Below are 1,153,433 nucleotides of genomic sequence, written 5' to 3' on the forward strand. Positions count from 1 at the left end.
CAGACCACTTTATCCAAACTAAGAGTATGCCTGATTGCCCTAATCCAATCTACATGTGACGGTGCGTTAGTGCTCACCCACAGTTTACATATTTCCCTGCGAGCAAGAATAATTAAATAAAGAAATAACTTATTGACATCTTGAGGTGCTTCTTCATAATTAGGGGGGATTCCCCAAAAAATTAATTGTATACTAACCTGTATATCATACCCAAAGAGGGCTTTCATACCTTCTTGTACTTCGAACCAAAAATCTCTAAGCGCTGGACAGGTCATAAACATATGAAGGTCATCTGCTTTTTCCAGATTGCATTTTGGACAGCATGGAGTAGGCCCCTTTGAAAATGTGGCCAGCCTAGCCGGCGACCAGTATACTCTATGGAGAGAAAACAGGTGATTCCGCTTTAAATTGGCTGGAGATACCGTAAGATGTAGTAAATCAAAGGATACTTGCCATAGATTCTGCAAATCTGCATCCGGAACTTGGTCCCTCCAAAGTTGTTCTGGAAGTCCAAATACTCCATCTTCTCCCTCCAGAATTGCCCAATAAAGCACTGATGTTTTGAGTCTTGCATTCTTCAATAGTAGTTCCTCCAGAGCAACCTTGACGCCTTTATCCTCTGTCACACCCTGGGCCCAGCTTTTGATTTGTAGGTACTTAAATTTAGATAAGTTTTTATTCGTGAGAAGAGAAATATCCTCCCAGCACAAAAGGTTCCCTTCCGGCAGTAACTGGCCCCAGAGCCTAATATTTGCGCTCTGAAGTGCAGTAGATAGTAAGTCTTTAGTCCATTCTGGAGAGCCTGGCGAATCCCAAATTGGAGCCATAGCAGAGTAATATGGAATATTCAACGACTTCCTGACTCTGGCCCACACAAATGCCAAGTCTCTGAGTACCTTTAATCGCACTTTTTTTTAAAACGCATGTCGCCAAACTTAAACATAAATGCATGAGACCCTCCCTGGATCTCGGATAACATAATTTGAAACATATAATCAGTTTCTGTCCCCCCTAGGGTATCAAATAGCCTTATTCCTGCTTTCAATAATAGGGTCCAAGCATAAACTCTCAAATCTGGTGCGCATAACCCACCCTTGCCTTTCTTTCTGCGAAGTGTTTTCCATGAAATTCTTATGCCTTTTGAGGCCCAAATAAATGAATTCCATTTCGCTTGAATCTTAATTAGTCTGGTTTCATTAAAGGCAAGAGGAATGTTCTGAAATATAAATATTAATTTAGGTAACAGCATCATTTTTACAATATTAATTCTTCCAATTAAGGTCAAGGGCAGAAATGACCAGCTTTTTAAAGATTCGGCCACTTCCTTCTCGATTTTTGCAAGATTTTTATCCGCAAGTAGGTTTATATCCTGCGTAACTTGGATTCCCAGATATCTTAATTGGTGTTTCAAAATTGAAATAGGAGTTGTCTGGGTTATATTCCAACACATACATTCTGATTTAGATTGGTTAATTAGATATCCTGAGACTTGGCCGAACTGCTCTGCAGCATTATATATAAGGAGAATTGATTTAATAGGATCCGAGGTATACAACATCAAATCATCCACATATAAAGAGATTTTTTTCACCCAGTTTTTATATTTAAATGGTGGAATATTTTGATCTTGTCTGATCTTTTCTGCGAATGATTCGATGTATAAATCAAAGAGCAAGGGTGAAAGCGGACACCCTTGTCTTGTCCCTCTTTGAATTTTTATAGGAGGGGATAGGCTTCCATTTATTAATAGTCTAGCCGTCGGAGCTTGGTAGAAAGCTGCTATTACCCTACAAAAGTTCCTACCCAAATTAACCTTTTCTAATACTTTAACCAAAAATTCCCAATTGACGCGGTCAAAGGCCTTCGCGGCATCCAATGTGATAACCGCTAATGGAATTTTATATAGAGAGGCAAGATCGATTGCTCCCACCAAGGTCTGTGTAAGATCTTGTATGGTACGCCCTCTGACAAAACCCTTTTGGTCTAGATGTAATAAGTGAGCTGCTACCCCATTTAATCTCTCCGCTAAAATTTTTGCCATAAACTTATAATCTGAATTAAGGAGAGAGATTGGCCTGTATGAGTCACATTTAGATGCCTTCTTCATTGGTTTTAAAATAAGGACCACTATAGCATCATTCCATGAAACAGGAATATTGCCTCCTTCTTCGTATATAGAGGTAAATAACAGCTGCAGAACTGGAATAACTATCGGAGCTAAAACTTTATATACCTCAGAAGGTAACCCATCCGGGCCCGGGGCCTTACTTCTCTTAGCGGAGTCTATCGCCAGAGCTATTTCAGTCGAGCTGATATTTCTGTTAAGATTATCCGAGGCCTGGTCGTCCAAGACTTGAACCTGATATTGGTTAAGCCACGACTGAATTAATTCCTGACGTGGAACTAAGCCCTCTTTATAGACTTCATCAAAGTGATGAAAAAAAGCCTTTTCAATGTCTTCTCTATTCTCTGAGATCACATCCGTATTGGTTATCTGTACGTTTTTAATTGTGCTCTTCTTAACTTCCTTTCTTGTTTTCCACGCTAAGAGCTTTCCACTGGCCTCTCCATATTCAAAGTGTGCCAATGAGCTAGCCTGCCATCGTTTCCTCAGCCTTACATCTAACACCTGCTCCAACTGTAGTTTACAATTTATTAGATCTGTTTTACTGTTTTCTCCATTTGCTAGACTAGGGTCAAATATAGCTCGTTCAAGGACCTTAATTCTTGCCTCAATCTGGGAGATTTGCGCCTTATATGCTTTATGTTTTGCGACCTGAAATGCTAATAACCGGCCTCTTAGAAAAGCTTTATATGTATCCCAGACAACCGAAAGTGCAGCTGTGCCTAGATTTATTTTGAAGAACTCATTTGATTCCTCAAGCAATGTTTCTATCACTTCTTCCTCCAACAGGATACTCCTGTCAATAGTCCATCTCTTAACTAGCTGTGGACCTAACAATTTTAGGGTTAAAGTTACCGCTGAATGATCAGAAATGTGAGCACCACAATGTTTTATCTCCCCCACTTGCTGACCTAAATGTTCGGCAATTAAGAAGAAATCTAATCTCAATTTATGTCGTAGTTTCTTGTTGTGGAATGTAAATTCATTTTTGGTAGGATTCTTTTGTCGCCAAACATCCTTCCAGCCAAACTGGTTGATTGCAGTAAGTAATACTGCTCTGGTTTTAGGGTTGTGAGAGAGCCTTACAGAAGGTAACTTATCCATCTGTGAGTCAAGTACTAAATTAAAATCCCCCGCAAAAATCACCGGATCCTCAAAGTCCAAAAGCTCAACTAAAAGTTCTTTAAGGGGAAGAGTGTCATCCAAATTTGGGCCGTAGTATCCTACAATCGTAAATTTATAAGAATAGTACTTTATTTTTGCTATAACCCATCTCCCCTTTTTGTCAGATTTTGACTGTAACACTGAAATCTCAGAATTAGATTTAATTAATATAGCCACTCCCTTAGTAGAAGTTTGTTGTGAGGTAGTTATCACTTGGTGGATCAATTTTTTCTTACTACAAATGTCTCTTAACTCTTGTTCAGTAGAGTGAGTTTCTTGTAAAATAAAAATGTTCTCAGGTGTATCCCTTAAATACTGAAATATTCTCTCTCTTCTGTGCTTAACTCGTAAACCATTTACATTCCACAACAAGATCTTAAGATAAGATATGGGGGCTGCCCTACTTTGCGCTATTTTTCCTTCCAGAGATGAAAACAACTAAATAAGGAATATGGCGATTTGGACATTTTTTTTTTTCCCCATGCTCCCCACCCGGTGTCCCTACCTCCCCCCGCCCCTGTCCTGACCCTCCCGTGCTCCCCCGGATAACCCCCCTCCTTTTCCTTGACCTAACTAGGCCTTTGAGACTCCCCCCCAGGCATCTGATCAGTATCTGTCAAGAGAGTAGGAATATGTAACTCAAAAAAAAAAAAAAAAAAGACATTAATACTGAATAAAAAATAAACTATAGACATTAGTGTCCTTAATGCTTCTTAGCCTGCTCTCTTTTGCTTTCGTCAGTGAGTAATTGAAGGTATTCTTCTGCCTCATCCAGTCTTTTTAGGACTCTCATTTTGTTATTATACATCACTTTTAGCGATGCAGGAAACTTGAGTTGGGCTGTGGCGCCCAGTTGTTTAAAAGGCTCAAGCAGCTTACCAAGCTCCCACTGCCTAGACGCGGTAATAGAGGAGACATCAGATCTAATTTGGTATGAAAAGTTGTCTACTGAGAGATCGCTGCTTCTTAAAGCTCTGTTAAGAATCTCTTCTTTTAGGGTATAAGTCAGAAAATGGACTAAAATCTTCCTGGGTCTGCTTTTATTTGGGTTCAACCTAAATGGATCCCTATGAACTCGTTGGATGTCTTTTAATATTTGTTCTTCTGACTCATCAAGCTCAATGGATTGTTTAATTAATTTAGCCACAAATCCTTTAATATTTCCCCCCTCGGCCCCTTCCGGGACTTTCAAGAGGCGTAGATTATTTCTCCGTTGAGCATTTTCTAAAGACTCCATTTTTTCTTGGAGACCTTGTTCCCTCTGTCTGAGATCCTCTAGCTTCTTATTATGTTGCGTAGCAAGCATTTTTAGATCCGCTACTGAAGACTCCAGTTCAGTGGTTCTGGCAGCTAATAAATCAAATTTTTCCTTTATCTCTTGCTGATTAATTAATGATGCTTCAAAACCACTTCTTACCTCATGACTGAGGGCTTGTAGCATTAATATGACGGACTGATCAGTGGCTGATATGTTCGAGGGAGTTACAGATACGTCGTCCTCTTTGTCAATATTCATTGTTGGAGTTAACACTCCCCCTTCCAACTCAGATACCTTGGTATTGGAGCTTTGCATTGTGTTATTTTTTAAAGTTTCTACCAGCTCAAAACCTTGCTCCATCTCAAAGCCCGCCTCAAACTCCGACTCTAAGCCCTCCAGAGGCTGAAATTTATTAGCAGTTTGTATCCCCCTTAAAGACTCCCCGAGAGAGGCCCCCTCTGACAAATTAAGTTCCAAAACTGTAGGCACAGCTTTAAAGTAAGCTTTCTGAGACGGAAGTGGTTTATCCTTTGCAACCGGCTTCTGTGCTTTAGTATTTTTCCTACCGAGTTTCTTTAAGGATTTTCCCTTAGATTTAACTGAGGAGGGGGTATCAGCAGAACCATTTGATGCCAGTTGCTTGCCTCCCTTGCTTCTTAGCGTATACCCGGAGGCCGGGGCCCCTTGAATCTCTCTTTGTGACATACGCAATAAAGGGGGTAAAGAAACTGTTTCAGCAAAAGTCTTAGTATTAGCTACAGTCTTATTTAGCCCATTGCATTGTGGTCTAGGTAGTTTTAGTTTCGTAGTTTCTGTATCACCCCTTAAAGAAAAGAGCCTATATCCGGCTCTTCTCCCTTTCTTGAGGTCGTACGCTGCTTTTGTCCATTTGCTCAGCCCCTGCCCATGCCCAAAAACATATTGCAGTCCTACCTTAGGGAAGGAGGGAGAAGTCCGTAGAGAAAGCAGATTTACGGCTTTTGCCGTCTCTTTGCCGTTATTCCTCTCCAGGCTGCCTTGGTCACAAAATATCAAATGTGAAAAGAGATTTGAGGCGCAAAAAACAGCCTGTGTCCTCTGTCCTCCGTCCTCACAGGCAATGCTGGAGCTCAGGCTACTGCCTCCCCTGCCGCCGCCGCCGTGAAGTACTGAGGCCGTGTGCTGAGGCCGTGTGCTGATGCCTCGCGGTTACAGCCCCTCTTTCCTCCCCCTTCGGATTGTTTTACTGCCACCTTGAGCTGTAGGTTAGCCGAGGCCGTTCTGCAAATCCGGTAATCTCACATCTCGCGCAAACGACCAAACGCCCGAGTCTCCGGAGCCTCCCGACTAGCCCAGCCTGCTAGCCGCCATGTCCTCCCTTGCCCATTCTTTCTTCTTTTCTGTCTTCTGTCCTCTTTCCTTTTCTTTTTCTCCTTTATCTCTATGTTTTATAAATAATGATGCCACTCATGGGTTCCTATGATTCACTAATGCCACTTTGTTTCTTGATTTTTATTCTTGTTCTACGTGAAATGAGTTGTGGCAATTTATTGGCTATTATTCTCATATTCTGATGAACTGGTGAATCTTTCCTTATCTTTCATATTGGTATCATTATGAACTGTACCTAACTGTTTTTATCTTTTTAAAATCTTAATAAAAATTATTGAACAGAAAAAAACAATCAGTCTCATGAGCTCTATCAAATCAGGAGCCCCCTTGGACTCTTGTCCCCCACTGATTACCAATAAGGTGGCCAGCCTGGTGGCTGGGCCACCCAAAGATCTACTAGATGAGGCACTTAGCTCCAGACACTACCCAAATATCTGAAAAAAGCTTCCATTCTTCCCCTGGTGAAGAAACAATCCCTGGACTCTAAGATGGTGGAAAGCTATAGACCAATTTCCTGTCTCCTGTTTCCTGTCAAGTTGCTAGAGAAGGCCATGAATGAGGAAATCCTAACTTTTCTGGACGCTCATCAGTTGCTTGATTCGGCTCAATACGGTTTCAGAGCAAACCATTGTACGGAGTCTGCACTGATGGCTGCAGCAGAGGAAATAAGAGTCAGGGTGGATGAAGGCGGCAGAGCTGCATTAATACTACTGTATCTCTCCGCCGCCTTTGATACGGTCCACTATGCACTACTTATTAGACATCAGCACTATTTAGGCTGTATAAACTCTGCACTAACTCTGCTGAGCTAATTTCTGGCAGATAGAAAACAGTGGGTAGATATGGGAGATGCAAAGTGTGGCCCTTTCTCCCTTCCCTGCGGGGTGCAGCAGGGCTGTGCGCTTAGTCCCACTCTTTTCAACATGTATGTCACCCCCTGGTAAAACTCATCCATAGTTTTGGGCTGACCGTATTGTCCGACACGGACGATACACAGATAGTGGTATCCATCTCATCACAAGCTGAGAAAGATGCAAACAATTTCTACAGATGTATGGTGGCAGTCACGAGTTGGATGCAGAGTAATTGTCTCAAGCTAAACTCGGATAAAACGGAGGTATTGCCCTTTGGGAAAGAGACCTCCTTTTGGAATGCATCCTGGTGGCCGTCGGAGCTGGGCAACCTTCCCAAGCCAGTGCAGAAGGCTAGAAACCTAGGAGTCATCTTTGATGCCAAATTGTGTTTCTCTGCTCAAATTAATGCGTTGACCTCAAGTGGCTTTTTTATGCTGCGGGTTCTCAAACAAAATACTCCTGTTCATTCCGTTTGACTTACAGAAGACTGTAATGTTGGCCCTCATCACTTCCAAAATGGATTACTGCAATACTCTTTATCTAGGCACTTCGAAATACCTGATAAAGAAACTGCAGTCCTTACAGAATGCTGTAGCAAGAGCACTTCTGAAGATTCCCGCGTTCAAACCAAATTCTCACCTATTGCATGGCCTTCACTGGTTGCCGGTGGAGAAGAGGATCTCCTTTAAGGCCCTGTGCCTAATGCATAAAGTTCTTCACAGGGCCGGCCCAATTTATTTCCAGGAACGGTTCGCTTGGTACACGCCTAGCAGAAACCTTCTATCTAGCTCTGTGCACATGATCATGGTCTCAAGAAATAAAAGAGTAAACTGGGGCGGTAGAACACTTGCTTACAAGGGGGGTGAGTTATGGAACTCTCTTCCTCTTGTGCTCCGTTTACAACCTACCCTGTAGCTATTCAGAAAGCAGTTAAAGACCTGGCAGTTTCCACTTTAAATAACGGAGTCACCTAGGCTATAGCCTCAGCCTGCTCCACCTCTTTCGGCTTTTGAGCTGCTCAGAGCTAAGACACCCTTGGGTAATGCATGCTCTACAAAACTATTTCATTCATTTAATGTGTTATCTGGAGTGGCACAACTAATAAACTTGTATAAGACATTCCAGAGCTTCGGGCCAAGAAAGAGAAGGAAAACCCACCTGCTCTAGTCTTGCAAACAATAAGAACGCAGAACAAGTTATGGTTGGCTGAGCATAAAGCTCTGCGGGGAAGGTATCTTTTGATTTTGTTGCAGATGTATTTAGGGCCTATCAATTGTGTAATTGAAATGTAATGTTTGCTTGACGGGCAGCCAGTGGAGAATTTTTAAGCCGCTACAAATAGATTGCCTTTTAGGGATGTTAACACTAGTCTGGCTGTCGCGTCCTGGACCCATTACAATCTGTTTATCAAAGTTTGGGGAGACCCTAGAGGCAGCACGTTGGCGTAATCAAGTCTCAATGTGATCAATGTGTGAAAAATCATCTTTCTAGAATGTTATGGTAGGAATGTGAGGGTTTTTCTTAGGGTTTTCAAAAAGGGAGAAACAGACTTGTGTTGTAGCGTTAACAAATGACTTAAAAGTTAGAACATTGTCTAACTTGACCCCCAAGTTTTTTGTCGAGGTAGAACGAATCGTGGGAAGTCTCAGTTCAGAAGGTCATAGGTGGGACAGATCAGGAATGGTGAAGGAGCCAAATATCCAGATTTCATATTTTTCGGTGTTTAAGCAAATACAGCTTTTATGCATTCAGTCTGCTTCTGCAATTAAACAGCCTTGAAAATTGACTGAGACCAAGGCGTCAAGGTGTTTAAAAGCAAACATAAACTTAGTGTAATTTGCATAAGACATCACACTGAAGCACCACTCTTAAACAGTGGCAGCCAGGGGAGCCAAATAGATGTTGAATAGGCCTGGGCTTAACACTGAGCCCTGTAGTACGCCAAATATGATCTCACTAAATTTTGATGCGAATGCGGGGAGGTAGACAGCTTACTTGCGATTGGAAAGGAAGGATTTGAACCACTTCCACACGGTGCCAACAATTCTTGCAGTGTCCAGTCTTTCCAGCCTTTGCAGAAGAATGTCATGTGACACTGTGTCGAAAGCCGCTGATAGATCCAGCAGAACCACCATAATATTTGTGCCCAAGTCAAGGTGGGTTTTAATAGACTTGGTCGCCTCTAGAAGAGCCAGCTCTGTGCTGAATACAGATCCGAACTCTGATTGTGAGGGATGTAGCGCAGTGTTCGCCTCGATAAAACTCGTAATTTGAAGATTAACAGCAGATTCCAGCATCTTCCCACATGCAGGAAGAAGAGAGATTGGCCTGTAGCTTGCAGGGCTGGAGGGGTTAAGATTGTATTTTTAAGAGTGAAAGGACCAGTCTCCTTCCAGCATGACGGCACTGAACCTGAATCGCGGGAAAGATTAAAGAGAATGTTAATCTGTAGATTCAAGGGCTGATGAGCACTTTTGAGGATGTGGGGGTGCAGAGATCCAGCATCAACCCAGAGTGAGCTTTCATAATTAGACTCTCTGAGTCCTCCAAGGATATAATTTTAAAGGAGGACATTAGATTGGTCACCGTATAAGAAGCGGGTTCAGGAGTTACCAGCACAGTATCATTGGCATTTGGAGTAGATATGAGACACATTATCATGAAAATATCCTGATAAATTATCAACAAAATCCTGTGAAGCAGTTGTAAATTGATTACATACTGAAGGATTTAGTAAAGAATGAACAATTTAAAAAATTGTACGAGGAATATTTTTGGCTTCATTGATTTGTTAGTAAATAGAGAGGCTTTGTCTTTTTTTAATATTTTTTCCTGAAATGTTTAGGAGCGGTTTTGCACCTAAGTTTGTCTTCCTCCAGGAGGTTACGTTGCCATTTCCTTTCTGGGACTTTGCACTGTTGTTTCTTCAGCTTTCACTGCAACAGAGAACCAAATCAGAGAGGCAGCCAACTCAGGGCCTCATTTACAAGCCCATTGCGCTGTCGCTGTGTCACTTTTTTAGACGCACCGGCGGCGCAGTGTGCCTGCCCATATTTACCACATAAAGTCACCCTGACTGACTTTTCATGGCCTTGTAAATATGGGCCCCTTTCATGCATTACCCTGCATGAAAGAGGCGCTCCATGGATGTTGCTGTGGGTGTTCCCACTCAACATCCATGGAACCTGACACATTCCAAGATTTACAAAGTGTCCTAAACCTGGAGATGCGTCAGAATCCAGAGGAGAAATACTTTTATTTCTCCTCTTTTTTTGCTCTTTCTATGTGTGCTGCTTTAATGATTCCTCATATGCAGGAAGGTGTCCCTTCTGCACATAAACAATCATCCCCACAACGCAGGCACCCTTACACCATGGCGCAAGAGTGTCTGCCTTAGCCCACGGCTGCAGCGCACGGGAGAAGGGCAGGAATGTGCTCTATCTTGTAGATACGGCGCATTCCTTCCTTTTTGTTGTGACACACGGTGGCACAGCAAGAAGGCTCGCTGCACTGCTTCGTGTCGAAATATAGTAAATGAGGCCCTCAATATCACCCCATTGGTTGATCAGTATTTGAGAGCTGGAATCAGTAACAGAGTGGCAAGTGTGATAGAGGGATGGCTTCTGTTGTTGAGCCCGAGTAGTAGGTAGCTCAAGACTCAAGGGGACTACAAAGTAAGCAGGGCTGGCTTTAGCACTGGTGATGCCCAGGGAGACAACTATTTTTCGCACCCCTACACCCGATGACCGCCTCCACGGATTCTCTCAATACAACCAGCTAAAAGTGCCCCTCATCTGTCCAATCATAAGTTATTGCTGAACACAGAGCCCCCCCTCTGAGGTCAGCGCACAGTACGGCCCAACCGGTCGCACTGACCTAAAGCCGGCCCTGGTGGTCAGTCCTATCTAGGGAGACTGTAGCACCACCATCGAGAGTGGGGATTTTGGGAAAAAACATCAAGTGTGTCTCTCCCCTTATGCGTAAAACACTTCCCTTTCTGCTCAAGGTTTAAGTCAGACAAAAATTGGATGAGCTTTTCTGCAGCTTTGCACCTATGATCGTCTACATGTAGGTTACAGTCACCTTCAGTGACGTCATTTGGCATCTGTCAAGAGGTCCCTGGTCATTCCTCTCTGCATTCAAATCTTCTGGGTAAGGCTTGAAGTACCAGTATTTTCACTTTTAAGTATGATGAGTGACCTAGGTGGTCCATGATTAGACACCAACATGATTGTGTTCACATTTCAACCATCCTCTGTGGCAGCTGATACTCGATTTGTAGGACCAGGTCCACACTCTCTGAGAGAGGCAGGGGTCATATCCAGTGCAAGTAAGTTCATCTTTAGTCTGTCTCTTTAGACCTTATTTTATCAGGGTCTACTAAGTCCTTTCCAGGAAGGTTACTTGTGCTGTTGTTTATGCTGGGAGACACATGAGGGCACACCTGCAGTGCCCTGGTGAAGGTTGCTTATGCAGAGTGTTTCACATATGGATGCACAAGCATTCTCTTGAACTGGGTCAAGAAGTTGATATAATCATTTAAAATCGACCTACAGAGGCTACCATGGAAGAAGCACAATAAAGGAATACTTAAAGACACAGTCAAGTAGATAAACACTTTGGGCCTCATTTATGAGGCAGTGCGTCACTTTTACGCCGCCGGTGTGTCACTTTTTGTGATGCACCAGTGGCGTAAAAAAAGTGACTAGTGCGCCATATATACAAAGTGACGCATCTAGGTAGATGCGTCACTTTGTAAACCCCTGCCCCACATTATACCTGCGCCAGGTATAATGAATGCAAGGGGGGAGTATTGACGCAAGAAAGGGTCGTAGAAGTGACGCAGTGAAATCCATGAGATTTCACTGCGTCACTTCTAGGTCGCCATTGCGTCAAAATCTTGCGCCTGCCTCACAGCAGGCGTTAGACTTAAGCAGGCCCTTTCACATGGGGCTTGCCCCATGTGAAAGGACGCATTGCTGGAGTTGCGTCACTTTTGTGACACACTCCAGCAATGCGTCACTTTTGCACTTACAGATACGTCAGAAATACTGACGTATCTGTAACTCCTTGCGCAATGATGCGTCATATTGTAAATATGACGCATCATTGGGGTCGCAAGGAGGGCGCAATGAAAAGTGACGCATCGCTGTTTTCTTGCAGCGATGCGTCACTTTTCATAAATGAGGCCCTATATTTTTAGCCACAGCAAACTTTACAGGACAGAGGACTAAGTGCACCTTCAGGGTATCTAAGAAATATTCTGCCTGAAAGGGATCTCTTGCTAAACAGCCAGAGGATCCTGGGACACCAGAGTGGCCAAAAAAAAGACATTCAGTGGCGTTTTCAGATGATACAGTCTGCAATTCTATGCCTTGTTGTTGTGAAAAAGTTAAAACGTTTTGGATTATTGAATTTTGTGACAAGTACATGACTTTACCAGAATGAGATAACCTTTAGAGAGGAATCCTTCGCAGGCCAGACGCAAAGACTGCGCTTTGATCTCCAGCGAAGGCAATGATTAGAGAGTGACCTTCTTTCTGAAGCTACATATTAGGTGACAGAGTGAGACACATATAAGGAAAATCTAATAAAAGGCATAACAAATCCCTGTTCAATTTAGAAACCTCAACAGCAGAAGAAATGGGTAGAACCAACATAGCATGCCATGGGTGGCATTGCAACTTGAAGTAATTACAAGGTGCATGTAGCCAAGACTGGAACTAACATTACAAAGAGATTAGGAGAAACCAGAAACAACAAGATTGCTATTGACTCCAAAATAAGGTAAACACAAGGGACTATAAGAGAGATACAAAAAGAAGCGAACCGTTAAAAAATACTGTCAATTAATTTCAGACATGCCCGAATCCCAAATGGAAATGGTTATATATATATGATCAAACATGGTACAGGTTGAACAAGCCAGGCATAAAGTGTGACGCCCAGCCGGGGTTCCCTCTACAACAATGGACGGAGAGAGACCAATGGAAACTAAGAAGGACGCTATTTAGGAATATGTCACTATGGGATGCCAACATAGAAGGAAATGCGAGGGTCTTGGCCACTATCAACTGCCCGACAGTCGACCTCAGCAGCCGAGGTTCTAGTAGAACCTTGGTCTATCTGTGGAAATAAGTGAAGAGAGCACAGCACAAGGAAAGGTTCACTTCTGCTCAATTAATTATTGATAGCACTAGTAACATGCTGGCCTGTTTTGGTGTTTCCACTTTGGAAATGCTCTACTTTGGAAAACAGTTTTTGGCAGTGTCGAGCTACCAAATGTCTTCTGCAGCCATTTCCTACATTTTGGTAAGTTTGTCATGGTTGTGGAATCTCCTTGGTTCAGGAAAGGATGGATGTTAATTTGCATTCCCATTGTTCTTTCATTGTTGGCTTCTTCTTTCCACATCATTATGAAAGTCTGGGGACAGCCTTCGTGGCAGTTAGATGAGGCGTCAAAGACCCACAATCTGGATCCTATGCGAGGATATTCTAGCACTACAAGTTGTCCGGAAGGGGACAGGGACTCTGAAGTGCTCATTGCCTCCTCAGGCCACAGGGAGATTTTTTAAAGGGACCCTCAAGTGGTAAGTGCTTGCCAGGGGTGAAATATGAGCTAGTCCACAAAAGAGACTAATGAAGTTCCTCGAAGATGACCGAGTTGAGAAGGAAGCACTGTCTTGGGAAACCAAGTATAAGTATGCTGTGCTGGCCCACAACCCAAAGCTTACTACAGAAGGGTGAATGCTTCCCTGCAAATAACATTGGGGCATATTAGCAAGAACCTCATTAAAATTATCGCAGTTTTAGCGGCAGGAAACTGCCGCTAAAACGGCGATAATGGGCTTGCTAATATGCGTTATAGAATTCCAATAGAAGCCCAGGTTAGATGTGCAGGACATCTAACCTGGGCTTCTATTGGAATTCTATAAAGCATATTAGCAAGCCCATTATCGCCGTTTTAGCGTCAGGAAACGGCCGCTAAAACGGCGATAATTTTAACAAGGTTCTTGCTAATATGCCCCATAGAGCTCACTAGCATTTCGTCCCCACGATTTTGTACCAGGTAGGCTCTCCCTTTTGACATACTCATGGACTCTGGAATGGGGTGCTTGTGCGGCTGCAGCGTTTCCCCGCATCATTATGAATCTGGTGCATTTTCCATGTAATCTGTCATCTGCTGCATCATTGGCAGAATTTAACACAAAAAAATTGTTTCTAGCTTAAACGATTCGAAATTTACTAAAAACGCAGCAACACGTGTTGCAGCATAGTGGAAGGCCCTTGAGATGTTGACTGGTCACCTTTCTGTTGCCTATTACTATGTTTAAGTGTTGAACTGGTATTATTGTGGTGCAACCTCTGCCCACACAGTGTTAACACGTGTAAAAATGACAAAATAATGAAGCAATACTATCATAGAATTTGCTGCATTATGCTGCATACTCTGCCTGTTCTTGCTGCATAATTTAGTCAACCCTGCCACGTAATTTGGTCCTCCCGTGCCACATAATTCCAGTGGCCGTGGATACAGTCCCCCTTTACTTCCAAAACACTCTTTGTCTGTGGCGAGATCTTTTGTTTCTAGGTCCCCATTATGCATCTTTCTGATTATTACTGGGTAACATTCTAGTCCACGAGAACCTCTAGCACATGGACATGCCTTTGCCATAGCCCATGGAAAGGAACAAGCAATGTATCTTCCTGGGTGTCTGTTCAGATTATCAGAAATGAGGGCTGAGACGGAAATTCAGAGTCACCTTTAAAGATTCCTAAAAGTGGAAGTGCTACTTTCTAACTCTGGTAAAAAAAAAAAGCAACATTCAGGTGTTTGATTTTACAACCATATAAATTAAGTCAGGGGTAGCAAAGTTAAACCGGGAGGGTGATGTGAAGTAAATGCTTAGTATATGGTACAGGCATCTCTCAAAGCAGAGGGTCCGCAGGGGGTCATTATTTAAAAAAAAAAAAATTCAGGTACAAATTATGCCTACTAATTTAAAGACAAAAACAACAAGGTGATGGGTGCTTTAATTAATCTCAGCCACTGGCAATCACTACTGCTGCATCCCAATCCTTAGTTTTTTGCCCTCCTTGCCACCTCAGTTTGGACCTAGCTATATGCACATCAGTCCTGACCCTGCTCCTCATGGGATCAGTCCAGCCCGAGCTGCCAGGCAAGGTCCTCCCTGAACCAGAACATAAGTCCTTAATAGGGCTCTTCAACCAGGTATAAATTGGTTTCAGTGGCACATTGAGCTAGTGGCGGCCTCCACAACACAAATGTGGGTGGGGGATGGGAAAATATTTTTAAAAAGATTACCTTTTCCTGCTGCCTCTGACGCCTCAGTGCTTTCCCAGAAGTCTCTGGGAAGGCAGAGGCTGCCCAACCAATCCAGACACTGCTCTCATGCTCATGAGCCCATAATAAGGGGTAAACCGGTCCTAGGTTGCTTGTTTTCCGGTTCAAGGAGAACCTAGTCAGGCAGTTCAGACTGGACTGTTGTCACTGGAGCAGGGTCATGGCTGATTGGCAAATGTCCAAACTGTGGTGGCATGGTGAGTGAAAAACGATGGATTGGAATATAGCCTGGGTGATTGCCAGGACCTAGGATTAATTTAAGCATTCCATCCGCTACTTTAATTTTTGATGTACTAATGTAATTATGTCATATGGAATATGGATATGGCACTAGAATATCATTGTGAGAATATCATCTGAACATAAATATTGTGTCCTAAGTATTATTTACAAAAGTATCAGCCCATTGGAATTAATAAAAGACAATCTACACAAAATAGAAAAATAGCAATAGTTAGGATACAATGTTTACAACTGATATATTTCTGTATAATATTTTGAAATACAGCCCACATACCCCTATTCTTAATAAAGTACAAATATTTAAATAGGTGGTATGACAGACCCAAGCATGCCTAAAACATGCAGTTTGAACAAAGATTTAATCATTACCACGTGTTCCTTTAGGACGCAAGTTGTTACAACGACTAGCATTAAGGAAGCGCTATACTTTTGAATAGTATAATTTACTATTCCAGCTCCAGTCTGAGTATCAGTAGGGAAGGTGTTGGTCTTAAAATCCAACACCAGTCCAACACTGCATTCCTCAAAGCAAGTCACTGTAACAACTTGCGTGTTAAAGGAACACGTGGTAAAGACTCATTCGTGGTGCACACTGTGTGGTAAAGGCACTGAGTGTTTCAGACTGCATGGTAAAAGATTTTTCCAGTTAAAATGTATCGCTGTGACCTAGGCACATTCAGAGCAGGGTTACAGTTGCAAGCGCAACCGCATAGCTATTGTCAAAGTACTGTGTTGGGTTGGAGGCACATTCACAGTTCGATATATTACTTTGTTGCATTCATGGGCAATGCACAAGAGCCTGTGAACAGCAGCACCAAGAAACTGTGACCTAAATTTACTGAAAAGTCATGCAACACAGCAAGGGAACATGCTGTGCGGTGTTGCGCGATATAGAGAGAGGAGAATTGCACCATATTCACAAAGATGTGATGCATTTTTTCAGTCTCCCTGCACTGGCATACTGTGTGCTACCAATTGCCAATGCAGCCACCCCTGAGCCATGGTGCAATTGTGTATGCATTATGAGCAGGATTTTTTTTGTGAAAGAATGGATACTTTCATTCAGAAAAACAATCTGTAAAGGCATATTCCTCTTTCTATGAGTGCCAAGGAATGCAGCAGACATGGAAAGAGGAAGTAAAAAGGAGAAATAAAGATATTTTACCTCATTACGCCTGGGTCTGGAAGGCTCACAATTTCGACGCAATCCTAGGTTTACAGGTTTACTGACCTTAGTAAATCTGGGATTGCATCTAAAGCCATGGGTAGATGCATGTGAAAACAAATACTCCACCCATGGAAAGCCTCCTTAATTCAGGATTACGCAATACAGCAACATGCAGACTCACATGTATCTCACTCCTCTTAGCCCCCACTTCTCAGTAGTGACTCAGAGGAAATCATTGTGGGCTCATCAGTCTGATCCTGTTAAGTGTTGTGCTGCCTGCAGGACTGCTGCTGTCCAAAGAACAAATCCTCAGTGACCCTTGTGAAACACCTGCCAGTGCATTGCTCCTCTTGAGGTCTGAGCCCCCCTTTTTACCAGCGTTGCTTCCTGTACCAGGCGTTCACAGTGAGCGACTCTGCTCCATATGGGCCACTTATGAGTAAAGCTCGGATTGCCACATGCCCTGGCTTACTTGTAGACTGAGGTGATTTGCAAGCATTGCAGAAGACTATGTGGATACGTGAGTTTGACTCTGGCTAGAGGGAGCTTTGGGGTACCATTCTAAGACTTACAATATCTCTAACCAGAGACAGGGGAACTGATAAGTGGCCCACTAGGTAACATTGACCACTAAGGTGTTAGACCTGACAGCGTTAGGGAGATCTTTCGCCCAACTGTTTGCCTGTCTCCCTCCATTATTCTGATCTAGTTTTTGCTGATATTAGGACTCTGTGCACTTTACCACAACTAACGAGTGCTAACATGTGTGTGCTATTTCCGCTAAACATGCTAACATTGGTTCATCCCCAATTGGCTTTTTTAATTTACTTATAAGTCCTTAGTAAAGTGGTATCCCTTCAACCCAGGTACTGTAAATTAAATGCTACTGGTTGGCATGCAGCACTGATTGTGCCACCCACTGAAGTAGCCCTTTAACCATGTCTCGGGCCTGCCACTGCAGAGCCTGTGTGTTCAGTTTACACTGCCTTGTCGACCTGGGGCAAAACCACCCTTTTGCCAGCCCCAAAGCTTCCCTCTTTATACACATATGTCACCCCTAAGGTAGGCTTTGCATAACCAAGAGGGCAGGGTGCAATGTATTTGAAAGGCACTCCCAACATTTTTCACTATTGCAAGGCCTACCTCTCCCATGGGATAATATTGGGATTACTTTATACATTTGTTTTTAAAGACCTTTATTATATGGTTCTGTAAAACACAGCAAAATGCCTACAACTCAGGGGCCGAAAGAAGGGGGGTTAGGCCCAAATGACTGGATACAGGTAGGGCCAATAGTCAATTTGTATAATAGAGAAGTACCTGAAATCCAAACTATTTTATGAAAATTGACCACACTATGGGCCAGATGTAGGTAAATTTAATTTTCCGATTCTTAAATACCGACTCACACCGAATCGGTATTTCTGAATTGGAAAATGGTATGTAGATAAAAAATCTGTATAATTTACCGATTCGGAACGGCTCTGTATCTGAGTTCGGTATTTACCGATTCGGTAAATTCCGAATCGGTAAATTCCGAGTCGGTAAAACCCATTCATTTCTATGGGCCTGCTGGCCCGTAGGAATGAATGGGTTTTTACCGAGTCGGAAGTATGAAAATCGACATGTGAGCCTGCCAACCAATCAGGGACACCCAACACACCCCACAACCAAGGCCCAGAGAATCCAACCAATCAGAATGAAGCACCCCTCCCCAGTACCTGGGAGTGGCCACACCCATGCAGGTTCACACCAACTGAACAAACAATTGAGCTGAGGTGAGAGGAGCTGAGCATCCAGAGCCAAGCACTGCAACAGAATGGAGTCTCAGGAAGGGCAAAAGGAAGGTGGGCAGCGCAAAAGAAAGATAAAGTTCAGTCCAGAAGAGCTACAGGTGGCTGTTGAAGAAATAGTAAGTCACTACCACCAAATATTCGGGAAGCAGTCTCTGCGTGTTGCAGAGTGTGTGAAGAGGAACATATGGCTTGGCATACAGGGCAAAGTCAATGCCATTGGTGTGACACACCGGGATATTGAGGACATTAAAAAGCGGTGGTATAACCTGGGCATCCTAACCAAAAAGAAGATTGCAGCGCAAAAAAAGGATGCTGGTGTGACAGGAGGTGGCAGGGGCAATGCACCAAAATTGACAGAGATGGAGGAGCTTGTTGAAACCACCATGGAGCCAGAATGCATCCATGGGATTGGAGACCTGGACAGTACAGCAAGAGCAACAAAGAAACAAGGTAAGATGCATGTACCCCAATCCACAACCAATAACTTGAACCCGTACCCCACTGTGTAGAATCATTACACTGTAGAACAGATCAAACTTTGGGCCAGCAATGCATCATGGTAGACGTAGTCCTGAGTACATACATGCAATGCATACACCACAAGACTCAGCAAGGCATGCCACACACATCACCAAACACACAAAGTACACTCTGCAAAGGTGTGTAAACAATTTACTTAAGAACTACACACAGGTGAACCACAACATTGACCCTATGTCAATTTGATTCCACAGGAGAGTCCTCACGCACTCCAGCACCAGCAAGGGAGGAGAGGGCACCAGCAACTAAGAGAAGGGAGAAAGAGAAAGAAGGCACAGGTCACAGCGCTGTGGAAGGAGGCAACACCACCCCCAGGAAGCCTCATCACCAGAGCGAGCCTCAACACCTGTCCCGCTATCACCTCTGTTATTTGGGTCTCTTGAATTGTTAAGCACACCGCTTACAACCAAAGCTAAGTCCAGGTCGTCCATGCAGGGAAGGGCAAGTAGGCCTGATGTGCCCCCTCAGAGGATCCTGCAAACCTCTGATTCGGAGGATGAGGATGTTGTACAGCAAACAATAGCACCTGTGGCTGAAAAGGCTACACCACAGATTCCAGCAGGCTCTGTGCGCACTAGTGTCCTAGGCAAGAGGGCACGTGAAGGTGGCGATGGGCAGGAAGGTGGCAGCGTATTCTGTGGCCTGGAGGCCACAATGGTCAAGGTACAGCGAGTGCAAGCCAAGGCACTGTTGGCTGTGCATAGGCAGGTGCGCTGCATGAACAATAAAATGACCAACATGGACAAGGGAATAGGCCACATAGCATGCAGTTTGGATGCAATTTCAAAGGGGATAACAGACATCTCCACCTACATGGGTGTACTGTCCGATAAGTTGGACAGGGATCACATACAGCGGTGCAGGGAGCGGCAATATATGCGGCAGCAGTCAAAGTCAATTAACAGATTTGCTACAGCTACTTCACTACTTTGCCGACGCTCAATATCCATGCAGGATGCAATTGTGCACTGTTGCACAGACTTGACACAGGGCATGGGAAGAGTGACCTCTGCGATGGAGCAGATGCTAACCACTAACACAGGCAATGCTGGTGACACGGGTATGGAGGAGACAGAGGGGTCAACCAGCAGGAGTGGCTCTAGCACACCTGTACCAGAGGTGCGCAGGAGCGTCATACGCAGCCATGCTGAGTCAGGCCCCAGCCGAGAAATTGAAACCCAGGCACAACAATCCCGCAATGTAGTGCGTGGGCGTAAGCACTGAACAATGCCGAAGATCCACAGGACTGCACACAGTGACGGCAACTGAGCACAAGCAGTCATGGACATGGACATTAATGGGCAATGGCTTTTCATATGTAACGATGATGTAGTGAATATTAAACTACGCTCGTCAAACACTATACCTGTCTATGTGTCATACCTTACCTAGAAATATCGACGTGTAATTTCTGTCCGTCTCAATCTTCCATCTGTTGCTGCTGGTCCTGTTGCTTGGGGGTCTGCATGTTCTTGGTCTTCATCAATGTCCTTGTGATGTGTCACTTCCACCTCTGTGCCTTCTTTGGTGGCAAGATTGTGCAACATGGCACAGGTTACTATTATCTTGCAACACAGGATGGGGGTGTACTGTCGTGCACCTCCACTCTTGTGGAGGCAACGGAACCTGCTCTTGAGGAGTCCAAATGTTCGCTCCACTACGTTGCGAGTTGACCTGTGTGCCACATTGTAACGCCTTTCGCCTCTGTTAGTTGGGTTGAGGTACGGTGTGAGCACAAAGGAACGCAGGGCATATGCACTATCGCCTAGGAGGGAATGAGAGGTCCATGAGTTACATACACATGCCACATACATCTGCCATTCATTTCATGGTGTGTTACACTTATTTACCTAGCAGATTGCCATCTCCAAAATCTCCAGCAACAAGCCGTGTGTATATTCCGCTGTTCTGGAATATGTAGGAGTCGTGCGTGCTCCCAGGAAATTTGGCCACTATGTCTGTGATGATGTTGCCAGCATTGTATATCACCTGCACATTGATGGAGTGCGTTGACTTACGATTTCTGTAGATGTGTTCAGTGGCTGCAGGTGGGCATAGTGGAATGTGTGTGCCATCTATGCAGCCTATCACATGCGGGAAGTGTGCCAGTCCATAGAAGTCAGTTTTTGTTTTAGCAAGTTCCGCAGGTGTGTCAGGGAACCGGATGTAATGTTCCATTCTCTGCGTCATGGCATCCAGGAACTCCCTGAAAAAACGGGACAGACAGCTCTGGGACACACCACCTACTGCAGCAATCACACTCTGGTAGCTCCCAGAGGCAAGCAGATGTATGCTACAGAGCACCTGCACATGGGGTGGGATGGCGTGGGCCCTGGGTGTTGGGTGCTCCAGGTATGGGTGGAGGTCCCTAATTAAGTCCATGATGGTTCTGGGGTGTAGCCTGTACCTCTGAAGTATCTCAGGCTCAGTCAATTGGAACAGGGTGGTCCTCTGCCTGTAAACCTGCTCCTCCCTTCTCCATACCCTCTCACCGGCAGCCTGTAGCCTTTGCCGTCTCGCAATCACATAGAATGCCGCCATTCTTGCAACACTGTTGCATTTTGGGCCCTTTTATATAGCATGCACCTGGTTACCACCTGCTTTCAGTCCATGGTAAATACCGACTCTTAAATACCGAATTTCATTGAATTCGGTATTTTTGGCCTTTCCTACATCTCGATGGGCATTATTTACGAATTCTTATTTACCGATTGGGTAAATAAGAACTCGGTAAATAAGGAATCGGTAAATACAGATTCGGAAGATACGGACTCGGTAAATACAGAATCGGTATTTTACCGATTCATATTTGCCGATTCGGTACTTTTTTGACACCTACATCTCCTTTTCCAAATACCGGTCGGTAACGGCCGATTTTACCGATTTTCGTCCGTTACCGACCGGTATGTGCCTACCTACATCTGGCCCTATATGCTTTTAGTGGTGCGGGCTATTTATTTACCCATTTATGTTTTCATTAATTCTTAATTTAAGTAGGAAACTCTCTTATTTCCCAAAAAAACATGAACAAGGTCTACAAACAATTCCAAATTATAATCACATATAGACATTTACGATGGACAAAACCAATAATAATCCAATAACATACAAACATAAATTGCACAATACGTCATGTGAATCGTGAACGAATCGCGTTTGGTTATACAAGTTATCGAAAAAACTATTATGTACAACCAGAAGAACTGAACCATTCACAGATAAATTCAGTGTAAGTGTCCTAAAAGTTTGGCTGTTTCATATCAAATAAAGAATATGCCGACGCGTTTCTGGCCACGGTTAATTCCTTTACGGGCTTTCATCAGGGCTTCTTAGTAAAAGCATATTGAAGCAATCTAAAACAACAAAAATATATACATTCATCACTACTTGTGCTCCTATTTACCCTTAACACACTTCATTTGGTAAATTTGGCTACAAATCATACCTTCTGATAGCTTCTTAGCAGAAGACAACAGTGTAACTTCAATCAATCCTGAGACGGCGGGGCCGGGGTTTTACTACAAAGAATAAACCAATTATACAAAATGAAATGAACCGGTGAACTACACTTGTTTTAAATGAGAAAGAAATTAAAAAAGCTTGAGGCATACCTTATTTTATATGGATGAATTATTCTCTCCTTTTTTTTGGGATATGCGTGTTTTTTCTCAAAAGATATCCTGCAACAAGGAAGCATTCGCTTATTACACGATGCTTCAGAAAAAAAGTTTCTTTAATGTTGTAATAACCATTGCGGCGCAAATCCTACCTGTATTATCAGTCCTGCCTTTTACGATAATTTCCTCTCTTATGGCAAGCGTCTGTTTTTGTTATCGTCCATTGTTTTTCTGCTGGGGGATAAACAACCTCGTAAGTGGCGTTTTCAGCATTACTGCGGGCAGACGCGAGTGAGTTAAAGCGACCCCGCATGTCTCACCTGATATTTTGTAATTCTTTTCATACAGGGCAAAGCTGTGTTCCTACTTTCCACCAACGCCGGTCGCCACCAAATGGTTGTTAAACGCCAGCGCGATGACCCGGAAGTTAATATATAATTCTCTAACATTTAGGATGGCGCCCCATTGGTACATGGGAGCCGTAGTTTCCGTCAAAAGATTACGGAATCATTTGTGAAAAGCTTATTTTTATAAAGAACAAACTAGGTTAATCGTAATGCAAAACATCCACATATTGAGGTCTTCCAGTGGACTTCCCATTTTGTTATTTTAATAATCCGGATTCAATTGTTCAAAACGAATAAAACTTTATAAAACCAAAGTCATGTCGCCAGGTGATTGGAAGACCGGCAAGCTTGTGCCATCTTATCTTCTTAGCCTCACCTCCTAATGTGGATTTGTCTGGAAAGCTGCTTCCGTGCCTGGAATTTTAACAATTCAGCTAAAGCAAGTGGCTGCATATTATGTTCACTATTAGATATATGACATAGTCTTAACCACTCTTAAACTTTTGACAACTCTGACATCTCATTAAGGCCTGTTAAGACACTGTTAAATTTCATTATTAGATACGCCTCCTTGGCCAGCAACATTGAGTCAATATCCGCAGTGATTTTGGACGCATTCACAGATAACAATACTGTCCATTTAAAATCATGTTCAGAGTGGCTCTCTTTTATAAAGTGGTTAACCATAGGGGCTGTATTCACTTTCCTTTTGATTCGAGAACAATGCTGTGTTATTCTTTGGTTAATTTGTTGAATTGTTTTGCCTATGTAAATCTATCCCTATGTAAAGGCTATCAGAAGGTATGATTTGTAGTCAAATTTACCAAATGAAGTGTGTTAAGGGTAAATAGGAGCACAAGTAGTGATGAATGTATATATTTTTGTTGTTTTAGATTGCTTCAATATGCTTTTACTAAGAAGCCCTGATGAAAGCCCGTAAAGGAATTAACCGTGGCCAGAAACGCGTCGGCATATTCTTTATTTGATATGAAACCGCCAAACTTTTAAATCAGGACACTTACACTGAATTTATCTGTGAATGGTTCAGTTCTTCTGGTTGTACATAATAATTTTTTCTATAACTTGTATAACCAAACGTGATTCGTTCACGATTCACATGACGTATTGTGCAATTTATGAATGTATGTTATTGGATTATTATTGGTTTTGTCCATCGTAAATGTCTATATGTGACTATAATTTGGAATTCTTTGTAGACCTTGTTCATGGGTTTTTTTGGAAATAAGAGAGTTTCCTACATAAATTAAGAATTAATTAAAAAATAAATGGGTAAATAAATAGCCCGCACCACTAAAAGCATATAGTGTGGTCATTTTTCATAAAATAGTTTGGATTTCAGGTACTTCTCTATTATACAAATACAACCCAGGGGCCGGTAGCAATAATCAGATTAGTTTCCACCTAACACAGCCCATTAGCCGACAACCCTGGGGTTCAGCGGCGTAGTAGAATAAGTTATACTCAGAACCCCCACTTTCCATAAGGATATCGTATCGGCCCCTTTTCATTTTTGTTGAAACTGAAACATTGAATGAAACAAAGAAAGCGGAATCAGAAATCAGTCACTAGCATTACATAGCCCCTAAAGCTGCACTCATATCACTCATACCCGAATCACCGTACAAGTCCTCCCATAGGTCCGTCACGGGACATGGCCATTTCAACTGTTGGTGAGTCACATATTTCCCCCGGATATACATTCCAGTGTCCCCACTTCTTGTCCCAAGTCTTTGGGCATCCTCGAACCTTGTAAACAGTCATTTCAGCAATCATGCATCTATTCATTTCAGCCACCCAGCCCACCACCAACAGTCTGTCGGACGATCCCCATTTCATTGCTATTGCGTGTTTAGCCAGAAGAAAACCTAATGCTGCCCAGTGTAGCTCCTGATCAGTCAGGTCATTCGCACCCCAGACATTAAGGACACATTCCCTGGGCCCCATCGAGAACTGCTTTCCCAGGGAGTCACCCATTTTCCGAAGTAATCTGTTCCAAAACTGTTGCACCACTGGGCATTCCCACAAGATGTAGTAGAAGGTACCAGGGAGACCACAACCACGCAGACATTGCTCGTCAGGGCGCCTTCCAATTTTGGCCAATGTAAGGGCCGACATGTATGCTCTATGCAGCACTTTCAATTGGATCAGTCGAAACCTGTGGCAGATGGCTGATTCCCTCGGGGACATTAAGGCCGAACGCCAGTCTTCCTCATATAAGGGGTCCAGGTCAGCCTCCCACTTGGATCTCAATGACTGGAAGGGATCAGGGAGATTATTACAGAGTTTGCGATATGTAGGTGAAATGGCTTTCTCAGGGAGGGGTTCAGATAGGAACCTGTCTTCCAAAGGAGAGGACTCAGGTATGGTAGCAAGATCTGGGACAGCCGCAAGAATAGCGTGTGTAATTTGCTAATACCGGAAGAATTCAGTGGGCGCTAAAGCATATTTAGTCTGGAGATTACTAAAGGTTAGCAGTTTACCCTTATGAACCAGGTCTCCAATCTCAGAGATCCCAATCGTATCCCATCTATCAAAGCCCTGAGTCAAGCAGAGGGATCCCAGGCTTTGTGTCGACCACAGAGCAGTAGCCCTAGTGAGTTTGTTTGACCACCCCAAACATCTATTAGCTCTGTGCCAGATAGCTACTGTATGTGCCATTGGCCCTATAAATTTAGCTTTAGCCGGTTTACTGTAGAGAGCTCCCAGGTATCCCTCACGACCAGTCCGACACCTATCCAAGAGGAAGGCCGGATTCAGGGGCGAACCGTGTATCCAGTGGTTTACAGCCACCAATTGCGAAGCCCAATAATATAGGCGGAGGTTGGGCAGGGCAATGCCCCCGACATACCAGCCTTGGAAAAGTTTACAGAGGGCAATCCGAGCGGCGCCCCCATTCCATAACAAAAGTCGGAGCTCGCTTTCTACTGACCGGAATTATGAATCCGGAATCAAGAAAGGGCAATTCTGCAGGACATATAAGAAGCGCGGAAGCGCCAGCATCTTAAACAGCGCTGCTCTCCCCGGGAGCGAGAGGGGGAGCGAGCGCCAGTGGGCAACATCACTGCGGAGCCGACGCAGTGGGCCCAACAGGTTGCGATCATAAAACCTTTTTGGATCCGGTGTAATGAAGATACCTAGATACTGAAACCCACCCTCGGCCAACGCGATGGAGAATCCCTTGGGCAAGCGGGGTGGGGGGTCATGCAACATGTACAGCACAGATTTAGTCCAATTTATAGAGTATCCGGAGTACTTCCCAAAATTAGTAAGTACGTGAAACAGGCTATTAATAGAGGATCGGGGGGGATGATACATATATTAGGATGTCGTCCGCATAGAGGGAGATTTTATCCGTAATGTCCTTGTTCCAGTGCAGCCCTCTAATAGAGACATCTGTGCGGACCCAATGAGCCAGGGGTTCGAGGGTGAGAGCAAACAACAGCGGGGACAGGGGGCAACCCTGCCTGGTACCCCGATGAAGTTGAAACCTCCGAGATGTGTGATTGTTGACTCGGACTTGGCCCCAGAGGTCTGTGTAGAGGAGTCGCACCCAACTAATGAACTGAGATCCGAAGCCAAATCGACGGAGAACCTCAAACATATAAGGCCATTCGATCGAGTCAATCGCCATTGTGGCATCGAGGGACAAAATGGCCGCGTCTTGTTGCAGTATGGAACGTCGGCTCAGTACATTATGTACTCTCCGAAGATTCAACGCAGTGTTGCGACCGGGAAGAAAACCGGACTGGTCATCATGTATCAGGGAGGGGAGCTCTAAGAGAAGGCGAGCTGCTAGAAGTTTAGCCAGGACCATAGCCTGTGCACTGATTAAAGAGATAGGCCGGTAAGAGGGCGGTTTAGTGGGCTTAAGTAGGACCACTATGGAAGCAAGCCTCTGGGCAAGCGGAAGGATCCCGTCCTCTCGACTCTTTGTGAACATGTTCTGAAGATGAGGGATAATGTCGGGGACCCTGCCCTTCAAAAATTCAACTGGGACTCCGTCCGGGCCCATAGCTTTGCCGGAGTTAATGGCGAACAGTGCTGCCGTCAGCTCCTCTGCCGTGATGTCGGCTTCCATGGCCATTCTATCTGCCTCCGACACCGTAGGGAGGCGCATCTCCTCCAGAAGTTGTCTGGATTCATCAGATGTGTAACCATCGCCAGCCGTATCAATACGTTCCAAGTGGTCTGTAAAGGCCTCCGCAATATCTTGCGGATCTACAATTGGGGAGCCGTCCGACTTAATTATGGATGACACCCACCTGGACCCTTGGTCACGGCGTTCCAACCATGCAAGCATCTTACCCGCGTTGTCCCCGAACTCATAGATTCTATGGCGCGTGTGGAGCAGTCGCGCTTGCGCCATTTCTTGCGACAAGGCCTTATAGACCAATTGCTGGGCATGAAGCGCAGCAGCACTAGCCTCCGACGGTGACGTATTATGGGATGCCTCAAGGAGAATGAGGTCTGATTCAGCCCGAAGGATCTGCTCCTCGTGTCGTCGCTGATAGCCCATCTTAAGGGCCAACGCCTCCCCTTTTATCACTGCCAAGTAAGCTTCCCAGAGTGTGACCGTCGATTCCATAGACCCAACTTTTTCAGCGAAATATTGTTCGGTGCGTTTTTGCAATGCATCCCTGACATCCGGGATCCGCATCAACCAAGAACTAATAATAAGTGGGCCCCATTCGAATTGGCGGTTATAGGTAAGATCCACACTGAGGGGTGAGTGATCGGAGATACCACGGGGGAGGCCTCTCGGGGAAACGAAACTACCGAGGTCTGCAGTAGGACAAAATAAATAATCAATGCGAGACATACTATTGTGTGCATTTGAATAGTGTGTAAAATAAGGTGTGTCTGGATAGTGACGGCGCCAAATGTCTTCCAGCCCCATGGCGTGCGCAAAGTCTGCCAGGTCCGAGCTGCGACGGTGACACCTCGCTGGGGCCTACGGTCAATGTCGTCACACATCATTACATTAAAATCACCGCCAATCAGGAGTGTCCCTGGGGAGAGACTTAGTAATTGGGCGCCCAGCTCCTTAAGGGAGTCTCGGACGAGAGTCGGTGGAAGATAAGCTGAGATAACGTTCAACGGGCGCCCTTCCCACGCGACCTCAGCCAATGCAAAACGGCCAAGGGGGTCTGCCCAAGTCCTAGTGTAAGTAAGTGCAAGAGTCTTTTTTACCAGGATCCCGGTACCACGGGAGCCCGATGAGAACCCCGCGTGTACTAGCAATTTGTACCCACCCCTCTGAAGCGCCCTACAGGTGTTGCCCACTACGTGTGTTTCTTGCAGCAGGACAATGTCGGGGGAGTGGCGACGGAGAAATTGGAGAACCACGCTCCTCTTTATCTTGTGGCCCAGACCATTTACATTCCAGGATAGGATGGTAAGGGTTCTAGAGAGAGGCTGCGCCATGCTGGTGGATGTGGTGGAGCGCAAAGGAAGAATGACTGGAGGGGGAGCGCCTGTGACGGCGAAGCCTAAGGATACCTCGTGGAGCATGATTAATGGGATCAGGAGGCATGAGGACCTCTCGGGGAATAGACAATATCCAAGGTGACATCCCGCCCTTAGTGGACCCAGAATGAGCAGGAAAATGTGACAAGAAAAGACTCCGCTGCAGATACAAAGAAACATGAAAACATCCACAACACAAACCCTCACCAAACAATACTGAACCCCCCCTCCCATTGCCCCTCCCCGCGTCCCTGCCCGTAGATTTAAAACTATCCACACCCCAACTAGGCAGAGTGCCTGTCGCCCTCCCATCCATAGCAGGGATACCTGGTGAGCCGTTGAGGCCTCTCGTCTGAGACCTACAGTGTTGTATTTGACAGGTATGATGCATAACAAAACAATACGCTGTGCACCTCCATAATTAACGAAAAACACTGTTTTGATAGTCACCGAACCTGGACCATGCCGGGGGAAGAACTCGCCAACATAAGAGGTAGGCGTCAAGTGGTAATCATCTATTCCTGAGCAATGCCGCACATTTCCTCCAGCACTTCAGAGAGGACTCAGTGTTCGTCTACACCGGTGGAGGTGAACAAGTCCTGGCTGCCCGGCTGCGGATCATGGCCAGTGCGGCTGTCCGGCCCACCACGGGGTTTCGGAGATCGTCCCACCTGTCGCCAGCCCTCCAGCCAGTCCCACGCCTCATCTGGAGACAGAAAGAACCAAGCTTTACCATCCGATTCTACCCGCAACTTTGCTTGAAAGAGCATAGAGTATTTCAGGTCTTTATCTCACAGTGCTTTGTTAACTTCTAGAAAGCTACGTCGCCTCGCCTGCACCCTCATTGTGAAGTCTGGGAATATAGTGATACGAGTGTTCTCCAGGAGTAGAGGCCCGGACCTGGCCGTCTGAAGGATGGTATCACGATCGCGAAAGTTGAAGACTCTCGCGATGATGGGACTGGGAGGAGCCCCCACCTTCGGTTTGCCCCTGGGACCCTGTGCGCCCGCTCGATGGAAAAGTAGCTGGAGAGGTTCTTCGGTTGGAGGTATTTTGTAATTAGGTCCTCGACAAAGAGGTCCGCCGCCGGCCCCTCCTTCCGCTCAGGAACCCCCAGGATGCGTATGTTATTATGCCTCGAACGTCCTTCGTAGTCGTCCAGGAGGTCACCCATCTGTTTCTGTTGTTGCTGGAGTTGGGCCACCTGCTGCTGGAGGGTGGAAGTGTCGTCCAGAAGAGCCGCAGTTTTGACCTCAACATCCTTGACTTTCGAGTCCATTTTGCGGAGATCCGCCCTGAGTAGAGTGACCTCTATATTTACTGAGTCAATACGGGTTTCGAGGGAGGACCGGACTCCAGCAATCGCCTCCATTACATCTTCCAGGGTGAGAGCCTTCGCCCCTCCAGAGGGGGCCCAGTCTTTGGATCAGCGGACGCGACAGTGTCTTTGTCCTCTCCCCTGGAGCCCCAGGAAAGTTTGTTAAGCTGCCGTTGGGTAGACGTCTTGGACCCTTTATTTGACGCCATCAGGTATTAATACACCAGGAGCAGCAGGCGTGAACCGGAGCAGGCAACAAGACAGAGAGCACCCCTGAGGATCAGCAGGATCCGCCGCTCTCCCAGCCTAGGATCTGGACCGTGTGGTGGAGGCCCCAATGAGGAGGCGCTGAAACTACAAGCTCGCCGCCCAGGTCGGCCACAAGACTGATGTCTGCATCAACAACACTGGCGGCAACCAAGTCCGTAAAGGTTCTTCAAAGTGGGCTCAGGCCCGCGTCTAAGCAGTCACTCATCAATCGGAGGAGCACGGGGACCTGGAGTTCCCTTCGGGCCCGGGGTGCCAAAACGTTGTCCCCGTCCCACGCACACAGGCGTACCCCCAAGGGCACCAAACACGTCCTCCAATAAGCACCCACAGGACCGGGGCACAGCTGTCGTAGTCAGGGGGGTCATGCACCAGCACCACTGCCCCAAGCGTCTCTCCGCGTGGAGGCCCAGGAGTCTCGTGCACTGGATGTAGGGCTCTGCCAATGTCCACCCCTCCGAGGGCAGTGTGTCGCCGAAGTCTCCCCTCAACTCCCGGGGCAAAAGGGAGGAGATATACGGGCCCAATGTCCGCCACCCCGTTCCCCCGTACCAAAGCAGAATGTACCTGGATGCCGGGAAGACAGGGGGAGGAGGGGGTAGCAGTCGCCACTCAGGGTCCAAGACTGCGCCGGGTGACCTCCGGTGCAAGTGTGCCCCAAAGCCGGGAGTCCCTTGAATGTAGCTCCGGGAGCGGGGGTGCCCCGTGGTGAATCCTCCTAGGTTACTCTGTGGGCCCTTGGACGGACCGGAGACAGGATCAGGTCCGCGGATTGCGTCCCGGGCACCAGATGCAGGGTCCAACCAGTACCCGACCCTCCGAGGGCGGTGTATTTCCCCTCAGGGCCAGCGATTACGCCGGGAGACCTCCGGAGCGGGTAGGCCCCTAGAGCCGGGGAGTCCCGTGAATGCCGCTCCGGGTGTAGGGGCGCCCTGTGGTGGCTCCTCCTCCGTCACTCCACGAGCCCCTCAACAGAGCTGAGGCAGGATCCGGCTCGCGGAAGGCGTCCGCCCAGCCCCAGTAGACTCCGGTCGAGCAGCAGCCGCTCCGGCGGGCCAGGATACAGATCAGGCTTCCAGGGTCCGCCAACAATCAAGCCGGAGCTACACCGCAGGCGCCATTTTGGAGGCGCAGGGGAGGATGTTATTGTTCGGCTCGTTCTCCCCCACCGCGGCTCTCACCAAGCGCTCGGTGATGGAGATGCACATCAGGTAGGATGGTAGGGACACCCCGATTTCAGAGGAGTCCCTCAGCAACCACTGATATTAGGGACGGATTTTCAGGCGAGGGTCGGGAGCCGCTCTAACAGGCGACCATACCCTCCGGCTCCAAGCCACGCCCCCCCCACGTTTTACATTTTATGAGCGTCATTTCCAATTAGGAAGAGATAAAACCTCCAACTCTGGAGTCTCTGGAATCACAATTTAAAATCACTCCTTATTGTGAAGTCTGATTTTCAATTGCAATTCTGACAACACCACTTTTAGAAAGTTGGCATTTTCTTATTTTAGTCATTTGGTGCCTGCTGCCAGTCTCTGATCAGTCTGGGGTAGGTAACAGCTGGGCTCTGTGTATTCACCCTAGACAGCCACACACACTCCATCAAGTAGGTGTGACTTTATGGGTCATCATGGGAGGATGGGAAGGTGGGCTAGACCGAGCCTCACTTACATCTGAATAGGATGTGTGCTGTCCCCACTCAAAGAGCTACATACCCCTTTGTGGGATGTCTGGAGCCAGGGCAGGAAGGGAGAACCTCTGTGACGTTCTAAGCTCTGTCTTTAAAGTCTCCCTCACTTCAAAGGCATAACTGGGTATAAGTACTGGACCTCTGATTCCATGACGTCAGTACACTTCTGGACCGGTGACACTATGCCAGGATAAAGAACTGTTGTGCTTCTAATGGGCTGCCACTCTGCTGGACTGCTGTTTCCTGGACTTCTGCCTTGCTGTATTGCCCTGCTGCCTCCTGCTCTCTCTTGCCTGGGTGAGAAGGACTGGACCTGCATCACTTGAACCCAGAGTGACTCTAACGGCTAGGAAATTAGCCTTCTGATCTGAAGTCTCAGGGACATAAAATACTTCCAACCAGCCTGATCCTACAACTGGAATCTGCAATCTATGAGTCTGCCCTGCCAAGTGGTACCACCCCAGTACTAAACCCTTGGAAGTGGGCCTAAGGTGTTTGTTCCACTGGAAACGACACATAGAGAGCAGAATCTGCGCATTGCCACTTTTGCAGGAACAGGACCGGTGCATCACCTTCAGAACCAACGCATCACCTTCGGAACCAACGCATTACTGCTACAGCATGGAGAGAAACGAAAAAATCACTCCAACTGTGTGGAGGGACCCGGAAATTTGCCTATGGAATCGCCACATCTTGGAACCGATGCATTCGCCTTCAGAATCACCGCTGTTGAGTGTAGAAAATCGACCTGTCTCCTCTACCACCTGATCGACACCAATGCATCACTCGACTGCACACTGCATCTTTGCCGACACAACCAAGATTCAAGCACTTTTGTACAGCGGGCCTCACTGCGTCTCGGTATCCAGCCAGTGCTCCATTGCAGTCGGCCGGAACTCTTGACTTTGTCCAGGTCCAGGCCAAGCAGATATCCCAAGTAAATGCTTACTGCTTGAGCTATTTTATGGTTTATTATTTCTAAATTCATTTCTCAAGTTCTACTTATTGGATTTTTATCATTTTGGTCCATTTTATTTATTAAATTATTTTCTATTTTTCTAACCTGGCATGTATTCTTTTTGTGTTCTGTGTTCACTGTTTGAAGTGTTGCACGAATACTTTACACACTGCCTCTAAGTTACGCCTGACTACTCTGTGCCAAGCTACCAGAGGGTGAGCAAAGGTTAATTTAGGGTTGCCTAACACTTACCCTGACTAGGAGTGTCGCTCCTGTTTGACTTAGGGTTACACCCCAAGTCAATCAACAACCCAATTTCTAGCATAAGGTATTTAAAGACGCTGTAGAATCACTCCTAAGAAACACTTTTAGGACTTCTGTAACTTAAGAACTGCATTGTATGTTTTCACATGAAGCTTTTTTTTGTTTATGTATATTTTGTCTTTTTAAGTAAAAGTACTGGCTGAGCAGTCATTTATTAACTCATATTCTGCATGTTAATGAGCACTGCGTCTTACCCCACGCCATCTCCTTACCCCCAACCTTGACAAAGTCTAGTTGTGCTAAAACGTAATCATGCAACCTGCAATAGCCATTTTATTACACTTTAAATACATTCCATAGAAGCCCCCGCCTCACTGCAAGATTGGGTTCGTATTTGGCAACTGAGATGAGGATTTTTATATTGCTTTGTGTAGAATAATGAGGTGCCGACCTTCATGCTTAGATAAAAATGAAGGACACTTGTTTTCCATTGGACAGTTTTTCAGGATCTCATTCCTGCACTTGCTGCCTATAATAAAGAAACTTGAATCATTTGACTTAATTCTAGAAACTTCAGAAAATAGTGAAAAAAGTGTGCGCGTCCTTCTCAGTGCACCTCTCCTTTGTGCCTGCCAGAAAGACCTCTGCCCAACTGTCTCATGATCACAGCTTTTGAATAAATACAGTTTGTAAACTCAATACAAGTGAAGAGCACCAAAGTGTTCTTCAAAAGGCATGGACTGCTCTGCCCAGCTACCTCATGGGTCAAGTCCTCCAGCAACACATAATCTTAGAGGCTCCATATATATGGGGGATGGGGGGCACAATGGGAATGCTACATTCATCTTCCCATGCACTCTCATTCATTCCACGTGCAATCAGTAAGAAATAGGTGACCCGTCAAGACATGCTAGTTGGTTTTTCACAGGAGCAAATGGTATGATGTCTCCCCCAGTACTTTTAACCAGCTCTCACCAACAATCAATAGTGTCATGGCCATGTTAAAAGGTGTAACACTTGGGTGGGCCATGTTACCCAACAGAGTCTAATACTGACCAACAGACAAAATCATGAGGAGTGCCTATTAGGGGAATTGTAGCATACGTCTCCTAGCAAGGAAATGTACATTGATAAGCGTGGCTCAATTCCACCCGAGTGACTTACCGCACTCACCTATAATTACCCAATAATAAGTCAGCCGGACAGTGGAGAAGAATAAACAAGCAATTTTATTAGGCCACAAACTCCCATATGAGAGGGCCCTATATCGACCTCACCCCTAAGAGTGCGCCGAGAAGGACTGACTCACATCATCACAGTAACACATTATAATACGAAAGCAGAATAAGGTACGCCCATTAGTGGAAAAGTACTGGACCCCTGGGATGGTGAACAATGGTCTCATACAGTAGGCATCTGCACCTGGGATTGCAACATTCTCCTATCTCATCCCAAGTACACGGAGCCGAGTCTTACCATCCCCAGCACATGGGAACGAGATAAGGGGTTTCGCTAGTAGTTTCAGTCACAGTAGGCCGAGAAGCAAAACTGCTGACATGAGGAATATTCTTATTCCTACGGGAGGGGGGAGTGAGCAAGTGCAACTCGCACAGAAAGGGAGATGCTTCAAAATGGTGGCACACAAGCTAAGCTAAGGATAACTGTAATAATGTCATACACATGGGGCCCGATAGCTGAGACCTGGCAAGCCCGGGGAAAACATGGCGGCCGCTGGTTAAGCGGCCGTAGTGCTCCGTAACGAGCTCCCGGTGGAGACCCTCGGTTAAACAAAGAAATGCAGAATAACGTCTGCACACTTTCCGATAGCTGAGACCTGGCATAAACGGGCTTTTTCCTTTCCCTCACCGAATCGAACCGGAGGCTTTTTGTCACGGGGGATGTTCTCCCGGTTCATCGAGTCTGAGGCTGTTTCCAAGTCGCCGTCAGTCCGCTCTCTGTTCGAGTGCAGAGCTGAAGCTGAGGGCGGGGTGAGCGCGGGCTGCCGTCGGCTGTTTGGCAGCGTTGAACTCTGTCCTGAAAGCAGTATTGCTTTGGAAACACCAGCAATTTTACAGCGGCAGGAGCAAGAGCTTTGGAAGCATTTACAGCGTGAGATAAGTAATCTGGGTATTAATCTCAAGGAAGTCTCTAAAGCGGTAAGCCTTTTTTTTTGGGAACAGTGGCCCCTCATACAGTACTGGGATCTTTCTGGGAGGTTTCTGCAGCCACAGTTATTTGAATTAACTGGTGTATTTAAACATCCTGAGCAATTACAACTTCCACTACTCCGTATACAGTTAGCAGCGCTGGAGCTGAGGAGAGGGAGGTTGCTTAGAAGTCTGGGGCAGCCACACCACGCAGTGACTTCGGATAAAATTCTGCATAAACCCCCAGAACTTGCATCTAAACAGCTGCAAGTACAGCCATTTCATATTCCTGTACCTGCAGTATCTCCGGACCTGGAAGCTGTAGAGGGGGCAGACAAGGGGAGTTTAATTTCTTCTGACCCCTATATTACAACTTTGGCAGGACAAGGGGTGCCAATAAAAGTATCAGTCACTTCCGATACTATCCCAAAAATACAGGCCCCTCTCAGTAAGACTAAAGTTACCAACAAAAGAGGGCGGAAGAAGAAAATTGCTTGGTTAGATGATAAGGTTGAGATATCAGCTGTATCTAGTGGGTTGGGTGACTATACCCCCGCAGTTGAAAATAAAAAGTCCTCCTCTTACCTAAACACAGAGGTCAAAGGAAGAGGCACCAAATATGGTTTGAAGCCCAAAAATAAGACAAAATCTAAGACGCAGGAAAACAACAGAGCTGAGAAAAAAGCTAAGATTACCCCTTCCCTACGATCCTACTTCAAAGTCATTCCCCAAATACTGCAGCTACCAGGGGATCACGCTATGTCAGCTGGCTCTGAAGTGGTAACTTCTCCCCAAATGGATAAGATGTCTCTGGCACAGGATTCTGACCTTATAGACGCAATAAAGGCTATGGATCAAAGAACAGAAGAAGCGGGTATAGAACATGAAGCTAGAGGTCTATGCCTACAAGATGGAGTAAGAGACGGAGATAACGAAGGAGGATCAGGCTCACAATCTTCGTCAGCCCGGGTGGAGGTGATATCAGGCCCCATATTACAAGACTCAGAAGATTTGTCTGATATTGAGGTACCTCTCAGCAGCTTTAATGAAGCCGGAGCCGGAGCAATCGGGGGAGATCTTCCCAATCAAATGAACTATTCTCTAGACTCCCTCACTGATCAAACCAAGTTTGCAGACAATGGCGACATAACGCCAGCTGCTATACTAGGTATGTTTTCAGCCCTCACGTTAGAAATAAGGAAGGGCTTTGCAGAGTCTTCAGCAAACTTGGCTGCGCATCAAGCAGAAATAAGAAGCTACTGCGAATCCCTAGAAAATAAAATTGAGGGACTTACTATAAGAACGGGAGTACTGGAGGAGACTACAGGAACACTCTCAATGTACTTGGACCAGGCTAAAGTAGACATCCAGAAGCTCTCCAGAGAGGAGCAAGCGCTCAGTGATAGGATGGAGACCTTGGAAAACAACGCGAGGAGGGGGAACCTACGAATCTTGAATGTGCCTGAAGGTTCAGAGGGCTCAGACTTAAAACAATATATAACAGGCTTGTTAAAAGAGTCCCTAAATTTAGACCTCTCTATGGAAGAAATAGCACTGGACATTCAAAGAATCCACAGGGATCCCTTTAGACAAAATCCCCAGAGATCCAAACCCCGTAAAATTCTTGTAAATTTTCACACATATGTTCTGAAAGAACGAATTCTTAATCTTGCTCTAAAGCAAAAATCGCTGGTTGCAAAGGGGGTTACTTTCCTAATAAGGTCTGATCTCTCAAGAATTACCCTGGAGAAGCAATGGGAGTTTGGGAGGCGCCTGGAAGCGTTCAGAGCAGCGGGTGCCTCAGCTCAATTAACATTCCCTGCTGGTATGAAAATAATGTATAATAATAAAATGACTAACATTAGAACAGTACAGGCAGCGGATGAATTACTAATGCAGATGGGAAGCAGTAAGAAATCTTAGGACTCAGTCAATGTGTTAATGACTCACGGCCATCTCTCGATTTCTCTGAGTTCTTTGCATAAATGTTATTTTTAAAAAAAAAAAAAGGGGAAAAGGGAGAAAAAAGAAAAAAAATATGTATATATATATGTATGTATATGTGTATATATATATATATAAATAAATAAATAGGGGAAAAAAGTGAAGAAGCAGAAGGGGAAAAAAAAAAAAAAAAAAACACTTTCTCCCCTCGAGTTATCAATCAATATAATTATTTCAGAGTCACTATTAGTTAGGTCTAATTAACTTATATGTTTTGCAACTAAATGGGTGGGGTCTCTATCCGGGAGTTCATGGAGGGGCGCTATCAACCGGACATTGCACCGGTTAGATATCGCAAGGGTTTTCCAGGGAAAGGGAGGGGGGAGGGTGGATGGCACATAGTTAGGGTAGGTGGTGGGGGGTGGAAAAAAAGTAAAAATGTCCTCAAAAAGCCAAGGTATAATAGTCTTGATAGTAAAAATCCGAAATTACCACTTTATGTAACAAGCTTTAGACAAGTATGGGTTGGTCTAGCCTTATCTTTTTATCTCTCTCTTTTGTCCTTTTTGTTAAATATTTATGTTGAAGATGATTAACATAAAATATTTCTCATGGAACGTTAATGGCCTGCGCACCAAACCAAGGGCAAACAACATTATGCAATATATACGAGATCTGGATGCGCAGGTCATTGTTCTGCAAGAGACTCATTTAACAAACTCTGAGTCGATTGATTTATTTAAAAGAAATAAGTGGATAGAATTTGTGGTTTCCACTACTCAGACAAGTAATATTAGAGGGGTATCTATAATCTTTAAAAAAGTAGCTAAAGCTAGGCTTATATCCCAGCAGGTCGACACAGGAGGAAGATGGGCCATAGCCTCCGTAGCAATAGCGGGATCTCAAACCACAATTCTAGGATACTACGGGCCGAATCAGGATGATCCTACGGTAATGGAGACTATGTTTTCACATTTACTCTCCTTTCCTGAGCCAACTATTATAGCAGGTGATTTTAATATCGTCCTAAATCCAGCTTTGGACAAATCCCCTAATAGTCGATCCTTACCTTTGTCCAAGTCCAGGTCAGTGCTGCAATCTGCAATGAGAACCTACGGTTATGTAGACATATGGAGGGAAAGGTCTGGGGATCAGCAAGGAGTGTCTTTCCGAAACTATAAATATAAACACCAATCAAGGATCGACTTTATCTTGATTAGCCAACGGCTGGTTGAACAGGTGAAATCCATTGAATATTTACCTCTTCATCTTTCAGACCATTCTGCTGTACTAATGGACCTAACCTATGTAATGGAGAGATTGCCCTCCAGATGGTCCTTTGATCGTTCTCTTCTTTCTTCATCTGAGGACATATTATATCTGAAAAGAGAAGCACACTTTTTCTTTTCAATCAATAATGATTCAGCAGCAACAAGAATTGTCTGGGACTCGTTCAAAGCATTTCTAAGGGGTCTTATTACAACGAAAGTATCTCACAAAAGGAAGCAATATAAAGAACAAATCCTGTCTATAGAGGTAAGGATAATAAATCTCCAAGGTGTAATTGATAGTAATTCCGGGCTAGATGAATCCGTTATAAACAATTATAGGAAAGAAATGGCGACTTTGAAGGCCAATCTGGGATCAGTACTGAATCTTAGACTACAGCAGAGATGGGAAGCAAGTAAATTAGCCCATTTCGAGTATAGTGAAGGCGCTGGAAAAATGCTTGCATGGAAGTCTAAATCCGATCGGGTCAGGAACAATATTTCAAAAATCAAGGTAGGCAATGATTCCTTAACATCAGATACTGAAATTAGAAGGGCCTTTAAGGCTTTTTTTGAGTCTATCTATAAAGAGGATATTGTAACTCGATCTGAGGAGGTCGATGATTGGCTAAGCCATATTAACCTACCTAGACTTACACAGGCTCAGTCTCAAGCATTGGATGACTCTATCACGGAGGGTGAAGTTAGGGCCGCTATAAAAAAAAGCAAGAAGGGGAAGGCAGCGGGGCCTGACGGCTTACCAGCAGAGATCTACAGATTGTTAGAAGATGAGATTGCCCCGTTCCTTACTGAGATGTTTAATAAGATCCTTCTTGAAGGCCAGACTCCCCCTTCATCATGGGACAAAGCATCCATCACACTTATATTAAAACCTGGGAAGCCTAGAGACGCCTGCGAATCTTATAGGCCCATATCAATCCTGAATGTGGATTATAAAATTTTTACCACTATATTAGCCTCTAGATTAGCCTTGGTAGCCCCTGCAGTTCTACATGCAGATCAAAAAGGATTTGTCAAAGGCCGACAGCTCTATGAATTGACATACGAACTTATAGGGGCTATGGATATAGCAGTGACACATAGTTTACCCTTGACCGCCCTCACTCTGGATGCGACCAAGGCCTTCGACAGGGTTAATTGGGTGTACCTGTCGAGGGCCCTGGCTAAATTTGGAGTGGGGAGGAGATTTCGTCATACTGTAAGTCTATTGTATACCAATCCATCGGCTAGCCTATTGATTAATGGTGAATTGTCAGACCCCTTTAATATAACACGAGGGACGCGGCAGGGATGTCCGCTTTCCCCGCTTCTGTTCGACTTTTACATTGAACCTCTCGCACAGCAACTGAGAAGAGAGAATGCGATTGTCCCTTTTCATCATAGTGGCTGGGAAAAGAAGGTAGCATTATATGCCGATGACCTACTTGTTCTCACATCAGACGTGACAACTGCACTCCCGGTTATATTTGAAATTGCCAAGGGGTTCGGGAAATTATCAGGCTACCAGATCAACACATCAAAAACAGAGATGTTGGTCTGGAATGACAACCCTAGCTCCTTGGAAATACAGGAGAGCGAGTCGCTTCGATATTTAGGCGTGAATATCACAAAAGATATCAATACCCTCGCCACATTAAATATGACAGCAATCATTAAACAATGTAGAAAATTATTGCAAGCATGGTCGCACCTGCAATTATCCTTGATAGGGAGGGCTAATCTTGTGAAAATGGTCATTTTGCCTAAAATTTCTTTTCTTTTTAATACTATTCCCCTTTACTTTAACCAAACTCAAATAACCAAAATACAATCAGAAATCACCTCTTTCATTTGGAATAAAAAACTACCTAGAATAGCTTGGAAAAAGCTTAGACGGCGTTGGAAGAAGGGAGGAATAGCCGCACCAGATTTAAAATTATACTTGTGGGCTTTTCAGCTATCTCACATACGAATGCTTCTAAATAAACCTGCTGATTATGGGATAGGATTAATGTTTTCGGCAATGCTAAATGGGGAAGGCCTCAGTCAGACGGGATTTTTATTTAAATTCGGCAACCAGAAGTTCTTCAAGAAGATCAAGTTGAAGGTCCTGTATGGCTTGGCTAAAACCTGGTCTGAGCTAATTAAACCTATTAAACAGGGATACTACTGCGATAAAACACCACTTTGGGGGCTGCCGGATAGTCCAGCCTGGTTGGAAGATTCCTTAGCTAATCCCTTGAGAGAAGCAGGCCTCAAAGAATGGGGGGATCTCTTTTATGAGGGGGATCTGCTTTCGTGGGAGTATTTACAGAACAAAATAGGTCCAACCTTTTCAAGGTTTAAATACATACAAATCAGAAGTTGGACACAGACATATAACGATCCACAATCCAAACGCAACAAGTTTCCACTTGGAGGGCACAGCCAACTAATAACTAACCTGGTTGGTACCCCCCCAGCAAAACATGAGATTTCACAATGGTATAGACTCCTTCTAGATGAATCTGATGGGGAATTTGAGTTACCAACTCAACTTTGGGCCGATGTAATTTTGACTCAAGACATACAAGAACTCTGGTCTACCTCATTTGAACTTTTAATAAATTTGGTGAAACCCTCATGGTTACGTAGAAACCATCTCTTTACCCTTCACAGGGCGTATTATTCCCCCCAAAGATTATCTAAATTTACCTCAGGAACCTCAGCGGCATGTGCAAGATGTGGTTTGATGGCAGCCTCAGATATCCATATGTTTTTTGAGTGTCCCCGTATAACACCTTATTGGGAGGCCATAGGTAAGACTCTCACGGCATCATTAGGTACCCCAATTAGTATAGATTTACCATTAGCGATCTTTGGAGTTCTGAGGACAACTAAAAACATAGCTAGAAACCTGGTCTTCTACACGATCCTTTTAGCAAGAAGAGAGATCTGCAGGAGATGGAAGGATTCCATCCCCCCTTCCCACGGGGACTGGCTGACATCAACGCTACAGACTGCACGCATAGATCTAGCCAGATCAGGAAACCAATGCAAAAGGACCTTTTGGCATTCGATTGTATGGTCTCAATAAAGACCGGGGTTTTTTTTTGTTGTTTTTTTTTTTCCCCCCCCGGGTCCAATGATTATACTACTATGGTGCCAACTCAATCGTATCCGGTCAGATCCCGGCCCTGGCCCAGCAGTAGGCCTCCCCACTGGTAGCCTAAAAGAATTTCAAGCTGAGACAGTTGCGGGATCTGTGGCTCTCCTCTCGAATGAAATGATTCCTTCCAGTTACTATACTGTGTAAACTTGTCTGATGCTTATTCTAAATGGCTTTCAAAAACCATGGTGGATATGAGGACTAAAAAAAAAAAAAAAAAAATATAATGTCATACACATAAATGAATAACTAATAGAAGCATATAAACGTAAATGCATAAATGAATATATCAGTAGTTAGACACATTCTGCTAACTTATAAGCATAATGTATGCAGTGGGCGGGGCATGAGGAAATGAAACCTATCAGACCCTCCTTTTAGCAGAATGGGGCTAACTTTATTAACCAAAAGGAGAGCCTTTACATCAAATTCTAAGGGCCAATATAGCACATTAATAAAGAACATCACCATCAATAAACATCAGCCAGCAGGGATCATAAAGTTCAAGATCAGCAGAAGCGAGTAATTGTTTTGTCTGTCTGTTAGGAACTCGTATGTTACTGGCACACATAGAGCAGCAAGGAGGAAGGCAATACACACAAAGGCAACATGTTAAAAGGACACCAACTATCCCCACTAAACCCATCAGTATTTTCCAACCCCAGGAGGAGAAGATACCCCATAGCCATGTCTGCAAGGACCATGTACCTGTGTCCTGATGGAGTTCAGCCGCTAACCTATGAAGTTTTTAGACAGCTAAGTTGACAGTCGGGCGGAGTCAGGGATGTACACGCAGCAAGACGTCCCGATGACGCGGCAAGCTCCACCCCTATCTGCTAGGATGACGTCAAGCACCATCCTGTTCTGGATCGTAAATAATCTCATAGCCTGCATCTCAAGAGACATATTGGCTGCAATATCAGCCTCTGTTGTCACCACTTTTTCCATGACCCTTGACAAACGTCTAATGGCTCTACTATTAAAGATAGGACCCCAAAATGGTAATAAACCTTTCGAGAAGTCGGTGAACTGCTGTCCCGAAGTGTCAGTCTGATCCACATCCTCAACTTGGAGGTCCCTCCTTTTACGCTGTCCTCGCATAATAGCAAATCGTCTGTGTGTTTTATGATAATCTGAAGGTGCCACATAAACAGGTGGAAGTAGGTACGCTAAGTAACAGGTCCCACCCCAACCCTCAGGCAACCATAAGTATCCATTATTTCCACATACGAAATAGATATTCGGTGGTGTAACCAGTGAAGGACTAAGGGGCAGTCGGATCGAGGCAGTCACATTGCAAAGGCTGTCGCCCACTTTAATCGGACCTCTGCCCTGAATACAAAAGTAAGGTGAAGGCCCCACTGTCGCTAGAGGTACCAGAGAATGACCAGTACTATTGTCTGTGGGAGGATGTCTGTACGCTAGGGAAGAGTTCAACTGTAGGAAACTCTCTCGCACTTTGTCAGTGTCATTAGGCGTCATGAATCGTTCAATCCTTTTCGAACAAATTTCTAAGAATGTTTGGTCGAAACGTCCATCAGTAAATAACCGTCCAAGGGATGAAGGGGGCAGAGGGCGTACTCGCATTGTCAGTGTTGACCCACTACCAGGGAGTCGTGGGGTCAGAGAGTCAGGCTGCTGAAAGAACTTTACCATGCCTATCAGAGTGTACCAACCCACACAACTATTCACAGGAGTTAATTGAAGTGCCAGTAACCTGTCCTTTTTATATGCAGCAGAAGGAAGCAACCCACAGACCCAGCAGTCCGTCACATTATACACAGCATGCGCATGGTATAAAGTTTTTATGAAAACATTATCACGATATCCCTTTCTCATACATTGTTCACCATAATCAACGGTGATCATATTATGCTCTGGCAAGGGAGAGGGAGTAGGGATCAGTTTGTGCACAGGGTAAGCTTCATCCAGAAAGAACAGTATTCCAAGTATTATCAAAAATATAATGATGAACACCACAATGACCACAATTTTTCCTTTTCGTGGAAGAGCATGCCATGGGGAATCGGGTTCAGATCTGCGAGGAGCAGCAAAAGGCTGTTCCTTCTCGGGGAGAGGACGACCAAAGGGATACATTTCACCTAAAGAACGAACCAAGGGATAACCTAAAAGTTCCAGACACTAGGGGCTCTACCAAAAAGTTCCAGACACTCCGAAACCGGCCAGAGGGGTGCTTCACCCTTCAAAAGGGCTCTTCTCCCTATGTCCGTTAAAGCCTCATAGGTAGGTTTACAATCTCGCAACCCTAATCCCTCGACGGAGTCACACAACTGCAGCAACTCAGGAGCACTGAACTTGGGCCCACACACAACTTCTAATGTTCCGTTCAGCAGTGTCTCAAAAGTGCACCAGGGCTCTTTCAGCAGTCCATCCCTATTAGTAGGCTAACCTGTTGAATATAGTCCACTTCTAATCCCTCTCTCAGCCCTTCTTCCAGTGCTCAGTTCTTTCGCCTCTCTTTCCTGGGCCGCAAGTTATAGCGAGTGCTCCCTCGCACTTCGGGGTCTGAGAACAGAATGGGAGGATCACTTTGAAAGGAGGTGGCTTCCGTCGTTTGAGCACTGTGGTCAACAGAAACCTCGCTACTTGTACTCAGGGCTGGCTTCCTCGCGTTCTCGTTGTTTTCCTCCCCAATCAGTAAAGCATCAGAGAAGGGGAGATATCGAGGCACACGTTCCGTTTCGTGATCTGCGACGCCACCTCGGACCCACGCATCATAGGGTAGAGGAAGAGGTACTCTCTTGACATGGGAGGCGTGTGTCCATGCCTTCCGACCCTCCACTCGAAGTGCGGTGCGGGTGGTGAGGAGCACCAACCGTGGTTCAGACCATCTAGGCTCCAAGCAGGACTTCCGCTGGTATTTCTTCACCACAACCCAGTCTCCTGGGTTAATGCCGTGGCCGGGCCCCTCAGGCAGCGGCTTCAGTGTGTCTGCTACCTGCTGATGAATAGAACGAAGATCTTTAGTCAAAGCATACAGGTAATCTGTCAACAAAGGATATTCTATCTCTGAAAAACATTTAGGTCTAGGAACACCCCACACATTGGCGGGCCTGCCAAATACAACTTCATGGGGAGAAACTCCTGTCTTAGAATTTACTGTTACTCTTGTGGACAGCAGAGCAAGGGGAAGCGCATCTGGCCAACGTAGCCCTGTACTCTCCTGTATCTTGGCCATCTTTAATTTCAGTGTGCCATTAAATCGTTCGACCAAACCCGCAGCCTGTGGATGCTGGGCTGCATGGAATTTTTGAGATATTTGTAATCCCTTACAGATCTGTTTCATCAGTTCAGCATTGAAGGACGTGCCGTTATCGCTCCAGATCACTCTAGGTAAACCGTATCTGCTAAAATACTCCTTGATCAGCATCTTAGCTGTCGACATGGCTGTACAGTCTTTTGTTGGAAAAGCCTCCACCCACCTACTGAATGAGCACACCACCACAAGGACATATTTGAGGTTATTCACCCTTTCCATTTCAATGTAATCCATTTGGATCACTTCAAAAGGATAGGATGGGGGTGCGAAATTACCTACAGGGACAGGCGTTCCCTTCCCAGGATTATGTCTTATGCAAACCATGCACTGTTGTACCAAATGTGTCGCCACCCTGGAAATATTTTTATTACTCCACACCGGGTCTAACAGTTTGCATATGCCTTTTGCGCTTATATGGGCTGGTCCATGAGCCATTGTCACTATTGGGAAGACATACGCATTCGGGAGCAACCATCGTCTTTTATCTGACCCATCCGTCCAACATTCATCCGAGTCCAACCGCCCCTCTCCATCCTTCCATATTTTCAACTCCTCCTCAGTTGCTTTCTCTTGTATATTCCGTACACTCTGTACCGTGTCTGCAAACATGTTAACGTCAGGTACTCACCTAGCTGGCTCTGCCACAAACATTCGTGGAAGTCTTGTCCTAGCAGTTTCTTTGGCTGTTTGGTCTGCAAATGCATTTCCTCGTCCTACATCATCCACCACTACTTTGTGTGCACTACACTTAATCACAGCTAATCGTTTGGGAAGTGTGAGGGCTGTCAATAGTCGTAATATCAATGGGCCATTTTGAATTTTCTGTCCATGTGATGTCAAAAATCCCCTCTCTGCCCACAGTCTCCCATAACTATGAGCCACGCCAAAGGCGTATTGGCTGTCCGTATAAATGTTCACATCCAATCCTTCACTCAACTCACACGCACGCATCAATGCTATTATCTCGGCAGCTTGAGCTGAGTTGTACGGGACTCTAGAAGTCTCCACCACTGTTTTCAAAGTCGTGACGGCATATGCTGCTGTTGTGGTACCATCTGCTAATTTAAAACAGGACCCATCAACATACAGCTCCCCGTCAGGATCATCAAGGGGCTTATCCGTCAAATCTACTCTTCCTTTTGTTTCCTCTTCTGTCCGAAACAAGCAATCATGGACCTCATCGTCTTTTTCATCTGAAGGGAGAGGTAACAGCGTGGCTGGGTTCAGGGTGGCACATCGTTTTATCGTTACATGTGGGGCGAATAATGTAATCTCATAACCTGTTAGACGAGCACTAGTTAAATGCTGCGTCTGTGTTCTGTTTAGCAAAATGTCCACGGCATGTGGTACCATTACTGTAAGAGCTGAACCCAGTACGAGCCCTGCCGACTGCCTTATGGAAACTGCAGCAGCCGCTGTAGCCCTTAGACAGCTCGGCAATGCTCTTGCCACGTTGTCAAGCATAGCAGAGAAGTAAGCACAAGGCCTCTGTTTCCCACCAAAACTCTGGGTTAGGACAGACAACGCGCAACCTTCCGCCTCGTGCACGTAAAGTACAAAAGGCTTCTGGTAATCAGGTGTTCCCAACACAGGCGCAGACCATAAAGCAGTTTTTTAGTGACTCAAACGCCTCCTGACATGCAGGGGTCCAAGGTAAGGGCTCACACACTTCTTTGGTAGTCAGATACAGAAGGGGTTTTGTTAGTAAAGCATAGTTAGGTATCCACTGGCGACAGTACGATGTTATGCCCACAAATGCGCGCACCTCCCGCTGCGTGTTAGGTACTGCCATGTTAGTTATCGCCTTGATGTGCTCCGGCGTCAGCCTTCTCCCCTCCTTCGATAGGAGATGACCGAGGTAGGTAACCTCCTGTCGACAGTATTGGAATTTAGGAAGAGACACCTTGTGTCCCTTACAGGCCAAATGGTGTAACAATTTAACAGTAGACTCTCGGCATCCTTCTTCAGTATCTGAAGCAATGAGAATATCATCCACATATTGCAGCAAGACATTACCTCGTGGGAGCTCCAAATCATCCAACTGTGCTTTCAAAGCCTGACTATAAATGCTAGGACTTTCCGTATAACCTTGGGGAATTCTACAAAATCTAAAACTTCGGCCAGCCAATGAGAATCCGAAGAGATAACGGCTATCTGGATGCACAGGGATACTAAAGAAAGCGTTCTTAAGGTCCAGTACAGAAAAACACTTAGCTGAGGGAGGTATCATAGTCAGGATGGTAGTGATATCAGAAACCACCGGATACTGAGGCTCAACCACCTTGTTGATGTGACGCAAATCAATCACAAAACGATAGACATCAGGTGTACCCTCGCGAGCATCACATGAGGGCCTCTTAAGGATCGGGAGAATTGGACTATTACAACTATTAGAATCTGTTTCCTCGACTACCCCAGACCGAATCAAATCCTGTATTATTTGCAACAGAGCCCTCTCCCCATCCCTAGATATCTTGTATTGGGGTATCCGAGGCAGCTTCGCTCCCACCTTAACCTTTATAGACACTGGAGCAATGTCCATTTTGCCCACATCAGTATCGCTGCTGGCCCACAAACTCGCAGGAACACCCTCCCACTCGACTGGGAGGGGCTCATCTTTTGAGAAACACTGCTGCACATGCGCAACAGAAGGACCCAACGTGACCATCCGGAGAACAGTAAATAGTAGCATGCAGTCTTTTCAACAAGTCCAAACCCAGCAAATTCTCACCACAATTTGAAGTCAAAAGGAAAGGAGAGTCAACAGTGAAAGGGCCAATCGTAAGCGCAAGTGGCTTAGAAATGGGGCTAACCACTGGGGTACCGGAGAACCCCACGGAAATATTAGTCTTGCCAGACAGAGCCGCCCCTGGGACCTGGGAACGTGCCACAGAACGTTTCGTAGCACCTGTATCCACTAAAAATTTCTGAGGGGATCCCGACAAGTCTGCTGTTACATAGGGCCCACGTTGATCAACATCCACAGAAACAGGTCCCGCGCTCTGCCCTACGCTGTCCTAGTTATAAGAAAATCCTGTCAAGTCATCCATCGCATATGTATCGCTGTAAAACTGTCGATCTCTGCAATCATCACCCTCCTTCTGAAAATGTTGCCTGTCTCTTCCCCCGTCAAAGTAATTCCCTCCCGGTCTCCTGCCTTCTTCGGACTGTCTAACATCCTTATGCGCGTCTCCCCGTCCCCGTCCTCTGCCAGGTCCAGTAGCGGACCGAAGCAGGGGGCAGTCCTTCCACCAGTGCCCCTCCTGCTTGCAGTTGGCGCACTGGTTCGGTCCCAAACGCTCTCTTTTCTCTCCCCTTCCGTAGCTACTTCCTCCTCGACTAACTGTAACGGGCGGAGCTCCACGTCCCCGACCCTTCGCCACCTGCTGCAACAATACTTTCGTCTTCAAATCCTTTGCCTTCTTTTCTTGTCTGTCCTTATTCTCATTTCCTCTATGCTCATAATACTGGGCCATACTCAAAATCCCAGAGGGAGTGGATGTCGTCCATGTACTCTCTGACGCTTGCAACCGGGCTGATATTTCTGGCAACAGATTTGTTACAAATCTGTTGACAAAAAGGCGCAGCCCTCCATCTTGAGATATATCCTGCCCGCTAAAATCCATGAATGTTTCCTCAAAACGGGTGAAGAAATCCGAAACAGCCTCATCCTTCTTCTGTCTACATGCCGTCAACTTATCCCAGTCTACTTTCTTTGGCGGGATAAGTGAGTGCATGTATTTTATTATGCGCCCTGGCAGTGCTAGTATCTCCCCCTTCGGCTTCTCACCTGGCTTTCTCTCCTTATCCAAATCCGTAAATTCTTCCCAAGTACCACCCAGCTCCTCTCTATGATCTGAACCCTTCACCTGTCTCCACACATCCACAGGAACCAATAACCCGAAAAACAATTCAATATCTGCTAAGGTCATGACCGTCGAGGAAGCTGCCTCTGTTAAATCTTTGTAATAAGCCGTTGGATTTTTTCTCGAGTCAGGCAACTGAGCCTTCAGAGCTAATACCTCGCTCCGTTTCCAGGGCGTATACACCCACTGCTCCTGGAAATGAGCGTCGATACGAGCTCGGGTCACAAGCTTTGTTGCCGGGTCTATTACTTCGGGTATCTCAGGGTGAAATACAGGGTGAACTTCACGCATCGGGTGTACTCCAGGGAAATGTGGTTCGCCCGCTGCTGGTAACTCATTTCTGTATTCTAACAAGTACCTCAGACTACGGAACACCTCTTTTATTCCAGTGTTAGCCCTATATGCATTATTCTTGATATCACGGAGAATCGCCGGTGCTTCCCCGCCATATCCCTGTTCCCACAACGCTATCAATGTCATCGACATGTGCCACAAAGCATGCTGTTGCATCAGAGGCTCATAGTCTTTCATGATAGACCAAATGTCTTCTAATGAATAAATGTTATTTCTGGCCCATTGACAAGCTTGATTAGCTACCATTGTCTTCTCATCTAACCCAACATTAGAACGCGTGAGTAACTTCCGTACCTGAGTAAATAGTCCGCCTTCCGCTCCTCTAGTGGGAGTTAGCAACGCGCCCTGAGGGGTAGCACTGGCAGAAACAGTGGGGATAGCGGGGCCAGCGGAGAGCCCCGGGGAGAGCACAGCAGACTCAATTGGGCTCGTCGCAGAGAAGGAGAGCAGGGGTGCAGTTGCAGAGGGGGAAGTTCGTCCAACCACGGAGGAGGCAGGTGCACCGGACGAGGGTGGGGCACTGACTTGGGGAACTGAAACTATCGCCTGGGAGGCGGAATCCACCAGCATGGGGTACAAGGGCTGTGGTGCATATGGGGGAGGGGGTCGAGTGTTCAAAATGTCCTCCATCTCATCTTGGTCATCTTCTCTCACTGCATAACTCTTATTATCCAATAGCCTAAAACGTCTATCTGCACGCTCAATACGCAGCTCATTCTCTTTCTTAATATGTTCCCTGGCCTTCTGCGCCATAGTCTGCGCCGCTCTCTTCTGAGCCCCTTTCTCCTCCCTCATTTGTCGTTCTCGTACCTCCTTCTGCCACATCCGTAAAGAATCAAACATGCTCTGGCGGCTGCGCCTCGCAAACAATCTGTCTTGTAAATAATCCAATTTTGCTCCATCGAAAGAACCAAGCAAAGGCCACTGCAAATCCACATTATCTTTTGTATACTTATGCCACAAGGTAGAAAACAAGATCGGGGGTAAGCCGTGCTTTACGTACATTTCGAAATTTGGAGAGCCCTCCGTTGGTGCAGGTTGGCTCTCGGCCAGTCTAACATCTGAAACCTCACCACAGCACCCCAAACACCGCAATTTACTGAAACACGGCATCTTGCTCTCACACAATCACACACTAACATACAAAGTCACACTTGCACACTTACTCGCTTACCGGTAAATCACACTCACAACTTCAATATACGCTACAGGAAATCCGTACCAGAACACGTGTTACCGAGATGGGACAAGGCCCGTCGACCAAGTCCTGGGGAACCTGGACCCTACCGCAGACCGAACAGCACACACCCGCTATCCCGAGACTGGGAAACACATCCGCCTCCTGGACAACACTACATATCGGTATGGGCTACACCACACGAGACTCGGCGCTCTTCCCCGTAAACCACCACCCTAGGTGTCCGGGTGAGCCCCGAGATCCTCCCGTAGCAAGCCGTCTGCCGACTGCAGTACTATCCAGTCAGATGACAACAAACCACCGTTCACCCAGTCTCCATGAAGTCTGTCAGAGCGCCATTTGCACTCTGAGTTCCCCGGAGCACACTAGCCCCAAGAGCACACCGGCTCCTCCAATCACCAGAGACACCCCGGTCTCACGGAGCACTCCGGCTCCTCCAAACAACAGTCGGACCACTCACCTTCTATGCGTGGTACCGACCTCTACCGTTCTCCACCTCCGGCTGTCAGGACCAACACAGTCAGCTCCAAAGTTCCGCCTTCCGGACTCCGGCGTAGGATCATGGACCGAGACCTCTTCCGATCAGCAGGGTGGGGCAGCGCTGCGAGAACCAAGCTCGGCATCAAGTGGGTACCCAGGCCCACCGTGCCGACCAGAGGATCTCCGGCCTTCTGCTACCCACTTACGGGTGAGAAAGGTCCTAATCGCGGAGTCCCTGTTCGGGCGCCATCTGATAAGCGTGGCTCAATTCCACCCGAGTGACTTACCGCACTCACCTATAATTACCCAATAATAAGTCAGCCGGACAGTGGAGAAGAATAAACAAGCAATTTTATTAGGCCACAAACTCCCATATGAGAGGGCCCTATATCGACCTCACCCCTAAGAGTGCGCCGAGAAGGACTGACTCATATCATCACAGTAACACATTATAATACGAAAGCAGAATTAGGCACGCCCATTAGTGGAAAAGTACTGGACCCCTGGGATGGTGAACAATGGTCTCATACAGTAGGCATCTGCACCTGGGATTGCAACATTCCCCTATCTCATCCCAAGGACACGGAGCCGAGTCTTACCATCCCCAGCACATGGGAACGAGATAAGGGGTTTCGCTAGTAGTTTCAGTCACAGTAGGCCGAGAAGCAAAACTGCTGACATGAGGAATATTATTATTCCTACGGGAGGGGGGAGTGAGCAAGTGCAACTCGCACAGAAAGGGAGATGCTTCAAAATGGTGGCACACAAGCTAAGCTAAGGATAACTGTAATAATGTCACACACATAAATGAATAACTAATAGAAGCATATAAACGTAAATGCATAAATGAATATATCAGTAGTTAGACACATTCTGCTAACTTATAAGCATAATGTATGCAGTGGGTGGGGCATGAGGAAATGAAACCTATCAAAATGAATGGTCCAAATAGTAAAGTGAGGATCATGAAGGCACAAGGACAAAGCATTCTACAGTTGTTATGGAGCACAGAAGTTTTTCTGCTCTCTGTGCCATCTATCCACTCCCTAGCGATGCCTGCAAAGATGGGTTTCACTGCAGATACGATGGGCAGACCCCTGAAACCACCTGCATTCCTGCTTTTCTTAACTCACCATCACTCCCTTTTCTGTCTAGTATTTGCAGTTTCTGAAGCTCATCATTTTTGGAGCAAGAAGGCCCAGTGAGTGCCATGATGTACTTTTGACCCTTCAATAAATTATTGAAGCAGATGTGTACAACAGTTGGCCAAGATTTCCCACCAGGGATCTCTCATGGCCAGGATCTCTTAGCCCCTTGATAAAATATACCATGGATTTCTGGCATGATGGAGTACAGGGCTGCACACACATCCTGTACAAACTGGAGACTGAGTGACAGGGTGAGAGACAAACAGGATGATCCTCAAGGCTTAATAAATGAGTTATGGCAAAGAGGAATCCAGAGAACGATGTAGGAGGGTATTGATCATCCTGGAAATGTCAGGAAAGAAAAAGAGAGAGTCTGTTATGTGTTTTCATTTTAACAGCAATAGAGAACAGCGGGAACTGGCCAAAAAACCCCAGTGAAGGAGCAGAGCTGAGTCAAGAAGAGTTAAAGCAGGGAGGCAAGAATGATGGTACTGTGAAGAGGTAAAATGTTGCTGTCCGTCTTATATTTTGATGAGGTGTACTTTATTCACACTTACCCCAGCTTTCTTATTCTTTCATTCCAAGTCTTACCGTTAAATCGCCTTATTTTCCATCTGCCCAAGAAAAGGCCTTCACTAAGCTTTGGAAATGTGCTTCAAACATTCTTGGTAATGTGATGTTTCCTCTACCACTGCATCCCCAAGCCCAACCTACATAACAAGAAATCTGTGTTCTCCGCTAAAGATCTGCTGAATGTTAGGTTTCTCTTATACTAAACAAAGTAGCATAAAACCATCTTCAACAGCACTCCAATTTGATGTCTTGTTGATTAGGCTGTACACTGAATGATGCTCACTGTGCCAATAGACACATATTGAGGCTCACTTGGGGAAATGTGCTTTTCAATCAGCACACCGGTGCAGGGGTCACCCTTCTCTATCCACGGATCCTTAGACCAACAAAATAGAGATTGGCACTGAAGCTGGAATTCAAAGAACAAGTTTATTAATCACTCATGAGTGGGACTACATCAACACAGCATCCTCGAGTGCTGCCTGAGGTAGTACATTGAAGTCACAGAACACAGGCCTTATATACAGCTTTTTTTCTGCACTGGTAAGCATGTAGTTACAAATAGAAGGTACAAGCATACAAAGGAATAACTACCGACAAACATGGGCAGATGGAGATCACTTAGTCAGCAAAGTGGGAGGGGGGATATAACTACTTTCAGTAGCAAAGAGTGATCAACAGTTACATCTTTAGCCAGGTGCATTCTAGCAGCTACAGGCCTTTTCTCATACATTGCTTTGGCTCAGTGCAGAAGGAGTTAGCTAAAGCTGATGACACAAGCAGAATAGAAAGGCAAGCAACAGTGAAGATGGAAGAATTACATAGCTGACAAAATTGATGCCACAAACAAGATGGCTTCAGCTCATGCTAACGTCAATTACTTTCTATTTCCACAGACGGCCCTTTTAGCATTGGCTGAAGACATCTCTATGATTTGAAAGGAGCATTGAAGATATCATTTACATCTATTCTCATGAGTTCATTAATTTCCCGGTCCATTGCTAGGCGGGCATTTGCATTCTTAGCATTTTATTTAGTCGGTATACACGAGGTACAGGTAGAAATACAAAGGGAACAGAGCATCGGGCCACATTGAATACATAGGCAAAAAATGAAAAGAATCTCAGCAAATATACATAGAGCTAACAGTAATTTCCAGCCCCATACAGTAAACATCTTCCATAGCCATCCAGTCAAAGTCCATGTCCCTGAATCCTGGTGGATTTCAGTGGCTATTTTTTGCATCTTGGAAATTGCTTCAAAAACTGGAGGGGCATGGTCAGGGATGTATACGCAGAAGCTCCTCCCAATGATGCGACATGCTCCACCACGGTCGGCCAGTATGACTTCGAAGACCATCCTGTTTTGGAGCGCCCCAATTCCCGCAATGTATAGTTCTTCTGTGATATTTTCAAGTGGCATATCTGTCTGATTGGTTACAGCCTCTACAACACGTGTCAAGCGCCTGATATTCCTGCTGTTTAAGGCCGCAACAAAACAAAGAAGAATAGTCCCAAGTTAAAGTCAATATACTGCTGCAGTGCAGTATCAGTTTGATCCACCTCATCATTGTTTATTGTCCTCTTGAATCATCTCTTAGAAATGTCATTATATAGTTTATAGTCTTTATGGTAGGATGCAGGTGCCAAAAACACAGGTGGAAGCAAAAAGGACACATAGCAGCTTCCAGACCACCCAATAGGTAGATGATAATAACCTTTACTTCCGCAAAAGAAATAGGTGTGTGAGGACCAAAAACTACTATTGTTTATTCCAGTAATGTTCAATACTAAAGTACAGTCACTTTTTCCCACAGGAATACTGCCAATACTGCTCACACAGACATCCGCTCGAGCTCTAGTAACAGAGGGAACATTTCCCTTGTTTGGTCGAGTGTTAGGGAAAACAGCGCGCAGAGGCATTTCCTCGACTATACTTCTTCATTTCCTATACAGTTCCATTAGCTTGTGGATCTCCTTCCTTATCAGGGTAACACACTTTATTCAACTGGAAGTTTAATCTTCCTACATCAGCATAAATAATGTTAACATCTTCAGAAGCCCACAACAATGCAAACCAGGCTCTGCAGCAGCCATTATGTGAAAACGGCAAGGGAATAAAAGGTGTTCCTCCCTTTTTCTGATGTGCTGGCATCATTCCACATACCCAGCAGTTGGTAACATTTGTAGCATTGTGTGTATGGTGCAATATAAATAAAAGTGTTATTGAGGTAGGACATTCTGTGCTTCTGTTCATGTAAAGTAATGGTGTTCAATGGGGACAGGAGTAGTAGCAGTCAGCAGATTTTGAGCAGGAGCTACTCCCTCTACAATCCATGTTATTGTAGCAATAATAACAACAAACAAAGTGAGTTCTATAATGAACATACTCTTTTGATCACAGACTCTAGCAGCAGTTTGCTTCTTCTCCTTAGGCATGTTCATCTCGTCATAGAACAATAAAACAGATGGTGCCCTAAGGTCCTGGGTGTAGGAGAGTGGGGTCTGCAATCCCATGGCCACCCCAGATTTTTTGTTTTTTTTTGCTTCACTGGTTTACGACTTTCCCTGGCTGTGGGCCTGCTAATCAGACCCACAGCCTAGCTGTTCTCTCTCTAAATTGACAAGCATGTACCTTAGGTGCATTTACCAATTGGTACTGGGCCACCTTATCAGTCCCTGTACAGCATACCTTAGGTATCCAGGGCATTGGTGTACCCAGGGCCTACCAGGGGCTGCAGCATGTATTATGCCACCCCTGGCTGGCCACCCAAATCTGACACAACTGGCTGCACGACAGCTGGGGCAAGGTGGTGTAATCACCCTTTGCTTTAGATATAGTATTCCTATATCTAACCCTAAAATGGACACATATATTCCTATCAGTCACTCCTATGGCAGGCCTTATCAATCCTGAAGGCAGAGTGCTTGGAATTATGTGAGATGGTGCTCTGGCATGAGCTGAGCCCGTTTGCAGCTTGCGGAACCAAGTCCTCATATCTGTTCCATGATAACGCTATACCATATACTCTTAACTGCATTATGAACCTCGCGGTCAAATGCTAACTTTGGCATAGCATTATCAAAACATGTCGAGTAAGGTGTCATACGAATTGGAATACTAACCCCTCGCCAATTCTGGCGACGGGGTTAGCATTCCACCCTTCTAGAGGGACACGACATGTATGTAACTGTGAACCCCGGTTAAAGTTAACTCGAGCCTCAGCATCACAAAATGGATGCTGCCACCACAGACACAAGTCTGACCTCCTGCTGCTGGGAGTCCTTCCAGCGAGGGGGGCTTGGACAAAGGGTTTCCTGCCTTGGGAGGTGCTAGCACCACCCCAGACAGGATTTTGTGTATTCCAGGTAGGCAGGGCTGAGAGGAAGGTGACTGCAAGTGGCACCCCGGTGCTCACTGTGCATCTGCCGGCTCAAACCAGTTCCAGGGGCACACCAGCCCCTGAGCTGGGGAGAGACCGGACAAAGGAGAGGGGTGTCACCACCCCCCTCCTGGTCCCACCCATGGGCAGGACCTAGTCGCGTGCCAGCCCCTTTTCTTAGAATAAAGGTAGGAGCGGGCACCCTTCCCAAATTGGATAATCTTGAAACTTGAACTACTTTCCACGAAAGGAACTCTTGTTATTCTCTGAAGACTCTCCCTTGTGGCTAAGGAGTAGCCACCCTGCACCAGCAGGCACCATCTAAGCGCTTGCGGTTTGCTGCACGTCCATCCTCCGGATCAAGACTGACCAGCTCGACGAGACCCGGATTCCCTGCCATCTCTGACCTCTACCTGCATCATCAGCCCAGCTGAGATTCGTGGGTGTGACGAGACCCGTGGACCGGCTATCTTCAAGACCTGCACGACGCTTAACCAGCACGACCGCCGAGGGATCCTCGAGTGGGTGCACTGGGGTTTGAGAAGCCCCAACCCTGAGCAGCTCCAGCACCGAAGTCCAGCCCCCCAGCCTCCACGAGATCTGCATGGGGCCCTTCTGCTGCCTGCCACGTTGTCCGGTCACTTGCCCGTCGGCTATTGGCCCTCCTGACGACATACCACGATGTTTTTGACCGCTGGTCTAGGTCCTCTAGACTGGCCCTTGCTCCTTGTTCAACAAGAAGTGCCCTGGACCCTCCTGGTCCACTCCAGACGCCATTTTGATTCAACCGCGTGGGCTTGCCTTTGCCAAGGCTTGTTGCTCCAATCTTGGATCCAGCATCGCCGACAGCAGACACCATCGTGGGACAGCTCGCACCTCCAGCCTGGACGCCGACAACGCCTCCTGGCCCGTGTGGCTGCAGAGTCCAGCGTCACCCACTCACCTGATCGCGGTGACTTCATCCGGTGCCATCCTGGTGCCCACACAATCACTGGCTAGTGATTGAGAACTGAGTCCCCTCTGCTTTCAGGTCATCTTCTTCACTGATCCAGCCTTGGATCACACCGAACATCTTCACTGGTCGCCTGCCAGCAACATCTTCCTTCAGGCTCCATAGACTACAACGAGGATTCCCGACGTCATTTGAACCCTATGCAGCCGCGGCCCCTGGGCTAGGTAACAGGAGCATTTTGGTGCTCCAGCACAGGTTCACTATCCTAGTGTCCAGATCCTTTTTCGTTTTTAGTCTACCTAGTCGGATTCGTCCGGAAACAGTAACTTTAGAATTACTAGCATCCATAGACTTTGTCCCGCATCCCGCGTAAGAGTTCCCACTCTGCACCCGGGTTCCCTAGGCCTCCTGCTCCTAACCTGAGGGTTCAGTAAGGTAGTCCTAGCGGCCCTGAAGCCTCTGGATCGTGTTACTTACCTGTTAGTATTTCGCATTCCACTTGTAGAGTATAGGGTTTTTCGTGCCAATCGGGCATTTGTGTTATTTGTGCAACTTGCAGTATTTTCTTAAGAGTTTTGTATTGTGCTTAGCTCCATGACTCATAAAGAGTTCAGGGTAATCTTGTTATTAATAAATATCCTTTATTTTTATAACAACTTGTGTGGTGTCCTTTCACTTGGTGTTCAAGGGGTATATGTGATGGTAAAACAGCTGGCTTAACACGCCCTCTAGAGTTTAGCCTAAAGACTGCTCTTGTCCACGCTACTAGGATAGCTGGTCTATAAGGTTGACTTACAACCAATCATCAATAAGGGTTGTTTGGAATGATACAGAGTGACCACTAGAATAGTGAACACTATATATCAGGCCAACTTCTCACATTGGTGAGCAGCGGTTGGGATTTGAGCTTGCTGTTGTTTTACCACACACGTATCCTAAGAATATCATTTGAAAGATCACATAAGTACCAAGGTACATATAACTTAGCTTAGAATACTCTGAGTTCTACTGAACCAGCTGTTGTAGTGTAACAGGGCTTAGCACACCCTAACTACAACTCTAGCAAGGGATCAGTAGGTAAACCCATAGTGTAGGTAGGTGCATCACTTACACCTCACTAGAAAGCATGTCTACCCATGGAGAGTCTGCAGAGACTCCCCTAGTGGTTAGTGACCCTCCACAGGTCCTTTCCAGATATGCAGCTCTCAGTTTCCAGGAGATGAGACAATTGTGTACCTCCAGGAAATTGAAACAGGGTTCTAACCCTACCACTCCTTTCCTGTTAGGCCTCTTAGAGACATACGATGCTAGAAAAGCTACTCATACAGATGGGAGCATACCAGCCTTAGAAGGTACCCTTGGTGATCCTGACCTCCCTGAAACTGAGGAAGTAGAGGAGGAGGAGGATGAAGAGGCTCTTTCTGGGGATGAGGCAGACAAAGGTCCTGAGCTAGTCAGCAGACTTACTAGGGCCACCTTAGACCTACATAGGGAAGGATCTGGGGGACCCCCAGTACTGACCCTAAGCAGGCCTAACTTTGGAGTTAGAAGAGATAGGTCTCATTCTAGGGACTCCAATAGATCTGTGCACTCTCATGCCTCTTCTCAGAGGAGAATGACTTCTCCCCAGAGGACAATGACTTCCCCTCAGAGGAGAGAACATGAAGCAAGGATGAAACAGGCAAATCTGAGGATCCAGAGGGAAGAACTTGCCCTTGCCAAGGAGAAGCTTGCCTTTGCTAGAGAGCAACAGTTGAGTGGGGTAGTCCCCACTGGTGGCAGCAATATCCCTAAGGATAAAGACAGGAGTTTTGATACTAGACACCTGAGTAAAATAGTGCCCCCCTTTAAACAAGGGGATGACATCCACAAATGGATGACTGCTTTGGAGAGGGCCTGCACTGTCCAGTGCATCCCCCAGAGTCAAGGGGCAGCTATATTGTGGCTCTCCTTTGAAGGTAAAGGTAGAGATAAGCTCCTCACTACTAGAGCTGAGGATGCTAACAATTACCAAGTCCTGAAGAATACACTGATTGATGGGTTTGGCTTAACAACTGAACAGTACAGGTTGCTGTTCAGAGACACCCAGAAAATTCAGTCTCAGAATTGGGCTGACTTTGTTGATTGTGCCACTAAGGCTTTTGAAGGCTGGTTACTGGGAAGTAAAGTTACTGATTACACAGGATTGTATAATCTAATTATGAGAGAACAAATCTTAAATAATTGTCAAAATCAGTTGTTGCATCAGCACCTTATTGACTCAGATCTGACCTCTCCCCAAGAATTGGGAAAGAAGGCAGACAGATGGGTCAGGACAAGGGTCAAGCAGCAGAACCAGAACCAGGGTGGTGGCCAGAAGAAAGCGTACCCCAAGGGTAATGAGAACAAGCAAAATGACCAGAAGTCTTCAACAGGGCCCCAACAATCTAAAGAGGGTGGGTCCCAGAATTCCCAGAATTCCCAAAAGAAGAAGAATAATGGTCAGAAGAAACCATGGTGCCAATACTGCAAAAGTAATACTCACTGGTTTAGTGAGTGCACCAAGAAAGGCCCAACTCCTACCACTACTGCCCCTAAGGCATCTGCACCCCCTAGTACAGTTAGTAGTGGTAGTAATCCTCCCAAGACTATAGTGGGGTTAACCCTGGGAACTGAGGCGGGTTCTGACTTAGTCAGGATACCTACTCAGGCTGTTCTTGTTTGTACTGGGGACATGGATATGACCCCTATAATAAGTCCCAGTACTCTGGGCAAGTACAGGCAGACGACTTTGATCAATGGAAAAATGGCTCCGGCCTACAGGGACACGTGTGCAAGTGTCACTTTGGTGACACCAACCTTTGTGGACCCTGAACAGGTAATACTAGGTTCAGACTACCTGGTGACCAATGCTAGCAATGCCACTACCTCCCATAGTATGGCACTTGTTAATTTCTCCTGGGGAGGGGTAAATGGCCTCAAAAGGGTTGTTGTTAGTTCAGACCTCCCAGTGGACTGTCTTTTGGGCAATGATTTGGAATCCTTATGGTCAGATGTGGAGTATAGGACTCATGTGGAAATGTTAGGTTTATCAGCACATGTCCTTGCTGTGACTAGGTCACAGGCCAAGAAATGCCCAGCTGAACTAGTGCTGGATCCTGGAAGAATGGACCAGACACTACCCAAGAGAAAGAGCAGTAGGGGTAAGGTTGACCCTTCCCCCCTGCCTCAGGTGGAGGATCAGCTCTCTCAGGAGAATGACCCCAAGACCCCAGAAGGAACTGTCCTAGAAGAGCTTGAGCCTGAACAGGTTGAGTTTCTTGGGACAGGGGGACCTTCCAGGGCAGACTTGAGGCAGGCACAGTTAGACTGTTCCTCTCTTGAACCCCTCAGACAGCAGGCTGCTGCTGAGGCTGCAGGGAATGCTACAGGTGCCCATAAGGTATATTGGGACGATGGACTCCTATACTCTGAGGCAAGAGACCCCAAGCCTGGTGCTACCAGGAGGCTGGTCATCCCCTTGTCTCTGAGAGGTTTCCTTCTCACCTTAGCCCACGAAATTCCCCTTGCAGGTCACTTAGGCCAGAACAAGACTTGGGACAGGCTTGCCCCACACTTTCACTGGCCTCACATGTCTGAGGACACTAAAGAGTTTTGTCGCTCATGTGTCACCTGCCAAGCCAGTGGCAAATCAGGTGGCACCACAAAGGCCTCCCTTATACCACTACCTGTGTTGGACCAATGGACCCCCCAACAGCATCTGGGCACAGATTTATACTGGTGGTAGTGGATCATGCCACCAGGTATCCAGAAGCTATTCCCCTTAGGACCACTACAGCTCCTGTTGTGGCTAGAGCCCTGGTTGGAGTTTTCTCCAGAGTGGGGTTTCCTAAGGAGGTCATTTTTGACAGAGGTGCAAACTTCATGTCAGGATACTTGACTGCTATGTGGAAGGAGTGTGGTGTAAATTACAAATTCACCACATCCTATCACCCACAATGCAATGGGCTTGTTGAAAGATTCAACAAGACCCTCAAAGGGATGATAAAAGGGTTACCTGAAAAGCTTAGGCGAAGATGGGACATCCTTTTACCCTTTAGTACAAAGGAAGGAACCAGTGTGGACAGTTTTTAACGGGGTCCAGAGTATATGTCCAGATACCTTGTAAGCAAAAAGGATACTAAGTTCCCCGGAGATCAAAAGGAGGTATGGGAAAGTGGAGACAAAACTAAAGTCAGGGAACTGGGTGTTCCCTTGTTGGAACTAAGGGACCTCACACACCCAGGAATCTAAGTGTCATGCTTCATCATTGGTCCCCTGCTCCTCGTCAGACTGGCGCTGCAATGTCTGACGGGCGCCGTCTATTGAGGTCCTGAAGAATTGCCAGACAGGCATGAAACATGTCGACCTTTTAGAGGGTTGTGTCAGTCCGCTGTCAATTAAACAGTTTCTTTCTCCCCTCCCACCCTTTTAATAAGGGAGTCAGCCACCCGAATAAAATCCCTTGTGGACTGACTCACCTCTTTTTAAACCTCACTTTCCCTTCACGACTACACCACCACCAGACCCCTCACACGCACGCAAACTATTGGCTGGAACAAAAGATCTCCAACAAAGAGCGCCTACGGCGCCCGTCAGACATTGCAGCGCCAGTCTGACGAGGAGCAGGGGACCAATGATGAAGCATGACACTTAGATTCCTGGGTGTGTGAGGTCCCTTAGTTCCAACAAGGGAACACCCAGTTCCCTGACTTTAGTTTTGTCTCCACTTTCCCATACCTCCTTTTGATCTCCGGGGAACTTAGTATCCTTTTTGCTTACAACATCGTTTTACCCTGCCTTCTGTTTGCTTACAGAGAGGTCCCACAGAAAGGGGTTGGTTACAGCCCTTTTGAGCTTTTGTTTGGACATCCTGTAAGAGGACCCCTATGTCTTGTGAAGGAAGGATGGGAGTTACCTCTCAAAAAGCCTAAACTTGACATAGTGGACTATGTACTTGGTCTCCGCTCCAGGATGGCAGAGTACATGGAGAAGGCATCTAAAAACCTGGAGGCCAGCCAAGAACTCCAAAAAGCTTGGCATGACCAAAAGGCTGTCCTAACTGTTTACCATGCAGGACAGAAGGTGTGGGTGTTGGAGCCAGTGGCCCCAACAGCTCTCCAAGACAAATGGTCTGGACCCCACATCATCATTGAGCAAAAGGGAGAGGTCACCTACTTGGTGGACATGGGAACTCCCAGGAGCCCTCACAGAGTACTTCATGTGAATAGGCTCAAAGCATTTGTTGACAGGGAGGACATGGGCTTGCTCATGGCCACAGATGAGGGGCAGGAGGAAGAGAGTGACCCTCTCCCAGACCTGCTCACTCAGAACCCTGATGATGGGTAAGTAGATGGTGTAGTCTTTTCTGACAGCCTCTCTGAGCATCAACAAAAGGATTGTAAGAAAGTCCTTCAATCCTTCAGACAAATGTTTTCTCTGACCCCCAGTCAGACAAACTGGTGCACATATGAGGTGGACACTGGAGACAGTCTGCCTATAAAGAGTAAAATCTACAGGCAACCTGACCACGTCAGGGACTGCATAAAACAAGAAGTACAAAAGATGTTGGAATTGGGAGTCATTGAACCCTCAGAGAGCCCTTGGGCTAGTCCTGTAGTTCTAGTGCCTAAACCTCACACCCAGGATGGTAAGAGAGAGATGAGGTTTTGCGTATACTACAGGGGTCTCAATGCTGTCACTAAGACAGATGCCCATCCAATACCTAGGGCAGATGAACTGATAGACAAGTTGGCTTCTGCAACTTTCTTAAGAACATTTGGCCTGACAGCTGGTTATTGGCAGATCAGGTTAGCTGAGGATGCCAAAGCCAAAACAGCATTTTCGACCCCTGGAGGTCATTACCAGTTTGTGGTGATGCCCTTTGGTTTGAAAAATGCACCTGCCACTTTTCAAAGGTTGGTGAACCAAGTTCTCACTGGGTTGGATGACTTTTGTGCAGCATATCTAGATGATATTGCTGTCTTTAGCTCCACCTGGGAGGATCACCTGATCCACCTAAGGAAAGTTTTAGAGGCCCTGCAAAAGGCAGGCCTCACTATCAAGGCTACTAAGTGCCAGATAGGGTAGAGTCAAGTTGTATACTTGGGCCACCTTGTAGGTGGAGGCCAAGTTCAACCTCTGGAGAGCAAGATACAGGCCATAAAGGACTGGGCTCCTCCAACCACCCAGACACAGGTCAGAGCTTTCTTGGGCCTGTCTGGTTATTACAGGAAATTTGTCAGAAATTATGGAACCATTGTGACTCCACTTAATGACCTGACAAGTAAGAAAATGCCAAAGAAAGTTCAGTGGACAGTTAGCTGTCAGAAGGCATTCGTGACCTAAAGCAGGCCATGTGCACTTCACCTATTCTCAAGAGTCCAGACTACTCCAAACCTTTCATTGTCCAAACAGATGCTTCTGAGTTGGGTATGGGAGCTGTTCTATCTCAGCTGAATATTGATGGTCATGACCAGCCCATTGCTTTTATAAGTAGAAGGCTGACCCCTAGAGAGAAACGTTGGTGTTACACTCCTGAGGCAAAACAGCCGGGAGATTGCTTGTTTTTAAAAATTTTGTTGTTCACTTATTCTGTGTTTTTTAACTTCACTTACCCTCAAACTTGCTCGCATTTCACAGTGGATTTAGCGCTGTTGGTGACCTGGCGCAGGACGCTTCCCCCAGCGCTTCGCCTCGCCCGCAGGCCACGCCCCCCTCGGAGGCCACGCCCCCTCGAAATTGCTCGTTTTTTAAAATTTTGTTGTTCACTTATTCTGTGTTTTTAACTTCACTTACCCTCAAACCTGCTCGCATTTCACAGCGGATTTAGCGCTGTTGGTGACCTGGCGCAGGACGCTTCCCCCAGCGCTTCGCCTCGCCCGCAGGCCACGCCCCCCTCGGAGGCCACGCCCACTCCACATCATATAGGGACGCTGATTGCAAGCGCCGCCATTATGGTGTTACACTCCTGAGGCAAAACAGTTGGGAGATTGCTTGTTTTTAAAAATTTTGTTGTTCACTTATTCTGTGTTTTTTAACTTCACTTACCCTCAAACTTGCTCGCATTTCACAGCGGATTTAGCACTGTTGGTGACCTGGCGCAGGACGCTTCCCCCAGCGCTTCGCCTCGCCCGCAGGCCACGCCCCCCTCGGAGGCCACGCCCACCCCCCCTGGTCCTCTCGGCTTCATATCATGTGCTTTCCCAGGAAGCGTAGCGGACGAGCGCAGCAGGCGCGACGTTTGCGCACCGAAGGCGCGCCAAAGGAAAGCCCGTCTGCGCCCGTCCGCGACCGACCGGGACCAGGGGCCGGCCACTCTGCCTCACCCCTTCAATATTCCTCTGTGCAGTTGACCGGACTTCAAGGCCCCTGGCCTCTAGATGACTTGGTTTTATCTCGAGTCACTAGGCTTGGCCTTTCCACTTCTCATGTTCTTTCCGACTCCCGGCCCTCATCTCTGCCTCTGCCCAGCTGCCCTACCACATCTTTACCTACCAGTTCTTCTTGCGTGTCTGTCTCCGCAATGTATCTTAATACTAGATCGGCTGTGAAGCATCAGCACTAACTTTTCACGTTACTAGACTCGCACAAACCCGACCTCCTATTCCTTACCGAGACCTGGTATACTGACAGTTCCCTCCCTTCCTTACTGGCGATGCTTCCCCCCTCTTATTACGCTCTTCGAGCTGATCGCCCTTCCGGAAAGCAAGGAGGGGGAGTTGCCCTGATTGCTCGGAAAGAAATCACGTTCCAACCTCTAGTTTCACTCCCCCTAGGCTCTTCAGATTGCCTAGTGGCCCGCTCACTTACCTTCACCCCCCCTCTTACCTGTGCTCTTATCTATCGTCCACCATCCCCCCCACAATCATTTCTTCCCAGTTTCCAAGACTTGTTGGCTACCCTGGCAGTTAACCACTCGTCCATTGTCGTTCTTGGGGACTTCAATTTCTGGCCCTCCGATCCCGCGGAGTGTACGGTCTCCAAGGAATTTTCAGAGTCGCTCAACTCTCTTAATTTCATCTCCGCGGTTCATGCTCCGACTCACAGACAGGGCCATACCCTCGATCAAATCTGGCACCGAGAGTGCCCAGTCTCCTCAGTTTCCATATCCCCCTGCACCTGGTCCGATCATTTCCTTATTTAATTTTTCCTTTCCTTCTTTTTTGTCCCCAAGCCCCCTTCAGTCAAAAATACTTGGGCGTGTTCCTGGAATCGTGTAGACGTAGTTTCCTTGTCTGCCTCGCTCTCCGCGTCCAGCCCGGTTCTCGCAGGACTGTCATCCCTTGATCAAGCGGCAACCATCAATGAATGGTTGCGAGCCGGCTGTGACCAAGTCGCCCCCCTAAAGCGCATATCATCTAAACGCGCAAAGGATGCAAACCAATGGTTTAATGACGACCTGAAGACGCAAAAACTTAATCTTCGTCTAGCGGAGCGCATCTGGAGGAGGGACTACTGCCCAAATTCGAGAACTCACTATATCACTCTTGCGGCCCGTTATAAGAATTCCATTTTGGAAACTAAGAAGGCCTATTTCTCTTCAAAAATTCAGTCTGCAGAAAATCAGCCCAAAGAAATTTTTTCCATAGTTCAGGAGCTAGCATACTCGGACAGGTCCACGCTCAAACCCTCTCCCTCACAGCTTCTCTGTGACTCCCTCAATTCTTTTTTTCTGGATAAAATTAGCATTATCAGAACTAATATTCCCAGCCCGTCCCCCTCTTTTACCAATCCTCACTGCCCTCCAGCAACATCGCGCATGGATGTTATTCCGCCTCTTACCAGGGATACTTTTCTTTCCCTCCTCCCCTTGGTTAAGTCTGGCTCCCCCTTGGATCCCTGTCCCGCTCACATCCTCAAACAGATCTACTCTTCCTGTCTCTTACCCCCCCTCACGTTTCTAAATAGTTCACTGTCCCAGGGCATTGTCACCCCCTCACTTAAATCAGCGGTGATCCTCCCCATTTTAAAAACATCCGGCACTGATCCTTCGGTTTCAGCTAACTATCGCCCCATTTCACTCCTCCCTTTTTTGGCCAAGATACTGGAACGCCACGTAGTAAAAACTTTGAGCTCCTTTGTGGAAACAAACTGTGTCTTGGCCCCCAGGCAGGCCGGCTTCCGACCCGCCCATTCCACGGAGTCCGTGGTTCTATCAGTCTTGGATAACCTCAGGGAAGGAATGGACACTAGTCAGCCCCAGGCCCTGGTCCTCCTCGATCTTTCCGCCGCCTTCGACACGGTGGATCATACCATCTTACTTTCCTGTGTCGGAGCGGCGGGCATCGGGGGTGCGGCCTTGGTCTGGCTGTCCTCCTTCCTGAGCGGTCGCTCCCAAGCTGTTCGATTGGGGGATTATTCTGCCGACTTCCGGCCAGTACAGTATGGGGTCCCTCAAGGTTCCTCCCTTTCCCCATTGTTATTTAATTTATACATTGCCCCTCTTATTTTTGCTTTACAGCAGCGTGAGGTCTCCGTGTTCAACTATGCGGATGACCTCCAGCTCATTTTTTCATTATCTTCTTCCCCTGCCTCAATATCTAATTTTCATTCAGTTATGAGCTTATGACCTTCATTCAGGACTGGATGAACCACAACCACCTGAAACTCAATCCCGATAAAACGGAACTGGTGTTGACAGGTGGTTGCTCCAGTCCTTGGTCGCCTCTCTTTTGGCCCCCCTCCTTAGGTTCCCCGCCCACTCCCTCTCCCTCCGTTAAAACTCTTGGCTTCAAAATCAACGATCAACTTTCCCTTCATTCCCAAGTCAGCACGGTGGTATCCTCAGCCTTTCTTTCCCTCCGAACCATTCGGAAAGTTTCCCGGTTCTTTTCCCCTTCCGCCCTTAAACTCATCCTCCTGGCGATGGTGACGTCCCGCTTGGTCTATGGTAATGCCATTTACTGTGGCATGCCACAGTACCTCGTGAGGCGCCTCCAGATGGTTCAGAACCAGGCGGCCCGGCTAGTCTTTAACCTTCCCAAATTCCACCACGTAACTCCCCTTCTTAAATCTCTACACTGGCTCCCTGTACAGCAACGTGCACTGTTCAAATTGGGCTGTATCATGTTCAAAGTTCGGGCTGGGCTGGCCCCGGCCTTCATCAGCTCAGCCATCCATGATTACACCCCATCCAGAGAACTGCGCTCATCTACTCACCAACTTCTTGTGATCCCCCGTTATAAACGCAAAAAATGGGGTGGCTCCAAGTTCTCGACCTTGGGTCCTGCCTTTTGGAACTCTCTCCCGATTCACTTGCGATCCTGCCCTCAGTATTCCCTCTTCCGCAAAGCCCTCAAAACCCTTCTATTCACCCAGGCCTTCCCATCTTAATGCTCCCCATTTCCCGCACAATTTCGACCTCTGGGTATGTAGCACTGTTTAGCGCCATGAAACCGCTTGGTGTACGCGCGCTGTATAAATATTTTTAAATTCAAATTTTAAATTCAAGTTGGTCAGCTATTGAGAGGGAGGCCTTTGCTGTGGTTTGGGCCCTGAAGAAGTTGAGGCCATACTTGTTTGGTACTCACTTCAAGATTCAGACCGAGCATAAGCCCCTCTTATGGCTAAATCAAATGAAGGGTGAAAACCCCATACTTCTTAGGTGGTCCATTTCCCTACAGGGGATGGACTTTACAGTGGAGCACCGCCCAGGGACTGACCATGGTAATGCAGATGGTCTCTCCAGGTACTTCCACTTAGAACCAGAAGACTCACCTGGTCAAGGTTAGTTTGATGTCCCTAAGTTTGGGGGGGGGGGTTATGTAGGAGAGTGGGGTCTGCAATCCCATGGCCACCCCATATTTTTTGCTTTTTTTTGCTTCACTGGTTTACGACTTTCCCTGGCTGTGGGCCTGCTAATCAGACCCACAGCCTAGCTGTTCTCTCTCTAAATTGACAAGCATGTACCTTAGGTGCATTTACCAATTGGTACTGGGCCACCTTATCAGTCCCTGTACAGCATACCTTAGGTATCCAGGGCATTGGTGTACCCAGGGCCTACCAGGGGCTGCAGCATGTATTATGCCACCCCTGGCTGGCCACCCAAATCTGACACAACTGGCTGCACGACAGCTGGGGCAAGGTGGTGTAATCACCCTTTGCTTTAGATATAGTATTCCTATATCTAACCCTAAAATGGACACATATATTCCTATCAGTCACTCCTATGGCAGGCCTTATCAATCCTGAAGGCAGAGTGCTTGGAATTATGTGAGATGGTGCTCTGGCATGAGCTGAGCCCGTTTGCAGCTTGCGGAACCAAGTCCTCATAGCTGTTCCATGATAACGCTATACCATATACTCTTAACTGCATTATGAACCTCGCGGTCAAATGCTAACTTTGGCATAGCATTATCAAAACATGTCGAGTAAGGTGTCATACGAATTGGAATACTAACCCCTCGCCAATTCTGGCGACGGGGTTAGCATTCCACCCTTCTAGAGGGACACGACATGTATGTAACTGTGAACCCCGGTTAAAGTTAACTCGAGCCTCAGCATCACAAAATGGATGCTGCCACCACAGACACAAGTCTGACCTCCTGCTGCTGGGAGTCCTGCCAGCGAGCGGGGCTCGGACAAAGGGTTTCCTGCCTTGGGAGGTGCTAGCACCACCCCAGACAGGATTTTGTGTATTCCAGGTAGGCAGGGCTGAGAGGAAGGTGACTGCAAGTGGCACCCCGGTGCTCACTGTGCATATGCCGGCTCAAACCAGTTCTAAGGGCACACCAGCCCCTGAGCTGGGGAGAGACCGGACAAAGGAGAGGGGTGTCACCACCCCCCTCCTGGTCCCACCCATGGGCAGGACCTTGTCGCGTGCCAGCCCCTTTTCTTAGAATAAAGGTAGGAGTGGGCACCCTTCCCAAATTGGATTATCTTGAAACTTGAACTACTTTCCACGAAAGGAACTCTTGTTATTCTCTGAAGACTCTCCCTTGTGGCTAAGGAGTAGCCACCCTGCACCAGCAGGCACCATCTAAGCGCTTGCGGTTTGCTGCACGTCCATCCTCCCGATCAAGACTGACCAGCTCGACGAGACCCGGATTCCCTGCCATCTCTGACCTCTACCTGCATCATCAGCCCAGCTGAGATTCGTGGGTGCGACGAGACCCGTGGGACCGGCTATCTTCAAGACCTGCACGACGCGTAACCAGCACGACCGCCGAGGGATCCTCGAGTGGGTGCACTGGGGTTTGAGCAGCTCCAACCCTGAGCAGCTCCAGCACTGAAGTCCAGCCCCCCAGCCTCCACGAGATCTGCGTGGGGCCCTTCTGCTGCCTTGCTGTTTGCCACGTTGTCCGGTCACTTGCCCGTCGGCTAGTGGCCCTCCTGACGACGTACCACGACGTTTTTCACCGCTGGTCTAGGTCCTCTAGACTGGCCCTTGCTCCTTGTTCAACAAGAAGTGCCCTGGACCCTCCTGGTCCACTCCAGACGCCATTTTGATTCAACCGCGTGGGCTTGCCTTTGCCAAGGCTTATTGCTCCAATCTTGGATTCAGCATCGTCGACAGCAGACACCATCGTGGGACAGCTCGCACCTCCAGCCTGTACGCCGACAACGCCTCCTGGCCCGTGTGGCTGCAGAGTCCAGCGTCACCCACTCACCTGATCGCGGTGACTTCATCCGGTGCCATCCTGGTGCCCACACAATCACTGGCTAGTGATTGAGAACTGAGTCCCCTCTGCTTTCAGGTCGTCTTCTTCACTGATCCAGCCTTGGATCACACCGAACATCTTCACTGGTCGCCTGCCAGCAACATCTTCCTTCAGGCTCCATAGACTACAACGAGGATTCCCGACGTCATTTGAACCCTATGCAGCCGCGGCCCCTGGGCTAGGTAACACGAGCATTTCGGGGCTCCAGCACAGGTTCACTATCCTAGTGTCCAGATCCTTTTTCGTTTTTAGTCTACCTAGTCGGATTCGTCCGGAAACAGTAACTTTAGAATTACTAGCATCCATAGACTTTGTCCCGCATCCCGCGTAAGAGTTCCCACTTTGCACCCGGGTTCCCTAGGCCTCCTGCTCCTAACCTGAGGGTTCAGTAAGGTAGACCTAGCGGTCCTGAAGCCTCTGGATCGTGTTACTTACCTGCTAGTATTTCGCATTCAACTTGTAGAGTATAGGGTTTTTCGTGCCCCTCGGGCATTTGTGTTATTTGTGCAACTTGCAGTATTTTCTTAAGAGTTTTGTATTGTGCTTAGCTCCCTGACTCATAAAGAGTTCAGGGTAGTCTTGTCATTAATAAATATCCTTTATTTTTATAACAACTTGTGTGGTGTCCTTTCACTTGGTGTTCAAGGGGTATATGTGATGGTAAAACAGCTGGCTTAACACGCCCTCTAGAGTTTAGCCTAAATACTGCTCTTGTCCACGCTACTAGGATAGCTGGTCTATAAGGTTGACTTACAACCAATCATCAATAAGGGTTGTTTGGAATGATACAGAGTGACCACTAGAATAGTGAACACTATATATCAGGCCAACTTCTCACACTGGGCAGACGTTGGTTTCTTCTCTGAGGTTGAGATGAGCAGTCACTAAAAGGCTACACTCCTTTGTAGTCAGTCTTTAACCACCCAGGACAGAGGCTCAAACAGTCTTTTACAGCAACAAAGTGTCTTTCTTCCTGGGTCGCAGCTGATATCGAGATGTACCAGGGATCGTGTGGTCCGAGAAGACTTCCTCAGGTCCAACAGGTAATGTAGCTTGTCCTTTTTCTGTAGCCAGGATGTTGCAGTGATCTGCCAACGCAGCTGGGCTCACTAGGTCTCGCACCACTTTCCGGCAATATGTCGCATGGACCCAGTTCTTCCGGTTGGTCACTTGAACCGCAGTCCTGGTGGCCAGTAGCACCTGCTCCGGCCCTCGCCACCTCGGTGCTAGGGAGCTGGCCCTCTGGAAGGACTTGACTACTACGTAATTTCCAGGGTGTAAGCAGTGGCCCTCATCGTGCGACCTGTCTGGAAGAGTCTCCCAAACCTGTTGATAAATAGAAGACAAACTGTCAGTCAACTGAGACAAAAAGTCGTTCATCAATACATAGGGTACATCATGTATAGGGCGTGGCTTAGGAATCCCGCAAATATTAATTGGCCTTCCAAAACCCACCTCATGGTGTGAGGCCAGATTGTGTATGTGGTATTGATCTAATAGATAGCAATGCCAAGGGCAGTGCATCAGGCCATTTCAAAGATGTGGAAGCCTGTGTTTTAATCAGTTTTAATTTGAGGGTGGAGTTGTAACGTTCCACTAGTCCTGCAGATTGTGGGTGAAAAGCAGCATGAAACTTCTGCTTAATACCTAACCCTTTCATGAGATACTCAACAACTTGCCTAATGAAATGGGGTACGTTGTCACTCCACAAAACCCGACAAATTCCAAATTTGGGGAATAACTCCTTTAGATATAATCTATTTGCAGAACCTCAAAAGGTGCAGTAGGTATTGCAAACCCTCCTGTTGGAGTTCGTGTTCCCTTTCCAGGATTCTACTGCAGACAAATCAGACAGGACTGGACTAGTTTCTTAGCTGTACCAACAATCTCTGGATGATCCCAAACTTGCATAATTTGCTTTGCTATTGAGGATGCTCCAACATATGCCGGCCCAAGTGCCATGTGAATCATAGGGTGCAAATAGGCTGAGAGTAACTTCCATTTGGTCATTTCTTTATTCCTCCAACAGCCCTCATCGTCCAATACTCCCTCCTTGGACCATTGGTCTAATTCATCGACAGAGGCAGATTGTTGCATGTCCAGCACTTCTTGCCTGGCATCATGCCATCATTCAGCCTGTGATTTAACTACATACATAGATGTAGTACTTCACTGCATTGCTTTGTCATGAGCTGTGTAGTCTGAAAAAGGCATTGCCTGCTCCTCTTTTATTGGTCACTTTCTTGTGTGCGCTATATTTAACAATTGCCACTTTCTTAGGATATGTCAATGCAGTAAGGAGATTGTGTACTAATTCCTCATGCACTATTTGTGTCCCATGTGAAGTGAGAAAGCCTATTTCTTTCCAGAGTTGGGCAAAGCTATGTACCACGCCAAAGGTGTATAGGCTATCAGTGTAAATGTTAACAAGCAAATCTGTACTAAGCTCACATGCTCTTGTCAGTGCTATCAACTCAGCAGCTTGACCTGACTTCTTTGGGATACAAGCTGTCTCAACTACTGTCTGAAGTGTTGTAATTCCATAAGCAGCAGATGTAGTACCATCAGGCAACTTCAGGCAAGACCCATCAACCCACAATTCCCCATTAGCACAAGAAAGAGGTGTATCTTGTAGGTCAACACGCCCCTTTGTTTGTTCTTCAGTAAGGAATATACAGTCATGTAGCTCTTGTGACTCGGACTAAGTAGCTGGAAATGGCAATAATGTAGCAGGATTCAGAGTCAAACATCTTTTCAGTTTGATGTGAGGAGCCAAAAGTGTTAATTCAAAGCCTGTCAAACGGGCACTAATCAAATGTTGTGTTTTCGTTTGGTTTAACAAAGCATTAACTGAATCTGTAAATTTTAGTGTCAGTGTCTTTTTTCAAAATAGGCAGAAGAAGGCTATTACAAATGTTATAAGAGACTTCTTCCACAACCCCCACTCTGATGAAATCCTGAATAATGTGTATTAATGCTTCTTCACCTTCCCGAGAAATTTTATATTGAGTCAGTCGAGGCAACAAAGCACCTTTCTTCACTTGAATATGTACTGGTGGGATAGCCATTTGTCCCACATCAGTATCTGATGTAGCCCACAAAGTACTAGGTAAAGATGCCAGAGCAATATCTACTTTAATGAGACAAGACATCTCAACCATTGGATGGTTATTATTTAAAATAACATGCACACCTTCTGGGGAACAACGTATTGTAGCACGAAAATGTTTATGTATATCGATACCCACAATGTTATCAGGCGTGTTAGGGGAAAGCAAAAATGGACATGCTGCAGTGAATTTATCAAGACTAAATGCAAGTGGCTGTGACAGTGGGCTAAGTGTTGGTGTCCCATCGAATCCTATTAATGTTATCATTGAGCCAGACAGGGAAGCCAAAGGAACCAATTTTTTAGACAGAGCACTACGAGGAGCTCCTGTATCAGCCAGAAACTGATCAGTAGAGCCCAAGACGTTTGTATCAATAGAGGGACCCTCCTGATCTAATGGGACCTCAACCGGTTCCTTACCCCATCCTAGGCATTCCAATGCATAATTAGAATCCCTAAGATCATCAGTCAAATAATCAGACATTTGATATTGATTTCGTCTATCAAAGGTATTAAAATAATTTGGTCCGTGTTCAACTTCCTCAAATCTAGTATGATTTTCTATTCCTCCCCTTTGTCCTGAATTCCCTGGGCATCCTCTCATGCTTCCTCTACCCCGTTGATACTGCTCAAAAGGGGGCACTCAGAACGCCAATGTCCAATCTCTTTACAATAAACACACTGATCAGAAGACAAAGTTGCTCGAGAGAAAGGGGGTACACCAGGGGTATATACTGCACGTCCGCCTCTACCTCTACCTCTGAATGGTGGACCATATACATGAGCCAACATTATTTTCGTCTTTAAATCCTTAGCCTTCTTATCCTCTATGCCTTTTCCTTCCAATCCTGATGCTCATAATACTGGGCCTTGGTCAAAAGGGAGACTGGGGAAGACGTAGTCCATGAACTCTCGCTGGCCTTTAGGCAACTAGCTATTTCTGGCAACATGTTAGCGACAAATTTGTCGACAAACAGATGCTTACCCATGTCATCTGTCAATGACTGCCCACTAAAGTCATGAAATGTCTCTTCAAATCGCGTAAAGAAATCAGAAACTGACTCATCGCTTTCTGTTTACAAGACGTTAACATTGTCCAATCTATTTACTTAGGGGGTATGAGAGTTTTCAACTTAGTTATAATAGCTTTGGGAAGATCTAATATCACCTGTTGTGGTTTCTGAGCAGGCTCTCTAGTCACATCTATTTCCTCTAAATGCACCCTAGTATCACCATAAGCTGCAATATCGTCTACCTTCCGAAATGTTCTCCACATATCAGGGGGCAAAATAAGTCCACAAACCATATCAATATCTGGCAAGGTCATAGTGCAGGAATAATAGCTCCTTCCACGTCCTTATAAAAAGCAGCCAGATGTTTCCGCGGATCAGGCAAAGCAGCTTTAAGAGCCATAACATCTGCTCTACTCCAAGGGTTATAGACCCAATTATAAATAAAATATCCCTTTGCATCATCTGATGTTTTATCCTCATTCGTTCCCCGCTTCCTTTGGGGGAACCTACAGGGGTGCTGCTTCACGTATTGGTTTCATAACAGCTTCACTACTACTAGGTTTGTTCGCATCTACTGAAGCATCTACATCCTTTGTCTGAAATGGAGTTATTTCTACAATGCTATTTTTTTCTAGCTAACTCTTTCTCTTTTCATAAACGCAATGTTTCATCTCGTAATTTGACCTCACGCCTAATCATATCAGGTAAGTTTGAAAAAAGGAAAGTCCCATCTACTAACTGTTTATAATCAATACTTATATCATCTGGCTCTGTTTCATTAGAAATATGCTGCCATCCATATATTACCTCCCAGGAGAATTTTTCTAAAAAATATAACTGTTTGGCGTTTTCCCAAGTCTGAACTGTAACTGTGAGGACCGTCGCTGTAGTAGTGCGATGCGCTTCCTCCCTGGCAATGTCCCGCAATTTATCTTTCTCTTCCTTGGTCAAAGTAGAGCGAGTTTGCCGCCCACCTTGCTTATGTTTATTTTTTTCATCTGAAGACAAATGCTCCTCGTCAGAAACCTCATTCTCAGGGGCACTAGGGAATTTATACTGGGTGGAGGTTTATCTAACAAGATGGAACCATCTTGAGGTTTATTAAGTATGGGATAAATAGGGTGCCTAATAGGGTACTGGCCAGTCACCTCTAAACAACGCTCGCTTTCCTCTTTTTCTTTTATTTCCTTCATTTCCTTATTTTTCAATTACACTGCTTTTTGATATATTGTTTTACACTGCTCTTTTTCTGCTATAGCTTCTTCTTTCCTCACTCTCTCTTGCACTTATTTCTCCCACATTTGTACACAATCAAACATATCTTGTTGACTCTTACGTTTAAACAAACACTGCTCTACATACTGAATCTTTTTAAAGTCAAATGACCCATTCACAGGCCATCGTAAATCAGGATCCTTTTTTGTATATTTGTTCCAGAGTGTACTATACATTATGGAAGAAATACTGTATTTAATGTACATATGTCTATTATGTGTCCCCTCTGGGGGAGCTGGCTGACCTCTTTCTAAATCCATTTTTGTATCTCCAAGACAGCAATACAGCCTACGGAGTATACTGGGAACAGGCATGCTACCAATTTTGTGTAAAATATTACCTATCAAATATACTCAAAAGTAGAGAAAAATCTCAATATTACCTGCCTTTATCATTTGCAAAGGATAAATCAAACAAACAAAACCAGAATCTTGGCCAAACAAATCAAGAGTGGCGCTTCAGCAACCTTACCAAACAAAAGTCTCCAACCCCCAACTGCCAATCTCTTGGTCGACCTAATGGTCACTGCAAATACTTGCGCCAAAAGAAACCTCAGTTGGGACCGGCCACCACCTGGAGGGTCAGATCAAGAAAACCGGGAAAATCACTTCAGCTGCAAAGACAAGGGTCTCCTCATTCAGGACGTCTCCTCAGTAGAATTCCAATCTTCTGTAAAGATCACTCCTTTGGGCAGCCGCTTCTCTGATGAAGCCGCACGTTGGGCGCCAACTGTGGAAATGTGCTTTTCAATGAGCACACCGGTGCAGGGGTCACCATTCTCTGTCCACGGGTCCTTAGACCAACAAAATAGATATTGGCACTGAAGCTGGAATTCAAAGAACAAGTTTATTAATCACTCATGAGAGGGACTACATCCACATAGCACCCTCGGGTGCTGCCTGAGGTAGTGCATTGAAGTCACCGAACACAGGCCTCATATACAGCTTTTTCTGCACTGGTAAGCATGTAGATACAAATAGAAGGTGCAAGCATACACAGGAATAACTACCGACAAACATGGGCAGAAGGAGATCACTTAGTCATCAAAGTGGGAGGGGGAACAGAACTGCTTACAGTAGCAAAGAGTGATCGACAGTTACATCTTTAGCCAGTTGCCTTCTAGCAGCTACAGGCCTTTTCTCATACATTGCTTTAGCTCAGTACAAAAGGAGTTAACTAAAGCTGATGACACAAGCAGAATAGGAAGGCAAGCAACAGTGAAGACGGAAGAATTACATAGTTGACAAAATGGATGCCACACACAAGATGGCTTCAGCTCATGCTCACGCCAATTATTTTTGCTTTCCACACACTGGTGAGACCTAAATAGGCTGACACCGTTTTAGACCTGGCAATCTTAGGATGGTCTTCCCCTGAACATTTTGGCATTTTTACATCAATGTTTTGCTGATTCTTTTTGTTGGCCTTGAGACTCTGAGCCTTTACCACTGCTAACCAGTGCTAAAGTGCATGTGCTTCTCCCCTAAACATGATGCCATTGATGTATATCTGATTGGCATATTTGTTGTACTGGTAAGTCCCTTGTAAAATGGTATAACATAGGATTATTCTAGGCTTCTGCTATGCTGGAGAGCCATACCTCCGGATAGCCGTAAGAGACCATGCCCCCCTGTGGTAATGGAGACGCACCTCGGCAGTACCAGCGTGTGCTGATGTCCGTGCTTGTGGACATCGCGGTTTTGGCAGTTTGGCGGTTTGGCGGAGAAAGTGCTGCGGGATATGGAGTCAGTGAGAAAGCGCAGGAGAAGCTTTTTTGGGCAGAATTAAATCACAGAAAGTAGAGTGGTTTCTCGACGGCTTCTAGACTCTGCTTGATGAGGAGTGAGCCTGGACTGTGCTTGGATGCAGGCACCGTGGGAGTAGACACGGGGCACTTGAGTTTGCGAGTAGTCAGCGGGAGAGAAATGTTCAGAAGGGGGAGAGAGGTGAGGAGAGGCAACGAGTGGCAAGGACATTGGCAGGACGGAGCCTAGATGGTGGTGGATTAAGGGGAAGAGAAATATAGCAGACTGAGCAGCAGCAATAAGATATATATATATATTTTTTTCTCCCTTTTTTTTGTTTTTTGTCAGTTGAAGCCCTGATTGAAAGTAGCTTCACTGCTTAACTTCTTCATTTTTATTGGGGCCCCCTTGGTTGGAACTACTATGGGGCGACACAATAAGCAGAATCAGCTAACATCCAGGGTTGAAACAGCCACTGGCCTAAAAGCTGGGACGCGCTTGGCTCAGGCACAGAACAAAGTTTCATCCGTGGGGGGAGGCAGAGCCGGACTGTTGGGGAATCATTCTGAACTTAATTCTAGCTTTGAGAGCTAGGAAGAAGAACCAGCATTGGAACCAGCAGCAGAGCCTCCTGGGACACTGCAGGGAGTTAGAACCTCCTCATCAGTATCCACTAGAGGGCCGGGCGACACTGGTAGCCGGGTAGTGGATAAGGCAGGAACACATGAAAGTGGTAAAAAGGAGGAAAAGAGGATGAAGGAGTTTCCTCTTTTTGTGAAAAAATCAGCACAACCTATCTCTCCTCAGTCTAATCCATCTCAGACTGCGGTCATTGTTCTTGCCTCCCCGCGCCAGCATCCATTGGACCTAAGTTCACCGTCTTCGCCTGGCACTTCCTCAGTGTTTCCAGCCCTCCCGCTTGCCCAAAACCCTCCAGCGTCACCATTAACCTCAACTCTCCTGTTGCAAAATTTGAATTCCAACCTGCTGAATTCTGTCCTTTCGCAGACTCAGCATTGCAACCGTCTGTTCAGCCGTTGCAGTCAAGGCAGGACCAGATTTTGAGTGACAGCAACCCGACACTTTCCCCGGGGCCTCAGGAACAGCAAAAACAGCAAAAAGTTCATACTCAGAAGTAGAAGGCCCTTAAAAGACTGCAATTGACTCACAACCAGGATCAGGAAGTGACTGATACTATACACTTTCCAGCCTCAGATCCTGTTTCAGAATCTCTAGAGACTCTAATAGATGATCTAGCAGCAATTGCAACTACCAAACAGTTGGATATTAAAACACTGCTTAACCTCATTCTTGAGGAAATTTGAGCCTTGAAGGGGTCACAGGAGAATGAAATTGCTTCTCTTCATTCATGATTAGGCAAAATAGAGGATGCAGTAGCATGTCTTCTGGTTAAAATACAGGAAGCCGAGACTAGGATCTCTCAGTTGGAGGATCAGATGTCCAGACTGCTTATGAAAGTACGTGAAGTAACTAAGGATAGAAATTCGTTAGAAAATAAACTGGAGGAGTTGGAAAAACAATCACGCTGTCCAAATCTGCGTATAATGGGAGTACCAGAGAGGGTGGAGGGTGCTCAAGTACCACAACGGGTGGAGTCCTTTATTAAGGAAAAAGTTCTTCCTGAGTTTAGTGGAGATTTGACAATTACCAGGGCCCATAGAGGTCCTTTCCATCCTTTGCCAAGTTCGAGTGGCCCACGTACAACCTTGGTTAATTTCTCAGAATATCAGATAAAGGAGAAGATCCTGGCCAAGGCCATACAACAAAAGCAATTCCCAGTGAATGAGACTTAAAACTGTAGATTTTTTCCAGACATGTCTGCTGCTGCGGCCCGGAGGCGTAAGGAATTTGTCAAACTGCTTTTTTGTTCAAGGCACAAGGCGCACAGGCATCAATTGCCCAACAGTCTAAACTACTTGTGCTTGTCAAGGGGAAATTCCACATGTTTGCTAATACAGAGGATGCCCAGGATCTTCTCAAGGAGATTTCAGGGCCTCAATATGTTGTTAGACTGATGTTTGTCTTTTCTTACTATCAACGGGTTGGAAGGTTTTCCTTTTTTAAGAATTTGGCTGATGATGAAAATACGAATCAAATAGGAATCAATGAATGTATTACTGTTAATTTGTTTCCTTTAGACAGATTGTTTGCAATATATATATATATCACGGGGGGAGGGTCAGCCTAGGTGCAGATCCATGGCACCCTTTAAAGTAGCTGAGGGGGGTAAGAGGTGGTGTGTGTGTGGAGAGTGTGGGGGTTCACCTCTTGTGGGGGATGGTTTGAGAGGGTAGGGGGAGGGTCAGGGGGGTTAAAAAGATTAGCAGCAAAGGGAGCAGTAGCAGGGGCATTGGAGCAAAAGCTTTCAAGAAAATGGCTAAGTACGTTTATAGCAGCAGTTTTTTTCTTTTTTGATGTCTATATGTTTGAAAATCAGGATAAAGAATGATCAATAGGTGTCGCACTATATCTATTGTTAATGGGATTTTAAATAAGTCCAAATATGGAGCGTTAATAAGGTGGCTAGTATCCTGCTCGCCACAGGTAGTATTTTATCAGGAAACCCACTTGAAAACAAATTTTCCTAAACTATATCTTCCTAGGTGTTTCTCTCATGTGTTTTTTGCCTCTGCCGGGCTAGCTAAAAGAGGGGTAGCTATATATTTTTGCCGTAGTCTTCCTTGGGAATTTGGACAAATAAGCAGAGATCCGGTTGGGCGATGGCTTTGAGTTGAGGCCAAACTGAATGGGATGATTTAAAATTTTATAAACTATTATGGCCCGATAATTGATGACACTACACAGTTAATTAGGATCACCGAGCTACTTAGAGGGTCCCCGGGAAAATAGTTTTGGGTGGGGATTTCAATTTCATTCAAGATTTTAAAAAAGACATCTCAAATAAGAATAAAAAAGAGCTGAAACCCCAAACAAAGAAAGTCTTGGAAGCCCTAAAGCAGGAACATCTATTGGTAGATCAATGGCGTAAATGCAACCCGACCGCTGCGAAATTTACCTGCTTTTCTAACCATTTCCACACGGCCTCGCAGATTGATTTTTTTCTTATTTCACGATCCCTGAAGGTTTTAGATACCATATAGTGATTAATCCCCCTCAGATCATTCTTTAATAACAGTTGAGTTTGCGATCGAAGGGGGTGAAAGGCTCAATCCAGGTGGCAGATGGATCGTCTACTCCTCCAAGATCTCAATTGGGTAGCTCAAACAAAAGAATGGATATTAGAGTTCTTTAACCTAAATGAAGGTCCTGCAGAAATCTTCTCAGTTTGGGGAGGGTTTAAAGCAGCCACTAGAGGCCAGATGATTGCGCGCGCAGCCGCACAGACGAGAGAGAGGCGTGATAAGATCAACCAGCTTCAACAGGATGTGTCTAATGCTATAAACTTCAGATACATCACACCTCAGGGGAGTGAATATGCGGCTTTGCAATTAGAAAGGGCGAAGGCAGCCTTAAAAGAAGTTTTTGTAATTGAGGAAATCAATAGCTCAAAAACCTATCAACAAAGAGTATATGAGGAGAGCCAAATGGTAGGAAAAATGCTAGCAGGGCAAACAAAAACTAAACAAGAGAAAGCCTTAATAGCAGAGATTATCGATCCCAAGACGCAAAACATTGTTAGAGATAAAGATGATATAGCTCAAGTATTCATGGATCACTACTCTCAGCTATATTCCACGAAATATGAGGTAGGGACAGATCTTATCTATAAACATTTTGATGAAGTTAATCTTCCCGTCTTACCCGGCCCATTAGCTGATCAATTGGAGAGCAACATTTTAGCTTTAGAAATTTTAGATAAGGTGAAATTAATTGCCGGGCCAAAGGCGTGTGGTGCAGATGGGATCCCAATTGAATTTTATAAAACTTTTGCTAAAGAATTGACTCCTTTTTTTGGTTAAATTATTTAATGCTGTCAGATTGGGAGGATCGGTTCCTTTGAGCTTTAAAGAGTCCATTATTGTTAGTTTTGTCAATAAGGGGAACTTGAGGACGTCAATTCATATAGGCCGATCATCCTTCTTAACACTGATTTTAAGATTTTAATGAAAATATGGGCCCAGCGTTTCTCCCCGATTGCCCAGGCGTTAATTCACTCTGATCAGTCAGGCTTTGTGGCAGGAAGGTCTATGTCTTCAAATACCGGGTTTCTAAAACAGGCTCTAGACTTTGTTTCTAATAATAAAATTCCAACTTTAATTTCAATGGTCGATGCCGAAAAGGCTTTCGACCTGGTAAATTGGGAAGCACTATTCATCAGTAAGCAAATATTTGGCTTTCCGGCTCAGATAATTAATATGTTGAAAAATATTTACCAGGATGCTCAAGCAAGGGTGGTAGTTAATGCCAATTCAATGGGTGCAATTAATATCAATCGTGGTACCAGGCATGGCTGCCCGATGTCCCCCATCCTGTTTACTTTTTTTATTGAGCCACTAGCGATAAGAATACGTGGAAATCCTGAAATTAAGCCACCCATAGCAGGAATGGCAAAAATTAAATTATTCGCCAATTATATTATTTTATATCTATATCCTGACAAATTAAATCTTGATCAAGCATTACATGAATTTAGTCGATTCGAGCTGATTGGTGGATATAAAATTAATCAAAATAAAACCGAGGTACTGGTACTGAATTCGGATTGTAACTTTCTACCTTTAAATTTAAGATCACAAGCTTTAAAAAAAAGAACTGATCAGATACCTGGGTATTTATGTCTCCAATCAGTTCGAACAATTATTTAGCTTGAATTTTTTAACAATGCGAAATAAAATTAAAACTTTGCTGGAGAGATGGACTCTTTTACCATTAACTTTGATTGGCCGGGTTGCACTTATTAAAATGTTGATCATTCCTTTATTGTTTTTTCTTTTTATAAATGTACCGTTAAAGATTAATCCTTATTATTTTAGAGAGATGGAGTCCATGTTAGGGGATTTTGTCTGGAATAAGAACGTTTCAAGGGTGAAATTGAGTACATTACAGTTGGGAACTATACAAGTGGGCCTAGCTCTACCGTATATACGTACTTATTATATGGCAGCTATTATGGATCTCACAGCACTTTTACTGGAGCCCAATTGACTGCTTGACATGTTTTTTTATGAAAAAATGGTACAGGAGGCAGGTTCACATGTTCCGATATTTTTTAAAACAGCGAAATTACCAAAAAAGACCAGGTATAAGACTATCCGTGATTTTTCATATAGATTACAGTCCTTTTTTAAACAGGAAGGCGGCGGTGGTGGTTTGTACTACTTGAAATTAGAGGAGTGCAAGATCTTGGGGCTTCAATTCATTTGAGTAAGCTAAAAAAGCGGAGAGACTCTGGTTTTGGTGATTTGGGTTCTTTTTTTACATCGCGGAAACTTATTACCTGGCAAGAGGTTCTGGTAAGTTCTGATAATAAATTAAAAACAGGATTTACGGAATTTCTGCAGATTATAAACTTTATAAATAAATATAATTTATCAGCAGGTGTAATATCAAAGCCTTCAGCTAATGCACTGTATAAAGTGAAATTAAAAAGAGTGGGGAATTGGTTTAATTCTCTGAGAAAGGGTGAAGAATCTCCTCTGGTCGATGAAATTCTGGCTAAAATATCTCAGGAAACCAATTGCTCCTTCTCGAGGCAGAAATGGGAGCGGATCTCCTAGTTAGGAGGTAAGGCTCTTAGGGCGGCCAATTTTAAGAGGATGTCTTTTCTATCCCGCCGGCTGGCCTATCTAACTCCCAAAGCTTTCAATAAAGGAGAAAATACATGCTTTAGATGTCAGCTGCATGAGGGGGGTGATTGGCTTCATATTTCTTACACATGCCCGAATCTTGAGATTTTTTGGAGCAAAATGTTTTCTTCAATAAGCCAGGCTATAAATAAGGTATTTGAACCCAAAGCTGAGATTGCCCTTTTTGACATCTCAATAAAGAGAACTGATTTATCCAGTGCAGAAGAAATCTATATAGCAATCTGTACTTTAGTCGCCCATTCTCTAATCCTCCAAAATTGGAAATCAGAGGAGGTACCATCTTATTTTAAATGGGTAAATAAAATGAGACAGACAAAAAAATTTGAAGAGGCTTATGCCAAAAGAGTTGGGGCAACGCAAAAATCCACCCAAAAATTGAAATTCTTTAACAGTAGTCAACCCACTACTGTCTCATAGCACTTTAATAAGTAATACCTTATTAATACAAGAAGTGCAGGATAGGTTTGGCAACACTTCTTTGTGGGTAGGTCTATTGTCCGAATAGAAGGTTTTCAAATTAAGGGGAAAATATATTTTGGATATTTAGCACTTTAGCACATTACACTTTATTAATATAAATAGTCTAGGCCAGGCATGTCAACACTTCTCTGGTGGAGGGATCTTGCATAAGTAGCTTGGGCTAGATTATTATATTTTGCACTACCTGCACTTTAATTATTGAAACTGTGACTGGAAAATGATTGCACTTGGCACTTTCTTGTTACGTATTTTTTTTTGCTTTGTACCAAATTGTATATTGATGATTATTGCTGAATGTTATGAATTATCGGATTTTACTAGATTTTGCTCAATGTTGATAACGATCCCTGGAGTATTGTTCACTGTATAAATGTTTTTATTGCCATCTGCTCTGCTCAATACAAAATAAAATAAAAAATAAAAAATGGTATACCATACCCAGGCCTATACTTCACATGTTACTACTGGGCTGCAGCACTGATTGTGCCACCCACAGAAGTAGCCTTTCAGACCTGTCTCAGGTCTGCCACTGCAGTGACCGTGTGTGTAGTTTACTGCCACTTTGTCTTGGCAATTAAAACACCTTGCCAGGCCTCAAACTCCCCTTTTATTAGATATACGCCACGTCTATGGTAAGTCCTAATTAGCCCAAAAGTAGGGTGCCATGTAAGTAAAAGGTAGGACATGTACTTTTATGCTTTACATGTCCTGATAGTGACAAACAGTCTATGTCGTTTTCCGCTACTGTGTGGCCTACCACTCTCATAGGCTAGCTATGGGAATTCCTTAATAAACGTTCAAGCTGTAATTCTTGATAAGAGATGGGTAGGTTTTTCATGTTTCATATCTTTGGAATGGTAATGATAAATCCTCCTTACTGATCAAGTTGGATTTAACAGTACTCTTTTAGAAATGCCCTTTTTAGAAAGTGGACATTTCTCTGACCTTACTGCTCTTTGTGGCTTACAGCCTGTCTCCAATACACGTCTGGGTTGGTGACAGCTACACTTTGTGCATTCCCTTTAGACAACCACGGATACAGGAAAGTGAGGCTAATCTGGATTCTGAGTGCTGATCTGCTTTCATCTGCATTCTGATGGGTCTTCCTGGGCAGGGAAGAATGGGAAGGGCTGACACACTTAGAGGCCTATTAGGATGGCGGACGGAAACGTGTCCCGTCCGCCATGGTCGCGGCAAAAACACTCCTGACCGCACCGCGGATAATCCGCAGTTGCGATTAGGATATGTCTGTCAAGAAACACCGACCGCAGCGGACGGATCACAGCAAACACCATCCGCGGTGGACGGATCACACCAAAGACCGCCGTAAGCGGACGGTACCAAAGAAACACCCTCCGCCGTGGACGAACATGACCGCGGAAACAGGCCCAACCGCCGCAATACCTGCGGAGGTTCCGGCCGCACGATTAGGATAACGCCGCCATTCCAACGGAACTCACCACCTCCCTCGACCGCAGCGGAAACAATGCTTCGACAAACGGAGAATGACTGCGGAAGGACCAAACGAACAACATCCCTGCCGTCAAACCGATTCCAAAATGGCTGACAGAAGTAAATAGAAAACACACTAAACGGGACACACACGCACCTGAAACACCCACCCCCAACAACTGCACGCCCCAATGACACCCCCTCCCAAGCACCGAAAAATGCACCCAAGTCACCACACCCACAGAACACCTGACTGGCAACAACCATTGGGACACAACCACCACACAGAGTATAAAATGAATCCCTCCCATTACCACAATCCTTTGCATCACAGCATAGCAGCAAGAAAGAGGCAGAATACCACAAACAGCATACACACACAAACACACATACAACCTGCACACAAACACACCCACCACACAAACCCCCACAACACCATCCCTACACACCACACACCTGCACATCCCACCCCACCACACCAACACCTTGCACATCACACACCATGGCACCCAAGAAAAACCCCAAATTCACAGACAGTGAGTTGAAGGGCATGGTGGATGAAATCATCCGTGTCGAACCACATCTGTTCGGTACCCTAGTCCAGCAGACCACCTTGGCAACCAAAAAAAACATGTGGGACAGGATAGTGACCAGAGTCAATGCGTCAGGGACCGTGCCATGCACCAAACTCGAGATCCAGAGGCGCTGGCACGACCTCAAGGCAAGGGGGAAAGGTATCAGGGCCAAGAACCACCTGCGGGCACACCACACTGGCGGCGGCACTCCCCCGGAGCCTATACCATTTGCAGAATGGGAGGAGAAGGTGCTGGGCATACTGCACCCTGAGAGCCTGGAAGGAATCGAAGAGGGACTAGAGGCTGGTAAGTACAAAAAAATGACCACTATCACACTGCCATGGTCTGCCTTGCACAACTGCCAAGACACATCTCCCAGGCTCCAATCCATGCATGTGGGCCACATAGTCACCCAAATATGAAGTCCTGGGCTCAAATGCACCCACCATGACCAAACACAAATGTTGCCTCCTACGTTCCCAGCCTTGCATGTTGTCAAAGCAGCCAGCACCACAACTCCCAACAGGCCCCCATGTCTACAGGGAGGGTGGTGGTGGGTGGGGGGCTGTGAGAGGTGGGTGGGGTGTGTGAGAGACCAGCACTACAACTCCCAATAGGCCCCCATGTCGACAGGGAGGGTGGTGGTGGGTGGGGTGTGTGACAGACCAGCACTACAACTCCCAACAGGCCCCCATGTCGACAGGGAGGGTGGTGGTGGGTGGGGTGTGTGACAGACCAGAACTACAACTCCCAACAGGCCCCCATGTCGACAGTGTGGGTTGTGGTGGGTGGGGTATGTGAGAGACCAGCACTACAACTCCCAACAGGCCCCCATGTCGACAGGGAGGGTGGTGGTGGGTGGAGGTGTGAGAAAGGTGGGTGGGGGTGTGAGAGACCAGCACTACAACTCCCAACAGGCCCCCATGTCTACAGGTGGTGGGTGGGGGGTGTGAGAGAGGTGGGTGGGGTGCATGAGGGACCAGCACTACAACTCCCAACAGGCCCCCATGTCCACAGGGAGGCAGGTGGTGGGTGGGGTGTGTGAGAGACCAGCACTACAACTCCCAACAGGCCCCCATGTCGACAGGGAGGGTGGTGGTGGGTGGGGTGTGTGAGAAAGGTGGGTGGGGGGTGTGAGAGACCAGCACTACAACTCCCAACAGGCCCCCATGTCTACAGGGAGGGTGGTGGTGGGTGGGGGTGTGAGAGAGGTGGGTGGGGTGTGTGAGAGACCAGCACTACAACTCCAACAGTCCCCCATGTCTACAGGGAGGGTGGTGGTGGGTGGGGGGTGTGAGAGAGGTGGGTGGGGTGTGTGAGACCCACCTGTCCGGATTGAATGATGAAATTCCATGGAGTTCTGTACTTAAGTAATCTCCAACAGTAGTCACTAGAATCTGTTTCATACCCTCTGCATACTAACCCTGAATTGGCAGCTTAACGAGAAACGGTACCTTGTGATCACTGCCCACGCCATTGCCCACACCCCTAGCTCCTGTAGGGTATAATCAATTTCCCTTTACAGTCTCACCTCATGCGCCCTATTGAGCATAATTCGCACAGTGTCCATGGTGTATGACCTAATACCCCCTAATATGCCAACTACAGCTGTGTGTCCACCTTTACACTCATTAGGATCTAGCTTGGACCCTTCATTATTATTATTTTTACTGTTGACTATGGGCTAATTCGATATGTCCCTAGGGAAAGTAATTCCTGCATATGCTATGGGGTGTGTGAGAGACCAGCACTACAACTCCCAACAGGACCCCATGTCGACAGGGAGGGTGGAGGTGGGTGGGGGGTTTGAGAGACCAGCACTACAACTCCCAACAGGCCCCATGTCTCATCCCAGAGCAAGATGGAGTCTGACCACCATTTGATGACCAGTGCATCTCCTCCTTCAAACTTACAGGTAGATAGACATCTTCACAGGGGCACCATCCAATAGCAGGACCGGACCACACATATCCAAGTATTGTCTCCCCACCTCCACGCCACCATATTGTCCTTTTCTGTCAACCACAACAACATGATGACAACAACAACCATGTCCTGATTCCATAGTGATTTGTAATGTTACAACCAAAAACCTGTCATGTCCACAGCATTGATTCTGAAATTCTTGTTCCTCAGGTGATCGCAACTTGACAGGTGAAAGCAGCAACCGCCAGCACCAGTCGCCCCCCTCACAGCCCGGACTCTCTGATGAGGATCCCATTGACACTTCGGGTGCAGAGGACGATGCTGGGCCAAGCACACTCCCAGTGCCATCTGGCTCCCAGGACATCCCGGCCTCCACCACCTTGGCCAGTGTCACAAGACCAACACCTGCCATTGTGAGCTGTGCAGCTACCACCACCACCACCACCACCACTCCTGCCTGTGCCACCCTGCCTGACCCATCGTCCGATGATGGGCATCGACATCTCAGGCTAGCAGGGAGAGTGGACGGGAGAGGACACAGGTGAAGCCACAGCTCACAAACAGGAGTGCAGGTGCTAGGCGAGGTCGGGAACGAGACCCACCCCATCCTGGGAGGGAGACCCTGGATGCCATCGCCAGAGTCCATGCCTCCTATGAGCGGTCGCAGGCACAGGCGGATCGGGCCCACCAAGACTCGCTACAGAGCTGCCAGCTGTTACGGTCGATAGACACTCGCATTGGCCAAATAGTTGACCTCATGGGGCAGCATAATGCTCTTTGGAGGGAGTGGTTATCCCGCGCCACACCACCTCTCCCTCACCCAAGTGCCCAGCGGGACAGGACACCAACACCACCGCCACCATCACCTGAGGCCACTGACAGGGAGGTGGTCCCTGACCAACCTGCCCCCACAGCTGTCTCCGCTCCGGCTCCAAGACAGAGGGGTCGTCCGAGGCTGGATCCAGCTGAGAGCAGTGGCAATGCACCACCTACCCGCTTGAAGAGCGGCCGCCACTGACTTCACCCTTCCTTGAGCCTGCCATTGACCCTGCAAACTATCCCGCCCCACAATGCCAAGCATTGGCACACGTCTGTTGGACTAGGTGTACATCACACAATGTGGTGTCCCCACAGTGTTTTCATCTGCCATGACCTTCAACTCTCACTTCCCTCCAACACCTACTTGTAAATATGCACTAACATCAATCCACAACCTGTTAATAAACACCATGTAAACACTCAATGCTGTGTGACCTCCATGTTTTAATCACATGTTTGTCTTATAAGTTGTCATTACCAGGTGCAGGGATCAATGTTCTTGAGAATCATGCCTCTGTGGGAGTGACCTAGGGATAATGAGAGAACAACAAGCAGTGGTCAGGAAACTGAATCACACCCTTCACACCACACCGTACTGCAACATCCCACAAACCACACTCATCATGAATTAAGTGGCTCACAGGACACTCATCAGGGAGCATTGCATGTACACCATCTCACACACCCATTTGCAAACAGAACATACCAGAACAGGCAGCATTCACACACCACATCCACACATCACCAGCATTGACCAGCAGCACAAGAGGTAGTTACTCACATTCATGGAAAGTAGCGATCAATGATCTGACGCCTCTGGTTCACACCTTCTTCCTCCCCACTATCCTCATCAGTGGACATGGTTAGGATGGGAGGCGGAGCAACCTGTTGGTCTTCAGGGTCCATGATCAGTGCAATATTATTGCGTAAGGCCAGGTTGTGGAGCATGCAGCAGGCAACCACTATTTTGCATACTTTGCCTGGTGAGTATGGCAGGGCCTCTCCGGTTTTATCCAGGCAGAAAAACCTAGACTTCAGCAGTCCAAAAGTACGTTCCACCACTCGACGTGTCCTCCCATGGGCCTCATTATAACGCATTTCACCAGGGGTAGTAGGATTCCGTATGGGGCTCAGCAGCCACGGCCGGTTTGGGTACGCAGAGTCACCTAGGTGGGGGATAACAGACACATACATCATTACCAGGATTGGTGGGAACACCATGGCACACATACAACACAATAATCCTCACAGAACACTCACCTACAAGCCACGCACGTTCTGGACGCAGATTAGCCATCAGTTGGGGGACAATGCTGCTCCGCAGGATGTGGGAGTCATGTGCGGACCGGGTAAATCTGGCACACACATGGGAGATGATGTTGTCAGCCAGGCACACCACTTGTACGTTCAAAGCAGCACAATGGTACAGCACCCCACACAATATATCATTTACAATAACATTGAATACATTCTTCAAAGAGACAATTCAGTAGGACTGGAGGTTCTTTTTTTCTTTGCTTTTATTAACAATTTTCAAAATTTTAAAATGAAGAAACGTAGCCAACGCGTTTCGTCCGTAGGACTTCTTCAGGGCGAAAAGTTTGTCTACGGATTTCAATGTTGTCACACAAATCTTTTTACGAGGCAATTGCCATCACGGTTTTAAATTTTGTCAGTAAAGATCTTTTCATATATGGCTGTTTTGAAAAAGAATATTTGTCGTTTCTTATTATTTTATAGTTTGTTGAGCGTCAAGGGTATACAAGGCATAAGTGGCCTCTCAGAAAAGGATGACAGTAAAATCCTTTCGTTTATACTGCGCTCTGGCCATGTGGAACGCATCTATTCACTGTCCACACCCCATCATTTTTCAATTGCGCGCTGTATCTGCCGTCTCACTCGATACCAGGACTTGTACGTTGGTCGCATGGTAGTGCTTTCGATTGAGATATACAGGTTCACGTGCCTGGGGTGGAATGAGACCAATATGTGTGCCATCAATGGAACCCACTACGTGTGGTATCCGGCCCAGGGCATAGAAGTCCCCTTTGACTGCTGCCAACTCTGCCGTCTGTGGGAAATGGATGTAATCATCCTTGTAATGCATCATGGCATTCAGAACATCCCGCAGCACCATGATGAACATGGATTGTGACATCCCCCCGGCATGACCAACTATGTACTGGAAAGTGCCTGTTGCGAAGAAGTGAAGTTCCACCATCACCTTTGCTGTGGGTGTAATAGCTCCTGGATATGTCCTGCGTGGCTGCAGATGAGGTGCCAATTGGGCTACAAACTCCTGCTATCTATGACGGTCAAGGCGGATTTTGCGGATCACCTCCTCGTTAACCATGTCCTCCAGCACAGTGAATGGTCGATACACATTTGTAGCCCTCCTGTGTGGGAGTAGATGGGAGCAGATGTCAATTGACCAACACCGCATAGCTGTGCCACACTATCACATCTTGACCAACACAATACATATAATGCATGTTTCAGACACTGACTCTATGTGTGACGTGACTGATATATAAGGCACTACAGCTAACTACACACACAATGTTCACCCACAAACAACATCCTGTGTGCAAACATGTCCAATGTAACGTGCACACATGTTGAAGGAACTGCCAACAACACATGACTGAGGGCACAAGTGTGGACAAGCGTCCCCAGAGACACACATGGACGTGCACACACAACACGAACATGGAACACACCCTCCTTGTCTTCATGCACCCATGACCCCACCTACAATGCTGGACATCCTCACATGACATGCATGGGCACACAACAGGCGACACACATACACATACACATACACAGAATGCATGTATACCCCCATCATTGCTACTTGCACACACATACCACACACTCACAACAGATTCTGAATTTGGGTACACAGCCTTGATGTACTGTGTAGATGTGTACAAATGGAAAGGTGTGTCCGGAAAACCAAGACGTCAACATATCGCCATGCACATCTGACGCAACTTGGGTGCACATCACTGGCCTTTGTTAACCACTGGCAAGGTCAATAGTATGACCACACATGCAACAAATGGACATGAATGACACACGTGGACACGGGCCATTGACTTGACATCATGATTCTTGATGCACTCCGGACATGTCCTGACACACATGTACAACTATGAACATTACATGTGTGCGGAGACATGCAGTGTGTGTACACACGCCATCCGGGTACGCTTTCCCCCAACACAGAAGATGATCCTTGATACTGCAATTGTGCATGACATATGCTGCATGGTCAGGGACCATCACGGTCACACCCCACCAAATGCATGTGCGCACTACCGCGCCGGGCCGAAGACGGCTGCAATGCCAGAAACCGGTCCCCGGAAGCTTGTTTCCTTTCCAGTAAAGAATTGGCTTGGTAGTTTGGTCTGCCCTGTTCCCATGATACACTGGGCCAGGGACAGACTAATTTGCATGTAGCCAGGTTCTGAACTGGGATGGTGCAGTGAGCTAAAAAACGGTGATGGATCAAGCCCTGATCTTTTGACTGGGTATGAGTGTTCTGTTTAATTCAGATGCTCTGTCCATCACCACCCCCTTTTCTGAATCGTTTTGGCCACTATAGGAGTGGAAGGGTATGCTCAGACATGAGTCCCTTGCTCACTGCACCATCAGGATTCAAGCAAGCCGGGCCGAAGACGGCTGTAATGCCAGAAACCGGTCCCCGGAAGCTTGTTTCCTTTCCAGTAAAGAATTGGTTTGGTAGTTTGGTCTGCCCTGTTCCCATGATGCACTGGGCCAGGGACAGACTAATTTGCATGTAGCCAGGTTCTGAACTGGGATGGTGCAGTGAGCTAAAAAACGGTGATGGATCAAGCCCTGATCTTTTGACTGGGTATGAGTGTTCTGTTTAATTCAGATGCTCTGTCCATCACCACCACCTTTTCTGAATCATTTTGAATGAGGCATCCAGGGAAAACCAATTGCTGCAGACGTGTGCCACTGATATGAGCTCAGGGCCCTATAAATGTGTGAATTTCTGCAGCACACATTCACTGCTTCCAGCCACTGCTGCCTGCGACCATCACCTCGACCTGCTGCTGCTGAGCTATCCAACAACTGCTGCCTGCGACCATCACCTCCACCTGCTGCTGCTGAGCTATCCAGCAACTGCTGCCTGCGACCATCACCTCTACCTGCTGCTGCTGAGTTATCCAACAACTGCTGCCTTCGACCATCACCTCAACCTGCTGCTGATCTATCCAACAACTGCTGCCTGCGACCATCACCTCGACCTGCTGCTGCTGAGCTATCCAACAACTGCTGCTGTAGTGCCACAGTCGTGGACCTTGCCATGCAGAGAGTGCGAGAGATCCGGTCTCGTCCCTTCACCGCCGCGGAGCTGGATGTCCTTGTGGACGGTATGCTCCGCCACTATGAACGGCTCTACGGTGCACCCGGACAGGTGGTAAGTGCAGTGGGGAACATGTTGGTGTGCATGAGGTGGTCACTGACTCCTACCTTCTGCAAGCTTGGCGGTGTGCTGTGGGACCTTCACATGTGTTGTACTGAGCATGGCTGCTGAAAGATACGTGTTTCTACCATGTTTGTGAATGTCCAACTGTCCACTGACGTTCCCTCTTGTCTCCCATCATGATAGGTCAAGCTTCACCTTCGCAAGGCCGTGTGGAGGACCATAGCACGTGATGTACGGGCAGTGGGGGTGTGCAATAGACGACACACACACTGCCACAAGCGCTGGGACGACATCTCCAGGCTCAGCAAGAATGTGGCGGAGATGACACTGGGGCTGATTCCAAGATCAACCTGGCTTTCACGACGCACCATGACCCCTCTAATGCACCGTATCATAGCTGTGACGCATCCTGACCTGTCCGCCTTCTGCCCTCAGCATCATGTGTAATGGGGGATGCAACAATAGTGTACTCCTTCCTCTGCTTCTGCGGGGTGTGGATGGGAGTAGAGGTATGGGGGGACTCCACCGCAGACACATGTGTCTTACGTTCCTTCTTTAACAAAAGAGAGGGACCCAATAAATCCAAAGGGGTAGGGTACCGGAAGACGAATTGTCAATAAAGTTTCCTTCACCAACATCAGCCTCAGGGCAGGCAGGGGTGATGTATGCCTGTCCTTAATGGTGCTCGTGTCCATGGGAGAACCCTTGGCCCTGTGAGGTGCCTTGGCCGTAGGAGGTAAACTGTCTCTGGAATGTGCCTGATCCGTGGTCGGTGCCCTGTCCCTGGGAGTAGGCTTGTCCTTTGTAGTGTCCCTGTCCATTGTAGTGTACCTGGAAACTGTGGGCGACGTCTTGAGTGAACTAGCACTTAGATTCTCCCATTTCTCAGTATTGGGTGATTTAAATCTGCATCTAGATTCCCTTAAAGAACCTGGAGTAGGTTGCTTTATGGACATCATCGATGTACTAGGACTTACGCTCTTGAATCGGGAACCCACTCATCAGGCGGGACATGTGTTGAATTGCATTTGTTCTAATTCCATCAGCCTGAGAGTCAAATCCCCTAGTCCTCAGACTTGGACCGATCATTTCTTTATTCCTTTTAACATTGTATGGAATTCGAAGTCCATCGCCAACCCTACGATGCACATAAATAATCCTAAAACTAAACCTGCTCCTAACTGGAAATTATTACCCAGTAGACCTGATGTGGTTGAACAGTTAAAAGTTAGTATACCAGTCCTAACCGATCTTACCTCTATAGACAATCAGACCTTTTGTGACTGGATTACCAGAGCGGGAGCCCTGTTAAGCTCATCCAGAAATAATAACTCAAAAACCATTAGGACCAAAAAAAGTGCCCCTTGGTTCTCAATGGCTTTGAAACTTGAGCTAGGCGAGGTTAGAACTCTGGAGCGAAGGAGGCGTAGAAACTATGATGCCACCGCCCGCATTATCTACAGGGCAGCGAGACGCAAGTACCATGCTGGAATAAAATCCGCAAAGAAAAATCATTATTTACAGGCTTTATCCATGGCAGGCCAGGAACAAAAAGAAATCTTCAAGATTGTAAAGGATTTTATGAATCCGTCAGCCTTATCGCAGGAGATCCCTCCATCTCAAGGTCTCTGTAATGCGATATCTGATTACTTTGACAATAAGATCCTTGCCATCGTGAAGACTTTTCCACCAGGACCTATTGCGCCGGTGGTCTCTGAACAGACAGTGGAGACGAATACCTCTACCTGTTTCGAGGAATTTGCTCTAGTATCTCTTGAAGATACCTCTAAGGCTATTTTGGCCAGCAAATCAGGTTCTCCGTTTGATCCCTGTCCTCCTCCAGTGTTACATACCTTAGTAGCGATGGTTAATCCTATAATCAACAGGATTATTAATTCCTCTCTAACTACGGCAGACATTCCCAATGACTGGAAGCTTGCAGCTGTCAAGCCTCTCCAAAAAAAGGCACTCGCTGATCCCACCACCCTCTCCAACCTGCGCCCTATTTCCTTGTTACCTGTCCTGTTTAAACTGACAGAAAAGTTCGTCAACAGTCAACTGGCGAACTTTTTGGAGAAGAATAACATTCTCCATCCTAACCAGTCAGGGTTCCGGTCAGAACATTCTACCGAGACGGCCCTGCTTTTTACAGCAGAGACCTTACGGGCGGCTATGGATCAAGGAAAGAAGGCTGTCCTTATCCTACTTGACCTGTCGGCAGCATTCGATACGGTCTCACATAACATCTTAGTAGACCGATTGGCTGCCGCAGGGGTAGGAGGACAAGTCTTGGCCTGGCTTAGGAATTTCCTTAGCAACAGACACCAAGTCACAGTGTTGGGCCAATATCCGTCTGAGGCTAAAGCCGTCAGCTCAGGGGCCCCTCAGGGATCAAGTCTCAGTCCTGTACTTTTCAACCTGTACATGGCACCCCTAGTGAAACTGATCGCGTCTTATCAGATCAGTTCCATCTCATACGCTGACGACACCCAACTCATTCTGGTGTTGGATAGGGAACGGCCAGGTGCTTAGGAAGATCTTAAGGAATGTCTAGCAGCAACTTTTAAATGGATGACCAACAACCATTTAAAATGTAACGCTGGAAAAACAGAAATTCTTCCATTCGGGAGAGATAATCTGTTTTCCCCAAAAATTTGTTGGCCAGTGGAGGCAGAAGCCCCTCCCTACACTATTACATCTGTCCGCAATTTGGGCATCAAATTTGATGACCAACTATCTTTCAAATCTCAGGCTGTGGCAGTAGCTGGGACGTGCTTTCAGATCATAAAAGCACTGAGGAAGTTTTTTGACCTACTTCCGCTATCGGCGAGGAAAACAGTTGCAGTGGCCCTAATAAATTCTAGGCTGGATTATTGTAACGGCTTATATGCTGGAGCTAACAAAACCGTTCTCCACAGGCTACAAATGGTTCAAAATGCGGCGGCCCGCCTTGTATTGCGTTGGCCCCGTAGGTCTTCAGCCTCAGCAGCACTTAACATCCTCCACTGGCTGCCAATAGGTAAAAGAATCTTGTTTAAAATTCTTATAATTACCTTTAGGGCATTTCATCAGCAAGGCCCAAAATACCTACGCAATGGTTTTAAAAGATATCACCCGACGCGCTGTTTGAGGTCTGCCAGTCAGAATCTACTTATATCTCCCCGATTTAAGCTAGCCACAAAAGGTGGTAAATCTCTTTTTGTATTAGGCACCAAAGCCTGGAATAAGCTTCCGCCCCTTTTACGTTCACTATCGCAAGAAACCTCTTTTAGGAAGGCATTAAAAACCTGGATCTTCTCTTTGTCCGATATGGCATGTAGGGCTTTGGTGTAATTTGTGGTGTAGAGTGTAAGTCATCCTTTCCCTCCAACTCTTCCATCTGGGTTGGGGAAGTGCCAAGATACTCCTTGGAGTGAAAGCAGCGCTATAGAAATGTCCCTTACATTACAATTTGTACATTACCTGTCCTTTGAGGTGTCCTTGTCCTTGGGAGTGTCCTTTGCCTTGGGAGGTGGCCTTTCCTTAGTAGTGTCCTTGTCCTTGGGAGTGTCCCTTGCCTTGGGAGGTGCCCTTTCCTTAGTAGTGTCCTTGTCCTTGGGAGTGTCCCTGGCCTTGGGAGCTGCCCTTTCCTTTGTAGTGTCCTTGTCCTTGGGAGTGTCCCTGGCCTTGGGAGGTGCCCTTTCCTTTGTAGTGTCCTTGTCTTTGGGAGTGTCCCTGGCCTTGGGAGTACCTTTTGAGGGGTATGCCTGTGTTACATGTGAATCCCTGTCCTCCAACACCCCTTGAGGATCCTGTGTGTCAACTCCATGGTAGCTGATGTCATGTTGAGTGAAAGATGTCCTTGTCCTAGGGGATGGTGTCTCTGTCCTCCATGCCCTGCCTTGCTGCCTGTGGCTGCTTCTAGTGCAATACCCAGAAAATGAGGCCTGGTCTGGAATGTCACTCTCCTCTGAGACATCAAGTGGTGTGGATGGGTGAACAGAAGTAGAACCTTGTCCATGCGACTGTAGAATGGCTGAAGACACAGTGTTTGCTAATGACTGAACCAGCAGCGGTGCGTCCATTGGGGCGTAGGGGCGTAGCCCCACTAAGCCCTGGACGCACCGTGACAAGAGCAGCCAGCACCTCAATTAAATAATTACACAGGAAAGCCCCGCAGCGCTGCGCTTCAGTCCGGAAAAAAAACAGATGCTTAGGGGGTGGGGCTGGCCAGCCCAGCTTGAGTGACAGCCTGAGTCTGCAGAAGGCCAGCAGCAGTACATGCGCAGAGACCCTGTCTCTGCGCATGAGGATTTTAGGGTTGCACCTAGCCGACGCATGCGCTACAAGGCTGACACAGAGGGACCGAAGGGGCGGGGGGGGGTTGCTGCTTTAGCCGGGCCCGGGGTTACAAAGGCACCAGAGGGCGAGTAGGCAGTGTGCCCCCCTAGCCAGGATTGGCTGGTGGTGGGTGGCACACTGCCTCAGCACTGACTGCATATCATGGCCAATCACAGCATGTGAAGCCATGCAGTGATTGGCCATTCGGGATGTGCGCGCGCCGTGACGTCGTTGTCACTTTTTCAGTAGTTAAGTTTCATTCGTGTAGCGTCTCAGGAGCGGCAAGGAAAGAACTGGTTGTGCAGCCTGCTTCTGTTGTGGAGGTTCTTCATGTGCCAGTGTATTAAGGTAGAATTCATAAAGTTTTGAAATGTCCACTTTTCCTCATCTGCCGTTGTCAGCTGCCCCGTCTCTTTCTGTCTCACTCGCTGAAACGGTGCTTCGATCCCTGGTGAAATGGATCCAAAAAAGAAAGAACAACTTTTGTTTTGATGCCTGTTGTACAGTCTGTAAAGTAGTGTATCACGTATATTTCCGTATAAAAACATCTGGAATCATGGAGCCAGGATTCTGCAGCAAATGGTGGATAATGGTGGTGGTTTTTGTTCGTTTGTTGTATTTGAATTTCAGGATGGAGAAAGATGGACTCGGTGAGAACTTAAAACATTTTTTGGGGGAGGGGGGTTTCGAGAACACACAGTGTCCCTCCTAAAGGGCGTCGGGTTTGGTGTTTATTCAGGCTGTGGGTGGTGTATATAGGTCCAATTCCAGATATTGGATTATTGAACACGTCACCTTCATTACATCAGAAAAACGTGTAGGAAACCTCATGCTAGACAACAAGGAAGTGAGGCTGGGCGAGTGGCAAAAAGAAAGCAGTCAAGTTTTCCATCCTTCGAACTAACCCAGTTCAACTAGTATTTTATTCCAAACAACGTCAGGATGACGGAGGTGGAGAGGGACTCCTTAAGTACACGAACACCTGTAATAAGACAGGATGTCGAGGCTGGATTTACACAGTTTAGTTTTTGCCACTTTATATATCCAAACTAAACCCATGTGTACCATTCACTAGTCTTGGGAGCTTCCCGTAGTGCCAGTCAGCCGTCACCTATGCCCCGACCTTCCGAGGGTAAACACGTAACCTGGTATGCACTTTCCTACCTTTTTTAGCAGCTCAAAATCTACCCTGTCAGATACGTTTCAATGGAGAGGTGTTTATGGAACTCTTCACCACAGCATAATAATTTTGTAAGGTTCTGATGATCAGGGTTATACTTGCAGAGTTGTCCCAACGAATACTGTAATTTTCAGTTACAGTAAGCAACGCCCCCTCCCCCAACCACCTGCCCAGGGAATACCCTGGTTGTCAGGAGAACACCTCTCTTGGAAGCAACCTTATCAATACTGTTGTGTAGCAACGGCGGCTTGAACGACGTTTTACTGATTTCCACGCTTCTCAACCAGTCATTCAAAGTGTTTCTCTGTTCCGGTAATTTCAGTAATAATTTTTTCGCCCAAAGGCTCAAGCTGGGTCCATACACAAGTTTTTCTCCAAAAGCACTCTGGCGGTAGGCGATGAGATGTGAGCCCCTCTTTCAGAATGACCCCAAAAAGCGGTTTGTGTACCTCTTAATGAACATGACTCATTTTAGATCGGGAGATGCAGCTGTGCACTCTTAGAGCCAAAATAAAGTGTTACATGTTGACATGGGAAGGGAATGTCTCCTGCATAATGTAGAGCCTGCCCTCTGTACCCAATCATATCTGTGATCCTGGCATTTTGGTGGGGACAGCCACCACCAACCTAAAGTGGAGGGCCGGCCGAGGGTTTAGGGGAGTCCAAAAATAAAAGAATTACCTGCGCTAACGCTGCCTCGCTGCTCTTCTCCAGCTCTCCTCCAACCTCGCGGCAGTCCATGGACTTCATCACAGGCTCCCCACCCAATCCAACCGCTGCTGTCATGCTTGCCTGAGAGAAGCGCCTGGATTGGCCTGTGCGGGCTGGCCTGACGCTCGCTCGGACACAGGGAGCCTGTGACTTTTCTCCAACAGAGCTGTGCAGCACAACTGCGTTGGAGAAATAAAAGTGTGCATGATAGGTTGGCCGACCTAAGACATTGTGACATGCCAATCTGACATGCATGCTTCGGAGCTCCAAGTCAGTCACTGCTCTAGTTTTCTGATGCCAATTCGCAGCAGATGACACCCCCCCCTTTTTTTCCTGGTTCGGGCGATCCATAGTGAAAAATAAAATGGCAATGAAATCATTTTATTTTACATGTTTAGCCCACAGTGCTTGGGGGCAACGCCCGAATGAAGAAACCGCTGCTGCTTTTTGATCATCCCACACACCAATCCTGTGTGCACCTATTGTCCAAGGCCTGGTCTTTCAACATTGATAGGTGCTGAACCTGGAGGGGAACACCAAGAACACCCTTCTAGTGACGGTGTAACCGTCTCTCTCGCAGGTTTCGTGCAGGTAGCATGGTGGGTACAGTATACCGTATTAGTGAATTCCAGTGACAGGCATGTGGTCGGCCCGTGAAGCAAAAATAAGCGCATGCTGACATATTCCCCACAAGTAGACTGCCTGACCATGGCACTGCCAATTGTGTTGTTACTTTGGGGCCAGTCTGGAAGATTCAATGACCCGAGATATGCCCTCTGACGCCTCTTGAAAAATGTAGGTTGTCACCTCCAGACACAGTATCCTGTAGATAGTGCCTGATACCTGAATTGGCTGCGGCAGGTGTATGGCTGTGACGCTCAAGAAGAAGCTCCAACTAGTTGTTGGAATGAGCTACATTGTGACCAAGTACACAGCTGATCGTCGGAGTGAGCCACGATCTGCAGGTGCTGCTCAGAAAAGGGCACAATGTCGGAAGCCTCTGCTCCTGCCACAACCCTCCAAGCGACGTGCTGTGCTGCTGGCCACTGGGCTTCTCCTGAAAGGAATGCTGCCTTGTGGATCCCGTTGCTGTCGAGATCCCACTGCCATGGGACCCTGTGTTGCTACTACAAACTTGGTTAGAGACTTGATAGACCTCTGCCAGAGAGACTAAATGCCAGCAGCGGTGCGTCCATTGGGGCGTAGGGGCATAGCCCCACTAAGCGTTCACAAAGTGGCCAGATTAGTTTTATTAACACCCAAACACAGTAGTGCCACTTTACAGAGTTTGCCAGCGAAGCACTGCTTTTTGTTTTCTCCTCTTTCTTTGAACAGCATTGTTTTCCCTGGGTGATGAGGTGCACCATTCCTGGAGGTACTGCAATACCTGGTAGATGGGTGGAGTGGAAACCGATTAATGTGATCCTTATCCGCTTTTTTCCATATTTTAGTTTATAAAATGCATACCACAGCTCTGTGTGTAGGAATGTAGTCTTTTTAAACCATACTGCTCACGGTTCATAGGATATAAGCAATGGACCGTGATACTGGTCCCTCCAGGGATCTGTAGTGGTGCTTAAAGTTTCAGTAAAAAACACTCTTGATTTCTGGATAATGAGTTTAAAAGATTTAAGGTAGCCATGTTGTTCTACTTACATTTCACATGCTTTACTTAATCTTGCATCATGTTTGCTTTTTCCAGGAAGGTACTTTTTTTTCCAAGCAGCATATCACTCCTGTGCATAATTTGAATTGAGCCGCATCCAGGTATATATAGCCGGGCACTACTGGGTTGTAGCTGAAGGCAGTGTGGGTGTCTCAGTGGGATAGTATGGTGTTCATTGGGGGATGTGGCACTACGCCAGAGCTGCCGAATTTGGTTCTGGGGAAGCAGGTTCAGCCTTCATGAACAGTCCACCAGACCACTCTCCTGAGGGAGCACATTCCCATGGTAGACCTTAGAAGCCCCAGCTAGACCTTTAGAAGCCCAGGCCCAGCCCCACAGCACAGCCCGATGGCGGCACGTGACATGAGTGAGAGTCACGACGCCGCAGCCGCACTACAGTGAGTGAGTGAGCTCAGCTGACCTCCGGTAAGTGGGTCTGGGTTACGGACGGTGCCGGGTGGTATTAACTTAAAACTGCCCACAGACTTCTCCCACCCTCAGCTGCCACCTGCCAGCCTGGCCTGTAGACTTTGCTGATTTTGCCTGTCTGGTGTCCTATCGGTCTCCATTCACGCTATGCTTTTGCTCTTCTTGTGGTATTTGTGCTTGCTGTAGGGAGTGTTTGTAGTAATATCAGGGAAATCCATAGCAAACGTTGGCCCACCAGACCATAAAATGGGCCCTCAAAACAGAAAACACGTCTGCATACTGATTTTTCAGACCAGTCCTTCTGGCACTGCTCGATGCACTGTAGGCCAGCCTCCCTGGAAGATGGTAAACAAGAATTGATGCAATTGTATTTAGTGATAATGTAAAACCTAATAGTGATTGTATGTAGGTTTAAGACAACTGTGGAGGGGTAAAGAGCGTATGGTACACAAGAGAAAACTGGCCCACTTGCATTGTAAATGCTTCATGTTATTTAAAAACATAAACCACTTTTATCAGTTTACAAAGCACTTGGAAGGGTCAAGTCAGTGTCCAGAATCTATTCTGCGGAAACTAAAATAATGAATTCCACAACAATGAGATTTGTTATGGTTTTAACCTTTGGGCAAGGGCTGATACATGCATGTAGAATGTATGTAATCTGTATAGGAGACACCGTTTTAAATCCAGTCTCATTCGGAGCAGCAGGAGAGCGTAATGTCCCGCCACAATGCAGCAGCAGCACCTTCACTTTCACTGCAGGGTCTTTCAGTTCTAATATTACATTTTAAATATGTGGAATTGAATGTCAGTTACACAGCGGAATAGCGTGGGTTGGTTGCCAGCGCCAGGAGCAGGGCAAGTATTCTTTCACGTTTCGTTCAAAAATCTGCGCCTCTAAAAATGCCCCTAAGAATTTTACGCAAGCCACCAGGGCAACTGCCTCTGTGCGCCCACCCCCTCACGCTGCACCACACGTACATATCCAAATTGACTTTACCCTCAGAACAGGAAACTACACTAAGATGTAGGTTTCATAAATTAGTACAGAGAATATAGTTTTTTAATACCACTTACATATGTTTTCGCATTGATAACCTTTCATACGATTGAGTGTCTAATGTGTTATTTTGCTAACTTCTAATTCCCATATTAATTTAAACCATCTGTCTTCCTGGCAAAGATCTTTATAAGGCAGAATTTTACCAGCACTGTTTGCTCCTCCTTTCTTATCCGTCTCAGTGCAGTGCTGGATGAACAATGTGCTTCTGCATTTACCAAAGCAGGCCTTCTACCTTCTAGTTTGCAGCTGCTTACACCCTCACATGCTTTCTGTGACCTCAAAGCTAACATTTCATACCATTGTTGCATTGTGTGTATTAGTCAGACAGTATACAGTAGAGAGTGTGCATGCATAACACAGGATGTCCTTCTTATACGTAGACTCTGGTCAGTATGCAGGTCAAGGTTTAAACCTTTTTATATGTGTGACCTGTGATCAGTTCACAGTCAAGCAATATACACTTTCATAAATATGTCTTGTGGTCAGGGTACTGTTCTAGGACTGGATGTTTTGATAGATGTAATGTGTTGCAAATGTGCAGATCTGTTACTGGAAAAGCTCATACACGTGGCCTGTGGTCAGTACCAGTAAAGGAGTAAAACCTTTTTATTTGTGTGACTTATGCTCAATGTGTGGGTCTCAGATTGGACCTTTTCATATCTGTCACTTGTAGTCAGTCTGCAGGTCTCAGACTGGACCTATCATACATGTGACTTCAGGACCATGTGCAGTCCAAAGACTTGATCATTTCACATATGTGGCTTATAGTTTGCATGTAGGACAAACAATGGACGGTTTGATATACATGATTTATGGTCTGTGTGCAGGCCTAAGACTAGACCCTTCAAGGCACATTCCCACCATAACTATGGCCTCAGCGCCTATTGTGAATGCTGCCGTCTTTGCTGTTCTCTGTTGATTTGGAATTTAGTGGAGTTTCTTGTTCTCTTGAGGAGAGTAGTCTTACTGGATAGTGGTTGGCATGATGGACCCGATTAACTTATTGCCCAGTGATTGACTATGTTGGAGGAGGTGGTGGCTAAATCCTCCTACTGGTGTCTGTGTTCACCACCCTCCCTGGCTGGCTTTGCTATTCCTTGCTCCTTGCAGTTGTTTCTGAATTTGTAAAGGCTGTTTCCCAACTGCTGTGCAACTTCTGCTACTCTTAGAGCTGAGATTTTCATGAAAGTCTTATAGTCTGAATTCAGCAGCGTAATAGGACGGAATGTATGAAGCTCTGTGGTTATACTGAATAAGCAGCTACCTATGTTATGCCATCTATTAATGTAATAACTGCACTTTCACAATTGCTTTATTAACTTTCCTGGTTTCTCAAATTTGCTTGAAAATGCATGATTTTTCTTCTTTTTTTCCAAAATTTTCTAGGGGGGGGTTATCCCCCCAAACCCCCCTTTTGGGGTTCGGGCTCGCTCGCTGCGCTCGCTCGCTACGGTGCTGTATGCAAATCACTTGCGCCCCACCACTTTCAAATGTCACCCACCGCCCCTGGACTGAACTGTTCTGTGCGGACCAGCAACATCGCCATGCATCCCCTCCATGAATGCTACCACCTGGCTCAACTTCCTATTGTGGTCTTGGAATGCATTGATCATGTTGGTCTGCCCTACACACAGCAGTCGCAGCAGATCAACAGCCTCAGCACAAAGTGCACTTTGTGTCACAGGGGCAGGGGCAGCGGTGCTGCACCGAATGCAACTCTGCTCCCCCTCCTCTGGCAAGCACGAGCAGTACTTGTTGCAGTTGTTGGCAGTGTGGGCCCTGTGTGCTGTGTACCGACTGAAGGTGTGGATTGCCCACTCCCTGTGTGTGACAACAGTGCTGACTCACCAACACTGTCTGAAGATGAGGACGATGGTGTCTCCACATGTGAGTCATCAGAGACGGTTCTGTCCCCCTCTCCGGGGCTGCACTCTTCAGTGTCAGTCTGCGTGTGTGTGATCTCGGATCCGGATGCATTGCCGCCACTCATCTCAGTCGTCTGTGGGTCAGTGCCCTCGGCCAAATCTGAAAGTGAGAGAAAAGATGTTTACCTAAGTGCCACACTTAGTACTGAAGGTTACACAATCACAACTTTCCTTACAGTCGACTAACATGTTGCACCCATCCTGCACACGAACCACCCCTACCATACATCCTCATGTCAAAGAACCGGGGGTGCCTGTGAAACATGTACATCAAATAAACAGGGCAAGTGCATGCAGACCACCACACATGTGATGCCATGGGACCACTGACCTCAACGGTATGTCCTGGGACCCTCCACTACAAAGCAACTGGTATGTCCACCTGGCGGACATGGATGCTAACGCTCACTCCGCTAATGGCACCAACATGCAATTGCAGCAGAACATACGCACCACGGATGTTACTACTGTGTCTGAGCACCAATACATGCATACACTCACAAGTCACAGACACATACAGTCTGCTTACCGCTAGTTTGCTGTTGATCCCCAGCAAACGTCAAGCAGGGTCCAGCAAGACCCCAGAGAGCAGACCCCCACCAGCACATGATCCAGCTTTTATGGGTGATGTTTCTGATGAGGCCACGCCACTTACCAGTCCAGTAATGTCCGGGGTGCCCCTACATATCCCAAAGAAACGGAGACACACACCAGTGACACCTGCCCACACCAATGTCGCTCCAGTACAGCTGTCCCCAGCTCCCAGAGCCACCCTGCCTCCTGGACCATAAAGCCCTGTGGCTCATCATTTCAGTGGTCCTAGTGGGTCAGCTGCAGTTCACTCTCATGTGTCAGATAGTGGCACAGTGTCTGTTGTTCGATACCATGCCTCATGTAGTAGCACTGTGTCAGTTGTGCCCTCTCCTGTTTCAGGTACTGGCACTGTGTGTGTTTGCCACTCTCATGTCTCAGATGCTGGCATGGTATTTGTTGGTCACTGTACAGGGACATGTCCTGGCAGTGTGCCTGGGTCTATAGCTCATGTGTCAGTCACTAGAGCTGTGGCTGTGTCTCAAACTCCTATATCTGGTGCTGGCAGTGTGTCTGGGTCTATGGCTCATGTGCCAGTCACTAGAGCAGTGGCTGTGTCTCACACTCCGGTATCTGATGCTGGCAGTGTGTCTGGGTCTATGGCTCATGTGTCAGTTACTAGATCTGTGGCTGTGTCTCACACTCCTGTTTCTGGTGCTGGCAGTGTGTCTGGGTCTATGGCTCATGTGTCAGTCACTAGAGCTGTGGCAGTGTGTCCGAGGCGACTAGGTCAAGCAGTCCACCAGATTCTGTGCTGTGAGGTGTAGCTCCCATCACTCACATGTCATTTAACTTGGTGTCTAGATTGTCCATTGTAACCACCCTTGCATTATCTATGTCCATGGGACCGTACGCTTGACCCACGCACCTGTGTTGCCTCTGATGTACCTGCTCTGTTCTCCGCCATGGACTGTTGATGCACTTAGCCCCCCTCATGTGCTGCCTCTGATGTACCTGCTCTGTGCCATGGACTATTGATGCTCGTTGCCCCTCTCATGTGCTGCCTCTGATGTACCTGCACTGTTATGGACACTGCCCTGTTGCTGTTCTGATACTGCATTGTACCCTCTTATGTGCTGCCTCTGATGTACCTGCTCTGTTATGGACACTGCTTTGTTGCTGTTATGATACTGCATTGTGCCCTCTGATGAGCTGCCTCTGATGTACCTGCTCTGTTATGGACCCTGCCCTATTGCTGTTCTGATACTGCATGGTGCCCTCTGATGTGCTGCCTCTGATGTACCTGTGCCTTGCCATGGACTGGTGATGCACTTAGCCCCTCCCATGTGCTGCCTCTGATGTACCTGCTCTGTGCCATGGACTATTGATGCTCGTTGCCCCTCTCATGTGCTGCCTCTGATGTACCTGCACTGTTATGGACACTGCCCTGTTGCTGTTCTGATACTGCATTGTACCCTCTTATGTGCTGCCTCTGATGTACCTGCTCTGTTATGGACACTGCTTTGTTGCTGTTATGATACTGCATTGTGCCCTCTGATGTGCTGCCTCTGATGTACCTGCTCTGTTATGGACCCTGCCCTATTGCTGTTCTGATACTGCATGGTGCCCTCTGATGTGCTGCCTCTGATGTACCTGTGCCTTGCCATGGACTGGTGATGCACTTAGCCCCTCCCATGTGCTGCCTCTGATGTACCTGCTCTGTGCCATGGACTATTGATGCTCGTTGCCCCTCTCATGTGCTGCCTCTGATGTACCTGCACTGGTATGGACACTGCCCTGTTCCTGTTCTGATACCGCATTGTGCCCTCTCATGTGCTGCCTCTGATGTACCTGTGCCTTGCCATGCACTGTTATGGGCACTGCCCTGTTGCTGTTATGATACTGCATTTTGCCCTCTCATGTGCAGCCACTGATGTACCTGCTCTGTTATGGACACTGCCCTGTTGCTGTTCTGATACTGCATTGTGCCCTCTGATGTGCTGCCACTGATGTACCTGTGCCTTGCCATGGATTGTTGATGCACTTAGCCCCTCTCATGTGCTGCCTCTGATGTACCTGCTCTGTTATGAACACTGCCCTGTTGCTGTTCTGATACTGCATTGTGCCCTCTCATGTGCTGCCTCAGATGTACCTGTGCCTTGCCATGGACTGTTGATGCACTTAAGCCCCTCTCATGTGCTGCCTCTGATGTACCTGCTCTGTGCCATGGACTGTTGATGCACTTAGCCCCTCTCATGTGCTGCCTCTGATGTACCTGCACTGTTATGGACACTGCCCTGTTGCTGTAATGATACTGCATTTTGCCCTCTCATGTGCTGCCTCTGATGTACCTGCTCTGTTATGGACACTGCCCTATTGCTGTTCTGATACTGCATTGTGCCCTCTCATGTGCAGCTTCAGATGTACCTGCTCTGTTCTACCCAGTGCCCGTGCTCTTGGATACTCTCGGATTATACCACTATTATGTGCAATAAAGCAAGTCAATCGTGTGTAGTGGTTTGTCTTTGTCATTCCTGGTTGTCTCCTTGCATTGTTGTTATATTGGTGCTATCGTAAATGCTGTTTCCCCAAAATGACCCTCCCCCCCCACGTCACAGCCCCGGAAGGTACTCCCCTTCCCAGAGCAATTGGTGTGTTGGTGTACCTGTGTCGTCGTCGGCGACGGTCCATGACTTGCTGGTGGTGAAGCACGAAGAGTATAGGGAATGCATGTAGCGCTGGGTCCATGACGGCGATCTGCCTGTGGTGGGTATCTCTGCAATGTTGTGCCTCTCCGCTGTGGTGAATCCGCCGTGTTCCGGCAGGTTGTTTTTCCGCAGTGATTTGATGTGTGTTTTCCGCCATCGTGATTTAGAGGACGGTCGGAGATGTCATTCCGTACGGTGGTGTCTCTGGATTGGTTACGTCCGCCGCGGGGTCGGGTGTAGTTCCGCAGCGGTGCGTGCTCTTCCGCGGCGTACGGACATTTGACAGTGCTTCCCATCCTAATATGGCGGACGGACTGGCCGCGGCTGGCGGACTGTAAAAAGGCATTTTCCGCCTACTCCAGGGCGGCGGTCGGCCTTCCGTCCGCCATCGTAATCGACCCCTTAATTAGGTAGTGTCCTGTCCACAAACATTGATTTACCCCACAGATAGCCTGACAGACAGGACTGGGTTGAAGGGGATCCTTTTGCACTTCAAAGAGCTGGCTTGAAGTCACCCCCTACATCGAAGGCACTTTTGGGTTTAAGTACTGGGTCTCTGACCTCTTAAGATCTGACACTTCTGAATCTTGAATTGAACCTCTGTGCTGCTTAGATGACTCAACTGGACTGATATTCTGGATGGGCTGCTTTTCTGCTTGCTGCCCTGCTGCTCCCTGACTCCGCTGAAGGAGAGCTGGGCTACACCTTCCCTCCAAGTGATCTGCAAGGGCTTGCTTCCTGTTTTATGAAGTCTCACAAAATATGTCTTACAATTCTGTTGGTGCTGCTTGACTCTACCCTCTGTGAGTCCTACTCTTGTTTGAAGTGCCCCCTCCAAGTTCTGCAAGGAGAGTACCAATCACTCAGGGAAGGGAAATAAGGGAGACCACAAAAAGTTTCATTAGGAAGTAAATTCTTTATTGTAAGTAGTTGTATCGGCACTACAATACAGTTTATCCGAAAGTAACCAGAACACACAATTGTGCACTGAATGTGCTAGTGATAGTGAACGGTGCACTCTTGATCCTGCAGCATGCACGATTTGAACTCCCAGCCCAGCATGGCCAGCGGTCCACAGGGAGTTCAAATCGTGCATGCTGCAGGATCAAGAGTGCACCGTTCACTATCACTAGCACATTCAGAGTACAATTGTGTGTTCTGGTTACTTTCGCATAAACTGTATTGTAGTGCTGATATAGCTAGTTACAACAAAGAATTTACTTACTAATGAAACTTTTTGTGGTCTCCCTTCTTTCCCTTCCCTAAATGATTGGTACTCTCCTAATACTTGCCCCACTAAATGATTACCGGTTGAGACGTTGTCTTTTAGTTACAAACTGCACCTGGGTCTCAGTTGGGTTAATGGGTTTACTCCTGTTCTTCAACTACCTTCAAGTTCTGGGCCTAAGAATTGGGTTCTGCAGCTGTTTTGTAACAAAACCAATGCATTGTCACCTTTGCGCCGATCGGAACCGACACCTTGCCCTTGAACGCAGAGGCTGTTCGATGACAGTGGTTCTACAGCCTGCGCAACCCGACGATGACACATCACCTTCCTGTCAGCGAAGCTCAACAACAACACAGTGACCCGACTGCTTGGAAAAAATGTATGCATCGAGCCCTCAGTGTCAACGCCTTGACCCTCCTAAGTTACTTTCTCAGAGGGCCCTGCATGGGTCCTGTAGCTGGCCTGCCCTCCACCGCAGTCTGCCTGAACTTTTAATTTGCAAGGGTCCCTTGCGACCTCAAGTAACCTTTTGACTGCAAGGGACTTCTAAGCACCTTTTTTGCATTTAATCTTTTAAAATTCATATCTCGACTGCTACTGATTGGATTTTTGTCATTTTGGTCTTATTTTGCTCAGATAAATACTCTCTATTTTCCAAAACCTAAGTGGAGTCTTTTTTTGGCGTAGTGTTGTGCGTGTGTGTTTACTTGGGTGTTTGTTTGTTTGCTTTGCATAAATACTTTACACATTGCCTCTTTAGATAAACCTGACTGCTCTAAGCCAAGTTACCAGAGGGTTAGCACAGGTTATCTCACCCTAACTAGAGTGGTGGTCCCTGCCTGGCCTGGGTGCTTACCTCAGCCAACCAGGAATCCCATTTCTATCACACCGGGTTCCGTTTCCTTGTGTTCCTGTTTAGAAGAAATTTGAATTATTAGTTCAGACTGGACTGTTTCTCTTGGAGGACCAAATAATCTGCATATGGGTGGTCTCTTTTTGGAGCTGAATACTGGGGGGGAAATTATGGGCTGAAATGTTGCCTTGAGTAGTTACTAGTAGCTGACATTAATTGAAGCATTATGTCCATCACAGTTTTGCTTTTCTTCGCTATGAACTATAGGAGCATGGAGTCTGACTATGTAGGCCCCTACTTGGTATTTTGATGCATGGCAGAGGGCAGTTCATGAAACTTATGATCCAAAGCTTCCACTCTAACATCCTTCAAGCACACCTAAATCACATTCTAAAGATGTTTCCAAAAACCAGATGTAAAAAAATCGGAGTATTGTCTGAGAATGGGGCTGACTACCCATCTCAAGGACTAATAACAAGCCTTGCTAGGGTGAACCCTCAAAGTTACTATATTACCTGAGCACAATCCCCTTGTACATATGGCGCAGGGCAGACAGGCTTAACTGAGGGCAATGTGTAAAGTATTACTGCAGTACTTAAACAGTAATTAAGTTGAAATGCCAAACAATAAAAATCCCTAAACAAATTAAAAACATAGACTACCAATGGTAAGAGGGGAACCCTCTCTGAAATTAATCCAGCTCCTGGGCCTATCTCCACTAGTTATCCAGTCAAGGGAACAATAACTGCTCCCCACAGCCAGGACTTTGTTCTGCGCTCTGTAAGCAGTTTTCACAGCTCTGCAAATGCTTTTTACAGGCTTGCAGAAGTGGGAGAACAAATACAAATGTAGCCCCTAGGAACTTCTGACAGGGCAAAGGTAACTCTGTAAAAGTTAATTTACTCTAATATTTATGAAAATCCAACTTCACCATTGAATTGGATTTTTAATAACTATGACAAATATTTGTTGTATAATTTTTCTAGCTAGTCCCGTTTTTGGGGAACAGTATTAAAATGTTTGATCTGTACTCTAGTTTTCTAAATAGGACGGCTAGGCCTGCCATAGGGAAAAATTGCTTTATGTGGCAGTCACTTTAAGGACATGTTAACATTACATTTCTTATGTCCTACTTTTAAATACCATGCACCCTGCCTTGTAGGTGACAAAGGGAGGTATTGGCCAGCCAAAAGGGTCAATTTTTAAAGGTTGGATTGCAGTTTATACACTGCTACAGACAGACTACACTGGTAAGCATGAAGCAAGGTTTCCACTGTAGTGGACGAAATAATAGGTGCTGCAGTCCTCTAGTGACATTTAACTTACTCATTGTGTACTTTATAATAGGGACTTCTAGGTAAGTTAAATATACCAATTAGGAATATGCCAATTCAGCCATGTTTAAAGAGAGAGCATGGGCAATTTACTACTGGTTAGCAGGGGTAAATGCACAGAGTTCTAAAACCAGCAAAATTCTAGGGTCCAGCAAAAGACAAAAAATACAGGATGACCCTGCAGAAAGGAAGATTTCCTGCACTAGATAGGGGCAGCTTGAACCACAATAAAATAACTTGTGCAGGTTTTCAGAGGGAGAAGAAGTTGGAATTGAGAGAGAGAGTTCCACCTCTTCTGCAGATATTGGTATTTATCAGGCACTTATCCCTTGTAAATATCAGCGCGAGTCACCTGCAGTATTTTACTGGAGGGAAACTGCTTAAGATGCGGAAACAACGCAAATCTAGGAATTCCAATTTGCGCAGTACCAGGAGTTACAGCACATCGGAATTTATTGGCCCACTCGAACTTGTACAAGCGAGTGGAGGAGAGAGGCATTAAGCCAGGAAGGCTGCACCATATTTACAAGAATGTGCTGCAGCCTTGCGTTTCCCCCTGCGATGACGCTATGTTTAGCAACTTAGGGGCTGATTAGGATGGCGGTGACACCGCCGGCCTGGAGGATGCGGATTCACCAGTAACATCGGCCCTCTACGGTCTCCCGAAAACCCATAAATCCGAAACTGACCCACCCATGAGACCTATCATATCAACGATCGGATCTAGTACCGAGCCATTATCCAAATATGTGGACTCGTTCCTGTGTCCACTGACACAAAGATATGCTTCGTACATTCGTGATACTGGCGACATTATCAATAAAATAGAGGGGATCCCTTTTGACCACTCTTCTGACATCCTTGTGACGCTCGACATTGAGGCCTTGTACACGAACATTCCTCAGTGTCGAGCGTTACTTGCTGTATCCTCACTTCTACAGAGATTTCCTGACAATCGGCCAGATATCTTCATATTACAGTGTCTTGAGATAATCTTGTTGAAAAATGTCTTTGAATACAAGGGTGCCCTATATAAGCAAATCAAGGGTACATCAATGGGGGCATCTTGTGCCCCCAGTGTAGCGAATGCCTTTATGGGAGAATGGGAACTGCAAAACATTTACAATGAGGTGGCCCCATTTTTTGAAAATGTTTTTTTATGGAAGCGATTCATAGACGACATTTTCTTTATTTGGAAAGGATCGGTGGAAATGTTACATACTTTTCTTCTCTGGTTGAACGCGAGTGACACTAATCTAATCTAAAGTTCACAATGAATTATAGTCACGATCGGGTAGATTTCTTGGACATCACAATTGATGGTACAGACGGCCAATTGAAGGTAAGCCTATTCAGGAAAAGCACGGCAAAAAATACGATCCTACAATTTGGCAGTTACCACCCTACTTGCCAAAGGGAATCGATCCCCTTCGGGGAATTCTTACGGATTCGCCGAAATTGCACGGACATGATAGCCTTTCATAAACATGGGGATGCATTGAAAGAGAGGCTCCTTCAGAGGGGTTATCCCCATAGACTTGTACGACATTCCTACAAGAGAGCAAAGTACTATGACAGGGAGGCACTATTACAAGGCTCTAAACGCGTTAATCAAAATCGTATAACGTGCGTAATTAATCATTCCACCCTTAATCTAAGAATCAGGAACATCATAAACAAAAATTGGAAAATTTTGAATTTTGATGAAAATGCCGCTGTGTTGCCGTTACCCCTATTGGCGTATAGACGTAATAAGAATCTCAAGGATATATTAGTCCATAAACGTCAAAATAAAAAATCTCCTCAGAGTGGCCAGTCATCCATCACGGGCCTACCAGTCATACTAGGTAATCACAAATGTGGCTCATGCCATGCTTGCGACTCCGCCATAATTTCAGATACCGTTACCTGTAATGGGAAGGACATTAAATTGCGTTATCTAACAAACTGTCGTAGTAGCAACGTTATCTATATACTGTTTTGTCCCTGTGGTTTAGCGTACATAGGAGAAACGGGTCGTGAATTTCGCATACGCTACAGCGAACATAAATCTGCTGTCAGGACTAAAAAACTGACAGCGCCACTAGTACAGCATTGCATGAATATGAACCATAATGAAAATGATCTTAAATGGTCCATTCTTGAGAAGGTGCAAAGTAAATTAGGTCAACCATTAGAAACTACCCGGAAAAAAAGAGAAACCTTTTGGATCTACCATCTTAACTGTATTAAACGGGGCCTGAACGAGGAGATAAATTGGTATGTTACCAAATAATCTGCCTCATAGTATTTATGGAATGTGCATTTTTGAACTGTATTAAATCAAAAGACATACTCTTACATGACTGGACATGTCGGACGGTTGTTTAAAACTATGATCTAATTTCATGCAGTTAGATCTAACTGCCACTTGGGTGTGAGAAGAATGCATAGACAATTATTCTGTAGAGAGTTATCCTCACCCCCCCTTTTTTCTTATTTTTCACCTTATTTTATTTATATTTTTTTGCACACGTGATTTACAACAGGGGTTGAAGAGAAAAAAGGCATTTATGTCAAATGACCCACTTCCCTATCATGCAGAGATTTTAGTCACCCTATAGCGTCCTTTAGATGGCGAGCCTCATTACTGATGGTAACATCATTGTCCGTTTTCGATTTCTAGTTACACTTCGTTTCCATAATATTGGGCTATGATCATTTCCGGGCATCCCTTACATGTCGAAAAATCGCAATAGCCTCACTACTGATGGCGGTACCATTGTCCGTTTTCTATTTTTAGTTGCTCCTATTCTTCTAAATATCGGGCTAAGATTACTTCCGGGCAGTCCACGCATACTGTGACATCGCGATATTTAATCCGACACCGGCCAATTCAAAAGGACAATGAAACGTCTCATTTAGTTGTTCTCGATTATACAGACGTACGGAAGGACACGCCGAGAGGAACGCCATTGAGCATATTAGGTAAGATTTGGACGGCTGTGAGGCAGCGCTAGTACACGCGGAATATGACCCACTGGCTGTTGGAGTAATTACCCGGGCCAGTGTGGGTCATGTATTTATATCTTGCATGTGGCAGCGATCTGACCATTTTGTATTTTATGCAGTCCCCAGTTCGAGGGATAGGAAGAAAAGACACGCGGGAGCCAATATCGAATTCGGGAAAATTAGTTCTACCCGACTCGACGCCTCATCTACAAAATTAAGTAAGTCATGCGGCATTCATTTACTACGCTGATATCCCTCTTTAAAACACGAAGATAGAAGAACTAGGCAGAATCGACAACATAGTTGTTATGTATAATATTTGGAGACCGGTTCAACGATATGCCCTATAGGTGTTCTCACCCCTATATAGAGAAGAGGAAGAGTGTAGCTTGATGCGAACGATTTTTTGGAATGGTACCCTTTACATTCTTTGCAGATATCTTAACTGTCGCATTGTCAATAATGGTCCACATAAATTTAAGTAGTAGGCGAGGCCCATCACTAACTATAATGCACCTAAAATATAATGTGTATAAATTTTGAATGATGTACACAAATAAGGAGTGTTGATCTTTAAGAACATAATGACATCAATTCCCTTTTGTCACGACAGGAGGTGACCATATACTACACTTTGTTACGTGGTCGGCTGTAGTTGGATGGAATTCATCAGCCTACCAAACATGATTAAATGAATAGAAGGTGTCGAGTGGGTAACATCAGTTACGTTATTATTGGAAATCACACGAATAGGTGGGTGTAAATGTCTAGTTATTTTTGCCATAGCACAGGCAGCAACGGTCATAAGGAGTTTGGTCATGTCCTGTATGTTTATTTTAATAGTGGACGTCACGAAGAGATCAGTTGGAAGAGAGTCTGTGGCGTAGGTTACACCATTTTATATAGAGGTAAGAAGACTCTGTCTATATAGGTATCCCATCCGAGTGAACCAATAGGGAGGGAACGTAGTGAATTCGAGTAGGGGACCCACCTGACCCTATACGGTATATAACTTAGGATTCTTAGAATAGGACATGAGACCAGACCACAGAAGGTCCATATTAACAACCATCTTATAAGTGATATAGGCATGGTCAGCTCATTTAGAGATAATCTCTTACAAATGTGCATTACACTAACTAAATTAGGAATGTAATCCTTTGTACAGATATGGCACTAGGTGCAACTGCCTCAGTGAGGTATAGAACTTTCTAATTTTCCTAGATTAAATCTTTTAAATCCCATTCTCCTTTTTCTGATATGGATAAATATATAGGGGTCCTTCTAAATTTCTACGCCTCTATAACTTTTGTTTCTCGCTATATTTGAATATTCGCGTCACATGGTTGTTGTTGGGTCAGGTGTATCTCTCTGTGATGATGCCAAGAATGTAACTATGTGGAAATTTCACTTGTAATTATATGTCTATACATTGTTGGTGATACATTGTCATTATTAATTGTAGGTCCCCTGGAATTTTGGAGTGCGATTCTGACAGAGGTCCTGAAGAAGGTGGCCGTGGGCCGCCGAAACGCGCGTCGACCTAGTGCGAGGTCTTAGGCTTAGTTCTGAGACCTAATAGGGTTTGGCAGATAATCTCTGCCTTCCATGATTCAGGCTCTCCATCTCAGATAGTGTGTTTATGTATGCTGTAGAGTGTGTATGAGTAAGAGTGATGTGTGAAATTGTTTATTGACCAGGGGAATTTAGATTATTGTGTATTGTATATTATTGTTCTTTTTTGTTAGAAATTTATGAAGAATATTTTTGTATATATATAAAAAAACTGTCTTTTTATAAAAAAAAGTGATGAATTATGTTGTTGTTGTAAAGAAATAAGACAACACCACCGAAAAAAAGTTACAAAAAAGAAGAAAATAATGAGGATAATCCAAATAAAATAAAAATGAAATAATCGAATGGATCATAATAGACTATTTGCTTTTTTGGTCACCAACATTATATAATTGAGTAAATGACAGAAATGTGATGCATAACTGTATGGCCGCTGAGGGAAAATTTTGTTTGTCTTCCAGGATGCGGATTCACCGCCACGGACATTGGAAACACCCACCGCCACATTAGGATGGCGGTGGGATCAGCGGGGGACGGCAAGTCCGTCCGCCGCTGATCCGCGGTGTATGCAGGCAAATATGGTGGCGGTGTCTGCAAGACACCGCCAGCCATATTAGGATGCAGGCTGAAACATGCTTTTCCACGGCGGCTTTTCCGCCGTGGAAAAGCATGTGGTCTTTTGTGTTTGGGGGCCCGTTGCGGGCCACCAGGGTGTCGGGGGTGGGGGATGCACATGTGGGGTACCAATGGTACCCCCCTGCATTTACATGCACAAAGCGGCAGGCACCGCGCGGGTCCTGCCGCTTTGTTCATGTAAATTCAAAACATGCATTTTTCAACCTTACGTCGGGTGCTGCTTCAAGCAGCACCCGACGCAAGGTTAAAGATACCGCAAGGTTAAAGATACGGGATGTGACCGCCAGGGTGGCGGTCACATCCTAATTGCACTGGAGGGACCGCCGCTGCCCCTGCGGACGGTCCCTCCACCTCGGGGGTGGCGGAAGGACGCAGGTCCGTCCGCCATCCTAATAGGCCTCTTAGAGCCAACACAGGCTCCCTTGCACCAGAGTGCAAGGGTGTCTATGAGCAGGGGCGGATTGTTTGTGTAGGAAGGTGTCCCTTCCTGCACACAAACAATCCTAGAAATGCCATCCTGTCACTTTCATGCCTTTTGCTTCATTCAGCACACATGAAAATGACAAAATTGCATTTTTTTTAAGTTTGTTTATGTGCATAAAGGGACCCCTTCCGACACATAAACAAACAATGGCATTTTGCTTTTTCCATGTGTGCTGCACAATGTAGCACACATGGAAAAAGCAAAAACGAGGAGAAATAATGCATTTCTTCTTGTTTCGCCATCTTAAGACCAGTTTTTACCTGGTCTTAATTTTGGCGCTGCCTCCGATGTTGGCTACCCTTGTACATAGGGGGCAGTGTCAAATTGAATCGCGCTAAGCATAGCGTGAAAAGGGGCCTTATGTACAAGCCAGCGTTAAGCTAAGTGCTTAACGCTGCCTTGTAAATAAGGCGTAACCCCTATCCCCAACACAACATCAATATAGGTGACGTTGTGGTGGCTATAGGGCCTTGTACATATGTCCCTTGGAGCCTTACTGGTGGTAGGTTATCTGCAAATAAATGATGCATGATGCATCTGAACTCTCACCCTTTGGTAAGGGTGGGTGGCGTTTTCAAAAGAGGCCACCTGAGTAGCTGACAACAAAGATGCCAAGTGGACCACTAGCTTTTTTGACAACTTCAGTTACTTTGGTGTTTTCTTTTTAAACAACATAATATTCTAAAATGTTTAATTTTGCATTTAGAAGTACTGAACGGTGAGCCTCTGCGTGAAAAGTGCTGGTGGGAGAACTGGCTGAAAGTGTCACGCCCGTGTGAACTCTCGGCAGCCTTGTAACAAGTCCAAGTTCAGAGGCCTTATTTAAATTTCAAAGGCATCCGGTTGTGCATGAGCACAGTGTGGGGTGGGCGTGTGTGAGAAACAGCAAAAGGGCTGCACACTTTAAAGAAGGTGCCTATCTTTTGTGCAGCGTGCTGGTACCTGCGCATTTTACACCCCAAAAGTAGGCAAGTAAAAAAAATTATAAATAGACAACTTGCAGCCAACCATCGATACTTCCTTTAAGCAGACCCGTAACACTGACTTGACGTTATAAGAGAAGCTCAAAAAAAATAAAAGTGTTCACGAAGGAAATCAAAGAGGCAAACGTTAAAAATTGTTAACATTACGTCATACTATCACCTTACTTACACGAATAACTGGCAGCTATAACGGGGGCTCCCTAAAACATGCCCCAGTAGTTGTGACTGTACCGAAGCACGCTGCTTGTTTTTTTTAAAAAAATCATTTGCAATAATATTTTGAAAGTACTTATTCTTTCAATACACCACGCCTGCCTCCAAAGTGCTTTGCGGGTGCATTTACACGCACGACTAAAAACAATTGAAATGTTGTCATGTCTTGTCAAGCCCCTCCCCCCGTGTCCCTAAACAGAAACGCACTCGTGAGACAGCAGGGGCTAGTTCCTGGTCGCCGTTCGGACTTCCCCCTCCCTCCGCACGGTGCAGGGAGCTCGAGGCGCCTTCTCCTGCGCGGACAGCGAGACCCGGCTCGCCGGACTGCGCTCCCCGAACTCCTCCTGCAAAGCTTTCTCTTTTTCCGGTGCCATTTCCCTCGTTTTTTATGCCGTGCCCCGCAGCCCCGGGAAACTAAAACCGACATTGAAAAAAAAACAGCAGCAAGCAGCAGAGCGAGGAAGGAGGAAAGACAGAAGCCCCCACCCGGCCGCTATCCGCGCAGAAAAAAATAAAATGTTACAGACTGGCGCAAGGAGAAAGAGTGCAGGCGAAGGCGACAACATTTCGGACTCTTTCTGAATCGGAGGAAAAAAAATACGAAGCAGAAAGCGGAGTCCGGGTTCCTCTCCGTATGCGCTGTCACCAGGGGAGGGGAGGGGGCAGTAGCGGCAGCACAATGCATCGGATAATAACCATTAAAAAAAGAAAGCACAACACACGGTAGGAAGGAGCGGAAAAAGAGGGGAATAAATCAGAAAAGGCAGCACGCAGAAAATAGAGGAAACTTTGGAAGCCTGCGCGCCAGGATTTTTTGGTGACATTGCACATCGCCCTTGAAGGAAACCCCAACACATTTTTTGCATTATCTGGATTTGTGTTTTGGACTCTCCGGTGGATTTGGTGCCTTTCTCTTGTTTTTTGCACGGTGGAAGGGAGCGGCGGCGGTGCCCTGCGGTGCTGCTGGCTGCTCCGGGCTGGCGCTGCTGGCTCTGAGTGCAGCAGCGAGTGTTGTTGTCTGTAGTGCGAGTGCGGAAGGCAGGAGCACAGCAGCCGCCGCCAGCAGCAGCATTGAACATGGCGACGGTGCCCGTCTATTGCATCTGCAGGCTGCCCTACGATGTCACCCGCTTCATGATCGAGTGCGACGCCTGCAAGGACTGGTTCCACGGCAGGTACGCAGCGCAGGCCCCCCGCGCCTCTCCGCGCTCCCCGGCTGCCTTTCCCCCCTCTCCCTCGCTCCCTTTTCCGCCTGGTATTTGCAGTTTCTACGGCACGGCGAGGCCTTTTAGGAGCGAGGAGGCGGAGTCACCGCCGCTCTGTATTTTCTCTGCTCTTTCTTTCTCGGCGCTCCTTTGTTTCTTTCTTTTCTTACACTCTTACCTATTTTCTAGGGGTGCCCGGGCGCCCTCCACGCCTTTGTCTCGGGGTGTCACCCGGGGGTGCATTGTTGTGGTTGTGCCTGGAGCGGCTGCTCGCTGGGTTTCAGGGAGGAGGCTCGTGTCCGGGTGTGAGGAAAGGGGGTATGGGGTGGCTCTTCTCCACGGTGAGGGCTCGGGGCTGGGGAGTTTGGGGTGTTCAGGGTCTAGTCTGGACTGAGAGGGGAGCGGGCGCCCCGTTTCCTGCTCTGCGTGGCTCACACCCCGGGCAGTAGGGGCTCGGCCAGCGCCTGTTGTTTTTGTCTCTTGCGCGGACTGACAGCCAAATGTCACCTTTTTATGGCCGCTTCTGTGCGGTGGGCTCTCTGTCCGCGCCCTGCGGGCCCACGGGCAGGGCCGGGGAGGCTAAGGGCCCCGATCGGGGTGCCTTACAGGGGGGTCCCCGGGATCGCGGCTCTTTCTTGCTGACGATCCCTTTCCCCTCCTCGTCTCCTGCAGCCGGAAAAGTTCGTCGGATCGGCAGAGCGGGCATGTGGAAGTCTTGCTCCTCCGAGCCGCCGGGGATGTGGGTCCCAGACTCGGAGATCCGATGGCCGGAAGAGAAGGTTGGGTGCCCGGAGTTTAAGATCGACTCCCCGGGCTCGGAGATCTTCTGATCTGGGCCACCAGATCGTCTGACCGGGTCTGTAGATCGTCTGACCGCGGGCTGCACATCGACTGCCCGGCGCGAGGAACTGCTGTGCGGGGCCTGGATAGCTGCTTTCCGGGGCAGGAGATCTGCTCGGCCGGAGCTGTAGATTAACTCCACGGGGTCTCCAGATCGGATGCTCGGGGCTGGAGATTGACTCGACGGAGGTAGATATCTGATGCCCGAGGGTCTGTAGATTGACCCCCGAGAATGTAGGTCGGCTGTCCAAGCCCGGACGTCGACCCCCGGGGGCTAGAGGTGTGTGGGCTGCGCTGCAGACCAACTCCCCGAGAATGAATTGATGATCAGCGTCTTGTGCTCCGAGGGTGATCTGGTGGCGGACTGCCAGGTAGCTGGGATCCCTTCTGTATGTATGGGATCCGCGCCAGGGAGCGGGGTCCGCTTCTTCTCGCGGGCTTGAAGTATCGCCCCCTCGGTTAAGGGGTGATTTTCAGGGCAGGGAGTCTGCTTCGGTGGATTAAGGATCTGTCTGCTCGTTGGGTGAGGATTCTTTTCCTACGGTGAGACCCGGGGATCTACTCGTCTGGAGGAAACTGCCCAGTGGCCCCTGCTCACTCTGAAGCCGGGATCTACCCCTGCAGTTAGACCCCCTGGTCCTCTCCCCGTAGTAGGGGTGCAGGGGTTCGCTCCAGCGAGCGGCTCGCACTTCACGGAGCGGGAGATCTCCGTGGAGGGATCTCTTCTCGACGGATCGGCTCTCCTATCGGGAATCTCTCTAGAGAGGGATCTGGAGTTCGGCTTCTCTCCAGCGCCCTCTGCCCCACCGAGCACCCCCTTTCTTCGTAGAGAGTGAAGGCTGCTCCCCCGGATCCCCTCGAGCAGTGGGGGGTCTGCCCCTCGGACCTTGGGTCACTCTGACCCCGGTGCCGAGAGGACGGCAGACCGAGCAGGGATCTCTGTCCGCGAGTTGGTGAGGACGAGGGGGGTCTGCTTCGCGCAGCAGAGATCAGGGTCGAAGGATCCACGTGTCTTTTTAAGGGGGGGGGGGTCCTGGGATCTGTTCTGCGGAATAAGGATCCTGTCCACCTGGCAGCGCGCTTCCAATGTGGGAATCTACTCTCTGCTTTCGGGGCGGGGAGCCACCGACCCCCTGCCAGGATGGGTGCTTGCTGCTGCTCGAAATAGATTACTGATAAAGGGTTGGGGGGGGGGCACTTGCGATGGGGTACCCCTTCCATGCGACCGATCTTTCTCGGGGCAGAGAGCTGACTGGGGGTGGGTGGTCCACGTGCCCCAGTTATGTGACACGTCCAGCTGGAGATACGGTGCCCAGGTGCGGGGGTCTGTGGAAGCGGCCAGGGGTGGGAGACCTGTCCTGGTAAATGACTCCCAGTAGCTGCGATCGGAACAGGGACAGTAATCCTTTCTGGGCCCGGAGATCCGCTGTGGGGCTCCGGGGGGGGGGTGGGACGCTGCGCTGCGGGAGGAGATCCGCCCGCTGTGGCTAGAGGGAAATGAAATGTGGTGGTGGGGAAGGCACCTACTGGGGTGACATCGAAGCAAGTATTGGGGTCTATCCATGAATGTAAACATGTTTTTCGTGGCAGGGAGGGGCACCGAGATCTTTTATGGGGGAGGAGGGGTGAGGTCTGCCCTCTGGCGTTGCGTTGACTTGTGATGATGGGTGAGTGACACGCTGGGCGGGTGACACTTTAAACCTCTCAGACCCACTTCCACATCGCCCCGGGTCGGGCGGTCTCTCCGTGGCCTGCTCTCAGCTGCAGAGGCAGTACGGGCACCGAGGTCCGTGTGCCACGGGGCGGAGGGCTGCCCTCCAGCGAGGCCGCCACATGTCATGTGATGGAAGATGTCATGGGTGAGAGCTCGCCCTGCCGCCTGCCCACAGCGCTGCTCTCCGCGGCAGACGAGGGCTTAAGTTCGCCCTGGAGCGGAGGCACTGCCCCTCCCCCCTCCGCCAGGCGATCTGTTCCCACAAGGGTTGGTGTTGTTTGATTGGTGGGGCTTCCTCCACCTAGCCACCCCCCTGCCCGTTGTGGGAGAGGGGGCGGCCTTCCGAACTGATTATATCGGCGCTGAGTATCAACTCCAGCTGAGAGGATCTGCGCGCGAGTCGCAGACCTGCCCCTGTGCCTGGGGATCTGCCCGGATGTCTGGAGATCTACTCGAATGTCTAGGGATCGCCTCACGTGCCTGGACAACTGTCCCTGTCCATGGAAGTGGACCCCCGGGTCTGGAGATCTGCTCGCCACTCCGGGGAGCTGCCCGGATGTATGTAGATCGCCTCACGTGCCGGAGAACTTTCCCTGTCCATGGAAGTCTACCCCCGAGTCTGGAGATCTTCCCGCATGCATGGGGACCTGCTCCTGTGCTTGGAGATATGTCTGGAGACCTCCTCCCGTGCCCGGATAACTGCCCTCGTCCCTGGAGGTCGACCACATGCCTACAGACCTCCTCTCTTGCCTCCAAACCTAACCGCATGCCTGGAGATCTACTTTCTTGTCTGGCGACCTGGACACATGTCTGGAGATCTACTTTCTTGTCTGGCGACCTGAACACATGTCTGGAGATCTTCTTTGTGGGTTACCTGGAGACCTGACCGCACGGTGTAAGACCTGCTCTCCTGATATCCGTCCCGCCCCCAGGCGCCTTGCTATCGGCTGCCATACTGTGAGATTTGCTCTCATGATTTCGGATGTGTGCTCACTTCTCCCGTGGCTGGGGATCTGTCCAACGCCTTGCGATCTGCTGCCATGTCTTAAGATTTCCTCCCAAGCCTGGGGACCTGATCCAGCGGGTCTGTCTGCGAGATGTACTACAGGGGAAGTCTACTGTTTGAGGGAATCTACTGTGGGCCCTCCTGTTTGTGGAGATCGGCCACAGGGCAGGGAAGATCTTCTGTTGATGGCACCATAACACAAGGATCTCTGCTGATCGTATGGGAGTGCTAGTGGTGGTGGGTTTCTGCTATTTGCTAATGGGTCTTTGCAGGATGCTAGAGGTGTGTTGCACGTGGGGATCTAGCATAGGTTATTGTATCCTGTGGAGGGTCTGTTTGAGGGGTCGAGCACAGGGATATCTGCTGGTTGTGGAAATGTTGCACAGGGAACTGTGCAGTCTGTAGGGATCTGGCACACATGGTTAAACAGTTTGTGGGGAATAAGGAACTTTGACGTGTGGGGATCTAGCACCGGAGCATATTGTGTTTCCCGGAATCTACTCCAGAGAGCCTGCACCACACTTTGTGGATATTGGCTATGGGATGGGAACTGCTGTTTGTTGGGATCTAGCACACGTGGTTAAACAGTTTGTGGGGATCTAGCACACGTGGTTAGACAGTAAGTGGGGATCTAGCACACGTGGTTAGACAGTAAGTGGGGATCTAGCACACGTGGTTAGACAGTTTGTGGGGATCTAGCACACGTGGTTAGACAGTAAGTGGGGATCTAGCACACGTGGTTAGACAGTAAGTGGGGATCTAGCACACGTGGTTAGACAGTTTGTGGGGATCTAGCACACGTGGTTAGACAGTAAGTGGGGATCTAGCACACGTGGTTAGACAGTAAGTGGGGATCTAGCACACGTGGTTAGACAGTAAGTGGGGATCTAGCACACGTGGTTAGACAGTTTGTGGAGATCTAGCATAAGGAACCTAGTTAGTTGTGGGGATCTAGTACAGGGGCTGCTGTTTGTGGGAATCTTGCACAGTGGACTCTGGGGGGGGGGGGGGGGTCTAGCACCCGGAACTCTACTGTTTGGGGGTCCGTAGCGCAATGAACCGCCGTAGCGCAATGAACCGTGTCGTTTGTGGTGACCGAGGGAAGGAGGCTGTGCTCTGGTGACGTCAGGCAGCGGGAGCCCCACGGGTTGGGGGTGCATCGGGGTGGCGGTAGGACTGGCTGCCTGGAAAGGCGACGGACCCCTGGGGCGCGCGGATGACGTAAACGCGTTTCGTGGCTCGTGCTGTATGCGGAGGCAGGTGCGGTGGAAGGGGGTCTGTGATCTCTCGTTAGCCTCAGATCTGTGCCTGCGAGCGCAAAACCGGGGCACAGGTGGAATAGCTCGGCTTCGCAGCGCTTGAAGTGGGCGCGCAGCCCAAGATAGCGCGGACCACAGAGCCTGTGGTGAGGGCACTACGTAGCGCCCAAAAGCTGGCATGGCAGAAGAAGCCGTGTCCAGCCCAGGACTCGGTTTTATTGCCAGTCATCTTAGCCGGTCAGTCTGTCCTAGAGTTCGGGTCCTGTCAGGTAGTGGATTTATGTGCAGAGATCTATGCCCAGCTGCAGAGAGGCCTGGCAGTGCGGTTCTTTAGAGCACGACACATTCCGCGAATATTGATGTGTTTACAGCACCGTGTGCTCATGGGTAGACATCGTGAACCTGTGAGCGCAGATGTCTGCGAGGGTATGGTGCCCATCTGTGAGGATTTGGTGCCCATCTGTGAGGGTATGGTGCCCATCTACGAGGGTATGGTGCCCATCTGCGAGGGTATGGTGCCCATCTGCGAGGGTATGGTGCCCCTCCGGAAGGGTATGGTGCCCACCTGGGAGGGTATGGTACCCATCTGGGAGAGTATGGTGCCCATCTGTGAGGGTATGGTGCCCATCTGTGAGGATTTGGTGCCCATCTGGGAGGGTATGGTGCCCCTCCGGGAGGGTATGGTGCCCCCCTGGGAGGATTTGGTACCCATCTGGGAGAGTATGGTGCCCATCTGTGAGGGTATGGTGCCCATCTGTGAGGGTATGGTGCCCATCTGTGAGGGTATGTTGCCCAGCAGTGGAGCCGTGGGCCCGGTACGCTGCCCACTTATACTGCACCATATATCTGAGGGTGAGCTGCACAGGTGACCGATGATATGTTACACAGCTCTGGTAATGTAAGGGAGACTTAAAGGCAGGGGTGAGTGTATGCTAGTGTCCTGCTGTTCCCTGTTTGAGGGATGCGCGTTCATGGGACAGTGCTCTGCAGGTTGTGCGTGAGTGCACTGCTCTGTCATTGAGAGGGTGAGTTTGAGGCACAGTGGCCCCTTCTATAGAAAGGGTGAGTGGATATTACAGCGTTCTGCTGTTCCATCTCTTAGGGGTGTTCGCCACATGCTACTCGTGCATAGTACAGTGTCTCGCTGTGCATCGTAGTGTAATAATGTTGCCTTGTTGCAGGCACGGCTAGTTCACTGTAGGGCGCCCCATCTTACAGGATGGGTGATGTAATGCCTGGTCCAGTGTTCTGCTATTGACCGAAGGTGAGTTACAGTGCTCTGCCACCTTGGTAAGGCTGGTGGTGAGTGCACAGTGGCTTGCTGCCTCAGACAGGGAAGGTGGGTGAACAGTGAACGATTAGACAGGGACGGCGATCTGCCTTGGAATAATGGGGCCGGTAGTTTACACGTGAGAGAGCTTCCAGGCACTAAGCAAGTGTGTTCAGTGGCCTGAGTATCTGGGCCATCATACCCACGTCTATCATTTTGTGCTATGACGTAGCATGGGCGGGCCTATTTTACTCTGACCTCTCCACCTGCTTTGATGGCTGCCTGGATCAGTACACACATTCCGTACCTGTGCAGCACGGGTGGTTGGCTGTCGGTGGACCTGTGTACTTGCCCGGAGTGTGTGTGTGTTAGTACAAATTCGGTTCACTGCGCTCCGTCTGCGCGAGAGGTGGTTTACCCCTCCCCCCACACCGCAGGGTTTATTGTGTGTTGGCCAGCAGAGACTGCTGCTCGGGGGTGGGGGGTGGTGGCAATGAAGGCATAGTGTCAATGCGCTTCCTTACTCTACGCGCCGCCTCTGGGTTGTGCCAGAGGTGGGCTGCTAGTGTTCAGGCAGCGAGACCTTGAGAAAGCGGTGGGTGTGCGCTCGATAGCGCCCTGAAGATACTGCTGGCATTGTTTTAGCTGTGAAGGTCTGAGTTACACCCACTTCATTGAAGATACTGATATAATACGGGCCTGGCTGCCAAGTGCTTTCATGTTACTTCTGACACCTTTCTCCAGTCCTGGCTTTTTACCGAACAGCACTTTCCATGCCGCGCCTCCATTTTTTAATGGGAAAAGCAAAACTAAAAGTCCCAGAATCCAAAATGCTGTAAGTAAAAAAAAAAAAAAAAAAAAAAAACACACAACAAAAAAACAGGACTGGCTAAAAGTGTCGTGCGTGGCAGGCAGTGGAGGTTTGCAGAATATTACATGCGCTTCTTAACCAAACGCACTTCAGATTCATAGGCTGTATCTCATTAAAGGAGATCACGCATTTGCACTGACTATCATGCTATATTATTAAAGGCGCTGGATTTACCCATTAAAGTGTACATTTTTAAAGACACATTACTAACATATATGCTTTTTACTTTTAACAAACTTGGCTAAATGTGTGTATTGTCTTGCTGACCTTCTCTTCGTGTACCTTTCACTTGCCCCTTTAAGGGTCTTGGTTTTCTAAATAAAGTACTCTTCACCTTACTGTACCTCATACAGGAGACGATGTGTTTATGATTGTTCCAGGATGTTTAAAATTAACACCTGGGCCTCTGCGGTAATGATGGTGGGGGTCGGAGAGGGGGGGGGGTGGGGGTTATTGACTGATTGATTAGTGCTGGCTACCCAAGAGTCTCTAGGCGCCCGGGATGTCAGTGGGGCTTTTTCTTTCTTCAGAAGTGAAAATGTGGTCAAGAGGCACCGCCATAAAGCCATGTGCGCGCGACCGCCGCCATTACTTCATCTCTCTTATATCTGTCATGGAGTCCAGCCTGGGTCCACAAGGGCTGGTTCCGTGCCAGATATTCAGCGAATAACATGACACAAATTCATATGCAGTGGTTATCCTTAAAACCTGGCTTGGCAGCTTCCTTCCTGGGCCCTCTTCATGCAACCCCTCCCCCCTCTCTCCCCCACCCCCTTGTAGGGAAATCATTTCAGGCTCTCTGACTGCAGTCATGGGGTTATCTTAACATTTCTCCCAATGAGCGCACGACTTACCATGCTGCTTCTAATGGCCCCAGTCATGACTTTTATGACGAGTTACACCCCTCTTTTGCATACCAAAGTGTCCTCGCGCTAGTCTATATGCTGTCTTTATGTACACTCGCATAATGCAATCTCCTACTATCGATTCTTGCCCTCGACAAGACACTGTGTTTCTTGTCGAGGGCTTTCATAGTTAACCTAAAGCATTCTGGGTGTTGTAGTCTTGGTTTGCTTCAATTGAGCAGGTTAGACTAGCACCTGACAGCAGTTATGTCTAAGGTTGAGAGTCCAGGGCTAGTAACAGTGTGTGCTATGACATGGATGGCGACCCTGTTCCTCTAGGGCCTGCTATAGAGGACTTTGGAGCCCCCATATTACACGTGTGCTGCTTGAATCTGTTACAATCCCCACCTAGAAGAAGTACCCTTACTGCATGATGACTTTATTTCTCCAGCCAATTCTTGCACCCATTTCTATGTTTACCCAATGGAAATGGGGAATAACATAGAGAAATGGCCTCTGTGACTGGTGTTACCAAGCAGTGACTCATATGTGCCAACACATTTTCCTATAGACACAGAATGGGTACAATCCTTTGATTCATCAGGGCCGATATTCCTACTTCTGCACTGACTTGTCGGTTCAAATTCTTCCAGTTATTACCAGGAGGGACCTGAACGTGCAAAAAACTGGTATTGGAAATTCATCGTGAAAAAAATATGTCATTTCGAATTGTGAAAAAGAAAGTTTGTGCAGAGTTTAACAGTTACCATGGTGCTTGCAATAAGAGCATTCTGTGTAGTGTTGGTTTAAAACACAGCAAAGTACCCAAAAAGAAAGCTCTAACGGTGCCTAGAGTTCAAGAAAGAGGCATGTGCCTGCTCTAACTGGAGTGCTGGGGAGCTCTGCAAAAGAGTATGTGGTGAGATGATTGTGGAATACAGGCCCCATGGTTGTGATCTGAGAGTGCAGGAAGCGAATGGTGCAGAGTGGTATTTCCATACAGAGCTTGGGGATTGAGTGATCTGCCTCAAAGTGATGCCTCTAACGAATTCATGTAAAAGAATGCAGCAAAGTTATAAACAACATATCAGTTTCAATACAGTAGGAACCATTTGACATAAGAGTTTTCATTTTTCCTCATTGGTGTGATGTAGAAAAGCACGGGCAAAGGCCCTGGTGGTCAAACTGGATCCAGCCTTTTTCGTTTTTCAGACCTCTTGAGCACCGGGGTGTATAGGATGCCGAAACATGTACATAGACCATGGGTACCCGCAAACATTTTCCCAGGGGCCAACAAGTTTGTTCGATGTGGTAACCGAGGGCTGCACTGATGCCAGCAGTTTATTTGGGATTAGATGACTGCGTTAAAGGGGGTAAGGTGGGTGTAAGGGGAAGCAAAGCAGGTATATGTAATGGCTGATTTGCACAATGTGGAACCAGAAAACCTGGCATCAAGCCTGGCATTCGCCACTTGACCAAATTGTGTGATGCTAGGCAACTGGTTTATTTCTCTTCCCCTCCTTTTTCTTCATTATCACATATAAGAAGACCTTGAAATACATGATTTTAGATGTGAGCATCACAAAAAATTCTCCTATAGTTGATTTATTAAGCTACAATGCTGTTCATGTATCATAGCAACCCCGGCTACCCAAAGGGTGCCCATAACTGATTTGCCTCTTAGTTCTCATTTGGCATCGTTGCCAGGGTCGGGGGAGTTGGGTGGAAGTACGAATGTTTATAAATTCATGTTAGGAAACTTTCACTTTCTCAGTACCTCTCAAAGCACTGATGTAATCTGTTGTACTAGGGTGTAATGGTACTGCATGTTGATGAAATACATTTTTAAAATTTTGAAGAGGCTTTATTATGTCTTTATAAATGAAGGTGCTCCTAAAGTTAAGCTGTGCAGCACACCCTAGTTTTTTCCTTTCTTTAACTGCGATAAATCTTTAAATGCTTGTCCTTTTTTATTTAATATATATTTTGAGTCAAGTTAACAACAGCCCAGTGCTGCTGTTGACCAGAGGGCCACATGTGAAGGTCAAGAGGGCAAAACACATAGATGATAGACGGAATGTTGCACAATGGCAAAACATTCACCCCCAGTCACAGATCTGGGCTTAATCCATCGTTATTTTGCTCACCAAGCCACCCCAGTTCAGACATGGCCATATGCAAATCAGTCTTGGCTCTGTGCCTCATGGGAACAGTCCAGCTCGAACTGCCAAGCCATGTCTTCCCTGGACCGGAATCAAGCATCCTAAGACCTGTTTCTGGCTATCAGCCGCCTTCAGCCAGGATAGCTTGACTCCAGTGGCATAGTGAGCAGGGGACCCACATCTGGACATACCCTTCCCACATAGGGTGAACAGCAGAACACAAAAGATGATGGACGGAATGTTGCACAATGGCAAAACATTCACACCAGTCACAGATCTGGGCTTAAGGTCAAGAGGGCTGCATGCGGCCCGGGCCGTGCTTTGAGTATCACTGATATAGACCGTGATATAGGGTGCTTGTAAAGAAGCAAGCAGCTAGTCACATGCACAAATCCTGACTGAACAGCTGTAGCCATCATCTTTCCAAGGTCCATAAGTGAGCCGAATAGTTTGGGTTTGAGCATTATTCTTTCATAGTTAAGAGCATCTATCTCTTATGATACACATCTGCCCCTAGTGTGAGATGTTACTCCCTCTGGGCACTTGAGCCCAGCAGTCAAGACTTTATTTAGGAGGTTGTAGCATTTGGAAATCCGGATGCACAACTATTCAATTAAATTCAAACTCTCTTTATTTCGCCATAAAAGACACATACATAAATATTAAAATACAAAGTGATAAAACAATCTTTTCACGCCACTAGCATTAAAATACATTAATTATAAATTAAAAAAAACAATAAAGTGCATTTCTCGACTCGTACATCGTTACATATTAAAATAATAAATGACATACCATTAGACAATAATGAATTAATTGTTTCATATAATCCAAAACACAAATTAAACTATCAAATATAAAAAATATACAGTGAATGATAATCAATTCCTGGCCCATCCTCCATAATTCACTAACCAATGCAATCTTGTGTCATTGCTCATTGAATACCCTTTGGAACATTAAAATAAACAAATCTACTCTTATTGCACATATTTGGTACCAAAAGGTGTAGCCTATTTGTACCCCTATGGTAATCACAGAAACTAAGTTATTTGACAATTTAGCTAATGGCATTTAGCGATGCTAGTGTGCTTCTAATGCACCATATAGCAAATAGATATTTTAACACAGCAAATACTATGGCTTGTCTAGTATCAGTTTTTAAAGTTCTATATGCCTCACTATGCTGAGAGGTCCCTATGTTCCTGCATGTGGGGACGACCTATTTACCCCTGACCCTGCTATATACAGGGCACAAGAAAAGAACATGAACTTCTGTTTCACTGGTTGCACCACAAGACTGGCACACCTACTTCTCTGTGTTGGCCGTGGTTTACCAAACCTAAATTGTGCATACAACTTCCTGGCCAAATTGGGTTCAATTTTGTCTAAGAATCCTTCAAATTTATAGGAGTACTTACACAGTAAAAATCTGTCATTGAGCCCAATGTAGAGCTAGCCGAACGCAATCTTAATTTGAAATTTTTATAGCTCTTTTTTTAAATCAGCGTTACAAATTTGTGAACAGGCTCTTCCGGCATTATCCCACATACTATGTTTCCCCATGTTTTTCAGAGTGTCTCTGATGAAATTGAGTTTGCCAGCATCCTGGGTTCCAAGTATCTCTTCCAGACAATGTGTACATAAAATCAGTTCAGGGGTTACCCAAACTCTTCTCTAATAGACTAGTGGCCTAAGGGCAATCCCCTCTAATATTGGCCGAACCTCCAGATCAAACCTTATTGGTACTAATGGTGCACTTACTGGAAGGTTCAATATTTGCTGCAGGAAACAATTCTCTGTCAGGACAAGGGCATTCTCTGGCTTATGACACTAGAGTGCTACTCCGTACAATGCAGCCCCCACGTTTGATGTATAAAGAACTCAATTTCTGGGGAAAATTTACTTCAAGAAAGACCACTGGTGCACCTTTAGTAGCCCACCAATATGGTGTTCGAATTTGAGTCTTTGTTTAGAAATGTGAGTTGACTAATCCACCCGCTCACTAAGGTTGTTCCCAAGATAGTCAAAAGTATTTACCTGCTCTAGTGGGATCCCATTGACGATAGGATTTGGCCGAGCTGAACAGCAGGGATTGAGGATCACAAATTTAGTTTTATTCAAATTAATTTCAAGTCCTCGTAGTGCAATACATTGCAACATTTTTCGAGGACCTTCTGTATGCCCATGGGGGATTTAGAGAGGATAAAGGTATTTTATCTGTGAACATGAGCGCTGGCATCTTCATGGATTTTAATCTAGGGGCATCATTGTTGCATAGATTCAAATGACCTACACGGTCAATTATAAACAAAGAAATAGTGTGGGTGCCACACAGCCCTATTAACCAAAAAGGTTTCAGAGCCCCCCCACCCCCCAGCCTACCACAATGCATCTGTGCGAAAAGCTGCTCACGGAGCCTTTCTATAATTATACAGTGATAGGATGGGACCCCCATGCTGAACAAAACCTGCCATAAAATTCTCCTGGGGACCAAGTCAAAGGCAGACCTCAGTTCTATAAGAACCATATCAAGTCTGTCCCCACTAATACTACAGCAGTGGCACTGGCGGTAATTGTGCACCAGTTCCCACAGAGAGATGCCTCTCCACCAACTCAATTTCATCAATTGATGTAGTTTTGGCAGGGGGGTGGCTAGCAGAGGCCCACCAGGACATTTACACTTCCTATTATAACTTACCCAGTATTTAAAGCTGCAGTTAATGAAACAATGGGGCCACAGAGTGTATAGCTGGATCCCTGTAGTGGCAACTAGACTCTAGTATGTGCCTGCAAATTATTTAAGTCTCCAACAGTAGTTGCCCTCAATTACGAAGGTGGACTAAAATACATATACAATCAGTCCCTTACCCTGGACTCTTGAGACAAACGTTAGGGAGGTGGCCCAGCTCAGCATGGTCTGGACTTGGACGAGTCTGCCCTTGGCATGTCCCATGCTGCAGGCTAAATGGGGGATTCTTATAGCACCGAATGGCACGTTGCAGCCTTGCCTTGCCTTCACCAGGTCAAATGAAGGTGCCTGGGACCCGGAGTCCGATGCCCCCGTAGTGCATGTCCCACGCTGTGGGCCAAATGTGTAATTCTTATAGTCCCGGATGGCGCGTTGCAGCCTGGCCCCACCTTCACCAGGTCAAATGGAGCTGCCTGGGACCTGGAACCAGATGTCCCCGTAGTGTGCACCACAATAATTTCAGTCTTCAGCCAGTGCTATAATTTAAACAATTAATATGTCTTTTATGAATAGGAAAGTAATATACTGCAAGTCAAACGACGCTAGGACCTTCTGTAGCCTACATACAATACTGTATTTTGTATAGCTTTAGGGAGAGTCATTAGTTTATAACATAACTTTGAGCCCTGTGGCCTGTTTATCATACAATACAGTTTTCAGGTGCTCTCAGTAAGCCTGTGGACCGGTTTTGTTTTATTTTGTAAACCTTTCTAACATTTGTAACAGAGGAGCCAAACAAAGGAATAGAATGTATCAAGTTTGGGCGTTATATATCTGGCCCTCTGCTACAATGTATCTTGCTCTGGGTGGAAACTGGATAGCTCAATTGTTTTGAGACCCAGTTGAGTTTTCCACTAAAATGGCTGAAAGTTCTTCCAGTACAGATGCCCACTACTCTGTCTAGGATTACAATTACACAACCTAACATTTGTGATTTTTAGCGTGCCTAGAGGCTATGTGTCCCGAACCAGTAACACAACCAAACTACTAATGGACAATTCACACTGCAGTATCCCTGGAACCAAATTACCTAGAGAACTCGTTCAGAGGGTATCGAATCGAGGTGACTGACCGCATCCAACGGAACAAAATCCCAGTGACCGGTGTTATGAGGAATGCCCCTTGTTTTTCTGGGTTTCGAGGTGGACAGATACTGGCAACCTAAGGATATGGGGTGGGTCGAGGATGGGCAGGCTCACAACAGACGCAGGCAAGATCGCTGCTCCTTGAATTTTCACGACCCAGGCAATGACCTTGAGTTGCTTTGGTGACTCTTGCTATCTAGGCTCCAAGGATCTCATGTCTCTTGCTCAGTGGTCCCCAAGGAGACCATCTTCTTGCAGAGCATCAGTCAGCCAGGCATGTGCAGGTCTTTCTGGCACTGATAGGTCAGCACCTCTCTGCTCCAAAGTTCAATTTGTTTTCATCTATTTTGTCACAGCATCAAGGATTTCTGGGTCAAATTCTTACCCCTAACTTTAAGGAAAGCAGCCACCTGCAAATGTCGTGACCTTTCCGAACCTTCCTTCTGAAATTTGTATGTAGGGGTTCATTAGCACAGCTGGAAGTCATTAAATAGGCATAGGCAAACTATTGAAACCCAAGGAAATATGAGACCATTGGATATATGATGATACCACGCATACTTTTAGCACGCAGACCATTACCACGCAATTTTTACAACGCAGGACCCTTTACCACGAATACCTTTACAACGCAATACACTACAACGCAGGTACTATTACAACGCATACCATTACAACGTAAGTATAGGTAAGTATATAATATGTTAAAATAATGTAATTATTATTAATATTTTTTTTAAATTATTAATTTATTATTTTAATATTAAATATTTTAATTAATTATATTAATTTTTATTTATTAATTTGTAAATATATATGTTAAAAATACCCCTGTACCCCAAAACCCAAACCCAACCCTGAAACCTAAAAATACCCCTGTACCCCAAAACCCAAACCCAACCCTGAAACCTAAAAATACCCCTGTACCCCAAAACCCAAACCCAACCCTGAAACCTAAAAATACCCCTGTACCCCAAAACCCAAACCCAGCCCTGAAACCTAAAAATACCCATGTACCCCAAAACCCAAACCCAGCCCTGAAAGCTAAAAATATCCCTGTACCCCAAAACCCAAACCCAACCCTGAAACCTAAAAATACCCCTGTACCCCAAAACCCAAACCCAGCCCTGAAACATAAAAATATCCCTGTAACCCAAACCCATCTCTGAAACCTAAAAATACCCCTGTACCCCAAAACCCAAAACCAACCCTGAAACCTAAAAATACCCCTGTACCCCAAAACCCAAACCCAACCCTGAAACCTAAAAATACCCCTGTACCCCAAAACCCAAACCCATCCCTGAAATCTAAAAATACCCCTGTACCCCAAAACCCAAACCCAGCCCTGAAACATAAAAATATCCCTGTACCCCAAAACCTAAACCCAACCCTGAAACCTAAAAATACCCCTGTACCCCAAAACCATCCCTGAAACCTAAAAATACCCCTGTACCCCAAAACCCAAACCCATCTCTGAAACCTAAAAATACCCCTGTACCCCAAAACCCAAAACCAACCCTGAAACCTAAAAATACCCCTGTACCCCAAAACCCAAACCCATACCTGAAACCTAAAAATACCCCTGTACCCCAAACCCAAACCCATCCCTGAAACCTAAAAATACCCCTGTACCCCAAAACCCAAACCCATCTCTGAAACCTAAAAATACCCCTGTACCCCAAAACCCAAAACCAACCCTGAAACCTAAAAATACCCCTGTACCCCAAAACCCAAACCCATACCTGAAACCTAAAAATACCCCTGTACCCCAAACCCAAACCCATCCCTGAAACCTAAAAATACCCCTGTACCCCAAAACCCAAACCCAATACCCCTAATAAATGTTTTAAAAAAAAGATAAACTTACCTATACTTACGTTGTAACGGTATGCGTTGTAATAGTATCTGCGTTGTAGTGTAATGCGTTGTAAAGGTATTCGTGGTAAAAGTACTTGCGTTGTAAAAGATGCGTGGTTATGGTATTGCGTTGTAAAAAATGCGTGGTAACAGTTGTATACCGAGACCATTCTACTTCCTCTCTAATGCACACGCCATATGTAGAAATGAGTTACCCCCAAGTCCAGCCTTTAAGGTGGTAAATTTTACCACCTTCAGCATCACCTCACCATTCCCAGCAAATACTGCCTTTTTTGGTTGACTTGTGACTGTTCAGATAGATTTCCGTTTGCAAGTCATAGGCTCTGTCTATCGTTGTCCTTTTCTTATTTGCTACCTGATGGCACTATTCCCACCTCTTCCATGCTGATGAGATTGCTACATACCACGTTTTCTCTTTTCCTGTATCAATCTTTGGGACCAAAGCCCCCTCAGGTGTAGAGACAAGATAAAGCCTTAATTCTAAAATCCGACATGAGGCCTAATGGGTAACTCTACTCAAAATGAAATGAATCTCTCGTTGGTGCAGGTTGTTAGTCTCAAATTTCTTCTCCTTTCATTTAGCAAGGTTTTGTGTTCAGACAGGTCTTGGTAAAGGAGACCCTTTAATTCTTGGATTGGGAATTGTTGCTGGTGTTTTACGGGCACATGCATCAAGGGTTTTTGCATTCGCAAACGGTGCGAATTGCAAAATTCGGCGGTTTGCGAATGCAAATCCCTTTTTTGGGATGCATTAAGCTTTTTGCTTTTTTCGCAAATTAAGAAATCGCAGTATATTTGCGATTTCTTAAATTGCGATTGCATTTAAGAAATCCCAATTTTGCGATTTCTTAAATGCAATGCATGATTTTTTTTAAATTGCGAAATCGCAAATAGGTAGTGGTAAATTACCATGAAGTTAACCTTCATGGTAATTTTTGAAAACTTTCAAAAATGCACAAAAGTGCATTTTTGAAAGTTTCATTTTACACACACACATGCCCTTGGGGTATGTGTGTGTGGAATAAGTACTTAAAGGTAAATTTCAGGGGTGCAGGGGGGGGTCCTTTGGACCCTCACCTGCACCCTTGAAATTGCAATCTCATTTTGCGATTCCTTAATTGCGAATCGCAAAATGAGAATGCCTTCACATTCATTCCTATGGGCCTCTAGGCCCATAGGAATCAATGGAAAGGGATTCTTTAATTGCGATTCGCAATTTGTGAATCGCAACTAAGGAAAATTAAGAAATAGCAAAAAAATTGCGATTTCTTGATGCATAGCCGTTTGCGAATTCTTAATTGCGATTCCTTCATTTTTGCAATTAAGAATTCGCAAACGGGAACATTGATGCATGTGGCCGTAAATTCTTTGAGAATTCAGAGGCACAAAATTAATTTTGAGCAACATATTCTGTAGGAATTCTGCACCATCCTCCAAATAACCTTTACCGTAGGCACGCTTAATCTTTAGTTTAATTTGGTCTGCTTCTACCAAGATAGATTTAAAAAGCTTTGTCTGGATCAATTCCAAGTCTTCCACTTCCGTCCCTTTTCGTTGCTCCTGACCCTTGTATTGTTAATTTTAAAGCCATTTCCAGGTCCTCCAATGAATTTTACATTTGTGGCGCATGGACTTCTAAAGCTGTGATATTAGAGAAACATTTGGGACTACATAGTCCATACTCGACCTCTGAAAGCGCAAAAAACTACCAATAGTGTGCTATTGTCCTGGGGTCTTCAACTCGTAATTGGCCACTACTCTTGCAGCTGTGGAAATAGTAGCACACACGCAAAGCTAGACATCCGAAATTTTGTGACATTAAAAACTTTATAAAAAAGAGATGCTACTGTCATTATTAATAAGAATTCAATTTTAGATTCACATCTTCCTTCGGTCTATCTGTGAGTTTGTGAGAGTCCGTGCTAAACTTCTAGGTGCAGCTGTTACCTACTCATCCCAAAAAATGCTAGCCTTTTCAACGAAATGAGTAGTTTCTTAAAATACTTGTGTCTCATTCATGTATGTATTTACAAGGAGGCACACCCTAGCTGGTTTACTAAGCTGCAGAGTTCAATACAAAAAGTATATAATATTGAGACAAACTGAGCATTTGCCAGTGTACTTATGCTGCACTCGAAAAATCTTTATTTAGTTTTTATGAAATGAAACTACATAAAATGACATGCACATATGACAAAATACCTATACATATGCATGATAGATAGCCTAATACACAGTAGGACTAGGACAATAAATCAATAGACAATAACAACCACAAATGATGAAACAAGGTCACAATATTATTTGAGAGGATTAAAAGTACAAAATGACTTTAAAATGAAGGGCATTCTGCCAACGCTATTGAAGATGCATAACACAGTGCAGAAATGGGACTGCAGTGTTGGTAGCAGCTAATACATCATTCAATAAGTAGTATCTACATTATAATATCATCTGAGACAATGATCAATATGCTACAGATCAGAAACATTAGAGTATAAGATGCATTACAGAGGATAACTAAATGGAATTGATATGAGTGGCAGTATTCAGCACATTTTTTCACAAGAATGACAAAGTTACAGTTGAGTCATAGTTGGTTCAAAAGTAGAAAACATAAGACCTCTAATGGGTCTGCTATGTTAACTGTTAAGATGTACCTGTCACCCTAGTCGAAACAAGCAGTTTCAAGTACTGATGTTGCCCTAGGCACCTCTCCTCCTCAGAAGCTATACAGAGGTCACATAGCACTGACTTCTAATGTCAGTAGTCTATAGCTAAATGGTAAGTGAAAAAAATAACAGATTATTACAGATCTAGGGCCAGATGTACGACCGGGGCATTTAGCGACTCGCAAATTGCGATGCCATGTACAGCAGTGTCAGAGACACTGTTTGTGATTCCCAATGGGGTCGCAAATTGCATGCCTCATCAATATTCATGAGGCACTCACAATTTGCGACCCCGTTAGGAATGGCTGGCCCTCCCAGGTATGGTGGCCTGCTGGGCTCTGCAGACCTCTATGTCTGGGACTGCTTTACAATAAAGCAGTCTTTTAAAAAAATGCCGCACGTTTTTCATGAAGGAAAATGGGATGCATTTAAAAAAAAAAAAAAGAAACGTTTTCGTTTCATTTTTTAAGTGCAGGGGACCCCTTCCCATTTGCGAGTGCATTGCCATACTCTTGAAGAGGGCTGTAAATTGCGAGTGTTTTGTTACCGCAATTGCGGTTGCATAACATTCTTACATAGAATAGCGAGCCGCATTTAGGAAGGGACGCCCTTGGAATGCCCCTTTCTTATTGCGAGTCGAAATTCTTATTTAGCGAGTCGCAAATAAATTGCAACTCGTGAAATAGGGTTTGTACATGGCCCTATTAGTTTTTGCATGCACAAACGGGTCGCTAACACTTTTGTGCATGCAGAAATGGGTCATACATCTGGCCCTTACTGTCAATAACTAGTCTCTCTTTACATACAGATTGGGTAACATTTTCCTGATTTTTATTTATTTTTAGAGTTTTATATAGCGCTGGCTAGACCCGGAGGTATCAGAGCACTTTACAAAATCACATCATTTACACGTTACATCAGTTACTAGAAAAAAAATTAAAGAGCGTAAAAGACAAAATAAATGGAGCTTAGAAGGGTAAGGGGGTGGGGTAAAGGGGTTGGAGGTGGGTAGGAGGTAGATAGGGTGGAGAGATGAAGGAGAGTCTGCCCAAAGTCCGGCTGGGTAGGTGACGGCTGAGGAGGAAGTCCACAGTCCTCTTTAGCTGTCGGGCAGCTCCACCGGGCATCAGCCAAACAGCTATGTCTCAATGGGAAAACAATTAAAGAGCAAAGACGAAGGAAAAAAACAGATAAGGGAGTGTTGGAAGTCCAGAGGAAGGAGACAGCAGTGGAGGAGAAGACGAGACAAATGTCCGAAGACCGGCTGGGTGGGTGACGGCCAAAGCGGTGTGCCAGAGCCAGTCTCCCCTATAGCTGTCGGAGCAGCTCCACCGGGGATCGGCCATGCGATTCGGACTCCGCCGGCAGAGGGTGGGGAACAGGGGTAGGTCGTGGTTGTTGATCACTGTGGCTCTGAGGCTGGGGGTTTTCAGCCACGAGGCTTGTCCATGTGAGATCAGTGGCAGCCATTTTAGGGTCAGGCGCTGAGTGTTGTTCAAGTCCCTTGTTGTTAAAAGACAGGCCAGTTCCCTGGATAGAGATTATGGTCAAACCGGGCGACTACAAGATGATCCAGGGAAGAGGTCACCAGTTGGAGAAAGCCAAAAGGTCCTGCCCTAAGCAAAAGCAGCCTGGGCGCCATGTTGGGGTCAGGCGCGGGCCTGCACCGGACCAGGCCTGCAATTTGACCTCATGAATGAGATGCATCCCACACTCTAAGTGTTCCAATCGTGGCCCCGTGGTCTGTGTTGTACTGCGGTGGGCCTGTGTTGTAGTATCTGCTGCGGTAGTGACCCCGGTGCACAGCCCGGGCCCAGATGTAGAAGGAAGCCAGGGAACACAGTGTCAGGGAAGCTACCGCCGGGCCGCACTCGCCCCCGTGGATCCTACCCATTTTGATGGTCTCTGCCACAGTTACTGCTCCCACGCAGCCGCCGCCTGGGTCAAATCACGGCACTGCCGTCTCTGCAAGACCCACGGCATTCAGGAAGAGGTGCGCTGCTCCGGACACGACCAGGCTCCGCCTCACTCGCCACAGCTGATTGCTCACCAACTTTAGACCCCGGCTCCGGCGTGGTGCGCAGGCCGCACCTCGTCCTCTCGGTGTCATGGAGTCAGAGGGCGCTGCACAGGACTTTCACTGGCCGCATCAGTTGCCCCACTAGCTCCGATCAAAGTGCCGCTGCATGGAGTAGGTTTTTACCTCTGGATTAGTGTGCAGATCGTTGGGGAAGCTGGTCAGACAACGGAGCCTCCTCAGGCAGCAGCCATGTTTGTCGGCTAGTGCCTTTTTAAAGACACACTTTTTACCGCTGTATTAACAAAATGTACTATTGCTAAACACATCACAATTGGTAATGATTGTAAAAATAGTGTTGGCTAGTTTGCATTGGTTAAAATTCACCACATACGGTTTTACAAAATGGGCTCTGGCAGATTTATGAAAAGTGCAAAAGAATAAAAGTGCAGTGTGCTTTGGATGGAAAGGCCATCACATAGACAAATCTGTTCATCTTTAGACCACTAGGCAATTTTTGGAAATGCCACTAAGTTGTGATCTATGCTTGACCTAAAGCGAGTTTGGATAAAGCAGTGATGTCTATAATGAACAACAATTGAACAGAGTTGCAGTCCAGGCTCTGAGGGAATCGGATTGTAATTCATATAAGCCGGCTTCCCTTTTTCCAAAGTGATCCTCGCGACCCAATCCATTCCCATTAGTCCTATTTTCAGGTCAGTTTTGGATAAAGATGAAATTATCAATGGGTCCTTAATATCCAAATTTAGGCCTTCGTCTACGCGGGTCTCTTTAATCTTTTAAAGTGAGAGGCAGTCAAAAATAAGTGCTCTATTGAGGGCCTTTTCTGATTTTTTTCCAAATCGGATGCCATAAATGGATGGGTCTTGCACTTATGATATCTGTTAGAAAGGGCAAAACTAATTCATTATGACATAAGTAAGAGGGCGTATAAGAGGGTGTACCTTGTGAGACTGCAAAGAGGTGTCTTATGATAACATGTTCTGCAGTTTGCAGAACAGTCATGCTGGAATAACCCAATATACTGGCTCCATAGGTGCCTGAAGATACACCTTTGCTGATATAAATTGTGCTCATTTGCCTAATTGGGGGTCAAACCTGAAAATTGCAGCAGCTGTAATGTTGAGCTGCTCTGCCTTTAAGTATAAGTTGCAATTTTCAGTCTCCCGAGCTATCAAGTAGAATTCCTAAAAATGAAAAAGTACGAACAATAGGGATCTTAACATTATTAGTAGGGATGGGCGGGCGGGCATGGGTTTTGAAGGCCTTTTCCCACAAATTATCACATAGGTATTCTTAATATTAACTTTCAGTCTCCTGTGTACACGGTGATGCTGTTAAGTATTTTTTAAACGATTTGGGGAGATATGTGCCATGAGAACAGATTTATCCGCATGCATAAGAACAGGGATGAACCCTGGACCAATCCTTGGTAGGTCTAGAGGAGCCTTTAGCAAGGCTTGTTCAAGGCTGTTGATAGATGACATAAAGAGAAAAGGGGTCATTGACACATGATGGGATAACGTTATACGACGTTAATAAAGAGAGGACATGGTGTGATAATTACATATGGTCTATGACCATTGCTGCACCTCTTCTGATAAAAGTAGTCGTAGATATAGAATTATTAGGTAATATGTCCTTCCCAAAAGTGTGTTAAAAAGAGCTCAGACAAAGCATAACATATGGTAAATGGCAAAAGGAATTCTGTTCGTTTCCTTCCCTATCCAATATTCCACAAACTAATTTAGCTGGAAGATTCCATAAACCAGTATTAAAATCTCTTGCACATACAAGCACAACTCCTCCCTTAGTGCACTCAGACTCCCAAGATTCGGAGTCAAGCCCTAATATTTCTGAAGCATGCTTACATTGTGACATCCTAATGAGCCCCTGAGTTACGCACACACACGTAATTGTATTCAAGGCTGCAGCTGACAATTTCCGAGCTGAGCAGGAAGACATAAACATTAGTGGGTGCCTGATGCAGCAGCGTCTCCAAAGATTCCCGGTGTGTGCAAAGGGCGCTGCTCGTTATCGAGATAAAAACGCTCGTTCATTCATAGTTAGCTCTTTTACGATCTGCCGCCTCGTCGCCAATTGTAATTCCATTTTTTCTATGTGTTTATTTATAGTGCTGCTTACGGGGAACGTAAATTAGCGAATCTCCATATTTTCTCGAACAGCAAACAGCTCAATATGTATAGCTTAAAAATGCCTTAAGTTCAGCCTGTATGTTTTTAAAACATAATTAGTAATAGTACGTCACTACGGTGAAAATGGGAATCCAATCTCTGTGTCTCTAATTTAAATAGTGGTACATAATAAATGTTAGGGTGGTATAGGCGGGAAGAGGCCTGGTAGAATTGGTGGGATAGCATTGAATGGAGAAGGAAATGTAAAAAGCTGTTCAGTGCAAAATAATTCCAGAAAATCAGTGCTTTAAATAAGCAGTTTCTGTCCAGTACTGATTTCCAGCCCTTGCTTTCATTTGAGAGGGAGAGCACCTGCACTTTTCAGCTCTAATGCAGTACATTTAATGGGAAAGTACTAGCACTTTTCAGAAGACGGGTATTCTGAATAGTGGGTACCAGCACTTCTGTGTTTCCATTTAAAGCACTGCTGCAAATCTGACAAACACAGAGGATTCACAAAGGTAAAATGAGACAAATGTCTAACTTAACAACTTTCGCTATTCACAAAGGGCATTTATTAGTCGTAAATGCCCTTTGTGAATATCGAAAGTCATAAAGTTCACCTTTAGTTATTCTCAAAGGGCATTTACTAGTAGCATTTACGAGTAGTAAATACCCTTTGTGAATTCCAAAAGTCATAAAGTTAGACTTTCGTCTCAGTTTACCTTTGTAAATCGGGCCCCAGTAACTTGAGAGGAAGAGAGAACATTATTATAGATTACTTGTCATTATGGCCTGGAGTCGTGAAACGAGTCCCCTCTATAACTGTTTTGATTATGAACACTACATGGTGCCTTGAATAACACGGTGATTAGCAATTACACGTTATGAAACCACGTTGTGAAATTAATATGAGTATGTGCCTATAAAACCCCCACCAGGCTGCTCACCCCTGACCATAGCATTGCAAATAAATGCCCTCACCAGCTGTATTCGCCAACTTAGCTGTTATGCCCGATTGTGCAGTAGCACAAAGACTAACCTTCTTAGCGAAAGACTGCAATGAAGAAAGTAAATATAAGTTGTGCACATTTAGCGGCTACCAAGGTTCAGGCTTATGACCATCATCGTTACATAACCAAACCAATAGTCGGTGGATTAAAATACGAGCTGTAATACTAGATAATGTAGTGTTTTGAAGTAAAACTCTCTTGAGCTACTGTGAGCTTTGAATGCCAAATGATCTCGCAATGTTCAAAACCGTCTACGTTCTTAGTGATTCAGAAAGAACTATATAGACCACTTCACTCTTTTTTTAGTTAATACATTTAAATCTTTTCCCATAATTGATTGAGTTGCCCAAAATAATGCATATCCTACTAAAAACATTACATTTTGAGGGATGCTTTTGTTTTTCAGAATGCTTTTTTGTAAAGTATGGTTTAAAAAATAAAATAAAAATTCTGGAGGCAAACCAAGCACATATCTTAAAATATCTAAAACCGTACATTGAATTCAGTATTTTTAATCTTTAGAAATGAAATTGTTTATTTTTCAAATACTTTTCACTCAGGAAACTCTTACCAGAATTTGAAAATAGTAAGGAAGTGCCAGACTTTAAAGCAGCATGCCTGCCAATGCCTTATTTACTCTCCACGGAACTCAGAACTGAAACAAATGTTAAGCTATTGTGTCATCTACAGTAACTCGGGGAGCAATTTACATGCCTCCCGAAGAAAGTTACATCTTTTTAGTCATGCTAAGTGCACCTTCTTCCTCTAATGCCAGCTGAGTGCAGCAGTCACTCCCCCTTTCAGTGCCATACATGCCTTTTGTGTGCCAAGGCCCTTACTTTCGCACAATATGTGTAATGCAGGATATAAAAACCACCCTTCAAGTCTGCTCTTTTGTCATACCTCAGCAAAAAGTTTCCTGTTGCTGTGCTTTTGCAGACCAGCGGGGAGCAACAAGAAGAGTGCCTGGGGGATGGGAAAGCCAAAGATGAGAGAGAGAACAAAAGCACACATTCACTTCTTGTGGAGCACAGAATGAAAAAGAAAAAACACAATTTCCTGAATGTGAGCAGTGGAAGGATACAAGTCATCCAATCAAAAGGATGGTAAAGAAGCTAAGCTCCAGGGGAGAGACAAACATTAAGAAGAGAAAGGAATCAGACAAGAAGCAAGCACTTAACAGTGACTAGAAAGCCAGCCACTGGTAAGCAAGGGCTGGCACAAATCTCACAGGAAGGTTTTGGTATGGTTCACAAAAAGTATTTCGACAGCCGAAAGGTAGAAGCTACCAGTGGGCAACATCTAAAGCAGTTCAACCTCCGAAGAATATGTTTCCATTACGAATGAAATACTCAAGAATTGCCTCATTAGGGTCATTTTGAGGGTTATGTTGTTTTAAGGCTCATGGTTATGGTTAAGTTTGTGGGTAGAATTTGATGAATGTTTGGCTTATGAATATGATCTGGGTAACAGGTATTATTTCAAGAAGGACTGGAGTAATAGTAGTTTTACCTGTAGTGTAAGGGTAAAGGTAGCAGATAATGTTTTAGGGGTTGGAGTTATGGTTATGTTTAAATGTAAACAGTCAATCAGGGTTTTGTAGAGCGCACTACTCATCTGTGAGGGCCTCAGGTGCTGGAGGTGTGTGTGTGTGTGGCGGGGGGTGGGGGTGGAGCAGCTCCATTGGGGTCTTTCGAAGAGCAAGGTCTTGAGGTCCTTTCTGGTGGTATATTTATTTATTTAAAACGTTTTGTATAGGGCACTCTTTAGGTAAGCGACCTAAAGGAGCGACCCTTGACCTTCCTGGTAAGTCGCTCCCCTCCGCTGCAGCTGCGCCAGCACCCCCGCTGAAGTGTCCTGATCGCCGCCGAAGTCGAGGCCCTCCTCCACCCACAGGCTTCCACCTGCGCCGCATCCCTGGTGGCCAGTGGTGGCCTTGGTTTGTATCTGTCTACTGTGCCTTCTCTGCCAGTCCGCTCCTCCTCTGTGCCCCCCTTGCCCCCTGCTCGGCGTTCTGTGCATCATCGCTTGATTCTGTGCCCCGTTTTCTCTGCTGATGCCCCCTTTGTTTCTGTGCCCCGTTTTTCTCTGCTGCTGCCCCCTTTTGATTCTGTGCCCTGTTTTTCTCTCTTCTGCTGCCCCCTTTTGATTCTGTGCCCCGTTTTTCTCTGCTGCTGCTCCCTTTGATTCTGTGCCCCGCTGCTGACTACCATGTCCTCCTGATCCCTGCCCCTGACTGTTTCCTTCCCGAGATCGCCCCGCTCCGCTCTCCTGCCCCCGCCGCTGCTTCCCCTGCAGCCCCGCCCCTCCGCGCCCATTCGCTGCCCCTGCTACCACACCTCCCAGCTGCTCCTCCCTCCCCTCCTCCCCATATATGGCGGCCGCTGGCGCTCCTAAGGCAAGCCCATCTGCGCCCGTCCGCGCCTGGACCGCGCCCAGCACCAGAATCCCTGCTCCCTGCACCAGCCACGAAGACCGCCGCCGCTACAACGCCAACACCCTCGTCGCTCTCAACCCAGGAAGGACCCACACCTGCTGCAAGGCTGCCCCGAAGGGCACCCACGGTCTATTCACCTGCCTGAACTGCAGCTTCTCCTGCCTCGAAAGCGTCGAGACGCCTGCCACGACGGAACCCAACCAGCTTAGATGCATCTTGATTAACACCCGCTCTGCACACAAACACGCCGTCGAACTCTGGGACCTACTCGACAACCCGTCACCAGACGTTGCCTTCCTGACCGAGACCTGGATGAACTAAGCCTACTCGCCAGACATCGCCATAGCCATCCCCGACGGGTACAAGATCACCCGCAGAGACCGCCCCAACAGGGCCAGAGAAGGAATCGCCATCGTCCACAAAAACACCATCAGGGTCTCAACAAACCCCAACGACACCCTCAGCACTGCCGAACACATGCACTTCCAGATCCACACAGACCCCAAGACCACCCTAAGAGGCACCCTCGTCTACAGACTGCCAGGACCCCGGCCTCAATTCTGCGTCTCCATCGCCGACCTCATCAGCACACACGCACTGACCTCCACCGACTACATCCTCCTTGGAGACCCGAATTATCATCTGGAGAACGACAACAACTCCTCCAATCTCGCCAACCTCGACCTGAAACAGCTCGTCACGATGCCGACCCACATCACCGGTCACACACTTGATGCCACCTTCTCAAGCCCCCACGTCACCTTCAGCCACGCCTCCGAACTCACCTGGACAGACCACCACTGCATCTACTTCTCCTTCCGGAAACCCCTCATACACCACCGCGCCCTTCAGACCCCCTGCCTCTGCTGGGGCAAAGTCACTGAAGAACAACTACAGACAAACCTCGCACTCAACCCCCCGACCAACCCCGATGATGGTGCACTCGCCCTCGAATTCTGGATGAATGACTGCGCCAACACCGCAGCCCCGCTGAAAAAAACCACCAACAGAGACACCAGCAAAAGAGTCAGCTAGTTCACCCCTAAACTCCTCGACTCAAAGCGCACCTGCCGGAAATTGGAGAACATGTGGCACAACAAGACGCCGGACAGCCGCGCCGCCCACAAAGACGCCATCCGCAACCACCACCACCTCATCAGGACCGCCAAAAGGACCTCCTTCACAGACCGCCTTGACAACAACGCACACAATAGCAAGGAACTCTTCACCTTCGTGAAGGAACTCTCCAACCCCAGCTCCAGCGCCATCGACATCCCGCCATCGCAAGCCCTGTGCGACTCCCTCGCCACCTTCTTTCACCGGAAAATCACCGACATCCATGACAGCTTCAAACTCTGGACGACCCCTGCAGACCTCGCCGCCCAGACCCACCACACCCCACGCCCCTGACAACCTGGGCCAACGTGAGCATCAAGGACACAATCAAGACCATGGGCACAATACACTCCGGATCGACGGACGACCCTCTCCCACACCACATCTTCAACAAAGCCAGCAATTCCATTGCACCCCACCTGCACAAAATCATCAACCTCTCCTTCGAGACCGCTACCTTCCCTGAGAACTGGAAGCACGCAGAGATCAACACCCTACTGAAGAAACCCAAGGCGGATCCGAGCGACCTCAACAACTTCCGACCCATCTCCCTGCTCCCGTTCCCAGCAAAGGTCATCGAGAAGATAGTTAACACCCAGCTCACCCGTCACCTCGAAGACAACAACATCCTGGACCCCTCCCAATTAGGATTCCGCTGCAACCACAGCACTGAGACCGCCCTCATCGCCTCCACAGACGACATCAGGATCCTTCTTGACAACGGCGAGACAGTGCCCCTCATCCTCCTGGATCTCTCCGCTGCCTTCGACACCATCTGCCACCGCACACTACGCACGCGACTCCAAGACACAGGGATCTGGGTGAAGGCCCTGGACTGGACCACCTCCTTCCTCTCCGGCAGAACTCAGAGAGTCCGCCTCCCCCTATTCCGGTCCGAGGCCTCCGAGATCATCTGCGGCGTCCCACAAGGATCTTCCCTCAGCCCGACGCTGTTCAACGTCTACATGGCACCACTAGCACGCATCGTCCGACAGCACGACCTCAACATAATCTCTTACACTGACGACACTCAGCTGATCCTCTTCCTCATCAAGGACCCTCTCACCGCTAAATCCAACCTCCACCAAGGAATGAAGGCAGTCGCCGACTTGATGAAGGAAAGCCGACTTAAGCTGAACTCAGACAAAATGGGGATCCTCATCCTCAGGTCCAACCCCTCAGCATGGGACTACTCATGGTGGCCCGCATCACTGGGGACCCCCCCGGCGCCCACCGACCACACACGCAACCTGGGAGTCATCCTCGACTCGAAACTCACCATGACCAAACAAGTCAACGCTGTCTCCTCCACCTGCTTCAACACCCTCCGCATGCTCCGCAAGATCTACAGATGGATCCCGACAAACACAACGAAAACAGTCACCTAGGCCCTTTTCAGCAGCAGACTCAACTACGGGAACGCCCTCTGCACCGGAGCCCTGTCCAAGCTCACCAACAGACTGCAAAGAATTCAGAACGCCTCTGCACGCCTGTTCCTCGACGTCCCGCGCCGCAACCACATCACCCCCCACCTGAGGAACCTGCACTGGCTCCCCGTCGACAAGAGAATCTCCTTCAAGCTCCTGATCAGGCACACAAGGCACTCCACAAGACCTGACCTGACCAGCATATCTCAACAGTCGACTCTCCTTCTACGTACCCAACAGGAAACTCCGCTCTGCTGACCACGCCCTGGCCACGGTCCTGCGCATCTGTTAGAACCACTTCCGGAGGCAGGTCCTTATCCCACCGCGCCGCCAAGACCTGGAACACCCTCCCCCTCTACTTACGACAAACTGAAGACCTGCTGACCTTCAGGAGACAACTCAAGACCTGGCTCTTCGTCCAGTAGTAGCAGCACCCCCCCAGCGCCTTGAAACCCTCACGGGTAAGTAGTGCGCTTTACAAATTAAATGATTGATTGATTGATTGAAGGGAAGCTAGACTCTCCCTGCATGTTTCTATTTATTCTGACCTATAATGTTTTTTTAAATCTGGCTTTCATTAAACTGATTCTAATATCCTTTTGAAGGAAATATCTAACTGCATTTTGGTGTGTTTACTTTTCCACTACAGATTTTACTTATTGACTTCATGTCTGTAGACATACCATCTCTTTCATATGAAAGAGCAGCACACCAAGGATTTAAGTGGTATGGGGGAAGGGTGACGGTGTGACCATGTATTTGGAAGAACAAACCACCCCACCATACATTATAAGGATATTGCAAACAACCTTTGAGTTCTATGACCTTATAAAATAACTCGACTTTCAGCCTCATTCCTCTCTAATTTCATGGAACTCCTCAGTGACTTGCAATATGTATTTTATATTAGCATGGTGTACTTTATCCCATATATATTAAACACACTAAACATGTCTTTGTCCCTGTTTGTAATGTATTTGCCTCTCTCGCAATCCATTCAATCAAAAGCAGCAGATAAGATAATGAATCAACAATATCTGTTCAGTAGAGTATCCACATTTTGTAAATCTTCCTAGAAGATCAGGGGCCGTATTATAAAGTGCCTCGGTGGCGCAACAGGCGTTTACACCCGCATTGCGCACCACTGGGGAACTTTGGTATTTCAGAAGGGGCAGCAGACACATGTGCGGCCCCTTCTGTAATACCGATAGCCCTGGTGCACATAATGCTCCAGCTCTATCTTCAGAGGGTGTTCCCTCATTTGCATGGGGGCATGCAAGGTGTCAGGAGGCACATTAATAGTGCACCACCTAAACAGTAGCCCACTGTCAGTGCGTCCCCTGATGGCAGCCCTTTGGAGCGGGAAAACGGGGTCCCATGAACCCCCCAGACATCCCCTTGCAGGTAGGTGCAGTCACTCGCTGCACCCGTGTGCAAGGAGATCTCTATTCCCCCTTCAAAGTGCAGGCGGGTTTCCGCCTGCGTTGTGAAACACGGAGCTGCTTCAAAGCAGCTGCTCTGTTTTTCACATGAATGCGCTGCCCCCAGGGCACTTTGAGTTTGCAGCTGCCCTCGGGGCATTGCAGTCATCATAATACGGCACATTTTTCTTCATTGCACCTGGCGCACCGTTTAAAAGGTGTGCCCAGTGCAATGAAGGAAAATTCGCTGCATGTATAATACGGCCCCTGTTCAGCACTGCAGACATTCACACTGTAGCTCTAACAGTACAATATATACTATCAGCCTCTTCTTATTGTTGTATTCTGCTGCCTGAACCGCTTTACTAACAAAGCACTTTGAATTAGCAGCAAGGTGATGTTTGGCGCTATATCATTCAAATAATATAATTTGTATAACTATACTATACAGTACACGCATTAGACTAGATTTGAATTTGGGGCTCCAATAATATGTGCTTTCGAGTAGTGTGGGGTTGAATGCATTGACATACTCAACAGAAAAATTACAGCATTTAGGTAGCTGAAAGAGGACAACATTTTGAAATATGACTATTTTGAAATATGTTCTAGTTTATAACTTCGATTACTCTGACGCTTTTTATAGTTGTGAAAGAAGGTAGCATTGTTAACACCTGCTGGAACTGCCAACAGCAGCCAGAGTTTCATGCATTTTGTGTAAGTGGCTTGTCAATTCCTTTTTTGCCAAATGCTATTAGGTCTCGTTGCCAATTAACGTTTCTGCTGAAATAAATTCTGCCACTTGCTTATCTTCACCGAAGTAGCACAGATGCAGGTCTTGATGTCAATGAATAAAGCTCTTTCTCAGGACACCTAAAAAGGATACTCTAAGCTTGTACAGTGTAAATGGCAAAAAATTAATGGAGATTTCTGTTAGAGGCATAGCAAAGTTAGCATCGGCCAAGCTAATTTTGTTGTACTGTGGTAAATAAATAAATAATACCTCTCTTTTTGACTAGACATATATCATAACAGATAGCTCAATAAATAAGAGTCAAGATTCGAGGTAGTAGGAGTTTCGCAGGTTTATTACAGCATAAGGACAGGAACAGGACAACCTGCATAGGAATAGGATGACAGGGCCCAGCAGCTGCTGGGGCTGGATCTGGGATGAGCGCGCTGACTTTTAATAACAATACATGAGCATATATACATAACGCAAACACATAGCATTACATTGCAGTAGGCGTAGCAGTGGGTGGAGCAGAAGGTGTGACGCGTAGCAGTCGCGAAAGATAAGGGCGAAAAGAGGTGTAACAGGGCGTATACATAGACATGTGATGCAAACGTAACAGAATATGTCATGAATGGGGCGGAAACCATGGAGGGGGCTACCTAAGGAGCCGGGACCTCTAACCTGATGGTGCGCGCAAACTAGCAATGACGTATCACTAGGAGAAGCTGGGGGCTATGAACTCTGTGCGAGGAGCAGAGACTGAAGTCTGGAAAGTCAGGGCGACATGTACCTAAACAGTATCTAGTATCTGATGTTTAGAGAACATGTTGATATAAACTAGAAGTCAGGAGGGGAAAGGCTGACTTGATTCTAAGACTGGACCATGCATTATTCTACATGTAGTGCGTGATGAAGAATATTAAATGACCATTAAATGCAGTATTTCTCTAACGTGGAGACGTGAAGGCTAGACAATGACGGAAACTATTGATGCAGTTCAGTAGCTTAGGAATGCAGAGAAGGAGGACTGAACTGATAACTGGAACTATAACATACTTTTGGCAGACTCAGAGGCTGAGCCAGGCTAGGCCGGGCACTGCGAGGCAGGAAGTAAGTGAAGGGTCGAGGATACAGGTGGGGGCTGTATCGCTCCTCAGCGAAGTTTCAGGAGACAGGAGCTGAATCTGGTGTCCAGGCCCTTTTGAGGCCTAGAAACGGGGACTTTACAATGGAATAACGTGCACACTGAGAAACGTGGCAACGTAGCTTTACATAGGCCTGATATTCGTAGTACTCACGAGAACTGGAAACTGGCATACTAGAGGTGGACACAACTGTAATTGCGTCATTAATCGAACATGGGGAATACATATGCATATTTAATCATGCACACATAACATATGATGGATGACACGTAGGGACACAGAACATGGCAAAATTTACTTTTCCACATTCCCTCCTTGTCACTACGTTTCCATCAGGAAACATCAATTTTCATGATACCGTCTATCATTTCATACAGTATCATTTGCTCGTCTCGAATTATCCTGGAACGGGATTTAGAACGGGGCTTGGGACTAGGAATACAAGAGGTAGCACAAATGCCGCAAATCGCAGGGCCACATTGTATACAGAGGCAGCAGCTGAATATGATCGCTACTGCAATACCTAGAAAGGACAATATTTTCCATCCCCATGCGGAAATTATATTCCAGAACCAACCGGACCATGTCCAGGTGCCTGGATCTTGGTGTAACAGATGGGCAATTTTATGGAGTCTGGTTATAGCTGAATAGACAGACGGCGCGTTATTTGGAATGAAAATGCAGCAACTAGATCCGATGACTCTACAGGCCCCGCCCCTATCGGCCAGTATGACGTCAAGGACGAGACGATTTTGTAAAACGACAAATCTCATAGCAGATTGCTCTTCGGTTAAGTTACCTAGAGCAGAAGCAGTCTCATTTACTACAGCTTCGAGGGTTCTGGTTAACCTACGGATTAGCTTACTATTCTGGATAGGTCCTATAAAGAAAAAGAAACCTCTGTTGAAATCTGTATACTGTTCGAGAGCAGTTTCAGTATAATCGACAACTGGGGACTCCCTTCTATGTCTAATGTGTACTAGATGTGTATTCCTATGATAATCAGGTGGGGCTAGGAAAACTGGTGGCAGTAGGAAGGCAATGTAACAGGTTCCCTCCCAATCGAGGGGCAAACGAACATATGCGGTTTGACCACAAATAAAATAAGAATGACGTGAAGCTTTGAAAATAGATTTCCCACTGTCACTATACTTGACAATAGTAGTACAATCACTATGTCCTACGTGTATGGAACCCTTATTTCGGACACATAATTCGCCTTTGACTGGTAGTACTGAAATAGCAGGTAAGTCTGGAGTAGTATCAGACTGAACATTCAGGACCATGAAATTCGAAGAATAATTACCTAAATTATACACTTCATTTTCTAGATCTAACCCTGTTCTGTGGGGAAGACCTTGCTTGTCTGGAAAACATGTATTGTTAAGAAAAAACATATCTGTTGAGGATGACGTTAACGTGGACCATGCTCCACACGAACCATTATGTGAGAATGGATAAGGAAAGAGTGGCAGAACTCCCTTCGGTATCTGGAAAGGGGGGAGTCGACCACACACCCAACAATTAGTGGCATTGCTGGTCTGGTGTGAGTAATGTAACATGCGGATAAAGGAATTATTTCGCATAGCGAGGCGGTAAGAGAGTTCATGAGGAGGCAGATCACTAAACGTGTGCTCTACTGTAGCATTAGCAGACTTATTTACATGAAGAACTGGGAAATACAAGAAAAATGCATAACTGGTGCAGGAAATCATAAGGCTGAGAAATAATATGAAACATAGAAAAACGATACATCGGATTGAGTTTTGACTAGCTTTCTCACTATGGGGGTCTATTTTATACATGTCAGAAACAGTCTAACCGTTTCACCTAGGGGAGGACTTAGACAATCAAACTGACTGACTTATTTTACTAGACCGGAGTTTTAGCTTGTACTCCTGTTGCGGAGTTTTCTCTAACAGGGGAGGGGTTGTAGCAATGTCTTTTGCGGGACAGTCCTTGAGAACAATATTTTGGCAATCCTTCAAATCCTGGGAAATGTTCTTTAAGACGGGTTTCAGTCCATTAAAAAGTTTAATATGAGAAAGGTGCACCCAGCCTTTGCGACCTTCCAACTTCACGGCTGTACGGGTGGTGAGGAGGACCTGTCGGGGCTCTTTCCAACGAGGCTCCAGCGGACTTGATCTGTCAAAGTTACGGACCATCACCATGGATCCTGGAACGATTTCGTGCGGTGCCACCTCGGTATTGTCTGGAAATGCGGCGGCAACCTGTGAACGACATGAGTTGAGGGCAGACATCAAGGAAGCTAGGTAATCTGTCAGCATATTACTTGAAACATCGGTAATACTTCGGGGTCTAGGAGTACCCCACATGTTAGGGGGGCAGCCGAAAACGACCTCATACGGGGACAGACCTGATCTGGAATGTGCGACCATGCGCATATAAAATAAAGCGACTGGCAGAGCTATTAGCCAGTCCACACCTTTTTCTTTACACACTTTTGCAATACGGATTTTCAGAGTCTGGTTATGTCTCTCTACGAGACCGGCTGCTTCAGGATGGCGTACACAATGAAACTTCCACTGGTACCCTAGCAAAAGGGAAACGTGCTTCATGAGTTCAGATGAGAATGGCTGGCCGTTGTCAGAATATACGACTCTAGGGAGTCCATAACGGGGGAAGAACTCACAAACCAACTGCTTAGCAGTGGTCGCGGCTGTGTAATCTGGGACTGGATATGCTTCTGTCCACCTGGACAAAGCGCATACAACTACAAGGACATACTTGAAACCTCGACATCGCTCCATCTGAATATAATCCATCTGGAGGACTTCAAAAGGGTGGTCAGGGGGCTGGAATCCACCTTGTTCCACCGGGACACTTTTACCTGGATTAAACTGACAACATATCATACAGGTACGGACTTTCTGCTTGGCTGCAGCTCGTAAATGTTTGTTGAACCAAATGTTCTGGATACTGTCTAACATAGCTTTTTCTCCTAAATGTGCTGGACTATGTGCGGTATTAATAATGACTTGAACCATAGAGTCGGGGAGAAACCATGTGGCTCTACCCTTCGTTAACCATCCTTGATCTGTCTGGACCCCTCCTTGTTCGGACCATTTCTTGATTTCATCGGGAGTAGCATGTAACTGGATATCTATGACATCTTGTGTAGGGTCCTTAACTGTCATACATGTAGCCGGATCTGGAGTATGTGTCTGATTAACTGGAATGTCTGGAGTCTGTGCTGTAAGCTTGGCTGTGCGGTCTGCTAGATCATTACCTTGGGAAATGGTGTCAGTAACTTTCGTATGTGCTTTGCACTTCATGATAGCGATAGATGTCGGCAAGTGTATGGCATCTAACAGAGCTTGAATAAGGAGACCATGCTGAATCTTGGTTCCATGAGAAGTCATGAAACCTCTCTCCTGCCAGAGCACTCCGAAGTCGTGTACAACTCCAAATGCGTAACGTGAATCTGTGTAAACATTAACTTTCAAGTTCTTGGCATGTATGCAGGCTTGTGTCAGAGCAACTAGCTCTGCTGCTTGAGCGGACAGGGTATCAATACGGTGTGTCTCAATAACTTCAGTGTCAGTAGTCACTGCATACGCGGCGACTAGTTCTCCTGTACTAGTTCTCATACATGAACCATCCACATAAAGTGTCAGGTCGGGGTCTGGTAACGGAATATCTGTCAGATCTTGTCTTGGTTTTGTCGTAATGTTAACTACTTCCACACAGTCATGTGTGGCAGAATTCGAAGTAACTGATGGTAATAATGTAGCAGGATTTAAGACGTTGCAGCGTCTGATTTCTATGTGTGGCTGGAACAGTGTCAATTCATAACCTGTTAAACGTGCAATTGTCAAGTGCTGAGTTTGTGTTCGGTTTAAAAGAACTTCCACAGAGTGTGGAACTTGTACTGTCAAGGTATGTCCTAAGACTATGGAATCACTTTGTCTGATAGCTAGTGCTGTGGCTGCAACTGACTTGAGGCACGCAGGCAGAGCCTGGGCTACAGGATCTAATGTGCTCGAAAAATAAGCACAGGGCTTGTATTGTCCTGCTTGATCTTGTGTGAGAACAGATAATGCTGTACCTTCACGTTCAGTAACGAAAAGTGTAAAAGGCTTACTGTAGTTCGGTGTAGCTAGAACTGGAGCTTGGCATAGGGCTTTCTTTAACTCATTGAAACTAAGTGTATGTTCAGATGTCCAAGGGAGGACAGTCGATACGGCTGCCTCCTGTGTCGTTAACTGTATCAGTGGCTTGGCTAGAAATGCATACTGGGGAATCCATTGTCTGCAGTAAGAAGTAAGGCCGATAAAAGCACGTACCTCCTTCTGGGTCTTGGGCTGGGGAAGACTCGCTATTAACTGGATACGGTCTGGTGTCAACTGCCTACCCCTCTTGGACAGTAAGTGTCCTAAGTATACCACTTGCTGGACACAGAATTGAAGCTTAGAAGGGGACACCTTGTGCCCCATCTCGGCTAGTAAATACAAGACTGTAAGGGATGCCCGCTCGCAAGCACGTTCAGAACGGGCTGTGATCAGTAGATCATCGACATACTGGAGCAGGGCAGTGTCAGTTGGCATGTGAATGTTGTCTAGTTGTCTCTTGAGTGCTTGACTGTAAATACTAGGACTTTCTGTGAAACCTTGAGGAGCTCGTGTAAACATATAGCTCCTTCCATTTAAACAAAATCCGAAAAGGAACTGGCTGTCTTGATGAATAGGAACACTGAAAAATGCGTTCTTGAGGTCTATGACAGTGAAGAACGTGGCTTCGGAATCAATGGCTGTCAATAGGGAAGAGATGTCTGGGACAACTGGGTACTGCGGAATAATACATTTATTAAGCTCCCGTAGGTCAATCACTAATCGATATACTGGGGGTGCATTTGGATCAGTACGTTTCATGACTGGAATGATCGGAGAATTACATACATTGGAGTCAGTTTCTACAACCACTCCTTGAGCAATAAGCTCGTCAATAATTTTAGATAAGGCTGCTACAGCCTCTACACTGTGAGTGGTGGCATTATGTTAGCGCGCATGTGTGCATGACCTATAAAGTAGTCCACTTCAGTGCCCAGTCTGGTGGGGAAATCTCTGGGGGAAGGGGGGAGGGGGTGGGGGTTGGCGTTACGGAATATTTAGGTATTTTGGGCAGATTTTATTATTCTAACTTCTTATTACTTACAAACATTTAATGCCTATTGCATATGTTAGCAAAAACATCTCATAGGCTTCCCAACTTGTGCTCGTTTTAAGGATTTCTGATTTCCTTTTCAGTTCTTTTATGAGCTTCTTTGCGCCATAACTCGATGGCATCTTTCTGTGACTGTCTGGCTTTCTTTTTCCATAATGCTTCTTCTACTCGCATGATGCATTCGGCATCCCATGTACCCGATACGGGCCATCTATACTTTTCTTCTAACTGTTTGGTATACTCTACCCATAAATCTAGATACAATATGGCGCTTATGCCATGCTTCTGATACATAAAGTGACCTGGACTGTCCCTCGGCGGGACAGGAACTGCTTCTTCTAACAAACCCTTTCTAGTTTTTAGCTGACGTAATCTCGAAAAGAGAGACATTGTAAACTTGAATCGGAACACAATACAATACACGAGGAACAATAACAATTGGGAGAACAATTCAGGCATACCACGACATTGGAAATACATTGAACAACATCATAACATAACAGTTCGGACAGAATATTACCTGGAATACTGAGAACAGAAACACAAGAATTTCTCGAGAACGGAACAGACTAGAGCTACTGGATGCACTGCTGAAACAGTACGGAACATACCGGTCCCATAAAGGGACGCATCAAGACCCGTATCCACCTAGGTGAACACTTCGTTTGTGAGTCTGTGTACCACCAACCCACGGACCAGAGTCAATTTAGATTGACCCTGTCTAGATACTACCCCAGTAATGGTACTCACCGGGCAGCAAGAACGGAAGGCCTCGGATCGGACTGGACCGCTACGACGACGGACGATGAACTTCGGACTTCAGTTACGGGTGGGCCTCCGGATACCTCGGACCTCGGACTCTTGGCTTGGGCTCTGGTCGGGACTCACCGCGTTCCTCCACCGTCTCGTTTGGATGCTGGACCGCCTCCTCCGTCTCCTCCGCGGGCCTGAGGGATACTTGAAGCAGAAATATCTGCACGTGCACGGTATGGTTCCGTCACGGCTGCAGAGGGTCAGGGGGTCGGCGTGGCTTCACCGACGCGTGGGGAAAGGGCACCATTATGTGGTAAATAAATAAATAATACCTCTCTTTTTGACTAGACATATATCATAACAGATAGCTCAATAAATAAGAGTCAAGATTCGAGGTAGTAGGAGTTTCGCAGGTTTATTACAGCATAAGGACAGGAACAGGACAACCTGCATAGGAATAGGATGACAGGGCCCAGCAGCTGCTGGGGCTGGATCTGGGATGAGCGCGCTGACTTTTAATAACAATACATGAGCATATATACATAACGCAAACACATAGCATTACATTGCAGTAGGCGTAGCAGTGGGTGGAGCAGAAGGTGTGACGCGTAGCAGTCGCGAAAGATAAGGGCGAAAAGAGGTGTAACAGGGCGTATACATAGACATGTGATGCAAACGTAACAGAATATGTCATGAATGGGGCGGAAACCATGGAGGGGGCTACCTAAGGAGCCGGGACCTCTAACCTGATGGTGCGCGCAAACTAGCAATGACGTATCACTAGGAGAAGCTGGGGGCTATGAACTCTGTGTGAGGAGCAGAGACTGAAGTCTGGAAAGTCAGGGCGACATGTACCTAAACAGTATCTAGTATCTGATGTTTAGAGAACATGTTGATATAAACTAGAAGTCAGGAGGGGAAAGGCTGACTTGATTCTAAGACTGGACCATGCATTATTCTACATGTAGTGCGTGATGAAGAATATTAAATGACCATACTTGGGAAGCCTATGAGATGTTTTTGCTAACATATGCAATAGGCATTAAATGTTTGTAAGTAATAAGAAGTTAGAATAATAAAATCTGCCCAAAATACCTAAATATTCCGTAACGCCAACCCCCACCCCCTCCCCCCTTCCCCCAGAGATTTCCCCACCAGACTGGGCACTGAAGTGGACTACTTTATAGGTCATGCACACATGCGCGCTAACATAATGCCACCACTCACAGTGTAGAGAGCCAATGGCTGAAGTGGGCTGACCCATTGTCTTATGTTAAATGCTGTGGAGGGCAGAAGCAAAAAGTGATGATGCTTGAACAGACTAATGGATGTAAAGGGCTGAGTCTTAACCCCAGTATGCATGTATATGTGTATGTATTTAAATTACGCTTGTTTTAAAAAAGAGGAGACAGGCAAGGCCGCTGAAGCAGTCTACGCCAGACCTAAAAGGATGAGCGGGGGATGGACAAAAATTGATGATCTAGGACAACAGGGCACCCCAGGACGTCAAGAAGGATGAAGTCATGCCTTTGTTTCTGAGCTATGGCCGCTCTTATATTGCTGTTTCTCGTGCATTGGACTGCTGGACGCAATGGACTCCTTCCCGCCCACAATGTTTTCTCTTCCTCAGGTTCAGAAAATAGAAGGCATTGTAAATAAGAACAAGGCCGGATTGTTCTGTCATTATTTACCCTCCCGTAGATTTGGAAGAAAGGCTATAGAGAAGTACAGTGTGATGCTCAGAGGCAGTGAGACGATAGCAGAGCGCTTTGCCAAGCTCCCCGCTACAGCCACGGTACGTTTTATTCCTGTCTAGTTGCTGGGTTTTCTTTGTCGGCAGGTTGTCGAGCCTTCACATTGAGTAATCCTATTCTGGTGAAAGGCCATTGTTGTCAGTTGTAAGGAAGAAAGAAAGAAAACAAGCTTTAATAATTATATCTTACACGCCACCCCAGCTGGAGTTTCGCAATAATAGTTATATTTGATATTTCAATGTCGTGTAATTACAAGGGGAAGAGAGCCGGTAATTGTCAATGATCCATACTGTGTGCGCTTGCAATTGGGGGTGGTGGATGTCTTAGATACTGGTTGATTATTAATGAGAACAAAAACCCTTGATGATCCTACTCGGTTGACACATCTTGTTGGGGGGGGGGGGCACCTATGCTTTGGCTTTTGTGTCTGATATTTCTTAACATCCTCCAACAACTGATTACAGTTCATATACACCCACGAGCATGTGTATGTTAAACTGGGGCACCATGTGCTATTGTAAATGTATTAACGCTAAAAAAATGATCTTACCGTTGTACATCAGTACAAATTGATGCCTTTATACTTCATCAATAGCTTGGCTTTGTGTGCCATGTACTATGCAGAGTATAGGAAATGGCTTCTGCCATCCAATCCATATTTATGTTATTTGATAGTGTCAACTAGTAGTAGTGTTATTAACTCTTACAATAAAAACTTGCGTAGTAAGTCACTATGTGTCCTATTCCAATAATTCTTCTAAACAGCTAGAACAAAAGTGATCAGCACTACTAGAACACAGGATGCTATTGTTGGACCATGAGATATATGCCTCCGTAGAGTATTTTTATATTCGCATGTTTGATTTGATGCAGTTGGCATGATCATCTTTTTTCCAGACTGGAAAATGATTAATGAAATTATATAAATACTGCAATGTATACTACATGGTTGTTCATAGTAGAATAATATAGCCTTATAGTCCACTGCCGAGGGCTAGACCGATTGTTAAAGGCCTTGAACTCAAGTTATAACAAGTGTGAGGACCCTTTAAGAACTGGTATAGCCTGAGGCAGAAGGGCTGTAAGAGTATTAGAACATTCCAAGTACAAAGGGTAGAATGTTCTAAATTAAAAAGAGTGAAAGAAAAAGGCAAACATTTGGATGCTGGAGCAGAAGGCTTATACCAGCCATTATTAGCCATGAGTTACTTTATTGTCTTCAATGAATGTGGGGTTTTAGTTGAGGAGTTCCATGCAGTTGTAAAGCTGCCCTCACCTTGCAATTCCTTTACCATGCATGTCAGTTTTTGTGCCTTTACCACACATGGACATATATAATATACTGTGGGGTATGGGTCATTTTAGGATTTAAGGGTCATAAGGCTACTTTTAGGGTTTGGGATGGGTAGTGGTAAAGGGTCATAAGGGTAATTTATTTTAGGGTTATAGGTGTGGTAGGGTAATTTTCGGTTTTAGGGGTGAGTAGTGGTAAAGGGTGGTACGGGTAATTTTAGGGTTCAGGGGTGAGCAGTGGTAAGGGGTTGTTAAGGTAAATTTAGGGTTGGGGTGGTAAGGGTAATTCTATGGTTTAGGGGGGATATTGGAAGGGTGGTAATAGTAATTTTAGGGTGATGGGGTGAGTTGTGGTAAAAGGCAGTAAGGGTATTGTTAGGGTTTAGGGGTGGGTAGTAGTAAAGGAAGATCAGGAGTAAATTGAACAAGCTTTGGCATAGCCAATAGGTCTCGCCTTTGGGAATTTATAAGAGATTATTAAGGAGATGTCCTTGCCTGTTCTTTAAGGTGTTATTTAAGCGTTAGCACATTTAATATAGAGTCCTTAGTTTTAGACCTGAATAAATAATGAAGTAATACTATTACAAAATGTGCTGCATTATGCTGCATAATTTGCCTTTGTGACGTATAATTTACTCAATCCTGCTGCGTAATTTGGCCCTTTCTGGCTGCATAATTCCAGTTGCCCAAAAAAACCCTGCATGGGGCAGCTTTCACTGGAGCAATGTAGCGTTGTTGTAATTGCATTTATATAGCGCTTACTACCTTTGACAAGGTGTGGAAGAGCTTTTCGGCGAGTAGCACGGGACTCTGGAACCGAAAAAGGATTAGTGGGGAATTAGTATAGGGAAATATGAAATACATTTGAGTGGTGGACATGTGAGTTAAATAATAGGATTGAAAAAGAATATTGGAGGAATAGAAGAAGAAAGCTTTTTTTATTTATATGGTACTTGCTACCGCCGATGAGGTGCTGAAGTGCTTTTCAGTAGGTAGCATGCTACTCCGGAACCCAAACAGGATTAGTGGAGAATTAGTATAAGGAAATATGAAATTAATTTGAGAAGTGGGCATGTGGGTCTTTTATTTTGATTGAAAAGGATAGTGGAGCGATTGGAGAGAGAAGTGTCTAGAAAGTGTTTTTTTGGAGTTCATAGCAGTAGAAGGAGGAGGTTTGGGATGAGTAAAGGGTAGGTGGGGGATAATCTCGCTAGTCTGAGGTCCCTGTAGAAAGAACAGATCCACTTGAAATGTGGAGGTCCCGGCAAAGACCTGGTTACAGAACCAAGGTGTGTTGTTGGATCAAGTTAGTGCTATTTAAAAAAGCCAAAAAAAGTTTGTCCATGGTTGCTATTCTGTCCTGACTAGAGGTCCTATGTGTAGTGGAGAGGGAGTGGGCATTCCCATACAGTTGTAGGATGTTTCTCTAATGGTTTGTTGGCGTGCCTGGTGACTACCGCGTAACCTTGGACCAAGAGTCCTGGCTTCTAGTCCAAGCTTTGGCACTTGTTGTAACGTGATGCTGACTTAAAAGCGAAAGTCAAATATGACAGGTTGTGATTTGAAAGATGCGCAAGTACCAGAATGGACTGGAGAGTAATAACGTAATGTTGTCAATGCTGAGGATCTCTTGTCTGAAAACAGCCACACCTTAACTTCAAGCTTGCAGGAATTATCTAATAGGGAATCGCAAATTTAGAACATATCTTGCATTTCTTAAATAGCGATTCCTACGGAGTTGCTATTTAAGAAATGCAAACTGGAAGCTTTGTACATCTGGGCCTACAACGTGTGCCCTAAATGAACTATAACTTGCACCCTGCCCATGCACTGTTTATGAACTCGCATATTACATCACTCATGACCTGTTCTATTACATCATTGATAACATGACTGCAACATCTGAAATTACATCACTGATGACAACACAGTGCATGGCTGGGACGCGCGCTATAGTTACTTGTTAGGGCACAAGTTACAGTGACTTGAGATAACTGTAACTGGTGAATTTAAGTGGTTTTGTCAGTTTAAAATTGTAGGTTTTAACTGACATTTTCACCTAACTGTACAACCCTTTAACCTTTTTACTGAATATATATGTGTATATATGGGGTTCACTTACATTATAATACTTACCATAGGTGGTAAAGGCATGTATGAAAAGGGCAACTGCTTGATAAAGGCTGCGTTAACACAACGTGTGGTAAAGGCATGTGTTGTGTTGTCATGTGATCCAGCGGGCTATAGAAAATATATCATAAACTACGCTACCCAATTTCATAACCTATAAACAAAATTCTAAACTATACATGGACCCATTTATGAACCTGATATATTTTGGGCCTACTGAATCAGGTGGTCAGAATAAATCTATATACACATTATCTACACAATATATACATTTTTATACATTTGCAGAAAGAATATTGTCATTAGAATAAAACTCAACCATTTAAACGACCACCATAGGCGACGTGATCTAGCTAATGGTAACCTATACTTCTAAATAACCAAGACCAGCTTGTTTGTCAAAAGTAAGATTTTATTTTCTAAATTATGGTATATATGTTGTAAGTCTTATAAATGAAATTTATTTGCAATAAAGCAAACATGATGGTAAGAAATAAGAAAAGTACAATTTAAGCAGTTGAATCAGTTTAAAGAAATTATATAAAGTTTAGCATTTCTAAAATCTATTTCCCTAACTGAGCTAATAGACAGAAATTAAAGTAAAGTTCTTTGAGGATTCTTACGTGCTCCACGCAAAGTCCAGCAGCACATCACCCTCATCGGAAAGTCAGAAAGCAGCAGCCAGCCCAACCCTAAGGGCATGACTTTTTATACCTTTCTACGCTAACTAAACTAGCAAAGGAAAGTTTTCAGAAATACTCGACGTCCCATTGGCTGAGAGTGACAAGTGACATGTCACCCGATTCTTAAAAAGTTCCACAAAATCATGTCTTACAAAGACCATTGTCTCTTCCACGTGAAGCCAGAGGCTTCCTGCGATTGCAACTTTGTTTTAAGTCATCCTCGCAGCTTCCATAGTCTTATAGTGCAACTTCCGCGGATGCCAAGTTAAGGACTGACAAAAAGTTCACTTTCGACCTTGGCCATGTCCGACAGAATGATGTCAGCTCATCAGTTTTCGCTTTGTGAATGCAACTTCAATAAACGTTTTAATTCAGAATGGGCGTCTCGTGACTTTCTGCAGAATTATAGTTCAGCTTTTATTTTGCGGCTCAAATAGTTAGGCCTCAAAAGCAGGCAACTTATGATTTCTAGTATAAAACAAACACAAGAAAAGTATTAATGTAAGAAATAAAGTATATTCTGTATCCACCCCATGGTTTACTAAATAATTAACCCACCCGATTAATCAAAATGTTACCTAGCCATTGCAAACAAATAAAGCAGCATTTATATTTACCAGTCTCCGTTTTTCTATGAGACCCATATGCACCTAGAATAGTAGAAATGACATCATACAGACGAGAAAAAGCAAAACAAGCACATGCTTATTTTAAATATGCAGCAGTTAGTAATGACAAAAACGAAAACAATAAATTATTTTATTATTTTGCACGAACAAAAAGATGCAACATTTATGCACGTTTATGAGCACACATGTTAGTCCCCCCACGTGTAAAGTTTAATCTAGGTTGTATTAGCACGACATATCACAAATCATTAATAATTTTATTCATGTTATGGAAATGTGACTTTGCGAGTTTAAACAAAATTTTGTTTTCTATCTCGCTCCATCAACTCCCTCATCTGGTGATTAACAAATCACCACACCAGCACTCAAAATTTTGGTAAAATTAAATTTATAAGAAATCGATTCAAATTCATTGTATTAGTAAACCTAAAAGTCTGTTTCAGCATAATCTTTACAATTAACATGACGCTCTCTATGTAACTCCTGCAACTCAATCTCCCTTTCCTCTTCTTTTCTGAGTTTATAAATTCTCTTCTTTTCTCTTAAATGCTTCTTTCTTTTATGCAACAGACAACCTACTTTAGTCAAAATAAAAATGAATATAATTATAATCAAAGGTGCCAGAATCTTGCCAAGAATTGAACTTCCGATATTATGAAACCAGTTTTTAATTGCTTGAAACCTATTTGAAAGTTTCCCAGTAAAATCTTCTTCTTCTAAAGGAATTATTTCAGAATGCATTTGTGTAATATTCTTAATATACATTTCAATATTTTTACTTTCATCCGGTATATATGTACAGCAATGTTGGACATGTAAAATGCCACAGACTCCTCCCTCTTTTGCTAGGAGTATGTCTAAAGCAAGACGGTCTTGAATTACCATGGATCTAATTGCAATAACTTCAACATTCACTAATTGAAACCCATCAGCAGTGTCAGTTGATAATCTATCAACTATAGTGGACAATTTTCTGATTCTCCCTGCATTTAGGGTTATACCAACAAAAGGTATTACAGCTTGGAAAATATCTCCCAGAACTTCAGTAAAAGTTTCTCTTTTAGCTCTATTTACATAATTATGGATTTTAAATAATCCTTCTGAATCTCTGTCAACATGAAACACTTTAGGAAAAACAATTCCCACATAACAAGTTCCATACCAATGGTCTGGAAGGTTGTAGTAGGCTTTGTCACCACAAACAAAATAAATTCCAGGAAAGATAGGATCTTTTCCACCTTTAAATCCCCAACCTCCCAAAATCTGATAAGTATCTTCACAGTTGCTTGCACCTACAAAATAATTATCAAAAAGTGTGTTATCTCTTCTAATGCAAAGCTTTCCACTAACAGGTTTGTCTATGTGAATTGCAATATTTTCAAGCATTTTGCCATTTAATTTCTCATCCTCTTTTTGCCAGAATGATGACTTAGTCTGCTTGACTAATTCATTTCTCTTATAAATTGCTCTTCTCTCCTCAACCATATTCAGAAATTTCTTCCCTTCAGCACTTAATTTACATGTTAGATTATTCTTGTAAGCATACTCATAAGTGAGTTCGTTAGTAACAAGGAAATATTCTCTTAATTGTTTAGCTTTCTTATGCTTATTTAAAGCATTATCAATTTTAACATTAGCAAAAATCTCATCATAATTTGAATAGTAATATTCTAAACGACCAGTTTGATAAAATAAACTAGTTAATACACTACATGTAACAGCATAAGTGAGAGGAAGCATATTATATGTTACTCCCTCAGAAACAGAAGCGGGCAACTTAACGCATACATAACAATCCTTTGCATCCATTACCTTTACATATTCACTCAAAAGCTTTGTGAATGTGTTGCTTGAAAAATCACCTATTGATTTATCTTGATGAATGTTAGGCTGATGATCAATTACTTTTGCAGATGCACTATGTTTAGTTTGGCTAACCAGAGCTTTGCTTGTTATGTTAACTTTGTGTAATTCTCTATTCATTTCTAAAGGTATAATCACAGCTAGTACCAACCAGAGCAGAACTAAAATGAGCAGACACACCAGAGTCATCTTACAGCATCTTTTAAAAACAGAGCATTTTGAAGTGCTCTCCTTAATGTAAGGCATTTTTAGGTTAGTTTTAGCCTCAAAAATTAAAAATAAATTTTAAAATTTATATACACCCCCCTTTTAAAATATATTTTTCTTTTATAACCCTAAACAAGATTTCTTCGACCTTATGTCATACATAAGTTTTCTTCTATTAGACAGTTTTCTTCGACCTTGTGTCAACTAACAGGATTTCTTCAGCCTTATGCCAATTTAATAATTTTGTACTTCAATCATTGTCACTAATTTCTTGGATTTCGTTTTCTTCTTCACTACTATCATATATGTCTATAACAGGTGGAATTACTAAGTAAGTCCACTCAGGAGACTTGTATTTCTGGTTTGGTCTAATTATTCTCTTCCCTTTTCTTGATATCACTTCTATTTTCCTTCCAACTCCAACCTCTTTTCCAGGACTCTTTTGACTACTTATTTCTTCAACTTGTTCTATTGGCTTTTTAATCAATCTGACTCTCAATCTTCCACCAGGCCAGTAGTCTGCTTTTCTCACGTACTTTTTCTTTGGTTCAGAATTATTCGATTCAGATTTCCAAGTCCTTTTCTTTCTGCTTTCACTTCCACCTTCCACGTCACTTTCCTCAGTTTCGTAGTCTGAAACTTCAATTGACTCAGGAACTTCTCTATTCGGCAATTTCACTCCTTCAGGAACTTCACTTTGTCTTCCATCACTGGTACTCGGTAATTCGTTCTCTTCCTCTTCCTCAATTACCTCTAACTTCCCAGATTTCGGATTTTTGTTCCTTACTTCAGAGCTTGTTCTCTGCCTTTCGATACTCTCCTGGTCTGAAACTTCTTTCGGTTCAGCTTCTTTGTCTTCAATATAGACAACCGAATCCTCAGTTATCTTTCCTTTTAACAGATTCTCTTCACCTTCAGAATCTATTTCAATTATTTCTAAGTCTTTTCTTGTCAGATTTCCATTCACCGGCACAGTTTCCAGATGTCGACTTTCTTGTCGATCTTCAGAATCTGGAATTACTTCACCTTCTGTTCTGTCTTCTGCTTCAGAATCGGAGTCATCTGTGGTATCACTTTCAACATCAGAATTCTCAGGAGTTGGTATTGGAATAGTATGACTTGGATGAATCCAACGCTTCAATCCTCTGCACTTTACAGCATTAGTAGTGATCAAGATTACCTGCCTAGGTTTCTGCCATCTAGGAGATAGACAATTCCTCCTCCGATGTACTTTCGTTCTGACCCAGTCTCCAGGTCTCAGATCATGTGTCAAAACTTTGTCATTTGATTGTGCTTCAGTTCCCACCTGATTAGACACAGAAGTTACCATATCAGATAACCTTTTACAGTAATCCAAAATTGCACTGTCATTTATGCTCAACAGTTTACCTACAGGTACAAAAGCTTGCCTCATAACTCTTCCCATCAAAATTTCATGAGGACTCAAACCTGTCTTTTTATCTGGTGTACTTCTTATTGACATCAAAACAAGTGGAAGAGCATCAGTCCACTTCACTCCTGTCTCTAGACACATTTTCCCAATTCTGTTTTTGATAGTTCCATTTATTTGTTCAACTACACCTGATGCCTCTGGTCTGTATGCACAGTGTATTTTCTGCTCAATACTCATAGCTTCGCAAATTAATTTCAACAGTTTATTATCAAAATGACTTCCTCCATCACTCTCAATAGTGACTGGAAAACCGTACCTTGGGATGATTTCTCTGAGCATTAATTTTGCTACTGTAATTGAATCACAATGTCTTGTAGGAAAAGCCTCTACCCACCTTGAGAACAAGCATACAATTACAAGTACATATTTCAAACAGTTGTGTAATGGCATTTCAATGAAATCTATTTGTAACCTAGTGAAGGGACCACCCTCTCGACCAATTATTCCTGTCCCCACCACTGATTTTCTGTTAGGATTCATTTGTTGGCATGACAAACACCTTTGACAAAAAGATTCTGCAATGGTTCTAAATTTGGTATTGAACCATGTTTCTTTAAACAGTCTGACCATAGAATCTCTTCCTAAATGTGCAGGACCATGATATAATCTGGCCATGTCAGAAATCATGCAATTTGGTAAAACTACTCTGCCATCTTTGTAAACCCACACTCCATCTTCATCACGTTGTCTACAATCTGATCTTAACCATAGGTCTTTTTCTTCATCATCTGCTTCGTTTTGTAAATCTCTAATCTCATTCCATGTTTCTACAATAGTTGTTAGCATTAATGAATTTGAATCAGTTTCTGTACTTCTATTCCGATTGTAAGAATAATTTTTCCTTGCGCAGTACTTTGCTGTTTCGTCTGCGAAGGCATTTCCTTTGGAAATATAATCAGTTCCTCTAGTGTGCGCTGCACACTTGACTATGGCAATTTCTTTTGGCAACTGTATTGCTTCAATTAATCTTCTAATGAAAACTGCATTTTTAATTGGTGACCCTGTTGATGTCATGTATCCTCTCTGTGACCAGAGTTGTCCATAATCATGCACAACTCCGTACCCATACTGACTATCAGTAATGATGGTAACTCTTATATCCTTTGATATTTCACATGCACGAATTAAAGCAATCAATTCAGCTACTTGAGCCGAACGAACTCCTTCAAGACATGATGCTTCTTTAATGTTTTCGACTGTACAAACTGAGTATGAAGCTTTCAAGACACCACCTTCGAATCTTAAGCATGAGCCATCTACAAAGTAGACAAAATCCGATTCAGGCAAAGGTCTGTCTTTGATGTCTTTTCTTGGTTTTGTGCAGAATTCCATGACATCTAAACATTCATGTTCTGTCTCAATGTCATTAACGATTTCTGAATCAGGCAGTAATGTAGAAGGATTCAGATTCAAACATCTTGAAATCGAAACATTATCTGCTCCTAGTATGATTTTCTCATACTTTGTCAATCTGCTACTTGTTAAATGTTGAGTCTTACCTCTTGTCAGTAATATTTCAACTGAATGAGGCACAAAAACTTTCACAGGAAATCCCATAATGATTCCTTCACTTTGTTCAAGACTGATACTTGTAGCTGCAACTGCTTTCAAACAACCTGGTAATGCTTTTGCAATTGGATCAAGAACTGCAGAGAAATATGCAATAGGTTTCTTTAGGTTTCCATGTCTCTGAATTAACACAGATAATGCACATCCTTCTCTTTCACTGCAATACAGTTCAAAATCTTTCTCATAATTTGGCATACCCAAAGCAGGAGCTTGGCATAAGCTCTTTTTCAAGTTTTCAAAAGATTCCATCTCAACATCATTGAGAATAATTGGATCTTTTACATCTGATTTGGTCAGTCTTTGTAGTGGTTTCGCAATTACTGAAAATCCACTTATCCATTGTCGACAGTAACCTACCATTCCCAAGAACATTCTGACCTGTCTTTGTGTTCTTGGCGGTAACATTGCTTGAATCATTTTTATTCTCTCTATTGTTACTTGTCTTTTTCCTTTCGCAATTCTGTGACCAAGATATTTCACTTCCTGTTTGCAAAACTGTAGTTTTGCTGGGGACACTTTATGTCCTTCTTCTGCAAGGCGATTTAACAGAATTATTGTGTCTGTTACACAATTTTCTCTTGTCTTAGCAGCTATTAACAAATCATCAATATACTGCACCAACGTAGACCTACCTGGTAAGTCTAAATCTTCTAATGATCTTTTTAACAGTTCGATTGAAGGACTTTCAGTATAGCCCTGAGGGATTCTTGTCCATCCAAGGGTCTTACCTTGGAATCTGAAAGCAAAGATTTCATAACTGTCTGGGTGTAGAGGAACAGTAAAGAATGCATTGCAAAGGTCAATGACTGTGTACCATTCAGCATCATATGGAATCTGAAATAGAATCACTGCTGGATTTGGAACCACAGGACAACATGGAATAACAATTTGATTAACCTTTCTCAAATCTTGTACGATCCTAAATGTTCCGTTAGCCTTTTTAACTCCCATAATTGGTGAATTACAAGAGCTACTCTTCATTTCTTCCAATACACCTTGCTTGATTAATTTTTCAATTACAGGTGTAATACCTTCAATTGTCTCTGTTTTCATTTTATATTGTGGAGTGTTTGGAAATTCTATTCCCTGCTTCAATGCAATTTTAACAGGATCTACGTTTTTCATCAGACCCATCTCATTCCCAGTAAAATCCCATATTTCAGATTTCACTGTTTCTTTTAGCTCTTCAGGTAAATCTTTTTTTTTCAATTGCAGGAAACAATTTTGTTTCTTCTGCTTCCATCATCATCATTGTCATTCTGTACAAACCATCTTCCTCCATTGTTTGTAATTCAACTCCTTCAGGAGAACAATATATTCTGCAATTCATTTTACATAGGATGTCTCTACCTAATAGATTTACTGGACTACTATTACAAACCACAAATCTGTGTTTGTCTCTGTAATTTCCAATTTCGACTGGTACTGGATCAGTTAAATCTGTTTTAATTTGCTGATTACTTACTCCGACAACTTGGATGGTATCCCCAGAGAGAGGTAGGTTTTCAATTTCCACTGATCTAACAGTAGAACGGGTAGCACCAGTGTCCACTAGAAAAGTGATGTCTACATCATTAACTTTCCCGTTTACATAAGGACCGGACTGGTCAACCTCAAGAGTGGCTCCAACAACACACTCTTCCTCCTCTCTCGGGCACCGTCAGCAATAATCATCAGAATCACTGTCTTGGCTTTCTGTTAATAAAAACTGTTGTGAAGCATTTTGCATTTGAACCCTTTGCTGCTTTTGCTGTTTTTGTGGTTTTATTACCTGTTCACATCCCTGAAATCCCACGTTTGGATTATATTTTTGAACTCCCCCACAATTCGGAAAAGGTGGTTGTGGCAACTGGTCCTGACGATTATTCACCTGTTGTTGTTGCTGTTGTTGTAATTGTCGCTGAATATTAAATTCATTTAACCCCTGTTGCATCTGTAGCTGTTGCTGCACGTTAACACCATTCTGCATCTGTGGATTCAATAAGGGATTCTTTAAGTTTCTAGGAGGATGAGGACACTCGTCCCTCCAATGTCCAATTTCGCCACAATTAAAACAAGGTAATCTTTGTTTCAGCTCTTCTATCTTTGGGCTAAATTTCTTTTGGAAATTATTACCTTTAAACTTTCCTTGTATCTGGTTCGTATTTCCAGTTTGAACAAAATTAGTGTTCTTATTTCCCATGCTGGCAATCTGTTGCTCAGCCACTTTTACCTGTGCCCACATGGCTTTTTCCTTCAGCTTCTTCTGTTTTACTTCTAATTCATCGCTACAATATTTTGCTTTTCTCAGAATATCATCAATAGATAGTGCTTGCCATCCGACAATACTAGTTCTGATCATTTCTCCAATTTCAGGCTTTAGTCCATAAACAAATCTATAGATAAAATGACTCATGTCTTTCTCATCTAATTTTTCATAACCACTGTATTGTTTAAAGATTAACAGTAGTCTTTCATAAAAAGAATGAACTGATTCTTTTGTTTCCTGCTCTGTTCTTTCTATTTTAACCCAATCAACTTCTTTGGGTGGAATTTTGTTTTTCATCCAAACAATTACTTTCTCGTAAAAATCCATTACGAGTGGATTTGGGGCACCTGTTTCTTTGATTCGCTCAGGTTCTGTTTTTGGCCAACTAATAGATATTTTACATTCTGTCCAAAGATCAGATGGAACAACAATGTCAAAAAATCCATCCAAATCAATCCACAGAACTTTTGATACTTTGATAAATCTATCGACTTGCCTGTACCACTCAACAGGTTTCTCTCTTAATTTAGGAAAATCATTTGTGAATAACAGAATGTCTTGTCTCGACCATGGGACATGAACATATCCTCCACCTGCAACTTCTCTCATTGGAAATTGTTTTGACATTTTTTCTAACCTTTCATCTTCCTTCCTTTTAGTCCATTTCACTCTCCATTTGTTCAGTTCTCCTAGCTTTTTGATATAGACAATTAAATCTTTAATGTGAACTATTCTTCCCATTGAGTTCAAACTCTCAATGTCGCTTTCTGAGAAATCTAATCTATAATGTTTTGCAAAATTCTTTTGTTTACTCACATCGATTTCAAGTTCTGCAGCTAGATCCTCTAATTGATCATATTTATTTTTCGTTTTCCACTGAATACTTTTGCAAATGAATAGTAGTTCATCATCCCGATAGTAATTTAAACTATCTGGGCTAATTGTTCCAATTATTAATTCTTCTATATTTGCTTTTAATTTGGCCACATCAAGCTTTGGTGTAGTTACCCTGACTTCAGGACTTCCTACATCTGACATAGCACCCATTGGTGTTTTTGGAGATAAATCCTCATTAAAGGTTAAATCAGGCATTCTCGATCTAGTAGTGTTTAATTCTGTCAAGTCTGAATAAAATTTTTCAGCAGGCTTTTGAATTTCTGTATTTAAAGGAATAGTTAATCCAGTTTTGTTTGTATTTCTTTGTTCAAATACAGGCTGAACAGGACCTATTGTTACTGGAACTGTGACAGCTTCCATGCCTTTTGTCATTCTTTTGATTAATTCTTCTTTAGACCTTAAGTATTCATTATAATCGACCTCATCAACATTTCTTGTCTCTCTTGCATAATCTTTTGGAGGTTCCCTTGCTCTTGGAGTCATTGAAAAATGTCTACCCTCATTTCGAGCATTCTCAAATTCTGGTCTTCTAGGAGTTTCAGTGATTTCACAATTATTTGGATAAAGTTTAGGAGCTTCATTAATTGGAGGTGCGCTCGGTGAAGTTTCAGTAGAAACCACCGGAGTAGACCATGATCTAGGAGGTCTCAAAGGCTGATTAGGCTGTTTCTTTCTAGCAGTTGTATATATTTCTTCCATAACTGCATCCTCAGATTCACTTTCCATAGATTTTCCTGTAGGAGAACCCATTACCATTTCATGAATTAAATACAATCCTTCACTCATGTTTCCCTGTCTCCACATTCGTAATCTATCTTCATGAGTTTCTCTTTTCCATGATGGATTTTTAGAAGGTCTTTTAATTCCACTAGCTTCTCTTTGTAACTGATACATTTCATCTTCCCACTCAACTAAAGCTTCAAATTGAGTTGGTCTCGGTTTTGGAACAAGAGCATTCATTTTCTCTCGTAAGTTTCTTAAAACTCTTACATTAAATGAACCATCATCAGGCCAAGCCAAAACACCATCGTTTTTAGTATAACGTTTCCAACTGTCGAACCATAAGACAGTATGATATCCGTATTCACCTTCCATGTACGCTGCAGGTGTTTTATACTTATGAAGTAGTTTACCACCTCGCGTTTCGATTTTCTTGTCAGGTGAAAATAAATTCTTAAATTTCTGAAATAATGTTGTCTTTTTCTCAACATGTTTAAAATGATAACTCATTTTTAAGTTAAATTCAATTCACAAAATCGTTCGTAAAATATTTCCGGGATTGTTCCGCAAAACAACCAATCCGTGCGCGAAACACACCAACAAGCCAATGGCAGTTGAGCTGCGTCACTTTTCAGCTCGACCAATAATTTTGGAGATTTTCCTAAGGACCAATCAGCTCACAGGCCGTCAGAGACTCAGGAGCCAATCAGAATACAGCTTGTGACGTAAGTCACCCAATCCCAGCGCGGCTCTGTGACGTACACAGCAGCTGCGGTTTCTCGCTTCTCACTCCTGGCGCTTACCCCTCCTTCACAAAATCTTTTCACAGCGCCATTTTAAGAACACTTTTCAGTGTAAATTAATTCTTAACAATGACTTATAAAGACAACATCTGTTCGTTTCACTAATTAGGATAGTTTACATACATTCAAGTATCCACACTTCGGAATAGACGGCGCTATTCACACTAAGGATAATATTCAATTGTCAGTAGAGTAACCTTACCCCACCCTTCAAGCAAGTATAATTATGAACTCGCTTTGCTCTGAACCCACCGCGAAGTGAAAGTTCTAAGAGTTCCACTTGAACATAAAATACAATTCAAACTCGCACTTTTACACTGAAAATTCCCTAAATTCAAACACACACGAAATCCGTACAGGACTCTCACCTGTTTATAGAAATCATGCACCGTTAGCAAAATAACGACGTTATCCGTACAGGGCTCTCACCTGTTTATAGATATGAAACATGTACCCGTACAGGACTCTAACCTGTTTATAGATAATCATGCACCGACGCTAATTTTACCCTTCATTCAAGCTCGGATATAACTAATACTCTCATCACAGTGAGTTTTATGGAAGGCGCTTTGTCCCTATTCTCATGCTGCTTTGATTTCTTAGAAAATCCTCACTATACAAGATTCAGACCTAGCCCTAAAACTGTGCTGCTCGGCGACAACACTATGGTACACGGCGATACCTCTTGTGATACTCGGCGATATCACTACAAACGAACAGATGGCTTGCGTGACTAATTTCTCGCCACACAATCTATACCGGTATAGCTTACAGATAGGCACGAAAAACGAACTTAACAAGTGTTAAAACATTGATCCTATTTTCATACCATGACGCAATCCTTAGCAACCAACATGTTACCTTGGTTACCGCTTAGCAACCATCAATTTCTGCTACCAGATAATTGATCCAGCGGGCTATAGAAAATATATCATAAACTACGCTACCCAATTTCATAACCTATAAACAAAATTCTAAACTATACATGGACCCATTTATGAACCTGATATATTTTGGGCCTACTGAATCAGGTGGTCAGAATAAATCTATATACACATTATCTACACAATATATACATTTTTATACATTTGCAGAAAGAATATTGTCATTAGAATAAAACTCAACCATTTAAACGACCACCATAGGCGACGTGATCTAGCTAATGGTAACCTATACTTCTAAATAACCAAGACCAGCTTGTTTGTCAAAAGTAAGATTTTATTTTCTAAATTATGGTATATATGTTGTAAGTCTTATAAATGAAATTTATTTGCAATAAAGCAAGCATGATGGTAAGAAATAAGAAAAGTACAATTTAAGCAGTTGAATCAGTTTAAAGAAATTATATAAAGTTTAGCATTTCTAAAATCTATTTCCCTAACTGAGCTAATAGACAGAAATTAAAGTAAAGTTCTTTGAGGATTCTTACGTGCTCCACGCAAAGTCCAGCAGCACATCACCCTCATCGGAAAGTCAGAAAGCAGCAGCCAGCCCAACCCTAAGGGCATGACTTTTTATACCTTTCTACGCTAACTAAACTAGCAAAGGAAAGTTTTCAGAAATACTCGACGTCCCATTGGCTGAGAGTGACAAGTGACATGTCACCCGATTCTTAAAAAGTTCCACAAAATCATGTCTTACAAAGACCATTGTCTCTTCCACGTGAAGCCAGAGGCTTCCTGCGATTGCAACTTTGTTTTAAGTCATCCTCGCAGCTTCCATAGTCTTATAGTGCAACTTCCGCGGATGCCAAGTTAAGGACTGACAAAAAGTTCACTTTCGACCTTGGCCATGTCCGACAGAATGATGTCAGCTCATCAGTTTTCGCTTTGTGAATGCAACTTCAATAAACGTTTTAATTCAGAATGGGCGTCTCGTGACTTTCTGCAGAATTATAGTTCAGCTTTTATTTTGCGGCTCAAATAGTTAGGCCTCAAAAGCAGGCAACTTATGATTTCTAGTATAAAACAAACACAAGAAAAGTATTAATGTAAGAAATAAAGTATATTCTGTATCCACCCCATGGTTTACTAAATAATTAACCCACCCGATTAATCAAAATGTTACCTAGCCATTGCAAACAAATAAAGCAGCATTTATATTTACCAGTCTCCGTTTTTCTATGAGACCCATATGCACCTAGAATAGTAGAAATGACATCATACAGACGAGAAAAAGCAAAACAAGCACATGCTTATTTTAAATATGCAGCAGTTAGTAATGACAAAAACGAAAACAATAAATTATTTTATTATTTTGCACGAACAAAAAGATGCAACATTTATGCACGTTTATGAGCACACATGTTAGTCCCCCCACGTGTAAAGTTTAATCTAGGTTGTATTAGCACGACATATCACAAATCATTAATAATTTTATTCATGTTATGGAAATGTGACTTTGCGAGTTTAAACAAAATTTTGTTTTCTATCTCGCTCCATCACATGCATCCAGTTTAAATGGTGCATTTTATAAACTTTAAGTTATTTTTAAGGAGGGGTGCATTTCCAGGTAATCTCCACCATGTTCTAACAATCGGCAATTGTTTGCACAGTTTTGTTCACCTTTCATGGTGGAAAAGTGAACAGATAACATGGCAGCGATTACGTTGGAGTGCGTGCTTGAATTATTGTAAGGCACTGTTATTCATAGATCTGAGTTAGCTGAAAAAAGGAACTAAACTGAGAACATCTGTTCTAGCCCTCCATTGAATAAATGTATTGATTATTGACAAACATGTCATTTCTGCAAATGACTCCACCCCTTTGAAAATTAGGGATTTGGAAGGGATGCTATTTGTGCATTAACAGTGTCTAATCATGATACTAGAGTTATACCGTTAACTGGTGATATTACATCATCATGATGAGTATAAGAACAGGAGACAACTTGATCGTCTATTTTACCCCAGGTTCTTGTGGCCACTGTACCTTCTCTGCGTTTCTTGCAAAAATATTATGAAAACATTTGATCTGACAAATCAATGTAACAATCAGATCACAGTAGATAAAGAAGTGCTAATTTTGTTATTAGGATGCCAGATTATCATAGTTAAGATTGTTAGAAGTTTTGTTTTACAGTTTCGCTGTTACTTTCCCCTTCAAATCTTTTGCTTTTTCTTTTTTAATAAAATGCTCCATGCGCTGTTGTAGTGGCCTTAGAAAACGTACGAATACAGTTAGCAAAGCAGCAAATTCAGCACCTTCGATCATATATTTGATGTGGAAAAGCTAATACATTGAAATTTTAGGGCAAGAAATATTTAGCGCAATAATCAATACAGTTTAAGGCAAGTTGGTGGAAATGAAGGATACTCGATTTACGAAGGAAAGGGAAACAGCTACACTTGCCTTGCTTGGTCTTTGGTCAGTTCTTTCCAGTGCAGCCCATTAACACATCTAGAGAAAGCTTCATTCCGCAATCCGTATAGGCTGCTGTGTGGAACTCTGAGAAGGAAATTTGTGTACAATGAAAAATATACTTTACCCTTTGGCTGCGGGGCTGTTTCCCCCGCTGTGCTGGGGGGCGGGGCGCGCACAGCGCCCTGGTGCTCATGACGAGGTCAGCTCGTCATGAGCCACGGTGCTCATGTGCTCATGATGAGCTGAGCTCATCATGACCACACCCGTTTTCATAGAACGCTCGCACAGCAGGGAAATTAGCCCAGCGTGCTAGCGTTCCAACGGTCATGACGAGCTCAGCTCGTCATGAGCACAGAGCACCGTGGCTCATGACGAGCTGACCTCGTCATGAGCATAGAAAGTGTTAAACAATGATCTTTAAACTGGGTGGTGGCAGTGCTTGTTGTCACAAAGGGAAGTCCAAAGGGATGAAGGAGGGACCTGGATATTTTACATACTAACAATCAAATAAACGTAGCACCATAGTCTTTTGGGGCGACATTGGGTGTGACCAGACATGTTTTCCTCAGGAGCAGGGGCCGAGGGGTGTTAAAGACCACTGTGTTAAGGTGTAGAAGGGTGCACATAATCTCATGGTCACCTACATAATATCGTGTAAAGCACTAATGTTGCAAGGAAAGGGGCAGTTATTGAGGAACAGATTTTGAAGCTGTTAACTTCTCTAAATAATAAAAAAAAAACTTCTCTAAATAACCTTCATGACAATACCTTTCCAGACCTAGGAACTCACTATATGTAGTGTTATCTCTCTGTAAAACTTTGAGGGGCTCATTCACCAATAAGATGGAATACCTCTCTCCTGAGACTTTCCATATTACAGTTACAGTGGATGCTGGACCATGTATCGTACCATACTAAGCTAGTATGTTTAGTTTATTGAGCCTGAAATATACATTTCAGTGCATTGGGTGAGAAAGGCTGAACACAATGCTTCCGAATTTTAGATCAAGAAGGTTGATGAAACAGTACTTTTCAATGATTTCACTGGAAGTGTTTTGATTACATAGCTTTGCACCGTGGAATGCAGCCACTTTTTCTTTAACACTCACTTTGACACCTTAACATTTTCAGCCCTCCGCTTCTGTTGTATTTTGCTCGCATCAATTTGAATATTCCCTCCAGCATTTCCATGAAGTCCTGGAACCAATGTGGGTTAAAACAAAAAAAGTTATGTTTTTCTTAAAGAGCTGTAGTATAATGGTAATTTTGATATGGTTATGGTGGACTGAGACCTAAAGGTGCTTCGGTTGGAGAATGCGCTGGGGCAGAGTGTGCATAATTGCAAGGTAATGCTTATAATGTTAGATGTCCATTTTGGAATTTGATTAAATATGGAAAAGGTTGAGCTGGAAGAGGTGTGAAAGGAGTGGCAATAAGGCTGAATTATTTTTTAATGTATAATGAGCAAAATCTTTACTGGCAGAAGTCTAGAACTCCATTGTGTAGGATCTATTATTACTATTAGAGGCATATTGTTTCTGTTTTTAATTTGCTTACTATTGGGGGCGTGTGTTTTTCTTTGTTTAATTTGTCCAGAAAAAGAAGCTCGATATAGTCTAGAGATCTCCTAGTTCACTGGTGTCTACATTGGCTTTCTGTGTCATAGAAGTAACCAGGGTTTGTTGTTATGTGCCATTGGTTTATGTTAATTACCAGTCAAGCAGATGTTAAAGCTTAAGTCTTTGACGTCATGGTAGTTTCTTGAATAACATTCTCTGGCCAGAATAGTCTGCAAGATCGCTGCAAGTCATTGGGCTTTCTTTCCAGCCGCACATTAGTTTACACTAGTCTGCATGAATTCTGCAATACTATACTGCAAGTTTTTATTAGATTGGCCATTTTGTTTTCTAACTGTGGAACAGTTGTAGATTGTATGTAATAAACAGTGGGGAGTAAAATGGATAGACTGTCTGGGTTTGGTGCAGCTCCAGCACCGAAAATCTCCCTTGCAGATTAATTGACTGACTGTGGACTGAGAATGCACCCAGATTAGTAGTTTCTAAAAATTATAATTTCAGCTCACAGATCAGTTAGTAGCAGAATGATGAGAGTCCATTATTGACAAACTATAGAATGTTCCTGTACATAATGTATGACATTTCCAGTTCATTACAGCCATACGTTAGCTATTGTTTCCAATCATTAAAATAGATTTTATATTTTGACTTACAATTTCCCCATCATCCCATAGCCAGTTAAGTGGCAAAATAAGATCCTTAACTATATGTATATAGCTACAGTTGTCATAATTGTTGATGTGGCTGTGCCCATTTCTGTCACTTAGGCCAGGCATACCTAGGCATATCATGCCAGGGCATTAGAATGAACTCAATGAGGCTTGGTCATATGGATTTGTACTTAAATCTCATTTATTTTTGTAGTGTTATGCTACTTGTATATTGATCCTCCTCAAACATGTAAGTGTTAATTACGTGCTCTTCTACTTTCGTAGTTATTTAGGACATGCTCATTCATTTCTGCAGATGTTTGGAATGTCACTTTACGTAAGTAGTCTAGCTGAGTACCTTCATGAGATCACTTATTAATCTCCCTTGGTACACAAGGAACATGTATATAAGCATCTTTTAAAAAGAACTTGAATATTTTTTGTATTATGTATATGCTTGTTTGCCCGGAATAGCTGGTTCTGAATACTCACCATTAGTGTCACTCAAATATTTCCAAGTAATATTTTATTCGGAATTCCTTCAGAGCACGTTGAGTTGGAAGAGGGATACCTCTAGCCAGCATATTTTATGTTCTTTTGGGTCTATGTCAATTCTTTGGCACAACTGCTTTTGACTGTTACTTCAGCCTCACATTTAGTTGGACCAGAAAGTTACTCGAACCATACACTCACGTTGACTTGACCATAATTTTCAACTTGATCATTACTTTGAGCTTAACCATCACTTTAAACTTGGTCATTACTTTGAACCTGATCATCACTTTGAGTGAACATTACTCAGGCCTGACCATTGCTTAGATCTGAGTGTTAATTCATCCTGCTGCGGATACATCGGCCTGATAATTACTTAGACAGAACGGTCACTTAAACCTCCTTGTTTCTTCTACTGGCAGATTTATTGTTGTAATTCAAACCTTGGCCAGATTCGGCACAAGAGCCATGCTGACGTAAAGGTCTGTGTAGTAACAGCCAGTTGAAATAATTGCAATAAAAAAATTGTGACAATCGAAGTAACGGTGGTGTACCTACAATGAGTGAATAGTCCATAATTAAGAATGTGCTTCTCATTGCTACGATGCCATTAGAACCTACGGACCTCATTTATGAGGCTGTGCGACACTTTTACGCCGCCGGTGCGTCACTTTTTGTGACGTACGAGTGGCTTAAAAAATGCGCTTTGCTGCGCCATATTTACAAAGTGACGCATCTAGGTATATGCGTCACTTTTAAACCCCTGCGCCACACCAGGTATAATGTATGCAAGGGGGGCGTTTTGACGCAAGAAAGGGTCATGGAAGTGACGCAGTGAAATCTATAAGATTTCACTGCGCCATTTCTTGGCCGCTAATGTGTCAAAATCTTACGCCTGCTTCATGGCCGGCGTAAGACTGACACAGGCACTAACAACATGGGACTTGCCCATGTGAAAGTACACATTGCTGGAGTTGCGTCACTTTTGTGACACACTCCAGCAATGCGTCACTTTTGCGCCTACAGATACGTCAGAAATACTGACGTATCTGTAACTCCTTGCGCCATGATGCGTCATATTATAAATATGACGCATCAATCATGACGCAAGGAGTGCGCACTGAGAAGTGACGCATTGCTGCTTTCACGCAGCGATGCGTCATTTCTCATAAATGAGGCCCTACGTTTTTAGGAATATGATATATGACTTGAGGGCCAGGTAATCTATTACATCTGAAAACATCTCTTCTAGATATGCTCTCTACGGACAGATTTTAATTCCTCTTTATTGGCTAAAGTTTCTTTAAGTCTGTGCTTAAAAGCAAAATGCAATTACTGCTTGGGTTTGACTTAAGTTATTGCCACACTTTCCTGTGGATCGATAGTGTTTATCTTCGAAGGTGTAGCAGAACATTTGTATCAAAGTGTTTTGTGGGCAGAGGGATCTTAAATATATGTGTGGATATTTCATCCACAGACATTTTCGTGTTTACAGTTGGGTTTGTTATAGTAAATTGCTCACAATTTAGAATAGGGACATAGTATGAATGCACTTATCCTCCCATGACAAATGGTAGCATGGTTATCGGAAAGTGTATCCTTTGAGAGGCCAAAGTTACTACTGTGTGCTGATGATTTTGTAAGATCTGAGCGTTTCACAATTTCTATTTATACCCCTCTGTTTGGCAATCTATTTTGTTATGCACTTCAGAGAGTAACACGTAACTAAACTCCGGACATTCGGTGTTACACTTTAATATTGACTTCAGAATATTGTGGAAAATATATTGAAGGTCAAATCATAGACAGGATAACCATATTTAGGCAAGTAAATGTTTATTTAACTCCACTTGTATGTAGTTTGTGATCTACAGATCTTAAAGGTTCGTCAATTTGAAGTTAAGAACATTAAATGTATCTATGGTATACTGATCTTTTCGACAGTTTGGTCCTCGGTGTTAGGGGCACAATATTTGTATTGCATGTCGTTTCTGTGGTTGATATTTTGACACACACCCTTACGGACTGTGGTTATTAAAAAGCAAGCTGTGCCAGGCTTGTCACTGTGCTGATCGGACATTTGGGAAAGGTTGTAATATACCAATGAAGTCATAATCCGGTTTATAATTAAGTAGAGCAAAGTATACTTTTGCATTAAATTGTTTACTTTTGACCCGTGGTCTAGCCCCAGCCTTCGAGTTTATCTGTGTTTTATCTTTTCTCATAAAACATTTAGCAAGATGGACAGATACACGGCTAAAAGGTGTATTTCTGTAACTGTATCTCTTCCATAAAATATGAGACAGGTGTTGCTTTTAGAAACTGCACCTGGATTCTTAAATTAACCGGTGAAACAAAGAAGCATGTTTTTTGATAATTGAAGCTACAGGATTGACAAATACCAGTTAAAGATACAAACTGTGAGATACCTTGAGGCTTTGCCATAAAAACAGCTATTGTAGTGTTAGGTGCAGTTTATCACTTAATTTATTCATGGCTACAGCAGTGTTCACTGTGGGAGCTTACACAGCAAATCTAGCCACTCCTAGCACTGTGACTGTTGCTGTGTCACCGTAAAACATTTGGTGGGGGAAACAGAAGGAGACGTTGTGAATAGCCATCGAATGGATTGATGAAGGGGGCAGAGTTGGAGGCAGAATGGAGGATCGGTGTAAAGAAGTGTTTGCTGCATGGGCGAACATGCAAGGAGATTCTTTTTATCTCATCCGTTGTTGCCCGTCAACCTCATGGGCATGGCATAAGACGAGTCGCATTTTCCCCAAAATAGCCAGTCATCTTCATATCCACCATTGTACTTTTATTTGTCAATAAGTTTGTTTTCCAAACAACACCCTGTGAAAAGATATTAGGTAAAAGCTACATGATTTCTTTCAATTTGGACACTTCTTCTTGTGATGCCCGTTCTTCCTTTAGGAAGTATTTTACAAAGATCTCCATCATTGTATTTTAATGGAGATTCGTAGAAGTTCTGCTTTATTTGCAAACCTTTGAAAGAGTGTAGTCATGTTCTGGGACGACGCAAGAGATGGTCTGAGAAGCCCTGTTTTGGTACAATATGAAGCTTCAATTAACAGCTAAAAGGCAGGGTTTTAAATTCTCTATTTACATTTTATATAGTTATTCACTTCCTTAAATATCCTGTCAGTGCCTTAAAAGTACATCGACCCAGCCATTAGAGATATAAAGGAGTACATTTTTAAACAATAAGAATTTTCTTACAGTTTTGTAGTTGCAGATGGAAGTTAAATGGGTGTTTAATTCAGCAAATTTCATCTCCAGTGAAGGCATTCATCATTCCGGGTGTACGTTCTGCTGGTTTTGTTGGCTGCTTTAAACTTGGTGACCGATGCAGAGGTGTTTCTTGTGAGGTAAGAACCTACTGAACCTACTGAAGGCAAGAAATGCCCACACAGAGCCGGCACATGTTGAGTGTCAGTCATTGCTTAAGCTGTAGAATGTTAACATTTTGAACAGAAAGTTAATAGATCAAAGCATGAACTTTTCAATAGAAAGTGCAATACATTGAAGCATTGTTGTAATAGTTGCATGATAAAGGCTTATTTCTGAAACCAATGTACTTTTTGGAATGTTAAATTCACCTCAAAAGCGCAGTATGTTTCATGGGGATTGCCATACTAAAACTTTCTGTCTCTCCTTGATGCCAAGTGAAACATGAAACATTTTGGAGCATCGGTCCACGTTTGAGAGGTATGGTGATTTCGATCACTCGGGTAGGCTAGAGCTAAGCCAGAAAAGAGATGTGTTTGTGATTCAGAACTTTGAAGTGGCCTGAATTGGGGGATCTGTAGAATTTTTGTTGGCTGTCAAGTTGTGGAGTCAGAGGTCCTTGGGATTTAATTTGGCATCTAGTCTCAGCACTCAGTTTTGTGATCTTTGTAGGTATGTGATGGATATGTGATGCATTTAGGAGGTGGAATATTGACACAGTCTCTTTAACTCAATGTCAGTGGGGATGGAGAAGACTCCTTCTAGATTATTGTATTTTCCCAGAAAGAAGTATGTCATTTTTTCGTCCTCCACCGTAGCGCTGAAACTAGGGTGGTAGGAGGTGCTGCAGCAGCCTATCAAACTTGCAATATTTTAGGAGGTAATAGATCATTTAGAAGCCGTAGTACCCTACTGCTGAAGCCTCAGAGATTCTGTAAAAAGAAAACTTACAAGCGAGCCTTCCAGGCATTGCCCCAAGAATCTGGAACTCTCTTGCTCCTGAAATCCGACTGATCCCTTCCACCGTAGCATTTAATAAAGAAGACAAAATGCTACTCATGAACAATTTTTTGCTTTAGGCTCATATACTAGCTGTCCACTCCTGCCACTTCCAGAATAACCTTGTAAATTATTGGACTTCTATGATCATGTAGACATAGCTGTTTCTTGGGCTCTGAGATGGCTTCCTGCCTCTCTTGCGTCCCTCCCACCCTGTTTCTCTCCAGTTTTTGTTACTTGTCTTACTGTTTCTTTCCTTGACCTCTTGTAATGCGCTCTGATACCCTTGTAGGGCCATGTTTGTGCTATATAAAACTCTTTACAAATAAATATACATAAATGGAGAGTGCACGATGAGGTTGTCCTCCAAAAGTTTTTCGTCTAGCAGCATTTATTGTGTTTTCAACAACAGTAAAGAATTTAAAATAGTTTGAAAATTGCTCTTCTGAAGGTGATCTGTGGCCTCCTCTAGACATATAATTGTTGTTTGATCCCTGCTATTTAAACAAAAAGTACAATCTGGGTGCAGTAGCTATTAGTATAGTTGTGGTACAATCAAAGGGTATTTTTTACTATGGGGAGTGGTATTGGCATTTACATTATAATGTGAATTGACTTCTACGTTTTCGAAATTTCAGTGATCATCCTCGAGTGAACCAATTAGAGGGGATAACTCCCATCATACCTAATCAAGCTATTCGGGCTGCATGTAGAGCTGCATTGCACATGAAAAAAAACTTCAACTTTTAACGGAATCTTTAATGACACCTTCTGAGGTTCGATGACAGGTTGAGGTTCAGTGACAGGCGAGGATCCATATTCTTAAAATACTACACAAAAGAGAGTCTGCAACCCACAATTAAGGAATTCTGAAATGAGTGTCAGTATGTTTCTTTTTTTTCCTATTCTAATTCAATATTTTTGGTCTGGCCTGGAGATAGTTTTAGATGTCTCGCCAGCCTCTTACAATCAAATACAAATTATACATACAAACACCTGCATGTATACATGCATAAAATGACATTTTTTCAGCCCTTTATCCATTTGCCAGTCACCTGTCATCCACAGTTTGCTTCTAGCCACCACAGCAGTTCATCCCATTGCAGACATTGTCTCTTTTTCACTGTAGGTGAAGACATTGCTGCCTGAGCATACATAGACATACAGCTAAAAATGTGCATTTCAGTTCTGGGGTTTGGAATCAGTTCTTTACATTGTTTTTTTTCTTTAAATTGTTTATCATTTTTTAAAATGTAGTCATGTTCGTGTTTAAGTTGTGTTCAGGTTACAGTGATTGAAATTCACTATTGTAAGCCAACCATTGTTTATTTCCTGGAATAGGTTACCTTTTCTAAGTAAAAGTGTACTGTTCTTTTTTAAAGTTATAAATAAAATTCTATGTGATGGGATTTTTAATGCTTTTTTTACTGCAGGCATATGGTCGCTATGCTTCTGCATGTTCTTTTCCCCCTTTATTGTTTGTGGCTTTGGCTTCTGATAAAATATTTTTTTTATTAACCACTGCGCCGCTTGCCAAAACACACCTATTGGCTTTGTCAATACATGTTTCTGTGTTTGTGGCAGGATTTGGTAACATAATTGTAACAATCCAGTGGGTTTCTCACATTGAGGATTCGGGTTTCTTGCAAGCTTCATCGGAGAGATGGAGACAAGGAGTACTAGTTGGCACATGTCTATCTTTTTATACTTCATCATAATGGGTATTTTGAGTATTTCATTGAAAATGTTTTTCATTTCTTGGCCTATCACAGTATGTACCGAGTTGTGGTCATCCAAAGTATTAATTCCAGATACGTTTTGAGAATAGCATGAATTTGAGTAGTGTTAACTTCTTTATTAAAATATTAATTAGTACTGACCACACACAAAAATTATGAACACTCATAAAAGTCAAAAATACATGAAACACAGAAGTGACGCCCCCCACATCCAGTGCAGCAAACTCTGTAGAATGCACTAGATTCACCAACACCACGCTCCTGTAACCTGTACTGTATCGAGAGCCCTGAAGTTGGCAGTACAAATTTCTCCTACAGCACCAAACACAAATATAAGGCAACACACAAAATGCTTTGATACACTGTCATGTCTACTACACAAGAATACACCTTTAGTTTATAGACAAACCTATTAGGCCATAAGCAACCGTGACACTTGAAAAAAACCTAGAAACCAATTGGTCAAGATCTTGCCATCAGATGCAAACACAACCACCAAGGCACATACACTGTGGAGCTGTGAGACCCATAAAAATAGCCAGTATATAAACAGGTTCACCCATGGAGTTCTTGCCCCGACAAGCACTGCACATATAGTAACACTTCTGGACAACACTACTTTGCACATGCACCAACAAACATCTTCTTACATCACACGAAATGAACATACCAGACCACATGCAGTATTATCGGGCAGTACCAACTAGATGCCCACTTTACAAATACAAATAGTGTGATATTCGGCTGCCAGTGAATTGGGTGCAATGGCTGATGTTACTAGCATCTGAACTGAAAAAGTATGCATATCTATAAAATAGAAGGCATATTTATGACATAAATCGTATTCTTTGTACCTAGAGTTATGATCTTAATAATAGCATCTTCTTTTGTGGAGCCAACAGTGTTGGAAGCCTTTTCTTTCAATGGCGTGTAAATTACAATAAAACAACTATGATCATTTTCACAGCTATAAGATAAATCCAATACAAAATTGAGCTATTTCACTTTCTTACTTTTGAAACAATAGACCATCCTTCACAATGACTTTCTACACCAATGGACACTTTAAGTGTGAAGGCGCTGCGCTTTGCAGGGGTTCTTTGCACTCGCTCGGCCAGTCTACTAGAGAAGCGATGCTAGCTGGCCAGCTAAAAGTCCAGAGCTATGAAGCTCAGCTTGCTGGCCTGAAACACACGTGAACCAGTGATGGTGGATACAGAGATCAAAACCATTTTTACCCACCTGGAACCCATTCAGAAAAAAATTGTACTCCTGAAAAACAGAGAATACTCCCCAACAGCAGTGTGTGCTAAGAAACTCTTGAAAAAGGTGCATTAAAAAATGTAAGCAAGTTTGTACATTCTAAGGCCGCATATGTTTGATGCCAGCAGGCCGCCTTGTGTGGATTAGAGATTACTGGCCCTGAACTGTCATTGGCTCAGAACCATCAATTTTTTAATCTGTGTTGCAGCTCCCGCCCGCCCCACTTATTCAATGTATTACCCCATCCTCCTCCAGAAAGTGCAGTGTGGTAAAGATTAATGCGGAGGGAGGTGCTGTCAGACAGCTATTGTGCAGAAGGATACAGAAGCCGCGTGAGAGGAAAGGCAAGCGGTGTTGCTCCTGCTGTTCCATTGGTGAGAGGATGTGTGGGTTGCGGGAGCGTGTCTGCGTTAAACATCAGGCTGGTTGTCAAATGTCTCTGCTGCACCCAGGCATTTGCAAACCCACCTGCTGCTTTTTGTGGGGAACTGCAGGCTCCCGGCATCTGGAAATTACTTTCAATATGGCAGGATTTCTCATAATGTGTTTTAAATGGGTTTTTGGCGCCAAACGTTGGATGGATTCCGTTCTTGGCTCCGAAACAATGTCATACCAATGCCTGGTCAAGTCACATGTAATGTCTCACTAAATGTCAAATGACCTTAACAGACGAGAAGGCTATATTACCCTATGTCCCGAAATGTATCGCTCATTACCTTTACTTCCCTGCATTCTTTTACTTATTTAAACCCATAGATACACACAACTATGGAAACAAACATATATCAAACAAATACAGAAATTATTAAATATTTTCTTTAACCAAAAACAAAACATATACAAAAGTCTGCATTTTAATGGACAGTCAGTCAGCCCATAGAAGCACCAAAAAAATCACAAGAACACAGGGTCAGAAGGCATCTTATCGCAATAAAAACTATAACACATTAATCACAGAATGACTGTACTCCCCCATTACAAGATACAGCGAATAAAATGTCATGGCCAATAAAAGAACATTTTATGGAAATGTTGTATCTTTACTAAATGTAGTTCTATTTCTAAAAGACAAAGTAATATGCTGGACTCTAGCATTTCACTTTGTCTTTTTTGTTCCTTATGCATTCTTTCTTTTTGTTGGTGCATTCTAGTGCTTCAATTAAGGTCAATCACCAGTACTACTGTTTGCTGTACTTGCTCTGAGCCACTAATCAAGCTAAGGGGATGCTAAATAATTTTTAGCATCCAATTTTAAATTCCTTCACAATTGCAGAGCATTTTAAAATTGCAAGTTTTACATTTTGCTTTTTTATATGTATACACATTATCAGCTAATATTATTTAATTTTCTAAACAGCTGCAGGCAATCTGAGAAAAAATCGTGGACCCCCAGGGGTCCACAGGCTAAGAACAGTTGCCCTAGATAAAAATCCTAAAGCAGCATTAATGCTCATTAGCCTCTCGGCAGTCTTTGCATGATGCAGTAGCCCAAAGCAATCAAGCTGGTGGCAGTCTTAGGAACCTGGGAAAGCCCACCGATTGTTCGGGCACTACGGTCAACAAGTAATGACAGCTCTTGTTTGATCTTCAGAGGAGCAGTCACTTGTGGTGCACTCCGTGTTGCTACGCCTGCCTTTGCTTTTCAGCATCTTTAGCACCTGTAGGCACATTGGACAGCACCATCTGTAATTCTTTATGAATGCAGAAGGTGCATCTCAACTCTGGGCAGCAAAACTGATCAGGCCTATTTCGCAAGTAACCTGACACCTGTTTAAACCTGAATTATGGAGAATGACCTCTGCCTAAATTGTGTTAACAGACCATGCCTACCACTGAGGAGAAAGCTATTCTGTCGCTTGCCTGACTGACTTGCAGATGGCCCCATCCCCCATACAGAAGGACCTTACTAGCGACACACAAATAAATGCACTAATAAAGGGTACATCCTAAAACTATCCAAATCCTGAAAGAACCCACCACTTATCCACCCCTACCACTGTGTGGAACTACTCGGGTCCCTGGGTATGGAGCAGCTACATTACTGCAATATAATTGACAGCTTTATTTCATTAAATCTAAAGTACCGAACCAGATGGCTTCAGTATCAATTAACATGCAAACACACTTAGCACATACACTTCACTTGAAAGCACTTTGTTGGCTGCAGGCTGAATTTAGGGTGAAATACAAAGACCACTGCTCATAGCCTGCGACACCTACTTAAATTGGCATATCTCTACTCAGTGACCAGAGACCTACTCTAGGCAAACCAGTAGACCAGTGGTTCCCAAACTTTTGACTTCTGGGGACCCCCACTTAATCATTACTGGAACCCGGGGACCCCAACTGAATCATTATTAGAATCCGGGGACCCCCCACGAGGCATTACTGGAAGCCAGGGACCCGTGCCTAACAATGTCGATAATTCGAACCGTTAAACAATACACAAAAATACAGAAAAAAATATTCACCAAACAAATACACAAATGACCCATTTTATTTAATTAGCAAACACATAAATAAAAAAAGAAATCAAAATGTAATTTTAATAGAAAGGTGGGAACTTTTCTAAATTCAATTAAAGCCACTCATCATCCATACTATATTCAGTTTGATGCACCTGCACTGCTCTCTCTAATCAATCTGTGGATACTAATGACATTTTTATCCTCCAGTTTCAAATTCCTTCGCATTTAAAGAATGTTTTAAAATGTTCAATTGTATATTTAGCTTCTTTATTTATATACAATTTATTAATCTGTTAATAATATTTGATTTTCAAAGTAGTCGCGGACCCCCTGAAGATGCTTCGAGGACCCCCAGGGGTCCGCGAACTCCAGTTTGGCAACCACTGCAGTAGACCATCTGTCAATGTAGGTTATATTGCTAAAATGCAGTGACAGACTTCTCGCAGCATTTAGGGGCCGATTATGATGGCGGACGGACCTGAGTCCGTCCGCCACCATAGAGTAGGAGGGACCGTCCACAGGGGCAGCGGCGGTCTCTCCGTGCAAATTAGGATGTGACCGCCACCCTGGCGGTCACATCCTGTATTTTTAACATTGCGACTGGTGCTGCTTGATGCAGCACCCGCCGCAATGTTAAAAATGAAAGTTGTGCATTTGCATGCACAAAGCGGCAGGCACCGCACAGTGCCTGCTGCTTTGTTCACGCAAATGCAGGGGGGTACCATAGGTACCCCCCATGTGCATCTCCCACCCCCCTTTGCCCAGGGGGCCCGCAACGGGCCCCCGAAGTGAAGGTCCGTATGCTTTTCCACGGCGGAAAAACCGCCGCGGAAAAGCATACATGTTACACCATCCTAATATGGCTGGCGGTGTCTGATAGACACCGCCAGCCATGTTACAGCTTTTCCGCCGCGGTCGGAAGGCGGCCGCGGCGGAAAAGCTGCGGACAGATTTCAAGACCCACCACCATCCTAATATGGCGGTGGGTCTTTTGAGGCTCTGCAGAGGATTTTCCGCATCCTCCGGGCCGGCGGTGGCTTCCGCCGGCCCGGAGGATGCGGAAAATCCTCCATCATAATCTGCCCCATAATGCGAGACTCTACTCCCACCTTGAGAGCCCAACTAAAGCACCTTGGGCCTGTTTGGGGCAACTAAGGTGTGGAGATTCGCTTTGATGATTCAACATTTTTCATCAAGATCAACAGATTCAGCATAAGTCAAAATTTTGATTACAACCCGCAGTTAAGACCGTAAAAAATCTACCAATGTGTCTGGTTTTCCCATCCACATGTTTAATGAGAGTGGTGGAAGGGGCCATGAAAAATATATAAAACATTCACAAACCTGTGTATGTTGCATGGTTGTTCCCACGATGAAAACACACAAAACATAGCTATTAAAAGAGAGTGGAGAAATAGCTCTAGGCTAGCAATGGGAAGGAAACACTCACCAAATATGAATAAAGTAAATATAATATCTCTTGACAAAAGAAGGAAAAAAGTTCAATCATTTTCATTAATTGTCCACCTGAGTACAAAGCAGGTATATTCATTGTAGTCAGTGGCTGTCGTAGATTTCCAGTAGTCCGTCTGAGATGATCCTGAATCCCATTAAGGTCGGATATCTACTCAAATTAAAGCCAAATCCTAAAGGAGTAGATGTTTAGGTTTTTGTGAATCGGTTCCCTTATGTTAAGGATTCTTATGAAAAACAACACTCAAGCACATCTTCTGATGACAATGAAAATCACGAGGATGCAATGATTGTATATTGTCTCGTTAGGATTCCATCACTTGGGCATGTTGCAGGTAACCTAAAGCCCACCTCATATAGTCTGTTCTTATTCCCTTACTAAGAATCCACCACTCCACCCTCCAATGTTACCCGAGATCCAACCTGGACACCTGCCTTGGCTAAACCAACCATCACCACCTGATAGTTCTTATCAGGACACATTTCCCGTATGACACAAAGGGTGCGAATTCCTCGAAAGATGCCATCTACTAATCCCCTGTTGACTTACTTACAAAATATATGCTCATGAGCCTAGGAAATCACAATGAAGTTGCCTCAAAATGACAAGATTGACACAATTATTAAAAAAGAAGCGTATTACGCCTTAAAATATAAAATCTTTTATGAAAGACCCTTGGTGAAAGCTACTAACCCAGGGAATTCCAGTAAATATCTGCTTTTTTAGAGCATGTAATAAAGCAAATTGGAAAAGGCCAGAGGCAACTTGAGCAAAAAGCTCAAATTAGTCAGACATTTTCGCACTACCATAACAGTGTTTTAAGTCCATAGTTTGAGCTCTGTACATTCTGTATCTATTTCAGGAACAATGCATTTCAAGGCACAATTCATGGGAGACATACATATGAATGAGAATAATGAACATATTTAAATGCCTCACTGTTTTATAGTACCTTATAATTTGTTACACTTTATCTGCGATTAATTCAACATTTTCTACTTCAAAGAGAACATTTCCATTGACTTCCAGACACACTGCCAAACCTGCTTGAAAGTACTAACATTCTGTCGTCTCCTTTGGTTAATTTCAATTTAAAAATGACTTCCCTTTCTTGGATTACAATACATCAAAATTGCATCAGCCCAGTTAATAAGATCACTGTATTTTAAGAAATAATTGGAAAATTGCAGCACCGTCTAGAATAGGGTGCACTAAATTGACTTGAACTCATTCAAAATTTGACAACTTTAAAACTTTCTGTGGTTTGAGTTCTAGGGAGCTATTCTCTAACTGCATTTTGTAGTACGATTAGCTGCACTTCAGTTGTACTAGTCACATGCTACACAATGACTAGCCTATGTGTAGAGGCCTGTGCCTCTGCCTCTCCTCTTGTTTCTGTCTGGAGATCTCCACTCTGACAGTGGGGATCTTTGCATATGTACACCTACTTAATAAATGTGGGGAGCGCGGGGGAGTGGCTGAAAAGGGGGAATACCTACTACTAGGATGTAGGTACAAGTTAGGCTGTCCCTTTAGAGCAGAATGCAGTCACTTACAGTGAAACCATTCTATATATAGAGAGAGACAACAGTTTAATAAACATAAAAGGTTATGGTTAACACCAGACCAAATTTGAGGCCCTATTACTAAGGAAAGTCTCTGAAAGTGCACCCATAGTATACATTGCTATCGCCCAGCTGCAAGATTGTCTCCAGAGTCTTTGTAGGAGCAGGAAGAGCAGGAAACCCAGTCCAAATTTTCCATGCTGTCCCTGCCAGTTTTGCATATTGCAAAAAAAGGACAAGGGCCCACCCTAAACGTATTATGTGCCTTTAGAAAATTGGAAACGGCTTCTCCGGGGTATATATCTCCCAGGATACACCTGATATCCCACCACTGAGACATTGCCATAACCCCATTGAAGCGCTTAAATAACTGCAATCATCATATAGCCAGTTCCACCTCGAATGATAGGCGTTAAAGAATTCGCTTAGTAATCTGCTCCCATTTAGCACAAGTCTGATGTACTATAGACGGATAATACCCTGGGATATGACTGCCCTTCATAAGCAATTCTAGCAAGGAAACGTCTCTACATGTACCTTTCAGGAAGCTCTTCTGCATGTTATCTTCGGAAGCAGCTCCTCTAGCTTCATGCTAAATATGCGCTGCTTAGTAGTTTATTTCCAAACCTGAAGACCAAGACCTCCTTTTTCTAGCTCCTGTTTAAGGACAACAAGCGCTACCCTGCTTCTTTAACCTGCCTACACCAGTTAAATCAACAAACTTTTCAATAGCTTAAATTTGACATGGGCGAAGGGACAGATCACATTTTAAAGTGTGTAAAAGTACTGCTGAAGGAAGACCATCTTTGCGACTGCCACCCCCTTTATGATAGAAAGAGGAGGAGAAATCCCAAATTTTACCAATGTCACAAGTCCCTTCATGACCCGCCTCATATTACAGCTATACTCCTTTTCAGGTGTGTGCCACCATAATACCCAAATACTGAAACGTATCCACTTGCCATGAGGTACTGGGTTTTTAAGAACCGGCACAGAACCGGCAACCCAGCGGTGTCAGGGTACACCCAGAGACCTCGAGTCCTTCCTGATTTAGACCACAGAAACTCAGAGTCTTCCAGGTGAAGTCAAGGATCGATTTTATTGGCTGCAACCAAGGTAACAAGTGTCCTAGAAGTACAACACACGGGGAGTATATTCTCAGGAGACTGCTCAAATTCACAAAGTCAGGCTTCTCTTCTTATACAGAATTTTAAGCTTCAGGCAAACATTCTTGGTTTTACGGTAGATCATTGACATATTTCCAATACAAAGAAAAAGCAGAGTCATGATGACATGTCCATATTTCACTTCGTCCAGCCCGCAACAAATCACCCGGCAAGGCCCAACATTTCATCAGATATCGTTGGACCCCCAATAAAAACGGGCACCTCCCCATCATAAAGCAAGTGAAGCAAAAAGAGTAGAGACAGATGTGTGCAAGATACGGCAGGTGTGTGCGCGATGAAAAGGTTTTATGGCCTGTTGAGCCTTGATGCTATCTTGTTCGGCCACTGGGAGAGGAACTGACCTAACAGGTTCGGCCTGGGGCTATGGTTCCAACTTGCACAGTTCATAGGAAAGTCGATTAAGGTGTACGTGTCCTTTTGGGATCGAATTCAGCTGGATTATAAGCCTATGTAAAGGGCAACTCACAAAAATGGCTGCCATACATAAAATGGAAACCGAGGGTTCTGAACGATAATGACGATTTCGAGGTGAAATTGTCACTCGAATATGCTGAAAATGCTTGTACATGGTGTACTCGTCATTCTCGGTCTTTTGATACCAAATTCGTCATGTTTCGACGAAGTTTAATTCTCGAGTCCAGAATTATTATATGAGTCCAGGATTTTCAGAACCACAAACCCTCCTTTTGCCCTTACATAGGCAATTAATCTATCCTCATGTTAATCTGAGTCCAGATCTATATTCCTAAAGTCATTGAGATGTTGCTGTAACATCATTCTAGTACTTAGTTCATCTCTTGATACAGGCTTCCTTACACATGATGTAACACAGATGCCACATATTGCAGGAGCACACTGTACACACAGACAGAACAGGAAAAGAATGGCTAAGACCATCCCAATGACCATCAGAATTTTCCATCCCCAGGCGGATATCAGTTCCCAGAACCATCCCATTAACGACCGATCTCCTTTATCCATATGAATAGATTCGGAAATCTTATGTAGTTTGGAGATGGCCTGGTACACTGTTGGAGCGTTATCAGGGATGAAAACACAGCAACTCGATTGGATCAATCTGCATACCCCACCTCGGTCTGCAAGTATGACATCTAATGCGACCCTGTTCTGAAGGGTCATAAGACGATCCGACTGGAGCTCAGCCGTCAAGTTACTAAGGGCACCAGCAGTTTCTATCACGGTGGACTCAACTACCCTTGTCAATTGCCTTATGTTCCTGCTGTTAGCCATGGATCCCCAGAACGGCAGAAAACCCTTTGCGAAGTCCCCAAATTCTTGTCCTGCAGTGTCTTCTTTACTCAAGGCACCTCTAACTATCCTTGTCTTGTGGTAATCTGCCGCTGCTGTGTAGGTGGGTGGCAACAGGAATGAGACAAAACATGAGCCCGAAAAATCAGGGGGCAACCATGTATAGGCTCTATCATGGCAGATGAAATAGGTACCCTGAGCTGCCAAAAACGCAGGGGAAGTCTGAGATCCCAAAACATATGTTTCAGTACAGACACTCTTCCCTAACTGAGCTCTGGGATTCTTGCCAGTACCTTGCAGACACAGGTGACCCTGATGGGGTACAATCCAAATCGGGGAAGATATCTTAGCCTACATAGGCACGTATCTCATCTTCGGGGGTAGTTTCATAAGAAATACCATCCTTAATCATGTCAACTATACCTTTGACTAGAGCACTATTTTTAGGGTTGTCTTTCATAGAGCGTAGGGGGGAGATTTCACGTGCATATATGAACATTGTTCTGTATGCCCACACAGAACCATTGTGGCTAAATGGCAGGACCAGATAACGGATACCTTTATCCGTTGTCTGAGGCATAAGGCCACACACCCAACAGTTAGTCGTGTTCATTACTAGTTGGTGTTGGTGTAACAGTTGAGCAAAGGAGTTATTAATGAACTCTAGTCTTTCATGGTCAGGAAGAGGGTGGAAAGAATGAGAGGAAACAGTAGGAGGAGGTATGGGCGATACAGTGGGTGCAAATGTTACACGAAAAGAGAATAAAACATAACTTATTAAAAATATCATTACACTGGACAACATGGATGCACAATATCAAGAAGCTTTTCTTTGTCAATGTATTACAGATTTTTGTTTTAAAATTCGCTTTCTCGGCAGGTCTCTCCACATCGGGAAACTCCATCCTCTCTAGAGTGCTGCCCGCGATGGCAGGTTGATTCTGCTAAAGAATGCTTCTGTCAGTCTAGGGCAACTCCCTTGGACCAACCAGAACCGCCGACCTAACGCCGTCAGCTGCACTCCAAAGACTTTAAGCAATCGCGGCCCTAGCAGCGGAACCCGGATGGCGGTTCGAAAAACAAAAATAAGCAAGTTTCCTCAGATGGGAGAGCTGCGCTTGAAAAAATAGTATTTGGGGGGGAAAAAATATTTATTAGTCCATAGGTCTCGGTCTCAAATTGTACCGTTGTCTTCTGGGTACTGTTTGATCCTGGAACAAGAGTTCAGGCTCTGTAGTGTTCAATCGTTTGGATGGTGGCACAGCCTCGTGCGAAATGTTCTCACTTTCACGTTCAGTCAGTTCCTTTTACACGTGCATCACTGAAAGGTAGGTGACGTGGCACGGTTTTAGTTTCTGAGTCAGTGACACCCTTCTGGACCCACTGGTCGTAAGGCAGAGGTAACGTAATTCTTTTGCAGTGGACTCCGTGGATCCAGTTGGCCTTCCCCTCCACTCGGACAGCTGATCTTGTGGAAAGAAGGACGAGGTGCGGTCCGGTCCACCTGGGCTGGTCGTTTTTAGTTCTCTGGAAATTTCTTACAAGGACCCAGGAACCAGGGTTGATGGAGTGGGCTGGAGTCCCAGAGACTGGAGGTAGGGTGTCGTGAACCTGTTGATGCAAAACACGCAATTTAGCCGTCAATTCATACAGGTAGTCAAGCAAAACAGGGTGTTCTAGCTCACTAAACTTGGTGAGTCGTGGCACTCCCCAGATGTTGGCCGGACGGCCGAAAACGATTTCATAGGGGCTAAGTTTCACTCGTGAATGCACAGTCATTCTGGTGGACAGGAGTGCTAGGGGTAGAGCATCAGGCCATTTAAGACCTGTGCTCGCTTGGATTTTGGCCAGTTTAAGTTTTAAAGTGCCGTTGTAACATTCTACTAATCCAGCTGATTGGGGGTGATTTGTAGCGTGGAACTTCTGCTGTATACCTAGCCCTTCACATACTCTCTTCATCACTCAACCCACAAATTCATTTCCGTTATCGCTCCAGACCATTCTAGGCATTCCGAACCTGGGGAAGAACTCTTTCACAAGGGCTTTTGCTGTGGATAAGGCAGTATTGTCTTTTAAGGGATATGCTTCTACCCATCTCGAGAAGGCACAAACAACAATGAGTACGTATTTTAAATTGTTGCACCTCTCCATGTGGATGAAATCTAGCTGCAAAACCTCGAACGGATACGTAGGAGGTGCAAAATGACCAGCTGGAGTTGGGGTTCCCCTACCAGGATTGTGTTTCAAACATACCATGCAATTCTTGACCACATTCTCTGCACACTTGGGAATCCATGAATTTTGCCATACTTGGGCCAACAACTCGCAAATCCCTTTCACGCTGATATGAGCCATTCCATGAGCCATTGTAACCACTGCGAGCACATATGCATCGGGTAACAACCATCTCTGACGCTCTGATAATTCAATCCAACAACCATTTGCATCCATTCTACCCGTACTTTCTCTCCACGTGCTCAACTCTTTCTCTGTGGCCTCAGCTTGAATGGACTTCACACTCTCTATCGTGTCTTCACTCATTCCAACATCACCAGTCCATCTCGCAGGGCCTGCAACATACATTCGGCTCATCACATTCCTTGCAGTTTCTTTCGCGACTTCATCAGCAAATGCATTTCCACGACCAACATCATCAGTCACCTTCTTGTGAGCACTACATTTCACAACCGCCACTTGCAGAGGCAAGGTCAGTGATTCAAGAAGCTCATTCACCAACTGACCATGCTGAATCTTAGCTCCATGCGAAGTCAGGAACCCACGTTCTCTCCACAATCGCCCAAAACTGTGAGCCACACCAAATGCGTACTGACTGTCGGTATAGACAGTCACTTTCATTCCTTTCGACAACACACATGCTCTTGTAAGTGCAATTAATTCTGCTGCCTGAGCTGAATTATGTGGAATACGTGCAGTTTCAACAATTGTATGCAAAGTCGTGACAGCATATGCCGCAGTCGTGTCACCATTCGGGAGCTTAAAGCATGAACCATCCACCCATAATATACCATCACATTCAGCAAGAGGAGTATCGAAAAGATCAACTCTTCCTTTCGTCTCTTCTTCTGTTCTAAGAAAACAATCATGCTGTTCTGAAGGATCTGATTCCTCTACAATTGGCAACAACGTAGCTAGTTTTAATGTACTGCACCTTTTTATGTGCACATGACTCGCTAACAATGTTAATTCGTAACCTGACAATCGAGCACTAGTTAAGTGCTGTGTCTTGGTTCTATTTAACAACGTGTCTACTGCATGTGGGACCATCACGACTAGTGTATTATTCATTACTAGACCAGCAGACTGTCGAATAGAAACAGCTGCTGCCGCTGTGGCTCTTAAACAACTTGGCAATGCTCTAGCTACCGGATCCAGAGTCGACGAAAAATACGCGCATGGACGTTGTTTGTCCCCAAATAACTGAGTCAGCACTGACAATGCACAACCTTCCTTCTCATGGACATACAATGTAAAAGGCTAACTGTAGTTGGGGTTACCTAACACAGGAGCCGAACATAATGCTGTGCGCAATTCAGAAAAACTTTTCTGACACTCTTCGGACCAAGGAACGGGATTGGGTGTGTCTTTACACGTTAATGCCACCAAAGGTTTGGCTAATAGCGAAAAATTTGGAATCCACTGTCTACAGTACGATGTAATGCCCAAGAAAGCACGCACTTCTCTCTGTGTTCTTGGCACACTCAATTTCGCTATTGCCTGTATTCTTTCTGGGGTCAGTTTCCTTCCCTCCTTCGATAAGAGGTGACCTAAGTAGGTCACTTCTTGTCGGCAGTATTGTAATTTTGAAAGTGACACCTTGTGATGCAAATCACACAAATGTCGCAACAATGACAATGTGGCTTTCTTACATATTTCCTCAGTGTCTGCAGCAATGAGCAAATCATCAACGTACTGTACAAGAGTAGCTCTTTCAGGTAAAACAATCGTATCAAGCTGTGTTTTTAGAGCTTGACTGTATATTGATGGACTTTCACAGTAGCCCTTGGGAGCGCGTTTAAAGCGGAAGCTGCGTCCTCCTAAACTAAATGAAAAAATATCCCTGCTATCCTCGGCAATCGGGATGCTGAAGAAAGCATTCTTCAAGTCGATCACCGAGAACCAAGTGGCAGAAGCTGGAATCATAGTCAATAATGTGGTAATGTCGGGGACAACTGGGAATTGTGGCACAACGATTTTATTCACCTCTCTGAGATCAATCACAAATCTGTACACGGGTGGCTGAGATGGATCAGTTCGTTTTAAAACCGGCAGAACGGGACTATTGCAAACGTCGCCTCTTGTCTCTTCGATCACATCTTTTTCAATGAGCTCATAAACGATCGCTAACAAAGCTTTCTCGCCCTCACTAGAAATTCTATATTGGGGAATTTGTGGCATTTGAACATTGGCTTTCAATGTTACAATATGTGGTGGTATTTCTAAAAGACCCACATCATTAGGACCAGCAGCCCAAAGAACATCTGGAAGAACCGACAATTCTGCTGGAAGTTTATCCCTTGACAAATACATTGGAGAAACCACTTTCTTACCTAAAGTGAGTTGTACTCCTGAAGGAGAACAGTACAAAGTCGAATACAATCTTTTTAACAGATCCAATCCCAACAAGTTTTCACCACATCCTGTTGTCAGGATAAGGGGTGCTTCTAATTCACGAGAACCAACAGAAAGAGACAAAGGGTCAGAAATCGGATTTCTAAGTGGCGCGCCAGAAAAACCTACAGAAACATTCATTTCGCCAGACAAAGGTGCGCCAGGGAGTTAGGAGTGCATAATAGAACTCTTTGTAGCACCAGTATCCAACAGAAAAGGTTCTAACACACCTGATGTAATCACCTCAACGTATGGTCCACTCTGATCTACTGAAACTGAAACAACTCCCTCTCTTTGTCTATGGCTGTCCTAGCAATCATTACCTTCCCAATGCTCATCTTCTGTATAATAATCATCAACATAGTATTGAGCTGTCCTGTCAGATGCATTATTTTGCTGATCGAACTTATTCATTGAATTTTGTGATGGAAGGGGACGTGCGTTCTGGGGGACGTTTCCGCGTCCCCTACCTCTAGGTGCTTGCTGAACACCACAACCTCTTACACTAGAAACACCATTTGCACGCTGTAACAAAATAGGGCAACTATACTTGAAATGACCCTCTTCCTTGCAATATGAACACTGGTTGGGGCCTACAGGGACACGTGGCTGAGTATACTCGACTCTTTGCGAGTTCCTCTGGTACTGTTGAGGCTGCTGATAATTATTGTGATAGTTATTCTGACCACTATTATTCTGACCACCACAACCACGTGGCGGATATGCTTGTTGTAACAAAACCTTAGTTTTCAATTCCTTAGTCTTCTTTTCTGCTCTATCTTTTTCGTCTTTGTCTCTATTTTCGTAGTACTGTGCTGTAGCTAATATCTGCGCTGAAGACGAAACTGCCCAAGAACTTTCTGAATCCTTTAACTTTTTACACAATTCTGGAAGCAGATTGTGCACGAATTTATCGACGAACAATCTCTGACCACCTTCTGTGGTCATATCTTGACCACTGTGGTCGACAAATGTTTCTTCAAACCTGGTGAAGAAATCTGACACCGTTTCATCTATCTTCTGCTTACACGCAGACAACTTATCCCAATTTACACGTATTGCAGGCATTATCATTTTCATGTAATCAACTATTTTACCAGGAAGTTATTAAAGGCTCAGGCTTAGCGCCACCAATTTGTCGGGCATCTGCAGCAGCAATATTAGCCCACGAGTCACCTAACTCCTGATCATGATCTGTATGACGAATCTTACCCCATAAAGGCTGTGGAACAACATTCCCAAATAACATATCGATATCGGCTAAATTCATTATACATGACCCAGCAGTCTGTGACAACTCTTTGTAATACCCTGCAGGATTTTTACGCGGATCAGGTAATGTCTGTTTAAGGGCTAAAACTTCAGCTCGCTTCCATGGGACATGTACCCACACACGCTGAAAGTGTGGCAGAATAGGTGGGTCAACAGTTGTGTCACCCTCTCTCCATTGTGGGGGAACTTCTCTCATGGGGTACTGTCGCGCCTTTTTCCTACCAGATGCACCATGCTCAGATTGTGATCCAGAAGTGCTCCCCTTACTCCGATATGATAACAATATCTCAACTGCTCTCTCGACATCGGGACCTACGATCATGCCCTCTCCAAACTTAAACCGTACACGACACAACTCTTGCGGGTTGCATTCTAGATCATTGTCTTCCAAATCCTCACAGAGGAAAACACACATTTGCTCAAAAACATATCTCTGCGTCGGTGCTTCCCACTGACGGAAGACTTCCATCACAGACTCTACATCATACTTTACAGTATCCATAACCCATTTATGAGCTAAACGATTCAATGAATCTCTCTCTTGATAGTCAGGCAGTTGACTTCGCAACTGTCTTCTTCCTGTGTTAGGGGTCGTAGTAGGCGACCCGAAAAGAGGCGAGAAAATATTAGTTACAGTGCTGGCCATTCTCTGTCGAACGGAAGGGGAAACTGAAGGGAGAACAGGTGGAAAAACGGGGTGAGATAAGGCAGAAGTAGAGGCAGTAGCAGAGGGAGCAGTAGGAGAAATAGAAGGTGCACTAGGCAAAGTCGTAGAAGGCATAGGTGAAGTAGATGTAGTCGGTGGGCCTTGAGGAGGCTGCACTGAAGGAGCAGGAGCCAGCTGAAGAGCAGCTGGTGGTTGCTGTAAAGGAACAGGAGGCAGTGTAATCACAGGTTGTGCAACTAAGGGTTGCGGAGGTGCTGTAGGATTCTGCGCATAGGGGGGTGGCGAACTTAATAAATGTGCCATTAACGGATCTTTTTCAATGTTTTTCGCTGCATCCTGCTTGGGACGCGGCAAAACTGGATAGCATTTATCTATCGCCATTTTACGTTGCCTGTGCAACTGCTCACTCATCTGTTCTTCTTCATTGTCTTTAAACTGCATAGCTTGCATTACTGAAATACCCCTTTCTCTCTTATTTTTCTTCTCTAATTTAATTTCTTTCTGTTTGACTTCTTTACGCCATAGGCGGAAAGAGTCAAACATCGCCGGCCGGGCTTTCTTTTTGAAAAGTTTAACTTCGAGATTATCTAAGATTTCGGTATCAAAGCTACCATATTGGGGCCATTTTAAAACACCATCTTTTCTGGTGTATTTGATCCATACTTCATTGTATGTGATGGGGCCTACTCCGTGTTTGGCATATAACTCGTAAGTTGGAGTTCCAACCGGAGGAACCGGACATGAGTCCTCCAATCGGGAGTCCCTATTATTACAACCAAGACAAAACAAATTTCCGAGTCTAAGACCAGGCATCTTCGCTCTCTAGTCTAGTTCCAAACTTCAAAGGATTATCGATTACGATATTTCTCGTGAATACACGAGTCCTTCGGTTTTGGTGCTTGCAAGTACCAACAAATTATCCCAAAGGATATCCAAGACTAAGACCAACTAAGGACTGGGAGACGCTCCACTTATACTTAACTGAGATATCGATGACGTCACCAGAAGACTCGTCTTAGTGTTTCGCTCTACCAAACTTCAAGGGTCCAAATCAGGGCGATAGCCAGGGCAGCAGTCCTTCGTAGCCGTCGGGAAGCGGGGAACTTCGCAGCAAAGACCTTCGGACCACGTCGACATGCAGGGGTCGATGAAGTGGTTGGCCGTCCTCCAGAATTTTCACACGAAGCTTCTCACGAACCTCTGGCTGGGCTGGTACCGCTGGAATCGCCCCAAACGTTGGGCGCCAGCTGAGGTACTGGGTTTTTAAGAACCGGCACAGAACCGGCAACCCAGCGGTGTCAGGGTACACCCAGAGACCTCGAGTCCTTCCTGCTTTAGACCACAGAAACTCAGAGTCTTCTAGGTGAAGTCAAGGATCGATTTTATTGGCTGCAACCAAGGTAACAAGTGTCCTAGAAGTACAACACACGGGGAGTATATTCTCAGGAGACTGCTCAAATTCACAAAGTCAGGCTTCTCTTCTTATACAGAATTTTAAGTTTCAGGCAAACATTCTTGGTTTTACGGTAGATCATTGACATATTTCCAATACAAAGAAAAAGCAGAGTCATGATGACATGTCCATATTTCACTTCGTCCAGCCCGCAACAAATCACCCGGCAAGGCCCAACATTTCATCAGATATCGTTGGACCCCCGATAAAAACGGGCACCTCCCCATCATAAAGCAAGTGAAGCAAAAGGAGTAGAGACAGATGTGAGCAAGATACGGCAGGTGTGTGCGCGATGAAAAGGTTTTATGGCCTGTTGAGCCTTGATGCTATCTTGTTCGGCCACTGGGAGAGGAACTGACCTAACAGGTTCGGCCCGGGGCAATGGTTCCAACTTGCACAGGTCATAGGAAAGTCGATTAAGGTGTACGTGTCCTTTTGGGATCGAATTCAGCTGGAGTATAAGCCTATGTAAAGGGCAACTCACAAAAATGGCTGCCATACATAAAATGGAAACCGAGGGTTCTGAACGATAATGACGATTTCGAGGTGAAATCGTCACTCGAATATGCTGAAAATGCTTGTACATGGTGTACTCGTCATTCTCGGTCTTTTGATGGCAAATTCGTCATGTTTCGACGAAGTTTAATTCTCGAGTCCAGAATTATTATATGAGTCCAGGATTTTCAGAACCACAGCCAGCGGAGTTCCATCTCACGCAGTTCTGCTACTGACCAAGCCACCAACGATCCTAATGGGCAGAGAGGATTTTCCTACCTAAGCCAGAGACCTCCCTAAAGTTCTCCAAACACGCCATCAGCCTAGCTACAGAGTCCCTGGGAATCTACAAATAAAATAATGAATCATTATATAGAGGCTGTATGTGCACTACACTTTTGTACTTTCTATAGCCAGAATGGACGCACAACAGTAGAAAATGTAATCCAGCTCAGACCTGGATTAAGTCCAGCACTACACATGGCCAACCAATGATACTGCAGCACCGAACCATAGAAAAATATGGAGGCAGAGACTTTCAAATAAAACCCTATAGAATAATAATGTTAAAATAAATTAATGTATTTTAACTTTTCAAAAAGATATATGCATTAATATAACTTTAAAAGATGACATATATAAAAATATTTTGTTACAACATAATTTAATACCCTTTTTTATTTTAAACTAAATATAACTTTAATCAAAAAAATAATTACTTTAATTCAAGTAAGTTTTAACAAATGATAAATAATATAAATCTTTTACTTTCGGTGGAAATTATTTTTAATCCTCAAAAAATTGAAATCTTATATATTAATATCTATTTCAAATTTAAGTTAGCAATGCTCTAGCATTTTTTTTGTTCTGCATAGAAAGACATACCTTAAATTATTTTACATTCTTATTTAACATAAATGCATGTTTACTCACTCTTTTTAAAGTTTAATAGACGTTTTAAAAACATTCTCTATACTTTACCATAGGGAGGTCTATGCTACGGTTGTGGAGGTATCCACCAAGTGTGTTCAGTGTGAAATACAGTTAGTTTACAGTCATATTTTACATTTGTCCAGACTCTACTCCCTAAACCAAAAGGGTAGAGACATGTAAGTAGACGCTTTGTTGTAACTTTACAGTTGGAAATGGAAAATTGCACAAAACAATAAATATTTACTATAAAGTGTAATATTATATTTATATATGTAGATTTAGTGACTTTTACTCACATGTAAATTTACCGTTTTGAGTAAGTGTTTTTGCCATATATCCCATATATCTGCCTTTCCAAGGTTGAATGTAACAGCTTTTTTTCTTGCAGACAGTGCTGTGAAGAAAGATATACGATTACAGTTGTATATGAATACATTGAGGGTAGCTTGGTATGTACGTAATGTCCTACGAAGGGTCTGTTCAACTCTTGAATCTTTTTAAGTCATTCAGATATGTCCCTCAAATGAATATAACATTATTTTCAACATTAACAGAACTATTGGGAATAAATGAAGCTTCTGTCCCAAACAATGTCTAAATACACAATATAACTCTATCTCTAGTCTTAGCTGTAGCGCTTTCTTTTTACTTAAATTAAATTATGCAGTTATGTCAAGTCTGAAAATTTATTTTCCAAAGACCTGAATTTGATGAGAAGCATTGTTAAACATTTCATCTTCTCGCCTAAATAGTTTTCCATCTTTTTGAGCCTGGGAGGAGAAACTCACCTCAGAAAATAATCCATTAAGTGCTGAAAGTGCCACGTTGGGCGCTAGCGATCTGTTGGGATGCAGTGCATGCTCCAGAACATTGATCAACCTGGCACTTTTACATTTTATTTGACTTTCTGTGCTCGGGATACCTCCTTCCTGTAAATTCTGACATCTATACCTCAACTCTCTACCCTTCTCAGCAGCACACCTCCCTGTTCTCCACTAGTTTCTACATTACAGTAGTCAGAACTCCTTCAGCATAACTGCAAGTCCTAATGGTCCACATTACTCGCGCCTGCCTCTGTACAGATGTCCAGCACTTCCAGTTTGGTGCACTGTAAGCCAACTCTTATGCGTCACTCAAATTATCATTGCCTATTGTCTTATATTCTCTCTGAATATTCTGTGACTATTCTGTGACTGTCGCTGTATTACCTACGTAATGTTAGGTATATTCCCATGTTGCCCATGCAGTGTGGACCTTCTATCCCAAGGCGAAGTCCAGTTGGTGATGGTAGACTCTAGGACAGGTGTGTCTAGAGTACAGAGAGGAATATCTGATTCTGGATAATGTACATCATCAGTTTCTGGATAACGCCCATTGTCAGTGTCTATAAAAAAGTAGCACTAAGAAACCCCTAGTATATGATACAAATGTTTACAAAATAATGCATGTCCATTATAAGTGGAAGCTCTCAATCTAATTGAACAACATACTTGTAACTAAAAGAATGAATATCTACCTAAAGCGTAGTTGAGGAGAATTAGTAATAAACAAGAAGCTATAAAACTGGTGCCACCATAAGATAGTCACTTGGCTTACTTCACCGAGGGATGCTTTCCAAGCTAGAGACCTCAGTCCATAAAGTGTACATGAATCATAAACCATACTGTCAAAGCCCGTCTAAAAAGCAATTAATTTTGTAAATCCTACTTAGAAACATAGAGGCACATTATGAAGGCGGTTGGACATGTGTCCGACCGCCACCGATGTGGGCAGGGCACCGACCGACAATATGTTGGCGGTCCTGCCCAATTACAATACCACCGCCGTGCAGACAGACACAAAATGCATTTTTCGACTGCAGCCCGGAAAAGGGCTGCAGCACAAGCCACAGTAGAAAAAGGCACTTTACTAACATCCATGCTCCGTGGTGCCTGAAACACAGTGCATGGATGTGTGGGGGAGCACCACTTGTGCCCCCCTCGCCACCTAGCAGATGCCCACGGGGGACGGGGCCCTGTTTGGGGCCCCTAAAGTCTGTTTCTGTCTGCCCTTTCATGGCAGTGGGACTGTCATGAAAAGGAATTCATAAAGGGAAATCGTGATCCTGACTGCGGTGCCTGAGCAGGCACCACCTCTACTCAGGATCACGATTCTGACAGCAGCCCGACAGAATCAGTAGATCCGTTCGGAGTTGGCCGTCTGATCCCCAGGATGCAAGGGTCCGAACGCCCGCACCGTAAGGCAGCGGTGGGGTCGAAGGGCTCTCTGTCAGTGGGACCACCGCCGACGGCCTGTGATGATGACCTTAGTGTCCATAAATACAGGTTTACAGCAAGCAACTGCAGGCAGCAAATATTCCGAAAGTCAGATGTCCACTGAAAACTAGAACATGACACACAATTTAGAGGTAGCATCTCTGGAGAAGAATGATCACCACTAACAACGCATTTAGGGAGCTGAAATCCACTTCTAAGACTATAGGCTAGGTCTCGAATAATGAACGGAGGACCCGGGGCTGTTTCCTTTTTGAATGCACTGTAAGATCTCTTCCACTCTGGGTAGTAAGTTCTTCTGGGGCAAGATCTGATGAAAGGTGTTCCACAGGAAATGACAAGGGTGCATAAATAAAACTTTATGTGTGAACCGCATAGGCCCTTCTTAAGTTAGGCAGGTGGCGCCTGGAGACTTGACACAAATGACTACCTACATGAGCCTTGTCCCATCTCACAGTATTTTAATCAGTGTGTTCACTCTTTCCATAATGCTTTGTCACTCTATGTTGGGCCTCTTTCATGCCACCCATTGTAATTTCCTCAATTACCCTTTTTGATATTTTTATTTGTACTTTAGTGATTTGTTTTCTTTATGTATAGTGTTTTGTTGCACTTCTCATTGCGTCTTGCTGATGATTCAGAAGAACTACAAAACATATAAAATAAAACTCATGTGCTTAACATTCGATGGCGTCTGCACTATGTTACCAAGATCGTACTTTTAATCATGATAGCTTTCTGTGAGCAGGTTAGAACGCTATTATATTTAAAAATTAATTCCTCCAAGTTTTTGATCTACTAAGTGTTGTTGACCCTATGGTCTGAGCTGCAATTTCAAATACATATATAATTTGATGTAAAATTCAGCTGGACAGTAAGCAGAAATATGTATCAATTGAAAAAGCTGTAACTATTCATCTTGAAAAATGCATTTTAGTGCTCAAGTTGCATGCCTCTAATGGATGAACATTGATTAGGTTTACTGTCAGTCAAATTTGCTGACCGGTCGGCAACGGGTTTCTGTCTTGTGTTGATGTAGTTTCTTTTAAATAAGAAAGAAGCCACTTTTTTCATCATATATATTGTTTTTTTATTTTGAGATTGTCAATCGTTGTATTAAGTTTTTTGAATGTTTACTAATGTATATTATTCTTTAATATTGCTGTATTTACAGACTCTTGGTCTTAAATTCAATGTATCTACAGATTGAACATTGCCTGATAAACAGCACTGAGGGCATAACACGTGTCACTGTCACTCTAGTTCCAGATGTGCCACCTCTCAGATACTTAGATAACAAGATATTTGCTGTATACAGGCTCATCTTTGCAAATCTTGTTAGTACAGAGGTTAATTTGAGCTAGTGGTTTCCGGTACTCGGCACTGGCACTTAATTGTCAACACCGTAGCTTGTGAGTCTGCCATGAGGTGGTGTTGTCTGGCTACTTTAGAGATGACCAGAACAACAGGTAATTATCAAATCAATATACATTAAAAACGAGTGTTTCCTGCCGCCTAAGCCAATCTGATAGGTATGGGGGCATGAAATAGTCCGAATTGCCGTACTTGTAAGAGTGTGATGGTTAGTAGTAGTGTTGTTACTATTATAAGCAGCATGGCAGGGGCAATGCGTGGTGTAAGCTACAGCGGCCTCCTGACGAGAGCCCTGGCACTTATTTATGTACTAATTAAGCACTGATAGTATTGGTGTAGTTTTATTTCACTATATAGTGCGATACCGATTCTGTGACAATGTTGTAATAAGTCAATGGTGAACTCAGCAATAGTTGGCGTAAATTTTTCATGTTTCAGACTATGACATGTACATTTGGTCAATCTAGTAGTCATTCTTTTGTCCTTTACAGTTGGTCCTGTACCTGCCAGTGAGGTGTTCATTATGATCAAGCCTTCAGTAGTAGGTGTACAGCAGAAAGAGTGGCCATCAGATTTCAGCATTTATTCTCCTATGACCAGGGCTTTGCTACAAATCATGAATTAGACTTGAATGGCTTTTTATCTTTTGCCTAAGCATTAATCAATCACTGCCTCACTTAAATAAATTTACATACAGCGTAAATCATGAGGAAATGTCCAATTTAAGCCATAATAGTTTTCATTAAATCTGCAGCATTCCGCTCGCTCTCCGCCACATATTGAGCTGCCATGGCTATGAATGAAATGTTAATGTGAAACCCTTGCTTTATCGCAGCGAGCAGGTACCTTACGATGACAACGAAATAGGTAATTACACAGCATAGACATCACAGTCTTCTTCGTTGTCATACCTTTCAGCCTTTGCCATGAAACACTTATGTCCAAGTAGATAAACCTACCCTATACAGTCTGCTCAGCATACTGCAAAAGGTGTTTTGCTGTCATTTTCAGGGTGGTACTGCTCAAACAAAAGGTAATATCGAAAGATTTACTGGACACCTGGCTCAAATGTCACCACTAGCCTATTGGGACATGAACTTCTCCAACTTGACATAAGGGGCTCCCTGGAATACTTCCTCATTGAAGCTGGCCTTAGGGGGACCTCCCTGCCCACTTCAAAAACTGCCTACATAAAGGTCATCAAAAAGTTGGCCTTAATCAGTGTTTGTCCTTGCAGTGCCGGCACAGTAACTAAATATTGGCACCAGTGTTGTGAGAGGTTGGATTACATTAGCATTAGCACAGTTCTCATACTAATGAGGTCCTAGCCAGCAGTCGGTGATGACCAATAGGGACTCCTGCGAGAGGGATTTCACTACTAGGAATTACTTAATGGATGCATGGGGCAAGTTACCCCGATCTTAAAGAAACCAACAGCTGATCCCACGGACCTGAGTAACTTTCGCCCAATCTCCAACATCCCCACCCTGGCAAAGCTTCTGGAGAAATGTGTGCTGGCCCAACTCTGCAACCACACCGATCGTTTCCAACTCCTGGACCAATGCCAATCTGGTTTCCGCCCGGGCTATAGCAGTGAGTCAGCTCTAACGCATATTGTTGATGATGGGCTAAGAATGCTAGGCCACAATGAGTCGTGCCTACTGATCCTTCTCGACCTCTCATCAGCATTTGATACTGTCAAACACGATAACCCAATTGACCTCCTGGAACACAGGTTGGGGTTGTCTGGCCCGGTGCTTAACTGGTTCTCTTCGTTCCTCCTGAATAGATCTCAAACCTTCAAGGTGAACCAATCCTTGTCCCATCCTACACCGGTAACGCTGGTGGTTCCACAAGGCTCAGCACTCTCTCCCACACTCTTTAACTTGTTAATGGAGTCGCTAACCGAAATTCTGATATCATCCAGCATTCACTATCATATGTATGCTGATGATACCCAACTTTATTTGAAGATCGCCTCCCCGGAGGACATGCAGTCCCTCAATTCAGTCCTGCTGGAAACACAAAGCTGGCAGACACGGAACCACATGAAGCTAAATGCTCCAAAAACAGAATTCCTCCTAATCTCACCTCTCCAGCAATCCCCGGGTATGAAACAATGGCTGAGTTAGTTTACTGCTCTTAATTGTAGACCTCACCTTGTGGACTCGGGATCCTCGCTTGTACTAGACAATAGTCTGAACATGCAAAAGCACACCAGCTCCCTCACCAAAGAAGCAAATTACCAACTCAGCATCTTAAGGACGCTCAAACGCTTTCTCCCGGCCCAAGACCTAAAGGTTGCAGTGCAAGCATTAGTGATCGCAAAGCTGGACTATGGCAGGGCAACGCTGTGTGGCTTGCCCAGAGGGAAAACGGCTCCACTTAGGGTGGCCCTCAATTCTGCCGCTAGGCTCATAATGGGAACTAAAAAATACAGCCACATCCCTCCTGACCTGCTGGCCCTGAAGGGGCTCCCATATGAAGTTCGGATACAGTTGAAAATTGCATGCAAGGCACACAAAGCCATCCACTTCAAGATCCCACGGTACCTCGCCCAGAAATTGGAGCTCTCATGAGGTACAAGAGCCTCCAGAAGTGTCAGCACCCTTTTACCCATACTACAAAAATTCAAGAAGAAAAAGACTTACAATCGATCCTTCTCAGGCATGGCACCGAGGATCGGGAACTCTCTCCCCCCTAAAGTCAGGGTGATCCCTTCCACTGTCCACTTCAAAATGGAAGTCAAAGGAACATCTACCTCAGTCCACCTTCCCCACTTGACCGGGATCCATAGATAATGTGTGTAGCCCAGAGGCCTTGCTGGCATGACTGCTGGGCATTTTTTTTAAATGTTGTACTTTTTGTATATTTACTTATACCCTCCTGGCTGCATAATCTGCAAAGCACTCTGATACCCTTGGTGGTCATGTTCGCGCTATATAAAACATTATAAATAAATAAATAAATGTCTGTCATCCCACCACCGTGAGGAGGCCAACTCCCAGTTAGGTAAATCAACCCATTGTAAAGTTCATGGAGCTGCCCTCGTATCTATCTACTTGTTAAAGGCCCCCACCTTCGGCTCGGCCCTTTAACACTGGAGCAGGCCTTTAATGGCCGGTATAGCCCACTAGGGCAGGCTATAAGACTATATTAGAACAATGGGAATGTTGAGAGCTCTATTGAAGACAATGGAGTAGCTCCAGGCTGAATGTTGAAGCCTAGAGCTTCAACATTCCAATGTTTGTTTTGACGTTGTTCCCTTTTTGATTTCAGACATTCTGCCCTTAGTGGGTGGAATGTTCTAATAGCCTTATAGCCCTTCTGCCTCGGGCTAAACCGGTTGTTAAATGCCCTCTCCCTCGTTATAACTTGGGTTCAGGACCTTAAACAACTGGTATAGCCCTCAGGAGTGGGCTATAAGTTTATATTACTACCTTATTAGTTACTGCTGGTAATGGTTAGACTTACCTTGGCTCCTACCTTATCCTGTTTGTTATTGACAGGATGTTAATGACGAGAAAATATTTGAAAGTCTCAATGCAACATAGGTAAATATGACATTAAAAACCACAAACCATAATGATGCAATATAAAATGATTATGTAACTGTAAACTTGAAATCACTTAATGACCCTCCACTCACTGCTTGGAACTGCACGGCCGCAGTATTTATTAGGGTTTATTGACAACGGCCTCAAAAGCCTGGACACCGGAGCCTACAACGATCTTACCAGACGGAGTGCCACAGCAAACTCCAGAAAAAAAACAGGTGCAGTATTGCAGACAGGTAGACGGCCAGGACCTTTGAGGCACCGGTCTGGTAGACTTTGGAATTCTGCATCCTAAAGATACCATTAAAATAGCTTTATCATGTTTTTAAGATTTACTTAAGTTAATCAAATGCTTAATTCCTTTATGTGCCTGATGATGCTGGTGGTATCAAGGCAGAATAGAAGTAATCTGTCTTTACATTATATTAATTTGGCTAAAAGAGGCCAGTGATGCAAGTCATCTTCTGAAGAACAAATGCATAACTAACAGTTGGATGACTTCAAAGCACTCAGTTGTATCAATGTCAGTGAATGTTGATGGTTTGTTTTGGGTGACTGTAAGAAGACTTGCGTTCCAGCAACATATCTATCCATCTATCTGTCTGTCTCTGTCTGTCTACCCAGCAAAGGTCCGTTATCTTTGTGTTTCTTTGTGGTGGCTAATAACAGTGTTCTTACCCCATGCTTACTTAATCAACATTTTTAAGGCATAGTTCACACCTTACACCATAAAGGTCCAAAGAGCATTCAGAGGTAAAGTAAAGTATATTAAACGATAAATCCAGGCTCCTGTGAAACTCTTAAACTTTACATGTAATCTTTTAACTTTGAAAAGTCCATCTTTACCCACTAGGCTCACTGTCTCAATGGAATTAATGACTGTTCATAACATTTCAACCTGCACATCCAAATAAATCCCTCCACTTCCATGTGATGAACCTCCTGGTTCCGAAACAAAGAACTAACTAAGCCATTATAGTTCCACTTGAAGTCAAAAAATGCTGAAATGCTAAAAGAAATTTAGGGCCACATATACAACCGTTTTTTTGCAGTCACAATCCGGATATCGGCCCGTTTGTGACCACAAAATGGGTGGTGGTATGTACAAACGCTATTTTGTGAGTTCGTGACTCGCAAAATTAGTGTTTGCGAAACACTATTAGGAAGGGGCATGCAAAGGGCGTCCCTTCCTAATAGCAAGTCAAAGTGGTCCCTGGGACCACTGCCTGCCCCTAAAAAATATTTTCCCCTGCATTCACAAAGGGGAAAGGGTCCCCTGGGGACTCCTTCCCGTTTGCGAGTGCTTTATCACCCTTCTGAGAAGGGTTGTAAACTGCGACTGTTTTGCAACCGCAACTGCGGTTGAAAAACAGCCTTACATAGGTCTCAGACTCGCTGTTAGGAAGGGACGCCCGTGGAATGCCCCTTCCTAATAGCGAGTCGCTAATCCTATTTAGCGAGACGCAAATAATTTGCGACTTGCTAAATAGGGTTGGTATATGACCCATTTGGATTTTGCATGCGCAAACGGGTCGCAAACCCGTTTGCACATGCAAAATAGTGTCGTACATCAGGCCCTAAATCTTTTTTCCTCATAGAACCAGAATGTGTAAAAGTACTTATATTTATCTTGAATTATTGTCCTAGTTTCTGTAGCACAGCACTGTGACCAATCACAAAGCTTGGTCGCATAGTGTATGTATGCAAAGAGGATTTGAATTATGGTAAGAGGAAGTATTCTAGACTATATAAGAATAGAGGATTTGAATTATGGTAAGAGGAAGTATTCTAGACTAGATAAGAATAGTCGTTATCAGAGCGAAGATAAGTCTGGATTCCAAAGTCGCATCATGGGAAAGTGAACCTGAGTGAGGCAAAGAAGGAAAAAAAGGGAGGGGTACATTGGGACTTGGAGGATGGTTAGAATCCAACTAAAGACTTTCACGCATCTGTGATGAGCTACATTCCAGGCTAGTCCATGGCACTGAAGGTCCTTGCTTGGAACATCTGACTCTGCCCTTTGCCTGCTAGGCTGTGTTGCTTGGTGTTTTCCATTGCACTGCAAGAATGACTATTGAAATCTCAATTTTCTTTCTCTTAGGCAAAAGTCTACAATGCTGCTATTCTTGAAACATGGGAATTGTGTTGATCTACAGATCTCCGTCATTCCTTTTATTGGCAGAGGAAGTCTTGCAATGCTGCAGACAAAAAGATGGAAGTGATCTCACTTCTATTTTAGAAGATGAAATAAGTCGATCCTTCTTTGGGTGCATGAATTCTCCAACGAAAACGTGTCGGTCAATCGTTGGAACAGGTACCAGGCGAAATACTTCAACATTCTCATTTTGAAGTGCGAGAAAATACCTGGCAGTAGAATAACCAATCTGATTTTAAGGCTGTCACATGCTGCCAAGGGGGTGGAGAAAAGACTCAGGGACTTTTAAAGGTAAACAAGACATCACCCAATTTACAAAAAATTATCTTTAAGGGTCACATGCATCAAAATTGTTAATTGGGAATACCTAATTGTGACTTCGTGAGAATCGCAATTAGGCAATCGCAATTTACAATGCATGAAACTCCGAGTTTCACATTGCGATTCCTAGGGTGTCGCAAATCACTTTACCTCATTAATATTAATGAAGTAGATCGCAATTTGCATCCTCCTAGGAATCGCAAAAATCAACAGAATGGTGGACTGCTGAGGTCAGCAGACCACCAAGTCCGTGATTGCTTTTAAATAAAGCAATCTTTTTTTGTAAAGCAGCCTGTTTTCCTTTAAGGAAAATGAAATGCTGTACAAAAAGTAAAATGAAAAGTTTTCTTTTCATCTTTTAAGACCAGGCAGTGGTCCGTGGGACCACTGCCTGCTCTTAAAAATGCTTTTACAACCATTCACAGAGGGGAAGCGGTCCCTTGGGGACCCTTCCCATTTGCGAATTGGTTACCCACTACTTGAAGTAGGTGGAAATATGCGAATGTTTTGCGACCACATTCACGGTCGCAAAACATTCATGCATACCGTTAGGGTTCGATATTAGGAAGGTACATCCTAAACACGCGCCTTCCAAATACCGAATCACAAACCTCATTTTGCAATTTTTTACCGAATCGCAAATTGGGGTTTGCTGCATCTAAAAAGCATTTTTTGCATTCGCAAACGGGCCGATTTGTGAAGGTAAAAATGCTTGCTGCATGTGCCCCTAAATGCTCTAATTTACGCATGGTCTGCAGAGCAGAGACCTGTTCTTGTCTCCTTATACCTTTTTTATTAACATTGGCATCATTTTTTAACCCAATGAGCCAGACTGTATAATACTACCTTTTTTTTCATTTTAAGAAATTTTTATTTCGTTTTAAGAACATACAAGATAATTATAACAAGTCACATATATCAGTCAAATAAAGTAATAAAGATGATATAAAATGACTATGAAGAATAAAACATTTAGGAATGAGAGGGGGGAGGGGAGAACGGAAATTAGAAAAGAAAGCTAGAAAAGAAAGATAGAAGTAGGAAGAGAAGAGAAGAGAAGGGAAAGGGAATAATACTACCTTTTTATCATGCAAATATTCCTGCAACTTCCCTGCAGAAGATTTATGTCTCATTTCTCATTGTGAAAGCATACACTAACTAAAATATGATCGGTTGAATACACCTAATGCGGGTGCACTCCATCAGCCCTGTGCTGATGTCTTTCAGGTGTTATTTTCTTTAGCTTAAATACTCCATTCCCTCTTCCTGGTTTCCCACTACGTTGCAGACCTGGTGAGAAGGCAGTGTATGGAACAGGTTCCGAAGCATTACGCGTGCTTTCAAGTAGGCTCTGGTGCACTCTAGTAAAGAGATCCAAGAGAAGCAAATATGTATATCAGGAGTTGCACTGAAGCAAAGTTTGATGTCATGGATTACCACAAGAACAACTACAATGACCATCAGGCATCAGTACTTAATTATAGTTCATTAAGGCAACTTAGGTTCGATGCAAATGTTATGTAGCAGATAACATGCAAAATAAAGAAGCACATGGCTCAAAACATAGTAGGAGAACAGAGAGAGGGAGGGTTGCTAAAGTTAAGACATACATCTGAAAGTATTAAGGGTGACGTGAATGAGTTCTTTCGCTGACTGTGCTTAGGCCATGATTTTATCCGCTTAACCGCGGCGTCAATTCCACCGCGGTGTGACATTTTATTGAGTAGGTGGGGCTGCGTCGACCAACGGACGTGTGCAGCACTACGGAGGTAGTGCTCGCGACGGCCGTTGGCCGATGGGCACACATCGAAGGGGTTATACTTCTGGGTAACCACATTTCTTAGGGAGGGAAACAGACACCACCACCACCTCTCTGGGGTCCAGGTTTGTAAAGGTGGCTGAGAAGCTAGAGCTGGCCTGTGGCTGGTACCTCCAGCAAATACCAAGCCACCACTGTAAGGACGACCTGGGCATCCACTGTACTCTCTCAGCTTCTTAACCATTGTGGGAGTGTATTGGTGCCCGAACAGAATTCTTGAATCCATGTGGGGAGTGTTTCAAGAGTAGAAGTTTTTTTTTTATTATTTATGGTAAGAAACTTGTGTATGCAGCACGCCATTTCCAAATACAAGACTCAAATATAGTGTCAATAAATGAAGAGAATTACATTATTATAACATTATGCATCGGAAATACATGCAATTGTAAAACATTAAAAAAATGATTTTTTAAATTTTTTAAAAGGCACACTATTTCCATTGAAATACGCTTTGGTGCAAAACATTGAAGGGTGGAAACTGCAGGATACAAGTAATATGAATATGTTTTTCTACAGTGTTTGTGACTGATCTTTTTACCTTTCCGTAACTGCTTAAAGAACTAGTGCAAATTTACCACTTACTTGGAGAAGGTGCTAAATGAGTGGAGGGACTTTGTGGAAGCTCTTGGAGCAGGTGTTGCGGGGTAGGGGAACAGCAGAGCGGGTGAAGAAAGAGCTGGGGGAGTTCTTGTTGCTGCTCCCGTGCTTTAGAAAGAAGGTGGGTGGGGCCTGGTGAAGCCGCTGCCCTCCCATTTCTCAGTACTGCATAAGGCTCTGGCTTCGGCGTCTCGGTCTCATGATTACTAGGTCCGATGGTTGCAAACCCAGTAATACGGGGCCTGGGGACACTGGGGCAAGTTGACATGGCCTGGAGTGGTCAGGAAAATGGGGCCTTTTTTGTGCCCCGAAACCAGTCGCACAGCTGAATTCAACAGTATGTAATGCTTAGGCCCCGTTTTCCTGATCAATACTTGCGTGCCACCAGGGCAAGGCACTACACCAGTGCGCACGCACTCTTGGATTAATTCAGGATTTACATGGACGAATAAAGAAAAGAATGGTGTGCATCCCAGTACTCTAAAGCACATTTTTCATGATTTATGGCCTGGAGTGGTACCTGCCTAAACCCTTGGGGATACCGATGTGGGCCATTCTATTGAGTCCCATAGTGTGAGGATCTGGGGATGGGGGAGGGAGAAGAAACACCAGAGGTATGCAAGTATCTGGAATTCGTGTCCTTAGTCACTGCAAAACAATTGTGCATTGCAAGCACTGACCGGTCAGGGAACTCTCACATTTTCAACAGTGATGGTTGACCTTTCTGGTTTATGAACTTGATGCTACTATATTGAAGGATTGGGGATTATTTTCTCATTCGCCTTTCTTAGAAAAACAAATAAATAAATACAGAGGAACTGTATATACGTAGAATATTTTCTCTGTGTGCGATCGGCTTTCTCATGTACTGAGCAGCGCTAGGGTCTCGCAACAAAGAACAGACACATATGAGATTATAAAGGGAAATTAACAGAAAAGCCCCTTTGCGAGCCTCCCACGCTTAGAAAACTGAGCACATATTAGAGTTGCATAAAGATGAAAGACTTGCTTTCAAAAATGAAAGACAATAAACAACAAGGAGCAGTGCACTGGGAGTGTAAAACAGCAGCGCTCAAGATGAAGGGGGGGCTGGTTCCCAAGGCCTTTCATGAAATGATGCCACTGGCTACTGAAATAAATGCATCTTCTGATGTGCTTTTTCGGGGTGGGTGCTGAACTGTGTTAAACTATTCATAATCTATCATGGTTTTTTAAAGGACATCTTTCTTATGGTTAAGCCATTTTGTGTGCCAATTTTCAATCGGGAATGTGTAAAAGAAATTTGCCTTTTTGTCAGAGAGTAGCTTTTTTGGGGTTAAAAGAAACGACATGTGTTTGGAATATTAGAATTTCTGCCAGGAACGCTGTACCTGTTAAACCAGTATTTCAGAAGCTCATGATCAGCTATGTGGTTCGTTGAAGATACTGGGGACAAGTCACATCTGGCTCTATTGGAATAACTCTCTGGTTAGGTTTATATTATTTTAGTTATTATTTTTTATTAGTTCTATGTGGAAACCATAGTTGGTTCACGGCTTTACAATGTAATCAGCAATAGACCAAATCAAAGAGAAGCCTGGAGTCCAGAGGGCCTCTTAGAAAAAAAAAAAGAATTTAAGAGCCCCTTTAAATGGCAGTCGATTCCCTTCGTGAGGAAATAGAAGATATGTTTTACCTGGACTAAGAGGTGAATTTCTGCCTTCTCTGACTGTAGGCTACATGGAGTTGATAATGTTTCTAAAACCATACATAATCTTTGTTACTGTCAAATGTGGGGTAGGACAGATTTTCCAAGTTGAATCCAATTCCCATTGCCACCCACTGAATCATCTGCTGTTGTCTCTTCTTCAGGTTCACAAACTCACCACAATCTGGGGCTGACTTAAGGAAGACTACATATGTGCTTCCCTTTAACCCCCGCAAATGGTTTAATAAGTCATACTGCATTGATTAGGAGCAAAACCTGAACTCTCCGTCTGAAGGTCTTTCCAGCTCTGATGTCAATGGGAAGGGTCCTTGGCTTTACCCAGTAGCCAGATCTCCTGTCCATTCTGCACAACACGGGCCCCATACTCTGGCATTAATTAGTGAATCTAAAAACATGATTTCTGAAAGTGTAGGCTCCTAAACAAGAGTCGGGGTAAATGCTTTTCTGAAGGCATGCACAAAAAAAATCCATTGTATCTCAGTGCTGAAGTGATTGACTATGGGTTTGTTTGGTACACAAAAGAACAACGTTTACCATTCTGGCAATGTTATCTTGTACACCTCTAGTATTCTCCTTTAAGAATTATTTCATAGTCGGGGTGCTGTGTAGAAGTCCCAGGGCAGAGTGTTATCTTAGGCCAATTTCAGTAATGAAAGTTTTGCATGGAATTCTGCAATTACCTCCCCATGGATGGAAGTGCAACGCCACTGTGGTTTTAGCACAGCGGAACTGCTTGCACACAACTCCAAATTCGACTTCCCGTTCAACTTCTTTTTACATTATTTTTGTTGTTCCCTATAAGGTACTCGGCTGGCCTAGGCAGCAAGGAATACATTTAAAAAAAATGTTGGAGAACCACTGAACAATTGTCATTGAAGTTGTATACTGTGTTACACCTCACTTCAGCCACTTTCCTAAATCATTCATACTTTCCTTTGTTGCCTTTGCAGGCACATGTCATCCGAGTCTAGACTTTCCCAAGTCTGAATATGTTTTCCTGTAAGGGATGTTGGGTGTTTGCACCACTTAAGCAGTGCCATTTAGTCTTGTCAATTTGTTTACTTCAGTTGAGTGTACACTGATCACTCAACGTTAGTTGTGGGATAATGATATTGCTCCTCATTGTCAGATCCTGATAATGAGGCGGGCCGACCAGACTGGGAATAAATATGTACTAGGGGAAACATGTCACCTATAGTAATAAAAGCACGTTTGTATTACAAAGGAACCTTGTTGAATGGTTTTGTGCACAGGAAACAGAAGTTCACTAACCATTGTGTAGAACCTTTCCAACATTTTTCCTCCTATCTTTTATTTTTTATTTTTTTTATAAATCTATGTCATTTTGTAAACTGAGTGTGTAGGCTATGTATGGTGAAATATCTTTGCACATGCTTGGTTTTACTATGGAGAATTTGTTTCAGTCCTCTAAGGTTCAGCTCCTGTTCCACATGCCCAGTTCAGTTTCTAGCTCCTGCAGTTTTGCTGGATTGCAGGATTCTCTTTACACATGTTTGATTAAGTGCTGACTTTTATGTTTTGGACTAATTAGATATTATCAATGTGGATTGTTAATTGGTGATGTCCGTGGCAAAGGTCCCACTTTTATTTGTTTTGAATTTACACTTTTATGCTTATGTCAAGTGTTACAATATGAACTTTTGCAGTGAACAGTTTGCTTGTATACCACGCTTTATAAAACACTTTTTTATTTTGAACAGAAAATTAAACTGGAAAAAAAGGAAAAAAGCTTATTTTTTATACAAGAGGGGCAAATATTCATCTGGTGTTAACCCCATATGCATGCACAAGCACATGCTGATGTAAGCTGTCAATCAAGGAATAGCCTTAGAGGTGGGAAGAGACAGAGGGTCTAATTTAGAGTATAACAAAATGGCTAGTGGTCTGCCAGGTTACTGCAAGGATGCCCTTGGGTGGTCCGTGGTAGCCCACTTGCTATACTTGGAGATCTCCACCAGGCACGTGGGGAAGCCTGCGCCTTTATCTGAGCTGCCTCAATGCCGGAAAGCTTTGCTGAGCAGGTACCTTGTTTTTCTTTGTTTTTTTTAAGCAAACTTACAAAAAGAGAGTTTATTACTGGAAAACTAAAGAGAAATGTCGCCGACATGTTGGGAGCTTGCTCCCATCACATTGTGGGGGTGGGGCAGGGCAGGGTCATTTTCTTGGTTTCTTGGTTTCTTGTTCAGGTTTGCTAGCCTTTTAGCAAGAACAATATGAGAGTGTATGACTGCCCTAAAATGGGCAGGCTTCTATCTTACATTGACTAACGAGCTAGGCGGGATGTTGGTCAAAGGTTTCTGCTAGAGAAGCATGTGATGGTTCTGATGCTGGAAACATGGTGCTTTTCCTGACTGCTGTTAGAGCATGGACCCACAAGTTTGGATGACAGGATATCCTTAATTTTTGATGGAATCCCGCCTCCGCCAGACTCTAGTTGAGGCCTTATATCTGCAAACGTGCACGCGAAGATTTAACAAGAGGTTTAGACTGTGAGCAGGAAACGATGAGGTGCTGCATCAGCTGGCCATTAAATAGACAGGCACTTTTTATCAAAATGTCCAATAGAAAACCTTCCCATCCTGAGGCTTTTTTACCACCTTACATGTCTTAATAAAAGTTGGCCACCGGGGAAATCGCTTGAAAAATTGTTTTTCCTTTGAAGTGAATCCAGTGGCACAACCTCATTGTAGTGTTTTGTGTTTGTACAATATCTTTGAGGCCCAGGGAACAGAAAGGGATCTTATAAAATCACTCCAACAGTTTATCAAACAGTGTAACCAACATCAGAAAGCCATAACTGACTCTTTCTTCCCAATGATCAGTCAGCCTGCTGAGTGTGTTCAACGTGAAGACTGGGCACACAGAGCCTCAGCTGTGTCACAAATGAAGATCCCGCTCACGAATATGTTATTTTCAAAATGCGGAATATGTATCTAGAGTAACAAGCTCAAGAATGCAATACAGATCCAGTGAACTTCACATTACCTGGGTGTTTCCAATAAAAAACATTGACAAAGCTAATGGGTCTGTTTTTCCCTAGCTAATGCAATTGTTATTATTATTTGTCTTTTTTTCTGGCAGGCACATGCCACAAAAATAAAAAAGAAAAGCATCACAGCCTAAACTTGGCGGCAGCGTGCAGGTGACACAAATTAAAATTTAAAAAATTTAGCTTTCACAGCTAATTTTAAGAGAAAGATACTAGTGCTTCCTTGTTGACAAGTGTACGTAGAAAAGGTTTACAAACCTTTTTTAGTTCTAAGCACATGACAAATGCTATCATATTAGTACTGTAATGAGTCATTACAGTTGAGTTGTGTCTTCAGAGTGCGTGCAGTAATAGTGAGCAGACAACAGACACTGTGAAAGAAAGGCCAAGAATCAGAATTATATCTGCTGTTTAATCAATGAAAGAGAGATCTCGCCTTTCTTCTCTCTATCCTCTCAGCAGTCTTACCTTGAAAATTAACAGTCAACTAGGGAGATGTTTAAGAAGGTGTTATTACACTTGTACAGTTCACCGCATGGAAGCTCGGATCTCTCCGTGTGTTATTGCACATTCTGAACGACTGCCATTTTCGGAAATGACACGTTCCTTTTGCTAGAAATTACAGGATACATATATTCTTGCTTATTATCACAGTACAGATTCTGCATTTATTCTCCATTTCTAAAACCATAAAAATTTTTGGGGTGAAGTAGTAAGAGACAATACATTTTAGTACTTTAGGGCAAGAGTGAATGTGTTTCGAGTATAAGGACCAAAAATGCATAATTTGTTTCTAAATAGTCAGAAGATTTTACTGCAGGGGTCAACTGGCTTGGGGAATTGTTTTGTTCAGAGATCAGACTGCAGGGCGTGGCTTGTTTTCTTGTCTTTACTTCCTTCCGCATACAATAACAACTTTTGTGTTAGGGTTCCACTTCATTTTCCGGGCTAGATATTCACAACATCGCCAATTTGGAGTTCAGTTTACGTCATCAAGAGGCTGACCACTATTTCAGTCAGCTGAGGAAGTCAATGACATCTTCTGTAGATGTGCAAGCAGGGGCACCATTTCGAGCATGGCACTAACCAGCCAGTATTACTTTGGGCATGTTTGTGGCATCCAAGTTATTTTGAGTTCACAATCAATCAATCAATCAATCATTTGTAAAGCGCACTACATACCCGCGATGGTCTCAAGGCGCTGGGGGGGCTACTGATCGAACAGCTAGGTCTTGAGTATCCTCCTGAAGGTCAGCAGGTCTTGGGTCTGCCGTAGGCTCAGTGGGAGGGTGTTCCATGTCTTGGCGGCAAGGTGGCAGAAGGATCTCCCACCGGTGGTTGTTCTTTGGATGCGCGGGACAGTGGCGACTGAGAGGTCGGCGGAGCTTAGCTGGCGGTTGGGGATGTAGAAGGAGAGCCGTCTGTTGAGGTAGGCTGGGCCGGTCTTGTGGAGTGCCTTGTGAGTGTGGGTGAGGAGCTTGAAGGGTATCCTCTTGTTGACGGGGAGCCAGTGCAAGTTTCTCAGGTGGAGGTGATGTGGCCGTGATGTGGTACGTCGAGGATCAGTCGTGCCGAGGTGTTTTGGATGCGTTGTAGTCGTTTGATGAGCTTGGTTGGGGCTCCCGCTTAGAGGGTGTTTCCGTAGTCACATTACCATAGCCCAACGTGCACATCAAGGGTGACGTGGCAAATATGCAGAAATACTTGATGCTTTGTCCTTTTGATTGTCTAAGGAACACGATTGCCAGTCTTGGAAAGAAGAAATACTAGTTTCAGATCTGTGGCAAGGTTGCGATTGTCTGTCTTCTCTCCCGCCGCCGATGCTTCCTTCCACCGTCATGTCAAGATGGGGCATTTATTCATCGTTTGCAGTGTCTGTGGGGTTTACTTTACTGGAAACTGAAAGTCATTCATCTTGCAGAATCCTTGAACCGGGTATTTGGTTTTTCTGGCAAAGTTCAGATTTTATTCAGAGATGTACCACTGAGTATCATTACATGCCAATGTTTTAGCAGGCTATTATTTATGACAATGGATTAGTGTAATAGGACAGTTAATATGTGAAAGTGAGCACCCTTGGAAAACACAAGATGCAGCTAGCCTAACATGCATTGATTTAGTCAACAGGAAGAACTTGAACCATTAATTGACCAATGTTCAAAAATTATTTCTGGTTGACTATACATAATATGCTAAGAGCTCTAGGAACATGTGAGAGCTAACCATTACTTAAACCAGGAAACAGGTTGCTATCAATTTGTTATTTTGAACTGCACCCTTACCATAAAGAGGCTTGTTGAAAATGAATGCCTCTACTGGGGCAGTTACTTTATTTTCAATATCAGTCCTTAAATGGCACATTGGTGAGAGACAATATTTTGTCAGATTTGCCTAAAGGGTGAATAATCATGAGGCCAGCCTTACCCATCATTAGAAATGCACTGATTTGTTTTTTCAGTGTAGAGTGCGAGTATCAATCCTAGGTGGGCCCAAAATATCCAATGATGTCATATTTTCCATTTGACTTTATCAAAGTTCAGAAAACCGTATTACGTGCTGTTTATGACTGTATTGGAAACACACAATATTACTGCTTCATAGTCCGCTCTGAATCAGAGAAGCTCACAGTTTGATACATTATTCATTAAAGTACAATGAACAAAGATGTTTCATCTGGGTATTAGAAATACATATTCGGTTAGGACATTTGTTTTGCATGGCACAGTGACAGGTCCCTATTAATCATCGAAGCATATTTCTGATTGTGTTCAGCATCTTCACTTCAGACTCTGCTGATTAACGAGATGTGAGCATGGTTAAGTACCGAAGCAGCCACTCAAACTAAATTATTCAGGTGTTAGGCATGCCTCTGCTAAATCAGTTTGTTTGTGTTTGCATGATTTGAAGCCAGCATTGGGGAAAAACAGGTACTTGTTTGCCTTTCCTCAGCAAAATGCATGGACCACCCACAGGTTGGTTTGTTTACGCAAGAGAAACTTGGAAGATGTATTCTTAATCCAAATCCCTTTTGAAGAAATCATCCCTGTGCTTTTTAATATAAAGTGGTTTGATTGTATTACGTCTTACCTTACCGTGCCGGTCTGAAGTTTGCATTGTGTATAGTAGGGGACTTCATCACTTCAGATCTGCAAATATTTCAGCTGCAAAAACTTACTTCATAGAGATAAGGTGGGAGGGCGAAGAAGTGTATGTTAGGAGTGAGCTGGCACAAAATATTTGGCGATTGGGGTAGAAGCACAAAAGTAATTGCAAATGGAGTGGTAAAAAGACAAGTAAACTTTAGAAAAAGAAGAAAAAATATATATATATAAAGGGGATTATGTGGTTCTTCTCAGAGTTCCTTGACCTCAAAAAGGCACTCAAACTGAGGTCTCACACTAATGTATGATCATGGGACTGTAAACTGCTTTCAATAACCTCCTAATGTATAGTTTGATGTACTTTATCCGGATGTATGACGTTACAACGCATACTTTTAGCACGCATACCATTACAACGCAATTTTTACAACGCAGGATCCATTACAACGAACTACCATTACAACGCATTTTTTTTACATCGCAGATGCCTTTACAACGCATACCATTACAACGTAAGTATTGGTAAGTATATAATATTTTTTTAATGTAAGTAATTAAAAATTAATATTATTTAATTTAATTTTAATTTAATTTTATTTAAAACCCAAACCTAGCCTTGAACCCTAAAAATACCCCTGTACCCCAAAACCCAAACCTAGCCCTGAACCCTAAAAATACCCATGTACCCAAAAACCCAAACCTAGCCCTGAACCCTAAAAATACCCCTTTACCCAAAAACCCAAACCTAGCCCTGAACCCTAAAAATACCCCTTTACCCAAAAACCCAAATCTAGCCCTGAACCCTAAAAATACCCCTTTTACCCAAAAACCCAAACCTAGCCCTGAACCCTAAAACTACCCCTGTACCCAAAAACCCAAACCTAACCCTGAACCCTAAAAATACCCCTGTACCCAAAAACCCAAACCTAGCCCTGAACCCTAAAAATACCCCTGTACCCAAAAACCCAAACCTAGCCCTGAACCCTAAAAATACCCCTTTACCCAAAAACCCAAACCAAGCCCTGAACCCTAAAAATACCTCTGTACCCAAACCTAGCCCTGAACCCTAAAAATACCCCTGTACCCAAAAACCCAAACCTATAAAAATTTTAATATAATTATATACTTACCAATACTTACGTTGTAATGGCATGCGTTGTAAAGGCATCTGCGATGTAAAAAAATGTGTTGTAATGGTAGTTCGTTGTAATGGATCCTGCGTTGTAAAAGTTGCATTGTAAAAGTAGTCCGTTGTAATAGTTGCGTTGTAACGGTTGTTTACCACTTTATCCATTCCATATGATACATTTCCAATCCCACCTAGTTGCAAACAACCAGTAGCTAAATGTGTTCTTTGTACGACTAGCCGTTGTTTTTATGTTTCTGTAAATTTCCACAGAAAAATGGAATTTGAATGTTTTTGGCAGCGACTTGAATGGAAGATATTTTACAAACTGTCATACAACCTGCTTTGCAGAGATTACAAAGGCTTGCAGAGTTTATCACTAGCTAGATATAATTACATATCAGGAGCACATAACCAGAGGAACCATAGCAAGGAGGGGTCTCCTATTCAGGCAAAGGGCAGTGGATCCCTTCTCCATATGTATGAATTTTCATGTCTGCCAGTTTATTTTTTTGCATGTTTGAAAGACCACACCAGCATTGAAAAAGCCATAAAGCCGAAATGCGTCTGTCTGGTGCTGTGGTCGTGTTGGCAATACAAAATTGAAGGAGTAACATCCCTAGTGTGCGCCTCAGTTTATGATCCGGACAACATCCTCATTTGGGGGTATATATATATATATATATATATATATATATATATATATATATATATATATATATATATATATATTATATATATATATATATATATATATATATATATATATTATATATCTCAAACGGCTGGTTGGCGAACAGAAACACGGACCCAACGTTGAGTGGCAAGTTGTTTATTTTCAGCCAAAACCTCGAACTTGACGCGTTTCGAGTACCATGTACACATATATATATATATATATATTTGTTTCAGTATTTCTTGTTTATACATATTTTTTCAGTCTGAACCCTCAGGGACAACTCCAGCAGATGAAACTGTACATAAACCTGAAGAGCTCTCACTGATCACATGACCAATTAATCGATCCTGCGTCAATTCCATTAGTCAGTTGCACTTCTGTGACTGACCGATTTATGCTCTATAAACATATTTCTCTCAGGGAGCGTCTGAGGACATTGTGCTGCTGAGAATAACTTTTTTACTTCAATCCCTCCTGGACAAGCCGAAGCTAAACTGATCAAAGTCCGTGTGGGTCTTTGATGAGGCCTAGTGCTTACGTCCACAGCTTTGTTAAGCACGGCTTGATTCCTGAATCACCAAGAAGCATGTGATTCCGACATCACATTTGAAAGCCTCGGTCCCTGGGCTTTAAAAAATCTGAACAACAAAAGCTGCTGTTTGTGCTGTATAGAATAAACAACTAATGACACCTAATCACGGTGGCTTCCAGCTCCCTTCTACCCCTTTCCTGTTCTGTACATTAACTTCCAAAAATAAGTTAGCATTGCCCTTTAAAAGGTCTCCCTGCCAAGATAAATTAATATCTTCAAAGCAGAAAATGTCTTCTGCACTCGTGGACGGGAAAGGGAAAACGTCTGCAAAGACGTGAAAGTTGCTCAGGGTTTTGCTGCACTTATTAGACACTTTGATAGTGGTCCACACTAGTCCTGCTGCCTGTCCTCCAATGGAGACCAGTGTTTTCCATCATAATGGGACTCAGAAGCCCTCGAGTCTGAGCTGCAGAGAAATATTCCCATTAAAATAACATGCCTGCCTTCAGGCACGTACCAAGGAGCCAGAAGCACAGCAGCTGCATTAGTCATTGTTATTTTACAAGGTGCTAATATTATTATGCAGGTATCATATGTTTAATATCAGTTTCCTGACAGAGAATGGTGTTAAAAACATATAACTGGTTTGATTTTTAAACAGCCATTGTTATCAAAAATCAGACAGCAGACAAACCACAAGCATTGGCATAGCCAATAGGTCTCGCCTTTGGGACCTTATAAGTGTGTAGCCTTGTAGCACATTATCCTGGGTACGGTGCTGCCAGGAATTGAAGAGCTATACAATTTCTACACACTGGGCCATGCAGTGTGATTCAGGAATACATGCTTGCCTCAGGAAACATTTATGGACACATTCCAAGGCTTTTTGATGCACAGACAGAAAGACAAGTGCCTTGATGCAAGTCAACAGCAATATAACATCCTGTGTGCGACTGCATCACTAGAGTATTGAACAGTATATGAAAAAAAGCAGTGAAGTACTTTCTGATGGCGGAGACGTAACATCCCTTCTTCGCCAGGCCACGATTCACCAGGCACCCTTCTCCAAAGATTTCCATTCAAAACAATGTGCTTTGAAATTGGAGCTCTAAGAGGAAGAGGACGACAGGAAAAGGCTGCGGGGTGGGCATGCAACGACATGGGAGGAGGTGGGAGGATGAATACTATTCCCATTTGTCAAGAGGAGGGGTAATAATGAATACACGGGGGTGACATCAGCATCACTTAATCTCTGCACACCTAAAAACAAAAAAATTAACATGACCTTATGTAATGTGACTGGCACTTTTTTAAGGCGCTTCAATACCTTTGGGTCAGTTTAGTCGGTGACCTATGAATATACCCCAATGAATTAATCTGACATTGTGTAATGTAACTAGCACTCATGTAAAGCGATCAAACACTTTAGGGTTGTTCTAGTTCACATTATATAAGCAAGCGTCAGAGAAGATGTGACAGGAGTTGCCCAAGCCTTGTCTTTAACTGTGCTGCAAGCTTGGGTTGTTGAAGGGCCGGTGACCGAGACTAACTAAAGCAACATGCATGAAAGCGAGAGAGGTTTGGGGGAAATCCTCACCCTTCGAAGTCAGAGAAAATGAAAGAGGCAATTTCGAAAACAGTGTCCGAAGAGTTTGACATTGCATCTCAGTATTTGAACGGGACGGGTACATTAAGTGGCAGGCGCCAAAGCTGAAACACCAAAGATGGGCAAACAGTGACAGAAGCAGGAATCAAAGAAAAAATAAGCCCCCAAATAAACACAGAAGTGCAATGTTACATTAAATTGGTGGGTGCTCGGGAGAAGGAAACCTAATCGAAAACAAAAAGGAGGGACAAAGAGGAAGGATTACCCACTAGCAAGCATTTTTTAACGACAATCGAAGGGACAAATAAAAAGGCTATGGGTGCACTGTAAGCCCACAGAGTGAATACATCATGTCTTGAAGAGACAGCACATGCGCTACCTAGGTTTGACCAAAAAAGAATACGACAATTTAACAGTAATTGTAAAAATGCTTTTTGTTGTTACTGTAAGGGGTGGGCGGCCCCTTCTCTGACATGGAATGTACACCATGTGTAGCCAGAAACACATTCTGAATGCAGAATAACTTGCTTTGCATGCAACCTGCTTGATGCTTAATTTATTAAAAAAAGGAATAATTATAATAAATATAGGAGTCTGCTGTGGTCACTGACAAGTACCAGGGTTGCCAAATGCCAAGGAAGCCTCGTCTTGATTCCACCTCATGCCTCTTTCTTCCACCACGCTGCACTTCCTGACTCTTTATCTCACTGTGATTAGTCCTCCCTTCTCTTTCCCTTTTCACTGTTTTGCTTTCTTAGTCTTCCTCCTTCTTTCCCCATGTCCTTCCTTTTTCCTTCGCTGTGTCAAAGTCTAAAGATGGTAAATAAGTCTTGGATCCTAAATATGATTACCAATGGTGCTCTCCTGCAAATACTGGCACACTTTTTCCACTGGTATTGCCACTTGTCTTCGTGGCCTATTTTGGGAAATGCACCAGGTCAAATTGTGACCAGGGAGAGAGAAGAAAATTGTTAAGAACTGCAGAATTTCCCAACGTTTGCATTCCCCTGTGTGAAATTTTGAAAGGGGAAACCAGTTACCCAAAAATCATAAGGGAACCATTTACTCCTCTGCTACAGCAGGATATATTTCTCTAAATGTTAGCCTTGGAAATGTAAGCACAGATGCAGGCATAAGGCATACAGCCTGACATAGCGTCAATTGATTTAATCACTAGCACTTGAAGAATTAATCCCAGGTGAATATCTGGAGTCTGGGACAACTCTACCATGGGTTCCCTTATGTCTCCCCAAACTCTTGTGAAGGTTGACAGCCCACTTTTAGAGAGGAGTGGGTAGGTTCGCTGGCCTATCATGCTGTGCATGGTTCTTAGATGTTTAACAGTTCAGGAAACAGCTAATCAAAACTTTAGTAAACCTGAACAGCACCACATTGTGTTAGGCAGTGGGATTACCCCCTTTACAGGTTGCATTTACCACCTCAGCAATGGTTTATTTCACTTTTTATGTCGTGATAAAAACCGCATCACTTGGTCATTTGAAACCGGTGACATTTCACAACTGAGAAAAATCCAACCCAATTCCAAATAAGAAAACTATAACTAAAATCCGAATGATGATGCCTTCTGCTCACTGATATTATCTTCTTTCTTCCAGTTCCTCGGCCTAGTCCTTCAATTTCCCCAAATTATCAATAGAGTATGTTTCTATACCTTTACTCCAGTCATCCCTGGGTTGACAATCTCTGTTTGTTGCTGCAAGCATTAGGTTTTTGGGGGGCTTTTCCCTCCATTAATACCCTAGTAGTTTCACATAAATGTTTGGAAAGTCATGTCTTAAATCTCGGTAAACAACTACTTTCATAACAAAAATAGAAGGTAAGAGAGGAGGTGCCAGGTAGAACACTCCCACCTCAAATATTTAAGTCTGCAAGGCTATTCTCATTTCTTCTATACACAGGTTTTGGGGCAGCCCCTTGCTACCTTCAAACATTGGCTTGAAACATTGTAACAACTTTGATCAGTGGAGATGAGTGTTTTAGACCTACCGACCACCTACGGGTTGCCTGCTACAGTTCTTATTAGGTAGATCCTTCCACCCCCATGGCATGCTTCCAATGGAATTCATGAAGGACTGTTTTACATCTGAAAAATCACCCACAATAACTAGATTGAAATACCTGCTCGCTTATAAGATTCGGCGGGCCCAACAGCTCCTTGCTCCTACCACTCGGCTGCCGCTGAGATAAAAAATTCAGCGAGTCTGACATCTTCGACGAAACAAATAAGTCAGGCTTCCAGCTGAAAATGCAAGCCAGACCTATAGGCTTTGGTATTGCATGTTCAATGCTGAGAGTAAAACATGAGGGTGCCAGATATGATGTGATCTGTAAAGATCCAAATCTGGTACTGGCCACTTGAAGGGGAGGCTCGGTGAGTTGTGCAGGGGAATAGCACATTTGTTGTACATCAGTTTAAGAATACTCCAAATCTGCAAAACTCGTTTCAAACACTGTTCAACCACTGAAAATCTTCAACTTCTGCTTCATGTTTTTTGTGGTTTTTTTGGGTTTTATGGACTTGAAAACCCTTAAGAAGGGCTCAGCAGGAGCATTGTGTCTAAAACCATACCTTCACTTATGTAAATTCTGACATCTACAGTTAAAATCAGTGCACTGTGGAATATGCACACTCAAAGCTGCCTTTTTCATGACCGATGAAATACCTCTGCTTGTATGTTGCAAGTGAACCATCTTGGTTTTTAGGTCTCACCTAGGCAGTGCTTGTGCTGTCTCTTTAAGACATGCTGGATATGGGCATAAAGATCCGTCCTCTTTCCGCCATCTTTTTAACTGGCTCCTGTCCCTGTCCTTTGTAAATGGTGGCTTTTCATTGGTCAATAGGCTTGGTAATCCCTCCTTAGTACTGCCTTGTCTCTTCTTGTCACCTCCCATGAGGTCACCCCCTGTTACATGTGTTGTTACTCCCTAGGTTTTAATTACAGCCTCAAGGCACTATTTTCTTAAAAGGCTTCGGGCACTAAACACACTTGGTCCTAAACTAGGCTGGCAGTGGTTACTTCACTCACTAGAATATCTCACATTTATATGAGATCGTCTTTAAATTTCCCTTCATCAGCTCCACACAGAGTACAACCTAATCCGAAATTAATGTAATCATCCTTTTGTCACATTTCAAAGCTACTAATTGTATATATGGACATATCTGTTTGAATGTACTCGTAGCACTGTCTTGCATGCAATGCATTATGGGTAGGGTGGAGTTACCATATCTTCTGCAGGGTGGAGTACCATATGTGTCGAAAAGAAGTCCCCTTTTGGCCACATATGGTACTGAACCCTGCAACATGGCTCGGTAAAAAACATTGCCATTTATAATGCCAATAACTCCAATTTTGTAGACATGCAGTGCTGGTGCCATGCTCACTAGGAACCTCTAGGAGCAGCTTGCAGTACTGCACCGAGACATGCACTGCTGTTGTCTTGCTCACTAGGGACTTACAGGAGCAGCTTGCGTTGCTGCACCGAAACATGCCGTGCTGGTGCCTTGCTCACTAGGGACCTCTAGGAGCAACTTGTGGTAATGCACTGAGACATACAATGCTGGTTCTTGGCTCACTGCGCAAGGTTTGCAATGCACTACGTCTTCCATTACTAAAAAGTATTAGCTATTGGCGTTGCACTATTATTTGCAACGCCAATTCCGCAAACTATCAATAATGAGAGAACCTGTTGCATTGCAAATGCTTTTATATTTAAGTCTGGGATCAGCACCCACATGATTGTGGTTGAATCATTTTATTAATCTTGATAGAATCACGTGTCTACTGTGTAATATTTTGTGGCACAGGGAGATAACTTATTAGCATTTCTTCTTTTGCTTTGCCAGTAGATTATAGCCCTTCATAGCTGTTGGATGTCTTTCCAAAACCCTGTGCGTACGGAAATTACTATTATCGTGATTTCTTGTCGTTAGTAATATCTGTGTGTTTACACTGTCAAAATTAAATATTAGTTGTCTGATTATGCTGTCAGGTAAAAGCGCCCTTAAAGTGTTCAGTAAAACAGTAGAAAACCATTGATGGATATTCAAATACTTCCAAATGTTTAATTTTGATTGCATGAATTTATTCATTGAAAACAACAAATGAGTACTTGCATTTGCATTATCCAACTAAATATTTTTTATGAGTTCATCAGTTTCAAAAACAGCACGAATGAACATACATACAGTGTAGCTATAAAAATGTCACTCCCAAGATTTTCAGCAGTGTATGTATAGTGGTGATGAATGTGGCTCATAATTTCAAGGGACTTTTTCATCAAACACTGCCGAACTAAAAGCTTTTATTGCTGTAATGCTTTTTCATATTGTCTCTAGATTAGCGCTGAACCAGTCGGGGACGTGCGAGGCACAGTAGTGTGAAGAAGATTCCCTATTGAGGAAATATTTACCATTTTGTCCCTTAAGGTTTCCATCAAATTTAAGTCCCTGGAGGATTTGGCTTCGCCTGTATTTCATTTTTATTATTTTGATGGCGTGTGTCAAAGTATGCGCTTCTGCTCCAACTTCTGGCGCTTTCAGGGGATTACAGGAAACTGTCACTTATCACCTACGCTGCGTCAGTAGCAAACAGCTATCAATATTCACTCTCAGAATGCACTTTGTAAACATGCCTATTATGAAGACAGAGTTCTTGCATTCGCTTCCTTCGGAAACAAGCGTTGGAAAGGCGCTATGACAGGTCCGCCTGCCTCGTTTTGTAGCGGTACCCTTCACGCGAGCATTTTTACAAAATGACGCGGGCCCCATGTTTTCTTTCAATGTAATGATCCATGTTGGATCACTAAGTAAAAAATGAAAAAAGTAATGCAAAAGTGTTTTTTCTCTTTCTTTGAGGAGCGGGTGGGGTAAAGCAATATGGTGGACAGGGGGCGTAAAGGCAGCATGCAGGCTGCAGGTAGGGCTAGCAATACGGATTGCAATGAAGTGACATGGGTGAAAGAGGAATGTGGAGTGTGGGAGTGAAAGAGAAGCACATTGGCTTGAAAGGGGAAACAACATTTACAACGTGGCCCTAAGCACGCGTGCCGTTTCCCCTCAAGCTGAACAATGCTTGCCTTAACCACGCATATGCCTTACCGCGCATATGTTCTTGCTGTGTGAGCGGATGGGCAGGATCGTAGCAGGAAGGACAAGGACGCGGCTTGGTAAATTGGGGTGGGCCAGGGGGAGGTGGGGTAGGTTTTAGGGGTGGGGGTTGGCCTTAGGGCTCAGTATGGGGGGCTGGGGTTGGCATAGTTTTTGGGGCAGTGGGCCGAATTTTAGTGTTCAGGGCAGGAGGGGAGGGGCAATTTTCAGGACTGGGGGCAGTTTTGAGGGCTCAGGGTGTGGTGCTGGGGTCAGGGTCGTTTTTTGGAGCTTGGGGGAGTTTGTATGGCTTAGGGTACGAGCAGGGGTCTTTAAAAGGATAGGGGGCAGGTAGATTACAATGCAGCAGAGCCATATTTTCGGGCTCAGACCAAGGGGGGCTGGGTTGGGGTCTTTACCACACTTATACCTTTACCAGTCATGCCTTTACAACGAAATTAATTGAAAAGCATGCATGGCAAAGACGCAGCCATTGTAATGATAGCGTGATTAAGGCATGCTTGGTTTATGCATACATGGTTGTCATACAACCGCTAGAAAGGTATGCAGAGTTGTTCTGGAAAACACATAGCGAGAAAACAACATAAGAGGGGAGAAGCACATAAAGTCAAGCACTACACAGGGCAGGGTGGGAGAGAAGCACGCCAGTGAGAGAGAGCAGCACAGAGCGTGGCAGAGAGGGAAGTTCAGCAGTCCCCGAGAGACAGCTGGAAAACACATGCACTCTTGTGGTGTACTTAACCAAAAAGAAAAAAAGAATGTTTCAAAAGTGTGCTGTGGATTGACACAAGTAATACATGCGTGCTCCATCAGCGGGACATACACAATAAGAGCAAGTAAAGCCCTCACAAGCCGACAAATAGAAAAGAAGCAAATGAGAGTTAAAATAAAGCCAACCAGTGGTAAGCACTGTAACCACTGTAACCTGACAATTGGTCTTTTCCCCAACAGACAGCTCTTTTTGTATGGTAGTTGGGACCTTAAGTGGAAAAACCACTAATTTACGTTATAGCTCTGTAATACCAAAGAAATTATGTAACAAGTGTGTAATCTGCACAAACCAAAAGTTCTCCTAAGTTACCCACTCCTTTATTGCTAAAACGGAGGTAATATTAAAGACCTAAATGCTGCACATCAGGGTGTAAACTATTTGTATATCACACTAATTCACTTTTTATAACAAGATAAATTCATCTATTCAGAAATATAAAAAAATTCTAAAAACATAAAAAAAATATACACACAGTGAGATCTACAAACATATATTATTTTTTGTAAAGACCAACGGTAGAATAGAAGACACATTATGTAACTTCAAATTCCACCTTGGAAAAGACCTGCCTAATCTGCCTGCCACTCCCTGGCAAGTCTCTGTTTGAAAGACTGGAAGATCTGCAAATGCCCCAACCATGTACATTAAATATTTTGTATAGCGCATTCATCACTCTTCTGAGAACGGCAGTAAAAACCCTGTCAGCAAACAAGGACATTTAGACTTTACAACAAAACACACAATCGATACGCAATCGCAACTTATGGCGAGCCTCAAACATATTTGCCATTGCCCTTGTCAAATCTTTATAAATTAATGTTTTGAAGATTACGGATGGGCCTATTTGACGCAGCGGTAGGTTGCCCAGAAATGGAGACACGTTCTTGACAAAACCTTTTGCCACTTCAAAGGCATCTTGAGCCTTGGCCACCGCTGTTTGCACCACACATTGCCACTGTACTTACACAACTACTAACCATCACACTGAAGTGTGACAATTCAAACTCTTCGAGGCTGCCAAAGCTTTAAGAATGGCTTGGGTGGCAGGTGTTTTGAATGTATATTAAATTAACAAACAACTGTTTCTTTGCTCATCTTTAAGTTACACAAACAGAACCACCACGTGGCAGCTGTCATAAGTGCAGGTTTTGACAATTAAGTGCCAGTACCCACAATTAAGTGTTGCTTCAGAGCACTGTTATCCACCGGTCCAACTTAAGCACTGATCTTTAGCCCATGTATTGTGTACTTGCCTCTGTTTTGAGTGGGAAAGGCGATTTTGGTGAAAGCTCTATTCAGAGTCCCGAGCATTCACTTATGCCAGCAGGCAATTGATCAGTGCTGCCGGGGCAAGGAATGCAGACTCACTGTCCACTTTTTGATGTTTATGGACAAGGTCATTGCAAGAGTGAACCAACAGGCTGGCCCTGGGAGTAGCATAGTCCGTAGTACAAGCACTATTTTCGCACATGCACTTACTCTTTTATCCAGGCCTGGGCGTAGTTCGCTGAGTTTTACTACGCAGAACTCCTCGAAGTGACAAAAAAAACTGCGGAGTTCCGCAAGTGGCAGAGTAAAGTGCGAACTGCAGTTCGCACTGGTCTTCCTGCCGCTCAGGTAGACATTGTACCTGAGCGGCAGCTCGCGACATTACAGTTCGCGAGCGAGGCAAAATTCTGCTGCTCTACGCGGAGCGGAGTTTTTTGCACTTCGCGAGCTTCACGGAGTGCTGAATGCAGAAAATTCTACGAGCGGAGTTGACCGCCCAGGCCTGCTTTTATTACTATCCCTCCTGTGCGGGCGCTTCCCCATTTACATTTCTTGATCATCCGCTTAATGTATTAGTTCGACGGAATCTTTGCAGTATATCTTATCAATACTATACAAATTTTAATGTCATTTTTTAGATTTTAAGAATTCTTGCTTTGTTATGCATGAATTGTAGGAGTAGAAATAATATTTGAATGGTTTTAATTAACTATCAAAGATCTATTATTGACATTATAAAGTCTTTAGAATTTTGTAACCATCCCGCCAAATATGTTGTTAGGCAAATATGGATTTACATACAGTATTGAATTTATATAAAGAAGGCTAGTGGTGGATAGTTAAAAACATTGTGGACTCGTTTTGTTTGTGTGAAGTCTTTACTGACCCTGTGCCCTTCGTTTTGAGGGGCTGCTCTCATTTAGTGTGACGGCCATGTAATCAGAACAGGTCACGCAAAGGATACACCTGTCAAACATGTCTCGAGACATTATACATCAAATGTGCAATATTGAAAAGTCGCGCTCCTAAAACTTCTCCGAAGTTGCTTTTTTTTGGTTTGACCTCAGTTTTAGTGATCAACCTGTGAAATAGTCTCATGTCCACTTTCGAATTTTTATTTCATGCAAAATTGACATTTCTTTTTTCAGATTTAACTGCAAAATCTGAAAATGTTATCACCTTGAGGATGTGCATGGACATATTCCCATCTGTTTCCTATAGAATTCCTCCATTCCATTGCCCCATCCCTATATCCCAGGCAAACATATAGGCAGGAAAGGTAGGGACTTTACTATGCATTTCCAGCTGTCAGATTGGAATAATGTCTCACCCACATCAGGCCTAAGAACAACCCTCATCTCCCACTGAAAGGCCCTTAAGGCCTTCCTCTGCACGATACCCCAAAACTAGCAAACACGACTACATGCAGTGGTGAGTTTATGGGCCAACATGTAACAAGCAAGCATGTGTGACATAAAAAGACAGTGGCCATGCCCTGCGAGGGTGGTCTACTGGAAAGTTGTCGTGATGTCTCAAGCAAACATGAGATTTCAAATGATGAAATGCTATAGGCATGGTCTGCAAGCGACCAAAATGCTAGTGCATACAAATAAATCCAAATGCAGCATAAAACACCACGAAGCAGAAATAAAGGGGTGAAAAAAGAAAGCAACTGCAGATTATGTCATTTGGTGCAGAGTACAGTACATGTAAAAGAAGCATTATTTGATTAATGAAACCTGGAACAAATGTGTAGATCAATGTTAGAGTTTAACAACTCATTGAAAGGAAAAACTCAGAAGATATGGGTAAAAAACATGGTCAGATGTAGAAACAATGGTTCATAATGTAAAAAAGTATTGTAGAATGGGGGAGTAACAGAAAACAACACTCTGCCCAATTCACAAAAGTAATCCGAGCCATAATGCTAACTTTACGACTTTCGGTATTCACAGAAAGCATTTAGGAGTACTAAAGTTAGAATTTTATCTCCGTTAAACTTAAGTTTTGGTCTTAAGTTAAACTTAAGACAAACTTAAGTTTAACTGAGACAAAATCCTAGTCGTAAAGTTAGGATTTTGTCTCAGTTAAACTTAAGTTTGTCTTAAATTTATCTTTAGACCAAAACTTAAGATTAATTAAGACAGAAACCTAACTTTAGTACTCCTAAATGCCTTCTGTGAATACCGAAAGTCATAAAGTTGGGATTTTGTCTCAGATTACTTTTGTGAATCGAGCCCATGGAAACTACCTTTAGTGCCAAAATACCAACTAATCTGGGCTACGCATAACTTGAGTATTTTCTTCCACGATCCACCTCCCAAAGACAATTTGGGATTCTTTGCCCATTTTCTGATATAGTTGCTTCATTCCGATGAATGAGTGGCTTTTGTCCTTGTTGGGCTCTTGTTTGTCTCACAATATTTTTCTCAACATAACCGTATGTATTTCCTGGACATCCTACCGACTGCTACAGATGCCTCCAGAAACTCTATGGCTCTGTGGCTCAGGTAGCCAGAGCAAAACACATATCGGCTGAAAATTAATGGATGGATCGATAAAGCAGTAAAATCCACCTAATAATCGAATGTGGAATTTCTTTATTTGAGTCAGACAGAACATGTATGACCATCACTATTTTTGGACAGGAGTAAAGCTGGGTCAGGCTGTGAACAGAGAGAAAAACATTACATGTGTGGTAGAGAAGGTGTTTTCTTCCATAGGATAAAATACTTTCATTGTTGGAGAAGAGAATATTAGAAACACAACAAGATGATGGACGGAGTGCTGAAACTTTTCAATCACTCACCCCCAGCCAAGAGATCTGGGTTTAATCTATTTCTTTTGCTCACTATACCACCCCAGTTTGGACCCAGCCTTCTGCAAATCAGTGTTGACCCTGCTCCTCATAGGAACAGTCCAGCCCGAACTTGCAGGCCTTGTACCTGGAATGGAAACAAGCATCCTGGGACCAGTTTTGTGGTATCACCCCATATCAGCCAGGCTGCCTTGAATCCTGTGGGGGTGAATGTTTGCATTGTTCAGCATTCCGTCTATCATCAGTTCTTTTGCTTTTGTCACACTGCTAACGCGGGATTACTGGTTACTAATTATCTTACCAAATCCCAAACTATGTCGACTGAATCGTTGGTACCTGTCTTGGAGTAAAAGGTAATCTCGCAATAAGTCAATCAATTTAAGAACTTACACCACTCTAAATGACCACTGACCAAATTTAAGTTTTAAAGATTTAATATAAAGTCAAAGATAACTGAAGATACAAACTTCTCAAAATGAGATTCAAAAGGTATATCGGTATCACTATGAACATGAACTTTTTGAATAGTCTGAGTCTGAAAAACAGAATAATAAGTACAAGCTCGAAAACCATCAGGGTTGCCAAAATGGATACAAGTTGCAACCTCAAAGTCATTACAGAAAAGAAAATTAAGGTTAGTCTGTCCCTACACTACACTAAGTGTCATCCCTACTTAGCAAGATCTTAACCCTCTAGGTGTCAGCCGTGGTGACTTCCTAAGAAGATCACGCACTTCTCTTTGTCTCTTCTCTGATAATGGGTCTCTCCTGATCAGCCTATCTGCCTACCCATCCGCTTCCTTAGGCTCCCAAAATCATCTGCTCTGCTCTCCTCCCGGGTCTCTTTCCCTAATACCAAATCACATTTTCAATAGAAACGCCCCTTGGGACGCCCCTCACGTGGTACATCTTTGCGCGGCAAACTCCATGATGGTACTCTTGAAGACCCTCGTTATAGTTGACCTTGGTTCCCAGGCTTCTTCTTCCGTGCGCTGATACCCCCTGAAATTCCTGGAAACTCCTACAGGCCTGCGCAAGGCGCCACTGAACAAAGTCCCTTTCATTCGAGCTGATTAGGACCCTCGCACCTGCATACAGCTCGTCCTGCAGTGGGCCTCAAATTCCAGACTCCACCATATCTTTAGTCATAAAACACTCTCAAAGCTCGGTGCTGGACACCTCGCGACCTCTTCTCTAACGAGCACATGACGATTTACACGACATGACATTATCTCCTCTGGCCTACTTGATTTACATGCAGCAGGTCCCTGCACTCTTAAAACGTTAACTTGATTTAAACAGCAAACATTCTTAACTAGCATACGTTTCTAAAATAACACATCTATAAAGCATATACTTTTAACCCTAAGTTCAATAGTACATTTGGAAGAACCATGTCAACCTTATCTCACATTAATTTAGCAGCACGTTCAGGTTTGCTGTGAATTGCCCTAAGGCCTACACATAATACTGGACTTTCAAAGTTACATTTAATTCGGACATGATTCTTTTAACATGAGAACATGAGGTTTTCACATATAATCCAACATTTCTACATTAATCTCACACCGTTATAATTATAGTTACTCTACTTAACATTCTATACGTTTCACTACTGAATATAAACCACTCTGTATATTTCACTCCTGGATATAAAACACTCGTGTGCAAAACATGTTTAAACTAACTACGTGCTTGTAAATATGGCGTACTTATACATTTTTTTTTCCAAACTTGTGCTCTCTCAGTCCCCCCTTTGATGACCTTCAGGGGTCATCATCACCATGACACTAAAAATGTAGAACCTTTTAAAGTGAAGACAGGGCAGTTCCACCTCTTTTCATACTCTCTAATGCTTTCAGACTCTTATATTGAGTGTCCTGCATCGCTGTCAACTCTTCTTCCTGTTTCTTCATAGCTCTCTGTAACCTATTTGCTCTATAACATTGATACAAACGCACCAAACCCCACAAAGTGATTACACAAATCACAATTATGATGATGGGTTTCAGTATGTACCAAACGATACCCTTTCCTAAGTTGGCAAACCAACTTCCAACTTTACCCATTCCATGGCCTACTTTTTCCCACACATTTACCTTTGCCAGGTCCTCAATTTCGTAGTGTATGGCAGTGATGTTTTGTATATACTTCTCTAGAGGCTTTGAATTGTCTGGAATGTAAGTACAGCATTCCCGGACCTTCAAGGCCTTACAGACTCCTCCCTCTTTTGCTAACAGAACATCTAAAGCAAGTCGGTTCTGAAGAACCATCGCCCTAATCGATTGCATCTCCCCTTCTATCAGCATCAAGGATCTTGCAGTACTGGCAGATAGCCTATCTACGACTGTAGCTAACCTCCTGATCTTAATGTCATTCATTATCAATCCTAAGAAAGGGAATGCAGCACCTAGTACATCTCCAACTACCTCTGCTGCACCCAGCCCTCGCTTCCATCTAGTTGATATTTCTTTCTTAGGCGTGTCTAAATTCTCAACATGATATATTTTAGGAAAGACAACAGCCAGATAGCATGATCCGTACCAATTATCTGGTAACTTCACATAGGCATATCTTCCACATACAAAATATACATTTGGTATTGCTTGCATCCCTTTCATAAAGTTCTTAGAGTAATACTCCAATTGAAAGGCATGTTCACAATTGACTTGACCTACATAAAAGTTTTCATAATAAGAGTAACTCCTGTGAATGCACAGTTTTCCCCGTTTATCCTTATCCAAAGCAATTGGACCAATACTACCTTTTCTTTGATGTGCCCTCTCCTCCTTGGTCCAATCTGTTTCCCATTGTCCTGATGCTTTCAAAATCTTCTGCCTCCTGTATCTAGTATCTACCTGTGCTATAAACTTTTTCTCAACTTCTGATATTTGACAAGTCAGATTGTTTCTTCGAGCATGTGAAGTATCTAACGTTTTCCATGGAATAAACCATTTGTGTAATCTGTCTTCGCTTTTGTAATAGTCCCATTTGTTCAAATGCTTGAAATTCGGAACCTCTGGCAATGTCGAGTCGAAATTCGAGAAATAATACTCGAATCCTTCTCGTCCATAAAACATGCTCAACAATAAACTGCACGTGATTCCATATGTCAATGGAAGATGATGGTATCTGATACCCTCCTCCACTGAAGCTGGTAATTGCATACAAACATAACAATCCTTCACTTCCATGGCATCAACATATTCATAAAGCAATTTAGCATAAGCATTTGACTTGTAATTTCCCTGTGACTCGTCGGTGTGAAGCCTTTTTATTTCTGCATCTAACAATGCTTTGTCTTTCTCATTGATGTTTCCCTTCTCTTTAATAATGGTAGTTTTCGGTGTTGATACTCCCTTATCCTCCTTAACTGCGGTTTCATCCCCTTCGTGTCCCGCTAGGAATGAAACAGTTACCACTAAAATTATAAGAGAAACCACTACTCCTAAAAGTATAACAGCTATACATTTTGCCCTGCGGTTCGGGTTGCCAGCCTCCATGTTCTCAAACAGTGTAGTTTTTGACTTTCTTCCAGCATTCACTTCCTCTTCTTTTCAAACAAAGTCTTTCTCTCTTGCAATGTCTTTCTTTGAACACTTGGAAGCTTGACAATTTGTTTCCGCAAAACAGTTCAAAGTCCAGTAGAAAATAGACAACCCTAGCCCTTCTCCATCCACTAAAATGAAACCCCTATCACTTTTCTTCTTCCACTCGGCGCTAGGTTATCTTGCAACAAGTTTACAATTTCTTTTCAAAAGTCTTGTTTTCATCTAAAGTTATGTATGACTCAAGGAGTGACACTACTTCTTCATAAATGTCCATCCGAAGTATCATTCCCTCAGGTTCTGGACAGTTCGTACCACAACATGGAAAGTCAACTTTTTCTAGGATTATTCTCCTTATTTCGCTCAAGACAAGTGGACGGACAAAATTGAGAGTTAGCGTTTTTTCAATTTCCACTCCTGGTACTATCAGTTCTACATCCACAATTACAAAGGGGTCCGTTCTAATCAAGATCACTTTCTTCACCTTTCCAGTTCTGCGCCCCTTTGAAGACATTCACAATAAGGTATTAATCCACAACAATAAGCGCTCCTAGCATTTCTACTATTCGCTCAAGCATTTCCAAACGAAGAAGAGTTCCCTCCAATATTGGATATCGTGAACAGCAAACTGGAAACTCAACTGTCTCTAGAATCAATTTTCTTATTCCACTCAGGAGAGCAGGATGAACGATGTTGAGTGTCAGCAACCTTTCGGTCTCCGCTCCTGGTAGTAGAAACCTTATTTGCACTGTGATGATCGGGTCAGTTCTGATCAGTTCCACTTCCCTGATCCTCCCTGTTCTGTGTCTCCCAGACATCTGCAACGAGGTAGGTCCAGTCGGGAGTAGAGTATCTTCTACTAGGCACTCGCACCCTTCTTGATCTTCTAAGACCCTCCTCGGCTTGATCCTGGATATCTTCTTCTGGATCTGAGTCTTCGGATATAGGAGTAAGCGTTTCTTCCTGGGCCGACCTCAAACTTAGCCTTCTTCTCCTAGTTGGCCAAGTGGCAGCTCCAAGTCTTATTCTCCTATTCCTTGTCCTCTCACTTGGTTCTTGGTCGCTCCGATACGGATCTGAGTCTGAGTCGTATTCACTTCTGCTCTCTCCTTCAGTTGCGTCTTCTGTCTCACTGCCGTCCTGCCTTCGCTCTTCTTCTGAATCCGATGCGTTCCCAACTTCTTCCGACACCTCCTCAGCTGCCTCAATCCCTTCTTGCGACTCTTCTTCCACTTCCGGGCTTTCGTCTGGGATGGGAGCTGTTCCTTCTAGAGGTGCTGGAACTCTTCGAGTATGGGATGCATGGATCCAATTTGGCAGCCCCCCGCACTTCACCGCGGTGTTCGTGATCAGGATTACCTGAAAGGGCCCACGCCAGCGAACATCTAGGCAGTTCTTCCGGACGTGTTTTTTAACTAAGACCCAGTCCCCTGGGTTCAGGTCATGACACAGGTTCCTCGCTGCTGGAACTTCAGCCGCATGCACCTGAAGGGACACAGAATGGATGGCGTCAGACAGTCCTTTACAATAATCCAAGATCAGATCATCTGTAATATTCAATAGAGCAGTAGTTGGAACTGTAGGAAGTCTCATGGCCCTCCCCATCAGGATCTCGTGGGGAGAGAGACCTGTCCTCCTATCAGGTGTGCTGCGCATGCTCATGAGCACTAAAGGAAGAGCATCTGGCCAACTCAAGGATGTGGATGCCACTACTTTAGCCAATCTATTCTTCAAAGTGCCATTCACTTGTTCCACAATTCCTGAAGCTTCTGGTCGATAACTACAATGCAGCTTTTGATCGATATTCAGTGTGGAGCACAACATCTTCACTATTTCGCTGTTAAAATGTTTTCCTCTGTCAGATTCCAAAGAGGCAGGCACCCCGAAGCGCGGTATCAACTCCCTGAGCAACAATTTAGCCACTGTGAGTGTATCGCACCTACGTGTAGGGTACGCTTCAACCCATCTGGAAAATACGCATACAATCACCAACACATACCGAAGGCGATTGACTCTTGGCATTTCGATGAAATCTAGTTGCATCCTATTGAAAGGCCCCCCCGACCTCCCAATGTGACTCAGTGTGACTGGTGTTCGTTTGCCTACGTTCAGCTGTTGGCAAGTAACACATCGCTTACATACTGATTCTGCTGCTATTCTGAATTTCGGGCAATACCAAGTCTGCCTAAAAACTCTCATCATAGCATCCCTTCCTAGATGTACTGGACCATGTATTTCTCTCGCCATGGGATTAGCAAATTCTTCAGGTAACACAGCTCTCCCATCTGCTGAAACCCAAAAATCCATTTCACTTCGCACACAACCTGCTATTTCCCATGCCTTTTTCTCTGTTTCAGGTGCGTTCTCCTGCATTATTCTTAAATCCTCCCAAGTGTCTACAGTTTCTAACATCATACTTAATTCAGTCTTTTCTTCTGCACCTTCTATTTCCACCTTTGAGAAAGAATAACTTTGTTCCGCACAATAGCGTGCGACTTCATCAGCATATCTATTACCTTGTGACACAAAATCTGTATTCTTAGTATGAGCTACACACTTCACTACTGCGATGTCAACAGGACCTTGTAATGCTTCTATCAGCAATCGCACAAATTCTCCATTTCGAATGGGCGAACCAGAGGAGGTCATGTAACCCCTCTGAGACCACAACTGCCCGAAATCATGAACCACACCGAAACCATATTGGCTGTCCGTGTAGATGGTGACTCTCTTTCCATTTCCTGCTATGCAGGCACGAGTTAGGGCAATAATCTCTGCTACCTGTGCGGAATGTACTCCTTCCAGGCAAGCGGCTTCCACAACTCCAGTAATGGTACAAACAGCATAAGCTGCTCTCAACCGACCAGTATCGTCTCTTAAACATGAGCCATCAACAAAGTAAATTTCATCGGGGTCTGACAATGGCTCATCCACAATATCTGGTCTGGGTTTCGTGCATAGTTCAGTCACATCAAGGCAATCGTGGTCTTCACATCCTTCGCCTTCTATTACAGTAGGTAATGGCATCAAAGTAGCAGGATTCAAGACAGAGCATCTCTTGAGAGTCACGTTTTCTGCGGCAAGTATAACTTGCTCGTAACGCGTGAGCCTACTATTGGTCAGATGCTGCGTCTTCGTCCTGGTCATTAACAATTCAACTGAATGTGGTACATATACCACTACCGGATGTCCCATCACAATACTCTCGCTCCTTTCAATGCTGACACCCGTTGCAGCAACGGATTTGAGACATCCGGGCAACGCTGCGGCTACTGGATCTAATGTAGCCGAAAAATATGCAACTGGTCTACGGGCATTTCCGTGGGTCTGTGCCAAGACTGACAAAGCACATCCCTCTCTCTCACAGCAATAGAGTGAAAATGACTTTTCGTAATCTGGCATTCCCAGAGCCGGAGCACGACATAAATCGTCTCTCAGCTGTAAAAACGCCACCAGACATTCTTCATCCCATGGTACCGGATCACTCACCTCCTTGTGCGTCAGTTTCTGTAAGGGCTTTGTTTCAGTGAAAAGTTAACTATCCACTGTCGGCAGTAACCCACCATTCCTAGGAACATTCTAACCTCTCTCTGAGTTGTAGGCGCATTCATTTTCATTATCGCCTCAATCCTCTCTGGGGACACCTTACGTTTCCCTTTTTCTAACCTGTGCCCTAGATACTGTACTTCTGTCAGACAATACTGCAACTTGCTCGGAGATACCTTATGTCCATTTTCAGCTAAATGGTTCAGTAAGGCAATTGAGTCTGCTTTACAAGCTTCCTCTGTTTCTGACGCAACAAGTAGGTCATCTATGTACTGTACCAGAACCGAATTCTGTGGCAGTACTAGATTCTCAAGATTCTTCTTCAGCAACTGATTAAAGATGGATGGGCTATCTGTGAATCCTTGTGGGATTCGACACCATGTTAAAACGCGATCTTCCATTTTAAAAGCAAAAAGATACCTGCTCTCTTCATCCAATGGGATTGAAAAGAAAGCCTGACAAAGATCTATCACTGTGAACCATTCTGCTTGACATGGTATTTGAAACAATATCACTGATGGATTCGGTACCACGGGACAACATGAAACGACTATGTTGTTAATTTTTCGTAAATCCTGCACTATCCTGAATTTCCCGCTAGGTTTCTGCAAACCCATAATCGGGGAGTTACAAGGACTACCCACAATTTCTTTCAGTATTCCCTGTTGTATCATTGACTCGATCACAGGTTTTATTCCCGCAATCGTTTCCTGGGACAATTTGTATTGAGGCGTTCTTGGAAACTCAACATTTGGTTTTACCAGAATTTTTACCGGTTCTACCCCTTTAATCAATCCTATATCTTCTCCTGTGAAATCCCACACCTCTGACGCCACTGCATCTCTTAAATCTTGTGGAAGATCTTCTACAGTCAGAGTAGGATATAGTTCTACACAGAATTTTGAATTGGCCACCTTAAAGGTAGCATCATCGTCGGTAGTCTGTACCTCCACTCCTTGTGGGGTGCAGTATATGGTGCAATTCAATTTGCACAACAAATCCCTTCCTAATAGACATACCGGACTCGAGTCACAAACCACAAACTGATGTTCGTTCATATGATTTCCTATTTTCACAGATACTGGTTCTGTCAACGGACTAGTCATTCTTTTATTTGCGACTCCTACCACCTGAATTGTTTCCCCTGACATTGGCAAGTCTGGAACCACCGCTGATCTCAGAGTCGAACGAGTAGCCCCAGTATCCACTAAGAACGTAGTGGGACACCCTGCCACTTCTGCCTCAACAAATGGCCCTCTTTGATCCACTTCTAGGACTGCCCCGAGGGTACAATCCTCTTCACTGCTCACCCGTTGTCCTGTCAATGGGTCAATGTAATAACACTTTTCTTCCTCGATAAACAGAGGCATTTGTTTAAAGACCTTTCCCCCAGCTGCTATCTTCGGTGGCTGTGGGAATTGGGCCCGTGGAGCCGAAGTCCCCCCTTTGGCCACCTTACTACTTGGGACTGTCACCTTTTGCACTGGGTCTTCTTGGACCTGTTCTTCTACTTCTAGCTCTCCATTTTCAGGGTTAAAGGGACACTCGCGTCGCCAATGCCCCACCTGGTGACACTGATGACACTTTGTCGTTTTCTTTAAAGTGGCAAAGTCTATCCTAGGTCTCTGCCCTTCCTCATTGTCCTTATTCTGACCGTTTGGTTTTCGTCCCATCCCCTGCTTCTGCTGGCCACCCTTCCCAGCGGACTGCATTTGCACCACCATCAATTTCTCCTTTAGATTCTTGGCTTTAGAATCTATCTCGTCACTGCAGTACCTCGCATATCGTAAAATCTAATCTAGTGGTTTGTTCTGCCAACAGATTAAATGTTGCTGTATCATCAAACAAATATCAGGTCTCAACCCCAAGACAAACTTTGACACAAACTGCCCTATATCTTTGGGATCCATTACATCTAGTCCACTGTATTGCTTGAATGTTTTCAATAATCTTTCATAAAACTCGTGAACTGTCTCCTTGGGTTCCTGCCTTGTTCGGTCTATTTTTACCCAATCTATATCCTGTGGTGGTACCTTATCTTTCAGCCATGCTATTACCCTTTCATACTTTCGCATGACAATCTCAGACGGTCCATTAGTCCGAGCATCCCTCAATGGTTCAGCATTTGGCCATTCGACACTAGTCTTACAAGGGGTCCACAGATCAGATGGGACCACGATGTCAAACAACGTGTTCAAATCAATCCACAATACTTTCGAGATTTTGACAAACCTCTCTACCTGTTTATACCATTCGACTGGATTGTCCCGCAACTTCGGAAACGAGTTGGTAAATGCAGCTAAATCTCCTCTACTCCAGGGCACATGTACATAATTTCCGTTTGATATCTCTCGCAAAGGGAATGCCTCCATCTGCATTACCCTTCCCTCAGGGGTCATCACATTTGTACTTCGCCTAACTGTGCCCTTTTTCGACCACCTTTCTTCCCATTTATCCAGTTCCCTCCACACTCTTATCCCTGTTACCAGCTCTCTTATGTGTGTTTTTAATCCAGTAGTTCTCTTCTCATCTAGATCTTGGTCTGCGTACTGTAATCTGTGGTTACTCTGTAATGCCCTTGTCCTAGACAAATCCACGGCATACCTGTCTGCCAAATCAGTCAATTTCTCATGAAACGCTCTAGCTTTCCTAGTAATATCCTTTGCCATGAACAATAACTCATCCTGTTCATACAATTCTATCCTTTCCAAAGGCAATGTTCCATCTATTATCTCATCAACATCTGATTTTAAACTAGTAACATCAAGCCTTTTTGCCTTAATTTCAGCTTTCAAGACACTCAATTTAGCTCCTCCATCCGCATCTCTCCCATCCCAGCTCCGAGATCTACGTTTAGGTATTGGTGAATTATAGGGAGTCCTCCCCTGTTCCCATCTCTCTAGATCCCATGCCTTTCCATCTTCTCGGGGTGGGTGGTGAAACACTCCTTCATGCCTCATAGCCCCTCTCTCCCCATCCGGGCTAGTTTCACGGGATGCAGGGTAAGATGTTCCATTACTCCCTCTTTCTTCCCTACTTCCCTGTGATTCCTGATTATTCGAGGCGTGGCGGGACCTATCGCTGTTCTCCTTTCTCCAATGTTGAACGTCTTCCCCGAGTGTATGATGAAGGCACCTAAACCTATTCTGAAAAGCCCGTACCGCCTCATCTCCTCCTTTCCCCCAGAGACGGGACATTTCCTCACATTCTACAATCCTAGTATTTTGTTCCGGCTGTTCTCTCTGATTTGTAGGACATGCATCCCCTCTATTCTCTTGACTTTGGCCTTCCCGGCCCTGACTGCTTTCGCTGGCCCCACAATGAGATACAGTCCCGTTACCCCTGCTTTCCCACCCTGGTTCTGTTCTTGTCCTGTTACTTGGAGATACTATGGACCCGTCCCATTCCCTCAAATCAGCTCTTAACTCTGAAAAAGATCTTGGCCGTGGTCCCCTTAGATCCATTGGTCCTCTCGGACCTCCCTGTTCTGTATTGGGACCGACAGTTGTGTCTAATGGGGTGTTCCATGTTACCGAACCTGGCAGTTGTTTCCATGCATTTGTCACATTATTCCTCCTTTCCATCTCAATCCTTTCCCTATCCAATTGCCTTTGTTGTTCCCCTCTATCTCTCTCAGAATTATAGATCGAAACTATGGGTCCTATGGTAACAGGCACTTGAAGAGCGTCTGGCAATCCCACAGACTCAACCCTTTCTGTGGTTGGCGTTTTCTGCACCACAAACCTTCCCACTACACTCTGTACAGTGTTGTTTGGAGGTGTTTCTCCACTTTTGATAGGTGTCCATTCCGATATAGGGAGTGGTGTATATCCCTCTATGTCATTCCCATCTTCCCTTGCGAGCCCTCTATCTTCTATCAACTCCACTCTCGGAGGTGGTCTATCCATTAACAATCTGTTTATCAGATTGTCCTCCGACTCGCTTTCCTCGTCTTCTTCCATGAGGTTTCCTCCTCCTGACACCTCCCTCATCGGATACATTTTCTCCACCTCAATAGTCTGTACCCTCCAACGCTTTTCCTCCTCATCCCATTTGGAATCTCGCACTGCCCTTACCGATCGCGTCAGCCTTTGTTGACGCCTGTTCAAATTTCGGTCGTGTGCAGCCTTAATCCATGCATTAAGAGCCTCAAACTGTGTTGGTCTGGGCGAGGGTTTCAATGAGGACATGGTTGCTTTTAGCCGATGTAACACCTCTAATTTAAACGTCCCGTACCTCGGGAACTGCATTTCCTCATTCCCTTCCGTAAGCTTATTCCAAGCCCCAATCCACAATATCGTATGCAGCCCCACATTCGTTGCCATGTAATGAGCTGGCGTACCCTCTGGGGGAGCCTCTTCCCCGTAATAATGTTCACTTCGTTTACGTTTAAAAATCCCTTTCAAACACTTAAAACACTTCATGATTTCTCTTTTCTCCGCGTTTGTTTACTTCCTGATGATATTCCACCAATCTCAGCCCCGTTCTCACTAACTGGCCTATCCGTACGCGACTTTCCTCCGACGTCACGCTAGCCGCCCAACCAGAGCGCGGCTCTAGCTAACGTCACACCAACCGCTCAATCAGAGCGCGGCTCTAGTCGACGTCACCCGTCCCCCTTCGCAGCAGTTCCCCTCCTTTCTCAGCTCGTCTCCTCGGTCATGCACGCATCCCATTCATACTCTGAAAAATGATTACTTCCGTCCAAGCGATCACCTTTCTTGACTGTACGCCCACAGTCTTTCTGTAGTTGTCACCTTAACTTGGCGAAATGTCTTTCCGTTTACTTCCAGACAATCGCCTTCTCCGATAGGTTACTCACACGCAGTAACTTTCGACCAGCGTCCGTTACTCATACATTCACTCTTACACTCCCCCTATCTTGGATCCACGGCGGTCAATGGTACCTCGTGACCTCCGTACTATGGTCGACAACTACCCTGGATGTTCGATACACCCAAAACCACTTAAGCTCTGGCCTGAACTTAAGATTTCACCAGTTCACCCGTTTACCAGGTTACCAGCTTACCAGGTTGCGCGCGCTCACAACCTTCTCTCATTCACACTACAGGCATTCAACTCCGCAAGACATTACAATACAAATACAACACAAAACACCGCAATCTGTTCACGCATGACCCTTTTTATACTCACTCTCCGATACTGCTGCTTTTCTCGCACCGTCTGCACCTTTCGGCAAACGATTCTTCCGCTGCTCGTCTCTCGGTGTCTCGGGCCTTGGGGTAAACTAACCTCTCTAGATTACCTTCCTCAAGAAGATAACCATCCTCACTCTGCTACCAACTGCTAACGCGGGATTACTGGTTACTAATTATCTTACCAAATCCCAAACTATGTCGACTGAATCGTTGGTACCTGTCTTGGAGTAAAAGGTAATCTCGCAATAAGTCAATCAATTTAAGAACTTACACCACTCTAAATGACCACTGACCAAATTTAAGTTTTAAAGATTTAATATAAAGTCAAAGATAACTGAAGATACAAACTTCTCAAAATGAGATTCAAAAGGTATATCGGTATCACTATGAACATGAACTTTTTGAATAGTCTGAGTCTGAAAAACAGAATAATAAGTACAAGCTCGAAAACCATCAGGGTTGCCAAAATGGATACAAGTTGCAACCTCAAAGTCATTACAGAAAAGAAAATTAAGGTTAGTCTGTCCCTACACTACACTAAGTGTCATCCCTACTTAGCAAGATCTTAACCCTCTAGGTGTCAGCCGTGGTGACTTCCTAAGAAGATCACGCACTTCTCTTTGTCTCTTCTCTGATAATGGGTCTCTCCTGATCAGCCTATCTGCCTACCCATCCGCTTCCTTAGGCTCCCAAAATCATCTGCTCTGCTCTCCTCCCGGGTCTCTTTCCCTAATACCAAATCACATTTTCAATAGAAACGCCCCTTGGGACGCCCCTCACGTGGTACATCTTTGCGCGGCAAACTCCATGATGGTACTCTTGAAGACCCTCGTTATAGTTGACCTTGGTTCCCAGGCTTCTTCTTCCGTGCGCTGATACCCCCTGAAATTCCTGGAAACTCCTACAGGCCTGCGCAAGGCGCCACTGAACAAAGTCCCTTTCATTCGAGCTGATTAGGACCCTCGCACCTGCATACAGCTCGTCCTGCAGTGGGCCTCAAATTCCAGACTCCACCATATCTTTAGTCATAAAACACTCTCAAAGCTCGGTGCTGGACACCTCGCGACCTCTTCTCTAACGAGCACATGACGATTTACACGACATGACATTATCTCCTCTGGCCTACTTGATTTACATGCAGCAGGTCCCTGCACTCTTAAAACGTTAACTTGATTTAAACAGCAAACATTCTTAACTAGCATACGTTTCTAAAATAACACATCTATAAAGCATATACTTTTAACCCTAAGTTCAATAGTACATTTGGAAGAACCATGTCAACCTTATCTCACATTAATTTAGCAGCACGTTCAGGTTTGCTGTGAATTGCCCTAAGGCCTACACATAATACTGGACTTTCAAAGTTACATTTAATTCGGACATGATTCTTTTAACATGAGAACATGAGGTTTACACATATAATCCAACATTTCTACATTAATCTCACACCGTTATAATTATAGTTACTCTACTTAACATTCTATACGTTTCACTACTGAATATAAACCACTCTGTATATTTCACTCCTGGATATAAAACACTCGTGTGCAAAACATGTTTAAACTAACTACGTGCTTGTAAATATGGCGTACTTATACATTTTTTTTCCAAACTTGTGCTCTCTCAACCCTAAGTGGGACGGGTATGCCTAGACCTGGGTCCTGTGCTCACCATGCCACTGGAGTCAAGCTAGACCTGGGTGATGAGGGGTGATACCCGGAAACGGTCCCAGGATGCTTGTTTCTGGTCCAGGGAGGACCTGGCTTGGCAGTTCGGGCTGGACTGTTCCCATGGGAAGCAGGGTCAAGACTGATTTGAATGGCTAGGTCTAAACTGAAATGGCATGGTGTGCAAAAAAAACTATGGAATTAGGCCCAGATCTCTCTACTGGGGTTAAATGCTTGACATTGTTTCAGCATTCTGTACATCAATCGTTCTTTTTGAAGAGAATATCACAAATATGCTAATCCACGTTTATGTTTGATTTTCACATGAGGACATTTTTGTCCCATTCAAATTCTGTATGCATAAATGTTATGCATATGAGTAATTCTGGAAATCTATGACTGTCATATTTTCCTGCAGTGCTCCTCCGCTTCTTTAGCATTTAAAAGAATATAAATTTTCTCCATGAGAGGAAATGTCCACTTTTTTTCCTTTACCTCTTGTGAAGTGCTCTCACCTTGATTGTATTACTGAATATCGACCTCTAGAATATTGTGGTACAAGAGTATTGAGGATAACATTTCGACGGACAAAATATTGAAAGATAAGGGCATGCAAGTAAGTACAGATTTGCTATTCCTAACTCCACATCTATCTACCTTGAATATATTTGCCATGTAGCTACATGTATTTGGAGTTAGATATAGAAGATATAAACATACTTACCTGTCTATATATATTTTTAAAATATTTTGTCCTCAACGTTGTGTTCCATCGAACATTTTGGGGTCAATATTAAGGGTGCACGCCACCACCCTCAGTACATATCTGAGTATAACTTTCTCATCAGCCGTATCATTTTTCTGTGTTAGACTCAGTAATGATTGTTAGACTCTGGATCACTTTGTATGGCTGCTTCAGCGTGGTTGGTTCAGATCTTTACTCCTCCCTCTACATCTGTCGGGAGCAGGTCAATATTCGTACTCGAATTGAGGCTTTAGGTGGATTTTGGTGTTTTAAGTGTTTCCATATTAGTGCTTGTTTGCACTTCATGTGCTGCATACTCGGTGTCCTGTTGACACAGTGGACCGCTTTATTTGTCTATTAAAGGGCAAGGCACGAGTTCTTGTTTTTCTAGTTTTGCTTTCTTTAAAGTGTGAGTTATCCCTCGCTTTTTTGATATCACCTGATTGACTGACTTACCAGCACTTAATGCATTTTGTACGTATATGCTGTCCATTGCACCTTCTTTGTTCACTAATTGAAGTAGTTACCAGCACACAGTGCGCATTGGTGCATATGTGCTGCCAGTGCTCCTTCTGTATTAAATAATTGAAGTACTTAGCAGCACACAGTGCACATTTGTGCATATATGCTGCTAGTGCACCTTCTGTATTCACTAATTGAAGTAGTTACCAGCACACAGTACACATTTGTGCATATGTGCTGCCAGGGCACCATGTGTATTAATTAATAGAAGTAGTTACCAGCACACAGTGCACATTTGTAGATATGTGCAGCAACTGCACCATCTGTGTTCACTAATTGAAGTAGTTACCAGTACACAGTGCAAATGTATGCGTTTGTGCTGCAAGTGCACCTTCTGTGTTCACTAATTGAAGCAGTTACCTGCACACCGTGCACATTTCTGCGTATGTGCTGCAAGTGCACCTTCTATGTTAACTAATTGATGTAGTTACCAGCACACAGTGCACAGTTCTTCAGATGTGCTGCAAGTGCACCTTCTGTGTTCACTAATTGAAGTAGTTACCAGCACACAGTGCACATTTCTTCATATGTGCTGCAAGTGCACCTTCTGTGTTCACTAATTGAAGTAGTTACCAGCACACAGTGCACAGTTCTTCAGATGTGCTGCAAGTGCACCTTCTGTGTTCACTAATTGAAGTAGTTACCAGCACACAGTGCATATTTCTTCATATGTGCTGCAAGTGCACCTTCTGTGTTCACTAATTGAAGTAGTTACTAGCACACAGTGCACATTTCTTCATATGTGCTGCAAGTGCACCTTCTGTGTTAACTAATTGAAGTAGTTTCCAGCGTATGTGCTGCAAGTGCACCTTCTGTGTTCACTAACGGAATTAGTTATCAGCACACAGTGCACATTTGTGGGTATGTAGTGACCAGTGCTCCTTCCATATTCAGCCCCTGATGTGGTTACCAATATATAATATAAATGTGTATGCACGTGTGTGCTACACAGTGCACTTTCTATGTTCACTAACTGAAGTAGTTACCAGCACACAGTGCACATTTCTGCCTATGTGTTGTCCAGTTCGCCTTCTGTATTAATATATTAAAGTAGTTACCAGCACACAGTGACCATTTCTGCCTATGTGTTGTCCAGTTCGCCTTCTGTATTAACATATTTAAGTAGTTACCAGCACACAGTGCACATGTATGCGTATGTGCTGCAAGTGCACCTTCTACGTTCACTAATTGAATTAGTTACCAGCACACAGGGCAAATATATGCGTTTGTGCTGCAAGTGCACCTTCTGTGTTCACTAATTGAAGCAGTTACCTGCACACGTGCACATTTCTGCGTATGTGCTGCAAGTGCACCTTCTATGTTAACTAATTGAAGTTGCTACCAGCACACAGTGCACAGTTCTTCAGATGTGCTGCAAGTGCACTTTCTGTGTTCACTAATTGAAGTAGTTACCAGCACACAGTGCACATTTCTTCATATGTGCTGCAAGTGCACCTTCTGTGTTCACTAATTGAAGTAGTTACTAGCACACAGTGCACATTTCTTCATATGTGCTGCAGGTGCACCTTCTGTGTTAACTAATTGAAGTAGTTTCCAGCACACAGTGCATATTTCTTCATATGTGCTGCAAGTGCACCTTCTGTGTTCACTAATTGAAGTAGTTACCAGCACACAGTGCACAGTTCTTCAGATGTGCTGCAAGTGCACCTTCTGTGTTCACTAATTGAAGTAGTTACCAGCACACAGTGCACATTTCTTCATATGTGCTGCAAGTGCAACTTCCGTGTTCACTAATTGAAGTAGTTACCAGCACAAAGTGCATATTTCTCCATATGTGCTGCAATTGCACCCTCTGTGTTAACTAATTGAAGTAGTTTCCAGCATATGTGCTGCAAGTGCACTTTGTGTTCACTAACTGAAGTAGTTACCAGCACACAGTGCACATTTGTGCATATGTAGTGACCAGTGCTCCTTCCATATTCAGCCCCTGATGTGGTTACCAATATATAATACAAATGTGTATGCACGTGTGTGCTGGCCAGTGCACTTTCTATGTTCACTAACTGAAGCAGTTACCAGCACAGAGTGCACATTTCTGCATATGTTTCGTCCAGTTCGCCTTCTTTACAAACATATTGAAGTCGTTACCAGCACACAGTGCACATTTCTTCATATGTGCTGCAAGTGCACCTTCTGTGTTCACTAATTGAAGTAGTTACTAGCACACAGTGCACATTTCTTCATATGTGCTGCAGGTGCACCTTCTGTGTTAACTAATTGAAGTAGTTTCCAGCACACAGTGCATATTTCTTCATATGTGCTGCAAGTGCACCTTCTGTGTTCACTAATTGAAGTAGTTACCAGCACACAGTGCACAGTTCTTCAGCTGTGCTGCAAGTGCACCTTCTGTGTTCACTAATTGAAGTAGTTACCAGCACACAGTGCACATTTCTTCATATGTGCTGCAAGTGCAACTTCCGTGTTCACTAATTGAAGTAGTTACCAGCACAAAGTGCATATTTCTCCATATGTGCTGCAATTGCACCCTCTGTGTTAACTAATTGAAGTAGTTTCCAGCATATGTGCTGCAAGTGCACTTTGTGTTCACTAACTGAAGTAGTTACCAGCACACAGTGCACATTTGTGCGTATGTAGTGACCAGTGCTCCTTCCATATTCAGCCCCTGATGTGGTTACCAATATATAATACAAATGTGTATGCACGTGTGTGCTGGCCAGTGCACTTTCTATGTTCACTAACTGAAGCAGTTACCAGCACAGAGTGCACATTTCTGCATATGTTTCGTCCAGTTCGCCTTCTTTACAAACATATTGAAGTCGTTACCAGCACACAGTGCACACTTGTGCATATGTGGTGTGACCAGTCCAGTGCTCTTTCCATATTCGGCCCCTGAATGATGTGGTTACCGACATATATTGCAAACGTGTATGCACTTGTGTGCTGCCCAGAGCACCTTCCTATTCACTAACTGAAGTGGCGGGAGGCGGCTGTGCTGCACATTGTCTTGCATCTCCACCTCCTTGATGCATAAGCAGGAGCCCAGCAGAGGGGCGGGGCAGACACAGACCGTCACAGAGCCTTAATGGCTGAAACAGCAAGGGAAAAGGGCTTGCTAAGGCCTTGCTTTTGTTAGCACCACTGCAGCACAGAAGTGTTTGTATTGCAAACTAGGAACAGACGGATCCTTGTATGGCCGCAGAGAGGCGTGGGCAGGGAAGAGGCCAGTGGCATTCAGACTCGCCCTTTGTCCTGCTTTCGTGGCTCGTGACCATCCCCCACGTGGGCGTTTTGCAGAATGGACCCACTCGTGTCCTTTACACACTGCTTGTTAAAGATTCACATTTTACTTGCACTTCTGAAAATACTGTGTAAATCCGGGCATCCTTCATTCTAAATAAAAAGGACAAAAATGTAACTTCTTTTATATGCACCTATGTTTAGAGTATGTCAGGGTTTTGTTTTCATTTAATTACAGTTCTACTTTTGGGATGTGCAACGGTCAGGCCGTTTTGTAGGATTTGAGCTGGAATTTTTTAATGAACGTCATGTTTCTCATGTGCAAACGCCTTTTTGCATGCGTAAATGTACCACGTGGACGTTTACGCATGTGTAAATACACTTCAGGAGTGCATTAGCACTTTAAAACTTAATTTAGGAATTATTTATCCTCGTGTACAAACACTTTGCGCGAACACCCCCGACCAGTTTTGGGGGGTGTTCCCGCACCATATCCAGATTTACTCCTGTCCTTGACAGCAGCAAATGTCTGCTAGTGTGCCTTGCACAACTTATGCGTGCCCACTAGTTCACCGGTTTGTAAATAGTTACCTCCTTTCCAAGCCTGCTGTGCCCTAGAATGCCCACTCCCTGCCACTCCACTTTGCCTTACTGGTGTAATTTAACTTCGAATTAAATCAATGTGCGAGTTTCAAATTCACATTACATATCAGGAAAGAAGTGCCTGCCTGTCAGTGCTAACAAAAAGTTGGTGCGAACAGAGCACCCATAAACGTGGAAAACAAGAAACTGTTTCTGTAAGGAAGTCCCAATAAACGGTAAACTTGCAGTAAAACCGGGTGCTGTAACAATTGCCGAGTCATAGCAATTAATGCAAATTCACCGGTATTACCTGAATGAGGGTCCTTTGTCAGGATGCGTGGCTTTAATATCATCAACTTTTTATGCAAAGGCTGTGCGCATCTTAGATATCAATCTGTGTGTTTATGGAGGTCAATCAAGGAAAACCTCCACACAAAGCAAGCCCCAGCACAAAGCCGCCCCCCTTCACGTGTCTCCAGCAATTAACTCAGCCCTGCCCCGGAGGCCTTGCCCTCTGCAGGGGGAGTGGTAAATTATTGAGTGCGTTTGCACAGTCATGGCTTTCTCTTGAAAGAGATTGACAACTGGGCTGCATTACTGGATGTAGATGCTCGTCTGTGCAGGGTTGAGGAAAGCAGGAGACATAATGGAGGAGCCATTGATCAGTGCCCATTAACAAAACTCAAGGTGAGGACGGCTCCTGTTTTTGTGGCTGTTCTTGTCTTTTCTAGGTATAAAGAGCCAATAACGTGTCCTATTGCTATTGACTTTTTGACAAAGATAAATGACGTTACACTATGCCTGACAATGGCATTCTTTGAATGCTTTGTTTTTTGTGTGTTTATTTTTCTCATGTTTACCTCTTTTTGTATTTATTTTTTACTAACATAAACAGTTTTTTGCACATTTAGTTATTCTGCAAAAGGTGAAGCTGCGGTCTATATTTCACCAAATTGATGTTATATGTAATTGCATTTATTAGCACTTACTACCCCTGACGAGGTGTCGAAGCACTTTTCGGCGAGTAGCACGCCACTCCGGAATCCAAGAGGATTAGTGGTGAATTAGTAAAGGGAGATATGAAATTTGAGCTGTGGCCGTGTACTTTTGTTATTTGGATTGAAAAAGGATAATGGAGGGATAGAAGAGGGAAAGGTTTGCATTTATATAGCGCTTGCTACCCCTGATGTAGTGTTAAAGCACTTTTTGACAGGTAGCACACTATTCCGGCACCCAAACAGGATTCGCGGGGAATTAGTATAGTTAGTGTGTATGCCGGGGGTTGGTATTTATGTTTGTTTTAGAAACGTTGATGCCTGCAACAGTGTCCAGTATTGTTATTCTGATAATAACACCTTCAAAACGCATTTGTGTTTCTCAAATAGCTTTTTTCATGTCATCATCACACCACTTTTTAAAAACTTTTGGCGCACTGAGTGCGTTGCAGGACGGAAACAACTTTTAGGCTTATTTTTCTCCATGTGCTTCCCGAGTATTTCAGAGCTTGAATTTAAAATGCACAGGAAGCTGGTTTTAGAGTTCGAGGCAGGAACGTCGATGGCTGATCCGCCTTACTTTGGCCACGAGGTTGAAATAGATGCAGACACAGTTATATTTCCAGATGTGTCAGCTTTTCAAGGTCGGTTTGGCTCACTTGATAAATTCGGATTGCGCGTTTTTTAACGCTGCTGTTTGTTGATCCGTGCTGCGACTGCTCGAGACTGACACGTCTCTCAAGGACCCGAGCCTGCGATGGAAATGCAGCGCTTGATAATTGTCATCTGTTGTAAACTGACTCTTCCCTGGAGGCGCAGACATTTCAGCGAGCAGGTGAAACCGCGGTTCGGTTTAACTGCCACCTAATTGCAGACAGATGCTGTGGTCTGAGGCCGGCAGGCTGCAGAAAGTTTTTACGTGGACCGGGATTCCCTTCTGACCAGTGCAGGGGCTGTTAAAGCAGGCAGAAGAGTCCATTGCATACATGTCAACTTGAAGAACAATCTCACCGTGTGAGGAGGGGGGCGGGGCTCCCTGCGAAGGGTACCTATGAGGCACTTTTGAACCCCGCCCTGCCCCCAAGCTCCTACTCAGGCGCGGTTCGTCCATTGGGGCGTGGGGGCGTAGTCCCCCCTGCCTGAAGCCGCCCGCAGCTCCTTCGGCGTTTTTGAGTTAAGACTGTGACAATCATGTCAATGAATCAACATGACATCAGACCGCCGGGCGGGCGTCATGTTGATTGACTGACATGATTGTACAGGCGGCAACACAAGTGCGCATGAGTGGGGGCGGAGGGTGAATTTTTGCCCACGCATGCGCACTTGTGTTTTTGCGGCGTTGCGCATGCCCATCAGTAGCCCTAATGGGCGTGCTGCGGGCGAGAAGGTACCTATGCCCCATGCGCCAGGATTGGCCAGGGGCGCTGTGAGCCTGTGACGTTTGGGCAGCAGAGCCCAGAGGTGGCGCGGACCGGGACCGGCAGCAAGGTAAGAGTGTGTGTTTTTCTTTTATTTTAAAGTGTTTGGTGCATGTATGCATGAATGTTTGGTGGAGAGTGTTGTGAATGGATGTGTTTGTGTGTATGCGTGTGTGAATACATTTCTTTCAGTGTTGTGTATGTTGGTGGGGGGGGGTCGCCGCCGGCCTGAGTGGCCTGGGGCCCGCACTCGCAAATCAGTTTGCGCCTCACCACTGTAAAATGTCACCAGCCGCCCCTGCCCTCATCCCCAAAAAATGTAAACCTTAACCCCATTGCTTCTGCTGTCGGCCGCTGAACGTTCGGAGCACTACCTTGCTGGTGCTGCGAACGTTCAACGCCCGACGCGGCCCCGCCCACTCTTTGGAACGCCCAGCACTGCGCCGAAATAATGGCCACAGCTAAGGCGTTAATGTCCTTGGGTGTTTTCAAACCCCTTAATGGACTTCGGCAGTTCAACGCCTCGAAAAACGAGCTGGAAAATCACTATTTACAGTGGATTTCAGCTTGTTTTCCCTGACACCGTGTGATACCGGCTCCTCAGTGGGAGACCGTGTGATGGGAGCTGATATTGTGCGCCACACGGTGGCACGGCGTGTGAGTTGGCAGGTATGCCAGTGATGGTAAATGCATGTATTTGATCAGGCTGTTGTGACCGCCACATGTTTCCTCGTAATGAGAGCCTGAAAAAAAGAATATGTGTACACATAGTGTTGGGCTATTCCTTTCTCTTGGAGGCAGTGCTTAATTTCAACTGGTGGTTGCAGTTGGGACCGCCCTGCGCATATATGTCTTCGTCAGACTTTTACCCATAGCAAGAGAAAGAAAAACACAAAAGGGGGAAATAAGAAGGAAGAAAGAGGTTAAAAAACAGTGAAAAAGGGAGAAAGCAGGATGAAAAAGAACATGCAAGAGTGGGATGAGGTGGCAGGGAGTGTCTGATGTGGTGGATGAATGAGGCATTGGAGGAATCAAGTCTAGGCAGCTTCGGTAGTTGGCACACCAACATTCTGCCCGGCACTTATTCATTTACAGATTAAGCACTGCTTGGAGCACTGTACTCTGCATGAGCCGCAGGCATGAAACTGTCCTCGTACTTTACCAGCCCAACACAATATTAATTCCACATTTGTAAAGCACACACTTATCACCCCCAAGGGTATCCAGGCACTGGGGGAGTGTAGGGGAGATTCACTGAGCTATTGCCTAGAGTCACATAATGCTGGCTGCCGCCGGCACTGGGGATCGAACCGTGAGCCCCATGTTCTGGATGTCAGCCGCTCTGGCCGCTGCGCCACACATGAGAAATTATATGTTTGAATGAGGATGTGCAAAGAAACTGGATGGAAAGGTTAAACTATTGGTATCTGTGCAACATCAGTTTGCATCAAGGTACAGAGGTATTCCTTGTCATTGCGGTGGGCGAAGCTGAAAGCTCTTTGTTATTCCGTAGAACTTAAGAGGGAGCATAATAGTGCCTCACATTTTACATATGTAGATAAGACCTATCTCGCGCTCTCTCTCTCTCTCTGTCTTTATCTCTTTCTCTTGCTGTCATGAAAGGAAGTTTTGTGGTTGTGTTCAGTAGTGTTGTTGCTGTAGATTATCTTTTTTGAAGAGCATGGCCTAGCTTCAGATTAATAGTAGCCATATTAGAGTTAAAAAGACAGATTGAATGGTGTTTAGACAGAATATCCTGTGCTTTAAATGTGCATGTACTGTCCAGCACTGAGTATCTGCACCTCGTTAATTTGGGAGGTAGAGTACCCTGCACTTCTCAGCACTGCTGCAATACATGTAAATGGGAGAGTATCAACACTTACCTGCAGCAAACAGGTACTCTGGATAATAAGTGCCTCCCCTTCCACATTTCCATTTAAACCACTGAGAATATCGGAAACAAAGTTATTGAGATAAAATATTGTGTCAAGAACATGAAGGGCAAAAATATTGTGAAGGTAAGTTTCTATAGGTAAGAAAAGTTTTACTATAGATAACTCTGCATTTATGTACCTTGACGATATATAGATCTTCAAGGTTTGTAGGTGTGGAGTTAAGAATAGTCGATCTGTACATACCTATTTGCACTTATCTTCTCGATATTTTGCTCCTCGATTTTTTTAACACAATATTCTGTACACACGATATTTTTGTTTCCTATATTCTGTCAGTGATCCGGTTGAGTTTGTTCTCTTTAGTAGATAAAGATCTGTGTTTAATTTCACTACTATTTAAACATCACTCAAGAATTAGCAACAATAACTCATTTCAGATTTTTATATCCTGCAAAGTTATGGTTCTGTTTGGAACATGAAAGGAGGCCAGGTCAGTTGAAAACACATTGTTAGCAATTGTCTCTCTCTCTCTTGCAGAGTGAAATTGGAGACCATGACCCTCTCAAGAATCTCAGATATTTTTCTACCAAGATTAAACACAAAGCTTTGTCAGCACTTTCAAACCATCGAAACCAGACTGAATCCCTGAGATTATTGTGGGAAGTGTGTCATGTTGACGTTCGGTGAAGAAGTAGCTGTTGCCTCTGTAGAGTAGCACCACATACCATTCTCTGTTATTAAACACAATGCTAGTAGTATTGAGGAAGGCAAAGCCCAGTAAGTGGTAGAGACTGTAATTGAGGGTCTGGGGTTTCTACAAGTGATTCAAGATTAAAGTATCATTGATATCGATAGTCCTTTTGAGTGTCCACCACCTAGTAGCACAGTCTACTGGTCTTGGACTTTAATTGAGTTTAAAGAATTGTGGCTCAATCATTTCTTTGGTCTGTGCCTTCTCGGACCATTTATTACAGTAGTAAATTATCCAACAGTTTAGTATTGCTCTCTATATAAATGATAATACGAATGGCATGCTTGCTGCCACTTTGGCACTATAAATAGTATGTCCTTATTAGCTACTTCAGTGGTAATCTCATTTCTTGAACCTTGGACACCGAAATTACATTCACAGGTGCAACAGTAACAAAGCAAACAATGTTATTAATATTGCATATTTTATACCAAGAGTCTGCACAGGGAAAGGTTGGCATCATAATACAATCGTCTCTCTATAACTTCGTAGCATTGTTTTCCATTCCGAATCCTATTTTAGAAAAGAATCATGATCCCCATTATATTTTGAAATTGTTAAACAGCTTCAATTCTTCATGATATTTGTGTTGATTTAATTCCTGCAGTCTATACAAGTTCCGGTATATTGCTTCTGTTATGTTAATATTTTTCTAAATAAAGCTGCTTTATCTTAAAAAAGAAAAGAATCCTGAGCCATGATCAACATTAGACTGCTAAGTACAACATCAAAATGTATTGTTTTCCAGATATCTTCTCCCCTGGTGAGTTGCCGATGCTCACAGATCTATGTCCTACTCTGGTGGGACCAGTAAAAATGCATCTAATGCCATTGCCATGGCATTTCCACTACCTGGGAGCATGTAAGCTCATTGAAGATGACTGCTTGTTCAGCAGTATGTTTCTGTATCTCAGGGGCTCTGTCATCCATCTTCATACCTACAACATTGAGCCAGCATATCCCATTAGGTCGCGGTTTGTGTTTTTGTTGTTACAGTTGTCAATTGCTAACAGTTTTTTCTGGGTCAGATTGTTCAATTTTCTGGCCTTCAGACTTGGTATTGCTCACATAATCTGGAGTGTAAATATGAAGAGTTTTCATGCACTGTCCGAATATTTTTATTATGTTTAAATCAGTGCTTACCCTGGTTGTTGTTAATCTGCATATATAATCAATGGGCCACATGTATCAACATTTGTAATAGCCATTTTCTAATTGCGATTTTCTGCTCATCACAATTAGGTAACTGCTATTCCAAATGTATAAAACTCATGGAGTTTCATTTAGCGATTCGTAGCGGTCCGCAAATCAACCTGCCTTGTTAATATTAATGAGGAATATCGTAATTTGCGACTCCTTAAGAATCGCTAAAACCACGGGGATGGTGGCATGCTAGGGTCAGCAGACCACCATATTGGGATTGTTTAAAGCAATCTAGTTTCCTACAGGAAAACAAGTGCACTTAAAAGAAAAAAATGAAAAGTTTTATTTTTATTTTTTAAAAGCAGGCAGTGGTCCGTGGTACCACTGCCTGCTCTTAAAAATCGTTTTCGCCACCATTTCCAAAAGGGGAAGGGGTTCCTTAGGGACCCCTTCCCATTTGCGAATGGGATACCACCAACTTGAAGTTAGTGGTAAAATACTAATGTTTTGCGACCACATTCACGGTCACAAAACATTCATACATACCGCTGAGATTCGGTATTTCGAAGGGACGCTCTAAACATGCCCCTTCCAAATCGCAATATAGTGTTTTATACATGGGAAAAGCCTTTTTTGCATTTGCAAATGGGCCGATTCTGCTAATCAGCCTGTTTGGGAATGCATAATAGCTACATACATGTGGCTCTATATTTTCTATATGTACTACTACAGTATTCTTTTATCATCATAGCTTTCCAGTGGGAGGAGGTGTGAAATATATCTACAGACAATTCCTTGGTTGGTTTCCTAATTTTAACCCCTCCCACTTTTGCTTCTCTGGACCAAATTGCATACAGTTTCAGTTGTGCCCCGTCTATATGGAAAGTTGTTTGATACTCACCAAACCCACGAACAAAGAGTGTGAATGCAGTTGATAACCCCGGAAGCTGTACGTGTTGAACCAACTGCTGTGTTTGCTAGCTGGTATTTCAAACACCTTTTAGGGGTTGGGCAGAGATGAGCGGGACAGGAGCCTGCCCATCTTGAAAGTACTTGTTGCTGAAAGTGATGTGTTTCAATCTTCTGCTTGACTTCTTGATAATCCAATACTTTCTTTTGCTTTTTTTAAAAAATGTACCCAATTATCATAGCAACTTGTTTTTATCTAGCGCTTGATAGTTTTCTATTTCTAACCACTGTAAATAACAGTGCTTAGAAGTTATGCAAGTTTATAAAAGAACTCTGCCTTCGACCTTGTTCTTCTGTTTGGAATGGAAACGCAAAGGTGATGTCCTTAAAATGTATGGATGGTGGTACTTTATCCCATATATAAAACTGCAGGGACATCTTTGGGAATAGTCAACATAATTGCTCTCACAATAACCCGTACAAGCTGAAAAAACTTCTTGTGTATAATATTCTCACCTTCCTTGTATTTATTTAGGATTTTTATCTTTATTGTGTTATACAAACCATTGTCTTTGGGTCATTCTAAGCCCTCCTTGTTTTTGTGGAAACACATTTGTCCAGCAACATTTATCCAACGGTGCTCCGCGTATTAAAATCATATCCCAACTTCACTGTCCTCCCCATCACTTACTTTTGTATCTTGGTGAACATTGCCACGGCGAGGACAGGGAGACAGGGGGGCCTATCCAGGAAATCACATCCACCTTCATAGATACATTTAGACTCTCCTCAACCCAAAAAAAATTACAAATGATGTAGGGAGTTCAGAAAGAAAGTACAAGTGCCCCTTTAATAGGGTGACCCGATTTTCAGAATGAAAAACCTGGACACGGCCAAAGAAATAGACATAGGACTTTGTTTTGGTCAGGGCTGGCTTATGGTCAGAAAGGACTACACGAAAAAAAGAAAAAAACTAGATATTTTATGTGTGTGTATACACACACACACACACTCACTCTCTCTTTCTCTCTCACACACACATCTTTTTTCCTCCCTTCCCTCTTGTAATGTGACCCAGGAGCAGGCTACTAATGATCCTGGCTTGGGGTGATTTGACACTTATTCCCCTCTAATTAAATCCTGCTGTGCTGCGTGAATGAGGCGAGGCAACACAGCAGGAAGCCTTTTAAACAACTGAACTTCCTATGTTTTGTGAACAGAGAGCTCTTTAAACCGCAAAACTTCTGTTCCTGGTGGTGTTAAGAGAGTCAAAAGTAACGTGAGGCTGCACCATGCTGATTAATTTAGGGGCTCACCTGACCCTCTCTCAAAACCGGGACACATCTTAGTTTTAGCGAAAACTGTCGGGACTCCGGGACAATCCTTCAAAAAACCGGGACTGACAAAGGCAATGCCGGGATATCTGGTCACCCTACCCTTTGTGTAAGTCTGTGAAAATGAATTCAGCTACACACCAATGGCTGGCAACATTTGGAACTTGATGAATAGTATTTTCACTATAAAAAGTTACATTCAGTGGCAGATGCGCAAATAGAGCCAAATTTCGGGGGAAGGGGGGCTAATAAAAATTTCAGGGGGGGGGGTAATTCTTCCAGTAATAGGCAGAGTGGAGATGCATGGAGTCTAAGAAGGGGTGAAAAAACAACAACGCCTCGTTAACAAATAAATGGTCTTTTAACCCCTTCGCTGCGGCGGCTATTACGCCGCAGCGCTAAGGGGGAGCGGGGCCGCGCGGCGGTCCCGTACTCGTGACGGAACCGCTCCGTCACGGCCCTCGGGTGGGCTGTGCTTGTGATGGAACGTCAGCCCAGGCGCGGAATTCGCGGCGAGCGGGCCATGACGGAACCGTTCCGTCACCAGCACAGCCCACCCGAGGCTCGTGACGGAACGGTTCCGTCACGAGCATGGGAGGGGTTAAAGACCTGTGAAGTACTCGGTGGTGCTGCAATACTACGGACGCCAGACCAGCCAGCCCTCAGCAGCTCAAAAACTGTCTGTGTGTGCCCAGGAAGCTGTCTCAGCCCGGGCCGACACACACGACGGGGAGGAGGCTGAAGCCCTTTTAGCCCTATGGGCATTGCACGCCTGTTCAGTGGTATGGCTAGATAGATGTTACTTACTAAGAGGCTTGTAGAAAGATTACCTGGGCTAAACATATATGTACGGGCAACAAGAACCAGTGACAGTATTGGTTGGTCTCGCCAAAATGTGGTTTTCTTTCCATTCTGCTTCAAGATTTTGATGCTCACTTAACGGAGAATGTGCTTGCTGAGGTGAAGAAGAGGTTAGCTTTTCTGTTAGCATTGGTCTCCTCTATGGTAATCGTGAATTATGTGATTATGCATAGTGTTGCAAATGGGTATTCTGGGCTTTTGCATCAATAAATCTGCAACATTTATGTACACTTTGGCTGGCAGAGTATATTTAATTACCCTGCTGTGATAGAGGTTGGGAATACTCGAGCAGAAGAGGCACGCGCCTGAAGACTTTCAGTTAGAAAGTGCAACATAATGGCTTTTGTCTAAGGGATAGGAAAATTGAAAGAGTGCGCTTTGCCCAAGTAGGAAGGAAATTTGCTCGCCAATCATCAGCCCCTACTTCATTTTAATGGCTTTTTAGGGAAGGCTTTATATCCCAGAGAAGCGTGTGTGCATTTTAAATAAATTATATCTGATCATTTTTTGGAGCAGCAATATATTACAGTATAATTGTTGTTATCTGGAGGATACCAATCTCAGAAGGGCTTGTTGGTTATTTATACAACTTAAAGTTAGTCACTGGTCAGCAGTGCACATTGCATTATTTAATGCCTCTTTTAAGGGTATTTATTTACCCGGGATGTTAAAGTAAAACGATGCTCAGCCACATATTGGCACTTCTCTGAGAATCATTGAATTTAGCTGCGCTAGCAATGCACAATGCTTGCTAGAAAGTTCGTTGTGTTCAGATTTATGCATTCAGACTGCTGTGACCATGCGCCCCGTGCTGTCGCAATTTACTTATTTCCATAATCCGCGAACATATTTTCCACCATTGTTGTCTTTCAGCCCTCAGCTGCAGTAACCTTAGTTCACCTGCCTGACAGTATGCATGAAGAATGGCAATCCAGTGAGGGAAAGGAGCTCGTTGGATTAGGGACCAGCTCCAGATACACTAGGCCCATTCAGTTGATGCCCAAAGTTGGTCATTTGATGAGAGGGATGATAACATGTTGTGGAAAAAGTGACATACACACGATGCAACCCCGGGCGACAGCAGCACTGATGCGTCCTACTAAATGGGACGAAAGGATGATTCAGATTTGTTGATGTATGTGTTCAAGGTTTGCCTTGTTGACTTAGAATGATGCTGACCCTGGTTAAACAGGATGTTCCGGTCTAACTAGGTGCCTGTGAGATAGTGCTGCCTTTTCCGTGGCCCATTTGTGCACATGCAACTCAGAAGCAACTTTACCCCGCCCATTCCTTCTTCCTTCCCTTCCTCTCATATATTTTCATGCAAAAAGAGTGCTCTGATGGGAGGGTCATCCAGTACATGATTGTTTAGGCCAGGGCCCTGTGCTTCTCCACTGCTAACTAGTGCATGTCCCAAGTCTCACCTTTCCACTCCATTTCCACGTGCTTTGTGTCCCAACACCCTGCTTAATTTTTCTAGGACTAAATTTAGAACAGTAGCATAACAAGTCTTACAATAATTTTGTGGGAAAAACTTGTAAACAGCCTTTGTATTGGCCTTTTCTGCATTGGCTGCTACTAAAAATATATTTTTAGGTTAATGGATAAAATGTTTTAAGCCCCAACCCGCCACTCTTTTTTTTCTCCACCTTTCTTTTCTTCATTCAGAGGTAGTTCTTCCCAATCATTCCCAAAATGAGAGTGTTTGCCACACTCATTTTTTATGTTTAATTTAACCTTTTTCTTATGAAATTTATGAGTGGGAATTGGCCATGAAATCCATTGGCAATATTGACTTGTTTTTGTTCATTTGCTGAGGTCGTAGATTCCAAGTGTGAATCCTCATGTCCACAGATGAGGGTTGTGTGAATCGCAGTTTTGCATGATATCATGCTGATGACACTTTTTGTTTACCAAGGCGTACATTTCTTTGAAGTAAGCTTGAAATTAGCAGATGTGGACTAAAGTCCTAAACCTGGCTCCTTCACTTGCACAAATGGTGTGTGGCTGGTCACATCACTTTTCCCTGTGCCTTGGCTCTTCTACCTCCCAATATTGGGTGCACTCAAAGATAGGATAATGTGAGTCAGTATTAAACATTATATTTATCAAGTGAGAAAGTGATTGGTTTAAAATATGGTTTATTTTAGAAACCCAGCTTTTTGGGTACCTAGGATTTCGTTACAATCTAGTTTATGCAGAAAATGTTCAAGCTTCAAATGTATATTTTGCTACTGACGGATGTGTGATGTGTATTCTCAAAATGTCACTTCTTGCATCCAATGCAGATTTTTATACACAATGCAAACCAAATTCTACTTTAATGAAAGATTCAGAGGCAACTGATGGTACTAGGTGATAGTTTGAAGGGTAGAGGATAGTAAGAGAAAATTGACGTGTAGGTCAGACTTGGGATGCCACAATAGAAATAACAGCCCCCTGCCACCACCCCTTTTATTGCTTGAGGAGATTGAAACTTTCAGTAGAGGAAGGTTGTATGAACGAAGGAGACCCCAGTAGCATACCTATGATGGGTATGTGTCAGAACTTTTTAAAAATAGTTCTGTCTTAGACAGATAGCTAGTGCAAAGTGAGAGTTGTTGGCATACAGCTACAACTCCTGAGGCGGAAGCCGGGAGTCTCTCTGCCCTTTTAATCTTTTTGTCACTTGTAATAAATTGCTTTTTAATCACATTTACCTGCTACTAGCAGCCCGGATTCTACAGCGGATTTAGCGCTGTTTGTCACGAAGCCAGACTCTCCTTGCCAGCATCCCGCCCAGGCCACAGGCCACGCCCCCTTTCAGAGGCCACGCCCTTCCGGCCCCACCCCTTCTAGCTATAATTATGTGCCACTTTCGGACGCGCAGCGGACGAGCACAGCGGGCACGATGATTGCGCGCCGAAGGCGCGCCTAAGGCAAGCCCGTCTGCGCCCGTCCGCGTCTGACCGGGGATAGGGGCCAGCCACTCTGCTCAGTCCACACAATACCCCTCTGCGCAGTTACTTAACCTTCAAGGTTTGTGGCCCCTGGATGAAAGTGTGACCACACGAATCAACAGACTGGAATTGACCCCTCCCCTCGCCTCCCCTCACTCCCCTTCCCCACCTCCTTCACCTACCACCGCCTCCCGCTCTGCTTCGCCAGCCCGCCCTCCTATCACCATTTTATCTGCGTTTTACCTTAATACCAGGTCAGCAGTCAAGCACTATCACGAACTCTTCACCTTACTGGACCTGCACAAACCCGATCTCCTTTTTCTTACGGAGACGTGGTTTTGTGACAGCTCCCTTCCCCCCCTTATTAGCAATGCTTCCTGCCTCATATTATGCTCTTCGTGCCGATCGTCCCCCGGAAAACCGGGTGGTGGCGTCGCCCTGATTGCCCGCAGAGAAATCGATTTTCAACCTTTGGCCTTTCCCCTTATTGGCTCATCAGATTTTTTAGTTGCCCGTACACTTTCTTTCAGCACTCCGCTCACTTGTGTGCTGATGTACCGCCCCCCCCTCTTCTCCCCAACGCTTCCTGCCAAGCTTCCAAGACTTGATGGCCACCCTAGTCGTAAACAACTCAGCCATTTTGGTATTAGGAGACTTCAATTTTTGGCCTTCAGATCCGGCCGAATGTTCAACATCGAAAGAATTCTCGGAGTCTCTTCGTTTTTATAATTTTGCCCCAGCTGTGCATTCCCCAACCCACTGTTAGGGCCACATCCTAGATCAGATTTGGTCCCTCAACTGCCCGATTTCATCTCTGACTATTTCCCCTTGTACCTGGTCTGATCATTTTCTCATTTCCTTTTCGTTACCTTTCAGTTCATCCTGTAAGCCCTCCCTCCCGAAAAACATGTGGGCGCGCTCCTGGAACCATGCGGATGTGACCTCCCTGTCTGCCTCACTTTCCGCCTCTTGCCCGGATCTTTACGGGTTGTAATCTCGTGAACAAGCCGAGTCCATTAACTCATGGCTTTGCTCAGGCTGCGACTCAGTCGCCCCCTTAAGGCGGGTATCATCCAGTCGAACCAAAGACGCAAATCGCTGGTTCAGTCAGGATCTCAAAGCTCAAAAACTCAACCTCCGCCGGGCAGAACGCTCCTGGAGGCGGGCCTACTGCCCAACACTCAGAAACCAGTACATTACTCTTCAGGCCCAGTACAAAAAATCTATCTTGGCGACCAAGAACGCCTATTTTTCCTCTAAAATATTAGCCGCAGAAAATCAGTCCAGAGAAATTTTCACTATTGTGCATGATCTTGCTTACTCTGACAGGGCCTCCCTCAAACCCTCTCCCTCCCAGCATCTTTGCGATTCCCTCAATTCTTTTTTTCTCGAAAAAATCTCCACCATCAAAGCAAATATCCCCCCTCCCTCCCCTTCCTTTGTCAATCCCCAATGCCCCCCCATCACAGCATGTATCGACTCCATCCCCCTCCTCACAGAAGAATCCTTTCTTTCTCTTCTACCGCTGGTCAAATCTGGCTCCCCTCTAGACCCTTGCCCTGCACATATTCTGAAACAGATTTACTCTGCTTGTGTCTTGCCCCCCCTCTCTTTCCTCAATAGCTCATTATCACAGGGCATTGTCATTCCCTCTCTCAAATCGGCCGTCATCCTACCCATCCTAAAAAAAACCGGAGCGGACCCCTCAGTACTTGTTAACTATCGCCCCATCTCACTCCTGCCTTTTTTGGCGAAGGTTCTGGAGCGCCATGTAACTAGAACGCTCAGCACCTTCGTGGAAGAGAATAGGGTATTAGCCCCCCGGCAGGCTGGGTTCCTTCCCTCACATTCCACGGAGTCCGTTGTAATATCGGTCCTGGACAACCTCAGAGAGGGTATGGACACAAACCATCCCCAGGCCTTGGTCCTCCTCGATCTTTCTGCCGCTTTTGACACGGTTGACCACTCCATCTTACTGTCCCGTGTCAGAGCGGCGGGAATCGGCGGATCGGCCTTGGTCTGCCTGTCCTCCTTTCTGAGTGACCGCACCCAAGCAGTGCGCTTGGGTGATTTGTCAGCGGACTTCCAGCCTGTCAAATGTGGGGTCCCCCAGGGTTCATCCCTTTCCCTGTTGCTATTTAATTTTTACATTGCTCCTCTTATTTTTGCCCTCCAACAGCTGGAGGTCTCCGTCTACAACTATGCGGATGACCTCCAGCTTATTTTTTCTCTATCCTCTTCCCCAGAGTCCATTTCCAACTTTCAGTCTGTCATGACCTTCATCTGGGACTGGATGAACCACAACCACCTGAAGCTCAACCCCGACAAAACTGAGTTGGTGCTAACAGGTGGTTGCTCCAGTCCCTGGTCTTCTGCCTTTTGGCCCCCCTTGTTGGGCTCCCCCCCAACTCCATCACCCTCTGTAAAAACTCTTGGGTTTAAACTGGATCACCAACTCTCACTTCACTCCCAAGTCAGCACAGTGATGTCCTCGTCTTTCCACTCCCTTCGCACTATTTGTAAAGTCTCCCGCATTTTCTCCTTCCCTGCCCTTAAACTTATAGTCCTGGCAATGGTGATTTCCCGCCTGGATTACGGCAATGCCCTTTACTGTGGTATGCCCGCGTACAGCCTGCGACGCCTCCAACTGGTCCAGAACCAGGCGGCGTGCCTGGTTTTCAACCTGTCAAAGTCTCACCACGTCACTCCCCTCCTTAAGACCTTACACTGGCTCCCCATTCGTGAACGAGCCCAGTTCAAACTAGGATGCATTATCTTCAATGCCCGGTCCGGCTCAGCTCCCGCTTTTATCACTTCTGTAATTCATTCTTATGTTCCTCCCAGGGAGCTGCGTTCTTCCACCCAACAATTGCTCGTAGTCCCTCGTTTCAAACGCAAAAAGTGGGGAGGATCCAAATTTTCCACACTCGCCCCTGCCCTCTGGAATTCCCTCCCGGCTCATTTGAGATCCTGTCCCCAGTATACACTCTTCCGCAAGACACTCAAAACTTTCCTTTTCACACAAGCATTTTCCCAGTAAACCCCTTTTCCGTCTTCTTGTTATTCTGCTCCTCAGGGGTTCAGTACTGCACAGCGCCATGAAACCGCTAGGTGTACGCGCGCTTAAGAAATATTTTAAACTCAAACTCATACCTCTGAGTGTCTTTGGACTTTTGGGTAGTGGTGGTACTTGCAGGTGATTAAAGTCAGACCTTGATGACAACCATACACCGAGAGAACGATGTCATAAGCTGTGCTGGAACCTCCACCGCACTGGATATTTCAGGAGAACATTTTTTTTAAAACTTTCAGTTGATAGAAATAGGCAGAGGAAATTGCAGAAATATGCGGCTAGAAGGACAGATCCTGTTTGAAATTGAACTTTTCACCACCTTCACGTTTGCCCTTGAAACTTGAATCAAGTTGTTGATGCTGGAGAGATGCTCATGTTCTGCGGCACACGGGCTGCCGAACATCGATCTGTTCTCCAAGGAGCGCTGCCGAACATCGATCTGTTCTCCAAGGAGCACCTTTCCTCACCAGATTTTGATACCCCTCCTTGGCCCATAAATGGAGAACACGTGCTTTCCCCAACATGGGCTCCATGGACCCCATGGGCATATGGCAGATCCCTTGTGGTCAGGAGGATCGCCACTGGGAAGAAAGCTTAAATGTCAGAAGTAGTGTCCAATAAATATTGTGTCCTAAATATCGTCCCATTGAGTGTAGATTGTCTACTACTAACCCCAATGTGGCAATATGTCTCTGCATGCAGGACACATTTGTCTAAATTTTCTCTTATGAATTCCAGGGGGTGATATTTTTTTAAACAATACTTAGAGCACAATATTTATGTATGATGGTATTCTGACAATTACATTTTGTTAAGATATTGACAAGAATGCTCTTAGGGGAAACGACAAATACCTGCAGTTGCTCACCAGCTCGTGAGGATCCCACATAACTGAACACTAACCTTGTGGTACGAGAAAGGGTTTTTTGTTTGTTTGTTTCATTGGGGCTCCCTTTTAAAGTTTTATTAAGGTCCCACATCATTAAACGGAATCCACTTCTAAACAAGTTGTTTGTTGCGAATTAGACCGGAATATTCCCAGCTGTTGTGTCACTTGTGAATAATGCTATTTAATTGAATCATCTGATTTTGGCAAGAGAATACTGTGATGATTTGATCTTTGATAAATCTGTGCGTCTATTTCTGTAGTGCTATTATTTTGTTTTCAAAAATATTTTGGGTTTGCGTGCGCATGGTTGCAATAATAATTATAATTGGCTGAGGATTCACTAAGGTGAAAGCCTGAAATAACTATGCACGTCTCAGAGGCATGTGGCAAATTAACATGACAAAATGTATTATAGTTTTTCTTTTTTTCTGCATCTTATAAATTGTAGACTTACCAAGGCCCAGCCTATCCTCAGGTGTCGCATTTAAAAAAAACTGGTGTCATTCGAATGCCTATCAAAGGTAAACAGTAATCTGCAGTTTCATCTCAAAATCCTTCTGTAACTTATTTTGTTCTTAATTAATTTAATTGCTGCTTTGCTAGTGAACTATACAGGAAGTTAATGCGCCGACTTCCATTTGCAAATTTCAGGTGAAATGCTCGAGTCCCTGCAGCTTGACAGCCTTTCATCCTGCTTGGGTTGATAAAAGAATTACAATTAAGGAGCCCATTAAGAGTATTTCCGTGGGCCATGCAACTCGGCCCCATTCTGATTTGGCAACTGGTTCCTGTGTCATCACAAAAATCCCTTAGTCAGAGACGTTTTAAAACGTGGGCAAAGTGGGCTCTGGCCCAGGGACCCAACGTGTGTGGGGCAACCCTGATAGAGCCTGCTTTGTTTTGCAGAGAGTCTTGCCATGGTAACCTTTAATAATTGGGTAATGTGTGAAAGTTTATTATAGACAATTTGCAGAGAAAGGTTATGTTTCATGCAACATTCATTAAAAAAGTTTCTTTTAGATCAAAACAGGACCTCACATATGAGAAATGGGAGGGGGTCGCAGAGATTATTTGCAGTAATATTAGTGAGCTGCTGTTGTGTTCCAATATTGAAAACATACATCACTATCCCTGAATAATCAATGTAAACACATTTAAAATGTTGATGAGTGTGCCTGTGCACTATCAGGGGGCTGGCCAAAGTGGGCATGAAAGAGCTGAAATTGGATCTTAAATTTTGGGGCTCTGCTCCAAACAGAGGCCTCCAAAATATGCCCCAGGGCCCCTAAAATCTTGAAGATGGCCTTGCCTTTATGTTATTGCTTCACAGCTCTGGCTGATCCACAGAATTCAGACAGCCTGCCAGACACCTCCATGAAACTGGTGAAGTAATTTAGCACTGTATCCGGACCTGTAAAACGAGCAGCTGTTCTAAGAATAGCGCCATCTTAGACAAAGTCTGTATGCCATCCTTGACTAACCGGTTTAGCCGGATATGGAATACTCCAGTAGTAGAGCACACTGTTTACACAATACTCCAAGCTCGTCGTGAACCTGCTGGTTTTTCCAGCCATTCAGATTTCATATTCAAACAAATGCGCGTGCACAGACGTCAGCTTCCCGCTGAAAGGAAGCAGTGCTCTTCACGTCACACGTTCGAATCCCGCCATGGCCTTCTCAGCCTTTCATCATTTCCTGATGGGTAAATTGGGTGTCATTGAGCAGTGCAATAGCAACAGCTATTATTCACAGCACTTAGGGATGGCAGAAGGTGGGATAGAAATCGCCACATCACTACATAGAACATTATTATTATGATCATAAGTATTGGTATTGTTACTATTATTAGAATTTATCACTACCATCATCATCATCACTCGCCTGCCACCCTCCTCTTTAGGGGAGGTGGCAGGACAGATTAGTTTGGCACTGGTAAAAGTCTATAACCGAGTGTTTGAGAGTTGCCACCAATCAGAATGACAGTGTCTGAACAGGCAGACTTCTCATCCACTCGCTTGAGATAGTTGGCTGTTGGTGCACGAGTTCCCTGGGGATGGATATGCCACAGAAAAGGCTCTTTGCATCTCATTCACCATCTTGTTGGATGTGGGAGTAAGAGTTCCATGGGATGGATATGCCACAGAAAAGGCCCTTTGACATCTCATTCACCATCTTGTTGGATGTGGAAGTACGAGTTCCATGGGTATAGATATGCCACAGAAAAGGCCCTTTGCATCTCATTCACCATCTTGTTGGATGTGGGAGTAAGAGTTCCATGGGATGGATATGCCACAGAAAAGACCCGTTGCATCTCATTCACCATCTTGTTGGATGTGGGAGTAAGAGTTCCATGGGATGGATATGCCACAGAAAAGGCCCTTTGACATCTCATCCACCACCTTGTTGGATGTGGAAGTACGAGTTCCATGGGGATGGATATGCCACAGAAAAGGCCCTTTGACATCTCATCCACCACCTTGTTGGATGTGGAAGTACGAGTTCCATGGGGATGGATATGCCACAGAAAAGGCCCTTTGACATCTCATCCACCACCTTGTTGGATGTGGAAGTACGAGTTCCATGGGGATTGATATGCCACAGAAAAGGCCCTTTGACATCTCATCCACCATCTTGTTGGATGTGGAAGTACGAGTTCCATGGGTATAGATATGCCACAGAAAAGGCCCTTTGACATCCTATCCACCATCTTGTTGGATGTGGGCGTACAAGTTTCATGGGTATGGATCTGCCACAGAAAAAGCCCTTTGACATCTTATCCACCATCTTGTTGGTTGCGGAAGTACGAGTTCCATGGATATAGATATGCCACAGAAATGGTACTTTGACATCTCATCCACCATCTTGTTGGATGTGGGTGTACGAGTTTCATGGGTATGGATTTGCCACAGAAAATGCACTTTGACATCGTATCCACCATCTTGGAGCCAGTGGGACTAAGAGTTCCATTGGATGGATATGCCACAGAAAAGGCTCTTTGACATCTCATCCACCATCTTGTTGGATGTGGGCGTACGAGTTCCATGGGTATGGATATGCCACAGAAAAGGCCCTTTGACATCTCATCCACCATCTTGTTGGATGTGGATATGCGAGTTCCATGGGTATGGATATGCCACAGTAAAGGCCCTTTCACATCCTATCCACCATCTTTTTGGCCGTGGATATACCAGTTCCATGGGGATGGATATGCCACAGAAAAGGCCCTTTGACATCCTATCCACCATCTTTTTGGCTGTGGATAGACGAGTTCTATGGGATGGAAAAGCCACAGAGAAGGCCCTTAGACATTTATCCACCATCTGCCCCTTTCATGAAAATGTCTTGAATGTGAATGTAAAATGTATACATGCACAAAATACTGCGGTGGAATTTACGCCTGCCCATAGTGGGTGCCGTTAACAAGGCTGGAAACTTGTAACAAACAAATACATGATGACTGGCACAAGTCATCTGTGCATGTGGAGTGCAGGCGATGTTTGAACAATGTATACAGCCATAGAGGAAAGTAGCTGGTGGTTCACAGGAGATGACCATGGTAAAAAGAGGAGTTCTAAAGAGGGATGAAACTCGTGCTCTGCAGAACTAGTACTTGGCCAGAAAGTGTATGTATCACAAGGATTCGAAAAGGGGTTGGAATGCACTTTCTGCCCTTAATGGGGGACCTCTGTTTTATCTAAATTACATTTCGTTCTGCACCAATTAATCTTTAAATAAATATTGTGTCTAGAGGCTGGTGTCAGATGTTGAGCAATCGTTTTGTCAATGCTAAATAGAAAAATAATGATGTCGGACACATCTGAGTCCTACATCACTGCTCTTGAAATTGACAATAAATGAAAGTCTGGTTAAATTGAAGCGCTTTATTTGAACCGGTGGTTGCAGGTGCGGCCCTACGGCATTCATTTTTGGGGACCAGTACTTATTTGATCTCATCAGACTTTTTCGCACAGTGACAGCAAGAGTGAAAAACACAGAAAGGGGAAAGAAAGAGGAAGAGAAAGACTAACAAAACGCGTCAAAGAGCGAAAGCCGGAACCTGCAAGAATGAGATAAATATGTAGGGAGTGTCTGGTGGTGAAGTAAAGACTCCTGAGGCGGAATACAAATTATGCAGCCTTGCACCCTGAACTATGATTGCATCGACCACAGACGTGTGAGGAAAACTTTGGGCCAGGCACTTTTTCTTTTACAGAATAAGCACTTGCAATTACTAGAGTATCGTGTTCAAATAGGGCATCATAATCGAATTGCTTTCTCAATATGGAGTCGATGCAGGGCTGTTAATAACATTTGCCCTTTAAAGTGTTTTGTGAACTTGTGACTAGTGGACATTGTGTGTTTTTGATGCCATTGGATGCCAAATTAAACGTGGTTTTACAGGCCACAGATGCACGCACAGACACCTATTTCTTATGCCTTTTTACTGATGTGAATTGCGGTTCCTGCTAGTTTGTAAAATTTGCCTAGTTGGTGAAGCACTTTTGTAAATTCATGTTCAGTCAAGCTTCTAGGGCCTAGAAGGATCAAAAGACAACACCTACTGGATAGGAGATTCCGGATGCACAGTTTAGTTTGAACTGCTTTCTGATGGTAAGAGAAACAAAGTTGCAAGATGGATGAATTGAGAAACTTGTGCAAAGACCAGTGCATGTGTCTCCAGGTAATTCTCTGCAGGATAAGTTGGGGTGTGCAACCAAAGGTTACTTTGCCCACGCTATCCTCCATTTCTGAAACCTGCCGGCACGTGCCTGGAAGATCCTTGGCCATGGAGAGTCCTCATCACCATTTCTAAAGCTAGGTTAACCCCTTGCATGCTGATGACGACCCCCGTCCGTCATGCATCACAGTGCTCGTGTGCTGATGACGGCTGGGGGCCGTCATGAACCCGCCCACTCTTCAAAACGGCCGCACAGGCGCAGAATCGCGCCCGCGCCCAAGGGGTTAAGAGCTGGAAGTTTGTAAACATTCTTCCAAAAAATTAGAGGGCAGGTTCTGCAAACAGACTGAAGGAAGGGTAACAGAGGAAGGAGGCTGCATTTATTGTACGCGGGCTGCTGTAAGGTCTTTGGGCATGGGCTCGTCCACGATTGGTGTGGCATTCTAAAAGCCAACAGGTTAGCCTGGAGTTGGTCGCCTCACCCACACAGGGCATCCCTTTCATGCTGTAAACATCAAAACCTAAGCACAGTTCAGTGCAACATGTATCTGCTTTAAACATTTTAACAACCACTTTGCACCTTATTATTTGTCTCCTGATGCTATTGGCTTCAAATGTGGAATTTGATTTTTTTTGCAGAGGGTTGTCAGTCAGTGTCCCTGAGTGTCCATTGGAGGCTATTCTGAATATTGCAAATCTGCAAGCTGGAGTTAATACTGCAATGGTCTTGGCAGCAGAGAGAGGTTAAGGTTCCAACTGGAAAGAAGATGACCCTGCTGTGTTTATTAATGCATAAACTAGACGGGAACATTTTGACCCTAATTCCTAAAGGTAACTTATACTTTAGGGTAATTTACACTTATCAGTAAGTTTACTACTTTTGCAGTGTAAACCTACTCCAAAAGTGTAACTTACATGTCTTTACCAAATTGAAGGCCCTTGAAGCTATACACCTTTGAGAAATTTACAGTTTTGAGTATGTTTACTACTTTTAGGCTATTCACAAAATCCAAATGTAAGTTACACTTTTGGGATAAATTTAAACTCGTATTTTGTGAATACCCCAAAAGTAGTATAACTACTCAAAAGTGTAAATTGCTCAAAAGTGTAAGTTACCGTTGTAAATCAGCCCCCCCCCCCGTCTTGAATTTAAAGGCTTGAGGAGTCAGTTGAAACAATCTATTTGTTTAAACTAGGAGCCAGTGGAGGTTTCTTATAATCGCTGATGCAAGCTTCTTTGCATGAAAGGCCAGAGGAGGCACATAGCAGCATTGTTTTTCTACTCTCTCTACTCTCTCATGTTTGATAATGATCACAGACAATCCGGTCTAGAGTATTTTAAAGCAGTCAACTGTAGGAGCTAGTGGTCCTTCTTGCAATGAGTGCACAGTTTTACATGTTTAGGAAAGGCACAATAAATGTCAATTTAAGCCTTTGTTATGTTAACGAAACTACATTTAATCATAACCAGCAACTCTGACCTGGAGGGATACTGTCCTTTCAAAGTCTAAAATAAGTTATGACTCTGACGTTTTTAGATAATAAAAATAATTTACCCAAAATATTAGGGGGGGGTGGCACACTGTTTTATACTCTTTCATACCCCAAAAGATATGCTTAATTTGGGAATCAGTTGGACACAGAAAGCCTATGGTATCTAGCCTTCAATAATCTCCAAATAATCTCTTTTGGTAAAAAAAAAGTAGTTGCATGTATTCAGCATGAGCTTACTTGCCTTTGGGAATTTTAGCCAGACTGACAGGCAAAGAGAACATCATCCTTTGAACAGCTTGGGTCACCGCAGAGAGTGCTGGTGAAACCCACAATGTAATCTACCGTCGCCACCGTTTTCCCCAAGGTGGACTGACTGTGACTGGTCACTGAGGATTGAAAAAGCCCCTTCAGAAAGATGGCATTGTCCAAAAAGTCAATTATTATCAGGGTGATAGCTTCAACTTTAAATCCAGCCACCACCTTCACTGCTTCATCCCTGCCTTGAGCAGGGCTGTTTCAGTCCCACACTCTGACCAGAAGCTCAACTGGAGAGGACAAAGGCATTTTAACAATTCTCTCCATAGGTTCGATCAATAAGGTCTAGACTCACAGTGGAAGAGAGTTTAGCCAGAACTTTAGAATAAAGTTTATGCTTCTCTGGGACATGTTAGGTTTATTCATTAGAGAAGAGATCTGAGCTGAGAAGACCTGAATGGCTTTTTAGTGGCAAGCAGTGATTTATGTCCTATTGGGAATCTGTGGGAAAGCTTTCAAATTTTCTATGAGCGGTGTCTGCAGTTCAAATTGAGGAAACTGAAAGGAAAGGTTATTGTGGACAGTCACCGCCTATGGAAGCAACTCCTACTTGCCGGTCAGGGTGAACTCTTGCTTAATGGCAGCAATTAGGAAGGAAAAATATTTAAGATGATCTAAAACCTCTTGTGCAGGTGCTTGTGGTGAGCCATGCATAGAGCTAATAGTGCTGTGACAAATTGAAATACAGTTTTAGAGACACTCTGCTTTATGGATCATATAGTTTCAGAACAGAACTGTTGAAGGTGGTGATTTGTGAGTTGAGTAAGGGTCATGTTGCTCATCTCAGCGGTCTGTTATCCATTCCTCCAATGTGTATGCCTGACCTTCATAAGCACAGCCTCTCACCTTCCCTACTGATGTCTTGCCAGGTCTCCTCCACCACAAGACCTCTTCCCTTCATCATGGTGTAAGAGCTTCATCCCCACTCACGGCCGGCATTGCTCGTGTGTTCGGGGGGGGGGGCGGAAGGCATTGCGTGGGTAGAGAGGTCAAGGGGAGATCACGCAGGAGAGGGGGGTAATTTAATAATAATAATATAATAATTTAAAAAAATTACTTAACTTTCTGCCGGCCGGGTCTTAGATCTTCCCAGCTCCTGCTCTCCAGCTCTCCTGCCTCCGGCAGCAACCAGAAGCAGGCAGGCAGGCTCCCTCCCCTAAGACAATCACAACGCTGCAAGCAGCGTTGCGATTGATCAGGACGCCACCTAGCCAGGAGCTTATGGGGAGGCCATGTTCTCCATGTAGGTTGCATTGTAGCCTGAATGGAGAAGGGCAGAGTGCGCATGACTGGTTTGGGTGGCACCAGAGGGCCGACTAAACAGTCTTTGCGCACTCAGGGCAGGAGTGGGTGCACCGCTCCTCCCCTGCTCGCAGAGCAGACACTCCCACCTGCCCGCAAGTTATTACCATTATATATTTCTACTTCTCACACTGCAAGAAAGCAGGGGGCAACCCTCCTCCGTCCTAGTGGAGGAGCCGCCCCTGTTTATCCCTCATGGGTCTTTTCTTTTCTTTTAATTCTCTTCTCAGGTTGGTCACTTTCTCCTTTCTCCCATACCATTCTCAGCCTGCCCTCAGCCATGTGAGGCCGCATGATTACTTTGTTTTCCCATAACCAACATTCACAGTCACTGCACTACTGCATCCTCGCTGCCAGTTTTCAAGTGCACGTACACTCCGCGTTGCATCCCACCACCCTATGAACACTCCTAGTAATATCCACATGCACAGGTAGTGAGTTAGAGACACACAAAGATATACTCACTGCTAGAGCCGAAGTGTTGCAGTCACTAATATTTTTACTGAGTCCCTAACGCACCTAGATCATCATCTGTGCCAACGTTCACCAGGGCACAGTTTGGACAGCAATGCTTAAACTTCCTGGGTGGGGCTAATTTAGACAGCGTTGCTATTTTGTATCATATTACACACTCCAAGGGAAAACAATGTTGCTGTATTTCTGTGGCAATCAAGCTGATTCACAAAGCAGAAATAATTGCTCATTTTCTGTCTGAATAGACAATGCACAATGGACAGAAATGCATATTTTGTGGCTACCGCAAGATAACACCGATGCCACAAAAAGAAAATGAGCAAAGCAGCACACAATTACACCATGCGCTTGCTATTAGTTGCTAATAGCAAATTGCTGCAAAATGGCACTCACTGTTCTCTGGTCTCTTATTTGTATACAAAGGATGGTCACATCTATTCAGAAAGTCATAGCCACCTACCCTTTGCTGATGAAGTCCTAAAACCATTTTATGACTATGAGCAGTCACCATGATAAGCTCCAGTAACAACTGTGAGTCATGTTCATAGAACCAAGTCAAAATATCCTCATTAACCCATTGACTACTGGGAATGGAAAATATTGCACTCACATCCACATATAGCACTTATTACACATTGTTTTTAGTTTCTGCCTTGACAGAGTAGTAGTCTACATGACTTATTGTCAGGGCCACTGGAATTATGCGTCAGGAGAGGGACAAATTATGCAGCAAGATAAGGCAAATTATGTAGCATGATGCAGCACATTTTGTAATAGTATTACTTCATGTTTTGTCCTTTTTAAACTTGGTAACAGTGTGGGAGCTTTGGTTGCACGCCATTAGTGCCAATTTAACACCCACATTTAACAATAAGCAAATGAAAGTTGATCATTTCAGCTTTGCAAAGGGCCTTCCACCATGCTGCAACTTGTGTCCCTGCAGTTTCAGTAACTTTTGAACCGTTTGAGCTGGAATTTTTGTTGTTGTTGTTAAAATCTGCAGATATTGATGATGGATTATGTGGCACATGCGGCAAATGTATAATTATGCGAATATCGCTGCGGCAGCACAAACGCATAATTCCAGTGGCCCTGCTTATTGTTCCCAATGTATATAAAATATACAGAGAGTGGGCTTTGGCTCCACTCAGCAGAGTATCACTCTCTCACCACATGCTGTTGGCAATTTGATGTATCATTCTGGGTTTCAGGAATTGCTTCTATTGGAAGGCATAAGGGAATATTTTACATCTGAATAGTGCATTCACATAACGTGCATTTGTAAAGCGCATATTCACCCAGAAGGGTATCTTGGCTTCAAATAACAGATGTATATTGTTACCAACTGAATGGTAGTCATTTTATGGGCCTCAGAAGAATGAAAGTGGACCTGCTGGGATTCGAACCTGTGACCATGATGCCCCTATGACCATGACGCCCCTACCGTGAGCGCATTAGTCTACTAGCTTAGTAGACTAATAGAGGGTGGCATTCAAAGAGCACACAGATTGTGACTTTCAAACTTTTATTGCCTAGATGCATTCTATACAGAAAGCAATCCTTGTTTGTCACTTTTTCCCACAATTGCCAAAGGTAATAAGGAAGACTTAAATGTGGTACGCATGTAAACTGTATTTGTTAATGCTTGCGTTTACATCCGTTGGCACAGTTATAGTGACGTTGCCAATGCTTGTTTCTTTCCTCCCACTCAAACCCTCGATCTGCATTAGTCTGCTACGATGGATGCTGCCAGAATCATTAGCTATACATTCGACTTCTCAAATACTAAAAACACATTGGAAAAAACAAATACACCAACAGATGTCTGCAAATGTTGGCGTTGCAAATTCTTGTCCGGAACGGTTGATGGAAAATTACCTTTACTTTGTATTTTCGCCAATTAGAATTAGTTTTATGGAGCAGAGTGTTAAACAGGAGTTAGGATGAAAGATGCGGATTCGTTAGAGTGCCGTGCATGCTAATGAGCACTTCAGCTACGGGTGGAAGCCAGAGCCCCAATAAACGAAGATCTATGCGTGTGTTGTCGAGGCCATTGAACTTTAACCCCAACCAAACTGCTTTCTTATTGGCTCAGGCGATCTGCTGCGTGTTTGTCTACTCGCTGAGCAGGGGCTGTGACACAGACAGCTCAACTTAGCCCTATTTACGTCGCCACGCCGAGTTTGGAGGGATGAGGGGGCAAGCCACAACTATTTGTGTGTGTAAAAGGCCGCTTTATTGAAACAGGTGCATATCGCAATTTTATTTAAACTGGCACTTTGCCTTACAAAACTAAACCCTCTCTAAACATAGATTTACCTGACCCCTTGACTTTTCCTCCCCCCACCCCTATGATCCCCACATGATCAAAACCCCCACCCTGCAACATACAATGCATAACTTCTAATAACATTAAACATTACACAATCTTATCACATAACATTTAAAACTCCTACCCTCCCATGACCTACAATCCTACCTGCCTTCCTGCAACTGTAACTCACGAACCTCTAATGCAAACTTCCAACCTGCTTAACTTTCCCCGCTCTTGTTCACCAACTCACCAAACTTAACGATAAACTACCAAACTCCAGCCAAACTTGGCCAACTTCAAAAACAACTCCGCCAGCACCTGTTTCAAGCGACAGCACCACAATAATAGAAACCCCTAAGCACCTGTTCCAAACATGGCCCCTGCTGAAAAAACCTACCCTAACATCCTCCCACAAAAAAACCAAAGCCCAAGGAGGGAGGGCGGGGACAAAAAACTTAACCTACAGCGCTCCCAGCCACCAGGTCACCAGAACCTAAAATGGTGGCTGGGCGGGCGCTAACCTCCCCTAAATAGCCTTAGGCTACTTTTTGAAATTAGGCTGCCCTCGGGCTACTCTCAAGGCAGCCCAAAGCCACAAAATGGCTGCACCCGTGTAGCCCCACCCCCTCCCAATCTGCCCGGGGGGCAGACCTCTCGGTGCTCGGCTGCCCCCCAAGCACTCCTTGTGAACTATGCCATACACATTTTGTCGTCATCATCTTCTATGTTAGTTTATTAAGACAAAGTCTTTAAAACTTTTCCACAATCCCAAGCAAGCCCGTCCGATAAACGTTTTTGCTTGATTTAAAACCTAAAAGTCAGTTTCTCGAAAGCTTTCAAATTGATTAGTTATTGGAAACATTACCCATAAACCATTATATCACTTAAAAAAGATTTAAGAATTACAGGTTGATGAAAGACAGGGTGCTTACCATATACATATATATATATATATATATATTATATTTTTTTAGAAATATTTAATGGCTACAAAATTTATGTACTTTAAATAAAAAATAGTGAACCTTTTTTTGTTAAAACGTACGGTTCTCAAAGATTTTGCTATGACTGACTCTTGTAGTAAGTGTGGGTTTATCCAAAAATTGAAGAGCAGGGTTGGATTGAAATCAAAAATAGGCCCCGGGCTCAATAATAAAAAGTGGTCCACATTTGCGGATTGCGCCTTTTCGTAAAAGATTTCTTAAATGTTTTAGGTATTATGAAAAGAAGGGGGTGGGAGGGTTCTCTAATAGAGGCATGTTTCCTTACCTTCACAGAGATAACAAAAAATGCTAATGTTGCCGGGACTCTTTGTGCACGGATGAGATCACAATGGCGAACCTTACTTATATTTAAGTGAGGCCCGGCTGAACCTGCATACATTGATGGGCCGGGAATGTCACCTCCGCCCCGTTGGTAAAAGGGAGGCAACAGAGGCCCATCCGCATTCGGAAAGGCTGCTCAGGCCCCAACAGGGCTGCTGGCGGCATCTGAACAGCACAGACACAGACCAAATTGGCCACCAAGCTGCCCAGGAAAGTGTCCCACAGCTGCAGCTTAGATACCGGCCCATTGCTACATGAGTAAATCCCATCTGTCCATAGGAAAACGTTTGTGAATTACTCTGTTTTAAGATTACATGCAACCTCCATGCTTGTACATCAGAGCTAATACTGTATCTGCGAATTCGTATTTTAATTAGCACCATATAGCACCATATATCATTTTCACTGTATTATAATTTTGTCTCAACATGTACCTGATATCCATCTTCTTTTTTCTTCTTTTCTAATATCACGCTGTATATTGCCTGTTAGGTGTTTTATTCATTTTTCCCCTTTATTTTGATCTACTGTTTATTTCCTACTATATTTGTGCATGTATGATGCACTGGCTTATATTATGATTGGTTTTTTTTGTTTATTTTGTTATTGAAACAAAATAACCTAAAAAACCCAAATAGTGCCATATGTTAATGGCATCGCCAGACTGATAGGATCAGGGAGCAAATGTGGCTCAGTGGTAGAACCACTGTCATTAGAATTTAAGGTACCATGTCTGAATCCTAGCCTTGACTCAACATCTTGTGATCCTGGGCAAATCGCTTATCTCGATATGCCAAAAAAGGAAACACGTGTAACTTAGCCTGGTTCTGTTGTAAAGTGCTCTAATGCATTTGAGCTACTTTGCTCTCTAAAAAAAAAAGGCAAACAAAAATCCCTAAGAATTGCAATAAAGAAAATGATGTGCAGGGGGGGCAGGGCTGGGTAGTTAGGGGCAGATAGGACTTGCGTGTGGTCTTATTTTGTTCCTTTTAGGAGTGATTACGCACCTTGAAGTGCATTTTTGACCAGTAAGTTTGATGTTTCTTTGCAATGCAGGAAGATGAGGTACGTTCTTCTTTTAAAGCAAAAAAGAGTTTAGGAGTAAGTCACTTTGAGTGTGGGTCTCGCTGGAAGGACACAGAGAGTCCGCCTCCCCCCGTTCAGATCGGAGGCCACCGAAGTCATCTGCGGCGTTCCTCAAGGCTCCTCGCTCAGCCCAACACTCTTCAACGTCTACATGAGCCCCCTCGCAGCCATCGCACGCCAGCACAACCTCAACATCATCTCCTACGCCGACGACACCCAGCTGATCGTCTCCCTCACCAACGACCCCGCCACCGCCAGAGCCAACCTGCACGAAGGGATGACAGACGTAGCCAAATGGATGTCGAACAGCCGCCTGAAATTGAACTCGGACAAGACGGAAGTCCTCATCCTGGGATCCTCACCCTCCGCCTGGGACGACTCCTGGTGGCCCTCCGCCCTGGGCAGCGCACCCAAACCAACAGACCATGCACGCAACCTGGGCTTCATCCTGGACTCCTCCCTCTCCATGACCAGACAAGTCAACGCCGTCTCCTCGTCATGCTTCTACATCCTGCGCATGCTACGTAAGATCTTCCGATGGATCCCCACCGAGACCAGGAAGACGGTCACCCAGGCCCTCGTCACCAGCCGTCCGGACTACGGCAACTCCCTCTACGCCGGAACCACCGCCAAACTCCAGAAGAGACTACAGCGGATCCAGAACACCTCAGCACGACTCATCCTGGACATCCCCCGCCGCAGCCACATCTCCGGACACCTGAGAGATCTGCACTGGCTCCCGGTCAACAAGAGAATCACCTTCCGGCTCCTCACCCACGCACACAAAGCCCTACACAACCAAGGCCCAGGACACCTCAACAGCCGCCTCAACTTCTACGCTCCCAAACGCCAGCTTCGATCGACCAGCCACGCCCTCGCCGCCGTCCCCCGCATCCGAAGAGCCACCACAGGAGGAAGGTCCTTCTCCTACCTGGCCGCCAAGACTTGGAACTCCCTCCCGGCCCACCTCCGCCTGACCCAAGACCACCTCGCCTTCAGGAAGCAATTCAAGACCTGGCTGTTCGAGCGGTAGCGGACCCCCTCCCCCCAGCGCCTTGAGACCCCCCGGGTGAGTAGTGCGCTATATAAATGCTTTGATTGATTGATTTAGTGCTGTGGACGTTACATCACTGTTTGCTTAATATTGTTGGCTTGCAAAAGTTTGAGGACTTCCTTTAAGCTTTCTGCATGATGCAGGTGTATGTGTTACTGTAATCTAGCAGCTCCTCTGCGTACCTTCGGGTGCACTGTAGATGTGACGCGTCACTAGCCCTTTAGCCCATGAGTCCTGCAGTTTCATTTTGGATTAGTTAGAGTGTCTGTGAGTCACAATGGTGTATTTTTAGGAATAGTGAGTAGAAGAGTAGTAGTAATCAGTCTTGTGACTACAGTGGCATAAGTGGCTAGCTTGAGGTGGTGGTCGGTTTGGGTCATTAACTTGCTCTTCAGCTGTAAACGGTAAACAGAATCATAGAGTTTTTATGCGGGTTCCAACTGCGGGCTTGAGTAATCCACTCCTGAGAAACTGTGTTGGGGGTTCGTTTCTGGACTGTGACGAATAGGATCTATCAGTGAGTGAGTAGATGACGTTGGTAGGTTTGGTAGTTTATCTGTAACAAGAGGACCTGTGTATCGTGATATTTCATCCTATACTGCTTTGTAATCATCAGCATTTTGCCTTTGGGAACTTGTCATAAATTTGGGCCTACAAGTCCCAGAATGCAAAGTACCTTTGACTAAAAAGAAAGTACTGACTGAATGTGTGCAACAGATATCTGGCTCTGTGGTGGCTGTTGACTTTGGACGTATTAGCAATAATTTGTGACTATTTACAGTTAGGAAAACGTAGTTTGTTGCTGTCTTGTTCTGGGCTTTTTAATGCAAAAGCTAGCCGCTGGTTATTTTGTCGGTGCTCCTTATTCAGATATCAAAATATTTGTTGTTCTTATATTGGATGATGAAGAGAGCACACACTCGTGTCACGGCCCAAAGCGTAGCTAGATGTGGATAATGTAAGTGGGATGAAAGGACAGAGGTTGGTGGGAATCAGCAGGACACTGGGAGCTTGCATGCTTGGGGACTGCCAAAGATACAAATGAATACAAACAGCCCTGCAAGGCTGCAGCCTTTCACTCTTTCTTCCTTTTATGTCTTTTTTGTTTGGCTAGCAGTCAAGAACAATTAACCATCTTAAAGTTGTTCTACGCCGCCATTTTAAAAGTGCAATTGTAACGAATCAGTGTAGCAGTGCTCATGGATGGCAATCAAAAGGAAGGGTTGGAAAGAAGGCAAGTGCCAGAAGGCAACATGCAGTACAAATACAGCAGAGGCCTGCTTTAAATAGATTCATAATGTATCTCACACTTGTGTATCTCTTGTGTCAGGATGTTCAGGTTTTTCACTGTTCGCCATGCACGGATATCCTGATAGGAACTGGCTTTATTCTGTGCACCTGCCATTCCTAGATTTACCTTCATGTACATATGAATGAAGCATTTTGTGAGGTTGGGGGACATGCACTTTTTACAGTGGCACTTCAATCCAGTCAAAAATTAAGGGCATCTTTTAGTACACAGGCTAATCTTTTTTCCACCAGAATAAACGTCTGACCTGGTGGCCGTCTACCACTTGGCTGGCCACACTTACGCTGGCATGCCCAACTTTGGACTTTGTGACAGTGACTACGTTTTCTTGCCTGGGACTGCCATGCGAGATGTGGTGGCAGTGGCATAGAAAATGGTCCATGGACCCTAAGGCAAGCAAGTACAATGGGCGCCAAACCCAAGGCTGAGTTGGCATAACAGCAATAATTGTGGTGTATTGGCCCACTCACATCCTGAGCCACAGTGCCACATAGCTATGCCCCCGTGTGGCAGTTCTGCTCTGGGGAATGAATCCATGAACCATATACACTGGAAAAAAACACCTTCAGGGATAATTGTCTTTTGTTTTCAAGAAACAAAGTCACATTCTAGTTTGTTTCTTGAGAACAAAAAGTCTTTGCTGAACATGCACAAGAAACATGTTACCCATTTGGCAAAGCTCAGTTCTGGTGCGGCAGCTCCAGTGAAGGCACTGAGATCACCGCCTGCCTGAGAGGGATCTCTGAATTTTGTGGGTGGTTCTCTGTTAGGGATGTGGACCTCTTAACCGCCCCTGACTTGTTAGGCCAGTGGGCCATCCGCCAGGATCTAAATCACCCTGCAAATCTGCAAAGGACTTTAAGAAACGCACAGTTCCATTAGCCATTCATTTTTTTATTCTGCCACCTAGGGCTTGAAATGTTTATGTTGGAAAATACTCAAGTTATTGCATTGATCTCCTCTTTCCTCTAGTTTCTTTATCGCACTTCGTGCTGAATTTCTGCAGGATCCTCACACATCTTTCAAATGAAAGGTGGAGTGAAGATTGACATACAGTACCACCATACATCAAAGAGATCAGAGTCCCTGCACTATGGTACTAAGCACTGTTGCATTCATGTAGCTCTTATCTGGGAGTCCTAAGCAGCGTAAACAGTTTCTCATTCATTTTTATATCCCCCTGAATTTCCCACTTAACTCTTTTTTATTACTCTATCTTGGTCTGAAATTGTAGCTGTTTAAAGGTTAGCTTGAGTTTGATCTGTTGCTGTGTTTTAGATAAGAGTAATAGCCACATAAGGCAGATAACATTTAGGAGTATTCTAGGAAGTTCTTTGAAAATGCCTTTTGTAGGAAGATTTATATTCTTGCAGGTCAGTTGTCAGACTTGTTGTTTTCTCATGTTATGTAATAGATATTTAGTTTTTTTAATAGATACCGTATTGTTTTCTGAGAGTCTAGAATATTGCAGTGTGTTAATATAGCCTTAGAGCCAGCCATAGCTGGCTCTTCAGGCCATTAAAGTCCTGCTCCAGCGTTAAAGGCCCAAGCTAAAGTCGGGGGTCTTTAACAAGGGAGAGGGTCTTTAACGGCCCTTAGAGACCGCTACTGAAGACTTTAAGGCTTTGAGAACCTTCCATCCCTAGAGGGCAGAATGTTCTAATTTGTAAAACAAAAGCCTCACGGAGCCCGAGGGGATTAAAATACTTTCGGGCTCCGTGAGTCGTTTTGTTTACAGCAACAGCTGTGAACAAACATAGGAATATTGGGACTCCGGAATTCTACTGCCCATTAGAAACCTGGTGCACTCCTTTGTCTTCAACTAAGCACTCAACATTCTAATGTTCTAATTTCATTTTAAGGCTGAACTTAAATAAGCACCTTGTCCACAATCTGTTTACTTTCGTAATTTTAAATATTTACTTGGAAGGGGTGGGGATCTTGTCATACCTGCCCAACTTATTCAGTGTGCCGCTATAAGAGGTACTTCTTAGTAGATCAGAACATGTCTACATTGCACTTCTCAGATGTTTATGACTTGATAAATTTCTATTTTGTGTAACTTTTTGTGTGTTCTGTGATTTTGGGACTACTTGGTTATTTAGACAAAAACATTTAAAAGGGACACTTAAGCCCTGATGGATTGGAGTTTCTGACAGCTTTTCAAACCCTGTTTGCGCTTGGTAGAAATGTAAGCAGACTAGATACATTGATCTGCCTTGTCCTTGTTGTTATTACAATGTCCTTCCGCCACTCTTCCTGAAGTCATTCCTTCTTTGTTATTAGGATTACATCTACTTCCATCAGAACCGGTCTAGATTAGGCAGATGAGGTCAATCTCTCAACCTTTGCTTTCCTCAATTTGCTGGTTTTTACTAAACTTCATTTCTTTCAGTCCAGCCTCTATAGAGTTGGTAATGGCTCAAGTCACTGCAAGTGTGTACTTAATTGTATGGGGAGTCAAAGTGGACCATCTAGATTGGACTAACCATCATCTATAGCTTACTGTGAATCCACATTTACTAATGACAATTATCAATTGGCAAAAATCATTTCCAGTATTTACTAGAAAAAACATGTCAGTTATCAGTTAAATTGATCTTATATCATGATTATTAATGTTTATAACATTTTAAAATCCACTGCAGCCTCTAGAGTCGGCAGGTGTTTCGTGGTTGTAGGCCTCTTCTGTATGGCGAGAGCTCAATATTTCATATCCTCCACAATTTTATCTTCAGTCGACATTACTGATAGGATTTTAAGGGATATCAGTGTTCATTCAAAGCAATTTATGTTCCTAATATCTAATTTCCTTTATGAAGTAGGGTTACTCACTTGGTGGATAATAGTAACAGTAGGGCCACTGCCATCAGATAACCAACCTATTGTGAGTGCAACATAAATTGCTGAGCGAAAGAGTATACAGGACATTGATTACTCGACTAAGTCAACTTTATTTATGTTTTCTATAATGTAAATCAGCCCCTCATGGCATTCAGAGCTACCCATACTTATTTTTAAAATAATCTTTATTTGTTTTCTATTCAACATACCATACCGCTGTATATACGTTATAGTGAAGTACAACTCATAATACATCTCCATTTGCATGTTTGTGCCTTTTAGGTGGGGGAGCAAATTACCACATTCAACATTACTCCCAAAACAAAACAATGGCAGCATTAAATCACTTCAGAGATTAGTAGCAGGTATTCCTGTACACAGATATATTGAAACTCAATGTAGAAGAGAAAAAGAAGGAAGAAAAACAAAGAAAACCTTTAAACTTGATATCACTGTATCGTATGTATATACCCGCTTAATATGTCCCTAATGCAGTGTACAAGCTGGCGGGATCCTGTTGTATTGGGTGCAACTATGAGAACTGAGTGAGGAGGGGAGTGTGGTGCCCAAGTAATTCTGGGTAAATCACTTAATCTCCCCCTGCCTAACAAAATGAATGTGTCCTGTCTGTAACATCACTGGTGCGGTAACTTCGGGCCGTGTTCGCACTATAAACCCCCCCACCAAAATGGTTGACTCTCCATCATCAATCTTCTTTCTCCCCAAAAGCACATAACCACATGCATTGCTTTCCTCATAACCCACTCCTCTTTGAAGAATATCAGTTTTTAACATGTCTCTCTGTAATCCATTTCTGTGTCTTTCAATTTTTCTATTTTTTCTTCCCTCTTCATTTTATGCTGAACCTGAAAAGTCTGCGGAGATGGGAAATAACCCTATATTGAAATGACAGCATGCATTTGTGTTTGTGTGTAATTTACATATTTGTAAAACATTATTCGTAAACTAATACATTCAAGAGTCTGTTTGAGGAGCCGTAAACCCTTCGGGATCAGTTTTTACGCCGAGTATTCAGAAATTGGATGTTCATTGTAACCGGAGGACAGAAGATAAGAAATGCATAAAACTGTTTTTTTATACCAGTACTCAAATCCAACTTAATAATTCAGCTCTATTTGCAAATTAGGGAACGTTATTGAGTTTAATGAAGTGGCACAGGATTTAAGTTCCTCGACTACCACACATATGGCATACTTGTATGATTTTTAGAATAATTACACTACTTGAAGGGCAATTGTTCCCTTTCCTTTATAAGAAACCCGTCATACTTTCATACAAAATTGCCACCTTGTCATATAAAATGTTGAGTTAATTTGCCAAGTTCCAATATTTTGAAAGTTGCTTTGAAGACTCTGTGCTCACCATTTATCACAACTGTGTGTTCATTTGCAAATCACCTTTTTTTCCAAAAGTTGTATTTATCTTTAATGTCAAACCTGGGATTACTTAAAACAGTGGGTACACGACAGTGTTATTTTAAAAAGTATTGTACAAACCTAGCCATTTACACGTGTATCAACTAATCGACTCGTCTTTATTGTCATTGGTTATTGAATATTTAGATTATTATACAAACCTCTTTTATACTGCAAGGAAAAGGGATAACGTTGCAGTTTTGTTCTCTAGATAATACCATACCAGTGAACTTAGTACTGAATATTTATTATTTTCAAGCTGTACTAAAATGTTCGTAGTCATATTTGAAGATACTTTTAAAACACATGTATATTGTGTTTTTCGTTCAGTTTACTTTCTTTCGTGTGCTGTTGTGTGCATTGTAATGCAGCATTTCTGTAGCACTTCCTTACTACTTGTTGAGGCTTTTCACGTGGGTGGTTGAGTGATAACTGCATCTGTAGTGCATGGATGGGAGAAGAGTGTAGGTAGTAGTCCTAACTTTTAGTCCTGAGATTTGGTGTCATGAGTTATGGCATTGAGTGGGCTCTAGAATTGCTGCATCAGCATGTAAGTGTGGCAACACATCTGGTTGTCAGTAAAGAATTGTTAGGATAGCATTGCGAGAGACATTTACTAATCAGTCATCAGTTTCTGCATTGATTAGCGGAGTCTAGAATTTTGGATAAGCAATTATTGTTATCATCATCATTATGATTGATAATGCAGTTATTTTTTAACAACACTTAATTTTATAATGGTCTTTGCCGTGTTAAAATACAAGTAGCTCATATTTGTGGTACAATATATAAATTCCAGTTACGCGATGGAACAGAGAAAAAACAATATTACTCCATATGATAATGCCAAATTATCTACAGAAGATACGTAGGATATCCGTTCAACATTTGGAGTCAACTTTGTCAACTGAGAATTCCATCCGCTCCTGAGAGAGTCACACTTCAGAGTCCAAGGCTCGTCCCAGCGTTGAGAGTCCGATGGGAGGTGCACTGTCCCTTCTGAATATGAGTATAAGGGAGCATACCCTGTAACTGCTGATTGAGACGGGAGCTACAATTTTCAGGCTAAGCCCAGCAGCATTCCTTCAAGGGGACAGCTGGACGATGGTTTTCATTCTTGGGTATTGCCTAACAGTTTTTTTGGCTATTGGAAAGAGACTCATGGAGATATGCTGTGTGTCGGATATTAATCTGTATGTATCTTAAGAGGTTGTTTCGGGACACTTTATGGGGTAGGTCACTATTTGCTTCCATTCCTTGTCTTTGAAGGAAAAGCCTACCTCTTCCTCACAATGACCTTTAAGTGTGTTCCAAGAGGGCTTTGTATAGCCATGTAATCATCTCCCACCCATTCTCCATCGTGTGTATGGTCTGTATCACTGCATGCGTGCTGGGCTCCTATTGGTGCTTTTGCCAGAGACTACTAGTTGCTTTCCTACCATGGAAAAAAACTGGTTTCTTCCTCAAGTGTCTGGAAGCTTATTAATGTGCCGTCCCTAAACAGGATGCCAATCTGTGTAGTTCCCACTTTTTTCCAGAGTATCAAATTATTGACAAGCAGTGTCCCACGGTAGTTGGGAGTCCCCTAAGGGGGACTGCTATGGTTCAGAAGACCTTGTATTTTGCAAACAACTCTCCAAGCATTCCAGGGCAGCACATACTAGTTATGGAAGGCATGTGAATGGGGGTGCATGACCTCCGCAATAAGATAGCGAGCAGATGTCCCTCATGCAATTTCTCAGGCATGTAGGCGGTTTCTGTCATATGATGTCATACCAACCAATAAGCTATCTATTCCAGCTGTGCTGCTGAGTAGTAGTTCTCAAAATCAGAGACCTCCCAACCCTCCGACATAGTAGGCAACTTCAAGCTTGTCTGTGCCACCTGCCTTCTTCTAGGTCCCCAGATTAGGATTCCGAGCATCATGTCCAGTTCACCCAAAAATATTTTCTGAAGGATAATACAGGCAAATTAACAAAATAATAGAAAGTTGAGACCACATGATAATTTTTTACAATGCTATGCGGCCAATCGTAGTCAGGCGGAATGTGGACCACAACAAGATCTATGGTCTTAGGGATCACACTGAGGCTCCTAGTTTACCCCCCCCCAATGAGTCTGAGTCATTGTAATACATATATTAATGCAGAATGTGATAGCTTCCTATTTCAATTCCCTGCCTCTCATTTCAATACTTAGTGATGGAATTTCTTGAGTTTTAGGAAAAACACAAGATTTATGCCAAGTCCCAAGATTCCCTTAAAGGAAGCCAGAAATCTTGCAGTGTTTTATATGTATTCGTTTTTAAAATGTTGACCCAAATAATTTTGATGCTTTACATTTCTGAACGCTATAAAAAGTTTAATCAGTGCAAATGTTTTGTCAGCCACAATATGACTTCGGGCAGCTGTTTCCCCAGTAGCTCACTTGTATTACCATACATTGCACGGCTTTCTTTTTATGGGCAAATGGATATTTTCATACTGAGATCAGTAAAAAAAGAACCTTACTGTCTATATAAGCACAACTTGTTTACACGGTGACTGTGGCTCTAGCAGGCTTTAAGGCAGATTGCAAGAAACATTCGTCCTTCACCTCCAGGGGACATGGATTATGCTTTCTGCTGTTCACTGCCTTGCCTCTTGGAGAGACGGGAGCAATAGTCTGTGACAAAAGCAACAATGTGTGGTACACATGTATAAGCCACAGGGGGCCGTACCTAGCTGTGCAAAGCAATGGTTACTCCCCATGCTCTGCAGAAGAATTTTCAGTATGAGTACATTAGTTCTTACTTTTCAAAATTTGGATTACAATGATTTATTTGGAATTAATGATGAAGTAATTTTTATTTCTGATGGGCCTGTTTTTATGTGGTTAAATATATATTTCACATTCAATACATGGGTATTTTTGTGTTCATCCACTGTTTGCTTTAGGCTGACAGTTAACATACATGAAAAGATGTACTTTTCTCCTTAGTGCCCCCTCTTCCAATAAGGCGTCAACAATTGTAGGCGCCTTGATGGGACACATCTTTATGCCATCGATGATCTTGACACATCACCGGGGCACTGCTTGCTGTGTTGTATGCAGATTATTTCGGATTTGTTACTCTTTTTGTAGATATGGATTGGCAGCATATAAACTGTTGTTTATACTTATGTGATCAAGGGAAAAAGATCTTTATGAAGCACTATGGAGAAAGGGTTATTGGCTCCAGCCAAATGTTGATTGCATTAAGAACAGATTTTGCTCGGGCAGAAGCTGTGTGTTTCTACTTGAAACGATTGTCTTGTTTCAAAGCTTTGGCCTCATCTATTTATAATTAAAAGTTACTAGTAAGTCAATTGACATGGCTTATTTATTGTTAAAATCATGTGTTAATGCTACTAGGCTTTGAAGAGTGGATTGTCATTGCACTGTGCTAAACCTTGTAGACGGGTATTTTGCTACATCGATTCTCATTAATTACCATAGTAGGCACGGGTTTGGTGTTTACCTCCTGTGACAACCCCTCGATGTAGAAGATTTGTATTTTGAGAACTCTTGTTATGCCATTTTAGGAAGTTTGTTGTATATGGGTTTGCTGTCATTTTGTATGCATTTTTAATTTTATGACTGTATACCAAAAGTTGCTTTGTGGGGAAACCTATGCAGAATAAAGCAGGCCTGAATTGGTTATGGGAAATGAGCATCTGATAACAGATAAATGTCTGATTGGTTAATTGGAAAACGTTAGGCGGTAAGTCTAATAGTTTTTATTATGAAAACTTACTACAAAGAAAGTAGATCTGACTTTATTGTTAAGAACTCATGTTAATGACATTAGGACATTAATGGTATATAGATAATACACTTTGTTAAAGCCTGTTGACACGTGGATTGATAATCCTTGTTAATTCTTGTAGGAGGAGTTGAATATTGTTCTGCCAACTCTAATTTTGTGTATATTTATATTTTTTAGACTGTATGGCTGAGGGTTGCCCTCTGAGAAACCATATGCAGAATTTAGTAGGCCTGAGTTGTTAATGGTGACACGTCAGATATAAAGCCTATAGGCCTGACTGGTTAGTTGGGACGTTATGTGTCATTTAATAAGCTTTATGGGTTTAGTATGAAAAGTTATGACAAAGATAGTAGGCCGACTTATTTCTTGTGAAAAAAAAGCTAAAACCATTAGACCTTTAAAGGTGGATTGTTATTACACTCTGTTAAAGGCTCTAGAAATATACTTTGTTACATAGAATTTCGTAGGTTTCCATACTAAGCTGGGTTTTTGGTGTTGAGTACCCCCTTTAACAAACACTTGGAGTTTTGTCTATATTTATAATTTCTTGACTGTATTCCTTATGGGTGTCCGGTTATATGGAATACAGTTGGCTATGGTGACAAGCCAAAGATGAAGCCGATCTACATGATTAGTTCACTGAGAGAAGTTATATCAGATTCCAGAGGTCTAGGTCTCACCCTTAAAAGTCAAGAGGCTTATTCCAGTCCTTTGAAGGCTTTAGACTGGTATTTTATTACTTGAAATCTCACAAATGAATTTAGTAAGCTAGGGTTTTTCGTTGCTGGTTAGCTCATTGGTGTACAAGGTTTGCACTTTGATAATTCTTGTTGGAAATATTCTGAGATATTGTTTCTTGTTTTACGAACCGTAATTTTATACTTAGGTGTAATTTTGCTGTTTGTTTGATTGCTGCTTTATGAGAAAGCTTATGCTCAATATATTAGAACTGAGTTGGTTATGGTGCTAAGCCAATGTCAAAGACTTTATTGATTACTAGGAAGATTTGTGTCGGATGCCATAGGCCCAATCTGTTTATTAGGAAAAATTACAATAAGGGAAGTAGCCCTGACTTATTTATTGTGAGAATCGTGTGTTAATGCGGTTAGACCTCTATGGGTTGTTTATTATTTCACTGCTAAATCCTGTAGACAGCTATTTTTAAACATTTAAAACACTCTATATGCATGCATATTGGCCCATTCCTGTTCTGTCCTTTTCAGTATCATTTAAATTGTTCTGCTCTCTGTGACAATGTACTACATGGGCCAGTGGCTTTGCCCATTTCTGTAATTGGTTCTACTGCCCTGTGAGTGACAGCATTTTGCATAATCACATGTACACATACTCTAACTTATGAGTGTGCTTTAGTGCCAGGTTGGTGGTCCAATCATATTGTTTTCAATCTTTTCCTTTATAGGTCACATTAAATGATTTTTCTTCTTTTTTTGCTTTTTTGTTTTTTGAGCACCCATAGCTCCCCATTTCATTTGCCATTACCTGGCGCCTACTATGTGTGGGATAAGCAGAAAAAAAAGTTTGCAATGCCCCATTGTGACATCGTGATTGCTAATTGCCTTTGAAGTGGAGCAAAGATAGCAACATTGATGAAAGCTTATCATGGCACTGCTGTTTTTTGCCTTTACAGAGAAGCAAAGATGGCCATGCTGATGGAAGGGCATTTATCTAATATGGAAGTCTGAATATATTTTTGCTTATTTTGTTTATGCTGATGCTGCAGGGCCCAGAATCCTTTACTGTTAATTTATTATTTAGCAGTTCTACTCCTAAATCACTTTTGACTTGTATACCTTATGATGTATTAGTCTGTAAAAGGAGTCCTCATTCTCCTTAACATGATATTAAAAGTTTTACTAAACTTTCTTTGGAGGAGACCAATCTGCCTATTAACTTCCTTGGCTATGTCAAAGCACCAGCACCTGACAAGGTCCTAGGGATCTATATTTATCAGAACCTACAGGTTGAGGCCCATACATTAATACTCTCTCAAATAAAATTCGGGAGGGTGATAGCACTCCCCCCCTCCCTTGGTTAACTGCAGAAATAATCCCTATTTACAAGAAGGGCTACAGAACATCCCCAAGTAATTATAGACTAATCAGTCTGATTGATAACCTTCAAACGGGTTTTTGCCATCAAATATTATCTAGACTACAAAACTGGTTGGATGAGGGGATGATCCTGCCTCCCTTCCAAGCAGGGTTCCACCCAAAGTTGAGCATTATTGACCAGACCTTTCGCTTGAGTCTTATAATCTTATAAAATGAAAATATATGGCCCTCTCCGAAGATCATGTTCATATCGCTTTTATCTATTTGAGGGCCACATTTGAACTGGTTCCTAGACACAAGTTTTGGCTTGCCCTATCTAGTTTGGGCATAGAGCCTTGCTTGTTGACCCTCCTCAAGAGGTTACATGAGGGGACCTATGCACAGGTGAGATGGGGCCGAATGGAACACATTCCCACTGCACGTGGAGCGCGCCAAGGGTGCGTTCTTGTCCCAACACTGTTCATACTTTATATTAACGACCTGGGGCCGTATTACGCATTGTCATTTTTTGCGCCCGGCGCACCTTTTAAAAGGTGCTCCGGGCGCAAACAATGACAACGCGCACCCCCATTTAAAAAAAATATTCTTATTGAAATACAATCTGAAAGGCATGAATAAAATACACATCTTATAACCTTATGTGTTAATACATACAGTTGCATATATATATATATATTTTAGATCATAACAAAGCTTTACCCAACATATCCCTCCACCCTCCCCTACAGGTGAAAGGCAAAATTAGTTCCTACTGCTTTAAAAAGAACATGAGAACGAAGCGCTAATGTGTGACATGTAAGGTGTGTGTCCCCTTGTGCTTAACTAGTGTTGTGTTATGTAGTTGTTCTCTATACTTACCTCGATCTGTAATCTAGAATGTGAGGCTGACAAGACTCGACCTTTGGCAGTTTCTGCTGGATCGTCGAGGGTCTTGGATGCCAGATTCATCTCTCTGCATTAAACGTCGTAAAGCCAACCCCTGTCTCCTCGTTTCCTTCTCAACATGTTGCATGTCATAACAGTAGTTATTCATTGTTTATCATCATTTGTGCATCATCCAATGGGTGTCAGAGAGCAATGAGCGTCAAGTGTTCATTCGTGAGCAGTAAGGAGGGTGGGTGTAACCCCCCAGGTCTAGTAGCATTTGCCCCCATGCTTGTAGGTTAACCTCTAGTTTCTCATCTCGTCTAACCTGCTTTATCCTAACTTCCTCCGCTGTGGCTCTTTACATCATGTCCCTTAACCATTCCTTGAGGTTCAGCAGGCTTGGCTGTAACCATCTGATAGCTATTCGGCGTTTCTCTAATACTAATCTTAGGTTCAGGAATTTACGGCTGCGTCTCTTTTAATGGGTGCCAGTATTATCCCCAACAGTAGTTCCTTCGGGCTGCCTTCTGGGACCCTTCCTGGCACTAGTGTAAGTTTGTCTAATATCTCCTGCCAGAACATCTTAATGCACATACATTCCCATACCACATGTAAAAAATCAGCTGCAGAATTTCTACATCACACGCATTCATCCGACGTGGCGGGGTAGATGTTATGTAGTGTTTTAGTAGTAAGATATAGTTGGTGTACAAAGTTAAATTGTATTAATTTAAAGTGGGCATTTGAGCTAATTTCCCGTGTCCCTTTGTGTATTTTTTCCGACTCTCGTTGGGTGATGTCTATTCCTAAACTCTCCTCCCATCTTGAGTGTGCTTTTGGGGTAATCATATGGGTGTCATCTTTAATGGCTCTACACAAGGACAATGCGCCCCATTAAGGTGAATGAGCAGCCCCCAAAGCAGCTACGAACTCCTGCTGCCGTCAGCTTGCTGCTTGCAGCCACTCCGTGTTTTCGCAGTGCAGTTGGCACCCGCTTGCACTTTTTTTTTTTTGATTTCAAAGCATTTTATTGTATAAAGAAGTGACAAAGAATAAGAAGTACATAATGTAATAAAAGTGATACAGTTGATCCAAGAGAAACAAAACAATCAGAGGCTAAGCCTGAAGCATCCGTTAAGTAAATGCATTCCTAGATAAAAGTAGCCTGTTATATGAACTAATTAGATAAAGGCCAATATCCGATCAATAAATAAGTGTATCACAATCAATTATTAGAATCGGGGGCAGGGAAGGATATAGAGCGAAAGAAAGAAGAAAGAAAGAGAGAACAAGGAAAGAAAAAGAAAGGGGACTGAGGACAGAGGACAGAAAAGAGAAAGAGGAAGAAGAAAAAGAAAAAGAAGGATTCCCAACGGACTAACCAAACACGCAGAACACAAGACGCCACTCAAACAGATACATCAAAAGGAAACTGAGCAATCAACCCTTTTGATGACAAATCCATATAATCATCCAAAGCTTCCCAGACCCTACTAGAGATAGAAGGAGAAAAGTGAGCTTGATCAACCGAGGTGTGAGCACTACGCAAGAAGGAGACCCAAGCCCACCAAGTATGATAGGAAACAGAGGAAAAGGATTTCCATTCCATAAGTATGACTTTCACCGCAACAGTCAAAAGGAGATCCATCAACTGTAATTCCATTGGATCCAAGGGGAGAGGAACAGGGGCAGCCCATGGACCCAGTAATATTAATGGAAAAGAGAGTTGGAACTGAATACCAAAGATGAGAGAGAGATGTTTATGAATGAGGTTCCAAAAAGGCTGAAGAAGGGAACATTCAAAAAACATATGCTGAAAATCACCCATCAATAATCCACAGCTCCAGCATAAATTGTCATCCTTGAGATTGAGCGAATGTAGACGAACAGGCATCCAATGAAGGAGGTTGACAGAGAAAAATTTAGATTGCATTAATGATGGGGCAATTTTATTTCGAAGAGAAAGTTTACCAATCAATTGCCAGGTGTCTGAAGAAATATGAGCCGTGACTCCATGATCAAAATGATGTAACCATTTCTGTTGAGCAACCGTATGTGTGGGCAGTGAAACAGATGATAAAAAATTATAGATTTTGGAGGCTACGTGACCAGATTTAGTCCAGATATGAAAAAGAGAAATGGTGGAAGAGGTAGGGTGAAGATGTATTTTAGCGAGTGCCACTTTAATTTTAAGAAAAGTATAAAAATCTAAGTTAGTTAAAGAATGCTTCGGAGCCAAGGTGGAAAAGGGTAATGGCTCATCATTAGCACCATAAAGATGGTAAACAAGGGAGATCCCTTTAGCCGCCCAATAGGACATGAGAGCGGGAGGAAGATTAAGTTTAATTTTAGAATTCCGCCAAATAGACGACCACCTAGTTTTATGTAAGGGGATTGCCACATTCCTGTCTACACTCCGGACCGCAGCAATTGTATCAAGAATTATAGAACGAGAAAACCGGATATGTAAAGTAGACGTGGTGCAAAAAGAGGCAGTCGGCAAAGGAGATGCTAAGTCCTGTTCTATTAACAGCCAAGGGGGAAGAGGTGGAGGAGCAAACCATAAAGCACCTTGAGAAGCCAAAAAGGCAGTTTGGTACTTTCCCCAATCAGGAAAATTGCAACCTCCCATAACACAAGGTCGTCTCAAGAATTTGTAAGCAATTCTAGCCCGTTTGTCATTCCACAAAAATTTAGAGGTCAGAACATCAAGTTCACGAAAAAAGGAATCTGATAACTTAACCGGAAGCATGGACGATACAAAATTAACAATGGGTGTTATCATTTTAAGAGTCTGGAGGCGACCCCACCAAGAAATGTGCTTCGGGGACCATGTATTCAAAAGACGACGCACTTTAAGAAGAGTCTGGGATTCATTATAGGCAGTAGTGGCGTATAAGGTAGAACAGAAATAAATACCCAAGTATTTTAAATGTGTAGGCTGCCATTTAAAACCCGCAGAGCCCATATGTGAAGGGAAACAATAGGCATTCAAAGGGAACATTTCCATCTTATCTTTGTTTAAGGTATACCCTGAAACCTTTGAGAAGAGGGAGATGGTATTTGAAATAGCAGGAATTGCCAAGGCGATATCATCTGAGAAAATAAGAACATCGTCCGCGTAGGCAGCTGTTTTAATACAATGAGATCCAAAAGAAAAACCTTTAATGTCTGGGTGTAACTCAATCAATCTGAGAAGAGGATCAATAGATAGTAAAAACAAAAGCGGAGATAAAGGACAACCTTGTCTAGTGCCCTGACGAAGATTACAAAAGGACGACGTAGCACCATTAACTCTAATGTTAGCTCTAGGTTGAGAATATAAGGACATTACCATATTAATAAAGGAGTCACCAAGGTTATGAGCACACAAGACAGCACGAAGAAACGGCCAAGAGACCTTGTCAAAGGCCTTTTCAGCGTCAAGGGCCAAGGCCGCGGCAGGGAGTTGAGATCGTTTAGCTGATCCAAGAATATGACAAAAAGTGCGTATATTATCGCGCGCAAGACGACCCTTCACAAACCCGGTTTGAGAGGGATGAACAAGATGGGGAATAAAGGATTCCAATCGTTTGGCCAAGATTTTGGCAAAAATCTTAGCTTCCATGTTGAGCAGAGAAATAGGGCGAACATTTTTGGGATCTGAATGATCTTTTCCGTCTTTTGGAATCACTACAATAGTAGCTTCAGCTGCAGTACCAGAAACAGACCCATCTTTAACAAAAGAATCAAAGACAGATTGCAATTTGGGAACAAGCGCAGGGAGAAAAGTTTTATAAAACAGAATAGGGTAACCATCAGGGCCCGGGGCTTTGCCAGAACGAGTAGCTTTAATTGCGGTAACAATTTCCTCAGGGGAAATCGGGGCATTTAAAAAAGTACGATCATCCTCAGAAACCGTCTGCACCGGAACAGATTTTAAAAAATCTTGACAATGCTCAAAAGAAGTTTGATTAGAAGGAGTGTATAAGTTATTATAAAAATCACGAAAAACACCAAGAATTTCCCCAGTCTGAAATTTTTTAGAGCCCGAGTGGTCCGTAATAGAAGAAATTTGAGAGGACTTAAATGAGGAATCTTGAAATTTTAATGTAGCAGCAAGAATCTTCACAGCCCGATTTTTCAACAGTAATCTTTTGGATTTCTGCGCTTGTACTCCAATATGGGCTCTTTTGGTAACTATAGTATTAAATTTGTATTTAAATTGTTTTATTAATTGTAGGCAAGATGCATCTCGAGATTGTCTAAAGGTAGATTCCAAAGTTTTAATTTCAGTTGATAAATCTGTAAGCTCTTTTTTAATAACAGAATTTCGTTTGGACATACATTTAATAACCTGACCACGGAAAGTGCATTTAAACGAATCCCAGAGGACAATTGGGGAAGAGACTGAACCTTCATTCTCATGGAAAAAAGTTTCTATTGCATCAGAGAATTCATTAACCTGAGCAGTATCATGTAAAACGTCTGTATTTAATCTCCAGGAGCGAGCACGGGATTTAGGAGCAAAGGACAACAAAGTAAAAGTAACCGCCGCGTGATCAGAAATCAAAATAGGATGAATAAGCGGAGAAGAAGAGGACGGAACAAGAGAAGAGTGAACAAGTAGATAGTCAATACGAGAAAAAGAAGAGTGAGGTGAAGAAAAGAAAGAAAAGTCGCTACCAGTGGGATTGTGAAGACGCCATATATCTTGAAGCTGAGTGAGGGAATTTATGTTAAGCATTTGTTTATGGGATTTTGGAGGACGAAACTGAAAAGCTGAATTCCTATCCAAAATGGGATCCATCGGTAAGTTAAAATCACCGCCAACAATAAGATTCCCAGCATGTGGGGTATCATTTAATTTTTTGGTAATCAATTTCCAAAAGGTCGGATCGTCAATGTTAGGGGCATAGATATTCATCACATAAAGATCATTATGTCCATCAGACAATTTGGTTAACAACCAACGACCTTCAGAATCGTGATCAGAAGAAATTATAGATAAACCTGAAGTCTTGGAAATTAATGTAACGACCCCATTTCGTTTGCCAGAGGCATCAGAACAGCAAACATCAGAAACCCATTCTTTTTTCAAAAATAACGCCTCTCTGGTAGAGACCTTGGTCTCTTGAAAAAGGATCAGGTCCGAAGAAAGAGCTTTACAATAATCTAAGACTTTTGACCTCTTCACCGGATGATTTAAACCCTTAACATTAAGGGATAATACATTCAAACCCGGCATGGACATATATAAAAAAAAGAAAAGACACCATAAATGACAGAGAAATAATCAACTGCACAGAGACAAGCAACCAAATAGCAAACAGAAAGAGCGCAGAGGGATAATCCATGTGGGAAATCCGAAAGAAGAAAAAAAGACAGAGAAGAAGAAAAGAGAAGGGAGAGAAGAAATAGCAGGGGAAGCCTGAAAAAGACCCAATTCATACTAAGGAGAACGTGGAAAAGCGAGCAAGGGACCCGCACAAGGAGGGATAATAATTAATATCCGTAGCCCCAATAGATTACCTAGTTGATGACAATAAAGTAGGAAAAGGTAACAATCAAAATATAAACAAATACCAGCATAATAATATAAATAAGAACAATGCAACAAGTAAATCTGTAAAGTCACACTGAATTAATAACCTAGTAACAAGTGTCATACATATAATACGTAATAAGATTAGTCATTGTGATACTGAAAAATACAGTGTGGTAAAGTAAAAAAGAATACACAATTCCATGAAGATAACTATGTGTATCATCAAAAGAGACATTCAATAAATGAACAATCCTTAACTATCAAAAACTACGATATGTAATTGAAATCGGAAAAGCACGAGCATATGAACAACATAAGAAAAGAAAGGAAGCGAATAGAAGAATAGACAGCGAAAAAGAAAGAGAAGTGATGATACATATCAGAGAAAGGCAACTATTATTAACAGAGAAGCATCAAACAATGAAAACTGACCTGAGATGAATATTGACATAAAAGATATAACCACTAGAGCAGAGGAGAAGAAAATGAGACTAAAATAGTGACCAACTTAGAAACAAGCACTAAAGACAGCGTAGAAAAAATAGAAGGAGGAAAGATATATAGATCAATAGAAAAAACAACAAAACTCAGAAAGAAGGAGAGAATACAGAAAGAAGATATACTAAGGAGAGGAGTAGAATAGAAAAAGAAAGGAAGAGAATAAAAGAATAGGAAGCGAAGAAGAAAGTGCGGAGGTGATACATATTAGAGAAAAGCAACTGTCTTAATAGACAAACAGCAAGCAGTGAAACTAACGTGGAATGAATAGTGACATAACATATATCACCACTAATGCAGAACACAAGATAATGAGACATAAATAGTGATGGACTAAGACGCAAACAAGATATACAGAGTAATAGGAATACTAATGCAGCCAATATTGAAAATACAATATGGTAAGGTAAAAAGGAAACCAAAAGACCATGAAGATAACCATGTGTAACTGAAAAAAAAACCAGTCAATTAATGGACAATCCTTAATTCCAAACGTACGAAATGTGAGTAAATTTGAAAAAGCATAAACATTAGAATTTATACAGAGTGGTAAAGAGTGCAAAGAAGAAAAAATGAGAAAAAAAATAACGGAATAAAGAACATGACTATGAAGAAAGGAAAGAGTACAAAACAGAACACAAAAACTCCAGTAACTGAGGTAAAAGTCAATAATGCAGTATACTATCAGCCAGAAAGAGAAGAGGAAACATAGGAATATAGAAAACCACCATAAAGGAGACAGAAAGAGACATTTCAAGTGCCCGAAGCACCAGGATCCTGGGAAGTCGCCCTTTGACTCTCCATCTGTATCTCCATCTGGTTGTCCAGGAAGGTAGCTAAGTCAGCCGGCTCATCGAAAATTCTGGAACGACCCTTGTAAGAAATGCGGAATTTGGAAGGACCAGCAAAGGAAAAGGGAATGTTCATCTCAGAAAGACGTTTCCGAAGATTAAGGAAGCCCTTCCTCCTTATGACTGTATCCCTGGCAAAGTCTTGAGAAATTGAAATTCGATGTCCTTCCCAAACGACATTTTTAGTCTTACGCATGTGAGAAATAATTTGTTCTGTATGTTGATGACGCAGTGGCTTAAAAATTATTGCTCTTGGCTGGGTGGCAGACTTAGAACGAAAAGTTGGAACACGATGTGCTCTTTCTATCTCAAATTCTCTCTGGAATGAGATTTGTAAAGTATCGGGAAGCCAATGATACAAAAAATCAATCATAGAGGAAGATGATTGCTCTGCATCTTCCGGCAGACCAAAAATGCGTAGATTAGATCTACGATTACGGTCCTCCTGCTCAGTGAGATCTTTACGCAATGCCGCCATTGAACGCTCCAAGTGGCTGAGAGACCTGGATTGTTTCTGTATATTATCCTCTGAGGAACTTATACGTGACTCCGTGGCCGATACACGAAGAGAAAGGGCTTTGAAGTCATTCCTAATAGCGGACACCTCCACTTGTAATAAGTCCGTATTAGTCTTTGTAGATTGTGCAATATCATGCACCTCATTAAGGCGCGTTAATATTGCGTCAAGAGTAGAGTTGGTGTCGGACTGAGCAGTCTCAGGCGTAGGAGACAGTGCCTTAAGTCGTTTAAGCGAGGCGCCAACATCTTTTGAGTCTTTATTAGTTGAGGAACGGCCCATACTTGTAGCCATGAAGAGACAGTCCCCAAGAAAAATACACAGCCACTTGAGGAAAAAAGAGGACAGAAACTGCGTAGTTACACCCAAAAAAATGAAATAGAGCACACTGAGCGTAAGGAGCGCAAAATCAATGACATCGGCGGACTTATATGAAGAGCAGGCATCAAAATGTATGGTGGAGCCTCATATATAGCAAGAGGTTACCACAAATACATCATGAGGAAAAAGCAGTTCCAGCAACAAAGATCTGTACTGAAGAAAAAAAGAGCGTAGGCAACATAATATCTAGCCAAACAGCACAAAGAGCATAAAAAAGGAAGAAAAATGTTACCAGTTGCAAGCGCCGTGTGGAAAATGACCTGGATAACCCCACACCGGCAAGAATGTATCAAAAACGGCACTTCTGTAGAGAAAGCGCCGGCTCCGTCACAAGCGGGAAGATGGCGGCCGCCCGTGAAGAGACCGAGCGTCACAGCAGCATGCCGGGGAAGGTATGTAGCCGTCAGCAGAAGTCTCCGAAAATGATGTCAAACAGCTCCTGACATATTCCGGCACCTAGAGATGTCGTTCCGGTGAAGAGGGGCAGTCAGGAAGCGGCTGAGAATCTCCGTCGGGCCACACTCGCCTGGGAGCTCAAGCGCGACACGCCATGCTGTGACGGCGCGCAAGCCACGCCCCCACCCGCTTGCACTTTTAAAGGGGAATAGAGATCCCCTTGCAGGTGGGTGCAGTCAGTGAGTTCACCCGCCTGCGAGGAGATGTCTCAGGGTTCATTGGATGGTAGCGCTGGCGCTTTAAGTGCACCAGCGCTATCGGTATTAATGAAGGGGATGCACAATCGTCTGTGTCACCTTCTGTAATACCAAAGTGCCACGGTGGTGCGCTAAGTGGGCGCAAAGGCCTGTTACACACTCAGGGCACTTATTGTAATATTCCTCTGGTGGACCATTTGTCAACATGCACCCATGACTGCTCCAGGATAGGAGGCTTGCCAACACCTGTATGATTATTTGCAGATGATACCGTCTTGCTTTCCCGAACGCCCATGGGTCTGCAGAACCTGTTGAACAGCTTTTAAGGGTACTGCGAATCCAGAGGTTTGGAAGTTAATGCCACCAAAACTAAGATACTGTCCCTAAATCCGGATAAATCACATAAAGGTGGATTTTATTTGTGTGGCTCTAAGTTACAGCAGGTTAATCAATTCAATTACCTACGGGTCAGGTTTGACAAATCCGGCATTTGAAAAGCCCAGTTAATGAAATCTGAGCTCTCACCGGTGTGTGGGTCAGCTTCAGTTTCTAAACGCTATAAAGTTACTACACCAAAAACTGTGACCCCAGTTGCAAGAAATGTATACGGCCAAGGTTCAGTCAATAGCCTTATATGGGGCTGAATTGTGGGGGCTGGAGAAGCACAAGGGTCTCGCCACCAAAGAAAACTGCTTTTTAAAAACCTTATACACATCACCCCATAGCACCCCCATGCTCTCCTTATTCTTTGATATTGGATTTAAAATGAATTGGGGACAAAGCTAAATTAACACCATTACTCTTTTGGGTGCATATGTGGTCCACCCATGAACTGGCCATGGTCTGCATTGAGAAGATAGTCAACATGGGGGGCTGCAATACTATCCCCTGGCTGAGCTATTTTAAGGTGCAGTTGAACAATTTGGACTTAGGCATTTACTGGTTGGACCCTACTCTAATCAAGCCTAACTCAAAGCTAATTGTCAAGGAAAAATACTGGATCCATGTGGTTGAATTGTACCATCGAAATGTGAAATCAGGGGGATTGACAGAAGGATTTCTGGACTTTATGTTCCACCGCTAGCTCTCACCCTGTTCTCTAAATTTAGACTTGGCACCCTACAGGTGAATAAGTTCATGTACAAATGGGAAATAGGCGGCTCATGCTTTGCACTAACAGCACAGAGGATGTAGAGCCTGCATTGTTTTTTTGTCCGCTTGATGCTAAATCCAAGAGGTCATGGATCAAATCGATGTTCACTTCTTTGGGACCAAGACACTTCAGTGATTCTTATTGGATCTGAAGATCTGACATCAGTACCCCCAGGGTACTAAGTTTGGGTAGATATATTTTAGAAGTTAGGCAAATAAGGATATCGTTGAGCCTTTCTCTGTAACAAACTAGTATGTCCTTCGGTGAAGATGCGTTCTGGCCCAACCTGGGAGTTACATTGATTCGCTTACATTACCCACATTGGATCTAATGTTCACGGTCATCAAAACAAGATCCTTTTATAACTGTTTTTATTGTGAATCTTGTTCCCTTAGTACGATAGTAGGCCTATCTCTGGCCAGCAATATATTTTATTATATTTATGTGTATGAACCAAATGTTACAATCCGCTCCCTGGTAACAGTCTGTCCACTTGGTTTAAATAATATTTATTTTGACATGTTCCCCTCTGTTCTTTCCACATTTGTAGCTCAGTTCTACACGGCTGTTGTGTGATCAAACTGCTGTTCTGCTCATTTTGCACTTTGACTATGAAATTGATTTTAAAGTGATTTACTGTGTATTTGATCCGAATGACATACCCCGTCTTCTTGCATCGGTTTGCCCACTTGGCCCAAAGAATATTTTAGGGTTTATTTCCATGTGCTGCTTCTAAACTTGCAAAACTGTGCATTATGGCTTTTTTTTATCATCGAATTGCTGCTCTGCTCGTTTTGCATTTTAATGATGAATTTTGATTTTAACATGTTTCATTGTAAATGTTTTTGTTTTTTACTGTATGTTTTTTGGGGTTGTTGCCGAAATAAACATACCGAAAAGAAAAAGTTATTAAAAGTATGTGCTAATATATAGTTTGCAATCTGGATGGAACGTCTGTTTGCAACCTGTTTTCACTCAGCACATCACAGTGCATTGTTGTGCGACCAATTATCTGTTTAAAAGAGAATTCCTGTGGCTGATTCGATGTGTTTCCAACCAATGATTACTGGCTTCCTGGACTCCATTGGGACCTTTTTGAGTTTATTAACCCCTTCCATGCTGATGACGGCCCCCGGCCGTCATGCACTACGGTGGGCGTGTGCTGATGACGGCTGGGGGCCGTCATGAACCCGCCCACTCATTAAAAGCGCCGCACAGGCGCAGAATCGCAGGGGCGCCCAAGGGGTTAACTGAAGTATGCACAACACATAATTGTGCAGCGGGGACCAGTGTGTATGTACACACCTGGCCCTTCCTTTATTTACTAATTACAGTGCGCAGGTGGACGGAGCCTGCAGCACAGTCCACAGGCAGCACAGCTGTTGTTGAGGACCCGTTGGCCTGCTTCATCTCATTTTGAAAGTACAAAGTACAAATACAGCAGATTTCTCCGTGTGGTTGCAGTCTGGCAAGTTCTGAGGCATGAGCTGGGAAGGGACCTCTGTGCAATTTAGTCTCACATGTGGAAATGGCAACAGGATAAAAGAGAGAGAACACTTCTGTGCCTTCAAGATCTTGGAAAGTCCCCTCAGTGATATATGGAGGCCACTTATACATACCTACCAACTAACACAGACATTTCACTGTGTGAGGAGGGCGGCGGGAGTAGGAGGGGCGTGGCCTCGTTGCCCTGAAGCACCTGAGAGGCACTCCTGCCCCCTTCCCCCAGTGACCCTCCTCCACAACCAGACAAAAAAAGCTTCCTGAGGCTGGTGTCGATGTCCTGGGGTGTTTTCACACCCTTAATGGACGTTGGCAGTTCAAATCTTCCGAAAACGAGATGGAAATCCACAGTTTTGGGAGTTTTAGGGGTTTTCAGCTTGTTTTCTCTGCCATCGTGTGATATCGGCTCCTCGCCGGGTGATGGGAGCCGATATTGTGTGTCACACGGTGGCACCGTGTGAGTTGACAGGTGTGCTTATTTGTTTATGTTTATGTTTTGTTAAGCGCATGGCTACCTGAAGGCTTCCCCGTTCTGGGGAGTACTGTGCTGAAAGTAGGGCCTCTGGTACTTTAACGGGGAAACAGTCATGTCTTAAGTTTCTTCCTGAAGGAAAGTTCATTTTCCAGTGCTCTGCGACTGGGTGGAAGATCGTTCTACAACTTCTGTACTAATTGTGCAAACGATATTCCTCCCCATCTCATCCTTTTTACCCTGGTTGTACTGAGGATCTATCTATTGTAGATGTTTGTAGTAGATCATTTTGGCGTTAAAATGCACGCTCATTATCAGTACTCATTCATTCATTCAAAATACTTTATGTGGTATAAAAAAATACCATAAAAGTGCAGATAAAATACATCATAATAAAAACAGGCCACATACCAAGTGAGAAAGATACATGCTCAGTCCATCCATGAATAAAAACTCCTTGACATATAACATTCATGTTTAAGGCCAATAAAGAACTAGCCTCACCAGCCACGAGAATTCAGATAGAATACATCATGATATGGAAAATACAAATCAATTCAGCAACCTGAAATAACGTGTTCAATCCCTCCTCGATTAAGCCAACCATTCCCCTCGTTAAATTCATTTTAGGGCCTCATTCAATATTGGTACTCTCTACAGTGGTACTCCAAAGAGTAAATGTGCGGATGTGAACCATTTGTCGTACATCCAAGTACGTTTGTTAGTGTTATACGCTTGCACGAATGCAACTATATAGCTGGGGTGGCTTGATCCTAAGTTTTGTCTATTGCACAGCCTTGTTTCCAGTAGTTAATGTAGTACAGTTTTATTTTGCACACTTTTATTCTAGCAGCTGGGGTTGCTGTCCTCGCCAAGCTGACAGGACGTATTGGTGTCTTGGCCAGAAATTACAGAGGGATGGACCCTGGCTTTTAACAGGCGCAGGATGTGTTTAGATAGACATCAATGTCACCTATTCACAAACATATGTGCATTTCTTTGTTTCAGGCCCTGTGTATCTCTCAGAGCACACTCTGAGCCTAAGTCAGACCATTTCGTTCTCAATTTAAAACAGCTGATATTGTATTTTACAAAAGAAACAGTTAAAAGTATGAGCCTTAAGAAAGTTGTGGGAACAGAGTACAGTGCCCCGGCGCACACCTTTCCACTCTATTGCGTTTTTTTCGAGTGTTGAAATGTAGGGGGGTTTAAGGTCCAGGTTGCTTTTGTGCATAGGCCCTACCACCCTTCGCACTCAACATTTGTATATGGAGGGCCGGATGTCTATTGTGAAAAGCTATATATACAGATTCTCTAAAACTGTTACATTTCAATTCCTTTGGGCGACAAAACTTGGATGGCCGTGCTTGCGATCACGCCTCTCTCTCTCTCTTGATTGGCTCCTTTGAACCCAAACTTCCTTGGTCATTCATTGGCCCATTCTTTGTCGCGCTCGTGCACCTTGCTGCTGCCGGGCCCTTCGTTTGCCGCTCATGGGGAGGGTTAGCCGCCTTCCCTCTAGGGTCTGCAGTGCATCCTGAACAGGCTGCAAAACTTTGTGTAGTTTCACGAAATGCAGCATAATGCTTCATAAGATCCCACCGGTCTCCATTCAGTGCTTTGATAGTAGACATGCAGTCTTATAGGAGCCACTCTGGGGCCAAACTCATCTAATACAAGGTCACAGGTCCATATGGAGCTTATGGAAGAAGGTAGTTTGACTCATGCATTCACTTGACACTAGATTCACCATCAGAACCATATAGATTCAACTGCAGGACAGTGGACTGCTCCTGTAGTGCCTGTGCTTTGATGTTTCTTAAAAATGTGATTTAGTGTGAAGTAATAGAGCTCAGTGTGTTTTTGTACGAATTGGGAGTTAATCACTGGAACTTTCTCCACACACTGCCAAGTTGAGCTGCATCACTGGAGGTAAATGTACCGGCGATAACTGCAGTTGGCTGAGATTGGGTACAGTTTGTACCAGAACAGTCATTTTGCCTTAGCATCGTGTGAACTAAATTACTGAGGTGGTTTGCTGGTGCAGTTGTGTAGATTACACACAAAATGTGATTACTTTGAAAGGGATTGGCTTCTGTGAATGGTAAGGTAAGTCTCACCAAAGCGAATATTACCATCACAGCATCCTTATCATGGGCGGTACTCAGTTCGCGCAACTGTAATACGTTAAGGTGCATTTCCAGGGAGTGGTCTGCACTTCAGCATCACACAGGTGGGTGGAAAGAGCATTACTGAATGTAGTGCTTAATTTGAGCAGATGGTTTCCGGTGCGCAGCACCTACACTTAATCATCAACACTGGCTCTTTTCATGACCACGAGTTAAGGATATATTAATTCATGCGTTAATGTGATGCACAATGTCTTTTGAATATGTCATATTTCTCTTCACTTTTCTCCTTTGGGAAAATATTTGACTGTTCACAGCACCCCTTTTCATACAGTCCTTTAAAAGATAGGGGCGTATCTTCTCCATGCCATCCATTGAAGGGTGCTCTCACTTACCTTTCACATGAGATCATTAATGCATTTTTTTGGATAGGAACATAAACTGCCCTCATTGTAATGTGGTTCACCTTGAGACACTCACCGTCCCGCCCCTTCAAAGAGACGTACGAAGGTGACAATTACACCAATCAAAACATTCCAGCAGTCCTATTCCTGTAATTCAGGATTGGAATTTTACGTGGAAATGTACATGTTTTGCGTTTCTAACGTCACTGTAGATCTGCAATGAAACCAGCTTTAAGCTTCTTCCATAAACCCCTGTGTTAAAAGTAGATGATGCACAATCTAACTTGACTTGCTGTGTGGTACCTCCAAATGTAATGCTAAATACCATATTTTCAAATTGATCAGTGTTGTTTTATATATTGCGAGCCTGAGCATCCATTCTCGAACTTTTCAGGACTAGTTGGTTAAAATGTTTACCTTTGATTTCTGTATTACACGTTTGCATGTATTATGTTTAATGGAAGTTGAGCCCCTTTAAAAAAAAAAAAAAAAAAAGAAAATATAGCCTAAGGTTACCTCTATCAGTCGATGTAAATTCTAGAGCAAGTATTCTTTCACTGTTAAATATTAACATTTTTGACTCTGTTGAGCTGATTTTTAAAATTTAAGCATGCTTGTTAAATTTTCTTCCTAATTGTTTTATATAGAAATTTAATTGCGAACTTCTTTCCACAAGAGTAGCTGCAACTTGCAATAGGGAGCCATTCGCATTGTTCTGGTTTGTGCATTTGTAAACAGGAAAGATGTGGGCAAACTGCCACTTTTGCCTCGGGCTGTTAAAGACAAAAACACCACTGGTCTGCTGTGCAGGTGCACGGTGCGTGGGCGTGGCAGAGCTCGCAACACACCTGCACTGACTAGAGGAATTATTTTCTGCTGTGTGCAGCAGACCAAACTTTTTAAACGCCAAGTAAATTGTCTGCCAGTGCAGACTGTACCCATATGTCTGGATGACCTCAAACCAACCCTCAGAGCCATTGTAAGGGGCACACGTGAAAATTGTGAATGCGTGGTTGAAGTTGTGCTGATAAGTTTCCCTTTCGTGCCCAAGGGGGTGACCTTAGGATTCTATTTGCCCCCTACTCAATCACTCCTTTGTCCTTGCTCGTGGAGTAGATACGTGTTCCCCAAGTCCATGGATGGTGGACATTCAGCATCTTTTTCCTGGGGTAAGTTTGCCCACCTGCATGCTCCGGTGATAGGAACATGTACCAGGGCAACAGGGTTTTTTTAATATCCCAACACGTGACATAGCATAACATGCTCAAAATACCACATACAATAACATGACAGCACACCATCCAGCAGACATTATGGACTCACACACCTACAGACAGGGCAGTTCCCTGATTCCTGGCTGCTCCGATTCAGGACGTCTTCGCCATGTACCTGGAGCCGGTGTGACTGCACAACATGGGGATGATTTCACGATGACTCACTGAAAATTGACTAGATGCTTCTTGCCCTCCATTGATATTTTGAGGGTTAGTTACTTCTGTTACTGTCTTTTACATCTGTCCTAAGGAAGACTCCACTAAATAACCACAGAAGGGGTCACGGTGTCGATAGTCACAGTACTAGCTGATTAAATTGACCCCCAAGTGATCAAGGGACGTGTGACTAAGACTGATTCCTGGTTCCCTATGTTCCCCTGAGCAGAGGAGCCAAACCTTGTTTTGTTCATGTGATTTTACATAGGTCTTTGTTGTCACCCCACAATATGAATGACAAAGAGCACTGCGCTCTGCGCTCATGATAATCACGTAGCATTCTTTGTGTCCTGCATCAGAGAACTTTGCTTTGCATCGGTTGGCATAAAGTGATCTGTTGTTGGAAATGTCTCACTTTTCTTATTTGTATTTGTGGTCAAAACCTTACTCCAAATATGAATATGTTCATCACAAAACTAGTTCACACAGTACAAGAGCACCATATCAGTACAACCCTAAGAAAACACTTGGATCATTAGACAGGAGACTGATGACTAGAAGGACAGTACTGGTAGAGTGACAGCCAGCGCCACCAATAATGGAAAGTCCTCAATAGCTAGAGATCTAGAATATGTTAACACCTTTGCTCATCCTTCAGATTTCACAAGTAATTTCTAGGAAATCAGACAACATCTATTTTCAAAGAGGGGGAACAGAGATGCGTAGGAAAGAGTCACACATATAAAACCTCAAACTTGGTTATTGAAGGACGCTTAATAAGCAACCAAAAAGAACGTCACATGCCTCCAACTTAGCATCACATATACCCAGTGAGAGTACCATCTAGGAACTGTGAAATACTGATCTACACACCAAATATAAATGAGAAACCATTTGCACTTCATGGATTTCTCCTTATCCAATATAGCGCTCCTCTGCCTTTTAGTTGAAGTTCACTGCAGTCAAATACTACATAAATGCATAATTAAAGCTATGAAACATGGGTTGAGGCTGCGGGTCTCACAACCTCGTTTTCAATGGTAGGCACCTTCTTTTGGGTAACCCATATTTATTTATGTGAGAGTTTTATATAGCGCTAGCTAGACCCGAAGGTGTCAGAGCACTTACAGAGCATCTGAGTCTGAGTGCTTTACAACAGTAAATGCTCACAGACTAGACAAGTACAATAGACGTGTATTATAGTGCTAGCTAGGTACATCAAGTTAAAGTTTAACATCTAAGACATTCACAACTGCCTGATCACATTCCTTGAGTTTCAGGCAGAGTATCGAAGAATTTGGGACCTTGCAGCCCCTTCTTTAAAATCAAATAGCATTCCTGCAGCAACTTTCCTGATGAAGAAATATTCTATTTCTATATTTTAGGACCTGGTTTCTGGCAGGCTCTATATAGGTACTTCTCTTCTGTACTCTTTCTAGTCATTCCTTAGATATCGCAAACAGATGTCCTCCAGACTGATCTGTTTCGTTGCTTTTGCTCTCAAATGATCCCACATGTATTTGACCTTCTCCACAGCCTTGCCACATTCTTCAATCAAAGCATGATGTCTCATAATGCCATTCTTCACCATTTCCAATCTCCTGTCTCAACTCCATCAGACACCAATCACGACACATCTGTGCAACCTCAAACACGAAGATCGAGCCACCAAAATTCCTAGGGTAGCAAATGTGTGCTTTAACTGCAAAGACATCACACGGTTGACCTTTGGCCCCACTCTTCTCTCCTATTTGTTGATGAAGAGCTAAGAGGCAGGGCAAGGAGTGGAACGTGCACGCAGTGTCATTTGAGCTATATTTACCATTTGTTCCTGCTGGTGCCTTCTTGACCCCTGAGACCATGGGTAGGAAGATAGTTGCTAGGGGTACCAAAGTGCAAGTCAGGGGTGAAAGTGACTACATGTGATTGACGTTTATGCAGTTTATGGAATGCTGAATAGACAGGGGGCAGAGACAACATCCCTGGTAAGCATACATTGCCCTATCCTCTTAGTATTTGAAGGTGGAGGGATGAGCATTTGAGAGGGTGTTGCATACAAATGTGATGGGCTTAACCTAAGGCCTTAGAGGCAGAAGGCAAGATACATTTCTTCCCTTTGTGCCAGGTCCGTGCACTTCAAATACACTTTGTGGTCTGTTGGTCATACTTCACAAACTCAACTGTGCTGTCAGCTGGCCCATCAGATATTGTCAACAGGATGACAGCTGTATATTTACACGGCCTGCTTTGAGCGACTTCTATGCTGAAGGGAAACGTTTATCTTTGTTTGCAATTTACCTTATCAGTTGGTTGTTTTTCATAGATTAGGATTTCAGGCGATGCGCATAGCTCGTTTTCCCTAATGTGTGGAGTTGAGCTGAATAATTACATATTTTAGTTATCTAAGAACAAAACAGTGTTGAAGATACTCTCATGGTTCTGCTGAACAAGCAGGGATTCCATTTAATTTTATATTTAATTTTAGTTTGTTATTCAGTTTTAGAATTCATGGGCCAGATGTATGACCATCAGGGTTTGCGATTTTCAAATCGCGATTTTTAGCAACTTGCAATTTGTGAGTAGCAAAATCTGATGGACAACAGTGTCTGAGACACTGTTTGCGATTTTGAAATGGTTTGCAAGGTCCTGTCTCATTAATATTAAGGAGGCAGGTCGCAATTTGCGACCCATTGGATTGGTCGGCACTCACAGGGATGGTGGCCTGCTGGGGTCAGCAAACCACTATCTCTGAGACTGCTTTTTAAATAAAGCACGTTTTTTAAAATGCAGCCTAAAGGAAAACGGAATGCTTTTCAAAAATATAAATGGTTCATGGGACCCCTGTCTGCTCAGAATTTTTTTTTTGCGCCCCCATTTGCAAAGGAAAAGTGATCCCCCTTCCCATTTGCGAACGGCTTAGGTAAACTGCAAATGTTTTTCGACCACATTCACGATTACAAAACATTCCTACATACCAGTGCGACTCGCTATTAGGAAGGGACGCCCTTGGCATGCCCCTTCCTAATAACAACTCGCATAATAGGGTTGGTACATTTGAAAATGCATTTTACCGATGGGTCGTTTGCGACCAGTAAAATGCATCGTACATCTGGCCCCATGTGCCCATTTTTCTGGTACATTTGCACAAAAGATTAGCGCTAAAACATTTTCATTCTCCTTCTTATGTTATTTTCCATGCAGTTGGTTGTGATAGATCATGGCAATCCTCTTTTGTATTAATTGAATTCACGTTAATACTTTTAATGATTTCTACTATAAATATTTGCTTAATTCTAATCGCTTCTTACATTAATAGTATTAAAATATATTTGTTTGAAATCCACAACTTTAATAATTCTCAAAGAAAACTTTTATTTTAGTGAATTTTAGTACGTTATAGTACTAATTGGAAGTTATATGTTTCTTTTTTCATTGCGTTTTTTTATTGATTTTCTATAAGGAACAAGGTGTAAGCTAACAGAGCTAATTCTTTGCTACATGTGAGAAGTAGGCAAATGTTTGATGCGTTATTGTTTTTATAATTTACCTTATAGTTCTCATCTAGCAGTTTATTACAAGCAATTGCTGTATCATAAAGCTAAATGCAAAATATACAAAAACAATAAAACATTCTAAGTCCCACATATGAGTGATGTCGAATCTGTTTATGTATGTCTGTCTCTGTAACTGTCGGTTTGTGCCATAGTGCTAGGGAATCGTCGCGTTATCTCAGTGAGTATCAATGTCATAGAATAGAGTTGGTCTGAGCTGCCCGTGTCCAACTAGATAGGAGATTCAGGTCTGAGTTGTCATAACGACTGAAGTAAAGGAGGTGTAGTGTTTCTGTCTTGTACATAGTGAGTGTTCATGGTGGCTTGTACGGAAAGGCTGTGTTTGTGAATGTTTGTAAGATTTCTTCCCACAGCAGTGTGATTTCCAGTGTGTCTCTCCCTCTGCATCTTTTTGTGTATGGAGTACAGTTCTGTCAATATCAGCTCAGTATATGTCCTAGAAATCTATTAACTGGTTTCTTTTAATTGGTCATAGCCTAAGACCAAGCAAGCATAGTCTGGGTTTTAAGATCACTTTCCCATTCAGTGCCTCTTCCAATATGGATGCGATCCTCTACCAATATTATGAATGGGCATGACCTTAACCTATGGTAGAGGTTTTCCTCCGAGGTCCCAAATCTGGGACAAGATGCTGTCAGAGCCTGGTATATTTTGGATAGATGCTTCAGGGCAAGGTGTAGCCTTGCATTGTTGAAGTTGAAATCTTGCATTTCTGGAAGTTTTGATGGTGTGACTTAGGAACGTATTTGAATCGCCTTCTTGTGATCTGGTCCCCATGGGCTCACCATCTCCCACAAAGATTAGACAGATCAGTTTTTGCTTCTTCCATGATGACCTTATAGAGGACTGTCACTGCCCCTCTTCCGTTTTCCATGGAAAGAAGGAATTGTAGAATTCGTGGGTAGCTTTGAACACCCTTCTCCTAATTTAAATATACTGCCCTCATCACTCCCCCATATTTTAAGAATTGCTCTTTAGTTACTCTATTTATATGCATCAGATCCTGAAACTTTCCAATCCTATCTGTACATAAGGGTTTCCACTAGTTGGAATTCCATAGGCTTCCCAATTTTTTTTGCCCTTTTCCGTGTAGTTCGTTTAGGACAGCTATTGTCTTCATTGGGTCATGCATTACTTTTACAGATTTTTTGTTTATGTCGCTCACCCAGCAGTGCCAAGCTGTTTTTGAATAAGGGAGGCAAATCTTTAAATGGCCTTTAAGGAGCATTTAATGGATGTGGCCTCATAAGCTCTGGAAATCCAGTAATCTTTGTACTAACATCACAACCGAAGTTCAGGTACAGATCAACTTCATATGACAACTCAGAAATGGTGTTTGAGCAAGTTGGTATCCAGGAATGGATTGCTTACAGACAAAGTGGGAGCCCTCTGCCTCACTGCTCCTGAACCTCATGTGCATTTTGGGTCCTTATTTCATACCAATCTGCCTAGGTAATTGTTTGTGTGTTTTTGGTTCTTTAAAAACTGTTTTTTGGAAAGTCCTGTCCACAAAGCCTAAAATGTGATCTAAATGTGAAAAACTAAGGCACAGCTGGCTCCGTTGAATACTTCTCACCGTATTGTATTTGGGAGACAAAACCTATCGCAGTTGGCGTACTATAAAATTGGATCAGTCTCATTTTTAGGAGAGGTATACCTCATTCACATGAGGAATGGCTGGGATGTATCGGCAGCACAGTGGGACATTTGTATATGTAGAGTCAACTGTCTCTTGTCTACCTGTTGCTGGTGGTACCCTAATTGTTTTACAGCAGGTCAGGAGAGGTGCACATCGAAAAATTAGAAACAATATACCAATACTTGGATGCACAAATACATGCCAAGGTCCTTGCACGCACCATATATATATATTTTTTTTGGTGCTTGTGCTGGGTAGGAACAAGTTGCCACATTTATGCCAGATTTTTCTGGTCAACATCTACACTGTTTGTGCGAGGAGCACCAGCAGATGTTAGTGATGACAGACAAGATGTGGAGGGCAGAGTGACTCCTTGTGAGGAGACCTGAATGGCTCCTTCCTCTGGGGTTACTTAAACAGTCATCCTTCCTTTGGCCAGCGTAGTCGTATCTGTCTGGTGCTTAACATGAAACCTTGGTGGAAATAACTTGGCGGGTGGGAGTAGGGACTTGCTTGGCCTGTTTTGGAGTTTGTTCAGGTGTTGATGGATTTATGTATGAAATCTCTCTCGGGCAGGTGCTGCCAGCTAAAAAGAGGAATTTCCTATTTTTCTTTAATTTTGGAAAACATTCTTTTGCTCTACTTTTTCGGGCTAATCGCCAGGCCTACTAGTTTCCATGCTAGCATCATTTTAATTGCAATGCTTCAGTGACATTTATCCCACTAAAATGTACTTCTAACGCAAGAGTACACTCATATTAACAACCATAATGAACATTATTAGCATTTGTCCCCAACTCTAAAATCTTGCTCATTGATGACATCGCACAAAGTCTTACAATCTGACAATGTTCAAGGGTGCCTGCGATGAGCCAAAGCCATATACTTTTTCTATAAAAGGAGGGATTCCAAATCTATGCTTGTATCCTTTGCAGTTGTCTTTAGCTCTTCTGCTTGTCCTGCTCTTCGCATCTGAATGTGAATTAGGGGTATTTAGGGGTAGCATCTGCCACTCGGGTTTGCCAATTGGTGGAAATGTACTTCTGTTGCTACTCCGAGCCTCAGATGTCATGAATATTATGGTTGTGGCAGAAAGAACATGTAAAGGAGATTTAACAAAATTTAAATATCTCTTGTTTACATTTGGTGCTGTTTTCGAACCCTCAACAGTAAGTAGAATGGTATTACTGGAGTAAGAGTAGAAGAAGGGGGCAAAACTGAGATGTATTTGAAGATGAAACTGCCCATTATTTCACATTTTGTTGACTTGACATCCAGGAGCTGAGGTGTTATATGATTGTGCCAATTCTTAAGTCCTTTAATTTGTTCCCTGTCGAGTTAAGGAGTCACTTTAAACTTGCCTGTTTAGGGTATATAGCCGCCTTAATTTTGAAGCATCCTGCTTACCTAGATTCTAACCTTGTTACTTGAAGCAAGGGTCTTTTAAATCCTTTAATTGAGTTTTTCAAAAAGCTGCATTTCAGTGGAGTTTTTTTCAGCGGCTGGCTTGCTTCTGGGCTGTCCCTGTTCTGTAACTTCTAAACCTATGAACAAAATATGTACTTTTTTTTAGAGATGTTTAAACAAGATTTTTTTTAAACAAAAATCTATGAGCACCAAGCCATCTCTAAAGGGAATATTATTAATATCAGGATTTAATGTACGTATTGGTGAGATTCATCTGCAACAGCAGACTGTTGTGATATCTCGATCTTGATGGAATCGATAGACTTCCGGCACCTCATTAGGGACTTAACATATTTGCCTAGTACCATTACAGATTCAAAGAGTGTGATCCCAGGGAATTTTCTTCTGCAGTTATTATTTCCTGGAATTTCTAAGTCAGTCTCTTCTGGAACGAGGAGGGGGCTGATAGGTGATGTGTTTGGGCAGAGATGAAGGAAAGTAATGTAGCTTGTAATAATGAAAAGATTTTATTTCCAAGTATTATTTTTCATAGAAATACAAAATGAGAAGAGAATATTGGTTCAACACATACTTATTGTACAATGTACTAGTTACACCTGTTGAACAGATGCATTCAAACAATTAAAATAACTTTGTAAAAAATTGAATTTTTAAAAATGGTGCACTTAGACCCATAATTCATTCGTCCACGTATTCTTTTTACATATAATTGCAAGTAATCATTTCTGTTCAAGTTGCATACTAATCACCATGGAACTGATGCCACACTAATCCAGTTTCAGAACATTTCAGTAATGTGAGATCTTAGACTATTGTGAAAAGAGCCTGATGCCTGTTGGCACATTCGCCTATGATTCTGTGCCAAAATCGTTGTTTTCTTTATCTATTGTTTTTTTTCCTACAGCACCACCTGTGTTGTAAATGCAATTTTAGCCTCATTGATATTGGTTTTACGTCACAGTTTTTTGTAATTGGAGATTTTTTCAACGGGCAAAGCCAGTGCAGAGAAATGAAAACATTTTTCTTTACTCTGCATTGACAGGATCGATAACAAACACCAACAATAGACATTCCAGAATATTGTATTGTTGATTAAGTCTGATTGTTTCACACCTATTGTGACATCATTCACTGGTTGGCTCCTTCAAGGTACCATCAATGATTTTTCAGTCAAGGGTCTAACACATTGAGGTTTGAGATGGAGAATTTACCATTAGTTAAAAGGTCTTTAAGGCAAATCTTTTTCTGTGTTTTTCTAGTCTACCTCCACCCGCTTGTTTTCCTTTCTTATTTTTCCTAGGCAGTAATGAATTTTACTAAAACATGACCGGTCCATATAGGGGCAGTACCCCAAGCTTTACAAAGAAAAACAGCTGTAGAGTATAACACTTGCCAAGTTAAGGTCACAACATTATTTCTACTTAACATCCATACCACTTATAATACTTCCGACATATGGCAATGCTCTCTCCTATAAAGCCACATCAAAGGGTGGTGGGTTGATTTTTTCACCCTATCTTAGAGAGATTGTAATCAAACTCATCAAATAAAGAGGGCAAAATAAACTAATAATTTGCCTCTCCAATATCTTGAGGCCTCATTTTTCTTTAAATTCAAATTTTTTACTGCTCCAAGTCAATGAAATTGCTAATTGTGGAAATCTTTGTCTTTGTTTCTGTGAGGAAAATATTGTTATGGTTATAATTCAGAATGAATAGATATGCATATCTGGACGACATCTCATAAGTTCAGCTTTGCATTCTATAAAAGTTGGCATTTTGTTATAATTATTTTATATTTGCATTTGAGAAATACTTGGCAGAAGCACTGAGGACTGTACCTACAAAGCTACTTTTGTGGTCGCAAAAGCTCCTATTCACGAAACCTGAGGCTCCAGAACTGCAAAATAGAGTTCGATTGTGTACAGAACCTAATGATATATGGTAACTTGTTACTGAATCACAAAATATGTTTCAGAGTACATACTGAATCGAAAATTGGATGGAGTGTGTCTAAGGTATCTCTTCCAATTTGTGATTCTTTAAGGTATGTAATGATGGTTTGCAAACGCAGTTGTAGATGTAGATGCAAACCACTGATCTAAAGGCGGTGGTAATCCATTCGCAAAAAGGAAACGGGTCCCTTTGTAAATGTTGACAAAAACATTTTTTAGGAGTAGGCAATGTGCCCTCAGACTTACTCCTATAAAAAGTTTGTGAAGTTTTTCATTTTTTTAATGCATTCCATTTAAATTTAGTAACAAAGAGCTGCATTTTAAAAGTAAATTATTGCTTTATTTAAAAATCAGACAGACTGTGATGGGGCAAATAGTAGCAGTATTGATGAGGTAGGTCGGATTACAGCCCACAACGATTTGACATTTAGCAAACTGACCCTATTAGCACATAGGTCGGTTTGCAAAATACTAGTGCACTCAGTAAAAGTTGTGAATGGGCTTTTGTGCTGGGCATTTAATACGATTTTCTTTGTCAATGGCTATATATTTGGTGTATACAGTAAACTTCAAAGTGGGTGGCATGTGATTATTCTGTCTCTTATGAAATGACACTTAACCTTCCAGATATTAGACAGCCCCTCAAGGCTCTTCTGTCATCGACATGGTGGAACGAGAATTGTGACACCGGCAGAGAGAGCGGTCAGAATGATGAGTTACAGGCTGTGGGTGGGCGGTAATGAGAAAGTGAACTAGCATTTGGTTTATTGGTGCTGAATCATTTATTGAATCTTGGAGTGGGGTTATGGTTGAGGACAGATGTTTGGGATGGGAGCGTTTGAGTGAGGGAACTGATAAGTGGGGGGGGTTGGATAATAATTATGCTTTTCAAGCAGTGTCTAATACATTTATTGTTCATTCTTCATGCATGCATGGTAGATGATTTAATGAATGAAGTTCCAAGTGAGTGGTGATATGTACATTAATAAATATTGGTTCTGAATGGCAATGAGAGTGAGTGAAAGGTCTGAGATATGTTAAATCCAGCAGCGGTCGCATTGAGGAGCGAGGGGGGAGGGTTTGCCGCCCGAGACGGCCTCTGCCCCCAAAACTCATGCCGCGACCTGTCCCCCCCCTAGCTACGCCACTGGTTAAGTGGTTACATTTTTCGATGTTATCGGAATTTTTTGTCTGTCCGTTGTTTGATCTGGTTGCGCTTTCTGGATGAGGAAACAGAATCTTTGATTCTGGAATTCATGTTGACCGGAGACATGATGCTCCCTTGTAATTGTGTTTAGTTAGAGATCATTTGTCTGTAGAAAGTAGAAGTTCCCTAACTTTTTAGAACCGTAACCCACTTTTTAGACCAACACAATTTCGCAACTCACCTACCTTAAATGGACGTGGCAGTGCAGTTTTTGAATTTAATAAAGTATCGCATGGGAGCACATTGTCATTTACAGACACCACATTTTCCATTGAAATGGCCACTAAATTTGCGCAGACAGACAGTTGCACTGATAAAACTATATAGCACACAAATTATAATGTGTGGCAATCGGGTTTCTGTGAATATATCATGTATGCATCACCAAGTATGTGTTTTGCTTTGTTTTGATCCTATTAAAATCTCTGTTGCCAGCAAACGTGGGGAAAAAAATGCTTCATTTTAGCTTTCCTAACTGTTGAATGAATACAGTTCATTTACAGGTATTTACATTTTGTTGTGTATTGCAGAAAACAACATCCTACATTGTAACATAATTCACTTTAAAAATTCCTCTCACTTTGCAGTTAGAGAAAGAAATGAAAACAAAAATCCCCATGTTAAAAGAATCCATCAGTCTGACACAGAAGTTGTGGCGTAACGGCTAGAGCGGTCGACCTTGAAGCTGTGGAACCAGGTTCGAGTCTCGTCAGGGAGCTTAGCATCCTCAGAATTTGGGCAAATCACTTAATCTCCCTGTGCCTAACAAACAGAGCGTGTCCGTCTGTAACACAACTGGTGCTCATGTAAAATGCTCTGATACCTACTGGTCGGGTTCGCACTATATAAACCTCCTGACCCCAAAAAAATGAATTGACCTCTGCCTTTGCATTATTATCAAATGTGACAAGTTAACCACAGATTTTAAAGCCATCTTTATTACTCTGACTTTCGCAACTCCCCAAAAATCACCTTTCGGCCTACAGTTTTAGAAATACCGTTCTAAAGCATTGTTTAGTAATGGCCCGTTCTAGACAATGGGATGTGACTGGCGATCTTTGTAGTGCATTGTGTTTAGCGATGTGTGTGCCGAAGGACTTTATCATTTGGGCCTGACTCAAAGTAATCCAGAGCAAAAGTGCCTCTTGGGGTTTAGGTTTGCCAGAGTCTGTTAGCAGGATTTTGTACGTCTCGTTTTACCGGGTGTGGGAGCACCACACCTGATTTTTCTGACTGGTAATTCCGGTCAGAAAAAAAATCCACGAGACTTTGGCTGCAGCCGGCAGCTGAAACCAAGCATCATTCTATTTTTTCCTCCTGCCAGAAATGTCTTTACTCCACCAGTGCGCCAACACCCCACACAGAGGTCCTGGTGTACGTTTACCACCCGCTCAGAGCAGATGGTAAAAGTATGCCGGCTTAAACCGACAAAATTGGTAATTGCTGGGGTTTATAACAGGTACAAATCAGCCCCATATGGTATTACCCTATACCATGGGAGTTAACTTGCAACTGGACAGTACTGGGGCGGGTTTATGGTAAATTATCCTGCAAATTTACCATTACTTCACTACTGTCCAGTCCATAATCAGAGCCTTGGTAGACACGGTGTTGTGCAGAGACATCAATAGCCAATCAAGTGGCGTAGATGCAGCCCCACGCCATGTGTAAGTTAACTGATGCTGAAAGTAGAGCTGAGCCAAGGAGCCTGTGCTCACAAAAGCGGATAGCAGAGGCTTGAGAGACAATGAGGGAAACAAGTAAGACATGAAGATGAGTCGTGTGTCAAAGATATGTGCAGAATTTTTTGTTTGTTGAATAAATGTCCCTGAGCAAAGAGAATGGACTGCGAAGCTGCATCTGATGAATGAAGGTAGTCACGTGAGCCTGGCTGCTCCTGGAAAGTGACAGCTAATGCATCACATGGAAATGTTTCATGCCATATGTGTGCTTAAGGTATCTTTCTTTGCTTTCTGCTTCCCTTATAACTATGAGTGACTACTGAAGAAAACCTAAAACGTCTGCAGACATTCACATTTCACTTCGTAAAATCCAACTTTCAGGTTCCCAGTTCGTAATATGAAACTAGACAATGAGCCCAATTAAAAGCTTGTCACTTCTCTAAGCAAAGTTGGTGACGTAATCACGTTTACTCTTCTCACTTAGCGTTATCACTTCTCAGGGTTATTTTCAGGCTCCAACGCTCCTGGCATCCATCTATGAGCGGCAGGGCTTTGACTGATGATGTTGCCATCTGTCAATCAAGGGCCAAGTAACAAAGGCGACGAGCAGAGAGACCCCCTGCTGAGCACTTACACCTCAGCTCAGTAGAACTTGAAAAACCAATGAGCAGCAATTGCTTGTATTAGAATTACACAAATCTTCGATAAAGGGGCAGGGTCGGACTGGGACAAACAATCAGCCGGGGCACCAAAATAACAGTAGTCCCCATTAACGATCCAGATTGCTGAAAAAGTGGCCCACATTTGCAAATCAGACCAGTCTTGAACTTGTAACGGTCCACTGTATAGGTATTTTGCAAGGTATAGGATTGCCTGCATGCAGCGGCGGCTGCTGCCAATCCGACGTGGGGGGGCAGTACGGGGAAAAATAATAAAAAAATAAAATAAATGTTCACTTACCTTTTGCTACCGGCCGCCACCTTTGTGATTTCCTGCTCCCGCGCTGCTCCTCTGCTCCCGGCACCGCAATACCCATGAGCACACGTTCTCATATTCCCCACACAATTCCAAAGCTGCTCTCGTGCTAATACTCCCATCATGAGAGAAGAGCTGGGATTGGGCGGAGCAGGTCAGTTTCACGCTCCAGCAGGGACTGGGGCCTGTGCCCCTGAGCACTGCTGATATCTCCAAGGATCAGTTTAAAGAGAATCCAAGTGTGCATGTTGGTTTGGTCATCAGCAGACGGCCGGCCAAACTGACATGCGCACTTTCAGTGCCTATGGCACCTCCTCCCCCTGCTGCTGTCGCTGTGACATGGCCCTGTCCTGCCCTAGGCTCGCAGACTGAAAGTGAAAACTAAAATGACAAAAAAATCTTTTTTTTGTCATCTCATTTTTATTCTGTCTGCTGCCTTTGAGCAGTGGGGCAACGCTCCTCTGCCATAGCGGAGGAGCCACCCATGCCTCCATGCATGTGTGTTGCTGCAGGCAATACATCTTGTAATATCATGGAAATCAACTTTAAAAAGTGGCCCACCTGGTGATAAAACAGGGCTACAAACTGCTAAAAAAAAGTCCCACACACTGAACTGTCAAACCAGCCCGTGGGGCGCTGTCTGTTTGCTTGGTTGGGCAGTGTGATCATGTAAAGTGGCAATCGCCTTTTGTCATTTAAAAAGTTTAATGTATAAAGAATTACCTGTGCGTAATGTTTGCCCCCAGTTTGTTGTTCCACAAAATAACTGAACACAACTAAGCCATGTAGTGATTTGCAGTCAACACAGATTATTTACCGTGTTCTGGACACAGAGATCTGGGTGTTGCAGAAAGTGTACCTCTCTTCTGGCCACAGTGGTGGCTCTTTCTTTAATAGCAATGAACCGTCCAGACCTGTACTGAGGATGTCCCGATCCCCCTCCCGCCCTCAGGTCAACACTACATTCGGTAGTAAATGAATGTTCAACGTGAGGGCATAATAGGGGCTGCCACTATTGAATAACATTGAACTGCGTGGAAGCAGACCAAAAGTACTTTAATACTTTAAAAGGAATTAGTGTAGGAATTTATTCTCATAGTCTCTATTTTAGTGAATTCTCATTTTTTAAGGTCTGTTGAACTTAGGTTTTAAAATTTCTGTTAGTTTCTGGCTTGTTCTACTTCGGTGTTCCTTCTCCACGTCTTAATTTCCTATGATTTCTTTTTTATTTCGTCAGCCATTCGCAGTAAAGATGATGAGCTTTGGGGCAGGACCAATTGATGGTACCATTGGTGCAACAATTCCATCTGTAGCACCCAAGATGTTTAGTTGTGAACACTAATATGTTACATAAAATATTACTGAGGTAGTGTGCTCGTATTTCACTTTTAATGCGTATTAAGTCCACATTTGTAAAGCGCACAATCACCCGTAAGGGTCTCTAGGCGCTGGGGGGCCGTTGGAAAGATTAAGCGAGCTATTGCCCAGAGTCACATGGTGCTGGGCTAACCTGCCGCCGGAGCCGGGGATCGAACCGTGGTCCCCAGATTCCAGCGTCAGTCGCCCTGGCCGCGGCGCCACACCTCTTCCCGTATTAGAATGGTGTTGTGCCATATCTGAAGCAGCTTCAGTTGAATTGTAATGTTCATTGTCACTTCATGAATTCCAAATGTCATGAGAGTTGTGCATTGACATATGATATCAAGGTGATGTTGTGGGTGTGTGTGATTGGTAGGTGAGCTTGGTGCTGCTGGCTGTGTGGGTAGATAGAATGTTAGCTGATTATTCAGAATTCCGAAGACTGGTTGTATCCACTGGACTAGGGCCACGGGATGAATGCGTGGTAGGAAAGTCGGATGAAAGTAGAGGTAGGTGACAAATACTTCAGTGGAAGGTTCTCATGATATAGCTGTCATTCATTTTTTGTAAGTGGGGAAACTGGTCATATCTCAGCGATTCCAGTTATGATTAAGCTCAACAATCCTTATAACTCAAGTACTCTATGGGGAACTGATTTATAACAAACGTGGTTCTTGATGGGAATGGAGAAGGGGCAGCTTGTTTCCCTGTGACTAACCTCGATTAGATAATATGTAGTTTGACAACCAACACCAAGAGGTTGGATTGACTGTAACGAAACAGCCTGGATCACCCCAGTGCATCATAACAAGACTATATGGATGAACAACCAACAAGAATCTCCACTACAGGAGTAATAGAAGATGGGAAAGAAATAGTATTGACCAAAGGTTTGTGGAGAGCAATTTAATCTTACTGGAGTATTAGCTGTAAATATTAAAGTATAGTAGTACAGACTAACCTACTCGTACCGCAAAATATGAGGATTCACATTAAATATGTGCTAGTCCCCTTCTGTGTAGGAGAACATTTTAACATTACACTAGTACCTTTCATCCAATACACACTCTCTTTAGTGACCGGAGAGACACATAACAGACCACACTCCAGAATCTGCATTAAAGTGCTTTATTCATGACCATACCTAGTGGGACTTGCACCCGCCGACATGCACCAACACCATGGGGTGGATGTAACCTGCCTTCAGTGCAAGATTTTGGAGGAAAAGCTGTATATACATGTATATCTCTAAGGAACTTCTGAAACTTAAAAAAAATGTTTCTTCACAACTTGTTGTATTCCGATAGTACTGCTTAATTGTGGAGTTTGTTGCAGTGTTTTGTTTTGGCTCTTGGGTGCCTCAGTGCTTGCAAGTGGAAGTTGTAGCCGATTCTTGGCAGCCACAGTTACCCTATAATGGGGGAGGTAAGTTATCATGCCCCTAATGAACAGTTGCTCAACTGTATTTACTATACTATTTATTGGCTGCTTCATAGGAGCTACAAGGACTTCTGGTCTGCATCAGAGCGTTAGACTCATTTTGCACGGATAAAAACTTTGTAGAATTATTTCCAAACCTATTTTCTTGTGTTAATACTGTGCCAAGTTCCTTCTGTGTAGTTTCAAATATTGCATCTTTTTTTTTTGGCCTTGCCGAATTGAAGCAATAAATTCACTTTCAGTTAAGTGGTGAATTAACTCAAAGTAAAGTAATTAAAAAGTGATTCAACGAGTCCTGGAGGGGTTTTACATTGTACAGCTATGCATTGAATTTCAGAGTGGAAGCGATGATAAAGCACAGTGAAAGGAACCGCTCTCCGCGAGCGGAGAGATAAATTTCCAAATGAATTTATGATGAAAGCCAGCTTAGAGATATGTTCAGAAAAACACAGCGAGATAAACCTTGAATGCCCAACTTCGAGTCTTTAGGGACAGCATGAATTAATTACCTAGTTGCACAGTTGTTTTCTTTGCAGAAGCCTAAGGTGAAAAGTTATCTTAATCAAGAGACACTGATCAATAGTGTGAGCGCTATTCAAAGACAGAGAACTCCTGAGTCTTCATGGCCCTGGCAAGTGAAGAGAAGCTTCTGGTGTATGCTGCAAAGACACCCCCCTCCTCCTTGTATGGACTATTAGTTGGTGAAAGTCAGCGAAAGGCAAAAAGATATTGTTACATCCCTACTAGGGCTGTGCAAAGTTGCAAATTATTTATATCCGTGAAAGGTTTTTTTTTTTAACTTAGATGAAACGCTAGGGTTGTAAAACTTTTTGCTTGCTAAAATTTGCTTGAAAAGGATGACTTTTGAACAATTAATTTTCCTATTTATTATACTTGAAAGAAAAGCGCTGTCAATGATGCAGTACATTTGCTAGCTTGGCTGAAAACTATTACACAAAAAGAGTATTTCGCAATGCAGAGCGAATTACTTTGTATAGGGAAGAATTAGCTGGAAACTTTGCTATCTTTTATAAGGTCGGTACAAAAGGGGGTGGTGATGGACGGAGCATCTGAACCAATCAAACACTCGCACCCAGTCAACAGATCTGGGTTTAATCCATCACCGTTCTTTAGCTCACTCCCCACCCCAGTTCAGACATGGCCATATGCAAATCAGTCTGACCCTGTGCCTCATGGGAACAGTCCAGCCCGAACTGCTAAGCCATGTCTTCCCTGGACCGGAATCAAGCTTCCTAGGACCGGTTTCTGGCATTTCAGCCAGGCTTGCTTGATTCCAGTGGCAAAGTGAGCAAGGGACTCACGTCTGAGCATGTGTCGTAATCTCACACAACTGCTGCCTTGGGGAAGCTTGTAGTGTTGCTGTCTTTGGGGTACCTCACCTGTGTGTGTAAGGAAACCTGTACAGCTTGTACCTCTACTGTGTAGCTATCCTGTGTGCGAGGGGGCATCATAATACTGCTTCTTGTGATGTACTAGTTGTTGTGCGTGCGTTTGTGTGTCTGCTGACAAAACATATATCACAACAATTGTTTTTTGACACACATTTCTCGTGGTGCTGTGACACTCTTTTTTGCCTTATTTTAAATACTTGCAACTTCTTTATGGTACTGCACTGCTTCTACAACTGAATTGTTTCTGGGTTTGGGTAAACCATCAGAAAAAGATTGATACTTGACACCGAAGTCATTAGGGAGACACCTATTTCCTTCATATTTTGGGAGATAGAATTCTCGGTATGTATTTTCAGTGACTATCTTTCCTACTGCTCGTATGTGTTTTTTTTTGTTTGCATATGGAAGCTTCCAGAAAGTGATCTCTCTCACAGAAAGGCGAACAGCAGCGTGTTCAAGTTAATTGAGCATAGCAGTCTTGTAGTCTAGTATTAGTTATGCATGTTTTTTTCCGATTTATTCGAGGACAGCCACGCAGCATTATTGGCCTTTCGGAGGATTTGAGACTTTTTGTAAGCATGAGGGGCATAGTACTTCACAGCTCATTACATTAACTGAGCATCCTGCTGGTAAATCATGCACAATAATTTAGATCTCTTTGAGTAAAATACTTTTATACGCCAGGAAATGTAAGGGACGCAAAACTAGAAGACACACCATTTAATTTCTGGTCACAATTTCTTTCCCAAAAAAGGTTTTGCAGGGAACTTTACCTACTAAACATTTTGTGTGACGTTTTCTCTGCAAAAAAAGTAATATTTGCAGGGATGTCTTCACCTGCAAAACCTATATTTTATGGAACTTTACATTCCCTATTTGTACTTCTCTAAATTTACAAAGCTTCCAAAATACAGCTTCACAATTTTTTCGATACTCTGTGCTTTCTGTGTATTGGACTGTTAGGGTAATTCAGGACACTCCGAAAACATTTCGGTAGGAATCCTTGTTTAGAACATGAATCCATATGCATAACTTCGCTGTTACTTAAACATTACACATTTCCCCAGTAAGACAATGTGGATTCACAAGGAAAATGTAATCACAATAAACACATATATTCAACTCTTGTCGATTTCGTCATAAAGTAACCATTTTTGAGGAAGTGCATCTGGTGCATGACATTTCTTAATGTCTCATAATACCATTGTATTAGTTTTTGTGTGAAGTAAAAAAAAAAAGATAACAGTACCATGAAAAAGAACTACCAGTGTTACCATACTAATTAAACGTAGAAAGATTCAGAAAAAGCATCACTACACTCAGATGCGACCCAGTGGTTAATGTGCTAACTTTGAAACCAAGGAACTTGTGTTGGAATCCCGGCTCTTCGACTTGTAAATTGTAAATTGATACTTGTATAGCGCACTACTCACCCGCAAGGGTCTCAAGGCGCTTGTACGAATACCGCTGTGGAACCCATCCTGGCTTTCCCTGTGAGGTGTCCACTCTTGGGCACCCCCAAGGTGGAGGCCAGGCATCCTTAGCGTTGTGGGGGCCATTGTTGAGATTAAGCAAGCTATTGCCCAGAGTTGCAGAGTGGGACTCCATGATTGGAATAGGCACCGAGGCGAGAATTATCAGGTCCGTGGAATTTTTGAGCTCAAGACCCGCCGAGGCGGGGAATTGAACCCTGGTCCCGGGCTAGACCTCTGCATCAGGGTCTGCCGCACTAACCATTGAGCCACACTTCTCCAACTTAACCGAACATTGTGTGATTTTTGGCATAAAATTGTAAATATGTGAAATATATTGCATGTGGAATGAATCTGTATAAATGGCGCCTCGGTGTACAACAACTTGTACTGTGCCCCAACACCCCTCCTACCTGTTAATGTACAGCATTTTGTTTCTCCCCAGGTATTTTGTATTAAATAAACACCATTACACAGCTCACACAGGCTGTTTCAAACAAATGGAGAAGCACACATCTGTGATGGTATTTTTGAAAACTGTAGAGCAACATATTCCACTACACACCCCTTAAAAGTGGGAAATATTAAAATATATTGTAGACTCGCGATTGGAACAAATAACGTCCAAAAAATGCATTAAAAAGGTGATAATTTGTGCATGTAATTGCGGGCTACTTCTGCGTAATTCCCCTGTATAAATGCAATTACAGTGCACTATAATACAATACAGAAGTGACAAGGTAACCACAATTGTCAGAGCACTGGCTAAACATGCAGTGGAAATGCATTGTACATTCACCAGTTAGTTCCTTTTATGTACTCATGAAGGCCTAAGAATGCTCATGCTGCACCTCTTGATCACCGACACTCCTGGGACGTGATGTGCCCATGGTACATACATTTCTGTGAAGATCACCGTCCACAAGATGTCTGCAGTAGAGGGTGACATTTAAGGTCAAATTTAAAAATCATTCTGGATTTGATGCATTTCTGTAACTCAGTGGTGCATAGTGTACATTACACGAATGTTGGGGTAGGAGAGTGGATGTGACTCACCAATGTACAAGAATTCCATGCAGCATGCAAATGTATGCATTATGCACAATTCATATTTGTATGTACTAAAAGCACTCAATTAGGCACATTCCACTATGCAAATATTACTCTTTTTTTTATCTCACCTTTACTAATAGGCCCTTATATTTTTGCACTTTAGTGGAAGTGGAAACCTTCTCAGACTTAAAGGCAGTGAGAAGTGTCTTAGTCAACATTAAGACAGGAAAGGAAGAACCTTACAGACCATATTAATCAGAAATGAATGACCGTGCCACTGTAGAAAGATTGCTCTATACATTTTCCCAATTGTTTTAATAAAAGTCATTATTACTGCTACACACTCGAAACAAAGCTTGAATTATTCTATTTTGCCTTTGAGGACTGGGCCAAATTGAAGCAATTTTCTTTTTCCAGACTTAATGATAATAAAATGTCGTTTCTCACAGTTACCATTTGTGTGTGTGTTGTAAAAACATCTGCCTTCTCCCAGTTGCGTACCTTTTGCAGCAATTAGCACACTGAAACGTCCTGTTAAATTAAGCCCCCATCTAATGAAAAGCATTCGTAGAAAGTACACAATTGGAATCGGCCTCACTGTTGGCAATTATGCAAACCACGTTCGCGCCCGCTCTCTCTTCCTTTTATTAGTATGTGTCATAACTCTGGTATTGACAGTGGAATGTGCGTGGGAATCTTAAGATTTTCTATTTGGAATGCAGTCATACAGAAATTGGAGTCAAAATAAGTGTGTAACATAATCCCACGTGCTATGTACAACAAAGATGTTGCAAGCTTTTGCACTTTTTAGAAATGTTTAGAAGAAGCGGATTCCCATCTAAAATAAATACAGCAAAGATTACAAATTAAAAAGCAAGCATGAACTGGACCCATTAAGCTACACTGAGGGGGTCATTATGATGGCGGATTTTCCACATACTCCGGGCCGGCGGAAGCCACCGCCGGCCCGGAGTATGCGGGAAATCCGCCGAGGAGGCCTGAAAGACCCACAGCCAAATTAGGATGGCTGGTGGGTCTCACAATCTGTCCGCCGCTTTTCCGCCGCGGTCGGAAGGCGACCACGGCGGAAAAGCACTAACATGGCTGGCGGTGTCTATCAGACACCGCCAGCCATATTAAGATGCAGGGAAAGTAATGCTTTGCCGCCGTGGAAAAGCATACGGACATTCACTTTGGGGGCCCGTTGCGGGCCCCCTGGGTGAAGGTTGCGTGGGGGGTGCACATGGGGGGTACCTATGGTACCCCACTGCCTTTGCGTGCACGAAGCGGCAGGCACCGCGCGGTGCCTGCCGCTTTGTGCATGCAAATGCACTGCTTTCGTTTTTTACATTGCGGCGGGTGCTGCTTGAAGCAGCACCCGCCGCAATGTAAAACATACAGGATGTGACCGCCAGGGTGGCGGTCACATCCTAATTGCCATGGAGGGACCGCCGCTGCCCATGCGGACGGTCCCTCCTACTCAGGGGTGGCGGACGGACTCAAGTCCGTCCGCCATCCTAATCGGCCCCTCAGTGTCTTGTCTTCTTCAGCGGCTTGGCTTCTGGGTGATGTGAAGGAGTCTGCAGCAGTGATGCAAAAAACCTGAGTAGAATTAATTGTTTCATGTATGTCCTTACTGCCCCATGTGCCTTATAACACTCAAAGTAACTCTGGGCCCATTCTCAAATTTTTCAAAGTGTTCAATGTCATAATGTGTCCCACAAGACTGGATTCTCTTGAAACTATTTCCTACTTACTTTGGAGAACTTCAGAAAAAGAACAAAGAACGGAATTTTACAGCACTTAAGAGGTATACATAGTTCTGCAGGAAGAAGCCTAGAACACCCATGTTTTAACAGCCAGGGTAAAGGATGCATGCTGCTGTTTTGAATGTTATGTGCTCGTGTTTGTGCATACTTTCGGGCATGTGTACATCATGTGCCTTTTGTAATCCCCGATGGTCCTTCTGTTCGCCGGGATGTTCAGCGTAGGCTTAGGACGGCAGAATCCGGGTCAAATAAATTATGTCATGATTGTAAGAGGAATTTATTTACATACTCATTGGCTATTTTGGAAGTGAGACATAGATCCGTCCTTATGGACTGTAGTACGGACTATCAAGGAGGGAATATCCAGGTCAGACAATATTGTGAGCCGAATATTGAAGACCAAACTATCAAGAAGTTAAGTGCACAGAGGGAGACATAGATTTATTTTTCTTAACTCCACACCTATAAACCTTGAAAATATATATCATCAAGATATGAATGCATATGTGGAGTTATGCATAGAAATATATAATTACTAGTCGATATTTTGGTCCTTAAAATTCTGTGACCTCAGTATTCACTACTCGATAGCCGAAACCACACTGGCTCTACATTTGAGTCTGCTATTTTATTGCCTTACAGTAGTGAGGACATTTTCGTGCTTGTTCTCGAATCATCGGTGTAAAGACGAGTGTCGTCACTCCATGCGCCTCGACAAAAATTGTCTATCATGCGCCCTCTGCACATTTCGGCTCCTCCTGATGGTGGATACACATCGAAACTCTGATACCCCCATTCCCACACAATGTTTGCCTTGAATGGCAGGTCTCTACCCAAACACTCAGTCGAATTAAACATACTTTTGGCAGAAGAACAACCAGAAATTCTGTTTTTAACAGAAACCTGGCTTCACAGGGACTCTGCCCCAGAGGTGATTCAAACTCTCCCCTCAGGGTACAGAATCCAGCGTAGCGATCGTAAGAAGAAGAAAGGGGGTGACATTGCAGTCATATTCAAAGACTCCTTCAAATGCCGGGTTGAGTTCAATCCCATACCCGACTGTGAAAGTCTGCTCTTTTCTATTTCATTCTCGTCAACGTGCTCCTTCTTAGGAGTGCTTCTATATCGACCGCCGGGTGGGGTGGGACAATTCATCAACCTTCTCCCGGAAGTGGCTGCATCATTAGTAAGCTCCTCTTCCAATATCACATTGCTAGGAGATTTTAACTTACATTTTGTTGACCAAAATAACATAGAGGTCTCAGAACTTTCCCAAGACTTAGCAGCTATCCAAATAAACCAAAAAGTCAAAGGCCCTACACATATAAAGGGCCGCACCCTCGACCCTGTGTTTATTAATAATAATAAGCTGTCGGAGGGTACCCCCCATTCCCCTACCTTGGTCAGACCACTCACTGATTCCCATTTTCTTAAAATCTTCTATGCAACACAATCCAGCGGAAATCAGTATCAGGAAAGATCGCCCCTGGGCAAAACTGTTGATAGAGTCATGGTCTAGGGCACTGAAGAGCTCTAAGCCTATCTTAGACTCTTGGCATACCTCATCACTAGAACAATTCTCACACTGGATAGAATCCTCACTGGGTAAAGTGATTCCGGTTAAAGAGTTCCCCTGTAGGATGAAAGTGAGGCCAAATCCGTGGTATTCACCCCAGCTTAGAGTGCTCAAACAGGCCTGTAAACAGCAGGAAAGAAAATGGAGGAAGGATTACAGTGAGTCCAGTAAAAGGAGTATAGAGAGTCCATAAAATGCTACCAGGTGGAAATCAAAAAGGCCCAGGCTCTTTATTATGAGGCAAAAATCAATTCAGCAATCAATACTCCTGGGGAAATCTTCCACATAGCAAAGACCCTTCAAGAGATTCAGGCCCCTGAAACTCTGACCACATTTTCCACAGATCAGTGTAATGAATTTGCAGATTATTTTCAGGGAGACATTCAGACCATATACAACACGTTTCCGGTTTCCCCATGTCCCAGTGATCCTCCTGTCCCAGCCCCCTCTCGTGACCTCTCCGATATCACCAGTCCTCTAGACCCCGATCGGTCTTCATTGGAGAAATTCCCACTGCTAGAACAAGATATGCTTTTAAAAATCTTTACCCACATAAAATCAGGCTCCCCGTGTGACCCGCCCCCACCCCCCTCACCAGATGGGCAAGGTCAAAGAGTTGGTGCTTTCTGTAATTCTGGAAGTTATAAACCTCTCAATCTCCCATAGCCAGGTCCCACCTTATTGAAAACACGCCATGGTAAGAGCCCTACTGAAAAAATCAAGCCTAAATCCGGATATCTTGAGTAACTATTGTCCAATATCTCTATTACTATGGGTTTGTAAGGTTATGGAAAAACATGTCAACTCCAGCCTGTCGACTTAGAATCCCACAATCTCCTTCACCACTCTCAGACCGGGTTCCTTCCCCTTCTGGGAACTGAACCAGCACTCATCACCATAGTGGAGGAATGAAAACAGTTAGTTGGTCAGGGAGGAGCAGTGGTCATCATTCTCCTTGACCTAAGGGCCGCCTTTGACACGGTCAATTTTGACATTCTCAACAGGCTGAGGAGTGTAGGAGGGTCGGGAGGAGCTATCTCATGGATCCAATCATACCTCCGTGGCAGAACATTCCAAGTATTTGATGGAGGATCCACCTTCAGGTGTGTACCCCTGAGGTATGGAGTACCTCAGGGATCTTCCCTGAGTCCGACCTTCGGGATAAAAATTGTCACCTATGCGGACCACCTTTGCGGATGATACCCAGCTGGTAGTTTCCTTAAATCATCCGCACAATGCTCCTTCTGACTTTGAATCCTGTTTGGAGAAAGTGGCAATCTGGATGCAACACCCCTGTCTTAGGCTTGATGCAGACAAATCTGAAATAATGTATTTGGGCAATCTGCCCAACGTGGATTTCAAACTGCAATGGCCAACATGTCTGGGACTTGCACAAACCCCAAAGACTAAGATCAAAAGCCTGGGGGTATGGCTTGATAAGTCATAAAAATTTGATCACCAAGGTGTGGAAGTGGCCGGTATCTGTCACGGCATCCTCGGAATACTGAGGAAAATTCTTCCTCTCCTCCCTAGGTGGGCTAGGAGAACTATGGTCCTGGCCCTGGTCCTCTCGCGCTTAGACTATGATAATTCATTGTATCTGGGCGCACCTAAATCTACCATAGAGAAACTCTGAGTTGCCCAGAATTGCGCTGCTAGGATGTTGCTTGGGACTCCCAGAACTCAATCGGCGGAGCCGTGCCTGAAGACTCTACACTGGGTACCCATTCTGGAGAGGATCAAGTTCAAATCCCTTTGTATAGCCCACAAAACCTCAATGGTCAAAGGCCCTCATATTTATCAGTCCCTTATTACCTTCTATCATCCCAGGAAACTTCTCCACTCCGCGTGCCTGGCCTTCATCCCCAAAATCCAAAAGATACGACGTGGGGGCAGCTCCTATTCGAATTGCATTGCCAGTCTCTGGAATACCCTTGCCCTGTAGTTACGTTCAGAGACTCATCATCTTACCTTTCGAAAGCATTTGAAAACATGGTTATTTCAGAACATCAACATGTAATCTTCACTCCTCATCCTGCTCGGCAGCTAGCGCTGGGATGCCTTAGGGTAGCTATGCGCTTAAGAAATGCTAACTAATAATAATAATAATTGTGAACGAGTTTGCACCGTTTTTTCATGGTTTTGCAATACAACCCTAACATTTTTAATTCGCTGTTTTTGTAATACCACGTCACCGGAGGTATTAGTTGTTCGTACAAGCAATGCAGCGTGTTGCTTGATCGATGTATTCCCTCTGCTTGGCCAATATAAAATTATACTTGCATGTGCAACTCGAATTATTACTGGAGTCTGATAGCTAAGTGTGCTAATGCGCCTCCTCTAGAGATCTGTGTTTGACTTCATGATCACGCTTTCAATTCATGGCTGAGCACTCAACCTTTCATCTTTCCGTTGTCAATGAAACAAGAACCCTTAAGTTAAATAACAAATAAGCAACCATTTTATATTAGTGGTGCCCAGACACTTCTCATGGGTAAATGCGCGTTCTACAAATACACTCGCCATAATTATGGAAATGACTTGCTGTCGCAAATGCCTTTTTAACTTTGTTAGCGGATGAGAAGGGTATCATCTCAAGGTCTTTAAATTACTGCTAACTGCCTAGCTAGGTTCTCTTAAGTATGAAAAGTTGGATTTCCCAAATTGGTGCATGTTGATTAAAAAAAAATTGCACTACACGGATGTACCATACTCATTTCCTGTGAGTCCCAGTATTTTGACTTCATTTACCCTCTATTTAGATCGAAATAGCTTAATTCTTATCCAGTTGTGATTCAGTTAACCTCATGGATGCTTTAACCTTAATAGGAATATATTTTGAATGGACCTTCTCTCTAATGATCTAACCTTTAGAGGCAAGTTTAACTTCCAGCTGCTGAAGAACGTGGTAATGCACAAGCTTAAGAATATTCGTTTGACACCACGTGTAGTATATTATCATATTCTTCAAGCCAAACTGGCAATCTGCTCACTTTAGAGCCAATTTGAAAGCAGTGGCACCTGCAACTTTAATTATGTATAGGAAGGCCTTCTGTACAGCTTCATGTGAAAGCATGCTTTGTGGGGTCTTGGCATCATTGCGGCTGATACCCTCTTGAAAATGAGTCTTAAAACTTTGACTAGAGGTCATGGGTTTTATCTTGTGAACTAAGACTGTAGAACAGTGTAATTGGCAGAAGACTCTGGGAAAGAAATGGCAAAAGGACTACAATCCTAGTAAAATGTATATGTTCAAATCTCTTCAATGCGTTCAACTTTGGTGCTGAGGCCTGATAATACAGTCAGGATTCTCGGACCAGTCATTCCCCCGCTGACCACCACAGGACTGTAATCTCAAGAATGCTAGTACTGTCTCACTAGACTATTACAACATAGTCAACATCAACACAGTAGGAAAGGGTATATACAAACTGCAATGGATCCAGAACTGGGCATAAAGACTCCTTCCTTAATCTGGGGGAAACAAAAGATATATCTTCGCTCTGAAAGAACACTGTTGTTTTACGGTGTAGAAAAGACTCACATTTAAGGTTCTATGCATTGTGACTCAAGCAATTGTGGGCAGGGCCTTAGTATATGAACACAACTTGTCCAATTACACTCTTGACTGCTAACGGTGCTCAGTCAGGGCAAGGCTGATGAGTGAAACCATGTTTAGTGGACTGTTGCTGCTTTGAAAAACACATTAATACATAGATTTTCTTTACAAAGCGACTTGCCCGCCTTAAGTTTGATTCGTAGTTGTCATCTGTTGGGACCCTAACAAGAACACATATTTCTGACATTGCAAATTTGTATCTGCAACAGAAATGAAAATATTCCTGCTTGTATTTCTCAATCTCTTCTCCAGCCTGCTAACTGTTTTTATTAATCCAGTGGCATGCCATAACTGCTTTATTTGAATGATACATTTTCATATGAACGCCATAGACTTGAGAGAGAGAGGAAGTGACATGCAATAATGATACTTTGAAAGAAAATGACTTTAGGGTTACTTGGAGCAATCTAAATCGTGGAAACTTTGAAGGATTACTGCTGTGTCAAAAATGAAATCCTACACAAAGTCACTAATTAACCCAATAGCAAACGAACAGCAAAGATTGATTATAGAAGTTGGCTACACATTTTGTATATTATGAGAAGCAAGCAACGCTTTATATTTATAACAGTTAATGTGGTATTCACAATCCATTACTTCCACTTGACAAATGTTTAGTTAGAAAAATACAAATGTCTTGCCTAAAGTCTAGTCATATCTAGATCTAACTGGGGTTTATTTAACACTCTTGATAGGGAAATATGAAAAAAACAACTGACGAACATATTTACATTTTGGAAAACACCTTATGACATCATCAGGACTTAACAACATTTTGAGTGGTGGAACAAATGCTAGAGAATGCAAGAGACTTCAGAACGCAAAAATCCGGGCAACCTTGCGCAAAACAGAGCTTTTCTGCTAAGAATGTTAAATTACAACATTATTCTACCCTATTAGGAAGCATCTGCTTTCAGTAATTGTTCTATGGCCCGAAGTGACTCTTAGGTTTTTGAAACATATATTGCTTCCTGTAGAAATAGGATATAACAATCTAGGTTTTTGAAACATATATTGCTTGCTGTAGAAATAGGATATAACAATCATGCCATTACTTTTCATAAGCATGCAAATCAAACGTACAGGGCAACATAAAGTCGAAGACTATCAAGGTTCATATAAATTAACGTCAGGAATCTGTGCTAAAATAGCAGAAAGCCAATGATTATAACATTATCATGGCTGTTGGCTGTTGTGTTGAGTTTTTTGTTGTCTTTTATAACCCTTCAGCCAGATTTGGTTGGGGTCTAGAATTAGTGGGACAGCATCTAGTGATGGGTTTAGTATCCAGCAGAATGTCTTAAATGGTGTAAGAACATATTTGACCAACTTGGGTCTAAGGTGGCGTGATCCATACCATATTTGCTGGATATTAACACAAGGTAATGATAAATGTACATCTAATTATGCTAAATAGAATTCATTTTCATAGTGGTTATTCTGAAAATGTGGCATGGTTTCAGCTCTTCTAGACCAATGTTGGACACCCCTTTAAGGAAATAGAAATTGCCTAGTAGGAAATATTTGGTCCAAGAAGAAATATTGAAACCGAGGGGGCTACTCCATTCGATATAAGCCACCTGCTAGGCGGCTACATGCTGTTTGCCACTCTGTTGTCTTCAATGAAACCCTCAATATCTCAGTGGTGCCACTCTTACTTCGTCCTTATATTCTTGAGATTGCATCATAACAAGTAAATACAAAGTATTAAATGGAGGACCCTAGATGTTGGGCTTGATTCATAGAGTTTATGTGTAGGCATGTCTTACCTCTGTAGTACTCATGGCTTACTCTTGAACTCCGAGAGTAAACCAAGAGTACTAACAGAGTAAGTCACAGCTTTGTTTATCTGGTCCGGAATCTGCGCTTCACCTACCCACACCTACCTACACAGGTGTTGCAACGGTAAAACTTTATGTGGTTATTAACCAAAACACCACTGCAGAGGAAATATATACAAAGTCTTTTCTATTGATCACATTCTAAAATATTCCTGTAAGTTATATTTCTTTGTATAAACTCAAATTCCTCCCAGGCAGCAGACCTTGGCTCAGGCTTCAAACTGCAAATAACCTAAGTGAAATGTTTGGCCTTGAATTTTTGATCTAATGAAAACCAATAGAATTATGGCTTTAACCTGCCTAATCCTCGCAGGTGAATAAACTACTGTATTCATACAATTTCTTCCATCCCGTCTGCTCTATTTTAGACCCTCGAAGTAGCCAAAGTACACGGATGGAACACACTGTACTTCATCGAAACACAAAGACAATTTCTCACCAGGTCCGTGTTTGAACAGAACTATTAGAAAACATTTGAGCACTTTTCAACTCAATTGCATTAGTCTGTGGAACTATGGTTTCTCCCTAACTTTAGTAATATCTATCTAACCACACTTCTAAAGAAGTTGAATACTAAAATAAATCACTTTTTAGGTCTAGCTTAACAGTGCAGCTCTCCGCAGACCCATTGTTAACCTTTCTTTAACATATAAACGTAATGGGCTGGGACTCTCTCCTCATGCTATTGGCTGTTTGGTGTACTGTTCTACCTCCTATTGACTGCTTGCATTAAAACGCATGAGAAATTATTTTACATCTCAAAAGGTACCCTGAATCAGTGCATATCGAACTCTTTATCTTATAGATGTATTGTATGCAGAGAGCAATCAGTTGTATGCCTCACCTATCAGACACCCAAAGCCGTGTGATTGCAAAAGACCTATTGTGAATGTATGGTGGGCTTACAGCCCACCCATTGCTTACCATTGGTTGTCTTTATAGTTATTCTCACTTCTTTCTTTCTTATTCAGCAGGTTACCGTTTTCTTGTATTTGTCCCATCCCTGTAGCATAATTTCTGTACTGCCCTTTTTATTAGGTTGAGAAGTTGAGATCTCTTGTATATACTTTAGTATATACTCACATGTGTATGTACTTTGTGGGCTCTGGAGATCAGCGCTAGGACTTGTCTGCTTCTGTTTAGGGACCTTTTTTTCTGGTCAACTGCTTCTATTTAACTGTCTTGATAGAAAACGACCAGCAGAGGTCAGCAAAATCCCAGAATCACTTTAGAATTCTCTAGATTCCAGTCCAAAGAAATTGTCTTCCACAAGCACCCGTAGACAATATTTTTTTCAAATCTTGTATTTTCAGTGATATGACCAACGAAGGCCCTGATCTTATATTAAAAACAGAGCTTTGGACTATATCATTCCCGCTGCAAGGCAATATTTCTCTCCATGTTTTCACATACCTGGCATGTCATGCAGTTTGGTGCTTACTTTCCCTCCATGTTAAAGAACAGTAGATGTTTCAGCACCCAGGCTAATGTGCTGCACAGCTAAATACATGTAAGATCCCAAAGGCGAGACCGATTGCATTGAAAATGCTTGTTAACTGACTTGTACCTTTCCACTATTCACTTGTATGGAACTACTGTTTCTATTTGGTTTAGCACTCCAAGTGTTTTTGCTTTCCGGTTTTCTCCCTTGTGTGTTTTTTCTCCAAACTACCCTGTGCTCCATGTTGCCGTCTCCATTGTGCCCTTCTTGCACCACCTGTGTTGCTCTCTAACTACTTTACTCTTTACTGTTTGCTTTCTCTTGTTTGTTTCTCTCCATCCAGACTGCGTTGTTATATCCATCGTTAACTTATGCCCGTGCCCTTCTGTTTCTTTCCCCTTTGTGCTCCTTTTCCCCCTCCCCTTTCTTCCTCTGTTCCTCCATTGCCCTCCCAACCAATGTGATCGATTTTTGTTTTTATTATGTACTTTCACTCCCCAAACATTTCTTTTTTAATTACTGATCCAAGTGTCCTTCATTGGTTTGGTTCAGTAAATAAAAAAAAAACGAAAATATCTTCTGTGCCATTTTATATATTCTTACATGCATGGTGACACAGGAAGGCACCTACAGAATGAATCCGCAAGCAACGGTGGTTGTGTCTTTGCATCGGTTTTTTCTTAATATTTTTGGTTTCTTTTGCTGATGCTGCAGAACATTAGAAACACACATTTCGAAAACAAATAGTTTCAAAAGGCGTGACCAATTGGCTTTTCCAATGCTTGTTTCTTTAGCTTTTTCCACGGTAGCAAATGTAGTCACTACTGAAATGGAAGCCAGACCCATTGGCTTTGCCAATGCTCGATCTTATCGTAAACGCTAGAATTGAAAGCTTTGACAGCATGCTAAAATTCTTGCATGTCAGTTACTTCATTCGCAGGCGCTTCTTGACGTATTGTAGTATCGTAATTAGTTTCTGCTTCATTTAATGTTGGCAAGAAATAAATTAAACACACGGTGAAGATGAAAGACCATTTATCGTGCATAGGCAAACGAGAAAATACCCCGCTAGGTTGATTTAGGAGTACAGATGGAACAGTTTTGCCACATTTAGAATGGATCAGAACATCTGCTGAATATTTTTACGGATAACAGTTTCCGAAATCAAAGCGGTATACCAGACACCGGTACAGTAATAACTTTGTAAAAACGCATGAGCATCTTTAAGAAGACAAAAGTACAATACAATTTTTTTTATTTCCAGTAAAACACTAGTAGTTGGTGTTTAATTAGCAGACTGACTGATCTGGGTGTCAGACTAGCTATAAAGTTGTCCATATGGAGATATTATTTTAAGAGCATGAGCCCTCTAAGATTCTCGTCTCTGCACTTTGTACAGTGACTCATTAGATGTGATGTGCTGCAGGGAGGGGTCAGGCATGCATTCTCATTTCTTGAAGCTGACCTCTCATTGACACCCACTGTCAAAGGGCTTTCGACCACTCATCTACCACTGTGTTAACGTGAAAAGCCAAACCTTCCATGGGTTAGTGGAGAGTGTGTGTGGTACTAATAATTGTGGGAGGTGGTTGTAGATACTGTCACTCTACTTCCTTATGGGGTCTCAGGACTTCCTAGAGAGCCCCATGGCAGGGGTGTGCAGATCCAACAAGGCCCTGGCTTGCACTGACTTGCATTTGGCAGAAGGAGGTCTGCCAGGGCCATTCTTCTTCAAGATAGGAGCGGCATGTATTGTACACCAATCAGTGTGTAGTGTACGCTTTTCTTTTCTTTGGGACTACTTCTTTGTTGAGTCCAGTGTCATAATAGGATATGCACATGAGATGCGGAAGTTCTGTTGTTGGAGGTCGAGCTTGTTCTGGAAGCGAAGGACGGTTCTGAATGCATTGCAGAGAACTTCAGCTCGGATGTTTGTGATGGGACCACATAGAGCTCCTTCTGTAAGGTCATAAGGGCACATGCATCATTGGAAATTGCGCTCGCAAAGGGGCAGAGTCGCAGAATCTGCCCCTTTGCGCCCACAATTTTTGCATTTGGGATGCATCATCCCAAATGCAAAAATCGCAATTTGCGATTGCATTTAAGGAATCGCAAATTGCTATGCCTTAAAGGCAATGCAAGATTGCATTTAATTTAGCGATTTCGCTGTTTTGGACCGCTAAATACCGATTATTTCAACCTGTTGGTATTTAGCGAAAACTTTGAAAAATGCACTAAAGTGCACTAAAGTGCATTTTTCAAAGTTTCAGCTTACACACACACATGCCCTTGGGGCATGTATGTGCGCAACATGGGTGCACCTCACTATTTCAGGGGTGCTACAGGGTGTCCTTTTGACACCATTGCACCCTTGAAATTGCATGCGCAATTTGCGAGTACATATTGGTGCTCGCAAATTGCGCATGCAATTTCCCCTTCATTCCTATGGGCATGTAGGCCCATAGGAATGAATGGGAAGCCAATCCTTAATTGCGAGTCACAATTTGCGAGTCGCAATTAAGGAATGTTTAGGAATCACTATTTTAATAGCGATTCCTACATGCATAGGCTTTTGCGAGTCCTTAATTACGGTTCCTTAATAATCGCAATTAAGGACTCGCAAAAGCATTCCTTGATGGAAGTGCCAGATAGTGTGTGTTGTACACAAAATTATACCTACTTAGGCTAACACTGTGTGCACCAAGTGGGGCATTATGCTTCAGGGCCACCTTGATCATGCAGCCAGTAAAACAGCACCATAAGCTGCATGCCTTGATTACTTACTCCCAGTACTCTTATTCAATCATCCAAGTACTCTCCAAATAAGGAGAACCAAATGTAAAGAAATATTAGCCTACTCACTTGCCTATTTGTCATACTTAGAACGTATGAATCAGAATGCAATACACTTTTTTGAATATTTTGCTTGATTGTTAATATGTGGTGTCAGCCTATTCCCTCAACTGTGTCTCTCTATCAGGGCAGAGGACCATCAATCCTCAGATATATCCCCATCTGAGAGTTTCATCCATTGAAGGACAATCTTGCAGAATCGCTCCCCAAACCTGCACATGGTCAGGACTTTGCTGACCCCACATTGCTTCCATTTTTAGTAAGGCCCCTTCGCACTCCCCTCATCCAGTCTGGCTACATGCAGTGGGTTTGCAGGGGCTTACTAGCCTTCCTGACTCATTAATAAGAAGGATATTGGATAATTTGCTCTTGTTAAACAGCAGTAGACTACAAAGTCTGTAGTGGGTATCTCCTCTCCTCTGCTAGTGCATGTCTGCTTTCACATGTTAATGAGTATCTGCTTCCACGTGTTATTGTAAAGTATAAACTTAAGCATCAACTTCATGCAGATGACAAATGTGTGTGTGAGGTGAAAGAGTCCCGTTTACAGGCCTGCAGTAAAAAAATCAGCCCATGAGAGAAGTTTTTTGCAGACGCAGAGAAACTATCTGTGACTAATTGGCTATTAGAATGCAAGTTTTCATTGTTGACTGTTGTTGGTGTAGACACAAGTGATTGTTGACTAGCAACCATATAACTATTATATGAAATTAGTAAGACATATTGATATCATAGTGATCTATAATAATTCCAAAGTCTAAGAAGATTCTTTTAGGACACTCTTAAGAACCTCGACCCGAAGATAACCGGTATCAGAGCGCTTTACATGAGCACCAGTTGCGTTACAGATGGACACATACATTTTTTTGGGGCGCGGGGAGATGAAGTGATTTTCCCAGAATCACAGAATGTTGATCGTCATAGCCGAGATTCGAACCCGGTTCCTCAGCTGCAGGTCTCCCGCTCTAGCCATAAGGCAACATCCGCTCCTCTAACCTTGCCCGCTAACCTTGGAGATAAAGTGGAGTAAAAATACCTTCAATCTAGTTTTGTGGGACTTGCCTTAAATGAGAAAACATCAAAACTTCTATTAGTGTTTTAGAAGGATTGTATGGTGGATAATACTGAAATAAGCCAATATTGGTCATATCATTAGAAACCATAAATATTTTTGACTTTCAATATACTTGGGTTATAAATAATGTTATTTTAATATTTTCAAGGCTTATATCAAGAGGCGTGTTGGTTGGTTTATTTGGCACAATGTAGAGAGGTCTACTGTATCAGAAAGGTATACCATTGTAGTAAATTTCAAACTCAATCACATGCATTATTTCTGCTTTAGACTACTCTAGACACATATTTCAGAACCCATTGCAAATTGAAGGTGAAAAGTCAAGTGCAATATGATTGTGAAAAAGGATATTCCAGTAGGTCAAGACTAGTTACAAATGGAGATGTTTTTGCCTAAATGTAACTAAGTAATTTATATAATTTTCAAAAAAATACCTTTACAGGGCAAATCTCTTTTTTTTCAAATGCTTGTGAATGGTAAGTATACAACAGTATAGAATATCTAGCACAATGGAACAGGAGCATTTGTTCTGAGACTTTGGAGACAACGTTGTTTGTATTATTTACAAACAGTTTTGTGCTTTTGCTTTATGTACTGCATATGTTCTTTCCTTGCCTATGATTATCTTACTGTGAGACCAAGGGCGTGTGAAAGTATGATTGTAAAAGGTGTTTTGTCACCCTAGGGAAGTGCATTCTGTGCATTCCTCCCCCATGCTGGCTCTGTGTAGCAGCACCCCTGAGGAGTGCATCCTGCAGAGCACAGCATATGCGAAGGCCAATGTGGCTTACGTAACAGCGAGCCTTTCCTTTTTGTTGTAGCTGACCACTGTCTTATATATGTATTTTACTTGCTTTGATACAAGATATTTTAGTTGGGATCATTAAAATGCAAGAAGTCCTGGTCTTCTATTTAAAGAAATTTGTTATGGTTTTGAGAAATGTCCAGATGCAGTTAAATATAGTATATTTTGAGAATTGTTGGAAAGAAATAGCACATTTGTTAGCACTTTCTATAAATCACACTCAGCTTGCATGTGAATTATGGACTAAAATGCCATGTGAACTGATGAAGATTTTAGGTAACCAGCAAACACTGGGGGCCTGATTCATAAAGGGCCTCCGCACCCATGGCGGAGGCCCTACAGTTGTGGGGGAGTCTCCGCACTCAGGCGGAGCTCCCCAATGAGCATTCTCATTGAGGAGATTCCGCCCCAGGTGCGGATACTCCCCCGCGACTGTGTGGGCTCTCCGCCACGGTTGCGGTGGCCCTTTGTGAGTTAGGCCCTCAGTGTGTGCTGAAGAAGATGAACATGCAAGCCTGGAATGCAAGAACCACTGCGAGACAGCCCTGCAATAATCATGACTTGGACAGGACATGAAGAACAGCTTGTAACTATGATCATATTTATCACACTATCACCAGGAAATATGAAGTATAAATAGCCTTGAAATAGCTCTATACCGGGTCAGCTAGAGGTAAACACCCGTCGGCTGTATACGATACAAATGTTCAATAAAAAAAATATATTGTCAAGATTATTAATCTGCATTAGGGCTCTTATTGGGAAAATCATGTACTAAATCGATTCTGGAATCCTTTCTGCAGTATAAATATCTTTCCTGTAGGCCCCGTAAGCCTTTGAAACCAGTTCAAGAATGACTTAAAAAAAATGGGTAGGCAGAACCTCCTCCATCCTAAAACCAACATTTTGGAATTTTCTCCTACTTCCCCAGAGAGGGAAAATAAATCCGCTAAAAGTCAGAAAACAACAGAAGACCTGGCTGTGTCTTCACTGTTGTTGTGGTGAGGCAGTGCACCGGAATTTGACTGTATCCTCACGCTCAGAGACTCTACGGACGTGTGATAGCGCACTCTATAAATGGCACAAATAAATAACTAAATAAATAAAGAAACAAAATTAGGAACCTGCCTTCTGAGATACAGTTAAAAGGTATCTTTACTCAATGGATAGAGTACTGGATTTTAAATACATCCCCATCCATAGATCCTCCAGTCTGGTGGGCATACATGCTTGCTCTATCATAGTTTATGCATCCTTCGTCTCTATGTAGCAGCAATTTAAAGCCCTTATTTCCATAACTTGTAATACCATTTTGAAATACTTGGATGGAAGGATGGGGGAGCAGCAATATTGCGGATGGGGCAAGACAAGAAACAAAGGGGCAAGCGACTACCATTGAGCAAGCAACGATGATGAGGCAAGCAACGAGAAGAAAATTACCTTGGAAAGAGCACGAGCAGTGAAGGCAGCACATTGCGGCAAAGGAAGCAGTACTGGGGACAGGCCACAGGGGAGGGACAAACACGAAGTGAAAGTGAAACTTACACACACTTACCAAAGAGGAGCCAACTAATGAAAGCGATGATGAAGCCAACCGGTGGTAAGCAATGGGTGGACTTTAAGCCCCCGTAATGTAACAAAATGTCTCATAAATGACGGCGCGTGCACTGTCTGAAGTGAGACCCAAAACACTGCTAAAAATGTGGGCCTAAATAAAGATAGTGCAATAAAAAAAAGCTGCAGTTGAACAGCTTCAAGCATCACCCAGCCATTAACAACATCGAAAAAAAATTATGTAACTTTTCATCTGTGTTTATGTGGCCACGTAGAAGCATGACCCTCCCTCATTCAGTCAATACTTGCCAAGACTGATCATGCCTCTCACTGTTATTTTGCAAAGTAGATACATATGGATGGCAGTGTAGTCAGTCTGCGAGCTTAGTATCGCCCTAATGTAAGAACTGAAAGTTACAGAATTAATCAATTCTTTAAATACATTTTCTCAAGTGCGACCTGCTATCAAGATATGAACTTCTTTTTTGAAACTACACCTGGTTTTAAAATGTTTCACTTGAATAGCAGCCTTCTTTCCTAAAGAGGTTTCCCCCTGCAGCTGGACGCAGATGTCTATATGCCCCTTGCTTGTGTTTCGCTACTACTGTATGGTTGCGACCATTAAATGAGAATCATAATAAGTATGTCCACGAACAGGGGAAAATAGCATTTCAACATTGGTTTTTTTTCTTGAAAGTTTAGATTCTAGTATAAGTCACTATTCGAAGCCTAAACAGAGAAAGTAACAATTGTAACACAAGGATTTATGTTTTTGGAAAGCCATTATTCCTGAAGTATATTATTTAAAATGTGCATAATTTTTATGCTTCACAATGGCATTTCGCTGTTCTCGGAACCCTCCTCGAACCTTTAAATTGCTCTTGCTCATTGTTCCAAACGGCCTGCTATGCCAAGGCAAAGTCTATTAATATTTCCACTGAAAATACATGATTTATTCGCTCATTCTGTCTGCTGCAAACAAACACCCGTGCAAGTTCAACGAGCTCAGGGCATTTGTGCATTTTCAGTGGTATGTTAAAAGAAACTCACCTCGGGAAATGTCCCTGAAAAATTCAAGCAAACTCCTTGGGCCATATTATGCGAATTGCCCACGGGAACAACTGGAGCACGCACCTGTTTTTTGTGCCACCGGAACACGTTGGTATTACAGATGGGGCCGCAGACACTTCAATGGCTCCTTTTGTAATATGGATCACTCTGGCTCTAAAGACGTGTGCAATTCTAAAGGCGCGTGCTCTCATTTACATGAGGTTGGGGCCCAATGCAAAAGAAGGATTTTTTTTCTTCAAAGGTTTTTTATTAGGTTTTTCAAACAAACAAAACCATCAATATCCAGGCACCAATGACAGTAGTGGCATATAGATTGGCGCACATACGGATCATGGAAGTTGATAATAGATATTGCTCCATGAACAACGTTCACAACATTCTCATCAGTTACTTTGTATGGTCGAACAAAAGATACTAACAAAACCCCCACTAATAACACCACGGTATTGTAGGAACACACTAGCTAGTTTCTGATATCCGCTCACGCCTTTTGCCTCGCCCTCCACTGTCCCCGGAAAGCGCATTCATGTAGTGAAGGTTCTGATCTCCGCATCGAGCAACTCCCTTGGCCCGGGGCATGGCTCTAAGTGGATCCTGTGCGTAGCCGCCCATAATCTCTAGACTTTAAACTTCAGAGGGCAACCCAGGCACCATATAAATAGGGTTTTCCAAACATAGGCAGTGGTCCAATCCCTCCTTCTGCTGCTCCAGCGTAAGTGCTGCGGCATCTTTCCAGGCCTGCGTGGTGTCCTGCTTGGCTATTACCAGCAGGGCCCACAGATACCTGTTCCCGTCTATGTCATCAGAGATATAAAGCAAGGCGTAGCGAGGAGTCTGTGGCAACACCTGCCCAATACTCCCTCCAAACAGTCAAAAACTCCCACCCAATAGGGTCCAGACTATGTGCAAGAAGTCATCCCAGTCTGCCGGGCAGCGCAGGCATGCTGCGGATGCAGTCAGCCCCCTCTTCCATAGACTCTCCCATACATAGTACACTTTGTGCAGGTACCGCAGCTGAATGAGGCATTATAGGGAAGCAATGGCCGCCTCTCTGGGAGAGGCCAGTAGCTCTCGCCAATCCCATCTTTCAATGCGGCCAGGTAGTGGACCCATGTTTCCCAGAGGGGCCCGAAGGCGCCTGCTGTATTATTGATTAGGGGCCAGTAGGCAGCCGAGATCTTGTTGTCTGGGATGTGTCAGCAGTATTTTACATTATTATATAGAGGGCTAAACTCTGGAATCTGCTCTAGGTGGGCTAAGTATGGTGTGAGAGCATGTCAGAGTTGGAAATATTTGTAGAATTGAGTCTTTTAGAGTTGGAACTAAAAGAGGTCATTCTTAGCCTTTGCACCCGTGCTATATTACAGATGCAGGCAGTGGCGGCGGGGCAGTGAGGCGGGGCAGGGTGTGGGGTAGTAAACTCCAGGATGCTGCTGAACGGAGTTGTGCATATAAATAAATAAATAAAAAGAAATAAATTGCGAGAGCTGCAACGCCAAATCGGTGTAATTCGTTTTATATATTTAACTATATACACAACTCCGTTCGGCAGCAATACAGAGTTTACTACCGCCCCACCCTGCCCCTCCCCCGCCCCACTGCCCCGCAGCACTCCCTCGAGGAGCCACCACTGGCTGCAGGTGCAAAGGCAAAGGGATCATCAGCGGGTACACTAATTGTGCTGATATGGAGGTAAGACACACAATCAGTTTGTCTCCCACCGAGGCATCCCATAGAAGGGTGACACAGGGTTCCCTTGGCCCACCCCAGGCATCACCAGGCAGACAGGTGCAGTCACCTAATGCACTCACCTGCAGGGGGATCTTTGCTCCCCCTTGAAGCTTGTGAAAGGTGGACCGCAGCTCCAAACAGCCAGTTCGCCTTTCATTACTTTTAAAAGAGTGCCGCTACGACTTTACTCCTGCATTCTGAACAGTGTACTCAACTGAGGTAGGGCTTACTGTGCAGGCGTTCACCTGGCACACACACTTAAGGACTGGCATGCATTGGATAACTCCTCAGTTTTTATAGAGAGGAAAAACAAACAATTCTGACTCCTGGCTAAAATATTTCTAAAATAAACTTGCAACAGTGAACATTTTACATGACATTAAGTTGTATCATATCAAAAGTTAGGGGGAGATCCGACCGGCATTGCACAGGAAGCGCACTGTCTCACTTTGCATCGCAAAATGTTTTTTAATTTAGGATATAAAAAAGCGAAATTAATTGCTAGTCTTTAGTTGTACAGAATATGCATATTTTGGTATTATTCATCTGCATATTCCATCATTGCTGCATTTACTTGTTTGGGGTTACATTTAACTGTAAGATTGAACAATGATGTCTGATATGTTTATTTTGTAAGTTCTAAACCTCTCTACATCCACATTACCGTCTTCACTCCTGTTTCTTTCCCAGATTGAGGAAGTTTTGACACATCAGTATTTCTCACACTTTTTGTTTTGGAGAATCTTATTTCGAACGCTTACACTGGTTACAAGATTTTTGATACTCGGTCAAGAAGTGTACATTATGTGTTTACAGTTTTACTTAATTCTAAAGGCAATCTCAGGTCAGCTCCTTGGAAACAGTAAATGTGAAAGTGTACATTGTAAAAAGTCAAACTTGGTATGGAGAAAAGGTGATTTGTTCAGAAGACTAATGCTCCGGTTGCATGGGACTATGAACACCCAGGTCCAGGTCATAGTTTGTCCAGAGTCTTGTTTGTCTCACGTCTAGTCCCATCAGGTAGTGCTTCATAATATATTAGTTATTTTCATGATGGCACAAGAACATGTGCTTTTCCTTTCAGTTTGAGTTGCTTAAACACAATGCCTTTTTAGACCTGTATTACAAATGACCCATTAATTCCAATGGGCACATAACAAGTGTTAAAAAGACCCTTCTGTAGTGTGAGGTCTGCAGGAACATGACGGGCTGGTCTTGCTTCCCCAGGAGCTTCCAGCTGTTCAGAACACCTGAAATCTCAGGGAGAAACTATGTGGTGGATTACAGAGTGAATTGGACCCAGAATTACTGATTCACTGTGTAATTCCCATTTCTCACTGGAGCCTCCGGGTACGACTCAGACTACCCACTAACTTGCACACATGGAGTTACGAGGACCACTAGTAATGTTAAAACTGGGGATGCAAACTTACTATGTGTGGATCTGGATCACTCATAACTAGGACCTCAGTGCCTTAAGACTTCTGTTCTTCAGCTAGGATTCTCCTTAGATTTGTTGAATTCAGTTCCATTGTTGCATTGTAGACAAGTTTTTAGTTCTAATTGTAATACGACTGCAGGGAATACCTTAAATCAGTTTCCAAAACCAGTTGTAATCACCAGAATCGTTTGATGTCTGTTTGGTCACTATTGTAATATGTAGATAAGGATTATTCAGTCATTTCACCACTTGATGTGCCTGTTACATTTGATATTTTCCAACTGTGATGGGTGGAAAATAAAGTGAGGAGGTCGAATTGGCTGTTGAATGATGGCTGTCTTTATTTGTCAAAGCGTAGAGAAAGCAAAATTGAGGATATAACTGTACATAGTGTGATGTGTGGACAAAGGAAACCACTGTCGTTGGTGCCCTAGAAGCAAATGGATTGTGGCTTCTTCTCGTCCTTTCGCCGTTGGATGGTGACACCGCCATGGGTAGAAAGAGAAGAAAGTTGCGGTTAGATATTTGTTCCTTTTTTTAGGGTAAGACACAGCTAGTGTGAACTGTGCCGCCACGGTGGCTATGGTCAAAAGGAAAAAAAACAACGTAAACTAGGAAATAGAAGAGGGAAAAAGAAAAGGATCAAGAAATATAGCCCGGCGTGAAAGCTGACAAGTATCGTCAGCAACAAAAGTGGCCTATCGGCTTGCCGTGGTTCAACTTATCTTGTCCCTTCCTTTTCTTCAGGAGAAGGACTTTTATTTAGCCTTTGTACCATTCATACGAGGTATGTGGTTTGCTTTCAATATGCAGGGTGTGGGTGAAAATGTGCGGGGAAATGAAGAAAATGGTGCCAAGAAAAGAACAACGCCCACCGTATCGTGCCATGTGCGTCCCTAGAACTCGCCTCCCCCTCCACTTTCCCAATCTTAGTGAACCCTGTCCCGCTTCAAGTAGCCCAGGGGCTGTAGCATCCTCCGGGGGAGTCCACCAATCCTCAGTCCACTCCTCCCACCCGATGTCTTCTCCCTCCTCGTAGTGTTGGGATGTCTCGTCTGCTTCTCGTCCTGGGGTCCAGGTAAGCCTGTCTGCTCCTCATCCTGGGATCCAGGTAAGCCTGTCTGCTTCTCATCCTGGGATCCAGGTAAGCCCGTCTGCTTCTCGTCCTGGCTCCTTCTGGGCACTTCCTTCTGGTCTCTCGGTCTCCTGGCTTTCCAAACACACCCCCTCAGAGCCTTCCGCTTTCTCTATTTCCGCAGTTGACTCCGCCCCTGATCTACACGTGGCGTCACTCCATTGGCTGTGATTAGGAAATGGGTGTTCCTCGTCCTGCAGGGAAAGGGTCCAAAAGGATTGAACTCTTTCTGTGCCTCTACTGACCTTTTATCAGCTTGACCGCGCATTGTATGTGGTTTTATCAGGCGACTTCCCGCCCCCTTCTCACACCAACTAATACCATATTGTAAACAAGAATACTGACAAGATGATCAAAAAGCAAATATCGGACCAAAGTTAGTAAAAATAAAAAATGATATTTCTAATCTCTCAAAAAAAGCATAATGCATTCCTGCCTTTCTTTGAATGCGTTATTGCCTTTTTTATGTTTGTGAATTTATCTAAAACAATATGCATGCAAAATAAGCCAGAGTTACTTATGAATCATTAGGCGGATTGGTTTATCTAAACTAACTGTGTGTTTTATAGTTATTTTTAAGCTGGTATCGAATGTGTAAATTGTCCTTACTATGTATGATTCCCTTTTGAATACTGTGCACCAGTTGTAACACAGTACTTCGTATTATCATTGGCATTTCTAGTTACATGCTTAGGAAAATACATTTTTGATTAATGTCCATCTTACAGGTTAAGAATTTGCCAAATATGCCAATGACATAAGCAATTTCACAGTCACTATCTCCAAGCAGACATATCAACACATCCACATGATTTATCAACTCATCACTAAAAGGGCATGGTCCAATACTTCAGTTGTAGCAATAAAGTGATCTGCAAAATTGATAAAGTGGAAGATTACAGGAGAACACATAATTTGGTTGCACTCTTTTTCTATCTGTTTTTGCAGAACATAGATTCCTGTGTCCAATATGCTCTTGGCAGATAAATTTGCAGTAGTAAATGCATTTACACCTAAAGGAACGCTTTATCAATTTCTGACACAGGTAGTTGTAGACATTATTGTCTGTAAACATTTGTTTATGGTTGAAGATGGTTTTGACAATTGAAAGCTATATATTTGTCCATACTTTTTATCCTTGTAGCCAATGAATTGCTGATAGATGGGAATTTCGTGGCTTGAGTTTGATATTTGATATCTTTTCAACTTACTCCCAATGTACTAATTGGAAGATTGGATGCTAAAGCTGAGAGTCTGCACAGTAGTTCCATTGTGATGATCATAGAGGACTTTAGATTGTTGATTTAAGCTAATCATTTTCAGTTTTTGGAGCAGTGTTGGCAAGTCAATAAACAGGTTTGGTAGTTACGCCATAAAAGGCAATACAGCATTCAAAGGTCACAGTTTCTAAAGCCCTGCAGTGTTCACAGGATTTTGTTTTTGAAAAAAACAAAATCTATTAATCACCACATGATGGGGGTTTTCTCCCATGGTGTGGGGATCATTTCAATGTTAATACTTTTCCTTTCCACAGTGTTTTTCACTGTGATTAGGGAGAGTAAAAACTGGACATTCGACAACCCACTCTAAACCAGGTGGGCGGTCCAATGGTCAAAGCTCTGATGGCCTTTGCTCCATCGGGGCATCAGAGGAGTATGTCAGTGACGGGGACAGAGTAGGCTCTGTAGCTGGCATACACAAGGTCAGCCTAGCCATAAATCAGGCAGCTGGACCTCAGTTTTCCAGAGAGGGTACTCCGTTGCTGTTGCCACAGAGTACCCTCTCCGTCAAACTCTAAATCAGCCTCTTATTTATGGATGCTTGGGGATAAAAGCCTGGTACTCAATTGGTGAGATTTCCTGAGACCACAAATCTCTCCCTTTGCTCCCATATTTATAAAGCGGGAATGCCTGGATGGATGCAGACTATATGTGGTACGCATGGTGCGAGGGCGGCCACCTAATGCAAATTCAGTAACTGGATGCATGCCAAGGTGCTAGATTGTCATTGGTGGGCTGCGGGTGCGATTGGCTGGAACAGAGACCTGCATGGAAGAGCAGAACAGCATTGCTCACACCTTGTGGCATAGACGTATGGTGGCGGACATTTAAGAGCTTTTCTTTCTGATACTGAACTTCACATACTGGTTCCAGTCTGGCAAGTGCACCACTGCCAAGTGGTTGTAGGAAGCATGTGAAAAAAAGTGTGTTTGTTTGGCTACTTTCCCAACTTGCACATCAGTTAACAAATGTGGCACAATTTATTTTTCGGAATTTATAAATAGTTTTAAACTCAATTTATAAATCTAACATTTCAAGAAAGAAAGATAAAATTAGGCATTCAAATACATAATTTGACTTCTGCTTCATTGACCGGTAATCCTGCAGATACAAGTTACTCAGGGTTTTGCAGAAAATATTAGATACTTTGACAGTGGTCCACACTAGTTATGCATGCTGGCTGCACTCCATGAGAGATAAGTGCTTTCTGTAATGATGGGACTCAGTAGCCCTCCAGTCTGAGCTGCAGAGCAGCATTCACATTAAAATAAAAGGCTTGCCATCAGGCACACGTCAAGTAGCCAGAAGCTGAGCATTAGTTTCTGTTATTTTAAAAGATGTTAATGTTATTCTACAAATGTCATATGCCTCATATCAGTTTCGAGAAAGAGAATGATCTTCATATTAGATGCACGAACACCACTGTTTTCATAATGTAGTAAATGGTCCTCCTAAATTCTGATGCCCAAACAGAGAACAGTGTTTGTAGTTATATTAATCTTTACAGTAGTAGTAGTAGAAATGTATTCGATCAATAGCATGATCATATACATATAGATATGTCACAAAACATGCATATTTTATGTTAAAACATGGAGCAAAAGCTAAGAGGAAAACATCAACCTCATACTCATTTACATCATTCTACAGTATAAACAGACTTCATTACCCAAAAAGTCTGAACCATTCTTAAACAGCAAGGTTGTGCATTTTGTTGTTACTAGAAGTGGTGCATGGCCCGTTCTCTGACACTGAATGTACGCTATGTGTAACCAGAAACACATTCTGAATGGGGAATAACTGGGGGTCAAATATCTTTCCTAGGAATCTGTTGCTGACAAATACTGAGGTTGCTTAGGACCAAAGAGGCATCGTTTTAATTCCACCTCATGCCTCTTCCTTCCATCATCCTATACTTCCTGTCTCTTTATCTTATGCTTGCTGCTCCATTTTCATCCTTTCTCTCTCCCTTTCCCTGTAGTCCTTTCTCCTTTTCCTTCTTTCTCCCTTTTCTTCCTTCCTCTCTCTTGCTCTAGGTCAAAGGCTAAAAATGAAAAATAAGCTGTGGTTTCAAAAATGAGTGCTGGTGCCCTCCTCTTGCAACCACCAGCACAAATGAACAGATAAGAACATTTGCTCCCTTTTTGTCAGCTCAGTTCATCGCAAATAACAAATATCTTTAGGTGGAACCCAGGCTTAGTTTATGAACATTTTTGAATTAATATTTATCTGTAACCCAACTATCTGTATATAGAATCAAACTCTGTATGGCCAGAGTGTTACTGCTCAAGAAGTTCAGTTTTTATTTTTTTTTACAGTTTTAAGCATTGTTTCCAAATTCTTGTGTTTAATCAAGATCGGAATATTAACTCAAATCAGTGTAATCCCTTTGCAAATGTGGATTCATCTATACCCCTCCTGCATTCCTGCTGAGATTGAGTGTGAGAAGTGATGGTTCTTGGGCCTCGTTAAGTCATAGTGAAACAGACACTTTTTTGCATGAGTAGGGTCAGAGGCATAGGTAGACTTCAAGTGGTCCTGGCTTTGGTTTTCACTGTGGTAATACCATTGGGCTTTTATTTCGTTTTCTTATATCTTTTTTTCCATTTCTATCTGGTCTTTTCATTTCTGCTCAGGATCTAATGAAATGGGTATGATCTCCAGAATTTGAGGAGAGCTTAAGCCTAAAACGGAGGAAATGTGGGTTATGTCTTGGAGGAAAAGATTATTGGTTGGTTTGTGATAAAGCTTGATTGGATGTAAGTTTGGGTTTAACCTGTGTGCATTAGGAAGGTTTGCAAGAGATTCTAGGAAGTTGACCTTGAACTGTGTAGGAGAATTAAGGTTGTATATAACGCCACCTGAAATCCTGGATTGTTTATATTGTCAGCAACTCGCACTATTGCTTAGATTGTAGGTTTTGTAAGAATGATCCCTCCTGAAATATGTGAAAATTGCAATATTGTTTACATTGTAACATGACAAAAGGAGTTGAGAGGTAGGATAATTTATGCCCCACCACATTCACTCCAAGTTCTCCCACCGTTTCATTCCACTGAGCTATATGTTCTTTATAAATGCACAGTTTCCACGTGTGCTTTGTATAAAGGAGTGATATTTGAGAGGCTTGCACACTGATGCACTTTGTAGCAATTCCATTTTGTTATTGGACTCTCTTTTGGTTAAGTTATAGCTATAAGGGGCTCTATGGGGGGGCAACCACTATGAGAGTACATCATGCATTGTCCATTTTTCTACATTGAAGTAATTTAAACTAGTACTATCGGTGGTAAAATAGTAGGGTGTGATCATTTAAAATCGAGTCAACACTTATTTACGCCTTCTAATCAATAAAAAAAATTATATAAAACGTTTCATAGTGCAACATGTTTTTGAAGAGTACCCCAGTTCCTCCTTGAGAATGTAGCTGAGAGACATGCAGGAAATACGAATGATCATATAAAGTGGGGGAACGAGTACAGTATGAATGAAAATTAAATGTGAACTGCAGTCCTATTTTTATGGTTCTGAGTTTTGAAAGAGCTACTAGACATTGTATCTATTTAGCACACCTTCACAGAGCTTTCTAAACCATCTCACACATTAAATTCCTGTATTGGGCAAACGTATTGCTTCATGCATTTAGGTAGGCAACTCTTAGCTTTGAGAATGCATGTGTTATGTATAAAAATAAATGACAAGCAGAATTAGTATTCTTGAAACCTATGTTTCATTTTGGATAGGCTCAGGGGTGAAAACAAATAAGGGTTAATGCTAGATTATTCTTAATTATCATGAAAATATAATTAGAAAACGCTTCATTATATGTGATCAAGTACTGTCAGTAATCTTAGTGCGGAGACTGAATCACATCCAGGCACATCAATTGACACTTGTAAAAACTTTTTATAGCTTTTGGTAGGAGTGCAGTTTTGAAATAATTGTGTCAAAGTCCAAAATACTTGTATTACTTGTATTTGGCTCATCTCACCACCTAGTGGGTAAAAGGTGGTGCAACATGTAGACTGATTTTCTTTATCTATGTTTTAGGATGTTTGTTATCCAAAAGCATAAAAACCAAGTGAGAGTTGATACTTAGACTCGAGCCTCTACAACCTACAGAGCTGAGTAGGGAGTGGGGTGAAAACAAAGCCATTGGTGCCAGAGGAATGTAGTCCCCTTACTCATGAAACAGCTGGAGAAGGGAATACAAAATATGAGTGAATTATTAGGTGAGATAGAACAAAGCATCACTAGCAGCAATTGCTGACTGCATATGTTTGATAGAAGGAGATTTGCCATGTGGCTTGATGTACATGACCTTAAACTGCCTTCGGCCTATTAGCAGATGCATTTTGGACTATGTGAATTACTACTCCTACAGTAATCTTTTTCAGACTCTTCCCTAGCTCTGTGAATTGGTACTAAAACATCTAAAATAGGAATAACATAGAAATGTTTAGAGAACACTCATGCACAAGTAGCACAAACAGAAAGGAGTGTGCCTCCTTTGCACTTCTGTTAGTGGGAAGTTTCACGTTTCACGACAATTCACAAAGGCTTGTAAGAGTACATCCAAAAGTATTCCTGAAGTAAATCTTCCTACAACTTTTCACTGTTTTTGTGCCTGTTGTATTTTAGGTGGCGGGAATTGTTCTTCCAGCAGTGAGAGGTTTCTCGCTGTTGCATTTTTACTTATTCGTATTTCTCGTGTTAGTGGTTTGTTTTCATCTGTCATGATGGATGAGTTAAATGTTATATTCCAAATAAACGTCTACTACAATACATGATAAATGATTATAAATGTAGAGGTCGCTGGCGGCCATACCCAACATCGTGTGTTAGGTAGAGCTGATTTATTAGCCTACACTATACACAGGAAACATGGTGTCAAGACACTTTTGTTTTGCTTTTCATGTTTCAAAAGGAAATAGCTCAGTCACATTTATTTAACTAACAGATGAATGGAAAGTTGTACAGGAAATGCATTTAAGCAGTGTCCCTTAGCAAAACGGAAGTACCATATTAACACTTTTTTTTAAACTAAGGACAACTGTCTGGGATGTTGGGCAATATGTTTTTTAAGCCAGTATGAAAAGCTGCCGTCTACTCACTTTTTTAATTATTAGGTATGCATTTTGAAAATCAAAAGCTCGAAATTTTGAATTCTTCTTACTTTCTGGGGATTCACAACATCTCGAAGAGTATACCAGGAGCTCTAAGCAGATCAGGGATCTTCAGGTGTGAACCCCCACCCCACCTATTTGCCCTCCCTCTCACACTGTGGGGCCTATTAGGATGGTGGGCGGACCTGAGTCCACCGGCCATCCTCGTGGTGTTGGGATCGCCCGCAGACATGCGATGGTCCTGCACCGTGAATTAGGACGCGACCGCCACCCTGGTGGCCGCATTCCCCTGCACCACGTGGCAGGCACCACGCAGTGCCTGCCACTTAGTGCAGGGAACTGCAGTGGGGTACCATCGGTATCCCCCAAGTGCACCGCCCACCCCCCCGGGGCCTTCAACGGGCCCCCTAAGCCAAACACCTCCAGCCTCTCCATGTCAGCATCACCGCCATGGAAAGGCCTTTCACCACACACATTCTAATATGCCTGGCGCTGCCTGCTAGGCACCGCCACCATAATAGTGGCCCACATCAATAGACGCCACCGCCGCTGAAGACAGAGTGTCGACTAAACCTAAACAAGAACTATTAAAATCTAGAGAAAAGCCTGCAGACATGGACACTCGTGCCATTTTTGTATCTAAATTTTCTACGCAATCCACTAAAATCAAACAGTCTATTCGCAAGCACTGGCCAATGCTACAATTAGAAACAGATTTCAACAAAATATTTGACAAACCTCCAATCTTTGCATACCAACGTTCCAAAAACATTGCATCCATATTGAAACAACCCTCCACAACGGGGCACATCTCCTTTAAAGGCACAATACCTTGTCATAATTGCGGTCACTGTAGTAGCATTATTCCAGGTAATTGTCTATCTCACCCTGTTCAAGGAAGGCCCATACATCTTCGAGTAAATGCCACCTGCGATTCCATGAACGTTGTATATATGCTAAGATGTCCTTGTGGCCTCCCATATGTGGGCAAAACTGAGCGCAAAATTAAAACAAGATTAACTGAACATCGCAGTAACATACGTACGAAAAACTTGAAGTCTTGTGTAGCGGCTCATTTAATCCAACACAGCCACAACCCCAGTCAAATTCGTTTCCTCATTCTAGAAGTGGTGGACAAATACCCTCACATTGACAATAATAAAAATCTGCTTCGTCGAGAATAGTATTGGATACACCGCCTTCACGCCATGCATCCGAAAGGATTAAATGACAGACTGGAATATAGTTGTCACTTATAGATGACTGCATTAGCCTTATACCAGCAATGTACTGCATAAATGTTTGATCTCTCTTAAGCTCATTTTCTTCCTATTAATTCACCTCCCTCACCTTCTCATTTCACCCCATTTTCATCTCGTGTATTGTTGAACACTTTCCTATTTCCACTGTCTGTACTTTCATTCCATCAACCTTTACTTCTATGCTTTACCCTCTTGCCACTTTATTTCTGTACCTGTACAGCACGTCAATAGTTTTTTTTTGTATACTGATGTTGATATTTTGTGAACATTTCCTTGTACACATTTCCGGTTTATCAAAAAATAAATTCCACTTAGGTCGTTACATTCTTATTTATTCTTATTGTTATTTTTACTTTTCTCACGATATGTTCCTTCACTCTTTGTTCTTTTCTGTTTTTCGCGCTGTCCGCTTTCTATTACCACACCAGTTTCTCTTTCATATCTTGGAGCATGTGCGCATGCTCGGCGTCTTCCGGGTCTTCGTTTACTCGAACCCGAGTTTACCGTCGGAACCCTGTCGAATACACCCCTAGCGCCCATGATCGGTAAGCGAGCACTTCACAGAATTCTTTCTTAACCTTGCTCAGCATTCACTCGTACTGCATGCCTGTTCAGTATCACAATTCTATCGCGATGCACGGCATTATGCACCCGGTTCCTGCACATTATCAACACAGTCCCCCACCCCGGACCACCGTCAGTTAGACGCTCACTACCACTTATAATAATAATCTAGGCACGCTTTCACCCGTATATGTTAGATCTAGGTTCCTTTCCGTCATAACATGTTGCTCCGCATTTTCATATCACGTCCAACACATGCATGTTTCCTAACTACCTGCCACTCGTCGTTATCTATTATTCTGCCATTCCCACCGCGAATAGTTCCTCTGATATTAATCCCACAGACCTCACCCTGCATGTATTTGCACTACAGTCTCCTGCATTTTTAGCGCCCTACATATTCTTTTTCTTTACTACACAGATTCCCCCTGAAGAAGTGCACCTTTGCACGAAATGCATCGGGGATCATTTAACCATTGGAGTTTAATTACCATTATGACTTCTTGATCTATGTCCGATATACTACAGTATCATATGATGGAATATGATCGAAATGCTGAACTTTATCATTACTATGGATAATATTCAATTCAAGTAAATTAAAAAGTACTATGACTACAATTACTTATGGAATGTTTATAATTTGAATCACGCACTTCGTGCTCTTCAGAGTGCCCAGGAACTGTCCTTACTCGCTGTAAGGCTTGTTTCATTTCCACATCAATAGACGCCACCGCCGACTCGGCGATGGCGATAGTTACACCAGCGTAATGGGCGTAAGATAATATGCTGAACAGTACGCTTTTCTTTTCCTACAGGGATGGGAATTTTCTTTATAGTTAAACTGCTCCCCTTAAATGTGAATTTTGGATTCTTTCCTTTTATGTCCCAACCTCCAAACAAAATTCAGCCTGTGTTTTTCAGGGGTAGTTGTTTTTCTGACAGAATGGGGTCTTATGAGCATTTTTTGTATTTTGATGAAGTATCCCCCAATAGACCTCTTTGCCCCCCTTAGCCTTCACTTTAGTAATCCATCAAACTATCAGACATTCCATAATAGTTCAATGTGCAGCTTTAAACATTAGCAGCCTGATTCGATAGCTCCGGCTCTCAGAACTTGTGAACACAGATTTCTTTTTTTGCATACCAACGATGAATTTACATGTATAAAAATATATGTAATAATGAATATTGATTTTCATTGAAGGAGTATTAACACTCCTCCTTATCCAGTTTATCAATCTTTATTATTTATTCACGATGTCTTTGGGAGGCAGGTTTGGAAGAGTTGCCAAATTCTGAAGTTTCGAAAATGTGATTAAAAACATTGTATCCATTCTCTGATTACATTTCAGAATTGAGGATACAATGTTTACTGGGCTTTACATTTTTTTCTTTTTACACCACACTTGTTAACTATATGTGTTCAATCTGTAATGCAGGACAAAACAGTGTTGAGGCCATTATTCTGCTCAAAAATCTAATCTTTTGTTTGTAAATGCTGATTTAGAGAACATTCTACAACACTAAGGGGAAAATCCCACTGAAAAATGAAAGAACCTAACACCTTTACCTCTCATCTTCTGCACCTGTTACGAGGTTTAATACAAGGTTCTGAAGAGAGGAGATAATTGCAGTAGAATTTGGCAGCCAGACACACCTGGCCACCAAAACCCACCTTTACTTGTCTCATAGGACACTGAGCAGCACTTCCCATACTGCTCAGCTTCATCGCTTGCCTTTTCATTTATAAGAGGTGGATGAAGCCTACTTTTATTGTTGTAAGGGAGAAGGTGGAGAGCGTGGAGTGTGAAGATTTCATGGAAGGAAACAAGTGAAATAATTTTCATGGATTGTCCACCTGAGCTCAAAGCAGGTATATCCATTGTAATCAGAGGCTGTCGTAGATTTCTTGTATTCCTTCTGAGATGATCCTGAATCCCATTAAGGTTGGATATCTACACCAAATAAAAGCCAATCCTAAAGGAGTAGATGTCTAGGTGTTTGTGTATCGGTTCCCTTATGGTTAAGGATTCTTATGAAAAACACCACTCAAGCACATCTTCTGATGACAATGAAAATCATGAGGACGCAATGATTGTATGTTGTCTCGTTAGGATTCGTTCACTTGGGCAGAGACCATAGCGACAAGAGAGTCACACACAGGAGAAGATTGGGAATGATCATACTACCCCCTATGTTTATGCTATGCTTTTGTAACTCATGTAACTATGCTCCAGCAACTGAAGTAACTTTGTTACTAAGTTCTGAAACTATGTTCTTCCTTGTGTAAAGCGCTCTGATACCTTCGGGTCTAGCCAGCGATATATAAAACGTTTCAAATAAATAAATAAATGGAAGGTGGGTGGTCTTCAAGGATCTTAATGAAGGTTTCGTACTGTGATGATAAACCAATATCTGAGATAGCTCCCAGGTCCTCAGGTTGATGATACAAACATTGACAAAGACAAGAGTTTTGACTTTCTTTTATTGAAATGAATTTGGTGCTGTTAGTTGTACCTTTCTTTGGCCCATAGACACTTTGGAGTCAGGGTCATTTATGGCCTTAACTCTCAACCTATAATGATTAGGTGCATCCACTGCTAATGAAATGCAGCCTAGACTACAACAAAATGCATTTTCCATAAAGAGTAGTGAAGTGTTTTTATAATTTTGGGTCAAAGAAGGTCGGACCCTAAATGAGGTCACTTGAGAGCTATGATTGCAGGGTGAGAAAATAATGCCTCAATCCCCTCAACCCTCCGCACCTCCCACCGCTCCAAGAAAAGCTATCCTCCACAGGCTCATGGTGGAAAAGCAGGTGCTCGTGCCATGCTCCAGTGATCTCCGCTCACATCACTGCTTGCTTTAAGTTTAAAGGTGACCTGCGGGCGGAGGGGTACACAACGAGTGCACAGAAGGGCTCAGGCATGGGAACAGCTGCCGGAATGGCAAGATGATGAAGAGTAATGAGATGCAAGAACAGGTGAGGTGAATGAGATGGAAAGGAGATTAAAAAAAGGGAAGGGGAGATAATGGGAGCAAGAAGAAGAGTAAAGAGGAAATAATAAAGCAAGGGAGGGAAAGGGATATGTAGAGTAAAAGGATGAGCAAGACAAGGTAGGAGCAATGCTACAAGAGAGCAGGAGATTGTGAAGGAATTGAGTGAGACTGGGGCACAGGAGGGTATGAATGTGAAAGATAATATTAGTTCAAATCAAATGAGATGGGGAAGACAAAGGAAGAGAAATAGGGTAGGCTTTAAGAAACAAGCATTTACAATGAGATAGGTCTTGCAAGCACGAGCCTTTGAACCATTGGCACTGTAAATGGGAATGCCTTTGTAAAAAATTAAAAGGCATTGTCATTTACATTGCCAACAGTCCAATGTCCCGCAAAAGCAATACCCATCGCATTGCAGAGCGGGGTGTCCATGAATCGGGCGCCGCGCTCATTATTAAAGTCAGAAAGAAAAAAAAATGAAACTGAGCGCAGTGTCCCTCAAGCGGGCGCTGTGCTCATTATTAAAGTTTAAAAAAATAAAAATAAACAGAGCACGGTGTCCCTGAAGAGGGCGCCGCACTCAACATCAAAGTTTTAAATTCAAACTGAGCGCAGTGTCCCTAAAGCAAGCACCAAGCTTGGCATGCAACTACAAAAAAAAGCAGCCGCCATTGTCCTCATCAGTGTCAATAAACAAAATAGTGCTCACCGACTTATAATGCAGACCATGTAACAAGCCAAGTGAAAGGTCCAGTCTTTATGGGCAGTAATAAATGCAGACAAGGCGGTACCCAGCAAAGAATAACAAGCCTATTTGCGAATCCGAAGCCAGTATTTAAGACCTACAACTACACAAGATAACGACAAATATGGGCGGAGAGTGGGCCGGTGCTTCCATTGCATACTTTATTACATCATGCCTCGCAGAGCGTGCAGAGCATGCGCGCTGCTGCTAGGCTCGACCTAAAAAGCGACACAAGAAGGGTTAGAAAACAATAGAAGACAAGCAGGAATGTAAAGGGAGTGAAAAGAGAGGGTTGGATGGATAGGGTAAAGCGATGAAGCTGGAGAAAGCTCAAGATAGAACAGGGAAGACTGTGAACACAAATGAAGAAGGAATAGTTTGAGACACTTGTATCAAAGTAAAGAAGAACGGGAATCATTAAAATTGTTATATAAAGTAGGGAGTCAGAGGGAAGGACCAGGTTCACCCTCCTAAAATTAACAGTAAACAAAAAACTAATGTGTAAAACAAAAGTCAAGAACCTGGTGGCTAATACTCACAACGCTCTTTGGGGTTGGAGTTGGAATAACTGTGATATGTAAAAATAGAGAGAAAAATGATATTTCTTTCTTGAGTCCCCTCACTCACCAGGGTTTCCCCACGGTGACATGCTTCATCATTGGGGCCATCCCAGTCCTCTACGGGCAGGGGCGTGCTGTGACTTGCGAACTACGTAGGAGCACTTTGATGTGACGGACTATGTTTGGTGCATGTGGTGTTTGTGAAAGCGGAGTGGTAAGTGTCAATGTGGTTTAGAAATACCTGCCTAGTGAGCTGTAAATACTTTATTCTGGCTCCTGGGTGGTATATTAATTATTTTTAATATACCACCCAGGATGATGAAGCATGTCACCGTGGGGAAACCCTGGTGAGTGAGGGGACTCAAGAAAGAAATATCATTTTTCTCTCTATTTTTACATATCACAGTTATTCCAACTCCAACCCCAACGAGCGTAGTGAGTATTAGCAACCAGGTTCTTGACTTTTGTTTTACACATTAGTTTTTTGTTTACCAATCATTAAAATTGATAAGGAGGACAAGATTGAGACAACGAAGAGGGTACAGTTAGTGTCATCGGAGGCAAAAAAATCACTGAAAGCATCAGCAGGAAGGAAGAAGAACCTGACGTATATAAACATGAAACATACAAGAGTGGCAAGCATAGTTTCCCGTTCATTCCTATACACGCATACTCAGGTCCTTGTGATGTCTTTTCTAAAGCAGACTGAGCTGTAGTAAGATTTATGAACTATGTCCTGTGTTCAGAACCATCATGCCATATTTGGAGTGTTATCATTCTCATACATAACCCTGTTATTTTATGTAATCGATTTTCATTGGAGAACAAGAAAGATATTATTTTTCCTTTAATTGTACTAAACATGTTTGTTGTTTAGCACTAGACTGCCCACTGCAGCACACCATTTTTGCTGTGTCTCCTGTGGCATTCTGTGAGATTTACATTGTCTAAGATCCAATAATGTCGTTTCATACTGTCTCTGTAGACAGGGGATGAGCAGGGGGTGGGGGATGGGCGGAGAAACAAGTACATAAGGTAGTATGGTGGAAGAGGGGGAAGAAGAACTTGCCAGCAGTGATCTGATACTCTGGTGGTTATCCACATGCCAGCCTACAGTGTAGGGCTGTCACAAGGTGGGATCAGAGGAGGCATTCCCTATGCCTTGGCTTTTGTAGAGATTCACCCCCAGGCCCCAGCTTCAAAACTATTTATAGATTCACAAGGCAAGCCTGCCTTACTTATTATTATTAATGGCGAGGTAAACGACAAAGAAATGCCATTAGATGGCACCAGATGCTGTATAAAACAAGCCCCAAGATATTGTCTTTGAATGTTTGTCGGTAAAATATTGTTTAAAAAACGTAAAAGAAATTTCCAAAAATTGGAAGAAAGTAAGCTCATACCTTACGGCATCTTAAAACTGTATATTGAACTATCAATCTTTATAAATCCCATGATTTTTTTTTTTTATACTTTTCTCTCAGAAAACTCTAAACAGAATTCAAAAAGAAAGACGTGTCAGAATGCAAATGGCAACACTTGCCTAATGTACTTTCCATGGGATTCAACTAGTTGGTCTTCTTTATTAGCCCTAGAAGCAGAATTATGGACATCCAAGAGAAGTGTCATGCTAAGGACACTTTCTGCCTCAAATCCTGCTGAGTGAGTGCAACAGCCAGCTCTTTCTCCAGCCTTGGTGTCTCAAAACCTGTGCTTTCATGCAATATATGGAATGCTAGATATGAAACAAGAACAACCCTCAAAACCTGCTTTTTAGTCATACCCCAGCTAAAATATCCCTATTGCTGTGCTTTTCTTGACAGGCTGGGAGAGGTAGGCAGCAACACAGTGTGTGGAGGGAAGGTATGGGGGCAGGATATCATAGAGAGAGCTAGAAAACACATGCACTCTCTTAGAGTCTTGGATGAAAAAAGAAGAAAGCATTGACAAAGCAAAAGGTCTTGCCTTTGAGACCTATTGGATTTGTCAGTGGTGTTTAGCCATACTGTACAGCAGCCCTAATGCTCTGCAGCATGAGTAAATAAGAAAAACAATGTGATGATGTGAGCAGAGGCTTCATGTTGATGGCACGTGCACAATTCATGCGCAAACTATAAAATGATGCAGCAGTTTTTTATTTTTATTTACTGATACAAATGGGTGAGGGGGACATAAACAGTACGGAGGGCTGGGGTTGGAAAGAGAAGCTATGGGTGACAGAGGAGAAGAGCACAGTTGGCCAGAAGCAAAACGGAGGATGGGGGTACTAAAGCAACTTGGAGAGTGGAAGTGGAGAGATGAAGCAACTAATAAGATTGCAACTTGGAGATGGCGGTGGAAAACATACAAGTGAGAAAGCAATGTGGGAGGATATAAAAGGAAGGACAACATGAAGAGGGATGGGGAGAAGCACAAGGATGAGTGAACAGTACGGTGTGTGGGGGGGACAGGTGCACCTAAGGGACATAGTTGTACAACTAATTCACTCTTGTGGAGTGCTGAATCAAAAAGAAAACAAGTAGTGCTCGAAAAGCAAGCAGTGGAAGCATAGAAGACAGCCAATCAAAAAAGTTGGTAAAGAGGTTATGCTCCATGAGCAGGACAGCCACTATATTGACAAGCTACCTCTAGAACATGAAGCAGGCAAATAGGAGTGTCAGGAAGGCCAACCAGTGGTAAGCAGTCAGCTGACTCCAACCTGTGTATGTTCTTGGTGAGTCCTAAACAAGAGCAGTGGAAGGATCGAGTCCGCTAATGAAAAGTGTCGTAAATAGGCTATACACCAGAAAAAGGGCCAAACAAAAGAGGAAAACAAGCCATCGAATAAGAAGCTAGCACAAGAGAGCAGCAAGAAAACCAACCAATAATAAGCAGTGGGCGGGCTGTAAGCCCACTGTAAGTTCACAATAGGTCTTTCGCTGCCAGGTAGGTGAAACCTAAAAGCCAGGTGCACCTTTTCTCTGTTCCGTGGAAGACAAACTACCCCAGGGCCCGCAAAATCTTCTGACAATCCTGCAACAGAGTAATAATGTATGAAGAAGTTTATCACTTCTTGCCTCGGGCTCCATTCTTCCTGTATTCCCAGTGCAATGTTTTCTGCTGAGTGACACTAAAGTGCCACTTGGTGAAACTAAACCTAAATAGAGATCCCAGTGAGGGTATATGCGAAGAAATGGAAGGATATTTTCAGGTCATTTTTCCACTTTAATATGGTACCGAGGTGGACTTTTTCATTAGATGTTATTGCTTGTAGGTGTAATAGCCAGCGTCACATACTAAAACATTGAGGGTCAAAGAGGCTATATTGTGGCCAAACGTATGGGTGGAAAGAGTGATTGAAAAATAAACTTAGGGTGAGTTGTTAATATTAAAAAAAGTATTTAGATAAAGTGCTTTTTGGAGTGATGTAGTTAATAAAGAAAGAAGAAGTGGGCACATTGATTTTCAGGTAATGAAGCAATGGTCTGCAAACTGTTTTGAGAAGTGCAGCAGTGATGACTTGTTATGTGATACAGATGTAGTAGATTCTGTGTGGATAAGTAAGATAACACATAGATACAACCCGTGGGAAATTTCCCAGCTTTTGAAAGTAGATGAGCCTGGGCTGTCACAGCAAACAAAAGATGGAAGGTGGAAGTCATTTCCTTTAATTAAAACACTGACTTAATGTTCTTCCTTCTCGCTGAAAACGCGCAAGATTTGTTTTGTTCTGTATTGTATCAAGAATGTCATTCCTTGCAGCGAGCAGTCTGTCATAAGAAGTACGCAATTATGGGGAAATTGTTATGATTAACGGCTTGGAGAATCAAATAAATAACCGTGTTAATCACAGCGCTGGAAATATACAGTAACAAGTATTTCTTTTTTGTAAATTCGAGCGGGCTAAATTCCTGTATTTCTAAACATAGCGTCTGCTAGTGTTACAACCCTGTATTTTGCACACATAAATCCCTAATTTTCACAGGTGCAGACTGTGGACACTTAATCCGTGCAAACAACGACAGATGTGAAAACGCTGATCGCATTGTTTACATGGTTGTGTTGCGTCAGCATTTTTTCAACGTTCCACATTAGTCCTGGGCACACAAACAGTATCACAGATTACTTTGTAATATTGCTCTGATGTTTTGTATCCTAGTTTGTTATGCCCCTTCGTCATGACACTTTGCGACACAGCAATATTGCACACAAGTGTTACTTTGCATTTTATATAGCTCACGTGCGCCTATTACTTGGCCTCTTGCCGCTTTGGGATGCTGAGACTGTCTGCAGTTATGGGGTTTTCTATTGAGTTCTCTCCACAGGTGCTGGCCTAGATGAGGGAGCCTTGTGTGAATGCATGGAAAATGTAGACCTTACCAGTGTCTGGCGTTTTTCTTTTTTTTGTAATAGAAAGCCAATACATGCATCAAGGCTCTTCTTTCAGAAATGCGTAGGCATACTTTACTGTGATTGGCTTGCCCTGTGAGAGCTACTTTCCTACTGGTGACATGGTAAGTTTGTATCCAGAGTAGCAGTTTCTTTGCTAATGGATGGGATTAAGTTTGAAGAAGTACAAAAATAGAGTGGCTTTTACCCCACCCACATACCTCCCCCTAAACCTCCCCCCATCCCCCACACCCTCCCACCGACCAAAAGAGTTTGGAACTAATATTACCTTGTCTGAAATTTGGTCGGATGTTTTGATCATATTTATAAAGATTAAGATGCTGTCGGTTGAGGGCATTTTTCCACTTCCGGTGACACCAGCAGATCAAAGAAAAAAAAACGGTGAACAGCCTTTACGACGTGGCTGTTACACCGCCGTGCCGTTACAGCGCGGTCTTTTCAACGCAAGTCGTTACCACGACTTGCGCTAATTTACTATCCAACACCTTCCCTACTGTACGTAGGCTGGTGTTGGAATAGTAAATAAAAAAATTCCTAAGTCCGCACCCCCTCCAACGCAAGTCGTGGTAACGACTTGCGTTGAAAAAACCGCGTTGTAACGGCATGCGTTGTAAAAGTACGCGTCGTAATGCCGTACATCCAAAAAAAACGACTGTTTTATCCCATTTAGTGTGGAAATATATGGGTTTGGTATTCCGATGGGATGCAGGGCTGTGTTTTCCATGTGACTGGCAATGTGTCTTCCATGTGTTTTGTTAGAGAGCATGGTGTTCGTTGTGGGACACTGGGGTGCAGGAGGTGTTTGCTGACTTCTGGAATTGGTGACTTCTCTGGAGAGGAGGGTCCCTCCAGATGGGGACCAAGGATGTGACTCCTAGTCTGATGACAGCAGGACCCTACTGATGGCGGTGACAATGGGTGGTGACTGTACCTTCAGAGGACTTCACTCCTACGTGCTGCCTCATGATGGTTTTAGACCATCAAAGCCATGGTCCTAGAAGGGTAGGAGAGGCAAATCCACCTACAGAGACTGCACTAAAGACCTGTGTCAAAGCCCACACTTGGAGTTCAGCACAGGTAAGAGCCTGAAGATTGCGGTTATCTACACAGGACTGTGGGGGAGAATCCTCTGCATAGACCAGGTATGGGGTTGTGCCTCTGCGTGTGTCTAAAGGGTGGAGTGTGTTGTGTGTGGTTCTCTGCATGAGACAGGAGTGACTGGAGCCTAAGCACAGTTGCACACCAACACTGTGGTTTGTGCATATTCTGTAACTGAGTGAGCAAGGTCTAAAAACAGCCTCTCCTGAACAAATGCGATTTGTTTTGGAGATCCTACCCACAGTGACTAACATGGTCTTGTTCAGGCAGTGAAATGCTGACATATCTTAACCCCATAAACCAAAGTGGCCTTTTGCTAATTCTAATGCTTACTGTTAGAGCATCAATTTTTATGTCACCTCTCCCATGCTAATCTGCAATAGTTAACCCTCACCCAGTCACATCATTACTTCTTCAATTTAAAAACGATAACCATGACACAAGCCTTTTGGTTTGATTTATATTGTTAGTATTTTATCTGAAAGGAGTAAATAATAAGGAAAGCTTTTAATAAATGGTTTGATGGGCCGAACATCAAACACTTATCCTGTCCACTGATATTTCGCTGTTGCCGGTCCTTTCTAAAGTTCTGGAAAAACATGTAATTTGTCAACTTTCAGCCCATGTGGAACGATCAGGCTTTTCACACCCGTCCAAATCAGGGTTTAGAACTCATTTCTCTACGGAAACCGCCTTGTTGGGGGTTACGGAAAAGTTGCGCTCCTGCTTGGACAGAGGGGAAACAGCGGCGCTCATTTTACTTGATCGGAGCGCCGCATTTGACACAGTGTCACATTCTATCCTGTTAAAGTCTCTCCAGCCAGCAGGAGTTGTAGGGCTGCGCTATCCTGGCTGTCCTCCTTCCTTAGCGACCGTACATTTCAGGTTTTCTCTTCCAAATCTTCATCTACAATCAGGTCATCTGCGTACGGAGTTCCCCAGGGGTCCACGTTGAGCCCTGTGCTCTTCAACAACGATGTGAGACCCCTGGCATCAATTGTAGAGGATGCGGGTCTATCTCTCTCCTCGTACGCCGATGACACGCAAATCATCTTCTCCCTGTCCTCTACCAAGCAAGGGTCTCCTTCTTCCCTTCAAATTGGTTTACGGCGGGTGTCGGAGTGGATGAGTGCTAACTTGCTGAAATTAAATGGAGAGAAAACCGAGGTGGTTATTCTTGGCAAACACAAGCACCTTTGGGGGCCCCAACATTGGCCACTGGAAATGGGCCCTCTCCCTCAACCGGTTACCCTAGTTCGTAACCTGGGGTTTATCCTCGATAACACCCTCTCAATGCGGCAACAGGTGGTCAGCGTTGCTTCCACATGTTTTACTATTCTAAGATGGTTGCGGAAGATTATCTGGATGCTCCCTGACTCTACGAAAAGAACTGTGGTCCAGGCGCTGGTTACTTCGCGCCTGGACTACGGGAATGTTCTGTATCTTGGAGGAAATCAGGAGGTACTGAAGAAACTCCAGGTAGTCCAGAACTCCGCCGCCTGTCTTGTGTGTCAGATCCCGAAGAGATCATCCATCTCCCCTGTTTTGCGGGATTTGCACTGGCTCCACATTGAGAGCCGTATTAAATTTACGACCTTGTGTCTTATTTTTAAAATCAACCAAGGCTCTGCCCCTCACTATCTTAAGGAGATTGTCCACCCCTATGTCCCCTCGCGGTCTCTACGCTCTGCCGCTCAGGGTAACTTGGTAACACCTAGTTGTAGACTATCCAGAATGGGTGGTCGTTCCTTTGCGTTTCTCTGCCCCAGATTGTGGAATTCTCTTCCCTGGTCTATGAAGCAGGAACCATGTTATCTTAGGTTCCGGCGAGATCTTAAGACCTGGCTGTTTTCTCAGTGATGAGTTTCTTGTTATTCAGTTGCAGTAGTCTAACTACTTGCGCCGGGAAACCCTGTCCAGGGTAGCTGTGCGCAATATAAATTGAATTAATAAATAAATAAAAAATTAACCAGATTGGGCCTAAACCACACAGGCAAGCCACTTAAACCTGCTACTAAAGTAACAACACTTTGCAATACTAGAGTGAGTTCTTCACATTTGTAGTACAGTGATGTCACCATAATCTGTCTGTTTTCTTTAATTATAACTGATGTTCGAGCTAATGAGCTAGTTTTATTTTTTATTTTTAAAGACTAAAATAGCTGCATAAAGGTTAGCCATTATGTTACCTAGGTCGGTGAAGAGGGACGGCATTGGGCTTTCCCAAACTGAGGGCCCGATTCACAAAGGTAAACTGAGACGAAAGTCTAACTTTACGCCTTTCATTATTCACAAAACGCATTTACAAGTAGTAAAGTTTATATTTTGTCTCACTTAAAATTCAATTTTGGCCTTAAGTTTAACTGAGACTAAAACTGAGACAAAAGCCTAACTTTTCTACTCGTAAATGCCCTTTGTGAATACCGAAAGTCGTACAGTTAGACTTTTGGTCTCAGTTTAACTTTGTGAATATGGCCCTGAATGTTCATGTTTGGAGTGCGCGTACCATGAAGAAGGCGTGTGGATGATACTCATGAATGTTAGTAGGGTAGAGAGTGTGGATCTCATTTACTTCTCGTTTCTGAGCATTGATTCGTTTTTGCTTCTTTATGCCACAAAGTTCAAGTAGTGTATACTTCTGCCACTTATATAGAGAGTGGGATTTGTTTGCATTGATTAGACCAGGCCTACTTCTTAATTTGTTTGTGGGACAGAGTCCTTACAGATGTAAGACACTGGAGGAGTAAGACAGCCACCAGCCACACACCCACTATGCAGGTGCAGCAGCACCACAATTGGTGGACAGAACAACAACATAACCAAATGTTCCTATGACGTAAAGTTAGGGCATGTTATGTGAGGTGTATTTGCTAAGGGTCTCTCTCGTTCGCACTTGAGCTTCTTGGCGCTAAGCAGAAATCCTTTACATTGTGCTTCCTGTGAATTATGCCAGTTCACTCGAGGGCCAACGAAGAACTGTACATATCTGCTATAGTGCTTTGTGACACGAACAAAATATTAAATTAAGCATTTATGATACTACAACTGCTGCTATGATGTCTTCGGCTATTAAAATGCCTTCCTTTAGATTTAAAATGAAAGCCTATTCGTATTACAGTGCAGTGCTTGTTACCATGACTTTTATTGCAGTTTAGGACTTGTGCTTTAATTATGTGAAGGGTAATAAAATGTTTTCGATGTTGTATATTAACCACCATGTTTCCTGTGCGGTTAGGGTTTAATGTTAAAGCCTGTTACCCAGAAGGCATTTCCGTTCATAATTGTAATTATAAAAATGCTGCACTTTCATTTAACATTTTATGTGTTGTGGCCCTCATTTTAGCAAGTCAGTTGGCCAATAGTCCTATAGTAGAAAGAAGAACAAACCTATTTATATTTCAAACGTCTTGGTATAATTTTGTAATTTTATTATTGAATTATACTTTGACTTATTAGACGGTACGGTCAGAAAGGCACAGTTGTTTGCTATAGATCTTTTAAATGAAAAATAAAGATATTGAAATTAAAATGCTATATCTATTACTCATTTTGAATGTGTAAATATTGCAGGGAAGTTGGAATCATTGAATGTTTCCTTTATGCATAAAATAAACCTAAGAACAGCTTGAACAAAGCCAAACTCAATCACTACCCATTTCCTCTGCAAATGGTTCAGATAATCCAATACTACGGACCCTTAAAAATTAAAATAATTCTCGCAATGAAGCCCAAAGTTTTTGTGTAAATTCAACAACAGCTATACGCATTTCGAATTGCGATGTGAAGAGAAAGATAGATACCTAAAACAGGTTGGTTACAGTTTTTGCTGTTCAGAGATTAAGCCATTTCCAATAAGAAATGACACATCTTTTGTCCTAAAGTTATTTTACCCCAGAAACAGCAAGAGTTATTACCACCTTCTTTCTTTTGGCAATGATGGGAAAACATTGTTATCATTCCGCAAACCACATATTAAGAAGACTTCTGTTGACACTGAATAAAGTGTCACCTCTGAGGCACAAGGATTATTAATCAAGAAGTCGTTGCAGAATTTTTCTTCGACTCTCCATGTGAAGGACTTGGAAAAACAGATACAGAGCATTTATAATTTAGAAGCAAAAAGGTGTAGGATACATTTGACAAAAATTTAATGAACACATACCCAACCCCATTAATAGCTGGTCCTTTTAACATCTTCATTTCAGCCTATCTCCAGACGGCATAACTTGTTCCCAGTTAAATTGCATCTGTTTGTACACTTATCTAGTGATTAACTTGTAAAAGAAATATGTCAGTGGCTCATGTTCTTTTTTAGGAGCCTGCTGCAGGCGTTACCAAATACCAAGAGAGGCCAGTCTTGATTCCACCTCATGCCTCTTTCTTCAACCTATCGACACGTGCTGCCTCTTTATCTCAGGCTTGAAGTTGCTTTTCCATTTGTACTTTCTGCCTTTGTCGCTGTTTCTCCCCGTTCTTTTTCCTTTTTCTGACTTTCTCTCACTTGCCCTGGGCCAAAGTTTGCTGATGGAAGCAAATCCTGGCCACCATCAATGAGTGCTGGTGACCTCCACCTGCAACCATTGACACAAATTAAGTGCTGCATTTATCTCATGTGGATATTCTGGACTTTTTGTCTGACTTTGACACTACAGGATTTTAACAGCTCTGGTTTGCTGCTTACAACGTTTTCGAATTGTAATCAATTGTACTTGATAAATATAGTACGTCGGTGCCCCAGATCACTGAAGTGAGCCTTCAGAACCTTTGTTTTGTCAGTGGCACAACTGAAAACTGATTTCTTGAGCATGCCATTGCATTGTTAAATGTCGACTACTGCCTTTACTTGATTGACATGTGGGGTAGATTAAGAATACCTTTCTAATTGAATTGAATGTCAGTTGTTTCTGAATTCAAGGCGGTTAATTGTTCTTTTCCCGTGTTTGTTTTCCTTACAAAAACATATTGAACCATAATTAGTTAAAGTATAATGTATTTAGTTTTTTTTCCAGTAACTTTGGCTCCGTATGATGAATCTTCACAAAATAATCAAAACTAGAATGCACCCGTGTTCAGCAGTTTGGAAGGGATTGGGGCAATTTGTCAGCAGGTTCCGAGAAAAAGGTTGGGCCTCAAAACGTGTTTTCCCCATGCAATCTTTCATAGTGATTTTAGACATAACTGCAGCCCAAAATGCAGGACGTAATTATTTCAAATTTGGTAGAAAGCTACATCTTCTTCCAGAAAGAGTGCTTTTTTGTATATTTGCGTGAGAAGGAGAGAGCAAAAGCGCCCTATTAACATAGATATGTAACCATCCTGCTCTCTCCTTAGAGCTGGCACACAATCAGACTGCTGAGTGTCACGCATCATAGTGCAAAGGTGTCTGCATGAGTATAGCATAAGTTTTGTACTGAAAGGGCACCCTCCCGGAACAAATTACTATAGTTAGACTATCTTTAAAACTATTTCCACTCCAGATGTGGACTGTACTGTGCAGTGCACATGCAAAGTGGGAAAAGCTAGAAGAAAGTTTACTACACCAAGTCACATGTTGGTAAACTTTCAGCGATTTGAGATTGCAGTTGTGTTCTAAATCCATTGATGCAAAACACTGTGGCTCACAAAAAGGAGACATCTCTTTCATGTCTCCCTCCTATGTGCAGGTCATTACAGGTCGCAACAGCCATACCTTGGTAAGGCTTTTCCAACTCCAAATTGACCTTTGTACACTGCCAAAAGTGATTTTTCGGTCACAAAGTCTGTGATTATGCAAATGGCAGGGCTTTTGACTTCAAAATCACTTAGGGCCAACATGGTAGGTTTCAAGTCCAATAGCAGTATTTGGATGATGGCGGTTGGAGTTGAAACCTGCGGGGAAATTCGACTGGATCAGTCGAAAAGGCAGCATAATCCTTTATGGACGGCGTTTCGGCCGTCGGGATTATTATGTTGGTGTCCGACAGCCATTCCATGTCGGCCTTTCCGACATGGAATGGCTGCCAGAAAGTGACATTGGGGGCCCCTCAACATCCCTGCACCGTGAGTGAAGTGCCTGCCACAGAGTACAGGGATGTTTACAAACTTCCATTTTTCAATGGGAGCTTGTGCTGCAGTCGTTTTCATCCTTCCGCACAGCTCCTATTGAATGGAAGTTTTCGACCGCACTATGTAGGGAGAGGATGTGGCCTTACGGCTAGAGCAGTCAACTTCGAAGCTGGGGAACTGGATTCGAGTCTCGGCAATGACGCTCAACATCCTGTAATTCTGGGCAAATCACTTAATCTCCCCGTGCCTAACAAAAATGAATGTGTCCATCTGTATTGAAACTGGTGCCCATGTAAAGCGCTCTGATACCCAATTTCTCGGGTCTAGTTCGCACTATATAAAACTCTACAAATGAAAAATAACAAATAATTGGGATTGCGAAACCGCCGACCTATGGTCGGGCGGATCCTTTCCCCCCCGACATCGTAATCAGGGCTTTTGTACTTTGTTGCAGTGAACTGCTGTTGCACTACCACATCCTTGATTGCTTGTATAATTGCTAGAAACTAATTTGAGACTCTACTTTTTGTATTTTTAATTGTATTACTAAAACAGCATAATAGGTTTTAGTGGTCCCAATCCTACTATTTACAGTACAAATGTGTTTGTTTTGAAGTTTTGCTGTTTGAGTCATGAGGCATGTGTGTATGCCATGATCCAGTACAGTGAAATACCTATATCACTGAATCTGCCTTCACATTTATCAGACAGAGAAAATCAGTCAGTGTTACTCTTCCGGTGCAGGGAGTTCAATTTTTGGCTTTGTAAGAAATGACACTGAAGTGAAAGCTCCCGATTTTTTCATGCCAGGCTGTCATATTCTCCTTTGGGACTTTTATCTGAGGTCCCAAGCCTTTCTCTCAAAAGACCTTGAACTGGGAGTTACATTAGTGTCTATCTCCATACATTAGATGTAAGCTCTTGAAGGAAAACTGTTAAGGTTTGGGTAATTGCTCACGTCCACGTGGGCCAAATCCAGGCATGGTTTGAGGATTTTCCCAATAAATATTTTTTTAATCAATTTGAAAGAGGGGTAATTGCATAATTATTGGCGTTTCTGCAAACTGAATTTGTTGTGCCCCTCCAGAAGTCAGTGGTTACCTAAACTGATGTTACCATTGAGGACCATGAACATGTTCCAATCTATTATGGTGACCAGAGATTTCGAGCTAATGATCTAGAGAGGCACCAAAACAAAAGTATTCAGTTTCAGTTTAGGCAGGTTACATTCTTGCACAGGGAAGACAATGTCCATGTCTATTATCCCATAAGACATAAGAAATAAAATATGATTATAAAATGAGTATGCAATATATCGTCAACTGATGGCAACTGGTTCTAAAATGTTCATTCACATATGATCTGCCTTAATCCTGGATTGTAACATTCAATGCAAATTATGTCACGTGAGGTGGTTGCTTTTCTCACTGACTAAGAGGAAGTGTCCTAAGAAGTGTTTGTATCAATCAACCATTATCTTAAAGAGTGTGACAGTTTATTCTAAGGATTTGAGCAAAATGAAGGGATTAAGATGAAATTCACTCAAACAATACCTTTCAAAACATGTCAGGTTTGGAAGATACTTAATATGCTCAATATAGCCCCATATCAATTTTACCATTTCGCTTTGTTTTCATAGTAGTAAGCAGCATCGACTCTATCAACATTTTAAGAATTGAATTGTGAAAGGATATCTAAATGCATACTGATTTTGTGTTTAAGAGTAGGTAAAGCTGTCTCATGCTTCACAGATTCATTTCCCCAGCTTTAGCCATTGGTACTGCCTTTTATTATGTTATCCGGCAAAGCCCCATTATCGAAAGTAATACAGACAATGCAGTATTGTTCTAACCTTTTAGTAACACAAGCATTTGCTGATAGAATTACTCTTTATGGATGTGGTGGTAGAGGAAGTGGTGTGATAATAAACCGGGATAAGATTACTGTGACATGAAACCTTTAACAACAGATATCTGATTTCAGGGTGGTGCAGACCTTGGCCTCTCACCTGTAATTTTCCAAGGTGCTATCAGAGTAACTTGATAAGTGAATGTACAGCGACATCTTTGCCACAGCGCGCACTGTAATTTACAATCTAATAATTGTAACCCTTTTTTTTTTTGACTGCCTGTGGAATTGATGTGCTGACCAGCCTGTTTTTTTTCAAATTACAGCTGTGTTGGCGTGGAGGAAGATGAGGCTCCAGACATTGACATCTATCACTGTCCAATTTGTGAGAAAACCCATGGAAAATCAACATGTAAGTACAGATGTTGCAGAGTTTCTCAATTTCATAACCTGTAAGCTTGGCACGTTGAGCGAGGGAACAATACATTTATTTCACAAAGCAAACATTACTGTGTAAGTCTGTTACTACACCCTGCGCCGGAGGTACCATTGGTCATTTGATATGAAAGAAAAATTGTTCTGGCATCCATTTCAGCCTGAAAATGTGACATTTATTTGATATTCTTTTCCCTTGGCTATTTTATTTTTTCCCCAATCAGTTTACATACCTGCAAACAAATCAGCGCTTATGTTACTGCATTTGCTCTCTAATGTATGGTGTTTGCAGTGGAGCTGCTTCTCATGATGAATCAATAAATGTCAAATCTCCAGATGGACTATTTTTCATGATATAAAAAGTTAATTTTCATGAGGTGAGTTTACATACAAATATATTTTGTGGACACTACGTATAAGTTTGGTGGTCGACTACGTACACGTTTGGTGGTCATTCTATAAAACCTGACTACCTTTTCAAATTTGGCGAGTTGACAAGCCAACCTCTACGATCTATACAAATATAGTTTTTCTACAATCACACCTTTTCTTTGCATATTATTAATTAATTATTATTTGGCGTTCTGTGTGATACCCAAAAACCCTAAGGAGCAATTCATAGGATTCTTTTTTTTCATAGCAAACATTCACTTAATAAGAATCCACATTCACTAGACTAGACCAAACCAATCCACAACACCCAAAGAACATGCCTTTGAGACCTATTGGCTTTGTCAATGGTGTTTAGCCATGCTAACATCTGTGATGCTGTGCAGCGTGACTTACTAAGAAAAAAAGGCAATGCCATGGCTGACTGCGTCATTTTGAAGGTGTATCCACCACTCATGCATAGACTTGAGATCTGTACACATCACTCATGCACAAGGTTCTTGGTTGGGGAAGTGATTGGGGAAGCAACATGGGTGTGTGGAGGAGAAGTAACATATTTCAGTGAAGGAGGATGCCAGTGAAGGTGAAGCCACACGGGGGCCAGAAATAAGTCAGATTGAAGATTGGCACTCACAATGGGCAATATTAAAGATTATTTGTCAGCCCTTATGGCCATTCTATATTTACCGGACCGGCCAGCCTTGTTTAAATCCCCTGTTGTGATGAGCTTTATTAAAGGTTTGAAGCATAGTGGGACCTTAACTTGGTCTTGGCCTTTCTCATGCACATCATTTGAGCCAATGCATAATTACTCACTGTGTCTCCTGACATTGAAGACGGTCTTCCTCATTGCAATTATATCAGCTCTTAGTCATAGTCAAATCACTTTATTCGATTAATTAAAATCATAAAAGTACACATATAAATCACATTCAATAAATACAATATAAAACAGTGAGATAAACATAGAGAGTCCTTATGTGATTGTTTAACAAATTTCATGTATATACAAGTGCGGAAAAGTACAAAATTCATGGTTCGCTTACGCTCAGGCCTCTTAGTTTCTTAAATCTTATGGCTGCTACAAGATAACTAGCAATATTAAAAATATTCCATGTATTGTTTACCAATTGCAAATACATTAAAGCAGTTTTAACCTGATGGAACCCCAAACCTCTTAAAAGTGGGATAATAAATTAATATAATTATATCAGCTCATCTTATGAGTGAATTTCAGGCATTCTCAATGCAACCGCCATATACCACAGTTTTCCCAGATGAGCTGATGCGGAGAAATCAGTGACACTCTTACCAAAAGCAGTGACTCCCTTTCACGTTGAGCAATCAGTCACTCTGTCGGCATTCTTCGATCTCCTACACTGCTTGAAAGAGGAGAAAACGCTCCATCAGCAGGACCCACAAGGGCTTTAAGGTTTTAGATTCATAGTACCGGGGAGCACTGTGTGGACCACCATCTTTTTGTGGAGTTCTTAGGTTCAAAGAAAGGGAAGCCTGTACAGACAAGGACACTGTTGAGGTGGATTATACTCTGCATTTAGATCTGTTACACACTTCACTGGCCAAGACACAACCCTTAGAAGGTCTGGGAGCTCATTCCACCTCGGCTAAGACTACTACCCCTGAATTGACTTGGGGAAAGCCTATAATTGACATCTGCCTGTTGCAACGTAGACATCAGCGCATTTGTTTAGGAAGCACTAAAGCCTTGAGAGCCTTGTCCAGCAGGTAGGCCATTTTCGCACTAGATCCTGCAGGACATTTTGGTCTGAGTGTGGTCCACAGATGCTCCTTCTTGAGAGGTGGCGCTTTGGTGTCTACTATAAGGTGAAAATTTCTCTTTGGAAGTATCCATCAGAAGAACAGATAACTTTCTTCAGAACTCCTCTTTCTGGTGGATACACTATCAAACTGCAGATTCCTCACTGCACTCCCACATCCTCTCTCTTTCGGTGCTCTCTTTTTCACATCTGAAAAGCTCCCAAGTTAGTATACAGCACCCTGGTACCAACATTTGCTCTTGATGAGCTTGAAGGTAAATTACTGGAAAAAATAAGAAACTGACATCGGCGCACAAGGGTGGTGCTTATATACAGCTTCTCCACTTAGAGGTGGGTGGCATGGAGCCAACTCGGAGGCACATGGCACCACCCTGGAGCCACGCTGGCCCACTGCTGAAGAAAAGATTCCTGATCCAGTCTAGCAGCTGCTGAGTAGTCTAAGGCGAGGAATCGGTTGTTAGATAGTGTATCTAGTCGAAAGAGTATTACTGAAGTTAAGTAACTTGTGCTTTTGATTATCTCTGCATCATATAGTGTGTAAAACTGTCATATACACTAATGGATAGATTTGAATGAGTGAATGAGATATTTGTATAGCGTATCTGCTACCCAAGAAATTGCCCTGCGGTTGCTTAAAATTGGTGTTGAGGGAGCGTTTATGAGCTCTAGTGAGAATTCATTCCATCATTTAGCCTCAAGGATTGCAAAACAATGACCAGCCATATGGATTAATCAGTATCATAGTGGTAGTATGTGAAGAGTGTTGGAAGATCTGAGAAAGTGGACAAGATTAACAGGGGTGATGAGGTTTGGAGATACAATGGACTTTAGTTGTAAAAGTAATTGTAAGTTAAAGTAAGTATTTTAAATTTTGTTCTGTTGGTCACTGGTAGCCAAAGAAGTTCTTTAAGATGTGAGGAAGTAAATCCATGTCGAATATTATTCAGAATTGGTCTAATTGCCAAATTCTGGATCACTTGAAGTTTATGAGTGAGATGTTTTGGAAAGTCCTAATATAGAGCATTACTGTAGTTGAGACATGACGAGGGCATGCGCCACCACTTTGCGTGTGGAAGAGAGACCTTTTCTGATATTATTAGAAGTCTCTCTTCCTGTACCCTTCGTGCTGAATAACAATACACTTCTCCATCTCCCGCGATCAGGTGACCTGATCTGTGTGTGTGTTTGTAAACGAGTTTAAAGCTGTACAATAAAATTACATAACACAGTAAGCCTATAACAAAACTAATAATAGGTTGTTGGTGGTTTGCACATGGATGCTAAATATAATACAAGCACACAACAGTGCCGAAACATTAACTTTGCTTAAATAAGCATGCAAAAATAATAATTGTCACTTCATATTTTTAGAGAACAAACCTAAACGGGGGTAAATACAGAGAATATGTAAGCATGAATGAATAAAGATGGAAATTGGTCAAAACAAAATCTCATACCACAGGAAAACCTAGGTGTATACGGCCTTGGCTTTGTATTTTATTTCATCACAACCCTTCTGATTTCCTCCTCTTGGCCAATTCCTTTCTTTCCTCCAGATTTCTTCCTTGTTATCTATTTGTTGCATTTCAGCAGTACTAACCTTTTGATACTGTTATAACACTAGCAATTCCCAATTTGTCAGTTTCTACTGTGATACTACATGACAGAATGTGCAAGCCTACGTTATAAGCATTTATCTTGTCACTGCTGCCCTGCTATTACAAGCTTAAAGAGCCAATTCGTACCATGCTGCTTCAGCCCAGTATGTATAAGCCTGAAAAGAGCCTTCTGGGTTTTGGCCCAGTTAAGTAGACCAGCTCGCAAAAATTTATTTATAAGCCTTTTTGGCTTTTTTCCTTCACCTTTGTTTTGGCACTACTTTCCAGGGTGCATCCATCTATGCCCCATGTAACCTCTTGGACAGTGTGGTTCTGGAAAGGCACATATTTTCTTTAAGAATGGAAAGGATTGTTAGTGGGGTGGTAACGGACTTATGTTCAGATATACAGGACACAGGTTTTGGTATTCTACAGTAGTTGATATTATGCCCATGTGCTTGAGCCAGTGTGGGTGGCACTGCTGGTGAATAATTTTCTTAATCCCAATAATTTAATATTATTTTCCCCCAGAGACCCTTATACTATTAAAGTAGTCTTATTAATCTGTGTCATAGTGTGCTTGTGCTGATATGATCCTAGACAGTCAGTGAATTTAATAAACCCCTTTGCTCAGTAGATACAAATAGTACCAGAGAATTAGAAAACTAGAGAGCATGCAAAGTACACAGCATTCTTGTGCACAGAACTATAATATCCATATTTTGCTCAATATGGAGAATCCCCTATGGCACTGCTTCCCAAACGTTTTAGGACCACAGTCCCATTTTTAGAATGAAAAACTTTTGCGACCCTCCTAGCTTTAATGTACACGAGGCTGGCCATTTTTTGTATGTAACTAAAGCATCCTATGGTAGCTCACTGTCATCTACAAATAGCACAATTTACATTGAAATGGCCATAGGCATCTAGTTTTACTGTTAAACTATATTGCACACAAATGATAATGTCTGGAAAAAGGGTTTCAGTAAATATTTATCATTTGTACATTACCAAGTAAAGTTTCTTAATTTGTTTCGATCCTGTTAAAATCTTTTTTCCATCACACTTCAAAATAAAAAAATTCTTTTTTGATTACATAATTATTGAATGTGTATGTTGTGTGTTTCAAAAAATGACCTCCTGCAGCCTTTCCTTTCACTCTCCCTGTTGCCGATCAAAATGATCACATAATTCACTTTACTTTCTCTGACTGCAAAGCGAGAGGAGTTTGTAAACATCAATCCCATGTTAAAAAATAAGCAGTCATTTGTTAGAAAAGACATAGCCTGACATCTGACCTCTTTTCTTGTAGCACAGCAAATGTGACAATATAAATACAGAATAAAACAATTGGCTCATGAACCACCAGTGACTCACAACCCACAGTTCGGGGAGCACTGCCCTATAGGAAGGCTTAATTACTGCAGCTGCAAAGGCTGTTGTTACAAAGTTTAAATGATACAGTATATGCGCATTACTTCTCAATATGTAATCATTTGTTGGAAGGAATCAAGGGCTGTTCATTCTTAGTCTAAACATATAAATTAAAAAGCTTTAGCATGACAGTCGCAGAAAAATATATCTTCTGCTAAGGCATCGAAGTTTAGATGCTGCTCAGTGCCATCAAAGTGGTAACGTGTGTGAAATTATGCAGGTCTCTGTTCTACAAAAGTCCTTCCTCTTCTGGCAACAGAGACAAGCTGAGGGGAGGCCCTTGCCTTGGCATGTCTCGACAACTGCAGTATTAGCCACTATAGGCTACTAAAAAACTTATTGCCGGGCTTTAAAGGCACCCTAACTATAGTGTATCTTTTAATGTCTATCTGATTAATCAGCACTTGTGCAACAGCATAAAACAGAGGCAGATTGAAAGGCTGCTATGACCTAGACACTGGGATGCCTTCACACTTAATTCTGCGCTAAAGCCTGCCACTTGCAGTTCAGCAAATACTTAAAACTGACCAATTTAGACTATCCCATGACTGAACTGAGCACAGAAGAGTGGTCACGAATGAAGAACTTTGAACACACGTCACGTACATTGTTCAATTGGGCTCCTATCAGCAAGCTGTAGGTTCCTTCTCTCAAGTGCTGTGAAAAAAGACAAAAGACAGCACAAATTCCTTAATATATAAAGAATTATCTGACTGTGCAACACTAATTTTTAAAAGGCTGTATTGGAATTCTAGCTGTTTTCAACAGACATGGGCTCTCACTATTCAACATCAGTACTTAATTTGAGCTGGTGATTTCCGGTGCTTGGCACCTGCACTTAATTTTCAACATCAACACTTATGACAGCTGCCACATGGTGGCACTGTCTGTCTAATTTTGAGATTAGCAGAACAACCGTTACTTAATTTAGTATATATAAAAAATGACCAATAGGTGACTCCCAAGCCATTCTTATAGCTTTGGAGGCTTGGAATGGTCTGAATTGTCATTGGCAGCACTGGCAGGGGCAATGGGGTGGAGGAAGCTGCAGTTGCCTCCTGACAAGGGCATGGGCACTTAATTTTTTTTAACAAAGTAAGCACTGTTGAACACCTTTGTATTTTTACCACTGTCCCGAGATTGTGCCTCAAGGCAACCCACATCTGACATCTGATTCTTTCTGAAGGTCCTAAAAAAGTACCACACAGTAGTGCCTCTTTTGTCACCACTGGTTTTCTCCGTAATTATTGGCAAAAAAAATATTGCTCAAAAATATATTAAGGACGCAATATCAACTTTATATACTTTATATGTAAAGTCAAAAATATGGACAACCAAAATATAGATGGCCGTTATATTTTCAAAAATGGTTAAGTATATGGAATTTTAACTATTACACTTATATTCATTTTAAAACCTATATTATTTTTAAAAATAGTAACACATCTATAAAAAATATTAATAATGTGAAAAATATGCACTAAAGTATAACCAGAGCAACTGGAATGATGCAATTATGTGGCTGTGGTGTTTTGTTGCAGAATTAACGATTTAAATAGAATTATTGTTTTGCTGCATTTACCACATAATCCATCATCTGCTGCATAATCTGCAGATTTCAACAAAAAAACTGTTTCTTCCTGAAACGGTTAAAAGGTTATCAATACAATAACCTTAAAAGGAAATTAATAATAAATACTTATACAACATTCTAAAATAATTCACATTAAACTATATATATATTTATATATATATATATATCTATATATATATATATATAGATATATATATATATATATATAAACAAAAAAAATCAGGTAAAAGAAACTAGACTTGGAGGGAACAATTATTTAATCCACACCAACCCTGAGCAACAGTAGGAAATGTGTTGGACTTTGGAAAGGTTAAACTTACTATTCCTACCCTAACAGGAGCAACAGTAGGGTAAGTGTTGGATTTTTGAAGGATTAGATGTACTATACCCAGCCCAACTTAAGCAGCAGTAAAATAAGTGTTTGATTTTGTAGGTATTAGACTTACTATTCCGACTCCAATATAAGGAACAGTAGGGAAAGTGTTATATTTTGGAGGGGATTGAACTACCCACTCCAGCGTTAGCAACAGTAGCCAGATTATTAAACTTTAGAAAGCTCAGATTGAATTTTCCATATCCTAAATTACTACAAAATAAATTGTATATATTTGTGTATATATATTTATATACATTAAAATATTTCCAGAAACAAATATTTTTAACATTAGATAATTTATAAAAATAATTGAAAACTCAAAACACAAAAGGAACATATAAAAAATACATAAAATAATATTTTTAAATGAAATTATTTTAAAAATGTAATACATAGGTTTAAAATGCGTCCCATCCTACTACCCAAAAATTCCAACATTCACAAAAACTATTTAAATTAATTACAAAAAAATAATAATACTCATGATTTAAAAATATAATGATTGAAAAGGCAGTGTTGGGAAACAGAAACTACATTCCCAATCTAAGGATCTGAAGTCCAGACGAATGTACCTACAGCACAAGAGCACATATTTTGAGGCACCTCCTGTAGCAGCAGAGCTTCAGAATGTAAAGTTGTGGAAAAGAAAGGAATTCACTTTTATGACAAAAAGAAAGACCACAGCCAAAAGAAAGCTTTGTGTGAGACACAGTTTGATTTCCTGTAAGCCAGTGGTAGGAGCAATGTGGCTGTGCGACACAATCATACTTACAACAGATTGCACACAGGGCTTAAAGGGAAATTTTGAAGATGTTGTAGCTTAGCAATGCAGTAGTTTGTACGCCTGAGACTGTACGCCTGAGATAAGCAGCATTGCAATAATATAAATGAGAGAGCATGCAAGACTCCACAAGTGATTGCTGCCTGTCAAATGTAAACAAGGGGAGAAGCTTCTTCATGAAGTTATGTTGATGGAAACTAGTAGACCAAACTCTCAAGATAATACCTACATTTTTCTCCTTGGTCCAGGCACTAACCTGAATGATTTGTAGCAAAAAGTGTAACATAACACTGATAATAGCCTTCTTAGACAAACTTCTTTTGAAGTGTGTAGACAGCCAAGTGTTTAAGAGAAACTCTCATCATTCAAGAACTATTTACGCTGCTAAGTGGCAAACCCAACCTAAAACAATGTGAGGAGGGGAGCTACATTTTGGGGAAATATTCAAAGTCAGAGAAATACACATAACAAACCAGTGTATGCTCTATGTTTGACACATGGCACTGGTTTCCTGGAGACATGACATTAGTGATAGCAGAGAGAGCATTTTTACTAAATACTAATAACAGATGTATGCACCAGAGGGTTCATGCCAAACCGCTTCATCCATAACAGATAGCTTCACCATGTTGCTTGCCCTTCGTAGCTTCCCTCATCTTTCTTGTTCCTTCTGTCATCCACCCCCTCCCCCATTGTTGCTTGGCCCATGACCCGAGAGATTACTTTTCACAAACGTGACAAATATCCCGTCCACCTTATTACAAGTATCATAGCAATGTAATGCACTTGAAATAAGGTGGACGGGATATCTGTGGGGTTTGTGTGGGAGTAACTACTCCTTCCAACTCTAAATCAAATCCTTAGGGGCCTATTACGATGGCGGGCGGACAAACTGTAACGGAACACGGGAACGACCGCCGAAGGTGCATCGGTCCCGCCTTGCGCATTTCTGCCTTCAACATTGAGGCGGGCGGTGCTGTAAACAGCACCCGCCGCACTGCTGAAAGCCCATGTTGTGCATTGCCATGCAGAATGTGACCGGCACCGTGCGATGCCTGCCACCTTGTGCATGGCACCGATGGGGTACCCCCCAGTGCAGCCCCACACCTCCCCGGGGGCCCGAAATGGGCCCCAGGGTGATTTCCCGCACGCCTTTCCATGGCAGAGTCTCCGCCATCCAAAGGCATTCCACCGCAGGCATCGTAAAATGGATGGTGGTGCGTGCAAGGCACCGCCACCCTATTGAATGCCTTTTCTGCCCGGCTGGCAAGCCGACCGGCTGAAAAGCAGCGGACTGTCTTTTCGTCCTCTGCGGTGCCCCTCGCCATGCAAATATGCCGGGCTGGCGGTGGCGATCCACCCGCAATCCTAATAGGCCCCTTAGTTTCAAAAATATAATTTCAAGGTGAATTCCGATATATAATCATTACAGTGAAAGATTTTATAAAAATGTACTTTGTGCTTTCTGAGCCAAACCATGTTAAAATACATTTGCCACATATCTTACCTCCAAAGGCCAAGCACTCATTCCTGGCTGTAGATGACAACCCTTCTATTCAGGGGACAGTGGCTTCCACTTTGTGCCCAGAAAGGGCAGAGTGTTGTCAACAACTGGCCTCTTAATAGGGATTATTCATCTGAAGGGTGACAAGAACAGTTGACAGAACAAAGATAGTGAATGCACATGAGGTGACTTCATCAACTACCATTTGTTTCCTGGGCCCTCCTAGACTTTCTGGCTCCAATCCCAGAAGCCGGTGGAATCAATCAATCAATCATCGCATTTATATAGCGCGCTACTCACCCAGAGGGTCTCAAGGCGCTGGGGGGAAAACAGAAGGAGTAACCCACATCTAAATAGAGAAGTCGTTTAGAGAAAGCTATTATTTCTAATGGAAGAAGGGGTAAGCTATTTTAGATTTAGGGCTTGAGCTATATTTTATAGTAAAGCAAAGAGGAATATTTCAGGACCTATGATGATGACAAGTGAAGAGCAAGGCCTTGCTGGAAGAAAGAAGACTCAAGGACTCTTAACCCCTGTTGGCATTTGGGAATTAGAACAGCTCTCCAATGGCAGGTTGCTGACTTCTGTTTGCCTGCTCCAGGGACAGAAAAAGCAGAAGGACTCCTTACTTCAAGAGGGTCAAGCTGACCCCACAGACTGTACTCTGCGAGAGCTCTGGCTGAAGAGACCCAGTGATTAGAAACCTGCCCTTTGGTCTAGAGAACTGAGAATTACCACTATGACCTTTCTCAGCAGTTGGAGAAAAGTGGTATATATCAGTCTTTTTCACCTTCGGAGGACTGTCACAAGATGGTTACGCTTCTCCTGGGAACGCTCACCTTTTTTATTTTTATTTATTTAAACTTGTAAGGCGCACAGCTACCCGCAGTGAGTTTCCCGGCGCCAAGGGATAGACTGAAGAAGAAAGAACTACCGGGCATCAATGAGCGAAGCTACCAAGGGACTGTTCAAAGTTGTTGCTAGAAAAGCCAGGTTTTCAAACCCTTGTGAAACCGAAGAAGATCAGTTTCCAGCTTCAGTGTCACAGGCAAAGCATTCCAAGATTTGGTGCCTAAATGGGAAAAAGAGCGGCCACCCATCTTCACCAACCTAAATCTAGGAACAACAAAATCTCCTTTTCCTGCGGATCTCAGACTGCGACTAGGTATGTAAGCATGAATGAGATTATGAAGGTACCTAGTGGCAGAGCCTTGTTTTATCTTAAAGATATAACATAGGGCCTTGAAATTAATTCTGTTCTTAATTTTTAGCCAATGCAAATCACAGAGGGCTCGGGAGGCAGATGTTTTCCGAGGAACATTGCGTAGCAGCCGTGCGGCCGCATTTTGAACAACCTGAAGTTTTTTCAAAGTTGTCAAATCGGCACCAAGATACAAGACGTTCCCGTAGTCCAGGCAAGATGTTATCAAAGCCTGGACCACCGTCCTTTGTGTGGAGATAGGAAGCATCCACAGGATTTTTTGGAGCCATTTTAATGTAGCAAAGCAAATGGAAGCCACTTTGACGACCTGTTGTCGCATTGTGAGCTTTTCATCGATTAAGACTCCGAGATTGCGAACCTGGGTCACGGGCTTCGGAATAGGACCCATGCTCTCGGGCCAATGTTGGGGGCCCCAGAGATCATTGTCCTTGCCCAAGATCACAATCTCGGTCTTATCGCCATTTAACTTAAGGAAGTTTAGGCCTTAGGAGGGGCAGATCATTTGTCGCCTTGAAATTGGGATCCCTGGGACCTTGCAGGAAAGTCACCTGCCATCGTAAAACTCTGCCCATCTACAATCTTTCCTGGAGCCTTTCAAAACCTAAAAAAGTGACTAAGTCTGAGGGCAAAACCTTGGACTGAAGAGAGGTGGCAAATGAGTCTCGGTTTCATTCTGCTCTGAGCGTTTGGCACCACATTCAGCCATTTCAGCAGGAGATTGATGAGATGGAACTTCAGGGGACTGGTTTTAGCCTTGAACTTTGCCCCATTGCAGAGCCTGATTACGACTTAGGCGGTGCAGCGCTGGGTCAGCCCAGCTGCCGCACAACCAAAGTCGTGGTCGGGCCACCGCCAGATTCGGAGTTTCCTTCTGTCTGGTGGGCTTTTTTTTTTTACGTTCCCACGGCGGAGCCCTGAAAATAGGCACTGCAATGGACATGCCAAAAACAATCACTGCACGGCATGGACTGCTAAGTCCCTGCTGTGCTGGAACTGGGGTGCATGCATACAAAGGGACACATGTTGTGCCCCCCTGCATGCATTCCCATGAAGAGGAGGCACAGGGGGCCCTGCAGAGCCCCCTTTGTTTCCTCTCTTCACAGTGTTCATGGAGTAGGAACCTCCATGACACTGCCGGTGTCATGGAGAGGAGAGGAAATTCGTAATATGCTTGGTGGGACCATGGCAATCCCGCAAAGCACATTGCAGCCTTCTAACCACTGCAGCACCACCAGGGAACAGTGGTTCCCTGTCCGCTCCGGCAGAGAAGGGCTGTTCGAATGCCCCAATCATAATAGGGCAGTTGGGAGACTGCTGCCGCCGCACCGCTGCGAGTCTAGCGGTCACTCGAAATTAAGCACATTGGGTCTCATGTAGGTAAATAGTATTTACCGATTCGTAAATACCGAATTTTACCGATTCGGTATTTACGAATCAGTAAATACTATGTAGCAAAAAAATCGGTAAAAATTACCGAATCGTTAAGATTCGGTATTTATCGAATCGGTATTTACCGATTCAAATTTCAATTACCGAATCGGTAAATACCGATTCGGTAAAAGGGGGAAAACATTGAAGGGTGGCAGGGTGTCACTTTGACACCCTGTTGCACCCCTCAATTGTTTATGGGTGCACATGTTGCAGACATAAATGCCCTAAGGGCATGTATGTATGCAACATGGCACTGAAGCGATTTGCATTAAATTGCTTTTTGTTTTTTTTCGTTATTTACCACCAACTTGTAGTTGGTGGTAAATAACGAATCCTAACATGGGATAAGCACTCATTTAAGTGCTCCCTACATTAGGAATTCGGTAATTTACCGAATCGGTATTTAAGAAATCGGTAATTTACCGATTCCTTAAATGACAGAATCCTTAATTTCGGCCCCCTACATAAGAAAAGCCCATTACCGGTCGGTAACGGCCGAAATTCGTTAATTTCGGCCATTACCGACCGGTAATGAGCCACCTACATCTGGCCCTTAGTACTTAAACATTTCTGGGGTGACCACTTTTCATATCCGATCTTTGTTCAGTCATGGCCGCACTGAGTTTGAGATGTTCAAGGAACGGTAAACTGCTATTTTCAATAGTACTTTAATTTTTCCAGGCGCTTTTTGCCTTAAAACTTAAAAAACCTGCATCACCTGTTCTCCATATCTGATTTTAATTGTTTCTGTCTTTTTTCTTTAAGAAAATCTTCTCTTTTTTTCAAAATTGGTTTGATTTGTTCATATTCCTTGAACACTGCCTGGTGTGCCATAGTTAACCAGGTTGTGTTTATTAAGTTGGTAAAGATTACACCTTCACAAATTAAAAAAAAACGCTTTCTGACGAGCTGCAAGGTAAATAAATTATGAAATTGAGGAGCTAGCACTGGCTCCCATGGCTACCAGCCTTAGTTGAGTTATTAAAAGTGATTGGACTACTCACAAGCCGAATGTGACTTCATCTTGAAGCAAACTACAGACATCTATGGCATAGCATATTCTCCTCCCACATGTGAAAGAAAACATGAAGACTATCATTGAAGACTTCACTGACTCTGCTTCAGAATTTGCAGTCAGGACCCATAGGTTCTGCAACAGTAGACTTTAACTAAGTCAAAATAAATTGAAAAAAGTTGTTTGATTTACAGTGCGCATAATGTCATAATTCTGTCTCCACCTCTGTTTCTGTGTTGCAAACGACTTTGCCACAAGTTGAGCATAACATTATTTCCTTTTTTTCCCGGATTTTTATATTCTTATGGATTTTATATTATGCGTGAATGCTAGTACTGCTAGGAGACTTTTGCTATACCAAACCATACCTTTCCTTTATCCTTCATGGACTCTGCTTATGAGTCAGGCAGAGTGGAACTATCATATGGAATACCATACCACTTTATTTTGAGTAGGTCATTCCCCCACCTCCACCTCACACAGAGGCTGCAGCATACACTTATCCCCTGCTTATAGCAAGGGGCAAATGTACATGTTTCAAACTTCACAGATCAGGGAATTCTCTGTGGTTTTATGAACAGAAAATCTAGTTCCATGGGGAAATTCCGCATTCTGTGGGGTTTAACTCTGACTTGCATGCTACTGGTGTGGTGTAAAGTATGAAGTTATTTGCACATGAGATTATACCACCTTATCAGTAATGTGCAACGTTTTCATAATTATGTTCGAGTTAGAGAACGCTTCTTAGTTCTATCCTTAAACGTAAAAAAGTAATTAAAATATCTTAACCAGCTGCTCTTCTGTTGATATAAAAACAAAAGTGTGCAGTACCTAAAAAAATGCCCAGTAAAACTCAGCCTTCCTTCAATGAGGACGAGCCACTTCTGTGGATATAAGTCCCTTTCTTTAATATCCTACATGTTAATGTCCTATTACTTACCGGTAATCTTCATTACTCCGGGTCCCGTAGTCCTCGACACCTTCATACTGAACAAGTGGAGATAACTATCTCCCGACAGAAAAAAAGAGCAGAGGAATGCTGGGACCCTAATTACTGCCCCTCCCACCGGGAGTACATAAGCAGTACTTACCCAGCATCCCGTCTGTACAACCAAGCCCAGACAGGAAGGCCGGCCGCCCGGGAGGGAGGGAGGGAGGGGCGTATGAAGGTGTCGAGGACTACGGAACCCGGAGTAATGAAGATTACCGGTAAGTAATAGGACATTACCCCCAGGTCCCTCCGTCCTCGACACCTTCATACTGAACAAGTGGAGAATACCAAAGCAGAAAACCCGGCCTTCCGCACGCACAAGCACACCCAGGAAACCACAACCAAAGCAGCCACCCAAGGGAGCACCGAGAAGGAGGAAAGGAAGACCGCAGGAAACACCCGGCCCGCAACCCAGAACAGGACAACAGGGACAAGGACCGGAGACAAAGAAAAAGCCCAGGACGGCAAGAAAAGGAGGCCGCCAACCCGAGAAACCAACAACCAGGACCCGGACCAGGACACCAAAACCAGCCAAAACAACCCACCGGAGAAGACCGCCAAGGCCAGAACCAGCAGGAAGGGACACAGGACCAGGCAGACCCACCAGGAAGACGAGACAACCCGAAGAGACCAAAGAAAGACCAGGCCAACAGAGCGCAGGCACAAGCACCCAGCCCAAAAAGAAGCACAGGGCCGAAAACACGGCCAAACTCCCAAAAAGAAAGGACTCGAGCCCAAGAGAGCCGAGGAGGAAAACCGGCCGAGAAGGCCCAGGAAGCAACAAGCACCCAGGAGCTGAACAGGACCGAGAACCCGGCCCAAAAGACAGGGACGGGGAAGAACCCCACAACCAAGTCAAAAGCCCACCAAACAAGGAAAGGCCAACAAGACCGGAAACCTCAAGAAAGAAAAGAAAACCAGGTCGGAAACAGTGAAACCGACCACAAGCCCAGAAAACCCCAACCCAAAAGGGAGGGAACACAAGGCAGAAGGGGAGCACCAAGCAACCCGGGAAACCCCAGCAGCCGCCCAATGAAGGACAGAGGGCAGCAAAAAGAAGGCGCCCAGAAAACACAGGAACGCCCAGGAACCCCACACCCAAGCCAGACCGGCAGCAAGGGCAGGAGCAGCAGGAAAAAGAAAGCCCAGGGAGCACAGCACCCAGACCAACACCACAAGGCCCCAACCCAGCAACGCCGGAGAGGAGCCAAGCAAACCTCAAAAAAGAGGACAACAAACACCAGCACAACCGGGAAGCCAGGACCAGAGCCAAGCAACCCGACCACGCAGGAGGACCCGCAGGCCCAAACAAAACCCGGGAACGAGCCGAAGCAGAGCCCACTGCACAGCAAAAAGGGCAGGGAGAAACCGGGAACCCCAGCACACCACCGCCAGAACCACACAGAAGGGCGGAAAAGAACAGAGAAAACCGCCAAAGCGGAGGCCAGAGGAAGCAGAGGGCCACAAGCAGAAGACCCCAGACAACCCGCAGCCAGGAGGGAGAACCCCACCGAGGCAAGAGCACCACGGAAACACACCCCACCAAGAGAGAGGAGGGGGGAGGGCACCCAACAGCCCCACAACGGGAACCAAGGCCGGAGAAAACAAGGGAAGCAGAAGCGAACCAGGACACAAAAACCAGGAAACGCACAGCAGAACACCCCCAGAGCAGGCAAAACAGCCAGGAAGCCCAGGAGGCACAGCCCCAGGACAACCCGAACGAGCAGGAAGCCTGCAGACCACCGGAGGCAAAGGGCCCAACAACGCCCCAACACAGGCGAAAGAAGACCGCCAAAAACTGCCAGCAGGAAAAAGGCCACGAAGGACCCAGCAGGGCGCGGTCCCAACAGCAGAGCTCCCCGCCAGGACACAAAGAGAGCCCAGGCAAGGACGCAGAGCCCAAAAGAAGACCAACACGCAAGAGCAGAAAGCCCCAGCAGACACCCAGCACAGAAAGGCAGCACAGCCCCAGGCCACCAACCGGGAGAACAGGAGACCCGGAGAGGGGAAAGGCAAGGGCGCGGCACCAGCAAAAGACAGCCAGGCACACACAGCAGCGGCAAGAACACCAACGCCCAGAGAAAACACCACCGGAAAGACAATCCGAGGCGAGGAAGCACCAGGGCAAGAAGAGGAGGCTCCCCACAACCCCAGACAGAGAAGCCAAACCCACAGGAGGCCCCCAACCGGGAACAAACCCGGCAAGAACCCAGGCAGCACCAGGAGGAGCAGGCAGGAAAACACCCAAAGCAAGCCAAAAGGCAAGCACAGGGAAAGCCAGGGCAGGAGCAAGGAACAGAAGCAACCAGACCCCAGAAGCAACCAAGACCAAAAAAGGTCCCGGGGCAACACCCGAAGGCACACGACCCCGAAGCAAAGGAGAACAGAACAGCCACGGCAGCACCAAACACCCAGACACAGGCAGAACGTCCCCAAGAGCATCAGGAAGGACATCCGGAACCCGAACAGGGACCTGGCCACACAAGCCGAAGCCAGGAAGTGGAGGCGTACCGCAAGCGGAGCACAGACCACAACACAACAGGCAGCCCGCAGCGTAGGCAAGGCCACCCGGAAAAAAAGGGGGAAGAAGCAGCACAACCAACGCCAGGCCACGACAGCCACCCAGGAGACACCCCAAGAAGGAGGAGCAGAGGGGCAGAAAGAAAGCGGGAAAACCCGCCCCAGTCAAACAGGAACCCAGGGGAGGCAACAGGACCCCCCACCCAGCCAAAACACCGGCCCCAACATCAACCGGGGGCCGGGAGCAGCAAAGGAACCCGAAGAAGGGGAAACAGAAGCGAAACCCCAACAGACTGCCGGTCAGAGGAAGCGAAAGGCGAGCCACGCCCAAGAGCAGCAGAGGGCAAGGGGAAGCAAGCAGGCAGGAGAAACCCCACAACACAGGGAACCCCAGGAGCAAGCAAAACACCGCCAGGAGCAGGGACACCACCAGAAGGCAGCGAACCAAGGGGAGACGCCCGGAGGCAGAAACCCCCACCAAGGTGACCAAGGGCGAGGAACACACAAAGGAGGCACCACACAAGGGAACCAAACCCAGGCGAAGGAAGCCAGTGCCAAAACCAAAAGGCAACAGAGGGGCAGAGCAGACAAAAGAGCACCAAACCCCAAAACAGGCCAGCAACCCGAAGTAGAAGCTCCCCGCACGAAGCAAGGGGCAGGCAGTAGCAGAGCAAACCCCCCCCCCCCAGCCCCTGACCAACAAAAAAGAGGAGCCAGGGAAGAGGCAGCGGCGGGTGGGAGAAACAGAGCCCTGGAGAACCCCAATGAGGCACCCAGCAGCAGGCACATCCACCAACACACCCCAACCCCGGGAGCGCGACACAGCAGGGCGACCCGGAGGAGGAGAAAAGCAGCCCGGAGCACCCCAAACCAAGGTGAACCAGGGCCACACAAGCCAAAAATAAGAAGCACAGCGGGGAGGGAGACCAGGAGGACCCACAGGCGCAGCAGGCCACCAGCGAGGAGCACCACACAGAACAACCACACCGTGAGGAAGACCAACCCCCGGGCAACAGGGCACCCCGCCAGCAAGAGAGCAACAGCCAGGCAAGAACGAGGCCACGGATGCAAACCCACGGAAGGCAAACCCCGAGGCCCAGCCAAACCACAGCCAAGACCAGGAACTCGGGGAGGAGCAGGAGAAGAGAGCCAGCCCCCACGGGGAAGAAAACAACGCACCAGAACAGCGCCGAAAGGAAGAGACCCCAGAAGGCTCAGCCAAACAGCAGAAGAAACCCACAAGAGCCCGCGCCGGAGACCACTCGGCCACCCCGGACGGCACAGGGCGCGCATAGGCCCGACACAAATGTCCGCACCCAACACAGCAGTACATGCAGCAAGCACAGAAACAGCCGCAGACGCCATGAACCAGCATCGCCCAAAACTGGAGCACACAGGACCGCAGAAGCGCGCCCAACACACACACAGAGTGCAGGCCCCTACGTAGAGGCAAGCGGGACTCTCCCGGAGGAGGAGGGCCAACCCCAGGAACAAAGCCCCCCGCCCCCCGCACAGGACACCAGGGGACCGAAAAACGGGACACCAGGAGGCAGAGGAACTTGCGACCGGCAGAAACCCAGCACCCAAGCAGCCAACAGCGGCAGCCTGCAGCCCAAAAAGAGTCGAAGGAAAAACGACCCAAGGTCACAGGGTGCAGGGCGAGCAGGAAAGACGGCCACAAACCGCTGACATGCGCCATACTGCCCACGCCTCCAGGCAACCGCCCCCAAGGACTCCCAGAACGAGAGACTTCACAGTCCAGGGACACGTCCAAGCCCAGGCGGGGACGGACCGTGTCCGAGCAGCCTCAGGGCGGAAGCATGAAGGGTCAGACAGCCCCACACCCCCAGCAAGCACCAGCCATCCAGAGGACGAGGACGCAGCACAGAGGCACGACCCCCGGCGCCCAGCACCCGCGCCGGGCGTGCAAACAGGAGACCACAGTATCTGTAAGGGGTAGAAAAAAAGACCGCTATGCGGAGGCCCGACCCACGAACCAGGGCCCCCTCCCGCCCCCCCCACCAGCCACAAGCGACAACCAGGAACCACGCCAGGGCAAGGCAGCCGGAGGAAAGCACGACGCGACTTCCATGCAGCCAGGATCCAGGAAGACGCGCCCCACCGACCCGGAAGAGAACCAGAGGCCGGCGCACCACCCGCAAAGGGCCGGTAAACTCCAGAACACCGGCCAGGAAGAAGCCATGCCTCCCAGCAAGCCAGGCAGGTCGGGAGGCAGACACAGCAGGAAACAGCACCCCTGCCCGCGAAGCCAGGCAGCCGGGCAGGGGAGCAGAGAAGGATCAGCACGCCACCCCAGCCCAGCAGGAGCAGGAGCAGCAACATCACAGCACACCATCAGTCCATTCTGTCGAAGACAGAAAAAAAGAACAGACGGGATGCTGGGTAAGTACTGCTTATGTACTCCCGGTGGGAGGGGCAGTAATTAGGGTCCCAGCATTCCTCTGCTCTTTTTTTCTGTCGGGAGATAGTTATCGCCACTTGTTCAGTATGAAGGTGTCGAGGACGGAGGGACCTGGGGGTAATAGAGTAGAAAACTAATTGCAGTTCAATTACCTTACACATCCACGTGTGACATTTCAGGTGCCTTACCTGCCTTTTGCCTGCTCTTTGGGAAATTTACAGAGCATTTTTTTTGATCAATTATGGTTGTGTCCCCAGACTTTGTGACTTTTACTCTGCTTCCCACAACAGAGCTGTGTCGCTTATGAGATAGTGACAAAAACCAGCATCTGAATATTTTGGAACCTTGCAGTGAAGCACATGGCATGTTGAAATCCACAAACAGATTGCAGGAGTAATATAGCATCAAAGGCAATTACAAGTTGAACTAACTAAATACAAATGCCTTCTGTAGACTTCTGGCTTCTAATTAGTCAACAAAAGCTGCCTTTGCCAATCTGTCTGCTGTAGCCTGCACTATGTTGTACACTGTATTTAAAATCAAGAGCCTGCGAATATCATTGAAGGGTTCTTGATTACATATGTTTGTGAAAGTGTTGGATATATACATTGGCATTCGTATCGTTTTGCCACTTTTCTGAATGTGGGTGTGAGGTTCTTCGGAACAGATTCTTTCTCAGAGAACATATGACCAGATTTTCAGGATAGTTTTTAAGGGAGCAAGGTCCAAATGCACACAACCATCATGCACATTAGTTTTCAGTGGAAGATGTGTGGTGCAGATTTGTGATGTGTGGAAACCAGCTTGACAGGATAAGGGGTGAACATCCTTGAGAATCCATGCCTATGAGTTGAGCATAAACTGAGGCCGCTTCACCTTGGTCATCCTTTGGGTTTCTGAAAAAGTTCTATTTTTTTGTCCGGTAAAATGTACTGCAGAGCGTGCTGCACAGCGCTTCCAGGAATCATGCATTCTGTGGTACACACATACAGCCACGGCCCGTGGAGGGAGTTATAGTGGGGCGGAGAGGCGGAGCGGGGGAGGGACAGGGTGGGGGGTGCTAAAAACCAGAGTATGGATAATTGAAGGTAAGTAACAATTTAATAAATAATACGAATTTCGTAGCACACCCTGCATCGCAAAATATTAATTACATTATTTACTTACCATCAATTATCCATACTCCGGTTTTTAGCACCCCCCCACCCTGCCCCTCCCCCGCCCGCCTCTCTGCCCTAACGGAACTCCCTCCACGGGCCGCGGCTGCACACATAGGCAGAGAATTAGACATTGAAGCTTGAGCTAATCTCCAGGTTCTATGTTATTCCTGAACACCACAGCTAAAAAAACATTCAGTATTCTTGGCCCTTTAAGCTCCAGCCTGTGGCATACAATGCCCAAAACCAGGGAAACAGTCTACTGTCCACAAGTTTGTTAGGAGACTGGATCTCATCCTGTTGGCATGTTGAGTCTAGAAGGGACTTCAGTCCAAAGGAGAACAGTCCGTGTTCGCTTTTTAATCTCAATAAATATAAGGGAATCTAGCGTACTGTGTTGCAGCAGCATCACAGGCAGGTCAGGTCCTATATCTCCCCTCCACCTTCCCTCCAACTTTAATTTCTGCTTCTCTAGGAGTAATTATAGCTGTGGAGGTGGTGTCAAGGTTTTGGAAAGTTAGCATGCTTGTCACCGCAATTTTACAGTTGCACCACCATTTCCTTGAGTCCCAGCTAAAACCTGCCTCCATTCTGTCAACCATAGGTTTCCTAGGAGTATGGGCTTGTTGGGCCTCAGACAGATGAGAACTAAATGAATTAATGTGACTACTGGGTAATTGGTAGACTCCGAGCAGCTGTTATATCTGTCATCTGTCAGTAAATCCAGACCTCTAAGCTCTTAATATTCAGATAAGCACCTGATGATTAAGTATACCTTAGCACCTCTTCCTGACTGTTTTTCAACTCTCCTAGACCAAAACGAAACAGCAAAGCCACCTTCTAACTTCTAGCCTCAGTACAGCTGGTCCTAATTAATTCAAGATACTAAACTCACGGAAACTGGCCAAAAATGCAACCAAAGACATATGGTGCTGAGACAGAATATCGAGTTGAAAATGTCAGCTTACACAGATATCGAGTTGGAAATATCGTGATTCAGAAATATCGACAGCAAGAATATTGTGGTCTAGAATATCAAATTCAAGGTAAGAAATAGCGTTTTTTAAAATATAGAAGTCAATAATATGGTTTGCAAGAATATAGATGTTTAAAATATCGATTTGTTTGTTAGTGTTATGTATTTTAGTTTATATTTTAAATGTTTGTGATGTATGTTTTATGTATAAGTATTGTTTATGTTTGTAATATGTGTTACATTTTTACTAGTTATGAATTTGAATTTTTATTACATTTTGCATTAGTTCCGTAGCGGCTTGTGGATGTATAGGGGAATAGAGTGGGGAAGTAATTTAATTATAATAAATTAATGATTATTTTGTATTTACTTAATTTTGATTTTATAGTGTTAATTGTGGGAAGTATTTTATTTGTAATTAATTATTAATTGGTTGTTCATATTAATTAATTGATCATTAATTATGGTAATTGTGTAATTTTTGTTAGGTGTGGGTTGTGGGGGTTTATAGGGGTAAAGGGTGGGAAGTAATTTATTTCTGATGAATTAATAATACGTTGTTAATCTAGATTGATTGAAAATTAATGATGGAAGTTGTGTTAATAATTGTGGGTACAGGTTGGAGGGTTTATAAGGGTGTACGGTGGGAAGTAATTTATGTTTAATTAATTAATAATTAGTTGATTTATATGAACAAATTAACTGATAATTAATTATGGTAATTGTGTGATTTTATTTAGGTGTGGGTTGTGGGGTTTATGGGGAAATGGTGAGCAGTATGTTTTTTTAATGAATTATTAGTTCCTAATGAATATTAATAAATTGGTAAAAACATTAGTTATGGAAATTGTGTAATTCATTTTAGGTGCGGGTTGTGGGGTTTATAGGGGTAAAGGGTGGGAAGTAATTTATGTTTTATTAATTAATAATTAGTCCATTTATATTAATGAATTAATTGATAATTAATGATGGTAATTGTGTGATTTTGTTTTAGGTGGGGGTTGTGGGGTTTATGGGGTAAAGGGTGGGAAGCAATTTATGTTTCATGAATTAATTACATAATAATTATTTAAAATTACATACGGAATTTGTGCAATTCATTTTAGATGTAGGGTTAATAGGGGTAAAGGGTAGGAAATACATTTTGCTTAATTCATAAAAAATTTGTTGATCATTAATATTAATACATTAATTTATATTTAATTAGGGTATATGTTTATATTTTTGTGTGTGGGTTTTAATGTTAAAAGAGTACAGTGTGGGGAGTAAATTAATTGTACTTACTTTATAATTAGTTAAATACTATTAGTTTTTTAATTGAAAATAGTTTTTAATTGTGTAATCATTATTTTTATAGTTTAGTTTTAACTGGGGGCTGTGGGGATTCTCGGTGTGGGAAGTTAAATTATTTTTATGATTTTTTAAAATTAATAATATTTAAATGGTAATTAATTATGTTAGTTGAGGAAGTACCTTTTTTTATTTAGATGTGTGTTGTGAATTGTTTGGTGTTATAGGGTAGGAAATAGGAAAAAGTTATGTAATTAATGTTTTTGTTTCTAAATATTTTTTTATTACAAATATTTATTTGTTTGGAATTTTTTTTATTCAATATAATATGTGTAGGTAATTGTTATATGTATTTAACATTATATATATATATATATATATATATATATATATATATATATATATATATATATATATATATATATATATTTTAATATTAAATGTATTTGTATTTGAATTTTTGACATATTTACATATTTTTTTATTTTGTTTTTTAAATATTCTTATTGTTAACATTTAGTTTGTTTTTAATTTTGAACTGACTGTAGTGAGAATATTAATTGTTACTCATCTGAAATCCAACACTTTCCATACTGTTGCACTCACTGGAGTGGGAATAGTAATTTTTACCCCTGCGCTATCCAACACTTTACCAACTGTTGCACTCCCTGGAGTGGGAATAGTAATTTTTACTCCTCTGCTACCCAACACTTTCCCTACTGTTGCACTCACTGAAGTGGGAATAGTAATCTTCACCCCTCCGCTATCCAACACATTCCCTACTGTTACACCTACTGGAGTGGTAATAGTCATTTTTACCCCTCCGCTATCCAACACTTTTCCTACTGTTGCATTCACTGGAGTTAGAATAGTACTTTCTACCACTCCGCTATCCAACACTTTCCCTACTGTTGCACTCACTGGAGTGGAAAATGTAAGTTTGAAGATTTTTAAATAGTTTAATGTTTTAATTTCTAATAGAATGTTTTTTTAATCCGATTTTATGTTATTGACGCATATATATATATATATATATATATATATATATATATATATATATATCAAGCTCCAAGGGAATGTCCAACATTTAGGCAGCACACGAACACAGAGTAGCTTTTCCCAATCAGCTTTAATCTGCTAAAAACAATCGCGCTAATTAAAGCAGCAAACTGCAACCCTGACACGTTTCGAGAGTTTTCTCTTTTTCAAAGGGAGACTGCAGTTACAGGCACACTCACGGCCACAACTTCTTTTTATTCCTGCTATCGTGGGTCCTTATTGGTCCGCTCTGTATGAGCATCTGTCACGTAGAATTGTGGGAGGTGTAGTCCGTTCTTATGCCTTTGATGGTGGTGCCTCATATTTACTGTCACTAGAAAGCTCCACAAGAGCCCCGGACAGCGTGTTGCTCTGAATCCTCGTCCATGCCCCACGTTGAGAGCCCTGCTATATATATATATATATATATATATATATATATATATATATATATATATATATATATCTCAAGGCTCAGAGGTTACCACACTTCATGTGGGTGTGGTTTGGACTGTGCATTTCCATTTCACCAACAAGCCTTTGAAAACGAAGACTTACTTCGAAGCGCATCAGGCATAGGTGATAAGGCTGTGAAAGAGACAAGCGGGCCGGCGTTCTCCATACCTCACAGTGAGTCTGAAGCTTGCAGCTCAGTGGTGTTTCTCGAGTGCATCTCACGTTGTTGGTACAAGCTGGAGCATGAATATGAGGCGGGGGCCAAACCGCTGAGAATGCAACACCCTATCTAATGCTGGGGGCCTCGGAAGCTGATAACTATCGGCATCCGTTGGAGGAGGAATTCCACAGGATTGAGGAGAAGCCTATCCCGCCGGGGCCCATCTGCGGGCTTTTAATATGTTCAGCACGACATTACATGCACTTTTAAGGGGAACTAATTTCCCTCCGCACTACAACTCCCAGCATACGTTGCACAGTTTCATACAGAATGGCCCATAGGGGGCGCGCAAACTAGTATTAATAAGAAGAGTGTTGTTCGGACTGTGCATTTCCATTTCACCAACAAGCCTTTGAAAAAGAAGACTTACTTCGAAACGCGTCAGGCATAGGTGATAAGGCTGTGAAAGAGACCAGCGGGCCGGCGTTCTCCATACCTCACAGTGAGTCTGAAGCTTGCAGCTCAGTGGTGTTTCTCGAGTGCATCTCACGTTGTTGGTACAAGCTGGAGCATGAATATATATATATATATATATATATATATATATATATATATATATATATATATATATATATATATATATATATATATATATATATATTCACTGAAAACAACATAGGTTTCACGCCAGTTATAGTTAGCTGAACATTTTACTCATACAAAACCACCATTGAAATTCCCACGTTATAGTTAGTTGGACTCACTATAACTCGCGCGCCTGCAATCCACTGCTGATGATGTCACATATTACATCATTCATGACATGGTCAGTGATATCACTGATGACATCAATGATGACATCTCAAATGACATCACTGATGACATCTCAAATGACATCACTGATGACATCACTGATGACATCATCCAGTGAGTTTGTGTTTCTGTAAAGTTAAAATATGTTTTACATATTGAAGAATGAGTGGATGTATGATTGACTGGATGAAGGATTTAGTAGGTGCGTGACTGACTGTATGAGTGAGTGATTAAATGTGTCTTACTGAATGCATTGGTTAGTGACTAAACTGTCTAAATGTGTGCATCAGTATGTCTGTTGTTGTGTAAGCTGCTGCATGTGTTGATCAGTAGCTATATGAGTGGCTATATGGGTTATTGATTGGTTGTTCAAGTATTTGTATGTGAGGGTGAGTGTGTGTGTGGGTGGCTGGGAGGTGCGTGACTGTGCAGATATGTGTGAGCAGTTGATTCACTTGGTATATGGGTTCAAGAGTGCATGTGGAAAGAGCTGTATGGGGGGTTGACTGTCTGCATGGATGTGTTGGTGAGTGAAAGGCTATCTCAGTGCTCCATGTCCAAGTAATTACATATGTAAAACACAGTGCATGTGAGAGTTGGCATATATAAATGACTATACATGAGAGCCTGTGATTGCGTAAGTGACTGTATGGATCAATGTGTACTTGTATCAGTGATTGTAAAAGAGAGTAAGTATGCGTTAGTATATATTTGAATAAGTAAGGTTTAGTGTGTATAACTGTGTAGTTGAGGAAATGGGAGTGTGATTGATTCTTTGCATAACTGACTAGGTGTTTGAGTAACTCTGTGGATGAGTGTCCGCGTGTAAGTGTCTGTATAGGTGTATGAGTGGATATGATAGTGTTCTATTGATGAGTGACCGTATGTATGAGTGATTGTATGGATGAATGAGTGGATGTGTGTGTAGACCTAGAAATCAGTGAGTGCGTATGTAGTTACTGGTATTGGTGTGTCAATAATTTCAGGAATGGTAGTTTGTATTTAACACTGGGTGTATCAAAGGTTAGATTAGAGTGTGAGGAGGTGCATCGTATTATCACATGGATGATGTCATCAGTGATGTCCTCAGTGATGTCATTTGAGATGTCATCAGTGATGTCATCAGTGATGTCATTTGAGATGTCATCAGTGATGTCATCGGTGATGTCACTGACCATGTCATGAATGATGTAATATGTGACATCATCAGCAGTGGATTGCGGGCGCGCTAGTTATAGTGAGTCCAACTAACTATAACGTGGGAATTTCAATGGCTTTGTATGAGTAAAATGTTCAGCTAACTATAACTGGTGTGAAACCTATGGTTTTTTCAGTGAATTTGAAAGGTTTTTTAAATGCTAATTCCTAACTACAACGAGTGTGAAACCTATGTTTTTTTCAGTGAATTTGAAAGGTTTTTTAAATGCTAATTCCTAACTATATCGAGTGTGAAACCTAGGGTTTTTTCAGTGAATTTGAAAGGTTTTTTAAATGCTAATTCCTAACTATAACGAGTGTGAAACCTATGGTTTTTTCAGTGAATTTCAAAGGTTTTTTAAATGCTAATTCCTAACTATAACGTTTGTGAAACCTATGGTTTTTTCAGTGAATTTCATATTTTTTAAAAAGTTAATTCCTTTGTATATCGACTTTGTTACCTACGATTTTTTTTTATTAGCTGTTTTTTATAACTATTAATTATAATTATTTTTTTTTTTTATTATTTGTTCACTGTATTTTTCTTTTTTTTTAAATCATTTTCTCTTGGTGCGCTCAGGGTGCGCGCACCAGTAAGCTTACCCGTATCATTTTGACTTGGAGCGCTCAGGGTGCGCGCACCGGTAAGCTCTCACGCGAGCGCAGCGAGAGCGCTATTTCTGCGTTCGTAAAAAAAAAATATGTATGAAAACTAAATAATAATGTAAGACATTCAGTACTATACTTATAAAAGCAGTATTTTTGATTTACGTAATGAAAATGATTTTGCATTTCCGTAAAGCTATCAAAACGTCACTCAGGCGCGCCGCGTAAGCGCACCCGGAAGCGCCTACGTTCGCGCCGCGTAAGCGCCACCGGAAGCGCTTCGGTGCGCGCAGCGTAAGCGTGTCATGTCATGTGACCTTAAAATAACACTTTTCATTGGTTGCTAACAGTTTTTTTTATAAAGAATGAAATCCCCACCCATTTCCTTCACTTCTTCTTTCACTTTTTTGACTGCAAGACCTGTCTTTTTCCTGCTTAATCTTTTTTGGATTATCATGGCTGCCAGAGCATCCAGCAGTAGTGAGGACTCAGATGGATTCATAGATGAAGAGTCTCCTCAGCCGAAGGTGAAAGAACATTTCATTTGGAAATTTTTTGATATACCTGAGGGACGTAAAAAAGTAAATGCTCCAAAGGTGGAGTGTAAGATCTGCCATACTGTACTTTCCCGAGGAGACCCCACAAGGAAGTACAGTTTTGGTAATTCTACCATGATTCGCCACGTCCAGAGAAGGCATCCCCAGAACTATGCCTGGGAGAGTGTCAGGGCTCTGGCACGAGAGGCTCCAAGAGATGGTGCCTCTACTTCAACTGGAGGAGCAACTGCATCGGTGAGGGGGCGACCAGAGCAGCTGATCCCAAATATTCAGCCTATTTTTAATGAGGCCTCCATCAAATGCAAACATTGTGATGCTCTACTTTGTTACGGGGAACAAAGTATTTTGATCATTGCTCGAGCATTAGAGAACCACCGCTGCCGTCCCCAGCCCTAATTTTGATTTTTTTTTTGCTCCTGTTGAGCAGTTTGCCATTCCCTGTTTTTGTTTTTGTTGAAAAAAAAGAAAAAAGAAGAAAAAAAAAGTTCTTTTCAGAACTACCTCCAATTCTCAAAAAAGAGCTGTATTCTTAAAAAAATGAAAAAGAGTAACTGAAGTGGAGTGCAGTGAGAGAGGAGAGGAAAATGAGTGAGAAAGCAAAGAAAGGGACGACAGGGGAAGGGAAGTGAAGTAGGGGGACTGAAAGAAGGTGAGTGTGGGGAAGGAGAGTGAGGAGAAGGGGAGTGAACATGGGGAATGAGGATAAGTGAAGAAAACATAGTAAAGGAACGGGGGTGTGGAAAGGTAAGAAAAGAGCAGTGATGTTTAGGAAAGAGTGGAGACACAGGCTGGATAAAGACAAGTGAGTGTGAGACAAGGTGAGTAAGGGCGTGAAGAGACAGAGAAAGTGAAAGAAAAAGTGAGAGTAGAAGACTGAAAGCCTCATTTATGAGGTCATGCGTCACTTTTACGCCGCCGGTGCGTCACGCACCAGAGGTGTAAAAAATGCACCCTATTGAGTGATATTTACAAAGTGACGCATCTAGGTAGATGCGTCACTTTGTAAACCCCTGCGCCACATTATACCTGTGCCAGGTGTAAATTATGCAAAGGGGGCGTATTGACGCAAGGAAGGGTCGTAGAAGTGACGCAGTGAAATCTATGAGACTTCACTGCGTCACTTTTAGGACACCGTTGCGTCAAAATCTTGCGCCTGCCTCACAGCAGGCGTAAGACTGACGCAGGCCCTTTCACATGGGGCTGGCCCCATGTGAAAGGATGCATTGTTGGAGTTGCGTCACTTTTGTGACACACTCCAGCAATGCATCACTTTTGCGCTTACAGATATGTCAGAAATACTGACGTATCTGTAACTCCTTGCGACATAATGCGTCATACATTAAATATGACGCATCAGGAATGTCGCAAGGAGAACGCACTGAGAAGTGATGCATCGCTGCTTTCACGCAGCAATGCGTCATTTCTCATAAATGAGGCCCTGAGTGAGAGAGGAAAGAAACATAAGTGAGGGAGTGTGGCTGTGTTATAGGGAGTGAGTGTGATAGAAGAGGAGTGACAGACTAAGGGGTCAGAGAGAATGAGGCTAACAGAGAGAGAATGAGGTAAGAGGAGTGTAGAAGTAAGAGGACAGAGGGAGTAAGAGAAGGAATTAGTGAAGTGGAGTAAGGACAGTAAGGGAAGGGAAAACAGTGAAAGAGCAAAGGATGGGAAGAGAGAGGAAGAAAAGAATAATGGCATAGATTTTTTCTCATTTCAGACCCATATTCTTGTACCTAACCAATTAAAATTGTTCCCACACAAATTCAAAACCAAACTGCACATTTTAATTGGTTGTACATTTCAAGACTTTGAAACTCACATAACATTCACCCATCCCCCCAGTGCTCATTCACCAAGTAACCATGGTAACTCCCTCTTAAACCAGCACACAGTTCACAAGTTCATCATACTATGTTGCAAAGAAATCCATCAAGGTTGTTTGACCTCTCAATCTACTAGCTAATGAAATGCAATGTTTCTTTAAATGACTTTTTTTCAACCATTTAAATGACTTCTTACAAAAAAAAAGCATGCAGCCTAATTTTCAGTGGAGATTTTTAAGAAAGCACCAATCATTTCTGGTTTTTCAACTGCACTGATTCCCAAGCACTTTTTTTCATAATCAAACTGCCATTTCATTTCCACAATTCATCTGACTAGAAGCACATCTACCTTCAACATGCAAAAAATCTGGTGTGTGGGTCATAGCTATGTCCACTGGAGTCAAAAATACGCAGCTAACAGAGGTATTTACAACCTTGATTTACCAAATGTGGACATTGTATGGATTGGACAGAGAGGATTGAGAAGTCACCAATTGATACCATTGGTAAAATCCTTTATGCATTTACCACACCCTGACCTTATAATTGTGCACTGTGGTGGCAATGACTTGGGCACTTTGACTGGGGTAGGTCTGGAAATGCTTTTAAAGGACATCTTTGGGCAATTGATGTCACTTTTTCCAAAAACTGCCTTGGTATTTTCTAATATATGCCAAAGGCAAAAATGGAACTGGTCCAACCAATTTTGTCCACAGATTGAAAAAGCAAGGAAACATGTAAATAAATCTGTTTCTGCTTTCCTCAGAGACTATGGTATGGGTTCCATTTACCACAACAACTTGCGTTACAACATGCAAGACTTCTATAGGAGAGATGGTGTGCATTTTACAGATGAGGGGAATAGAGTTTTCCTCTTGAATATAAGACTCTGCATTGGTACCTACTTGTAGGTACAAAAAACACCCACATAACACAACAGCTCTTTTCAGAGCTACCCTACCTCCAAGCACTCTAAATTATTTTTTTACTATAATTTTTTACACAGTTTTTCCCTGTGGTGCGCTCAGGGTGCGCGTACCGGAGCGCGCACCTGGGAAAGCACCTAGCGCTTATCCCGGGAAAATAAAAAAAAATAAAAAAGTTTTTTTGCCCTTCAGGGTCCTTCTAGGCCCCCCTCAGAAAACCTAGGGGGTCAGGGGGTGTCTACTCTGCCCCCTTTTAATTATTTCCCCCTTTATTTTTCACCTCTTGTGTCTCGATTCTACCGAGACACAAGATGGCGGACTCTCCGGACTGTTTAGAATGTTGACAGACACCCGACAGCCAATCAGCTTTCCGCTCGCGCACTCCCGTAGTGCGCCGGGTGCGCTCCCCGGTACGCGCACCTGTGAGCGCTCGGAGCGCGCCTATAGATATATATGTGTTTTTGAAGTTAATTTTCAAAAAAACCACTGGAGCAATTTTCACCAAATATAGCAAAGGCACATCCGCGTACCAGTCCCTACAATTTTGCCAAGTTAGGCGTAATTCCGTTCAGCGGTTCGGGCTGTAGACTTGTCAGACCGTCCTATGGAAATTAACATGGGGAAAACACGTTTTGGGACCCCCCTTTTTTCTCAGCCCCCACTTCAGGAATCCCCCCGAAACTTCCAGGGAAGGAGCGGAGCGGAGCTGGCCAAAATTTTGGAAAATTACACAAATTCCTCAACCGGCGCCAGAGTTATTCCCAATAGAATGTTGCGGATTTCCTATGGTAGCCAATCCTAACTATAACTATATATATATATATATGTATATATGTATGTGTATAATATATATATATATATATATATATATATATATATATATATATATATATATATATATATATATATATATGTATGTGTGTATTTATATATGTATGTGTGTATATATATATGTATGTATGTGGGTATATATATGTATATATATGTGTGTATATATGTGTGTATATATATGTGTATATATGTGTATATATATATGTATAAATATATGTGTGTATATATATGTGTATATATGTGTATATATATATATATATATATATATATATATACATATATGTATATGTATTTATATGTACATTTGTATATACTTCTAAAATTATAAAATAAAATGAATAGTTTATTAATTGCTTTAAAGGAAATATATATGAATTAATTTGTATGTATGTTTAACTTTTTTAAATGAAGTTTATTTATTATATTTTTTTAATTTATATTAAATCTACGTTTTTATATTCATTTTATTATTTAACATATTTAATATTTAATATTTTATATATGTATATAAAATTCAATATTTTGTACAACTATATTTTTTTCGATATTTTTGCATTCTATATTTTTACATCAATATATTTTACTTCTATATGTTTAACTTTGATATTTTGTCAGTGAACCATTGTCAGCATCCCTGACCCCGTAATGCAAGTAAGTACTAGCAGTCACAATCTATTGATATGGAAAGTGCATGAGCCTAACCTCTGATGCCAACCTGAAATTATTTGTCACCCTCTTCCCAACTCTACTTGACCTATGGGAGAACTCGAAGACTCAGTAGCTCCTAGAGCCACTACCTGGGTTCAGCACATGCATCTCTCTTATCAACACATCACAACCCCAATCAACACAGGGCCTAGTCCCCCCAACCCTGATTTACTAGACTCAAGATGTGAACCCAATATGCCTTTATCTATGACCATGTCCTCTTTCCTGACTAACCCAACAGACCTCCTTCCTACACCCTCCCCTACCTTTTCTACGAATCCAGTACCCCTCTTTCGTATTCCTTACCCTACCCTGACTGTTGAATGCCCTATAGAACTGATTATCTTAACTAATTATTAACAGACTCATCAGTTTAGAAAACAATTAACCAATAGATGAACAACCAAAGGTTATGTTTGGTGCTTTGGACAAATCTAAATCTTAATTCCTGAGTGTCCTCACAGACATTGTCCAACAAGTCAACACCTCACCGACATGGCCCACACCTCGCTTAGTTATCTATATGTGGATGACACACTTAACAGCACATTTATAAAAGGTCTATAGCCAAATCTAGAAATGATTAAAAACTGTTCACTGTATTCTCGGATATAAAAACCACAAGTCCTATAGACAGGAAGGTCAAGGCTGTGCTGTCCACTCCAGTGTCTTCAAATAGCTGCTTAATGGCCGACTATCTGTACCTGCTAGCCACTCCAAGAAATAACAAAGTCCCATATACTAATTGAGCTTTTAACACTCTCTCCCAATCTAATATTGACATGTTATTGACTACAAGACCCTTTGTGAACCCAGGCGTACAACAAACACAATGAACATTTCTTTTTTTTTGTGGGAAACAGAAAACCAGTGCTACATCCCACTAATCAAAGACTGAATTATAACAATCTTAGACATTCCCTTCACAGCATTCGTAACAAAAAAGATGGAACGTCCTCCTGTATAGCCGCAGATCATAGGCAAAATACAACATTGAAATCTCCGGCAGTCTCAGAGACCTCGATCTTGATCTTATTTCTTGACTAAGATGTCAAATCACAACAATCCATAAATCTGCCTTTTCTTCTGAACCTCCTGATTCTCCAACCTGACAGAGAAGAAAGAACTGGATGGCATATTGCAGTTATTCAGAAACAGTCTAGACCTATTAAATATCTTTTAGTAGATGACTTCTTCATGCCTTCCAATGCCTTGGTGTAGACATCAGCACAGACAATGCATACCCTACCATATCATATACCATCTATCACTGACTAGGTGACCAGAACATTCTTTGATCAATTATTAGAATTATTAACTGGCAAAAAACTGTTATCCTCAAACAATATCTTTTTAGAAGATTTCTGACTACAATGGAAGGAGCAGATTACTCATCTGCCTTCAATTTCCTACTCATGTACAATGCCTTGGTCCAATTCTTTAGCACACCACACCACACCAGCCTTGACATTCAAAACACCTGCATAATTTATAAACTTGTACATTGCGGCTCCTGAAGATACCTCATTCCGCAAGTCAGCCATCAGAGGTAGGTGCTACTTCCAAAAGGCTCCCTGCTCCTACATCCTCAAAGGTTCAAGAATTAAAGAAATATCTCCTGCTGAGATTAAGATAACACCCCAAAAAATAGAACTCAAGTCCACCTGTGATCCACTTTACCTCATTGTTTGAGGGCCTTAAATGGGATATGAAACAACTAATGTGCCAGTGTTATCTTTCATGGTAACCCTATTATCCATTGCATCGCACAGAACAGAAACAGAATCTGTTGACCTGTTTTGTTTTAACCTGCATGAGAAAGTGATTCCTAACTAACCTTCATATTTCCTGCGCTTCTTTGGTGTCTAACTAATATTTACGATTGTAATTTCTGCTGTAGCTGCTGCTGTTTTGCACACACCTCATGTAGAGTGTTCTAACCCAAGGGTATGGTGAGTGCTGGCAAAAACTGTAAAAATAAATAAATATGAAAAGTTGTGTCAAACAAACCAACCTGGGTACTGGGATGGAACAAACTCCCCTGTTTCCTTGGCCCGCTCTTTAAGGAAGAGGAGCTTGAGGACAGTGCGTGTCTGGTTCCTCCTAATACGCATGTGGCCTCCTCCGAGTCTCAGTGCTCCAGATGTATTTAGTCTTTTGTACACACAGGAGTCCTGATGAATGTCTATTTTTGATATGTCACATTTAGGCTGTGGTCCACATTCCAAAATACTTAACAAACATAAACAAATCTGGATTCGTATGCGACATTATCAAGAAGTAATTTGGAAATCTTTGAATTGCACGCTCCACATATTTGCAGTTCTGTTGTGATTTAATAGTAACAACTGCATCAGATTAGTTAAATGGTTTATTGAGGCACCACATTTTCTGTATAGCTCTTTTCCAGATGTTCATCTACACAGTTCACTAGTTTTTTTTATTAGTTCCTCTTTTAATTGCAAAGCCATGCTGCCTCTGTTAAAAAAAAAGCATTTAGGTTAATTACTAGCGAGTTCCGAAAGATCACATTTGCTTTTTGGTTTCCTGGCTGTAAAATGAGGAATTGATTCAAATAATTGATGAACATTTCTTCCAGAGAATCCCTCATTTTAAATGCATTTCTTGGCTTCAGACCGCTTTGAAATTATCGCTGGTGAAACAGCGCTATGCAGTGATACAATTAAAGCTGAGATTCAATGCGCCTTGTATGGATTTCCTAATGAAATAGTGTCTAGATTTACCCAAAAAATTGAATATCCTTTAGACATTTATTTTTTCAATTCATTTCATCCATATTAAGTGACACTGAGTTAGCCTTAATCTTGGGCTGTTCGTTTTTATTAAACAATGATGCTCAGTTCAACTGGAATAAATTGAGCGCTGCAATGATTTAATCCCCATTCTTGATTCTTTACAGACCGATATGAGATCATATTTGGCTTTACTATTTTTATCTGTTAAAAAGACAATCATTTGCTGATATAAACTAGTCCTTATTCCATGGACATGTTTCCATTTATTTAATTCAGGAAGAGCTGCCATTTATAACATCAAGTCCCCTTAGTCATTCTGCTAGTTTATTTTGGGAGAGGTGTGGTGCAGATGCCAGAGCTGCTGACTCCGGAGAAGGGGGCTCACCATGTGACTCAGGGCAATAGTTCACTTAATTTCCCGGATGGCCCCAAGTGTCTTGAGACCCTTAGGAGTGATTAGTTTGTGCTTAACAAATACCGGATTCATTATTTTTTAGAAAGTTTAAATAGAGCATTGATATATGTTCTTAATAGTAAACATCACCCACCACCTGCATTAATTTAAAATAAAGCACAATTCATGATGAAGTCTTCAATAATATAAATACATTGATCTGCATCTCTGTAATAATGAACTACAAATTAATGCACTTAAAAAGTAAAATATTTTTTTTATATCTCTCAGCTGACACCCATAACATTTATAACCTAAGTTACAAAATTCTTTTGAAGCACAAGATCTGTGGTGAGTGAAGGATGAGTGTTTCCTTTTCACTACTTGGTTGAATGCACTACCAGATTGTGATTATCCTAGACTATCAGTTGACAGTACCTGCACCCTTTGTGGCCAATGAGTGCACCTGCCTGCAGGACTTTTTCAACCATTTAATTGCCTTTGATGTTGTTGATTACATGGGCCCCAACTCAAAGTTGTAGTAGGCAAAGGCTTTAGCTGGAAGGATTTTGCATGTGTTCACCTCCTCTCTCCCAGTCAGTTCCAGCAGGTACACAGAGAACAAAGCTAACAATTAGTCAATGCCTTTCTGAGTCTAGAAGGTTTCTATTCTATACGCCACAATGTTACATCTGTGCACAAAGATGAAAGATATTACAAGGAATCAGATAGGCATCTCTGAACCAATACATATGTCTGACAGTTGGCACTATGGAGATAACCTGCATTCTGAAACGCATCCAGATATGCTTAAAATACCAGAATTTCAGATACTTTCAGCAGCTGCTCCTACTTGACAAGGATTGCACCAAAACATTTCTTCTGTAGATACAGCTCCTCTGCTTTGATGTGGAATAAGCAACATTGGCTATTTCACACAATATCTCACTTTGACAATAGATCCATACCTGAGCATGAACAAACAGATCAAAACACCTTTGAAGGAAATGAAAAACGGAATACTTTCTATCTTCTCAAGAGTGCACACTTTTATACCCTGGGAAGCTGTTGAAATAGTAGTTAAAACTCTAATTCCCTCTCAGATGAGCACTTTATATAATATCTCAGGACTATACAAGTGTTCTCGGGCAGTCTTATAATCTCAGTCACATGCTGCAACCTGGTTACTATCTGTAGCAATGTTACGCAACCTTAGTGCTCTCATAACTCAGTGATCTCCATTGGCTTTCCTTTAACCTCCTGAAGTTGGTATTCTGATAAATAGTTTGGAGAAATGTTTGAACAATGATAGTTAAAACATGGTGAGTGAGGTATGAAAGGTTATGCTAAAATCTGAAAGGTATTTCAAGTTTTCTTATTTTAATTATTTTCTTTATTAACATGACATAAAAAAATATTAGAGTTTAGGCTCTGCCTATACACACTGCAGCTCATCAGGTTGTAATATCAAATTTGAAATTTCCACCCAAGATGAGGAGGATCTGGGCAGCAATGATGAATCATATTAAAATGTTGTATTAGGCAAGAGGAATAACATGACCCGTGATCATTTTCTTATAAGAATTTCTGAGTGGTTTGTTAGTAAAATTTAGACACCCCCAATATTTTAAAGAAAACCTTTTGTCTGGGTCTTTGTATGATCTAGGAGTATCTGACACAACAATATTCCTGTTTTGTCATAAAACATTCTACTCTGTTGTAATTTTGATCTGCCAGATGTATTCCAAATATTATTAGACAATATCATTAGAGAAGAAGTCCATTCCAATTTTGTGTATTATACTGAAAGTTCTAAATATCCAGATTTTTTTCTAATTTTCTCTACTTTTCAGTGGTAGGTATGTTTAGGAAGTGGTCAAATGTTTATTCTCCTATACTCCTTTTCTTTAAATAATCATACCCATATAAATTGATCTAGAAAATGTGTGCGATTGGCAATTCTGCAACAAGTTTAAAAGAGAAAGCTACCTGAGATTGTAGGATACTAGACTGTAGGTCTAAGTTCTGATCTACCGTTTGAGATATGGAGAAGGTGTCCGAAATACTAGTAAATACACCTTTTGAACAAAATACATGGAAAAGTCATGCAGGAAACTATTTGCAATGCATGTTAAACCAAAATGATCATTCAGAGCTGTGCTGGGTGAATTATTATAGATATGGGTAAGAAGATCTGACTGCTAAGTTTGCTGCCTCTATTTAGCCAAAAGAATTGGGGGATCAATACATTTGAAAAACAGTATTTTCAATAACTCTGTGTTTCACAGTTCATTGTTACATTTAATCTTCTACATAGTATTCAGAAAGCAGTAGTGATAACGTTGTTCAAAATAAAAACTTTGAATATGTATTCAATCACCTTCAGCAGCTCTTCTTCCAGAAGAGAATAACTTTCAAAGCTGCATGCATAACCTATACGATTTGTGTAGGTAGTGGACCAATTGTAAGCACAAAAAGTTGTGCAATATTAACTGCAGTATTTTTCGCGTTTCAGCACAAATTAAAGGTAAGAAAACAAAAGAAGTGTGAGAGGAGAGCCATTATCTGAAATGTCCACCCATATTTTTTTCATGTAGAACTGAATCTTTAGAAAATTAGAAAGAAAATCAAATCTTGTTTTTTCTCGAATGTATAGTCCGTCTTTTTGTACAGTGTTGACTGTTAGTTGGAGAAGAAAGAAACTCTATGATTTGATGTAGGTTTTCAATGAACAATCAATCAATGAAGTTATTATGATGATCGTGATGATAATACTAATAATAAGTATACATACCTACATATTCAACTAGCAGAAAGTGTGAAATGTGAGTAGTGCCAAGCTGATGTGATTCACATCTTTAATCATTGCGCCACTCTGGCAATGATATGATATGATATGATAGGGTTTTTTATAGTGTGAGTACAAAAAGGGGTTAGCCCTTACGAACTCCAGACCTGGGTCAGTGAAGCATTACAGAAAATGGGGTTGGTCAGAGTTGAAAAATTCCAATTGGGCTTATAGAAAGCCAATTATTCAAATAATCAATGTTCACACAATCAATAGCTTCGTTGTGAATTTAACTGAAGAATATTTGATTCAGACAGTTCAATTCAAAATATTTTGGCATTTATTTTAGCAAAGTTTCAATCCAATTGCTGCCAAAAATTCATTATAACGACATAGTAAACATGTAATTGTAAATTCATTACATTCGAAAGTTCAAAACAGTGCTCTCAGTGAGAGGGGAAGGGGTGAGTGAAGTGAGTGGGACACGGTAAAGGTGTGGTGACATTTTAGTGGCATCATTTCGCAATTAAGAAGCCTTTACACTCAAATCAATTAGCAAAGGTTCCAAATAATCATCACACATAGAGGGCGAGGCACCATCTCTTATTTCAGTCCTATGGTGTGAAGTAAGCAAAGCGTAGTTCTACGTTTCGACCCCTGGAATACGCTAAAGGGTTGCTTTCAGCCTCATGTTGGGGTCTTCATCAGGATAGGGGGGGGGGAGAGCCTAGGGGGCAAGGTAAACACTTAATTTAATATATAACAATGATTGTGCGTTTATTTACAAAGGAATATGCGAGATCAGGGATGTGGTATTACCTACATCAATAAACGGTCGACGTCTGTGCCGTCTAAAAAGGGGCCATGGTACAGCTCCCACAGTTTATCTGAAACAATAATAAATTATAAATCGGCGTCAAGGTGCTAGTGAATAACCAACTGCCAGAGGGTGAGTGGTCGAACAGACCGGGACTTACTTAAACGTTGTACTCGGAAAACGCTGTGGGCACATCCCTCATTCACGGGGATCACAAGTGCTCCTTAGCTGTGAGAAAAGAAAGGTAGCGCATTGAAACATGCCGGACAAGGGCATAGATTGGCACAGTTCGCGAGAAGAGTTAGTTATGTGGTCAGGAGGGGTTAGATTCTCACCTTAGGACGGGACCGCAATGGCTAGATTCCCGTTCCAGCTGCGCGCTGTATCCGAGTGAAGACTCGCGGTGCAGCCGCTGGATGTCGGTAAGATGAAAAAAGGCTCGTCTCAGACAGCCAATCAGCGCGGAGGTAGGGCGGAACCATACTGAAAGTCAAGGGAGCGTCTACTCTGAAACAAGTTGGTAATGAAGACTGCAAGGGAGGAACTGTAAACACCCAGAACGGTTGTCACAGTAGAAAGCCTCACGGCAGCCCCGTGTAAATCAATTAATGGCAGATGCTTTGACACAGAATAGGATTCGGCGAGCAGTCATAATTACACTCATCAATATGTAATGTATTACAAGGCACATGTATTCAAATGATTTATGCTTATGACCTCATACCATATCGAGAGTTAAACAAGGCAAGGTTTCAACATACGCATATGGACCCTCATTGTCATTACGTACGTTAAAAAAGTGTGCAACTTCACACAATGTATCTTATAAAATCGCATATGTCTAGAATCAGAACACATTCAAATATGCATAGTTTTGGTACATTGAGCGGGCGGTGGTGGATGGAGCATGGCCTCCACAACAGAATTAAGTGGTCATTCATGAATATACAAGTAACGTGTGAGAGGTCGTTGCAAAAAACCCAGAGCAATTTAAAAGGGCCATAAATTGTTGTAGGATTTATGTAAAAGTGCCCACTTTTCAGCTAAAGCAATGGAGAGTAATCTATATTGAGGAGATGAGGAGATGGCTGTGTGAAAGGAATTAAGAGTCTATGATGACACAGAGTGTTCATTCTGGACATAAACTGGCCATCTGAGAAAAGTTCGCCTCGAGTTCATTCAGTCCTCTCCTTATGGTTTGAAATTTTTGCATCCACTTGCACTCTCTGGTGTTAAGGATGGAGGTCAAGTTGCCTCCCCGTGGTCCCAAGCAGACTTTCTCTATCACTAGCCAGCATAGAGATTCAGGTGTATGATTCCTTTCTTTGAAATGTTCCACCAAGGGGGCCCCGGTTGTGGAGCACCGGATTCTGCTGCAGTGCTGAAAAATGCGGTTTTTAACCTTTTGTATAGTTTGGCCTATATACATGAGGTCACAGGGGCACAGAATTGCGTAGATCACTCCACTGGTGTTGCAGTTGGTCAGCGACTTGAGATTGATAGTGAAGTTATTGTATTGAATTTGTTTGGTCTCCCAGCACATAGGGCATGCTTTGCAGGAGGTGCATTTGAAGTGTCCAACAATTTCAGGTAACTTCCATAAGCTCTGGATCGTGGGTGCCTGTGGGGTTTCAAGCAAGGATCGTACCACCATGTCTCTGACGTTTCTCGCTTTTTTAAAGGCGTGCATTGGAGGTTCCGGCACCTCAAGGATGTCTGCCACCAGGCCCCAATGTTTGTTGACACTTTTTCTTATAGTGTTACTCTGGGTGCAGAATGTTGTTACGCATATCATGCGTTCAAATGACGATGCTCGTTTCTTGGTTTCAAGTAGAGTTGATCGATCCTGAAACCAGGCTCTCTTGCGGGATCGCTTCACTAGGCGTTTTGGATAGCCTCTGTCAATCAGACGGTTGATGAGTTCATCTGATTCCTTAAAGAAATCTTCTTTTTGTGAGCAATTCCTTCGAAGGCGCAAAAACTGCCCAAAGGGTAGGTTGTCTCTCAAACCCCTCGTGTGGTGGCTGGAGTAGCGTAGGAGAGAATTTCTCTCTGATGGTTTGCGGAAGAGAGTGGTGTATAAATATCCATCTTTCTCCTTGATGCTTATGTCGAGGAAATCAATCGACTCTTTATCCATATGCATCGTGAATTTGATGTCCAAGGATTGGTTATTAAGCCAAATTAAGAAAGCTCGGAGGATGTCTTCATCACCAGTCCATATCATTATCACATCGTCGATGTAACGGTGCCAAGTTGTTATCATCTCCCTGTGTGGGTTGCCTGGTGATAGGATGCAGTCTTGCTCAAATTCAGACATATAGAGAATAGCTAGGTCCGGTGCAAAGGCAGCGCCCATGGCTACTCCTTTACTCTGTATGTAGTAGGTGTTTTGGAAGATGAAAAAGTTTTTGGTCATTGCAATTTCAAGTAATTCGATCAGGAACTCGGTAGGGACTGGTGTAGGTTGTTCCTGTCTATTAAGTATTCTCCTCATGCAGTCTAGGGCCGGTCTCTGCGGAATGCTGGTATACAGCGAGACGATGTCCATGGTCACAAGAATCTGGTTCTGTTTACTGAATGGTTTCTGGTCGAAAAGGTTGATGACTTGCATGGTGTCTCTTAAATAAGTCGGGGTGGCTTCCGCTAGGGGCTTTAAGAAAACATCAACATACTTGCAAAGTGGTTCAATCAGTGATCCACATCCTGATATGATGGGTCGTCCAGGTGGCTTGCTGAGGCTCTTGTGTACCTTAGGTAGTACGTATATAGTAGGTGTCCTGGGGTGATTCACATTAAGGTACTCGAACTCTTTCTTCGACAGAAATCCCATTTCTAATGCTTGTGATGTGATAGTCACAATGTCTTTACGTACTTCCCTGGTAGGGTCCCTTGCCACCGGTCTATAGCTGACCCCGTCAGTGAGTTGGGATTGGATCTCAGTTTTGTAGTCGTCCACATCCAGTATGACTATAGAGCCCCCCTTGTCCGCCGGCTTGATTACCACAGATTTATTGTTTTTCAATGATTGGAGGGCGTTCCTCTCACCACCACTGATGTTCTGTTTCACGTATTGTTTTTTGTTGATGGTTTTGAAGACATCTCTCATGACCACACTTTCATAAGTTAGTATCTCATGGGCGACTGAAGCCATTGAAGGCATAAAAGTGGACGGTGGTCGCAGATTGGTGAAGGCAGTCATAGCTGGAGTAGGTTTGTTTTTAAAGAAGAATTTCAGCCTCAGTTTCCTGAAGAACCTGGTGAGTTCAGTTTGTATGTTGAATGTATTTGGATAGGAGGTAGGAACAAAGGAAAGGCCTTTGCAGAGTATCTTTCTTTCATCTTCAGTGAGTGTGTATTTAGATAAATTTATGATGGGATCACTTCTCTCAGGTGCCCTGGTTACCACCTGTACGTCTTCCTCCTCGTGCTCCTCTCCCCGTGGTCTTCTTGCTGGAAACGTACTTGCTTGGGGGTGTTGCCCTGCTGTCTCCCGTTGTCCCAATTCTGTTGTTGGTTGCCTCGATTGGGGCGGTTGTTCCATGACCCTCGGCCTCTTCCTCTGGGTGGTCTCCACTGGCTGCCCTCTAAAAAAGGGGATTGATGTTCTTGTGGGTATTCCTGTGGTTGATACCATTGTTCCTGTTGTTGGTAGTTTGCACTGGTTTTTTATAGAGCGCGACTTACACTCCAAAGGAGCATCTTGGCGCTAGTGGTAAAAGTGTGACAGAGGAGGGGAGAAGGGAAATGTACGGGCGACTAGTGAGGGGAGGGAGGAGAGGGGGCTGAACTAAATAATGTTAAGTTAAATAAGTGTTAGGACGAAGGTGTCAGATGCATTAAAAATCCAGGTTTTGAGAGCCTTACGAAACAGGTTTTCTGAAGGGATCAGGCGCATCTGGGTGGGGAGCTTGTTCCAGGCTCTGGCTCCCAAGAAACCTAAAGATTTTCCACCTTTGGTTGAGAGTCTGAATCTGGGGACCACCAGTAGGTTCAGGTTGGAGGACCTGAGCGATCGAGAGGGGGTGTATCTTCCAAACCTTTGGGACAGATAGGTGGGACCTGACTGGTAATCTTTTTGGCGTTGTAGTTTTTTAAATCTCCTTGGTGAAATGTAATTCTAATAACTGTCAGCAGACTTATGATTCTGGTGATGGACTTACAGGACTGCTATTCTCCCCAAATACAAAACCCTTTGGGCCTGAGGTAATTGGTTGAATATTTTGTTCTAAAAGAGCTAATATGAGGTCTTCGAGGTTACAAAGGGCTCCATTTGAGGACACTAGAAATTTTACTCCAGGTTTGAGTATCTTTCTTAAATATTAAGGAACGGGGTTGCAAAGTGTGTTAAAAAATATGGTCTGTGTAGAGTCAGCGAAGTAAAGAGGAAAAGCAAACAATTTGACATTTCATCCCCCTTATGACAGATTAGTTCACGATCAAGGACCAAAACAGAAGAAACCTATGAACCTAGAATCTATGACTGTAATGAGTGTTCAGAGGGAAGTGATGCTGCTTGAACTGACTTGCTGTAGCGACTGTAATGCAAAAAAGTGGTGACGTATAAGAAACAACAATAAAACCTTTCCTGTATGTAAATGTATGTATGTATGTAAATGTATAGGCATTTATATAGCGCACTACTTACCCGTAGGGTCCCAAGGCGCTTCGACCGCTGCGAAACCCTTCCTGGCTTCCCTGAGAGATGGTCCCTTAATGGGTATCTCCAGGGTGAGACCAGGCATCCCCGGCGGTCTGGTGGGGCCGTTAGTGAAGATGAGGCAAGCTAATGCCCAGAGTTGCCGAGTGTGAACGCTGATCAGAGTGGGCACCGAGGCGAGAGAATTATCGAGTCCGCTGACCCTGGTCCAGAAACCTGCCGCGCCGGGAATCGAACCCTGGTCCCGGGCCGTCCTCTGCTCTCGGGTCTGCCGCCTCTAACCAGTGAGCCACACTTCCTCACTGATTCAGTGACTCCTACTTTGCTACTACACCCTTGTCCTCTGGTAAGCTTTCATACAACTACGCTGGTGATAAGATAACGCTATAGTAAGTGGTCTTGTGCTGGCCTCTAGATAAGCTGCCAGAGGAGTGCTCCCACTGTGTTAACCCCAATCACTATGGTGCATACAGTGATCAAGGCTAGAGCTGTGTCATTGAATTAGTTTAATGTTATCACTATACACAAGGGAGCACATTTTCTTAGATAGACTTTGATGTGGAGGCCAGTGCTCTCTATGCATGCCTGTTTTCGAATACACGGAAAAGCTCAATTAATTACTATTCTTGTTTAGATCTACACATGTCCTCAGTATAATCAATTTAGAAAATCTATTGAGCCTGTCCTGCAGGCAGCAATGTAAGGGTTCGGAATAACATATTTTCTATTGAGATAGAACACTGGTGTTATTCATGGGGACAGTATTGTGGGCATCTAGTGAAGGATGTGTTCCTATAACCTGGTAAATATACAAAACAAAACCTTGGCCATGGGTATTAATGACAGTGGAAAAAGCAGCCACATTGATTAATCTCAAAGTTGATTTGCAAGCACTAATGTTTCTTGTAGTTGGGTGATGTTTATAATTATCTCCATACTTTGATGGGAACATATTCCCTATCCTAATGAGGACACAGGGAAGAGGATGTAGCCTTATGGCTAGAGCGGTAGACCTCGAAGCTGGGGAATCAGGTTTGAGTCTCGGCATCCATGCTCAACATCCTGTGATTCTGGGCAAATCACTTAATCTCCCCGTGGCTAACAAATATGAATGTGTCCATCTGTAACGAAACTGCTCATGTAAAGCGATCGGATACCTGATTTCTTCGGGTCTAGTTTGCGCTATATAAAACTCTAAAAAAAAACAACAAAAAAAACACTTATTTTCGATACATGTTTATGCTAACACATTTTTCTGTCCCTCATGTCTGCTTAGGGTAGGTTGCCCTGATGCCCTTGAACACCTTTACCTGTAGGAGAGACCCTGACAAAGACCTACCTGCCCAATGAAATGTTGTAAGGGAGAGGTGTTCAAGTGCACCAGAGCAAGTGTTTTTAAGATAACTCTTTTGATATAGTTGAACCTTTCCAAATAAAGTTGCCTAAGGCGTTTTGGCTCAATGTTTGCAACTTTTAAATAATAGCATCCTAATCGTCGTCAGTAAGATTACATTTACCAGTTCACTTAGTGCCCCATTGTCTAAATATTTCTCCTCTTTGGCTCTCATTCAACAGCACATGCAGGTCATGCATTCTAGGAATTGTAGTTTTTGGTTCGCGTCTATTGAATGAATTGGATTCAAGTGGCAGAATACTCAGTGAATGTAGTATGTACATTTCAATGAGACTACAAAATGTACAATTTTTAAAATAATTCCATCCTATTCCCTCTGCTGCAGTATAAAAGTTCTTCTGTGACAATATGATTTAAAATCATAAATCAGAAACTCCTCCGTATGATGAATGACCCTAGATTATTCAGACGTAGTTTTTAAAGTGTATTCTTAGGAATGCTGGGCGCATGTTCAACACTACTGTGTGATTAATTAAAAAAAAATATAGAACGGGAGGAATGATCTTCAGGGTAATACCTTGGCAGAGATTCTGCTTTCTCTGAAGCAGAAGCATGCATTTATTTAATATAATGAGACTTTACTCTAGTATGAATGAAATGTTTTATTCATTAAATCATTTTTAGAGACCTTATTTAAGCAACTCATACTCTTCAGCAGAATCAGTTTTTTCCAGACATAATAAATTAAAACCAAGAGCCTCCCTAAATGATACCAAATATACTGTGTGGGGCATATGAACATAAGTGCAAGAGCACACAGCAGGCGCTTTGTAGTGTTCGGCTCTATGCCACCACAATCCTTGTTCCAGTATTCACAATGTCAAATACCCTTCTTGTAGCTAATTCCATTGAAAGTGAGTAATGTGATGGCAGATGATTCCATGATGCTAGCAGTTCTATCCATCAGATTGACAATTCTGTCCCGGGAAGCTGTGTGCCAGGATTGTTTTCTAATGATGAAGAGATAAACATGTGTAAAACTACACTTCGGGCCAGATGTACGACCCAAACATTTTGTGACTCACAAATTGCATCACTTTGCGACTCGCAATACTGTTAGTGATTCCCAATGGGGTCTCAAATTGCCTGCCTTATGAATATTCATGAGCCAGGTGCTATGTGCAACCCATTAGGAATGGCCAGCACTCACAGGATCGGAGGGGCAGTAGACCACCATGTCTGTGACTGCTTTTTTAATAAAGCAGTTTTTTTAAATGCAGCTCGTTTTCCTTAATGGAAAACGGACTGCATTTTAAAAAGAAAAAATGAAACGTTTGTTAAATTTGTTAAGAGCAGGCAGTGCCTGCTCTTAACAAATTTAACATTCGCACACATTCACAAAAAGGAAGGGGTCACCTGGGGACCCCTTCCCGTTTGCAAGTGGTTTACCACCTGCTTAAAGTAGGTGGTAAACTGCGAGTGTTTTGCCGCTGCAAATGCGGTCGCAAAACAGTAGTACATTGCATTGAAACTCGCTATTAGAAAGGGACGCCCCTTCCTAATAGCGAGAGTCGCTAACGCTATTTTGCGAGTCAGTGATTCACAAAATAGCGTTTGTATATGCCAAGACCCTTGTTTGCCAAAGCAAATGGGCCAATCTTGCATTTGCGACCGCAAAATATAGTCGTACATCTGGCCCTTCGTGTTTGTTTCACTGCTAAGGCCTAGATTGGTCCATTATCTGCACTCTAAATTAACATTTCATTTCTGGGTGCAAATCTGCTCACTTGATATATGGTGTTCACCAGGTAGTAGTATTTCCCATGTGTTCTTTATGCCTGATTCCATCTTTTCCTGCTAAAATTTGGAACAGTTGGGAATAATATTCAAACGACTTTTACCCATTGTACCCCCATCTCTGAATTGTTTGTCTTGACAGATTCCTTCAGATATTACCTAGAGGAAATTGTGTGGGTTAAAAACATTGGGTGCAAAACCTATTAACATCCAACTGGTGGTTTGAAATTAGATGGAAATGCCAGGATACTGAAGAAGTAACTTGCCCTGCTCAGGAATTCAGCCACACCCTACAGACATTGGCCATACCCTGCATCCAACCTGTCATCTCCAACTTGCTATGGGCAGCCTACTACAGGTGCTCACTGCAGGGTTGGCCATAGAGCCTGGCATACGGTTCTGATTCTGGTCTCATGAGTCCAGGACTCCTTGCCATTCATTTGTAGACCCTTGACCTATGTTCATGTGCAGCTGGGAGACATGAACACAGACTCAGAAGCCATAAATTCTGTAGCCAGTTTGTAATTTTTTGGTTGAACCTAGGTAGCGCGCATGCACTGTCTGCAAGACCTGCTGTAATCGCTATATGAAGAGTAATCCCGCCTGCTGCTTGCAATTGGTTCACTCCTGCCTAGCTTTTACTTCCTGGCTCCTTATTGGTTGATGCTCCAGATATATCACTTCCGGTTTAAGCAGAGGAGCACCGCCCAACTACAGTTTCCTTACAATTGTAGGTGTTTGTGTCTTGGGGACTACTTGTTTAATTTTATTTCCTGCTAGTGTTACTGTGTTGTGTGAATTCCTGTTCCTAGTACCTTGCGCTGTTTATTTTATCACCATGGCACCCTGCACGCATAACTTGTATGAACACAGGTGCTGTGCTTTCATGTTTCTTTGCACGCTCATAACTTTTATGTACATTGGCACCGCGCTTTATGTTTAGAATGGCGCCCGCTTTTATGTTTTTGTTTATTACCATGGCAACCGCTTCATGGGTCGCCATGCGCATAAGTTTTATGTACACGTCTTTCAGCAAGGCACCCGCTTCCATGTTTATAACGGCTATAGCTTTAAGTTGTGCAAATGCGAGAACTATTGCATTGCAAATGCTTGTTTATATTCTAAACTGAGGAACCCCTTTGGCCCCCTAGCCCTCCACTCAACTAAGCAGGGTGTCAGGGGATGCTTCCACTGCTGGCTTCCTCACATTTGTTGTTTAGGATGTGTGGGACTGTGCTCTGTAATGAAACAACTATGATTGGGCAACCCTGGGCTGATCAATACAAAAGAAAGACAATTGTTCCTTATTTTAAGCCTAAATCTCCTAGACAAGGTATTATAATCATAAAGCAATTAGTTGTGATTAATAAACAGTTAATTTTATTCACTGTATAAAGTTATTTGACTGTAAGTTGATTGGTGCAGTAGCTCAACCTCTCGGTGGGATCTGTATGCTACATTAATTGATTCAACAATTATGTCAAATTCAATAAGGTGATTTATTTCCTATGCTCTGGTTGCTACTTCTAATTTTGTCATGATGATGACCTTGGATAAATCACTTTCTATAGGGTCGAAACATCGACAGTTTGACTAGTGGACTGATATGATCTATTTTGACGTTCACATTGTACTCTGATTTTGAATCTTGCTGTGAATCTGTAGCTTTATCAGCGCCTACTGACATATGTATGTGCATATGTTGTATATATAATTTGTGTAGCGCACCAATGCACAACTTTTCACAAAAGTCACTATTCACCTTTATGGCGTCTTTTTTGGAGCACTTGCAATGTGACATGATTTACTAAAAAGAACTTGATACAGTGAATAAAATTAACTGTATAATCATTTTTTTTCCTTTATAATTATAATACTTTGCCTAGGATAGAAATAGGCTTAAAATCTTTCCAGAAAGGAGCAACTGTTATTCTTTTGATGTGTTCTGTAATAGCAGCTGCAAGCTAAACTTTTCTCAAAACACTTGAGGTTCCTGGTCCCAACGTTTGGTTTGCAATTCAGAAATAGATGAAGAAAGAAAAAACTCCCTCGTCCAGAAGGATGTATGTATTTTAAACAAACAAATTTGGTCCGTGAATGGTCTGTGAATTCAGGTTTTCAACCATTTGCTAATTAGCGGTCCAAATGTCTCTATCTTCATTGACAACCTGGCTTAATTTGATGCCTACAAAATCACTTTTGCAAACCTAATTTCTCAACAATCACTCAGAAAGTTTACAAAAAAGCAGTCACATCGTCTTCTTTTAGGCCAAGTTTGGTACAATTCTGACCACAATTTTTTTCGGTATCAAAAAGCAAAAAGTTCTATGGGAGTGAAAATGGAAAAATTCTCTTTCTCGACTCCCCATTTTTTTGGTCCACCGCTTGATGGGTCTTCATTAAACTTGGCATAAACCCAAATTAGATACATTTTTGCAAAATGTTCATGCAGAATCATCAAACATCACCAGTTATTAAGAAAGTAAACAAAAAATGCAGCCTGAGGTAGTATTATCAGTGATATTCAGTCCATCTGGATGCAATGATTTTAAAGGGTACATCCAGAGGTTTTATCTGGGGTGCAGTAGTTTTTCTTTTAGGCATGCTCCACAGGGAAAATCTTCAAATCAAATAGCAAATGGTCCACAAGATCAAAATGATTAGCAAGAGGCGGGCCAACTTTCTTATCAATTACAGTACATGTACTTGTTCATCCTAAACGAAGACTTGGGAGATATTATATGCTTCCAACAAATCAAAAAAATGTGCAATCCTGGCCTTCCCATCACCTCTGGCAGTGATGCAGCTATTGTTTTTTTGACCTACACATGTAGCCCATTGCCCAGGAACTACCATCATTTGTTAAGGATACCAATCACTTCCTTTAGACTATTGAAAAATTGAAGCAAACCTACACATTTGATGTTGACAATCCCCCCGCCATGAACTGCGTCTGGTTTATGACCCCACATATTACAATACTTGTGACATATTAAATGACAGATATTTGGTAAGTGTACATATTTGTGTAAGTTCACTTTTTTTCAATATTCACAAATCTGAGATTTAATAATAACTTTACGACTGTGGAGACTCAGCAGTCGGGTAGGAGAACCCCGCACATATAAAGATATGACAGACCTATCTTTTTATGTGCAGAGTTCTCTGTCATAACTACGGAGTCTCCACAGCCATAAAGTTACTATTAAATTGTTTGGTTGTGAATCCCAAAAAAGAGTAAACTTACACAAATGTGTACGTTTACTTTTGTGATAAGGACCTTTATTGGGTAACTCCACACTTTCAGGGTCTCTTCTTTCAATATTGGTAACAACATGCACAACTTTAAGATATAAAGTTTCTTGCTGTCACATGAATGCTCTACTGATTTACATACAGTTATCAGGGTAATGCTGTATTATGTTGTACATTTTAGGTGTTAATAATTTTATTTAAGGTGTTTGACTTAGCCTATGCCTAGCTTCAAGGATCTATAGAGTTAATTTTTATATTAGGAGGAACAACTTTTATCTAATGCGATCCATGTAGAACAATAGTGTTGTAGTGAACCACTTGATGCTAAATTGCAGAAAGTTGAACGCAGCGTGTGAAGGGCTGAGAGGTTATGAATTTGTAATTTGTGGAGTACTGTATACCATACCCAAAGAGTTAGATAGTTTTTATATTTTATATAGTGGATATTTACATTATAACTATTTACAATATTGGCATTGGTTAATGAAGTGATTTGCAAAGCATCTTCATATTTTTTTAAAAACTCTACCATAGCAATATTGTTATAAAACATGTAAAATGCACATACAAACACATTCACTCACTCCTTTCCCCACCTACCCTTGTGCGGCTGTCAATTACTCCAATATCTCGATCATTAGCAGGACCTGTTTCAAAACATATCAGTAACCAAACAGGCCACATCTTTGGCTTCCTAACAAGCAAACTCTCCACCAACCAATATAAGAACTGTAGACCTCCTTCTTTTCCTCATCTTGTTTGCTGACCCTCAATATCCCCCACCTCCGGGCTCCTGGCCATCTCCCAAAGTTGACCAATTTTCTGCAGTGTTATGCTTTCCTCCATGCTACGTGTTTTGTAAATTAATCGCCAGTCTCAACCCAGACTAAATATTCCTAGTTGAGTTCTGGATGACACCAAAAAGCAACCTCAACATTCCTTTGGGTTGAAAACCTGCATGAGTAAATCAGGTTGAAATGTGCAGTACCATGTTTCTTCTGGCGCTTATTAGCTTTTTTCTTTGATACAACCACCTCTTCCATGAAATTTGGGGTTTTTTCATTCCATTTCCACCATACATTTAGTTACATTGTTAATGAGCACCCACAAAGCTATGCGTTTGTGACCGTTCTGTACATTTTGCCTACCCCCCTCATGATATTACTTCTTTCCAATGCCCAAGCCTAAACTTGTTTTATCAGCATATGTAAAATTGATATATTTCCCTCAACCATCAATTCACAGTACAATCCTAAAATTCAGTTGATACCGACTCTGTGAATCAGGAAGTGGAATGTATGTCCTCATTTAATCCTAGATGTACAATAAAATTTGAGACCTAGGTCCAAAATACTGAGTTCTACTTTTTCTTTTAAAGTTTCTTTTAAACTCTTTATATATATATTATCTTATTTTAATTTTATTTCATTTGTAATTTTTTGTGCTGCCCAGTGGACTGCTTTGGTTCACTGTGAGATTTATGCACAAAGCCCCTTTTACATCCAAATATGTTTGACATGTAAATACAGTAGGGCTAGACTTCAGGGTGATCTTAAGATTGCCAGCGCCCAATGGGGAACATGTTCACTTAAAAGCCTTTTTTAAGGAATGTTATGTTCATACAGTAAGGTCCTATACATGAGTGCGGTTCTAGAGTGATCTGAGTACAGGGGACTAGGTGTAGTGAATGGAAAATAAAAATAATGCTTTCTGCTTTGAGCCTCCCGACAAGGCTGAAGGCTTGGAGGCAGCAATACAGGCAAATAACTCGAACTTATTTATATAAAGAAATTCTAATAACCAAACTTTAGTTCTCAAAGGTTATGGTTTAAGATCAGTAACTATAGTGCATAATGACATTTATGAAAATAATTATTGCCTTAAACTTCAGATGAAGAGAACCGAAACTGAAAATGAAAGGACATCCGTTGTTTATTGTGACGTAGGCAGTCATGAATCCTTCTGGATGACCTCAGATATGATGTCACAGATGACATCCTATATTTCACACAAATGTGAAATCATGCGTCATCATTTACACCACAGATGGGAGAACATTAAGCCGCAACTGGTTGGTGTTTTCCACACTTGGCTTTCGAGTTAAATTCATTGCTATGACCTGTGGGTCTCCTAACAACAGATATTGGGCCAGATGTAGGAGGCCATCTACCGACCGGTATCGGCCGATTTCGGCCGTTGCCGATTTCGGCCGTTACCGACCGGTAAATGAGTATTAGTGATGTAGGGGGCCAATTTTACCGATTCGGTAAATTTACTGATTCGGTAGAATACAGAATCGGTATTTTTACCGATTCGGTAACTGCCAGATGTAGGTGGGACTCTTCTGAGTCCCAAAGGCCTTACAGATTCGGTATTTTACCACCCAATCCAATTGGGTGGTAAAATACCGAATCCAGGTGTGCATGCACATGTGTGCATGCACACCTATGCCATGTGACAGACAGACATGCCCTTAGGGCATGTCTGTGTGCCACATGGCACACATGCCTGTATTTGGGGTGCTAGAGGGTGTCAAAGTGACACCCCCTGCACCCTTGCTGGAAACGGTATTTACCGAATCTGTAAATACCAATTCGGTAATGCCCATTGATTCCTATGGGCTTCAATGCCCATAGGAATCAATGGGCATTACCGAATCGGTATTTACAGAATCGGTAAATACCGAATCTTAATGATTCGGTATTTACCGATTCTGAAATACCTACATCCCCCCCCTCTATTTTACCACTTCTTAAATACGGAATCGGTAAAATTCGGTATTTGAGAAGTGGTAAAATAGAATTACCTACATCTGGCCCTAAGTCTCTGAATAGATTATTGCTTGTGAATGTAACTTCACCAAGCTTTTTTATCCATTTATTATATTATGTATTCGAACTGTCTCGTAAAGTGCGTGTTCCTTATCCAGTCTGCAGCTACTATAGTGGCATTGTCCCTTCTATGCCATTCTTCCTCTGTGGCCGCTCTTGACTCCTTGAATTGGTTGCCTATACCTAAGAGAGTACAAGTCCCTTTGCCTAACAAGGCCATATATCAGTTTGAACTTCTCTTTCTTTATTAGAAATGTAAATGCCATCGCACTCAGAGAATTCTTCGCTATGCTTCTAGCTCAAACGGTTCAATAGTTGCTAAAAACTCAGCAAAGCATATTGCTGCACAGTGCAAGGATTTTGCAAAGGTTGACTGGTAACCTTGCTGTTACTTATTGCTTTGTTTGAGGGTTAATAAGCTCCTAACAATGAGGCGCTACTTATGTCGAGACAGAGTTAACAAGTGCAAAAATGACAAAATGATGAAGGAATATTATCAGATAATGTGCTGCATTGCGCAGCATAACATGCCTTTTCTTGATGCATAATTTAGTCAACTTCCTGCATAATTCCAGAGGCCCTGATAATAATCTATATAGATTGCAGAATTATTTATGACCTCAGTTACTGAGATCCTCAAAAATTGCTCATTTACTAAAATATTTTCTGAAATTTGAAAACTTTCCTTCAAAAAAACATCTACATATTGACAATGGTACTCCAGCCTTACCACTACGATTGTATGCAGGGTCGATCTGGGACTGAAAATAGACTCCAGGCACCAAAATAAAAGTTGCCCTATTAGTGAATTAGAAAGCTAAAAATATACATGATCCATGTTTGCAAATTTTGATAGTTTTGAACTTGTAAAGATAAGCTATAAACGTACTTTGCAAAGCATGGTTTGGAGTTCGCTGCAGGCCATATTTTTTTAATAGAGAAATCAACAGTAATAACTAAACTGGTCCATTACTATTATTTCAATCTTAGAAGATAATTCCAAGGAAGGATGTCATCCAGGATGTCATAGCTGTGACTGGTGTATGTAATATCAGTTAAAATCATGTGTGAGTTTATCATTTGGAGTTATATTTTCCAAACCGTAACGTTCCTTCAGGTGACGTGTTTAAAGGAAATCTATAATTATGTGTCAGCGTTATGAAATATATCAGAATTATGTTGTGATCCCAGTACATAATGATTTTTTTGGTGGTAAGTTTTTTAATGGTTGACATTTTGAAATTATATCTACTTAGTGAAAAAGAAAAGAAATTGGCATAAGCATGACACTGGGCAGATACCGGAGGTCAAACCTGTGCAGAACGGAAGTCAGATCTTCATAAAAGAACTCAGAAGTCGAACTTTCCCAAAGTAAGATTTTTAAATTTTTTGTTAAATTCTGAATGGCGGTAATATTAGAAAATAATTGATGCATGTTCATGACAATGGGTTTACCGTTTACAAATAATATACACATTTCAAGTGTTATTTTATGTGTTACATGTGCTGGTATGCAAAGCAAAATGAAATCTATGAAATTAACCAGGAACAGACCCTGAAGGCTTGTTTTTCCCCTACAAAGATTTAACCGTGTGGCGGGTTGGTGGAAATAAAGCTTGGTGGATGCTTGAATCTCCTCATTCAGATCAAGTTTTAATTTGTTTCATTAATAAGCACGTTCTCATTTTCATTTCTCAACGGCATGGTTTGGCAGCTGGGGGGTGCGGGACTATAGTTGTCCAGAAAGGAATACAAGTGAAGGTGTAAATATAATTTTTTAAAGCTAAGTTTAAATATATACTGCACTTTTGGACAAAATGATGCTCTTGACCTGGGCTTTATATACAAAGCTCTGAAATGGGCTCTTATAAATGGTATGCTAAATACATTTAATATACATTTTACTTTAATTGGCTATATGGTACAAATGGCTTACTGGGCCGAACTGTCCATGGCTGCTTTGGAAACAAAAGTTCAGACATGACCTGTAGAAAGAGCCCCAAAAAGCAAAGAACACCACAAGGGCCACATTATTGCATTTGGATGCAGTTGAATTGGATACAAGTTTAAATTAGGCATACTGTTTAACACAAAGTGCCAATTCATATACTCCGACTAATGCATCTGAAACAAGATAAAAGTGGCGAAATTTTGAGCATGTTGTACCAGTGAAAAGCCCTCAGTTTCACCTAGCTGCCCAATGCTAAGACTCGTAAGCCTAGTTCCAGCATTTCCCAATCCTTCCCAGCAGACGTATATGTAACAAGCAAAGGGAGATGCCAGGTATCAGTCTCTCTGGCTTTAGTTGGTCCTGTCTTTTTATCCAACAATAGTTTATTTATGCTCGTACCTAAAACACTAAAGAGGAAACCTCAAGTCCCCTTAGCACAGGCCGACAATTGTATTTCTCTTGACCACTCCTAACTAAGATCCTGGTTGACATAATTAAGATAATGACTAGTTTTTACTGAGATTAGCTTCCCACTCACAAGAGTTTGTGATTCCGATCAAGGTACTTGCTGACAGCAGCTGGGATAGTTAAGATCTGCTTGATGTTGCTATGATCCTGAATGTGATAATTGAGACTCTGACATATCTAAGATTTTAGTCCATGACTGGAATAATTTGACATATTTCAGCACACATAAAGTTAGTAGTTTAAGGCAACTCTCCAAACCTACTGAGTGTTGCATCAGATACAATTGTGCAAAAAAGGGGTATATGGAACTGGAGCAAACTGATTTTGGAAAGATGGCATGAATTTCCTATTGTACCTGAAACATAGGGAGTTCTAGAACTCACTAAACATAAGTTGTACTAAATACAAAAAAGCTATATCCTATCTCAGTTTCGAGTATCATATTATGTGATCATTTAATCATTTTAAAAACAAAATATCCTCATATGTGTGGCTGTTACACAGAAAAAATGGACACAAAAACAATTCAATGGATGAAGCATTCCATAGCTAATGAAACCATTTTAGCATAGCAAGCAAAGATGGCGGCACATACATATTTATCCATGTAATTTACAAATTGTATTTTAAAGTCTTCGCTTGCGAAAAGAAGCCACATGGTAACACTGAAGCTAAATGTAAGCTGTTCCTATTGTAATAAACCCCTTTGCTGTATGATTTGTGGAAGCCAAGCCACCTGTGGACTTGCAGATCCAGACTTCAGAATGCATTGAATTGTTCTAAGATTTATCCTATACCATTCCGGATCATTGTGGGACACTTCTGAATGAATAGTGTTGGCTGTAGAAGACCTCTTTGAAGATGTTTGGTATTAGTTTTGTGTGGAAGGTGATAGGTTTGGTTGAGTTCTAAGGTCTTGGTATTGTAAGTTCTAGAGCTGGGCACACATAACCCGGATCAAGCAGCCTCCATAGCATGGATCTTGTGATAAAATTTGGCACATGCAATCAGATCGAAATTGCTGGACCTCAAGCTTTATGGGGTATCTAGTTTGGAAACCGTGCCTGTAGTATTTTAGGTCATGAGTCATGTGTTTATTGGACACTGCTTGCACATTATTTTTGGTGCCTCTAGAAACTAGACTAGGTCTTTGAGAGCCAGGGCAATATGAGCAGATTTCCTTTGTTTGAGGTACAGTCTGATTAAACATCATGCTGTGCCATACAGCTACGTTACACCTACACTACATAACACAAGGTACATTTTAGCCAACTAATAATATAGTCATATTACCTTGTTGTTTGGCATCACAAGGACATTTTGTAATAATTGAAATTGAATAACATGTCAATAGGCTATGTGCTATGCAATTTGTTGCACATTGAAAATTCCCTTATAACATCAGTCCTAGAATTTTACGTCAAGCCAGCTTACAAATCTATCTGTTTACAAAGGGAAACGGAGAGCATATATTACATTTCAACAATCAATCAGAAAATGATGTTGTATAGTGTAACTGTACAATTTTTCTCAGCTCCCCATAAAGCCACAGTCTTATGGTCAATAAACAACATGAGTAATGTCGGGGTGAGAGAGCTTAATTAGTATTTGGGTTGGAAGAGCTTGACAGGTATCTGGTGAGAAACATATTTCTCCATGATGATGAAAGGGGTGTATCCCATCCCTTGGTGTATGACTGCGTGATCCTATGAGATCCCTCAAAACACAAAATCTTCTAAGCAATGAGATGAAAGGAATTTCTCCGATCTAAGGCAACGTGTCTTTGCCCCAGGGGTTAGCGACCAAAGTTTACCACCATGGAAAATGGAAAGCTCAACACACTTCTCAAAATGAATGAAAGGTTAATCTGTAATGATGTTTTAAGACCTTAATGAACAAGTAAAAGTGCTGAATATGCACTTTAATGAATACTTGCAAATTCAACATTACTTTCTGACATGTTCCTGTAGAATCCGAGAGGCAAATATCCACAACTGCTTACCTTTGGTTGCTTTGCTTAAGCAAACTAAATAAGACGAATTACTAGATACCTTGCTTCTAGATATTATGACACTTTCCAGAAAATGTCCTCACAAAATGTGCTGGCCGCATCTGTCAAGCTTTGGAGAATGACTGTTGCCAAGCATATGACATGTAGACATGGGATTTGTTATTCCAACTAACCCACTAAACAGTGTCTTACCTATTGTGGGGGAGTATCAGTGGACTGTAGTGTTTAGGTACTTTTCGGTTGCCTTCTAGACCTCTAATTGGGATGCCGGAGATGAATCATGCTGGAGGATAAATGGCCAAATAGGCACGTAGGGTCATATGTTTTGTACATGTCATAAAGTGATACAATTTAAAACCAAATTACATTATGAGTTTTATAGACTTTTGCGGGCTGATGTTGCTGCTGAACCTTTCCTGTTTAGAAACTGGCAAGCAGGTGCCATCAGAAAGGTTATGGCGTATGTCTTCTATATCCTGGCAGTAGTGTTAAATAAATATATGACTTGTTGATGGAAGGCAAAGATTGTCTCCACATTGAACCTATGAAGGACCAACCAGAGAATGATTCGAGACATCGAAATACTGGCACGTAGGCTTTAACTAAAGGAACCCTTATTTTGACAGTATTGGGCTTCGTTTGATGCTTTGTTTCATCCTGAGGAAATAGGCTGGTGGAAACTATTCTAATGATCCAGGTAAAAAGTATAGGAAACCTGAGAAGATAATATGATATGGGGACAGGAAATGGAAAAAGGAAACTTAATTACATCAGGTTATTGACCAATTCACGATTGCTCCTGCAACCAATGTCTTGTTAATAGTTGGATGTTGTTATCTTTCCATTCACTGCAACAAGGTCCTTTAGGAATTTTACCAGAAAAAAATGGAGACTGGGGATATTATTTCTTATGTTTTACAGAGATAACACCACATTAAGTTGGATTTGCATTGCATATGGGATAAAGTACCCACTACAAACAACAAACAGAACCTGTTTGCATGTGGGGACATCATTCTCACATGCCCTTACGGTGCTATGTTTTTTATGTACATGATAAATTCAAAATAATCACCATTCATCTATAGTATTTATCAACATTCACATTCATTATACAAACGCATGGTTACAAATCCATACCAGGTTTTCAATGGGAATTGTTCAAGAACAACATTTCAAATTAAGGTTTTTTGCAAATAATTAACACAAAATTAGCAATCAAATATCAATCAGTATTTTCTTGTTTATTTTCTTGATCATTTCTTCATTGCTCAAAGTAAAGTATTTACATTTCCCAATGCATTTCGGTGCAACATCTTCATAAGGGGAATACTGCAAATAATACAATTCAGTGTTTTAGAGAACAAATTCTCTTCTATTTTTCAACACAATAGTGTTAATGTAATACAACAGAGGGATTATTGAGCATCACCAAAGGTCCCATCAAGACAAAAATGTATGTGCATATTAATCCAACTCATTATTCATTGTGATCCAAATCACGCCCAATGAACACTACAGAGACACCCTATAAAAGTGAAAGTATATACGCTGCTATCACCCAGTGTAAAGATGTACATGTCCTGTGAAAATAGTACCATAGCAAAACTAGTGAGCCAAACTACAAATTTACACCTTATGACCCGTGCTACCTTTAATCACTTACTAGTGAAGGACGCTCACTTTTGCGTAAGCTATACTGCTTATATGGTCAACTTTAATCCTGCGTCTACGTCGAACGTATACAGCAACAAAAGAAATAAAGGACAGACTCCTCGCTACCTGAATAGCGGAGCATATTTATTCGAGTGAAAAGCTGCAACCCGGTATTTCCGCCTAAACAGCTGCTTAACCCCATGAGCTTCCTAGGGGATATCGCAGTGATAAAATCTAACTATTGGTGCACCTCAAAAGTATGCAATGGGTAAATAGAAAAAAGGCTAATCTGAAATAGAATGACATGTATGTGTAGATGTAACCAACATCGCGTAACGGAGAAATTTGGCACAAAGAGAAACTTTCTGGATACGTTTTCTGAAAACATTGACGCCATGTGGACTGGATGACAACATTGAATTCACCTGTTTTTTATAATGTGATAATATAAGCAGTACAGTTTAAGCAAAGGTGAGCGTCCTTCACTAGTGAGTGATTGAAGGTAGCACGGGTCATAAGGTGTACATTTTTAGTTTGGCTCACTAGTTTTGCTTTGATACTATTTTCACAGGACATGTACATATTGACACTGGGTGATAGCAGTGTATATACTTTCACTTTTATAGGGTGTCTCTGTAGTGTTCATTGTGCTTGATTTGGATCACAATGAGTAATGAGTTGGTTTAATATGCACATACATTTTGGTAATGTCCGATAATCCCTCTGTTGTATTATATTAACAATATTGTGTTAAAAAATAGAAGAGAATTTGTTTTCTAAAACACTGAATTGTATTATTTGCAGTATTCACCTGATGAAGGTGTTGCACCGAAATGCATTGGGAAATGTAAATACCTTGCTTCGAGCAATGAAGAAATGATCAAGAAAATAAACAAGAAAATACTGATTGTTATTCGATTTCTAATTTTGTGTTAATTATTTGCAAAAAAAAGTTTTTTTAAATTTTGTTCTTGAACAATTCACATTGAAAACCTGGTATGGATTTGTAACCATGCGTTTGTATAATGAATTTGAATGTTGATAAATACTATGGATGAATGGTGATTATTTTGAATTTATCATGTACATAAAAAACTTAGCACCGTAAGGGCATGTGAAAAGTGCGTCCCCACATGCTAACAGGTTCCATTTGTTGTTTGTAGTATTGTTCATACCTGACAGGGGCTAGTCAGGAGTTGAGGGCTGCACCACTGTTTACATTGTTAATCTGGAACATTTGATAAAAAGTGAAACACTTATAGGTGTGCAGGTTACCAGCTTTGTCAGTAGCTCGCAGATACCTTTAGAGTAGCTTGCAGCCTTGAGTTCATTTCTAAATAAGCACACAGTCACATTTTCCTTTTAAAGTTAAGGAAAGACTGTGTTTATTTTACATTATTATCATCAGGCTACAGAAAGCAGGGCCTGACAACAAGCTGTGTTCAGTTCGATTTATGACCTAGGCTATTGCTGGGTCACAGAGGTGAAGACCTGAATCACTGAGGTATTTAATTCTTAAATAAAAGTCCTTTTCAACTCAATATTAACCCCTTGCATGCTGGGCCGATTTTGCTGCTGTGCGGCACTTTTAAAGAGTGGGCGGGTTTATGACGGCCCCCAGCCGTCATCAGCACACAAGCACCGTGATGCATGACGGATGGGAGCCGTCATCAGCATGAAAGGGGTTAAAGCGTGAGTATAAAAATATGTTTCTGTATACTCTTAGATGAGAGAACATTAAAATGAAAAGTTACCTAAATGATTTTAATTTTCTCCCATTTCAAAATGTTTCATTACATCATGCCTCTGGCTGCCAGTGGCCAGTAGACACTGTGCCATCTGTATAACAAATAAGTCTAGATTTTTTTCAAATGGGAGACACTGAAAGTGCAGAAAAAGGTTCCTTATTCCGAACATTTTTGAAGAACATTTTTCGGCTCTTGAAATTTCTCTCATGTAAAGAAATGATTGTATTTTTCTATTATACATATAACAGTGCCAAATTTAGTGAAATGTATGTCTTGTGCCAAAAGTACATACGACACAGACTCTCAGTCACCCGTACACATATACCGAATTCATACGCACACATTTTCAAACATCTTCAAAGACCATGTTCTCATTGACACACATGGCAGCCCTGTCATAGGGCCCCTAGTCAAATTACTTTGTTCAAGCCATAGTATCTGGTTCTATGGACATTAGGTTTAAAGTCAATGAAGCTTAGCGTGGGGGTGTCTTGTAACAATTGACCAACTGTTTAGCCTTCAGTAGCTCATGATTTTTACTGATCAGAAGTAGTTCTCACTACAGAAAGAGCTAGAGAACCCGGATATAGAAGAACACAACAGAAGGTCAAGTTTCTTTATAATGTCATAGAACTCCGAGGTGACTTGCCATATCCTTATAATGTACGCTAGGTAGTATTTTATTCCTCGTAATACATGGTCATAATATCACCTTTCTCACAAACCATTTGAATCCTTAGTGACATGCTCTATATATGGAAGTGATAGTATCGTTGCATACATGAAAAATAAGTAAAGTATTTGGAGCAAAATTAAACACAGTAAAAAGCGGTTAGTATTTGTTTACAAAAGTTATCAGTCTATTGTTAGTCAGATTAAAATAATGCTGAGACTCCAAGTGTGTAAAAAAGTCTTGGAGGTTCTAGTTTTCTGATAACCACCTAACTTTGCAAAAAATAAACATAGTGACATACATATCTCCCTTCTGCTTATCACAGTTTGTTTTTGAGTAATATATCAGAAGGAGGAAAGACACTTGCTGTTTTCCTTGCAAAAACTGCAGCTGTAATTATTCTCTATGACCTGCCTTTCACCCCGGCTGCTCGCTCTGGCAGCAGGAATTATGACATCAGAACTCCATGTATTGTAAATGGAATAAAGCACACCCTTCTATTCGTTATATGAATATTGCAAGTGACCCAGGAGCTCTGAGTTCTGCAAGAAAAGTGCTTTTATTGGTCAGTGAACACTAAGGTGAATTGCAGTACCCTTCATAATATAAGGTAAGGGGGGTATTTTATCCCATATAATGTGTGGGCTTTGGCTCCCTCCTGCTTAAAATGAATTACATGCCCAACAAGTGGCATGTGCTATGTGTGACACCTTCTTCTGGTTCTCCCTTTTTAGTCCACAGCACTTTGCCTGTTGACATTTTAAATTTTGGAACACAACTACATAGCTCACAATGCGACTTGCTGCAGGCTACAAAGGCAGGGATGGTGTAGCTATGCCAAAACAGGAGACGCACCATTGCCCAAGCCCTCATCACCAGTCATCTGGACTACAGAAATGCCCTCTGCTTGGGAATCGTGACTCATCTAGTTCAAATACCACAGACCATCCAGAATGCCACAGTAAGACTAATCTTGGATCACCCTTGTCACACCCACGTCACCCCCACCTCAAAGAACTCCACCAGCTCTGTGTTCAGAAGAGATGCCAGTTCAAGCTCCTCACCGCACTTTTGAGGCCCTGCACGACTCTGGACCTGCTCACATCAACCACCGCCTGAGATTCCACCAACTTTCTAGACACCTCCACTCCACCTTCCTCTCGCTGGTCCATACCCTCTGCAGAGCAGGAGGATGCTCCTTCTCCCCTTCTCCCCTACTTCCCTGCAAAAGCCTTGAACTGCCTTCTCACTCCACCTCAGGATCTTCCCTACTCTAGAGGAATTCCTAGGATGCTGACTTAAACTGAGACCCTGGACCCTGCCACCGCCTGGATACCCTCACTAGTGATAAGTGCTCTACAAGTCAACAGATTGATTGATTGATGCTTAGGCAGGCTCCAGGATATAGCAGCCCTAAAGGTAGATGAGCTAACAAACAAGTTCATTAATCTTTGCACTCCTAATAATGTGGGAAGTTGGAACACAGGCATAAGTACTGTGTCTGTGCAGTGATTTTGTATTTTAAAAACTTCTTTCACACTGTGTGAAGGCGAATGTGCCCATTAAGCACTAGGATGTCACATGTTGCTTTAATGACTTGTTATACACAAATGGGTGCGTCATTTTCTTATTATAGACACATTCTGATGTCAGAATGTTTCTGTAATAAGAGGCACAAACATGTCTTGTTAGACATGTCATTTTTTGGCATGATTTCTCCTGCCTTTTTGCTTCTGTCCTCCTGTTTTTGACTATGTGCTGCATTTAGTTTTTACTGGTTTAAGAACTCTTGGCACTTTGCCACTGCTGACCAGTGCTCAAGTGCAAGTACTCACTGTTTAAAATGGAATGGATGATTAGTTTATCCATGATTGGCATATTTGAGTCACTAGTAAGTCCCTAGTAAAGTGTTCTAGGTGTGCCCAGGGCCTGTAAATACAAATGCTACTAGTGGGCCTGCAGCACTGATTGTGCCCCCCACATGAGTAGTCCTGCAAACATGTCTCAGACCTGCCGCTGCATTGTCTGTGAGTGCAGTTTTAAACTGCCAATTCGACCTGGCAAGTGCACTCACTTGCTATGCCCAAACCATCAATCTTCCCTTCTACCACATCTACGTCACCCCTAAGATAGGCCCAAGACCGCCCCATGGGCCGGGTGCAGTGTATTTAAAAGGTAGGACATGTACTTGTGTGTTTTACTTGTCCTAATAGTGAAATACTGTTAATTTTGTTTTTCAGTATTGCAAGGACTATCTCTCCCATTGGGTAACATGGGGATTACCTTGAAATAGTGTAATAGTGTAATTTCTCATTGGGAGTATATATAGATTTAGAGGTTGGGGTCTCTGAACTCACAATTTAAAAACACATATTTTGGTGAAGTTGGTTTTTAAATTGCATGTTTGGAAATGCTACTTTTAGAAAGTGGCCATTTAGTTGCTGAACCATTCTGTGCCTCTGCCTGTCTGTAGAATACACGTCTGCTTTGGCTGACAGTTGGGCTCTTGTGCATTCAATCTACACAGTCACACAAAGGGAGCTGAGGTCTGCCTTGCATATCCTGATGGGCCTTCCTGAGCTAGAGTGGTGGGAGGAGTTGCCACTGACACCTTAATAGGGCTGTACCTGTTCTCACACAAAGCTGTCTCCACTATCCCCTGTAGTGTATCTGGAGCAAGGCAGGGAAAGGCAGGGTGTTGTGCACTACAAAGATTTTCCTTTGAAGTTTGCCTACTTCAAAGGCAGAAAGGGGTATGAGTATTGGATCTGACACCCCAGAATCAGAACCCTTCTGGACTGAGGACGTTCTGCCAGGAAGAAGAGCTTGATGCTGTAGGAGGGACTGCCACTCTGCCTGCTGCATTGCTGTGCTGACCTGCTGCTTGCTACTTCTGTCCTAGGAGTGAAAGGACTGGACTTTGCTTTCTGTATCCTGCATCCAAGGTTCTCCAAGGGCTTGAGCGCGTTTGCTGCCGATCAGGAAGTCTCAGGGCTATCAAAGACTTCACTTACCAGTGCCTGGGCTCTTCTGCTGAGAGCCCTGACTTGCAAAGTGGTGCCAAATCCAGTTCCTGGGCCCTTGGAAGTGTAACCTGGTGATCTAAAGAGAACATCCATGCATCGACGCCCAGTGCATGTTTTCTCGATGCACAAAATCGATGCATCGCAGCTGCCTGCACCGAAGCGTGGGTCCTGCTGGAAGCATCGACCACGGCTTTCACCGCAGGCCCCAGTTCGCAGTCGTAGCGCATCAGAAAAATTGCTGCAGTTTGAGTGTGGAGCGCTGTGTCACTGACGCCAGTGGCACCCCATCTCCAACTCCGACGCAGGACCTGCTCGCGGCTGAAGAATCGTCGCAGCACCTGCCTTGTGGCTACAAAATCAAGGCGTCGCCTGTATCGCCGCTGCCGCATCGATGCAATTCTTCTTGATTTTCAACGCATCTTCCCTCAACGCCGACTCCTCATCAACACTGCATCGCAATAAAGAACCGAGGTTGCATGTCCAGAAACTGACGCATCACCTCCCCCTGCCAGTGAGGAACTGATGCATCACCTCCCCTGTCAGTAGGGAACCGATGCATTACCTCCCTTGCCTAGCAGTAAGGAACCAACAGATCACCTCCTCTGCCAGTAAGGAACCAACGCATCACTACCCCTGTGCAGTAAGGAACTGACACAATGCTTTGCTTTTTTCCAGCGCCTCACCTCCCCTGCGCCTGGCACGTCTTAGATTTATTACACATCTAAGGAACTTTATGCTTAAACGAACGCCTATATTGATTTCTATGGTCTAAACTTGCTTTAAAAGTGATATTTTGACTTGTGTATGGTGGAATTTTGCAGTTCCTTTCTTGTTTTATTCAGATAAATATTGGCTCTTTCTCTAAACTGGTGTTACTCGGTGTGGGTACAAATGTTTTACACATTGCCTCTGAGATAAGCCTGACTGCTCATGCCAAGCTACCAAGCGGGGTGAGCAGGGGTTATCTTAGCTGTGTGACTCCCTTACCCTGTCTAAGTGGGGGTCCCTACTTGGACACATTGCATACCACTGCCAACTAGAGACACCATTTCTAACACACTGAGAGTAAATGTATATTTATCCTGCATGTTAGCTCAGCTTTAAGGTGCATAAATGCACTTTCTGGAGTGCTGAACACTATGAGAGAATGGAATTACATGCTGCCTAGAGTTGTGGTTTGCTGGCTTCCCGTGGCTTGAAAGATTCAGTGGAGGTTTTGGCGTGATGGGTGGAAATAGAAACTGGGTTGGCTGCTATGGGCTTTGTGGCAGAGAAACATAGAAGGAAAAGGTCACACAAGTTATATAAAGGCTAGTGATAAGAATCATAATAGCAGCTATTATAAAGCGCGAAATAGCACGCGTCTGCCATACCAAGGCGCTGTAAAAAAAAAAAGTGTTGGTATTTCTCAATGTAATGGCACTCAAACTAACAGGTGAAAGAAATGATGTGACGCCAGGAATGTGCAGAATGTATTCTCTGCTCTGGAGAGGGCCCTTCCAGACAGACTCAATATGTGTAATATTGTTGTTTTCTTAAGTTAGTGATCAATTATTTGGCAAAGTTGCATAGAGAAGATTCGATAGCAAAGTAAGTATTTCCGGTTTCAGATTTATGGTAGTGACATGGATTAGGATTTTTTTGAGCAACAAAATACAAAACGTGCTGGTTCATGGTGTTAGTAGACAACTGGAAAGGGGGAAGCCCAACTGAGCTGCACAAGGCTCCATACTGGATACCATAATATTTAAGCCTTTGTTTGTAACTTTGCACAAAAACGGTAAAAAAACATTTTTTAAATCGTGTTACTTTTAAAATGAGACGAAGAGCTGCAACCGAGTGAAAATTGTAGAAAATAAAATACAGTATTTTTGGTTTCACTCTTTCACAGTTTGAGGGGCTGAAGTAAACTTTATCACTCCTATCACCCGCATCCCACTGTTGCTTCTAGGCACTTTACATGTGGATGTCCTCTTTAAGAAAGCACCCAAAGAGTCAATTTGTTTGCAAACAAGGTTATTAGTGATCCATTTCTGGATGAGAACAAAACGCAGCAAAACTTGGATGAAAAACAAATAAACAAAATGTTTACAAGGATATCATTGAAGAATGCATGCATATGTAATGATACACTTTAGTTGGAAAATAAATAGGACAACTGAGTCATCATCACAGTTATCTGAAATGCTTTGTTGAAATTGTATCAGTGGCCCTCACAATTTTAATGCAGAAAGTAAAAGAGCTTCCAGCAGTTCCTCACAACTCTGTAAAGCATCTACATTCGGTTTCTGTATAAATGAAAAAGCTAATCAGAGACAGTGCATGATTAGTGGACTCATGTGAAGATTATAAGTTTTGAAAAGCCTTTCAACGAGCCTCGTGTGCATCTGGTACAAGTGGACGCTGGCGGTCCTGCTCTTCTTAAGATGAGGGGAGCCTTTTGACTGAAGTGATTAGGCCAGAGAGGACTAGCATGCCCGAATACTAGTTGCTGTGTTCAGCAGAAACAACCTAACAAATTTCTTTCATCCATCCTGCACAACATGTTTCAATCTGGTGCTGGCCATAGAACTTGAGCGAATGATCAGAATTGTGTTCACCCCAGATCTCAGAGCAACTAATAAAATATATCTTTTCAGGAATGGAATGAGGTTAGCGCTGAAAAGGAGTCTGGTGTAGTAGACAGCGGAGCAGGGTCCTCGCTGAAGATGAGCCTGCTTCTTGAGGATTTGTAACAAGACTTTGCCAATCCATGGAGCAAAGGGATACAAGTGGCTCAGAATAAGTGTAAATAGACGGGGTTATTGCAATGTTAACCCCTTGCTTCAAGAACAAGAGTTCTGCAAAACATTGCAACTCAAAACATCTGCCATTCAGACTGAGCCACGTGCAGTGGGCCTCCATTCTCCCAGGGGGCTTGGAGAGTGACATATAAGCCCAGGTAGACAAGTGGACCAAGAGCTGGGCTCTTCACATGAAGCAACAAAACACAGTGTTTAACATCTCACCTTGGCTTTGCCCACAGAGGACGTTGGCATAACCATCCAGTCATAAAGTAGGGCCTCATGTTCAAATGAATGGGAGCACAACCTCTAACCAAGCATTTGTGTGTACCTTAAAGAGGTCACAGTGGTCTGGCAACATTTGCAACTGGCTTACTGTCTGACATCTTTTCTTCAAATATTGAAAAAAATTGAAAAGAGATTCAGAAAGTCCTTTCTGAAAATTAGTAGGGAAATGCTTCAAATTAAGCTAGTCTTGTGATCAGAGGGAATCCCACCACCAGACACTTCCACACTCTATCAAGCGACCTGTGCCATAAGGAGATGCTTGCTCTAGAGCAAGTTTCTCCTGCTACCTGTAAGACATCCAGACATCATCATAGCCATCCCGGACGGCTACAAGATCATCCGTAAGGACCGCACCATTCAAACAGGAGGAGGCATCGCCATCATCCACAAGAACACCATCCGCGTCTCAACCAGCTCAGAAGACAATCTAGCTATCGCCGAACACCTTCACTTCCAGATCCACACCGACCCCAAGACCACACTCGGAGGCACCCTCCTCTACAGGCTACCAGGACCCCGTACAAAATTCAGCGAAGACATCACTGACTTCATCACCCCACACGCCCTCCCCTCGGAAGAATACATTCTACTGGGAGACCTCAATTTCCATCTAGAAAAGAGCAACGATAGTAACACTACCACCCTTCTGGACAATCTCGCCAATCTCGGACTCAAACAACTTGTTAACACCCCCACACACTATGCAGGACACACACTCGACCCTATCTTTACTTCCAGCAAGCATATCTCCTTCACTCACACCACACCCCTCCACTGGACGGACCACAGTTGCATCCACTTCATTTACAATAAGACCACGATCCACAACCACCCTCAACCAACTCTGCGAAGAAATTGGAACAAAATCACCATCGACCAGATCTCCACATCGCTTCTTCAAATTCCCCCTGCCTATTCAACGAACCCTAACCAAGCCGCCATCAACCTCACACAATGGCTAACCCAAACCGGCGACAAACTAGCACCCTTGAAAAAACATCAAATCAAGCAAGGAAGCAAGAACGCCCCCTGGTTCAACGATGACCTTAAGAAATCCAAGAAGCTCTGTCGTTCCCTTGAGAAAACTTGGAAAAAAGACCCAAACACTATCACCCAAGCCGCCTTCAAAATCGCCACCCGCAAACACCACCAACTAATCCGGACAGCCAAGAAATCAGCACTCAAAGACCGACTAGACAACAACGCCCACAACAACAAGGAACTTTTCAACATCATCAAAGAATTCACCAACCCCACCGCCAGCTCTAACGACATCACCCCCTCTCAAGTCCTCTGCGACTCCCTCGCCTCATTCTTCCACGACAAAATCGCCGACATTCATAACAGCTTTGACAACCAACCCGTAAACCAGTCCTCCCCACTCACCTCCGAACCTGTACCTCCTCCGAATAACCTTTTCGACTGGAACCCAATCACCACAGAAGATACCATTCGACTGATGAACTCCATCCACTCAGGATCCCCTACAGACCCATGCCCCCATCACATCTTCAACAAAGCAGACTCCATTATCGCACCCCATCTCCGAGACGTCATCAACTGCTCCCTCAACTCCGCCACATTCCCAGAAAGCTGGAAACACTCCGAACTCAGCGCCCTTCTGAAGAAACCCACAGCTGACCCCACCGAACTCAAAAACTACCGCCCCATCTCGCTCCTCCCATTCCCTGCCAAAGTCATTGAGAAAGCCATCAACAATTAGCTCGCCGCCTTCCTCGAAACCAACAAATCACTCGACTCCTCACAGTCTGGCTTCCGAGCCAAACACAGCACCGAGACCGCCCTCATCGCAGCAACAGACGACATTCGAACACTACTGGACAACGGAGAAACAGCTGCCCTCATCCTCCTTGACCTCTCCGCAGCCTTCGACACAGTCTGCCATAGCACCCTGATACAACGCCTCAGAAACATCGGAATTCAAGGAAAAGCATTGGACTGGATCATCTCGTTCCTCGCTGGAAGAACTCAGAGAGTCCGCCTCCCCCTTTTTAAGTCAGAGGCCACCGAAGTCATCTGCGGCATCCCGCAAGGATCATCACTCAGCCCCACCCTCTTCAACGTCTACATGAGCCCCCTCGCAACCATCGCACGTCAACACAACCTCAACATCATCTCCTACGCTGATGACACTCAGATGATCCTCTCACTCACCAAAGACCCAACCACCGCCAAAACCAACCTACATGAAGGGATGGAAGAAGTAGCCGAGTGGATGAAGCACAGCCGTCTGAAACTGAACTCGGACAAAACGGAAGTCCTCATCTTAGGTTCATCCCCTTCCGCCTGGGACGACTCTTGGTGGCCAACGGCCCTAGGAAAAGCCCCCATACCGACGGACCACGCACGGAAACTGGGCATCATCCTGGACTCCTCACTCTCGATGACCAGACAAGTCAACGCCGTCTCATCATCATGCTTCAACATCCTACGCATGCTCAAAAAAACATTTCGCTGGATCCCCACCGAAACAAGAAAAACGGTCACCCACGCACTGGTTACAAGCCGTCTGGACTACGGAAACACCCTTTACGCCGGTACCACCGCAAAACTGCAGAAAAAACTCCAACACATCCAAAATGCTTCAGCCAGACTCATACTAGACATCCCCCGCACAGACCACATTTCCGTTCACCTGAAAGACCTTCACTGGCTCCCCGTCAACAAGAGAATAACGTTCCGTCTCCTCACCCACGCACACAAAGCCCTATACGAACTTGGACCTGATTGTCTCAACACGCACCTTTCCTTTTACACCCCCACCCGCCAGCTGCGTTCGTCCAACCAAGCCCTCGCCGCTGTTCTGCGCATCCAAAAAGCCACCATGGGGGGAAGATCCTTCTCCTACTTAGCGGCCAAAACCTGGAATTCCCTTCCCATCCACCTCCGCCTTACTCAAAACCACCTAGCCTTCAGAAAACAGCTTAAAACCTGGATATTCGATAAGTAAACCTCCCCCCCTTCCTCAAGCGCCTTGAGACCCTCTGGGTATGTAGTGCGCTATATAAATTCTGACTTGACTTAACTTGACTAAGTACTGTGTCTGTGCAGTGATTTTGTATTTTAAAAACTACTGCTATACACAAACAAGGCTTGAGCTCCTAAACACCTTCTTTCACACTGTGTGAAGGCGAATGTGCCCATTAAGCACTAGCAGGGCTCGAAAAATCCCATTTGTTTTTTACTAGTCCTGCAGGACTACTACCTTAAAAAAAAGTCCTCGACCTAACTGCAACCTACTTGACCTCTGTATCTGAAAGTGGAGCAAATGTGACAAGATAACAAGATTTAAATGCATCTTTATTGCTCATTAACTTTGTAAGCAATAAAAATGCCTTTAGATCTTGTTATCTTGTCACGTTTGCTCCGTTTTCACAGACCCAGAATTTTCCTACTCGAGCAGAAAGGGCGAGTAGGACCTAAAAACAGCTTGACCTTGTTAAATTTAGCTCGACTATGCGAGCGGTCGAGTGGAATTTTCGAGCCCTGACTAGGATGTCACAAGTTGCTTTCATGACTTGTTATACACAAATGGATGCGTCATTTTCTGATGTCAGAATGTTTCTGTAATAAGAGGCACAAACTTGTCTTGTTAGACCTGTCATTTTTTGGCATGCTTTCTCCTGCCTTTTTGCTTCTGTCCTCCTGTTTTCGACTGTGTGCTGCATTTAGTTTTTACTGGTTTAAGAACTCTTGACACTTTACCACTGCTGACCAGTGCTAAAGTGCAAGTACTCACTGTTTAAAATGGAATGGATGATTAGTTTATCCATGATTGGCATATTTGAGTCACTAGTAAGTCCCTAGTAAAGTGTTCTAGGTGTGCCCAGGGCCTGTAAATACAAATGCTACTAGTGGGCCTGCATCACTGATTGTGCCCCCCACATGAGTAGTCCTGCAAACATGTCTCAGACCTGCCACTGGATTGTCTGTGAGTGCAGTTTTAAACTGCCAATTCGACCTGGCAAGTGCACTCACTTGCTAGGCCCAAACCATCAACCTCCCCTTTTACCACTTCTACGTCACCCCTAAGATAGGCCCAAGACAGCCCCAAGGGCAGGGTGCAGTGTATTTAAAAGGTAGGACATGTACTTGACTATCTCTCCCATTGGGTAACATGGGGATTACCTTGACATAGTGTAATAGTGTAATTTCTCATTGGGAGTATATATAGATTTAGAGGTTGGGACCTCTGAACTCACAATTTAAAAACACATATTTTGGTGAAGTTGGTTTTTAAATTGCATGTTTGAAAATGCTACTTTTAGAAAGTGGCCATTTAGTTGCTAAACCATTCTGTGCCTCTGCCTGTCTGTAGAATACACGTCTGGGTTAGCTGACAGTTGGGCTCTTGTGCATTCAATATACACAGTAACACAAAGGGAGCTGAGGTGTGCCTTGCATATCCTGATGGGCCTTCCTGAGCTAGAGTGGTGGGAGGAGTTGCCACTGACACCTTAATAGGGCTGTACCTGTTCTCACACAAAGCTGTCTCCACCACCCCCCGTAGTGTATCTGGAGCAAGGTCAGGGAAAGGCAGGGTGTTGTGCACTACAAAGACTTTCCTTTGAAGTTTGCCTACTTCAAAGGCAGAAAGAGGTAGGAGTATTGGATTTGACACCCCAGAATCAGAACCCTTCTGGACTGAGGATGTTCTGCCAGAAAGAAGAGCTTGATGCTGTAGGAGGGACTGCCACTCTGCCTGCTGCGTTGTTGTGCTGACCTGCTGCTTGCTACTTCTGTCCTCGGAGTGAAAAGACTGGACTTTGCTTTCTGTATCCTGCATCCAAGGTTCTCCAAGGGCTTGCGCGTGCTTGCCGCCTACCAGGAAGTCTCAGGGCTATCAAAGACTTCACTTACCAGTGCCTGGGCTCTTCTGCTGAGAGCCCTGACTTGCCAAGTGGTGCCAAATCCAGTTCCTGGGCCCTTGGAAGTGTAACCTGGTGATCTAAAGAGAACATCCATGCATCGACTCCCAGTGCATGTTTTCTCGATGCACAAGATCGATGCATCGCAGCTGCCTGCAACGAAGCGTGGCTCCTGCTGGAAGCATCGACCACGGCTTTCACCGCAAGCCCCAGTTCGCAGTCGTAGCACATCAGAAAAATCACCGCAGTATGAGTGCGGAGCGCTGTGTCACCGACGTCAGTGGCACCCCATCTCCAACTCCGACGCAGGACCTGCCTTGTGGCTACAAAATCAAGGCGTCGCCTGCATCGCCGATGCTGCATCGATGCAATTCTTCTTGATTTTCAACTCATCTTCCCTCAACGCCGACTCCTCATCAACACTGCATCGCAATAAAGAACCGAGGTTGCATGTCCAGCAGCTGACGCCCCCTGCCAGTGAGGAACTGATGTATCACCTTCCCTGTCAGTAGGGAAACGATGAATTACCTCCCTTGCCTAGCAGTAAGGAACCAACAGATCACCTCCTCTGCCAGTAAGGAACCAACGCATCACTACCCCTGTGTAGTAAGGAACTGACACAATGCTTTGCTTTTTTCCAGCGCCTCACCTCCCCTGGGCCTGGCACGTCTTAGATTTTTTACACATCTAAGGTACTTTATGTTTAAACAAACGCCTATATTGATTTCTATGGTCTAAACTTGCTTTAAAAGTGATATTTTGACTTGAGTATGGTGGAATTTTGCAGTTCTGTTCTTGTTTTATTCAGATAAATATTGGCTATTTCTCTAAACTGGTGTTACTGTGTGTGGGTACAAATGTTTTACACATTGCCTCTGAGATAAGCCTGACTGCTCATGCCAAGCTACCAAGCGGGGTGAGCCGGGGTTATATTAGCTGTGTGTCTCCCTTACCCTGACTAGAGTGGGGGTCCCTACTTGGACAGATTGCAAACCACTGCCAACTAGAGACACCATTTCTAACACACTGAGAGTAAATGTATATTTATCCTGCATGTTAGCTCAGCTTTAAGGTGCACAAATGCACTTTTCGGAGTGCTGAACACTATGAGAGAATGGAATTACATGCTGCCTAGAGTTGTGGTTTGCTGGCTTCCCGTGGCCTGAAAGATTCAGGGGAGCGTTTGGCGTGATGGGTGGAAATAGAAACTGGGTTGGCTGCTATGGGCCTTGTGGCAGAGAAACATAGAAGGAAAAGGTAACACAAGTTATATAAAGGCTAGTGATAAGAATCATAATGGCAGCTATTATTAAGCGCGAAATAGCACGCGTCTGCCACACCAAGGCGCTGTAAAAAAAAAAAGGTCTTGGTATTTCTCAATGTAATGGCAATCCAACTAACAGGTGAAAGAAATGTTGTGACGCCAGGAATGTGCATTATGTATTCTCTGCTCTGGAGAGGGCCCTTCCAGGCAGACTCAATATGTGTAATGTTGTTGTTTTCTTAAGTTACTGATCAATTATTTGGCAAAGTTGCATAGAGAAGATTCGAGAGCAAAGTAAGTATTTCCGGTTTCAGATTTATGGTAGTGACATGGATTAGGAATTTTTTGAGCAACAAAATACAAAACGTGCTGGTTCATGGTGTTAGTAGACAACTGGAAAGGGGGAAGCCCAGCTGAGCTGCACAAAGCTCCATACTGGATACCATAATATTTAAACCTTTTTTTGTAACTTTGCACAAAAACGGTAAAAAAACATTTTTTTAAATCGTGTTACTTTTAAAATGAGACGAAGAGCTCCAACCGAGTTAAAATTGTAGAAAATAAAATACAGTATTTTTGGTTTCACTCTTTCACAGTTTGAGGGGCTGAAGTAAACTTTCACTCCTATCACCCGTATGCCACTGTTGCTTCTAGGCACTTTACATGTGGATGTCCTCTTTAAGAAAGCACCCAAAGAATCAATTTGTTTGCAAAAAAAGAATATTGGTGATCCATTTCTGGATGAGAACAAAACGCAGCAAAACTTGGATGAAAAACAAATCAACAAAATGTTTACAAGGATATAATTGAAGAATCATGCATATGTAATGATACACTTTATTTGGAAAATAAATATGACCACTGAGTCATCATCACAGTTATCTGAAATGCTTTGTTGAAGTTGTATCTGTGGCTCTCACAATTTTAATGCAGAAAGTAAAAGAGCTTCCAGCAGTCCCTCACAACTCTGTAAAGCATCTACATTCGGGTTCTATATAAATGGAAAAGCTAATCCGAGACAGTGCATGCTTAAGCTGCAAGTGGACTCCTGTGAAGATTATACATTTTGATGGCCCTTCAACGAGCCTCGTGTGCATCTGGTACAAGTGGACGCTGGCGGTCCTGCTCTTCTTAAGATGAGGGGAGCCTTTTGACTGAAGTGATTAGGCCAGAGAGGACTAGCATGCCCGAATACTAGTTGCTGTGTTCAGCAGAAACAACCTAACAAATTTCTTTCATCCATCCTGCACAACATGTTTCAATCTGGTGCTGGCCATAGAACTTGAGCGAATGATCAGAATTGTGTTCACCCCAGATCTCAGAGCAACTAATAAAATATATCTTTTCAGGAATGGAATGAGGTTAGCGCTGAAAAGGAGTCTGGTGTAGTAGACAGCGGAGCAGGGTCCTCGCTGAAGATGAGCCTGCTTCTTGAGGATTTGTAACAAGACTTTGCCAATCCATGGAGCAAAGGGATACAAGTGGCTCAGAATAAGTGTAAATAGACGGGGTTATTGCAATGTTAACCCCTTGCTTCAAGAACAAGAGTTCTGCAAAACATTGCAACTCAAAACATCTGCCATTCAGACTGAGCCACGTGCAGTGGGCCTCCATTCTCCCAGGGGGCTTGGAGAGTGACATATAAGCCCAGGTAGACAAGTGGACCAAGAGCTGGGCTCTTCACATGAAGCAACAAAACACAGCGTTTAACATCTCACCTTGGCTTTGCCCACAGAGGACGTTGGCATAACCATCCAGTCATAAAGTAGGGCCTCGTGTTCAAATGAATGGGAGCACAACCTCTAACCAAGCATTTGTGTGTACCTTAAAGAGGTCACAGTGGTCTGGCAACATTTGCAACTGGCTTACTGTCTGACATCTTTTCTTCAAATATTGAAAAAAATTGAAAAGAGATTCAGAAAGTCCTTTCTGAAAATTAGTAGGGAAATGCTTCAAATTAAGCTAGTCTTGTGAGCAGAGGGAATCCCACCACCAGACACTTCCACACTCTATCAAGCGACCTGTGCCATAAGGAGATGCTTGCTCTAGAGAAAGTTTCTCCTGCTACCTGTAAGTAGCTCTCCTATGTAGCCAAGCCTACTAAATTAAAAGATTTTACTTGGTTGGATTAATATAGTAGGCGCCGTTGGTAACATACGTGTATCACAGCGCCAGGATGCCCTTAGGGTTACAGCGCGCTTTATAAATGTGCTTACAATACAATATATGTTTAATAAAATTGAACAGTGTGTATTCTAGACGAGCATGTGTCTATTTAAAGCTGATATTTGAGTGAAACATCACAGGAGACTGGTAAAACTACTATCATTTTCTTTTTGCCAGGTGCATTGCAACTATTGCTGTTATGTATTACCCATGCAGAGGCATTCTGAATTGTCAAACCTTTTTTACTTTGCTGCTGGCAGCCCTGCCTGGTGAATTTCGTGACCACTGCTAATAAACGTTCATTTGGTGGCCACTAATGTAATCTTGTCTGACACATTCACGATTACAGCACTAATATTATTAGCAGCTTGGGATTATTTTCATTAAACATAAGTATCTGTTATTACAGAACATGTTGGAGACCTCATTCTAAGGTTACTGCAGATTTAAAGGAGAAGAGTAGCAAAGATGCTTATGTCCTTCTAGGAAGGTCCTTGGATTCCTTCTTATTGTTTGTAGTAGCCCACTCTTGAAAGGAAATTGTGTCATGTACTCCACTTTCGAGTGAATTCCCACAAAAAAGTGCCTGTTTACAGGGCCAAATACCTCTAATTTCCTATTCTATCCATTATATTGGATTGGTCAATCACAGTACACTTTTCCATACAACTCTCTTGATTTACCATCCCGTACAAACTTTTTGGATTAGATACATTTTGCAGTATCACACAAGAGCTCAGGCAAAATATTGAAGCAATTGAACTATGAAGAGTACAGTTAGAATCAGCACTGTGGATCTAAATTATTGATGAAACGAAGGCAATATGTAACATGTGTGTTAATATTAGTGATAACCTTGTAGAAAAGGAGTGCAAAATGCTACTATAATAGGGGTTAGAAAATGTAGGATATGGTATACTTGTTACCGCAGTCAGATATCTGCAACTCCCTCACTTTGTTAAGAATCTTGTTCTGATTTAAAGGTGAGAGGCTGGCAGACTTCCCTACTTCTATGACCTCAAACACGCCGCTTGCACTAAAAATGATAGAAAAGAAAACTAAACTCCTATTTTTAAGCTGCGGACAGTGTCACAATACCCTTAAGTTAAAGACCTGCTACACAAATATCACATACATGCATATATTTGCATACACACAATCAGTTTTTGATCCAACTAAGTCCCCAGGGATCCTATTTATTGCCTTTGTTATTCAGCATCTATATTTAGCATCAGTACTCTCTTCCGCTAGCTATCGCTAGGTGATGTGTGGCCAAGTCCATAATTATGCTGACCACAACTTAGTTACCTTCAATCTGTTCAAAATCTCAGGAGCATACAACACTTTACCTATAAAATATCAACCTAGATCACTGACAGTTAGCTCAGCCATAATAGAACTAAAGCTGTTCTACCAGGTTTCTACTGTTAGCATCTCAGGGGGTATTTATACTTCTGTTGATGTTAGTTCCAGCGCTTCCCTGTTAAAAGACTGCATGCCACATTTAGACACCCTTTTGTTGTGAAGCAAGTTGACCTGTAAAAATATGCAGGCAACACCAGTAGATTTGGAGAAGGTATATTTTAAGCAAAAAGATACATAAATGACCCCATAAATATGTCATCGTCATATGGAGCATGTATAAAGGAGAACCAAAGAATGGTGCTATTATAACCACCACCAAACCACACCAATTGGCCAGACGAACATAAATCAGTGTTAGAGCACAGAATAACTAAAATCAAGTTCCACAACACACCAACAAACACTGACACGACCACTCACACAACCACTCACACAACCAAGGAAGCTGAAACATAGGCACAGGTATTTTTCAATATTCACATAATGTCACCCATAATGAGTATATTTCACCCCCCTCCCCCAAATCATCCCATGAAAGGTCTTTTCTTTTAGTAATGAGAATCTTTCACCCCACACATCTTTCACCCCACACTCATCCCTTGTAAGGGCATCTAGTTCTTTCGCAGAAGATATGTTTCAACCCACCTGTTTATTCCACGGAAGTACATGTTGTGTTTTAGCATTGGGAAGCTAAATGGATACATAAGTAACCCCACCAGGAGCAGGTGTAGTTAGATGCTTGGCCATTGCCAAATGGCTGAACCCCTGTCTAAGAACCCCATAACCCTGACATTTCAGTACATCATTGGGTAAGCTGACCAGCATGGGGCCATACGCTTCTTTTCTTCTCTTAGTGCTGAAAGTGCCCTTTATCAATGTTAATGTCCAGCAGACCACCCTGTGTTTTGTCCTGCTTAGCCTTTGTTCTTTGCCTGGTGGGCCTTGAAAGGGAGAACGAATAACAGTCCCCTAACTCCTACGATCCCCGGCTCCGGCGGCAGGTTAGCCCAGCACCATGTGACTCTGGGCAATAGCTCGCTTAATCTTCCCGACGGCCCCCCAGCGCCTAGAGACCCTTACGGGTGATTGTGCGCTTTACAAATGTGGACTTTACTTTTACTTTTACCCACCCTACGTAGGTTGGTGTAACCATCCCTAGGAACAGGCAGCCCAGTAGATGACAGGCCATCAAGTCAAGGTTTCCCACCATGGATCAGCTGATTCTTTGTCAGCAGAAGGACAGCAGTTCCACCTGCTAGCTCGCTGGATTGGAGCATTATCAATTTATGAAAGTGCTTCTGTTCCATCAAAGTCTAAATAAACCCCTCAGTCCAAATCTGTAAAAAAGAGAAGCACTGTTTCAATACATTTCAGATGTATCTTCATTGTACCTCTAAATAAAGATAAGGTACTGGCAGTCCTGTTTGATCTTGATAAGCCGCGAATAAAGAAAATTGCATTATGGCCAATTTAAATTACTACTTGAAATTATGTAGATGGATTTTCGCCTTGGCGAAAGGTAAAAAGCTACTATTGAAAGGGGGGCTAAAAAGAAAATTGCATTGATGATGGATGCCACCAAAAGGAAGCACTAGATTTCAAAGATAGTGAAGAATTCTCCAGCTTGAACCAGTATATCTATCTCCAAACATATGCACGTCATGCCCACAGCAAAGGCTACTCTGGCTTTTGTGTAGTCTGTAGTCAAATTTCAAACATTCATTATAGTTAACTACGTTCTGAATGGTTTATCACTGTAACATCTCAAAGACATATTGAAATGTTATAAAGTAGGCTGGGGGTGATATCTCAATTACACTGGCAAAATGTGTGCAATTTGGGGATTTTTGTGTTATGTCTATTAACCAAAATGAATGAAATGATGCCACATTGCGTATTTACGCAGCATTCACAGCAAATTTATAGTGCAAAAACAACATGAATGGCCAGAAAGTGAACTACTGTTGTTCGCTTTACTTAAGTTTTAAACACTAAGGGGGTCATTAGGATGTTGTGCGGATCACCACCGCCCGGCGAGCGGTGGCGGGCGGTGGCGATCCGCACAACATCACACCACAATTTCCCTCCCGCCATATTACTATGGCGGGGGTACTGCGGCGGACGGCAAGTCCGTTCGCCGCTTTTCCGCCGGTCGGATTGCCGGACGGGTAGAAAAGGCACACAATATGGTGGCGGTACCTTGCAGGCATCGCCATCCATATTATGATGTATGCAGTGCGTATGCCTTTCCATGGAAGAGACTCCGCCATGGAAAGGCATACGGTAAATGTCTTTGGGGGCCCGTTGCGTGCCCCCAGGGGGAGGGGGTGGCTGCACTTGGGGGGTAACCCCTTCATTGGCATGCACAAGGTGGCGTGCACCGCGCGGTGCCTTTCACGTCGTGCATGCTACTGCACAACATGCAACTTTTACATTTCGGCGGGTGCTGCTTACCGCACCGCCCGCCGCAATGTAAAAGATGCGGGGTGCGGCCACCAGGGTGGCGGTTGCATCCTAATTGGCCTACGGGACCGCTACACCTCTGGCAGTTTGTCCCGTTTTCCGTTACGGTGTCCGTCAGCCATCGTAATGGGGCCCTATGTTTTTTCCTGCAAATTGCATCCTCGCATCCAACATGCACAAAAGAACACATTTCATGCCGAAATATAGTGCTAAATGCCATGTTTATTAATGTAAAAAGGCATCATTGTATTTAATTTTCACTTAATTACCTGAAAGCAATTGCATGAACATCATACACCCATAGTATAAATCAACACCTATATGAAGCCCAAGAGTGCAACTGCTTCTGAAACCCCAGCGAATTAGTTGACATCTGTTGGGAAGGTTTGGTTTCTCCATAGGACAGCTGATTGTAGACAACTTGGGAAAGTTTTACAAGAGGACCAGGGAAGTATTTGCTTCCTCCTGCTATTTAGGAAACAATTATAAACTTTATCTTTCAGCGTTCTCTCATCATGGCCTCAGCTAAATCAAATCATTAAAAAACCCCAGGATGCTGGATATATTCATTAGACCGAAACTGTATGCTACCACGTACAGCAGTTTTTCTGCACTAAATTAAACAAGTTAAATTTAACGCATCGTCTTTACGTTGGGAAGTTAATGGTAGACACAGGGGCGTGCTTGCACATACTGACGATTGCAAACACAGCACTTGATTAAGTTAAAATGTAAATACCTCATTTTCCAAATGCAACTTGTGTGCAGCAAAGGCTGTCTTGCTACAGTGCAATACTGAGGCATTGCTTCAGTTGTGAGCAAAATGGTTTAAGTTGGAAATATCAATTTGTAAATTGAAAGGTTTATTGTTATTGAGGGTTGAATCTACTACTGTCTTCTGAAGTGTCATAGCTGGTACTGCTTGTTTCACCTATGGATGAGGTGGATGTCAGAATTCCTTGATATACTGTATATTGTATCAGCTTGCATTGCATAAAATGAACCTGATTTACGTGTATAACACAAAGTAACTCATTTTAAGTGCCAGCTCTAGACACATGAAGATAATAAGATCGAACTGTAAACATTTGTTTTCCTTTTTAGTGCTGAAGAGGTGGTATTAAAGCTCAACGGAAACCAGCTAACTCTTGATTACTTGGAGGAAACTGGATTCACAGAACCTATTCTAGTTCCAAAGAAGGATGGATTGGGCATCTCTGTACCAGCACCTACCTTTTATGTTAGTGATGTAGAAAACTATGTTGGTATGTATTCCATAACAACTTATATTTTTTTCTATGTTGAATAAATAAGAAAATATACCACCAATGCCTATGTTTGATAGTTCAAAATAATATTAAGAAGAAGAATCCCTATTGTTATTGACGTTGTAATTCTTCTTATATTATTATTAAAGCAGTAATAATGCATAACAGAAGTGAAACTGACTATAATGGTGATTGTGTGCTACACGTTTTTTTGTGTCGGTGATGAACAGTAGTTGGCAGAGATTTCAAGTTGTTTCATACTGTGAGTTGAGTTACAGCTCCTCTTTGTATTCCACCACTCCAAATATTGGTTTTCATTGCATTTGTCAAGTCATTTATCACAGAAGGTGGATTGTTAGAAACTGGGGTTAGACTTATCAGTACTTTGCACCGGTGCAAAAAGTGATGCAAATTAGTGCAAAGTGTTGATAAAGTCTATACTTTCCAGTGGAAAACATTGTTTGGCTAGTAGCCCTGAAAGTAAAATAAATAGCACTTTGCACTACTTTGTGTTAAGCAGGGAACGCCATGGGTGGTACATATCTACGAACAGTGGTAAAAGTACTTTGTACCCAAAAATTACGCTTCCTTGAAGTAGGCACTAGCAAGAAGAATTGCTTTTATTTCTCCTACCTTTTCACACATTTCTTGTGTGCTGCACTGTACAGCACAGATGCAGTGTGGGACACATTTTAAAGTCATTTATCACAGAATGTGCATTGTTAGAAGCTAGAGTTAGGCTTATCAGTACTTTGCGCCGTTGCAAAAAAGTGCTGCAAATTGGCGCAAAGTGTTGATAAAGTCTGTACTTTCAAGTGGAAAACAGTGTTTGGAGAGTAGGCCTGAAAGTAAAATAAATAGCGTTTTGCAGTACTTTGTGTTAAGCAGGGGAAGCCATGGGTGGTACATATCTTCTAACAGTGGTAAACAGTACTTTGTACCCAAAAAATACTCTTCCTTGAAGCAGACGCTAACAAGAAGAGTTGCTTTTATTTCTCCTACCTTTTCACACATTTCTTGTGTGCTGCACTGTACAGCACACATACAGTGTGGGACAAATTCTAAAGTTTGACTGAGCTTAGTATTATCTTCCACTCTCTGAAAAAGCAAATACACATTGACTTTCTTCCTAGAAGTACCTAACAAGGACTTTCATGCGACAGTATGAACAATTGGGAAATGTTCTATGCCACTTGTGGGCTGGATGCTTATCTTTAAATATAGCACTCTAGCTGACTGCCTCCTTGGTGAGCCTGTTTCTTAAGAAACTATTTTGTTTTCGGTTCTGTGCCTCAAATACATTTGTATATTGATGTAAGGGTCTTGTGTTTGGTTGTTTCTCACTTTACAGTATTTTCATTTTGTTCATGCCTGAGGTTATGTAGTCTATGAACCGTGGTTTCTGAGTATCACACATATTTACATTATTGGCCTATGAAAGCCCAAATAAAATTTGTTAGGATTGAGGCGTTGAATTTAGATCTGAAGTATGCACCAACCAGTATTGATTTTATTTTATTGGTGCAAAATCACAAGCCTAAAGAACCCTTTGTTGCCTCTATATCTGCTGGAATATGCATTGTTTCATCTGCTTTGGCTCATGGTGGGCAACTTGTTTCTGTGGCTTAGCTATTTGTTCTGTTAGTTCATGCGGTACAGTTTCTCATTTTTATGGACACATTTAACTCAATTTATATCATATTTGCAGCCTTAATTTAAGTTTTAACACAGACTGTCTAGCAAAGTGCGTATAAGGATCTGATCAACAGTGTTTATAAATACTACACCAACATTGATATATTGTGTTAGCTGTACCAGGCCATCATTTTACTATTGTGAATATAATTAGAATTTGCATACTCACCATTGCTTTCTTTTTCATTATTTATTCGAATACATCACATTATTTTCACAATGGCCAAGCACCAAAATTTGAATCCTTGGGCTATTTTGCTCCATTCTTCTTAGGCAACTTTTATATCAATCGGCAGCTACAACATTTCAATTTTGGGCATGGGTGCATATGTTGCTGTAGACTTGCCCACTACCTCTGCAAAATTCTCAAGAAGTAGTGATCTGGACCCAAATCTTAAATCTGAAGCTTTTGCGTGTTGGCTTTAGAACAACATCTGAGAGACTGCAGTTTGACAAACTTGTGATTAAAAAAAAACACACTAATGGATATCCTAGGAAAAACTGCAAAATAAGCACTAGTGAATGCCCAAAGTCAAGTTTGCAAGTTGTTCTGGGTGTTGTGATGTAGACCTGCTAAACTAGTCTTGTTTATAGCTAAGATTTTAATTTATCACTTCAAATTATCAATTAAGATCACCTTCTGTTGGATTTCCAGACCACTCCCCCTTTTTAGGCTCCACAGCAGATTGTTGTCTGTCACAACAGCTCTTGTCATCAATATATTAAAACGAAGTATAAAGACGCCTAGATAGAGGACTGGGGATTGGATCAGCTCTCCTCAACCAGTGGCTTTCAAGTGGTTTCATGGTTTGTTATCACATTGATGGTCTATCAGTTAAAGCGATCACATTTTAGGATGATTACATTTGTACCATTTGGGTTTCAATTAGATGTTGGTGATGGTATCAAGCAGTCTTTTTGTTAAAACTGCAGAGGCAACATGGTTTGTATCTTGATACTGAGACCACGTTTGTTTTGTATTTACTTTGCTGTCACAATAACATTCTAGTTGCTGATTTATAGGTTAGTGTTTGTGTTTGGTTGCCTACGCCTGTCAAACTAAAGTTACAGAGCCATTTGCTAATTGGGCACACAGGCTTTCTTAAAGAACAACTAAAATACTAGTGCTTTGTATCTACTATCTAGAATTTAAGCTTATATATCTTTTAAGTTCATCACTTAAAATGCAAGTTTTTTCTTCCATCTCAATTTCAAAATACTCTTCTTTAGTGTACAATATTCCTATGCCAATGTAATCTGTTCAGAAAAGCTCCCTATTATTTAATATTCTTATTCTTTGATTTGATTTATATTTTTCAAAAGCGCAAGCAAATACATGGAGGCATCTTGTCTCTAAGGGACAGTGTTAGTGATAAGCTGCAGATTCTATTGACTAAAGAGCAAAGCATTTAATGCTTCTCAGAACAAGCTGAAATTCTATTGGCTAAAGGGCCTGGTTTTTAAAGGCTTTCGGAACAAGAGCAGAGATGGAGATGTTTTCAGTTCTAAAGGGAGCATGTTCCAGTCACGCACAGTGCATATAACAAATATTCTGCCTCCCCAGCAGGAAAGCTTGAATGAGGGAACAGCCACACTACTGTCTGAGCTTGAATTAAGAGTCCTGTTTGGTACATACCATCTAAAGTTTTCCCTCGGGTGCTCTGAATCTGAGCCATGAAGATCCTTGTATGTATTGCATAGGGCCTTGAAGTTGATGCGCTTCCCCACAGGCAACCAGTGTATGCTGTTGACACCTTGTGAGGCAGAGGGAAACCTGGGGACCTTCAAAAACATCCAAGCAGCCGAGTTTGGAAGGATCTGTAATTTATGCAGCAAGCTTTTAGGAAGATTTTGATATAAATCATTACAGTAATCCACTCTGGATTGCACAAGGTCTATAACAACTGCTTTCAGTAGGTCAAAGGTAGAAACTGCTTGATTTTCCTAATGATGCCCAATGTGTAAAAGGAAGTGGATATCACTTTATTGACTTGTTCTCTTCAGGTAAGTCTGTCGCCAATCAAAACATCAAGATGTTTTACTTTTTTAACCGGGATCAGAATAGAGCCTAGTTTATCTGGCCACCAGGCAGTGGACCAAAAATAGGTGTAGTTGCCTAATAGGATGGCTTCTAGTTTTAACAAATTAAATTTAAGACAGTTGTTATTCATCGATTTGCTCACAGCACTCATACAGTTACAAAAGATGTTCCTTGAATCAGTGCCTTTGTTAGAAAGAAAATATTAAGAAAACGTGGGAAACCCAATATACCCTTGACGGCTTGGGTAATTCAAATATTAGCAGGTATGTGTGCCTACAAGGTATTTGCTAGACCATATATTCACATAAATTTCTGCATTTAATGTTGGCAAACTCTATCAAGTAGTTTGCAATTCAGTTCGTTCGGATACAAATCTGATTATTTGCGTAATCCGCAAAGAAATTTTAACACAGGTATATGTATTCAAAGAATAAGTTTATATTAGCCAAAAATTGCAAAGGGCACGGCAAGATAAAAAAAATATTCCATAGAAAACACAATGCAACCAGAAGTTACAATGATTTGATGCTACAAATACTTCATTGTTACAAATGTGAACACCTTTTCCAAATATTCATAGGGAAATATGACCGACTAAACTGACAACATTTCTCAATCCAATAATACAAATATAGGTGTGATTGTCGACGTTTCGGTCTAATGTTGTATATATCCGCTAGACCATTTTCAAGACATTTGGTATAAAGATGAATGACCCTTCAGAAATGATGGGAATAAAGTTTAGGCTTTGTTCAATAATCCACAATCAAAGGGCATGGTGGCTAAACAACCTCCCACTTTTACCAGCAATAAATGCCAGTGGTTAGAGAGCGGTGACCATTAATGTGGTCCTCTGATCCAAAATACGCGTGAAAAACCCTGTTGAAATACAGATTTGCGCGTATTTTGGATCAGATGGCTGATTAATGACCACAATATGGTCACCGCTCTCTAACCACTGGCATAAATGGTTTAAATCTTTTTATTCGTTTCAACAAGCAGAAGAAAGAAACATAGGCACTCTGCTCCGTTAATAGTACATGTAAGCCCATCAGGGCGCGATGAATTGTATTACCAATGGCAAACAGCATGGAGCGGGCCTTCAAACAGAAGACGGTCAGAACCGTCCAAGGTAAAAAAAAAAAAACATCCCCCCTCCCCCCTCGTCCACCATAAATTAAAAGGGAAAAAGGGGAAAACCCAGGAAACAAAGTACTGCTCTCAACGCCTGGTTTTGCGTGGCTTTTGGGGTGTAGCATCCGGAATTGGCGTGTCCGGAAGACAAAGGAGATGTAGGTACCTGGGACAGGTTAACTCCCGGAATTCTGATGTTAACAGTGTGAGAAATGGTCGCCAGAACTCTGGAAATTCAGATCCCCTACCCGCCATTGTCAGTGTAAGCTTCTCCATGCCCAGCACCGACCATAGTCTGTGGAGCCACCCGGTGTGCGTCGGGGGTTGAGTGGAACGCCAGTGGGCCAGGATATTCTGGGTCGCTGCTCCCAGAGCAATAGCGATCAATTGGCCTCTACGTGATTTAAGGAGATATGTCAGTGTATTCGGGAGGCCCAAGAGGACATATGATGGAAACCGTAGGATCTGCGTGTTGAGGTGTGTGTCCACCTCATCTAGGACTTGAGTCCAATAAGCTTGTATGACCTGGCAGCTCCAGAGAATGTGTTCTAGTGTGCCCACCTCCCCGCATCCCCTCCAACTTGGTCGCTTCTACTTTTGTCGAATTGGTGAATGCGTTCAGAGGTGTAGTACCAATATGTGGTGACCTTAGTGAGCGTCTCCGTGAGACCCATATGGTACGCTGAGTGTCTAGCCCTATGATAGATTCCCTCCCATTCTTTGTGGCTCAGGGTTCTTCCCAGATCTCTTTCCCATCTGCCGCGGCCTGCGTTGTATGTGTGCGTGGTGGTAGTCAGCAGCATCTTGTAAATATCAGAAATCAGCTTCTTGTCTGAGGTGCGTGTTATTAACCACTTCTCGTATGCTGTCAACAGACGCTGCACGTTTGGTCTGATTGTGGGTTGCAATGCCCAGTGTCTAACCTGTAGATAAGGCAGGAGCTCCTGCTCTGAGAGGCCATAATGCTCCCTAAACTGTGGAAAGGGGATGATGCCCTCCAGGTCAAAAAGATGACCCAACGATCTACAGGGGAGGAGCGCCACGTACTAAAGGCAGAGACCGCCATGCCAGGGTGGAACTCAAGGTTGTCAAATAACGGGGTGGTAAAGGGCGACGGGAAGGTGGTGAGTTGTTTGGAAATGTTTGTGCGGTCCCAGGAGTCCAGAATAGTGCTTGTGATATAAGAAGCGTATAGGTTCGAGGGTCTATGTTGTTGATTTAGAAAGGGCACACCTTGAAGAGGCCTACCTGCTACCGCCTGATCCTGGAACAGCCAATGTTTGCCGGATTCAAGGCGTTGCCACTCCACTACGTATCTAAGTTGGGACGCATGGAAATAAAGCTGAATGTCAGGAATTCCCACCCCCCTCTCTGGCTGCAGTACCGCCACTTGATGGCGGAAATGTGGCTCACGACCGTGCCATATAAAGCGCAATAGGCCTGTGTTCGTTGGATCCAACCCTGTGGGGGTCGGAAAGGAAGAGTCTGAAAAAAGTACAGAATTTGGGGAAGGACAGTCATCTTTACAGCTGCGATCCGACCCAGCCAGGACAGAGTGCATCGTAGCCAGCCTTTGAGAACTGTGCAAATTCGTTTGCGTAGGGTAGAATAGTTCATTTCAGCCGTGACGGGGATGGTAGGGCCCAATTGTATCCCCAAATACGGGACCACTGTCGATGCAGATACCACCTGGTGTTCCTCCTGTAAATGGGTGAGAGTATCCGGCGATAGGGAGCCACCTTGGGCTATGGATTTATCCATGTATATCTTAAACCCTGACCCCAGAGCAAAACTGTGTCGTTCAACAGAGAGGGTGCGCATAGCCACAATTGGATTGGAAAGGGAGAGGAGTATATCGTCTGCATACAGGCTAATAGTATGGGTTTCACCCCCACACTTCATACCTGTGACAAGAGGATGTTTCCGAATTCTAAGTGCTAGTGGTTCCATATATAGCGCAAAGAGGAGGGGTGACAATGGACACCCCTGCCTTGTGCTCCTCCTTATAGGGAACCAAGAGGATGTGTGGCCATTCACACAAACTATTGCCCAGGGGGAGTGGTAGCAATTCAAGATCCTAGTCCGTAGCTTCTCCCCAAAGCTGGCTGCCAACAAGATCATTTCCAGATAAAGCCAGTGCACCCTATCGAAGGCCTTTTCGGCATCGATGGTCAGAAGCATACATTCCCTCTGAGTGCGAGGCGCCTGCTCAATCTGGTGAAGGATGCGTTTGGTGTTGTCACTGGTCTGCCTTTGCGGGATAAAGCCTGCTTGGTCAGGGTCGACCAGCTGGGTCATGTACGGAGCGAGGTGAGCCGCTATAATACTAGTGTATAACTTAAGGTCTATATTTAAGAGAGGAATGGGTCGGTATGCCCCACATGTCGTTGCATCCTTCCCTGGTTTGGGGATAACCACTATTGCCGCCTCAAGCATGTCCCTGGGAATGGCTCCCTCCCGGTCGAAGGTATTGTACAGGGTTGCCAGGATCAGCGCCAACTGAGCACAAAAGGTCTTATAAGAGGCAGCCGAATATCGGTCTGGGCCTGGCGATTTGCCTAGTTTAAGCCTGGAGATCGCAGAGATAACTTCTTGCTTCTGAATCCCCCTCTCCAGATGCTCAGCTTGGGGCTGCGTCAGAGAGGGCATGTGAGCCTGAGCTATGTATTCGGCGCTATCCTGATTATCTAAAGTGTCCCCAGCATAGAGACCAGCGTAGTAACCCCGAAACGTCTCTGCTATGGTTGCATCCTCGGTTGCTAGCTCTCACCCTGACGTCCGGATCGCTTGGATCCCTTGTCGCTGCCTAACCTCTCTTAATTTATTTGCTGAGAGGCGACCACATCCGTCCCCTCCCACATAGTAGGAATGGCGAAGTCTAAGGGCAGCGTATGCAGCCTTGTCCTGGTCTAGAGCAGCCAAGTGTTTACGTTCCGTGCATAATTGACGCCAGGCTCGAGAAGCCCCTGTGCATTGGTGCATCTGTTCCAATTCAGAAACTCTTCTTGTGAGTTCAGCGTGCTTGTGCTCCCTCTCTGCATTATCAGCAGCCAATATAGCTATAAATACTCCTTGCAAGTGTCACTGTGTCAGCGGCTTCACTAAATGTAACCACCAACCTCGGAAAGATGTCAGCAGGAACGATGGAATGCAGTAATCCCCCCTTCTTCTCCAGGACGCACCCACACACAGAGTGAAGTTAACACCACTATGTGTCCATGCACCCCAGGGAAAAGGGAAGTGGATAAAATAATAAACTTCTGCCAGAGAGACGTCTCCTCTTGTCCTGATTCTGTTGTCATCTAGTCTAGACCCTCACAGAAGCACAAGGAGTCGTCTACAAAAGGGAAACCGCAGGTAAGGAGGAAAAAAGAAACCATAGGTTAGGAACTAATGATAACAAGTATACCATAATCAATTGCTGGAAGTCTCGCACAACTCACAATCATAACACCGCAGTAAATCCTGGGAAAGCAAGAAACCTTCTTACTCAGAGGATAGTTATCTCAAACAGCTGAGTTCAAATAAACACAAGCGCTCCTGCGCTGTCAGCAAAGTCCAGCGAGGATAGGAAAACTAGGAAGAAGCGCTCCTGCGCACGAAAAATAAATAAGAAAGGATCAAAATCAGCATGGTTATGAAATCTGCAAGAATCAAAATCAGCATGGTTATAAATCAGCAAGGATCAAAATCAGCAAGGCATTGTTGATAACACACATGCGCTCCTGCCCACACTACAAAAAGGAAATCACTGAGCAGATTCAGCAAGGCAGCAAAATAAACGAGTTTTCAGAGCTCCGATATGTGCCAAAGGAAACTCGAAATCAGTCATGGGTGCCCTTCTGAACTCGTGAAAGGTACACCCTCTGATATCAGGATTAATAGTTTGAATACAGGAAGGCTCTTGAGACGGAGAACGGCAAACGCGCTCCAGCACGATTCTCCACGTCTCAAGCCTGAAATACCTGCCTTTTTCACTGGCAGCAATGCGGGGTCAAAAGAGCTCAAAGGTCCCGCTCCCGAGATTTCAAGGAAAAGCTCTTGAGACCGAGAATTGCAAACGCACTCCAGCGCGGCTCTCCGTTTCTCGAGTCGAAATACCTGTTCGTAGAAGCGGTGCGGGTTCAGAGAGCTCAAGGTCCCGCTCCTCATGGACAGCCGGTTATTCCAAACACGATACTCCGGATAAATGTAAATGTAAATGTAGGTATACTTTTATAGCGCAACCTGTCACCACAAGGGCATCCTGGCGCTTGCCTAGGGAACCCGTCCTGGTATTCCCCTGTGAGAAGCCCCGACAGGGTGTCCACAGGGTGAAAGTCAGGCATCCCGCCGCGAGGGGCCGTTGTGGAGATTAAGCAATCTATTGCCCAGAGTCGCAGAGTGTGAACCCGTGAGTCGAGGAGGCACCGGGACAAGAATTATCGAGTCCGTGGAATTTTTAGCCCAAGACCCGCCGGGGCGGGGAATTGAACCCTGGTCCAGGACCGATCTCAGATTCCGGGTCTGCCGCCTCTAACCCCTGAGCCACACTTCTCCATAAGGATAAGGATAAGGATAAGGATTGACAAGCCCTGTTCCTCTGAAACGGAGGGGCTTTGTAGAACGAAACGGTCTTTCCTCTTCCGGTTCGGAAACCACAAGGCCTCTGGGGATGGTAGTTCATGGTGTGCCATGCTCCCCCTGGTGGTTTCCGACTTATACAATAGGCATGCCCATTCATACTACACCTCCTCCCCTGAAAGTAATGTGGTCCTAATCCCCTGCGTCTGTGCAAAAGCATTGTGACCGCTACAGGAAGACTGCTTTCAGTGCTCCTTACTGTGTGGCTGGTGCAGTGTCAATGTTGGCGTTGAGCTCTAAAAAGTCTAAGATGGCTTTCTGGACTTGTTCCACCACAGGGGTGCGATGTAGCAGCGTATCTCGCAGGCGCCAGTGTCGCTAAGGGCGGGTCGAAGCTGGCAGCAGGAAGGAAGCCAGAACCGGGGAGTGATCCGATAAAGAAGCTGTGAGGATATCAGTGTCTGAGACATGGGCCCTGAGTGAGGAGGAGCAAAGGAAATAGACTAGTCGTGCATATGTTTTGTGTGCCCCGGAGTAGAATGTATAGCTATGAGTGTGGGGATGTAGGGGGCGCCAAAGATCGATTAACCCTAGCTCCCCAAGGTGGGTCTGCTCCTAGGTTGTGAGTACCTCTGCCTGATGGGTTCTTTGACAGGATCGGTCTAGGTCATTATCAAAGACAATATTGAGGTCCCCCCCAGTAACATGTGGTGGTCTGTTGTGGCAGCTGCCTCACTGAGAGCCTGAAGGAGGAACTTGAGCTGCCCATCATTGGGTGCATAGAGGGACCCTACCACGAATGTCATCCCGCCCAGGGAGAATTGATATGTAAGTAGACAGCCATTTATCTCGGCATCCTTCTGAAGGACCCTCCCCTGGAAGAGGCGGGAGACCAATATAGCCACCCCCAGCTGTTTTAGAGGTATTGGAGAAGAATAAATGTATCGGGAAAGCTCGGGATTTTAGCCTGTGGTGGTCTTTAGAAAGGAGATGCGTCTCTTGTAACAGGCATATGTCCACTTTGGAATGCTCGAGGTAGTTGAGGACCGACCGTCACTTAATTGGGTTGTTTAGGCCTCTTGCATTGAGCGTGAGGATATTAAGTGGAGCGCATGTCATCCCAAGATGGTGTGCTAGACGGAACGCTGAGTAGAGTGCGACCTGATAGGGTGAACGAATGTCAGCTGGGTGCCCACAGTACCTCGGTGCCGAGGAAGAGCAGAGCCAAAAGCTAAAAAAAAAGGTGGACGAGGGAACCCATACCCCGAACCATAAACCCAAAGGAAGCATTGACTCATTGAAAATATAAACAACAGCAAGGGAAGGGGAACAGGAGAAAAGGATATGTCCAGGAAAATTGTCCGCCATCCCGGATAGGCCAGGAGGTCGTCATTGTGGGCTCGAGTTGCGACCAACAGAGGGGATCATGTCTCCTCCCGCCGTCCGCCGCTGTTCGAAAGGCCAGAGCCGAGACCGCTGAGTGACCCCTCAACCTTCAGCCGCCTGTTCCTCTCCCGTCAGGGCCTCCGTAGCCAAAGCCAGGGCATCTCACTGATTCTTGGCAATGTCCGCTTTGTCTGGCTTCCGAAACCGCCTGCGACGTTATGTTATGTTAAGTGATTATTTATAAAGCGCACAAACGCCGAAGCTTCCTGGCGCTGCTAGACAGAGTAAGAGAAAAAACAGAATACAAAGCAGCCTAATATAAGGATGGGAAGAGATGGGTCTTTAAGTGTTTTCTGAATGAGAGAAGAGAGAGGGAAGTTTTGATAGACAGAGGAAGAGAATTCCAAAGAGTGGGGGCTAAGTGAGAGAAGCGGCGACCGCCGAATTTCTTGGTTTTATTTTTTGGGGTAATTAGTAGGTCCTTGCGGGCGGAACGGAGATTGCGTGAGGGGCGGTAGGGTCGGATGAGGGAGTTGAGAAACCCTGGACTGGGGCAGTGAAGACATTTGAAAGTGAGACATGCCACCTTAAAGGCGACCCTTTGATGCATTGGGAGCCAATGGAGGCTGTGAAGCAGAGGTTTAGCGGATTGCCATCGAGGTAGTCCGTGGATCAGGCGAGCTGCCTGATTTTGGACGACCTGGAGGCGGTTTAGCAGATAAAGTGGGAGACCGTGGTAAATGGAGTTGGAGAAATCAAGACGGGAGAGTACCAGTGAGGTGACAGATTGGGTGAGTGCCGCAGGGGGGAGAAGGTGACGGACTTTCCGAATCCTCCGAAGTTGGAACATGCATGGTGAAATTACCGCTCCAACTTGGGCTTTGAGGGAAAGTTCGGCGTCGATGATTACACCCAGACTTTTTATTGTTTTAGCCGGGGTAGGGGAGGGGCCAAGCTCCAGCGGCCAGAACTGAGGGCCCCAATGGGTGTGGCTGAGGCCGGGGAGAAGGAGCTCAATTTTTCCCGGGTTCAGTTTTAATTGGTTCTGGTCCATCCAGAGTTGTATGTGAGTCATTACTGCATGGAATGTATTGATAGCTAGTGGGGAGTTAAGTGAAAAAACGAGCTGCAAATCATCAGCATAATTAAAGGTTGTGATGTCCCATTTGAGGAGGGATTGGATCAGTGGCCGGAGATACAAATTAAATAGAAGCGGGGAGAGAGAGGAGCCCTGGGGGACTCCGCAGAACGTAGGAGATTTTTTGGCCGTAAAAGGACCCAGGCGAACTGCCTGTGTTCTTCGCGTAAGGAAGGATCTGACCCATTCGAGAGCAAGGCCTCGAATGCCGGCCTGCTCGACACGGTGAAGAAGGATGTTGTGGTCCACCGTGTCGAACGCGGCGGACAGATCCAAAAGGACGAGGGCTTGGGGATTCCCGATGTCGGCGTTGTTCCTGAGTGTGTCGAGAACTGCCAGGATGACCGCCTCGGTCGAGTGGGCAGGTCGGAAGCCCGCCTGGTTAGGCTCGAGGTACTGGGAGGATTCGACAAAGTTTGATAGGCAGCGGGTGGCATGAGCCTCCAAGATTTTAGAAAAATAGGGAAGGAGGGAGATGGGACGATAGTTTGATGGCTCGGCCGGGTCGGCACCCGGCTTCTTGAGAAGGGGCACCAAGATAGCCTCCTTGAAGGAGGTAGGGACACTGCCACTGGTGAGCGAACTATTGAGTAAATGTAGAATGTTATCTGGCAAATTAAGGCAGATGCTGCGCAGAACAGAAGGAGGGCAGCAATCATTAGGGGAGCCCGATTTCACACGGGTAGCAAGTTCCACTAAGGAGGTCGTGTCTAAGACAGGAAAGGTAGTGAGGGTCAAGGTATTATTGATGGAAGGGTCAAGAGAGGGGAGCTGGACAAGGGGGGGATAGAATTTTTTATTTTGATGACTTTTTCCAAAAAAAAGGAGTTCAAAGTATCACAGGTAGCCTGGGTAGGGGTCTGAGCTGGGAGTGATCTTTCATCAGTGGTTAGCTTGTTTAGAACTCTGAACACTTCCTTGGATTTATTAGTGGCTGAAGCAATCCTGTTGGAGAAGTGTTCCATTTTTGCTGACCTGATAGCGGATTTGTAGTTATTACGTGTGGCCAAGTAGGCCTGTCTGGCTAAGTCAGAATAGTCGCGCCTCCAAGTGCGTTCTGACTGACGTGTTTTTAATTTCAAAGCCTTAAGATCATCAGAGAACCACCTGTGAGAGTACCGATGCCTAGTACAGGGGAAAGTGACCAGGGGGGCAAACTGGTCGCTGGCCGCCTCCAGCCAGGAACCTATTTCCTGTTCTAGGTGATCGATGTTGCTGGAAGGGAGAAAGTTGGGACAGGATTCGGCGAGGGCGGAAAGAAAGCCCTGGGCATCATAGGTATTCCATTTTCGTGACTGTCCCCCGGCCATTATGGGAGTGAGAGTCTGGCCGGTGACTGTGATGGTAGTATCCACCAGATGGTGGTCAGACCAGGTACAAGGGAAGATGACTGGTGAGGACAGGGCCAGATTACAGGACCATATCTGATCTAAAATATGGCCCTTAATATGGGTAGGATGAGAGACATGCTGAGTGAGGTTCAGATTCGCAAGAGTCTCGAAGAGCTCGATGGCGTGAGGGCCAGCGTTGGGGTTGTTAAACCAGTAATTTAGATCACCAAAAATGGCGAAATCAGAGTGTGTTGTTAATAACGCGGAGAGTTGTTCACTCAGGATGGAAGGGAAGGAGGGCATAGAGTGAGGAGGGCGGTATAATAGGAGAAAGGTGAGGGCGCCAGAGTTGGTTTGTACACTAAAAAGTAAATTCTCAACCCCCGGTAAGGCAAGGGAATCAAAGGACACAGAGATAAAGCGTTTTGATATAATGGCTGCCACCCCTCCCCCGGGCCGGTCGTCAGGGCGGTCGGTATGGAGAATGTAGTAGTCAGGGGGGAGGGCAGCCAAGATATCAGGGAGAGCCTCGGAGGTTAGCCAGGTCTACGTAAGCAGGAGCAGATCGGGGTTGGAATTAGAGAGGAGAACGAAGATGTCCTCTGAGTGTTTCACTAGCAAGCGGGTATTTAGGTAGAGTACCCTGATCGAAGTGGAACTCTTGCTAGGCATGCTTGATGGTAGATGTCCATCTAAGCAGAGTTGGTTATGGCGTGAAATGCCGAGGGCAGTTGTACGGCGGATGGTGGTAGGGGGAGCCGAGAATGCGGGATATTGAAGATCCCTAAGGGCTTGGGCTGAATAGGTGGTAGGCAGAACGGAGTGCCATGCCCCATGGCCCGGTCTGGCGCGGACGGGCGCAGACGGGCTTGCCTTAGGCGCGCCTTCGGCGTGCAAACGGCGCTCCCGCTGCGCTCCCGCTGCGCTCGTCCGCTGCGCTTCCGGTGTATACACATATTTATATTGGATGGGAGGTTTCTATGGGCGTGGCCTACAAAGGGGCGTGGCCTGTCTCGTGGCCGGGAATGGCGGTTCTGTGGGGCAGCGCGTCAGCGCTAAAATCCGCTGTGCGCCTCAGCAAGTTTGACAAGTGCTTCACACAGATTTAAGAGGTAGGAACACAAGTTATAGTGACACTCAAAGTTTTAAAAAGCAAGTGTGTGCAGGATGCGGCTCCCGGCTTTCCGCCTCAGGAGAGAGATTGTCTAGCACATCGCTCGTGATCAGCGAGTGCTTTTAAGCGCGGCGAGGTGGGCGTGGCCTAGAAAGGGGCGTGGCCTGTCTCGTGGCCGGGAATGACGGTTCTGTGGGGCAGCGCGTCAGCGCTAAAATCCGCTGTGCGCCTCAGCAAGTTTGGCAAGTGCTTCACACAGATTTAAGAGGTAGGAACACAAGTTATAGTGACACTCAAAGTTTTAAAAAGCAAGTGTGTGCAGCATGCGGCTCCCGGCTTTCCGCCTCAGGAGAGAGATTGTCTAGCACATCGCTCGTGATCAGCGAGTGCTTTTAAGCGCGGCGAGGTGGGCGTGGCCTAGAAAGGGGCGTGGCCTGTCTCGTGGCCGGGAATGGCGGTCCTGTGGGGCAGCGCGTCAGCGCTAAAATCCGCTGTGCGCCTCAGCAAGTTTGACAAGTGCTTCACACAGATTTAAGAGGTAGGAACACAAGTTATAGTGACACTCAAAGTTTTAAAAAGCAAGTGTGTGCAGGATGCGGCTCCCGGCTTTCCGCCTCAGGAGAGAGATTGTCTAGCACATCGCTCGTGATCAGCGAGTGCTTTTAAGCGCGGCGAGGTGGGCGTGGCCTAGAAAGGGGCGTGGCCGGGAATGGCGGTTCTGTGGGGCAGCGCGTCAGCGCTAAAATCCGCTGTGCGCCTCAGCAAGTTTGACAAGTGCTTCACACAGATTTAAAAGGTAGGAACACAAGTTATAGTGACACTCAAAGTTTTAAAAGGCAAGTGTGTGCAGGATGCGGCTCCCGGCTTTCCGCCTCATGAGAGAGATTGTCTAGCACATCGCTCGTGATCAGCGAGTGCTTTTAAGCGCGGCGAGGTGGGCGTGGCCTAGAAAGGGGCGTGGCCTGTCTCGTGGCCGGGAATGGCGGTTCTGTGGGGCAGCGCATCAGCGCTAAAATATGCTGTGCGCCTCAGCAAGTTTGACAAGTGCTTCACACAGATTTAAAAGGTAGGAACACAAGTTATAGTGACACTCAAGGTTTAAAAAAGCAAGTGTGTGCAGGATGCGGCTCCCGGCTTTCCGCCTCAGGAGAGAGATTGTCTAGCACATCGCTCGTGATCAGCGAGTGCTTTTAAGCGCGGCGAGGTGGGCGTGGCCTAGAAAGGGGCGTGGCCTGTCTCGTGGCCGGGAATGGCGGTTCTGTGGGGCAGCGCGTCAGCGCTAAAATCCGCTGTGCGCCTCAGCAAGTTTGACAAGTGCTTCACACAGATTTAAAAGGTAGGAACACAAGTTATAGTGACACTCAAAGTTTTAAAAAGCAAGTGTGTGCAGGATGCGGCTCCCGGCTTTCCGCCTCAGGAGAGAGATTGTCTCTGGCGTTGCCACCCCGAGGGTGTGACCTCTGGCCCTGAGGTGCCGCTCTGGGTGTCGTCTTCCTCACTCGGAAGTGTCAGGCCCAGAAGGCGACCGGAATCAACAAGGGAGTGCTTCTGGTGCAATTTGCCATGGAGGCAAAATATGAGTCTAAATGGGTGTCTCCAGGAGTATTGGATGCCCTGCTGTCTTAGGTGTTCCGTCACGGGCGGAATTGTCACCAACGCTGTAAAGTAATCGAAGCTAGGTCGTGATAGAGTACAGGGTTGTGCCCCTTGTAGGAGATAGGATGGAGGGAACTCGCTTTGGAGAGGATAGTCTCTTTGATCTTGAAATCCTGGAGGCACACCAAAATGTCCGCCGGAGGGGCATTAGGCGCACGTGGGGGGCTAATGCGGTGCGCCCTATCCAACACAATAGCCATGTCCTCTGGAGCCGCTAAGATATGGTGAATGAGGCCCTCCGTGAATGCAAAGAGTTCTGCATTGTCCTCCGTAGGCTTAACTCCTCGGATTCTGATGTTGTGTCTACGTCACCTGTTCTCAAGGTCCTCAAGGGGCACCTGAGTGTCCAGGTGCTGATCCTGGAGACGGAGGATCTCTTGTTGCAACATGTTGACGTCGGTCGTAGTCGCATCGCACCGTTCCTCTAATGTGGCTACTCTTTCCCCCACACTGTCAACATCTCTGCGTATCTCCTTGAGCTCGGCCTTTAATTCCATTTTGACAGTCTGGATGTCCGCCCGAAGGGTGTTGAAGATGGACTCCATAAAAGCCTTATTGAGGGGCTCACTGCTCACGTCCGGGGCTGTTTGCGGGGACGCCATCTTGGGAGCGATCACCGTCGCACCAGGGAGTGCTCTGCCAAAGATGTCTGTTTGAGCCTTTGTTTTCCGTGACCTAGATGATGACATGCTCAGCAGCGTAGCAGTGCGCGGGGACCACCGACCAGCGCTCCGCGCCGATGTGTTGGAGCCTCCCCCCGCACTCGCAGGGCGCGGTTGTCCCGGCGACTGGGGCCCGCCAATGTGTCTCGTCTCACCCTCCACAAGGCCTTGTCTCAGCTCCGGGCTAGTAGCCGGACGCCATCCGATGGGGTTGCACCGCTCCGCGTGCCCAGTGCCAATGCGAGTCCCGTCCCCGCTGTGTCACAGTCCCATGAGTGTCCCAATATGCCGCTTGTCCCGGCTGCCTCCCCAGCACTCCTATCTTTTGCGTGCCTCTTCTGAGGGGCCTATGGCGCTGGTCTTCGCGCTTCAAAATGGCGGCCGTCTGTCGCACCAGCCGTGCGGGGGCCAGCAGGGTGGGGAACGCAGGGGGGCCACACTTAACTGTTGTAGCGCTGTGTCCCAGCTCCTCCCGTAGCTCTACATGTGCCTCCGGAATCGACAGCCGAAGCACCTCGCGCTGCTGGGTCTCGCCGCCTCCATGGGGCCGCCACTGCTCCTCCGATAGCCAGTCACTCGGACGGCTGCTCCCGACCCAGTGACCGGGACCCAAGGGCAGTGTGCCGCGGCCAACCCCACCCTGGGGGTCTATGTCTGCGGCCGGAGGCGAGGGCGTCTCCCGCGCTCCGTTGCGGTCTCGGCGGTCTCGTCCTGCTTCGCCGTGGTGCTTCCTGCTGTCTCTCTCCAGCTCCGGCCCGAGATCCGGGGCCACCGCCGGTCAAGGGTCTGTGCCCGGCACGGTCCTTTACAGCTGGCAGCTTGCGCCTCGGAAGCCCGTAAGAACACGCCCCGCAGGCCTCCGCTGTTGGTGCTTGCCTCGACAGCCTCCGGCAGGGCTGCCCCTAAATTGAGGCCACGGCTGCGGCGTGTCACCCGGGCGTTAGGCCTCTTCTCGTCGGTGCCAGTGCTCATCTCCCAGACCAGCCTGTCACCGCAATGTGGCACCAGGGGGATCCGAACATGCCCAGAACGCATTAGGGACACTCTGGGGCTCTGGGGAATGCTGGTTGAAGCTGATTTGGCGGACGGCGAGCAGGAGCTCGGAAAGGCGCCCCACCACTGGCATTTATTACTGGTAAATGTGGGAGGTCGTTTATCCACCACACCCTTTGATTGTGGATTATAGAACAAACCCTAAACTTTATTCACATCATTTCTGAAGGGTCATCATCTTTATACCAAATGTCCTGAAGATGGTCTAGCGGATATATACAACATTAGACCGAAACTTCAACAATCACACCTATTTTTGTATTATTGGATTGAAGGCAATGTTGTCTGTTTACTCGGTCACATTTCCCTATGATTATTTGGAAAAGGTGATCACAATTGTAACAAAGAAGTATTTGTAACATCAAATCATTGTAACTTCTTGTTGCGTTGTGTTTACTATGGAATAATTGTTTTTAAGCTTTGTGTCCCTTTTGCAATTTTTGGCTAATTTAAATGTATTCCTTGAATACATATACCCGTGTTAAAATTTCTTTGAAGATTTGTACATACGTAAATAATCAGAATTGTATCAGAAGGAACTGAATTGCAAACTACTTGATAGAGTTTGCCAACATTAAATGCAGAAATTAATGTGAATATACGGTCTTGCAAATCCCTTGTAGGCACACATACCTGCTAATATTTGCTAGAAAGAGGCACCACGATCTGAGTGTCATCAGCGTATGCCACTAATGATAACCCAATAGATTTCACTGGGGATGCCAAAGATGTGACATACAGGTTGAAAAGCTTAATGACGAGCCCTGTGGATCCCCGCAAGGTGAAGAATAGGGTTCAGATGTAAAATTACTTAGAGAAACAGATTGAACAGATATTATTATTATTATTATTATTATTATTATTGAAAAGTCCCAACAAGTCTATAAACCACTTACCTAGAACCAGAATTGGGGTTCTCTAAAAAGAGTTGTAACAGTGGTATGATTTATAAGGAAGAAAGCTAGAAAATTTATTGATGACACAGACTTTTAAATATAAGACAATGTTTTATGCCATACCATGTCTACCTACCATTCCTACCAAGCCTAACTACCCTTCCTACCTTACTAGACTTGCCGACCTATCATACCTACTTACCATGCATAACCTAGTATACTTTCCTACCTACCAAACATAATTGACCCAATTTACCATAGTAAGCTGCCATACCAGCCTGCCACAACAACCATACACATAGCATACTTAGCCTATCTACCATACCTACCTATCCACCTGCCTCCATCTTCATATGTTATCTACTTTACCAACATAACCTACCTGCAATACCTACCTAATTTATCATTCTTTACCTAGTCTTACTTACCAAAGTTAACATACCATAGCTAGTGTAGCATAGCATACATACCTCCCTACTCCCTACCATAACTATCAGACCTACCCACCACCCATACTTACTGTGCATAACCTACCACAAGTACTATACCTACCTACAGTAACTATCCTAGCATAACTTACCTAACTACCTACCATACCTTACCTATAATGTCCACCTAATCTGCCATAGCTAGTCTACCCTACCTACCCTACCATATATACTAAAATTAATCTACTGCAACTAACCTACCATGCCTAACCTACCATACCTAACCTACCATATATACTATAAATAAACTACTACAACTAACCTACCATGCCTAACTTACCATACCTAACCTACCATACCTAAACTACCGCCATCTGTGCAGTGAGTAAATCTTCTGCCTGCCCTGAGGTCGCACTTTTGTGACTAAGGGACAAGTAATTGCCCTTTCAGGGCTTAATGAACTGATGGCGACTAATAAAATCACTATTGTCTAACTCAAGGGACCACCTGCAATGGCGTAAGTTACTGCAGACTGCAGCAAATAAGTGCTGATTGCAGCTTTTGAATTGCCTGAACATGTGAATGCCATTGCTTCTTGAAAAATAGAACCCTTTGGCTTTGCCAATGCTTGTTATTTCCTACTGACATGCCTAATTGTTGAAACTTTACAGAAACAACCATGCTGATGAAATGGACTTCAGTTCTGTGCTGTATCTGTTGCTTGCCGGCCTTTTCGAATTCGAAACTGTCTTTAAGCGCATCCTTCCTTTCCCTACAATCAAAAGGAGTCACACCATGATCTCTTGTACAAGTGAATTCTGGCACTTACAGTTTAGACTTACCTACTGCACGTCATTGTGACTTGTCCTCATCAGAGAATTCCTTCCTAATTTATTCTTGTATAATATTATCAGTTTTTCTATTGCTCTCGGTGGTAAACTTCTAGACCAGCACGCTTGTCTATCATCCATTGCTGAATTTGTTCTTGTGTTTTTCGGTGCTCGGCACCGGCATGTATTTATGATAATCCACCACATAGTCATATTGTATATGGGTAATTTTAAGCAAAGCTAATTAGTGTAGCATTTAACAATGTAATATATCTTTATAAACTTATAAACCTCGGGCTTAAACCTCTGGTTTAAATTGACATGTAGGTTGTGCCAGATGCTGTGGACTCGTGTGAAATACCCTGGCACTTTTTAGACCTTAAGCACTTTTCTCATCTAATGTTTGGGGTGCAATAGGCTCAGACCAGTTTTTGAAAAGTGGTTTTGAATAGCAGTTCAGATGGCACACAGAGCTGGTGTCTTCTGCCATGGCCATTCCCCTTACTGAATTTGTTAGTGAAATATTTAGCTTGTGACTCCCCATGCCATGGTATATACATACCACTCGGAAACTTACATACCTCTTTTTGAGAGTGTGAAACTGAACACCTTTAAGTATCCCTAATTTAAGTTGAATAATACGGATTTATGTTAAAGAGCCTTAGACTATGTGCAATCTTGCAATTTGGTAGCAGCCTTTAAATTAATTGCCCATAGACGCAAGCTCTGCAGCAGCATTTAATGACAAAATGTGTCCATTTGCACAGCGTGCTCAATACCGATTGAGTTATACAGGATTCTTCTCTTTAAATCACTAATTTATTCATGGCAGTCTGTTCATCAGTACTGATGTTGACTATAAAATTAAGTGCGTATTGAATTATTTAATTGTGCCCTTTAGTTCTGATTGACTATTTATAATGATATCTAAACGATTCGACTATAAAAGCAAATGCGGGAGCTGCACAGAAGTTGCACTTATGAGAAAGATGGGAAGCTTAAATTATGCTTTTTTTTTACTAAACAATGTCCTGGGAAGGAAATAAGCGCTTTACTGGACTTTGTTCTGCTCTCTGACCAGTGTAAAATTTCATGCAAATTATTCAATCGCTTTAATAAACACCGCTAAATGAAATCAAGTCATGAGATGTGACCTATAGGCTACAGCAGACGCCTTTGGAACCGGCAGGGACATACCTGTCAATGTGCAACAGGTGCAGCGGCACCAGGGCCCAATTTTCAGGTGGTGGTAACATAACTAAAATAATTGCTGTCATTTACTACCCAAACAGTGGTCAGGGGAGCCATTTTGAATGATTGACTAGGGACCTATAGCACCCTTGTAACTTAATTATATGGAGTCAGATTCGAATCCTGGCCTCGCTTCCGGACTTAATGTCAGTGTTATTCTAGGCAAATCACTTAATCTCCCCCTGCCAAATAATGTATAATGTAATATGTGTAAAATGTATTTGTGCAATCCCCTTTTGATGAACATAATCTTGTAGGTCTTTTCCAAACCCTCACACCATGTATAGCGCTGAGTTGCTTCATACCTCGGTTGGCGCTATATAAATACCAATACATACCCTTATTTCCACCTCTTTTGACAGGTCCAGAACGTGTTGTTGATGTCACCGACGTCACCAAACAGAAAGAATGCAAGATGAAGTTAAAAGAATTTGTTGATTACTACTACAGCACAAATAGGAAGCGCGTTCTCAATGTTATCAACTTAGAATTTTCAGACACGAGGTAAGTCTTAGCCACTTTCTTTACGTGTTTTTTCAAAATCTGTTTTCACGATTGGGCCTTTTGAGGTTTTAGAAATTGTGAAGTTTGAGCTAGGTGTCCTGCTTTCAAATGCTCTCTTGACATTTCCCCCTGATTAGACAAGAACTTTTTTTCAGTGACCTCAAAAACCTTCCTTTAGGCGCAGAATGAATAAAATCCCAGCATCGACACTATACAGAAGCGAGAACCGATTACACGAAAATGAAGTCATTCATAAATTGTTAATTTCTAAGTGGTGATGCACTCAAGGCCATTACTTAACTTGATCGGAGTTCTCTTAACTTCCTCAGAAAATTAGAACAATTTTGTAATGTACAGCTCTTGCTGCTTGAACTAACTACGTGGTTATTAGGGCTTGCAATTAAAAAATAAAATGTGCGATTGGCTATATTGCTGTATGTTTCCACGATCCTTTAATTTGCACTATAACGAGGCCTCAAATATTTTTTGATTTTTAAAGCTTTATTCATTTTAGACATGTTTTTGGTACTTAGTTTTCAAGTCCACTAAAATTGGTTTGGAATGTCACATCTGCCCCTTTCAGAGCGTAAAGTAGATAATGGATATATGGCATTTAAATATTTCCTACGCTTTTTTTAAAAGAAATAAACTATTGCACGAGTTCGCCATGTTTCAAGTTGTTTAAGGCTACTACATTCGAAAACCATCATTATTAATTGGAGAATCTAATCGGGCTATTCACTGCAGTGATGTCGTTCAGAACCAGAAGCTTCTGCCTCCTCTTCTTTCGCCATCTTACCCAGTACTCCAAAGGTATGAAGGATGCAGTGGGAGGATGGGCACTGTCATGCCCCTTCCCCTGGACTATCCAGAATCTTAAAGAAAGAAAGGAGCAGAAAAGTTGATGATGGACGACCATTTTTCCGGCCTTTGCCTTCTCTTTGGGCTTTCTCCACAGGGTAGACGGAAAAGCCTGTATCCTGCCTCCTGCGGTTCTACAGAGAGCTGCGGAAGAGAGCCGCTTAGTGTGACAAATCTCTGTTGTCATGCTGTCTACCCTTGCTTCTACTCTGCTCAGCAATGCAGTAGAGTAGAAGCAAGATTGCACATAGTCTAAGGCTCTTTACGGGTAGTGAAATACTGTGGGGGTCATCATTCAAACAACAAAGAAACTGGAAAGAACTTTCAGCTCATCGATGGGCATGCACTGCTCTCCCCACTTGCAAATATTGCCCAAAGGATTAGCTACAGCACATTTAAAAATTAGGCCCAATCGCTAAGCCTGAAATCATTAATATTCCATTTGATAGGTCCAATTGAGAGAACGCAGACTGGGTCCTAAAATCTGATCTTATCTGTGTGGTGTTACTTTGTGTTACTTTGATTGGTTTTGTCCAATCCCACACATAGGCATCCACATAGAATTAAAGTCCATTCTATCACAGAATGCCTCTGTCTGAGGTTTAGTCTAGTCGGTTGACCCCATCTCTTCATGCTGCATTGCTATCTAAGTTCATTTTTGATCATAGTTTTCATTTCACGCTAAACCAATATAACATGCATAAAAACAGCAGTATCACCATTCATTGCACATGTTATTAAAACCAACTATAAAATTATATCAAAAAAAGGATAAAATAGGATTGCAACTTTTCGCGAATTTCCTCTTTAACCATAATCCCATCACTTAAATAGAAGCAATTCAATGTTTTCTAAAATGCATTGATGCAGCTTAATGAAAGTTTGTGGAAAATGACCTATCTATTTAGCAGTTCAATAGCTGTTTAGATGAAGATCTTACTACATCACTTGGCAGGAGTACTATTTGTTTTGTAAATAGATTTCAATAACACATTCTAGTTACTTCTTTCTTCAATTTACTCAATGCCAACATTAACAACGTAGGCGCAACATATTAGATTTTTTTTGTTTTAATATTTTATTAAATTAGAAAGGACATATAAATAGTTAAATACAATAAAAAGCAATACACTGACAATAGAGGAATTCAAGACTCAATGTCAATACTGTCATATATAGCTCCGACATAACAATGAAAAAGATTATGGTTCAGAAACAGGAACCTAGAGGAGCCATATTGTAAAGTCAGATGTATCACTTGATAAATACTGATCAGAAGAAGGAAAAGGAAAGAAAGGAGAAAGAAGAAAAAGAAAGGAAGGATAGAAGAGGAAAGAGAAAGAAAATTGAGTAGAGAGAATGGTGAAGAATGAAGAGAGAGAATGAAGAGAGAAAGAGAGTCTCCTGCTACAAAAAGGACGAGAAAAAGAAATTAAGGAGACGACACAAAGGGAAATTGCTCTACCAACCCTTTCAAAGCCAAGTCCACATAACTATCCAATGTTTTCCATACCCCACTAGAAATAGAGGGAGAGAGATGATTCTCCTCCACAGAGATATGAGCCCCACGGAGAAAAGAGACCCAAGCCCACTATGTATGAGAGGATATGGCTCCAAATGATTTCCACTCTGTAAGAATAACTACTGCAATCGTCAACAATAAATCTAATAATTGCATATCTAAAGAATCCAACAGTAGTGGTAATAGTGCAGCCCATGGACCCAGCAAAATTAGAGGTAATGAAAGTTGAAACTGAATATTAAAGATTATCATAAGATGTTTATGAACCAATTCCCAAAAAGGTTGGAGTAAGGAACATTAAAAAAATATATGCTGATGGGTACCAGCGGCTAAGTTGCAACTCCAACAAAGGTCATTATCTTTAAGATTGAGAGAGTGCAATCGAACCGGTGTCCAATGTAACAAATTAAGAGAAAAGAATTTGGACTGAATTAGAGAGGGGTCAATCTTAGTACGAAGAGAAAGACTCCCAATTAGTTGCCAAGTTTCTGGGTCGATATGTTTGAGAAGATCATGTTCAAAAGAATCTATGACATAATATCGACAGACAGAATATAGACATACAAAAATATCGAAGCAAAAATATCGACATCAAAAATATCGAAGTTCTATCTACATAAAGGTAAGTACAAAAATATCGGAAAAAAATATCGTTTTTTAAAATGTATTAATAATGTAAAAATTAAAAAATACATATAATGTAACAAATTATAGATATAAACATTAAAACATATTTAAAAAATAATAACTAATACATATACAGTTAAAATAAATTAAAAACTCTACATATAAATTAATATATATACTTACTCTACATATTGCATCAGTAGTGAAAGCGTTGGATATTCCCACTCCAGAGGGTGCAACACTAGGGAAAGCGTTGGATAGCGTAGGGGAAAAATGACTATTCCCACTCCAAAGGGTGCAACAGTAGGGAAAGCGTTGGATAGCGTAGGGGTAAAAATGACTATTCCCACTCCAGAGGGTGCAACAGTAGAGAAAGCGCTGGATAGCGTAGGGGTAAAAATTACTATTCCCACTCCAGTGAGTGCAACAGTAGGGAAAGCGTTGGATAGCGTAGGGGTAAAAATTACTATTCCCACTAATGAGGGTGCAACAGTAGGGAAAGTGTTGGATAGTGTAGGGGTACAAATTACTATTCCCACTCCAAAGGGTGCAACAGTAGGGAAAGCGTTGGGTAGCGTAAGGGTAAAAATTACTATTCCCACTCCAGAGGGTGCAACAGTAGTGAAAGCGTTGGATAGCGTAGGGGTAAAAATTACTATTCCCACTCCAAAGGGTGCAACTGTAGGGAAAGCGTTGGATAGCGTAGGGGTAAAAATTACTATTCCCACTCCAGAGGGTGCAATAGTAGCAAAAGCGCAGAATAGCGTAAGCGTTATATTACCATACTTATCAATTAGATATTTTTTTAACAAAAAAAATATAATATTTTATTTACAAAAATATATTACTAATATTTATAATTAATATTTACTTAAATAACAAAAAAATACTTCCCACGCTACTCCCCCTTTAACAGACAACACACTACACATACAAAAAACACAATTAATATAAATATCAATTAATCAATTAATATTATTACATTGATGTAATTATAAATTAACTAATTGACAAATATTAATGACCAATTAATACATAATTACCAATTAATAATTAACAAGATATTTACAAGAATAAACGAAATTTATTAATAAATTATTTATAATTAATATTATAAAATAATCTTAAAAAACGAATTACCAATTCATTAATTAACAATTAATTCATAATAAATACCAATAAATAAATACAATCTCTTTAATTAATTTAATTTAATTATTTCACACCATATTCCCCTATAAACACACAACCCACTACACATAAATAAATCACATAAAAATGTAATTATCTTTTAATCACTTAGTAATAATTAATTACCAATTAATTATTAATTAACAATAACAAAAAAAATATTACTACATTAACTCTAATTAATTTAATTAACTAATTAATAATAATTAATTAACAATTAATTATTAATTAACAATTAATTATTAATCAAAAACATTACAAAAACATAATTAATTAATTATAATTAAATTACTTCCCACCCTATTCCCCTATAAACCCTCAACCCGCTCTGATACTAAAACGCAAAATGTAAACAAAATTACTAATTTCTAAACATACACTAAAAACATGTTTAACAAACATATAAAATACATAATAAAATACATAACATTAAACAAAATTTCGATATTAGTAACATACATACCTTAAAATCGATATTCTGTCCATCGATATTATTGCACATCGATATTCTATACCATCGAAATTAAAACATCGATATTATTGTATATCGATATTTTAATTTAGATATTTTGTCTCCCTACCGTTCAAAATGGTGTAACCATTTCTGTTGTGTAACAGTCGTCAACAGAGGCGGTATGGAAGATAGAAATTTATAAATCTTAGAAGCCATATGACCTGATTTAAACCACATAGATAGGAGAGAAACTGTATGAGAAACCGGATCAAAATGAACCTTAGCAAAGGCAGTATAGAAATCTAAATTAGTGAGAGAAAACTGCCGAGCTAAGGACGAGAAAGGTAATGCATCATGATTGGAGGCATAAAGATGTTGAACAAGGGCGATACCTTTATTAGCCCAGTAGGCCACCAAAGACGAGTCAATATCAACCTTAATTTTAGGATTGTGCCACAAAGAAGACCATCTAGACTTATGGATTGGCTTAGATACTTTCTTATCAATCGCTTTGACTGCAGCAATGGTACCTAAAATAATAGCACGAGAAAAAGGAATAGACAATGTGGACGCAGTTAAAAAGAAGAAGTAGGTAGAGGAAAAGATAATTCTCGCTTGATAAACACCCACGGTGGAGTATGCCAAGGATCTGTAGAAAACCAAAGAGCCCCTAGGGAGGCTAAAAAAGCCACTTGATAACGATCCCAGTCAGGAAAATTGCAACCTCCCATGTCATAAGGTTTCCGCAAATGTTTATAGGCTATTCTGGCTCTCTTATCACTCCAGAGGAATTTTGAAGTAAGAGAATCAATTTCCCGAAAAAAAGATGACGACAACTTAATAGGAAGCATTGAGGACACACAGTTAATAATAGGTGTTATCATCATCTTTAGAGTTTGAAGATGTCCCCACCATGAAATATACTTAGGTGACCAACTATCCAGAAGTTGGCGAACCTTAAGTAAAGTTTGAGCTTCATTATAAGAGACTGTGTCTGTTAGAGTACTACAAAACCAAATCCCCAAATACTTAATACGTTTTCGTTTTATCTTTGTTAAGAGTATATCCTGAGACACTAGAGAATAAATTAATAGTCTCGGAAATAGCAGGAATTGCAGTAACTGTATCATTGGACAAAATCAGCACATCATCTGCATAACAGCATATTAGATTTTAAAGTTTTGGATAATTGACAAAACTGCTAAACAATTGCTGTATTAACCTTCTCTTTCAAGGGAGGTGTAAACCATTGTGCTCTAAACTATTTATATCACACCCATACTGATTGAAAATAAATCTCCATTTAAACATTCTGATAAAAAAAGGCTTACCATCATTTCCTACAATTGTATCCAACAGACTGAAGAGGCAGAAAATACAAACTAAACCGTCAAAATAAACGTTTGTGTTGGGAATGGTGTCAGGACACTCATGAGTAGCCGCGCGCTTTATACATTTATATAACATAACATGATGCATTGTGCATCTGTATTTTATCCTCCAATTAGAATAATGCTTCTTTAAGATGTATCTCAATTACCTTTTGCACACTTTGCCTTACTTCTTCATAGTATGTGGGGCAATGTATCCCCTGCCAAACATTACACAGATATTGCCAGTTACTGAGGAGTTCCATGGCCACATAGAGGTACGAGGCCAAAGGCCAAGTATCTTCATTATAGCTTCATGAAACTCCAAGGTGACTTTGTCACCTTTCCCACAAATCATTTAATCCTTGTTGCGTAGGTCATTCATATGAAAGAGAAAGCTTGTTTGCAATCATGAAGAATAAAAAAGAATCCCTAGTTCAAAATTAAACACGTCAAAAAAGCTATTAGATGTTTGTTGCAAAAAGACATGAGAATCAGGTTAATACAAGTCTGTTTAAAAAATAAAGAAAATGAAGCAGTAGCTCGGAATGTGCAGAAGCATGCAGAAAGATTTTAACTTTTCTGTAATTACCTAAGGAGTACACAAAATAAACATATTGCCATAAGTATCTCTTTTGTGTTTGTCACTATACAGCTAGAAAAACAGGGCAGAAGAAAGAAAAGCAAAGTTTTGTTTTGTTCCTTAAACTGCTCCTTTAATTATACCTCGTGACCTGACCTGACTTTTCTCTTTGCCTGCTTGCACATGCATTGTAACAACAGAACTCAAATGTAATAATTTATCACAGTTGAGCCCTGGAGTAATTTCTTTATAATAGGTGACTGGGAACATCACAAGTTACCTTTTAAAAAGAAATTAGATACAGGTTTTTATACAGCGAGTGCAGAATCTTGTGGATTATAGAACCTATGAGGTGTATCAAATTGTAATGCTGATTGTACTGCATTTGTTGCGCTTTTAACTTATTTGGCCCAAGGGAATAGTCTGATCCCTTTGCTATCCTAGTGGATCATTCTTAACATCTTGGAAACATCGATGGGCATCAAAAATGTGCTTTTTCTTTTATCTCACACAAAGATGATTGTAGAGCTGGTGCCTCCTTGAAGCACCTTATGGCCAGTTCCTTAACGATCTCCGTAGCACTTTTGCAAGGGGGTACGGATGCCATACTCCATATGCTACTGCATAAAGTACCAAAAAACAACAAGGGAACCCCACACACAACAAACCAGGGTAATTACTGTATGTCAAGAAACAACGGTTCTTGTGGAAAAAATAATTTATAATAGTGATATTTATACTGCTCAATGGCATAAAAAATGGATCATTTGTATGTCAGGCAAAGAGGAACCGAATACACTTTGATTGGTTATTTGCAATTTTTATCAGTTCTTCACAAAGTTTGCACATATATACAACAAATAGTGCTTAGTGTCCCCAGTGTGCATGGGAACCAAAAAACAAAAAGGCAAAATTAGTGACAACGGTGATATTTACAACTTGGTTTCCATTATACGAGAAACGGTCCTTTATAGATAATCATAATGTATCTAGACACTGTCTACAGTTAGCAGCGCTGATCCATTTTTTATGCCATTGAGCTGTATAAATATCACTATTATAAATTATTTTTGCCACAAGAACCGTTGTTTCTTGACATACCTGCATAAAGTAAGGCACTATGGACATTAACCTATTGTCCATTAACCCTTTATGTCCTATAATTGCTCTTCCCAAGAATTGCGCAGAATTTATGCCCCTTGATGAGAAAAGAACACCCAACGATTTTTACTTTTTCCTACTTCACTCCATTCATCCTAAATGTATACCCATTATATGTTGTTTTATTCCTCACTGGAAAAATAAAGCCCTATACAAGTAAATGCTTCTTGGCATAGTACCCTTGGAACCGGTTTAGGCCTCAGGCCTCTGGAATTGCAAGCATTGCCTTATGGATATTTGAAAGATACACTTAGTCTCAGACATTTTCTTCATAACTTCATGATGGTACATACTTTTGGAACCAGTAATGCTACCTCTCACAGAACCAGAAAGTTATTCATGTCAAAGGAAGAAAGACCAGGTCTTAGTATCTGATCTAATCTGTGATGTCTGAGTAGTATTTTATATGCTCAATCCTACACATACGTACCACAATTTTAAAAAGGCATTCTTCTCTCTGAGGCAGCATCCATTTGCTTCAGGTCTAATCACAATCAGTGTTTGTTGACCACTTCACACATTTCAGCTATGCTTTCTAGTTGTTAAACAGATGATTCATATTGTTTTAGCAAACCTGATATCATCTGGCTTGCCATTCTAACTAGTAGGCAGACTTCCCTTTAGAGATTGGTTGTGGTGGTTCAGCTTTGGAGGGATAAGTTTGCAATCCTTCTGATGCATCTTTTTTATGAAATAGAACTTCTTTTTGGTTTTGAGAGCCCGCTTGAGTTATTGTGATACCGTGTTCCCCTCAATCTCTCATGACAGGAATAATGTGTATAATGTGCCATGTCTTGGCAGGCATCAGAGTGCTAGACATTGAAATGTGGTACATTAATTTGGCAGGGAATTTGGAGTGGTTACTTGGAAGGCGCTGCAGAATATGCATATCAATAATGTGTGTTACAAGCAATGAACATAGGCAAAACAAACAATGCATAAAGCAAGGAAGAGAAAGTAAGCCAAAAGAGAGTATTGGAATGTTGAGCTCTATTGCAGACAACACATGGGTTTGGGGCTAATAATATAGCATTGGAGCCCACTAGCGAGGGCTATACTGGTTAAGGACCCTGAATCTAAGTGTGACAGGGGTCTGTAACAACATAGAGGGCCTTAAAGAACCGGTATAGCCTGAGGCAGAAGGGTGATAAAGCTATTAGAACATTCCACCCACCAAGGTTAGAAGATTTCTAAATTAGAAAGGGAGAAACAAAGACAAACATTGGAATGTTAACGAAGAAGCCCCATAGCAGACATCATTGGTCCTGAACCACTGCAGTACAGTTTTCGACATTCCAGTGTTCCAATAGCTGGTACAGCAATCAGTATCAACCTTTACAGTGCATTGTGTTTGTAGTATTAATATTTTTATTTACACATTATTTTAATTTACCTTTTTACTTTTTAAATGGATTTTGCCATTTCATGAATTATCTTGTCTTTTATAATGTCAGAAAACGTGTCAGTTTCTCGAAACACCTTCTCTTTCTGGATTGTGCTAATGTGCCACTTTCATGTACTGCTGGAATAGAGACAGGCATTTATTGTGAAACATTTGATCACTACTGCAGAATCATTGACCTTTTAAATAAAATGTATTTAAATTGTGAATATTGATGGTTTATGTAACTATTTTGCTCTCCTTCCATGCAAAAAATAAAGAATGTCCAGTTTCGTTGAATCACCGGACATTGTGAAAAAGTTATCATGGGCGGAAAACCATTGGCCAGATGATGCACTTCTTGCAAAGCCAAAAGTAACTAAGTATTGCCTGATCTGTGTGAAGGATAGCTATACAGACTTCCACATAGAATCTGGAGGGGCATCTGCCTGGCACCATGTTTTGAAAGTAAGTGTCTGAAACCTCCTTTATTACACACCCAAACTAAATATACCATTGAGGGATTAATATGTTTGTAAATGAGTATGTAAAACGAAGTATTTTCTGCATTGTGAGTAGTACGCTAGGCAGTAACACATGTTCTTTATGCTTACTTGACCCACTTTTGATTCACCATTTCCATGAAATTCCTGCTCTGAGACGTTGCGGCGGGAGGGATATCTGTCAAGGGCATTCCCTAGTGGAGAGCACTTTCTTGACTTCCATAGAGTGGTCTGTATGGATTGTTTAGTACCCAAGGAAGCTGTTTTTCACCAGGTCGCTGATGCATCTCATGTAATGCATACATTTTAAAACGATCAAAAATTATGGCTTTTGAGCTGCATTGTATAAAGTGGTTCTCTACAGAATAATGTGAAAGGCACATTGCATAATTGTTGCTCCCAATGCATAATGGCACACAACTCCACACTGTGTTACAGTAGATATTTTGAGCGCTGGAGCAATTGCACCGACCTGCTGCAGAGCTTCAGAGCCACACTCCTTAATCCCTCTCACCTCAAACACCCACAAACCCCCTCCACCACCACCCTTATAGGGAAGCCACCCTGATTTACTATCCTACTCTCATAGTGCACAGCAGGAGAAATCATGAGTCCGCACATAAATGTAAATAACCAGTTTTCTTTTTAGCTAACATGATTGGAGACAAACATATTGTGGCATCAACTTTTTCTATGATACAATCCTCCTGCATAGATTTCAGAATTTTTGACAATTCATTTCTTAGGCTGTGCGGAACATTGCGTAATCTGTGCTTCACTGGGCTGATTCCCTTCTTGACCTTAATAGTGTGAATTGAATCCTTTATTACCCCCACTTTTTCTTGAGCCACATTTTTATAACTGTCTATCCATAATCCTTAAAATGTTACAGAATTTATCGAAGACAAAGGGCAGTTTTGCCCAGGTTTTAACACTATTCCAAATTCTGCTTGATGCCCCCATTTTAATACATTTATGCCGTTGTAGGCTACGTAGACCTTCCTTTGTATAGTCTTACTTTCAAAAGTAGTATTGCTCCAAACATCCCTGCTAAATCTATCTTGCTGTCCTCAAAAGCTGTAGTCACAACATCCAGGGGTAACAAAACTTTGTGTGACCAACCCTTCTTGTATTTGTCATTGGAAATTATGGTAATCCTTGCACCTGGATCAATAAGGAGGGGCATGGTAACGTCATCGATGTTTACAGATACCAATTAGTCACTAATGGATTTTTCTTTCTCATTCTGGACAATATTTATTTCAGCACAATTCACAGACAGTACTAACTCTTCCATTTGTTTCTCATTTTCCCCTTCATCATCATCACATCCCTCCTTGTCTGGAACACTCCTCACATGTACTTGCCTACTTCCTCCGCAAAGCTTACCCAGATGTCCTATTTTCCTACATTTCCAGCACTCATTTGCAATAGCTGGGCAATTTATATAATTTGACATGTGTGGTTGAACTACACCTAAAACAATACAAGTCTAGGACGACCAGCTAAAACTGTTCACCCTCTACTGTGATTCTCAAAATCACCCCTACCATGGCTCTTCAAACCACCTCTACTCTTTTTTCCACGCGTTTCACTGGGAACCAGCTGACAATGGCCTATTTGAGACATAACTTTCACAACAGAAATGTTTAGGTTTTTGACTTCAAATTGCTTAGCATCCTTTTGTGGAGATTCTATACTCTTGCTATAACGATTGTTTCATCCAATTATGGGTTCTTGCATGATAACAATCTTTGTTGTATTTTTTGGGAATTAAATCTGCAAACAATTTGATCCCAAATCAATTGTGAAGTAAAGCCTTCAAACTCACAGTACCCTGCTAAACCTTTTAACGCATCCACATAGGAGTCAACGGATTCACTAGGACCCTGAACACGAATAGAAGACTTATACACCACTAATGATTGACACCACAGTATTACCTATTGTACTACTTTGTTATATTTTGTACTGCAGGTTTTGTTATTTCTTAATCTCGTTATTGTGCTTTCTGTTGGAGTAAATGTTAAGTCGGAACATTAACTGCTAAATATGTATGCACCTACTGGGTTTATGTTGCAACTTTGAACTAATTCACGAGCAGAACATGCAATTTTGAGTTGCATCCTGAAACCCACATTACTATGTATAATGTAATGGCATTGTTTTAAAGCATTTGTGGATTTCATGTTTTTGCTTCATTGATTATTATTAAAATGATGCTTTATTTTTTTGGAGAGATAAAAATGTTTGATTAATGCAAAATGCCATGTTAGTTGGGTAATAATAGCTAGCAGTGAGTTGTTTCGCGCAGCACAAAAGAAGTTTAATCAATTATCCATTTATCTTGCAATTTAAAACCCTTCGCTTGTGTTTGTGCTTGATTTTGATTTTCTTTCTCCTAATTGCAAACTTTCTAATTTAGGGTGAAACAATATTCTATCTGATTAAACCCGCTTCCGCAAACATTTCACTGTACGAACGTTGGCAATCAGCATCAAATCATGGCGAGATGTTCTTTGCAGATCAAGTGGATCGGTGTTACAAGTGCTCGGTGAAACAAGGGCAGACTCTCTTTATTCCAACAGGTGAGAAGTTAACAAAACAGAAATTTGTACTCAATATTTGATGCAGACACCTGAGGTTGTTGTTTGTGAATGATGTCATAATTGATTTCTGGTTGAGTAGACCAGTGGTTCTTAACCTGGGGCCTGCAGACCCCTGGATGCCTATAACTGTTAATGTTAACAGTTTAATGGTATACATACATTTTAAAAAAGCGTTGTAAAAGTGAAGGATTTAGAAATTGGATAGTGACAATTAAATTGGCATTCTTATTTTAATTCATGGTAGCTGCACAAAAGTGCAGCAAACGGAATCTAGTATGGACCACTAATCAGTTCAGTTGAAGGTCTGGTGTGTGCCGACAAAAGCAGAGAATGCATTTGGTGCAAAAGAGACAAAGTGATGAGCTAGAGTCTAGCATAACCCTTCATTCCATGTTGGCTTTTAGAAATAAAACCAAGGGCCTGATTGAGGTGTTGGACGGACGAGGTGTCCGACTGCTGCGACCCCGGTTCGATTCCAACCGCGAGGCATGGAATGCTTTGCCTGCTGTATTAGGACACTGACATGTTGCTGCAAGTGCACAGGAAACGTCATTTTACACACATGCATGACACATGTACGGACATGCCTTCTGTACCATGTACCACATTGCTGGAGTGTGTTGATAAGTGCATGGTACAGTCAATGGGGATACATGCCACATGAGGATTTACCTGGATTCCGCTGCCCACAGGGCCATCCACTTCGGAGTGCAGCTGCTGCGGTGTCTGGGGGACCTGGAGGAAGGGATACACGCCTGAGTCCACTGGAGAGAAGGGGAATCGGATGAGTAGTCACCCCTTTTCCTTAATTTTTGACGACTCAAGGTAGCTGGTCGGACTTGCACATAATATTTCGTACAGCGGTCAAAATTCCCTGAGAGCTCTATGGCTGCTGCTTTTTCTAACCGCCTTCTCGGTTGGACTCCATTCAGCATGAATCGTATACCAGCAGTCAGTCCGACCGCTGACGCTAGGGCTACAGAGATCTGACCTTGTCCGACAGGACCGTGGAAGCCGGTCCAACTGGCATTGGAATCAGGCCCTAAATTTTGAAAAGGTGACAGTTGCATATTTTTTGTATATAAACTAGTTCATGATTTGTGTAGTAGTAAAGTACTTTATTCAGCCGTAGTCAATTAAGGTTGCACAATAAAGTAATTAAAATTACAATCCAGTATTTTCATATAAAATGCAACAAATAGCATTTAAGCATTGCATACAAATATTCCATTATAGGCCTAATTGCACAAAAGATGATCCACAAGCACCACCCATAGACAAAAACCTAAATGGTCCGCCATGCCTAAAAGTAGGGTTCATGCATATCATAATATAAGTGGTAGCTTAAGCTAAGGACAGACACAGAACAGTAAATAGTTGACAGTAAAAGGAAATATATGAATACATTAATTAATAACATATTAAAGTAAAGGATAAAATTCACACATCATGGCTAAAATATAAATACATACACAAAACATCGGCTGGCAGATAGCGACAAAGGCTATTTATTTGATATATATTTTTTCCTGTATTTTTGAATATTGTTTTGAGGTTCAAATCATAGAAACTGCACAGGCTGGGAATTCACACGCCCCAAGATTAGGAGGTTTAACACTACCATGTCTCCTCTATGCGGACAACATAGTCCTGATCAGCCATACACAAGTAGGTTACAACACCTTTTGAACATCACGCAGGACTATTCCACAGCAAACGGACTAACCATAAACCTCGAGAAAACAAGGACCATGACGGTAAGCAAAAACAGTAAAAAACCTGCAGCTTGGTTCTGGGGCACAACCCATATTGAGGACGCTTCTGAATATGAATATCTTGGCGTGAAGATAGACAAAGGCGGCCTCTTCACTGCACAGAAAAACAGCTTCAGACGTAAAGGCCTTGCCATGGCAATCTCTTTAAAAGCACTAAACAGCAAACTAAATGGCCCGTTGATCCTGTCCTTGGCACTAGTGGTACGTGCAAAACTTCTGCAAACAATGGCCTTTGGCAGCGAAGCACAGAGAGGAAAAGATGTAAAAACACCTGACAACACAGTTTCGGCTTCATATAGAGTTATTCTTGGTCTGCCCAAATATACCTCACTAGCACAAACCAGGCTAGAGTTTGGTACACAGGAACAGTCTTTGGCAAGACAGTGGGCGTACATTATCACCTGGGACAAAGTGCGGAAATCGGATCAAGGAACCCTGAATGAATATCTGTGGAAGGAGCTACAACAACAAGCCGCCTCACCAGCTGGCAAATACCTCAAAAGTAGCCTGGCCAATATGGGGCTAAACCAGCTCTCGAACACTCCTACAAATAACATCACATTTAAAAAATTGGTCTATAAGACAGTCAAACATCTCTCGTGGATTGAGGACAAGGCATCTCTCTTGAAAAGGTCTCATGGATGGATGACTCTGAACACCTATTCAGCTCCAGCAGCTCAAAATTATTTTTACCTGGGTTATGCCAAAGCCACTAAAATCAAATTCTTGTAGCACAGACTTGGTCTGCTACCCTGTATAAGCACTTCCCACACTGGCTAAAGGAACAAGCATTTGCAATGCAATAGGTCTCGCATTATTAAAGTTTGAGATATTGTCACTGCTAATAATAATGCAACACCAACAGCAATAGCTATTGCATTCCATTTTTACATGCGCGCTACTACACGCTCAACCTAAAAATTAGCTGAAACACTGGCGAGGAGAGAGGGAGAAGAGAGAATAGAAGGCATTAGTGACGAGGGAGAGGGGATACAGAAAAAAAGCATTGTGCAAGGTCAAGAGAGAGCGAATGGCAGTTGAGAGGAGGCTCGAAAACGAAATTGTAGTGAGACAGCTGCAGTAAAATGAGTAGAGCGAGAGAGAGAAGGAAGGATAGAAATGAGGCAAGGCCAAAAATATGTGTAGGGAAACATCCATCTGGAATTTGGCGGGAGAGGGGTAAGAAATACAGAAATAAGTGGAGGGAGCAACAGCGGAAAGAGTGGTGGGGCGGTCAAACCAAGAAATATCAGACACACAGACAGACAGACAGACATGGTGAGAGGTACCAGAACAAAATATAGTGGTGAGAGCTTCAGAACAAGAATTAGTCTGGAGGCGAGATAGAGAAAGAGAAAAAATGCAACAGATAGAGAGGGGCCAATAAGCAATACTGCAGGAACAAAATGACATCGGATGATATAGAGTGGACAGAAGAAAATGTATTGAAGAGGAGATGACAAGGACAGAGTGATAGGAATGGGAAGAGGCAATATAAGAGAGAGAGAGAAAGTGGAGCCCAGAGAAGGGCAAAGGCGACAGAGCTAAAAATACAAGAGAGAAGGACAAACCATAACTAATTTAGGGAAGGGCAGAAAAAGAGCAAATCGCAGAATAAATATATTAGAGAGGAGGGGAAAGCCAGACTGGAGAGGGGGCTTAACAGTAAATGTGGAAAAAGAACAGAAAAATACAAATTAGAAAGTTTCGATAGACATTGGGCAAGACAAAAGAGCAGGGGAAGTTGATATACAAAGGGAGCAAATAAGGGTGTAGGAGGACGAGTGAGAACGAGACAGTGAGACGAGAAATTGAGGTGGGGAGAAGGAGAGAGAGCGAGCGCTCAAAACAGAGCCGATATATAAAAAAACAGCAGTAGCATACGTAAGTTAAAAAAATACAAGACCTATTGCATTGCAAATGCTTGTTTACTTTGTTTTCTTTTCACTTCTATCCAAAAACAATAACAAGAAAAAAAATTAAAAGTAGAGCGCCGCCTGTGTAATTAAGCCAAATGCAAAGTGTACAGAACTGCCACCATACAATGCATCCACTGCAACTGTGCATTAACTAACAGTAATCAATTGGTGATGTAGAGAATGCTAGAAAGTCAAAAAGTTTGGCACAACTAGTCCTTGGGATCATCTGGACTATTGTTTGTTGGTATACCGGGGTGTATGGCAGAGGCCGGGGGAGCACTTTTAGTCAGGGTGCAAAACCTATCACCCAATAGTGTAACTTGTGCATGGTGTGCTGTAAACCTCAAATACATTTTTAAAAATTCAAGTGCATCCTTCGCTGCTGTGCTACATCTGCACAAGATCCGGCCCACATTCACAAATGCCCTATCGCTGACAATGCTGTTTGTCTCCGAAGTTGTGCCTCACACCAGTGCAACTTTTCATTATCAGCAACAGAAAGTATATGACCTTCCTTCAGTAGCCGGTTGCCTATTTAGCTTTATGGCAGATGAGCATTTAGAGAATATGGTAATAAAGCCTCACTCACCGTAACAACGTAGGATGGGCTGTAATTTCAGAGCGCTAATGGGTTACAAACAATATTATGACGGGGAACGATTGATCCAATAAAGGCCTGCAGTATTATTAAAAATGACTTAATATAGATCACCGTTAACCCATGCACACACAGTTGTCATCCAAACTATTTCCAAATCTATTAATAAAACTAAATGACAGTTCATACGACATAGAAAATTTGATGTTAATGTGGTTATGGCGTAAAAGGGGACATAGATCAAGCCGAAAACATGATGAAACACAAGATGTGTTTATGGTGTAGAAAATCAAGTGCATGCATTACACTGCCGTCTTTTGAAGTCATAAGTAATGTGATGAGCGTGAACCGTTCTGTGGTAAGTGCGGCGGTGTGCCAAACGTAATGATGAACTTAGCTAAATCAAGACCGTGATCGTAAAAAAGTGCCGGGTGCATGCATGAAAAGCATGACGGTAACAAAACTTACATGACAAGCGTAAATGATTCAGTTGCCCGAGTGACTGTAAAGAAAACGAGCAGGGTGTTAAATACAATCCCTGTTGAGTAAAGGACATATTGCAAACGGTCAGGTAGCCAGGGTGCACTTACTTGGTAACAGGTTGATATAGTCTCAAAACGTGAGATGCACGGTGTTCCGAAGAGTGAACCCGGCCACTAACAGCCGGAAGTGAATGTGCACACCTCTGCTGGCAGAGCTGCAAGGTTACTGACCTGGGAAACAAAGCCCAAGATTGGAGAAACAGGACTAGGGCCTGCATCATGCAGCTGTGTTCGTCCTGCTCACTTCAGCTTTACTGTTAATCACCCCATAGCATCCATGCTGGCCTGTCGGGCTGTGCTACAGCACGCCTGCGGGTGGTGAGCTTTGTGGCCCATAACACCGCAGTCCTGTTTACCATCCATGTAAGGCCTACCATATAGCTGTGCTGTTGGTCACTCTACCGTGGCCCTAGGGCAGCTCAGCGACATGCATGCTGTCGCTGCTGTCATGCAGCATGTTTCCTGTGCCACTGATTGCCTCCACATCCTGCTACTGCTGTGCTGGTCGTTAGCTCTGCAAAATGCCCCACATAAATAAGAAAGAGCGAAAACAAATATAGCTTCATTGCTGTGTGCGCCGCCCTTCAAAATATGAACATATTTGAACTCACAAATATTTCAGGGGCAGCGCCCTGAGTCTGACCACACCCTGTCATTCCCAGAACACGATCCATGTCCTAATAAAGCTACCAATTATGTCTTTCCACGGTGCTGTCATCCTCAAGGGGTGCACAAGCATGAAACGCGCAGTCCTGAAGTGGATGCCCTGCTGATAGGCAAGCAACGACTAGCAGTAACAAGTCCCCGCCGGGCCGCTGCGCTGCCCGCGACGACACGGAAGCGGTTGGGAAGCCGGCCAATCCCAGCGCGGCCCCAACCGGAAGTCCCGCCCCATCGCGGCGAGAGACAGAGAGAGCTGCCACGAAGGCTCCGCATTGAGTCCCGGTCCCGAGATGGGGGACCGGGTGAAGAGCGGGCGGGCGCATGGGGAAGGCGGGGCTCTCATGTGGTGAGCGACCCCCGCAAAGCGCTACCGCCGCCCGAGATGCAGATCCGCCGCCGAGCACCGCCAGAACAGGTGAGTGTGTTGAGTGAGAGGAGGGGTGAGTGGGGGTGGGGTGGACGCGTGTGTGTGTCTCTGTTTGAGTGTGTTTGTGCGTGCGTCTGTCTGTCTGTGTGCGCGTGTGTATGTTTAAGGGGGGGTGCGTGTGTGTATATGCAGTGTGTGTATGGCTTTCTTTGTGCGCATGCGTGAGTGACGACGTGCGCGCTCACGAGGTCGAATCTCGGCCTGCAAATGCGCATGGCACTTTGCTGTCCTCATTCCCCGAAAAGTAACTACATAAGTTGTCTCGCATAGACAGCAAAAGCTTCGCTTTTGCTTACGTCTAGCGAGACCTAAAAAGTGGGCTCTACCTGCTCGTTATGTGGCTCAGCACCAGAAGATCTGCTGCACCTACTATGTACATGTAGAGAACTGTTGGAAGAACGAAAACAACTGCTAAAACAACACTTCAATCAGCGAGGGATATGCACTAGGAGCTAAGCAGCTCTGGCCTGTTTTGCTCCGAATGACCCACTGTTCAACTGCTGTCTAGTGAAGTTCCTGAGGATAGTGGAAAAGAAAATGGCAGCACAATAGTCATGAACCAATCTTAGGATAGTACCCGTGAACAATTGCAATCCTATCATGGGGCCTCAAAGAGGGTATTTTCCTCTTAGTCACACCAGTCCTGGTACCATAGCACTTTATTAAAGTCTTAAGCACTTTTTGTTTGTAGAAACACCTTTTTGAATTCTGGTATAAGAAGTGACGGGAAGCATTGGACTAGAACGAAGTACACTTGACCCTTAACAGCATCTGCTGAATCAAAAACAGCTTGGTCAGGAGAACTTCTTCTCAGTCGAAATATTGGTTTTAAAAAAACATTTAAATTATGAAATATTTTTTAATATCAAAGGCAGAATTATTTTAACTTAATGTTCTTTGTATTGCAACGGTTTTTATTTACTATGCAAATAAAACAAACCTTGTCACATGTGGGGAGTGGAGTGGGGAAGCTTCCAGTAGTGAGTGAGGTGCCAAAGAAGGCAAAAGCTCTTAAACCGCTGGAGCAGACTATTTATTAAACTGTATAAAGGTGTTGTGGGATTAGAACAACAAAATCTGTAATGGTTAAGATTTTCGGAAAACGAAACATGAAGTCACTCTTCTGGAGGGGCCCTTATGTGGCTGTCGGAGATATATGGACATATCTAGGACTTGTATTTGTATTTACCCTTCATTCTCAAAAGGACCTGCTTTTCCTTGCACCCACTCTGGCTATGCACAAAATGTAATAAAAACGAAAGTGGTAACATCCAGGGCTGGACAAGAAATCAAAACCAACCCATGACAATTTTTTCAAACCAGTCCCAAAATACAGGAGGCCTCGGCTAGAATTGGGCTATGGGGGAATTTGTGCGTCACTGTCAAGTCTGGGCTCTCTAAAAGCAGCCCATAACTAAATAAACTTTGCCTCCTTGCTATTTAAAATGGCCATTTAATCCAGTCAGTAATTCTTAGATTCTCAGTTGCCTTCTAAACTACAGGCCTTCTTTCCTCCCGAATTTGTTTTGTGACAATAATAGAGAACATTTATATTTTTGCTTAAAAAAACTATTGTTTTGGAAACTGTTAGACCTGGCATTTTTTGGTGTGGGTCCCCTTGTCTTTTTGCCTCTGTCCTCCTGTTTTTAACTATGTACTGCATTTAGTTTTTGCTGGTTTTAGAACTCTGGCCACTTTACCACTGCTGGACTGCTGGCAAGTGCTCTATCTAAAACGTAATGGTAATTGGTTTCTCCGTAATTGGCATATTTGATATACTAGTAAGTTCCTACTACAGTGCACTGTGTGTGCCCAGGGCCTGTAAGTCAAATGCTTCAAGTTGGCCTGCAGCAATGATTGTGCCACCCACAAGAGTAGTTCTGCAAATATGCCTCAAACCTGCCACTGCAGTGTCTGCATGTACAGTTTTCAACTGCTGTTTTGACCTGGTAAGTGCACTCACTTGCCAGGCCCAAACCTTCACATTTATTACATGCAAGGCACCCCTAAGGTAGGCCCAATGTAGCTCCCTGGTAGGGTGCAGTGTATTTAAAAGGTAGGACATGCACGGTTGTGTTTTACGTGCTCTGGTAGTGAAATACTGCTAATTTCGTTTATCACTACAGCAATGCCTATCTCTCCCATAGGTTAGCATGGAGCTACCTTGTAACAACTTAAAGGTGTATCTGCCAATTGGGAGCTGATAGAAAATTGGAGTTTGGTGTCTCTGGACTCGCAATTTAAGAACACATCTTTTAGTGGAGCTGGAGTTTTTTAAACGGCACTTTTAAAAAGTTGGCATTTCCTTACTTTAACCATCCTGAGCCTCTACCTGCCTGTGGAATACACGTCTGAGTTAGGATGACAGTTGGGCTGTTTGTGCATTCTCTCTACACAGTCACACAAAGGGGAGCTGCGGTGCGCCCTGCATATCCTGATGGCCCATCACCAAGCTGATGGGTCTTCCACAGGTAGAGTAGTGGGAGGGGTTAACACTGACACCTGAATAGGGCAGCACTTGTACTCACACAAATAAGTTGATGCCCCTGTAGTGTATCTGCCAATGTCGCCATTGAGGCCCCTGTCTGCGCCAGAGCTGAGGGCACAGCTCGTGAAGGCCACGAGGGACCCAGACCTACACTGCAGCCTCGACTTCACCAATGACAACGCTCCAGCATCTATGCCACGTCGCTGCCTTAACCGGAGCCAAAGGCACCCCTCATGAATGGCATGATGCACCACCCCGACTTACACCGCAGCCCCGGTCCAGCCGACACCAGTGCTTCTGCAGCGCCACCACGGAGCCAAAGCCTTGCGGCCTGATTTCGACGCTGCATCTACTTCGCTCCACAGTAAGGAACCACAGCATCCAGACCTGCCACGGCAGCCTCACCTCCCCTGCAGCAGTTAGGAACCAATGCATCATCTCCCCTGCCAGACATAACTGGACCAACTCCTCACTCCCTCTGAAACAGTGAGGAACCGATGCCACTCTGGTCTCTGCGAAGCCTTACCGCCCCTGTTTCTTGCATTGTCTTTGTTTTTCCCGTCACCTCCAAGGTGCTGGAATGGGGTCTGCCCGACTCCGTAACCAGTCCTCGCTCCATCGAGTTCGGACTGTCTTTGTGGGGTTGTTGATGTTGACTGTGACCAAATAGCCCTGGTTGGAGCTATTTTTGATTTCTAAAAGCTGTACTTCATTCAGTCTTTGAAAAGCGAGATCTTGATATGTGTATGCTGGAGTTTTGTTGTTTTGGTCTTGTTTTATTCAGACAAATATTGGCTATTTTTCTCAACTGGTGTAGAGTCCTTTTGTAGTGTTTTTCCCTGTGATACTGTGTGTATGTGTGTATATAAATACTTTACACATTGCCTCTGGGTTAAGCCTGACTTCTCTGTGCCAAGCTACCAAGGGGATGAGCAGGGGTTATATTAGGTGTATAACCCTGACTAGAGTGGTAGGTTCTGCCTGGCTTAGGTGTATACCCTAGCCAATCAGAACCTCGATTTCTAACAGAAACACTGCTACTTTTAGAAGATTGTCTCTTTCCCTAGCAATGAAGTGGATCACCATGCACCGCAGCACCACCGTAACCTGGTATTTCTCTCGAGGCATCTCAGAAAAGTTTCTAATACTGTCTTTCTGCATGAATTAGAACTTACTCAATCTAACTAGAATCCATTCAGAGAATCTCTACTTTTACACCTTCATATTCTCCTTGGATCTGCTTTTTATGAGCCCAATTCACAAAGATAATATATTCATGTATTTACTCATGCGTATATTTACTCTTATAGATAGGTATAACTCTTCACTTTTATCCTGTTCACAATTTGTGACTTGAGATTTACACCTATGTGTAGACTTGTATGTTTCCACCCCTATCAAAGAGGGGATGGAGCCTTCTGTAATTGTATTTACAATCTTAAAGTTACTACATGTAAATTTACAAACATATTTTATGTTACACATAGTTGCTGGACATATCCTTTTCTACGACAGAGACAACAGTCATGGAGATGGAGAAATTGATATGGGAAAATACATGGAGATTGAATAAAGTTTATTTTGGATGGAAAACAGATAATATAATATATAAAGTTAATGTAAATAAATGTAAAATATTCAGTGTAAACAAGGAAATAATAAAACAACGTTTTACAGCATATTTAGCCCTTCAACTAATATGTTCTCCTCTGTCTCTGTTAGTGCTAAATATACCTTTGTATGTCAGGTGACACTTCTTTACACTTAATTTTTCTCTCTACATGAAAGATTTACAACCTCTTCTGGGTTCTCTTCAGATAAACTACTTTGCCAACATATATAAGACTACTTCTTTTGTAAGTCATCCAAAATATTTCTGTAATGTGACATATATTTTAGTTTCTGTAGTGAGAGTATCTTCAACATGTCCCAGGGTATGTACTGTATGCCTTATTGGCTGCATTGATGTGTTTGGCAGGGTGAAGGTATTTAGTTGAAAAAGGCAAAGCACAGCTAATGGTGGACAACATATGTTATGTGAAGCAGTCTGAATTCTAATTCATAGTAATTGCAAACCTTTTCACAGCTACCTCAAATTGGAGAACGACAATTAATCTATTAATTTCAAACACATATCTAAGCAGTAGTTCTGTGTTAGTCTCCACCAGTTTCAAGTCCTTCCTGCTAGGAGACGCTGAGCCAATCTCACTGATTTGGGTCCATTTCTTGGACACAACCTTTTCTTTGAATTATTGATTATTGATTCTAGGTCAGTACACTGTTGATTATATACTGCAGTAGATTACAGGTTTTGTTTGCCTCTACGATTGTGCATATTACTTTTTGAATTAGGTAGATGAATGCCTTCTGTTTTAAATTCCATCTCCTGATTTGAATGTTCAGAGAATCATCTAAAATCTCATCTTCTGGCTAGGGGTATTAAACTGAATAATTGGCATTTTCAGTAAAGTCTGAAGTGGGTTTGGGTTTGTTAGCATGGAATATGTTCTTACTTTACTGTGTCCGCCAGTGATCTCGGGTAATGTTGTGCAGGTTACCAGAAACGTATCTGTCACAAACTGAAGCTACATGTTGGGCAGGGCCCTTCTTAGGAGGATTTCCCTAAAACATTGACTTGATTGGTTTAGATGTCATACCTGTAAGTGCCCTGTAAAAAGGTACACCACTGTGGGAGGGCGGGTTTGATATACAGGCGAGGAGGCTTGAGAAGTGGTTTCAAAGAAGGTGATTTATTGGTAACAGAAGGAGGGGTAAACAGAACAGGTGAAGGTCCCCCGAGTTCTTCCTCTTCAGATGACTCTGGTGATGAGCTGTTGGGAGATGAGGTGGGCAGAGGTGTTGTCTTGCTCTCCTCTTAAGGACCGAGGCGGTCTCCCCGGAGGCTCATAGGAGAAGGGAAACACAAAGGAGGGAATCGTGAGACCGAGGTTCTTAAGAAGATTAGGGTTTTATCTCCCTTCACCACACCTTTTGTGTATCTAAGGCAATTAAGTCGGTTGTGTCAGGCAGCAAAGGAAACAAAAGAACAACACTGGCCGAAGAATAGCACCCAATTGCCAAGAGTAGTCAAAAGAAATATACCGGCCGAAGAATAGCACACAGTTGCCAAGAGTAGTCAAAAGTAAGCGATATTCTGGTTTAGTGCCTAGGAAAGGATATAAGCAGTGCACATTCGGGTTGGAAACGTTAACGACGGCGAGAGGAGGGAAACAATAGACCTATTGACCTATATGACAGGCTAATGGCTATGACAGTGTGTCACGAAGACCTATAACAGCCTCCCTGTTCCCTAGTCCCACCCGGTGCTCCCTCCCGCTTTCTCAATACCCTCTACCCTTTAAGCAGCTATTACTCACGGCCTCCGCCGTAAATCTCCTGAGTTACGGCCGCTCCCCAGCCTCCTCCGGACGCCACCAGTCCTCGCACCAGCTTTCTTCTTCCTGGTTCACTGGGGGTCGTGCGTCCTGGGTCTTGGGTCCCGCGTCTTCCTCCTCGGGTCCCGCGTCTTCCTCCTCGGGTCCCACGCCTTCCTCCTCGGGTCCCGCGTCTTCTTTCAGTACTCCAGTAATCCCGCGTCCTTCTTCCTCTTTCGCGCCACTCTCCCTTGCCCTTTGAACGCACCGGCTTTTCACTGGGTCGTCCTTCCTACTTCCGGCTTCCGTATGAGTCACTTCCGGGTCATTCCTGTCGACAATATTTGCCTGCGAAGAGACAGCAGATGAGTATGGCTTTTGTAGTCTGGTGACCCTGTCTCGAAACGGCACTTGTGCTGTTGGTGTCCCACCCGGCGGGAGTCCGGTAAGTCTCACACCCACTCCCGGGTCCTTCTCACAACCACATACCCAGGGCGGGTACTGCACTGGGCAGTTGTGGGATGCTGCAATGATTGTGCCGCCCACCAGAATAGCCTGTCAAAATGGTACACCACATATGATATGATATAAAGTCTTTTATAGCGCGCTCTATTACTAAAAATAGTATCCTGGCGCGAGAAGGTCCGAGCAATTCACAGGGAAGAAGAAGAGAAGGCGGAAAAGTGGTAAGTTACAGAGTCATGTTAAACAAATGGGTTTTCAGTCCTTTCTTAAAAGACATGATGGTTGGAGCGATCTTGATGTGGAGGGGAAGGGTGTTCCAGGCCCTTGCGGCTCTGACCGAGATGGACTGGCCACCTAAGCGAGAGTACTTATATTTAGGCACGGTCATTTGACACTGATTGGCCGACCGAAGGGAACGATTAGGGATGTACAGAGTAAACCTTTTTCTCAGATAAGCAGGGCCAATCTGATGGACAGCCCGATAGGAGAGGACAAGAGTTTTAAACAGAATCCTGTTGGCACCAGGAAGCCAATGGAGGCTGCGGAGGAGAGGGCGGACACTGAATCTCTTGGGTACATTAAACACAAGTCTTGCGGCCGCATTTTGTATGGTCTGGAGACGTTGAATCAAATAGGCCGGTAGGCCGCAGAACAAGCCGTTCGCGTAATCCAACCTGGAGAGTATAAGAGCACGCGCGACAGTCTCTTTAGCCTCTCTCGGGAGGAGGGGAAAAAACCTACGTAGGGTTTTCAGAGTCGAAAAGCAAATCCCCGTGAGTTTTTTAATGTGGTCCTCAAACTTGAGGTCATTCCCGAACCAGACTCCCAGGTTTTTTGCTGGGCCGCCAATAGATTTAGGGCAGGGCAGATCGCTGGGCCATAGGAGATCACTAAAGTTGTCAGGGAAAGAGCCATAGAAAAGAACCTCAGACTTGCCTTCGTTACATTTGAGCTGGGCAAGAGCTAACCATCGGAAAACTGATGAGAGGCAAAGTTGGACCGCCGACGTCTCCAAATTGTTCTTGGGCCAAGTGAACAAAAGTTGGGTATGGTCGGCATAGGCCATACTTTTAGCCCCTAGCTGTTCGGCTAAATAGATCAGGGGGGTAAGGTAAACATTAAAAAGCAAGGGGCTCAGAGTAGAGCCTTGTGGAACCCCAGTAGCAAGTGTCTTAGGTGAGGAAGCAAAAGGAGGCATCCAGACTTGTTGCGTCCTATTATCTAAAAAAGACGTCAGCCAGTCAAGTGCCTGGCCAGTGATGCCAATGGTGGCGAGTCTAGTGAGTAGAAGAGAGTGGGGTACCGTGTCGAAGGCGGCAGAGAGGTCTAATAAAATCAGAACCGCTCTGCCACCTCCATCCAGGCACTCCCGGATAGCCTCTGACATTTCGACAAGAGCTGTTTCAGTGCTGTAAGCAGCCCTGAATCCTGACTGCGCTGGATGCAGTGCCTGAGATGTTTCGACAAAATTGTCCAGCTGTTTAAAAGCGATCTTCTCGCAAACTTTTGCCCTGGGAAGTAGTGGGACGCCACTGATTGTGCCAGCCATTGAATAGCCTTATCAAACAGGTCTCTTAATCAGGTTGGCCTTTCTCACTCGGCAGCCAACCCAGAGGGAGACTTTTCCCTACCGCCAGAGCAGACCTAGGGTAAATCCTGAGGGGTGGGTCTCAGCGTAGGTGAGTGGCCAGGAAGTTATAACCGCTTGTTTGCTGCCTGGGTAGGGATGAACCCACATGTGGGTTTTCCTTACCTAGGGGGTCGGCTCCCCCATCGGACACCACTTGGATGTGGCAGATTCTATTTTTGTGGTCTTAAGGCTCTGGACACTCTCCCATTGTAAATGCAGTATTGGAGTGCATGCGCTCTTCCTACAAACATTAGGAAGTGACACTGATAAGGAGTTTCTAAACACAGGTCAGGCCTTCCATTGCAGGCCTGTGTGCGCGCACTCGCACCTATGGTGGTTGTAAATCAGTGTCCAGCCTGCCATTGCAGGCCAGTGTTCGCACCTGCAGCTATGAGGGTTAAAACTTGTGGGCCACCTGCCATTGCAGGCTGGTCTGCACACATGTACCACTAATGTTTCTAAACATAGATGAGGCCTGCCACTGCAGGCCTCTGTGTGCACACTTGCACCAATGGTGCTTAACTATGGGTCCCGCCTGCTATTGCGGGCTGGTGTACGCAGTTGCACATAGGATGTTTTACACATGGTCAGCGTGCCATTGCAGGCCGGTGTGTACGCTTGCACCGATGATGTTTCTAAACATGTGAACAGCCTGCCATTTCATGTCTGCGCATGTGCAATTGTGCTTTGGCTCAGGCTGGTCTTTTTAAATCACTAACCATCCTGACAGGACCTTTCACTACCACTGTAGTGCCCCGAGGGTACGTCTTAAGGGGTGAGCGAGTGGTAGGCTAAAGGCATGGAAGACACACGTGTGTTCCCTGCCCAGGTAATGAGGAAAACCCACGTGTGTTTCCACTACCTATGAGGCTTGCTCTTCCCCTAGGCTAACATGGGGAAGGGTTCAAATTACATTTTAAGTTGCAATAGTGGATTGAAGTGGAGCAGTCTCATAGTGTTTCATATTTTTGGATTCGCAGTGACAAACCCTTTCCATTGGTAAAGGAGATTTTATCATGATTAGCGTAGAAATGCCACTACTAGACAATGGGCAATTCTATGCTCCAAAAATCTTTGTGTGCCTTTGTACTTGGCTCAAGTCCACACTGAAGGATGGGGAGGACATCTGGGCATTCCCCAGCAAAAGCTATTAAACTTTGGGCATGCAATTGAAACAACAGACTCTTCCATTTGCAGGCCTGTCTAGATTGATTAGAGAAAGAGGTTTTGACACTTGGCCTCTGGAACAAGATCATGGCCCCACTAAAGATTAAAGATCTGTATTCACTGGCTCATAGCAAACAGGACTGCAATTTAGGGGAGACATCTGGGATACAAAGGGAGAACCTTTGAGCCACCTTCAACTTCAAAGGTACACTACAGTTGAACTACTGGTGCCAGACTACAGCAGGGTAGAGATACACTTGTGGGGACGTGAGACTAGACAACCTGGAACTGCGTGTTGCACACTACCAGAGGAATCTTTAGTGCACAAGGAGGATTACTGCCATTGAAGAGACAGCATTCCCTTCCTGAATAGTGGCTAGCCTGGGCTCATTTCATGCTGCAGTGGCACCCCGAAGTGTGCTCTCCAAGGGCTTGTTGGTTTGCCCCCTTTGCTCTTTCGAGGTCTCAGGGACATCAAAGATCTCCTGTGAGAGATCCTCGCCACCTACTTGTGACACCTTGAGGGCGGTACCCTTTTGTTTGCCTGCATTGTCTGCTGGATCCCAACTGGGTGCACAGTGTGACGGAAAACGATCGGAAGCGGGTCAAGAGACTGCGTGACCTCCCTGTGCTTGACAGAACCAGGCTGGTGCCGGGAGGCCCTAGTGGAACTCTTTGGGGTGACTGGCTATTTCCCTCAGCCTGGGTCTGCTCCACATGCCGTGGATGAACTTTCCGAGTTGTGACCCGTTCCCATTTGACAGAGTTCAGGATATGTACCTTTGAAGAACTTTATGCTATGGACCCAACAATGGGGACTTAGGGCCACATGTACGTACACTAGAAATTGTGAATTCCTAAATGCGATTCCATACAAATCACAATTAGGAAATCGCGATTTTAAATTCACAAAACTCTATTGAGTTTAATTTGCGATGCCCAGTGAGTCGCAAATTGACCTACCTCATTAATATTCATGAGGTTGGTTGCAATTTGCGAACTATTGGGAATCACTATCAACACAGGGATGTGGCCTGCTGGGGACTGCAGACCAACATGTCTGTGTTTGCTTGTAAATAAAGCAGCGTTTGATTGTAAATGTGGCCCGTTTTCCTTAACCCGTTTACCGCAGCAATAATTTCGCTGCAGTGCAGGGTGTGCTATTATGTGGGCGGGGCTGCTTCGGTCAACGGACGTGTGCAGCACTACCGAGGTAATGCTTCCGACGGCCGTTGGCCGACGGGCACACTTAATGGGTTAAATGAAAACGAGATGTTTAAAACGGAACAAGCATTGGCATAGGCCGAAGATCTCGCCTTTGGGAGATGTTTAGCCAGAGCTATTGGCTAAGGGTTTAGGGCACAAGGTGACTTATCGCAGGGCTCAGAAGAGAGGCTCGTCTTACCATGGTGTGGTTAAATAGGGTGGCACTTACCTTGAGTGCAAGAGTGCCATTTTTTTGTGGGTTAGGTATCACGAACACATAAGATGTAAAGATTGTCCTAATGCTATAGAAGCTTTGGGGGCTATCCAAAAAGGATTGGTATGTTCAGCACGTATCAGTTACAGAATATCACTTATGGGGAACACGTTCCAGAGCTGCTGCCTATTCTTGGATTGGAGTCACTAGTGCTACTTATTGTGAAGAGGTGACATATGTTGTGGGAGCCTGGCGCCAAACATGCTCCATTCTGGGGAATTGGTGCCAGTCAAGCATCTTTTTGTTTGGTGTACACCTTTAATTTGGTTGGTACCCCTAACAGCCGGCAAAGGTTTCCAGAGAGGTAGCTGACAGGGGTGGGTGTCAGGAATGCCACAGGCTACGCAGCAAATATAATCTGTGTCATGAGAGCCATCTACTGGGGGTGCATTTCACGAACATGAAAAATGTTTTTTATTAATACAGCAGCTAGGTATTAGAGCTGTATTTTAATTCATGTCATGTGTACTGCCCCTGTAGATGCACTGAAGCCCTCTACACAGGTCAGCACGCTGCTCAGAACCCCAAAGTTAGTTTTTTTGCAGTGGTAATTGTTATCAAGTCCAGTGAATAATTGGCAACAATTAATAGTCAACAACTTAGTCCTATTCTGAGCTCGACATTGATCTACTTCATTCTTCATGTTTGAAAGGACTTGGTGTTTATACTGTCAGCCTTCAATGCTCTGTATAGATCAGTCATTGCATATCTGCTGCATGTCAACTTTACAATCAATCTAATATCATTGCTGTTTCAGGTTGCTGAGGAAATCCTATCCATGTTCCCCTGGCAACCTTGCCACTTTGAAATAAGCCAGGTGGTGTCCTTTCTGCGCCCCATATTGCACTTGAGCCCCTCTAAACTCAAAGCAACCTCCCCTTGACTATAAAAGTCCCATTTGGAACACCCTTCCTGAGTCACCAACTTCTACCCCTCCCTATTCATGAACGTGTGGATGTTCCTACAGAAGTGACCCAGAGTGATATGGCATTTCCCCACCCATACCTCATCAACAGGGCCTCCAGGCTTAGTGCATAAAGGCAAGGGGGTCCAGTCGCTGCCCAAGACAAATATCTTGCAGCTCTAGCTTTTCTCCCATCTCATACAGGACCTTTGTCATAATTGGGTCCTTCTTTCCACAATTTTTCTAGATATTGTAACTGAGTTGTGAGGTAATACATTTACAGGTTAGAGATGGTAAATCCATCCTGGTCATATAGTTTAAGTTCAAGTTTATGTATTTATAAAGCGCACTACTCACCCAGATGGTCTCAAGGCGCTGGAGGGAGGGGTTTACTTTTTATCGATTATATCCATTATATGGATGTTTAATGTGTGCTGCTTAACTCTAGATTCTCTGTTAGTACACATATCCCTGTCAAGACTCTGTCCAGTTCTTTAAAGATTTTACTTGGGACTACAGTCCTTGTAGCATATACCAACATCTGGTTAGCATGATCATTTTGACCAAATGCACTCTTCCCAAGGAGTACCTTCTTGACTTCAGCTGTGTTTTCTTTCTAGGGGGCAGGGAAAAGTTGTATAATCCATGAGCCCAGATCTAATGCAAGTCATTTTGCCTTTTCAAGCCTACCTTGGATGGAGAGCTAGAGAGCAGATTTACTATTTTCTCAAGAGGGATCATCTGTGAATTAAACAGGCTAGCTGTCAAATCAGAGAGTTCTACAAAGTCAAATATGGCTGGAAAAATATATTTTGTTGCTTCAGTAAGATTCCTCAGCTGCATCATTCACATGTTGCGATCCCACATTGGCGGTGTCACCATTTCCAGTCCTCCCAAACTGGAATGGTGGAAGCAGGCATCTTTGTCTTGTTCCCCCTTTTCAAGGTTCATTGTTCAGAGACTATGACTTATTTTCTTACATATTGTCACTATGTATAGGAGCATCCATGCCATCAAAGTCAGGCCAAAGCTATAGTGCTTCAGGGCTATAAATGAAAATTGCAAACATTTGTACACAGCAGCGAAGCACCTCTGGTACATCATTGTAGCCCTGTCAGATATGATCAAGGTGGACCAGAGTGGGAATGACCTTAAGTAGCTGGCATTGTATTTTTGTGTCCTTATTTTGCATTGACAGTGAATGTTGTGAGGAACATTTCTTTGGATTATTATCTGGATTTGGAACAACCACTGTGAAGGAGAAGGGGGTAGAGTAAATCTTTCTGTGGAAGTTGAGGGGTTGATAAATGCTAAATTTTGATTTTGTCGAAACATTCAAGACTACCTCTATAGCAGCGATATAAATACTCTCTCCTTGACAGATGTTTCAAGTACCAGTCTCTCAGGTGGTTAATAGTTTTATAAATTGGGGCCCTACTGTGGAATCACACTTTTAGATTTTTGCAAAAAACACAGTTGATGGACAGAATGTAGAACAATGTCATACATTCACCCCAGTACAGAGATCTGGGCCTAAATCCATCGTTTTTTTGCACTCCACACCACCCTGGGTTAGACACTGGCTATATGGTATATATACACATATATATATATATGGGTGAATGTATGACATTGTTCTACATTCTGTCCATCAACTGTGTTTTTTGCAAAAATCACACTTTTAGAGCCTGCCCCAAATAGTGCATTTGAACAACACCATATACACTTGATTTGTCACTTGTCAATTATATGCATGTTGATGGATACATTTTATTGCATTATTAGGTTCTTACAGCTTACTGTAATATACAACTTTATTAAAGCACCTAATTGTCGGCTATCACGCATTTTAAGAATCAGCAGTTAAAGGATGCTTTGGAGAAAGTGACAATGACCATTTAAACAATAAAACAAATAATATCTGTTTGTTTCCGGCATATATATTTGTACTCAATATGCAAATAATTTTACAGTGTTATCAGTGAACTAATTTCTCTGCCAATGTGCTATGTTTGTCATCGCCTGTAAAATTATTATTTTATAATGTTTGATTTCCATTAAAAGTTTTTATAGAATAGTTAACTTTTGAATTTTGCATTTATCGCATCACCGTAATTTTTTATTAGAATGTATATTTCTTTTATTGTAGGTTGGATATATGCAACACTCACTCCTGTAGACTGCCTTGCTTTTTCGGGACATTTTTTACATCACCTAAGTGTTGAATTGCAAATGAGGTGGGTTTTCTGTTCTGCAGTAACAAATGTCTTTGTAATGCTAATGTTTAAAAAGTAGTGCACAGGATGCATAGTATTTGACTTTCTAAATGTTATGCTTTAGTGAGTTGAATTTCCAGCTGGTCTCCTCCTGTAAGTAACCATGCCCAGCGCATTTTGGTATATTTCATCTTTGGAGTTCTACCTTTCGTTAAAAAAAACTAAATAAACAAGCACTGAAAATACAATGTGAGTTCTGATTTTGGCATTTTTACGATAAATATTTTCTTCTTCTGCATTTAAATGCATATCACTAAAAAAGAAAATCTGTTTTTAAAACTGGAAGCTTTACTGAGCAGGGCCCTATACTGCTACCCTGCTTAAAAGATGATGGATGGAGTTATACACCAATTTCCTGTTAATGTTATTTGAAAATGCATTCATCCCACAATTAGTCGTGGAGCTAAATATCAAAATCTCAGATACTAGAAATTAGTATTTTTACATTGCTTTTTTCCAGGGTTCTTAACAAGGACTATTTCTCATGTAACGCCACTACCATTGTCTCCTTTATGTTGCATGTAGATCATTACACTAAATTGTGTTTTACTTTGTATAACAGAGCATATGAAGTGGAAAGGCGATTGAAAATTGTCAGCCTGACTCAGTTTCCAAACGTTGAAACTGCATGTTGGTATGTGGGAAGACATCTGCTTGAGACATTCAAAGGTAGAGGGCCATTCCATTGTTACCTATCCTTGTTTGTGATGAGGCTGTATGCCGCGTGACAAAGTTGAGCATACAGTGTTGTGTCTCTTTCAGTGTAATCTGCATTAGAGATTTGCATGCTTTAACAGTTGTCACTAGTACATTTTACATCAAATGTATCATGGTGTGTAAAAAATCAAACCAGTGCTAACTCACTATTGACTAATCAAAATAGGACAACAACACTTAGCTAGACATGCACCTCAGAAGCTTGCAGGGGGCTCCTAATGTACTCTTAATGCTTGAAAGACATCCTGGCAATTCAGTACCCTCTTTTAGACTACGATAATCGGATTCTTTTATGTTTTTGAAAGCCAGAGCTACCCCTTACTAAATTGTATCCAAGCAAATGGAAAAGAAGTACCTTAAACTACAGCTAAGAAGCTTCTACTGTGATAAACAGGGAAACATTCTACGTATGGATGTCCTCTCTTATTGTATTGCTCAACTTGTTAAGCTCATTTGAAAGTATTTTAACTCAATATATTTAGTATCTTCTTCTGCAAGGAAAGAATTGTTGTTGCTGAAGAGTTGTCCATTTAACTGGCTCTTTTCTTTATGTAGCTTTGCACAAATCTGGTAAGCAACCTGCACCTCATCTGCTTCAAGGAGCAAAAGTTCTTAATGCCGCATTTCGATCGTGGACAAAAAAACAGGTACGAAAATTATTGATCTGGCATATTTACATACTAGGCTTGTAATGAAAAAAGAGGTCACTGTACTGTCGGCTAAAGTGTCAAAACTTAAGGAATGGATGGAGAGACAAAGACGTCTACAGACACACTGTTTAAAAAAATATATCAGCAATTTGTGCTACTTTTTCCCCCCAGTTTTTAATTGTTCACCTTTCAAAAGGGCAAATACAATGTTTAATTTTTCTCTCCCTCTCTCCCTTTTACTGTTTCTCTCCTCTTTCTCTCTTTGTTTTAGCTGGGATTGTTGAAAATCCTTTCAGGGATTTTTTGAGAACTTAGGTATTTGAAAGAGGTTGTAGTGTGCTTCAAATGGCTTATTTCAGAGACATTGTCACCATTAATTTTCATATCATTTGAGGTCTCTGGTTCTCAGATCCTCTAGGGTTAATACATTTGAAAAATAAATAAATCCTATGGAGTATTTTTGTTTTTGTCCATGTGGGATTTACTGATCCATGGAGGATTTGAGGGCCTCAATATTCTAATTGTCAGCAACTGAAAATAAGTGACAGTAAAGGGGTAAGGGGACTGTGGGATCACTCTCTGACCCAGGTGGTACTGGAGCATCCATGTGGTGCAGATACTGCTCTCAGAAAGACAAAAAAAACAATTTTTTTACTTCTGGAATCAGAAGATTCAAATTTCAGTCTGTTGATTCGCAAATTCACATTATTCCTTAATTTCTATATCTCTGTTTTGCAAATCTTGAAGTTGAATTTTCAAAAACTAAACAATTAACACTACAAATATGCATGGCCATCTACAGTATGCAGTTTGGACCAAGGAGTTGATTCAGGCTTTGGCAATAGGTGGGCTTGAACATTGCCATCAGTACGAGTACAGTGCCTGGCCGAAGGCCAAGTCGTGGGGTAGTAGGGGTTGTGTTCCTAGAATTCGGATGTAGAATAGCATCAAAAACCAATATATTTTTCTCCATAGCAGCGATACATATGTTTAACCTGTTCCATGCTCATGACAAGGTCAGCTCGTCATGCAGTACACTGGAGCTGTGCTTATGACGAGCTGACCTTGTCATGAACAATGGTAAATCTGACTTGTCAGCACCCAGCGGGAAAAGCCTTAGCAGCCAAGGTGTTAAAGTAAATATCTGAAATTCAATTAAAAGTCCACTCACTGTAAGAAAGTTATTTATTAGTTGGGGTGGATGGGAGTTGCTAGGTAGAGTAAAGATTTCAGTAATTTAAATCTGAGCTCAAAAACTGGTACCTATGGCACAGAGCAGACAGGCTAAATTTAAGAAAAAGTGTCAGCATTTAGAAGTATCAAATCATTTAAAAAAGACAAAAACACAACACGATCGAAATCACACTCCAATTTATGAATATAGACAATAGTGTAATTAACAAAAGGACACCAAAACTACAGAAATTTAATGATGGTAACCGGAGATATGATTTTAATAAAAAGAACTCCAATAAGTGTTAAATGCCAGTGTGAGTCACAGTAGATCAGACTTAGGTGCGATTTGAGGCCAACCACGATGGAGCATGGGACAGGACAAGGTTCGGGCCAGTCAGAGAAATTACCTTGGGACTTAGAGCCTGATTTATATTTTAGTGGACATCCAGTATTGGTTCCAGGAGGATGGAGTAGATTACTATGTACCCCTGTTGGAGGAACCACCGGATAATTTAATAAATGACCACAAAGCTGGCTGTCACTTACAAAGCTCAGGTTTCTTTTTATTTTCAAAAAGAAAATCCTTAAAACTGATGTTTTTAAAAAAAAAAAAATCCCCCCCTCACAATAGGAATCTTCTCCAATGGGGGCATTATTCCTTTTTTTACAGATTGTACAGCAATAGTTTGCTTGTCAGTGATGGACAGTAAAAAAATGGCTATGTCTGCCCATCCTAATTTGGTAAGGCGGACATATAGTCATTTTTCTGATGACCCTTACTCTGTCTGGCCATCGGAGAGGTCTGACTATGGCAGTGACAGATTATTCACCCCCATAGCCAAACCTATGGTCCGTTCAGGTGGGCAGACCATTATCTTGTAGGTGAGCATACTTTGCTGCCATTGCGATGGAGTAAGTTTACTGCGAAAATATAAAAAAGACCAGTAGTTTTTTTCAGCAAATAAAAATCCTTCACAGGAACAAGGCAATAGGCTGTATCTGAGAAGAGCTCCACAACATCAAATAGGTGTTGGAGAAGGTCCTAGTAAAGTCATTAGTTCAAAATTTAGGCCCAGGGAATTTCTCTTACAGGCCAAATACTTTTGGCGCCCTTGCTTGGTCATGTTTTCTATGTTGACATAATCACTTTTTGGCGCTCATATTCCTTCAGTGGGGTAAGACTGAACACTGTAGTCAAAGAGGACTCCATAAGGCCGGATACCTTTTCCGTGAGGCCCAGTTGAAACAGATTTGCTGCTATGGAAAAGCTCAGAGCAGGAGACACCTGAATCTTTAGCTATGCATCTTGGTCAGATTGACTTGGGAGTTTTGTCCCGGTCCTCCAGAGGTCTTTGGAGCCAAAATGTTTTTAAGTCACATGTTTTTTAGGATGTTACCAGAAGTACACGTTGACCCACCCAAGGGTCCCAGAGCCTCAGGAACAGCACTTGGGGTTCTGATGGGTAACCCTTCCCACTTTTGCAGCAGATCATATGTGCCCTACTGTAAACAATCCCAAAGTGCCCCCCAAGAGTGACAGGGTAATGAGCAGTTGTCTCCTACCTGGCCACTTTTCAATAAAGTAATTTTAAAATTAAATTAAATTAAAATTAATTTAAAATTAAATTAACATTTTAAAAAGTAATTTAAAAGTTGGTAACTTGTCAATGTTTTGTGACTGGATTTCGATCACAAAACATTGATACATTTCATAACGATTCAGTATTTGGAAGGGACACCTACAACATGCTCCTTACAAACAGAATCGGGATGGGGTTTCAGTTTCATTTTAGTAGTTGGTAAATGTTTTCTGATTCCTATAATGGGATTAGTTAATTTATAAAAAGGATTTTTGCAATGACAAACTCTGAAACAGATAAAAACAGCTGAGTACATCTTTCCCATTTGTTCTGAGAGTGTCGCACAGTGCTATGGACAGGTATTACTTTTGTAGTTCACTCTTTGTTGATATTCATAATCCATGTATTTGTTTTTTATTTTTTGCTAATATTCACAGATGAAGTAGACATATGTTCTTTACAAATTTCTATGAAGTACGCATAATCTAAGAAAACCACACATTGTTCAGCTGCACTAGCTCCAATGGCAAGGCTCAAGATATACTGACTGAGGAATAGCAGAAACAGACTCCTAGTTCAAGCTGTTCATAAGTGCAATAATACCTTCTCTCAGAGTGAGCAAAGAAAATAAATGTGTGTATGTTTAAAGGTCTGGTTCAATGACCAAGAAGAAAGGTAATAGCTCAGGGAGTAACTTCCAATCTGAATTATAACAGAGAAAAAGCAAAGTTCTTCTAGAGAGACAAACAAACTTGCAGTTCATTTTGTGCCAGGAGAGTAAATGCCTTTCATTGCATTCATGTTTTTGATGTAATTATGCTGTAATGGTAAGAGAAGGATAGATTGGATAGACCATATGTTTGCTTTCGAAGGAAATATTCATGGGACTTGTTTTGTATATATCCAAAAGGATATTAGAGCGTTTATATGCATGTGGTGGTTGAAGCTCCTGTGCATGTCAGATCTCTCTAGCACTAGAGAGTTGGAGAAATAAATATTCAGGCTCCCAGTACAGCTAGCAGCTATCAGCTTTGTGTGACGGTCCTTATAAAAGCAGAAGTTCCACATTTTCAGCATGTTCCCCTGCCCAGCAATTTAGCAGCGTTGTGCTCAACATCCAACTTACATGTACCTTAGGGTGTGCTTGGCCAAAAACTGTAATGGTGTTGTTTGCAGTCAGTCCTACAATTGTATTATGTAGAACGTGTGTACTCAAGTTTGCATAATATCTAAAGGACAATCTAGAAACATGTCAGTGAACTGACGGTGACCTGAAAAAGCAGAACCGCTATGCTAGCCCCTTTGCATCGTTGGTATTCATATATTGCAGAGTCACAATAACATACATGTCATTTGCACATCCCTGTAGAACTTTCTCTGTGTGAGGAAGGTAACATAGGGAAATTTAAGAAATTCAAAAAACTGACATTTGTTTTGAGGTTGACTCTTCTGATGATCAAGAGGAACGGAGGTTTTGCCACAGAAGTATTGATTTCTTGATTGTTGTATTTGAATGAAAATATCTGATAATATAGGATTATACTTCCCTATCAAAAGAGGCACAGCACATGAACTTAACAGTGTGGCCCACTACATTCAACCGCTCTCCAGTCCAATCCACTCCACTCTAACCCCCTCCAGTCCATGCCAATTCAATTCAATCCAATCCAATCCACTCCACCCACTCCAGTCCAATCCACTCCACTCTCCCACTCCAGTCCACCCAATCCAATCCACCGCACTCCACCCCCATTTCATTCCACCCACGCCAATCTAATCCACCCTATCCAGCAGGGCCAGACTGGCAACCAAAACTGGCGCTGGCAAAGTGCTCAGCCGCCCCCAGGGGGTAGGAGGAGCGTCCGAGCTGAGCTGTTTGCCACGGCCGCTTTCGGACGATTTCGTAAGAGCGGACGATATTGCAGCTATACTGCAAAAATGGCCATGTAACAAAATCGTCCCAGATGGGCCCAAAACCGGACCCCAACCCTGGCGGCTCACCGGGGAAATGCCCGGTGCCCGCTACGGCCAGTCCGGCTCTGCTAACCCACTCCCCTGCAGTCCAACCCACCCCACCCACTCCATCACACTCTACCCCAATTCAAGCCACCCCACTCAATACAATCCATCCAGCCCACCACACTCCAATCCATCCACCTATTCAGTCCAACCCACCCCACTTCAACCCACCCTACTCTAAAACAATCCACCCCACCCCAGTCCACTTCACTCCACCCAAACCAATCTAATCCTCCCACTCCAATCAACCACATTCCAATCCACCTCACTCCAATCAAATCCCCCCTTCCAGACCACCCATTCCAGTCCACACCCAAGCCACCCAATCCAACCCACTCTACTCCAAACAATTCACCCCAATCTACTCCAGTCCAACCCAACCCACTACCTCAATTCACTCCAACCTACTCCACTCTATACCACCCCACTCCACTCTATCCCACCCCACTGAACTCTATCCCACCCCACTGAACTCTATTCCACCCCACTCAACTATATTCCTACCCACTCTACTTTACTCCCCTACTCCTCTCTGACACTCTACTCCAATAAATTCAGTCTACATCACTCTACTCCCCCCCACTCCACTCTAGAACACCCCAGACCACCAACTGGTAGCCATGCTGAGCAGCAGCCACACACTGGTGCACAACATAGCAAAGCCATGTTGTCAAAGCCAAAAACTATTATGGACAAGACTTATTCTTGTGTTGATGGGAAAAAGGGAAACCAACTCATGGATTCAACGTCCCTCCAGACATTTTCATGTGTGAAGTAAACAAACAGAAATTGCCTCTTCAGGGACATATTGTGCAAGCTATCATATTTGTGAGGTGTCCTAAGCAGTCAGCCAGTGAATGGGTGGGCAGTTAGTGAAATCTGTCATCAACCGCAGAAGCCTTCAAACTATGCATGAATATGAATGAGCCAGTTTCCATGTTTCTCCAGTCCTGGGTATCTAACTGTACATGTCTGGTATTACACACACTCAGAAACCCAATTTAATATATAAGTGGGCCCACATTTCCAAAAACATCTTCCACCTCAAAGAAGGCAGAAGAAAAATCCACTTTTGGAAAATTGTATTAATATTCTGATAATCTCCATAAGATTAAACATACTCTGGCCATTGTTTAGAAGGAGAGAGGTCTTACACCACACAATATAGTCTCTCACTTTGCCAATATTTATAAAATAGGTGGTTTCAACATATTTATCTCTGTTACTACAGTTGATTTATATATTTGCCTAAAAGTGGTTGAGCCCCATAATAGCAATTCACCAATTGCTAAAAATCACTAACTTGTTTTGCATTTTTCAAACCTCTCTTATGACTTAAAATCTGTTGAAACATATTTTTTGTATTCATCTAGTAGACACATTTGGTATGAGGCAAGCAGAAGAGAATTGTCTTACTGCGGACAAACTGTATTTCCTGGAGTTTGCCCAGCAGCCATAAAGGTCTACCACCCACCAATAGTTCCATACTTTTTAGAAAGTGTTGTTTTACTCTATTGTGTTCTATTCCTTAAAATCTCTCCCCAAAAGAAATGTGCACTGCAGCCTTTCTGTGTTAGCTCCTTCTGAATTTTCTTAATATAACAGCGCAATCTACAAAACCACTATCAGGTGAGGAAAGAAATGTTACGACATTGATCTATGCTTTCGATTGCTCTTCAAGTGAGCCTCACAAAATACATGCTGAATGTAGTAACATAGACTACACCTCTACAAGTCTATCATTATGAAGACCTTTGTGACTTGATAGAAAACACTATGGGCCTGATTATAAGTATAGGTGCTATTTATCACACTTGATAAATATCGATACCCCAGAGTGCTTTATTTACCATGTGTGTTACATAGCACCTCTTAGGAGTTTTGAGGGAATAACATGTAGATTTTGGCGTTTAATGCACCAACATTCACATGATATAGTACACACAGTATGTTTTCCCCTGTTAAATTATATCAAAATGTAACAAAGGTTGAGGTATTTAACGCATCCAATAATTGTCAGGTGTGTTAAAACAAACTCAACGTATGATTCTCACCCCTGCGCAAACAGGGTATACTCGGGGTCAGAAAATAACAACTCACTCATAATCAGGCCCCTAGGCTTCAAATCCTCAGCCTTGAATTTCCATTTTTCCTCCAAGTTTCACTCTAATCTTTCTCCACACAGCATAAATACTTGATTCAACTTGGTTCTTCTGTTCCTCTCCTTCTTCCCCTGTTGTTGGAGTCAAAGAATTGGCAGAGCTATTCATACAGGTAACCTACACTTGTGAGTAATTTACAGGTGTAATTTACTTCTACACTTAAGAGGAACTTTACTACTTTTGGCTATTCTCAAAATCTGAGTGTAAAGTTTCTCAAAAGTGTAAACTTGCATGTATCCACCCCTGAAAAAGGGGTTGGAGCCAAATGTATGAGTGTGAGTTAATACTGGCAAAAAATGAAACTTTAGTAAGTCCAGTATCCCACATGGCCAACCACTAACACTCCAATACTCTCCAATAGAACATAATTGAGGTAGGGACTTAAAATAAAACCCCATAGGAAATAATGTTAAATTAAATTACATTATTTACTACAGTTGAAAATATAAGGAATTATATTCCAATATTGAAATGATAGATACATATCTAAAAATAGTACATATTGTAATTGCATTGTAATTGCATTGATATAGCGCTTACTACCTGTGACGAGTCATCAAAGTCCTTTTTTCGGTGAGTAGCACGCTACTCCGGCACACATAAAGGATCAGTGGTGATTTACTATAGTGAAATATGAAAGTAATTTGTTTGGTGGATATGTTAGTCAGTTATTTGGATTGAGAATGATAGTGGAGGGATAGAATATAATTAATCTCATTTGAGCTCATGTATCTGGAAGTACATTCATGGATTCTGTCCTTGCAGCCATGCATTCGCTCCCCCTTTCTAAATATATCCAGTCCCTGGTGGAATAAATATCTAGAAAGATCTCATCCACCCCCACCTAGCTGCCGCTAGGGGGCCCATCTAGAGAGATCATTGCCACTTGGCGGTTCACACCTCATTGACAGTACCACCCCTGCCCCACCTCACAGTGGCTGGGGAATCCCACTGAGCAGCGCCACCTTTCGTCTGGATCATCTGTGTGGGCAACTTATCTAGAGAAACCTCTCACCTACTCCTTTAGGAAATATCCCTCTAGAGAGCTCTCCAAGTGACCTGCTTACCAGTCTCTGGCCAAGATGGAAATAGGGTAGGGGAGAGTAAGAGGGGGATAGAGAGGGACATAGAAGGGAGAGAGAGGGGAGAGAGGGAGGAAGAGGTGGCAGAGATAGAGAAATGAAGAGAGAGCGAGTGAGAGAAAGAGGAGGAAAGAACGACGGAGAAAGACAGAGGGAAGTAGTTAGAGGAATGCAGAAAAGACGGGGGATTGGGGAGAGAGGAAAGTCAAGGGAGAGAGAGGATGGGGGGGTGAGGCAGAGAAATAGGGAGCAGAGAGAGAGAGAAAAAGCTTGAGAGTGAAAGAGGTGTCTCCCCGATATCAGCATCCTCTACAGCAGCAAACCGCCCTGTCCCCTCCCTAAAAATAGTAATAGTACATATTTATTATTCAATCTTAAAAATATTTTAACAAACTTTTATGAATTTTTCTAAATTAATGTAACATTCATTCTCATTAAAGTATCATTTCATTGTAATTAATTGTGTAAATCACTTTTAATAATTATTAGTGCATTTATCTTTTTTAAACTTTAGGTGGGGATTTCTTTTTTATGTAAACTTTAGAAAAATATGTATTACTTAATATACTTAATTCAATAATTATGTTAATAGTGTTGTAGCATTTTTTTATTGTGGTCTACATTCAAACTAAATATATAAAGTTAATATGCATTAATATTTAACATGAAAATATCTTTACTACTGATTTTGTTAAGTGAAGTTTTGTTTACTCTTTCTTATACTCTATTATATGGAGACTCCACAGTCAAGTTGATGATCTCTCTATGATAAAGTGTAGGGAAAGGTAAAAAAGTTTATTGAACACAAAAAAAGTAGCAAAACAGTTTTTTTTTAAATGCCAGTGTAAAATATTTATTTTAAATATAGGAAGAAAAGTAAATATGCTAGATTACTCCTACCATCATTTTGAATTAAATATTGAATACATTTAAATATATTAAAGTAAATATATCTCCTCAAGATTCTGTACAGGACACACCCAGATATAAACAGAACAGGGCCAGATGTACTGCATTGCAAGCTCCTCCGATAGCACCCCACAAGGAAGTACCGATGTAAAATAGCACCACTGCAGATCACCCCCCTGGTTCAGAAAGTCCTGTTTGATGAGGTCTGTTTTTTGGTCACTTTATCTGGTTGCTAAAGGCATATTGTGGGCCTACCAAGAACATACAAGGGCTTGGAAATTGCCTTTTGTTTACCATTGGTAGGCTTTCCTGTTAATTTCATTTGGTTGCTTCGTATTTTGCTTTTTTGCCCATGCTTGTGTGGGTCCCTCCCAGCCTCTTTATTATTTCTTCGATTTGCCGACTTCTATACTTATTCTGCTCAGCTTGTTGCTGTCTTTCGCCCATGTACTTTTTTCTTATTTCTTTAGGACCAAAGGCATGCTTATTATGCCCTTGTATGTAACATCTTACAATAATTTTGAATTGAACTAGGTATATCAGGCCTTGAGTACTCAACCTTTACTGATTTTAGAAGATATCCGCATATCACTAGCACTATTGAATTCTTATTACCTTATACTGATTTTAATTTTTTAAGTTTGAGGTTGATTCTTCCATTAAACAGTTTGACACTCAAGGGTGCCTATTCACAAATATACGTTTAGTACTCTTTAATGTTCTCTTGCATCCCTTGTGAATTACCCCCATAACATAGAAAAGTATCGTATTCATACACTCATATAGTAAAAATACAAAGGAAACTGCCTTCTTTGCATTTTTACTAATAGGGAGTTTCAGGGTTGATTTACAAAGGCATGTATGTAAAAGAGTACTCCTGTAGGACTAGTTCCTGTACACATAATTGATTTTTGAATCTGCCTCAGAGAGTCTTGATTATGTCCTGTAAGAATGAAAACTAGATGCCTTGTCAGGCAGTCAGCTGATAACACTACTTTTTCATTTGTTAAACAATTAATGAGTAAATGAACTTGTATGTGATGATGGTTCCTGTGTAAAATAGGAGAAGGAGCTCTTTCTTCTAGCCTGTTACTGATCTTGGACCGAGAAGGGCATATCATTGTACGAAATTATGGGACATGCTCTTTTAAAGAGGCCCTGTTTATGGTTTAACAGTTATACTTGCAAATGCCTTTATACAGCTTTTAGGCAAACTGAGCATGACCCTTGTAGGTTAAGAATACTTCCACTCATATCCCTTGAATCAAGATGATTAAAGAGGGTGCAAAGTATTGTAAAAAGAAAGATGTGCTTAACCAATGCAGAATTGTTTTTTTCCCTTTAGTCTGGAGAGTACCGTGCTAAAATGTCTCTCTAGGTTCGCATATGATTAAAACCATTCAATTCTACTGATCTTACATTAATTGTTAAAGTTAAATGTGAGTTTATTTTTTGCATTAATGATTTTACAATCATTGGGCTTTGCAGTTGTCTTGTAATAAATGAAAATGGATCCCTCATTAGTCTTCCGACTAACATCACAGCAGAAGCCACATGTTCTATATTTTTCTCTATTTCAATTGGTGCAGCTCATAATTCATTGAACTTGTATAAATGTTTTTTCTTTTCTTTTTTAGGCTTTGTACGATCATGAAGATGAGCTCCCTGAGCATTTTAAGCCAACCCAGCTTATAAAGGACCTTGCCAAAGAAATACGATTAACGGAGGTGTGTGCAAGCCTTTAATTATTAACTTACTCATGTAGTCACTGACATCTTTTGCAATCGATACGCCAGAGTTGGATGTATGTCGTTACAACGCATGCTTTTTCCACACATGCCTTTACAACGCAGGTATTAGAACGCAAGTCGTTACAACGTCTTGCATTGGGGTGCTGGATAGTGAATAGTTTAATTTACTATTCCAACTCCAGTCCCCGTGGATAGTAGGGAAGGTTTTGGTTAGTAAATTAAACTATTCCCTATCCTACAGCGCCCTCCAGCGCAAGTCGTTGTAACGACTTGCGTTGTAATACCTGCGTTGGAAAGGTACTGCGTGGTAAAAGTTTTGTTGTAAAGGATGTTTCCCCCAGAGTTTATTCAATTAGTCTGTAATGCACTTGTTTCCTTTGGATAATTTGAGACATATCAGAATATTCTTATTAAATTACTTAGCATCATCATAATTCTAGTCCCAGCTCATGTTCCCACCTTAAAAGCTACATTGTTAGTACTGTTTTAGACCCAATCTAAGATTAGTTCAGGTACAAGTAAGTTCTCTTTCAATAACCGTAGGATCCATTTCAGTAAGCAGCAAGTGGTGCATGGAATTGCTACAATTAATCCCAATCACAAGTGTCCATGGGCAGCATTCATGCCTTTGTGACATGGCTCTTATATTTCATCATAGTAGGAACCAACCATATAAAAATGAATCTTGCTCCTCTCCCCAATTGCAAAGCTTAGTCGAATTCTGATGCGTCCGCAGTAGCAGCAGTGTGTGGAGAGGAGCTTAGAGTGTGGGATTTAGTGCTTGACACAAACAATCCTTTATGCATTTTAGGTTTGTTGGACCTCATTTGTGTTTTGCACCTTAACTTCCTGTAGCATAACGAGCTTGGAATCCACAGCCAATCTCAGTCCCATTCACATTTTGGAGAGATTCGAATCAGTCTTAACATATTTGAAAATTTCTTGCTATCATTCCATGTTTTGTTTTCATCACATCTTGGCCCCATTCAAAAAACAATAAAGTAAGGTATCCTGAAGTAACTGATGGAGAAGAAGAAGTAAAAATGGTTTGTATATGAGTGGTCAGCATCTGTAATGATACTGATGAGCTAAATCTAGAACCAAAGGACACATGGAAGAAGTGAGTTATGCCACGTTGTCTCGCAGTATTGCTTTAATTACTCCTATTTTTTACTCGTGTCAGTTCCTACGTTGATCTTCTTCAGTCGTCTGCCTGTAAAGACGAAAGTATATTTGCATAATGAAACAGAAGGGCCAATTTAGAGCCTGAAAGAAAAACAAAAAATAATGGCCCCTCATCCTGGCAGTTTTCTCACAGGGTCTGGAGAGATTATTGTTTTTTTTTAATGTTATTGACCACTTGGTCATCAGAATGTTCACTCAAAGTAAGGCAAATGGTCTGATGACCTACTCCCACGGTCCCCTCCTCCAATGAGCTATCGGCATAAGCTTTCCTAATGTAGCAGGCAAAGGGCTTGATGAACAGGTTACTTCATCATGTTTGTAACAGAGTTCCTTGTTCTTTAAATTCGACATCCGGCCATGAATGTGAATTCCAATAGCCTCCCTTTTCAGGTGAATGTCCCCAAAGTCTCACGCTCATGTCCATTACCTTCCTGCCACCTCATGTGCAACTTTCTTTTCCTTTGTGAGGTTTTCCTACTATTTATTCATTAATAGCAAAAACATATTCTTCTCTTTTAACACCTCCATCCCTCACATGCCGTTTTTATTTACAGACTGTCCCACTGACATCTAAGACAAGACGGCCATGTGCTCCTTCCCATTTTCAATCAAGACATCCTTAACCCTTTGTCTGCAGACAGGGCTCTGATTTCCTAGAATAATGAAAACCTGCCTCTTAAACATTCAATGTTCAAGCATCATCATGAGAACTCTAAACTACAAGCATGAGGTCTGCATCCAGCCAGTTATATGTATAAGATAAACGTGGCTCCTGTCATTCTCAGGGTGCCTTGAATCTCCTACAGCTGACAGCTGTGCAGAGGTTTGTGATAGTGATCATACAAAATGTTGTCCTGACTGTTCTTAGTTGACAAGAACCATCCTTCTCACAAAGAAACTCCATCACTTCACCTTCCCCTCTCAATGGACTGAGGCTGATAGCCGTAACCTACGGAGCTTTATAAACTAAACATGCACACACAGTGTGTGACCTTAAAGAAAAGAACAGAACATTTTCACATTTAAGTCTCAGGCTCCTGACTGGTTTAAAATCACTTAACAAGAGTCCATGGCCGATGGTGTTGAAATCCACTAGTAAATCCAACATATTCAGCAATGAGAATTTCCCCTGATATGCATTGAACAACAGCTCATCAAAGAGATCAACCTGGCCAGTCTTTGTCCTGTTTGTAGGGGGAAAATTGACTTTTAAAGGCCAGATGGGTTCTGTTCCTTGAGATGGGACTGAAGAGGGACATAGACAACTTTTTTTCTCCAGCATCCTAACTAGCCAAAGCATCTGGCTATGTTGTGAAAGTTGTCATACATAGTGGGGTCACGAGAAAGCTTTTACAAGTGGTCATTATTGACACCTTTAAAACAGATTCAAGCAGCCCAGTTAGATCTGGACCTGTTGAGCCTCCTGGCCCCAATAGGCTGCAGGATATCTGCATGAGCTTTAGCCATTTGCAGAAGACAGGGATCTTAATGCCTGTACCTCAGTTTCAGGGATTTCAGACCACCCAGACATCCTTAGTGATTTCTTGAAGGGCGAGAGATGGAGGGCTGCAGTTTTGTCAAGTTGAAGAGAACCTATTAAAGTATTCAGTAAGCTCTGGATTGTACTTTATTGAAGAGAAACATTTAAAACTTGTCCCCGATCTTGTGAGTTTTCCATTGTCACCTGCAGACCTTAAGGGAGAGACAATTCTAAACAATCTGAAAAATCTCTGGGTGTCCGATCTTGATGTCCCCCAAGCAGGTTTTGTTTTAGGAGACTAAATTGCTCGTGACCTGTTGTAGGTGTGGAAGGTAGAGCTAAACCTCCAGTTACTCTCAAAGGCAAGAGCTTGCAACTCACAAGTGTTCATAAAAGGAGCACTTCTCTCTGTGGTTTTATTAAACAGAAAACAAATGACATTTAAGGGCTCACTCTGAGTCCTCCTCTCTTTTGTGCAGTATTACCACATCATTCTGAGTTCTGCCCTTTGATTGGAGCCTAAAAGGGTCCTACCACATATTTTACACTGTCATGAAAAACACTGACTTATTAGATGCTTCCCTACGCCAACTACTCCAGTTTTAATCTGATGGGAATTGTGCATCAGAAAAAAAGAATGTCATGATTACTTCATTTCGAGGCATGGGTGCAAACTTTTCCCTATTCTTAAATCAAGATTCTCGCTAGGATCCTAGTGGTGGCCTTAGTGATATGAGGACAATTATTACCAGTAGTTTTATTAGAGGTTGTTAGTTTATATTGCAAAACAGTAATCCTTTCACTTGTGAGAAATCTTCTTTTTATCCCCGCTAATACTGTGATGGCGGACTTCACTACACAAAATCTTTCATGGACTGCTCGGAAAGTGTCTTCTCCTGTCCCAGAGGTCGTAGCCCACAGCATACACTTCTTGTGACGTATAGATGTTTCGCATTGTAGAAGAAGCAAAAAACAAAATAGAAAAGTGTTAATTTAGGTTGCAGTAGTGAGTGAAAATATGCACTTCCATGTCCATTTCAGGGAGCTGGTATAGCAGTGGGAATTCACACCCAATCCTCTCCTGGTTGGTAGTTCATCCTACAGGATTATATTCTAATGGACACATATTTTGAGCAGGTAGACTGCGCTTTCATGAATGACAGCCATATCGGTAATTGGTTATGATTCACTTTAATAGCTGGTGTGGTCTAATATTGAAGCAGTCCAAGCAAGTTGATTGCAATAACTAACTAATAACACCCTTCATTAAAGAGGAATCATGTTTCCGTATATTACTCTCATCTTTTTCATTGGCGTGATCAAGTACTTTTTACTATCATCCTTATTATTATTATTATTTCTAAAGCGCACTGTCACCTTGCAGGCATCCTGGCGCTAGCTAACTCGCGGACAGAGAACATGTATCAGACAGAGCAAGGACCACACATCTAGTTACTCAGGAAACAACCAGGTCTTAATCTTTCTCCTAAATGGGAGAAGCTCCGCGGTTAATCTTATCTCGAGTGGGAGCAGATTCCATAATTTAGCAGCTGTTACCTCAAAGGATCTGCCTCCTGCTCTAACCTTCTTAAATCTAGGTACTTTCACCAACTTGGCCGCTGAGGACCGAAGGTGCCTAGTTGGAGTGTGCCAGGAAAATTTCAGCTGCATGGAGGCAGGGCCGATTCCGTGAAGAGCCCTGAACACCAGACAGAGGGCTTTGAATTGTATCCTCTGTCGCACAGGTAACCAGTGCAGCTTCGCAAGGGCAGCCGCTCCATGTGCTCTTCTGGGAAGCCCCAGAGCCAATCTGGCAGCTGCTGATTGCACCCTTTGGAGCCTATCCAAGAGAAACTCAGGGGAACCCAATAAAAGAGCATTGCAATAGTCCAATCTACTGAGGATTGTGCACCTTGCCACTTGAGCACGTGCGTGGGATGGTAAAAGTGGTAGGATTTTCCTCAGAGATCGGAGAATAGCAAAACAGCAGGCGGTCGTTTTGTTGACATGAGTCTCCAAACTAAGTTTTTGATCAAGCATGACCCCTAGATTACGAACTGAAGCCACAGGTCGTACATTAGTCACTGTTTCAGGAGGCCAAAGGTTTTCTGGAAACGGGCGGGGATCTTATTCCCAGCGCTAAAAAGCACCTCCGTTTTGGCAGCATTAAACTGAAGAGAATTATCCTTTAGCCACCGTGACGTATCCCGCAGACAGTTGTGGAAAACTTCCACCGATGTTGACTCCTCTCCCTCAAAGGAGAGTATCATCTGCGTATCGTCAGCATAATTCACAGTCTTGATGTTGTGGGTCTTAATAAGCGAGATCAAGGGTTTTAGATATAGGTTAAAAAGTATGGGACTGATTGCCGAGCCCTGTGGGACTCCATGAGGCACCTGATTGAACACAGACTGAAAAGGGGGCAAAGACACTGCCTGCTGCCTATCCTGCAAGAAAGATCGAAACCATGCCTGAGCTCTGCCTCTCACCCCAGCATCAAATAAACGGTTCAACAAGATCTTATGGTTAACCGTATCAAAGGCGGCAGACATATCTAACAGAATCAGAAATGCTGTCTGTCCCTTGTCTGCACGCCTCTGAAGCTCATCCACGGCGGTCACCAGGGCTGTTTCGGTCCCGTGAGCTGGTCGAAAACCAAATTGATCGCTCTCTAATAAATGATGCTGTTCTAGATGTTTAGAGAGGGTTGCACTGACCAGTCACTCAACCACCTGAGCTGGAAAAGGCAGCAGAGAGATAGGCCTATAATTTTTGGAGCAGTCCGGATCCAAGGAGGGCTTGTTCAGCAAGGGGGAAATCACAGCCTGTTTCCACTGAGCTGGGACAGTGCCAGTAGCAATAGACTGGTTACAAATTAGGTGGAGTGTGGGAAACAGTTCCTCTTCATACTCCTTCCAAATTTTGCATGGCACAGGATCCAGAGGAGACCCGGAGGAGATCCCCCTAGCCAGCCCACGAAATACATCGTCTGTGAGAAGAGGGAATTCAAATAGCGGTTCCCCCAACACCCAGGCTTAGTCGTCTACCCGATCTGCTATTGCCTCAGATGTGGTGTCATTAGGGTGACCAGTAGGTGGCTTGTCACCCTTCAAGTCCTCAACAATCAGCTCAATTTTCTCCTTAAAGAATTTAGCCAAATTTTTGCAGAGTTCTTGAGATGGGACAATGGCATTCTTAGAGCATTCCGGGCTCCCTAAAAACAAAATAGTGAATATTGATCCTCAAATCAGTCCTCGAGCATATTCTTCTTCTCATTACATCATGTTGCCAGTGCTACTACTGGCTTTGGGGCCTTTCATTTCCCTGTCAGGACTCTACTCTGGCCTGTCTCAGGCACAGTTGTCATAAGCATGTTTTGGGGCACTGGAGAGACATATTATCGGGGACCCTATTAGGTAAAACTTTGAATGTTATTGTCCTATTTTTGGCTAGTTCAACCCAGTATGATGTCAAAACAACTTTCAGAAATGAGGTAAATCAAAAACTGTTGAACTGTGCCTTACCAGGGACCCAAAAAACCTTTAGATTCCACTGAGAATAGAGAGAGACAGAGGCAGCTGTAGGCAGAGAGGAGATATGTTGATATACTGAAATAGGCAGAGGTGAGCGAGAGAGAAACATTTCGTTTTCCCTGGGCAACCATTGGAAGGTAGGAGCCCTGGGCAGTTTCCCACTTTGCTCATGCCTTGAAACGTCTCTGGTCTCAAGAGATAGGGCTAGCAATCCACCTAAACCTTACAGTGCTCCTTTTGACAATGTAATGCTGTGACAAATGGAACATCCCAGCCTCTTTGTAAACCGCACAGTAACTGTAGGTTGTGGAATGTGCTGCACTTTACCCTTAGATAGAATGAAGTAGAGAGCATGCTTTTGTTTGGTGGCAAGTTAAGAAAAAGGATCAGTTTTTATGTCTGTAGAGTGTCACTTTTTTGTTTTTGTTTAAAAGGAACAACATAGCAAACTTTCTATCTTCACTGTAAGAGTTAGATTTCCTAACAGACATTAGATGAGCTTGCAGCTCTGTACCGACAATGGTGCGGTTGATGTGTGGGTATGCTCTATATGCACGGAATGGTTGGAGGGAGGACTGATGTGCAGCGCTGTAACTTATAATGATGAGAATTATCATTTAAAGCACATTAGGACTGACTGCTTTCAGCATTTCATTTAATAGCCTTATATATCAGTAGAGGGCATTTCCATTACATCCGGGTTGACAAGAAAGGGTATGGGCATGTACAAAGCGAGGAGGCAAACTTACACAACAAACGATGGTGTGAGCTGTGTTCATTTTGGAATCTTCAATTAAGGATTATTCGGTGGCCAAAAAAGTTTAGCTTTTTGGAAATCCTGTGCCAGACCTTACCCCTCTCCACATGGGTGAACGATTTGGTATTTAATCTAGAGGCACCGCAGCAAGCAGAACTCATTGGCACGGAATTATTTGTTATCTTCAAGTTATTGTGATCTTCTCCTTGAAGTGTACCTTTCTCGCCTTCACGTGATGCTTACATGACATGACATGGCATGGCATGAACCTTTCCCTTTGGTGGCTGAGGGAAATGTGCATGTGTGAGAGGCTTCAGTTCATCATCTGGGTGTGGCAGTTTGCTTTCTGGATTGCTGTTATTGCACATATCATGCATTTTGTGAAGGGGAATCGTTAGGTTGTTGTCTTGTAGTCCCTTATGGGCATGTGTATGTGCAGTTGTTTTTTGAATTCCCAGTTCGGTGATAAATCAACCACTGCATAAACGCCAGGCTAGATGGGCAATACCTCCATCACACCAGGAAGTTGTCATTCCAACTGATAGAGTTTTTAAATGCCCGACTGTGGTTATTTCTGACTATAGGTGTCACTAACCACTGAACTTGTAAATGTCCACGTTGGAAATTCTGCATTACTGCCTAAGTTGAGTGACATATTAGTCAACGGCAAATACATACTTTTTGGATGGGAGTTCTTCATGAAGCCAATTTTTCTGGTTCCTATGCAAATCAATCAATTGACTGATTGATTGATACTTTTGGGTGCAAATTCTTCATAATTCCAGTTTTCCTGGTTCCTATGCCAGGTGACAGGTGTTTCTCAGATACTTCTGGGCTTACTTAATGAGCATTCTTACATGTTCATCCTTGTTAAACATTTGCTGTTAACCTTTGATGGCATGTCAACTATAAGTCATACCAGAATGTGCTTGCTTTAAGAACTTACGGCCTGATTACCAGTCTGGCGGCCCGAGGACCGCCAGACTCACAGGTGGTGCAGGGGTGGCAATCTGACCGCCCCATTACAAGTTGGACAGTTGGACTGCCATTGCACTGCTGCAACTGCCAGGGATCATAGATCCCTGGTGATGTTGCAGCGGACTTTACTCAATGCCAGTGTTTTCATGGTATTTCCTCCTCCATGAAAAACCCCTGTTGCCTCTGGGCCATGGGGTATATGCAGGGGGCACGTGACCCCCTGTGTGCATGCACCCCAGTATCTGCATGGCATGGACTGAACCAGTCCATGCTGGGCTAGTGCTGCCTTTGACATTCCCATTGTGGTGCATATTTCATAGGCACCGCCATGGGAATGCCAATAAACCGCCTGCTAGTGATGAAAAAAGTCATAATATGGGGGTCAGTGCGCACATGGGTTTGGCTGTCCTGGAGCGAGGTGGTGGCGTGGCGGCGCGCTCCAGGGCTGCCAAACTTGTACTCAAGCCCTTACTCGCATTTATTTATGAGTTGCATACGCATTATTGTACTTTACTCTATGTTTAGTGTCTTCAGAATCCTTACAGAAAAAGTCATCCCTGTACAGACGTATTTAAGTTAGCACTTTAAATGGCAAAACTCCAAGAGACATGAATGACGCTCCCAACATTACTTGTCTTTAGTGTGGACTTTTGTGAGTGACCCTGCCACAAGTTAAGTTTGAACAGGATTGTCGATTGCCCCTTTTTGTGTATATTGTGTGTTGATGATGTTATTATGGCAATGCCTAAAACTGTTAATAGCCAGGCCTAACATAGCCAGTCTGCATGCAGTAGTTAGGTGCTTTAACTCTGTTAATTTTTTATGTTAATTTTAAATACCAATATTGTGACTATTGACCGGTGAAGCCATGCTCTTTCATAATGAACAAAAGGACTCGTTGTGTTTAAAAAGTAATCTTTTTCGGCAGTGTCTCTGATTTAATGGGGTTTCCTTATTGATAAAATACAAATAGAGTTAAGTGATTATGGAATTGACACAATGCAAACGTGACTATTGATGAATAATAAATTGGCCAAATTGACATGTGTTGCTAAACGTATAGCATCTGGCTGGGCTTAATTGCATTTTTCATTCTCTTTTCAAACACAGAATGCAGGAAAAATCAACAAAACAGAAACGAGTGCCAATGTTAATATCGAAGAAATCCGTGCAGCAGAAAAGGAAAAAGAATGGAAAGAACTGGAGAAAAAGGAGAAGGAAAAGGAGCGAGAGCGAGAGCGAGAAAAGAAGGAGAAGGAAAAAGAATGGGAGAGAAAGGAAAAGGAGCGGGAGAAAAAGGAGAAGGAACGAGAAAGAAAAGAAAGGGAGAAAGAAAGGGAAAGAAAGGAAAAAGAGAAGGAAATGGAAAGAAAGAAAATAGAAAAGGAGGAAAAGGAAAGGGAGCGGGAACTAATAAGAGAGAGGGAGAAAGAAATAGAAAGGCAGAGGGAACTTGAGAAGGAAAGGGAGCGGCAACTAGAATTAGAGAGGGAGCGGGAACGGGAGAGGGAACGGGAGAGGGAGAGGGAGAAGGAAAGAGAAAGAGAGAGGGAGAGAGAGAGGGAACGGGAAAGGGAAATTGAGAGAGAGAGGGAGAAGGAAAGAGAGAGGGAGAAAGAATTAGAAAGAGAAAGAGAGAGAGAAAGAGAGAGGGAGAAAGATTTGGAGAGAGAGAAAGAAAAAGAAATGATGATGGAAACTGATTCATCACCAATGTCCTACACGCCTCCTCCTTTCGAAAAGCCGATGAAGAAGAAGACCTCCAAATCCATGAAGGTTCCTAAACCCCCGAAACCACCCAAACCTCCTAAACCTCCTAAAGTTCCAAAACCCCCTAAAATTCCTAAACCTCCCAAACTTCCAAAACCCCCTAAAATTCCCAAAGAACCCAAACCCCCAAAGATCAAAGAAGAGGGATCGAAGAAAGGAAAGAAATCAAAGGACATCATCAGCACACCACCAGTCACGCCTGACCTTGACCTCCTGGAAGCACGCACAAAAGAGGCACTGACACCCATCGAAACGCCAAAGAAGGTGAGCCTTGCTGCATTTAGGGGTGCTAGTTTGATGCAGACTGTGGGAAGTGTGTGCATTCTGCATAGCAATTGGTGATAATATAATATGTAATCGCTGTTCACAGTATGGGATGCGGTGGCCATAATGCATGTTACTACCTGCTAATAAGCAAAACTGGATATGGCCTCACAAATGCAATCACAAAGAGCAGCATGCCTGCACTAAATTATGATAGTATTTTTAGCATAACGAAGGGTTTTTACAGAATTAATTGCTTATGATTATTTCCATGTAATGTCCAAATACCCCCCAAGCGTGCTTCAACAATACATGTGCACTCTCAATAGATCATTAAAATGCTTGTGCTAGTAAAACGATGGAGACACATCCTTCAAACTAAGGAATGATTTAATTAGCAAAAAAAATATTATATGAAAATTCAAGGGGAAATGTTGTGCGTTGAAAAACTGTACTTGAAAGATTAAGCATTAGATGCTTAGAAAAATATTTTTTGATTTGTGGCAGTGCATTGTGCAAATGAGTATATTCACAAAGCGAACCTACATATGTTCCAAATGATGTGCATGCACCAATTTTGTGCAAAAACAACAATTGAGGGACAGAATGCAGACCATTGTCACACATTCACCCCAGTACAAAGATCTGGGCCTAAATCCATCGTTTTTTTGCTCACCATGCCGTTCCAGTTTGAATCCAGCCATATGCAAATCAGTCTTGACCCTGTGCCCAATGGGAACAGTCCAGCCCAAACTGCCAGCTCCACCCGGGATTGTAAACAATCATCCTAGGACTGGTTTCAGGGTTTCACCCCTCATCAGCGAGGATAGCTTGACTCCAGTGGCATGGGGAGCACGGGAACCACGTCTGGGCATACCCGTGCCACTCGGGGTAACAAATGCAAATACAACAATTGATGGACAGAATGCAGAACAATGTCATACATTTACCACCAGTACAGAGATCTGGGCCTAAATCCATTGTTTTCTTGCTTACCATGCCATTCCAGTTTGAACCCAGCCATATGCAAATCAGTCTTGATCCTGTGCCCAATGGGAACAGTCCAGCCCGAACTGCCAGGCCTGTTAGCCTGAAACCGGTCCCGGGATGCTTGTTACCGGTCCAGGGAAGACATGGCTTGGCATTTCGGGCTGGACTGTTCCCATGAGGTACAGGATCAAGACTGATTTGCATATAGCTGTGTCTGAACTAGGGTGGCTAAGTGAGCTAAAGAACGATGATGGATTCAACCCAGATCTGTGACTGGTGGTGAGTGTCTGAAAAGTTTCAGCGCAACATCCATCATCTACTTGTGTTTGCCCTAAGGGTGCAGAGTATGCCTAGATGTGGGTCCCTTGCTCACTTTGCCACTAGATTCAAGCTAGCCTGGCTGATGAGGGCTGTTAGCCCGAAACCGGTCCCAGGATGCTTGTTTCCGGTCCAGGGAAGACATGGCTTGGCAGTTTGGGATGGACTGTTCCCATGAGGCACAGGGTCAAGACTGATTTGCATATAGTTGTGTCTGAACCGGTTCTGGCTAAGTAAGCTAAAGAACAATGATGGATTCAACCCTGAATCCTGACTGTGGGTGAGTGTCTTAAAAGTTTCAGCGCTCCATCCATCATCTACTTGTGTTTGTTTTACACAGATTATATTGCACACGCACAGACATCTGCTCATGCAAAAAATGTGTGTATTCTGGTGTGTCGTGAACAGGTAGCTGCACATTCTACTTCCACAAAGGGCTCCACTGCATTTTCACCTATGGCACTTCCAATTCTCCTGTGCATTCTTGAGTAAGTGTAGGGCTATCGGAAGGGAATACAGAAATGCCTGTCACCTGCGTTGCAAAACTCACACTCCACTGCTCTTGAAGTGCGAGAGTAGTGGAGTACAAAGTTAAATTCCCACTCCTTGGGATGACGTCAGTCTATGCATTAGCCTACATGCAACACTTAAGGTCCATCCATGACACAGCACTCTAAAGGTAGTGTGGATTCAGACTTCCATAACCTTACTATCCAACCTCCCGTAACCATACCGTTCAGCTCATGGAAGCCAATGCTTATCAGACCAGCAGGCACACACCTCTCTGTTATGCATTGGTAAATGTATGCTCTGATAAGCGAAACATTTGTATAGCAATTCAGATTATAGATAACATTAGAATGCATATGATCATTTCAGAAAATGTATTGTGTTTTCAATACTAGCGCATTTCCGTGATATTGAGATGAAATCCTGTCTTTGTGCTATTTGTTTACTGTTACAGTTGGTCCATGTGTGTCTCTACAACACCTCTGCTGAAATATTTTATTTCAGCTCTTGTGCTTTCATTACCAGCCCCACTGGAATTATGATAGAAACTATCTTTATTTTCACACAGAGATTTCGGCTGCTGAAGTCAGTCTAAATGTTCTTGTAAAAATAAAGGGGGAAAAAAGGAACTACAAGTGGAAGCCCACCTGGCATTCCTTGTTTCCCTAATAATTCCTGGTTGCTAATAGGCAGGGCTTTAAGTGGGCCGGGTCTCACCGATGCTAAGCACCAGCAGTTTTTTAAACGAGGCCTCGAAACGGGTCTCTATCGGGCTCTGTTTTGTGCCCTGGCACAGGCAGTTCATTTTTTCCGGACTGCAATGACAGCAGGTACATGATGTGCGTGTGTTCACACTGCTCACTTCTCACTAGTGGAGAAATTATTCCATGACGTCATGCCAGGTTAGCGTTATAGGAAAGGGAAATCCTTTAAAGAGAGTCATTCTCTCAGGATTTCTCTTCTCTTTTTGAAACTCAGGAGCAGCAACATTGTCGTGTTGTCACCAGGGCGTTAAATCGAAGCTTTTTCAATATCATATACAAGCCATAGTTGCTGCTTATTTATAGTTATGCAACTAATAACGATTGACAAAGCCAATAGCCCTGACTTGTTGTAGATATGTTACTTGTATCATATATGTGGATGCAATGACAGAAACAGCAAAATGCAAGTCGGGTGGCACACTATGTAAAGCACAGATTTTTAGTTACGTGTTTTAAGCTTCGCCCTTAATTACATTGGCCACGCCCCTTCGAGAGACCCCCCCCCCCACCTCCAGTTTTTTCATACCACTTAAAGCCCTGCTAATAGAACTCTCAGGGTGCCACCTACAATCCCCAGTAAATCCAACACTCCGAATTCAACGCTACCCGTGTCTCGGTACCCCTGGGGTACTGTGAGTATTGCTGAGCCACTCATAATAAAGGACTTGTTGTTTTGTTGCATAGGTATGGCACTATGTATTTGTTACACATTTAGATGCGCCAAAAACGGTGCTCTGCCTCTTGAATAGGGAGTTGTGATTTCCCAATTACAAACTGAGCTAGTCATAGCTCTGCGAAAATAGGACATTGTTGTTAGCAGTTTTCTTTTCAGGCAAATGAAAGCAAATGTGTTTAGGGAACATGTGTCTATTCAGCAAACCTTGTTCGAGTATCTTTTATGAAATCTTAATGAGCTGTATTTTAACAGGAGGTGAAGACTGTGATAAGCACTCCAAGTAAAGAGGTTGTGAAGCAAAATGACATCGAAAGGTTTGAAATACGAGAACAGAATAAAATCAAAACAGAAGCAAAATGGAAATATAAGGTACAGTAAAAATACTTTGCATTCTGATCCTAAGACCGTATTAACCTCCCATACATTATAAATTGTCATCATGTAAAATTTCTGACATGCATAAACAATGTGGGCCACCTAGTAAACATGTGGATTTACATACACAGAGCCACTAGAAGAATGAGCCAACCAGGCTTGTCAAGTACAAAACTGCTCAGGATGTATATTGGTTTGTGACTACAATGACTCAACATCATTTTGATGGGAAGTCGAGCTCATGGGGAATTAATGGATTATACTGTAACCTTCTAGTGAAGTATAATATATTATGTATACAACAATAAATGTGTGATTTGTGATGATTCCCTGCAATATTTTAGGCATGTTTAGAGGTAAATAATTAGTTCCCAATAGCCTCACTCAAGCCAGGAATGGTCTACATTTGTGTTTTATTTATTGTTTGAAATCTGCATTGCATCCCAGATTGGTATGTGATCTTCTTTGGAAAATCATGCAATGATTTTTAAAATTATATTTGGAAACACTTTTCACATTCATAACTTTTTTTTCTTTTTCAAAGGCCTTTGGCTTATTTTTATTTGTTTGGATATGTAGACTTGTTTATATCTTGGGCATGTGTTCATAAATGTTACAAATAATATCAATGACATTATACATACTGGACCATTTGACAGTGTTGATGTATCACTTCCAGATGGGAAACATGTTAGGAGACCTTTTTCGTTGTCCTAATATAAAGATGTTTGCCATTTTTTGTTTATATTGTGATGATAAAATCACTTGTAATATTCTCCTCATAAAATATGTTCTGTCCTTTTTACGCGAAATGAGTAAAGTTCACTTTTCACTCAACACCATTGTGAAGAACCATGCTTTCCCATCAGATTCAACGCAGTTTTGCCGAGAACAGCATGGCGTATTTGATTTCTTGGTCGCGCAGTGCGCGTTTCACCTCCAGGAAGCTATGGCGTTCTTTCTGTAGCCGCAGCGTAAAATCTGGGAAGAATGTAACCTTGCTGTTGTCTATGGCAATCAGTGGGACAGCTCTCGCTGTTTAGAGTATTACGTCCCTGTCTCGGAAGTTAAACACCCGTGCCAGGATCGGCCTAGGTGGTGCCCCAGGTTTGGATATTCCGCCCGGCACCTTGTGCGCCCTTTCACTGGAGAAGTATTTGGACAGACCCTTTGGCTGGAGATGCTGTAGTATATGGGATTCAACGAACAGGTCTGCCGTTTGTCCCTCAGCACGTTCCGGCACTCCCAAAATTCAGATGTTATTGCGGCGCATTCGACCTTCGTAATTGTCGAGTTGTCGTTCGAGCAGCACTTGATTGGTTTGGAGCTCAGCGTCTTGACATTTGAGAAGATCAGTAACAGTCCTTTACACCAAGGTTGTGGTTTCAACCTCTGTGATCCGCTCAGCCATGTTCCACGTGTCTGCCCTTATCAGGGAGACCTCAGAGGCGACGGTATCTATTCGGCCCTCCAGAGAGGTGCGCACAGTCGTTAAGGCTGTTAAAATGTTTTGAAGCATGGGGTCTGGCTGATTCCCAACAGGTGTGGGGTTCATTTGTGTCTCTTCTTGGCTTTTTCGCCATGCATACTTTTCCAATTTCGTTTGGAGCGCGCCCCAACCGCTGCGGCCACTCGCCATGTTGTAGCCGGTGTATAGGGTGTGCTAGATGAGGGATTGGGCCGCACTGGCTACCCACCGCCACCTACGTAAGGGACAACGCCCTTTCGGGTCTGTCAGGTTTCGCCTGTTAGACCCACACCAATGGAAGACACCTTCTAGGAGATACACACACCAAGGAGAGAGGGGGGAGAGAGGGAACACTATAACGGCATAGTTTTCTCTGTTGATCAATCAGAATGGCGCTCTTCAGCAAGCTCAGGATGCTTAAGGGGCTGTGGTCCAGTTCAGTGTGGGTGGGAGAACGCAGTTCCCTTCCCCTTTGCAAGTTCTCTTTATATCTGCCACCCCGGCAGACGTGTCACAGTAGGTCAACAAGGCCCCAGCGCATCTCGCGCCCCCACCCCAGAAAAAACAAAATGTCTGGTTGATACCTGCAGTCTTCTCTCCGAGTGGGGGCTGCCAGGCGAAGCAAGCTCCATAACTGCATCACAGTATAATGTCCCAAATCACCAGACACACAATACCTGCCAACAGCAACGGAGGGGCCGATGTGTCCAACCCTGACCCTCGCGGGGGCCAGGAACAGTCCCCGATACACAGGAATGCAATCCGTTCACTGCAGCCACAGTATTTGCCACGTGATATGAGGCCTGCTGGTCGTACAACATGGAGGCTGGAAAGCCCACGAGATGGATGAGGGCAGGTAGTGTCACTATGGGGACCTCTCAGCAGGCCCCCATGGGCAGAGCTCCCATTCGCATGACGCAGGCAGCCACAGGCCCTCGGGACGCGCTCCCGGTCCGGCGCATGTCGCAGGAGTTGCGGGGGCAGAGAACTCACCGGAGGCTGAAGCAGGCAGTGACCTGGCAGTGTACGGTCCCCTCTGCAGGGACCGAGGCCCAGGGTGTGTGCTGCAGCCTGAGTGTCTTCGTCTTTAAGCTGCCGGAGGTCTACGAGGCGCGCTCCACATCCCCAGCCGCTGCAGTCCAAGTCCGCCCAGCGACATTCTCCGGGACACAATCGATCAGGGCAGTTGTCGGTACAGCGGTAGAACACGCTGCGGGGGTCAGTTGAGCTCCTTTTCATTCTTTTTGGTTTGGGGCAAATCTATTTAATACGGATATTTCGGGAGTGGTGCAACGGAGCAAAGCTACGGTGCGGTCATTTCCCTCGGCAGATGACCACGCCCCCAAGGGGGTGCTATTTTGATCCATGTTAAATAGCAGTTAAGTACTGTTTTGCAACAGCAAAAACATTTTTTAAAAATCAGTGTTTGTGTTCTGTATTAAAGGAACTTAAAATTGTAAGAAACAGGATTTTGAGGCACTGAGTAAGGTTAAAGTTAAGTATTCTAGGGTACATTTGAAAAGATTATTTTACATTTTCCGTGGATTGGTTTAATCATGTTGTATTAGGTGCCTTGTTTAATGATGATTATTCTTAAGTTTTAAAAGACTTTGTGTTAAACAATATTAAACTTTCATATAATCTAATCTGTATATGGGACACCACTTCCATTATAAGTTCTGGCTACCCCCATTTTAGACACTTGCAGTGAAGTAGTGCTGAAAGATGATGCCCCCCCCCCCTCATATAAACTATTGTGTGATGGACTATGTTGTTGCAATGCCCTACTGTATTGCATTGAACCAACCCCATTGTGAGACATGTACCAATTGTACCTTTAGACATTATTTGAAATATGGGATTTTCTGTGTACTCTACTAATTGACTTACAAAGACAATGGCAACGTTATGTGGAAATTCTCAGGAAAACCCATCCTTTCTGACAACTAATTTTTAGATTAAATATATTTCAATATTATCATCCTCACAAATGTTTTATACCCCGAGATGTATAAAACGTTGGATTTGTAAAATACCCTTTTCTTGTCCATTTTTTAAAAACCTGTTAATAGAGAATATGCCAAATGAGATATTGCTTTAGTATTTTGCAACAGAATAGATATGTGTACATAATTATTTTCAATGTTCATTTGTAATACAATTACTAGATTGTATGGTTGTTTCTAAAGTAATGTGGAAACAATTCAAGTGCTTTCACATACACTTCAAATGTTTAAAGAACAATTGACATAACTCACCTGATAACAACAAGAGTATTATAACTGGAATATAAGTAGGATCAACAGCAGAATCAGAAGGGCTACAGTTTGGGATTTCATATGTATGTTATTACTCTTTTATATTTTTGATATTTTCTGATTTTCAGAATAGTAAACCCGATTCATTACTAAAGATGGAAGAGGAACAAAAGCTGGAAAAGGCACCCATATCAGGAAACAAGGACAATAAATTCACTTTCTCGTTTTCTAACAAGAAGCTTCTGGGGTATGAAAAATGCACTTAATAGCTAGAACACTGCATGACAGTAAATACCAAAATATTCTGCATTGACAATTTGTATGTATCCTTGAAGGATTATTGTATGGTAATGTACAGATGAGACATTATGAAAAAGACATATCCAAAATTACAAACATTATTATTGTACAGAAAGATTTGATAGCAGATGCTTTGAATTGCTATTCCTTGAGGAAAATTAGGTAATCTACAAATATGTGTGGCTGAGTGTGGGGTCCAGAATTATCCTACAATTCTCACAAGTGCTGTGTGAGCATACTTGAACCATTACTGCCTATCATTTTTCATGTCCCTCAGTGGAGGGTAGGCTAAGAAAGATTGTACAGATTTTCTATGCATGTCTTGAGCCCCCTATGGTTGGTCTGTACTTCAATTAGTACAGCATATTGTTTTCAATCCCAGTGGGATATGGAAGTGGCTGCAGTGCAGTGCCTTTTTTCTCAAATATTGTTTCACTTAAGTTTTCATATCCCAGACTAGATCACCAGCTCTCCAGTCATGATAAATAGAGGGTCTTATTTATCAGAAATGCAACCACCGTATTCAGGGATCAACGTGAGGCAGTTAGTGATTTGACTGCTTTCAGTGGAGTCTTGGCAGCTCCACTGAAAGAACTGAAGTTGTGCAGAGCGTCATGTTTAAGGTACCTGGAACTCTTAACCGCTTCGCTGTGGCCGGAAATCCCCCGCTGTGCTGGAGAATTCCACGTGTGCGCTGTTCGGACGGCCCCAGGCCGTCCTACGCACATGCCTACCGTGACCTCAGATGGCCGGGGCTGCCCGACTCACGGAAGCGGTTAGAGTGGGATTTGATTAAAAAACAAAAAACAATTGGCCCTTGGACAATGGGAATGTTCTCTCAGCGCATAGGGATAACTTCTTTGATTTCCTGCTTAGGACTGCTAGGCTTTCCCTAGTGGTCCTGAAAAGAAAAGGTATATGTTGCATTATCCATTCTAAATAGTGCTGATGTTGTATCATACATTGCTGGATGGCCCCTACCAAAGTGGATGTCAAACCATAAAAAACCCACATATGATACCTGGCTCTTCTAATCTAAGCTGTAATCTGAGCTTTGTGTTGAAGCTTCTGAACCAGCGAACAACAGTCCTGAAGTGTGTACCTTGCAAGTCCATTCATCCAAAATGACGTAAAGGATTCTAGCCAAGCTTTTAGCCTGTGTTTGCATAATCCATTGTATGCATGTTTGTACGTGTCAATGTAATGGTGTTTATATAGCACAAGCCTAGCTTGTAAGTAAAGGCCTTAGAAAGTAAAGAATGACTCAGTATTGTACACATTGGAAGAGTCAAATTTGTTTACTTTGCTTCTTCACATTTTGTATAGTCTACAAATTTTGAAATTTATGAGTTGGACTTACCATCTTCATTAGTTCATTTAGGTTATGTTGTTATTTATCGAATAATGTACCACTTATGATTGATTGTAATGGTGTGTATGTCACCAATGAGTTTTGTAACTACGTGGAGGTAGGAAGCCAAAGGCTAAGGGCCTAATTTACTGATCTGAAAGAGACACGTTAGTATTAGATTCCTTACCTTAGAATATCCCCAGGCGTCAGACTGGATCCGGAAATTTTTGCGTAGCAGTACTCTTGCGCGCGGTAGGCGTCGTCTGCGGCTCCGCGTCCGTCGTCGGCGCCGTGATGACGTTGTCGGAGTACTTAGACGCCGCCTCCGCGTGCTGACGTCAGTTCTTCTTTTTTCTGTGCCAGCAAGCGCAGATCTGGAAAAAGCAGTAACCCTAGTCATTTTTTGACTAACTTTTGATTGTTCTCGAAGTCTTTCGACTCCGACGGTGCCGTAGGGATGCCCGGCTTTAAGCACTGCGATGATTGCGACCGCCTGATGTCGGTCACGGATCCTCACCGCGTGTGTTTATCTTGTCTCGGCGTCGACCACGACGACAAGGCCTGCTCCGACTGCCGGGCCCTCTCTTCGAAAGCCAGGCGGGAGCGGTCCCGCAGGCGGCTCGAACTCCGGCAGTCGGTTCCGCGCCGCGAGAGGTCCCGATCCCATGGGAGGTCGAGGGACAGGTCGCGGGCTCGGAGCCACCACAGTTCCGAGAGTAGGCCGTACAAGAAGTCCAAGCGGCGTCATCGCTCTTCGGACTCCCCCCGACGCTCGCGCGATGCGGCCGGGGGTTCGGGTGACACCACCCACGCGGCTCCGACGGAGTCGCAGGCGCCGCGTCCAGCCCCATACCCTACGGTCCCTGGGCTTCACGCGTCGCAGGAGGAGATCGAGCGCTTCCTCATGGCCATGAGGAAACTCTCTCCTCCGACGGGCTCCGCGGCGCCTTCGGGCCCAGCGGACCCATCTGGGACCCCTAGCGGGTCGGGGGGATCTGCCCCAATGCCGTCGGGTGCTTCGGCCCCGGCGCCGCCGACGCCTTCGGGCCCGGTGCCGCAGGTTCCCGTTATCCCGACGGCGCCGGCGCCGAGGGGCTCAGTTGTTCCGGCGCCGCCGGCGCCTTCGGGCCTGGCGCCGCAGGACGCCGCTGGACCACCTTCCGGATCTGGTTCGTCGCCGATGAACCTTACAACCTCCCCGGCTTCAGACCCTCCGGTGTCGGCGCCGTCCCCGGTTCCACCTTCGTTCCTGTTCAGGTGCCGGGACGGCCCCGATGGGCGCCGCTCCAGACGTCGTTTGGTGAGTTTCACTTTTATGAACAGGCCCCATTAGTTGAGAACCCTGAGTTTCAGGAGATGGGTGATGAAGAGGACTGGGAGGGGTCTGAGGACCCTCTGACCAGGGAATGTCAGTCTCATGAGGACTGGACAGGAGACCTTGGGGATGCCAGTGGTCTGGACACTTCGCCGGACACTGGCTTTGTCTCCCCTCCTACCGTGGCTTCGGAGGAGGGGGCTACACATAGTGTGGTGCTGATGAGGGCTGCCAAGGCCTTGGGCCTTGAGCTCCCCGTCGCGGCCGTGAGGACTAACCTCCTCACTGAGGTCCTTAAACCGCAGTCAAGCTCGGCCGAGCCTCTGCTGCCCTTTAATGAGGCCTTGACCGACGTTCTTCTGGGCACTTGGTCCAAGCCCGCTACGGGTTCGCCCGTAGATAGGAACGTGGCCAGACACCACCGCCCAGCCCCGGGCGACCCATGTTTCCTGTCCTCCCACCCTACCCCCGAGAGCCTGGTCATCCAGGCCTCCAATTCCCAGACCGCATTCCCGTCGGCCCCGCCGGACAGGGAATCCAAGAGGTATGACCAGTATGGGAAGAAGATCTTCTCATCCCTTAGTCTGGGCCTGCGGTCTTCCAACACCGCCTGCCTCTTGGGACGTTACACCCACTCTGTGTGGGATAAGGTCGCGGAGGTGCTGCCAGAGTGTCCGTTGGAGGTACGGGCCAAACTCGGCCAAGCCCTTGTGGAGGGCCGGGATGCAGCCAAGTATTCCATCAGGTGTGGGCTGGATACCACCGACTCGCTAGGTAGAGCGATGGCAATGACGGTGGCGGTCAGACGCCACGCCTGGCTGAGGTCCGCCAACTTTTCGGCAGATGTCCAGAACACACTCATGGACATGCCGTTCGATGGCTGTCGCCTCTTTGGCGACAAGGCAGACCATGCGCTTGAGCGCTTTAAGGACTCCAGGGCTACGGCCAAGTCCTTGGGCCTCTCGGGCCAGCGCCAGCAATCGGCTGCCTTTCACTCCTTTCGTGGCCATGGAAGGGGTGCGCCCACACGCGCCGCTAGCCACGCTCCGCAGGGCAATACCCAATACGGTGGCGGCCGTGGGAACCGCCTTCCGGGCGGTCGGGGGCAACGGCGAGGTCAGTTCACACCTTCCCCCGCAGCATCCGCCTCAAAACCCTCCTAGTCCGTGCTTTCAGGCCCATGTGACGCCAGTGGGGGGCAGGGTTCGCCATCACCACGTCCACTGGCGCACTGTCACATCGGACAGGTGGGTGCTGCAAATCGTCCGAAGGGGCTACTCCCTCCCCTTCGAGGCGACTCCTCCAGCCATGCCACCGCAGAACCACCGTGTATCAGGGGATCATTTGCGACTTCTGCAGGAGGAAGTTACGGCCCTCTTGGCCAAGGGGGCCATCGAGCGCGTTCCTGGGCCAGAAGTAGGGTGTGGTTGCTACTCCCACTACTTTCTGGTACTCAAGAAGGGCAAAGGGGGCCTACGCCCTATCTTGGACCTAAGGAACGTCAACGGCTTCCTCCGGAAGGAGAAGTTCAAGATGCTGACACTGGCTCAGGTCCTAGCTGCCCTGGACCCAGGAGACTGGATGGTAGCGCTGGACTTGCAGGACGCTTACTTTCATATCCCCGTCCTGCCTGCCCACCGGCGCTACCTGCGGTTCATGGTTGGCCATGAGCACTTTCAGTTTACCGTGCTCCCCTTCGGCCTTACCAGCGCCCCACGGGTGTTCACAAAGGTGATGGCGGTGGTCGCAGCTCATCTGCGCAGGTTAGGGGTTTCAGTCTTCTCCTACCTCGACGACTGGTTGTTGAAGGCGGGCTCGCCCCAGACAGTCGTCAGCCACCTCCAGACGACGGCAGACCTCCTGCACCAGCTGGGGTTCTCCCTCAATGTGCCGAAGTCACACCTGTGCCCCTCTCAGAAGCTCCTCTTCATCGGAGCGGTTCTGGGCTTGGCGCAGTTTCGGGTTTATCCACCCGAACAGCGGGTCCGGGATATTCAGGCTCTGATTCCCATCTTTCAGCCGTTATCCCGGGTTTCGGTCAGGTTGACGCTGCGGCTTCTGGGGCTGATGGCCTCCTGCATCCTACTGGTGCATCACGCCAGGTGGCGGATGCGGGCTCTGCAGTGGGACCTGAAGTTTCAGTGGGCCCAGCATCAGGGCAACCTATCCGACCACGTCCTGATCTCGGAGGGCACTGCGAGACAGCTGCAGTGGTGGCTTACGGACCGCGATTGGGTCAGCGGCAGATCCCTCTCCCTTCCCCAACCGGAGCACGTAGTTGTGACGGACGCGTCCCTCCAGGGCTGGGGAGGCCACATGGGAGAGGCGGAGATCAGAGGCCTCTGGTCTCCGGCGGAGACCCGGCTCCACATCAACCTGTTGGAGCTCCGGGCGATTCGTCTGGCACTGAAGGCATTCCTCCCCTCTGTCCGGGGGAGTGTAGTGCAGGTGTTCACGGACAACACCACCGACATGTGGTACTGCAACAAACAAGGCAGGGTGGGGTCGTGGATCCTTTGTCAAGAGGCTCTTCGCCTTTGGCAATGGCTGGAACGCCAGGGCGTGGCCCTGGTGGCTCAACACCTGGCAGGTTCTCTGAACGCCAGGGCGGACGAGCTCAGCCGTCGGTGCATGATGGATCACGAATGGCGTCTGAACTCGGACGTGGCGCAAGGCCTCTTTCAGTGATGGGGAGAGCCTTGGTTAGATCTATTCGCCACCGAAGAGAACGCGCAATGTCATCAGTTCTGCGCGTTGGAATTTCCAAGGCGGCACTCGCTCGGAGACCCTTTTCGTCGCGAGTGGAGTTGCGGTCTGTTGTACGCCTTTCCGCCTATACCACTTCTGCCCAGAGTGCTGAAGAAGATCAAGCGCGACCGGGCCCAAGTCATCCTTGTGGCTCCGGACTGGGCGAGAAGGTACTGGTATCCAGAGCTACTCAGTATGTCAGTCGATCCCCCGGTTCGTCTGCCTCTTCAGGAGGACCTTCTGTTGCAGCAGCAGGGGGCGGTCCTCCACCTGAACCTGTCCAGTCTCCACCTCCATGCTTGGAGATTGAGCGGCGACAGTTGAGGCCATTTGACTTGCCTCCTGAAGTTTGTAACATCATTCTGGCAGCCAGGCGTCCCTCCACAAAGTCGGTATACGCCTGCAGGTGGAACAGATTTGTGGCATGGTGCACAGCAAAGGCTGTGGATCCCCTCAATGCCCCTCTTTCTGAGGTCCTTCTCTTCCTTCTTTCTCTTGCCCAGCAGGGCTCTGCTCTGGGCACTATCAAGGGCTACCTTTCTGCCCTTTCAGCCTTTCTCAGGCTGCCTGATCAACCTTCTTTGTTCAAGTCCCCTATTGTTAATAGATTTCTTAAGGGCATCACACACACGTTTCCTCCTGTTCTGTTTGTGATGCCTCAGTGGGACTTGAACCTGGTTCTTACATTTCTGATGTGCGCTCCCTTTGAGCCACTTCACAATTGTCCTCTACGCCTTCTAACTCTGAAGACTGCTTTCCTGGTTGTCATCACCTCTGCCAGGAGAGTGAGTGAGCTCCAGGCCCTTTCTTGTACTCCACCTTTCCTTTCTGTCCATCCGGACAAAGTGGTGCTGCGTACCAAACCTTCTTTCCTGCCCAAGGTTGTCACGGCCTTCCACATCGGGCAGTCTATCACCTTGCCAACCTTCTTCCCGCCACCGCATCCCTCTAAAGAGGAAGAGCGGCTCCACCGTCTGGTCCCAAAACGTGCGCTCTCATTCTACTTGGATCGAACACGCCAGTTCCGGGTGGATGACCAGCTCTTTGTTGGTTACGTGGGCGCGAAGAAGGGGAAAGCGGTGCACAAGAGGACCATCTCCCGGTGGATCATCCTGTGTATCCAGGCATGCTACTCCTTGGCTAGGAGGGAGCCCCCGGTTGGACTGCGGGCTCATTCTACCCGAGCGACGGCGGCTACCACTGCCCTGGGCAGGGGTGTGCCCTTACAAGACATCTGTCAGGCAGCTACGTGGGCATCGCTGCACACGTTTGCAAGACACTACTGCCTGGACAGCCAAGTCCAGAGGGATGGCTTCTTTGGCCGTTCCGTCCTCCAGGACTTTCTGGTGTGATTATTGGTTCGCAGACCCACCACCGGGGTTGGTATTGCTGGGGTATCTATTCTAAGGTAAGGAATCTAATACTAACGTGTCTCTTTCAGATGCACAAGTTACTACTTGTGTAACGATATATCTGTAAGAGACATTAGTTAGTATTAGATTCCTTACCGACCCACCCATCCTCCCCGTTCTGCGAACCAATATCTAGGGTTAGGGTTGTCCCCTTTCAGGGCCCTAGTTTCAATGGCACCAGTGTTGGTTTTTAACATGGCTCTGCGTTTCTGGCGCGGAAAAGCTGTGTCTAAGAACTGACGTCAGCACGCGGAGGCGGCGTCTAAGTACTCCGACGACGTCATCACGGCGCCCACGACGCCGACGACGGACGCGGAGCCGCAGACGACGCCTACCGACGCGCAAGGGTACTGCTACGCAAAAATTTCCGGATCCAGTCTGACACCTGGGGATATTCTAAGGTAAGGAATCTAATACTAACTAATGTCTCTTACAGATATATCGTTACACAAGTAGTAACTTGTGCGTTAGCCTGTTACAAATGTCACGGATATCCTGTCTGCCTTAGTACAAGTGCATGATATCCCAAGGCACTTGTAATACTTTGGACATGATGTCCGTCACATCTGTGATGGAATATCTTTACTGCCAAACTCTAAATCAGGCCTGAGATGGTTTTTAAATATCCGACTTGTATGATCCTTTTAATCATGGAACAAAGATATTGTTTCATATACTACATAGCTATTGCCAACCAATTCAATATATCCACCTTTCTGTCCTTGATATTATGCTACATCTTAGACCAAGTATATTCGCGGTATTGATAAGATAATAAGCACACCCTTAAGCATTGAAAAATAATCTAACCAATATGCATCTTTAGAATCTACAAAATCCATGCACATAATTCTAGAAGAAATGGATGCATTTTATAACATTTAAAGGAATGTTGATTTATTTGATGTCAAGCAAAGAACTCCTCATGTTCAATTAAGGGATCTCCAAAGAAATATCTTTGTTTTATTAAATATTTTCAGTATCAACTGCTTAGCTCTGAGCAAGACATTTTAAACAATCTGTTTCACTAGCTGGAGTGACTAGAGCCCTTGTCTTATTCCTTTTGGAGGTGTCCACGAGTAAGGGGGTTGTCTTCTGATGCCATCGTTCCCGAATACATGATGTAAAATAGGGTAGAAAAGGGTAATGTGCTAATCTTTACCAAAGACAGTCTTTCAATTAATCAAGCAGGATGTATAAAACGCAGCTAATCACCCTCGAGGGTATCCAGGCACTAAGGTCCAAGCTGCTCGGGTGGCATCATTTGAACAGTGAGGGGAAAATACACCACCTTAAGGGTAGGAAGAAAGCACATCATCAGAAGCCTTAAAACATCAAACATGGCAGCATGAGAAATTAAACTAGGGTCTGCATGCAAGTGGATAAAGACTGCAACTAAAACAAGGTCTAAAAAGCAAATGAGATACAATGAATAAAGAGAGACACCAACTTCATAGAATTATTTACCACAGGGATAGTGTGAAATCCCATCAGTGTGCGCATGACATTATGAGGATAGCACTTGAGAGGGAGAAGATGGTGCGAGCCCATGCAGAGACTAAACAAGTTTGTTTACTATGAGGGACAAAAATAGTGGAGTGTATCACATCCATTGTCAACAGAGTTATAGAGTGCCATGAAAGAATTTCAGACTGCAGATTTGAGTTGCTTGTAGAAGCATCATCACCCAGCTGCTGTGATGTAGAACAGTAAATACCTAGGTATCAAGCACTGGAAAAGTTCCGTAGATGTCCTAATTAACGTCAAGGAAAGGAGGGCAAAGATTGAGTCATATATGATGTCATTTGGTAAACTTGGGTGAAAATATACTCTTATCGAAACCGACCCCTGTGCAATTTTATAATGTGTTTGGGAATGTATATGCTGCTGTAAGCTTGTAACCATTAACAGTGATCCTTTTCCTGAGAAAGTTTGAGAGTTTGTTGCTGCTGTACTGTGACAGGTGCCATTTTCAACAAGAGCAGGCACTGTTACCTTTGAGCTTGGATTATAAAAAATCAGAGGTGAGATTGTGGTGAAAGAACATATCCTTTAATGAAGATGCTGAATAGTCCTCTATTTCTGGATGTGCAGTGGTAGTTGAAGTTGTTTTCGTCTGCTGCGATGTCATGTTAGCGTATGCATTATGACTGGTTGTACACTTCTGTGATATCAAGGCAGTACACAATTGCTCCCACATTCTTCTACTGCTTGTTACCCTCAGGTAGGTTTCCATGTACAACACTTTGCTAGATGATAATATGGGTTTATAAATTAGACGTTCTCAGGCTCTCATTTAGACATGGGTGGAAGCCTTTCCTCTTCCCAGGTCTAATGTGTGCCACAACCTTGCTATTGATCCACTAGAGCAGGTTTCAATTATTGTGTTTAATTACAGTGCTGGCAAGGCTGTAGAGGAAAGTGGGAGAATGGTGTGAGTGTGGGGAGCATCAATTCCTTCGAATTGTTTAGAGTACCTTTACAGTTGTAAGGCATCTACCTTGGAATGCTGCTTCCAGCACATCATTTATAAATGCCAAAGTAATGTGAGTTGATGCATTTAGACTTAATGTCTCCTCAAAAAATCTTTAATGTTTAAGGAAACATGCTGCAGAAGAGGGACTGGCTAAAGGCCAATGCATTATTAAGGTAATATGACTGCACTGACTGTCATCGGGTTATACCGCTTATGCCTTCATGTGAAAGGTTCCTAATTGGTTCAAGCCAGAAGTAATTTATAAGTCATTCTGATGTGATAGCTTTCCATTGTTTTTTTTTAACGGACTATTTAATGTCCCTTTGTGTCCCATCAGATCATAATGTCTTTAAACTCATTGCTGTACCACATGATCCTTAACAACAATCTTAGCCTTAGCTTGAATAAGCAGGTCAATTAAATTATCAAAGTGGGGGGTTCAGAGTCATTGCATTTGAGACCCACTGTTACAAGGGACCACGGAATGAGCTCTCATGTTTCTTTAAGTATTCTTTAACATGTCACAGAATTATGTAATAAATAAACATTATTATTAGATTTATTTTTAGACAGATGTGATATCTTTCCCATTACAACGAAGGCATGCTTTATTATTGTGTCCATTGTCTACGATTTCATGCATCTCTTCAATAAACTTCTCACTTTTTATTTTTGATCATCTTTTTGAACAGTGCCAAGGCGTTCAAACCACACACAAGTCCGAGTATGTTTGGATCGTTGCAGAATTTCAAAGATGATAAAACGAAACCTGTGCGTGACGAGTACGAATATGTTTCAGATGATGGAGAATTGAAAATTGATGAATTTCCAATCCGGAGAAAGAAAAATACCACGAAAAGAGACCTACCCTGTAAGAAAAGACTATGAATCTAAGATTGATTTTGAATATTTTTAAATGCATTATTGCAAAAAGCACTTATAATAAAAAGTAGACACATACTTCATCAAGTATTCCTGCAGAAAATGATCACATATATGATGTGCGAAATAGCACCAAATATATTGTTTTACCTCTGTTTATTTTGTCTAGGGTGATGCTGAAAAATAATTAACTAGTCTTTTTGGTTTCTTATAGTTTTATTGGACAAACAAGAAATTGTGCAACACACTCCAGTTAAGAAACCAAAGGTCCCATCATCATTGTACAAGGTTTGTTATTTTTTTAAATACTCTGAACCTCTTTGTAACTACATGAAGGAGGAATGTTAACATAGGTCAGTGTGGAAGGACTATGAAGGGAAATGTATTTATGCTCTCCTATATGAATATTAGGGACTACCTGTACAGAGCATGTGTGTCATGGTTTCTAATTTGCGAAGTGTGTAGGTTGGATCAACTTACCTGTCATTTGAAGCTTTACCTTTTCTCAGATAACATACATTCACTCTTTCAAGGTTATCATTATTTTTGATTTTTTTTTGGTTTGGAAGCGCAGAGAACCACTTAATGGTACTGCGAACATTGAGCATTGAGTAGAACACTGTCCTATGAAGGATTATCGTTTCAAGTCTTACACATGTGTACAATACTAGATGCAGTAGTACTTCTGGAAAAAAAATTAAATTTGATATGTTAAATACCTATGCCCCATTTTCTTGTTGAAAATTGGAGTAACAGGTGTTGAATGCTTCATAATACCTGTGGGAATAGTATTTATTGGGTGTATTAAATACCACTGCAGTGTGAGCTTTTAACATGGAAATGAAAAATAACTTGCAGAATCAGCATTTAATGCTTCAGATTCCACGTTTCACTTTTTTTGGGTGGAATATGGCCCTTTGACAGTAAGTTCTTGTCAGGCGGTCTCAGTGGGTACCCTTGATGATGAGCTGTTTCCGAAGAGGATAAGAATGCAAAAAGGAAAACCACAACTAGTGTACAAAGCACCAGATATGGTCACTGGATCAAGGCAGGGGATAACACTGGTTGGTTCCATAGGTGCAATGATTAAAAATTTCAGAATTCTACATTTCCAGTAACAGTTCCACATAGTCAGATCATCTTAGCCCAGGCTTGGACTGAAAACTCTCTGCAGGGATTAAATACTTTGAAAAGATATTTGCAATGGCTGAAGCAGAATACGCTATCAATATATGAATGCTATAATTGACCTAAGTCGCTCATCGAGTAACCGAGTTGATTGACCTGAGAACTCTTCAGAAGGCAGTGGTTACACATGATGTTTGACTGTAGTCCTGTAGGTTTCAATTGGATTTTTGGGAGCTGGAGGGGAAGAATGTATGCGAAGAGTGTAAACAGAAGCTGATGGACTACTGGGAAGATGCATCTTCTTCATATCTACTCAGCCACTTCCGCTGATCAGGTTCTGGAGAGGTGAAATCATGAACTTCTGTGGGCTTTGAAATTTGTAATTATTAGTACAAAAGTCACAGTTCTCACACTTGGGGTTTCTTTGGGCTCAGCCACCAAGTAACGAAATCTCAACACTTTGCAAGTGCCAGAGAAGTTTGGTCTTCCTGTACTTTTAGGTCACAGTGTTTTGATTCTCCGACTAGGCTTCTTTGAGATGCTGTGCTAGTTTTCCTTCAAAGCCTTTTATCTTGAAAAAAAAGTCTACTTATCCCCCTTGGTAGCAGAGTTTATTATGCATTCTGCTTATTGGCACTTTAAAGTGCAGAAAACAATACAAGCTTCAGGGAACCAAATCAAAGTACAATATCCCACAGGCATTCAATTAAAAAAAGCAATAATTATATAGCATTTGCTAGAGCAGTTTTGCTTTTCCTTTGCTCTATAAATAACATATGGTACTATAACCTATTTCATTGATACTCTTTTTATCAACCTGGATAAAGCCTTTACCCCACTGAGTTATCTTCCACCAAGTAAATAGTACTCTCAACTGTTAAATAATCATTGTTTCATCAAAAACACTTGGCAAGAGAGGGCGATCCTTATTGAAAGAGACAGGAGCAAGTACAAACATGTTTCAAAGGTTTGTGCTTCACATCATAGTTCTTTGTAAGGCAACCCAGATCTCTGATTAGTAACACCAATGTTACTCCTGCAAGCAATAGCAAAATGTAAGGCCATATACCTCAGAAGCAGTTGGATGATAAAATTGAATTATGACGCCATAGGTCAAGACACCTTCAAAGTTAACTAGTAACATTGGGACACTTCCTCCATAAATCTGTACAATAATTTAAACGGAGAGTGCTCTTCTCACTTGATGAGTATGTACAGGAAAGATCTTCCAGAGAGGTTTGCAAAGGAAGAAGGAATCCACCATAGTTGAAGCAAGCGCTGAATAGGGTCATGCTTTTTGTAGATGGTCTGGTCTTTGTAGTTTTTACACTCACTAATCTACAACTACAAATATATGTAATGTCAGTACTATCTAAATCAGCTTTGCAAGAGCTACAATAGCTATCTGTTAGGAATGTTTTGGTGTGTTTCAAGGAGGTGCCTGAAACGTGCCGTTCTGATTCCTGTGAGTTCAGTTCATTTCAACATAACAACCATAATCACATATAATGCACTTTTCAAGGGCCATTCAACCTGCTGTCCATGGCCTGAATCTGTGTTACGTTTAGGCTTACAGGTGTCGCAATCTTCTATACCAGCACTATCACTGTGACTGGGGGTCTAGAGTGCATTTTTCAAAATGGATGCCCTGCTCTTATCACTGTTGTGGCTAAACACACTGCTGCGATGCAGTACTAGAAGAAGCGTCAGAAAGCCAGAGTCAGCTTAGCATGTCTACCATAACAGTGTAGATTTATAATCCTAGATGAGTAAGAATGCCTAGGCCATTTTCATGATTTGCAATGCAGTGGTTGATGTGTGGTGGGACACATATGGTGATGATATGGCTGGACACTGCAGCATATTTAGCTGAAGGTCATTAGTTGACCATTGGGACCTTCCCGTAAGACACTGAGCATAAAAAGACCTTTAATTGTGTTCTCAGCTGATAATAGAATTGTTATGTTTGAACACCAAGCTGGTGAGTATTGGAGGTACTATATTGATGCATATGGTATGTTCCTGAGATTGAAGACTTTTGGAGGCCACTCTCCTTTCCTGTTAGTTTGCCCCATTCACCCAAATGCCTCAACGAACGTGGTTGGACCTCTGTTCTTCACCCGTGAATGACAGACAATGGCTGAGTAGTCTATCTGCTGGTGGTCAGTGATGACTGTGCAGTGTCACGTTTGTTAATCAGCACACCTCTGATTTATTACTAGAAGAGTGGTTGCAGGCAACTAGTTGCCCAGGGCTTGGGAAGCAACCTTTACTATTGAGATTGGGTGCATGCAAGACTTCAGTAACATAAACAAGTTGATCTTGGTGGATTACAGTTAAACTGTATCATTGATTCTAGTGAGTTTGTGGAGTGAGTTGTCACTGGTATAAAAATTATGCCGTCAAAACTGTGTCACATAGGATATTTGAACCGGTTAGAAACTAATAGTATAACGTCTTGGAAAGCTTGATATTCTAATTTTTTTTCTCACAAAATTAGAAAATAGTGTGATTGTTCAAAGCATAATAAAAAATAAATGTAATGTGTTTAAAGAAAATCATTTTGTATAAAACAGTTTTATTTAACACACGAGGTGAATGACAATTTTGTTATTTGGAAATATGTTAGAGATACTCAGTTTCTACTTTCTTCACCTTATATAATGTTTGACTTGGGAAGCACACTACAAAAAAGTGGTGTTGTGTCATTTAACATTACTCACACTTGTCATAAGGATTTAATTTAGAAGTGGACCAAGGAATTAAGGGTTAGCACTTAGTATTTTTCAGGCTAGATAAGGTAATACATAGCATCAGCTGTTTTAGTTCTGCAATATCCTTTTCTTCATATACCCAACCATATACCATTTCTCGAAACAGAGATGAGATTTCCAATTTAGCCCCAAACACCTTCCCAAAATCAAAGTGCTGCATGGCATAAGCCACTGCCAAAGCAAAGGGTCACCAGTACATTATTGAGCAAATGCCTATGTCTGGCCTACAGTTTCATGCATCTGATTTATTCTTAAAAATATTTTACAATGATTGGTATTCAGTTTTTGTGTATTTTATTTGTTTTCTTTGGTAGAGTGACAACTCATCAGACGAAGGTTCTCTGCATATCGACACTGATGCCAAGCCTGCATCTAATTCCAAAGCCGAGAAGGAAAGTGGGAGTTCCTCAGGGGGAATATTGGATCTTTTGCAGGCGAGCCAGGAAGTCGGAGGTTTGGAGTACAACTCAAATAGGTATGCCTGTGAATTCTGACACAGTCATTCCAGTGCCATCAAATTAACCTATGACTCGAAGTAGATTCTCCAATGCCTCCAGGCCTATTTTTGTAGCTAGGAGTCAAAATGTGTAAGTGTTTCTCAAACTCCCAATCATAGCTACCTTACTAACAACCTTAGAGCTGTGCTTCTCAGCTTGTGAATTGACTGTATGTGCCAGCATAGTCCAACTTGAGCTTTGAAGTGGCTTTGGTGACATGTTAGCACTATACAAGTCAAACAGAATATATAAAGAAATACTGGGCCTACAGACCATGTCCCGGGTGAATATCCTTCACACCTATTTATCAAGAAGAGTGGTGGTGATGCTAGTCTTCTAATGTAACGAACGGTATGAGGACCCATGATGGAGCAAAATCATTGGTGCAAACAACTGAGTTAAAACGGCTAAATAACATTGTAATAGGCAACATAGCATTGGTTGTAAATGGATGGCAATGACATACTCTAATTTTCTGTGAAAGAAAAAATGCAAAGATTCACTTAGGAAATTGGTGGGTTGACACCAAAATACAGCAGTGTTGATGTTATTTACTATAGTTTATCTCCATTGCCACCTTAACAGAAACAAATGATAACAGAAGAGGTGTTCTAAGTCATGGTATGGTACCAGAATAGTGAGATTTTAATGTTCTGCTACCTTAATCATGCAGCAGAAATGCAGGTGGACAAAATATCAACAAGGTGAGTATATATAGATAATTACATGTTTATTATGCTGAACACCACATTTATGTATATATATACAACTTTTTGTGACAGCTTATTGGACGCAATTACTCAACCAGCAGTTAGATACAACCACTTTCTTCTGATGGGGGACTTAAATATTCATTTTGAGAATACAGAGTGCATAGAAGCACAAACTCTTCTAGGGGCACTCAAATCCAGGATGTTAGAACTGCAATTTATTACGCCTACACATCAATCAGGCCATCTACTCGACCCTCTCTTTGCTAACTGGAATTCCATTCTGACTGCCCCTCCCTTCACAATTCCTTGGTCAGACCATAAACTTATTGCCTTCGAAATCTCTCACGTCCCTAACACTACGAAATTCCGTAAATCCCTGTCCCATAGGCGCAGGAATTGGAAGAGATTTACGCAAGAAGCCTACAGGCTGGCCTTATTGGAAAATCCCCCTCCCTTGAGTGATAACCTGTCCAAAAGGTGGGCGGCTTATGAAGAATGGACGGAAAAGGCATTGGATAAAGTCGCACCCTGGACTACTAAAATCCCAGTAAGAAGTAATAAAACGTTTCCTTGGTTCACTGACGAATTAAAAAGGGCCAAAGCCACATGCAAAAGATTGGAACGCCTCTGGAGAAGAGAATATAATACAGGGAGTAAACAACTTTACAAAACTGAACTAAGCAAATACTCAAAAATGATCAGAGCAGCAAACAGTAAATGTTTCAACGATAGAATTTCGAATGCGAACAATCCTGCCAAAGAACTCTTTGCCATATATAAAGAAATAACGGTCCCCAACAGATTATTGGCCCACGATACGCTGTCCAATGAACTATGCAACTCCATTGCAGATCACTTCATAAACAAAGTGGACACAATACACGCTTCATTTACTAAAATACCTGCGATTCCTATACAGGGGAAAATGACAGACAGCTGCCCGGACAGAACTATGCGCTTAAACAGTTTTGTGATGCCAGACTGTCAGTCAATGCTCCGCATTGTTAAAAGTGTGAAATCAGGCTCACCTAATGATGCTGTTCCACCTAAATGCTTCACTGACATCACAGATGTTTTATTAAATCACATAAGTCATCTCATCTCCCTCTCCTTCCTTGAAAAGCAGGTACCTGAACCTTGGAAAAGAGCTCAGGTTATTCCTTTAAAAAAGAAAGCTAACTTGCACGTGTCTCAACTTCAGAACCTTCGCCCAATCTCTCTGTTGCCCTTCTGTATGAAAGTGGCAGAAAAAATTGTGAACATACAGCTCATGGAATATCTGGAGCAAGGGCGATTCCTTCACCCTACCCAATCAGGCTTCAGAGCTCAATATTCTACTGAATCGGCAGTCCTTTATTCAACAGAACTGCTGAGGCAAATAGCTGACAAAGGCCAGACAGCAGCGCTTGTGTTACTTGACTTAAGCGCAGCTTTTGATACTGTGTCCACTCCACGCTGCTGTCACGTCTATCAGAGATCGGAGTTGAAGGAGATGCATATGAGTGGCTAAAGTCATTTTTGGAAAATAGAAGTTTCCAAATTCACTGCCCGCCATTCAAGTCTACTCCCAGACAGCTGAAGCACGGGGTTCCACAGGGCTCAAGTTTGAGCCCTACCTTGTTCAACCTGTACATGGAACCCCTTCCACGTATAGTTGAGTCCTTCGGTGTTAATATTATAACTTACGCCGATGATACGCAACTGATGATCACACTCAGTCAAGATGGTGAAGAGACAGCTATCAACTTTTCAGCCTGTCTTTCAGCTGTAGCGAGCTGGATGAACAACAACTGTCTGCGTCTGAATGGAGACAAGACTGAGGTGTTGCTCATTGGTAAGGCTCCTTCAGCATGGTCATCAGACTGGTGGCCAGCAGAACTTGGTCAGACCCCTGTCCCTACGGATTCAGCCAAGAATTTGGGAATGATACTAGATACCAAACTTTCGTATGTGAAGCATATCGAAAAGGTTACTGGCAAATGTTACGCAGTCCTCAAAATCCTGCGTAAGGTCCTGGACCTAGTACCGATGAGTTCAAGGAAATCCCTTGTCCATGCCTTAGTCACCCCCATCTTGACTATGGCAATGCCCTACTTATAGGGCTGAGCCAAAAAGGTTTGAGACAACTACAAAGAGTCCAGAATATGGCTGCCCGCCTAGTTCTCAACCTCCCACGCAGAGCTTCAGGGAAAGATGCATTATCCAAATTGCACTGGCTTCCTATAAAGAAACGTATACTTTTCAAGGCCATGTGCATTTCCCATCGAATTGCACAAGGGAAAGGACCTCCTTATCTGAACAAGCTCCTCAACATCCACCACCCAAAACGTCACTTAAGGTCACTGGGTAGCATGCTGTTCCTCGCATTTTTAAAGCCAAAATGGGCGGGCGTTCATTTTGTTACCTAGCGGCCTCCTATTGGAATAGACTGCCCCTTGAATTACGGATGGAACCCTCCGAGAGGAGATTCCGTATGAAACTTAAGACACATCTCTTCCCTATAGATTAGTGGTCTGTGTCGTGTTAGAGATTCTACTGGTTTGGCTGGTCTGATGATTTAATGATGGGGTTCTATAGTGCGGGGACACACTGTTCAGTGTAACCAGGCACTCAATAAATGGTTTTATTATTATATATATATATATATATAGTTATATATATATATATATATATATATAATTGCTATTTTCTCACTTTCCCCAGCCACTGAGTCCGGTTACCTGTGGTTCGGCTTGTGGTGCCGAAAGAGTCCAAACACACTTTGGTGCTCAGTTACACTCCAAAATAATCCACAGGTCCCCTCATATTATATTTAGAAATACTTTTTTTTATTCAAGAGTATGCAACACAAATTCACATCTTTCCCAATGAGTTTCGGAGATCCGGGTCTCCCTGATCACAGGAAAGGGTCAAATACCAATTCAACCAATTAATATACTCCGTGGTGAAAAGAGAAGAAAAATTATACAGGTAGAAAGAGGACTGTTTTGGCCCGACCAGATCTACTTAAAAACAGTGTTTGTTTGGGCACCAGTTTGTTACGTAAAAGCTACTAGTTTTCAAAACATTAAAATGTTCACTAACAAGGATGCGTGATGGTTACAGTACACCACCATGTAAATTATTTGAACAAAACTGATTTTCATAAACGCAATATATGCCTCACATCAAACTTAATGATGTGCTGCCTTAGCTTTTCAAAAAGATACACTCATGACGTACTGTCCTGATTCACAGTTTACAACTTGTTATATTGAATTTTATGGTCCTGTCACTTTATGTACAATTGTGCCCTAATGGGCATTTTCTGAAACCCAAATACAATGGACCAATCAAATAGGGTATCTCCCCTTCAAAAACAAACAGATTTAAACAAATTCACAGTCCATAATAGCAATCAAATCAGATATTTTTGCATTCTGTTGCAGTTTTCGGAACTTTAGTCAGACCTCGATTCATAACTGCAGCAAATAGAAACAATTAAACATTATTAAAAATATGTGCCCACACTAATCCCTGAAACTTAATCTTAAAATACTTTAAATATATATATACCTGTACGGGACAACATGCATTAATTACAATGCCAGATTCAACATTCACAGAAAATGCCAGATTATCCTGAATGGTCAGCTAGCTCCTCATCGTGATTCGGGCCAATGGGATGCGTGGTTTGGAACTCAATAATATACCTCGATTTGAGGCGTATCAGTTCCAAAACCCTATTGCCTCCCCTTGCATCTGTAGGTACTCTGTCAAGTACATACAATTTGAGTAGATTTGCCTCACTAGAGTGTTTGGTCTCAAAATGTCTAGCTACCTGAAATTGTTTGTTCACATTAGTGATGGCTCTCATATGTTCTAATACTCGTAACTTGGCCTTATTTATAGTGCTACCAATGTAATACTTGTTGCAAGGACATTTGAGACAATATACACCGAAGTCCGAATGACATGTTAGATGTTGATGGATTTCAAATTCTCTATTATCCACTGTTCAATTTTAAATTTTTTGCATTCTCTGTGTATTTACATGCTTTGCACTTCATGCATCCCATTAAACCCTTCACCTGATTTGGCAATAATTTGTCTGACTGCATATTCCTACAAAGCATATCCTTAAGGGATTTACTCTTCCTAAAAGTTAATTAAGGATGATTGTCAAGATATTTGCTAAGAATGTTATGTGTTTTTAGAACATGCCAATGTTTTTTAAAAACCTGTCTGATTCCCTGGGAGCCTGTGCTGTGAGGAGTTATATATCTGAAAGTGGGACTTTCAGTCACTTATTTGACTTTAAGGAGTAGATCTTGTCCTGTGATTGTATTTGCCTTCTTTCTAGCCAATTCTATGATCTTTTTGGAATATATTCTTTCCAGAAATCTTTTGGCCATACATCTAGATTCCATGTAAAAATGTTCTTGTTAGCTAGAGTTTCGTTTAGCTCTTAAGAATTTCCCATATGTTATGCTGAGAATTCGAGTTTGCAGATGGTCACTGGAGGCATGTAATAGGCTGTTTCGGGCAGTCTTTTTCTGATATAATTTAGTTTCCAGTTTGTTTTTAAATGCCTCTAGATGTAATTTCAAAAACTCTATTTCTTTTTAGGTCGAGCCTAGCGCAGTGCGCATGAGTTGCTCTATGGGAGGCTTCTTGTAAGCACTCCCAACTTCCTTTCAACTTTTCTGTGTGGATTTGTTTACACTCACACATTTGATTGGCCATTGCGTCTGGCTTTCACAAATAAAAGCACGCAAATGGGCAAAGGCGTGGGTATGTCCCGCCTTTTCTTTAAATGTTTACTCCCCTACCGTATATGTCTCGGAGCGAGCGGAGTGAGCAGGGGCGCCAGTGTACCACTTGAATTCCAGGCTGCACTCCAGGATCACGTTACAGTTCTCCAGCCTGAGCGCTTTCACTTTCGCGTCCACGTGTTTTAGATTACCTGCAGGCAGACACAGCAAAACATCAGTCAAACTGTTCTGCTAACTCAAAGCTACTTTAGATCAAACAGAACTTTAAGTGGCCCAACTGGACAGGCTCTTGTCTCAGAATTAAAAAGAAATATGACCCCTGCTTTGAATATGGGCTCTAACTGAGACAATTGCAGGGAGCACAACATGCTTCAAGAGGTTTTATCAGAGTCTTTTTACCTTCAGATTGGAAATTCTTTATAAATCTAAACTTCTCCACTCCCAGCCAGTCCCTGGTGGCAACCTAATGCAGAGAAGTTGTTACTTTTAATGAACAAACACATCTGCTCTTTCGGCAACAATTCAGCTATATTGTGCCATTCTATCCTGCCCACAACCCCATTAGCACACTATATACTGGTTTCTACAATCTACTTGGACACATTTGCCTCTGCTGGTGGCCATTTTGAATTAACCCATCACCCGGCTATGGAAATTCCTAAAGAAACCGTAGGCATATGGCAGTCTCTTTACATGGCAGGAACACGCAACTGTGCCCCAGCACCAATCGGTCATTCTTGCAGAGGCAATAATCCATTTCAAAATGTCCCGGCAGACCAGTCCTGCACTTAAGTCAAATGAACTCTGAGTGGGCGGGTCTTTCTAGAATCCCGATTTCTATTGCCCAAGGTCCCCAGAAAATTGAAGCACCAATGGAAATGAACATTCTTCTATTCTCCCTCCCTCTGCTGCTGCGGGCTCAGAGGTAAAAATGTGTAGCAAGGAAGATGCAGCAAGGGACTTCTTACAGAATACTTAGTCCAGTGTCTCCAGTGAGCTTGATGGGGCTCCAGAGTCAGGGGTAGCATCGATTCACAGGAGTGGCACACAGGGGAACAGCAGCAAGCTGGCTGCATTTAGAATGCATCCTAATCACTCAATTCTGCGTAAGCATCCCATGAGTTTTTGGTAATTTGCATTCCATTTTAGGAGACTGAAGGATTTCAAAGAGATTGCAGTGAGGCACCCTGCAAATTAGGAGGCTCATAAAAATGTAACACGAGACTTGAGCAAGATGACAGAAGGGGTCATTGGGAAGACGGAGCAAATAACAAAAACGTTCTCAATGCAGGCTTCTGTGTAGGGATGAGTGTTTGCTTTGAAGTAGAATATTTATTTGCATTTCTGGTTGCTTTAAGTCTGGCTGAACACCCAGTACTTAATTTGAGCAGGGGTTCGATTTGGCTGAGACGCAGAACTCTTTCTAGAGCAGCTACACTTACAGGAGGGGCTTGTAGTCATGTCTGCTCTAATTAATAGACAGTTCTCCATTTTGTGTGAAAGACTTGAGGCTGCAATGCAGTACTGCCAATTGTAAGAAACACACACATTCATATTTTTAAAAATGGCGCTAACTCAGCAAGGGGGTGGGGCCAGCTTCCTAGGCCTGCCACGCCCTCAAGAAGGGATAGCCACTGGCTTGACTAGCATTGAATGACTTCAGCTTTTGTGGTTCATGACAGCACTGTACTTGCAGAACACCTCCCCGCAACCATTCATTAAATTTAAAATCTTAGCGTAATCAAATAAGTGCTCTCAATTTGACCCAATGCAGGCAAGTAACCAAGGTAGACATTATAATAGTGCTGTGCAAATCTAATTGGTCTAAAATGAAGTACTTTACACAGCAATATGGAAGACATTGTAACTATAACATGAACAAGCATTGGCATAGCCAATAGGTCTTGTCTTTGGGACCTTATAAGTGTTTAGACATGCAACAGTTGATGTTGTTGCACCAAGGATTTTGTGCTGGATAACTAAACACTTAGAAGGTCCCAAAGGCGAGACCTATCAGCTATGCCATTGCTTGTTTGTTTATATTGCTAGTGAAGGACAAATTCAAGTTGTTCTCATTTAATTCCCCCACAAAATCGACCACAGTTTTTTTATCCATTTCAAATGCAAATGTGTTGTCTATGTATATATAATCACACACTTGCGGTTGCCAATATGTAGTTATAGTTAAGACCTTGTTTCCATAGGAAAAGCGTTTTTTGTTTTCTAGTACCTTTGGCGCCGTTTGACGAATCATCACAAAAGTTTTCCAAAAAAGTAAACTGCTTTGTCTAGTTCTCCATGGACTGTTTTGGGGTGATCCTTCAAGCGGGCCGAGAAAAAGAAGGGGGTTCCAAAATGCGTTTTCCCCATGTTCATTTCCGTAGGAAACTTTCGAGACGGCTACAGCCCGAACTGCTGAACGGAATTACAATAAATTTGGCAGGAAGGTAGCTCTTGGTCTATAAGAGCCCCTTTTGTGAATTTGTGTAAATCCTTTCAGCAGTTTTTGAGTTACTTAAGAAAAAATAAATATACATATCTCGGGATGCGAATCCTCTGCGGAACCGACAGATCTCATGCTGACATGTTGGTACTCAGATGAGCTCCCCCCAGGAAAAGTTAAAATAAAGAGATGGGGGCAGGAAAGAAATACCCTGACCCCTGGCCCCCCAGGACTGGTGGTGTGGTCTCCCAGAACCCTGTCATGTCAATAAGCATTTTTTAAAGATGTCTATGAGAAAAAGCGCAGAGATCCGCAAATTCCAGCAAAAAAAATAATAATAATTAAAGCGCGGTCTCCTGCACTTGTTTAAACTGGGCCCCTGGGTGGGACAGGTCCGGGGGCAATTTATAATTAATATTTTGGGAAGGGGTGCACACACAGTCCCCTTCCTCATGGCCAATCTTGGTTCCGGGGACTGCCACCTCCCCAGGGCACAACAAAAATGTGGTGAAGGAGGGCCACCCTCCCAAGGCCGCTTACAGCCCTGGGGACTGCTACCTACCCGTGCTGAACCTTTAAATGTGCGGGCCCCCTCATGGGCATCATTTATGCACCGGGGACCATCCCCTTCCCAGGGCCATGGAAAAATTAAGTAGGGAGAGGGAGCCACATGGTTTCCCTCCCAGGCCATATACAACTCTAAGGACATCACCTCCCCGGGCTTTGGCTGGTTTGTAAGTGGGAAGGGGGCCCTAAAAAAACAAAGTGGGGAGGCTGGGCTGAGCCAATAATGACCCTGGGGACTGCCACCCTCCAGGGGCAGCTCCCAATGCCCTGAGGTGCCCACCCTTGGGACGCAGTTGTTTGCTGTCACTTAGTGGTAGCTTTGACAGCTCCCACCTAGCAAGAGCAAACAGTAAGTTAGCTTTCTGTGGGTGGAATCAGAAAAACAGCTTCTGCTCTCCTGGAGCAGGCATTTCACCTGTTTTCCTGGATGCTGTCAAGCGGGCAGGAAAACAGATGAAACAATTGTTACTGCACATAGGGAATCGTATTTCTTGCTGCTCCCTGCATGCCAAAGTAATGGGATTCGAAGTGGAATTTAGGCTCTGCCCACAGTACACAAAATTGTGCACTAAGTGCCCCTCCTCTTTTCCTATTTTGGAATGACCGGGCCCCAGATAATAAGGTCCCTGGGGCAATATTCAGCCCAGGAAGGGGGGCCATGTGGCCCCTCCCTTTCACAAATTTGCCTGGTCTCTTGGGATGGGTTCTCCAGGGCCAAAATCGGTCCTGGGCCTACCCTCCCCTCCCCTTTTGGTAATGTGGGGTAGGGCGCCTACGGGGGGGGTTGACCCCAGAGCCTGGCCAAAGGCCATGTGTGGTGCAGGATTGGGTGCCTACGGAGGTTGGTTGTAGAGTTTGGTTGCAGGGCCAGGCCACAGGCTAGGCCTCAGCCTTGCGCGGCTGGGGTTGAATTAATGTAAGGTAATTAAATATTTCCTAACGTTTAAAAACCCTAGAAATCCACTGAAAGAAACAAAGGTTACAAGGACGTTATAATTTGAAAATATAATTAAAGAAATTCACAAAACAAAATGAAAGGTTAGACAGATGTTATAGTTAGGTTCAGATTTTACTAATCCCAAGAAACAATAACTTTTTGCCCTAAGGTACTATAACTAGCGCCCTCGCCGTGCACTTCCACTTTACCCCATATATTAGATCAGTAATGACATCTTGTAGGACATCATTCATAATATAACTGCAACATTTGCAATGAATTTAATGATGAAAAACTGTTCATGGTGGTAGCACAAGTTATAGTTAGTTACCTAAAGGCAAGAGTTATAGTTTCTTGAGATAAGTATAACTGTAGGATTTCTGTGGTTTTGTGTGTGTAAAATCTGAAGATGTGGCACTAAGAATAGTAAATCTATACTTAACTATGTATGACTATGTATGACAACCTGCTCATTACCTTGCTGCAATATCATGAAAGCACAACAGTTCAATCCTAGGGGAGGATTGTCTTTGGTTAGAAAGACGCCTTCCCTGACAGTGGACAAAAAATTATTTTACACATTATTCTTATAACTCCTTTCCTTTGGTGACTTCTGAAATGATAATGGCTGCCTTCTGCAAGTTTTAATGTAAAAATATAACATTCCACTTGATCACTAACTAATAAATCAACAACCACATATATGTGCATTTAGAGTATGGTAGCAAAGACCAGTTTATTAGCTGTCACACTGACAGTAGTAGCACAACTATATTTCTCATGTTAGGAGTGCTTGCCGAATGCTTCCACTACATGTTGCCCATCATTTCTCAGCAATGTCCCTTGGACCTCATTGCAGGCTTGAAATTGGCCCTGATCAGCACCTGGTGGTGATTGTTCACAAGTTACGGATTTTGGTAGGGCCTGGGTCACTGCTGGTAGATTTGGTGCTGCACCATGAATGGCCAGGAACTTCTACCTCATCTGTGTGGGCAATAGGCTAACATGCAGTTCTGATGGAAGGCGCAGGAGTGCTGGTGGAGATAGTCTGGGCGCCAACATTCTTGGTGTGATAAGTGTGGAAGATGCAAACAACAGAAACACAACAAGCTCATTATTCTACATTTGATTGTCAGAATAAATGAAACAGGTTCTTGAAATAGGGAAACAAATTAACAATATAAAAGCATAGATTTAATTTAATACTGCCAGCTGCAAAGTATCATTAGGATGAGTTAGCCTTACATGAACTAAAGAATAAGAGAGTCATGGTTATAATAAATTAATGCATCTGATCTCACAAATGCAGATTGCTGTTTAAAAGTTGTCAATCCAACCTGATAATTGACACACAATCCATGGAATAAACAACTTCAGCAAGAGCCTTCCTTTATTTGTGTCTTAAAATGAGATAGTTGATGTTTTTGGTAAATAGGAATCCCTCGCGTACATGTAAGAAGCAGAAGCTGATTGTGAGGTAAAGTTGGTGAAAGTCAGAAGTCTGTTCCCAAAGGTTTACCCCTACATTTGAAGAGGATATCTGACTTTTTGAAGATTTACAAAGACTCCCATGAGTACTTTTGGAAATATACTGGAGTAGGTGCTCCTGCTGCTCAAAAGGCTTCATTCAATCATATTTTGTACTCGGTGGAAAATCTGCATTAGTCAGTCATGCAAAAATGTACATTTGCACATATACTTTTTTTTCTGTGCAGGCAAAACATGTTTCTCTTCGCAGAAGTCCTGACACTATAACCTCACATAAAACAGGGTATTGTCTGCTTTTCTCACCCTGGATAGGCACTTCTCCCTGTGACAGGAGTACATTTATTTGGGTTTCTAGACTGGAAATCTTCCCACAAAATATGTGTGGCTATTGAGAAACTGAAACGTGTGAGAAATTACTGCATTTTTCATGCACTGCCTCCACAAATTTTGCTGTTGATGAAAATGTTTTGAACAACTATGTCTCCTGACTTCGTGGGAAAATTTGCATGTAAAAAGTAAATTTTCTGGACTTTTTTCAACACTGTAACTCCCAAAAAGTATCATGAAGATATTCCAGTCATTGTTTTCTGAATAAAATGCCACAAAAACTAAACATGCATGTTTTTTTTCTCCCGCCACAAACAATTTTGATGATGTGTTTCTCTTACATTTTTGTTTTAGAAAAAATGTTACATTTCATTTAATTTCTAAAGTTTGGTACGTTTTTTTTCAGTATTTTAATGAAATTTGCAGACGCGAAGCTTCAGTGTTTTCCATACTACTAATGGTAAACATGAATTCTCACCAATTTATCTGTTGCTGTGGCATACCATAAAAATCTGGGAGTTTTAAAGAACGATGCTGGCAACAGCGTGGCCCTGAAATTGGTGGTGGAAAACGTGCCACAGCAATACAGGAGCAACAATAGGACAACCTGCTGTTCTGAGAGTCTCTCATATTTTTGCTTTACCAGTAACCCCGGAAGCATACACGTTTTCAGGTTTTTTTTTCTGCAGTGACCCTGGTCATAGCACAAAATTCTGCACTTGTTGTCATGCTGGTGAATACATTGTTTATAAAAATGTATATGCAGTCTTTATTGAGCATGTGTTAATTATTTACTTTTGGAAAGCATTAATGCAGCTCTTGAAATAAACAATGTCTTATAAGAGTGCGATTCACCAAGCACCTCGCCTGGATATCAGTCAGAAAATGTAGATAGTAGTTGCTAAAATGTCAAATAATATTCTATTTTTATATTTTGTCCTAATTGTGTTGATGTTAGTCAGTTTGTCAAACAAGGCACAGTAATCATCCTTGAAACCGTAAATGTATTCACAGTTGAATTTGTGGATTTGGCTGCAGACTTCTTTGCTTTTTAGTTATCCTGTGCAGTCTCTTTTATCATTATCTGTTCTTTCTGAATCGGATCTAAATTCTGTGATTAAGGGTCAGAAATGCTCCAATTACTAACATTTCTGTATTTTTTAATGTTCTGATTCAGTCAACCACCTGCATCACCCAGCACACAGGAAGCAATCCAAGGCATGTTATCCATGGCAAACCTCTCCTCTTCAGATTCCTGTATACAGTCGCCTTGGAGTGCAAACCAAGCTAAAAATAACAGCCTCTCAACTCAAAACTCCAAGAAATCTGCCAGCAACAAGACTGTAAGCAAACGTGTTATCAAGAAAACAATAAAACACATCATCGACATTGATGACTATGAGGACCAGGACCACATGGATGCCTGTTTTAAGGATTCTGATTTTGGTGAGTATAGTTGTTATACCCAAGCAGTCACCCTTGTCAGTTGAAGTAGCACTTCTGAACAGATGGTATGAGCCAGACAACCTACAACAAAAGCAGGTGCCATGTACAGGCGGTTCAGCAGAGGAAACCATGTAATCATATGTGTAAGACATCTGCAGTATGTTTAGTGTTGCATCAGACGCAGCATCAACAGGTTTTCTGGTTGAATTGAAAAAATGCCCATTGTCATGCCATAGACCTATTTTTGAATCTGGCAAAAAATGCTTATTTTTTCAGAAAAACACATTTTTTCTCAGACAAAACTTCCACTAACATGGTGCATATATCTCTGCTAAATAAGCCTCTGTGTTTAAATGCAGACTGACACCTAAATTGAATGACAACAATGCTTATATTCGGGTGTAATGGTAGTGGTAGCATGAATTATCAATGGTACAAGGCCACACTAAGGGCAGACAGTAAACTAAAGTAATACCAGTTATGTATTACAACATAACATAAAACATTATGCCCCTGCTTTGGGACATGGCTGCACACTGATAAAACATGCAGGTTTAGTACTCAAAAGCTCCAAGATTCTAAAGAAAAAATAAAAATAAATAAATATATATATATATATATATATATATATATATATATATATATATATATATATAACAGCTCCAAAATCCCACAAGATACCCAGCCGGGTTGATCGGGACAAATAGCACTCACAAGCACGACAGTTGCTTTCAGCAGGGGGTAGGTTTATTCAGATAGACGCGTTTCTGGAGAAAAACTCCCTTCGTCAGTATTTACATCTGTAGAACTGAATACTGTGCCCTTATCTATGTTTGTCATGTATCATAAACACAAACGAGGGACTGCGCAAAGCGCCAAATAAGCGCCATCTTTAAATGTGCAAATACATTATTTACCAAACATTGCTTGCAAGAGTGTTACACCATCTATTAAGCCGTGTATCGGCGTGATCATCATCTTAGTAATTGCCCGCATCATTTACAATCAGAAAACTATCAATTTCCGAATTGCGTGGCTATGATGACTAAAAAACAACTTCAACCTGTGTGTCAAGTCATACATCGGACATGAAAACATCAGGAAAATCTCGCCGTGGATCGGCAATGGCAGCCCCTATGGACTGCCTACTTAAGGTGCAGCTAAATATGCAGCAATGTATTTTGCAAATATTGACAAAAAGTTAATAGAGCTGGCATCTTTCACCCCAAACCCCAGCTTATTTTCAAACATCACAATACAGTACATCTTAAAGTCAATGTTTCACACACAGTACAGATTCAATGTGCTTTTTGCCCCATCATATTCAACCCAAATGAGAGGCCAGTTCTTCTCCCATGTTCAATCCCTTAGGTGCTCTAGTCTCCAAATCTATGATATAACGAGACTCGAGTCTCCTTAGTGTGAGCAACCTGTTGCCTCCTCTTGGATTAACTTCCACTCTATCTAAACAGAAAAATCTCAAAAGGTTCCTGTCACTATTGTGTTTGATGGAGAAGTGGCGTGCCACGGGGTAAGTAAAATCCTTATTGGCTATGGCCCGTATATGCTCTAATATCCTTAGTTTGACAGGATTGATCGTACTACCCACATATCTCAGCATGCAAGGGCATACAAGACAGTAAACTGCATGGTCGGAATGACATGACATGAATTTACTGATCTTTTTCCCTCCAATATGCCCAGGGACCTCATAGCTTAAAGTTCTTTTGCTCGAGATGCAGGCCTTACACTTTCCACAAGGGAAGAAGCCTTTGGCATCCTTTAGTGTACCCTGTCGCTTCTCAATGGGTCGTAAATAGCTATGAACTACTTGGTCGCGAAGTGATCTCGCCTTCCTGTATGTAATTAATGGCATGTTAGATATGTCAGAACCAATGATCGGGTCTGCTTTCAAATTATGCCAATGTTTTGACAGAACCGTTCGTAATTTGTGGGAGTCCGCAGAGTAAGAGGTAATCATGCGGAATTTGCCTTCTGTTGTGGGGGCTTGCTTTTTAGTGAAAAGACTAGAGCGAGGAACGCTTCTAACCTTATTCAAGGTCTCTCTTAAAAGATGGGGACTGTATCCTCTTATCACGAACCTCTCCATACATTCCAAGGCTGCTTTTTCAAAACATTCATCCTGGCTGCAATTGCGTTTTAGCCGCAGAAATTCCCCGTATGGAATGTTGCTAATTAATTTACGGGGGTGACTACTGGACGCGTGTAAAACGCTGTTCCCAGCAGTAGGTTTGCGGTACAGATTGGTGCAAATGTGCCCATCCCTAATACTCACTTCCAGGTCTAAGTAATTAACTTTTTCCCTGTTTATATCTCCAGTGAATCTCAAATGAAATTCATTGTCATTGAGCATTGTAATATACTGATTTGCTTCCTCAATCGAACCATTCCATGCTAGGAACAGGTCATCAATATACCTGCTCCATAGTACCACCTTAGAGTTCCAGGTGGAAAGTCTGGGGGCCCAGGCTACCTGCTCCTCCCACCAGCCGACGAATAAATTCGCGTAGCTGGGGGCGAAGCAGGATCCCATGGCTGTGCCAGTCAGTTGGCGGTACAAGGTGTCCTGAAAGAGAAAAATGTTATTGCGTAAACAGAATGCAATTAATTCTAATAGCATCCTATTATGTACTGCATATTTAAGCTCTGCGGTGGATTCGATTGATATTTTTTCCGAAATAGTCACAAGGGATCTGATGGCCATGAGAACCACACAAGAGAACCGGAGAATACAATTCAATACCACCAAGGAACAACATTTAGCCATCAAGACCATCATGGATGACGAAAATATTGTGTGCAAACCCTCCGACAAGGGAGGCAACGTTGTCATCATGACAAAATATGTGGCTGAGGCTATGCGTCAACTGCAGGATGCTTCCTGCTATGCCATAATAAAGAAACAAGATTATCTATCCAGCATGAATGATCTCTATGTTTTACTCAAGAAATGGCATGACAAACAGATGCTAGATCTGGAGGAATATCTTTTTCTCAAGACTACCAACCCTGTGTTACCTTGTTTTTACCATCTTCCCAAGGTCCATAAAGACATCAATGACCCCCCTGGGAGACCCATAATCTCTTCCATGGGAGGATTGACGGAGAACCTCTCCAAATTCTTAGACCACCACCTTTTCAGTTCCGTGCTGTCTTTGAAATCATACATCCGAGACACCACGGATTTTATAGAGAAGGTGGAACTTTTGAACTGGCAACCATCCTACATACTGATTACCCTGGACATAACGAGTTTATACACTTCCATAGACCATGACCAGGGCCTCCATGCCATAGAGTACTTCCTCAACAAGAGAGAGCTTAAATATGCAGTACATAATAGGATGCTATTAGAATTAATTGCATTCTGTTTACGCAATAACATTTTTCTCTTTCAGGACACCTTGTACCGCCAACTGACTGGCACAGCCATGGGATCCTGCTTCGCCCCCAGCTACGCGAATTTATTCGTCGGCTGGTGGGAGGAGCAGGTAGCCTGGGCCCCCAGACTTTCCACCTGGAACTCTAAGGTGGTACTATGGAGCAGGCATATTGATGACCTGTTCCTAGTATGGAATGGTTCGATTGAGGAAGCAAATCAGTATATTACAATGCTCAATGACAATGAATTTCATTTGAGATTCACTGGAGATATAAACAGGGAAAAAGTTAATTACTTAGACCTGGAAGTGAGTATTAGGGATGGGCACATTTGCACCAATCTGTACCGCAAACCTACTGCTGGGAACAGCGTTTTACACGCGTCCAGTAGTCACCCCCGTAAATTAATTAACAACATTCCATACGGGGAATTTCTGCGGCTAAAACGCAATTGCAGCCAGGATGAATGTTTTGAAAAAGCAGCCTTGGAATCTATGGAGAGGTTCGTGATAAGAGGATACAGTCCCCATCTTTTAAGAGAGACCTTGAATAAGGTTAGAAGCGTTCCTCGCTCTAGTCTTTTCACTAAAAAGCAAGCCCCCACAACAGAAGGCAAATTCCGCATGATTACCTCTTACTCTGCGGACTCCCACAAATTACGAACGGTTCTGTCAAAACATTGGCATATTTTGAAAGCAGACCCGATCATTGGTTCTGACATATCTAACATGCCATTAATTACATACAGGAAGGCGAGATCACTTCGCGACCAAGTAGTTCATAGCTATTTACGACCCATTGAGAAGCGACAGGGTACACTAAAGGATGCCAAAGGCTTCTTCCCTTGCGGAAAGTGTAAGGCCTGCATCTCTAGCAAAAGAACTTTAAGCTATGAGGTTCCTGGGCATATTGGAGGGAAAAAGATCAGTAAATTCATGTCATGTCATTCCGACCATGCAGTTTACTGTCTTGTATGCCCTTGCATGCTGAGATATGTGGGTAGTACGATCAATCCTGTCAAACTAAGGATATTAGAGCATATGCGGGCCATAGCCAATAAGGATTTTACTTACCCCGTGGCACGCCACTTCTCCATCAAACACAATAGTGACAGGAACCTTTTGAGATTTTTCTGTTTAGATAGAGTGGAAGTTAATCCAAGAGGAGGCAACAGGTTGCTCACACTAAGGAGACTCGAGTCTCGTTATATCATAGATTTGGAGACTAGAGCACCTAAGGGATTGAACATGGGAGAAGAACTGGCCTCTCATTTGGGTTGAATATGATGGGGCAAAAAGCACATTGAATCTGTACTGTGTGTGAAACATTGACTTTAAGATGTACTGTATTGTGATGTTTGAAAATAAGCTGGGGTTTGGGGTGAAAGATGCCAGCTCTATTAACTTTTTGTCAATATTTGCAAAATACATTGCTGCATATTTAGCTGCACCTTAAGTAGGCAGTCCATAGGGGCTGCCATTGCCGATCCACGGCGAGATTTTCCTGATGTTTTCATGTCCGATGTATGACTTGACACACAGGTTGAAGTTGTTTTTTAGTCATCATAGCCACGCAATTCGGAAATTGATAGTTTTCTGATTGTAAATGATGCGGGCAATTACTAAGATGATGATCACGCCGGTACACGGCTTAATAGATGGTGTAACACTCTTGCAAGCAATGTTTGGTAAATAATGTATTTGCACATTTAAAGATGGCACTTATTTGGCGCTTTGCGCAGTCCCTCGTTTGTGTTTATGATACACGACACACATAGATAAGGGCACAGTATTCAGTTCTACAGATGTAAATACTGACGAAGGGAGTTTTTCTCCAGAAACGCGTCTATCTGAATCAACCTACCCCCTGCTGAAAGCAACTGTCGTGCTTGTGAGTGCTATTTGTCCCGATCAACCTGGCTGGGTATCTTGTGGGATTTTGGAGCTGTTATGTGTTACCGCGGACACCAACGCGGTTTGAAAGCACCCGCTGTAAGAGTGACTCGTTTTCTTTTGGTGTAAAAGGGAGCGTGCATATATATATATATATATATATATATATATATATATATATATATATATATATATATATATTTAGCGCGGTACCCGAGCCGTTTGCAACGGCGGGCCGTGGAAGGGTTGCAAGCCCCTATATCCAAGCAAACTGCTTTCTAATGTATTCAAAAGAAAACACTCCAACTTGTCTCCTTCAAACGTGATTTATTAGGCAAAGTCACTCAACGTGTTTCGGAGCGTCCGCTCCTTGCTCACCTATATATATATACTTGGAGCTAATTGGGCATCAGAGTAACTTCGAGAACCCCTTAACTCTCTTTGGAACTAGCTAGTTTTGGAACAGGACCAGTTATCTAATGGGTGATAATAGGTAGGTCCTTCAGTGCCCAAGCCGCATGAGTGACAGTTATAAATGGTAGGTGGGAGGATGGATTCTTCTCCTTTTGGCACACCCACTCCTCTTTTGTCATCCTCTATAACTGGAAGCAGCATTTTCCACAGATTTGGAGGTGGGTGGTGTACCTATTAGGCACTCATTGCAAAGGCCACCTCAACAAGACCTCAAAAAAGCCACCCAATAAGTGGTGCTACCCAGACTCGACTATGGGAATGCAACCCTCACTGGTACAACAAAATCTCACCTTTTTCTCCCCTCAAAACAACTCTCAACCCAGCAGCCAGAATGGTCACTGGAGTTGGGAAATATGATCACATCTCACCAGCACTCGGAGAACTAAAATGGCTCCCAGTCGAATTGCGTGCCAGCTTCAGAACAGCCTGCCTCACGCACAAAGCCCTGCACACAGGAAAACCTGACTACCTGGCCGCCAAACTCAAGAGGGCCCGTCAGACAAGGGCCTTCAGGAGCTTCAATACCTTACTACTCATCCCTATGAGACATGCAAACAAAAAAACGCTGCACGGTCCTTTGCCGGAAACGTGCCTAAAATCTGGAGCTCCATCCCAGCAGATATCAGGACTATCCCGTCCTTCACAAAATTTAAAAAACACCTTTAAGACCTCTTCCTCAACTGCTCCCTCCCAAACAGATAGCCGCCGCCTAAACGCAAATCCCTGCTCGCCGTACCTCCCCGACATTGTATCACTAAGACCTACCTCCTCCTTGCTCTTTGACCCCTACCTGTTCCCTCCCCCCTCAAAGAGGATTAACCCAAGACAACATGCACTCAATGAGGTTATCTCAGGACTCACGTACCACCTCAATGCTGCATAGCACACTTGGACTTCCGAAACAATATGTATACTACTGCTCTATTCTATGACTCTTGCACTAAAACTGTTGTAAAGTGCTCCGATACCCCCGGGTCCGACCAGCGCTATATAAAACACCTTAATAAATAAATAAATAAACTGTGGTGATGAAAGAGGGCATTCCCAGGCATGGGTATCAGTGGAGTGAAATGAAATGAAATGAAAACGGGATTTATACAGCGCGATTGCTGCCCTGGGGCGTCCAAGCGCTACAAAAGAGTGGTGCTACCTGCTGAAAACGGTCAGTTCAGAGAGCTAGTTATTTGCATTAAAAAGAAAAGTCTTTAGTTGCTTGCGGAAAGCAAGCAGATTGGGATTAGCCCTAAGCTGAAGGGGGAGCAGGTTCCACAACTTGGCGGCGTTATATGAGAAGATCCTGCCACCAGCACTAGTTCTCTTAATTCTGGGGACTGTGGCCAGAAAGGCCTGGCTTGAGCGGAGTTGTTTGCTAGGATGGTACGGTATAATCAGCTCACGGCTGATTGCCGGGCCCCTTTGCCAATAGGCTTGATGAGAGATACACATTGCTTTAAAGGAGATTCTCTCCTGCACCGGGAGCCAATGTAGGCTCCTGAGTCCAGGTTTTGCTGACATTCTGCGCGGAAGCTGGAGCAACGTGCGGGCAGTGCAGTTTTGGATAATCTGCAATTTCCGTAGTGTGTAATCGGGCGCACCCAGGTACAGAGCGTTACTAAAATCCAATCAAAACTGGATCAGACCTTGAATAGTTATCTGCTTGGCTTCCATAGATAAAAGAGGAAGGACTTTTTTCAACATCCTAAGAAGGCCAAAACAGGTTGCAGACAGCTTGGTCGCCTGGCCATAGGGAGTCGATGTTAGTTACTGTAGGGGGACCCAGAAACATCAACTCAGTTTTGTCCCCGTTACGCTTAAGGCAGGATGTCGTCATCCAGCTTTTTACTTCCTCCAGACATTTCATTAGCCCACTCTGTGCCAATTGGCTGTCTTCCTGGGCAAGGGAGACCACTAGCTGAGTGTCATCCGCAGATGTAACGATCTTAATACCAAATGGGGGGACGACCTCGGCCAGTGGTCTCATGTAGACGTTAAATAACGCATGGCTCAAAGATGAGCCCTGCGGTACGCCACAGCTCAGGGGTTTACTAGAGGAGACAATATCTCCCTCAAAGACCTGAAAGGTCCTGTTGCTCAGAAAGGATTTGAGCCAGGTTATTGCCCTCCCTGATATTCCCAGATCAGAGAGACGACACAGCAGTGTATCATGATTGACCGTGTCAAATGCTGCGCTCAGATCAAGGAGGACCACTGCCACTGATCCCCCTTGATCCAAAATCCTTCTGGTTTCCTCAGTGACTGCCAGTAAGGCAGTCTCAGTCCCATGTCTAGGGCAAAAGCCCGTCTGAGTGGCGTCAAGCAATTGGTTGCTCTCGAGAAAATCCATGAGGTGTATGTTAATATGTTTCTCGAGAATTTTGCTCACCCAAGGAAGCAGGAAAATGGGGCGATAGTTATTGAGGTTGCCAGGGTCTAAGTTCGTTTTTTCAAAAGTGCGCGCACCATGGCTTGCTTCCAGGTGGAAGGGACTATGCCGGAAGATATGGAGGCATTAAGAAGGTTCGTAATAGTGGGGAGAACAACATGAATTACCGAAATCAATGCATCTGGGGGGGCTGGATCACAAGGGGAGCCTGACTTTACTTGCCGTGCTAGTGATTCAAAGGTCTCCTGTTCTAGTAAAGGGAAATGATCCAAGGTTGTTAGGGCCTGAGGGGAAGCTGCTGACGGCATTGGCCGTTCCTGGGTACAGGGAGCTAGGTCAGACGCGGTAAAAGATTCATAGATTTGGTGCACTTTTTGAAAAAAGAATTCTGCCAAATCGTTACAATGGACCGTCGATTTACCAGTGGGCGCGGGGGGAAGAGGGGGTTTGGTGAGGCTCTTTATTATTTGAAAAATTTCTTTAGATTTCGATTTTGCCCACATGATTTGTCCTGTGAAATAGGTCGTTTGAGTACTTTTTATCTCTTGTTTGTAGGATCTTATCGCCTCTCTGTATATGTTTTTATCAGAAGAGGAGTATTCCAATCGCCACCTTCTTTCTAATTTCCTACAATGTCGTTTTTTTTCCCCTAAGTTCAGCTGAGTACCGGGGGCTGTCTTCCGTGACCGTTTGATAGCAATTTTTCGAAGCGGAAGTGTGGCGTCAAGGGAATTCAGAATCCACTCGCCATATTCCGTATTAGCTGCAGAAGGATCCCCATTAGGAAGGGGTCTAGAAGTCATAAGATTACTGGTCCACTGTTCCACTGGAAGTCTGGACCAATTCCTGAAATTCCTTGGAGTGGGAATCGAGGAGGGTGCCTTCCATATAGACCATGTAATAGGGATAAGTAGATGGTCGGTCCAGGGGAGACAAATAGTGGACCCAACCTTAAGCTCCGTACAGTTACTGAAAACAGGGTCCAAGAGATGGCCCTTAGTGTGAGTGGGGGAATCGACCAATTGTTTCAATTGCAGTGCAGCTAAGTCATCCGACAGCTCCATTGCAATGCGGTCAGAGACAGCATCAAAGTGAATATTAAGGTCGCCTAACAGCGTAAAGTTGGCAGGGGTTGTTACCAACTCGGCCATAATCGGCGGTAGAGCCTTATGAAACTGCTTTAGGGGGCCTGGGGGACGATATATAAGAGTGCCAGAAAAGCAGTTATTAGGGGAAAATTCAATACAAAAGGCTAGGCTTTCACAGTCTGGGACGAAGTCAGGGGTACATCGGCATATATATTGTTCTTTGTAAATGATTGCCACACCCCCTCCTCTCCCTAAAGCACGGTCTTTCCGCATAATCTGAAAGCCCGGGGGTAGTGCTTGTACTATATCTGGTTTGGAATCTGGCGTAAGCCAGGTTTCTGTTAAAAAACTGCATCTGGCATGTGTTCCTCCAGAATAAGGGCAACTTCTGTGCTGTGTTTAGGTAGAGACCTGTAGAGTGGGGCAGTAAATAGAGTGATAGACATATCCATGTACCTACAGACTTTCTTTCTTTACATTGCTGGACATCCCTGTGAGATGCAGATTTGCTGTTTACACTTTAATTACTTTGATGTGGGCTTCTGTGCCCTCACATTACAAGACCAGATAGGTGTATGTCAGCCATGGTTTATAGGCAGCGGCATAGCTTGGGTTGCCAGTGCCCGGGGCAAGGCAAGTATTCTGCGGTGCAATTTGGGCCCCCAATTTGGAACCCCTATGAATTTTGCGCCTGGGGCAACTGCCCCTGTGCCCTTTCCTGCCACCCCCCACATGTTACATCACTGGCTATAGGTTCAGGATGTGGTGTTACTTCGTGTCATGCTATGTCATATCCTGTCATTTATCGGCCTGTCACGTGAAATTACGTCACCTTACGTTGCACATGCAACTTACATTCCTGGTTTTGTGAAAAGGGAGCCTGAACCTACAAATTCACTGACTATTATCATGGCAGCTACAACAAATGTTTAATACAGAAATAAAATGCCGTCTTGGTGAGTCGATCCTTGTATGAAATAGAAGGACCCAAACTCCATCCTCCTGACTGGTAGCAAGTGCCAAGTATAGGCACGTGATTCTGCCGTGATACAACCCCAAAATGGTTTCAACCGTAGAAGTTTGAAGCTGCTGCAAACTGTGCATTCAGTATTTCGGAAATGTAAAAGATGCCCAAGAAGGCATCGCAGGAGCACAGCTGATGTGATCACCTGATCTGGACTTACTAAGTTCAGAACTTCACAACTTTTTTTGATCCCAAAGAAGAATATCTTGCACAGATACCTGCCACAACTTCATGAGCACGGTCAGTAATGACTTAAATGTTCTTCAAGTCTTTCACAGATTAAAGAGACGAGCCCATCTCTATTTGATAAATGCCTAGTGGGCAGGGAATCATCAGACCTACCAATTTATTGCATGTCTCTTCTGGTTAATAAAAAAAATGTCAGTCATGCTCTGTTCGACTGCAAGAAGAGGCGGTGAAAACATCACCTGTGGTTGAGACATAAAATGAGGCAGTGCCAAATACCTGTTATTTCCTGTACAAAAATCAGGGGCCATATTACGATGCCACTCTTTCTGTTGTGCCAACGCTACGAGGGTGGGGGTGGGGGGTCGGTGCATTTCTGTTTTCCATGCACTGCGCATACATTAACTCAGAATGTCTGAGTGCATGTACTGCTGACAGCAGAGCTCGGAAACATAAAGAGGCAATTACTAGCCTTTGTTTATGAGCTCTGATGTCTGCAACACAGGCACTAACGCTGACATTTTAAGAGTTAATGAATGTGCTCATTATGGAAAAAAACAGAAAAGGGGATCATGTTACGGTTCCTAGTCCTCTCCAGGGACTTTATCATGATTGGCTGTGCAGGCGCAGAGCACATCCGGCCACTCTTCTTCTTAAGCCATTGCATTGTCAAAAGAGTATCCACTCAACTCTGAAACTGTCTGAGTTAGTGCAGGAGCTGCAGGCAGCACAGCTCAGAAAAGGTGAGCAGCACTTACCGATTCCTCTTTCCGAGCTGTATTGTCTACATCTCATGCACTGACTTGTGCACTAGAATTTTGTCAAGAGAAACACAGCTGTCTGCTCTGCACCAATGCACTCGTTTATAATACGGCTTAGCAGGACTTGATTCTAAATAAAGTGGTATACTTGGAAGTGTAAAAAGCTACAGAAGGTTCTGAGAAGTGCTGCGACCTCACTGCCATTTGCCGCTCTTTTGAGGTTGTCAAGGATATTTATGAAAGGTTTGCAAGTTGTTCTTTGACACTCTGACGCTAACTAGACAGTGCAAATGTAGCAGAAAACAAACTTCGTCTTGGAAATTATCAATTCCGTTTCTCCATAGGAAAGGTGTAGTTTCATTATATCCAGCCAACATTTGAAGAGCTCATTGCTAAAAGATATCACTACTTTTATAGAATATATTGATGAAATCCTGCAAAGCACTCCCAAGATGAAGTCCATATTTTTTCCCTCAAAAAAAGAAATAGGAATATATATGGAAAAGACACACTCACACATGCACGCACACGCATGCACACATGCGCGCGCACACACACACATATATATATATATATATATATATATATATATATATATATATATAAAGGACTTACTCCCATTATACGAACTATCAATCGGCTATAATCAGCCATGAAGTATGGGTTAAACATGGAACGGAATCGTTTTTTGCGTCAGCAGAACATGATTGGAGTTTGTAGAATTATCTACATAGAACCAATGTAACAATGTATGAACATTTTCAAGGTCTTTTTGATATGATTTGTATCTGACGTAGTCTGCATTGATCTGATGTTCTCTTTAGGAGTGAAGTATAGATAAAAGAATTTTAATTAACTGGGCCCAGTTAAATAGGTATAGGTAACGAAATGTCTGCAATCGCATCAGCAACACTGAATAAAAACAGGGAGAAATAGGAAAGAAACAAATCTCTGAGAAAAAGACTATATAAAAAATAAGAATAATTTCAATTGTGCACTAGTCACTTTGGTATTAGAGGTGGACAGAATAAATTGTATTAAGTCAAATTTATTTTATTAATTTGGTAAAGCTATTAGGGGAAATAAGGTAATATCACTTTTGGATATTAACATTAAATAATATGGAAATATTAGCAGGGTTGGACGCAGGATATACATAATTAACTAAAAGAGATGATACTGTAGTAACAAAGTCATAGGAACTATTCAATCCGGTCCATTTATCAATACATTAATTAGTTGCAAATGAGGTATTTTATTACATGTATTTTAACTTGATATGGTACTATTTGATGGACGTAACAACTTCTTGACACAACAGTATAAAAAGTATATATATATTTTTCATTTTTTCATTTTTACATTTTTTAATTTTTACATGTATATATATTGTATATATTTGATAGGTATTATGTATATAGATTATGTCAATACGTAAATATATTAGAATTATGGGCTGTTTTGCTATGCCACTGTATTTTACAGTCGATGTCCCCCTTAGAAAATGTTTTCTATTTCCATTTTTACTTTTTTGAATTATCCAATCAAAATTGAGCACTTGCACTTTAAATAAGTCACTCTTACTCACTTTCGTTGTCATGTGAGCAAGGCACAGGGATGCCGAAACGTCATGTTACCGACAGGCGAATAAAGAATTGAAAAGCCGTAACTCTGGTCCGTGCTTTGTGATTGCTGCGCCAGCTGGGATTGCTGCGCCAGCTGGGATTGCTGGGATATATATATATATATATATATATATATATATATATATATATATATATATATATATATATATATATATAATCTGCATTCATCAGACAAGGAGAGTATGAGAGAGAAAGCTAGAACCTCATCTGCTCAACCACTCTTTCTGAATACTGAACTTAGTCGCACTCTTTTTTGACACCACTTTTTCCCTACTCTTATTTTTTCATCTTTCTCATTCCCATCGCCCCATCAACCTTTACTTTCCATCACATAACACTCTTGTTATTATTTTGTGTTGATGCCATCAATGGAAGCAAGTTTTGTTTTTCACAAATGTGATGCAGATTATCTTGCAATTTACCTGGTATTATAAAAAACGGATTTAATGAGCAAATCTGACTGACTAATGTGTTGTAATTTTCCTTAGTTTATCCTTCACTGGAATCAGATGAAGACCATCCAGTATTTAAATCCCGGTCCAAGAAGAGAAAAAGCTCAGATGATGCTCCATACAGCCCGACTGGTGGGTGTTTTGTTTTAATATTAATTCAATAGGGAGGAAACAGATTAAGAACATTAAGTCAAAAATTAACTACTTGTTTGCTGTGTAAGGGTTCCACACCACTATGTGATGTTCATTGGAAAAGATTTTTAGAGACAGTTGCAGATACATGGAAATTACTGACAGACACTTTTCAAGTGCTTGATAGTTATTGTTATTACTTTCGTAAATTAGCAGTTTAAAACAGTCTTCTGAATTGTTTTCTTCTTAGTAACTTTGACCACACATCATTAACATGCTGCAAACCTTTGTGCTAGACTGCATTATGTCAAGCGATCTTCTTGACTGAAGCATTCTTGAACTGAGTTGATAATTGATAGTTGGTAATTTCCACAAAGAAAATAAGATATGAAGATCCTAATAAGAAAAGTGCACATACACAACTATTGCTAAAAGAGAGCACATGTTGTTCAGGGCTGCTTGGTTCCCAAATTCCTGATCAATTTCTTCCTGTAGATTAATCATGTAGTCTGAATGTGTGACAGGAAGTGTGGGTACTACATTTTGAGTTGGGAATATCGTTATACCTTAATATCATAATCATAATCTCGAGGACAAAAATATCGATCGGTAAGTATGTGTAGATTTTCTATTCCTAATTCCACATCTATGTACCTTGCCCGTATGTATATTTCCACGGTATGCAGATGTGGAGTTAAAAACAATAAATCTATGCTTCCCTAAATGAACTCACCATTCAGTATTTCTACTCTCGATATTTTGGGTATGATATTAAGATATAACAATATTCCGTAAATTATAGTCCAGGCTCTAAACCGACAGGGCAATGTTTAATATATTCTATATAAAACTAAATCTTTGTATTTATGTTTTTTTTAAGTGGTCAAGTAGCTATTAAGGTACATGACTACTAAATGATACGGATGGCATAGCTGTGATGGAAGTGATCTTCAACTCTCAAGTTCTCCTGTCGAGCCGAATTTGAAAGAGAAGAGCCATTGTTCTTTAACACTAAAGGGAAATTTTATTGGGGTGGGAAATTATTTACTTTTCAGGTGTGAACGCTTGTAGAAAGAGATCTATTCTGACTACATGAAATGTACATTTGATGGCACCTCGTACCTAGACATAGAAGTTGCATTGATATTTGTGGCTCAGTGCTTACATATCAGAGTGGAACAATGGAGGTGGGAAATGCAAACCTTCAATAGTAAAGCTGTCACTGATCATGGTTCCTCCTGTGCAGAAATGAGGTCAGCTGCAAAGTCTTCCGGAATGGTGCATTTGTCATGAACTAATATGCACTTCTTTCAATTTATCTTGTATTTTAGCATTTTTTATAAGCGCTACAGTACTGAGGGGTATAGATGTACTGTAGACACCAACAACAGATGAGGGTACATGCATTCATTCCAAAGGAACCACTTTAACATCAACATTAAACATGGCCGGTTAACATCTACTTCAGCAAGGAGCTTAACAAATGACGGTAACAATCCTAGTAGAAAGAAAGAGGAAAAATAGAGAAAAGAGAGCTACAGATCTATGATGATATACTAAAAAGATGAGGAAAAAAGAGAAGGAAGTTTGCTGTAGCTCAGACGATAAAGATTGCAGCAAACAGTGCAGGAAGGAGAGACAGTAACAGGGGGAAGAGCACATAGCCTAAGCAGCATGCAGATGGACTACAAGTATTGGAAGGTGAAGGTGAGAAATCGTAGAAGTAACAGTGAGGTACTCTGAAGAAAGAGGCACTACAAAACAGGTAGGAAAAGGAAGGAAAATCAAGGAGGTGTGTGGGCTACTTCAGGAGTACTTTTAAAAAATGTACAGTCAGCTTTCTGCATAATTTCTTTTGAGGCTCTGGGCATCTCAGATCACCAGGTAGGCAATCTCAGTCGGAAGTGGCTGCTCCTGAAATGCATTGTATTGACACTTTATAGTTCTGATTTTTTTGTTCTCTAGTCTTGAGTTACAGAGACGCCTCACATATTTGTTAAAACCAGAGATCTTGAGGGATGACTGAGGGTACTCTTGCATATTTATCTCTTTTTAAAATCATACACACCAGTTTGAACCTGTCTCGCATCTAAGGCGATGGTGTAATCTTAGAGAAAGTGGTGTGCAACTGACAACATTCTTGAGATGACTTCTGCAATAGATTCAAAATCAAGAGCAGTCTCCACACTCCACACAGATTATTTCTGAAACACTCTCTGTTTTTCTTGAGGATATCAGTAACAGTATTTTGTGTTGCGTTAAATGTTAACCAATTGCTGTTTCTTTAATATTTATTCTTAATACCACTCTTCCTATTCATTCTTTTAAAAATGTAGCAAGAGTTGGCCCTTCGGTACCGCGACAAGACAGACCTGTTCGAGAGGGTACCAGAGTTGCCTCCATTGAAACTGGGCTGGCCGCAGCTGCGGCAAAATTATCTCATCAGGTAATGCTACTCATGATGCATGCTTATCCCCAAAAATCCTATTTCGGATTTATGCATCTGTTTTCTTTTTTTGTGTTTGTCTCCCGGCTTGGTAAGTTTACACAATACTCTGTCCCGCATTCAATCAGAAAATGTATAATTCTTCTTCTGTTTGCAGTTTGTCAATTTGGAAGATTGTTGCGTGGGTCAATATGGCCTACATTGTCTAAGCTTCAGTTCCATATTGAATGTCTTTTTAAACTGCTCATTACTCTAGTTAGGTTATAGTCTAGAATATCGCGAAAGGAATATTGAGTGCCCACAATATCATGATCAAAATATGGAAGGTATGGATTTGCTGTTCTTTAACTCCACAACTGCGTACCTTGAAGATATATGTGTCATCAAGGGACACAGATTCGGAGTTAGGTATAGAAAATGTATATATTCTTCCCTGTTGATATTTTCGTCCTCAATACTCTACTCGCGATATTGTGTACACTCAGTATTTTTCTGGACCCACACCACACCCTTTAGCTAATTATCATCACATTACATGTATTCATCTTAATAAAATGCCAAAAGATAAAAAGGGACTTCGGAAACTACATATCAAAATATCACCTAACAAACTATTAGAAATGCATTACTTTTCATATAAAACTATAAATATTTTAAAAAGACATTCGCCAGGTTTTCACTTGCTTTATCCATGTCATTGTGTGCCATATTTTCCACAGAAGTCATATTGCTCAACTACAGCCCTGTCAGCCAGAGAGAAACACATTCTCTGTCACATGGGTTCACTGCGCCACCTTTAAAAGTTGTGCACCCCCGCACCTGTGGCCAGTGTACTTGGACAGTCCCACAGCTTTTGCATTCTTTCAGTGCTAGCATAAATTATGCATTTGGAGAGCAGAATGTAGCTTACCCTATTTTAGTTTCTATTAACTTATAAAAATGCCCCAGAATGCCATTCCGAAAGAAACTCCGCTTACATCCAGGCAGTTTAATACGTTGAATGCATTTCGGTAAAAGTAACTTTATTTATTTATATATAGATATATATATATATATATATATATATATATATATATATATATATATATTGCGTTAGATTATGTGGCAGGTGATTTTGTATTGAATTATTTAAATCGATGTACCGCCTCCTGTCTAAGGGGTAAAATGTATATACTTTTTAAATATTGTGCACCAGGCACCAACCATTGCATCTGAACCAATTTATGTCTCTGCTCCTCATAATTAGTCTATATTCATCAGATTCGCTGCTGATTTAATTTAGGAGCATTAATGTCAATTAACTTATATGACTCACTAGGATAATAAATTCAGTTCAGTGTGGCGCGGTAAGAACTCTATATATTTCTTGATTGATCAGTAGGAAGCATAAATTTAAACCAATGTAATCAAATTAAACCTGATTTGATGTGGCGCAAACTCCTTGATAAAGAAAGTTGGAATCGGCCTAATAACCATAATTGAAGGAGCAACCGATGCTAGATTTGTAGTTACTCTTTAAGGGAAAAATATGTTGGTTTTTCCGTACTCAAGCTACTAAAATGGTCCTATTTCTACAGTGCAAGAATAAACCTCAGCTCTGGTGCTGTTGAACTTGGAGTGATGCTAACAGCTGTCGATCAGCACAATAATGTAATGACAAACAGTTGGTGGCCGGGAGAGAAGAGAGACTTGCGAAAACTGCTAGTAATTTATTGTAACAACTTAAATTCACCTTCAAAACTGGATGTGACTGATGTCTCATTAAAACAATTAGAGAAGGAAATGGCTGCAATAATGAGTCATTAGCTATGTCAATTTCGGTGCCAAGTTCACTTAGATTCTGATGTCGTTAGCAATTCTTGTTGTCAAAGAAAGGGCCAGGTTCCCATTTCATAAAATCGCTAACTCTGCGATGCACACGTGGCTAGTCAGCGCCTCTTGCTGCCCCTGTGAGACAGACCACCCGTGACAGCCAGGCAGAGAGAGCTCACTGGATACAGCACAGAGGATTTTAGGGAGTGGGGCGTCATGTTGGAATTCTATGTTCACAGAGGCCTTGTTAGATGCTTAAACAAGGCCTTACTTCCATCAAATCGACCCTTTACTGGCAGCATGTCAGGTTCCAGTGGCAGACCAAAGGTGGCAAGGGGCGTAATGAAAGAAAGAAAAAGTGACCCCCAATCCCCCCCAGCTTTGTGTTAAAATGCAGCAGTAAGTGGATGCACTTAGCCTCACACTCCTTGGCCCTGGCGCTGCTGCCCTAATGACGCGGGCCACTAAAATGCGCTGCTCCATGCATTGCCTTATTTTACTCTTCATGAGTGGGCAAAAAACCTTTACAACGCAGTCATTACATCGCACTACACTTACAACGCAGTCATTACATCGCAACATCCTTTACAACCCATGTCACTACAACGCAGGCATTACAACGCATACCATTACAACGCATGACACTACATCGCATGTTACCACAACGCAGACATGACAACGCATACCATTACAACGCATAGTACCCCTACAGTATCCAACACTTACCCTACTGTTGCACCCCGTGGAGTTAGAATAGTAATTTTTACCCCTACACCATCCAACACTTACCCTACTGTTGCACCCCCTGGAGTTAGAATCGTAACTTTTACCCCTACACTATCCAACACTTACCCTACTGTTGCAGCTTGAGCGAGTGTTTGGGGGAGGGGGGGAAGGGGGGAGGGGTGCATAGGACCCCATAGGACAGACACTGATTGGATGCACTAGATTCCTGACTGCAACCCTTATCCTGGCGTCCTCGTAGTGCCCCAAAATGGTGAATGCATAGATTTCTTGGCGCAGATCCAGGATGCACAGGTCTGGTTGCTTGCGTATGTCTGGGCTAGGAAACATCAGGTCTAAATTTTTCAGTTCTTCGCGCCCCCAGAAGAATCCAGTTCAGTTAATTAAACTTTATTCGATTTTATGATAAACAAAGTAAAGAGCTCCATGTATGGCAGCAACAATACACAATAAAACCTCAAATGTTACATCAGATGTAAATTGATCTAAAAAATTTGAAAACAGTTAAAATAAATAGAGCTAAAAGGGCCATATTGTCCCACCGGTAACTAGAACCGTGCATTGCAGTATTTTTGGATAGTCGAAAGGAAGATTCCACTAAACCCTTCTTGTTAGCTTCGAAGGTCCACACTACGTAGGGAAAAACGCCCAATTATTTGAAGTTGATCAACATGTGCATTGACTTTGCAGCTCTTGTGCAATGGGAGCATTTGATTGGACAGCTCCGGCTCTATAGTTTGCAGCAAACAGATGCTCGCAAAGCTTGGAACAACCTCATTGCAATGTAGCAGCGGAGGAGCCCATCTTTAATACTAAACTGATATTGCTGTGCAGGAAAATGGACTTTCATGGCATTCAACCTTTATTGCACATAATAATGAGTTGGATAATGTTAACACCCATTACTTTCATTGCCAGGAGACAATTACGTGAACTATATTATTTTAAGACCAGTACTGGAGTGAATAATGCAGCAGCTTCGAGGCAAGCGAGGCCTTCTCTCCAGCCTCTGAGAGGAGGCAGAGGAGAGGATGCTAGGTTGGGGGGGTTAGATTGTGGAGGTGGGGGCAGGAGAAGTCTGTAAATCAGTGGCACCTGTGCTCGCCTTATCACTACCCCTCACACACTGCCCACGTGAGGCAGAAACACCAGTAAAATGCCCGAGTCACTGACACGTCTCAGCAAACGCAGTGCACGTGGTGACGTCAGAGGAGAGCTGAAGCAGTCATTCATTATGCCGTGAATCATTCCATTTATTCAACGCAGGAGGTTGACTTGGATAATGATTAATAAACTATTTTCAATACCCTCAGACATCTGCAATTCTGACTTGCTCTGTGCTAGCATTATTATTCATAGCATCATTGGCGTGAATAATCTAGACGCTGCTAGGCGAGCTGGCCCCCCTGGCTCTAGTTATTCTGATCTCAGTCACCACATTACAGCGAGAGCGCCTGGTGGCAGCAACCGGGCGATGGCGGACAAGATCTGCTTCCTGCAGGGGCGCTGACGCGTGTGCGATGCGCCGTGGACTGCGCTCCTCAGATTATCTCCCAGATGCAGAGGGCAGGCCTTACATGCTCAACGCCGAAAAGACACGATTTATGTGGCGCAGACCGAGAGGTGACGTGTCTAGAGGCGCATGCGTAATAGGGGTTTTATCCAGCCCAGTTGTCCTCGTGTTACCTGTCTTGGATAACAACATAAACGCAGGCCGAACCCTTCCTCCCGTTTGCCCCTGCACCAACTCCACTCAGGTGCTTAAAGCAAGCCCCTGTGCAGGGAGGGCCCAACATCTCAAGGGCCCAACATTTCAGGGGCCCAACATCCCTTCAGAGGGCCCCATGCAGCCCTAGGCCAGTATATTCTGCAGGGGCCGGGGCCGCATCATGTTGTATTATTCCACTGACTCTACTCAGGGCCAGTCCCTTTCTTGTCCTTCCCTCCTCCTCCTGTGCCTTCCCCCTTACCTGCCCTGTGTCGCCGCCTTCTCTCCCCCCTCCATTTATTCAGCTCTTGACAGTAATGAGCGGTTAGAAAATATTTTTCTCTTGTTTAAGGCAAAGTTAGTTCCTTTATCATGAGACTGGCATCCTTTTGCATGCATTTGAGTGATGAATAAACGAGCACAAAGGCTGCAGCAGCTGTATTTCTCTGCTCCTGTCGGCATTTTACTTTTTCTAATTCTTAAGGGATGGCAATTCGAGTCAATTGTATCATTATTCGTGCCAGTGGAGGTTTACTGCATTGTGCTGTATAATTGTATTGTACTGTGTGCCTTTATTTTTTAATAAAGATAAATAGTTCTAGCAAACTAGATATTTCTTCTAAAAGGCCAAGAAGCAAAGGAAGATAAACAGTACAATGGCAAAAACAGTATTAGAATTAGACTCAATATCACGATTTACAAAAATTAAACATAAATGCGACTGGCAACTTAACCATTGCAAAGGCGCGGTTACATTCTTTGGGCTGTGGCATCTGACATTGCGTCAGAGTATGCAAACGTGTATTCATGCTTAGCTCCCATGAGCCACGTGCGCCTGGTGACGGCACACTGTAGACGTCTGCCCTCATAGCAGCGTCACCCATTGCTGTAGCACTGGCATATATGTGCATTAAAGAGTCCCCATGTGTCAAAAATTTCGCGTACTTCTCCACGTCTGTGTTAGGGCTTGTCCGCTCATGTATGTGTGTATGTCATCATGAGTGGTGCAGTACAGAGCGACAGTGTTGATGGGCAGAGGCGCAACTGGAGGCACATTTCGGGGGGGTTTAATAAACATTTCGGGGGGGTAATTCTTTCAGCAATAGGCAGAGTGGAGATGCAGGGGCTCTAAGAAGAGGTGAAAAAACAACAAAGCCACGTTAACAAGTGAATGGTCTTTTAAACACCTGTGAAGTACTCGGGTGCGGCTGCAATAAGACGGATGCCAAACCAGCCAGCCCACAGCAGCTCAAAATCCGTTTGTGTGTGTGCCTGGGAAGCTGTCTCAGCCTGGGCTGACACACACAATGGGGGGAGGGGGAGGGGGCGCTGAAGCTCTTTGAGCCTTATGGACTTACGTGCCTGCTGATGGGGCATTTGTGCCTATGGTCTGCAATGTCTCCTCCTGCGGAAGATGCTCATGATCATGAATGAGGTGTGTACTGTAATTGACTCCTACTAGACCAACAGCATGCTTCCATATGTGCAAAATGTGTGCCGGACAAAGATGTTTGTGAAAAATGATCACATGCAGCATATTCTGTACGTTCATAAGTTCTCGTCGCAAACTCGCGCGATGCAAAATGCACATTTTTCCAATCTGATTTTGTGCAGACGGTATTATCCATTTTAGAGTTGAGCCCTCTGTATGAAAACTGCTGTTTCCCTAGGCACGGTAACAATCTATGATCAATATATTAAATAGTTTCTACGAATTAATTTTACGTTATGGATTAGCAGAATTGTTTTTCCCAGAAAAGAAAGGTGACTAGCAAGTTCCAGAACTGAACTGAGCATAGACGAGTTGATAAATTGACTTTTTGTTGAGTTTGCAACTGTAGATCTGTGAGATTTTGTATTGCTGCAAATATTAGACCCTAGTAATACTCAACTGGAGGGTAGCCATTTGAGTGAAAATCTTAGGATCCGAACATAGGGACATGTAGGCTGGGCAGTAGGAGCATATCCTGACTGAATGAAATACAAATTGCACGTCTGCATGGTTTCATGTTAATGAAGGGTTACAAGTGTTTATTGCCACCATGTTCCCAGATTGAATATGTCATAAGATGTACAGGTGATCACTACCAATGCATGCTTATTAATCTATGCTGAATGAAGTTGCATGTGCAATTTTGCACAAATCTTTACATAAAAAGACTGGGAGTTACAATGTGGTGATTGTTGTAGATGGCTTAAGTATTAAAGAGGGTTTGCACGTTTGCTTCCATTTAAGGAGGAACAAAAAATCAAGAAGAAAAAGAATACCAAAAAGAAGCTCTCATCCAACCACACAATTAAGCTCCCTCAGGAAAGCAGTTCTCCTGAACCCTCTAAGCTGGATCTCAGTCCAACAACCGTAGCAGATCACGAATACACCGCTGGGGCAAGCACGTTTGGGGTAGCGCAAGTTAACCGGGGTTCTCAGCCCTTGGCACCAGGAGTGTTTCTCCAGCAGAGGAGACCCTCAGTGTCTTCACAGAACAATTCAGCTGCTAAAGGTACAGTAGAGTGTTTACAGTACATACATATGCATTATTGTTCATTTGACAGTTTGAAAATCAGTGTTTTGTAACTCTTTGAATTTATTCATTTGTTTAGTTTTCTATAGCACCCTTATCCAGGGCGCGTTTCAAAATAATAATACAAAACAGTACAAATTTGGAGCTGCTGATGGTTGGATGAATAAAAAGAAGCAGGCCGGTCTGTTGCAATTTTAGAGTGAAGAAGGAGGAAAGGCCAGAGAAAAGAGGTGGGTTATTAGAAGGGGAACAAAGGAGGAGAGGGCATGGGAATGGAAAACATAAGGAGGGAATTGGTGGCAATGGATGGGGGAGCGGAGTGAGGCGAGGACCGTGGTAGCATGCAACACTGGTCACGAAAGCAGTGTGAATCTGGTGGTTCAATATATGCTTGTATGTATGTATGTATTATTAGATGTGTATTGCTTCACCCTGATTGGTAAAGTCAAAATTCATCACACGATCTACTCAACAAATCAGGCCAAACATTCCACCACTGTTTCCAGATGCTTTGTATAAAAAATATGTTTTATTGTGTGTGTCCTGAGGGAATGCCTGACATTCTGCAAGCAGTAAGGTTGTTGTAAGTTTGTTATCTCACTTAGAGAAAAGGCTGCAAACCAACATCTGGGATCAGCAAGAAAAACCTTTGGTCATGCTGTTGATAGGAATGGGCACAGTGTTATCACTGGTCAGATATGCTATATACACCGTAGAGTCGGTGATGACAGCTTAACACCCATTCACTAATCTTGAAAAAGTATTGTGCATGTTGCAGAAGTAAAATGTGTATGTAGCGATGCAATGTATTATGTGTCTGTGTATTACATTGATGAGACCTTATTTGCATAAACACTTCTTTTATGTCTACTTTGCGAAGGGTTACATTTACACAGGTCCCCCAACTGGCCATTTTTCCCGCCCCTCTGGAAAGATGTTTTATTCTGTCGGATACTTCTATTCGAAAGTTTCTCACATGTTCAGTATCCCCTGATGGCAGACTGGATCTGGAAACGTTTCCATTTCTTTCTTGTGCCGGTAGGGAGTTTAGGCTCCATTTAGGGACTGGAAGCACAACAGAGCCATACTGCTCCAATAATGTTGCACTACCGTCCATTTCCTTTTTTTCCATGCCTTTTGACGCAGATCTAGAGCTTGTCTTTCCTTTGCTTTTCGTTTTCTTCAGAATTTTTTTCCCTTCAAATTATCATTCAAATTTGAGTGCGGTGCTAGGACACTCTCTCCCAAGGAAGTCCGACTTTTACCCGCCCAGTGCTCGCGCAAGCACTACCTTCCGGGTGCTGCGCACGACCGCTAACCAACGCTGCCCCGCCCACTCAGTAGTACGCCCGCACATTCCGCTGCGGTAAACGGGTTAAGTCCTGTCGGGCTATAATGGGTAGGTGTCCATTTTGGACTTACATGAGGTGTGCCTTTGGTGCTTGGGGTCGAGGCATGACTTGAGGTCATGCGATAAGTGTGGTCTTCTGCACTCAAAGACCATTAAGGGGAGCAAGGCAACCATTTTCATGGGCAGCACTTACAATGAGCACTGCGCTTGGCATTGCTGGCCCCTTCCAGTCCTTTTCCTTCATAACACTCATTGAAGAAAACATCCATGAAGCACAAAAAGAAGAGGAGGCGCGAGGATTCCTCACCTAAGAGGTGTTACCCTTTAAATGGTAAATCACTTCGACAATATCTGCCTCCTGCTGAGTCATCCGAGCTAGAGCTGATGGTGATAACTCCTCCTGGGAAGGTCTGGCAGCAGAGTCGCTGGCACTGGTGCTGACACCAGCGCCCGTCCTGGTGCCTTAGCCACCCATGTCCGATGCCACATCAGTGCCTGACTCCAAGTGCCTATCCTGCTTTCTTCATGCTTGCTATGATGAAGCTATTTAGGCGTGCATTGGTCCCCGTTGGAGTGTTTGCTCGCCTCATGGATCTTTAGTGGCTCCGTTCAGATTCCCTTCTGCGGGTCCCACTGCAGTGCTTTTTGTGACCTTTGTTCCACATGGAATGTGCCCAATGCCATCCAGAGGTTTCCTGACACTGAAACCTTCACCAGTTGACTTTACCCTGGTGTGCCCTACGCCTTCACCTACAGCACCATTTCTGCAGCACCACTACTGCCCCCTGCTGACCTTGGGGTGTAAACTACAGAAATCTAGGGAAGAAGCCCAGTAGATTGTGGAGAAAGAAAGATTAGTGGGAGGAGCAGCGAGACAATTCAAACTAGTGTAATACCTGATATATTAGATTCTGATTCTGACCGACTAAAAGTACCTGGCCCAACCCAGCATGATACTGATGAAAGCCTCGAGGCAGCCAATCTGCCTCCGCCTCTATCTTCTGGAAAGACAGATTACTTGAAATTGCAACAGGGTAGCAGACTGGATGCCACCACAGAAGTTCAGATAGTAGATTGACTTCCTCTCAAGTGGTGTATTTCTACATACTGCTCAGAAAGGCTGCTGTTGTTCTTGGATTTCACTTTCCATTAGTGTTAACAAAGTCTAACATCGTAACTGAAGTCCCTAAGTTCTCGTCCAGCACTTCTGCAGCTTTGCTGCCTTTCAATGAGGCGCATCATGTACCTAGTGATATTGGCATGGAGAAGCTCATGTCTGCCTTGTCAGTAAACTGGGTATTTTTCAAGCACTATAGACCAGTTTCAGAGAATTTGATTTCTTCGTCTGTCCATCAATTCCCAGAAAGCCTAATTGTGCAAGCCTCCTCACGTATGAAACAGAACCCCGGCTCCTTCCTCATAGCCCTTACAGATAGAGAGTCAAAAAGGCTAGCAGCACTTGGAAAAAAGATCTTCCCATCTGTCAGCCTGCCACTACACCAGGCTGACTGATGCAGCTTGTTTTTTGGGGAAGTATAGGCATGCCCTCTGGGATATGGTACAAATGGTAGTCCCAAATTTGCCCAAACACCTTAGAGTCCACTTTGCAGAGGTCGTTCGGGATGGGCAAGACACTTCAAGTAAAATAATTAGAGCTGTCTGGAAACTGTCATATCACTAGCCAGAGGTATGAGCGACTCTGTAGCCTAACTGGCTTCTCTGGAGATGTTCAAATATCTTTGAGGCCTACACCTTTTGATGGAGCAAGACCCTTTAATGATAAGGCGAACACTGCAGTAGAGAGGCACAAGGCAGATAGGGTGACAGCCTGATTTTTGGGCCAGCAATCAATGCGATTCATGGTAGGGTCCACTCACTTCCTGTTTGTGGTCCTCCTGTTCAAATTAACATTGACTCCTATAGTGAGTCTCTACAAAGGTGAGGCCAATGGTTGGGGCCCAACTCCTGAGGTTAGAGATCTTAGTATTCTTGTACCTAAATGAATGGCGTTCAAAGCCAGATTGCTGCAGACTGTGTAGCATCAATTGCATGCCTGCAAGCAATATCATCCCTGCTGTTTGAATTGGGTTTTTCCATCAACATGCCAACGTCTCATCTTGAGCTCTCACACTACCTTCTGTTCATAGAAGCAGTACTGGACATAACATCCCTTATAAATAATATATATATAAATAATAAATAGGCTATATAAATGCCTATACATTTACATTTACATTTTTGAGATTTTTCCTCCTACCTAAAAATGTGGGACATTCAGGGTATGATTCCAATGTCGGAGGGAGCTCAGATTCCAGTCCTGACAGTCAATTGCTTGCTAGGTCTGCTGGCTTCCTGCATCCTCATGGCCATGTATGCCTGCTGTCACACAAGGGCTCTCCAGTGGTGCCTCTGCAGGCAGTGGTTCCAGCACAGGAGATATCTCTCACAAACCGTTGTGATCTTTCTGGGACACTGCAGAGAATCTGGCTGAGTGGTCATTGGATTACCACCTTCCGTATACAGCGAGTCTGTCCAGATCTTGACAGACAATATGACTATATTGTGGTATAGCAACAAGTGGAAAGGAGTAGGGTTTCACCTTGTCTGTCAAGAAGCACTGAGACTCTGTGTTTGGTCGCACCAGCAGAAATTTGGCTACTCACCATCCAGAAGTGGAACAATACATCCTCGCCCTGTGAGGCACCCCTCAGCCACATACACAATGCCCTTTGACAATTCTGCTTCCTGCAGTATCTGCTGCAGGAAGATTAGGGAACGTGTTTTGATTTAGGAGGAACTTTCCACTCCACTAAGGATTTGCTCCCATACCCTTGATTCCTTACATTCTGAGAAAGATTTGCCAGGACTGGGCCTAATTTCTTTTCATTGTTTCAGACTGTCCAAGAAGGGTGTGGTTTGAGGACCCTCCACATCTCTCTTTGTGGTCCTCAATCCGTCTTCCTCTCAGGGCGGACCTCGTCTCCCAGTCATAGTGGCAGGTCCTTCAACTCAACCTCCAGAGATTCCACCTTCATGCTTGGAGATTAATTGGTGGCATCTGAGCTCCTTCTAGCTGGTGCCAGATTCAATGTAATTATGCCTGCTTGTTGTCCCTCCACAAAAATGATCTGTAGTTTAAAGACACTTCTATAAAAATACAAAAGTTGCATAGTATAGTGGATAAAAAATGCACGCTTTGGAATCTATTTAAAAAGTGAGGAATATACATCCCTCTACAATTTCGGGTAGAAACTGCTTCTACTTGCAGATTTCTAACCAATTCCACCCACCTTTCGATTCAGAATAATAGTCTTATTTCACCCAAAAACTTTTCTGACTTAAATTGCACCCAAATGGAGCCCGCACACTCTAATGGTGCAGGAGAGCTATGGACAACGTTTTGGATCCTGTCTGGTGACTGAAGTATTCAACAGGTGAGGAGTTGTCATGTAGACAGAGTATTCACCATAAAGATCACTACCAAAGGTAAGTAACTTTTTTCTTTTACACTAATTATATTATCCAAAATAGGATAGATTGACTTTTACGTTGACACCACTCTTGCACCCAAATTGGATAACAGTGGTAAAAGTATGGCAAATTAAACTAGATCGAGGTAAAGGACAGGTTGAATTATTGTTGGTCAAACCATTGGTGGTTACTGTAACTACCTGTAGATTAGGGCACATTCTATACATTTTTATTGGGTGATACTCATGAAGGAAGCCTGAGATAGAGAGATGCCCATCTTTCTGTTCTTTTGGCTTCACCAGAGGTCCAGGTCATGGAGGTGTTCCAATCCATACTGCTAGACTTCATCTTTTGAGCAATTTCAGATGATAGATGCTCACTCAGCCTGAACCATTGATCTCCCTTAGGGGCGTCATTAAAAAACAGCAGTACATGCTGCAGTTTGGTGATAGCATCATTTACTGATATGAGAAACTCAAGATTAGTAGCCAGGCAAGATGTTTGTTTTTTTGCTGCAACTATGGGCTTCCAGATCATTTGAGAAAAGTTGCACTGTAGCAGAAAAATGCTTTTTTTTAAGGCTGAAAGTGTTGCTTGCACTGACTTTATTATAGCGGTTGAATATACAAGTAAGTAATTGTTTTGGTTGCATATTTCACACAACATCATTCAGCGTGATGTGCTTACCACTGTTTCTCAGAGTCAACGCCTCGTTGTCTACCTTCCCGGGTGATCTGCTTTTTCTAGACTCTTGGCTGTCCAATAGAAATGATGAAAGGTGACTGCTGATCAACCTATGCCATGATGTGGCATTGGGTGAAATCAGGAAGCTTGAACAGAATTCCAGTGCAGGCAACAGCATAGAGAACAAACAGCAGTAAGAACAACTGTCAGACATCTGCTTGGTGTTACTATGAAAGAATTGAGGAATGCTATGGCTTCTTTGAAAACTACTTTACCCAGCTTGTCACCCTGCAATCCATCAATGAGCTGCTCCAGCACTTGTATTCAATCAATCGATCAAACAGCATTTGTAAATCGCAACACTGTCAACATTTGGGAAATCTGGGCACTGTGTCTCCGTAGAAGAGCCAGGTCTTGAGTCTCTTTCTGAAGTCAGCCAGTGAGGGTGCTGTACTTAGCTGGAGGGGAAGGTCGTTCCAGTTCTTGGCAGTGATGTAGGTGGAGGAGCAACCACCACTACGGCTGCGACAAATGCAAAGTGCAGCAACAGTAAATAGAGCATAAAAACCAACACATATACACTTACACACCCGTACGTGCATGCCCACCTCTGTACATGTCTAACCACTCCCTCTTGGCAGCTTAATAATTCAGAAATGGGTAATTGTTTTCCATGGAACCATCAGGTTGTGCTTGTGTTCACAACACGGCTGGCAATTCTTCAACTAGATGAGCCCTTTCCAGGTAGCTGAAGCCCTGAGTTCGACATGTTTCATTGAAACTCTGTTTTGAAAAGCCTCGTGATCAATTAAAAGTGACACAAGCCTCACTCAGCCATCAGCCTCCTTGACAGATTCAGTGTTTTTCACAAGCATTCTGGCTTGTACTGCACCTCGTTATTTTGACATGTGTCACTGCTGCTGTGCTATACTGTGATCCGCTAGATGAGGTGTGCAGTGAATGAATGACAGCTGTATACAGCGCGACTAACACCCAAAAGGGTGCCCTGGTGCTAGTAGAAGATGCAGGGCTCAGAGAGCAACAGAGCGGCATCAAAAGAGCAGTAGACAGACTTAAGGAGCCAGGTTTTGAGATCTTTTCTAAAAGCAGCTTCAAAGCTGATGCGGCGGAGTTCTCGGGGACGAGCATTTCAATTGGAAGCACCAAGAAAAAAAAGGACCTGCCATGTATTCTGGATATTTTGATTCTCGGAATGCATACAGTTCAATTCAATTGAATAGATCTTTATTCGATCTTAAAAAGATCATAAAAGCACAAAATAAAAAAAAGCATTAAAACATATAAAAATAAACGCAGTATCATAAATAACATTCTGAATCTAGATAATCGTAGAGAGTGGGGGGGGGACATTGGATCGAAAGGGGGATCTCCATTAGGAAGGACCTTTTTTAGACGAGGCCTTGAAGGCAAAGCAGATGGATTTCAAAGCATTCTCGGTAGAGCGATGCTGCTTGTGCCCTTGCTCTGCATGTCCAGCTTCCATGTTAAGCTTTGGCGCTGACCTACATGAAGCAGGAAGAGAGAGCAAGGATCCTAGGGGGGGGAGAGGTTAATTCAGTCATGACCCCTCTGCGGCAGCCCCACATTAGTCCACAATCGTGCAGCAGTCCACACCATCCCTGATGGAAGACCGATAGTGTGAAGTACAGATGAGTTAAGGCACAACTAAAGCATCAATACCTCTAGTCTCCTGGCCACCACCTGCATGTGGTGCTGTGGTGCTGCATAGAGCCATGATTAGGGGTGTCTTAGGAAGAAGGACATGGAGTTGGGGCAATGCTGAGCACCAGATGCTGAGGTTCATACTGGTAAAACAAAGTGGTTAAAGGCAGTAGGGGGAAGATGCTCTTTAACCACCCCTCCTATTATTTTCACGCTTCTGCTTCCTTACTACCCCTGTGTATTTGTGTGCATAATGCTTTTGCACTGTTCTTTTGCCTTTATTGACTCCCACCAGGAAATTGATTATGAGTTATCAATGCAATGCGTGGGTGATCACAACATATGCATATTTTTTATTCTTCTTGACCCACGTTGCACAGCGTGAGGGATGCTATACAACATCGCTAAAAAACTATAAAAGGTGACAACTATTGGCTTTGCCATTGCTTGTCTTATTTTGTATTAAGCACTCTGTGACAGTCCACTTTTTTCCTCCTTGTTCTCCTCCCGTTTTCCTCTGCCTAACACCCTGCCCCTCCAAGCTCTCTTTTCAATCTTCCCCCAGTGTGAAATCAACTTTTACACTTTTTCAATATTTTGATTTACCATTCGAACATGACTGTCTGCCATTTTAGGGCCGTAAATGTGAAATGCTTGCCTAGTGTCACGACTCCTGGCCATGCATGTATGCATGTCTTAACACATGCATTTACTTAACATATGCTAAAAGAATTGACAAGTCCTGTAGCTCAGCCTTTTAGAGGTGTGATCAATTCCCTTTGCCAGTGCTTGTTTCTTTTTTTTTTTTTATAAATATCCTACTTTTCCCTGATTCTTTCCCTCTTGTTTCTCATACTATTTCTGTTTCCAGATATTTTCTTATTCTTTTTTAATATTGGAGAAATGTTGTTGAGAAATAAAACTTTAGACGAAAAAACTTTTGAGGTAATACCACGTGTTGAGGTAATCCTACCTGTAAAGTAGTGTTGAGCCGGACCCAAGATTGGCAGACGACAGTGTGGGAGATTCCGTCCTGGATGCAGGTCCTCAAGTGCCCATTATGCTTCTCCTCTTAATCCGCCCCAAAGCCCCTTTCTTTCCAGTCAGAGCTGACACTTTTACCCAATTCCCTGACATGTCGACCATACAAATAGTTGTAATCAGTGCTTAAAGTGGGCCGGGTCTCACCGGGTCTGAGCACCAGCAGTTTTTTTAAAGGGGCCTTGAAACGGGTCTCTATCGGGCTCTGTTTTGTGCACTGGGACAGGCGGTCCGATTTTTTCCGGACTGCAGTGACAGCAGGCACATCGATGTGCACTGCTCACTTCTCACTAGTGGAGAAGTTACAGCATGACGTCATGCCAGGTGAGCATTGTAGGGTGAGTTAAATCTTTTAAACAGAGTCATTTTCTCTCTGGATTTCCCTTCTCTTTTTGAAACTCAGGAGCAGCAACATTGTTGTGGTGTCACCAGGGCTTTAAGTGGAAGCTTTTTCAATGTTAAATACAGCAAAACAGAGTTGCTGCTTATTTATCTTATTCGACTAACAACCATTGATAAAGCCAATAGTCCTAACTTGTTGTAGGTATGATGCTATTTGTTGTATCATATATCTGGATGCAATGACACACAGCAAAAAAAAGAAAGTCGGGCGGCGCTCTATGCTAAGCACAGATTTTTAGCTAGTGTTTTAAAGCCACACCCTTAATTACATTGGCCACGCCCCTTTGAGGGACCCCCCCAGTTGTTTCATCCCACTGAAAGCCCTGGTTGTAATTAAGAAATGCCCGGGCTTCATTAAGGAGGTAGGGGTGTCCGCTGTAACTACAGCTTTAAGCTTTATGTAATCACTAGCAGGAAGCATTCAAAAGGTCTGGAATGGCAACTAGAAGGCTTCCAGCTCTGTTTTTCTGAATTTGTTTTACTGCCATGCGTGAGCTACTTTTTGGGCGCTCACATTTACTATCATTAGTACATTTTGACCCCATCTTTGCTGTCACAGTTAATTTTTCCAAACCCTGACTCATAAACTTACATGCACACCTTGGGTGTGCTAAAACTCAGTTTTGTCAGCTATGATATGCACATCTGCAGCAGTGTATCCTCTGTCACTTGTGTCAGGGTATCGTGAGCATGGCTGCATAGAAGTGAAAGGCATTTTTCTCCTTGCTTCCATTTGTATATAGCTGTACTTATTTCTCTTCCCAACCACACCTGGCTACTGTGTTGCCTCTTTTTATGTCTGTCAGTGTTTTTGTGAATGTATTTCCATATCATTATGCAGCATCACGTTTTTATTATGAGCTATCTAGGGCGTTAAGTGGGATGGAAAAACTGGGGGTCTCTCAAAGGGGCGTGGCCAATGCAATTAAGGGCGTGGCTTCTGTGCTTAGCACAGTGTGCCGCCCGACTTGTATTTTGCTGTTTCTGTCATTGCATCCAGATATATGATACAACAAGTAACATCATACCTACTACAAGTCAGGACAATTGGGTTTGTCAGTGGTTGTTAGTTGTATAAGATAAATAAGCAGCAACTATGGCTTGTATATAGTATTGAAAAAGCTTCCACTTAAAGCCCTGGTGACACCACGACAATGTTGCTACTCCTGAGTTTCAAAAAGAGGAGGGAAATCCAGAGATAAAAGGACTATATTTAAAGGATTTCCCTTCTCCTACAAAGCTCACCTGGCATGACGCCATGCCGTAACTTTCCCGCTAGTGAGAAGTGAGCAGTATGAGCACATGCACATCGATGTGCCTGCTGTCACTGGAGACCGAAAAAAAACGGACCTCCTGTGCCGGGGCGCAAAACAGAGTCCGATAGAGACCCGTTTTGAGGCCCCCTTTAAAAACTGTCTGTGCTCAGCATCGGTGAGACCGGGCCCACTTAAAGCCCTGGCTCTATCTGTTTTCCACTCTGTCTTCATCTCTACAACCCCTGGGTTCAGCAGTTACATGTGCAATGATAATTTACAAGTGCCGCAGTGGTGCTGCTTCTGGAAAAAAGTGCTATGTTAATCGAAATTCGGAGCTTTGCAAGAGGTTTGATACCCTTAGCCAAGTGAGATTTTGCTGCTCCCTTCCCCAGTCCCCCACCTCCCTTTGCTGCATAGCAGTGCAGCGTGGTCAGCTGTTTTGTCTTGAGTTATCCACAAACTGGCACTTGAAACACATCACAGTGTAGTGTGGGCATTTTATTAAACTATGAGCTGGTGCTCAAATTGCATAATTTATGATAAACTGTTAAACACATTGGAAGGTTTCTGCTTAGTAGGATGACAGCATGCTCTCAGCTAACCAGTCAATTCCACCTTTCACTGACGAGCGAGCATGTTTGTAAAGCACTTTGCCTCAAGCGAGCACACACTGCAACATGCTTAAGAGGAAGGCACAGTGAATGTGCCCAGTTTATTTAATATCTTCGTGCTTTGCATTTAGTAAATGCTCTTTGTGCCAGAAGTGCTGTTGCATTTCTTCACTAAATACAGTAGACATGTGACAGAGAACTTTCAGGCGCCGAGTTGAATAAAAGAACTTTCTGTCATGTTTGTATGCTTTCCTGAATAACTGAGAGGCATGGGCATGTAGTGGTTAAACATCTGCATGTTGTAGGTTCAGGTGCCAAATCAGTTGGAAGTTAGAAACAGGGTAAAGAAAAGCAAAAAAACAAACACTGAAGAAGTTGATGGTGTTTCCTTTACCCCAAGAAACCACAGCACACATGTCTGGAACAAGAATGAAAAACAGTGCAAGGCGCGTCAACAAACACCACCTGGCACTGTACAAACCAAGCATCCTTTCTAACGGTAACATCTGATAAAGGAATTCACAGGTTCAGTGTCAAAATATTATCCAAATGTCATTTCTTGTGCGCATCAGGGAGGTTTCCGCTTTGCTCAGTAGAGCTTCAAAGGGTGGAAAAGATTCCACTTAAGAACAGCTAAAAATCACTTGCCCCACTTCACGTCTTTTAGAAATTGTGTTCAATCCATGTTCTCATCCCCTTACCTTACAGAAACAACAAGTTGTAAATAAGATAAACTGTACTTATACCATCCATTCAAAAAACAGTGACAGCACTAAATGGCATTCATTGTACGTTGCTAATTAAAATATGTAGAATAAACTTTACAATGCTTACTTGTAAAAAAAAACAAAATACCTTGCAGCCTAAAGCAGTGTCTCACAAATTAGAAAAATACAACATTTGTTGGTGCCCAGCATTGCTTGAACATACTCATGGAGTAACGAGATTTATAATGCATGGCTCAGGAAGAGGCAATAACTGAACCAGCATCATGTGTTCGCTTCCTAGGACAGTCCAGTGGCATAAGAGCTGCCCTTGGATCTTTGGACACTGACTATTTTGTTACTTATCCCCCCAGTGGCGTAGCTAGCCATTGCGCAGCCCGTGGCAGTCAATTCTTTTGCCGCCTGCCGCAGCCGCATGAAAGAGCTGGGAGTTGGAGGCCAACGCCCCCAAAACTCATGCTGCCTCGGGCAGATCGCCTCACCGCCCCTTGCTACGCCTCTGTACCCACCCACCTTCTATTTTAATTTATAGATCTAGAAATGTAGCTCACTGCACACATAGATGTGCTTCATCCGGCATTGCAGTATCAAAGCTGATACCTTTGGTATCAAAATAGAGCAATAGCTAGAGAGCATGAAAACAACAAACAGAAGAGCGCTCATGTATGGTGGGGAGGGGGCCATGAGGGACACCGAAGGGACATAGTAGTAATCAACATTTCTGAAACTGAGTATGGAACACAGGATGCTCAACTACAAAGCTTCCTCCATCACACTGGGGCTTATATGTTCTTGAGTTACTTGGAGCTGTAAAACCCCATCACAATAAAAACCAATAAAAAAACTTGAGTAGAAGCACTCTCAAAAGTAAACAGATTGGACTGTAAGGCACAACTCATGGAGAGTACTACATTTGAATATATTTGATGAGGTAGCATTGAAACATGTTATAGAACAATTTATGAAATACATCACTTCCACCTTTGAAGTTCAGTTGGATTCAACCATCTAAAACCTGGACATTTGATGAACATGTTCTTTCATTGGAATTCTTTTGAATTAACAAGATATGGTCAAATATTCCATAAATCTAATAAATATTACTTTGTTGACCAAAAGTATCATATAGTAGTGTAGAGATCAAGAAAACGTACCTGTTACTCCTGTTGAACATGGTTGTAGAAGGTCTTCTATGCTGAAATTTGGATCATTAAGCGACCGACTAAGTGTGTTGCTTAAGGAAACATCAGACAAGTGCTTTTTTCCCGGAGTAGTTGGAAGAGGCTGGGAGTGAATATATCTAGCAGCCAGCATTGACCTAGCTGTCCATTCGACTTGAATAGGATATTCTGAAGACCACTAAAAATTCCTTCTTCAGTGGTCAGCTGTAGTTTATCATCAGTGATGCAGTCATCAGGAGCATGTCAACGTTTTATGGATTTATTTACCTATTAAGAGCCTTCCAGAGAGCTTCCAACATGAGAAAACATCCTTTAGGTTTTGCAGCAAATATTCTGAAAGGTGCAAGAATGCGAACTCCATTTAGTGCTTACATTGCTTGACATTAGGTCAAGAACCAGGTGACTGTGAAGCTTGTTCTTCCTACAGGTCTACGACTCTCACACAGCGTGACAGACAGCATTTGTTGGAAAGACGCATGTGCCAATGGATCTCCACCCCACCTCTCGTCTATAGAAGAAAGTACTAAAGTTAGGGTGCTTGTTCAGTCACCTCATTTTTCCAAATATCATTTTTCATCTACAGAAGTTGAGTTAATTTCTGTGACTCCCTGTAACATGTCTTTGGACTCTGGAATTGTGACCATGAAAAGATTGTGATCCACATAGTCACAGTTAAATGGTCTGTACCTGTGGGTATGGTCTCCTCCTTGGCAGCACCAATACAGCATCAACGAGTCAGGATTCTTAATGCAACACGTCAGCTTAAATACATTTATCGACAAATTAGCATTTTTTTATGTCGAGCATTTTTTTTTTGCAATGCTACAGCAGACTGCCCTGGTGCCCACAAAGCTTCACCGGATAAAGCTACACCCACAAAGAGAGCCACCTCCCATTGGTTGATATTAAGGGGGCACGGGTGACAGTTTTTTTCTGCAACGCTCTTCATGACATTCTGTACGGAACCCGGCACCAGACATAGTAGAGACCGCTTCCATGTTTAAGAATTATGCTGCTTTGCTGGCCATGTTTTCTATTACGATGGACAACAGGAAACGGGGTTTCCTTGTACATGCTATGGGATGAAAACAGGTACCATATTCATATTCGGGTATACTGAAAAGCTTCAGCTAGATCCTGAGGTGTCAGTCTCGAAGCCCTGTAAACTGTGAATATGTGCAAAGAGGTGCCAGGCAGATAGGGATGGGCGTAACATGCAGAGTTTCATGCTGTGGAACTCTGCATAGTTACAGAAAAACGGGAATGGGTGGAAATGTGCAGCTCACACTGCAATTAGGCCTCGTAGCGCAAGCAGCGTTGGAAATCGGTGCGAACGGCACCATGCGTTGTGAAAGAACCCGCAGCCATTCGAGTCAATTTTGCTGGCGCTCGAGTAGAAAAACGACTCAAGCGGCTGCAGATCTACTTAAACAGCAGCTCTCTAACTGTGACTGCTCGCGAATGCTGGTAACCTCCCGCTTTGGAAAATCGAGCTTGTGGATGCCTAATTGCGCTCACCAGCTCACATATTCTGGAGCCTTGCAGGAGAAAAGTTCAGCCACATGGCATTTGGTGGAATTTAGCCAGAACTTTGCATTAAAGAGTGACACGGAAAGGCCAGAATTCTTCCAATTCTGCTGGTGGACAGAACATTCCCCCCACCCCTACAGACAGGGAAGGATCAGCATCTGTTGACATGCTGCCTGAAGAAAGGAGACATAATACTTGTGTCCTGGTTGTGGAACGTCTTTTACTTTGCAAAATGCAACTGAGGTTGAGGAGGAATACCTACAGTGAAGCAGCCGTAAAACAGCAGTGCCTGCCACGCCCAACGTCATTGACATAATTTAGTTATATGTAAGCCTGCCTCTACCAGCAGTTCGAAGTACCCATCAGTTATGTGCACTTCTACTGCCCTTTCAAAGCTCGCTGCTGTCTCCAGACACAGCTGGAATAGAGATATATTTCTTTATTTCACACTTGTGCTTGAAAGGCACACAAGTGTCAGACCAGTGCAGCATGATGCTAGGCTCGCAGACCCAGAGCGTCAAATCTGATCCCTCAAACTGACCCTCATGACAGAAAGCTGCTGTGCACTATATTTTAATCTCTTTTAATTTAAACATTTCAAGATTTATTAAACTTAATAACAAATTTTGGACTTCACTCTTCCTTTGAGCAGGTAAATGGGGTGCTTGATGGGCCCAGAAAACCTTTCAGGCTCTCCTTTTAATGACCAATTTAACCAAGACAAAGCTATTTGCCTGTATTACATAGACCCATATTTGTTATAAGTGTTTTTACAATGTGAACGATTCTAGGTTATTTGTAAACACGTCTACTATTGATATCTTTTGAATATGGGTAAACTTTATTTTTGCTGAGTAAATTTCGTTCCACTCAACATGTTTTCAGTCCTTGTGATCTGAGGAACAAGCTTGAAATCCATGGAAAGCTTGCCTCTGCGCTGTCTCACCCCAGTGTAGGGTACTATCACTGGCCATTCCATTGCTTGTGGCACAAGGAGGCTAAGAGGGACAGGGAGTCTAGAGGAAGTCCATCCCAAATGTTGTGGTGATCTAATATGTCTATGCTGATGATTGACCATAGGCATGAGTGGAAAAAACTGGCTGCGCATTTGTTTTTTATTAAACATATATTCTATATATACTTTTATGGGCTTTCAGTAAGCCCTCTTCATCCATTGATCTGATGTAGCGTCATTCACATTTTTCATACAGTATGGGGCACGATCAGCCGACCTTAGCCATTGGCTTACTTGATTGTGAGTGATGGCCTTCTGCTCTTCCAGAGTGTGAATGTCCTTCTTCAGTGGCCAGTGCCGTGCTTGACACTGCTTCTTTTTATACAATGCATACCTTCTTACAAAAAACGTATACAAAAAAAGTGAATGATGGAATGCTTGAATTAATCTCAGCCACTGGTAATTACTGCTCAAATCGGTCCAGCCCGAACTTCCAAACTAGTTCCTTTCTTGAACCGGAACACAAGCAACCCAGGACTAGTTTTGCCCTAGATATGGGCTCATCAGCCAGGTACAGCTTGCTTACAGTGAAGCAGCATGTCTGGGACCCACGTCTGGGCATACCCGTCCCACTTAGGGCAACACACTAAAGAATACAAAAAAGTGAGGGATGGAATACTTGAATTAATCTTAGCCACTGGTAATTACTCAGCCTGCATCTGAAACTATTGTTATTTTTGCACAGCATGTCACCTTAGTTTGGATCCAGCTATATGCAAATCAGTTCTAGACCCTGCTTCAATCAGAACATTCCATCCAGAGCTGCCATGCCAGGTCCTCTCTGAACCGGAAAACAAGCAACCCAGAATCACTTTCACCCTAGCTTAGGGCTCATCGGCTGGGTACAGCTTGGTTCCAGTTAGAGAATGCACGATACCTACCTCTGGGCATAACCGTCCTACTTAGGGTGACACACCAAAGTCTTCAACAGAGTGATTGATGGAATGCTTAAATTAATCTCAGTGACCAGTAATTGCTCTGGCTGCATCCCAATCCATCGTTATTTTGCACACCAGGTAACCGCAGTTTAGACCCAGCTATATGCAAATCAGTCTTGACCTTGCTCCAATCAGAAAAGTCACGCCTGAACTGCCAAGCCAGGTCCTCTCTGAAACGCAACACAAGCATCCCAGGACCAGTTTGCCCTAGTTATGAGCTCATCAGCAGGGTAAAAAGCATTCACAATTACAATAAGTTTTGTAAAAGGATAAAGGACAGCAGTCAAACCCAGACCTATTGGCTTTGCCAATGCTTGTTTCAGATTATCTTAATGTGTGTGTCAGGCAAAATGTGAACACATGGAAAAAATCCTGCCTCGTTGACATGACGTGACCTACCATTGGTCCTGTGTTTGAAGTTTGCTATATTATTAAAGGTAACATGCTGTCTGCCCCCAGCAGGGATGTATGACGTTACAACGCATGCTTTTACCACACATGCTGTTACAACGCGGTTTTTACAACACAAACCTTAAAAACGCATAGCGCTTTGGGGTGCTGGATAGTGAATAGTTTAATTTACTATTCCAACTCCAGTCCCCGTGGACACTAGGGAAGGTGTTGGATAGTAAATTAAATCTATTCCCTATCCTAGAGCGCCCCCCAGCGCAAAGCGTTATAATAGTTTTCGTTATAAAACCTGCGTTGTAAAGGTTTCGTTGTAAAGGATGTTTCCCCCCCCAGCAGTAACAAAGAAGGTGATTTATAAAATAAGCTGTTTGCGAAGTGTAATGACCCAATAGTGAATCTGCCAATGGTGTCGAAGGCATACAAATTTGGTGGATGTACATCGCCACCATTGATGTCAAATGACATACTCTCGTAGTGTGGTCTTAAATCTAAAAAATGTATCTTTGCCTCCAACGTCATACATCCTTGCAAGAGTACAGGTTTACACAATATTTGAGTTCACTGAGAGAACTTGTGGAAACCTTCAATAGCTGCAGGTTTCAATGAGAACTCCTGGAAAGATGTTGGGAATTCCAAATTACCAGCATGCAAAAGTAGTTGGGTGTGTGTAATTGCAGTTTTGTGCAGCCGAGCGGACGCTAATCGTCTCGGCTCCCGGTCCACGAGATGCTCTGACCCGGCCCTGGGCAGATGCAGCCCTTCATTTTGACCGCTCTTTTTTCCAGCACGAAGCGGAGCGAGTGGGGCAGGTGCGGAGCAGAAGCAATCGCTCCGAGGTTGGCAGACAGGCTCGATCTCCCGAGGTGAAGGAGGCGAGGGCGGAGGCGCTCAAGATGGCGGGCGGCACTGCGCCGTGGACTCCGCTGACTGCGGCCGCCGCTGGGAGTTAGGATTGCGTCCTGCGCTACCCCGGCTGGTCGAGACTCTCGCCGCAGCAGCTGGCTTAATTTCCTATACCTTCACTTCGGTGGAGACCCCCACCAAGGGAATCCTTCCAGCGCCTGCCTGACTCTAAGATGGCGGCCGGAGGCGACTTTTGGATGGCGATCGCCGCTTCCACTGGCTCGCCCCAACTTCTCCCCGGCCTCCTGCTAATCCGGCCCTCTCTTGGATTTTTGGCCTGCCTCCCGACCTGCTGCCAGTTTGGGGCCACTGCCAGTGCCGGAATGCCCTGGGGCCCTGCAACACGGGCCGGATCTCCAGACCACTCACCCTCCCCCTCCCCCCCACAGGGCACTAGTGTTCTGAATGGACTCCACACTGATTGCGGGTGAATCCACACACAACACACCGGCAGCCGTGCAGCGCCCCATGGCCAACGCGTGACCGTACCAACAGCGTCAACATGGCCTTCACCACCTGGCGCACTCTCTCCCCCACCGAGACGGCTGACTGCAAGCTCTCCAAGATGGTGTCGCGCCTGCGGCTGGCCTCCAGCTTCATCTCCCACCTTCACTCCTGGACTTCTTGACTTTTTGCTTTGTCCTGACCATCACTTTGCTGCTGTTTTCGGACAGTTTCGATGGACTCTAGCCCTCCTCCCATTCCCTCGCCCATCAACCCTTTTCCCCGTGGATGATCCTCAAATGTTTCCTCCCTTTTCCGCTTCCCCTTCTCTCCATACCCTTGCATCCCTCTCACCCTCCCTTTGTTCTGTGACTGCATCCACACTTATGGAACTCTGCTCTTTGACTTTTTGTAATATCTCTAATCGATGGTATTTGCTTTAGACCTTGCACCATATACCTTGCCTATGTGACTCTTTAGTATATCCAGTCTTATCCCCTCCCTATGTATATAGAGATAACTCTAATCACTAGTGTATGCAGTAGACCTTTGTACTCTCTACCATTCCTATGTGTCAATTAGAGTATATCCGGTCTTATCCCTTCCTAGGTATATAGAGATAACTCTAACGACTAGTCTCCTATGTGACTTTTAGAGTATTTCCATGTGTATCTAATCACTAGGACATGCAGTAGTCCGCTTTGCTCTCATCCATTCCTATGTGACCTTTAGAGTATATCCAGTCTTACCCCTTCCCTATGTATATAGAGATAACTCTAATCACGAGTTTATGCAGGAGTCCGCTGTGCTCTCTACCATATCCATGTGTATCCCCTCCCTAAGTAGACAGAGATATCTCTAGTATATGCCTAGAGCTTATCCATTTGTATCTCCTCCTTGTGTGACTCTATCTCTTGTACATTTGCAATTTTTTGCACCTTTTTTTGTAACACATGTAATCCTAAATCCGTATGTTTTCAACTGGTTCTTATGTAAGTAAAAAATTTGCAAATCTGTTTTTCCGAATGTAACCATCAGTCCTTATGGTTGAAACTGGGTCCTATGTAAAGCGCTCTGACACCTTCGGGTAAAGTTCGCGCTATATAAAATCGCATAAATAAATAAATAAATAAATATGCAGAAGCAAAGCCTTAGTATAAGTTTAGTTCAACTTTTTTCACAAGGGGAAATATGTTTCCTGTGAAGAACCCCATCTCATACAGTCCCGCCAATTTTGGAGATTTTCCTGTCGCATTCCAGTCCATTTCAATGCTGGAAATAAATTACCCCCTCACATGGCAGAAGAAAACTGCTAGAAGGGTGGAAGAAGCTGCGTATCAGTGAAAGGAAAAATCCGACCTCAGCTGTACTTCTAATATGTTCAAAATCCAATAAAGAAATCAAATAAATAAATCCACCCGCAACGCCCACTCTATACCTCAGGGAAAGGATGTTCTAATACCTAATATTTCATTAAAATAGCGTAATATTATGCATAATTACATGTACAAATTTGCTGTTTGTGAATTGCAAGACTGAATTTGCACGCGCAATTCAAGGCATCTGCACACGAAAGCTTAGGGCCTAGTTTGGAGTTTGTCGGGTGAGTACTACGTCAAAAATATGACGGATATTACGCCCGCTGTATTACAAGTGTTATAATGCGCTCGTGATAAGGCGAGCTGGACATATGACACGTTTGTTAACCATCAAACTCGATTTTGGCCCTAAAAGTTCCATTCAATCAAGCCTTGTGAATTTTTATAGGATTGCTCCACTTCTCACCACTAGGTGGCAATAAAATGCAAAGTATCAGATTCTATAAACTTTTGCAACATTTGAAGCTGTTCCGTTGGTAGGTGCATGTTCAATCGTTACATTCTATAACACATAGATTTCCACATGCAGTGTGCACGTTTTGAAATACTTTATTTTTCCCTTTTGCCCTCCGTCATTTTCATTTCATTACATTGGGCCCGATTCACAGAACTAATTTAAGACAAAATCCTAAATTACTACCATTTTCGTATTCACAAAAGGCACTTACTCATTTTGGTATTCACAGAAGACACTTACTCATTTTGGTATTCACAGAAGTTAGGACTCCTAACTTTAGGACTCCTAAATGCCTTCTGTGAATACCGAAAGTCTTAAAATTAGTATTTTTCTCAGTTTAGTTGTAGTAAAGTTGAGAAAAATCCTAATTTTAAGACTTTCGGTATTCACAGAAGGCATTTAGGAGTCCTAAAGTTAGGACTCCTAACTTCTGTGAATACCGAAATGAGTAAGTGCCTTCTGTGAATACCAAAATGAGTAAGTGCCTTTTGTGAATACCAAAATGGTAGTAAATTTAGGATTTTGTCTTAAATTAGTTCTGTGAATCGGGCTCATTGTACCAGCTTTTGCGTGGTTACTGCAGCGAGAATGTTGATTTACTAAACTGAAGGCTTTTTTTTGGCAATTTGAACATTCCCAAGACCGGTTCATTTAACACGTTCCTGCCTGAAAACTTCACCATGACAATATGGGAGATTACACTTTCTGGTGGGCAGGACCGGTCCTATATGTTCCGCTGCCCTGGGAGAAAACTCCCTGTCTTACTGCTCCCTTCCCCTTGCCCCAGGGGCACACACATGTAAATCACTAAGTTACTCTCGACACACAAGACTCTCTTAACTAGGGCCATTCGCAATAATACATTTGCCATGGTGACGTAGGCATCTTATTTCTTTACTAGTAGCCTTTGCCATGACCATGGGCATAACTGGCATGCAATGATGAAACACAACATAACAGCTTGGTTTATTGTTGTGGTTTATATTTAAAACTCAGGGATACAGTAAAAAACACGTGTGACATGTTTTATGAGATCTGTGTTCATGTTATGTTTTTAATTAGCGCTCTAAAGGCGCATCCTTACAAACTGAGCACTATAAAAATACAGCACTTTTGATGAAGAGTATCACGCCTCAGATGTCCTTTTCACTTCTTGCAAAGCAAATGTCGCTTTCATACAAAAATGCTTAAACAAGCTTAGAAATAACTGTAAGTGAAACTTTACAAAACAGGCGGGAAGTTATCTCTGATGTCACATTGAAATACATGTACTTTTCAGTGACACTAAGTAAATACAATGTGCGGGTGGCAATCTTTTTGAAGAGGTACTGGCGTGATCAGTGACTTTTCGCCCCAGGCGGCTCGAGTTTTAGGGGTGGCGGCCTCTCCCCGCTCTAACCTGAGGCCAGCCGCAGTAATCGTTGTAAAGAAAGAGAGGTGCCCCCAACTATTTATCCTAAATCGGGGTAAGTCAAGCAATTGTAAACATATATTTAGGAAAAACAATTATCTATGGACCTAGACACTGTAACATATAACATCAACAATGTATATGCACTGTGGTGGTAAATAAACAAACCGAAAATTGGAGGACAAAGTTCACAAATAGTTGTCGGATAAATATTTTTATAAAGAAAACACAAAACAGATCTGTTGAGCCATGAAATCATTGTTTATTATTGTGTTTTCTTTATAATTATGTATTGTATCATTAGGCATTTTTTGTATTGATTTTTGAATTTGTGATCATATGTATTTGTGGAGTGACACTTAGTAAATACTAATATCAGTCATCCAGTATAAAAACAATATCTTCTATACATTCAATTTTGTTAATAAATATATAAAAATATATATATCTGACAACTAGTTGTGAACTTTGTCCTCCAATTTTCGGTTGGTTTATTTACCACCACAGTACATATACATTGTTGGTGTTATATGTTAATGTGTCTAGGTCCATAGATAATTGTTTTTCCTAAATGTATGTTTACAATTGCCAGCCGCAGTAATCGCCAGCACCCTCCAACCCCTGCCGCCACTCCCTCTTACATTCGGCTGTGGGCGGCAAACGCAGGGGACAATAAGGCCTAACTACGCCACAGGGTTTGATGTGTTATGGTCCAGGAATGGTAACCAGGGTGTGATGAAAGGGTTACCTTTGAAACCAGTTTTGGCACTCGTTATCTCAATGTGGCCCCTTAATATCGAACATACAATATCGATGGTACATAATATCGAAGACAGAATATTAAAAAGAAAATATCCACACATAAATCCAATTTTTTAATATCTAACTCCACATATATACACCTATGCGGTTCATATCTTGGAGGTGTGGCGTTTGGAATAGTACATCTTTATGAATATAGCACCTTACATCTTACAACGTGGTCGTTACAATGACCGCGTTGTTACATCGCAGTACATTACAGTGTAAGTCGTTACATCGACTTGCTGTAGGAGGCACGCTGGGCTTAGGAATAGTATAATTTACTATTCCAACTCCAGTGTGTGCAACAGTAGGAAAGGTGTTTGAATAGTAAATTATACTTTTCCTTAGGTTAGTGCGCCCCCCTAAAGCAAGCCCACTTGCATTGTAATGTACTGCAATGTAACAATGCGGTCGTTGTAACAACCATGTTGTAATCACACGCGTTGTAACGCATGTGATGTATTGGCTTTTTTACCCATCTTTACTTCCCTACATGCACTTTCATCCCTCGATATTCTGTCCTTGAGCTTAAATTGCCATGATATTGTTGATGTTGTTTTCATGAGTAGGTTTGTTATCGCCTGCCGCCCAGGTGCCAGAATATAGGGCTCGCTCTAGTGGTGTGAATATTTAAAATATCTTTATTACTTCCAAATGATAGTTTATATCCTCGAGATTCAGAAACTTCAACGCATGGGAAAACTTAATTTATTTGAGTTTGATCTATGTTCTCTTTGAGTGTTGACACAAAACATAATTTCTTAAATTATCATTTTCATATTACATAAAAAATGTATGAAAAAACAATTTTTGGGGAAAATCTATCTCAGCCAGCCTATTGGAATTCTTTTGAACAGCAATTTTTGCGACTCACTCAGGGGGCCTCTCCTCTTCGAAACATGATTTTTGGCCATCTCTGGAGAGTCTTGTGGCCAGGCTGAAGCAGTGACTGCTAAGTGAGTGATATATAGTCCATTTTATATGCCAAGGTGATTATTTTGTATATAATAGATGGTGTGTTGACCATTTATCTTTTCAACTTCTAGTACTGGCCGCGGCGGCCGGTGCAGGTAGGAGCGGTGAGGCAGATGGGGGGGAAGTCGACAGATGACGGAACAGGGAAAAATAAATAAATACTATTCCGTCGTCTGTTGACTTTAGTCCTGCTATGCCCCACCGCGCTTACCTGCACCGGCCACAACATTACTGGGTGGTTGACGTTAGTGGCTCTAGGGCCAGATACAAAATGGCAGGCAAAGTGTTTAGGCATAGGGCTCTCTTCAGGAGCCAAGCATTTGAAAGGGTAGAGTGACTGTCTTGCTGCAAGAGAGTGCCTTAAAGCAGACACTGTTGTAATTTCGTCCCTTTGACCACAGGTCAACACAGGAATCTGTTTTCAGAGTGTATTTTAAGCCCCTGCTTGGCTGATGTAGCCACTCCTTTCCATGCATAATCCGTTTACTTTTCCAAATGGCAGCAAATTACTTTAGAGTTTGAGACTGTCATTATGTATGCATCTTTGTTCACTGTAGGTTTATTGCTAATACACTTCTTTCTCTCCTTGCTAGTGTCAAGTTGTTCAAGGGAAAGTAACTCCTTAATTGGATAGTGAGTAGGGAGCATTGGAACCAATCCAGTGTTCTCCTTGTCGAATATTAAGCATAACAATGCCCACAGGCCATCATTTCTGGTCCGAACTTTCATTGCTATGACTAGGGCCTTGGTCCTGGGACCAGATGCCTGTAATTTACGACTCCATTTCCTTTGGAAAGCTCACAGTGGGACTTATGCATTACTGTTTCTAACAGAGTAGCTCAAGCACTCATTATTTGTTTCCATAATTTCTGCAAATGTTTTACAGGTAGATGTAATTGCTGAACTCTCCCATTTGCAGCAGAACGGCATGAGCATATATGTTCCCTTCATAGGAATTCACTTGCTTCATTATCCCCTCGGCCTCAAAAGCATAATAAACCCATGTGCATCCTTTCCCCAAAGTATCCAAGCTATCCCTTCCACATCATAAATGCCAGAAACATACATGCAGGCTGTTCAGAGGTATTCCACTTTTCCGTTATCACATTAGCTTAAACCACGACATTCCCAAATATTGCATACCCTGTACATTTGTAATTGTCAAGAAATCACAGGTTTTGACTAAGCTCCGTGACCCAGCATCTCAGCCACTGAAGCTACCTACATTTTGCACCCGCTGACAACACCTTTATTAGATTGTCTGGTCCACCTAAGGCCGAAGGAAACAGTTACTTGGCTTCATCCATCCAGATCAGGCCATCAAGGTACCCAGCGACCCTTTCACGATTGTGGGATCACTATCCATTCATAGGCAGACTGTGATGCTGGATGCTGGTGCACTTCCAATTTGGAGAAATGTCTCTCCGCCTTCAGGCGGAGGTGCGAGCCGCAATTGCTCTAGACAGCAAGCTGGGGGTGCACACCAGTTACGAGACCCCTCGAGTCTAGTCACGATGTTACCAATAACAGAGTACCTTGTGGCGTGTGTCCGGGGAGAGGAAGCTGGCAACATCGGGCTGAGGCCACAATGTCAGGCACTGTCGTCCTCCGGATCTGGAGGTCGGAGACAGGCCAGGCTACCAGTTGGGACCCGTGGTCCCGGCAAACACCCCTCAGACACCATAAGCTATGGAGTGCGAGCTAGCACAGGTTTACGGTTGCATGCTTAGTTCCCTCGAACTCTGCAAACTTCCCCAAGAACTTCTCAAGCTCCTCATTTTACGACAGCCCAGGTGGGCGACTGATCTTTATGAGCACACTCCTTTGCACAGTGTGATTACTGCATACATCAAGATAGTCCTTGTTCCAACTGACAATAACTTACACCAGTTTCTTCCGCACCCTTCTTGGTTCTTACAATCTCGTAGAAACTGGGAGATCCTTTCTGTCCCTTGAATATTGTGGACAGGAGGCCTGCCGACCAGCCTCTGGAGAGTGCTAGGGCACGACAGTTGACAATTAGCTGCAGGCCAGCAACATCCAGGCAAAATCCACCATGTGATAGTCCCCTTCCTGGAGCTCAACACGCCCCAGCCCACCACAAGTCTTTGGATAATCCAGTTGCAGTCCCTCCTGCCCCAATGGTTCCTCTTGTTGATGTTCCATCATTGAACTAGCGTAGTATGGTTCCAACCCCAAAAGCGTCTCTCCACTCCTGAGGACAAAGTGCCAGTAGTGATACTCACAATGACCTTTGAAGATGAGATCAGGTCAAGGGGCCAGCTTTGAAATGCATAGGCCCCCTCTAAATTTAGTATTGTCTGTCATCCTACCCTGGGAGGCTTGATCAATATCTTTAGTGGGGCCAGGAACCTGTCCCTTATAATGTAGGTGCCAATTCCAGCCCCTCTTATTCATCCCAGGAAGGCCCCTCAGAGGTTTAACTTGACACACAGAGAGCCATGAGCAATGAAATGCCCACTTTCCCAAAACAGCTTTTCCACATTAGTAATGTCAAATCCACTCTCACCACCAGAGAGGATTTGCCATTACTAATCCATCAATCCTAAACACCATACTGCTGCTCTTCTGTACGTAGGAAATACAGCTCAATAGCCCTTCCATAGATCCAATGCGAGAAGCAAGCCTCACTGTATTAAACACAGCCTCTGGTGGTATTTACTACTAGGGCATGTAGCGCCCACATGCACATGTCCTACCTCTTCCCAACACTGCCCCCTGCCCCCAGGGAGTATTCAGATGTAGCGAGAGTCATGCAGAACTTTGGTAAGTAGCTTTTAAATGCAAGTAACCTACACACACAGGCCCCACTATGGCAAACCTGTGGTACTTTTGAAGAGCTACCTCCGTGGGTGGCACAACCAGTGCTGCAGGCACAGAGAGTAGCATTTGAGTTACATTCTCTAGGTATATGTATTTCCACTTACAGCAAACTCATATCTGCCAATCATGTATTCACCAATCACCAGTATGTATATTGACAAGCATATCGCTTGGGCACTCAATGGCAATGTCAAAGTACTCAAAGTCCTAAGCCAGCAAAACAAGATTCAAACAGGAGGTAGGAAGTCACAAAGTCAGGGGAGACCACTCCAAAAGATACCAGCTGTAGCAGGCATAATTTCTTTTTGCGTAACATTTTGAACCCCATTACTTTCAGGGGTACACCTATTGAAATCATCCTCTCTGATCCTCTTAAAACTGCAGTTGACATTGACGGCTGTTGTTGTATTTCACTGTGCTTTCTTAGTTTGCTCTTTCAACGTCTCTTTTTATTTTTCTCTTGTTACACATCATTTATTAGTCATGCTGGTCAAATACACTCTTCCACACACTCTCTCTCTGCACTTGTCAGTGGTTACATTTTACTCCTCTTGCCAATTCTAATTCAAGCCCATGTTCTAAATGTATTCATAATATAGTATCAATTTGTGGCTAGCCTTATTGATTTTTACTCCTTTTTATTATGCTGCGGAGTGTCAATTTAGATGTTCCCTGATCGCGAACGTTTAAAAAAATAAAAGGATAGCTACCCATGAAGGTTCCATTCTGTTTTACTCTGGCTGACCTTTAATACGTAAACCTTTTAGTCTTTCAGAATTTTTTATTTCAACATACAGTGGAGTACTTTTTTTTCACAAAAGAAATGGCTGAAAAGACACATTGATTGATGACATTAGCATTGTTTTTTCCTGCAAATTTACAAGTATCTGTATTGATTTAGCATTTATTGTGGGATTTTAATGTATGCTTCTCATCATTAATTGTTTTATTTCTATTAAATCCTAGGAAAACAACGTACAAAAAAAGGAATGGCAACAGCTAAACAGAGGCTTGGGAAAATTTTAAAGATACATCGAAATGGGAAACTGCTTCTTTAATGTATATAAATCCAAGACTTTTTCAAGCTCAGTAACTGCTGAGCTGACACTAATCTTTCAACTCTCTAAGGACTGCAGGAGTATTCTGCATCGTGTTTGGGAAAAATAAGTTACAGTAACTTTATGCCACCACTTTAGTAATTCTTTTTACCTTTCAGCAGTTATAGTGTACAGATTACTGCTATAAATATTTTGTAATAGATATGTCCTTTCTCAAATTGCTGAGAGTGACTAGTTCTCGAAAAAAGTTAAGAAGAGAAGATATTACGGATCATTCCAGTTTTAGGAAAGTATCCCTTGAACCTGTTCGTAAGTGAGAAACAAACTAGTTTAAGCAAAAAGCAATGCACACTCAGTTTTCAGAACATTTTTAAAAAGATGCCAAGCATGAATTTTGGAAGGCGCTGTATGTGATCAAGAAGCATGGCATTTACATACTAAATATCAAGGTAGGAAGATAAAAAGGATTTATTTCGAGCCCTCCTTACTTCCTGTTTAAGTGATACTTATTGTGCTGTTTTGTGTCAATACCCAGCAAAAATACCCTATTACAAAGTACATAATAACTGCTTCCAACTTGCCAATTAATCCTGAAAATGTTAACTATTACCTAAAGCTGTTATATATTTCAGGACACTGTTTATCAAAAATAGGGAGCTGTATCTTTGACCACACCAACTTCAAACAACTCCGCAAACTGTTTCAAACAGCCATTTGCAGTAATTGAATTGCAGCACCTGAGGTCATAATCTCATTTTGCTTCATATACAGGATTTGGTGCTCATATCAAACACTTTTATCAGACAGAACTTTTGGAAGCTCTGGAAATATGGGCAGCACAAACACCCAGGTGTCTGATAAAGGTTAAGTAATGCTTATTGACAGTTTAACTGGATACTTTTTTCTCTACTCTTTCTGTGTTTGGTGTAGAGTACATAATTTCATTTTAAATGGCTTGCCTGCACATAAGCACTTAAGAGGGTACATTTGTTTCTCAGGCAATCACGTCTTTTTTTTTTAGATGTGTTTAATAAGGCATATTTTCATAGAATGTAGCTTGTAAATAGCTTTTTAATAACCTCTTTTTTTATAAAAGCAAAGTATCTTTAGAAGTTTCTTTCTATAGACTACTTCATTGACATTTATACAAGTTTTGCCGAGTATAATAAACTGTTGTATCTTAGTTAATTGATGATATTATTTTTTCTTTATGGAATAGGTGTTGCCTGAAAAACAAGTAAACTTTGTGCAGCCTTATAAAATGTCTTATAAAGAGTCAAATACAGAAATCTATTTAAGACACAATTTGAAGATCCGTCTTCAATTTTAATACCAGCTCTTTGTTTTAATTCTTCTATGATGAGGGGTATACAGTTATTTTAATAGCACCTTGTGAAGTGTTTCTGTGTTTTGTGATGATGTAATTTATTAATGTTTGTAGCTTTTTATATTTGTACATTTCTTATGAGCTTTGTTTATATACACATTACCTGGATGTTATGTCGATGAAAAAACAGCTACAGGAAACAACTGAGGCCTTATTAAGTAACCTTTGTACCATTATTGTTGGAAGTAAGTTATGAATGCTAGGAGTCTAAGAAAGTTAGCTTAATAGGGCCCCAGACTTATGCAGAGCAGGCTTTTTTAAGCTTCTGGAGACACAGTATACCGTTCTTGTTGAACATTTATGTAGTATAACCCAGACATCGTGCTGTTTTTTATTTGATTATTATTATTATTTTCGCAACATGTACATTTCTAACAAAGTTTATTGTGGCTATCTATTCCAGTGTTTTATTTACCAAATCCAATCAAATGCTCTTGTATCAAGTTCATTGAATCTAAGTAAACTTAGATCAAAGTTTAAAAAAGTAAAATATTTCAGGTTTTGTAGAGAATGGTGTTTGCTCTTCTTTCTATTGATTACATTGTTATTTTTTTTATTTGTCCTCACAAATTGTTCTATAACTCAGAATATTCCATAGATTTTCAGTTGAGAAAGATCACCTCCTAAGAGTAGTTTGATATTAGTTCACATGCTGTATGTTAATTTTTGATATGATTATATTAGTTAGATATCAGTTCACACACTGTATGTTAATTTTTGCCATGCTCTGTACCTGGACTACATTGTCTCTGTGTGGCTCCTAATAGCAATCAATAACAGTGAAAAACTGATTGGCAGGAATGTGTTGGGACAGGATCACAATTAATTTAGCTGTACTTTCACACTGATAAGAGGGGGAAGAACAAAGACCGGCAAATCAGAAGGCCACCTGAAAAAGTGCATTTGATCACCTTATGACTAAGCAATCTGAACACAAATGGTGTACCTTCTTCAGGGGTGCTTGGGTGGTAGAAGTTAAGAAGTACAACTGAAATGAAGATAAAATATAAACAAATTAAAAGCCCAAGCAAAGAGGTTTATACAGATAGGGTTGCACCATTAAAATCTACTTTTGAAAAGATGCAGAGCTTGGGTGCTCACGGAAAAATCATCTCAATCAACCCCTCCAGCACAGTGGTGGTCGGTTCACTGCCAGAATACAACCACTTATTCTAGGCAAAATACACACATAAAAAAATTACTGAAAGCTTCCAGTGGAGCCACCATTTTAGTCTGGATCCCCAAGTATCTTCTTATATCTTTAAAATATGCATTACAACAGACAGCCCATCTTTGAACTGATGGATGTTCTACGATATTATCGACCTTCTACAGTATTGACTATAAGGTGTCAACGTTCATCATAGTGCCAAGGTAGAACTTGAGGAGTTAGAGTAATACATTTATCCATCCTTACAATGGCCATAATTTGCATGGCAATATTTTGCAGTTGATGTTGTAGGTTGATATTTTTGGGTCCTACAGTTGACTTATAGTCTAATTGATGCACATCTGATTTTAGACGAGCAGGTCAAACACTGAAATATAAGAATTGCGAAATGTCTTTAATTCATGAAGAATTAATCTTCAGGCTTCAGCAGACCTATAGCTCATGTTTGAAATCAGCAGCTATAAGCTATTATGGCCCGATTCACAGAACTAACTTAAGACAAAATCCTAAACTAACTACTTTTGGTATTCACAGAAGTTAGGATTTTGTCTTACGTTTGTCTTAAGACAAACTTAAGACTACTTAAGACAGACTTAAGTTAGGATTTTGTCTTTAGTCTTTCTTAAGTCTATCTTAAGACAAACTTAAGACAAAATCCTAACTTCTGTGAATACCAAAAGTAGTACGTTTAGGATTTTGTCTTAAGTTAGTTCTGTGAATCAGCCCCTTAATGTTTATTTCTGATACTTATTGTACACTACACAATGCTTCTTTCCTACAATATCTTATCTAATGTATCAGTATCTGATCTCCAGTGTGGGAGATGTTATGAATACGAGCCCTCCGTCTGTGTGTATATAGCTATGTAACAAGCACTCCTATCTGACTCACATTTTTTCAAAATGGTGCTATTGACTTAAATTGGAGTTCACTGTCCTTCCTGGACTCTTGCTCAAACGCTGTAGTTGACAGACTAAGTTTTTTGAGGTATTATAATCCTTTTTTTGGCCAGAACTACAAGGTTTTCTCAATTAGACCTTATTTCTTTATGTCCAAATCTGTGATACAAAGAAAAAAAACATATGAAATAGAAACCAAGAAAGGTGAAATCATCCAATATTAATATATGAATATATCTAATATATATCTAATATATGAATCTCTGATAGTGGCAAGATGCCTGTCAGGTGAACGTCTTGCTTTATAAATGAACAATAATAATAATAAACATATTACTGAGGTCAGTCCTAAATGGGTGACGACCAATAGTCCCTGCTTCACATATTACACTCCTCATCATCAAACTCAGAAGTATCTCCTCATTCTATACTGTACTGTTGATAATTCTAACAATCTGTCTAGTATGATCATATCCCATATGGTCTGCTTCCAAAGGGGATGTATTAACATGAGTCTCTGTTAACACTTACCCCTGCATTATGTCTATTGTATACTGGCTGTTGTGTCCTTGTGGCTGTCTGTGCTGTTAATTACAATGACTAAACACTTCAATCCACTGACGGGGAAACCAAAAAATATAAATCTTATGCAAACATATCAAATGTAAAAGAGAAAGAGTAAAAGAAAGATGGGAAGGAAAAGCCCAACACCAATTACAAACATATAAAGGATCAGATGCACAGCATTCAGGTATGTAATTTGGATTGTTAGAGTGGTACTTTGAGAAAAGTTATTATTTTTTTACTTACAGAGAGGCACAAAGCATATATTACTCTCACTTGCCACATTACTCTTAACTGACAGACATGCAATAGCAGTGCTCAAATTTACATACCCCATGGAGCTTGAACTTTTTTTCAAGTGTCTGCTGGCCTTTTGTCATGCTTGGTGTCTACCATTTTATCTTAATTGCTGATGCAAGAATGGAACATGGATTTGTGGACCAGAAAGATTTCCAGCAGGATGCAGAATTTTAAATGAACGTAGATTTTCCTCACTCTCGCCACCAGATGTTTTCCACACTTTCCATCACATTATAAGGAAAAACAAGCACAATCAAGAGCAGAGATGAGAAAACCTACCACCTAAAAATCAATTAAGAGAGACATTATTTGGTTCTGATCGTCATTGGCAAAATCAGAACTTATCTTTAAGCAACTCGTAGAAAACCTTTATTGTCATGCACTGCATGTAGACATGAGTAAAGCAAATATATGTCACTCCAACATCAGCATAATTGCCCTATTTAGGGGAATGTAGAGGAATTAACTGACCCACAGTCAGCAAATGAGAGGAGGTGGCAGTCCCAATCTTCTGGAACTACTAAGACTTCCCTCCTGCCACTTGAGACGCTGCAGCCGGTAAATTGTTATTTAATGTTCGGTGCCTGCATGTGTGTACATAAATTTGAGAGTCTGTGCAGTGAATGGGTTTGTTTGTGTGTTTGAATGCATGGGTGTGAGTGTGCATTGTAAGTTATGTGAAGCATATTTGAAGAGACGTGTTATGAGGGTTTTCGAATAGTTGGTTTTCCAATGAAGCTCTCATAGGAAGGAAAGTGGTATTGATAAAATTGTTGCCAAGTGCCATTGGGCGCAGAGGTACTAGAATAGAGGAGAGGAGCAGGCAAAGGCAATGTAGTGTGTCCAAAAATGTTCCTGGCAAGGGATGGAGGGTACAGTGTAAAGTCAAAGTCCACATTCTGTCAACTTTGGCAAGTGGACTATTCCTTGCTTGCGAACACTAAACAAGGAGCTCCCCTGCCCCAATTCTCTGCTTTGCAACTGTGCATCCGCGCTTCCCTGATGTTCCTGTGGTAAGAGTTCTTTCTGTACTGTCAGTCTATCTTTTCGTCCAGTATTGTCCAGGAACTTGCTGCTATAGTCTTTGGCTTTTATCCTTGTTAGTTCCTTTATGAATCTTCCCCGAGGGCAGTCCTGAGTACTTTTTCCACCTGCTGTTAATCCTCCTGCCGCCACTTAATCTATATACCGTTTTCATGAGCCTCCCAGTGGAGACTTAACTTCTACTCAACAGACCTCTGAGAAATTCTCTTGTTCCCACCTTAATTGAACACAACCTTCTTCAACCTACTACAGGGATTTGGCTTTGCTTGCCCTCTGATTAGGACACTACTTCTTACCTAAATCGCAGAATGTGCAGTGAGTTGGACTCAAGTTTTGCCACTTGCGTCTTCCACTCCTGAAAATATTAGCGAAAGAACAGTGATGGGCCACTGCGGATCAGAACATCAAAAACTAGGCATGCTTACCTGGATCCACTAGTTGCTGGGAAGAGAGAAGGCTTCAGCAGCACAGACAACCAAACTGGTTTAGCCAGATGGCACTGAAAGGCTGATTTCTTTGCTGCACGTGAGTCCCAGCCCATAAACCAGAATATGCAGAAACCTCTCTCGAGTAACAGAGCAGCAGGCTCCAGAGGCTGCTCCAATGGCACTGAACATAGCTTCTGGGATACATGTGTTGTATTCCCTTACAGAACATGTTGACACGGACATTTTCCCTGATTGGATCTGAATGGCTTGCTCCTTCTCTCTCTGTTTATCTAATGCCAAACACTTTGATTTTCTGCATCACTGTAGGCCCCCCTGTCACAGGGACTGAAGCCCTAAGATGTGGCACCGAGGACAGGAGAAGAATCAATGGTCCTACCCTCACATGGAGAATGACTGCTGGCATTTCACTGCAGCGTTGATTTATAGTCAAAGGAACACAAATGTTTACCTGTTTCCTTCAGGACCAGATATTCTAATGACCAAAAGAACCAGAGTCGCAAGCAAGTATGATAGAGAAGAAATCTGAGCTCCATGGCTGGAATTGTTGAGTGTAGGCTCCACTTGTGATTTTCGAAACTGAACTTGGGGTCTGAGTCCTGCTAGAAGCACTGAGTGGCCTACCTTAATGAACAATTCTGCCTGCTGTGGAAGGAGTTGGTGCAAAAATAGCCAAAGTATGGCTAGCTACAAGAGGAGAAAACATGGTGATTAAGAATGCTGGGCATAAAGAACAAAGAAATAGCTACCATCAGGTAGGATCAGCTCTGTAATGATCTCTTTGGAGTGCTCCCTGTTTCGCTGAACCTTACAACTGGAAGCAAGATTTTGGGAAAATAATTGTAATTGTGTAGAGATACATATATATATATTATTTTTTTTCACAAAGAACGCCGCATTCTCGAACTTGGATATTTAGAATTTATTCAACAGAGCCTAGTCTGCACACTGACGCGTTTCAGCCTTATGGCCTTGGTCACAGTCTTAGTGGGGATGTGACAAAAGAACAAGTCGCTCACGTAAGCAAGTATCCTTTCCCCAAAGATTTTATTGGTATGAGCATGCGTGGTTTAGAGTTCAATTAAAAGTGCCCAACGCGTTTCGTATGCTTACTTCCTCTTGGGCAGTTCAGTTAGTAACGGTGCATGCTGGTCCTTTGATTTCCGTAGTTCGGCATCATCGTTTGCCCAAATAGGCTGCATTCCATTTCGCACGTTGCCTTAAGGAAACAAAAAGTCCATCTTAAATCCTGAATGGATGCACCTTAAATATTGCGATGATCAAAGCTCTAACATGAGCCCTCTTTCACCGACGCTCGTTCTCAATCCGTGCTTGATTACCCACTCTCAAAAGCTTGCTGTTTCCACAAGCTAATGGCCCCCGGAGTGTGGTGCTGACTCAGCGACAGGTCGGCCGCCAAACATGAAGCTCAGTTGGGATGTGACCAAAGAACGAGTCACACACGTAAGCCGTAAGCAAGTATCCTTTCCCCAAGGATTTTATTGGTATGAGGATGCGTGGTTTAGAGTTAATTTAAAAGCACCTGACTGAACTGCCCGTGAGGAAGTAAGCATACGAAACGCGCCGGGCACTTGTCAGGTGCTTGTAATTGAACTCTAAACCACGCATGCTCAAACCAATAAAATCCTTGGGGAAACGATTTTGCTTACGTGTGCGACTCGTTCTTTGGCCACATCCCCACTGAGCTTTGTATATATATATATATATATATATATATAGCCAGTAGGTAGTTATAGTTAGGACCTATTATACATAGGAAAACTGCAATATTCTATTGCCAATAACTTTGCCGTCGATTAATGAATCTTCTTGAAATTTTCCAAACTTTTGGCCAGAAAAAAGGGGGGTCCCAAAACGTGTTTTCCCCATGCAAATTCTCATAGAAACTTTAGCCACAGCTACAGCTCAAATGGCTGAACGGAATTACACCAAATTTGGCAGAGAGGTAGTCCTCAGTTCCGAGTTGTGCCTTTGGCATATCTGGTGTCAATCTGTTCAGTAGTTTCTTTGAAAATTAAGGTTAAAGTCATTTATATATATATCGACACGGAGGATCCGCATATTGTGCGAGGATTGGCCTCGTAGGATAAGCGCATCGTTCTGATCACGTGCTGAATTCTAATTGACTGTCATGCGGTTATAAACATTCGAAACCAGGAACTGTTGGCAGCCATTTTGTGCCTCGGTAGAAGCGAGGGTGAGGAAGTCTGTGAAATATGTTGGCAAAACGTGAACAGGGGCAGGTTAGACACACCCTGACCCCCTAGGCCTGCTCAGGGGGTGACATAGGGACCCGTAGGGCTAAAAAATCAAGAACATTTTTTTACAAAAAAAGTCGCGAGATGCACGTAGGATCCACGCATTTGGTCGCTGAAAAAAACGAAGCATGTATTTTTGAGATATATATATCAAGCTTATGTGTATAGAAGGTGGGTCGTTCTACAAAGAGCCCTTGTGTTTATTGAGAGATTTTAGTAATTACAAGTAAGTACCGATGCAGAGTCTAAAGTTCATGAGGAAGACTCGGTTTCCTTCATCTGTAAAATGTACACTATCTCTTTAATAGATGCCATGCATATTGAAACGCAGATTGTTGTGGTATATGGACAATATTCTATAGTCTCGTAGAAAAGTAGAAAGATGTATTCACTTATGTGCTCAGATCAGGTGTTCCAGTCTTCCCCTATCTCGACGCCTGGTTGTTGAAGACAGGCTCGACCCAGACAGTCGTCTCCCACCTCCAGACTACGGTCGACCTCTTGCACCTGCTGGGGTTGTCTATCAACGTGCCGAAGTCGCACCTGTGCCCCTCTCAGAAGCTCCTCTTCATCGGAGCGGTTCTGGACTCGGCGCAGTTTCGGGTTTTTCACTCCGAACAGCGGGTTCGGGATATTTAGGCTCTGATTCTGATCTTTCAGCTTTTATCCCGGGTCTCGGTCAGGTTGACGCTGCGGCTCCTGAGACTGAAGGCCTGCTGCATCCTACTGGTGCATCACGCAAGGTAGCATGTGAATAAATATAAACATAGGCCAAGCAGTTTGCCTCCCGTAATACACAAATTTCAGGGGGTGATGGTTCCCGGGTCTTGAGGGGGGTCATTGAAGCCCACATACTTGTAATGTTGTAGGGGGTGGGGGGTTGGACGCGAAAGTAGTGCAAGGTGGTTGTAAATCTGGAACACAGTATTTTGTTTTACTTTGCTTTCCTTTCTGTGAGGTAGAAGATCCTGGGTAGATATAACGGTTTTTGTACAGCCAGTAACCTTTAACCCTACCAGCAAACGGCTTTCTGCCTGTTACCATAGTAACAGTTCATGGAACACTTACATGAGCACAGAGGTTAAAAGTTCACCACACTAAGGGGACGATTAGGATGGCGCTGAATCCGCATCCTCCGGGCCGGTGGAAGCCACCGCCGACCCGGAGGATGCAGATTCACCGCTGCGGTCCCTGACAACACCACCCGCCAGATTAGGATGGCGGTGGGATCAGCGGCAGACGGCAGGTCCGTCCGCCGCTGATCCGCGGGGTGTAGACCGCTATTTGTTGGCGGTGTCTGCAAGACATCGCCAGCCAAATTAGGAAGCGTGTGTAAACATGCTTTTCCGTGGCGGTTTTTCCGCTGTGGAAAAGCATGTGGACCTTTGCTTCTGGGGGGCCCTTGCGGGCCCCCAGGGTGAAGGGGGGTGGGGGTGCACATGGGGGGTACCTATGGAACCCCCCTGCATTTGCATGCACAAAGCGGCAGGCACCGCACGGTGCCTGCCGCTTTGTGCATGCAAATGCAATACATGCATTTTTAACATTGCGGCGGGTGCTGCTTGAAGCAGCACCCGCCACAATGTTAAAGATACAGGATGTGACCGCCAGGGTGGCGGTCACATCCTAATTGGCATGAAGGGAACGCCGCTGCCCTTGCGGATGGTCCCTCCACCTCGGGGGTGGCGGACGGACGCAAGTCCGTACGCCATCCTAATCGACCCCTATGTTGCTAATGAGTTAGCCTCAGAATTATTCTTCAAATTATAAATATCATTTCAATTGATGACTGCTACCCCCACAAAAAAAACAGACGTATGTACTTTTTAAATTAACTTTTATTAAAACAATAACTGGAATTATAACTAAAAGATAACAATACAATAAATAACTAGAACTATAACTATCAAAACAATAAAATAAACAACATATAATATCGACTATAAGAAGTATTGTAGTTAATCTGCAAAACAAAAAAGAAAATTAGTGTTTAAATTAGATTGATGTGCCTAAATGAGGTCAAACAATACAAGTCAAAGTAACACTTGACGATATTTATAATTTTTAAATGTCTGCAGTGTGCCTGAAACGCTTCCAGTGGCATTGTACATGCATACTTTGGTCCACCCTTTTTATCAATTTTTGCAGTTTTGAGATATAACGTCCTACCTCTGTTATTCATCTCCTACTTTCTCTTTTCAAATTCTCTTCTAAAGACCTTAACAACAATTAAAGGGAACATTTTCTGCATATTTTTAATAAAGCATTTGACACAATCCATAGTGACACCGTATTTATTCAATGTTTTGAAATTAATTTTCACAAGTCTTAAAAAAGGTGAATGCAAGAAAAGTTACTTGCCGCATATGTAAGACTGTTTCAAGAGGAGACCCCAAGTATGCGGAAGCACTTGCAGACAAAGAATCCGGTCAACTTTGCAAGGGAAGAGTTAAGGAGATTGAGAGAGGCTCCTCTTGCTTCGTGAGGAGGCCCAAGTACCAGTGGAGCAACACCGTCAACCTCTACTGCACAGCCTAATATTCGTCCCGAATTTGGAACCCTTTAAGAAAAAAAGTAAGAAGGTTGGGAGCTCTGTATGCCATCCTAATACCTAATCATCCTTTAGTTATACAGAGATCTACCCTGTATCAGACCCATCCGTACAAGTGTGAATTAGAGATGATCTACCACCGAAAACCCCTCAAGTACTTATATCTGTTACTTTTTAACTTCGTCGAGTAGTCGTTTTGTGAGTATTTACCTTAAAGCTGTCCGTTAAAAATTTGTGAATCTCTCTGGCTTCATACAACTAGTTCATACCATATTTGAGACATCGGTGAAATGTACTGGAACAGGAGGATATACTTTCTTCAATGTTGGTAACTTGCTGCTGACTTATGTAACATTGTGGTAACTGAAAAAGAGTAAAAAATGTATATGTTGTACATATGTCCAAGCTTAATTTTAATGTTCATAAAAACAATCGTTCTCAATAGGATTGGGGATGAAAAGTAATCATCAGAAGTTATATTTGGATAGCAAAATAGGAAATAGCATTGCATTATACAAATGTTAGGCCGAGATTGGTCACTCACTTCATTCACATACTCCTGGGTTTGATCTGATAGAACCCTTTTTGGACTTCCATGATCTAGAAATTCAGAAATAAATAGCAAGGAAAACTAAAAGACAAGTTTTCAACAAAAAAAAATTAAAAACAACATTTTTACTTGTATCTGAAGTACAGGTTGAAAACGTGTAACGATGAGAAATGGTTTTCAGAAAGAAACGTCTAGAAGACTTTCACAATGCAGAATTATATTTTATAAAAATATTTATAGAAGCAAGAAAAATTATAACTCATACATTGTTCAAATTTAAATCACATATTTGGGCAATAAAATCGTGAGGACATGCCTTTTTTATGTTTGGTTGATTTCAGAATGCCTATGAATTCTAGTAAAACATGACAATAACACAGTTATCCGTCTGCAAACACATGAAATACACAAATGCTTATCTAAGAATGGTTTACCTGATAACTCAATTAGGTCCATTGCAATTTTCGGCTGATAACATATGGAGAGCAGTCAGTGGATCTGGTGTGTCGAGTTGTTCACCACCACGTGGTATAGTGTATGGGCAGGACAGCTTATGGCGACCAGTATGTCTCATGGTTGAGATATATGTATAATGAGATAGAACAGGGGGCAAATGAAGTTTAAGGTTATTAAAAAACCTGGAGAGCGTGCTAAAATACAACATTGACTAATCGATTACATGTGCAGTGCATGGGGAGGAAGCAGCACGTGACGCACTACTTAAAAAATTAAATGCGGCAGGATTAAGTGATTTGCCCAGAAACATCGCCTACCAAGGCAAAATATTTAAGTTATAAGCTTGAAACCGTGCTAAAATACACTATTGCAATGCATGGGGAATGTGACGCTCTACTTACACGAGAAAAACTACATTGCATTAACTTGAGCAGCACGTTGCACACTGCTGCAGGAGCGGCCACGTAGCACTTGGTAAATTAAACAAACGCAGCAGGATTAAGTGATTTGCACAGAACAAAGGATAGCAAATCAAGTTAAACGTTATAAAAAATATGGAGATCGTGGTAAAACACAACTTTGACCAATCGATTACATGTGCAGTGCATGGGAAGGAAGCAGCACGTGGCGCACTACTTAAATAATGAAAGGCGGCAGAATTAAGTGATTTGCCCAGAAACATCGCCTACTAAGGCAAAATATTTGAGGTATAAGAGCTGGAAATCGTGCTAAAATACACTATTGCCGAAAACATTGCTTTTGCAATGCATGGGGCACGTGACGCACTATTCACATGAGAAAAAGTACATCGCATTCACTTGAACAGCACGTAGCACACTGCTGTACGAGCGGCCACGTGGTGCTTGGCAAATTAAACAAACGCACCAGGATTATGTGATTTGCCCAGAAACAAAAGATACGAAGTCAGCTTTAACGATATGAAAAACAAGGAAAGCGTGCTTAAAAACAACATTGTCAAATCGAACATAAATTTGCATTTACGCGGTATATAAAGATTGTTCGGATTAATTAATTTAATTACTCCTAAAAAAAGTGCTCACCTACGTAGTGGATACGAACACTCTCAATGGCTGTGACTGCGGAATAGGAAAAGTTCAAGAAGGTTGGCAGCTTATAAATGCTTTGCAGAAGGATGATTGGTCGAGCATGATGTCACTGGGTGTGAGAGCTGTGATTGGGCATGTTGTAATTGAGCATGTGCAAATAAAATGAAATACGTTAGGGGTACATAACCAGACGGTGGGACGTATTGTGTGCATGCGTAACATTAACACGTATGCGCTACCACAAACATGTATGCGCAAAGTGAAGGCAACTCCTACAGGGTACATACATAGATGGAGTTCGGATGTCCCCGTGGTCTTGAAGTGGCTTCAGGAGGGGGGATTTGCAGCCCTCCTCCATAAAATAATAATATATAATTAGCCATGCCCCGGGGGCAGGGGACCCCGGTGCCCGGAATTGGGCACGGGAGGGGGGGCCACGCGGCCCACTTCCCAGAAAAAAATTGAATACGTATACTCCGCTTATTGTCATCGTACCATAAGCGCACCCTTCCGATCACGCGCTGAAGGCTAATTGGCTGTCAAGTGGTTGTCAACATTCAAAACTAGAAACTGTTGGCAGCCATTTTATGTGTCGGTACAAGGGAGGCTGAAGAAGCATGTGAAATATGTGTTTAAAACGTGAAAAGGGGGAGGGTGGACACACCCTGATCCTCTAGGTCTCCTCAGGGCGTCCCACAAGGTCTCCCAGGGCCCCTATTTTTGGGGGGAAAATCACGGGGTGCGCGTATGATCCGCGCATTCTAGCGATATTTTTTTTTAAAAAGACGTGGGCTTCCGCGCGTCTTTGGTAATTTGCATTCTTTCAACTGTTTAGAGGAGATGCAGCAGTGTTGGATCCAGGATCCACCACTGAGTAAGAAAAATAACGATGACACTATTTACCTGCTAAGTGAATTTCCTCCCATAGGATAACAGTGATGTACTTTTTAAGAAAGTTATAGAAAATTATTAAAATAACCTCAGATAATCTCTTGTCTTAATATTTATATTAAATATATATAAATACATTTTTCAACATTGAAAAAATTACGGAAGTCGTGCACACACCGCGTCTGATATGTATATGACGTCACGCGCATCCGTCACGTTTCTTTATACGCACATCTCGCGTATGCGCAAGGCGTCGTGCACAAGTCGCATAACAAACGCGTGGGAAAAGTTGTACCCATCGCACACCCTTCGCGGATCCTAGACAGCGACCCCAAAATGGCGGACAAGTTTCGCGCAGTAAATGAGCAGGGTGTTCGTAGGGTGCGCAACTGCATAAAAAAGGAAAAAATAAAAAAATAATTTAAGTATATTATAAACAATATAAAATAATGAAAAAAAATATTTTTATGTAAAAAAAAATTATGACAAAAAATGTGTAATGTAATTTAAAAAATAACATCTAAAAATAAAAAGATTAAAAAATGTAGTTAGAAAATATAAAAAAAACAATATTTACAAATTAGCATTTAAAAAATCTTTGAAATTCAAAGAAAAAAAACATAGGTTTCAGACATGTTATAGTTAGGAATTAGCATTTTCAAAACCTTAGAAATTCACTGAAAAAAACCATAGGTTTTAGGGTGTTATAGTTAGCTACACATTTCACTCGTTTAAAACCATTGAAATTCCCCTGTTATAGTTAGTTGTACGTACTATAACTCGCGCGCCCGCAATCCACTGCTGATGATCTCACATATCACATAATTCATGACATGGTCAGTGACATCACTGATGACATCACTGATGACATCTCAAATTACATCACTGATGATATCATCCATGTGACAAGCTGATACACCTGATCATACAGTAGCATCATCTTTTAACACTCATTATAAAATATGAAGTACCATATTTGAAACCATTGACACACCAATACAAGTTTCTAAAAACCCACTCAGTGATTCCTACATCTACACACACATCTAAACACTTACCTATAGATTCACTCATACATGCTAACAAAGATCAATAGAACACTATTAAATATACTTATATACCTACATAAACATTACAGACCAGCACATATCCTATTCCTTTATGCAGACATCCTACTCACTTATGCAAACAATTGATCATACTTATATTTTCTAAGCTACTCAGTTACACAAACACCACTTTATTTATTCATATAGATAGTAACTTATACTTAGTGTGTTATAAAATCAGTATTACAAGTATACAGTTATCCATACATCAATCATACAATCACTGTGTATTATGTATAGTTATTTATATACAATAACTGTCACATACACTGCCTTTTATATTGTTAGTTTGTTGGACATATATCATTGAGAAATATATTTACTCATCACCACACCCATAAAGAGATTCACTCACCCTAACAACTGTTTCCACATACAGTCTTAACTTCATATACTTACTAAATCAACTATTTACACATCTTTCCACAGTCACACACGTCCCACCCAACCACAAACGCATTCATTCACTATTCCATACAAATACTCATTTAACTAATTAATAACTAATGTAGACTTTCACATAGGTAGTAACCAACTTATGTAGTAGTTTACACAACAAGAGATAGAGTGATACAGGTATTCATACAGTTTAATCACTATCTCATATATTTAGTGAGACACTTAAAATTCCTCACTTAGAAAGTCAATCACATTGGCACTAAATCCTCCATTCACACACGTATACATCCACTCAGTCTTCAAGGCAGATTGCTATATATATATAATTCATATTTAAATAACAAAACAAACCACTTTCACTGGATGATGTCATCAGTGGTCATCAGTAATGTCATTTGAGATGTCATCAGTGATGTCACTGACATGTCATGAATGATGTAATATGTGACATCATCATCAGTGGATTGCGGGCGCACGAGTTATAGTTAGTACAACTAACTATAATGGGGGAATTTCAATGGTTTTATACGAGTGAAATGTGTAGCTAACTATAACACCCCTAAAACCTATGGTTTTTTAAATGCTAATTCCTAACTATAACTTATCTGAAACCTATGTTTTTTTCAGTGAATTTATATATATATATAAAAATATATATATATATATATATATATTACCTACTGGCGGTCGCCAGTAGGTATATATAGTTAGGAATTTTTCTCTATGGGATTTTTGAAAATTCTATGTCTAATAACTTTGGCGTTTGTGGACGGAATTGGCTGAAATTTTCAGGAAAATGGAACATTTTGTTTCTGAGCAGCCCCTGAAAATTTGGGGGGGTTTCGTCAAGGGGGGGCCGAGAAAAAAGGGGGGTCCCAAAACGTGTTTTTAACATTGAGTTTTCCATAGGGCGGTTGGCCTCACTTTTAGCCCGAACGGCTGAATGGATTTGCACGAAACTTGGCAAAATTGTAGGGACTGGTAGCCCGATGTGCCTTTGCTAGGTCTCAATATATGTGCTCCAGTGGATTTTGAGAAATTAACGTTCAAAAAAAGATATATATCTGTAACAGCGGACCGGGCAGCGCTCCAGTTCGCGTACTTTTCGCGTTATGGAGCTTTGTGAAGCGAAGCTGATTGGTTCTCCGGCGTCTGTAAACATTCCAAACAGTCCGTAGCGGCTGCCATCTTGTCTCTCGGTAGGATCGAGAGACAAGAGGAGGCCAAAGCGAAGGGGAAAATGACCATAAGGGGGCATAGTAGATCCTCCCTGACCCCCTAGGTTTGATGTGGAGGTTTTAAAAGGGCCCCGCGGGGCAAAAAAAATAAAAAAAATAATAATCGAACGGCTGAATGGATTTGCACGAAACTTGGCAAAATTGTAGGGACTGGTAGCCCGATGTGCCTTTGCTAGGTCTCAATATATGTGCTCCAGTGGATTTTGAGAAATTAACGTTCAAAAAAAGATATATATCTGTAACAGCGCTCCGGGCAGCGCTCCACTTCGCGTACTTTTCGCGTTACGGAGCTTTGTGAAGCGAAGCTGATTGGTTCTCCGGCGTCTGTAAACATTCCAAACAGTCCGTAGCGGCCGCCATCTTGTCTCTCGGTAGGATCGAGAGACAAGAGGAGGCCAAAGCGAAGGGGCAAATGACCATAAGGGGGCATAGTAATCCTCCCTGACCCCATAGGTTTGATGTGGAGGCTTTAAAAGGGCTCCGCGGGGCAAAAAAAACCCCCCAAAAACGTTTTTTTGGTTGGGTGCGCCCGGTTAGCGTAACGGGAAGCGGACTGGGGAGCGTACTACAAGGAATGAAGAATGATTGACTTTTAACTTATTGTATGTTTATAGACTTTTTTTAACTTTTTTTTCTGCTGAGTGACGTCTCGGCCTATCTTCACGGGATGCAGTCCCTACCATCTCGGCGTTTAAGCCCAGGGGGACCGGTAGTGTGGGAGAGATAACGGGGCATATTATCAAGGGGGTTTATCTCCGCTTTTTTGGCTTTAAAAGCCAAGAAAGCGGAGATAAAATTATCTCCGTATTACCTAGCTGTCGCTAACACCAGTTAGCGACCGCTAGTAGGAGATAGCGACCATCTTGGGCCCCACTTTGCATGTCAGTGATATTTATCACTAATGACATGCAAAGTGGGCATGCCAAGATGTTAGCGACTGGAAACAGTCGCTAACATCGCTATCTCCTATTACCAACTTTTGGAGATATTCGCGCTAAGCGCGAATATCTCCAAAAAGTAACACCTGCCCTGAGCAGTTCTTAGCCATGTTATCCAATGGGAGGTGGATAACATGGCTAAGAGCATTAGCTCGGTAATGCATGAATATCGCTGACTTTTCAGCGATATTAATGCATTGCGGCCGTTTTTTATCGCATTTGCGATAAACCTTGATAATAGCAAGGTTTATCTGCGATAATTTCTGACGATGCTTAGCGGTAAAAAATTCGTTGCTAAGCATCGTTAGGGATAAATATCGCTTAACTTTGGTAATATGCCCCAACGTCTGTTAACGTTCGATTCGAAGGAAATCAGGAAGTGTTGAAAAACATTGTCTGCGCCATCTTGCCTTTTTTCAAATGCCACACTTTTGTCGTGCACGGCAGCCATTTTAGATGACTTGACCAGACCCACTCTCTGCACGCTGTCGATCCTTAGCATGGCTCCCCACCCTCGCAAGCATCTCCCCCAGGCACTGGTCACCCCCGCTCTCTGTCTTATGCATGGGCAATAAACCTCCCCCCATCTGCGCTGCTCTTCCCTGAGAATCACACCCTGTGCCCGCCCGACACCTCCCTTTCGCCCTATTCACTACCGCACCCTCTGACACTCCTCTTCCTCTGTGTCCGATTGTCCAGGCCGGTCCCAGGCTATCAGCTAGCCTTGCAGATGTAGTTTATGGCCCCAGCTGTAAAGAATCACCCCTCTTCAAAGGAGTTATAGTAGATCAAGGCCCACACCCGATGCGATCCGTCACACCACACGCGTTCCTACTATCTGAAAAACATCCTGTATTGTGATTGGGGAGGGGACCGAGCCTGAAGCGGAAGATTCCAGGGATGACTCTTTGTACATCAAAGTTTTTACAATTATGTGTCACATTAAAAATATATAGCACTCCAACAAAGTAGTAGGATTATAAAACTTTAATAACTTATAAATATATACAACAAAACAAAAACAGTAAAAACATTTAAACATTTTTAGGGAAAAAGAAGGAACAATGGTCAGTAGCGGTCGGTTGTGCGAATAGTCCCAAGGCAGCACAACGTCCAGATTTCTGGACGGCACCCAGGTGATGTTGCCTGGGTGCCGCACTGATTTGGGTATCCGGCGTGGGGCGTCCCGGGGGGTGGGTCGTCAGTAGCGGTCTGTTGTGCGAATAGTTCCAAGGCAGCAGAACGCGCTGAAATGTGGATGGCACCAAGGTGATGTCCAGTAAGTTGCCGCCCTCCGAATAATGGCGTGGGGCGCCCCGGGGGGGGGGGGAGGCGGCGTGAACGGGCCTCCCAGGTGGAGCCTCGTCTGCTGTAGTGGGGCGCCCCTTTACCGTTTCAGTTGCCGTTCCGTCCGCTTTTGGTCCACTGTGTCAAAATCCGCAATTCAGCTGAGTTGCGCCCACTCTTGCGGTGCAGCGATAGGCGGCTGTCACAGGACTCTCAAAATGGCGGCAGGCTCTTTCCTTTTTGGGCCTGGTCCACTGAAATGGCCCTGGGACACCTTGGAAATCGGACGCTTGTCTGCTAGGTCTTGGACCCCATTCTCGAAAGCGTCCCCTCCGCCTTGAGGATTCTACAAAAGTCTTGGGGGCCCCCGACTCCTGCAGGCTTCCGGTGGGGAGCGGCTGCCATGATTGCTCGCGGAATGACCACGACGGAGCCACGAGATGGTGGTGCTTTCATGCTGACGCCAGCTTCAGTCTGAAACATCCAGAAACAAGGTGGGGCTTTCATCGTTTGGGAAAAAAAATAGTTTTCATCCAATGAAAAGTGTTATTTTTAGGTCATATGATCAAGCCTTCCATCATTAGGAAACCAAAAGTAAAATGAACCAATGAAAAGTTTTATAAACAAGTCACATGACCTGTTATGCGGCATAGGGTATAAAAAGCGTAGAAAATCCGTTGGCACGTGAGGCAGCGTCAGTAGCGGACCGATGTGCGAATAGGCCGAAGGCAGCACAACGCGCCAAGATCCGGATGGCACCGAGGTGGTGTCCAGCAAGTTGTCGCACTGGTGTGGCCATCCTACAATGCTGAAAGTCGGCATGGGGCGCCCCGTTGGCCTGTGAGATGGCGGCAGTAGCGGACCGATGTGCGAATGGGGCCAAAGGCAGCGCAACAATATTTTCTGAATAGAAGACACCACAAGGCGCTGAGATGCCAAGATCCGGATGGCACCGAGGTGGTGTCTAGCAAGTTGTCGCACTGGTGTGGCCAACCTACAATGCTGAAAGTTGGCGTGGGGCGCCCCGTTGGCCTGTGAGATGGCGGCAGTAGCGGACCGATGTGCGAATGGGGCCAAAGGCAGCGCAACAATATTTTCTGAATAGAAGACACCACAAGGCGCTGAGATGCCAAGATCCGGATGGCACCGAGGTGGTGTCTAGCAAGTTGCCGCACTGGTGTGGCCATCCTACAATGCTGAAAGTCGGCGTGGGGCGCCCCGTTGGCCTGTGAGATGGCGTCAGTAGCAGACCGATGTGCGAATGGGGCCAAAGGCAGCGCAACAATATTTTCGGAATAGAAGACACCACAAGGCACTGAGATTCGGTTAGCACCGAGGTGGTGTCTAGCAAGCTATGCAGCTGAGTTGCGTGCGCACTTGCGGCGAATAGGTCGAAGGCAGCACAACAATGTTTTCTGAATAGAAGACACCACAAGGCGCTGAGATTCGGTAGGCACCGAGGTGGTGTCTAGCAAGTTGCCGTACTGGTGTGGCCATCCTACAATCCTGCTCCGAATAACGGCGTGGGGTGCCCGAAGGGGGGGGGGGGAGGGGGGAGGCGGCGTGAACGGGCCTTCCTAGGTGGAGGCTCGTCTGCTGTAGTGGGGCGCCCCTTTACCGTTTCAGTTGCCATTCAGCTGAGTTTCGGCCGCTCTTGATGCTACAGCGACAGGTGGCTGCAACAGGACTCTCAAAATGGCGGCCTGTTCTTTGGATTTGGGCCTGGTCCACTAAAATGGCCCTGGGACACCTTAGAACTCGGACGCTCGAATTTTTTTTCCTTTCCTCTACATGCAAAAAAGGTAAATGCCCGGTACGTTACACGCTTCATCTGCCACGATGTACTCTCCAGAGGAACCGAAAAAAAATATAGTTATGGTAACTATACCATGCATCGTCATATGGAGAGGTGGCACCGATTAATTATAGTGCTGCATAAAAGAGAGATTTGGAGGAGAACCCCCGACCTGCCAGTACATTCATCAAAGAAGTGGCACTGACAGCATCAGAGGCAAGGGAAACGGTCCCAAATATTTAGAAGAACTTTGGAAAGATTAAAATGACATGTTTAGATTGTGGCAAATTAATTTCATGTGGACAGATGAGTGTTACTCTAATAAATACAGCATATGAACATCATCATAGTCGATGGTTGGTAGAGACATTTTGACTATATCCTGGACCTGCCCGTCCTCGCCCAAAATGGCGCCGGAATAAATGGGACTCGTAACTCCTTGTTGTGTACTGGTTGCACAACCTTGATATCACGAGATACGTATGCAGTTTTGAAGCACATGGCGGGCGGGGACGAGAATAGATTGAATATTTCGATATCCCTATTGATATTAAGTTCTGATGTGTTATTGATTACTGTACTATTGAAAGTTCGAATTAACGTCACCCATGGTACTTGCCCGCAAATGTATATCTAGATAATTTTATTGTAACTGGCCCTGTCGTATTTTAATTATAAAATGTACGTCCACCGATTCCGCAACTGTTAGACACTTTAGTTCTTGCAACCTAATGGCCCGCCCGTTACGTTCCTCTACAGTGTAAATGTCTACTCATCATATACGATTACAGTTTGCTCCGTGGCCGGCCCACGTGGTTATAGGCCCGTATTTGTATAATGACATTTTCACAATAAAGGTTTTTAAAAGAAAACATGGTAGTAGTATATACATTGGTAAAGTTTTTAATAATAGTCACTGTTTTAGAATCAGTAAAAGGCAAGTGAAATAAAGCAGACCAATTACATGAAGGGTAAAAGGTATAATACGCAGGAACGCAGTAAAGATAAATGGTCAAGGGCTGTTGTGTTTTCTACTCCTGCAACATAAAGTGATCGATAAGAATCTCATATTCAGGCGTATCGGCGACTAAGACAGCAGGCCGACCCTCTTTTGCTCAACGGCTCCGTCATGGGACGAAGAAACGCCCTTTTTCTCGAAAAAGGAATATATTTTACTTGCAGGACAGTTGTAAATTTTCCGGGAAAGTACATTAGCCTGGAACATTATAACATATATTTAAGAAAAAATAATGTTCGAAAGTAATAAAAAGCGTAATTTTTAGGTCATATGACCAAGCCTTTCATCATTAGAATAAGAAAAGTAAAATGAACCAATGAAAAGTTTTATTAACAAGTCACATGACCTGTTATGCTTACGTTACGCGCTGCGCGTCGCGCCCCGGATCACTTCCGGATGCGCTAACGCGGCGCGTCATATGACGCATTACGCGACAACGCAGGTCCAGAATATAGTCAAAATGTCTCCACCAACCAGCGGTCGGAACACAACCCCTTTCAGCAGGCTAAATAGTTCTGTTAAATGACAACAGAAGGGACAGGCAACAAGAACCATCAGTCAAAGAGGGGAGGGCTAGTTCTTCTCTACCGGGTCACGTTGGGGCGCTACCGGAACTGATCGAATTGGTAGTCTACAGTGTTTCTGGATGTTTCAGACTGAAGCTGGCGTTAGCATGAGAGCACCACCATTTCGTAGCTCCGTCGTGGCCATTCGACGAGCAATAATGCTAGCCGCTCCCCACCAGAAGCCTGCGGGAGTCGGGGGCCCCCAAGACTTTTGTAGACTCTTCAAGGCTGAGGGGACGCTTTAGAGAATGGAGCCCAATCTCTAGCAGACAAGCGTCCGAGTTCCAAGGTGTCGCAGGGCAATTTTAGTGGACCACGCCCAAATCTGAAGAGCCGGCCGCCATTTTGAGAGTACTGTGGCAGCCGGCTATCGCTGCACCGCAAGAGCGGGAGTAACTCAACTACATGGTGAGCGAGACGCTGTAGTCGAAAGAGCGGGCGGTAAACAGCTGAATAGCGGAAGAGGCACAGTGTAGCAAAAGCGGGCGGAATGGCAACTGAAATGGTAAAGGGGCGCCCCACTACAGCGTGTCTTTAGGTGAAACGGATTGTGGGACAAGGTCAAGAATGGAAGAGTTACCAAAAGGCAAAAAGTTCCGCTTGATCCCGGGAGCCGGCCACCTATGTCGGGGGCGATCTCAGGCTACACCAGGAGAACACGACTTGGGGAGGGAGCCGGAGCCAAGCGCCCCCTCCGAGTCCGCGCCATCACACCGTCCCTCGGGGGCCTCCGTCAAGCGGTTCAGGGTGGCACCGCATTACATTGTTCACAAATGCAGTGACGTCCTCAAACAGCCCCCACTTTACTTTGAGAATAGTGAAGCTGAAGCAAGTGCAAATAGGCTTCAGACAGTGTTACAAGCACTTCTCAAAACTTTGAACCATCAGAGTGCATGAGTTTCATGCTCGATCGATTGAGCTAGCCGGATCGGGCAACAAAAAGTATAAAATAGTTATGTAAATAGTTGTTTAATAAAATGTTTTACCCTGTTACTTTGCTGGTGTGTTGTATATATTTGTAATATTTGCATAGAGTTTATCGTTATTTTGGGCGGGGTGGGTGGCGGAGCCGAGCTGTATTGCAGCCATCATGGTGTGGAGTTCAGTTCATCTCAATAGTTTCGTGTTTGTCATGAGGGGTTGTTCCTAATGTTTCTATTTTAGCGAGGTCAAAAAGAGATCCCATTAGTGGCCTACTGATTTTGCTCGATTCCTTTTGTTTTTTTACACGATTTTTCGCTATCTGCAAAGACTAAACAGAGTATTGCGACTCTGTGCTTGTTTGTAAATAGAGAATGAACCAAAGAGAACCAATTCTAAAACAGTAAATGCTTGGATAACAATCAATCAAATGGAGAGAGAAGCAGGCATGACGGATTACAACGGGGGCAAAGGCCTGCGTTAACTACCCTTCACTATCTGCAAAGAGAGAGTACTCCTAATAGAAATGAGGGGGAGGGGGGGGCAGCATTCAAAGCAGATCAGTGTGCATAAACACGAAAATGTTTTTACTTACCACGTACTTGACATTCGACAGCTTATGATATTTGCTATTAAAAAAACATTGAAATTCACTGAAAAAACCATAGGTTAGAGACCATATATAGTTAGGAATTAGCATTTAAAAAACCTTGAAAATTCACTGAAAAAACCATAGGTTATAGACCATATATAGTTAGGGATTAGCATTTAAAAAACCTTATTTTACTCACACAAAACCATTGAAATTCCATATATAGTTAGTTGCACTAACTATATATCGCGCACCCGCAATCCACTGCTGATGATATCACATATTACATCATTCATGACATGGTCAGTGACATCACTGATGACATCACTGATGACATCTCAAATGACATCACTGATGACATCACTGATGACATCTCAAATGACATCACTGATAACATCTCAAATGACATCACTGATGACATCTCAAATGACATCACTGATGACATCACTGATGACATCTCATTTGACATCAATGACCACATCACTGATGATATCATTCATGTGACAATACAATGCATCTCCTCACACTTTAATATAACCTCTGTTACACCCAGTGTTAAATACAGAGTATAATTTTTGAAACCATTGACACACCAATACTAGTTACTACATACGCACTCAGTGATTCCTATGTTTACACACACATTCACTCATTTACCCATACAATCATTCATACATACAATCACTCATCTTTACAACACTATCATATGCACTCATACACCTATACAGACTCTCACACTCTGTCACTCATCCATGGAGTTACTCACACACCTAGTCAGTCCTGTAAATAATCAAACACACTTCCATTTTCTAATCTATACAGTTAAACATAGAGCACCTTACATTTTGAAACATATACTAACACATACTTACTCTCTTATACAATCATTGATACAAGTACACATTGATCTGCACAGAGTCACACACCTCGCAGCCAGCCACACACACACTCAGTCTCCCATACAAATACTTGGGCAATCAATCAATAACCCATATAGTTACTCATATAGCTACTGACCAACACATGCAGCAGTTTACAGAACAACAGACATAATGATGCACAAATTAAGACAGTTTAGTCACTAATCCATGCACTCAGTGAGACACATTTAATCACTCACTCATACAGTCAGTCACGCACCTACTAAATCCTTCATCCAGACACTTCTACATCTACTCATTCTTCAATATGTAAAACATATTTAAACTTTACAGAAACACACAGTCACTGGATGATGTCATCAGTGATGTCATTTGAGATGTCATCAGTGATGTCATCAGTGATGTCACTGACCATGTCATGAATGATGTAATATGTGACATCATCAGCAGTGGATTGCGGGTGCGCGATATATAGTTAGTGCAACTAACTATATATGGAATTTCAATGGTTTTGTGTGAGTAAAATAAGGTTTTTTAAATGCTAATCCCTAACTATATATGGTCTATAACCTATGGTTTTTTCAGTGAATTTTCAAGGTTTTTTAAATGCTAATTCCTAACTATATATGGTCTCTAACCTATGGTTTTTTCAGTGAATATATATATATATATATATATATATATATATATATGAAATACATGCATAGTTAAAACAGCTAACCAATTTAAAACGTACATACAATACAAAAAAAACGATGTCGCAGTTAGATAAAAGTCCATACGTTGTTGCAAGGCTTCAAGCCGGGTACTAGAGCAAGTAGTACAATGTCAAGTGGGATAATATGCATAAAAAATAAAGAACAGTCATCTTGAACCCCAACAACATTTAAGTCTAAACCTTGTCCTTACTCCCCCATCCCACCCTCCCGCTAATTTACTTGTTCTGATTCTCCAAGCCCAAGATAGAAACCAGGAGACAGCGAACACAATGTATTCCTTGGTATCACCTCTAAAGATTCTGCTCGCTTCCCAATAATTGGATATGCCCATAAGCTTACAAACAGAAATATTCCACTTCCTACGAGGCTGGGCATAAATTGGGCAGAAAAAGAGAAAGTGATTGTCTGTCTCAAGGATCATCAGGCAGAATGGGCAATATGGTGATATGGTTCCTTTTTTATCTCAATTACTCAAAAATAGTTCAAGGGGGAAATAACAAATCTGAAAATCATATACAAACTTTTGGTTTGCAGAGAGCAATTCCTGTACAGATATAGTTCAAAACAAAAAAAATATTTGTGAGTAAGAATTTTTGCAGTGATACTCCTCACTTTTTGCTCATTCCAAATTTGCTGCAGCTTATAAAATGCTCGCTTCAGCTTGGTTAAGATACCTTTTTTGTGTAGTTCAAGCTCCAAACTTTCTTTATGTTAGTTACCTCAGTTAAGTGTTTGATTTTATTCAACCACGGGATACTTGCCTTTTTGGCTATATTAATAAATCCCACCATCTCTTCCTTATACCGAGCTAAATCCGGTGTAGCCCACAAGCACACCCAATATGTCAAAGGTTTTAGGAGTACATGATGGTCTATTTTATTTAGTGAGAGGTCAATGTGAAGAGGTATGAGAAAGATTCTTTGGGAAATATTAAACAATGATCTAATAAACTTGTTTTGGGTTAATTTAAGCAGGGAGACAACTGCATGGCCCCATAGCTCTGCTCCGTATGCGGACCCAGCCATAGCGGCAGCTCTGTAAACTTCAAGGGCAGGGGTTACCCTGTCACTTGAGGTGGCCTTGTATTTTCTGCTTATGGCGGATGCCCTTTGGTGAAGTATCATCCTGCTTTTTTCCACCTGTGGTACCCAAGACATATTGTCAGTCAGTCTGACCCCCAGGTAGTCAAAATATTTCATTCTTTTAAGGTGCACCCCAGCTAGCTTAATTCTGCCTCTAAACGAACAGTGCAGGTTCAGTGCCATGAATTTAGATTTAGAGGGATTTACCTCTAGACCCTGGCTGTGCAGAACTTTGAAAAGCTGTCCAACAAAGATTGGAGACCTGATGGTGTTCTGGATAAAAGGAACTTTCATCAGCAAACATGAGTATTGTTAGACCAATGCCTGCAGATTTGGGATCATCATGTCTGGAATGTGCTAGCCACTCAAACGCTCCATTTACATATAAACTGAACAGCGTGGGGGCTAGCACACAGCCTTGCCTAACACCACGTTTACTTGGTGCATATGTGTCAGTGTGCAAAATCCTTAGGATTCTTAGGAGATCTGCAGATATGCCATATGAGTCAAGTACCTCCCGAAGGTTTTGCCTTGGGACAAAGTCAAACGCTGCCCTCAAATCTATGAATGCAACGTAGAGATGGTCATGCCTGATGAAATATACTTCCAAGAAATTATCCTAAAATGGAAGACTTGATCAAGTGTGCTAATCTTTGTTCTAAACCAAGCTTGGCAGTCTGAGAGTATTCTAGTATCTAACATCCAGGCTTGAAGTCTTGCTAGGACCTGCCTGAAGAACATTTTCTGACAGTTGTCTACTAAGTTAATAGTTATATAATTAGACAGGTTTCCCCCCCCCCCCCCTTGTAAATTGGAACGATGATTGCACCCTTCCAGGAGAGAGATATATTCCTTCTTCTAATTAGGGCATTACCCAGTGTATTCAGGTAGGGGACTCCGATTTTAGGCTGCAGCAGATACAGTTCACCAGGAATATCATCAGGGCCAGGCACTTTCTTCTTTTTCATTATTTTTGATGCCTACTTCATTTCCACTTAATCATAAGCCAATGGATTATCAATATTGTCCCCTGCCTTTTGTAGTATGAGGGTAGATGGGGACACAATATTCATCTGAATTAAATCATTAGGGCTTCCATCAATGTTCCCACCCTTATGTGCTATCTGAATTAGTGGAGAACACACGTCCTCATGCTTGGATCTTTTGCCCACACCCCATAAAGATCACGGAAATGGGCAATCCAGACATCTGGTCTGATCCCTGTTTCTAGATGGTTATCTATAGTACAGGACCCTTCTGTGAACCGCTTCCAGAATTCCTTAATGTTTCTATTCCGTGGAGAATCGGTCAGGTCTTCCCATTGTTCTGTCTCCCAATGTCTTTTAGCGATAGTTAGAGGCCCTATGATCTTTCCTGCCGATACCAATTGCCTTTCGCTATCCTGTCTTTATTGCATCCAACAGTTTGTTTTTACCGATCTTACATTCTTGTCTATAACCATCCCAGGAGCTTTTCTGTATAATGTGCCCTTTGGCCCGCCTTTGTAAAAATAATTTGTAGGGATGCCCTAAGGCCACATTGAATATTTACAAACTTTAGGATTATCCGTTAACACTGACCATTTAACACTTCTTCAGTTATTGCTGGTCTCTAATGGGCTTATAATAGTGCTAAGTGGTACATGTGCCCCTCTTGAATGTTGCACATAGGGCAGAGTCATGGGGAGTAGTACAATTCCCAACCGCTAGCCCATGAGACACTAATATATCAACAAGCTGTGCTGAAATCTTAGAATGTCTTTTGTCAGAGGCGTATGGAGTTTAAAATTATACCCTAAAGTCAACCACTTGATCCCCCAGAGTCAAGATCTTGGGTCCTTGAGGGATATGTGTATTGCAGTCTCCTGCAATGATGCTATGATTAGTATATGGTAACTGATACGGTAACTGATCTATCAAATTTGAGAGATAGTCAACAGTTCCTGACTGTGCATTTTGGTGTACAGAGCGCAAATAGATTTTCAAAATCGATATGTCCCCAGATCCCGTTGTGTCCTACAGCTTGTACCTCACCAGTAAAACTGTTTGTTTGTTGGACAACATAAACATCAGGATTGTGCCAGACTGAGTTCATGCACATCCTCAGGATATGTTGGCCTATAGTCCTGCTATCACACAGTGCACCATCTGCACCCCTAACCTTACAGGCTAACAAATGTGTGTGCAACCGTAGAGCATAACCCTGATCCCCCAAGGAGATCGTGGTAACAGATCCAGAACCTTTTCGTTTGGTCTCTCATGCATACCCAAAGAAATACTCAGCAAGGTTGTTGCAATATTTTTTTAACCAATGTGATTCGAGTGTAAAGTACGTGTGCTGCAATAATTAGAATAAAACAGATTAGCGTAATTAGCATTATGAAAGAAGTGAAAGTGATGAACAGTTCCACCATTGTGCTAAGACTGAATACATGTGGGCACACACATACTATGTATAGTGCACTCCTACCTAGCACTCCCTAACCTAGTTTTTGCAAGGGTGGATGATCTACCAAATCCCAGCTGGGTGGACTAACTCCCCATTACCTGCGGGTGTCATCAGGCTGCTTGTCTTGGTTTAGAGAGGGACATCCCTCATGTCGGTAAACAGGGATCGGCTGAGCTGGAATTCTGGCATGCAGTGACCCCACAGTATCAGCTGAGTGTTCCTTCCCCCAAATAAGAAAGTGGTTCTGGTTATATAATAGACAGCACCCAGCTGGCCATGTGCCAACCCCTGTTTGGCCGCACTTATTTATTCTAGTGGGATAGCGTCTTCGCCTACTGGTTAATAAAAAGTCTGTGTTGACTGCTATGCCCAGTAAGTCTCTGTTTTGAACAGGATTTCTCTTTGCTGAAGCAAATAAGTTCATTCTCCTCCAGATGCCCTCCCAACAGAAGAGGAACAGCATTGGATGCAAATGTCATATACAGTGCTCTGAATATAGGTTCTATCACCCATATCTCCTGTAATAATATGATATGGTATTGATCTGCAAATGCTCCCCACTCAGGGTCCCCTAACTTAGATTTGACTCATGCAACGTTTCAGGACAGTAATTTCAAGTTAATATTATTACATAGATTGGCTCCAGGTTGTTGCATTGGAATGTTGGGCATATGGCTTGTTTGGGTCACTAGGAATTTTGGGGCATTGGAAACTGCTCCCAATTTAATCTTTTGGAAAGGCAGTTTGATGAATAACACCCCCCCCCCACCAGAAGATGACTTCTTGACAATGGTGATGTGAGTGTCCCACCCAAGCTTGTCATCGGTCAATTAATATCAGAAAAATTGACTGTTTCTTAAGCCTTATTTGAGAGGCAATCGGGGGCCTAAATCTATGCTCTAACGATATAAGGCATTCAACTTGTTCAAATTTTGTCAGCTTCAGGCTAATGTAATTGAACACAGAGTGCCTGTTGCTGAATCACGTAGCCATTGTTATGCTCTACCTAATGACTGATCTACACTCTCTCACCTTTCTAAGTCAGTGTGTCACTTTGTTTGTTAATGCCCTATGGTTCTCTAACACCTGGCGGTAATATTGGGACATTTATCATAAAAATATCATACTCCTTTGTATGGACCATCGCAGGCCTAGTTTGAGTAATTGAGATTTTAGGGGTTACAATTGCTTAGTATTAGTATTAGCTTAGTATATTATTCATGAATGATATCTTCTCCTCAGGGATGGTTTGGAATTCCTCTGGGAGAAGATATTTTCATCTTGTCTCTTGCTCATTAGATACATTTTGCTCAAAGTAACTAGTTCCTGACATGTAAGTAGGTTCCATAGACTTCTATTGAGTGAAAACCTATAAACTGTCCTATATTTTATGTAATATAGGTCTTTTCTCCAACTGAGTCTTTTCCAGCGAGAGCTCTAGTTAGTTGAAATGATATTGTCTTTAATATTTTGCTGTGCTGCTTGCTATTTTGAATTAAAAGGAAGTTAGACTTTGGGGTTTCTTATGTGTTGCATTTTACTTTTCGCAGGGCCTAATAAATTCTATATGCACATGGCAGAGGTTTCACAGTGGCAGCCAAGGAATTACCCAGTTATTACTGGTTCACTTGTTTCTTTCTTCACTCTCAAAACACTTAAAACAATTTCCTGTCAGCCTTCCAGCTAGTAAAACAGATTGCTGTTGGCCAGAGTTAATGTTGGAGAAACACGTCCTAATAACTCTTACTTCGTAGGTACCAAATGTCCCCAATGCGCTCCAACAAGTAGGTGGTGCAGCCACCCTAATGCTCTTCAAGTACAGGGAAAACCCCAAAATGTCACTGTTCAATCACTGTGAGCATTATCAAGAAACGCAAGTAGAATCTTGCATGGAGTATTCATCGCCTGTTCTTTTATTGTCTTTAATTAGTCAAAACTTCTAGATCACACTATGGCTGATCATATACTGATCTGACCTTTAATTGGGCTACTTCCATCCTTTTGAGTACATTGCCAGCATGATTACTGTGGTGAAACTTGTAAGGTTTTCATAAATTATCAATACTAACCCTTGAGAAAGTCTACGTGAGAGAGCCTGACAAACACCTCTTTCCTAGGGGTTTTGATGAATTAAAGAAAATAAAAGAACGGACAGTGAATGCTTTATACAAGACTCAACAAGTGGTCCTTGATAATGCTCGCAGTGATTAATATTGTTGAATCTGAAGTGAGTCCCGTCTCCATCCATTGTTTGTGCTGCCATTATACTGCAGATCCCTGACTCATGTAGGGGAGAATAGAAAACAGAGAAGAGAAAACGCTGCAGGCCCAGTATGCTCCTCTGTGCGTAGTTTGGTGTCCAGTATTGGGAGACTTAGGATGGGCAAGCCTTGCATCACTGAGAGAACCATGAATGTGGGTATGCATGTGAAAGAACAACAACCTCTAGAATAACATGGGAGCAGAAGATCAGTAACATTACAATAATAGAAGGAAGTTGCCAAACATCTGTCATGTGGTGCTTTGATGATCACAGAGGAATACCAGGAAACATTTCACACAGTGAGGAAAGAGTAGATAGGCTAAACCCAATAGTGCAGTGGAAAGAGGAAAGAGTAGATAGGCTAAACCCAATAGTGCAGTGGAAAGAGGAACAAATAGAGCCAGTACAAAATTCTAATGTTTTAAAAGCAGCAGGTGGGATATGCGAGGCAACTGATGAAAAGAAACACAACATTTGGAAAGTAAGGAACCACAGCAATATGCAAATTAACCATACACAGAACAAGTGCCTGCCTTGATATCCTGTGTTGCCATTCTATCCCTACCCCAGATGGCAAACATATATATTTGATACAGGAAGTGGTTTTACGGTGTAACCTATTGTTTGAGTCCTATGATGCTAATTCTGCGTCTGAGCCTCCTTCTTCCTATGTGCCATAACTGCCAGCCCTTTATTCTGTTAAGAGGACCATATATGCAAACAGGAACCATCTTGCTCTTAGAATCCCCCTTGACCCAATATGCTGGACAATTCCACCGAGATCAGCAGGCTTCCCTTCATGGCTCTCGGTCAGTAAGAGCTAGACCAAGTAGCCATTGAGCAGCTTCCTATTTCTAGAGATTCAAGATAAAGAGTGAGAAAGCATTCGCCAAACACTCACCCAGGGATTCATTAAATATTCATTTTTATGGAGGTTCAGCTCACATTCTACTGCATCCTGAGTGGGAGTGTTAGGGTTTCTTTCCCAACTCTTTCTTACCTAACCCTCCTCCGTTCTCCTTTCTAGGACCTTCCCCACAGCAAAGAGGTTGAATTGTAGGAGAATGTTCCAATTCCTCCCGGGATCGTATTCAACCACTCTACCAAACCATTGTTTTGTGGGTGGTAAGATCACTCAAACTTTCCATATAGCATCAGCAAGACAAGAAATGTGTCCCTCTGTTATAAAGCACAGTTCTGAAAAATCTAACTATTGTAAAGATGCAAAAGAGGGCCAAAAAAACAACAGAGGCAGAAGTGTTCCTGAGGGGTTCGGCCTCAAGGTACTTGGTAGCAGTTAGTGAAAAATGAAAATACGTTGCTATCATCGAAGAAGATTCATAGTGTCTAATCTCATTGTCAATTAGACTTCACATCTGGCTCACTTCTTTAAGATTGGTGTTAAAGGCTCGTTTCGTATCTGGCATTGGGGAATTGCAGAAATGGCACCATGCTCTTTTGACCACACTCAGTATCTGTGCTTCTTTAGCACAAATACATTCATAAGCAATCAATAGCCCTGTGCTTGTAGGCCATTAATTGATGTTTCTGTCTGGGAAACATGATGACATATGGAAGCACTGGGGCATGGAAATGTAGTTTTGATTGTCCTGCTCTTTCTATGATGGGACCACGCCCACAGTGACCTGATGACCCTGTAGCATATGCACCATCAGGTCAAGGATTTCTTGATGGTGGAGTCAGCTGAGGTTGTGATTTCCTCATCTCTAAATGTGATGAGAAAACTATGCATTTGGGTAGTAGTGCATATGCTGTTTTGTGACAGATGACCCACATCCACCAGGCTCTAAATGACCTTGTAATTCAGTTAGTGACCATATTTTGTTTTCCTGCTTTGACACTCCTTTCCCACAACTTTATAGTGGCCCTCTTCAAGTCGGTTTTGAATAAATCAAACTGTGTCATTGTAGAGATCAGTGCTCTTGTACTGAGTCTATTGGGCCCTCGGTATAGGTTGGTGTAAAAACGTAGTTGATTAGTTAAGCAGGATGACTACCCACCTTAAGTAATAAACACAATCCTTGTCATGGTGAACCACTAAAGTAACTAAATTTTAAGCTGAGCTCAACCACCTGGTTGCTATGGCACGGTAGGCAGGCTTAACTTAGAGGCAATGTGTAAAGTATATATGCAATACCAGAACATCAATAAAGTGAAAACACAACACAATAAGAAATAACAGGACACAAAAATAACAAAAATCCTATAAGATGAAGCAGAGATATGCATTTTTAAAGTTTTAAGTAAAATAGTGTGAAACAACATTAAGTGCCAACCGTAGTCAACTGGTAGACCAGACCCTAGACATAATCTGAGGTTTATTACAATGGCGAGTAGTTGAATACAGCAACCAGGTTTTGCCATGGGACTTGTCTTAAAAAATGGAAATCGGAAATCAACAGCAGGGCAAGACAGCAGGTTGTAGCCTAAGAGGGCTCCACGAGGCCAGCGAGCCATTGAAAGAGGTCTTGGTGAAACTTGGATTTTGGTGGGAAAGTTCAGAGCGGGAGAAATGTGAATTCAACGCCAAGGAAAGGTCCTTCATTGACTGGAGTTCAAATTCATCCAGCAGGGCAAGGATGTAGAAGAGCTTAGTTTCTTCCTAGCTGTTTCCTAGCCAAACATAGCGTTAATAATTTAATAGTGCATCCAATTGTTTCCCCAAAGGAACAGCCTGGCTTAGTTAGAGTGAAAAAAGTTTTTGACTATTAGTCACTGTAAGGACATGTTTTACATTACTTTACTGCATGCCATACTTTTATTGGCTAAAATGCCTACTTAGAGGTGGTTTATTAACATTTAAAAGTAAGGTTTTGACTTGTCAAAAGACTTTACTTGACCGGTCAAGTTGCAATATGTACACTGCTATCATCCAGTTACAACAATAGTCCTGAAGCCATGTTTACACTGCCACTGCAGTGGATGGAGCAATAGGTGCTGCAGTCTACTAGTGGAATTTAACGTATGGCCATGACTACACCGAAGACCATATACTAGGGAATTACAGGTGAGTTAAGTATGCCAAATAGGAGTATAACCATTTGAACCTTGTTCAAAGATGGAGCACAGGCACTTAACTAAGGGTTAGCAGGAGTAAAGGGCACAGGGGCCTACAATCAGCAAAAACAGATAGGGCAAAGTTCTCGGGGTACACCACACAAAATATGGTAATTTCCTACACTGGAGCTGCCCATCAGAAGGCCGGGAGACCAACCTATTCCCATCGGAGTTCTTATTGATAAGGTGGAAAAACTTAGAAAGAGCATCAGAATTGTAGTAGTCAGTCCTAGGGTGGTGATCTACTGTGAAATCCATGCCCTGTAGGGAAATGGACCATCTAAACAGTTCAGGATTCTCACTCTGCATTTACATTAGCCACCCGAGAGACTGTAGTCTGTCTGAACCTGGAAATGAGTCCCAAACAGGAATAGTCTCAGTTTCTGCGGTGCCCAGACTACTTCTCCTTCAATTGCACTCCACCTTTTCTCCCTGAGTAGTAGCCTCCTGCTGATAAAGGCTATAGGTTGGTCTAGGCCCTCCTCATTCAGCTTTAAGGAAACAGCCCCATACCATGCTCTGAGGCAACTGTCTGCACCACAGATTCTTTGCGGAAGTCAGGTGCCTTGAGTACTGGTACTGGGCACATGGCCTCCTTCAAGGTGTCAAATGCCATTTGGCACCCCCTCTGTCCAGATAGGCTTCTTTTTAGAAGTAAGGTCACTCTGGGGCAACAATTGGTCAATACACCTTCACAAACCTTCTGTGGAATACAGTAAGACTTGCAAATTATCTCACGTGGGTCTGTGTTTGGAAGGCTTCCAGGACAGCTTGGCTTGAACTGTGGGTTGGAAGGCTGTACATGCTCTCCGGCAACTTGCTGGCCAAAGTAAACAATGGACCTCTGCCCTATATGGTACTTGCTGACCTTGATAGGACTGCCTGCTGCAGGGTCTTCATATGGGTCATGTGGTCTTCCTAGCTGAAGATTGCAGTATCATCTAGGTAGGCAGCACTGAATTTCTCCAAACCAGCCAGGACCCTGTTGACCAACCTTTGGAAGGTTGCAGGGAATTCATTGAACCAAAGTGCTTGACGTGGAACTGGAAATGCCCTTCCCGTGTCGAGAATATGGACCTCTCCTTCGATTCCTCTGTTAGGGCATTCTTCCAAGAAGTCAAAACAAAGGTACTGAGGAACTTGGCAGCCCCTAACCGGTCAATGAGTTAATCAAATTAGGGTATGAGGTGTGCATCTGTCTTGGTGACTGAGTTGAAGCGCCTATTGTTCACACCAAACAAGAGTACTGGGGTGTTACCTGGTGGGGCGGTGTGGTGGAAGAGGTGTGGCTCAGTGGCCAGGGTGCCTGACTCCGGACCACGGGGTTCACGGTTTGATTTACGGCACAAGCAGCAGGTTAGCCCAGCACCCTGTGACTCTGGGCAATAGCTCGCTTAATCGTCCCGACGGCCCCCAGCACTGGGACACCTTTCCAGTGGTACCTGTGCGCTTTATAAATGCTGGTATTTCTGAGCTAACACCAGTGTACTGGACCAGGGACTAAGAAGAGCTCAATCACACCCACTCCAGCATCTTGGACTTCTCGTCCTTGATAATGGGTCTTACCTTGACAAACATGCTATCCCCGATATCAATGTCATGGGTGCATGAATTGGTGATCCCTGGGGTAAGTGAGAACAGAGAGGCGAGCTGCCTCAACAACTGCCAACAGTCCTTCTGCTAACCTTCTGTCAAAGTAGGGGACAGGATTACTACTTCTGCTGACACATAGTGCTCTTTGTATGACAGGATGTATGGGATGGGTTCACTTTCCTCTTGCTCAACACCATCTGTCACCAGGAGTATGGTACTTTTCTGTCCCTCAGAGTGTGGTTTGAATCTATTGCAATTCAAGACCCTTAAGGTGTTCTTGATTGTCTGGAAACCCACCAAGTAGGTCACTTTTCGTCATAGGGCCCTGTCCATGAGTCCAGAAGGTTATTCTCACACTTTTTAGCCAGGTTGGTATTCCACCAGAGACCTCCTGGTCTTATCATTGCTTTATCATCTCCTGGCTAGCCGCTACACTTTGATTTACCTCCTTCATTTACACCCCATCTTGTCTTTGAGGGCTAACATGTAGTCAACAACATCTACAGCGGGTTCCTTGGGAGATTTCTCCTAGCCCTCCTTACTAAGACTGAGAGACCCTCTTACAGGGTGTCCAAACAGAATCCCAAAGTGGCTGAAGCCCTCACCCGTCTGTGGTATCTCCCTGTGGGCAAACAGGCATGGGCACAAGATTTCCCACTTGCATCTGAACAGCTCAGACAGGCCCATCATTTATGCCCTTCAGGGTCATATTGAAGCTTTCAACAAGCCCACTGATTTGGGAAGACTAAAGGGTGCAGAACTTACAGGTCACCACACATGCCTTTTATGTAGGTGCCCGTGAAGCTGGTGCCTGCATCAGACATTACTTCCTTTGAAACCACACATGTGTGATATTCCTATTAGTGTCCTGGCCACCACAGACCCTGTCATAGTTAGTAGGAGTACAGCCTCATGGTTCCAGGTAGTATAGTAACTAAAAGGCTGCCAATGGAGAATTTAAGTTTCAGTGAAGTCTAGAAGTATCCATCCATAAGGGCCTAGAAAGAATTGTACTGGATAATCTGCATTCACTCGTAGCCAAAACCAATGGAGAGATGTGAAATGGTCCTTACTAAACTTGTCACTCTGGGGCAGAATCCAGGTTGTGAAGATGATAATGATTCCTCGATTACATATGTGGGGTATGCTACCACTGACTGTCAAGACCTCGCTCTTGCGATTCATTGATAAAGGTGCTAAGGTTTTTGTATTGTGTAGCATAAATCCAAGACTGAGGATTTTCAGACTGATGGCCCATTGGAAATGCGGTGGTATGAGACTGCCCTGTGTTGAGCTATAACATACAGCACTTGAACTTTCACAACTGATGTATATGTGGATGAAGACAAGGGATAGGCCTTTATGAGAATCCATTGAGAAGGAATTTATGTTTAGTGACCTGGTCTGCATTTGCTCTACAACCATAACATTTCAACATCCCTAACAAAAAACCATATGGCTCAAACTGTGGTGAATACTTAGATGCAGTTGCACAAAATTCCAAATACTGATACTCGACTGTAAATCCGAGTGCCGGTGTGGAACAATGTCAGTATTTGCATGCAGGGACAGCCAATTTGTTAGGCATGCATGGAGAAGGGCAGGACTTATTATGCTGGAACAACTGACATTGCAGGGGGAACTTAAATCCTTTGAAATGCTGCAGGAGGAAATCCTCCTATACACTTGAACAACATGGAAATATAAGCAGCTGAAAGACTAACTGAAAGACATCACCATGCAATATGTTGGAATATCAAATCCTACAATATTTGAAACACTGTGGGCCATATAAGGGAGTGAAGTCAGGGCTCTGTATTAGGTTGGGCAACAGTTACATTCTAAAACCTTGTGCAACAATAACATGATCAGCGGCGGGTACTACCACAGGTTGAATACACAGAAAATGGGCAGAAGTAATTGAAAATCAAGACGGGGCAGAACATCTAGAACAAAGTATAGCCTTTTCAAGTCACCACAGGATTAGTACTGGACACCCCAGAACCTTTTAGCAGCAAGCCGTATGAATCACTCAAATTGTTGGAGGTGTGGCCAATCTGGATGTGGCAATACACACATCCTGCATGACTATGCAGCTATACCTAGGGACTGGTCCCTGGCTGGGAACACTTTTTGGTGGGACTGGGACTGAGCAGCCCATACCCCTGATAAAAAAAAAATATAATAATTATCCCACATGATATAACTGACTTACCATCCCTCACATGCCACATACTGTATGTATTAAGATTCTGGCGATCAGCTCAACTGCCTATACATAAAGAATTGGTCGTAGAAATGTATAAGACTGCCTCATATGAATGTATTATATATACACACTCTAGGACAAGAAAGAGATCTTTTTAAATGTTTGGTCCCCTTTCATTGCCAGCAACCCATAGTGTATATAGGGTGAGAAAAACCTGTATGTACAGATCTAAGAAATGATTGGTTCCTGAGTATCTACCCTGACACTCCAGATTGAGACATCAACCCTCTTCCACTCATTAACCTGTACTTTCACACAAGCATCATAATAGTGTAATGATGCACTGCAAACTCAGGTGATGGGAATCTCCTGGACCTACTTGTATTGACTACACTTCTTCCTTTTTCCCTGTTCGTCTCCTCTTTTTCCCTTTCAGCTTGTATGGTTTCTGGCCTATATGGCAGGTTGTCCACGTGATCTAATGCCTAGGGCTGTTGATGGTAGCACAACTGTCTTCCTCAAAAATAATTTAGAATTGAATGTTCTACTATGCGATGACTAGTCACTGGTCCACAGATAACCAACCATGGTCTGCTTGCATCTCCTTAACCCCTTATTGTTATGTAATGTGTACAACATCGATCTGTGTATAACATTGATCCTACGTTTAATTTTTTTATTTTGGTGCACTACATATTCTTTTATTTTTTATACACTTTGCTATTTAGCTTGCTTCAATATGCCTCATCATTCACCATATGTTCTCGATTTTGTAGCTCAGAAATGTACCTCTTTGGATGAAAGGCATCAAAGGGCCCAATATACTCTGGAGACCTTGATATCTTCCTCTTTTCTAGTGTTTGGATGATTTGTTTTAGGTGCAGTACAATATAAATATGCTTCTGTATCAATGTACAGTCATCATTGGTGAAGGTTACTCTGTGGTGTTTTGTGTATCTCAATTACATCATAAATAAAGAAGAAAAAAGAAAGTAATTGGCAGCTTTAGCAAGCCCAAGGTGCATAACATGTTACCAAGCCCATCTGAAGCTGAAGGTGCCTAAGATTGAAGTGATCACTGAATGAAATGTTCTGGGTTCCACAGAATCAGCAGTTATGGGCCTGTATGAAAAGTTGTGGTTGTTGACTTACCAATAGTGTCACAGTAATTCTAGGGCATTTGCCATTTCTGCAGCATCATCCCAGATTTTGCTGGACCCTATATTTTTTCTTTCTGTAGTGCTCTGTGTACTTTATCCCTTCTTACCAGTGATAAATGGCCCGTGCTCCCCCTTGCCACATGGTAACATTGGCTCCCCTTAATAGGCATATTTAAATTACCTATAAGTCCCTGGTATAGGGTTCAAACAGTACCCAGGACCTATAAGTTATATGTCCTTGGTGGACTGAAGCACTCAATGTGCACCCCACTACAGTGGGACTTGCAAACATGACTGCACCCCTACCATATGTAGGCTGGCTGTTGCAGTTTTAAACTGCAAATATGACCTGTCAAAATAACCGGTTTTGAAAAGTCAAAACCTTCCATTTAATTGTTTTTAAGTCACCCCTTTGTTAGACTTGCTGCCCATGAGGCAGGGTGCATGTTATTTAAAAGTAGGGTTAAAGATGACCTTACAGTGAAAGCCCCAAACACAATTTTCACTGTAACAAGGATAGCTGTTCATAGTAAAACACTGGGTTACATTATTGCATTTAATAATGCTAATTTCAGTTAGGAAACAGATGGAAAAATAATTAAACACCTATGTTTAATAGGTATTAAAAATCCAATTCAATAGTGAAGTTGGATTTTGGATAAAAATACAGGAAAAATTACTTTTAGAAAGTTGCCTATGCCTGCCTAAAGTCCCTGGAGGCCTTGTTGCTTTTCCTTTTCTGAAAGCCAATAATTAGCATTTGAATAGGTGAAAATGGGTGGAAAAGGACTTCCAGGAGCAAACAATAGGTTGGCCTGAATGGGCAGAGAAGACCCCCATCTGAACCTAATAGAACATGCAGGGTGGGGATGTGAGCGTCCTTTTTGAGATTACATTTTCAAATCCTGCTTGACAGGTCTATTTCTGGGTTTTACATTTAACACTTGGGGTGCATTCTAAAGGGCAGTTAACAGCTTGTCAAAACAATTCTTGTGTATTCACTGTCTGATTGCTGGATAACCCAGCTGAGTCCAACCAAACTTCTCTCTCTGGGTTAATTGTGGGTACAGTGACTGCCCCAACTAGCTTTTGGTGTAAGATGTGGGAGGACACTGGGATTACCATGCTCCCCAAACACACCCGAACCCTCAGAGCCCAAGTTTAGAGCGGCAGAGACCATTTTGTAAATGCCCAAAGTGGGTTGGGTTTGCCATGCATTACAGCATTGGTTAGGACGTCCCTAGGAGTCATGCCCACCCACATGCGTATGCCAGGCATAAATGTGGCATCTCCAGGTACCCACTTAACTACACTCCTGGACTTGAGGAAGATCAGTAGAGGACCGTGACCCTGAGAAGAGCCCTGAATGGACTGGACCTGTTCTCTCTTTCACCAAGGACAAAAAAGTGGACTCCAGGGATCATAAGGCTGACCTTCAGGCACATAGCAAGCTGCATGAGGAATTTGTCTGCAACTGCCCTGCTGATCAATGGCAATTGGATCTTCACAGGGCCCTGCTGTTTGGCTTCTGCCTGACACCCTGTTCGTTTCTAAGCGCCTCATTTATGAGTTTTTGCTTAGGGCAGCGCCGTAGGCCTTCCTGTTACACTGCCCTATGGCAAAAGAAAAGGGCAGGAATGTGCCGTATCTATAAGATACGGATCATTCCTGTCCTTATCACCTGTGCCGGAGCACAATGGGCTGCCAACGCAGGCACCTTTGCACCATGGTGCAAGGGTGCCTGCCTTGAGGAGATGATTATATTTGTGCAGGAAGGGAAACCTTTCTGTACAAAAATAATCACAAGAGCCTTTTTCCTCTTTGTATGTGTGCTGCAGAATGCAGCACACATAGAAAAAGGAAAACGAGGAGAAATAAAGACATTCTCCTCGTTTTGCCTCCATTACGCCTCCCCTGGGAGACATAAGCTTTTGGCGCTGCCTCAGATTTATGTTTTATCGTAAATCTGGGGCTGTGTCAAAAGGCCATGGATGTTGCTCGGAACGCCCCCAGCAACACCCATTGCATGTCCCTTTAACGCAGAACACTGCGTTAAAGGTACTGATGTATATCAGGCAAAATTAAGCCCAAAAAAGTGGCTTAGTGCTGCATGATAAATATCACGCAGGCTTCTGCGCCATGGAACGTCACAAAAAGAGGCGCAAGGAGTCTCATAAATGTGGCCCCAAGTGTCTCCACTGTGGTCCTGGAGGCTTTAGAAGTGAACTCCTATGGTGGATTGGGAATTAAAGCACCAAAGAAAGTGAAATCATTCACCGGGAGTAACCTGCTTTGTGTATCCGACCTCTGCTACATCACAGTCATCCTCAAATTGCAACTAGGTCTGCGTGTACTGAAACCATTCACTACCATTGGCAGTTTGTATTTCATGGCACTATTTATACTTACAACATGTAAAAAATCATATCTCCGGTTCCTCCTATTAGATTTTTGTCATTTTGGTGTTATTTTGTTTACTTCATTTTACTCTATGTTCTTATTCAGTATGGAATATTTATTATGCTGTATTTTGACTTTTTCTTTAAATTTATTAAAGTAGAAAAGATCCATTTTATATATCAATCATAACTGAAAACACAATTTTAAGACATCGACAAATAGAAAGGAAATCATGAATTAACTACAGCAGAATTTATTAAAGCATGCAATATCTACTCATTCAGGCAGGGCTCACCAAATTTCCACAAATGTTTTCATAGACCCAATTTAGTATACAGGCTCTCAAACTGTTTCACCAGTTTCATCTTATTTAATCACTGACTTAGAGTATCCACCTCAATGGATTTCCATTTTTGTAGTATTACTGACCTGGAAATCAGCGAGGCGATAAGCACAAATTGCTGTTGTTGTAGGGTATTATGTCTAGATTGAAGGATCAGTCCGAAAAAACCCCGGTAGGAGGCCGGCTGCAGAGTGTCCTGAAGCTTGAAATTGAACTGAAATATGCGATTCCAAACATGATCAAGAGACAACATGTAAAGCATGCATTCAAATAGTCGCCCATAACATTGCCTCATCTGAAGCAGGCTGCTCTTGAATTCAGTGCAGAGTGTAATACAGCATCCACATTGAGAACAAGCATTTTCAATGTAATAGGTCTTGCATTTGCGAGAGTTTGAGCAGTTGACATTGTAAATGATAATGCCTTTTCTTTTCGTGTTGGTTTTTAAAACATAAATAAATGGCATTGTCATTTACAATGTCAATGCCTTAAACTCTGGCAAATGAGAGACCTATTGAATTGCAAATGCTTGTTTTCGGACTGCAGTGACAGCAGGCACATCGATGTGCGATGCTCACACTGCTGTGCATGTACTCACACTGCTCACTGCTCAGTAGTTTGAGAAGTTACGGCATGACGTCATGCCAGGTGAGCATTGAAGGGGAAGGGAAATCCTCTAAAGAGATTCATTTTCTCTCTGGATTTCCCTTCTCTTTTGGAAAGTCAGGAGCAGAAACATTGTCCTGGTGTCACTAGGGCTTTAAGAGGAAGCGTTTTCAATATAATATAACAGCCATAGTTGCTGCTTATTTATCTTATGCAACTAACAACCATTGATAAAGCCAATAGTCCGGACTTGTTGTAGGTAAGACTTTACATGTTGTATCATATATCTGGATGCAATGACAGAAACAGCAAAATACAAGTTGGGAGGCACACTCTGCTATGTATAGATTTTTAGCTTACGTGTTTTTAAGCCATGTCCTTAATTACATTGGCCACGCCCCTTTGAGAGACCCCCCAGTTTTTTCATCCCACTTAAGGTCCTGACCTTAGTGCCTCTAAAATATGGTGGGGTGAGCAGATCTACCCCATTCGAGCCCTGGTTCTCTGGGGAACTCAGGCTTGGAACAGAGTTGGAGGCAGAACTATTCCGCCGCAGAGAAAGAAAAGGCGGATAAAGTGGCTGAGTTAGTTTCCGACAAACCCAAAGGGGCTGTCTGTAAGCTTCCTATGCAGCTGCCAACTCTGGAGGGAATTAAAGTATCAGCAGACAGACCTCTTGTATTTTGATTCATACAGAAAGCGTCCTAAATTTCACCGACTTTTTCTCGATAGAAAAATGCTACAGTGTTGCAGAAGGTTTGATAATCGACAATTTATTTTTCTCTGGGAGTTTGGTCCATTTCTGAACAGTGGCAAATAATAATTTTGGGCAATTTTTTTTGCCAATTTTATTTTATCTCTAAAGTATCTGGTGTTCACTTTACAGATCAACTCTTTATATTTTGAAATCATTCATCTCTCTTAGAGACCGGGCAACTGGAGAGCTTTAAAAAACGCTTGATTGTGCCCTCTCCGTTATCCGATTAATCTCTGCTTAGTTTCCATCCTCAGCATGCCTCCTCCGACTATAGCCTACGCTCAATCGCATATTTGTTATCGTATGTATATACATTGCCAGCACCTCATTTCATAGATCACGTCTCCTTTAAAACTGCAACCTAACCTAATAACACCCTACCTCATGTATCCTATTTGTTAAGCCCACCAAACATTGCAGGTACCCACTAACTCAAACTATTCCATCCCATCCCATTACATCAGAGCATTTCAGCTGAGAGCGTTACCTCACAAAGATATCTTTTAGGCTAAATTATCACGACGTGGGGCTAAACTATCACAATGTAGCCAAATGTAAGATTAGAGAGATCTTGTTGTTTTGGACTATTAAATGCATAAACTAAAGGATTCTTAGATGCCATTGAACAACCTCCCCTTAACAGACCCACCCCGCCCGGCTTTGTAAGGTAAATAAAATAAAGCATTTAGCGAAGATGGGGATGATATTCTGCGTGGACCACGCGAGGGAGCTCTGACCTCAGCCTCCACTAAAAAAATACGTATTCCTCGTTTTTTTGCCCCGAGTTGTGCTCTCTGGGCAGCACTTCACAAAATACATATAATTTTTTTCTTGCTTAATGCAAGTACTACACAGAAACACACACTTAGAAAAAAAACATGACTTAAATTTCGAAATGGCTGCATAACTGTTGGTGCTATCACACCCGTGCAGCATGTTTGCAAGTGCGTAAAAAAGGAGCACATGGTGCAATTACAACCGGATGCCGTTAGGATGCATCATACTCCCACCACCTCTGATCTCTGACATACAAAATGCAGCGTTGAGCGGTAGCAGACATACAAGTCCCCAATTAGCCGTCAGCCAGAGCAGAGAGTATGCTTCGCAAAACCCAATGCAAGCGAACACCACTGAATACCTAGCGCTCCAGTCAGCCGCTTTACAAACTCTGTGGAGTCCAAACCGGGTTTTCCAAGTGGGTGTCTTCGTGTGGGGAGCAGCACGGCGTTTCTTACGTTAGACGCATGCGCATAGGCTAACACACGTGCGTGAGAGGCAGAAGCAATTCATTGTAGAAACATCGGCCCAACTGAGCTAGCGTACACTCACTTTTTCTTCCGGAGTGACAGGGCAAGGACCTTTTTCTGATAAATCGAGAGCCTTTATTAGGGAAGAAGTGCCATCAAGATCCCTTTGAAAAAACTGAAGCTACCCCCATAGCTCAATAAGCAAGCCCCTGCATGCCATGCTGCACGGCCGAGGAGCCTGCCTGCCCGAGAAGAGCTACCGGGAGGCGACCAAGGCGGGTGAGTGACAGCACTGCCGTACCTGTGAGCGCCGCGCTGCTCTGACTCAGAGAACCGTGTGCAGTGCCCAACTTTCTAGCGCAGTGCGAGCTTAACTTTCATGCGCAGGGTGTGACGTCACTGCCGTGCGATAATCAGAGTAGGGGCAAGGCAGTGCAGTGTCATTACTGTGTGTTTAAACACTGTTTATATGCCCTGTGTGCCACTGTCTCACCCCGCATTTTAAAAAACGTGAAACTGCGTGAGGCTTGCGAGGACGGGAGGGGGACAAGAGATGTGCACGCCGCATGGCTGTACGTGCGTGTGCACCAGCTCCAATCGCCAATGGCCCTGCGCATGCCCATCTCCTGTCCCACTTCCGAGGCAAATCAGCAACAATAGATCTCGCTGGCGACAGCGCTACGCGTTGCGTAGCCAGGTGCGAGACCTACAACGGACATCCTTTTGTAATTAGCACCCTGAATGGCTTTATGAGCCATTTGATTAAACCATGCCTAAGTGAGACAATCTCAATCTTTCCTACAATTTGTGGAAGCTGCAGTGTTGGCTAGAAACTGAGACACATCCTCGTCTCCTATTTTCTGATACAATAAGCAGTACCAATTACCTATACCTTTAAAGCAAGAAGCAAAATAGGCTTTACTATTATTCTCAGCTAGCTTACCAGATACCTGTCCTCTCCTTCAAAGAAAATGGCTATTTTGTAAGCAGGGAAACACCAAATTAGGAGTGACTGCGGGATGGTTTTTAGCCAGCTGTTGCCAGGATTGTACTACACCAGCTAATGTAAAATCTCCAAGCTTGCGACATACCACCCTTTCCCAGCCTACTATAGCTGAAGCCTTTAACTGTAAGCCTAATGCATGACAATGTATTAATCATATATATAGATGAAACAGAGGAATATTAAATTGCCATATCTTCTCAAATCTTAAACCCAAAACCTGGGGCATCTTAAACCTAGTTCGTTTAGGCAATGTTTGTAAATTTAGAAAAGCAGGAAACGTAATCTCGGCCTCTTTCAGCATTTATCAAGATTTTTACTTTATTACTGTTTTGGTACCGCATATTTAACACATTGAACTTAGTTAAGTCTGTCTGCTCTGTGCCTTAGCTACCATGGGGCTGTGCTCAGGCTAATTTTGTGACTTTAAATGTTTACACAGAAAAGGATGGTTATTATTCCATGAGGTGGGTAGTCACCCTTCACAATTAGTAATCCAGTTTCTTACAGTGGTGTTTGGTTATTCGGTCTATTGTTGGATAACTCTGAAGAATCATCTTTTGAGGTAGGAATCACAACCGCTAAATGATACGTTATTACAGCATGTTAAAGTGGGAAAAAATGAAGAGACAGACCAGTTATTCACCTAGTTGGGGTGGTGTCTCCAAATGGTACTGAATATTTACTGCCATCTGGGAGTGGTGTGGCTCACTGGTTAGAGGCGGCAGACCCGGAAGCAGAGGACGGCCTGGGACCAGGGTTCAATTCCTGACGCGGCAGGGTCGTGGACCAGGGTCAGTGGACTTGATAATTCTCGACTCGGCGCCTACTCTAACCAGTGATCACAATCGGCAACTCTGGGCATTAGCTTGCCTCATCTCCACAACGGCCCCCCACATACGGCGGGGATGCCTGGTTTCACCTTGGAGATACCCAGTAGGGACCATCTCACAGGGAAAGCCAGGACGGGTTCCCCTGCGGTCTACAGCGCATAGATACTCCTTCGGGAGTCGATTCTAGCGCTTTAGAAACCCACAATTAATTAATTAATTATTTAATTAATTAATCACTTAGATCATTTCTGAATTGATTAAGGGAAAGGTCATGGAGAACGAGGGAGGAGATCCTTTGCCTTCACTACCCAGTGTGCTCTGCAGAAGTCTGACATGCACGTCTTTGATGAAAGATGGAAATCTGAACGAGATGTGCTGTGGGTGCATTCAATTCTACGAACAAGATCTCATGCAATAGTGTTACATCAATCACACACACACATTCTCTCTTTCACTCTCTCTCCGTCTCCCTCTTCCTTTCCCTCTCCCGCGCTCCCACCGGAACTCTTACCCCATTGGTTAAGACATGCAGAGGAGTCATTTCATCCACCAGCTCATGCCAGGCATAAATGTAGCATCTCGAGGCACTCACCTGAGAGCACTCCTGGACCTGAAGGAGATTGGAAGAGGACTAAACCTGCTGTCTGAAAGGTAAGGAGAACCCCTAAATTGACTGGGACTGGTGTGGGGTTCATGTTAACCTCAGTCCAGTGTTATACTCCATTCCAAGATCTATGGACTGAAGTGCAACGGACGATAACACACTAACTCTGTATGTTGTCCCCGTCCCAGATAACTGAATTTTTTCCCTGCACAAAATTTGCAAGAATTTACTGCTCGAGATATATCTGGGTAGCATCCCCAGCTTTGTGCGGGAGTTATGCTTAAACTGAAATCCAGGTAGAATTGGTATATACGTGATTGCAGATTGTGCATGGGACTTAGAAGGCTTATGCATATTTGCTTATGTATCTTCCCGCTTAAGCCAATGTAGAGGAGACCAGATGTATATATGGAATAGAGAAACTCTTAACCTTATTCATTGTGAATTTGTAAGGGAATCTATGTAGCTTGTATTACTGATGGATTTAGGGTGGCTCTCTGCCCATATTTTTCATGGACTGTTCTGAATTTCACTACTTTGTCTGTGGAGGCATGAGTGGTCCTTTACAGATGCCTTTTGCCCATAGTTTTGAACAATGGCAGACCTTGGAGTGCAGCATGCAGCAGCAACACTTGCTGCACCTGTTGAAGGCAGGTCACTTCACATTGGTGTTGCAGGATTCCTCCAAAAGTACACCAACCTCTAGCCTGGTGGGAGGGCAAAGGGTATGCCAGTACATTGTTTTCCTTTCACAGTGTCTCTAAGGACAGGTTCAGTTGCCGCTGCTTGCATTGTTTCGGTAAAAAAACGCTTTTTGTTTTTCTATAGAGGGTTAACAATATGCTATTAGCAGTGGGATTATCGCATTTGTATTTGAATGTCTATCTCTACCCTCTCACACATGAGGTTGTTTATCTCTTGACTTCATACTGGAAAACAAGCATTGGCAAAGCCAATATGTCTCGCCTTTGGGGACTTTGCTAATGGTATCCAATGATGCTGTCCAATATCCCGATGCTGTGCTGCATAGCTAAAGAGTAAACAAAAATAAAAGTGCTATGAAGCGCCCACCAGCGTAATTTTGTAGGTGTGTGCAGCATGGCTAAAGAGTAAACAAAAAAAAATTGCTATGAAGTGCCCACTAGTATCATTTTGTTGGTGTGCACAACACACCTGCGCACATCTACAAAATGACACAAGCTTTTTTTCTGTTTATTTACTGATCCAAGTAAGTGAAAGTGTGTTTTTTCTTTTTTTGAGATGCAGATCGGGTGGAACAACACATATGGTGCAGGTAGGGAAGGAAGAAACACTGGCGCAAAGCAACAAGAAGGAGCAGAAGCATCATAGAGTGCAGGAACAGAAGCAACAAGGAGGGTGACGAAACACCACGGGCGAGAGAGAGGAATGTAGAGGATGTAGTAGGAAGGGAAGCACACATGACAGAGAAATGAATGTGGACTGAGTGGCTAACCAAAAAGAAAAAAGAAAGTTAACAAAGGAAAGAAGCAAATACTGAGTCCATGCTCCAGAGGAGGGACAAAGAAAAGAAGAGGAAGAGAAACCCATGCAAGCTGACACATAAAAACAAAAAAAATAAGAGTGACAAAGCCAGCCAATGATAAGGATAGGGCAGACAATAACCCATTGTAAGCTGTTAATGGGTCCTTTAGCTTACAGACCTCTTGCACCCTTCGGTAGACAAGACCTAAAAAGGCAGAAAGTCAGTAGCTGAATTTTGTATTGCAATTCTCAAGTTGGCCAAGTGGCTACGAAGTATGGTATGATCAGCCATTTCAAGCTTCTCAGCCAAGATCATGTCGCATTGTGGGACTTATAGTTTTTGTTTTTAGCACTTTCATTATAGATTCACAACCCCAGATGGCAAAGTGATGTTGGCTAAAATGCAGAAATTAGTTGAAGGTGTTGTACATGTCATGGAGCCACTTGTCAGCCATGTTTTAAATGTTTACAAAGTCTTCTAGTTCATTTAAAACTGCTTATTTCACATGTAAAACCTAAACTTATAAACAGGGCCGTACTGGCTACCGGGTGTTTTTTGCTGCGGTGGCAGGGAGGGGTGCAGGTTCACTGCTGAGGGGCTGTTTTTTATTGCTGGGGAGGTGCTGGTGCTTCTAAATAAACAATGCACAGCAAATAGCTTTAAAGCGTACTTTTTTAAACATTTGTTTTGCATTTTGTATTAAGGAAAGCCCATTAGCCAGTCTGGCCCTGCTTATGAATGTAAAACTTTGCTCACATATTTTGTGAGGGTGCAATGTTTCATTCACATCAACCTCTAACAGAATTACCAAACATTCATGTAGTCATATAGGATGATGAACTCCCACTATCTAGCATGGTATGCTTCATCAGTAAATTCCACATCTAGCAACAGCAAGCATCTGAGAATGTACATTTTTAATTATTGTGCAGTGCCCATGGGTGGATTCCTTAGTATAGATGAGTTTATGTCTCTTAAATCAACATTTATATTCTCCTATTTTTTTAACTATTAGACCTACCTGTATTATAATGTGTTGGTGAATTAAAAATGTTTTTACTGGCGTCTCTCTACTACAAGACTAAAATGAGAGGATCAACTACATTTAATAATATATCCTCTTTTTTTTCATACGATGGTCCTTCATCAATGGAGTTACCTCTTTCTTGTAAACACACTTAGGGCACAGACAGTAGAAATGGCCCTCGTTCAGAGGACAGGTACAGGTAGGGCAGTAGCAACACAAGCTTTTCCCATCACATGGTATCGCCATTGCAATCTTTGCATCTTCACAAAAGAGGAACATAATGGCAGTAGGAATTCCCTCTTTTACAGAAGGCAGCAAGTGCAATTTTGCATTCTCTGCAGAACATATCCAGCAAGGCAGACAAGTGGAAGCTTGCATCGCTTATAGAACATGTACACTTAAGCCATGGTTGACATGCAGGTTACCAACAGATCTCTGAAGCAGGTGCTTAACTCACTGAGAGAAATGTATAGGTGGATGTGTGAGTGAATTGGGAGTTCTGATATTATTCACACTTAGGAGATGTTCTCCGTTAGCATTTGGAAGGTCCTGGTGCGGTCACTCAGAGACCTGCTTTTTGTGTTGATTTTTTTGGTTTTCCACATATTGAAAAGAAGCTAATACCCAGTAGGTCATTAATATTTGGAGCAACATAGCCTATGTAACTATTCTCTACATAGACACACAGGTGCCAGACTCTTTCAAAAGGTTTTGAATGTGCTCAACAGGGGTGGCATTATACATGCGGCGCATTTTCCTTCATTGCGCTGGTCGCACCTTTCAAAAGGTGCGCCCAGCGCAATGAAGAAAAATGCGCTGAATTATAATGAATGTGCTGCCCTCAACTGGCACTGCCCTGAGGTCAGCGCATTTATGTGAAAAATGGATTGGCTGCTTTGAAGCTGCTCTGTATTTTCACTGTGCAGGAGGAAACGCTCAGAACGCAGCTCTCGGGTGCACACTGACAGGGCGACACCTTTTAGGTGACACTGTCAGTGTGCCTCCTGAGAGCTTCTTTGCCTCTGCGCCCATGTCTGTAATAACAGTGTGGGAGCAGATGCAAAGGGATTTCCTAATTTGCATGGGGCACACCCCATTACAAATGAGGGAACACTCCCTGAAGATACTGGTGGCGCTTTATGTGCGCATTCTCTGTCGGTATTACAGAAGGGGCTGCACAAGCATCTGCTGCACCTTCCTTAATACCAAAGTGACTCGTGGTGTAATTAAACTAAACACAAGCTCATATATCTGCATTAAGAACCCCCTTCTTTATTAAATAGCTCTACAATATTTCAAATATTCGATGCCCTCCATACATCAAATGATCTATGAACAAAGAACAGGCCTTAAACATTTTGTGTGGACAAAGGCTATGCTCATGAGTCGATTGTTGAGTGGTTATTATTTTGGAAGATGGATGTATGATTGAAAGTCTGGATATGAATGGCAAAGCTGAAGCTGGGTGGATTGAATAATATGAGGATGAATGAAGAGGATGTTGATGGGGAATAGTGTTTAGAATGATGTAACAGCATTTAGGTGAATGGGTGGAGAGTGTGTGGTGAATGAAGATGTCGATGGGGTTGGTTGCACAGTGTGAAGATGAATGAAGATGGTGTGGCTGGACGGAGAGTGTGGGGATGAATGAAAAAGTTCTAGATCGTTAAATGGATGGATGGATGAAGAGTGTGTGGGTGGGAAACGTCCTTTAGGACAAAGCCAGAATCATGCTGTCTTCACAGCGCTGGCATAAAAAACAAATGCATCTTTACCACGCAATCGCTCTACATGCAAGTCGTTACAACAACTTCCTCAAGGGGGCGCAATGGTGGAGTGCTGTTGGAATTAAAGGTCAACACCTTCCCTACTGTTGCACAGACTGGAGTTGGAATAGTAAATTAAACTATTCCGATTCTGCAATGCAGCGAGTGCAAGGTAGATGCTTTTATTTATTTATTTAATTAATTTTAAATATACCGACATCTGTCGACTCCAACCCGCCTCACCGCTCATAACTATGCCGGCCGCGCCTGGCTAATGATGCATTCTTCAGAGCATATAGAGGTCTACTATTTGGCACATCGCAGGCATGATAATCGAGGGTTTTATATGTGGGATTTTTCAAAGTGTTGTCTGTGATCCCTTTCTATCTTCCTCATATTTTAGGTTTGACGGTCTGATGGTTCTTGCCTAATTCTTGGTGTATTGCATTTTACGCCTACTTAAAGGGTCTTTGGTACATTGACACAAAAAAAAATATCTCCTTCCTATGTGATGTAACCACTTACACTACTATCTCTCCCTCATTGTCTCTGGACTATTACCACCTATCAGCTGGAAACCCATATTTATCAACAGTAAGGGGCTGTATCATATGGTAACTGGCCTTTATGCCGGATGTCAAGTTTTGTAAATATTTGCTAGTTTTTATTTGTAAATAAGTCTAGTTACATACAATGCTTAATACTGCTGTGTCTTACAGAAAACGAAAGATCAGAAATCAGCTTTGACTTTTACTTTTGTCGGACATCTACATACTTTACTGTTTAATCGTTACTTGATTTACACAGATCTGTCCGTAAAATGTAACTTTTAACGTGCTACTAAATATACCTTATGACCACTAGATGCCGCTGTGACTCCACATGACTGCAACTGAAGCTGTTCGGAGGATGGATGTAAAATGTTACTGAAAAATAAAATTGAAAACCATAATTGCAGAATGTATGCTCAATAATCTATGAAGGACAACTCCATACGATGTAAACAGATTGGACTATGTTAATATCTTCTTGTTTCTAATTCAATCAAGAAATAAGGGTGTTCCACGTTACCAACCACTTTGCACTACATTACTAGCAACCTGAAAGGGATAACCTCTCTCTCCAGCCTACGCAGAAACACTGGATTCCACATAATGCACCAACAACTAGAATTATAATGTCAATTGCATGCAAAGTTGCAAGCACCTTTTAATGGGCATTTTTTGTTTGAGCTCATCGAGATAACGTTTCGACATATATTGTCCAACGGTTTTCATAATTTTGAGACAGAATACAATCTGATTTAGAGCAAAAGCGAAGCAACATTTTATTTTGCATTTTAAACCTGTTTTCCTGCAATTGCCTTAGATAACTTTTAAGAAATGTGATTGATGATTGACTGAGGTGTGAGCCCTGGTCAAGCAGGAACCACAATTGTGGTCAGGGGGAGGCACAAGCCAACCCTAAATTAACCCTTGCTCAACCCTCTGGTAGCTTTGCACAGAGCAGTCAGGCTTAACTTAGAGGCAAAGTGTAAAGTATTTGCGCAACACTTCAAACCTTAATAAAGCAAAAACCCCACAACAAAATGAATCCCATGCCCAGTTAGGAAATTATAACTTTCTTTAATAAATAAAACAAGACCAAAACAACTGAAATCCAATCAGTAGAACAGGCAATATTCAAATTTAAAGATTTTAGCAGTAAAAAATAGCACCAAAAAACACAAAGCGACAACTGTAAGTAAATGACCGTGCCGCACCAGGACAAAGTCACAAGTTCAGCTAACGGCTATGGGGCGTGGGCCAACTACAGGGAACCAGTTAGGCCCACTGAACAGAGTAGCTTAAATCCTGATTTGTGGAGCATTGTGAGAATCGCCGTTGACGATGCTTTTCCCAGCCGAAGCAATGCATCCGTTCCGAGATGCGACAAGGCTGCAATACGAGGACTTGCATCGTTGTCAAGGATCCCATTGACTGGTCTTCGATGCGAAGTTTGACATCAAGGATCCAGCACTCAGTTTGGGCAATGCGCAGTTTCCGAGGGCCTGCAAGGCTGCAATGAGGAGTTCGGCATCATTGTCGAGGCTGCTGTCGATGAGAGATGCAACGGCCTGCTCCGAGGATGCATTGGAGAATGGCGGTTCCGTTGAAGCTGCGAGGGTGATGAGGGAGTTTCTGCCGGGTCCAATCCATTCAGCAGTGGTGATGCTTCAGTTCTGCTTGGGTTTGTGCCACACAGCACAGGAGTAGCTTTGGTTCTGCTGGATCCACAGAGGCTGGCAGACCACTTTAAGCCCACTTCCAAGGGTCCAGGACTGGCTTGGCACCTCTTGGTAGGGTAGACTCACAGATGACAGATTCCAGGTGCTGGTGCAATGTTGTTGGAAGCATATTGTGTTCCTGATGCTTCAGATCAGGAGGCTAGCCAACTAGCACTTGGGGTCACTCTGGGTTCTGGGTTCAAGAAATGCTGGTTCAGTCCTTCTCCTCCAATCAAGAGAACATCAGGCAACAGGACAGCACAGCAGTCCATCAGAGCAACTGTCCAGCAGGGTGGCAGTCCTTCTGGCAGTCCCACAGTCCTTCTTCCTGGCATGGTATCCACAGGTCCAGAAGTGAGCTGAAGAGCTGGTGTCTGGGGTCCAATATTTAAACCCAGTTGTGTCTTTGAAGTGGAGAAAAGCTTTTGGAGGCATGCCTTTGAAGTGCACAGGTGCCCTGCCTTCCTGGCCCTGGGTCCAGACTAACTACAGGGGTTATGCAGCCCTTTGAGTGGAGGCTGGACACAGCCTATTCAGGTGTAAGTGGGACAGGGTCCAGTTCCTCCCTCCTATTCTGCCAGTGATGGCCCATCCAGTTACACCTAAGCTCCCCAGAGTGTGTGGCTGTCTAGGAGGAATATACAAAGCCCACCTGTTAGATTTGTTCATTACAATTCCACATACACCAAGCATAAACCAGTTACCTGCTCCCATTTGAAAATTACACTTTTAAAATATAATGAGGTAACTCCAATGTTATCATATGGGATAGGTTGGCCTTGCAGCAGTGAAAACGAATTTAAGAGTTTTTACTACCTGGGCATGTAAACATCAAAAGACCATGTCCTACTTTATACATACGTTGTACCCTGCCCTTTGAGCTGTCCAGGGCCTACCCTGGGGCTGACTTATATGTATTAACAAGAAGTGGCAAAGCAATTAGGTCTAGCCTTTTTGCTTTGTCAATGCTATTCGCTCACTGTTCAGCATTTAAACAAACAGTGATGTGCCGCCGGGGTTATGTACCTCATGGGCCGCCGCAAGTGAAGGGCAGAGGGTGGAAGCAGCAGACTCGGCGCCTCCTCCGAGCAGGTCACGGCACCTGTGGACCACCTGCTTGTGACTGGCCCTCCGTTGGCTATGAATACAACAAAGGGGACAAATAGAATGCGGACAACGGGAGGGGATGGAAGCAAGTAAAACACAACAGAAATTTAAAACCAAGCAGAGGCAAAAGAAAAAGTAGTGTGGGTAACAAAACATATGACCTGTATCGAAAGGATCCATGCAGCAGGGGCAAACACCTGAATGGAAACAAAACGGCCACAAGGCAGGACAAATTTACTGTATTCACCAACCAAAACTATGCAATTCAGAAAGGTGGACCTCCTTCCCCACTTGATTCTCGGACCGTTTTATGCTGCTCTGTGCCCTAGATGCTATGTTCTTGAGACTGTTGGACATTCTATATTTTTGTACCTGTCGATTTGATGATTATTTGTGTGTTCCAAGTACTCATAGTTTTTGCATAATCTGTAAAGGGCTCTGATACCCTCTGTGGTCATTTTCGCGCTATATAAAACTGTCAAAATAAAAATAAATAAATAAATAAACAAGTGGTGGGCGTTTGTCTTGTAACTTCACAGAGACATTACAGCATGCCATGCAGAGCAGCGCATGCACGTTGCCTCTAGGCTCAATCTAAAAAGGAAGGTTTGGGCTTGGCAAATGGTAAAAAAGTTTAAAACTGCACATACATAGGCTGCAATAGCAGGCCTGAGACGTGTTTAATGTGGGTACTTGAGTGGGTGGCAAAATCTGTACTGCACGCCCACTCATAACATTTAATTTACAGGCCCTGGGCTAACAGATTAGTATCCTACAAGTAAATTTAATATGCCAATTGAGTATAACCCAATGTAGCATTTTTTAAGGAGAAGGCATGAGCACTTTAGTATTGGTTAGCAGTGCTAAAGCATGCAGAGTCCTAAGGACAGCAAAACAAAGTCAGCAAAAACAGGAGTTCTGAAGGCAAAAAGATAGGGGGAAAACCACACCAAGGATGCAGGTCTAAGATACCTAATTATAAATTGGTGTGGCCCGTGTTGTGAACCCAGGGAAAGTAATAGTACATAAATAAATAAAAACTTGCATTGTGCTCCTGCCCGTACATATTATGAGCAGAAGCGTTTCACATTAGCCCTTTCTCCATGGTCCTGAAAATATACTTGCCCAACATTGAGAAAGGTTGCTAAAATAATGTCAGCTTTGCCACAGCATAAATCTTGGGTCTTTAAAAAATACATACTGTGTATTCCACTACATGCCATGTACCAGTCAGATTGGATCCCACAATGAATGCATGTCTATCACTGCTAAGCTCATGTTATGTCTCACTCCTATTTGTCTAAAGGTAAGCGGCCTTGATTATGAGTGTATGGGAAGGGTTTTGCGATCCTTGACCCTGCCACCAAGTAGGTCGCCCCCCTCAGCTGCCACACGGTCCTCCTGTGCCGCTGTCCCGCTGCTGCCACCGCTGTACCCAGGTTCGCTGCCTTTGCCCGTCCTGGGCTGCCCTCCTCGGTTTTCCTGAGTTACCTACTTGCCTCTTCTGGTGCTTCTTACTGTCCCTGCCTTTACCGTTTTTTTTGCCTGTGTTTCCAACCCTCTGTGCCCTCTGTGCCCTCTCCCCCCCTGCCCCCGGTTCCCCCTCTGCTCCACCCCCTCCTGCTCCCCCCCTCGCGCCTCCCGTCGCTGCCTCCCCTGCTGCCCTGCCCCCCTGGTACCCCATTCGCCGCCCGGCTCCCGCCTCCCAGCTGCTCCTCACACCCTCAGCCCCTCGTATGGAGGCCGCGCAGCGTCCGCGACGCTGGCGTGCCGAAGGCGCGCCAAAGGCAAGCCCGTCGGCGCCGTCCACGCCTGAACCGCGCCCAGCGCCAGAACCCCTGGCCCCCGCCGAAACCAAGAAACCTGACGAAATTACGACCCCACCACTCTACACGCACTCAACACCGGCCGACCATCGGCCTGCTACCAAGCCACTTTGAAGCGCACCCACGGACCCTTCTCCTGCCAAACCTGCAAATTCACCTGCGTCCGAACCTGCACCGCACCACCCGGACCAGGCAACAACAACAGCCACCTCAAGTGCAACCTGGTCAACACCCGCTCAGTCCACAAGCACGCCGTCAAACTCTGGGACCTCCTCGACACCACAGTACCAGACGTCGCCTTCCTCACAGAAACCTGGATGAAAACCTCCTCAGCCCCCGACATCGCCATAGCCATCCCAGACGTCTACACGATCACCCGAAAGGACCACGCCAACCAAACCGGAGGAGGAATCGCCATCATCTACAGGAACACCATCAACGTCACGACCAACTCCGAAGATGCCCTCACCACCACCGAACACATACACTTCCAGATCCACACTAACCCCAAGACCACCCTCAGAGGAACCCTCATCTACAGACCCCCGGGCCCACGCACACAGTTCAGTGAAGCCATCGCCGACTTTATCAGCCCACATGCCCTCGCCTCATGAGACTACATCCTCCTAGGGGACCCGAATTTCCACCTAGAGAACAATAATGACAATAACACCACCACCCTGCTCGACAACCTTGCCAACCTCAGACTCAAGCAACTGGTGAACACCCCCACTCACTACGCCGGCCACACACTCGACCCCATCTTCTCCGCCAGCAGCCCCGTTGCCTTCAGCCACTCCACCGGACTACACTGGATCAACCACAGCTGCATCCACTTCACCTTTAAGAAGACCACATCCCACCATCACCCGCAACAGATCCCCCGTAGATAGTGGAGCAAAGTCACCTCAGAACAGCTGACCACATCTCTGAGCCAGAACCCGACAATCAACACTACCGACACCAACGACGCAGCCCGCAACCTCACACAGTGGATCATCAACTGCGCAGACGACCTTGCACCACTGAAAAAACCCCCAGGCAACCCCGGCAACAGGAAGACAACATGGTTCACCATTCTACATCAAAGAATCAAAGCAATCCTGCTGAACCCTCGAGAAAACCTGGCGCCGCAAACAGACGACAGAAAACATGACTGCCCTCAAGAACGCCACTCGCAAACACCACCAACTGATCCGCAACACCAAAAAGACATCGTTCAAAGAACGGCTGGACAACAACACACACAACAGCAAGGAACTCTTCAGCATCGTAAAAGAGCTCACCAACCCCAGTGCCAGCACAATGACATCACACCATCGCAATACTTCTTCAACTACCTCGCAACGTTCTTTCAACGCAAGATCGCTGATATCCACGGCAGCTTTGGCACCCAGACCCCACCCCCAACCACGAACCAACGCCCCCTACAACCACCCTCAACACCTGGACTCCCATCAGCACAGAAGACACCACCCACATCATGAACACCATCCACTCCGGCTCCCCTTCCGACCCTTGCCCTCACCCCATCTTCAACAAAGCCGACTCCATCATTGCACCCCACCTCCGGAACGTCATAAACAACTCCCTCGCGTTCGCCACCTTCCCAGAGAGCTGGAAGCACGCTGAGATCAATGCCATACTGAAGAAACCCACGGCGGACCCTAAAGACCTCAAGAACTTCCGCCCTATCTCCCTTCTTCCCATCGCGGCAAAAGTCATAGAGAAGACCGTCAATAAACAGCTGACAGCATTCCTCGAGGCAAACGGCTCCCTTGACCCATCCCAGTCCGGATTTCGAGCCAACCACAGCACCGAGACCGCCCTCATCGCAGCCACCGATGACATCAGGACCCTACTCGACAACGGAGAAACCACCGCCCTCATCCTCCTAGACCACTCAGCCGCCTTTGATACAGTCTGCCATCGCACCCTAATCACTCGCCTCCACAACGCCGGGATCCGAGGTAACGCCCTGGATTGGATCACCTCGTTCCTCTCTGACAGAACCCAGAAAGTCCACCTTTCTCCCTTCCGCTCAGCTGCCACAGAGATCATCTGCGGCGTACCCCAGGGCTCTTCGGTCAGCCCAACCCTCTTCAACATCTACATGAGCCCCCTCGCCGCCATCGCACACAAGCACAACCTCAACATCATTTCATGCGCAGACAACACTCAGCTGATACTCTCTCTCACCAAAGACCCACCCACAGCCAAATCCAACCTCCAGGAAGGAATGAAAAACGTTGCAGAATGGATGAAACTCGATTCAGAAAAGGGGGTGGTGATGAACAGAGTGTCTGAATTAAGCAGACCACTCTTACCCAGTCCAAAGATCAGGGCTTGATCCATCACCGTTATTTAGCTCACTGCCCCATCCCAGCTCAGAACCTGGCTATATGCAAATTAGTCTGTCCCTGGCCCAGTGCATCATGGGAACAGGGCAGACCAAACTACCAAGCCAATTCTTCACCAGAAAGGAGACAAGCTTCCGGGGACCGGTTTCTGCCATTTCAGGTGTCGTCGGCCCGGCTTGCTTGAATCCTGATGGAGCAGTGAGCAAGGGACTCATGTCTGAGTATACCCTGCCACACCTATAGTGGCCAAAAACGATTCAGAAAAGGGGGTGGTGATGAACAGAGTGTCTGAATTAAGCAGACCACTCTTACCCAGTCCAAAGATCAGGGCTTGATCCATCACCGTTATTTAGCTCACTGCCCCATCCCAGCTCAGAACCTGGCTATATGCAAATTAGTCTGTCCCTGGCCCAGTGCATCATGGGAACAGGGCAGACCAAACTACCAAGCCAATTCTTCACCAGAAAGGAGACAAGCTTCCGGGGACCGGTTTCTGAAGCGTGGAAGGGTATACTCAGATGTGAGTCCCTTGCTCATTGCACCATCAGGATTCAAGCAAGCCGGGCCGAAGACGGCTGAAATGCCAGAAACCGGTCCCCGGAAGCTTGTTTCCTTCCCAGTGTAAGAATTGGCTTTTGTAGTCTGGTCTGCCCTGTTCCCATGATGCACTGGGCCAGGGAAAGACTAATTTGCATACAGCCAGGTTCTGAAACTGGGATGGTGCAATGAGCTAAAAAACGGTGTTGGATCTAGCCCTGATCTCTTGACTGGGTGAGAGTACTCTGCTTAATTCAGAGACTCTGTCCATCACCACCCCTTGTTGTAAATAATTTTGTCCACCCTAAGCGTGGAAGGGTATACTCAGATGTGAGTCCCTTGCTCATTGCACCATCAGGATTCAAGCAAGCCGGGCCGAAGACGGCTGAAATGCCAGAAACCGGTCCCCGGAAGCTTGTTTCCTTCCCAGTGTAAGAATTGGCTTTTGTAGTCTGGTCTGCCCTGTTCCCATGATGCACTGGGCCAGGGACAGACTAATTTGCATACAGCCAGGTTCTGAAACTGGATGGTGCAATGAGCTAAAAAACGGTGTTGGATCTAGCCCTGATCTCTTGACTGGGTGAGAGTACTCTGCTTAATTCAGAGACTCTGTCCATCACCACCCCTTGTTGTAAATAATTTTGTCCACCCTAAGCGTGGAAGGGTATACTCAGATGTGAGTCCCTTGCTCATTGCACCATCAGGATTCAAGCAAGCCGGGCCGAAGACGGCTGAAATGCCAGAAACCGGTCCCCGGAAGCTTGTTTCCTTCCCAGTGTAAGAATTGGCTTTTGTAGTCTGGTCTGCCCTGTCCCCATGATGCACTGGGCCAGGGACAGACTAATTTGCATACAGCCAGGTTCTGAAACTGGGATGGTGCAATGAGCTAAAAAACGGTGTTGGATCTAGCCCTGATCTCTTGACTGGGTGAGAGTACTCTGCTTAATTCAGAGACTCTGTCCATCACCACCCCTTGTTGTAAATAATGAATGGATGAAACTCAGCTGTCTCAAACTGAACTCAGACAAGACGGAGATCCCCATCCTCGGAGCATCCCCATCTGCCTGGGACGACTCCTGGTGGCCCACAGCCCTAGGCACCGCACCAACACCCACAGACCACGCATGCAACCTAGGATTCATTCTGGACTCCTCCCTCACGATGACCAAGCAAGTCAACGCCATCTCATCCTCATGCTTCAACACCCTGCGCATGCTCCGAAAGATCTTCCGGTGGATCCCCACTGAGACTAAAAAGACCGTCACCCAGGCCCTCGTGACCAGCTGACTGGACTACGGGAACGCCCTCTCCGCAGGAACCACAGCCAAACTCCAGAAAAGGATCCAGCGCATACAGAATGCATCCGCACGACTCGTCCTCGACATGCCTCGCCACAGCCACATATCTGCCCACCTGAGCGACCTGCACTGGCTTCCCGTCAGCAAAAGGATCACCTTCAGGCTCTACACCCACGCACACAAAGCGCTCCACAACACGGGCCCCGAATACCTCAACAGCCGCCTCAAGTTCCACACTCCAACCCCCTAGCTCCGCTCCGCCAGCCTCGCCCTCGCCAGCGTACCACGGATACGCAGAGCCAACACCGGCGGAAGATCATTCTCCTACCTGGCTGCCAAGACGTGGAACTCCCTTCCCACCCACCTGCGATTGACCCAGGACCATCTCACCTTCAAGAAACACCTCAAGACCTGGCTCTTCCAGCAGTAGCAGCTCCCCCCTTCCCTCAGCGCCTTGAGACCCTCACGGGTGAGTAGTGCGCTTTATTAATGTATGTATTGATTGATTGATTGCACAGCAAAACCTGCTAGCTCTGCTTTTTAATCTTTTGTGTGTGTGTGATAAACACCATCTATGATGATCACAGAAATGCAGAATAACATGTAGACTGATCATTCATCAATACATTCATGATACAGTTTATTTCCATTATCCCAATAGGTTCCGCACATCTTTCATAAGTCTTCATTTTGGATCATCATTATTATCATTCCAGACATAAACAGCATATTATGCTATTAGGATAATGGAAATTAACTACATCATAAATGCATTGGCAAATGACCAGACAAACAGCTATGATAAGAAAAGAGGTCTATACTTTTGTGGAATATAATAACAATGCTTTTAATTTTATGTAATGGTTTTATCAAGTTTCTCAGATTTTTGCTTGTAGTCCTGAAGAAGTTCATCAGAACGAAACATGTCGCCTACAAGCAATCTTCGTGAAGAGATGCAATGTTGTAAAAACATAAAGGATATTATTTTCTTAGTGATATGGACTCATGCACAATGATTGCAATAAAATGTGTTTTATATATATCTGACAAGTTGAAAAGTCAGTGGTGGAATTTTTTGTACACCGAGAAGCAGGTATGTAGTAGTAATTGTGACTCAAAAGATCTTACAACTATTTGTTCCAATCTGTGCCTAAGTGCTGCAGCAAGTTCACTGCTATGACTAGAGCACCCCTCTGAACAACGCACATGCAGAAACATTTCCCACATTGATTATAATTTAAGCCTGCATTCTTCCAAGCATGAAAAAGAGCAAGTTAGCTTTCAACCAGACTAGTCAGTAGCTCTTTGGGCCTCCTCCTAATAAAGTGCTGTACAAACGTTACAATACACTATAATACAGTACATTTATAGGCAATAGGCTCCCCACAGCAAGCAGCTCAATTGCCTAACATGAGCAGAATTGTGGTGCAATTCAAACTAGTGTTACTTTGGGGTTGAAAGAAGTTGTTTGTTTTTCTCGTATTTGAATTTGTTGCTATGTGACACGAGAAATGTATTGATCTAGTACTTTCCCACAGATATATATGTACTCTGTGGTTTCGTCTTTTCTTTTGGTCTGAAGCAAAGCCTAAGATTGTGGGCTTTTTTATGTGGGTAAGGCTTGTATTTTTTCTTTTGTAGCTGTGACACATTCACTATTGCAGGATATTTATTTGTTCTGGGCATTTATGCATTTAAGTAAATACAAATATAAATGTAAGAAGCCCTAAAGAGCACTACTGTATGAACAAAAAGTTTCTAGGCATCCATGAGCTCTCTGAAAGATGAGACTAAAACAAGAAAGTCTTAACGTTGGCCTTAAAACTGTAAAATAAATGTAAGACTGTTGTTCTGGCTGGTGAGGGATACATTCCCTGACTGAGTGTCCTTGCAGGTGATTCTGTAGCCTCCAAAAGGACCTGAATTACTAAGGTAATTATGTGTTCAAGTCTGGCGTATGCAGGCAAACAGCGTTTTAATAGGTACAATATCACTTTTTAACTTTATAACATTTGATTTTGCACTAGAAGATTTTCATGTGAGTAAACCTACTCATGGGGTTGAAGACTTAAAAAGACTGCCATTTGCCCATTTGTAAGTTTGTTGTTTTTCACAACCTCCTCTCGAAAGCTTCCCAGGGTGGAAAAGTTGGGATTTACACCTACTAAATGAAGCGGAATTGAGAGGTGCTAGTTTTTGTATTGTCATGATTGTAACCTGGCGGCGGAATAGGCAACGTGTATTTGTTGCTGGTAATGGTAGGCCAGGCACTTGAATGTATTTCTGCCCTGTAATGAAGGCAGTGTCGGCATCTGCATACATTTGAGGTTCCTGAGTCTTAGCCTCGCTGCAAGATGAGCAGCTGATTTCTGAACTATTTTTTATTATTTTATTTTGATACCGGTCAGGTATAGTATGCAGTTTCTATATTACAACTACAGTTGCTGACATACATTAGATTAGGGGTTCACAGCATATATGTAGGTCATAAGTTACAATTTCTTTACATGGTGATAACATTTGCAGTCGTAGTAGGCACGCACACAGATATAAGCTTACAGTTTAGTATTTGAGTTTACATTTACAATCAATGGAGTACTCTATTATCAACTTTGTGTCCAAGCGGACACCGCTACCATTTTTTATTCATCAGTTTGCATAGCCATTAGATATTGCATTAGTGGGACCCAAAAATCGTTTGGTTGGGAGGCCTCTGGGATTTCCTCCGCGGTGCACAGTCTAAATATCGATTCCTAAATATCGACCTGCAGATATATCGAAATGGAAATATCGAAGGTACAAAATATCGAGGTCAAGATTATCGTTGGACAGAATATCAACCCTAGGGTAAATAATATCGATTTTTTTTATATTGATGTAAGTAATATCGCAGTTAGTAATATCAATATCAAATATATCGATGTTACTAATCTCGATGTTACTAATATCGATATTTGTATTATTGTTGTTTTTTATTATGTATTTAATATGCATGTTATAAGTTTTTTGTGAATGATTTGACTTGTTTTAAATTATATGCGTACTATTTTTATATATTAATAATGTTATTTTCAAGTCAATTTTATGTTTTAGTACCGGAGCGGGTTGTGGGTTTATAGGGGAATAGGGTGGGAAGTAATTTAATTATACAACATTAATTATAAATTTTTAGGAATTAGAAATTAATTTCAATTAATTTTTGCGTTTAAGTTCTGTAGCGGGTTGTGGGTTTATAGGGGAATTGGGTGGGATGTAATTTAATTGTAATTAAGTAATGATTTATTTGTATTGGTATTGATAAGTATTTTATTTTTGATTAATTATTAATTGGCAAATAATTATGGTAATTAATGTTTGTGATTTGTAATTAATTTGTTTAATTGGCAAATAAATATTGCAATTGCTAATTAATTTTTTTAATTGGTAATTAATGTTTGTAATTGGCAATTAATATTTTTAATTGGTAATTAATTTAAATTAATTAAAAAGGATTTTTTATTAATTGGTAATTAATGTTTCATAAAAAGTATTTTTTGGTATACAAAATTTGATTGGTTAATATTTTTAATTGTTAATACATTTTTAATAATTCATATGTTTTTGTTATGACATATTTTATTGTTCAATATTTATTATCTGGTAACTAATATTTATTAATTAATATGCATTGGTATTGATTGTTAATTTAGTATTAATTAATTATTCAATGTTAATTATGTTTTTATTAATTATTAATGGGTATTTGTAAATGATGTAGAGTTATTTAAAAATTAAATTATTAATGATTTTAAATACAAAAATTATTTATAAGTATGTTATATTTAACTTTTATGCTATCCAACACTTTCCCTACTGTTGCACTCTCTGGAATGGGAATAGTAATGTTTTCCCTACGCTATCCAATGCTGGAATAGTAATTTGTACCCTTATGCTATCCAACACTTTCCCTACTGTTGCACTCTCTGGAGTGGGAATAGTCATTTTTACCCCTACGCTATCCAACGCTTTCCCTACTTTTGCACTCTCTGGAGTGGGAATAGTAATTTTTACCCCTACGCTATCCAACACTTTCCCTACTGTTGCACTCTCTGGAGTGGGAATAGTAATTGTTTCCGCTACGCTATCCAACACTTTCCCTACTGTTACACTCTCTGGAGAGGGAATAGTCATTTTTACCCCTACGCTATCCAACACTTTCCCTACTGTTGCACTCTCTGGAGTGGGAATACTAATTTTTACCCCTACTCTATCCAACACTTTCCCTACTGCTGCACTCTCTAGAGTGGGAATAGTAATTTGTACCCCTACGCTATCCAACGCTTTCCCTACTGTTGCACTCTCTGGAGTTGGAATAGTAATTTGTACCCCTTTGCTATCCAACGCTTTCCCTACTGTTGCATTCTCTGGAGTTGGAATAGTAATTTTTACCCCTACGCTATTCAACGCTTTCCCTTCTGTTGCACTCTCTGGAGTGGGAATAGTAATTTTTACCCCTACGCTATTCATTGTTTTCCCTACTGTTTCACTCTCTGGAGTTGGAATAGTAATTTTTACCCCTATGCTATCCAACACTTTCTCTACTGTTGCACTCTTTGGAGTTGGAATAGTAATTTTTACCCCCACGCTATCCAATGCTTTCCCTACTGTTGCACTCTCTGGAGTGGGAATAGTAATTTTTACCCCTACGCTATCCAGCGTTTTCCCTACTGTTTCACTCTCTGGAGTTGGAATAGTAATTTTTACCCCTACGCTATCCAATGCTTTCCCTACTGTTGCACTCTCTGGAGTGGAAATAGTAATTTTTACCCCTACGCTATCCAACGTTTTCCCAACTGTTGCATTCTCTGGAGTGGGAATAGTAATTTGTACCCCTACGCTATCCAACGTTTTCCCTACTGTTTTACTCTCTGGAGTTGGAATAGTAATTTGTATCCCTACGCTATCCAACGCTTTTCCTACTGTTGCACTCTCTGGAGTGGGAATAGTAATTTTTACCCATACATTATCCAACGCTTTCCCTACTGTTGCACTCTCGGGAGTGGGAATAGTAATTGTAAGTCCTACGCTATCCAACGTTTTTATTACTGTAGTTTTTTTGGACTTTGAATAGTAGTGTTATTTATTTAGCTATTTAATATTTTTTTTATTATTTGAGATATTGTATATAATTAATTTAATAATATTGAAAGTATAATACTTTTTAAAATGTATTAAACATAATTATTTACTTTTTATTTATGTTCTTGTTTTATGTGTGTAGATGTATTTGTAATTTATAATATTGTTTAATAACTTATGTTAATAAAATAATTATTAAAACGTATTAAGTAAGTATATATTACATATTTTATGTATATGTTTATTTAATGTTTTATTTTTATATCTGTATTATTAATTGTACACATTATTAAATATTTTTAATTATGTTTATTTTATTTATAAGTATTATTTACTTTCTTTTACAACATTTTTTAACATTTTTTTAACAGAAAAAAACGATATTTCTAATTACGATATTTTTAACATTGATATTTTGATTTCAATATTTTTGTACTTACCATGTTGTAGATAGGATGTCAATATTCTTGCCTTAGATATTCCTGCGTCGATATTATTGTAGGTCGATATTTTGTAGGTCGATATTCTGTCAGTAAGTCTTCCGCCGCATGAGTTTCTAAGCTTTCCTTACAATAGGTCATGTGTGTGAGCCAATGCTTACTTTGAGGTGCCTGTTTGCTCCCCCATTTCATTGCTATTCTTCTCTTCGGACTTGTCTAATTTTATAGATCCCCACTAAACAGACCTGTGATTATATGCTCTACTAGCATTGTTGTGAAAGTTTTAGTAACCCATTGCCAATAAGAGTGAAGCTGTGGGCATGTCCAGGCCATAAGCAAAAAATCTGCTCGTTGTGCATTGCATCTTGTGCATGAATCCTTGTCCTGAAGGCCATACTTATAGAGTTGAGTCGGTGTATAATATACTTGTTGTAGGAATTTATAATGTATAATTTTCAAGTTGCAATTGAACGGGAGCATTTGTGTGAGGGCGCAACTATAACCCCAATCCTCCGTGGAAAACGCAATATCCAGTGTATCTTCCCATCGCTGTAGAGCATGTTCGTGCTCTCGATATTGTTCTCGCTGAGCTGCATAATATAGAATTGTCACTAGTCGTCGTCGTGTGGGTGCTGATAAAAGTATTTGGAGTGCAATGTGTTGGTGGCTCACTGGGGAACATAGGGTAGAGATCTTTCATTGCTGCACGCAGTCTAAGATATGCAAATATCTTTAAGGGTGCACAGTGTGTTACTAGCAAGGTATCATTTTGTGATATAAACTGACCCCCAGGGAATATATTTCTCATAGTGTGTAGGCACATAGTTTCCAGCAGGTTTAGCATATTTTCTTCTTGCCTTACCGTTATTCGCGGGTGGTGCTGTAGATGCAGCGCTGGTGCATATGTGGGCACTTTGTGCGCATGCTTGGCCAGCATATGCCAGGCCACTGATGTGCAGCAGATGGGGTTCATTTCTGCTCTAAGGGTGTTTTGTCGTGGCTCAAGTATATATGCAGCTAGAGGGGTCGGGTGCATTCTTTCATATTCGACTGCTATGTGAGGTATATGGGCATGTGGGTATATCCAATAATGTGCATGCTGTGACTGCACGCAGTAATAATAGAGTAGTAAGTCCGGTGCTCTGAACCCTCCCTGCACATATGGCCTGGTCAGTTCCTTCCATCCTACTCGCGTCTATTTTCCTGCCCATGTAAGCTTGGTCATATGTGTGCGTAGTTGTGTAAAGAACTGTTGTGTTAGCCGCACTGGTATGTGGATAAATAAATGGAGAAACTGTGGGAGAACACCATTTTTTGTGTTGCTAGCTTATCAGCCAGCGATAAGGGGAGTCTAATCCACCTGTCTATTTGGCCTTCTAACTTCGTAAGGGCTCTACCGTAATTCTCGCGTATTACTAACTCTGGGTCACGGTGAACCCATATTCCCAAATACTTCACCAGGGCTGTATGCCACTGCAGGGGATAATCTAGCTGAGGTTGTATTGCAGCAGGTGTCAGTGGAATCACCACAGATTTAGTCCAATTTATACTTAGGCCTGAGTAGTTTTCAAAGCGAATATATTCTCTGAGTAGTTTGTTTAGGTTGTCTTTTGGGTGTCTTGTGTATATAACCATGTCGTCTGCATACAGGGATATGCTCACCGGTCGGAGTTGAAACTGCAGAGCTGTGGTAGCATGTTTTTGCCGGATTTTGCAAGCTAATGTTTCCAGTGCTAAGGTGAAAAGTAATGGTGATAGTGGGCATCCTTGTCTCGTGCCTCGATGTTTGTGAATAGGGTCAGAGGTGATACCATTCACCCTCAAGCGTGCTCGAGGTTCTGTGTATAGTAGGTTTATCCAGCACAGGAAAGGGACAGGAAACCCTATTTTGCTCAGCACAGAGAACATAAATGGCCATTCCACGGAATCAAAGGTCTTCGCTGCGTCTTCTAGGGCTGCCGCCGCCAGCAGTTCTGGGTCTAGGTGATGGAACATTGCAAAAATGGTCTATTAAATATGTGTTGTTGATCTTGAGGGGATGATGCCTGATTGGTCTGGTAAGACCAGCTTGTGCATTTGGGGTTGGATCCTCAACGCTATAACTTTGGCTAGGATTTTAGCATCTATGTTTATAAATGACAATGGACAATAGGAGTCACAGCTAGTGGGATCTTTAATAAGTGTAATGAGCAACACTTCCCACAGCGAAGGAGGCAATACACCTTCTACATGTGCTTCAGAATACATCGCTGTTAAGTGAGGCAATAATAGATCCTTATATTCTTTGTAGAATTACGTCCATTCCAGGGACTTTATTGTTAGGGAGTGGGCTTTTTGCTTATTGCCTCCTTTACCTCGTCTTCGGTTATAGGGTGGCTAAAGTATTCTCGGTGATAGTCAGAGAGCCAGGCCAGGGCAATGTCATCTAAATATGTGTCCATCTCTGCAGTGGGCACAGTCACCGTGGCTGAGTATAATTTTGTGTAGTAATCCGAGAAACTGCTAATAATGGATGGAGTATCGTAATTCGCCCTATTTTGAGTATCCAATATTTGCGTTATGTGGAATGCAAGGTGTGCTGGGCGTATTTTAATGTTTATGTTTATGTTTATGTTTGGCATTTATAAAGCGCAGCTTATACCCGAGGGCGTCTTGGCGCTGAAATTTGCATGATTATTGTTCGGTGCGGCTTGCGGTGTCCCAAGTAATTCAGAGATACAACTAATGGTTAAACAACCAGGTCTTTAGTTTCTTGCGAAACTGCAGGAGTGACGGGCTTAGTCTAATATCTTGCGGCAAGGTGTTCCATAATTCAGGTGCCGCTGTCAAAAAACGACGGTCACCCCAAGAAACTGTTTTGGACCGAGGGACCATTAGTTGGTTGAGATTGGAGGATCGTAGCTGTCTAGGGGGGAGGTATCGAACCAACTGGTCCTTTAGAAATTGGGGACCTTTATTGTTTAAGGACTTGTAGACTAAACATAAGGATTTAAATTTAATCCTATTCTGGATTGTCAACCAATGTAGTTCTTTTATTGTTCCTGATATGGCCGCAAATTTGGGAAGTCCTGAAAGTAGACGTGCTGCAGCATTTTGTATCGACTGCAGCTTTTTTAGGACCCTAGCCTGAGTGTTTAAAAATAAACCATTGCAATAATCAAGTGCCAAAAGAACCAGGGAGCTAACCAGAGTTTTAATGGCAGCTGCTGGTAGAAACGGACTTATTTTCCTGATCATGCGTAGCTTATAGTGAGCCGTTGATGCTACTTTATTCGCATGTTCCATGAAAATGAGACCATCATCAAAAGTGACTCCTAAATTTCTGACCTTAGCCACTGGAATTGGGAGAGCTCCGAGAGTGGATGGCCACCAGACTGAGGACCAAGATGGTTGGAGTGGTCCAAAAATGACCACCTCGGTTTTATCCGAGTTAAGTTTTAGGCTATTTATCGCCATCCAGTCTCCTATGGCCAACATTCCATCTTGAAAGCGTTGAGCCACCTCCAGACCATCTCCTTTAATGGCTAATACCAGTTGCGTGTCATCTGCATATGAAGTTAGGCTCATCCCGTGGCTTTTGATGACATTAGCAAGGTCCGACACATAGATATTAAATAGTGTCGGACTTAGGGATGAGCCTTGAGGAACTCCACATGGCAGAGACAACTGAGCAGATTGGTATGTCCCCAAGGCGACGGCCTGGGTTCTATCCTTGAGGAATGAGGCGAGCAGTTTTATTGCCGTTTGTCCAATGCCCATTTTACCGACACGGTCGATCAGAGTCTTATGATCGACCGTGTCGAAGGCCGCGGACAAGTCCAGCAATACCAGGAGTGCTGTCCCTCCCTGGTCTCGTATTGCTCGCACATCGTCTGCCGCCTTAATTAAGGCTGTTTCGGTCCCATGGTATTTTCGGAATCCGAACTGTGTGTCATCAAGCAGTCTATAATTCTCGATATACTCAGACAGTTGTGAATTCATAGCCTTTTCGACCACTTTTGCTATGAAGGGGAGACTGGCTATGGGCCTATAATTCTTCAGGTCGCTTTTTTCGAGGCCAGGTTTCTTTAAAAGGGGTTTCAGAAGTGTCTTTTTTAAAACCGTGGGATAGGTTCCTGAGTTTAGGATGGAGTTGGATACCTGAGTGATTATTGGTATTAGGACATCCGCAACCGGAAGAAGCACAGATAAAGGGCAGGGATCTAATGCAGATCCTGTTTTAATTGAGGTGACAATGGTCTTTACTTGATTATCGGATAAAGGATTGAAACTATCAAAAAGGGATGTATGTTTATTGGAAAGCATGAAGTTAGTTATGTTGAGCTTAGACGTAAACGTCTGATAAATATCGTCTACTTTGGAGAAAAAGAAGCTAGCAAGCTCATCGCACATTTTTTGAGATGGAGGAGGAATAAGGTCGGGAAGATTGCCAGACAATGTTTTGGTTATTTCATATAGTTTTTTACTGGAGTGTTGAGCTTGCTCAATCTGAGCAAAGTAAAAAGACTTTTTAGCTGTTATTATCATTCCTTTATAAACGGTGAGTGAGTCTTTATATCGCTTTCTGCTTGCCGCGTCATAACTTTTTCTCCACTGCCTTTCATAATTCCTACTATGTTGTTTTTGCTTTTTTAATTCTTCTGTGTACCACAGTGCTGTGGGCCTGGCTCGGTTTTTAGATATAGACTTTATGGGAACCAAGGAGCCTTGTAGATGTGGCACTATCGCGTCAAGCGCACTCCCGAACAGATTGCACCTCCATCTTTTAGAATTATTATGGCCGATAAAGAGTGCCTGACGTCTGGTGAAAATACTGCCTTAGGGGGGAAACCCACTTTACCGTCCATAGCATGCCTGTCTTGGAATGTGAGAGGGATGAATGATAGGAGGAAGGCGAGATTGGTCCATGCCTACTTATCACGAAAAAATGTGGATATTTGCATGCTCCAAGAAACACACCTCAGTTCCACGGCGGCCCTACAACTCAAACACTCTAGATGGGGGGAAGTGATACATGCCCCATACTCAAATTATGCCAGGGGGGTGGCAGTCTTGATCTGCCGAGGCCTACACTGGGTGACACAACGGGTGCTGATAGATGCGGAGGGCAGATACGCTTTGGTTTTGGGTATGTTGTGTGGAGTGCAGATATTGCTGGTGAATGTTTATGGCCCGAATGATGATAACCCTGTATTCTATGAGAATCTGTGGGAGAAGATGCGTACATTTGGTGATGCGGTGATACTATGGGCGGGTGATTTCAATGTGGTGCTGTCTGACGCGGTAGATCGACAGGGCGCTGCCCGAGAACATCACCCGAGGGCGGCAGAGGCACTGGGAGGCATTATCCTAGAGGCGTGCCTGGTAGATTCTTGGAGGCAATTGCACCCCCATGCGCGGGAGGGCACTTGCATTACAGCCCACAGGGCCGCTTGGTCGCGACTGGATTACTGGTTGCTGTCCAGGGACTTGCATGCATCGGTGGTGACAGTGGTGCACCTGCCGAGATCATTGTCGGACCACGCTCCAGTGGTGGTGACATTGGCCACTCCTGCACAGTACGCTCAGCCCTTTAGCTGGCGATTTCCGTCGCAAGCCCTCCTAGATCAGGTATTCAAGGAAGAGTTGAGGCTAAAGCTGGAGGAATTTTTTGAGATTAATGAAGGGACTGTGGAATCGCCTGGTATGTTATGGGAGGCCTGCAAGGCGGTGACAAGGGGACATTGCATGGCACTAAAAACAGGAGTTTTGCGATCCATCAGGAACTCGCTGGATGCGCTAGAAAAGGAATTGGCGGCTCTGGAGGTTGAGCTCACTAGCTTGCCTTCTGCAAAAACCCAGGCGAAGTTCAGGGCGAAACTCACTCAGTATCAGGAGGAGGCGGACAGAGAGGTGAAGTTCATGAATAAATACGCTCAGGCTCGGAGATATGGAGAGGGGGACCGCCCGGGTAAAACACTAGCTGCGTTGCTTCGAAAACCTAGGGGTGCGGAATATATTTTGGAACTTACGGATGCGGCTGCCGACACTGCCAGGGCACCCAAGGATATTCTACACACTATGGCAACCTATTATGAGGACTTATACGCCTCTAAACTGCTACCTGGGGACGAAGTGATAACGGACTACCTGGACACAATTGCGTTAGCGTGGTTTAACAATGGGGCGCGTGAATACATGGACCTGCCGATCACGCTAGATGACATCCGAATGACAATAGCTGGAATGCCGTCAGGCAAAGCGCCGGGACCGGATGGTCTCACGGCGTCATTCTATAAAGAATACGCGGAAATCCTGGTCCCCAGGCTGCATAGGATGTACATGGAAGCGATCGAAACTGGGACCCTTCCTCCTTCACTCCGTGAAGCCATGATCATTACGCTTTTAAAGCCAGGCAAAGATCCCACGAGCCCCGATTCATACAGGCCGCTCTCGCTGATCAACTTAGACACCAAGATCTACGCTAAGCTATTGGCAGAGCGTTTGAAACCGATGCTGCCCCAAATAGCGCTGTCGGACCAGTCGGGTTTCGTGACCGGTAGATCAACCTCGCAAAATCTGCGCACATTATTTGGCCTGCTCCACTACTTGGATCCTAAGGTTCAAGCGGCAGCTGCCTTGCTAGACGCCACCAAGGCGTTTGACTCCCTCGAATGGAAATTCCTGCATGCATTGTTCACGAGAATGGGATTCAGCAAGCTTTTTATTCAGAAAATTTGCATTCTGTACAATTGCCCTACAGCGCGAGTGAAGGTTAATGGACAGATTTCGCATCCGATAAATATTTCTATGGGGACCAGGCAAGGCTGCCCCCTGTCACCACTGCTCTTTGCCATTGCCACGGAACCCCTTGCGGCGCGACTGCGGCAACACCATACCCAGCGTAGTATAGGGTTCACCTCCAGAGGGCTATTGGTGTCCCTCTATGCCGATGACGTGACGATCTTTGTACAGAACCCGGCCGATAACTTCGACCCACTCATGCGAGAACTAGTGAGATACGGTGGGTTGACGGGAATTACTATCAACTGGTCTAAATCTACGATGCTACCGCTGACAGACGGTACGGTACAATGCAATACTGAGTTCCCCATCACCTGGGTGTCGGATGAGGTGAAGTACCTGGGGATCCATATCAGCCGCTCGATACAGGACCTATGGCTATTGAACTATGGGAAGGCAGTGGACTGGGTTGAAACAAAAGTGAAAAAATGGGTCACTTTGCCGCAGTCAATGACAGGCCGGATAGCCATAACTAAAATGGTTGTACTCCCGAAATGTTTATATTTATTTGCCAACATACCACTGCCACTTACTATATCCTTTTTTAAGCGCTTGCGCTCCGCGATTTTGACCTTAGTGTGGGCAGGCAAACAGCCCAGAATACAGTGGAAGGTACTGACGCTTCCCTTTAAACAGGGTGGTCTGGCAGCCCCAGACTTTGAGCTATACGCGTACTGTGCACAGGCTCAATACCTGCATTATTGGCAGCACCCGACCCCGTACCAGCCTCATGTGGCAATCGAGACAGATGTGTCGGCACCCACCCCTTTGGCCACGACGGTCTACCAAAACTACAGACGCTCGCCGGAAGATGTGAACACGGTTGAAACAACGAGGTGGGCCTGGCAAAACATAGCGAAACGGGCGGGAGTTGCTGAACTATATGCTCCGTCTATGCCGCTAGGTGGTAATCCGTTACTGAGTCCCTTAAAGGATGAGGCGATATCTGAAAGGGCACGTAAAAGCGGGCTTTTGGTCGCTAGTGATCTATACCCAGACGACACTTTTGTAGAACTGGGAGACATCTGCGGTTCAGAGATCCCTACGGCATCTGAGCTACTCTTGTATTATCAACTCAGGGCGGCGTGCAAGGCCAGGTACCCGATGTTCCCGATGGTGCCCCCAACGATATCGGCGCTGGAAAACGTATTAGCGAATAAATCTCCGAATAAATTGATTACCAGGATCTATAAAATAACACAAGATACGGCACCGTGGATACGACCCAGATCGAAAACAGAATGGGAGATTGAGATGGGTCTCAGCATAACGGACAAACAGTGGACAATCAGCTGCACACAGTTGGAGAATCTATCTCCCAACTACAGGTTGAGGTTAATCCACTTCAATTTTCTACATAGGCTGTACCGCACCCCGGCACAGCTTTTCAAACTAGGGTTGATAGCCGACTCCCGCTGCTGGCGCTGTGGCATCCTGGAGGCGGACTTCTTCCATATAACTTGGACATGCACTCCCATACAGCGATATTGGGTTGAGGTGTTCTCTAAGTTGGGACAAATCCTAGGGGAGCAGCTGCCCCCGGATCCCCGGATGGCGCTTTTGGGAATGGTAGCCGATATACCCAGTGCCCTGCGAAAACTGATTGCTATGTTGCTGCTACTGGCGAAGAGACAGATTGCACTGCATTGGAAGCAGGAAGGCGCTCCTGGGGTAAAAGGTTGGATAAACTCGGCTCTGTACTGTCGGGATCAATTAACTACTTACTGGGAACTATTACCACTGAAGTCCAGACCTGCTGATATTTGGCAGCCCCTGACGAACATGTTGGCTGGCACCTTGTTGGATGTGTGAAGGTGGATAGTGTGGAGATGCGGGAGATAGGGTTTGGATGGCGGAATTACGAGAGCCTGGTTGGAGTGGCGGTATGACTGGGGATGCTGGCGAAGACGATGTTGTGCTTGAGAGAGGGCTGACGCTTACCCCACAATTGAGACTGTTTGTACGGGTGTACTGCCCGAGATGGGATGCCGGATTTTTCACCGACCCTCCCCCCCCCCTCCTTCCCATTTCTATTGGACGGGAACTTGAGGACTTGCTCAGGAGATGGTGACGCGTCACTCTATGTGTTGACAAGATTGGCAATGTGACACACAATAGCTTTCGGTTTAGTTTAAAACGTTTGCTTCTTTGTTTTTATTCTATGGTTAACTCACATGCAAAATGTTGCAGACTGTGTGCAGGTATACGAGTAATATGACCACTAGCCGAGATCTCATTGTACCTATCAATGCTGCCTGCCTCCAGGTTGCTGGCTAAATAGCGGTGTGTTACCTTGCAACTCTAAATAAAAGTCTTTAACCCAAAAAAAAAAAAAAAAAAAAAGACTTTATGGGAACCAAAAGATTGGTAGCATGGCCCACCCAGTCGTGAAACTGTGATATTGCAGAATTAGGATCGGATGAAATCACTGGTCGCGTACTGTCTAGCTGTTCTATCAACTTTGAATGATTAATATTCTTCCAGGCTTTAAAGGGAGTGTGAGAATGTGTATTACCTTTTTTATACTCCATGGTTGGGACTCTCATAATAATAAAGATGGCGTAGTGATCGGTCCAAGTCATTGGCAGAATGTCAGAAACCTGAAGGCCTTTAACATTAGAGAAAATACCGTCTAATGTGTGTCCTGCCACATGTGTGGGTGAGGTCACCAGTTGTCTGAGCCCCAGTATATCCATGTCCGAAAGCAAGGCAAGAGTATCGCTTTGGCTCTTGTCTTCCAGATGGAAGTTCAGGTCACCCAGGACCGTACAGGAGTTCTCAATGGCCAATGATTCCAGTATAGTACTTAAGCCTGATAGAAAATCTGCCCTGCCTCCTGGGGGTCGATAAAGGAGTATCCCTTTGATATTATATAGGGCACTAAGCTCCACTCTGAACTGTAAGGCTTCGCATGATGTTTCTGGAATAGGTGTAATTGTAATACCAAACCTTTCTCTGGCTATAATTGCTAATCCTCCTCCTCTTTTCCCCCCTGTTCTATCCTGTCTATAGATTTTATAGCCGTTAGGTGTAGCAACCACTAAATCCGGGTCGGAAGCATTGTCTGTCCATGTTTCGGTTAAAAACAGTAGGTCTAACTTGTAGTCGATTATAAGTTCAGCTACTTCTTGCCTGTGTTTGCAGAGGGAGCGAGCATTAATAAGAGCCATGGATATAGGTATATCAGTGTTTGTAATATATGTAGTGGCTGGCTGTTTGACCTTGTTATTGATTATATCTTTGTTACAGTGTGCACAGTGCATCACCTCCTTCTTGAGGGATAATGTCATATCGTGTAAAAGACAGTCAGGTAACAGAGGTGGCCGTAAGTTAAGCAGAGAAGTTCGTGAATAAACAATGTGCCGAACGTTGTTAATTTGGCCATAGGTCGTGGCCCTAGGCCCGGTCCCGGCGCGGACGGACGCAGACGGGCTTGCCTTTGGCGCGCCGCTGGCGCGCCGCTGGCGCGCCGCTGGCGCGCCCGCTGCGCGGGCGAGCTGGTCTGACGTTTTTATCCATATTTTGGTGAATGGGAGGAGGGTGGGAGGGACGATCCACTAGACCGCCAGCCTTCCCCTAATAAATATGGCGACTGAAGTGGCTGGAAGGACTGGTCAGCGCGTGTTAGCAGCGACGCTGTACCAGGCAGGGGATACTGTGAACCTCGAGCGACGTCAATCTCGCACCCAGGTGTAAACTAGAATTAAAAATGAGCTTTTTAAGATATTTACACAGTGATTAAAAGAGCGTTATTTTTAAGTCAATAACGATACCGTCATGCTGCATTCAATGAATAAAGGCACCAGAGCGCGCAGAGAACCCCCGGCTTCCGCCTCAAGGGTGAAACAAAAATAAACAGATCCGCAAATGTCACGGGGCGTTGTGAGCCCGCCTTTAAATATTGTGGGAGGGCGGGAGGGACGATCCACTAGATGGCCAGCCTTCCCCTAATAAATATGGCGACTGAAGTGGCTGGAAGGACTGGTCAGCGCGTGTTAGCAGCGACGCTGTACCAGGCAGGGGATACTGTGAACCTCGGGCGACGTCAATCTCGCACCCAGGTGTAAACTAGAATTAAAAATGAGCTTTTTAAGATATTTACACAGTGATTAAAAGATTAATGGATTAATGGATAGTGCGCAGCCTGGTCTACCGTCCTCGTTGTAGTTTCGCGCTGTGTATCTGCGTGATATATATTTTACCTCGCTATCCCGCAAATTTGTGATATATGTTCAGTTTATTTCGAATTTCTGCTAATTTTGCCGGCCTCCGAGTCTGGGCATAATCTGTTTCTAACTGTTTAATTTCTGCTTCAACCTTGGAGGGCTAATGCTGGATATCCTTCAATATACCTGTGTGCTTACTTATGCAGTATCCCCTGATTGTGACTTTAAAGGCTTCACACAGTGTTCTAGCACATTGTGTGTCTGAAACACTTGATCTAACATCGCAGTCGGGTTGAGTTGCCATGTGAACTGTTTGGGGTATGTGTGCGGAGTGCGAGTTCCAGGCGGACTGGTGCATAGCCTCTTGTGCATGTGTTCAACAGATATTCAACTGATATTTCCATGTACTAACTTCACAGGTTGTTATCCAATAATCTATTCTAGATCATGTATTGTGAGTCGTGGATACACAGGTCCCCTCTTTTACCCTGTTATGTGTCATGCGCCATGCGTCGTATATCAACCATCTACCACTCCTCCATACCTTCCTTAACTATATTTGTGGGCTGTTTCCTGTATTTGTCATTACATGTGGATCTGTCGACTGCCCATATGATCGCCACCAGCATCAGTGTTTTTAATTTAGCCCAAATTGTCGAAAAAAATGTCTGGTCATCAGTGTTCGGGCCATATGTATTTACTAGGGTCAGAACTGTCCCCCCAAAGTTTCCCTGAAGAATAGCATATCTCTCCTGGTCGTCGACCATGGTGGTAAGTGGTGTAAATGGGACACCGTGCTTGATTAGGATCAATACCCCTCTGGCGTATGTGAAGTAGAATGAGGCTAAGCAGAATGATGCCCAGCGTGAGCCCGCTCTGCCGTCAGAGGATTGAGTAAGGTGAGTCTCTTGTATAAAGGCCACATCCACTTTGTGCCTGTCAAGATAGGCAAGGACTTTCATAATTTTTTGCGGGTTGTTAAGGCCCCTCACGTTCCAGGTCATGAGTGTTAGGGGTCTAGTGCTATGCACCATTGTAAAGACTATGAGCCCCATTAGGAATGCAGGAGGATCGCCACCGCTGGCCCGGCGGTAGTGATCCGCCCGCCATCCTTGCAGAAATGACCCCCCCCCATATTACAATGGCTGGGGGGTCCGCAGCAGACGCTTTTCCGCCCGGTTGACATGTCGACCGGGCAGAAAAGGGTTCAATATGGTGGCGGTGTCTGAAAGACACCACCAGCCATATTACAATGTGGCTCTGGAAATGCCTGCCACGGAAAGGCATGCGGAGTCTGCTCCCGTTGCAGGCCCCCAGGGACTCTGGGAGGGGGTGGGGGGTGTACATGGGGGGTACCTATGGTACCCCCCTCCATTTCAATGTACAACGTGGCAGGCACCGCACGGTGCTTATCACGTTGTTCATTGAAAAGCACAACATGCATTTTTGGCATTGCGGGGGGCGGTGCATGCAGTACCTGTAGTGTAGTTCCTATTATCCCAATAGGCTCTGCGCATTGGAATAATATCTTCAATAGTATAGACCTAGGGCAGAGGTTAACTAGGTCTTCTACCGACGATATTAGACTTAAAGTTTTGTGTTTGCCAGCTAGCTCAGAGTTCACTAGAAACTTTCTCGAATAGACAAGGAGGAGTTTAACCTCCCTGGATAGACAAGAAGGGATTTAGTTTCTGACAACCATAGAACATGACAACTTTGCTCTCCCCTAATCAAGAGTGTATCTCTAGAGTCGTGTGAAAACAAAAGACAACTTATTTTACTCAGTCAGTTCAGTGCATTCTTAGTTTCACCAGATTGTAGAGAAAAGGAAGAGACGGGCGTGTTCAATAAAAGATGGTATTTATTGATCAGTCTCTTTTCTCGTACAAGAGAAATGAATCGCTATTATTGCAATACTTATAGTTAAGTAAAGTGCATACAGTAAAGACAGAATTATAAAATAATACTGTAAAAGCATTGATATGGTTTCTGAGCCATATGATACTTTAAAATGGATAAAATAGATACATACATATATACATTTGACTAATCGTACTCAACTGATGCTTCTAACCACGCCTACCCCAGTGTACCTGACCTAAGCCTAATACGTGGGCGGGAGTAGATAAGTAGCAGTTTAAGTTAAGTTTGTTTTGCCAAGGGACTGACTCAAGAATTCTCTGCAAGGGGTTATTCAGTTCTGTACCTGAGATCTAGAATGGTGGAGGGCTGGTATCTCTTATCCCAGGTCTTGATATTCCAGCTGCCTGCGAGGGCTGCGTGGAAGCGCCGGAGCTGGATTTCTCGGCAGGAGAAAGGCAGCGTCTCGTTCTCAGCGCGTCAGGAAGGCGGGGCAGCGTCTGTGGGCCTCGCTCTCAGCTGGGCTCCTCGGCACGTCTCGCTGCTCCAATCTCGTCACCACCGCATGTGTTTGCTTAAGGCAATGTCGGTAATATTTATACCTGAAAGGTGCCGAGATTGACGTAAGGATGGACATATATACGTCAATAAGGATGTCATACGAACGGGTTCGTTCGCACATTCTTTTACTGAAGTTCTCGGTGAAATCAAAACAATGGCTACGGGAATTTCCCAGGTCGCTGTAGGTTTGAATTGTTTTGAGAACTCCGTATGCCTTATCAGGGGCTGGAGGAATATCGCTTGCCTAATTAGATGGCATGCGTTATGACCTAATCAGATAACGCGCTTCTGTGCCGTGGTGTGGCTTAATCAGATAACGGTTTTTGCACCGTTGGATGGCTGCTAGTTAATTATTAACCAAACCAGGGTCAGGAATAGTGGAATCGATACAGTACCTATAGAAATACATCACACCCACTCCACGTAGACTATGTCCATATTTACAAATCTAGGCATAGTGAAACTAGTAGCGTTTGTGTATACCGTACCACCCCAAAATACATTCATATGTATTCTGAAAATTGGAATTATGAAATATACGAAACACAATCACATGTACTATCACATGTACTATATGCACAAGCGGTGTAATAATGCTAAACATATAACGCATATTTTAAATTCAGCATGAATAAATGCGAAAACCACACATGAAATGGCTCTTAATACAGAAAAAAAGTGCGAGACCATTTCATCACAAGCATAAAGTTTTGTATGATAATGCTAGAGGATAGCTAATGTCTCTTGACTACCTAAAATAGAAATTCAGTTCTCTAAGAATAATGTCTACTTTAAGCAGAAGATAAGTGTCCCAAAAAATCATAAATATTTTGGAATTGGGGAAAAAGGTTCTCGCTGTCTGAAAAACTGATGAGAAAAAATTCCCATATCGCTTTTTAAAAGTTGAAGGCCAAATTCAGGATGTAGGGAACTCCGAGTGCTAGCTTGCTCAAAGTCATTCCTGCTGCTCTGGTGAAAACATCATATCATTTAGACTGTTGAAAAAACTGTCAACAGCTTCTTGCGTAAGTTCCACTAACTCGGAAAAAGTTGTTACCATGCATTCATGAGCATGATTGCCTTCATTGATGTTTTGATCAGCATAGCTGACTGAAGGTCGTACCTGATCGATGCTGCTTTCATCTTGTACTTCACTACCCCTCAATCGTAGTGGTGAAGTCTCCACGAATGCCGTCATCAGGATAGGTAGCCGCTGGGGACAGCACAATGTATGAGCCGTTACCGGACCCAACAAGGTTTCTGCGTCCATTGGCCCATCCGATTGTAGTGCCAGACAGGTGTCCAACACGCATTCTTCGCCACATAGCAAGCACCTTAATACAGGCATAACACAACGTTGCCACATCGGTCTAAATGAAAGAAACCAAGTCATGTTCAGGTCCCAAAGCTGTGCTAGTCCAAGGACTTTAGTTATGCGGTCCCGGTAGCCAATGGCTAGGATCGTTTCTTCCCTTGTCGCAGGTGTTTTGTCTGTGACATGGTTTGCCATAGCGAAATAACAGGATCAAAAATAGGAAGCCTGCCACTAGTCCCAAAAGGAGAGGAAGTCCGCCAAAAATGGAATGGACAAAGTCTGGAAAAATACCCAGGATGGCTTTGAATGGTGTTAAAGCTCCTGAAAACACTGTCTTAAATACACTTAAGACACCACTGGTATCAGAAATATTTCAGTCAGTATTTCTGCGAAATGTATGGGGGAATTAGTTGATAACAATGAATGAATCTCTGCCGTTGTCCTTGCAACTTGGAGATCATACGTTTCTTTTGATGACGTTAGCCTGGTCGGCGTCTGTAGGAGCACTGTCTTCATTCTGCTTAAAGTATCAATTCGAATAGAAGCAATTTTCAAATCGGGCCATAACCTTGCCTCCCTGTCTGGAGAATCGTTTGGGAACAATACTCGTTCACAGCACATGACCTTCCTAGTCACAGTTATGAGATAAGGTTTTCCGGGCAGTAAACTACAACATCTGCGATCTACTATTAGAATGTAACTCCCGTTCGAGAGTCTCCTAAAGAATGGTTCTATTTGTGTTGCAGGTGTGCCTAGCTGGTAACATGAAAGGTTATTTGAAGTCCCTTCACAGGCTCCATGCAAGCTAATACCCTGACACAGAAGTGTACCGCTTAGTGATCTTGCACAATTATTGCCACTAAGAAACACTTTCTGGCCTTTATTACTGACACATTCGTGTGTATAGGGCAAGTTCCATATTGACTTAATGTACCCTTTACCCAACCTTTCATACTGGCCTGCCTGTATATATTTTTAGCTGCATATATAGAGGCCGCTATGAAACGTTTTTGACGCTGTTTGCGTGGTCCCATAATGAAATCACGCAAGTCAGCACCTTCTGTAAGTAAAGTTAGGTGTTGCTTAATTTCAGCCAGTGTGGACGTTTGTAGCCATTGAAGGCAGAGCTTGCCCACGCTGTAGGTGGTTACTATCCCTGGATGTTGTCTTTGGGAATATCTAGGGTCTGGCCTAGTCAATGTGAACCCCTGTATTTTGTTCAGGAATCTGTCTTGACAGTTATTTGTATCTGTGGGCCAGATCAACCATTTTTTCCATTCAGGATGTGTTCTGTTTTGGTTTAATATATGGTTTACGTCTATCTCAACATCTATAGAGCTATTACTGTTCACTGTTGGCTTTGGAATAGACGGTTTGTTCAAATCTTTGATTTTGGCTAAGCCAAGACAGGTAGTTTGTTGAATAGTGTCGTTCAAAAATATAATTTGTTCTGGGATCATGCAGGCTCTAAACAATGATTCTATACCTTGTACTTGCCAATCTCTTGTACCCCAAACAGTTTTTGCTTCAAGATTATTGTTCCAGAAATCAAAACCAAATGTATTCATTTGCTCAAAAAATGAATCTGAATATATCAATTTTGTGTTTGTAAGCATGGTCTTCATACCTGTCTTATTTGACAATTTGAAATAAAATGTTTCTGCATTACTTGTGTTAAACCCTGAAAAGTATGAATATTTATCATAAAATGTTTTCGAGCTACCTTTTGGAGGAGTAGCACAATGTTCCCATTGGTTATAATTTAAAACATTTCTAGGTTGTGCAGATTTATGTAGATAATGGTTACCATAGTGGTTGTAGCAGAACATCTGATCATAATTAGACGAACCCTGCAAATAATCATGTTCTGTAAATTTAGCAGACATCACAAGATCAGACATCATATCATTAATACTTTCAAAGTCCCAATCATCAGCAAATGTGCTTGGTTTTACAAAGTCACGCAATGAGATCTTGAATTGGTGTGGATACTTCAGGATTTCAACCGGACCATAGATTTCATAATCAGTTTTGTCCCATACTACACCGCCTGGTATAGGATTGGCTGTGAAGTTCACTGAAGAAAGTTCTCTTTTCTCGATGTGTGAAGATGTGTGTGGTTTAAGGACCAAGTTGATTTTCTGGCTTGCTGTGTCCATTTTAGCATATTTTCCTTCAATGAAATGTCCCAAGCATAGTACCATGATGAGCCAAAGTATGAGGATAAATGCACCTAAGGCCACCCAAAATTCAATCCATGGAGAAATCAGATAGGTTTCTTTCAGCTGTTGAAAAAGTTCCTTAGCTTTATCTTTAAAAGTTTTTGTTGATGGCTGTTTCTTAGATTCACTCAGATCTTCAGATGAATCATCGAAGTTGATGAAGTAGCCGGATGCTGTTCTGTCAATTGTTCCAATTGCTTCTGGATTACTTTTTGCTTTTGGATTTTGCTTTGTTTCATTAGCAAAGTCTGTAGTTACATCATCATAGGTTGTTGTTTCTTGATGAAAAGCTTTGATTTGGGTTTTAAGAGGTTCAAGTTCCATTGCTTTGTTGCATAGTCCTTGTTGTTTCACTGTAGGCATTTCGAATGTGATTAGCCTCTTAGTTTGAACCTCTGTATTCGTAGCAAACATTGGTGTTCTGCTACTTCTTGGGAGTCCACTTGGCCTACTGTTTGTTATCGGCCACATGATTGTGGTTTTACCAGGTCGATGGATATGACTCGATTCTCCTTTTTACCAGCAAGGGGCGGTAGTACTACTGACCTTGTCCAGTTGATAGACAAGACAGGAACTGCTTTCCTGTAAGAAGGCCCAAATTCCTTCTTTACCGCGATCTTCTCTTTGACTAGATCCCCGACTTTTGGAATCCAGACAGGCCTTGCTGGGACAGGTGGTTTCTCTTCAGTGGTTGTTGGCTGTTGTTTCAACTTTATGTTGCTCAGGTCTTTTCTTGTTTCATTTAAGTCCTGCAAAATAGCCAAACGATCTTTGATATCAAAGCTTTTGTCTTTAACCACTGAAGTCTGACTATCAAGATCTTGGATCATCATTCTAGTCCCGAACAATAGTTCGTACGGACTGAACCCTTTCAGAGAATTCCTTTGGCAGGTTATTTAGACTACGTTGGACACTTATTAAATGTTTGACCCACCCAGCTCCCGAACCTAATACCTTTTCCGTTATAGATAGCTTTATGCCTTGGTTTTTTCTTTACACCATCCCGTATCCCTCAGGAAGGAAGTGAGAAGAGTCCCGCTATGCAATGCTCATTTGGCCATGCTTCCCCATAAGCTTGAGGGCTAAAGGGAAAACATTAGTCAAAACGTAGCATGCTCCTAGCGTATATGCCATTATAGACTCGCAAATCTTTTTATAACAGTCCAGACGTCAGCCGAGCGCTGGGGTCTACATTATAAGTGAAAATGAGTCTTTTTATGTTAATATGACGCTTTTTTCATGATGGGTACTTTCTTATTGTTGTTGTTTATCTGGAGCGAAATGCCATGGCAATAGTCCTCCTCGCTCGCCACTGCGATCTCTGTTACAGCCTGGGCAGTTTTTTGCAAAAATGTGATGATGCAGACTCATGCCTGGCCACCAGTATACTGATTGTAATTCTTCTAGGGAATCTTTTAGTTTGAGGTGTCTAAGACCCTCACCCATATGGGCGTCTGCGATTAACAAGCCTCTCCTGTCCATGTTTGGAATTACTCTGTCCCCCACTCCAGGGATTCGAGCAAAAGGAACGGAGTTTGCATCGATTATGTATGTATAGTTGAGTGGGTAATTGATCGGTAGCGCTGAGCAGTCGCCCTTTAATGACGTTTTCACCGCCAGCACTGTTTCACCGTCAATGTGTTTTACTGTACGCTTTTTTGTAGCTACGGAAGCCGGTTTAGTTGCTACCGCTGTGGCTGTCTCAGCCAATGAATTCCCTGCAACGTGAACGCCATCACGCTGATGACTCACTGAATGTATCACGTGAGTTTTTGGTAGTTCTTTCTTTAAAAGAACTATTTGTTCCCAAAGTGCTTTCTGCTTTATTGTGGCACCTGTGTCATCTTTGTAACCATTCTGAATCCATTTCTGCAAATCGGTATTGTATGATTTGACGCAGTAATACGAATCGGACACTATAAGTGTCGGGAATTCGCGATCGGCATTATCTAGCGCCATTTTCAATGCTATTATTTCAGTCTGTTGTTCTGAATTAGTTTCTACTGAGAGTGTTTTTATTAATAGAGGTCTCATTTTTCCTCCACGCCATACTTATTTTGTAATTTTACATGTGGGGTTGTACGCTTGTTCTCCCCACCCAGGTGGTTGAGCATGGCCGTCTGTATAAATTACACAGGCGTACTGTCGTAGGGGCAGAATGTCGATTGGCAGAGGGTATTGTCTTTCATATTCTAGATATTTTAATTCATTCAATTCTGGATCAAAATAGTATTTTACTTTGTCCGTAGCAATCGAATTTACCCTTTGTATCCATTCTGGATTCAATGCTGTAGTCGGTAAATTACATGGGGTTGTTAATGTCTCAAAAGCTGATTCTGCTGTTCTGACTGTAATAAGTCTACCGTCAAATTGGTCTTTTTCTCTTGCTACAGCCGTTTGAACCGCATGAACAATGTTTTCTTTAATGCTGAACGTTTTTTCAGCATCTGTGTACAAGTGTGATTTGTATGCTATTGGTACCTTCTCTCCCTCATTAGAGGTCAGGTATGTGAATCCGCATCTTCCTGGGATGACTCGAATCACAAGGTTGCGTGTGTTATCACGTGTTTGTAATTTTGTTTTAACTAACATGTCTGTTTGTAAAGATCTCAAAATTTCTGCGTGTTTTTGAGTCCAATTGATTCTTTTAAAATCTGGTTTTATTAGATCATAGAGAGGTTTAACTCTCACTGCATAATTTATAATGTAAGTTCTTCCGAAATTTAGGAAGCCTAGAATTGATTGTAAGTTTTTTAATGTTTTAGGTGCTTGGATTACAGCACATTTCTCTAGGAAATTGTCAGCCAGGCTTTTGCCTTCACTTGATAGTTCATATCCTAAAAACAGGACTGTTAGATGGGCAATTCTTGACTTTTTAAAGTTGAATTTGTAACCCTCTGCTGCGAACCCAAGTATTATGGTGTTCACTCTCTTCAAGTGAGTATCCAAGTCATCATCTGTTAGATAGATGTCGTCGACATAAGATAATGCCTCGTCATCATATGTTTGTAGTAATTCTGTTACTCTCGCTGAGAATAATCCTGGGCTGTTCTTGAACCCCTGGGGCAAACAACATAACATTTTTTGCGTGCCATTTATTGAGAACGCCGTCAAATATCTGCTCTCTGGTGCTATATTTTGACAAAAGAATCCATTAGAGATGTCTAATGTTGTTTTGTATTTTTTGCGCACTATGTTATTCATTAGTGCAGCACTATGCGAATTTTGTACTGCAAAGGTTTTGCAACATGAGTTAAGATGTCTGTAATCCAAAACAAGACGATATGAATTGTCTGGTTTGGAGACAGGAAACAAAGGGTTGTTCATTTGTGAGGTGCAAGTTTCAATCACCCCCTGGTATTCAAGTTGATCTAGGATCTCTTTTACCTGTTTTTTAGCTTCTTGCTTAATCGGGTACTGCCTCTGTGCAGTAGGTTGTGATTTTAACTGGATTTTGTGAGGAGGAGAGTCCTCATCCCATCCCACATGATTTTTATATAAGGCAGGGGCTTGAGCTACTGCCCACTTTCTTGCAAGTGTATATTTTTTATGAATTGGAATATGATTTGAGAAGGCAGGCATAATTATTTCTTCGCCATGTGGGCACTCCCTGACAAACTCGGGTGGCCAGTCTCGTTCAGCTAGAAGGATGTCATAGCCCTTGGAGAGATTATCCCAAAATAGACCCCTTATTTTTCTAGTCTTATCCCCCTCTATACGCAATGTTATTTCATATATTTTATGAGGTTTGCTAACTCTAGTATCTGCAGTTTCCACCTGAATGTATTCATTCGTGTCCACTGTCTCCAGATGATTCATAAGGACTTTGCGAGCTATGCTCACTTCTGCTGCGCTGTCTAGCATTATCTGAGCCCATTCTCCATTTTTCAGCTGTGTCCTCAGTATTCTCGGCATTGTTGATTACTTTAATACTGGCTACCTTCTTTTTTGGAAATTGTAATTTTTTATTCAGATGAGCAGGTTCTTTGTCTTTGGACTTGACGTGCTCTTCCCTGTGTTCTGATCGTCCTCTTCTTTCCGATTTCTGCGAGGAAGTCTGAAAAGATTGAGAGGGATGTGTATCAATATCTTGATATCTATCAGGTTTTTTTTATATTATCCCTATTTCTAAGGTTGTATTTTTTCACAGAGGGCTCCCTTTGGGGAGACTTGCGTCCTTGGTCAGGAGATCTTTCTCTCCGCCGAGGAGACCTTCCTCTGGACTGGAATCTTTTTTCTTTAGGATTGGATTGTTTATTTCCATCCCAGCTCTTTTTTTGAGTGTTTAAATAATTTTTAATAAATACCTTTTCAGGACTTTCAACTAGTTGGGGTTTCACTGGTATTCCACCCAAACTATCTCTTCCTAGTTCTTCATAGGATTTTTCTATGATTCTGGCAATTTCAGATGGTTGGTCTGCTATATTTGTCTCTTTTAACCTCTGGCGGATCGCCACATTTGCTGCTTCTCCCTTTATGTTGGCTAATAATATTGCCGAGACCTGCTTGAAGTCTTTCAGTAATTTCATACCGAGAGTTAAAGCGGGTTCTGGACCGTATTCGTCTTGAATCTGTTTTAGCACATCTGGAATTACTGACATGGATGGTACACCATGTGTTTTTGTGTAAATGGAAGCAAAGACTGTTCCCCAAGTGTCACAGTCCTCCACATGTGGTGCGATTCCCATTGGAAGACAGATAGTCAGAATCCTATGTTTCTCAACAGAGGTGGTATCTGGGAACACAGCCTCTATTTGAGTGATTTTTTGTGCTAGCCAGAAAGGAATTTGTTCCCGTTTTGCGGGTACTTTACCTAGACAGGACTGTATGTTCTGTGGTGTAATTTTATTTGTGTTCCCCTGATGAGGGGTCAGCTGTGGAATTTTAATTGCTGGTTGGACTGTTGAAGTCCGCATTACATATTGGACTAATTGTCTATGTATTTTTATTAATTGTTTTAGCTGTGCTAAAAGATCTGGTGCAGGCATTTCTTCAATGTCTGGATGTGGTGTGTATCCGGCTAGGACCGGCCACGTCGCTCCTGGTCTACCTAGTGGACCGAGCCTGGTGATGTGATTATTATGTTTTAGGGCGCCATTAAACAAGAGCAGGTGCTCTTGGAATTTGAGTGGTATTTCCACCTCCTCGAAAGGAGTGTACTCATTAGGAGGTTCCTCTATTTTGTAATAGTGGAAGTCCTTTGTTACAGCGTTTGCTGCTGGAAAGTTTATCCATGAATAGAATACCTCTGTCTGCCGATATTCGTGTGCCTCAATTACGAATATGACTGTACCACCTCTTGGTGTCAGTCCATTTTCTATAAGTTTTAAGGTTATAGATTTTCTTATGTTGACCGGGATGAGTATTATATCCGGGTCATTTTACAGCAGAGTAGTGTCAGCTGCTATGAGTTCAGCTGCTATTCTAGCTGTCTCCCTTTCTTCTTCAGTTTCTGACATACTACTGTCAAGAAGATTATTTTATTTATTTGCAGATCAGGTTTCTATGGAAACAAAGATTAGATGCACAATATTTTGGAACAGTGTATCCTTCAACTTTGAATAAACCAAGAACCGTACATAGGAGTCTCCTCCTGCGAGGTTTGGCGGATATGACCTTTCACCCACTCCAGACGTCTTTGGAGTATTATGGGAAAAAAGGGGCTCTGTGTGAAAAAGCACGACTGAGTTACTCTAATGTCTTACGTTAGATTTATCGCCCATCCAAAATGTTGGGCGCTATGTAGTGTAGTTCCTATTATCCCAATAGGCTCTGCGCATTGGAATAATATCTTCAATAGTATAGACCTAGGGCAGAGGTTAACTAGGTCTTCTACCGACGATATTAGACTTAAAGTTTTGTGTTTGCCACCTAGCTCAGAGTTCACTAGAAACTTTCTCGAATAGACAAGGAGGAGTTTAACCTCCCTGGATAGACAAGAAGGGATTTAGTTTCTGACAACCATAGAACATGACAACTTTGCTCTCCCCTAATCAAGAGTGTATCTCTAGAGTCGTGTGAAAACAAAAGACAACTTATTTTACTCAGTCAGTTCAGTGCATTCTTAGTTTCACCAGATTGTAGAGAAAAGGAAGAGACGGGCGTGTTCAATAAAAGATGGTATTTATTGATCAGTCTCTTTTCTCGTACAAGAGAAATGAATCGCTATTATTGCAATACTTATAGTTAAGTAAAGTGCATACATTAAAGACAGAATTATAAAATAATACTGTAAAAGCATTGATATGGTTTCTGAGCCATATGATACTTTAAAATGGATAAAATAGATACATACATATATACATTTGACTAATCGTACTCAACTGATGCTTCTACCCACGCCTACCCCAGTGTACCTGACCTAAGCCTAATACGTGGGCGGGAGTAGATAAGTAGCAGTTTAAGTTAAGTTTGTTTTGCCAAGGGACTGACTCAAGAATTCTCTGCAAGGGGTTATTCAGTTCTGTACCTGAGATCTAGAATGGTGGAGGGCTGGTATCTCTTATCCCAGGTCTTGATATTCCAGCTGCCTGCGAGGGCTGCGTGGAAGCGCCGGAGCTGGATTTCTCGGCAGGAGAAAGGCAGCGTCTCGTTCTCAGCGCGTCAGGAAGGCGGGGCAGCGTCTGTGGGCCTCGCTCTCAGCTTGGCTCCTCGGCACGTCTCGCTGCTCCAATCTCGTCACCACCGCATGTGTTTGCTTAAGGCAATGTCGGTAATATTTATACCTGAAAGGTGCCGAGATTGACGTAAGGATGGACATATATACGTCAATAAGGATGTCATATGAACGGGTTCGTTCGCACATTCTTTTACTGAAGTTCTCGGTGAAATCAAAACAATGGCTACGGGAATTTCCCAGGTCGCTGTAGGTTTGAATTGTTTTGAGAACTCCGTATGCCTTATCAGGGGCTGGAGGAATATCGCTTGCCTAATTAGATGGCATGCGTTATGACCTAATCAGATAACGCGCTTCTGTGCCGTGGTGTGGCTTAATCAGATAACGGTTTTTGCACCGTTGGATGGCTGCTAGTTAATTATTAACCAAACCAGGGTCAGGAATAGGGGAATCGATACAGTACCTATAGAAATACATCACATACCGTCCGCTGCAATGTTAAAAATGCGGGATGCGCCTGCCAGTGTGGCGGGCACATCCTAATGGGATGTACGGGACCGCCGCACCCTTAGCAGGCGGTCCCAGTTCCCACTGGTATGGCGGGCGGACAAAGTTCACCCGCCATACTAATGTGCCCCTATGTGTCATAATTGCTGTGTAATGGATTATATTACCATGTGGTCTCATCTGTGAGATCACCTTTGGTCTCTGCAACTGTGTTTTCGACTGTATTTCAATTTTTCGGCCCGCCTCTCCCCATCCACACCGCTGTCCCAATTACAGTGGAGACATTTCCCATATGTTTCCCCCATTCCCCAACCACCCCAACATTCCGAAAAGAGAAGCAATAACATGGTCTGGTGCCCACATGTGGTTGGTAGCTACCAGCCGGGAACCCCAGTGTAAAGACACACGGGGCCGTTTATCAAAGTATACAATTGCGTCTGTTTTACATATTATGATACAACCTGCTGTAACTAAGTACTTGCCAAGTCCCAGCAGAGCATGCTCATGTAGATCTATCAGTAGTGTCTATGGACTGCCACTTGGCTCAAAACAATCACATAGTTATCAGGTTCAGTAGCACTTATCTGAATTCACCAGATCTCGATCGGCGTGGTGCATCATGCTTCATCTGTTCCTCAACTGTGTTTTTTGCAATTTTCACCCTGAATGGGCTGGGTATGCTCAGACGTGAGTCCCAGGCTCTCCACACCACTGGAGTCAAGCTATCCAGGCTGATAAAGGCTGATAGCCAGAAACCGGTCCTTGGATGCTTGATTCCGGTCTGGGAAAGACATGGCTTGGTAGTTCGGACTGGACTGTTCCCATGAGGCACAGGGTCAGAGCTGATTTGCATATAGCCAGTGTCTAACCCAGGGTGGTGTGGAGTGCAAAAAAACGATGGATTTATGCCCAGATCCTTGTACTGGGGTGAATGTATGACATTGTTCTACATTCTGTCCATCAACTGTGTTTTTTGCAATTTTCACCCCGAGTGGGCTGGGTATGCTCAGACGTGAGTCCCAGGCTCTCCACACCACTGGAGTCAAGCTATCCAGGCTGATGAAGGCTGATAGCCAGAAACCGGTCCTTGGATGCTTGATTCCGGTCTGGGAAAGACATGGCTTGGTAGTTCGGACTGGACTGTTCCCAAGAGGCACAGGGTCAGAGCTGATTTGCATATAGCCAGTGTCTAACCCAGGGTGGTGTGGAGTGCAAAAAAAACGATGGATTTGGGCCCAGATCCTTGTACTGGGGTGAATGTATGACATTGTTCTACATTCTGTCCATCAACTGTGTTTTTTGCAATTTTCACCCCGAGTGGGCTGGGTATGCTCAGACGTGAGTTCCAGGCTCTCCACACCACTGGAGTCAAGCTATCCAGGCTGATGAAGGCTGATAGCCAGAAACCGGTCCTTGGATGCTTGATTCCGGTCTGGGAAAGACATGGCTTGGTAGTTCCGACTGGACGGCTCCCATGAGGCACAGGGTCAGAGCTGATTTGTATATAGCCAGTGTCTAACCCAGGGTGGTGTGGAGTGCAAAAAAATGATGGATTTGGGCCCAGATCCTTGTACTGGGGTGAATGTATGACATTGTTCTACATTTTGTCCATCAACTGTGTTTTTTGCAATTTTCACCCCGAGTGGGCTGGGTATGCTCAGACGTGAGTCCCAGGCTCTCCACGCCACTGGAGTCAAGCTATCCAGGCTGATGAAGGCTGATAGCCAGAAACCGGTCCTTGGATGCTTGATTCCGGTCTGGGAAAGACATGGCTTGGTAGTTCCGACTGGACTGTTCCCATGAGGCACAGGGTCAGAGCTGATTTGCATATAGCCAGTGTCTAACCCAGGGTGGTGTGGAGAGCAAAAAAACGATTGATTTAGGCCCAGATCCTTGTACTGGGGTGAATGTATGACATTGTTCTACATTCTGTCCATCAACTGTGTTTTTTGCAATTTTCACCCCGAGTGGGCTGGGTATGCTCAGACGTGAGTCCCAGGCTCTCCACACCACTGGCGTCAAGCTATCCAGGCTGATGAAGGCTGATAGCCAGAAACCGGTCCTTGGATGCTTGATTTCGGTTTGGGAAAGACATGGCTTGGTAGTTCGGACTGGACTGTTCCCATGAGGCACAGGGTCAGAGCTGATTTGCATATAGCCAGTGTCTAACCCAGGGTGGTGTGGAGTGCAAAAAAACGATGGATTTAGGCCCAGATCCTTGTACTGGGGTGAATGTATGACATTGTTCTACATTCTGTCCATCAACTGTGTTTTTTGCAATTTTCACCCCGATTGGGCGGGGTATGCTCAGACGTGAGTCCCAGGCTCTCCACACCACTGGAGTCAAGCTATCCAGGCTGATGAAGGCTGATAGCCAGAAACCGGTCCTTGGATGCTTGATTCCGGTCTGGGAAAGACATGGCTTGGTAGTTCGGACTGGACTGTTCCCATGAGGCACAGGGTCAGAGCTGATTTGCATATAGCCAGTGTCTAACCCAGGGTGGTGTGGAGTGCAAAAAAACGATGGATTTAGGCCCAGATCCTTGTACTGGGGTGAATGTATGACATTGTTCTACATTCTGTCCATCAACTGTGTTTTTTGCAATTTTCACCCCGAGTGGGCTGGGTATGCTCAGACGTGAGTCCCTGGCTCTCCACACCACTGGAGTCAAGCTATCCAGGCTGATGAAGGCTGATAGCCAGAAACCGGTCCTTGGCTGCTTGATTCCGGTCTGGGAAAGACATGGCTTGGTAGTTCCGACTGGACTGTTCCCATGAGGCACAGGGTCAGAGCTGATTTGCATATAGCCAGTGTCTAACCCAGGGTGGTGTGGAATGCAAAAAAACGATGGATTTGGGCCCAGATCCTTGTACTGGGGTGAATGTATGACATTGTTTTACATTTTGTCCATCAACTGTGTTTTTTGCAATTTTCACCCCGAGTGGGATGGGTATGCTCAGACGTGAGTCCCAGGCTCTCCACACCACTGGAGTCAAGCTATCCAGGCTGATGAAGGCTGATAGGCAGAAACCGGTCCTTGGATGCTTGATTCCGGTCTGGGAAAGACATGGCTTGGTAGTTCCGACTGGACTGTTCCCATGAGGCACAGGGTCAGAGCTGATTTGCATATAGCCAGTGTCTAACCCAGGGTGGTGTGGAGTGCAAACAAATGATGGATTTAGGCCCAGATCCTTGTACTGGGGTGAATGTATGACATTGTTCTACATTCTGTCAATCAACTGTGTTTTTTGCAATTTTCACCCTGAGTTGGCTGGGTATGCTCAGACGTGAGTCGCAGGCTCTCCACACCACTGGAGTCAAGCTATCCAGGCTGATGAAGGCTGTAGCCAGAAACCGGTCCTTGGATGCTTGATTCCGGTCTGGGAAAGACATGGCTTGGTAGTTCGGACTGGACTGTTCCCATGAGGCACAGGGTCAGAGCTGATTTGCATATAGCCAGTGTCTAACCCAGGGTGGTGTGGAGTGCAAAAAAACGATGGATTTAGGCCCAGATCCTTGTACTGGGGTGAATGTATGACATTGTTCTACATTCTGTCCATCAACTGTGTTTTTTGCAATTTTCACCCCGAGTGGGCTGGGTATGCTCAGACGTGAGTCCCAGGCTCTCCACACCACTGGAGTCAAGCTATCCAGGCTGATGAAGGCTGATAGCCAGAAACCGGTCCTTGGATCCTTGATTCCGGTCTGGGAAAGACATGGCTTGGTAGTTCGGACTGGACTGTTCCCATGAGGCACAGGGTCACAGCTGATTTGCATATAGCCAGTGTCTAACCCAGGGTGGTGTGGAGTGCAAAAAAACGATGGATTTAGGCCCAGATCCATGTACTGGGGTGAATGTTGACATTGTTCTACATTCTGTACATCAACTGTGTTTTTTGCAATTTTCACTCCGAGTGGGCTGGGTATGGTCAGACGTGAGTCCCAGGCTCTCCACACCACTGGAGTCAAGCTATCCAGGCTGATGAAGGCTGATAGCCAGAAACCGGTCCTTGGATGCTTGATTCCGGTCTGGGAAATACATGGCTTGGTAGTTCGGACTGGACTGTTCCCATGAGGCACAGGGTCAGAGCTGATTTGCATATAGCCAGTGTCTAACCCAGGGTGGTGTGGAGTGCAAAAAAACGATGGATTTATGCCCAGATCCTTGTACTGGGGTGAATGTATGACATTGTTCTACATTCTGTCCATCAACTGTGTTTTTTGCAATTTTCACCCCGAGTGGGCTGGGTATGCTCAGACGTGAGTCCCAGGCTCTCCACACCACTGGAGTCAAGCTATCCAGGCTGATGAAGGCTGATAGCCAGAAACCGGTCCTTGGATGCTTGATTCCGGTCTGGGAAAGACATGGCTTGGTAGTTCGGACTGGACTGTTCCCATGAGGCACAGGGTCAGAGCTGATTTGTATATAGCCAGTGTCTAACCCAGGGTGGTGTGGAGTGCAAAAAAAACGATGGATTTAGGCCCAGATCCTTGTACTGGGGTGAATGTATGACATTGTTCTACATTCTGTCCATCAACTGTGTTTTTTGCAATTTTCACCCCGAGTGGGCTGGGTATGCTCAGACGTGAGTCCCAGGCTCTCCAAACCACTGGAGTCAAGCTATCCAGGCTGATGAAGGCTGATAGCCAGAAACCGGTCCTTGGATGCTTGATTCTGGTCTGGGAAAGACATGGCGTGGTAGTTCGGACTGGACTGTTCCCATGAGGCACAGGGTCAGAGCTGATTTGCATTTAGCCAGTGTCTAACCCAGGGTGGTGTGGAGTGCAAAAAACGATGGATTTAGGCCCTGATCCTTGTACTGGGGTGAATGTATGACATTGTTCTACATTCTGTCCATCAACTGTGTTTTTTGCAATTTTCACCCCGAGTGGGCTGGGTATGCTCAGACGTGAGTCCCAGGCTCTCCAAACCACTGGAGTCAAGCTATCCAGGCTGATGAAGGCTGATAGCCAGAAACCGGTCCTTGGATGCTTGATTCTGGTCTGGGAAAGACATGGCTTGGTAGTTCGGACTGGACTGTTCCCATGAGGCACAGGGTCAGAGCTGATTTGCATTTAGCCAGTGTCTAACCCAGGGTGGTGTGGAGTGCAAAAAACGATGGATTTAGGCCCAGATCCTTGTACTGGGGTGAATGTATGACATTGTTCTACATTCTGTCCATCAACTGTGTTTTTTGCAATCATCTGTTCCTGAGGCTTGTTCTTGCTCATCATGACCTCCTCTAGGTGATGTCCTTTGTGGTTGCTGGGAACTTTTCTTTTGCAGGTATTGCAGTACTGACTTGGGATCTTTGAAGATTTTGGTCTTGCCCTCATCTGTTATTTTTAGGCGAGCAGGATAAAGCATTGCATACAGAACATTTTGAGCTTAGGGCTTTTTTTTCACTTCCAGATATTGCTTCCTTGATTCCTGAACTTGGGGTGTGAAGTCCGGATAGATAGAGAGTTCCATACCCTCGTGTCTCAAATTCCATAGTTCCCGGGCCCTACGCAGCACTGCATCTCGATCACTGTAATTTAGCACTTTCGCAATGATAGGCTGTGGTCTGCCACCCAGTGGTGGCGGGGGGTGGTCCAGGGATCTATGTGTTGGCTCTATTATGAAGACTTATGAGAATGTCTCTCTGCCCATGAGAGTGGCGAGCAAGTTCTCCACGTACCGCTCCATGTTTCCTGTATTTGTTGGTTCCGCTATGCCCTTTATCCTTAGGTTGTTCCGGCACAAGCGCGCCTCTAAGTCCTCAGTCTTCACTTGGAGGGCTAAGAGAGTTTTCTCCATTTTCCCTTGGGTAACTCCCATTTGTTGCAGGGTGTCCTCAGCTTCCGACAGTCTTCACTTCGCCATGTCTATTCGTTCAGCATGTTTATCGAGGCGTTCCAACATTCGGTCAACCCTGTATGCCAATGCATCGATCTTGCCATCTATGTTCGTCAGTGTGGCTTGCATGGTTGTGAGTATTTGTTTGAGATCCTCACTCAGTTCAACAGCTGTTGCGGCTATGGATGCATCAGAGTTGTCTTGATCATCCTGGAGTGTTTTACCAATGGTTTTTGTTGTTGTTCAAAATGGAGCTTTGGTTGCATTTTGTCCGGGTTCCGCATTGCGTAAGGTATAAAGGCAGTACGCCCTTCGACGTCGGCTTCCAGGAGAGAGAGCAGAGCCTTGGCCGATGGGCTTATATTCTGTGGCGCAGTTTTTGATCTTGTCCAAGGTGTCTCTGAGCTTTATGAATCACTATTTGTTTACTTATAGCCAGCAGTAACATGTGACTAGGTGATAATTTAGGTGACATATAGCTGTGGAGCCTAGTTGTGGCACAGATCCATGTGTTTATGGTCTCTCTATATTCTGAGGCTGCACCCTTCAGTCTTCCAACCACCACTACTCTCTCTTAAAGCCCATAACAAGATCTGAATGTCCTGTATGAAGGCTCTTTCATTCTTACAGCTGCTGTTGTGTCTTTTACCACATTAGCATTGAGGGTATCAGCTGCGGAATAGTCGCAGCCTGTGTAGCAGTACTCTGGTTTTGCCTTTGGGCGCTCGCAGTGTATTGCACAGCCTGGGTGTGCACATGGGGGGCTTTTCAGTCGTACGAGTAGTTTTTCGTGTATTTATTGCCATTGCCTCGACCTCTAGTTTGCCACCCAAAGTGTGGCCATCACTCCAGCACTGGGTCTCTTCAAATGCGTGCAATCGATAATGGTATAGTTATTGCAGAGCCCTGCTGCGCAGTCTTGCCACATGTCCCCCTCTTCTGAAGCACCCTAGGTGGTGTACGCTGGATTCTCTAACACTGGCCCCCAGCCCTTTACTGCCACACCAGAGTTTATAGCTTGTCGTTTGTGAAGGCGGCACCGGCCACTATGATATTTACGTTGTCTTGTAGGTGCTGGTTCATTCGTAGTTTCCTTGGGCCTTCTTCCGCCGTATTTGTTTTTGCCCGGGACGGGACAGCTCTCCGCGGTCGTCTAGGCCTGAGCACCTAGCGGGCTTACAGCCTCAGCGGAAATTGGGGCCTCTGTGATGCGATGTTGTGCGAGAGGGTCAGGGGAGGCAATCGAATCCGGCACACATGGAGCAGGGTCAACCAGTTGTGTGGGGGATTCAATCCTCTCTGAGTCGCTCATCTGCTATCTCAATGCAACTCTGCGCGGCACCTGGTGGCCTTACGCACCACTGCGCTCGAATCATCAAAGGATCACGCTTTCACCCGAATACTATACTTGTGAAGTTCTGCCTGCTTTAGTCATCTAGACGAGAGGCAGGGGCATCACCAGAGCAGTCACACGCAGTTCAGTGCCCGCAATGTGCATCGGAGAATTGTGTGGGCTCCGCCACTCTTCCACTTTCTCCAGGAGCTGCACTGCTGCATTGTGGGGAGGCCTCCCGAGTTCCTTCGCGTGTGTGTTAGTCCCCCTCCACGTCTGAAGTTCAAAGCGAGGACACTGTTCTTACGGTCTTTGTTGGCGAGCAACATGGGGGTGGTTCGAGAGCCCTGATCCTCCGATAAAGCAATCCGTATAAGTTTTTTAAAATTTCTGGCATTAGACACAGGATATTTGCAGGATTATGTAAGCGGCCAAGGGAGCTCGCTCAGAGCGCGTCCATTTTCAGGCGTGGCCAGCCCCGCCCCCCAAATTCTGAACTATTTACAGCCCACTCATATGTTTCTTGCGAATACTGGCAATTGTCTTAGTCCTAGTATGAACAAGAAACCTGATTTTCCTTGACCTAAGAACATTGTAAATTGTAGATGGTAAATATGATGCATGCTGTCCTTCCATATGTTGTTAATGAGAGGAACAGTAGACAAATGCATGCAATTCTAGCACAACCATCTGCACCACTTTTGGCAAAATGTGGTGCAAAACTGGAGCGTGCTCAGGCAAGCTGTAGTAACAAGCCAGTTAATTTAGTGAAATAAATCTGCATACTTCTTCATATATTTACACATTTTTTGTTGGACAAGTCTGCACAATTTTCCAAAGACTTGTTTCTCTCTCCCTGTATTTTTGGCTGAAATTATTGTTGCAGAGGTCTCGCATAATTAAGGATTGAGTAGACACCAATTGCACCACGTTCTTTTAGTTGGTGTCAGATATGATGAATGCCACATTGGACCGGCCACTCTGCCCTTAGCATATGGAAAAGTGCTCTGTATTAGAAGCTATGGGTCCCACTCAGGAGTGTAGAGCTTATTGCTGTGCAAACAGGTGTTTGTCCGTAAATTCTAATTCAGAATTTTGCAGTTAACACCACAACCCCACAGTTTTCTACTGGCAAATTAAATGTCAGGTTAAACGTGCCTATGTTTGGCACCAGAAAATGCGTGGAAAAATTTGTGTACATGCAGAAATCAGTGGGGTACCTACAGATTTTGCCCTTTCCCCCCATTTTTCTACTAAACCTCTGTATAGGTGGAATTTACTGCAGCCAATAAATACCTCACTCGGGGGTATTAGTATTTATGAGAGGTGTTGTAAACGCCACCCCATATTCTGACATTCAGTATCAGGGCCTTTATCTGAAATGTTGTGTGTAGTTTGCTGTTAACAAAAATACATCAATAAAATCTTCAAGTTCACATTCAATATATTGATATTCTAAAGAGCTATTTTGCTACATACATACAGGTCAATAAATGTTTTTATATCGCTTTGGTCCAGAGATTTGAACCATATTAGAGGAACTCTATAGCGGTAGAAAATAAATAAATACATATTGCTTTAGTTCGTTGCTTGTGGTATTTATAGGGAATTGCTTAAAACACACTTTTCTCTAGCTACACCCTCGAAAATGTCTACATTAGTGCAAATGTGGAGAAAACGGAATGTGAAACTAAACATCGCATGTAACATCACAGTTAACATGTAAGAATCCAATAAAGACAACGTTTTAGGAGAGCATCTTTTTTTTAAAGAGAGAAATCTGATTTTTTCAAACATTTTACTAAACATCGCATGTAACATCACAGTTAACATGTAAGAATCCAATAAAGACAACGTTTTAGGAGAGCAACTTTTTTTTAAAGAGAGAAATCTGATTTTTTCAAACATTTTACTAACTTTATATTGAAGAGGATGTTTACATCAAACATTTGGATGTTTCGCAGTTATAAAATTGAGAACCTGTTCTCCAATTCTGCTCTTTGAGGTTTTGTGATGTAGTGCACAAGGTGGCGCTGTGATGCTGCAGCAGAAACAGTTGTTTAAATGTCTATTATGTGCTGCTTTAGTATGACAGGGCGAGCATAAATAGAATATAGGCATTCAGGATACAAATTGCAATAGTAAAAAAATGTCTTGGGTAAGACTCCAAAGTTCAGTCATAAAACCTCAACATAAACAGAATGATTAGAGTTGAATTGATCAGTGCAAACCAATAGCTGGGTTAAAATTGCCCACACTTTTTATATGGGAAGCTCGACCCCTTCAAGGAGACTAAAGGTGTCTATATGCAAACTGCACTTTGTGGTATGTTTAGCAGTACTATGACAATACGACTCACACTAGTGCTATCCACAAACCTACGTGCGGAGACCTCTGCGTCTACCTCTCCTATCTTTTCTGTGCACAGTTTTCAGCCATAGATGCAGGGGTCTACGCACACATAAGTATACATTTTAGGGCAGGGGTCTCCAACCCTTTCTGTAATGGGGCTACGTATGTTAAATGAAAATCATCATGAGCTAGTAATATTAAGAGTGTTGTAGCAGTGACCACATCATACATGATTACAGTAGCGACAGCTAGATGCAAGATTAGTGGAAGTGATCACTTCAGTGTACTAGTAGACAGGGTTGCCAAGAGTAGTGTAAAAAAGACGTTCAGAATTTATAATGCCTCTATATGGGTAATACATAACCATAGCTGCAGTGCCCTTGGCACTTAGGTAATAATATGAGCTCTGAGTCTCCCCAACACCACTCGATTTATCACTCAAATATTAAATATACTTTAGAAATGCAACCATTTAATATATACCTATTACCTACCCGGGGTTGCCAGTAGGTACTTATAGTTAGGATTGAGTTTCAATAGGAAAAGGGTTTACGGACTTGGCTACAACTTTGGCGTTGTTTCACCAATCTTCATGAAATTTTCCAAAAAAGTGTCAAGGTAGGTTCGTTATGTCATGGAACGTTTGAGTGTGATCTGTGCTGGGGGGACTGAGAAACTGAGGCGCGAAATAAGGGTGCATTTGTAATGTTAATTCCCATAGGAACCTTTAGCCACACCTACAGCTCGAACTGCTGAATGGACTTACACCAAATTTGGCAGGGTGGTAGATGTTGGTTCAAATAAGTGTCTTTTAGTTCAGAAAGTTGCAGCCACCAATTTATCTATTGGGAACGGTTCCTGGGGCTATAATTTTCTGGGAAAGCAAACATAAGCGGTCACAGTAGAGGTACCATGTGTTAGTGACACAAGTTATGTGTCAAAAATAAAAAAATGTAATTGGGTGGGATATTTGCGACAGCCGCGACTGTCAGCGCGATCCCCCCATGTACAGTCACTAGGACATCGCGAATGTCATGATGAAACCAAGAAATTTTGGTGGAAATATAAAAAAAATCTATCAGTGAATCATTAATACACATTGTTATATAAATATTGAGATTCTGATAAATGTTTTTATAGAGTTATTTAGATAGTGATTTATCCAGTGTGGTGGTCGGAATTAATAATAAAGTTGTCATTTTTTAATGTTGTGGTGGCTATTGAATTCCTGCTTTCGTTTTCTGCTTTCGCAAAGTATCCACGGAGTTTGTAAGTACCGACGCCATCGAGAATTCTGGCCTCATTGCGATAATGGGCAATAGGTTTTAGAGATGGGTTTTTCTAGAAATACACTAGAAAATCAGGAGTATGAAGTCTATAGGGTGCACAGACAGAAGATTGGGTAAAACATATCGAGTTGCACAAATAACGAGTCATTAATTCAGGAATATCGACAGAAAGAATATTGTGGTCAAGAATATCGACTTAAGGTAAGTAATATCGATTTTAAAAAATATCGAAGTGTTTAATATTGTTTGCAAAAATATAGTTCAAAATATCGCTTTTTTATTACTGTTATGTATTTTAGTATATATTTTATATGTATGTTTTTGTGTAGAATTGTTTGTATTTTTAATGTATGTGTTACATTTTTAGAGGATATGAAAAAGAATGTATTTGAATTTTGTGTTTTTAGTTCCGTAGCAAGTTGTGAGTTTATAGGGGAATAGGGTGGGAAGTAATTAAATTATATTACATTTATTGATTATTTTTTATTTATTAACATTTGTTTAATTGAGATGTTATAGTGTTAAATGTATACAATAATTTGTTATTAATTAATTAATAATTTGTTGTTAATTATTTTAATTAATTAATTGGTAATTGTGTAATTAATTTTAGGTGTGTAGTGTGGTGTTTATAGGTGTAAAGGGTGGGAAGTAAATTATTTTTATTTGATGAATTATTATTTGGATGTTAATTGCAATTAATTAATTGGCAATTAATTATGGTAATTGTGTAATTAATTGTAGGTGTGCGTTGTGGTGTTTATAGGAGTAAAGGGTGGGAAGTCATTTGTTTTTAATTAATATATATTTGTTAATTAATGTTAATTAATTATTTTGGGTAATTGTTTATTTTTGTGTGTTTTTACTTTTTAAGGGTTTTAATTACTTTAGTATTAGTTGTTAATGGTTTTATTATTTTATAGTTTAATTTAGGTGTGTGTTGTGGATATTATAGTGTTAAAGTGTGTGTAGTCAATAATGTTTATTAGTTTTGTTTAAATTAATAATATATGTGAATTGAATATTAATTACGTTAATTATGGAAGTAAATGTAATAACAAATGTTTAAGTGTTTTGTTATTGGTGTGGTGTTATAGGGAAGGAAATAAAATAAATACATTTGCTTATTAATTAATTTTTTGTTTTTTACATTTTATTAGTTTAAAATATATTTTTTATAAATGTATTTATTATTTTACTTTATATATTATTTGTAGGTTTTTGTTATATGTAATTAATATTATAATATGTTTGCTTTCATATTGTTAGTATATTTAATTGTCAGATTTTTAAATATTGTTTATTTTTGTGAGTTTTGTTAATTTTTAATATTTTTTATTTTTGTTTTAACTGTCTGAGTGTGAATAGTAATTTTTGTCTCTCTGTTATCCAACGCTTTCCCTAATGTTGCACTCACTGGAGTGGGAATAGTAATTTTTACCTCTCCGCTATCAGCACTTTCCCTACTGTTGCACTTGCCAGAGTGGGAATAGTAATTTTTACCCCTCCACTATCCAACACTTTCCCTACTGTTGCACTCACTGGAGTGGGTGTAGTAATTTTAACCCCTCCACTATTCAACACTTTTCCTACTATTGCACTCTGTAGAGTGGGAATAGTAATGTATACCCCTCCCCTATCCAACACTTTCCCTATTGTTGCACTCACTGGAGTTGGAATCGTAATTTTTACCCCTCCGCTATCCAACACTTTCTCTACTGTTGCACTCTTTGGAGTGGGAATAGTAATTGTTACCCCTCCGCTATCCAGCACTTTCCCTACGGTTGCACTCTTTGGAGTGGGAATAGTAATTTTTTTCCCTCCACTGTCCAACACTTTCCCTACTGTTGCTCTCACTGGAGTGGGAATAGCACTTTTTACCCCTCCGCTATCCAACACTTTCCGTACTGTTGCACTCACTGGAGTTGGAATAATAAATGTAATTCCTCCGCTATTCAACACTTGCCTTACATTTGCACTTACTGGAGTGGGAAGTTATTTTTATCCCTTTGCTATCCAACACTTTCCCTACTGTTGCACTGGTTGTATTGCGAAATGTAAGTTTAAATATTTTTTTAATAGTTTAATGTTTTATTTTATTATTTATTTTAGTTTTTTTATATGTTAAATCATTAATATATGTATATATATTATTTTGTCCTCATTCACCTCAGAAAAAAAACAAAGATGTCAATTTTTTCTGCCCTTGTTATCGAGAGAGATATCGACCGCTACCAGACATACTCCAATAGGCACCAACCTTTCTTCAGCTGTCTCTCTCACACGGTATAACACCGATACTGCTCAGTTTTCCAAAGTACGTAAGGGCCCTGTAGCAGTCCAGGAGTGTTAGCCGGTGTAATCATTGGACGTGATTATATACTCGTATCAGCAATTTAACCTCAGTTTTTTTTTCTCAACCCTTCTGAGCTCTCTAACCATGCTAGTAGGGGGCTCCAGAAAACTTTCTTCTTGGACTTTTTCCCTGAAAGGTCCATCTTGGACATATATGAGGGATTCCAACCATTCTGAGTGCTGTGGAGATATATTGCTCACCCATTTACGCCAAACTTCCCTTCTAGCCAGTAGCATTGCATAAAACAACAGTTCCCTGATGTTACCACCCCAAATATAACCAAAGAAAGGCTTATCTTTATTTTTTGACCCAAAATACCTGTCATTGTTGTTTGTTCTTTTTTCCAAAACTCGCTGATTGAGGGACATTGGAAGAACATGTGGATGTCTGTCGCCTTTTCCAATCCACTTTTAGCACAATGGTTCGGCTTCCTTCCCCCATCTTAGAAAGTTTTTTGGGTGATATATATGCGCCATGGAGTGAAAAAAGGAGCTTTTTTCTTAAAAAAGCAGGTTTGACTGTGATGTAAAGAGTGCACATAGATTCTTGCCAACTATTCTGCAACTGCTCCCGAGGCAAATAGTTTCCCCACAGCTCCTCCGCCAGAGTGAATTCTCCATCCATGGTGTCCTGAAGATGCCAAGATGCTACTTCTTTGCCTCCTGGTAGTTTAGTTACCAATTGATCCTCTAAAATATTGCCAGTACCCAATGTCAATTCCCTACTTTGTGCCAAACTTTTTAGTTGTAGATATTTAAACTTTGAGAGGGTAGCCTTCATCAGTCTGTTTAAATCGTGCCAGGGTAGCACATTTCCTTCTCTAGTCAAATCCCCCCCAGACTTGTAGGTCGGCTTCTCTGTTTGTTAATGCCAACTTGTGGTTGACACTCTGAGGTTCCTGGGGAATCCCACATCGGGGCAAGGTGGGAGTAATAATCTAATTTTGAAAGGCATCTGATGTGGTACCACATTATTGCCATTGAGTGTAGCACCTTCAATGTAACTTTTTTTTTTTATTTGGGATCTACAAATTTAAAGAGGAAACCATATACCTTTATTTTATACTCTTTTAGCATGGCTGACTACATTAAACCTATTATGGATCCATCAGGAATCTTTATGAGCATTCTGGAATTTTTAATTGGAAAGCCCACGCATAATATTGTATGTCTGGCAAAGATAGACACTCCTTCTCCCTTCTTCTTCGTAGCTTCTTCCAAGAGATCACAATCCCTTTATTAGCCCAAATAAATGAATGTATTGCTTGCTGTATGCTGTGTATAGTGGCTTTGTCGAAGTGTAATGGTAATGAATTAAATATGAAAGTAATCTTTGGCAAGATGCTCATATTGACCAAGCTGACTCCCCCTAGGATCGTTAACGGGAGGTGTACCCAGCTCTTCATTAGTTGGACAATCTCCTTAAACACCCTTCTTGAATTCGTTTCAGCAATTACGTTGATATCTTGGACTATTCTTAAACCAAGATATCGCATCTCCTTTTTAATTAACGAGTTGCTGCTTACTTGGTTCCATATCATTGCTTCACTCTTGAGCTCATTTACTGAGTACCCTGACACTTCTTCAAATTCTGTCACTATACGTAGAATTATTGGTCCAGCATCCAAGTTGGAGGAATATATCATGAGGTCATCTGCATATAGTGCAACTTTCGTAACCTAATTACCCTGACAAAAAGGTGGAATGTCAGTTGAGTGTCTAATTCTAAAGGCCAAGGGCTCCATATAAAAATGTAACAAAAGATGGGCGAGGGAGAAGCCCTGTCATGTACCTCTGAGGATTTTGAACGGTGAGGATAGTTTTCCGTTCACAAGGACTCTTGCTACTGGTTCTTTGTATATTAGCTTTATAGCTTGACAGAAGTTATCTCCCAGATTTTATCTCTTTAATACTGAGAACAGATAGGCCCATCTCACCTTATCAAATGCCTTAGAGGCATCCAATGTTATTGTTTCTAGAGGTGTGTTAAAAGTTGTTGAGAAATTGATAGCGTCAATAAGCTCATAGGTGAACTCATGGAGGTATCTCTCTTTTACGAAACCTCTCTGATCTTCGTGTATTATAAAGCCCGCAATTTTAGCTAGCCTATTGAATAACATTTTTGTAAAAAGTTTATAGTCTGTGTTTAAAAGAGATATTGGTCTATACAACTCACAAAATGCTGGATCTTTACCCGGTTTCAAGATAAGGGTGATTGTAGCCTCATTCTACGATTTTGGTGGTTGTATTCCCTGACCTAATGCCTTACTCATCACTAGTGTCAAAAGAGGGGATATCACCTCTGCTAAGATTTTATACAACTCCATTGGGATGCCATCTGGCCCTGCCGCTTTACCCCCTTTGCTAGTTTGAATACCTTTAACTACTTCCTTGGTGATCTCTTGATGTAGATTTCTTTGTTGACTGGCATCTAGAGGTCAAATGGATTCAGCAAGCCAGTCCTCTACCTTAGTACCTACTATATCTTCTTTGTCTTACATATATAGGATACTAAAGAAATCCTTGAAGGCCTCTTTAATCTCAATCTGACTACTCAGGGTATTTCCAGACCAGTCTTCATTGATCTCCTTCATCCTATTTTTGTTCCGTTCTGTCTTGACTTTCCAAGCAAGAAGTTTACCCGCTCCCTCTCCGTACTCGAAATGCGCTAGCTTGCTAGCCTCCCACCTCTTTCTTATTCTTTTTTGAAGGATCTCAGATAGTTGATTCCTCATAAGTATCTGCTGCTTTTCTAGTTCTACTTTATTCTCCTCTGAGTCTGATCTTTTTATTTCTAAATCCATTTTCTTCATCTCATCCTTTAGTTTTGAGATTTCTCTTCTGTATGCCTTATTTCAGTGACATGTTACACTGGTGATCTTACCTCTTATAAAAGCCTTTAGGCTATCCCACATTATTCCATTTGATGCTGAGCCGGTATTGACCTCAATAAACTCTCTAACCTCATCTTTAAGATTTTCCAATGCTTCTCTATCTGCCATTAAGGTCCGGTCCAGAGTCCACCTATTCTCTTCACACCTGATACTGTTTTTAAGTGTTAAAAGAACTGCTGAATGGTCTGATAGGTGGGAAACCTTATATTCAATATCTGAGATGTCTTCTCTAAGGCTCCAATCTACTAGGAGGTAATCAATTATAGACCTACTACAATATTTTTTGTTGTGAACAGATGTACCCTGTGAAGGTCCTGCTCTTTCTCTCCAGAGGTCACACAATGTATGCTGGGTCATCATATTTTTTAATAATGCACATGAATTGTGCATCAGTGTTGTTCTGGTTTATCTAATTTTAAGTCTAAAATAACATTAAAATCCCCTCCCATAATTATTGGGCCAGGGAAATCCAAGAGGTAGGTAAATAGATTTGTTAACGGTTCACAATCATGATTTGGGCCATAATAGCCAAGTAGCGTTAATCGCCTATCATCTATCTTAACATCCGCTATAATCCACCTTCCTCCTTTATCTGCTTTCGCACTTATTGCCCACATTTTTGGTTGTTTTTCCCTATTATTGCAATCCCTCTGACATTCCAACTCTGATCTGTACAGAAAACTTGTTGTACCCATCTTTGTTTTTCAAAGGGATCAAGACATTCCTTTTTTAACAAGTGTGTCTCCTGTAAAACCAAAATTTGTGCAGGAGAATCTCCAAGGTATTGGAGTAACCTATCCCTTCGGCCCTTCGCCGTTAATCCGTTAACATTCCACGTTGATATCTGTATGGAATATCTCTAATATTGTAATTCTAATTACTGACACTAATATTAAGGTGTTTGAGGATTTTTTTTATTTTTTCCCAAATGCGCCCCACCACGTGACACCCTTCCACCACCCCCCACCCAGAACGCCCGGGAGAATCCACCCCTGCTTCTTCTTCTTGGACATGATGTTAGTCCGAATTAGTGCTTTGCTTCGTTAGCTCACATCCTCACTAAAAATAACTATGAAAATTCAGTGTACGAGTCAAGTTTCATGTTCAGTGTACGTGTCAAAATGTATACCAACTTTTTCTATTTTACCTAACTATCCCCGCCGCCTCCCATAATACTTTCTAGTAGATCATCAGCTTCTCTTGTATTCCTAACCATATGCATTTTAATATTAAACATTATTCGCAGAGATGCTGCAAATTTAAGTTGCACGGTTGCCCCAAATTTTTTAAAGGCATCCATGCGCCTGCCCAGTTCCCACTGCCTGTCTAGAGTGGCTCACAATAGATCTGATCTTATTTTAAAAGAGAAGTCTGGCCCGTCATGGTTTTAAGTTTTAGTGCGGCTATCAATATTCTTTCTTTAAGTGCATAAGTCTGGAAATTAATGAGAATCTTCCTTGATTTTGTTCTTCCCGGGTTTTTTCTGAAGGGATCCCTGTGTACTCTTTGTATGTCTTTAGCGATATCCACTTTACTTTCCTCCACTTGGACTGCGGCTTTTAGGAGAGCTACCACAAATGCTTTTAAGTCCTCTCTCTCTTTACCTTCCGGTACATTTAAAATCTTCAAATAGTTTTTTCTAGAATTATTTTCCAGCTGCTTAACTTTTTCCTGAAGGCCCTGTTCCTCTTTGCGCAGTGCCTGGAGTTCTACTCTATTACTGGCTAGGTGTTTTTTTAGCTCCTCTACTGTATCTTCTAGGATTTTTGTCCTGTCTGATAGCATATCTAATTTCTTTTCCAGAGTCTCACAAAACCCTCGGATTTCGCGCTGGTTTGCCTCTGATACTGAGAACCCATTTCTGATCTTTGCAGTTAGGTTTCCCATCATTGCCTCTAATGGATTGACCAGAGGTCCACCCGGATGCCCACTGCCAGAAGTTGTAATACTTGTAGTGCTTGTATCTGGTCTTGTATCCGGCCTATTACCATGGTCACCACGATCATTAACTCCTTTATCTTTTTTATCACTGTTTTTGGGACTATCTTGCTTATGTTTGTCACCCCCCTCATAATTAAGGGTACAGTGTCTGTGATGGTTCCAGTTAGGGGCCTCAGAGTGGTTTCTGAGCTCTCTAATTCGACTATCGAGTACTATTGGCTGCACTTTAAAAAAAAAAAGCACAGGGATGGTGTGATTTTAATTTTTGGCTCTGTGAGCTCTTTTTTCTGTTGGTTTTTACCTCTCTTTTTTATTTCTCGCCTTACTTTTTTTCCCTGGAGAGATTATTTTGCTTATTTTCTGGAGAATCTGCTAAGGAAAAGGGAGGGGCTGACTCAGGCCCCGCTGTTGCCTGCCCTCTGGACCCAAAAAGAAAGACCCCAGCAATGGCCCCCCTCATAGCTGCCAAGGTTTCAGATTGCCATGTGTGACATTCTCAAATTTCAGTGTAATTATGAGTGACATTTCAACAACTATGAGTGACATCAAGTAATAAAGACCAGGGAAATAAATATCAGAAATAACAGACATGCCTAGCGGCTCCCCCCACACACAGATGTAGTCTGTGGTTAACTTTAAAGGTATTGGTAAGGTTTTCTGAACTCAACGTTATAAGCAATGGCTTTTACTTTTAATTGACTGTTTCATGTGACCAGCTAAATGGAAGAACTGTACTTTTTAATTCAACATTAAACTCAAAATTACGAAGTCGCAAGCGTGACTGGAAAATCAATAAATATGTTTGCACCAGACACAAAAGCTAATATAAGCTGCTCCCTCAGTTGAGCCAGTTGCACTCTCAAAGCCAAGGTTACCAAACATACATCAAACATCTCCTGAAAGTATTTCTTCGAACATCTTGTACCTGTGGTATCACGATTTTCCGACAGGGCTCCTTAAGCAGTTTAATTAAATCAATAGATGTGCACTGCCCCCGTGGTCTCTGGTGTGCAGCCACCCGCTATGTTTAACAATTTGCATGCACCTCTACACACCCAGTACCTACCACGCAGTGAAAAAAACTGTTCCCCCCCAGAGAAACTGGTAACTTTAATTTCAAGAGACTCCATCTGAAGAGCAGGACGTGAAAGGAGAAGGCCAGGGGCAGCAGAACAGCGGGATGCAGATGCTGTAAATGAAGTGAGACCGGCACAAGCACCCCTGCGGCTTTTGTTAACTAGTACTACCACCGCCAAAATGCCAGGAAAACGTTACAGCAATGAGATAACAGCATTACAGCAGGCGTTCACTATTGAAAGAAACAAATACTGCCGCTCACTCCGAAAGCAGAGCACTTACTGGTGATTTAGGCGCCACGGTCCAGTGGGCTAGGGTCAGTTGCATGGCCAGGCTGGGATCCAATCTACGTCATTCCAACGACCAGCCGCGGCGACAACAATGAGCACTCGGCTCTCAACCTAATCTCCTTTCCCCGCCGCATTTGACTCTCACCCCCACTGACCTTAACCTATTTAACTCCGACAACTTGGTAGTAGAACGGAGACTCCCAGTCCCCAATGCCTCAAAATCACACAGTAAGTGGCATAGCACTTTAAGCGGCGGCCGTCAGAGTGGCCCGTTTAGGCGCTTGCAGTGTTGGCCAGGACGTGAGGGAATCTCGCCAGGAGCTGCACTGAAAGCCAGTTAACGCACGACTGTCTGAGAGGTCAGGCCCGGGGTCCCGATAATTTTAATTGGGCGGCAGGGATGAGTCGCGGCAGGGGTGAGTCATGATGTCACGTGATGTGGTCGGCGCCGCAGCGGAAATCAGCCTGCAGTTTTGCGACATTGTACCTAGTAGTAGCAAGCATGAATGAAGCATTTGGGTAGGCACCGGCTCTCAGAGCTGCATCTGTTGTCAATTACTGTCTCCTGGAGTCTGTGGGAGAAAGAGTTTTTAGTGTACACTCAGCAGAGGAACTGCCCCCCCCCCCCCCCTCCGGCGCACACAGGTCAGAAGCACCACCACCAGCCATGGCGCACGCTCGCAGTACCCTGGCTTTAATTGAGTCAATTTCAGCGCCGCTGCGTGTCAGCATAGAGTCAGGGGCACATGCGTCACAATGCATTTCAGTGCGGTGTTGCGGAACACCACACTGAAATGCGTTAGCGTCACGCCTGATGCGTGACACTTGACAGGACTGCCCCCTACGTTCCAGCTCCTGGCGTCTTTTGCTGTTAATGGTGGCCGGCTGTTCTAATGGAGCTCTAACCTCCAAACCACCGATGCTACCCATGCTCGCGGCTACAGCGTATGTGCTGACGCTGCCACTGCTCACTCTGGGATAGCCTCGCGCTGCTGTCCTGCGGCTTTTCCGGAGCTCCAGGGCAGCCAAAACACAGTGCGGACCGGCATCCGGGTACAGGCAGCCAGGGGACGGTGGTCTCGGAAAAATCTCCAAAGTGACATACATGAAGAAAGAACTCTCACTCAGGTAAGTTAAGTGGTGATCTTTTTTAAGGGGTATAAATAAATGTAGTCACATCTGTTATGTTATGTTATGTTATTTTATTTTATAAAGCGCACGGATGCCGCAGCCAAGAGGCGTCCCGGCGCTTAGGAATGGTAAGAAAACACAACACGGAAATTAATAAAACCAGACAGAAGGACTAAACAGTTGAAAATAAGAAAGTCTTCAAGGCCTTTCTGAATGGAAGCAGATCAGGAATGGCGCGAAGGGAGACAGGCAGGGAGTTCCAGAGAGCTGCCGCCATCACAGAGAAAGAGCGTCCGCCCATCCTTGCTTTTCTAAAGCGTGGCACTACAGCAAGGTTTGTCCCCGACGATCGAAGGACTCTGGAAGGCACATAATGGCATATTAGTTGTGACAAAATAGGGGGAGAGGCTAGCTTCAGGATTTTAAAAGTTAGGCAGAGAGTTTTAAATTTAATTCTTTGCCCAACGGGCAGCCAGTGAAGGTCCTGGATAGTGCGGCGTGCAGACACAAACTTTGGAAGGCCAACCAACATCCTGGCAGCCGCATTTTGCACCCGCTGTAGGCGAACTAATTCTGCTTGATTAACGCCCAGGAACAGGGAGCTGGCATAGTCTAGTCTAGCCAGGACCGTAGCCTGGACAATAATCTGTCTCGTATCAGCGTCGAAAAATTTGAAAATAGGTCGCAGACACCGCAGGGCACCGAAACAAGTACCGGCAACCCGTTTAGTATGGGTGGTGAATGAAAGTTTATCATCCAACCACACCCCAAGGTTCCTGACTTCAGCCACTGGTGTGGGAACAGGGCCCAATTCCGCTGGCCACCACTGATCACCCCAGTGCTCGCTTTCCCTACCAAAAATAATAACCTCGGTTTTAGAGGCATTCAGTTGGAGGCGATTAATCGCCATCCAGCCCGCCACAGCTTTTAACGCGGACTGAAAAGTGGTTGCATCCATGTTGGACTCCCCATTAAGTGCTACCGCCAGCTGCGTGTCATCGGCGTATGACACCATGGAGAGACCAAAACTATGGGCAACCTCAGCCAACGGTTGAACATATAAATTAAATAAGGTAGGGCTTAGGGCCGACCCCTGCGGGCCACCCTGCGAGATCGGGCGAGGAGCAGAAACAAAAGGGGGAGTGGACACTTTAAATGTTCGATCAGTAAGAAAAGATCGAAACCACTCGAGCGCTCTCTCTCCAACTCCGGCCTCCTCGAGGCGGTGTAGTAGGATCTGATGGGACACCGTGTCAAATGCGGCACTGAGATCCAATAGGATCAGTGCCGCCGTTTGACCTTGGTCCAGCATCGTCCTGATGTTCTCCACCACCGCTAGGAGGGCCGTTTCAGTACTGTGACCCGCACGGAACCCATTCTGCGAATTTTCCAGTATCTTCGCTTCCTGCAGATGGAGTGACAGGATGCGATTAGCATGAGATTCTGCTAATTTCGCTAGCCAAGGAAGCAGGGAAATAGGCCGATAATGTTCCGATTTAGTGGGATCAAGGGCCGGTTTTTTGAGAATCGGAATGATGGTGGCCTGCTTCCAAGCACTAGGCACACGGCCGGTGTTAAAAGACAGCTCAATGAGACTGTGCATGACCGGATAGCAGCACTCAGCCATTTCCTGGAATAGGGTGGGTCTCATGGGGTCATCAGGTGAGCCAGATTTAACCTTAGTTGTCAAGGTTTTGAACTCCTCTAGAGTAGGGCTGGGAATAGTCAACAGTGGTATGGAGGCCTTAGGTACGATGTTATTCTCCTGGGTGGAAAACTGGGAGAATGACCTATAAATGGCCTCGACTTTTTCAATAAAGAATGACGCCAGGTCCTCACAGTGTTCTAGGGAGGGTGCCAGAGTAGTAGATTGATTTTGTTTACTTGTAAGTTCCTTGCAGACCCTAAAGATTACTTTTGTGGGGTTAGGACTGTTTTTTATCTCCCGAGAGTAAAAGGCCGCTCTAGCGGAACAGATGGCTCGATGGTACACTCTGGTACAAGCCCTATAGGCGGACTTAAGGTCTACGTCATAGGTTTTACGCCATGCGCGTTCAGCTTTTTTACAGGTAGATTTGAGCAGTCTAAGAGACTCATCATACCAAGGGCTGGAAGGGCTAGATCTAGTCTTGCTCCATCTAGCTGGTATTAGCACATCTAGGGAGTGATTGAGCCACTCACAGAAGTTATCATACCCAAGAGAAACCTCCGAGGGAGGTTGAGGATGATGTTCCATCAACAGCTGCTGAAAATGTACATAGTTGAGTTTACTCCAAGGGCGTTTGAAAAGACCCGGAGTATTGTTACTCTGAAAAGGGGTAGGGATGGAGACATGGGCTTCAATCAGGTAATGATCTGTCCAGGCCATAGGCCTAGGCTGAAGCACACGGATATTGGTAGCAAAGTTCGTCAGAACAGGATCTAACAGATGTCCGCCAATGTGGGTCGGTAGTTGCACCAATTGATTTATTTGGAAGGCTTCAAGATCAGCCAGCAGACTGGACACCGAATTAGAAAGGGGAGCATCCATATGCAAATTAAGGTCGCCGATAATCGTGAAATTGGCTGATTTCAAGATCAAAGGAGAGACAGCCTCTAAAAGACTATGGCGAAAGGTGCCCTCAGGACCGGGTGGCCTATATATTAATAATCCCGATAGAGTAAAATGGGGACTAACTGAGATGTTAAAATGCGCGCTCTCGCACCCCGCTATGGTGATGGGCTTCCAAATACATGGATAGCAGGATTTTAGCGCCAGTGCGATACCACCACCTCTAGCAGTACGGTGCAAGGAGTGCATGATGTATCCCGGGGGGAGGGCTAGATTTATAACAGCCATAGATTGGTCATGCAACCAAGTCTCGGAAAAGAAAAATATATCAGGTTTGTCATCTGTAACCAGAGTAAGTACGTCTTGGTGATGGCAAGCCAAAGATCTAACGTTCAGATGGAATATTTTAAGACTTGTTTGTCTGGTGGCACCGGCCCCCAAATCAGACTTACGAGCACTGGGGGAGCTGGTAGAAAAACTAGATATAGGCTGCGGTTTAGGAATACTAAAACAACAAGTGGGACACTTGAAGGGCCCACATAAAGGGTCCAAAGAACCATGTGGGCAGTCTCTTACCTTACAACACAGTGAGCGCAGCGTCCCAGCTGATATCACCCAGCGAGAGCCAGAGTCCCCAGCCATATCACTGCCTTAGCGCTGACATCTTATCAGCTAGTTGCTGGGAGGAGCCTTCGGAGCTTGCGACCTGCATGTTAGAGCCGCCATGTTCATTAATATATATTTTTACTTTTTATATTATTTTAAACTTGTTACAAAAATTTTAAATAATTAATTGTTTTAAAGTTAATATATATGTATAAATTATTATGTTTGTGTGTTTATTTTTTAGTAAGTTTATTTGTTGTATTTTATTAAAATGTATATACATTTATTTTGTTTAAATTATATTTAATATGTATTATTTTATTTTATATTTATATAAAATTTGATATTTTATACATCTATTTTTTACATTGATATTTTTTAGTCGATATTTTTGTGCTGACCTGTTTAAGTATAACAGTCGATATTTTTGTTGTCTATATTTTTTACTCAATATTTTGTACATCGATATTTTTACATCGATGTTGTGTCACTGAACCAGTGTATAGTAATGAACCCATTGTGTGTAAAATAATGTAATATGTGTGCATATATGTGTTTTTTAATTTATGGAAAAGGCACAGTCGTACGGTTAACAGTGTCATTGCAAATCCCCTAATAACCATGAAAATGGAAAAAGGGTCTTAAAAATGGATTTGAAAGAAATGTTGTACAAAAATATGAGTTTGAACATTTATTTCAAGACGCATGTATATAGTAATATGTGTAGCACAATGTTTACAATGGATTTTTTAGTTAATAGTTTTGGATGTGCTGGTGGCTGTTGAATGTCTGCTTTTGTTTTGCGATTTCGCAATGAGAAAAACAAAGGTTACTTCATATATTGCATCACTCATGACAGGGTCAGTGCCACAATTGGTAATGCCATTTTCCAACATTCTGGAAACACAGGGATGCACCGTTTTTATAATACCACAGTGCACCACTGTGTTTCCCCTTGCGTTGGTGCTAAATGTAGCTGCCTAGCGCCAATGCAGGCACCCTTGTACTATAGTGCAAGAGTGCCTGCATTGCCGGGAATGATTGTTCATGTGCAGGAAGGTGTTTCTTTCTGCACATAAACAATCAATGATGGCAATTTGTAACTTCTATGGGGTCGATTCCGATCCGGTAAAAAGCGCTTCGAATCGTCGTACGGAGCATTTTTTTCCGTACGAATCGTACCTGTAACCGTCCCCATACGAACGACGTAGTACGATCCACACCCGATGCAGCTATCCGTCCGAATCCTACCAGGGACCGTACGAATGAAATTCCCGTACGAATCGCCCTCGGAAGCCGCTGTACGTGACGTTCATACGTTTCGCGGCTGCTTTTTATGACCCGGCAAGTACGATCCGTGGTGTGTACGCTCCGTACGACCCTTTTTCTACGGGAGCTGGAAACTGTCGTACAGTCAGAGTTCGCCCCGAAACAGGTACGGAACGGCCCCCCCCGGGTACGGCGCATACCCCCCATGATCGCAGGGGTACGTGCCGTACCCCTGCGATCATGGGGGTACGTGCCGTACACCCAGCGTACATGGGGTACGTGCCATACCCCATGTACGCTGGGTGTACGGCACGTATCCCCCATGTACGCTGGGTGTACGACACGTACCCGCATGATCTCAGGGGTACGGCACGTACCCCTGCGATCATGGGGGGTACGCGCCGTACGGTGTGTAGGTGATCGTACGCTTTTCCGTACGAATCGACGTGGACCGTACGAATGGCGTCCGGGTCGCCCGATCGGAATCGTCCGGTCATACGGCGTCCGTACGAGTCGTACGGAAACGGCTCCGGATGCGAGTCGTACGGACGGTGATTTTACCGGATCGGAATCGACCCCAATGTGTGCTGCAGAATGCAGCATACAAAGAAGTTGCAACTCGTCATTTTCTAATGATAGTTTATGTGCAGGAAGGGGCCCCTTCCTGCACATAAACTATCACTAATTGCGATTTGCTCTTTCTATGTGTACTGCAGAATGCAGCACATATAGAAACGGCTTAAACTAGGAGAAATTCATAATTTCTCCTCATTGCACCAGATTAAGACCAGGTTTTCACTTGTCTTATTTTTGGTGCAGCCCCACATTTATGCTACCCTTGTAAATAGTGGGCAGCGTAAAAAACAATGGTTGTTGCTGCGGAACACCCACTGCAACACCCATTGCCAGTCCTTTTCACATTACCTGCTGCGTGAAAGGGGCATTATTTACAAGGAGGCGTTAAGCTACATTAAGTGGCTTAACACAGCCTTGTAATTAAGGCAAAGGGGTTATCACCACCAGAACGTCAAAAAAGTGACATTCTGGTGGCAATAAGCCCTTGTAGATATGCCCCAATTGTCTTTGTTTATGAAGATTGTTCATATAATGAGGTGTTAGAACAAAAAGATACAAGCATTGAGGAGATGGAAATACTCTTGAATAAAAACATTGCAAGCAGAAAAATGGCAAAACTGATGGCCCTATAAGTCACATTGCTATAAGAAAAATAATCTATTGGCAAATTAGTGACCTAGTCATCATGAGTTGCATTACAGTACAACAAAGTTAGTGATCCAAACAGGAGTAGCTCAATCCGTTTGTCAATTGCACTTGAGAGGGCAACCAGACACAGCTTTAGTTCAACTGCATGTACCTTTCAAAGAGCTATCAAAAAAGTGAACAATATTGGCTTCCTCTGTACGGGTGGCTCCTCTATGTGGGTGGAGGAGTGTCGCCCCACTTGCTTTTTCGCAGTGCGAGAAGCAGTAATATAAAATGGTATTCCTTAAGAAGGTTCCAGTAAGGGGAGAGAAAAAAGGCAACAAAAAACACAAAAATACTGAAAAAGCCTCCTTGTCAATATCTGTATGTTTTGATTGACATTGAAATTGTCAGATGATACTGGAGTTGATCAACAAGGTGCAAAAACCATGGTGAATTGAGGACAGAACCTGAATCCACTAACCTGCCACTTGACGTCTGGTGGGAGCAATGAGTAATCCCTCCAAACCTCAGTTTGCCAACAACTTTTGTAGTAAGTCACTTGAGAACTGTGGTTGTTCAATGGAGGTAAAGGGTTGGGAAGAGAGAGAAGATATATGGTGTTCAATGTGAGTTTGGTTGCTGTTTCCTGTTTCAGCTTACTTGTATTGGACTTGGATCCTCCTCCTCTAAGGGTGTGTACCTGGGCACCACTCTTACAATCCTCAAATTCACCTGCATTATATACACATATGCTGTTACCTATCAGCTTTTTTTCAAATCAATGACAATTACAACTTCTTTGGAAATCTCCCACCTCACCGCCAAGACCTGGAACATACTCCCACTGAGCCTACGACAGAACCAAGATCTGCTGACCTTCAGGAGGCTACTCAAGACCTGGCTGTTCGACCAGTAGCACCCCCCCCTTTTTTTAGTGCGCTCTACAAATTCTTGAATGGTTGATTGATGAGGTGAGCATTCTTTTCGTGATTAATTATAAAATAACACAAATATAAAGTGTATTTTATTTGAGTACTCTGTTTTCTTAGGTTATTTGTTAATCTTCGACTTTGTTAGATTGTCATTTTTACATAGTGATTTTTTGACCGTAACTAGAATTATTTAATTGCTTTGCAAATTCTGGGTATCTTGAATGCCAGTAGAAGGTTTTCTGTTTATGCAATGCACTTGTGACTTGGGTCTGATAAGTATTCTTTACTAATTTATGATAATAATAATGTAACATGTTCCTACCTAAACTTCGAGTTTTTTTGTAATCTTTTCTCTCTTTTGTTTCTTTCCACAGGTACCTGGGCATTCAGAAATTTCAGAGTCGAGACTTCAAATTACAATGGCCAAGGGGGTTGAAATATGAGGATTTCAATCAGGTAAGTGCTCGCAAAGGGTAGGTGCAAGCTCAGAGTTGAGGGCGATGCAGGTGCTGCAAGGGAGTGGTAGAGCTGGGGATTGGTTGGCTGGCCTTTATATACGTCCATGCCCAAGGTGGCTACAAAGATTTGTCAATTCTCATAGGAGTTCCTACTAGTTCTTTTGAGAATTGCTCTGAAATACACGTGTTGCGCATTCTGTGCTCTCTGTGCTGGCCTTCTGTGTATTGTCCCCTTATGGGCAGGCATCAGGGGGTCAGCTCTCCAGGTGAGGGGGAAGCATGGACCTGGATGGCGGGAGAGAGCTGTGACACCAAAATACAGGACAATGAATGAGATGGCAATGAACAGGATGAAAGATAGTGAGAGTGAATGCTCATCCTTCTCTCATTGATGCCCGATCAAAACTTCCTTATACATGAACTAAGTACGAAATGACATCACAGGAAAAAGGGTGACACAGTTTTGGACTGTGAACTTCAGACAGAAAACACTGGGTGAGGAACCGCCTTTTATAGGACTAGTTTGAAGGCTAGTCCCACCCATTGCTTCAAGAGAATGACTGTGTCCAGAATTGGCCAGCATTTGAAGAAAGACCCCATGTTTGACTTCTTTCCATTTCTCCATTCTTTCGTACTTACCAGCCGTTTCCTTTGGTCACTCTCCACATGACAAACAAACGTGTCCTTCAAATGACCGCGTCCAAATATGGTAACTTCTACCTCAGCTTGAGGTCATGTGAGCATGCAATCACCTCTGGTAAGTCTGGTCCCCAGATATAACACTTTGTAGAACTGTGCAAAACCTTTGAAATCTTTATGGTTGTTTTGCATTTTAAAGCAAAATCTATTCACCAGAGACATGGTCCGGTAACACCGTTTATTCCAGAAGTCAAAATACAAGAACCCCAGACCAAAAAGAAGAAGGGGGATATGGCAAAAAGACATGTCATAAAATGGGCAGAACATTTAATTACAAATTTAGGTAAGAAAAGTAGGAACACATTTAGGATGAGCTTAGATTAAACACCACAAAGTGGAATTTAGTACAATTAACAACATGGGGCGAGTTGAACACTGGGAAAAAGATTTTGTAGCCTAATCTGTTGTATCTCATGAGAAATATGTTAGAAAAACAATTTTGGGCAGTTAATACATGAGTGAATAATGTAAACAGAGGAAGGAAACATTAGTATGAAAAATGCAGCGCAACCCAGCACTAAGTGGATTAGGGATTCCAGATTTTAGCAATTAGTACAAGTCTAATATATTGCAAGAAGTTGCAAAATATTTTCCAACATGGCAAATACTGATTTTGGTTGGGTGGTGATTTTCAGCACAGCTGTCTCTGTCGACAAAATATACCTGATGGCATTATAACTTGTGTCAAAATTTTTTTGTTACTTTCACCAGTCTAAGACTTTGTATGATTGGGTTAAATTGCACCTCATTGGGTCCATCTATTAATATCCTTACCACGCTGATTTGGTATCAGACTAGAGCCTGTCTCTCTGAGCCCATAGCCTTTAAGAAACATAAAGTTGCCTCAATAACAAAAGAAAAAAAAGCTCGCTTCTAAGCGTAACTGCAAGAGTCCTTTAAATAACGAGCCCGGCCCTCTGACCCTGCATCCGGGGGCAGAGTCAGCACAAGTCGGGAAGCAGTCCCACATGCGGGTAATGGCGGCAAATATTTTCTCCCTAAACGAATACCGGTAAGACGAGCCAAACAATACCTTAATAAACTTGCCTTCTCCTAACAGCTCTGGCTAATAACTAGCGGAAACCCCGTTGAAGATACTGGCTCTACTGACCCAGGTAGGATTTATATTTCTAACCGGCGTACTAGCGCGATAGTACATAGACTTAAGCTCTCGACAATGACTTAATGCAGAATAGTCATAACCACTACTAGAGCTACTAGAGTCTGCTCTCCTTTTCCCGGAGAAGAGGAGCTACCACCCTGAATACAGAATACATTGAATAGGTACCCAACAAGATCATGCCTTAAGACAGAAACGCCAGCCCGTGTTTCTCCGTACTTTGCCCGAATGAATGTTAAATAATGAACTATGACCACCGACAAGGGGCCCATTATTTAGCGTCCTCTTCTCAATCCAAAACACAGTCGCCTTCCAGTAATTGCTTTTTAATAACAAATTGTTATTTCTGTGACCAAGTATACTTACTTTTCCAGCCTTATTTGATTACAATACAAAAAGTGTGTATATGTATGTGTGCATTTTTTCCTCTCATTACAGAATTTGGAGGAACAGTTTTGCCCTAAAATAGTATCCGAAAAATTGACTATAACAAAGGTACTACACAAATTGTGTGAGTAACATTTTTGTATCTATCTGTTTATGTTAGTCCTGACGAAAGCTCGATAGACCCCTCGGGCCGCAAGAGCTGAAACATGTCGACAATTAACTACCAATACTCCAAGATCCAGTAACTTGATCTGAACGCAGTATAAACATTTTTAATACAGTGGGATTTCACCCTACATTAAAATACTTTGGGTGCTCTTCCACCTTTTAACATTTTTTCCTTTTTTGCAAATTTTGATTTCACACTTTGTCTTCTTCATCTCTGGATACTGCACTTTAAGACCAGAGGTGCCTCTGGATGAGGCTGGCAAACCACTCATTAGAATACCCGATGATAACTGCCAAAACTACAATGTGGGGCGGAAGAAACATATAAACCGCATACCAACAAACATTGAGTTTTTTGAGGGTATCCTAATATACTTCTTAGCCAATGGTCGGGAAGTGTTACAAGTGTCCGTTTTCATTCTGATTAACTTATACTCACCCTGTGGAAAGAAACGGACCTCTAATTCCTCATCCCTCCTTGTTGATAAATTGATATCTAAGCAGCGTACATCTGCGGGAATCTCCAAACTAAAAATTCTTTGAAAAGAAGAAGAAATAAAGCAAATGGAAGGCAACCCAGGATTGAGTTTTGATGCTAATGATATAGATGAAATACTGGCAGCCCAACCACTATTGCAAAATACAGAATTAACTGAAGCCCTAGCTCAGACAGATGACTGGGAAAAATTGACCGAAAAGAAAAGAGATCAGATTCGCACCTCAATATATGGAATAATAATGACCGAATATTTAAGGTTCAAAACTGCACCCAGAGGTTTATGGGTCAACAACGCCCCAAGAATCTTTCTACACGACCTTGCCTTTCGCAAGGACTGGTCCACCATTTCATGGAAATGTACCTTGGATTATTTGGTCCTTATTGTCAAAACAGCTAGAAGACTTTCCGAAGCTCTTTTGGAGGAAATCAAAGCCTGTGAAAACGAATTGAAGAAAGGCATCAATCCCCTCACATATAAAAAAAGATTGGAAGACATAACAAAGGAAATTGATGAGACGCAAGAGTTTATTATGCAGAGCAAACTACAGAAATTAGGCAAAGACTTAAAAAAGTTTAGCCAAGAGAAGATGCACCCTTATACCAAAGAAGATTACTCTGGCCCTGAACCAGGCTCTGACAATGATTCAACAGGAAATAACTCCTCAAATAATTCTATCAACAGCTCTGATGACTACACCCCGAGAAGAGGCCGCAATAATTACAGAAATCAACGCCCTAGGAGAGGAAATAGATGGCAAAGACCCTATTACCCAGGCTTTAATGTACCATTCTACCAACCCTTTGTTCCACAATATGGTGGCTGGATGGATCCTTTCAACCAAGGAATGCGACCGATGCCACAAATGGGTGAACAACAAATGGCAGGACAAGACCAACACCAACAAGAACCGCCTTTTTATCCAGGGGCCGCAACCAACCCCGAGGCAGAAAAAAGTCTCTAACTTGGCAAGACCAGCAGAGGAATGTACAGACACGGAGCATGGCAGCAGCACAGCCCTCATCCAGCAAGACCAATCCTTGATAGTCAACCTTTCAAATACTATATTATCAGAAGAACAAATCAGTATCCTCAATAAGGGACTAGGATTTGTACCCACTCCCCAACTCGACACTTTCAAACTTAAGTGCGACTTGGCGGAATTCTGCAGAATACTGAAATTGAAAGCTTTCTTTTCAAACAACACTTCTAGCAGACAAGAAGGTGACACCTCTCTACGAAGGTAGTCAACATTCAATCCTCCTAACTCCAGTGTCCCCCCCGAACTACAGACGTTTGAACAAGCATTGTTAAAAGGTGTGGATCAGCTGGAAAAGAAGAAAACCTTCCAGAACTTGACGAAAAAGAAACGCATGGCATTAGAGTCACTTCAGTCCAATACGGAACTTGTGATAAAGCCCGCTGACAAGGGGGGGGGGCATAGTAATCTTGAGCAAAACTGGTTACAATCAACAATGCCTCGCCCTCTTGTCCGACACGAGATTTTATCGCAGGATCACCACGGATCCAACAGAGAGACTCAAAAATACAATAGCCATCATGGTATATGAGGCAGAGACTAAGATGTGGATATCGAGAAAAGAGGCAGAATATCTGGTTACAAAAGAACCGAGAATACCGTATTTCTATTCACTTCCAAAAACGCATAAAAATAGGTCTCCACCACCTGGCCGACCTATAGTTTCTGGAATAAGGTCGATCCTTGAGCCGCTTTCCAAATTTGCGGATGAATACCTTAAACCTCTGGTCCAGAAAACACAAACATACCTAAAAGACACTCGAGATCTCCTCATACAAATAAAAGACAAACCTTTCGACCCAGAACAAATGCTTCTAGTTGGTCTTGATGTTGAATCATTGTTCACAAGCCTACCACAAGATGAGACTATCCAGGTTTTGGAGGATGTCCTTTACATGGAAGAATGGCATCATAACACACCCAGGCACTTTATCCTTGAGTGTTGCAAACTGGTACTAAAAGAAAACTTTTTTGCCTATGATGAAACACTGTACCTCCAAACCCATGGCACCTCTATGGGCAGTGCCTTCGCGCCTTCGGTGGCAGGACTGTATGTAAGCCATTTTGAGACCAAATATGTCCAAAACGAAACAAACCCTTTCTCTTCCAGTATTATATACTGGAAGAGATATATAGATGACATCATACTTATTTGGAACACCACAAATAATCTGGAAGAGTTTATGACTTGGCTCAATGGGCTAGATCCGTGGCTGAAATTCACTCACACAGCCAATAACAACAGACTGGATTTTTTAGATCTTACTATTTTTGTAGAAAACAACGTCCTACATACCAGAACATATACTAAGCCAACGGCCAAGAACAGCCTGCTTTCGTATAAAAGTTACCACCCCAAGCCACTCAGAGATAACCTTCCTTACAGCCAATTTCTGCGGCTTAAAAGAAACTGCAGTAAAAATGAAGACTATCAAATTCAAGCCAACGAATTGAGTGAAAAACTCAGGAAGAGAGACTACACAGAAAAAACAATAAAGTACTGCAAAAAAAGAGCGAACAATCAACCGAGGGAAGGCCTTCTGCAAAATTATCCAAAGGCACAGATACAAGATCTAACTACCTGTGTTACTACATTCTGCCCTTCTTCCTACGATGTACAAAAAATGGTCAACAAGAACTGGCATATCCTGAATACTGGGATTTTCAGTTGGCCCAAACCAAGATTTGCAAATCGAAGAACAAAAAACCTAAAAGATGCCTTAGTGCATACACGACCTCGCAAAACACAAGACTTGGCCATAACAAGAGACGTCAGGATGACTCCGATAACAGGGCACTACCCTTGTGGTTCATGTGTAGCTTGCAAGACAACAACAATGTCAAAAACACTGCAACTGTCTGAGTCCTTGGTATGGACACAGAAACAACATACCAACTGCAATTCCTCTCACGTTATTTACATGGGGAGTTGCCCCTGCAGAAAGAAATATATCGGGATGACTTGCCGCAAAATCAAAACAAGAATAGGAGAACATAAAAGTAACATCAGACTTAAAAAGAATACAACTAAACTATGTTCCCATTTTATTGAACTGAACCATTCCTGTGACGAAATGCATTGGACCGTCATAGAAATGCTTACAGACAAAACCAACAACTGTGAGAAAATACTCTACGAAAAAGAACAGAGGTGGGTGAATCGACTTAAAACATATGAACAGGGTTTGAACGATTCTATTTCCTGGCACCAATTTGTTCAATAAATCAGTAATTTTCGCCAGTCTTAGATATTGAACATAACGTAATACTACACCTAGCGTCATAATGTGTCAAAAATTTTTTGTTACTTTCACCAGTCTAAGACTTTGTATGATTGGGTTAAATTGCACCTCATTGGGTCCATCTATTAATATCATTACCACGCTGATTTGGTATCAGACTAGAGCCTGTCTCTCTGAGCCCATAGCCTTTAAGAAACATAAAGTTGCCTCAATAACAAAAGAAAAAAAAGCTCGCTTCTACGCGTAACTGCAAGAGCCCTTTAAATAACGAGCCCGGCCCTCTGACCCTGCATCCGGGGGCAGAGTCAGCACAAGTCGGGAAGCAGTCCCACATGCGGGTAATGGCGGCGAATATTTTCTCCCTAAACGAATACCGGTAAGACGAGCCAAACAATACCTTAATAAACTCGCCTTCTCCTAACAGCTCTGGCTAATAACTAGCGGAAACCCTGTTGAAGATACTGGCTCTACTGACCCAGGTAGGATTTATATTTCTAACCGGCGTACTAGCGCGATAGTACATAGACTTAAGCTCTCGACAATGACTTAATGCAGAATAGTCATAACCACTACTAGAGCTACTAGAGTCTGCTCTCCTTTTCCCGGAGAAGAGGAGCTACCACCGTGAATACAGAATACATTGAATAGGTACCCAACAAGATCATGCCTTAAGACAGAAACGCCAGCCGTGTTTCTCCGTACTTTGCCCGAATGAATGTTAAATAATGAACTATGACCACCGACAAGGGGCCCATTATTTAGCGTCCTCTTCTCAATCCAAGACACAGTCGCCTTCCAGTAATTGCTTTTTAATAACAAATTGTTATTTCTGTGACCAAGTATACTTACTTTTCCAGCCTTATTTGATTACAATACAAAAAGTGTGTATATGTATGTGTACATTTTTTCCTCTCATTACAGAATTTGGAGGAACAGTTTTGCCCTAAAATAGTATCCGAAAAATTGACTATAACAAAGGTACTACACAAATTGTGTGAGTAACATTTTTGTATCTATCTGTTTATGTTAGTCCTGACGAAAGCTCGATAGACCCCTCGGGCCGCAAGAGCTGAAACATGTCGACAATTAACTACCAATACTCCAAGATCCAGTAACTTGATCTGAACGCAGTATAAACATTTTTAATACAGTGGGATTTCACCCTACATTAAAATACTTTGGGTGCTCTTCCACCTTTTAACATTTTTTCCTTTTTTGCAAATTTTGATTTCACACTTTGTCTTCTTCATCTCTGGATACTGCACTTTAAGACCAGAGGTGCCTCTGGATGAGGCTGGCAAACCATTCATTAGAATATCCGATGATAACTGCCAAAACTACAATGTGGGGCGGAAGAAACATATAAACCGCATACCAACAAACATTGAGTTTTTTTAGGGTATCCTAATATACTTCTTAGCCAATGGTCGGGAAGTGTTACAAGTGTCCGTTTTCATTCTGATTAACTTATACTCGCCCTGGGGAAAGAAACAGACCTCTAATTCCTCATCCCTCCTTGTTGATAAATTGGCATTATAACTTGAACACTAATGATGGGCTAACAGTATTACTACGGTTCAGAGTTAGTAAAAAGCTGGTAGAGAATAATCCTTGCATTAAAATAAACAAAAGAAAGATATTTTGGTGAAAATTTGAGTCACTGCGGCATCCTGAAAAGAGAAGAAATCTGGATTAAGGTAATGGGTCCTTGTCACTTGTTAACAGAAATCTCTGGGCTTCCTGCTCAGAAGTGAATGTGAGTTGCTCACAAGTGAGGGTTGTTTTGGAAGGTTTAAAGAAATGCAAACTGGTATAAGTTAAAGAGGCCGCACAGTTGTTAATTATTAGGTATTACAAATCATTTAAACTATTCGAGGCTCATACTGTGTTGATGATAAAAGAAAGATGGACACAGTAGTTAGAGAAAAAGTACTGTGAACACAAATGCAACAGCATTATTGCAAAATAAGGCCTCGGATGTCGTCATTTATAATCCATCAAATAACACTTTTGTTACTCTTCTGGCCAATTGGAAGGATACCACCAAGGCCACTTACAAAGGGTGGCTAAACTGGGTAACATTCTTAAGGGGAGCAGACAACACGGCTCCAAGATCCACACCGTGGAAGAAACCCAACAGAGAGATGTGGACACTACTAGATGCCGCCCTAGACCCGTTCAAACCACCATAGGCACCTTTCGCACCCGCACCGAGAACAAGCTATAGTACCATCCAAAAAGCAGATAACAACTATATGTTATATGTTACATGTCTTCATGTTATATGTTCAAGAACAAGCACAGAGTCAGGAAATCCAGGCCCATCGCAAAGTCGCCACAATCCCGGCCAGCCAAGTGGGTATTGTGACCAACAGCCAAAAAGCCACAGACAATTTGCCCACGTTTTATGCGCCAAAAGAAAGAACAAGAGACTAACAGCCAAATACTCTCATATGTCTTTATTTGTATGTTCCATGTAAGAAAAATACAATAAAAAAATATTTAAAAAAAAAATAATAATAATATTGTCAAGGCAGGTACACAGACAAAAATGTGTTAGAGTAGGCAGTCAAGCAACAGAGCTTTGCAGCTTTCAATCGGAAGCTGCTCCAAATTATACATTTTAATAGATAGGCTTTGCAACAGTATCACAGTTATGGGTGGGGATTGGGAGTAATTTGTTGTGAAAGACTATAGGAAACAAAATCATTAACATTGGAAGTGCACCCTCCCACCCCCAACACCTTGAGATCCTTACGAGCAAGTAGTCGCGCTCAACAAACACCTGATTGATTGAATAATTGGCAGCAGATTCAGTGTTGTAAGATATTGGGGTATTATTTAAGGGAGTGAGAAGCCACCTCAAATAGTAATCAGAATCCTTGCCAGGGTGATCCAGAAAAGTCACTATATAAACCTGTGCTTACACCCTGGTAGCTTTGCGCAAAACAGACAGGCTTAACTTCAATGTGTAAATTATTTTTTCAGTACCAAAATAGTAATAATGTGAAAACACAACACATGGAAAACCCAAACCAGTTTAGAAAAATGTGTACATTTGAAGAAATACAATGATTCCAAAAAGAGAAACAAACCCAATCCATAGAACCAGAGTTATGAATATTGAAAGTTTAAGGTTCAAAATAGCGCCAACAAAAGAATTATGCACAAATTGTCATCATCTAGTTGCACTTGACTGGACAAAGTCAAATGTTAAGGCCAACTGCGATAGAGCACAGATCGGGAACTCGACCAACTTCGCCCTGGCGAAAAGTTTTACATTTGAACTTAGTCTCTTGGATGGAAGTCAAAAATTCTCAGCAGGGCAAGGTAGCAGGCTGTGGCCAAAGATGGTTCATTGTCATTGGATAGCTGCTGGATGAGGTTTTGGTGATGTTGTTGACCTTTGGGAAGCACACAGCTGAAGAAATTAGAATTTTTCATGCAGGGAAGGTCCCTCACCAGACGGATACTTTTTGTTCCTTTATCTACTGAATGTTTCTACCTTCAGACTTGGGGCCTGTATTAGAGTTTGGCAGATGGGATACTCTGTTACAAACATGGTGGATATCCTGTCCGTCGTTTATAAGTGCAAAATATGCTATGGCACTTGTAATATAGTGGCCGGGATATGCGTTGTGTTTGTGAGAGGGTATCCTATCTGACAAACCCAAAATCAAGCTTATATTCACTTTTTGGGGCTCAGATTTTCCTGGTGGGGGCATGGCTGCAGCCTGTACTCTATAGTTGCAGAGGGCTCCACGAAGCCAGACAGCTTCTGCATGAGTTTGCTGCTGTTGAGAAGAATGTAGCAGAAGCAACCTGAATCTATGGCCCAATGGCAATGCACAGTCGTCTGATCAGCTTGGCAGTTGGTCCCAGACCCCTGTTGGTTCTCAGAGCAAAAAGTGGGAAAACTTACTTAAGTTTCAGGTTTGAGGAAACTTCAGTAGAAATACACATTAAACAAGCCATGGGGCTAGGGCCTTTGGGGGCAGCATTTGAGGGTCCAGACTCACTCCAGTAGAGGCCAGTTGCAGGGTCCAGGCCAGGTCCAGTCAGAACTGCTCAGCTGGGATTGCAGGTAAAGGCCTCTTTTTATGTACCTTTAGCCAAAACAGGTCAGCATTATGACCTTTGGAGTCCACTTCGATGTCCTCGGTACACGATGGGGGAGCAGGTGTAGTCTTCAAATCTCTTTTGAGTTCACAGACAGCAGGATCAGTCCTAATCTGTTCTTCTACAGGTCTAGAAGGGAAAAGTGGTGGGCACTGGGGATGCTACACGAGAGAGGGAAACTCCTGGCCACTCCTTAACAAATAGGTCAAGGGTTCCCTGATGTGGCCCTACCCACCTGGGTTTAGGGCACTTCCTTGTGTGTTTACTGTAATCCACCCAACAGTGCCCCTCTCTACCTAAATACAGCATGGCAGAACCTTTCTTCTCCGAGTCAGAGCTCCATGTGACCACCCAGAGGTATGGATATGATAATGCACAACCCCTTCCTTGTGATCACTTCAAACCAGTTCTGGGGTAGCCTTCCGATCACTCCCACCTCCCACCACAGACTGGATTTGGAGTGGACTAGGAAGGAAAAGAGAGGGAGGTCAATGTGTCAGCTGCATTTGCCAGTGACAGGGTTGCCTCCTTTTGAAGCTCAGAAACGAGCCAGCACAAACTCCAGGGCATCATCCTCAAGGAAGAAAACACCTCTCCACCCCAAGCCTTTTGTTCACTGTCTGGGAGCAATACACATAACGCCACAGGAGAGTCATTAACAGTCAGGTGACACTGAACACTGGCAGAAAGGCACATTTGTCTTAGGGTGAAAAATGGCAACTTTCTGAATGTGTCATTTTCAAAATAGTAATATAAAATACAACTTCACCACTAAGTTGGATTTTAAATTACAATTAACATAAGTCCTTGAATTATTCTTTTAGCTGCTCCCAAAACAAATGTAAGCATTGTAAGTTCTCATAATATAACCCTGTGTTTCCCTGTGGGAGAGCTAGCCTTGCCACAGTGAAAAAAAAGACTTAGGCAGTTTTTTACTGCCCGGACATGAAAAACATTAAATATACATAGTCTACTTTTTAATAATAGGCACCATATCCCATGGGCATTTTGGGCCTACCTTAGGGGTGACTTTAAGGTTTTATAAAGGACATTTTATTTTGTCAGGTCGAAATGGCAGTAGAAAACGGCACACAGCCTGCAGGGACATGTGGAGATCTGTTTTACAGTGATACTGTAATGGATGACACAATGAGTGCTGCAGACCACTTGTAGCATTTGATTTACTGGCCCTAAATGCACACAGTACCTTATACTAGGGACATAAAACTAAATTAACTGTGCCAATTAAGTGTATATTAATATACCTAGGTTTAGAAAGGAGAGCTTCAGCACTTTACCTCTGATTGGCAGGGTTAAAATGTTCAGAGTCCTATTGCCAGCAAAAACTGGTTCACAAAATAAGGCAAAAATATGGGGGAAAACCATGCAAAAGATGGTCGTCTCTAACAGGCACCTAAACTGGGCTAGAAGAACTGAGCAAGCTATGGAGCCAAAGCATTAAGTCACCAGTTTCTTAACATTTGGTCGTCTTTTTTAAAATGTCTTGTCAATCTTGCATTTTGTTGTTTTGCATTTGAAGGCCTTTTGTATGCCATATGATCGAGCTAAGTTCTGCAGGGTTTTCCTTTTCATTTTGGTAGTGTGTTCTGTCATAGTATGATGTGTGTCACTAGTAAATGAAGAGTACTCATCAAAGGTAAAAATCTATATTTATTGCGGAATGTTCTTATGGTATTTATGTACTAATGAAAAAAAAATGTAAAAAAAAAAGAAAAGATAGTAAATGCCACTCCATGAGAACTAGCAGGAAGAAATCACCCCATGTCAAGTATCAGCTGCAGCGAGACACTTATGATTGGATGGAATTTTTCCAGCTCAGATTTTTCTGCTCAGTATGATGACACTTTCAATATAACAAACTCCATGGAGTTATCTTTGGATGCAGCCGTCAAATCCTACTTATTGGGTTTACATCTTAACATAGACAAATTGTGAGGATAATTCCCTCTTCTAAAAGTTTCACTCACCATACCAATCCAAATGGTTACACTTACAAGTTGACATGACTAGATTTCAGGGACAAGCCACCTTCACTTAGCACAGCAATACGTTCCTGCACACCTATGAGGTGGAACTGTGTACCAAAATCTGAATATCATGTAGTTAATGTACACTATTTCCAATGATTTCACCGTAAATTAATTTCCACATTTAAATATGCCGTAACCTTTACATTTTTGTTACATTATAGTGTTCTTTTCATATATTGGAATGATCGTCTTTTAAAGAGACAATATTGTATTGGTCCTTGTTAACTGACTATACTGTCTGCCTGAATATTATTGACATATATCTTTACCTGCTTTCATGTCCTCCCACTCCTCACAAACCATTGTAATTTGGGCGCTGTCGCCAATCTGGTTTTTTATGCACCTGTGAACGGAAGTCACTCAACTTGGTTAAATGAATAATATTCTTTCAGACTTGAGGCTCCGGAAAACACAACAAACAGCTCTTACTTTTAACCGCAGGGGAGCTTGCCCCCCAGGGTTTTTGGGCCAGTAGTGCAGCCCAGAGCCCAATTGGGCTCGTTGGGCTACCTTTTTGGGCTAGGGGAGCGGAGGTATATATCCGGACATTCAGTACTCCTTGTCACCAATTTTGTAAGGTGACACAGCAGCCAGTTGTAGGTCGGGGTAGGCAGGGAGTTTTTTTAAATGGCGCGCGGTAATTACTTGGCATTACTTGCATTGAGTAGTGCCGAGGTTGCAAGTCCGGGCCCACTGAGAGAAGCGGTCTTTTGAAGGGATGAAGGTTATCTGCAAGCCGGTGAGTGCGTGCGGCCGCGCTGCATAGCGGCCGCACACGTGTTATGTGGCGATGAGGAGTTCAGTGGGTGCGGCCGCGCTGTAAAGCGGCTGCATGCATTGACCACCGAATGCTTCAGGGTCAGGCGCGCAACACCGATTGGGCTCACCGGGCTTCAGCCCCCCCTCCCCCCTCGCCTCCTCTGCCCGGGCTAAGATGACATGCACTGAAATGTTTCACTAACGCTCGCATCCGATCCGAGAAGGATTTTTTTGATGCTTTCTCAGAGGCCCAACAGCCCGAGCCAGACAGCCAGCCTCTGAACGGTTTCAGCGAGTGAACCCCCCTGCCCCCACCTCTTGTTTTCCTTTAGAGTGGCGCAGAGGTGAAATCCTTGCCTGAAGGCAGGGATTTCACCTAAGGACTTGGGGGCAGATTTATGAAGGCCTTGCACTGCCGGTGTGTCACTTTTTCCTATGTTAAAAATGACGCACCGGCGGCGCAAGGCCTTCATAAATCTGCCCCTTGATGTATTGTGAGCATGGGGTGTGAAGTGCACAGCAGGGGGAAAGGACTGGCCAGTGCAGGTGACGCTTTTCCTTTGTAAAGGAATTTCTGCTGGCATCATAGCCCAGGGTGTGCTGTCTGTGCACTTGTATAGATGTGTATTCCATACAAGTGCACAGACAGCAAACCCTGGGCTATGACGCCAGCAGAAATTAATTTACAAAGGAAAAGCATCACCTGCACTGGCCATCCCTTTGCCCCTGCTGTCTGTGCACTTGGATGGAATTCACATCCACTGCACTGCTCACCAGATAAATGGTGAACAGGGCCATGGATCTTTCTATTTTTGCATCCAAGGGCACCCACAAAGCAGCAGAGGAGGCCCAGGCAAGGAGAAACCAGGAATCATTTGGCCCACACCTATCTACTCTGTGAGGCCTTTGGGAGGGGCTGGATGCCAGGACGCAGTGCTGCTGATCAGCCAGACTCCACAGTATAGTATCAGAACAGCAGGCAGCAGTTTTTTATGTAAGTGCATTAAAGTTACTGGAATTTTTCAGCACAGCATTACCTACTGGCTGCATATCTAGGTTACTGTGAATGTTGTTCTTGACTTACATATATGGAAACGTCAAAGAGGACAGTCCCCTCCGAATATGCAAATATAGTATTCATTTTTTGGGGTGCTAGTGGGTAACTTTAGGGTTCAGGGTGGGTGTGGGTTTTAGTGTGCCAGGGAGTCATTTTAGGGTTCAGGGTGGGTTACGAATTGGGGTTGTCAGGGGGTAATTTTAGGGTTCTGAGTGGGTATGGGTTTTGGGGTTCCAGGGGGGTAATTTTAGGTATCATGGCGGGTATGGGTTTTGGGGTGCCAGGGGTCATTTTAGGGTTCAGAGTGGGTGTGGGTTTTAGGGTGTCAGGGGGGAATTTTAGGGTTCATGGTGGGTATGGGTTTTGGGGTGCCAGGGGTTAATTTTAGGGTTCAGCGTGGGTATGTGTTTTGGTGTACCAGGGGTAATTTTAGGGTTCAGGGCAGGTGTGGGTTTTGGGGTGTCAGGGGGCAATTTTAGGGTTCAGGGTGGGTATGGGTTATGGGGTGCCAGGGGGAATTTATGGTTCAGGGTGGGTATGGGTTATGGGGTGCCAGAGGGGAAATTATGGTTCAGCATAGGTATGGGTTTTGGGGTGCCAGGAGTAATTTTAAGGTTTAGGGTGGGTATGGGTTTTGAGGTGCCACAGGGTTAATTTTAGTGTTCAGCATGGGTATATGTTTGGTGTGCCAGGGGTAATTTTAGGGTCCAGGGCAGGTGTGGGGTTTGGGGTGTTAGGGGGCTATTTTAGGGTTCAGGGTGGGTATGGGTTATGGGGTGCTAGGGGGGAATTTATGGTTCAGGGTGGGTATGGGTTATGGGGTGCCAGAGGGGAAATTATGGTTCAGCATGGGTATGGGTTTTGGGGTGCCAGGGGTAATTTTAAGGTTCAGGGTGGGTATGGGTTTTGGGGTGCCACAGGGTTAATTTTAGTGTTCAGTGTGGGTATGTGTTTGATGTGCCAGCGGTAATTTTAGGGTTCAGGGCAGGTGTGGGTTTTGGGGTGTCAGGGGTATATTTTAGGGTTCAGGGTGGGTATGGGTTATGGGGTGCCAGGGGGGGAATTTATAGTTCAGCATGGTTATGGGTTTTGGGGTGCCATGGGTAATTTTAAGGTTCAGGGTGGGTACGGGTTTTGGCAGGCAAGGGTGTAATTTTAGGGATCAGCGCGGGTATGGGTTTTGGGTCTCCAGGGGGGTGAATTTGGGGTTTAGGGTGGTAATGGGTTTTGGGATGCCAGGGGGTAATTTTTAGGGTTTGGGGGGGTATGGGTTTTGGGGTGCCAGGGGGTTATTTTCAGAGTTCAGGCTGGTAATGGGTTTTTGGGTGCCGGGAGTAATTTTGGGGTTTAGTGTGGGTATGGGTTTTGGGTTAATTTGAGGGTTCAGGGTGGGTATGGGCTTTGGGGTGCCAGGGGGGCAATTTTAGGGTTGGTATGGGTTGGAGGGTTGTAGGGTTTTAAGGAAATGTGGTGTGTTTATATATATATATATATATATATATATATATATATATATATATATATATATATATATATATATATATATATATATATATAATTATACAAAACAGCGATTCCTCTCACCGAGGAACCTTGGAGTCGCAAAAACAAATCGCTGAGCACACTAGGTAGTTATAGTTAGGATTGATTTCCATAGGGAAATCGCAACATTCTTTTGGGAATAACTTTGGCGCCGGTTGAGGAATCTGCCTGAAATTTTCCTCAACTTTGCCTCGCGGCGCTCCGGTCCTTCCCTGAAAGTTTGGGGGGGATCCGTCAAGCGGGGGCCGAGATAAAAGGGGGGTCCCAAAACGTGTTTTCCCCATGTTAATTTCCATACGGCTGAATGGATTTTCACCAAACTTGGCAAAATTGTAGGGACTGGTAGCCTGATGTGCCTTTGCTATGTCTCAAGATATGTGCTCCAGAGGATTTTGAGTAATTTAGGTTCAAATAAATGTATATATCTATAGCCGCGCACCGGGGAGCACTCCGGGCACAACACGCGACTTGCGCACGGAAAGCTGATTGGCTCTCGGGTGTCTGTAAACATTCGAAACAGTCCGGAGCGGCAGCCATCTTGTGTCTCGGTAGGATCGAGACACAAGAGGTGGTAAAAACAAAGGGGGAAATAACCAAAAGGGGGCAGGGTAGACCCCCCCCTGACCCCCTAGGTTTGATGTGGGGGCCATAAAAGGGTCCCTCGAGTAAAAAAAAAAAAGATTCGATTTTCGCGGGGGGAGCGCCCGGTACGCGCACCGGGGAGCGTACTTTGGTGAGAAATAGTGAAAATAGTAGTGTAAAAAAATAATTTTGAGTGATTAGAGGTAGGGTAGCTCTGAAAAGAGCTTTTGGGTTCTGTGGCTGTTTTAGGTACCTACAAGTACGTCGCACACACACCCACACGCACACAACCCCACACCCCCACACCCACACACTCCCCAGACACACCTCACACACGCACACCTCCACCCACACCCAAACACCCCACACCCCCACACCGACACCTTACACATCCACACCCACACCCACACATCCCACACACCCACACACACCTCACCCCCCACAACACACACACACACACACGCACACACAGATACCTCACAGACACACCCCACACATCCCACACACACACCTCCCCCCCCCCACACATGGGGAAAACTCAGTGAAACAGTAAAATAATAATGTAAAGCGCTTAGAGGTAGGGTAGCTCTGAATAGAGTTGTTGTGTTATGTGGGTGATTTAAGTAGCAACATGTAGGTACCAATGCTGAGTCTTACATTTAATGTACACCGTTTCCTCTGTAGATATCTTGTATGTTGTTACAGAAGTTATTGTGGTATATGGAATCCATATCATAGTCTGCCAGGAAAGCAGAAAGAACATGGAGGCAGGAGGTGAAAAATTTGAATTTGAATTTGAATTTAAAAACATTTCTATAGCGCACTTTTACCACGCGGTTTCATGGCGCTTTTGAGTTGTAGAGAGGCCAACAGGAGCAGAGGGGGTCTAAGCATTATAAGCTCGAGAAAAGAGCAGAGTTTTTAGACCTTTCCGGAACTCAGTGTAGGAGGGTGTCCCACGGAGTTCCGTCGGGAGAGAGTTCCAGAACGCAGGAGCGAGAACTGTGAATTTTGTTCCGCCTGCCTTTTTCTTTCTGAAACGGGGGATAGTTAACAAGGCCTGATGAGAGGAACGAAGCTCTCTGCCCGGCGTGTAGGGCTTGATGGCGGAGCAAATGAACTCCAGAGCGGTGCCCATTTTGGCCTGAAAGGTGGTACAGCCAAGCTTAAACAAGGCTCGTTCTTTCACCGGCAGCCAGTGCAGGGCCTGCAATAAAGGAGTAACGCGATGGAATTTAGGCAGGCCATGGATCAGGCGGGCAGCCTGGTTCTGCACTAGCTGCAGACGGCGAATGGCATAGGCTGGGGCGCCGTTGTAGATGATATTGCCATAATCAAGGCGCGAGAGCACCATAGCCATCACTATGATCTTTAGAGCGGGTAGAGAGAAAAAGCGAGAGATCTTCCTAATGGTTCTGAGGGGAAAAAAACTGGAGGAAACAACTGAGTTGACCTGTGAGTGAACAGAGAGTGAAGAATTCAAAAAAATACCAAGGGTTTTGACCTTAGGGACGGGGATCGGAGGGACACCAAGTGAGGGAGGCCAGTGGGAGGAGGACCAGGGACTGCAACCACCTCCGGTCAGGACTAATTCCGTCTTGTCCGGATTGAGTTTGAGGTGGTTGCAGTTCATCCAATCCTGAATGAACAGCATGACGGATTGGACATTCAGGGATGAAGAGGAAGGATGGGAAAGGTCAAAGATTAGCTGGAGGTCGTTGGCGTAATTAAACACCGTGACCTCAAGCTGCTGTAACAAAAAAATAAGGGGGTAGATGTATAAATTAAACAAAAGGGGAGAAAGTGAGGAACCTTGGGGAACTCCACATGCGACCCTACGAGGGGCAGCAGTGAAACCAGCTAGGTGGACCGCCTGAGCCCTACCACTCAGGAAGGACTCAAGCCAGGCGAGGGCCAGGCCCTCTATGCCCGCCGCCCTGACACGGGTGAGGAGGATGGAATGGTCCACCGTGTCAAAAGCGGCGGACAGGTCTAAAAGGATGAGGGCCTGCGGAAGGTTGGTGTCAATGCCCTCGCGTAGGCAGTCCATCACTGAGGTCACCACCTTCTCCGTAGAATGGAGGGGGCGAAAACCCGCCTGCCGAGGGGAGAGGCAGTGGTTAACTTCCACGTAGGTGCTCAGGGTGCTGGTAACATGGGTTTCTAGAACCTTGCCCAGGTAGGGCAGAAGGGAGATAGGACGGTAATTAGAGGGGGATGAAGGGTCGGCACCGGGCTTTTTAAGGATGGGAATAACAGCCGCGAATTTGTGAGCAGTGGGGACCACTCCATTGCTGAGTGAATCATTCAGGAGAGGGAGGGGAGGGGTAGGACAGTTTAGGAAGATTTCTCTCAAAATATGAGCCGGGCAAAGTCTAGGGGGGAGCCTGACTTTATCTTGTGAAGCAAGGGAGGAAGGGTGACCTCGGTAAGGGGGGGAATGGAAGTAAGTTTGGAAGTGACAGCAGGTGGGGAGGGATTGGTGAAGGTAGGGGAAGGGAGGGGGATGTTGGCCTTAATCTTTGCGACCTTGTCAACGAAAAAATCGTTGAGTGAGTCGCAGAGCGATTGGGAAGGGGGATCGAGGCCGTGACTCTATTAGATGAGGCAAGCTCGTATACCGTAGCAAAGATCTCTTTGGTTTGGGATTCTGCTGCCAGTATCCTGTTAGAATAAAACAGGGTCTTGGCGTCGAGGATGCCTTGCTTATATGCTTTGAGCACAGAGAGATAGGTGTTTTTTTTGGCGGGACAATAGTCTCTTCTCCATGCACGCTCTGCTCTACGTGCGGCCAGTTTCTTCTCCTTAAGCTCAGAGGTGAACCAACGGTTAGCAGCATGGGCTCGCTTGACCGTGATCCGCCTCAGAGGGGCAAAGTCGTCGCCTGCCTGGGTCAGCCAGCTATCAATAGTGGCCATTTGGACCGGGGCGGCGAGGCCGGAAAGGTCGGGGCAGGAATTAAGTAGGGATGAGCAGAAAGATGGCATATCTGCCTTGCCCCATTTCCTAACCCAGGTGTTCTTGGGAAGGGGGGGTTTGGTCGCTGGAGCTAAAGCAAGGGAGAAGGAAATTAAAAAGTGGTCCGACCAGGAACAGGGGGAGATAGTGGGGGAAGTAGTGGGGATGTTCAAGGTCCAAATCTGGTCGAGTAGATGGCCATGCACGTGGGTAGGGCTATGAACATGGGAAATAAAATTAAGGCTGGTCATAAGATCAGTAAATTCTTTGGATAAAGGGCTTTCGGCCGGATCGTTGAGCCAAAAATTGAGATCGCCCAACACCAAAACTGATGAGTTGTTGATGACCAGTGTTGCGAGAATATCCTGGAGGCTGGAAACAAAAGTGGGAGTGGGTTGGGGAGGACGATAGATAAGGACAGCAGTGAGGGGAGCCGAGTAAGAGCTAGCGCGAATTATCAAGCAGTCCACTTCAGAGATGGGGGGAAAAGGAAGAATCTGAAGATGGGAGTCGGTATGAGCTATCAAGGCCACTCCACCGCCTCTTCGGCCCTCCGGTCGGTCTGCTCGAATGATGGAGTATGAGGGAGGGAGTGCGGCTAAGACGTTAGGTATGGAGTCGGCCTTAAACCAGGTCTCTGTTAAGAACAAGAGATCCGGATTATGAGTGTCAAGGTAATCAAATAGCTCATACTGATGACTGACTGCTGATCTGGTGTTAAGAAGCGCAGCAGTAGTGTTAAAGATCGGCGTGTGGGGGGCAGGAGGGGGGGAGAGAGTGGAAGCAGTAGCGCAGGGGAGGGGAGAAGAGACAGGTGTGGCAGCAGGTGGAGTGGCCGAGGGTCTCGAAAGGAGACTTAGGTGTTGCAACCGATTGCGCACGTGCGAGCTGATGGTACCTGGGATCCAATGGGATATAAGGGCGAGGGATGAGTATGACAGCGGCGGGGCATGAGGAGGTGCCCCCTGCCCCGACCTGTCGCGGACGGGCGCAGACGGGCTTAACTCAGGCGCAACTCCGGCGCGCCTCCGTCGCGCCCGCTGCGCTCGTCCGCTGCGCTGACGCATGAGGGACGTCTATGTAGGCTGTGACGCGATGGGGGAGGAGTCAGGAAGGTGGGGGGGGGAGTGATTAAAAAAAACAAGATGCCCGTCCGCCGCTCGTACTCAGCGGGACGGTGATGGCAGCAGGCTGCTCGTAGTCAGCAGAGCAAGGTAAATAAGTAATTTAAAATGAAAGTCGATTTCAAGCGCTCTGCGCGCAGCCTCTGCCCTCTGCCACAGGGCTTCGAACTACGCGAGAGGGGAAGTGGGCGGAGCCTATGTAGGCTACGACGCGATGGGGGAGGAGTCAGGAAGGCGGGAGGGGGGAGTGATTAAAAAAAACAAGATGCCCGTCCGCCGCTCGTACTCAGCGGGACGGTGATGGCAGCAGGCTGCTCGTAGTCAGCAGAGCAAGGTAAATAAGTAATTTAAAATGAAAGTCGATTTCAAGCGCTCTGCGCGCAGCCTCTGCGAACAGGGCTTCGAACTACGCGAGAGGGGAAGTGGGCGGAGCCTATGTAGGCTACGACGCGATGGGGGAGGAGTCAGGAAGGCGGGAGGGGGGGAGTGATTAAAAAAACAAGATGCCCGTCCGCCGCTCGTACTCAGCGGGACGGTGATGGCAGCAGGCTGCTCGTAGTCAGCAGAGCAAGGTAAATAAGTAATTTAAAATGAAAGTCGATTTCAAGCGCTCTGCGCGCAGCCTCTGCCCTCTGCCACAGGGCTTCGAACTACGCGAGAGGGGAAGTGGGCGGAGCCTATGTAGGCTACGACGCGATGGGGGAGGAGTCAGGAAGGCGGGAGGGGGGAGTGATTAAAAAAAACAAGATGCCCGTCCGCCGCTCGTACTCAGCGGGACGGTGATGGCAGCAGGCTGCTCGTAGTCAGCAGAGCAAGGTAAATAAGTAATTTAAAATGAAAGTCGATTTCAAGCGCTCTGCGCGCAGCCTCTGCCCTCTGCCACAGGGCTTCGAACTACGCGAGAGGGGAAGTGGGCGGAGCCTATGTAGGCTACGACGCGATGGGGGAGGAGTCAGGAAGGCGGGAGGGGGGGAGTGATTAAAAAAAACAAGATGCCCGTCCGCCGCTCGTACTCAGCGGGACGGTGATGGCAGCAGGCTGCTCGTAGTCAGCAGAGCAAGGTAAATAAGTCATTTAAAATGAAAGTCGATTTCAAGCGCTCTGCGCGCAGCCTCTGCCCTCTGCCACAGGGCTTCGAACTACCTTGACAAAAAGAGATGTCAAATACACATTGGAGATAATATAGTGGGAGAAAAGAAGTAACTATGAGCAAAATTACTATGTAACATAAAAAAGTTGCACAGTATACTATTACTTTGAATTTACATTATAATCAATTTGGTACTAGTTTATGAATTATATATAAAAATGAATAATGTCTCGAACAATTTTTGATTATTAAATATATATGTATTGATTTGCACCAAAACCGTTTTTTAAATAACATTTTAGACACACACTGCAGGTCCTATGTACAAGCATTCAGTGTCCATGAATACAGTGGAGAGGACTGAACTCCTCTCACCCTTGGACAAGCCTTACCTCATCTGTGTCCTCTGGACAGGCCTCAATGTATTGAGTATAAATGATGCTAACTGGGTGCACATGAGGTGACGCATGTCCAAGGGTGTAAATAAGCTCAGGCCTGTCTAAGGATACAGATTAGTTGAAGTCTATTCAGGGTTGCAGATGAGGTGAGGATTGTCTAGGGGTGCAGGAGAGGTGAGGTCTGTATTGAAGAGTGTAGTGGAAGAGAGGTCTGTCCACGGGTACAAAGAAGGTGAGACCTGTGTTTAAGAGTGCAGTGGGGGATAGGCTTCATAAAGTCTAGTCCACTGCACTCTTAAACACAGGCCTCACCACCTATACTCCCCAAGAAAGGCCTCTCTCCCACTACAGTCTTGAACACAGACCTCACCTCCTCTGTCCCTCTGGGCATGCCTCACCTCATCTGCACAATCTACTTCCTAATCTGAGGTAACACAGGTGACATGATTCTGAAAAGGTCAATTTTTTTATGTAATCATGCACACACTATTTATTTTTTCTCAAAAATGTAAACGACATTAATTTGCCCCAAAAATGTTTCAGTAGTGTAATGAAAAGCTTATACATATCACCTTTTCTCAGTTTTTCAAATTTTATTCTAAAAAAAGATTATGAGGCCTAAGCAGGAGTGCAGATGTGATGAAGCCTGTCCAGGGGAGCACAAAAGGTGAGGCTTGTGTCCAAGAGTGCAGTGGACAGGACTAAACTGGTGTAGTGTGCAAAAAAATAGATGAGCCTCATTTATAAAGCCCTGCGTCAGTTTTGCGCTACTGATGCGTCACTTTTTAAACATAAAACATGTGCCTTGTTGCGCCATATTTAAAAAGTGACGCATGTAGGTAGATGCGTCACCTTTTAAACCTCTGCGCAACATTATACCTCTTTCAGGTGTAATGTACACAGAGGGGTCATTTCTCCACAAAAAGCCTCGTAATAGTGATGCAGTGAAATCTATGAGATTTCACTGCGTCACTTTTAGGACACTGTTACGTCAAAATCTTGCGCCTGCCTCACAGCAGATATAAGACTGAGGCAAACACTTTCACATGCAGCTTTCCCCATGTGAGAGGATGCATTGCTGGAGTACAAGCATTCCATTTCAGTACTGAAAACTCACTATTTTACAAAATACATTTCCTCTCTCTTGCAAACAATCCTACCAAGCATTACCAAAAAAATAACACAAACCAACAGCAAAGAAGCTCAGTGTGCTTCCTAATCTGAGGTAACACAGGTGACATGATTGTGAAAAGTTCAAATTTTTTTATGTAATCATGCACACACTATTTATTCTTTCTCAAAAATGTAGAAGCCATTGATTTGTCCCAAAATCGATTTTTCAATAACATTTTAGAAACACAGTGCAGGTCCTACTATTTATTCTTTCTCAAAAATGTAAAACTCATTAATTTGCCCCAAAAATATTTTAGTAGTGTAATGAAAAGCTTATACATATGACTTTTTCTCTGTTTTTCAAATGTTATTCTAAAAAAAGATTATGAGGCCTAAGCAGGAGTGCTGATGTGATAAAGCCTGTCCAGGGAAGCACAGAAGGTGAGGCTTGTGTCCAAGAGTGCAGTGGACAGTACTAAACTGGAGTAGTGTGCAAAAAAAAGATGAGCCTCATTTATAAAGCCCTGCGTCAGTTTTGCGCTACTGATGCGTCACTTTTTGTGATGCATTGGCGGCATAAAACATGTGCCTTGCTGCGCCATATTTAAAAAGTGACGCAGGTAGGTAGATGCGTCATTTTTTAAACCTCTGCGCCACATTATACCTCTGTCAGGTGTAATGTACACAGAGGGGTCATTTCTCCGCAGAAAGCCTCGTAATAGTGACGCAGTGAAATCTTTGAGATTTCACTGCGTCACTTTTAGGACATTGTTACGTCAAAATCTTGCACCTGCCTCACAGCAGGCGTAAGACTGAGGCAAACGCTTTCACATGGGGCTTTCCCCATGTGAAAGGATGCATTGCTGGAGTTGCGTCATTTTTGTGACACACTCCAGCAATTCGTCACTTTTGCGCTTATAGATACATCAGAAATACTGACTTATCTGTAAGTCCTACAAACATGATGCGTCATACATTAAATATAATGCATCATTGGTATCACAAGGAGTGCACAGTTAAAAGTGACGCATCGCTGTTTTCATAAATAAGGCTCTCAATGTGCTTCCTAATCTGAGGTAACACAGGTGACATGATTGTGAAAGCTTAAAATTATTTTATTTAATCATGCACACACTTTTTCTTCTTTCTCAAAAATGTAAAAGCTATTAATTTGCCCCAAAATCAATTTTTCAATAACATTTTAGAAACACAGTTCAGGTCTTATGTACAATCATTCCATTTCAGTACTGAAAAGTCACTATTTTACAACATACATTTCCTATCTCTTGCAAACATTCCTAACAAGCATTACCCAAAAAATGAAACAAACCAACAACAAAGAAACTCAGTCTGCTTCCCAATCTGAGGTAAAACAGATAACATGAAAGGACAAAGTCAGAATAAGGAAAAAAGGTGGGGTCTTTCATCATTTGGAAAAAACAAACTGTCCTGAACCAATGAGAAGTGTTATTTTCAGCTCACATGACCCGGGCTTTACTCATTTGGAAACCAAAACTGTTCTGCACTGTACGCGCCCGCGGGTGCGTAGCGTAAGCGCGTCAGGTCGTTGCGCGATCGTATGCGCTCGCGTGCTTCCGGGTGCGCTTACGCTGTGCGTCATATGACGCATCACGCGGTTACGCGAAACATCACGATGTTGTTTTCGTTCGCGAGAATAGCGCTAACGGGACGCTCCCCGGTACGCGCCCCGGGGCGCGCCGTACCATTGCGCTTACCCGTGCGTTCACCGGTACGCGCCCCGGGAGCGCCCCGGGTGAAAAATATATATATATTTTTTTTAAATGACATAATTATACAATATAAAATTCGTTTTAAAATTTATTATTTCATATACCTATAAAGATTTGCTATTAAAAAATCATTGAAATTCACTGAAAAAACCATAGGTTTCACACCAGTTATAGTTAGGAATTAGCATTAAAAAAAACTATTAAATTCACTGAAAAAACCATAGGTTTTACACCAGTTATAGTTAGCTGGAAGTTTTACTCGCATAAAACCAATGAAATTCCCACGTTATAGGTAGTTGGACTCACTATAACTTGCGCGTGCAATGCACTGCTGATGACGTCACATATTACATCACTCATGACATGGTCAGTGACATCACTCATGACATCACTGATGACACCATCCATGTGACAGAGTGACAGACCTCCTTTCACTGTAATGTAACCTTTGAAACACATATTCAAAAATAGAAACTAAAATTTTCAAAAAAATGGAGATACCCATACCAGTTACAACAACCAATTCAGTAATTCCACCATCTATATACACATCCACTCATTCACCAACAGTTCTATGTAGTCACTCATACATATACTCAGTCATCATATATAGTGATACACCTATATATCCTGTTACACAACGACAGTCATCCAAAAGTTACTCACACACATACTCACACATGCAAATAAACTATTGAACATCCATTTATTTGCATATACAGGTATACACACACTACCACCTTACTTCTAAGAAAACATACACATATTTACTCTGTTAAACAATCACTTACAGAAAAACATACTTATTTAAACAGGAACTCTTACAATCCCTCAATCTCACATATACTCACTTATATACATCAATATTCACATATACTAGATTAAAACATATGTAGTTACTGATAAAGACACTAGTGAGACAGTCATTCACTCACTAACACACACATATACACACTCATCCACCCACACAGTCCTGCACATATGCTGTCTTCAAAACATAAACAAACAGAGAGTCAGTCATTCATGCATCTATGTGCTAAGTAATACCCTCACCAAACCATATAGACACTCATACTGATATTAAAAAAACATCTAATAACCCATATACATACACATGCAGCTACTCACCAACCCATGCAGCCACTTATACACAAAGTGAAACACTAATACATATATTTAAATATTTAATCATTATTCACTAATATTTATTTTTCAGAAAGACACACATTCACTGGATGGTGTCATCAGTGATGTCATGAGTGATGTCACTGACCATGTCATGAGTGATGTAATATGTGACGTCATCAGCAGTGCATTGCACGCGCAAGTTATAGTGAGTCCAACTAACTATAACGTGGGAATTTCATTGGTTTTATGCGAGTAAAACTTCCAGCTAACTATAACTGGTGTAAAACCTATGTTTTTTTCAGTGAATATATATATACATATATATATACACACACACACACTTTACTAAAAAAATAAGCCATTTACAGGGATATATATATATATATATATATATATATATATATATATATATATATATATATATATATATATATATATATATACGTATATATATATATATAGCGTTTATACTTACCTTTAAAATAGTTATATTTTAAAACAAAACTATTACCACGCATATGCCTTTGTTGTAAAGGCATATGCGTGCTAAAAGTTTGCTTTGTAATGGTAACGTGTTGTAACAGCACTTGAGTTGTTACAACCGCGTTGTAAAGGCATGCATTGTGATGGCATGTGTTGTAATGTCATACATTTGTGCGATGCTGAAGCTGCTATACTTTCATCCATCAATCCAACTATCCATCCTTTCTGATTTCAATTTACTCTGCCAACCTTACACCCATCCTTTCAGCCATCATCTCAGATATTTATTTACTCTACCATCCCTTCACCAACGCATCCATCTTCTCACATTTATATTTACTATACTTTCACCCTTGTATCCATCCATTCTGATTTTCTTTTACGCTGCCATAATTTTACACATTTAATTGGGATTTACCTAACCCACACAAAGGCCACTTTGTGTGGTTTTGCGTGGTTTAGAAACTCCAGAGTAATGAGAGGCAGAGCATTAAGCTGCCTTGAGTTACCTTGCGTTCCATGGGTGGAGCTAGGGCATTCCCACACACCTATCTATAGATTTCACGAGCACATTGTCCTCCTATAGAAGCAATTGTTAATGAACTGGCGAAAAAGGGTCGTCGCCTTGAAATGGCATTGTGAAAATTGGTTATATTGTGTTCCTAAAGTGCTTTGTAGTAAAATATATTAAATTGGCCTTTTAATTCAGTACATTCTGTTCCTTTTTCATAAGACCATAGCATATAAATGCATCAAATTAACAAAAAGGTGTGCTCCAATTGTTGTCCAGTTTCAAATGCAGAATTCACCACATTGTTTCTCAACTTGACCTGAGCATTAACCAATCCTGGTTATCTGCTATTTTAGCTCCGCCCCATTGATTACCATTAGCCACGCCCCTTCATTTGCCATGTTAGCCCTCCCCGAAATTAAGATCTAGTTCAGGGTGCAGGGAAGAATGTGGCGTGCATGCCAAGAGTGGGTGCCGCCACACTGCAAAGTGGCTGCACACGTGTTTTGGCTGCGATGAGGAGTGAGTGGGTGCGGCCGAGCTGCAATGCGGCTGCATGCATCTAATGCTGTGAAGAGGGGGCGGGGTGCCTCGTGGCTACCTGCGCCCAACCTAGCAGGGGGAGCGGGCCAAGGGTTAGGAGAAGGGCGCATGAGGTCGCTGAGGCCGGGCTCGGCGCAGGCGGCATACAGCCTGTTGAGTACCCCCTACTGGTGCCAAAGCGGCAGAAGGGGGGTCAGTAGACATAGGCAATCCCCTGGTGGGTGGGGGGAGTGGCCCCATAGCCATAGTTCAGGGCTAGGAGTGCCCTTCAGCAGCAAGGGGGGTTGCGCAGACAACATTAGAGCAGGAAGTTTCATGGGGGAGGGGCAGTGGGATTTACAGAAGGGGTTGGTGGGGGGAAAGCAAGTCCGTGGGAGACAGGGAGGGGAAAAGAGCAGGTTGGGGTGGGGTGTGGGGAGCAGCCAGAAGGGGGGTTGGATCGTCTGAGGCCCACAGGGGGGTTGAACCCATAGGAGAATGGGTAGGGGGTGTAGTCAGGGGGGCTTGGCCACAGTCGGGCTGAGGTGGGGCTGGAAGAGGGTAGGCGTGAGGAAATATGCCACAGCCCATGAGTGTAGGCAACAGGGGAGGGGGGGAATAGTGAGAAGGCACAAGGGGGCCCGATGTAGAAAGGGGTGGGGCCATTTACCCTGGTTTACCGGACCTTACTTTTTACTTACAGGGTCCGCAGGCACGGGAGGTAGCAGTCTCGGGTGAGTCACATGCGGCTCCGCATGACCGAGAGGAAGAGATGGCAATGTCAGAAGCGGACAGCTGGAACATCGAGGGACGGGCAGGATGTAATGAAACGGCAAGCAGAGGAGTTAGCAGGGGTACAACAACCCCAAGGGGTTGATGCGGCCACAGGGACAGTGGCAGGAGATGCTGGGTAAGAGCCCAGGATCAGAAGGGCGGTTTTCCCAGAGATCTACAAGTTAAAACAAGGAAGAGCGATTTAGCAGCAGGAAGAAGGGGAAAGGAAAGAGGGAGTGGGGGGCCATGGTAACCATGTGCATAGTCCATTTCTGGTTGAAGAGAAAGCGGCCGACCGAGGACAGCGTGATGGAGCCCAGGGACGACTGGTTAGGTGGCGCGATCCAGGGTGGACGCCGACCTTGACGCCAGGTAAGGGCGTAAAAAGTGGTTTTTATTGCAAGGCCTCGTAATGGTAAAGGTCAGCGGGAAGGAAGCTTATAAAGATGACAGGGAAGGTCAACAGGACGAGGGGACGGAGACTGCGGCTGGTAAAGATGAGATGAAAAGGGAAAATCGCAACAGCGAAGGGGCGCAGGTAGGGGAGGTCAAAGAGAGACACGAGGTACAGCTCTAAGGGTTGACATATGGGGGAGTGGGAAGCTTTGAGGACCGTAACCCAGGTGGGAGGTGAAAGAAACGGTTCCGAGGGGGGATTTCTTAGAGACGTGAGGTTGTGCCACAGGGAGATTAGGACGAAAGAGGGTGTCAAGGGTGCATAAGTGGAACAGGCGAAGACCTAGGTAGTCATGACCATAGGGAAGTGATCATCGGGGTCTTGATTCTGCGAGTGCAGACTGCGAAAAGTAGCCAGATGATAGACATGGACTGGTATCAGCAAATAAAAGGGACATTCAGGTGGGGGAAGACTATTACACGGCCAGCAGTTTAACGTTGGTATACCACCCCTGTTTGTTTTTCAGACGCACCCAACAGAGGGGTATGGGGAGGTTACACAGTTAAACACCAGGGGGGGTACAGGGGGCCGCAGAGGAAATTAATAAAGGGATCATGCACAAGGGAGTACAAGGGACTCAACATAAAATAGGAGGCAGCGGGGGAAGAGGAGCACAGGGTACAATGGGAAAAAGGCTTGTACACCCATAAAATAGCCATGCATAGAGCAATGGCGGACATACTATCCCTAACGGGAAGATGCTGCCTCATTAGGCGTCAGGTTTAAGAAGGTGTCTGGTGGAGTACAAGGGACCTCGGTACGACAGGGGGTGGACAGCTTGAAATCAGTAAGTACACGCAAGACAGTAGTGCGGGACGAAGGGCGTCAGGAAGTGAGGAGGGGAGTAGGGAAGGCCCCTACGTGGAGGAGAAGACAAGTTTGGGATAATCTCACCAATAGGAGTTAAGCCCCAGAATGGAATCGGGGCAAGTCTGATGGAGGCAACAATAGTTCATGGCTGAAGGGGGCGGTAATAAAGATTTTCTAGCAGACTAAATGACCTCAGGGCCATATTGGTCTGTAGACATAGCCAACGGACTGGGGGGAGGGTAGGAACAGGGGCCCTGAGGGCAAAAGGACATAAAGTCTGCTTACCTTTAACTACCGGTACACCCAGAGGATTTTCAGTGGCACAGTATTCAGTTGAGGGCAAATAAGTGTGGGCAAAGTGCTACCAATGGGATGTTAAATATCCTGTGCAGGTGTGACACACTACATTGAGGACTTCCTCCTGCGGGGCCAACCCAGTTCTGCAGACTGTTTGAAAAAGTAGACAAATTTAAAGAGCTCATGGGACAATTGGGAGTCCTGTGGCACCAGAGAGGACACAAGGTCTGTGCGTTGTCATTTCTGGATATTGATTTGGACTCGGAGGTGATGGAGGCACACCTACCGATGGAGAAAAAGCTGAATATGGTGAAGGGTAAACAAGTGTGGAAAAAGCGCTAACAATGGGCTGCGCAGTATACAGTGCATGTTTGAGCGTTTCAGCTTCTTTTGGGCAATGGGTTATCCATTGGGGATGGGGAAAGAGGTGGTGACACACTACCTTGACGACTTCTTCCTGGTGGACCAACCCAGTTCAATGGACAGGCAGCAACAGATGACCAGTTTACGAGAGCTCATGGGGCAATTGGGGTCCCCTGGGCACCAGAGAAGCCACAAGGTCCGAGTATGGTGTTGTCATTTCTGGGTATTGATTTGAGCTCGGAGGTGATGGAGGCACACCTACTGATGGAGAAGAAGTTGCATACGGAGAAGGTCTTAAATAAGTGTGGACAAAGCGCTAGCAAGGGGCTGCGTTGCATCATGTGCATGTTTTGAGCGTCTTAGTTCCTTTTTGCAATGGTTTCTTTCTTGCAGTCAGGAAAAGAGACTGCGACACACTACCTACACGACTTCATCCTGGGGGGGGCAACCCTTATAAACAAGTTTATAAGAGACCGGGAGGGTCCACAAGACACCAGAGGAGACACGAGGTCCGAATACAGTGTTACCATTTCTGGGTAGTGATTTTGTCTCGGAGGTGAGGGAGACATGCCTACCGGTAGAGAAGAAGCTGCATATGGTGATGGTGGTAGGCTACATGCTGGCTCAGTGGGAAGTGAGGGGTAGGACGGTACAGGGCCTATGTGACAGTTTACATGCGCATGTAGGGTGGTACGGACAAGAAGGGCACTATTGAGTGATGGGGAGGGTCATTAACAGGCTTTACGTTGACAGAACAGGACATGCACTGGTCAGCTGGGACGAAGAAGGAGTTACACAGGTGGCGAACAGTTGCGAGGGGAGTGAGGAGGCGCACAAGGGGGCAAAATCAGAGTGCAACATGGCAGGTGTGCAAATGGACAATATACAATACCTGAGGTTTGCAAAGGTACTCAGGCCAATGTGAGTGTTGGTCTTAAGTTGTCTGAAACACAATATTTGGTGTCAAGCCAGGTAGGGTCTTGGGGTGGTAGTTCCCGGAGAGCGCAGGGCTAAGCATAGGGAATATTTTAAAGGGGGCTCATTATTATTATTGGGGAAGCGAAGTAGTTGTGGTACAGGGTATGTGTCAACGATTGACAGAGGTGGATGGGGGTACTACTGCAGGCAAGGGGCAAGGATGGCTTTCATGGGAGAATTGCCGGGTAGGGACAGCCAGGTGAGTGATGGAGTGAAGGGGAGCAGGCAGCAGCTAGTGAAGCATGCCCGGGGATATAGGGCTGCTCAGCATAAGATGGGGCCAGCCAAAAAGGGGGGAGTTGTTTCTACAGGTCTTAGGCAACAAGATGTCTGCAGCCCGGCTATGGTGGACTATGCGTAGAGCATCAATATTTTAGGGAGGTCCGGGCCATTATGGTATTCATCCTCCACGGATCAGTGGATACAGCAATGAGGGCTGGAAAAAGGGCAAGTTAATGTGACTGGGGAGAGGGGGAGCTGACGGTTGTCATATACATTAACAGGGAGAGCAAAGTTGGTGCCAGTTTGCTTGCATATATTTACGCTTGTGTCTTTTCAGGTACAGTGGCAAGGCTGGCGATGGAGGAAATGTCCATATGGATAGCGAGCTTTCCGTTGTAATTGGGCTGTGCGTTATGAAGTTGAAAAGGAAAAGGTTTGGCCTGGGCCGGTACACAGAGTCGATTAAAGTTTGTTGGCAGAGGAAAAGTGGCAGGTGCTGCGAGCGTGAGGGGTAGGTGTCTCTGGCATGCTGGCGCATGGACTAAGGCATCACCACCAGACAGCGCTGGCCTCACGGGAGCAGACTGCGAGGCCCTTTTTAATCCTCCTTAGGGTCGCCTAATTAGAGCAGGACCTCTGGCCCTCTACTCAACCGACCCAGTGAGGTTGTATTTGGACATTATTTTGTTCTCTTTGTGTTTTTAGCACTTTTTTCACGTGTAGTACTGTTTTGGTCCTGACGAATCGCCGGATGGCGAGAAACATGTTGACCACACCAGGGGGTAGAGCTAGGTTCTGAAACTCACCACAGTCCCTCGCTCCCCTCTCACCCCCCTTTTAATCAGGGAAGCAGCCACACCAATAAATTCCATTGTGGACTGGTTACCCTTTTTATCACTCACTTTCTCTGCACCGACTACACTACCATCTCCCTGACTCTCACACACCGAGGGCAAGGAATAAAAGAACTCCGCCAAAAGGGTGCCTGCTGGCACCCCGTCAGACATTGCAGCACCGGTCTGACGAGGAGCAATGAGCCAATGATGACACTGGACACCCTACGGTCAGGGTGTGTTCCACACCTAAACGCCTTGGGTGTGTGGGCTCTCTAATTCCGATAGAGGAACCTCCTAGTTCCTTGACGGTCCACTCTGTATTCATCTCTCCTCTGTAGATAAACCTCTTTCCCCTGGGGAACTTTGTATCCTTTTGCGCGCGTTACAATATAATAAGTAATAAATGAAAAGTCCTTTTGCTGATATTTTCCCTGGGATTATAGGACTTTGAGGTGAGTAAGGGGCTTTCCTCTGTTTGGGTAGGCGAATGGTAAGGGTCTATTGGCAGGTAAACACGAGTGATTGGGGTGGTGTATCATCTAGTCGGGGTTGTTTCTTTCCCAGGAGACAGTAAGGGGGACTGTAGCTATAGACAAAGCAGGAGAAAAATGATCAGGGACAAGAGGCTTTTGGGATAAGGAGGGTACTGGGAGAGTAGAACAGACTGAGTTAAGGTACGCTGTGGTAGACTTTGCCAGGGATGATGGGGTGCTATTGTCTCGCTTCAGGATGGAGATATGACTGTTACGGAGTAAGGAGATTATAGAGCGGGGTTTGAACATTACAAGGTATCCTATGAATCCCTAGGTTGGGGAGTCCGAATAGTTAGAGGCAGGTAAGGAATTTTCTGAGTGGCGTGTGCTAAATAGTTTTTATATGTTTACAGATTAATTTTATGATTGGAAACAAGTTACTCCAAGAGCAGGCAATAAGGGGAAGTTGACACAGGAACTGCTTAGTTAGGTAGTTGTTTTGGGAGGTAAGTAAGAGGTTACAGGGTTAAAGTTCAATAGGTAAGGACTGAGTGGGAGTTGATAAATTGTTGCAAAGAAAGGAAAAAGGGGAAACCTTTGGGGGGGGGCAGGAGGCAAGTTAGCTGAAGAAATGTATAGCGAGGTTTAGTTTTGTACGGCAAAGGCCAAGGAACATGTTTGTGAAGTACACCTGTATTCAATAAAGTGGCCTTTTCCACACATATAGAGCGTTTTGTGGTCTGTGCTGTGCCCCCCTCTGGCCAAATGGGGCTTTGGGGGGGTGGCCGACCCCAGGGAGGCTTGCCCCCCCAGGGTTTTTGGGCCAATGGTACAGCCCAGAGCCCAATTGGGTTCGTTGGGCTACCTTTTTGGGCTAGGGGAGGGGTGGTATATATCCGGACATTTTGTATGCTGTGTCACCAATTTTGTAAGGTGACATGGCAGCCGGTTGTAGGTCAGGGTAGGCAGGGAGTTTGAAAAATGTTTCCCACCCACCCTCCTTTTCTGCTGGGGGGAGGAGGGGAGGAGGATTTCGGGGTAGTCAAGACAGTGATGGAGAAGTTTGGCAGCTTTGCTGGACACAGGTGTGCTAGGGATTAAGTTGTACTTTGGTTGTCGCTTGAAGGAGGTGCGTGGCGTGTGATAAATCGCTTTTATATGTCTACAGGTTAAGTTTATGGTTGGAAACAAGTTGCTCTGAGAGCAGGCAATAAGGGAAAGTTGACACAGGAAATGCTTACTTAGGTAGATGTTTTGGGAGGTACGGAAGCGGTCACAGGGTTAAAGTTCAACAGTTAAGGACTGAGTGGGGGTTTATAAATTGTTGCAAAGAAAGGAACAAGGAGAAACCTTAGGGGTGGGGGCAGGAGGCAAGGTAGCTGAACAAATGTATAGCAAGGTTTAGTTTTGTGCAGCAAAGGCCAAGGAACATGTTTGTGAAGTGCACCGGTCTTCAATAAAGCGGCCTTTTCCACACTTATAGAGCGTTTTGTGGTCTGTGCTGAACCCCCCCAACTCTGGCCCAATGTTCTTTCAGACTTCTGGCCCCAGAAACGTTACAACAAACAGCTCTTACTTTAAAATAGAAGTCATCAAAGATAGTTTAGTCCTTTTTACACTTGAAACAAAAACACAAGTGTGTTTCGACCCCCAGTGTGTGAGCTACCAATTCCCATGTTGCCTTTACTGGCCATTTCTAGAGTTAGCCTTGAAATCACATGGGACAAATAACAGCGCCCTACAAACCCAATAAAATGAATACAGGGATTGGCATTGCTGCCTCTCACCCCTCCTGTTGCCCTGCGCTTCCTCCATCCTACAAACTTCCAAAGGGTGCCACTAGGAGCCTAGCGACGGATTAATATCTCCTGTGCAGCGCCACAAGGTCCCTCTACAGACCCCCTCACTGGTCTTGTCCTGTTCTCTATGCTGAAAGGACCTGTGACTTAATCCCTTTTAATCATGGATGTTTTACGAAATCAGACTTGCCCCAATGTAACTGTGACAAATCAATCAATAATACATTACATATTGTTATGCTTTGCCCAAAATACAATAATCTAAGACATAAATCTTTACGCCCAATTTTAAAATTAATGGATTTTACGCAAGTTAGACCAGCCCTACTGTTTTTACAGTTGCTAAATAGTCTTTTTATTTGCTTCTCTCTAGTGTGCTTTTTATGGGGGTGTTAATATCAATTTGTTAATGAGAAATCGTATGTAATTTTTATGACTTGGCGTAAATGATTTTATTTATAAAATCGAATAAAGATTATGAATTGAATTGACCCGGGATGCTCCTCTGGAATGGATGTGAAGGAGGTGGATAATGTGCTGCATGGCTAAACACTTCTAAGGCCCCAAAGGCAAACACATAGATAAAAGACATTTTCATTTACAATTCTAATAGCTCTAACTCTCGCAAATGCGAGACTTATTGCATTGCAAATGCTTATTTTTCTTGGCGTTGCACCTATAATTATGATCTAGATATTATAGTCAGCAAGCAACACAAAACTCTTTTGGGCTTTATCAAGGCTGTGTAATAGTCTAAAAGAAACAAAGAAGGGAAGATTATGTATTTTTAAGTTGTAAACTAAGGGCCAGATGTTCAAATTCATTTTACATTTGCAAACACTGCAATATCCAAAATCACAGTGTATTTGTAAATGCTAAATGTTTTTTACAATCTACTTAAGCCATGTTGCGATTTGAAAATGTTTCTTACTCACAAAATGGGTTTAGCGACCCCTACCGGGTTGCAATTAGTAAGGAGCTCAAAAGGGGCATTCCTTTGTATTTGCAGTTTTATATGCTACATACAAATCGTTTGCCATTGCAATTGTGATCGCAAACTATTGATCTATTACCACTTCCTGAATGAAGATAGAAACAGATCCGCCACGGAGAAGGGGTCCCTTTGGGTTCCACTTCCACTTCCACTTCCACTTCCACTTTTGGATAGCATGTCAGAAACCTCAGGGTAGCAGGCCATAGACCAGGGTGAAACTACCTGCTCGCCTTATTTTTCCTTCAAAGGGGATGTTTTATTATATTTACATTTTTTAAAGCAGCATCGGTTTCTTTAAGGAACACAGACTGCTTTTAATTTTGTGAATGCAAATGCAGGGATGATGATCTACATCCTTGTGTTTGTAGCCAATCAGACATGTTCAACTTATGCTTTATAAATCCCCATTCAGAGTCACAAGCTTGCTTTATTCTTAATAAGATTCACCCCATTTCCTAGAACTCAGCATTTAAGTTTGCACTGCTTTGGCAGTTTGACGTGGTCTACAAAGTATCTGCGGAAGGAAATTGTACTGTTGCTGGCAGTGGGGCGTACCACTGCAGCACACGCCCCCTCCCACTGTTGTCCTGTTTGCCCCTCCAGCGTAGAGGGGTTTGGTCGAGTCCAACGTGAACGTTGGGGACGTAAGGGGAGTTAATAAAAAGCCGGGGGCCCCGGGCGTGGTTAAGTTACGTGCTGACCACTAACAGCACATGTGTGTCCTCCCGCCTCTGATTCCTAGGCCTTTAGCTAGGACACTACACTGGCGACGAGGTGGTCTACGATCCACCCCATCGCGTGCCCTGCCGCACCACCGCAACCCGGGTGTGCTCCGCTGCCCAGCGCCGTACAAGCCTGCACGCGGCGCACTGCCCGGCACTCCCGAGCGCCGTCAGCCCACTGTGGCCCGCCTCGGTGACACCATCAACCTGCTTGCCCCCTGCAGCGACTCGGGCCACTCACCGGTGCCCCGTGAAGCCTCCGGCCTGCCTCCCGGCCGTCCTGCATCCTCCGCAGCACCACGGACCTGTTCGCTGCACTCAGGTACCCCAAGGAGCCCCCGATGCTCCCCGCTGCCTCCAGCCCTAGCTGCACCTCTCTGATCGGCCCCCGGCCCAGGACGGCTCCACGGCTATCCCGCGCATGCACTGTGAGCGCCCGGCACCACGCTTCTGGCGCGCGACAAGGCCTCCCTACCGTCCCTCACGCATCTCGCGTGTGAACAGGCCCTGCCAAACCTCACGCATCTCGCGGAGCGAGGCCTACGAGCCCTCCACGCCTCCAGGATCCACTTCTGGTAACGGCAGGAGCCTGCATAGCCGCCTACGGCCCCTCCTGTCACCCGTTCTGCCTGTCTTCAGCCGTCATGGCCACCGTGCCGCCTCTGGAACCTTTTGCCGTCACAGGGACACCCCCCTCACAAGCAGCCTGGTGGAGGAAATGGGTGGAGCGTCTCGAAAACTACTTCATCGCGGCGGATATTGCTGTGGCGCGACGTCGCGCCATGCTCCTACACCTGGGAGGGGAAGCGATCCACGACATCTCCAAGGACGTCACGGAAGGAGACCCGACCCACACGTACACCACCCTGAGGGATGCCATCGCACGTTATTTTGAGCCATTTGCCAGCGCAGACTACGAACGCTTTCTGCTCCGCCAAGCCTGCCAACTCCCAGAAGAGTCCGTAGATGTCTTCTACGCTCGGCTCAAGAAGTTAGCCAGCACGTGCACCCTCCCGGATGCAGAAGACGAAATCCGCGCCCAGTTCATACAGGGGTGTGCCTCCCTGAAGTTGCGGGAGAGGGTGCTAGAAACGGACGCCATGTCTATGCGTGACATCCTGGCCCTGGGGGGATCCAAAGAACTTTCCAAAGCCCGTGTCGCCCACATGGAGCCTAGCCCAGCTGTCACGATCAAAACAGAACCCATCTGCGCCATCAGGTCGCAAACTCCAGATAACCGGACGAGACCACCCCGCAAAGGGCGACCGAAGCCAGCCCAAGCCGCCCACGACCAAGCATGCATGTGGTGTGGAGGCGCCACTCCCCACAAAGGCGCGTGCCCTGCCCAAGGCAAGATCTGCAGCGCCTGCGGCAAAGCCAACCACTATGCGAGTGTTTGCTTATCGTCGCAACGGAAGAAGCAGAGTGGCCCACCCAGGAGAGTGCGACAGATGGCTCAGCTACCGAACACATCCGCCAGCAGCGACATGGACGAGGATGAAGAAGACGCCGCATCCGTCCACGTGGTACGCATGCTCAACACCTTAGCAGCCACGTCATCTACGGAACCAATGTGCACCGTCCAAGTGCATGGCCAATCCGTCGCAGCCCTCATCGACACAGGCGCAACTATAAACCTCATGGCCGCCAGCGTATATCAGGATCTAGAGAACGCTCCTCCACTCCACCCCACCAGAGTGCAAGTCTTCGCCTATGGGACTCGTCGCCCGCTGCGCCTGTGCGGTGTATTCCGAACTACTGTGTCCCACGACTCGACGCAACTGCAGACAAAGATCTACGTATCCCAGGAAGGATCAGGATTCCTCCTTGGTTGCAAGACAGCGCGAGAACTCGGGCTGATCCACTTTGCCCTAACGGTGCAAGCTCACGGTTTGAATCACCTGGTATCAGAACATTCCTCGCTGTTCGAGGGCATCGGATGTCTAAGAGGGCCTCCTGTCCGACTCCACATCGACCAGTCAGTAGCTCCAGTGGCCCTCCGGCACAGACGCATCGCGTTTCACCTCAGACCGAAAGTCGAAGCCGAGTTGAGAATGCTAGAACAGGCCGGCATCATTGAACGAGTGACCGGGCCCACACCATGGGTATCCCCATTGTGGTCGCCAAGAAACCAAAGCAACCCGATGCAGTAAGAATCTGTGTAGACATGCGTCTCCCCAATTTAGCCATCAAAAGAGAACGTCACCTGACACCGACCATCGACGACATCATCGGGGAACTCGCAGGATCCAAGTGGTTCTCCAAGATGGACCTAAGGTCAGGGTACCATCAGATCCCTCTTCACCCAGACTCCCGCTCTATCACGACCTTCTCCACCCACGTAGGCCTCTGGAGATACACCAGGCTCAACTTTGGCATATCAAGTGCAGCCGAAGTCTTCTGGAACATCATCCACAATGTACTGCAAGGCCTCAATGGAGTGCTCAACGTGAGCGATGATATCCTGGTCCACGCCCCGACCTTGGAGGAACACGTCCAACGCCTCCAGGCAGTATTCACCCGGTTGCAGGAGAGAGGACTGACCCTTCACAAGGACAAATGTGAATTCCTACGCAAAGACATCAGCTTCTTTGGGTACAATTTCTCCGATCAAGGAGTAGGCCCAGATCCAGAAAAGGTCAAAGACGTCCACAACGCGCCAGCCCCCACGTCTGTGACAGCCGTCCGCAGCTTCCTGGGCATGGTAACATACTGCGGGCGCTTCATCAAGGATCTGTCGGACTTGACAGGCCCCCTTCGTGACCTCACGAAATCAACTGCTTCCTGGACATGGGGCCCGGAACAACAGGAGTCGTTTGCAAAGACCAAAGCAGCTCTATCTGCGGACACAACCCTGGCCTATTTCAACCCGCAACACGAATCACAACTAGTGGTCGATGCCAGCCCAACAGGCCTCGGAGCGGTTCTGTCTCAACAGCAAGCGTGTGGAGAGTGGGCCCCAGTTTCGTACGCCAGCCGCACCCTGACACCTACCGAGCAAAGATACTCGCAGATCGAGAGAGAGGCCATCGCCATTCTGTGGGGATGCCGCCATTTCCACATCTACCTCTACGGGCACCCTTTCTCAGTGGTCACCGATCATAAGACCCTCATCCCACTCTTCCAAGGCTCATCCTCTGCCCACCCCCAAGAATCGAGAAGTGGGTGCTGCAGTTGCAAGAGTTCCAGTTTACGGTGGAATATCGACCCGGCTCCCGAAATCCGGCGGACTACCTATCGAGGCACGCCCGTCCGGTCACCGATGCAGAAGCAGCCGAGGCAGCTGCCACGAAAGAGTACGTCCGGCTAATCGTTGAACGGTCAAGACCACGGCCAATGTCCCTGGAAGAAGTAGCGAGAGCCACCGAGGACGACGACTGCCTCCAGATTGCGATCCTGGCCGTAAAATCTGGCGATTGGAAGGCGCTCCAGAGCCCAGCGTCATTTCGCACCCCAGATGCCCAGACTGTCCTGAGATCCCTATACCTAGTCAGACACGAACTGTCCGTTTCAGCCGAAGGATGTCTCCTGAGGGGCCCTCGCCTTGTGCTGCCCAACAGCCTTGCCCAACAAGCCGCCTTGCTGGCGCACGGATCACACCAAGGGATTGTGAAATCTAAAAACAGACTTCGAAGCAAACTGTGGTTCCCAGGGCTCGACAAAACCGTCGAAGAAGTTGTCCAGAGATGCCCAGTGTGCCTAGCGACAAGTCTACCTAACCCCCCAGCACCCATAATCACCGAAGAAGGTCCTACTTCCCATGGGTGCGAGCGAGCGCGGACTTCGGCAGCCTCCCCGGCGGCAGGTACATGCTCGTTGTGGTAGATGATTTCTCTCGCTATCCTGAAGTGGAAATCGTGGCATCCACGGCGGCGTCGGAAGTAATCCCAAAGTTTGAAAAAATCATTGCCACCCATGGGCTCATGAAAGAAATCCACACAGACAATGGACCCCCATTCAATGGCAACAAGTTCACAGAATACCTGCAGAGCCACGGCATCAGACACAAACGGATAACACCAAGATGGCCCCAAGCCAATGGGGAGGTCGAGAGACTAATGAGAACTCTAAACAAAACAAACCAAATTGCAATAGCCGACGGCCACAGTTTAGAACTAGCCCTATACCAGTTTCTTCGAGAATACCGTTTGACTCCCCATTGCACCACCGGAGTCGCTCTAAGTCGACTCTCTTTCAACCGAGCAATTCTGGACACTATCCCGCACCATCCCACGTGGGAGCTAACGCCAGCCCCCAGAAACCAGTCCATGGAGCAGCGCACCAGGAACAACCAGGACGCCTCCCAGAGACGGAGAGCGGCGGGAAGCCCCATTCAAGTCGGAGATACAGTCCTAGTTAAAGATCGCCACCCTGGTGGGAAATTCCGTCTACCATTTCAACTTGACCCCTGGAGAGTGACGGAGATGAAGGGGACAATGATCCCCGCCACAAGAAATGGAGAGGTCGTGACAAGAAATATTTCTTTCTTTAAAAAAGTGCCCGAAAGGGGTGATGATCAAGGACTGGACGACTGGCGCCCAGCCCCTCAATGCAGACCGTCAGAACCAGCTGGAACGGAAACCCCGATAAGCCAATCCGGTAACGCCACCCAGAGCGATCGAGAACCAAATGGACCCGCAGAAGACCCCAGCACCAGCGAAACCAGAGACTCTGAAGAACCATCCCAGACCGTAGCGGAGGGGCGGAGCCAAGCAAAGTACAGTCTACGTCCGTGCCCCAGACCATCCCAGAGGTATCGGGACTTCGTGGCACAGTGCTGGCGTTGAGCAGACCGCGATTGTAACCCCGCCGAGAATAAAGTAAGACTGATCTGTTGTTGTGTTTTGCATGTGATGGGTCTCACGGTGTCTCCAAGGACTCTGCCGGCGACATGTTCCACAGAGACTGTAAAAGAAAGTACTTTATGTTTGTTACAGCACACCCAATGACTATGAAGCGATTTGTGTGCTGTCGTTGCTCCAGTTTTGTTTTATTCCCAGGTAAAGGAGGAATGTAGTGTTGCTGGCAGTGGGGCGTACCACTGCAGCACACGCCCCCTCCCACTGTTGTCCTGTTTGCCCCTCCAGCGTAGAGGGGTTTGGTCGAGTCCAACGTGAACGTTGGGGACGTAAGGGGAGTTAATAAAAAGCCCGGGGCCCCGGGCGTGGTTAAGTTACGTGCTGACCACTAACAGCACATGTGTGTCCTCCCGCCTCTGACTCCTAGGTCTTTAGCTAGGACACTACAGAAATTATCCTATAACTAGTCTCACTAGCATCACCTACATGTTTGATAAAAGCTCTGTCAATGTATTGTTTTTTTAGGTAGCATTGGCCTATTCACAAAGTCTGCCTTCCAGAGTAATAAAAGATAAGGGTACTACAGATTCACTCTGATCAACTTCTAGTTCCGTCAAAAGCGTAGTCACCCTGAATGATTAATACGCTGTACTATATTGCTGTAGTACAGATATCATCCATTCCCTTATCAACACCAAATGGGTCATATCCATCCTAAACAACAGGGCAGCATTGGTTTCTGTGTACCTGGGATTGGCATGAACAGCCTTATGCTGTCATAGCTTTGCATCTCTATGAGTTGTGCTTTGCCCTAATGTTATGAAGGTTGGGCTTTCATATTTTATATAGGGTCATGTTCCTTCAAGAAATTGTTCAGGGACGGCTCATCAGCTAAGGCGGAAAAGTGTATTGCCACTGCTCTTAGAGCAGTGGAAAAGGAAAATAAAAATGATATTAACAACGTTGGTATCATTTTATTTTTTGTTGCTGCGTGGCTGGGTTGGGGGGGTGGGGCTGGTGGCAAAGGGTGGAGGAGTGGTTCATGCACTTAAGTATGCATGATGGTTTGGCCGGCCATTCTAAGCTGACCAAACAGTCATGCACACTTTACTTGTTCCCCACCAGGCTGTAATGCACAGCCTGGTGGGGGACATGCACAGGCTACCTGTCCTCGTCTGAACGCCGAACCACATTGCAGCATTGTGATTGGCTTTGGGGAGCCTGTGTGCTTCCTGCTTCTTCTGTACCCAGAGTCAGGATGAGAAAAGAAGTGGAGACAACAATGAGAGATGACGGAAAAAGTTAGTGGTTTTTCAAAAATATTTTTCAACAACTCCCCCGCCCTGCTACCCCTGTTCTCTACCAGCCACCACTGAATCTGTGTGACCGTCTTGTTTGGTCTGACCAAGCCATTAGTTTACTATTTTATATGAAAAGCTCCATAAAAATGTGATGACACAATGGTTGTGTGAAACTATATTGCGAGCCACACTGATCAGATTATAAACCTGTCCAGGCATGTGTTGTGGTTTACATAGTTGTTTAATCAATCCTTACTCTCAAACCTCTCAGTTTCAAAGGGTAAGAATGTTAGAGAAGATAATGTTGAGATTCAAATCTGAGGCAATTGTTGCCGTAGCCTATAGGGTAGGAGATAAAGGCTCCCATCTTATACTTGGCACTACCAGTTCTCCACATGCCCGATTAGTGAAAATTCTATGGATGCTAGGCAGTAAAGAGGATCATATACCCCATTTGTTTATTTGGACGTGCACCATCTAAAATAATACAGATTTTCCTTCCTAACATAAGGGAGTAAAGTTGTTTTTATTAAATTCCTGGTGGCATATATGCTAATTGTTTCTTAAATTAATAAAGAGCAGCAGGAAAAATTACCAAACACTACTACACACAGGAATCAGTGGGAGAAATCCACCAATCAGAATCATAGTCTACCAAACGCATAGAACCCTGATCAATAAATTTCCACAGCATGTCCATGACCTCACCATTAATGTCAGCTGCCTTTATTGCAAGCTTATGTGTGAAAAAATAACTAATAGCTGGATAACCCCTACCAAAATCCAAACAACACTCTTCAATGATTATTACAAAATTCATGTAACATCATCCCATAACTGCAAAATCCATAGAACAAACACACAGAATATTTCACATATTTGACTTGCATCAGAAATACTTGGGTATACTATAACATGACATAAATCATTGACTTATGTATGCTATGGAGATACCCAATGCCTCCCCAAGGACTTTACAGCATGGGTAGTGACGGAGAGATTCCGCTACCCGGGAATGTTTGTCACCAGGGACCCTGAGGTCTTTCAAAACTATAATCTAGAGCCCCCACTAACACGTCTGCGAAAGTGATGCCCAGCACTGAAGAACCCTGTCACTGTCCCTACTGGGGAATTCGACCCTTTTTAAAATTATGGCTCTGCCGCACTTTCTCTTTATCCTCCACAGCACACCATACCCGTTCCCTTTCTCATACTTCATGCGGTGAACACTGCTGTTCATACACTCCCCTGGGATGGGGGATCCCCCAGGATAATATCCCTCCCAAAACTGACAAGGGGCTTTTATGATGGTACAATAGCACTCCCGACCCTTCAAACATTCTATTGGGCACCCCAGCTCACAAAGATAAATCACTAGTTATACCTCCCTCATGATGAATCTGCATATAGAATGGACCGGCAAAATATGCAACCAGGGTCTACCTTAGAGCCATCTATTGTGGTAAATGCTACAAATCATTGCCCACCCCGACTTCAGTTACAATTAAAATGTGGCACACTGCACTGGAGGCTTTGGGGTGGTGGGGTGGAATCAATTGTGCCTCTCCGTTATGGGACACAGCGAAGCTGGGTGTGCTGGCTGAGCAGCAGGGCTTTGATAAATTGGGCCTAATAGGCCTGTCATGAGTAGGAGATCTCTGGGTAGGTGGGGATGTGATATCCTTTGGGGATTTACAAAGGGAATACCAACTAGCACGCACAGTGGCATATCGCTAACTCCAGATCAGCCATGCGCTACATGGGGCGCTACCAAGGGGAGAGGAGAACTGATTGCTGGATGAATATATGGTAAAAAAGGCAATTACCCTAACTTATCGTAAACTCTTAAACAACTCCCCTGATCTCTTGACATGTCTTCGAGAAAGATGGGCAGATGATGTGGGTCAGGAGGCAACGGCATACCCTAAAGAGATGACTCTACTTTCCTGTTTTAGACTCATGCAACTTAAGATACTACATAGGTCCAACTACACCTGCACAGCACTGGTTAAGAAGGGAAGGACTGAGTGTCCGTGGTGCCCCAGGGAGTGTGGTGGTGAGGGCACATTCCTTCATATGCGGTGGGACTTCTTGCCACCTCAGCACTACTGGAAGGTGGTAACGTCCTGTATCATGACGGTGTGCAGAGGGCCATGATGATATTGGCAAAGTGATGCTTCTTAAATATATGGGAGGCAACAGACTTAAACAGGAAGGTTCGTCCCTGGGGGACATTGAGCTTTATGGTGGCCAAGCGTAACATGATTAAGATGTGAGGGGCTACATCGACCCCAACTTTGAGGGAGTGAAAGGCAGACATAGACTGGTATATGCAAGCTGAGAGGGTGGTACATGAGGACAGGGGTTGCCCAAATAAATGGACAAACATTTGGGGAAAGTGGCATGAATACAGAAGGATGCTATGTGCACCTGTCAATTGAGTTAAACCTGTGGAGCTGTCAAATGTTGGAATGTTGGTGAAGTCGGGATATCTGGAAGGTTTAAGAAGTCAGTGATGCTCACTCTCTGTAGTGTTATGTTTCATGAGAATGTACTGTGCTATATGCTGTCATCGCAACATTATGTTTGATTATTACAATAAAAAGATTTGCAAAAACAAACAAAATTCATAGAGCATCCACCCATTATCATGGCAAAATACATGTAGCATCCTCCACTGACCACTGCAAAGTCTATATGTCACCTCCCCATGACTACTGCAAAATCTGCACAGCATGCCTCCATGACCACTGCAAAATCCATATAGAATCCTCCCATGGCCACTGCAAAACCCATATAACATCTTTTATAATCACTGGGAAGTCCATGTAGTATCCTCCTACACCACTGCACACAACTATCCAGTACCATCCAATAAATAAAATATTTCAATAAAGCACAGCAGTACAGAGCACATAGCAGCATGATAATACTCACCTCTCTTTTTGTTAATAAATAATGCCTTTCCATCAACCATCACATTTAATTCTTATGGCAAGTCTAGAAAATCATCTTATGTCAATATAACATGTTGCCATGTATCCGAAAAATCATAAATTGACAATTTTCAATTGTTGCCACTTAGCTACGAAAGAAGGACATTTCTAGTGGTATACATGCTCCAGCACATAAGCAATAGTTCAAATGCACCCTATTACCCAAAATGAACATTGATTCAGTTATAGCCTGAGTAGCATTGTGTGATGCTGGCCTCCAATCTCTTGTTGGTGTTCTCACAGAGTCAAGATTGGATGGTCATAGATGAATCATTGTGTGTCCCTTTCCACAAAGTAATAACCATTGACAGAGATGTGTGTATGCATGCATGCATTTATGCTTGTACTTACATTTGTTTATTGAAAACTTAACAAGGAAGCACATAAGGTATGGGATGATGGGAATTTGAACTATGATGCGTTTTACAACAGATTTTTATTTTTGAACTTCTCCAATCATTGAAGGGATGTAAACTGGACACAGGCCTGCATGGCTCAATGAATGAATAGTTGGATGGTGAGGAGAGAGTGTATGAATTAATTTAAGGCTGGATGACAACGAATTAAGACGTATAGCTCTGTGGAGCAAACGGTTTCAATGTACTGACCAAGGGTGGAAGCTCTGGATTTAATTGTGGGTACCACATTATAACATCACCCTCATCAAACACTACTACTACCAATCCTTATGAAACACGCATAGCCTGAATGCATTAAACACAGTGCACTGATTTAGCACCTCAATGAAATGAACACAAAGCATTAAGCTTTAATCTTAAACGGGAGAGATAATTAGATAACCATGTAGTGGATGAATTGCACAAAATACTTGCATCAATTGAGGCTTCAACTTGACCACATTGTGTGATCCTAGGCAATTCTTTTTTCACAGTCCCTCATTTTGCTTCATCATCACATGAGATAACCTTGAAATACATCAGTCAAGGTGTGCGTTTCACAAAAACAAAAGACTATAATGTTTCTCCATCTACAGTGACACCCCGGGCTGTGTATAGGGGGCAAACACCAGCTTTCATCATGTTTCACTAATAGCATTGCCTTCAGGGTGGTTGGGGGGGGTATAAATGTTTCTAAGTTCATGATTAGAATCTTTCACTCAATGCAATGGTGTAATTTAATATACTAACATGAAATGTGTTACAGAGATCACATTATAAAGAAATACATTATTGAATTTGAAAGGAATTTATCATCTATGTGCTCTAATCTCTGAGCCAAGCAACTGCAGATCCATCACCCCTCCTCCCCCAAAGCCCTTAAGGTCAGTGCTGCTCGTGGTGACTTGCAGCAGACAGAAACCACCCACATGCAAAAACAAATGGTTTTGAAGCACACTTTAAAATCATTTGATTTGCATTGCTTGTTTTTAATGAGATGAACTGCTGCAGGCAAGAATTGCAAACAGTGATTAAGGGTGGGGGAAGTTGTGTCATTCTTTAAGAACAATAGGCCCATATTTATCAAGGTTTTGTGTCTTCCTTGTGCCAGGCAAGGAGACACTATAGCGATGCAAAACTTAAATGAGATTTATCAAGCTACGCAAGACTACCTTGCATGGCCCTGTGTGGCTTGATAAATCTCGAGTAATTCAAGGCAGCGCAAATCGCTCCCTTGTGTTACTCTGCAGCAGGAAATTGTTCCCTGGGTGGCACGTGGGTGTTCCCACACATCCACCCATGCATTTTGACACATTACCAAATTTACCAACACTCGTAGACATGGGAATGCATCAGAACTGTATGCCTTCCTACCAGAGTCACATCTCTTTATTTCTCCTCATTGCTTTCTCTTTCTAAGTGTTAGAGCTGCCATCCATAGGGTGGTCTTCCCTCAAACATGTTTCCTGCTTACCTCCTCTTTTTGACTGATTTTTTTTGTTGGCCTTAGGGCCTAAGCACTTTACCACTGCTGACCAGTGCTAAAGTGCATGTGCTTCTCCATTAAACGTGCAAACTTGGTGTATACACAATTGACATTTAGTATATCTATAAGTTACTTGTAAAGTGGTATACCATACTCCCGGGGCCTGTAACCTAAATGCTATTAGTGGGCTTGCAGCACTGATTGTCCAAGTAGCCTTTTTAAACCTGTCTCAGGCCTGCCAATGCAGGGCCTGTGTGTGCAGTTTACTGCCACTTCAACTTGGCATTTAAAACCCTTTGCCAAGCCTTAAACTCCCCTTTTATTGCACATACGTCACCTCTTCAGTAGAGACCCTAGGTAGCCTATAGGGCAGGGTGCTGTGTAAGTAAAAGGGAGAACACATACTGTTAGGTTTTGCATGTTCTGGTAGTGACAAACACCCAAATTAGTTTTTCACTACTGTGAGTCCTACTCCTCTCATATGAACACATTGGGAATTCCTTAGTACACTTTTAAGCTGTAATTTCTGATTAGAAAGGAGTAGCTGCTTCATTTTTTATATCTCTGGAATGGTGTTGTTAAATCCTCTTTATTGGTAAAGTTGGATTTTACATTACTATTTTAGAAAAGCCACTTTTAGAAAGTGGCCTTTTCTCTGCTCTTACCACTCTGTGTGCCGCAACCTGTCTCCGATACATGTCCAGGGAGGGTGACAGCTACACTTTGTACATTCCCTCTAGACAGTCACAAACACAGGAAGGTTAGATGTGTCTGCATACTCATCTGCATTCTGATAGCTCTTCCCGAGCAGAAAGGGAGGGGGAGATGGCACACTTGAATAGGCACTGTCCTGTTTCCTTCACACAGGGCTGATTACCCCCCTACTAATTGTCTGGAGCCAGGATTGGGAAGAAACAATCTGTGTGCACTTCAAATACTATTCTTTGAAGTTACCCCTACTTCAATTGAGTATAAATACTGGGTCTCTCACCCTACCAAGACAGTACACTATTGGACCTGTGAAGAACTATGCCAGGAAGAAGAACTGCTGTCCTGCTACAAGGAATGCCACTCTCCTGGAACTGCTGGATTCTGCTCTGATGTGCTGCCTGTTGCCAGCTGCCTGCTACTCTCTGCTCTGCTGAGGAAAGGACTTGACCCATCTCACTTGAACTCAGAGTGACTCCATGGGCTTGCTTGGCTGCCTCCTGTCCTGAAGTCTCAGGGCCTTTAAAGACTTCTTACCAACCCTGCAACAGTACCTGGACTCTGCCACCTGTGAGTCCTGCCTTGCCAAGTTGTGCTAATGCAGTTCTAGAGGTGCTTGTTTCTGTGCTGACCCACCAGGATCCACACATTGAAGACTTGGAGCTGATCAAAACCTACTCATCACCCTTTGATGCCGATGCACCTGCTGCCTGGCGACATCTCTTCAACCCACTGTGCAGCCTGTCGACGACCGACTGCGTGGTTTGATGATGATGCATCACCTGCATCGAATAGGGGTTCATCGACAAAGCTTCACTGATTGTGCAGGTCAGAACCGACGCATCGCCTGAATCAATGCGATCAACTACGATGCATCGCCTCCTCTGCTCCTCGCATCCGGCCCTAGACGTTGATGCTTCCTCTGTTAGAAGCGGCTGTCTCTAGTTGGCAGAGGTATACACTTCTGACAAATAGGGACACACCTTTTCTAGTCAGGGCAAGGAGATCACACACTTAGATAACCCCTGCTCACCCCCTTGGTAGCTTGGCAAAGCAGACAGGCTTATCTCAGAGGCAGTGCGTTAAGCATTTATGACCACATACAGTAATAAGGTGAATACACTACAAATGGACACGACACAGTAGTATTATAAAAATAAGTATTTTTATATAAGGCTTAGCACAAGACCAAATAACGACAAAAATATACCACAATCTTAATAAATACTGTTGGAAGGAAAAATAATAGTTCAAGCACGGTTTCTTCTTAGCACAAAGTCTTTAGTATCAAAAGCAACTCTTCTTCTCTAAAACACAGTTCTTGGCAACAATGTAACCCACACGGGAGTCACACGACGTCGAGGCAAAGTTAATCCAAAGGTTCGGCGTCGACCGCGAGGAGCGCTACGTCGAGCCCGGAGTCGCACAGACCCCAACAACACAGTACCTTGGAAAAGTGAAGCACTCGATGATCAGCGGCGTCGAGATGTCCGGCGTCGCGTCTTCGGCGTCGATCGGGCCTCGGAGTCGGGGCGATCTGCAGCGGCGTCGACCGAAGTCAGGCGGGAGCAGCGCTCACGGGATGAAGCAGGATACGACGTCGTCGATGTCGAGGTTGCAAGAGTGAGCAGCGCTCACGGCGTCGAGAGGGCTCGAAGTCGATGCGATCAGCGGCGGTGCAGACACGAGGTCACTTGGAGCTGGAGCCGAACTCACTACTCACTGGCATTGCTGCTGGCGTCGATCGGGCCCGGCGGCCGGCGTCGAGGAAGCGGGACACTGGAGCCGTTACTCACGATGTCGAGCTGGATTCGGCGGCGTCCGTCGGCGTCGAGATTGCTGGATTCTTTCAGAGGTGCTGGATTCACAAATTCCAGCAAATAGCACTTTAAGCAGATGAAGTCCTTTAGCCCTGTGACTTCAACAGGAGACTGGCACTCTTCCAGCCCTTGGAGATTTTCTCAGCAAAGAGTGAGAGTACACACACAGTTCCTCTCTCCTGGTTCCTTGGCAAAAATAAAGAAGCAATGCAGGATTCCCCCAACAAACAGCACTCTGGCAGAAGGGGTAGGCAGTCCTTAGATCAGCAGGCTTCTTGTCCTTGGTTCAGGTTTCCTTGTCAGAAGTGATCTGAATTCTTGGTTCAGGGGTCCTTCTCTTATACCCCTTTTTGGCTTTGATCCCTTTGTCCATGCAGGGGAATTTCCCCCCATCCTGGGTTTGTTGTGGGTGTTGCCAGGCCGAAGCACCTGGCCTATTCACTGGGCAGGGCAGAGTCCTCAGCCGCTCAGCAGGAGCGGAGCCAGCATTGTCACTGGCAGGGGCAGGGCCATCAGCTGCCCGGCAGGAGGCGGGTCAGGAAAGTCCCAGGCAAGCACAGAGTCATCAGTCGCCTGGCAGGGGGGCGGAGCCAACATTGTATCAGGCAGGGCAGGCTATCAGGAGCTACTCTTCCCCTACTCTCAATGCAAATGCCCCACTCATCCCACACTGACTCATTCAGACTCTCTGGAGCCACCCAGCTCCTGTCACACGCACACCAGAACCAGCAGAGACCGGTAGACAGTTAGACAAGAAAATAGCTACTTTCTAAAAGTGCTATTTTCAAACACAGAGTCCAAAAACCATCCACACAAACGGATGCGTTATTAAACCCTGAGTTCAGGGATACCAAACTCGACATTGCACCATGCTCCCCGAGCCCGCTAGGATTATAGCATTAATAATCCTGGCAGCCCATTCTAACTGATGGAGAGCAGGTTACCTTACAATAGTGAAAAACGACTATGGCTGTAATTCACTATTAGGACATGCCAACCTTGTCAGGCTTGTCCTACCTTATGCTTACAATGCACCCTGCCCGTGGGCCTACCATAGGGGTGACTAACATGAAGTTGAGGGAAGGTTTAGGGACTGGCAAGTAGGTGTACTTGCGCAGTCCTCGTGACAGTCAGACTGCACGTGGTCTGGCAATGGCAGACCTTCAGACATACTTTTACTAGGCCGCTCTTGTGGGTGCCACAACATGTGCTGCAAGCCCACTAGCAGCATTTGTATTTACAAGCCCTGGCACTCCTGGTGCACTCTACTAGGGACTGACAGTAAACCAAATAAGCCAAACATGGAAGTCAATCAATACAGCAATTTCACATAGGGAGCACTTGCACTGTGGCACTGATCAGCAGTGGCACAGTGCCCCAAGCATATACCAGCAAAAACATCGTAAACAGAGGAGGCAAACAGAAAAAATGGAGGAGAGACTCATGCCAATGATGCCAGGTCTAACACGTGTCCCCTCCAGCTGAAATGTGGGGAGAACTACCCTTACCCTAGGGAGTCCTCATCACTAAGGCGGAAAAATCTGGACAGACCATCAGCATTGGCGTGATCTGTGCCAGGTCGGTGTTCCACCGTGAAGTCCATCCCCTGTAGGGAAATGGACCACCTCAACAGCTTTGGATTCTCACCCCTCATCTGCATCAACCATCTGAGGGGCCTGTGGTCTGTCTGAACCCGGAAGTGAGTCCCAAACAGGTAGGGTCTTAGCTTCTTCAGCGCCCAGACCACAGCAAATGCTTCTCTTTCTATCGCACTCCACCTCTGTTCCCTGGGAAGTAACCTCCTGCTGATGAAGGCTACAGGTAAGTCTCAGCCCTCTTCATTCACCTGAGCTAGAACAGCCCCCACGCCATGCTCTGAAGCGTCCGTCTGGACAACAAATTCTTTAGAAAAGTCGGGTGCCTGGAGTATGGGTGCTGTGCACATTGCAGTTTTCAGGGTGTCAAAGGCCGTCTGACAGGCGTCAGTCCAGTTCACAAGTCGTGGCTGCTTCCTGGAAGTTAGCGAAGTCAAGGGGTGCACAATGTTACCATAATCCTTGACAAACCTCCTGTAGTAACCCGTGAGACCCAAGAAGGCTCTCACCTGAGTCTGGGTTTTGGGCGGTGCCCATGCCAGGATGGTATCAATCTTGGGTTGCAGGGGGGCCACCTTGCCGCTCCCTACTTGGTGCCCCAAGTACACCACTGAACCCTGCCCAATCTGGCACTTACTGGCTTTGATTGTGAGGCCTGCTCTGCGCAGGGCCAACAACACTTCCTGGAGGTGGCACAAGTGTTCCTCCCAGCTGGCGCTGAACACTGCGATGTCGTCCAGGTAGGCGGCACTGAAATCCTCCAGTCCAGCCAAGACCTGGTTGACCAACCTCTGGAAGGTGGCAGGGGCATTCTTCATCCCAAAGGGCATAACCCGGAACTGGTAGTGCCCATCTGGTGTGGAGAATGCTGACCTCTCTTTTGCCCCATCAGTCAAGGCGATCTGCCAGTACCCAGACGTTAGATCAAACGTACTGAGGTACCGGGCAGCCCCCAACCGATCTATGAGCTCATCAGCTCTGGGGATGGGGTGCGCGTCAGTCTTGGTGACTGAATTGAGTCCTCGGTAATCCACACAGAACCGAAGTTCCGGTGAAGCACCGGGCGCTGCAGCTTTTGGGACCAAGACCACTGGGCTGGCCGAAGGACTGCTAGAGGACTCAACCACCCCTAAGGCAAACATCTTGGAGACCTCCTCCTTGATGTATGCTCTGACCTTGTCAGTCACTCTGTAAGCCTTGTGCTTGACAGGAGTGCTGTCCCGGTGTCCACATCATGGACACACCACTGAGTGACACCAGGAATCAAGGAGAACAGATCAGGGAATTGTCCCAACAATTGGCGACAATCCTGCTGCTGTTCAGGGGTCAGGGTGTCAGAGAGGACAACACCATCCACTGACCCATCTTGCTCTTTTGCATACAGGAGGTCAGGAAGAGGCTCACTCTCCTCCTCCATTCCAGCATCTGTAGCTAGGAGCATGCCCACTTCGGACCTTTCTAAGTGGGGCTTCAAACGGTTGACATGCAGGACCCGCAAGGGGTTCCTGGGAGACGGTGACATCGCTCTTTTTCTCCACAACCTCAAATGGTCCAGTCCACCTGTCCTTGAGCGCACAAGGTTCCACAGGGGACATGACCCAAACTTTCTGTCCAGGCTGAAGCTCTACCAGAGTGGCCTTCTGGTCGTACCACCGCTTCATCTCCTCCTGGCTGGCCTCCAGATTTGCCTGAGCAAGATCTCTGAAGCGCCTAGTCTGGTTCCTAAAGGCCAGCATGTAACTGTATACATCCTGGGGAGGTTTCCTGGGAGATTGCTCCCAGCCTTCTTTGACCAGACTCAAAGGTCCTCTTACCGGGTGACCATACAAAAGCTCAAAGGGGCTGAACCCTAGAGACTTCTGTGGCACCTCACGGTAAGCAAACAACAGGCATGGCAAGAGGACGTCCCATTTACGCCTCATTGGTTCTTCAAGACCCATAATCATGCCTTTAAGGGTACGGTTGAATCTTTCAACCAACCCATTACCTTGAGGGTGGTAAGGAGTGGTGAACTTATAAGTTACCCCACACTCCTTCCACAGAGACTTCATATAGTTGGAAATGAAGTTGGTGCCCCGGTCTGACACCACCTCTCTGGGGAACCCCATTCGGGAGAAAACACCCATCAGTGCCCGTCCCACCACGGGGGCAGTCACTGTTCTGAGAGGGATGGCTTCCGGGTACCGTGTGGCATGGTCCACCAAGACCAGGATGAACCTGTTGCCCAGGGCTGTCTTGGGGTCCAGGGGCCCAACAATGTCAATCCCCACCCGGTCAAAGGGGGTACTGACCACGGGAAAAGGTTGGAGGGGAGCCTTCTGCTTCCGCCCGCTTTTCCCACTTGCCTGGCAAGTCTGACAGGTCTTGCAATGGACATCTGTGTCCCTTCGCATCTGAGGCCAATAGAAATGGGTGACAAGCCTGTCATAGGTCTTGTCCTGCCCCAGATGTCCAGCTAAAGGAACGTCATGAGCCAAACCCAGTAGGAAGGCTCTGAAGCGCTGAGGTACCACCAGCACACGGGCTGACCCAGGCTCAGCAGCCTTAGGCTCGCTATACAGGAGGTCGTTCTCCCAGTAAACAAAATGTGACCCTGACTGATCACCTGAGGTTTGGGCTGAGGCCTGCTGCCTCATACCCACAAGAGAAGGGAACACTTTCTGTTCTGCACAGAATTCTTCCCTGGAGGGACCACCATCCTGCTGCCAGTGGGTCAGCTCGGGCAGGTCTCCCAGTTCAGCAACTTGTTCACCTGTGGGTTCCAGGGCATACCCCTCAAGGTCTGCCTCCTCCTGGACCACGGGAACTACGGGGGACGGTTTCCCGCGCCCCCTGCCTCTTCTCTTCACAGCTGGGTCCTGGGCCATACTTTCAGGCTCCAGAACCCCATCAACACCCTTACTTGCTGTCATGGATCGAGTGGTTGCACACACCCACTCTGGCACACCCAACATCTTCAAATGTGTCTCCCTCTCCACCTTAGCCCAAGGGGAGTCTTCTAAATCATTGCCCAGGAGACAATCAACAGGCATGGCGGGCCTTACAGCAACCTGAAGAGTACCTGAAACTCCCCCCCATTCAAAGGAAACTTGAGCTACCTCACACTCTCTCTGGGAGTTGTCAGCAGCTATCACAGGGTAGAATGCGTGGGGAACAACCTGCTCTCTGGACACCAAGTGACACTTGACAGCTGTCACACTCGCTCCGGTGTCTCTGAGAGCTTCCACTCTATGGCCATTTATGGTCACCCACTGCCTATATTTTTTAGTGTTACTAGGCAGAGGGGGTGGCGGGACCAATTCCATGTCTCCTAGGGAGACCAGGGACATCTCTGCGGGACCCTCCCCACCATGGGCAACCATCTCCTCCCCTCCCAGAGCTATACTAGCCAACTGACGGGGGGCGGCACGTGGTGGTGCACCAGGTGGTGCACTAGAGTTCTTCAAGGGACACTGAGGACCATAAAAACGGTGTCCCACCTGCTTACAAGCGAAGCAAGTCATGGGGCCCCTACGAACAGGTTTACCTGTCGGGGCCTCTGATTTCCTATCTGGGGGAGGCTGGGAACCCTTCCCTTGGTTCCCTTGGGGATTACTTTGGGGCCCTTTCTGGGACTCCTTCTGTTTACCCTTGTCCCCCCACTCTTCTGCTGGGGACCCTGCCCACCTTTGGCTGAGTCTCCCACTGGACCCTTGTGGACCCTGGTACTGACCCAGCGGTCTGCCTCTTCAGCAAGTTTTCTAGGGTTAGATATCTTGCTATCAATAAGGTGCTGGCGCAGCTCTGGAAAACAGTTATTAGACAAGTGCTCCCAAGCAAACAAATCATAAAGAGCATCATAACTTTCCACTTTGCTGCCCTTTACCCAACCATCCATGGCTCTGCAAAAATATGACACATACTCCACCCACGTGGTACCAGGCAACTTCTTACATTCTCTAAAGGCCTGTCTGTACTTTTCTGGGGTGAGGCCATACCTTAACATTAAAGCATCTTTCATATGAGCATAAGACGTCCTATCCTCAACAGGCATGTCTAACAGGGTATCTCTTCCCTCATTCACAAAGCGACCCCACAACCCCGCTCCCCAATCCTTCTCAGGGACCCGGTGGGCCAACAATGCTAACTCATATGCTTTAAACCATTGACCAATATCCTCATTCTTCTGAAAATCTTTGATCACATCTTTGGGAAAATAAAACCTACTTTCTGCAGGCACAGATGGGATGCTGCCACCAGAGGGATTCAATTCTAACTTTTTAGCTTGGAGCTCCAACTCCCTCAACTTGGTATCACGCTCAACAGCTAACTTCTCTCTTTCAAACTCTAATCTTTTGATCTCCAAATCAGCTTCTCTCCTGCCTCTTGCATTCTCTAATTCCAACTGCCCATTTATCTTAAGTTTTTCCATTTCCATGTTGTATGCTCGCTCCTTCGCCCTTTCTTCTCTTTCTTCAGGGGAAAGACCTTTGGAGGAAACACTGCTGCCAGGGGGGGATACAGGCCCAGTCACGGGCACTTCCTCCTCCTCTTCCTCTGTCGGTACCACCACCGGATCAGAGGGACCTCTGGCCTCTAACCAGGCCTCCAATGCTTTGAGATAATCTGCTCTCTTTGAAATGCCTGTGGTAGGAACTTTCAACTGCTTGCAAAAGGATTTCAGCTTCCTTACTGGATAGTCGTTTATCTTACTCCTATCAAACTCCTCCTCAACAACAGGTGTAGTGCCTCCAGCATTACTCATGGTCAAAACTGGCAGTTTCAAAAATCAAGCTTCAGGCAATTGGAGAACAAAAATAGAATCCTACCAAAACAGATTGTGGCTGCGCTATGGTCTGCTTTCACTATGTAGCGCACACTAATCACTGCACATGGGTCATAAATGCAAAGTTCAAAATCCCACCGCTGCCACCAATGTTAGAAGCGGCTGTCTCTAGTTGGCAGAGGTATACACTTCTGACAAATAGGGACACACCTTTTCTAGTCAGGGCAAGGAGATCACACACTTAGATAACCCCTGCTCACCCCCTTGGTAGCTTGGCAAAGCAGACAGGCTTATCTCAGAGGCAGTGCGTTAAGCATTTATGACCACATACAGTAATAAGGTGAATACACTACAAATGGACACGACACAGTAGTATTATAAAAATAAGTATTTTTATATAAGGCTTAGCACAAGACCAAATAACGACAAAAATATACCACAATCTTAATAAATACTGTTGGAAGGAAAAATAATAGTTCAAGCACGGTTTCTTCTTAGCACAAAGTCTTTAGTATCAAAAGCAACTCTTCTTCTCTAAAACACAGTTCTTGGCAACAATGTAACCCACACGGGAGTCACACGACGTCGAGGCAAAGTTAATCCAAAGGTTCGGCGTCGACCGCGAGGAGCGCTACGTCGAGCCCGGAGTCGCACAGACCCCAACAACACAGTACCTTGGAAAATTGAAGCACTCGATGATCAGTGGCGTCGAGATGTCCGGCGTCGCGTCTTCGGCGTCGATCGGGCCTCGGAGTCGGGGCGATCTGCAGCGGCGTCGACCGAAGTCAGGCGGGAGCAGCGCTCACGGGATGAAGCAGGATACGACGTCGTCGATGTCGAGGTTGCAAGAGTGAGCAGCGCTCACGGCGTCGAGAGGGCTCGAAGTTGATGCGATCAGCGGCGGTGCAGACACGAGGTCACTTGGAGCTGGAGCCGAACTCACTACTCACTGGCGTTGCTGCTGGCGTCGATCGGGCCCGGCGGCCGGCGTCGAGGAAGCGGGACACTGGAGCCGTTACTCACGATGTCGAGCTGGATTCGGCGGCGTCCGTCGGCGTCGAGATTGCTGGATTCTTTCAGAGGTGCTGGATTCACAAATTCCAGCAAATAGCACTTTAAGCAGATGAAGTCCTTTAGCCCTGTGACTTCAACAGGAGACTGGCACTCTTCCAGCCCTTGGAGATTTTCTCAGCAAAGAGTGAGAGTACACACACAGTTCCTCTCTCCTGGTTCCTTGGCAAAAATAAAGAAGCAATGCAGGATTCCCCCAACAAACAGCACTCTGGCAGAAGGGGTAGGCAGTCCTTAGATCAGCAGGCTTCTTGTCCTTGGTTCAGGTTTCCTTGTCAGAAGTGATCTGAATTCTTGGTTCAGGGGTCCTTCTCTTATACCCCTTTTTGGCTTTGATCCCTTTGTCCATGCAGGGGAATTTCCCCCCATCCTGGGTTTGTTGTGGGTGTTGCCAGGCCGAAGCACCTGGCCTATTCACTGGGCAGGGCAGAGTCCTCAGCCGCTCAGCAGGAGCGGAGCCAGCATTGTCACTGGCAGGGGCAGGGCCATCAGCTGCCCGGCAGGAGGCGGGCCAGGAAAGTCCCAGGCAAGCACAGAGTCATCAGTCGCCTGGCAGGGGGGCGGAGCCAACATTGTATCAGGCAGGGCAGGCTATCAGGAGCTACTCTTCCCCTACTCTCAATGCAAATGCCCCACTCATCCCACACTGACTCATTCAGACTCTCTGGAGCCACCCAGCTCCTGTCACACGCACACCAGAACCAGCAGAGACCGGTAGACAGTTAGACAAGAAAATAGCTACTTTCTAAAAGTGCTATTTTCAAACACAGAGTCCAAAAACCATCCACACAAACGGATTCGTTATTAAACCCTGAGTTCAGGGATACCAAACTCGACATTGCACCATGCTCCCCGAGCCCGCTAGGATTATAGCATTAATAATCCTGGCAGCCCATTCTAACTGATGGAGAGCAGGTTACCTTACAATAGTGAAAAACGACTATGGCTGTAATTCACTATTAGGACCTGCCAACCTTGTCAGGCTTGTCCTACCTTATGCTTACAATGCACCCTGCCCGTGGGCCTACCATAGGGGTGACTAACATGAAGTTAAGGGAAGGTTTAGGGACTGGCAAGTAGGTGTACTTGCGCAGTCCTCGTGACAGTCAGACTGCACGTGGTCTGGCAATGGCAGACCTTCAGACATACTTTTACTAGGCCGCTCTTGTGGGTGGCACAACATGTGCTGCAAGCCCACTAGCAGCATTTGTATTTACAAGCCCTGGCTTTCCTGGTGCACTCTACTAGGGACTGACAGTAAACCAAATAAGCCAAACATGGAAGTCAATCAATACAGCAATTTCACATAGGGAGCACTTGCACTGTGGCACTGATCAGCAGTGGCACAGTGCCCCAAGCATATACCAGCAAAAACATCGTAAACAGAGGAGGCAAACAGAAAAAATGGAGGAGAGACTCATGCCAATGATGCCAGGTCTAACATCCTCCATCCAAGGTACTTTTTCAGCGTGACCTGCATGAGTCCTATAGCAGACCTGCCATCCACCACAGTCAGCCTGAACTCTGGATTTACCCCGGTCTAGCATGAACAGATATCCCTGGTTGGCGCTTTATGAACCTAAGCATTATATTTTGGTTTATTCTTGAAAATATTCATAACTTCTGTTCTACGTACTGGATTTTTGTCATTTTGGTCTTGTTTTATTCATAAACTTCCAATCTACATTTCTAACCATTTGTGGAGTACTTTTGCGTGTTTTCATTTGTGTTACTGTGTGTGTGTGTGTTTCACAAATACTTGCACATTGCCACTTTAGATAAGCCTGACTGCTGTATGCCAAGCTACCAGAGGGTGAGCACAGGTTATCTTTAAGTGTGTATCTAGCTTACCCTGACTAGAGTGGGGGTTCCTGTTTGGACAGGGTGCATACCTCTGCCAACTAGAAAACACATTTCTAGCACTTGGGGCCAGATGTAGGTGGCCAAATACCAGTCGGTAACGGTCAAATTCGGTAAATTTCACAGTTACAGACTGGAATTTAGGCATGTGGGATGTAGGGAAGAAATCGGTAATAAGTATTCGGTAAATACCGATTCCTTATTGGCAATGTAGGTAGCACTTAAAACAGCGCACCTCAGACTTAAGGAATTGCTATTTACCACCAACTTCAAGTTGGTGGTAAGTAGCGATTTCCTTTCAAAAAGCACTTTTTTGATTTTTGAAATGTGCCATGTGGCACACATCCATGCCCTTAGGGCATGGATGTGCGCCACATGTGCTCACATGCACATTTCAGGGGTGCAACAGAGTGTCCTTTGGACACCCTGGCACCCTTGAAATACCTCCCGGTATTACCAATTTGGTATTACCGAATCGTAATACCGAATGTCTTCACATTCATTCCTATGGGCCTCAAAGCCCATAGGAATGAATGAGTAGGTATTCATTATTACCGAATCACAATTACTCATTCGGTAACAACGAATATTAAGAATTCAGTATTTTTTACCGAATTCTTACCTACATCTGAAATACCGATTTCTAAATACCGAATCGGTAAAATTCGGTCTTTAGAATTCGGTATTTCCCTATTACCTACATCGGGCCCTAAGTGTGCTGCATTCTTTGGAAATTACCTCTGAGGATTGTTTTGTGCAGGAAGGTACTCCTTCCTGCACATAAACAATCCTGCCTACAATGCAGGCACCCTTGCACCAGGGTGAAAGGGTGCTTGCATTGGGGCTAGGCAGCAGTTTGTGCGCCAGAGCAGGAATACGCTGTATAATGTTAAATACAGTGTATTCCTACACCTCTCCCTTTCATGCAGTGCAGGAAGGTAGCTTGCTGCAATGCTTTTCATAAAATATTCATAAACAAGTCCCAATGGCTTTTTTGTCTGTTACAAGAGGGTGAACCTCTGCGTGAAAATTGGGGCATTCGCAATGCATTTTCACCATTTACCCGAGAAGAAATTTCTGCTCGAATCGCCAAATCATGGAAGAAAACTATAGGTCAGAGTAAAGGTAAGGAAAACAGGAAATGACAGAAGTTATGGGCAGACCAATAATTTAAATCTATGCAAAATGACACTTGAGCAATTAAAAAATTATGTAAAAATCTAATGTTGGTACTATTAAACTCATGATGGGGTGAAAGTGATTAAGGCACTTTTTCTTGAACAATCTCCCAGTGAGCTGCAGCAGCCCGCGAGCTGAAACTGTTTGCAAAATTTTCAAGAGGGCGTGCTTGCCTCTGCACATCGTAGATTGAATTTATTTTAACAAACATTAAGGTCTAGCTTCATTTATGTGCTGCCAGCAGCCTTGGCCCGTGATCTAAGCTTTCATCCGAAACTTTTATTTACTTACTTAGATTAGCCGCCAGGAGAGATCTCCAACTCCCCTTGGGATTACAATTGTAATGTCTCTTAGTCAATAGGAATTACAAGTACAGTCCGGAAAGTTCTAACGTATTCCTGCTTCATACATAATGCAGCGCGTTTCATCCGAGCGAGCAGCGTGATTCATTAGTTCTGACTTGTGGATATTGCTAGGTTATGGGTTCAAAAGCCAGAGAGACATACAGCATTAGTGCATTTCCTTTTGTTCCTCAAGATGATAGATTGCAATGTGGGAGACATTTTGGAAGTCCCAGATGAAAGATTACTTTCCGAAAATGAAAACTGCATGAAGCCCAGTATTTTGATGATGCTCGATATCTTTTTAGGCGGAATAAAGATGTGAGTTGTGCAGAAGTAAATGAAAAAAACAGCTCCGCACATGGCTACAGTTTGGGTTGTGACACAACCACAAGCAGGAAGGCAAAATAGACAGGACAAATCCCACTAACTTCTCATTTTATATAAAAGTGAGTATTTGGCTGGGTAATGATTTATTGCTGCTGCATGCGTTTTTTGAGTTGTGAGCCCCTATTCGCTAATCTGTATCCACACCTTGCCCCGAATGAGCCTTTGACAGCTCGGACCACGCATACCCTGAGAGTCAAGTGAAGAAGCGGTAATTGGCCCAGTTGTTTGGAATCCATAGTAGGCCGGACCCTGGGACATCAGGGGTAAAAGGCCTCTCTACACCTATGGTTGGGCCCAGTAGGTCCTTCGTGGCCCCCTGAAAAGAGTTCTGACACTCCCATACACTGAAAATGGCAAATAGCTTGAGCATACAAGACATCCTTAGCTGTCTGTTTGCGAAAGACCTATTGTGAACCTGGAGTGGGCTTACGGCCAACTTGATGCTTACCATTGGCTGGCTTTATTATTACTCTTATTAGCTTGCTTTTTATTTGTTGCCTTGTCTGGGCTTGCCTTCCTCTTCTGTGTTTGTCACTCCCTTGGAGCATACTTTTGTTGCTTGTCCTTCGTCTGCTTATTTTTTGGGATCTGCATTTTTTATTAGGCAGTCCATGAGAGTACATGTGTTTTCGAGCTGTCTCTCTCATCTACTTCTCTTCTCCCTGTCCTCTGCGCTAAATGTTGCTCCATTTTGCTCTATCACCCATGTGCTTCTCATCCACTCTCTTTGTGTTGCTCTTGCTCTCATGACCTCCTGACCTTGCTTTCTTGGTGCACTTCTCCTTTAAGTGCTGCTTTTCCCCTCCCCTAATCTGCTCACTTTTGTGTCTTTTTCCCACATTCCCCGTTGCTTCTACCTCCAACGTCACTGCTGCCAGTTGCTGCGTGTAGTCTTTTTTTTTAAGCGATACCAAAGGGGTTGATGGAGCAAATCAAACACTATCCCCCAGTCAACTTATCTGGGTTTAATCCATCATCATTCTTTAGCTCACTCCACCACCCCAGTTCAGACATGGCCATATGTAAATCAGTCTGACCCTGTGCCTCATGGGAACAGTCCAGCCCGAACTGCCACCCGAAGTCTTCCCTGGACCGGAAACAAGCGTCCTGGGACCGGTTTTGGGTTCATAACCCTCATCAGCCAGGCTATCTTGAATCCAGTGGCAAAGTGAGCAAGGGACCCACGTCTGGGCATACCCTGCCAACTTAGGGCGAACAAATCGATACCAAGGGGGATGATGGACGGAGCGTTTGAGCAAATCAAACACTTACCCCCAGTCAACTGATATGGGTTTAATCCATCATCATTCTTTAGCTCACTCCACCACCCCAGTCCAGACATGGCCATATGCAATTAAGTCTGACCCTGTGCCTCATGGGAACAGTCACACCCGAACTGCCAAGCCATGTCTTCCCTGGACTGGAAACAAGCGTCCTGGGACCGGTTTTGGGTTCATAACCCTCATCAGCCAGGCTATCTTGAATCCAGTGGCAAAGTGAGCAAGGGACCCACGTCTGGACATACCCTGCCAACTTAGGGCGAACAAAGCGATACCAAGGGGGATGATGGACGGAGCGTTTGAGCAAATCAAACACTTACCCCCAGTTAACTGATATGGGTTTAATCCATCATCATTCTTTAGCTCACTCCACCACCCCAGTCCAGACATAGCCATATGCAATTCAGTCTGACCCTGTGCCTCATGGGAACAGTCACACCCGAACTGCCAAGCCATGTCTTCCCTGGACTGGAAACAAGCGTGCTGGGACCAGTTTTGGGTTCATAACCCTCATCAGCCAGGCTATCTTAAAGCCAGTGGCAAAGTGAGCAAGGGACCCACGTCTGGACATACCCTGCCAACTTAGGGCGAACAAAGCGATACCAAGGGGGATGATGGACGGAGCGTTTGAGCAAATCAAACACTTACCCCCAGTCAACTGATCTGGGTTTAATCCATCATCATTCTTTAGCTCACTCCACCACCCCAGTTCACACATGGCCATATGTAAATCAGTCTGACCCTGTGCCTCATGGGAACAGTCCAGCCCCAACTGCCACCCCAAGTCTTCCCTGGACCGGAAACAAGCGTCCTGGGACCGGTTTTGGGTTCATAACCCTCATCAGCCAGGCTATCTTGAATCCAGTGGCAAAGTGAGCAAGGGACCCACGTCTGGGCATACCCTGCCAACTTAGGGCAAACAAATCGATACCAAGGGGGATGATGGACGGAGCGTTTGAGCAAATCAAACACTTACCCCAGTCAACTGATATGGGTTTAATCCATCATCATTCTTTAGCTCACTCCACCACCCCAGTCCAGACATAGCCATATGCAATTCAGTCTGACCCTGTACCTCATGGGAACAGTCACACCCGAACTGCCAAGCCATGTCTTCCCTGGACTGGAAACAAGCGTCCTGGGACCAGTTTTGGGTTCATAACCCTCATCAGCCAGGCTATCTTAAAGCCAGTGGCAAAGTGAGCAAGGGACCCACGTCTGGACATACCCTGCCAACTTAGGGCGAACAAAGCGATACCAAGGGGGATGATGGACGGAGCGTTTGAGCAAATCAAACACTTACCCCCAGTCAACTTATCTGGGTTTAATCCATAATCATTCTTAGCTCACTCCACCACCCCAGTTCAGACATGGGCATTTGCAAATCAGTCTGACCCTGTGCCTCATGGGAACAGTCCAGCCCGAACTGCCAAGCCATGTCTTCCCTGGACTGGAAACAAGCATCCTCGGACCGGTTTCGGGTTCAAAACCCTCATCAGCAGGCTATCTTGAATCCAGTGGCAAAGTGAGCAAGGGACCCACGTCTGGGCATACCCTGCCAACTTAGGGCGAACAAAGCGATACCAAGGGGGATGATGGACGGAGCGTTTGAGCAAATCAAACACTGACCCCCAGTCAACTGATCTGGGTTTAATCCATCATCATTCTTTAGCTCACTCCAGGACCCTAGTTCAGACATGGCCATGTGCAAATCAGTCTGACCCTGTGCCTCATGGAAACAGTCCAGCCTGAACTGCCAAGCCATGTCTTCCTTGGACCGGAAACAAGCATCCTCAGACCGGTTTCGGGTTCATAACCCTCATCAGCAGGCTATCTTGAATCCAGTGGCAAAGTGAGCAAGGGACCCACGTCTGGACATACCCTGCCAACTTAGGGCGATCAAAGCGATACCAAGGGGGATGATGGACGGAGCGTTTGAGCAAATCAAACACTTACCCCCAGTCAACTGATATGGGTTTAATCCATCATCATTCTTTAGCTCACTCCACCACCCCAGTCCAGACATAGCCATATGCAATTCAGTCTGACCCTGTGCCTCATGGGAACAGTCACACCCGAACTGCCAAGCCATGTCTTCCCTGGACTGGAAACAAGCGTGCTGGGACCAGTTTTGGGTTCATAACCCTCATCAGCCAGGCTATCTTAAAGCCAGTGGCAAAGTGAGCAAGGGACCCACGTCTGGACATACCCTGCCAACTTAGGGCGAACAAAGCGATACCAAGGGGGATGATGGACGGAGCGTTTGAGCAAATCAAACACTTACCCCCAGTCAACTGCTCTGGGTTTAATCCATCATCATTCTTTAGCTCACTCCACCACCCCAGTTCAGACATGGCAATATGCAATTCAGTCTGACCCTGTGCCTCATGGGAACAGTCCAACCCGAACTGCCAAGCCATGTCTTCCCTGGACCGGACACAAGCATCCTTGGACCGGTTTCGGGTTCATAACCCTCATCAGCCAGGCTATCTTGAATCCAATCTCAAACGCCCCGTCCATCATCCCCTTTGGTATCACTTTTTTTTTAATACATTTTTTTGCAGGGGAGAAGGCAGCAAATGCTGCCTGCCCATCCAACTTAAAGCACTTTTGAGCTACTTCTATTCCTAGATCTTGAATTGATAAAAAAAAATAAGTGTCACATGTCATTTTGGAGACATTTGTGTACCAGAACATGCCACACGGTGGCAATGTGCACCTTTTTCATTGACTTTTTTTTATCTTTGAGCTTCTTGCTTGCTGCAGCGCATGTTGCTGATGCTGCATAATATAGCTAAAAGGCATTGGCAAAGTCAAAATGTCTCAAAGATGTGACCTATATTCTTTGCCAGTGCTTGTTTAGTTTTATGATGCCATCACCAGGTGACAAACTAAGGTTGCTGCCTTACTTTGTTTCATGAGATGCAGGCCTCGGCATGAGTTTGGATCACTCACTCAGAGTTTTTCAAAAGAGTTTGGTGAGCTCAGCAGTTAGCCAGTAACAGGTCCCTGTGCCAGCTCCCCATCGCTGCTGCGACTTTGTGCCGTTTACTACTGTTGCTGTATTTTCACTGTAATCCACTGTTTGTTCTAGCTGTTACTTCTAATGTTACTGTTTCATCCTGTATTACTGTTTTAGCCTCATTACTACTATGGATATGTTGTTTTGTTTTCCCGCCGTTTTGCTTTTTTTCCTTCTTTTTCCGCTGCTCTGCCCGCTTGCATTTCCGTCCTTTTCCTCCCGCTTCTAGCCACTAACAGAGCAGTGCCTACCACCTAGGACCTACTTATGGAGGCCGCAATGCAGCTGCGTGTGGCGGACATTCCGCCAGTGTGCCAAAGGCAAGCCAGTCTGCGACCATCTGTGCCTGGACCGCGCCCAGCGCTGGGAACCCTGGCCCTGCCACCGCGCGCAGTTACACTGCAGCTGACCTCTGAGCCCTGGACCCCAGACGCATCGACAATAACCACTGCTGCTGCACATCTCCCTGCACAATTAGAGGACCATTCTCCTGCTAGCACTGCTGCTTCACCTGCAGCATAGAAGCAACCAACAACACTGGAGACACCGCAAACACGTCAGCATCCACCACGCTGAACTATACCACCATGGCACAACCCCAGTGCACTCTACTCCATGCCCGATCACTCGGCAAACACACCATGACATGGGACTGGGACATGATCTCATACCGTACACCGGACGTCATCTTCCTCACAGAGACTAGGCATGGGTTTTACTCCCTTGGAATTCAGTGCAGTTACCAAAAAACTCTGCAAACTTCTACGGAGTTCCGTGAGCAGGTGGAGAGAGTGGGTCCAGTCAAGTTAATGCCCCATGACATGCACCCACAGAGATTCGCTGCAGTAAAAATAAAAAGGCATTGGTGAAACTGCCTCTTCCAAGTTAGTGGATGAAATATTTGCAATACTTATCAGCAATCCTGTCCACTTGTTGTCTCTTCACACCCTCGCTCTCTAGCGCACCTTCTCCCCACACACACAGTAAAAGTACGCTATGTATAACCCACAGTTAGGGGCACATTTTTAATCCTTAATATATCACAACAATTAGCACGTACTTGCAGCTGAATGACGTCCCAGTGGCCTACAGTAGCTGCACCCATAATTTTTGCTGGTGTGTGGCTGGAAACTTCCTGTGTCCACCATTACAAATGCCAGCTGCAGCCAGCCAATCAATCAATCACGATTATTGCAGCCCGGGCTGGCAATGCAAGAGCGAGGGGATTCAGGTTTTCATACCTGCTCGGCCAGCATTGAGCTGTGGCTGCCTCTTTGCTCCCTGCTGCCTGGCTTCCCCGTGATGGGAATGAGCGGTTTGATGGGGCTTTGAAGCCTCAGTGCTGCTTACACACGGATGTATGACGATACAACACGATCATTTAGATTGCGGTACATTACGTCGCTGTTTTTACTACGCAAGTCGTTAGAACGACTTGCGCTGGAGGGCGCTGATCTTAGTAATAAGGTGATTTACTATTCCAACTCCAGTCTACGTACAGTAGGGAAGGTGTTGGAATAGTAAATCACACTTAGTCTAGAGTGCTTTCCAGTGCAAGTCGTTGTAACGACTTGCTTTGTAAAAACAGCGATGTAAATGTATTGCGATGTTTTGACACCGTTGTAAAGATCGCTCTCCCTTACACACCAGTTGCGTTGCACACACTTAGAAGAAGCTCAGACCAGTGTGGTCCCATTGTATGCAGAATGTCAATCCCTCCAGGGCAAATGGCATACACTCCAACCAATCGTATTACATCCTATGCTGTGACTAGAGTCAATCAACAAGGGAGGCAGTATATATGCTATCCATGACCATGTGATGTCAGCCAATGCTGGCGAGTGATGGGGGGGGGGGAGGGGGGGGAAACACTGAAACAAACACAGCGGACCCTTGCCTGGCCCAGGACTCGAGGACTGGCTGCATCTGCAAGGACAGGATTAGGTCCAGTGGAGTGAGTGTCGGGGAGCAGCGCAGACCCTGTCTATTTAAGGTGAGAGGGGCCTGTGGGCACGCTCCTGGGAGACCCTGTTCTGGGAATTAATGGTCTTTCAATGGATATTGTAGCCCATGTCAGCGGCAGTACCCGAGCCTAGGGTGTCCAGCGCTAACCCAGTGCGCCAATACCTATCAGTTCGATATGCGCATCACCTATTTGCCACTGTTTGTTACGTTGCAGGGTGAGAATTAATGAACAGGGTGTCTCTGAGAACCCGGCCAACGTTGGTATACCACCTGTCAATGCAACATGCAGAAAAAGCAATAGCTTGGTGCCTGGAAACTTTTTTTGGCCAAACTTCGTGTTCCAAACGAAGCACAAAGTGGCAAAACCCTGCGAATTCTGCTGGTGGATCAGAGTTTACCCCCCACCCTCAACAGAGACCTGACTGAACCCGAACTCCGCACTGAAAACAATTATTTTGTTATTTTATTATCAATTTATGACATAGATCAACATGACACACTGTGATTTTAGTATACCTCATTTCAGTACAACATATTACAACTTGTTCTGCACCCCGACATTTCTAAGTATCCTATCTATTGCCATTTCCCCTCACTCCGAATTTTGTTGAGCATCAAGGACATTTCTCTCCCACTCAACTGGTGGGGCATCTTCCTGTGTCTGCAAATATTGAATCACTCGTCCCCATATATATTATGGTCTTGATGTCACAGGTAGATCCTCTATGTATGTTCCCAATTGTTCCTTACTCTACACCCTGTCTTTTGTTCTCAGAGCAGTCCTGCTTCCCCTGTACATAGCTATGCATCTTTTAGCTAGTAACAGGGCCACCGCAGTTAATCGAGGGAGAACATAAAGTTAGTGAGGTAAGTATCATTGAGATAAAGCAAACAAGAAAGAGAAAACCTCTTTATTGTAATGCAGTAATTAACGTTCACAACATCAACATCATGGCAGAATCTCGTTCACCATTTACTTTAATTGGTGAAGAAGAATTTGAAAACTTCCGCCAAGTGAAGGTGAAAGAGTCTTATGTCAAATTGTTTGCTTAAGGAGGAAAGAAAGTCAAAGCTATATAAAAGGTTAAGGTAGAAATGTAAGGCAGAACTCAAATTCCAGATTAATTAAGCAAAAGGGGTGATCTATCTTGCAAGGAACGGTCCAAATTTTGTGAGAAGGGACAAACAAGGAGAACTCAACATAATCCTCGATCCCAATCATTCTGAATGTGTCATTACCAGAGACAAGTTAATTGCTACAAATTTAGGTGCTGCTACAATGGAACTGGATGTTTTGGGAGTGAAATGGACTGACAAATATCCTGAAGTTTTTTGTTACCAGTAAGGAAAACTGCAAGCCTTCCAGAATTATATTGTTTTGTAGAGTAATGCTGCACCAGTAATATCCAAAGCACACAGGTTACCTTTGTGTTTGAGATGAGAGTTAAAAGCTTAACCAGATAAGTTATATTCACTTTTTTATAATTGAACCCATTGAAAGTTCCAAATGGTTGTTGTTTGTGGTGTTAGCAAGTAATCCTGATACATAGTTACAAAGCAAACACAAGGAGATGATGGACAGAGCACTGAAACTTTTCAAAACAATCATCCTGGGATTGGTTTTGAGATAACACCCCTCATCAGCCAGGCTAGCTTTAATCCAGTGGCAAAGTGAGAAAGGGACACTCATCTAGGCATACCCTGCCAATTTAAGACAAAAACAGAGCAAACACAAGGAGATGATGAACGGAATGCTGAAACTTTTCAGACACTCACCCCCAGTCACTATTAGATCTGGGTTGAATCCATCATCATTCTTTAGCTCACTTCGCCACCTAGTTCAGACTCAGCCATGTGCAAATCAGTCTTGATCCTGTTCCTCATGGGAACAGTCCAGCCCGAACTGTCCAGCCAGGTCTTTCCTGGACCAGAAACAAGCATCCTGGGACTGGTTTCGGGGTAACAACCTTCATCAGAAAGGCTAGCTTGAATCCAGTGGCAAAGTGAGCAATGGACCCACATCTGGGCATACCCTGACAACTTAGCACAAACAAAGCAAACACATGGAGATGATGGACGGAGCGCTGAAACTTTTCAGACACTCACCCCCAGTCACTACTAGATCTGGGTTGAATCCATCATCGTTCTTTAGCTGACTTTGCCACTCCAGTTCAGACCCAGCCATATGCAAATCAGTCTTGACCATGTTCCTCATAGGAACAGTCCAACCCAAACATGCCCTGCCAACTTAGGGCGAACAATGCAAATGTAAGAAGATGATGGACAGAGAACTGAAACTTTTTTCACCCTAAGTTGGCAGGGTATGCACATACGTAAGTCCCTTGCTCACTTTGCATAACCCTTCATCAGCCTAGATTGAATCCAGTTGAGCAGGGAGCATGGGACCCACATCTGGGCATACCCTTCCCACTTAGTACAACAAAAGAAAAAGGAACAATTGATGGACGGAATGCTGAACAATGCAAGCATTCACCCCCAGTCACAAAGATCTGGGTTTAGTCCATCGTTCTTTTGCTCGCCACGCCACCCTACTGTGCCACTGGACTCAAGCTAGCATTGGCTGATGAGAGGTGATGCCCAAAACCAGTCCCAGGATGCTTGATTCTGGTCCTTGGAGGTACTGGCTTGGAAATTCGGGCTGGACTGTTCCCATGAGGAACCGGGTGAAGACTGATTCGCACTGATCCTTGTGACTGGGGGTGAATGTTTGCATTGTTCAGCATTCCATCCATTAATGTTCCTTTTGCTTTAGAAAAATTAAGTGGCAGTCTGAGGTGGCATAAATAGCTGCAGTTTAGAAGCACAGTACTGTTATCCGAAGTGATTGAGGTGTGGCGCAGCCCACCCTCCCCTAGGCGCAGATTTGGGCAGATGGGCCTGACATTTGTCCGGGCCTTACCCTGGTGCGGCCAGCACTGTGGGGCTGACTCCAAGGGCTTTGTATTGCTGTGGGTGGCAGATGCGGGAAGTGGCAAGATCCCGACCCCTCCTTCTGAAGGCGATGCAGACGGGGGCTTGAAGTACTCGCACAGAGGCCAACAACACTCTTAGGTTCCTGCACCGCGGATGCCTCCAAGCAATTTGTAGCACTGCAGGCGGCAAATGCTGGCAAGATCTTTGCCCCTCCTTCTGAAGGCGATGGAGACTGGGGCTTTAAGTCCCCACACAGAGGCCAACAACACTCTTTGCTTCTGGAACCGTGGGATGACTCCAGGCACTTTGTAGCGCTGTGGATGGCCAACGCAGGGAGTGGGAAGATCCTGGCCCCTCCTTCTGAAGGTGATGTAGACTGGGGCTTGGAGTTCCTGCACGGAGGCCAACAACACTCTTTGCTTCCGGCACTGCTGGATGACTTCAGGCACTTTGTAGTGCAGCCAGTGGCAAACACAGGAAGTGGCAAGATCCTGGATCTCCTAACGTGCTTGTGCTCTCTCCTTCAAACGTGGTAAAATTGGCCTAAGCCTTAGTGGCACATTTAATTTACTTATAAGTTGCTCGTAAAGTGGTGCTATAGGTACTATAGGTAATCAGGGCCTGTATATTAAATGTTACTAGAAGGGCTGCAGCATTTATTGTGCCACCTTATTAGGTAGCTGTTTAAAAATTCTCAGGCCTGCCATTCCAGTCTGTGTCCAGTCTGTGTGCAGCTTTAAATTGCCAATTCAACCTGGCAAAATAAACCTTTTGTCAGGCCTATTCCTTCCTTTTTAATATGACATATTATAATATTTAACATTATATATTAAAATACATACAATATATCATCTATATAAGTACCCTTATTTAGGCCCTAAACAGCCCACAGGACAAGGTGCATTACATTTAAAAAGTTGGTAATGTACTTTCAAGTTTTATATAGCCTGGTGATGAAAGAATCCCAAATTCCTTTTTTTCACCACCGTGAGGCCTACCTCTCACATAGGATAACATTAGATTACCTTATTACATTTAATAAGTGCTAACTTGTGATTGGGGACAGGTAGAAATGACATGTTTGGTCTCAAAAGAATTGTAATCCAGTCTTCTTTAGTGGTAACATTTGATTTTAAGTCATAATTCTGAAATTGCCACTTTTAGAAAGCTTTCTCTTGACCTAACCACTTAGTGCCTGTGTCCTGCTTCACATTGCTATGAGTAGAAGGCAGTTGGCCTCTGTGTGTTTTTCCGAGGCAGTGAGACAAAAGGGGACCAGGTGTTGGCAGGGTGGGCCATCCTGCCACAATAGGTGTGGATTGGAGCTGTTCCTTGCATTTCAATGGACTACCTCAAGCACATAAAGGAACTTGACACCTTGTACTCAAGAGGACTGACCAGTTGCTAGAGGCCTACTTTGTACTTCAGAGGACTTCCTTGCTGCTACCAGAGGACTGTCCTGCTGCGTTAAGCTTGCCTTGTACCCTCAAAGCACTGCTCTGTAGCTTGAGGCCTGTCTTGGTGGTTGAACGCAGGACTACCAGAGTGACTCCAAGGGATAGTAGGTCGGCCTCCTGTTCACAGCTACAGTGCCAAACAAGCTTGACAACCTTGAACCATGCAGCTGTACCATTCCTGAAGTGAGTCCTGCCCTCCAAGTGGTGCCCCACTAATCCTGGACCCTTGAAAGTGGTGGTAAAAGTCCCCAAATAGCTAAAACCCGCAATTTAGAACATAGAAAATTTTCCATTAAATCGTGGCCCGAGAAAAGACAGTAGACTGGGGTCTGGCACCTCAACGATCTGTCTGAGGTGCATCGCAATTTAATCTCACTTCGCTGAAGCTCTCGCTACATTGCTCTCAACAGCAGAAAATAAATCCTGTTCAGCAGGACCTCTCAAGAAAGGGTATCTCTCCTCCTGGAGCCCTTATTGGCTACAGCTAGACTTTCGTGTTTTCAGTTTCTATTTTTGGTAAATTCTTTTTTTTTTTAAAGTATTTTTATTGGTATTTACAGGGTACAGAAAGAAACATATACTGACAGAGTTTTTACTGGTATTCACCGCAGTTTTGAACATACAACATAAAACATAAACCTTCTAGTGGTTTGATCGACAGAGATAAGACCAGTTCGTTTTGTTGGTGGTAGAGGTGTAGCTAAGACGATTTGAGACTGTCCATGTACGTGTCTAATTTGGTTTACATTGCTCTATTGTGATGTCTACCTGGTGTGTTTCTGAGGGTGGCAGTGTCTGTGCCTCTTAGGAAGGTCACCCAGTTGAGCCAGCCTTTGAAGGTAGCCTTGGAGGTGTCCTTCCAGTTTGTTAGTATTATTTTTGTAGCTGTGGAGAGGAGAAAGTCAAGTAGGTTTTTGTCTTCCTGCTTTGTGATTTCATGCGTTAAAAGTGCTGTACCTAAGGTGGCAAATGCTAAATTGATGGTGGAGCCCAGTGTGTTGTTGATAAAGGTTGACACTTGTTTCCAGAACTTTTTGACTTTGGTACATCTGAAGATTAGCTGTTTTAGGTCGCCTCTTTCTACACCGCAATTCCAGCAGATGTCATTGTCTCTCAGACCTGTTGATACTAGTCTTGCCGGTGTCCAATAGGCCTGGTGGAGTAGCCAGAATTTTGTTTGGGCAAGTACTGGGGAAATCATATTCTTAGAAGGTGAGGCCCACATAGCTTGCACGTCTTGTTTCGACAATTTTGTCTTCATTTGTTCTTCTCAGTAGATGTTTTTTTTTTCGTTAAGCTTGGACGTGGCTGGACGAAGCAGTTTGTACAGAAGTGAGACTTGGTGACCAATCTTGTTTATGTTCTCCAATAGTTGGAAGATAGAGGGTGTTTGTCTGTGTAGTTTCGCTTTCGTTAGAGCTGTTTTTATGGCGAGGAAGTTGTAGAGTTCTATGCTTGGTAGGTTGTGTACTTTCTCTAGGTTGTTGAATGTGTGTGGTATTCCCTCTAGTTCTAGTTGTGTTGGGAACTGTATATCACGACTTTTCCATACACTCATGTCTAAGGTTTTCCCTCTGTATTTGATCTTGTTGTTCCCCCAAAGTGTTTCCCACTGTGAGTTTTTGAAGCTGACCTCTAGTTTCCGATCTACCATCAGTAGTGCCTGTCTTGTGAGCTTTAGGATCGGGTTGCTGCTGAGTGCTTGTTTGTTCGCAGTTAGTTGAGTGAGTGGGGTAGTGTAGTTTAGCAAGGCTCTCTCTATGGCTAACAATGTCGGCGTGTATTTTTGATTTGGTAGTACCCAGTACGTGCCTTGTCTAGCTATGAAAGCCATCTGGAACGTTTTGAGGTCGGCTAGGTTGAGCCCTCCTAGTTTCTTTGCTAATCTGAGCTTGCAGAGACTTATCCTTGCTTTTTTGCCTTGCCAAATAAATTTACTGATCATTTGGTCTAGTTTTTTATGGAAGTCTTCCGTCAGGGGCAGAGGTAACATGTTTGCCAGGTAGTTGACTATGGGTGTGATCATCATTCTGATTGTTTCTATATGTCCCCACCAAGTTATAAACTTGGGAGACCATGAATCTAGTAGGTCCTTTACCTTGCGCAGTGTAAGTGTCTCGTTCAGTTCTAGTGTGCTTCTTAGGTTTCTTTTGAACTGTATACCTAGGTATTTGATGGCTTTAGGCTGCCATTCCAGACCTATGTTTCCTAGTACCTCCTTGGTGGTGTGCACATTGAGTGGCATACATTCCGATTTGTCTTTGTTAAGTTTGTAGCCTGAGTGTACGGCGTACCTCTCTATCGTGTTCATGAGAGCAGGTATGGAATCGGCAGGATCGTTCGTCATGATTAGCAAGTCGTCTGCATAGGCCGCGATCTTGGCCGTTGTGTTGTTTATCGTTATTCCTGCAATTTGATTGTTTGCTAGGGTATCTGTGATCAGGGGTTCTAGTGCTAGTAGGAATAGTAATGGGGATAGCGGGCACCCTTGTCTTGTGCCTCTTTCCAGTTCTAACGGGGCTGAGGATTCGCCGTTTATGGCAATTTTTGCAGTAGGTTTTTTATATAGTGCCATGACTTTCTCCGTGTATTCACTTCCTACGTTGTACTCTTGCAGGCACTTCTCGAGGAAGTGCCAGGAGACTCTGTCAAAGGCTTTTTCGGCGTCTAGTGTGATAGCTACGGCTGGGAGCGTTGAGTTAGAGGAGTGTTCGATCAACTGACATAGTAGTCTAGTGTTGTGGTGTGACATGTGGGTTTTCATGTACCCTACTTGCGTGTTTCCTATTAGCTGGGGAAGGATTTTGTTGAGTCTGGTGGCTAGTACTTTTGCGTATAGTTTACAGTCCAGGTTAATAAGCGATATTGGTCTGTAGTTTCTGGGCCATTGTGTGTCTTTGCCTTCTTTAGGGATAACTATTATGTCGGCTTGCGACATCGTTTCCGTTACTGTGCCCTCTTCTGAGCAGTGGTTGAATGCTTTTGTCAAGACTGGGGTCAGGAGATCTTTGTACTTTTTGTAGAAGGGTGCTGTGTAGCCGTCCGGTCCAAGTGCTTTGTTGTCTTTTAGTGACTTTATGGCCATTGCTATCTCGGATTCTTTGAATGCTTGGCCAAGTATTTTTGCCTCCTCGTCTGTTAGTTTTGGAAGGTTCAGACTTTTTAAGTAGTCCGTGGTGCCTGCCTCGTCTAAGTTATTGTCTTTGGTGTATAGTTCTTTGTAGAACTCCCTGAAGACTTGCAGGATTTCCGAGTGGTTTGTTTGTGTCATGTTTTGTTTGTCTGTGAGGTCTGCTATGGAGTGCTGTCGTTGTTTACGTTTGAGGTATGTAGCCAGTATTTTCCCTGCTTTGTTAGCCTCGCACAGGTTGATCTGCTTGTACTTCCTGATCCACAATCCTGCTCTCTCGCTGAGGATTCTGTTGTATTCATATTTCTTACTTGTGAGTGTTAGAAGGAGATTTGAGTTTGATATGTCTTCTATGTGCTTTGCTTCTAGTAGCTTGATGTCCACTTCTAGCTTGTTTAGTTGCGCTGTGGCTTCTCTGTCCCTTCTGGATTTGATTTCTATCAGGTTCCCTCTTATCGTTGCTTTCAGGGCTTCCGACAGGAATTTTGGGTTGGTGTCCTCTGTGTCATTTTCCGTTATGTAGTTCTTGATCGCTGTTTCTATTGTATCTTTGTCCTCTTGTCTAGCTAGCGTTATATTGTTGAACCGCCATTTTCTGGTAATGTGGTCATTGTGTCTGCCTGACATGTGCAGGCTAATGCAGGAGTGGTCTGAGATTGTTCTTGCCGCTATGTCTGTATGATCAGTCAGGTGTGTGTGTGATTTCGAGATGAGAATGTAGTGGATTCTACTGTAAGTGTTGTGCAGGTTGGAATGGAAAGTGTAGTCTCGGGTGTCAGGGTGCTGTAGTCTCCATGGGTCTTCTAATTGAAATATTTTGCAGATATTTCTCAGGGTGTTGTGAGAGGCCGTTGGCCTTGACACGGCGTGTGATTGTCTGTCCAAAGTGTGATCTAGGACTTGGTTGAAGTCGCCTGCGACAATGTTTAGGTTGCTCGTATGGTGTTTTTCTAGGGTTTTCTAGGGTTCTTGTTACGTTCTCCCAGAATGTTGCGTCGTCAGTGTTGGGTGCGTATAGATTTGTTACCGATATTGTTTTGTCTCCTCTTTTTAGTCATGTGAACAGGAATCTTCCCTCGGTATCGTGCTCTACACTTTCGATTAATATTTTGGCCTTGGTGCTGACTAGGGTGATAACTCCTCCCTTTTTTCCTATTGCTGGTGAACAGGCTAGGTTGCTTATCCAGCGTGCTTTAAGCTTGCTCGCATCCACTTCTGAGAGTTTGGTCTCTTGTAAGAGGATGATATCTCCCTTTGTTTTGGCTAGGTAGTCTAATATCTTTTTCCTTTTTACCGGGTGGTTAAGTCCTTTGACGTTCAGTGATATGACCTTCAGATCGGATTGTAATGTCTCTTTGCTATTCATCGCGGTGTGATGTTGGTCGCTGTATTTTCAGAATTTCCAAGTGAATGGGTACTGTTTTCTGTATTACCTCTTGTTGGCTGACTGTGCAGTCGAGATCTGCCTGGTTTGGTCCTGCTATCTGTCTGGATTGTGTGTTTTTGACGTGACTTACGAGACGGACGTGACATACAACACTAAGTCTACCAAACAAATACGGTGAGCATAACTGAGCCCTTCTCTCTCTCCCCCCGCCCATCCCTCCTTCCCCTCCCTCCCCTCTTCTTCTTTTTCGTGATTGAAGCGTGTGACAGCAATGTCCTCTGCCCCCTTAATTGGTTGTCGATCTAGTTGCAAATTGTCTTTTGTTTTCCCTCCCTTGGTTCTTGTATGGCTTTGCCGGCTGCCCAGTTAGTCTGTTCTTCTTGTTCCTTTAAAGGATTTGAGTGTCAGTGTTCCGGCGATTTGATTTTGATGTCTCATTATGGGTCTGTTGTTCTTCCAGTGCTCATTCACTTTGTCTGGTTCTTGGAGGTGTGCACGTCGCTTTGGATGAGGTAGATACGTTGTCTGACTTATTCAGTGCTAGTGTTTTTGATATTTTTGTGCATGTGAGGTAGATATGGTTGGGTTACTCGCGTCCATTCTATGTTGAGAGTCCTTTTGTGATTGTTTCTTTATCATTAGTTGGCCGTCTTTTTATTCTTTGGCTCTATCTTGTGATGCTCTTCTTTTCGATGACGTAGTTGTTAGTTCCATCTCTTGCGGTGCTGTTCCCGACAGGTATTGTGAAATTCTGTTGGATTATTGAAGATTAAGGTCGAGCCATTGTTGGTTATTTTGAATCTTGCCTGGCCGGCAAACGAGTAGGTTATGTTTTTCCTTCTTAGATCTTCTCTTAGTGCCAGAAAGCTTTCCTAATGTCCACTGTAGGTTTGGAGTAGTCCTGCGTAAGTATAATCTTACTGCCCCGCCATTGCAAGTTCGTATTCTTCCTTGCCACTCCGAATATGGCATCTGTGTGGTGTGATCGAAGCGGCTTGCATATTATTGGACTTGGCGTTTGTCTACTTCCTTGTCTCTGCGCTGGGATTCTATATGCCTTGTCTATTTCGAAGGGGTTATCAAACTTTAGGTTTGTTAGTTTTAGGATGAGGTCCTGTAGCATGGCCACGCAGAGCCCGCTTTGTTTTCCTCCCCTTCAGGGATGCCAAGGATTCCAATGTTCCCTTTCCGCTGCCGGTCTTCAAATTCGGCCGCTTGTTTTTGAAGGTCTGTAGTTGCTCTGGCGATGTGGCTCATCGTTTTGCCTGTAAGTTGCGATTTGTCCTCGATGTCACTGACTCTCTGCTCGACCGAGATGATCCTATTGTTGGCCGTGTGGATGTCCGCTCTACAGGCTGCGAGTTCCAGCTTGATGGCATCAGTGTCTTTTTTAGTCAATTTTGCAAGGTCATAGACCTCGGCTAGTTTCTTAAGGATGCTGTCCAGTGTGGCGCTAATGTCTGCTTTTTGCTTGAAGGGTGATTCTGGTGTGGTTTCTGCTTTAGGCTACTTTTGTTGTTGGGTCACCTTTCCGTCGCTTCCCGCCATACTGCTCCGCCCTCTTTTGGCCTGTAGGAACGCAAACCTTTTGACGTTTCCAATTGTTGGCGTCTTGCTCAGTTCTCTTGCACTCACTGTTTTTAGTGCAGGGTCTGGTTTTACTTGTGCGCGAGTGTCGCTAGCTGAGCTTCTATGATGTGTCGTAGGCTTATTCGTTAGGTTTGTTTTTGGGTCGTTCTCGCGCTTATGCCCTCTTAGGGTATCTTTTCGGGTCTTTTCTGCCACTTTGTTGTTAGTTCCCTTTTCAGGGGGATTTCGTGTTGGCAGCGTTGTGATTATCTCTCTTTCATTGGGCCGTTGCGCTATTTTCTTTTCTTGGTGTGACCTTGTTTTTGACCGCGATGGTGCCCAGATGAATTATGCTTATGGGTTGCTCAATGGTATAGCCCACACCAAGATGGCGCCCGTTGAGTTATCGATCGTTGTGCGCGCTCGTTTTGGTATGCGCTCTCGGTGCGGGGCCGATAGTAGGTGGCCTTGCCTCTCTCTTTGCAGCCTGGCAAGTCTCGTTTAGTAGGGCTGTGTGCGCTACGGCTCTTAGCGCTGTTTACCGCCTTTGGATGTTCTTTAGACGCCCCCTTCTAAGATGGCCGCCCTTCGTTGGTGTTGCGGTTTTGCTTTCATTCGCGCTCCGCCCAGTTCTTTGTGTTCAATCACTTTGCCCTCGTTATGTTTTCGCTAGAGCGCCTTTCCTATCTTCTTGTTGCTGCTGACTACCATGTTTGTTGGTGGCTGCGTGTTCTTCGGCTCGTGGTGCTGTTACGCCCTTTGATGCCTCTTTTAAGATGGCCGCCCCCAGTGGGTATTTGCAGTTTCACTTTTGCTTGCTTAGTGTTGCGTTCCCTATGCTTTTGCTTGGTTTCGCTTCGACTAGAGGCACTTTAGGGCGGTGGGGGCTCGGTGGGAGCTATCCCTTGCATGCATTCGCACTGCACTGACCTTGCGCTTTTCCACGGACTCCACGTGCGGGCTTCCCGAGCGTCGCCTTGCTCCCGTTAGTGCGCCCCTTCCGCCATCTTGTTTTTTCGGTCTGTGCGCTCCTAGAGTTTCCTTCTTGTTTTTTCGGCCTTTTGGCTGCTCTTTCCAACGCTCTTTTACTGCTGCGGTGTGCCTGGTGTCTTCCGGTTGTTGTATTTCTGCTTGGACTCTACGATCATGTCCGATTAGCACTGAATTTTCCCGTGTTGATCCCGGGGTGCTGAGGAGCTCCGATAAAAAAACAACAGAAACAGTGTTTTTCGGTGTTTATGGAATTTTAATTTAATTTTATTTATTGCTTGCTTTCTGCACTGAAAGTTTATGTGCACAGGTTATATGAGATCCAAATAAATGTTTACTGCACCAGAATAGACTACAAAGTCAATAGCATTCTCTGAAGATTCTATAGATGCTTTCAGCATACTGTCTAGCAAGAGACAAGGAGCTCTTACAGGGAAGCACTTCAGCTCAGGTATCGATTTTGACAGACCATCATACAACTTTTTCACATACGTAGCTAAATTACTGCAAATACAAACAATCTCACTCCAATCTTTCTTGAACTTGGTAGGAAAACATTTCAGCAGCATTCCGAACGACACTGCGTTCCATTTTTACCAAACATCTGGTGTCATGTTTTCACCACTGTCTCAGATGCTTGGTGACAACATTCTTTTCACATGTACCTGTCACTACATCTTGCATTGAAAGTTTAAAGGTTGCAGTGTTTGGCAATTCACTTGCAATCAATACTGACTCACTTGAAAAGGGGGCTGATGTATCAAAGGATTTCACCTATTCTCTGTCTGTGGGTAAATATGATGGTACATATTATGAAAGATTCTTATGAAACCAGCCATTTTACCTATCAGTGAAATCAAATGAAGCCAAAATATCAAATATGATTTTGATATTTTCTGATTCTCTACAGTTTATAAAATAACTAAATAAGACCTAAAACATGCGTCTAAGCACTGCATCTTTAGACCAAAGACCACAAAACTGAAACAAGCAGAAGGAAGAAGAGACAATGTTTTAGTGACATCCCTAAACAACAAAACTCAAACAAAATAATGTTAGCCCAGTCTTTCTTGATGCTACCTTGTATATCAAAGTTAAATTGTATTTGCCCTTTCCGGAAGAAATAAAAATGTCTCTCATTCATCTTTTCCTTTCTTTGAATGGCACTTAGTTTGTGGTTGCAAAGGTGTTTTTTCAGTGTTGATATGTTTACACAGTGATGGCTACTTTCCTTTTGGTAGAGTTTTATCAGTTATTATGGTTTAAACCTAAAACCAGATAGCCTAGCTACAGCCTACAGCTATGTCCCTGTTGTACCCTCACTCACCTGTAGATCTAGATAGTTCTGTTGGAGAGGTTTGAAGACAATTCTAACCCTCCCTCAAACCTCTAATCCTATCGCAATGCTACAGAGACAGTGCGAGAAGATAAGAAGCCCAAGGGAAGGGGGAAGTGGATAAAAAAATAAAAGAGAGAAACACTGCTCCTCTTGAAACACCAGCTGAAGGGAGCTTTGGCTGACTGGATTATCTACCAAAAGACAAAACAAAATACCAATAATGTCCTTAGCAACACTGATCTTAATTTCTCATGTACTTTTAAACACAACCCTTATTCGGTAATGTACCTCTCTATTACTGGTTCTTTACTTGTATCACCAGATTGAATTCTTTCCGTGAAAAGTTGTATCTCTTTTTCTAAATATCAACTAAAAAGGAAAAAACATTCATTAACATAAGTCTGTTATTATTTATGATTAGATTCATTTGCGCACATATCTTTCATGAATTACTTCCCTCATTTATTCATGTCTCTTGAATGAGAGAATGTCCTGAAATGAGTTCTTGAGGTACATAAAACATCCAAAGTATTTAAGCATTCATACAGGAGTTTCCTATGTACATTGTCTCTTGCGCTTTTTAAGTCTCCTAATTTGAATTAGGCTTCAAATGTTCAAACTCCAATTCGTTTTTTTATAATATACACAAAAGATTAAGAAGATTGTCTTCCTTGCGTTTGTATTTGCATCCGTTATTATTCCAAAATGTTCTATGCTTTCATAAAGTCAAAGATATTGTACTTACTAGAGTTTCTGTGCACAGTTTAACCTATCTGATAACCTTTTCTCTTTTGTTGCAGGTCGTTCCGGATATCACGCTGGACCAGGAACTCAGAAGCGCCGGAAGAAGTGGAGAAGGCCCCTCGCTCCGGACCAAGGACTCGGGAGGAAGAGATGAGCCGTCGATAAGAAAAACTCCGGCCGCAGGAACAGGTAAGGATCTTCCAATGAGGAGGGATGTCCAAAGAGCACAAGCAAATTCTGAAGCTCCGGACCGCCTTTTATAGATGGGATCGGGTGGGGCTCACAAATGAAAGATGCGCTGCACGTTGAAACGGTTCTTTTAGGAAAACGTGCAGCGCTATGCAATGATGGATTTTACAAAGTCACGATGCAGGATTATACAAATGATGGGTGTTATGAAGTCACAAGGCCTCACATGTTGTAAACAAAGGTTCTTGAAACAATCTTAACTGTGTCTAACACTTACCCAAAAAGCAACAAGCCTTGGCAAAAACAAGGTATTATGTTAATTTAAGAGTTTCTGAATACAGCACAAATTGTATAAACCCACCAGGGTTATTGTGAAGAAAAGGGGAAAGCTATTTGCATAGAGCATACTCTAACAGTGGAGATATTCAACTTCTAAAAAAGTGGCAAAGTCCATACGTAGAAATCTTTACTTCGATCCTCTATCTAGCTGCTCCCTGACAATGACACCTCCTCCTTGGACACCGCCGGCTACTGTGCCCCACTGAACTTTACTTTGCCAGAAGCTTTATTTTACATTGTCTTCTAAGTCCACAGGTAACCCAAGACTGGGCCCAATCCACCTCCTGTTTTGGAAGATGCTCCATCACAGTTGGCCTTAACCTTTGACTTTCATGACCAGATGCCCATGGTTGGCACTGTGATCTTTTAGACACTAGTTTTTACTAAAAATGGAACAAGATCATATCTCCAGTTTAATTGATTGGATTTAGTTTGTTATAGTGTCAAATTATTTATAACATGCATTATTTTTTTAATTGGTGTGGGATTTTACTTGTGTTATGTTTTTACATTTTTACTGTTTGTGTTCTGCAAAAATACTAAGTTATGCCTGACTGCTTTTGTGCCCAAGCTACAAGAGGATTAAGCACAGATGAATTTAGGTACTTTTGTGGTTCACCATGACAGGGATTGTGGTTGTTGCTCGAGAACGGTCTTCACTCCCTCAATCAAAAACACAATTTCCTACAGCATACATAAAAACTATTCCTTCTCATTTCTGATTCCATGATGATGTTTACTTTTGTTCTAAGGAAAAGAGTTCATGGAACTCTTGAATCAACATATATTTGCATTTCTGAAGTAGTTGGTAATGAATGAAATTATGGTGGTCCAGAAATTTGACTAGCCTTACCAGGTTAATCAACGTTTTGAATTCTGTTTCCAGGAGACAGAAGTGTTTTTTGAACTTGGATACATTCTCATTCAGACATTTGTGAATGCATGATCTGGCATCAAATACATATATATTTGTTTTATTTTCAGATATGGAAATACAGATTTATAATTGTTCATCAAGATGCCTAGATCCATGGTGAATTACATATCTTATTCTGATTGGTAGAATCATATTGGATAATTGTCAGATGAAAACCTTTCAGCTGGTGGTTGGGTTTTTAGTGTGTGATGAATTTTGGAAAAATACTATACTGGACTGGAGCAGCTGAAGGGAAGACACTGCAGATCCCAAATGTAACTCTCCTAAAGAAATCAGAGATACCAGTGGTGGGATTATTTGCATTTCCAGTTTATTTACGTTTTTATACAGAAGAAGCCAGGCCCTAGTATAGTACGTCACATAGGATGGCTGTACACATTCGTAACATAGACATGTCCGCTGTACATAGCAACAAATAAGCAGTGATCCAGAAAATGGTAGCATATGTTAATGCAGATCATGCAATGGTGTATAGTTACATAGTCTTAGGGGGTTGTCCCTGCCTTCCACCAGTTACTAACTGTAGTTATGTAAATAAGGGGCTTTGAAAAAGGAGGGTCTTCAACTCATTTGTGAAGTTTTCGGGGTCTGAGTTATGTGTGATGGTTAGGTGTGTTGGAGTTCCATACTGTTTCAGGGATTCTGCTCTGGAACAGAACTATGCTTGGGACCATAGAACATCAGGTATGTATGGGCTGAGTCGCCATACCACCTCAGTGTCTATGAGCCAGAGTCTGATTAGTTATAGTGCCTCACTTGCCCTCCTAACCTTTTCAGAGAAACAAGTGAGTTGGCACCCCTCAACACAACCCTCTCGACCCAATTCAATTCATAAGTCTTTATTTCGATTTTTTTAAATCATAAAAGACATTTACAAGAACAAGTCATGTTCAATACTTAGAATTTTAAATTTTTTAAAATTACCCTCCATAGACAGTAAATAACACCCACTAAACACTGCATCAATTATTGACCATCCAACAATAATTTAACACATACATTACATAGATAAAAACAGATATTAATTAAATCTAATTAAAAAACACATTATTATACAATTATTTTTTTTAAACCGTTTCTATAGTTAAAAAGTTTTTAAACTTTATAAATTCATCATTAGACACATACTATATTTTCAGATGAGTTTAACCCATAAAAGAGAAATTAGGGAAAAAGGAAGTGCCACTAAGCTATCACTGTAAGCTCATTTTACGGGACCGGATGATCCACATCCAGTGAAGAAACTTAGCGACAGCTATAACCACGGCCTGGGAATTATTAGTTCGAAGGATCCTGATAGACTCACAGCCTGTTTTGAGACCCAGCTGAACACAAATGCGTTTTATCCAGGATAATCTAGGGACCTTGTATTCAGGGCATGCAAACAGGATATGCCCGAAATCTTCCCGCTGGGTGGGGCAGAAGGGGCAGAGAAAGCCTTGTCCCCCGCACCACCTCGCAGTGAAGGTATTGAGTGGTAGTGTCCCCACCCTGAACTTGTAGTGTAGTTCCTATAGTCCCAATAGGCTCTGCGCATTGGAATAATATCTTCAGTAGTGTAGACGTAGGACTGAGGTTAACTAGGTCTCTACTGACTATATTAGACTTAAGTTTTTTGCCAGCTAGCTCAGAGTTCACTAGAAACTTTCTCGAATAAGCGAGGAGGAGTTTGACCTCCCTGGATAGACAAGAAGGGATTTAGTTTCTGACAACCATAAAACATGACAACTTTGCTCTCCCTGAATAAGAGTATATCTCTAGAGTCGTGTGAAAACAAAAGACAGCTATTTCACTCAGTCAATAAGTGCGTACTTAGTTTCACCAGATTGCAGAGAAAAAGAGAGACGGGCGTTTTCAATAAAAGGTGTTATTTATTGAGCAGTCTCTTTCCTCATACAAGAGAAATGAATTGCTACAATTGCAATGCTTATAGTTAAGTAAAGTGCATACAGTAAAAGCAGGATTATGAAATAATACTGTAAAAGCATTGATATGGTTTCTTAGCCATATGGTACTTTAAAATGGATAAAATAGATACATACATATATACATTGACTAATCGTACTCAACTGGTGCTTCTAACTATGCCTACCCCGGTGTACCTGACCTAAGCCTAATACATGGGAAGGAGTAAGTAAGTAGCAGTTTAAGTTAAGTTTGTTTTGCCAAGAATCTGACTCAAGAATTCTCTGTAAGGGTTTAGTCAGTTCAGTACCTGGGTATTAGAAGGCAGGAGGGCTGGTATCTCTCTCTCAGGACTCGGTATCCCAGTCACCCGCAAGGGTAAGCTGGAAACGCCGGAGGCTGGATTTCTCGGCAAGAGAAAAGACAGCGTCTTTCTCAGCGTGTCAAAAGGGAGGGGCAGCGTCCGTGGGCTCTCGTATCAGCTGGGCTCTCGGGCAAGTAGCAGCTGCTCCAGATTCATCACCACCGTGTCCTTGCTTAAGGCAGCGTTGGTATATTTATACCTGAAAGGTGCAGGGGTTTGACGTAAGGTTGGACATAAGACGTCAATAAAGATGTCACTAAGAACTGGCCGTTCTTACAGTGCTTTACTGGAGTTCTAGGACAAAATCAAAACAATAGCAAGGGGGATTTCCCAGGTTGCTGGAGGCTTGGTTTTGTTTAGAGAACTCAGTGTGCTTTCTAGGGGGTTGGAGGAGTAGGCTTGCTTAATGTGACAGCATGTGCTACGACTGAATTATGAATAGGGTTTTTATGCCGTTGTATGGATATTATTGATTTATAACCGGACAAAGGCACAAAATAGAAATATCGATTCAGGTTCCTAGATAAACACACTACACCCACTCCACGAATTAATGTCCATCATTACTAAAAACTAAGCAATAGTAAACATATCTAAAGGTGCACGTGTATACCGATCCACCCCAAAATAAATGTTTTTGCATTTGAAATGGTGTATGCTAAATACATGAAAATGATTATAGGTACTGTACGCGTTTCAAGCAGTGTAATCATTCAAAAAAAGGATGCATATATATATATCAGCATGAATGATTTGCGAAATTTACACATGAAATGGCTCTTAATACAGAAAAAAGGTGCGAGACCATTCCATCACATATAAATACAGTTATTTGTAAATATGCTAGAGGCTGAGGTAATATATTGTCTCTAGAGTTCCTAAAATAGAAGCTCTGTTCTCTAAGAATAGTTCTACTTCAAGCAGAGTACTTGTGCCAAAAAAAGGTAAATATTTTGGAATCGGGAAAAAATAATTTCGTTTTCAAGGGAGAGAGGAAAAAAAATATAGTTCAAAATATGTTCAGTAGCTTTTGTTTATCAAAGCTGAAGGCCGAATTCAGAGTTCAGGGAACGCCGTGTACTAGTTTGCTTAAAAGTTATTCTTTTTGTTCGGGGGAAAACATCATTTCAGACAGACTTTCAAAAAAGCAGTTTACCGCTTCAGGTGAAAGTTCGACCAAGTTGGAAAATGCCGCAACTGTGCAGTCGTGAGAATGATTGCTATCATCGATGACAGGATCAGCAGTGCTCACAGAAGGTCGTACCTGGTTGATGCTGCTCTCATCTTGCACTTCACTACCCTTTAATCGCAGTAGTGAAGTTTCCACGAATGCCGTCTTCAGGATAGGTAACCGCTGGGGACAACACGATGCATGAGCCGTTACAGGACTTAGCAAAGTATCTGTATCCAATGGTACTTCTCATTGTAGTGTAAGACAGACGTCCAACACGCATTCTTCTCTGCACAGCATACATCTTAACACAGGTAAGATACAATTCTGCCAGATGGGTCTGAATGAAAGAAACCAGGTCATATTCAGATCTCTTAGCCGGGCTAATCCAAGGACTTTAGTTATGCGGTCCCGATAGCGTATAGCTAGGATCGTTTCTTCCATTGTTGCTGGAGTCTTGTCTGCGTTTTGGCTTGCCATAACGAAGCAGGAGAATCAAAAATAAAATGCCTGCTACGAGTCCCAACAGGAGTGGAAGGCCACCAAAGACAGAATGGACACAATTAGGAAAAATGCCCAGAACTGTTGTGAAGGGTGTTAACAGTCCCGTAAAAATTGTCTTAAATACATGCGGGATACCTCCAATATCGGACATATTTAGGATTTGGCTTAACATTTCTGCGAAATGTAGGGGGAAATTTGCTGATAAAAGGCTATGTATCTCTGCCGTTGTCCTTGCGACTTGCAGATCATACGTTTCTTTTGATGACGTCAAGGGCACAGTTGTCTGCAAAAGGACAGACTTTATTCTGCTTAAAGTATCAATTCGAATAGAAGAGATATTCAAAAATGGCCAAATGTTTTCCTCCCTTTCTGGAGTGCTGTTTGGAAACAATACTTGCATACAGCAAGTGACCATGGAAGAAACGCTTACTAGATAAGCTTTTCCTGGCACCAAGTCACAACATCTGTGGTCCACTATTAGAATGTAGCTCCCGTTAGAAAGCCATCTAAAAAATGGCTTTATTCGAGATGCAGGTGTGCCATGCTGGTGGCATAAAAGGTTATTTGAAATCCCCTCACAGGCCCCATGTAGATTTATACCCTGACACAGAAGTATACCACTTAGTGACCTTTTACAATTATCACCACTAAGAAATACATTCTGTCCTTTTTCACTATAACATGTGTGTGTGTGTAAGGTAATTTCCATGATGACTTAATGTATTCTTTACCCAACCTTTCATACTGGCCTGCTGGTATATATTCTTGACAGAAGTTAAATTTGAAAGTTGTTATCGGAATAGTTATTATTCCGTGTATTATCCTTTCAATGACAGGTCGTTCTGACAATGTCAATGGTAATCTCTCAAGTTTTTCAATGCTCAGAATTGTATATCCGCTCCTTTATGTGCCAAGCTGATTTGTGTATCAGTAAGGTTAAAGATAGAGAATAATGACGTTGTGTTGATTAAACGCCAGGGCACGTAGCCTGACTGCAGATTTTGCAACGTCCAGCCAAGCTGTACAATAGAACGTAATTGGGACTGACCATGTTGTAACATTAATAAGTCCTGTTCGATTATATCTATAGCAGATGATACAATACTGTCCATTGAATATATTCTGGAAGACAGAGTCATTAACCCATTGTCCACAACAGAAAGTGATTTTTCCAAATTAATACGGTCAATTTCCCGTATTTTCTCTGCTGTTTCAATTTGCATTATTTTCCAAGCTTCGTTGTAAGCTGCATATATACCGGCCGCTATGAAACGTTTTTGACGCTGTTTGCATGGTCCCATTATGAAATCACGCAAGTCAGCACCATCTTTAAGTAAAGTCAAGTGTTGCTTAATTTCTGCCAGTGTGGATGTCTGTAGCCATTCGAGGCAGAGTTTTCCTACACTGTATGTTGTAACTATCCCTGGATGTTGTCTCTGGGAGTATCTAGGGTCTGGCCTGGTCAATTTGAACCCCTGTATTTTGTTCAGGAATCTATCTTGACAGTTATTTGTGTCTGTGGGCCAGATCAACCATTTTTTCCAATCAGGATGTGTTCTGTTTTGGTTAAAAATATGGGATACGTCTATCTCAACATCTGTAGTGTTATGTCAGGTGTTGGCTTTGGAATAGACGGTTTGTATAAGTCTTTAATTTTGGCTAGGCCAAGACAGGTTGTTTGTTGAATTGTGTCATTTAAAAATATAATTTGTTCTGGGATCATGCAGGCTCTGAATAATGATTCTATTCCTTGGACTTGCCAATCTTTGGTACCCCAGATGGTTTTTGTTTCAATGTTATTTTTCCAAAAATCAAAACCAAATGTATTCAAAAATGTTTCTGAATAGATTAATTTAGTGTTTGTCAGCATGGTTTTCATTCCTGTCTTATTTAACAGTTTGAAATAAAACGTTTCTGCTTCACTTGTGTTAAACCCTGAGAAGTATGGGAATTTCTCATAAAATGTTTTTGAACTACCTTTTGGTGGAGTTGCACAATGTTCCCATTGATTATAATTTAAAACATTTCTAGGTTATGCAGATTTATGCAAATAATGGTTAGCATAGTGATTGTAGCAATACATCTGTTCATAATTTGATGAACCCTGTAAATAATCATGTTCTGTAAATTTTGCTGACATAACTAAATCTGACATCATATCATTAATACTTTCAAAGTCCCAATCATCAGAGAATGTGCTCGGTTTTACAAAGTCACTTAATGAAACCTAAATTGATGAGGATACTTCAAGAGCTCGACCGGGACATATATTTCGTAATCTGTTTTGTCCCATGCTACCCCACCGGGTATCGGATTGGCTGTGAAATTTACTGAAGAAAGTTCTCTTTTCTCGATGTGTGAAGACTTGTGTGGCTTTAGGACCAAGTTGATGTTCTGACTTGTTGTGTCCATTGTACTATAATTTCACTCAATGAAATGTCCCAAGCACAGTACCATGATGATCCAAAGCAGGAGGAAAAGTACACCTAGCACAAACCAAAATTCAATCCATGGAGAAATCAGATAGGTTTCTTTGAGTTGATGAAAGAGTTCTTTTGCTTTGTCTTTAAAAGTCTTTGTTTCTGTTGGCTGTTCCTCAGGTTCGCTTGGATCCTCAGAAAAGTAATCGAAATTGATGAGGTAGCCTGATGCAGTTCTGTCAATTGTTGGAATTGCTTCCGGATTTTTATTTGCTTTTGGAATTTTCTTTGTTTCATTAGCATAGTCTGAGGCTACATCGTTGTAGACAGGTGTTTCTTGACGAGCTGTTACAATTTGGGTTTTAAGAGGCATAAGTTCCATGGCTTTGTTGCATAGTCCTTGTTCATACACTGTAGGTTTATCAAATGTGATTAGTCTCCCAGTTTGAACCTCTTGATTTGTAGCAAACTTTGGTGTTCTGCTATTTCTTGGGAGTCCACTTGGCCTACTACTTATTATTGGCCACATGATTGTGGTTTAACCAGGTCGATGGATACAACTCGGTTCTCCTTTTTACCAGCAAGGGGCGGTAGTACAACTGATCTTGTTCCGTTGACAGCTAAGACAGGTACTGCTTTTCTGTAAGAAGGCCCAAATTCCTTCTTCACCGCGATTTTCTCTCTGACCAGATCCCCAATCTTTGGAATCCAGACAGGCCTTGCTGGGACAGGTGGTTTCTCTTCAGTGGCTGTTGGCTGTTGTTTCAACTTTATGTTGCTCAGGTCTTTTCTTGTTTCATTTAAGTCCTGTAAAATAGCCAAACGATCTTTGATATCAAAGCATTTTCCTTCTACCACTGAAGTCTGACTATTGAGGTCCTGGATATGCATTCTAGTCCCGAACAATAGTTCGTACGGACTGAAACCGTTTAGAGAATTTCTTGGCAGATTGTTAAGACTACGTTGGACACTTATTAAATGTTTGACCCACCCAACCCCCGAACCTAATACCTTTGCCGTTATAGATTGCTATATGTCTCGGTTTTTTCTTTCCACCATCCCATTTCCCTCAGGAAGGAAGTGATAAGATTACCGCAATGCAATGCCCATGCTGGTCATGGCCTCCTTATAAGCTCGAGAGCTAAAAGCAGGATCCTGGTCAGAATGTAGCATGCTAATTGCGTCTATGCCGCTATAGACTCGCGAATCTTTTATAACAGTTCTGGCGTCAGCCGAGCGCTGGGGTCTACATTTTAAGTGAATCTAGTCTTAAATAATATTAATGGGACGCATTTTTTCTGGGTATTTCGTATTGATATTCTTGTGATATCTAAAAGAAGGGTCCTGGCAATACTCCGGGCAGTTCGCCACTGCGATCTCTGTTACAGTTTTGACAGTAAAATGCAAATTTGTAGTTTTGCAGGCTCATTCCCGGCCACCAGTATTCTGATTGTAATTCTCTCAGAGATTTCAAGATCCCTCGATGCCCTTGACCTTCACCCATGTGTGCGTCTGCTATTAATAAGTTTCTCCTGTTCGTGTTTGGAATCACTCTATCCCCCACTCCAGGGATTCGAGCAAAAGGAACGGAGTTTGCATCGATTATGTATGTATAATTGAGTGGATAGTTGACGGGTAGCGCTGCACAGTCGCCTTTTGATGACGTTTTTACCGCCAGCATCGTTTCCCCGTTTATGTATTTTCCTGAACGCTTTCTTGTAGCTACGGAAGCCGGTTTAGTTGCTTCCGCTGTGGCTGTCTCAGCCAATGAATTCCCTGTAACGTGAACGCCATCACGTTCATGACTCAATGAATGTATCACGTGAGTCTTTGGTAGTTCTTTCTGTAAAAGAACTACTTGTTCCCAAAGCGATTTTTGCTTTATTGTGGCACCTGTATCATCTTTGTAACCATTTTGAACCCATTTCTGCAAGTCGTTATTGTATGATTTGACGCAGTAATGTGAATCGCACACTATTAGTATCGAGAATTCGCGATCGGCATTATCTAGCGCCATTTTTAACGCTATTACTTCAGTTTGTTGATCTGAATTGTTTTCTACAGAGTGTGATTTTGTTACCAGAGGTCTCAATTTACCTCCGCGCCACACGTTTTTAACCATTTAGCATGTGGCGTTATAGGCTTGTTTTCCCCAAACTGAGGGTTCTGCATAACTGTTTGTGTATATAACGCAGGCGTAAAGTTTGTATGGGCAGAATGTCGATTGGCAGAGGATATTCTCTTTCATATTCTAGATTTTTTAATCTTTTCATGTTTGGGCCAAAATAGTATTTCACTTTGTCTGTAGCAAGAGAATGTTCCCATTGTATCCATTTTGGATTTAATGCCACGGTAGTTAAATTACATGGGCTTGTTAATGCCTCAAAGGCTGATTCTGCTGTTATAACAGTAATCCGCCTGCCTTCGGCTTGGTCTCTTTCTTTTGCTACAGCTGTTTGAACCGCATGTACAATGTTTTCCTTAATACTGAATGTTTTTTCATCTTTTGTGTACAAATGTGATTTGTATGCTATTGGTACCGTTTCTCCCTCATTAGAGGTTAGATATGTAAATCCTGGGATGACCCGGATCACAAGGTTGCGTGTGTTATCGCGTGTTTGCAATTTTGTTTTAGCTAACATGTCTGTTTGCAATGATCTCAGAATTTCTGTGTGTTTTTGAGTCCAATTGATTGTTTTAAAATCTGGTTTTATTAGTTCATACAGAGGTTTAACCCTCTCTGCATAATTTAGAATGTAAGTTCTTCCGAAATTCAGGAAACCTAGAATTGATTGTAAGTTTTTCAGCGTTCTTGGTGCTTGGATTACAGCACATTTTTCTAAGAAATTGTCTGCCAGGCTTTTGCCTTCACTTGATAATTCATATCCTAAAAACAGGACAGTCAGATGGGCAATTCGTGACTTTTTAAAGTTGAATTTGTAACCCTCTGCTGCGAACCCAAGTATTATGGTGTTCACTCTTTTCAAGTGAGTATCCAAGTCATCATCTGTTAGATAGATGTCATCGACATAAGATAATGCCTGATCATCATACATTTGTAGTAACTCTGTTACTCTTGCTGGGAATAATCCTGGGCTGTTCTTGAACCCCTGTGGGAGTCGACAGAATTTTTCTGCGAGCCCATTATTGAGAAAGCGGTCAAATACCTGCTTTCAGGTGCTATGTTTCGACAAAAGAATCCATTAGAGATGTCTAATGTTGTTTTGTATTTTTTGCGCACGATGTTATTCATTAGTGCTGTACTATGTGAGTTTTGTACTGCAAAAGTTTTGCAACATGAGTTTAGAGGTCTGTAGTCCAAAACTAGACGATATGAATCGTCTGGCTTGGAGACAGGAAACAAAGGATTGTTCATTTGTGAGGTGCAAGTTTCAATCACCCCCTGGTATTCAAGTGGATCTAAGATCTCCCTGACCTGTTTTTTAGCTTCTTGCTTAATTGGGTACTGCCTCTGTGCAGTTGGTTGACATTTTAACTGGATTGTGCGAGGAGGAGAGTCCTCATCCCATCCAACATGGTTTTTATACAATGCAGGTGCTTGGGCTACTGCCCACTTTCTTGCAAGTGTATATTTTTTATGAATTGGAATGTGATTTGAGAAGGCAGGCATAATCATTTCTTCGCCCTGAGGGCACTCTCTGACAAACTCCGGTGGCCAGTCTTTTTCAGCTAAAAGGATGTCATAGCCTTTGGAGAGGTTATCCCAAAATAGACCCCTTATTTTCCTAGTCTTATCTCCCTCTATACGTAATGTTATTTCGTATATTTTATGAGGTTTGCTAACTCTGGTATCTGCAGTTTCCACCTGAATGTATTCATTCGTGTCCACTGTCTCCAGATGATTCATCAGGATCTTGCGAGCTATGCTCACTTCTGCTGCGCTGTCTAGCATTGTCTGAGCCCACTCTCCGTTTTTCAGCTGTGTCCTCAGGATCCTCGGCATGTTTGATTATTTTAATACTGGCTACCTTCTTTTTTGGAGATTGTAATTTTTTACTTTGATGAGCAGGTTCCTTGTCTTTGGACTTGACGTGCTCTTCCCTGTGTTCTGACCGTCCTCTTCTTTCCGATTTCTGCGAGGAAGTCTGAAAAGATCGAGAGGGACGTGTATCAATGTCTTGATATCTATCAGGTTTCTTCAAATTATCCCTATTTCTAAGGTTGTATCTTTTCTCAGAGGGCTCCCTCTGGGGAGACTTGTGTCCTTGGTCCGGAGATCTTTCTCTCCGCCGAGGATACCTTCCTCTGGACTGGAATCTTTTTTCTTTGGGAGTGGATTGTTTATTTCCATCCCAGCTCTTTTTTGGAGTATTTAGATTATTTTTAATAAATATTTTTTCAGGATTTTCAGTTAGTTGGGGTTTTACTGGTTTCCCACCCAAACTATCTCTTCCTAGCTCTTCATAGGATTTTTCTATGATTCTGGCAAGTTCAAATGGTTGTTCTGCTATATCTGTTTCTTTCAATTTCTGGCGGATCGCCACAGATGCTGCTTCCCCTTTTATGTTGTCTAATAATAAAGCTGAGACCTGCTTGAAGTCTTTCAGTAATTTCATACCCAGAGTTAAGCAGGTTCTGGACCGTATTCGTTTTAAATCTGTCTTAACACATCTGGTATTACCGCCATGGACGGAACACCATGTGTTTTTGTGTAAATGGAAGCAAAGACTGTGCCCCAAGTGTCACAGTCCTCCACATGTGGTGCGATCCCCATTGGAAGGCAGATAGTCAGAATTCTGTGTTTCTCAGTAGGGGTAGTGTCCGGAAATACTGCCTCTATTTGAGTGATTTTTTGTGCTAACCAGAATGGAATTTGTTCCCGTTTTATGGGTACTTTACCCAGACATGATTGTATGTTCTGTGGTGTTATTTTATTTGTATTCCCCTGATGAGGGGTCAGCTGTGGAATGTTAATAGCTGGTTGGACTGTTGAAGTCCGCATTACATATTGGACTAATTTTCTATGAATTTTAATCAGTTATTTTAGCTGTGCTAAAAGTTCTGGTATTGACATTTTTTCAATGTCTGGATGTGGTGTGTAGCTGGCTAGAACCGGCCACGTTGCTCCTGGTCTACCTAGTGGACCGAGCCTGGTGATGTGATTATTATGTTTTAGGGCGCCTTTAAATCAGAGCAGGTGCTCTTGGTATTTTAATGGGATTTCCACCTCCTCGAAAGGAGTGTACTCATCCGGAGGTTCCTCTATTTTGTAATAGTGGAATTCATGTGTGACAGCGTTTGCTGCCGGAAAGTTTATTCATGAATAGAATACCTCTGTCTGCCGATATTCATGTGCCTCAATTACGAATATGACTGTACCACCTCTCGATGTTAGTCCATTTTCTATAAGTTTAATAGTTATAGTTTTTCTTATGTTGACCGGAATGAGTATAGCATTCGGGTTGGCGTGCAGGAGACTAGTGTCATCCTCTAGGAGCTGAGCTGCTACTCTAGCTGTCTCCCTTTCTTCTTCACCGTCTGACATTTTACTGACAGGAAGTTTTTTTGTTGCAGATCAAGTTTCAAGGAAACAAAGATTAGGTGCACAATATTTTGGAACACTGTATCCTTCAACGTTGAATAAACCAAAAACTATACATAGAAATCTCTTCCTACTAAGTTCCGGCGGATTTTTAACCTTTTACCCACTCCAGACGTCTTTTGGAGTATTTACGGGAAAAGGGTCTGTGTGAAAAAGCACGACTGAGTTACTCTAACGTCTTGCGTTAGATTTATCGCCTTACCAAACGTTGGGCGCCATGTAGTGTAGTTCCTATAGTCCCAATAGGCTCTGCGCATTGGAATAATATCTTCAGTAGTGTAGACGTAGGACTGAGGTTAACTAGGTCTCTACTGACTATATTAGACTTAAGTTTTTTGCCAGCTAGCTCAGAGTTCACTAGAAACTTTCTCGAATAAGCGAGGAGGAGTTTGACCTCCCTGGATAGACAAGAAGGGATTTAGTTTCTGAGAACCATAAAACATGACAACTTTGCTCTCCCTGAATAAGAGTATATCTCTAGAGTTGTGTGAAAACAAAAGACAGCTATTTCACTCAGTCAATAAGTGCGTACTTAGTTTCACCAGATTGCAGAGAAAAAGAGAGACGGGCGTTTTCAATAAAAGGTGTTATTTATTGAGCAGTCTCTTTCCTCATACAAGAGAAATGAATTGCTACAATTGCAATACTTATAGTTAAGTAAAGTGCATACAGTAAAAGCAGGATTATGAAATAATACTGTAAAAGCATTGATATGGTTTCTTAGCCATATGGAACTTTAAAATGGATAAAATAGATACATACATATATACATTGACTAATCGTACTCAACTGGTGCTTCTAACTATGCCTACCCCGGTGTACCTGACCTAAGCCTAATACGTGGGAAGGAGTAAGTAAGTAGCAGTTTAAGTTAAGTTTGTTTTGCCAAGAATCTGACTCAAGAATTCTCTGTAAGGGTTTAGTCAGTTCAGTACCTGGGTATTAGAAGGCAAGAGGGCTGGTATCTCTCTCTCAGGACTTGGTATCCCAGTCACCCGCAAGGGTAAGCTGGAAACGCCGGAGGCTGGATTTCTCGGCAAGAGAAAAGACAGCCTCTTTCTCAGCGCGTCAAAAGGGAGGGGCAGCGTCCGTGGGCTCTCGCATCAGCTAGGCTCTCAGGCAAGTGTAGCTGCTCCAGATTCATCACCACCGTGTCCTTGCTTAAGGCAGCGTTGGTATATTTATACCTGAAAGGTGCCGGGTTTGACGTAAGGTTGGACATAAGACGTCAATAAAGATGTCACTAAGAACTGGCCGTTCTTACAGTGCTTTACTGGAGTTCTAGGACGAAATCAAAACAATAGCAAGGGGGATTTCCCAGGTTGCTGGAGGCTTGGTTTTGTTTAGAGAACTTGGTGTGCTTTCTAGGGGGCTGGAGGAGTAGGCTTGCTTAATGTGACAGCATGTGCTATGACTGAATTATGAATAGGGTTTTTATGCCGTTGTATGGATATTATTGATTTATAACCGGACAAGGGCACAAAATAGAAATATCGATTCAGGTTCCTAGATAAACACACTACAAACTGATGGTATTTCTTCCTGTCCCCTGGGATGGTAATCCAATCCCAATAACCCTCGAAAGCTGGAGAGTGTTTCAATCCAAGAAATTCCGCCGTAAGTGATAATTCAATACAGCGGCCAAATCTTATTACCTCAAGCATGTTCCAGTACAGGTCTCTGAATGTTTTCCTAGGTGGAAAGGTATTCCCTAATGGGTCATCCCACAATGGGGATAGGCCCATGGCTGAATATATAGCTTTTACCTCCCTCAACCATAGTATTTTGTGAGCCCTATCAGCATCTCTAACCTCGAGAAAGGCTCGTGCATACTGGGAGAGTTCCGGGGTAACCCATAATCTCCTCCAGTAGGCAACTGATCTATATCTGGCCATATCTTTGAGACAATAAATTCCCAGGTCGTAGCGAAGAGGAATCAGTGGAGTAGAAACCGGGAGACCTGTAATATTGCGCAAGAATTTACTTTGCGCACCCGTCAACTTTTTTAAATTACTAAGTCCCCACAGTTCTCCTCCATAAAGGACTGCCGCTCCCACTTTCGCATTGTAAATCTTTAAAACCGGAGTAATTGGCCTGGTATGTGACAAGTAAAATTCTTTAGTAAGTGCTCCCGATAGTTGGGCATGCTTTGTAACCAACTGGTTTGTGTGGTATCTCCAATCTAATCTAGATGATAAGGTGATTCCCAAATAAGTGAATACTTGCGTCTGTTCCAGTTGGACCCCATCCATAACCACTTTCCCTTTAACGTATCTGTTTTTATGTAAGACCATGAACTTAATCTTAGTTGTGTTAAAGACAAGTCCATGGTCATTGCAGAAGACTTCAAAAACATCAATGGACTTCTGGAGGCCCTGTTGTGTTTTTGAGATTAGTAACGTATCATCAGCAAACATTAACAGTGGGATCAGCTTGCCATCCAACTTCGCAATAGGAAATTTGTCAGTTACACTCCCCTGCTGATTCCAACAAACTCGGGCAAAATTGTCATCATGTAGTCTAATTAGGAGGAAAGGACACTTGTATCTACAAACCCATTGGATTCGCTTTGACAACCCTCATAGAAGCCAGAAGTTTTTTACGATGCGGTATATTTGTTTGTCCGCCCCTCTTCTAGCGACATGGCATAGTCATTGGGTAGTCAAATGTAAGGTATGCCTGCCTCGCCCGAGGCACCTCTGGAGAGTGTAGAAGTGTCCAGAGATCAAAAAAATAGGTGCAATGGCCAACCAGTGAGGGTATAGTTAAAAAACAGTATAAGCACCAAAACAAATGTAATAAAGAAGGTGAATACTGTAAACTAAAAGCCAATGGATATATTCGATAATCGTGTGACCAGATTATCATATACGTTGTTTTTTAAAAAGTCGACATGTTTCAGCTCCTAAAAGGCCCAGAAGGGTCGGTGGAGCTTTCGTCAGGACGTACACACAGAATTGTACTTACACTACTCGTGCAGTATTCGAATGCTTAATAGGCAATCATGGGAATATTATCCTGAATGTGAGGCGAAAATCACTCCCTCAGGGTGCTAAGAGCCGCCGTTTTTGTGGTCACCGCGACATATGTTGTGCGCCGTGCTTGTGCTGGCTCTGCCCCTGGAAGCTTCCAGGGGCAGAGCCAGCACAAGCACGGCGCACAACATATGTGGTCACCGCGGCATATGTTGTGCGCCGTGCTTGTGCTGGCTCTGCCCCTGGAAGCTTCCAGGGGCAGAGCCAGCACAAGCACGGCGCACAACATATGTCGCGGTGACCACAAAAACGGCGGCTCTTAGCACCCTGAGGGAGTGATTTTCGCCTCACATTCAGGATAATATTCCCATGATTGCCTATTAAGCATTCGAATACTGCACGAGTAGTGTAAGTACAATTCTGTGTGTACGTCCTGACGAAAGCTCCACCGACCCTTCTGGGCCTTTTAGGAGCTGAAACATGTCGACTTTTTAAAAAACAACGTATATGATAATCTGGTCACACGATTATCGAATATATCCATTGGCTTTTAGTTTACAGTATTCACCTTCTTTATTAAATTTGTTTTGGTGCTTATACTGTTTTTTAACTATACCCTCACTGGTTGGCCATTGCACCTATTTTTTTGATCTCTGGACACTTCTACACTCTCCAGAGGTGCCTCGGGCGAGGCAGGCATACCTTACATTTGACTACCCAATGACTATGCCATGTCGCTAGAAGAGGGGCGGACAAACAAATATACCGCATCGTAAAAAACTTCTGGCTTCTATGAGGGTTGTCAAAGCGAATCCAATGGGTTTGTAGATACAAGTGTCCTTTTCTACTTGATTACTCTAATATTGTCCTTGGGGAACTGAACGGGACAACTATTCCTCATCCCTTTTTTGATGAACGTCTAATTAGGAGGGACAGGATATCCAAAGGCATACCCTGATCTTTTAGGGCTGCCCACAACTTTGCAAGTGGCACCAAATCGAACGCTGATTTAAGATCAACGAAGGCTGCAAACAGCATACCCCCCCTATGAGCACTATTCGCCAGTATATTAAAACAAATCTAAAAACTTTGTCAACCGTACTGGTATGGCTACGGAATCCGGCCTGGAGCGGTGACAAAACATCATCAGTTTCTATCCAGCCCTGGATGCGCTGTAGTAGAAGCCTTCCACCACCTTTTGTATGCATGCTATAAGGCTAATTGGCCTTTAATTTCCAGGGTCCGAGCACTCCCCCTTTTTAAAAATTGGGATGATCTCTGCACCCTTCCAGGACTCAGGTATAGGTTAGCCCATATCAATGCCATTTACTAACAAATGGATATAGGAAGCCCAAAGATCCTTATCATGCATGAAAAGGTCTGCTGGGACTGAGTCTAAGCCTGGAGCTCTAGCTTTTGGGATATCATTCAAGATCTTAATAACATCTGTTCTGGTACAGGAAAGATGATTTGTACCCTGGGTTAGATTAGAAAAAGCCTCACAACCATCACCATCTTTGTCAGTAGACGCAAACTGGGATGCATCGTGAGAAACCCAGGCATTAGGTGAAACATGATTAATAGGTTCAACCCTTTTAACCCCCCTTCCCCATTTGCCATATCCCAGAAGGAGCGCATTGATCTTTCGCTACTGGCGCTCAACAATTCCTTCCAGTATTCTTCGTCCCAGTCGCGTTTTGCTTTATATTGGGTTTGTTTATACATGACTCGGGCAGTCTTAATCCTAACTGTGTCTTTAGTTTTAACTGCATCTGATAGGGCCTTATACGCTACTCTACAGGTCTTGCCATACCATTGGTCTTCCTTCCTCAGTGGCCTACTAGGTTTTTGTGCCACCTTTTTAATAAAAAAACACCTTAACTGATTAAAAATGTTTTCATGGTTTAGGCCAGTATTAGATACGATGTCCTCCACAGTCGAATTATTCTGAAGTTCCTCTATAGCCTGGAGAGTCAAATCTCTCATAGCAGCAATACTTTCTTCATTCATTGCACAATTAGCCCATCTTACTCGTCTATAATCATTTGAAAGGGCTATTTCCACACAATCAGGTTGGCCCTCGCCATTGGTTATGTCAAATAGCCTAAATAATAGGAGTAATGGGTCGTGATCACTCTCTACTCTTTCTACTATTCGCATATCCTCGATGCTGGCCCAATTCTCTTTATTAGTAAGGATATAGTCTATACGGCTATGAGATACAATGTTATTAAAGGTAGATGCGCCCTGTTTATCAGAGCCCGTTCTTCCATTTGTGGCTCTCAGGCCATGCTCTATACATAAAACTTTAAGTTGCAGCGCAGCCTCTGTCCATCTTTTGATAGGTGGTATTATCAACTGAGGTATATTCCAGATGTAATCCTCTTCCAGCGTGAGGTCTATGTCATAACTGTCTAGAGGTTCGAAACAACAATTAAAATCTCCTGCTACAATAATATCACCCTCTGAGCAGTAGCACTCAAGAAGAGCATCTAATTTGTCGACTGCTTCAGTAGGTTTTCCACCTGGTAGCCCCCTGGAGTAAATATTAAAAACAAATAAATCTTTATAATCAGGACATTTAAGTTTGATTAGCAAAATGTCTGGGCTATTAGTAGCCAATTGGGAAATAGAATACCTATTATTCTGCTTTACCCATGTGAGTAGGCCTCCTTTTGGTCTCCCCCGCACACTAGGACTAGCCGGAATATAAAAATTTAAATATCCTTGCTTATATTCCGGGGTCACCTGCCATGTTTCCTGTAAAAGAATTATATCCCTGATATCTAGAAAAGCTAGCCAATCCAGGGATGTTAATTTACTTCTCAACCCTGCCACATTCCAAGAGACCAGGGTGGATACATATGAATGATTAGAACTGTTGGATTGAGCAGAAATTCCAAAGCCATCCTTGCCCTCCTTTAGAATGATACCCCCACAGTTACTGACTTTTACTAGTTCATAAGTAGGGTCAGTACTACTTTTTCCTAGACCATCAGACCCAAGGAGAGTGGGATCCTCTGGCGAAATATTTGCCATGGGGCAAAGTTCTATCACAGTACTAGGAGGCCTTAATTCCTCATGGTCCCCCTTCTTAGCTTGAGGGAGTCAATCATTACAGTCTAGCGAATTAAAAATCTCAAATCTATTGCTTAATGGAAGAGTACTACTTAAGGGGGCAGCTAGTGGAAAACCCTGGCCCTTCGTGTATATTCCTAATTCGGAATGTTGACGGTAGAAGTAGCCCAGTGGAAGGACATTGACAGAGTCCTGATGAATCCTAAACGATCCAGTCTGCCTGTGAATGAGTCTGACCAATTCAGGTGAACTAAAATTTACAATAACGCAGTCCCCCTGCATTCCCTTCTTTGAATGACCCAACCAGGATACTCTACGAACCATCTTAAAATTAGCGTGTAAGTGTTCTCCCAAAACTGTTTTAATACTTAGAAAGTGTAAGGCCTTTTTTTCAATGTTGACCAGTGCTCTACCTCACCTTCTGGGAGCATGGGAACATTAGCCAAGATGACAGTGTAGGGGCAAGCCTCCGGGGGTAGATGAAGAGTAACTTCCCTTGAGGAAATATTCGCATTTGGAAATAGTCTCCCACTCAGACCCTTGGGGGGAGACTTAGCTGGGGGATTATTAGTTGGTGTTACTACAGGAAGATCCAGGACTGTGGGTACTTTAGTATTAATAGTTTTCAAACTTGCTGGGTCATTGGGATTTGAACCTACGGGAGCGAGGGATACTTTAGTAGTTAATGCTGGTATTTTCTGAGCCCCTTTGGCAGGCAGACGATCGTTTCTGAGATGATTTTCCATTTGATCGAGCCTACTTTCTATCATCTCAGGTTTCTTCATAACTGGACGAAGAAGGATCCAAATAGCTCCTTCAAGTGCCCAATCAAATCGGACATAGTTCCTTCAATGGGGCCATTTGAAGGAATTGGCTGTGTATCAGGCCTGAAAAGGGACACTGGGCGAAACATTTGAGGGATAGAGTTTTCTAAATTTTCACCTAACCCAGTTGCAGAATTTTTATTTTTGGCTAATTTTGCTTGTTGACGACTGCCCTTTGGGGGGCCCTGAGCTTTTCTTTTCATAGGTTGGACTTTCTTTCTATCCCCAGGAGGTAGTCGTGACTGCCTAGTGCGTGTAGAGGGAGGGGAGGGTGTGGGTTTAGGTAGGGATGGACCACCTAAGTTAGAAATTTGTAAAACTGCCTCACTATCGTCCAGAGTAGGCGAAACCAGCACCTGTGAGTAGCCAGGGTCAGGACATATATTATCGATAGCATCTGGGGCCATAGCCAAGACAGGATTGGAATCCTGACTCTGTAATGGCTCCAGAGAGAATCTCCTCTCTACTAGTGCTATCTCCTTGTCAATTTCCAATTCAGCCTGTTTCAGAAAAGCATCCATTGTCCCAACACCACCACCACCCCTTTGAATAATTTTAGTCATTATTCACAGATTAGGAACCGCCTTCAAAAGCCAGAATAATGTACCACCCAACCCCACATCGATACAAGCAAATCAAATCTTAGATGAGCACCAATAACATTGGGTCAGAGATAGCACGATGTTAAGGGGGTGGCCCGTCCCGTCCTCCTCTGTCCCCGGATGGCCACAGACGGCCCGCCCTTTGCCCGAGCTTAGTCCGGCGACGTCCGCGCGCGTCCCGCGACGCGGGCAGTGACGCTTTGATTTAAGCGCCACCTGGCGCTATTTCCCCGCAGGCGGCTTCCTGCCGCAAAGTCAGCTGGGATTTGTAGTCCCCTGCACCTCAAGCTCTCCCCCACACAGAGGCCGCGCTGATGTTGCTGGAATGCGGCGGCGGGAGGAGAGCGAGCGCAGCAGACAGGGCGGCGGAACCGGCAAAGGAGAAAGCGGGCACAGGTTCGAAAAAGCTCCCAGAAAGGTAGGTTGGGTCCTCCCTGTTCACCGGATAGCAAAAGGTATTCCCTCTCGACCCTCCCCGGGATCGTGGTTACAGGACACCCCCTTCCGCTCTCACTCATACTTGTCCACAATAACATGAACAAAAGACACAAACAAAGTTTATAATATATATTTCAACTAGCAAGCTCTAAGATGAAGTATTTGCACCACAGACAAAAATGCATAACAAAAATATCATTAGAATGGTTAACAAACCATATCCCATAAAAAGCCCTGTCATGTTGTAAAACAGGTTAGCCTAACTCTCTTCCCCCTTTCCTACTGAAGCTAAATGATTATATATTAAAAGTCTAGGGTTAGTGATGGACCCCATAGCTAAGCATACATAGGTGGATCTTTTACATCTCAGCTGATGCAGCACTATTGCTTCCGGACCTTTGGTCAGTGTGTGCTTTTCAGAACCCCTGTCCTCAGTTATATGACAAGACATTTGTGCTCACAAACAGAAGCTGCATTTATTATTTTTTTTTTTTAAGAGTTTTATATTTCGCGAACTTAACCCGAATCGGATATCAGAGCACCTTACATAGCACCAGTTGCATTACATGAGGACACATTAATTTATGTTAGGCACGGGGATATTAAGTGATTTGTCAAGAATCACAGAATGTTCAGCATCATTGCAGAGACTAGAACCCAGTTCCCCAGATTCGAGGTTGACTGCCCTAGTCGTTAGGCCAACTCCTCTCCCCATTATTATGTCTAGGTGCTGGTTTCTGATTCAAGAGAATAACAAGGGGCATTGTTGTTTGACCTTGTCTAGTGTGTTCAGACTAAATCCCAGGAAAAGAATAAAATACGAAAACGTGCAGGTTCTGTGCGAAAATACAATGTGGCACAAAGGCAAGTGTGCTATGTAGTAATGTGTTCAAAATGAAAGTGGCCTACAACGTGCACAGTTACGCTAACATAGGAAAAACAATGGGCCATGCAAGAAACACACAACAAGACCTTGGGAGTTATTTCACAAAAGGATTGTTTGAGAGTTCTTACTTTTTTGAGGGAAAGTGTTTCAAGAAGAAGATTGTGAGAGAAGAGTAGGAATTGAGATATTCCTGAGATGGTAGGTTCTTCAGCATAGTAGAGTGGGGTATTAGAGTGGAGGGGTTTATGTGCCATGCAGGGCAGTTGAATTGGCTTCAGGCTTCTATGGATATCCAGCTGAGGAAGACTAGAACCTGTCTAAATGCTCATACCTTCCAGTTCTCATTATGAGTTCTGTGGTTGTGTTGAATATTGCCTTCATAGGGTCCAAATTAAGGGGTCGATTATGTTGGCGGTGAATCCGCATTCTCCGGGCCGGTGGAAGCCACCACCGGCCCGGAGGATGCGTATTCACCGCCGCGGACATTGCAAACATCCACATCGACATTAGGATGCCGGTAGGATCAGCGGCGGACTGATTTAACGCCGCGGGTCCAAGCAGCGAGTGCGCTTAAATTACCGCTACACGCTCTGCTAACCTTTACAAGAAATACAAGGATATTGCAATAACAAACCGAAGGTGCAGAGACGTCCTTTTTAATTAAAACTGAAAGTGGGAATCATTATATATTACCGCAAACCAGATTGATGATACAAGGGAAGCAGGTGCTGAAGTAAAGCACAACCTAGGAAATCACGTATTTCAGGAGGTGCTATATCTCAAACATAAGCCAAATATAGGAGGCGTAACAGAAAAACCGACACAAATAGAAGATTAAGAGACAATAATCTATATAAAGTCTTGGTAAAGATGGGAGAATAATTCATATACCATCGAAACGCGTCAACGCTGAGGGTCACACAATTCAAGGAACTAACTTGTGCAATCAAATGAGGAAATTTTTGTAATATTGATTGTTGGGTTCTTTACATTCACAGTGCCAGGATGTGTACAAGTATTTGACAAGGGGTTAGGTCAAACTTCCATATTGTCTCTTTTTATGCGGGCCATAAGAAGAATCAGGATTATTAGTGAGATAGATTTTGTGTATGAAGTAATTACAACACTTATGAACTGTTATTATTTGTTTCATTGATGTGAATTGTTTTTATGTATTTTTAATGAATTGTTTTCTTGTTTTATCTAGAAAGATGTGTATCTTTCAGTTTTTTTATCTTTCTCGAATAAATATTAATGAATATTGCAAATTGTAATCACGAGTTTATTAGTTCAACTACTGCATAGATATTTCTATTTTGAGGTTACGGGAATTGTGTTTTCTCTTTGGTTTAATACCCTATTTCCCCTGACTTTCTTAAGGGGTTCCTCTCTTTTTCTATAGACATATAGCTGACCATCCGGTGCCTATGTAGCAAGTTTTGGATGTTCTCACATTTCATTTTGTAATATGCCAGTGTGTAATTACAAATCAACTGCTCATTCCATTCAAAAGGCATTTTCTTAATTTGCCTTTAACTTTTGTACCTGTGGATAGATCAGCACCAAATTTGGGAAGACCATGGCATAGTCCACTATGGTCTGGCATGCCAATTTTGTCGCCCGTTCAGAGGAAAAAAGGTTGGGGGCATAAGTTTCAAGTTTATTTTTATTTATGATTGTGGAACTCAGTGGAGATCCACATAAGCTGGAAAACCAACAACAAGATAGTCAAGAATCTATTTTGAAATACAATTGACTCTGACTGAATCTTCCTATTCATCAAAACATCTGCAAGTCCCATGCGAGATTCAACAATATAAACATCTTCAGATTAAAACATTACAATATAATATATAATGTAAGATAATTAAAATATCCTTTATGCCCTTAGTGCAATTGACATAGAATTAAAAACAAGTATTAGCGGTTTCTCCCTACAAACTTAATGAGCCTTAGTACATGTTTAGAAAACACTTGAAAAAGTAAAAAATCCTATGGCAGAACATTTCATTTGGCGGCTCATAGAGATAATCGATTAGTGCAGAGGCCGAAAGAATAGATAATTGTATACATATTGGTCGCATCCATTTACACCGACATAATAAAAATGCAGGGCAGATAAATAACACATGATTAACATCCAGGAGGCCATATTGCACAAATTACAAATCGGTGAAGAACCATACCATTTAGACAGTAAATGATTTAAAGGGAGCATACCCTGCTTCAATATTAGCCAAAAAGGGTGCACTCCATGAGGCAGGTTCCAAGAGATGTAGGCCTGTACTTTATTTATCAGGCAGGAGTCAATGACCTACGCGATGACTCCAATGGCATAAGAAATTCTGTTTGCACCTGCAGCCCAAACTGCTGATGGGATTTACCCCAACTTGGCATGAAAGTAGAACTATACTCAGAAAGCTTGCTTTTGTTGGTGTAAATCTTTTTCAATAGTTTCAGAGATACAAGCTTTTTTTAAGTTGCAGAGTAGGATTTGTTTGGTTGTGCCATTTAAAATTGTAAATCATGATTTGCAAGTCCAGTCAAACAAGTTTTTTTAATTTTTTGACAAAAGAGATTGGCTGGAATATGTTTTTTTCCTTCAGTGATTTTTGGGCTGATTAAAAAGAATCTGCAGCCATTTGGGGGTGTTGTTGATGATGGAAACCCACCTCAAATATTAATCATAATGCTTGTCAGGGTCCAAAAGACACTAAATAAACCTGTGCTTAACCCCCTGAGAGCTTGGCACAAAGGCAGTGTGTAAATGTATGCAGTACTCAAAAAGTAATAAAATGAAAAATCCTAAACTAATTTAGAACAATAGAGTACATTTTATTACATAAAATGACACCAAAATACCAAACATCCAATCAGTAGAACCAGGGATATCAATGTTTCAAGATTAAGGTACAAAATAGCACTAAAAAGCATTATGTGCCACCCGCGGTCATCTGGTTCTGCTGGACCAGAAAAAAGTCAAATGTTAACTGCGATGGAACATGATTAAATATAAAGAATGGTTCTGTCCGGTGACAACACAACTAATTTGCAAATGCTATTACATGCAATAGAGGAACCTCCTTCTGACATACATACTAAACAGGATCTTACAATAAATGGAAAGAAAACCTGTATATAGTTCTTTATCTTTTATCTTTATCAAGTTCATTCAAGACAATTTACAAATGACTGTCAATATATTGAAAAAAGTTCATTCAAGACAATTTACAAATGACTGTCAATATATTGAAAAAAGTGCAAAGCGTGACAATAGTGAATAGTTATCACGTGACAAAAACAATCTATACAACACTGATCAATTTCAATATAAACAATCTGTACAAATATATACAAGTTATAATTTCATGTAGGACATCTACTAGTATGACTTTTGCAGAATCCTAATTTGTTTCTATCAATATGTTGGGATCCTGAAGTGGTAAGGCCTAAGAAGAAATGTCGACGTTTCGACCCTTAGGGGCGCCATTGTCTGCGGTCGCGGCGGGTCTTTCTCAAGACGGGTTTGAAAGGCACGACAGTCCTGATTCACAAGTGCTTGTAAGTCACCTGGAGCGAGTTGGCACAAAGTCCTTTAATTCGGGCGATTTCAAATGATATTCGCTGAGGTGTACGGCTGTATATCCATCGGCTGCAAACAGTCAGCTGGAACATGGGCTGGATACAGGGACCAGGTTTGTCCCAATAAAATGTTTTATCCTTTCTTTTTTTACAGAGTTTTATATAGCGCGAACTTGACTCGAATCGGATATCAGAGCGCTTTACATAGCACCAGTTGCATTACATGAGGTCACATTCATTTTTGTTAGGCACGGGGAGATTAAGTGATTTGCCCAGTATCCCAGGATGTTCAGCGTCATTGCTGAGACTCGAACCCAGTTTCCCACATTCAAGGTCGACCGCCCTAGCCGTTAGGCCAACTCCTCTCCCTTGACTTGGGGAGAGGCTGCGGCCTTACGGCTAGAGCAGTCAACTTCAAAGCTGGGAAACCATTTTTGAGCTTGTGCAGGGACGCTCAACATCCTGCGATTCTCGGCAAATCACTTAATCTCCCCGTGCCCAATAAAAATGAATGTGTCTGTCTGTAACACAACTAGTGCTCATGTAATGCGCTCTGATACGTTCGGGTCAAGTTCATGCTATATAAAACTCAGAAAAAAACAAAAACGCCTGCTAGATTATAAATGATCGCCAAGGTGGCGGCCATTTATAATGCATTGCCAGGAATTGCCGTCACTGCAGTTCCTGCTGATGCATTTGTCTGTTTAGTACAGGGCTCCATCAGTTGCACAGAGTCCTTTACAAACAGGTTCCTTTTTTCTATTCTCAAAAAGAAAACTCAGGAACTGGATATTCTTATTGAAAATATAAAATGCAATGCTCCCTTCACCGTGGGAGTTCTCTCCCATGGTGAAAGACGCATTTATCAGTTTTCACTGCCCCTTACTGTGAAGTTTGTTTCTGGCGGTGAGGGGCAGTGAAACCTGACCAGTCATTCCACCCAAATAAATTAGGTGGACAGAATGACAAGTTGGTCTCTGACAGCCCTGCAGAGCAGGCTCTGCAGTGATTAACACTAAGGTGCACGTGCATTTAAATTCGGTGGGTGGACCACATTCTTGGTGGGAAAGATACTCAATCCACGTAGTATCCTTACTGCCAAGGATTTATTTATTTATTTATTTATTTAGAATTTTGTAGAGCGCACAGCTACCTCCGACGGAGGTGTCCCGGCACTGAAGACATAATCTCAGGAGGGTCGAGAAGGAGTGAAGTGAGATCATTAGATCTGTGAGAATAACCAGGTCTTTAGTTTTTTTCGGAATTGGGGTTCGAACGTCAGGAATCTTAACTCTGTGGGAAGCAGTTTGGAAGTGGCTACTGCCAGGGCCCTTCCTCCTGTACGTGAAAGGCGAAAGCGGGGGCAGATCATGAGGCGGAGATGATTGGATCTTAGGTTTCTTGGTGCTTGTGAGAACCTCATTCTGCGACGTAGGTAGGTTGGGCCTTGGTCATTAAGCGATCTGAAGGCCAGAGTTAAGGCCTTGAATTGAATACGGAGTTTTATTGGGAGCCAGTGTAGTTTGATTAGGTGGGGTGAGATGGAATGACGGTAGGGGATATTGCAGACTAACCTGGCCGCAGCATTCTGGACTTTTTGAAGTTGGTAGATGAGGTAAGTAGGGGCGCCTACGTATAGACTGTTGGCATAGTCCAGATGAGCAGTGATGAGGGCATGAACTACCGTTTTACGGGACTCAAGTGGTAGGTAGGGGATGATTTTTTTTATCATTCGAAGTTTCCCGAAACAGGCTGAGGTGACTTTATTGATTTGAGTTTTGCAGGAGAGGGAGGTATTGAATTGAAAGCCAAGGTTGCGGGCGGTTTGAACTGGTTCTGGGGGGGGTTGAGTTCAGACGGTCACCAGAGATTGGAGGGTATGGGCGATTTATGATTAAAGAACAGGACCTCGGTTTTGTCAGTATTGAGTTTTAGATTGTTAGCCGACATCCAGGTGGCGATGTTGAGCATACAGAGGCGAAAGTTGTTAAAAGATTTTTCAGTGTGTTCTTTGAAGGAGAACACCAGTTGGGTGTCGTCAGCGTAAAAGGTTACTTTGACGCCACAGGATTCAACAACTTTAGCCAGAGGTTTGAGGTACACATTAAATAGGAGTGGGCTGAGGGCAGAGCCCTGTGGGACGCCCCAGATCAGCTGTTTTTTGGAGGATAGAAAAGGTCCTAGCATCACTTGCTGTATTCTGTTTGTGAGAAAAGATTTTATCCATGCGAGGGGGGGCCCGCCGATACCAACTTCTTGTAGGCGAATCAGAAGTTTGTCGTGTGAGATGGTATCAAACGCAGCGGATAGGTCGAGGAGGACCAGCATGCCTTCTCTCCCTTGTCCGTGCATTCGCGGATTGATTCGGATACCTCTAGTAGCGCCGACTCAGTGCTATATTCTGGTCTAAAGCCTGATTGGGTGTCGTGGAGTAAGGAGTTGGATTCCAGGTAGTGGGACAGTTGTTTTTGAACAGCTTTTTCCAGAACTTTTGCGGGTTTGGGTAGGAGTGAAATAGGTCGGTAGTTGTTTAGACAGGAGGGATCAATGCCAGTCTTTTTTTGAAGCGGGATTAGCATGGCGTGTTTCCAGGCAGAGGGAACAACCCCAGTGAGTAATGAGGAGTTCCAGATGTCCAATGATGATGGGGGCAATTTCATTCATGATCAGCGCTGGGGCAGGGTCCAGGGGTGAACCAGATTTACAGTCCTGAAATAGTTTAAGAGCAAATTCTTTGCTGAGGGGTTGGAATGCGGTAAATGCATGAGAGCTGTTGAGGGTAGGATCTTTGGTGATATCGGAATCTTTCTGAAGGATCGCTGCCGCTATGTTGGCAATTTTTTCTTCGAAGAAGTTAGATAGGTTTTCACATAATGTCTGTGACATGGGCACTGGAGTGGAGAGTGCGCTGGGGTGAGTGAATTCTTTCACTATATTAAATAGGGTCCTGGTTGAATTTTTTGCTTTGGCAATTGTTTGGGAAAAGTATGTGCTCATGGATTGGCGTTTGAGTTTGCGAAACTCTTTAAGACTTTGTCGATAGAGGGCCTTAGCTCCTGTATCATAGTTCTGTCTCCATTGACGTTCCAGCTTCTTGCACAAACTTCTGTGTGCTCGTAGTTCTTCCGTGAACCACGGGGCCGAAGGTTGTTGTCTACGGGAGAAGAGGCTTTGAAGAGGTTTGACTTTCTCGATAGTGGACATAAGGTCGCTATTTAGTGTACGCACTGCTTCGTTAAGGTCATCAGGGAGAGGGATTAAACTATTATGGTAGTTTGGTTCTATGGCAGTAAGTGTGAGTTTGTGCCATTTTCTGCCCTGAGATCTGATGGAAGATTCCTGTTTTGTAATTAGAGTTCGGGATAACTCAAAGGGTATAAGAAAATGGTCGGACCAAGGTAGGGGTAGGGAGGGGAGGATTATGAGTTTCTCGCTATTCGAGAAAATGAGGTCGAGAGTATGACCTGCTTTATGAGTGGGGCCTTTTACTTTTTGCGTAAGATTGATGTTTTGCATAGATTCGAGGAGTTGGGAGGCGCGGTTACAGCTACTTACATCAACGTGGTGGTTGAAGTCTCCCAGTACCATGAAGTGGGGGTGTTTGAGGGAGAGATCTGCTGTGACAGCCATTAGCTCTAGGACAGCAGGTTGTGGGGAGTTCGGGGGGTTGTAGACCAGAATCCCTGAGCAAACTGCTGTGGTGGAGTCGGTGATAGAGAAGTACAGAGCTTCAATGGGGTTAATGTTTGAGATTTTTCGTGAGGTGATTTTCAGATGTTTCTTCAGAATCACCGCGATTCCTCCTCCTGTTTTGGAGCCTTCACGGCTGAGTCCTGTGAAGCTGTAGTCAGTGGGAAGAGCTAGGGCGATATCAGGATTGGAGGAGTCTTTAATCCAAGTCTCTGTTAGGAACAGTGCGTCCCAGGATGAGGTGGACAGTAAAAGCCAGATGTCGTTGGCGTGGCTGGGTAGAGAGCGACAATTAACCAAACCCATGGAGTAGGAGTTGGTGGGGGGGGGTTGCTTAGTTGCTGGTGAGCTGTTTCTGGTACGAGACCAGTCGGGGCAGAGGGAGAAAGGACAATTAGGACATTTGTGCCGGAAGGGGCAAGATAGAGGAAAGCTACAAGTGAGGGGAGACGAGCAGGCTGTCTTACTTAGGTCTAGTAGCTGTGTGCTGGTCCATGTGATTCTCGGGGCTGGTAAGGTACTGCCAGTATGGATGGCCCTAGGCCCGGAGCTGGCGCGGACGGGCGCAGACGGGCTTGCCTTAGGTGCGCCTTTGGCGCGCAAACGTCGCGCCCGCTGCGCTCGCCCGCTGCGCGTTCAGTACATGCACATATTTTATAGAGAGAGGAGGTCTTGGTAGAGGGGTGTGGCCTCGTGAAAGGGGCGTGGCCTCTGAGTGCGGCGGGAAATGGCGGCAATGTTTGTTTACCCTGCGAGTCCTCGGCAGCGCTAAGATCCGCTGCGAGGCTGTGGGCGGGTGAGTGGAGCTGTGGTAAGGTGAGGTTTTTAAAATCAACACACACGCATTCACACAGGTTCGTCAGATCGTTATTTCAACCAAAATACAAGTTATCGTGACTCTCAAAGTATTTAAAAAATGAGCGAGTGCTCGTGCCTGTAGCTCCCGGCTTTCCGCCTCAGGAGAAAAGGTCTTCTGACCAGATGCTTGCTTTTCGCGGTTTTAAGTACTCAGGGGGTGTGGCCTTGTGAAAGGGGCGTGGCCTCAAAGTGCAGCGGGAAATGGCGGCAATGTTTGTTTACCCTGCGAGTCCTCGGCAGCGCTAAGATCCGCTGCGAGGCTGTGGGCGGGTGAGTGGAGCTGTGGTAAGGTGAGGTTTTTAAAATCAACACACACGCATTCACACAGGTTCGTCAGATCGTTATTTCAACCAAAATACAAGTTATCGTGACTCTCAAAGTATTTAAAAAATGAGCGAGTGCTCGTGCCTGTAGCTCCCGGCTTTCCGCCTCAGGAGAAAAGGTCTTCTGACCAGATGCTTGCTTTTCGCGGTTTTAAGTACTCAGGGGGTGTGGCCTCGTGAAAGGGGCGTGGCCTCAGAGTGCAGCGGGAAATGGCGGCAATGTTTGTTTACCCTGCGAGTCCTCGGCAGCGCTAAGATCCGCTGCGAGGCTGTGGGCGGGTGAGTGGAGCTGTGGTAAGGTGAGGTTTTTAAAATCAACACACACGCATTCACACAGGTTTGTCCGATCGTTATTTCAACCAAAATACAAGTTATCGTGACTCTCAAAGTATTTAAAAAATGAGCGAGTGCTTGTGCCTGTAGCTCCCGGCTTTCCGCCTCAGGAGAAAAGGTCTTCTGACCAGATGCTTGCTTTTCGCGGTTTTAAGTACTCAGTGGGTATGGCCTCGTGAAAGGGGCATGGCCTCAGAGTGCGGCGGGAAATGGCGGCAATGTTTGTTTACCCTGCGAGTCCTCGGCAGCGCTAACATCCGCTGCGAGGCTGTAGGCGGGTGAGTGGAGCTGTGGTAAGGTGAGGTTTTTAAAATCAACACACACGCATTCACACAGGTTTGTCAGATCGTTATTTCAACCAAAATACAAGTTATCGTGACTCTAAAAGTATTTAAAAAATGAGCGAGTGCTCGTGCCTGTAGCTCCCGGCTTTCCGCCTCAGGAGAAAAGGTCTTCTGACCAGATGCTTGCTTTTCGCGGTTTTAAGTACTCAGGGGGCGTGGCCTCGTGAAAGGGGTGTGGCCTCAGAGTGCGGCGGGAAATGGCAGCAATGTTTGTTTACCCTGCGAGTCCTCGGCAGCGCTAAGATCCGCTGCGAGGCTGTGGGCGGGTGAGTGGAGCTGTGGTAAGGTGAGGTTTTTAAAATCAACACACACGCATTCACACAGGTTTGTCAGATCGTTATTTCAACCAAAATACAAGTTATCGTGACTCTCAAAGTATTTTAAAAATGAGCGAGTGCTCGTGCCTGTAGCTCCCGGCTTTCCGCCTCAGGAGAAAAGGTCTTCTTATATTCTTATATTGGTCTGTAGTCTCTAGATTGAAAGTGAAAAAAATCCTCAGCGGGGCAAGGCAGAAGGATGTGACCCAGGAGAGCTCACCCTAATCGTATATCGCTGGATGAGGTCTTGATGAAGTTGATGCTCAGAGCAGAAGAAATGTGAATTTTTCATCCAGAGTAGAACTCTCACTAGCCAAATACTTTTCACACCTTCGACTGTAGAAGTGAGATATCTTATTTGTCTCAATAGTGCAGGGATACCCTTTGTCTACGGGTTCACTAAATGAGGATCGACACTGGAGTGGAACAAAACACAGGTTTATTACATCTCTTGAGATGAGTCTCATCACTCAGACCCTGCAAGTGCTGGAGGGAGGGGGCTAACAAGTACAAGTTTAAACAAGGCATTTATACTTTTCCGTGCCTCATGAAACGCATTGAAACCACTTTGTCATTGTTACATAATGCTTACACAATCCCTTACACAACCCCTTTGTATAATGTTGAAATGCTGAACTGTTGAATCCTGATAAACCCCTACGTAATCTTTGTAGGCAAGGGAGGTTACAGGCATTGCTGGGCTAACAGATTAGACATCTGTGCACTTTGGCCCATCCGCAGGGCAGGGCTGCTTACTCTGACATGCGAGCATTATCAGTATGACCAGCTTTCAGTGAGCACGCAACTTCTGACTTTACAAAAGTCTCCGCAGAAACACAAAAATGGGGGCCGGTAGACAAAATGGAAGAGGAGTAGAGGCTAACTTAACAGAATACTTTTTTTACCGTCCAACACACCCAGTGAAGATTTATACTTTCTGACTTAATCACTATTTTGTATTTTGGATTCCTCCAGTGGGGCAAGGCTGTAGGCTATAGCGGAAGAGCTCTTCATGATGCTGATACCTTCATCGCGAGGTCCTGCTGTTGAGGGGAAGAATGAAGTGGGAGCAACCAGCATCTTTGGCCCAGTAGCGATGCACCTCCGTCGATCAGCTTGGCTGGTTGGTCATAGCCCCCTGTCGGTTCTCAGAACTAAACGTTGGTAAAACATTTCCAAATCCCAGGATTCAGGAAACTTCAGAAAGCGTGCACTTTGACACTAGCAAAGGATTAAGGAACTTTTGGAACAGCACTTGGCTGACTCATTCCAGCAGAGGCCAGCAGCAGAACTCTGGGCAGGTCTAGCTGGAATTAGTCAGCTGGAAATGCAGAGGAAAAGGCCTCTTGGAGCTTGTTATGTCCCTGTAGTCAAAACAAGAGAACAACCGTATGCCCCTCTGAACCCATTTCTTTGTCCTCGGTACAAGAGGGGAGCAGGGAATTTTTCTTTTTGTTCCCAAACTGAAATTAAGCAACGTAAGTTATTATAATGTGGTTTTGTTTGAGAGGGCTAGGTTTGCCACAGTAAAATAAATAACCTTGGAGGTTTTTTACTACCATGACAAACATTAAATATACATGTCCTACTTTTTAAATACAATGTACTCTGTCCTACTTAGGGTCTAACTTAGGGGTGGCTTATAGGTGTTAAAAATGAAGGTTTGCGTCTGACAAACTGTTTAGTTTTCCAGGTCAAAATGGCAGTTTAAAATTGCCTACACAGGCTTCAGGTGCAGACCTGGATGCATGATTTTACAGTGCTGCTGTAGTGAGTGGCATAATGAATGCTGCAGCCCACTTATAGCATTTAATTTACAAGCCCTGGGCACATGTATGTACATGTAGCATCATGTAGAATAAGCATTTATAAAGCGCATAGCTACCCTAAGGCATCCCTGCACTATTTGCAGACGGTGGACTAGTGGGGCGACTTTACTGGGTGTAAGCTTGGAACAGCCAGGTTTTTAAGAGTTTCTGGAAGGAAAGAAGGTTAGATTCCATACGTAGTTTGAGCGGGAGTGAATTCCAAAGCTTGCCCGCGTTATAAGAGAGAGAGCGGCTGCCACATCTTGCCCTCTTTATTTTTGGGACAGCAACGAGTGAAAGGTTAGCTGAACCTAGGCTTCTAATAGGATAGTATGGCACAGCAATGGCTTGATTGATGGGCTGGCCTTCCCCCCAGAAGGACTTGCGGGTGATGCAAAGGGCCTTAAACTTGACTCTCTCCAAATTGGGTAACCAATGCAGTGTATTCAGCAGGAGTTTGGCAGTTTGCCGATAGGGGAGTTTAAGGTTTAGGCGAGCTGTACAGTTCTGGATGACTTGTAGTTTGGAGGTGGTCGACTGAGGGGCTCCAAGGTAGAGCACATTTCCGTAGTCTATACGTGATAGAATCAGGGCTTGTACCATTACCTGCCTAGCCCCTAATGGGAGAAGAGGAAGAGTTTTCCTCAGCATCCTCAAGATACCGAAGCAATCGTTGCTTGATAATTAAAAGTCAGGGATTGGTTTAACCATATGCCCAGACTCTTGATTTGTTTTTGAGGAACTGGCGGGGGCCGAGACACTTAGGCCAGAGTAGCCCGGGATTGAAGGCCGGGTTATTGCCTAGAAGCATAAGCTCTGTCTTGTCTCCATTCAACTTCAGACAGGACAGCTACATCCACTTTGTGACTTTTTCCTGACAAGGGCCCAGGCTAGAGGTCAGGTTTCCCAGGTGGTTTAGAGATACAACCAGTTGTGTAGGTGACTATTTTTACTGCATTAACGGTGGACAATTGAAGGCCCATATTCATCATACTCCTGCTTGCTTATCCACATATACTAGTGGCTTATGAGCAAATTAAATGTGCCAATCAAGTGTATGCCAATGTATCCATTTTAGAAGAGAGAGCACATGCACTGCACTTTACTTTGGGTTAGCAGAGTAAAGTGCCCAGAATCCTAGGGCTGGAACAAAACTCGTTAGAAATGAAAATCGGTTAGCATACAATGCAAAAGATAGTCCTCTTCAACTGCGGGCAAACATCAGAGGTCTGCGTACCTCAGGCTGTGCTGAGGCATAGCCATAAAAATCTCGAGGCCCACACCAGGAAAAAACAGAAACCAGCTCCCATTTTAGGTGCCGGACTTGCTGTCATTTTGTGAACGATATGCGAATAGATCCAAATTTTCAAAGCTGGTGCAATATTAAAGAAATTCCACAGGCAAGGGTGTCTGACCACAAGGCACAAGTGGTGGGGACCTAGAGTCTTGGAAAACATCAGCATGCTGGCAGCATGCTGGGTAGCTATGCCTCTGCACCCAACCACTTCTGTAAATGCCTGAAGTCTGTGTGCACAGCGGGTTGGCTGGCCCTGTTGGGTTAGGCACACCGGCCAGGCTTTTGCCCAACAAGTCATACACTAGGGAGGGGTTTGAAATTAAATATATTATAAAAACATTAAAAAATCAATTCAATTAAAAATCTCAGATAAAAAAGCTATGGTTCCGGCTCAAACGCAAAAAAGCCAATGAAATTCTGCAGATATGGTTGCCAATGGACACAGCAATAACTTGTACCACCACCCATAGTCAAAACGCCAAAAGTGCAGAAGCAAAGAAAAGAACTATCTAGAGAATTACATGGTTAATGGGGTGAGTTATGATGTTTTTGTGCGCGTTGGTGACCACAAATAGAAAGTGTCAGTGGATTTCCATGTTTGAGCCACAGTTTTTTTCATTGAATAACCATAAACATAAATATAAATTATCCAGCCTGTCTCGATGTATGTTCCATCACAGTTGCACAACATTATAGATGAAAATGTTATGTTGCTGTCAATGAAGAAACAAAATACAATGCACAAATAAACACGCATCAGCAAAACCAATCAGTGTCATTTTGTCAGTGCTTTGTAGTCACCGCCACTGGCTTTGAAGTTGCCAGATACTTTTAAAATGTGCCAGCATTGGCAAAGCAAGTAGCGCCATCTGCCCATTTTGAACGTTTATTTACAATGCTTTCAAGGAATGTTTAATTTTGTTAAAGCATATTCAGTGACTGGCCAAATGGACAAATTGATAACTGAAACATCCCATAGTCCTGCATCTTTGGACCAACAAAAAGACGCCTGACAAAAAAATCCAATTACTTGCAATACTGAATTATATAGCCGTTTTTTCTTCGTTGTCCCACTGCTGGCAGCAAAAAAGACCTACACAATGACATCAGACTGCTGATGAGTGCTTCCCAGTCACATAGGAACAGCAGTGCAGGTCACATAAAACATGGGGGCATATTATCCAGAACGGCGTTAAAAATTATTGCCGGTTTAGCGGCAGAAAACTATTGCTAAAGCGGCGATAATGGGCTTGATAATATGCCCTTTAGAATTCCAATAGAAGCCCATGTTCTTGTGTGAACATAGGCTTCTATTGGAATTCTCTAGGGCATATTATCAAGCCCATTATATCCGCTTTAGCTGCAGTTTTCTGCCGCTAAACCAGCGATAATTTTAACGCCGTTCTTGATAATATGCCCCATAGTTTGAAAGCTTGATGGGCAACAAAACTCCATTTCCTTACCCTGTTCAGTGGTTCAGTACAGCAAACTTGATATACACTATTGCTTTGTAACTCATATAATTTGTATAGAGATCTTCTGTTTTTAAAATGTGATTATAGCTGTCAGATAATCGGAAATTTAGGGCCTGATTACGAGTTTGGTGGTCGTCCTGTAGGACCACCACCACTGCGGCCACAGTAGGTCTACCAAGACTGTAGTGCACCTTTCCACCAGATTCTGAGTAGAATCTAGAGCAGGCAGGCGGGTGGTGCTGCAGCGGTCCCATGATAGCAGCATGCTTTGGCTAAGGATTCTAGGCAGGCGTCATGCTGCCACCATTGGACCATTGCCACGTCGTTTGCATTGTGTGGCATGCACCATGTAGTGGCCTGAGCGATATATCCATGTTACTGAGTGGAGGCAGAATGAACAGATCACAGGGACATCACTGAAGATGCCATCTTCCACTGGAGATTCCTTCTCCGTACATTTTTCCAAACTCCTCTCTGTCCACCTACTCATCCAACTAACAAGCGTGCATGTTTACCAGTCCCAATAACATCTCACATCTTTAATAATCCATTTCAATTAATCAATCCCTATTCAAAAGAATAGAGTAAGTGCATGAGATCTCAAATTTATCCCAACTAATCCTACAAGGAAAAGGAAGCGCATATTACTGATCTGCTACCTATTTACCTCTAACCTTGGGCTCCGGAGCAGCAAGCTACTCAGAGCAAAGCGCATCAATTCCTTGTCAGGGGTAGTATGCTGACTAGATAAATTCAATTTGCAGTTATAATTGTTTCTCTAATTATAAGGGCCTTTGTCTCCACTCATGCTGACCCTGCACTGCTATGCACTGCAACAGATTGCTCCTTTCCACACGTCCTGTCCAATTGCTGTGTCAGGAAAGTGGTGTCTAGTGATGTGGCTGTGGACCTGGGGGCATTCCGTTCTGCAGGGTCATAGTGTCCGCCTCACGAATTCACTTCTCCCCCTCCAAAGACAAAAAAAGCAACACATTACTGGGTGACATGTGTCCCTATTTAAACTCCGAATGCTGGCACCGTTGGGGTAGACTTTATGTAGCATTTTGCTTTGGTTACACGGAGCAAGTATTTAATCTGAATCGCTTCAGTAGTCACACCATTAATCTCCAAATTCTGTACAAACATGTTTTTGGGCGAGAAGGATTCCAAAGGTTTCTGCAAAGTTTGTGATATGCATAGGAAATGAGTTTATAGGGATTATTCCTAACACCTGTACATATTTTGTAAGGGATTTATTCCATGATGTGTGTTTGGCAACCCGCCCTAAGAGTACTATCTTCATTGTTGCATTATAAAGGACTTTTCTGCAGCCGGCTTAACATAGCTGTAAGGGGAGCAATAGAACAGCTGGAGGCTGGGCCGGGCTTGCGAGAGAACAGCTGGTACGCGAGCAAACACTCCCCCATTTTAAACACGGGCTTGTTTATGATTCAGTTAGAGGAAAGCATTATTTTGGCACGTCGCGCTTTGCGTGCAGAAATAATTATTCATTAATTATTTGCTAATAGGACTGGCTATATTTGGGAAAATAAGTGAATAAGTGCACTTACAAGTTGCTTTTCTAGTGACCAGCAACTGGAAACACTTCATAAATCCGCAGCCTCATAAACAGAGGATGCCATTACCGAAGAGGTAATTTCTGTGAGGATTATATGCGGAGAAGCTGTCAGTTGCGTCTGATTAACGATGCCGCATAAAAGGTTGTTTCTACTGTTCCTCGGTTCTGACCAATGGCAGGCCGCGCTGAGGTGACACTTGGCTCTGTCCCACATAAATCCTCGAGACGTTCCATTCATCTCCGCGCGCAGCCCGGTCCAGCTGAGCTCGTGAGAGCGTGTTTGTTATTACTTAATGGCAGGCTGCCATTTTGACATAAAAATGATGTTATTTCCATTAACATCTGACATGGATTTGTAGTACCGAAAGAGCAGTATTCACAGCTTTCGTGTAAACATTTTGAAGCTTTCCTCTGTACATTACAAGATACTCCTGCTGCTTTTCTGCTCTTAAGAGTACAATAATTATAATTAATGGCATTGCCTCCGGTTTTTTAACATGCTGCAGGCTGAACTGTTGGGCCACGTATCAAGTCAGTGTTATTTCAAAATTTAAATAATGCTTTCTCCCAACTAACCGTATTTATTCAGAGTTTAAATCCATCTTAAACATCGCCGATAAGAGACCGCAGCAGTCTAGCAAATGACGTTTGGTTTAATCTGTTCATACTTCTGTATCATAGTGTGATAAACAGATCATACAAGAGCTATGATTTTCAAAAGGACTCACAAATATTATGCTCATAACTGTCAAATTAATTTCCAGTTTATGTTAGTAAAATCCATTGTGTTGCAGACCTAAAAGGGCAGAAGGGCCCGTAGAAGAGACAACAGCTTCCATCGGAGCTGGAAACACAATAGTAGGATTTATAGTAAAGACCATAGAAGCCACCAGCTGTACCCACAGCGAAGGCAAGCTGCCAACAAGGTGGGGACAACAGCAATCACAACGGGAGGCCACAGTAGCAACTACAGCTGAAACCATCAGGGGCGTCTCCTCCGCTAAGGCAGAGGGGCGTCGCCCCAACAAAGCAAATAAAAGGAAAAATAAAATGATACTAACGAGATGTTATAATCATTATATTTTTCTGGGCTGCGGTAGTTTTGTGGGGTGGGGCTAGGCTGCGCAGGAGGGGGGGGGGATTGGTGGCACCCTCCAAAGTGCACATTAATGTTTGGCCGGACCTCTGGGGCTGGCCAAACATTCAAGCGCACTTTGCATGTTCTCCACCGAGGCTGCATTACAGCCTGGGTGAAGAACAGGCCCAGGCTTCCATTCCCCATCTGAGCGCCGATACACGGAGCTCAGACCAATCACAAAGCTGCATTGCAGCGTTGTAATTGGCTTAGGGGAGCCTATCCTGCTTCCTGTTCCAACAGAAGCCTGGGAAAGGAAGAAAAAGAGGCAGCAGCTGGCCAGGTGGCAGGTATGTGATTAAAAAAACCGAAAAATGTCTCCCCCTTCACCCCGACCCCCTCCCCACCCCACTACTGATTCACGGGAGCAGCCTCGACTGGTAACCATAGTAGAAACTACAGGAGAAATCACATCTACCAGCCCACCAGGGGCCACAGCAGTAACAACAGCTCTTACACCAGCAGCGATAACAGGTGCTGTGACAGCAAAGGCCACAGTTGCCACCATGGCGTGGACAATATCAGTAAGAACAGTTGGCAGCAAGGAATGGGAGAGCAGTTCCACTATGGTAAAAAAAAGGAACAAAAACTACAGCTGCCACAACAGCAGGAACCACATCAGGAATAACAGCTCCCACCAAGGCAAGGACTACAGCAGCAACAAGAACAGTCACCACACCAACCACAGCCTCTGCTGCAACAGCCACTTCCAAAGCTGCCACAGCAGCAAAAACAGCTTTAACAAGCACAGCTATCGTAATAGTAACGTCAGCAGCAACAATGAATTCTATTACAGTAGGAGCACTGCCACAACAAAGGTGCAATAAAAGCTGCAATAGTAATTGCAAGCACAGCGGGAACTACTGGACTGATAACAGCATTCCCAACAGTAGCAGCATACGCCGCCGCTATAATATGGTAAACAGCAGCAACCACAGTTTAACCAGAGCAAACTCCACAGGTGAAACCACAACAAAGAGAATAGCAGCAACAGCAGTTTTCACCACAGTAGGGAACACATCAGCAACAGCAGTTGCAAGCACAGATGGGTTCACAGCAGCAAAGTGGGCAAACCCACATGAAGCAGAATAGCCAACACAGCTATAACCATATCTGAGATCCAAAGCGAAATTAACAGCAGCAAGAACAGCTGTCATAACAGTAGTGACCACAGCAGATGTAACAGCTGTGGCCAAAGCAGAGTGCCCATCAATAACCACAACTGCCACTAGGACTTGGACAACCAAAGCAACAGCAGCTGCCAACAAGGCATGGACAACAGCATTGATCACAATTGTAACCTCAGAGCAGACTACAGGAGCTCCTACTACAGCAACAACTACCATCACAGACAGGGCCGGACTGGCTACCGGGCAGTTGTGTGTGCTGCCGAGCCAGGGGCTAATTTCTCTGTGGTGGGGGCTTATTTAGTTGATGGGGACCTGCGTGCGATTTAAAATAAAAAAAAGCAAAACGAATTTCGTTTTGCACACGCAGGTCCCCATCAACGAAATTAGCCCCCAGCACCGCAGCACACACAACTGCCCGGTAGCCAGTCCGGCCCTGATCACAGAGAGGACAACTAACTTCTGCAACATCACTGCAGTTGTAGCCATTGAGAAAACCAAGTGATGAGTGTAAAGCTTTAATTGATCTCAACCAACAGTAATTACTCTGGATCACATTCCAATTTGCCATTTTTTAAAAACACTGTGATGCCACTGATGAGGCCAAACAATATCAACATAAGCTTTGGTCCTACATGAACAAAAAATTACAGCCGGAAATACTAAGCCCTCAGTATTGGATCACAAAAGCCCTAGACCTGTTATGACTTTTTGGGCCTCAACATTGAGTACAACTTGAGTCTTATGGCATAGCAAGCAGGACATCCCCTTTAGTTTTAGTGTCCCAAAGGGAAAAGCAAACAAATATTGGCAAAGCCAACCAGCTTCGCTTTAAGCACCAGCATGCACATACGCACCCAGGCTATTTGTGCCTTGTCTCTGTGAAACCTACCTCACTCTGGGTCTTATTTATGAAAACTGTAGCATCGCTGCATGAAAACAGTGTTGCAACAGTTTTTACTGCGCCCTCGTTGCAACACAATAGATGAGCTGGATTTACTGCAGGGTGCTACATGTTGCAAGGAGTGACAGATGCATCAGGAATACTGACGAATCTGTCGGCGCAAAAGTCACGCATTGCTGGAGTTGTGTCGCAAGCATGACACAACTCTAGCAATGCATGAGGCAGGCCCACACACATAGCAGTGCTCACCTGTATGCCTGCTATGAGGCAGGCGTAAAGTTTTTATGCAGTGGCGTCCTAGAAGTGGCGCAGTTAAATTTGATAGATTTCACTGCGCCACTCCTACGAGGCTTTGTTGCATGGGAACGCCCACCCTGCATACATTATACCGGACGCCGGTATAATGTGGCGCAGGCTTTTCAAGGTGAGGCATCTGCCTGGATGCATCACCTTGCAAATATGGTTCAACATGGCACATTGTTAACACAACCGCTGCATCATGATTGCAACAGTGGTGCAAAAGTGCTGCATAGGCTCTTAAATATGCCACTCTGTGGGCGCATCCATCGCGTCACAAGGAGGGCACAGTGAAAACTGTTGCATTGCTGTTTTCACCAAAGGATGCAACAGTTTTCATAAATATACCCGTGTCTTCTGTATTTGCACCCTCTTTCTAATTCTCCAAGCTTGCAGTGCCATGCAGCTGGTTGCACAGTCAAACATCACAAATAATCGGTGCATATTTAAGCAAGTCTGTGTTTCTGTGTGTTAGCCCAAAACAGTCAGACCTGTTGGCTATTGTAATTCTTGTCTGTAGACTGCATTTATTTGGTTACATATTGGTAATAAATATTGGGATGTGAATTAAGAAAGTTAGCTTTTGTTCACCCTTTATACTAACTATATTGACCTATAGGTGCATAAATATAAAACACTTGTATTAATGCATATTAAGATTTAATTTAGGCATTTGTATTCCAGTATTCATGGTCAACAGATTCATTTTTACATAGATGTCGTTTGGTAGAGAGTAAGACACTATTAAATACATTATTGGTGGTAAGCAACATGGATGAAAACATTTTTTTCTCTGAAGTTACCTTTTTTTCCTACAATTCTTAATACATCAGTCGAGGTTGCCGAATTTAACAAAATGAAGACCAATTCGAATGCCACCTGCTCTTTCTAATACTGATTATCAAAGAATTCTATATAGCATTTCATATTGCGTTTCTGCCTAGGAGCTGTAAATAATAACTCTCACTTTCACACAACTTATCTCATTCAATTCACTCAAACACGGTGGAGGGCAGAGCAGGCAAGGAGTCTCAATTTGTGTTCACAGCAAATTTCAGCAACGAACCTCTAACTCGCAAAACCATCCTGCTGGCTTATAATTAAATCCATCAAAATGATGTTCTTAGTATACATTGCTGTGCTGAGAGCTATAGGGTCTGGGCGGTGTGGTGGGATGAATCCATCAGAAATGACTCTGCAATGCGGTGATGAGCACAATGAAAAAGAACTCCTGGCAGCCGCATGCTCTGACAAAGTAAGCTTTCTATGTGAATGTCTGCATCATCTGTAACTGTTTGAGGTTAAAGCGCCGCAGTCACAGCCATATTTGGAAACACTCTAAAAAACAACAATGATATCATTGGCTTGGCATTGCAGACGGAATTTCATTTGCAAATGCTTTTTTGGCGAAGTTACTTTCTTTTATATAAAGCTTTGTAGGATCTGGTGGATACATTATAGATACCTAAATCAGCCAAACCTCTGTTCATATACCATGTGCTATTTGCATACTATGGCATATAAACACCTTGGAATGAGAGAAATGTAATCGCATACTGTAAATGACTTGCTAAAGATTATTTCTGCTGCTGGGATCTGTTGTCATTTGCAGGCCATGCTATTATGCAAAATTAATGAGGTGCAACGTGTGGTAGAACTTAGTTATGATTACTATATAATCGATTCTGTGTATGAATGTGCAGATGCAAGGTTCAAGTTAAAGGTGTCACAAATACCTAAAGTACATTTTTGTTTTCCTTTTGGGAGAGACACCTTGAACTATGGACCTGTAGAAACTAAGGTCCTCATTAGCAGTGTGGTGGTCCACAGACCGTCAGACTCGTGGGGGCTTGGCGGTGGCAGTCTTCTGACCACCCTATTACGACCAGGATGGTCGAGCCACCCTAGGACTGTTGCAACTGCTAGGGATCAGAGATCCCAGGCTGTGGGATGGTGGTCTTGAGGCAGCAATATCCTTGGCAGGGCCATTGCGGCACCACCAAGCATATTACGAGTTTCACCACTGCCACACTTTTCATGACAGTGCGACCGCCATGAAAAGTGAGGAGTTGAGTAAACAAAAGGGGGCCCTGTAGTGTGCCTCTGTACCATGGGGTAAATGAAGAAGGCCTCTGTCTGCATATACCCCCAGTTCCTGCAGGGCATGGACATGACAGCCCATGCCCTGGAGGAACTGCTTTTGATGCTCCCATTACAGTGCCTTTTTCAAAGGCGCCGCCATGGGACCATCAAAGATCTGCCTGCCAGAGATTTTAAAAGTCATACTCTGGTGAGCTGTTTTATACGGCTTTGGTAGTTTCGGAGCAGGGTGGCAGTGTGGCAGCAGCACTCTGAGACCGCCAATGTCATAATAAGGCTCTAAGAGGCTGTTGTTCTTTTAACACATTTGATCTTTTACTTATTGAATTATTTTTTAAAGCGATGGCTTGTTGCAATAAAGATAATCCATCTTTCTCCAAATTTGAGTGTGTTACAGAATAGCATTATTTGCATTTTTAATTTTTACTTTTTTGTTTGACTCCTGCCTAAGTAAGTGATACACAACAGCAGAAAAATAGAAAAAAAATATAAACAAAGGGGTGATGTATGTAATGTCCAGCTTATAGCTAATTTTTAGATCTATTTTATAATGTTTCTTGATGTATGGTCCTTATACATCAACTAACAACATTATACTTTACACTTCATTGACACCCCTGGTGGCCTTCACAGGTAATGTCAAAAGTGTTGTGTCAGTGATTTCATTCCTAGCAAATCACATAATTCATTGTCTAGTATTCTATACTTGTAAAGTGTTTGGCCTTCAATATGCTTAACCAAACTAATTAATAGTATTTGGAGGGCTGTATTCAGTTCAACCCAGGATCCCTTGCATAATTAATCAAAAAGTACTTTTTGGCAATTCGTTTCCCTGAAAAATTATGCTGTTTCTTTATTTCACTATTTTTAATTTCAGTTAAACATGTGCACCAATATTCTTTCATACATTTTAACTAGCTTGGCTGTAACATGCTAGAATGTCTGCCATTTGGCTAATAGTCTAATCTCTGTGACCAATTCCATTAGCAGCAGTAGCTTATCTTTCCAGATCCTGTTGAAAACACACTAAAGAGAACTGTATTCTTTACCTTAATCTCTCTATGAAAAACCACATAGCCACAACGAGAGGGACATGTTTTGTGACTATGCGCATCCTGAAGAAAGTTTTTCCTTTGCTCCCTGCTTCGGCCGGGAAAACGCTGGTCCAGGCGCTGCTTATCAGTCACCAGGATTACAGTAATGCCTTGCTTATGGCAGCCAATGACACCTTGTTAACAAAGTTGCAAGTCATGCAACACACGGCTGCCCGATTAGACTGTCATTTTCTAGCAGTCTCTCTTTCAGCTCCTATCCTTAGGTCCCTTCACTGGTTACCAATCTTTGGGCCGGATTCACAGAACTAACTTAAGACAAAATCCTAAACTTACTACCATTTTGGTATTCACAGAAGGCACCTATTAATTTTGGTATTCACAGAAGGCACTTACTCATCAATGAGTAAGTGCCTTCTGTGAATACCAAAATGATTAAGTGCCTTCTGTGAATGCCAAAATGGTAGTAATTTTAGGATTTTGTCTTAAGTTAGTTCTGTGAATTGGGCCGTAAAATCACATCTTTTTAAAGCTATGATGTCTTGTCCACAAAACTCTTTTTGTAAGATTTCCTATCTTAAGGACAAACTATGTTACTATCACCTGTACACACACTGTGATCTTGTGATAAGGCTTTTCTAGCAATTTTTTGGAATCATGCTGCAAAATATCGAGGCAGAGCGTTCTCCTACACCGCTCCGAGGGCATGGATTCAGCTTCCTATCTCCGTAGCTGTGTGGATTTCTCCCAATTTAGGAGACTACTGAAAACAAGGTTATTTTAAGGGTTGGATGCGTTACTTGAAAATCCCCAGCGCTGACATACACTTAGGGTGTGATTTGTTGCAATTTATAAGTAGGCATAACATATAACATAACTTAACAATTACGTTATCCCCTTAAAAATCTTCTAAAAGGGAATTAAAGAAAGGCATTCTATGAATGGGTTCCTATCAATTGTTTAATGCTATTCATCTTGAAATGTTTGAAAAAACTGTTAGGTGAAATGATTCCTTAGAACTGATAGTCTTTAAATTATTTTTCTGCGAATTCACAGCCAACCTTGAGACCCACAGACCTACAATATGAACCGATTATTCAGTGATTAACAAGACAGCCAAAGCAGACCACCACATACACTCTACAATGCTGCATTCATACCTCAATTGCTTTGGGCTATGTACAAACCCTAATATCAAAGGTCCCAAGAAATCAGCAAACAGCTTCTCCTCACTCGTTGAGCCTGACATGGCTGAAATTAGACTCTGCCTGTTTGACCAACTTGCTTATTTTAAGTGCTCCCATTGCAAATATGTCTTTCTAGGAATTAGAACTCTCACACTACCTTAAACAAGCAGTGTACTCAAGGAATTTGAAAGCACTTCTGGTAGTATATTATGAGATATTACATTTTGTTACTCTGCTCAGAGAAAGAGAGTGTAGCATTTTCTCACCAGATCAGTTAATAGAGCAGGTACAACCTTTGTATTTAATTAAAAAGAACAAGGCGGCTGACCAAGGTTATGCACAAAATATTTCCGAGTATGATGTCTAAGTCGATATGTTGTGCACACTACGTCCAGAGTATGCCGCACCAATACTCTCCTGCATTGCAGATCCCAAAGTTCATGTATATAAGGACGGTGCACCAAAAAAGAGGAGTGCTCCAAAGCTCCAATTCTTGTTACAAAAATCTTTTATTATATCCAATTAAAACAAATTCTTCAGCCAACGTGTTTCGTTCGCACTTGAACTTCGTCAGGGCTGAAACAATTCAAAAATCCATAATCAATACATAGCATACAGAAACACCCAATAAAAAACACCGACTCACAATAGATACCCATGTTAAAAACATACTTTTTGTCATATAGATCATTCCTATAATGTGTTGGGAGTTCATAACTTAGAAGGGAAAAGCAAGAAGAAGGGAATATCCTATATACAAATACAAACAATACATTTGATTCCTTCATATATTTAAATATTGATCTCTCAAATCATCTATGGAAACAACCATGTAAAAGAAACATACATGATGTATAAATTAATCAGATCACAAAGTGCTAGATAAGTCTAATACAAAATATATCGACATGTGAGACATTGCATGATCAACAAGAGAAAAGATTAAAAAGAAAAAGGAAAGAGAAAAAAAGCGAGGAAAGAGAAAAAAAGAGGAAAGAGAAAAAAGAGAAGGAAAAAGGAGACAAGGGATTAGAAAAAAGGAAAAAGGGAGAAAAAACTGAAAAAGGAGGGACCAGAGGAGAAGGTGGAGAAAGAGAGAAATTATCTCTCATCATAAAACCCACTCCTCACCTAGCGAATAGAGGAAATTTCCGTCGGGATTACCCGTTATCGGTAAGTAATACTGGTTCAGCGAACCAAAATTCCACAGTAGTCCAAATCAGAGTTGTTGGTCACTGAATAGCTATAGCGATAATCGTCCGTTCTAAAAAAGAACAAGGGCTGACTTAGATACTATTGTGTTGTGAAAAATATAGATCAAGAAATATATATATATACACCCTTGTGGAGACGGATATACTCCAGGGGTGTATACATTTCTTAGGACACCCTACTTAAGATGGTCGGGAGAAACTCTTACCTAGAGTGGATATCCGAAAAGGTCCCCGTTGTATGATAACATTGGGAGGGTCCGACTCAAGATAAAGCCGCCCGTATCTGTAAAGAGAGGAGTGAGTGCAATGTCATTCAACTCACCGAGAAAAAGGATAAAGTGCACAACTCAAAAAACTCTCACTATAATACCAATTATATGTGTACGGGATCGAGATTATATAAACCAAAATACGCAAACAAATAGGTTTAAAACCTATATGGTCATAGGGCTGTGTGCAGTATATAACATACAACTATAACAGATTTAGAGCATAAAGAATTAAGAAATCGCCCCGTTGAGGGAATAATCTTCATTGGTATATATATATATCGTAAAAATAGCCATAGTGAAGGCAACGACCAAAGGGAAGTGAAATGTTAATGTTAATGTTAATGTTAAGCTGCATTTATAAAGCGCACTGACACCGGAGGTTTCCTGGCACTGAGATTGAAATTGGGGCAGGAGGAAGAGCTAATGAGAGTTTGAAAAGAGCCAGGTCTTTAAGCCCTTTCTGAAGCTCAGCAAGGTGTCAGAGGTTTTAATGTATAGGGGGAAGGAGTTCCACAGCTTGGGTGCCAGGAAGCTGAATCTCCGGCCGCCTAATTTTTTTAACTTGATCACTGGGGAGGTGAGAAGATGAAGGTGGGCCGAGCGGAGGTTACGGGTCGGACGGTGTGGGTTGATGAGGGATTTCAGGAAGGTCGGGCATTTGGTATGCTGTGCTTTGTAGATTAGGCATCCAATTTTGAAGGCAGCCCTTTGTTCGATGGGCAGCCAGTGCAGCTTGGCCAGGAGAGGTCTAGCAGATTGCCATTTGGGGACTTTACAGATAAGTCTTGCTGCCTGGTTCTGCACCATCTGGAGGCGGTGGAGCAGGGACCTGGAAAGGCCCCAGTAAAGGGAGTTGGAGAAGTCGAGACGGGAGAGAACGAGGGAGATGACAATTTGCACCAAGGCCTCGTGGGAGAGCAGGTGAGTAATTTTCCGAATTTTGCGAAGCTGGAACATACTAGCAGAGATAATGGCTCCGACGTGGGTTTTCAAGGAGAGGTCTTTATCAATGGTGACGCCCAGACTTTTTACTGAACTCGAGGGAGTGGGGGCAATGCCCAGTTCAGCTGGCCAGAATTGGGGTCCCCAGTGAGTAGAACTAGAGCAAGGCAGGAGGAGTTCTGTTTTTTCCGGATTCAGTTTAAGCTGATTAGATATCATCCATTGTTGGATGTGCAGCATTACAGCCTGGAAATTGGATATCGCATCCGGGATGTCTAAGGGAAAGATAATCTGCATATCATCTGCATAGTTGAGGACAGTGCAGTTCCAGTTGCTAAGTGACTGAATTAGTGGGCGAAGATACAGATTAAAAAGTAGAGGTGAAAGGGAGGATCCCTGAGGGACTCCGCAGGTGGTGGGTACCTGGGTTGCAGTGAAGGGGCCTAGGTGGACTGTCTGCACTCTGCCCGAAAGGAAGGACTTAATCCAATCCTGTGCAGGGCCCTGGATGCCTGCTTGTCCGACACGGTGGAGGAGGATGTCATGGTCCACTGTGTCAAACGCGGCCGAGAGGCCTAAAAGGATTAGTGCCTGGGAGGACCCTCTATCGGCATTCTCCCGAAGAGTATCGAAGACTTTGAGAATGACTGCCTCGGTAGAGTGGGCTGGCCTGAACCCTGCCTGGTTAGGTTCCAAAAAGCCGGAGCTCTCAATGAACGCGGACAGACAGGTTGTAACATAGGCCTCCAGTAGTTTGGAAGAATAGGGTAAAAGAGAGATAGGCCTATAATTGGCTGGGTTGGCAGGGTCAGCTCCAGCTTTTTTTAGAAGAGGAACCAATATGGCCTGTTTGAACGCAGAGGGAACCGTGCCAGTGCTTAGGGAAGTGTTTAAGAGAGGGAGGATACTGTCTGGTAGAGCAGAGAAGACTGCCCTGAGGACCGAGGGGGGACAGCAGTCCTCGGGAGAACCGGATTTAATGCGGGTTGTGAGCTCAGTGAGAGTGCTGGGAGTAATAGCTGGGAACTGGGTGAAGGTGGAAGGGTTGAGGGAGGAAGAGTCAGAGGAACTAGGGGGGATGGACGAGGAAATGGCGTTCTTGATGTCAGCGATTTTCTGAACAAAATAGGTGTTGAGCGCATTACAAGTATCTTGGGTTGGAACCTGGGTGGGAAGAATTCTTTGGTCAGAGGAGAAGTCGTTCATGATTTTAAAGATTTCTTTAGATTTGTTAGAGGCTGAGTTGATTCTTTCGGAGATATGTGAGGCCTTAGCTTTTATGATAGCACTTTTGTATTCATTACGGGCTTTCACATACTCCGCGCGGTTCTCCGTGGAGTAACCCCGTCTCCATTTGCGTTCGAGGAGGCGCAGCTTCGATTTATGGGTTTTGAGTTCCTCAGAGAACCAGCGGTGGGAGTTGCCACACCTCGTGTGAGCGAAGCTGGTGAGAGGGGCGAATTTATCGCTGGCCGCTAACAGCCAGGTGGAGATTACGCCTTCCATAGAGTCGGTACCGGATGTAGGATAGATGGTAGGGCAGGTGTTGGCTGCAAAGTCGAGGAATCCCTGGGCGTCATAGGAATTCCATTTGCGGCATTGTCCACCAGGAAGGGTAGGGGCCTTTATGCTCCCTTTAATTGTGATGGTGACCTCTATCAGATAATGATCTGACTAGAGACAGGGGGAAATGTTGGGGCGAGACAGGGCAAGGTTATGGGTCCAGACGTGATCTAGAATATGGCCTTTGGACTGTGTCGGTGAGGTAATGTGCTGGGTAAGGTTCAGGCTGGTCAAGGTTTCAAAAAGCTCCATAGCGTGAGGCCCCGCAAGATCGCTGTCGTACCAATAGTTAAAGTCCCCAAATATGGCGATTCTGGAGTTATGCGTGAGCAGGTCAGCTACCTGTTCACTCAAAGATAGAGGAAAAGATGGCATCGACAGAGGGGGACGATAGAGTAGTACTAGTGCGAGTGCACCACCAGCGGTTTCCAGTGTGATGACTATATTGTCAGTCCCAGGTAGGGTAAGTGAGGCAGAGGTGAGAAATCTGAACTCTTTACGGATAATGGCCGCTACTCCACCTCCAGGGCGTTTCAGAGGGCGGTTGACGTTAAGAATATAGTAGTCTGGAGGGAGGGCAGCTAAGATGTCAGGATGGGAGTCTGAGGTGAGCCATGTTTCGGTGAGTAGCAATACATCAGGGCTGTCCGTGGTGAGCAGGAGGAATAAGTCGAGCTGATGTTTCACCATAGAGCGAGTATTTAGATAAAGTACTCGGAGGTGGGTCTCAGAGCTTAATACCCGTGGGGGCACTGTAGGATGGGGGTGACTGGTACTATGGTCAGGTCGGGTATGAGGACGCGAGGGATGTTTAGAGATATCGAGGAGCGCTGTGCGTTCAGTCGCATCTGGTGGGGCCGGAGGGGTGGGAAACTGCAGTTCCCTGAGTGCAGTTGCGGAGTAGGTGATGAAATGGTCAGGGGTCCTGGCCCCTGGGCCCGGGCGGGCGCGGACGGGCGAAGACGGGCTTGCCTTTGGCGCGCCGCCGGCGCGCCCGCTGCGCCCGTCCGCTGCGCCTCCGGGGAATAGACTCCATTTTGTGGTGGCCGGGGGCGGGAGGGTGGGAGGGGCCTAGCGCTCAACTGGTGTCCCTGTCCCAACTCCTCACGCAAGATGGCGACCCTCCAGGCAGCGTCCAATCGGCTGCTGGGGGTAGAGTCAGGCAACAACTACTGGTTCTAGCCGTCCTGAAATACCTAACAAGTTCCGCTTTTGGGGAGCTAATGAACCGCTGAAGCTGCGGTATTGTGAGAGCTAATCAGGGGCACAAGAGTCAGTGACTCGGGCAGAAAGTACGAACAATTAAAAAATGCGGCGAAAATTAAAACAGCACAATGAATTATAATAAAGTCCCGGCTTTCCGAAATAATACCGGACTCTGCCCATTCCCGGTGTTATGCATTTCGTTTCGATATTCATAAGTATTACTGAATCTAAAGCGTAATGAGGGCATGTAACATACCCCATTTGTAAACTATTTAGAAAAAAGACGACATATGGGGCAATATCGCGTGTTTCGAAAATGTACTTGGTATTGTGAGGGCAGTACCGCATGTTACAGACATAGAGTTAGTAATGTGAGCAGACACACCCCTTTCCTTTTGGAACTTACCGGGTCAATTGGAATGTAGCAGATAAATAAAGTGCAAGACGAGTTCACGATACTGCCCGGTTTAAATATCCTGGTCGGGTGTTTATGTCCCGCCCACATCTACGTCATGAACTGCAGTCAATTAAAGCTAATGTGTTTTCTCGGTTCCCCGTCGGCGCCATCTTGGAATGTGTAGAAAACCTAAGTAAACGACAGAATTCCTATATATGCGCAATAATAATTAAATTAAAAAAAATATATAAAACGAGTCGGAATTACATAAAACGGTATTATTTCCAACATCTTCTCTTATTTTTAAATTGTATCTATTTTAAAGTTATCCATGTATAACTTGATCGCCATATTGAAGTGGTGTATCCAAACCAATAGTTGCGATTAGTTAAGCCTCGTTAGTTGTACTTATCCCCGCCTGTCTCGTATTGGAGAAAATTAAAAAAAGGAAAGTTCTCAAAAATATTGACCAATTTACTGTATCTGAAAAGGTCCTATAGTTCTTTTTGGTAGTCAGGTTGAACTTAGAGACCCATCATAACCCAATTCGAGGTTAACAAAAGGTGAGGACGAGAGAGAAGAAGAGAAGAGTGAATAGTATGAAATTTGTATAGAGTCAATATTCTTATTGTGCCATTTTCCAACAACTTCATATCAGATCATGTATATATATGCTAAATAGATTATACATCATGCATCATATCAATGCGGTCACAGGCAAATAAAGTTCATATATTAAATATGTTGTCTTATAGTATACAATCAATACAGTATATCCCACTGAGCCCAGTGGGAGATAAGGTTACATTCTCACAAGAAATGATGCATCTCATCATTAGTATTGTGCCCAAGACTGGTTGCCCGCAAACGGCAAATCCACTTGGCCTCCTTCTGCCGTAACAAGAGTTCTCTATTGACACCTCTTTTTGGTATTGTAGTGTGGTCTATAGCATGGAACCAAAAATCAAGGTCATCTGGATGTTCGGTAGTGTAATGGTTTGTAATGGGGTATCATATAGCCCTCGTTTTGATTGAGCGTCTATGTTCTTGCATCCTGAGTTTTAAAGGGCGCACTGTACTAACCACATAGATAATACCACACCTGCAACCGAGTACATAGACCACATATGTGGTGCTACAGTTGATGAAATAATCAATCTTGTGATTTTTACTAGAGTTGTAGCTAAAGTTCCGAATCTTATTTTTGCCCATAGGACATATATTACATGTTCCACATGTAAAAAAGCCTTTTGTTCTGTCTGGAAACCATGTAGGCGTAGATTTTAGAGTGGTTACATAACTAGGGCATAGTGTATTTCTCAAGGATGCGCCCCTTCTGTATGTCACGGAGGGTCTGTTTTCAATATGTTCTTTAAGCCCTGTGATGCCCTGCAGGAGGTACCAATGTTTCCGAAGAATATTAAAAATGGCACCACTGTGTGTGGTGTATTGGGTCACAAATCTAGCTTTCGCATGTTCGATCTTACCAATCATTTTGTTCTTTAGTGTGTCGTCTCTACTTGTATTTTTTACTCTCTGTTCTGCTCTTTCAAGTGTTCTTTTACCATAATCTCTCTTTGTAAATCTGTTGATAGTGTCTTTGATATTTTCAGTAAAGGTTTCATCCTCACTGCAATTTCGTCGGATTCTTATCATCTCTCCGTATGGGATATTGTTTTTCACTGAGGAAGGATTGTCGTGTATTTCTATAGGTTCTGAATCGATCCCCCTATTCCTGACCATATTCTGGTTAACCTACCTAGCTAGTTAACTAACAGTCAGCCCATGAGGCAAGAAATCCCCCATGATGCAGATACCGTTATCTGACGCAGTCACACTACGGCACAGGAACGTGTTATCTGATTAGGTCATAACGCTTGAGATCTAATTAGACAAGCGACATTCCTCCAGCCCCTGATAAGGCATACGACGTTCTCATAACAAATGAAACCTATGACAACCTGGATAATCCGTGCGGCCATTGTTTTGATTTCACAGAGAACTTTAGTAAAGAATGTGCTAACGAGCAAGTCGTATGACATCTTTATTGACGTACCTATGTCCATCCTTACGTCAATCCCGGCACCTTTAAGGTATAAATATTGCCGACCTTGCCCTATGCAAACACACGCGTGGTGACAAGACGGAGCAGCCATACTTGCCGAAGCCGAGAGCAGAAGCAGACCCCGCAGGCAACAGCCCCGCCTTCCTGACGCGCTGAGAGACGCGCTGCTATCTCAAGCCGAGAGACCCAGCACCGGCGCTTCTGGGCAGCCCTCGCAGGCAGCCTGGAATATCGAGAGCAGAGAAAGAGATACCATTCCTCATTCATCCTAAATTCCAGGTACAGAACTGAATAACCCCTCCTAGAGAATTCTTTAGTTATTCACTTGGCAAAAACAAACTTAACTTAAACTGTAACTTTCTATTCCCGCCCACGTATTAGACTTAGGTCAGGTACACGGGGTAGGCGTATTTAGAAACACCAGTTGAGTACGTTTAGTCAAATGTATATGTGTATGTAAATATATTTTAATCATTTTAAACATCATATGGCTCAGAAACCATATCAATGTTTTTACAGTATTATTTTATACTATTGCTTTTAATGTATGCACTTTACTTAACTATAAGTATTGCAATAATATCGATCCATTTCTCTTGTACGAGAAAAGAGACTGATCAATAAATAACACCTTTTATTGAACACGCCCGTCTCTTCCTTTTCTCTACATTCTGATGAGACTAAGAATGCACGTACTGACTGAGTAAAATAATTGCCTTGTGCTCACACGACTCTTGAGATTGACTCTTGATTAGGGGAGAGCAAAGTTGTCATGTTCTATGGTTGTCAGAAACTAAATCCCTTCTTGTCTAATCAGGGGAGTTAATCCTTCCTTGAACATTCGAGAAAGTTTCTAGCGAACTCTGAGCTTAGCTGGCAAACCCAAAAATTAAGTCTAGTATCGACAGTAGTAGACCTAGTTAACGTCTGGCCTAGGCCTTCACTGCTGTAGGTACTATTCCAATGCGCAGAGCCTATTGGGAAAATAGGAGCTACACTACATGGCGCCCAACGCGTTTGGAAAGGGCGATAAAACTAACGTAAGACATTTAGAGTAACTCAGTCGTGCTTTCTCACTCAGACCCCTTTTTCCAAATACTCCAAAGACGTCTGGAGTGGGTGAAAGGTTATAATATCCTCCAAAACCTCGCAGGAGGGAACTCCTATGTATGGTTCTTGGTCAAGTCAACGTTGAAGGATAAAACAGTTCCGAAATATTGTGCATCTAATCTCTGTTTCCATAAAGAAACCTGATCTGCAAATAAACATAATACCATCCTGTCAGCAAAATGGACAGCGATGAAGAACGAGAGGTTACTAGATTAGCTACTGAAATAGCAGATGCTGATGCTACCATGCAAGCAGCAGACGCGGATATAATACTCATTCCGGTCGCCAAAAGGAGATCTATAACCTTAAAACTTATAGAAAATGGACTGACACCTAGAGGTGGCACAGTCATATTCGTAATCGAGGCACACGAATATCGGCAGACAGAGGTTTACTATACATGGATACATTTTCCAGCAGCTAATACTATAACAAAGTACTTCCACTATTACAAAGTAGAGGAACCTCCTAATGAGTACACTCCTTTCGAGGAGGTGGAAGTACCACTCAAATTCCAAGAGCATTTGCTCTTATTTGATGGCGCCCTAAAACATAATAATCACATTACAAGGCTCGGTCCTTTAGGAAGACCAGGAGCAACGTGGCCGGTCTTAGCCGGATACACACCATATCCAGACATCGAAAGAATGCCTGCAGCAGAGCTGTTAATACAGCTAAAACAACTACTAAAAATTCACAGACAATTAGTTCAGTATGTAATGCGGACTTCAACAATTCAGCCAGCGATTAAACTTCCACAGCTGACCCCTCACCAGGGGAACACAAATAAAATTACACCACAGAACATCCAATCCTGCCTAGGTAAAGTTCCAGCTAAACGGGAACAAATACCATTCTGGTTGGCACAGAAAATTACCCAAATAGAGGCAGTGTTTCCTGACACCACCCCATTAGAAAAACACAGGATTCTGACTATATGTCTCCCAATGGGAATCGCACCACACATTGAGGACTGTGACACTTGGGGTACAGTCTTTGCTTCCATCTACACAAAAACGCACGGTGTTCCATCCATTTCGGTAATACCAGATGTGCTAAAACAAATTCAAGATGAATACGGTCCAGAACCTGCTTTAACTCTTGGTATGAAATTACTAAAAGACTTCAAGCAGGTCTCGGCTATATTACTAGCCAACATAAAGGGTGAAGCAGCAAACGTGGCGATCCGCCAGAGGTTAAAAGAGACAGATATAGCAGACCAACCAGCTGAAATTGCCAGAATCATAGAAAAATCCTATGAAGAACTAGGCAGAGATAGTCTAGGTGGAATACCAATAAAACCGCAACTGACTACAAGTCCAGAAAAAATGTTTTTTAACAATAATAATAATTCACCAAAAAAGAACTGGGATGGAAACAAACAATCCAATCCAAAAGAAAAGAAATTCCAGTCCAGAGGAAGGTCTCCTAGGCGAAGGGAGAAATCTCCGAACCGAAGACAGAGGTCACCGCAGAGTGACCCCTCTTGGAATAGATATAACCTTAGAAATAGGGATAATATTAAAAAACCTGATAGATATCAAGACATTGATACACGTCCCTCTCAATCTTTTCAGAATTCCTCGCAGAAATCGGAAAGAAGAGGACGATCAGAAGAGCACGCCAAGTCCAAAGACAAGGAACCTGCTCAGCCAAAAAAGAAATTACAATTTCCAAAAAAGAAGGTAGCCAGTATCAAGGTAGTTAACAATGCCGAGAATACTGAGGACACAACTGAAAAACGGAGAATGGGCTCAGACAATGCTAGACAGCGCAGCAGAGGTGAGCATAGCTCGCAAAGTCCTTATGAATCATCTGGAGACAGTGGACACGAATGAATACCTTCAAGTGGAAACTGCAGATACCAGAGTTAGCAAGCCCCACAAAATATACGAGATAACATTACGTATAGAGGGAGATAAGACTAGGAAAATAAGGGGACTATTTTGGGATAACCTCTCAAAGGGTTATGACATACTTCTAGCTGAAAAAGACTGGCCACCAGAGTTTGTCAGGGAGTGCCCTCATGGCGAAGAAGTAATTATGCCTGCCTTCTCGAATCAAATCCCGATTCATAAAAAATACACACTTGCTAGAAAGTGGGCAGTGGCCTTAGCACCTGCTTTATATAAAAATCATGTAGGATGGGATGAGGATTCTCCTCCTCACAAAATCCAGTTAAAATCACAACCAACTGCACAAAGGCAGTACCCAATTAAGCAAGAAGCTAAAAAACAAGTAAATGAAATACTAGATCAGCTAGAATACCAGGGGGTGATTGAAACTTGCACCTCACAAATGAACAATCCTTTGTTTCCGGTCTCCAAACCAGACAATTCATATCGTCTAGTTTTGGATTACCGACACCTTAACACATGTTGCAAAACTTTTGCAGTGCAAAATTCACACAGTGCTGCACTAATGAATAACATAGTGCGCAAAAAATACAAAACTACCTTGGACATCTCCAACGGATTCTTTTGTCAAAACATAGCACCAGAGAGCAGATATTTAACAGCTTTCTCAGTAAATGGCACTCAAAAACAATTCTGTCGATTAGCCCAGGGGTACAAGAATAGCCCGGGGGTATTCTCAGCGAGAGTAACAGAATTACTACAACAATATGATGATGAAGCATTATCTTATGTCGATGACATTTACTTAACAGATGATGACTTGGAAACTCACTTGAAAAGAGTGAACACCATAATACTTGGTTTCGCTGCAGAGGGTTACAAATTCAACTTCAAAAAATCCAGAATTGCCCATCTGAAAATCCAGTACGGAGGATATGAATTATCAAGTATTGCATGGTTGACAGTCTTTTAAGAACTAGAAGAATTGGAAAATCTAAAATATGAAAAGACGTATCCTCTGCCAATCGACATTCTGCCTCTACGACATTACGCCTGTGTAATCTATACAGACGGACATGCTCAACCCTCCGTTTGGGGAGAACATGCATACAATCCCACATGTGAGATCACAAAAGAAGTGTGGCGCGGAGGTAAACTAAGACCTCTATTAACAAAATCACACTCAGTAGAAACAAATTCAGAAATGCAAACTGAAATAATAGCTTTGAAAATGGCGCTAGATAATGCGGATCGCGAATTCCCGACACTTATAGTGTCAGATTCATATTTCTGCGTCAAAGCATATAACAAGGATTTGCAGACATGGATTCAGAACGGTTACAAAGATGACACAGATGCACCAATAAAGCAGAGATTTCTCTGGGAACAAGTAGCTCTTTTGAAAAAAGAACTACCAAAGACTCACTCACTGAGTCATCAGCGTGATGGCGTTCACGTTGTGGGGAATTCATTGGCTGAAACAGCCGCAGCGGCAGCCAGTAAACCGGCTCCCGTAGATCGAAAAAAGCGTACATTAAAATACATTGACGGTGAAACATTGCTGGCGGTGAAAACGTCATCAAAAGGCGACTGCTCAGCGTTACCGATCAACTATCCACTCAATTATACATACATAATCGATGCAAACTCCGTCCCTTTTGCTCGAATCCCTGGAGTGGGGGATAGAGTGATTCCAAACATGAACAGGAGACACTTGTTAATCGCAGACGCACACATGGGCGAGGGTCTCAGACACCTTAAATTAAAAGATTCTCTGGAAGAATTACAATCACGGTACTGGTGGCCAGGCATGAGCCTGCACTACACCTTGTTTGTAAAAAACTGCCCAAACTGCAACAGAGATCGCAGTGGGGAGAGAAGCAGTTTAATACCTCGTCGTATCAAGGCAGATAATATTACCAACAAAAAGAATGGCTTGCGATTAACATACACAGGCTAGTTCCACTTATAATGTAGATCCACAGCACTCGGCTGACGTCCGGACTGTTATACAAGATTTGCGAGTCTAAATGGCATATACGCTAAGAGCATGCTACGTTCGACCATTTTTTTTTTCACTCAGGCAATCCAGCCTGGGGGGGGAAAGAATGGCCAAATGAGCACAGCCCAGCGGGAATCTTCTCACTTCCTTCCTGAGGGTATGGGATGGTGTAAAGAAAAAACCAAGGCAGAAAGCAATCTATAATGGAAAGGACATTAGGTTCGGGAGCTGGGTGGGTCAAACATCTAATAAGTGTCCAACGTAGTCTAAATAACTTGCCAAGAAATTCTCTGAAGGGATTCAGTCCGTACGAATTATTATTCGGAACTAGGATGTTGATCTCTGACCTTGATAGTCAGACTTCAGTGGTAACAGAAAAAAGCTTTGATGTCAAAGACCGTTTGGCTATTTTGCAGGACTTAAACAAAACAAGAAAAGACCTGAGCAACATACAGTTGAAACAACAGCCAACAACCACTGAAGAATCACCACCTGTCCCAGCAAGACCTGTCTGGATTCCAAAAGTCGGGGATCTAGTCAGGGAGAAGATCGCGGTAAAGAAGGAATTTGGGCCTTCTTACAGAAAAGCAGTTCCTGTCTTGTCTGTCAACGGGACAAGATCAGTTGTACTACCGCCACTTGCTGGAAAAAAGGAGAACCGAGTTGTATCCATCGACCTGGTAAAACCACAACATGTGGCCAATAACAAACAGTAGGCCAAGTGGACTCCCAATAAGTAGCAGAACACCAAGGTTTGCTACCAGTACAGAGGTCCTAACAAAGAGGCTCATCACTTTCGAAACGCCTACAGAAGAACAACAAGGACTATGCAACAATGCAATAGAACTTAGACCTCTGAAAACCCAAATAAAGACATTTAGCAGAGACACACCAATCTATACTGAAGTACCAAGTGAAAATGCGAAAAACAAAAATCCTGAACCAATTGGAACAATTGACAGAACTGCATCCGGTTACTTCATCAACTTCGATGATTCCTCTGAAGGCTTCAGCGAACAAAAGACACAGCCATCATCAAAATCCTTTAAAGACAAAGCGAAGGAACTTTTGAAACAACTAAAAGAAACATATCTGATTTCTCCATGGATTGAATTTTGGGTGGGTTTTGGTGCATTTATCCTCATACTTTGGCTCATCATGGTATTTACTTTGGGACGCTTCATTGAGGGAAAATATGCTAAAATGGACACAGCAAGTCAGAACATCAACTTGGTCCTCAAACCACACACATCTTCACACGTCGAGAAACGAGAACTTTCTTCAGAACTTTCTTCAGCCAACTTCACAGCAATTCCAATACCTGGTGGGGTAGCCTGGGACAACACTGACTATGAAATTTATGGTCCGGTCGAGATCCTGAAATATCCACACCAAATTAAGATCTCTTTGAGTGACTTTGCAAAACCAAACTCATTTGCTGATGATTGGGACTTTGAAAGTATAAACAATATGATGTCTGACTTAGTAATGTCTGCTAAATTTACAAAACATGATTATTTGCAAGGTTCTACAAATTATGATAGTATGTATTGCTATAACCACTATGGTAACCATTTCTTGCATAAATCTGCACAACCTAGAAATGTTTTAAATTTTAATCAATGGGAACATTGTGCTACACCTCCAAAAGGGAGCTCTAGAACCGTTTATGACAAATATTCATACTTTCAAGGTTTTAACACTAGTAATGCTGAAACATTTTATTATAAATTGTCAAACAAGACAGGGACCAAAACCATGATAACCAACACAAAATTGATTTATTCTGATTCATTCTTTGAAAAAATGAATACTTTTGGATTCGATTATTGGGACAAAAATGTTGATTTGAAAAGTGTTTGGGGCACAAAAGAATGGCAAGTACAGGGTTTAGAAGCTTTGTTTAGAGCCTGCATGATCCCAGAACAAATGATATTTTTAAATGACACTGTTCAACAAACCACCTGTCTTGGCTTAGCCAAAATCAAAGATTTAAATAACCCGTCTATTCCAAAGCCAACAATGTTTAGCAATAACTCTGATACAGATGAAGGAATAGACATAAACCATATACTTAACCAAAACAGAACACATCCTGATTGGAAACAATGGTTGATCTGGCCCACAGATACAAATAACTGTCAAGATAGATTCCTGAATAAAACACAGGGTTTCAAAATGACCAGGCCAGACCCTAGATATCACCAAAGACATCACCCAGGGATAATAACAACCTACAGTGTGGGCAAATTATGCCTTCAATGGCTACAAACTTCCACACTGCCTGAAATTAAGCAACACCTAACTTTACTTACTGATGGTGCTGACTTGCGTGATTTCATAATGGGACCACGCAAACAGCGTCAAAAGCGTTTCATAGCAGCCTCTGTATATGCAGCATACAATGAGGCCTGGAAGGTTACTCAAATTGAGACAGCAGAAAGAATACGGGAAATTGACCGTATTAATTTGGAAAAATCACTTTCTGTAGTGGACAATGGGTTAATGACTCTGTCCTCCAGAATTTTTTCATTGGACAGCATTGTGTCTTCAGCAATCGATATATTATCACAAGACTTACTGTTATTACAACATGGTCAGTCACAATTGCGTTCTATCGTACAGCTTGGCTGGACGTTACAAAATCTGCGTTCAGGCTATGTGCCTTGGCGTTTAATCAACACTACGTCACTATTCCAAATCTTTAATCTTACTGATAGACAAATCGGTATGGCGCAGAAGGGTGCTGATTATACAATCTTGAGCATTGAAAAACTAGAAAGATTACCGTTGACAATGTCAGAACGACCTGTCAGTGAATGGATAATCCACGGAATCATAAATATTCCAATCTCAACCTTCAGGTTTCAATACTGCCAAAAATATATACAGGCTGGCATGTACGAGAAATTGGGAAAGGGGTACCTTAAAACAACTTGGAACCTGCCCTATTCACATGCATGTGTCAGTAACAAAGGACAGAAAGTGTTTCTTAGTGGCAACAATTGTGCTATGTCACTAAGCGGCACGCTTCTGTGTAACGGTATTAGTTTGCACGGAGCCTGTGAAGGGAATTCATACAACCTTTCATGTCACCAGCAAGGCGCACCTGCAACTGAAATAGAACCATTCTTTCAAAGACTCTATAATGGGAGTTACATTCTAATTGTAGACCGCAGATGTTGTAGTCTTATGCCCGGGACTCCTTATCTCGTCACTACGACGGCGAAGGTCAAGTGCTGTGGACGATCTTTGTTCCCCAGCTCCTTTCCAGACAGGGAGGCGAGGGCATGGCCCAGTTTGAAAATTACTTCTATTCGAATAGACACTTTAAGCAGAATGAAAACAGTGCTTCTTCAGACGCCTACAAGGCTCACGTCATCAAAAGAAACGTATGATCTACAAGTCGCAAGGACGACTGCAGAGATACATACATTATTATCAACCAATTCCCCCGTACATTTCGCGGAAATCCTGAGCGAAATCTTAAATATTTCTGATACCACAGGGGTCTCAAAGGTATTTAAGACAGTATTTTCGATGGCATTAACACCATTCAAAGCCATACTGGGTATTTTTCCAGATTTCGTCCATTCGATTTTTGGCGGACTTCCCCTGATCCTGGGACTAATTGCAGGAATCCTATTCCTAGTCCTTATTTTTCGTTATGGCAACCCATGTCACAGATCAAACTCTCGCGACAATGGAAGATACGATCCTAGCCATTGGATACCGGGACCGGATATCAAAAATCCTGGGACTTTCACGGCTTAGAGACCTAAACATGACTTGGTTTCTATCATTTCGACCAATGTGGCAAAGGTGTGCTTTACCTGTACTAAGGTGTCTGCTATGCGGAGAAGAATGCGTGTTAGACACCTGTCTGACGCTACAATCGGATGCGCCGGTGGATGCAGATACACTGTTGGTTCCTACCAAGGTTCACGCACTGTGCTGCCCTCAAAGGCTGCCAATTCTAATGACGGCATTCCTGGAATCTTCACCACTGCGATTGAAGAGTAGTGAAGTTCAAGATGAAAGCAGCATCGAACAGGTACGACCTTCTGTCAGCAATGCAAATCAGAATGTCAATGCAGACAATCATGCGCATGAATGCATGGTTACCCCTATTTCCGACTTAGTGGAACTTTCCCATGAAGCTGTTGACAGTTTTTTCGAAAGCCTGAATGATATGATGTTCTCTCCGGAACAGAAATAGAGACTTTTGAGTAAACTCGCACACGGCGTTCCCTGAATCCGGCCTTCAACTTAAAAAATAAAGTCACATGAACAATTACAATCCAGTTCACGGACAGCAACTTTTTTCAGCAAGCCCTTAAAATATTTTTCTATATATTTTTCCCCGGGACACTGACCTTCTGCTTAAAGTAAGAAACTATTCGTAGAGAACTAAGATTTCTATTTTTTTAGATACTTTATAGACTTTATATAGACTTTAGCTGCCCGCTGGTATGTTCACAATATATTTTATGTGATGAAATGGTTTCGACTTTTTTTCTGTATAGCCATATTAAGAGCCATTTCATGTGTATTTCTCATATACCAACAAGCAATAATGCATAACAATGCGTGTTTACTTTTGCATTTAATTCATAGCTTAAGTGCATACAATATATATGACTGCAATTTTTCAGTATATTTGAAAATTTCAAAATGCATTTATGTATTTTGGGGTGGTAAGGTATACACTATACTCTATAGTATGTTGTACTATGTTATACTATGCATAGATTAGTAGATATGACCATAGTTAGCGTGGAGTGGGTGTCGTGTATTTCTATAGGTTCTGAATCGATCCCCCTATTCCTGACCATATTCTGGTTAACCTACCTAGCTAGTTAACTAACAGTCAGCCCATGAGGCAAGAAATCCCCCATGATGCAGATACCGTTATCTGACGCAGTCACACTACGGCACAGGAACGTGTTATCTGATTAGGTCATAACGCTTGAGATCTAATTAGACAAGCGACATTCCTCCAGCCCCTGATAAGGCATACGACGTTCTCATAACAAATCAAACCTATGACAACCTGGATAATCCGTGCGGCCATTGTTTTGATTTCACAGAGAACTTTAGTAAAGAATGTGCTAACGAGCAAGTCGTATGACATCTTTATTGACGTACCTATGTCCATCCTTACGTCAATCCCGGCACCTTTAAGGTATAAATATTGCTGACCTTGCCCTATGCAAACACACGCGTGGTGACAAGACGGAGCAGCCATACTTGCCGAAGCCGAGAGCAGAAGCAGACCCCGCAGGCAACAGCCCCGCCTTCCTGACGCGCTGAGAGACGCGCTGCTATCTCAAGCCGAGAGACCCAGCACCGGCGCTTCTGGGCAGCCCTCGCAGGCAGCCTGGAATATCGAGAGCAGAGAAAGAGATACCATTCCTCATTCATCCTAAATTCCAGGTACAGAACTGAATAACCCCTCCTAGAGAATTCTTTAGTTATTCACTTGGCAAAAACAAACTTAACTTAAACTGTAACTTTCTATTCCCGCCCACGTATTAGACTTAGGTCAGGTACACGGGGTAGGCGTATTTAGAAACACCAGTTGAGTACGTTTAGTCAAATGTATATGTGTATGTAAATATATTTTAATCATTTTAAACATCATATGGCTCAGAAACCATATCAATGTTTTTACAGTATTATTTTATACTATTGCTTTTAATGTATGCACTTTACTTAACTATAAGTATTGCAATAATATCGATCCATTTCTCTTGTACGAGAAAAGAGACTGATCAATAAATAACACCTTTTATTGAACACGCCCGTCTCTTCCTTTTCTCTACATTCTGATGAGACTAAGAATGCACGTACTGACTGAGTAAAATAATTGCCTTGTGCTCACACGACTCTTGAGATTGACTCTTGATTAGGGGAGAGCAAAGTTGTCATGTTCTATGGTTGTCAGAAACTAAATCCCTTCTTGTCTAATCAGGGGAGTTAATCCTTCCTTGAACATTCGAGAAAGTTTCTAGCGAACTCTGAGCTTAGCTGGCAAACCCAAAAATTAAGTCTAGTATCGACAGTAGTAGACCTAGTTAACGTCTGGCCTAGGCCTTTACTGCTGTAGGTACTATTCCAATGCGCAGAGCCTATTGGGAAAATAGGAGCTACACTACAGGATGAGCACTTGCTGCATGTAATACTGAGTTACATGAAGTTTCCTTTCTATACAAAGTGCTGTTAATCCGACGATCCTTGATATAAAAGTGAATATCAAGGAAATGTATGTGTTTTTTATGGTACATCATGGTAAATTTGATGTTAAAGGGGTTGTCATTCAAAAAGGCAACATATTGCTCAAGTTGCCCTGTAGTGCCGGACCAGAGGCAGATCATGTCGTCGATGTACCTCCCCCAGTACACGATGTTGCTGGTCCAGGGGGAGGCACGTCGACCCCAAGCATGCTCCCTCTCAAACCACCCCATAAAGAGGCAGGCATAAGAGGGAGCAAACTTGGAGCCCATAGCAGTTCCATGTATCTGTTGATACCAATGATTGTCAAATAAGAAGAAATTATTTGTTAAAATAATTTCAATCATTGAGATGATCATCTCATTATACTCATATAACCCTGCAACGTCTCTATCCAAAAAGGAGCGTATTGCTCTAACCCCATATTCTTTATTGATGGAAGTGTATAGACTTTCTACATCAAGGGTTACGAATAGTAAATCCTCAGACCATTCAAAGTCTCGAAATTTTGTTAGGATATCTTTGCTATCCCTGACAAATGAGGGTAGATTAAAAACCAATTTCTGGAGTTTTTGATCAACAAATTGAGAGAGTTTTTCGGTGGGGGAACCGATCCCTGATATTATGGGTCTTCCAGGGGGGAAATCACCCCCCCCTTATGTACTTTGGGCAGTACATATATGCAGGGGAAACATGGACGTTCAACCCTTAGAAATCTGTATTCATCTTCACTGAGGACACCCATGTCTCTCCATTCAAAAATCTTTTATTATATCCAATTAAAACACATTTTTCAGCCAACGTGTTTTGTTCGCACTTGAACTTCGTCAGGGCAGAAACAATTCAAAAATCCATAATCAATACATAGCATACAGAAACACCCAATAAAAAACACCCAATAAAAAACACCAACTCACAATAGATACCCATGTAAAAAACATACTTTTTTTCATATAGATCATTCCTATAATGTGTTGGGAGTTCATAACTTAGAAGGGAAAAGAAAGATCTTGAAATTTCTCAATGTAACAACATCGATAGTGGATTCCATCCTAAATCGAAATTTGTTCAAACGCACTCCTATCATCACAATATCGACCCTTTTTTTGAGAAAGTAACAGCAGACCTATATGATTTAGAAACCCCCAATAAATATACCCCAAATACCATGCATAATATAACTGCAGCAGAAAGTTTGGCCCTCAAACAGCTGAGTAATGACTCTAGTATAGTCATCAGAGAGGCCGATAAGGGTGCAATATTGCTATAATGAATCATGTAGACTATATGGGCGAGATCAAAAGACAACTTGAAAATCCTATGTTTTACAGGGAGATTGGTAAAAATCTGATCCCCAAAAGTACTATCATGATTAATACTCAACTCATTGAATGGAGAGACATGGGTCTCCTCAGTGAAGATGAATACAGATTTCTAAGGGTTGATAGTCCATCTTTCCCCTGTATATATGTACTGCCCAAAGTACATAAGGGGGGTGATTTCCCCCCTGGAAGACCCACAATATCAGGGATCGGTTCCCCCACTGAAAAACTCTCTCAATTTGTTGATCAAAAACTCCAGAAATTGGTTTTTAATCTACCTTCATTTGTTAGGGATAGCAAAGATATCCTAACAAAATTCCGAGACTTTGAGTGGTCTGAGGATTTACTATTCATAACCCTTGATGTAGAAAGTCTCTACACTTCAATCAATAAAGAATATGGGGTTAGAGCAATACGCTCCTTTTTGGATAGAGTCGTTGCAGGGTTATATGAGTATAACGAGATGATCATCTCAATGATTGAAATTATTTTAACAAATAATTTCTTCTTATTTGACAATCGTTGGTATCAACAGATTCATGGAACTGCTATGGGCTCCAAGTTTGCTCCCTCTTATGCCTGCCTCTTTATGTGGTGGTTTGAGAGGGAGCATGCTTGGGGTCGACGTGCCTCCCCCCGGACCAGCAACATCGTGTACTGGGTGAGGTACATCGACGACGTGATCTGCCTCTGGTCCGGCACTGCGGGGCAACTTGAGCAATATGTTGCCTTTTTGAATCACAACCCCTTTAACATCAAATTTACCAGGATGTACTATAAAAAACACATACATTTCCTTGATATTCACTTTTATATCAAGGATGGTCGGATTAACAGCACTTTGTATAGAAAGGAAACTTCATGTAACTCAGTATTACATGCATCAAGTGCTCATCCTTCCTTAGTGAAAAACAATATCCCATACGGAGAGATGATAAGAATCCGACGAAATTGCAGTGAGGATGAAACCTTTACTGAAAATATCAAAGACACTATCAGCAGATTTACAAAGAGAGGTTATAGTAAAAGAACACTTTAAAGAGCAGAACAGAGAGTCAATAATACAAGTAGAGACAACACACTAAAGAACAAAATGATTGGTAAGACCGAACATGCGAAAGCTAGATTTGTGACCCAATACACCACACACAGTGGTGCGATTTTTAATATTCTTCGGAAACATTGGTACCTCCTGCAGGGCATCACAGGGCTTAAAGAACATATTGAAAACAGACCCTCCGTGACATACAGAAGGGGCGCATCCTTGAGAAATACACTATGCCCTATTTATGTAACCACTCTAAAATCTACCCCTACATGGTTTCCAGACAGACAAAAAGGCTTTTTTACATGTGGAACATGTAATATATGTCCTATGGGCAAAAATAAGATTTCGAACTTTAGCTACAACTCTAGTAAAAATCACAAGATTGATTATTTCATCAACTGTAGCACCACATATGTGGTCTATGTACTCGGTTGCAGGTGTGGTATTATCTACGTGGGTAGTACAGTGCGCCCTTTAAAACTCAGGATACAAGAACATAGACGCGCAATCAAAACGAGGGATATAAGATACCCCATTACAAACCATTACACTACCGAACATCCAGATGACCTTGATTTTTAGTTCCATGCTATAGACCACACTACAATACCAAAAGGAGGTGGCAATAGAGAACTCTTGTTACGGCAAAAGGAGGCAAAGTGGATTTGCCGTTTGCGGGCAACCAGTCTTGGGCACATTACTGATGATGAGATGCATCATTTCTTGTGAGAATGTAACCTTATCTCCCACTGGGCTTATTGGGATATACTGTATTGATTGTATACTATAAGACAACATATTTAATATATGAACTTTATTTGCCTGTGACCGCATTGATATGATGCATGATGTATAATCTATTTAGCAAATATATACATGATCTGATATGGAGTTGTTGGAAATGGCACAATAAGAATTGACTCCATACAAATTTCATACTTTTCACTCTTCTCTTCTTTCTCGTCCTCACCTTTTGTTAACCTCGGATTGTGTTATGATGGGTCTCTAAGTAGAACCTGACTACCAAAAAGAACTATAGGACCTTTTCAGATACAGAGTAAATTGGTCAATATTTTTTAGAACTTTCCTGTTTTTTAATATTCTCCAATACGAGGCAGGCGGGGATAAGTACAACTAACGAGGCTTAACTAAACGCAACTATTGGTTTGGATACACCACTTCAATATGGCGATCAAGTTGTACATGGATAACTTTAAAATAGATACAATTTAAAAATAAGAGAAGATGTTGGAAATAATACCGTTTTATGTCATTCCGACTCATTTTATATATTTTTTAATTTAATTATCATTGCGCATATATAGGAATTCTGTAGTTTACTTAAGTTTTCTACACATTCCAAGATGGCGCCGACGGCGAACCGAGAAAACACATTAGCTTTAATCAACTGCAGTTCATGACGTAGATGTGGGCGGGACATAAACACCCGACCGGGAGAATTTAAACCGGGCAGTATCGTGAACTCGTCTTGCACTTTATTTATCTGCTACATTCCAATTGACCCGGTAAGTTCCAAATGGAAAGGGATGTGTCTGCTCACATTACTAACTCTATGTCTGTAATATGCGGTACTGCCCTCACAATACCAATTACATTTTCGTAACACGCAATATTGCCCCATATGTCGTCTTTTTTCTAAATAGTTTACAAATGGGGTATGTTACATGCCCTCATGACGCTTTAGATTCAGTAATACTTATGAATATCGAAACGAAATGCATAACACCGGGAATGGGCAGAGTCCGGTATTATTTCACTTCCCTTTGGTCGTTGCCTTCACTGTGGCTATTTTTACGATATATATATATATCAATGAAGATTATTCCCTCAACGGGGCGATTCCTTAATTCTTCATGCACTAAATCTGTTATAGTTGTATGTTATATACTGCACACAGCCCTATGACCATATAGGTTTTAAACCTATTTGTTTGCGTCTTTTGATTTATTTAATCTCGAACCCGTACACATATAATTGGTATTATAGTTAGAGTTTTTTGAGTTGTGCACTTTATCCTTTTTCTCGGTGAGTTGAATGACATTGCACTCACTCCTCTCTTTACAGATACGGGCGGCTTTATCTTGAGTCGGACCCTCCCAATGTTATCATACAACGGGGACCTTTTTGGATATCCACTCTAGGTAAGAGTTTCTCCTGACCATCTTAAGTAGGGTGTCCTAAGAAATGTATACACCCCTGGAGTATATCCGTCTCCACAAGAGTGTGTATATATATATTTCTTGATCTATTTTTTTCACAACACAATAGTATCTAAGTCAGCCCTTGTTCGTTTTTAGAATGGACGATTATAGCTATAGCTATTCAGTGACCAACAACTCTGATTTGGACTACTGTGGAATTTTGGTTCGCTGAACCTGTATTACTTACCGATAACGGGTAATCCCAACGGAAATTTCCTCTATTCGCTAGGTGAGGAGTGGGTTTTATGATGAGAGATATTTTCTCTCTTTCTCCACCTTCTCCTCTGGTCCCTCCTTTTTCTGTTTTTTCCCCCTTTTTCCTTTTTTCTTTTCCCTTGTCTCCTTTTTCCTTCTCTTTTTTCTCTTTCCTTTTTTTTCTCTTTCCTCCCTTTTTTTTACTCTTTCCTTTTTTTTTTATCTTTTCTCTTGTTGATCATGCAATGTCTCACATGTCAATATATTTTGTATTACACTTATCTAGCACTTTGTGATCTGATTAATTTATACATCATGTATGATTCTTTTACATGGTTGTTTCCATAGATGATTTGAGAGATCAATATTTAAATATATGAAGGAATCAAATGTATTGTTTGTATTTGTATATAGGATATTCCCTTCTTCTTGCTTTACCCTTCTAAGTTATGAACTCCCAATACATTATAGGAATGATCTATATGACAAAAAGTATGTTTTTAACATGGGTATCTATTGTGAGTGGTGTTTTTTATTGGGTGTTTCTGTATGCTATGTATTGATTATGGATTTTTGAATTGTTTCAGCCCTGACGAAGTTCAAGTGCGAACGAAACACGTTGGCTGAAGAATTTGTTTTAATTGGATATAATAAAAGATTTTTGTAACAAGAATTGGAGCTTTCGAGCACTCCTCTTTTTTTGGTGCACCGTCCTTATATACATGAACAACCTTTGTATTTGACTAATCACCCATAAGAGTAGCTCGTTTCTGGGTGTAATGCTGACCTCCTTTTGCAAAGGCTTTGTAGTTGTTGCATAGTGTTTTGTGTAAACGGTTTTGAGCCAATGGAAGCTAGGTGATCTGTTTCATTTCCAGAGTGATGTTCAAACCTTTTTAAGTTTTCAGTCCATCTGGAATGTCTGAATTTCAGTCTTCTTGGCCCTGGATGGGCCTTATCAACTTCAGAAACTGAAATGGGATGGCTGTGACCTGTTGCGAGAAAAAGAACACTCTATACTAGACCTTAAGGTTTTTGACTGTCCGTCCAACAATTTAGGTTGCATTCAATATCTGAGTTGGGGGTAATGACAATAATTCACATCAAGGCCATTGTAGTTTGGTATTCATGGAGGTCAGTAATGTGTTGCTCTTCTAAACTTAATGATACACATGTATGAAGTAACTTGTAGGAAAGTGGATTATTAGTAGGTGGGAGTATTTACCTTAAGGTAATAATAATACCACACTCACCAATAGGTTCAGTCAAGTCTTAATAAATGAATCCTTGCACAAACCTTGGTAGCTTGGCAAACTAGCAGTCAGGCTTAACTTAGGGGACAGATATGTGTGAAGCATTTATTATTAGCAAAATAATAAATATGAAAAAGACACAGCACAATAAAAATAAATCCTATTTCAATTTATAAACCTAGAGAATATTTTTATCTTTAAGATGACACCCAGATAACAAAACTCCAATGTAGGAAACCTGAGATATGATTTGTTTACAGATTAAACAAAAAATTGTGCATTCTAGTGTTAAATAGCTTAAAAAGTCACTCACAGCTATCTTGCGTTGAACCAAGAAAAATCAAAGTTTTAGGCCGATGATGATGGAGCGTGGTTCGGATAGGCTGAGTGCTATGTCTCGGTCAAAAAGTTACCTTTGGATTTAGGGCCATATTTATGGCAAAGTAACGCAACGCAGTGCAGCAAGTTACCTTTTTGTGTTGCTCTGGGTTACAGGGAAAGGGCAGGAGGGTGCAATTTTTAAAAGAATATGATGCATTCCTGTTCTGTGCAAACAGGATTATTTTTGTGCAGGAAGTGACACCTTCTCCACAAAAACAATCCTGAAAAGCAAATGTATCTTTCTAAACATATACAGAGGAAGCAACAAGGAGAAATAAAGACATTTCTCCTCGTTAGGACTCACCTGTGGGGGAGCGTATCTTTTTGGCGCATTCCCAGGTTTATCAGATTTGGTAAATCAGGGAATGCATCAAAAACCATGGGAGGTGTGTGGAACACCTCCCTGGGACAGAGTAAGGGAATGCAGTGATTTGCGATGCTTTGCTTTGCCTGAAATCTATAAAGCCTCTCAGGGTCATGCAAGGCGGCCTTGCGTGGCTTCATCAATCTAATTTTGAGCTATGTCACTTTTGCGCCACATTGGGGCCTAAGGGACATGTCAGGTCTTGTAAATGTGCCCCTCAGTCTTTTTCCTGGAGCTTTTCTCTCATTGACTGGCTTGTCGGACGGTTCTAGGGGTTCTCGGATCTGAAGTTCGATTCGACAATGGCTGCCTCACGAAGCACGATAACTCAGTGAGTCTCTGAAAGTCTTTGTCCTCAATATCGATGGCGAGGGGCTCTGGAACTTTCCGCAGGACAAACCAGTGCAGTCTGGCCGATTCACGAGTGGATGATGGCGGCTTGACTCTCGATGTCGAGCCAGTCTCCTCTTGGAGCTTTGCTGCGAAACGAGGCAGAAAGTTTCTTACTTTATAGATCTTGTAGTTTCTTGGTTCCTTTAGGGAAAACAAGTGTCAACTAGCTCAGACCAAGAGTTCAGAGACTCTGGATTACCTCTTGGGAGCTAGGACTCAATTTTCTACAATGCACCTGGCCCAGTCTAGGAAAAATACAGTTGCAACTGGGGTGATCCTCTCTTTGGGCTTGCAGGTGACTTCTTCCAGCTCTGTTGTGCCTAGTACTGATCAGGGAGTCCACTTCTCTTGCTTTGAGTCAGGCACAGTCCTTTCTTTATGGAGCCTTGAGAGTGGAGCAGGTGCAGTCCTTTTGAGTGCAAGTATTCCATGGTACAGTCCAAGGATCCACCAAGGCTTTCCTTTATTTATTTATTTATTTTGAGAGTTTTATATAGCGCGAACCAGATCTTTACAGATATCAGAGCGCTTTACAGTGCATACAAAACAGGCCATTAGATATGGCGAAAATGTAGGTAAAAAGTGGGGTGGGGAATGCATAGGAGTGAGCATAATAAAAACAGTTACATCAATAACGCAAGGGGTACAAATAAGTGAAAGCATAGATCGTCAGGTAAATCAAAAACATAAGTACCACAAATAATCGAAGGGATCTATCAGACAGTACCGACTGGTGCAGCGACTTTGAAAACGTAAATGGCTCCGGTGTATTTAGCCACGAGGATGGCTTTTACTTCTTTCTTAAATAGTGTGATGGAAGATATGAGCCTGGTTTCAGGAGGGAGTGAGTTCCAAATCCTGGGTGCCATTCCTGAGAAGGAGCGTTTATAAGTTTTTTCCTTCCGGAATCTTCGAGGTTTTAGCAGAAGATTGTTTGTGCCTCTAGTGTTTCTAGTGCCGCCAGAGATTGTCAGCTCCTGGGTGACGTATCCGGGTGAGCTTAGGTGTATAGCCTTGTGTGTCATGCAGGCGATTTTCAGATTTATTCTGGCTTCAAAAGGCAGCCAGTTCAAGGATTTCAAGTCTGGGGAGATATGCGAGTGCTTTTTTGACCCAGTGATGAGCCTCGCTGCAGCGTTTAGAGAAGCTCTTAGGGGTGCAGTGGAAGTTAGAGGGAGACCGCAGAGAGCGATGCTGCTGTATTCTATTCGGGGAATGACCAGTGCTTGTACTGCAGTTTGGAAGTCTTTTGGCAGGGAGGAAGGGTTTAAGTCTCCGCAAGGTATTGATTTGGTAGTTCGCTCCCTTAGTTGCCATGCCAATATGTTGCTGCATGTTGAGATTGTTGTCGAGTGTTATGCCTAAAGATTTTGCTGAGTCCACGATGGTGGGTTGGACATTGAGTGCAGTTAGGTGTTTAAGCCAAAGCTGAGTGGAAGAGATCTTCGCGGGAGGTGAGATCAGAAGGAACTCTGTTTTCAGAGCATTGAGTTTGAGATGATTATCGGCAAGCCAAGATTGAGTGCCTCTGATCGTTGAGTTCAGGAGTACAATGTCTTTGGGGGATTGTAATTTGAGATATAGTTGGGTGTCATCGGCGTACATGTGAAAGAGTACATTGGATGCTTGTAGCAAGGTGGTGAGAGGTTCCATAACTAGGTTGAACAAAGTTGGGGATAGGGAGGATCCTTGGGGGACGCCTAACGATACCGGTATTGGCGCGGACATCAGGTTGTTGCTCTTGAATTTCTGCGACCTGTTGTGAAGGAAGGAAGTGTACCACTTGAGAACAGTCCCAGATAGACCCATTCTTGTGTTTAAAAGTTCGAGTAAATTCTCATGTTTGACTGTGTCGAATGCTGAAGAGAGATCAAGAAAGATGAGGAGGCAGGTATCATTCTGATCTAGGATTTGAAGGGCGTCGTCTATTATGTGAGTCATAGCAGTTTCTGTACTGTGTCCTGCTCGGAAGCCTGATTGATGAGGGTTGAGGAGATCAAACTGATCAATTGTAGTTGTGCGCATTTTTCCAGGAGTTTGGCGAGAGTGGGAATATTGGTAATAGGACGGTAATTGTTTAGATCCGATGGATCGGCTGTAGGTTTCTTTAGTAAGGGTGTGACTTGTCCAACTTTGAGGGAGTCAGGGATGATTCCTTGTTGGAGTGAGCTGTTGATAATTTTAGTCCAGAGTGGAAGGAGCAAAGGGGTGAAGTCTTTGACAGCGTTAGCAGGGAGGGGGTCCGTGAGGTGATTGGAGGGTTTCAAGGTGCTGAGCAGTTTGCCAATTTCCTCTTCAGAGTAGGTGTCAAAGGATGACCATGTAGCATTGTTTTTTAATTCAGTGGGTGCTATGCAGTGGGGTTTGGAGTGGAGGTTTGCGTCAGTGAGGAGATCACTCTTTATGTTGTCAGTTTTTTGGATAAAGAAAGCAGCGAAGTCTTCACAGGAGGGTGCTTCTCGCCTAGTGCTGAGAGGTTGGGGTTGTTCCTTGGATTGAGTTCTGATTAGCTCAAACAGTTTTCTCAGGCGTTTTTTTGCTTGATCGAGCTGGAGGCTGAAAAAGTCTGATTTTGAGTGCTTTATTTTCCTGAAGTAGGCGTTTCTCTTTTCCTTCAGGGTTTTTAGGTGCAGTGCCGAGGGAGATGATCTCCAGGTGCGCTCTGACATTCGCATGGCTCGTCTATCCTCATTGAGACTCCCGTCGTACCATGGATTGGAGATTTTAGCAGAGGCTCTTTTTAGCTGCAAGGGTGCAACCTCATCAATTATTGAAGTCATGGTGTTGAGATAGTGGTCCGTCAAGGATTGGACGTCCGTGGCGCCGGTAGGAGGGCGTAGGAGGTCGCAGCTGCTGGGGGGTAGGGAGTCTGGGTTGAGTTTTTTCAGGTCTCTTTTCCATACTTTAGGCTTGGAGGAAGGCACCGTGTTGAATTTGACCTTTTCATTGATGAAGAAAGTGACAATATGGTGATCTGACCAGTCACAGGGTTGGATAGACTCAAGTTGGATAGCGTCCTCTTTTGAGATGATAAGGTCGAGGATAGAGCCGTTCTCGTGGGTCGGGCTGTCGCATAATTGTTTGAGGTCAAGGGCGTTGAGGAAGTTTTTAAGACTCTTTACAACCGCATCATTGTGATCGTTCCAGTGGAGGTTGAAGTCACCAAGGTATATTTGGGTGAGCTGTCGTCCGGAATTGGTTGAGATCATATCCATGATTTGTTGGGCGAAGGTGAGGTTGTCCCTGGGTGGGTGGTAGATGCCGTGAAGAGAGCATATCGGTTTGCCCTCACTGATAATATCGAGGCAGATGTATTCACAGGAGGTTGGGGAGGGTAGGGAAGGTGCGGTGACTTTCAGAACAGAGAGGTTGTTCCTGTATATGCATGCGATTCCACCACCTATCTTGCCAGACCTGTCAAGTCTGATGATGTGGTAGTTGGGGGGAACCAGAATGTCCATTATAGGGGTAGAAGATTCGGTTAACCAGGTTTCAGTTAAAATGATTAGGTCAAGGTCCAATGTTAAGATGAGATCAGCGATGGCGGAGGAGTGTCTAGAGGCCGATCTGCAGTTGAGGAGAGTGCATTTGAGACGGGGTGTGTCAAGGGTAGTAGAGGGTACTAGTGAGAGGGGGACTTTCCTAAGGTTATCAGGGACGGAGATTCTGTTGTTTAGTGTGGGGGGTCTGCAGGGAGTTGAATGTATCGTGGGAATGGATAGGTGTGTGGCGGTTGTGTTGTTTATGGGAGCTGTGTTGTAGGAGCGGAGGAGGGTTACTGTGTCGAGGTCTGAAAGAGGGTTGCGTTATCGGCGGGGGCGGTTGTTACAATTGAGGATATGGATCGCGGTCAAGTGTGGGGGGTATAGAGTGAGTGAGTCATCCAGAAGGGTGGGGGGCAGGATGGGAGGGGTGGTGGTGGTGGGTGAGGGGTGTCTGGGGAGTGTACAGAGTCGTTCTTTGATGGTGTGCATGTCTTCCTTGATGGTGTGAATGTCTTCTTTGAGCTGGAGGAGGGTGGACATAATCATGTCCAGCGTGGGATAAGCCTTGGTGTCAGGGATGGGCATCAAGGGTGTGTGACTGACCTGAGAATGAGCGTGCGGGTGGGGGGGAGTGTTGGTGTTCGAGCCGGGCTCCATGGTGTTGGTGTACTGGTTGGTGTTAGAGAGGAGTTTTTTTTTGGAGGGATGGGTGTTGATGACGTAGGGAGGAGGTTGGAGGTGTCGGTGAGGGCGTTTGTGGCAGGCAGAGAGAGCCGGGTGGGTGTTGAGTGTAAGTTAGTGGTGATGGGGGAGCAGGTAGGGTAGTGGGGGCTGAAAGTGGGAGGGGAAAAGGGATTGGTGCTGGTCCTGTTGTGGGGAGTGTTAGTTAAGTTAATAGATGTGGTGTGCTCTACGCGGTTAGTTAGAGGGTGGTAGTGAGGACTGAGAGTGGGAGGGGATAAAGGGTGGGATTTGTCGTTATGCGTGTCGTTCTGGGGCTGAACTAGGTTGGAGGGGTTGTGGGTGGGGGCTGTGATGTCAGGGGGAGAGGAGTGGGAGTAGTATGATTGCGGGTCCCAGGGGTGTAGGGAGTGGGAGTGGTATGGGTGAGGGTCCCAGGGTTGGGGGTGGCAGGGCGGCTGGTGTATGAGGGGGAGGGATTTGTGTCTGTGATTGAGTGTGGGGTGGTTACATCAGGTGAGTGAGTGACTAGTGTGCTGGGGGACGAGGTGAGGTGCGTGTCGTTTTGGTGCTGAGCTGGGTTAGAAGGGTTGTGGGTGGTGGCTGTGAAGTCCGGAGTGATATTACTGGATGGGATGTGAGTGGAAGTCCGAGGATTGGAGAGGTGCTCTTTGAGAGTGGGGAACAGGTTGTCTAGCAGTTCCAGGTTCCTGTCTGTGGATTGAATTAGGACAATCCCGTTATTGTAGATAGTAATGGTGGATCTGCCTAGGAAGAGTTGGGATGGTGTGATGGAGAGAGTTAGGCAATGAGCGGATTTCCTGGTGGTGGAGACAGTGAGTAAGGTGAGGAACGTTTTTCTCCATTGAGCTCTGCGAGTGGTGTGGAAGATGATATCGATGTTCAGGGATCCATTGACCGGTGAGAAGTAGGTGTCGACAAAAGGGGTTTCAGGGTGGGATCTCAGGAAGTTGTGTTTAAAGCGTTTAGCGGCTTTTTTGGTGAGTGTGGGTGGGTAATTGATTTTATATGTGTGCTTGCCGATGGGCTCCATGGGCTCCGTGTTGGGGTGGCAGTATAGGTGGGTATGAGAAGATGAGCGATGGTGATACACATGTGTAAAAAACAATGCAAACAGTAAGTTACATGTGACACAAGTGACATTAGTGAGTAGCAAAAAAACCCAGAATATAGAGGTTGCAATCTGTGCAATCCAAAGATAAACAATGAAATGGGTGCACTTAAACAGTGTACAAAGATATACAAGAATATATGAGGTAGCGAACGATACAGCTTACACAATATACAAAAATATACAAAAAAAAATATGAGGCATCAATCGGTGCATTCCAGGAATAAAAGTGAAATAGGTGCAGCTTACAAAAAATATACAATAAACAAATAAAAGAATGATACTAATGATATACTGAAACAAAATACCGGTGCAATCAAAAAGCTGCATGAAGCAAAAATGCCACTAGCGAGCAGACAGAAATATTTGAGGTAGTGTTCTGTACATTACCAGTGAGAAAAGTGAGGTGTGTGTAGGTTACAAAAAATGTACAGAATACAAGTAGAGGTATAGTACTGCAATAAAAGGCAGACTCTTAATCACATGAGGGTTTAAATTCAAAGCTATGTAAAGTGTGTTATCTAAAAAGGCCAGGTCTTAGGGAATGTCCAGATAGTGAGAATGACTAGTCCAAGATGGCCGCCAAAGAGAGAGAGAGACCAGTCTAAAATGGCCGCCAAAAATAGGGAAGATAGATAGGTAGTCCTCTGTTAGTTGTTTTTGCTTTGAGAACAGGGAAGTGCAGTTTCAGTTTCTATTTGAGCAAGCCCAGTCCCTAGCTTGCTTGCTGGAGGGAGTCTTATCTCTGTTGTGGAGGTCTTGTGTGGGGGAGTTAAATTGCGGAGCCTCGTGAGCCAAGAAGGTATAGGATGGGATTTATTACTACAGTTTTATGGCCCCAGCCATTTTGAACAAAGGAAGTTTTTCAGAAATGTGTGTAAGCGAGTGGGGTAAATAAATACCTTTTTTGTGGGTTCTGCTCAGCAAGTACGTTGATAGCAAAGTTATTTATCGCCGGTCTAGCCAGATTGTATACATCTGCAGTGTGCATCGCCTTCTGGCAGGTTGCTGGATAATGTTCGTGCACGGCAGAGCAGCAGGGCTGCAGCCCCTACCGTCTCGATGGGCGTTTTTGCGTGCTTCCCGATTGCCTGTTCCCCTTTCCTGCAATTCCCCTGTGTTTTCACGATCGCCTCAGCGCTCACTCATGCATCCCCCCTGGGCGGCACCGTCAACTCCAGCTCCCGGCGCGAAAAGGGCAAGCTCCTGATGACCGTAGTCCCCACCTTCTTCTTTTGTTGAAGACAGCTTTCCCATATTTATCCTCCATTCTGGACTGGCAAGAGAGGGGGACACCCCAACCCAGGTGTGTAACTATCGTTGGGCTGAGAGGGCTCTATCCCACTGTCAGGTTCCTTGGGCTAGGTTGGCTGGGCTGAAGCTGCTGGCCAACCTTTAGCCACAGCAACATGGTATTCCTGCCAAATTCCAATTAAATATATACACCATGCTATCAGCCGCGGCCCATACAGGTAAGAGCGGTGGGGCGGGGGCCGGGTGAGGGGGGATTTCAAAGGACGATGACCAGGGAAAATGAATAAATAAAGAATGTGCCCTGGTCATCGTCTGTCGAAATGCCCCTTCACCCGGCACCACCGCCCCACTGCTCTTACCTGTATGGGCCGTTTCTGCATGCTATGTGTAAAAAATTAAGTTAAATTACACAGATGTAGGATTTTGAGTAATAGCACTTTTTTCTCCTTACACTGTTGCTGCATAATTCTATTCAGTGTTATTTTTCAAACTCTCCTGATTATAATATTTATGAAAGTGACACATGGTTGGGCATTGGGTCTGTGCTGCTATGAACTTCAAATGACTAACATACAAAGTAAAAGTGACATCAAACACTTTCACCACAAATGGCTATTTATGGGTGACACCTTCACCCACATAGTGTTCCTCGCCAAACTCCCATTGACTACTCTAGCTGGAAGAGATAGAGTGTAAACCAAAGAACATTTGAACTGGGGTTAATTTGTGATTTTGACACTGTATATTGATGATCCCCAAAACCAGCAACTGGCAGGACAGTGCCATGTTAGCAAATGGCCTAACAAAAGTTTACTGTTATTATGCTAGTTAAATCTAATTGGTATGGTTAGAGGCACCATTGGTAATCACACTTTATGCTAAGTATCTACACTTAATGTGCTGTTAACACCGAGGGGCATATTATCAAGGGATTTATCTCCGCTTTTTTGGCTTTAAAAGCCAAGAAAGCAGAGATAAAATTATCTCCCTATCAGCAACAGGGTGCTAACACGCAAATTCGCATTTTAGCACCCTTTTTCTCTACGCTTCCCCTTGCATCTCTAAAGAGATGCAAAGGGGGCGTTCCAGAGAAAAATAATAGGAGAAATGTTGTTAAGCGACATTTCTCCTATTATCAAGGATTTCTCTAACCCTGTTAGTGATAAAAAAGCAGCGCTAACCGCGGTTAGCACTGCTTTTTTTACACCTGGTATTTTCCTGACTTAGCCATGATATCCTATGGAAGGTGGATATCATGGCTAAGTTTGTGAGCCCCTATCATCAAGCTAACGCCAAACTTTGAGAGATTATCGTTGGTTTTCCAGTGATAATCTCTCATTTGGAAGTTAGCGCGACGATTTTTATCACTTCTGAGATAAACCTTGCTAATAGCAAGTTATCTCTGCGCTAATTTCCGGCGATGCTTAGCGTTAAAAAATTCGTTGCTAAGCATTGTTAGCGATAATTATCGCTAATCATTGGTGATATGCCCCCAAATTCTTTCCAAATGATTGATGCATGTCAGACAATAGTGCTAGCCAGCTGCATTAAAACAACGAATACTTGATGAGAGATAGAACTCAGGAATACCATGTTGTACCACTCAATTTAGATTCACTATTTTGTGAGTTACAGTGCCTGGGCATGAGGCATCCTTCTAAGGGACAGCAAGAGAGTTGATACTTCTAATAGGCTTGTATTCTATCATAAACCTACTGCGCTATGAACAGAACAATGGCAAAACAAACTGCACCATTTGCTAAAAATGTTAAAAAATCTCCTTTGTGGAAGTATGCCTAAATATCTTGTATGTTTTTAAGGCACAATAGGTTAAGACCTGTTCAACTAGCCATTGCATTTTGCTATGCACTATTTTCATGTTAGTATATTATTGTGTCTTGATGTTCCTTATTTGAAACTGCACAGAATTACTCTCTTAATCTAAATGCTTTGTATGGAAAACGAGTGAATCTCTTCAGAATATCAAGTTTTGATTTTTTTATTTTGTGTCGCATTAGCAGTGCTTCTACTTTTTATCATTTTGGTTAGGCTAATTTTTTACGGTATGGTCCTGAGAGGAGTGTATTTGAATCTAATTTCAAACTTGTGGGTGGTCACCAATTAGTGGTCCTCATTAGGTGGCTAACATTGATGTTTTAAACACTCTAATTTCCACCCCTCTTAGGAAAAGATCGATCAGAGGGCCATTCGTCTTTGTGGTGAGGGTAATGCTGTAATTCATCAAACTGAAGGGGGCCAAATGCAGCTGAAGGGATAGATGAGTAAGTAGTGAAGTTTAAGTTAAACTTGAAATGTTTATACCACTTACGCTGGATCAGGTGTGTCAGTGGTGCCTACTCATTCCCCTTTTACTTTTAGTCTTTTTTAGAATGACTTTCGTGGTTATTTTTATTATCTGAAGTAAAAGTTCTCAAAATTCAATGGGGGAAACATTGATTCAGCTTTATGCAGCTAGCATGGTTTTATTTCCATTGACTAGCTAGCTTTGCAACAAATTCTAAAAGGTTCGAAAGTTATTTTGCATCCACGTATTTGGCTAATAATAATCTGATAATAAAATGTAAGATCTAGAAACCTTGGATTTGACTTAGAAGAACTATTATTGGTATTTATTTTTTATTGGATCATGTTGGCTATTTACTCTACTTATTGGGACACTTTGATACAAAGAAATGTTAGGCCCAGATAAGAGAAAAAGCAGTGTCCACCCTGAAACAAGCAACATAGTTGTTCTCCTTTGTAAGGGACAAACTAGTGGCAGAGTGTTCAGTGACACCCCCTCAGGGCACCATATGAACATAGAAGTGGCATCGACTTACAATACTAAATTTTTGGAATACATCAATGTTGATGGCATACAAATGTAGAAAACTCCTTGTGTGGTTACTTTTTACAATTTAGCTTCGGCACGCATTTAGCTGCCTTGAGCATTGTGTTGGGTATCCATCCTATTTGTCATATATTTGCTCTACAACCTGTGCTATATGATATTATTCTTAGTTACACTGCAGAGGAATCTTCAAACTGAAATATTCTATCTGTAATATGTGAAAGTTTTACAATAAAAATAATCATAGTAATTCCAAAATTAAATAGAGCCTCGTGGATGTGAAAAATAAGTCTTAAAAAATGTGAAAATGGCAAAAGCCGTACATGGAAGTGTTAGGAACAAGTGACACAAAGTAGGCCAACTTGCAAATGACTATGGTGGTCTGCATATGTGCTCAACTGGAAAGGCCAGGCGACTTTGCGAGATTTGGAAAAAACTCTAACTAGAAAAAGGGAGTTATTAATGGGTGCAAGTCTAACTGGCCTCCAATTTGAAACCAGAGATGTGACAATTAAATTGAGTTTTACCAAAAAATAGTTTTGTCCAGAGAGTAGGGACTGGTTACTTCTGTTCCACTCCTCTGTGAATAGTTCCACTCGGGTCAGCTGCTCCTTATGGTTCTAGAACATTAGAAATTGCTTAGTACTGGTGCATCAAGAAGGAAGTTGCCCTTAAATTAGGCTGTTTTCTGCAGAACAATGTCTACACTGTATAATATTTGCCTATGCAACCATAGTCCCTTTGTTTGAGATATGTGCATTGCCTCAACCAAATTATGACCCCAGGGTTGCAAGTCATTTAATTGTAAGGTGAGATGCGACTCTACCATCCTAGGTTTCTTCATGTTGCCACCTCCTCTATCATTCATTATCTTTTCCTCTAATACAACATCTGTCAATGATTATTTGGTTCCATTATGTACCTAATCATAATGTTCGGCTTTTTCCTATGCAAAATCCCTTTTTGAGACATAATTGTTCAAATATATTTTTCTTTATTAGACACAGTACTCTCAATATCGTTTTGTTGCATAAACTATGTACGTTCACATGTGATGTTTTTCTTGACCTCAGGCTATATCTTCCTTTCTGTAATTTTTTATGGTCATTCTATCTTTGCATGCGTTCTAGCTTGTACAGACATAAAATTCAACATCTGTGTTAGGCATTGTATGATGCTTAATGTTTATGTTGGACAGTGACAGATTCCAAGCGAGCAGATCTTGGCTGGTGAAATGAGATTATGGATGGATTCTTGTTGTATATGAAATAAACTACTTGGAACTCTCCTCTGCCTCCTTCTCTTGTGTTTATTAATGGACATCACATTCTGTTTTCTTTAGCCAATATTATTCTTCTGTGGTGATTTACATGGCTATTCACAGTCCAATCTCTTATTGGTGTTGCACACTGACATGTAATCATTAGTTTCATTCGTATAGTTCAGCTTGATCTCAAGGAGATGAATCTGCTGAGAGTATCAGTACTTCAATTCAATCTCCAAAAATCGACTGTTACTGGCAACAACCCATTTTAAGGAGAGGTGAGGTAAAAACAGGGGAAAGTCAGAGGGGCCCAGAAGCATGTTATCAGCATGAGACGATTCAGTCATGGCGCATCAAGAACACAGGGTGTTGAGTTTGAGGTTGCACACATTGTAAAAATGGTGTACAATGTCATGGGAGGGGTATTGTGACTAACAACACAATAAAAAAAAGATGATTTGAACGGCTTAGCACACTCCAACGCAGTTGTTTCCATGAGCCATTGCACCAACTGGGAACTGGTGGAGAACTGTGGAGCTTTGGCTGAAGATGTATATCTGGCTGTCCTCAACTCTCTGTGGAGGTATTGACCTAAGTATGGCTCACACAGGAGTATAAGCTGTCACGGATTAATGTCTTCAAAGCCGGGGGGCAGATTTACAAGCCCCTTGCACCACTTTTGTGTCACTTTTCCCATGTTAAAACTGACGCAAACTTGGCGCATGGGGCTTGTAAATCTGCCCCCTGGGGTGGAATAGCTTCTACGATTGTGTTAGCCAATGTACTCGCTCCTAGGTGGTGTAAGGGTCACCAGCTAATGAGTGCAAGAAAGAGAAAGCCGTCAGTAAATAGGTAGGGGCAGATTTACAAGCCCCTTGTGCCACTATTGTATCACTTTTCCCATATTAAAAGTGACGCAAAAGTTGCGCAAGGGGGCTTGTTAATCTGCCCCGTAGTATGTTGAACAGGAGACCATCAAAGCCTGCAAGCTTACCTACTGGAATACTGGACAGATGCTGTGGTCATTAGACCTGAGGTTCACCAGGATACTGGCAGTGCTCTCCAGGAGGACCAGGCACCGGAGATCAAGGATCAGAAGCTTTAAAACAAAAGGAGAAAAGAAAAACAGGAAAAGCCAAAGGAGTTTTCTTTTTTTTGCAAATTTATATAGCGCAAACTCAACCAGAGAGCGCTTTACATGTGCACCAGTTACGTTACACAGGACACATTCATTTTTTTGGTAGGCACAAGGAGATTCAGTAATTTGCCCAGAATCACAGGATGTGGAGTCGACCCTGAGGCTCGAACCTTGGTTTCCTAGCTACAAAGTCGGCAGTCTAGCCATTAGAGCACATCCTCTCCCCTTAGTCTAAGTTCAGGGATAAGTAAAGTAACCAAGAGGCATATTTACAAGGGCTTTATCTCCGCTTTTTTGGCTTAAAAAGCCATAAAAGCGGAGATAAAACTATCGCATTATTTACAAGAGGGTGATAACATGCATTTTGTTTGTTTAAGAAATTTTTATTAAAATTTTGCAAGACATATCAAAGCCATAAAATATCATATATAACATAGGGAAAATAAACAAACAGGCAAATAGCAAATGAGCAAAAATAGTGATATTAGAATTAAAAAGAAGGGGAGAGAAAGAAAGAGCAGAAAAGGGAAAGGAGGAAGAAGGAAAAAAGAGAGATAGAAAAACAAAAAGTCAGGGGGAAAAAAAACCCAAGAAATCGTGTTGGATGATAGTGAAGAGGAAAAGAGAGGAAGTTAACGAGCAGGAGGGTGTGTAGAGAGATAAGTAGTAAAAGGAAGCCAAAGAAGATCTGATTTGATTTTATGGGCAACAGAAGAAGAGGAAACAGAAGCAATTCGATGTTCATCACAAATAAAGTTCCACCAAGTGAGAAAAGAAATCTTTGAGTTATCTTTCCAAGATGATAAAATAACTCTAAAATCCAAGGAGCGGCCCTGGAATGGATCATCTTGTTCCTCGACGGAAGAACCCAGAGAGTCCGCCTCCCCCCGTTCCGATCCTCGGCCACCGAAGTCATCTGCGGCGTTCCGCAAGGATCCTCACTCAGCCCCACCCTCTTCAACGTCTACATGAGCCACCTCGCAGCCATCGCACGCCAAAACAACCTCAACATCATCTCCTACACCGACGACACACAGCTGATCCTCTCCCTCACCAACGACCCGGCCACCGCCAAAGCCAACCTACAAGAAGGAATGAAAGACGTCGTGGAATGGATGAAGAACAGCCGTCTGAAACTGAACTCAGACAAGACGGAAGTCCTCATCCTCGGACCATCTCCCTCCACCTGGGACGACTCTTGGTGGCCCCCTGCCCTGGGCACCGCCCCCAAGCCAACGGACCATGCACGCAACCTGGGCTTCATCCTGGACTCCTCCCTCACGATGACCAAGCAAGTCAACGCCGTCTCGTCATCCTGCTTCAACACCCTACGCATGCTCCGAAAGATCTTCCGATGGATCCCCACCGAAACCAGGAAGACGGTCACCCAGGCCCTCGTCACCAGCCGTCTGGACTACGGGAACACCCTCTACGCTGGAACCACAGCTAAACTCCAGAAAAGACTCCAGCGCATTCAGAACGCCTCAGCACGACTCATCCTGGACATCCCTCACCACAGCCACATCTCTGTCCACCTGAAAGACCTGCACTGGCTCCCCGTCAACAAGAGGATCACGTTCAGACTCCTCACCCACGCACACAAGGCTCTCCACGACACGGGCCCGAAGTACCTCAACAGTCGACTCACATTCTACACACCCACCCGCCAGCTACGTTCCGCCAGCCTCGCCCTTGCCTCCGTCCCACGAATCCGCAAATCCACCATCGGAGGAATATCCTTCTCCTACCTGGCAGCCAAGACATGGAACTCCCTCCCCACCCACCTACGGCTGACCCTGGACCATCTCTCCTTCAGAAAACAACTCAAGACCTGGCTGTTCGAGCAGTAGCGACCCCCCCCCCCCCCTCAGCGCCTTGAGACCCTAACGGGTGAGTAGCGCGCTATACTAATTCTATTGATTGATTGATTGTTTGATTGATTGAATGCAATAAAAAGATCCAATAATCTAGGAGAGGAAATGCAACATCTATATCAGGAGATAAGGAACCAAGGAAAACATTCTGTAAAGTTAGAACAGTATTAAAGTTAAATATTAACATGCAAACATTCCAAACAGAATTCCAAATGGAAAAAACATTGGAACATTCATAAAGTAAATGTGTTAATGTGCCCATTTCAGTGGAACATGACCAACATAATGGGGATGCTGTGGATGAAAATTTGCAAATGGTAATAGGAGTAATAAGTGATCTCTGATAAATAAAGTACAAAGATTGTGTTATACGAGCAGCAGCATACACTTTAAATAATTTATATATAATATATAATAATAGATTTAGCCTTAATTAAATCGTGAAGGACATGAGAGGAGTGGGAAGTAAAATACATGTGTGCTAAGCCTTTGATTTGTCGCAATTGATCTTCATATTTTTTCCTGGTAGATTTCTTTTTCTTTGATACAAAAGAAATAGTAACGGCACGGAAAGCAGCTTTAAAAGCATCCCAATTGTTAGGAACAGAGGTATCAGATGGGTCATTAAGACTAAAGAATTCATTAATTCATTAATTCATTAATTCATTAATTCATTAAGAGGAAGCTTCTTTAAGAAAAACCGTATTATTCAACAAAAAGGTATTAAGTTTCTATCGGCTAAATTGAGGGGAGGCATGTGTAAGGTTCATAACAGCATAAACAGGGGCATGATCTGATATGAAAATGGAACCAATTTCAGATTTTTGGATGTAGGGGAGCAAACATTTACTAGTTAAAATATAATCAATTCTGGAACGGGTGTGATGTACATTAGAAAAAAAGGTAAATTCAGTTTGGTCAGGGTTACAAGTTTTCCAAACATCATATAATGGACGAGAGGCAATGGCCGATTGAAAAGCTTTGTGAGATCTATCAGGTTGAAATTTACAATTGGATAATCTATTAGAAAAGGGGTCCAACCATTGGTTAAAGTGCCGGCAACAATAATATTATGGCAGTCAATTGAAGAGATGAGGACTTTAATATCGTTCCAAAATTTGGGATCAGGCTTGACCGGACCATAAATATTCAGAAGAACTAACGTTTGATTTTGTATTACAATCTTTGCCATTACCCATCGTCCATCAGCGTCACATTGTGAGGATAAAATTTGTACTGCTAAAGCTTTATGGAACAGTATAGCAACACCCCTTTTTTGTGAATAGCAGGAGAAAAAACAACTTGGCCCACCCATTGTCTTTTTAGTTTAAGAGATTCGTCATCATTACAATGAGTTTCTTGAAGAAAAGAAATTTGTGAATTAAGTTTTGATGAATGAGACAGTACCTTTTGTCGCTTGACTGGAGACCTAAGCCCACGTACGTTCCACGTGACAAAATTACACATAGTGGAGGTAAGGGAGGGTAGAACACAAGTGGAGGTGACACATCTCAAGGGCACAACTATAAGGGAAAGCACATCACAGAAAAAAATTACATATGAAACCTACTGCAAAAAGATCAACATTATCATATAATAGAGAATGCAGAAGAGTAGGGAAGAAAGAAAGAAAAATAGAAAAAGAAGGAAAAAGAAAAAGGGAAACGAATGTAAGGAAAAAGAAAGATGCGAACAAGCAAAGGGACAGAAGGATAGTAAGAAGTGCGAACAGGTCAAGGAAAAAGAACCCGACCAGTAAAAAGAGAAAAAGTCGAGAGGTGACGAGCATTGTGATGCCAAGAAGCATGGATCTCAGAAGAAATACAAGGAGGGTATAGAATGAAAAACCTTGTAGAAAATTTATGACAAAGTAATCATGAAAAAAGAAAAATATGAGGCATTAGAACAAAAACATAGGTAGAATTAGACGTTAGTGTCCATTCCATGTGGTGATAAGCTCTGTAGGTAAAGTCTGAGTTTTCCTGGATCATCAAAAGATCGGGAGCGACCATCATGGGTAATCTTGCAGAAACATGGATGGAGAATTCCATATTGGATGTTGAGCTGTCTTAGTTGAGGACATAACGCAAGAAATTCTTTACGACGTGCATTGGTTGCATTGGAAAGATCTTGAGATTTGAAGATATTGTGTCCTGACCAACTGAGACGACGCTTGAGTTTCACCTCTTTCAGGACCCGCATCAGATCAGTGAATTCAAGGAAGAGCATGATGATGCCCCGTGGTTTAGAAGCAGTAGGATTGAGGCGACCCAAACGATGTGCTCTTTGTATATTAAGAGGATTCATGGAGGCTTGAAGGTCAAGAAGTTCTGGAAGGAACTTTTGAAGAAAAGATATCATATCAGGACCCTCAATATTTTCCGGCAGACCATACAGACGTAAATTATTGCGCCGATTACCATTTTCAAGGTCCGCAGCATGAATTTTTAATTCATGAATTTCTTGCTCTAAAAATGGAATCTTAATGGAAACATCATGAAGGTCACTAACTCGCTGTTCAAGATCTGATACTTTATTTTCCATAACAATCCATGTTTCCTCAATTTGTTTAAGTTTTTCATTGGTCGATGTCATAAAGGGTTGAAGACCACGGACCTCATCCAGTATCGAGTCCAGAACTGAGTTTTGAGAGGAATGAATGGGAGAAGGCGGGTAATTTTTCTGCCTTTTGGATTTCGTCCCAGTAAGAGAAGAGCGAGCGGAATGAGAGTCACTCGCCATAATAATACTGCAAGCACAATATCAAAAAAGGACTGGTGGAAGGGGCCAGCAGTATACGGATATAATTATACTGAGAAAGGTAAGGCAGGAGTAGAATAGACCAACAATCCAAATTTATTGGGCACAAAAAGACAATCCAAAGTCCTCAAAAAGGTCAAATCCAATGGAAAAAAAAGAGCGAGGTTTGCTAATGCCTCACATTAAGAAACACTCCTCCTGTATATAACTCGTGTGTGCTGTCAGAAAGGCTCAGAAATGAATAGCATCAAAATCAGTCCCATTCAAAAAATATTAGAGAGCAATGCAGGTATAGAAAGTGGGTAATATCCAATATAAAAAAATGTTGTAATATTGTTGGTAACTACCATGGTGAGAGCAACAGCACATATACCCGAACAGGTGAAGAATATTGCAAAAGCGCAGCCCAAAATTGCAGGAAATAAGAAAAAAAAAGGTGTAACAACAATAATGTTATAGTAATTGCTGCAGTAAATAAGTAAACATTAGAAGGGCTGGCTAGGAGGTGACTGGGAAAGCGATGAAGAGTTCATTTGAGGAGAGCAAAGCTGTGAGAGACAAAATGGCGGCAGTGCATACCACAGAAGAAAAGAAACGCCAGCATCCGGGAAAGAAACATGAGAAATGGCGTTGAAAACCACCAAGACTAAAGTCCGAGGGCAGAAGGTGGTATCGCACAGGAGAATTCTGATAAAAGCATACTGTTGGTGAGGTGGTGACAGAGATGCGAGACGCGTGCTCAGCGGCGCAAAATGGCGGCCGCCCGCGTCTCAGTCACGGCAAAAGCACCGGCAGCCTAAAAGTCGAAGTAAATGCGCGGAGCGCTCCAGAGAACCCGTCCTCATGGGCACGACATCTTCAGAGGACAAAGGACGCCTTTCGGTGCTCCGAGGACGACAGAAGAGGCTTTCTAACGTAGAGAGAGTTCCGCGGTATTGCGGAGCTCACGCCAGATCCGCCATTGCTTCACGGCGCGCAAGCCACGCCGGGTGCTAACATGCATAATCGCATGTTAGCACCCTTTTTCCCAACGCCTCCCTTTGCATCTCTAACGAGATGCAAAGTGGGCGTCACTGGGCGTACCCCGGATGGATTACCTTGCAAATATCGCTGATGTTCACATCGCAATATTTATAAGGCTGCCCCAGCATTTAAGCACGGATGTATGACGTTACAACGCACACTTTTACAACGCATACATTTACAGCGCATTTTGTACAATGCAACATCCATTACAACGCATTCCATTACAACGCATGCCATTACAACAAAATTTTAAAAACTACATTTACAATGCATTCCATTACAACGCATAATACCGTTACAACGCATGCCATTACAACGCATACCATTACATTGCTTGTTTGGTAAGTATTGGATAGTGTAGGGGTAAAAATTACTATTCTAACTCCAGGGGGTGCAACAGTAGGATAAGTGTTGCATAGTGTAGGGGTAAAAATTATTATTCTAACTCCAGGGGGTGCAACAGTAGGGTAAGTGTTGGATGGTAATGTTATGCGTTGTAATGGTATTCGTTGAAATGACTGCGTTGTAATGACATGCGTTGTAGTGGTGTGCGTTGTAGTGTCATGCGTTGAAATGGTTGCGTAGTAATTGCATGCGTTGTAATGGATGTTGCGTTGTAAAAGTTTTGTTGTAATGGAAGTGCGTTGTAAAAGTTGCGTTGTAAAGGTTGTTTCTCTTTAAGCACATGTTCGTTTTTGGAGAAAACTGCTGTTTTCTCCATGAACTAAAGTCTGCTAAAATGCAGACTTACCTGTCCCTAACATTGGGGTGGATTATGCTGATAAGACCCTTTGGGTCGTATGAGCAAGGGTATCGCCATTTTGCAGGGAACATCGCTGGAAAACCAGCAAGGGAAAATGTTCCCTTCAAAACGCTGATAACCTCGCTATCTCTGGAATTTTTATCGCTCTGGTAGCACATTATTAACAACGTGTTTCACCAGGGCGATATAAATTCCAGAGATAGCCTGCGATAACAAAATTATCGCTAAGCACGGCCACCGATAATTATCGCTGGACGTTGATAATATGCACCCAAAAAAGGAAGGGTAAAAATAAAGGGGAGGGACGCAGGATTTGATGGACTATGCAAAGCAGAGAGAGTCAATGCAGCCACGAATCGGCATTCATTTTTAATTCTGCTCATGCGAAAAGTAGGTTGATATACTGTAGCCGTTTTAAAACAATGTAAAAAAACACATTTTTCTTATTACTGCAAAAGCCAGCGTTGTGTTTAAGTATAATGTTTTACTACTTTTGCTACTACTAGACGTGGAGGCATGTTTCACAATTTTGAAAAGTGAACACATTTACACGCTTAAGAGATTTCAAGTGCACAGAAGTGTGAAAAACATAGGATGTCACCTGTCCACTGTAGGAGGTGAAGGCAGAGGTGCCGAGCCTCACCTGTATCATTGCAACATGTTTCTCATTCGTACCTCTAACATTAAAAGTACTTTCACTGCACTTTTCAATACAATGATACACACACAAGGATATAAAGATTAGACTAACGCCTGCACTAAACCAATAAAGCTATCTTGTGACCCTCTTCGTGGAGGGTAACTTTTCACCTGAATTCTTGAAATCATTTGAAACTTGCAAAATGAATGAATCATTAATTAGAGAAAGGAATTTCACTGTAATCTTTTGAAAATATCTGACCTCTAATGTAAGCAAGCACCAACTTTTACATGTTCCAGAGTTAAAGTGCTGCTTTGTGAAAGTCTTTTGTTCCTTGCATTCCACCCCTTCTCTCTTGTCACTTTTGATAATGGCCGCTGATTCCAGTGAAAGAAGGCTGCCATGGTTAAACGTACCCTGCCCACTTAAGGAGACTAGAAGCTATTAAAGAGAGTTTTCTCCAGTAAAAGTGTTGAGCTCAAATTGTTCATGGCCACTGTTCAGGATAAGCTTTGATGACAACATTTCACCAGATCCCTCCTGAAGGGGTTGCGGCTTAAGATCATCTGCAGGAATTACCCAGACTTCACGCGAAGGGACTTCACTGCTCCTGATGAGACATTATGACCATGGGGCAGATTTACAAGCCCCTTGTGCCACTTTTGCGTAATTTTTAACATGGGAAAAATTACTCAAAAGTGGCGCATGGGGCTTGTAAATCTCCCCCCATGAGTCATGTCTGTATTTCAGATGCATGCGCTAATCGGAGCTTCTATCCCTGACAAGCTCCTCTGGGAGATTTCCATTTTGCAATTATCGCAAATATGTGGGCATCTCTTACAGCTTCACGTTTTTCTTCCACGTGTGTCTGTTCTGATACATTTAATCTAGGGTGCATGACACGTTATTTTTATATAACGCTTTCTATCACATTTGTTCTAAGTTCTACGACTTATATTTAGTATTTGGTCATGTAATTCAATGGAACAATCACATTTTCTGCATTGTATTGTATAAGGCGGGATATAGTGCAGAGCAGTGTTTAATTTGTAAACAAAAAAAAAACATAAGTGCCAGGACCCCACTCAGGAGGCCTCTGCAGCTTGCACTACCCTTTGCCACTGCCAGCGTTGCCAATGACAGTACCAACACAACTATTAAGCAGCACACTCCTACAAGTGTGACAATTCAGACTATTCCATTGCCCCAAAGCTATAAAAATAGCTTGGGTGGTAGATATTCGTTGATTTTAATCTGAATTAATGGACAATTGCTGTTCTGCTCATCTCTAAATTATACAAACAGCACTACCATGTGGCAGCTGTCATAAGTGCTAGTGTCGACAATTATGTGCGGACAATTAAGTGTCAGTGCCCAGCACCAGTACTCACTGGCTCAAATTAAGCCCTGGTGCAGAGTCATATCTATTGAGATTGCCTGCTGATGAAGTCATCCCCTGCAATGATGCTCTAGAAGGCTGCCTTCTGCCTCGCACCTTGAAGTAGGGTTGAGCGTGCACTGTCTACCATAGAATTTGTACAGGAAGCATACCCTTCCAGTACAAATTTAAATGCCTAGACAAGCTCAGAAAGGTCCAACATATTCAATGTGTGCTGTGCACTGTAGCTAACATTCAATGGGTAGTTTTTTGAGAAATGTACATATTTTACCCATTGCATGCTTCCTTCAAGTGGGTATTTTGATGCAATGCCGATTTTGGCTCCTTTAGTAGATCTGGCTGTGCATCAAAACCTATGGCTGTTTGTGCAGATCTGCCATAGTCATGGCTGCATGGCACCAAGTGCCGCCATTTCCTGTTGGATAGGAAGAAATGCCATGTACAACTTTGCATGGCTTTGCACTAGTAGAAAGCATTAGTAACTTTGGGGTGAAATATAAATAACAAAACCCAATATAATGTTCTTCATTTTATTGAGATCAGAAGGGTTTCATCTTCAGTTGAACTGGAAATAATAACCAAACGGCCATCCCATATTTTTTTTAGCAGCAACTAGTTAACAAACTGAACCATCCTGCCACTTAAAATCTAGTATTTTTAGCAATCCTTTAGTGGAAGGTAGTTCTTTGCATATATTGCATGGGTGCAGTTTTGCACAGATATTTGCATTGTCTAAGAAATGCAAAACCAAAATTTACAATTACTGGTGTTTCATTAACAATAGTTGTCACTGGCCAATTTATCCAAATGCCAGTCCAAAGTCGATGCGAAATTCATCAACCAGTTGAGCAATCTATACAGGTTGCCTGGAAGCCGGCCATAAGTATAAAAGGCCAGATGTACCTACTTGCTGGTCACAAATTCTGGTAGCAATCTGGACCACTGCCTATTTATTACCACCACCCCAACTCAAGAGTCCGTAATTTTGCAAAGTTTTGCTACTGGAGTTCGGTCACAAATCATTGAGTCATGCTAATTCAGTATGTGGAATGGACTCCTACAATATGTTCCTTCCGAGCGAATCCCGAATAGATATGGGCTCTCAATCACATTTTAGGAGTCTGTTAAGTTTTACTGACTCTTAAAATGGGATTAGTACTTTATAAAAGGCATTTTAAAGGTTGCAAATACCGAATCAGCGTGTTTTTGACTGTTAAAATGCTTAGCACATTTGGCCCTTTTTTATTTGAAACTATCTACGGTGCAATGCGTCAGCATGAATTCATACGTCCATAACACTATCATCTTCTAATAAATGTCAAAAAAATATTTTCTTTCAATATAAATCCCCAAATTATATTTAACAATACTTTCATTTAGGGAATCGCAAATTGCGATTCCGTAAATGCAATGCATTATCCCCAAAAAATGTGCGATTTCGCAAATAAGAATCGCAAATTACCATCAATTCCAAGCTAAAACTTTGACAAATGCACAAAAGTGCATTTTTCAAAGTTCCATGTTGCACACATATATGCCCTTGGCGCCTGTGTGTGTGCAACATGTAGTCACATGGCAATTTAAGGGGTGCATCAGGGTGTCCTTTTGGCACCGTTGCACCCTTGAAATTACATGCTCAATTTCCGAGTACCTATTTGGTACTCGCAAATTGCGCATAGAATTCCCATTCATTCCTATGGGCCTCTAGGCCCATAATAATGAATGGGAAGCAATTCCTTAATTGCGATTCGCAATGTGCGAGTCGCAATTAAGGAATTTGACAGAATCACAATTTTTTTTGCGATTCCTAAATGCATAAGCAATTGTGATTCCTAAATTGCAATTTCTTAAAAATCGCAATTGCTCACTTTGATTCATGTGGCCCATTACCATTACTGTCCACTTCCCAAATGGCACAAGGCTGCAATCATAAATGTAATTCAATTCACTATAATTTGAACATTTTCGTTGCAAATCTCAAATCCTCTTTTGCTCGATGGCATCACTTTTTTAATGAAGAATGGCCTACACCATCTTCACTTTTCTAGTAAATTGGACAAAGGCATAATAAATAGATGAAATATACTTGCTTTTATAGAACAGAGAGCCTCATTTATGTTTTTTTGGACATAGGGGAGCACAGAAGGCCTTATGGCTGCGCTAACCAGTGCAAAAGAAAAGGGCAGGAATGCGCCGTATTTATTAAATGTGGTGCACTCCTGTCCTTTTCCCCTGCACCGGTGCACAATGGGCTGCCATGACCCATGTGCCAATGCAGGCACAGGTGCCTGCGTTGCGGGAATGATTATTTTTGTGCAGGAAGCAGCACACATAGAAAGAGGAAAAACAAGGAGAAATAAAGATATTTCTCCTTGTTGTGCCTCCCTTACACCTCCCTTAGGGCACATATTTATGAGGCCATGAAAAGCCATGTAACGTGGCTTTATGTGGACTTATAAATATGCCAGTGGACATTGCGCCACCGGAACGTCAAAAAAGTGATGTTACGGCGGTGCAAAAGTGTTAATATTTTTAAGCTGACATTGCATGTCGCAGTTCCGTTAGTAGGATGCATAACAAGCGTATACGGATTCATTGATGTCAAGTTACTTTCTTCAGAGAGGTGCAAAGATAGGGGCCTATTATGATTGCGGTTTTTCCGCATCCTTCGGGCCGGTGGAAGCCACCGCCGGCCCGGAGGATGCGGAAAAACCGCAGCGGACCCACCAAAGACCCACCGCCACATGAGGATGGCTGGTGGGTCCTGGTTTCTGTCCGCAGCTTTTCCGCCGCGGTTGGCTTACAACCGCGGCGGAAAAGCTCTAATATGGTGGCGGTGTCTCTCAGACACCGTCCGCCATATTAGGAAGGGCTTTTAAAAATGCTTTTCCGCGGCGGGTTTTCCGCCGTGGAAAAGCATGTGTAACTTCACTGCGGGGGCCCGTTGCGGGCCCCCTATGTGAAGGGGAGTGGGGGGTGCACATGGGGGGTACCTATGGTACCCCCCTGCATTTGTATGCAGAAATCGGCAGGCACCGCAGGGTGCCTGCCGCTTTCTGCATAAAAATGCAATGTGTGCATTTTTACCATTGCGGCGGATGCAGCTTGAAGCCGCACCCGCCGCAATGGTAAAAATAGAGGATGTGACCGCCAGGGTGGCGGTCCCATCCTAATTGCACAGGAGGGAACTCTGCAGGCAATGCGGAGGTTCCCTCCTGCTCTATGGTGGCGGACGGACTCAGGTCCGTCCGCCATCATAATCGGCCCCATAGTTTGGAAGATTGTTTTCGAGGTGACTCCCCACAATATATAAATATTTCTTGTTCTCAGTGCCACAGCGTCTCTTATAAAAGAGGGGTCGTGCTTCTTGGCCATCAGTTGTGCAGGCGTTCTAAAGGGCTTTCTAGATTAAAGTACTCAGTGCATTATTAAATTAATTTGACCAAGGAGCATATCTTGATTGACTCATTGAGAGAGCTTTCAAAATTCTAATTGAATGTCTGTTTGACTAAAAGAATTAGGTAAACTGAAAATGTGCCTAAGTGAACTACGTTGTATTCTATCTATCTAAATGGTCAAGTTTGCTGGAAAAGCATGCAGGCTATCATCAATGGAAAGGAGTAATTTTGCTTGACGGAATTACCAAAAGACCTATCAGAGGTGTCACCAAATGAATATAGAAATAGCGAATAGCGAATAGGTTAAGCTACAGAGGCAGATTATGGGCTCGATTACGAGTTTGGCAGTGTGGGAGCGGGTCGCCATGCCACCACCCGCTCCCACACCGCCAAAGAGGACTGCCACCCGCCTGCCAGATTAAGAGTCATTTCCTGGTCTAGTGGGCGGGCAGTGTGGTGGTCCCATGGCAGTGCAGTACGAAGGCTCATATGTGAGCCTTAGAACTACACCACTGCTGAACTGCAAATGCACATTCCTGCATGGCATGGACTGTGCAGTCCTCGCCATGCCAGAACAGGGGTGCATGCACACAGGGGACACATGCACCCCTATGCACAGGGGTAAGAGATTTCCTCACCATCAGCAGTTTCATGGTGTGAGAAGAGACATGAGACCTCTGGTGGTGAGGAAACTCGTAATATGCTAGGCGATTCTGCCGTGGCACCACTAAGCATTTTGCGCCCTCAAGACTGCCACACCTCTGCCAAGTATAGTGGATCCCTGGAGGTTGCGGCGGTTCTTCGGCCTTCTGACCGCTGTACTCGTAATACAGCAGTTGGACCACTGGTGCAGCAATCCCTGACTGCCACAGCACCTCCACTGCCATTTTGGAGGTCCTATCGACCGGCAAACTTACAATTAGGCCCTTCATAATTAGCTAAACCCAATGTTACTACAGTGATTCTCAATCCACACTTCTCCATTGTGACATCTATTAATCTTACAATTCTTATTGCTAAAAACTGAAGCTGCTGATTTGTTTGCGATGATTGTTAGTTTATTAGCCGCTTCGCTGCAGCACAAATTCCACCGCATGACGGCCGGGGGCCGTCATGAGCACAGAAGAGGTTAATAGCTTCAACCTGTACAGGGTCACAGGGAATACTGCAGGCCAGTAGCTATATGATATAAATTTTGCAACTGGTGTGGGGCAAGTGTGCCTGATTTTGGAGCATGAATTTCCTGGGTCTTGCTGGCTTCAGGCAGATCTGTTACATATAGACTAAAAAGCAGTGGGGCTAGCATGCAGTTATGCTTATCTCTGTTGAACTGTGACCCTTATGAGCTAATTTGATATGTACCCATGTTTTCCAATATAGAGACTGAGTGACCCACAGCAGCCCCCTCCTGAGCATAGCAGTGCTATCTCCAGAGTGAATTGCGTACCAATTAGGTGGGTCCTGACAGTTTCTACCAGGATGCCAGTGCTCTAAAGAGGGTGGCCCTGGGAAGAAGGAAACTTAACCTTATTACTGTGTGAAGTACCATGACTGCTCACATTGTTTGGCCTGCCCAGAGTACATTGGTGTATGGCTCTTCTTACTGCACATATTTTCTTACTCGTGGCCACCATAGTGCATCATTATGTTGTTTGCTTTAGCTGCACTTTATACAACAGACATCCAGCCACGATTCAACCATGACTGTCATTGAGTCCAACCACTCTAGTGATGTTCTGCACTCCTTTGTGGCTGGAACAGATGAAGCACCGCTGCTTGAATGTTGTGTCTATTTCTGTATGTACCTGTACACCAAGGTATCCGGAAATGTGTACAATCTTTCCCCACCACAAGCATTTTTACCTGCTGCTGGGGAACCTGTATTAAAATGGGAGGAATGGCGAGAAAATTTCACAAATTTAATTTCCACGTTTGATGATGAAGATGAAGAGTTAACACCTGAAAAGAAAAATAACATCTTATTGCACTGTTTGAGAGCAGGAGGTCTAAAGGTGTACAATTGCATTAAAAAAATCATGCAGATGGTCAAGGGAATGTGTATGTCAATGCCCTGGAAGATTTGGTCAATTACTACATGTTGCGGTGGATCGTTATAAATTTTTCCACAGAAAACAGGGGAACGAAGAATCACAGGAATTTGAGTCCATGTTAAAACATTTTGGCCCATGCATGTTGTTTTGGAACCCTGCACAGTGAGCTTATTAGGGACCAGTTAGTAATGCGAGCTTACAACTCAAATATGCAAGACAATTTGTGAGCAAAAGGTGAAAAACCACTGCAAGTTTAGATTGACATTGTCGAAAGAGCTGAATTGACTGGAAGATAAGCAAAGGCTGTGTTATCTGAAATCAAGGTTAAACATGAGGACTCGGTAATAGCCAAAGTGAGTGGCACCAAGTTGCCTGCTTAAGTACCAATGAAGAAGAACAAGGAGAATACAGAGGTGGAGTGGATGAGTAATTTCAAAAGTTCAACCCTGAGGAACTGTTATAGGTGTGGCAGCATCACACACTTAGCTAATGACAGGAATTTACAGCGTGCATGCAGAAATGTGCCAAGTGTGGCATTAGAGGATGTTTCCAGAATGTTTGTTAGAGGAAGTCATGGGGTAAAGTTAAAATGGTTGACCAGGAGGATGAGGGCAATTCATGTTCGTCTGATGATTCTGAACTGAAATGTGTGTTCTGAGTATCTATGGGTGTGACAGATATTTCAATATTTCAATAGTGGCTGATTATGTTTAACCATACACAATGGTAAATAAAGACATTCAAGGAAATTCCCCAAAGTCTTCACAGGTAGTATTGGTAAACTGGAGGATTTCAACACAGGATTCAGTTAAAACCTTGTATTAATAACGTTAGGAACATACTGTTTTCCTTCAAGAATGATGTGAGGGTTCAACTGGAAGATCTACAAAAAGCCGGGGTAATAGAACAGGTTGAGTCTTCAGAGTTGGTTGCACCCTTAGTTGTAGCTAAAAAGCCAATAGCAAATTAAGGTTATCCATTGACTTACGAGAATTTACCCAAAGCATTCTCATGGACCAGTACCCCTTACAAAGAATCGATGAGATGTTAGTCCTCACCAAGAATGCAAAGTGATTTTCCACTATTAATCTTACTGCCACCTATCACCAGGTATCGTTACAACCTGACAGAAGGAACCTCACCACTTTCATTACACTATTCGGTGCTATAAGTTATAAAGAGTACTTTTTGGTCTAGCCTCAGCAGAGGCTATGTTACAAAGGTTGCTGCATGTAATTTTTAAAGGCATTAAAAACTTTAGATCTTCCAAGATTACATTTTTGTGATGGGGAGGTCTAAGGAAGAGCCTGACCAGATTGTTGCAAGTACTCAGTATACAGGAAAAAAGGTATGACTGCAGAATTCAGTAAGTGCAAGTTTGCAAAGAAACAGGTTAGATATCTGGAACACGAAGTTACAGGTGAAGGGATAAAAAAAATTATAATTGTTGAATGTAATTAGAGACGCACCTGTCCCCAAAAACAAGGATGAGTTGAGAGCGTTCTATGGAACATGAAAACATGGTCCTAACTATAACTACATCTTCCTACTCAGAAGGTAGTTATAGTTAGGTCCATGTTTCCATAGGAAAAGCATTTATTGACTTGCCTATATCTTTGGCGGCGTTTGACAAATCTTCACAAACCGTTCCCAAAAAAGTGCCCCGGTGAATCCTTTTGTGCATGGAAAGTTTTAGGGTGATCCGTCAAAAGGGGGAAATAAAAAAGGGGCAAACAAAAGTGTGTTTCCTATGTTAGTTCCGATAGGAGTTTGAACACAAATACAGCCCGAACTGCTGGACTAAATTACACCGAATTTGGCAGAAAGGTACATTTAGTTATGCAGATCATGCTTTCACTTATTTGGTGCAAATCCGTCCAGTAGTGGTCGCAAAATTAAAGGAAATCAAAATTTGGATATCTGTGGTCGCAATGACTTCGCGAACAATAACTAGCTCGTGCAGAGATCTGCAGAGCTCTGATTGGCTGCCAACAATTCAAGCAGGAAGAGTTGCCAGCCATCTTGGGACTTGGCTTCAGCTGAGCCCCAAAAAAACACATTAAAAAAAGAAAAGGGGGCTGGGTAGGAATACCCTGACCTCAAAGCCTTACTCGTGGGGTCCCAGAGGGACCCCAGCATTGCAAAAAAGTATTTTTTTAAGTCACAGCAATTTTTGCAAAATATTCCCAAATATATCCATGAATTGAAAAAGGAAAGCATGTGCAGTCTCCTGTGCTCGTTTTAATTATTGCCTCCAGGTGGGCCAGGTCCTGGAGGCATGCACACTTTACATAAAAATGGAGGGGGGCTTAAAAATGCCCAATGACCATAACGTCCCCGGGGCTAATTTTAATAATAAGTGGGGTGCTGCGTGGACACCCACGGGCCCGGGGACCACCATCTCCCCAGGGCTACAAATTTAAAATGATATGGGGGTCCCACAGAACCCATGGACCCTCCGGGCCACCACCTCACTGGGGTTACATATTGAAAATGATATGGGAGAGCTGGCCGGATCCCCCCTGGACCTGGTGACCACCACCACCTCCTTCTTTGGGACTTCATATTTAAAATGACATAGGGGGGGCCGTGTGGACCTCCTGGGGCCACGTGGACCACCACTTCCCCGGGGCTTTCAGTTATTTGGTGTAAATCAGTTCAGTAGTGGACGAGAAATTAAAGGAAATGAACATTTGGATATCTGTGGCCGCAATGACAATAACTAGCGCGTGCAGAGATCTGCAGAGCTCTGATTGGCTGCCAAAAATTCAAGCAGGAAGTGTTGCCAGCCATCTTGGGACTCGACTTCAGTTGAGCCCCAAAAAAACATTTAAAAAAGAAAAGGGCGTTGGGTAGGAATACTCTGACCTCGAAGCCTTGCTCGTGGGGTCCCTGAGGGACCCCAGTAGTGCAAAAAAGTATTTTTTTTTTAATTCACAGCAATGTTTGCAAATTGTTCACAAATATCATCATGAATTGATAAAGAAAAGCCTGTGCAGTCTCTTGTGCTTGTTTTAATTATTGCCTTCGGGTGCGCCGGGTCCTGGGGGCATGCAGTCTTTACATAAAAATAGAGGGGGGCTTAAAAATGCCCTATGACCATAACCTCCCCGGGGCTAATTTTAATATTAAGTGGGAGTGCTGCATGGACCACCACAGGCCCGGGGACCACCTCCTCCCCAGGACTACAACTTAAAAATTATATGGGGGTCCCACAGACCTCATGGACCCTCCGGGCCACCACCTCCCTGGGGCTACAAATTGAAAATGATTTTGGAGAGCTGGACGGACCCCCCCCTGGACCTGGGGACCACCACCACCTCCTTCTTTGAGACTACATATTTAAAATGACATGGGGGCTGCATGGACCTCCTGAGGCCCCGGGGACTACCACCTCCCCAGGCTACATACTAAAAATTAAATGGGGGCCACATGGGCCCCGGGGACCACCACGTCCCTGAGGCTAAAATAAACATTAAAGAGCAGCAAAAAAACAAGGGTTACAGGAATGTTATAATTAGTCTCACATTCATTTGTACAAAACCATTGAAATTCAGCAGGTATAGTTACCTGAGTTAACTATAACTTATGCCCAAACAATGCACTGCTTATGACCTCACATATTGCATCACTCATGGCAGGGTCAGTGACATCACTGATAATATCACTGATGTGTTTCATAACTATTTCTGACACTTAAAGATATATAGTAAGCTACTGTACAAGTTAAATTACTATTCTCTATGTACTACTAATGAGTGATACTATTTCTAACATATGTCATCTGAGCGGCTGTAAGACTGTGAATCTGTGTGTAAATGGCTATATGGGTGTATGAGTGTGTGTGTGTATCGGTGAATATGTGGCCGTGTTAGTTGCTGTAATGGTGAGTGAGTGGGTGTGTGAGTGACTGTATTGGTGAGTGAGTGCGTGTGTGTGAGTAGCTGTGTGTTAGAGTGTGTAGCTCAGTGAGTGGCTGTATGGGTGGGTGTGTGGGTGTGTAAGTAGCTGTATGGGTGAGCGAGTGGGTGTGTGAGTGGCTGAATCAGTGAGTGAGTGGCTGTGAGTGGCTCTGTGGGTGGAGGAGTGGGTGATTGAGTAGCTATATGGGTGAGTGCATGGCAATATGAGTGGCTGTATAGGTGAGTTTTTGACTGTTTGTGAAGGTCATTGGATAAGTAAATTGTGTCAGTAGCTGTATTGGAAAGTCAGTGTCTGTGTGAGTGTCTGTATCATTGGGTGTGCGGGTGTGTAAGTGGTTGTATGTATGTGTGAAAAGATATGTAAGTAGTTGTGTGGGTGTGTGAGTTGTTGAATGGGTGAGTGACTGGTTGTGTTAGGAGCTGTAATAGGTGAGTGAGTGGCTGTGTCAGTGCTGTGAAGTTGCACCACCTCTAGGAATGAAGGCAGATCCATGGCGTTTAAGTCGCGGCAACCATACAAGGAACGACAGGTCTTGCAGTATGTTTTAAATTACTTTGGGCAGTTAACGCTTGCAGGATGATTACAACTGGACGTTTGTGACTCGGGGCAAGTTTTTGGAGTATATTTACACTAATGTGATATATATATATATATATATATATATATATATATATATATATATATATATATATATATATATATATACCCAAAGTAATTTACAACATACTGCCAGACCTCACGTTCTTTATATGGCTGCCCAGACTTAGACGCCACTGACCCGTTTTCATTCCTTGAGGTGGTGCATCTTCACGGCTGGGCCGGCCGCATTATTTGAATCCAGAAATTTGCCCCAAGCAAAGTGCACTCTCAAACAAGTCACATTTATTTGGCATTAAACAGCTCCGGTAGGTAACACTTAAAAGCAGTACTGTGCCTAACGCTTTTCATACCTGACATCCTTTCTCATAGGCTGCACGTGTGACAAAGCAGTATAACCTCCAATGTATCTCCTCTCTCAGCAGATGCAATGCATCTTGGGATCGAAAGTCCAAATACTTTACATCTTTGGGTTGCTGTTGTCACAAATTCCCAGTTGTATTCATCCTTCCAACGTTAATTGCCCAAAGTAATTTAAAATATACTGCCAGCTCTGCCTTTCCCTGTATGGCTACCCAGACTTTGATGCCATGGACCCGCTTTCATTCCTCCAGGTGGTGCAAATTCAAAGCTGTGCCCGGCATAGGTAATTGAATCCAAAAACTTGTCCCCAGGAGAAGGGCACTCACAAACAAGTTGCATTTATTTGGCATTAAACAGCTCCAGTAGGTAACACATAAAAGCAGTACCTTGCCTAACGCGTTTCCGACTTTATGTCCTTTCTCAAAAGCTGCACGTGTGACAAAGCATCATCATTTACAATATACACCCTCTCTCAGCAGGTGCATTACATCTTGGGATCAGAAGTCAAAATACTTTACCCATGTGGGTTGCCACAGTCACAAATGCTCAGTTGTCATCATTCTGCCAGTGTTAACTGCCCAAAGTAATTGAAAACATACTGCCAGACCTATTGTTCCGTGTATGGCTGCCGAGACTAAGGGCCATATGTATCAAGGTATCAGTTAGCGATTCTGTAATAGCGATTTTTAAGAAATCGCTATTTCAGAATCGCTAACTGGTATGTATGTAAGAAATCGCAGAAAATTTGCGATTCCTTAAAAATCGCTAAATGAAGTGCGATTCCCCCAATAGCGATTTTTTTAAATAAAAAATCGCAGTTTTGCGATTCCTTAATGGAAAAAATCGCAAAATTGCGAATTTCGCGAATCTGCTAAACTGAAACCCAGGTGCAGCTTGATGACATCACAACCAGGAAGTGTGACTACCCATGCTGCACTTGAGTTTCTGAATCACAGAGTGAAGGAGTGTTTGTGAGGGAACACTGTTCATGCCATCACACCCCTGACCCCTCCCCAACTACCCCCACGCACCCAACAGCGAGCCTGGGGCAAGATGAAAGTAGTAATCCAGTGCAGGTCCACAAGCACACACTGCAATGCATTCTGGGAGATGTAGTCACATGCACATCACATTTGTAGATTTACACCCAGCCAGTCCCCAAAAGCATGTGCGCATCAGGAAACTGAAAAACAAGATACATGTAATCCCAAAAAGTGAAATTTAATTATTGTCAGAACAGAAATTAAATGTCTGCTTTTACGTCCACAGGATCTAATGCAAATCAGGCAACAGGCAGTGGGAGACAGGGCAATTCTCCTACCAGACCAGCAGCTTCGCAGGAGGATGAAAGTGAGGACGAGGCTAATCCAGTGAACCCCCCCAAGCACCACAGGAGGATTGTTGTGAGACCACTACCCCCTTTGGAGGACGAGGGCCAGGACACTGATGACGCTGCCCAAACCAATGACACACAGCCAGGACCACAACAGCGCCACCGTACAGAGCCAATGCCAGATGTCCCAAACACGCGCAGGTCCCGTGCTGCCACAAGTGGTGTAGATCCAGGGGATGGGTCCGTGTTTGCCGAGCTTGAATTGAACATGTTGCAGGTACAGCGCCTGCAAGCAAAAAATATCAAGTCACTACAAAGGAAAGTCAGGGCAGGCTACAGGAGCATGACATGTGCCATGGAGGCACTCTGTGGCGAACTCAGGGCTGACCGTGCAGCCAGACGTAGGGAGATGCAGCGGCTGGACCTATACAGACGTGCGGTGAACCGCCTGGCCTCTTCAAACAACATTCTTGCTAGACGGAGCATCTGCATGCAGCGCGAGGTGACGCACAACAACCAGGACGTGGCAAGGGCCCTGCTCCAGAACTCTACGGCTGTAGATGAGCTGCGCGCAATCCGCACTACAGGACCAGGAGTCCTAACTCCAACTGATGAGGATGCCCTATCAGTACAGAGCAGCGCCACCCCCCCCACCAACCATGGATAGGCGCCGTAGTGGACGTAACAGTAGGGCTACTGAAACAAGTGAAGGAGGCACTGTGCATCCACCAACAGTAGCTTCCTCCCGCCAGCGCCGCTTGTATGGACACATACATGGGACCACCGGATGGATGCAGCTCACCACTGCGCATGGACACTTGCCCATGATGGGATATTTGCACTGTGCATTAACATGTGCTGGACATTATGAAGGACATTGTTTTTCACTCAACCTGTGTGACGTTAACAATCCTGATGTTAAGGATTAAAAAAACAGTCTGACAATTGTAATTTAGCATTGTGTCATTTTTCCTTACCTAAAAATAGTTGCGCGTAATATCATCCCGCCTCAGTCGCCCAGCAGCTGCACCAGCTAAACTGGCAGGCATGCGTCCTAGAGCTCGGCCCTCCACATCTGATGTGTCAGAGTCACTGACCTCCACCGGTGTGCCTTTCCTGGTGGCGATGTTGTGCAAGATGGGACATGCGACCACTATTTTGCAACAGGTTTCTGGGCTGTATTGCAGTGCCCCTCCACTCTTGTGTATGCTCCTAAATCTGCTTTTGAGAATCCCAAATGTCCTCTCAATGGTGCCTATTGTTGCAATGTGTGCACTGTTGTACCACCGCTCTGCTGCATTGGCTAGACTGAGGTAGGGCATCAGTATAAAGTCACGAACTGCATACGCACTGTCACCTGAGTGGAGGAAGGTATATGGTGAGACACTGTAGCGCACATGCGATCCTTAACAAGTGTGTCCACTGTTCAAATGCATTTACCTAGTAGATAGCCCTCGCCAAACTCTCCATTAGTGAGTCTACGGTGTATCCCACTGTGGTGGAAGATGTATGAGTCGTGCGTGCTGCCAGGATATCTCGCTACAATGTCTGTGATGATGTGTTTAGCATCACACACCACCTGTATGTTCAGGGAATGGTAAGATTTACGATTCCTAAACACGTACTCATTGTGGGATGGGGGGATATTGCAACGTGCGTCCCATCAATGCATCCAATGACATGGGGAAATTGGGCAATTTGATAAAAGTCCTGTTTGGTCTGGTGCAGTGACTGTGGGGTGCTTGCAAAGTAAATGTGGTGGGGCATCCTCTGTACCATGGCATCAAGGAATGCATGGAAAAAGCGCGAAAGAGCACTTTGTGAAACCCCTCCTGCTGTGGCTATCACCCCCTGGAAACTGCCTGATGCCAAGAGGTGCAGATAGCACAGGACCTGGATGTGGTTGGGGATGGATTGTGTCCTGCGTGTGGGGTGTTCAAGGAAGGGTTTGAGTTCCTCAATTAAGTCAAGGATATTCTCTTCATCCAGTCTGTAGTGTGTGTAGATGTCCTCATCTGTGCGCTGGAAAATGGAAATGCGCGCACGGAATATCCTCTCCTGGCGTCTCCTCTTCTGTGCAGCAGCTCTCAGTCGCAGCCTCCTCGCTATCACGTAAAGCCCAGACATTGTGGAAAATGTCAGTTGCATTGTGGGCCTCCTTTTATACTTTGCACCTGGTTACCACCTGCTCCAACTTGGTGGTAATTGCGATTCTCTAAATTGCGATTTTGCAGAATTAGCAAATTGCGATTTTTTGATACATTTCATTGCGATTCCTTATTTTGAGATTACCCGATTTGCGATTTTCGCAAACTTAGCTAATCGCAAAATAAAGAATCGCATGGAAAATCGCAGAATTCTGCCTCTCGCAACGTAAGGAATCGCTATTTTTGCGATTTCTTATTTTGCATTGAAAGTTGGCTACATACATTCCGGATAACGAATTTTTATTCGCAAACGCTGTTTTTTGCGATTCGCAGCGTTTGCGAGTAAAAATTAGCTTGATACATATGGCCCTTAGACGCCACAGACCCGCTTTCAAACCTTGTGGTGGTGTAACTTGACAACCATACCGGCCGTATTAACTTAATCTAAAAACTTGCCCCAGGTGAAGTGCACTCAAACAAGTTTCATTTATTTGACACTTCTGAGCTCTGGTAGGTAACACTTAAAAGCAGAACCATGCCTAACACGTTTCAGACTTTACATCCTTTCTCAAAGGCTGCACGTGTGACAAAGCAACATAACTTCCAAAGTATCCCCTCTCTCTAGGTGCAATGCATCTTGGGATCGGAAGTCCAAATACTTTACCACTGTGGGTTGTCATAGACACAAATGCCCTGTTGTAATCATCCTGCCAGTGTTAAGTGCCCAAAGTCATTTAAAGCATACTGCCAGATCTGTCGTTTCTTGTATGGCTGCCCAGATTTAGATATCATGGACTAGCTTTAATTCCTTGCGGTGTTACAACTTCACGGCCAGGCCAGCCGCATTTATTTAATCCGATACTTGCCCCCAGGCGAAGTGCACTTTCAAACAAGTCGCACATTTTTGGATTCAATTAATAAGGCCGAACTAGCCGTGAAGTTGTACCACCGCAAGGATTGAAAACAGGTGCTTGGCGTCTAAGTCCGGGAAGTCAAATCATAATCAAGGTACTAAGATCATAAATTCGGAAAACAGAAGGAGCAAGCAATTGCTACCTATTTACCTTGGCTAGGGATGGGTAGGGCCCAGTAAAGTGTGTATGCTGCAATGGAACGCTTTCCTAGTGTGATTTTCCTGGACAGTGTTTCCTACTGGTAAAAGTGGGCACTGTGTCCATGCACCTTGAAGATCCGGGTGCAGGAACACCAGCCAGCATATCATTGTATTAGACAAAATTCCATACAGAATTAGATGTCAGCTCTATGCTACTTATAATCAGGGCCTTAAAGTTAAAATAAAGACTTGTTGACATACTGAAGTTGGTAAATACCCCTGGAAGAATCAGTGCAATCTGAAATTATAATAACTGTACAAACGTGAATTATTATTTGAGGTGGGTGGTAGTCCACCACAAGTAATAAAGTCACTAACCTCTTAGATCTAGTCAAACACTTCAGTAATGCAACTTACGTACAGAAAATATATTAAAACATTTAGGGCTGCCAAAATCCTCCAGAAGAGCAAGGCAGTAGGTTGTATTCAAGGAAGTCGTATCAAAGCCTTATAACATTGAACAAGGACCTTCTGAAAGTCTTGGTTTTGGCAGGAAAACCTCAGAAAAAGAAAAGTCAAATTTCAACCTAGGGAGATCCTCTCATAGATCAAATGCCTTTGGCACCTTCTCCTGTCAATATTTCTTTCTTCATGCTAATTTGTTTTGCAGGCTGTATCCAGGAGTCTGCTGAAAATGATTTGTTGCTGCAGAGAATCTTCAAGTGGGAGAATCCTGTTTTGTCAGCCGAGCGAAGTTGCACCTTCGCTGGATCATTGAGGGTGTTTGGTTCCCGTCTTCCAGTGACGGGAAGTCAGAAATTTTCCAAATTCCATGGATTCTCAGAGATTATAGGAGAAGTTCATTTAGACACAGCAAAAGATCACAGAACCACAGGGCAACACTCAAGGGTCTGAACTCACTATAACAGAGGCCACCAGCCGGACCAGTCCTGGTGTAGTTGCAACTGGTCAGTTCAGGGGAAAGGCTTCTTGCTGCTTGTTATGTCCAGGTCCCACCTTAGATTTATTTGTGATAGGGCAGACCCTTTACAAGTTAAAAAAGTGCCTGACACCACCCCAACTGGTCTTCCTGCAAGGAGAAGAAAAGCACTTAGGGTGACTTATTAATATTTAAAGGGAGGTTTTTTCATGTCATGAAGGGTTATTTTGACTGCAGCAGTCAGGCTACACTGGTAGGTCTGAAGCCACGCTTCCCATGTCGCACTAGTGGATGGCACAATCTGTGTTGCAGTTCATATATGACTTTAAACTTTCAATGCTAGCGCTGTATTTATATTCAAATAATGTGGCTGTATGGGAAAGTTACAAATGCCAATTAGGAGGTAGCCAATTTTTACATTTTAGGGTTCAGAACATGCACAAGTAGTGATTATCAGTGTCCCAGTGCGCGAGTCAAAAAAAAAGTATCAACAGTCCAATAAAAATGGTGATGGTCAATGCCAAAATGGGCACTTTCTCACAGTTATCAAGTGCAATAATAATTCACAGTGCTCTCAGGTGACATAATAATAGTCATTCATTTACAAAGAAGCTCTAAAAATGTATAGAAATACTTCTTTGTTACATAAATTAGCAATTGCCTGACAGCATGCCTTTTCATTAGGTTATTAACCCTCAGGAGAAACGTCAAAATCCTCATAAACATCCACTTTTTCTGGGAAATAACTGATTAAATTGATGCCAATCATGAAAAATGCTAGGGAACAAACCTTTCTGCGCCGGAATGATTTGTTTCCTCCAGTGAAAAGGAGGACTCAAGTACAGTAATGACCTGGAAATACCTTGAAGGAATTCCAAGGAATATTAAAGATTAGAATTACCAAACGAGTGCAACGGATTGGCCGCTTGACAAAAAAATGATTACGTTTGAAAGATATTTTGATAGTTTTCTTACTCAACAAACAGATGATTCCCATGTAGTATCAGAAATAATGTGACCTTTCTGGTGCACTTTTTGGTGTTAAATGCAATTCCTATGCATTATATGTAAATTATTGAACTATTGTCTATATTATAATCCATATTGCTATAAATCCTTTTTGGATTTTGGTAGAAATATAATCTAAGCTATGGGTTGGTTTTCTATCAGTGTGAGAAGGTATAGAACGAATGCTAATTTATAGGAATTGCTATTCTCTCAAACCATGTGTGGGATAAAAGAAGCAAGTTTGAGAGGGGGCAGTCAACCACATCTGTTAATGCTTGGCTAAAAAGGAAAACATGTTATTTGGAAAGGGATCTAAAACTTCTTGAAAAGAAATGCACTAAACCCATCCAGTCATTCATAAAGGTTTTTCTGAATTTTCTAAATTAGTTTCGAAATGATTACCAAGTTGCCATTTAAAATGGGTGCATTTAGCAGATCTCTTCCAAAATATGAATCAGTAAGCTATGTATCAATGTCTTGAGATGGGAATTCTGACCAGTTACTGACTCCTGATTGTGGATGGCAACAGATTCACAAAGGGTAAGGTGCCCCCTTTGGACTCCTCTTTTAGGAACCATGGTGACAGCTTCTTGGTGAGCAGGCAGTGGTTCAAAAATTCAAAATCGTGTTTTTCTCTTACAGCAGCTTTTTATGAAACTCAGACTGCTTTAAAAAATCCAATTTGAAATACTTTCACATGAATGATACTCCTCTATCTCTTACAGGCCACCATTCATTTAGTAGCCAACTGAAGCCAGTTGCAATTTGTATATTAACGGTTGCCACGGAGTACTCTCTCTGCAAAACTCTAAATCAGCCTCATAGTTTGTGTGCCAAAAAGAGACTCAGGTCAGATTTTGATATGGCAGACGGAGTATGACCCGTCGCCATGGTGGAGTACTTTACTCCAACCATGGTGAGGGTGCTCTGCCTGCCAAAATTAGCAATGTCTGCTGGACCAATGGATGTCTAATGCATTTCCAGGAAATACCATCATGGCGGCTCCTGTAAATGCATTGAAAGTTTGTCAGACGACTTCGTAAGCATGATGGATCCGTATATCAAACTTTCAATGTTTGTTTTATTTTCAAAAACCAAATCCAAAATTTGGACTTTGTTTCTGAAGTTAATAAAAATCAATGAGCCCCTCACCATGGGAATTTACTTCGATGACGTGGGGGTCATTTTACAGGCTTCACCATCCCTTACCACCAGATTTTACCTGGCAGTGATAGGCAGTGAAATTTTGGCATTTGTCTGCCAACTGTAAATGGGGTAGGTAGACAAATGGCTGACCCTCCAATGGCCCTTACTTTGTCACGCTGTCTGAGGTGTATGTTGTTGGCGGAGATAGAGTAGCCTCTAATGGTGACATGCTGAAAGTCTGCCTGACTCTAAATAAGGCAGGCAGGCCTTCTGTTTTACCATTGTGACAGGGTACCCTCTCTCTCAGTTTCTAAATCAGGCCCTAAATGCTGATGTTAGTTCAGAAGCAAAGATTTGGCAACATCCAAGTACTGCTCATACTAGCTCTATTAGTAATATTATGAGATCATACAACGTCATCCTATAATGGGAATTTTGGCCAATACCTTTGAAAGAAAGTGAACTGTTTGAAGGAATGAAGTAATCAAACGTTGTACCTAAACTCATGTCCTCGTTGAGCTAACGGAGCTATAAGGACATTTTCCAGTGATGCAGAAAGATCCATGTAGAGTTCTCTCCTCTCAACAGCATGCTGGAAAGGCAAACATTTCAGGAGAGAAACTACTGCAAAAGATTAAAGAAGTCTATGTTTTGGTTTCATTGTACTGGGGTACACCCTAGACCATCAGAGTGCTTTAAATATGAGGGTTTCCTAACTCAATCAAAACACAGACCCTAATTAAAGATCTGAAGCATTTCTCCTAAGAGAAAATCTCTATAGTATAAGTGACTAAAATCCACCAAAGGATCAAGAGACAGAACAATCAAACTATGACTTCTCTGGAGGCCGTCAACAGACTCCACAAGTTGGAGCAGCAGAGATAACAACACAATTAGATACAGAGGAAGGGGCAGGGGGAGAGGCCAAAGTTGGCAACAGTATTGGCAAGGACCCAATTATGATGAACAAATGGTCCCCTTTTTTCAACTATTTCCACCACAATTTGGCTGCTATATAAACCAATATGCGGCCAGACACCCACCCACTATGTTTAGGCCACCTTTTTAAGGGAGAGGCCAGAACTCCCAACGAGGAAGGAGAATAAAAGAACCTAGATAGAAAGATACGGACCAGGGCAATCAGACCAGGAGCCTGATGAAAGACCAAACATAAGGGACCAGCGCTTTCTAGTATTTAATCTAACAGACATAATCCTAACAGAAGAGCAGACGTCCATCCTCCACAAAGAAGGTTTCATCCCCAAACACTACCCCACTCTTCAAGAGGTTCTGTCTATACAGGATGATGGCAGAGTTTTGCAGGAAAATCAAGTTCAAAGCTTTTTTTCAATGATAAACAGGAGCCAACCAATGAAGGCAATACCAACTTGAGCAAAAAACCAAGGTTCTGCCCTCCCAATACATTGGTGCCTGTTGAATACCCAAACCTTCCAGCAAGCTATACTTAAGGAAATTGAATTCATGGACATTTCATATTTAAAACCATTTCAGAACATCATGTAAAAGGAACAGCAAGCACTGAGAGCACTATCCAGCAATCGGAATGTAGTTGTACAACCAGCCGATAAAGGAGGTGGTATTGTCCTACTCAAAATGAATGATTATCAAACACAATGTACAAGTTTACTAACAGATGCAAGATACCGCCGACCTCTAGATCTGGAACCCACAGCCAGACTGCAAAGAATTATCAGTAACATGATAGATGATGTTGAAATCAATGAATTGATCTTGAATTAAGAAGCAGAATTCCTGCCCCCCAAGGATCCGAAGATACCATACTTTTAATCGCTACCCAAAATGCACAAGAGTATAGGTTACATTTTAGAACCACTCTTCCAATTCCTAGAATTCCTCTTAAACCCAATTATGTAATGTACCCCTACTTACCTGAAGGATACGAGGGACCTCCTAATTCTATTGAAAGATTTAGCGTTCATCCCACACAAAAAATTCTTACTAGAACTAGACATCGAGAGTCTGGAGATAAGTTTGCCCAAAGAAGTAACCCAGGAAAAGATTGAAGAGATACTGTTAAAAAAAACGGGCAGTATAACACACTCGCATGCTGCAGATTAGCATTGAAGGAAAACCTTTTTGAGTTTGAAGGATCATTATTCTTACAGACTCTCAGAACATCAATGGGCAGTACCTTCTCCCCAAGTCTAGCATGCATGTATGTCAGTCACTTCGAGGAGGTCCACATACTAACCGACTCCAATCCATACAAAGAATAATCCTTTGGAAGCGCTACATAGACAACACACTTATCATCTCGGAAGGCAATGAGCATACTGTGCAGTATTTTCTGTCCTGGCTGAAGACATGAGATGACTTTTTGAAATTCACATAGCTCGGTAAGCCAGGCAACACTACCATTACTTGATGCCACTATCTATTCTGAAAGAACAGGACTGAAGACCAAAACATATTATAAACCCACTGACAAAACCAGTTTACTGATGTGTAACTGCTGTGCTTTCACCCAAGTCCCCGGAAGGAAAGCCTACCATACAGCCTGTTCCTTAGAATTTGTAGAAACTGCAGCAGCACTCAGGATTACAAACTCAGGCATATGATCTTGCAGGGAAACTAAGAGACAGAAAGTACCCAGACGATATTGTACAGAAATGCTATAAACGAGCAAGAAATCAAAATGGTGAAAGCCTTCTGGAACAATCAGAGAACATCCAAAAGACAGACATCCTCATTTGCTTCACTACATATAATGTTGCCTCCAACCATCCAAAGAATGTGATGAACAAAAATTTAATATCATCAATTCAGGATCACTGAAATGGCCAAAACCATGATTTGATCACAGGAGAGTAAGGAATCTACACGACTAGCTTGTCCATAACACAGCCACTGGGAATACCAGTAAAAGCCAAAGCTGTATCCTCAGTCCTTACGGAGACACTAACTGTAATGCCACTCACATGATCTGCATGATCACATGTCCATGCAATCGCAGGTATATAGGGATGACATTCAGGAAGATAAACAATGTATTGGAAAGCACATGCGCAACATAAGAAGCAAAAATATATCAACGCACATGAGCAACCATTACCTGATGCAAAGCGTACTGCCAATGAACTTAGGTGGGTTTTTCTTGAGACGCTAGACCACACTCAATAAGAATGCAGAAAACATCCTTATCACACTATTGTATCCAAACCAAAAATTGGCTCTAACAAAATCTCCTGTTGGTAATATACTCCGCTGTCGTGGGAAGGAAAAAGATTTCCTTTTATTCACACACCCTATTGGCGTCATGCTTCATCATCGGGTTCACCCAGACTCCTAAAGGTCTGATTGGGCTCGACCATCTTTCAGGGAGCTCTTAGGAGATATTGGTCAGGGGGGTTAAAGATAAAAAATCATATTGTTTCCCCAGGTATCCCTTTATTTGCGGGGATGCAATGGATATTAAAAAAGGAAAACGGGTCTTTGCGGAGTTTATGGTCCTAGGACCCTAAAGGTTACCCAACATGTTTCTGCCCACTATAAATTGCCAAACAATGGTCAGGGGCTTTCATCAGGGCTCAAAAATGAATGCTCCCTCCCTGGTATTTCAAAAGGTTGAACTATAATTCAGATTTCTTGAAGGTACAGATAGCTGTTCCCTTCACAAATACCAAAACTTTCAATATTTATCACAAAACATCTTTCACAGTGTGGCGAATAATTATCCTCCTACCTTCTGTATTTAAAAAATTCCACCTATTAGGAGAAAAAAGGGGGGGAAAACAGGAAAGGAAAAACACAGGAGAAACAGAAACATAAAGACTAAACATCAATATTCAATTGTAGTCTTGAAAGGCCACTTCAATCCATGCTTGTGTGCACTTTCCAAACTCATGCATGGTTATTCCTATTGTTTCCACAATCATATGAGCCAAAGTGATAGTGTGATACGTCTATACTAAGGAGGAGGTATCCATACATCTATACTTCTTACCCCTGATGGGATCAGTGGAATTTTTGTTACTGTTACCGAGTGGTTGCAGAAAACTTCCTTCAACAGAAAGAACAATGCTGGGTTTAATGTCTAAAAACTTTCAACAATGGCGTGAATGACAATATCCTTTGCTTAGCCCTCTCTCATTAGGATCCCAGGGATATGTCCTTCAGACAATTTGACAATCCGATTACCCAAAATTGTGAATTGCGCGACAAAGGTACCCTGTAACTATCGTCTAGGGAGTAGATGTAAACACCACCTTCAGCTACTTTATAAATAAATAAATGAATCCCTACAACCATCATACTGTTCCACATAAGGAGAACCCTTTCAGACTAACAAACAAAATCACACTGACATAAGAACTCGGCGGACACATTGGGGCAGATTTGTGAAGGCCTTGCGCCTCCTTGCGCCGCAATTGCGTCACTAAATGTGACGCAACGGCGGCGGAAACAATGCGCCCTATTCAACGTGACGCATCTAAGAGATGCGTCACGTTGGAAAGCCCTGCGCCATAAGGAGGCGTTCCTGCGCAGGGGGGGGCGTTCCTGCGCAGGAACGCCTCCTAAAAGTGGCTGAGTGAAATCTATGAGATTTCACTCAGTCACTTTCTACGTCAATTCCTTACGCCTGCTTGAAGCAGGCGTAAGGGTGACGCAACATGCATTGAATGGGAGGCTCCTGTGCATTGCAGGAGTCATGTCGCACTTGCGACATGACTCCTGCAATGCGCCGCCCGTGCGCCGAGAGATGCGTCACGCATCCTCACTGTCTTGCACCATGGTGCGCCGCATCATAAATGCGGCGCACCATGGGTGGCGGAGCAGTGTCGCACTGTGGCGCATGTTAACTGGCGCATCCCTGGGGATGCACCAGTTAACATAAATCTGCCCCTTTATACTTTTTACAACTCTCTAGTGCTCCTGTACAATCTATCACATTTTCTGACTCTGAAAAGGTACCAACAACCGTTCCCCTTTTAGAAATGACTTTTTAACAAACCCAATCTATGAGGATTCCTTAAACGACATAGAGAATATCTCGATTCATAATATAACATACTAATATTCTAAGTCGAGTTCATGTCCTAATTTACAGGACACAAAGGCCCAGATGTACGACCTGCCAATTAGCGTGTCGCAAATTGCGTCGCATTTGTGACTCGCAATTTGCGACTTTCTAATTGGAATGCACAACAGTGTCTCAGAGACTCTTTGCGATTCCTAATGGGGTCGCAAATTGCATGCCTGATTAATATTAATGAGGCAGGCGCTATTTGCGACCCCATTAGGAATGGTTAGCACTCACAGGGATGGTGGCTTGCTGGGGTCAGCAGACCACAATGTCTGTGATTGCTTTTTTAATAAAGCAGTTCTTTTCTTTAAATGCAGCCCCTTTTCCTTAAAAGAAAACGGGATGTATTTAAAAAAGAAAAATTAGACTTTTCAGTTTAATTTTTTTAAGGGCAGGCAGTGGTCCTGCCTGCTCTTAAAAAATATTTTCCCACATGCTCACAAAGGGGAGGGGTCCCTTGGGGACCCCTTCCCCTTTGCGAGGGGTTTACCATCTACTTGAAGTAGGTGGTAAACTGCGAGTATTTTGCGGCCGCAAATGCGGTTGCAAAACATTACTACATAGCATGTTGACTCGCTATTAGGTAGGGACGCCCCTTCCTAATAGCGAGAGTCGCAAATGCTATTTTGCGAGTCAGTGACTCGCAAAATAGCATTTGTACATGCTATTACCCTTGTTTGCGGCCGCAGTCGGGAGGAAAAAAGGGTCGTACATCTGGCCCAAAGTCCGTTATCAGTGAACAACACACCTAACTGTGGAACTGTAGAATAAGTGATACCGCCCTGATCGAGGCATTGAGATGGACTTACTAGTAACACGTGGTTTCAACAGAATAACAATATAGAAACATCACTACAATTAATTAATGCTTGCTATCCATGATAATATTGACTTCATGGCAAAACAAATTGATAACTCATTTTCTGGCGATTCCCTTGGGGGAGCGCGCGGCACCATAGAGTGGCAATCATCGCGCCTTACTGCACGCTCCCATAAGGGAATCGCGCAGGCCCCTCCCCCTGCTGCTGTTCGTTTTTAACATATTCACATTGTCCTTACCCTCTTGCCATCTAGTGGCTGAATCCATCATAGAAAGTTTCCATTTGGTGTAATCAATCACAGCAACCAGAATGCACTGCAATTGTGTGTCAACAGAATAAAGGATTTGCCTTTGTATTTATTTGTTCCATGTATCAAATGCACCAAGAAATCGATTTTTAAACATTTAGAGAAAAAAAAAGTATCAATGCAATTTTGTACCGGTAAGGCAACAGTGAAATGGAGTCCAGTCGCAGAGAACGTATAGAACTACAGATGTTTAACAGTGAATAACAAGACAGTTTTTCACTGCGGGATTGTGAGTGACCTCAAAATAACAACTACAGTGAAGCTGAAGTTGTCACAGTGAATAACGGGACAGTTTTTCACTGAGGGATTGTGAGTGACTTCAAAATAACAACTACAGTGAAGCTAAAGTTGAATTTGTAGAAACTGCAGCAGCACTCAGCAGCACTCAGGATTACAAACTCAGGCATATGATCTTGCAGGGAAACTAAGAGACAGAAAGTACCCAGACGATATTGGACAGAAATGCTATAAACGAGCAAGAAATCAAAATGGTGAAAGCCCTCTGGAACAATCAGAGAACATCCGTATTTGCGTGTTTGCGTGTGCCTGAATAATCTTTTTCTTCCTATTTGCTTTTATTTGCCTCTCTACTGTTGTCCCTGTTGTCCCCTGGCACGTTGCTGTATTAGGTTTTGTTTTCTGATACCCAGTCCCCCTGTGCCTGCCCGCCCCGCTCCCCGCTTCCCGCCGCCGTCCAAGCGGACACGCCCCCTTTTTGTTTTGTGCCCTCCCCGCCTCCCAGCTGCTCCTCCCTCCCTCCCACTTGGCCATTATGGCGACCGCACGACGCAGGTGAGTGTGACCTGCTCGCAGGACACCCCCGCGCCGCATGGCCACCAGCTGTGTGTGTGCCCCCGCCTCGCTGCTGCCCGCAGCCTCGTTGTGCCTGCCTCGTGATCCCTGCCCCCCTCCGCCGTATTTGCGTGTTTGCGTGTGCCTGAATAATCTTTTTCTTCCTATTTGCTTTTATTTGCCTCTCTACTGTTGTCCCTGTTGTCCCCTTGCACGTTGCTGTATTAGGTTTTGTTTTCTGTTACCCAGTCCCCCTGTGCCTGCCCGCCCCGCTCCCCGCTTCCCGCCGCCGTCCAAGCGGACACGCCCCCTTTTTGTTTTGTGCCCTCACCGCTCCCGCCTCCCAGCTGCTCCTCCCTCCCTCCCACTTGGCCATAATGGCGACCGCGCAACGCAGGTGAGTGTGACCTGCTCGCAGGACACCCCCACGCCGCACGGCCACCAGCTGTGTGTGTGCCCCCGCCTCGCTGCTGCCCGCAGCCTCGTTGTGCCTGCCTTGTGATCCCTGCCCCCCTCCGCCGTATTTGCGTGTTTGCGTGTGCCTGAATAATCTTTTTCTTCCTATTTGCTTTTATTTGCCTCTCTACTGTTGTCCCTGTTGTCCCCTTGCATGTTGCTGTATTAGGTTTTGTTTTCTGTTACCCAGTCCCCCTGTGCCTGCCCGCCCCGCTCCCCGCTTCCCTCCGCCGTCCAAGCGCCCCCCCCCAATTTTTGTTTTGTGCCCTCCCCGCTCCCGCCTCCCAGCTGCTCCTCCCTCCCTCCCACTTGGCCATAAATGGCGACCGCACGACGCAGGTGAGTGTGACCTGCTCGCAGGACACCCCCGCGCCGCACGGCCACCAGCTGTGTGTGTGCCCCCGCCTCGCTGCTGCCCGCAGCCTCGTTGTGCCTGCCTCGTGATCCCTGCCCCCTCCGCCGTATTTGCATGTTTGCGTGTGCCTGAATAATCTTTTTCTTCCTATTTGCTTTTATTTGCCTCTCTACCGTTGTCCCTGTTGTCCCCTTGCACTTTGCTGTATTAGGTTTTGTTTTCTGTTACCCAGTCCCCCTGTGCCTGCCCGCCCCGCTCCCCGCTTCCCGCCGCCGTCCAAGCGGACACGCCCCCCTTTTTGTTTTGTGCCCTCCCGCCTCCCAGCTGCTCCTCCCTCCCTCCCACTTTGCCATAAATGGCGACCGCGCGCACGCGCAGTGGTCATGCGCAGCGGGCCCGCCGATTGTGCGCCGAAGGCGCGCCAAAGGTAAGCCCGTCTGCGCCCGTCCGCGCCTGGACCGCGCCCAGTGCCAGGACCCCTGACCCCCACCGACGCAAGATGACCCGACAAACCTATGACGCCGCCGCCCTCAACGCACTCAATATCGGCCGGATGCCCACCTGCTGCACGGCCGCCCCGAAACGTTTCCACGGACCCTTCACCTGCACAACCTGCAAGTTCACCAGCCTCCAAACAGGCACCACACCCTCCAAGCCAAACCCCAGCAGCGACCTCAAGTGCATCCTGCTCAACACCCGCTCCGTCCACAGACACGCCGTCGAACTCTGGAACCTGCTCGACACAACCTCACCAGACATCGCCTTCCTCACTGAAACATGGATGAACGCCTCCTCAGCCCCCGACATCGCCATCGCCATCCCAGATGGATACAAAATCATCAGAAGGGACCGCGTCAACCATCGTCCACAAGAACACCATCCGCATCACGACCGACGCTGACGACACCTTCACCACCGCCGAACACCTCCACTTCCAGATTCACACCAACCCAAAGACGAACCTCAGAGGCACCCTCATCTACAGACCCCCGGGACCACGCGCACAATTCAGCGAAGACATCACGGACTTCATCAGCCCACACGTCCTCCCATCCGCCGACTACATCCTCCTAGGAGACCTCAACTTCCACCTGGAGAACAGCAAGGACCGCAACACCGTCACCCTGCTGGACAACCTCGCCACCCTCGGACTCAAGCAACTGGTCAACACCCCCACCCACTACGCCGGCCACACACTTGATCCCGTCTTCTCATCCAGCAAGCACATCGCCTTCAGCCACTCCGCCGGACTTCACTGGACCGACCACAGCTGCGTCCACTTCAGCTTCAGAAGAACCACAACCCACCACCATCCGCAACAGGCTCCTCACAGAAGCTGGAGCAAGATCACCGCCGACCAGCTCACCCCCTCCCTCAGCCAAAACCCACCGGCCAGCACACCGGACCCCAACGAAGCGGCCCGCAACTTCACGCAGTGGCTGACCGCCTGCGCCGACGACCTTGCACCACTGAAGAACCCTCCCAGCAAACCCAGAAGCAAGAAGGCCCCCTGGTTCACCGACGAACTCAAGGACTCCAAGAAGGCCTGCCGCACCCTCGAGAAAGCCTGGCTCCTCGACCGGACCAATGACAACATGACCGCCCTCAAACTCGCGACCCGCAAGCACCACCAGCTTATCCGCACCACCAAGAAGAAATCACTTAAGGACCGACTGGACAACAACGCCCACGACAGCAAGGAATTCTTCAGCATCGTCAAGGAGTTCTCCAACCCCAGCACCGGCAACATCGACATCACCCCTTCACAAGATCTCTGCGACACCCTCGCCTCATTCTTCCACCGCAAGATCGCCGACATCCACAACAGCTTCGGCGCCCCTTCCACGCTCCCAACCGTCGAACCAACGCACCCCACCGCCACCCTCCGCACCTGGACCGCGGTGACCACCGAAGACACAGCCCGCGCGATGAACACCATCCACTCCGGATCCCCGACTGACCCCTGCCCCCACCACGTCTTCAACAAGGCCGACTTCACCATCGCACCCCAACTCCGAGACGTTATCAACACCTCCTTCGACACCGCCACCTTCCCGGAGAGCTGGAAGCACGCCGAGCTCAGCGCCCTACTGAAGAAACCAACAGCGGACCCCACCGACCTCAAAAACTTCCGCCCCATCTCGCTCCTCCCCTTTCCTGCCAAAGTCATGGAGAAGATCGCCAACAGACAACTTGCCGCCTTCCTCGAGACGAATGGATCCCTCGACCCCTCGCAGTCCGGTTTTCAGAGCCAACCACAGCACCGAGACCGCCCTCATCGCAGCCACCGACGACATCCCAGCCCTGCTCGACAACGGGGAAACAGCAGCACTCATCCCCCTGGACCTCTCTGCAGCGTTCAACACGGTCTGCCACCGCACCCTAGTCCAACGCCTCAGCAACACCGGCATCCAAGGGAAAGCACTGAAGTGGATCATCTCGTTCCTCGCCGGAAGAACACAGAGAGTCCGCCTCCCCCCGTTTCGATCCGAGGCCACTGAAGTCATCTGCGGCGTCCCGCAAGGATCATCACTCAGCCCCACCCTCTTCAACGTCTACATGAGACCTCTCGTCACCATCGCACGCCAACACAACCTCAATATCATCTCCTACGCCGACGACACCCAGCTGATCCTCTCCCTCACCAGAGACCCCGACACCGCCAGAACCAGCCTCCATGAAGGGATGAAAGAAGTCGCCGAGTGGATGAAGAACAGCCGCCTGAAACTGAACTCAGACAAGACGGAAGTCCTCATCCTGGGACCATCATCCCTCCGCCTGGGACGACTCCTGGTGGCCCCCAGCCCTGGGCACCGCACCCAAGCCTACAGACCACGCACGCAACCTGGGCTTCATCCTGGACTCCTCCCTATCGATGACCAGACAAGTCATCGCCGTCTCCTCTTCATGCTTTCACACCCTCTGCATGCTCCGCAAGATCTTCCGATGGATCCCGACCGAAACCAGGAAGACAGTCACCCAGGCCCTCGTCACCAGCCGACTGGACTACGGAAACACCCTCTATGCCGGAACCACGGCCAAGCTACAGAAAAGACTCCAACGCATCCAGAACGCCTCCGCCCGACTCATCCTGGACATCCCCCGATGCAACCACATCTCCGGCCACCTGAGGGACCTGCACTGGCTCCCCGTCAGTAAGAGGATCACGTTCCGGCTCCTCACCCACGCACACAAGTCTCTCCACGACCTGGGCCCCTAGTACCTCAACGACCGCCTGACCTTCCACACACCCACCCGCCAGCTACGGTCTGCCAGCCTCGCCCTCGCCACCGTACCACGCATCCGAAGAACCACCACCGGAGGCAGATCCTTCTCCTACCTGGCGGCCAAGACATGGAACTCCCTCCCCATCCACCTTCGGCTGACCCAGGACCACCTCTCCTTCAGGAAGCAGCTGAAGACCTGGCTGTTCGAGCAGTAGCGGACCTCCTTCCCCAAGCGCCTTGAGACCCTTCCGGGTGAGTAGCGCGCTATACAAGTGTCATGATTGATTGATTGATTGGTTTGCTTTTGTATTTTGTTCACTTGTAATGTTTTCATGTATCAGCTCTGTTTCCTATTGTGAAGCGCTCTGACACCTTCGGGTAAAGTCCGCGCTATATAAAATCGCACAAAGAAATAAATAAATAAAGGCAAGAAGGATCTGTCTGTGCCTCCCACAGGAGACCCCCCTCCATTCCTTACACTGCGGCTGAAGCAGTTCAACTCGTGGAATTAACCGCCCGGGCGGTTGCCTTTTCATAAAAAAAAGAAATGAAAAAAAGCATTTGCAAAGCCAATAGGTCTCGCATTTGGGACCTTATAAGTGTTTAGTTATCCAGCACAATATCCTTGGTGCAACAACATCAACTGTTGCATGGCTAAACACTTATAAGGGCCCAAAGGCGAGACCTATTGGCTATGCCAATGCTTGTTCTATCTTGCCATGAATGCTTATTCCGCTACTTCTGTCATTAATATCTGACTACAAGGGTGTGTTTATTCAAGTCTGTCTTTAGAAGATGGACTCCGTTTCACTCCAACACCCCCAAAAAAGAAGATAAAACTAACTTTATTTCCGAATACACCTGCGACTCGCTTTTTTATCTTTTTCACCTTGCCATGAATGCGTAATCCACTTCTTACATTGTTGATATCTAACTGCAAAAGTTTATTTACTTGTGTCTGTCTTCTTGTCTTCAGAAGACAGACTCCGTGTCACTCTAACACCAAAACAAGACAAGCGGTTCACCTGTGCGGAAACTAATGCCGACACCTGCACGCAATATGCAGGAGTGTCACAGGTCATTAATGCATTTACTCACCTATGCGCACAACTGCTCCGCTAACGAGCGTTGACACCTGTTTCTCATTTGCACACTCAAGGACAGGGCGTATCACAACTAAATAGATGCATACATACGTCCTTAAAGAGCAGCTGGTGTTAAAATCAAGGATGGGGAGGATACATTAGGGGAAATTACCGTGCGAATTCTCTTGAGCTATCAAGGACTCTTCCTTTTAGCTGCAAAATACAGTTTCTATTTAAATCTGGAAACCAATCTCTGGTTTACTCTTACAGTTTATTTTATGCAACTTGCAGTGAATTATTACGAGATCGCCTGCATACAATAAGGTATACCTTGCTCACTCTGGATTGTATATATCACCTTCTTTAATACCGCACTACAGCATAGCTGCCCCATTAAAAATTGCATATAGCTTGTGTTTTTATAAAATCATGATATAAATGGGGTGTAATATCCTGGAACACCTTTAAGAAAAATTAAAAAAGAAAGAGACTGGTTATACACGCCACCCTGATTACAATAGCTGAGCAACCTGTGTGCCATATCTAATGAAGCGGCATTAGTACACCTATCGGGATGTGACACTGCTAGATGGTTACATTTAGATGACTAACATAAAGTCTTTGGGCCCGATTCACAGAACTGACTTAAGACAAAATCCTAAACTCACTACTTGTGGTATTCACAGAAGTTAGGATTTTGTCTTAAGTTTGTCTTAAGACAGACTTAAGACAGACTTAAGACAAAATCCTAACTTAAGTCTGTCTTAAGTCTGTCTTAAGACAATCTTAAGACAATATCCTAACTTCTGTGAATACCAAAAGTAGTAAGTTTAGGATTTTGTCTTAAGTTAGTTCTGTGAATCGGGCCCATTGTACTCAATCCTCACACTGTGAAATAGCTCATATGTTCTTATCTAAGTTTTGTCAACATGAGTTCCCAAATATTTATATGCAATGCCAATCGCATGACAAAAAGCCAGAAAGGTGGGATCACCTGGCACTCATCATGCAAATTACATGTTACTAGTTTCCCAGCAAATCTATTCTTGTACCTTACCGTAGGCTCTGCAAATGCTTAGGTAAAGACCACCGAATAAACCTTTGAGCATCAAAACTGTCAGCAAGAAACACCACTAAATTTTAGCCTCCATCTATGAGATCACCCTGTATGCTTCATACAAATAAGATACGTTTTAATCACTAATGGTGACCATCACTTATTCTTGGCACTTATTGACAGTGGGCGCACAAGAGGTAGACTGTACATCAGGCAGACACTAAGATAACTTCCTGTGAAATGTTGTTTATATTATGTCTTGCATTTGTCCCCATTGTTTCCTATGGCATAGGTAAATAATGTCAGTAATGTCGATCCGTAAGTGAATGTGCTTTCTCAAATGTTTAAATAACATCGAAAGGCATTGTCCTTGATACCGAATAAGCAATTTGATCTTTAAGGTCCTGACGAAAGCCAGCCGACGTAAGAAGGCATTCATGACTGAAACATGTAGACCATCGTTATGAGACGCGAAGGATTTGTAGTGTGTCTGAAAAACATCTCTCTGCTTTTAACCTTACCCTATTCCAATTCACATTAAAGTCACAAGCACTGGTATAAGAGGTCATTTTAACTTTCTTTACAGGTCCCACCATTAATCTACATCCAGATACTCTCCTTTCTGATGGAGGTGTTACTTACCTGGACTACCCCATGCCCAGGTGGGAGACCCGATAATGAAGCTGTCCACTATACTACACCACTGGAGATTATATAAACTACTGGCTGGAACTAGTGGTTGAAGGTTTCCAAGAAACTCCTTGTGAGACTCTGGCATTAGAATGGTGAGTTTCACTCTCCTTTGAGCTACCCTGTACTACCCATAGAAATGAAGTGAACCCAGACTTTTTCTACCTCCCTCATTCTGTTTGTTAAGTGCTTTAAATATGAGTCTGTATAAGTATAAGTATACAATATTCAGCAAAACAATGGGAAGAAAAGATATGGAGTATGATAGAAGAGGTCGTACAAAACATTAGTAATAATTCAAATAACTAACAATGAACAAACTGCAACCAGCTGTATCCCATAGCGGATGCTCTGGACTAGTGCGCTTTACTCTGTGTGCCCAAGACCTCAAGAAGCAAAACCTGGTTGGACTGCAGGGAGATTACAAATAGTCTATGAAATAAATTGAACCAATGAGTTACTAAAGTGATTTCCGATAGTTTGAAATTGTGAATAACTGTCCTTTGTGCACTAATATTTTTCTAATTAAGCAATAGTTCTAGTCAATCAGGACAATTAGGTATGAAGTGAGTGGTATATGAAGATCAAGCATGGAGGTAGCCAGAAAACATTCACAAGGTTATCGAGGTAAATCAGTTATATTGGGGGTACGGGGTTAAAGAGAATGTTTTCAAGTTGCTGTTTAAAAGCTGGTAATGAGGGAAAAAGTTCCAGGGGAATTGTGTTTCATGCTTTGGGTGTACAGCCCAAGAAGGCTTGTTTAGAGCTATGTTTTTTTTTGGACGCAGAAAGCTTGATTACTAACAAGTCTGTACTGCAACGCTGATGACAGCCACAGGAGAGCCTCAATTTCTTAGCCAGGTAATGTGGTTGATCCAAGTGGATGGGTTTATAAACTATACAAGCACATTTGAAAGTGGATCGCCCTTCAATTGGTAGCTGGCTTAGTGAGCTCAGAATGGGGGTGATATGATTAAAGCAGTCAGCCCTTGAAAACAGACGAACTGCATCATGGAAGGAGGGGCTAGATTCATCTTGAGGATAACAGATAGGCTAGCATTCCCACTGAGTCATAAATTCTGCTTTGGGTAGCCATCCTAATTTGGTTGCTTGTATCTAGGGCCATGTTCCTGAGTTGCCTTTGAGCAGAGGTTAGTTGCTGCAGTAGAATTTCGGTCTTTCTAAACTGAACCTGATGCTCCAAATCCTTCACCTCACCTTGGTCTCTATGGTGACGGTTGTGCAGTATCTTGGATCGGGTAATGTGGGATATGTGCCTACCCCGAATCATCACCTTCAATGCCTTCCACAGATTGTAAATTCGTGTCAAAGTGGTTCAAAATGTCTACCCTCATGGATGCGACAAAGCTGGTTTAATGTGATTTCAAGGAAAAACAATTTCATGCGATACCATTACTGAGAAACGATTTTATCTAAACTGTTTAAAAGAAATGTTTAGAATGAATGGCATTTACCTTTTCATAGAAACCAATTCGTAGAATGACTTTTTGGTTGAAATTGGCCTTTGAATGCTAAGTATTTACGTGTAAAGATAGCAAGTCTTACTGTCAAAAAAAGTTTTGTTTCAGGGGACAATATTTCATATTTATATCATAATGTTGTGAAATGATTACTTCAGATGCTTTTAATTCACTGACCCATCATCATTCATAAACAGCATTAATCGCTGACCCCTCACAACCCCTAGACACCATCAATCCCAGCCCCAGATAACACTCACCACACCTAAACTATACTCATCTCTGAAGCCTAAAAGCTCATCCTATCCCAGAAAGCCACCATCCCTGAACCATAAAATCATTCACTCCCCTTAACTCCACCCATTCCTGAACTCCAAAAACCCTTTTCTATGCCTAAACCACACCCATCCCATACCCCTTAAAACACCTCAGCACACCCAAATGCCACCCTTCCCTGAAACCTAAAAAACCCTCACTGGCCTTAAACACCCAACCATCCATAACCCATAAGAACTCCTCATCACCCTAAACTACTCATCCCTGAACCCCAAAAAACCTTTTCTATATTCAAACTCCACCCATCCCTGAATCCTTAAAATCCCTCATCACCCTAAACTCCTCCCCATCCTGATCCCTACAAACGCTTCACCACCCCAGCTGCTACCCATAATTTAACCTTAAAAACCCTTACCAATCCTAAACTCCTCCCATCCAAGAACCTTAAAACTGCAAAACACCCTTACTCTCCACCCATCCCAGAAACCTAAAAACACCTCACACACCTAAACACCACTCATCTGTGAATCTGTAAATCCTAAAATCCTTCACCACCCCAACACTCCGCACATCTCTAAACCCCCAAAAGTCCCTGTATATGCCCAAATTCCAATTATTTCTGACCCCTAAAAACTCGTCATAACCCTAAACATAACAAACTCTGAACTCAAGAACCCCACAGTAACCCTAAACGCCACCCAACTTTAATTTATTTGGATTTTCCCCTAAAATTATCTTTCCTTTAAAATGTTTCCTTTAAACTTCAATCTATTTGTATTTCCTTAATATTGTTTCTCTATAAAATAATCTTTACATGATTTAGTTTCCTCCAATGGGGTTTCTCAGTTTTCTTTTTCCATTAATTCATTCACATCAGACAAAGTGGATAAGTGTGGCTCACTGGTTAGAGGAGGCAGACCTGGAAGCAGAGGTCAGCCTGGGACCAGGGTTCAATTCCCGGCTCGGCGGGGTCTTGAGTCCTAAAATGTCCATGGACTCGACAATTCTCGCTCCGGTGCCTACTCGATTCATGGGTTCACACTCTGCGACTCTGGGCAATAGCTTGCTTAATCTCCACAACGGCCCCTCGTGGCGGGATGCCTGGCTTTCACCTTGCGGATACCCTGCCGGGGTTATCTCACAGGGGAATACCAGGACGGGTTCCCTAAGCAAGCGCTTAGAAACCGCCTGGTGATTTGCGCTATATAAATTCCTGTACATTTACATTTACAGTTGGCGTCAAACAGCCACCAGGGGCTAAGGCGCCTGCCCCCATGGCTTTCCAGTCCAACTAGGACCAGTTATATGAGTGAGTTGTCTGATATTCCCGAGGGAGCAAGGTTCTGGCATAAAAAAATAATCACCTCTTGATTTAATTATGAGCTATAGAGAGGTAAGAGTATCCCTGGGTGCCGGGATGCCAGTCACACTATAAGTCCACGATGATGCGAAGTCCTGCGAGACTCTTCTGACGTTTCCTCTTAAGCTGCAAACTCCCAAATCCCCCAAGGATCAATCAACACAATCAGGATTGTAACTCTGACTGAATTAACTTTTCCCTCGGGGAAAGGGGAAGTGGACAGAGAAAACTAACAACACATAAAGAAATATTGACTTCTGTAGTTGTTTCTCTGGGTAGTGTTCCAGGCCTTTGACTTCTTCTGATTGCGCATCAAATTCTACACAATTCAACAATTGAAAAATTGACAATGAATTACTCTTCTTAGCTTATACCATATATCAGAATATTGGCTAAACAATTTGTTACTGACCATTGAGTCTAGTGGCCTTTGTCACACTTTGATGATCCTGAATTGCCAAATCACTTTCTCAGGATTCCTTGAAAATTATTAAAGATTATTAATCAGGGAAGAAATAGACTTTTCTTTGAGGAACAATAGCTGTTAATCAGGTTAGTGAACTTAACTGGTTAACACATGCAGGAAATCATCAAGAATCATACCTGGAAACTTCACCAACTTGTCTATCGAGGAAATCTTTGCAAGGGGGTGACAGAAGAAGAATACAGCAACCTACTTCTATACTGCAACTGTCTTATAGAAATTTACAGCAGTGCATTAACCATCAGACCCCTATTTCTCAGAATTCAACTGTTACCTATTTACATACAATATTGTTCTTTCCAATTTAACATTTAAATCCTTGTTTCTGCCAAGGCTTGTTAGTTTAACAAGACTAGTCTCCTATTTGAGAACTCAGAATAACCTTGTCTTTACCAAGGTTTGTTGGTTGGTAGTCCCATGCAACCTAATCCCTCGCAGATCTCAAGTGAACTCAAAAGTTTTATCCACTGAATATCTTGTCTTTGCCAAGGTTTGTTTAAACCTAGCTGAGCAATAGCCTTTAGAAGATCTGAAGCGAGTTCACTTAAAATTAAATGAATGGTGACTGTTCAGACGCTGCACAAGCTCCTCCGGTTAATAATTAAAATGTATAACCTACTGTCTCTTTTGAAGGCAGCCGTCTGACTGCAGCCTCGATCCGCCTTCAGACGCGCTGGAAATGAAACGCGATCTCAGCCGCCTGACTGAGAAAAGTCACGGTGCTTCCAGCTCTCCGCGAAGCTTTTCCAAAAAGGACCGATATTCCAGATAACCCGACAAGGAGTTGGGAGATTGTTATTTTCAAGGAAGGGGACTCGGAAATGGGTTTTTAAGAGGACAGGGATGACGGTATCAAGGTACAGCTAACACGGTCAGAAGCGCTCGTCGAACCCAACAAGAGACGAAGCGCCGACCGTTGGAAAGGCAGCTGTATAAATAGATTCAGCTCTTGCCACGAGAGCCTGCACGAGCCTCCACCCACAGGAATTCCAATCACGAGGACCAGCACGAGCCTTACTCTCAAGGAGCGCACAATCTTAAGCATATTAATGAAGGCTCCTTTCACTAACAGGAACAAAACAACAAGCATTGCTAAAAGCAACTCCTATTTACAAAGAATCTTATTACAGTCTAAACACTCAAACTAATATTCAGAGTTTAATTTATACATTATACTAAATTCATTCAGTTGTAATGAAGCACAGTCTAAACCATGTAACCAGATTTAAACTCATTAAGCTAGACGACCTGTAACACCCCTAACAGTTCCTCCCCCCAAAGGTCGTCTCACCGGGCGAGGTTTGTCAGGATGTAAAGCATGGAAAGACCTAATAAGTCTAGGAGCATGCAAATTTTTTTCTGGTTCCCAAGATCGTTCTGAAGGATCATAACCCTTCCAATCGACTAAATAAAACAAGGTACCTCGAATTCTCTTTGAATCTAAAATACATTTAACCTCATACTCAACATGATCCCCAATAACCACAGGTGGGGGTGGATTATCAGGTCGAGTAGACGGTTCAAAAGGCTTCAATAAAGATACATGAAATACAGGATGAATAGTGTATTCATCGGGCAAAATTAACTTTAAGGATACTGGATTCAGAATTTTCTCAACTTGGAAAGGCCCAATATACCTAGGTTTCAACTTCCTTGGATCCTCCAACTGAATGTTTCTCGTAGACAGCCAAACCCATTGTCCTTCCTTGTAAATAGGAGAAGATCTTCGATGAGAATCAGCAATTCTCTTCAAAACCTAAAATTCTCTGTGTGTCCTTAATTGAAACTGGAATTGGCCAGGTCAGAATTGCTTCTACCTTTTTAGGATCCATATGAATCCCTTCAGGAGATAAGCAATAGCCAAGAAACTCCACCTTGGATGCATGGAATACACATTTTTCCAATTTAGCGAACAAGGAATGATCTTTTAATCTTTGTAAAACAGCTTGAACATGTTGCACATGTTCCTCTATATTTTTAGAATAAATTAGGATGTCGTCAATGTAAACTATGCAACAGACATCCAGCAAATCATGCAAAACTTCATTAATAAAATACTGAAAAGCTGCCGGAGCGTTACAAAGACCAAACGGCATGACAGTATATTCAAAGAGACCAAACTTGGTACGAAAAGCAGTTTTCCACTCATCACCTTCCTTAACTCGAATCAGATGATAAGCTCCTCTAAGATCCAGTTTGGTATAAACACTTGAACCTTTAATTTGATTTAAAAGTACAGGAATTAGAGGTAATGGATATCTGTTCTTAATTGTTGCTTTGTTGACAGCTCTATAGTCAATGCAAGCTCTCAAATCTCCCGTCTTCTTTGCTACGAAGAAAAGCGGAGACGAGACAGGAGAAGTGGAGTGCCGAATAAATCCTAATTCTAAAAGTTCATCCAAATATTTCCTCAAATAATCATTTTCAGGTTCCGTTAACGCGTAAATTCTACTGCAAGGTAAAACAGCTCCAGGAACCAAGTCAATTCTACAATCATAAACTCTATGAGGTGGTAGTTTAGTTGCTTCAACTGGATCAAAAACCTTAGAAAAATTTCTATACTCTACAGGGAGTCTATCTATTTCTGTATTTGAAATAGCACAAAAAAGAGGCATCACCGGATCACTGGTTTCTTGGTAGCAATGCAATTTACAATAAGAAGACTCCAATGTAACAGTTCTTTTAATCCAATCAATTCTTGGATTATGTAATTCTAACCAAGGAATACCCAAAATCACTCCAAAGGTTGGTGCATCGATTAGATCAAAAACCACCCTCTCAGTATGCCCATTGTCTGCCAATAAAGTTAATGGTTCAGTACTAAACCGGATCATCCCAGAAGACAAAACTGAACCATCAACAGCTCTCACCGGCTCCGGTTCCTTCTTGGCAACGAATTTTAAATTCAATTTATGGGCAAACCCAATATCAAAAAAATTTCCAGTGGCCCCAGAGTCCAAAAGTACAGGAATACTATGTCTCTGAAGGGTAGTTAAAATAAAAACCATTCGAATAGTAAAATGTCTTGGATTAAGAGTAGTTACATTAGTGACAAATTGAGAGACCTTCGATGAAGATTTACTCGAGAGAACGATCTCAGCTTCCCTCGAGAATTCTAGTTTTCCGACAGATTTTTCACAGGGGTTTCAATTACTAAAACTTTCTTTTTGGTAGGTTTAACTGTACAATCCTTAGCAAAATGCCCAGGCTTACCACAGTACAAACATAAATTACCCTTACGTCTACGTTCTTTTTCTTCAGGAGCTAAAGGACCCTTAAACCCACCCGATAAAACAGGCTCTACTGAAGTACCCTTGACTTCTAACTCTCTTTTCTCAACTTTAAATTGTGAACTTTTAAACTCACCCCTAGATTTTTCATTTTTACGTTCACCCAACCTATGATCAAGCTTCACCACCAGATCTTGAAATTCTTTAAAATCTTCAGGTAAGTTAACTATGTGTGCAAGGGAATCTTTTAATTCGTCCTTTAGACCTCTATAAAACAAAGAAATTCTTTTCTCCTCAGGCCAATGAGTCTCGGTCAAAAGTCTATTGAAAGAAGTAATATAAGAAATGAGATCCTTAGTTCCTTGACGAAGATTCAATAACTCGTTATCAGATGCCTGTACTAGAGTATGTTTTGCAAATAAGTTGGACATGGCCACCTTAAAATTTTGTAAATTATGAAGCAATGGATCATTATTATCCACCAAGGGCATTGCCCAATTTGCAGCCACCCCTCCCAGATAAGAAATTATAAAAGCTACCTTAGCAGTGTCAGAAGAAAAAATTTGAGGTTTACACATAAAATGCAATTGACATTGACTAATGAAAGTAGCAAACCTACAATTATCTCCAGAAAATCTTTCTGGATTTGCCAAGGGAACAGGTGTAGGCGTAACAACCGTGACCTGGACAGGTTGACTTTCTAACTGATCACCCATGGAGTGTGACTGACGGATATCAGCACCAAATCTAGTTGGCGCTAGGACTGGCTTTTTCTCCTTAGAAGGATCCCTCCAAACTGAGAAACCCGCTTTAGTTTCTTCTAATTCTTGACGAAGCGATTGATTCTCCAATCGTAAATTATTCATTTCCACACTCAATTTCTGCACTAATTGCGATAACTGAGATACATCCATGAGGGCGAATTTACAGACTTAAGAGGAAACAATTTTGCGGCTTCGTCTACTGATGCGAAGTCCTGCGAGACTCTTCTGACGTTTCCTCTTAAGCTGCAAACTCCCAACTCCCCCAAGGATCAATCAACACAATCAGGATTGTAACTCTGACTGAATTAACTTTTCCCTCGGGGAAAGGGGAAGTGGACAGAGAAAACTAACAACACATAAAGAAATATTGACTTCTGTAGTTGTTTCTCTGGGTAGTGTTCCAGGCCTTTGACTTCTTCTGATTACGCATCAAATTCTACACAATTCAACAATTGAAAAATTGACAATGAATTACTCTTCTTAGCTTATACCATATATCAGAATATTGGCTAGACAATTTGTTACTGACCATTGAGTCTAGTGGCCTTTGTTCACACTTTGATGATCCTGAATTGCCAAATCACTTTCTCAGGATTCCTTGAAAATTATTAAAGATTATTAATCAGGGAAGAAATAGACTTTTCTTTGAGGAACAATAGCTGTTAATCAGGTTAGTGAACTTAACTGGTTAACACATGCAGGAAATCATCAAGAATCATACCTGGAAACTTCAGCAACTTGTCTATCGAGGAAATCTCTGCAAGGGGGTGACAGAAGAAGAATACAGCAACCTACTTCTATACTGAAACTGTCTTATAGAAATTTACAGCAGTGCATTAACCATCAGACCCCTATTTCTCAGAATTCAACTGTTACCTATTTACATACAATATTGTTCTTTCCAATTTAACATTTAAATCCTTGTTTCTGCCAAGGCTTGTTAGTTTAACAAGACTAGTCTCCTATTTGAGAACTCAGAATAACCTTGTCTTTACCAAGGTTTGTTGGTTGGTAGTCCCATGCAACCTAATCCCTCGCAGATCTCAAGTGAACTCAAAAGTTTTATCCACTGAATATCTTGTCTTTGCCAAGGTTTGTTTAAACCTAGCTGAGCAATAGCCTTTAGAAGATCTGAAGCGAGTTCACTTAAAATTAAATTAATGGTGACTGTTCAGACGCTGCACAAGCTCCTCCGGTTAATAATTAAAATGTATAACCTACTGTCTCTTTTGAAGGCAGCCGTCTGACTGCAGCCTCGATCCGCCTTCAGACGCGCTGGAAATGAAACGCGATCTCAGCCGCCTGACTGAGAAAAGTCACGGTGCTTCCAGCTCTCCGCGAAGCTTTTCCAAAAAGGACCGATATTCCAGATAACCCGACAAGGAGTTGGGAGATTGTTATTTTCAAGGAAGGGGACTCGGAAATGGGTTTTTAAGAGGACAGGGATGACGGTATCAAGGTACAGCTAACACGGTCAGAAGCGCTCGTCGAACCCAACAAGAGACGAAGCGCCGACCGTTGGAAAGGCAGCTGTATAAATAGATTCAGCTCTTGCCACGAGAGCCTGCACGAGCCTCCACCCACAGGAATTCCAATCACGAGGACCAGCGCGAGCCTTACTCTCAAGGAGCGCACAATCTTAAGCATATTAATGAAGGCTCCTTTCACTAACAGGAACAAAACAACAAGCATTGCTAAAAGCAACTCCTATTTACAAAGAATCTTATTACAGTCTAAACACTCAAACTAATATTCAGAGTTTAATTTATACATTATACTAAATTCATTCAGTTGTAATGAAGCACAGTCTAAACCATGTAACCAGATTTAAACTCATTAAGCTAGACGACCTGTAACACCCCTAACACACGAGGCCTGGCAAGGATGACCAGCTTGTGTGTGATGTGTGCCTGTTGACCAGGGGTGCCATACATCTAGGTACTTGTGCATGGCTGCTTTTAAGGCACTGAAAACTACAAGATTACCGGCAAGCACTCCGAGGAGTTCGGTCATCAGAGTTTGAAAGATATCTTTCAATAGAGATTGGGGAGAGTATATGCTGACCAGTGTCCAAGTTGAGCAATTCTGTCTTCCAGTTATCAAAACATAGCTCGCCCGGATCCCCACAAACATCTGTTATGTAGAGGGGGAAGCTTATGTATTAATGTGGCTACTGCCCTGGACGAGATCCTATATCCTGCATGGAAGATTTGAGAATAGATAAAGTGTCCCAAGCAATGGCAATCATTACCCATATGGTGAGTCTCTTGTAATAGGAATGCGTGTAGTGGATTTCATTTCTTGTACTATAACACTGCTCCTCATTTAATTGCACTATTAAGCCCATTCACAATGCTTGTTAATACCTTATGGACATGAGATATATTATAATTGTTGTGTAAATACCTATTTACTTTAATGTTTGGGCCCACTGGAACTCAAAGTGAAAAGGAGAATAGAAAAGAGAAAGGATAAATGGCAAATGTGAATGAAACTCCTCCCCCTAACAGACCCCCATGCCATAATTCACCCTTTGCAGCATGTGTCACCGACTGTAGAAACAACATAAGGCACATCAAGTATTTCAAGGATACATAAAATACAACTTCTTGGCACCAATCATGTTGCCCATCCACAGACTCCCCTTATGAAGCATATCAGCCCCTGAAGGAGTCAAGTGTAAGGGCCCAGTCAAGAGGTCGCAGCAAGCTGGACTCCCATTGCTAGCCCATCACAGAGAAGGAATGATTATGTGCCAGACACTTCAGATAAACCCTTGTTTGGCATTGATCTTTTCTGTTGCCCTTCCATTTACCTGACTGACCTGATTTTGTCCAGCTCGTCACCTGAGACGCTGCCCCCCCCAGATCTTGATCACATCTGGAGAAGTGTGGCTCAATGGTTAGAGCAGGCAGACCTTGATGCAGAGCTCTAGCCAGGGACCAGGGTTCGATTCCCGCCTCAGCGGGTCTCCAGCTCATTAATTCCCCTGACTGGATATTCTCGCCTCAGTGCCTGTTCTGATCATGGGTCCCACGCTGCAACTCTGGGCAATAGCTTGCTTAGTCTCCACAACGGCCCCAAAAGCGCTGGGATGCCTGGCTGCACCTGGGGGGTGCCCAGGAGTGGACATTTCCCAGGAAAGCCAGGAAGGGTTCCTAAGCGGTATACGGACAGCGCCGGGACACCTCCGGTGGAGGTAGCTGTGCGCTTTACAAATTCCGACATTTACATTTACATTTATCTTGAGGATTATTACTAGGTTCTGTGACTGGGGCATGGACTTAGCGGGGTTGCACCTCTAACCATTTCCAATCATTATCTGGTGAGTCAAAAAAAGTGGGATTTACTGTTGTGCAGTACTTTAGGTTTACTGGGGAAAAATCAACATATACTTCAATTGCATAACACTGACCTTTTATTTAACTACAGCATATGGTTGCCTCTGTCACTGAATCATCAAGGTATAATCTGGAAATAACATGTTTGTAGACCATTTATGGTAAACAGTGCCTTTGTCTCTGGCAGCTTGGACGATTGTATCTCAATGGGCATAGATGAAGAAGAGCACTAAGAGAGGCCGGGGAGTGGACGCAGGAGGAGGCCTGTTAGCCAAGAAGAAGTGACCCCCTCCTCGTTAAAGCAATTGGAAAGACTGTCCGCAGGACCCAGAAATGCAGCCAATTAGATACAAACTTTGTGGAGTTAGAGCCCTCAGCTCCATCTGCAATCCCCACAATGCAGATGTTATTGAGCCGGTATCAGTCCTCTGCATCCTCCACTCTGTGCTCAAGGTCTTTGTGGAGGCTTGTAACTACAAGACATTGGGCAGACCCTGCGCGACCTCTTCCACTACTGCAAGCTTACACTTACACCTACGTCACTCGATCCACCACATGCCACAGGGCTTATCCCAGGTGTGAAGAAAGGACCTGACCCTGTTTGTAAAAAAAGTTTTTACCACAACGGGGCCTATATGCCACAAAATCAAAACTCACTACTTCGAACAGACTCTGGCGTAACACCAGTAGTTGTAAGTCACAATGTTGATGGTAACACAATATATTACAAAGCACATATAAGAAAAATTGTTTACTTAAAAAGAATTCATTGTTCACATAAAATCATATAAGTACCTCCCTGGAGGTTACAATCTAAAAAATATTATACACATATCCGTAGTTAGAGACAGTCATTAAAAATAGTCGACGCGGCGTTTCGGTGTACAGTAGATCATTTTCACCTAAGAACTTACGGGATTGCATGTTGGAGCGAGAAGACCGTTTTATCAGTGCCCGAGGCCTAAATTGAAAATAAGGGACCCGGCATTTAAAAGGATTTTTTATCATATCATCTAGCTGAAATTTAGGGCTTCTATTTTGATACCATTTCGTCTTCTGCCAACTTCACCATATTACAAGGTGTTTCCAACATACATCCAGAAACAAGAAGGTGCAAGTAATCTTTAATATCAAGGCGCCATCTAAACAGCCAGGGGACATAGTGAACATCCCAGGAATTACGAAATTGATTAAACTTAATTCCAATCAATAAATTTAAGATGTTTAATAAAGAAATACTTTGGTCCTGAGGAAGGTGGAAATTATCTACAGTACACCGAAACGCCGCGTCAACTGTTTTTAATGACTGTCTCTAACTAGGGACATGTGTATACTATTTTTTAGATTGTAACCCCCAGGGAGGTACCTATATGATTTTATGTGAATAATAAATTATTTTTAAGTAAACAATTTTTCTTATATGTGCTTTGTAATATAGTGTGTTACCCTCAACATTGTTACTTACAATTACTGGTGTTACGCCATAGAGTCTGTCGGAAGTAGTGAGTTTTGATTTTGTGGCATATAGGCCCCGTAGTGGAAAAAACTTTTTTTACAAACAGGGTCAGGTCCTTTCTTTACTTCTTCGCCTCCTCCCTGTATATAATATAGGGTTACCGCCCTCCTTTTTTACTGTGTTATCCCAGGTGTGAGACATAGAGCCCCACTCCAATCTTGTTCACAAATGAAGAATGGGTTTTTCTGTATCACCTGAAGGTGGATGCCCAGATCCGGTATGCTTTCCACTACACCTTTAGAGGTCTCTGACTCCACACATGAGTTCTCAACATCCAATGGCTGCCTAAACTTGTCTATCTTCCCCTGGGAAGGGGAAGCCCCCTTCTTGTCATTCACCATCTTTGTGGCTAACAATATTAGCATGATAAAGGGATGAGTGAAGACCTTGATCCATTTTGAAAAGCTCCTCTGAGCAGACTTTCCAGGCAATGAGGGTTAGTGATACACTCCCAGCTAAAAAAGTCTCATCAGGTGGCTGCTGATGCAGGTCCTGTGAAAGGAAGAAGACCCCACCATTAAGAGTTGGCCCAAGCAGGGGAGTCCCTCCTGAAGAGAGATGGCGAAAAGGGATACCCACCTAGACAAATCGTCAGGCAAGAGTGCGCAGGCAGCCCTGAAATATGCGTGAGCTCCACCAAGATGTCTGCTCCCCCAGCAGCAGGTAGCCAAGGATGATCTCAGCCAGCTAGGCTGCTGAAAATGTCTCAGGTCTTATGTTACAGGAGATCAGAAGCCCAGGTGGCTGGTGGGGCAGGTAATTGACCCTTAAAGTGGGCCCCCTTCCTTAGCAGGCAAGGACCAACATTGTGCTGAGCTGTATGCCTCTCTGCCCGATATTGCACCATGTCATACCAATGAAGTCAAGTCAACAAGGCAGAGGGGAAAAGAAGGGTGCCAATGCACAGTCAAATCTTGATGCTCCCTCAGCACCTATTGCTCCAGCTGGCTTCCTCAGGGTGCCCGCATGGTCGTCGGGCCGAGGGGGGCTCTAATGTCCCATCTGCAGCTCACTGAATGATCACATAATGGGCTTGTATTGCTGGCATTCCTCCACCAGCCAGCGGGGGAACAGTAAGAAGAAAGGCGAGAAGCTGAGTCAACTGGGCTGGGGGGGGCACCAGCCTCCGATTGCAGCTCATTTCTTCCAGGCCTCCGGTCTACCGCCACCATCCGTAGCACCATACTACAACCACCCTGGTCACACCAAGCAGGGCCTGGGCCCCTGTTGTCTGCCACTAAACCTACAAATCCACCCTGGGTCCTCAATTGGCCAGCTGATCAATGGATCTATGGGGCTCCGGAGTGGAGCTCATGAAGATGCAGCTGCCATATTCAGTGCATCGGCCATGCCGTCCCTTCAGCCTAGTCCTGGTAAGACTAGAGCTTGAGCGACTTGCTTTAAGTCTTCTTTGGGTAAGAAGGGTTTCAGTCCCTAGATGAGTGTGAGTTGTTGAAATACGGTTCCAGCCGGAGTACTACTATGTTAGTGAATATCCAGTCTATTTTCCAAAATGAAGATATTTTGTGTTATGATATTGGATGGAGAGCAGTTCAACATTATCGTAGAGTCTAGCCATTCTTGTACTAGTGTGGATGAAACCTGCGTCAAAATGAGAATGAACTCCATCTTTTCAGGGGTGCCTTTAAAATGGAGCATCATCTTCCAGGACTATTTGCTACTCAGTGTTGAGGCCAGTTATGACACATCAGCAGGATATGAATCTCTTAAGAGAAGCTAGGTATCACTGACATATTATCGATCGGTTATGCTGGGATCCATTATGATAGAATCTAGAAGTTCAAAGATGCTCCTTTGACCACACAAAGATCTAATGTCATTTATATCCACCAGGGCATAATGTAATATCTGTGTAGAAAAGACTAAAGGAACATACATAATATTTTCTTCTATTGGAGGTGTTACTGGCCTCTGAAGGTGCAGCAGACCCCGAGAAACCTTTATATCTAATATGGCACCAAACACAAAGACTGCCATTTCTCATGAGGTCATTTAACGCCAGACAATAGTGGCACATCCTTCAAAAGAACATCCAGTACTTACCACCCCTACACATATGTTACTTTTTTAGGTCAGGTGATTAGCCTGCCATTTGCTATAGAAGAAAGAGACCACCTCCCTAAAGGGAAATATACCATGGTTACAAATTAAATCTGGTCAAAGTTCCGGGTAACAATATTTACGGTGTAGATTTCTGTGGGTGCAACCAAGCACTCTTCTGCAGGTCTGCTGGGTGAGGTTAAAGTCTGTATACATGTTCTCTATGTTAAAATCCCTAGCCCCTAATATATGCGGAAACCCCCAATAAAAATCCAGTCCTGCAATGGGAACAGCTGTGCCTTCACATAATAAAGAATAACACAATGGTGTAGTAACATTTTGCACATCATCTGCAGAGCTGAACATTCCTGGCACAGAGGCAGTGCACTGTGATGCCCCCCAGGGTCAACTTTCTTTCAGACCTAGTATATTTCTTGTACAGCTGACGCACATCACATGATCCCTGGGACGAGTTCTAAATAAGTCAAGATGTTGCTTCCCGAAATAGTTCTGGACTCTACTGGTCTAAAAGGTCCACCCAATGGGGAGCTCCTTTTAACTGGGGTGACTTCTTACCCAATGTTCAGGCCATGATGTGGCTAACAGTGGCATCTGCGTGTTAGTCATGGGGTGCAAACATTTCTTTATGTATATAGCTGCAGGTTTGCAAGATACTGCATTGGGATTGTTGTAGCCTAGAAACGTAATCTGCCTCCTATTTCCAGTATGTCTCCATGTGTTTCCTTCTCTTTCCCTCACACGGCACCTGCCATTGTAATTTAGAGGTATTGTGACTAGTTCTGAATGCACTCCCAACTGTTGTTTTGTTTACCACTCCTACAACGACTTAAACTCTCTGGTCATCAAATCCTTTCCTTTTATCTCTCATTTCCGCTCTGCCCCAATGCCACACTTTGATCTGATTGCACTTGAACAGCATGTCCCACCTCACATTGTCAATTCATTTCCCCGATCGTTGGGTCTCTTTTTGACTTATTCCTGTTCTTGCTGCCATCTGAACTACTGTTCATGCACCTTCTCTCCATCAATGAAGCCTAGATACATAGTCCCACATGCATCAAGGTAAATTGCATTCGCAAACGGTGCGAATCGCAAAATTCGGCCGTTTGCGAATGCAATTCTCAAATTTTGGATGCGTCATGCTTTTCGCAATTTTAGGAACCGCAACCATGTTGCGATTTCTAAAATTGTGATTGCATTTAAGAAATCGTAATTTGAGATTTCTTAATTGCAATGCATGATTATTTTTAAATTGCAAATTCGCAATTTGGAAGGGGTAAATTAGCATGAAGTTGAACTCCATGCTAATTTACCGAAAACTTTCAAACATGCACAAGTTACATATTTGAAACTTTTAATTTACACACACATGTCCTTGGGGCATGTGTGTGTGTAAATGGATCTTAAAGTTAAATTTCAGGGGTGCAGGGAGGGGTTCTTTGGACCCCCCCCCTGCACCCTTGAAATTGCATTCACATTTTGCGATTCGCAAAATGAAATTCGCAAAATGTGAATGCCTTCCCATTCATTCCTATGGGCCTTTTGGCCCATAGGAATCAATGGGAAGGGTTTCCTTAATTGCGATTCGCAAATTGTGAATCGCAATTAAGGAAAAATACCGAATCGCAAAAAGAATTGCGAATTTTTCATGCATTGCCATTTGCGATTTCTAAATTGCGATTCCTTAACTTTCGCAATTTAGGAATCGCAAACGGCAACAATGATGCATGTGGGCCATAGACTCTAATGGTCCATCTCTACTATGTGCACAGTATCCCTGAACTTCCAGTGTTGGTGAGTGACAGACGTGGACAGGCTTTGGTGGTGTGAATGAGATGTTGCATTGGTGAAGAGCCAAACACCAGCCTCCATTGCGTCTAGGTGTAGAAATGGCTTCTCAGTGTTGAATACTAAATAATGTATTTAAAACAGATTCTGTGCCAGTAATGTCTGTCTTATTTAAGAGCAAGGAAACTACGTCATAGTAAGTCCAGTACATCTGCTACCCAATCAAATGCCCATACACAAACAGTTCAACAAAGGTGTAGGGGCAAAGCCCTGGAGTCACATTACTATTGCACCGTAACTGAGCACCATGTAGCCCCTTTTAGTTTATGACCCACAGGATAGAGGGGCAGATCAGTTCAAGGCTTACTCAAGGAGGTGGAATTCATTAGACACTGTGAAATCCACAAATAAACAATAATATTTAATAAATCAATGCCCAGTCAGTGATTACGTATTTTTATAACAATGTTTCTTAGTGTTAAATGGTGCATAGCTCCTTCATATAGTGTTTGTCATGAGGTTCACAATGAAAAACCCTTTCGTATTATATTCGTCAGTGGATACACAACAAAGAGTAAATAATGTAACATCCTTTCATGTTACATTCGTCAGAGAATTCACAATGTGAAAGCCCTTTCTATACTGTTTGTCTGAGAGCTCACAATGTAAAACCCTTCCAAGGGTATTTAACATGAGGGTCAACATTAGCAATGTTGCCATCATTTATGGGCAACCGAACTACTTCACGGTTGTGCGAGCTTCGAATCAAATGCCCATAAAGTAGAATATCTAAAAATGGCAGAGCAAGCACCCCATGTTTCCGCACTGGTTTTTAATTAGTTTCTTTTGTGATTATAGAAGATGTGGCATACAGACTAAGGACCTCATTTACAAGCCCATTGCACCATTGGGGAATCACTTTTTTTGACGCCCGGCGCAACAAGGGGCTTTCCCATATTAACAGAATGGGAAATTATGTATAGAAAAATTGAAAATATAGGGCAGATTGAAGCTCTATCCTTCTGCATTAAACCTTCCAAAGCCTCCTCTATGGCCGGACCTCTGGCTTATAGACCCCCCAATGCTCCAGCGGCTCATTTCTTGAAGCTCTATGATGTTATTGCTGATCTGCCACTCAAATATACTAAATGTATTGTCCTTGGGGACTTTAATGTTCACATGGACAACGTTAACTGCTTTTTGGCGGTCCAGTTAGCAGACACCTTAAGAGGACTTAATTTGACCCAGAAGGTAGCGTCATCTACCCATGTGGCTGGCCATATGCATGATTTACTGTTTACTAATGATCATACGCTACAGATAGAGGACCCGCTACCTTTAACATGGTCAGATCATTGGTTGATTCCATTTACTCTACCGTTGGTCTCCAGCAACAAGCAGACTAGTCCTTCTACGGAGGTTAGAAGGAAGGTCTCCTCATAAGCGATTGGCTGTGAGCTGCAGAAAATCCCTATCCAGCTGACAGGTGACCCAAATCAGGATGCGTCATCTTTTAACTGTTGGGTTACTTCAGCTCATGATAAAGGTGCCCCATTGAAGACTATGAAATTGGTCAGGAGTAAACCATCAGCTCCCTGGTTTATAGAGGAGCTTTGTATGGAGAAGAGCTTATGTAAGAAGCTGGAGCAGGCATGGCGAAAACACTATGAGACTATGGCCAAGTGTAACAAGCGTATAAATTAGTACTAAGGAAATTTTATTTTCTAAAGCGAAAAACCATCAGGGAATATATCGCCAATCAGATTATAACCTCTGATAATTCTGTAAAAGAAATTTTTAACATAGTTCAGGGTTTCAGTAAACCGCATGCGTTAAAGAGCACCATTTCTCCGACCGCTGCTCTATGCCAAAAATTAGCTAATTTTTTCCAGACTAAAATCCAGGATATTTACGCCTCCTTCTCATCTTTGGGACCACTAGATACATCTTCTCAGATAGCGTGTAAGACAAGTAGGTGGTCGGCCTTTCGCCCTTTCGGTTTAGAAGCATCGTTGAGAGAACTTAATAAAACAAAATCAGGCTCCCCGACAGATCCCTGCCCGGTCATATTCTTTAAGCTACTAGCCCTCTGGCTCAATCCTGTTTTGAATGCTATTTAGAATGCTTCCCTAGAGACAGGGATCGATCCTATGTGCTGGAAAAACGCATGTGTTCAGCCTATTCTTAAAAAGGAAGTGCTGATCCAACAGAACCTAAACATTTTAGGCCAATCTCGCTTCTTCTCGCTCCGGCTAAAATCTTAGAGAAGGAAGTCCAGAAACAACTTGGGGACTTCCTAGAGTCGAATGATCATCTGCACGACTCCCAGTCTGGATTCAGAACCGGGTATAGCACGGAAACGGCTCTGCTGGAAGTAACGGAATCTATCCGTGACACCCTTGACAAAGGAAGCTGTGCTATGCTGGCGCTGTTGGACTTGTCCGCAGCTTTTGATATGGTGTTGCACAGGTTTCTCCTAAATAGACAAAAATATCTAGGGGTGACGGGCATGGTCTGGGCTTAGTTTTGCTCTTTCTTAGAGGGACACACTCAGCGGGTGACTCTCCATCTTCGTTGGCGCAGGGCTGTTGTTTGTGCGCCGGCGCAGGGGAGAGGGACAAGAATGTGCTGTATCTTGTAGATGCTACTCATGGATACAATAATCCGTTCCATGAATGATTCTAATGATCAGAATATAGAGGTTTTATTTACTGTGCTGCCATGCGTCAAAATAAAAGGGCGGGAATTGGGAGCTGCCCATGCAAGTAAGAGCAGTCGGGCAGGGTCGGGGGACTCGACAGATGACGACGAGGGAATAATTAATTATTTCTTTAATTTTCCCTCATCATCATCTGTCGAGTTCCCCCCACCCCGTCCTGCACCCTCACCGCACTTACCTGCATGGGCCGCTCCCTGCAGGAATGCGCCTTATCTACAAGATGCTAGTATCTAGAGACAAGAGAAACCCTGGGATCATTAGGAACCAAGGTTACTTAAGTAATTCTAGGAACAAGGGTCCCTTAACAAGGTTAGATTTATTTTCAAAATAATACTTATGGACACAATAATCAGTTCCATGAACTGTTCCGATGATCAGAATATAGAGTTTTTATTTACGACCTATACATTTAGCCAAAAGAATATAGGAATTATCCCCGCCGGAGTAATTTCAAAGAACAACAAGCATTTACAATGCAATGGTCTCGTCTTTGTTAAAGTTAGAGCTATTGGCATTGCAAATGGCATTCTTTTCATTTTTTGTTTTTCTTTAAACATAAATAAATGGTTTTGTCATTTAGAATGGCAATAGGTGAGCATTAGAGAGTAGTCGAGTGTATTAGCAGACACAGAGCCCCACACACACAGAGCCCACACACACTCAGAGCCCAACACACACAGACAGAGCCCCACACACACACACACACAGAGCCCCCCCCCACACACACACAGAGCCACACACACACACAGAGCCACACACACACACACACAGAGCCAAACACACACACAGAGCCACACACACACACACACACGCACACACACACACAGACACACACACACACAGAGCCACACACACACAGAACCACACACACACAGAGCCACACACACAGAGCCACACACACAGAGCCACACACACACAGAGCCACACACACACACACACACAGAGCCACACACACACACAGAGCCACACACACACACACACACACACACAGAAGAGAGGAAAGAAAAGCAAGCACAACCAGGTAACATAGGCCAGAAAAACAATCACAACCAGGGTACATAGGCAAGAAAATACGTAGGCCATGTATACAGCAAATGTCAAAAATATACTAGCCAGGAAGAACGTGCAGCACAAGGTAGATATACACTAGCCAGGCAGAATGTGCAGCGGGAAGTAAAAATACACTAGCCAAGCAGAATGTGCAGCAGGAAGTAAAAATACACTAGCGAGACAGACTGTGCAGCAAGAGGTATAATTACACTAGCCAAGCAGAATGTGCAGCAAATTATAGATATACACTAGATAGACAGGATGTGCAGCAGGAGGTAAACATACACTGACCAGGCTGAATGTTCAGAAAATGGAAGCTATGCACTAACCAGGCAGGATGTGCAGCAAGGGGTACAATTACACTAGCCAGGCGGAATAGGCAGCAAATGGCAATATACACTAAGCAGGAAGAATGCACAGCAAATGATACATATACATTAGCCAGGCAGAATGTGCAGCAGGAGGTAAAACACACTAGCCAGGAAGACTGTGTAGCAAGGTCAATAATACAATAGGTGTGTAGACAGTGAAGCATAGAGAAAAAATACAGTAGCCAAGCAAAATAAGCAGGTAGTGGTAAAAATACACTCGCCGGGCACATTGGGCAACAAGAGGTAAAAATACACTCATCAAGCAGAACGTAGTGCAAATGATAAATACACACTGGCCAGGCAGACTGCAACAAGAGTTAAACTAGGCGCACAGACTGAAAGAGAAACAAGTTTCAGGTTACAGCTTAATAAAACACATCTAGCCATCCTCTGCAATTCTCGAAGATGGGGGCTACAACAAGGGTGGGGGTACATATGAAAAGGAGCGAGAACTTCAGCACTGGTGTTGAATAGCCTCGGGTTATCTAAATTCAAAAACAGACAAATAGGGCAGACTCAACGAATCTCCTTACCTTGGCGCCACCGCTCCGAAAGAGAAGCCCCCTCCACCTGTGGAGGTATCTCCTGTGGTCGCCCCCAGGGTGGCGGTGGCGGTACCGGCCCCAAACGAGAAGCCAGTGGCCATTCTCCTGACTCAGCCAACGTACCACGCGGGACAATCCAGGCTCATGCGGGCCACGAAAAGACAGGGGCAGCTGATGACTAGTCGCAGTGCCAGGGCGCGTTTACATCCCAGCCTCGCAAGCTAGAGAGGTGAGGACTCTAAGAACAGTGCACAGCTTCGCAGCGAATAGGCAAGAGAGCAACGCTAGTCAAAGAAAGTGAAAGTAAAAACACGAGTTTTCATAGGCGTGGCGTCCTTGCTGTCACTGGCCCGACTTGAGCCCGGCATACATTGCGCGAAGCTGTGCACTATTCTTAAACAAGGAGAGCAATCCTGTTCATTATTCAGTACTCGAGTGTCCCCACTTCCAGGAACAAATGGTGTCTTCATGTAGAGGAGGGAGCAGTAGTTTCGATCCGCCTGGAGCAGTCCTGCCAAGCGTCACACAACAGGTGTGACACTCACGCATTTCAGTGCGGTGATCGGCATCACCGCATTGAATGCATTTGTCACGCATTTTTGCCACCTCTGCCAGGCGCGCCAGCAGCTCCTGTGCCCGGGCTCTCTCTACTGTTCTGAGAGTGCTGCTCAGCCCGACTAGTGCCTAAACAGTTAACCAGACTGCAGCTGAGCTCTCTGAGCTCGTGAGAGCGGTGCTGCGCTACAATTTATTTTATTTTATTTATGCATTTTTATATAGCGCGGACTTTACCCGAAGGCGTCAGAGCGCTTCACAATAGGAACAGAACTGATACATGAGGAGAACATTACACGTGAACAGATTACAAAAGCAGACGTTAAGTTATATAAGGTAAAGTGACAATTGTGAGCAAACAAAATACATGAGGTAGCAAAAAGTGCACAGGAGTAAAAAAGTGACAAGTGTGCAGGTTACAAGAGAAAACAAAGTACAAGTAGAGGTATAATACTGCAATATATGCTAGACACTCAGGCACAAGAACAAACGTTACGTAGGCAATGGTGGCACTTGTGCAAGTATCAAAGGCAAACAAAATGCTCTGCCAGGACAGGTCCGACTATGTTGCCCTGGAAACTAGAATGCGAAATGGTGCGGCGCCCGTGCGGTTACCTCAGACTCCAGTCTGCAGGGGGGGCGGGCTGCCCGCTCAGTCGATACAACCTCAGAGCTGTCAATCGCGGTGGCGCACCACAGGGGCCAGGATTAATCCGGATGTGCCGGCCTGGGATAGTGCCGTCACGTCCGGAGGAGCAGGAAGTACAGAAGCGGCGGGGGATTAGAGTGCAGGCTGGGGCGCACGAAATGCAGTCTCTCAAGCATCATGCCGCGGCCCCCTGTGCAGCCACGCTAAAAACAGCTGCAGGCTGCAGCGCACCTTGACCACCACTGTGGCAGCTCAGCTGAGCCGGCGACAGTTCTGGCCACAAGAAAACTGCAAGCGCGGCCGCGCAGGCAGCAGAGCCCAGCCCCGAGGCGAGCCGAGTGTCCGTCCGTCGGCCGGTCGCGCGGGACTGTGGAGTGGACCATCGACAGATCGTGGCTGGTGGGCAGCAGCAGGTCACTACTAACTAAGTAAGTGTCAGTTCACTAGCCGGTGTATGGTAATGGTTTTATATTTATTATTTTATGTGTGTTTAGCGCAGACTTTACCCCGGGGCGTCAGAACTCTCACAGGAACTGACAGTACTGAGACATGAGGAGAAAATTACGAGACAACAAATATTACACAAAAGCAAACGTTAATTACATGAGGCAAAACTAAAGTGACAATCGTGAGCAAACAAAATACAAGACATAGTTGGGGTGTGTGTGTGTGTGTGTGCGTGTGCATGTGCGCGTGTGTGTCTGTGTGTGTGCATGCATGAGTGTGGCTGTATGAGTGCGTGCGCGGTTGCGAGAAGCTGACTTGGGAATGCGTTTAGGAGATGTGCACGGCGCCGGGCTGGACGTGCGCGTCTCAGACCCCAATCGCCGCGCGTGCCCCGGTCTGTCTCCCTTGAGAGACATTTCAACGACAATAGGTCTCGAGGACGAGACCTAAAAAGGAAGGGGCAGATTTACAAGCCCCTTGCACCACGTTTACGCCGCCTTGTGTCACGCAACAGCGGTGTAAACGTTGCGCATCCCTGTGAGGCATTTACAACGTGAAGCATCTAGGAAGATGCGTCACGTTATAAAGCCCAGCGCCACAATGGGGGCGTTCCCACGCAGGGTGGACGTTCCGGCGCCTGTGTGCCTCGCAAAAGTGCCTACGAGAAATCTACAAGATTTCACGCAGGCACGTCTGCGACGCTGCTACGTCAATTCCTTATGCCTGCTTGAAGCAGGCATAAGAACTGACGCAGCATGTTAAGTTTTGGGCGGCCCTGAGCATTGCTGGAGTTGCATCATGCTTGCGACGCGACTCCAGCAATGCGCCGCCCGTACACCACATGATGTGTCACGCATCTGCCCTTCCTTTTTTTTTTTTTTTGCAGAGTTTTATATAGCGCGAACTAGAACCGAACCGAATCAGTTATCAGAGCGCTTTACATAGCACCAGTTACGTTACATGAGGACACACTTTCATTTTAGGCACGGGGAGATTAAGTGATTTGCCCAGAATCACAGGGGGTTTTTGGCGTCGTTACCGAGACTCGAACCCAGATCCCCAGGTCCGAGGTAGAGAGCCTTAGCCGTTAGGCCAACCCCTCTCCCACCCTCTTCCTTGCACCATGGTGCGCCGCATTGTAAATGCGGCGCATCTGTGGTGGCGCAAGGAGGGAATTGCATGACGCATTGGTTCTGGCGCATCCCTGCTGATTTGCAGAGATGCGCCAGAAGACGTAAATATGCCCCGAAGTCTTTCTGTGCTGCCGTGAGTTAAAATGTAGTCCCGAGTTGTTTATAATCAGACTTAAAAAGTTAGGTTATTGACATTTATTTTATCTAATTCTTAGTTTTTAATGCAAGTAAAGTGTGGAAAAAGCTCAATATTCTGTAATATCCCATCAGATTAGTTTGTATCACATATCTGACATAAGGAAAGTCTGTTATGCATTTGTGATATATTTACATTTTAGATTTGTAGTACTGATAGCAAACCCAACTCTTCTAATGGCTTTTGTTCTTTTAGGAACGTGTATATGTTGTTATTTCTGCTATCTGTCAATCCATTCAGCAATCTGATTGGAAAATAGGAGTCATTTAAATGCAATTTGTGTTTGTTAAGATAAAGATTTCTGTCGCAGGGACGTTCACTTGGGTGTTTCCCAAATACAATAACTGTGTTTATATGCAGGAGTCGGAGAGGAAATTGCAAGTGAAAGCACTCTATATGGAAATGGTATTTTGTTGCAATTATACGTGAGCCTTATGTTTACATGGGGCATGTAAGGAGAATTCAAAGCATATCTCCCTCCCTTTTGCAGTCCATCAACAAGCGTATCAGATGAGCGTTCAAAAGGTTTACTGTATACGCAAAAATAAAAACCAAATGGCTGAGTAATTTCCAACAGTGAAAACATAGCTGTTGCAATTCCATGGTCTATTTGAAACACTTAAAAAAAAACTTTAAATAATACAATTCTACATTCTCTTTTCAAAAACATCTGAGACTTCTGAGCTCAGATTTCTAAACACTACGCTGCCGAATGGTAGGTCAGTACATTAGATGCCCATGTTATGTTGCGTTTTTTTGTGTGGACCACCTGAATATGATTACGTTGGTTCTTGCTTACACTTTTAGTATGAATCTTGTGGCACTAGTCAAGAGCGCTAGAGATGTAGTGATGGGTGGCTCAATTGTAAAAGGCAGATCAAAGAAGTAATGTATTTATTTATCGAGCAAGAGGGACATTCCAACAAGAAATAGTCTACACTGTAGCAGGATCATGGTACATAGATTCTAAATGGTTTAGATGCATCACATAAACAGGGCTGTGGGTGTTGTTATGGTTAATTGGCATTAGAATAGAGCAATGTCTGCTATTTGTATGGCAATCCAGTGCCTTTCTTAAGTCCAGGGCACGACTATGCAAACGTTCCCATCTCAGAGTGAGTCTTATTGGGTTTTGAAAAATGGTAATTGAGTATCCACACCCTTAAATATGTGCATTTATTTTATATATGATTAAGGAAGAGTAAGAGATTAACCTCAATTGCAGTATTGTCAAGGTATATGTATTTTTCAAAAATTAATTTCTCAAACTTGAAATTGTCTATTTCCCGTATACCTTGCAGAATATAAATGTCCTTTTAAGTCCTTATTATCAGATATGACGTATATATTGGGATCATCTCAATGGAGTGCAGGTCTTACCTAACAACTAAATGTGAATGTTTCACAAAGTGATTTAAAATTTACAAGAACTATTTCCTGCGAGTCTTCAGCTAGTTTCAAATCTATGCTGGAGAAAGGTAACTCTTCCTAGTCTATGGGAGCTGATATCGATTTACTGTATGTGGTGTGTTTCCTGCCCCCTTCCACTCTGACCCTGAGGCATCAGTGAAAGAGTAGAATCTGAGACAGGGCCGGATTGGCCGAAGCGGGCATTGTGCACTTTCCTGGGAGATTGAAAGGGTGGGGGCCAATTTGTAGAAGTGGGGTGGGGGGGGGGGGGGCTGTTTTGCAGTGTTGCTGCAATATCGGCCCCCGTTAACAAAAGGAGTAGTGCTTCACACTTGCACCCCTACCCGCCCACTTGCCCCCCTCCCCGGGGGGGGGGGGGGCTGGTCCTACATAATTGCTGGGGCTGCTTTGGGTTCCAGGTCTGGCCCTGATCTGAGACTGCTTCTGTACCCTGACCTCTTCATCTTTGTGTGGAGTCTGAAAATGGAAATGAGTGCAGAAAACACAGATGGTTTCTTTTGACTCTAAACAATCAATATTTCCATATTCTCAACTGTGTGTCAAACCAGGAGCTTCACTAAAGAGTCAGCGCTGTTTCAAAGAAACAGATAGCATTCCACAATTTGATTAATAATTGCACTGAGTAAACAGCTTGTAAGGCAAAATATTGACCACAAAAATACTGCGGTACAGAAATATTGTAGTAAAAGCATCAACCACAAAAATATTGTCTTTACGTACTTATGATATAAAGTACAAAATATTGTGGCCCAAAATATCAACATTACAATAGTAGGCATGTCAATTTTTTATTGTAACTAACATTATTATATTTTGAAATAAACGTTAAATGATTTTATAGAAAATTAATGTCTGAAAATATGTTACATAAAAATATCTAAACATATTTATTTATTAAATAGAAAAAATACATATAACTGTATAAAGACAAGTGTGAATATTAAAACAATTTTAGTACTAAATTATACATTACAATAATTTAGTGCACACATTAAAATAATTCTTAAATAGAATGTATAATTATAAATTATATTAAATGCTAAAATACCAAATAAACATATAATTATGAAATAATACTGTAAAAATATTTTACATTTATTTAACTACTTAAGACATTTAAAAATATATAACACCAATAAATATTTATAAGATACTAAAATATAAAAAATATGTAACTTGAATCTAAATATGGTCAAAATTCCAAGATTAGCTAACATGTAGTAACTTAAATGCAATGCAAAATTAGTTAAAAAAAACAAAACATTTAATTTACAATACTGTAAATAATATGGTGCAAAATTGGAAAAATACGCATTTTGGGGTGTTGAATTCACTGTTCTAACATCATCTAACACACTTTAGGAACATTGCATACATTTAGAGTATCAGATTTACTATTGGAACCCCAGTCTACCAACATCACTTAATGTCCATACATTTGGAGGAGTGAGAGGGGGGCTATTTATTACTCTAATGAACGTCGGGGAAAGTTAATATTTTTGGGGGAGTCAAGAATAGATGTATTATGCTAACTCCAGTGCGGCAAAAATTGAAGAAAGTGCATATGCTGAGGTGGTTAGATTTACTATTCTGAATCTACTCTATCAAACATTGGAGAAAGTGCATATATTTGGGGTGTCAACATTACTATCCTGTCTCCAATCTAACAGACACTGGGGGAAGTTCATAGGTTGGAATGGTTAGATTTACTATTCTCACTCTAGTCTAACACACATTGAAGAAAGTGCATACATTGAGGGGTGGAACACAATTACTATTCTAACTCCAGATTAATGACCAGTTGACAAACTGCATACATTGTGAGGGTCAGGTTTACACTTCTTATTTCAATGAAGCAAACATCGGAGAAAGGGCATAGATTACAGGCATCATAATTATCAATATGACTCCACTCACACAAACATTGAGGAAAGTGCAAACTTTGCAGGGTCAGGTGGGTAAATGTAATATTGAAACTCTAACAAACCATGAGAAAAGGGCAAATATTTGGAGGGTCCAATGTACTATTTTATTAGGAATAATATAAAAAAAATATAACAATAATGACTAAGCACAAAATAATATGAATTCAAAAATAAAATAGTTTATAAAATATGTAAATGTAATTTAATTCTAATGGAAACATCATATAAAATCCAAGGATAAACTAATGTCTCAAATCCTACTGAAATTGGGAAAATGCATATATTAGGGCATTCAAAGTACTATTTTAACTTCAATCTAAAAACAGTGGGGGAGTGTATACATTGAGAAGGTCAGATTTACTATTCAAACTCCAGTCTAACAAGCAATGGGCAAAGTGCATATATTGTGGAAGGGGTCAGATTTCCTATTCAAACTCCACTAGACCACAATGGAGGAAGGGCATACATTGAGGAGTGGTCAAATTTCCTATTCAAACTCCAGTTCAATGATCGTTGGTCAGAGAGCTTACTCTATTCTAAAGAGCTTTGGAGAAAGTGCATGCATTAGATGGTAAGGATCATTTTTGCTCTTCTAACTTCAATCTAAAAAATGCTGGAGAAAATGCATACATAGGGAGGGCCAGGTTCACTATTCTAATTTCATTTTAAAAAAAAGATTGGAGAAAGTAAATTCGCTGGAGCTGAGGTTAATATTTACTACTTTAACCCCAGACCAATCAGCATTGTGGAAAGTTCATACATTGGAAGGGCAGTGCTTAATTTGCGAAGGAATATTTATCGAGGCCAAAAGGTTTGCTGAGAACTCTGTAGCTGGCAAAACCAAATGTTGGGGTTTCTGAATACCAAAGCTATTGAGTCTTGTTATCACATTATGCCATTTTCATCCACCACCATGGGCTCTCTACCCTTTTCTCATTCTTGCAGGTTATTTTCTGTTCCTGCATTGATGCTTTATCCCTGTTTTTCGGTCTGCCTCTTCGCCCTTCTCTCCCCTTTTGTATTTTTCTCTACCTTACCCTGGTTCAATCTGGGTCAAAGTATGATGAAGTGCTGGTTGGTCCCACATGCAGCTACTGGCTCATATTAAGCACTTAGTGGGTAGGTATTCTATTCTTACTCCAATGTAACAAACATTGATGGAAGTGCATGCATGGTATGGCATAAGGTAACATTCATTAACAAACTCCAATCTTACAAACACTAGGGGAAGTGCAAACATTGGGAGGATCTGATTTACTATTCTAATGTCAGTCTAACAAAGAATGGAGAAAGAGGATACCATTTAAACACTAGTCTCACAAATGCTTGAAAAAGTGCACATATTCGGTTTGTCTGATTTACTATCCAAACCCCAAGCAAACTCCAAACTAACAAACACTGCAGTATGGTCATACATTGTAAAGGTCAGATTTTCTACTATAAATCCAGTCTAACCAGCAATGTGGAGAATGCGTACATTGAGGTGTTGGGGTCTAATTTACTACTCTGTCTGCAGTTTAACAAATATTAGGGAAGTGCAAAATTTAGGGGATTTCAGATACAGAACACACAAATAAAAGAAATAAAAATGTAAATTATTTCATAAATGTAAATACAAAGTTTAAAAATACTAAATACATGAAAAATAAAAAATAAAATAAATACTAATGAATAACATATATATCCAAACTATCACTCAACTGCAGCACAATATAACATAAAAAATGAAAGAAAAGTAATACAAGCTTTTAATTTGTATTCAATTATAATGTAATTAGTTTCTAAATTAAACCTTACCCACTCATTACCCCAGTACAATCACATATCATAAATATTAACTATTTTAAATAAAAACCAAATATTCGCAGTTTAAACTGTTAAACAAGTGTCAAAAATGTTTGCATCTTAAAAATAGAATTACCCACCCATGCTCTAATACACACTAGCCATAAAAACTATATAAAATTTATAGTTTACAACAAATTACAAACAATTCAACATTCAACATTCAGGAAAAATATAATCATTTGCATATTGAATAGATTAATCAATTATCAGTATATATAGTATTCGCAAATACTATCCACCCAATGCCCCAATAAACCACACAGAGATTAAAATGCATTAATTAATTAAAAACTTTATTACACGCTCAACAAGGTATACATTCAAATAATCTATAAACAATCATTATTCTTTTAAAGTAAAGACTACCCACCCATTCATCCATAAATTATATAACCTAAAGGTAAAATATAATAAACAATTAACATTTTTCGAAAGCTAAACAAATACAAAATACAAATATAAAATCCCTCAATTAAAATGTATTAATATATAACAAGGAAATAAACAGCCCCACCAAACCCCCAATAAACCCAATCACCCAAATGAAAAAATGATATGTGATTATAGTGACATGGAAAGATAACTAAAATTAAATATCATACTAACATAAATATTGAAATAAAAATATAATTCAATACAATAAAGCAATATAATATTCACAATATTGTCGTAAAATGTATTTTTAACTTCAATGGTATTGAAAAGATGCTCTAAATTTCAATATTCTTGTCCATTATATTTTTGTAGTTAAATATTTAAGACCATGACATTATAGTCAAACAATATGTTTCAGTTAATATTAAGCTAAAACACTTACAAGTGCACCAGTACCTGCAGACATTTACGCACACAGACCAAGACCAAAAGAGATCCATGCACACAGACTAATAAATAGACAACCATGCACATAGTCTTTCTTACCTTCAGTGACCATTTCACACACATCACATGTCTCTTATAAAATGTATATCACACTTCATGCTGCTCTCAGGCCTCTTTAAAGAACTAGATGTGAAGTGGGACAAAAAGAAGGGAATAAGGGGCACAGAATGTGGAAGGATTGCTCTGAATACAATGGTCTTCTACAAAATTGAGCAGAAGGGGGTGCCAATCATAGGCATGTGATTGGCAATGAAGGAGGAAAGGAAAATAAACGTCAAGATGGGAAAGTAGGAAGGGAGAAAGGGTCAAAGGTTTCAATTCAGAGTGGGGTAAACAGTGTGAATAACCGAGGCCCGATAGAGAATTGGAAGATGTAGAGGGCTGTCAGAGATTTCCAGGGCAAGAACAGGAAGAAAGAAGTGCCAGTGGCCATACACTATCACACAGAGGCTGAGACACACAGGCCACAAACATACAGGCACAACAGCAGTCCTGCACTACACATATAGTCAAACAACACACAATCAGGCGCACATAAAAGGATTAAAGGACGGCAGGTCAGACAAAGTTTGACTCGAAAGAAAGATTGGTGTCAATGCCAATGAAATCCCTTTCCCCTCCTTGGATACATCACTTGTAGTCCAAGATGGAACACTGCAAACTCACTGTCCATTTAGCCTTTGCCCTTTTTGGAAAAACCACTTGTCTTTTAAAATGGAGTTCTCTATGCTTGCCCATTCCACCCCTGATCTCTTTGCTATGATTATACAAGTGTAGGACTATAATTTGCTACCTTTCTTTAATATTAACTTAAATTTGTCAAATTGCTCTATGTCCAAGAAACTCTGTGCATTCAGTCGAATATTACACATCATTGTTATCAGAGGTATTCATTGAGGCAAACAAACACTGCAATGATTCGTTAAATGAAAGCCTAAGATCAGAAACATGGTGCCTAGCGTACTATGAGTAAGTTGGCAAATTGATTCATGTTGTATTGCTCCGTTCATTAAATTAAGTGTGTATCTGAGCGTTTCAAATTATTAAAACATTTAAGTATTTCACACATTAAATCTAATTCTTTCTTTTGTGGCAATCATATCTTTCGTTTTTACGATGTTTTATTTTTGTGTCTTTTTTAAACAAAGTATTGTTTGCCCCTTAGCATCAAAATAAAAATAACAAGCATTGGAAATGCAATAGGTCTCGGATTTATTTGAGTTAGAGCTAATGTCATTTTAAATGGCAATGTCTTTTAGCCATGTGTTATGGAGTGTATGCATGTGGTGTGTAGTGGAATTATGTGGGTTGGATTGAAATTGTAGCAATGGTGGCATGCTGCGCTTTAGATGAATATGTTTAAAAGTAAAGTGCAGCATACTGCAATTGCTACAATAGTTAATTGTGGATGAGTTAACAATTGATGTGTGCACTGATGGCTGGTGGTGTGTGTGCTTGGTGGAAGCGTGCACTGCCGGCTGGAGTTGTGTGTGCCTGGTGGAAGCGTGCACTGACGGCTGGTGGTGTGTGTGCCTGGTAAAAGCGTGCACAGACGGCTGGTGATGTGTATGCCTGGTGAAAGCTTGCACTGACGGCTGGTGGTGTGTGCGCCTGGTGAAAGCATGCACTGACGGCTGGTGTTGTGTGTGCCTGGTGAAAGTGTGCACTGATGGCTGGTGTGTGTGTTTGGTGAAAGCGTGCACTGACGTCTGGTGTTTTGTGCCTGGTGGAAGCCTGCACTGACGGCTGGTGGTGTTTGTGCCCGGTGAAAGTGTGCACTGATGGCTGGTTGTGTTTGTGCCCGGTTGAAGCGTGCACTGATGGCTGGTGGTGTGTGTGTGGTTGTGTGTGTGTGGTTGTGTGTGTGGTTGAGTGTGTGGTTGTGAGTGTGTGGTGGTGTGTGTGGTGGTGAGTGTGTGGTGGTGAGAGTGTGGTGGTGAGAGTGGTGTGTGTGCGTGGTGTGAGTGTGGTGTGTGCCGGCTGCCTCAATGAAGCTCCCAAGGCACGTTTTCAGCTGTTCTTTGTTTTAGCTCCTGTGTGTCAGTGCACCGTGTAAGCGCACAAGCATACCCTGCTCTCTCTGGAACACTCACACTGCTGAGACACTCTCACTCTGCAGTCACTCTGCAGTCACTCTCACTCTGCAGTCACTCTGCAGTCACTCTCACTCTGCAGTCACTCTGCAGTCACTCTCACTCTGCAGTCACTCTGCAGTCACTCTCACTCTGCAGTCACTCTACAGTCACTCTCACTCTGCAGTCACTCTGCAGTCACTCTCACTCTGCAGTCATTCTGCATTCACTCTCACGCTGCAGTTCCTCTGCAGTCACTCTCACTCTGCAGTCACTCTGCAGTCACTCTCACTCTGCAGTCACTCTGCAGTCACTCTCACTCTGCAGCCACTCTGCAGTCACTCTCACTCTGCAGTCACTCTCACTCTGCAGTCACTCTCACTCTGCAGTCACTCTGCAGAACCAGGCCCTGGGAGCAGACTGACCCTTCCCCAGCCCAGCGCCCCTCTTTGTCGCAAGAACCATGCCCTAGAACGAGACTGACCCTGCCCCAGCCCAGCGCCCCTCTGTGTCGCAAGAACCATGCCCTGGGAGCAGACTGACCCTTCCCCAGCCCAGCGCCCCTCTGTGACGCCAGAACCATGCCCTAAACGCAGACCGACCCTGCCCCAGCCCAGCGCCCCTCTGTGTCGCAAGAACTATGCCCTAGAAGCAGACTGACCCTGTCCCAGCCCAGCGCCCCTCTATGACACCAGAACCATGCCCTAGAAGTAGACTGACCCTGCCCCAGCCCAGCACTCTCACTCTGCACTCTCACTCTGCAGTCACTCTCTCTGCACTCTCTCTGCACTCACACTCACTCTGCACTAACACTGCAGTCACGCTCACTCTGCACTGACTGTGCACTGACTGTGCACTGACTGTGCACTCACTTTGCACTCACTCTGCACTCACTCTGCACTCACACTCACACTCACTCTGCACTCACACTCTGCACTCACTCTCACTCTGCACGGCACCCGGTGGTGACGCATTAGTGACGCAGAAACCCACATGCCATTTTAGAGTGGGGCTACTTTACACGGCACCCGGTGGCGACGCAGCTGTGACGCAGCAGTGAGGCAGCAGTGACGTAGAGAACCCGAACGCCCCAGCTCAGCGCCCCTCTGTGTCGCACGAACCATGCCCTGGGAGCACACTGACCCTGCCCCAGCCCAGCACCACTCTGTGACACCAGCACCATGCCCTGGGAGCACACTGGCACTGCCCCAGTCCAGCACCCCTCTGTGTCGCAAGAACCATGCCCTATAAGCAGACTGACCCTGCCCAAGCCCAGCGTCCCTCTGTGTCGCAAGAACCGTGCCCTAGAAGCAGAATGACCCTGCCCCAGCCCAGCGCCCCTCTGTGTCGCAAGAACCATGCCCTGGGAGCAGGCTGACCCTGCCCCAGCCCAGCACCCCTCTGTGTCGCAAAAACCATGCCATAGAAGCAGACTGACCTTGCCCCAGCCCAGCGCCCCTCTGTGTCGCAAGAACCATGCCCTGGGAGCAGACTGACCCTGCCCCAGCCCACTGCCCCTCTGTGACACCAGAACCATGCCCTGGGAGCACACTGACACTGCCCCAGCCCAGCACCCCTCTGTGTCGCAAGAACCATGCCCTGGGAGCAGACTGACCCTGCCCCAGCCCAACGAACCCTCTGTGATGCTAGAACCATGCCCTAGAAGCATACTTACCCTGCCCCAGCCCAGTGCCCCTCTGTGTCGCAAGAACCATGCCCTGGCAGCAGACTGACCCTGCCCCCGCCCAGCGCACCTCTGTGTCGCAAGAACCATGCCCTAGAAGCATACTGACCCTGCCCCAGGCCAGCACCCCTCAATGACACCAGAACCATGCCCTAGAAGCAGACTGACCCTGCCCCAGCCCAGCCCTCCCTCTCTCTGCACTCTCACTCTGCACTCTCACTCTGCAGTCACTCTCTCTGCACTCTCTCTGCACTCACACTCACTCTGCACAAACGCTGCAGTCACGCTCACACTGCACTGACTGTGCACTGACTGTACACTGACTGTGCACTCACTCTGCACTCACACTCACACTCACTCTGCACTCACTCTGCACTCACACTCTGCACTTACTCTCTCTCTGCATGGCACCCGGTGGTGACGCAGCAGTGAGGTAGAGAACCCGCACGCCATTTTAACGGGGGGCTAGTTTACACGGCACCTGGTGGCGACGCAGCAGTGAGGTAGAGAACCCGCGTGCCATTTTAACAGCGGGCTAGTTTACACGGCACCCGGTGGCGACGCAGCAGTGACGTAGAGAACCTGCACACCATTTTAGCGTCGGCGCAGGTGAGACTGCACATTCCTCGGACCCCTAGGCCATAGGCTGGCTGAGCTGCACACAGATAAACTTTCATGAATAATGCACCCCGTGAACTCTCAATGAAACCTCTGCGTCACGTTGTATAATCATCCGCGCGGCTTCGGGGCAGGCTCTTGGTTTTGGCAAGGGCTCCTGACCTGCGAGTTGCCATGGCAACTCGGAAATCCGTCCTTATCGGGTTCACGCATTTACATTCCGCGCGGCAGCTTCCCTTTATGAATTAAATCCATCAGGGTCTCTTAATCTTGAGAAAAAAGGAAAAGTTCTCAGGATTAACAGCAGAAACAAGGATCAAATGCTTTAATAGAAACAGGCTCCGTGCAGCTAATTCAAAGGCGGGTGTAGGATGCGACCAGCGAAGACTGTTGCTAAGCGAGTGGCAGAAGCCAGCTTTAGGCATGAACGGCTTCTGGACAGTTTACATCAGATGCAAAAAAAAAGAAAAATCCACCCTGCGCAGCTCGCGTATGTCTTCAATTATCTCTGCCGTGACAGCCGAGATAATTGAAGATATATGGCCTTCTGGTGCGCGTAACAGACACCAATAGGCCATAGGCGGAACTACTCGACCGCCTATGGCCTATTGCGTGTTCTGTTTCTAAAGCACACGCGCGCAAAGGCCAATAGGAATGCACCTAGGAAATAACACACACGAGCAGCGTGGAATCCCTAGGTACATTTTGAAAAGCCCTGAGAAAAGGTCTCTGGGCTACGCCCACTGCTTACGCAGTGTACGCTAGGCCCGAGACCTAAAAAAGTTGAGAATGTGAGTCTCTTTTCATTGCTTCCATGCAATAAATCACTATAATGTGAGGAGCGTAACACAGAAATTAATGTCAGCAAGAAGGCATTAACATAAAACCCATAGCTGTTTCAACAAATGCCCTTGTTAAAGTGTTCTATTTTTAACTGCAGGTGGTTTCGATCTACACCAGTATGCTCCTTCTAAAAAAAGAAACAGTTGTATGAGCATGAGAGAAAGGTAAGCTCTGCCAACCAACTGCAAAACTATTTTACCTACCAACCCCATAATCTATAAATGATTGTGTATGCAATAATTTACCATGAATAGTGCAAGTGCTACTAATGCAAGGATGAATAAAGCAAGGAAGTTCAGAAATGGGTGGGGGAGAGCAATACACAGAGTAAATAGTTTTTAGGAAGACAGTTACAGAGTGAAATAAAGGGAATAGGAGAATAGGAGAGGAGTGAGTACTGTAGAAAAATAAGCTGGATATCAAGTTGATAAGGCGTAAGGATGGGACACAGAAAGAGGTAAGGGGCTCATTCTGTTTATTTTCTTCTGGAAAGGGAAGCAATGTGAAATGGAAAGAGAAAACGTGTAGGAAAGGCACTGTTGCTGATGGTTACTGACTCTGAAAGTGACCTGTATGAATTCATTCTTGAATGAATGAATAGCAAGACTTGTAAAGCGCTCGGGCTCGGATACTCCCAAGAGTGTCCCAGCGCTGGTGGGAACGCAAGAGCAGAAGAGGAAGGATGCAATTAGAGATTAAAAAGCCAGATCTTCAACTGTTTTTCAAAAGCGGGTTCACTCACTACTAGCCGTAACTCGGCTGACAAGCAATTCCATACTTTCGTGCCAAGGAGGGAAATGTATCTACCTCCTGTTTTTGCTCGCCCTTCCCTAGAGCCCTTAGCAAAATGACCAGAAGATGAGGTCTAAGGAGAGAAAAAAATTGAACCCTACTGGACCAGACTGGTGCAAATCTCTGTGCATATGTTCCAACCTACATATGGTATCCATGGATTACACTGTGTACAATTTGGTTCATTTCTCTCGTCATTGAAGTGCTTTTGTTTGGGCAACATATGGTATATTTTTTGCCATGCTGATCTTTAGTATTAGTGAATACTTTTATTTTGTATTCCACCCTCCTTAACATTGAATACTTATATTACTTTATCTACAGAGGACACCCCTTATCAAGTGGGCAGTCTGAGAACTTTCCATAACTGGCTTTAATGGTGATGCCCTTTAACCTCTATTGCTTGATCTTCACCCTACTCTAGTGGCTTCACTACCCAGCAACTTTTTTCTTCATTGTAAGTGATCCACCTCTAATACTGTGGCACACCTTTCTTTATAGATAATATTGCTTCTAAAAAAAGAAAAATTCTGCTTTTTGTTCAATTGTTCTAGTTTAGATCTACACCATTTTTTGACGTATCTGTGTACACCTTTCATGCACTACCGGACACCCATACACCTTGGATTAGTCCCATAGGTAATACCAGTACCTTCCTCCTTCAGAGACTTTCCTTTTTTGTATGTGGTTATTATTTTTAATAAATTTTGTGACACCTATATCACTTCAGTTGTTGTTGTCGACTGGAGGTATTATATTATTACTTCTAACTCTTTCTTGCCTCTTCTCTACTTTTCAAAACATCTTAGATACAGTTATGGCTCCTACATTGAAACATATTCCACGTTTTAGCAAATCTTGTTGCTACACATCAATGGGTAAATTCTCATTTTGTTATTTCATTTTGTCTATTTTTCTTCTCTTTCTCCTATGTTTTACTCATGGTGACATCATTTATTGGCTTATAACATGAGTGGGACTACATCTTTGTCTTTCTTCTCTTGCAGTGGTACTTCACCTTGCACATACTCGGTGTTCTTGTCACATTTATGACATTTATTGTAAACCTAAAGGAGGGGTCAGTAGGGTGCACTTGACTATTCAACTTGTCTTTGGCTAGCTAAGCACACTGTATTCCCTTGTATCTCATTGTTAGGACACCACTTCACTGGATTGGTTGGATACTTGTTAATATTCCATCTGTATGATTATACATGTTAATGTTTTCTCTATCTACGATACAAGTGGTGGTTGTGCTGTTTTAATCTAAATACATTATCTCATCTATAGCTCACTACATCCTGTGGAACTGTAGCAACTTTAAAGCCCCATGTACAACATGTTTTATAGAATGTTAAAGCCTAAAAACCCATTTTTGATATTGTCGAAAAATGAATGATTTTTACTGTTATGAATACATTTATTTTTACAGATGTATGCCATAAATGACTATATCTCTTTCGATATGTCGTCATGCTCCAGATATTAGTTATATGCTCTGGACCAGACTGATGGAGAGCTCTGTACATAAGTGTCAAGGTTTTAAACAGGATCTTTTTCTGACAGGTAATTGGTGTAGGTTACTCAGATGAGTCATCATCAACACACTTCTGGGAAGATGGAGTACCAGACCAGCTTCATTCTGGATAGTCTGCAATTTCTGCAGCAGATATTGAGGAAGACCTGCATACAGAGCATTGTCATAATCTAATCTGGACACTACCAGGGCAAGGAGCACATTAGTCTTGACAGGTAGGGAAAGGAATTGTAAGAATTGTTTGGCCATGCGCATCAAGCCAAAACAAGTGCCAACAACTGTGTTAATTTGAGCTTGGAGGGTCAGCTGTTTGTCAATCTTAACGCCCAGATTCTTTATACTTTGGCTTGGGCATTAGGTGGAGGTTCCCATTTGGCCAGTGAATTTGTAAATTCAGAGCAAAATTATAACCAAAGCTAAGAACCTCGGTCTTCAGGATTACACTTAAGTTGATTAAGATCCATTCACTGAAAGACAGGAGATAAGCAAGGTTGATGGCCTCTTAATCCAGTGTCTCATCTTTCTTAAATGGGAAGAGTAGCTGAGTGTCATTGGCATAGCACACTATTTTGGCCCCAAAGGACTAGACCAAATCTGCTAAAGGTATCATGTAGATGTAAAACCTCATAGGGCTATGGGCCATGCCCTGGGCCACTCCCACAGAGACAATACTCCTGCTAGAGGAAAAGGGTGTGAGGTTTTGAGATTCTGAACCCGTTTCATAAAAGTCGTCGTATCATGACGATTTTGGTATCAGCAAACCGAAAATGGCGAGTGTAAGATGTACACGTGTTTTCGTCATGTTCTAGTGACAAGATCACCATGAAATATGGGATTCCGTTCTGAACCCTCCGGTTCCATTTTGTATACGGCAGGCATTTTGTGATTGCCCTCACATAGGCAGATGACTATGGCCGAACGAATCCTTGGGATACGTACACTTCTAACTGACTTCTATGTGACCTGGGCAAGCTGACTCCGTTGCCCGAAGCCAAACTTGTTAGACCAGTTCCTTTCCCAGTAGCTGATCAAGATTACGAAGTAAAGCACAGGGCACCATAAAACTTTATTACACACAACCATGTCTTATCTTACTCACACCTGTCTCTGCACCTTTCTTTATGGCCTGTTTACGATGAGGAGGTGCCCATTTTTATTAGGGGTTCGTTCGACTTGTCTGATGAAGAATGTTGGGTTCGACCAATAATTGATGGTGGGCTGGACAATGAAATCTGGGTTTGTCATGCAATGCTTTTTGTGTACACATGAGATTGGTTTACTGTAAATGAGGAATGTTTGCCTCAAGCTCAATATTTGGTATAAAAAGGGTTGACTGGCTTTGTAAAATTGAGCAGTCTCATGAGAACATACACCGTGTTGTACTTCTAGGATATCTGTTACTGGCTGCAGCTAATAAAATTGATCTTTGACGTCACCAAGAAGTATCCCGTGTCTCTGTACTCTAAGACAGGTGGACCCGGAGACTAGGGCATTTTCCCTGGCGCCGCTGGGTCTTAAATAACCCGGATTCTTCATTTGGCGCCCAGCGTGGGGCGATTTCAGCGGTACTGGTCCAAGCCTGAGGTTCGTCAGGAGCTTCGTGTGAAAATTCTGGAGGAAGGCCAGCCACTTCATCGACCCCTGTATGTCGGCGTGGTCCGAAAGTCTTTGCTGCGAGGTTCCCGCTTTCCGATGGCTACGAAGGACTGCTGCCCTGACTATCGCCCTGTCTTGGACCCTTTGATGATTTGTAAAGCGAGACGATAGATGGGTCTTCTGGTGCCGACATCGATACCTCAGTTAAGTATGAGTGGAGCATCTCCCAGTCCTTAGTTTTGGGTATCCCCTTGGGATCTTTGATTTGGAACTTGCCAGTACCAAAGCCGAGAGACTCGTGTATTCACGAGACTATCGTTTTGACATTCCCTTGAAGTTTGAAGCTAGACTAGAGAGCGAAGATGCCTGGTCTTAGCAGACTTGGAAATTTGTTTTGTTGTGGTCGAAATAGGGATTCCCGATTGGAGGACTTGTGTCCGGTTCCTCCGATTGGGACTCCAACATATGAGTTCTATGTGAAGCATGGCGTGGGCCCAATCACGTATAACGAAGTATGGATTTGTTACACAAAAAAGGACGGTGTCCTACAATGGCCCAGATATGGTAGTTTTGACACGGAAATTCTAGATAATCTAGAGGTTAGACTTTTTAAGAAGAAAGCCCGGCCGGCGATGTTTGACTCTTTCCGCCTATGGCGAAAGGAAGCCAAACAGAAAGAAATTAAATTAGCAAAGAGGAATAAAAGAGAAAAGGGTATCTCGATAATGCAAGCTGCTATGCAGTATAAAGATAACGAAGAAGAACAAGCGAGTGAGCAGTTGCACAGGCAACGTAAAATGGCAATTGATAAATGCTATCCAGTTCTGCCGCTTCTTCAGCAAGATGCAGCAAAGGAATTTGAGAAAGATCCTTTAATGTCACATTTGTTGAGTTCGCCACCCCCCTATGCGCAGAGTGCCACAGCACTTCCGCAACCTTTAGTGGCGCAACCTCTGGTTGCTTTGCCCCTTGCTATTGCACAGCCGCCAGCTCTTCTTCAGTTGGCTCCTACTCCTCTGGTGCAGCCTTCTCAAGGGCCGCCGACTTTGCTACCTGTTCCGTCTTTAATTCCTACGACTTTTTCACCTGTTCTCACTGACTCCTCTGCTACTGCTCCTACATTGGCTTCTTCTCAGTCTGCTTTATCTCCTGTTCTGTCAACTTCTCCTTCTGTCCGACAGAGAATGGCGGATACTGTTACTAGTCTTTTGTCTCGTTTCTTTGGGTCATTGAGTACGACCCCCGTTTCAGAGCATAAACAGTTGCGTAGCCAACTGCCTGATTATAGAGAGAAGGGAGTATTGGATCATTTGGCGCATAAATGGGTTACTGACCCTACAAGATATGAGTCTGTTATGGATGTCTTCCGCCAATGGGAAGCACCGAAGCAGAGATATGTTTTTGAGAAAATGTGTGTTTTTCTTTGTGAAGAATTGGAGGATAATGATTTGGAAACCAATCCGCCTGAGTTGTGCCGTGTGCAGTTCGAGTTTGCGTAAGGCACGATTGTGGGTTCCGATGTTGAGAAGTTGCAACATTGTTGTCATTTAGGAGTGAGGCTATTTCTCGGTCGTTGTTTGAGCCTAATCCCTCTGTTAGGAGGAAAGTGAGACAATATCCCATGAGAGAAGTTCCCCCAGTTTGGAAAAGAAGGGGACCCAAACGCTAATCCAGCGGTTCTGCCACATTTTCAGCGTGTTTGGGTACATGTTCCGTGGAAGAGAGCTGAAGTCTTGGCTCTTAAACAGACCTTACCTGACCTCCGTAAAAATCCTGCAGGGTATTATAAGGAATTATCACAGACTGCAGACTCATGTGTTATGAATTTAGCTGATATAGACATGTTGTTTGGAAATGTGGTCCCACAGCCTTTATGGGGATTGATTCGTCACACGGATCATGCGCAAGAGTTAGGTGATACCTGGGTTAATATTAGTGCTGCGGATGGCCGACAAGTTGGTGGTGCTAAACCTGAGCCTTTAGTTGCAGAACTTCCTGGTAAGATTGTTACTTACATGAAGACTCTAATGCCGGCTATGCGAGTGAACTGGGACAAATTGTCTGCGTGTAAGCAGAAGAAAGATGAAACCGTGTCCGATTTCTTCACTAGGTTTGAAGAGACGTTTATCGACCACAGTGGTCAAGACATGAGTACTGAAGGTGGTCAACGGTTGTTTGTTGATAAGTTCGTACATAATTTGCTTCCCGAGTTATGTACCAAGTTGAAGGGATCCGAGAGTTCGTGGGCTGTTTCCTCATCAGCACAGATATTGGCTACTGCGCAATACTATGAAAACAGGGATAAGGATGAGAAGGACAGAGCAGACAAGAAGACTAAAGAGTTAAAGACGAAGGTTCTTTTACAGCAGGCGTATCCGCCCCGTAGTAACCAGCGTAACTATCAGCAACCTCAGCAGTTTCAGCGAAACTCGCAAAGGTTTGAGCCTTCTCAACAACGTTTTCCTGTAGGCCCTAATCAGTGTGCATATTGCAAAGAAGAGGGTCATTTTAAAAGTAGCTGCCCTGTTTTGTTACAGCGTATGAATGGTGTTCCTAGCGCAAGAGGTCGGGGTGTTCCACAAGCTCCTAGAGGTAGAGGACGTGGAGGGTTCCCCCAGAACGCACGTTCCATTCCCCCACAAAATTCAATGAATATTTTTGATCAGCAGAATATCACGTCTGGTAGGACGACTCAGTACTATGCTGACGACTACTATGTCGAAGGTGAGAATATGGAGGGTAATGATTGCTAGGACAGCCATAGACAAAGAGAGGGAGTTGTTTCAGTCCCAGTAGATCAGAGTGGACCTTATGTTGAGGTGATTACATCAGGTGTGTCAGAACCTTTTCTGTTGGATACTGGTGCTACGAAGAGTTCTATTATGCACTCTAAACTCCCTGGCGCACCTTTGTCTGGCGAGACGAATGTTTCAGTAGGCTTTTCTGGCACCCCGGTTAGGAACCCGATTTCTAGTCCTATGTCTCTTTCTGTTGGACCTTGTGAATTCGAAGCACCCCTTATTCTGACGACAGGTTGTGGTGAGAACTTGTTAGGATTGGATCTGTTGAAAAGATTGTATGCGACGTTGTATTGTTCTCCTTCAGAAGTACAACTCACATTGGGTAAGAAAGTGGTCTCCCCGATGTATTTGTCGAAGGATAAACTTCCGACAGAATTGTCGTCTCTCCCTGATATTCTGTGGGCTACTGGTCCTAATGATGTGGGTCTTTTGGAAATACCGCCATATGTTGTAACGTTGAAAGCGAATGTTAAAATGCCACGTATTCCCCAATACAAGATCTCTAGTGAAGGTGAAAGAGTGTTGCTAGCGATCATTCATGACCTGATTGAGAAAGATGTAATTGAAGAAACAAGAGGTAATGTGTGCAATAGTCCGGTTTTGCCTGTTCTAAAAAGGACTGATTCCTCACAACCACCTGTATATAGGTTCGTGATCGATCTTCGCGAGGTGAATAAGATTGTAGTTCCGCAATTTCCTGTTGTTCCAGATATCACTGCCTTACTGACCATGATTCCAGCTTCAGCCACGTGGTTTTCGGTGATTGATTTGAAGAATGCTTTCTTCAGCATCTCGATTGCCGAGGAGAGTAGGGATATTTTCGGCTTCTCTTTAGGAGGTCGAGGCTTCCGGTTCAAGCGCGCTCCTCAAGGCTATTGTGAGAGTCCATTAATATATAGTCAGGCTTTGAAAACACAGCTTGATACGATTGTTTTACCTGATGGTGCTGCTCTTATTCAGTACGTCGACGATTTGCTAGTCACTGCAGATACTGAGGAGATTCGTAAAGAAGCCACCTTGTCGTTGTTGCGTCATTTGTCTGATTTGCATCATAAAGTGTCTCTTTCGAAATTACAATATTGTCGACAAGAAGTGACCTACTTAGGTCATCTCTTATCGAAGGAGGGAAGAAGACTGACCCCAGAACGAATTCAAGCGATTGCAAAATTGAGTGTGCCAATTACACAGAGAGAAGTGCGTGCTTTCTTGGGTATCACGTCACATTGCAGACAATGGATACCGAATTTTTCTCTGCTGGCCAAACCTTTGGTGGCATTAACTTGTAAAGATACACCGAATCCCCTCCCGTGGTCTGATAATTGTCAGAAAAGTTTTTCGGAATTGCGCGATGCATTGTGTTCGGCTCCTGTGTTGGGTACCCCCGACTACAGTAAGCCCTTTACACTGTATGTCCACGAGAAAGAAGGGTGTGCGTTGTCAGTGTTGACACAATCTTTTGGGGACAAGCAGCGTCCATGCGCGCATTTCTCGTCGACTTTGGATCCGGTAGCTAGAGCGTTGCCAAGTTGTTTGAGAGCCACGGCGGCAGCAGCTGTTTCTATTCGACAGTCTGCTGGTTTGGTGATGAATAATACATTGATTGTAATGGTTCCACATGCAGTGGATACTTTGCTAAACAGGACCAAGACACAGCACTTAACTAGTGCTCGATTGTCAGGTTATGAGTTGACACTTTTAGCGAGTCATGTGCAGATAAAGAGATGCAACACGTTGAATCCAGCTACGTTGTTGCCGATCGTAACAGAGACAGATGTTTCTGAACAGCATGATTGTTTTCTCAGGACAGAAGAGGAAACGAAAGGGAGAGTAGATCTTAGGGACACTCCTCTTGTGAAGTGTGATGGTACCTTATGGGTGGATGGTTCATGCTTCAAGCTTCCAAATGGTGATACGACTGCGGCATATGCTGTTACGACTATGCATACGATTGTTGAAGCTGCACGCATCCCACATAATTCAGCTCAAGCTGCAGAGTTGATTGCACTTACAAGAGCGTTTGTGTTGTCAAAAGGGAAGAGAGTGACCATATACACCGACAGCCAGTATGCGTTTGGTGTGGCTCATAGTTTTGGACGATTGTGGAAGGAACGTGGGTTCCTCATGTCTCATGGAACTAAGATTCAGCATGGTCAGTTGGTGAATGAGCTTCTTGAGTCACTTACTTTGCCGTTGCAAGTTGCGATCGTGAAATGCAGTGCACTTAAGAAGGTTACTGACGACGTTGGTCGCGGTAACCTTGGCTGATGAAGTTGCGAAAGAAACGGCAAGAGATGTGATGAGTCGAATGTATGTTGCGGGCCCTGCAAGATGGATTGGTGACGTTGGAATGTGTGAAGATACGATAGAGAGTGTGAAGTCTATTCAAGCTGAAGCTACAGAGAAAGAGTTGAGTGTGTGGAGAGAGAGTACGGGTAAATTAGACGCGAATGGTTGTTGGGTTGAGTTGTCAGAGCATCAGCGATGGTTGTTACCCGATGCGTACGTGCTTGCAGTGGTTACGATGGCGCATGGAATGGCTCACATCAGCGTGAAAGGGATCTGTAAGTTGTTGGCTCCAGTATGGCAAAATGCTGGAATTCATAAGTGTGCAGAGAATGTGGTCAAGAATTGTATGGTTTGTTTGAAATACAATCCTGGTAAGGGAACTCCTACTCCAGCTGGTCATTTTGGTCCTCCAACGTATCCGTTTGAGGTTTTGCAACTAGATTTCATTCACATGGAGAGATGCAACAACCTGAAATACGTACTAGTGGTTGTTTGTGCCTTCTCAAGATGGGTAGAAGCATATCCCCTAAAAGAGAATACTGCCTTGTCCACAGCTAAAGCCCTTGTCAAAGAGTTTTTCACTAGATATGGTTTGCCGAGAATGGTCTGGAGTGATAATGGGAGTGAATTTGTGGGTCAAGTGATGAAGAGAGTGTGTGAAGGGTTAGGAATCCGCCAAAAGTTCCACGCTGCAAATCACCCCCAATCAGCTGGTCTAGTGGAGTGCTATAATGGCACCCTCAAATTGAAGTAGGCCAAGATACAAGCGAGCTCTGGTCTTAAATGACCTGATGCTTTGCCATTAGCACTTTTATCAACAAGGATGACTGTACATTCACGAGTGGGACTTAGTCCATATGAGATAGTTTTGGTCGCCCGGCAAATATATGGGGAGTGCCGAGGCCGACAAAATTCAGTGAGATTGAACACCCTGTACTGCTTGATTACTTGTATGACTTGACGGCTAAATTGCGTGTATTACACCAACAGGTTCATGATACACTGCCTCAGGCTTCTGAAGATCCAGGGCATGCAATCGATCCTGCATCGTGGATACTAATCAAGAACTTCCAGCGGACAAAGAACGATCAGCCCCATTGGATTGGCCCCTACTTGGTACTTTTGTCCAATAGAAATGCAGTGCGAGTACAAGGGAAGAAAAACTGGATCCACGGCGTACATTGTAAGAGGGTTCCTTTACCTCTGCCGTACGACCAGTGGGTCCAGGAGGGCATTCCTGATTCTGAGACTGAAACTGTGCCTCGTTTTCTGCCTTTTAGCGATGCACGTTTAATTGGGACAAGTTCTGAGCGCAAAAGCGACGATCTTCTGCAAGAAGCTGTGCCACCGTCAGTTCGACTGGACACTACCGATTCTGAACTCTTATTCTGCGATCCCACAGTGCCCAGCAAAAGCTGCTACAATTTGCGACCAAGAGTCATGGGACTAATAAAATAAGGAGCTTTTTATTTACTATTTTTGAAAGTTCAGCTCTCCCATCTGAGAAACTGTTTTGACCGATTTTTGTTTTTTCGAACCGCCATCCGGGTTCAGCTGTAGGGTCGCGGCGTCAAGTCTTTGGAGTGCAAGCCGAAGACACAAGGTCGACGGTTCTGGTTGGTCCTAGGGCGTTCCCTGGACTGACAGACGCATTCCTTAGCACGGAACACCCTACCTCCGCGAGCAGCACGGTTAGAGGATGGAGTTTTTCGAGATGGAGAGACCTGTTGAAGAAATGAATTTTAGAGCCAAAATATGTGAAATAATGAGTAGAAAATGTTTTTTGATATTGTGCGTTTTCATGTTGCTTAGCTTAATGATGTTCTTAATGGGATATGTTATATTCTCTTTCCAAGTGACGTTTGCACCCACTACACAGCCCATACCTTCTTCTACTGTTTCTTCACATTCTTTTCATCCTCTGCCTGAACATGAGACCATTAGGAGATTGGAATTTGTCAATAACTTTTTCATTCAGCTTCTGCACCAACACCAATTAGTAGTGAACACGACTAACTGTTGGGTGTGTGGCCTTTTGCCTCATACTACTGATAAAGGTATTCCTTATCTGGTCCTGCCATTCAGCTACAATGGTTCTGTATGGGCATACAGAACGATGTTCATCTATGCTCGTGAAGTCCATCCCCTACGTTCTGTGAAGGATAACCCAAAGAATAGTGCTCTAGTTAAGGGAATAGTCGATATGATTAAGGGAGCTAGTTCCTATGAGACTATCCCGATAGATGAGACACTAGCGTATATTGGATGGAACGTGACTGGATATGGAGCAAGTCTGAGCGAGAACCAGCGAGCAAAAAGATCCTCTCCGATTTGGATTGTACCCCATCAGGGTCATCTATGTCTTCAAGGTAGTGGCAAGAATCCAAGAGCTCAGTTAGGGAAGAGTATCTGCACTGAGACGTATGTTTTTGCGTCCCAGACTTCCCCATCGTTCCTGGCAGCTAAGGGTACCTATTTCATCTGTTATGATAGAGCATAGACATGGTTGCCCCCTGATTTCTCGGGCACATGTTTTGTTTCGTTCCTGTTGTCTCCCACCTACACAGCTGCAACAGATTACCACAAGATAAGGGTAGTTAGAGGTGTCTTCAGTAAGGAAGATACTGCAGGACAAGAATTGGGAGATTTCTTGAAGGGTTTTCTGCCGTTTTGGGGACCTATGGTTAACAGCAGGAACATACGGCAATTGACGAGGGTGGTTGAGTCCACCGTAGTTGAAACTGCCGGTGCCCTTAGTAACTTGACTGCTGAGCTCCAGTCGGATCGTCTTATGACTCTCCAGAACAGAGTTGCGTTAGACGTCATACTTGCAGACCGAGGTGGGGTGTGTAAAGTGATCCAATCAAGTTGCTGTGTTTTCATTCCAGACAATTCTCCGACAGTATACCAGGCCATTTCCAAACTGCACAAGATTTCCGAGTCTATACATGTGGACGAAGGAGATTGGTCATTGATGGGGTGGTTCTGGGAACTGTTATCCACATGGGGATGGAAGATTCTGATGGTCATTGGGATGATCTTAGCCATCCTTTTCCTGTTCTATCTTTGTGTACAGTGTGCTCCTGCTATATGTAGCCTCTGTGCTACATCGTGTGTAAGGAAACCTGTATCAAGAGACGTGCTAAGTAATAGGATGATGCTACAGCAACATCTTGATGATCTGATGAGTATAGACCTGGACTCAGACTGACATGGGTTTAGGTTATTGCCTATGTAAGGGCAAAAGGAGGGACTGAGGTTTTGAGATTCTGAACCCGTTTCATAAAAGTCGTCGTATCATGACGATTTTGGTATTAGCGAACCGAAAATGGCGAGTGTAAGATGTACAAGTGTTTTCGTCATGTTCTAGTGATGAGATCACCATGAAATATGGGATTCCGTTCTGAACCCTCGGGTTTCATTTTGTATACGGCAGCCATTTTGTGATTGCCCTCACATAGGCCGATGACTAAGGCCGAACGAATCCTTGGGACACGTACACTTCTAACTGACTTCTGTGTGACCTGGGCAAGCTGACTCCGTTGCCCGAAGCCAAACTTGTTAGACCAGTTCCTTTCCCAGTAGCTGATCAAGATTACGAAGTAAAGCACAGGGCACCATAAAACTTTTATTACACACAACCATGTCTTATCTTACTCACACCTATCTCTGCTCCTTTCTTTATGGGCTGTTTACGATGAGGAGGTGCCCATTTTTATTAGGGGTCCGTTCGACTTGTCTGATGAAGAATGTTGGGTTCGACCAATAATTGATGGTGGGCTGGACAATGAAATCTGGGTTTGTCATGCAATGCTTTTTGTGTACACATGAGATTGGTTTACTGTAAATGAGGAATGTTTGCCTCAAGCACAATATTTGGTATAAAAAGGGTTGACTGGCTTTGTAAAATTGAGCAGTCTCCTGAGAACATACACCGTGTTGTACTTCTAGGATATCTGTTACTGGCTGCAGCTAATAAAATTGATCTTTGACGTCACCAAGAAGTATCCCGTGTCTCTGTACTCTAAGACAGGTGGACCCGGAGACTAGGGTGTTTTCCCTGGCGCCACTGGGTCTTAAATAACCCGGTTCTTCAGGAGGCATCCAAACCTCTTGGGATCTAGCCTCCAGAAAGGATTTAGCCAGTTTAGTACCGTGCCCCTGATGCCTATCTCACCAAAACAGGCAAGCAGCGTGGAATGTGGCAGGGCATCAAAGGCAGCTGAGCGACCTAGCAAAACCAGGACTGTTTTGCCCCCTGCATCTGGGGTATGTTTGGTCTCCTCAGATACCTCTATAAGGGCGGTTTCTGTGCTAAATTTGAGTCTAAATCCAGACTGGCTGCGATGAAGTGGCTTGCTGGACTCTAAATAACTAGAGAGCTGATGATTCACAAACTTCCCACCAATTGTTTCATGAGGCAGGTAACAGCAGGGAGATTGGCCTGTAATTGCTGAGAATGTTAGAGTCATCAGTGTTGGACTTTTCAGAAGTGGCAGAATCTTAGCCTGCTTCAAAATAGAGGGAATGATCCCAGATGCCAAAGATCTGTTATTAAGAGAGTTTAGCACTGGGTTAATGACATCTGCTCCCTTAAATAAGGCAAATGGAGGGCAAGGATCTGCAGGCAATCCCGATTTCAAATTAAGCATAGTTAGTCTTGACTCCCCATGCAAAATGGAGTCACATTTGGACAAAGCGCAGTTAATATCAACAGAAGGGGGATGGCAGAGGACAGTAAAGTTAATTGCTCCAAGACTACTTTGAATTTCAGCAATTTTGTTTTTGTAAAAGGAAGCCTATTGTTTGCACCATATGGCTGAAGAATCTACACTATGATAGCATGCAGTGGAACCAAGAACCATTTTGACAGTCTTAAAGATTTCAGTGAGCATATTATCTGCCTTCTCAATCTTGTCCTCATAAAAAGTATTTCTTGATTAAATTAGTGGCAACGCCAGGCTGTTTCTACTTTCTGACAAATTTTCCTGGCATTCCTGAGATGTTCATTGAACAAGGGGCTCGAGGGCTTTATCCGGCCGACCGAGTGACTAGAGGAGGGGGAAGCCAATTGTTCTGACGCAGAGTAAACCCAGTTGTAAAAAACATAGATGTCTGACTCAAGTGGGCCAGAGAAATAAGCTATTGTATACTCTAGGGCATGTAACAAGCTGACTTTGGAGATATTGGAATAAACTCTGGGTTTGGAAATGTGGGTAGGGGTTTTCCAACATCACTGTTGGGTTGCATCCCAACCAAAGTTAATTAAATAATGGTTAATTCATGGAAGAGTTAGGGGATCTGGTATACTTAAGTTAATGTTAGAGAAGATGCAGTCAATAGTATGGCCCTCAGTGTAGTTGGGGTTCGAGACAAATTGAGAAAAGCCAAGCGGAGCCAAAACATTTCTGAGGCTGAGCGTATCTTTATTAGCAGGGAAATCCCAATGTGTATGGAAGTCCCCAAGTATAATGCAGTGAGGAAAGCAAAGTAAGACCTGTGATGCCACCTCATTAAAAAAGTTCAAGAAAGGACCGGCAGGGCCACGAGGTTGATAAATCAGAAGGCCCTCAATTGACTGATGAGCATTCAGAGCAATGCAGAAGCCAGTGACTACCGCCTCTAAAAGGTTTTTTACTGCAAACGTTGAGCATCAATAGATGTCCCTAAGGATAATGGCTATACCTCTACATCTTCGGTGTGTGTGGTCAAGATTATAAATCTCATACCCAGCTGGAACAGCCGATTCGAGGGGAGTTTTAAAGGAAGCCATCAACCAAGTTTCTGTAATAAAAAGGACATAAGGTCTCTCCTCGTAAGGAGGTTGTGGATGCAAACAGCATGCTTAGGCAGAGACCGCACATTAACCAGCAAGGTTTTGAAAAAAGTGCTGCTGAAGTTAGAGGGAGTACTACCACAGGAGTTACCAGAAGTGGGCCTGAAGGAATATATTAGGCTTTAAGGACATGAGGTACAAACAAAGGGAGTATTAGCCTCCAGAGGCATGGGTATGCATTGGCACAGAGAAGACTTGCAAAGGTTAAGGAGTTCTTCTTCCTCACCCGTCCTTGCTCATAGTTCCCACCCTGTCTATCCAATGGACTTTCTTCTGGTAACTTTCCCTCATCAATTGAGACCTAGCAATCTGACTGATGCCCGATGGAGCTACCTGTTTAGCTATTGGGGTGATAAGCTGTGGATTCCCTCCTCGGATGTCACCTACCCAGTCGGTCTTTGGGCAGACTTCCTTTTGTCTCTCCTGCCATCTTTTCCTTCATCCTACCCCTTCACACTTCCTCCTCCCCCACTCCTCTCTATTTGTCTCACCTTTCTTTCCTCTCCCAATTTATTGCTTAATTTTTGACATAATGTGGATTTGTTTTCATTCTCAGTAACATTGTGTAGCCTAATGTTAAGTGCTCTTATACCTATGGGTCTAGCCAGCACTATAGATAACTCATAAATAACGTTCCTCTGAACTTCTGTTGGACCTTTGACGATGTCCCATGGGCGTCAAAACTGTTTGTACTCACCTCGATACACGAGCACTCTTGGCTGATGCCCGTTGGAGCTGTCATATGCAGCTAAAGAGGAGTCTGGACCTGGTTTCACCCCCTCGGCCGTCACCTACCCAGCCAGACTTCTGACATTGTTTTCCTCGTTTTCCCATTGTGTATTCCCTCCCTCCCCCTGTGACTCTTTGATTTAAGTGATGTAACTATGTAACCTGTAACTCGCTGTAACTTATGTAATAGGCTCTGATACCTCCGGGTTTAGTAGCGCTATATAAAATCTTTCAATACCTTAAGTTAGTCTTACCTCTTTACAAATGAGGAGCATTGTGGCTGGCGCTGGCCACTTCCAGAACGCTGCTGGGGGCAGACGGGCTTGCCTTAAGTGTGTCTTTGGCACGCCAGCGGCACACCCGCTGCATGCGTCCAATGCACGTCCACCATGGGCCCATCTAAATAGCGTGGGGAGAGCAGACAGTAAGCAAGCAGCCCTGCCCACAAAAACACTGGAGTGGGGAAGCACAAAGCAGATGGTGTGGTGACTTTACACTGTCACCATTAAAGAATAATAAATGTTTTCCCCAGAGGTTTCCACTATTCGAACACAGAATGACAAACTCAGCACCTTATAATACCGGTGAACAGTGCCACACGTTACCCCCTTGAAAAACTTCACACAAAATACGCCCCGTCAAAAATGCCCAGGATTTCACAGGACACAAAAAAGCACAACTGTTTTAAAAGATACAGATAAGAAGTGCAAACAGGTAATAATTTTGATTTTTCTTAAAAGCCTGTTTAGAAAAAGGTAGCGAAGGATGCTCTTACTGTGCCCTACAACCAGGCCCAGTGCTCTATCCCCTAAAGGGTATATGCTGATTGGTATAATTCTAATCGGTAAGGACAACCTATCTAAGTCCATTTTATATAGTAGGGAATGTAGGGTTTAGAGACCCAGTGGCCTTAATACACTTAAGCGTACACTGCTGTGGTGTCTAATGTTATTTTGAAGCCAGATCTGCCTTCCAGGCTGGCTTTAAAATAAAACTGTATCCAATTTCGACACTGGAATTGAAAGCAATTCCAAAATCCAAATCTACCTTTTTATTTCTGATCCCTAAGGTCTGTCCAAGGTGCACCAAGGGTAGGGTGCCTGGTTATACAAAGCAGGGAAAATTCAAAATGTGTTTTATATGTCTTGGTGGGTAAAACAGCCAAAGTCGTTTTTCGCTATTGTAATGCTGCTAGCATCATCGGCTAACATGGGGAAGGCTTTATTAAATATAATAAAGTATAACTGGATTGGAGTTAGCGATGCAATATCATTCAAATTTTCAAATTAATAGTTAAATGAAACCCAAAAACTTGTCATAGTGGGGTTTGATATAGCTATTACAAGAAAGTAGATTTTGAAATGTGTTCCTGACGTTACCTAAAGTAGCCCTGTAGCTGCCTCTTCTGATTGGTCAGCCTTTAACAACTTGAGCCAAGCTGCTCCCTGATTAGGTGTGATTAGGCCTGGGGCTGCAGCCATTCTTCCATTTGGTGGGAGAAAATCTTCATAGAGAAGCCAGGGAGAGGAAGGGGCTGGGTAGATAAGCTGTACTTCAATGGCATGGGCCTCAGCAAAAAACAGATGCCACAGGATCCAGGCCACCCCCACTTCCTAGATATCTAACCTGTTGCAAGCCCCCCTAATTAGATTAGGAGAAGGGCTAGAAGGGGGGGGTGTAGTCAGATGTTAGCCACCCTTCTGGGTTGTGTTGCACAGAAACGCATTCCAAGGAGAGATTTTCTGCATTTTGATTTTTGGAAGAATGTCAAAATCAGGGCTAGATGTTTGCCACACTTTACAGGAAGTGGTCATACTAGAGGGAGGTAGCTAAGTTACTATTGGTTAGGGTGACCCCTCTCATTCAAGCCCAGAAATTAAGGATAAACAAGGCAGCTCTACAGAACTCACCAGATCACTGCCTGGAAGAGAACAAGAGACCCTTCTGGACCCCTAGACTGCACCAGAGAGGATTGCACTCAGCAAGACTGCACCTGCTTCACTCCCAAGGCTCCACAAAGAAAGGACTGTGCCTGACTTCAAGAGGAGAGGAGTGGACTCCCTGACCAGCAACAAGTGCAAAACTTCTGGAGTAGTCACCTGCAAAGCCAAAGAGAGGACACCCCAGTAGACCAGTTGTAAATGGACTGCGCAAGTACCTTGTGCAAGACTGAACACTTGCTCTCAAGTGGCAACCCAGAGCCTCTGAGCCCTTGACCATTGCTAGAGGGCACTTATTTCCCCAAAGGACCCAAGAAACAACTTTCAGTCTGATAGGAACCAATGTGAGATGACGTAAAGCCTTGCATGGCCTCGCCACTTAGCTGCTAGATTAAAACTAGGCCAACGTGCATCGACGCAAAGCCTTGCAGCATCTCACCGCACAGCTTTAATGAATCCAACCCAAGTTGATGCAAAGCCTCACCACACAGCTTCAACAGAACCTATGCAACTCGACGCAAAGCCTCACTCCATAGATTCTTTGGTACTGACACAATGTGATGCAGCTCTATGTAGGACCTCATATCAAAACCCTTGCAGCTTCTTGGCAGGGCCAGACTGGCTACCGGGCGTTTTGGTGTGCTGCCAAGGTGGGGGTTGATTTCACTGTGGAGGGGGCTGATTTAGTTGATGGGGACCTGCGTGTGCTTCTAAATAAACAAAGCAAAACGAATGTGTTTAAGCACTCGCAGGTCCCCATCAACAAAATCAGCCCCCAGCTTGGCCGCATGCCAAAACGCCCGGTAGCCAGTCCGGCCCTGCTTCTTGGAACTGACACTGGATGACGATACTCCTAAATTAGGTCAACATGTTTCTGGCTATCAGTTGCATTTTATATGTGAATGATGGCCCAGAGATAGTAGATGAAAGGATACACCGTCTCATCTTATAGGTGGTATTCAAGTAACTCTCTTCAGCCTTATGGGTACCCAACTATACATAAAGCCGTAAAACAGTCTCTGACCTTTCCACTAAGGGGGTCCCGGGTTCCTTTTTAATCCTGTCCAATGAGACCGTATAATAAGGACATTTGGTTTCCTAGATACAGTTTTAATTCCTTTTCTGCACTCTACACCTCACCATCTTTATCTTCGGTCCCATCTTCAAAACACCTCAGCTCCTCTTCCAGTCCAGAAGAGTTATAGCCCACACCAGGGACCTTGTGGCCCAGGTGTGAGGAGGGAACCCTATGATGAAGCATGTCACCCTTGGGTGAGTGAGGGTTCTCGTCCTAAGAAAGGTCTCTCACCCCACGAATAGGGCACACAAAAGGTTTCTTTTGCCAGGTCAAAACAGCAGTTTAAAAGTGCACACACAGGCTGCAATGGCAGGCTTGAGACACAATTGAAGTGCTACTTAAGTGGGTGGCACTATCAGTGCTTCAGCCCCACTGGTCGCATTTAATTTACAGATCCTGGGCACAAGTATTGCCACTTTACTAGGAACTTACATGTAAGTTAAATATGAAAATAGGGTATAAGGTGGTTCTACTATGGTTTAAGGAGGGAGCACAAGCACTTTAGCACTGATTAGCAGTGGTAAAGTGTGCAGAGTCCTAAAGACAACAAAAACAAATTCTGCAAAATGGAGGAGTGAAGGCAAAACGTTTGGGGGTGACCCTGCAGAAAGGGCCAAGTCCAACAGACATTGCTTATTTTGTAACATAATGAGTGCTGGTACCCAAATCACTGCTCAAAAGACAGTGACTAGTTCTATTAGATGTCACTGTGCTGAATACCAACACTGTGTAGTCCTGAATCCACTAATCCACTGCCAAACACTCCCTGCAGAGATGTTTTAATGCTGGGCAAAGTAGGCTGTGGCCCAGGGCCCCAGCCTTTTAGGGGGCCCATGAAATGTAGGTGATGTGTGAGTACCAGTAACCAGTACAGACATTGTGCAGAGAAATGTTGTGTTTATGTTTCATGCAACATCCATAAAAAAAGTTATGTTGGATCAGAACAGGACCTCACATATGAGTAATGGTAGGGTGTCACAGAGATTATTTGCAGTTATATTGGGCAGCTGCTGCTGTGTTAGAATATTGAAAGGACACGTAGTTATCCCTGAATATTAGATGTAAACACATTTAGAATTTGGAGAAATGTTTGCGTGCATTGTCAGGGACCTAGCCAAAGAGGGCTTGAAAGAGCTGAAATTGGATCATAAATTCAAAGCTCTTCCAAACAGGGGCTCCCAAAATACATTTGGCCGAGGGACCCCCAAAATCCTTAAGATGTCCCTGACTCCTTGTCCCTTTATCTCACTCTTGCAGGTTCCTGCTTTCTCCCTAGTTGACGTTTTTCCATCTTTTCTTCCTTCTTTCCCGTTTGTGTTTTCCCCTCTCTTGCTCTCGAGGAATGCCTGATAAGAGACAAAAAGTGTGTGTGCTGCCCCAAAAATGAGTGCCAGTGGGCCTACTGGGAACCACCAGCTCCAATTAAGCACTGGTATTAGCATGTCCTCCCCAGACCCCTCCTTAAATTTCCCTTATCCATTTTTAAGTAACTTTTCACATTTTCTCCCCTCTACCCTTGTTTCTCCCACCTGAGCTACCAAATCCCGTGCTTACCTTGGGGGCAGAGATCTCCACACAGAAAAGATAAAAGGCGGAGGTAAAAATCTCTGGCGGTAGTTTTGTGAATTGTATTTTGTAGTTCACAAATTGGAACTACTGTACTACTTTATGTTCTCTAAAATCCTTTTGTGAGCCTGTCCAACTACAATTAGGTACGGCATGTGTACTAGTTTTATTCTATGGTATGATGCGAGCTGAAGTTCGGACCATGTCCTTAACTTCACCTGCACCAAGGCAGGGCATTTTAAAATACCTCTCATACATATTTCTGCAAAATTGCATTCCTTTTGTCAGCTGCCCCTCATGTACCCCTGCCACATTCTCGCTGCCGGACGACCTTAAAACAACGCAGCAACCTCACAATGTTCAGTGTTAGTTTTTGAGACCGTCGCAGTCTTTGCTTTTTCATGTCTGCTGTGACTTCATCCAGTACCAACGTCAATCAGGATTATTCCATTTGACGTCTCACACACGGGGGCTTATTTGCAAGCCCCGTCTTGCGCCGCTGGTGCGTCACCTTTAATATAAGGAAAAAGTGGCTATACCGGCGGCGCAAGGGACTTGTAAATAAGGCCCATAGTGCCTCAACACATCCTACACGGATTTATGGTTGTGTACATGGTACTTCCCGCGCACTAGGGGGCATATTACCAACAGCTAGCGATTATTATCGCTATGTTGGTTTAGGGGCGATATTTTTATCGCCGAGCTGCGGCGATTTTTATCGCTTAGGAACCTTGCTATTATCAAGGTTTATCTCCTAAGCGATAAAAATCGGCCGAAATGCATGAATATCGCTGAAAAGTCAGCAATATTCATGCATTACCAAGCTAATGCTCTTAGCCATGTTATCCACCTACCATTGGATAACATGGCTAAGAACTGCTCTGGGACAGGTGTTAGCTTTTGGAGATATTTGCGCTTAGAGCGAATATCTCCAAAAGTTGGTAATAGGAGATAGCGATGTTAGCGACGGTTTCCAGTCGCTAACATCTTAGCACGCCCACTTTGCATGTCATTAGTGATAAATATCACTGACTTGCAAAGCGGGGCCCAAGATGCTCGCTATCTCCTACTAGCTGTCGGTAACTGGTGTTAGCGACAGCTAGGTAATAGGGAGATAATTTTATCTCCGCTTTCTTGGCTTTTAAAGCCAAAAAAGCGGAGATTAAACCCCCTTGATAATATGCCCCTAGGTTTTATCACTGTCATCTGTTTGAGTAGCTTCTTACCTCTCTGGGTCACCCCCACAGAGCTATCCCACAATAGTTGGACGTTTTACATTTCGAGTAAAAGTTGGAAACATGTTTAATCTGTTAGTCCTTTTCATTCAGTTCGCCACTGCCAGTTTTTGTTTAGCTGCACCTCGGATGTGAAACTAGGTGTGCTTTTTCAACAATGGTTTCATTCAATGCTTAAATCATATACAAACTTTGTTGCACAAGACTGCGCACGGAAAAAGTGTCAAAAATAGATTGCGGCGCTACATCAACAATGCAGTTTCTTTTGACTCGGGTTCCCTGGCCTGCTACAAAAATACGACAGCTAGTGAGAAGTTGTGCTTCCTGGATGAGGATCGCGGTGTTGATTTAAAGGGCACAGAGGGTCAGTGATCTTTTAATCCACTCTTCTATTCAGCGTGGAGGGCTGGTAGATTGTTATCCCAAGTGATGAAGAACTAAGCATGCATCAACAACATTCTCATAGTGAATAGGGCTTTTATGGGATCGTCAAAGACAACACGAGACGTGGGAGTGGGCCACAGTGCAGAGGAACAGCGCCTGCGATGCATAAGCTAACTATACAAATTGTGGGCATTATCTAAGATTTGTTTTGTGTCTGAAAAGAGCTTAGGCGCTCTTGAAACATGTATGTACATTTCAGCCTTAAAGCCAGGGTGGCGTGTGTTGTACTAGCGGCCTGTGTATTCACTATTTAATCCCTTGAATCGTCTATATTGGAATATGTGCTTTCCTCACTAAAGAAACTAGGCGATATTTTCGTTGTGCCCAGGCAATCAATCAAGTGTCTTGTAAAGCGCGACCACTCACCCATAAGGGTCTCAAGGCGCTAGGGGGGCAGGATTGAACCTTCAAAGGTGGTGTGGCTCAGTCGAAGAGCCAGTCTGTTAAACTATTTGACGTGAGCTTTGTAGTCACTGAAGATTCGGAAGATGGAAAGAGGATTACCGAAGATAAACCTTTGCATGATATTCTAGGTGCAATCAATACCTCATTTTATTCACTGTATGTAACCAGAATAGATTTTTGCAATTGTATTGCCTGTTACTGACAGGCATGAAGTGTTCCCTTTCTGAACAAAAATACTTTCAAAGCTATACTGCAATGTCTTCTTACGGTCTCCTGAAGTCTGCCAAACTCTATTTTAAGATACATTAAGTAGGAAACAAAAGAAGCTGCTCACACCTTAAATTAGGCCCCTTATGTTTGTGTTCCTATTGTTAAACCTGGCCATACTCTACAGAAAGGTAAAGAGAGTGAAGAATAAAAGACCACATGAACGGAGGGATTTTGCGGTCGCAAAGGCACAGATTCGAAAGATGAGATGCAACAGTAAAATGACCTTTTGGTATGTTCAAAACCGAAATTGTGACTCGGCATTATGTCATCAAACTCAATTTGGAATTCCGAGTACATTTCGAAATACTATTTGGAAGGGGTGTGTTTAGGGCATTCCTTCCAAATAGCCATTTGCAATAGGATGTATTCATGTTTGGCGACTGAAATCCTGTTGTTAAACATTAATATTTTACTGACTACATAAAGGTAGTGATAACCAATTCACAAAGAGGTTGGGGTACCCTAAGGAGTAACACATTGAGGAATATGCATTATGAACCGAAAAGGTTGATTAATTCAGCAGTTAAGAGATAAAAACATGCATAGGGTATGGGACCCAGCCAGTAATTGTGTTAGGGCTATTAATGAGGGGTAGGCATCAGTAGACCACAGATGATCGCATGCTGAGGCAGAGACAGCTCATCTCTTGAAGCATATCCTAGGTGATTAATCTCGAATTAGACCAGGCTTCTTCTGCTTGGTGTGATTAGGGCATGTGCCACCTCTAAATTCTTCGTATAACATGTTGAAAAACAGGGGGATATGAGAGTGTGGGATAATATGTGACTCGATTTGGGTTGAAGATAGAGAGTCATGAGTTAAACAAGGTCTTGCCTTAATGCTACATTAGTGACAGGCTTTCAATAGTTGATGGCCAGTTCACACTCCGATTCTGAATATCCTCAGATTTTATTCATGAATTCCACCCTGTTTCACTGTGAGGCATACATATTTGTGTGTGGGTTGATTCCAACATGGCTCAAAGGCAGGCCCAACATTTTTCATACAATCATGCAAAAGATTTTGATTGAACTGCCCAAGTGTAAGTTAGCCTGTGTATGACAGAGATTCTGGTGTGTTTAGGGTTAGTAGAGTAACAAAATGAGATCCTAGGAAGCATACAGTAGGTGCAGTATAGTGGCATTTTCGAGGGAGGAGATGGTTTCATAGGCTTTGCTCTATCCGGTAAAGAATATCAATTCAGCAGAAGAGATTAGAAATGATTAGCACATAACCCAAACCTATAATGTGGCATTTCTGCAGAGGTTCAAGCTCTTCTAGGCACAGCATGATGAGCTCTTAATGGCTGCAGTAGTCCACAATGTTGAATAAGAGAATAGCATATGTCTCACATATCACAAAGTACACCATACAAATAACCTTACATCATGATCTATTGAACATGCTTGAAACCAACACCTCTCCCATTGAACAGTAACCTAAGGAACCCCGTAAGTAACACATTCCTCACCACTCGCAACAGACACACCTAACACACATGATGACTCATGCTCATCGACACACACTCCGTAGTACCGTAACACAGCTGAGGACTCTGACCCTGTTATCACCAATCATCTTGATACTATATTTGTAGCAAAAACATAGCTCACCACAAAAAATATTATTAACGCCCTGGTCATACAAGACTACAGCATCCAGCACAGTGACAGGCAAAATCAACAAGTACAGAGAGAAGTGATCATCCACCAAACCGGGAATCTCCAAAGAGTAGCTTGTGAACTACTGGTAGCTCTCCGGCTGCCAATAACTAGCTCTCTGTGTGCAGGCCAGCCTACTAAATTAGAAGCTTTTGCTTAGTTGAATACATGTATACCAAAAATTTAAATGTGTGTATTTTCAGAATTTATAAGCTTATGTTTGGAGAAAAGTGGCTGCGTTTCCAAAATATATTTGAAGCTCATATTTGAGGTATATTTCATGCAGCGTGAGAGTGAGTTACAACTAATATGATAACCTAATTGCCAAAGGCAATGCAACCAGCAACCATAATTGTTATGCGTTATTACACACAGAGGCACTCCACATTGACAAAGCTTATTAGCACTATTGCTGGCAACAGTGTATGAGGAACTGAAGCGATCGCTACGGGGACTCTTGCATAGGGTGACCACTAATGTTATCCTGTCTTATATGGTCACTGTTACAAACTATAATATTAGTAGCTCTCAGTGATTTTCAGTGAACAGAAGTATCTCTTATTACAGAAAAGGTTGGCGACCCCTGCACCAAACATTGCAACCCTGCACACTCTAACAACAATTTTCCATCAGTTCATTCGAACTCATCTTCTACCACTTTCCCCAGACCACTATACAGACCATCATGTTTCATCTCACCTTTTGAACACTCTACTCTATCCCACCATTGACAAACAGATGTCTGGAAGCATCATAACTGCATCCAACAGCTCTGATAACACCTTGCTTAGCGATTTCAACCTCTTGACCAACAGACCTACAATGACCAGGAAGGATGTAGCATCCACTGTCATCTATCTTGTTGTATTACCAAACCATGGTAAGAGAAACAACCTAGACCCTGCCGGGACATAATTTGCCAGCATCTACTGGCACCCACTGTTGTAGGGATCCTGTCCTCCAGTGCAGCGATCCCTTTTTTAGTTTATTTTGAAGCCATGTGTTATTGAACATGTAACAAGTGATGAATAGCTATATTTAATCAAATGCATGTTTTTGGCATGTGCTTTAATCTGTAAATGTATAATGAATATGTCTGCTAGGCAAGATCAATCAAAAACTGATTCAGTGATAATTTAGTGACTTTTTAGTTTAGAAATTATTCCAGGAATGCCATAAGTCTTATGAATATTTCCCTCCATAGTTCTATTATTTTATCTATTTATATAATTTGCTTTAGGCATCTTTATTTTAATTTTAGGTTCTTGAGCATATAAATGCAGACTCCGTTTTGTGCAGGCTGAGAGTCAATTTTGTTATAGGCCTGTCTAGCAAATGGCGGTCTTTAACTTCCTAGGTCTAAAACATGATGGCCTTTATCTTTCTGAAGAGATGGATATATGTGACATACTTTTGACCTCTAATTGTGTCACATCCACCTGTCAATGACATAGACAAAACCCCCTAATGCAACATCAGTTTGGGAAAGGTGCCTTTTTCAAGGTCAAAAAACCATAACCCAAACAATGTAGTCTATATTGCGGTATACGTATATGATTATGTCAAAACATTCCTAAGATAGTGTTTGAAATGCCATCTTAGATAAGATACAATATATAAGGGCTACTACTTGATAACTTAGTTTAGAAAGACACTTAAGAGAAAAGCTTCACCCAGGTCACAGATGCAGATCTCAGATTCAGATAGGCAGAGCGGATCACTGACATAATATAGAATGACAAAATATAGACTTACCAAAATATAGTCACCAAAATATAGAATGACAAAATATCGAATTCCTATCTACAAACAGGTAAGTACAAAAATATCGAATCCAAAATATAGTCTGTAAAAAATATAGTCAGTCAAAATATCGAATTTTTTTAAATGTCTTAAAAGTAATTTAAAATTAATGAAATAATAAATATAATTAACTAAAACATACTTAAAAATACTCAAATAACCTTAAAATTAAGATATAATTAATTTAAGTTATTAATAAAAAATGTACAATATTTGACCGTAGGATAGCAGGAGGGTAACATTTAATATTACCACTCCAGTGAGTGCAACAGTAGGGAAAGTGTTGAATAGCGTAGGGGTAAACAATACTATTCCCACTCCAGTGAGTGCAACAGTAGGGAAAGCGTTGGATAGCATAGGGGTAAAAAGTACTATTCCCACTCCAGAGAGTGCAACAGTAGGGAAAGCTTTGGATAGCGTAGGGGTAAAAATTACTATTCCCACTCCAGAGAGTGCAACAGTAGGGAAAGCGTTGGATAGCGTAGGGGTAAAAAATACTATTCCCACTCCAGTGAGTGCAACAGTAGGGAAAGCGTTGGATAGCGTAAGGGTAAAAATTACTATTCCCACTCCAGAGAGTGCAACAGTAGGGAAAGCGTTGGATAGCAGGAGGCTAAAAAATACTATTCCCACTCCAGTGAGTGCAACAGTAGGGAAAGCATTGGATAGCGTAGGGGTAAAAAATACTATTCCCACTTCAGAGAGTGCAACAGTAGGGAAAGCATTGGATAGCGTAGGGGTAAAAATTACTATTCCCACTCCAGAGAGTGCAACAGTAGGGAAAGTGTTGGATAGCGTAGGGGTAAAAAATACTATTCCCACTCCAGTGAGTGCAACAGTAGGGAAAGCATTGGATAGCATAAGGGTAAAAATTACTATTCCCACTCCAGAGAGTGCAACAGTAGGGAAAGCGTTGGATAGCGGGAGGGTAAAAATTACTATTCCAACTCCAGAGCGTGCCACAGTAGGGAAAGCGTTGGATAGCGTAGGGGTAAAAATTACTATTCCCACTCCAGAGAGTGCAACAGTAGGGAAAGTGTTGGATATTGGAAGGGTAAAAATTACTATTTCCACTCCAGAGAATACAACAGTAGGGAAAGCATTGGATAGCGTAGGGGTAAAAATTACTATTCCCACTCCAGAGAGTGCAACAGTAGGGAAAGCGTTGGATAGTGTAGGGGTAAAAAATACTATTCCCACTCCAGAGAGTGCAACAGTAGGGAAAGCGTTGGATAGCGGGAGTGTGAAAATTACTATTCCCACTCCAGATAGTGCAACAGTAGGGAAAGCTTTGGATAGCGTAGGGGTAAAAATTACTATTCCCACTCCAGAGAGTGCAACAGTAGGGAAAGCGTTAGATAGCGTAGGGGTAAAAAATACTATTCCCACTCCAGAGAGTGCAACAGTAGGGAAAGCGTTGGATAGCGGGAGGGTGAAAATTACTATTCCCACTCCAGTGAGTTTAACAGTAGGGAAAGTAATGATTCTGGGCCCGATTCACAGAACTAACTTAAGACAAAATCCTAAACTTACTACTTTTGGTATTCACAGAAGTTGGGATTTTGTCTTAAGTTTGACTTAAGACAGACTTAAGACAGACTTAAGAAAAAATCCTAACTTAAGTCTGTCTTAAGTCTGTCTTAAGACAAACTTAAGACAAAATCCTAACTTCTGTGAATACCAAAAGTAGTACGTTTAGGATTTAGTCTTAAGTTAGTTCTGTAAATCGGACCCTCAATATATTATTAAAAATAAATTAAATATCAATACCAATAAAACATTAATTGAAATTAATAACCAATTTAATATTATGTAATAATTGATTAAAAATACAACTACATATTAGTTATTAAAAATTAATAACCTATTCATAATTATTTAACAACTAATTAATGTTCAATAACAAAAACTAATTAATAATACAAATTAATACCAATTAAAAATTAACAGTAAATTAATTATCAATACACAAAAAGTATTTTTAATATGTAATTAATTACAATTACATTACTTCCCACCCTATTCCCCTATAAACCCACATCCCACTACAAAAAATACATTAATACAATTATCATAATTATCAAATATTTAATTAATACAAAATAATTACCAATTAAAAATTAATTAACAATAAATTTAAAATCAATACCAATAAATGAAAAAAAATATTTACTTAATTACAATTAAATTACTTCCCACCCTATTCCCCTATAAACCCACAACCCGCTACAGAAAATAAATTTAGAAAATTAACATAATTAACAATTAATCAATTAATACAAATTAATTGGCAATTAATAAAAATTAATTACCAATTGAAAAATAACAATAAATTCAAAATGAATACCAATAAATAAATTAAAATATATAATTAATTACAATTAAATTACTTCCCACCCTATTCCCCTATAAACCCACAACCCGCTACAGAACTAGAAAGCAAAATGTAATTAAAAAATATTAATAATTGCTAAAAATTAATATTTAATTTAATATAATTAAATTACTTCCCACCCTATTCCCCTATAAACCCACAACCCGCTACAGAATTAAATTACGCAAAAATTAAATAACATAAAATTCATTACTTAAAATACATTAAACATACATTACAAAAATTAATATACACTTTTCACACATATACTAACATACAAAACACTTTAAAAAAATTGATATTATAAAAAAACGATATATTTAATGCCTATATTGTATACTTCGATATTTTGACTTCTATATTTAGAAAATCGACATTACTTACCTTAAATTCGATATTTTTAACCACTATATTGTGTCCATTCGATAATTTGTCCATTCTATATTTTTACTTCGATATTATGTCTATTCTATATTTTGGAATCGATATTATGACTGTTTACCGGGCAGAGCACCATATTCCATCTTGACTGAATAAGCCTCCAGCCAGACTCTCCATGGCTCTGTGAAGACTTCCATTCTGCCTTCACAAACTGGTGCCAGCATTGTGTTCTCACACATACACAATCTCCTAGCTCTTGGCTTTATGCTCGAAATAGCTGACAAGCGATTCCACACAGACAATTATTTGTTTTGGGTGGGGTTCTGTGGGGCTACAATGACTGATCTTGCACATTCAGCACTGGTGCATTGAAGTAAATTCACTTGTGTCATCGGTGGTTGTATAAACAAACCTTGTAGTGCTGGGCCAAAGATTCAGTTTACGCAACACTGCCCTCACCATACCAGGCACGTCACCTGGATTACCATTCTGTTATCACCAATGATGCAATCTACACCTATCGAACCGACTGAGGCCAATCAATCAATCAATCAATCAATCAATCAGACAATTTGTAAAGCGCACAACTCACCCGTAGGGTCTCAAGGCGCTGAGGGGAGGGGGAGCTGCTATTGCTCGAAGAGCCAGGTCTTGAGGAGTTTCCTGAAGGTGAGCAGGTCTTGGGTCAGACGCAGGTGGGTAGGGAGGGTGTTCCAGGTCTTTGCGGCGAGGAAGGCGAAGGACCTGCCACCGGAGGTCGCTCGATGGATGGGGGCGATGGTGACGAGGGCGAGGCTGGCAGAGCGGAGCTGGCGCATGGGGGTGTAGAAGCTGAGTCTACTGGTTTAGAAGTAGGGGACCCCTATATGAAAACTATACCAGCTATACATAGGGAGTAAACATTCTTTGAAAAAGGTCTATAGCTAGTAATATATTACTCTCAAAGATACTTTATTTAAAAAACCATTACATGTAGACTCAACACCTAGAGTGAATTTGATATTTAAATTTTTATTGTTTCTGAAAATGGATATTTTTTTGTTGGGGAATTTTTTCACCTTTTTTTTGTAAACTCTATATAGGATTTTTACATTTATAACATTTCATATTTTAGGATTTGTACATTCATAACATTTCATATTTTTTCAAAAAGGGATAATACATAAAAAAACTTCTATAACACACACAAGAGTGAATATCAAACTAAGATGATGATGAGGGCAAGGCGGTAGGATAGCACACACTACGCGCGTTTCGGCTTGAGAGCCTTCATCAGGTGTCCCGTCTTTTACAATGTATGGTACTCGGTGTGGGGTAATATGGGAGCAAAAAATGTGATTTGATCGTGCGTCAGAGCCTGGTATCCCCTTGTTGTTCCTAATATTCGATTATATTTATATACAGCATTCTTGGGGTAGGATGTAACTGAGAATCCAGCTTCCCAAGTGTGGTTGTACGCCCAAGAGTAGTTAGGGAGGACCTTTTATGTAGATCGCTAGAAATAGACCTTGATAGTTGGATCTGAATTATGAAAAGCTGTTAGCGTAACCGGCGATCTGGACGTTGCTATAGTTGAATATTTAATCAGTTGATATTATTTCACTCTGCGGGATATGGCCCTCTCGGCTGGGGTGCTCTAAACGCCGGCGTGAACGTCGGAGGTAGTTTTTTTTTTCAGACGGCTGCTCCTCATCCATTCAGCGACGGCCTTCATTCCCTCATGGAGGTTGGTCTTGGCGGTGTGCGGGCCAAGGCCACAAAAGATGATACACGTTAAAAGCGGATCCTTCAGGAACTTTCCACAAGACTTCATGCAAATGCACCTAACTTTCCTGGCAGCCTCATCCGAAATTACCTTTGACATTAAATCCTCATCCGGGACTTCAATAGTACCTTACTCTCAGATGACAGCATATGCCCATGCCCAAGTAAACTCTGCTCGATGAAAACCAAACTGCACCTACCTTCATATGGTCAGAATCTTATCTCATCACCACCCCCTTTTCTGAATCGTTTTTGGCCACTAAAGGTGTGGCAGGGTATACTCAGACATGAGTCCCTTGCTCACTGCTCCATCAGGATTCAAGCAAGCCGGGCCGACGAGGCTGAAATGCCAGAAACCGGTCCCCGGTAGCTTGTCTCCTTTCTGGTGAAGAATTGGCTTGGTAGTTTGGTCTGCCCTGTTCCCATGATGCACTGGGCCAGGGACAGACTAATTTGCATATAGCCAGGTTCTGAGCTGGGATGGGGCAGTGAGCTAAATAACGGTGATGGATCAAGCCCTGATCTTTGGACTGGGTAAGAGTGGTCTGCTTAATTCAGACACTCTGTTCATCACCACCCCCTTTTCTGAATCGTTTTTGGCCACTATAGGTGTGGCAGGGTATACTCAGACATGAGTCCCTTGCTCACTGCTCCATCAGGATTCAAGCAAGCCGGGCCGACGAGGCTGAAATGCCAGAAACCGGTCCCCGGTAGCTTGTCTCCTTTCTGGTGAAGAATTGGCTTGGTAGTTTGGTCTGCCCTGTTCCCATGATGCACTGGGCCAGGGACAGACTAATTTGCATATAGCCAGGTTCTGAGCTGGGATGGGGCAGTGAGCTAAATAACAGTGATGGATCAAGCCCTGATCTTTGGACTGGGTAAGAGTGGTCTGCTTAATTCAGACACTCTGTTCATCACCACCCCCTTTTCTGAATCGTTTTTGGCCACTATAGGTGTGGCAGGGTATACTCAGACATGAGTCCCTTGCTCACTGCTCCATCAGGATTCAAGCAAGCCGGGCCGACGAGGCTGAAATGCCAGAAACCGGTCCCCGGTAGCTTGTCTCCTTTCTGGTGAAGAATTGGCTTGGTAGTTTGGTCTGCCCTGTTCCCATGATGCACTGGGCCAGGGACAGACTAATTTGCATATAGCCAGGTTCTGAGCTGGGATGGGGCAGTGAGCTAAATAACGGTGATGGATCAAGCCCTGATCTTTGGACTGGGTAAGAGTGGTCTGCTTAATTCAGACACTCTGTTCATCACCACCCCCTTTTCTGAATCGTTTTTGGCCACTATAGGTGTGGCAGGGTATACTCAGACATGAGTCCCTTGCTCACTGCTCCATCAGGATTCAAGCAAGCCGGGCCGACGAGGCTGAAATGCCAGAAACCGGTCCCCGGTAGCTTGTCTCCTTTCTGGTGAAGAATTGGCTTGGTAGTTTGGTCTGCCCTGTTCCCATGATGCACTGGACCAGGGACAGACTAATTTGCATATAGCCAGGTTCCGAGCTGGGATGGGGCAGTGAGCTAAATAACGGTGATGGATCAAGCCCTGATCTTTGGACTGGGAAAGAGTGGTCTGCTTAATTCAGACACTCTGTTCATCACCACCCCCTTTTCTGAATCGTTTTTGGCCACTATAGGTGTGGCAGGGTACACTCAGACATGAGTCCCTTGCTCACTGCTCCATCAGGATTCAAGCAAGCCGGGCCGACGAGGCTGAAATGCCAGAAACCGGTCCCCGGTAGCTTGTCTCCTTTCTGGTGAAGAATTGGCTTGGTAGTTTGGTCTGCCCTGTTCCCATGATGCACTGGGCCAGGGACAGACTAATTTGCATATAGCCAGGTTCTGACCTGGGATGGGGCAGTGAGCTAAATAACGGTGATGGATCAAGCCCTGATCTTTGGACTGGGTAAGAGTGGTCTGCTTAATTTAGACACTCTGTTCATCACCACCCTCTTTTCTGAATCAGAATCTTATTAGGAGCAGAAGTGAAAGCAGTTCTGGAAAAAGATGCAAGGTAAACTTTTGGCATGAATAGCTCTGCACAACCTGCAGGGAGCTCACCACAGAGACTAAAGATGCATACTGGACTAACATCTCTTGCAAGCACTCTTACAAATGGAGGGCAGACGTTTTGGCCATTATACACTTTTTGAATCAGCTCCCCCACAGTGCCAGCACTCTTCAGTTCTTTGGTGAAGTACTCATCCATTAACAATTTGCTCAAGGATAAGAAAGGCACATTTACTGCACACCACACAGTCACATTCTAGTAACAATTACATTATAGGGTGAACTCAAATTTTGTGTATTTCACAACTTTCAAGCAGAAGACCTGGCAAATCTACTTACTATTACTCATAAAGACATTGCCATCTCATCATCTTCATAAAGAATATATCCCTAGAAACATTGAAACCGCTCCTGAATTTCATTAATGCATCCTGTCTGCAAAGCAACTTCAAACATGGTCACAAGACAGATCTTGCCTCTCCTCAAGGAGCCTGAATTAGACCTTCGTGGTCTTAATATGTAGCACTCAGTCAAACACCTACCATTCATAGTAAATATCATTGAGAAGTTAGTTGCACAGTAGCTGAATGATAAAGTCCACTACCCTCCTACCGGAGTACATTTCATCTTCTGCAATTGTTGTATAAGAGAGTTCGAATCATCTAAGTGGTTGACATCACGCTTGACATTGCAGACAGCATTGACCGTCGCATTATTACCTTGCTTGATATCTATGTCTTAGACACTGTCACCTATCAAACTCTGCTTATAACAGTAAGACTACAAATGGGGTTCATAATTTTACAGAGGTTTTAATTCATACCTAGAAGCAAAAGCTAGCTATTCCAGATAAGCTCCTAACAGCGCAGGATCATCGTTGTGACATCCTATGTCCCCTAAGGTTCCATCCTCCGACTGATGAGCTTCACATCATAGATGGATTGCCTTCTGGCTAACAAGAATATGACCATCCAAAAGTAAATGGATGAAAAGATTTTTCTGAAGGTCTTGACACCACCTGGATTGAGATATTGCTTCTCTACCTAATATCAAGACCTTATAATTAGTTTTACCCAACCAGTATGGTGATTGTTCTTATCACAAATGCCAGTAAGTAAAACCAGGTGTGTGGATGATTTAAGGAGAACATCTGGATGTTTTTACACCACAATGCATTGACAGTGCCAAGTCATTGCTCTCTCACATGTGTAATACCCTTAGCTTCAGGTCACATTTTAAACACAAGACCAATACTACTCAGATGTTTGTATTGATTCACCTAAATGGAGTCAATCTTCTATTTGTTGATGTCTCATCTGGTACTGGTGAAGAGTATTCTTCATGAGGTAGCACATATCATCAAAGATATGGAAAAGCTTGATAGGCGCTCCAACACTCAATAATTGCACTAGCTCACACTGCCTGATCACATCATTTTCAAGTTCTGCAGTATCACCTGCTATGCAGTAACCAATGGCTCCCTTTAACAGTGAAGTTGAATGTTGGTTCAAAAAGAATAGAGTGGACAAGAGTACTTGGTTTTATAAGTTTTATTGTATAGCAAGTTCCTAGACAAACAAAAAAAAAATTAATTTATTTCAGTCAATTGTCTCACATTGGTTCTGCTTTCTCCTTTTCTGGCAGATTTATGCCTTGGTCCTTGGTCTTTGGGAATCTTATGTTGCTTGAATTCTAGCTTCTAACATATCGCCACTAGCTTGCACCCCAGAAAAAAGTACTAGGTAAGTGTCAGGATTGGGTAAATTAATAACAGTAAAGAAATACAAAAATTTTCCAAACACTAAAGTGGTCTAATTGGAAGCCAGTACTACCCTCCACCCTTTGTTTCTTATTTCTTTCCTGTCCTAATGTACTTCTCCTAACAGGATCAACCTCCCCTCAGGGGATGTGCCGCTCTTTCTTTATCTGCTGTTTCACCTCCCTCTTGTGCCCCACTCTAATAAATGTGGCATTCTCTGAATGGGGGTGTGTCCTTCTTTCCCATCCCTGCTCTTAAGCACCCAAATCTTCCCTGAAGGAGTTTGGGTAGCCAAAAAATTGACAAAATACATTTAACACCTTCGCTGAGGCGGCTACTCCGCCGCAGCGCTAAGGGGGCGGGGGGTCGCGCGGCACTCACACGCTGGTGACGGAACCGCTCCATCACCAGCCTCGGGTGAGCTGTGCTGATGACGGAGCGGTTCCTTCATGGCCCCGCCCGCTCAATAGAACGCGCCGCGCAGGTGCGAAATCAGCGCCGCGCAGGCGCGTCGGGTGGGCCATTACGGAACCGCTCCGTCATCAGCACAGCGCCACCGCGGCTGATGACGGACCGGTTCCGTCATCAGCATCGATGTGCTTAAGTAAATGAGCAACCACCTCACAAAACAACACACACCAAATGGGACTTTAATCTGTCTCTCAATAAGTACCTTCAGCACAACTACTTCTGGCTCCTGCACTTTGTTCACACACCAGAGCTGGACACATCCCTTTTCAGTACTGTTGCTGGAGAGGGCACATCACTAGTGGGGAGATGGGTGCCACCAGTCCTAAAACCAGCTCTCCCATTCTTTTTTTATGTGTCATTGTCTGTGGTTTCAGAGATGACTGTTGCTGGCCGATTCTCCAAAGACTCCTCATCCCCTCTGTCTTCCGCTGTGCATAACCCCTGGCATCCAATGTTCCTGCAACACTCGCAGAAATACTCGTCTCCATTCTCTTCTAACACATCGTTCTTTGCCTACTGCAAGCTGGGGATCATTGTCCCCTTTTGTCTTTCCTCATAATTCTTCTTCCATTTTTCTATTCTTACATGTAGCCCTATCTAGCATATTTTCTCCTGCTTTACCCTAAGGTGACTTAGCACTCTTACTCAGAGCTGGGCTGGGTTGGGCTCAGTAAGTAAGCCTCCATGTGGTACTCTCTCCATACCCTAAGTCAAGATTAAAATGCCTGGAGGGGTACTGAAGACATGTCATGGCAGCATCTCCAGGAGAGACCAGTAAGTGAAGTAAGGACAAGACCACATACCCATGGGTGTGGAACTCCATGTCATTTCAAACCAACAAAGCACTGCACCTCTTCTGCTTCAAAAAAGAGCTCAGGATTCTGTACTCCAAGCAACGCCTAATTTCCCGTACTCCTCAACACTGTCTATCCATACCCCCCAATGCTGCTCTATATGTAGCCTATCTACCTGTAATACCAGTTTTTTCCTATGCACCCTTTTCTATTAACCCACCCTTCTATGATTAAGCCTTCATTTACGCTGGCACCTACTCACCCTGATCTCCTCTACTGCTGCTCTTTATGAAGCCCTGCTATACACTAAGGGGCCCATTAGTATGTAGGGCGGATCGCCACCGTCTGCATGGTGGTGGCGATCCGCCCTACATCCTAGCCCGTCCACCACCCATTTCCCCCCGCCATAATAGTATGGCGGGGGAGACCACGGCGGATGGGAAGACCGTCTGCCGCTTTTCTGCCTGGTGGACAAGTCGACCGGGCGGAAAAAGGTTTCATATGGTGGTGGTGTCTGCTAGACACCGCCATCCATATCAGGATGCAGGCGGGATGGAGCCTTTCGTGGCGGCGTTGCCTTCACGGAAAGGCATGCGGATTTCGAGGTTGGGGGCCTGTTGCGGGCCCCCAGAATGTAGGGGGGAACCAGTGGGGGGTACCTATGGTACTCCCCTACACCGCGCGGTGCCTGCCACGATGTGCATGCACGACATGCATTTTGGGCATTGCAGCGGGCGTTGCTGAAATCCCCGCCCGCCACAATGTCAAAAATGCAGGATGTGCCTGCCAGTGTGGAGGGCGCATCCTAATGTCACCCACGGGATCCCGCACATATGGCGGGCGGTCCCTTTTACCATCCTAATGATGCCGTAAGGGTTCTATTCATTCACATGCCAGCCTTTACTACCCTAATCTGCAGGTCACACCCTGTTGCATTATATATGCCACATGGATTAAGGATATAAGGGGTGTCTACATGCATAGTAAAATTCACTGGATTGGAAGACTTGAGCCCAGATTTAGTAAGGGCTTACATTGCCCTTGCATCACACAAGGCGGCGCAAGGCAACACAAGCCCTTTAAGCCAGATTTACTGAGCCACGCAAAGCCACCTTGTGTGGCTCCGCATTGCTTAGTAGATCTAGAATAATGCAAGTCAGCACAACTCACTGCCTTGCATTACTGTGCATTGGAAAGACATTCCATGGGTGTAGTGTGGGCATTCCCTCACATCCACCTGTGAAGTTTTGGCACATTCCCAGATTTACAGAATAGTAAACCTGGGAATGTGTCAAAATGCTATGCCATCACAACAAAGGTGTAGCGAGGCTAATTCATCTTTCTAGGTGTGCTGCATTCTGCAGTACAAATAAAGTTGACAATCTTACGTGTTACCCTGTGGACCCGGTAAACAATTGACCTGACAGATTATGTGAATCAATATCACAATGACCTTAAAGCATCACTGCCATCAGTTCAACCTGGTTTACAACAAATAACATCTCTCCTCTTCCAAATAATCTCAAAGTTCCTTCAGTTGGACTGTCCATCCCTGTTAAAGTAGTGTACAGTTACATTTTGCATAGTTATATAAATTGCATATATACAACTCAGATGGCATCACTCTGCCATAACACATCAATCTGCGTAGTCATTCAAACATGTTTATTGATAACATCTAATGCAATAATTCAACCAACGAAGGAGGTAGGGGAAGGGAATCAGGAGCCCAATAGAGGAAGATAAATACCTGGGCCTCAAGCTGTACTGGTAAGTACTGTTTCTACTGCTGTGTATTGACCTCGTGGAGGGTACAGATGTCAAGTCAGGGTTTGCGGGACATAAAGTACTGTACAGCTCACAGCTTGTGCCTCGGTATGACACACAGATTGCACAATACTCATTAGTGCTAGGAATATCCAGGAGGTCATCCGGTGCAAACATCCCCTGAAGAATGCACAACATTACGTTCCATTCAGTGGCAATAGGAAATTTGCAAAGGCCCGATGTGTCTTCCCGTACCAGGGAGACCGCCTCTGCCTTAACCTAATTTAACATTGAATGAAACCATGCTTTCATCGGTGGAGGTTCTGCTGCCTTCCAATGGCGTGTAATAAACTGTTGTCTAAAAACCTGGAGGATGCTTTGTATTTTTACCCATCTGGAACACTCCAGTAATACATGTTTCCCATGTCCGCGGAATCTCTCTATCAGTACTAGTGGCTAAAGCACTGTGCACCCCATCCCAGTATGAGTACAGGTCAGGACAGGACCAGATCATATGCAACAGACCCGCGCCCAACAACTTACAACGTCGGCAACCCGCATTTAACCTATGAAAGTACTTATTGATCTTATCTGGGGAGAGGTATGCCCTGTGGACAATATAAACAAGCATTGGAAATGCAATAGGTCTTGCATTAGGAACGTTTGAGCTTTTTGTCTTACAAATTAATTTTTTTTTATTTGTGTTGTTTTTTGAAATAGCTAAAATAATAGCTTTGTCATTTACAATGCCAATAGTTATAACTTTCGCAAATGTGACACCTATAGCATTTGTAATGCAACATGTTTTGTATTTACGTGACTTAGATATATTGATATTAGAAATAACAATGGCTTTTCATTTTTTAAAATAATTAATACTTAAATAATTTATTTAATTTGTAATGTCAATAGGTCTCGCATTAGGAAAGTTTGAGCTATTAGTATTGTAAATGACAATTTTTTTTAATTTATGTGTTGGTTTTGAGAATAGCGAAATGAATAGCTTTGTCATTTATAATGCCAATAGTTTTAACTTTCGCAAATGTGACATCTTTAGCATTTGTAATGCAATATGTGTTGTATTTACATGACTTAGATGTATTGATATTACAAAGAACAATGGCTTTTATTTTTAAAATAATTAATACTTTAAAAAAGTTACTGTAATTTATAATGGCACTAGCTTAAATTTTTGTAAATAACTTTTGGGAAGATTATGTTCATTGTATTTTATTGTGACGAAAATTTAAGAACAGAAGTGAAATATTAACATTTTTTTGGTGACATTTGTAATAAAGTGTGAAACATTGAGATAACATATTTGAACCAGTTGTTGCGTACCAGACTTCAACATCAGCCAATCGCATTGATAAAGAGGTTTTAATGCGCATGATTCCAACGATTGCAAGTTGTGTACGATCGAATTTTGAGCAATAGGTTCCTGTGACGTGCAGCAAGTTTTCCCTTTTGCAAAACACGATAATGGAGGCCTGTATAATGCGATATGTAATATTGCTCCGAGCGCAAAACGGGATTTTTGGCCCAATCATAAAGAGAGCGTCGGGGTTCAATTTTTGGGAGCCTGATTCTTTTTGGGGGAAAAATGAACTTCACCCGTAGATGTATTGTTATTTTTGGGTATAAAACTAAAATGTTGGGATTATTTATGTGTGTAAACTGAAACCATTGTGATTACAGGGTGCTGTGCATACTTTTAAAAAGCCACTGCAGTGGACCCTGGGGCGGAATGAAAAGGTTTATAGCTTAAATACTTTCCCCGCCACCGCCCTCTCTCGTGAGGGCATTAAAGAGAGAAGCGGAATGCATTAAAAAACAAAAAAAAAGTCGCACCAGCTCAAACGCTCGCTAGGACAGCAGAGTGTATTAAATTCGGTTCACACTGATGTGATTTGCGAGTTGCATTTTCCTAGGTGTGGCCTGGGCAAAACCCTCTGCATAACATTGGAGCGAGCTCTAGGGAGAGACGGAAGAGAGTGCGAGAGAGAGGAGAGAAACAGAGAGTTCTAGCGAGAGACGTGAGAGAGTGCATGAAAGAGAGGGAGAGATGGGAGAGTGCGAGAGAAAGAGAGAGAGCTCTAGGGAGAGACGGAAGAGAGTGTGAGAGAGAGAGGGAGCTCTACAGAGACGGGGGAGAAAGAGAGAGTTCTAGCGAGAGACGGGAGAGAGTGCATGAAAGAGAGGGAGAGACGGGAGAGAGTGCGAGAGAAAGAGAGAGAGAGCTCTAGGGAGAGACGGAAGAGAGTGTATGAGAGAGAGAGAGCTCTACAGAGACGGGGGAGAAAGAGAGAGTTCTAGCGAGAGACGGGAGAGAATGCGAGATAGAGAGGGAGAGAAAGAGAGAGAGGGAGAGACGGGAGAGAGTGCGAGAGAAAGAGAGGGAGAGACGGGAGAGAGTGCAAGAGAAAGAGAGAGAGAGCTCTAGGGAGAGACGGAATAGAATGTGAGAGAGAGAGCTCTACAGAGACGGGGAGAAAGAGAGAGTTCTAGCGAGAGACGGGAGAGAATGCGAGATAGAGAGGGAGAGAAAGAGAGAGAGGGAGAGACGGGAGAGAGTGCGAGAGAAAGAGAGAGAGAGCTCTACAGAGACGGGGGAGAAAGAGAGAGTTCTAGCGAGAGACGGGAGAGAGTGCATGAAAGAGAGGGAGAGACGGGAGAGAGTGCGAGAGAAAGAGAGAGAGAGCTCTAGGGAGAGACGGAAGAGAGTGTGAGAGAGAGAGAAAGCTCTACAGAGACGGGGAGAAAGAGAGAGTTCTAGCGAGAGACGGGAGAGAATGCGAGATAGAGAGGGAGAGAAAGAGAGAGAGAGAGAGACGGGAGAGAGTGCGAGAGAAAGAGAGAGAGAGCTCTACAGAGACGGGGGAGAAAGAGAGAGTTCTAGCGAGAGACGGGAGAGAATGCGAGATAGAGAGGGAGAGAAAGAGAGAGGGAGAGACGGGAGAGAGTGCGAGAGAGAGGGAGAGGAAGAGAGAGCTTTAGGGAGAGAGTGGGGGAGAAAGAGAGAGTTCTAGCGAGAGAGACAGCGGGGGTGCCACGGAGTAATCCGACGGTTGACGAGGCACGGGCGGCGGTGGCTGGTAGTGATATGAGTGAGATGTAATTACCTGATCGGCTCTGGCTGAGCCGGTGTCTGCACATTTGTTTCCCTGCTACTATTTTCGAGGTCAGACAAGTTTCTAATAATATAATGTGTGGATGTTTTTATTAGTAGCAGTCATAGTATTTTTAGAGTTTGAAGGGTTGACGTGCTCTGTTTTTTTCCTGCCAGTTAGTCAGAGCGCTGTAAACACTGTGGGAATAGCTGGGGCTACAACAGGCAAGGGCTGGGGTAAGGACGCAGGGGAGAGGGGGTATTGGGTGGGCGCTGGGGTAAGCTGGGGAGCTGGGGACTGGAAGAGGCCGTGGGCTAAGAAGGTATAGAATACAAGGGTCTGTGAAACTATAAAACAAGTTTAATAAGGAGACAGGCCGTAAAACTGAAAGCACGGCCGGCCGGCCGTGAAAGCCTTTGATCCGGCATGAAACTGAAAGCACGGGCGGCCGGCCGTGAAAGCCTTTGATCCGGCAGGCGGCGATGAGGGTGTGAAGCAGCAGGGGCTGCGGGAGGGAGGCTGGGCTGCCTTTGATGTGGTAATGCAAAGCAGGCGGCTGGTGGCATGTGCACGCGCTTTTAATGTCAATGCGCTTGCGCATTGAGCTTGAATTTCACGCGCACTGCAAGGAATCGCCATGGAATCGCAAGTTGATTAAAGTCTGTTTAAGCCCCCATAGTCTCGCAAGCTCAATTGTCATGCGCATTGACAGGCGAGACCTAAAAAGGAACAATCTAAAACAAGCATTTCTGGGGATCTGTCTGGGGCTCCCCATGACTATGGGCCACTCCTTCTATGAGTACGGGCTCTCCCTATCAGCCTTCCATTTAGCCCGTAGTGGCGTTAAATCCGCTAAGGTATGCTCTCGGATCGAATCCGCAAACCTCTTCACCCTCCTGCACCCATCACATGGATATATTGCATAAGGAGATGTGTTGGAGGTTCCTGCACTATGTCACCCCGCCAGTTTTGCATCATGGCTGTCCAAGAGGCATAATTCAAGAAATGACCCGGGGGAACCTGATCCTCTTCCGAGATAGTGAGGAATGGCCAAAGTGTGCCTTCCCCATACAAGTCCCCTATTGTGGTTAAACCCGCCTGCACCCAGTCTGTGAGGTACTAATGCTGGTCTCGACTTTTCATTGTCGGCATACCCATCAGAGGTATAGCAGGCGCATACAGTGTAACATGCCTAGTAAGGCGCAGCACCCAATGGAAAAAATGTCTTGCAATTTGGACTAATAATAGAAGCGATCCATGCAACCTACTACAGGGATGAAATAGCAAAAGCATTCTTTCCACGGAGTACGGGGGTCCAGCTCCACCGAGTCTGACAGGTGTAGGCCCTCCACCCACTTTGACACCCATAGAATTTGAGATGCCATGAAGTAGTGTTCTAAGTTGGGTAAAGCTAGCCCTCCCCGCGACCGTAGAAGATACAACTTTGTCAAAGCCACCCTGCACCGTGTGTTATTCCAAATAGCTCCCAACGAGGATCCTCCATTCCCGAGGTAAAGGGGTATAAGCATGAATTATCCAATAGCGCTCCCAGCCCGGACAATGATGCAAAGGATCTCAGCCTATCAGTGATGACACTCGGGATTGCCTGTAGATCTTTTACGTATAATAAAATGTTGTCTGCATAAAGCAAAACTGCGTGCAACCCATCCCAAAAGTATATACTCCATTCCGGTGCCAAGCTCCGCAATGCCATCGCTAGTGGTTCTATTACCAGAGTAAAGATTATTGGGGAGAGGGGGCACCCCTGGTGGGTTCCCCTTTCTATTAATATGGGGTCAGAGAACAGATTCCCCATATGCACCCTGAATGTAGGAACCCCATAAAGTAATATGATAAGGCTTAGGATGTTTGGCCCAACCCAAAGCTACGAAGCACCGCATACATAAATGGCCATTCAACTGTGTTGAATGCTTTCTCCAAGTCAAGGATGACACAGCCGGCTGTGGGCCCGTTCACCGCAGCACAGTGCATCACCCGAAATAGCCGTCGGATGTTAGGTGACGTGTTCCGGGCCGGCACAAATCTGTTTTGGTCGTTATGGACCAATTATTAGTTACAGGCACCAGTCTGCTTGCCAGTATGCCTGCCAGAATCTTGTAATCACAGTTCAATAGCGCCAGAGGGCGATACAGGCCCGTAGAGGTAAGGTCTATACCCGGCTTGGGGAGAGTAATCAAAGTGGCCTCCATCATTGAGGCAGGGAGAGAGAGAATTTCAAGTGCCTCCATATATACTTTCAGTAATTGCGGGCTTAGGGAGTCTACATACGACTTATAGAACTCGTGAGGGAAGCCATCCTTTCCCAGACCTTTCCCGGACGGTAGGGCCTACACAGTGCCTCTAATTTTCTCAAGCGTGAGCGGGGCGTCTTGTTCCTCCTGTTGTTTTGGCATCAAAACCAGAAATTGGAGCGTATCAAAGAATTCCTGTATTGCCCCCTCAGGAATCGTCTGAGTAGATGTATATAGTTGTGTAAAATGCGTGCACAATTCACCATGAGTTTCTAGCTGTGTTAAGTTGAGCCTTCCATCTGGAGACCGGAGCGCAGCGATGGGCCCTCTCGATTGATCCTGCCTGATTAACCAGGCAAGAAGGGGCCCGCCCAATCTGCCTTTGCATGAGCGGATGCGGAGTGCACCGCAAAGTTAAGATAGCGTTGCCGATCTCATAACTCTGCATGTTTCTTACGCGTTTCCAACATGGGGGGCATTTCCTCAACAAGTTAAATTGCTTTGGACTACAGCATCAGAAGCTTTCTTTTTATATCGAGCTGGTCTGATGCTACCTGTTATCTCAGCCCACAGCCCAATCGAAGGAACTTCCCTCGTAAAGTGACCTTCATAGCTGTCCATTCCACCAAAGAGGAAGAAACAGTCCCTGAGTTAAGTGTAAAATATTCTTCGATGGCATCCCCAACCGCCCAGGGAAACACTGAGTCCTCCAGCATCACCGGTTGCAGCCTCCAGGTGGGAACCCCAGGAATATCACCCTCCCAAGCTATCATGACACAATGAGGGTTGTGGTCAGAGTGTGTGCGACCCCAATACTCCGAGTTTGAAATGTAAGGAAGCAGGGGGGGACTGAAAAACCTGTCCAGTCGAGCATGCAGATGATGACGTATCGAAAAAAAAGGAATACACCCTCAACTCGGGATTCCGATGTCTCCAAACATCAATTAAACCCCATCCATCCCCCTACCCATTCATGGCTGTGGAGTTAGTTGTGGCAGCTGTGCTCCGAAGTGGAGGGAAGGACATATCTATCCCAGTTTCTGGTACACTATCAAAGTCTCTGCCCAGTAGCCCTGGGACAAAGCGATACCAAAGGGGATGATGGACGGAGCGCTTGAGCAAATCAAACACTCACCCCCAGTCAACTGATCTGGGTTTAATCCATCATCATTCTTTAGCTCACTCCACCACACCAGTTCAGACATGGCCATATGCAAATCAGTCTGACCCTGTGCCTCATGGGAACAGTCCAGCCCGAACTGCCAAGCCATGTCTTCCCTGGACCGGAAACAAGCATCCTGGGACCAGTTTCTGGCTAATTAGCCATCATCAGCCAGGCTAGCTCGAATCCAGTAGCCATGGGACATCACACCATTTTCTCATTACTAGTGACAGCTGATTAAAGAACTGGCCTTGATCTTCATTTGGGGCATACACATTTCCCAACAGTATGTGCTGTCCATCCAGTCTACCCTTTAGAAGTACATATCTGCCCTCTCTATCAGTGAGGACCTTATCCGCTGTGAAAGGTGTCCCAGGACATATCCAAATAAGCGCCCCTCGAGCAAAGAGAGAATAATCAGTGGCATATATTTTACCTCTCCATCTGCGCTGCTGCTTAGTAATCTCCACCTTGTTTAAGTGTGTTTCCTGCAGTGCTTATGCACACCATGTTGTTTCAGATACTTAAGCGTACATCGTACTTGCAAAAAGGCGTCCGGAGACCCCGCACATTCCTAGTAAGTATCACACGACCCATCCAGAAGATACACTAAGCATATGAGAGGTGATGCCCCAACCCTTTCAGGTCTCAATTTCGGCCAGTCGGGTATGCCCCCAATAACTCCAATGTCCCCCCAAATGACTCCTGCAATGAAAAGGAAACAGGACAAACCAACCAGGGAAGGGAAAACAGTATAGGAGCAACCCTCACAACATTGAGGTATTGCCAAAACATGAAAAACAGCAGCGCAACAGTGTGCTTTATAGGTCCTAAATATATTGGAAATCTGAGGGTTGTGCAGTATGACACCCCCAATATGAATCCCGCAGTGTCATTTAGATAAGCATCGCCGTAGCACATCATGTAAAGCAACCCCCCGGGGTGCGGAGGAGCTCCCGGCACATCTCCCCCCTTTCCAGCCTTAGCTTTTACAGATAATAGACTTTATATTGATTACACCCCCAGTGGTTCAGAAGCCCTAGTGAGGAGTGTTTGGTTCACTCACTTTCATACAATACCATCCGCAGTCTGAGGAGTAACATCTGGCATTCTCAGTGAAACCTTATCAGATGAGTCCGCTATCGAGGTGCCCCCTCTCCACAGGAGTGAAAGGAGATGTTAACTCTGTCTTCCAGCTCTGCCATGTCCGCCAGTTGTTCTGCAATGTGGACCACTGCCTGTTGCTCCCTGCGGATCTGGTCCGGGCCGGGTGCTATCGATGAGTTAAAAGATCGCCTCCCAGATCATCGCCGACGGGACCCTCCCCAGCCAGCTCCTGCAGGCCTCGCAGCTGCTGTGCCAATGGATCGCGGTCCGGAGTAAGGAGTACTGACCCAACTTCTCCAGCCAGTCCCAGTGTCCTGAGGCGTGTCGAAAAACCGTGTCTTCCCATCAGAGACTACACAGAGTCTTGCGGGGAAATAACAGTGAATAAGTGATTTTTAGCACTGCCGGAGCTGTCATTTAACAGGCAGAAAGGACCCCCGCTGACATTGGACTTTCATTGTATAGTCTGGAAAAAACAGCACGTTGGTGTTTTCAAACGTGACTTCGTCTGATTTCCTTGTCTCTCGGAGGATCACGTCATGATCTCTACAATGTACCATTTTAAAAATAAGCAGTCCTGCTCTGTCGCCCAGGGCCAGCTTTCTGCCAGTGATGCAATGCGCCGTTTTCTATGCTGAAAAACGGGGCAAACTCCATATTTGGCAGAATAGTCTTAAGCCAGTGCTCCAGGAAGGTAACCTCATCTGGTCCTTCCGCTCCCTCCGTAACTCCAATCAGTCAGAAATTATTTCATCGGGAGCGGCCTTCCGCATCTTCTACCCATTCCTCCAGATATCTAATCCTCACTTCATGACCGTTTTGCTGCTTTTCTTGGAAGTCTGTGTCCGGCTTCAGTTCTGCTATCTCCTGCTCCACAGCGGTGACCTGGTCCTTTAGGTTTCGGTGGTCAGCGTGCAGCAGGTTCAGGTCCAGAGCCACCTTGCCCAATTTGGCTTCCATTGATGTGTAGGAGCACTCGATTGCTTTCAGGATGACGTCCAGTCATTCATCTGAGGTTTTTTGCTCATCCACCTAGCCCGGGTGATCAGCCACACTGGCGCCCGCAGCCTGAGAGGATGCCCACGACCCAGTGCCCCTGGTGCGCTGCATTCTTCTCCTGATCCGCAGCTCCAATTAAATGGTAACTAATGCCTCAGGACGGCAAGAGCAACAAGGCAGTACACCGCCACGGGTGAGTAAACACAAACTCAGGTATGCAATACATAGGGGCACAGTCACATGCAACGTCTTCTGTTGGTTTCTCACGGGTGCACCATAGTGCGGTCAGCGCACCACCCACAGTGTTGATGCCATATTTCGTTGGCCAGTCCGGTGCGCGGGCTAAACCCTTTTCCAGGCTATTGGTGCAACACGCAGGTCCCTGCCCTCACATTCCACCAGTTACACCAAGAGGATGTACCACTGCTAGCAGGGGTATTCGCCAACTACATTTCACATTGTGAGGCCTCTAGTCCAGCTCACCAGGCCCACCGACTTACCACAAGTACACATGCCTCACCAGGCCTCACTCGTGTGCCTTACACTGATCCACACCTTGTGCCACCATGTGTTGTCTGATCTTCTCCCCACAACACAGGAACACTGTGAGGGCCACTCTGCTCTACCGGTTCTCCGTGCAATTTTTCTGCATTACAACACAGCTGGACAGGATACCTCTGCATCCTCCTTTGCAGCCACACCTCTCAGCTGCTCGCTCCCAGTCTTTACCCCAGGGCCACGCCATCACTCTCTGCCTCGCTGCTCCGCCAGCTATGCAATCCAGGGTAGCCCATGCCCACTCCACCTGGGTTTGTGCCTTGCCTCGATCTCCGCACTCCTGCAACAGCCAATCACATCCAGGCACTGCCAGCCCTCACCCGTCCTACCGTGAACCAACAAAGCTCTTCCTCTGCGTGGTCGGCCCAAATATGACCCACGGGCATCAATCTACTGCTTCCACCATTCCTCATGTATCAGGGCCAGGCTCCTCGTAGTCTGCACCCACGTCATCTGTGCCTTTGAGAGCTGCGCAACCAACACAACCTCGACAGCCAGTCACGGCCAGTCTCCGCTCACTACCACCAGGCCTACAGTGAGCCTGTGGGGCGCTCCCTCTTCGAGGTCAGCCCTTACATGTCCAGCGGGCGTCACTCTGCCACATCCACCGCTCCTCATGAGTTGGGGCCGGGCTCAGCGCTGGCCTCACCCATGTCGTCGGCACCTTCAGGAGCTGCGCAGCTGGTGCCTCACATGCCCATGATATCCCCGGGACACTTTCCCTGCAGCCTTCGTGCACTCCTTTGTCCTGCTGTGTCGAAGCAGGCGCCGGAGACCAAACCAGCGAGCTGCACCAAGCTGAGGCCTAGCCCCACGCACTCTGCCTATGAAACCTCCACAGCGGCCCTCCAGCCTCTCTCCGCCACTCTACCTCCCAGGCCAGCAAATTGCTCAGCACCGCACAATTCGGCGATTGTGGACTTCCAAGGGTTTACAGGGCCATCAGGCACATCCCTGCGTTGGTGAGTTGCGGCGGTGAAGGACATGTGTGCTGGATTATGGGGATAGATGTTGGAGCGATGTTAAATCGCATCCGCCATGCTGCCCCTGCAGGTTATGCCCCCCCGACACCCTTGCATCATGGTGCAAGGATGCCTACATTAGTCTTAGGCACCACTCAGTGTGCCAACTTAGAGAGACAACAGGAATACGCAATACATTAGTAAATTTGGCACATTCATGCTCTCTCCATTTGATGCAGTACAGCAAGTTGTCCTGCTACATTGCGTTGCACCACATGTTAGTAAATATGACCCAAAGTGTACTTCATGACAGTGGTGATAGCTTCTGCTAAGGAGCAGCTAAAAGTGGCAGAGTATATGGGGAAAGGGTAGAGGAGAGCTTCAGAAAGAAAAAGTCGACCCCAATATTTAAGTTGGAAGACCAGCCCTTTGGCTTCAATAAAATTGCTAATGTTGACAATCAACCAAACGAAGTGGGAGCAGAAAATAATGGCACGGTCATGTTCTAAGCGATTGGGTGGGCCTGATGGACGATGGAGTAAAAGTGGGGAATGACCGTTTCAAACTGTCAACTCAAAGTCAGGTGCAGAGGCTTCATTTAGCCATAATGAAGACCGCATCAGCATTACATGAGGAGATAAGCTCAAATAAATCAAGGCAGTGTTTTGATAGCGATCTGACGTTGATTAGAAGAAAGTTCAAGGAAGTAGATCTGTGTAATCTCTGGTCATTTAGAGTGAGACCAGTGAGGTGAGAAATGTGTGTGACAGAAATGCAGTTTGTGTCCAAAGGAGACATTGCATGAAGACAATTCGACAAGTAGTCACACCCAAGACTAACTGTGTGAGGAAATAGATGCAAGACATTTGCTTACCAGGTATAGGAAATGCAAATCCTGTGATGAGTACTAAGTTAGGACAAGCTGGATATCTGAAACAGTAAGAGAGCGTGCGGGTGGCGCTGGCCAGAGACAAGGTGCTGGTTGATTTCTCTTTTGTGCACCTTTGGCACACAACAGGTGCACCGGCGCACACACCAACTGTCTATATAGTGAAGACGTTGCTCCTAATGCGAAGATAATATGACACACTATGTGGTAGACCTGTGATGGCTTCTTGCAGAAGAGGTTTATTTGGAGTGTTTTAACATCAACTCTGCCCCAAACCCTAACTCCATAAGTGGCCACAGAGACACATTTACTTCTGTATATTTACGTAATGCTTTTTCAGTGCTTTGCTCCTACGTCTTAGTTGAAAAGTTTGTTACAGCACCGAACTACTTCAAGAATTGCAACCTTCTCCCATAAATCTGATTTAACCATTGATTGTAAAAAAAAAAATACCGAAATAATTTTTTTTAATAACATGGCCTTTAACTGAGAAAAATCGAGAAGTAGTTGATTTGGTCTAAAGTTTTATTAGGCAATTCATTTAGGACCCAAAGTCAGAGCAAATGATTTAGAGAAATTCATGGACTAATCAATGCAGGGACCTGTTGACTTCTCAGGGGCATGACTGAATGAGGAGGACCTCCATGTGCCCTACCACGCACCCACTGATTCCGAACTGGGCACGTTCACACTGATGATGTATTTTTAACTGCACTGGTACCTGTTAGATGTTGACGGATGGATGCCCAGGTGCCATCCAGCCTAGAGGAGGGAGTTGGGACAAATGCTTACTTTGCTGATTAATACTTGAGTCTGTATCATGGGATACACCGTACAATGTATTCTATGTGTCATACCATGGGACACTGGTGACTGTCTAAGGGGAGACACAGAAGGGTATACAACCCAACATGACAGAATAAATGGGTGAGAGATCTAAAGTAGAGGCTTCTACAGACAACCTCCTAAGCTGGAACGTGCGAGGCATGGCAACACCTAGGAAGCGTCTGAAAGTTCACGCCTTCCTTAAGTGCCACCATAGTCACATAGCCATACTACAGGAAACACACATTAAGAAGCTGATTAAGATGTCAGTGGGACCGACACCAACAGCACGTTGGTTACGGTCCAACCGATATTGGTCCCTACGGTCGACCCGCTCGGTTACGATGCAGCGGGCGGAAGCATTGGGTGGAGCGACAATCCGCGGTGCATCTGACTGGCTCAAGAAGCCCGTCGGAAATCCTCATATTTTCTTCATGACAGCAGAGCTGGCTTGGCTCAGCCGTCGGAATTATGATGGCACTGTATGAACGACATGAAAAGGCTGTCGGAAAGTGTAATTGGGGCCCCTCACAGGTCCCCTTTGCCCCCTAGACCTTTGCTATTGGGCCTGGGGGGATATATGGTGCCCCCTAAACATCCCTGCACCTTGTGGCAAGCATCGCATTAATGTGCCTGGGCGGTGAAACACACCCTTCACTGAGAATTACTAGAGGCGGAGCGTGCATTGTGGGACAATGAAAATTAAATGCCAACGTGCCCTGATAGTGCAGGATGCCTACAGACACAGACATGCCAGAGGTGAACAGTCATCCTGCTTATCACACCTTAATTATAGGGAGCACCTGGAAAACCAACATGGGGAGGGAGAGCGGACTGATGCAATGCTTGCATGGCTTCTACACAGCGAACAGCGGCACTCCCTAATAGAGCCATCTGCATGGCTGATGGGGCAATAAGCAACATCCAAACAGTTATTAACTCCACCTTTGTGGATTATTACAGCAAATTATAGCGTTATATAATGAAGCAACCATAGATCAGATTGAAGACTTTTTTCAAGACATTGCTCTTCCTCGCCTAAGTCTGCTGCAGCCCGCGGAACTGGAGGAACCCATACAGGTGGAAGAAATACGTGAGGCCATACACCAAATATCCTGAAACAAGACGCCGGCTTGGATGGCTTCCCTATAGGGCATTACGCAACCTATGGAACACTCCTTACCCCACACTTGCTAAAGGTATAGGAGAGGGAGGGGGCCAGAGGAGAGCTACCGGAATCGCCCTGATAGTAGTGCATCCCAAGCCAGGGAGTGACCTAATAGACATACGCTTGTATCGCCCACTCTCACTACTAAACCTAGACTATAAAATATATGGGAAGGTCCTGGAGAACAGATTACTGCCAGTAATGGGACAACTAGTCCATGTAGTTCAAAATAGATTTATCCCTGAACACACTTCATTCCTCAATATTCTATGATTACTAATCTGATTTGGACCAATCCCAGAGTCAAAACTGGCCAAATGATCTTGGGCAGATTTGGAACACACAGGTGGACTAGGCAGGGATGCGCATTATCTCTATCATTTTTCCGCTAGCAATGGAGCCCCTGGCAAGTTGGTTACGCACCAAAGCCCAGACGTCGAAGTGCAGGCGTTTGATGAATGGCATATAGTATCCCTCTAAGCATATGATGCTCTGGTTTATCTAAGCGATGCTCAGGCATCCTTCCTCTCATTGATGGAGATTCTCATCAAATTAGGGAGATTTCGAGTCTCAAAAGGAATTGGCCCCACGCCTGCCTGTCCCACTCCGAGGGCTGCCGGATCATCGGAGAGACTCTGTGATGGGCACCAGGCTCGCTTGGCAATTTTATAACTTTAAGTATTTAGGGGTAAATATTTACCACTCTAATGCTGATTTAAGAGGGGGTAATCTGGACAGAGCTGTGGCATCGGTACTCCATGCTCACCCCTTCTTGTTGCCTCTATCTCCAGTTGGGTAGGTGGCGGTAGCCAAAATGTTGAGGCTTCCCCAACTGTTATACCTGTTTGGTGTGTTGATGTTGATTCTTCCCATGCGTTTCTTTAATGGCTTCAGAGGATGCTCCCAGGCTTAATTTTGGGGACAGGTAGAAAAAGGGTTGCACAACAGATGGCACAACGACACTTACTAGACAGCTGGCTAGGAGCTCCTTATTATGACTTTATTATGCAGCAGCATAATCAGGAAAGTGATTAGGCGTGTTTTTCTTAGTGAAGTTATTCTCACCTGGCTGCTACATAAGGCACACTCACGTGCACCTACTACTGGGCAAATGGTAGTAATGCACAGTTGCTGGCATTAATATATACAAGGTGTGGGGGGCAATCAACCATACCTCCCTCAGTTACCCATCTGGTCATTGCTGATTATGAGGTACAGCATGGGGCACAGCGACACACGCCCCTAGAGGGAAAGGATAAAACCCACTGAGTATCTCTATGACAGGGAGTATTGAAAACCTTTTAGGTCCTAAGAGATACTAACAGGTTACCATTGGGTCAGTTCCTGGAATACAACACACTACAACACGCCGGTGATGTAGGGAAAACGTAAACTGCAATGCAATGCCCTGCACACACATCATTATTCAATGGAGTTGCCAGCCAGAGATAAGTGGTCACCTAATCTCGGTACCGTATACAGTGGACTGTCGCCACATCACAGGTGAAGGAGGTCTCTAGAAACTCATGCAACAGATATAAGCAGTTACATTTTTTACACCAGACTTATCTGACACCTCGGTGCATTCACTGTATAATTCCGGGGGACTCTTCGGATGCTAGTTTCCTTCACATGGTGTGGGACTGTGGGGTGCTATAGCACACATGGGCAGAGGTGGTGGGCATTTTAGCCTATTTAGTCAACTGCACAATACCACTCTGTAAAGAAGGAGGATCCAAAATTCAGGTAAGTAGAAGTTGTTTAATGAAGTAAGAAGAACATGGCACAGCACGTCTGGCAGCAACCGAAATACAGCTCAACTGCCGGTAGTGGAATCTGGAACATGACATGTAAGATGCAGAGCATCGATGCATTCCATGTTCCAGACAACACTCACAGCAGTAAATCATATTTTTAAAGATGTGGGCATGTGCGTCAACTGTTTGCATGAAGATATTTTTGTGTTTTCTAAAAATGAAAATGAACATTCAACTCACCTTAAAGAGGTTTGCTCTAGACTAGGACAATATGGTTTAACTATTAAAGCTAGTAAATGCAAGTTCTTTTGTAAATCTGTAGAGTACTTGGGTCACACACTTTCAGGTGAAGAGGTTGCACCTAGGAAGGCTTTGGTTGATGCTATTATTAATGCTCCTGCCCCAGATGACAAAGAAAAACTTCTCTCGTTCGCAGGTTTATGCAAATATTTTAGAAAATGTATACAAAATGTTGCTACTAAGATGGAACCTCTTATAGAAGTGACTAGGAAATCATCTAAATTAGTTTGGTCTGAAAGGCACAATGCTGCTTTTAAGCAAATCAAAAATGACATCATCAATGCTCCTACTCTGAAGTCATTTTGTCTTGACAAAAGATCTATTATCACGGTGGATGCAAGCCTTTATGGTCTTGGAGGAGTACTTAGTCAATGTTCTGGTAAGGAAGAGTGGTGTGTTGCATTTGCTTCCAGAACATTGTCCTCCACGGAAAGGAGGTGTTCCGTAATTGAAAGAGAATTGTTAGCTTGCATTTGGGCAATTGAGCACTTTCGGAATTATGTTTGGGGAAATAGGTTCACGCTCAGGACAGATCATAAACTGCTTGTTGGGATATTATCTCCTGGTGGTGGTTGGAATTCTACTGCTCGTATTGCCCGGTTGACATCCCATCATCATCACCATTGTAAAGAACGAGGATCCAAAATTCAGGTAAGTAGAAGTTGTTTATTGAAGTAAGAAGAACATGGCACAGCATGTCTGGCAGCAACCGAAATACAGCTCAACTGCCGGTCGTGGAATCTGGAACATGACATGTAAGATGCAGAGCATCGATGTATTCCATGTTCCAGACAACACTCACAGCAGTAATGTGACAGAAAGAAATGAAAACGACAATGAGAATGCAACACACTCACTCCCTGCCTACTGGCGCTGAGACCTTGAGCCAAGTGGGGCAAATACACTCATAGGTGAAAAGTTCTCATTAATTACAACACTAGAGGTTATGAATTAGTTAGAGGATACTTATTAACAACTCATCCATCAACTACCAGGGAGCAACTGACAGACAAGAACTCTGAACCTCAAACATTCACCACAATAGGTTTATCCACCAAGCTTTGGTACTATTCAGAAGGCAGATCACAATGTACTGGAAAGCCAGGACAGCCTCCAACACAAAACACTGGATGCGGCAAATGTTGAAATGGGATAAGGCCAGGGCTTTAAGTAATATGGGTCTCACCGGTGCTGAGCACCTTCAGTTTTTCAAAGGGGGCTTCGAAACAGGTCTCTTTCTGACTCTGTTTTGTGCCCTGGCACAGGTGGTTAGTTTTTTCTCCAGACTGCAGTGACAGCGGCACATCGATGTGCACCTGCTCACACTGCTTATTTCTCACTAGTGGAGAAGTTACGGCATGGCCCATGACAGGTGAGCCTTTTAGGGGAAGGGAACTCCTTTAAAGAGAGTAATTTCTATCTGGAATTCCCTTCTCTTTTTGAAACTCAGGAGCAGCAACATTGTCGTGGCGTCACCAGGGCTTTAAGTGGAAGCTTTTTCAATATTATATACAAGCAATAGTTGCTCCTTATTTATCTTATGCAACTAACAACCATTGACAAAGCCAATAGTCCTGACTTCTTGTAGGTATGATGTTACTTGTATCATATATCTGGATGCAATGACAGAAACAGCAAAATAGAAGCCGGGCGGCACTCTATGCTAACCACAGATTTTTAGCGAATGTGTTTTAAGCCACGCCCTTAATCACATTAGCCACGCCCATTTGAACCCCCCCCCCCCCAGTTTTTTCATCCCACTTAAAGCCCTGGATAAGGCGGAATCGAATGTCATCACTAAGGCCTGCCTCTCCACTGGGTGGGGACCAGTGAACATGCACTGGGACACACATCACACGACTGGAGGCCAAGAGTATTGAGAGAGCCAAGAGTGATGGGAGACCAAAACGAGCAGAATATGATCATCAGTTCTGTATATGGCGTAATGCATAACAGTCATCCCCCTCCTGTACTGATTGTAAATATAATTCAGCGCCAGGGCTGGCACCCCAGGTTACCCGCTGTGTATGCCCATATGTGTTCTCTTTGACTGTCTGAATACATTGATTGTATTTGCTCCCTGGACGAAAGTCATTGGACGTGGTTGTTCAACCTTCACCAGATACAAGAGATGACTGTATACGTATAACTATATCACTGATGTTACTATGTGGGCATGGGCCAATCTTGTTTGTGGTTTTTATAGTTATTTATTCCTTTTGTTCTGTTTTGTTTTTGACTTGGGTAATACCCAAACAAGAAATATATAAAAAAAATATATAATATATATAGGCATTGTTTGACAATGCCCATCCGCTTTCAGTACGCATACTGACTATCAATAATACGAAAATAATTAGCATTCAATATATTATTTATGATTGATGCCAATTAATCTGTATTAGCACTAAAAATGTCAAGTAGAATCCCATTGGGACATGGGGCTCTATTAGCTGGCTGCTGGACTGTTCAGTAAAGCTTGAACCACGTCTTCAAGATTAAAGGAGAGGCATGAAGTAATACAATTATGTGTTTTTGTAGTAGGATATGCGTTGTCTTCCTTTCCCTAGTCTGCCACCAAGGGGTTCTCCAGCAGCCTGCACTGGACAATACCCACCTACAAGAGTCATTACGATAAATAGATTTAAAGTGCCACAGCTTATTATCAGGGGTGGTATCAGTTTTGAGTCCATTATGCCCCGAGTAGCCAGGGACCTGGACTGTCAAGGGCCATTAGCTTGAGATGTTTTGAGAAGTAGAATGCAGGCTCTTTCAACAGCATAACTAATAGCCTGATTTGTTGTCAGGACCCCATAGCAGTTTGCCCTAAATAATTGTCAGTAGTCTGTTTGAGTAGTTTGATCATGAGTCACATTTAGTCTGTAATTGCATTGATGTAGTGCTTACTACCCCTGATGAGGCATCAAAGTGCTTTCTCAAAGAGGATTAGTGGTGAATTAGTATAGGGAAATATGAAATTAATTTGAGCGATGGACAGGATTAGTGTGGGAAATTAGTATAGGGAATATGAAATTATTTTGAGTGGTAAACATGTTAGTCTGTTATTTGTATTGAAAAGGGATAGTTAAGGAATAGAAGAGGGAAAGGTTTGCATTTACATAGCGCTTGCTACCCTTGGTGGGTGTTGAAGCGCTTTTCGGTGGGTAGCAATCTACTCCGGAACCCAAAAAGGATTAGTGGTGAATTAGTATACGGAAATCTGAAATTAATTTGAGCGGTGGACATTTAGGGTCCTATTACGATTGCGGTTTTTCCGCATCCTCCGGGCCAGCGGAAGCCACCGCCAGCCCGGAGGATGCGGAAAAAACGCAGCGGACCCACCAAAGACCCACCACCACATTAGGATGGCTGGTGGGTCCTGGTTTCCGTCCGCAGCTTTTCCGCCGCGGTTGGCTTACAACCGCGGCGGAAAAGCTCTAATATCGTGGCGGTGTCTCTCAGACACCGCCAGCCATATCAGGATGGGCTTTAAAAAATACTTTTCCGCGGCGGGTTTTCCGCCGTGGAAAAGCATGTGGAATTTCACTGCAGGGGCCCGTTGCGGGCCCCCTGGGTGAAGGGGGGTGGGGGGTGCACATGGGGGGTACCTATGGTACCCCCCTGCATTTGTATGCAGAAATCTGCAGGCACTGCACGGTGCCTGCCGCTTTCTGCATACAAATTCAATATATGCATTTTTACCATTGCGGCGGGTGCAGCTTGATGGCGCACCCGCTGCAATGGTAAAAATAGAGGATGTGACCGCCAGGGTGGCGGTCACATCCTTATTGGACAGGAGGGAACTCTGCAGGCCATGCGGAGGTTCCCTCCTCCTCAATGGTCGCGGACGGACTCAAGTCCGTCCGCGATCATAATGGGCCCCTTAGTCTGTTATTTGGATTGAAAAAGGGTAGTCGAGGGATAAAAACGGGAAGGGTTTGCATTTATATAGCGCTTGCTACCCCTGATGAGTTGCTGAAGCGCTTTTTTGGCAGGTAGTAAGCTACTCCAGAACCCAGACATGATCATTAAAATGTAAATTAATATCATACTTCTATGATTAAGCCTGTCGTGTACTATATCAAACAGAGGCTAGAATGGGGACAGCAGCCTTTTAGTGATACAATTTAGATCAAAAGAGCTTGGATACAATGAATAATTGCTATATATTTGACTAATCTGCTTAGCTTGGTCAATTGATACATCAGGGAGGGCTAACACATTAACATGTCTTTCCATATTACTATTGGGAGCATTTGTTCTAGAGACCTCTGCAACAACTGAAACGATGCACCACACCCTGCACTTGAATTTCTATCATTATGTATTGAAATATTTAATCTGTTGACTGTACATGAAGCAGGAGTTACCACCCACCTTTTTTCCCATCCACCTGCGGAGCACTGGTGTAGGATTTGGAGCTGCAATGGGCTGTGGGTATGGTAGTTCCGCAGTAGCACAGTTTGAACAACAAAGGTCTCCAGCACTTTTATGGTACCTCACTCACCTCCTCTCCTCCACCAGGACTTGAGTGTTGTTGAATCAGGCAGTAGTGTTCAAGCTACTATTATCTGAAATGTCAACTAGTGAAAATGTGTAAATAAAGCCCCAAACAATTGTGTGAAATTACCTTTACACTTAGAAACAGTATTGCTGAGTTTAGGATTTAGGATACATGTAAGAACCAAGAATTAAGGAAGACTGCAGAATGTAGGGAAGACTTTGATCTACCGCTGGGCCAGTCCCTACAATATTGACAATAGGTGTTGGCAGAGAAAGACAGCTGGGCCCCCAACACTGACGTAGAAAAATGAATCACCTGTTCATTGTAATAAGCAAATGGTTGGGAAGGCTGACAAATGCACCGTTTTATAACACATAGCTCTATAAGGCAGAGGAATGCCCCTCCATGAATTAATGCAGTGACAGCCCATAGGACATCACAAATGACATGATATAAACTTTTTATAGTTCAAATAGATAACAAGGAACGCCAAGTTTTAATTGATCCACTCCAATTATTTATTCAGAACCTGTTTGAATTTGACCTCTTGCAGGGAGTTTATGAGGCAACTTTAGAAAACTGCACCTGGCAGACTCGTGACAAGGTTCCTTTTCTCGATATGATGTAGGGCTGGGCAGCGATGCATGTGTTTTGACAAAGTTTTTTTTTCCACAACTGTGTTTATTAAATGTTTAGGCATATCATATGTACAGTTCTCCATAGTCAGGAGGACACTGTCAGTGGTCAACATACAACAGAATGCATGAACAGCCTAAACGCTCAACTGGCCCCCCTCCCCCACCCCTTCCCCCGCCAACAACCCCAAAATCCCCCACTACCCACCCCTTATCCCACCCTAGCCCGGTGCACGTGATCACCATCAGCTGCAGTATACAGTTAAAGCAAAATAGGCGTCCTGTAACCTCCTAGGCCCCGAGGTCACTACCGGTAGGCAGTCCATCATCCAGGTCAATGGGGGGGCTCCAAGGTCAACTCCCTGTAGTCCGCCCACCGCTTCCAGATCTTGTAATGTTTCCGGGGGCAGCCCCTGGCCTCAAACACTGGCAATTCCAACCCCATAAGAAAATCCAAGCCCGCCCTCCAGGCGCTAGGTGGGGAGGCGCGGTCGCTCTTCCATGCCCTTGCCAAATCCCGCTTGGCCACAACTAGGCCCAGCAGAAGGAGGTGACGCTTGTAGATGTTACCACCCACTTGTTCCAGGATATGCAGAAGACCCAATCTGGGCGTACGAGGAAGGTCCCACCCCAGCACCTCTGACAAGCAATTCCATACTCCATTCCAGAACCGGGTCAGACCCACACACGACCACACAGTATGCAACAGTTTACCTCTCTCAGTCCCACAGCGCAGGCATTCTGGGGTAGCGGTGAGGCCAGCCCTCCACAGTCTCTCTCTGGTGTAATATGCCCTATGCAGGTATTTGAACTGTATAAACCGGAGTCTCACAGCTCTTGCAGCCCCACGGGGGGACTCCAGGGCCTCCCTCCAGTCATCCTCATCCAAAGGACCGATATCCGTCTCCCAGGAGGCCTTCAATGACAGGAGGGAAGAGGAGCAATGAGTGACGACCGTTTGGTAAATTTTGGAGACTTTTTTATCTCCCAGATCTCCCATGAAAAGCTTAGCTTCCACGGGGCTAAACTCGGGAAGTCGGTCCAGCCCCACCAGACTCGGTGCAAGAGCATGACGAAGCTGTAGATATTTAAAAAATTGGGTCTTGGGCATGTTAAATTCGGCGCTGAGGGCTTGAAAGGATTTGAGGGTAGTCCCAGTAAGGACATGGCCAAGTGACGAGATCCCAATGGAGTCCCAGCCACCAAACCCCGGCAACGAGGCTAGTGCGGGGAGCTGTCCATTGTTCCAAAGTGGAGTTTCCACCGTCAGCCGACCCCACCAGCCCATGCGGCGCAGCACCTGTCTCCAGATCGCGAAGACCACCTGAGTGACCTGCGGTAGTCTCTTCCGCCGTCCGGCCGAGTACAACAGTGTATGAAGCGTGGCGTCCCCCATCAGAAGTTGTTCCAGGGCGTATGCCGGGTCGCTGTGTCCGCCGTACCACCACTCGTTCAGAACCAACAAATGGGAGGCCTGATAGTAGGACAGAATGTCCGATGTAGCGAGACCCCCACAGTACGTGGACAAGAAACAAGTCCGCAGCGCCACTCTGGAAGCACCCCCCGCCCACAGAAAGCGACCCAGCACTGAATTTACACGACGGAACCATTGCGGGTCGATCCTGTGTGGATGGTTCTGTAGTTGGTACAGGAGTCTGGGAAGGGTGACCATTTTGAAGATTGCGGACCTGCCATAGATATTGAGAGGCATGCGAGACCAAGTTTTGACGTCCGATTGGACTTTGTCCCATACCGGCTGCACGTTGCGCTCCCATGCAATTGCAGCAGACTCAGACAGGAAAACTCCCAGATATTTTAGACCACCGACCGCCACCTGTAGAGCCGAGGCCCAAGAGAAAGCCTTGGATTGTCCGCCCAGCACCCACAGAGTCGATTTGCGCGGGTTGAGGAAGAGTCCCGAAACATCTCCAAAAATACGCATTATTTCCAAGATTCGAGGGCCAGAGCGATTAAGGTCGGTCATAAAGAAGAGGACATCATCCGCGTACAGCGCGATTCTGTCCGAGAGTCCCGCTCCCCACACGAAGCCACGAAGCTGTGCATCAATGCGCACCCACGCGGCCAGCGGTTCCATGACCAATGCAAAGAGGTAAGGGGATAGGGGGCATCCCTGTCGGGTCCCCCTAGCAACCGGGAACCTCTCCGATATAGCTCCTGAAATACGCACCGAGGCGGTGATGTCTGTGTATAACAGCCTGACATACGAGACAAAAACCGGACCCAGGTTGAGGCGCGGCAAAAGGGCGAAGAGGTAAGTCCAGCTGACCGAGTCGAACGCCCTGTCAATGTCTGCCAGCAGTAGCGCCGCCTGTTCTCCAGTCGCTCCCACAGCGTCTACCGCCACCTGCGCGCGTCTGATATTGTGTCTCGTCGCCCTACCCGGCATAAAGCCTGCTTGATCCGGGTGGACCAAGTCCGCTACATACGGGAGGAGGCGGTTCGCCAACGCTTTGGCCAATAATTTGGCTTCAGAGTTGATTAAAGATATGGGGCGATACGACTCGTGTCGGTCGGGAGGCCTGCCCGGCTTCTGGAAGACTACAATTTCAGCCTGACGCCAGTCCGCCGGTAAGCTACTACGTTCCCACGCTGCCTCCAACGCCCGCCTATAGTGCGGTCCCAGCTGCAGGTGGAATTTCTTGTAGAATTCACTGGGAAATCCGCTCGGTCCGGGTGCCTTACCAGTGTTGAGTTGTCCCAACGCATCACCCAGTTCCTCCGCCGTCAAGGGAAGGTCCAGGGCTGTCCTGGCTTCATCTGATATCGCACGGGGGGAAGGTCAGTGATGAACTTGTCAATCGCCTCCGGCGGGAGACTGTCCCGAGGGGCATATTGCTCCGCATAGTAGCCAGCAAAGCTCACCGCTAGGGTAGCAGGGTCCGTTATGGCAGTCCCCTCTCCGTCCGTAAGGCCCGGTAGAGTAATCGGCTGCAGAGTTTGTTGACACAGCCTATGGAGCATGGTGCAGGACTTGTCGCCCCACTGGTAAACCCTGCTCCGTGTGGCCAGCCAGGCTTGTCGAGCCTCGTCCATTAAGACTGAGGCGTAGGATTGCTGCGCCTGTAGGAGCAGTCTTAGCGCCACACCGTCACCGTCCCCCCGACACCGACTCTCCAACACCCCCACTCTAGCCGCAGCCGCAACTGTGGCCTCTCGGCGACTTCGACGGGCAGCAGCACACCAAGCAATGTCAACGCCCCTCAATGTGAGCTTCATGGCCTCCCAGACCGTCACTCCATCAACACCTTCCGCCAGGTTCTCCTGCCAGTAGTGGGCAATCGCTCCGCGCATGTGGTTCATATATTCTGCCTGCTGGAGATGCCACGAGGACATCCGCCACCGGAATGGCTGGCGCGACTTGTGCAATTCAATCCGTACTACGACCGGGGAGTGGTCAGACAGCCCCCGAGGCTGAATCGCGGCCTGCTTCACCCTGTCGAGAAAGGCTCCTGGTACAAACACACAGTCCAGCCGGGAGAAGGAGCCATGCACAGCAGACACATACGTGTACTCACGCGTTCCGGCGTGCAAATGTCTCCAAGCATCCACCCAGCCCAACCCATCAATCATCGCTTTTAACCGTGTAGGGGAGGTCGTCACCGCGGTCCCCTGCAGCCTCCTTCGGTCCAGGCACACATCTACCACATCGTTCCAGTCGCCACCTATCACAGCCAAGGAGTCTGGGATCTCGGCCCACAATTCAAATAGGCGCTCTGCCAGGGACCATTGTAGAGGAGGGGGGGCATACACACTGCCAAACACCACTGGCTCCGTACCAACCATACCCTTAACAAACACATACCGACCTTGGGGATCGAGCCAGTGACGCTCGTGGGTATATGACAGTCTTCGATGAATAAGAATGGCCACCCCCCTCGAACCCCTGGAAAACCCTGCATGAAATACCTGAGTATATCCAAAGCGCTGTAAGCTCAGTACCTTCGTTCCCAACATATGCGTCTCTTGTAATAGCATGACATCAGCTGCGTCCCTCTTACCCCAGCGCAACACCGCCCCACGCTTAATTTTGTCCAACATCCCCCTTACATTCCAACTTAAGATACGCATAGAGCCACTAGTGAGTGCCTTCTTCGGGAGATCAACCATAGTCTCGATGGGAAAGTCTCTGAAAACCCCAGGACCCAGCCCAGGCACCCAGTACCATGTACGTCAATGTAGCAGAAATCACGTGCACCCCTTTCAAAACACCCCCCACCCCCCCATCCCTTCCCACCAACACTGCCCCCCCAACTGCCCAACTCCCGCCCCCTCCCACCCCTATACCTCATGAAACACTGAAGTACCTGTCGCGGCATGGGGAGCTTCGGGCCCAAAACAGAGTGCCCAAAGCCGCCCATACCAATGGATCCCACTACACCCCCCAACTAACGGGACCTTTCCTCAGGGTCGCCCCCCTAACGTGGGAGGACTAGGCCGCCCATAGGTCAGTACCCCGAACCCCATTGAACCACAGTTGTCCCGTAGCTCGAGTAGAGCGAGGCAGTCTGACACCGCCAGTATCGCCCCCCCGAGTCAGGCCAAGTTCCAGGTCTCACCACACCAGATGCTAGTCGCTCGATCGATGCGGCAGCTGCTCCGGGCCTCCCGCAGAGTCCAATGATGGAGAGGGGTCAAGTATGGAAGATAGAGTTCCCATGGCCTTCAAATCGCTTTCCCGGATTGATCAGTGTCGGACTGTGTGCCATCCAGGGGGCCGCCCCCAGATCGGGAGCGTCTCCGTGACCGAGATTTCCTGTGTCTTTTACCCCTGATGGCAGAGTCCCCCCTCTCCTGTGACGATCCACGTGATGGTCCGGGGTTCAAGCCCGGCTGGGCGTTCGGTCGGAGCCTGGTGGTCTCGTCGGTCCAACCAAACACCGCCTCCGGGGTATCAAAAAAGTGGGTCTTGGATTGAAAGACGACTCGAAGACGAGCCGGGTACAGCAGCGAATATTGGATCTTCAGACCACGCAGTTTGGCCTTCGCATCTAGGAAGGAACGGCGCTGCTGCTGCACCTGCTTAGTATAGTCTGGGAAGATCATAATCTTGTGATTGTCAAACAGCAGAGTCTCTTTGGCCCTCGCTTCGCGGAGTATAGTGTCTCTGTCGTGGAAGTTGAGGATTTTAGCTATGACCGGACGCGGCCGTTCTCCCACTGGCGGTTTCTGCATCAGGGCTCTATGGGCGCGTTCCACCACAAAGCAGCGCGACAGGACGTCCGGGGGAAGCCAGCTCTCCAGCCATCGCGTCAGGAACGCATCCATGGGCCCTTTCTCGCAGTCCTCTGGAAAGCCCACGAAACGCAGATTATTCCTGCACGCTCGCCCTTCCGCATCCTCGACGCGGAGCGCCAGTCCCTTTTGGATCCTGTCCATCTCTGCCACCTTTTTTTTGCATATAGCCAGGTTCTGAACTGGGATGGTGCAGTGCGCTAAAAAACGGTGATGGATCAAGCCCTGATCTGTTGACTGGGTAGGAGTGTTCTGTTTAACTCAGATACTCTGTCCATCACCACCCCCTTTGGAAAATATTTTGGCCACCATGAGTGTGGAAGGGTATGCTCAGACATGAGTCCCTTGCTCACTGCACCATCAGGATTCAAGCAAGCCGGGCCGAAGACGGCTGTAATGCCAGAAACCGGTCCCCAGAAGCTTGTTTCCTTTCCAGTGAAGAATTGGCTTGGTAGTTTGGTCTGCCCTGTTCCCATGATGCACTGGGCCAGGGACAGACTAATTTGCATATAGCCAGGTTCTGAACTGGGATGGTGCAGTGAGCTAAAAAACGGTGATGGATCAAGCCCTGATCTGTTGACTGGGTAGGAGTGTTCTGATTAACTCAGATACTCTGTCCATCACCACCCCCTTTGGAAAATATTTTGGCCACCATGAGTGTGGAAGGGTATGCTCAGACATGAGTCCCTTGCTCACTGCACCATCAGGATTCAAGCAAGCCGGGCCGAAGACGGCTGTAATGCCAGAAACCCGTCCCCGGAAGCTTGTTTCCTTTCCAGTGAAGAATTGGCTTGGTAGTTTGGTCTGCCCTGTTCCCATGATGCACTGGGCCAGGGACAGACTAATTTGCATATAGCCAGGTTCTGAACTGGGATGGTGCAGTGAGCTAAAAAACGGTGATGGATCAAGCCCTGATCTGTTGACTGGGTAGGAGTGTTCTGATTAACTCAGATACTCTGTCCATCACCACCCCCTTTGGAAAACCTTTTTTTTCAGGGCACCTACATCATCCTCCACCCCTGTGATCCTGGTCTCGGTCTCTGCGATGCGAGCAACTGCGTTGCGGAGGTCCTGTCGTAGTAGCATGACATTGGCTCCCACCGCACCAATCTTGGCGTCTAGCATGTCCCTGGATTGCGTGATGGCGGCCATCAGGGCCGCGTTATCAGGTCCCGTGCCCTGGTCGCCCCCGGAGGCCCCGGACCCCCCGCTGGGTCCAGTAAATTTGTCGATCGGTCCTTGCTTGGTGGAACCAGTGCCGCCCCCGCCTCTTGTCATGGTCAGGATAAATTGGCCGGGCCGCTCCGCGCCCACGGCAGGCCCTTCACCTACTGCAGTTCAAAGATAGAGTTCACCCGGGGGGCCGTCACCACCGAGCACCCCCAAAGGCCAGGCACCCAGCGAGCAGATGTTCCCGTCGTTACTCGGGCTAAGGCCACAGCAAGGCTCCGGGCCTCGGACCTCCGGTAGGATACTCCCGCCCCAACAAGAGGTGCAAATCTAGATCCGACTCCTCACCTTCATGGGGTTTCGAAGGTCCAAGCCCGGGCTCCCGCCAAGATCTGTGAGCCAGGACGGGTACAGCAGGGCCCCAAATCACAAGGCAACCAAGCCACGCCGGCCCTCCAGACCGCCCCGGCCCTTACTCGGGTTCCAGTGCAGCAAGTGCGAGGCAGGCTCCAGACTCCTCCAGTAGATCCGGCAGCAAAGCGCTCCCCAGAATGGCGCAGGTACCACACCACTCCCGGGGCCACGGGTCTTTTCTCTCCACCGCACAAGCAGTCACACCAAAGCGGTGGGGGAGGCACTCACAGTTCGTCGTGCACCGTCGCTGGGTCAGCCCCCGGTCCACACCAGGGCAGCAGGTGTGTCCCTCCAGGCTCGGAAGCGGGCCCCACCGGGCCGTTCTACATGCCTCCAATCCACAGCCCCAATGAGCACAGCTGTAATAGTCCCAGCGAATCACCTGTTCATTGTAATAAGCAAATGGTTGGGAAGGCTGACAAATGCACCGTTTTATAACACATAGCTCTATAAGGCAGAGGAATGCCCCTCCATGAATTCATGCAGTGACAGCCCATAGGACATCACAAATGACATGATATAAACTTTTTATAGTTCAAATAGATAACAAGGAACGGCAAGTTTTAATTGATCCACTCCAATTATTTATTCAGAACCTGTTTGAATTTGACCTCTTGCAGGGAGTTTATGAGGCAACTTTAGAAAACTGCACCTGGCAGACTCGTGACAAGGTTCCTTTTCTCGATATGATATAGGGCTGGGCAGCGATGCATGTGTTTTGACAAAGTTTTTTTTTTCACAACTGTGTTTATTAAATGTTTAGGCATATCATATGTACAGTTCTCCATAGTCAGGAGGACACTGTCAGTGGTCAACATACAACAGAATGCATGAACAGCCTAAACGCTCAACTGGCCCCCCTCCCCCACCCCTTCCCCCGCCAACAACCCCAAAATCCCCCACTACCCACCCCTTATCCCACCCTAGCCCGGTGCACGTGATCACCATCAGCTGCAGTATACAGTTAAAGCAAAATAGGCGTCCTGTAACCTCCTAGGCCCCGAGGTCACTACCGGTAGGCAGTCCATCATCCAGGTCAATGGGGGGCTCCAAGGTCAACTCCCTGTAGTCCGCCCACCGCTTCCAGATCTTGTAATGTTTCCGGGGGCAGCCCCTGGCCTCAAACACTGGCAATTCCAACCCCATAAGAAAATCCAAGCCCGCCCTCCAGGCGCTAAGTGGGGAGGCGCGGTCGCTCTTCCATGCCCTTGCCAAATCCCGCTTGGCCACAACTAGGCCCAGCAGAAGGAGGTGACGCTTGTAGATGTTACCACCCACTTGTTCCAGGATATGCAGAAGACCCAATCTGGGCGTACGAGGAAGGTCCCACCCCAGCACCTCTGACAAGCAATTCCATACTCCATTCCAGAACCGGGTCAGACCCACACACGACCACACAGTATGCAACAGTTTACCTCTCTCACACCCACAGCGCAGGCATTCTGGGGTAGCGATGAGGCCAGCCCTCCACAGTCTCTCTCTGGTGTAACAGGCCCTATGCAGGTATTTGAACTGTATAAACCGGAGTCTCACAGCTATTGCAGTCCCACGGGGGGACTCCAGGGCCTCCCTCCAGTCATCCTCATCCAAAGTACCGATATCCGTCTCCCAGGAGGCCTTCAACGACAGGAGGGAAGAGGAGCAATGAGTGACGAGCGTTTGGTAAATTATGGAGACTTTTTTATCTCCCAGATCTCCCATGAAAAGCTTAGCTTCCACGGGGCTAAACTCAGGAAGTCGGTCCAGCCCCACCAGACTCGGTGCAAGAGCATGACGAAGCTGTAGATATTTAAAAAAATTGGGTCTTGGGCATGTTAAATTCGGCGCTGAGGGCTTGAAAGGATTTGAGGGTAGTCCCAGTAAGGACATGGCCAAGTGACGAGATCCCAATGGAGTCCCAGCCACCAAACCCCGGCAACGAGGCTAGTGCGGGGAGCTGTCCATTGATCCAAAGTGGAGTTTCCACCGTCAGCCGACCCCACCAGCCCATGCGGCGCAGCACCTGTCTCCAGATCGCGAAGACCACCTGAGTGACCTGCGGTAGTCTCTTCCGCCGTCCGGCCGAGTACAACAGTGTATGAAGCGTGGCGTCCCCCATCAGAAGGTGTTCCAGGGCGTATGCCGGGTCGCTGTGTCCGCCGTACCACCACTCGTTCAGAACCAACAAATGGGAGGCCTGATAGTAGGACAGAATGTGCGATGTAGCGAGACCCCCACAGTACGTGGACAAGAAACAAGTCCGCAGCGCCACTCTGGAAGCAGCCCCCGCCCACAGAAAGCGACCCAGCACTGAATTTACACGACGGAACCATTGCGGGTCGATCCTGTGTGGATGGTTCTGTAGTTGGTACAGGAGTCTGTGAAGGGCGACCATTTTGAAGATTGCGGACCTGCCATAGATATTGAGAGGCATGCGAGACCAAGTTTTGACGTCCGATTGGACTTTGTCCCATACCGGCTGCACGTTGCGCTCCCATGCAATTGCAGCAGACTCAGACAGGAAAACTCCCAGATATTTTAGACCACCGACCGCCACCTGTAGAGCCGAGGCCCAAGAGAAAGCCTCGGACTGTCCGTCCAGCACCCACAGAGTCGATTTGCGCGGGTTGAGGAAGAGTCCCGAAACATCTCCAAAAATACGCATTATTTCCAAGATTCGAGGGCCAGAGCGATTAAGGTCGGTCATAAAGAAGAGGACATCATCCGCGTACAGCGCGATTCTGTCCGAGAGTCCCGCTCCCCACACGAAGCCACGAAGCTGTGCATCAATGCGCACCCACGCGGCCAGCGGTTCCATGACCAATGCAAAGAGGTAAGGGGATAGGGGGCATCCCTGTCGGGTCCCCCTAGCAACCGGGAACCTCTCCGATATAGCTCCTGAAATACGCACCAAGGCGGTGATGTCTGTGTATAACAGCCTGACATACGAGACAAAAACCGGACCCAGGTTGAGGCGCGGCAAAAGGGCGAAGAGGTAAGTCCAGCTGACCGAGTCGAACGCCCTGTCAATGTCTGCCAGCAGTAGCGCCGCCTGTTCTCCAGTCGCTCCCACAGCGTCTACCGCCACCTGCGCGCGTCTGATATTGTGTCTCGTCGCCCTACCCGGCATAAAGCCTGCTTGATCCGGGTGGACCAAGTCCGCTACATACGGGAGGAGGCAGTTCGCCAACGCTTTGGCCAATAATTTGGCTTCAAAGTTGATTAAAGATATGGGGCGATACGACTCGTGTCGGTCGGGAGGCCTGCCCGGCTTCTGGAAGACTACAATTTCAGCCTGACGCCAGTCCGCCGGTAAGCTACCACGTTCCCGCGCTGCCTCCAACGCCCGCCTATAGTGCGGTCCCAGCTGCAGGTGGAATTTCTTGTAGAATTCACTGGGAAATCCGCTCGGTCCGGGCGCCTTACCAGTGTTGAGTTGTCCCAACGCATCACCCAGTTCCTCCGCCGTCAAGGGAAGGTCCAGGGCTGTCCTGGCTTCATCTGATATCGCACGGGGGGGAAAGTCAGTGATGAACTTGTCAATCGCCTCCGGCGGGAGACTGTCCCGAGGGGCATATTGCTCCGCATAGTAGCCAGCAAAGCTCGCCGCTAGGGTAGCAGGGTCCGTTATGGCAGTCCCCTCTCCGTCCGTAAGGCCCGGTAGAGTAATCGGCTGCAGAGTTTGTTGACACAGCCTATGGAGCATGGTGCAGGACTTGTCGCCCCACTGGTACACCCTGCTCCGTGTGGCCAGCCAGGCTTGTCGAGCCTCGTCCATTAAGACTGAGGCGTAGGATTGCTGCGCCTGTAGGAGCAGTCTTAGCGCCACACCGTCACCGTCCCCCCAACACCGACTCTCCAACACCCCCACTCTAGCCGCAGCCGCAACTGTGGCCTCTCGGCGACTTCGATGGGCAGCAGCACACCAAGCAATGTCAACGCCCCTCAATGTGAGCTTCATGGCCTCCCAGACCGTCACTCCATCAACCACTTCCGCCAGGTTCTCCTGCCAGTAGTGGGCAATCGCTCCGCGCATGTGGTTCGTATAATCTGCCTGCTGGAGATGCCACGAGGACATCCGCCACCGCAATGGCTGGCGCGACTTGTGCAATTCAATCCGTACTACGACCGGGGAGTGGTCAGACAGCCCCCGAGGCTGAATCGCGGCCTGCTTCACCCTGTCGAGAAAGGCTCCTGGTACAAACACACAGTCCAGCCGGGAGAAGGAGCCATGCACAGCAGACACATACGTGTACTCACGCGTCCCGGCGTGCAAATATCTCCAGGCATCCACCCAGCCCAACCCATCAATCATCGCTTTTAACCGTGTAGGGGAGGTCGTCACCGCGGTCCCCTGCAGCCTCCTTCGGTCCAGGCACACATCTACCACATCGTTCCAGTCGCCACCTATCACAGCCAAGGAGTCAGGGATCTCGGCCCACAATTCAAATAGGCGCTCTGCCAGGGACCATTGTAGAGGAGGGGGGGCATACACACTGCCAAACACCACTGGCTCCGTACCAACCATACCCTTAACAAACACATACCGACCTTGGGGATCGAGCCAGTGACGCTCGTGGGTATATGACAGTCTTCGATGAATAAGAATGGCCACCCCCCTCGAACCCCTGGAAAACCCTGCATGAAATACCTGAGTATATCCAAAGCGCTGTAAGCTCAGTACCTTCGTTCCCAACATATGCGTCTCTTGTAATAGCATGACATCAGCTGAGTCCCTCTTACCCCAGCGCAACACCGCCCCACGCTTAATTTTGTCCAACATCCCCCTTACATTCCAACTTAAGATACGCATAGAGCCACTAGCGAGTGCCTTCTTCGGGAGATCAACCATAGTCTCGATGGGAAAGTCTCTGAAAACCCCAGGACCCAGCCCAGGCACCCAGTACTCTGTACGTCACTGTAGCAGAAATCACGTGCACCCCTTTCAAAACACCCCCCACCCCCCATCCCTTCCCACCAACACTGCCCCCCCAACTGCCCAACTCCCGTCCCCCCCCCACCCCTATACCTCATGAAACACTGAAGTACCTGTCGCGGCATGGGGAGCTTCGGGCCCAAAACAGAGTGCCCAAAGCCGCCCACACCAGCCCAGGCACCCAGTACCATGTACGTCACTGTAGCAGAAATCACGTGCACCCCTTTCAAAACACCCCCCACCCCCCCATCCCTTCCCACCAACACTGCCCCCCCAACTGCCCAACTCCCGCCCCCCCCCCACCCCTATACCTCATGAAACACTGAAGTACCTGTCGCGGCATGGGGAGCTTCGGGCCCAAAACAGAGTGCCCAAAGCCGCCCATACCAATGGATCCCACTACACCCCCCAACTAACGGGACCTTCCCTCAGGGCCGCCCCCCTAACGTGGGAGGACTAGGCCGCCCATAGGTCAGTACCCCGAACCCCATTGAACCACAGTTGTCCCGTAGCTCGAGTAGAGCGAGGCAGTCAGATACCGCCAGTATCGCCCCCCCCGAGTCAGGCCAAGTTCCAGGTCTCACCACACCAGATGCTAGTCGCTCGATCGATGCGGCAGCTGCTCCGGGCCTCCCGCAGAGTCCAATGACGGAGAGGGGTCAAGTATGGAAGATAGAGTTCCCATGGCCTTCAAATCGCTTTCCCGGATTGATCAGTGTCGGACTGTGTGCCATCCAGGGGGCCGCCCCCAGATCGGGAGCGTCTCCGTGACCGAGATTTCCTGTGTCTTTTACCCCTGATGGCAGAGTCGCGCCTCTCCTGTGATGATCCACGTGATGGTCCGGGGTTCAAGCCCGGCTGGGCGTTCGGTCGGAGCCTGGTCGTCTCGTTGGTCCAACCAAACACCGTCTCCGGGGTATCAAAAAAGTGGGTCTTGGATTGAAAGACGACTCGAAGACGAGCCGGGTACAGCAGCGAATATTGGATCTTCAGACCACGCAGTTTGGCCTTCGCATCTAGGAAGGAACGGCTCTGCTGCTGCACCTGCTTAGTATAGTCTGGGAAGATCATAATCTTGTGATTGTCAAACAGCAGAGTCTCTTTGGCCCTCGCTTCGCGGAGTATAGTGTCTCTGTCGTGGAAGTTGAGGATTTTAGCTATGACCGGACGCGGCCGTTCTCCCACTGGCGGTTTCTGCATCAGGGCTCTATGGGCGCGTTCCACCACAAAGCAGCGCGACAGGACGTCCGGGGAAGCCAGCTCTCCAGCCATCGCGTCAGGAATGCATCCATGGGCCCTTTCTCGCAGTCCTCTGGAAAGCCCACTAAACGCAGATTATTCCTGCGCGCTCGCCCTTCCGCATCCTCGACGCGGAGCGCCAGTCCCTTTTGGATCCTGTCCATCTCTGCCACCTTTTTTTTCAGGGCACCTACATCATCCTCCACCCCTGTGATCCTGGTCTCGGTCTCTGCGATGCGAGCAACTGCGTTGCGGAGGTCCTTTCGTAGTAGCATGACATCGGCCCCCACCGCGCCAATCTTGGCGTCTAGCATGTCTCTGGATTGCGTGATGGCGGCCATCAGGGCCGCGTTATCAGGTCCCGTGCCCTGGCCGCCCCCGGAGGCCCCGGACCCCCCGCTGGGTCCAGTAAATTTGTCGATCGGTCCTTGCTTGGTGGAACCAGTGCCGCCCGCCTCTTGTCATGGTCAGGATAAATTGGGCGGGCCGCTCCGCGCCCACGGCAGGCCCATCACCTACTGCAGTTCAAAGATAGAGTTCACCCGGGGGGCCGTCACCACCGAGCACCCCCAAAGGCCAGGCACCCAGCGAGCAGATGTTCCCGTCGTTACTCGGGCTAAGGCCACAGCAAGGCTCCGGGCCTCGGACCTCCGGTAGGATACTCCCGCCCCAACAAGAGGTGCAAATCTAGATCCGACTCCTCACCTTCATGGGGTCTCGAAGGTCCAAGCCCGGGCTCCCGCCAAGATCTGTGAGCCAGGACGGGTACAGCAGGGCACCAAATCACAAGGCAACCAAGCCACGCCGGCCCTCCAGACCGCCCCGGCCCTTACTCGGGTTCCAGTGCAGCAAGTGCGAGGCAGGCTCCAGACTCCTCCAGTAGATCCGGCAGCAAAGCGCTCCCCAGAATGGCGCAGGTACCACACCACTCCCGGGGCCACGGGTCTTTTCTCTCCACCGCACAAGCAGTCACACCAAAGTGGGGGGGAAGGCACTCACAGTTCGTCGTGCACCGTCGCTGGGTCAGCCCCCGGTCCACACCAGGGCAGCAGGTGTGTCCCTCCAGGCTCGGATGCGGGCCCCACCGGGCCGTTCTACATGCCTCCAATCCACAGCCCTAATGAGCACAGCTGTAATAGTCCCAGCGATCTAATCCTGATGCGGTACCCGACCCTCTTGCACCCCGGGCCGCACAGCGTTCGCTCCCCTGTCCGAGAGCCAATGATGGTTTCGCCGGGCGGGGACCACCAAACTCGAGGCCCCGGCGTCCCCAAGGCCAAGCAGGCCGCAGCTCCCCACCGGCGTCCTCAGGGCACTAATTCCCTCCGCCGCCGCAGTAGAGTCGGTCAGGGGTCTCCCTCGTTGCGCCACTGGTACCAGGCAGCCCCCCGGCTCAGGCAAAGGGAGTGCGCTGCCGGTTCACACGCCACCAGAGAAGTCCAGCCCACAGTGCAGACGGGCCTCAGCCGTGAGTCGCCTCCCCAGGCACCTCCTTCACTCGTCGGATAGTCTCTCAGGGCACGGCCACGGCCCCACCAACACCAGGGACGATCAGCGCCGACCCACCGCAATCCGGGCCCGGGCCAGCCCGGGGTCGCGAAACTCAAGGCCTCGGCTGCTCGAGGTCCGCACAGGCCGCAGCGACTCCGCGTCGGACCCCGGTGTGCAAGGCAGCTCCACAGGGCACCGCAGTGGCTCCCCCAACCTCCGGTGTTGCAATCACTTGTCAGGGAATCGCCCGGCCGGTCCGACCACCGGCCGCCGGCCGCTGACCCCGAAAATCGAGGTCCCGGCTCCGCCTACGGACACTAGGCCGCACCTCGCCGCAGACGATCTCGGCCCACCGGAATGGCAGGAGGGATATTTCGGCACACCGGAGAGATCTAGGCGCCGCCAGGAACAATCGCCACACAGGTAGCACAGTTAGCGGGCTCGGGGGCCAGGATAAGTAAGCAAATTATGTCTGGGCTGGCGGGAGCTCTACAACGCTGCGACCGCCATCTTCGCCCGCCAAGCCACGCCCCCGTTTTGACAAAGTTTTGAGGGTAAAAGTCAGAGCTTCAGGATTTCCACCGGGTCTATGACTAAAGTAAATGAGCAGTGGCAGACCTACTGGTTCTGGGTCTTATTTGTGGCAACCAGTAATCTGAATATTATGAAAATTGAAACAGATATTACAAAAGGACTAACACTGCCATGTATTATGTTTGTATTTGATCCTGCACAAAAGTTTACCTAGCTGGAGAAACTAATCGTGCATTTCTCAGTACCTTATGTATTTAAAAGTAGCTAATTTGTCTTCTTCTAGGATTTGGGGCCAGGTTTAGAGTTTGGCAGACAGTGACAACTCTTCAAATGTGGGGGAGTATTCTCTTAGCCAAACTGAAGGTCCACCTGCTCTACTTCGAGTCAGCCCCACTCATGTTCCTGGTGACAGTCCTCAAGCCATCACAAACCCTACACTGATGGCCCGATGGAGTTGGGACCATTGATGTAGGTGCACCAGACCACCTGCCATATTTAATGCGGATGGACTGATGTTCTTTTTTCAGCTCAAAGCTAAAAACCATTTTTTAAATGATCCTCATGGGGAACAGCCTTTACAACGCGGGCATTACCACGCGCTGCCATTACTATGCTGCCTTTACAACGCAAGTCGTTTCAACGACTTGCGCTGGAGGGCGCTGTTGGACAAGAAATAGTTTAATTTTCTATTCCAACACCTTTCCTACTGTAACGTGGGCTGGAGTTGGAATAGAAAATTAAACTATTCCACTATCCAGCGGTTACAGCGCACGTCGACTTGCGTTGTAAAAACAGCGTTGTAATGGCACGCGTGGTAATAGCCCGCGTTGTGCTGACATACATCCATCCTCACACCCCAGGAGAAAACTTCCATGCTCTCAGGATCATTCGTTTTTCAAAATCGGATTCCTGCTTTGGGAGTTTGTTTTTGTAAAACAACAAAAAGTTTGCTGGTTAGTGACCAAAAACATGGTACCCACTCAGGAAACTTTCAATACTTTCAGAAAAGCCAGCATGGTTGCAGCTTCTCTGAAGGCACAGAGATCTGCGCTGGGCCAGCAAAGAGCTCAAATTAGGGTGGGCTCTAGTCCAGCCAGAGTAGCGGAGATAATGTCCTCCACCAAGCTGACGGATGACAGGCCACACGCCATACCCTAAAACAAGCCAATAGTGCTTTAATGTTTAAATTACTCACCATTAACTCCATTACTCTGAGTCGAGTGTTCCTTCTTTCAGTTGTTTTCAGTCAGGACTGAAATGAGGAAGAAGTGAAGAGGTAATATATCATTTCACCCAAAAGTACATTCCCTAAAATGTTCCTGCACTAGCTTCAAATTAAACAATTGCTAGGATATTTGTCGTAGGATTGATAAAATATCTGGCAACTTGATTCATTCACTTTTCAACTGACTTTCTTATTTTTTAAACATATTTTGCCATTTATAACCTAACCTCGGACAGGTTGACTAGACTTGTCAGATTAACATTACATTTTTGATCATTTTGCTCCCTAAATGTTCCATTGAGTCATCCTAAGTGCAAATAGCAATTTGAGAAAAAGGAAACCACAGCTGTGTTTGCACCATAAATCCCACTCATGACATCATGCTACTCCTTTCCATAAGTGTACAAAGCTTTATTGATATTTACTGAACATGGCTCTACAACAAAATAAAGTACCATGCTTCATTCACTAAAATGTGTAATTTCCATGGCAGTTGTTCATAGCCACCATCAAAGTAATAGGGGATGTTACTTTATTTGCTGTGCATAAAAACCTAACTTTGTAAATATTATACATAATGATGTAAATCCTAAACTAATGCTAACAAATCTCACACTTCATCACACAACACGAACTATCAAAGTACCATTCTACTAGCTGAGGAAATGCTCTCCATCCTCCAAAAATGTTTGACTTCTGACTAAAGTTGAAAAATGTTTTGTACTTTAGAAGATCAGCAACTTGAGGCATAATTGGAGACTGCTGCACTGTATGCAAACTATACAGGACATCCCATAACATAAAACCAAAGGCAAAGCTGGATAAATTGAACCCCAGAAGTTCCCAAATAATAGAATTCAGTGTAGGCATTTTTTCAGAAAAATAATTAAAATTTTCAGAATTATTGTAGGAATTTACCATCTTTCGCGTGGGTACCCCCAGATATTTGCCCTGTCTGTTTTTGTTGACTGTGCACTTTGCATCTGCTAACCAGTAGTAACGTGCCTGTGCTCCCCAATTAAATATGGGGGGTGAGAAATTGGGTTGTTGGTTGAGACGTGAAAGCCCTAACAGCCACAATCCTTGTATGGGTGAACCACAAAGTCACTAAATTAACCTGTGCTTAACCCTCTGGTAGCTTGGCACAAAACCAGTCAAACTTAACGTAAAGGCATTGTGTAAAGTATTAATGCAGCACACCAACAGTAATTAAGTGAAAACACATTAAAACACATTTAGTAGCACTTGAGATTTGCAATTTCAAAGAGTTATGGTAAGTATAGTGCCTAAAAGCACAGAGCAGCGCTCACAGTTATTTGGTCATGCAAGACCAGATTAAGGTTACAAGTTCAGGCTGACCGTGATGGAAAGTGGGCAAGATAAAGGGACAAGGTTAGTCATGCTGTAAAAGTTACCTTCTAAAGTCCAGCGCAAAGAATTCAGTTTCCGGTGCATGGGGCCATGAGGAGCAGGGAGATCATCGCCGATGGTCGTCCCTGTAGCACGAAGAGCAGGCCAGAAGTTGCAGATGGTCATCGCTGTAGTGGGATAATGCTGGTGGGTGTCAAGGATGGTGGTTGCTTGAGCTTTGCCTTGATGGTTGCTGTGAGCTGTCTATGGTGTAGCTCGAAGTGCAAATGTTGCATTGCTGGTTGTTGCTGTAGCATGACAAGCTGGGCTGGCATGGGCAGCAACATCTTGGCTCAAACAGGCCTGTTAGTGTTCGCAAAGAGCCCAAAACCTCGGAATTTCTCCTTTTTATTTTAGGAGGAGTTCAACTGATGCCACACAATGGTTCAGGACCTGAGAGGCACCTCTTGAAGATCAGGAACTCTCCCCAGCAGGGCCAGTGGGATTCAGGCAAGTGCAGTTGCAGATCCAGGCAGGTCAAGTATTGCAAGTCAGCTGGGCAGTTGCAGAGAGACCTTGGGAGCTTGTTGTGGCCCTGTAGCTCAGAATAGGAGGTCAGTCAGCCGACCCTTTCAGCCACTTCAGCCTGGGATGAAGGGAGCAGGTACAGTATTCCTCCTCAGACAGCAGAGCAGGCATCAAGCAGTAGGGTAATCCTCTGGAAGCAGGACAGTCCTTTTTCTGTAGTATCTACATGAAGGTAGCCTTTATATGCCTGTTGCCCACTTTGAAGTGGAAACATTTCTGGAGTTTCCTCCGACAGAGGTGTCCTGTCTTCCTGTTCTGGTCCCATATTGTCTGGGGGCACAATAACCTAGTGTTAAGTCCTTTGTGAGTGGGTTGAAGCAGTGTCTTTGAAGTGCAAGTGTGACATGTGCCAGCTCTGCCCCACTCATTAGTCTCAGAGGGCCCATCCTGCCAACATCTAGACCCCCATTGTGTGGCTGTCTGAGAGGAATACACAAAGGCCAACTGCCAACTGCCAACTATATCTAGTAATGTGACCCAAGAACAGTCCACAGGTCCAAATGGTAAAGGAAATAAAATGGCAACTTTCTAAAAGTAGCATTTTCACTACTGTGACTTAAAATCCATTAAAGAGTGCTTTCAATTGCAATTCCTCAGATACCAAACATGACATTCCTACTTTCTCGTATCAAAAGTTATCACAATTTAACCCAATGATATCCTATGAAGAGGTAGGCCTTGCAATAGTGAAAAAACAAACTTAAACATGCATGCCCATCCTTGAAATATGTATTAAAAACGTGGTTTATACTGTGTCTGGTCGAAATGGCAATTTAAAACTGCACACACAGGCTTCAATTGCAGGCCTGAAACATGTTTTAAAGGACCACGTAAGTAGGTCTCAAAATAAATGCTGCTGGTCCAGTAGTGGCTTTTAATTTATTTCACATTACAAGGGACTTACAAGTACATAAAAATGCAAATTTGGTGTAAGCCAATTTTACCTTTTTAAAGGAGAGGGCACTTTAGCACTGGTTAGCAGTGGTAAAGTGTGCAAAATTCTAGAGCCAACAAAAACAATTTAAGCAAAACAAGAGTGAAAGCAAAATGTTAGGGTGGGAAAACACACCAGGAATGCCAGATCTAAAATGGTTGAATTTTCATAACCGTAATAGGCATATTTAACTTAACTATAATTCCCAATATATGATATGGTCCAAAGTGTGACCAGGACATGTAAGTTATTTGCCAGTGGTGGACTACAGCACCAATTGTGCCATCCACTACAGTGGCACTGTAAAACACGGCTTGGGACATACCATTGTAGCCTGGTTGAAGCAGTTTAAAAACTGCAATTCAACCTGTCAAAATACTCCCTTTGGCAGTTCTCAAACTTTCCTTTAAATACAAATATATCACCCCAAAGTAGGTCTAATAGCCCATAGGGCAGGGTGCATAGTTTTGAAAAGTTGGATGTGTAGAAATGTAATGTTAAACATGTCCTTAAAGAAACTAGCTCCCAAAACCTTGTTTTACTGTAGCATGGTTCTTTCATAAAGAAACTTGAGGAAATAATCATGACCGAGCTATAACAACCAAGTTATTTGTAATGGTGACTTTATATGAGGAAGAAAGAGTAAAAAGTGATAAATATGGATAGTATAGTATTTGAAGAATGAGCATCTTAGAGCTGTGTCTGAGGAATAAATGATTGATGTATGCATAACAGTATAGTGTGTGGGAAGGACAGAGTTGCAGAAGTGCGTGTAGGACTGCTAGTAGGGCTATGGTGAAGGAGATTAGTTCTTAACTGGCCTTACAGCCTGCTAATATAACAGGTCAGGGGGCAACATGGAGAGGACACACACCAAAAGAGTGGTGAGATGAAGACAGGATCTAGGTCTGCTTCTAGGAATAGCTTTTACCACCGGAGTCCTGGTGAACTTCTCCTTCATCATTTTCCTCTCACCCTGCCATTTCTTTTTTAAGTTCTCACAGTCTATACCTTCTATGCAAATGCATTCAGAGATTATTTGACCTCCTGCCACAAGGCTCCCTTCTCAGCGTCACTGTTCTTGTATGGAGGCAGACCATGTAGTTGCTTGTAATGCTTGGCCACAAATTTAAGTACACAGGTTTTCTCCTCAGTGAAGTTTCTCTTTTTCTTGCATGTTGTGGTGGGTATTCTGGAAGCTGGATGGGGTTCCTGTTGGGTGCAAGGTCATGTGGTCCAAAGGGAAGAAGGCAGAACCTATGGTGTGGGGAGTATTTGTGTGCTTTTAAGAGAATTGATGTCAGGTGTGTGTTTAGTATTTTCTTAGTCACCTAGTCACACCCAGTTGTAGGCCTCCAACTAGGTGGTTTATGAAAAGTATTTGAAGAGTTCAATAAATATATGATTGACATAGTTGTTTTAGATACATTTTGATCAGCATGTACAAAAAGAAATTAATTTGTGTAAAATCACCTCCACCTCAGCCTTACATTTATTGGCCTAATCCTTATGGGCACCACCAGCACCTCAAATCCCACATTTCCCCACCTGAGCACCTTTTTTTGTGTACAGGGCCAGGTGGTGCATAGAAGGAGCCATATTCTGGACCTTTCCCAACCACATCCCTTACCTCTTCCAATCCGCCTCCGAAGCAACCACAGCACAGAGAGCGCCCTCCTCGCTGCCACAGCGATTGTTCGCACCATCCTCGGCTGAAGCGAAACTGCAGCCCTCATCCCCCTCGGCTACCTTTAACACCGTCTACCACCACACCTTATGCACAAGACTCCAAGACACCGGCATCCGTGACAAAGCCCTGGAATGGATTGGCTCCTTCTTCACTGGCCACACACAGAGAGTAAGATTACCCCTGTTTCACTCTGAACCAACAGAGATCAACTGCAGAGTGCCTCAGGGTTCCTCCCTGAGCCCCGCTCTCTTCAACATCTACATGGCCCCGCTAGCAGCCATCATCAGGAACTGCAGACTCAACATTGTCTTGTACAGCGACGACATCCAGTTGATCCTCTCCCACACCAATTAACCCACAGTTGCCTAAAACCATTTCCATAACAGGATGAAGGCTGTCGCCACCTGAATGAAGGGCAGCTCCCTCCAGCTAAGCTCAGAGAAGACCAAAGACCTCATCATGAGCTCCACCTCCTTCACCGGGGACGACTCCTGGTGGTGTGCAGATCTTGGATCCCCCACACCCACAGACCATGCATGAAACCTCAGCCTCATCCTGGGCTCCTTGCTCCCCATGGATTGCCAGATCAATGCCGTCCTGCTCCCACATGCTACATCTGCTCCGAAAGATCTTCAAGCAGATCCCCACTGAGTCAAGAAAGAACATCACCAACGCACTAGTCAGCAGCAGACTCAACCATGGCAACACACCCTATGCCAGCATCACCCAGAAACTCCTCAAGAAACTGTAGGGCGCCTGAGCTAGACTAATCCTCAATATCCCCTGCCGCAGCCACATCACTGGCCACCTGAGAGACCTCCACTGGCTCCCATTCAACAAAAGAATCAACTTCCAGCTCCTCACTCACATGCCTACAAAGTCCTACATGACTTGGGACCTACATACCTCAACCACCGACTCGCATTCCATGTACCCACCAGAGACCTCCATGCCTCCCAACTGGCCCTGGCAGCTGTCCCATGTATCTGCAAGACCACAGCCGGAGAAAGATCCTTCCCCTACTTCACAGCAAAGACCTGGAACACCCTGCCTCTGCACCTCAGGCAATCACTGTCACTGCCTCAATTCAGGCAGGGCCTCAAGACCTGGCTCATAAACTGAACCACATTGCCTTCGATGGATCAGCAGCCCCCTCAAGTACCTTGAGACCCTTAAGGGTGAGTAGTCGCACTTTACAAGTCACTAGATTGATTGAAGGAACATGGTGAAAGACCAAACCCCAGGGGCAAGCAAAGCACCAACTTAGTGGTCAATTTTACAGAAAGACCTCACACTTACACACAGGCAAAGGTTCTCAACAAAGGTCTAGACTTTTGTACCCACCCCTAACTTGGATAGATTGAAACTAATATGCAAATTAGCATGATTTATAATAAAAACTAAAACTAAAAGGCTTCTAAACACAGTAAAAATCCAACTATACCCCTGTTATTTCCACACCAATTGAGATACAGGTCTTTGAACAGACTATCAGAAATTGAAAATATTGACAGAAACTCTTCCATATTATGTCTGATAATGATTTATTTAATGTCACAAACAGATTCCGTAATTAAGCTTGCAGATAAAGGGTGTGTTATAGTGTTGCAGTGAAGGACTAAACACAAAAGTGTATATGAACCCTCTCGGATAGGAAGAACTACAGTATTATAGTTTCTGACCATACAAGATTCATATCCCTAGAGATTGGGAAGGCAATTGAAGATGAACTTGTATGGTAGATCACAATATAGGAGGCTGTATTATTGAAAGCAAAGGAAGACGTGGTTCCATGTTTCTAAACCTTAACCCTTACCCTAAACTGGTAAAGGCTTCATTCTTGAACCCCTATATATGTTTTGTGTTAATTTCCTGTGACCCATCGTACAGAAGACCCTAACATTTTTGAAGCACACTAAAGGTCTATTGAACATATTGAAGGGCATCATATTGAACCCAGAGACAACCCTACTTATAGTACTAGCTATTTCAGTTCTATACATCAGCTTGCCACAAGGCAAGGCTTTAAATATGATCAAGGAATTGTTGTACCAGAGTGACTGGGACTACATCACCCCAAGATATTTTGCCTTAGATTATACATGCATAGCCCTGACGAGTGACTTCTTCAAGTTTGAAGGAGTCTTATACTTTCAAATACATGGTACATCAATTAGCAGCACCTTTGCCTCAAGCAGAGCTGAACTGTATGTACACCATTTGTATCAGAAATACATTTTTTCTCCACATAATCATTTCACAAATAAGTTGCGGTTATGAAATGTTACATGGGTGAGGTTCCAATAGTTTGACGTGGAGTGCAGCTGTTTACTTTAGGACATTGATAAATATGTGTACCCAATTCCTTAAATTCACCCACAACATTAGTAACCAGGATTTGGTGTTCCTAGTTGTAAAGATCTTCTATGAAATTGGAAAATTAGGCACAATCACCTACCACAAGCCTACAGATAGGAATAACCTTCTCAAGTTTGGTCCACTTGGAGAAAACCACCCCTATGAACAGTTTCTCAGGTTCTGCTGGATTTGTAGCACTATAACTGATTTCAATAATCAAGAAGATGCTGTGAGCAACAAATTGAAGCAACAGACGTTTCCTAAGTCTACCATCAGGAACACACGGAAACCTATAATGTGGTTTCCAGTCAGGTAAAGAAGGTCATCAATAAGAATTGCAGAATTCTCTATACTGGAAAACTCAATCCAGAGAAAAAATATTTTCTCACAAAAGAGGCCAAAGCATAAAATACCTACTAGTACATACTAGAGCTGGGCGGAAACCTGTAGAAGGCATGCTCAACACTTTGTGGGGGATGACACAGGTCACTGGCCATTAACCTTGCAATGGTTGAGGTGTCTGCCACCTTACCAGACTTGCTAAAAAACTGGATCTGAGTCTTAATCATGACTCAGTGCTAAGGAATCATATGAATTGTAATTCATTACATATCATGTATACAATAACATGCCCTTATAACTTGAGGCACATCAGGGTCACGTGTCGCAAACATAAGAAACACATTTTTGAACATCACAGCAATATCAAGTATAAACTAAAAATGACACGCAAACAAAACATGACATGCATGACAGGACACAGTGAAAAAGATATTAATTGGGTCATTATAGAACAAGTAAGGAATTATAGCTCTTCTACCAAAATGTCCAGAATACTTCTGGAGAAAGAAAAGCAGTGGGTTTACATATAGAAACCTATCAAACAGGCCGCAGCAATCATATTCCCTGGACTCCTCTTACTACAAAGGAGTTAGACCTCCACAAATCATGGGTTGGGGGATTTTGTGTGTGGAGTGAGGGTATTAATGGTCAAATACAGGGACATCGAAATCCCCCCTTATAGGTTGACAGGTCATACTACCTACCTACACTGAATTTGGCTGCCCTGCGAACACTGAGACTTTTAGGAATCTCACATGTTTATTGAAGAGAACTACTATTCACAGACTACCTCAAATTTCTTGTCATACAATAATATCTTTTCATTAGGATATACCAGAGCGATAAGTAAGAGATGAAGCATGAATTACATAATCATTTTACAGTATATCACGTCTTTCCAGATAAACTGCACACCTTAGATCTCTTTTCATTAACTAACCAAATCACTTTATTACAAATTACATGCCAGCAAACATTAGATGTGTATGGTCACCTACACAGTACAACAAGTACACTCATAGAGAATTTGAGACTTTTCTCATCTGAAGGAAGTGGGCAGGTTACAACTGTAACTTCAAAGTAACTATGCCACAGGAGGACTGTTCCCATGAGGCACAGGGTCAAGACTGATTTGCATATGGCTGGGTTCAAACTGGAATGGCATGGTGAGCAAAAAAACGATGGATTTAGGCCAAGATATCTGTACTGGGGTTAATGTATGCCATTGTTCTGCATTCTGTCCATCAACTGTTGTTTATGCACTGGAGGTTCTGGTGGTCAGCATAATACCTACACGTGATATGTGAGGGACCTGCTCGCATATGAAGTAATACGTTACGTGCCCCCAAAGTGGGGTTACAGTAACACACAGCCTGAGGGTAGTCTTTCCAGTGACTTCAAATACAATATCTTTCCCTACACTCACAAACAAGTGCAAGAAGACAGGATAGATGCATCACACAGCTTGACTCGTTAGATGATGTTAATACAACCCCACTGCTTACCATAGCAGAGTTTGACTACAAAGACATCCTTCTCTTGTAACCTATGGGGTCATAGAAAAACCCAGTCAGGACTCAGTTATAAAAATACCTAGTATAAATATTTGTATGCATTGTCATGTCTGTGTGCCTATCACCTCACAGCACCAAGTGTAGTTTGCTGTGTAAACACATGTGTGATGTGTATAGGAAATCTCTTAATGAAAATATATTTTAAAATTAATATCTACTTTTTTCCCCATTCATAGAAAACCACCTGACATATTCTATTGAGAGCATATGCCTGCATTAGTGTGTGCAATCATATATGTATTATGTTTCTTTACCAATGAACTGCAACTGTGTTTCAAATATTTAAGAATACCAAGGAATCTTTGGTCCTGAAGCAGGCTATATGACCCCAAGAGGGATATGAAGTAGTATGTAGACCTACAAAACGTAGGAGTAATAATTACCTCCACGAGGAGCTCGTTATGCTTTTAAACTTGCCAGGGGGCACCCCAAATAATGTAATTGATGGGATTGCTCACTATGCATTTTTAATACATTTTTGGGGATCTCTTTGACTAATATTATCAAGAGCTCCGTGATAAAAATTGAATCCATCCATATGCAAGGTCATTTTGAATAAAAGACTCTATAATGAAGCATGCCAAACATATTATGTGGGTGAGAGACTTTTTATAAAAACTACTATTTTACAGCTCTATATAGCTTGAATTTGGCCCAAGGGTATTTGAGCACCTAGCTCTTTACATTACACTAGCTCAGATTATGGGTTTTTTAGGTACTGGGAGATTACATGATTTGCAGCAACTCCCCAGCAGCATAAAAAAAAGAAAAAAGTAAGACTCGTCAGTCATTGAATCAATGACCAAAGGAGAGCTTACCATATTTTTTTTATTCACTCCTAACTGGAGCTTTATGCTTTTCAGCTGGAGTGCAATGCTCTCTTGTGGTTGTTTTCATGATTGTATTTGTTGGCCTGATGTCCAACCGGGGGTTGGTCCCCCATGTGGCATTGGGCACAGGGCTGATCCACAGGCCAGGGTCTGCAGCCAACACCTCGCTTCATAAGGGAGAAGCCATGTATGGTGGGGGTCTGATGCTTGCTGTGGGAGAGAATGGCAGTAATATATTATATTACATTAAAAAACTAGAACATTTACTGAAAAGAACAAAGGTGAACAAGTTATAGTTACTTGATTTAACTATAGCTGGGGAATTTAATGGTTATTTGACTTCAAAAATGTATGTTTCAACTTACATTCCATCACTTTCACCTGTATTTTCAGTTAAAAAACACACATTTCATTTGTACAAAACCAGTTATATTCAGTAGTTACAGTTTAGCTGAGCTAACTATATTTACGTCCCTGTAATGCACTGCTTCTGACCTCACATATTACATCACTCGTGACATGGTCAGTGACATCACTGAGGACGGATCACTGTAAGTTATAAAAAAAAACATACAATTGTATTTTTCAAAACATATATATATTAACATAATATTATTAAACAAAATATACAATATTTTTACCGTAGGATAGCGGGAGGGTAAAATGTACTATTACCACTCCAGTGAGTACAACAGTAGAGAAAGCGCTGGATAGCGTAGGGTTAAAAATTACTATTCCCACTCCAGTGAGTGCAACAGTAGGGAAAGCGTTGGATAGCATAGGGGTAAAAATTACTATTCCCACTCCAGAGAGTGCAACAGTAGGGAAAGCATTGGATAGCGTGGGGGTAAAAATTACTATTCCTACTCCAGAGAATGCAACAGTAGGGAAAGCGTTGGTTAGCGTAGGGGTAAAAATTACTATTCCCACTCCAGTGAGTGCAACAGTAGGGAAGGCGTTGGATAGCGCAGGGGTAATAATTACTATTCCCACTCCAGAGAGTGCAACAGTAGGGAAAGCGTTGGATAGCGTAGGGGTAAAAATTACTATTCCCACTCCAGAGAGTGCAACAGTAGGGAAAGCGTTGTATAGCGTAGGGGTAAAAATTACTATTCCCACTCCATAGAGTGCAACAGTAGGGAAAGCGTTGGATAGCGTAGGGGTAAAAATTACTATTCCCACTCCAGAGAGTGCAACAGTAAGGAAAGCGTTGGATTGCGTAAGGTTAAAAATTACTATTCCCACTCCAGAGAGTGCAACCGTAGGGAAAGCGTTGGATAGCGTAGGGGTAAAAATTACTTTTCCCACTCCAGTGAGTGCAACAGTAGGGAAAGTAAAAACTTCATATATTAATAAAAATAAATTAAATATTAATACCAATAAAAAATTATTTAAAAGTAATTACCAATTTAATATAATATAATAATAAATCAATTAAAAATACAAATAAAAATTAATTATTAAAATTCATTACCTATTAATACAAATTAATTACCAATTATCAATTCATTAATTAGCAATTGAAAATTAATTAACAATTAATTCAAAATAAATAAATACCAATAATACCAGTGAGCCACCAGTAGTGTGGCTCACTGGTTAGAGGCGGCAGGCCTGAGAGCAGAAGTCAGCGCGGGACCAGGGTTCAATTCCCGACGCGGCAGGGTCGTCGACCTTGGTCAGCGGACTCGATAATTCTCGCTTCGGTGCTTACTCTAATCAGGGGTTACACTCGGCAACTCTGGGCATTAGCTTGCCTAATCTCCACAACGGCCCCACCAATTCCGGGGATGCCTGGCTCCACCTTGGGGACTCCCAGCAAGGGACCATCCCACAGGGAAAGCCAGGACGGGTTCCCCAGAGTTATACAGCGCCGGGACGCCCCGTTGCTGGGGCAGCTGTGCGCTTTACAAGTATACTACACACACACAATAAATAAATTAAAATATTTAACTATTACAATTAAATTAGTTCCCACCCTATTCCCCAATAAACCCACAACCCGCAACGGGAAATAAATTTATAAAATTAACATAATTATCAATTATTACAAATTAATTTACCAATTCAAATTTAATCAATTACCAATTAAAAATTAATTAACAATTAATTCAAGATAAATACCACGAAATAAATTAAAATATTTAATTAATTATAATTAAATTACTGCCCACCCTATTCCCCTATAAACCCACAACCCGCTACGGGAAATACATTTATAAAATTAACATAATTATCAATTATTACAAATTAATTTACCAATTCAAATTTAATTATTCACCAATTAAAAATTAATTAACAATTAATTCAAGATAAATACCACAAAATAAATTAAAATATTTAATTAATTTTAATTAAATTACTTCCCACCCTATTCCCCTATAAACCCACAACCCACTACAGAATTAAATTACGCAATAATTAAATAACATAAAATTCATTGCTTAAAATAAATTATAAATAAATATACACTTTTCACACATATACTAACATACAAAACATTTTAAAAAATTGATATTATTCGGAATTTGATATATTTAATACCTATATATTATATACTTCGATATTTTGACTTTCTATATTTATGAAAATTGATATTAAATAACTTACCTTAAATTCAATAGTTTTGTTGACTATATTCTGTCCATTCGATATTTTGTCCATTCTATATTTTAACTTCTATATTAGTACTATTCTATATTTTTGATTCGATATTTTGTCTGTATACCCTGAGGACATCACTGATGACATCTCAAATGACATCACTGTTGATATCACTGATGAGACCATCCAGTTAGCATACGTTTTTTCCAAGGGTTTATGAGTGTTAAAGATATAAACTAACCTACTACTAAGGTTAGATTAGTATACTAGTTAAAATACTAATTAGTTATACTACTTCCAACATTTATTATGTGAGTGGCTTTGTGACTGTGTGCATACATGTGTAAGTGGGTGTGTGAGTGGCTGTATGAGTATGTAAGTGTCTATATGGATGTATAAGTGGGCGTGTGTGTAGCTATGTGAGTAAGTGGCTATGTGAGTGGCTATATTGTTGAGAGAGTGGTGTTTGAGAGGCTCTATGGGGGAATGCCTGTGTGAGTGGCTATATAGGTGGGTGACTGAATGTCTGAGTGAATGTATGGATAAGTGAGTTGGTGTCTGAATTAGCTGTATGAGTGAGTAAATGAGTGTGTAAGTGGCTGTATGGGTAGGTGAGAGGCTGTTTGAGTGGGTGTTTGGTTTAGTGAGTTGGTATGTGAGTGGCTGTTTAGGAGAGTGAGTGGTTGTGTGGGCATATGAGTGGGTGTATGAACGGTTGTATAGGGGTGTGAGTAGGTGAGTGAATGCTTTGAGGATGATGTAATCAGTGATGTCATTGGAGAATAGATGTTATTAGTGATGCCACTGACTATGTCATGAGTAATTTAATATGTGAGGTCACAAGCAGATCATTGAGTTATAGTTAGCTCAGCTAATTATAACTGCTGAATTTCATTGGTTTTGTATCAGTGAAACCTGAGCCTAACTATAAAATCCCTATAACGTTTGTTTTTTATGTAAATTTCTAAGGTTTTTTTAAGTTGTTGCTTAACTTTAACGTCCCTGTAATCTTTGGTTTTTGTTTAATTTAATTTCCCAAATGAAACCACTATCCTTTGACAGTGAGTGTGTGTGAATGCATGAAAGTCTCAGGAGGTCTGTGAGTGGGTATTAGAGTGTGTCAGTGGGTCTGTCAATGGGTGTGAATGTCTGAGTAGGTCTGTGAGTGGGTGTGTGAGTGTCTAAGTGGATCTGTGAGTTTTTCTGTGAGTGGTTCCGTGAGTGAGTACCTGAAATTCTAAGTGGGTCTGTGAGTGCATGAGTCTGAGTGGACCTGTGAATGAGTGCATGAATCTCTGAGTGGTTCTATGAGTGGATGCATGAGTGTCTGAGTGGGTCTGTGAGTCAGTGTGTGAGTCTCTGACTGGATCTTTGAGTGGGTGCATTAGTGACTTTGATTCTCTCTTAGTGGATGGATGAGTTTCTGAGTGGGTGAGAGAGTGGGTGCCTGATTCTCTGAGTGGATCTGTGAGTGTGTGCCTGAGTCTCTGAGTGGGTCTGTGAATGGGAGCATGAGTGTCTGAGTGGTTCTGTGAGTGGGTGCATGAGTGTCTGATGGGTCTGTGAGAGTGTGACAGAGTATTTGAGTGGGCCTGTGAGTGGGTTGCAGAGTGTCTATGTGGATATGTGAGTGGGTATGTGAGTGTTTCTGGGTCTGTGAGTGGGTGTGTGAGCGAGTCTCTAAGTGGGTCTGTGAGTGGGTGAATAAGTGCTTCAATGGGTCTGTGAGTGGTTGCATGAGTGTCTGAGTGTGTCTGTGAGTGTGTGAGTGAGTGTAGAGTGGGTCAGTCATGGGGTGCATGAGTCTCTGAGTGAGTCTGTGAGTGGGTACATGAGTGTATGAGTGGGTGTGTCAGTAGATGCCTGGTAAAAAAGTAGGGGGGCACATGGAAACCGGTCCTAATGCCAGCTCCCCCTCTGAGAGTCCTCCTGTCCATCTTGCCTGCAGTCTGCTACCCTCTGCTGTCTTCAGTTTTGTTCCTCCTCTGATTCTTTTTTGTTGGTTTTCTGCCTCTTCTCTCCTCGTTTCTGCCCTCTATTTTGCCTCTTTCTTATCACTCTTGACCTATTTTGCCTCTTGTTGCTCATTTCTGACCTCTATTTTGCCTCTTTCTACTCATTTTGCCTCTTTCTGATTGCTTTTGACCTTTATTTCGTCTCTTTCTGCTTGTGTCTGACCTTCATCCTCCCTTTTGCTGCTGGTTTCTGACCTCTATTGTGCCTCTTTTTTGTCCCTTCTACCCTTTATTCTACCTCTTTCTGCTCCGTTCTGACCTTTATTCTGCCTCTTTCTACTCGTTTCTGATGTCTTTTTTGCCTCTTTCTGACCTTTATTCTGCCTTTTTCTGCTCGTTGCAGTCCATTATTTTTCCTCTTTTTGCTCGTTTCTCACCTTTTTTTTGCCTTCTTATACTCCCTTCTGACCTATATTCAGGCTCTTTCTGCTCCCTTCTGACCTTTATTCTGCCTCTTTCTGCTCCTTCCAAACCCTTATTTTGCCTCCTTCCGCTCATTTCTCACCTCATTGCTGAACTTTATTTTGCATCTTTCTGCTAATTTCTGACCTTTATTCTGCCTTTTTCTGCTCATTTCTCACCTTTATTCTGCCTCTTTCTGCTTGTTTCGGACCCTTATTTTGCCTCTTTCTGCTCTTTTCTCCGGGACCTCGAGGGGAACCTCAGGGCCCATGTGTTACCAGGTGGCTCCAGGCCTCCTAACGGAACCGGCATTGCTGCTGCATGGAGGGAGCTACTGAAAAGGCAGTTCCCTCTGTGCTGGAGCATTCGTTTCATCTCTTTCTCTGCCCTCATGTCTGCGGGCAGGGAAAGAGATGAACCTTCCAATTCCAGTGAACAGGAGCACTTTGATAGTGCCTGCCTGCTAGAACTAAAATGCTTGCTTTTGATTGATGGGAGCTGTCAAAGCTCCTTCCATATAAAATCAAACAGCTATACCCCGGGGGTGGGCACTCTGGGACATAGCAGGAGCTGGCCCTGAGGGGTGGCAATCCCCAGGGCCATGTATGACTCCAGGAGGGGGGCTGCATGCCCCCCTCATTCTGTTTGCACAGGCTGCCTTGGGGAGATAAATGACCTGGGAGGGGAACACCTCCTTTTGAAAAAAACAAATGAAAACCCCAGGAGGTTGGGGTCCCCAGGGTGTGGGGTGGGGGGTTGCGTGCCCCCTGCTCCATATTTAACTTAGCACTGGTGAAATGGTGGTCTCTGGGGCTTAGGGGAGGTTAGCACGGCCCCTCCCCCAGTCTATTTATTTATAGCCCCATGGAGGTGGTGCTCCCCGGGGTTATGGGGTACCAAGCGCCCCCTACAGTATACAAATTAAGCCCCATGGAGGTGGCGGTCCCCGGTACATAATTAAGCCCAAGAAGAGGGGCCCATGTGCCACGCTCCATTTAACCGCTTTGTGCATCTGACGGCCCCCAGCCGCCTGACGTCATGGTAGGCATATGTGGAGGACGCCCGGGGGGCCGTCCGAAATGTGTACGCGTGGAATTCTTCCACACCACGAGGGAATTCCGGCTGCAGCGAAGCGGTTAAAAAAAAAAATGTAATCCTGCATGCTCCTGTGCCCTGGACCACCCTTCGGGCTATAATGGAAACAAGCATGGTACACTACCCTTGTTATTTTTTTCCTGTGGATTCATGGCTCCGTCATGTTCCTGAAGCAAAAACTTTAAAAAGGCTTGCTTTTTGCCCCTATTGGGGACACAGGGAGACCCCATGACCAGAGTTAGGGTGGGGCTTGGCTGATGCTGAGTTCCAAGATGGCTGTCAACACTTCCTGGTTGATGTGTTGGCAGCCAACCAGATTTCAGCATGGGGACTGTTGGATACTTGGATGATCCGCCTCCCTATATCTCCAAACTACTGAACCGATTTACACCAGATAACAAAAAGGATTTTTCCAGACCAAGAGCTACCTTTCTGCCAAATTTGGTATAATTCTGTCTAGCGCTTCAGGCTGTAGTCGAGTCTAAAAATCTCTATAGAAAGTAACATTGGAAAAACACTTCCATCCCCTTTTTCTCATCCCCCGCTTGACAGATCTCCCAGAGATGCTCAAAGCACAAGAACCTCTGGCGCACTTCTCTTGGAAAATGTTATGAAGATTTATCAAACAGTGCTAAAGATATATGCAAATATATATATATATATATATATATATATATATATATATATATATATATATATATATATATATATATATATATATATATATATATATATTACTGCTCCAACTCCTCCGATTAATAATCAAGGAATTCTCCGCACTCCGGGGTAAAGTTATAAAGGTTGCTTTTTATTTAGACACGACAGACGCCCTCGCGTTTCGGCAATTAGCCTTTCTCAATCTCTATATATTCACTGAAAAACCAAAGATTACAGGGACATTAAAGTTAGGAAGTAAAATAAATAAAACCTTAGAAGTTCACAGAAAAAAACCAAAGGTTAGAGGGAGGTTATAGTTAGGCTTAGGTTTTACTAGTGCAAAACCAGTGAAAATCAGAAGTTATAGTTAGTGAGCTAACTATAACTCGCACCCCCGCAATGTACTGCTTGTGACCTCACATATTACATCACTCATGGCATGGTCAGTGACATCACTGATGACATCACTGATGACATCTCAAATGACATCACTGATGACATCATCTACAGAATCTCTGATGCACCCACTCACACCCCATATGACCTTTCATACACCCACTCTAACTTCCACACTGCCATTCTCAAACCCATTCACACACCCATACCAGTACTTACACAGCCGCTCACTGATTCATATATAACAACACACATTCACTCCCATATAGCCACTCATACACCCACTCACCAATACAGCCACTGACATATCCAATCATACCCATGGGCCTTCGCTCTAATTTCATTTTAGCCCTGGGCAGCAGGCGGTCCCTGGAACTATAGGAGGGGCATGTGGCCCCCCACATGAATGTTTTATGTTGCGCTTGGGAGGTAGCACCCCCCGCTTTAACCTAAGATTTTGCCCTGGGGAGGTGGCGGTCCCCAGGGCATGGAGTTGCTGAACAGGTAACCTCCACTTCTCAAATAAAATAAGCCCTGGGGATGTAGTAGTCCCTAGGGCATAATAAACCCCCTCCTTTATTTGTACACTGCCCCGGGACCTAGCCCACCTATGGGCCAATTAATAACGAAGCGCGGAAATCAGTGCTTCCTTATTTAAAAAGATTTCGGTGGGAATCGTGAAACCAGAGTGACTCACGATGATTTTAGTTTTTTTAATGATTATTGCCCCCGCTGGACACCCCCAAGGGGCCTAGGGGGTAAGGGGTTTCTACCCTGACCCCTTTTCATTTTTTAAACCTTTTTTCTGTGACTTGTTTCAATCGATTTGCAAGATGTCTGCCAACATTTCCTGGCTTGAAGTGAAGGCAGCCAATCAGATCTCACCACGAGATCGGGAAGGGCCACGGATCCACCGCATCCCTATTTATACAACTGGAAACTGGTAATTTCTTTAAATAACTCCGAAACTACTGAACATATTTACACCATTTAACAAAAAGCACTCTTGCTGGGCCAACATCTACCTAAAGGAAGTAGTGAAAGCCATCTCAGGACTCGTAAATGAGTCCTGAGTCAATGCAAAAAAAGACATAAAGGAACAGAATAGAGGTACCCTTACCTCTATGCTTTTTGGTGGGGTCCAACAGGGACCCTGCCTGGGGACAAAAAAACTTTTAAAAATGGATTTTACTGCAAATACGCAGAGGATTCTCCTGCCCTAAAGAAACTATAACTCACACCCTCACTATGCACTGCTAATTACTCCACAGATTGCATCACTGATGACATCTTCTATGACGCCATTGATAATATCTCTGCAACATTTGCAGTGAAATTATTGATGGGAAAAATGTACGGGCGGGGTGCGAGTTATAGTTACCTTAGGGCACAAGTTATAGTTACTTGAGATAACTCTTACTATAACTGGTGAATTTCTTTTGTTTTTTAGAGTTTAAAACGTTACATTGTTACTTAACATTACACCTAACTATAACCTTACTTTAACCTTTATGTCTTTTCAGTGAATATATATATTTATATTTAACTTTACAATGGAGGTAAAGGCATGCTTTGAAAGCCCTGTGGGGTATTACATTGCATTGTAAAGGGAATGTGTTGTTATGTCCATGGGGTAAAAAGACACGCATTATAACATTTGGGGCCATATTACCAAGAAGTGCGTTAAAAAACGCACATCGCACATTTCCCTATCGCCGGCTATCGCCGGATTTTATCGCCGTGTTAGCGCAACACGTAGGCGATATTAAATCCGGCGATGGCCGGCGATAGGGAACATTAGCGCGTGAAAACAAGCGTTGCTGTCACGCGCTAATGTGTGCCTTGTTAATATGGGCGGTGGATTCAGCTTTATGATCCACACCCCCATGTTATCAATGCCTAACACCTGATCAGAGCAGGCGTTGGGAGACCTGCGATATACAAGTTTATCGCAGGTCTCCTTCTCCCAACGCCTGCCTTGGTAATAGGGTGTTACCACCTCCAACCACATTTTACATGTGGTTGGACGTGGGAACGTCCACTTTGCATGTCATTAGCGATGTTTCTCGCTGACATGCAAAGTGAGCTTGAGGCAGGCGTTAGCATGCCCTTGTTAATAGGGCGCTAGAAATATCGCCGGTTTCTCTGCACAATTCGCCGAAAAAGCGGCGATACTTCACCTTGGTAATATGGCCCTTGGTATTCAATAGGAACAAATAAAATACAATGTCAAAGCACATTACAAAATCCCACAATTAAGGTAATAATTACACCGTATGTTTAGAAGGGGTGATTCATTAACATCACACTTTCCCCATCCACAGAATGCCATTTGCACTGCATGTAGACTGGAAAAAACCACCGATTAGTGAAGACAACAATGCAGCAGGGTTTCTTTCAGGAGCCTGGGCTGCGTTGACAGGAAACCACTGGGGCAACGAATGAGTGGCATTCCTTTTCAAGGAACACTGTTAGCGTCTCGGAAAACAGAAGAGAGAATTGGCACAGGAGCATCAGTCCTCACCTTGAGGAGCACTTAAAAAACATATGGGGGAAACGCCTGAGCAAAAGCACTTCCACAAGTGGATGTGTTTGTATCTAGTGGCAACGTACACATCCGTGGTCCTTGGAACATTGTTTGCTGAAGTGCTGGATACTAAGTGCTTTCAATAGCTAGTGGGCCTTTCAACCAGCTTCAGCCCTCATTACCTCTCCTCGACAAATAGAGCTTAATTTAAATAAAAATGCACATTTCAGCCAGCTAATTGGGGTGACGGTTCAGAAACGTGCCCATAAATCTCCCAACTCGTGAAAACAATTCAGCTGATAGAAACACATAGACGACATTTTTTAAAAAGCCAGCCAAAATCATAAACGGAAAAGCCTAGAAATTACCGCATATTTATCCTGCTGAGAAGAGTCATCCGTTCTCAGGAAACCCAGATGGCCTCATGACCTTTGGGGAGATTCTTAGCATATTTATGGAACTGTAGATGCACTATTCTTTGCTCCACACTTACGTACCTTGATGATGAGCTGGTAGTCGGTTCTGTGCAGTGGATACAAGTGCAGGTTGATAAAAATGTTATAATATTTTGATAGAAAATCTGCAAAATAAGTGAAGCCACAAGCGTGATTACAACCTGAAGGAGCAAAAGCAGTTCAGTGTCCGGTGTGGTTAATTCACATAAGTACACACCACACAGGGCCAGGATAGAATTGTTTCTCTTTCTTAAGAGCACAGTACGTTTTAGTTAAATGTATTAGTAAATGGGATGTCCTCCTGTTTGCCCTTCGGCTTCCTCTCACTCCTCCCATAGGTGAGTTGTTATTATTATTATAGTAATTTCACAGCAGATGGATGCTATGAAGCCCCTGGCTAGAACAGCAAACCACTGCATGCCCAAACCGGTAGTCAGGTAGACAAATTACAGGGGGCACACTTGATTTGTAAGCATCCTAATTTAGGAGGGAGCAGTCTGATGTTCACTCTCTCAAAAGTAAATGAGTTCAGTAGGTCTGGCTGCCCGCAGGGTTTAGAACCACCCTGCAAATGCGAAGCGAGACCACTGCTGGAGGAAGATCCTTCTCCTACCTCACTGCGAAAACCTGGAATTCCCTTCCTTGGCCCCTCAGGCAATCACCATTGCTGCCGCAATTCTGGAAGTACCTCAAGACCTGGTTCTTCGACTGAACCGCAGACCCTCCCACCACCCAACACTTTATAAGATCACTGATTGATGGAAGCATATAGGTCAAGTAATTTTATTGCACAACTATACCTTAGTATCCACAGGACAATTACGGTTTTGAGACATGAGCTGTATTGCAGTACAAAACTTTTATTAAGCATTCGCAAAGCCACAGGTCTCATTTTGGGACCTATTGGCTTTGCCAATCGTTCTAGATATGCATGACAGCCTTCTAATTGCTGTTCAGGATGCCTAAAGCAGAGTTTTTAAAAAAGCCTATGACGCAGCCGGCTGTGTCATTTTGTAGGCACAAATTTACAAAATGGTACAGGTACTTTTTTGTTTTTATTTAAAGTTCTTTGTTGGATCAATAAATACAATTGTGAAAGAGTTATTTTTTTAAGGTGGGTGGGGAAAAGAAAACAGTACAGAGTCAACATGGTGGTCAGCGAGGGTGCAGGCAACATGAGTGTAAGGTACAGAAACTTTGACTGTGGTTGGGAGAAAAAAAATGGAAGACTGGTTGGGCAGAGAAAAGCACATAGTAGAGAGATAGAGAACAACCCAGAACCCTGGTGGGAGGGGGGTAAGGGAGAAAAGACAACATACAAGAAAGATACCAACACAGACCTGGGGCCAGAATCACAGGGGCAAGAAAGTAACACCAGGGAAGCACACAAGAGCATTGCGGAAGGGGGCAGCAAGAATCACACAGGTGACAAACAGCAAAACAGAGCACAGCAGAGCAGGGAAGAGAAGTACATGGGGAGACAGCTGGAAAACACATGCACCGTCATTGATTGCTTACGTAAAAAGAAATTACGTTTTTTTGTGATTCAGTTTAACTATGCTTCAGTTATTTTAGCAGTCAAATACTTGTGCAGTCAGTCCTGGAAATGTTTGTTTGTTTGATTTTGCTTTATTCGACCGAAAATGTAATAAAAGCTATAAGTTAAAACAAATACAATGGTTTCATAAAAGAGGATACAAGCGTGTAGCATTTTGGGCTTATATAAACAGTCAGTTCGTCAAAATGGTCGGTTGGGCCCATGAGGTGATAATACAACGATAGTTAAAAAAAATACAGTAACGACAATACACAATCGGTATGTCAGCGAAACATGCCATTGACAAGGAAAGGGCCTTTTTTCAATTCGAAGATGAGGCCAACACTTGAGAAATGCAAGATTTTTTATAGAAACAGTTCCTCTCTCTTTAATCATTGATGAGTGGCACAAATGTCCTTTGTAAGTCTCAAAATTGTACCTAGGAGGCATTGTTGTAAGCCTTAATTTAATGGCAGCTATATCCGGAATTATTTTATTTGGGAGCCATTGCATTACATTTCAAAAAAGCCTAAAAAATGTTAAAACTAACTAAATGGGGATCAATTACAACCTCCAAATGGCTCATAAAAGCTATAAACACCACCAGCCAGGATACTAAATTCCACTTTATGTGTTTTTCCAAGAGATAGGTTTCATCCCTAAACTCATGCAGAACTTGCATTAGCATGTGTGATTGTATCTTAGTGTTCTTGGCACTGCTTTGTTTTCCCTTTCATTATTAGTTCCTTTACCCCCCTAACCACAGTTATTACATTTGACACATCCCCTTTGATATGTCCTGCTTCTCTGCTATTTGATCGGATACAACCAAAATATTTGAACAGTCACAGTTTCTGCTTGCAAGATGCTGATCCAACTACACCCCTAGGCATTTGTGGCCTAACAGAAGGAAAACATTACATTTCTCCTGAGCAAAGCTATTTAGTGCGTAAAATGCAAGGAAATGGGTCTTTAAGTTTAACCGTGTGCATGTTTTTTATTTTCCTCTAATTTTCAGATTACTTTCGATTAGTTTTTTCGAGTGTGGAAACGTCTTGATGTGAAATAGATACTGCCTAAATCATTACAGCTCATTTGTTGCCACGTCCCACCTTTTGGGCCAATTAAATATGACCTTGAGGTTACCGAGGTAAATACACTCTGACCTGGGGCACTTCCCCCAACATAAATAGGCCCGTAATTCAGCACGAGAGCCGGCCAGTTTTTCCACAGACAATGCCTTTGTTAAATACACCGCCGATGTGAGGCACTTAAACTATGAGGCCATAGAGCATGTTCAGATTTAGCATTTCTCTGTGGGTCAATGTGGAAATAGTTATTTTCGACATCTGGAAATCTCTACCCTACACGCTCCCTTTTACAATTCCTTTCTAAATATTAAAACAGAGTCCTTTATAAATTATAAAACGGAAAACATTGCACTTTAATATTCCCCTCCCCAAAAAAGTTAAAGGACATTTGCAGAACTGTTCCTTGGATTCTGTTTTTATTTCTTCGGGTGGTTAAGGAATTTGATAACACTTGCAGTGTGTAGAAAATGGTAATGTGCTTTTCCTAGGGGTTTGCTGCACATTTTAAGTTCAATTGAAGAATGAACTTCTGCACTGCACTTGTTTTTACAAAATGCAATCCTGCGCGTGAGTCACCATAACTCTCACATAAAGTTTCCCTTTGAGAAAGCATACAACCACCTTTTTTGAGTTGATATCACATCAACAGTTTGCAGCCACAGTAGCAACTACACATGATTGGGGGATGCTCCTTTTATCGCCCCACTCCTCCTTATGAGTCACCAGGACTTGCAAGCGAACTTTGCAAGTTGAAAACCTATTCACCACCACTCATAATGCCTGTTTAGTGCATTTCATGCGTGTTCGCGCAGACACACACACACACACACACACACACACACACACACACACCTCCCCCCACCCCCAACTGTCTCCAGAGTTACTGTACAATTTGGTACTACAATATTGCCATTGAATGGTTCTAGTGAATTCATACACCATGCGGCCGCAGCTGAGTGGTCTGTAATTGTCACCAAAAACCTGAGATGGTAGAATAAAACCATATTACATGTTACAGATTATGCATTTTTGATGTTACATATTTATTTTGGGAAACTCTAAACTGCCATTTCCATTTAGCAAAATAAACTTTTTGTAAGTAGGAATGTCTTGTTTAGTTTCTGAGGAATTGTAATTTCAAACCCTCTTTAATGGTAAAGTCATATTTCAAGTCGCAATTCTGAAAATGCCACTTTTAGAAAGTTTATAGGAGGTAAAGTGGCCCACAGGGGATTTTCTAAAGCACACATAGTTTTAACATTTAATATACAAATAACAATAACAAGCTCTATAACGTTGCTTGCATTCAATTATTAGTAAACTGTGCTGTTCACTTTTATGATCTTTTATGGTCGAAATAAAGTTGGTAATGATGATGATGATGCCTGCCTTTGCCGCCTCCTGCCTGCAGATTCCTTCGCTCGCTGCCCGCTGCTCCTGGGAATTTCCCGCTGCTCCTGGGAATTTCCCGCTGCCCGCTGCTTCTTGGAATTTCCCGCCGCTGCCTCCCTGCGGCCCCGCCCCCCTGTGATTCCATTCGCCGCCCCGCTCCCGCCACCCAGCTGCTCCTCCCTCCCGGCTCCTTACTTATGACGCCCCCAGAGCGACCGCGCAGCGGATGCGCGCAACGGGAGCGCCGATTGAGCGCCGAAGGTGCGCCAAAGGTAAGCCCGTCTGCGCCCGTCCGCGCCTGGCCCGCGCCCAGCGCCAGGACCCCTGGCTCTCCCCGCCGAGGCAAGACGACCCGACTGACCTACGACGCCACCACTCTCAACGCACTCAATGTCTGCCGGACCCACGCCTGCTGCCGAGCCACCCCGAGACGCACCCACGGACCCTTCACCTGCTGCACCTGCAAGTTCACCTGCCTCCGAACCTGCCCCGCACCCGCCAAGACAAACACCAGCAGCAACCTCCTCAAGTGCATCCTGATCAACACCCGCTCCGTCCACAGACACGCCGTGGAACTCTGGAACCTCCTCGACGCTACATCACCGACGTCGCCTTCCTCAAGGAAACCTGGATGAACGCCTCCTCTGCACCCGACATCGCCATCGCCATCCCGGACGGGTACAAGATCATCAGGAGGGACCGCATCAACCAGACCGGAGGTGGCATCGCCATCGTCCACAGGAACACCATCCGCATCACGACCGACGCCAACGCCTCCTTCGCCGCAGCCGAACATCTCCACTTCCAGATTCACACCGACCCTAAGACGACCCTCAGAGGCACCCTCGTCTACAGACCCCCGGGACCACGGACACAATTCAGCGAAGACATCACAGACTTCATCAGCCCGCACGCCCTCCCCTCCACTGACTACATCCTCCTCGGGGACCTCAACTTCCACCTGGAGAACAACAAGGACCGCAACACCACCGCCCTGCTGGAAAACCTCGCCAACTTCGGACTCAAGCAACTGGTCAACACCCCCACCCACTACGCCGGCCACACGCTTGATCCCGTCTTCTCTTCCAGCAAGTACATCACCTTCAGCCACGCCACCGGACTCCAATGGACCGACCACAGCTGCGTCCACTTCAGCTTCAAAAGATCCACGACCCACCACCACCCGCAACAGGTACCTCTCAGGAATTGGAGCAAGATCACCGCAGACCAGCTCACCACCTCCCTCAGCCAGAGCCCACCCGCCAGCACAACGGACCCCAACGAAGCAGCCCGCAACTTCACACAGTGGCTGACCGCCTGCGCCGATGACCTCGCGCCACTAAAGAACCCTCCCAGCAGACCCAGAAGCAAGAAGGCATCCTGGTTCACTGACGACCTCAAGGACTCCAAGAAGACCTGCCGCACCCTCGAGAAAGCCTGGCTCCTCGACCGGACAACCGACAACATGACCGCCCTCAAACACGCTACCCGCAAGCACCACCAGCTCATCCGCACCACCAAGAAGAAATCCCTGAAGGAACGACTGGACAACAACGCCCACGACAGCAAAGAGCTCTTCACTATCATCAAGGACTTCTCCAACCCCAGCACCGGCACCAACGACATCACTCCGTCACAAGACCTCTGTGACTCCCTCGCCTTGTTCTTCCACTGCAAGATCGCCCACATCCACAACAGCTTTGGCGCCCCACCCACGCACCCAACCGTCGAACCAACGCCCCCCACCGCCACCCTTCGCACCTGGACCACGGTGACCACCGAAGACACAGCCCGCACGATGAACACCATCCACTCCGGATCACCGACCGACCCCTGCCCACACCACGTCTTCAACAAGGCCGACTCCACCATCGCACCCCAACTCCGGAACATCCTCAACGCCTCCTTCAACACCGCCACCTTCCCGGATTGCTGGAAGCACGCCGAGATCAGCGCCCTCCTGAAGAAACCTACAGCGGACCCCACCGATCTCAAAAACTTCCGCCCCATCTCGCTCCTCCCTTTTCCTGCTAAAGTCATCGAGAAGATCGTCAACAGACAGCTGACCGCCTTCCTCGAGACAAACGGATCCCTCGACCCCTCGCAGTCCGGCTTCAGAGCCAACCACAGCACCGAGACCGCCCTCATCGCAGCCACCGACGACATCCGGACCCTGCTCGACAAGGGGGAAACAGTGGCCCTCATCCTCCTGGACCTCTCCGCTGCGTTCGGCACGGTCTGCCACCGCACCCTAGTCCAGCGCCTTAGCAACATCGGTATCCAAGAGAAGGCACTGGAGTGGATCATCTCGTTCCTCGCCGGAAGAACACAAAGAGTCCGCCTCCCCCGTTTCGCTCCGAGGCCACCGAAGTCATCTGCGGCGTCCCGCAAGGATCTTCACTCAGCCCCACCCTCTTCAACATCTACATGAAACCTCTTGCAGCCATCGCACGCCAGCACAACCTCAACATCATCTCTTACGCCGACGACACCCAGCTGATCCTCTCCCTCACCAGAGACCCCGACACCGCCAGAACCTGCCTACACGAAGGGATGAAAGACGTCGCCGAGTGGATGAAGGACAGCCGCCTGAAACTGAACTCGGACAAGACGGAAGTCCTCATCCTGGGATCTTCGCCCTCCGCCTGGGATGACTCCTGGTGGCCCCCAGCCCTGGGCACCGCACCCAAGCCAACCGACCACGCACGCAACCTGGGCTTCATCCTGGACCCCTCCCTCTCGATGACCTGACAAGTCAACGCCGTCTCCTCATCGTGCTTCAACACCCTGCGTATGCTTCGCAAGATCTTCCGCTGGATCCCGACCGAGACCAGGAAGACTGTCACCCAGGCACTCGTCACCAGCCGACTGGACTACGGAAACGCCCTCTACGCCGGAACCACAGCCAAGCTACAGAAAAGACTCCAGCGCATCCAGAACGCCTCCGCCCGACTCATCCTGGATGTCCCCCGACGCAGCCACATCTCCAGCCACCTGAGGAACCTGCACTGGCTCCCCGTCGACAAGAGATCACGTTCCGGCTCCTCACCCACGCACACAAGTCTCTCCACGACCTGGGCCCCAAGTACCTCAACGACCGCCTGACCTTCTACACGCCCACCCGCCAGCTACGGTCCACCAGCCTCGCCCTCGCAGCCGTACCACGCATTCGAAGAGCCACCGCCGGAGGAAGATCCTTCTCTTACCTGGCTGCCAAGACTTGGAACTCCCTCCCCATCCACCTTCGGCTGACCCAGGACCATCTCGCCTTCAGGAAACAACTCAAGACCTGGCTGTTCGAGCAGTAGCATACCCCTCCCCCCAAGCGCCTTGAGACCCTCCCGGGTGAGTAGTGCGCTATACAATGGCATGATTGATTGATTGATTGATTGAGAAAAATTCAGTTTCACTTGTTTGCACTTGAACTAATCTGTTAGAAAAGATCTTACACTGGTGTACATGTTTTTGAAGAATTACATTTATAATGAATAATCGCACTTTCACTTTAATGTCAGACCTGCACCTTTCTTTATTGATGTATAAAGACAGAGCCACCCAGTAATCCCGTGAGGACTGGGTATAATCAATAACAAATAAACAATTGTCCTCAAATGAATCGTTTAAACCAACCTCATTAATTAATATTGTCACAAAAAGTGATCAATTGTTTTCCAGAAGCAAGGTAGATACCGTTTTTTACTGTTTTTTTATTATTTCTCAAAAAAAATTTCATTTAGAATATATTATCAAAATTCAGGCATGGCAACATGATACTACTACAATTCGTCAATTTTGGTAGTATATAACACCTTATGCTCTTTACATGGATGAACCAAAATACCATGTACAAAAGAATTTATCAAAGTCATACATTATTATATAACATAAATGGTATTAGTATAAGCAAAGCGGCATCAGGCGTCGATGTTTCGGTCCTTCTTCGGTTAATTAATCCCATAGGACCATCCTCAGGACCAGTTGCACAAACTATATCACTAACCACCAGCCGGTGGACGTGTGGCCTCAATGGGCAAATTGCCTTGAAGAATAAAATATTCAACTCAATCCTGCGTATTATTCGGGAGAGTATAGTATCAAAGGAAAACACTCGATGTTTCTTGTATCTCTTAGATTTAGGAGCACTCGCGTTCAACTTCCTCATGCCTCAACGATCAGGGATTCCCTGATACTATACTCTCCCGAATAATACGCAGGATTGAGTTGAATATTTTATTCTTCAAGGCCACATAAGCTATACTTCCGGGTTTAATACGTGCATGTTTGTCCGGGTTACCGCGGTTCGCATTTCCTGCCAATAACTTTTAAATAGTTAGCGATTAAACCGGCCCTTTGTGTGTCTTTTATGCAACATTGCTGCGCTTCTCGGTTGATCGCATCACTTAAATTGTAAGTATATGAGAGCTTCGCTCTCCATGATACGTCGTGTTTTTTTGTTTCTTCTACAATTGCTTAGGCTGTATACTCTCGTAGGGCATGTGTATTCAAGCGTTTATTGAGGTATAACACTGACCTGCCATTTATTCTTTACTAACTCGCCATCCTATTACAGTTATCGCAACTACGGTATACTTATGCTATGAGCCGATTAAGCAGCTCCTTTGCATATGGCTGTGTTGACACAACCGACAACATGATACATTAGTCAACTACGCGATGTTCAATGTAATATTCTTAAATGGGAGCACAGGAAACTGGTCTTCCTCTTTCTTTAAGCCTAATTTCGCTTTCTTTGACAAATAAGAGGAACTAAGGTTATGTGTTTTTTAATATCTATGCCACATACAATGTCCCCTCCATGAAATCACTAGCTCGACTGATTGAAAAAACCCCAATTGGTGTTCCAAGTAAAATAAAATATTTCACTGTTGCTTCTGCTGTTAATGCAATGATATACAAACACTCTGCCAAATATATCAGCTTAGACAGTATATGATTTTAAGCTGAGTTGTTTTAATTTACATTGCCTTTGTCAATTGGCTCTTTAAATATTAACAAGAACTCCATCTTAAGTGTCATTATTTTGGAGATACCCCACTAAACCTACACATTATCTGATGTTCCATATATATATATATTGTGTGCCCCTTATAGAATTTGGAAGTGTTTTTCAACCTCATAAAGAATACTAGAAGACCCATTGTTGGTTTTCGCGCCTAGACAACTTTTTGTGTCTATCAACACGAGGTATGCATTTGATGAGGCGAATTGAATATCCTCCAACTCTTAGTTGATGAGTTGATTAATTATAAATCTTTTGATTCTTTTCGACAGCGATTTGTAACGCTGCGTAGCAATTATCATCCGTTAATTCAAGGTCAACATCTGTTTTTCCTTGCAACTACTATAGAAGTAAGCCTACTTTAGTTTGACAACACATTTTTGTGTTTAGATGTCTAGACTATTGTTTTCCTTGATATCTTCCTGCACTCCTTTGGGCTTTGCACAAATGTAATTTTTTTAATATGGGTGTTGTTGATTTGTAACCTTCACTTGTGCTTTACTTCACATGGTCCGTCCTTAGTTTAATTGATTAAAATTGTTATTTATTCAAATGGAAAATGATTATATAATAAAAATGTTATATTTATGTAGGGTTATGTGTCTGGCATTAAATTGCATGTCCTGAAGATGGTCTAATGGACTGAAGCCACTGAGACCGAAACGTCAACATCTTCGTTAACTCCAAGAATTTTTTTATCCAAACCATATTTATTGATCACAGGATAATATTGGTTTTGTTATTTTTAGGAGCTGACATCTGGTTATGAATTGTGTGTTCAAATTCATTTGTACATCTTTTTTCATAACTTTTGTGCCTACATTGATTGTATTGATTTGTACCCTTTTATGTTTTATCAGATAAATTTCTCTTTCTGACTAGGACTTTCCGTGTGTTTTGTGCTTTTCTTCTTTTGTGTTTTGTGAATAATCACATTTATTGTTTTTGGATGTCCTGTTGGACACCGTGGAGTCTGACTATATTGCATTGACTTACAAATTACGTTTAAATTACAACCACTGTGTGAATTAAGTGAAATCCCTTGTAGATAGCTTATGATAATGGCAGCCGGATCCACCTGGCCACCTGACTTTCCCCATACTACCAATTCAGGGTATCGATGTATCCAAATACCTAAGTATTTGACTGGCTCTGTTCGCCATTGTAGCGGGAAATCCAGTGGGATTTTTTTCGTGGCCAGTGTCAGTGGGATTACTACTGATTTAGCCCAGTTTACAATCAGTCCAGAGTAGTATTCGAATTGTGCATGTTCTCGTATTAGTAGGTTTAGATTGTCTTCTGGCTAACAGGTGTATAATACCTTATCATCTGCATACGATGATAAGCTGATGGGTCGCAAGCGGAACTGTAGTGCTGAATTTGCATGGTTTTTGACTAATCCTGCATGCCAATGGTTCAAGTGCTCATGTGAACAGTAGGGGCGATAATGGGTATCCCTGTTGTGTTCCTCTGTGTATGTGTATGGGGACAGCCGTAGTGCAGTTAAGTCGTCTTGCACATGGTTTGTGTACAGCAGCTTAATCCAATGTAGGAACAGTTGTGGGAATCCCATTCTACGGAGAACAGAGGACATGAATGACCACTCTACTGAGTCAAATGCCTGGGCTGCAGTCAAGTCTTGCTGTAGTTAGTGGAACAGTGCAAATATAGCGCCCAGGTTGTCTGTCATTGACCGTGTTGGGATGAATCTCGATTGGTCTGGCAGTACTAAATTCTGCATTAGGGGTTGTAATTGTGTGGCAATTATTTAGGCTAGAATTTTAGTATATGAATTTATAAGGGATAAAGGTCGTATGTATCACAATGGGACAGGTTTTTCTCTGGTTTGAGTAGTGTAATTGATAGTGCTTCTCTTAGTGAAGGGGGGAGAATCCCGTTGTCATATGCTTCAGAATACATGGGTAGGAGATGGGGGGGGGGTCAAGCAGATCTCTAAATTCTTTACACCATTCACCTGGAAGACCATCTGTTCCCGGAGCTTTATTATTGGAAAGGGATATGATTGCTTCTTTTATCTCGACTTCAGTAATCGGCTGTATAAAGAATTCTCTGTGCGCATCTGAGAGCCAGGCTAGAGCTATGTCATCTAGGTATTCATTTATATCTTCGTCTGAAATAATAAGATGTGTGGAGTGCAGTTGTGCATAATATTCTGAAAAGCTCTATGTGATAGTAGGTGTCTCATAGTGTGTTATGCCTCATGCATCCGTAATCTGTACTATGTGTGAGGAGGTGAAAGAGTTTTGTAACCTGCCCGCAAGTGTGTATACCAGACGGCCTCCCTCCCCGTAGTTCCGTGCCGTATGTCTCTGTGAAAGGTATTTCGCTTCGCTGTCAGCGAACTCCTGATATGTAGTAATTTGATTCCTGATCTTAGTGAGTAGTGTAGAGTTCAGGGTTCGCGTGTACTTTTCTTCTAGTGACTGGATTTTCTTTTCTACTTTAGTTAGCTGCTGCTGTATGTCCCTTAAACTCCTGTGTGTCTACCTATACAGAATTCCCCAAATCATCACTTTGAATGCCTCCCATAATATTCGAAGATTGTGCTCAAAGTAATCTGTTAGAGCTTGTCTTAAGTTTGTTTTAAACACTTGGTCAAGCAGTGCAGTCTTCGGGAAATGCCACGTGAATTGCCTGGGAGTATGTGTAACGTTAGCCAGTACCAATCAGACAGGTGCATGATCAATAGTGACTTAGGAATGTGGTCTATTTAGCTTGTCCATGTGCTAGCTTTGTGTGTTTCTATCCAATAGTCTATTTGAGACCACATATTGTGTGTAGTGGAAGTGCAAGTTTTTCTCTACGCCCTGGGTTTCGTAGTTGCCTTAGATCTACCATCCGCCATTCCTCCATTCCGTTTCTGAGTACCCTGTTTGCCTGTTTACCATATTTCTCATTACTTGTTGACCTGTCTATTGCTGGGCCTAAGTATGCATTAACATCTCTGCCCCAGACTATTTCTGCTGGCTCTAGAGTCTGTAGCTTCGGCCATATTTGTGCAAAAAAAGCAGAGTCATCTATATTTGTTCCATATGTATTGACTAAGCTTAGCATTGTGCTGCCAAAGTTTCCCTGAATTATAATGTATCAGCCTTGAGAGTTCGTAAAAGTGTGAAGTAAGGTAAATGGGATTCCTCGCTTGGCTAGTATAAGCACTCTGCGAGCGTATATGGAGTAGGAGGACGCAATCCGGAAGGATGCCCAATGGGCCCCCACTATTAATTCGGAGGTGCTGGTGAGGTGTGTTTCCTGGAGGCAAGCCACCTCCACACCGTGTCGGTCAAGGTCGGCTATTACACGTCTTGTCTTCTTCTGGCTATTTAGTCCCTTAATATTCCATGTGAGTAGTGTGAATGATCTAAGGGTGGATGTCCTATCATAGCCTGGTTACTGAGTAGGTTTATACTTCAGCCATATTGTCTTCAGCATAGCAGTGATTGTGTCATTTGTGTCTGTGCCATTGACCATATTTTCCCTCTTTCCGCCTGCCTCTCCCCACCCACTCCGGTAACCCAATTGTATCGGAAACATTCCTGCATTTCTGATTGCCCCACCTCCTCCCTCCTTAAACATTCCCCAATCACCTGAATTAACTAGAGGCGGTACACACATGTAAGAAGGAGCAGCCAGTTGGTGTCCCCGTAGTTTGGAATCACGGGGTGGCTGCGTATTTCCAATATAGACATGTGTCAGCATATTACTATTTATTAATCTAAACCATTTTTGCCTCTACGTTGAGTGCAGTTTGCATCTGAGCCCTTTAAGTTATCTGCTGTGGGAGATGTGATTTAGTAATACTGTTCGTAAAGCTAGGCGGCCCCAACAACAATGAATATTAGTTGTAGGTTGACTTATCTGATACAGTCATAGTTCAATGTGTAGCAGGGACCTCAGGAGTCTTGTTATTCAGGGTCATCCAGTCCTGAGGCCTGACCCTGTTTGTCAGCTCCGCCTCTGGGTGATTTCCTTCGGGTGCTCGGTTGTTCGCGTTGTTTCAGGTACTGTTGCAGACAGGCTGGATACAGCATTGCTTACGAGATGTTTAGGTCCTGAAGTTTCCTTTTCACCGGCATGAATTTCTTTCTTGCTTCCTGGACTTAGATTGTGAAATCTGGGTATATGGAGATCTCTGGACCATCGTGTCTTAGAGTGTGTAGCTCCCTGGAGTGGCGCAGTGCAGCGTCCCGATCTATGTAATTAAGTAATCTTACTATGATGGGCCGTGGTCTGGCTCCCGGGGGCAGGGCAGGTATTTTTTCCATTTTCTCCTGATTTTCAACAGCTGTGTGTTGAGTGTCCTCAACATCTGACACTCTGTGTTCAGCCGTATCTGTGCATTCTACATGTTTGTCTATTCTCTCTGACATGTGGTCTACACGGTATGCTAACACATTCAGCTTGGCGTCTATAGTGGTTATTGTGGTTATAGTGGTTATTGTGGTTTGCATGGCAGCTAGGATTTGGAGTAGGTCTCCCTCAACTTTGTTTAATGGAGGGGAGCAGGTATATTGGAGGCCTGCTGGTCCTCGTTGCGCGACCAAGCCACCCAGCGCTGGTCAAAGAGTAATTTAGACTGCAGTTTATCCGTCTTACTCATGTCTAATGGAATGGAGGCAGGTCTGAGTTTCAGAGCAGAGGGTGGTCAGTTGTGCAGCGCCCATAGAGTGCTCGGCCATGGGAGTGAGACTGTTCCGATTGCACCGCAGTGGGGTTCGCTTCCCCACACAGGTTGAACCTTGAGGCCAAAGCGTGGGCCGTGCCAGCCTCTGTACGCTAGGTCAGTTTGCTGTCATTCTGTTAGTATTTTTGGGGTGCGAGGTAACATGGTACTATCCAGGCCTTAGCTGGTATAGTTGAGTGCTCTACCCGGTTTCCCACAGCATCAATCGGGATCTACGCCCCCCTCTGGGCTTCCGCATGTAAGTCCCACACCTCACAGAGACCCACTCTCGTCAATGCACCTGAACATCAAGTGCACCCCTCGCTATGGTCCTATGATTGCTTGGAGAATGTATCCCATCCCTCACATATGGACCAGCGCGGGGGCTCTGGTATGCCTTATGTCCATTTGCATAGATCGCTCTCGGATCTCAGCAGCAGCCCTCGGTGTGTAGGGGTCGCGGCCTCGCGCTGTTATGTTTCACGCTTAACGGCAGAGCCCCTGGCCTAGTCTCATCTGGCGTGGTGTTGAGCCAGACCTGTGTCGCTCCCTCTCTTGTGGGCTTTCCTTACTGGTTGTACCCATCCCCTATCTCTTGCTTCAGTCAGCGTGGCTCGGCAGTATTTATTTAGGCTGGGGCCCCTTCTGCTTGCACGAGACTCACTGATCTCGTTGTCTCACGGCACCTATAGCTTTTTTAGATTATCAGGCACGGGTCTTGTGTTCCCTCTTGATGCCACAGTACAGCATGCCCCAGGTACCCCAGTGGCACCTTCAGATGCACATTTGTTTAATTATGCAGGGGCAAGTAGATGACTTTATATATCAGCCAGACACAGGATAATTAAGGATTATGATCGCGGCTGAAGGAGCTTGCTCAAGGAGCGGCCATCTTCAGGCTTGGCAAACTCTGCTCCCTGCACTGGTAAATTTTTCAGCAAGACTAACCTTGTCCCTGTATCCAGCCTGCACTCCATTACTGTCGGCCTGAACTGGTGACTTTTACCCGGTCTTGCCTGACCAGATAACCGTGATTAGCGCTTTGTGCTTTTAGGTGCTACACCTACCCTAAATCTTTGAAATTGCATACTTACTGTTCTATTGATTGGATTTTTGTTTTTTTTGTGTCAAATAATTTATTAAGATTTACTCTATTTTTCTAAATGGATTAGAATTTTTCTTGTGGTGTGTTTTCACTTTACTACTGTTTAAGTGCTGCATAACTACTGTCCTCATTGCATATAAGTTAAACCTGACTTCTTTTGTGACAAGCTACCAGAGGGTTAAGCATGGGATAATTTACTGACTTTTTGTGCTTCACCCTGGCAAGGATTGTGGCTGTTGCTTGAGTAGGGTTTCACCCCACCCCCAACCAACAAACCAATTTTTCACAAGTCTGCACTGGTCCCTAGGACCACTGCCTGCTCATAAAACATGTTTTGCTGGCATTCACAAAGAGGAAAGTGACCCTATGGGGACCCCTTCACATTTGCATATCCTTCCCACCATTTTTGACTCGGTGGAAGAAATATATGTTCGAGGACCGCATTTTGGTTGCAAAACATTAATACAGAAGCTAAAGAATCTGTATTTTGATTGGACGCCCTTTATGTGCCAATTCCAAATACCAATATTTATGCCACAACCCAAATTGCAATTCGGTAACATGTTACTGAATCTCATTTTGGGCTTTGTACGGTCGTGAAAGTGCAAATTTGACATTTTCACCAGTAATATTGCTAGGTACATCAAGCCCTTAACGTGTTGAAAGGCTGCTTGTCCTTTTCAGACCTCTAATGATCAGATTATATTAGTTTATCTAAATTGCATGTTCTGAACCCTTGTCTATAGAGTGGTCATTCTGTCTCTGCATACTGTCAATGGGCGTTTACTGCGAAATTCTGGACTTCTTAGCATGTAAGGACTATGCGTCATTCAGGTATCAGTTTACTGTAGTGATGATTTACTCAACTTTGACACATCGAGGATATTTGATAAATGCATTGGTCGTCCTAATGTATGAGTACGTTCTGAACTTTCAGACTCGTGAAATGCATGCACGCTTTAGAAAAGAGGAAGAAAAGAGTGTCCCTTAAAGTGGGAAAGTCACATTCTTTCTTGCTGCTAAACTCTTGTCATGGGGAAGATGTTTCCAGATAACAAAAACTTCAGCCACTTTAGTTGTAGTAAGGTGTAAAATTTTCATCCAACCTCACAGGAATGGCATTTTGTTTGTTTTTCCTGTCGAAGAAAGTGTAAGGGTGATTTGAGGGCACTGTCCTGTAGGGAATTGAAACCCATCTGCACAAAGATCTGGACAAAGTGTATTGACATTGAAAATTGAAGTAAGGTCACAACATTTTTCAAAAGATGTCATCATGGGCAACCAATAGATGTTATGTCTGCACTGGGCCCCAGATCTCAAGATCATATTGAGTGTTGTCAACCAACTTGGTTGGGGGAATTTTGATTTAGATTTTCAAATATCATGTCGAGTATTTTTGTTTGTGAAATATAGGATGGACTGGGCTATTCTTTCCTCTAGATGGAATGCCAGTGAGATTCACTCTAAAAAATGTCAAACTATTTACTTTTTAACAGGGAGATTGCCCAGCAGGATGGGCTTTGTCAATGATCATTTTGATCTTCGGTTCCAGATCATCAGCTTCTGTTCTTTCTATCTCGTGTTGATTTTCAATCTGTCCAACTCAAAGTAATTCAATTGCTGCTAGCTTTCTGCTTTTGAGCCAGTGGAATGTCATTATCAGCATATACAAACAATGGTAGTTTTAAATATTCCATTTGTAGAAAATAACGAAAGTCTTTGTATATTGTAGTAGATGTACTAATTTAACAAAATTGGTCACTCTGTGACTTGCTGAAAGTTTTTGGCTTCTTCGCCCATGTATACCCTTACAGCCTTGTACTGATGTTTGAAATATATACTTCTTATGAGCTGAAGAGGTATTATCTAGCTTTTCCCATAGGCACTCCCTGTTTACAAAATGGTTGTATGTTACAATTTAAAGCACATATAGTGTACCACTAAAATATCAGTGCCTAAATGTCAACTGCAAAAATATTGCAAAGGTAAGTGAGTATAAATTTACTATTCTTAACATCTATGTATCTTGTAAGTGCATATACATTGTTAAGATACATTTATATGGAGCTAGGTAAAGCAAATCTATACTTAGTCAAGTATATAAATATTCAAGATATTTTACTAGACGGTATTCTGGTTAAAATATTTTGTTAGTGTAGGATATTGGTTTATTAGTTGAGAAGGATGTGGGCCTGCCAAGTAACAGATTCACAATTTCCCCCTACCGAGAACGAAGCACCCTAGTATAGCGCTTGACTCTTTCAGGATAGTGAAGCAGAGAAGTCCAAGTCCTACTCAGGGGAGGTGGTGTGGGCTAGTAATCATCATTTTCTGGCATGCGATAATAACACTCAGTATCTGATTGTACAGTCACTGCTTTTTTTTTTTAAAGGAAAAGTACATGTATTACATGCACTACTAAATACTATGCATCAATTTACAAAAATATACATAAGCAGATTGCAAATACCTTGTGTGACATTTTGCAATAAAATTGCCTCTAAAGGGTCATGTACCCAAAATGACAGTATCCCCCTACCTATGATAGATAAGCATCACAACATTGGGGTGGGCCACTTCAAATAAAACAAGCATATTGGCTTTATCAAAGGTCCACCACTTTACAAGGCAAACAAACTATGTATTGAAATCATCAACATTCACTGTAGTTCTGGATACACACAATCATTCATATCAATAAACATTTCAACATTCACTGTCAACATAAAGGGTTAATAAAACATTAAAATTAAACATATCATGTGTCTGTGTCTTTTCTTCAACCCTTCAGGACGAATAAAATGCAGCCATAGAAGTGGCCCCTAGAGGGCGCTTCACTCTCAGCTCTAGAGCAAATGCTCCATTCTTGGAGTGCTTAAATATCGATGAAAATCCTGGGAGGGAGGGATCATAACTTTGGTGGCTCCAGAGACATAGTGCCAGTTCTTAAGAAGCACTCGGGCGGCTGCTGTGTCTCTTCCCACCCCTGCGACATGGTTGGTGGTGCACCTGCCACTTTGGGGCCATCACAGGAACGAAAAGTATGCCATTTGAAGAAGCTCCATAGGGCATTATGAGGTGGTCCCTCACAAGAGCATGTATATTTAATTAGTAGCTTCTGCATTGGAGTTTCCGTGACTTATGGCTTCTTGACGCATTCCTTAGGGGTTTCTGGAGGTGACCAACCTGGGACAAAACAAAGTAGGTTGTTTAGTTTATGGTGATTGGGGCGGAACAGGGAGTCGACTCCTGCACTGCCTGGGCAGCTCCCGGTCTAGCTGACAGAGTTATGCCAGCATTTGAGTCAACACTTTTTCTTTCCCACCTGTATGAAGTGTGGGTGAGTATTGCAGCCCTCCGCCATCCCAGACATGGGCACAGGAGCAGAGGGGGCCCACGGCCAGCCCTGAGGGGGCAGTGGAACTCACCAAGTCCATTCTCCCTGGCTCTGGGGCACGAAGTTGGGGTCCCAGGGCCCTTGATTTCCTTTTCAACCCACTCTGGGCCCCAGTCAGTTTGCGTCAGCACCCAAGAGATGGTGTCCCACTGTTACAATCCCAGTAAGGGAGAGGGCGCCTCACACATACCTTATCTCCCAGGCAAGTTTCAACAAATGTTGCGTCCCCCTGGGGGGATTCTGGAGACTCGTGGAAACTGCCAAGCATTTAGTTGCTCTGAAAAGGTCAAAGGTTGTCAACCATAAAGTGGTCATAACTCTGGCCCCATCGGGCTGATTTGGGTTCTTTTTACTTCTGGCGAGGAGCTCTAGCCCTGCAGGCCTCCAAGGTGGATTAAGTTGCAGGGAGCTGGTTCATCTGTCTCCCTGCACCAGTTTTCTCCTGTTCTTGGTTTCTGGTGCTCCTCTCCTCTATTTGGGGTAAAGAAGTCTAGATCTTTCCCCAACTAACCCTCAAGGGGTCTAATGAGACCAGCCTCACTGGTTCTTGGAGAGACCCACTGGTCCTGGGGACAATCGTGGGCAGAGTCCTTAGTCTTGTACTGCATCAGGGGCTTGTCCTTCCAGTTGTCCATTGCTGTTGCTACCGTCCAGTTCCAGTAAAAAGCATTTGCTCTCTCTTGTGGGAGAGTTTTTAAATGAGGGTGGCAGCTTCTAGAAGCTAAGCACCCCATGCCAGATTTTCTTCTCCACCCCTTCTTCCTCAGGAGCTGAGCGAAGCACTGTCAATTACTCCTTACGTGTGAGGGAAAAGCAGCCTTTACAATGCAACAGTTACAATGCATGCAGTTACATTGCATGCCGTTGCAACGAAAAAGGTGTGCAGCAGTGGGTTGAAGGTGTTGAATTTAACTCCAATACCTTCCCTACTGTTGCACACACTGGATTTGGAATAGAAAATTAATCTATTCCATCTTCCAGCGCTCCCCCGACAGAAAGACGGGGTAAAGTTTGGCGTTGCAATGGTATGTGATGTAATGGCATGCGTTATAACGTCACATATCCGTGTGAGCAGGCCTTTGTTCCCTCTGTTGGGCAGCAATGTAATAAACTTGGCCCAGCAAGATGACAAAAGTCCTGGGCTTTGATCCTGAGCTGAGCAAGAGAAATAGGAAAATTCTGAAAGACTCATAAAGTGTGTATGTAGGATCTTGGGACCTGCATATTTGAACTGGGCGCACACGTTTTAACAGAGTTTCATACCTAACAGTACTTTGTAGGCCAAAGGGAAGCAAAACTGCACTCTAAGGCAGATTTCCCCCATGTGTAAAATAAAGTGAACTTTCAGACAAAACAGTAAACCATACTGAGGTTAGTTATGAGTTCCCATTATTATTATAAGACCTACTCCAAGTCAATATCTAGCCCTTCAGACTACCCTCTGCACTAGGCTACCTGTGCGCAGTTACTGTCCTGCCAATTACAGTAGCCTCACTCATGTAATCTGCACACGTGTGCACATGCATGTGCACACATGCTCATGTGTAACCATTTAAATGTCCCTTACACTAGCTGTGTCGCAGTGTTCTTATCTTAAAAGGTAGACACTGGTGGTAAACACGTGCAGTTCTTTTACTGTGTGATTAACGTAGGTGACACACATGTAGAGAGACTCACCCACAGTAAAAAGTCCAAAGACAAATATCCAGGCATGCCAAATGGGCAGAACCCATTTTACAACAGATAGCATGATATTAAAAGTGGGATATTGAGATAGCATACCTACAAGATGGAGGCTTGGGTGTGGAGAGAAAATGCTGCTCAGATTTGGTGCCTTGGATTAACCGCTGCGGCAATTCTAACGCGGTGCGCCGGTTTAGCGCGGTGGGCGGGCCCAGCACTACGGAGGTAGTGCGCGCGATGGCCTTGGCCTACAGAAGCATCGAAGCGGTTAAGGTGTTATTTTGCTTTCCTCAGCTTTTAATATGTGTCAAAATTATTTTTGAAAATCTATCTCACCAATCAGCGAGCCTTATTAGTCATTTATGAGCTTGATTTGGTCGGCTGTCCTTATTATACTTTGAACTAATTAGTTACTTTAATTTTGACTCTGGGGAACTGAGTCACAAAACTGTGTGAAGCTCTACCTGGGTAGATTTATGTGAATACATCTTTTCACCCATTTCATAAAAACATTGAAACCTGTGAAAGGGAAATGTACACTAATCTTAACTTCCCTGGAATATACCTGTTTTCCCTCTCTATATGTGTGTGAGTATCTTCATAGTGAGAGGTCACATGGGCTGTGTTAGGAAATGTGTGAAATTTCACAAAGATTTCTATATTTATTTGTAAATAAAGTGTGACAGAGGTTTGTGAAGTAAAAAAGAAAATGTTTAAACAGTGTTTAAGAAAGAATACTACAGCATCAGTAATTCATTAGTATATTCGTAAGCATTTTTTTCCAAGTACAAAAGAAATCATATATCAAGATGTGAAAGATGAGTTTCAAACCATATCACAGTTAAATTATTGAAGTGCATAGAATTCCAGAATATGCACAGGAACTGGAATTAGGATTATGTGGTAATCACTGCACCTTCTTTAATTTACATCTGGAAAATTTCAGGAAGCCTAACCTGCTAAAATGTACCATGGAAAAAATGGTGGAAAGGTCAGATGCATGTGAAAATACAAGTAGTGAATTCCAATGTTTGCAAGTAATGCCCCATTGTTGGACTGGGCTCTCTCTGCAGGGTTACCCCAGATTTTTGCCATCCTGTGTCTTCGTTTGCTGAAGCTGTTTCTATTGTCTTTTAGGACTCCTCACATTTTCACTGCTAAACAGTGGTAAAGTGTTGGTGCTTTGCCTTGCAAACATGGTAAAATTGTCCTACATCTGATTGATACAATGAACTTACCTATAAGTCCCTAGTAAACAGTTCTATGTGTAACCAGGCCCTGTAAGTTAAGTGCTACTAGTGGGCAGCAGCACTCATGGTGCCACCCACAATAACAGCACTGTAAAACATGTCTCAAGACTGACACTGCAGCCACTGCAACCGGTCATTTAGTTTTGAACTGCCTTTCAGCCTGGCAAGATAAACCTATTGCCTGGCCTAAACCTTCCTCTTTACTACTCATACATCACCTGAAAGGTGGGCCCTGAAGGCTGACAGGGTGGGGTGCATAGTATTTAAACAATAGGACATGTATGGCCCTGACAGTGAAAAATTCCTAAAGTCATTTTTCACTATTTTAAGACTATCTCTCCCATAAAATAACACTGGGTTATCCTATTACACTTAATAAATGTCAACTTCAGATTGGGACCAGATAGAAAAAAATGCTGTTTCCACTAATTTGGATTATAATTTAGAATCCTCTTTAATGGTAAACTCGAATTTTGAGATACAATTTTGAAAATGCAATTTTTTTTAAAGTTGGCATTTTTCTGCCCAAACCAGCAGTGCCTTTCTGCCAGTGTCCTGAGACACATGACTGTGAATGGCTCTCCTGTTGTGGGTTGTATTGAGACAAAAGAGGGGTAGGGGTGAGGGGAGAAGGTCACCCTGCAAGTTTGGCTGGGGTCGAGTTTTTGCCCTGGCTGTTTGCACTTCATAGAGCCATGTATGCAACAAAACCAAAGGAACCTGACACTAGGCCTTCCCTTGTCACCCTAGACAGTTTGGAGCCAGGACCAGGGAAAGGGAGAAAACTGAATAGAATCAGTTTTGAGGGGTGGGGGGTTAGGCCAGGGAATTCCCCCACACAAAGGCTGGTGTCAAGTATAAAAGTGGGTCCTTCAGAAATTCTCATCATAACTCAGCTGGACATGTTGAAGATTCAGAGGAAGGACTGCCTGCTAGCTGAAGAAGGGAGATTGGACCTGTTTCCTTGAACCCAGGCTTCCCAGAAATGACTCCAAGGATCAGTTGGCTGATTTCCTGTTTGAGCTACAGGGACACAATAAGCTTCCAGCCAGTGCTAAAACTACCCAGCTGAGCAGCACCCACTGACCTGCATCGACCTGCCCTGCCCTGTTGCTGGCCTCTGCTGGAGTAAGACCTGATCCCCGAGAGGTGCCCCCCCAGGCCCTGGACCCTTGACTGGCATCACAGTGCACTCCTGAAAAAAAGTTGACGATCCAGAAGGTTTTGGCTAATTGCAACCGTGAACCGACCTCTTTGTGCGGGGAAACAAAAGCCTGTGACGACCGCCTACACGAACCTCCAGCGAGATCTGCTCTTTGTGCCCATAGTGACTGTCCAAGTTGACCACTATCACGAACTTCCAGTGATGACCTGCTCTACCGCTACATCAATGACTGTTCTCGATGCCCTACCTGCTCCTCGTGCTGCCAATGACCTTCTATCCCACACCAACAAGAATGGCAGCTTTTGGGGGATGACGGGGAAAACATGGCGGCCATAGGCTAGCGCGGTGTGCTCGTCCCAAACAGCCCTCCGATGCATCGCAGTATTGCCGGCGCCGAATCGTGATCTTTGATGAAATCTGCCAAGCGAAAGTGAAGCCGTAAGGGGCAACATAGTCGGACCTCTATCCTCCGCGAGTAGGGGCGCTGCATTGTTTTTTCGTCCCGGCCGGTCGGCCGATCTTTTCGGTATTTGCCCGCGGATGTGCCTGGCCGCAGACTCGTGACCTCTCCCCACCGCCTCCTTGCAGCAGTCAAGGCGAGCAGCCGTGGAGCTCAGGCGCGGCCGCACGGCGGCGGCTCGGGGGCTCCTCAGAGCGAGATCGGGCGGCAGCAGAGGAGCAGGTTTTCAACTAGCGCTACCCAGTTTCCTTTTAGACAATCCCGGCGGGACCCCAGCTGAAAGCATTGACGGCAAAGAAGAGCCCGGGGTGCTGGGAAACCTTGAAACCCCTGGAGAATCGGCGGAGGTCTTTGGCAGTAAGGTTGGGGGGCAGGGGAGTGGCGCAGGGGTGGCTAACACCAGTAAAACGATAAATAAGAGGCAGGCTCCTAAAGAAACAAGTAAAGTACAGGGGAGAGGCCAGAAATCTGGTAAAAAATTACAGGCCCCAGAAAGCACTGCTAGGGTAGAGGAAGTGACAAAGAAAGGAGCTGCAGCAGACAAGGGCGTAGAGGAGGAGGCTAAGGCCGTTACTAAGGAAGGTATAGGTGTTAAACAGGGGGCTAGAAGTAAGGAGGTAGACAAAGGCACAAAATCCAGTGGTAGCTCTCAGAGGGGGCCAGTAACAAGCACTCTAAGAGCAGCACTGTACGTATTACCCCCTCACTGCGCTCTTTCTTTAAAGTGCTACCCCAGGTATTAGATATCATACCAGTCATAGCCACACCTACACCCATATCTACACCTATATCTACATCTACACCTACACTTACACCTTTCCAGCCTATCTCTATTATAGCGTCAGGGATGGCTGAGCCATCTCTCATCCCAGAAGCAGCAGCTGAGGCTGCTGGTGTTGGCGAGAATGTATTAACGGTGCTGGAAGAGGTACCAATCGTTGATAAAAGTGGGGATGATGTGGGCAGAAAGGGGGTTGGAAACACGCTTGAGGCACGCGTAGCTTCAATTTCATCAATGAGGGAGGAGATAAGATGCGATTTTTTGGTTTCTAAAGCTAATCAGAATGAGATAAGGGCATCGTGTGAGATCCTCGAGAGAAAAGTTGACGGTCTCTGTGAAAGAACAGCGGTGCTTAAGGTTTCTCTGGGGCTGTTGAAGTCCAACCTAGAGATCGCTGAGTCTAAAATCCGAAATTTACGGAGAGAGGGTGATGCTATGCAGGAGAGGGTTGAATCATTGAAGAATTATTCACGGCGTAACAACCTTCAGCTCTTGAAGATTCCGGAAGGAAACGAAGGTGGGGATGTCAAGGCCTCTGCGATTAAATTATTGAAGGACTCCCTTAATCTCGAAGAGACAGCCGAGGAACTTGAAAATGATATACAGCCGATACATCGGGATCCCTTCCGTCTAAACCCTGGCAGAACTAAATCTAGAAAGATTTTGATCAATTTCCTCACATACACCGTAAAGGAGAAAATCCTAAACTTCGCACTGAAAGCAAAAACGCTAAAGGGCCCAGACTTCTCTTTCGAGGTATGGTCTGACCTCTCTAAATCCACATTAGATAGGCAGTGGGAACTTGGCCAGAGAATGGACAAGTTAAGGTCTTTTGGTGCAACGGTGCAGATGCGGTTTCCCGCATTCTTACGTGTGATGTATAACAACAAGATGCACAATATTCGATCTCCTCTTGAGGCCGATGAGTTATTGGAGACCATAGAAATTCACTCTCAGGGTGGAAGCTAATATAGTAACATTTAGCTTTAGCTCTAGCTTTCGCTTTAGCTCTGGCCATCACCTGTACTACATACGCTAAACTATCAAGCTTAAGTGTCCCTGGTCATATGTTACCTCTTCTCAAAAACCTTTTTAGTGACATTGAGTAGAGGAAAATTTGGTAGAAATGAAATCATTGGGTAGGAATAAAATAAATAATAACAAATATAAAAATACATTAAAAAATAATAATAAATAAAAGGAAAAGCATCCACAAAGAGGTGTTAATAAAGAATAAAAGTATACATATAAAGGGGAAAGATCAGGAAAAAAGGAAAATTAAAAAAAAAAACAAAAAAAAAACCAAGGGGGGTTCCCTTTCTAACACTAGGTTTGCTTTCCAGTCGTATCTTCGCAGGCAGGCTACCTGACTGGCCCCAGCAGTACAATGCGGTGTAGGTGGGGGAGGGCTGTTAGAGGACGTAAATCTGGCTATACATCAAGCCGGAGTAAGTGTGGCAAGGTTTTCCAGGGGGGGGGCACGGGCGGGGGTATCCCTGGGCGGGGGGAAAAAATGGTAAAAAATCCTCATGAGTCTGCCCTTTTCAAGTTTTTTACGTGTCCAAGTTGGGCATATATTCAGTTCCAGTCTAATAAGATTGCCAGGTGGTTGAGCTCAGTTTTCTGCGATCAGGGGGAGGAATTGTGCAAAGGTTAGGGAGATGGAAATATCATAATGACTTCCATTCAATACATGTCCTGGAATGTCAATGGTCTGCACGTGAGGAGTAGAAGAGATCGAATTTTACAATATCTGAGAGACTCCCCCGCACAGATCATTGTCATTCAGGAGACACACCTCCTTAAAGTTGAGGTCATTGCAATGCTAAAAAAGCAGAGATGGATCGATAAATTTACATGTACGGATCACAATGCAAACATTAGAGGGGTCCTCTTTATTTTTAAAAAATCAGCGAAAGTCCAGATCCTAGACTATAAAGAGGATTATAGTGGGAGATGGCTTCTACTGAGAATTTCAACAGATGGCTGGATCTGTACATTGGTGGGCTATTATGGCCCTAACCTAGACGATCCTTCTTACTTGGATATCATTAGGAATCATTTGGTAACCTCCCAAGACACCGTAATCTGGGTGGGTGACTTTAATATCGTTCTTAACCCTAAACTGAATAAATCTACCAACTCGAGAGCTTGTACTTCTTCCAAATCAAGGCAAACCCTTATAGCAATAATGGCACAGCAGGGTCTGGCAAACCTGTGGAGGGAAAGGGTTGGAAATAAAATAGGGGTTTGCTTTCGGAATCTTAAATATAAACATGAATCGAGAATCGATGATGCTTTACTCAGCTATTGCCTCAAAGATTCAATGACTGCGATAGAATACCTCCCTTCTCATCTGTCCGACCATTCGGCTCTTTTGTTTACTTTAAGATCTGACCCGCAGATTAAACATCCGTCCTGGTCCTTTGATCGGACTATTTTACTGGAAGACGATGAGGTCAGCTTTCTGGTAGCAGAGACTACATCATTCTTGGGGATCAATCTCGAATCTGCTGCTTTAGCCACGGTTTGGGAGGCATTGAAAGCTTTTTTGAGAGGTTGTATTACCAACAGAGCCTCTCACAGGCGGAAGATATATAGGGAGATGATAAAAAGTATAGAGCAGGAGATGAACCTAATCGAGCAGAAGCTCGGTACCTCTATGGGGTCGTTTGACGAGCAAAGGAAGATGGATGAGTTGAAAAAACAGCTGGAGAATATCTTACAAGAAAGGGTGGCAAAGGGATGGGAGGCAAGCAAGATCTCCAACTTTGAGTTCGGGGAGGCAGCTGGTAGGATCTTGGCGTGGAAAGTCAAGGCCGACCAAGCTCAAAATTACATCAGAGAAATAAAAGTAGAAGGGGAGGCTGCTGCCAGATTTTCTAATTCGAAGATTGGGAGTGCCTTTTTGGATTTTTTTGAAGGGATTTACAGGGAGGAAATTCCCAATGACCATGTTGTAAGGGATGCATGGCTTGATAGGATCTCCCTGCCAACCTTCTCAACAGTGGAGAGTAACTGTCTGGAGATGGAAATATCAGAGGCCGAAGTGAGCAAAGCCATTGGGCTACTTAAACGAGGGAAGGCGGCAGGCCCTGATGGCCTACCTGGAGAGCTATATCGAGCGTTGGGCAGTGTTATAGTCCCAATACTGATGGCCCTTTTTAATGGGATTCTTAGGAAGGGGGAAGCTCCCCCAAAATCTTGGGGAGAGGCGACCATCGTTCTAATCCCCAAGGTAGGGAAGGACCCGACTGAGTGCGGGTCCTATTGACCAATCTCGCTTTTGAATAGCGACTATAAAATCTTCGCTACCATCATGTCTGCGAGATTGGGGAGTGTAATCGGTGAAATCGTACATCAAGATCAGAAAGGTTTTATTAGAGGGCATCAGCTATCAGATCTAACGCACGATTTGGTGGGGGCAATGGACATTGCTTCAGCCTTCTCTCTTCCACTGGCTAACCTCACTTTAGATGCAACAAAAGCCTTCGATAGGGTCAATTGGCCCTATCTGGCCGCAATTTTGAAGAAATTCAATTTCGGTGAGGGCTTTTGTCGAGCTATTACTCTTATGTATGGGGCTCCATCGGCAAGGTTGTTAATTAACGGTGTCCAGACAGAATCTTTCAAAATCACGAGTGGCACGAGGCAGGGCTGCCCGCTCTCTCCCCTCCTCTTCAATTTGTACATTGAACCGTTCGCCCAGGTTTTGCGGGCAGGGGAAAATATCCCTCCTTTCAAATTTGAGGAGTGGGAGAGGCGGGTTGCACTTTATGCAGATGACATTCTCATCTTCACGTCTGACCCGAATATATCTTTTCCCGCTGTTATTAAGCGGGCGGAGGAGTTTGGGCGTATTTCGGGGTACGAGATCAACGCCAGTAAAACAGAGATCATGGCGTGGAATATTCCCAATCTACAATTGGGTGTGACCACCTCCATGCGATATCTTGGAATTCGGATTACCCAAGATGTTGGAAACATCGCACAAAATAATCTAGATCGAGTTTACAACGAGTGTAAAAAGCTATTAAAATCTTGGGCTCATCTCCCACTCACCATACTGGGCAGGGTAAGCCTCATAAAAATGACTATCCTCCCCAAATTTACATTTATTTTTAATACCATCCCCCTGGCTTTTGATGCTAAAATCATGGATAAGTGCCAGCGAGAGATCAACTCCTTTATCTGGAACTATATGTATCAACCAGACTGGCATGGAAGAAGCTGAGGAGGAGGAGGGAAAAGGGGGGGCTTGCACTACCTGACTTACTGTACTATGCATGGGCTTTTCAGCTGTCCCACTCTGGAATGCTTTTAAAAACACCATCTAATCTATCGATAGGGACAATGTTCAAAGCCATGCTAGTTGGAGCGGACCTGCCAATCGACGGTTTTTTGTTCAAATTCGGGGACCAGAATTTTTTTTTAAAAGTCAAGCTAAAAATCCCTCAGTCCTTGGCAAAAGCCTGGGTACAGATCAGAAAGAGACTAGGGTTGTCCTACTATTCAAACTCTGCTCCAGTGTGGAATTCCCCAGGCTTACAGTTATGTCTAAAGGATAGTTTGTCGATTCCAGTGGAGGATGCTGGGATTACAAGATGGGGAAAGTTGCTGGTAGAAGGGTCCGTGAGGGCATGGGAGGAGTTACGGGAGCAGGTTGGCCCTGGTCTCTTTAGATTTAAGGTTATGCAGCTGGATAGTTGGGCCAGGGCCCTATGTCGGAAAGGGGTATCATTGGGGAAAGTCAGCTACCTGGAACAGCAGCTAGTAGAGCGACTAGGGGGAGGTAAAGAGGTAGCTTTGTGGTATTGAAGTTTGTTGGATGAGGTTGATGGGGAGTTTGCTTTACCTGACGAGCTGTGGGGGGGCAGAGCTAGGCTTACAGTGTGAGGAGACATGGGTAAAATCTTTTACTCTCCTTTATAAAACCGTCAAACCGGCATGGTTGAGACGTAATCATTTGTTCACGGCACATCGGGCTTACCTCTCGCCAATGAGACTTTCCAAATTCCTATCAGGAAAGAAATGCAATAAATGCAACCTCATCGAAGCATCAGATGTACATATGTTTAAGGACTGCCCTTACATTGGCCGGTTCTGGGAAGAAGTGAAGTCAACTCTGGACTCTATTTTAAATACATCACTGTCCATCACTCTGCCACTAATAATCTTTGGCTTGGATGCTGGTACCACTGGCCAGGCAAGGTCCTTTTTGTTCTATGCAATTCTCCTGGCCAGGAGGCAAATTTGCAAAGTTTGGGTAGAAAAAACTGCCCCATCGCACTCAGGTTGGCTGATGTCGCTATATGAAACATCCAAGGTGGACTTGGCCAGATCTGGTAGTAAACGGAACTTGGCTTTTTGCGACTTGTTGGTCCAGTGGAGATAGTGCTCCGGGGTTTTTTTTTTTCCCGGGTCCTATGATTATGCCTACAACACTCCATGGACCTGGCATCCCCGGTTCTTTGTTGGTCCTACAGGTTGAAAAATACCTTGATGGAGTAATTGCAAGCCCACTTCCCCCCCTCTTCTTGTCCCTCTCAGGACTCTTCTTCCACCAATGCTGCCAAATCATGTCTCGGTGCGGGAGATAATTGTAATCTTAATGTCTCTCGTTGATGGACACGCAAGGTGGTTGGCGTTTCTTGAAAAGAGGGTAAGGCAAATGAGGTCTAAAAAAAAAAGAGAATGGCAGCTCTTTGTGTTCACTTGAGACAGAAACTCTTCAGCGGTATGAACCTGGTTCCTGTATCCAAACCTCGCTCTATCTCACTTGACCTGAACTTGTGACTTTCTCTGGTTTAAAGCGATTATGTAACAGTGAGTGCCGCTGTGTGCTTTTTAGCTCTATTTTCACAATGTAAGCTAAAATCTTATATCTCCAAATCTACTGATTAGATTTTGTCATTTTGAAGTCAGTTTATATATCAAATTTACTCTGTTTTTGTGAAGTGGTTTGGGGATTTTCTTTTGTTGTGTTTTTCACTGTATTACTGTTTAAGTGCTGCATAAATATTTTACTCATTTTCTCGAAGTTAAGCCTGACTGCTTTGTGCCAAGCTGCCAGCGGGTTAAGCACAGGTTTATTTAGTGACTTGTGTGGTTCACCCTGACAAGGATTGTATTTATTATTAGAGAGGGGCTTCCACCCCCTCTTAACTCTTAACCCAATTTCTTAACCATTTTCTGAATGTCAACTAAGAACATGAGTTAATTACCGAACTTGGTAAGTACCCCATGCAGAAAACACTATGCGCTGTTCAGGAACACACATATGTAGTGCCTTAATACACCTTCTGTAGTTTTAATGAGAGTGTTACATTTTAAAACACAAAAACTCTGCCTAGCGCAGCCAGGATCTGATTTCCTATACAGAGTGCTGTTCGTTTTCCGTAAGAAAGGCTATGTTACACATGGAAATTGTTTACCGCGTAATCCTAAATAGTAACTTGCTGTGTAGGGACTCAGGTTAACAGGGTTAAACAAAGGGTAAAATAACATACATTTCCATTAGATGTGGGCAATGTTTCACCAATATTTGCACTAATCAGCCTCTGCAAAAAAGGAAATTTACAGTGAACTGTGAAAAAGATGACATATTTTGATGTTCTTTTTGCAGTGGTTTATTGATGTGAATTTACTGGTAATCTGTGCAAATTTACATAATCTGGCCCCCAAGTGCCCCAGAAAACAAATTGCTGATAGGGCTAGATGGTAGGATAATGAATGCAATGGTTCTAGAACATGAACGCAAGTACAGCTGGAGCCAAAAGATCAGACTATCACATAAATCGTATCAATAGACGTTTGCTGGGAGCAACTCAAAAACACATGCATTTCCTTAAAGTTGAACATTAAACACGCACAGATATGCATAATAAGTCCTTTAGAGACTTAAAATAAACAAATGATCTTTATAATCAGTAATGTATAAAGCAAAGGAGAATCACTACTTTTTCTCTGAAATAATCCAGTGTCAGTTTGAAATGATTTTTCTACCTGGAAAACATAAAAGTAAAGCACATTGCGAAGTTTGCCATCATTACTCTAAAAACAATCTGTCGAAATAGTGAGAATACCCATGCGAGGAATTGCCCATTCAGTTGTCTAACAATGTGATGTAATTTATTCAACGAGTGATCAGAATGTAACAAAGTCAAAACTCATATGATTACACTTAGAGGATTTGACCAAATTGTTTTCTTGGCAGCTGTGCAATTTTCTATGTTTTGTTTTCATAGCTACCCTCCTTTTATCATTATGGATCAAGTGTGAAACCTGACAGTGATAGAAACCAGTCCGCTGCATCAACAGATGTATTTGCAAGGGCTGATAAATACCTCTGACAGCATGCCTAGATTGAATGCCAAATGCATGTAATTGAGCTGGTACTTGTGCAACTCAATTTTGCATACATGTTGGGTACTGACTGGTAGAAATTATTGATGTGCTTTGAATAAAAAAAGGTCCATGGTAACACATTGCTTTATTTTCTATATTCCAATATCTTCTACTGAAAATCACGAGCATGGCAAATCATGCATCCAAAATATACTTGAGTTGAACACTCTGGGCCTGATTCACTAAGGAAGACATACAGTATTGTGTAAGTTTACATTTTATTTTACATTCACAAACTATCACTTAATAGTACATTTACAACTGCAGAGACTCTGCAGTTGGGGCTGAGAACTCCACTCATAATATGATAAGCCTGTCACAAACTTGTAGTTTTTGAATACCCTAAAAAACCTTAACCTTACACAAAAGTGTACATTTACCTTTGTGAATCAGGCCCTGACAGTGGGCCAGATTCAAAAAGCTACTTGTGCTTGTAAATTTGATTTACATGTGTGCTCAAATTGCTAGGTTTCTGGCTGTAAAGAATTCACTAAGGTGAGTTTGCAGTTGTGAATTCCTTCACTGGGGATAATATTAAAGTACAATGATGTAAGATGTAATAGAGTACACCCCAAGCAAGTGTGTGGAGTGGATGTTTCAAGGCATGGTTAGATTTGAAAGTTTATTAACACTCACAAACTTGAGTTTCTGGGTATTCACAAACTTCTCTACAACCTGTTCCTACTAGGTACATTGTTGGAGGTTTAGTTCTCAGAATTAAATCCATTTTCATGGGGAAAGGGGAGATAGATCATACCCACTGTAGGGGAAAATGTTTCCCCACTATGAAAAATATGTTCCCTAAAAGAGAAAACTCTGGCACTCCAAAGTAGCTATTTGTACTATGTCTATACTTCTGAATTGGGAAATGCCAATATCAACGAGAAAAAGTCATGCACAAATGTTTTTTAGAATTACGCCTGGATAATTGGAACTGTTACAGCTTTCCAGATGGAACCCAACAAAGTTTCCTGAATACCTAAAATGTGTAAAAATATCTGGGGGTCATTTCACACATTTGCTTGCAATTCTGGTACAATCTTTTTTTCTACATTTCATTGCATAGTAGTTGTGTGTTGTAGGCTCATGTCTAGAATTTCAACAACGTTGCTATTATTTTGGGAATACAAAACAACAAATGATTGTGCATGTAAATATTTTCAATTCCTCAAATACTCTAGATTTCCATATGGTTTGTTTTCATGTATCAAATCTGCTAGTTCTCTTTTACATTCAATGTGCTGCGTCATAACCTTTTTCTGTCCCTCGAAAAGCATTTCTCAGGTGAAGAAACGCCTTAATCCACGATTCTCACCAAATTTTTTTAGGAATAGTCTGCTGGAAATACACAGCTCTGTGGCAGTTCTTGGATTTTTTTAATAGAAATCCCTCTTAATGCTTCTTCAACCATACTTTAAGAATTTGTGGAAAGAAAGAAATGTCCAGTTGCTGTAGGTATTTGGAACATTTGGAGAGCAGGCTATACAGCCAGAACGTGGTGGCCTATCGGCTAATGCCCAGTCACTGCAATAAACATGTTTATCTAAATAAATGCAACATTGGACTGACAATGTATTGCCTTAGTCTGTAGCATATGTACAAAAGGCATTTATTTGAATCATGGTTGCAAATTGTTTTGAAGACAGTTGCCATGTTGCCCACCCTTTAGTGGATCACCTTTGTATTTACATTTCTAAAAGAGAATGCTAGAAATAAATGTTCAAGTTACATTTGGCAAAAAAGCAAGTCTAACCTGTTGTTCGAAATTTCCATGCTTCCAAAAGTTACCTTTCCTTCCAAAATATTTTTACTGCCTTCAGATTACAATAATTAAGTCCTGTCGTTCTGAAAATTGAGGTGTTCCTGTTTCAGAAAAATAGTGTTGTGCAGCGTAAAAGGGAGACATCAGAAATGCACAATATTTACAAAGATATTTCATGTTTCTTCTGACTCCTTGCACTAGTGCAGTGGGTGCTGCTCAGCTCTAACCCAGGCAACTTGCACCACTGTGCATGGGTGCCACTCACTAAAGTAGCACTATAAAATATGCTTGAGATCTGCCCTTTCAGCATTTGTGTGCAGTATTAAATTGACACTTTGACCTGGCAAAATAAACCAATTACCAGGCCTACACCTTCCTTTTTTCTTACTTCTAAGTCACCCCTAAAATAGATCCTAAATGCCCATTGGGCAGGGGTAGGGTATTTAAAAGGTAGGACATGTATATTTCAAGTTTTATATGTCCTGGCAGTGAAAAGTCTTTACTCACCTTGGCATGGAAAACACTGGGTTTCATTATAACTATTTTAATGCTTAACTTCAGTTTCAGAGGAGCTAGAGCCATGATTCAAGGACTCATTCCAATAATAATTTAGAACTCAACTTAATAGTCAACTCTGATTTATATTATTACTTCAGAAGTTACACTTTTAGAAGGCTATCATTTCTCTGCCTATGCCAAATGTGCGTCTCTGCACTGTCAAGTGTCGCCTGACTGTTAATGGCTCTCCTGTGGTGTTGTGTGTATTGCTCTCAGTGAACAAAATGCTTTGGTGGGGTGAGATGTTTTATTTTCCTTGAGCAAGAAGGCTCAAGGGTTGTGCCCAGCCTTTTTCTGAGCTTGAAAGGGTGCCTAACCTATCACTGGCAGAAATAGCTAACAACGATTCCTGCCTCTCTTTGTCTTCCTAGTTAGCTTTGCTCCAATCTCAGTGGGATGTGGGAGCTGCCACAGAACAGGTGCTGACACAGTGAGTAGGATCATCACTGAAAACCTTCGCCCCATTGGTTGGGGCATAGTCAGTTGTTTTCTCTACTCACAGGCTGGGACTGGGCATAAAAGTGGCATCCACAGTAACCCTCTCAGAACACTCCTGTGTCAAAACAGCTGTCAGGTCTTATGTGTTATGGCGTAGTAAAGGGAACACAGGCTGTGGGAACTGTAGGAGAGTAGGGTCTGCTTCCTATGGTCACCCCCACTTTTTGCTGTGATTCTCTGGTTTTGGTACTTTTGTGTGGCTGTGGGCCTGGTAATCAGACCCACAGCCCAGCTGTTCTCTTTCTAATTTGATACCATGTACTTTAGGTACATACCTGATTGGGTATTGGGTCACCTCTGTGAGCCCCTGTATAGTGTACCCTAGGTACCCAGGGCATAGGTGCATCCAAGGCCTACCAGGGGCTGCAGCATGTATTATGCCAACCCTGGCTGGCCATCCAAACTGACACCACAGGCTGATCACTCAGCTTGGGTAAAGTGATGTAACCACCCCTTACTTAGATATAGTATATCTATATCTACCTTATACATAGACACATAGTAACCTATAAGTCACTCCTATGGCAGGCCTTAACAATCCTGGAGGCAGAGTGCTTGGTTTTATGTGAGAGGGTGCCCTAGCATGAGCTGAGCCCCTCTGCAGCTTTCCTTATAGCTGTTCTATGATATAGCCATACCATATACTCTTAAGTGCATTATAATCCTCGCGGTTAGTGCTAACTTTGGTTTGGCTTTATCAAAACATCTTGTGTAAGGTGTCAAACACTTTGGAATACTACCCCCCCACACCCTCCCCACCAATTCTGGCAGCGGGGGTAGCTTTCCACCCTTCTAGAGGGAAAAGACATGTATGTTACTGCTATACACGGTTAAAGTTAAACAGAGCCTCAGCATCACAAAATGGATGCTTCTGCCACAGACACGAGTCTGACCTCCTGCAGCTGGGGGAAACTCCAGCAAGGGAGGCCTGGACAATAGGTTTCCTGTCGAGGGAGGTGCTAGCACCTCCTCAGACAGCCTGTACTGTATTGGGGCAGGGTGGGTTGAATGGAAAGATGCTTTTCCAGACACTGCCTGGGGCACACAAGGTGCTCCATGCATAGCCCAGTTCAAACCAGTTTCTGGGGCACTCCAGCCCCGCTCTGGCATGAAACTGGACAAAGGGAAAGGGGTGTAACTACCCCCTTCTCAGGCTCACCCATAGGAGGGACCTAGCAGGTAATCCAGCCCCTAAAATATGTATAAAGATAGAAGCTGTGTCTAGAGACATTAGATTATCCTGGAACGAAACTCTAAAATGAAACTCTTGGACCTTCGACATTCTATACCGACTAGAAGACTGAAGACATCTCCCTTGTGGTCAAGGAGTGACCACCCTGTGCAAATTCAGGACTCCGGCACATCCACAGAAAACAAAAAACTTTTAGAACAGGTGGACAAAACAATCACTGATTTTCATAGGATTGAACAGAATAAGAAGTCAAACAAGATTAAGAAAGATATAAAATCCTATAACATTGAAACAACTTATCCATACTTACATAAGGATTTTTACACGAACAGGGCATACACCAATCCCCAGCAGAATAGACCTTGGGGTAAGTTTAATCGGCGCCAGAATCTGGTGGGGTTTTCAGATACCTCAGCGGAATCGTCAGACAATTCTGACGCAGGCGAGGGCACTAGCACCTCCAGACGGGGGGGCGCACATCAGAACTCTAACTCTTTTTTACAGAGAGGCCAACAAGAGACACCACAAAGGGGACGGGTAAAGAAAACCCAAAGATGGTTCAACCCCCCGGGAGAGCGGAGGACCAGGAACAACTATTACCAGTGGTAGGTCCTCGCTCCACACAGGTAGAAACCATTCCTATCTTTAACCTTTCCAACTATTCACTGGCAGAGGATGAGCTGTCTCTGCTCAAAAAGGGACTTAAATTCGTCCCCACAATTCCACCAAACTTCATGGAGATTCAGACGGAACTCATGAAGTTCTTTAGGCGCATTCGCCTTAAAGCATTTTTTCAAATCCACCCCCTACTGAGACCAAGGCCCTCACTCCATTTCGCCCCCCGTCTACTTTCCTCCCATCTTCTGGCATGATCCCGCCAGAAATACTCACGTTTGAGAAGATGGTTCTGAAGGATCTCTCGGTCCTTCAACACAAAAAAAGATTTACTCCTTATAACATCACACTTAAGGAGAAACAAGCTATAAATTCCTTTAAAACTAATGACTCCCTGGTCATTAAGAGTGCAGACAAAGGAGGAGGAATCGTTATACAAGACCTTGATTCCTATACTGCGGAAATCCAAAGGCAGCTAGACAATAAGGAGCATTACTTAAGGCTAGCATCCAACCCAACCAAAGACATCCAGGAACTAGTACGCAAGGTTACATCTGATGCAGTAACAGAGGGCTTCCTTACTAAAAAGGAATTCAACTACCTAAATGTGAAAAGCCCAAGGACGCCTGTGATATACATGCTCCCGAAAGTCCATAAAAACCTTACTCTGCCACCTGGACGGCCCATTGTCTTGGCTTGTGGCTCGGTCTTGGAACCACTAGGAGCATTTGTAGACTTTTTTATCAAGGATTTTGTGCCATCCACCCCTTGGTACGTTCGAGACTCCATGTCCATGATCAATTTGATCGAACAACATCCCTTCGACCCCACAACTGACACCTTATGTACCATGGACGTGGAGTCTTTGCATACAAATATCCCCCAGATTGCAGCCCTATGGGTTATTAAAAAAACTCTTGACACACGTCCCCGCCCCCATGCCATACCCACGTCATTTATCCTACAGCTCCTTGAACTCTGTTTGACCTGAATTTTTTTCACATTCAATGGTCTCTTTTACCAGCAAATAAAGGGGACCTCCGGCGGTAGGAGACGGTGGCAGTGTCCCCGACCCGCTTGCTGGTACTGGTCAGCGCTATCAGCGATCTATGCTGTAAAGTAATTGGATATTTTAACCTCACTAAAACCTTTGTGCTCACTGTGCACTTTTAAACTGTGTATTTCTGTGTGTTGACTACAAACGCACATTTTTAAACTGTGTATTCTGTGTGTTGATTACAAACGCGCCAGAATTTACCGCGCCGATTCTCCCCTACCTGATTCACTAGTAGGGAAGCAGCCTTCAGCCAGTTCTATCATTGGGGGCAGCGAGTAGTGGTGGCTCAATTCTCCTTCCTGTCCGCCTCGTTCCGACAGGGTAACTATTACCGTTGTGCGGAGGGTGGACAGGTGAGAGCCAAGCACTTCCGGCACTTCCGGTATTCACTGGAGCGGGTAGCGCTCTAGTGGGTATTCTCAGGGGCTACTTAGCCCTCGCCCCCTTAGGAGCGCGCAGCGATCACGCGCAGCCGAATACACGCTGAAGACCAGCCAAAGAGCTGCCCGTCTGCGCCCGTCCGCGACAGGACGGGGCCAGGGGCCATGGACCCTGCTAGACCTTCAAAAGACATCCTAAGGTATTCTGCTCAAGAAATGTTTAATCTGAGACCACATCCCTTGCCAGATTGTACTAGTGAGAAATGGCCATGCTTAGAGGGCCCTTTCTCCTGTGTCAATTGCCACTTTCAAGCAACCTACCTAATCACCCCCAGCGTATCTGACACAGCTAAAGACATGCCAAAAGAAGGGCTAAAATGTGTACTATTGAATGTTCGTTCTATGCCCAAACACCAACTTCAAATATGGGATCTACTATATACATCACGACCTGATCTATGTTTCCTCACAGAAACATGGCTTAAGCCCCACACAACCCCCGCAATTACATTAGGGGTTCCTCAAGGATATAAGTTCCTTAACATGGATCGTCCAAACAAAATAGGAGGTGGTCTGGCCATTGCATACAAAGAACATTTAAAGATTACCATACTGGAGCAAAAATGTTGCCCACAATTAGAGATTGTAATTTTCAGACTTAATCTTTCCACTAAATTGTCCAGGAAAGGAGTGCTAGTGTATCGCCCACCAGGACCATGCTCAGGTTTCACTCTCTCTCTTCTGGAACTGCTAGTTCCTTATTTTAGAGCCAAAGAAGACTTCTTCCTTCTGGGCGATTTTAATATTCATGCCGACATTCTAGAGCTTCCAGAAACAAAAACCTTGTTTGCTGATTTATCCACCTAAGGTTTGGAACTACAAAATAACGGACCTACACACGAAGGGGGACACTCCCTTGATCTGCTTTTTTCTAACTGTGCTAAAATTCAATGTAAGACTGCTATCCAGCTAGACTGGACTGACCATTTCCTGGTGGAATTCTGTCTACTGGAAACTAATATACGTCCTCACAAGAAAACCCTTCCACCAATATGGCGCCGTCAGTGGCATAGGGTAACGGTGGAGGAGTTGCAGAGGGTCTGGGAAAATCCCAACTCTATGGAAACAGATGATGTGGAGGATACACTAGCCAAATTTAATAATTCCCTAATCGAGGCAATAGATAAACTGGCCCCCTTGAAATTACACAAACAATTTCCTATAAATAAACAGGAGAAATGGTACACTGAGGCACTGAGGCACTGAGAGCTGAGAAGCAGGGATGTAGGAGGATAGAGAAAAAATGGAGGAAGGCACGCACAGAAGAGAATAGAAAGGCACACTATGAAGCACAGACAAACTACTATAAAAACATAAAAAAGGCCCGAAAGAGCAGCCTTGCCCAGCAACTCACATAGGCAGGCAATTCCCCAAAGGAATTATATAAAATCTTGGAAGCATTTGTCAAACCAACAGCTTGTGCTAGCCCAGATGATTTCTCACTGTCCCTATGCAATGAAATTTCACTGTTTTTTGAAAATAAAATAAATTCTATCTATGAGAAAATCCTGAAAGCCACGAGCTCCAATTGTGGCACTCATGCCTCCTCCATACCCACCCAAAGAAAAGTCTCCTTAATAACTTTTCCACCAGTAACTGACACAGATCTTCCCCTCCTTACCAGCCATATAAAATCGGGTTCCCCCAATGATTTTGTACCAGCTAAAATGATGGCCCCCTGGAGTACCCTGTTAGGACCCCAAATCCAAACAGTAATAAATCACTCCCTCAGGGAAGGACATGTGCCAGTGGAATGGAAAAAAGCAGTGGTCAACCCTATCCGGAAGAGTGCCGCACTTCCATGGACGGACCTTTCCAATCTTCGACCCATCTCCCTTTTGCCCTATCTTAGCAAATTAACCGAGAGGCATGTAAATATTCACCTGTCAAATTACATCGAGGCAGCGGAGGGCCTGGACCACTCTCAATCTGGTTTCAGGCCCAATCACAGCACCGAATCGGCCCTCCTCTCAGTGACTGATAACATCAGGGTGTCACTTGATGGAGGGGGCTCAATGATTCTGGTGCTGTTAGATTTATCCGCTGCCTTTGACACGGTGTCACATGAACTTCTTCTCGGCCGATTGAGAGATGTGGGCATAGGAGGTGTGGCTTTGTCATGGTTGGAAAGCTTTCTTTCGGGTCGCTCACAAGGTGTCAAGTTGGGCTCCCACTTTTCCACCCATAGGGAGCTCACCAAGGGAGTGCCACAGGGCTCATGCCTAAGCCCCACGCTTTTTAACGTGTATGTGGCCCCCTTGGCAAACATCATAAGATCTCATGGGTTTACCCCGGTGTCATACGCTGATGACACCCAGCTTTTATTTCCTTTCCATACTCTCACACCCGCAATCCAAAAATCATTTGCAGACGGAATGAGAGCAGTGGCACACTGGATGACACAGAACTACCTCCAATGCAACGTGACCAAAACTGAGGTCATGTTGTTTGGGAGGGCAACTCTAATGTGGTCTCCAGACTGGTGGCCCTTAGAGTTGGGACCTGTCCCAGCCCCGAAACAAACAGTCAAAAATCTTGGCATTCGGCTGGATCAAGCACTCCTACTTAAGAAACACACTACCCAAGTCACAGGTGCATGTTTCCGTGTGGTTGGGCTGCTTCGGCGAGTTTTTCCATTTCTGCCAGACAACCACAGGAAAACGCTTGTTCAGACTTTAATAATAAGTAGGATGGACTACTGTAATGGCCTATACATATCGGCCAATGAGGAACAACTGGATAAACTGCAAGTGGTCCAAAACACTGCAGCGAGGCTAGTTCTCAATGCCCCTCCCAGAACGCCCTCTCGTCCCCTTCTTCACCAACTCCACTGGTTACCGGTAAAGCAGCATGTTAAATTTAAGATATGTTGTACCATACATAAATGCCTGTTCGGCACTGGACCCAGATACCTAAAGGAAAAATTTGTCCCATATACCCCTGGACGTACTTTACGCTCCAGTAGCCACCAATTGCTTCAGGTCCCAAGGTTCAGAAGAGCCAGACAGGGAGGTCGGGCCCTTTCTTACAAAGGTCCTGTCCTTTGGAATTCCCTACCCCCTGTGCTGAAACAAATCACCAGTCATGAATCCTTCAGGAAAAACCTAAAAACATATCTTTTTACACTGCCTTAGGTAACATTTCTTTTACAAAAACAGCAAAAAACCCTGATAGAGACTAACCAATGGTAGCACAAGCGCAGAGATATCCCTTCGGGAATTGAATCAGGCGCTATATAAGACAATAAATAAATAAATGAATAAATAAATGGGCGCAATTTTTGCCCCAAACTTGGCCATACTTTTCATGGACGAGATTGAGAAGCAAGTGATTCTAATACCATCAAACCCTGTTTTCTTTGCGATCATCATGTGGCGTAGATACATTGATGATATCTTCATGGTATGGAGGTATGATACCAATGATCTACGCCACTTCCTGCACTGGATGAATAACAACTGTTCTGACCCTAATTTTACACTCACATCTGACAAATCCTCCATAGATTTCCTGGACCTTACTATCTTCCATCAGGAAGGGGCACTTCTGACTCGGTTGTTTAGGAAACCCACTGAGCAAAATACACTCCTAGAATACTCGAGCAACCACCCCAGGGCCTTACGTGATTCCCTTCCCTTTTCCCAGTTCCTCAGAATTCGGAGAAACTGTTCATGTAGGGAGGACTACTTCAGAGAAAGCGCTATTCTGACCACCAAACTCAGAAACAGGAGCTATCCCAGAAGAATTGTTAAGAATGCTCTTAAGCGAGCATGGTATCGCCCGCGTGAGACCCTGCTAACTCCTACCCCCAAGAAAGATCAAGATAGGATAGCCTGCGTGACCACATTTTCCCCATTGTCAAACAAACTTCGGAAAATGATACTACACCATTGGCCAATCATTAATGCAGGCACTGTGGAAATTGAGCGACCATTGTTCGCTTTCAAAAAAAGTAAACACTTGAAGGATCATCTGGTTCGCGCAGCCCTTCCTAGCCCCACTCACCCTTCCACTCTTGAAGCTGTATGGGGCCTGCCCCCCATTGTTGGACACGTTAAATGTGGTGGTTGTAGCATGTGTGATTTGACTATTGAAGGTAAATCTATGGTATTTAACAACGTTACCTTTAAAAGCAACACCCTTTCCAACTGTAATACAAGTAATGTTGTATATCTGATCCAGTGCCCTTGCAGTAAAGTCTATGTTGGGCAAACATCACAGAAAGTTAAGACACGCATTTGCCAACATAGAAGCCGCATTAGGTGACAAACTCCTAATGCCCCGCTAGTGGAACACTTCGCCAATGCCAACCACAGCGAAGACGACATCCGATGGACTGTACTGAAAGCACTGAAATTACCACCATGAGGTGGTAGCATGTCGTACCTACTGAATAAGGAAGAACTGAAATGTATAATCATGTTGGACTCAATTCAGAATGGACTAAATCGCACAGAGGATTGGGCTGCCCTACTCTGATCTCTATAAAGGACATTAGATGGCGAGACCATAACACCCAGCAGGACTGAACTACTGCGTCATGAGCAGGAACGAACTATGGTCTCTGTACTTACCCTTACATTGTAATGCCGGCCATTTGTAGCCCTTAACTGTGTATATTGTGTTTCAAGAACAGTAAACCCTTTTTTTATATGTATATATTACTGGCTCACCCACGAGCATGAAAACGGAAGTTAATTAATTAATTAATTATGTGCTTATATAGCGCTGGAATCACTCCCGAAGGGGTACCTCCGCGCTTCGACCGCTGCGAAACCCTTCCTGGCTTCCCTGAGAGATGGTCCCTTAATGGGTACCTCCAGGGTGAGACCAGGCATCCCCGGCGGTCTGGTGGGGCCGTTAGTGAAGATGAGGCAAGCTAGTGCCCAGAGTTGCCGAGTGTGATCGCTGATCAGAGTGGGCACCGAGGCGAGAGAATTATCGAGTCCGCTGACCCTGGTCCAGAAACCTGCCACGTCGGGAATCGAACCCTGGTCCCGGGCCGTCCTCTGCTCTCGGGTCTGCCGCCTCTAAACAGTGAGCCACACTACTCCACGGAGCACTGCTAACACTATGGCCCTTTTAACAGCATGGCACTTTTCACGAACGTAATCGTCACTTATATCACCACAGGGTTAGGTCTCTATTACGACCCCACTCCAAAATGGCTGCTGCGAGCACCCTCGTCAATCTTAAGTCCTCTTTCGCTGTCTACACGCCGCTAATCACTATATCGTACACAGACATCAGGCTTCACAGATAGCCCCAACGGATTCCCGTGTTGTCTTGGTGAACGACCATTGTGTCCACCAATGCTCGGCACATCGCCCGATTGTGGAGCTTGACCGAGTTCACGCTACCTAAAAACTACGGAAGGTAAGCACACCACGCCCCTCGGCATTTTAGAGCAAGACCGGCTTCTTGCCAACTGCCCTGTTTGAGATTCCTTTTATTCTTTTAGTTATCCTGGAGGAATCGGCGCCCAGCAGTGGCACCCTTAAGCAACTGGAGAACCATACTCCTAATCGTACCCCCCTATCAGGAGGACACCCACCAGGTTTCTAGATCTCCTGGATCCCCATTCCGGCATAGAGACCCTAGCACAAGGTAACTACTATTCCCTCATCGCGTCACCTCCTTCACTCCGAGGGCCAGCATGTTACTTAACAATTATCACTGTTTCTAGGTGTCAAACGAGTCGCTTCAAGTAAGCGCCAAGCGGAGCATCGTAAAACCCAAAAGGGCCAACCCACGTTTAACTCTGGACCCTGACAGTCAGCATACTGATCGGCTCCCAACATGTGGAAGCCTCAGCACTGCGCCGATTCGATAATCCACCAATGTTATGTGCACCCACCATATATGACTATACGTAAGGTCCTTTAATCCGCACCGTTGAATCCTAAACCAGTATTGTTAATGACCGTCACACCCTATGTTCTACATAGGCGCAACCATATCACGCACACGTTCACAACTCACGCACGAATCTTAATTTTAACCACTGCGACGTGTTCCAGTACCAGCCTAGATCACCGTGGTCCATGTAATACAACGTACTTCGACACTTGCCCGTGCACCTTGACTTTTAATTACCAACAGCCAGCACAACGACGTGTTCTCCGCCACTATTGTCAACATATGTACACGCAGTCTGGTGATGTTGTGTTTGGTGCTGCTGTATACAGAATTAGAGACAAGCATGTGGTACATTTATGAAACTGGCTAGACATATGGTGCACGTTTTAAATAATCCCTGCATTTTGAGATTTCTGCCTTATATTGTTGTTTCTTTCCTCTCGTCCCTTATTTCCACAGGCGCGTCAAACTAAAACAGGCAACTAATCACAAAGTCCTGATGATGATCCCGGTTCATTAGGAGCTAGGGGATCGAAACGTCGTCGACAGTTTAAACAGTTCTGCAATATATCCACTGAGCTCATTTTTATTGTAGTGACTGTTTGTCTAAACTTGCCTTATTATTTAACCATTTGCAAATGACAGGTGGCTCCAACGTTTTATGCCTGCTATTTTTTGTCTTCTCTATCTTTACCTTTCTCTAAACTGTATGTTTGTTCACTCTTGGATAGGTACAGGCTTGTACCCTATCAAATGCTTAAATTTGGCCCTCTTCAAGGTCACTTAATTTTTTACTGTATTGAATAAAACTTCCTGACCCGGCTGGGTACAGGAATTGCAGATATAGTACTGATTCAAGTCTATAACCTCATTGTGTGTTTAATCCAGTCAGCCTTAGGACCCTTGTTTTTTTATAATAAACACCCTCTGCAAACAGGCACCACCAGACTTGTCGGTCTGCTTTGTCGACGCTCCCGACGGATCCCAAAGACTCAGCGACTCAGGAACTGGACTCTCAGACTTCTCTGACTCCGACCCACATCCACAGCAAAGCTGAGACCCATGGCGGACACGAGAGACGTGGGACCGGACACCCTGGACATCCTGCATCTTGCTAACTGTGCAACTACCGAGGCACCCTCGCAGTTGTGCATTAGGGTACGAGAAGCCCAGACCCGAGCACCATTTGCACCAAAGCTCAGCCCTCCACACTCCATGAGTGCCGCGTGGGACCTGCTCCTGCATTTCAGCTCGATGCGTCTTCCCGGTTGCTAGCCCGTTGGCTAGTGAGCCCTCTGAAGATGAACCTTTGAATTTACACTGCTGGCCTGATTGCTCCAGGCTTGCTCCAGCTTCCCTACCAAGGAGAAGCTCTCCAGACCTTGCTGGTCTGCCCTGAAGCAAATCTTCACTTCCTGCATGAATTGCGTTTGCCAAGGCTTGTTGGGTCCAATCCGGATACCAACACCGCCGTCAACTAGATCCTTCATGGGACTGCTTGAATCCAGCTCCTGGTTGTCTTCAACACTTCCTGGTCCTCGTGGCTGCAGAGACAAACTTCACCTCTTCACCTGATTGCATCACAACATCGCCTGGTTCCTTCCTGGTCCACTGGCTAGTGACCCAGACTCTGTCCCCTCTGCTTCCAGGTTCTTCAGTTCTTCGATCCACCCTTGGATCCAACCGGACACTCTTCCTTTGGCCGCCTTCAGCACTTCTTTTGCAGATCTCCATTAAAAGCATTGACGAAACCCGACACGAAAAGACATCTATGTACCCGGCTTCCCTGGGTGAGGTAACTCGAGTACTCCCGTGCTCCCATGGGTATTGACTATCCAAGTGTCCTAGTTTAAAGGGGTTTTGTCATAGTCCATCCGGAACTGCCCTAAATCAGTAACTTTGTAACTTCTCCGTTCTCCATTATAAGTAAATGGTAACTCGCGACTGTGTTCCCACACTGCACGCGTCTCCCGTGGGTCTCCTACTTCCTAACCTTTGGTTGTTCAGTGTAGCCCCAGCGATTGTGGAGAAGCGTGGCTCAGTGGTTAGAGGCGGCAGACCCGGAAGCTGAGATCGGCCGTGGACCAGGGTTCGATTCCCCGCCTCGGTGGGTCTCGGGCTCAAAATTCCACGGACTCGACAATTCTCGCTCCGGTGCCTACTCGACTCACGGGGTCACACTCTGCGACTCTGGGCAATAGCTTGCTTAATCTCCACTACGGCCCCTCGCGGCGGGATGCCTGGCTTTCACCTTGTGGATACCCTGCCGGGGTATCTCACAGGGGAATACCAGGACGGGTTCCCTAAGCAAGCGCCTTGAGACCCCTGGGTGATTCGTGCGCTATATAAATCGAAATACAAATACATACATTCCCTAGGCCTATTCACTATTCCTGAAGTGGTCCTTATACCACTTACTTAGTATATGATTTGTGAGGCCCCTAGGGCAGAACTGTATTTGTGCAACTTATAGTATGCTTAATGAGTAACTTGTGATGTATTTCGATCTCTGACCTCATAAAGAGTTCAGAGGGGTTTTGTTAGAAGTAAATACATATATATTTGATACATACCTTGTGTGGTGTCCTTTCATTTGGTATTCAAGGGACTATAATTGGTAAAACAACTTGCTTCACATGATCTCTGAAGTTTTAGCCTGAGACTGCTGGTCCATGCTACCACTAGGATAGCTTGTCCATAAGGTTGACTTTACAACCACCATCAATAAAGTTCGTTTAGACTGGTGCAAGGTGCCCACTAGAATAGTGGACATCATATGCCAGGCTAACTTCTCACATTGGTGTGCAGCTGATGGGATAAGAGCTTGCTGTTGTTTTACCATATAATCTTAAGATATCATCTGAAAGATCACATTAAGGTACCTGTAGGTACATAGAAATCAAGTTCTTATAATACTTTAAGTTCTACCGAACTCAGCAGTTGTAGAGGAAAGGGCTTAGCACACCCTGACTACAACTCCTAGAGAGGTACTAGTAGGAAACCATTAAGTGTAGGTAGGTGCACACATCACACCTCACTAGAAAATGTCCTTGGAAGCAGGCCCTAGTGGACCTCTTTAAGAAGACACCCAGAGGGTGCCCTCTAAGTATGACTCGTTCACTTTTAATGAGCTGAGAAGCCTGTGTGCAGTCAGAAAATTGAGACAAGGACAGAGTCCAACCTTCAATCACTTGGTAGATATCTTAGTGGCTCATGATACAGAAAATGCATCAGACATAGATAACCAAGGTAGTAGAGAGGGGGGGCATCCATCCACAGAGGAGAATGTTGGGGAACATCCAGCACTATCTGATGAGGAGGTGGATTCTGAACAGGATGAGGTTGCTGAACCTATCCTGGGCAACACAGGACTATCTGGGGATAGAGAGGGCCTTGGTGGGTCCCCTCCTACCTTTCCAAGTAAGCCTACCAGGAGACACAGAAGGCACAGGTCACTGTCCAGTGGCTCTGAGAATTCTGATAAATCAGTAGGGTCTGATGCCTCTGCTCTAAGGAGGATGACTTCCCCTCAGAGGAGAGAGCATAAAGCTAGGATGAAGGAAGTAAATCTTAGGATCAAGAGGCAAGAAATTGCCCTTGCAAAAGAGACCCTGGCTCTTGAAAGAGAGAAAAAGTTAAGTGGGTTAGAACCCACTGGTGGCAGCAATATACCTAGAGATAGGGAAAAATCTCATGACCATAGAACCCTGAATAAGATTGCCCCTCCCTATCAGGTTGGGTATGACATCCACAAATGGATAACTGCTTTGGAGAGGGCTTGCAAAGTACAGCAGGTCCCCCAAAATCAGTGGGCAGCAATCTTATGGCTCTCCTTTGCATACAAAGGTAGAGATAAGCTCCTGAAAGTAAGTGAACAGGATGCTGACAACTACTATGTCCTGAAGAGTGCTCTAATAGATGAGTTTGACTTAACCTCTGAGCAGTACAGATTGCTGTTCAGAGACACCCAGAAGACACAGACTCAGGACTAGACTGACTTTGTAGATTGTGCTACTAAGGCTCTGGAAGGCTGGCTACTGGGCAGTAAAGTTAATGACTATACAGGATTGTATAATTTGAACATGAGAGAACAAATACTTAACAACTGTCAGAACCAGTTTTTGTATCAACACCTGATTGACTCTGATCTGACCTCTCCCCAAGAATTGGGAAATAAGGCAGACAAATGGGTCAGAACCAGCGTGAAGCAGAAGGTACAGAACCAAGGTGGTGATCAGAAGAAGCAATACCAAAAGGGTGGGGAGAAAGCAAAAGACCAGAAGTCTTCTCAAGGTCCCCAAAAAGCTTCTAATGGTGGAGGTTCCCACCCTGCAAAAAAGAAAGAAGGTCCTAAGAAACCATGGTGCAAAGTATGTAAGGTAAATACTCACTGGACCAGTGATTGCACCAAGAAAGAGGCAGCTCCAACCACCATTGCCCCCAAGGCAACTGTTCCCCCTAGTAGTTCTCAACAGAAGGGTGTAGTAGGGTTGACCCTGGGAACTGAGATGGATTCTGGCCTAGTCAGAATACCAACTCAAGCTGTTCTTGTCTGTGATGTGGACATGGCTATGTCCTCTACTGTGAGCCCCAGTAACTTGGGCAAGTACAGACAGACTCCTTTAATTAATAACAAAGTGGCTCAGGCCTACAGGGACACATATGCCAGTGTCACCATGGTGACACCTAACTTTGTGGACCCTGGACAGATCATACTAGGTGACAATTACCTAGTGACCAATGCAAGCAATGTCACTACCACCCATAGTATGACAATTGTTAATTTCTCCTGGGGAGGGGTAACTGGCCTCAAAAGAGTTGTTGTTAGTTCAGACCTCCCTGTAGAATGTTTGCTTGGCAATGACCTAGAATCTTCAGTGTGGTCTGAAGTGGTGTATAGGACTCATGCAGAAATGTTAGGTATAACAGCACATGTCCTTGCTGTGACCAGGTCACAGGCCAAAAAGTACAAAACTGAACAGGTCCTGGATCCTGAAATAATGGGCCAGTTGCCTACCAAGAGAAAGAGCAGTAGGGTTAAGGCAGTGCCTTCCCCTTGCCTCAGGATGAGGATCAGCCTTCCAAGGAAGCTGATTGTGAGACCCAAGAAGGAACTGTCCCAGAAGAGCTTGAGCCTGATCAGGTTGAGTTTCTTGGGACAGGGGGACCTTCAAGGGCAGATCTGAGGCAGGCGCAGATGGACTGCCCTTCTCTTGAACCCCTCAGACAGCAAGCTGCTGCTGAGGCTGCTGGGAATGCTAATGGAACCCATAGAGTGTATTGGGATGAAGGGCTCCTGTATTCAGAGGCTAGAGACCCAAAGCCTGGTGCTTCCAGGAGGTTGGTCATACCTTTGGCATTCAGGGTCTTCCTTCTTACATTAGCCCATGATATTCCCTTAGCAGGACATCTTGGCCAGAACAAGACTTGGGACAGGCTTGTCCCTCACTTTCACTGGCCCCACAAGTCAGAAGATAACAAGGAGTTGTGTCGCTCCTGTGTCACCTGCCAAGCCAGTGGCAAATCAGGTGGCACCACCAAGGCCCCCCTTATACCACTACCTGTGGTGGGGGTTCCCCCTTTGAAAAAGTTGGGATTTACATTGTTGGCCCAATGGACCCTCAAACAGCATCTGGGCACAGGTTTATTCTGGTGGTAGTGGATCATGCCACCAGATACCCAGAAGCTAATCCCCTAAGGACCACAACAGCACCTGTTGTGGAAAGAGCCCTCCTGGGAGTTTTCTTAAGAGTGGGTTTTTCGAAGGAGGTTGTCTCAGACAGAGGTGCAAACTTTATGTCTGGATATTTGACTGCTATGTGGAAAGAGTGTGGAGTGAACTACAAGTTCACCACGCCCTACCATCCACAGTGCAATGGTCTAGTTGAAAGATTTAACAAGACCTTAAAGGGCATGATCAAGGGTTTACCTGAAAAGCTTAGGCGAAGATGGGACATCCTTCTGCCCTGCCTTTTGTTTGCTTACAGAGAGGTCCCACAGAAGGGGGTTGGCTACAGCCCTTTTGAACTTCTGTTTGGGCAGCCTGTAAGAGGACCTCTTTGTCTGGTAAAGGAAGGATGGGAGTTACCTCTCAAAAAGCCTAAACAAGACATTGTGGATTATGTACTTGGTCTCCGCTCCAGGATGGCTGAGTATATGAAAAAGGCATCCAGAAAGCTTGAGGCTAGCCAGGAACTCCAAAAGCCTGGCATGACCAAAAGGCTGTACTGACTGTTTACCAGCCAGGGCAGAAAGTGTAGGTGTTGGAGCCAGTGGCCCCAGCAGCACTCCAAGACAAATGGTCTGGACCCCACACTGTTGTTGAACAGAAGGGAGAGGTAACCTATTTGGTTGATCTTGGAACTCCCAGGAGCCCCCACAGGGTGCTTCATGTCAACAGATTTAAACCATATGTTGACAGGGCAGACGTGGGCTTGCTCATGGCTACAGATGAGGGACAGGAGGAGGAGAGTGACCCTCTCCCAGACCTGCTTTCTCAGAACCCTGATGATGGGTCAGTTGATGGTGTAGCCTTGGCAGGCAGCCTCACTGATCAGCAACAAAGGGACTGCAGACAAGTTCTCCAGTCATACAGACATATGTTTTCACTGACTCTAAGTCAGACAAGCTGGGGCACCCATGAGGTGGACACTGGTGACAGTCTGCCTGTGAAGAGTAAAATCTACAGGCAACCTGACCATGTCAGGGACTGTATCAGGACAGAGGTCCCAAAAATATTGGAGTTGGGAGTCATTGAGCCCTCAGAGAGCCCTTGGGCCAGTCATGTAGTCCTTGTGCCTAAACCTCACACCCAAGATGGTAAGAGAGAGATGAGGTTTTGCGTGGATTACAGAGGCCGGAATGCTGTCACTAGGACAGATGCCCACCCAATACCAAGAGCAGATGAGCTCATTGACAGATTGGCTTCTGCCAAGTTTTTGAGTATATTTGACTTGACAGGTGGCTACTGGCAGATCAGACTAGCTGATGATTCAAAAGCCAAAACAGCATTCTCAACCCCAGGAGGTCATTATCAATTTGTGGTAATGCCCTTTGGTCTAAAGAATGCACCTGCCACATTCCAAAGGTTGGTGAACCAAGTCCTCTCAGGTCTGGATGACTACTGTGCAGCTTATCTTGATGGTATTGCTGTCTTTAGCTCCTCTTTGGAAGATCACCTGATCCACCTGAAGAATGTTTTGGAGGCCCTGCAGAAGGCAGGCCTAACTATCAAGGCTACTAAGTGCCAGATAGGGCAGAGCAAGGTTGTATAACTGGGCTACCTGGTAGGTGGAGGTCAGGTTCAACCATTGAAGAGCAAGATCCAGACCATAAAGGACTGGACTCCTCCCACCACCCAGACACAGGTCAGAGCTTTCTTGGGCCTGTCTGGGTACTACAGGAAGTTTGTTAAGAACTATGGATCCATTGTGACTCCTCTTAATGACTTGAGTTCCAAGAAAATGCCAAAGAAAGTTCAGTGGGTAGTAAGCTGTCAAAAGGCATTTGATGACCTGAAGCAGGCCATGTGCACTGCACCTATTCTGCAAAGTCCAGACTACTCCAAGGAATTCATTGTCAAAACAGATGCTTCTGAATTGGGTGTGGGTGCTGTTTCACAATTAAATAAAGATGGTCAAGACCAGCCAATAGCTTTTATTAGCAGAAGGCTGACCCCTAGAGAGAAACGTTGGTCAGCTATTGAGAGGGAGGCCTTTGCTGTGGTTTGGGCCCTGAAGAAGCTGATGCCATACTTGTTAGGTACTCACTTCAAGATTCAGACAGATCATAAGCCCCTCTTGTGGCTAAATCAGATGAAGGGTGAAAATCCCAAACTGCTTAGGTGGTCCATTTCCCTACAGGGGATGGACTTTACAGTGGAACATAGACCTGGGACTGACCATGCAAATGCAGATGGACTCTCCAGATATTTACACTTAGAACATGAAGACTCAACTGGTCAAGGTTAGTTTAATGTCCCTACGTTTGGGTGGGGGGGGGTGTAGGAGAGTAGGGTCTGCTTCCTATGGTCACCCCCACTTTTTGCTGTGATTCTCTGGTTTTTCGACTTTAGTGTGGCTGTGGGCCTGTTAATCAGACCCAGAGCCCAGCTGTTCTCTCTCTAAATTGATACCATGTACTTTAGGTACATACCTGATTGGGTATTGGGTCACCTCTGTGAGTCCCTGTATAGTGTACCCCAGGTACCCAGGGCATAGGTGCATCCAAGGCTTACCAGGGGCTGCAGCATGTATTATGCCACCCCTGGCTGGCTATCCAAACTGACACCACAGGCTGATCACTCAGTTGGGTAAGGTGGTGTAATCACCCCTTACTTAGATATAGTATATCTATAGCTACCTTATATATAGATACATAGTAACCTATTAGTCACTCCTATGGCAGGCCTTAACAATCCTGGAGGCAGAGTGCTTAATTTTATGTGAGAGGGTGCCCTAGCATGAGCTGAGCCCCTCTGCAGCTTTCGGAACCATGGGCCCGATTCACAGAACTAACTTAAGACAAAATCCCAAACTTACTACTTTTGGTATTCACAGAAGTTAGGATTTTGTCTTAAGTTTGTCTTAAGACAGACTTAAGACAGACTTAAGTTAGGATTTTGTCTTAAGTTTGTCTTAAGTCTGTCGTAAGTTTGTCTTAAGACAAACTTAAGAAAAAATCCTAACTTCTGTGAATACTAAAAGTAGTAAGTTTAGGATTTTGTCTTAAGTTAGTTCTGTGAATCGGCCCCCATGTCCTTATAGCTGTTCTATGATATAGCCATACCATATACTCTTAAGTGCATTATAATCCTCGCGGTTAATGCTAACTTTGGGTTGGCTTCATCAAAACATGTTGTGTAAGGTGTCAAACACTTTGGAATACTACCCCCGCCAATTCTGGCGGCGGGACAGCATTCCACCATTATAGAGGGAAAAGACATGTATGTTACTGCTTTAGCCGGTTAAAGTTAAACAGAGCCTCAGCATCACAAAATGGATGCTGCTGCCACAGACACGAGTCTGACCTCCTGCAGCTGGGGGAAACTCCAGCAAGGGAGGCCTGGACAATAGGTTTCCTGTCGAGGGAGGTGCTAGCAACTCCCCAGACAGCCTGTAGTGTATTGGGGCAGGGTGGGTTGAATGGAAAGATGCTTTTCCAGACACTGCCTGGGGCACACAAGGTGCTCCATGCATAGCCTATTTCAAACCAGTTGCTGGGGCACTCCAGCCCCGCTCTGGCGCGAAACTGGACAAAGGGAAATGGGTGTAACCACTCCCTTCTCAGGTCCACCCATAGGAGTGACCTAGCAGGTAATCCAGCCCCTAAAATCATTAGATTATCCTGGAACTAAACTCTGAAATGATACTCTTGGACCTTCGACATTCTATACCTACTAGAAGACTGAAGACATCTCCCTTGTTGTCAAGGAGTGACCACCCTGTGCAAACAGGCACCACCAGTAACTTGCCTGTCTGCTTTGTCGACGATCCCGACGGATCCCGAAAAGTCAGCAACTCAGGAACTGGACTCTCAGACTTCTCTGACTCCGACCACCATCCACAGCAAAGCTGAGACCCGTGGCAGACACGAGAGACGTGGGACCGGACACCCTGGACATCCTGCATCTTGCTAACTGTGCAACTACCGAGGCACCCTCGCAGTTGTGCATTGGGGTACGAGAAGCCCAGACCCGAGTGCCATTTGCACCAAAGCTCAGCCCTCCACCCTCCACGAGTGCTGCGTGGGGCCTGCTCCTGCATTTCAACTCGACGCGTCTTCCTGGTTGCTAGTCCGTTGGCTAGTGAGCCTTCTAAAGGTGAACCTTTGAATTTACACCACTGGCATGGTTGCTCCAGGCTTGCTCCAGCTTCCCTACCAAGGAGAAGCTCCCCAGACCTTGCTGGTTTGACCGGAAGCCAATCTTCACTTCCTGTGTGGATTGCGTTTGCCAAGGATTGTTGGGTCCAATCAGGATACCGACACCGCAGTCAACTAGATCCTTTGTGGCACAGCTCGAATCCAGCTCCTCGTCATCGTCGACACCTCCTGGTCCTCGTGGCTGCAGAGACAAGCTTCTCCTCTTCACCTGATTGCATCACAACATCGCCTGGTTCCTTCCTGGTCACTGGCTAGTGACCCAGACTCTGTCCCCTCTGCTTTCAGGCTCTTCAGTTCTTCGATCCACCCTTGGATCCACCCGTACACTCTTCCTTTGGCCGCCTGCAGCACTTCTTTTGCAGATCTCCATTGAAAGGATCGACAAAACCCGACACGAAAATACACCTATGCACCCGGCTTCCCTGGGTGAGGTAACTCGAGTACTCCGGTGCTCCCATGGGTATTGACTATCCAAGTGTCCCAGTTTAAAGGGGTTTTGTCGTAGTCCATCCAGAAGTGCCCTAATCAGTAACTTTGTAACTTCTACGTTCTTCATTATAAGTCAACGGTAACTCGCGACTGTGTTCCCACACTGCACTCGTCTCCCGTGGGTCTCCTACTTCCTAACCTTTGGTTGCTCAGTGTAGCCCCAGCGATTGCCTAGGCCCTAGGCCTATTCACTATTCTTGAAGTGGTCCTTATACCACTTACTTAGTATATGGTTTGTGAGGTCCCTAGGGCAGAACTGTATTTGTGCAACTTATAGTATGCTTAATGAATAACTTATGATGTATTTTGATCTCTGACCTCATAAAGAGTTCAGAGGGATTGTGTTAGAAATAAATACATACATATTTGATATATACCTTGTGTGGTGTCCTTTCATTTGGTATTCAAGGGATTATAATTGGTAAAACAGCTTGCTTCACATGCTCTCTGAAGTTTTAGCCTAAGACTGCTGGCCCATGCTACCACTAGGATAGCTTGTCTATAAGGTTGACTTTACAACCACCATCAATTAGGGTCGTTTAGACTGGTGCAAGGTGCCCACTAGAATTGTGGACATCATATACCAGGCTAACTTCCCACAGGAACAAGAGTAGAGGTTAAGACAAACCTATCAGCCCCTTCCGGAGGATCATGTATTAGGGGAAAAGTCACACAAGATACAGCACAGTGACCCAATATCACTGTTCAATTTCCCAAACTGCATCTTTAAAGGGGCACTACGAAAAACTTCTCCAAACTTGACGTATCTTAGGAGATAGGAGTGAGTCCTGACCGGGACATTTTTCCCTCTTCAGCTTCCAAGAAAAAAGTTCCATCAAGGTAAGCACATTTTTTGGCATAACCTTGAGTCCTGTGTCCTTTTCGGTCAGTGAGAAACTATTATTTTTAACCACTGGAGCTGCTTTCTAGGCCCAATGATTTAAAACAAAGCAAGGACTAGGGGCCGATTTGCAGGGTAGTTTTGTGGTTGCAAAGAAAAATCAAAGGTGATGATGGACGGAGCGTTGACAATACAAACACTCACCCCCAGTCAACTGATCTGGGTTTAATCCATCACCGTTCTTCAGCTCACTCCGCCACCCCAGTTCAGACATGGCCATATGCAAATCAGTCTGACCCTGTGCCTCATGGGAACAGTCCAGCCCGAACTGCCAAGCCATCACCACCCCCTTTTGTAACAGTTTTGTGGTTGCAAAGGCCCCAATTCGGTGTTTGTTATTGCAAAAAATGTTTGATCATGTACCAAACAAATTTAAGATTTTTACCAGCTCCTATAAAGAGTTTGCAACTGGATACTGAATCAGTAATTGGAATTGTTGTGTTTTGGGCATCCCTTCTGAATATCAAATCAGCACCAGATGCATCAGTGGTTTGTAACTGGAATTCTTGTTGCAAACCATTAAAAAGTTACAAGCTCCCAAGGTGTGAATTGTTTAAAAAGTTTGCAAAGTTTAACAGCCAGAGAATCTTTCAGAAAAGAACACTTTTTTTAAAGCAACACTTAAGAAAATCAGGCTGCTTTAAAGAATTAATACTTTATTTAAAAATAGTCACAGGCATGGTGGTTTGCTGACCCTTTTAGAACACAATCCCTATGATATGACCAAATGAAGTAAGTCTCAATTTATGACCTTAGTAATTAATATTAATTAGGTAGGTCAGATTTCGACTCGCTCTGAATTCTTATTTTGCAAATCTACCTATTAGTACATAGGTTGGTTCACAAAATAAGGTTCTGGTCTCTGGAAACTGTGACCGCTTTTCGCAACCAGAACCTTAATACATCCCTATGTTTCACTAAACAGTCCTCTGCCAAGGAAATAAGAACTTGTTAAGCATTGCAAACAGTATTATTTGCTTCATCTGTACCAGTCAAACCCCTTCTTGAGAGGGTTCAATCAGGCATAAGTTTTTAAAAAGTGAACTCAGTCTGAGATTATTGACAATCTTTAAACAAATCAACATAGAATTCTAGTATTTATTCTATCTCGGTTTTTGTTTCAGATGGGAATTTACTGTAATAGCTAGCTCACCAATAGTCATTTACACTGAAACAGTTATAAAAGTCAGCACCCCTATTTGCCTTCTTCTGCTCTACATATCTCCCCAAACTCTGTCCCAATCCAGTCCAGTCTTGCTTCCCATAAACGTCACAGCTGCCACCTATTCTGTGCTGTAAATGGAGGACTGTTCCATGTTTGTGAGAACTAGCCTATATAACCACAAAGAAAGAAAGTTTCATGGAGTAGCTGGCTGACCTTCCAGATACTACCAGATACTACCATTGACGACGACGCATCAGCAAAAGGGAGGTCAGTGGTCTTTTCCCAGTCCCCCCCTTTAATGTCGGACTATCTTTACTCTGCACTCTGCACCTAACAGCATCCTGTCAGCTATTAAATTAAAGCAGCCCCTGCAGCTCACTGTGAATCACTTTTCTCTCTAAACCACAGGATAAACATATCGACTTACAGATCACCTAGTACCATAACATTCTGTCCTCCTACTCCCCCTGGAGTGGTGTGTGATCACTTCCGACTTTTGACTTTTGACTTTTGATTTCTGACATCTCCGCAGCGATCCATCAAACTTAGCATGAGGTCAGGCACGAAAAGGGTCCAGCTCGAGACCAAGCCGAAGCCTAGAACCAAAAAAAAGTTGAAAGCAACGCTGGAGATCGCATCGAGCACTAATGAAACAGAAATTGTTAAAGAAGGCAGCCCCCAAGGAGAACCCAGTGTGTCTAGCGATCAAGGCTTACCAGCAGCGATTCCTCGTCCTACTCTTCGACAACCGAAGATTACATCAAAATTCAACTTTTTGAAGGATCCATTTTCCACCATCTTCTCGACTAGTGGGAAAATTCCGGGCCTCCAGGATTCACTTCTTCCTCTATCTCCGGTTGATCCGTATACTGTTCAATCTTTGGACTAAGCCAGTCATACTTCACCTCACTCTCTGACATTGGTCGATCAACCTGTACTGAGTTCAGTGACAGCGGGAGAAACAGGGGCCTCGGCTGACAGGAAGTCCTCTTACATGGCCACGTGCACACCATCAGTGCGCCTGGCAGGAGACAAGGGGGCCACGTCTGTTCTCCATTTATTCTCCTCTGTTACGGATCTTAATTCTTCGCATGGACTAACAGTCTCGTCTCCATGTGAAATCTCTCAGATACAAAAGCATCCTCCGCCCAATTTTATCACCAGCAGTGGCAGTGAGGTTCAACAATGGCAAGTAGCCCTACATAGCGATGGTCCAGGGAACTTAAACAACCTGCCGATTGCAGATAACAGTCATTTAGGGCAATTTGACAGTAAAAGCCCCCATTCACAGTCCCCTGAAGGATATGTACAAGACCAGCTAGGCCATTGCAAGGAGGGTGTGGGAAACTCACCAAAACTTGCGAGTGAGGGCCTTGCCAATACAACCTACTTGGGCTCACAAGAATGGGCCGATCTAGTTGCCGCATACATCCCGACCACGGGCACTAATCCATCTCCGCCAATAGTGGAATCAATCAGCAAAATTGAGGCCACTGAACGGGGCCTAATCCAGGAGGGCATTTCCTCAAATTCAACCTCCTTACCGAAGTCTTCACTGTCTTCAACTCCCAACAAAGGGGCCACTGGTATGGGGCTATCAACAAGATCTGAAGTATCAAACACGTGGGACATCTTGCTCAACACTATGCAAGGAACTGTTGATACTCTTCATTTTCAATCCGACAAAATGGATTTACAGCTGACTCTACTCGACACCTTGGCTGTCTTTGTCGGGCGGATAGACGACAAACTCGGCCAACTTAAACTCGTTGATCAGCAGAGCCCAGCAGGAGGCAAAGTTGGCATGTAGTTGCGGTCCCATTATTGACAAACTAGCAGTACTTCCAGAAATTGTATCTTGTTTAATTGAAGGGCTGCCGAAAGAGACAATCGCAAGGCCTCAGTGGATCAATCCGGCTGAAACAGCCCTCCATGCAGTACCAACAGGAGGGTCAATTACACCAAACCCCTCTGGAAAAACTTTACTGGTGTCGCCGTCGGGGTCTTTGGTGCCGGAACTGGCTCACACATCAACTTGTTCCACTCCTCCCCCAAATATCAACAAGCCGCCCCTCAATGCGAAAGGGCGACGTCAGCAGAAAAGGAAAGGCCGGAAAAAACTAACATTAACAAGTATGCCAGAAGTTTATCCACTCTTTAAGCAAGGAAAAAGACCTGAACAGCAGGTCATGGGACCTAACACAGTAGGCAACCTTAGTAGCGATCCACTCTCTAAAGGCTCCAGTCCTTCCTCCAACGGAATACATGTGATAGCAAATATAGCGGCGTCCACGTTGGAGGACGGCAGAGTTTCACCTGGCGAGAACATCGATAAGCAGAAGATGATGGACAAGCATGGTCTTAATAAACAGATTGATGGGACCCCTCTCACTTCACTTCGAACATTTCAGCCTGGAATGGTACAGTCAAATCAGATCATCAATCATGTACAGGATGATCCAACTATGTCCCTCTGTGAAAGGTCCCGCCCTACAGAAATGACGGAACCGCGACCCCCGACTCCCCAAATTAAGCTCTCCTCCACTATAGCAAGCATCACCACAGCTCCTTCTGTGCCTGTTCCATTAATTTCTCTTTCTGGAGACAATCCTATTGGTTTCTTGCCCGAGTCTGACTATAACAATCTAAGAACTCAAGTCCCTAACAACCAGATAACTGTTCCCATGCATGTTTCTAAAAAGCTTCCGACTAGCATCCTTTTCACTCCTGAGTACCAATCAAAGGGCCCATTTGACATCCTAAACAGAAGAAATCTGTTACGTCTACTTAACACCATACCAGCGCTAAATGACTTATCTTCAGCAGACCTGCTCTCTATAGAATTCATAAGAACTGATAGGTTGGATGGGAATGAGGCAACAAAGGCTACATGGATTTCGCCTGAAATTGTTAATAAAATCCTTGATGAGCAAGGTCTCCTTAAAACATGGGGGATCAACACAGTCGTTTACTATAACATAGGATACCCGTTGCCCTTGCTTGAGAGGCCCAAGCAGCAACCATCCACCACAATTTCAATGACAAGGTCTGTGCTGAGGGGCGCATTGGGTCATTCTCCAAAAGCAGCTCAGGCGTCAGCTGTGGCAAATACCTCAAGGTCCGCCAACTCGTATCACACGATTGAACATCGGCTTTTTAGAATATGTAATACAATAATAAATCCTCAATGACAAGGTTATCCAACAGAGCCTGTTCTGCGCACAGACGCACTGCATCTCAAATTATTGTCATGGAACATAAACGGGCTTAATAACAAAGCAGGGGATACTGATTTCCTTTAATATGTGAAATCATTCGACATCATCCTTCTCCAGGAGACATGGCTGGAAGAGCCAGTTCACTTAGAGGGTTACACCTGCTACCATTCCGCAGCAATAAGGAAAAGTAAGTTTGGCCGTTTGTCCGGAGGCCTAGCAACTTACCTCAAAATATCAACTATTGGTAATGCACAGACTCTAACCACTAACTCCTCGGCTATAAACACAGTAGAGATATTACTTAACTTTGGGGGGAAAAAGAAAGAGATCCAACTGACTAACACTTACATCAACCCAAAAAACAAGAGACAAGAGGGGAAACTTCTAACGGACCATTTACATCATGTTGTCACTACTCGAACATCAATAAACCTAATTTTGTCTGGAGACTTTAATCAATGCATCTTGGGGTCTTCCGCAAACAGTGACGTTCAGGCACAGTCATACCATTGGAATATACCAACCCAAGTATTTACCAGCCAATGTAAAACATCCAAGCTTGCAAAGTCGTTATTGGAAGATCTGGAACATATGGGTCTAAGAGCTCTAAATGGAAGATTTCCTGATGACTCACCGTCTGTAGCCTCATTTACCTCAAGCAAGACAATCTCTACTATTGATTACACTCTAGTCTCCATCTCACTGTTCCATTATGTATTGGGCTTTAATTTAGGGGACAAGGGCGACAGTGATCATCGCCCTCAAGAAGTCATTCTAGGAGCCCTTCCTGAGGCCATACTCTTAAACCCAATGGGACCGCATGATAGCCATACTATAAATCTCAAATTAATTAAAACTTCGGTAGCAAATACTGTGGAGGTATTACAAGCTGCAAAAATCCAATTAAACAACGCAAACTACCCTTCTGGCAACACAGTAGTAGAATGGGAAAAATTCACGACTGAGTTTGCAACTATCTATTCAACAACCGTAGGGCATTTCCCACTATCTGCACCCGGTGTCACAAGGAAGATCTCAGGCACCCAGAAAATGGCAATGAAATCCTACAAAAAAGTGATAAATAAATCTTTAAGGCAGTTGAAGAAAAGCCCGGGAGATGGAATACTTTTAGCGCAGCTTCATAAACATCGTGCTGAACTCAAAAAGTTGAAATGGGGAATCAAAAGAACCAATGATGAAGACTTCTGGGCAAAACTCCATCATGCTTCCAAGGCCAACAATAGCGCCCAGTTTTGGTCCATTATAAACAAATTGTTAAATTCAAAAAGTAATGGTATAACTTCTTATATAAGCAAGTCGTCTTGGGAATCCTTTCTTGAAGAACATTTTAAACAACAGGTTGCAAAAACAGGCGAACACCAGGTTCCAGTGGAGTGCCGACCATTACAAACAGTCTCACCATGTGAAGATGTCAAATTTGAACCTTCTGCGGTTCTAATTAGGAAATTAATTTCCAAAGGTAGAAAAGATGGCGCAGCCGGGCCTAACGAAATCCCGCCGGCCCTCTTTAAACTTGAACCGAATATTGGGCTGATATGTTGATCCCCCTCTATATGTCTGTTAATAACTCGGGGTACCTTCCTGCTTCATGGAGGGGCTCAATTATTTCCCGGATTTATAAAGCGGGGGATAGAACACTCCCAAAAAACTATCGCCTGATTGCACTCCAAGATATTGAGGCAAAATATTTTGCGGGCCTCTTATTGATTCAGTTGCGAGAATGGGCAACAAACCACGGCTTAATACCATCCAGCCAAACGGGATTCTGCAGAGACACCAGAACAACAACAAATTTGGTGGCCATTTCATTACTTATTAATAAGGCAAGAGCGACCAAACAGGCTCTTCACTTCTGTTTTGTGGACTTTAAGGCGGCCTTTGATAACGTTAATCGAGGAATCCTCTGGCGGAAACTAGCCACTTGGGGGATTCCCTCGTCCTTATTAAGCCTCCTGATTGAATTGCATATGGACACTTGGGTCCAGGTAAAGCTCGGGAACGGCTCGCACCTTTCTAGGCGTATTCTAACTGCAAAAGGCCTAAAGCAAGGGTGCGTGCTAGCCCCTACCCTTTTTTATTCATTTACAGCTGACCTGCCACCCGCACTAGAGGCTTGCAATTCCCACGCCCCCCGACTTAGGGGCAAAGCACTGCCAAGCATATCTTATGCTGACGACGTGGTCTTGGTCAGCCACACGAAAGTGGGTCTTCAAAATCTGATTAACACACTCCATGGATATGCCGATGACAACTTATTAGAAGTCAATATCAACAAGACTAAAGTCTTGTCCATAACCAGGAACAAAACGCTGCACACCTGGTCCCTTGGCACAAAAGTAATCTCCAACTGCTCGGAATATAAATATCTTGGGATCATAGTTGATAAAGGAGGCCGCTATCTAAGCCAACTAGAGGCCATTAAGAGGAAAGGGCTGTTAATAACCATGACATTGAAACAGCTAAAGTCCAATCTGACAGGTGAGACTCTATTGCCACTGCTTCGAGTGGCTAAAACTAAAATAGAGTCAACAATCACGTATGGTAGCGAGGCTCTAAGAGGTACCGACGCAAAACCTTTAGACACAACCATATCAAAGGCCTACAGACTCCTTTTTAATCTGCCATCCTACACGTCACAGGCACAGATTCGTTTGGAATTTGGTCTGATGACCCAAATGCATGCACGAAGAGGGTCATACATAAAGTGCTGGCACAAAATAAGGAATTCTCCAGAAAATACCTTAAATCAACAGCTCTGGCAATACCTGATTAGCTCCTCGAGAACACCGGCGAAAAAGTACTTAGAGGAGTCCCTGATCATCACAGGTCTGAAAGAACTATGGGAGATCCCCCTATCGCATGCGCAATTTAAGCGCGTAGTGAACAAGAGCTTAAAAAGACATTCGCATGTGGTGGATAAAGCCACCTTTTCTCACAGGCGTCACGCCTGGATGACTCTGTGCACATACAAAACTCCCGGGCTCCAAACATATTTTGGTCTAGGATATGGCTGGAAAACAAAAGAACAATTTTTTAAATATAGGCTAGGGATCCTACCTGCCATTCCACACTTACCACCGTGGCTGAGAACGAACTATGGGATCAGATGCCAGCTGTGCGGAACAGGGGTCGAAGATTTAGAGCACCTACTATGTACTTGCTTGAAGCTGAATGAGGAGAGAGTAGCTCTGTTAAAAACAGCCTTTAACGAACTGAGCATCCGCTCACGCAGACAAGCAGTCCTTGCTTGTTTCGATCCTGGTCTTCTGCCGTTAAATGGAAAGCTGGTGAAATTCCTGAAACTAGTAGAACGGAAACAAACATGCCAGGTAGCTGGCTAAGAGGAATTCACGGGCTGCAACCAGCCGCTATGAACAATATGCCCCCCTCCCCGTTTTAGATTGGTTTTAACTACTGTCATTTTATACTCTTCTTTTAATTTTCTTGTTTAATGCTTTTTTTGTAATGGTTTTAATTAACCTAAACAATAAAGAACTTACTTACTTACTTACTTACTTACATAGCTTCCTTTCACAGGGATATAGGTCCTGGGTGTAGGGGTGCTCCATCCCGCTGTCACTGTACTGCAAGCCTTTGAATACAATAATAAAGTCGGCTCTTAGGGGTATAAAGTGTGAAATGGGACAATTAGGTCCGAGTTAAATGGGGGGTGAAATAGGGAAGGGTGTTAGCTCCTTGTTAATACTGTTTCATAGAAATTGCAAAATGACAACTTGTGAAACATTGTCAAGAATAGATCCAATGCACCCATCGAGTTTATCACACTTATTTATCAAGTTGCTGTCAATTCGATATTTGCTGCATTTTTGTGATGAAGAGTTAGAACAGGGTTAAAGCCGAAATGTTGTTGAATTGTTGAATGTGCCACTCTGAACACAAACAGGTGCCATTCCTTTGCACACAGTCTTGTAGTCTGAGGCACAATATTTGGACTTTGAAGCACATTATGCTTCTTTTAGTCGCAAGTGGGGAGAATAGCTCTTTCAAGCTTGCATCGCAAAATGTTATTTTGCACAGTTGAGCAAAACTCATGCACAAATTTAAGGATGGCTTACTATTATGAACTGGCAATCTAAACGAAACACATTTTTATTTAGTCCACATTCAAGTGGAGGCTGTTTAGCAGGCTCCAGCCTCTGATGAGTCCAAATATCAGACTTTCAAGGTCCAAATATAGAAAAGAAAAGGAGGAAATACAGTTAAAATATGTATTTCCTACTGCATAACATGCCCTTTGCGTTTTGTTAACAAAGCGGGCTCCTTTGTAAGAGGTCAAGCCCTTTTCATCTATTTCAAAAGAAGCCTACTACTTGACTTTGCCATGGAAGAGTAAACCTTGACTTAACCTCTATGAAGTTGAACGAAGTTATATTTTTGTACAGATCAAGGTTATGCCTGTATAATCAAGTGACCCATCCTCCATTGGACATGACTACTGCTCATTATTTAGTACTTGTTATCCAAGAATAGTTCTTCACTGTGCAGTTGCCACAAAGCTCATGGGTCACCCTTCAGACATAGTACTGTTTACTAAAATTAATCTCTCTTGCTACCTCTTACCCCCTTCCCTTATTTATGTCTGGCTGTTGATGCTGCATAACACCTTAAATGAATTCATTCATCGCTGGAAAACTGCCTATTCATTACCTAGGCATAGGCACAGTAACATGAGCACAGTAACTTGCATGACGTTTACATTACGCTCAATGACCTAAACACATTTGCTGTTCAAATAGCGAAGTGACAAAAAATATCAATATACACTATTCCATAAATGAATGGGCACACTATTTTCTCAATGCCATAAGCATATATGGCTCAGTTTGTCCAATACTGTAAACACACAGGGGAATATATATGTGCAGATCTCTGTACACGTGTTTCTGCCTACACTTGGGTCGAAATCTCTACCTGGATGCAATTCACATGTTCGAGCAGATTTTCCACTCAGTGGTAGAAGAATGTTTATCTATCCCCTTACATGAGGAGGTGGAGACCATAAGACTACTACGAGTAACATTACTAGTGTATTTTAGAGACAGAGAAGGTGTTTAAATGGCAGGAGTTGACCAACAGGATGAATGTATTAAAATTAATTGCAGGATGAGAGGTGGGGGGTTGAAGGAGAAGTTAACATGGGTTAACAATATTCATCAAGGACTCTTAAGGGAAGTGGACTTGGATCTTGTCTATCTGATCTCTTGTTCCATCCTTCCTCCCATGGGCAGCTCAGGTTTTCTCTCCATCTTCTCAGAAAGGAAAAAAAACCTTCTCCCCATGTACAATTCCAGTCCACAAACGTCCAGGTGTCAGCCCTCAACATGCAGTTCAAACAGCTGGCTCTATCAGATACCTGTGGATGCAAGGGCTTTGCATGGGCAAATGCTGTCTTCTGGGAGAATCTGTATTTGTAACAACAGTCCTCTGTACAGGAAACCTTGCAAATATAAATTCAGAATAAATTCTGAGACAAAGGGACACCTTTAGTCAATTTTATTCGTGGATCCCTCCTAAAAAGAAAATATAGAGCTCCCTTGACTATCAATGTTGAACCAGCCCAGATACATAAGGTATCTGGGTGAGGACTCAGAGGCCTCTCTAGGCAAGAAAAGGAGAGTATCAACATTGTTTTTAGTGAGTTCTGCCTTTCTCTGATTACTTGCATCAACAATTTTGACCAGGATTTTGGTTGCTTGCGAATGTTGAGAGGGAAAGGCATTGTTGGGGATCCACCAGACAGAGGTCCAAAAAGAGGTATCTCTACCAAATAGGAAAACCTTGGTTTTCTCACCATTTAACTGCATGCAACTACAGCTCAACCAGTGAGGAACCACAGACATATAGCACATACAAGTATTAGGGTAATTGCTGTTTCTTCAGAGAGAGAAAGGATCAGATGATTATCATCACAGAAGAGATAATATTAAAAATGAAAGATACAACGATAAATACCAGTGGTGTCATATAAACATTAAACAATGTGGGGCTCAGGGAAGCTCACTTTGGCATCCTACAAGATGATTAGAAGCTTCAGAATGAAATTGCAGGAGACATACTGATTGGGTCGGGTGAGTGAGGAAATAATTAAGCCAATGAAAAGCAGAATGACAAATATCTGCATTGAAAAGGTGCCTGAGTGGAATGGCATGTGCTACCCTGTCAAACACTGTGGGGTGATCTAAAAGGAGAAAAGTAGAACCCTTATTAATGATAACGTGTATGCTGTCCATGCCAGCAATGAGTGCAGTTTGTGTTTTATGATTGGCTCTAAAGCCAAATTGTGAGGTATCAAGCATATGTTGAGACTCAAGGTAGCTGGTAAGTTACTGGTTGACTAAATGTTCCAGGACTTTGCCTGGGTAAGGAAGAAGCGTGATAGGTCTTTAGTTGGACAAGACTAAAGGATAAGCAGAAGGCTTTTTACTCAATGGCAATACCATGGCATGTTTCCATTCAATGGGGTAAACATCATTCAACATCAAAAGGTTAAAAAGTGAGGTAAGTGTGGGGCCAATGAGGTCCTGACCTAGAAAAGGATGTAGTGCAAACAGGGGTCAATCAGGAAGCCACATTTTACTGACTGCATGATCCCAGTGACCTATCCCATCTGAAGGAAAGTCAGGCTGGGTTTTTCTGCCACTGTTGCTGGCCTCTGCTGGAGTGAGTCCTAACAAGATGTACCACAGCAGGTCCTGGCCTGCTGACAAGTGACAGAATGTATTGCTCCACCCGACAAACTACAAGAACTGACTCCAGATGAAAATCCAAAGGTTCTGGGCTCTTGATGTCAAAAAAGAATTGTCCCTGGTCTCCTTGCGAACCCGAGTGGACTTCACCGAGGCCAACATAGGACCTACATCCAACTGCCAATGTGAATTTCCCACTACAGACTCTGAACTTCATCCAGACAGTGCTCTTTGCATCAGCCATGACTGACCTTTGCTTCCCTCCAATGCCACGCTATGACCCATTACCAGCTCTTCGTGACAACAATGATCTCCTTGCAGACAAGCTCCAACCAGCAATCATCTCTTCACATCAGCAGCTATCTCCTTACTGTCCCCACCAACATGAAGCTCCGAATGAGGATGCTTGCATGGAACTGGATTGAGTTAGAAGACAAACTTCCCACTGGGACAAATCTAGTCCCTATATCAAACCTGTGCTCCATTGAGGTCGGCCTGAACTTTTATTTTTGCCTGGGTTCAGTGTGAACAGATAAACACAAGTGGTGCTTTGCTCTTCTTGGCACTCTTTTCACATAAAAGTTTAAAATGTCATATCTCCGGTTCTAGTTATTGTTTTTTGTTTTGTTTTGGTATCATATTTTTTTTATCAAAATATCTTCCTTTTTATAAATTGGTCTGATATTCCCCTTGTGTTTTCACTTTATTACTGTTTGAGTGCTACTTAAATACTTTACACACTGGCTCTAAGTTAAGCCTGACTACTTTTGTGACAAACCTACCAGAGGGTCAAGCACGTTTACTTGGTGACTTTTGTGGCAACTTTTGTGGTTCACACGGAAAAGCATTGTATTTACTACTTGAGTGGGGCTCTCACTCCTTTCACATAATACCCCCATTTTTTACATCTAGTTATATTACAATTGTGACACAGCTAAAAAGAACACCTAATACTTTGAAGCATGCGTAGGTTTCTTATAAAACAAAACTATAGACATTCACCAGATCCTATTCAGATTTTTTCACTAACTATTCATGCTTTATCCTGCATAGGAGAGGAATGCAATGTTATTTAAACTATCCTTTCTACCTCTGAGAATAAAATACTTTGTTTCAAATATATCTATTGTTGTATTCAGCAAAAAACATGCCTACATGTACACAATCTTCAAATAAAAGATGCAACTCTTATTTTGTAGAAAGAGCTATGTTTTAAAATACATATTGAAAGATTGATGTTATCTAGTTTTCACACTCCAGAGGAAACTGTTCCAAAGAAGACACAGCCTTGCAGAACACTATAATGCATTTGATATTTAAAGTTTATTTGCCTCATCAAAATACATTTTAGTATTCAATACATCGAACATTGTTTGGAGACATTTACATCAGCTAAGCAACATTTTCACCCTTTTTAAATGTCTGATGATAGAAATTGTCAGCTCTAGGGCAGCTGGTTAAGACTTGTGTGAGGCAAGGTATTGTACCCTATATACATTGTTTAAAAAAAATGTTGATCAGTTTGACCTTGAAACTCCTTTTGTTGACGTGCAAATTATGGAGCAGCTAATAAAATAAATTATATTGTAAATTCAGGAAAACCACATTTAAACAGAAAGCGTGGCAGTGACAGAATGCCATAATTTCAGTGATCATGACATTGTGCAAATGGTTGAAATAGTGGTTCTGATTGTTTTTTCTTCTGAAATTGTAAATTAGAATATGTCATATCAACAAAAATGTGTAGTTGTTTTTGCAACATCCATTGATGGATCCAATGTTGGAGCAAGAGGAAAATGTGCACATGGATTATTACACATTAAAGCAGTTCAGTAGAAGATGATTCTCCATCAGAGTTACAGTTGTAGAAGCTCATTTACTAATCCAATAAATCCAGCACTACGACCCAATACTACCCTATACCATATAAAAGTAACCCTCACATTGAACTGCATTTTATTATTGAGTGTGAGCCACCACCATATACTGTATTAGTCTTGGTACATGTTGTTGGCCATGTTGTGTCCTGTGTTTATGTGCATGAAGACTCTAGTGGTCCTTTGCAGACACCTTACAAGTATTAAGTAATCTGATGGATATGGCTGGGTGTGGTTAATAAAGTTAGTGATGCTGTACGTTTACTAAACGATTGCATGCCAAAGAATAAAGACGTACAAACCAGAGCTCTGTGTGTGGCATGGTCTTTTACATGTTCCACACTGGGAAGCATGCTACAGCTGACGAGATGGAGGATAAATGCCCACCAACAATACAAGACTGCTATCTCTGAGAGTTTGCTGTTGTCCAGTAAACTGCTTGAGCATGCCCTGGGCGCCTTAAAAAGTGGTCTACATTTACAGTACTTGGAGTCAAAGTGCAACTACAGATTTTAAGAGGCCCTCAAAGAAGTGTTGTGTAGCTCCTATAAAAAGTATACAGGATCGGCGCGTTTAGAAAACATACACTGTAGGATTGGTGTCTGACTGATTCCAGACACCCCCACTGGGTATGTTGGCTTCTTGTACCAACTAGCTCACAGGTCCACTAGAATCTCCTCTTATCAAGGAGAGAATAGTTATTGGCAACCATCGAACTTGACAACCCTGATCCTTCAGGACTGTGGAAAAAATAAACTACTTTTTGCTCAGTCAATCGTGCTTACTTAGTCTGCCTCAGAGAGATACACAGAATAAACAGGCTGGGCATTATCAATAACCATTTATTGATCAGGTGTTATTCTGGTGTAAAATAGATGTGCTGCAACAACCATTAGACAGTATAAGATATAAGTGATTAGCAGTACTATAAAGGAAAAATGGATGGTATGGCTCTACCACCTTACAATAGTCATGAAAACATACAAGTATATAAAACACATGATTAAAATATGCATACTCCTACTATGCTTCCCTAAATAGATGTACCTCCATGTACCTAGCATGTGTGTAGGTGTTAAGCCAAGAATCCCTCTAGAATTTAGTCAACCCCATTACCTGAAGTGAGAGACTGTGGGGCCCCATCCTGGCCTTGAGTTGGACAGCCAGCGAGGAATGTTAGACCACTGACAGCTGGAGTGTCTGCATGCAGGAACCTCAGTGTCACTGATCAGTGTATCGGCCTGGAAGTCTTGATCCCCTCTACCTTATCTCAGCAAGATGTGATGTATATATACCCATATATGTCCCAAGGGGTCCTACCTCGCTGTATTACTGTGTCGGCCTAAGGATGATATCAGGCATGAACTTTATACATAGATATTATACAGGAGAACCTGTGTTCTGAATGCAGTGTCGTATCTAGGTAAAAGGTCAGTCCTTGTAAACCATGACAAGTGTAATGTAGGGAAGAATATAGGTGAGGGGTAATGAAGTACCTATATGGAATATAACAGAAGGTGAAGGCCTGACAGAGGAGCACAGTCAGCAAGCCTGCCAAAATATCTACTGGTAAGGCCAAAGGAAGAGATACTATGCCACAGCATAACACTGAGCCAGCATTGATACAAATTAGAAACACCAATGGCAGTGAAAGCTAGGTACAGAGAAGTGCTAAAGGCAACGACAACCAGGTATAATGTGTAAAGTTGAGAGCAGTGAAAAACACATGCAAGAAGCAAAATCATTACTCATCATGAAGAAGGAAGATCAGGCACGATGACTGAAGCACCAGTAGGCAGGTTGATTCTTGCAAAATGACCCTGAAGATCAAACGCTGCCTGAACAGCACATACTCTCAATGTCAGTAGGAAGCAGCCAAGATACGATGCCACAGTGTTTCCTGAAACCACCAACTCCATTAGACACCGCAAAAAAGCAGAATACTGGCGCCTGATGGACTGCCTGGATTGAAACGTTCTATGACTTCATATATGCTATAGAAGAAGCAGATGACATCAGCAAATACTTTAAAAACCATGCAGGTGATGGAGTAAAGGAGGTGATAAAGAAGATATGACAAGCTGTTGAAATATACCATCAAATCAAGAAGAATTTGGAAACCAAGTTCAATCCAATGATGAGTGTTGACTATGAAAGGTGCACTTTCAACCAGACAGGAAGCAACCTGGTGAGATAAGGGATGAGTTTGTTGAGAGACTTTATACACTAATAAGGCACTGGAAGTTCAATGAATTCAATTATGAAGAAGTCATGTGTCTTAAAGTTATTGATGGTTGCCTCTCCAACTCATTCCGATGACGCATGCTGAGAGAAACGCTCAGTTTGGAGAAAGTGCTCATGGCTGTAAGAGCGGAGATTCGTGCTGATCACCAAGTTGCTGATATGGAAGCTGTAACAACCCAAAATGATTCTGCATTGAGAATGAAAATTAAGCAGAAACACAAGTCAAAGGCCCAAAGAGTGATGTCTCAGAAGAAAAAAGAAATTGTGTTTCTGCTGTGGATAATGGCTTACTTTAATCTGAAATTGCATGCCGAGATTGTGGTGGATACAATCCCGGTGAGGTTAGGAGCGATCATTGCCTAACAAAATGGACACACCGATGTTCAGAGACACACTGCGGCCTATTCCAAGCATGTGAAGGTTTTAACTTATATCAGCTAGTTGATGAACCAACACATGAAGGTGGTCATATGCTCGACTTGACTTTTGCAGATAAAACTTGGTTGGGAGTTCTGGACATTTTACCCGTGGAATGGTCTGACCATTTCCTGATTAAGTTCCAGGTATCCGACTTAAAATCTCATGGCTCGGATGTCAGACAATCTAGGAATTATGCTAGTAGAGATTGGAAATCCCTTTTAAAAAAGGGTAACACATCTCCGGTGTTTGCTTTCGAAGACTGCTTTAAGGCTAATAGGCACGTGGAGGAGAACTATGGATCCTTGTGCACTAAGATTATCTCAACATTGGATCAGATCGCCCCGTTAAAGAACCACAAGAAAGTGGATAGACCTTCGGCACCCTGGTTTAATGATATATTGAAAAATCTTAAACTAGAGTGTGAACAGGCAGAAAGGAGATGGAGGGGGGCGTATGAAGGGAAAGATAAAATTGCCTGGAAACCTTTAATTACCCGCTATAAGAAAGAAATAATCATTGCAAAACCTGAGTATTTTTCCAGGACTATTTTAAATGCACCGAATGGCACCAGAAGCATTTTTAACATCTTGAATAATTTGACTAGTCCTGATTGTGCTAAGAATCAGACGCCCCCTACTCAGGATCTGTGTGATAGCCTGGAAAGGTTTTTCAATGATAAAATTAAAATCATCATTGATGGCCTTGGAGGGGCTATGATACAGAATGTGGTTGAGGGCATAGAATATAAGGGGCATGAGGAGGGAAATGCAACTGTTGTTAATGAGGTAGGAGGTGAAGAGACAGAGATGTGGCCCACCTTAACTGATTTTGAGATACCATCGGAGCAGGAGTTTTGTACAATGGCTTTGGGTATCTCTTCCGGGTCACCTTTTGACCCCTTACCACATAAGGTGTGGAAGGAGTTTGGAGCAGAACTCTTCCCTATTCTCCGCCTTATTTATAACCAATCTCGTCTTAATGGAACAGTACCGACAGGGTGGAAACAGGCTTTGGTAACCCAGCTACTGAAAAAGACAACTTTGGATCCAGGCTGTCCTAATAATTACAGGCTGATCTCGCTGTTACCTTATCCTGCTAAGTTTGTAGGACGTCTGGTCAGTAGTGCTCTCTCTAGGTACATGGAAATTAATGGAATCCTAGAGGACGTGCAATTTGGGTTCTGTCCAGCTCATGGTACGGAGACGGCATTAGTAACGGTGATGGACGAGCTTCGTATGCATGCAGACAGAGGTCAAGGGGTGGTTTTAATCCTGCTTTAACGGTCTGCCGCATTCGACACAGTCAATCATGCTATTCTTCTGAAGAGACTTAAAGAGGTGGGAATAGCAGGCACGACTTTGAGCTGGATCCAACCCTTTCTTTCTAATAGGAAACAGGCAGCGCGCTTCCCCCTATCAGTCGGATTCTTCTGACCTTTTGCTTGGTGTTCTGCAGGGCTCCGTGCTCAGCCCCATTCTTTTTAATATTTATATGAAACCTCTAATTACTGTTATAAGGTCTCATAATAATACCATTGTAAATTATGCGGACGACACCCAACTGACACCCAACTGATTCTCTCCTTAGAGGGAGAACAGTCCACAACGCTGGAAGAATTCGCTTCAGTTCAACTCAGAAAAAACTGAGATTCTCTATTGTCCAGTGGAGAAGAACCCCACGGGTTTCCCCTGAACTTTTGGCCTTTAGCATCAGCCAGTCCAGTGTTGCCGGTCGAGAGAAGGTCTGTAATCTGGGTGTTATGTTCAACAGTAAGTTGACTCTCGAATTGCAGGTTAAAAAAACTGTGGGGAGCTGTTTTGCCATTATTAGAGCCCTGCGCAAAATTCTTTCGCTTCTGCCAATGCATGTACGAGCATTGATAGTGCAATGCACCATTGTAAGTAGATTGGACTACTGCAACGCCTTATTGCTGGAATCCCCAAGATATATACTGGATAGGCTCCAGAGGATCCAAGCAATAGCAGCAAAACTTGCCCTGGGGAAAACAAGACGTTCTTCTACCTCCTTGGCTTTGGCTGAGCTGCACTGGCTCCCAATATATCAGAGAGTCCAGTTCAAATCTCTGTGTATAGTTTTTAAAGGGCTGCATGGACTTGGGCCGACACTGCTGAGGAGGAAATTTGCTTCATATGTTCCGGCGCGGAGCCTTCGTTATTCTGCAGCAAGATTGGTAAAGGTGCCTAGGTTAAAAAAAAATAAAAAAATTAGGAGGTAGGGCCTTTGGCACCGCAGCTGCACGACTGTGGAATAGGCTCCCTTTGGAGCAGAGACAAATGGAGGACCTCCTCCCTTTCAGAAAGAAATTAAAAACTTGGCTCTTTCCTAGTTCGTAATTGGTCACCTTGCATCTCCCAGAACACTAGTCTGATTCTATACTGTTGGTTTAGCATCAGGATGCCTGTTAGGTGATAGAGCGCTCTATAAGTGTTATAAATAAATTAATAGTCTAGCCGGAGTCTATCTCAAACTGGACATGCTTATCCTCAAACGGAGAAAGAAGGCTTGGCTGTAGCATAGGTATGAGAACAGTTCCATGTTTCTTTGCAGAAAGCATTTCACCCTTGCTTCAGATCATTAGACGTTGCTCACCATTTTAGGGAATCCAAAAGCCAAGATGCCCCTTACATTGAGAGGTGGGGGCTGCAGAAGTAGGATTACACTATTGTGAACAAACCAGGGAAAGATCACAATTCAGCAGACTACTTTTCATGTGTGCCGCTACAGTGTCATAGGACAATGTCCAAAGCGGCTGAGGCCCACATCAATTTCATGGTAAAGTCAAGTGTGCCTGCAGCTCTTTCTGCTGAAGTGATTCTGGCAGCTACTAATGCTGATGAATACATGCTTAAGCTCAAGGAAATAATTACAAAACAATCATGTAGGAAGCATACTCAACATTTTACAGATGACGTTGAGTAACAGAAATTCAAAAATGTTTGTGAAGAACTTTCTTTTACACATGATGGTGTCATACTAAGAGGGGCAAGTATAGTTATCCCTGAAAGTGTGAGGGAACAAGTTATTGAACTGGGACTTTTAAAGAGATTGTGGCATTGCTGCATCCAAAGAAGCCCTCAAGGATGGAGTGTGGTTTCCGCTTCTTGATGAACAAGTTGGAAGGGAGCTTAAAGCTTGTCCTCTATGCAACTGCTTGTTTCCCAAAACAACTCAACACTCATTTTAAATATCCGATCTACCTAAGCAAGCTTGGGAGAGGATTGTTGTTGATTTCTTTGGACCTCTCAACAATGGACATTATCTCATGGTAGTTTGTCGATGAGTACTCATGTTTTCCTCTGGTAGAAGTCTTATCATCAATCACATATGACCGAGTCATCAAAAGGCTGGATAGTATTTTCACAATATGGGGTGATCCCCTCACTCTCAAATCTAATGAAGGCTCACCCTTCAACAACAGAGAGTTCAAAACCATTCTTAATCGTTTGAACGTGAAACATCAGAAAAGTACACCTCTCTGTTCCCAGTCAAATGGCGTTGTGAAATGATTGTTGAGTACTTTGAAAAGAGTGGTTCAATGTGCTGCCCTGGAGGGCATCAACCTCAAATCTCCTCGGGCCCAGTCCTTTGTGCCAACCATTTCACTCCTCATTCCACAACAGGAGAAAGTTGTGTCGCCTTGCTGTTTGGGAGAGCTCTAGGAACGTAGATACCTCAATGGACTACCAACTGGTCAATAGACCCTGACGAGAGGCTTGTCAATGACACCACTTGCAAATTCAAAATGAAGGCTGGTGCAGTGCAAAGGTGCCCATTCTTTACATATCACAGATCATGACAGAAAACGAAACCAGATACCTGATTTAAATATGCACTTTGCAGATGTGTCTTGCGTGACATAATGATGAATGACAATACACTCGACAGTGCTATGAGTGCTTTATTTTAGAACATGTGAATTTGCTTATATTGTGTTTACCCATGTTAATTGAAATATTATTTTACAAACTGCTCTTAATCAATAGACATGCATTTAGTATGAAAGATTTAGAAATAATAACGTGATGAAATGAAAAGAACAGTTTTCTTCACGTTATTGCACCTCATGACCAACACATGGTATATGAATTCTAAACATGTATAAAATTGTCTGTGTAACCTTTAGTTTCATAATTATTTGTTCCTAGCCATTGTCAGTATGTAACTTGGGAATTTCATAAAAACAAAATTAATAGTGCAATGTATGCCTTTATGTTACATGTAGGTACTTTCAAATGTAGTTATCAGTCATACTTACTATTGTGAAATTTGATTATTCATTGTATTCATTGTATGTAACTGAAATACTAAAGAAAGTATAATCATTTATGGTTAATTGCACACATATAATAAATGTGTAATTCTTGATTTGATAGTTAAAATTGTCATGATTCCGTAGACCTGCACTTTAACATGCTGCATATTAAAAATTTACTGTCTGCTGTTTCTGCTAATACAACAAATTCTTGTAGGTGTTCTCATGCATTGCAGGTTTAGAATATATATATTCTTGTATATATATACACCAGAAATGGGGCCTCTACCCCTGCCGGTTACACAGGTACGGAACCTTGGCTTCGTCCTTAAGGTGACAGTCACCTGTTTTCCATTCTTGTGTGGCTTCGCAAAATCCTCTGGATGCTCCCGGACTCAACAAGGCAAACGGTAGTCCAGGCTTTAATCATCTCGCGCCTGGACTACGGCAATGTACTTTACCTGGGAGTCACCGCGGAGACACAGAGGAAACTCCAGCTGGTCCAAAACTCTGCTGCTCGCCTACTCTGCAAAGTCCCCGGGAGATCATCCATCTCCCCCTACTTCAAAGATCTACATTGGCTCCGCATTGAAAGCAGAATTAAATTCAAGGCCCTCTGCTTTATGCATAAGATCAAGCAGGGGCTTGCCCCTGCCTATCTCCAGTCTATCTTCCAACCATACACCCCCTCCCGCCCTCTCAGATCCTCCTCTCAAGGGAATTTCCTAATTCCACGTTTAAAACTGGCAAGAATTGGCGGACGATCCTTCGCCTGCCTTGCCCCTAAACTATGGAATGCTCTTCCGGCCCCATTGAAACTTGAGCCTTCCCTGACAAAATTTCGAAAAAAGCTCAAAACCCTGCTCTTCCCCCAGTGAAAACCCTTAGACCTCATGATCACAGCCTTCAGTCTTGTGCCGGGAGACCCCATGTGGGTAGCTGTGCGCACTACAAATTTAAATACAATACAGTACAATTGTATTAGCGATAGATACATACTCTGGGAAAAGGACCTTGACGGAGAACGCAAGGTGGGGCTGTAATTTTGATGAATGCACAATGGATTCCAAATCTGGGGATGAGTTTGTTTAGTGTGGGATTTTCGACAACTGTTGCAGCCTGCAACGTGTGAATCCCTTAGACAATTGATTTCTCAGAATGTTGCAACTAAAGGGGTGTTGCTTGCTATTTTACAGATTATAAACTACGATTTACCTGGAATTAGGGGAACACACTTACTTTTCCCTGTACGATAGCAGAACTCTTGCCCTGGACACTTGTGGACTCCCTTGCTGAACCCCTTCTGTAGATCTGATGCAGATTTCCCCTTGAACCCCTTTTTCTGACCCTTTCCATTATTTCCCACTACCCCTTGAATGGACTTTGAAAGGTTTAGATCTAAATGACTCCTATAGACTCGACTTTAAGTGTGGCTTAGGCCTACACTTACCTGATCCCCTGAAGACTCTTGACAGAGCTTATGCAATGGAAATGCTTGTCCCTTCATACATGCTATGCCATGCTTTTCTTTCCCTTATGGCACTCTTTGACTACTGAGACACTTTAAACAATTGAACCACTTTTCCTTTAAGGACTGTGCTTGGGATATTTAGATTTCTAGTTTATAGTTCAAATACATTTGGATTGTTTTCTTATCATTAAGGCCCCCATTAGGATGGCGGGCGGACTTTTCCCGCCCCCATCCTCCCGGTACAAGGGACCGGCCGCCATAAGGGCGGGGGTCCCGTGGGTGGAATTAGGATGCGCCCGCCACAGTGGCGGGCGCATCCTTTATTTTTACCATTGCGGTGGGCAGTGCTGAAAGCACCACCCGCCGCAATGGTAAAAATACACGTTGTGCATCTCAAAGCACAACGTGACAGGCACCACGCGGTGCCTGCCACGTTTTACTTTGAAATGCATGTGCCCCAACCACCCCCCCGGAGTCCTTTGGGGCCTGCAACGTGCCCCCAAAGCAGACTCCACATGCCTTTCCGTGGCGGCATTGCCACCACGGAAAGGCATTGCAAAATGCCCATTGTAATATGGTTGGCGGTGTCTGATAGACACAGCTACCATATAAACCCTTTTCCGCCCTGGTCACAAGGCGACAGGGGCGGAAAAGCAGCGGATGGTCTTTATGTCCGCCGCGGACCCCCCAGCCATGTTAATATGGCAGGGGGTCATTTGTGCACGGATGGCGGGCTGATCGCTCCCGCCAGGCCGGCGGTGGCTACCGCCGGCCTGGATGGGGCGATCCGCCTGCCATTCTAATGGGCCCCTAGGTATTACTGCTGTTATTCTGCATAGCAGCTGTTGAGCTTCTTGTTTGTTTAATTCTGATTCGCCTACATTTCTTTAGGAGAGTTGGTCTCCCTGTTGCTACATTGTACCTCTATAGCATGGAGTTGAGAGTTATTTATCCGAAATGAATCACTAAATTGTAATATGGCCTGTTTAAACTTGGCTACTGATTCCTAGTCCTCATTGTGTAGCCAAATGGTTGCACTGTTGAACTCTCTTTCCCCTCTGCCCACATACAATATCGTTCGGAGGCCCAAGAGTAAGAGTAAATTGTATAAAAGTGTGGGCCCAGAAAATGCTGGATCAAGGCCTATGCCAACAAGCGTTGACATGCTCGAAACACACTTTTCGGCAAAGGATTCCGAGTTCTTGTTAAACAGAACTGGACACAAAAGACTGACACTCCGTTTGATGTTGAACTACTAAGAGCTGTGACAAGCAAACAACATATGGTAACTGCCCAACGACCTGGAAAATCCCTAACCACAGGCTTGTCACACTTTAAGCCTTTGTCTCTATCTTCATCGGCTCCAAACCTCGCAAGTAAGGCATGTCCACCTGAGTGCCCAAGCCTAGCATCCAACCCTTCTCCCGAGATGTCAGATGAAGGAGGCCCTCCATTATCTGGTACAGCTAGATCTGAAGGCTAGGCTCATATTTAGGTGTTATCTGCACTATGTCTAACACCAAAGATACTACCCCTACCTTATCATGTTAATATTTATGATCGTTACAACTAGCCATACCTATTCTACTCTTTGCTAATTACTCTGACATTGCTCTGATAATAATTTACAATCCTACCTCATCGAACTTGACTGTATGACTATGACACAACCTAAACCATATGCACCACTTATCGCTAAGTGATCAGGCGTTAGGAATATATTTATCTAATCACCCCAGACAGTATATTGCCTCCTACCTTCCATATTTGTTTTTGCTGTTTTAATTGCTACTATAATGTCAATTTATTAACCTTCTATGTCAGTTTGTAATCACCCTAGATAGTATTTCGCCGTCTACCTCCATATATGTTTTGCTGCTATAATTGCTTCTATAATGCCAATCTGTAATCTCATATGTTAAGCGCTCTGATACCCACGGGTCTTGTCCGCGCTATATAAAACACTATAAATAAATAAATAAATAAATAAATAGTGCATGTTCCTCGACAACTAATCGAGGAGTTGTAATGTGTATATGTATATATATATATATTTGTTCATACTTTACTTTTAAGAAAGGGGGAGAAGTTGTGTCCTGTATTTATATGTATGAAAACTCTAGTGGTCCTCTGCAGACTCCTTACAAGTATTACGTAATCTGATGGGTGTGATTAATAAAGTTTGTGATGCAGGGGGTTCGGTTAATGGTTGCATGCCGAAGAATAAAGATGTGCCAACCAGAGCTCCTTGTTTGGCGTGGTCTGTTAAATGTTCCCGGGCTGGGGAGGATGCTTCAGACCATAGGGCTCTGTTGGCTCCCTGCAGTACAAACATTTTCATAAATAAATCATGCAGCCAGAAGATTTTGCAGGGATAATGTTTGTGTGATTTAATGAATGTTGTACAATGTTTTTTGGGAAATGGTGCTTTTTGCTGCGATTCATTCCTCCAATTGCTAATAAACTGTTGATGGACTGTGGGAGGGCAAAGTTGGGTGCTAACGAAGGACACTGCAATGCAGGTATGACTCATTTTAATGGGGCTATATACCATGCAAATTGACCAAGACACCTGCATCCATCCTGGATCATACCTGACCTTTGGCCATTTATTTGTGTTCTGCAAGAGAGTCACACGAGGGTGACCCTGGCACGAGTAAAAACAAACAAAATACTAATTTCGCCTCAGAGGGTTTTAAAGACTTTTTTAATATAGTCAGCCCCTCCTCCCATGGTGGCTAGTACGTTAATATTAACATGTCACACAGTCGGGGAGTAGATGTTGCACCATGGGGCCTGAAATGTTAAACCTTAGCATAAAAGATCCTAATGTAGAAGATCCACGTTATCAGGCAAATAGGTTTTTTGCCTTGTTGCTACATGTGCTAAATATCTGGCATTACAAAGTCTTCCCTTTTTCAAAAAAATATTGTCCCAATATATATCTTTACATTTCTACAACGAAAGAATCCTGTAAATGTGCAAGTTGCACGTTTCGCTGAAGAGAAAGAAAACAGATTTCTCTCTTCAAAGCACCTTGGTAGGGCAGGAATTTGTTCCTAAAGTAACATCCATTGCACCCACTGAATTTCCAATACATAACTAGAATTACACACAGGTATTTAGTTCCAGTTACACAAAAAAACCTGACCGAAGATACAGATATGTCGGTAAAAATGTGTTATCCCAAGATTCGGATTATTGTACTCTAAATGTTTTTTTCATTTAATGAAGAATTCTACTAAGTAGAAAAAACCTGCATGGCTTGCAAACATTTAAGAGCTCTCCGCACGCTTTAGCATGTCAATGATAATTTCAGTGGAAATCTCTGATGAGACGGCGGCAGGTCGCTGTTAAAGGCAGTGATTAAAAAGAACACAAGCTCCTAATAAATTTAGCCCAGCAGGTTCAAAGGTCAAAGGCAAGCACAGCGGCGATTGGGCACCTTGCACAAAGTGCACGATCGTCGCAGGAGCCGCTGACATATTTGATTTTTCCCACACGCAGACTGTTGGCACAGGATGCAATCTGTTGAGTTAAAGGGCAGAGGGCAGGATGATTGGGGGCAGCCGCTCCCAGGAGACATTGCGCTGCTGAGCTCTGCCGCGCTAATAATAATGGTTACGCTACTTGGCCCTAGGCAGGGAAGGACTCCGGCAACAAAGAGACTCACAGATGGAAATGGACAAGCTAAACCTGCGGTGATTATGCGTAAGTATTTTTGCAGGATAGGATGACAATTATGTAAAAGTATCTAGCCAGAGGTAAACCATGACTTTCTTGCTCACTGTGCACCAATTAAAATATTTGTGGGTATTTTTTTTTTCTTCTTAAAGACACGTGTGTGGGCCGGTTTTGTATCAGTTTATGGCCTATTTTATGGTCTGGTGGGCCAGTTTTTTTACTATTGATTTTCCTGATAACACCAAAACATTTCCTGCATAACCATGCAGTCTCACATACCGTGGAAATCACTTGGTGCCCTGGCCTATTTTTGATCCCAGTCTGACTCTGACATTCATGACAACAGACCAGGTCCGCCTAACGTGGGAGGGGGGGGGGAGGAGGGGTGCAGCCGAGCTGCTTGCCAAGGCCAGTTTCGGCCGATTTTGTTACAGGGGCCGAAACAGGCCCCCCACCCCAGCAGCCCACTGGGGAAATGACCGGTGCCCGCTACGGCCAGTCCAGCCCTGCAACAGACAAGATTGAAGTGGAGACTCCCGATTTTTTAAGCCAAAGTTTGCTTTATTTTAGTGGTGTCTGGTCTAAATTTGCCTCTGCAACAATATAAGGTATTTTCAATTGAAAATCTCCCACTTGCCAATTGTAAAATGTTGCCATGTTTGCTCTGAGTGGATATAGTAAATTTGACCCCTCTAAATTCAAACACTTTCCCTATTATTGCTTACGTTTGAGTGGGAATAGTAAATCTGCCCCTCCAAAAGCCAACAATTTGCCTACTGTAGCTCAGGTTGGAGTGGAAAAAGTAAACATGACACCTCCAAGGTCCAGCACTTTCCTACTGTTTGTGAAATTGTTGTGGGAATAGTAAATCTGACCACTCTAAAGTCCAACACTTTCCCTACCGTTTCTCAGGATGGAGTGGGGATAGTAAATATAGCCCCTCCAAAGTCCAATACTTTCCCTATTGCTGAGAAGGTTGTAGTGGAAATAGTGAATCTGAATCTTGCAAATTTGAACAACCTCCCTTGCTAAGTTTGGAGTGGTCATAGTGAATCTGACCCTTCCAAAGTCTAGACATCTTTATTGCTTGAATTTCTGTTTGTTTTATTTTTAGCATATTTTTGCAATCTAATCTAAATAGTAATTTTAGTATCAATTGTATTTTTTGTTGTATATTGTCATTTTTGGAGTAATAGTTAACATTCTAATTATGGCATTATATTTGTTTATAGTTTTATACATGTTTAATATATTGTGTTTTTTAAATATTCTTAATTATTGTTAGTATTATTTTTTTTACTGTTCATGTTTTTTTAATAATTATATTTGTTTCCACATTATGTTTATTATTTTGTTCACATTGATTTTGAAACATATATTTTATTGTATGCTTTTACGTAATAAAAGGTATTCATTTATATTTTTACATTTTAAATATTGTTTTTATTTTATTATTTAATTATTTTAATAAAAGGTAATATATTTTTAGTTAATGTGTTAAATAATTTAAATTCAACAAACATACCTATGTAATGCCAATATTGTGGTTGCTTCTATGACAACATATTGATGAAAACAATATTTAAATACACAAATATTGCCATAAAATATCATATGCAAACAAATCACAATCCTGCACTTGAACAAGAAATATAAAAATATCAATCACAAAAATAGAGCCGTCAAATATATTAAAAAAATACCTAGAAAGCTCAAAATATCATTACCATGTTAAACATATACAAAGCTATACAAATATTGAAAACTAAGGGCCTGATTACGAATTTGGAGGTCTGACTGCCGTAGCAGTGGTTCCTAGAAGACCGATGCACCAGTGGTCTTCTGCCTGCATATTACGAGGCATGCAGCCTAAAACACCGACCAGGCCAGCGGCATTGTTCCTGCTTGGACTGCGGCAGTCTGCAAAGTTGGCAATGTGTACTCTGTCGCTGTCAGGGCTGCAGCTTCCCGCTGATCCTATTATGACAACACAGTTGTACTGGCGAGCCCCTAGTGGCGGTGCCCCAACAGCGGTAGACTGCTGCGGTACTCTTGCAGGAAAGCACTACAACAGTGCCCATAGGATGGATTCAAAAACTACACAACAGATGTCCATTGGCCAAGTGTACACGCCTGTAAATCACACTATAAAACACACCCCATCCCTGACCATGATCCTTTGCTTCTCAACTGCAGCACTGTAAGACAGCCACCACCATTTTGTATTTTTGAGATAAGGCAGCTTTTTTTCATCATCCCATTTGACAC

At 43.8% G+C, this 1,153,433-nt stretch overlaps 1 protein-coding gene across 2 annotated transcripts; it reads left to right on the forward strand.

Annotated features, from left to right (window-relative positions):
* Positions 1-116,909: 116,909 nt before the first annotated feature.
* PHF2 (PHD finger protein 2) lies at positions 116,910-623,068 on the forward strand. 2 transcript variants are annotated; one of them, XM_078661615.1, is made up of 23 exons: positions 116,910-117,899; positions 380,948-381,033; positions 434,580-434,694; positions 461,179-461,339; positions 482,883-483,024; positions 492,456-492,642; positions 495,103-495,265; positions 514,868-514,955; positions 515,557-515,663; positions 516,267-516,358; positions 526,927-527,016; positions 536,084-537,007; positions 540,518-540,634; positions 544,495-544,613; positions 554,661-554,839; positions 555,065-555,138; positions 559,067-559,227; positions 571,656-571,924; positions 585,269-585,364; positions 587,701-587,810; positions 594,311-594,575; positions 594,676-594,826; positions 621,079-623,068. In XM_078661615.1, exons 1-22 carry the CDS (start codon positions 117,802-117,804, stop codon positions 594,792-594,794), a joined length of 3,762 nt encoding a protein of 1,253 aa, XP_078517741.1. In that variant the 5' UTR covers positions 116,910-117,801; the 3' UTR covers positions 594,795-594,826; positions 621,079-623,068. The 2 variants fall into 2 exon arrangements, with proteins under 2 accessions (XP_078517741.1, XP_078517742.1); XM_078661616.1 differs by lacking the exon at positions 594,676-594,826.
* Positions 623,069-1,153,433: the final 530,365 nt, after the last annotated feature.

Source organism: Lissotriton helveticus, chromosome 9 (assembly GCF_964261635.1).
Source record: "Lissotriton helveticus chromosome 9, aLisHel1.1, whole genome shotgun sequence".
Taxonomy (NCBI): domain Eukaryota; kingdom Metazoa; phylum Chordata; class Amphibia; order Caudata; family Salamandridae; genus Lissotriton; species Lissotriton helveticus.

Bases quoted from the DNA above. Each gene is read 5' to 3' on its own strand.
- PHF2 (XM_078661615.1), top strand. From the start codon at position 117,802: ATGGCGACGGTGCCCGTCTATTGCATCTGCAGGCTGCCCTACGATGTC. The intron at 434,695-461,178 runs GTAAGATTTTTA...TTTCCTTTTTAG, and splicing joins AGAAGTCGAACTTTCCCAAA to TGCTGAAGAGGTGGTATTAA. The intron at 516,359-526,926 runs GTACGAAAATTA...TTTCTTTTTTAG, and splicing joins GATCGTGGACAAAAAAACAG to GCTTTGTACGATCATGAAGA.